At 46.1% G+C, this 1,153,433-nt stretch overlaps 1 protein-coding gene and 1 long non-coding RNA gene across 3 annotated transcripts; both read right to left on the reverse strand.

The window, feature by feature from the left end:
* Positions 1-27,392: 27,392 nt before the first annotated feature.
* Positions 27,393-111,252, reverse strand: LOC144753914 (uncharacterized). Its single transcript, XR_013594599.1, has 3 exons — positions 111,211-111,252; positions 28,889-29,268; positions 27,393-28,127 (listed from the first exon to the last, which is right to left on the reverse strand). It is a non-coding gene; the product is annotated as an uncharacterized LOC144753914 (long non-coding RNA).
* A 121,537-nt stretch (positions 111,253-232,789) lies between these two features.
* Positions 232,790-859,966, reverse strand: CACNB1 (calcium voltage-gated channel auxiliary subunit beta 1). Of its 2 annotated transcripts, XM_078645637.1 has the most exons (14): positions 859,846-859,966; positions 802,288-802,374; positions 500,093-500,212; positions 442,407-442,529; positions 438,927-439,063; positions 435,550-435,629; positions 425,684-425,841; positions 414,652-414,732; positions 407,141-407,199; positions 362,673-362,782; positions 269,196-269,347; positions 259,806-259,901; positions 244,683-244,868; positions 232,790-239,324 (listed from the first exon to the last, which is right to left on the reverse strand). In XM_078645637.1, exons 1-14 carry the CDS (start codon positions 859,933-859,935, stop codon positions 238,854-238,856), a joined length of 1,950 nt encoding a protein of 649 aa, XP_078501763.1. In that variant the 5' UTR covers positions 859,936-859,966; the 3' UTR covers positions 232,790-238,853. The 2 variants fall into 2 exon arrangements, with proteins under 2 accessions (XP_078501763.1, XP_078501764.1); XM_078645638.1 differs by lacking the exon at positions 232,790-239,324 and having other exon boundaries at positions 243,974-244,868; positions 859,846-859,932.
* Positions 859,967-1,153,433: the final 293,467 nt, after the last annotated feature.

Genomic DNA, 1,153,433 nt, shown 5'->3' on the forward strand with positions numbered 1-1,153,433 from the left:
AATGACAGAAACCTTGTAGATGGAGCGGGCATTAGCGTATGAAGCTGTGCTTGTGCTTTTGAAAGGCAGCCTGGTGAAGCAGCGAAACATGAGTCAATGAAATGATTCTTAGGTCAGGACGTGATTGAAATACCCTTTACTTTCTTTAACTCCGCAGTGCACGGCTTCGTCATTGTTTTCACGCCGGGATCCCACTGTAAATTCTGGTGAATAAGACATCCCCAGCTTTTTCCATGTAGGGATGTTTTAGAAGATGCTGTTTTTGAAGCAGTTGTGAGTGGTCAGTGCAGATTACAAGCGTAATGCTTCTATTTTACATATTGTGATAACAATAAAGTGGTGACGTGGAACACTTCTAAATCTCATACATGTACCCAATGTATGTAAAAACGTCTTGTGGCAGCCAACTGTCTAGCATTATAATATTATAGCAAACCTTCTGATCCGAAGGTCGTCTTCATTCAGGACGACCACTGAAATTGTGTCCCACGTGACCGAATTATGCAGCAGGGCAGAGTTGACTAATTTATGTGGCAAGGAAAGGCAATTATGTAGTCTAATGCTGCACATCTTGTGACAGTATTACTTCATTATTTGGTCATTATTGCACAGTCAGTGGGCTTTCTGGGCAAAGGTATTGACTCATTAGAACCTGAGTTTGACCCCCAAAACAACAATGAATAACTGAAAGACGACCAGGCAGTCAATCTTTGAGAAGGGCCGGCCACAGCGCATGAAAACGCTGCATTTCTCGTAACTTTTGATCCAGAAACATATTTTTGAGATTATGCCTCAGGGGTATACTGATTATTTGGTAAATGCAGTAACTCAACACTTATGTGGAAAACGGTGTTGCCGCAAAATCACAGATTTCCAATGGCCCTCCTCTACTTTTGTTAAATATAGAAGGGGCCCGAGGTGTTGCGCCCACCGCTATGAAAAGTGCTGAGTGTGTATCAAAAAACAACCCCCCTTCAAGTTCCGAAGTGTATGATGGCTGTGCCGGTCTGCGTGCTGTCAATGAACGTGTGCGCATTGAAATCCTGGGTTTAGTTTAGGCTTTTTGATAATTTTTATACACAAAACAAAGCACACACATCCCACCCCTGCGAGTCAAGAAGTCAAGGCTTTCAAGGTCAAGTAACACAGCTAGATTCAAATATTATTTTGTTGCAGATTTATATAGCGCAAAATCGACCCGAAGGTTTTGGAGCGCTTTACATGAACCCCAGTTAAGTTACACAAGGGCACATTCATTTCTGCTAGGTTCGGGGAGATTAAGTGATTTGCTCAGAATCACAGGAAGCTGAGCCAAGTGAAGTATTTTATGTGTATGAGGTGTTCTTCTTCCCCTACGTGCAATTCTTCTTTAATACTTCTTTGCTGCAACATAATTGTGTATATTTCTTTCCCTTCCACATCCTGATGAGAACCGGGATCTGATAGAGAAATGTGCCTTTTTTGCAATATTAAACTAACTCTATGCATCTGTACTTGCTCAGGTTTAAGCAATGTAATTGGAATTAACCAAAGGAGCAACACCACACATATATTTTACAGAGGAAAGGACATTGTTCCTTGGGTCCTGGAACTCGGGTCTGAAACGGTGGAAACTCGAAACTTAGAATACTTCTTACTCTGCTCAGTTGTTTCCAAATTATTGTGCATAACGTTTCACTGGTAGACTTTACCAACCCCAGCCAATCCAATTGTTGTAAATGGTTCGGTTCTGCTGACAAACTGCTTGATGTCTGATCGGTTTCAGCAAACCTTTTGTGAATTATATGTCCTCTTGTCTTGTTTATCGGAAGACTACATACGTTTGCTAACATTCAGCTAAGTTGGCAGTTAGATTGGCCAATGTTCGGGCTCGCTCGCTACGGTGAAGTATGTCAATCAGTTTACGCCACACCACTTGCAAATGTCACCGTCCGCCACTGGCTGGTATCAACCTCTTGATGACCTCTGGTAGCCCTTGGCTGTTTTCATTCTCAGCTAGCCTATGCTAGGCACTTGTTGGCCTCTGGTAGCCCTTGGCTGTTCTCATTTTCGGGTAGCCTATGATGGCCTGCAGCGATCTCAGTAAACTTCCACTGTGCTTTAACTCCCATCACTTTCCATGGTAGTACCTGAAGGCCACACGACCCCTTGCGCATAAATGCCTAAAAACAACAACTTCTGGATCATTAGAGGCACAAATGGTCTTATTTAGCTTTCTCCCGCCTAAGATTGCCACAACTTCAGTGCTAGTCAACGATGAAAATAAATTCCCCTAAATGATGTTTCAAAAGCTCTCATTTTGCTGTTTTTGGTGTCCATAATGGCTACAGATCACCTCTATTCTAGTAACTTAGGTTCCCATATGGACCTTATTGGTGTGTGTGTCGCAGCAGGGACGGCTTTAGGGCAGCGCGATCGGTGCCACCGCAACTGGCGCTGTATTGTCAAATAAATAATGGATTTAAAAGACCTGCTGCAGCATTCCTTGCCTCCAGCAATTTTCAAGAAACAATAAAAATGTCAAAGCAACAATAAAAATGTCCTGATAACTCTGATGGTTAATGGACCTGCAGGGGAGAGATCCCGTTTTTTTTAAGGTTTTGACTTATCATAAAGTAGCGCAGAGGGTTAATATGCCAGCTGCAAAGCACTTGTACCATGCAGATCACAGAAGTGCATATAATGTCAATAGTTCAGTGGGTTACTGCTTTTGTCAGAGAGATCATTTTATTACTTGCAATTTATACATTAAAATCCTAATATAGTACAGTGAGCTAGTAACTGTTATAGAGCTGCATGTAAACTGAAAGGTATAGGTTAGAGCGTTATGTTTTTTGCTCCAGTCTTTTATCCTAATGTTGCAAAAAAGATTCATTTGAGTAGAAATCAATTCTTATTATTAAAGGAAACCCCCAACCATAGTGGTACTTTTAAATCCTGAGTTTGTGCTTCTCTAGATCAAGCACTCAATCTATACTGTCTAACAGTATGGATGACATCTGATTGTAGTACTCTGTCTTATGTAACACTTCCTATATACTGATTGTAGTACTCAGTCTTATGTAACACTTCCTATAAACTGATTGCAGTACTCTGTCTTATGTCATTTCCTATATACTGATTTACACAAGTGTGAGTCATTGTCTCAGTGTAACATCTATGATGTAAAGTGTTCCTTCTGACACCCTAGATTGGTATGAGTAGGCTACAAAAGAAAAGCATGCGAGAGAGAGAGAGTGGTTATGGAGACTTGAGGGTCACTGTTAAATGGTGGTAGTGGGGAATTCATAGAGGAGGTAATTGAGGGACGCCAACAAAAATAGTTGCAGTGGGCGCCACCAGCGCTAAAGCCGGCCCTGTGTTGCAGGCCCCGGTAGTAGCACATATTTGATACACAGCAATTTAGCTCCCTGCGCTTTGGAGTCACACTTCACTAAAGTGATGGGAGCTTACATAATATCGTGACTGCAGCGCTTCCTCCCACGTGCCACGCACTCCAGGGACTTCTTCAATTATGAATGAGGCGGCTATGAGTGTGTGACACCTCCTGCGCGGTGGCATCTCCACGCGCCCTGCCACGGGCGACCCACGCAACACCGTCATCGGGTGTCGTGTGCGAGGAAACGTGAGTCACGCGCTGCGGCTCGCGCTGTGCAGCAGAACCAGGCCAGCTCTCTCCGCAGAGCACTGACCCCAGGCCAGCGGCAACATCCGTCACAAGACCGAGAGTTTCTGGGAATTTCACAGGTACAGAACACCTCGCACAAGCCTCCTCTTTCACCCTCTTTCAGACCCAGCAGAGCCGATGAGTTTCCGAAATGCACGATGGTCTTACTTGTTTTGTCATTCAGCGTCTGAAAATGTGCTGTGTACTTATGACTTTACTCGGAAATGTTTTTAAATCAGTGTCCACCACTAACATTCACAAATACAATATGTTTGCCTTTTACGATGCTATAAAAACTTATCACACCGGGAGAGGCAGTGGGGCGTTGGTGAAAGGCAGCAAGAGGCAGCCAAGTCTGACACGGGGAGGAACGTAGCAAAATGTGGAGGATTTGGGAGGGGAGGGACAGGCACAAAATGTGTTTAGCATAAGCAGGTGTGGTTTACTCCTGAAATTCAGGAACAAGTATGGGCCAGATATATGGCGAGTCGCAATTTGCGAGTCGCAATTGGCAATGTACAACACTGTCTGAGACACTGTTTGCGATCCCCAATGGGGTCGCAAATTGCATGCCTCATGCATATTAATGAGGCTGTTGCAATTTGCGACCCCATTGGAAGTGGCTGGCACTCCCAGGGATGGTGGCCTGCTGGGGTCCGCAGACCTCCATGTCTGGGACTGCTTTTAAATAAAACATTTCTTTTTTAAATGCAGCCTGTTTGCCTTAACCCCTTCGACGCTGATGACGAGCTGGGCTCGTCATGAGGTAGCCTCCTCGCACGCTCATGACGAGCCCAGCTCGTCACGTAAAGTGCGCTTTTAAAAAAGTCAGCGTACGAGCGGAATTCCGCCCGCACGCATGCGGTTAAAGGAAATTTTTTTTGCGCACACATTCACAAAGGGGAATGCTTTACGAATGTTTTACCACCCTCTAGAAGAGGATGGTAAACTGCGAGTGTTTTGCAACCGCAATTGCGGTCGCAAAACATTCTTACATAGTGTTCAGACTCGCTATTAGGAAGGAACACCCTCGGAACGCTCTTCCTAATAGCGAGTCGCTAACCCTATTTTGCGTGTGGCTATTTAATTAGCGACTCGCTAAATAGGGTTAGAACATGGCCCACAGGTTTTTTGCATGCGCAAACGGGTCAAAAACCCGTTTGCGCATGCAAAAAAAGTCGTACATCTGGCCATAGCTACTCACAGAAAAATCTTTACGAGTTAGATACACTGGATGGACCTTATTAAAAAAGCTCCTAACGCACTTACCTTACAATTGCAAATAAACTTTTTTTTAGGAGCGTGAAACCAAGTTTGCACTTTTCAAACTACAATGTTACACTCTTAATAAAGATTTGCTCACAAAAAGATTTGCCGGTAGTTGGCTGTCGTCTGCGAATGCCATGAAAATTTGTATAAATACACCCACTAAAAAAAGCTTGATTTGGGCATTCGGAAAAAATAATTCCTGTCAATTCTCATGCAGGAAACGATTGGTGCATTACTCCTGGCAATAGTGAATCAGAACTAGCATAGAAAAAGAATATTAAAAAGTGAAAATCTATGCACAGTTGTGCATTAAGTAAGAATAACACATGCAAATGCCGCTGCAAGGTTGTATGTAATTTAACAAAATAGTTTTAAGGTGTAATGGGTGGGTAGGTGCACTGTAAGGCAATGGTCTTCAGTCTTCATAATTTTTAATGTCGTGCCCCTACCCCCCACCTCCAGTGAAAATAAAGAATTATTGGGCCCCACTTTCAAAAATGTTCCCAATTATTATATTAAACTGCCAGTGTTTAAATATGTTTAGACTTATTAGGGCTCGCTGGTGTTGGAGCGCGAAGCGCTCCCACCAGCAAAATGTATTGTCACCGTGACGGCTTGCAAGGGAGTACAGACCGGGCCACGCGCAGATTGTGGTCTGTGAACGCGCAGATTGTCAGCGTGCGCGTGCTCCCTTCCTGGCTCCGAACGCGTGCTGCTGCTGGCGCAGGGGCTGCAATTCCACAGCCGGCCACTGGGGACAGGTCCGAGACCGTCAGGGGGAAGCTGCGTCTGAGGTAGGAGCGAGGCATCGCACTGAGCAGTGAAAAACCCCGGAGCAGCAAGGCCCCACCTCCCCCCAAACCTCCGGAGTCCGGTTAGTTTCATTCTTGTTTGTTTTTGCTGTGCAGTTCTTCCGTTTTTATTTGGAAGAGTAGTGTCAGCTTTATTTGAGCAGATCGTGTGCACTGCTATTATTGAATGCAAGCTTTCCCAGTCTGCCTATTTCACTTTCGATGGTGTTTGGCTCCTGTGTCTCTTTTTTTGTATACGAGGGTGCGCTGCAGACCTCTTCTCCTTGGTGTTTCTGCCTGTGACATTTCACAGTCTGCATATGCTGTATTGTTTATTTAAGCGTTGCAGGTAGAAAAATGTCAGACAGTGCCGAGAATGTTTCACAAAAGCTGTTCCTCCCTAAACCTCTCCTTACTTTCCCTAAACCCCTCCCATTTTGTAAATAATATTCCCCATTTTCCTGCCAATCTCCCTTGTTCCCACATTACAACTAAAACGTAGGCTTATGGGTGGAGATCTCCTCCACTTGGCATTGAGCTCCACATAGGAAAGATAGGAGTGACGGTGGTGCATCGGTTTGTGAATAGCATTTTGTAGTAAGTGGGTACTACTCCTGTATTACTACTTAACATACTACAAAATGCAGGTCGTGAACAGACCCCTCTGAATTTCAGAATAAGTACCTTGTCTCCCCAGCAGTGCCTCTAAGCATAGCAGGCTGTCCTGCCGGAGTCAACAAAAGATTTCTTGAGGTAAATGCCCTCCTCCCCAAATGGCCTAAATAAAGTTCTGTTAAGACTTCTTCCTTCCTCCGTGTCCACCAGTGTAACCCGCCTCAGCTCTTTAACACATTACAGAAAGTACTCCAGTTCTTCCTTCTGTACTAGGAAGTGATGCCTGCAAGTGGTTTGAAGAAACTGACATCTCTTTTTACTGGGAACACATCTGCTGCCTGTATACATAAGTGGTGCAAGTCTCCTCAAACACTGAGGCTTTTACAGGCTGCTTCATTAGAATCTGAAGGGTCAGATAACATCTCCCAGAAACGGGCCTTCACGTTCAGCAGGGATAACCAAACTGCTTCTCCTATAGCCTCCTTTTATACTTTATTTTCCCTCATAGAGTTCACTCTGCTTCTATGCTAAGTCGGTGCACTGCTGTCAAGCATAAAGGCATACACTTGGCTAGTTGTGCCAACCCTCCTCATGTTCATGGCTTCCGCTAGGCACTGTCAGATGCTTCATGATTGTGGTCTAGGATTCTCCATTTCCAACTATACTCAAAATGAGCCAGGTTACTTGTAATGATTAGAAAGGATCTCTCGGTTTAGAGAATCCGATTCTATATACAGGTGAAGGGAACGAATGCAGTATTTCTCTTTGGTACTTCGCCCTGCTGTCATCTTGAGAGAAATGCTTCACACACAGATGGGTGTTGATTACTGATGATGTGACTGAAACAAGGATGCAGTAATATTTATCCACTATCTGGAATGACTATCAGGAAATAAAGGCTTCGAGTGAGTACCCATCTTCTAGCTATACTAATCTGGGAATGTTTTACTGTAGTGTGAATAACAGTTATTTGATGACCAAACTCCTTCAGCATATGCATACACTGATGGGCTGTGTTGCCTTCTTGAAAAGGTCCTCCTTGTACGCTCAATGGAGCCTGCTCCAAACCACGTCCCTTCTATCACTCTCATGGAGACGATTGTCAGCCTCATTTTGAGAGCTGTATACAAGGAACACATGTCTTCGTAGCATAAGGTCTAGGTGTAATGTGGTTAAGAGAAGTCAGGCCCACTGACATTGTATGACAGTAGAGGGCCAGTTTGTAGCTGTCTTCACAAAATTATGTGTCTACAAAAGCCAGATTATGCAACATAATGTGACACTGTCTGTTATAGTATTATTTCATTATTTTGTATCCAATCGATCCTGGCTTGGGGAAAGTTGCTTCATATAAGTAAGAGTTTAACACCTGAATGCAGCAATCTGCTACTGAAAGGTGAACAGTTAACCTGTGCATAGGGTCTGCCTTTGAGCAGAGTAATGTTTAAAAAATTTCTTTCAGAAACGTCTAGTGGTCCTGGTAATGAGTCAACTTTACCGGATTGGTGGATGACTTTTCATGAAGGACCAATCATCGGGTAGATCTGTCAGCATCACATGAGAGTTTAACTATGTGGTTTAGTTCAGGAATGTAGGAGCCGATTGGAGATTGTGGATAAGCTTTCTACTTGCTCACCCAGCAGGTGACCATGAGCTTCTGAGAGTCAAGAAAAGGCCTTGATACTTCTTGGTTTATCTACTGGACTCTGCTATCAGCCTCATTGTTCATATGCGCTTGGTTCCACTAGAGTGCTGTGAGAAGGCATGGCCTGTTGTAACTCAGTGTTCAGAATGAGAGGCACGTTTATGCATTGTCCATGGCAAGCTCGAGGGAGCACTCAGTTCTGTATCTGAAGCCTGTATCATCAGTGGATTCTGAAACAAGACAAAGGTGGAGATTGTGCACATGGGTAAGCTCTGATGGAAGTTGGGACAGAAATCTCATTGACCATTCTAAATATGAAAAGTCTGACTGCCGATACAGTCAAAACAAGCTTCCCTTCTTAAAAGTTTGCAGGTTTGTGAGACCGTGGGCCTCATTTATAGGTAGGTAGTAATTGAAAATCCTCTAAAAGTGCCCTGGCAGAACACCTGCTAGAAATAGGTCTGGATCATCCACCTTTGGCTTCCCGCACCTCATAGAGTGGGGGGAGATGGTTTACTTGATGATGGAGCAGCTGCTGACTATGGCATCTGGAATTCCCGGTCCCTTGGCACAAAGCCCTCGAAAATAATGCTGTAGTGACCTCCCTTTTTAAGGTAGCTGCTCCTACCCCGTTTCCCTAATGCACTTTTTGTGAAGGACTGGCATGTAAGCCTTGGTAATGCCAGACATAAACAAGCATTTACAATGCAATAGGTCTTGGGTTAATTAAGTTTGAGCTATTGGCATTGCTAAATATTGCAACACCAACTGCAAAAAAAGCTATTGGTGTTGCATTATTTAGCAATGCCAATAGCTCAAACTTTAATAATGCGAGACCTATTGCATTGCAAATGCTTGTTGAAACATTGCAGTTAAGCTCTGTTACCGTTTAAAAAATGCAATCAAATACATGGTTGCCAAACATACTCTTCCAGTCAGGCAGGCTTTACTAACATGTAAAAGTATTCACAGTGTGATTGTTAGAAATGGGGGTGGTGGGGTATGAAGAATATTTGGAACCCCTTCTGTTTTTGACTTCCCCTCCCAGCCAGGATATACATGATAAAAGATGGCCCATGACAGACCGGCTTACTGCCACTCATCTCCCCCCTCCCCCATGAAAACAAAGCACTGTTATCAGCATAATGCTTCTTTCAGCAGGAGCCTGGACCCCCCTGCAGATCGCTTGAGGCCTCCCAATGGGGGCCCGCCCCTCAGTTTGAAGACCCCTGGTGTAAGGGATTTAATGGCTCATGTATTCCAGGGATGGTATGAGGTATTGAGCAGGGCACAAGTCAAGGGTACACACAAATAGACATCTACCCAATCTTTTCACAGGAATATTTGATAGGAGTAGTGACGCCGTCTACTATGACAAGAGGTTGAGCCCCATAGAAATATGCTAAACTTTTGCTGATGTAATTTTCAGACACTGGGACACATTCAGCAGTACTTTCACATCGTTCATAGAAGCACCGTGTAGGAAGGGAGGAGGCTCTTCAGAGTCCAGCTGTTCCTTTAACAAAGGCCAAAGTTAAGGGGACATTAGGCCTCCTTTTGTTGGAGTATCCTACCTGGGACCTATGCGGAGCCTCATACCTAAATGTAATTGAGGGTAAACAAAGGCACACACCTTATCACTTCACAGGTACTTAGGAGAGGGGTGGTTTTGACTTTGTTCAGTCCCGTCATGTAAGAGATATGCAGGCACTTTAGGAATGTTAGATGTGTTGGTCTGTCCCAGGATTTTCAAGATTTAAAAAAATAATTTAAATACCACTATTTTGTTTTATTTCTTTTATAGTGCTATATTGCTACTCATTCCAATGCAGGGTGTCAGAGTGCTTTACATCACCACACATTATACATTGAGAATAAATCATATGTGTGTAAATCAAGGTATAGGATGTGTTACATAAAAAAGTGAGGGTTCCAAGGTGTAGGAGCCACATATCCTTCGTAGCTCACGGTGCTATATTAGAAGGACTATAATTTATGAACTGCAAGTTACACAAGGATCTTCATGTTAAAGCTTACCCCTTTACATGAAATAAAAATCTGTCATCTGCGTGTTAGATAATGTGCTTTGCTAGAGACACATTAACCCTCTAAGCTACTGTGATTCAAAACTAGGAATATACTCTCCAGCAAACATGTTCACCTCCAGAGTTATCTGATCATTATTGTTATACCCTAATATTTAGTTGGCACACAAAGATCTCTACAGCAGGTGCTGATACCCCTTAAGATATTTTAAAATGCTGATTTTGCAACCAATTAATCAGAACAGATTTACAGACATGTTACTCCTTGTTGCCAATTTCTTTGTGGCAGGGTTTAAACAAATAAAAGTAAAAATGGAGGCCCAGATTTTGCGTCTGGGTTATGTCGCATTTTTGGCACAACCTCGATGCAAACTCAAATTTGTTAAACATTGAAATGTGCTCAATAGTATCCAAAATAGACCTCGTAAACACATGTGTGTTGTCTTAAGATCTGATGTCGCTTCTTGTGATGTCACATCCTCGCTGAGGTCATGGGCTGTGATTCCACTTCCTGTGATGCCATGTACGATGTCACGCACCATGATGTCACACGTCACAATGTCACTTGCATACTGCCTATCCTGCTTAGTCTTGTCATGTATTCCTATAGGTTCTGAATCGATCCCCCTATTCCTGACCCTATTCTAGTTAAACAAACCAACAAGTTAACTAGCAGTCAGCCCATGAGGCAGAAAACCCCCATGATGCAGATACTGTTATCTGACGCAGTCACACTACGGCACAGGAACGTGTTATCTGATTAGGTCATAACGCTTGCGATCTAATTAGACAAGCGATATTCCTCCAGCCCCTGATAAGGCATACGGAGTTCTCATAACAAATCAAACCTATGACAACCTGGGCAAAACCCTGCGGCCATTGTTTTGATTTCACCGAGAACTTCAGTAAAAGAATGTGCTAACGAGCAAGTCGTATGACATCCTTATTGACGTATCTATGTCCATCCTTACGTCAATCTCGGCACCTTAAAGGTATAAATATTACCGATCTTGCCCTATGCAAACACACGCGTGGTGACGAGACGGAGCAGCCATACTTGCCGAAGCCAAGAGCAGAGCAGAACCCGCTCGCAGCAGCCCCGCCTTTCTGACGCGCTAAGAGACGCGCTGCTTTCTCCTGCCGAGAATCCAGCACCGGCGTTTCTGGGCAGCCCTCGCAGGCAGCCTGTGATATCGAGACCAGAGAGAGAGATACCATTCCTCATTCATCCTAACTTCCAGGTACAGAACTGAATAACCCCTCACAGAGAATTCTTTAGTTATTCACTTGGCAAAAACAAACTTAACTTAAACTGTAACTTTCTATTCCCGCCCTCGTATTAGACTTAGTTCAGGTACACGGGGTAGGCGTATTTAGAAACACCAGTTGAGTACGTTTAGTCAAATGTATATATGTGTATGTAATATATTTTATTCATTTTAAAACATCATATGGCTTAGAAACCATATCAATGTTTTTACAGTATTATTTTATACTATTGCTTTTAATGTATGCACTTTACTTAGCTATAAGTATTGCAATAATATCGATCCATTTCTCTTGTATGAGAAAAGAGACTGATCAATAAATAACACCTTTTTATTGAACACGCCCGTCTCTTCCTTTTCTCTACATTCTGATGAGACTAAGAATGCACGTACTGACTGAGTAAAATAAATTGCCTTTTGTTCACACGACTCTCGAGATTTACTCTTGATTAGGGGAGAGCAAAGTTGTCATGTTCTATGGTTGTCAGAAACTAAATCCCTTCTTGTCTAATCAGGGAAGTTAAGTCCTCCTTGAACATTCGAGAAAGTTTCTAGTGAACTCTGAGCTAAGCTGGCAAACCCAAAACTTTAAGTCTAGTATCGACAGTAGTAGACCTAGTTAACGTCTGGCCTAGGCCTTTACTGCTGTAGGTATTATTCCAATGCGCAGAGCCTATTGGGATGATAGGAACTACACTACAGTCTCCCCACTTCTTTTTTTAGGACTTGTGCCCTAGTATTAAGGGATTGTTAGGGTTCAGGGATTTGTAAGGGTAATAGTTAGTAAAGGAATTTTAAGTTTCAGCAATAGGTAGAAATGAAGAGTGGTTAGGTTTGTTTTAGGGTACAGGCATGGGAAAGGGCAATAGGTAGTAAAGGGCTTTTAGGGTTTAAGGACGGGTAAGAGTAATGGGTATTAAGGGTTCAGGGATGCGTAAGGGATAATAAGGATTTGTTGGGGTTCTGGGATAGGTATAGGTAAAGGATAGTAAGGAGTTTCTGGGCTTCAGAGATGGTTAGGGGCAAGGATTAGTACTGTTTTTTTGGGTTCCGGGATGGGTAAGGGGTAATAAGGGGTTGTTAGGATTTAGAGTTGGGTAAGAGTAAAGGGTAATCAGGGTTTTTTAGGTTTCAAGGGAGGGTAGTGGTAAAGAGAGGTAAAAGATTTTAAAAAAGAGTTTTTGCGTGAGATAGCCCCACAAATGTAAACAAAAATGTAAAGGAAGTGGAGATTTAAGAGGAACCCCTCAAAAAAGAAATAAAAATATATATTTATTATAATAGTATAAACATGTAAACATACACACAGACATACATTTGTATGTACACACACACACAGATATATGTGTGTGCATACATATATATTTTTATGTTTGTATATATATATATATATATATATATATGTATCGATATATCTAACATATATTTACGGAAAGAACCACAATTTAATCCAACACGTTGTACAACATGCATGGTAAAGGCATGCATGGTAATGACTTAGATTCCTTTCCAAGCATTCCCAGTTTTACAAGCTAAGAAAACTGAAACATAAAAAGATGAAGTCATCTGTGTGATAAATTAGGTTGTTGGTGAGGGGGTGTGAGCCGTTCTCAAGTAACAGCCTCAATCCTTGTCAGGATGAACCACAAAAAGTCACTAAACCTGTCCTTAACCCTCTGGTAGCTTGAAACAAAAGAAGTCAAGTTTAACTTAGAGACAACGCGTAAAGTACTTATGTAGCACGCAAACATTAATAAAGTGAAGACAGAAGACAAGAAAAATCCGTCTCCAATTTCGAAAGATATAGTAAAATCTAATACATTATTTTACACCAAAACGACAAAAATCCAATCAGTAGAACTGGAGATATGCACTTTCAGAGATTTAAGGTAAGTATAGTGCCTAAAAGCACAAAGTGCTACTCACAGTTATCTAGTTGTGCTAGACTGGGGGAAGTCACAAGTTCGGGCTTTCTGTGATGGAGGGTGGTCCGGATACAGGCACCAGGTTAGTGCAACTGAAAAAGTTACCTGCTCAAAGTCTGGCCTAAATTGGTTTGTTTGCAGTGGAGGAAGCCGCAAGGGGCAGGGAGAGCGCAGCTTGTTGATGCCGTAGAGCGAAGAGCAAGCCGGGCTTTGCAGATGGTCATTTCTGTGGTGCGAAGATCCCGTCTGGCATTGTGGACGGTCGTTGCTGGAGCTTTGCGGTGGTGGTCAACCTAGGGTGTCGATGCTGTAACTCAAAGATCTCACAATGCAGATCTTGCCTTTTATCACTGGCAGTTACAGTAGCGTGAAGAGTCGGGCAACTGGAGCATTGGCAGTCTTTACGGGCAGCAAGATCTTAGTGCAAACTGGCCTTCCTGTGGTCTCAAATAACCCAAAATGTCAGGATTTCTCTCTTTTCTTCAGAGGAGTGCACTCTAATCCAGTCAACAGCAGGACCTCAGGTGGCACCCCTTGGGGATCAGGGACTGTTTCTTGGAGAGGTCAGAAAGGCTCAGGTAGGTCCAATCAGGTCCAGTTGCAGCAGGTCACCTGGGCAGTTTCTAGGAGGTGTCTGGAGCTTGTTATGACCCTTGGTGTCACTTCAGGTTGCCTGGGATGACGGGAGCAGGTTCAGTCTTCTTTCCCAGACAGCAAGGCAGTCCTCTGGCAGTAGGACAGTCCTTCTGTAGTATCCAGAGCTCCAGGAGAGCACTGAAGAGTGGGACTGAGGGTCCTAATGCTATACATGCTGCATGCTTTGAAGTGGAAGAAACTTCTAGAGTTTTCTCCCTACAGATGGTGTTAGAATTGTCTTCCTCCCTTTCCTGGTTCCAGGATGTCTAGGGGAACAAAGGGCTAGTGTGAATTTCTTTCTGTGTAGATTGAGGCAGCTTATTTGAAGTGCAGGTGGTGCTGTGAACAGCTGTGCCCCACCCATGCTGTCATGATGGTCCATGGTCCATCCTGCCAACATCCATTCCCTTTTTTGTGTGACTGTCTGGGAGGAATACACTAAGTCCAACTGCCAACTACACCTAGTCTTATGACTCAGGTACAGGAATCAAAGACTAGGACAAGAAAATTCCAACTTTATAAAAGGAACTTTTTTAGAATCGTGACCTAACATCCAACTTTATCTTTACACAGGCTTTTAAATTACAATTCTTTGGACGCCAAACATGATATTTCTATTTGCCCCCAAGCAAAAGTTATCACTTATTATTTGTAATAAGGTAACCCAATGTTATGCCATGAGAGCGGTAGGTCTCACAGTAGTGAAAAACAAATGCGCAGGTTTTTTACTATCAGGGCATGTAACACTTAAAGGTTCATGGCCAACCTTTTAAATACAATGTACCCTGCCCTATGAATTGTTTAGGGCCTATGCTAGGGGTGACTTATGCTTATAAAAAACTGAGTTTTAGATTTGTTAAAAAGGTTATTTTGCCAGGTCGGATTGGCAGTTTAAAACTGCACACAGACTGCAATGGCAGGTCTGAGACATGTTTAAAGTTCTACTTAATTGGGTGGCGGAATAAGTGCTGTAGGCAAACTAGTATCATTTCATTGAACTACACTGGGTATATGGTATACCACTTTACTAGGGACTTATAAGTAAATTTAGTATGCCTTGGGGAGTGAGCACAAACACTTTAGCACTGGTTAGCAGTGGTAAAGTGCATAGAGTCCTACAAGCCAACAAAAAACAGGTTCAGAAAGCAAGAGGGGTGGAGACCAAACGTTTGGGGGTGACCCTGTAGAGAGTGCTAAGTCCAACAGTCTTCCTTAGATGTATGGTAGCAAGACTCTTTTTTCAGTGTGCCACTGTGTTTGGGTGCAGCATGAATAGATCATGGTTCCTCGGTATGGTGACGCTCTGTCTAAAAAACACATGTGGACTGTTTATTGCACAAGAGATCTGCCCAGGGTGCCAGGGTTGCTGAAGATCGCAGGTTACTGGAAAGGCTTTTATCTTGTTCTCGTGAAAATTGCTTGGCGGTGTCTATGGTGGGTAGAGTGGTTTTTTTAATGGTTTTTTTACAACTGGTGTTCAGAGCCCACAGGTTTTATTGAACTTCCATTGAAAAACCAAATTACTTCATTTGTTCACTTGACACTCAAATGTTAGACAAGCAGTCAAGGCTAACTCCAGTATGTATAAGAGGCTTTGACTCTTAGACATTATTTTATACAATTAGTGAGACTCAAATTCAATGTCCAGAACTATCGGCCAGATGTACTAAGGTTCTGGTTGCCAAAAGCTGTTTCAATTTGCAACAAGTTTTTTGCAACCTGAAACCTATTTTGTGAACCAACCTACTTACTAATAAGTCACTTCACAAGAAGGGACACAGAACAGACCAGCCTGCAAGCCGTGAGGGCAACGGCTCCTCACCTTTCCACAAACGCCGTGAGGGGAACGGCTGGACTCGCTGCTGGACTCGCTGCGCCGTGAGGGCAACGGCCGTAGTTCCGAATAGCGAACTACACATCCCAGCAGCCCCGGGGGCGGCGCACATTCCTCACGCCAGGCGGTTGAAGAAGCCGGAACGCCTTTCGCACCGCGAGTCGCGTGCGGGAGAAGCCCGGGATAAGGGCGGGGCCGTCTGGGGCCAGACGAGGCTAGGCCGGGCTACCACCCTGAAAACTACGAAATGGGTAAGAGAAAACAATTGGGTAACCAGGGCCAAGGGGGTAAGAAAGCTAAAGTGCCAAGGAAAGCAGACTCAATTATCTCATATTTGACCTCAGCTGTGGGTGCTATTAATAAAGAAATCGCCGACGCTGAAAAAGAGCTGGGTATGCCTCCTATGGTGGCTTTGTCGGTTGATCTGCGTCCACCTGATGCTGTCGTGGAAGGAGGGAAACAAGTCACTGAACATTCACAATCATTGCTCAGTGGTGGTTTAAGTTGTGCTACATCGTCAGTCCCTGTAGTAGGGTCAGAAACTTTGGTGACGCCGTCCTCTCTTCAAGAAATTAACTCTAAAACCGCGAACAGAGGGGGTCGCCCAACCAAGAAGTGCCTGAGAAAGACTAAAAATGTGACGGATCAATCGGCTAACATGGAAGACCTAATTATGAATAAACTTAGTGCTAAAATCGAGGAGATGTTTATATCCCTCTTAGAACCTGCCTTGGTAGCCACTGCAAGGGATATTATAGACACTTTAAACACCTGTGTTGCAGGATTACTTAAGAGATGTGAGACCATTGATGCCTTTGTCCAAGAGTATCGCGGGTAGCCTGCGACAGGGACACCCCCTCAGATATTACAACCAAATAATGTGGGGCACAATGTGAGCAAGGGCCCAATTGCTACAACAAGTAACACACAACCTAGTGCTAATTTATCTCCTACCACTGTTATCTCGGAGATAACCCTTAGGCCCCCCGTTTGTCTGGCTAACCCATGAGTAAAGGTAAAATCACAAAAACCTGCCCAAACTGCTCAGTCTACTAACAAGTCGGCCTATATCTTATGCCAAACTAAGTTACATCTTCCTCCCGAGGCAGCACCTTTAGTGGCGGTATTAACAGGGGTTCCACCGCTGGGGTTGGATATTAGGGAGAGCACCCAGGAACTCATGGAAAAATTGGTGCAGACAGTACTCTAGTGGGGGCACAGATATATCTAACAGTATCAACATGGTGAGAAGAGTAGGGTAGGTCGGACCTTCTCATAAGAATTTGGAAGGGGATTGCATTGTCTTAAATTTTGACAAATACAAGGTTGTGGACCACCTATTTTGGGACGGTTCCGAACTACAAAACTCTGGTATTAGGCCACTTCCTTTGGGGTATTTTTATCCCCCTCCTACCAAAAAGCAATAGTACCCTGCTGCTCGGACAAGGAAACTGTCTACTCACCGTCAGAATGTTTCCCCCCACACACAGAGTACATTAGGGGTACGGAATGCACCCCGGATGTCTGATAGACAAATTGACCCAGGTTTGTTGTTGGTTAACCGTTTTAACCCATTAATGACATTGGAGGAGAACGACTGACTAAATGACAACCCAGGGCCAGATATACAGTCTCAGGCCTTCACTTGTAGGATTATGAGTTGGAATGTTGCTGGTATTAACGCAAAAAACTGGAAACGAAAACTGGGAAAAAATGTTAAAAAGTTTTGATATAATAGCCCTCCAAGAGACATGGGATCCCATAAACAGCTTTTCCCTGGATGGTTATAGTCATTTCTGTATCCCAGAAACACGTAGTAAGGCAGGTAGAGCCAAGGGGGGCTTAATCAGCCTATTTAAATTAGATCTGAAGGGCTCCTTAGTACAATGCGACTCAGGTTGCCAAAACTGTTTAATAGTGGAACTGTCATGTCCAGACACTCCTAATATTTTATTTATTAATTTTTATAACTCATGTGCCAATGATAATACTAACCATAATTTGGACATAGTGGAGACATTTCTGTCAGTATATAGCATAACTGCAAATGCTTTTGAGATTATATTTATGGGGGACTTTAATATTCACCCCTGCAACCAACTTTGCACCAATACAGTGGACGAGGGTCCCCTATACTCGGTCCCCATACATTTTGAACATTCAAAGCGGGGGGAGGTACTCAAAAATTTCTTGGCCTCCTGGAACCTTTGAGTCAGGTTGCGGGGAAGGTGGACCTAGGGCCCCCACGTTTAAAGGGATAGACGAGGGTACAATTATTGATTATATATTTTTGACTTCTTTTATTTTATCTAAGGTTTTAAGATATAAGACTGAGGTATCTGTTTTTAGTGATCACAATCCTGTTATAATCGAGATGGTGTCAGGGGACCTTTTTGGTTTTAGAACTGTATTACGTAAGGGCGGGAAGGATGTGATACTGAAAGATCAGGGATGAAGATTAAAATGGTCCAAAGTGGTTCCTGAAACATTCTTGCAGGGTGTTTTATCCAGGGTTGAACCTGAGGTAGCTATATGCTTAAATAATGAATCCCTGGGCTCTCAGGTGGTTGACGCCTTTGATACTATTTGCACACAAATAAATCATAGTCTATCGACAGGAAAAAAGCAGACTAGGCAATTAGGCAAAAGATGGTTTAATAGAAGTTGCTCAAAGGCACACTCTGCTCTACTTAAGGCCCTGAAGGCCAGATAAAGGAGTACTCCAGACCAATGCCTTAATCTTCAACTTTTAATTGATAAATACACCAAAGCTAAGGAGGTGTCGATGTACCTGGGGTTCATGGACCTCTCCTTGGCATTTGACCTAGTGAACAGGTCAAAGATATGGCAAATTTGATTAAAAATGGGTTTTGACCAGTCCCTAGTTAACCTTTTAGCTGATTTGCATTCTGGTCTTCTAGCTTCTGTAAGGGTTTCTTCTGAGGGACGTTGTACTAGTTATTTTAACTCAGAGAGGGGGGTCAGACAAGGATGCATCCTGGCCCCCCTTCTCTTTACATTATATATTAACGCCTTGTAGCCCGCATTGAGGGGGGCGTCAGAGGACATACCGTGTATAGGGGATCTGGTCATACCGGTCCTCTTGTATGCGGATGACGCTGTCCTCCTGGCCCGTACGGGGGTAGGACTTCAAAGGTTGTTAGATGCTTTTGGGAGTTTTATGAAGACTTTGGACTTAAAAATTAATGCCAAAAAATCCCAAGTCATGATCATGGGGAAGTGCAGTATGAAAAATAAAGTTAAAACTTTCTTCTGCTGTGGAGAAGAAGTTAGTAGAGTGCCCACATTTCCCTATCTGGGAGTTCTTTTTGACGACAGAGGGAATTGGGGACCGCAACAAAAAAACAGAAATATTGCATTTGCAAGAACAACCTCTGCTCTCTTGGGATTTACCAAAAAACTAGGAGCTAGACCAGTAGAAGCAATAATGAAGGTGTATAAAGCTAAATGTCTTGCGGTTGCCATCTATGGTAGCTCAATATGGGGTTACTGCCCCCAAGACAGAATTCAGGTGACTGAAAATAAATTCCTGAGATCAGTCTTAACAGTGCCACAGTCCACACCTACCTATACTATCCATACTGAGTTGGGGGTGAGGTACGTTTCTGATATAATAAAAATAGCCCCCCTAACCTGTTGGATGAAGACCTGGCTAAATCAGGAAATTTCCCTGAACCACATTATCCTGAAAGATTGTCTTCTGCTGGAAAATGTTAGCAAAATCCCTTGGCTGACATATATTAAAACTAGTCTTCATAAAATAGGGCGACCCGAGCTCTTCTCCTCCCCAGAGTCTATAACATCTAAGGACATCTTATAAAGCTTCCTACACTGAGGGAGGCAGGGTTTCTACAAGTAAAGCCAGCTCTCCTGTACTTACAATCAATAAATACTCACCGTATAATTTTTCATGTTGCTAGCTTTCTAGTAGCCGCTGTCCGGATCCGAAACAAGATTAATTGCGTCCCAATGAACTTGGTTGATTCCAATTAGAATGAATTTATTTTAGATAATGACAGTGATGTAGCAATGGAAGCTAAAATAGTAGATTGCCATTTTTATTCTGATTTTATCAAATTTTAACGGACATATACTTGTTATATTTTTGTATAATATTGTTGTATATATTGTGTAATATATTTTTAATTGTACCGATGTCTTTTTATGATATTGATTTATCGAATAAAGTATTTGACTGACTGACGGTCACTTCACAAAATAAGGATTTGAAATTAGTTGCAATCCAATATATATAATTAATATTCATTGGGTTGGTAGCAAATTGCAACTTAATACGATTGCTCACAGTTACAGGGATGGTGGCCTGCAATGGTCAGCCGACCACCATATCTGTGATTGTTTTGATATGAAGTATATATTTTTTTTAAAGAAGACTAATGGGCTGCTTAAAAAACATTAATAAAACATTTCATTCAGAGTTGGCAGTGGTCCTTTGTACTACTTTCTACCCCGCCCTTGAAACTTTTACCTTAATTCTCAAAGTGTAAAGGGTCCAAAGGGGACTTCTTCCCTTTTGGGAATAGGTTAATACGTAATCAGAGAGCGAGGAATACTGTTTGCAAACCATTGATACATATGGTACTGATTTGTAATTTGGAAATGACATCTACAACACACCCCTTCCAAATTTCGAATCGATAACCATTTGCAAGCCCATTTAAGAAGTTATATCTATTTTCAGTTGCAAACACTCCAATTTTGCTACATTGGAATGTTTGCAACCTCAAAATAGGCAAGTACATCAGGCCTTAGACCTTTGAAAAAGAACACAACTTGTATTTACAGGTTTAAGAAAATAGGGATTTTTAAAGTTAGAACAACACAAATAACAAGAAGGCTTTGGCATATACTGGGGCCAAGATACAACACCAATCACAAATATTGTGTTTATGCTGGACATAGGAGGGTCTGTGGTAATGGTGAAATGTTTGCATGTCCTAGGCAGACTTTGGGGTTAGAGTTGCTCTCTGTTTAATGGAACTGGTCAAAGGGGCAGGTGCGCCAGAGAGAACACTGCAGTGTTTTAGGTTAGATGTAATACGACTGCTGTAGTTTCTTAGCACTTTTGATCGGAAGGCTGGACTGCATGGTAGGCTTAATCCAAGCTTACAGACAATCAAAATCAACAGAGATCCGTCCAGTTTATGAGGCGAAACGTTAGGGTGCCAGTCGACTAGTTCCTAATGTATTAATGTCGAAGTTAGGAAGTTCATAATGGTCCAGTAATTCTTGCCACAATGGGACACCGTTCTGCGATAGACCAAATTAGGCCCACATACAAGAATAGGTCAAGAACAGTGACCACTTCTGCTTGATTTGGATGAGTACCAAAAGTACATCTTCCTGGGTATCAAAATGTCATGGGCCAATATCTGGAAACTGCACAGGATTGTAGCTGTATGGGCGCACAAGGACTGGGACACAATGGACTGGGAACTTGGGTATAGGAATAAAGTCGGAGCGCTCCTTCAAAACGACATCTACTAAACATTCAGTTAGAGAGAGAGCATTACAATAGCAAGACAACGAGCCACAGCTAATGGAACCCCCAAGGAAAAGAGTAACAATGCACATATTTGTGTAATGGCACCCCTAAGGTATAGAGAAACAATGCAAAATGTTTATGTCCATCTGGGAAAGTAAAGTGGGAACAAACTCCTGTGTAGCCATGGATGGTCCTGGACTGATGGGCTCACCACACATGTGCATCCATGCAGTGCCTCTCTGCAGATCTTAAATCCCCTGACCAGTCAGATGCTCTTGGGTCGGTTCTAGCTCGCCAGTTGGACTGCGCGTTTCTTGTCGGTGTCACAATCATAGAGACATTAACATTAGAAGAGGACAGAAAGGAGGTTGTTTTGTAAAACATTGTCACAGGAAGAAATAGGCTGAAATGCCAAAATAATGTTAAGCAAGATAAAAGAGGAGGGATTATAGTATTTAACACATGTACGCACCAGCATTCAGGCTGTGGAACAGGGCAGGCTTAAACATTGCATTTTAGTTTCAAAGCTTAACTTGCTCTCAGTTCAGATAAGTAAACAGTCATAGTACAAATCATAACATGGTGTCTACAGAGCTCAGTGAAAGCGAAATTGATAACTGATGAGTCATCTTTCAAGGAGACGTAATAGGTTATTCATCACTTGTCACTTCCAGATATTTTAGCAGCTCAGAGACATTTCTTGCTTCCCAAACACCCAAGTTACAGTAGCCTGCTGCTGTTGCTGATTTTATTCTTCCTTCAAGAAGGTGAGCCATTTAATTTTGTTAATTTTGTTTGATGGGGTGAAAGATTTATGTTCTTTGAACTATAGGGGACGCTGGACAAAAGCTATAAAATAACTGTTGTTTACACAGAGCTAAATTAGCTCTGAGGCTAGTTGCCGAACTTGTCTTTCCTTATTTAGATTACTTATTTTTTTAGACTTCTTTGCTATAGATTAATTGTTCCTTTCAGTTGAAAGTGTGATTTGTTCATGCTACCACTCCTGCTGTACTAGGCTTGTTGTTTAACATGTTACAAATGGATTTGTAAACTGGAAGTGATATGCATTTATACAGATCTTACATTTTTTTATTTGGTTTTTAGGAGCATTTTTTAAAAAATATCCGATGTCAGAAAAACCCATGCTCGTCTAGATGAGACATTCTAACAGGTATTCAAATAAGGCACAATGCTATACACTTTCATTTGAATATTTAATCTGATTATTATTAATATTAGGAAGCTTACCTTCTTTTGTGTGTATGTTACAGCTTCCAATGTGTGTGTCAATAAATTGTCCTGTATGAGCCACAATCAGAAGCACATCAGAATCCGCAACACTGCCAGCCCTTGTTCGTCTTTTCCCCCTCCCCCTTTCCAGCTGTGGGGTGTTCATTTGTGCATTCTGAGTAAATTGCAGGAGACTCAAGTAGCAGACTGGGGGAATTTACGCTTTTTCCGTTATTCTCCTGTGGAGGCGAATCAGGTGAGAACTATGACTGCAGGTCCTAGATGACACACTTCCTCAAGATGACCTCACAAGCTTTAGTCAACTTGGTCCTTATTCATTTTCCCCCTGAAAGGGCCCACTCCTCTCCTTATAAAAGAATGCAAAGCTTCCTCTTCTATGGCAGGTCAAAACAGCAAGGCATTGTCCCAGAGTCCTATGTCAGTTCCTGGTCTTGAGTGATACAAACATCAGAGTCTTGTTTCTGGGAAGCATCCTAGCAGGCTCATGCACTGTGCCTTATTCGCCAAAGTGAAAGGAATACCTCTAATGGTTGGAGGGAACAAGAATTTTTCCTCGTTTGGGTCCTTGAGTGGAAAGCTATGGCCAACCAAATTGAAAGCGTTTTTCAAATGTCGGACTGCCCTCCACTTAGGACAAAGTACATTTTCTCATGCTGTACCACTTTCTTCCCTGACTTTATGGAAAGCCTGTTTTTTTCATTTTCTCTTGAAGTTGTAATGTCAGTTTCCACATTTCTTTAGTTAAGCAAATATTTCTACACCAGTTGCCACTTTGGCCGTATTCTCTCTGTCCCTTTGGTTATTGCGACCTCAGTCCTTTCATCTTGCTGCATCTATCGGCAGCCATCAAAAGACCATTGGCCATCAAGCACTGCTGGACACCTTAAGAGGCGAATTGGTGTCAAGAGGCATGGCTTACCACTTATGGCTCAGTAGCGGTGGATGCATCATACTCGGAATCCGCTCGCGCAGAGTCCATTGTAGAGAAGGAAAGGCACTGTGCACAGCGGGTTGGCGATGTCTGGAGTGAGGCATTGCATTTATAGAAAACAAAAAACACAATGTTCCCCAATGACAAACTACATTTTCCAATCATCACTAAACTCTCAAGGTGTTTGGAGACAACAGGGCCCATCTTGGGCAATTGGTATAACGCTCTTCATGTTTCACAATGTCCTTGCTAGGCAATTATGATACAGTATTGCTGCTGACAGGACCTTGCCACTTGGACTCAGGATTTTAGTTTGCTACAGAAAAGTTGTGTTCTTGAGAGTCTGTGAGTAGTTGTGAATACAGAGAAGTATTATGTGGCTCAAGTTATGAAAAATGAACTTTTAACTATTTGAACATTTGACTTTGAATATTATTAAAGACTTTGGGAATTATTTGTTTAATTTTAGGGATGATCTTGTGATGGAACAGGAAGAATACTTACATAAAGTTAATGTTACACATAAATTGTACATAAGATACAGAGGGGCAAATACATTTTTTTGGGTGCAGTGCAACAAACACATTTCATGTGCTACTGTCATCAGGGTGGGAAAACATGATGTAGAACCATATCACTAAGATTAGTTTGCTGCTTCTGCCATCACTTGTGTTGGCACTTTAATTAGGCTGCCTTGCGCAACACAATGCCTCGCATCATGGCGCAGAGGTAAGTATGCACTGTCTAGCATTGGATTTGTGCGCTCCCTGTACAAATTGCTATACCAAGACAAATTCAGATAGATCCCAAGCACTGGATGCGTGCTGTGCACTTCAGCCCACATGAAATGTGTAGGTTTTTTTGAGAAATGAAGATATTTTTCTGTGTTATTGGTTGCTTCAAGGCGGTGTTAGTTTTAATGTAAAGCTCGGTCTGGCTATCATATTAGATTGGACTTCATGTCAAACCTGAGTGTTTGTGCTGATCTGTAACACCTCAGTAACATTCCTTGAAGCAAAGCAACGCAAAACAATGCAAATTGCTTTCAGCATGCAAATAAGGGAAGCTTATCGGTGCAAAATACGTTTTTCACTGGAAAGTAAACAATAATGTGTCACTTTACATCACTTTGCGTCATGCTGTGGTGCAAAGCATTAGTAAATCTAGGCCAGAGTTCTTAGCAAGAGATATATGTACTTTGACCACAGCATATCAATGCCTATTAAGTCCTTTTCCAGTGGCACTAGAGTCAACTGGAAACGAAGCTTATATTGATCAGAGATCACATAGTTACAAGGCTTGATGTAAATATTTTGCTAGTAGGGGGAGAAGTGTTGATGAACATATATGGAGGTACTCATCTCTTATTCAGTTTTGGGAATAACAACCTTATGAGGAAAGGTGGAAGCTGGAAGGTGGACATGGTCTGTTCTGTGGGAGTGCTCTTCAGGTGGAGCCGGAGGACAGCACCTTCTGAACCAGGTATTGATGTGTTGGTCACAAACATGCACTGAATATACACTGAATACACTAATGGTTGCTGCAATGTGTTTATCAATTGCCTTGATATATTTCTAACATGGTGGGTGTCTACATAACTTATGTTTTATATTCATAGTTTATGTATGGTGCATATTATTTGCATAAACTGTAACAATACTTTATGGTAAATATACTGCTGTAATGGGTATATAAAAGGGGCTATTCTGGGGTGCTCTTAAATTGTAAGTAGGGGTAACAGAATGTACTTACTAGTTGCACTGCTTGACAGTCACATGTAGAGAGTTCTCAACAAGCGCTGTTTCCTTTGTCATTGTGGTAAGTATCTGTGCCACCACTTGAGTGCCTCTCGAGAACGTCTGTGTAAGCTAAATTCCTTAGGAGCAGAATTTAAAACTGTTTCTTTCAACAGGTTTATATCCACAGATTGCATGCAAAAATTCCCAACCTGATATATTCCTTAAAATACTGCGTGAAAAATTGACCTTTAGTGAAACATTTACTTGTTTCCATGCCTTATTTTTTTAATGCACCCCAGCTTCCTTCTATCTCCTGCCTGCCTCTTCTGTATTTAAATCACTCGAAATCTCATGCCTTGGAAACCATAATATCTATTAATTCCAGCAAGGAGTTGCTTCTCATATAGCCCCCTCTAATGATCCCGACTGTGCCAATAATGTATTACAAAGAAACTGGAGTGAATGCACAGAACGAGCATGTAAAACCAACACCAATAACTAATGGACTGACTACTAACTTTGGGCTCCCGGGTAGGGTGCTAATCGCTACAGTGTTCAGCGCCTCATCAGAGGTAGTAAGCGCTATATAACTGCAATTTAAACATGCCTTAAATATCAGCACACAGAGAGTTGTCTACATAGAGGTACAATTAAGGAATACCCTTTTAACTGTTACATATAGATGCAACACTTTCATAGCTGGCCGCTAAAATATCAACTGTTGATGTAGAAACCACATAAACCTGCAGATATCAGTGGAAGAAGTGACAAGTCTGAGTGTTGGTGTCTAGTGTCTCTATTTTCTCTTATGCAATTTCCCTCATTTGTCTCAAATTCAGCCTTGGGTGCATTCTTGAACGGCAATGGTAAGCAGCTAAGGAAATCCGCAATCCTGTTCTTGACCCCTGGTAGATTTTGTCAGTTTCTACTACTAGCCTCATATTGTATGTGGTCATTAGTGGAGGCGATGAGAGACACATGAGTGCATTGCATCCCTTGCATCCTGAGTACTAGGATAGTGCTTTCTGATGTGTGCAACCCCCTCTAAGCTACTTGGAAAGAGCAGTCGGGGACTTGACTCCAGGCACAGGTAATTGAATAGCTCGTTGTTAAAGAGTTTCCCAGAGAAGCCATCAGATTTCAGCTCTCTAACCATCAGGAGCTACTCCTCACAGTGACCTCCAAGTATTCCAAATAAAATTAACGCGTCCTTAAATGGAGTACACAGCACTCGATCCTTCAAACAGATATGACCAAACAAAGGCTGAAACTATGTACAAGATAACTACGACTCTATAACAATTACAGCTAGTTTGTAGATAATGGTTGGAACATTTACATATAGAAGCCTTGAGACCTAAACTCCAAGTCTTTGACATCTATGGGGCATATGCATCAAAATTCGGTATTCCATGTCGTTAATAGCGAAAAATAAGGAATCGCTATTAAGGACATGCAAACTGCGATGCATCAATGAATTCGGTAGTAATTACCGAATCGGTAAAAATCGGTATTAAATAGCGAAAGTACGTTAGCGAGACTAGCAAATACCGAATTAGCAAATACCGATTCGGTATTAGTGAATCCGGTATTTGCGAAATCGGTAATAGCGAAAACGGTACAAATACGCGACGCATCGGAAGCAGGCAGATGACATCACAACCAGGAAGTAGGACAGCCCATGCTCCATTCAGTGCCCGAGGAGCTCAGAGGAGGAGGCAGAGCACAGGAGCTGAGGAGCCAGACTGAACCAGCAGCAACCAGGACTAGGCAAGCAGGTCAAGATGGAGAAGGAGGCCCCCCAGCAGGGAAAGGACACACACAGAAAGAGAAAGCGCAAGTTCTCAGATAAAGAACTCGAAATCCTGATTGAGTGTGTGACCAGCAACAATGACAAACTTTTTGGGAAGTTGCCACTGAAGGTGCCTGAGGCTGAAAAAAGAAAGATGTGGCTGCGCATCAAGGACAAGGTCCATGCCTGCGGAGTCACCCACCGCAGCATCGACGATTTAAAAAAAACGCTGGTATGACCTGCGTAAAAGGGCCAAGGAGAGGATTGCGCAGAGGGTCAAGGATGCTGCAGGCACAGGTGGGGGCACATCCAATGTGACACCTAACACAGCCCTAGAGGACCTAGTGGAGTCTACCATAGAACCGGAAGCTGTTGTGGGGGTCACACATCTGGACACCTCTGGTGCTGCGGAAGGAGGACAAGGTAAGATGCATGGCAGCGTAGCAATGCAGCGTGTAGTCAATCCCTGCCCACTCCCCCATGCCAGACCCAGTGCACATGTAGCCGTGTCTCAAACAAATACCCTCACCACAGTGTTGCACCATGGGAGTTGTAGTCAATACATGAATGAGTGCATGTCTGATCCCAGAGGTGAATGAAATGAATACAGCAGCAAAGGGCCAAATGTCTGTCCAAAAAATAGCTTTATTTAGAGACAACAATGCTATATCCACATACAATACATTTATATTAACTATGCACTTTTTCACGCACAGATGCATCCCCCATGGATTCTGACGACAGTGGCCGCCTCGTCATCTCTGAGACACCAGTGTTGACCGATGCGGAGTGCTCACAGGGACATGAAGCCATGTCCTCCCCTTCACCACCACCGCGGACAACACCTCCACCATCCATGCGGACAAAGACACCACCACCACCACCATCCTCGCGGACAAAGACACCACCACCATCACCGCCATCCTCGCGGGCAAAGACACCACCACCAGTGCGGACAACTCCGCAGAGCCGCACGACAGTTGTTCCCTCCCTGGTCGAGATGGAGTCGGAGCAGAGTTCAGCACCCCAAAATGTCCCACGCCAGGCTGTCGTCACTCCAACCACCCAAACAGCAGCACGTCAGCGTGTCAGACAGAGGGCTGTGCCCCTGGGTAGGGCAGCAGCAAGACCAGTGGATCCGTCCAAAGGGTACGGAGTTGTTGAGACCCGGATGCTGCGTGTCCAGCGCCTGCAGGGGAGACACATGGGTGCTATGAAACTCTCCATGACAAAACTGTGCAACAAATTAGGCAACATGACTGACGCTGTGCGTGAGCACACCACTGCCGTAGCTGCGGGCAACAATGAGATCAAGCTTTGCCTGCAGGAACTGACACGTGCCGTAGTCACAGGCCAACAAAGTGAGCGCCGGTGCCACAAGCAGATCATGCTAGCTGTGAATTCCACCAACAAGCCATCAATAAGCTGTGCAACAGCACAGCTGTGCTGTCCCGCAGGTCCGTGTCCCTGCAAGTGGACCTAGGGCATCATTGTGGGGATGTGGCTAGTGCCCTTGAGAGGGTGACCACTGCAGTGGAGCAACTGCAGCCTGGGTCAGCCAGTGTCAGCAGTGTGGGAGTGGATGAGGGGAGTGAGGCAGCCTCCAGTGTGAGCAGCGTCTCCCTGCCGGAGACCAGAGGGAGGAGGCGCAGTGTGCGCAGCGCAACAGCCACTGACACCCATCGTGGAGAAGCGGAGGAGTCACAGGACAAGAGACTGGGGGTACGCGGCAAACGCAAGTAGACATGTGGCAAAGTCACACTATCCATGGTGACGTAACCATGGGCCAACTATAGTGCCACAAGCATCACCCGTGTTGAGAAGGGACAATTTAAGTTTAACTTCTACTGCAGCTGCATCATGTTTGAGTTACATATTTCTGCACCAGTCAGGTGTTCATTTCCATTAAACCCTTCCAAATCAAATCCTGTTGTCAAGGCACTCTCTTACCTGTCTCAGAAATGATGCCGTGTGATGTATGTCCGCCTCCGTTGCCCTTCTGCTGTGTTGGGCACATGCGCCTGTTGGTGTTGGGGGGGGTTGCTGTGCACGTAGTTCATCCTCTCCGTCCACCTCCATGGGTATCCCCCTGCGGGTGGCGATGTTGTGCAGGATGGCACAGACAGCTATGATCTGGCAGCAGGTCATGGGTCGTACTGCAAGGCACCTCCAGTCTTGTGCAGTATTCGGAAGCGACTCTTGAGGATGCCGAATGTACGCTCCACCACATTCCTTGTGCTGATGTGTGCTCTGTTGTAGCGCTGCTCGCGGTGTAGCTGGGTTGAGGTAGGGAGTGAGTAGATATTCACGCAATGCGTAAGCGCTGTCACCTGCAGGATGGGGAGAGAAAGGTCATCAGCATGAATGCAATGATACATGTGGGGATGGAGTGAACGATGATGCATCAATATGTACCTATTAGGTGTCCCTCTCCAAATTCACCGTTGATCAGGTGCCTGTGGAGGCCACAGTGACGGAATATGTAAGCGTCGTGTGTGCTCCCGGGGAATTGGGCTACAAGGTCCGTAATGATATAATTAGCATTGCACACAACCTGCACATTAATAGAATTATATGACTTCCGGTTGCGGTATATGTATTCGGTGGCTGATGGAGGACAGATGGGGACATGCGTGCAGTCAACACACCCTATCACAGGGGGGAATTGTGCCACCTGGTAGAATTCCCGTTTGGTGCGGGTCAGCTGCTGGGGGGTTGTGGGGAAGGTGATGTGGCGATTCATGAATGTCAGCATGGCCTCTAGGAACCGGTGGAAGAAGCGTAATAATGCGCTTTGCGACACGCCTCCAGTCTCAGCTATTACCCCCTGGAAGCTTCCAAACGCCAGCAGGTGCAGGCAGCATAGGACCTGGACATGGGCTGGTATGGCGTTGGTCCTACGGGTCTCGTGCTGCAGTAATGGTTTCAGATCTGCTATTAGGCGCATGATCATGGCACGGTTGAGTCTGTACTTATCGTACACCTGTTCCTCGGTCTGCCCCAGCAAAGTGATGCGCACCCTGAAGACCCTGTCCTGGATCATCCTCCTGCGCTGAGCCTGGGCGTTGATCCTCCTCCTCCTAGCAAGCACGTTGAGGGCAGCCATTTTGGATGACTTGTGGGGTTTCTCAGGGCATTTGTGAAGGGTTACTGATTGTCAGCACCGGCTGAGAAGTTGTATTTTTTTTTCCTATCCTTCAAATAACTTTACCTCCTGATTGAGATTCCCCTTATTTTGCTCATGCTAAATAGCGATTTTTGTGTTTTTCGGTATTAGCGATTATTCATGCATTCCATTGCGATTCTTTAATAGCGATTCGGTATTTCCGAAGTCAGCTTTGGTGTTCGTTATTTCCGATTGTCTGATTTGTGATTCGGTAATTTACCGAGGGGATATTGTTAGCGATTCTTTATTTTTTACCGATTTTGGGTTGATGCATAGCATTTTCAGGTTTAGCGTTCGGTAACGGCCTGTTTTTCCGATTCGGTATTTTACCGGGAGGTATTTTGCTTGATGCATCTGCCAGTATGTTCGGTATATTCCTGCTACCTTTGTGGATTGGTGAACTCAAGTCGGAAAGTAGGCGAATTAATTTTTTTTTTAAATCAGCAAACCTTTCAAGTGGTCTCACAATTCTCTCAGTACACCTTTTTAATAAGTTGAGAAAGGCTTGTAGAAATGCTGCAACAAGACACAGAACAGACTTACATAATTGTAAGGATCCTTTCAGAAGCAGAGTGGCTTGAAGTAATTTATTTAGAATTATCCTGATACAACGTCCAAGGTGAGAGAACCTAACAAATAAGCTACCCCAGCTAGTAACGGATCTCCAAAGAATGTCCAACATATAGGGCTAGATGTAGGTGGCTAAATACCGGTCAGTAAAGCCGAAATTCGGTAAATTTCTGCGTTACCGACCGGTATTTAGCCCTGTGCGATGTAGGTATTACCGAAAGCCATCGGTAATAACGATTCGGTAAATTAAAGGGAAACAGTTACTGATTCCATATTTACCAATCGGTCAACACTGAAACCTCAAAATAGCGAATCGGTAAATAAGGAATCGGTAAAAATCCGGTAATGCAATGTACCAAAATTCGGTAATACCGAATTTGTCCAAATTCGGTATTTAAGAATCGGTACTTACCACTGACCCAGAGCAGGTGGTAACCAGGTACAGTGTATAAAACCAGCTCCAAAATGCAACAGTGTGAACACAATAGTGGCCCTCAACATCATAGCAAGGCGGCTACATTTGCGAGCAGCAGGACAGAGGGTTTGGAGACGGGAAGAGCGTGTGTACAGACTGCGTGTCACACTGTTCCAAATGACTGAGCCAGAAATCCATGACAGGTACAGGCTACACCCACACACCATCCTTGACCTGATACGGGACCTGCAACCATACCTGGAGCATCAGACACCAAGGGCGCACTCAATACCCACCCATGTACATGTACTCTGTTGCCTGCACCTCCTGGCATCAGGAAGTTACCAGAGTGTGATAGCCGCAGCAGGTGGTGTGTCACAGAGCTGCCTGTCCCGTTTCTTCAACTCCTTTCTGGACGCCATGATGCAGAGAATGCATCACTACATACGCTTCCCCAGCACACAGGCGGAGCTGCAGAAGACCACGCTGGATTTCTACCAAAAGGCACAGGTCCCACATGTAATAGGCTGCATCGATGGGACCCACATACCTATCTGCCCACCTGCAGCTACAGAATACATATACTGCAACCGCAAATCCACTCTCTCCGTCAACGTGCAGGTGATATGTGATGCAAACTTCATCATTACTGACATTGTGGCCAAATTCCCAGGGAGTACCCACGACTCCTACATATTCAGGAACAGTGGGATCTAAACACGTCTGGCTGCTGGTGAATTCGTAGAAGGATACCTACTAGGTAAATCAATGTGACAAATTAATGGCACTTTCTTTCCCATTTAGGTGACAGCGCATATGCCGTCTGGTCATTCATACTAACTCCATACCTCTACCCATCCACCCCAAGGGAGAGGAGATACAATGTGGCACATAAAAGCACGCGCAATATTGTGGAGCGCACCTTTGGACTACTAAAAAGCGGGTTCCGTTGCCTCCACAAAAGTGGAGGTGCACATCAGTACAGCCCCATCATCTGCTGCAAAATAATAGCAACATGTTGAATGCTGCATAACCTTGCCACAAAGAAAGGAAAAAGCATTGGGACTAACTGACTCTGAGAACGAGGGTGAGGACAATCCACAGCCAGAGCCCTGCGCAGCTGGTGTGGCAGCAGCACCGGATGGGAGACACGGACGGGCTGAGATAACACACAACTATTTCTGTGTAAACCTTACACACGCTGAAACCTGCGCACCACTATTTGGATTCTTTGCCCCTCCTGCAGCTTTACTGCCTGATTTACAAGGAGAACCGCCGAGGGACTTTTCCAGACAAAGGGACTGCGAGGACCAGCGGGCGCTGCTTCACCAAACTCGCTGCAGCTGGTCCTCTTCCCGCCCCCTCCCGTCTTGCCTTGAAGAGCGAAGGGCTGGGAGCGCTCTGTGTAAACCTTACACACGCTGAAACCTGCGCACCACTATTTGGATTCTTTGCCCCTCCTGCAGCTTTACAACCCACGCCTCGCGGCCCCCGCTTCGCGGGTGCCGCTCGAGGCTGCCAACTGTCGGACTGCCTGATTTACAAGGAGAACCGCCGAGGGACTTTTCCAGACAAAGGGACTGCGAGGACCAGCGGGCGCTGCTTCACCAAACTCGCTGCAGCTGGTCCTCTTCCCGCCCCCTCCCGCTATTTAGAGTGAGTTACTGACGCGCTAGCGGGACGCGCGCGGAGCGAAGCCCGGGCAAAGGGCGGGCCCTCTGAGGCCCTCCGAGGACTGCAGAGACTGGACTGGGCACCAGACCCTGGTGCGCCTGGGTCTTGGGACTCTTGAGTGTTAGGTATTGTTATTAATGATACCGTTACTAATGATACTTGTTATTCTTAGTTAGGACCATGTGCTGACTTTGATGGTTGCAGCTGTCCTGTTTTCCTTTAAGTTTTGTTTAGAATTCTTATTATCTATTTGATTTATTTTTTGTTTTTAATAATTTTCTTCAGAATCTGTTTACTGTTAAGCTTATATAATGAATAAGGTAACATTAGATAAAGGGCCCATGGATAATTATTTAATTAAAAAAATTACTCAGATCAACTCTAATAGACGTGCCTCTCTTGGGCAGGGGATTTCTCCCGTGCCGCAGGATGAGGCACTCCTAATTGATATATCCTCGCCCAAAAAACCTCCTATTCCAGCTGGTAGGTTAGTGACCGTGACTGCACAAGTCCATGTTAAAAACCCTCTTGATCACGCAGATATTGTGGATAAACCAAAGTATACCCCACCTTCAAGAATATTTAAAAAGGCGAAAGCACGAAAGAGAAGGGGGAAGCAAATTTATAAAGCTCAATTAGATGCACCTAGAAAAAATTCACAAGTAGTTAATATGTTAAATGAAAAAATCAGTGTAGGCAATACAGGGATAGCCCCCTTGGGATTACATGTACATAATAGTGTGGAAGAAATCAGGCCCTCCAATCTGGGTAAAGGGGAGGATGAAATCGGAATTTTCAACTTTTCTATTAAGGAACTCTCAGTACCAATAACTCCGGTTATTCTGAAATCTCCACACATTAGTCGAAGTAGTACGTATGAGGATGAAGGGCTTTCGGATTCCCCAAGATTCTCGCCTGCTAATTCCACTCAGTTGTCACCCTTGAAAACTACTACTACTCATAATATAAAAATGAGAGGGGGTTGCCCTATGCCCACTAGGGATGCTAAAGTACAGAGGAGGAGTTTGACTCCTGTTCTGTCCAAGGTGGCAACTTTGCCTCAACCGATATCTGATTTTTGTACTCCTGGTGAGACAGTCTTATGCGTGAGGCTAGAAAATTTGCTAAAAGATCTAATTCAGCCATTGTTGGATAAAATGACTTTGTGTAACACTAGACTTGAACAACTAGATGGAAAAGTTGGGACTAATACGCAATTACTAGCTGATCTGATACAGGGGGTGGTCTTAATGAAATCTGATGGCTTACCTGTGCCTCCGGCCACTGTTACTGTCCCCAAACTAGTAAAACCTCCTCCAGTGCTCTCAGTAAAACTAGGACCTGCTGGGATTAAACCAACTGGCTCTATACCTAAAAGTGCTCCATTGGTAACTTCGTTACAAAATAAATCTTCCACTAAACCTGTGAATAGTGTAGGTGGCCAAGGTAAGGATAAAATGCTGGTAATAGAAAGGCCACAGATACTCCAATCTAAGATTAGTAAGGAGAAGGCCACCGAAAACCCGCATAATGGAAAACGGTATCAAAGGAGAACGGTAGATCTACCACCTGAAGCAGCCCCCTACACTATAGTTATGGCAGGGGTCCCCGAGCTATCCATGGATGCTAGGGAAGATCATTGTGCTTTAAGAAATAAAGTAACACACTGGTTACATAATAACAGACCCCTTCCAGCGCACATTAATGGAGAAATCCGGACAGTGAGGCGAGCAATCTGGGTGGGTTCTAGACCCAAAGATAAGAAAGGGGACACTATTATTATAAATTTCAAGGACCATAGAGCAGTTCGTCATATAGGAGATTGGTATGAGTCAAATGGTAGTGACTCTATCTCTACTCACTATCTTAGTTATTTCTATCCTTACTGTCCAGGCCAAAAGCCCGGAGGCAGGGATAGAGTAAGACAACCTGTAGATTGGTCCTTGCCAAATCCCTGTGGATATGGCCCGAATGCTTTACCCCACTTTGGTATTCCTCAGAGACAATTTTTCCCAATCACCACTGGAATGGATTATGGGAATAATAATTATTTCCGAGAGAATAGGGATTTTTTGCGCTCATCTTATAATTTACCAACTTATAACAGATTCGATGTGTTATCAGGCCTTGATTATGTGGACTGACATGAAAAGGGTGCAGCTCACACAATCCATCGGAGTCTGTTAGAGGCTGACACGCTTAAAAGTAACCCTATAATTCCTTCCATAGGGGAGGGATGTCGTACAACCTCACCCCCAGAATTGATTACTAACACAAATCTTGATATGGGTGAGGAGTTCTCTCCTCCTAGCACTATCATAGTGCAGAAGGATGAGCCTGGGAATAACATCGGGGAAGCGAGCTCTCAACGCAAGGAGATAGACTGTGATATTTCCTTGGTCCAAGAGGCAGGAAGAAATAAAAAACAGGTTTACTGTACACTCCTATTTTGGAATGTAGCAGGTTTAAAAAATAAGATAGATAATCCAGCACTGAACTCAATTGTAGGTGAGCGGGATGTTGTGGTCCTTCAAGAAACATGGTCCACAGAACCCGTCCATCTAAGTGGGTACAGAACCCTCTTTACCCCAGCCGAGGCCGGCCTACATGGCCGTGCGAAGGGAGGTTTAACAACTTTCATTTCAAATAAGCTTAAATATGAGAAAGTAATTTTTAAACCTCACTCGAACTATTTTCAACTTATAACCATAAGTACTAAGGGACTCACTGTAATTTTGATTAATTTTTACAATAATATCCCGAAACCTCAAATAGTGATTACCCTAAGAACACTTAGAGAAGAAATACAACATGAAATAGATAAATCAAACAAGGAAACTGTAATTTTATGGGGGGGTGATTTTAATTGTCCACTCTGTAGTGGGGGCAAAAATGGGCTCTGTGTCTTAATGTTAGAACAAGATACACACCTAACACATTTTGAACATTCCCGGATTGGGGACCTACTAAATGAACTAGTGTTTATGTTTGATTTGGGTTTTGCGAATGAAACAGCTCAGAATTCCACCCCATTCAAACCGACATTTGTTGGCAGAGGTGTAATGTCCACTATTGATTTTGTTCTCGCATCCAATAGTTGTGGTAATAAAATCAATAGCTTATTGACTCTGGAGTTGCCCCTAAGTGACCATCTGCCTTTATTATTAGATGTTGTGAATTTTCTTTGTGAACCTTTTGATTGTACCCCCCCTCGTGATATTGCCCCTGATTTAATCTTAGGTAGGCAAAACGGGTATACTCTAAAATGGGGCAAAGTTATGCCTGAGCAATTCCTAGCAAAATTATTAAATACTTGTTTGGATAGTTTTTCTATATGCTTAGGGGAATTAACCTGCCCCACTCAGATTTCAGAGCACTTTGATAAAATAGCCCTTGAAATTAAGAAAAGTTTGTGGGTGGAGCTAAGAAACAAGACTAGGCGCTCTAAAAGCTGGTTTGATACCGCTTGTACTAGGGCTCTAAGTGACCTGAAAAATGCTATCCATAATTCACCTCGGGATCACTTAGTAATAAGAGGCTTAAGGAAACTCTACAATAAGGCCCTGATAAATAGGAAAAATTTTATTAAAAAGGAGGCCCTTGAAGAACTTTGTGAGGCTGCACAGTCTAAAGATGCTTCGGCATTTTGGAGGGCAGTTAACGCACCTTTTCTTTTTGATAAGCACAAGGCCCGAATTGAGACAGTGATTACCGAGGAGGAATGGGTGGGACATTTTTCAATGTTATATAGCTCGCAGGATGCCCCTTGTCCGACTAATGTTCTTAAATCTGGGAATAGTGTAATGGGCGTGGAAAAGCTGGTGGTATCGCTGGAGGAAGTCATAATTGGATTAAATGCCACTAAGGGTGGTAAGGCTGCTGGTCCAGATGGGATCCCCGCAGATTTATACAAAGCAAATGTGGAGATTTGGGGCCCCATGTTGGCACAGCTTTTTAACGCCGCCCTAGCTAATGGTATGCATTTATCCTGGTTCACTTCAATAATCGTGCCAATCTTCAAAAAGGGAGAGAGACAAAATTGTGCCTGTTATAGGCCAATCTCCCTCCTTGATTCTTCCGTAAAAATCCTTGGGAGAATAATCTTGGCAAGACTTCAGACTTGGGCTGATGAAAATGAAATTTTGAGTGACCTACAGTATGGTTTCCGGAAAGGTTTGGGAACCTTGGAACAATGTTTAAATCTAATGATCATCCAGCAAAAATATATTAGGGTTAAGGGGAACGCTTATATTTTACTTTTGTTGATTTGTCTTCGGCTTTTGATTGTGTTTCGCACAGCAAATTATGGGATATTTTGCAAGGGCTGGGCATCGATGAAGCCATAATTTGCTTCTTGAGAGATCTTTATTCAGGTGCCACGGCATCAGTTCGCTATGGCCGTGAGGGAGAATGCACTAGAAGATTTGGTGTGGGTCGTGGAGTACCCCAGGGCTGCGTCCTCGCCCCGTTTTTATTTCTTCTTTACATTAATGGACTCGAACACCGTCTACTCCAGGAGTGCGGGATTTGCCTAGAGTGGGGAGGAGGCCGATCCCCGCGCTTCTGTACGCGGACGATGCTGTCCTCATGGCTCGAACCCCCCTGGCCTTGCAGAAATTGTTAGTATCCTTTGAAAAATTCATGTTGAGTTTAGATTTGAAAATTAATTGTGGTAAAACTTACTCCATGAATTGCGGCACAAAATCTGGCAAAAAGTCGGAAACTATGTTTTTAAATAAGCTCCCCTTGGAAAATACTTCGTGTTTACCCTATTTGGGTATTTTGTTCCATGAGCGGGGCGGTTGGATGAGTGCCATAAAGGCTAGAACTCTTCTGTTTCAAAAAACCCTAATGGCTGTTAGGATTTTCATGAAAAAGCTGGGGAAAAACCTATAAAAGAAATCCTGACCATATATAACGCTACATGTATATCCGTTGCACTATATGGTGCGGCACTTTGGGGCTTTTCGAATATTGATTCACTACAGATAGCTGAAAACACTTTCTTACGGGACATTCTATCTGTACCACAGAGTGTTTCTACTTACATCTGCCATGTGGAGCTGGGTCAACCCTATTTGTCAGACTTAATTCGAATACAGCCCATTCTTGTCTGGCACAGGGTGTGGACTTCAAATGAATGCACAGTTAACCGGGCTGTGATACAGGACATTCTGAATAGCGAAAACTCGGTCAGGGTTGAATGGTTAGCATATATTAAGCAATTTATGTTTGATATTGACCACTGCGAATACTACGAGGATCCACTATCTATGGGAATTATATCTAGAAGTTTTTTGAAAAAACTGTGTTTGGAATACCTCGTGGATAAAAGAAGTAGAGCAGAAGCAAATAAAAAGACAGTTGCTTGCCATAACCAAATACTGACTGGAGTAAAGGTACAACCCTATTTGACCCTGGCAATGTCAAACCATGAACGTTTTCTCCTAACTCGTTTTAGATTGAACCTTCTTTCCAGACTTCTGTCCTTCCCAAAGATGAACTTATGGACACAGACTTTATCCACTTGCCCTTGCAATGATTCCTCGCCCCAATCTGATATTCATATCTTATTTTTTTGTAAATTTTATTATATTCCCCGTCGAAAATTTTTAATCCCGTTTCTTAAAGATATGAACTTAAAAAGATGCAGATTAGCATTCTTAGAATGTCAGAGAATGGACACTGTTCTTACTGTTGTGGTTCTCTTAAATTATTTTAAATATGTATTGAAATTAAGGAAAAGTATCAGTGTAAATGAAATATAACTCGTATGTGTATTCTTTTTTAATTTAGTTTCTTTATGTAGTTTGTTGTCTATGTTGATGTTACTTTCATGGTTAATTTTTTAGCCGAATAAAGTACTTTCTGATTCTGATTCTGAGTGAGGAGACATAGCCAGTTACTGTATTTGAGTACAACTCATACTGAACTTGGGGTAGGCTTTATCTCAGATATGATAAAAATGGCCCCGCTTTTAGCATGGATGAAGACCTGGTTAAATCAGGAAATCCCCCTGAATCATATTATTTTGAAAGATTGTTTACATCTAGAAAAATAATAAAATTCAGTGGCTGACATACATTAAAAATAGTTTTGTCAAGCTGGGGAGACTAGGGCTATTTTCCTCACCAGAGTCAATAACATCAAAGGACATTGCACTAATTAAGGGTGTAATGGGAGAAATGCTAAGCCTGGAGAGAGAACAATTGGAATTAAAAAAAACTACTGTGAGGACTAACCTCATTATATCTTCCCAAGAAGGACCTGAAATGTATTTAAATATTGTGAACCGGCCATATCATAGGTTCCTCCTAAGCAGATTCCGCTTTAATATGATTCATTTGAACCTTGGATATTTCCCCAACTGGAGTACCCCTGAAAATGCAATGCCGCGTACTTGTGATAATTTCTCCACCCAGAACACAATGCACTTCTTGATATTCTGTGGTCATTACACGGCATTAAGGGCAAAATTCCTGGTCCCTGTTTTAAGGGAGGCTGGGTTTATTCAGGTTAAGCCAGTTCTTTTGTATTTGCAATTATTGCAAACACCTAGGATCATGTTTCATGTTGCTAGCTTCCTTGTGGGTGCTGTTAGGATTAGGAACAGGAATAGGAATGATAATAACTCTTAAATGCGGAATAGAGTTGGGATGAAATGGAGTTTTATGTTTGCATAATGAATTCATAATTAGGGTGACTATATTGTAATCCGTTTGTTTCCTTTTTTATCATGACTTCACTTATGAACTTTTAGGAAAACTTTTTAAGATTTTGATATATAAATTTTTACTGTGTATAATTAATTCTGATTTTAATATGTATATTTAATGCATTGTAGTACATGCAAATTTTGTATAGCACCATTGTCTTTTTATGATATTGAATTATCGAAAAAAAGTATTCTGACTGACTGACTGACTGTATTTGAATGATGGTGTTTAATGACCAGTGCGCACCACCAAGATCTGAAACAGTCTCCATACACCCATGGGTTACATCACCCATTAATGTACAACCATCGCTGGCTCTATTTCTTGCGCCCATGCGCTGCACTGCCACGTTCCTTAGCCACACTGTCTGCACTGCCAGTATGTTCCTGGCCAGCGCTGCGCATCCTGGCCTCGGTGGGAGAGGGCGTAATGCTACTACGGCTAGTAGCCTCCTCACTGTCCCCCCCTCTGCTGTAGTGGCCACCTTCTCTGTTTGCAGTAGTTCAAGTGCCGAGGTCATGGTGACCAATCCCCTAGCCACATCCCGACTATAGTGTGCCATCTCCTCCTCCATGGCTATTGAGCGTCTGCACATGAGGGAGGTAGCAGTGGACAGGCGGTTCACCACCTTGGTGTATGCATCCAGTCTCTGCCTCTCCTTGCGCCTAGACAGGCGGTCCTCCTCTAACTTGCTGCAGAGCTGCCTCACTGCCGACACCACGCCACTCATGCCCTCAGCCATGGTGTTGTTAAAGGCACTGATGCCCTTTTCGATGCGGTGCATGTGCGCATTTATGTGTGCCATCTCCCGCTGCACTGACCTAATCGCTCACCCTTGCAGGCACTGGACCTTCAGCATGTTGCCTTCAAGCCCAGCGAACACACTGTCACCTTGGCCTGGCATTGGAGGACTGGCTGCCATTGCCCTGCGGCGTCTGGAGGATGTGTGGGCGCTCTCTGATGGGGACTCTTCTCTTTCCCTGTTGCCGTCCTCAGCCACTGTGAACTGTTGGCCCCCTGTGCTCTCCTCCTCGGACACCTCCATCTGTTGGAGGGTGGCCACGGCATGCCTCCTGCTTGACTGTGGTGGTGGTGTTGATTGTGGCAGTGGTGATGGTGGTGATGGTGGCGATGGTGGTGATGGCGGCGTTGTCTGGAGCTGTGGTGATGGTGATGGTGGTGGTGTTGGTGGTGGTGGGGGGGTTGTGTGCCCTGCAGGCAACTGGTCCTCCTCCTGTTGGTTCCCCTCTGGCCTGGGTGCCTTCCCTCTGCTCCCTTCTGCTGCACTGCGAGATGTCTCGCCTGTAAAGACAGAATGTAGAAATGCTCACTTATCTGGCAGCATTTGCATTGCAATAAACATTATGCCTGCCAATTACACTGACTGTCCTCTGCTTGCTAATTGCTGTCACATGCCTTTGGGTTTGCTAGACTGTTCTGAACATGTGTTACTTCTGACTACATCTCCCATAATGCATTGCAGGTTATGAGCAAAACATGGACTGGAGTGGGAGTCCCTATGCCTCTCTGGGGATTGGGGAGGGGAGTGCACATCATGCTGTGCATGCATCTTACCTTGTTTGCTGGCAGCTCTGGCAGAGCTGTCGGCGTCGCTGATGCCACTCACACTCTCCGGCTGGAGGGTGGACTCAACCATGAGCTCCAGGGCTGTTGGTGCAGGTGCTCTGCTCCTCCCTCCACCAGTTTTTCTGGCCTGCTTCTGCCTCTCCGCTATCCTCGCCTTCGCAGTCCTCCTCAGGTCATACCATCTTTTCTTTATGTCATCAATGGAGCGCTGGGTGACCCTGATGGCATTGATCTTGCTCTGAATAGCAAGCCAGATCTGTCTCTTCTGAGATTCTGGCACATGGATGGACTGCTTGCCAAACAACTTATCATGGTCCTTGGTGACTTCTTCGATGAGGACCTCCAGCTCCTTCTCGCTAAACTTCTGTTTTCGTTTTCTTTCTGCTCCCTCCTTCTCTCTCTCCTGGTTTGCCATTTTGCTAGGTTTTTTTTTTTGCAATGAGAGGCTGTGTTGCTCCTGGCTCCTCTGCTCAGCTACTTGCCTCACAGTCAGCTCCAGGTTCAGTGCAGCTGCCTGGGTGTGGCCACTTCCTGTTTGGGAGGTAATTGGGATGCACAGGATTGGCTGATTCAACAAATTCCGATTTTTTTAAATTACCGAATCGGTATTTACCGATTCGGTATTGGATTCGGTATTTACGAAACGGTATTGGGGTTTCGTATTTTTTTTTACCGATACCTTCCGAATCGCTATTTTTTACCGATTAATACCCATTCGGTAATTTTTAACGAATCTTTATGTACATCGGAGATACCGATTCCTTAATACCGAATCGGTACAATTGGGTATTAAGGAATCGGTATTTCACGTTTACCTACATCTAGCCCCGAATCTTTAATATTCGGTATTTACCGATTCGGTAATTACCGAATCGGTAAATACCGATTCCTGCCAGGGTGCAGGGGGTGTCACTTTGACACCCTCTAGCACCCCAAATACAGGCATGTGTGCCATGTGGCACACAGACATGCCCTAAGGGCATGTCTGTCTGTCACATGGCATAGGTGTGCATGCACACATGTGTATGCACACCTGGATTCGGTATTTTACCACCCAATTGAATTGAGTGGTAAAATACCGAATCTGTATGGCCTTTGGGACTCTGAAGAGTCCAACCTACATTTGGATTTACCGAATCGGTAAAATTACAGATTCGGTATTTTACAGAATCGGTAAATTTACCGATTCGGTAAATTTACCGAATCTGTAAAATTAAGGACCCTTTATACCAATTCTTAAATACCAGTCGGTAACGGCCGAAATCGACCGTTACCGACCGGTATTTAGGCTCCTACATCTGGCCCTAAATCTACAAAAAAACAATACAACTAATTAACTATTAAAATAATATATACAGTTAATTAGCCTTCATGAAATGTGTAAAAGGCAATACTTTTTGAATCTGTGTTAACTGGGGAAAAGTCAATCACAGAAGCAGCCCTTTTAACTTTGAAGGTTTGATTTTAATCTTCCAAACCTTTGTGTTTCCTACCTTGATCACTGGGACGTGGCTGGAGCAGACACAATTGCTCTTCACCATCTCTATATTCCTTCATTTGTTCATTATTAGTACATATGGCATCTAACAAGCCATTGCAGTTCCCTGGGAACTTTGCTTCTAAGCATCATTACTTGGTTCAGCGCTTTTACCTTTGTGCATAGAAAGGCGACTTAGGTACCACAATTAACCATCGCAGAGAAGTACAGAATTACAAAATATTTTTTTAATTTCTAAAGGTTGAGAGAATTTAGTCTCACCTTTCCTTGAAATACTGTTCCTTTACCTTGGCAGGAGTACTCACTTCAATAAATAGAGGTTTGCAATTATGCTGACAGTCATGATACTTTTTGTAAATACTTTGAACCTGCGCTAACTTTTCTTTTACTTCTAAAGACAACAACTTACTTCTTCTGGACTTGGACAGAACCCAAATTATCCTTTGAATATTTTGTTCTTCCCCTCATGAGCTCTAAAGGACTATGCCTTGTGGATGCACAAGGAGTTATCCTGTATCCCCACAATTTGAGTAATACTTCTTTCTCCCAACTTCATTTTTGTGTTGTTAGCAACTTGTATAGTCTCCTTTACTTCTCTATTGAAGCGCTCAACACCACCACTGCCAGCTGGGTTGTACGCCTATGTGGTTTTTTGTGATATCCAAATTTCATTTGAAGAATACTTTGAAAACCAAAGATATAAATTGTGGGCCATGGTAATTTATTATTACCATTATTAAGTACACTTTAAAGAAAACGCCACTTCTGCTGTCAAGTTAGCCCAGGATACAATCTCAGATTCAGGCCACTTTGAGAAATGATCTATAATAATGAGATAGCTTAGTTCAACATCATATAAAACTGGTCCTGTCATGTCTGTGCCATGGCATATTGGGTTTGTTAATTGGATACATATTTAGATTACTTGTGTCTTGTCTGAATCTTTACAAATTACACAGTTTCTCACTTTCCTTTCTACAGCCATATCCAACCCAGGCCACCAGTATGAATTTTTCATCCTGCATTTAGTTGTGACAATACCAAGATGTCCCTCCTGGAAATATCGAATCATTTTTCTCTAACACTTTCTGGCAGAGTTATTCTGCCATTGCTCATGGTCTTTCTACTTACTGAGGAAAGCTCATGTCAACTTCCAAAAACCTTGTAGATTCTTGTTCAGCTTTTTTTCCCTGGCCAATCCACTATTATCATTTGGTGAATCTCTTGTAATTCTAGGGCTTTTCTAGAGCATCCAAACATTGCTCATTAAGAATACCATATGCTTCTTCCCAAACATCAGCTACACCGGTGAATTATTTAAGGATAAGGGTATGTAGTTAAGGAAATCCACAATCCTGTTCTTGAAGCCAGGAAGATATTGTACATCATAGGTCTAGTCAAACAACTTGAGTAACATGCGAGCTAAGCGTAAGGACACATTATACAAACCTTTGGTTGTGAAGACTTGTCTAAGAGAATTATGATAACGTTTTAAAACCACTTGTGTTCCACAAATGTACTCTCTATAATGCTCTGGTCCCCTGATACATGCAAGTGCTTCCTGTTCAATGAAGGAATATTTTCAATCTGTGGCGATCATACTTTCATTATCAGATGTGTTTATTTGCTGTGAAAATGCTCCTAAGCCTTTTTCACTTGCCTCAGTGGTTGCAATACTTTCTAAATGGGGATCAAAACCTTGTAATGGGGTAACACTACTAACATTATCCTTCACCTTCTTGAAGGCCTCCTGACATTCCTCAGACCACTCACATTTTTCGTTACTTTTGAAAGTTGTAAGTGGTTAAGTTTTGTTAGAGAAATTGTTAACAAATTTAGAATAGAACTCAGCGAGCCCCAGGAATGCCCTCTTCTTGTTATGTTTTGTGTATATTTAGAGCGTGTTATAACTTTCAATGGTGTCCTGACACTGAGCAAGTGTGAGGACCTTGCCTCGTAGGGTGGGGAACGGGGTTAGTGAAAGAGTCAGGTATTCAGCTTCTTGCGGAACTCATCAGGTGCGGAGGAAGCTCTGCTGTAAAATGGGAGACCGTTTCATGCTTTGAGAGCAATGTAATAGAAGTTTCGACCTCTGGCTTTGTTTCTGTGTGGAATGTGTGCTACTAGGGGTTCGGGTGAGCAGAGGTGTCTGAATTGTTGGTAATAAGAGATTATATTTTTCAGGTAAGGTTGGCCTGTGTTGTGCAGTGCTTTGAACGTGTGGGTGAGGAGTGTGAATTGGGTGAGTTCACGTATCAGGAGCCAGTGGTGCTGCGGAGTAATATATAACCTGCTTGGACGATCTAGGATGAGTCTGGCTGCAGTGTTTTGGATGGTTTGTAGCGTTCTGGTGAGTTGCTTGGTGATTCTGGCATACAGAGAGTTTCCATAGTCCGGCCTGCTGGTGACAAAGGCGTGGGTGACATTTATTTTGCACTTTTTAGAGTTTTATATAGCGCAAACTAAAATCAAGACATCGGGTATCAGAGCGCTTTACATGAGCACCAGTTTTGTGAGGCACAGGGAGATTAAGTGATTTGCCCAGAATCACAAGATGTTGAATGTCGTTGCTGAGACTCGAACCCAGTTCCCACCTTCAAGGTCGACCGCTCTAGCCATAAGGCTACATCCTCTCCCCACAGTTTTTCTGGTGTTGTTCTGCATCCATGGGTTGAGGAAGAAGGATATTGTGATGTTGTGGACTTGCGTGGATGTGTCAATTTTGTTGTCAAATGACAGATTGTTGGTTTCATGGCGTAGTGGATGGGGGCGGTTGTTGGTCCATGTTTGGCCAGCCACTAGGTAGAGTCCCAGATGAGGTGCTTTTTCCAAAGATCACTACTTTTGTCTTGTTGTGTTGAGCTTGAAACAATTAAATTTCATCCAGATGGCGACTTCGATCATGAAGGTGGTGAACTTGTTCCTTGGGCTGGGGATTTTGTTTGAGAGGGATACATTGAGTTGCATGTCAGTGGTGTGCAAAAGATGTTAATGTTGTGAGTGTGGACCAAGTTGGCCAGTGGAGAGCCTGAAGGTTGACGCTTGAGGTACTCAACAGATCAGTTTGACTGTCTGTATTCTTTCTGTCAAGAAGGAACAGATCCAGCGGTGGGCAGGTTCTTGAATGTCATTCTCATGTAGACATCTGGTGAGGATAGGGTGAGATTCTGTGCCAAAAGCTACCGATACTTCTAGTAGGATGAAGGCTGATGTCTCTAATCTATTCAGATTTGCAGATGTAGTCTGTTGCGCCGATGATCACTGTCTCTGCACAGTGGTTGAGTGTATAATGACAGCCTACTTGGCAGTCCCTCTGTCAGGGGGCTGAAAGCATTTAATGCATCTCCATGGCGGAATGGTTGTCTGTCCATCAAATATAAAGGAGGACCATAGTTTAAACACACAAAGGAGACTAAAAAATATCAAAAAGGATAACATGTAAAGCAAACACATTGGCAAAGTAAAGTATTGATCCACCAAGCGTAGTAAAGAAGTGCATTTCTTTTTAGGAAGATGTGCACAAGTGATGAGGCTAAATAGCAGCCACACAGAGTAAGAGAATCACTGACTTTAGAAGGTTGACCCATTGACCCATGCTTTGACTCGTGCAATATGCTCTGGGTGGGGAAGTAACAAAATGTCAATGACAGTCAAACAGAACAGTGGAGGAAGAGGACTGGATCAAAGCTCACCTATGTAAGTATATATGTATCTATTTTTTTTCATTTAATGAGGGAAACACATTTTTGTCAGTTAATGTAGTAAACAACAGAGTTAAAGCTGTCCCTAGGCAGATATGTCAGTGGCAAGAGAGTGATGTGAATGGGGAAATGACAAGTGCACTGATGTGGTGAATTCAAGGTTTGCGTTTCTACCACTGCTATGGAGAACATCTCTTAACCAAGGCACTACCCCACTTTCAAGAGTTATAGCAGTTGGGAGGGTGTGGGCAAGCAGACAATGGCAGCATCACAGGCACATACACTCACGAGACAAAGGGGTCACACAGGAATCAAATCCTATTCACCCACATAACAAGCTAAATTATCAGCTTGTACATAGGGAAATTCAGCATTTTTCTGTAGCATGTGTTTGTGAAGATCTGTGGGCCTATTGTTTTTAGGTCGAGCCTAGTGCAGCACGCATGCGCTGCGCTAGGAGATGACCTTTTGGAATCAGTCTGCACTTTTCTAACATTCGTGCGTGTGGCGGCACCCACCTTGCGGGAGCGAGCAGCGGCGCGCAGGGGCCATCTGTTTCTAATTAGCGTGGCCACGCTTGTTTACATTTACCTGTCTCACAGTCACTTCCACTTTCGTGCTGTGCTTGTTCCTGTGTTTGCATTCTACCAATGCCATACACCCATCTAATTGCAGGAAGAATGAGGTAAAGTTGATCTTTTGCACTAACCTATTGTGACGAATATTTGTATTTTTAGTCTTTAGTTCACTTTAATGCTGTCTACGGCTTTAGATAAATCGTATTGCTCAGATAGCACATATGGAACTTGTGTCAAATGTTGGTTGTGCTTGGTTGACACATAAAAACGCGCTATTATCTTTGTGGCAGTGTGAAAGCTTCTGAAAGTGTTTGGCGGATTTAAATACTTTACTTTGGCTATTTTTTCTATCAGTGATGTCACTTGGTTATTTCACCAAATACAGCCTTGTTTCACCACTAAGAGATGGGCGTATGGGCATAGGAGCTGATGAGTATCACCTCAGCTCTATCCTAAAGAGTTTTAAATTCAATAACACTGCTGGAATTAATTTGAACACTCAATGTAAGTGTGCACATCATCCCCCCCCTTAACTCAGCTCCTTACAATACACCAAAAACAGGCAAATTCTCCAGCTCAACGATCCCTGCACAAACCATACCGTCCTCTCAATCCGAACATCAGCATGTCTACACATTCCAGGCATCTTCACATGTGAAGAGCACTCCGCACTATCAACTAGGTTCCCCAAGTCCAAGGCTGACTGTAAGTCTGTTGGTGTTCGAGAGTAGAGATATCTATATATGTTTTTTTGTTTTTCTTTCTTTTTTTTTAGCATATTTGCATGTTTTTTTCAGTGTCTTTTCTCCTGTGTATTTATTTGTTGCATGGCTAAACACTTAAAAGGTCCTAAAGGCAAGACCTATTGGCTATGCCAATGCTTGTTTCATTAGCTGAGGGTCATGCAGTTTGGGGAACAGTTTGATAGGACACTAAGTCCAGTGTGGCGTAGTAGCCTACTGCCTACCAAAGCAAAAATATGTATTTCATTTAAAAAAAAAAAATGTCCACGTAAGCTGTAGCAGCACCATGAAAATCACTCACTACATTTGGTAACCCCAAGCTTCCAAATGTTTTTTGTTGAACCCTTTAACCTGATCTCCGCCCTACTGGTTTCTGGGGTCACACTCAGTGGTTCATTCAGAAAGGAAGGCCCGTGTGAGATTTTTAGAGAGATCGAGTATTTATAAGGCATGACTACATTGTGGAACACATTATAGTCACACAGTGAAGAAGGGTTTAAGTTTTATTATTTACAGTGCAATCAAATACTTAGACTAAGAAGTCTCTTGTTCAGCTTTTCTATTATAACTTTTGGCAAACCCTCTAATGGTGGTCTTGCCTGTTGCCCAGAGGATGCTTGGAGAGTCAACTGTGCCCTTATTGAGTGTGAAGTTGCGATATAATTCAGTGGAGAGTTCTGCACAGTACTCATCCTGGAGGTGCCAGGCGTTGAAGCACCACATCGATTGCATGACTCCACTGCCATACCCTAGCTCCACAGTCACTCGAGAGTGGTCTGATATGCCACAGGGGTGTATGTCAGCTGAGGTGGCCTGCAGCATGTAGGTCGCGGAAAGGAGTTTGAGGTCTATACAAAAGAGCGATTTGAGCAATGCTGATGTGTGGGTGAACCCTCTCCCAGAGGAATGCCAGGTTCTCAAGCTGAGCTGTCACAGAAGCCCAGGGTATGCATCCAATCCTTTAATTTATTCCCTTGTGTCAGGAGGTCCGCCATCAGAGTGCCTTTTCTGAATCGTTTTTGGCCACTATAGGTGTGGCAGGGTATACTCAGACATGAGTCCCTTGCTCACTGCTCCATCAGGATTCAAGCAAGCCGGGCCGACGAGGCTGAAATGCCAGAAACCGGTCCCCGGTAGCTTGTCTCCTTTCTGGTGAAGAATTGGCTTGGTAGTTTGGTCTGCCCTGTTCCCATGATGCACTGGGCCAGGGACAGACTAATTTGCATATAGCCAGGTTCTGAGCTGGGATGGGGCAGTGAGCTAAATAACGGTGATGGATCAAGCCCTGATCTTTGGACTGGGTAAGAGTGGTCTGCTTAATTCAGACACTCTGTTCATCACCACCCCCTTTTCTGAATCAGAGTGCCCAGGGCATCTAAATCATTCCTCTGTGGTGTGGGGGCGTTAAAGTCACCGCCAGTCAAGGTTGTACCTTGTAACATCCTGGAGATAACTTGAGTCAAAGCGTCTAGGGTCCCTGTTTGCAGGTGCTTTGGGATGTACACGCTGAGGAAACGCCGTCACCAAGAGGGGAAGGCGTATATGAAAGAGGATCACCACCCTCTGGGAGCCTCAGGCAAATCCAGCATGATAAACCCTGTCGTAACAATAGTGCCGGAGGAAAGGGCAATGTGACCTCATCAGGTGGGTTTCTTGAACCATCAGGATAAGGAGCAAATGGGGATTTGGCGCGTTGAAGGACTGCCATTCTTTTAATGGTGTCCTGGAGACTGTTCATGTTCCATGACATAATAAGAAGTCTCATCTCTTAGGTACGTGTGGATGGAAGTGTTGATAAAGTGTGTGTGCACTGGCGGACCATGCAGGGGTATCTGTGTCCCATCTGGCTTAGGCAAAAGTATTGCAGCCCCTGTCTCCTGGTGGTGTCTTGGGCTCGTTTCCGAGCATGTGTGGTGCTAAGTAACAATAAACCAAGAACAATGCCCTTTTTCCCCCAACCCCTACCTCCACATACTTCCCTCCCATAAGCAGCTGTCACCCTAACATTTCCCCTGCATAAAAAAGCAGTCAAACTGTTGGTGGGTGTATGAAGTGGATCTCTTCCAATGATACAGATCATCAGCACTTAGAACACATAAAAGCATAGTCATTGCCTCAGGCCAGTGTCTCTCCTTCTGAGGCATTGCTCCACAGCCCCCAGTTTGGGAGCGGAGGTCTGTTCTCACCTCATAGGGGGTTCCCACTGTAGGGCGACGTGGGTCTGCCTACTCTTAGTGTCAGAATCAGAGGATCTTGAGCATCTACTGTTGCAGATGCAGTTACCGATGGTGAGTGGTGTCTGGGGCATGTCGTCCCTAGACGTGTGGACCAGGCCATTCAGGTGCTCAGCTGTATCCCACTGAGGTAGTGCTTTCAGTAGTTTAAGATCTCGTTGTTCCATTGCAAACTCCCATGCCGCTTCTGGGGTGTCAAAAAAAGTAAGCTGCCCCGTAAGATCACTTTGAGCCGTGCAGGGAAGATTAACATGTATTGGATATTTAATGTTCAGAGTTTTTGCTTAACCTTGTCAAATAATTTCCTATGCAGCTTGGTTGGGCAGGAGTAGGGGAAGATCATGACATGGGAGAATTGGAAATTCAAGGGTCCCGCTTTGAGAGCCTTTCGCAGGATAGCATCTCTGACACGGTAGTTAAGCAGCTGGGTGATCATTGGGTGTGGGAGCCCCCGGAGTGGTACCGGGGGACCAAAGAGTGGTGTGCTCGCTCCAGTACGAACCATGGTGACAGTGCTCTCTTGGGTATTCATGGTTTCAGCCAAGACACGAAGAACATTGCAGGGGACTGGGATTCCACCCCCTCAGGTAACTCCACAAAGCAAAGATTCTTTTGTCTTGATCTGTTTTTCAGCATCATCTATCCACTGTTCGAGAGTGGCTGTTAAGAAGAATGTCTTTGCCATGTTGGCCTTGAAGGTAGTGACATGAACTTCAACTGCAGAGATCCGGTCCTCTGCTGCAGTCACTCTGGATGCCATGTTGCAGAGGTCTTGTCTGAGAAGCACCACTTCCGCCCCTACCTCCCCAACTTGGGCTCGACTGCTTCTCTGGATAGTCAGATGACTGAAAGGATAACATCTGTATTTGCAGGGGCCATCATCGTAGCTGGCTCTCGATGCCAGCCACGGTGATGATTCGGTTGATTTTGGATTGGGTGTGAGATGAAGTTGCCTTGCCTTTCCTCATGTCTGAGTGTTGAGAAAAAAGAGGCGGGACCCCAGTATGGGGGTAAAGGCATCACTCTAGAGGATAATAGGCGATAGCTAGTTGAGGGGCATGGCTATGGTCAAAAGCCTTAGAGGGGTATTGTGAAAGTCCCATCCATCTTCACACCAATGGCTCTAAGGCCAGAGGCTGCTTCGCTTCAGCCTGCCTGCACAGAGGGATCACCATGGGTAGCATGTGCAGCAGGTCCGCACCCCTTGATGATTCCTGTTGTGATCTACTCCCGTCCTGCACCCACTGATCGTGGCCGGTTCAGCCTGGCCGGTTGTTTTACGGTCTTGAATCCCACACCAACCAACTTCCTCGCAGACCTGGGGAGCAGCACATGCAGCCAGGGCCCTGTCCCAGTTTGTAACCCTTTCTAGGTAAGGGTGCCCATGGTTTGGTCCTCTAAAGAGGGCAGGGCGTCTAACTCTTCTGTCATCCCGTTCGTCGATCAACAGGAGGGGAAGAGGGAAGGAGGGAGATCCCCACTTTATCAAGGTTGATGGTATTTCCTAGGGGCCCAGGCGTGCAAATCACACTTGTCCCAGCCCAGATCTCTTCAGCAGAGGTCCATGTGGTCAGGTGGAGGGGGCCCCGGCACCAGATGTGTCACATAGGTGACAGCACACAGGTAGCCAGGGAATATTGGGGCCCCCCGTGCTGCAGAGGTCTTAGTGTCTACTTCACTCCTCCCCTGGTGGGGGGGGGCACAGCCCTCTCACTTAGAGTGCAGCCACCAGAGGAGTCAACGCATTGGTGGGTTTGCAGCTGAGGCAGTTCCCTCCCTGTCCCAGAAGGGGAGAGCGCAACTCTGATGGTGTGCTGTGGGGTCCAGGATATCGAGGATGCACACAGGCAGGAGAAGTGTAATCAGTGGCCCCAGTCCACACTTGGGGGGAAGGAAGGGAATGAGAGAACTATAGGAATAAGGGGAGGGGGAGGGGGGAAGAAAACTCGGTAAATGACAAAGGGGGGGGGGAGAAAAATCAAAAGCAGACGGCAGATATCCTAACATGATAACCACGGCTGCCGAAATGTGCCCAAGAACAATATCTGGCTCTGTGACGCCGCCTGACCTTCGGGATGTGGGCTACACGGCTGTGTATGACGAACAAATGAACGAATGTTGGAGCGGGTGCTAACAATGGGAATCAATGTACCCTGATGGCTGTGTTGAACGTTTAAATCTGCAATAAAAACGGTTTAAAAATAAAATAAAAATCAGTGGCCCCCAGTCCAGGCTGCTTCAGCGCTTTCAGCTAGAAGGAGCTCGGTGACCAGACTGGTCTCATAGGGGACGGCAGAAGTGAGGCTCAGGGCAGACTGGGATCCCCCACTCTGTCGGTGCCACAGCTTCAACTTCGTCCATCTCTCAAAAGAGGGAGGCAAATCTCTTCTGCCTGGAGCGCAGTGGCTGGAGGAGTCGGCATATTGGTGGCACATGACCCAAGCTGACCTCGTGTTTCGGGAGGCGAGAGCGTGTTTCTGGTGTGGCACCTTGAGGTCTGGGACATAGGCAATGCACAGGCATCTCTAGCCTCTCTGGAGGGATGTCGTCAGTGGGTCCGGAGGGCGGATGTTAAAGGTTGGCAAAGGAGGTCGATGAGCACAGCTAATGTGCATCCGCCATCTTGGCTGATCATGCCACGTGCCTTCTCCTCTGGACATCTTAGCTGCCTTCAGAGACTCATGGATGGCACTTGATAGAAAGATGGACAAGTCACAAATTAGATGAATTTGTTGAGAATGGATATGAGAAAAGTTGTGGATTGAGGAGGAGAAGCTGAATGTCGACCTGAAACACTGCAACAAGAGGTTGACTTGGAACAGCTATTATGGAGAAGTGCCTAGAAGACATAGTAGGGAGATCACGTGTAAAAGAATGGAATTGATGTTTATATTCTTGTGGTGCCTTCCTTGTGGCTTTAAGAGCCTGTATTCTTTTGAATGGTTCTAGTGTTCCTGGCTCACAGTTCACTTGGTGTGCTCAGTTATTGAGTGAACTCCGATAGTCAGGACGCTTGTGTATTGTGGGTGAATAACTTGGAATAAACTTCTACCTGTTTACAAGAAGTTACATGCGTTCCTGTCTACTACAATTTGGCGACGATTGGGATAATTGTTATTCACCCACCAACCCACGTGACAAATTTTAAAGTTACTGTGGAATTACTTCGGCTTGGAGGGCTCGGTGAAAGCTGGCCTGAGTTGTCTGTGACCTACGTCAGTATCGACGACCATTTGCTTCAACTTTTATGGTACGTCGGATTACGGTAGGATCATCTTTATTTGCAGGTATAGCACCTTTATCTACTAGCAGCTTTAACTTCCTATCCGATGCTGGAGTTTCTACTGCTGTGGCCTTCGTGAGTAAATGCCGTGAGAAGTTACGAGACTGAACTGTGGCTGGCTGTTGGATTTGGTATCCTGATTAGAGGGGCCATCATAAGAGCCGCACAGTTTGAGGTGGTCAAAGGGTGATCGATCGAATGTGCATCTTTTGAAGTCTTTCGCCTTACCTCGCAATCTGTCTTCATATCGTCACTGGTTGGAATTCTCGATTCCTGGAAACTCGGAGGTGACGTTCTTACAGCGTGCCGAGTGTGACGTAAGCCGTTCATCAGCTTCTGTGGTGCATTTACGCACAGGGAGCCACCCGGCTGCGCGTTGTCGACGTGACTCCATTTTCAGGAACTGAGGTAGAGTTCGAGGGACAACGAGTACGAGGATTTTGAACTGTTGCTATTGTCGACAGCGTCTGTTTTGACTGATTTTGCACATCATCGATATTCTTGTTAGGACTTCGAGACTCTTTCATGACCTATGTAATATATATTTTTTTTGCATCTTTTGACAGATTCCGGTTTGGGTGGGGGATTAACCTAATTACTTTTCTGTCAGGTCTGGGTATTCGAGATTATGTCTTCAGTTAAAGATATTACCCAACCTCCACCCTTTCTCAACAAACCAGGTAAACCTACTCTCTTATGGCCAGAGTGGTTGGGTTTGTTTCAAAATCACCTTGTAGCTATAGACGCACTTGAGTATTCTCCACCCCGTAAATTCGCCCTGTTATTTGGTAGTTTAGGGCTTTCTGCTCAGCGTATTTTTAATAGTCTTACACCTATTTCTCCTCAGCATTAAGGGTTTTGGCTATTTCTTGTGATTTTGGCCCTCTTTTGGATAATTATATTAGGAACCAGTTAGTATTTAATTGTGTCTCTGCCAAAATCAAAGAAAGAATCCTTAGCTGTAAGAACCCTTCTCTCTCAGAAGTAATTGATCTGGCATTAAGCATTGAGAGATCAGTGTTATCAACTAAAGCAATGCCATTAGATTCTTCGGCTAAAATTAGCCTGGTTTCAGATGGTGGGGATGAAGAAGGTTTATATGCTGTGCTTTTTAAAATAAAGGTCAGAACTTTTGTTTCAGATGTGGTTCGAATTCCACAATGGGAACTTTAAGGACTGTCCTGTTTTGGGCAAACGTTGTTTAGTTTGCAAAAGGGTAGGTCATTTTCAAAAAGTGTGCAGGTTTCAGAAAAAAAGTGTTAACAATGTCGATTGGGATGATTGTTCTGATTCTTTGGACAATTTACTTCTGATGTTGGATGTGGAGGAGGAGGAAATTAAAGGTCATTTGTGTTCTTCAACTATTGATGGAATTCAACTACAGGTGATGGCAGATTCGGGGTCGCCCATCACGATTCTTCGGGACTCTACATTCTATGAGAAATGGGGTAAAGAGACTGTCCTTTTGGAAACTGATGTTAATCCCAAAGCTTTCGGGGAAAAAGATATTGATATGCTGGGATTCTCCTTGGGAAATTTAGAAATTTTGGAAAGATCTATATGTACAAAGATTTATGTAGCGATAAAAGGCAATAACATTGTGGGGTGGAAGGACCTTGCCAGAATGGGATTGTATTTGGTTCCGGGTGATCAACATCCCATTAGGGCAAGGGAGCTACCTATTTGTTGCATTGAGAATATGATGATTGACCGGGGTGACCTGATAAAAGAGTTCAAAGGTGTCTTTAGCAACAAGGTGGGTCTGGTGAAGGGAGTGGAACATAAGATCAGGCTTCTTCCTAACGCTTCTCCGATTGCTCACAAGGTTCGCAATGTTACTATAAGTGTAAGAGCAGAACTAAAAAAAATGTTGGAGGATTTATGTGATCAAGGGATTATTCAGCCCACTGAGTCGTCACAATGCGTCGCCCCCATTGTGGTCTCTCGGAAAAAGAATAACGAGGTCAGATTGTGCGCGGATCTTAGGGGGTTGAACAAAAACATCAAGGTGGACTGCCATCCCCTTCCAAAAAGTCAGGAGTTGTTGGCAAATTGGGGGGGGGGCAAAGTGGTTCTCTTTAATCAACTTGAAATCTGCGTACCATCAGGTGCCATTATCCAAGGATTCTCAGGAATTGACCACTTTCATCACTCCGTTTGGGGCGTTTACATTTTTGAGACTCCCTTTCGGGTTGGCGTCAGCGGCTAGTGTATTCCAGAGGTTGAGGGATACCCTATTTAAGACTTTGAAGGGGGTCCAGGCTTATCTGGATGATATTCTTATTTTCGCAAATAGCCTGGATGAGCACAATATTTTGTTGAGGAAGGTTCTCTCTTTACCAGGAGAGCGGCTTATGACCATTCGGGAAGATAAATGTAAGTTTGGTGTGCAAGAGCTGGAGTATCTTGGTCACACTATATTGGCGGCGGGTATAAAACCTAACCTCGCAGTAATTAAAGCTTTGAAAGAGGCGAAAGCTCCTTCAGATAAGGATTCTCTGCGCTCGTTTCTTGGGCTGGCAGAGTATTATGCCAGATTTGTGAGTAATTATGCACAGGTGGTGGAAACTCTTAGAGTGTTGTTAAAAAACAGTTAGAAAATGTGTGTGGTCAAAGGACCTGGAAATTGTCTCTGATAAGGTGAAAGAGTTCATTGTTGCAGCTCATCCCTTCCAAGCGTTTCGAGATAATTGTGTTTCTACTATTGCTGTGGACGCAAGTATGAGTGGTTTAGGTGCGGTGTTAAGCCAGGAGGTGGATGGTGTGGAAAAAACAGTAGCTTTTGCTTCTAGGTCTTTAAAGGAGTATGAGAAACGGTACAGCACCATCGAGCGAGAAGCTTTGGCCTGTGTGGGGGCAGCTCAGAAATTCAAAATGTATGTCTGGGGGAGAAGATTTTTGATGTTATCGGATAACAAAGACGTTTTCTTTCATTTTTAGTAGAGTTTCCGAAAACAATAATTTATCTCCTAGGTTGACAAGACTGGGTTCGAAGTTACAGGAGTACAATTTTGAGTTGAGGCATAGGAACTTCTGGGCTGATTGTCTGTCTAGGATGTCGCTGGACAAGGAGGAAGGGGATGACTTAGTGGATGACGATGTGGAATGTGTGACTTTTGTATATGCCATTGAGGATTTTAATCTTCCAGTTGCAGAAAAGGATTGGATAAGAGCTAATGAGAAGGATTTAGTTCTGTCCAAGGCTATGGAATTTGCATCAGGGAAATGGCCGGACGTGAGGAATTTGTCTGGCGATCTAAGAGTCATGGCGCAGGTGTCTGAGGAGTTTTCGGTTAAGGGCAATGCCTTATTGCGGGGGGATAAGGTGGTTCCACCTGCAGAGCTATGGAAGGAAATTATTAGGTTGGCTCATAAGGGGCACTTAGGGGTGTCAAAGACTTGCATGAGAATAAGGGCGCATTATTGGTAGCCTGGTTTGGATTCGCAGGTTAGATCTGTGGTAAATGATTGTGAGGAGTGTTTACTCTCGGATAAGCACTGGAAGTTACCTGCTGTATCTTTGCATCCTACAGTTTTTCCAGATTCAGCTTGGGAGAAAGTAGGTTTAGATTTCTCAGGTCCTTATAATATCTTACCAGAAGGGATGAGATTTTTGATTTTGGCTGTGGACTACTTTTCCAAGTGGTTATATTATAGGTTCGTGGATACTCCTAACTCGGACAACACTATAAAATTCCTAGGAAAACTTTTCATGTTGGAAGGGGCGCCCACATTTTTGGTGACGGATAACGGAACGCACTTTGTCTCTGAAAAGATTTGTTTAAGTTCTTAAGTGCTCAGGATGTGAAACGTCTCAGAGTGGCGCTCTATTCGCCGGCCTCTAATGGTTTAGTGGAGCGGGGCAACAAAGTTGTGAAGGAGGGTGTTCAAAAGGCTATAGCCTCTGGGATGGATGTTGGTTCTTTTATTGAGGAAAAGGTTTGGAATTACAATACGATTCCACATTGCACTGCAGTTTGAGTTACTAAGAGGTAGAAAAGTGCATTTGGCTCTGTTCCCGGCTTGGTTAGGTAAGTGATGCCCAGATTCTAGTAGGGTAAATAAGGATGGGAATTTGGCTGAGGCGGTCAGAAATAAGCAAGAAACTATGAAAAAGAATTTTGATGGAAAGAAATGTTCGGATTCCCAGGGTTTCTGGGTAGGAGACTGGGTGATGATTAAGAAACCTTTCAGGGTTTCAAAAAAAAGTTCTGTATTTTCTAATCCTGTGCAGGTTGTTAAAGTTAGTAAAGGAGCAGTTTTCCTTGGGGAAAAAGGTTGGTGGAACATGAGGCAGCTGGTGAAGATGTCTAAGGATCAAGCTCTGGTAGTTAACAGGGCCAAAAGCAGAGGGTCCACGGATCATTGTGGGTGGGCTCATTGGTTATCATCTGATGCGTCTGGAAGGGTAAGAGATCAATATGATGCTTCGGTGAATGTTGATGCTTCAAAACAACCTGCCATTTCGCTGAATTTGGAGAGTTCTTCTTCCTGTCAGCCTTCTTCTTCTTCTTCTTCCGATTCTTCTTCTTCTGTCAGCGGGAAGGGAAGGCTGATAAAGGCTCCTGCTAGATTTGATGATTTTGTTAGGTATTAGGGGTAACATGTTCTTGTAGTTTTTTTTTTGGGAGGGGGGTTTGTTTTTTTTTTGTTTTTTTTGGTTTGTTGTTATAATTAGATAAGGGGGAAGGTGATTTAATATAATGTTATTGATGTTTATGTTATAGTGGTGCCTTCCTTGTGGCTTTAAGAGCCTGTATTCTTTTGAATGGTTCTAGTGTTCCTGGCTCGCGGTTCACTTGGTGTTCTTAGTTACTGAGTGAACTCCGATCGTCAGGACGCTTGTGTATTGTGGGTGAATAACTTGGAATAAACTTCTACCTGTTTACAAGAAGGTACATGCGTTCCTGTCTACTACATCAAGGGCAATAGTTTTCAGTTCACTGGTTTTTCAGAAGGAGTAGAGGGCCCCTCAGCGGAGCTGTTCTTGGAGAATTGTAGCATGCTGCGGTGTCCCAGGCTCCCTAGATTCTTTGTGATTGAGAGTGCCCTTAGGTCGCTGGCGGTGTCCCCCCGCCCCTCCCCAATCAAGGCCCCTCTGAAGCCGTTTATTTCAAAACTCTTTAATTATAGTGACTTGGACCCTATTTTACAACATGTTTTAAAAGCGTGGGGGGGGCGCTACAAAATAAAAATACCGCCATACATAATTTCCCAGACTATACCAAGAGGGTCCAAAACAAGAGGAGTATGTTCCTTGCTGTAAAAAGTAGGCTGAGAGAAGTTATCTCTCAGTACAGCTTAAAATACCCAGTGAGGCTCCAAGTGCAGCACGAGGATAGGGCCCCCTTCTTCTCTATGCCAGAGGTTTTGTAGGAGTGGCTGGACTCTATTGCGGGAACAACTAAGAGAACTGTGTTGAGATCCCCACAATCTTTGGTGAGGAATACTCAGTGCCCTAAAGGTCGAGGATCATCGAAAGCGTGGTCTAGCTGGATTTCTCCTGGCCAAGTGACAGTGCAGGCGTATGGCATCCTTAGAGGGACTGATAGGAACTCAGAAGAGGACAGACTTTCCCAGGTTCTGACACTGATTGCTCCTGATACAGAATCCTCATGAGCCAGCACGCCAATTAGACATTAATTAAAGGACGTGTACACAGTATATGACTCGTTGGCGAGGGTAAGAAACACCTTGGGCCACAGCTCAGACTTATACTTGGGGGGGGGGTGTCAGTAATTGGGAGACAGTTGGAGGGTGCTGGTGCAGGGCATTAAAAGATCTGGCCTTAATACAGACAATACTTTAAATTCTAAAGGACTGGCAAGCATCACGCATCTTGGGCAGAGGGCTGAGTGAAGCACAACCTGGACTCCTACACCCCAACACACTGCATATGCTGCAGGGAGGGGTAGCCGCTGATGCGGGGTGCTCCCCCTGTGGTACAACCAAAGAGTCTGTTGTTGCCCTTTCCTTCTTGGGAGGGCTCAGTTCAGTTTTTTAAGGGGAGTGACATTACTGATATGCCTGTTCTATGTCCGGATGGGGAGATTGAAAGGGGTACAAAACACTACTTGGGGTGGGTATAGGGAATTAGGAGACTTTTTGTTAGTTTGATGTCCACAGTCAGAATGCGTGGATTACTGATTAGGACAAGCCGACAGTGGGTGCTACAATTTAGTGGATTTCAGTGGTCAACAGAAACACTGACATAATTGCGGGCATATGTTTTTGGTGCCTGGATTATATGTGGTTTAAGCTATTACTCTAAGTGCCGCAGGATATATTCGTACATTACACACTATGGAGTTAGCATAGCATTGCTACAGGAGACACACTTAAGTGGGAGTGATGTCCCCAAGGTCCCTGAGAAATGGAGAAGACAACTATATGCAACCACTAGATCAGAGGTCTTCAAACGTTTTGATGCCGAGACCCCCCTGTCAAACTTTTTTAGGCTTAAGGACCCCCTCCGGACAAAAATGTATAGAACTTGGTCCTCTTCATCATTGCCAACTATCCAGCGGTGGCCAGCTCAGGTAAGCGCGGTGGGCGTAGAGGGGGAAGGCGACAAACTAGGTATTATTTATTTATTTAATTATACCTAGTCCGTAGTCTATCGACTTCCCTGCCCATCCCGCCTCACCGCGCTTACCTGAGCCGGCCGCCGCTGGATAGGTGGCAATGATGAGGAGGACCAAGTTCTATAAATAAATCATTTAAACAATGTTTAGCAAACCAAAGGTCAGTGAGCTTGGGGGGGTGGTCAAACATGTGGCTAAAAGCAATGTGCCTCATTTATGAGGCTTTCGCGTAGGGCAGCGCCGCAAGTCTTCTTGCTGTGCTGCCCTACGCCAATGTCAAACGGCAGGAATGCGCCTTATTTATGAAATATGTTACATTCCTGTCCTTTCACTCTGCGTTGGCGCACAAATTGCTGCCAAGTCTCCTTGGTGGTAGCTTGGCTTTAAACATGCATTGACCATACCTCCAGTTTTCCTATCCTAACATTTCCTATCAAGAGGGAAAGTTTCAGTTCTATCAAAGACATTGAGGTAAGGATTATCCTACCCAACAACCTGGTAATGAAGATTCTCCCTTCCTGTGAATGATATAATTAAGAGTTCGTTTTTTCAGAGTAAAGGCTATTGACGTAACTGAATTCGTATCATTATACTTAATGAAACTATTATTCATAAGTTCATATGATGTATTGATTTTTTTTAACTTATGTTTATGAACATTTAAGAAAAGCGGAAAAATACCAATTAGTTTCATAGCTCTGCTAGGTTTCACATAACAGATGATACACATCACAGTTATAGCTTAGCATGCAAACAATTAACAAACACAGAATCGTGTGGAAAAGGCACAGTAGAGTGCAAAGACATATAACCCAGTTGCACAAAAGTAAGATGCTCCTCTCGCCCATCCCTGGTTCATCTTTTCTAGACCAACCAAAGCAGCGTCACGGTAATGATTAAAGTTGTGTATCCCACGTGGTCTGAAAGACTCTGGGGCAGGAGGTAGAGGATTTGAAAACATGGAAAGTATCTAAAATAATAAGGAAAAGCCAAACTGTTCCGGGTGCACTGCTGACAGCAAGTGATAAAGGGCATGATGTACTGATATATAACGAGGTTACTATTGAACTGGATAACAGAACAGGTTTGCGTTCTCCTTTTTAGGTCTCGCCCTGGAATTCGCATCCGAAGGATGCGTCCAGGGCTGGAGACTTAAAGCTGTCCGATGCCGGGGAATGAGGGACAAAAAACTGTCACGAGCTTTAGCAGGCGGATTTGGCTGCGCGAACGCGCACGTTCCGTCCTGCGCCGCCCTCCCAGCCTACCGCGCATGCATGCATGCACACAGACAGACACAGACACACACACACACGTCGCAGACAGACACTCGCTCACACACACACACCCCCTCCCCCACAGTCACACACACGCACTCCAAGACACATACATACACGCACGCACACACACACACACATACACAGGCCGCCCCCGCACGCGCGCGCGCGTACATGCTCCCCCCCTCTCCCCGCCCACCCGCCGCTCAGCAACGCACTCACCGGCTTCCTCTCCTCAGCTGCAAGGCCCGGCAGCAGGACTCTTCTTCCCTCCTTCGGCACCGGGGCGCAGGGTAGGCTCCTGCCTGCTCCGGTGCTCCCTGCTCCCAACACGGCTCCAATCGCGGCTCTTCCGTGGGAGGCGGGGTAGGCTCCCGCCCTCCTACTTCCTGTTTCCGGGTGTCGCGCCGGCCTGCCTGACTTCCTGGTCGCAGGCCGGCAGAGTAACGAGGATGTTTTGCGGTATGTATTTATTTAGTTAATTATGCATTTTTATATAGCGCAGACTTTACCCGAAGGCGGTATTTATTTATTTATGTATTTATGCATTTTTATATAGCGCGGACTTTACCCGAAGGCGGTATTTATTTATTCATGTATTTATGCATTTTTATATAGCGCGGTTTGAGTTAGTACTATCATTGTAGTCTAATTATTTTTTCCCACCATTAGTGTTATTTTTCACTGTTTAACTACTTATTCCCATCTCTGTACTCCGATGCACTTGGTAAAGCAAAAAAGACTTCCCTGTCTGGTAGTGGTATACAGCAAAGGAAACAAATTAAAGTGAACAGAATTCCGCAGGTTAACATCGCGGTTATCTGAGGGAGGTAAATGCTTGCCTTAGAAGAATGTGTTCAATGTAGAGGCGCTGAAACAAAAGATCAGCGTCACTTATACGGATCTGTCAAAATGTCAAGCTGAATAACTTCAGACGTTTCCACTGTGATGCTCAGTTTATAATAATTAGTGCAATTTTGTAGCAAGTATTTCAGATTGTGCAAATCTTCCCATCTGCACGCAGTGTGTGTTTTAACAGCGGTATTTCAATAATAGACTGCCAATTTATCATGATCAGTTAACCGCATCCTTGCGGCACATTTTCCCTTGCTGCGCTGAGTTTTTTAAAAACCCATTATTCATGACGAGCTGGGCTCGTCATGAGCGTGCAAGGAGGCTACCTCATGACGAGCCCAGCTCGTCATGAGCGTCGAAGGGGTTAAAGCGCTTGCCTAGTTAATCTATCCATTTCCCTTCTTTGTACATAAATTAAACGGGGTAGATTGACATTCATTTAGCGATCAATGTTGACAAGATAGCTATTATTCCAGCAACAGTGCCCCAGCTTTAAGGAACCAAGGACACAAACTAGACACTTTGGTAATGAGGCGCTTGTTATTGGTATTAGCTATTTATAAAGGGCAGATCTTGTCTGAAGTAAGAGTGCTCCACGGGAGAGCGGAGGGAGAACAAGGCAGGGGTGCTATATTTGGGGATAGGAGAAGCACCGATAGCAGGTTGGCCACAGAGAATGGGGTTGACTATGAAGGAAAATATGGTAAATGGAGTGCCTTTTCAGCTTCTTTCTAAAGAGGAAGAGAGCAATCAGCAGCACTTGTACTTAAAAAAAAAAACTAAATTGCAATTAGTGCGCAAATCACTAGCAAATGTAAATGGTAAAGAACTACTGAATAAGGTTTAATCATCCGTGAACAACAGGGAGAGAGAAATGGTCTTTATTCTGAATAATTCAAGACAACAACTTAGACTGGATCTGAAGTAGATGAAAAAAGCTCTCTCTGCGACCCCCACTGTCAATGTCAGTAGTGGTTTATTGCATTGTAGTAGCGTTTATAAAACGCTTTCCATGTAGTATCCACATTCAGCATGTCCCCATAGGAGCAACACAATGTAGGTCTTGAATGCTTTACTGTAGGTAAATTGTCACATTTTATCGCTTGCTTGTATTGTATATGCGATCTGCCATTTGAATGATGCAGGTTGGTGCACCCAATCATATGCACAGCAACAATCCATTCAGAGTGCAGTTCCATATGAGACATACCGTTAGGACCTTTTTAGGTCTCGCCCTGGAATTAGCATCCAAAGGATGCTTCCAGGGACGGAGACGTATAGTCAGCTGTCTCGAGGGAAGGACGGACGAGAAGGTGCACGAGCGCAGTCCAGGCTGGATTGCTGTGCGCGAACGCGCACGTTCCGTCCTGCGCCGCCCTCCCAGCCTACCGCGCATGCATGCATGCACACAGACAGACACAGACACACACACACACGTAGCAGACAGACACTCGCTCACACACACACACCCCCTCCCCCACAGTCACACACACGCACTCCAAGACACATACATACACGCACGCACGCACACACACACACACATACACAGGCCGCCCCCGCACGCGCGCGCGCGTACATGCTCCCCCCTCCCCCCGCCCGCCGCTCAGCAACGCACTCACCGGCTTCCTCTCCTCAGCTGCAAGGCCCGGCAGCAGGACTCTTCTTCCCTCCTTCGGCACCGGGGCGCAGGGTAGGCTCCTGCCTGCTCCGGTGCTCCCTGCTCCCAACACGGCTCCAATCGCGGCTCTTCCGTGGGAGGCGGGGTAGGCTCCCGCCCTCCTACTTCCGGTTTCCGGGTGTCGCGCCGGCCTGCCTGACTTCCTGGTCGCAGGCCGGCAGAGTAACGAGGATGTTTTGCGGTATGTATTTATTTAGTTAATTATGCATTTTTATATAGCGCAGACTTTACCCGAAGGCGGTATTTATTTATTTATGTATTTATGCATTTTTATATAGCGCGGACTTTACCCGAAGGCGGTATTTATTTATTCATGTATTTATGCATTTTTATATAGCGCGGACTTTACCCGAAGGCGGTATTTATTTCTTCATGTATTTATGCATTTTTTAGCTTGTACTCCAACATCCACTCTCGCACCAGACAATTTATACTACCCTGTCTTGTAGTTGGGCTTGGGAATTCATATTCCGGACAAATCGAACTCTCTGGGAGACCCAAGCTGGGGCCTTCAGAGGCAAAGTAATTAAGTCGAGAGGTCCCACCTTTTTACTAGATGATAGATAGACACGTTTTAGCCAATTTGCAGCTTCCTTGAAAGTTCAAGACCCTTTTATTTGCTGGAAAGAGATTCATTAAATATTGCCGCGCTTTCTGAACATTCCCATGAGATGGCAGTCCAACGATCCCTTTCCAGGCAGTAGCTTCAGGTGTCACGGAAGCAGACAAGGAAGTGAGCCCCTTAATTGGCATTCCTCGCGGTTTTGACACAAACCTTAGTTGCCTCAGTGGAATTACTGGAGTGCGCATGTGTTTACACCAATAGCCCGCGCAGACCTACCAAGGACCTTTACAGTAAAGCCAGCATATTGGTACGTCCCTGGTAGCACCGTGGGCCCGTCTAGCCCCAATTAACCTCTTCTTTATTGGTTTCCAATAGGTTTACTCGATGTGATTAGCACCTTCAGGGGCAGAGCTACACAATCTTAGTGTCTCTAACAGGAAGGCAGCCAGGTTCACAACACATATTGCATTGCAAATGCTATAGGTGTCACATTTGTGAAAGTTAAAACTATTGGCATTGTAAATGACAAAGCTATTACTTTAGCTATTACTATAGCTAAATAAAAAAAAATTAATTCGCAATACCAATGGCTCAAACTTTCCTAATGCGAGACCTATTGCATTGCAAATGCTTGTTAGGTTTGGAGCTGAAGCGTGGTCAGTGAAAGAAGAGGACAGAGCTTGTTCGCATGAAGCAAGAGGAAAATGAAGAGTCTTCATTTTCCTCTTGCCTAATGCGAACAAGCTCTGTCCTCTTCTTTCGGTGCGTCCATTGCGGCGTTCTGGCGTTGCCCCACCAACCTATGCGCACCGCCATCAGAAACTTCACCGGCCGCACCAGATAACGGGTTGTTGTGAGCGTGCGTGCTCACGCTGCTCAGCAGTGCTACTGGCGCTGGCGCGCATGTTTGCTTTCGGGCTGGTCATTTTTACTGACCAGCCCGAACATGCGCAGTAGCCTCCCCCTTGGGAGACAGAGGGTTGCCTCATGCCGCAGCCCCCAGTCTCTGAATGGGGCAGGGAGTTACGCTGCTCCACAGCCAATCCTGGATCTTCCGTCGAAGACTGCCTCAGTGCTGGGAGGAATGAGCACAGCAGCATTTTGATGCCTAGCTACTATTAAACAAATTGTGTGATCTGTGGCACACCCTCAGCTGTACCTAGGTTCCCCATTTAGCCAAAATTTGGAGCGCCCAGCAGAGACAGCTCTCAGCGCTGATGTACAACAACATTCATTCTGAGATGCTGCATTTTGTTGTTTGCCGTTTATATATCGCACAGTTGCCCATTAATATGGCATCGCAGCGCTAGTTGTACAGTTCTGATCGGAACTGTACTGACAGTTCAGCCCATCCGCTTTCTGGCAACTTGCCAAGTCGCAAGAATAGTAGGTGAAAATCACTGTTATTGCTTTAGAGATACTGCCCCCTCACACCCGGGGGAGGGAAGAGGGAAGGGGGATGTACCCTGGACAAAGAAACCAGATGTACTTCCTCCTGATCTGAGGAAGGCTTTGACCTGCGAGCATGGCAGACATGTGTGTCTCGGGATTCGTGTCTCTGCCCCCAATGCTGGTGAAATAAACCCCCACAAGCCAGTAACTTGGAAATTATCTTGACTTCGAGTAGATCATTTGCATGAATGTAGAACAGATGTTTCCTAGGGGGTGACGCTTTAATTGTGGATGTTACCCTTATTGCTTGTGGGAAGCTGGACCCTCGGGGAATAATTCGTTGCTACGAACCATGGGTACTAGCAAACGTTTTCCCAGGGGCCACAACATTTGGTCTGTGGTGTCACTGAGTCAGTGGCGGATTTAAGTAAGCTGACCTCAATAAACATTCTAAAGAATACACAAAAGTGATGGATGGAATTCATGAATTCATCAGGTGATTACACAGGCTGCATTCCAATTCGTTGTTTTTGTGCACAGTGCAAACCATGTCACCTTAATTTGGACCCAGCTATACGCAAACCAGTCTTCACCTTGCTCCAAACGGAACAGTCCAGCATGAACAGCCAAGCCAGTTCAAACATAAAGACAATTTTTTCGGGGGTGGAGGGGGGGACGGGGGTTTGTTCAGGTACGCGCGCTACGCCTCACCACTTTCAAATGTCACCAGCCGCCACTGATGAAGAGTAGACTGAGGATAATGTATGGGACTCATTGTCATGACTGACAGACTATATATTTTATTGTAATTAAATATCGTTGTATTCTTGAGAACTATAATTTTACAGTTAAATAAATGACCTTGTAAATGACAGCTGTTCTCACGAAGGTGAAGAAAGACAGAGTAATCCTCCCGTCTGTCCTTCCCAGAATTGAAACCCTTCCTTCTTGATGACTTGAAATGTTTATGTTGCTCCTCGGTCGGATTTACCGAAAGTCATTGGCACCTAATGTAATCATAGAGTCAAGGACGCAGAGCCATTGGCGCCCCCCTGGGAACACATTCACGCCCCCCAGGGGGGCACGGCCCCCAGTTTAAAGACCTCTAGATACTAGATGCACGCAAACGGTTTTGTTCTGGGTGACACCTGGTGATCATTTCTTCAGAAAGATCTGATGGTAGATGAAGAGGGCAAATACTTAAATGTGACCTCACATTACTTATGTGTGGTAAATCTGTATTCTTCTCACATGGATGAGTAGGCTTTTTTTTCTGTGACATAGTGCGAAGGTTCTCCCCCTATATTGCTGCAAACATAATCTGGGCGGGTGACTTTAATTGTATAATGAACAAGAAACTGGATAGACATCCACCTAAACAAGTGGTTAAGACACACATGACCGGTTCCTTGGTGAGGGCAATGCTGAACTGGGTTTGGTGGACCTCTGGAGGTTGCTGCATCCAACAGCCAAAGCATACTCCTATTATTCACCAGCCACTGGTACAGGCAGTAGACTGGGCTACATTCTGGTCCAGCCCTGTCATGTCTGTATGAGGGCTTGGCATACTTAGCTAGATACTTAGCTTACCTTGATATCTATCGGATCACTTCCCGCTAATAACGAGTCTTATAACGGGGCGGGTTTTCCCCAGGATACCACTATAGTGCCTTCTCACAGAGGGGCTGGCAGATGTTGCATTCCCGGAGGGGTTTGTGGAGTTAATCCGTAAGTATTTCAAAAAAACAAGAATATAGCTAGTTGCAGGGCGATGGAATGAAAGGCCATGAATGTGGTAGTACAAGAAATTGGAACAATCTTTGGGCACACAAGATATTAGACTAAAAATCCTGGAGGCACAACTCATTTCGCAAACATACTTTGACCCGAATGAGTACTGCAAAGCAACTCTGATAGACATGTGGTAACATCTGAAGAAATATACAAGCAGTAATATATATGCAACAATTATACAGAGAAGGGGATAAGTCTGGCAGACTCTTGGTGTGGCTGTTCAAAAGAGAGAGTTCTCAGGTGCCCTTTTTGGTACATCGAGATGCAATGGGCACAAATATTGCACCATAAACCAAATGTTCTCCCAGCGTATGACCAACATATATAGAAAATCCTGGGTGGCAAAGAGGCTGGACTTGGCTGCCTATTTGGTAGACCTTGCCTGCGCCGACTGACTCTGGAGTAAAAAGAGGCCCTTTCTGCCCCTTTAACTAGAAAAAAGATCATGGTGGTTATAAAGGAGATGCTAAAAGCAAAAACCATGGGTAGGGGAGGGCTACCAGCAGAGGTTTATCAACAGTACAATGCCCTTGTGGTTGACATAGTGCTTTCATTGTACAATGAGGCTTATGAGGTGTGCTTACTATCAGCCTCAATGAGAGAAGCGCAAATAGTTTTGATTCCAAAACCAGTTTGAGACCCAACCCTTGTAAGATCGTATTACTCACTCTCAATGCTAAATGTAGATGTTAAAATATTGAGTGAAGTGCTTGCTAATCGCCTGGTTGAGATCCTTCTAGGGCTGGTGCATGAGGACCAATGCTGTTTACTACTTCAGAGATGCACCATCCAAAACATACGTCGAATAACATATGTACTACATGAGAAGGGTATATATGACCAAGATTATACCCTTGACCTACTTGATATAGAACAGGCCTTTGACTAGGTCTGTTGGACCTACCTATGGGAGGCTGTGTAAGCAAAGGATTTAGGGCAATCATATAGTAAATGGATTAAGCTACTGGATACGCAGCCACTGGCCAAGTTACGGACTGGGAAAATAGTCTTTGTTCAATTCCGGATGGGTGGCAGGGTTGTCCGCCATCACCCCTGCTTTTTATGCTAGGGATGGAGCTCCAAGCCTGTACGCTCAGAGCTGTGCTTCGTCCTTGGGGTATTCTAGTTGGAGACAGCACACATTTAGTCTCTATGTATGCCGATGATGCATTAATATATTAGCAGAATCTGGCATAATAAGTCCTGTTGCTATTAAAGGCCCTGATGGAATATGGTGAAGTGTTGGCTCTGCATATCAACCATAACAAATCAAAACTATGACTGATGGGTGGGCTGGCAGAGTTGAATAGCGACTTCCTACCTCATCTAGGGATCCCTAGGGAAACATCTTAATTTCAAATACCAGCATCTGCATTACATTAGATGAGGACAATAGCCATCAATTAAATATGGCTATGGATGGTCTGTAGTTATCCATAGAGTTTTGGAAGACACTCCCATTATCAATTATGAGCATGTCTGCAGTGGCAAAAATGGTATTTCCCAGATGCCTTTACATGCTGCAAGGGGCTTCGTATTTTATCTCCCAACAGGTGTTTGCAGACTCTTGGGAGATAGGCTGGCAGGAGGAGCAGGATAAAACTGGATACACTGAAGTGGGTATGGGAGCAGGGTGGGTGGAGGTCCAGGACCTAGTACTTTACTACATAGCAGTCCAGCAGCAACATGCAGTCCATTGGTTGGACGAAGAAGATAATTGGAAGAAACACCTCCTCAAGGGAACACACAGTGGCAAATCCCTCCCTGCCTTATTTATAACGGGCAGACCCCCAGGCATCTCCCTTATGTGATTCTTCATGTTTGGGACTGAGTGGTAACGACTAGGCCTGGGTGGAGCTCGCAGATTCCTCGAGGTGCTGAAAAAACTCCACTTTGCTTTGCATATTTCCACGAGTAGGCAGAGCTTCTCAGAGCACCCGTTCATGTGACATGCTACGTCTACAAAACATGAAGTGCATTCTTGCACTGGAAACTGCACATGAACGGCGCCACGATGTTCGCATGACCGCTACCATTTTGTTTTCTGTTCTGGGCATTGTGCTGGGACTGTTTTTCAATCAATCCCTAATCTTTTCAATCCTCTCCCTATCCAACTCATCCACCCCTCATTTCTATGTATTGTATCAGTGTGTGTCTTTGTGTTTGTATACTTTACGTTTTTTTGTAATTGTTTTGTGTTTTTTTTTACTTTTTTGTATTTTTTTTAGTTTTTAGGTTTCGCCTATTATCATTCGCTTGCGAATGTAAAAGGCGAAAATTCAAGGGCTCGATCGACTAGTGAAACCACTGCGGTTTCTTCACAGTGCATGTAAGGTCACGTGGCCACAAAAGCGGGTCACGTGACCACACAAGCACGCGCATCTCCCTAATCCGCAAACAGCATTCATTCAAAAACACAGAAACCCCCGCCCCCATCCGGCTTCCCTCCGCGCATCTGCCTGCCACACTTCTCCTCCCCTCGCACGCATTCCCGCCCCCATCCGGCTTCCCTCCGGCCATTTGCCTTAATGTAGTGCTTAATTTGTAAAAGTATAACTGCTGTGTCCCAAAGTTTTGTTCTGACGCTCTCGGAGGTCAGGGTACCGAATACCAAATAAACAGTGTTCATTCCACTTCTTGGCCATTTAATCGACCTCCCAACTCTCCATGCCTCCTCCTTTAATTGTTGTAGGTAATTGTTTTCCCGCCGCTACCTCTCCCTTTTGTCACTGTTTTCCTTAATTACCGTCCTCTGCCCCCCTTTTGTGTTTCACTTTCTTTTGCTCTGGGTCAAAGTTTGTAGAGGAAACTTTATGATTTGCCGTCTACAAAAATGAGTTCCCGTGGGTCCTGCTGTACAAAGATATTACCCTACTTTATCACCTTTAACCGGAAATTCCTTTGGATGTTGATTCTCTCACGCAACGTGATACAAGGGTTCGCACAATAGAGAGCACTGTACAGAGCACACAGAAGACGCCTGCAGAGCGCCACGTCTCGCTCCAAGCACAATATGAGCCGCATTCCACGGTGACGATCTGCGGGCGGGCACGAGAGCACGCAGGAGTGTGACTGTAGGACACGCAACAAACCGGAACCGCTCCAGAGGTAATGCAGAGGTCGCATGGATAGTCGTGCAGGAGTCGCGAAATGCGTGCTGCTGGGACATATTCAACGCAAAAGGGCCTCTGTGATGTTGGGTCAGCTAGAGCGCAAACTGAGGTATGCCCTAACTTTTGAGCAAGCACAACGCTGGGAACAACAATCTGGCGTGACATCACGTTTTTTGGCCTTGGCCCTTAGTACGTTGCTTTTGTAAACTACAGCTGCTATTAGAGAGTTCTGAGGCGCCTAGCTGCATTTCACCGATCTAAATCCGTAAAAGGCTCCAGTGGTCTGGGACTGAAACAGTCCCTTCCTTACTTCCCAAAAAAGCAACGATTTCCTGTGCATTAAATAACATTGAAAGGCAAATAGAATTTTGACATTAGAGTGCTCCCACACATTTAATAAAAAGCACGTTTTGTAATTTGGTGCTATCTAGCATTGACACTCAGTATAAGGCCGCAGCCTCGCCTTGCAGTAGTACGTGTACTGCTCCCTTTCTTGCAAACGTCGTAGGAGAAACACAAACAAGTGGGCACTTTGGCAAAAGGGCCCCTGGCTGAAGCTTAAGTCTCAGACTCCACACCATTGTATTCAAGGGCGCCGGTCGGCAGGCCAAAAGTACAACTGGAATTGATTTTAATAGAAGCCCGAGACAGCACCACTGGGCGAGCTACAGAGCCACACTAACTTCATAAAACAAGCATTGGCAACTCTATTAGGTCCCACCTTTGTGACTACTAGCTATTCCAACAGTTTTTAGCCGAGTTGCACAGCATCCGAGATGCTATGCAGCATGGCTAAAGGTAGAAAAACAAACAAGTCAACACATTCCCTAAATGTTTCACAAGACATGATCATGATATTAAACTCCACTGCACTGACTCGGTCTCTGTGAGGGTTGATTTACTAACTTGCAGCAGGACTCACTCCCTTCCGTGGCAATTTAATCTGTGCGGCCAAGGGTCAAATTTAGGGCAGCTGCGGAGACAGCTGAGACTTGAAGCAGAGGCGGCCAGAGGTTTGAGAAGACAGCACTGCCTGCTGCGAGCCTTGATCATGGTAATTTATTTGAATTTGCCGCCAAGAAGCCCAGCGCCTCAGCCTCCTGCCTCCCACAAGTGAACTCTGGCAGCAGGCAGCAGCACGTGACGTCAGGTCCCCGCCAAGCCTAAATCAGTGTTGAACTTGTTACACACCCTGACTGGCTGCGTCATGTCTAAGTAGCAGCCATTGGGCACTAACTCGACCTGACGTCATCAGAGAACCGCACCACAAATCATCCCCGAGCTGTGATAAATTGTTGAGGCATTACATTAGGCTGCAGAGCGAGTGCTCCAAGCCTGCCAGAGCAGCACACACGGGGTGCGCCGCTGCCAGCTGCCCAGTAAGAGTCCACATTTTAATTTTGCAGACGAGCGCTTAATAAAACAATATGTCTTTGTAATACTTGGCATGACTGCATCACGGACTCACGGACCGAAAACAAAACCGGCCCCCTATCAAACAAGCACTGGCGTTGCCAATAGGTTTCGCATTTGGAAAGTTGGAGCTCTTGGTTTTGTAAATGACATTTTATATTTATATATCGTTATTGGCATTGTCAATAACAATATATAAATATAAAATGTCATTTACAAAACCAATAGCTCCAACTTTCCAAATGCGAAACCTATTGGCAACGCCAGTGCTTGTTTCTTTACTTCCTTAGATCTTTATTTCTTCCTTCCTTTTCCTGTTTCTTTTCTTTTTCTGCCCACCCAGCACCATGGCAGAGCAGGGCGGGTAAGAGAGCGGCGAAACCAGGCCCCAAACTACTGACCGCACATTTTGCAGTCCTCAGCGCCGCCAAGGGGTGAATCCCAGTGGAATCTTTTGTGAGGTGGAGGTGGCAGCACTTTTATTTTTATGCTGTGCCACCTTTAGCACCTGGAAGCAGGCGGTAGGCCTGGCAGTGGTTACTCCCTGCCCTGTCACTCTCCTAATCACATCAAAGTCCAATGACGCTAGGGTACTAGCAATGTACTGCTACTGTGTCACAATTTAATTTTAAACATGTATTTGCACAGACCATTGTTTACAATTCGTCTTTTTTCTTTTTGTTTTTCTTGACGGAGCTACTCCTGCTGGTCCATTATCATCAGCACCGCAGGAGATAGCAGCCTGGCTGTGGTGGCAGAAGCTGGAGACTATCCAGCAAGAATACCGCTGGCTGGTGACTTTAGAGGAGGAGGGAGGGGTGGAAGCATCTGCCTCTGTCCCAGGCCCCAGTTCCTTCAGCCAGCTGTAGGCTCTCGGCCTATACATCATTGCTAGTGCCACCGACACTGCCTACTGTCAGGGGCCCTACCCACCAGTGCTGCCCCCCACTCAGACCGCCACTTGCTACGACGCCTCCTGCAGCGGATCGGCCAATAGGAGAACACCATGGAGTACAGCCTGTATTGCCTCAGGACCCGCGCTCAGTACTCCCTCCTCTAGCTCAGGGAAGGATTTTTGTTGTGGTTGGAAAGGGTGGGTATTGGGAAGGACAGTCGAGGCAATTTAGGACTTTGTTTTGGACTCTTTGTTGGACGTTTGTACATTGGTTGGGAAAATATTAATTATTTGTTTGTGGAACGGGGTGGGCCTGTTGTGGGTGGAGAGGGTGTGTTTTACTTTTTCTGTTAAAAAGTAAAAGGACAAATTAATCTATTACACTTTATGCGTGAAGTCATTTTTTCTGTTTTACTTTTCACTGCTGCCTTTTTGCTCAGCCTGTTTTTTTAAAATTTGCTTATCAAAGTGTATACCGGTTAGTTTTAGTTAAATACCCTTGTCTTACTACTTTCTGTGACTGTCTTGATCATTAGGGAGGTATGCTGCCAAGACCTCTATTGCCTACAACAACCTTGATAAACAATAACTTATCTGCAGTAGAAGATAGCTACTTACTAACTAAACTAGTTCACTTGACTCCATAGTCCTCTTACCCGAATATGTGAAACTATGGCTGCTCCCTCTCTCAATCTTCCAAAACCTTAGTTACTGCAGAGTTTCCCTACGGCAGAGTTTCCCAAGGTGCCATTCCTTATGGTGGTGGTAGTAGTAGCAGGCTAGTGTGCTAACAGGAAAGGTATCACAAGAGAGGTCCCACTCCCACTTCCACCTAGGTGAGCTTTTTAATGAAAAGGATTATCCATCACAGGCAACTAAATTGAAAGAAAAACACAGTTAGTGGGTTATCTATTTATATCATAGCTTTACAAAGATAGAGACCAGACTACTTCCACTATGACACAACAAAGAATACCTGATAATATACAAAAAACTAGCAATCGTAACTTCTTCTGAGCAGTGGGGAGCTAGTATTCAATTAAAACTAAAGTTAGAAATCCTCAAGCCAGGAAATGTGTACCTCAAAATCTGGAATGGACAAGGTTAAGCATTTATGCAACACAAGGCCTGAATGATGATCTTGATAATTGATGTTCTTCTGGATGTAAAATATGGATCCCTTTTATCCATGTGTGGGTAGGTGGGGCTGGCTGTTGCTCAGGTAATAGAAGATCCTGCAGTAAGTTGGTATAGTTTTCACGACATCAGCTGCACAAAAGTGTGTGATCCATTTATGGTGTAAATTAATGTACACCTCAATAAATCACACAGCACGGGGTGCAGGGTTAGGAGTTTGATGAATGGATGAGAAAGAGGATTTGGGGAAAGGTGTGACAAAGACAAACACTATACAACAACAATATTCATCAGAGCGATGAGCAGGACATAATCATGAATCTGTTGTGGAAGGAAATGGAGGAATGAGTACGACACAGTCCAGTTTATGTATTGCAAACAGTCCTCCAGCCCCAGATACCCAAGTTAATATTATATATCTATACGTTCTGCCATCTAGGTTTGAAAAATACAAATTATGGAGGAGTGGAGTGAAGCCAAGCAGTTCTAACATTTAGAAAATTATTCTGTTTTGCTAAATTGGGCAGTGCATGTACATTCTTCTCGTAATGCCCCTCAATCTTGGGTGCCTGGCATAAACGGTCTGGTGAGGTAAGCAGCAGTGTTATGGAGCTTTTGCCTTTCGTGCAAGAGAAGAGAAGGCCCACAGATTGTAAAACAGAAACAATATTTTAGAGTCAAGGAGAAGGACAGAAGTTAAGCTTTATGAGGAATGTACCAAGAAGAATCCGAGGCAAAGCAAGAAAATTGTCTGCTGCAATCATTCATTTTATGACTCCTGTACCATTGATTAACCGAGAAGTGAGAACAATTTACAAACAATCACGGACAAGTGGCTGCATGTACCGGTCTGATCAATATCACAACTGTCATTATAACATTTAGCTAAGCATGTGCATAATGTGTTGATGTGATATCATGTCTGACTCCAGAGTCCAGTTACTTACAACCAAAGGCACCCCACTCGATAGCATAATAGAGGAGTTTCAAATTTGAGCCAGCACACACAATGAGCAGCATTGCTTTTCCCAAATAATGCACATCTCACCAGTCCACATAGCAAAGTAGGCCTCTTAGAGTAAACATCATGTTGGTTTCCCGCAAGTTGATAACTTCCTTCTGCTGGCTGCTGTTGAGGTAGTCACGCCCTGAGTTCTTCAATCATCCACCTAACCTAAAGTAACAAATATATTGAACTCTGTCCCGACTTCCAACCCAAATGAGAGAAATCGACCTGAAGTGCACTGCTGTTGATGAATAAGAAGAGAAACATGGAGTACTTTTTTGCGTGTAGATTTGTGTTTGTTAACTATATGGGCGGATCTGGTCTTTGGAGAGTGTGAACTTGAAAAAAAAAGAGTGGACCCGGTAAGCAAATCTCACTAAGTGTCAAAGTGAAACTTCAGGACAAATGATCACCCATCAGGCCACAAACATTGCAAATCATCACAATCAAGCTTACACGTTATGGTTGAATACCCTCCCTTACCATTTGCCACCCCATGAATCATCATGACTCACAATTACTCATTGGGGCAATAGTTACCTGTTTCAATTCAAGCACAGTGGTACACAATTGTCGTTCCTCTTTGATGCACGCAGCACACATTGAGCAGTCTTGTAAATCAAATGTTCTGAGGCAGTCCTGCTTGGGGTGAAAAAAGGATAGGCACAGGACGGACAATGGCATTGTCTCTCCAGTGTCTTTGAAGGGACTGGGGAAGGCTTCTTCTCTGCACGTTTGTCTAACTCCAATCCGGTCATACATGTGCCTAAAATGGTTTGGCTGCATAACTAACTCGGACACAAACAAACAAAATATATAATGTTCACCTAGCTATAGTCACATTTTTCTGGGGGCAAAGCAGTTTGGTGATAGAAAGTTCTATGGTGGCCAGGCCTACTCAGTAAGAGAAGTAGAGTTCATCCTCAATCTTGGGTGGTTCGCCCAGAAATTGGTCAGCTAACACACTAGTATGACTTGAGTCTAACCAATCACCCTCATCCTCCTCCTGTTGTTGTATTCCAGGTATGGTGTAATTCAGTGGTATAAAGTGGTGGTTCATTTTGATCATGGTGAATCTCTCCACGTTTTGAAGTGAGAGTCTGGTCCTACTCTCTGTGACATCTGTGCCAGCTGCACTGAACACATGCTCAGCAAAAAAACGGGCTACTGGACAAGGCAACTACTTCAATGGCAGCACTCTGAGCACTGGCCATTGGTGCCTCTTCCTATATCAATTGACCAATGGGTTTTGATCCAGATATGCCTCTGTTAGGTCATCCAGATAGTCCTAGATCATCCTGTGAATGGTCATTGGAGCTGCAACTTGCTTGACCTCTTTTGCATTTGCCTCTGCACAGGACGTAAGACCTGTTACTTGAAACAAGCCATTACAGACGTTAGAGCTGATGGTCCTGTGGTTGTTGCCGGTGTTCTTGTTTCTGGTGTTGGCGTCTATGAGCCAACAACACTGCCCTCTGTGAAAGTTGAAGGCTGTACCCAGAACCTTTGCCCAGGAGTGGGCTCTAATTTCCAGTTGCTTTTCAAGCAGGTCGCTGGCTTGCTCAGCAATCCCCGTCTTGTATTGTGAAACATCCCCTTCTGAAAAAGGAATGAAAGTGGCTAGTAATTGTTTGTACCGTAGATCAAGAATTGTGGCACAGATGTACTGTTTGGATGACACATTGTCTCTTTGTACCCTTGTATTATCAGCCAAGCAAAGGATTAAGCTCTCCACCTACTCATGCGTACTTTCTTTTTGTCTACACCTGCGTATATTTTAGACACCTTTAGCTGGTTGTGTAGCAAAAGCCACAAAGGGTTAGCTTGGCCCATTGTACTGTCCTACTTGCTGAAATCCAGTGTGAAAACCTCAAAAGGAAGCAGCATCTCTGTCAGGCATTTGACTAGGCCCTATTTGTCCATCTCAATGATCAGGGCTTTCCTAGTTGCATCCCCTCTTTGAATGACATACTAATTGATTGGTCTGTACTGCTCAAACAAACGTTGCGACATGTAATAGGTAGAGTTCCAACATACTGGCACCTCCTGTATGAGGCCATTAACAGGCACTATTATCACGCTGAATGATCCTCAACCTTCAAAAGAATGGCTGAAATAAGTGCAGATTCTTCTGCAGGTGGACAGCAAGTTGCTGATTCTGTCTTTTTTTTCCCAGAAAGTCATGTACAACGATGTTGATGCAGTGCGCCAAACACAGGAACCTGAAATAGCCACCAGGTGCCATGGCCTTAACTATATCACTGCCATTGTATTTGGCAACAGATTCCATGGTAATGCCTCTGGTTCGCAGCCATTCAAACACCTTGCTGTTAAAGTCTTACAAGACATTTGCAGCTATACAGGATTTCTCCATGGTGAACATGGCTACTGTTGCATGCTTCCGAGCGCCATTAAATATATTATCAGCGTCAAAACCTGAATCCATAATTTCTCCAACCCTCACATAAGAGATCCAGTGTGCAATGATACACATGTACTCAGAGGCTTGGAAAAGGGTTGACCTGTATACCATCAGGTGGATAGTGTGAAGAGCACTCTGCTGCAAAGCTTGTCCAACCAATTCCAGCACATTGTGATGGAGCGCTAGAACAGCAACTCCGACAAAATAGGTCCGGCTGGGAACCATCCATTTCAGGCAGATGGCCACCACAGATTCTGGAAAACCCACCACTTCCACAAAAGACAAGGGGGAAGAGGTCCACTGTTAACTTTTTATTCAGTTTTTCGGTTGTACAAATGTGCCATTGGGTGGTTGCGTTCATACTGCCCCTCCTGCCTAAATATGGATGTAATAGTAGCCTGGATTTTTGTCTTTTCTGGTGCCATTGACGCAGTCGACTTCTGGAGAGAAGTAGATGGTAGACATGATATGCGTCTTGGGCAGTCACTCTTTGCTGTTGCTGTGCTGTCTCCATCTGACTCTGAGTTTTTTGCAATGTTGATGTTACTGAAGTGGTGGCAACTAGTGCACTGCTGGGGACAGGACTGCTTTGCGTAAAGATGTGACCCTCTGCTTCCTCACCACCTTCACCTCCTGCCATGATTGGAGCAGATTCCCTGCTATCATCACCTTCACCAATACCACTTCCACCTATTTTGCTACGGTACAGCTCTCAGTGGATTGTATGATGTTTTTTCATATGCGTTGTTTGGCCTCCAGTTAAAATAGTGTGCACCAGGCTTACTTCCTTGAACTCTCACATTGCAAATGGAGCATATAGCAATGCTACACTCCTGGTTGCTACCTGTAAAGAAGTCCCAAACTGGGGAGGTCAACTTTCTCATTGGGCCACTGGTGCCTCTGCCAATGCCCGAAGAACTGGAGGTAGGTGGCCGTGTCAACGATTGCCTCTCTGCAATGCGTACTTCTACTGAGGTGGTTGTGGATGCAGGTCACAGGGGCCTTGCAAATATAGGAACTTGTGGTGGTGCTGGTATCAGTGCCTCATCCCTCCAAGCAGGTTGATGAGGGGTAATGTCAATCTCCTATGGGGCTGGGTAGCATCCATGATGATGACTGGCTCGTCATCCTTCTCGTTTTCATCCATAACTCTAAGGGCTTCAGGAACTTTCCTCTTCCCTTGCCTCAATTAGCATGTATCAGACTAAGGCAGGTTCCAATCCAAGTCCAGATCATCAGAAGAGGGGCTTGGAGAAGATGGTGGAGTACCCTTCCTTTTTCTTGCTGGAGATATGAAAGTCAATGGATCTTCTGAAAGAGGGGGTTCTACTTGTTCAGCAGGAAGCTCAACCTCCTATTCTGCTCCTACTTCGGGAAGATCTACTATTGCTGGCTGTGGCTTTTGTTGTCCACTTAATTGAGTTTCCAGCAACAATTAGGTACTACTTTGCGTAAGAGACAAATCCAATTCAACGTCACTGCTCGTCTGCGTTGCAATGATTGCAGTGGCTTCCTTTGTGCCAGACATGGGCTTGGGCCTGGGTTGGGGTGGGACCGTTGATGCAGGAATGCTGCTCACAGCTTGCTCCCCGCTTGCTCCCCAAATGCACACAAGGTTGCCCAAAAAAGGTTTTGGCCAACACATTACTGGTGGGAAGCTGCTTTTTCTCAGTGGCCACTTTCTTGGCAGCACCTTTCTTTGGGGCTATCTTGAAGCTATCAGCTGGTAGTGGCACTAAGCTGCACAAGCTGAAGTGATTGGCGGACTGTTGTCACATGTTGTGTGGTCACACGTCGTATTTACAGGCCTTTTGTCTGGCAGCACTGTGCGTGAATGCCTCTTTTCTTGTGCACCTTAAAGCAAACAACCAAGAAAAACATTAGTGAAATGTAGCATTGTTGAGGTTTGAATTAGTACAGAAAAAGGCAATATAATTTAGTGTGGACACTTAAGTTATAAATAATTAACAACAATAGAATGTATCCATTCCAAAGTCAAATCACACCAACATACCATAATGTTTCATTTACATTCAGGAAGGATAACAACAACATACAGATGTAACTGTATGCTTGATGTGAATCATCTAGGGAAACAATTGTGGCACTCAGGGAGGTGCAGGTGAAAATGGAATAATCCTTAGAAAATGAATGTTGTGCGTTTGTGCACCTAGCAGGCAGGGGGTAATGGTGGTGGTAAAATGCACCCAAGAAATATAAAAAGAAAATTAAAATTAAAAACATTACATTTTTGAAACATTTAAATGAAAAAAAAAGAAATTGAGAAAAATGTGGAAAAAATGAAAAATAATTACAAAGAACATTCTAAAAAAATAATTCAATCAAATAATTTCAGATGACTAAGGGAACTATGAGAACACCATTGGGACTTGGGAAGCAAGGACGTGCAAGTGAAAAATGCAAATAAACATTTAATATAAAACACTGTTCATAATCATAATATTAAATAAATTTACAATGAGTAATTAGGCCCCAAGCATGTTATTAAACTGATATAAGGGGAAAGTAAATATACACACACAAAAAGGCCTAGGAAACTGGAAAAGAGGGTGGCTGCACAAAATGGCCACCAGCCACATGGTCACATGTAGGCCTATGGCAAAAGCACATTGGCTGGCTACACAAAATTGCCACCGGTCACATGGTCAAACAACAACTGCAAGCAAGGAGGCATAGTCCCTACACAGAACGCATTCCGGCCTATGGCAAAAAGAACACTGGCTGGCTACATAAAATGGCCACCAGCCACTTGGTCACACAACAACTGCAAGCAAGGAGGCATGGCCACAACAAAGAGTGCATGCAGGCCTATGGCAAAAACCACACGGACTGGCTACACAAATGGCCATGAGGCAAATGGTCAAACAACAACAGCAAATACGGAGGCATGGGCATTTAAAGACCGCTTGCAGGCCTATGGCAAAAAGCACACTGGCTGGCTACACTAAAAGGCCCCGGTCACATGGTCAAACAAACACAGCAAGCAAGGAGGCATGGCCACAGCAAAGCACACATGCAGGCCTATGGCAAAAAGCACACAGGCTGGCTACACAAAATGGCCACCAGCCACATGGTCTAAAAATGACAGCAAGCAAGGTGGCATTTGCCACAACAAAGAAGGCATGCAGGCCAATGGCAAACAACCGCAAAGCACACTGGCTGGCTACAAAAAATGGCCAGCGGCTATGTGGTCAAACAACAAGCGAGGAGGCATGGAAAATAAATAACGCATGCAAACCTATGGGCACTGACTATACAAAATGAGCCTTGGCTACATGGCATGGCGAACAAAGACAAATGGTCGCCAATGGCAAACACACTCACACATTGGACAGACAAGGAGGCATGGTAACACTGAATAAAACGCTAGCATTAATTCAGCAATGCGAAAAATGAAAATTAACTGAGCTGTAACATTTGACAACACACATCCTCCAAAGGCATCAAATATATATTACCCCACTTATGCACTTTTTGCAGGAGAAACGTGAAATACCCCAACAAAAACAATTTGTTTTATTTATTCAGATGCCATGCCTGGCCTAAATGATGTTTCAATTCAACAGACACCAAAAAAACTGTTTCATGCACCCATGACTAGTACTGAGCCTACTAGCTAGGTGGCCCATTCGCAGACTAGGCCACATATTAAAATAAATGAATATTGCAAATTTATTAAAGAACGTGGAGAAAATGTACTAAACTGTACAACATTTTTCTTTTACAAAAGAAGAAACATGAAACGCAAAAAAATAACTAGTCGCCTATGAAAAATGCAGGCCACCTACCACAATAAATTTTAAAAAACTAATAAAAGTACAAATAAATCCTGGTGCATGATCACTATCAAACAAACAACACCCTTATTAAACAGTTTTTTAACTTACTTGTTATATTACAAAAACAAAGTCCTTAAATCCAATGGTATATATGTAGAAGACAAAGAGAGTGATCCTTCCAGCTCCAAATCCAAATGAAGAGTGACCAGGAGATGGACAAAGCACTGGGAGGAGCGTGCTGGACAGGAATAGGAAGTTGGAGTCTCTGGGGCACTATTTGTATGTTGGGGGAAAAGAGTAAAATACTAAAGAGGCTTCTTGCACCAAAAAACAACTTGAACGGTCTGTTAGAAAAGAATATTAACACAAAAACATCTTTTTGAGTAGATTTAGCTGCTTCTTGAGGAGAAAATCTGCTCGAGGTGCAGTCACTGTCGTTCACACTCACTTGCATCACAAGAAAAGGTGTTGCAATCACTGACCAGGAACAGGGGTATGGGGGTAATGGGTTGTGTGCTCCTCCATCCTCCTTTGTATGTATGAACAAGGTAGTGCCTGCAGAGAACAGGGCGCCACCAGAGGGTGAGCGGCACACAAGAAACTACATGTCCTAGAAACCCTTGGGACATCGACCAGGAAACCGGAACCGGCACTGCCATCCAAAAAAACAGCTATAAAGTCCCACCCCTTTCTAGAGTCGGGGCTTGACAACCTTTCCAGTTTTACAGCGTTACGCGCTAAGCGGGTGGTATTTCCCAGCTGGATTTCGAGCTCTTGCAATTCCTGCCTCAGTCGGCTGTTAGCAGTAACAGGAAAGGAGCCGTACTGTTTCCCGCCCTCTCTTTGTATTTTGTGACCCCAGTTCTCGGAGGTCCTCCATACAACAGCCCGGGACTAGAGCTGCTTTTGGGCACCGGATTTCCCCCTGGTATTTAGGTGTGCTTTTTTTAGGGGTGCTGCGTAGGAGCGCTCCTCCCGTGCGCGCAACTTTTCTTTATTGTTTTATCCTCTCTGATTCAGGGCTATTTCATTTTTGCTTTTGGAAGCTCTCCTGCTGTGACGAGCAAACAGAGACTTTGGGGGCTTAGAATTGGATGAATAATGCTGTATCCCCACAACGCTTCTGGGTCACTACACACCATTGTGGACACGCTGTGAAGAGAACAGCGTTGCGTATCGCCATGGGCGTAGGAAGTGTGGGGGACGCGGGGGACTTATCCCCCCCCAGATTTTGTAGTGGGGGGGACGCGGGGGACGAGGGTGGGGGGGACAAAGGGATGAAAGAATTTCTCCTCCCTCTTCTGTCTGTGGCAGGGCCATTGGTATGTCAAAGCGCGAGTGCTTTGACGTGCTAATGGCCCTGCACTTGACCTGTGCCCTTCCCTTTTGTTGTGCATCAAAAACTCCAAGAAGGGTTTCACACCTCATTACTTGCTCCCACAGCTGATTGCAGTCTGAACTTACAGGACAAATCAAGTTTGTAGATTGCTCACTACTGACAGCCACAGCCCACTGGCTCGATCCAGCACTGGGGGCTGGGCAGCAGGCAGTGCGCCTGTCCCTGTTTGGAGCTAGTGCTTACCCACCATCCTCCCACGTACTGGTCACCAGGTCACCAAAAGATTCATGCTGTGTGTGTTATAACAAGGCCCTCCTATCCCTGATCCAAGGCAATGTTTCACGTGCTGTGGTGAGTACAGTTCTGCTCATATTACCCGAGATGGAGTCCGGTGCGAGCATGTTCGTGGTAGTGTGCGCAGCAAAATGTAAAAAAAAGTTATTGCTATTAGAAAAATGAAAGATTCATGTGCTTATAAAAGGAGCTCACGTACGAGTTAATTTTTGTGTGAATCAATCTGCTGAAGTGTATCTGCAAGCAGTACTGTATGTGAACGTGCACCTCTTTTGGAAGCACTAACATGTTCGTTTCAGGTTATTTCTAAATACTTAAACAACGCTTCTCCCGGAATAACATGGATTGTGGAGTCTCTCTAAATTGTTTTTCAAGCCAAATGTACCAGTTATGCAAACTATGTGTAGTTCCTTTTAATATGCCCAAATATTGTCTGCACTGAAAAAACACAATTTTCTTCCACATGGTATCAAGATTACAGTTTAGGCCTGTAATATTTTCTCCCAGTTAGTAGCGTATTTTAGTATTCTGCATGCAAATCCGGTGGGACTCCAAAACCTTTAAACGTTCAATTTAGCTACAAATATATTTAGTATTGAGGTGCATTCCCAGAGTCTGTGTGACCCCCAGCCCCTTTGAATAGGTCCGCTGCAACACTGTGGAGTATTAACAACATATGAGTGTGGAAGAAACGTTAATAATGTTCTTATAATGAGTTTTGCAGTGGACCATAACTGAAGCTGTTTACTTTATAAAGTATTGTTTTGCCCATAAAGCTTAAATTGCTTTCGGGTTAGCCAATTGAGTTGGTGTTAATAGTCTGTGCAGCTGGACTGCAAGGAGGAGTCTCCTGTTTGCGCCCTTCCATTTCTGGTGCTTTGCAGCAATTTTAAGATATCCTTAGAGTTTTTCATTGCTCATATGGGTGTAATTTCTGATATTTATATGTTTCCCTCGTCTTCATTGCTCACGAGAAAGTGTTACTCATAGTCATTGATATGTCACTCATAATTATACTGATATTATGAAAATGTCCAACAAAGCATTCTGAAACCTTGGCAGCTATGCTGACTGCATCCTGCCCCTCCTCAGCTGGGACCCAACTGTATTTGACTGTTTCACACTGCACAATTCAGCCACTCAAAAGCCTAATGTTTTGTTTAAATGTTTGAGCAGTTAAACCTCGCCCTGGAACATGAGAACAATTAGCACCAGACATAGTCTAAGCACACATCTTGCATTATATTGTGTCAGATGTGTTGGTCTGTCCGAATATTTACATAAATAACAATTTAAATACCACTATTTTGTCTTATTTCAAATTTTATAGCACTATCCAGTCCAGGGTGTCGGAGTTCTTTAAATCACACATCCACATTATACAAAGACAATAAATCATATGTACGTAAATCAATTTACAGGATGTGTTACATAAGATAGTGAGGGTTACGAGGTGTAGGAGTCGCATGTTGACTCCTTCACGCCAAAGGAGTATACTTTGGACGTCCCTGATCCCCACAGGCCTTCTGGAGAACCTGGATGATGCACAGACACAGATGACTTGAAGAGCAGTGAGACCAGGAGCAGTAGGAGTCTTCCTTGATGCAGTCTTGGGTCCAGTCGAAGTCCGCCGAAGTCCAAGTGTCAAAATGGTCAAAGAGTGTCTTGGTTTCAGAGGTTGAGAGTCTTGTTCCACGAAGAATCTGAGGACCTACCCACAGGGGAGTGTCATGTATTCCTATAGGTTCTGAATCGATCCCCCTATTCCTGACCCTATTCTAGTTAAACAAACCAACAAGTTAACTAGCAGTCAGCCCATGAGGCAGAAAACCCCCATGATGCAGATACCGTTATCTGACGCAGTCACACTACGGCACAGGAACGTGTTATCTGATTAGGTCATAACGCTTGCGATCTAATTAGACAAGCGATATTCCTCCAGCCCCTGATAAGGCATACGGAGTTCTCATAACAAATCAAACCTATGACAACCTGGGCAAAACCCTGCGGCCATTGTTTTGATTTCACCGAGAACTTTAGTAAAAGAATGTGCTAACGAGCAAATCGTATGACATCTTTATTGACGTATCTATGTCCATCCTTACGTCAATCTCGGCACCTTAAAGGTATAAATATTACCGATCTTGCCATATGCAAACACACGCGTGGTGACGAGACGGAGCAGCCATACTTGCCGAAGCCAAGAGCAGAGCAGACCCCGCTGGCAGCAGCCCCGCCTTCCTGACGCGCTGAGAGAAGCTGCTTTCTCCTGCCGAGAATCCAGCACCGGCGTTTCCGGGTAGCCCTCGCAGGCAGCCTGGAATATCGAGACCAGAGAGAGAGATACCATTCCTCATTCATCCTAACTTCCAGGTACAGAACTGAATAACCCCTCACAGAGAATTCTTTAGTTATTCACTTGGCAAAAACAAACTTAACTTAAACTGTAACTTTCTATTCCCGCCCACGTATTAGGCTTAGGTCAGGTACACGGGGTAGGCGTATCTAGAAACACCAGTTGAGCACGTTTAGTCAAATGTATATGTGTATGTAATATATTTTATTCATTTTAAACATCTTATGGCTTAGAAACCATATCAATGTTTTTACAGTATTATTTTATACTGCTGCTCTTAATGTATGCACTTTACTTAACTATAAGTATTGCAATAATATCGATCCATTTCTCTTGTATGAGAAAAGAGACTGATCAATAAATAACACCTTTTTATTGAACACGCCCGTCTCTTCCTTTTCTCTACATTCTGATGAGACTAAGAATGCACGTACTGATTGAGTAAAATAATTTGCCTTTTGTTCACACGACTCTCGAGATTGACTCTTGATTAGGGGAGAGCAAAGTTGTCATGTTCTATGGTTGTCAGAAACTAAATCCCTTCTTGTCTAATCAGGAAAGTTAAGTCCTCCTTGAACATTCGAGAAAGTTTCTAGTGAACTCTGAGCTAAGCTGGCAAACCCAAAACTTTAAGTCTAGTATCGACAGTAGTAGACCTAGTTAACGTCTGGCCTAGGCCTTTACTGCTGTAGGTATTATTCCAATGCGCAGAGCCTATTGGGAAGATAGGAACTACACTACATGGCGCCCAACGCGTTTGGAAAGGGCGATAAAACTAACGTAAGACATTTAGAGTAACTCAGTCGTGCTTTCTCACTCAGACCCCTTTTCCCATAATACTCCAAAGACGTCTGGAGTGGGTGAAAGGTTATATCCGCCAGACCTCGCAGGAGGGAACTCCTATGTATGGTTCTTGGTATAGTCAACGTTGAAGGATAAACAGTTCCAAAATATTGTGCATCTAATCTTTGTTTCCATAAGAAACCTGATCTGCAAACAAACAAAATAACCATCCTGTCGGTAAAATGGCAGACAGTGATGAAGAAAGAGAGGCAGTTAGATTAGCAGCTGACATAGCAGAAGCTGATACTGCACTACAAAATGCAGACCCGGAGATAATACTCATCCCGGTCATTAAAAGAAAATCTATAACCTTAAAACTTATAGAAAATGGACTGACACCTAGAGGTGGTACAGTCATATTCGTAATTGAGGCACACGAATATCGGCAGACAGAGGTATACTATTCATGGATACATTTTCCAGCAGCAAATGCTGTAACAAAGTACTTCCACTATTACAAAATAGAGGAACCTCCTAATGAGTACACTCCTTTCGAGGAGGTGGAAGTACCACTCAAATTCCAAGAGCATTTGCTCTTATTTGATGGCGCCCTAAAACATAATAATCACATCACCAGGCTCGGTCCTTTAGGTAGACCAGGAGCAACGTGGCCGGTCCTAGCCGGATACACACCACATCCAGACATCGATGGGATGTCTGCACCAAACCTTTTAACACAGCTAAAACAATTAATAAAAATTCATAGACAATTAGTTCAGTATGTGATGCGGACTTCAACAATTCAGCCAGCGATTAAACTTCCACAGCTGACCCCTCACCAGGGGAACACAAATAAAATTACACCACAGAACATCCAATCCTGCCTAGGTAAAGTACCGGCTAAACGGGAACAAATACCATTCTGGTTGGCACAGAAAATTACCCAAATAGAGGCGGTGTTTCCTGACACCACCCCGCTAGAAAAGCACAGGATTCTGACTATCTGTCTCCCAATGGGAATCGCACCACACATAGAGGACTGTGACACTTGGGGTACAGTCTTTGCTTCCATCTACACAAAAACGCACGGTGTTCCATCCATTTCGGTAATACCAGATGTGCTAAAACAAATTCAAGACGAATACGGTCCAGAACCTGCCTTAACTCTTGGTATGAAATTACTGAAAGACTTCAAGCAGGTCTCGGCTATATTATTAGCCAACATAAAAGGTGAAGCAGCAAACGTGGCGATCCGCCAGAGGTTAAAAGAGACAGATATAGCAGACCAACCAGCTGAAATTGCCAGAATCATAGAAAAATCCTATGAGGAACTAGGTAGAGATAGTTTAGGTGGAATACCAGTAAAACCGCAACTGACTGAAAGTCCAGAAAAAATATTTTTTAATAATAATTCACCAAAAAAGAACTGGGATGGAAACAAACAATCCAATCCTAAAGAAAAGAAATTCCAGTCCAGAGGAAGGTCTCCTAGGCGAAGAGAGAAATCTCCGAACCAAAGACACAGGTCACCCCAGAGTGACCCCTCTGGGAAAAGATATAACCTTAGAAATAGGGATAATATAAAAAAGCCTGATAGATATCAAGACATTGATACACGTCCCTCTCAATCTTTTCAGACTTCCTCACAGAAATCGGAAAGAAGAGGACGATCAGAACAAAGAGAAGAGCACGCCAAGTCCAAAGACAAGGAACCTGCTCAACTAAAAAAGAAATTACAATTTCCAAAAAAGAAGGTAGCCAGTATCAAGGTAGTTAACAATGCCGAGAATACTGAGGACACAACTGAAAAACGGAGAATGGGCTCAGACAATGCTAGACAGCGCAGCAGAAGTGAGCATAGCTCGCAAAGTCCTTATGAATCATCTGGAGACAGTGGACACGAATGAATATCTTCAAGTGGAAACTGCAGACACCAGGGTTAGCAAACCTCACAAGATATACGAGATAACATTACGTATAGAGGGAGATAAGACTAGGAAAATAAGGGGACTATTTTGGGATAACCTCTCCAAGGGTTATGACATCCTTCTAGCTGAAAAAGACTGGCCACCAGAGTTTGTCAGGGAGTGCCCTCATGGCGAAGAAGTAATTATGCCTGCCTTCTCAAATCAAATTCCAATTCATAAAAAATACACACTTGCCAGAAAGTGGGCAGTGGCTCTAGCACCTGCTTTATATAAAAATCATGTAGGATGGGATGAGGACTCCCCTCCTCACAAAATCCAGTTAAAATCACAACCTACTGCACAAAGGCAGTACCCAATTAAGCAAGAAGCTAAAAAACAGGTAAATGAAATACTAGATCAGCTAGAATACCAGGGGGTGATTGAAACTTGCACCTCACAAATGAACAACCCTTTGTTTCCGGTCTCCAAACCAGACAATTCTTATCGTCTAGTTTTGGATTACCGACACCTTAACACATGTTGCAAAACTTTTGCAGTGCAAAACTCACACAGTGCTGCACTAATGAATAACATAGTGCGCAAAAAATACAAAACAACCTTAGACATCTCCAATGGATTCTTTTGTCAAAACATAGCACCAGAGAGCAGATATTTAACTGCATTCTCAGTAAATGGCACTCAAAAACAATTCTGTCGGTTAGCCCAGGGGTACAAGAACAGCCCGGGGGTATTCTCAGCGAGAGTAACAGAATTACTTCATCTATATGATGATGAAGCATTATCTTATGTCGATGACATTTACTTAACAGATGATGACTTGGAGACTCACTTGAAAAGAGTGAACACCATAATACTTGGGTTCGCTGCAGAGGGTTACAAATTCAACTTTAAAAAATCCAGAATTGCCCATCTGACAGTCCTATTCTTAGGCTATGAGTTATCAAGTGAAGGCAAAAGCCTGGCTGACAATTTCCTAGAGAAATGTGCCGTACTCCAAGCACCTAGAACACTAAAAAACTTACAGTCGATTCTAGGCTTCCTAAATTTCGGAAGAACATACGTTGCAAATTACGCAGAAAGGGTCAAACCCCTTTATGATCTAATTAAACCAGATTTTAAAAGATCCAATTGGACTCAAATACACACAGAAATTTTGAGATCCTTACAAACAGACATGCTAATTAAAACAAAATTAGAAACACGTGATAACACACGCAATCTTGTGATTCGAGTCATCCCAGGGAGATGTGGATTCACATACCTGACCTCTAATGAGGGAGAAAAGGTACCAATTGCATTCAAATCACACTTGTACACAGAAGCTGAACAGAAATTCAGCAACAAAGAAAAAATTGTTCGTGCAGTTCAAACCGCAATAGCTAAAGAAAAAGATCAAGCAGACGGTAGACATATCACAGTCAGAACAGCTGAATCAGCCTTTGAGGCATTAACAACACCGTGTAATTTACCAACAACAACATTGGATCCAGAATGGTTACAATGGGTGAATTCAATCACAACGGACAAAGTATACTACTACTTTGATCAAGAACTAGAAGAATTGAAAAATCTAGTATATGAAGAAACATATCCTCTGCCAATCGACATTCTGCCTTTACGACATTACGCCTGTGTAATCTATACAGACGGACATGCTCAACCGTCCGTTTGGGGAGAACAAGCATACAACCCCACATGTGAGATTACAAAAGAAGTGTGGCGCGGAGGTAAACTAAAACCTCTATTAACAAAAACACACTCAGTAGAAACTAATTCAGAACAACAAACTGAAATAATAGCATTGAAAATGGCGCTAGATAATGCGGATCGCGAATTCCCGACACTTATAGTGTCAGATTCATATTACTGCGTCAAATCATATAACAGCGATTTGCAGACATGGATTCAAAACGGTTACAAAGATGACACAGATGCACCAATAAAGCAGAAACTGCTCTGGGAACAAATAGCTCTTTTACAAAAAGAACTACCAAAGACTCACGTGACTCACTCACTGAGTCATCAGCGTGATGGCGTTCACGTTGTAGGGAATTCATTGGCTGAAACAGCCGCAGCGGCAGCCACTAAATCGGCTCCCGTAGTTCGAAAAAAGCGTACATTAAAATACATGGACGGTGAAACAGTGCTGGCGGTGAAAACGTCATCAAAAGGCGACTGCTCAGCGTTACCGATCAACTATCCACTCAATTATACATACATAATCGATGCAAACTCCGTCCCTTTTGCTCGAATCCCTGGAGTGGGGGATAGAGTGATTCCAAACATGGACAGGAGAAACTTGTAAATCGCAGACGCACACATGGGCGAGGGTCTCAGACACCTTAAACTAAAAGATTCTCTGGAAGAATTACAATCACGGTACTGGTGGCCAGGCATGAGCCTGCGTCATACCATGTTTGTAAAAAACTGCCCAAACTGCAACAGAGATCGCAGTGGGGAGAGAAACAGTTTAATACCTCGTCGTTCTACTCCAGGAAAAATCAGGAGTAAAAAGGAAGGGTTGCGATTAACATATACAGGCTAGTTCCACTTATAATGTAGATCACCAGCACTCGGCTGACGTCCGGACTGTTATACAAAGATTTGCGGGTCTAAATGGCATATACGCTAAGCGCATGCTACGTTTGACCATTGTTTTCACTCTAGCCCTCCAGCCTGGGGGGAAACATGGCCAAATGAGCATAGTCCAGCGGGAATCTTCTCACTTCCTTCCTGAGGGTACGGGACGGTGTAAAGAAAAAACCAAGGCATAAAGCAATCTATAACGGAAAGGATATTAGGTTCGGGAGCTGGGTGGGTCAAACATCTAATAAGTGTCCAACGTAGTCTCAATAACTTGCCAAGAAATTCTCTGAAGGGATTCAGTGCGTACGAATTATTATTTGGAACTAGGATGATGATCTCTGACATTGATAGTCAGACTTCAGTGGTGAAAGAAAAAACCTTTGATATCAAAGACCGTTTGGCTATTTTGCAGGACTTAAACAAAACAAGAAAAGACCTGAGCAACATAAAGTTGAAAGAACAGCCAACAACCACTGAAGAACCACCACCTGTCCCAGCAAGACCTGTCTGGATTCCAAAAGTCGGGGATCTAGTCAGGGAGAAGATCGCGGTAAAGAAGGAATTTGGGCCTTCTTACAGAAAAGCAGTTCCTGTCTTGTCTGTCAACGGGACAAGATCAGTTGTACTACCGCCACTTGCTGGAAAAAAGGAGAACCGAGTTGTATCAATCGACCTGGTAAAACCACAACATGTGGCCGATAACAAACAGTAGGCCAAGTGGACTCCCAATAAGTAGCAGAACACCAAGGTTTGCTACCAGTACAGAGGTCCTAACAAAGAGGCTCAAACCCAAATAAAAACATTTAGCGGAGACACACCAATCTATAATGAAGTAACAAGTGAAAATGCAAGAAACAGATATCCTGAACCAATTGGAACAATTGACAGAGCTGCATCCGGCTACTTCATAAACTTCGATGATTCCTCTGAAGCCTGGAATATCGAGACCAGAGAGAGAGATACCATTCCTCATTCATCCTAACTTCCAGGTACAGAACTGAATAACCCCTCACAGAGAATTCTTTAGTTATTCACTTGGCAAAAACAAACTTAACTTAAACTGTAACTTTCTATTCCCGCCCACGTATTAGGCTTAGGTCAGGTACACGGGGTAGGCGTATCTAGAAACACCAGTTGAGCACGTTTAGTCAAATGTATATGTGTATGTAATATATTTTATTCATTTTAAACATCTTATGGCTTAGAAACCATATCAATGTTTTTACAGTATTATTTTATACTGCTGCTCTTAATGTATGCACTTTACTTAACTATAAGTATTGCAATAATATCGATCCATTTCTCTTGTATGAGAAAAGAGACTGATCAATAAATAACACCTTTTTATTGAACACGCCCGTCTCTTCCTTTTCTCTACATTCTGATGAGACTAAGAATGCACGTACTGATTGAGTAAAATAATTTGCCTTTTGTTCACACGACTCTCGAGATTGACTCTTGATTAGGGGAGAGCAAAGTTGTCATGTTCTATGGTTGTCAGAAACTAAATCCCTTCTTGTCTAATCAGGGAAGTTAAGTCCTCCTTGAACATTCGAGAAAGTTTCTAGTGAACTCTGAGCTAAGCTGGCAAACCCAAAACTTTAAGTCTAGTATCGACAGTAGTAGACCTAGTTAACGTCTGGCCTAGGCCTTTACTGCTGTAGGTATTATTCCAATGCGCAGAGCCTATTGGGAAGATAGGAACTACACTACATGGCGCCCAACGCGTTTGGAAAGGGCGATAAAACTAACGTAAGACATTTAGAGTAACTCAGTCGTGCTTTCTCACTCAGACCCCTTTTCCCATAATACTCCAAAGACGTCTGGAGTGGGTGAAAGGTTATATCCGCCAGACCTCGCAGGAGGGAACTCCTATGTATGGTTCTTGGTATAGTCAACGTTGAAGGATAAACAGTTCCAAAATATTGTGCATCTAATCTTTGTTTCCATAAGAAACCTGATCTGCAAACAAACAAAATAACCATCCTGTCGGTAAAATGGCAGACAGTGATGAAGAAAGAGAGGCAGTTAGATTAGCAGCTGACATAGCAGAAGCTGATACTGCACTACAAAATGCAGACCCGGAGATAATACTCATCCCGGTCATTAAAAGAAAATCTATAACCTTAAAACTTATAGAAAATGGACTGACACCTAGAGGTGGTACAGTCATATTCGTAATTGAGGCACACGAATATCGGCAGACAGAGGTATACTATTCATGGATACATTTTCCAGCAGCAAATGCTGTAACAAAGTACTTCCACTATTACAAAATAGAGGAACCTCCTAATGAGTACACTCCTTTCGAGGAGGTGGAAGTACCACTCAAATTCCAAGAGCATTTGCTCTTATTTGATGGCGCCCTAAAACATAATAATCACATCACCAGGCTCGGTCCTTTAGGTAGACCAGGAGCAACGTGGCCGGTCCTAGCCGGATACACACCACATCCAGACATCGATGGGATGTCTGCACCAAACCTTTTAACACAGCTAAAACAATTAATAAAAATTCATAGACAATTAGTTCAGTATGTGATGCGGACTTCAACAATTCAGCCAGCGATTACACTTCCACAGCTGACCCCTCACCAGGGGAACACAAATAAAATTACACCACAGAACATCCAATCCTGCCTAGGTAAAGTACCGGCTAAACGGGAACAAATACCATTCTGGTTGGCACAGAAAATTACCCAAATAGAGGCGGTGTTTCCTGACACCACCCCGCTAGAAAAGCACAGGATTCTGACTATCTGTCTCCCAATGGGAATCGCACCACACATAGAGGACTGTGACACTTGGGGTACAGTCTTTGCTTCCATCTACACAAAAACGCACGGTGTTCCATCCATTTCGGTAATACCAGATGTGCTAAAACAAATTCAAGACGAATACGGTCCAGAACCTGCCTTAACTCTTGGTATGAAATTACTGAAAGACTTCAAGCAGGTCTCGGCTATATTATTAGCCAACATAAAAGGTGAAGCAGCAAACGTGGCGATCCGCCAGAGGTTAAAAGAGACAGATATAGCAGACCAACCAGCTGAAATTGCCAGAATCATAGAAAAATCCTATGAGGAACTAGGTAGAGATAGTTTAGGTGGAATACCAGTAAAACCGCAACTGACTGAAAGTCCAGAAAAAATATTTTTTAATAATAATTCACCAAAAAAGAACTGGGATGGAAACAAACAATCCAATCCTAAAGAAAAGAAATTCCAGTCCAGAGGAAGGTCTCCTAGGCGAAGAGAGAAATCTCCGAACCAAAGACACAGGTCACCCCAGAGTGACCCCTCTGGGAAAAGATATAACCTTAGAAATAGGGATAATATAAAAAAGCCTGATAGATATCAAGACATTGATACACGTCCCTCTCAATCTTTTCAGACTTCCTCACAGAAATCGGAAAGAAGAGGACGATCAGAACAAAGAGAAGAGCACGCCAAGTCCAAAGACAAGGAACCTGCTCAACTAAAAAAGAAATTACAATTTCCAAAAAAGAAGGTAGCCAGTATCAAGGTAGTTAACAATGCCGAGAATACTGAGGACACAACTGAAAAACGGAGAATGGGCTCAGACAATGCTAGACAGCGCAGCAGAAGTGAGCATAGCTCGCAAAGTCCTTATGAATCATCTGGAGACAGTGGACACGAATGAATATCTTCAAGTGGAAACTGCAGACACCAGGGTTAGCAAACCTCACAAGATATACGAGATAACATTAGGTATAGAGGGAGATAAGACTAGGAAAATAAGGGGACTATTTTGGGATAACCTCTCCAAGGGTTATGACATCCTTCTAGCTGAAAAAGACTGGCCACCAGAGTTTGTCAGGGAGTGCCCTCATGACGAAGAAGTAATTATGCCTGCCTTCTCAAATCAAATTCCAATTCATAAAAAATACACACTTGCCAGAAAGTGGGCAGTGGCTCTAGCACCTGCTTTATATAAAAATCATGTAGGATGGGATGAGGACTCCCCTCCTCACAAAATCCAGTTACAATCACAACCTACTGCACAAAGGCAGTACCCAATTAAGCAAGAAGCTAAAAAACAGGTAAATGAAATACTAGATCAGCTAGAATACCAGGGGGTGATTGAAACTTGCACCTCACAAATGAACAACCCTTTGTTTCCGGTCTCCAAACCAGACAATTCTTATCGTCTAGTTTTGGATTACCGACACCTTAACACATGTTGCAAAACTTTTGCAGTGCAAAACTCACACAGTGCTGCACTAATGAATAACATAGTGCGCAAAAAATACAAAACAACCTTAGACATCTCCAATGGATTCTTTTGTCAAAACATAGCACCAGAGAGCAGATATTTAACTGCATTCTCAGTAAATGGCACTCAAAAACAATTCTGTCGGTTAGCCCAGGGGTACAAGAACAGCCCGGGGGTATTCTCAGCGAGAGTAACAGAATTACTTCATCTATATGATGATGAAGCATTATCTTATGTCGATGACATTTACTTAACAGATGATGACTTGGAGACTCACTTGAAAAGAGTGAACACCATAATACTTGGGTTCGCTGCAGAGGGTTACAAATTCAACTTTAAAAAATCCAGAATTGCCCATCTGACAGTCCTATTCTTAGGCTATGAGTTATCAAGTGAAGGCAAAAGCCTGGCTGACAATTTCCTAGAGAAATGTGCCGTACTCCAAGCACCTAGAACACTAAAAAACTTACAGTCGATTCTAGGCTTCCTAAATTTCGGAAGAACATACGTTGCAAATTACGCAGAAAGGGTCAAACCCCTTTATGATCTAATTAAACCAGATTTTAAAAGATCCAATTGGACTCAAATACACACAGAAATGTTGAGATCCTTACAAACAGACATGCTAATTAAAACAAAATTAGAAACACGTGATAACACACGCAATCTTGTGATTCGAGTCATCCCAGGGAGATGTGGATTCACATACCTGACCTCTAATGAGGGAGAAAAGGTACCAATTGCATTCAAATCACACTTGTACACAGAAGCTGAACAGAAATTCAGCAACAAAGAAAAAATTGTTCATGCAGTTCAAACCGCAATAGCTAAAGAAAAAGATCAAGCAGACGGTAGACATATCACAGTCAGAACAGCTGAATCAGCCTTTGAGGCATTAACAACACCGTGTAATTTACCAACAACAACATTGGATCCAGAATGGTTACAATGGGTGAATTCAATCACAACGGACAAAGTATACTACTACTTTGATCAAGAACTAGAAGAATTGAAAAATCTAGTATATGAAGAAACATATCCTCTGCCAATCGACATTCTGCCTTTAAGACATTACGCCTGTGTAATCTATACAGACGGACATGCTCAACCGTCCGTTTGGGGAGAACAAGCATACAACCCCACATGTGAGATTACAAAAGAAGTGTGGCGCGGAGGTAAACTAAAACCTCTATTAACAAAAACACACTCAGTAGAAACTAATTCAGAACAACAAACTGAAATAATAGCATTGAAAATGGCGCTAGATAATGCGGATCGCGAATTCCCGACACTTATAGTGTCAGATTCATATTACTGCGTCAAATCATATAACAGCGATTTGCAGACATGGATTCAAAACGGTTACAAAGATGACACAGATGCACCAATAAAGCAGAAACTGCTCTGGGAACAAATAGCTCTTTTACAAAAAGAACTACCAAAGACTCACGTGACTCACTCACTGAGTCATCAGCGTGATGGCGTTCACGTTGTAGGGAATTCATTGGCTGAAACAGCCACAGCGGCAGCCACTAAATCGGCTCCCGTAGTTCGAAAAAAGCGTACATTAAAATACATTGACGGTGAAACAGTGCTGGCGGTGAAAACGTCATCAAAAGGCGACTGCTCAGCGTTACCGATCAACTATCCACTCAATTATACATACATAATCGATGCAAACTCCGTCCCTTTTGCTCGAATCCCTGGAGTGGGGGATAGAGTGATTCCAAACATGGACAGGAGAAACTTGTAAATCGCAGACGCACACATGGGCGAGGGTCTCAGACACCTTAAACTAAAAGATTCTCTGGAAGAATTACAATCACGGTACTGGTGGCCAGGCATGAGCCTGCGTCATACCATGTTTGTAAAAAACTGCCCAAACTGCAACAGAGATCGCAGTGGGGAGAGAAACAGTTTAATACCTCGTCGTTCTACTCCAGGAAAAATCAGGAGTAAAAAGGAAGGGTTGCGATTAACATATACAGGCTAGTTCCACTTATAATGTAGATCACCAGCACTCGGCTGACGTCCGGACTGTTATACAAAGATTTGCGGGTCTAAATGGCATATACGCTAAGCGCATGCTACGTTTGACCATTGTTTTCACTCTAGCCCTCCAGCCTGGGGGGAAACATGGCCAAATGAGCATAGTCCAGCGGGAATCTTCTCACTTCCTTCCTGAGGGTACGGGACGGTGTAAAGAAAAAACCAAGGCATAAAGCAATCTATAACGGAAAGGATATTAGGTTCGGGAGCTGGGTGGGTCAAACATCTAATAAGTGTCCAACGTAGTCTCAATAACTTGCCAAGAAATTCTCTGAAGGGATTCAGTGCGTACGAATTATTATTTGGAACTAGGATGATGATCTCTGACATTGATAGTCAGACTTCAGTGGTGAAAGAAAAAACCTTTGATATCAAAGACCGTTTGGCTATTTTGCAGGACTTAAACAAAACAAGAAAAGACCTGAGCAACATAAAGTTGAAAGAACAGCCAACAACCACTGAAGAACCACCACCTGTCCCAGCAAGACCTGTCTGGATTCCAAAAGTCGGGGATCTAGTCAGGGAGAAGATCGCGGTAAAGAAGGAATTTGGGCCTTCTTACAGAAAAGCAGTTCCTGTCTTGTCTGTCAACGGGACAAGATCAGTTGTACTACCGCCACTTGCTGGAAAAAAGGAGAACCGAGTTGTATCAATCGACCTGGTAAAACCACAACATGTGGCCGATAACAAACAGTAGGCCAAGTGGACTCCCAATAAGTAGCAGAACACCAAGGTTTGCTACCAGTACAGAGGTCCTAACAAAGAGGCTCAAACCCAAATAAAAACATTTAGCGGAGACACACCAATCTATAATGAAGTAACAAGTGAAAATGCAAGAAACAGATATCCTGAACCAATTGGAACAATTGACAGAGCTGCATCCGGCTACTTCATAAACTTCGATGATTCCTCTGAAGCCTGGAATATCGAGACCAGAGAGAGAGATACCATTCCTCATTCATCCTAACTTCCAGGTACAGAACTGAATAACCCCTCACAGAGAATTCTTTAGTTATTCACTTGGCAAAAACAAACTTAACTTAAACTGTAACTTTCTATTCCCGCCCACGTATTAGGCTTAGGTCAGGTACACGGGGTAGGCGTATCTAGAAACACCAGTTGAGCACGTTTAGTCAAATGTATATGTGTATGTAATATATTTTATTCATTTTAAACATCTTATGGCTTAGAAACCATATCAATGTTTTTACAGTATTATTTTATACTGCTGCTCTTAATGTATGCACTTTACTTAACTATAAGTATTGCAATAATATCGATCCATTTCTCTTGTATGAGAAAAGAGACTGATCAATAAATAACACCTTTTTATTGAACACGCCCGTCTCTTCCTTTTCTCTACATTCTGATGAGACTAAGAATGCACGTACTGACTGAGTAAAATAATTTGCCTTTTGTTCACACGACTCTCGAGATTGACTCTTGATTAGGGGAGAGCAAAGTTGTCATGTTCTATGGTTGTCAGAAACTAAATCCCTTCTTGTCTAATCAGGGAAGTTAAGTCCTCCTTGAACATTCGAGAAAGTTTCTAGTGAACTCTGAGCTAAGCTGGCAAACCCAAAACTTTAAGTCTAGTATCGACAGTAGTAGACCTAGTTAACGTCTGGCCTAGGCCTTTACTGCTGTAGGTATTATTCCAATGCGCAGAGCCTATTGGGAAGATAGGAACTACACTACAGGAGCTCTTAAGTACCCTAAAGAAAGGGTTGGACCGACTCAGGGGTCCCTCCCAGAGGAGGGGTTGGACAACGGAAACGATACTCCCCTGGTCTTTGTCCAGTTTCGCGCCAAAGAAGAAGCCAGGGGTTCCTAAACTGGCAAATGTGCCCTTCAAAGCAGTCTGAAGCAACCCCCAAGCCACACCTCCCTGTGACAGGAAACCTATTTTTCTACCTTCTCGTGTTCGAGCTCAGTAGCAGTACGGCAGAATCGGGTCTGTGGTTGGCAGCAGCACTAGGTTGCTGGCAGACCCTGAAAGGCTGTTACTTGGAGTACAGGGGTTCCCCTAAGGAGCCCCCCAGTACTTGGGATCATCCTTGTAGCGCTAGAATTGGTGTTGAGGTATGATTCCAACATGTTTGCTACAAAACATGACCAGGTCCAGTGCAGCCATTATATAGTTAGACCTCACGTAATAACTGATGTCCACTATACCTTAAAATGGCTGACCGCTCTTACAAAGCCTGAAGAATCAAATCCGGGGTTTGTAGGGGTGTCCAGCTCATGCAGGGGCACCCTCACATTTGTAACCAAGCACCCTTCCTATCATAGGGGTGACTTATAGATTTTGAGTGCAGTGACCTCAGACATAAGGAAACATATCTGTTGTGAGAGGTGCAAGCAGCATCTCACACAGGCTACAATGGCAGGTCGGGACTCAAGTTTAAGTGGACTTCCACGGTTGGCAAAATACATGCTGCAGCCCATGGGAGCCTCTGGTGTACCTATGCCCTGAGTACCTTAGTACCATATACTAGCGACTTATACGGGTACACTAGTAGCCAATTGTGGATGTACCAAAGTACTTACCAGAGCCAATTTACGGGAGAGAGCACAGTTGCTGATGTCCAGACTAGCAGGATCCCAGCAGTCTACAGACAAAACACACTGACACCAGATACAAAGTGGGGGTAACCATGAAAGCAGATTCTGCTTTCCTACACCCCCCAAACGTAAGGACATGAGGCTAACCTTGCCCATTTGAGTCTTTATTTTCTCAGTGGAAATATCTGGAAAGTCCATTTTGTTGGCATGGTTACTCCTAGGTCTACGTTCTACTGAAAAGTCCATCCCCTGTAGAGAAATAGACCACCTCAAAAGTTTGAGGTTTTCACCCTTCATCTGTTTAAGCCATAAGAGGGGCTTATGGTCTATCTGAACAATGAAGTAAGTGCCAAACATGAATGGCCTCAACTTCTTCAAGGTCCAGGCCACAGGAAAGGCCTCCCTCTTATCTGACCAATGCTTCTCCCTGGGGGGTCAACTTTCTGCTTATAAAAGCTACTGGTTGATCCTGACCTTCTGCATGAAGCTGTGACAATACTGCACATATCCCTATCTCAGAAGCATCTGTATGGACAATGAATTGTTTGAAGTAGTCAGGACTTTGCATAATTGGAGCAGAGCACATGGCTTGCTTCAGGTTATCAAAGGCCTTCTTACAGCTAAATGTCCACTGAAGTTTCTTAGGCATTCTTTTGGGGATGGGCACACTACTACCACCAGTGCTATTGCTAGGGGCACTAGGAGGTTTAGGATTAATAGTAGCAGTATTGGTGTGGCCATTTTCCTTACACAAATAGCACCAAGGTTTCTTGTTAGAGGAGGAAGATGAATTGGACCTATCCCCAGAGGAAGATTTTTTGAGGACCTTCAGAAGACTTTATTTTCTTTAGATTTCTTCCCACTTTTCTCTTGGACCTTAGAAGAATCTTGGTTCTTCTGGTCACTACTACCATGAGACTTTTGTTTCACCCTGGTGTGGACCCACTCATCTGCCTTCTTTCCAAATCTTGGGGAGAGGTCAGATCTGAGTCCACCAGTACTGGTGCAGTTGCTGATTTTTGACAGTTATTAAGGATGTGCTTGCTCACAAGTACATTGTACAGTCCCTCACAATCATGCACATTACTTCTATGAAGCCAGCCTTCCAGAGCCTTAATAGCACTATATACAAAATCTACCCAGTCTTAAGTGTTTGCCTTTTGTGTGTCCCTAAACGTAACCCTGTATTGCTCAGTGGTTAACCCAAACCCACTTATGATGGCACTTTGTAATTGTCTGCATCTTCTTCCTTCACAGTTAAGAGTTTATCTCTATCTTTGTTAGCAAAGGAGAGCCACCAAATAGCTGCCCACTGGCCCCGAGGAACCTTCTGAACTACACAGGCCCTCTCTAAAGCAGAAATCCACTTATGAATGTCATCACCTGCTGGTAAGGAGGGACTATCCTGCTCAAGTTCCTAGTGTCAAAGGAGTGTTCCCTAACTCTAGGTTCGCTAGTGCTGCCACCATGGGATGATTCTAATACCAAATTCTTCTAAGCCCTCTGGACTTCTAGAATTTCCTTATCTAGGGCCAAATGTTCTTTCTTGATTCTGAGCTTTGCTCTCTCAACGTTGAACAGGTGGTATTCCATTTCTAAAGAATAATCTCTCTTGCTAGAGATGGAGGTCTCTATTGCAGTGGCAGAGGAGGGACCTCCCCTGAGCATTTTGTACCCCCCAGGAGGAACAAAGGGGGTCCTACCTCAAGGGCATCCCTCTGTGTCACTAGAGATATTCCCTGGGGTCTAGAGTTCTCCAGTAAGGGGTCTTCAGACTCCTCTTGGACATGCTCAGAAGCAGAGTCATTGGTTTTGGACACCCCAGCTCATCTTCTGAGGCATCACCACCCATATCCAAGTTATCCTGCCCATCTGACCTTTTTTCTTTGTAGCAAAAACTATTCTCCAAAGATTACTTCACTGTTAATATGCAACTCTCCAAATGTCACTTGTAGATAAACATCATAGTCTTGAGCAAGGTCTCCACGCTTTCAATTAAATGCTCAATATTTTAGCTCGAATAATCCTAGCACAAGGCATATTTGCTTGGTTTGAGCATTTTATAGTTTTTGTGAGCCTCCCATATAACAACGTTTTTGTACTTTAGTGCATTCCATGCACTACTCATTTGTGCACTGCTAAACAAGGGGTTTCCAAAAGGATCCAACTGACTTCAGTACTCAGACACACAGAATCCTATACCATCCTATTAAACCTGCCAGCCTTGTGTGGTCTTCCCCCAAACATTTTGCCTGCTTACCTCCTCTTTTTACTGATTCTTTTCGTTGGCCTTAGGACTCTGAGCACTTTACCGCAGCTGACCATTGCTAAATTGCGAGTGCTTCTCCCCCAAACATGGTAACATTGGTGTATACACAACGAGCTTATTTAATATACTTACAAGTATCTTATTACAGTGGTATACCATATACCCAGGGCCTCTAAATTAAATGCTACATGTGGGTCTGCAGCACTGACTGTGCCACCCACACAGGTAGCCCTTTAACCATGTCTCATGCCAATGCAGAGCAGCCTGTGTGTGCAATTTTACTACCATCTCGACTTGGTATTCAAATCCCCTTGCCAAGCCTTAAACTTCTCTTTTATTACACATAAGGCACCCTTAAGGTAGGCCCTAGGTAGCCCATATATCAGGGTGATATGTTACTAAAAGGTAGGGCATGTACATTTAAGTTTTGCAAGTCCTTGTAGTGAAAAACACCTACATTTGTTTTTCACTTCTGTGAAGCCTACTCCTCTCATAGATGAACATTGGGAATTCCTCTGTATACTCTTTTGAGCTGTAATTCCTATTTAGAAAAGAGAAGCTGTGTCATGTTTTGCATCTTTGGAATTGCAATGATAAATCCTCTTTACCGGTAAGATTGGTTTTCATATTACTATTTGACATATGCCACTTTTACAAAGTGGACATTTCTCTGCTCTTACAGCTCTGTGTGCTTTAAGCCTGTCTCCGATACACTCCAATATTACTCCAGTTGCATTTTGAGGTTTAGGAATGTTGCAAAGAGAATTCACTTTATTCTTTCTTTTTCTTCCTACCTTTGTTTGCTTGGTGCATGAAGATGTACGTTTCAAAAACACGTTTTTTCACATTTGGTCTATAACGCATATTAGCAAGCCCATTATCGCCGTTTTAGCGGCAGTTTCCTGTCGCTAAAACTGCGATAATTTTAACGAGGTTCCTTGCTAATATGCCCCTATGTGATTGTATTTGTTTAACGTAGTGTACGGTTCTCAGACAATGGTCGATTTGTATCGGGTCATTGGAAACTCCAAAAGTTTGCCTTGTCCCCTCCAGAAATTGAGTGTCTCCTACGCCCCTGCATATCACGATACGAGGCTGCATGACAAGTGGTCGACCTTCCCAGAAGATACTGCTGTACTGTTGAGTGAGTGGTTGGTTCTTGTGCACACAGGGTGTATTTGGTCTGAATGTTCCTTCCAGTTCCTCTGCCTAATACATGTTTTCTTGTTGTTCCTTTATGTGCAGTTCTCACACGAAGGATCTCATCTGAAGCTGGGCCGACCTCTATAACAGACGTAGGTCTAGATTTAGAAGATCCCATTGAGACCGCAATGTTTATTGTTTTATCCTCTTCCCCTTTCCCCGGTGTGCTTCCTTGCGCAGTAGTGTTTGTGAACTCTGTGTGAAGTTGCGCCCAGGGGCTGAGGGGGGCTCTCTACGTACCTTCGTCCCCGCTGGCAGACCTCTGAGGTTAGTGGCTTCTCTTGGTTTTGCGCCACTGACATCACAACAAAAGGTGATGGAAGTCACTTGTGCAGCCAGATCTCACGGACGCTCGCAAGCACCCGGCAAGTCTTGGCGTGCTTGCCAGTGCGCATAAAAACAAGACTCAAGTGCGCCAACAGAAAAAAAATTCTGTCACAAGATGGAAAGTGGCATTTATCGGGACCTTTGCATTCTCTGCGGAGTTCCTGAATTCCGCAAATTCTGTGAGCGAAATTTTATGCCCACGCCTAGTAACGATCATGATCGAAATACAACCCCGGCAGCAGAGATGCCCCTGTGGCATATCCCTCCCCTTGTGCAAATAACATCATTCATGTCCATGAAACATTGGAAAAGAGGAGGCTGCCTCACAGTCATGGACCTGTATCCAGAGAATAGGTTCCTATCAATTGAGGATGCACAGGGGAATATTGATCTGGACTCTGGTCAGTTCCTCCAGTATACTAACTGAGCCCCACAGTCATGGGGTATGGCCCTCCTTTCAGGTAGCTTCATTATTCTCCATTACTTTCAGAGACATTGACAATGTTGCTGACCCTGCTGTAGACATCCGGTTTCTCACATATATCGCTCATTGTGAACAGATAAAACTGAAAGTATAGGACAGGTGGCGATCTTATTTGTAGGGGGAACTCCGAGATAAGGAATGGGCAAGAACATGCGAGGGGGTGAAGATAGTGTCTAGAAGTGCACATTTTAAATTGGTGCAGTACAAATATATACACATGACATAGTGCACTCCAACTAAGCTGCACATAATCTACACAACTGCCTCCATGGACTGCAGAAGATGTGGTCACATCGAAGCCGATTTCCTACACATGGTTTGGTATTGTCCCGTCATGCGTGCCTTTCGGGAGGAGCTTGCCCACACAATTAGCACATACATTTTGGGGGGAGGGGGCGTGTGGTCCCTGCTCTGAAGCATTCTATATTAAGAGTTCTCCCGGGGGTGAGATGACCCCAAAAAATTAAACAAAGGTTTTTTAGGCTAGGCACAATACTAGCAAAGAGACGCATTGTAATCCCATGGACAAGTCAACCGCGCTTCTGGAGAGAGGCCTGGATCCGAGATTTAATAGAATGAGCAGTGGCAGAGGAGTTTCACATGCAGAAAGTTCAAAGAGACGATAGACTAGCAGGCGACCTGATAGAAGGGGCCAACTTGATACAGGCTGTATCGAACCCACCCGATACCAGGTCCCCTTGAATGTTTGACGCGTTACAGTGATTACAATTAAGGCTCACAGAATTCTGCTTTTGCTGATATTTAAAGATAAATACAGACAGAAAACAATGTGTTCCCTGTCTACATTTATTTAAAGTACAGAAAATTGGGCTTCTTTTGTGTGACTTTCCATACTGTCTTTCATCAATTCCAGGCTAACAGCTGAGCAGATACATGGAGTGGGGAGTTACAAAACAGGGGTAGATTTCCTTAAATAATGACATATGTCAACATCCATTTGTAGTATAATGCTAATATTTATCTGTGGGTGAATTGTTATGTTATATTCTGCTGCTTAATGCGCTAAAACGTAACAGGTGTCAAAGTATGAGTACACATTTATTAGTTAAATAGGAAACACACCATTTTACAACTTCATTTATTCACGGAACACAAAATAAGTATGGATACATACTGATAAAATGGCTAAAAAATAAATATGGGTCAATAAACACGGAAATGTAAAAACAATAAATACCATAAAACCGGGAGCCCTAATTATAATATGAATTGGGGTAAAGCAGAAGGTTGTAAAGCAACATTATTATTTATATAAAGGGACATTACCCTGGCGGTGGTTTGTTAGAGTGCAACACTAGATGTATGGGCTGGAGAGCTCCTCACTGGGATGGACCAAGTCGGTGTTGCAGGACTCGGCTTTCCATGAGAAGTGGATCTAGGGCAGGGAATACTTTAACATGCTATGGAGATGATCGGACCTAAGCGGAAATACAACTTTAAAACCAGTCGAGAACCAAGGAAGTTGGGCAGGGATCGAATGTCTGATGTGCTGGCTTGTATATTAAGGGTCTGCTCATATACTTTAATGTGCATGTGTACTTTGCTGTTTTTTCCTTGCTTGCAGTTGTAAAAGCAATAAAAAGAAAAGAAAAAGACATGGATGATGAATAACCCTCTAATTCTAAATACTACAAACACAGAAATTATGACCTGTGGACAATGGCAAAATTGCCAGCCTCCCGCAATTTAGCCTATGTAACTGGAGACCCCTCCAACAACATCAAGGGAAGCTAGAAACTTACAGTCAACTATGGATTCAGACCTATTCTTGATACGGTATGCTAACAACATCACAAAGAGTGCCTTCTACACAATAAAAACACTTCATCACATCTTTCCACACCTTGCATACCTTCATAAACTGCAAACTATATTCACTCGTGTCATCTCTAAGCTTGAGTCATCTCTAAGCTTGAGTATGCCAACAGCCTATACCTTGGTGCACCTGCATTTATAGCAAAATACAGATCATCCAAAATGCTTCTGCAAGACTTCTTTGTCTTCACCCAAGAGAATGCATGACTTCAGTCCTGAAATTGCTCCATTGGCTACCTATTGCTATAAGGGCAATGTCCAAGGCACTCTGTATTGTCCACAGCACCTCCCAAGGTAAAGGACTGCTATACCTACAAGTTACATTCAATACAATACCACTCATCATTGTATTATGTCAATATAAGAAATCCATAGGAGGCACTGCTTTCTCAGTACAAGCCGCCTAGCTCTGGAACTCGCCACCAGCCAGCATTAGAAGCACACAGGAGCATATACACTTCAAAATACAGTTGAAAACATGGCTATTTCCTAAATAACTACACCACCCCACCGAGGGCCGGACTGGGAATCCAAAGCAGCCCTGGCAATGTTGTCAGACCAGCCCCTAGAGGGGAAGGGGGATGCAAATGTGAGGCACTGCTGCTTTTGTTACTGGGGACCGATATTACAGCACCACTGGAAAACTGCCCCCAGTTACAAAACTGGCCCCCAGTGCTGCCAAACCGACCCCCATCCTTCCAGCCTCCCGGGGAAATGCCCGATACCTCCTACAACCAGTCCGGCCCTGACCCCACCATGGCAACTGAGCCCAGAAAGACAGTTGCACCTTTAAACATAATCTTCAGTTTACAACCCACAGATTGGAAACAACCCAACCAGAATAATGATTTCAATATGCATGTAGCTAAGAAGGGCTGGACAATGGTTTGCCAGGGCATTATATAGTTATGTACTTGCATATATAATAGTTATGGCTCACAATAATACTAAGACCATAAAATGCAGTGGTCAGCAGCAATTTGTAGCTTATACCTCTTACATTCACCTAAAACATATCTGCTACAAGGGTGGTCTATCATCAGTACTGTACAACCAAAAAAACAGACATAACCAAATGAACAAGCATGGAGTAACTAAAGAGATCTGTCAAACACTGCTGGACAATTTGGAGATCTTTAATATAGTCCACCACTGCAGGTCCCAAATAACTATACACTCTGACTGTGTCTTTACATCTCAGAATGGCACGGAATGATAGTAACAGTGCCAATCCCAACAGATATCTCCTCTTCTCCCTTCCTCCAACCATGCCAGATCAGGAGCACAACTATACACAATATCTCCGATTGGGCAACCCAGTGCAGTAACGAGCTGAGCAGACTGCCATCATAAGAAATACAATAAAGGGACCTGCAGAGTTGTTCACAACTGCCAGCATAATGAAATCAATAAAACTGCATATCTGTCACTCACACTTCACCTTCCTCCACACTGCTACACGCTAATTGCCATAACACGATAACCGCACCTCAGTGGTCATCACACACAACATGGAAATACTTCCCACATTGGAACGATAACACACAACCTACAGGGTGTAGCATTTTACACATGTAAGCAAGTACTTCAGTGCCCCATGTAGGGGTCGTAACTACTATATAAATGCTGCAATACAATACATACACTTCAAAGGGTTGCTACTGAGCTGATGTCCCTATAGGGAGGCAGGCATCAGACCTGCATTCACACAGCAATACCTTTCAGCTTTGATAGTAGAGTGGAGGGCCATGCACACACCTTACCACCAAATAAGCCACGCCAGACAGACAGAGAATTGTAGGGTAGGAACAGCAGTGTGGGACAGTCTGCAAATCTGACCAAAGAGTGGGTGACTGACAGGCTTAGTGCCCCCTAGTACCAGAGTGTGGTTGCTCAGCGCTCTCACAGTGTGGGATGGGGTCAACAAAAAAGGATCTGCTTGTTACTACCAGTCCCCATCAATGGATAAGAAGACCAAGCATGCTGTGAACACAGGATTAGATGCAATCAGAAAGCCGCAATGCAGGTGGTTTAGCCCAACAATTTTATAACAGTTGGTTGTCTTGATGGAGCAGATGTGAGGCTACAATTAGTAGAGGTCTGTACTGTAGTGCCGATCACAAAATGTATGTGATTAAGGATCCCCGACTTGGCATGCTAGTAGGAAGAACTAAGCATCAGGTTTATACTGATTAGATATCCGGAGGCACTTGGAACTAAAAACTGCACACCCCACCCTATCTTGCAGGATTCATCTTTGAAGAGATAGAAAAGTGGACATGGGGATCAAATTTGGGAGAGAGAGAGAAGAGCTGTGCACAGGATGAACCACTGGCCCAGACGTGGGACCATAATCCTGAGTTCTGGGCACACTGCTTCAAAGCACCTCATCATTTACTACCATTATTCACTGTCAATGTTTAGGGACCCTGTTTTCGTCCTATACGCAGAATGTCTCGTGAGGGACTTAGAAGTTCCTGCATGTGCAGAAAGTGCCTGCGTGATCAGAAGAAATAATTTATTAAAACACTTTCGGCTCCAACTGGTTTCTGCTGTGACCAGCAGTACAATAGAAGCATTGACTGTGTTTTTTTAATAAAATAGCCGTTAAAATAACAAGCATAAAGTGATTAATTTGAATATAAGAACAGAGACTAATGACTAATACCAATTGTTCAAAACAATTGGTACACTGTACAAACTGCATTCTGATAGAGGCCACAGATTCCTCAACCGGTGAATTGACAAAATCTGGATAATTTTCAATGGCAATTCCCTTGTACGTCTGTAGATAGGTGGCTCCTTGCTAGATCCGTCCTGCTCTGAATGTGACGTGAGGGCCACTATATCTGTGCTGATGTCAGTTCCTTTCTTTCCGTGCTTTCTTACATGGATCTGGAGCTTCATTGAATCCTGTCAGCCTGACAGAATTTCTATCCCTAAAAGCTTACCAGTGTGCTAGGGATATGCCTCCTTTGAAAACCAATAGGCTTAAACCGTGCAGGGACTGTAACCAACAAATGTCAGTGACAGACACCGACGATGTCTGCCTCTGGTGTCTAGGCTTCAAAAGCTACTCAGTCTTGTGTGCAAAAATAAATCAAAAGGCCATCCGTGAGTGCGAAGCCAGATTTGCTGTTGCAGAAATCCCAAGGAAGTTGAAGAAGGCTCAGGTTGCAGTTGAGGGTGCAGACGTATTCCCGCTCCAGGGCCCTTCTCACGAGTGATCATCGCTTAAGTTACCAACTTCCCCAGGCCATCAGCAAAGACATACCACCTCTGTGAGCTCAAAATGGTATTAGATACATCTTTGATACTCCTCCTGATCCCTCTGGAGCACCTTCAAGCCCTATGGATCTGAGGTGGTCTCCATTCAGTATGCCGACTGAGCCCCTGGAAGTCAATAGAGATTGATCCCTAATTCAGCTTTGCGCCACCAAATCCAACTCAGGTGCCACGACTGATGCCCCCTTTGGCGCTGTAACATGTGCCGTCAGCCACAGTCTCCCTGCTGGCACCGACCTCACTGATGCCAGAGGTGGAACAATAGTTTTAGACTCAGAGGCTCTACCACAACTCCCAGCGAGCTCACAGATAATCCACGGTTATCTCTATTCAGACCCAGGCGGTGTGCTGGTCTCAAAATCTGCTAGGCTGCAACGTGGCGTTCTCTATGCGTTCCCAAAGCACTAATGCTTGGATAGCCAGGTCTGGTGGAAAGGGCATTTTGCACAATCTTTCCTGCAGGATGTCTTAGTGGAAGCCTATTCACAAGGTGAGGAATCTACAGTTAGAAGTCTCTATCAGCAGAATAAGTGACTTTCCTTCAAGTAGGACCTGCCTCCATCTTAGGTAACCGGAGTTGCAATTGTCTCAATTTTAGGTAATAGGTGTCGCCATTTTTACCAATGTATGCAGAATCCATTATGATGAGAATAATCAAGAAGATGAGAGTCCTTATGTGAATGTAAATGTAGTTGAGCTTATATAGCGCACAGCTACCCGCAGTGGGTTTCCCGGCGCTTGCTTAGGGAACCCTTCCTGGTATTCCCCTGTGAGATAGTAGGGTATCCACAAGGTGAAAGTCAGGCATCCCGCCGCGAGGGGCCGTTGTGGAGATTAAGCAAGCTATTGCCCAGAGTCGCAGAGTGTGAACCCGTGAGTCGAGGAGGCACCGGGGCGAGAATTATCGAGTCCGTGGAATTTTTAGCCCAAGACCCCGCCGAGGCGGGGAATTGAACCCTGGTCCAGGACCGATCTCAGCTTCCGGGTCTGCTGCCTCTAACCCCTGAGCCACACTTCTCCACTTATGATGTGAAAACTTGTTTTTAGATTTACTGGATAGCAGGGGTTTAGATACTTCACCAGATATTGTTTTTTCTTCCCCTAATCCTGCCACTAATAAAGAAATCCTAGGCCTCACCTTACTGACTACAGAGGTCCAAACTAATGTTCTCGCTGAGATCTTTCATCCAGGTCAAACACATCAAAAAAATCTTCTCTTCCCTTTTAATGAAACTAAGTTGGACCTACTAATGAGCACCTAGGAAAAGTAGCCATCTTGTCCACAGTCAATAGAGAAGTCACAAGGCGGCACAAACCTGACTTAACAGGATTCGCATTTTCTCACCCAACACGCCACCCCAGACAGACTCCTTCCCCACCACTCCACCAGTCAGCTTGTACAAATGATAGAGCTATTTGCCAAGCGCATGTTCTCGTCTGGCAGCCTTGTAATCCAATCAGTCAACACTACCTTCCTCCTCTGAAGGTTACGCTCATACGTTGTGGGATAGAGTGACAGGCATCTTGCCAGCTGCCCCTGGTGACATCCGGCCAACCTTAAAAGGTCTCATTACAGATGGGCATGACGCAGAAAAATACTCCATACATTTGAGTCTGGACACTACCAACTATTGGGGTGGGGCAGTTGAGACCAGTGTGTTGCTTCAGCACCACGTCTGGATTCCCTCCACTGGTTTCTTAAACGACGGCCAGCAATCTTTAATGGACATGCCATTTGATGGCTCCGGGCTGTCTGGCGCACAGGCAGACTCAGTTTGGAGATATTTAAGGAGATTTAAAGGTGGTGCTTCCCTTTGGAGAAAAAACCTTCAGCTGATCCCACACAACTAGAAAGTCTGCGACCCATCTCGCTCCTGATATTCTTTGCGAAAATAACAGAGAAAATTGTGAACAGCCAATTTACGAGTTTCTATTGACTCAAATGACCTGCTTCACCCAACTCAATCTGGCTTTAGGGCCTCTTATTCCATTGAGTCCGCTCTTCTATTTGCCACAGTAACTTTGAGACGCTATGTGGACGAAGGGCATGCAGCAGATTTGGTGCTCCTGGATCTAAGTGCGGCCTTCGAAATCGCATCGCATGACTTACTCAGAAGCTCATGAAGTGAGGTGTCGGAGGTACCCCACTGCATTGGATGACCTAATTTCTCTAATCCCATAGCTTTCACGTAGGCCCAAGGCTGCATATGTCATACGTAATTTCTTTAACGCAAGGGGTACCGCAGGGCTCTATATTGTGCCCAACATTATTCAAGCTCTATATTTGCCCCTTAGGGGAAATTGTGGAAAGGTACAACGTCAAAATTGTGTCATATGCGGACGATACGCCGTTTATCATCACACTCTCCCAAGACGTGGATGCTGCTGCAGCCTAGTTCTCTTCTAGGCCTGGAAGAACTGGCTTCCTGGATAACAAACTGTTATATTTAAGTAATTGCCGCATTGGTTACGATATCATTTAACACACCGTGTGAGCTGAATGGAAGGAAAGGACACGTAGCGTGGCAATTGACAGAGAATCTGTGATTAGTACTGTTAAGTTCCGTGATGAGTGAGGCATCGGATCACAATTTGGACATTTTAATCGAAAAGAGATTAAGCCAAAATAGGAATACTTACATTTTGGGGCGCATCAGTCAGTGTCTGTTCACCTTAAGAGTAACATCGAGGAAGTAAAAATAGAAGAAGGAGGAACATATCTGCAAAATAATACCTGATTGGTTGGCTGCTATTCAATTGCAAAACGGGAGCCCATTGGTCAGCTGTGTTTCAATCAGCAATTTAGCACAATAAAGCTGTAGAGATTTGGAAGGAATGCTAAATAGTCAATCCTACAGAGTTTTATCAGCATCGAATTTCTCTGTTACAAGGAGTAAACAGTGAAAGAGATTGGTATGACTTTTCAGCTTCCCGTGAAGCTGTGCAGCTTGAACCCCCTGAAGAGATATCGGGTGAGAGATACCTCACCGGCTATCAAGAATTTTTGGCATGTGCTAGATAGTGTGTGCCCATGTAAAGGTTATTTTTGGGTGGTTGCAGGGTGGTCAGTTGTGTTGATTTGCTGGTACATCAGTTTCTCTTATGCGAATGGTGATGAGTGTGTGGGGTAGTAAGTGCCCCAGTGCTGAGTACTTTAGGATGTTCAAGGAAAGAGATGTTTACTTAATTGGAGACCCCTGGTGAGAGACTGCTCTTTGGAACAAGAGACTTTTCCTTTAATTATATTGCTGGTCAATGTTGTAGCGTTCTAGTGTTTCACGGGTCTCGGCTGAGACACGGAAACACCCCCAAACAATGTATCACCTTCTGGCCAGGCGTGGCCAGAAGGCTTTAAATAAACGGACGGTCGTCGCTCGAGACTTCCGGTCCAACTATCCATCTAACTGTGTGCACGTGTGGTTAATTAATAGGGTGTCCCCAAGGCCCACTTACCGAGTGCCCCAGTGTGTCCCCAGCTCCCCTACACTGGCGACGAGGGTGGTGCGAGGTGGCCCGAACCCTGACGGCGGAGCGGGGACATCCCAAGCGGACCCGGTGTGGTCCTGTCGCCGCGTGGTATCCGCTGTGGTCCCTTCAGTGGAGCGGTGTCTGGCGGCGAAGGTCCGGTAAGCAGCGTGAGCTGAGCTGCGTGAGGACCGGAGTGCACGGTGTGGACACGGGAGAGAGCGGAGTGATCCCGGCTGCCGCTGCGCAAGGTGTGCGCATGCGCAGTGCTGCTGATGCCTAGCTCTGGGCAGGAGCACGCGAGGTGGCCCGGGCTTAGACAGGAGGCGGCGCGGTGATCGCCGTGGAGACGGTGTGGAGCCCCGCAGTGTGTGAACGGCTCTGAGTGAAGGCGGGAGGCGCAAAGCCTGTGTCATCGTCGACGTGGAAGTTTGAAAAAAAAAAAAAAAACTTAAACAAGCATTGGCTAGTGCAATTGAGAAAAAAAAAAAGAAGACAGTAAAATAAATTACGAAAGGGGAAAAGTTCTTCGACAGTGCAATGGCAGCGGAGATCTAGGGGCTGGCATGGAGTGGATGTGAAGAGGAAGACACATTTGCCAATTTGAACTGCGGTGGGGCATAGCAGATAGTGAGCCTCCGGGATCAGGAACTCGGCAGGAGGCGCTGGCTCAGCGAAAGAGACGTGGCCCGAAAAGGGAATTGCAAGGCTTCCAAATCCTCGCTGAACACCACGGGTTTGCCTATATCAAGACAGGATACTGCGCAGGTCTAGCAGAGCACAAGTATGCCTGACCAACCCGATACAGCCAATGCGGGAGGAGCGCAACAAGCGGTAGCCCCAGCACAGAGAGTGGGACCAGTAGGCCAGCAGGCAGGGGGGGCTGTGGTCCAGCAATCACCCCATGCCCAAATCAACCCCATTCCTCCATTCAGTGCATTAATAGATCCCGGCACAGCAGCAACGCGCTGGGGAGTGTGGCTAAGTCGTCTAAACAACTACTTCACAGCGACGAGGGAGAAAGACAATGAGGTTAAAAGATCCCTGTTATTGCATTTTGGCGGCGATGAACTGTACAAGCTATTTTTACATTTACCTAATACGGGAGCAGCTACAGACTATGATGGTGCCGTCCAAGCACTGAATGCACACTTTGATCCGCAGTTGAACCCCCATTTTGAAAGGTTCAAATTCAGACAGTCGAGGCAAAGGGAAGGGGAAACTATGGATGCGTTCTATGCACGGCTGAGAGAGCTTGTAAGCACATGTCCGGATGACGATCAAGATAAAGAAGTAACGGCGCAGCTTATACAGGGGTGCAAAAACAAACACTTAAGGACATTGATTTTAAGACAGCCACGCATAACGTTGGACGAAATATTACTGCTAGCCCGGTCACACGAGCTATCTGACGTGCGAGCCGCAGCGATGGAGTCAGCCATCAATCCGTCAGCAAGCTCGGATGTAACAGTCAAGACGGAAAGGGTCGATGCAGTGCGGAGTTCTAACCGAGGGGGCAGAGGAAGATGGCCGACCAGGACACAGAGGCGAGCACAATGTGGTTCCTGTGGATATGAAGAGCACAATCGAGACAGCTGCCCAGCACGTGGGAAAACGTGTGACAAATGTGGAGGAAGTAACCACTTTGCCAGTGTGTGCAGAGGAGGGGCAAGAGGATCGTCTCGAGGACGAAGACCGGAAGGAAGGAAATCAATAACTAAGGCGGTTCGGCAGCTAGCGTTAGAGGACACGAGAGACGACCGCTCGATAAGAGGGAACAGAACACCAGCTCGTCACCCGAACCGTCTGGATGATTCATCAACAGAGGACGAGGAGGAATGTTACTATGTCTCATTTGTGAATGAGCTCAAACAGCGTCGTCGGCCCCGACCAAAGTGCCAGATCCAGATTGATGGGTCGGCTGTGACGGGAGTCATAGACACCGGAGCCACGATAAACGTCATGGGTATCCAACATTACAATGCGTTGAGACCAAAACCCCGGCTAGTTCCGTCGAAAGCGCGAATCCTCACCTATGGAAGCACGACACCACTACCAGTGAAAGGGAAGATGACAGTGCAGGTCAAAGCAGAGGATCAGGAACTAACGACGACATTCCATGTGATTGACAAAGAAGCAGACTTGTTAGTCGGCAGTCACATGGCAGAAGACCTCAAGTTGATTGTCTTCGCAAACGCAGTCAAGGAACTACATACGGAAGAGATCCTCCAATTATTCCCGTCACTATTCCAAGGATTGGGAACCATCAAGAGGCCTCCAGTCAGATTGCATATAGACAAGGCGATTCAACCAATTGCATTAAGGCACAGAAGAATACCGTTTCATCTTCGGACGGCAGTGGAGAAAGAGCTAGCCAAGCTAGAGGAACAAGGAGTAATAGAAAAGGTGTCGGGACCAACACCGTGGGTGTCACCGATGGTGATAGCCGAGAAACCAAGACAACCAGGGCAAATTCGGATATGCATAGACATGAGGATGCCGAACAAAGCAATCAAAAGAGAGAGACATCTTACTCCTACAGTAGACGACATATTGACCGACTTGAATGGAGCGCAATGGTTCTCCAAATTAGATCTCAATGCGGGATATCATCAGTTGAAGCTGGCAGAAGAAAGCCGATACATCACAACGTTTTCCACACATCTGGGCCTGAGGAGGTATAAGAGGCTCAATTTTGGAATCACGTCAGCCGCTGAAATCTTTCAGAACACTATCAGAGAAATTCTATCGGGACTTAGTGGAGTATTAAATGTCAGCGATGACATACTCATCCACGCCAAAACCAGCGAGGAACATCATCGAAGGTTGAAGGCGACACTAAGAAGACTGGCGGAGTTTGGTGTCACGCTGCATAAAGAAAAATGCCAGTTTTTCAAACAGTCAATAGAATTCTTTGGGTACGTGTTCGGAACGGAAGGAGTGAGAGTTGACCCCCAGAAGTCGACTGCCATAAAAAATGCTCCAGCACCGACAACAGCGTCGGAAGTGAGAAGCTTCATGGGGATGGCGCAATACTGCGCCAGGTTCATACCGCAACTTGCCACCATAGCTGAACCACTACGGAACTTGACGAAAAAGGAGAACCCGTGGAAGTGGTCACGGACGGAAGAAGACGCGTTTAACAAGATAAAAGCAGCGCTGCAGGACAGCACGACGATGGCATACTTTGATACAGCACGTCAAACGGAAATACTGGTGGATGCCAGTCCAGTAGGACTAGGGGCGTTATTGACACAAGAAGCAGAACCTGGAATATGGGTGCCATTGGCGTTTGCAAGCAAAGCCCTCACAGCTACAGAGGCCAAGTACTCCCAAATCGAGAGAGAAGCGTTAGCTGTGAAGTGGGCGTGTAATCACTTTCACTTGTACATCACGGGACAGCCATTCCGAATGGTCACTGATCATCAGCCTCTGGTACCGCTGTTCAAAGGTACGGCCCCACATCCTCCGCCAAGGATCGAGAGATGGGCAATTCAGGTTCAACACTATCAAATGGACTTGATTTACCGGCCAGGGGCCAAAAACCCGGCAGACTTTTTGTCAAGACATCCCCAGACAGACAATGGTGAGAAGCTGGATCAGGAAACAAAGACTGAAGACTATGTAGACATGGTAGCCCAGCTATCGTGCCCCCAAGCCCTAACACGTGAAGAAATTGTGGCTCAGTATAGCGAAGATGCCGTCATCGTGAGAGTCCAGACTGCCATGGACACTGGGTCGTGGGAAAACTTCCTGAGGAACGTGAGTAACTGGGACGAAACAGATAGGAATCGGCTGTCCCAATTCTGGAGAATACACAATGAACTAAGTAGAGCGAGTAATGGTCTAATACTGAGAGGAATGAGAGTAGTAATCCCCCGCACTCTGCAAGATAGAGCGACAAGATTAGCTCATGAAGGACATCAAGGGACGAAACGGATGAAGGCGAGAATGCGCGAGAAAGTGTGGTGTCCTTACATGGAAGAACAAGCATTAGAAATGCAATCGGGCTCGGATTTATTTGAGTTTGAGCTAATGGCATTGTAAATGCCAATGTATTGTTGCTATGTGTTATGGAGTGTGTTCATGTGGTGTGTACTGCCAGTGATCTCCTTGTGAGTGTGAGAATATTGCACCGTTACTGCCTGTGATGTCCTTCTTGTGAGTGTGAGGAGCTTGCACCTCTGCTGCCTGTGGTCTCCTTGTGAGTGCAAGAAGATTGCACTGCTGCTGCCTGTGATGTCGTTCTTGTGAGTGTGAGAAGCTTGCACCACTGCTGCTTGTGATGTCCTTGTGAGTGGGAGAAGCTTGCACCTCAGCTGCCTGTGGTCTCCTTGTGAGTGTAAGAAGCTTGCACAGCTGCTGCCTGTGATGTCCTTCGTGCGAGTGTGAGAAGCTTGCACCGCTGCTGCCTGTGAGTATGAGAAAGATTGCATTGAGCATCTCTGTGCTGTGCCTGTTCTTTGTAAGGGACTCTTGCTCTGTTGCTGCTGCTGCCTTGGCACAGTACCTGCTGTGAGTGTGTAAGGGAAGCTTGCACCACTGCTGCTTGTGATGTCGTTCTTGCGAGTGTGAGAAGCTTGCACCTCTGCTGCCTGTGGCCTCCTTGTGAGTGTAAGAAGCTTGCACTGCTGCTGCCTGTGATGTCGTTCTTGTGAGTATGAGAAGCTTGCACCGCTGCTGCTTGTGATGTCCTTCTTGTGAGTGGGAGAAGCTTGCACCTCAGCTGCCTGTGGTCTCCTTGTGACTGTAAGAAGCTTGCACAGCTGCTGCCTGTGATGTCCTTCTTGTGAGTGTGAGAAACTTGCACCGCTGCTGCCTGTGAGTATGAGAAGATTGCATTGTGCATCTCTGTGCTGTTCCTGTTCTTTGTAAGGGACTCTACTCACTACTCTAGTCACTACTCTGCACTCACTACTCTACTCACTACTCTACTCACTACTCACTACTCTACTCACTACTCTACTGACTACTCTACTCACTAGTCTACTCACTACTCACTACTCTGCACTCACTACTCACTACTCACTACTCTCCACTCACTACTCTACTCACTACTCACTACTCTACTCACTACTCATTACTCTGCACTCACTACTTTACTCACTACTCTACTCTACTCACCTCACTACTCTACTCACTACTCTACTCACTACTAACTACTCAACTCACTACTCTACTCACTACTCTGCACTCACTACTCACTACTCACCTCACTACACTACTCACTACTCTCTTCTCACTACTCACTACTCTGCACTCACTACTTTACTCACTACTCTACTCTACTCACCTCACTACTCTACTCACTACTCACTACTCTGCACTCACTACTCACTACTCACCTCACTACTCTATTCACTACTCACTACTCTACTCACTACTCACTACTCTACTCACTACTCTACTCACTACTCTACTCACTACTCACTACTCTACTCACTACTCTGCACTCACAACTCACTACTCTAGTCACTACTCACTACTCTACTCACTTCTCACTACCCTACTCACTACTCTGCACTCACTACTCACTACTCTACTCACTACTCACTACTCTACTCTCTACTCACTACTCTACTACTCTACTCACTACTCTACTCTCTACTCTACTCACTACTCTACTCACTACTCTACTCACTACTCTACTCACTACTCACTACTCTACACACTACTCTGCACTCACATCTCACATCTCACAACACTTACGACTTGAAAGCGCTGCAACAAAAGATGTTACAGTTAACCAATGAATTGGTACGCAGTTTACATACATAGGAAGGATGGACATTTACGTTGGCTTTGCTTGTTCTTCCTATCAAAACCGATGTTCGCAGCAAGAGTTTAACTCAGTGAGACATCTTGCTGTACATTATGCGTGTTAGTGCTTACAAACTACTGTATTCAAACTACGTTTTGTAGTGTTCTGCTCTGCAGTGCCCTGTATGACCTCTGAGCCCTCCATTGCCATTTGACCCGCACTAAAGTGCACAGGTGCACATCCCCTCCCTGGCCCAGGGCCTGGGTTATTGCCCTGTGTCCTTTATGTGCTGCGTACAAGTGCCTAGATCTGCTTGCGTCCGTTCTGCCGTGCCATGAATAGGCGCTGGAAGGAAGCGTGTCACCTCTACATTCATTGTGTAACAGTTTGTTCTAGCCTAGGCAGCAGTGTAGCTCACTGTATGTCTTGTGCTGTGTCATGCTGCACTGCATTCTGCAGCATTGTCTCCCATCTCATTGTCTCGCCTAGCCGGCTTTTCAAATTTTGGTTATCCATTTGTTGTTGAAAGGGATTCTCCCCGCCAAACCTCACAGGTTATTTGTTCGTCGCTGCATATTTGTTCTAGTGCGGAGAAGGGATGTTCTTGTGCAAGATCCTTGTCGATAACACCTACATCCGGTCTTCGTCCAGCTTTCCAGTTCTGCATCTGCAGTCAATGCTATTGGTCTTTGTCTGTCTTTTAGTTTTCCCAACTCTACTTTAATGATAATCAGCATTTCATCTCGCCACCGTTAGAAACATAGTTGGTCTCGTTCATTATGCAAATATCCAGTTTTCTGTGTTTCATGCAGCCGCAGCCCGGTCAGCTTGGCCTACCCCAGGTGACAGGAGAGGGGGGGAGGGGGAGGATGGAGGGGGGTTGAGGGGGGAGGAGGGGGGGGGGGAACTGGAGCACTCTCAACCCAATGGGCTTTGCATTATTTCTTTGGTGTTTTTTTAGCTGATCTGAGCCATAGTTTTCATCCGTTTATAGTGCCTGGTGCGTTTCTCAGTGATAAGATTTGTTGTAGTTATTAGTTTTCACAGGTGCTCGGTGTGAGCTGCTATAACGCATATTTACGTGCTCCGACTTAAAGCATTTTTTCCTTGTAATCCCCTCTAGAAATGTCCTGGCCTTTTTGACATAATCCGCGAACTCCTTTTGGCCCGTGTTTTGGCAAGATAAGAGTGTTCCTGCTCGAAATAGTGTGTTATAAGAATACATAATCCTTGTATCCCACCTTCTTAAAGATTGATGGAGTTTTGGCAGCGCAAATCACGAACAGCTTGGATCCGTGTGCTGTTTTGTGTTTACACAGGCGCTCCTCGCATTGTGATGCTTTACAATTTCAGCTTGGCAAACAGGTGCAGACTAGAGCGCCTCGCAGTTCGGTGCTTCTGCTGCCGCTGCCCTGCGCGTGCCCATTACCCAGTGCGGATGGGCTCGGGGGCCATACGGGAGCACAGCGGCGCTGCTGCTGCCACTTGCATGTCCCCATAAACTGCAGAGAGCACCGCAGCACATCTACTGCTCCTGGCACGTGCCCATAAACTACAGACTAAATCAGGCGGGGAGACGGGGGGTGAGCCAGAGAGCGGCAGAGCAGCTCCCCGGGCCGGCAGGAAGGAGCCGCACACGGCGTCTATGCCTGTGTGCACGTGAGGAGGACGCGCGCCAGACAAACACACTGCTAGATGGTGAACGCGCGCACACCATCTGGAATGCATTACACGGCCACCCTGACAGCTCCTAATTATAATTAATGTACTTCTTTGCGCGAGCACGAACGAAATATGCCCAAAATGGCGGAACAAAACTACATTTACCCTATCACTTCAAGCCTATTAAAACGACAACACAACGAAGACGAATCACTGGCTAGATGACAGAAAACGCTAAGGAATGTGTGGAATTTGTCTCGACCAAAGCCCTAGGAGATACTTCTTTTTTTTCTTCTTTAACATTAGTTCTCTAACTCCTCCCACTTTCAGTGGGGAGGAGTCCGAGCCCTAAAAAGTGGATGAACTGGTAAAGAACTGTCGAGCTTGTCAACTAACCAGTATTCAAGAAGTGCCAGCACCCATCATAACGGAGGAACCGCCCCCAGCACCCTGGACCTGGGTCAGTCTAGACTTTGGGAGTTTCCCGGATGGGAGAGTGACGGTGGTATTAGTAGACAGTTACACTAAATACCCAGTGGTAGAGGTTGCTCAATCCACAAGTTTCATGAACATACAACCAATACTGAGTAAGGTATTTGCGATGTTTGGTATCCCGCAGGTATTGAAAACAGATAATGGACCCCCATTTCAAGGACATGAGTTCAGAGAATTTCTGCAAGGTCTAGGGATAACACACCGCAGAATCACACCCCAATGGCCTCAAGCCAACGGGGAGGCAGAGCGATTTATGAGAACTGTAAATAAGACTCTGAGAATTGCACTAGTGGAGGGAACTGATCCCGAAGCGGCCTTGCAGCTGTTCTTGAGAGAATACCGAAGCACCCCACATGGTACCACCCAGAGATCCCCGTGGGCGCTAATGTTTGTAGGGCACAGACATGATTTGCTGCCAACAGCGGAGAACTGGAAGCAAGCCCCATACTCGCCAGAGTTGACTCACCAAAGAAGGAGGATTACGAATGAGAAAGCGAGCAACAAGAGGAGGGCGCAGGAGAGAACATTGGCACCAGGTGATGAAGTGCTGGTAAGAATGCGTCGCCCAGGAGGAAAGTTTAGGACTCCATATGAAGTGGAGCCATGGACAGTCAAAGCTACAAAAGGCACAGCAGTGACCGCACAGAAAAATGGTGAAGAAATCACCAGGAATGTGTCATGGTTTAAACGAATTCCCTCTAGAGACGGCCACGGAGAAAATGAAGAACCTGCTGCTGAGTTGAACAACCAATCAGCCGATGGCCAGGGGTCTCATGAAAGGGAGGATAATACCATCAGTCCATCACCCCCGGATACAAGAGAACCTAGTCCTAAAGTAACCCGCGGGGGAAGCTACCATCACTTAAGACCAAACCCCAGACCGAATCGGATGCTGGCGGACTTTGCGTGTTGACTCTGCCAGCCTCGAGAAAAGAAAATTAAGTTGAAAACGAACTTGGTAAGGGATGTAGCGTTCTAGTGTTTCACGGGTCTCGGCTGAGACCCGGAAACACCCCCAAACAATGTATCACCTTCTGGCCAGGCGTGGCCAGAAGGCTTTAAATAAACGGACGGTCGTCGCTCGAGACTTCCGGTCCAACTATCCATCTAACTGTGTGCACGTGTGGTTAATTAATAGGGTGTCCCCAAGGCCCACTTACCGAGTGCCCCAGTGTGTCCCCAGCTCCCCTACAAATGTAATGATTGTCTCGATGTGTGTATGTGGGTGTGAGTTCTTGGTCATGGTTTGTGTTTAAGGTATGTATCAGTGTTTATTGCACTGTGCAGTCATCTTAGGGGAAGTTTTAGGTGTGGTGTATCCTATCCTGAGGTTATTTGTTAGTTCCCGGGGTGGTTTGTGGCCAATGCACTTTATTTTAGGGTGGTGAGTGCCCTATGATAGTGAGTTGGTGGGCTGGAGAGTTTCCCAGTGCTGTGTATTTTGGAGTGGTTGGTTAGGATGGTTAGTGCCCTATGGAGGTGAGTTTGTGGATGGTAAGTACCCTAGTGTTTGTTTTTAGGGTGGATAGTGCTCTACAGTGGTGAGTTTGTGGGATGGTATTATGTGTCGCAGTGTTGTTTATTTTAGGGTGGTGAGTGCCCTATGAAGTCAGTTTGTAGGGTGGTGAGTACCCCAGTGCTTGTTTTTAGGGTGGATAGTGCCCTACGGTGGTGAGTTTGTGGGGTGGTCAGTGCCCCAGTGCTGTTTGTAGGGTGGTGAGTACCCTATGGAGGTGAATTTGTGGGGTGATGAGTACCTTAGTGTTTGTTTTAGGGTGTATAGTGCCCTACGGTGGAAAGTCTGTTTATTTTAGGGTGGTGAGTGCCCTATGGAGGTCAGTTTGTGGGGTGGTGAGTACCCCAATGCTGCTTTTTAGGGTGGGTAGTGCCCTACCGGGGTGTGTTTGTGGGGTGGTCAGTGCCCCAGAGCTGTTTATTTTAGGGTGGTGAGTGTTCTATGTTGGTGAGTTTGGTTAGTTTGTGGGTTGGTAGTATGTGGTGCAGTTATGGGGTGGATTGTGCCCCAGTTTTGTTTCACCGCCCTGTATGATTGGTGAGGTGTGTTTTTATGCGTGCCGCCATTTTGAGGCTGACACCGGATTTGTGTTGGAGTCTTTGTTTGAGCAGTCACCATGGAAATATGCCGAGTGACTAGCAGACTTGTGTTGTTAATTGGAACATCGAGGGAGAATATAATGTACACAAGACTTTTGTGACAATCAGAATGTCGAGGCAGAGAAATGTAATTTTGGAAGCTGTTTGGCAATGAATCTTTTAAAACTCTGCAACTTGTTGTGGAGAAGATGATGCTACCAATGGAGGCTGTTTGTTCTTGGAAGGCATGTGTTTCTAGGAGTTCACAATTGGAAGACACTAGTGAATGTCCTGTCAGCAACTCGGCGGAACTATCCCTTATACTAACTGTTCCCTGGCGTTGTGCAACTAGTTTGGAATACTGCAGCTACTGGCAAGTTTAGGACAGCGTTTTTACTGCATTGGAGACCTCAGGTGAGGGACCGCTCACCGGAGCATGGGACTTGTTTGTACTTTGGTGAAGTCAGGATGGTAGTTTATGTGTCCTGAGGTAATTTAATAGATTATAGTGGTTTGTGGCCAATGCACTTTATTTTAGGGTGGTGAGTGCCCTACAGTAGTGAGTTGGTGGGGTGGAGAGTTTCCCAGTGCTGTGTGTTTTGGCGTGGTAAGTGCCTCATTTTATTTGTGCAGTAGTTGGTGTTGACTACAGTAGTGTGGTTTATTTCTGCACAAATTTTGGGTGGTTAGTGCCCTACGGTGGTGAGTTTGTGGGGTGATTAGTACCCCTGTACTTGTTTTTAGGGTGGATAGTGCCCTACGGTCGTGAGTGTCCCGTGCAGTTTGTTTTAGGGTGGTGAGTGCCCTATGGTGGTGAGTTTTGGGGTGGTGAGTGCCTTGTGCAGTTTGTTTGAGGGTGATGAGTGACCTATGGCGGTGAGGTTTTGAGGTGGTGAGTGCCACGTGGAGTTTGTCTTTGGGTAGTGAGTTTGTTATGGTGGTGTGTGTTCTATGCAGTATGCTTAGGGTAGTTAGTGCTCTGTAGTAGTGTGTTTATGGGGTGGTGAGTGCCCCGTGCAGTTTATTAGGATGGTGCGTGCACTATGATGGTGAGATTTTTAGGTGGTGAGTGCTACGTCCAGTTTGTTTGGGGGGGGTCAGTGCCCTATGTGGTGAGTTTTTATTTTTGGGGTGGTGAGTGCCTCATAAATTTCGGTTTGCGTGGTTAGTGTTTTTATTTTGGTATTGATTTTTCCCTGAGGGAGGGGGATGGGCTATGTAAATGTTAAAGTATGAAAATGCATTGCTTAAATTGGGAGTTAACGTCTTTCTCTTTTGAGTGCAATGTAAATGTTTTTTTAGTGCAATGTAAATGTTTTCTTTTCACAATGCATGATATAATTTTATTGTATAAATTTTATTGTGTTCACATTTCCTTCTTCTACTTCTGAAAAGTTGTTTTCCCAAGGAAGGGGGATATGTTATATTTAGCTTTGGTGACTTCCCTGCTGCCCAGCTGGTGTGGGTCTTGGAATGCCTGATGTCATCATAGAATCTTAGGTGCCTGGCTAGTGTGTGTAGTAGCAGTTGATAGCAGGCAGGCTGAGTGGCAGGAAGCCACTTCTGGTGGGGTTATTGTCTTCTTAACTCTTTTACTTGAGACTGGAACTTGGAACTAAGCTTTATTAAATCCAGCTTGTCATATACCTGACTCAAGAACTTCTTTATGTACAACACAAACAGTTGTCTTAAACTGAATGGGAACAAAACAGAGGTACTGATAGGTGGCAAAGCACCCTCTATCTGGATATCAGCATGGTGACCTGAGGTCCTGGGCAAAACCCCCACCCCTTCCAGTGGAGAAGAGAATCATTTAAAACGCCATGTGTTACTGTCACAAAATCCAAAGGGACAAATGCCCCAAATACCTATATTTCATGATAAATCCTTACGCACCGTCACAAAATTTAAGATCTGCTAGGGCCAAACTAGTAAAGGTCCCCCGAGTGCGTAGGGCTAGGTTAGGGGCACGTCCTTCAATCATCTGGCGGCTAAGACATGGAATTCCGGGTGGGTGGCTCTGGCCAGCTGTCAAGGTACTATTAGTGTTCTAGCGCGGGGACACTCTATAAGCTGTATAATAATAATAATTCCCTACTGATGTATCTGAGAGCAGAACCAGTAGAAACAGCCTTTCACAAAGGACTTAAAACGTGGCTGTTTAGATCATTAGCTGCTACTGTCTAGAGGCTTGCTCCCCCTGTTCTTCTTTCCCTTCTCAAGTGGTCAGATCTTAGAGCTCTGATTTCCCCCCTCTGTCTCTCCCTTATTACTGTGAGGTTAGATCTATAACGCTGGGACACACTGGTCGGTGTAACTATGCTCTTTATAAACTAATGTATTATCTTTATTATTAATGACGACCAGCAATCTTTAATGGACATGCCATTTGATGGCTCTGGAATATGTGGATCATAGGCGGGCTCAACCTTGAAGAGATTTAAAGAGAACAAGGACACTGTGTGCTTTCTGGACATAGCTCCAGCCGTTTGGCAGTTCTCCTACGAAAAGTGCTCCTTTCGAGGCTTTGGCAGGGTATACCAGCCGAAGCACCACCGGGCGTCTCTCAGTAACAGCATGCCTCTTGGTCCTTTCGTTGTAGAGACTGGAGATCAGACTGACAAGATTGAGGTCCTCCAAAGGCAACAATCAGGCCAGACCTCAGCCTCCTTCAACCGGCTGCCACAAAATCCAAGGTACTACACAATTGATGGTGGGAGGCTGCATCACCTTCAACCTCCCCGGGTGGACAAGCATCACATCCGACCAACGGAGACCTCGCATTGACACCTCCGGACAGACAAGGGCCCAGTACATTGCTGGTGGCCTGTTCCCTTGATGAGTGTGAGACTACAGGGAGGGCCCCCTGCAATGTCGAAGGAACAAGGCAAACCCAGGTGAGGGGTTTACAGACAGGGGTGGTCGGGTATAACAATTTCAACACTTCACATTAATGCGCAGACTGCACGCAATAGCAGGCAGGGATAGGATGAATGATCCGTTGTTTTCATCCAAAATCCACAGATGATTTGTTCTTAACCATATTCAGCATACCCAGTTAATATAAAGGGAAACCAGGTGGGGATACTCTGATTCATAGGAAAATATCCGGATCCCTGCATTTACCTAAAATTATTTATCGATCTAGAGTATCGAGTTAATAAAAAGGAAATCCTGGAGGGTATACCCTGATGTATTTTTTAGGAAAATATCTGGTTCCCTGCATTTATCTAGCACTATTTATCAAGAACTCCCGATTTGCAGTCGAGTCCACCATGGTGGCATTTACCTACCATGGCTTGGATAGGTCACCAATTATGACCCATGCCTTATTGGACTCCTGTAATGATATTAAGGCGGAAGAAACATTAGTCCTCTGCTATAGTGACTGTGGCACATGTGTGGTTGCTTCAGATTGTGAAACACAGTTACTTCCTGCCCTTTATCTCACATCCCCAAGACATACTATTCACCCTGCCTCTTGGAGAACCACTTGTCCCTACTCAGAGGATAAATTAGAGCCATAGGGAGGGTGCTGGCATCAGAAATCAGGACTGGCCATTACTCTTGTTATGTTCTCTGATTTGCAACAGCAGGGCATGATCCTACGCCGAGCTTGCACAACCTACACCTCCATGCTTGCAGATTGAATGGCAATAGTTGATGGTCTTGGAATTTCCTCCAGAAGTAGTGGGTGTTATCCTGGCAGCCAGGTGTCCTTTCACTAAAAATATTTACACAGTACCATGGGAGAAGTTTGTGGTCTGGTGTCCCTCCTGTGACATTCAGCCATTGCAGACAACATTATTTGACACTCTACTGTTCTTTCTTTAGCCCAGCGAGGCCATGCTGTGGCAACAGTTAAAGGTTACCTTTCAGACCTTTCGGCCTGTCTTAAGGTTAGCAATCACCATCTAATTTCAAATCACCTGTGATACATTTCTTAAAGGAACTGGTTCACATGTTCCTGCCAACACCTTTTAAGATGCCACAGTGGGACCTTAATTTAGTTCTCACTTTTTTGATGTACATGCCCTTTGAACAGATGCATAGCTGTTCTCCACATCTGCTGACTATACAAAGTGTGTTCTTAACTGCAATTACCTCAGCTAGAAAGCGAGCTTTGATGCCTTGTCCATTCAACATCCATACACATTCTTCGCCCAGATAAACCAGTCCTCCTGCGGCATTCCTACCAAAGATAGTCAAGCCCTTCCACAGGACAATCCATCACTTCGCTAATATTCTACGCTGTGCCTCCTCCCTTCGAAAGAAAAAGAACAACTTCACCCTATTGACCCAAAAAGTGCCCTTAGGGCCTCATTATGATTGCGGTGAACCCGTCACCGACAGGCTGCCAGTGGGGGATTCACCCCAATCTTGAGGTCTTTTCCCGCTCGCCATATTTTGATGGCGGGTGGTTTTGTGGCAGTCGAGAAGTCCAACCTCCAGGAACCAGACTGACTCTTTGAGCCCACCGGGGCGGTGGATGCCTACAGTACACAATGCATGCCGGAGGTGCCTAGCAGGCACCACCGGTGTGATTATAATGCTGGATCCCCGCCAGCCTTTCCATGGTGGTTCACCTGCCATGGAAAGGCTGGCGGGGATGGACTTTGGGGACCCATTGCGGGTCCCCCTTGACCAGGGGCAGTTAGGTTTTGCACTTGGGGGGTTCCCTGCACCATTTGGCAGCCAGCAGCACCTGCAGCAATGGAAAACATGGCACTTGCGGCCGGCGTGGTGGCGGCCACATCGTAATGCCATATGTGGGACCGCTACCATTTAGGCAGGCGCTCCATATACGCAGGATGATGGCGGATGGGCAGAAGTTCATCCATCGTTGTAATCAGGCTCTTAGCTTCTATATTGATCAAACAAGCGAGCACCACCTGGAAGGTCAACCTTTTTAAGGCTTCTGTAGAGCAAAGAAGGGAAAAACTGTGCAAAAGAGAACCACCTCTCAAAGGATTGTTTCATGGGTTAAGATCTGATATCTCCTAACCAAGAAACAGCCCCAGAAGACTGCTGCGAGCTTTCCACCAGATAGAAGGCTGCTACCACTAGGTTGGCAGGTCATGTGCCAGTCTCAGAAATCTGCCAGTTTGAAACGGGGGCTTCCACATACACCTTCCCAAAGTACTACTGCCTGGTTAGCCAAGTCCGACGGAACGGATATTTTGACCAATCTGTCCTGTAGGATTTCTTGGAGTAGGCGTATTCACAAGATGTGGAATCTGAGGTTAGAAGCCTCTATCAGAAGAACAAGTTACTTTCCTTTGGTAACGCCTTTTCTGGTAGAGACACTTTCTAACCGTAGATTATTCACCAACCCATTTAACGTAAAGCCCCTGACGCCTGAATCCATTATAAGTAGGACCCACCTCCATCTTAGGTAGCAGGAGTTGCAATTTTAGGTATTGGGAGTCACCATTTTCTCCCAAATTATGCAGACGCATTGTCATGTCTGCCATTGGCACGGATGTCCTCTGATCTTATTGTTCCAAGAACTGTGAAAGTGTCAATCAAGTCATTCAGACAATGACATAGATATAACTCCTGATGCAACATCTGGGATAAGTGTTTAGTTATCACAATGTCAAGGTCAAATAAGGACAAGCACAGACATATAGACCAAACAATGTAGTCTGAATTGACGTCCATTTACCTCATATATTCATAAGGATACGTCTGGGACACACACCTTGATGCGATGCACATAATCTATGTCAGACATTCCTAAACTTATGTCAGAAATTCCAATCTCTGATAATAATATCATATAAGGACTGTCTCTTGACCTCTTATCAGGAGAGGTCTTTCGCCCAGATTATCACACAAGGTATTGTCAGAGATGGTCTTGACTCCTGGCAGTGCACCAAGAGATGCTACATTGTACTTGATGAAGATAACAGGCTGAGGCCAAGAGAAAGAAAGCTGCTGCGCCATATGTTTTCCTGTCGCAGGGAACACTGCCTTCGGGGCCTCACTAATAACCACAGCTTTTTCTGGCAACAAGGTATACAGTGTGATGCTTCTCCCTAAGAAAATCTAGGTTGCAAGCTCTACTTTCCGTGCTCTCCTAGAGTTTTACGTTTTAAATTACATTTTAACCATGTTAGAAATGTTCATTTTATTCTTGTTCTGTTTTTATGATATTCTGTGTGGTGATTTTAGATGTGCTGAGAAACAGGTTAACCCTGCTGCAATAAATGGTTTTAGTTAAAAGTGTCTATACTTCGTAGTACCATTTGTGTGTGCATGGTATTGTAGGGAGCTAAATAGGTTTGTTTCAAGTTCAAGTTCAAGTTCGGGCATTTATATAGCGCACTACTCACCCAGAGGGTCTCAAGGCGCTAGAGGGAGGGGTTCACTATTTGTCGAATAGCCAGGTTTTCAGTTCTTTTCTGAAGGAGATGTGGTTCTGAGTAAGGCGGAGGTGGGTGGGGAGTGAGTTCCAGGTTTTGGCAGCCAGGAAGGAGAATGATCTGCCACCCATGGTGGTTTTTCGGATGCGCGGGACTGCGGCGAGGGCTTGATTGAATGATCTTAGTTGGCGGGTGGGAATGTAGAAGGACAGTCGGGTGTTGAGGCATTCGGGTCCCAGATTATAAAGGGCCTTGTGTGCGTGGGTAAGAAGGCGGAAAGTAATTCTCTTGTTGACAGGAAGCCAGGGGAGATTTTTTAGGTGTCCGGTGATGTGCTCTTGGCGCGGGATGTCTAATATGAGTCTCGCTGACGCGTTTTGGATACGCTGGAGCTTTTTCTGCAATTTTGTTGTAATTCCGGCGTAAAGTGTGTTGCCATAGTCTAGTCGACTCGTGACCAGTGCATGGGTGACAGTCTTTCTTGTCTCGAGGGGGATCCAGCGGAAGATCTTTTTGAGAATGCGAAGGACGTTGAAGCAGGAGGACGATACGGCGTTGACTTGTCTGGACATTGAGAGAGAGGAGTCTAGAATGAAGCCAAGGTTACGTGCATGGTCTGTGGGTGTGGGTGCTGATCCCAAAGCGGAAGGCCACCATGAGTCGTCCCAAGCTGAAGGGGAGGATCCTAGGATGAGCACCTCCGTTTTGTCTGAGTTGAGTTTTAGGCGGCTCTGTTTCATCCATTCGGCTACTTCTTTCATACCTTCGTGAAGATTGGTTTTGGCGGTGTTGGGGTCTTTGGTGAGTGAAAGGATTAGCTGGGTGTCGTCGGCGTAGGAGATGATGTTGAGGTTGTGTTGACGTGCGATGGAGGCGAGAGGACTCATGTAGACGTTGAAGAGGGTGGGACTGAGTGAGGAACCTTGAGGAACGCCGCAGATGACTTCGGTGGGCTCTGAGTAGAATGGGGGGAGCCGGACTCTCTGGGTTCTCCCAGCTAGGAAAGAGATGATCCAGTCCAAGGCTTTTCCTTGTATGCCGATGTTGTTGAGGCGTTGTATGAGGGTGCTGTGACAGACAGTGTTGAAGGCGGCGGAGAGGTCGAGTAGAATGAGGGCCACTGTTTCTCCGTTGTCTAGGAGTGCTCGGATGTCGTCGGTCGCCGCAATGAGGGCTGTTTCGGTGCTGTGTTTGGCTCGAAAGCCGTTCTGTGAGGGATCCAGGGAGTTGTTGGATTCAAGGAAGGCGGCGAGTTGGCTGTTGACGGCTTTCTCGATGACTTTGGCCGGGAAAGGGAGGAGGGATATGGGTCGGTAGTTTTTCAGTTCTGAGGGGTCTGCTGTGGGTTTTTTCAGAAGGGCGCTGAGTTCGGCGTGTTTCCAGATTTCTGGAAAGGTGGCAGAGTTGAAAGAGCAGTTGATGACATCGCGGAGTTGGGGAGCGATGATGGAGTCAGCTTTGTTGAAGATGTAGTGGGGACAGGGGTCAGAAGGCGAGCCAGAGTGTATTGAGTTCATGAGGCGAATGGTGTCTTCAATGGTGATTGGGTTCCAGGAGCTGAGGTTGTTAGTTGGAGGGGTGGGATCTGAAGGGGGTGGGGCGGGTTGGTCACTGGGAGTATTCTTGAAGCTGTTGTGGATGTCGGCAATTTTGTTGTAGAAGAAGGAGGATAGCGCATCGCAGAGGTCTTGGGAGTTAGTGATATCGTTGGATGCTGCGGAAGGGCTGGTGAATTCTTTGACGATATTGAAGAGTTCCTTGCTGTTATGAGAATTGTTGTCGAGACAGTCCTTGAATGCTGATTTCTTGGCGGATCGAATCAGTTGGTGGTGTTTGCGGGTGGCTGTCTTGAGGGAGGCCATGTTGTCTGGGGTTGGTTCTTTTCTCCAATTCTTCTCCAGGGTGCGGCATGTCTTTTTGGATTTTTTAAGGTCATCATTGAACCTGGGAGCCTTTTTGCTGGATGATTTCAACTGGTGTTTTTTCAGGGGTGCTAGTTCGTCCGCACTGTGGGTAATCCATTGTCTGAGGTTGGTGGCCGCTTGGTCTGGGTCCATTGCTAGGGTGGGAGGGTTTTGGTTGAGTGATGTGAGGAGTTGGTCGGTGGTGATTTTATTCCATTTTCTCCGGGGAATGGGTTGTGGACGGTTGTGGGATAGGGTGGTTTTGTAGCTGAAGTGAACACAGCTGTGATCCGTCCAGTGGAGAGCTGTAGTGCGATCGAAGGAGATGTGCTTGTTGGAGGTGAAGATAGGGTCGAGCGTGTGTCCGGCTGTGTGAGTGGGGGTGTCAACAAGTTGTTTGAGTCCGAGATTGGACAGGTTGTCCAGAAGGGTGGTGGTGTTGTTGTCGAGTATGTTTTCAAGGTGGTAGTTGAGGTCTCCTAGAAGAATGTAGTTCTCGGAGGCGAGGGCGTGCGGGCTGACGAAGTCTGTGATGTCGTCGCTGAATTGAGATCGGGTGCCTGGAGGCCTGTAAATGAGGGTGCCTCTAAGGGTGGTCCTGGGGTCGGTGTGGATCTGAAAGTGGAGATGTTCGGCAGTTGCAAGATTGTCGTCTGAGCTGGTTGTGATTTTGATGGTGTTTCTATGGACGATGGCGATGCCTCCTCCAGTTTTTTTATTGGTGCGGTCTTTTCGAATGATCTTGTAAGTGTCCGGTATGGCTATGGCGATGTCGGGGGCAGAAGATGCGTTCATCCATGTTTCAGTAAGGAAGGCGACGTCAGGTGACGCAGTGTCGATTAGGTCCCAGAGTTCTGTTGCATGTCTGTGGACTGAGCGGGTGTTCAGTAGGATGCATTTCAGGCTGTTGAGTTTGGAGCTGTGTGTGGAGGAAGTGGGTTTGGTGAGGGTCCTGAAGCAGTTGAACTTGCAGGAGAGGCAGGCGAAAGGGCCGTGGGTACGTCCTGGGGAAGCTTCGCAGCATAGTGGGGTGCGTCCGGGGTTGAGGGCGAGGAGAGTAGCGGCATCATAAGTGACTCTAGAGGGTTGGGAGCGGCGGGGACCAGGGGGTCTGGCGCTGGGCGCGGTCCAGGCGCGGACGGGCGTAGACAGGCTTACCTTTGGCGCACCTTCGGCGCGAATTGGGCGCGAACGCTGCGCGTAAACGCTGCGCGCAAGAGCATCTGTCATAAGTGGGAGGGGGGAGAGGCGAGGGAGGAGCAGCTGGGAGGCGGGTGCGTGGTGGAGGGGGCGGCCTCTGGGTAACAACAACAACAACAGCAATGGCGGCTGGGGCGGAAGCGCCGACCGGGTCGGGTGAAACCGATCAAGTAACTACGCGGGGCGGCCACACAAATGCCAGTGCAGGGAGCAAAAATAAACAGACAATGAAGCAATGGGCAGCAAGCACGGGCACACGATCTCAAGGCAGCTAATGCAGGGGTACAAACAGACAAATAATGCAGCAATGAACAACAAACACGGGCACACGATCTCAAGGCAGGCCAATACAAGGTGAAAAATAAACAAATAATGCAGCAAAGGACAATCTCTGTGGTTAGCAGCAGAGCTGCGCAAACGATACCCAGCTTGAGGCAGGAGAGAGCAGGGGCAGGAGGGAGCGACCGTAACTGACGAAGTCAGAGCGGTCACAGCGCTACGGTGTCTGTAGAGGAGGCTTTGTTGTTTAGTGGGAGGGAGGAGCAGCTGGGAGGCGGGTGCGTGGTGGAGGGGGCGGCCTCTGGGCAACAACAACAACAACAGCAATGGCGGCTGGGGCGGAAGCGCCGACCGGGTCGGGTGAAACCGATCAAGTAACTACGCGGGGCGGCCACACAAATGCCAGTGCAGGGAGCAAAAATAAACAGACAATGAAGCAATGGGCAGCAAGCACGGGCACACGATCTCAAGGCAGCTAATGCAGGGGTACAAACAGACAAATAATGCAGCAATGAACAACAAACACAGGCACACGATCTCAAGGCAGGCCAATACAAGGTGAAAAATAAACAAATAATGCAGCAAAGGACAATCTCTGTGGTTAGCAGCAGAGCTGCGTAAACGATACCCAGCTTGAGGCAGGAGAGAGCAGGGGCAGGAGGGAGCGACCGTAACTGACGAAGTCAGAGCGGTCACAGCGCTACGGTGTCTGTAGAGGAGGCTTTGTTGTTTAGTGGGAGGGAGGAGCAGCTGGGAGGCGGGTGCGTGGTGGAGGGGGCGGCCTCTGGGCAACAACAACAACAACAGCAATGGCGGCTGGGGCGGAAGCGCCGACCGGGTCGGGTGAAACCGATCAAGTACCTACGCGGGCGGCCACACAAATGCCAGTGCAGGGAGCAAAAATAAACAGACAATGAAGCAATGGGCAGCAAGCACGGGCACACGATCTCAAGGCAGCTAATGCAGGGGTACAAACAGACAAATAATGCAGCAATGAACAACAAACACGGGCACACGATCTCAAGGCAGGCCAATACAAGGTGAAAAATAAACAAATAATGCAGCAAAGGACAATCTCTGTGGTTAGCAGCAGAGCTGCGCAAACGATACCCAGCTTGAGGCAGGAGAGAGCAGGGGCAGGAGGGAGCGACCGTAACTGACGAAGTCAGTTTCCAGTACCATGGTGTCCCGAATCCCGGTTTAGGGATTTTTAGTAATCCAAAAGCAGTGATTCCACTTTAACAATGTATTAGGTGGGATCCTGTGGGAATACAATAACTTTTCTATCACTTTAAGTGCTGGTGCATTTGATTTGGTTTGTAAAGTGTATGAATCACTCCCAAAGGGGCATCCCTGCGCTACTGAGGAAAAACAGGCCAGTAGTGTTAGTTGCAGAAAAGCTGTTTTGAATAGCTTTCTAAAATGAAGATGATCCGTGCACTTCCAAAGGTGAGAGGGTAGGTGGTTCCAATAGTGGGGGGGGGCAGATAGGAAAAGGCTTTGCCCCCTAAATGAGATTTCCTAAAAACGGAGAGTAGTGAGGATGGATTTCTCCCTCGGTGGTCGTAGAGATCTGCTCGGCAGGTATGGGATAAGGTTTTCTATTCAATAACTGGGTCTTCTGCCATTCAGTGCTTTATATACTATATAGCAGATCTTGAACTTAATTCTCTTGCATATACGGAGTCAGTGTAGTGAGCCTAAGAGGGGGGGAGAAGCAGTTCTGGCTGGCTTATTCTGGACTAGTCTGGCTGCTGTGTTCTGCAGCACCTGGTGTTTATTCAATAGAGATTCATTTGTCACAGCCAAGAGTGTATTGCAGTAGTCCAGGCGGCTGATAACCAGTGCCTGAACTAGAGTTTTTCACACCGAGTGTGGGAGGAAGGGAAATACTCTACGCAGAAGACTCATCATGTGAAAGCAGGTGCCAGTGGTAACCACTACCTGATCTTTCATAGTAAGAGTCTGATCCAGGCGAACAACCAGATTTTTAAACACTGTCTTGGGGGCAGGTGCTGGACCCACGTTGATAGACCACCACTCCAGAGACCAAAGTGCTTGGGCTTTACCAAAGAGCATAATTTCCGTCTTACAGGCATTTAGCTGGAGAAAGTTCTCTGATCAGACTGCTTACATGCCCTCAGAAAAGCAAGCTTTACTAGTAGTTGTATTGTTATTAAAGGATAAGGAAAGTTGGGTATCATCCGCATATGAGATGGGGGTGAATCCAAACTCTCTGGTGATTTTACCAAGGGGGTCTCATGAATGTAGAACAATATGGGGCTAAGGCAGGAGCCCTGTGGCACTCTCTTGTTAAGCTCAATGGTTTAGGAATGGAATGGTCCAAGAATGATGGTCTGGGTGCGTTGGGTTAAAATGCTCGAAAACCATTGTAGAGCTCGGCCACAAGTCCCTATCTCTTCTAATCTTTGAAGCAATCTGCGATGGGACACTGTGTTGAAAGCTGCAGATAGATAAACAACACCAGCAGAACAGCATGGTTGCGGTCTAGAGAGTATCTGATGTAGTCAGTTACAGCTATTAGAGCAGATTCAGTACTGTACATACGTCTGAAGCCAGACTGCAAGGGATCCAGACATCCAGTATACTCTATGGACTCTGTAAATTGTTTATTAATATGACCTTGTAAAGGTTATGGACTCTGTAAGTTGTTTATTAATATGACCTTGTAAAGGTTTGCTCATCAGAGTGAGTTGTTTAGCTAGTAAAGAGAAGATCTTGGCTGGCACTATATCTAAAGACGACCCTGATTTAGCAGATTTCAACATTTCCTCAATGGTATCAGCCCTAAGTGGGGTAAAGTTCACTAGGAGGCACCCATAGTCTGTAGAGTACAGAGGGGTACTTCTCTTGAAGGGTCCCTAGCACCAGTGAATTGATCATAGATCAGGTTTATTTTATCTTCAAGGTGGTTAGCGATAGCATCACATAGTGCTTGCGAGGGGGGTGTCATTGGTGCAAGCAATCGGGTTAGTAAAAGATTTGGGAACTGTATATAGTCCTTTGGAAGAGTATCCCGCTTGGCCAAGTTGTATGGTAATGTGGGCTTTACAAGCTTTTTTTATATTCTTGTGATAAAGCGCTATGGTAATTTTCTAGGTCTCTTTCTTGTTAGGTTTGTGGGACTGGCACCAACCTCTCTAAAATGTTTACAATTCGCTTTCTCCTTGCGCAATTCAGGTGAGTACCAGGGCACCTGCCCTCCCTGTTTGTCTCTGTGTTGCTGTTTTAAAGGGTCTAGTTTGTCAATAGCTGTTTAGGGCTAGATGATAGTCAGCTAGTCTAAGGTTGACTTCACCTGACTCCCATCTTGTCGGAGCAGAGAACTTCTTAATGAAGACGTCCAGAGTGATTTTGCGTCACTGTCTTCTCAGGCTGTAAGTTGAATTGTTAGGGGGAGTGGCCTCATGAGTACCAGTGATCAGAAACCCAATCAGAGAGTGGCCTGACCAATTTAAAGGGCTAAGGGCCTCGGTAGAGATGCAAGCAGCATTGGTCAGAATAAGATCCAGCATGTGTCCCACCGTATAATGCAGGTCGCATTATGCATTGAACCAAATTCATCTGTGTTACCTGTGTGTGGGAAAGCAAATCATGTAGAACTATGGCAGAGTTGTAGTTTACACAGCACACTGTCCTCCTGGTTCTGTGGAATGGACTCATATGGTCCATTAATAAGAACTCAATCATCCAGTGATTGGCAGACTGGCATATCTGATTTCTATAGGCTCTGTGTCTGATAGCATGGACAGAGGTCAGAAAGCAACTGAGGTCAGTGCATAGACGTGGGGCAGACATATTGGCCCTAGTGTCACATCCATGGTGGAACAAATCAGATACAGAGCAGCACAATGCCATCCACAGAAGAACAAGGGAACTGCTTCTGAATCAGTCTGCTGCCTGGGGGTCTTCACAAGGTGAGGAATCTACTTTTAGAGTCTCTACCAGAAAAGGCATTTTTGAGACTAAGTAAGTTATCCTTTTGTAGTATCACTTACTTACTACAAAATGCAATTCACAAATCTATGAGTGTAAATCTCCACCTTGAATTCTCCTATCTTTGTTATGGGGAGAACCTAACACATATAGGTTTATTCCTTAGTAGTAAATGTGGGAGGAACCAGTAAGAATGGCTGCAAAAAAAGTTATACTTACTACTAAATGGAAGGGGTTTAGAGAGGAGTTAAGTTCTAGGCTAGGCTATGTTATACTGATTTATACAGCGCATGATTGCCCTCATAGGGGCTTCTCAGCGCTACCTGCTACTTCTATGACCATGTCCAACACAAACCCGCTTAGGCGGCCAACAGCCAAGTCTTAAACTCTTTCCTAAAACAGAGATGATTAGAGATTTACCATAGATGTGTAGTCAGATTATTCCATAACACCAAGGTTATTGCTCGAAGGGAGCGTCCACCCCTCCTCGCCATTCGATAGCCAGGGATTAACGCCAGATCAGAGTCAGCTGATCTCAATGCCCTGGTTGGCTTATAGGGCTGAAGCAAAGGCAGCAGACTGGACAGGCCCGCTTGTTCGAGATCCAGATGGGCCAAGCACAGAGCTCTGAGCTGGATATGATTTTCCATGGGAAGCCAAGGCAGATTATAAAGTTGTTGAGAGACTGAGTACAGTTTAGGCAGGCGATGTCATAGTCTCGCAGCTGCATTCTGGGCAATCTGCAGTTTATTTTCTTATGTGCCTGGATGTACCTAAATGCAAGATGTTGCAGAAGTCAAGGTGCAAGATGATTAAAGACTGAATAATTATCTTCCGCTCCTGAGGACAAAAAAGGCCAATTATATTATTACGGCTTCTAAGGGTGACAAAACAAACAGAAGTAAGAACTTTGACTTATGGCTTGAAGGAAAGAGAATCTTCTAACGAGACACCCAGACTTTTAACAACAGATTTCAGCTTAGGTGGAGACCCTAGCACATTGGGCAACCAATGGTCACCCCCACATATTTGGGTATTTCAAGGCCGGATGTACCACTTATTCCTGAAGCGCAGTGCAGCAGCTGCAAATGCTGTGCTGCATGAAAATGAGAGAGGAGGAGAGTGCCATATTTACAGAAATGTGGCACACTTCTCCCCTTTCCATAGCTCCGGGGCTGAAATCAGCTGCTGTGCACCATTGACACACCCTTGCGCCATAGTGCAAGAGTGTCTCCGTGAGTCTAGCATAGATTTTACAAAATACTGGCATAGACTGACTTTAAACCTTTTCCCTCTTTGTATGTGTGCTGTAAAGTGCAGCACTTGTACAAAGTGGAAAAGGAAGAAGAAATGAAAGTATTTCTCCTTCCTTGTGCTTACTTCAAAAGGGCACAGTTTTCTGAAGCTAAACCCCGTCTGCTTTATTTGGGAAATAGGGTTTAGCATCAGAAAACTTGGGTGGTTGCATTGGCATGCCCATGCTTCACCCATGGTGCACCCCCATTCGCGCTAAGTAATGGACAGCAGCGCTATGCACTGCTTTCCGTTACTTTTACGTTATTTCCAGCACTCAACAAGTTTAGCGCTTGAGAGTAAACCGAAAAAAAGATTTTGTGCCAATTTGCGCCACTTTTGCGATGCAAACATGGCATAAAATCTTAGTAAATCTCATCCTCTATGTTTTATTTGCGTTTAACTGCAGGCAGTTAGAATGCATCCATTAAGCAATTGCTGTCATACCGTTTTTAAAATTGACGGACCCAGCTTCAATCCCCAAAGACAATGACATAATAAGCTGCGTATATTCTGCTTAGGAGGCTAATGACAACCCAAAAGATTTCACCACGTCTGCCAGTGGCCAAGCAAATATTAAAAAGAGTAGGACTTAGTGCAGAGCCTCGAGGAACCTCATGCTCCAGTGTGCTCTGGGTAGAGGAAAAGATGGAGATATCATCGGGAAAGACCGGTCTTTTAGAAAAGAGGGCAGTCAGGACCAAGCATTGGCGGTGATACCAATCTCATACAGTTGGTTCAGAAGCAACTCATGTGACATGTCAAACGCGGCACTTAAATCTAACAGTTTTAACGCTGCAGATCCCCCATCATCGATACTTTATCATTTGCAGAAGGGCAGAATCCATGCTATGAGTAGGTTGTTAGCCATTCTGCGAGGGGTGTAGCAACTGATGCTTTTCTAAGAAATCCACCCAGAAACAGTTCACATGTTTCTCTACCACTTTCCCCAGTAATGAAAGGAGAGAAGTGGGTCCATAATGTTCTTTTCTTCTATGGTGGTCATTTGAACTACTGCCTTTGGCACACGACAACAGAACCCCTGAAACTGTGCTCTTTTTTCAACATTGAGGTACTATCCCATGTGGCGTCTGGCCCAATGTCACCATTTGCTCTGAGGCGGTCCCTGGCACATCTATCACAGTTGCTGCTATCGCGCATATAGTCAAGTCAAGTCATGTGATTTATATAGCGCGCTACATACCCAGAGGGTCTCAAGGCGCTTGAAGAATGGTGGGGAATTACTTGTCGAATATCCAGGTTTTAAGTTGCTTTCTGAATGATAGGTGGTTTTGAGTGAGGCGAAGGTGAGTGGGGAGTGAATTTCAGGTTTTAGCTGCCAGGTAGGAGAAGGATCTTCCTCCCATGGTGGATTTGTTGATGCGAGGAACAGCAGCAAGGGCTTGGTTGGAAGAGCGTAGCTGGCGGGAGGGGGTGTAGAAGGAGAGTCACGCGTTGAGGCATTCGGGTCCAAGTTCGTAAAGTGCTTTGTGAGCGTGGGTGAGGAGGCGGAATGTTATCCTCTTATTGACAGGGAGCCAGTGGAGGTTTTTCAGGTGACCAGAGATGTGGTCTTTACGCGGGATGTCTAGTATGAGTCTCGCAGATGCGTTCTGGATGCGTTGTAGTTTTTTCTGGAGTTTTGCGGTGGTACCGGCGTAGGGTGTGTTTCCGTAGTCCAGGCGGCTTGTGATCAGTGCGTGGGTGACCGTTTTTCTGGTTTCGGTGGGGATCCAGCGGAATGTTTTTTTGAGCATGCGAAGAATGTTGAAGCAAGATGATGAGACGGCGTTGACTTGTCTGGTCATCGAGAGTGAGGAGTCCAGGATGACGCCCAGGTTCCGTGCGTGGTCTGTTGGGATGGGTGCTTTTCCAAGGGCCGCTGGCCACCAGGAGTCGTCCCAGGCGGAGGGGGAGGTGCCTAAGATAAGGACTTCTGTTTTGTCTGAATTCAGTTTTAGACGGCTGTGCTTCATCCACTCTGCTACTTCTTTCATTCCTTCATGTAGGTTGGTTTTGGCGGTGTTAGGGTCTTTGGTGAGTGAGAGGATCAGTTGAGTGTCATCAGCGTAGGAGATGATATTGAGGTTATGTTGGCGTGCGATGGTCGCGAGGGGGCTCATATATACGTTGAAGAGGGTGGGGCTGAGTGAAGATCCTTGTGGTACGCCGCAGATAACTTCAGTGGCTTCTGACTTGAACGGTGCTTTGCCTTATATTCCGATGTTTCTGAGGCGTTGTAACAGGGTGCTATGACAGACTGTGTCGAAGGCTGCCGAGAGGTCGAGGAGGATGAGGGCGACTGTGTCTCCATTGTCCAGTAGTGTTCTAATGTCGTCTGTTGCTGCGATGAGTGCGGTCCCAGTGCTGTGTTTGGCTCGGAAGCCGGACTGTGAAGAGTCGAGAGATTTGTTGGTTTCGAGGAAGGCGGCGAGCTGGTTGTTGACTGCTTTCTCGATGACTTTGGCCGGGAATGGGAGGAGCGAGATGGGGCGGTAGTTTTTGAGTTCGGTGGGGTCAGCTGTGGGTTTTTTCAGAAGGGCGCTGAGTTCGGCGTGTTTCCAGCTTTCCGGGAAGGTGCGGTGTTGAAGGAGCAGTTGATGACATCTCGGAGGTGTGGTGCTATGATGGAGTCAGCTTTGTTGAAGATGTGATGAGGGCATGGGTCAGTGGGGGATCCTGAGTGGATGGAGTTCATCAGGCGGATGGTGTCCTCCGTGGAGATTGGGTTCCAGTCATTGAGGATGCTCAAGGGGGGTGAAGGTTCGGCATGCGGTTGGGAGGGTTGTTCTCCGTTTTGGTTGAAGAAGCTGTTGTGGATGTCTGCGATTTTGTCGTGGAAGAACGAGGCTAAGGAGTCGCAAAGGATTGAGAGGGAGTGATGTCGTTGGAGTTGGCAGTGGGGTTGGTAAATTCTTTGACGATGTTGAATAATTCCTTGCTGTTGTGGGCGTTGTTGTCAAGTCTGTCTTTGAATGCGGCTTTCTTGGCTGTCCGGATCAGTTGGTGGTGTAAACGGGTGGCGTTTTTGAAGGCGTCCCTGGTGCTGTTGTTTGGGTCTTTTTTCCAAGCCTTCTCAAGGGAGCGACAAAGTTTCTTGGATTTCTTAAGATCATCGTTGAACCAGGGGGCGATTTTGCTGCCTAGTTTGATTTGACGTTTTTTCAAAGGTGCTAGGTTGTCGGCGCTGTTGGTTAGCCATTGAGTGAGGTTAATGGCTGCTTGGTTGGGATCCGATGAGTGGGCAGGAAGGTTTTGAAGAAGCGATGAGGAGATCTGGTCGATGGTGATTTTGTTCCAGTTTCTTCGCAGAGTAGGTTGAGGATGGTTGTGGGTTGTGGTTTTTTTGTAGACAAAGTGAACGCAGCTGTGGTCCGTCCAGTGGAGAGTTGTGGTGTGACTGAAGGAGATATGTTTGCTGGAGGTGAAGATAGGGTCGAGTGTGTGTCCTGCATAGTGGGTGGGGGTGTTAACTAGTTGTTTGAGTCCGAGGTTAGCGAGATTGTCCAAAAGGGTGGTGGTGTTGTTGTCGTTGTTCTTTTCTAGATGGAAATTGAGGTCTCCCAGTAGAATGTATTCTTCTGAGGGGAGGGCGTGTGGGGTGATGAAGTCAGTGATGTCTTCACTGAATTGTGCTCGGGGTCCTGGCGGTCTGTAGAGGAGGGTGCCTCTGAGTGTGGTATTGGGGTCGGTGTGGATCTGGAAGTGCAGGTGTTCGGCGCTAGCGAGGTTGGCGTCTGAACTGGTCGTGATGTGGATGGTGTTCTTATGGGCGATGGCGATGCCTCCTCCTGTTTGGTTGGTGCGGTCCTTTCGGATGATCTTGTAGTCTTCCGGAATGGCTATGGTGATGTCTGGAGCTGAAGAGGCGTTCATCCAGGTTTCTGTCAGGAAGGCGACGTCTGGAGAGATGGTGTCTAGTAGATTCCAAAGGTCGATGGCATGTTTATGGATCGAGCGGGTGTTAAGCAGGATGCATTTAAGGTGGTTGGTGTCGGGTCTCTGTTTGGTGTTTGTGGATGTGGACTTGGTCTTGGTGCCGTCAAACTTGCAGGAGTTGCATGTAAAGGGTCCATGGGTCTGTCCAGGTGCGGCTTGGGCGCAGTTGGGGAGACGGCCGGGGTTCAGTGCTAAGAGGGTGGAGGCGTCGTATGTAAGGCGGGTGGGCTGGGCATAGCGGGGACCAGGGGGTCTGGCGCTGGGCGCGGGCCAGGCGCGGACGGGCGTAGACGGGCTTACCTTTGGGGCACCTTTGGTGCGCATGGGGCGCGATCGCTGCGCGTTAACGCTGCGCGTAGAAGCATCTGTCATATATGGATAGTGTAGGGGGAGGGGCGAGGTAGGGTCAGCTGAAGGCGGGGCGGAGGTCAGGGCAGGGAGGGACAGCAACAAAGCACAAAATGGCAGCAGGACAGTAAATGAACCTGAAATGGAGGTACAGTCTGAAACGCGACGCTATGCACAAAATAAACACATGTGTCCAAGCACAAGACAATCCTCCTGGCTGCGCGTTTTAAACAGTGGCACAACGCTAATTAATTACTGTGCACTAATTGGTTCCAAAGCGTCTAGACTATTTCAAGCGCTACAAGTATTAATTAATGCAGACGAGCGGCTGAAATGTAATAAAGCTCGTGGGCGCTGCGAGGTCAATACGGTAAAGGCGCGCTACGTTTACACAGCTGATAGAAATGATTTGCTCCTGGGCGCTGCGAAGTCTCTACAGTGATGGCCCGCAGACAGTCAGGGCAGTGCAGAGTCAAGAGGGGCGATGCGGGTGAGCGTCAGCAGATTGGCAATTTAAGAGCAGCGAGAAATGCAGGTGAGCGCTACGATACCGCAGTGTTCAGTGCTGGGAGCTGCGAGGGGAGCGACCGTAGCTGAGGGAATCAGGGTGGTCACAGCGTGTGAGTCGGAAGGAAGTGCATATAGTATCTGTGGGAGGTAGGGTCAGCTGGGAGGCGGGGCAGAGGTCAGGGCAGGGAGGGACAGCAACAAAGCACAAAATGGCAGCAGGACAGTAAATGAACCTGAAATGGAGGTACAGTCTGAAACGCGACGCTATGCACAAAATAAACACATGTGTCCAAGCACAAGACAATCCTCCTGGCTGCGCGTTTTAAACAGTGGCACGACGCTAATTAATTACTGTGCACTAATTGGTTCCAAAGCGTCTAGACTATTTCAAGCGCTACAAGTATTAATTAATGCAGACGAGCGGCTGAAATGTAATAAACCTCGTGGGCGCTGCGAGGTCAATACGGTAAAGGCGCGCTACGTTTACACAGCTGATAGAAATGATATGCTCCTGGGCGCTGCGAAGTCTCTACAGTGATGGCGCGCAGACAGTCAGGGCAGTGCAGAGTCAAGAGGGGCGATGCGGGTGAGCGTCAGCAGATTGGCAATTCAAGAGCAGTGAGAAATGCAGGTGAGCGCTACGATACCGCAGTGTTCAGTGCTGGGAGCTGCGAGGGGAGCGACCGTAGCTGAGGGATTCAGGGTGGTCACTCATATATACCAACTCTGAGGAATACCGATATAGTCATCTCTGTTGGCGCCATTACATTATCAGTCGAACGATTCTGGCATAGGCAGCTACCATTTTCTCTTCCTCGCCGTCTAAGTTCAGGGCTACATCTTCCGGTGGTACCTCCAGTATTAAGCTCTCTGGAATCTCACTATCCCAGTTGACTATATTTATATCTACATGTACTTTTAAGATAATTCTTCATACATCAAGCTGTGTTTTAATCATCTGTGGGATTCCTTTTTACCCCTCATGAGGCTACTCTCTTGCCACACTAAAACTACCTATCTATTTAGGTGGCCCTTTCCACGTATCCGGTTGGTTCATCTCCATTCAATGGATTAGACTTTGGTATCACCTAAAGCACACCCCATGAGTTTCCTTTAACTCATTTCAGTGCAATAGACAGTAACCTGATGAAGGCCCACATGCCGAAACGTGCGTAGTTCCCATCTACCGCATTGCCTCCATCTAAACGTGCCTATGGTTATTTTGGCTGTTTTTAACATTCCTGAGATGTATATATGACTGTCTACAACAATACCAGCTTTTGAGATTAAATTTGTACATATATTTATAGTATGAGGTCAAAACAGAAACATATGACCCATAACAATTATACATTTCTATAAAAATATCAATCAATAAAATGAATATATTTTCTATCATTTATGTGTGATTAGCTCTAGCTATGTGGGACTTAATTCTTTTATTCACAACCGTTGCACCTAGAATTACGTGTGTTTTTTGTCAAATGTTTGATTGACTCAGCTACAGACCTTTACCTAAACTGGTCCATAATGTGCAGCCAGGGAGGGGTCTAGAGTAGATTTTTTGAGACGTAGGATGGCTTTAGCAGGTTTACACGCAGGAGGCACAGCCGCGGTGGACAGAGAAAGGTCGGCTAAGCCTACAAAGACTGGAATAAAAATCTCCTCAGCTCTGTGTATGAGATCTGCTTTAAGCGGATCATCAGGGGAGCCCAAGTTTACTTTACACATATGGGCTTTGAATGAAGTATCAAATAGCTGTTCAAACTCCACTACCTTGCCCCCCTGCGACAAGTTACCAAACTTTATTTAAGGTTGAGCATCTAGAAGGAAAACTGGGGTTACCACATAGGAAAAAATATCATTAACTGTTTTAACAGAAATGCTTTGCAAGCCCATTACACTTTCATTCTGAAGCTTCACATAGACTAGAATTTTCCCTAGGCCTTGAGCAGGCTATGGATTATGGCAAAAATCTCCGTAGAAGGATTGCCATTTTTCTCAATATTAGCAGCACAGGCCTTTGCTAACCATATTCTGGTTCAATTTGATGGCCTTCACGGATTCCTTTTTTCAATAGCATCCTATAATTTCCTCCATGTGTGTTCAAGCATCTTACAATGCATTTTATCCTCAAAAAGCTTTTAATCAAACCACAGCACCGAAGACTTATTTTTCTGCGTACTCACACGGACAATGTTGGAGTCAAACTGCAGAATACTTTCCTTTACTAGATTACATAAATTTATAGCATCTAGTATATACCATTGCCTTCCCTTATACATTTTAACTTCTTCCACCTCCAAAATATCTGGATCTGTCAGGCTTTTTGGGACCACGTAGTGGTCCGACTACCCAACCAGAAACACATTAGGGTTAGATACATTCAAAATGATAGGATCCAGCATATGCTCCGGCTAATGTGTTGGCCCCACCACCAACTGGGACTGTTGAATAGACTCTAGATCACTAATTAACTTGACCAGAGCTGTCTTGCTCAAAATGTAAGTAAAGATCACCAACAATATTAAAATTTGCGAATTTTAAGACTAATGGGGAGAAATAAGGGGTTCGAGTCTCGGCAATGACGCGGAACATCCAGTGATTCTGGGCAAATCACTTAATCTCCCCGGGCCTAACAAAAATGAATGTGTCCTCATGTAATGCAACTGGTACTATGTAAAGCGCACTGCTACCCGATTCGGGTCAAGTTCGTGCTATAGAAAAATAACTCTGTAAAAAATACTCCACCAGAGATTCCCTACAGCCTTTTTCTTGTCCCGGGGTTCTGAAAAACAATAATCCAGAAAAGGTCAAATTTGAATTCATCTGAATCTGGAACAGGTTCATATGAATACAATTACATTACATTACATTACATTAAGCTGATCCAGCAGAGAGTTAAAAAGATCCTTATAGATAATAGCAATCCCACCCTGCCACACCTTTTGTTCTTATAAGCAGTTGGAAGGGCTAATGCTTCCTCCATATGAGCATACTAATTCAGCATGGTTGCGAACTAGTGAGCGACAGTTAATACTCAGCATATTAAAATTCACTTTGGTTAAATCCCTTCCTTACAAGTCTATCCCAGGCTGTGGGGCAAATTGCAAAACCGCAATGCTTACATAAAACAAATCACTTTGTCTCAAAGCCACAGGATTTTTGACCCTACTTGGCCTGGCCGCAGGACATAGGATCTGAAACTGAGAGGAAGAGTAACTGAGAGCCTGGCTGTTTAAACCCAAAGGATCCCGGGCCCCTGGTGCCGTTCGAGCATGAATGGGTCGCAGAGGGGCCTGTCTTTAGTGTGCCAGCTTTGATTATTACATAACAATAGGGTATTCACAAAGAACCTGGGTTTTATGTTTACAGGGAATACTTGCGCTCCGCTGAGTTTCTGACAACCTGTGTGGTTAAAAAAAACGTTGTTGGTGGTGCCACAGGAAAAGGGAAACCCTCTGAACCCTTTACAAGGTATCGTAAACAACACCTGGAATTAATGCAAACAATTTCCTATGCACACAACATATCAATTTAGGTACAAAGTATTATAAACATGCATCCATTTGGTTTTTAGTCCTAGAAATTAATATTTCACTTCTTCTTTTTGAGCAATTTCTGTGATTTATTGCTCGAGAAACCTTACGCCAGCCGACACGTGTTTCATCAGAATACAGATTGCTCTGACTCTTCAGGGCTTTCTTGTAATGATGGCGTATGTTGTATTTCCACTTAACCGGTGATAATTCCAACCCGGTAAGGGTATCTTGTGTGTTCACTCGTTATAACTCTTCTTCCCTCGTATCTTAAAAGACAAGTAATTATCAAATGAATGCCGTATCAAAGGGCGCATGGGCGGAATAGTAGTGATCAGTATGATCCAATTGTCACGTTTTGTTTAAAACCGGTCAAGAGGAGACTAGAAGATCTCCTAAGGCCGTGTCTACGTATCACCAAGAAGTCCGAATGTTCCTGGACCTTTGGTTATGCCCAGCCGCGAGTCCGGCGTCCTTTCCTCAATGGTGTAGCATCGAATGCATACGAGTGAACACACAAGATACCCTTACCGGGTTGGAATTATCACCGGTTAAGTGGAAATACAACATACGCCATCATTACAAGAAAGCCCTGAAGAGTCAGAGCAATCTGTACTCTAATGAAACACGTGTCGGCTGGCGTAAGGTCTCTCGAGCAATAAATAGGGGAGAGGAGTTAGCCTAACGGCTAAGGCGCTCGACCTCGGACCTGGGGATCTGGGTTCGAGTCTCGGTAACGACGCCAATAACTCCTGTGATTCTGGGCAAATCACTTAATCTCCCCGTGCCTAAAAATGAAAGTGTGTGTCCTCATGTAAAAAAAAAAAAACGTAACTTGTGCAATGTAAAGCGCTCTGATACCTGATTCGGTTCGGATCTAGTTCGCGCTATATAAAACTCTACACAAAAAATAAAAATCACAGAAATTGCTCAAAAAGAAGAAGTGAAATATTAATTTCTAGGACTAAAAACCAAATGGATGCATGTTTATAATACTTTGTACCTAAATTGATATGTTGTGTGCATAGGAAATTGTTTGCACATAACAATAGGGTATACCCAGTACACAGCTGGACCTGGACCAGTAATAGTCCGTACAACAAGTGGTCCAAGTGACCGGTCAACTTCTCAAGGAGAGGCCACAAATTAATGAAAACTACCCACAAATATAGAATAGAACAATGACCAGAATAATTTGGTTTTGAAAAAGGTTTATATTATGAATTAATCAAGAGTTTGCATTTACAATGGTTGCTCCAAAGTGAAAAGGTGAGTAAAGTGCTACAGGTAGTGCTCGTGAAGGGATGGGGATGTGACAGTAAAAATTTAAATAATTACAGTATTTACAAAATAGGAATGACCTGTCTAACAATGTATCAAAAGACTAAACAACCCAAGAAATGAGATGCCATGAATGCATAATGAGTTATCTGCTTCTGGGCTGATTGAGTAAGTACAGGTCAGGGTATAAGTAAAGTTGACGTTTCGACCCATGAGACTGGAGGAAGGCAGTTCATTCCTTATAACGGGGTCTTCGTCAGGACCATTGAAGGTGCAGCCTCAGTATAGCACTGTCAGGTAGACAGTGGAAAAAATCTAGGTGGTTGTTCATATGCGGTTCTGAATTTACTCCAGCTCTGACCTGAGGAACATATACTACTGCTTGGGCGCTTTGTGGCATTAGTAACTTTAGAAGTGCAGTTTGTGAACAGCAATGGGCTTACAGTTTTGTAGGTGGGTGCAGGTCCCTAAACTAAACTACTCTATAACGTGTCGCCTGTTGCTTTTAGTGATTTTCCTAAATGCAAATCGAGTGTTTAAGGTGTCTCTAAATATTATGATGCTTTTTATAATCCTTTTTAGATTGACACTGGGTAGCGCATGCGGTGCATGCTGTATTGTGGTTTGGCCTTGAAGCTCCACCCGGTTATAATTGGCTTATGTGATTGCATTTGGAAACTGTGTCTTTTCATTGCTCAAAAGGCTTAGTAGTCCCTCCTTAGTACCACCTTGTCTTATTTTGTAACCTCCCATGGCAATACCCCCTGTTACCTGTGTCGTTACTCGGGAGGCTTGAATTACATCGTCCAAGCATTATCTTGCTAAATGGTTTTCCCCTGCAGCAGGCAGAACAAGCTCATTTTCAGCACTTTCTTTTGTTTTTAAAAATAGCGCCCACCCCCTTTCTAGATGCGGCTCAGTGTAAAGAAGGGGCATGGCCGACATTAAAGTGAAAGTGTGTCATGGGTCGCTTTTACAAAAAATATGAATTTTTTGTGTGTACATTTAAAAAAGGGTAAGTGCTGCAAGGCGGCATAAAGGAAAAAATAGGCAAGGAAAACTTTACTGGGATCTCCCTGGCTCTGTGGGTGAGCCAATACTATAATATTCACTGCACTACATAAAATCACCCCATAATGCTGTGAGGGCCCTTTATTCAAAACTAAGCCTGTGGTGCTCCTAGTTCGATGGGACCACCACAAAATAATTCTGCATGGCATGCTTTTCCTTTCAAGGTCCTCTTCTGAGTCCTCACCTTAAGATCAAGAGATTGCAGATGGTGCAAAACGCATCTGCAATTTTGATCAGAAGAGTGCCTTTTAGACATCATATCTCTCCTCACATTAAACAGCTCCACTGGCTACCTGTAGCCAAACAGATTGAATTCAAATCGCTTTCAGGGCTCTGAGAGGCAACTGTCCCAGCTACATTAGGAAACGTATCTGTCCCTATCTTCCAAATCGCTCGCTAAGATCGAACTCCCAGAACTTGCCCTGCGTACCACAATACGCGAAGGCACGCATTGGGGGTAGATCCTTCACGGTGGTTATGAGTAGACTATGGAATTCTCTTCCAGTTAAGCTTCGCCTAATTCAATCGGAATCAGAGTTCAGGAAAGCGCTGAAGACTTGGCTATTCAACCAGAGCTAGACTCTCGAGTTTTATTCCTTCCTGCTTGTCTGCGATAGCACCGGGTCACCTCTGTTAGAGGTATCTGTGGTGCTTTATAAACGTACTTTTATTATAAGATGAGGTTGGAAGAAGGGCACTCATTTCCCCCTTGCCGGCTCAGGTCTCTGTATGGAGACAGGGTGGAAAGGGCTGAGAGTTATATTGTGGAACATCGCTGGTATCCATTCGAAACTTAGAAGCACAGACGGGCTCGCTACTATTAAACAAGCACTGGCGTTGCCAATAGGTCTCGCAGTAGGAAAGTTAGAGCTATTGGTTTTGTAAATGACAAAGCCCTTTATGTTTTTTAAATGAAAAGAAAAATAAAAGGCATTGTTATTTGCAATTGTAATAGCTCCAACTTTCCTAATGCGAGACCTATTGGCAACGCCAGTGCTTGAGCGTGTTTGAGTGGCGTTGCGTGGGTGAGTGGCGTTGCGTGGGTGAGTGGCGTTGCGTGGGTGAGTGGCGTTGCGTGTGTGAGTGGCGTGGCGTTGCGTGTGTGAGTGTGTGTGGGGCTCTGGGTGGGTGTGTGTGTGTGTGGCTCTAGGTGTGTGTGTGTGGTAGTAATTGCTGTCTGCAGAGCTCGTCCGTAGGGTACAATAGGTCTCACATTGCGAGAGATTAAGCTAATGGCAATGTAAATGACAAAACCAACACATAAATACAAATTTTGTCATTTACAATGCCAATAGCTCTAACTTTTCCAAAGGCGAAACCATTGCATTGTAAATGCTTGTTATATTTGGTTATTCTCGTCTTTCATCATTAAATAACTATGTCCAATGTCTTTTATATAAACTGTTAAGCCCCAGTGGAACTCCTTAATGAGAAAGGGCAACAGTCAATTGGCTTAAATTTAGACCACATTCTGAGCATGTCATTATGTGTTAATCTTGTAATAAGAAACACATTCTTCCCCCTTTGGGCAGCTCACTAACGTCCAATAGCCTTTGGACTTTTACTGCAAATCTTGCCATATTGCTCTGTGCACCAGGCTTCTCGACTTCACTTCAGCCATTTCCAAAGTCCAGAATGCATCATGACCACTCAATTCTGGCCTCAGAAGATGGGTGCATTTTATGCAGCAAAATCCTCACCAGGAAGAAAGGAATCACGAAATAGGTCGAGAAGCAATCATCCAGAGGACCTGAGACCATGTCCTTAATGGTCTAGATAGATTTGTTTTTTTATTTCACGCAAAACAGTTGGAGGAATACTAAAGGCCAGGCTCTTCAAGTCGTAAAGGACGAAGGACGAAGGAAGAACTTTCCTCAAAAACCTAAGATTACAGTGACCCGATTAACCACGCCAGTCTTGAAAAGAAGTAGATGGAGAAAAAAACGGTTATTTCATCTGCCTGCAAAAACACTAGAGTGCTTTGCAACAGTGCAATATGAATTTATCTGGAGGGGTGGAAAGTGGTTGCTTCCCCTTACACAGTTTCTGAAGTGTTCATATGACAAAGGTAGTTGAGCACTTGAGGTGTAATATTCAGACCGGTAGTACGGCCAACGCTGCTGGTGCCTGAAAACGCGCTGTGATTTAGGTTCTTGCGAGAGAAAAATGACTTTTCTTAAAAATTGAAATCATCTGCTGCCGGGTTTACGAATTGCGCCGAGGACCCGCTGTGTATACGCGTTCATACATAGACGCCGTTATGCGTGTTTTGATCGCTACAAACGGCGTGTTTTGATATTTTTGTGAAAGGCATGAAATTTGAAGATTTTGCCATTGAGGAGTTGCAGATGTAAATGCCTTGAGTACAGGCTCGCCGCATTACAGATTGCTGTGGGTTTCCATGGCAACGCTTCCTCCAGCGAGTGGGGCTCCAGGCCTGAGCTGTTTGTAATGTGAGACCAGGCAGCTTTCTGCTGATCCGGAGGAGCCAGCGTTCCCAGGTCTCCTGACAAACCGAGCTCGTTTACTTCTTTCTAAATATATACATGTATTCATTGTATATGAGAGCTCAGAGACCATACAAGTAGGCTTCGAGTACATTACGTTGCACTAGATGCTAGAACCACGCAATATCCCGGAAGAGTGGAAAGTAAACATATTACTGCTATATATGAATTACTAAAGGAGGTTTGCATTCTTATTTTCCATTAGACTCGATGTCTTAGAATAGTTTGTGGACCTAGACGCAAACGAGCCATGACGCCTACTGTGGTCTGTGATGCATGCGCATTGGTATGGGGACTCCTTTTGCAGTAAGTTCGTTTTATTGTTGGGTACAAATTTCTCATTTATGGATCATGCAACTACGGTTAAGAGAGGTAGAATGGCCGTTTGCCAAAGAAGTTAGAAGTCTGTTCTGATGAAGCGGGATGTAATTAGGGGGGAGGAGAAGTCTGGGCAGGCAGGATGACTCAGGGGAGGGGGCGGAGCGGGGAGAGCGGGGAGAGCGGCATGTGGATTGTACAACAGACGGAGGGCATTGCTGTGGGGAGGGGGTGTAGGAGAAATGCACAAGGCGGGCAGGGGAGGGGGCGGAGCGGGGAGAGCGGCATGTGTGTGTTGAGAAGCCGGGCCTTTGAAGTGAAGCTAAGCTTCACTTCAAAAGGTGTCGGAGGAATGCGGCTGACGGTGATTGCGGCTGTGCACGCGCTTTTAAGCTCAATGCACATGCGCATTGAGCTTAAAAGTCACGGGCACTGCAAGGAATCGCCACGATTCCTTGCTGCTTAGTTAAAAGTTGTTTAAGCCGCAATAGGCTCGCAAGCTCGATGCGCATGCGCATCGACAGGCGAGACCTAAAAATCGGACATTGCCCTATTGAAGAAGATATGGGCAATCAAGGATTTTTGTATACATGTTTTTCATATAGTATGCAGCTGTGCTGTTCCATCTCATGCAGGCAGAGCTAAGGGAGGATTAGCAATTCTATGCTCAGTAAAACTAACATGTACCTCGTTAAGAACAATATTTATTAGGATCAACTATCAGCTGGCCGTTTTCAGACCCCACACTGTTTGACAGGGTCTTGAGCAACCTATATAATGTTTTCGATTCCCGTATAACCTTGATATTTGATTTAGAGAGCGACCACGTGTCTTTCCTAGATAGTCATAACAAAGAGGCACTGATTGTCTGGGGGCGGTGATTTTAACGCAAGGCTTTGTGGATACGCTGATCCCTCGTTATGTGGCCTGGAGACATTGAAGGGGGAGGATTGTAGGAAACTGTCTCTGTAAATACAATACCAAAGTAAGATATAGTGTGCACAAAGTCCAGGGGGTCACCAGAGGTATAGCAGAGGCTAAATTAGGTAAATACTAACAACTCTCTTTGTGGTAGTGTGGGCGAGCAGTTAGGCTTATCCAGAGGGTGTGTTAAGAATTTACTATATTCACTCAATCAAGAATGATGGCACACACTCAGAGACTGAATCCAGATCAATTAGGTAAGTGTAAAAAAAGGTACACTTAAAAGGTATAAACAAGGTATACCTATGTTGTGGACTTAGCACAGGTAAGTAAAACATATTCTCAATTCCACGACTTTACAAGGAAATGCAGTTGTGGTTGAATTTTCAATGGTTACCGGTTCGTATTGGTTCAAAAAGCTGTTTAAATTACACAGTAATTACTTTTGGAATACTTTTGGATTACTTTTAGATTTCATTGAATAATCGAGGTGGTATGTCAATATACAAAAAATCAAACTTCCCTTTTCCTTTTGCTGTGGGTGGGAAAGATCGATATCTTCCAAACCGCTGGTCTATACAACATGCATTATCTCTAAAAAAGGACTTGATATAGGATATAGTCTTGCCAGGTTACCGAATTTACAAAGCCATTTCTATACAGTGCTTCTTAGTTTAAAAAAAAAAAAAATAATAATTTTTGCCAAAACAAAATTATTTGCCTAATTTATTTAGCAGTAGATTATTTTGTCATCATCATTAACACAATACATTAAAAACAATTCATCATCACTTTTATTTAAAAAAATACACTACATAGTATAATTAAAAAAATATTTGAAAAAGACTGTTGACGCGGTGTTTGGGTGTTCAAAATGATCGTCACCTTCTTCAGGACAAGAATTTCAAGAGTTTAAAAACATCTGATTCGGTACTATTGTGAGCCTTAATCAGTCGGCTGCAAATGTTGATAAGATCCTTCAGTACCCTACCCTGGTGAAGACTCCCATGAGGGCCCTGTCTACCTCAGGGGCTGTAGTAGTCCTAAGGGGAATGGCTTCAGGATACCTAGTGGCATGATCCACAACTACCAGTTGAATTTGTTTCCTGAGGCAGTGGGAGGCTCAAGTAGACCCCCTATATACACACCTACCCTCTCAAAGGGGACCCCAACCACTGGTAGTGGACTCCAGGTGGCCTTTGGGTGTCCTCCTGTATTACCACTGGCTTGACAGGTAACACACAAGCTTACAAACGCCTTCCCTTTTTTTGCAACCTCTGGGGCCAACAGAAGTGGGTGACCAATCTTTCCCAAGTTTTGGTCTGGCCTAGATGTCCAGCTAGGGGGATATCATGGGCTAAAGTGAGTAGAAACTCCTTATACAGCTGAGTTACTACCACTCACCTAGTGGCATCAGGTGTGGAGTCTCTGGCCTCAGTGTACATGAGTTCTTCCTCCCAATAGACCTTGTGGGAGCCACTGACATCTCCATACTCCCGTGCAGCAGCTTGCTGCCTCAGGCCTTCAAGAGTGGGACAGACCTGTTGCCCAAGGCACAGCTTTTCCCTAGAGGGTCCCCCTGGGCCCAAGAGCTCTACCTCGTAAGATACATGGCTTAATGGGCTCAGTTCCCTCTGGGGCTGACAAATCCTCTCCCTGAGGGGAGGGGACCTGATTTTTTTGCTGGGTGGAATTTGTTTCACCAGTCTTCCTACCTTTTCTCTTGAGAGGTTACGCTATAATTTCAGGCTCCAGCTCTTTTTCACCCTGTGCTAGGTACTGTGCTCTTGTTTTCACGCACACTATCTCAGTGATTTGCAGCATTGCTGCATGTATCTTTCTTTTTACCCCAGCCTATGCAGTAGTAGACAGGCAGCTGTAAGTTTTGGAGAGACCACTACCTGTTTCAGGTCAGCAACCCTCCCAGTCTAACATCACCATAGCCATAGCATGGTTAGTGGTGACACTAGAAGCATGGGTAACAGGACATGTTTTTCCAGTTAAGTATTGCTCTGGTGAATCCAGTGTATCTCACACCATGGTGACAGTGGCACCTGTATCCCTCAGGGCTTCTATCTCAGTCCAATTTACCAAGGGGTACTGCAGGTGTTTCTTTAAATTGGGAGCCAGAGTGGCTAACCCTCCTTCCCATTCAGAGACTAAGACAGCCTCAGTGTGGCCCTGATTTGCTCTGAGCACACTATTGATCCCATCTGGAGATTTGCCACACCAGTAGAAACTGGAGGGGGACTAGGGGCTAGTTTGTTGGGACAGGCGGAATGTCCTTTCTTGTTATAGTGGAAGCACCGGGTCTTAGCAGGATAAAACATTTTCCCTTTGTACCCACTAGTGGGCTGGGAAAAGTTCTTGGGCCCACCTCCTTGACCAAGATTTTGGGGGCCTTTAGAAAGACTCTTCTATTTTATCTCTGGATTTCTCACCCTGTTTCTCCTGGGAAGGCTTTGTGACCCCTTTCTTTTGGTCACCCCCAGTGGTTGTCTTGATTACCCTTGTCTTGACCCAATTGTCCATCTTCTTTCCCAATTCCTGGGGCGAAATTGGACCTAGGTCTACCAGATGCTGATGCAACTTTTCATTGATAGAGTTACTTAAAATGTGTTCCTTCATAAACAAATTATAAAGTCCTTCATAATTCTTCACTTTACTTCCAGTCAACCAGCCACATAGTGTCTTTACTGAGCAGTCTACAAATTCCACCCCAGGACTGACTCTTGGGTTTCTGAACCCCCCTGAATTTAATTCTCAACTCCTCAGTAGTGAGTCTAAATACCTCAATCATAGGACTTTGTAAGGGTCAGGAGTCTGTCGCTGCACTTACCAGAGAACAGTTCCCAAAGGAGTGCCCGACAGTGAGACCACTTCACTTTTCTGGCTTCGCGAGCCCTCTCAAAGGCTGTGAACCAATTGTGATATCATCACCATCCTCAAATTTAGGGACAATCCCTTTGGAGATTTTAGGATCTTAAGAACCTTCTCTTAGTTTTTAGTATTGCTGCCACTATTGATGGGATATATGCCCATATGTGCTCTCGCTTTTTCTAGTGCTACAAGCCTAGGGCCTCATTTATGAGGCCGTGCATCACTTTTACGCCGCCGGTGCGTCACTTTTTGTGACGCACCAGCAGCGTAAATAATGTGCCTTGGTGCACCATATTTACAAAGTGACGCATCTAGGTAGATGCGTCACTTTGTAAACCCCTGCGCCACATTATACCTGCGCCAGGTATAATGTATGCAAGGGTGGCGTATTGACGCAAGGAAGGGTCGTAGAAGTGACACAGTGAAATCTATGAGATTTCACTGCGTCACTTTTAGGACGCCGTTGCGTCAAAATCTTGCGCCTGCCTCACAGCAGGCGTAAGACGGACGCAGGCCCTTTCACATGGGGCTTGCCCCATGTGAAAGGGCGCATTGCTGGCGTTGCGTCACTTTTGTGACACACTCCAGCAATGCGTCACTTTTGCGCTTACAGATACGTCAGAAATACGGACGTATCTGTAAGCGCAAAAGTGACGCATTGCTGGAGTGTGTCACAAAAGTGACGCAACTCCAGCAATGCGTCCTTTCACATGGGGAAAGCCCCATGTAAAAGGGCTTACGTCAGTCTTACGCCTGCTGTGAGGCAGGCGCAAGATTTTGACGCAACAGCGTCCTAAAAGTGACACAGTGAAATCTCATAGATTTCACTGTGTCACTATTACGAGGCTTTTTGCGGGGGAACGCCCCCTCTGCATACATTATACCTGACGCAGGTATAATGTAGCGCAGGGATTTACAAAGTGACGCATCTGCTTAGATGCGTCACTTTGTAAATGTGGTGCAACAGGAGGCATGTTTTACGCCGCCGATGCGTCACAAAAAGTGACGCATCGGAAGCGCAAAACTGACGCAAGGCCTCATAAATGAGGCCCCTAGTCTTTAGATTTAGTCAGTTGGTCAACCTTGCTAAAAGGTTGTCCACTTTAGTCTTCACTGCCTTGTACAGAGTCTAGCCTACCTCTGTAGTGTCTTGACCTTCTACTCCCTGGCTTGGAGGTGGGGAACTCAAAGTTCCCTTCCTCCCTCAGTAGTTGAGGTGGAGGGTTAAAGACCTTATCCCCCTCACTACCTTCCCCATCTCCCTGCGAGCCTTCCTCATCAGAGGAGGGGTGGTCCTTTCCATACTCTGCCAGAATCTCCAGGTGTATTATTCTGGTAGGGTTGGAGCCTCTCCGTATTTGTCTAGCCTTATAGAGAAGCCTTAGCTCCTGAACCCTTAGCTTGGAGTAAGGGTTGAGCTCTTCAGCCATATTTCCTGTGTTGCTTATTATTTTTGTAAAGTGGGGTTCTTTTTAGAAGACCTACACAAAAAAGTTCTAAGTACTTCCCCCCTAACGTTAGTGACCTTTACTTTTTCTAAAAATGCTACACAGACTTATTTCAAGGCCCTATCAAGACTTTTTAGTAATTTGGAAAACAGTCAATAAAAAATAAAAAAGAGTTGTACTAAAGTAAATTTTTGGATTCTTGTCATGTGATCAGAGGTTGACTAAGTTAGTCCAATAAATGCAAGGCTTTACAACCCACCGTTGATCTTCCAATGTAGGAAGCGGGCTCTGTAGAAACTATACCAAAGTAAGGTAAAGTGTGATCAGAGTCCAGGGAGTCTCTGGAGGTATAGAAGAGGCTAAATTAGGTAAGTACTAACAGCTCTCTTTGTGGTAGTGTGGGCGAGCAGTTAGGCTTATCCAGAGGGTGTGTTAAGCATTTATTGTATTCCCTCAATCAAGACTGATGGCACACACTCAGAGACTGAATACAGACCAATTAGGTAAGTATGACAAAGGTATACTTATGTTTTATTTTTAGAACCAAGCAGGACTTGGCACTGGTAAGTAAAATATACTATCAAACGCAAGACTTTACAAGGAAATACAGTTGTGATTGAACTTGCAATCATTGCAGGTTGGTATTGGTTCAAAGAGCAATTTAAATTACAGAGTAATTACTTTTGCATTACTGTTAGATTACATCGACTACTCGGGTGGTCTGCCTAGATGCCACGCCGAGGATCTCACAATACATGGTAAGTAAGACTTTTAAAGATTTGCAGTGTAGTTACTTTTTCTCATTACAAACATCAGTTCAACACAACATTTTAGGGACAAAAACATAACATTGGTCCCTCTCGGAGAAAAATGGTTATCGGTTTCACATTTAAGTACTCGACTCACGAGTGGGAGTTTTGGGGGTTAGGACCAAGGTTCCCCAAGGTCTAGGTAGGCACTCAAGTTGCACTCCCGTGGCACTGTGTTGGTTGGTGCAGGAGCTCAATGTTAGCCAATGGGGCTATGGGGGCCATCGGTTAGGGACTGCTTGCGAGCAGGTCACTTGGCTGTGGGAGAAAAGCTCCTGGGGTAAAGATCAGCACTACAGGGGCCAACAATCAGCACAGAAGCTGCACCACCAGCGGTACAGAAATGGCTAAGTGCAGTATGCCAAGGAGACGTCGGGACCATGTGGATTCCAATGGAGAGCTTCAGTTCAGAAAAGAGGCTGCAGGCTAGGACAGGGAGACTTGCCTGGACACCATTGGTTGGGGCACCTAATGCCATGGAACATCGGGTGTAGGAGTGTCTTTTGGCATCGGGTCGTCTTACCAGCTCTCGTCGCGATCGGGGGGACCCTTCAAGGTAAGGCTGCAGGCGTCGTCTTGAAGCTTGTGGGAGGTCAGGGATTACCAGATCCCAGACCGGGATCCCTGGGGAGACCTCCTCATGATGTTGGGCCACTCAAAGTCAGGCAGTGCGCGTCAGGTGCAGAATCGCTGAGCCGCCTGGATCCAGATTTTATGTTGGCGAGTCTTGGCTTGAGAAAATCCGGTGCTCATGAGAGCGAGTCTGTTAGATGAGTGCAGGGCAGGCCCTCCAGGCTCTGGGGGTTGCTGGCTGCTGGACTCGCTGGGGTTCTCGATGTAGGCAGGTTGAAGGCGGGACAGGCTGTTAGGGCTGGGGCCAAAGCAGTAGGTGTCCTCTTCTTCCTGGGTCAGCACAGCTCTTCCGTCCATCCTTCTTTCTTCCTCAAATCTGAGGAGGCAAGGTTCAGGGTTCCCCATAAATACTACATTTAGGGACGTTAAAGCACAAGTTACTACCTGTGTAACAATAAATCTGTAAGAGACATTAGTTAGTGATAGATTCCTTACCTTAGAATAACCCCAGGCGTCAGACTGGATCCGGAAAGTTTTTGCTAGCAGTACCTCTGCGTAGCAGTAGGTGGCATCGTGCGGCTCCGTGTCCGTCGCTGGCGTCGGATGCGCCGAGATGACGTCACAGACTACTTAGGCGCCACCCATGTGCGCTGACGTCAGTTCTGCACATGACTTTCCACGCCAGGAACGCAGAGCCATGCCAGAAACTGAACACTGGTGCCAAGAAACTAGGGCCCTGAAAGAGATGTCCTTAACCCTATAAATCAGGTCGCAGAACAGGGAGGGTGGGTGGGGCGGTAAGGAAGCTATCACTAACTAATGCCTCTTACAGATATATCGTTACACAAGTAGTAACTTGTGCATCTGAAAGAGACACGTTAGTGATAGATTCCTTACCTTAGAATAGATACCCCAGCAATACCAACCCCGGTGGTTGGTCTGCGAACAGGATTACACCAGAAAGCCACGGAGAACAGAACGGCCAAAAAACCCGTCTCTCCAGACTTGACTGTCAAGGCAGTAATGCTTGGTAAATGTGTGCAGCGAGGCCCATGTAGCGGCCTGACAGATGTCCTGCAAGGGAACGCCGCGTCCCAAGGCAGTAGTGGCTGCCGTTGCCCTGGTAGAATGGGCACGCAGTCCTACAAGAGGCTCCTTCTTAGCCAAGGAGTAACAAGCTTTGCTGCAGAGAACGACCCACCGAGAGATGGTCCGTTTGTGCACAGCCCGACCTTTTTTGGCACCCACGTAGCCAACAAAGAGCTGGTCATCCACCCGGAACTGTTGTGTGCACTTCAGATATAACGAAAGCGCTCGTTTTGGGTCCAGAACGTGGAGCCTTTCTTCCTCTTTGAAGAATGCAGAGGCGGAAAGAAGGTGGGCAAAGTGATGGTCTGTCCGATGTGGAAGTGCGTGACAACCTTTGGCAAGAAAGGACGGGTCCTCAAAACCACCTGGAGGTTTGGAAGAAAGAGCTTGGAGCTCACTCACACTTCTGGCAGAGGTGATAGCTACCAGGAAAGCCATCTTGAGAGTAAGATGACGCAAGGGACAGTTATGAAGGGGCTCGAAGGGAGCGCACATCAGAAATGTCAAAACAAGGTTTAAGTCCCATTGAGGCATGATGAACGGCACAAGAGGAAAAATGCGCGTAATTCCTTTCAGAAAATGGTTAACAACCGATGAGAAGGTTGATCTGGGAGCCGTAGAAAGGCAGATATGGCAGAAAGATAACCTTTGATAGTGCCCAGAGCAGAGCCCTGGTGGCCAAGGAAAGAAGGAACAAAAGAACTTCGGAAAGAGGGGCAGAAAGGGGATCCACAGACTTTGCTGTGTGCCATGCCACAAACTTGTTCCACCTGCAGGTGTATACCGTTTCCATAGAGGGACCCCTGGCTGCCAAAATGACATCACAGACTTCGGGAGGAAGATGGAAAGCTATCAACTGTCGCCGCTCAATCTCCACGCATGGAGGTGGAGGCTGGGCAGGTTTGGATGGAGGCCCATCCCCTGCTGCTGTGACAGAAGATCCTCCTGAGGAGGCAGTCGGATCGGGGGACCGATCGCCATATTGAGTAGATCGAGATCCCAGTACCTTCATGCCCAATCCTGAGCCACCATAATGACTTGGGCCCGGTCGCGCCGAATCTTCTTCAGCACTCTGGGTAGAAGTGGTATAGGCGGAAAGGTTTACAATAGGCCGCAACTCCACTCGCGACGAAAAGCGCCGCCGAGCGAGTGCCGCCTTGGAAATTCCAACATGCAGAACTGATGACATTGCGCGTTCTCTTCGGTGACTAATAGATCAAACCAAGGCTCTCCCCACTCCTGAAAGTGACCTTGCGTCACGTCCAAGTTCAGATGCCATTCGTGATCCATCATGCACCGGCGGCTGAGTTCGTCCTCCCTAGCGTTCATAGAACTTGCCAGGTGTTGAACCATCAAGGTAACGCCTTGATGTTCCAGCCATGTCCAGAGGCGCAGAACCTCCTGACAGAGGGTCCAGGACTCCACCCGCCCTGTTTGCTGCAGTACCACATGGCAGTGGAGTTGTCCGTGAACACCTGCACTACACTTCCCCAGACAGAGGGCAGGAATGCTTTCAGTGCAAGTCAGATCGCCCGATGCGCCAAAAGGTTTACATGGAGCCAGGTCTCTGCTGTAGACCAGAGGCCTCTGATCTCCGCCTCTCCCAAGTGGCCTCCCCATCCCAGGAGGGACGCATCCGTCACCACTGTGCGCTCCGGTTGAGGAAGGAAGAGGAATCTGCCATTGACCCAATCACGATTCGTGAGCCACCACTGCAATTATCGTGCAGTGCCCTCCGAGATCTGGATGTGATCGGACAGGTTGTCCTGATGCTGCGCCCACTGGAACTTCAGGTCCCACTGCAGAGCCCGCATGTGCCATCTGGCATGCTGCACTAGCAGGATGCAGGAGGCCATATGATCGGAATCATAGCCTGAATATCCGGGACTCGCTGCTCGGGAGGATAAACCCGAAACTGCGTCGAATCCAGAACCTCTCCGATGAAGAGGAGTTTCTGAGAGGGGCTCAGGTGCGACTTCAGCACATTGATGGAGAACCCCAGCAAATGCAGGAGGTCAGCCGTAGTCTGAAGGTGGGTGACAACTGCTTGGGGCGAGCCCACCTTCAATAACCATTGGTCGAGGTAGAGGAAGACTGACACCCCTGATCTGTGACCACTGCCATCACTTTTGTGAACACCCGAGGGCCGCTGGCAAGGCCGAAGGGGAGCACGGCAAACTGGAAATGCTCCTGGCCTACCGTGAACCGCAGGTAACGCCAGTGGGCCGGCAGGACGGGGATGTGAAAATATGCGTCCTGCAAGTCCAACGCTACCATCCAGTCACCAGGGTCGAGGGCAGCCAAGACTGAGCCAGAGTCAGCATCTTGAACTTCTCCTTCCGGAGGAAGCGATTGACGTTCCTGAGATTCAAGATGGGGCGCAAGCCCCCTTTGTCCTTCTTGGGGACCAGAAAGTAGTGAGAATAACAACCACGTCCTACTTCTGGCCCAGGAACACGCTCAATGGCCCCCTTGGCCAAGAGGGCCAGGACTTCCAGCTGGAGAAGTCCAAAGTGATCCCCCAACATGCGGTGGAACTGAGTTGGCATGGCCGGAGGGTTAGACTTGAAGGGGAGGGAGTAGCCCCTCCAGACGAGTTGCGACATCCACTTGCCGGAAGTGACAGAACGCCAATGGGGAAGGTGATGCAGAATCCTGCCGCCCACTGGCGTGGGGTAGGTCCCGAAGCTCAGACTAGGAAGGCCTCGAGGCGGATGTTGCAGGGGCGGAGGTGGACTGACCCTCATGCCGGCCCCCGGAGCCGCCACGGCAGCCTCCACGCCCACGGCCACACTGAGTTTGGCTCTGCGGAGGCTTTTGACTGAACGAGCGGGCAGGGCTCCCCTTCATGGCCACGAAAGCAATGAAAAGTAGACGTGGCCGGGCGCGTGGCAGAAAGGCCCAAGGACTTGGCTATAGCTCGAGACTCCTTAAAACGCTCCAGTGCAATGTCGGCCTTATCACCAAACAGGCGAGTGCCATCAAAGGGCATGTCCATGAGAGAGCTCTGGTCGTACGGGGAGAACCCGGTAGATCTCAACCAGGTGTGGCGATGAAGCGCCACAGTCATGGAAATTGCCCTATCGAGGGAGTCCGCGGTGTCTAAGCCCCAACGAATGGTAAATTTAGCCGTGTCCTTACCCTCGGCCACAGCCTGAGACAGCACAGCCTGGACCTCTTCAGGGCACTGAGACAACACCTGAACACTGCATGGGAATAGCGGCCCAACAGACATGCGGTGTTCACCGACCGCAGCCCAAAGCTGGCCAAGGAGAACAACCGCTTTCCGAACTGCTCCAGCCTTTTAGAGTCCTTATCTGGCGGAGCCGTGGGAAAGGCACTCTGGGACGTCGAAGCTTGAATGACCAGACTCTCGGGCGTAAAATGAATGGTCAAAAAGGCAGGGTCAGTTAGCGCCGGGCGATGATGCCTGGCGACGTTCTTATCCACAGGGGTCCCTGTGGCCAGCCGCGACCAAGTGCCCAGCAAGACGTTAGTGAGGGCGTCTTTAAATAGCAGCAGTGAAGTGGACGCCGACTGGAGCACCTCAGTGAGGATATTAGACTTTAGAGCCACCGTTGGGAGATCAAGGTTCTCAGCCACCGGACGAAGCACCACCGTGTACGAGGCACCTTCCTCCATAGTGGATGGGGGAGAGGCAAACCCCGGATCAGAGGACACGTCAAGGCCGCCGGCCTCCTCCAAGTCGTCCACCCAATCCTGCTCAGAGTCACACTGACGAGCAAAAGGATCCTCGGACCCCTCCCAATCGTCCTCTACCTCCGCCGTATGTGGCGCAGACCGCGGCGGCGGGATAGGGACCGTGGATGGAACAAACGGTGTCGGGAAAGGCACCGGCCGGAGCCGAACCATCGCCGTGTGCCAATTGGGATGCCTGGTGGAGACAAATCCATCTGGGAACCGGGGCAGAGGCGGAACCAATGGCATCCACTGCGGCGCCTCAGGCGGAGCCAAAGGTGGTGCTGGGGCAGCGTGAGACCTCGTGGCACCATGGCCAGAGCCAGCCGCGCAGGATCCTGCGGCGCCGGGGCTGCCGGCGGAGTTGACAGCCCGGCAGGATCCTGACACGGGACCGCGGGGCCCAAAGGCCTACCGGCGGGCGTACGAGGCCTAAACAGGCAGTACATGGCAGCAAGAAACTCTTGCACCTGTGCGGGAGCCGACGGACCCGGGTAAGGTGGGTAGTCAGCGGGACTCTCAGACTCTGAAGGAGTCTCAGGGGTGGAATCCCTGTCCCCCTCGTCCACATCCGGGGACCGACGGGGGGCGTCGAAGAGCGACACCGCTTCTTTGACTTCTTTTTGTGTCGTCTCTTACCTGAATCCGAGGGTGAAGACTTGGAGCGCGAGGAGCGATAATGGAGGCCCCACGAGCATTCCCTGGAATGGCCCTTGGACCGGGAGCGGCGCTGGGACGAGTGCCGAACCCCAAGCAACTTTCGGCATCGCTCCCTCAAGGTCCGACAGTCCAAACAGGACCGGGAGTAGTGCCGTGCTCCAGGCAGTAGAGACAGACGTCTTGGGGGTCCGCCACCAACATATTGCGAAGGCAGGCCCCGCAGGACTTAAACCAGGCATCCCTGCGTGCACCAGAGAAGAACCACAAGAGACAAAATTCTTAAAAAAGGTAGTCAAAAAGTGACTAAGGTACGTGCTCTAACTGGATCTGCGCTTACTGGCGCGGAAAAAGAAAGAACTGACTTCCGCGCGCATGGGTGGTGCCTAAGTAGTCTTCGTGACATCATCTCGGCACATACGACGCCATCGACAGACGCAGAGTCGCCTGACGCACCTACTGACGCGCAGAGGTACTGCTAGCGAAAACTTTCCGCATCCAGTCTGATGCCTGGGGATATTCTAAGGTAAGGAATCAATCACTAACGTGTCTCTTTCAGATAGGGGTGTGTAGGTCAGGACCAATGGGTCCCTTCCTTGGGGTGGGTTCTTCCCCTATTATGCCACACTCCAGGGGGCCCTTATTGGCTGGGTGCCTTCATCTTCAAGATGGAGGGGACTGAGATGTGTGCTTCACCTCTCCTCCCCCACCTGAGGGGTGGGATTGGCAAAGATGGACACACCTCTCCTCCTAGCTTGATTTTCCCACCAATTCTCCTGCCCAAACTGAGGGCAGAACAGGTGGGAGCCAGTTGCTGGGGGCAGGAAAAGGCAAGGACATATTACAAAGGTGGCAGGCCTTCGAAGCTTCCCCTTTGTGGACCCAGCCTACCCTGAGGGAGGAGGCATAACACCTCTGCCCAGGATGGGTTTGTCTCTTGGCCCAGAGAGCAGAGGTTCTCTACCCAGGTGTCCAGAAACCTATCTGGTGGTGGCAAATGGCGGGCAGCCATTCAGGAACCACATCAAGGCTGGTTGTTTTTCAGGGGGCATCTCTAAGATGCCCTCTGAGTGCATTTCACATTAAATCCCACACTAACATCGGTGTGGATTCAATGTGCTGATATGTTTGCTACCACACTTCCTGGTTTTAGTAAAGCCATTATGGAGCTATGGAGTTCATAATGACCAACTCCCAGACCATATACTATTTATGGCTTTTGTACACTTACAATGTCTAAGAATGGACTTAGACAGTGTAGGGGTACAGGGCTCATACCACTGCACCCTCACCTGGGGGCCAGTGCACTCTGCTAGAGGGGTGACTTACCTAGGCCTCAGGCAGTGGGGTGCAGGCATAGCACACAGGGATGTGTGCCATGTTGACTCTTCACTTTTCTCTGCACCAAACCATGCAGCCTGCTATGGCAGAGTGTGGGTGTTAAGGCACAGGGTCTCTAAGGGTGGCACAATAGGTGCCTTTAGAGGCCTTTCCTGGTCACAGTGCCCTTGGTAGCCATGGTACCTTTTAAAAGTGGCTTACCTGTGGCCTGAGATGGGCCAATTGTGGGTACAAAGGTACAGCTTTGGGAAAGAGCACAGGCCCTTGGAACCTGATTGCAGAGATCCAGGGCTCACCAAGTCAAAGTGCATCATGTGTCGGGCAAAAAGTGGGGGGGTAATCATGCAAAAAGGGGCACTTTCCTACAAGGAGTATATACATTTCCATCACAAACCTTTTGGGGAGGACTTGAGTAGATTGCTTACCTCCAGATCCCTGGTTTTGCTTAAGAATTTTATGGCCCGGGTGCTCCTTGCTTCACTACTCTCAATGGTCCTCAAAAGGGTAGTGAGATTGACTACCTTTTAGTGTCACAGGATCTAGCTAAGCTAATGCTTGACCATTATGTCTCGACTCCATGTATTAGCACCCACAACACACTCACTTTAGCATTGGTACTTACACGGACAGAGGAAAAGAGACAGTAGAACTCGGCCCCCTCTTACTCACAAAATGCGGGTGTCCGGATAAAATGGGAGAGGGTGGATAGGGACGCCTTTCTAGGAAAATTTGTGTGAGAGAACAGCGAGGCAGTCTCAGTACTTATCCGGGAAGAGGGGACACAAGAAAGCATTGCTATTGCTTTTAGATTGTTTGTTCTGCAGTGGGTAAGGGGTTGATGCAGTGTAAAATTTATAAGGATCCCCCACCTCTATGCTTGTTCGCTCATGCGTTTACAATGGCTCACAAGCAACTGAAACCAGCACTCTTCACCACGCCATGCTCAAAAGTAATATAGTGAATGGCAGAAAAAGCTATAAATCCATCCTGGACGCCAGGAAATCTGTTCTGAGAGTAGAAACTTGGGAGGAGCTGCTATCTTAAAGGACTCCGCACTGGTCTGGAAGGTAGTTAATTACCCTTTCTTTTCAGGACATGGGAAACCCTTATAGATAGGTTATTCCAGTGGAGGCATAAGTTGCCCACTATAATAGTATCTTTAATCCAGATAATAGATCCGATACCCAAGACCATGAAGAGATAGTCGATGGTAATACGGATCTATATTCCAACCTTACCGACTCTATAGAAGTTGAGGGCGTTAACATCACCCTTAGGCAGAGTGCACCTGATGGTGTCCCCCTAGATCTTTTCAAAGATAACATTGCACTGTGGGACCCAATTCTGACAAATGTTGTTAAAGTTTCCATCAGGGGAGATCTTATTCACACGTGGAAGGAAGCGGTTGTGGTCCGCATCTTTAAGAAAGGGGACAGACATGACCCCCGCGGCTACTGACCTATTTCCCTCTTATCATTGACAGACTGCAGTCGAATACGCTGTCTGACAGAAAACACCCCCTTAGTGGCACATTATCAACAATTTAACCAGGCCCCTGAGGACATGAGATGGCAAGTTATAGAAGTGGTTAAGCTGTCTGAAAGGGGAGGGAGTATCTCGAACATTCTGAATAGAACTGAATGTCGTTGGATGCTACATTGTAACAGCATCAATCATGGCCTTAACTCTATGGAAGAGTGCCATTCGATTGTAACTAGCTGAGTCCTGTAATTAACAATCTGTTGAGACCCTGTATTTATCTTGCAATAACTGATAGTACACTTTCTATGTGAATTTACAGCGTATTGCTGACCATGGCAGTGTGCTAGTATTACATGAAATGTATATTATGCATATTATTACTCTAATGTTGTTAGTACACTGATATATGATACATGTGTCATTTTTGTCTTTTGTAACTAGACTTGTTCAAAGGAAAACACCTCTTTGGACTAATTATCTCTTTAATTGTTTGATTACTCAGCCTTTTTTAAGACCAATTTAAAAAGTTCGTCATTGCGTAACAACGTTGGTGGCTGGTTGCTTATTATTATTATTATTATTATTTTTTGCATTCTTTTTTACTGTTATTGCTGCATGGGAGTGGTTCCACCCACTGTTTACCATAACTGTTTGTGAAGATGGCTTTGTTAGGCAACCAACACTTGCACGTTTAGCTTTCACATTTTTTATGCTATTTATTTTGACTACGTAACACGTGTGTGTCATGGGGTTTAATTCTCTCACAAGTGGTTTATTTATTTTTAAGGAATTGGAATTTTCGTATTAGAAACTATTGATAGCCATATTGGGTCCATTTTCACCCTTCTAAGATGGCGATCCTAATTGTGGCATTTCTTGACTCAAAATGGCCGCTGCGTGCGTGTCCGGGTAATGCCCGTTTTCTATTTCTAGATGTTTTGTCACGACCAGAGAAGCAGACTTCGGTCTGGATTCTCGGAGTTGTTAATTGCCGCCTGTAACTTCGGCGGGTAAGTGGATATTGTTAATTCGAAGGAATTTATACATTGCGGCACTAGTGTGTATTTGACATTATTGCAACCTAATGCGGTTTGAGTAATGCTGCTGTTTAACGAAGAATCATATAGGTATCCGCCTTCGTGCACCTTGACTGCATTAAATGGCAAGCAGCTGGGGCGTGCAATGTTATTTATTAAAAACATTAATGTGTGGTTTTGATACGCTGAGGGCGTCCGCGGATTGCGTTAGATATTGTGAGGCATATAGAGTGTTATCGAGATCTCCGACAAAAGTAAACAGCATAGTTTATGTTTAAACTCTCCATGCATGGTTCTGAAACTTTTAAGTAGCCGCTTGGCAATTTATATACTGCGAGCTACATGTAGCGGAATGCGCTATTAGTTTTTGGCATCTCCCCCGTTTTCTGTAACAAGTGTATGGAGGAGCTAGTGCTATATTTTTGTGGGCAATCAGTTTTGCTACGTACTACCCTTAAATGTATACATTGAAAAGAAGGATGGATGTAATCCAATGCATGACCATTCACTGTCAGCCAATTTTCTGAGTTAGTTAGTGCTCACTGATCATAGTATGATGTATTAATAGAAGTTTTTATATTGTTTCCATCTTTCAGCTGATTAATTGAGCAGACTGACAGGAGTAACCAAAGGCCAACCATTGAGTTCTTTCCATTGGAGATATTGGCAGGCAGTACTAAGATGTCTGGACCCTAATTATTGGATTGCTCCAAACCTTTAGTTGTTGGAGTAAGTGGAGTATTTATTTACTACGGAATCAGTCTTGACCTTTTTTTTGGCCTAGTGGATGGGTGGCTAAATGTACATTTGTTTAATTTCAGAGTTGGAATTCCTATTTACATGCTAATTCAATTACGATTGGCCGGCTGTATAATAAGGTCATTATTATTTTTCCTATTGGTTTAGTTGTGTGGTTGACGGAATCACGAGTGGTGTGGTGTTGGTTCCTTCTGCTTTCCTGATTTATGATCTTTACTTGGCGATTTCCCTTTTCTAGTCTTTTCCTTTGAAGAAGCCTACTCTTTATATGTAATTCAATTTCTATGTTCTTATTATACAGAAACTGTACGCTCAAAATAATTTCTTGTCCTGAAGATGACCGCCCAGTTTCCATGCGGTTGAAACGTCGTTGACGCTTTTTGTGGCCGTAATTCATAAAGGACACATCATTTTATCTGTGTTGTTCCTTTTTGTATTGATAATGTTTGTCTGTTAGCCACTGGTTTGGTATGTGAATTGTATGTTTTTGTTTTGCCAACTCTTTTTTGAGCACTGATGTTTTTCTTTTTGGATCTTTTTTAAAGAAAAATATTTATATAATAAATTATAATTGTTTTGAATATTTGTCAATGTGTATATATAGGCTTCTTCTTCTTTTTCCATAGTCCGCTTTTGATCCTAATGTTTAGTGTCTAATTGTTAATTGTAAACCTTTCACCTGAACCTTTTGTTAGGTGTAACAATTTATTGTCCCTGGTTCAGGGTAGTTGGACAGCCCCTGTAGTCTGTCAATGATTTAAGTACAACCGCTGGGTTGTGAGGGCCTTGTGCCTCGGTATTCTCCATATCTATGATGGCTAATACTGAAGCTCCTACTTATTCTGAGGAGTATATCGCACGCATTAAGAGTGGTCCTTCTTTGCTCGGTGCAGCAGTCGCGACACCGATTCTAAATAAAGGACAAGCACTGCTAGATGAATTGGAGCAGTGCCGCAAAAAACATGTAAGAACCACCCTACATGCCCTTATGATGACCGAATATCTCAAGAAAGATATCATCCCTATGGGCCTGCAGGTGCGTAATGTACCTTTAATATTTACAAATGACCCTAAATTTCGTAAAGGATTCAGCCATATCGGTATCACGTGTTCCCGCCATTGGCTGGTACACGTTACAATAAGGGGGTTGAACCCATGCAGTCGCGGGGACCTGGGCGCTATATGGTACATATAAGAAAGGGGTCCCCGCAAGGGAAGGTGTTGTATGCTACACACACTAACACTACTATAGACTAACAATCAAGAGATTCAAAATGAATTTACAGGTATTGTCATTTATTTTCCAACACCAGATATCTATCATTTACCAAATTACATTCACATTCAATGAATAGCCCCAAACGGGGAGAGGAAGGAAAGGGTAGGGAGGGGTGGTGCTCAAGGAAGTGTAAAGTCAAAGAAAATAAGCACAGTCAAAAAACAAGTAATGATTACAATATTCCAAATGGAGTCATAACAATTCAGATACATAAGCCAAAAATCAAGGCATCCATTGAAAAACTGTAAAACTAATGACATTCAACGGTCACATACTAAAATCAGAACTATCAGGGGCATGTGCCGGAGGTCCAAGAAAAGAGCCGTCGACATTTCGACCCCTGTCTGTAGGCTACGTTAAGTCCTTTATCGGGGTCTTCATCAGGACATATACAGGGAAGAGGTGGGGTGGGGCAATCCTATCTGAAAAGTTAAAACAAGGAGTCAGGCTTATACGTTGTAAAAATAAATTACTACCGTCCTATTTGACAGTAACAGATTCATTTAATTTAATTACCATGGAGTCAAGGCCCAGCTGGGCTCTAAACGTAGGAAATGAGTAGGCCACGCAGAAAGTCGTGGTCGATCTCAGCGATAATGTTTCGCAAACTACAGAGGAGACATAATTAAATTGAATACAATTAAAAAAGAGAAATATACCGCCAGTTGAAAGGTATTTTGTCATTAAACACTATCTGCTTGGTTAAAAAACGGGGACTGAACTTACACAAGCTACAACCATTCAGCCGAATGGTGAGTTTGTTGTTAGCCCCCAGTTGTCATTTGTCTTATTCAGATGTCTGGAACAGCTGAGGGTGCACGCAGGGTGCATGGGCTGTGGGTGAAAGAAATCGACAGTCAGAGGGACTTACAGGTGTGTGCATTGATGATTAATCTGCACCGGGTTAGAGCCCATGATAAGGAGCCACAGTGTAACCTATCAATCACATCCACTTACATGAAAAATGTGAAGTGAAAAAGCGGTAAAGACCAAGAACCGCTAGTTGTCTGTAAACATGAGACACAATTCCTTGCATAAATCGGTAACGTTGTAGATCGCTGTAAAATATAAAACAGAGACCCCATAGTGAGTTGGTGAAGGGCTAAATCGGAGTACACACCTCGTGTAGAAAATTCAAGAATGCGTTACATACCTCCAGATTATCAGCGGGAGGGGAACTAAAAGGGCAACCGACCTTCCGTTCGGCGCTTGTGTGCTCAGTAGTGAAGTCGTCTTTTACACCACAAACCCGAAGATCAGAAGAGGCAAAATACGGACAGCCGTTCCGTCAGCCTCCATACAAATGATTCCTGGGGGAAACAACACGGAAAACGGCCCGTCAGAAAGGGGACCTATCTTAAATGTTGGCCGCGAACTGCTCAGAAAGGGCGCACTACTACTTACAGACACCCGGGAGGGCCGCTGCAGTCAACGCCAGTCTGTACGAACTCCGCAGAACCGCTGAGCGGAGTTGGGGGCGGAGTCAGTTGATGTATGCCACAAAAGAAAGAGAAAAGTTACTCAATGGCTACAAAAGTGCCCGCTAGTGTTGCAATGCAAGGGGACATAATTCCACTGTAATGTAAGGAAACCTTCTAAAATATGTGATCAGATGAGATCCAGAAGGTCAAATTATAATGTATGGAAGTATTCACTATTTTGAGTTATTTTAGAGAAAAAAAATTTAGCAAATTGACCATTATGGCAAGACTCGAAAATCACGGTACACGGCATCGATACGGCTCTTGAACATAGTAAAAAGGAATTGGAGATTATAGCTGATTTGAAAAAGAGACTTGCAGAAGGAAATATTGTAGCTGACGTTAAGGCAGCATTGGATAAAGGTACCAGAACCATGGCTGAGTTTGAGCATATTGAGAGGACAAAGAAAACAAATAAAATACAGAAAGATATTGCTAATTTTGACCAACTTCGCTTCCACCCCTATATACAAGATGAGTTTTTTTCTCAACCTAGGCAACAGTACTCAGATAACTACCCTACCTGGGGGAGGTTTAAGAGAAATATTGGAGTCACATTCTCTGAATCATCTGCTAGTTCAGGTGATGACAGTGATATGGGCGCTGGCCTTCACCCTGGCCCTTCCAATCCTAACTACCCTCCGCCACCTCCTTTTTTAGATGTCCGAGGGAGGGGGAGAGGCAAAGTCAAAACTCGAGCACCATTACCCAATCCACAGGTACAACATTGGAATTTCCAATCAGGGGAGAGGCAAACACGCCGGAAAGTTTACCAATGGGGCCCCCCGCTATAGCTGGACTAAGTAACCCCGTTACAAAAACCATTCCTATTTTCAATATCTCTGAACATCTATTGTCCTCGGATGAAGTCTCACTATTATCTAGTGGACTCAGCTTTGTTCCTACAGAGAAATCATGCCTGTTTGACATCCAATTGGAACTATTACAGTTCTTTAAAAAATTACGTATTAAAGCATTTTTCCTTGGTAGAGACAACAATATGAAGGAAAGTTTCTCCGGACTAAGACCTCCCTCGACCTTTAATCCTCCTACCAATCAGGTTCCTGTTGAACTGTTGGCCTTTGAATCCATGGTTTTAAATGATGTACTGGCTTTAAATAAGAAATTTGAATACATCCCATATAACATCACTCTTTTTAAATGACAAGCACTTGCAGAATTGAAAACCAATCAAAATGTGTAGAGTTCTAGTCTTCTTGGAATGTTTCCTGTTTGTTCCATTGTATGGTTGCACTGTTATGTTCTAAATAGAACTTCTATTTGAATGTGATATTGGGCAGTTGCTGAAGCTTGCTGCTGGCTGCTGCGCTGCACTTGTGTCAAATAAACGTATATACCTATCATCTACCACGATGTTATGGACTTAATCACTACAAAAATATGTGGCGACGATGACACAGGGGCAGGACGAACCCACGAGCAAGAGAAAAGAAAAAGGATCTTACCTGCGCTACAAATCAACATCTGCGGGGTCGCATTAAAAGGTCAAAAAGGTGTCAAGGATTCTTGCGGAGGTTGTTCGAAGCAGGAAAGAAAAAGGTACTGTTTATAATTGCTTTTTGCTACGGAAGCAATTATCGCAGCAGCGCAATGGAAACTGAGGGAAATCCGCCGTGGAACTGGTGCGCGCGCAAACATAAGGTTAGCGTTGTAGTGCACAGACAGCGGACATCTTTTGTGGAGTATTCGGGTTGTTCTCCGCGAGTTACCCATGGCGCATGTAGCGTGAGCACCATTTTGTGTCTGTTGTCTACGAGGCTTATGGAAAACGTCATCAGCGTAGATGCCATTTTATGTTTCCATCTTAATTTACTAAGTTTATCATTAAGCGGTCTAGCTTTTCGCTTCATGGACGGAAAGACAACCTATGCGTCATTCTCTTTGAGCGACAATTCATGTAGGTTCATGAACACGGTCGCATGAGTCAACCAATCCGTAATTTTTGGACAGTACGGGCAGTCTCAATTAATGTACGTGCTTGAACACGGTGGAACGCACACCTGATATTGGGAGTAATTAATAAAGTAAGTGTGGTAACACAGTGTATTCGCGCTACTGGTGGCATGTGAATTATTGGAGCAGAGAAACATTGCGAGAGGAGTGTATCTTCGGTGATACACACACCAGAGATGGATTTACGAGCAAAAAGATTGAGGAGTGTTTCTTTGGTGATATACACACCTGTGGAGCAATAAGATCTGAGGAAAAATAGTGTATCTTCGGTGATGCACACACCAGGGACAGTACATTTCGAGTGAATTAACTGTAGTGTCAGTTTAAAAAAAAAACTTTTAGCAAACATTTTTTGGTTTTTTTTGGGTGTGGTGTAGTCTTCTTGTTTACTGATAAGTTGTTTAGTGATAATATATGTTTTTATAGTCAACATGCAATCTGTTACTCCTCCCCCACCTTTTCTAGAGGTACCCGGCGAACCACCCATTGTTTGGAAAAAATGGTATGATGCTTTTACTACTTACTTGGGTGCAATTGGGGCTTCACGTTACAGAGCTGAAAGAAAGAAATATTTGTTACTACATGCACTTGGGTTTGAAGGACGCTCAATTTTCAAACATCTTCCACCTTTAGTGTGTGCTCCGGAAGAGGAGGACATTGATGAATTTGTTGAGACTGTTAAAAAATTGGAGTTAAGGTTTGACATTCAACCAAGCTTGGTTGTGATCAGACATACATTTTTCAAAAGAGAGCAGAGGAATGGGGAAAAGGTTGAAGATTTTATTTCTGCTTTACGAATGTTAAGTGCTGAATGTCAGTTTGAGAACTTCAGAGATCAGTTGATCGGAGATCAGTATATTTGTAAGTGTGTTGACAAGGGCATTCAACAGAAGTTGCTTTCTCTTGGTAATCCCTCTCTTGATGAAACAGTGCGGGTGGCAAAAAGCATCGACTTTTCAAAGTTGTCAGTTAAAGAGTTAGAAGAAAAGTTGCCTTCCGTAACAGCTAAGGAGGACAGTGTGAGTGTGGGTAAAATTAGAGAAAATAAAAACAGTGTGCCTGTTCGCACAGAAAATAAGTTCTTTAAGCAGACCAACATATGTTTTAAGTGTGGATATTATCCACATGTGAAATCTGGTCGTCCTTGTCCAGCAAAAAATGTTACATGTAGGTCCTGTGAGAGGGTAGGTCATTTCGCTAAGGTGTGTCAGAATGTTAAACGGAATGTTGTTTACACTCAAGACAGTAAGCAGAACACATCCTCGTCTGCTGTAGCTAATGTGAGTATGGCTGAATTCAAACAAGAAGATCTATGCAACATTCAGGATGATTTGAGAGATATGGTTGTGGTTGTAGGAGATTTGCAGGATGGTTCTGATTTATCTACAGAGTGTGTTGATCCGTATACCGATATAGGCATTGGTGATAAAGTTGTTTGTTTACTAGTTGACTCTGGTGCACAGATAACTATGTTGACTCAGGAGCTTTTTAGTGAGGTTTGGGATTCTAGGGATTTACAACCTCTTGATAGGTCTCCTGTGTCTTATGAAGGTAGAAAAATTGAGCTTGCTGGTTACTTTGAGGACACATTAGAGTTCAGAGGAAGAAACATTTTTGGGAAGGTTTATGCTGCGGTCAAGGGATTGAACATTCTCGGATGGTTCCATCAGGGCTTTTTCAAGATGGTACTTAGGCCAGGAACTAAGGACCCTATTTCTGTTGTACAAACTGATGATTTTGTGGCAAAATTGGTGGAGAGCTTTCCGAGTGTGTTCAGTGATGAACTTGGATAAGTGAAGGGGTTCATGCATACCAATTAGAGTCAAAGATAATGCTATTCCTATTAAGCATAGATTGAGGAATGTGCCATTTAGTGTTAGAGATCAGCTAGAAGAAGAACTCAATGGTCTGTGTAAGAAGGGGATCATCGAGCCAAATGAGTCTTCTCTTTGGCTTTCTCCCTTGGTTGTCGCCAAAAAGAAAAATGGCGATCTTCGCGTTTGCGTGGATTTGCGCTGTTTAAATAACATCTGGGTGGACTCACATCCTCTGCCTAAAATTCCTGATATGTTGTCCATGATAAACGGTTCAAAATGGTTTAGTAAACTAGATTTGGCCTCAGCTTACCATCAAGTGGTTTTGGATCCTTCGTCAAGACATCTCACGGCTTTCATTTCTCCTATCGGGTCCTTTCAATACTGTCGCATGCCATTTGGTTTGGCCTCTGCGGCAGCGGTCTTTCAAAGGATTATGTCAAATCTGTTGAAAACTATTAAGGGTGTGGTTGTCTTTCAGGACGATGTCTTGATTCATGGTCCAACGTGTGAAATGCATGATCACATTATGTTCAGAGTCATGGAAGCTTTGCATGATGGTGGAGGGCTTTTAAAAAAAGAAAAGTGTGTTTTTAAGGTTCGCAAAGTGGAAAATTTGGGTCATGTTCTGTCTGAACATGGTGTGGAACCAAGGCCTGGCTTGGTTATGGCCATTGAGGACAGTTCTCCTCCTAAAGATAAAGTCGGGCTTAAATCTTTTATTGGTTTGTGTGAATTTTATTCACGTTTTATTCCTGATTATGCGTCAAGAGTTCAACCCCTCTCCAATATGCTGAAAAGGGATGTTCTGTTTGTTTGGGATGAAAAGTGTAATTCTGTCTTCAGTTGGATTAAGGAGCAACTTGTTGTTTCAAAAATCCTCAAGCCATTTGTCCCAAATGCTGTGTGCACTATCACTGTGGATGCTAGTGGGGTAGGCTTGGGAGCAGTTCTCACACAAAGGGTTAATGGTTCAGAGCAGACTTTGGGTTATGCCTCGAGAGTGTTGCGTGGAGCTGAATTTAATTTTGCTGTTATTGAGAGAGAGCACTTGGCTTGTTGGTGGGCTATTAGGAAGTTTAATCCTTACATTTGGGGTAAACATTTCCAGTTGAGAACTGATCATAGCCCGTTGGTTTCCATTCTCTCTGGTGACAAGGTGAAGGAGCATACCCCCAGGATTGCCCGTCTTTCCACTAAACTCTTACAATATGACTTTGACATTGTGTATATTCCAGGAAAGGAAAATGTTAGGGCAGACTATTTTTCAAGGAATCCATTGGTTTCTGAGTCTGAGATTGATGGTGGGGATGATTATGATGATGAGGATTGTTTCGTTGCGTACCTTGGTTTGGATGATATGTGTGCTATCAGTGAGGCGGAATGGAGAGAAGAACTCAAGTTTCAAGTTTCAAAAGACCTTTATTCGAATTTCGTAGAAATTCATAAAAGCAGCAACAGTAAAACAGTCCAATAAGCATTTTACAGATCTATTTACAATAATCAAAATTTGTTCTGCTACACATACATCAATATTAATATTCAAGGGCTTTCCATTGTTTTACGTACACAGGTTATCACCCTCAAAAAAGTGCTTGTGCGAAAAACCAATTCATCAGTATCAGGAAAAATTAACAGTAAATATGAATCACTTAAAGATAGCAGTCTGCATTTTCTAAAATAAGGTAATAAAAACCATTTGATATACTTTAGATAAAATTTACAGGAAAATAGGAAGTGCAAATCATTCCGTGTACTTATCCAGTCGCAGGGGCAAGGTTTAGAATGTAATGACTGATGGTAACCCAAAGGGAAACACAATAAAATTTTTACAGTACCAGCCCTTAGACGGAACAGTAACGATCTTTCCCAGTTGCTCATGGGGAGAATAAGATAAAGTGGGAGCGGTTGCCTAGTCAAATTATTCCCCAAATAAGACGCAACTGATGATTTGTGTGATTCCTTTTCCAGTCTTTCGTGGTTATAAAGTGCATATAGAGTAGTTTTTAACTCATTCTTATCTTTAGGCTCTATTCTGGATGGGTCAGAAAAAAGGTCTCCCATGCCCCCATCACGCAAGCCTGGGGATTGTTAGACCCTTTTCGCAGCTCAGACAGTCCTTTATGATGTCCTGTGTTAAAGCAGCTGAGTTGTTCTTCTATATCTTAAGCCAGAATAGAGCTGGTCTGGTCCTAATATAGTCACATGTGTAGGGCAAGTTTAGTTCATTATGACAGATTAACTCCGAAGTTGAGATTGGGACACCCAAGATCTTTCTACAGAAGCGGTTTTCTTCTCGTTGGATGTTAAGATTGTTATTACCCAGACCCCAAACTTCGGCCCCATATGTGGCTACTGGTGCACACTGTAATTTAAAAAATTTTTACATTGCTTTGGTGGCACCTATTTTCTTCGGGCGGGGCAAGCTCAGAATGGAGTTGATGGCTTTTGAGAACTTGCCTGTGGCGTGGACTGAGTGTCCACTCCACGAGCCGTTCGCAGCAAAAACCATCCCTAAGTATGGGAATGTGCTTACAGATGCTAACCTGTCATTTCCCACGTGTATGGTATTGAGCTTCCGTTTCCCTGGGCCACAGGACATAATAAAAGATTTGTTAAAATTTACAACCAAATCTAGGGACTCCATATATTGTACAAAGGTTCTTACAAGCGAACGGAGCACATTTGGGGTGCGGCCCATAAGGACCGCATCATCTGCATATAGCAGGGCCAGTAGCGGTTGACCTTTGACTATTGGCACATCTGGGGTTGTCTGTTTTAAAGATTTAGTGAGGCCATTAATGTAAATAATAAAAAGCAGGGGTGCTAAAACGCACCCCTGTCTGACCCCTCTTCCTACTTTGATTGGCCCAGAAACTTCCCCGCCCATCCCAATCCTCACCTGCGCTTTAAGGTCTGTATGAAGATAGGCCAAAAAATGTACAAGGGCTTCGTCTAGTCCATAGTCCAAAAGAATGGACCATAGTTTAGATCTATTGACTAGGTCGAAAGCGGATGACAAATCCATAAATGCAAGATAAATAGGGGACGATCGAGCAATGTTGTATTTATCAATCACCAGTTTCAGGTTTAAGCATTGCTCCACCGTGCCCACCCTGCGTCTAAACCCCATCTGGCAGGGGTCCAACAGTACGCAATCTTCTGTCCACTCTAACACCCTATTATATAAAACCCACCCCAGAATTTTTAAGGTGTTATCTAGGAGCGAGATTGGCCTATAATTAATTGGGTCGGACCTATAGCCCTTTTAAAATATTGGGACAATTGTGCTGGTGCCCCAAGTGTTGGGCATGGATACTGAGGGAAAACTGTTGAAAACGTTAAGTAGGATTGGGGCCCACAAACCAGGACTCCACTTAATTATATCTATAGGGAGTCCATCAGGGCCAGGAGCCTTGTTACAAAGGCTCTGACTGATGGCTACTTCAACCTCGTAGAGATCGATCTCAAGACAGCGCAATTGCCCTGGGGTAAAAGAGGTTGACTTTTCAGGAGGGCTGGCATAGATTTTGGAAAAATGGGCCTCCCAGGTACTGCTGGTTATAGAGCAACTAGTTGTAGTTAATTGTTTCCCCATGTCCTGCATTTTCCTAACGGCAGTCCAGAAAGAGTCGCAACTTTTCTGACCCGCGCTTCCAACCAGTAACTCCCACTGTTCAGTCAATAGTGCGGCTTTCCGCTCTGCAATTCTAATTTTATAGCCTTTCCTGGCTGCCTGTACCTCTATTGTACATCTCGGGTTCCTAATTAGGGCCTTACGCAGTGTCCTATTTGCAAGTGAACATGCGGAATCAAACCACCTTGGCTCTTTCTCAGGCTTTGGTAAGGGGACTGATAAGTGGGTTTTTATAACTCCGCATAATTTAACAAAGTCCATAATTACCCTTGAACAATTCCCATCTGAGAGTCGACAAGACTCAATCAAATGGGAATGATCTTTTTCCACAGTTTCTAGTATGGCGCCACTATCAATACCCCTCCATTTCAATCGGAGGCCATCGCCAGAGGGGGTGATGTCTCTTGAGCCAAGCAGATTGGCGTATACAGGGCTTGGCCCTAACAATAAGCTAACCAGAAGGGGATTATGGTCCCCAAATGGTGTTTCTAGCACTGTAGTTCTAGTTATTCGATCTATTAAGTCGGGTGACATAAAGATAAAATCGATTGTCGAGGCACAGTCTCTACCTTTAAAGGTAGGAACATAATGGGTGTTAATATTGTGTCCTGCTTCCAGTGCGTTACTGAGAATATGCTCAGTGAGCAAATGATCTAGTTCCAGACCCCTTCGCTATGCTGGGTCATATTGAGTTTTCCCCTCAGACCCGTGGTTCCTCATCAGTTTCGCATTAAAGTCCCCCCCGATAAGAATCCATTTCCTCTCATCTGTGTTTTGTTCCAAATTTAGTAAAACATTAGAAAGCTCTGTAAAGTTTTTATTTGGGACCGAATTAAAATCATTATTATAAAAATGTATTAAATAAATCCGAGTCTGTCTTTTGTATTCTAGAACCTGTATGTTCCTATTCTTTGTGGGTAAATCCCTGATCGCGCCACCAATTGATATTTTAATCCCAATGAAAAGACCGCCTACAGCGCGGCCAAAATCAGGCTCAGCTGCTGTCACGCTAAAACAATGATAACCCTCTAAGTAGGGGGAGGAACGGCAATCATTCATAAAACAGATGTAGAAATTTGCATTATTGACACGCTCCTAGCCACCTGGGGCGAGTTCCTAATCTTCTCTTTTAATCTCAATAGTAAGGAATCATGGAAAGGAGCCTTGGTGTATAGACCCCCAGAAAGCAAAGCCAATTTCGCCGCCCAGCTAGTGGACATTTTAGCACCCCATGTACTAGCCTGCAAGAACTTTTTATTAATAGGAGATTTCAACCACCATATTGAAAAGCATGAGGAGCCCCACTCTGCGGAATTGATTAGTATCCATTCCTTGGACCTAAGGCTGCTTGAAACTAGTCCCACCCACATAGCGGGCCATACTTTAGATATTATATGCACCAACTCCCAGGAAATTGTTATAACTGCACTATCCTCTGTCTTATGGTCAGACCACATGATAATAAAATTCACCATCAAAGCTTTTGTGACCATTCCTGACCATCTAAAGGTGACAAAAATGAGCCGGCCCTGGAAAAAGATTAACCTAGACTCCTTTACTAAGGTCTTTGTACCGCCCCAGCTAAACCAAGGCGCAGAGATAGATAAGTCGGTTGCAGATTTAGATATAGCAATCGGCAGGGCGTTAGATCTTATAGCCCCCAAGCGTCTAACTAAATGCCCGAACAAGAAGTCTCCCTGGTTTACAGATGAGTTAAAATCTTCCAAACAGACTACTAGATCTGTGGAGAGACAATGGCGTAAAACCGAAAACACAGAGGATAAACAACGCTATAAAATCGCGCATAAAGATTACATGAGTAAAATAGCCACAGCAAAGAAAACTTACTTGGGTGAAAAAATCAATCTAGCGGGAAATTCTCCCAAAGAACTCTATACCATTGTAAGAGTTCACTAACCCCCTTGCATGTCAAGGAGCAACACTGGAATCACAGGATTGGGCGGACAAGCTCGCCATCTACTTTAAAGATAAGATAAATACTATACATCAATCTTTCCCTAAAGAAGCAGAGGTAACTAAGGACCTTAGCCACATGCACCGACCCCCCCCAGAGCCCCCGGGCTCACACAACAGCCTACTAGAATTTTGTACTATTTCAGAGGATGAGGTTAACGATAAACTGAAGAAAGCCAAATCTGGCTCTCCAGACGATCCAGCCTCGGCTCAGATCCTAGCGAAGATAGCCCCAGTCATGGCCACAGTATTAACCTCAATCTTTAATATATCCCTAGCACTTTCTACTTTCCCTACAGCTTGGAAAGAAGCCATTGTCAGGCCAATTCTAAAAAAAAATAATGCGGACCCTAAACAATTAATAAATTATCGCCCCATATCATTGTTACCACTCTTTGGGAAAACTATGGAATCCATAATTAACACGCAGCTAGTGAAACACGTGGAAGAACATATGCTCTTGGACATCTCCCAGTCGGGGTTCAGAGCCTCCCATAGCACCGAGACCGCCCTGTTAGAGGTGGTTGACAACATCCGGTTGGCTCTGGACGAAAAACAATCTGCTATTCTGATTCTTTTAGATCTTTCGGCGGCCTTCGACACCATATCCCATGGCGTCCTGTTAGAACGACTGGCCGGGATTGGTGTCGGAGGTCATGCCCTCAGATGGATTCAGAGCTATCTAGCAGGGAGACGCTCCAGGGTTAAAACAGGACCATTTTCTTCAGGGGTGATTGGGAATGACAAAGGTGTTCCCCAGGGCTCAATTTTGAGCCCTACCTTATTTAACATGTATCTGTCACCTCTAGCTAGGATAATCAGGGACTTCGGCTTTGACACGGTATGTTATGCCGATGATACCCAGATCCTGATCACCCTGGACTCAAACCCCTCAGATGCCAAAGTGAGATTCCGTAAATGCATGTCCGCGATAAAGGAATGGATGACCAACAATTACCTAATGTTGAATGCCGGCAAAACTGAAATAATGCTTTTCGGTGCAGCCAATAAAATCTGGTCTGAGGAATGGTGGCCACAGGAACTGGGCCTATGCCCAACCCCGAAAAGCACGTTCCGGAATCTCGGCGTCACTTTAGACGACAAACTGACCATGGTCCCTCATATAAACAAAGTGGTCCACACAAGTATTGGCATTATGAGAAGCCTAAGAAAGATCTTCAAATGGCTACCTCTGATATATCGGAAGCCGCTGATTCAAGGTCTTATCATAAGCCGTTTGGATTACGGCAATGCATTATTGGCAGACATAAACGAAAACGCATTGACCAAGTTGCAAACGCTCCAGAATTCAGCTGCAAGGTTGACCCTGAACCTTCCTCCGCGCACCCCCTTGGCTCCATGTTTGAAACAACTACATTGGCTCCCAATTAGGAAGCGCATTAAGTTTAAGATATGCTGCTTAGTGCATAAGTCAATAAATGGACTAGGGCCCAAATACCTGAAGAACAAATTGCATGGATACTGTCCAGATAGAACATTACGTTCATCTAATACACACCTTCTAAAAATTCTAAAGGTTCGGACAGGGGGATAGAAGTTTCTCTAAGATAGGCCCTGTCACATGGAATTCCCTACCACTGGCTCTAAGATCAGACCCCAACCACAAAACATTCCGTAAAAATCTCAACACACAGTTATTTTAATCGGGGACTTAGCTCCCATTCGTTCCCTTTTTCTTTTTTCCCCTCAGTCAGCGCTATGAGACCGAATGGTGATTTATGCGCTTTACAAAAATAAATACATAAAATACAAGTATAGGTTTTCAGTGGCCCAGGTCTCCTGAAACATGACAATGTTTTTATCGCCCAATAATTGGACCCATTGTGGGTCTGACAGTCTGGATTCTAGCCCGGCGACATTCCAACTAAGGATTGTCAGTTCGGACTTACTAGTAGAGATTACTAACTTCCTCCTGTCACCCTTATCTATAGGTAGCTTAACACTTTCTGGGATTGTGTTTTCGTTCCCTTGCAATGTTGTATGCCCATTCCCTTGTGGCGATAAAAGGATTTGTTCATGCACTATTATTCCTTTAGCAGGTTTCATTTGGGTGTGGAAGGTGGCCCCAAAGTGTGCTAGTCTCCTGAGGTTTGGTGCTACCCTTATTATTTCTCAGTCAGTCTTGATTATCCAAATTTGAAAATGCTTGTTCAAACCGATTATGCGTTGGGATATTATATGTGTACCTCCCCTCATCTCGTGGCATGTATCGGTTGTACATGGAGGTAGTTGTATCGCTTGTATTGTACTGGGGGGATAGTACAACATGGGCGAGGCATCAAGTGAATTGGAAATCTCGCCTGATGACGCAGTTGAGGGGTAGTCACAAAAGTTTGAGTGGGGCCCATTAAATGCCTATAAAAATAGCCCAATGGTAGGAGTGTTGTATTAAACTCCCAAGGTGAGGGCAATGGGGCATTAGTAAGCGTATTTTGGGCCCAATAAGGGGATCTGAAAGTTATGGTAATACAGTCCCCTTCAAATTTGTTCCTAAGTGGGCCCACCCATCCCACCCTTTGAGTTAAAATAATCTGGTTGGCTTCTTCCATTGGGAAATTACAGTTGGCATATAGCCAGTGAAGGGTTTTATTTTTTAGGCTCGCAGGGTTTTCATCTTGGTTCTCCCTAAGTTTGGGGACATTAACTAGGACCACGTTAGCCCCACATTCTGGAGGTAGGCTAATACAGGCCGGTGTCTGTCTTGTGTTAGTTACAAACGCCTGCCCCGCCTTATCTACAGCCAAGTTCTTAGTACCCCTGGCTACTTTGCTAGAAGATGCCACTTTGCTATTATCTATGGGTAGGGTTGCACTTCGTGAGCTAGAGCTAGCTGCCTTTATCTCACTTGGTTTGGGTACCCGTTTTGCTTGCGGTTGGGTCCCTGCTATGTTTTTGCTTGTACTTGGGGTTGGGCCATCAGTGCAGGCGGCTAGTTTTGTGTTGGTTATATTACGTTTTACCTTAAGTCCGACTGATGTCCCCAAGTTGGGTTTACCTGTTGTACAGGACCCGGTGCTATGTTTCGCTCCCTGTTCCTCTATGGCTCCCAGCCTATTCTCAATATTTGAGGTTTTTAGGCTGATGGGCCCTAGTAGGGTAGAGAGCAGGATCTCCATCCTTCCCCAAAAACCTTCATTCACTAGCTCTATTCCTACCTCTGGGGTTTGATTAACTGTGTCATTAGGATGTCCCTCCGTGTTATCCCCTTTCTGCCCTACCTTAATGTGTGCCACCCTCCGTTGTTTACGCCCACCTTTACCCCTTTGATTTTTTGTCGTGGGTGGGTCATTGGTGGTGTGTTTCAATTTGCTCTTAGCTGTTTGGCCCCATGGTTCGTATTACTGGGCTATTAGTATTTTCTTTTCCTGTATTTGCCGGATCAATCCTTGGACAACCTTCTATACCATCTAGATCTGCAGAATCATCTGCTACAAGTAGGGGTAAGTCTTGGCTCATGGTCGTATTTGATGACAACATGGTAGGGGTGGATGAAAGCCTGCTTCCTGTAACAGGGTGGTCACACTGCATTATGACCTGTGTTGAACAGTTCTCAATAAGTTCGGGTCTGGGTAACCCAGCATATGAGGCGGCAAGTAAAGAGTCAAATGAATTTGCCAGTACAAGAGATGTATTATCTAGGTGCATCACAGGGGGCGCGTTTGGGGGGAGAGAGAGGCGTCTTTCAGTGTTCTCAATGGCAGTCACCTCAACCCCAATAGTTTTCTGCAGCATTCTGTCGATTGCAGTTAAGGTTGGTAGTGGGGTGGTGACAGTTGTTGTGGGTGTTTTCTGCCTGATTTTAGATCCTGGCACAGCTGGTGTTTTCTTCCCCATGTTAAATGTGAATAATGGCCCAGTCACAAGAATGGAAACGTACAGTAGGCTCCCTTCATCAAAATGGCAAACAGATGTGGGTCCACATGTGGCACTGACCTTTTGGAGGGATGATGATATGATGTGTCCTGCCAAGGGGGGTGGCCCAGCCCAGCCTCCTCCGGCCACAGAGGGCCCGCCCTTTGCCCGGGCTTAGCCCGCGCGCGTCCCGCGACGCGGAGGAAGCCTCTCTCTCTTATACCGCCTCCGGGCGGGATACACGGCGGGACCGGAATTTGGCCGCTATGCAGCCTGGGAGCTGTAGTCTCACGCAACTGCGGCCGCGAGGTGGATGGAAGCGGCGGCAGGGGAGACACACAGCGTTGGCCCCCCAGGTGCGGCAAGGATTTCAGGAGCCCAGCAGGTAGGGTGTCAGGGCAATCTCACTCACTAAGGATGTGTTTCTGTGTGAAGTCACAAATTGCATTAAGAATGGATGGCCAAGGGATAATAATGTTCATTATGCTCTGCAAACATTTGTGAAGGTTGCACATGAGCTTTCAATTGAAGGAGGAATTTTAGTTCGAGGTGATAGATTGATTCCTCCGGAAGCTCACAGAACTAGAATTGTGAAGGGTGCACATGAAGGCCATTTGGGAAAAACTTTAACCAAGAGAAGGGTCCGTGAGCATTTTTGGTGGCCGCAAATGGATAAGGAAATTGATTTGGTCATTGATGAATGTGTGGTATGTTCAAGTGCTGAGAAGAGTTTAAAAATACGTTCTCCACCTCTTCAACCAATCCCTTTTCCTTCTAGACCCTGGGAGAAAATCGGAATTGATTTGGTTGGTCCGTTTTATGCTTTACCTTCTTCCTCAAGGTTTGCTATTGTCGTTATCGACTATTACTCTAAATGGCCAGAGATTCGGTTCATTGGTGAACCTAATTCTAAGAATGTGATTGATTTCCTCAAAGATTTGTTTTTACGTGAGGGTTTCCCCTCCTCTATAGTGAGTGATAATGGGGTGCAGTTTGTGAGTCGTGATTTCAGTCTGTTTTTAAGTCAAGATGGCATTAGTCACTCTAGAAGTGCCCTCTATCATCCTCAAATAAATGGTTTGGTCGAGCGCATGAATAGGGTGTTGAACAACTGTGTGCAATGGGCTCTGTCTCAAAAATGTAATGTCCAAAATGCAGTCAGGTCCATGTTATGGTTCTATCGCACTACACCCCACTCTTCAACTAAAGTTTCTCCTTATGAGCTTCTTCGCGGGAGGAAACCATGTTCCAAAATTTGTCCTGGGTGGATGTCACAATGGATGAAAACTAATTCTTTAGGAAATGTGGATGATGTAGTGAGACACAACGTTTCTCAGGTTCAAGACAAACAGAAATTGCTGTTTGATACTAGGAAAAGAGCTATTTTACAACCTTTTGACGTTGGGGATAAGGTTCGCATCAAGATACCTACTCATAGAAGTAAAGGTGGTTTCAAATTCTCAGAGATTTTCACAGTTGATAAGGTTTGTGGAAATGCTATAAGAGTGAATCTTAAGAATTGGTGGAATGTTTCTAGGGTTGTAAGAGTTAGCAAACGATCCGCTGATTCTACCTCTCCTGATGTTGTTCTTCAAAAAGATTCTTCTTGTTCTTTTAATTCCGGCTCAACGAAGTCTTCTTCTCCTTGTAATGTTGAGCAGTGTTCAAATGATGGTTTGCGCAGAAGCACTCGACAATGTTGTGTTCCTGCAAGATTTCGCTGACTTTGTTTAGTGTTTCTTTTTCTTGGTTTTCATATTTGTTTTTTTGTTCTTTTGTTTTATTTTTTTATTATAAAGGGAGTGGATAATGTTGTGTTCTAGTCTTCTTGGAATGTTTCCTGTTTGTTCCATTGTATGGTTCCACTGTTATCTTCTAAATGGAACTTCTATTTGAATGTGATATTGGGCAGTTGCTGAAGCTTGCTGCTGCGCTGCACTTGTGTCAAATAAACTTATATACCTATCATCTACCACGATGTTATGGACTTAATCACTACAAAATGTTATAATACAGCTGGCCGATAAGGTAGGGGGATAGTGGTGCAGTCTAAAATCGACTATAAAATGGAAGTTAAACGTCAATTGACCAATCCTAACCACTACCTCTTACTTAGAACTAGTCCCTTGGCCAAAATCCAACGGTTGATTTTTGGAGTGACCACAGCAGCAAAAACTGATGGCTTCTTAACCCCTTCCGCGCTCATGACGAGCTCAGCTTGTCATGAGTGACGACGCTCGTATGCTCATGACGAGCTGAGCTCGTCATGTAACGCATTTTTTAAAAAAACGCAGCGCGCAGCGGGAAAACCGCTAGCGTGCATGCGGTTAACGCAGAAGGAATTTACATTTTTGAATGCCAAATCGCCTCGAACCCCTGTGCTGTATACACTTCCTAAAGTGCATAAGAGTGTTCTTTCTCCTCCTGGCCGACCCATTGTCTCCGGATGTGGGTCGGTCCTAGAGCCATTATGCAAGTATGTAGATGTATTTATTAGGGATTTCGCTTATGCCACTCGCAGCTATGTGCGCGACAGTGGAGACATCATCTCTCAAGTTGAGGCCATGCAATTTTGCCCAGAGACAGAGTTGTTGGTGTGTATGGACCTTGAGTCCTTATACACTAACATCCCGCAGTTGGAAGGGATTGAAGTGACCTGTAAGGTTTTGGATTCTCGGGTCGCTCCAGTGCCTATACCTACTGACTTTATTATTGACCTTTTGACTATTTCTTTGACTAGGAATTTTTTTGAGTTTGACGGACAATATTATTTACAGATCAAGGGAACATCAATGGGGGCTTCTTATGCCCCCAATTTTGCTATTTTGTTTGTTGACGATTTTGAAAAACGTTTTATTTTTGACTGTAACAATAACCCTTTCTTTGATAGCGTTCGTCATTGGCGACGCTATATTGATGACGTTTTTTTCATTTGGACTGGGACTAAGGACCTGTTGGACAGTTTTTTGATTTGGTTAAACTTGTGTTCTAATGATCTTAAGTTTACATCTAATTCAAGCAATCGCCAGGTCGATTTTCTGGACCTAACAATTTTTCCTCATGAGGGAAAGTTGACCACGAAACTGTTTACCAAGCCCACGGCCCATAGAACGTTAGTTACTTACCTTCGGTAACAATATATCTGTAAGAAACAGTAGTTAGTATTAGATTCCTTACCTTAGAATATCCCCAGGCGTCAGACTGGATCCGGAAATTTTTGCGTAGCAGTACCCTTGCGTGTCGGTAGGCGTCGTCTGCGGCTCCGCGTCCGTCGCCGGCGTCGTGGGCGCCATGATGACGTCGTCGGAGTACTTAGACGCCGCCTCCGTGTGCTGACGTCAGTTCTTAGACACAGCTTTTCCGCGCCATAAATGCAGAGCTATGTTAAAAACCAACACTGGTGCCATTGAAACTAGGGCCCTGAAAGGGGATGGCCTTAACCCTAGATATCGGTTCGCAGAACGGGGAGGATGGGTGGGGCGGTAAGGAACCTAATACTAACTACGGTTTCTTACAGATATATCGTTACCGAAGGTAAGTAACTTGTTCATCTGAAAGAAACAGGTTAGTATTAGATTCCTTACCTTAGAATAGATACCCCAGCAATACCAACCCGGGTGGTGGGTCTGCGAACCAATAATCACACCAGAAAGTCCTGGAGGACGGAACGGCCAAAGAAGCCATCCCTCCGGACTTGGCTGTCCAGGCAGTAGTGTCTTGCAAACGTGTGCAGGGATGCCCACGTAGCTGCCTGACAGATGTCCTGCAAGGGGACTCCCCGGCCCAGGGCAGTGCTAGCCGCCGTGGCCCGAGTGGAATGGGCTCGCAGCCCAACACGAGGCTCCTTCCTCGCCAAGGAGTAACACGCCTTGATACACAAGACGACCCACCGAGAGATGGTCCTCTTGTGCACCGCCTGTCCTTTCTTAGCGCCCACGTAACCAACAAAGAGTTGGTCATCCACGCGGAACTGGTGTGTGCGATCCAGATAGAACAAAATCGCACGTTTTGGGTCCAGACGGTGGAGCCGCTCTTCCTCTTTAGAGGGATGCGGTGGCGGAAAGAAGGTGGGCAAGGTGATAGACTGCCCGATATGGAAGGCTGTGACAACCTTGGGCAGGAAAGATGGTCTAGTCCGCAACACAACCTTGTCCGGATGGACAGAAAGGAAAGGGGGTTTGGACGAAAGAGCCTGGAGCTCACTCACTCTCCTGGCAGAGGTGATGGCAACCAGGAAAGCAGTCTTCAGAGTAAGAAGGCGGAGAGGACAGTTGTGAAGTGGCTCAAAGGGAGCGCACATCAGAAAGGTAAGAACAAGGTTCAAGTTCCACTGAGGCATCACAAACGGAACAGGAGGGAACATGTGTGTGATGCCCTTCAGAAAACGAGTTACAATAGGGGACTTGAACAAAGAAAGTTGATCAGGCAGCCTCAGAAAGGCTGAAAGGGCAGAAAGGTAGCCTTTGATAGTGCCCAGAGCAGAGAGCTGCTGGGCAAGGGAAAGAAGGAAGAAAAGAACCTCTGAAAGAGGGGCAGAAAGAGGATCCACAGCCTTTGCTGTGCACCATGCCACAAATTTGTTCCACCTGCAGGCGTATACCGACTTTGTGGAGGGACGCCTGGCTACCAGAATGACATTACAGACTTCAGGAGGCAAGTCAAATGGCCTCAACTGCGCCGCTCAATCTCCAAGCATGGAGGTGGAGACTGGACAGGTTCGGGTGGAGGACCGTCCCCTGCTGCTGCGACAGAAGGTCCTCCTGAAGAGGCAGACGAACCGGGGGATCGACTGACATACTGAGTAGCTCGGGATACCAGTACCTTCGTGCCCAGTCCGGAGCCACAAAGATGACTTGGGCCTGGTCGCGTTTGATCTTCTTCAGCACTCTGGGCAGAAGTGGTATAGGCGGAAAGGCGTACAACAGACCGCAACTCCACTCGCGACTAAAAGCGTCTCAGAGCGAGTGCCGCCTTGGAAATTCCAACGCGCAGAACTGATGACATTGAGCGTTCTCTTCGGTGGCGAATAGATCTAACCAAGGCTCTCCCCACGGCTGAAAGAGGCCGTGCGCCACATCCAAGTGCAGACGCCATTAGTGATCCATCATGCACCGACGGCTGAGCTCGTCCGCCCTGGCGTTCAGAGAACCTGCCAGGTGTTGAACAACCAGGGTCACGCCCTGATGTTCCAGCCACTGCCAGAGGGGCAGAGCCTCCTGGCAAAGGGTCCACGACCCCACCCCGCCCTGTTTGTTGCAGTACCACATGGCGGTGGTGTTGTCCGTGAACACCTGCACTACACTCCCCCGGACAGAGGGGAGGAATGCCGTCAGTGCTAGACGAATCGCCCGCAGCTCCAAAAGGTTGATATGGAGCCGGGACTCCGCCGGAGACCAGAGACCTCTGATCTCCGCCTCTCCCATGTGGCCTCTCAAGCCCTGGAGGGACGCGTCCGTCACAACTACGTGCTCCGGTTGGGGAAGGGAGAGGGATCTGCCGCTGACCCAATTGCGGTCCGTGAGCCACCACTGCAGCCCTCCGAGATCAGGACATGGTCGGATAGGTTGCCCTGATGCTGGGCCCACTGAAACTTCAGGTCCCACTGCAGAGCCCGCATCCGCCACCGGGCGTGATGCACCAGAAGGATGCAGGAGGCCATCAAACCCAGAAGCCGCAGCGTCAACCTGACCAATACCTGGGATAAAGTCTGAAAGAGTGGAATCAGAGCCTGAATATCCCAAACCTGCTGTTCGGGAGGATAAACCCTAAACTGCGCCGAGTCGAGAACTGCTCCGGTGAAGAGGAGCTTCTGAGAGGGGCACAGGTGTGACTTCGGCACATTGATGGAGAACCCCAGCTGGTGCAGGAGGTCTGCTGTCGTCTGGAGGTGGCTGACGACTGTCTGGGGTGAGCCCACCTTCAACAACCAGTCGTCGAGGTAGGGGAAGACAAACCCCTAACCTGCGCAGATGAGCTGCGACCACCGCCATCATCTTTGTGAACACCCGTGGGGCGCTGGTAAGGCCGAAGGGGAGTACGGTAAACTGAAAGTGCTCGTGGCCAACCGTGAACCGCAGGTAGCAGGGCCGGCAGGACGGGGATATGGAAATAAGCGTCCTGCAAGTCCAACGCTACCATCCAGTCTCCTGGGTCCAGGGCAGCCAAGACCTGAGCCAGTGTCAGCATTTTGACCTTCTCCTTCCGGAGGAAGCCGTTGACGTTCCGTAGGTCCAAGATAGGACGTAGGCCCCCTTTGCCCTTCTTGGGTACCAGAAAGTAGTGGGAGTAGCAACTACACTCTACTTCTGGCCCAGGAACGCGATCGATGGCCCCCTTGGCCAACAGGGCCGTAACTTCCTCCTGCAGAAGTCGCAAATGATCCCCCGATACGCGGTGGTATTGCGGTGGCATGGCTGGAGGGGTCGCCTCGAAGGGGAGGGAGTAGCCCCTTCGGACGATTTGCAGCACCCACCTGTCCGACGTGACAGTGCGCCAGTGGACGAGGTGATGGCGAACCTTGCCTCCCACCGACGTCACATGGGCCTGAAAGCACGGACTAGGAGGGTTTTAAGGCGGATGCTGCGGGGGAAGGTGTGGACTGGCCTCGCCGTTGTCCCCGACCGCCGCCACAGCGGTTTCCACGGCCGCCACTGCGTTGGATATTACTCTGCGGTGCGTGGCTGGCATCACTTGTGGGGGCGCCCCTTTCTTGGCCACGAAAGGAGCGAAAGGCACCCATTTGCTGGCGCGGGCCGAGAGGCCCAAGGACCTGGCCGTAGCCCTGGAGTCCTTAAAGCGCTCAAGCGCATGGTCTGACTTGTCGCCGAAAAGGCGACGGCCATCAAACGGAATGTCCATGAGTGTATTCTGGACATCGGCCGAGAAGTTGACGGACCTCAACCAGGCGTGGCGACGAATCACCACCGTCGTTGCCATCGCTCTGCCCAGTGAGTCGGTGGTATCCAGCCCACACTGGATAGAATACCGTGCTGCATCCTGGCCCTCCACAAGGGCTTGGCAGAGTTTAGCCCGTACCTCCAACGGGCATTCTGGCAGCACGTCCGCGACTGTGTCCCACAGAGAGTGGGTGTAGCAGCCCAAGAGGCATGCGGTGTTGGAAGACCGCAGTCCCAGACTGAGGGAGGAAAATAACTTTTTGCCGTACTGCTCATACCTCTTGGATTCCCTGTCAGGCGGAGCCGACGGGAATGCGGTCTGGGAATTTGAAGCCTGGATAACCAGGCTCTCGGGGGTGGGGCGGGTGGACAGGAAACAAGGGTCGCCCGGGGCCGGGCGGTGGCGTCTGGCCACGTTCCTATCTACAAGCGAACCTGTAGCGGGCCTGGACCAAGTGCCCAAAAGAACGTTGGTTAAGGCCTCATTAAACGGCAGCAGAGGCTCAGCCGAGCTTGACTGCAGTTTAAGGACCTCAGTGAGGAGGTTAGTCCTTACGGCCGCGACGGGGAGCTCAAGGCCCAAGGCCTTGGCTGCCCGCGTCAACACCACATTGTAGGTTGCCCCCTCCTCCGTAGCCACGGTAGGAGGTGAGACAAAACCAATGTCTGGCGAGGTGTCCAGACCACTGGAATCCCCAAGTCCACCTGTCCAGTCCTCCTGGGACTGACACTCCCGTGTCAGAGGGTCCTCAGACCCCTCCCAACACTCCTCATCACCCATCTCCTGATACTCAGGGTTGTCAACTGATGGGGCCGGTTCATTGAAGTAAAACTCCCCAAACGGCGTAGAGAACGGCGCCGCTGTCCGGAGGTATCGGGGACGGCGGCGCCCGAAGACGGCCCCAGAGGTGACACCTGAGGGACCGGCGCCGGTGAGGTCGTCAGGTCAACCGGCGACGGCCCAGATCCAGTGGGGTCCTGTGGCGCCAAGCCCGAAGGCGCCGGCGGCGTCGAAGCACCCGACGGCGTCGGGGCCGAAGCCACCGACCCGCTAGGGCCCCCAGAAGGCGCCACGGAGCCCGCCGGAGGAGGGAGAGACCTAATGGCCACGAGGAAGCGCTCGATCTCCTCCGACGTCGCATGCGGCCCAGGGACCGGAGGGTATGGGGCCGGACGCGACGTCCGCGACGTCCCCCACTCCCACGGAGCCGCGTGGGCGGTGTCACCCGAACCCCCGGCCGCATCGCGCGAGCGTCGGGGGGAGTCGGAAGAGCGATGACGTCTCTTCGACTTCTTGTGCTTACCTGACCACTTCGAATCTGAGGAGTGATGTCGACTCCCGGAGCTATGATGGCTCCGATCCCGCGACCGGTCCCTCGACCTCCGTCCGGACCGGGACCACTTGCGGCGCGGGGCCAACTGCCGGAGCTCGAGTCGCTTGCGGGACCGCTCCTGCCTTGCTTTCGAAGTCAGGGCCCGGCAGTCGGAGCAGGTCTTGTCGTCATGGTCGACGCCGAAACAGTGGAGACACCGGCGGTGAGGGTCGGTGACCAACATCAGTCGGTCACAGTCCTCCCAGGGCTTAAAACCTGGCATCCCTATCGGCACCATTCGGAGTCGAAGACTCGAAAAAATGATCAAAAGGGATGGTAAAAAGTTTCGTCAAAAAATTACTACGGTACCACTTTTTCCAGATCTGCGCTGCTGGCACGGAAAAAAGAACGGACATCAGCACGCGGAGGCGGCGTCTAAGTCCTCCGATGACGTCATCACGGCGCCCACGACGGACGCGGAGCCGCAGACGACGCCTACCGACGCATAAGGGTACTGCTACGCAAACATTTTCGGATCCAGTCTGACGCCTGGGGATATTCTAAGGTAAGGAATCTATTACTAACCGGTTTCTTTCAGATATACTCTTTTAGAGTACTCGAGTAACCATCCCCGTGGGTTGAGGGACAGGCTTCCTTTCGGACAATTTTTAAGGGTCCGGAGAAATTGTTTTTTTAAGGACGATTATTTTCGGGAGGCTGAGATTTTGTCTAACAAACTGTTACAACGTGGATACCCCCGCAAACTGGTTAAACGCTCAAAGAAACGGGCGTGGTATAATCACCATGATACATTACTGACTCCAAAAAACCATGACCCGCATTCCATGCGTGACTACGTTTGGGACTCGTAGTAATTATATTTCAGGGATTATCAAGAAACATTGGCCACTGGTTGTCGCCACTGGTATTACTAATGAGTTACCATTGTTTTCTTTCAAGCGGGGTAAAAACCTCCGTGACCATCTGGTGCGAGCTGCTTTACCTCGCTCTGAAAGCCCTACATTATCCCTACATTATCGGTAAGGGACGACGGTGGCAGCATCTCCCGACCCCTCTTGGCGCCTGCAAGCATATTTAGAGCGGATGCTCTGCTGAAAAAATTGTTTTAATTGTATGAATTTTAAAATTGATTGCTAATTTTAAAAAAAGAACCCAGCACTTAGTATTAGCGGTGGATAGCTGTAAAGTTGAAGTTGACTAATAATTTTAACTGCACTCACTCTGTGTTGGCTTTTCGCACATTGCCGGTGCTGCTAGGGGCTCACATTGTACTTTTAGCCGTCTGTGCTCAATACTCCAGCCTGCCCGCCCTGGTCCGACTCGGTAGCCAATACCGTAGTGCGGAGGGCGGGGCAGGCAAGAGCCAGATACCCACAGGAAGTCGAGCGGTTAGCGCTCTAGCTGTCCACTTCTGAGGGCTATTTAGCCACTCGTCAGATCTAGCGCGCAGGGGTTGCGCGTAGAGGGGCGTCTAAGCCAGCGCCTAAGACGAGCAAAAGACCAGCCCGTCTGCGACAGGACGGGGCCAGGGTCTGGGGGCTATGGCGAGACCCACCGACGCCTCAGGAGTCTCCACCACCATCCGGAGAACCTACTCCTCCCAGGTATTATTAGGGATACAAGACCGTCTCTCAAGGGCCTGTGATAATAGGGCTGGAATAAGCCTAGAGGGCCCGTTCGCATGCCGCTACTGTAAAGCACAGTTCCACCTACTATCAGAGGACAGGGACCCCACTGATAACCAATTTGACAGGGCGCTAAAAGAACGCCACACAGCCCTGAGTAACAAGATGGGCGTTAGCATACCCCCAGGGAGTAAAAATCTGCTCTGCAACATTAGAAATAGTCAGGCTAGATTGACCCACCAAGATAGGAGGGGGGATAGCAATTGTTCACAAACAGGAAATCAACGTCACTGTGATTGATGAGCTATGTACCCCTGAGTTAGAATTACTGATATTTAAAATCAACTCTACGCCTAAAGAGAGCAGGAAAGGAGCCTTGGTTTATCGCCCTCCTGGCCTGTGTACCAATCTCTCTGTCTCGCTTATAGAGGCTCTAGCACCCCATGTGCATGGTAACAATGATTTCCTACTCTTAGGAGATTTCAATGTCCACAGCGAGCTAATAGATTGTAATGAGGCACAAACTTTACTCATAGATCTTGACTCACTGGGTCTAAAACAAATTAATAGTGGCCCCACACATCAGGCAGGACACACCCTGGACCTAGTTCTATCTAACTCCCCCCTGACCAAGTGCATGCCCCCATATCAAGTAGAATGGACGGATCATTTCGTCATTGAATTCTACACCCCTATTATCAATCTGCCCTGTACAGGACAGATTGCCTTACCTAGTAAAAGGAGACCATGCACAAAATGACTCCTGAGTCCTTTAAAGAGAGATATAAAGAACCCACGCCCGGCCCCACTGAAGATGTCGTAACTGCTTTGACCAGATTTGAAGGGGCGGTTGCTGAAGCTATAAACGATATCATCCCATTAAAAGTATTTAAGCCACGCCCAGCATACAAACAAGAAGTCTGGTTCTCGGAACACTCAAGATCTCTCAAACAAACCACTATGAAACTAGAAAAGAAATGGAGAGCATCTCGCTTGGTCGAAAACAAGAAAAATTATAGGGACTCCCTTGCGGCCTACCACAAAGCCATTCGCGCTGCGCGTAAAAGTCATATTGCATCACAACTTTCGGCGGCTGGAAAAAACACGAAAGTATTATATCAAATCCTGCAGTCATTTACAAAACCAGCAGCTTGTGAGACTGCAGAAGTGGCGTCGCAGAAACTATGTGATGACACCTCCTTATTTTTTTATGAAAAAAATAGATGGGATATATGACAAAATTATCAGCTCCAACCAATCCGATGGGGAAGATAAAACCCCTCCACGGACTATGGAAGAACAATTTCATCCCACCCACTCCCTCGCTATATTTCCTCCTATCTCTGTAGAGGAGGTGATATCACTAATCACCCAGATTAAGAGTGGGTGTCCAACGGTTACCATCCCTGCACGTATCATGCCAATGCTTGCTAACGATCTGGGTCCTGGGATCCAGAAATTAGTAAACCTCTCTTAGCACAGGAGAGGTTCCACTAGGGTGGAAAAGGGCATTGGTTAGGCCATTAAGAAAAAACACCGCAACCCCCTGGACAGAATTGTCCAACCTTAGGCCAATCTCCCTGCTCCCCTTCCTAGGCAAACTCATTGAGAAGTTTGTCAATCGACATCTGTCCAATTACATCGAATTGGCAGGAGGGCTGGACCACTCCCAGTCAGGGTTCAGGCCAAGACACAGCACCGAGACCACCCTGATGTCAGTCGGGGACGATCTACATATGTTCCAGGACAGAGGCCACTCTGTGATCCTGGTGCTATTGGACCTGTCTGCGGCGTTTGACACCGTGTCACATAACATCTTGACTACCCGGCTAGCTAACATCGGCCTGGAACATAAGGCATTGGCATGGTTGAGGAGTTTCTTATCAAACCGCACCCAAAGTGTGACTATGGGTGCATATCGCTCAGAGGAGGTGGAGATCTCCAAATGGGTGCCACAGGGCTCTTGTTTGAGCCCCACGCTTTTTAACATCTATGTGGCACCCCTGGCCAACATCATGAGAACCTATGGTTTCATCCCGGTATCATACGCGGATGATACCCAACTCCTCTTTCCTTTTAAATCTCTTACCACCGAGGTTAAGAACTCCTTTTCCCAGGGAATGAAAGCGGTGGCACATTGGATGTCGTCTAACTACTTGCAATGCAACGTTGGAAAGACTGAAGTCATGCTGTTCGGTGAAGCCAAACTCCTGTGGACTCCGGACTGGTGGCCACTAGATCTTGGCCCAGTCCCTGAGCCCAAACAGGTAGTAAAAAACCTGGGAGTGCGATTGGATCAGGAGCTCTCACTGAAACATGGCAACCATGTGGTGGGTTCCTGCTTCCACATCATTGGCTTGCTACGGAAACTGTTCCCATTGCTTCCTGACTCTACTAGAAGGACTCTGGTACAGGCACTGGTCCTGAGCCGACTAGATTACTGTAATGGCCTGCTACTGTCTGCAAATGAAGGAGTAATGGCAAGACTGCAGGTGGTTCAAAACACCGCTGCCCGCCTAGTATTGAACGCCCCTCCTCGAACCCCTTCTAAACCCCTGCTGGCGAAATTACATTGGCTATCAGTTAAACAGAGGGCCAAATTTAAAATATGCTGCATAATACACAAAAGCCTAAATGGACTTGGGCCAGCATACTTGGCAAATAAATTCATCCCCTATGTCCCTACCCGCTCCCTTAGGTCAAGTGAGCAAGGCCTGCTCTGTGTACCCAGGGCTAAAAAGCCAGACATGGGACCAGAGCTTTATCTGTGGCAGGACCCTCCTTATGGAACAGCCTCCCCAAGTCTCTCAGAAAATGCAGAGAGCACTTCCCTTTTAGAAAGCAACTTAAAACTTTCCTATTTCAAAGTTAGAATGCTTCTCAGCTGCTTGTCCCCCTATTTATGCTGTGGCTGTCAAAGGCACGGAGATACTCCTCTGGGAGTCGAGTCCAGCGCAGTACAAACTCGCAAATAAATAAAATAAAATATGTGAGGCCTTAACAAAACGGCGGGACATTACAAATGCGGCGGCTGCCTAATGTGTGTGTCCTGCTTGAATACCAAGCAATTTGTCCATGCCAATATCAAATATGACCTTCGCAGTTTTGTCAAATTGCAATACGGCTAACGTCATATATGCAATTTGGTGTCCATGCGATTTAATTTATATAGATCAAACGTCACAGAAAATCAAGATACGTCTTGAACACGAATACGCTGTCTGACAGAAAACGCCCCCTTAGTGGCACATTGTTAGAACCTGGGGTAGCCTGGCCTAGGGCAAGACATACATTTCAGAGGCACAGTGTTAAGGTTGCAGACCACCCAAAAATAAAATCACGCAATATCACACAAAAGAAAACGCTACACCAAAAATGTAGGAAAATAAGTACTGCTTTATAAAAATAATATATTCTGTTCTTTTATACTTTAGAATCTACTGTTCAGTACTTTACAATCAATCAAGTGAAAACAATCCGCTAAAGTTTTGGGAGAGAAAACTATTACACAATATAAGCACAAGCAGATGTTATGGAATTAATAGCAACCTAATTAGTAGTGCTAACTGGCACTAAAAATCCACACTAACAGTAACTCTCATCACATTTGGATGTCTTATACATTAGTAGTGTCACCTCCAGAAATATGAATCTGCTTCAGGAGCTATTATCAAAAGAATATTGTATCAGACACCAACATTAGTATTCTGCATTCAATTAGGTAAATATTCCTGAAAGGTATAATGAGACTCCAGCATTAATTAACTCTGGCTACTTATAACCACTGTTGATTAGCTTCTTCACTTGTCCCCCTCTGTAAAGGAAACATACATCATATCCAACAATATTACCCAGTTTATTAATCTGGCAACTTTATCTTGCCTCACTAACCAAGGAGGCTTTCTTGTATAAGGTTGAAGTACTTTGGGAGAGTTTCCCCAGTCTCAATACCACAGTATAGTTAACTCTGTCCCTGAATTCACACTATGGACTGATCTGTAGTATTTTAGCTGTGGGACCCTCCTTTATCGTGGTCCAGTCTCTACCACCCCAGATCCCCACCTTACTTGTGGCACAGCGTGGGAAGCTGGAGCTCACCGCTGATGTTCTTTCAGTCAGCGTCGCCTCCTCACCAGCCTGGTTGCGCAGCAATACACATATGCGCTGTTGGGAGGTCGCGCTGAACCGCTCCCGCTGTTAGGAGCTCACCGCTGATGTTCTTTCTGTAAGGGGGGGGGGGGGGCGCTGGGGGTTTCAGGCTCTTCAGTAAGGGAGAGGGGCCGCTGGGGTTTTCAGAGATCTCCCTTCCCGCTCGCGCCCGCCTCACCGTATGGCGCTCGAGCAGGGGGGAGAGAAGCTCCTGTGTGCAGCTACCGCCGAGGGACTCCCGGCGCTCCTCCTCACACTGCAAGGGGACGCGCTGATCTAAGGGGCATGCGCGAAGCGCTCCTCGCTCTTCAGCTGCCGCTCCCGCCTTCAAAGATCCGGCTCTGCCTCACGGAGCCTGACAGCGCCACTGGGCATGCGCGAAGGATAAGTGTCTCACCGCCTGAGACCGCGCTGTTGATCCGACGCTGCTCTCCCACTTGGAAATTGTCAAGGGCTTCCCCTGGTCCGCTCCTCACCTCAGGGCACTCAAATTCGGCTTCACAACGGCGCCGCTCGCCCAGTACCAGATTGGGGTTGTGGAAGGGCGGAACAGCCCGTTTTCTCCTGGCTTCTGCTCTCCTCAGTGGCGCTCCACCACAGCAGGTGAGAGGTGACGCTCCAGGGAATTATGAACCAGGGGACAGTCTAGCACAATTACCAGTCTCTGGACAGAGGCTGAAGATGAGCACACTTTTCACAAGTCCCTCCAACTGGGCAGAGGACTGCGCTCCGCAGCGCTGCAGTCTCCTTCTCCTATAGACTTCCCCAATTTATTTAGAAAAGAGGCAAGCCAGGCGCCCAGGGTCTCCAGTAACTTCCCACAGCGGGGCCAAGACAAGTAACCAACAGGGGAATAGTGGGTTAGACCAATAAGGCAGCTTCCCAGTCCAGGAGGTCAACCCTAGTCTAACCTCTTCCCACTGTCATGAAACCATCTCCCCAAGCTTAATATAAGCTCGGATTATCCTTTAAGGAAACCCACCCCTGTCCCGTGCAACCAGCACTCCATGTACCTAGAAAGATGTAAAGGGGTTAGCATATTTAGAGAACTGGTTCACGTAGGTTTGATCATATATTTATACTTGTACTTCACTAGTAAATAGCCACTTTCATGTATAGAATAGGAGGCCTTTAACTTTTATGTAATTTGTACTTGGTTCTGTAACTGCAACTAAAAGTATACGGTAATTGCAGCTGAAAGGAAAAAAAGACGCGCGTTTAAAAAACGACACGCATCGTTTTGGTGCGCAATGAAAGTCTGATTCATCGCTCTGCTCACGGAGTGTTTGGCGGCTCAGGGCGTGGCACGCAGCCTTTCCTCAACGTCCCGGGGTGTGGCTGGGCTATAAAAGCCACACCCAGGGTTCCAGAAGGCGCTTAGTCTTCGGAGCATCGTGGAGACAACAGCAGCGTCGGAGTGCTCCCGGATCACCGCTGAAGGTGATGACCTGTGCAACCATCCTCTGGAATTCATCTAACAGCCAGGAAAAGAAGAGCTAAGTACTTCCTTCATCAAGGCGCCCAACGCTAGCATTCATGGGACACTTTTTTGGACATAGCTTATAACTATAATTCATGGACAAGTCTAGATCATTCTTTGGTATTCTGAGTAACAGCCTAAGCAAGTACATGAGTCAATGTAATGTTTCTAAAAGCAGGTTGTGCATGACATGATAAAGTTGATGTGTAGAATGTAATTTTTTGTAAACTTAAGAAGTTTCAACAGCATAAGCAAAAAGGTTTTGTAGTGCTTAAAACTATAGAATCTTCACGGAGAAGTCGCGTCTAGATCTACGAGAAAGGGGAAAGAAGTGAGTAAGATTAAACTTAAGGTTTATTTGCAGGGAAAGGAAAAGGCTTAAGGAAAGTGCGAATAAGCGTTGTTTAATTTCCTAGAATCCTGAAAACAAGTCTGGGGGCGGACAAATCAACCACCTTCGACAGAAGAGCCACAACCCTTCATTGACACATCAAGACGACGACATCCAGGACGCGAAGACCAGACAAGTAGTTCGCAGGTAGGAGACAGCTTTCAAAAAGCAAAGACAGTGTGAGAGGAGTTAGAACTGAAAGTAAGGGATAAGACAAGAATCCTTGCTTAAGAACCTTCTTGTATATTTTCAGGTCGACTACATGAAAACAAGTAGCGTCAGATCCGGCCTCTCTCCCTGACTGCTACCCATCACCCTAGTGTATGTACAAGGATCACAGGCTGTAAGGTAGGGTTCTGGGGGATTGGTCCATAGCGTCTCTGCAAAACCGATCAAGCACCTTACAGGTAAGGTTGGTGTTCAACTCAGGTAAGAGTGCTTGATCATATCTGACAGAAGACTAAGCCCACGGCAAAAGGCTTTGCCCAGGCGCTATGGAAGAATCTCAGCAGATCACTTTGCAGGATTTAGCTGCAGTTTTATTAGAAATGAGGGCAGAGAATGCAGACCTCAGAAAGGATTTAACTGCTATCCAGAATAGATTACAAGCACCTAGTCCTCAAACTTGGACTTTTACTTCAGACAAAAAATCTTATTTAAAACCACCAGTCTTTCAACCGACTATGCACACTTTGTATAGTGGTAACGCTGCTTCAAATACTTCAGCTAGCACTCAGATCCAAGTGGTTACTCCTGTAGCGGTACCGTTAGCACCTCCCGAGAGATTTTATGGGGATTGTAACAAATTCACGATCTTCCTAAACCAGTGTCAATTACATTTTGTGGCAAAACCTACAGCATTTCCTGATGACTCATCTAAGGTGGCATTTATCCTGTCCTATTTAGGCGGAGACGCTGCCTTATGGTCAGTACCCTATGTGGAAAGAAATGATCCCATGTTAAATGACTTTAAACGGTTTAAAAGAGCTATGAAGAAACTATTTGCTAAACATGTGTTCGTGCAATCTGCAGATCATGAATTACTAAATTTACGGCAAGGGTCTTCAGATCTCTTGCATTATATCTCAATCTTTAATAGGTTGGTTGTTGAGGCAGAATGGCCTGAGGAGAAACGCGTGTCACTATTTTATCGTGGTTTACGCGACGATTTAAAAGACATGGTAACACAGATTTTAGATCCACCTACGGATTGTGAGGAGTTCATAGACCTAGTAGTTAAATTAAATCACAGGATTTCTGAGAGAAAAGGTGAAAGGGGTAAGTCAGACTTTAGGATGATGGTCTTCAAAGAGAGGGGGAATTTAAGAACAGAATCTTCTCCTGCTAAACTAGATCCAGTAGAGCCAATGCAAATAGGCACAGTTAGAGGACCCCTCACTAAAGATGAGAGAGAAAAGCGTCGAAAATTGAACCAGTGTATGTACTGTGGAAAAACCGGACATTTTATAAAAGATTGTCCAACACGTCCAGTAAGGCCTAAGATCAAGACTTCAGAAGTAGCAATAATGCAACAGTCGGAAAACTAGCCCTCTCGGTAGATAAAGAGGTCGATCTATCGAGTTCACCTATCACTTTGGCCTCCTTAGCTCCAACTGCTTCTCATTGTCACCTCAGTATGCGTATTCTTCTCCAGTCCCAAGTGAATAAGGAACGGTCCTGGTCCATCGATGCTTTAATAGATTCCGGGGCAACTGGGAATTTTATTGACACTAAGTTATTCCAGAAGTTAGGTTTACAACAAATAGTCAAGGACTCCCCAGAAGTAGTCAGGGCAGTGGACGGAAAGGAACTCACTTCTGGTCTCATACAGTACCACACAGAAATCTTAAAGATGACTTGTGCTGAAAAACACGTGGAAAGTATAACATTTGACATAATTGATGCTCCTCAATTCGGTTTGATTTTGGGGATACCTTGGTTAGTTTTACACAATCCTTATATTGATTGGACTAACAGGAGCATTTTATTTAAATCTGACTATTGTCATGCTAAATGTTTCCAACAATTCCCGGGTTCTGAGTTGTTAATCCAAGGATATGATTTCCCAAAAGATTCCAAGAGTGTTCTAGTAGTTGCAGGAGTACCAGAAGAGTATCAGGATTTGGTAGATGTTTTTGACAAAAAGAAGGCTAACACCTTACCTCCTCATAGGGATTTTGATTGTCAGATAGATTTGGTTCCCGGGGCATCGTTACCTTGTAGCCGAATTTACGCTTTAACTGAGAGGGAAAATGAACATCTGCGTGAATATCTGGACGAATACTTGGCCAATGGGTTTATTCGACATTCCAAGTCTCCAGTCTCTTCTCCTCTCTTCTTTATCCCGAAGAAGGGAGGAGAATTGCGCACTTGCATCGACTATCGTGCCATCAATAATGTAACAGTCAAGAACCGATACCCCTTACCTTTAATTCCAACCTTACTTGATCAAATCAAAGATGCTACCATTTATACAAAACTGGATCTGCGAGGGGCATATCATTTGGTGCGAGTCCGAGAGGGTGACGAATGGAAAACGGCATTTAGGACTAAATTCGGATTGTATGAATATCAAGTAATGCCTTTCGGATTATGCAATGCCCCAGCAGCATTCCAGTTTTTTATAAATGAGGTATTAGGAGATTTTTTGGATATTTGCTGTATAGTATACATTGATGATATCCTCATCTATTCAAAGGACAAATCTGAGCATGTAAAGCAAGTACGAGCCATTCTTCAACAGCTTTTACAAAATTCCTTATTCGTGAAACTTGAAAAAAGTTTGTTCCATGTAACCACAGTGGATTTTTTGGGATATATCCTTAGTCCGGCTGGAATAGAAATGGACCCAAAGAAAGTTAAGGCAATAATTGAATGGCCCAGTCCCTCCTCTGTGAAGCAAATCCAGAGTTTTCTGGGATTTGCAAATTTCTATAGGCGCTTCATTAAAGACTTTTCACAAAAGGTTACGCCTATCACTAAATTGCTACGCAAAAATGCAAAATTCGAATGGACCTCAGAAACTGAATTAGCTTTTCAGGACCTAAAAAACCAATTTGTGACAGCCCCAGTTCTAAAACATCCTGATCCTTCTCAGCCTTTTATCGTAGAAGCTGATGCCTCGCAATTTGCCATAGGGGGAATCTTATCTCAGAGAAGTACAAATACTGGACAATTGCACCCCATTGCATACTATTCCAGGAAATTATCCCCTCCAGAACAGAATTATGCAATTGCAGACCGAGAACTATTGGCCATAAAAGCTGTGTTCAAAGAATGGCGACACTACTTGCTAGGGGCTCGACATCCGGTAACTATATATACGGATCATAGGAATTTACAGACACTTAGATCTGCTAAAGCTTTGAATCCTCGCCAACTGCGTTGGACTTTGTTTTTTAATGATTATGATTTCATCATAACTTATCGCCCAGGAAAAGAAAATAACAAAGCCGATGCCTTGTCTAGAATAGGTTTAAGTGATGATTTGAATCTACGAAAGGAAAAGCTACATCCTATAATTTCAGAGGAACGTTTTCAGGTAGGTCTTATCAACTCTGATGTTTTGATTGATATAGAGAAAGCCCTGCAAAATCATACAAGAGAAGAATGGAATAAGCTTTATCCTTTGTTGCAGTGGAAAGACAATATGTTGTTTATGAATGACCAAGTTTTTGTTCCCGATGAAATGTTACAAGAAAAGGTGTTGCAAAATTATCATGATTCCATGCTGTCAATCCACCCAGGGGTTACCAAAATGTATCAGCTCATAAAAAGACGCTTTTGGTGGCAGAACATGTTAACGGACATCCAAAGATATGTACAAACATGCACGGTTTGTAGCAGAAACAAAGCAGTTCATAAGTCCCCATCTGGATTACTTATGCCTTTGCCAGTTCCTCCTCAGCCTTGGCATACGGTGTCTTTAGATTTCATTGTAGAGTTGCCTCGTACCACTTCAGGTTTCACCACCATTCTCACAGTTGTGGATCACTTTTCCAGATATGCTCATTTCATCCCTTTAAAGAAACTTCCTTCAGCTTTGGAATTGGCACACATTTTTGTCACACACATTGTGAGACTACATGGCATACCATCTGTTGTGCTTTCGGATAGGGGTTCACAGTTTGTGTCACATTTCTGGCAAAGTCTAGGGAAATCCTTGAAAATGGAAGTGCGTATGTCATCCAGCTATCATCCACAAACTGATGGACTGACAGAACGCACAAATCAGACAGTGGAACAATTTCTACGATGTTTGTTAACCACCTATGAGCATGAATGGTCAGATATCATATGGGCTGCTGAGTTCGCTTACAATAATTCTGATCATTCTTCAACTGGTATGTCACCTTTTTTCTGTGTTCATGGTTTCCATCCGAAAGATATGTTGGGTATAGATAGAAAAGTTTCTGATACGCCAGCAGTCACTGATTTTGTAGACAATCTGTTTTCTATTCAACAAGAGGCTCAACAGCAGTTAGTTCATGCAAAAGAAGTTCAGAAGAAATTTGCTGACAAACATCGGTCTAAACAGCCCAACTATTCTGTGGGTGATGATGTTTGGTTAGCCACAAAAAACTTAAGATTGAAAAGTCATAAAGCTTTTCGTCCCCGATTCATAGGTCCTTTCCCTATTGAAAAAGTTGTTAATCCAGTCAGTATGAAGCTGAAACTACCCAGCTCGTATCGAATCCACCCGGTTTTTCATGTCTCACTACTGAAACCTTGTGATCCTGACACTCGGAGAGTTATCCATCCTCCTGAAATTGAGATTGAAGGTAATTTGGAATATGAGGTGAAAGCAGTTCTAGATTCCAAAAGGAAGAAAGGCAAGTTATATTACTTGGTGGATTGGAAGGGCTATGGTCCGGAAGACCGTTGTTGGGAACCCCTTGAAAATCTAAAGAACTCTCCCAAGGTCTTAAAAACTTTTCATAATCGGTTCCCAGAAAAACCAAAACCAATTCCATCAGTGTTAGGGGGGATTCTACGGGGAGGGTACTGTCATGAAACCATCTCCCCAAGCTTAATATAAGCTCGGATTATCCTTTAAGGAAACCCACCCCTGTCCCGTGCAACCAGCACTCCATGTACCTAGAAAGATGTAAAGGGGTTAGCATATTTAGAGAACTGGTTCACGTAGGTTTGATCATATATTTATACTTGTACTTCACTAGTAAATAGCCACTTTCATGTATAGAATAGGAGGCCTTTAACTTTTATGTAATTTGTACTTGGTTCTGTAACTGCAACTAAAAGTATACGGTAATTGCAGCTGAAAGGAAAAAAAGACGCGCGTTTAAAAAATGACACGCATCGTTTTGGTGCGCAATGAAAGTCTGATTCATCGCTCTGCTCACGGAGTGTTTGGCGGCTCAGGGCGTGGCACGCAGCCTTTCCTCAACGTCCCGGGGTGTGGCTGGGCTATAAAAGCCACACCCAGGGTTCCAGAAGGCGCTTAGTCTTCGGAGCATCGTGGAGACAACAGCAGCGTCGGAGTGCTCCCGGATCACCGCTGAAGGTGATGACCTGTGCAACCATCCTCTGGAATTCATCTAACAGCCAGGAAAAGAAGAGCTAAGTACTTCCTTCATCAAGGCGCCCAACGCTAGCATTCATGGGACACTTTTTTGGACATAGCTTATAACTATAATTCATGGACAAGTCTAGATCATTCTTTGGTATTCTGAGTAACAGCCTAAGCAAGTACATGAGTCAATGTAATGTTTCTAAAAGCAGGTTGTGCATGACATGATAAAGTTGATGTGTAGAATGTAATTTTTTGTAAACTTAAGAAGTTTCAACAGCATAAGCAAAAAGGTTTTGTAGTGCTTAAAACTATAGAATCTTCACGGAGAAGTCGCGTCTAGATCTACGAGAAAGGGGAAAGAAGTGAGTAAGATTAAACTTAAGGTTTATTTGCAGGGAAAGGAAAAGGCTTAAGGAAAGTGCGAATAAGCGTTGTTTAATTTCCTAGAATCCTGAAAACAAGTCTGGGGGCGGACAAATCAACCACCTTCGACAGAAGAGCCACAACCCTTCATTGACACATCAAGACGACGACATCCAGGACGCGAAGACCAGACAAGTAGTTCGCAGGTAGGAGACAGCTTTCAAAAAGCAAAGACAGTGTGAGAGGAGTTAGAACTGAAAGTAAGGGATAAGACAAGAATCCTTGCTTAAGAACCTTCTTGTATATTTTCAGGTCGACTACATGAAAACAAGTAGCGTCAGATCCGGCCTCTCTCCCTGACTGCTACCCATCACCCTAGTGTATGTACAAGGATCACAGGCTGTAAGGTAGGGTTCTGGGGGATTGGTCCATAGCGTCTCTGCAAAACCGATCAAGCACCTTACAGGTAAGGTTGGTGTTCAACTCAGGTAAGAGTGCTTGATCATATCTGACACCCACCGTCAGCTACCACCTGTCCTCCAGCTGACTTCCACAGGTAGACAAAATGGCTGCCCCGCATTCCGCCTTTTATAGGCTGCCCTTCAATGGTCCAGCATGGACCAGAAGGTTCTGGAATGCCCTATGTTAAGCTATGGCCAAGTTCTAGGTGCGACAGTTGGGGCAGTTGGAAGCCACCATTTTGTGTGGTTCCAACTTTCCTGTCAGAACAGGCCTCTGGGCCTGAGGTAAAAGACTATGGGGGGAAAAAGAACACCTATCCCCTTGACCAACACCTAAAAAAGTAGTAGACACAAAAATAGTAAGGGTATGAGGGGCAAAAAGGGGACAAAATAAAGAATAATGAGGAGGGACTGCGCAAAAAATCCAGACAGGTCTAACACGCGTCCCCCCCAGCTGAAAGTGGGGAGAACTACCCAACCCCTTGGGAGTCCTCTTCACTAAGGCGGAAATACCTGGAGAGACCGTCTGCATTGGCGTGGTCCACTCCAGGCCGATGTTCCACCCGGAAGTCCATTCCCTGTAGGGAGATGGACCACCTCAACAGCTTGGGATTTTCCCCCTTCATTTGCATCAGCCAACGAAGGGGGCAGTGGTCAGTCTGAACCAGGAAGTGCGAGCCAAAGAGGTATGGCCGCAGCTTCTTCAGAGCCCACACCACCGCAAAAGCTTCCCTCTCAATTGCACTCCACTTCTGTTCCCGGGGAAGCAGTCTCCTGGATAAGAAGACTACAGGCTGATCCAGGCCCTCTTCATTTAGTTGCGATAACACTGCCCCAATGCCATGTTCGGATGCATCTGTTTGAACAATGAACTCCTTGGAGAAATCGGGAGCCTTCAGGACCGGTGCTTCACACATTGCCTGCTTCAACTTTTCAAAGGCTTGCTGACAAGCCTTTGTCCAAACTACCCGTCGAGGTTGTTTCCTAGAGGTGAGCTCTGTGAGGGGCGCTACAATAGTGCCATACCCCTTCACAAAGCGACGGTAGTAACCTGTGAGGCCCAGGAAAGCTCGGACCTCAGTCTGTGTCTTGGGGGGTTCCCAGGCCATGATTGCCTCAATCTTCGCCTGCAGGGGCTGCACTGACCCCCTACCCACCAAGTGTCCAAGGTACACAACCGACCCCTGCCCAATCTGGCATTTGCTGGCTTTGATGGTCAATCCAGCTTGTTTCAGCGCCTGGAGAACTGCTTGCAAATGTTGCAAGTGGTCCTCCCAACTGCTACTGAAGACAGCAATGTCATCCAGGTAAGCAGCCGAGAAACCCTCCATTCCAGAGAGGACCTGGTTCACCAGTCGCTGAAATGTGGCAGGGGCGTTCTTGAGCCCAAAGGGCATCACACAGAACTGGAAGTGTCCCTCAGGCGTGGAGAAGGCTGACCTTTCCCTTGCTCCATCTGTCAAGGAGATCTGCCAGTACCCTGAAGTGAGGTCAAAGGTACTTAGGTATTGGGCAGCTCCTAGCCGGTCAATTAACTCATCCGCCCTGGGGATTGGATGAGCATCAGTCTTGGTAACTGAGTTCAGTCCTCGGTAATCCACACAGAACCTCAGTTCTGGTGTGGTGCCCGGTGGGGCGGCTTTTGGGACTAGCACCACCGGACTGGACCAAGGGCTGCTGGACGGTTCTATCACCCCTAGTTCCAACATCTTGGCAACTTCGCCATGGATGCTAGCCTTCACCTTGTCCGACAGCCTGTAGGTCTTGGATTTCACGGGGGGGCTGTCTCCTGTGTCCACATCATGGGTACACAGGTGGGTTTTTCCCGGGACAAGGGAGAACAGCGAAGAGTACTGCCCCAATACCTGGCGGCAATCCTCTCGTTGCTCAGGAGTTAGGGATGGGGAGAGAATCACTCCCTCCACCGACCCATCCTTCTCTTGGCATGAAAAGAGATCTGGAAGAGGCTCTCTTTCTGCTTCCTCTTCCCCATCAGTCACCATCATTAAAATAACCTCGGGCCTGTGACCAGCTGTTGTTGGTGGATCCAATGGCCCTACAATGTCGATGCCCACCCTTTCAAAGGGGGTGCTAACGACAGGAAGTGGTTCCAGGGGAGCCTTTAGCTTCACCCCTGTTTTCCCACTGGCCTGGCAGGATACACATGTCCTACAGTATGTGTTGGACGCCACTTTCATCCGAGGCCAGTAAAAGTGGAGGACAAGCCGTGCAAAGGTCTTGTCCTGGCCTAAGTGTCCTGCCAGTGGTATCGCATGAGCCAATTCCAGCAGAAAGGCTCGGTATTGCTGCGGGACCACCAAGGCCCTTGATGAGCCAGGTAGAGGTACCTTGGGTTCACTGTAGAGGAGGCCATCCTCCCAGTAAATATGGTGGTGTCCCGTAGCATCACCTGCTGCCTGGGCTTCAGCCTGACGCCTCAGTCCCTCAAGGGTAGGGCACTCCCTCTGCCCCTTACAGAATTCCTCTCTGGTAGGACCTCCCTCCACATGCCATTCAGCAGGGATGGGTAAATCCTCCAGAGAGTCTACTCCCCCCTCCATGGACTCCTGGCCTACCACCGCAGGTGGCCGATCTGTCACATGGGGCGTGGAAGCCGAAGCAGGCTGTCCCTGTCTCCGTTTCTGTCCCTTTTTGGCAGCGGGTTGGGCCATTGTTCCAGGCTCCAACCCAGGCGAACTCCCTCTCTGGGCAGTCGCAGACCGTGTGCTTACACAGGCCCAGTCAGGTGTACCCAGCATCGCAGAATGCGTCCGGTATTCCACCTCTCTCCAAGTGTTGTGCTCCATGTCATTCCCCAACAGACAATCAACTGGCACGGCAGGGCTTACGGCAACTAGAAGTGAACCTGCAACCCCTTCCCACTCAAAGGGAACCTCAGCCACTGGATAGTGGCCCATTCTGCCGTCAGCCATCGCGGCGGGGTGGAGTACATTAGGAACAACCTGCTCTGGAGACACCAGTTGACTTCTCACCGTAGTCATACTGGCTCCTGTATCTCTCAGAGCCTCCCCTCTTTGGCCATTGATGGTAACCCATTGCCCATACTTTGTAGTATTTGGGGGCACCTGGATCTTTGGTACCATCTCCCGCTCTCCCAGGGACACTAAGGTGACACCCGCCCACTCACCCCCCTTATCTAAGGGCAACTCCTCCCCGAGCGCTACACTAGCTACTCCCGGTGACTTTCCTCCGGTGGGAGGGGGTGGTCTCTTTGGGCATTTGACATCTCCCTTATAATGTCCAACACCACCGCATTCAAAACAGTGGAGAACCCTTGGCTGCTGGCTTTGGCCAGGATTAGGGTTTCTGGGCGGGGTTGCCCTAGGGGTGAAACCTGCTCCCTTACCTTGGAAATTATTTTGGGGACCTTTGGAGAACTCCTTCTTTTTATCTCCTCCCTCTTTCTTCTGGGGGGCGCCCTGTCCGGCTTTTTGAGAATCCCCTCCAGTCCCCTTGGAGGACACCCGGGTACTTGCCCAAGTGTCCGCCTCCTCTGCAAGCTTCCGGGGATCGGTCAGCTTGCTGTCCACCAGGTGTTGGCGCAACTCGGGAAAACATTTCTCGAGGAGGTGTTCTTTCAAAAATAGATTGTACAGCCCCTCATAGTCTTTTACCTCGCTGCCCTTGACCCAACCCTCCAAAGCTTTCTTGGCGTAGTCTAAAAAGTCTACCCAATTCTGGGTACTCATTTTGTGACTTCCCCTGAATTTCTGTCTGTACCTTTCAGGGGTAAGTCCAAACTTTTTCACCAGTGCCACCTTCATGACAGGGTAGTGGGTTTGCTCATCCTGCTCCAGAGCCAACAAGGTGTCTCTTCCAGCAGGTGGCATGTATTTATACAGCCCACCTCCCCAGTGAGTTTCTAGGATCCCGTGAGCCCTTAAAGAAACCTCGTAGGCGGCCAACCATTTGGCAATGTCATCACCTGGGGTGTAACTAGCGATGACATCTTTGGGTAAATAGGGTCTGGATTCCCTGGTGTCCACTTTCTTTTCGCTGCCACCATTATCAGGATTGGGAGACCTTCTTAGGACGGCTTGTAGGTCCATCTCCTTGATGGTTCGCTCATGAGCTAACCTCCTTTCCTCCCTTTCCATATCCATCCTAGCTAATTCCAGCTTCATTCTCCTCTCCTCCCTCCTATCTTCCAGTTCGGCTTCAGTTAAACCCCTGTCTGAGACGCTGCTGCTTGCCCTTGAAGGTATCCTGGGACCTGTCAGCAGATTCCCACCTCCCACTTGGTTTAACAATGCAGCCTCAGTAACAGTGTCCCCGTCACCCTCTTCAGTTTCTGGTTCCTCCCTTAAATGAGCTTCCACCCATGCCCTTATGCTTGTCAGCAACTCTCCTTTCTTGGCACCTTTATTAAAAAATACCCCTTGATGCTGACACCAATCTCTAAGTTGGGCCACAGTATTGGCTTCCAGCTCTTTAAAATTCAACTCCATCTTTGACATGGAATAAAATCACTCACAGGAGAAAACCACGAAGTGACCTGAGGTTAACCTCCACCCACCACCAGAAATAAATTTAGAAAAAACAAAATTTAAATTAGGAGGGCCGCAAGGAGAAAACTCCTAGTGTAGGTTAGTGTATTGCGTTGAATTACTAGTGAGTAGCTGCAACCAAGTCAGTAATCCCACCGCTAGGCACCAAATGTTAGAACCTGGGGTAGCCTGGCCTAGGGCAAGACATACATTTCAGAGGCACAGTGTTAAGGTTGCAGACCACCCAAAAATAAAACCACGCAATATCACACAAAAGAAAACGCTACACCAAAAATGTAGGAAAATAAGTACTGCTTTATAAAAATAATATATTCTGTTCTTTTATACTTTAGAATCTACTGTTCAGTACTTTACAATCAATCAAGTGAAAACAATCCGCTAAAGTTTTGGGAGAGAAAACTATTACACAATATAAGCACAAGCAGATGTTATGGAATTAATAGCAACCTAATTAGTAGTGCTAACTGGCACTAAAAATCCACACTAACAGTAACTCTCATCACATTTGGATGTCTTATACATTAGTAGTGTCACCTCTAGAAATATGAATCTGCTTCAGGAGCTATTATCAAAAGAATATTGTATCAGACACCAACATTAGTATTCTGCATTCAATTAGGTAAATATTCCTGAAAGGTATAATGAGACTCCAGCATTAATTAACTCTGGCTACTTATAACCACTGTTGATTAGCTTCTTCACTTGTCCCCCTCTGTAAAGGAAACATACATCATATCCAACAATATTACCCAGTTTATTAATCTGGCAACTTTATCTTGCCTCACTAACCAAGGAGGCTTTCTTGTATAAGGTTGAAGTACTTTGGGAGAGTTTCCCCAGTCTCAATACCACAGTATAGTTAACTCTGTCCCTGAATTCACACTATGGACTGATCTGTAGTATTTTAGCTGTGGGACCCTCCTTTATCGTGGTCCAGTCTCTACCACCCCAGATCCCCACCTTACTTGTGGCACAGCGTGGGAAGCTGGAGCTCACCGCTGATGTTCTTTCAGTCAGCGTCGCCTCCTCACCAGCCTGGTTGCGCAGCAATACACATATGCGCTGTTGGGAGGTCGCGCTGAACCGCTCCCGCTGTTAGGAGCTCACCGCTGATGTTCTTTCTGTAAGGGGGGGGGGGGGCGCTGGGGGTTTCAGGCTCTTCAGTAAGGGAGAGGGGCCGCTGGGGTTTTCAGAGATCTCCCTTCCCGCTCGCGCCCGCCTCACCGTATGGCGCTCGAGCAGGGGGGAGAGAAGCTCCTGTGTGCAGCTACCGCCGAGGGACTCCCGGCGCTCCTCCTCACACTGCAAGGGGACGCGCTGATCTAAGGGACATGCGCGAAGCGCTCCTCGCTCTTCAGCTGCCGCTCCCGCCTTCAAAGATCCGGCTCCGCCTCACGGAGCCTGACAGCGCCACTGGGCATGCGCGAAGGATAAGTGTCTCACCGCCTGAGACCGCGCTGTTGATCCGACGCTGCTCTCCCACTTGGAAATTGTCAAGGGCTTCCCCATGTCCGCTCCTCACCTCAGGGCACTCAAATTCGGCTTCACAACGGCGCCGCTCGCCCAGTACCAGATTGGGGTTGTGGAAGGGCGGAACAGCCCGTTTTCTCCTGGCTTCTGCTCTCCTCAGTGGCGCTCCACCACAGCAGGTGAGAGGTGACGCTCCAGGGAATTATGAACCAGGGGACAGTCTAGCACAATTACCAGTCTCTGGACAGAGGCTGAAGATGAGCACACTTTTCACAAGTCCCTCCAACTGGGCAGAGGACTGCGCTCCGCAGCGCTGCAGTCTCCTTCTCCTATAGACTTCCCCTATTTATTTAGAAAAGAGGCAAGCCAGGCGCCCAGGGTCTCCAGTAACTTCCCACAGCGGGGCCAAGACAAGTAACCAACAGGGGAATAGTGGGTTAGACCAATAAGGCAGCTTCCCAGTCCAGGAGGTCAACCCTAGTCTAACCTCTTCCCACCCTCAGCTACCACCTGTCCTCCAGCTGACTTCCACAGGTAGACAAAATGGCTGCCCCGCATTCCGCCTTTTATAGGCTGCCCTTCAATGGTCCAGCATGGACCAGAAGGTTCTGGAATGCCCTATGTTAAGCTATGGCCAAGTTCTAGGTGCGACAGTTGGGGCAGTTGGAAGCCACCATTTTGTGTGGTTCCAACTTTCCTGTCAGAACAGGCCTCTGGGCCTGAGGTAAAAGACTATGGAGGGAAAAAGAACACCTATCCCCTTGACCAACACCTAAAAAAGTAGTAGACACAAAAATAGTAAGGGTATGAGGGGCAAAAAGGGGACAAAATAAAGAATAATGAGGAGGGACTGCGCAAAAAATCCAGACAGGTCTAACACACATTATCAACAATTTAACCATGCCCCTGAGGACATGAAATGGCAAGTTATAGAAGTGGTTAAGGTGCTTGAAAGGGGAGGGAGTATCTCGAACATTCTGAATAGAACTGAATGTCGTTGGATGCTACGTTGTAACAGCATCAATCATGGCCTTAACTCTATGGAAGAGTGCCATTCGATTGTAACTAGCTGGGTGCTGTAATTAACAATCTGTTGAGACCCTGTATTTATCTTGTAATAACTGGATGGCTTTGTTAGGCAACCAACACTTGCACGTTTAGTTTCACATTTTTTATGCTATTTACTTTGACTACGTAACACTTGTGTGTCATGGGGTTTAATTCTCTCCCAAGTGGTTTATTTATTTTTAAGGAATTGGATTTTTTGTATTAGAAGCTATTGATAGCCATAACGGGTCCATTTTCACCCTTCTAAGATGGCGCTCCTAATTGTGGAATTTCTTGACTCAAAATGGCCGCTGCGTGCGTGTCCGGGTAATGCCCGTTTTTTATTTCTAGATGTTTTGTCACGACCAGAGAAGCAGCCTTCGGTCTGGATTCTCGGAATTGTTTATGGCCGCCTGTAACTTCGGCTGGTAAGTGGATATTGTTAATTCGAAGGAATTTATACATTGCGGCACTAGTGTGCATTTGACTTTATTGCAACCTAATGCGGTTTGAGTAATGCTGCTGTTTAACGAAGAATCATATCGGTATCCGCCTTCGTGCACCTAGACTGCATTAAATGGCAAGCAGCTGGGGCGTGCAATGTTATTTATTAAAAACATTAATGTGTGGTTTTGATACGCTGAGGGCGTCCGTGGATTGCGTTAGATATTGTGAGGCATAAAGAGTGTTATCGAGATCTCCGACAAAAGTAAACGGCATAGTTTATGTGTAAACTCTCCATGCGTGGTTCTGAAACTTTTAAGTACCCGCTCGACAATTTATATACTGCGAGCTACATGTAGCGGAATGCGCTTTTTGGCATCTCCCCCGTTTTCTGTAACAAGTGTATGGAGGAGCTAGTGCTTTATTTTTGTGGGCAATCAGTTTTGCTAAATACTACCCTTAAATATATACATTAAAAAGAAGGATGGATGTAATCCAATGCATGACCATTCTTTGTCAGCCAATTTTCTGAGTTAGTTAGTGCTCACTGATCATAGTATGATGTATTAATAGAAGTTTTTATATTGTTTCCATCTTTCAGCTGATTAATTGAGCAGACTGACAGGAGTATTCAAAGCCCAACCATTGAGTACTTTCCATTGGAGATATTGGCAGGCAGTACTAAGATGTCTGGACCCTAATTATTGGATTGCTCCAAACCTTTAGTTGTTGGAGTCAGTGGAGTATTTATTTACTACGGAATCAGTCTTGACCCTTTTTTTGGCCTAGTGGATGGGCAGCTAAATGTACATTTGTTTAATTTCAGAGTTGGAATTCCTATCTACACGCTAATTCAATTACGATTGGCCGGCTGTATAATAAGGTCATTATTATTTTTCCTATTGGTTTAGTTGTGTGGTTGACGGAATCACGAGTGGTGTGGTGTTGGTTCCTTCTGCTTTCCTGATTTATGATCTTTACTTGGTGATTTCCCTTTTCTAGTCTTTTCCTTTGAAGAAGCCTACTCTTTATATGTAATTCAATTTCTATGTTTTTATTACACAGAAACTGTACGCTCAAAATAATTTCTTGTCCTGAAGATGACCGCCCAGTTTCCATGCGGTTGAAACGCCGTTGACGTTTTTTGTGGCCGTAATTCATAAAGGACACATCATTTTATCTGTGTTGTTCCTTTTTGTATTGATAATGTTTGTCTGTTAGCCACTGGTTTAGCATGTGAATTGTATGTTTTTGTTTTGCCAACTCTTTTTTGAGCACTGTTGTTTTTCTTTTTGGATCTTTTTTAAAGAAAAAATATTTATATAATAAATTATAATTGTTTTGAATATTTGTCAATGTGTATGTATAGGCTTCTTCTTCTTTTTCCTTATTCAGCTTTTGATCCTAATGTTTAGTGTCCAATTGTTAATTGTAATCCTTTCACCTGAACCTTTTGTTATGTGTAACTATTTCCCTCTTAGACAGCTCTCTCAAGAACCTTGGCAGGATTTTAGCAAGCAAACTGGAGGATTGGCTAGAGGGAACCGCTTCCTTACCAAGAGTCCAACACAGGTTTAGGCTGGGGACAAACGAGCAATGCCTGAATTTCCAGGGGGTCATTGGCTGGTATGTCAGGGTAAGTAGAGGTTCCATTCACCTAGCATGTATGGACTTCTCTTCAGCCTTTGTTACAGTCAATAGATATAAGCTGTGGGAAATATTGGGAAGGATGGGAATTGACCCAACTATAATTTACTTGTTGCAAAGGATGCACTGGGACTGCTTGATCAGTCAGTTTTGGTATGGAGGGTGAACTGTCTCCATAAATTAAATCCTCAATGGTAGTCAGGCAGGGGTGCACGATGGCCCCCTTTCTGTTTCTCATTTACATAAATTACCTTGAACCGAGCCTCTGCAAAGCAGGGACAGATCTCCCCAAAGTTAAGTCAAGGGTCCTGCCCGTTTTATTATACACTTATGATGCAATCGTGATTTCAAGAACTGCAAAACGCTACAATGTTTTTTAGACTCTTTTTATAGTTTTATGGGGGCACTCTACCTACAAACCAATCTCAGTAAATCCTTATATAAGAGTATTGGTCAAAACATTTTTAAAACCTGAATGTTTCATCTGGGTGGTACAGAAATTCAAAAGGTCAAGACTTTTAAGGAAGGCTTTACAGTATCAGTGGTTGGTCATGTGGTATGCTGGACATATTATTGCTCCTTTTTGGCAGTATTAACTTACATTCAAAAATTTGACTCTACCCCTTGACATGTAGGTCTACACTTCTGCATGAATTTACACTTATAAAGGGTGAACAGCCAAAAGTACTGAAGTTACTTTAAACTGTAAGAGTAAACAGGTGCAACTTACTCCAGCATGCTGTTTTTTAAGCACCTGTGCTTTCGTGCAATTACAGATTTGTAGGTAGCACTGATGGGTTTGAAGTATAGTTCAGAAGCCAACAGGCTGGAAAATTTGAACAACTGATTTATGGGGTTATATTGCGGCAACTACTTAAGTTGTCTTAGTAATTCTGTGGTCTACAGAGAAGGCATTAGCTGGACATGGAATTTAGAAGGCATTGTGTGCATAGTTTTATATAGCATGATCTTGAACTGAATCGGGTATCAGAGCGCTTTACATAGCACCAGCTACGTTACATGAGGACACACATTCATTTTTGTTAGGCACGGGGAGATGAATCGATTTGTCCAGAATTACAGGATGTTCAGCATCATTGCCGAGACTCGAACCCAGTTCCCCAGATTCGGGATTGACCACCCTAGCCGTTAGGCTAACTCCTCTCCCCATTAATCTGACATATAATTTAGGAGGCTGGTCATTTTAATGAACATCCCTCTGTAGTGAGTTTCCTGTCTATGCCCATAGGACAGTCTAAATGTTGATGATTCCTTGTAAAAAGGTGTAGGTTGGCTGATCGTAAGACCTCGGTAGTGACAAGGGGAAGCAGGTGTGTATCTTTGACTCTCAAAAATAATAACTTTTTGAGCGTCAAAGTTAGGTGAGTCTTCACTGAGAGACCCCAATCTTTTTCTTTACCCATATCTATGTCTCTTTCAGTTCTCTGCAAAACATCATCCAAATTATTTAGAAAAAGTTTTTAAAGAAGCACATCTAAAGACTTAACGAATACATCACAGCAGAAACTCTTGACTTATGATGGATGGGGATGACTTATCTTCACAAATGTGCTGAAAGCCTGAGTCAGCAACCTCCCGGTTATGGGTTAATTGCATGCTTAGATGATTAGCACATTTGAAGGAGACTTAAAAAGTCTTGAATAAGCCTTGACTTGAAGAACAATTCATGCATATAATCAGGAAACATCTCAGCTCTTTTGCTACCTAGTTTTGTCTTGAGTCTGGATCGTTCTGAGAAACCTGATGTTAATGCTCTAAAAAGTAAAGGACTGAACTTCCTCTTCAATAAACAATATTGTGGTAGTGAGGATCCTGGTACTTTTCACCTTTTGGCTCTCCTTGAAAAAAACACAAACTCCCTCCTCATGATCTAGTTGTCAACATCAAGCAGCTTCTTCCTGCTCATTCTAAAATCAGCCAAGGTGATCTGATGAACTCTTTCAATAGGTCAATTTATACTTCTTTTACTGGGCTCTAGTGACCTTCCATCTGTTTTGTGACAGCTAGTGTATTTTTTCATGCCTTTCCTTCGTGATTTTTTTTCTTTTATTCCTATACTGCACCACTTGATTCTTTTCTTCTGTAATCATTTTTTTTTACAGTTTTTTGCTGCTTTGTCCATTTCTTTACACTTTTCATGAGGCTTTTCTAGTTCAGCTTTTGCTTTTCTTTGAATGACAAAGTGTGACACTTCAGTGCCACAGTCAATTTAGAAGCTGCAGACGGAGTTGGACTGGCATCAATAATGAATCAAAGCCTTTGCTGAGTAATTTGCAGATGGTATGTGTGACACAGAAGAGACAAACCCCGACATTGGAAAAAACAAATTACTGAAAGACAGGAACAAGACCCAGACTCAGCAAATCAGTGAAGGATAAGAAGACCTAAAAACGTTCCAACATCAAAGAGCACCTGCAGAAGACAGCTACTTGGATAACATTTTGCTAAGTTTCCAACTGGAAGTGGTTAGAGGTTATTTCTCTAGGGCTAGTCGGCAGGTTGGTTAAAAACCATTCCATCTTTGAGAGAAGTGACACAGTGATCTATGTGTCATAACAGCATAGGTGGTGCCAGAGTGCTTTACGAGAGGAGTAGAGGTGTGGCGTGGAGCGTGGAGCAGCAGCCGCGGCGGCGTTTTTTCACCGGGAGCGGAGGCTGAGTTTGAAAAGCCGCTGAAGCCGTTTGAAAAAGCCGTTCCAAACCGAGGAGTAGAGGTGCGGCGTGGAGCTGCAGCGGCGGCGGCGGCGCTTCTCACTGGGAGCTGAAGCCGAGCCTGAAAACCGCCGATAGCTTTGAAAGACGTTCCCAAGCCGCCATCAAATCTCAAAGGTGAGCCGCTGTCACAGTGCGAGGCAGAGCCAGGCAGCAGCAGACAGGCAGCAGCCAGCAGTTTACCGCGGAGTACCGAGGGACCGCAGTGGGGGATTACAGTGCAACACACAGACACTGACACCGAAGCCAAAGGCAAAGCAAAGCAAAAGGGGAAGGCTGTGATTCGTATAAGCCGTAGGCTGAGGAGATCTGTAAGCCGGTCCGGCAAGTGTAGCAAGTGCTGCAGCGCGGTACTTGGGCTGCAAGGGGGTGCAGGGGGGTGGGAGTAGAAAAAAGAAAAACCAAGAAGCATGTTCTGATACCAAGGGCATTGGACACTGGGAGCCCACTGTACCCTTTCAACCCTTTTTACCCCCTTGACCCTTCTTACTACCTGAGAACAAGAGGGGCACGGGGGGGGGTTTTGAAGGAGCTGGAGTCACGATTTGGGGGAATAAAAGGTAAATAACAAGCTAAACAGCAATAAGAAGACGAACGTCCAGTATAATCAGAACAGATCCTATATAAAAGCCTACATAAAAGTGTTCCCCAAGAGGCTTACGGCGTTTAGGGCCCAGGAGAAGCACTAAGCCGGGGGCACCGTGAGGAGACTTCTAAAGGAACATTTGCAAAAAAATTACAAAGACGCCACGGGAGGAGGCGGACCCCAGGACGTGCCACGCAGTCCGCGAAATAACCAACGCGCTTGAAGCCCGAAGCTCAAGGAGAGAAAGCGGAGCAGCAAATGATTATCTAGGGCTGCGGTTTGGGCTTTGTGAGCATCAAGGAGCAAAGGAGCAAAGGAGCCAAGAGGCCGAAGGAGTTGGAGGAGACACGAGGGGTCTTGAGATAGTAGAGTACCTACCAGGAGAAATCCGGAGAAACCTTAAGAAACCCTAAGAAATCTGGTGAGCTGAGACAAGCCAGAGCCGGTGTAACAGAGCCGGTGTAACAGGCAGAGGCAAAGGCTCAAGAAGGCGAGCGACGAACATCCGACCCGACCAAATCGACAAGCGCACTCTCTTGACGGCAGCTGTCGCTGTAGCGGCAGACGGGCTTAGGGAGCTTCTGGCCAAAGAAAAACAGCATACGAGCTAGAAGGGAAAACATTCCGGAAAACCGCAGCTGGAAGATGAGGTCAGGAAAAATTCGACAGCCTCGGATACAGAAAGTAAAAAGAAGGTTGGAAGTAAAGGGAAAAAAAGAAAAAGGGAATAAAAGTAATTTAGAAGAGCCAACCGGGAGTGAACAATCTGATCAGGTACATACACCCATGAAAGAGACTTTCAAGTTTGGGGGAGATAAATTGAAGTTCAATTTTCAGTTCACAAAAGATCAAGGGGCGGCAACTCCAAGCAACCGCCAGAGTGCAAAACCGCAAAACGGTCCAAAAAAACTAACCTGTTTGACCTCACCACGTAAAAAACGCAAGATGAGAAATGACTCGGAAATAAGCATGAGTCCGAATCTCAAAGAAAAATCAACAATAAAAAACTGGCTGATCAAAACCACGGCACAAGTTCATGCAACTTGCAACCAAATAAAGCTAACCCCTAACTTAACTATAGGTGAGATCAACGAAAACAGCCCGGTAAACATTAACCAGAGCAATTTAGGATCTCAAATAAATTTGCAGAAAAGCGCACAAAAGACAGAGTGGTCCAAATCATTCTCGATCTTCGAAGAATCAGAACTACGGAGAATGCTCGAAGAAAACACACATAAGGAGGCCGACCCAATGCAACATAGCCTCGAAAACCTGAGAAAACTGGAAGAACTCGAAATCTTTGGCAAAAGGAAGGCAAATGGAGAAAAAAGAAAGCCAACATCCTCACCAATAATCCTAACATCAAGCCCAATTAGACAACTGGCCGATAAGAGCCAGGCCTCTTACTCTGTAAAGAATGTAACAAAAGAAGAACACCCTATAACAATCTCTTCCTCAGAGAGTCCAAATAGGTCAACATGGGCACAGCAGCCACAAACCAAAGAAAAATCTACACTCTGGGGGGACGTGCTCCTAAAAAGCCTACAACAAGCAATAAATGCGCTGAACTTCCAATCAAACAAACTCGATGTGCAGGTAGATCTGATGAATCTAATAGCATCACATATATCGGGAATAAATTTAAAACTGGAAAAAATTGCGCTATACCTTTCAAAAGAAAAGGAAGAAGAAAAACTATGGAAAGAGAAACTAACAGAACAAAATTGTGTCTGCAAGGACATAATAGATAAATTAGTCTCACTACCAGACATCTTGAAAGAAATATTAGCAGTAACCTGCGGGAAAATCAATAAAGGTGATAATCCCAACTCAGAGACCAATAAAACTGGAAATCAAAATAGAACTACTCCGAAATTAGAAGTGGAAAGAACTTTAAATGACTCAGATGATAATAACCCAATAAAGCGATGTCTGGAAGAAAACAAAACAATGGGTTCATCGGGTACGTCAGAACCCCTAACCAAAAGACAGCGGAAACGGGCAAGGAAGGCGGGAAAAAATGCCAAAAAAAATAAGCAGTCAAAACAACTTTTTGCCATCTTCGAACAAAAGACAAAAACGGCCCCAATTAATCAAATTATAGACATTTCAATCAAAGAAGACATAAACAAAGGAATCAACAAATTAAATACCACAGACGAAGCAGAAGACTAAACACAATCTCCCGATCAGATCAAAATAATAGCAAGTAAACAAGGAAAGTCAGAATACGAGGAAAAGTTTAGTACAAATAAGGCTAATGATAAAAGTGAAATACTAAAATCAAATCAAAGAGAGACCACAGAACTACAGAAAATACAGGAAAACAAATCACAGAGGGAATGTGAAACCATGACTCATATAGGATTAAATGGGCAGACCGGAGGAAATCCACCTTCTATCAAGGAAAGAATGGTAAAAGATCAAAACCACAAAACTCAGGCAGACCAAGTGAGGGGATCAAATATTGGTCTGATAATTACAGCAGGAAATAAAGGAAGATTCTGCAGAGACTGTCACGAAACTGAGTCAAATGATAAGTTAAGACAAACCGCAAGTAATATACAAATAGGTCAAGGAGAAATGCACCCCCTAAAAGAAGTGCCCAAGGCAGATTACATTCGACCAGATCCAATAACTACGGTCAACCAGGTAGAATACACGTTATAGCATTTTCTTTGGGGCCCACAGGGTGTACTATGATCCGTATACATCGACACACATACATAATGCCCTTCAGCCTGAACTCTCTGTTCTGACCAGTTGCGCCGTGCCGTGCCGTGCCTTGCCTAACCACGCCCCTCCAGACCAAGCGCAGAGAGCACAGAGGTGACGGATCGCTGACCGTTGAATCACCGGAGCACTGTGTGGTGGTGCGGAGCAAGGAGCGCGGGAAATCGGCGCTGGAGGCACAGTTCAGCCCGTGTTTAACGGACCCCTGCCACAGGCGGACAAGCGGGATAACGGGCAACAGACCTCCTCCCCAGCCGCGGATGGTTGTGAGGCCGGCGGGGAGGAGCGGAATGTGACGAGGGGAGCGGGAGCAGGAGCAGGAGCAGGAGCCGTGCGGGAGCCGCTGCGAGCAGGGAGACTCGGCGAGTGCGTGATGCCCTTAAGAAGGCAACCACTGTAAGAGATCCCAGCGGACTGAGAGCATCCAAGCAGCCCCTCCCGGGTAATTCGCGGACAACAAGCTGAACAAGCTGAACAAGCTGAACCTGCCATATCCAAAAGGCAGTCCAAAAGTCAGCCCATTGCGAAGCTTTGGAGCCGGAAGCAGGCAATAAAGGGAGTGGAATTCATGCTCCGGCCATCAAAAGAAAGTATAAACAACATCAGAAAATACCCTTAGAGAATTATTCTTGGCAGAAATATAAGCGGGGCAAGGCAACAAGGCAGCAGGCGGAAGGCAACCGAGGCAGAACAGAGGTAAGTGAATAATTTTTTATATTTTTTTTATTAAAAGTAAAAATTAAAATAAAATTTTAAGCATACCACCTTAGTATATCAGCAGCTGCTTAGAAATGGCACCCAAAAGAGGCCAAAAATTACCGGATGAACATGGAAGGAGTAAATCATTAGAAGGCTCAAAATCCCTCAATAAAAGCCTGGAAAGCCTTGCTTCTTCTATGGAAAATAATAAAGGGGCACGAAAGAAAAAGAAAGTCAAAAGAGCGACGAAGACGGCCCAGAAGGGAAAAAAAGGTGGTAATCAAACAACCATCAAACAGAAAGAGAACACAGCAGCGCTAAAATCTATAAAGGAATTCGTAGGTAAACACTATAGAACTTTAAACCCAGCAATAGCGTCTGTCTTAGATGAAGAAATAGCGGAAATTGGCGGTGAAATCGGGGAAAAATTAGGCTTGCCAGATGAAAACCAGAGTCGGTCCAACCAAGGAGATCCCCAGGAAGAAGCCAACCCTGATAACGAGGAAGGTGGTGTGATCCATAGATCCTTAAACCTGACACTACAGAGCCAAAATCACCAAATCTCGGCCCCTCGCCTTTCATCTTCACCGAAAATGTTCTCTTTGATGTCAGTAGGGACTGACGGTCACAGGGGAAACGATGACCAGATCCAGAGTATCATCTGGGGAGGAGCTCCGGACCAATTTCTACAACAGCAACTACGACAAAAATCCCCAATACGACAAGAGTGCTTAAGGACAAGCTACCCAGCAAACCCAAGCAGAAATATCACACAGGACTCAATGCTCGCGGAAACTCCAACATCCTCCCTGATGGAGTTAATCTTGTTAATGCAGAGAGCGCTCCAAGGAATCTTGGAAGTAACCCTATCAAACAACGGAGTAATGAAGGCACAGAAACAACACTTAAAGAAAATAGAAGAAGAACTTGGAGAAATAAAGTGCCAATTGCCAAGTAGGGTAATGCCAACAGACACAGTCCTACCAAACAAGGAAAGTGACAGGACAGTATCGGAAGACGAAAGCTTGGTTTTACTCGAAAGGATGCCCAAATCTGCAGAACAAGCAGAAAAGGAGGTATTAGAACCCGTGAACAACGTGTACATATCAAGAAGACCCATGCTGATAAAAAGGCGAGGAGGGTATGTTACTCTCGGGACTAGGAACAGGAAGGAAAAAACCAGGAAAACGAACCATGCCGGAACAAGAAAAGAGAAGGAATCAAGGAAAGGGAGGGTGGCTCCAGGATTAACTGCCTTAGCCCCAATATTTATAACACAAAGACCTGTACAGTTGGCGGCAAAAACTCCAATGCCCCCTAAATCTGTGAGAGTACCAAAGAAAAAACAATCACATAGGGAGGCAACAGAGATTCTCCCCTCCACCCGTATGACGAGTCAAAGCGTAAGGCTATTGGATGATCCGGCCACTGAACAAAGGTGTATAAGACCACAGATACACGAAGAATCCAATATAAGAATCAAAAACCGGAGAGAAGGAAGAACACTCACCAGCCATCAGCAGAACGAATTAAACATGAACTCATACGAGAGAGATGACAACAAATGGGTATTCCTGGACCTGTTACTAGCAGGGAGGAAAGGAAAGTCTGGAAGAAACATTAACCCCCCGAATAGGGCACAGGTTCTGTCGGTATTTTCAAAATGCGCTAGTCTGAGGGGGATCGGCACTAAAGACCTGCAGCAGGTTGGTTTTGTAGAAAACAAGCAAGGAAAGGAAATAACAAAAATCACATTATACTCAGACTTGGTAAAAAGGGCAATCCTGAATGCCACAAAGGAGATAACGCATCAAGGATTAAAGATTATCCCAGAGAGAGATATAAAACCTGTGAAAGATAATAATTTCTTAAAACAACATGCCGGGCTCCAGAAGAGACAAGTATTCCTATATAAAGAAACAAAAAGTGACCGAAACTCTCTGAACATTATAATTGAAAACACAGGTAATGATTCCTCATGGGGGAACTGGTTGTCTAACAGCACCCACGCGGAGGAAAGTATCGAAAGGAATACAGTGGCTACAGATGAGGAAGGAGAGCTGAGTGACGTCGAATAGGATAAAGGGGGTCCGCATGACCTAGGTCTCTTGTCTTGGAACGTAAACGGCCTAGGAAATGAACAAAAATGGGAATACATAAAGGAATCCATAAACAAAGTAGACATTGCCTGCTTGCAAGAGACCTGGTTATGCGACGATACCCCAACCTTTGACGGTTATGCCCAGATACATCAGCCGGCCATAAAGAAAAATCGTGGGAGGCCCTCTGGGGGCCTCATGACCTTGGTATCAACAAGAGTAATGAGGGAAATAAATCCGTTGAACACAAAATGTAAATGGGTACAATCAAGCAGAATTGAACTCCTGACGGTGGATCTAAAATACAAAATGATGATTTTATTGAATGTATATATGCAGTGGGAAAATGGGGAGGAGTATGAAAGGGAAAGGAGGTTTTTTAAGGATGATGTTGACAGTATTTTAGAAAAATACTCCGCAGATACAATAGTGATATTGGGGGACTTCAACCATAAATTAAACCCAAGAAAAGCAGATCTCTACAATATGGAACAGCTAGAGGCATACGGTATAAACCCGGCAAGGTTCCCTGTAGGGGAAACCTCGAAACAAGACCAGGAATTAATACATATCTTAGGAGGCAGGGGTTTTCACTGTGTTAATGGAAGAATAGAATCAGATATACCAGCAGGAAAAACGTTTACTCAAGGGCAGCAGAACTGTCCAATTGACTATATATTCCTGCAGGCCTGGAATTTTTACCAGATAAGATCCTTTAAGTTAATTCAAAATTTGATGAGTGATCACAAACTCCTCCATATAGTAATAACGGGGGGTAGGAAACTACAGAGAGAAACAGTGATAAACCAAGCGGTTGAGTACCCCAAACGAGTGACGACACGTCTAACTGAGGAATATCTGGAAAAAGTGAAGGCCACGCAAATAAAAATGGCACCTGCCAATTTTGAAAATAAAAATCTGGAATGGTTCATCTTAAAACTAGAAGAACTGGTTCAATGCCTCAAGTTAAACCTAAAAAGAGAAGATCCCAATAGGGTAAAACAAAGAAATTATGGTAAAGGCTTCTCAGTAGTATGTCAAAACAAGAAAAGGGAGATAAGAGCAATACAGAGGAAACAAAAAAAGACCTTCACACAAGAGAGACAGGATCTCCTGGTAAAACTGAAAAAAGAATTCAAGCAAATGGTACTCTCTACTAAAAGGTTACATAAAGAAAAATGCTGGTTAGAACTTTTGGAAGCCATAGAGAATAAAAATCTAAGGAAATTCTGGCAACTAGTAAAGACAGCATCTGGCACTTCAGAGGGCGAATTAAACTGTGTGGTGAGTGAGGCAGCATGGGATACATATATAAGGGAATTGTACGGGGCAAGGACTCCCAGTCAGGAGATGGAGACTAAATCATGGCAAGATATTTCTGAAGATTTTCTTGCCAAATTTAACGAAGAACAAGTAGAGCTCACATTAAAAGAACTCAAGCTAACCCGGGCAGCAGGCCCAGACAATCTGCCTGCAATAATTCTGAAGACCGAGGTTACATGGTGGGCAAGTTTCCTGGCCAATATGTTTCAGGTAGTGCTAAAAGATGGCGCAATGCCTCCAACTTGGAAGGGGGCCATAATCAGGCCGATACATAAGAAAGGGAGCAAAGAGGAGCCAAGAAACTATCGGCTGATTAACCTCCTAGATATTGGAGAGAAAGTGTTCTCTAAAATCGTTTTAAAACAACTGAATACATGGGTAGAAGAGTGCCAAATAATCCCCATAGAACAGGGTGGATTCAGAGCAGGCCACTCGACAATAGACCACGGGTTTGCACTATGGGCGTTGGCGAGGAAGTCAACGGAACAGAACGGCAAACTATGCTGTTGTTTCGTTGACTTCAAAGCAGCCTTTGATTCTGTAGATCGGGCCTGCCTATGGGAGATACTAAAGACACTAAATATCCCGACAGATCTCTTGACCATAATAAAAGAACTACACAGGGAAAACTGGGGGCAAGTAATTAAAGATACGAGGGGCTCCCTAACTCCCAAAATACCCATAGCTAATGGGTTAAGACAGGGCTGCGTGCTGGCCCCCCAGCTTTTTTCTGTCTACTTGTCAGATCTCCCGGCCTATTTAGAGGTGGAGGGCAGTGCCAGTCCAAAAATGGATGGGAACAAAATCCCATGCCTATTATATGCGGATGATCTGGTGATAGTAGATCAGACCGAGAGAGGCCTCCAAAGGAAGCTTAATGCTTTTAATACCTACTGTGCTGAAAATTTTTTGACCATCAACTTGGATAAAACAAAAACCCTATGTTTCGGGAAAAAGCCAAGCAGATTTAGCTGGTACATAGGGGACCTTAAATTAGAGACAGTAAATGAGTACCGTTACTTGGGTATCTGGTTCGATAGGACACTAAATTGGAGCACCCATTTAGAAACGCAAAAAGCAAAGGCTCTCTCCTCCATTTGCGGACTTAAAAGGTTCAATAGGGAATATGGTGAGATGTCACACCGGCCAATGCTCAGAGCTTTTGAGGCTATGATCCCCCCCCCAAGTTCTCTATGGCGCAGAGATCCTCTATTTGAGCGGTAGGGGATCCTGGGACGTCATAGAGGGAAATTGCATAAAAAGGCTCCTATCACTTCCTAAATCTGCTATGATTCAAGCCATCAGAACAGAAATAGGTACAAAGTCCTGGGCGATATTAACCCAGATGGCTGTGATCAGATTCTGGAAGAGATTAGAAGACCCTGAAACAAAAAAAGTGGCATACTGGTGTCGCAAAGAAATCCAGAAAAGCGAGCTAAAATGGGCGAAGTCCAGTAGGGATAAAGTGAAGGGAATCTGTAACACTCTTGAGCTCGATTGGGACCAGAGCTCATTGCAAATCACTAGTACCAAAGGTGAATTGAAGCAAAGAGGGAAAGAAGTCTCGAAATTGCTTGATAGAGGCTATTTAAGAAAGAAAAAATCAGTGGTACATATGCTAAATGCATGGTCCCTTGAGAATTGGTTCCCCAACCTCGACAGATTACCCAATTGTGGATACAGGCAAGAGATCCTCAGAATTAGAATCGGGATCAACCCATGGGTAATAAACAGAGACCTGAATGCAAAAATGTTAGATAAGGAAGGTCACTGCAAGTGTTACTTAAGGACAAAGGGAGACCCGCTGCATATCTTGTTAGACTGTTTTACACTCCTAGACCTTAGGAAACTTTGGTTGCGTCCTGTCTTCATAAAATATGATGTAAAAACAAGATCACAGGCAGCCAGGCTCTTAACAGAAATCCCCTACATTGATATCGCAATTGCCCTCGGGAAATTTTTAAAGGTGTCGCTGACGGCACTGAGAGATACAGAATAACATGTAGTACTGTATGAGTTTTTAGCAGATTGTATTTGTACGGAGTAATAAGAATAGGAATAGGTTTTATTAGATAAATTAAGTTTTAAGATAACTGTAAATTTTACTGATTTTTTGTATTTTTGATAATGGTGTGTACGAACCTCGCATATGGACAAAGTTTTAAAAATAATAAGTCATACTCCATTCTGTGCTATTCTAATTGCATTGTTTAAAGACTACGGTCACAATAAACATATATTTTGACTTTTGACTACGGTCAACCAGACTGATAACATACCTCACATTCGGCTAGATCTAGCAGAGGGAAAAAGGAGAGTCTATCAAACTCGATACCTCGAAACAGCTAGCATTGTAACAGAATGTAAATTACTATTTAAGCCGGAATTTCAAACAAAAGGGAATTCAGATACGCTGAACAGGGGGAATATCCTGCGATTAATCGAAGAGATACCAATACTAAGAGGAATCACAACAAGCGACCTAAAGGCTGTAGAATTCATTCAAGGTAACAAAAACATGCACTCAGAAATAAGCAGTACCACCTGGGCATCTAAAGAAATAGCAGAGCTTATTTTTTCAACTAGGACACACTTTTCAGAATGGGGAATAACTTTAGAGCGTCACAACCCAATAAAATATCCATTCCCCTTATTAAAGAACAAGATCTCTCAACCCAACAAATCAAAGGAAACAACCCAAACAATCTTGATGGGAGCAAGAAGCAAATCAATTTCCGAACAAGATCTGAGTAGCTCTAAAACAAAGCAGCAAGACCAGGGTTTGAAGGAAAATAAAGACTGGTCATGGTTGGCTCAGGCACTAAACATCCATCGATCCTGATGTAGGCAAAGCAGCTGAAAGTACCCAAAGACAAGACATCAATCCAACCTTAAAACCAGAAATAAAACTAAACATCTGCTCATGGAATGTACACGGTTTTAAAGAAATGTCCCAAGACCAAGAGACAATAGAATACCTGAGCAAATTTGAAATAATATTACTCCAAGAAACATGGAATGTAACCCCGAGACAAATATTGGGATACGAGGAACATCACATAATGGCAGAAAAATTGGCAAAATATGGACACCCAAGGGGTGGCCTGTCCATTTTTATCACCAATAATTTAGATTGGAAAACCGAACTGCTTGAATCAGGGGAGAACTGGTTACAAGTGATCAAAGTAGAGTCCAAAGTAAGCAAAAAAAGACATGGATGGAATCTACTAATTATAAATCTTTACATCCACCCAGACAAGACCACAAAAGGGAAAAAAGCTCAAACTGTAATAAATTTGATAAAAACCTTACACAGAACTTACCAATCCCATGAGATATTTATCTCTGGTGACTTCAATTGTAACCTAATAAAAACCAACCGGCCTAAAGACAAAATTCAGAAAATTTGGAGCGATCTGGAACTCCTAGGTTTAACAATTCTAAATGGAAACACGGAGGGAGACATACCCGCCAAGACCACTTTCACCAGCGGTAAAAGGAACTCCATAATTGATTTCACCCTAATAAGCAAGGAACTAAGAAAGAACATAGTGCACTTTGGAATACAAATCCGACCAGAGAGTGATCACTCCCCACAAGAGACAACAATGAGCAAAAACATCGAGGAGAAAACACAATTAGAATATCTGACAGCATTTTCGGAAATACATAATCTAAAGAAAATTAAAAGCAAGGGCCCAGTAAAAAAGGAGATAATGAACGCAGTAGTAGAATACGAAAAATCTATGATGGCCTTTGAAAATCACTCACCCATAACTAAATGGGAGAATTTGCATAAATTTGTGCTGGGAAAATTTGCGACAAATACACCAGTAACCCATGGCCACAACGCAAATACTGAGCCATGGTACAACACAAACTTAAGAGACAGGAAAAGGGAAATTGCGAAAAAATTAAGAAAAAAGGCCACAGAAAAAAGGTTAGGAAGAAAAGTAGACAACAACGACATACAAAAAATGAGGAAAGAATACAAAGAGGAGTGTAGAAAAGCTAAAAAATCCCACACAGAGGAAATCTGGGAAGAGCTCTTAAGGTCTAGTAAATTACCAAACAGTGGAGAATTCTGGAATGTAATAAATAAACTTTCGAGAGGAGCAGGTGGTCAACTCAATATAGGAATAAGTGAAACAACCTGGGCCATGTATATTGATAATCTGTATAACATCCAGAGTCACCCAATCAACAGAGAAGAACTTAAAAACTCAAAAAAGGGTATAGAAGAAATAGAATCAGTTCTTGGACAAAGAAAAAATGACCGGCAGGACGACACTGACAAAGATGAACAAATGCCGATGACAACCACCAAACAGTTAACTGACCTAATAAAGAAAATGAAAGCGGAAGGAGCAGCAGGGCCGAATGGAATGCCAAACGCCTTATTCAAATACGATCCCGAATTCTGGGCAATATACCTAACGCCATTATTTAATTACATTCATAAAGAAAAAAAGATCCCACTCTCCTGGCAAGGAAACATCTTCCATCCTATATATAAAAATGGATGTAGAATGGAACCCGGGAACTATAGATTAATAGCTTTAATCGACGTGGAGGCAAAGCTCTTTTCATCTTGTATATTGTCTCTTCTACGAAAATGGGTAAAGGTCAATAAATACCTAAATTCCAAACCGGTTTCAGAGAAGGCATGGGCTGTTTAACCAATCTGTCTGCTCTGTCATTACTAATTGAAGGTGCAGTTAAAAGGAAGACTGGATTAATAGCCTGCTACACAGACCTGAAATCCGCCTTCGACCGAGTGCCCAGAAGACGCCTATGGAAAAAACTGGACCAGTGGGGTCTTCCAAAAACTTTAATGGAAACATTAATGGCACTATATAGCGGAACATGGGCAAAAGTAAAACTGGGAGACGGAAGAAGAGTATCCGCAGAACAAAAAATAACTAATGGCCTCAAACAAGGCTGCGTGCTTTCACCAACCCTTTTTAACATATATCTGGCCGATTTGAAAGACCAACTCGAGAACGTGAACGGACACCCGCCTAAACTGGCAAATGAAAGCATCCAATTCCTCCAATACGCGGATGACATTGCAATCTTAAGTCAAACACCAATAGGCCTACAAAGAACAATAGACGAATTAACAAACTATTTTGAGAGAGAAGGCCTGGAACTAAACATCAAAAAAACAAAAGTGGTGAGATTGGCGGGCACCAGTAAAAGATCTTTTAAGTGGTTCACAAATGGCAGGCAGATTGAGGAAGTAACGGCTTACAAATACCTAGGGGTCTCAATAAGCAAAAACATGTCCCTTTCAACTCAAAAAAGAACAATCGCTGCAAAAGCACAATCACTGAGCTTTGCGTACAAAGTTCTCCAAAAGAAACTGCAATGTCCATCACACGATCATCTGCTGAAAGTAATGGCAGCCCAAGTTCTACCCTCTCTCTCATACGGACTGGAAATATGGCATGGGCATGAAGCAGCCGTTTTAAATACTCTCCAGATAAAAATATACAAATCCGTGTTTCACCTACATAAAGGATCGGCCCCCGCCCAAATTAGGCTGGAATTTGGTCTACAAAATCAAATATACCAAAGGAAAGCTGCCCTAGCGAAATGGTGCTGGAAATTGAGAACGGCGGAAACAGGATCCTTAAACAATTTATGTTGGCAAGAAATTAAAAAACAATACGACCAACAGGAATCTAACTCATGGGGCAACGATCTGCGAGCATCCTTGGAAACCCTCAAATTGGAGGAGATTTGGAAGAATCCACCAGAAGAAGCTGCCTTTAAAAAGATTTGCAAGCTAAATGCAAAAGCCTTATCTCTGGTTGAAGATAAAAAGACTCTGGCCAAACGGCGACATGCATGGACAATATTAAACTCGTATAAATGTTTAAAACCTCAACCCTACCTCGTGGCACACTTCAGGCTATCCTTAAAAAGAAAATTTATGGCCCTCAGAATGGGTGACCATTTCTCTAAAGATCTGATCCCATCATGGAAGGACACACATCAGGGACCAAGATGTAGATTATGTGATTATCACAGTGAGACTCTGTGCCATCTCCTGTGTACATGTGTGCACTTAAAAGAAAAGAGGAACATATTATTGAAACCTATTTTTAACATGCTACAGATTCGTACCTGCAGGCAAGCTGTGATCAGCTGGATGGGAGGAGGCTCAAACATCCTATCATGCCGCTGGGTAAAATTTATGAATTTTGTAGAGTCTCAGCTCCAAAAAGTAGAAATAGACCACAGATAAGACCTGAGACATAGTGTGTATTTTATGAACGAGAACACATTTTAACTAAATGAATTTTTATTCTTTATTTTTTACCTTGCTGTTATTTTGGATGTATGACGTTACAACGCATACTTTTACTCCGCATACCATTACAACGCGGTATTTACAACGAATACCGTTACAACGCATAGCGCTTTGGGGTGCTGGATAGTGGTAAGTATAATTTACTATTCTAACTCCAGTCCCCGTGGACCCTAGGGAAGGTGTTGGATAGTAAATTAAACTTACCTCTTATCCTAGAGCGCCCCCCAGCGCAATGCGTTGTAATGTCATGCGTTGTAATGCCCGCGTTGTAATGGTAGTGCGGAGTAAAAGTTGCGTCGTAACGGGTGTATACCTGTTATTTTATATGGAATCCTTTTTTGTATATGCATGCTTTATGGTTATGACTAACCAAATAAAGTAAACTTTTGACTTGACTTGACTTGACATTCCATCTTTGAGGGTTCAAGTGTCTGTCTTTGCCTGGCCCTGTAAGCTATTCCCGGTTCAATGTAAAAGACACTCATAGCCATTTTATCTCATGATCCTGGAAGAAAAAAATCATAGAAATGGTTCGATAAGGCTAGCTGGCACTTTTTTACGTGTAGCTATCTTCTCTCTCTGTGAATCTTGCATAACAGTGGTATGGTATAATGTGTTGCTTCCAATGGGGAAATTGTTCAAGTGGAAACATTAGCACTAATTTTGATAGGAAATCTGTTAAACAGGGCAATCGTTCAGCTGATTCGCAAATAAAATGCTGTAAAGACTCTGACTAAAGTTGTGGCTAGCGGTGCTGTTACTGATGCTGGATTGACTTATGGTTAAAAACAACCTCCCCTGTCTATTCACAGATCAACGACACAGTGTAAAGATCAAAAATATGAAGTATTAATATACATACATTAACTTACTCTACAGAAGATTGACACGGAAATGTTAGGAATACTTAAATAAACATGTGACTCTGTAAATCATGCAAAGCTAGAGATGATGTACATATTCGTTTTACATCCTTATCTAGTATGTGTGAACTTGTGCAATTATAGAATGTGTACCAAGATGACTTGTAGCTTAAGATGTCCTTCTCTGAGGTTTACTTTAAGATTAGCATCTACTATTGCTATATTATTTTGTTTACAGGATAGTGGGTAACGTATGCCCTTCTAAATCTTAGTCTCAGTCAGTGGTAGAACAATAAGCAATTGTCATTGTTACCAAGATATGAGCATGTCTTGACTTGTTTCATCCATCTTTGTTTCTGTGGTGTTCCTCAGGAGGATGGGCTCTCTACTGATGTGTTGTGATGAACTAATTCAGAGAGCAGAACGTGCAGGTGTGTATTATACAGAAGTTCTCCAACTATTTATCTTCGGTAAAAAGCGACCACTTCATTATAATGTGCCCTCGTTACTATTATTTCACTCGAAATAACTTCTTCTTTTCTAAGCTTCTTTTCTTGTTACTTAAATCATTCAGATACATCAGTGCAGCCACTTCAGACGTACTGCCTCTAAAATATTTCGTGTATGCAATAGACAGACACAGACACCATCTTGTTACATCTACTAGTAACCAATATACCCGTTTTTCCAGCACTGCCATTCAAGCACATGTATGACACAAGCAACCCTAAATATAATGACGCAATACAAAAATAAAGACGAGAGGGAGAACAGTTAACATTCATGAAGTCAGTTTTTTTTCTTTTGTTAAATAAAATTACATAAATACATTTTTTTTCTTCTCAAAATCGCTCACATCTTTAGCATGGACATTGAAAAAGAACACAGACTTTATTATGCAAAATGCAAATAGAACATCATGATGCTACATAGGAAAGGTTTGGGTCTTCCCATACAGGTCGAGTGCCCAAACTGCGTGGGTGCCCGTAGGAGTATTCTACAAGAGAAGGGGTTTGATTATTTAATAACAGGACTCTTCGGATAGCCATCTGTGTATACTGATTCTCTCTTACTACATTGGGTGTGGCTCTCAAACTGCAGGCACAAAGACAAGTAACACTGGGATAGTGGGACTTTGATATCCTGCATGAGAGACACTGGATATCGAGATCCTAAAAAAGCCTGGAGGTCTAAAGGGGGAAGTACTGAAAGGCGGTGCAGGAAGCTGTAGATCACTGGCTTTCGGCACAACTTAGGTGGGAAATCACCCGCTAAAATCTGTTAGTAAATTACATCTTTGTAGTTTCAGTACAACATGTGCACTTATTTGATGAAAGATGGCACTTGAAACTGCACTATCACTCATATATATATATATATATATGTATATCAAGCACTTAAGTATACTTTGTTAAAGGTCAGAACCATATTTTTCAAGTAATCTCATTAAATTGGTAGATTCAGATTTCAAAGAAAGGGTGCAGTGCAGGACATTGGCAAGAGTTTGTCGAAAAGTGGCCTCTATGTTGGGGCGTATGAATCAATTGAAAGAAAACCATGTTGAACTCTTTCCCAGGCAAATAGAGATTTACAGACACTTGGCACAGAAGGGCTGAGCTGGAAATGTTTGGTCTCATTAATGAAGGCACCTTCAGATGATAAAGCCTAGAATGCAGGCTAATAAAAGGCCAGAGCCTTGACAGAGATATAAAAACATGTTAAATTATCTCCTAGGTGAGCAGAGACCTACACGCATGGCATTAAAGGGCCAGGAGAATTTCACCATTACTGCTAAAGGCACCTCGGGATGAATGAGCTCAGATTGCAGGAAGGAGACCCAGGCCGAGCCTGTGTGGGAATTTTAATAAACTAATATTCAACTTTCTTAAAAATCGTGCACACTTGACACTGAAGAGGTGGGATAGTTTCACTATCGTTGCTGAAGGCATTGGCAAGCGATTGGGCTCAGAATGCAGAAAGGAGACGTGTCTGACAAAGTGATGAATGGAAACTACATTAAATCGCAAGAAAAGATATAAGAGGAATAGTGGTCCAACAACTCTAAATGTGAACACCATGCATGAACATTTATGAGCAGGTACTGCAGCCTCCAGTTATTTATGCTGGGACTACCATTGCCTTTCCACAACTCATCTCTGGTGTAATCGGTCCTGGAGGCTACTTCGCAAATATGCCAAACAAGAAAAGTTAGTTAATGCATAGCCATGGTTAATGGGGAACTTTTCAATGTCTGGCCGTAATACGTTGTTACAAACATCATACAGTAAAATTATAACACCCCCCACAGTCCAATCACATAAAGCAACTAAGGGGAGTAACGTATTTGGAAGTTCTATTGGCTTTCTGGACAAAGACGTTTTTGAGGAAGGAAAGCAAATATATTACGTATGTATTGCTAAATAAAACACAGGAAGGGAAAGGCGTCACTTTCAAAAAGTGAATTCAAGGGGCATTTGGGACAAACGTGGTGCGGGTTGGTTATAATGTATTACAGTTTATTACAAAGCAAAAATGGAGACACATATGTGGCATTGGTAAAATATCAATGTTAGAGAAATATGCAGCGACATTCTCATGGGACTTAGAAGGAACCACAACCCTATAGGATGGCACTCAGGGAACAAGTGAGACCTTTGGGTACGACATGGTCCCAGGTGTGCCCAAAACGGCAGAAGTTCCTAGTCATATGCTGCATAATCCCAACAAAATATCTGTTTTCCACTACCATCAAATGCAATATCTCAACCAAGCCACACTGGTGTGAGCTGCATCCTGTAATATGTGCCCACATAACTGGAGTCCTGGGAGCGCAATTTCCCGCTTAAATGACCCGGTCTATTATGAATGAGAATAAGATACATGTACTGTGGTAACATTTTCTAAATATTCAATATTTTTGGCTACATAATTAGAACTCAATTCTACACCCTTCCACACACACACAGCTTACACTCTCTCTAACCTTAACCAGATGTAGGCTCCATCTTATGAGGTGGAGAACCTATGGTATGTGTTTGAGATGTCTTGATGCGGGCTCACCTAGTGTGTACAACATCATGTGGAACATTTCTACTACATTTCAAAACAAATCAAGATAGGACATAGGGGGGCTAAAGTCACAACCTAACACTCAAGAAATATTTTTAAAGTTTGCTGTCAGTGTTAAAGGGGACCCTCAAGGCATGGAGGACTCTTTCAAACTGAGGATCCAAAATGATCTGAGAATTTCACTGTTGTGTTAGATAAGCACTACCACTTAGCTCCATGCCACTCTAAATGTCATAGGAAGTAGACAGATATGTAGCTAGACAGTGAGTGAGTTAGATGCATTTGCAGATAAACAGATGAGAGACAGCTTGACAAGCATGTATATAGACAGAACAACAGGCTAGATAGATAGATAGATAATCCTCAAATTACATTTCCAGTATCTGTCTCTTCGGCTAAAAGTCGTTATTAACAGATGCTTCTTTCCAGCTGGTACAACAGAAGCAACCTAAGACTAGATCTCCCTATACTGTTAAATGTGAGGCAAGGACTGGAAACATGATGTCAACTCGAAATGGAGCCAGGCGGATATCAAGGGTTAGAAAGTAGAGAGCAGGATCAAGGAGCTAGAACTCAAACTGCCCTAAGAAAATGCGAACTACTGAGTAAAACAAGCATATGTGAGAAGAGCTACTCAGCGATTTTATGTGAAAAAAGTTTAATTAAAATGTATGTCTTTAAAGAGCTGTAAACAGCTGTACAGCTAGAATAATCTACCACAGGGATGCCCAACATAGGTCTAGGAGGACTAAATTAATACCACATTTTCAGGGTGTTTCACTGAATATGTACATGAACTCCATATAGTTTGGATGTATGTAAATTGATCGGATGTGGATCTCCTAAAAGGTTGGAGGATCTGGCCATCTTTACCTACGCTGGCCACATGCTATAAAGCGACCATACAGTACAAGGCTATAAAACACAAAGTGACAGAGGGATTCCAGGCTCTGGGACAGTAGGTGTGCACAAGACAAGGGCTCAGAGAACTGCAACCTTTATTCTGTACATACTGGGGGCAAATCTTGATCTGTATAATACCTTAAAAAACCTTTCCTGTTCATAAACTCTTTACCAACTTACAGTTTACACGACTCCCTTTCTAAATTGCAAGCACTGAAACGGCAAACATCCTCTTTGCAGTTAAGTTTAAACTGTACAGTAATACTACAACTGTTCGCCTAGGTCATTACTGTTGATAACAAAGGCTGTTAGGCCAGGATAAATATGAATGTATAAGGCTCATTTGTGTATTATACACCAATAATAAAGTGAAATTATCAAAGTATATTTTTACAGACATTTGCAATAAATGCATTTGCAGAATTTTTCTTTACTATCAGTAGTCCTGGAATCATTATGCACTTAGTTGTCAATCTTCCAAACCAGACTTGGAGAAGAGTAACATGGAGGAGAAAGCAGGTCATCATAACTGGTAACCTCACCCACTGAATCAAAAATTAAGGGCACTGAGAATTGGATAACTCTTCACATGGACTATCACAGAATGAATGACAGAATGTTACACACACCACTATTCAAATCACACAGTTCCTGCATCAATGTCACAGCTGCTTTCTGATCTTCTCGATACCGTCTGGTGGTAAAAAGCCTACTCATTGGATATGCACCTTATCTGTTCCATTGTCTTGATCGCGTGTTGAAACACTCCCCAGCTTGTTTCCAAACCAACTTCAGCTCCATTCTCAATAATGGTGCCTCATTTCCATCTGGTTGTTCATCCATTCCAGCTGGCCCTGGGCCCCTCTCCATGGTGTGCTCAAGCAGGGAAGTTCAATTTCAGCACCAAAAGAGAGCACCTCCAAAATGGTTTCTCACCACAGTACTCAAAACAAGTCTAAAAATCCAACTCCCCTCATATTTCCCTTCCTCAAGAAGGATGGATAGAAAAGTCAATTCAAAATTAGCAGCAAAGTATGATCACAATAGTCTAGAAACAAACAAAAGACTTCCTCCTATATATCTGAAGCCATACTGCACCAGACGGGCCATGTCTTTCCCACCCGCAACACATTGGCACTAGCAAAGGAAATGGTGAAATGGCCCCTTGAGCGGGTTGAGTGGTCAATAAAAGGTTGAATTATATCGCAATACACACAGTTAAATTAAATATTTGCTTGGTTTCAGTGGGTGTGTTTCTGAATGTAATACTTTGTACTGCACCAGTTCAGGCTCTGTTGAACCCCGCACACTCCTCAGTTTAGCACATCAAATTTGTTGGATGATGGCGTAAAAGAAAAACACAAATCTCACTGTTGCAGTGTTGTCAGGATTGGGGAAAAGCAGGGAAAACAACACACTGCCTCTTTTTAATTTTTAACCATGCGGCCAATGCATGCTGGCACATGCAATCCCTGCACTTCTCAGCGGGGTGCCTGTCCCGGCGTTGCTGTATTGATAAAGATCCAGCATTCTGCACTGCCACTCTGTTATTATGAGCGAAGGTACTGATGTTCCCTACTTTGGCAAGGGGTATTGTTCTTTAGGGAGTGGTAAAAGATACATGCTATCCCTCCCACGGAAATGAATGGCACCAAGTAAATTTATAAAGAGTGCTAGAAGAGAATGCATTATTGTGATACACACCAGCCCACCAAAAAGCATTTCTTTCCGTCCCAAAATAAAATCATCCACAAAGTATTTATAATTTGTACACACTTACACATTTTAACATTTGTTTTTTTTTTTCATTTGGAAACTGTAATTTCTCTGGAGCTCTGAGGCACTGGAGCAAAATATAGGGCACGTTAGCAATGGTGCCTGCTTAGCAGACTGGCACCCTGGGCATACGTGGACAAATTCTTATGAATGAGCAAAAGGCTTCAGGCACTGGATGTACAAGGGCTGAAGCTCTCCTCTGGCCCTTGGCACAGTTGCTGACATGGCAGATTGTGTCACCAACAGCTTCTCATAATGCGGCAGGCATGTAGAGGCCTCAGAAATGGCTGCTCTTGCTAAATCCCATAGAAATTCCTTGTTTGAAGCAGATCACAAGTAGAGTTTCTCTGCATTGAAAACAGGAACATTGAAGTTTGGCCTGTTTGAGCATCAGGCAGCCATATCTTACAACGGGGGTTACAGCCCAACGTGAATTGTTACAGTGAAACTGCAAATTGCTACATTAAAGGCAGGGGGATGGGGTGGAAAGCTGTTGGTTCATATTGATCTCCCAAACCTGCCTCTTTGCAGAAGTGATACAAGACTGGATGGAAATTGAGCAGGGTAAAAAAGACACAGTCATGGTGAGAGGCTGGTATCGGTCTGAAATTGAAAACAAGCATGCTGATATTGAAAAAGTACTTTTTTAAACTAAGAAGACCAGCCATGCAAAGGCCTATACCCTAAACCCAGATCGTGTAGGGAATTGAGATAGGATGGGAAAATAAAGAGGTTTGATAGGTTTATTGAGATCAAAGAGGTGGTTTTAAAAGAAGTACAGCTGCCGAGATAACTGGGGCTGTGTTTTCATACCATCCAGCAAATGGCAATAGACACAGGCACGCCAATCTAAGATCCCATGCTAGAAACTGACCAGATACATCTTGGCCGAAGGGTGTAGGAACGGCTAACAGGAGGTTATGATGGTATACGGAGATATGTTTAGAGTTGTTTAGGACCATTGAGAAGTAGAATGGAAGAGATCTGTTGAGGAGGTTCTTCTACCTTCTCTGTTCTTTCCACCCAGATTTCGAACCCCGCTGGAGGGTAAGGAGGTTACAAAGAGAATGCCTTGGAGGTCAAGTGCCTCTTAACGAATATAAACATCCCGCCCCCAGTTATCCATGTCATTCTTGTTCCTGGCCATGACATCTTCTTCATTTTGGCAATACCGGTCTCGGGCTTTGCTGCGCCCCTTTGGCTGCCGGTTGTGATTCTCTTGGTCAGGCCCCACTTCATCCCAAGAACCCTGCCGCTGGTGCCGAACGAGGCCGCCACGGTATGCTCCAGGCCCCCGTGGGTCTGGCTCAGGGTCCTCGTACGGGTCTGTCTCGATGTCCATGCATGAGTCGCCAGGCTCTGTGTAGGCCGAATCCCGACTGCCTTGGGTCTCTGAGTCAAACGTCTCCTGTCTGATTAAACCACGGGTGACACTGCGGCCGTGTAGCTGCCCGGAGCAGAGGTGGGTGCTCTTGCACAAGTCTTCCTGGTAATCGTGCATTCCCATTCTTTGGTCCAGCGTGTATTCAGGCCGCTGGTCCCCGTGCACCAAGTAAGGCCCCTTGTTAGTAGAAGCAAGCATTTCGCACACCATGCAAAGACAAAAAAGAACAGAGGACAAATCTGTTAGCAGACAATCTGGTATCTCAAGAGTATCACAAGCTAAAGCATGTTACACAAACAGAAGCTGAATTCTACTTGGGATACTTATCGCCTCCTTAATTATTATTTTTTTTTTTTTACTTTCAACATTTACCTCAAAACAACAAAAGGTTCTCAAACCAAACAAAGCGTTTCATGGGCTGCTCTCTGTGATGGAGGATCGATCATTTGGTATGCAGATTTTCAGAGAAATTAACTGTTAGAACTATTTAGATGTTGCTGGATGTGATTTTTAGAACCCACCGTCCTGTCTGGAGATTCAATAAAAAAAGAATGAGTGTACTAGTTTTAGGTTTAGTATCTGCCCGTTTCTCCTTTTTGGGTTTTATCTAATGCAATTTAACTTTATTTAACATTAGCTGCTGAAAACATTGATCTTTGTTTTCAGTAACAAACGTTATTTATGTTATTTATAGCAGTGAGGAACTTAAATGCAATAAGTCCTTCACCTCTTCTCTCCCTCTTCTGCAGTAATCTGACTGACTAGGCACATTTGTGGCACCAGAAGAGGTGAAGGTGAGACACCAGACATAATTATTAAGGAGATATATATATATATATATCGCACAGCAGTTGCTGTGAATAGCAATAGGATATGTAGCCAGCATGCAAGGATACAAAGACATGCAGGTATGTTTACCATGCCAATTCAGGACAATGAGCAGACACAAATGCAGAATGCGTATGGAAAAAGACAGTTTGGGGCACTGTCTCATCACACAATGACTGAAGCAACACGCTGTTTACCGATCTTGCAAGGAGCCATACCCGAGACCACACAGGACATGATCAAGAGCAAATGCACTCCATTGTCACTATGCTATCAAAGTGAGATGTCAGGTGTATAAGATCAGACAGTGTAACAGAGGTAGATCCAACAAGCAAGGCTCCTGTGTGCCTTTTTGTAAACTTTTCCAGGCCACCCATGAACACTGAGACGTCTGACATGCCCTACGAACATGGTGCATTAGCGATTATTTAAACTGCCAACTATGTGGCATCTTGAGAGGATGATCCATTACCCCAAAAAGAGGAAACTGAAGACATGCCCAGGTGAACTCATGCTGGGCGACTTGGATTCAAGTGTCATGCCTCCTATTTTTGCGTCTGGAATTACTAGCAGTTTACCACAAACATGGGAAGAATGTTGGTGCGCAATGCCCTTTAGACAGTCTTCAGAGCAAGAGACCCAGATATTAATTTTAAAAAGTGGTCAAGTTGGGTGGGGGGTAATACATAACTGCGCCACATGGCAGACTTCTTGATGCCAGACTTCTTGATGCCAAAGCTGGCAAGCATATTGGTCTTCCTTTTCCACACAGCCTACAGTGACAGTGCTGCTTTCTAATATTACTCAGTTCTAGGACCAAACCCGCCATAGAAATTGGCACGTCTTACACATCTTTCTCTAGAGCTTAGCCGTGCAGTGGGAAATTTAAGTTGGTAGCCAGACCCCCTAGTAGGCTACAACTGATGCCCACAATGCAGCATTGGAGATAACCTTCCTTACATTTTTTTAGGTGCCAGCCTAATGCTGGTAATGCCAGCGCCAGCTTTCTCTAGTTTCGAACAGCTGTAATACAGCACCCCAGCATCGGAGACTTTGCCAGGCTTAACAGGAGAGGACAGACTGTCAACTCCAACACGACAAGGTTATCTCACTGGCAGCAGCAAAGCATCGTAAGAGGAAGAAAGGGTGGGCTGCACGCGCTAAGTTAACTTCCAAAGAGGACCCCTATTTTCATTTCATGCTGGTAAAGAGGCTAATAGATTTCCCTTTCCGAGGGTCAACGAATTAATACTTGATTAAAGATTAGCACATTTGGTTCCATTTTAAGTGTTCAATGAATGAGACGTTCAATTAACACTTACACCTATTTGCACACAACGTGAAAGACAGAGGTCCTGGCATTCACAGAGCTTGAATCAGTGTACGTTTACCTTACGTCCGCACACAGCCAGATTAACACATTTCAGTTAATATGAAGCCTTGTTCACAATAGCCAGTGCCATTTTCTTTTAACAATTAACATCAACATATTGATCAATATACGTAAGAGAAGTATTCTTTTGCAGTTCACTGCGTATTTAAACATTGATCATTTGCACGCTGTATAATTCACACTGCAAAATGCCCATTAATTAATTCCTTCACTGCTGAAATTTTGAAACCAGTACATCAAATAAGTATGTTTGTTTCCTAATTTATCCCACAGTGGTCACATTTTGTGATACACACTGTTAATTCAAGCGGCATCATATCAAATCTCTGTGAAATAGTTCATCCATTGCCAAGTGTCATCCAGAATCCCGAAGCAGACTTGGCAGAAGCCCATGCAAGGCTGTACAAAATGTAGTGATTTAAGCAAACAAGGGAAGAATGTGAATACATTCCACGCCTCCTTCTCCATAACAGCATTAAGCATTAAGGGTCTTATAACTGTAATGTGTACATACTGAGTTGCCCATGCCCCAAAAGTTACTTAGGGAGCATAATTTCTGCAGTACATAAATGCATACTGCAAAATATCAGGGTTATTATAAACAACAAACCCAGTTATCCAATGTCATGACACTTACATCGAATACATGGTAGAGATCATAACCTACTGGCTTCCTTTGTAATAGATTCTGTGCTGTGTAACATTACAGAGGGAGACAGAGTACGGGCATTAAGAATACTAGACTCAAGGTATATATTGGTGTTAGTTAGCAGACAGCCACTTGGTTTGAATAGAAATGAGAAGTTACATGTATATTTATAAAGAAAAATAATTCTCCCTTCTTTATCTTCTGGTGCCATTTGGCTGATTTGAAATTTGACTAGTGAGTTTGCCCACTTGGGTGTGATTGTGAAATTGATATGATGAATCGATGAATAGACTGATTTGAAGACTTGATACTCTGGGAATGAATGAACATTTGATGTAAACAGTGCACATGTCACCAAATGTGTCCAGTGGGTTGTGAATGAAAAAACACATTGAGCCAATGATCAATATTCAAATATGCTACGTACTGTAAAACAGTAAATTATTTTATATTTATTGATCACAATGGGTGTAGGAAAACATTGTTGAAACAAAATGGTGTTTGCTATTGTGAACAAGACTACAAAGAAGCTTATATGCTTTAATTTGGCTGTGTACAGGTGCAAAAAGAAGCAACTGTCATAACTACTGGTGCTTCGCTCTTTCACGTGGCAAAGAGGATTGTATGTATGTATATATATATATATATATATGTATGCTCCAAAGGTTGCCCACCTGGTTGGGAAGCACTTTAGGACCAGCGATGCCTCTTGGACTGAGCAGCTCATGTGATGCGGCCTGACGCGTTTCGCTTGCTTGCTTTTTCAAAGGCCGATTCTTTCAGTTCTCCAGCGGCTTGCACAGACATTCAAATCACTACTGCCGACTACTGATTCGTCAATTTCTCGCGATGTTTTGTGGGGCATGTAGTGTTCATGCTGTGCTCATTAAACCTTGTATAGGTGCCAGGAGACTTCAGTTCTCTGATGCATGCCCTGTATGGGCCACAGGGTGCTTCCCAACCAGGTGGGCAACCTTTGGAGCATATATATATATATAAATATATGCATATATAGTTATATAGACACAAACTTGCCATTGTTTACGCTTATTTCACTTTTAAATACATTGAGCCCTTCACGTTCAAACGTTTACACGTACTTCTTGGATTCTAAAGTTACTCCTTTTTTTTAAAGAATATAAATATAAAATTTAGCACTGTGCCACAGGACAAGTTTGGTGCAACATACAATAAAAGGAATATTCAAAAGACAAAGTAGTTTTCCTTAACCTCATGTTGATAGAAAATGGATCTTAAGTCGAGTAACGAAATGTAAATTTGGCCAGTGAAGGACCCCCTTGACAATTACAGAAAACCCTATGCCTGGTACCCACTAACAGCACAAATTTCCAGATCTTAAGCGCTCTTGTTTATTAGGCAATCCTGCAGAAGCACACCTCAAAAGGAGGTTGAGGACTTTTCATAGTAATGCATTTATGTATTTTATATTTGTAGGGGATCCACATGAAAATAAAAACTCTCAAAATATAATCTGCCAATACATTTACTCCAAAATATGGAGTGCAAAACTCACGACCTTAGATAAATCTCTCCCCACAAAAATGTCCACCTGTATTTAATTTCTAAATTCAACCAAACTCAACAGGGTGATTTACTACTCAGAGTCTGATTCTAGCCTAGTTGAGTTTAGGTGCAGGTCATTTACAAAATATTATTCTACCATCTATATTTTCCCATGCGACTTTCGGTAGGGTCCCAGCAACAGTCTTAAAAATGTGTCTTTTTTAATACTGTCGGGTTCAGTATGAGCTTTGTTTTTTAAAAGTGCCCTAGGGCTTGCCAAAAGCTACCCACACTGCAGAAGCAGCTTTACCAGGGAAGCCACTTAGTTGTAGGCTGTCTTAGAGATTACTTAGGAGTGTTTTGCTGAAGACTGGAGCTTTGCCGCCGAGATGGAAACGCAGTCAAAGGACACAGATAACAAAACACAGAGTCTTAGTATTGAATTTTTTTTTTCAAAAGAAACACAAAAAGAAAGGCATTGTTCAAAACATTCTCTTTTTTTTCTCAACCAGGGATACAGTACGTCCAAACCACAAGTCAAGGGAGCTCAGCATGTTTTTTTCATTTCATTTGGAGTAATCAGGTTGTCCTTGCTAACATAACTCTGTATCAAAACACCGCTTTCTCAAGTGACACCTTTCTGCAAGGGACTGTGTTATACTCTAAGACATGGAATAATTCCACAGACTATCCTTACGTATCATAGTTGTTTGAATACGTAACATTAAGGAATTGAGCCAATTGAGATGCTTGCCTAAAAGAACGGAGTCCCTCAAATCAACTAACCTTAATGAATGAAATCATGTTGTTGGCCTTCTGCAAGGAATGGTGCTGTTCCACAGGATAACCTTAAGTAAGTACACTACCCTATTGGCCAACATTCGGGAATGGCGCCCACTGATTGCCTCAGTGCATCTCAGGTAATTCATTGTTTTGGGAAAGCAATTCTCCTGGATAAAAAGGTGATGATGTATAGCCTTGGATTGACTCCTTTAGCTCACTTAATCCCTCTCTAGCGTGTTCCTCCCGACCATTCAGCTTGCTCTCCCATCCCCCCTCACACTGCATGCTCCTCCTGCTCCTGGTCTCCCCGCCCACTCCAGAAGCCCAGGTTGCGCTTGAGGGAGGTCAGCACTTGTACCTGGAGGTTGGAGACGGGGGCAGGGCTGGAGGCCAAGGCGGCAGTAGCCATAGTGCGGTTCAAGAGTGGGTTTGGGGGATTGCTGCTGGGGGGATGGGTGGCTTTCCAGTAAGCTTCCAGGTATTCAGCCAAATGTTCGCAGGCATCCTCCAACTGGTTCTCATCCAGAATGATGTCAAACATTTCCTGCACGGAAAAAATGAAATTGACATCAGAGCGTTAGTATGGCAGACCAATAGGGTACATTACTCATACAGAAAGAGTTTCCCAATATAGGTTACATTAGACACACATGGACATGCAACACGTATAAAGATATCTCATTCATTTGGGTATATGCTACTTACTTACAAATGGATGTTTTACCAATGAAGGCATATGGTGCCTATGCATGAATATGGCACTCATAATTTACAGTCAAAAACGTTCTGTGGCCAGCCACTTTGTCGGGATTAAGACTCTGAGGATGACATCACACAAGCTCTAAAATGCCAGCCCTCCTCCTGCCATCCCAGTTTTCAATTTCAATACCGTTTGAGCTGGATCTCCGGACACCCAGATTTTCAAACGGTATAACGAGATTCCTCAAAAGTAGGCTATAGTGGCATGTTTTGAAACGTCATGCTTATTTTCCTCCATTATATTGTTTTTCTAGTCTCTTCTGCATGTCATGGCATCTCCCCTATTCATTCTCTCATTTATCCCTCCACTTTCCCATCTTTCCGTCCTCCTACTTTCTCCATTTCCAATTCCTTCCTAACACCGCTTCATCTATCACACTTTTTCTCTCCTCTCCATTCTTTCGCCTCTTTCCCAGGCGTCTTTAATTTCCCTATCTACTCTCATTATTCCTCTGTCCTCTTCCCAATTGTTTTCTACATACGCCTCATTTGTTTCGATCCTCTCTCATCTTCTAACCTTTTTAGTTGACCTCTCGCTAGTCCTCTTCTATTCCTTTTTCCAACCTCTCTCTTCTGTCATATGAACAAGTTACTTACCTTCGGTAACGCTTTTTCTGGTAGATACAATATCTGCCTGTGGATTCCTCACCTTGCGTCAGCAACATTCGGAAATTCTTTTTTCGTAGCCTCGCGCCGACGTGGACTCCTGACGTCATAGAGACACGACCTCGCTCGCGACTCCGCTGACGTCACCGACGCCTATAACAGGCCCACGCCGGCGTGATGACATCAGTTCCGCCCTTTTTTCCGTGCCATCGAGGCACACGGACGGACCAATGACAGTAGAAATATACAAGTATACACAGTACACCATAATCAAGGCAAAACACACAGTGTTAAGCAAAAGCAGGAAAGAAATTGGAACATTTCCTTGACAACAAAATATATATATACATTACATTACAGTGACTCTGGCAAAGAAGAGTGGACAAACGGGGAGGCGGGTGGGTCAGTGAGGAATCCACAGGCAGATATTGTATCTACCAGAAAAAGCGTTACCGAAGGTAAGTAACTTGTTCTTCTGATAGATACATCTGCCGTGTGGATTCCTCACCTTGTGAATAGAGTCCCACAGCAGTCCTCACTCCCGGAGGAGGGTGTCCACTCTTCTAAACCAGGAAATCCTGAAGGACAGAGCGTGCAAAATGACCGTCCCTCCTCACCTTGGAATCCAAGCAGTAATGCTTCGCGAAAGTGTGGAGGGAAGACCAAGTTGCCGCTCTACAAATATCCTCTACAGGCACACCTCTAGCCAATGCAGAGGTCGAAGATTTAGCTCTAGTTGAATGAGCCCTTATACCCTCTGGTGGTTCCTTACCGGCCAAAGAGTAGCAGATCTTTATGCAGAGGACGATCCATCTCGATAAAGTTCTTTTATGGACGGCTCTTCCTTTCTTGCAGCCAGCAAATCCAACGAAGAGCTGGTCCTCCAAACGAAAGTCCTTGGATCTGTCCAAGTAAAAGGACACCGCCCTCTTAGGGTCCAGACGGTGCAGTCTCTCTTCCTCCTTAGAAGGGTGAGGGGGAGGATAGAAGGAAGGTAAAGTAATGGACTGTCCTAGGTGGAAGGGAGTTACCACCTTAGGCAGAAAAGCAGCCCTGGTCCTGAGAACCATTCGATCAGCATGTATGGACAAGAAAGGGGGCTTGTGACAAAGAGCTTGAAGCTCACTTACCCTCCTTGCCGAGGTTATAGCAACGAGGAAAACCGTTTTAAGGGTAAGAAGCCTCAAGGGACATTTGTGGAGAGGCTCGAAAGGAGCACCCATCAAAAAGGTCAAGACCAGATTCAAGTCCCACTGAGGCACAATAAAAGGGACAGGAGGAAACTTATTAATAAGGCCCTTTAAGAACCTTAAAACCACAGGTGACTTAAAAAGAGAAGGCTGGTCAGGCAAACAGAGAAAAGCTGACAGCGCAGAAAGATAGCCCTTCACTGTAGCAACGGCAAGACCCTGTTGCGCCAGAGAAAGGGCAAACTGGAGAACGTGAGATAAATGGGCCTTCAAAGGATCAATAGACCTTTCCCCACACCACGAGACAAATTTCGCCCATCTATAAGAATAGACGGACTTAGTGGAGTCACGCCTGGCTGACAAGATGACATCCACAACGTCAGGCGGGAGGGAAAAGGAAATCAGGTTGCCCCGCTCAATCTCCAGGCATGAAGGTGCAATGTCTGGAGGTGGGGGTGTAGAACCTGCCCCTCCATCTGAGAGAGGAGGTCTGCCCTGTGAGGGAGACGGAGCGGCGGGTGAGAGGAGAGGTGGAGAAGATCTGTATACCACACCCTTCTTGGCCAATCCGGGGCGACCAATATGACTTGGGCCCGGTCTAGGCGAATCTTCCTCAGAACCCGAGGAATCAAGGGTAAGGGGGGAAACGCGTAAAGGAGTTGACCTTTCCAACTCAACTGAAACGCATCCCCCAAGGCTCCTTGCATCGGATACTGGAGACTGCAGAAATACAGGCACTGCGCATTCTCGTGAGTGGCGAACAGGTCCACCCGAGGAGTCCCCCACATCCGAAAGATGTCGTGAACCACCTCCGGGTGAAGCCTCCACTCGTGGTCGGCAGAGAACTGCCGACTGAGACTGTCTGCACGAACGTTCAACACCCCGGCCAGATGATTCGCCATTAGACAAATCTGATGGTCCTGAGCCCAGGACCAGAGACGCAGAGCCTCTCTGCAGAGACACTGTGACCCCACTCCTCCCTGCTTGTTGATGTACCACATCGCGGTCGTGTTGTCCGTTAGGACCTGAACAGACTGACCGCGAAGGAAAGGGAGGAAGGCCTTGAGCGCCAAACTTATCGCCCGCAATTCTAGAAGGTTGATGTGAAGCAACCTTTCCTCTGGAGACCAAAGGTCCTTGACCTCCAGATCCCCCAGATGAGCACCCCACCCGAGAGTGGATGCATCCGATATCACCGTGGCCACCGATGGGGGAAGTTGAAAAGGCTTTCCTTGGGACAGATTGCCTTCCACGCCCCAGCAAGACAGATCCGCTGCAGCTTCTCTGGAGATCCTCACTGACTCCCTGAGATCTCCGCTGTGCTGATACCACTGCTTGCGGAGGCACCACTGGAGCGCCCTCATGTGCCAGCGTGCATGGTTGACCAACAGAATGCAAGAAGCCATCAGACCGAGCAAGCGAAGGACCTTCAGGACTGGAACGACCGCTCCATTGTAAAATAAAGGAATCATCTCCCGTATGTCGCGAATCCTTTGAGGGGGAGGGAATGCACGACATACGGTTGTGTCCAGTACTGCACCTATGAACAGGTTGCGCTGGGAGGGCACCAGGTGAGACTTGGGTACATTTATTGAAAAACCCAACCTGTACAACAACTGGGTTGTCTCCTGCAGATGATGAAGCACAATCTCTGACGACTCCGCTTTGATCAGCCAATCGTCCAGATACGGGAATACCGGAATCCCCGATCTTCTGAGATGCGCCGCCACCACTGCCATCACCTTGGTGAAGACCCGAGGTGCAGTAGTAAGTCCAAACGGAAGGACCGCAAACTGGTAGTGTTGTGACCCAACCGTAAAACGGAGATACCTCCTGTGCGACTTCAGGATTGGGATGTGAAAGTACGCATCCTGCAAGTCGAGTGACACCATCCAGTCTTCTTCCAGCAGAGCCTGAAGAACCTGAGCAAGGGTGAGCATCTTGAATTTCTCCTGCTTCAGATAAAAATTCAAGATCCTGAGATCCAGGATCGGACGAAGCCTGCCATCCTTCTTGGGAATCAGGAAATACCGGGAGTAGCATCCCTGACCCCTTTCCTGTTCTGGAACCACCTCTATCGCACCTTTTCTCAAAAGTGTTTGGACTTCCTCCTGTAGGAGTAACAGATGTTCCTCTGAGCAATATCCCTGGCAAGGAGGGTAATTGGGAGGGAATTCCCGAAAGGGAAGGGCATACCCATTTTCTACGAGATTGGGAACCCAAAGATCTGATGTAACCGATTCCCAATCTCGTAGAAAGTAGGTAAGCCGGCCCCCCACTAGACCCACATGATCCTGAATGGCGGATCTAGGGCTGCTTTTCTGTGGCTGGGGGGTTGGAGGAGGTGGAGGAGGAAGAGACCTGACTACCTCGAGGACGTGATCTCTGTTTCCCTCTGTAAGACCTATACAAGGTATTCTGCTGCTGCTGTTGTTGCTGCTGCTGCTGCTGAGCGGGTCTATACGACCGAAAGGAAGAGCGACCAAACCCTCTAAACTTCCTGGTCGTAGAACCCCTGACCTGAAGGCCCAGAGATCTAGCAGTTGCCCTGCTGTCCTTGAATCTCTCCAAGGCCGCGTCTGCCTTCTTTCCAAAAAGCCCCTCGCCATCGAAAGGCAAATCCAATAATGCAGACTGCACGTCAGCTGAGAAGTCAGATGACTTCAACCAGGCTGAACGCCTCGTGGCAACCGCCGTGCCCATAATTCTTGCCACAGAATCTGTTGTATCAAGTCCACTTTGGATGACCTGACGAGCCGCTGCCTGAGTGTCAGATAAAGCCTCTTCAAAGTCCTTTCTACTAGCTTCAGGAACCTTAGGGACCAAAGAACTTATAGAGTCCATAAGAGCATGGATGTACCTTCCCATGAGGCAAGTGGCGTTAGAAGACTTCTAAGCCATGCTGGACGAAGAAAAAATCTTCTTCGCGACCTGATCTTGTTTCTTTGCCTCTTTGTCGCCAGGCACCTGCGGAAAAGCCCCAACAGACTTCTTAGAACAAGCGGCCTGAATTACCAAACTTTCAGGGGAAGGATGCGAAGATAAGAAAGCAGGATCCTCAGGAGCCACTCTATACCTCCTAGCCACACTTTTTGCAACTGCCGGAGCAGAAAAAGGCTTTTTCCAAACTTCCATTATAGGATCCTTTAAGGCATCGTTAAATGGGAGCAAAGGTTCCACTGATGAACTAGGAGAATGGAGAACCTCTGTCAACAAATTCGATTTAAACTCGACAGAGGGCAAAGTTAGACCTAAAAGTCCTGCTGCCTTCTTCATGACAACATGATAAGGTTGGACATCTCTGGAGGGAGCATCAGGTCCAGAAGGCAAAGACCACTCCGGTGAAAACTCAAGACCACTAGCATCCGCCAGGTCTTCGAAACAATCCCCTTCCAATTCACCTTCTTCCACCTCAGAAGATGAATCATTAACTCTCTGCTCCTCCAGAAGTCGTTGAGCCTCTCTACGAGACCTCATTTTGACTCGAAGTGCAGTCGAATCCAACGCCGAATTCGACGGCGCCGGAGCCGACTTCGGAATCGAATCCGAGGGCTTGGAAGGCTGCCCCATAGAATCCAAGGGAGTCGGTGACGCCGGGACCGGAGTCGTCGACTTCGGCCGAACTGGCGTCGACACCGGCGTCGACCTCGGTGGAGCTTGGTACTGCCACAACGGAGTCGGAGCCGGCATATACGGTATGAAGGGTGCCGGAGCATACGAGTGTGGAACACCCAAATTGAAAGCCATTGGACCCATGGGACCCGAAGGTGCTCCAGAGGGGTACCACGACCTCGAGAAAACACCATACATCGTGTTTAAAAACGCAGAAGGGTCCTGACCTGGAGTCGGGAATGGTGGATGCTCAGGCTGACCACGAGGTACATTAGAATCTGTTTCCTCAACAGGATTCGAAGCCCCTTCCTCAACAGGAACTCCATCTGCGTCTTCCGGAGCCGGAGATGGAGCCGGAGATGGAGCCGGAGCCGGAGCCGGAGACGGAGTCGGAGTCGGATCTGGAACAAGAGTCGGAGAATGGACCACCGACTCCGAAGGTGAAACCTCACCTACCGGCTCATGAGGAGGAATCACCTTCGATTTCATCCTTTTGGAAGACTTTGATCTGGAATGATGACGTGATCCATGTCTCCTCTTCTTATGCTTCTTGTGGGAACCGGAAGCATGACCAGATGATGACTTCGAGGCCGACGCCTCTCGAGACCTTGACCTGGATCTCGACCTCGACTTCTTCGGATGCTTTGAGGATCTTTTAACCTTACTTGCTTTAAGTTTGGCAACAAGAAGTTTAGATTCCCTCTCACGAAGAGCCTTCGGATTCATCTTTTGACAAGATGAACAATCCTCGACGTCATGATCCGAGCTTAAACACCAGATACAGTCTTGGTGAGGGTCCGTAACGGTTATCATCTTCCCGCATTCTCTGCAAGGCTTAAACCCGGTCTTCTTTGTCGACATGACAACAGAACAGAAATATCTGAGAATGGAGAATCGAAGAAACGAAGTAACAATGTACTAAGGCTACAGAGTATCCCGAAACCGTTAGCGCCGACGACGCGGAAAAAAGGGAACTGATGTCATCACGCCGGCGTGGGCCTGTTATAGGCGTCGGTGACGTCAGCGGAGTCGCGAGCGAGGTCGTGTCTCTATGACGTCAGGAGTCCACGTCGGCGCGAGGCTACGAAAAAAGAATTTCCGAATGTTGCTGACGCAAGGGGTATTCACAAGGTGAGGAATCCACACGGCAGATGTATCTATCAGAACCTGGTTTTCATTCCATCGGTCTACCCTGTTGGTTCTAGTTTCTCCTCTTTCCCCATTCATCTTTTTTCTGCTCCTTCTTCTTCCTCTATCCGTTTCTCTCTGACCTTCATCTTTCATCCTTATCTATCTCCTCTGTTCTTTTGCTCGTCCCTTCCTCCATTTTTGTCATTCGACTCTGTTCCCTCCTTCTCTCTGCTCTCTCTTCTCTACTCCTTGATACGCTCTCTTCCCTCCTCATCCTCTCTTGCCTTGCTCCCACAGCCCCACGATACTGCTGATTGCCTGATCGAGGAGACACTCCTCCATGACTCCTATCTGACCTTGTCAAAGCACTACACATGAATCCTTACATGCAGCTTTTCACACAGGCATCTTGGCGGTCAGCCTTCCTGGATGCTCAATGATGCCACACTCGAGATGTAGACAAAAAGCAACGGAGCATCTGCATCTCTATTGGGCAGTGTTCTCCATTCCCACTGATGTCCTCCTGGGGTCCTTTACCCAGCATCCTGGACACTTACGGGTTTGTGGAGAGGAACGCAAGAATGATTCCAAGTACAGGTGTTGGATCGGAAGCTGGCTGTTCAATGCAGCATTCCATGAAGGTGTGCTTCATTTACTGTGCGCTGATAAAAAGGGACCATAATGTGGTGATCCCTGTCTCTCAGATAGGGTTTCTACATTATCTACAGAAAGTATTGCCCAATAATCATGATTCTTTAAGGGCTAGGAGCTAGGGTTTCAGCTAAACTGGAACTTCTTGGCTGAGCGTTGCTTGGTAAAAGATAGCAGTCAGGCAGGTTGAGAGGGGTCTAATCACCCAGATGTCCAGGTGGAGGTGTTACCCTCTAATAATTTTCGCCGTGCCCTATTATACCCAAGTCTATGCACGCTATGTGTGCAAATTCTTGTACCTTCCAGCGTTACTGGACGCTCACCGACGCCAAACACTTAAGAACCGGCGCACCAGAGCAGCTGCATTTCCAGGGCACCTCCGCAGGGTAAGTAGGTTTCACATGCTGGGTTCCCTTACCTTAAATCCACTACAATCAAAAGGAGGGAAACCAATGTCAAGTCATTGACTCTTGAAGTGTTCACAAATACCTTGAGCCCAACCAAATGAGTAATGTTGGATCTATATATCTTTCACTGGAGAGATTACATACCTTCTCTGCATTTTTCTCTTAAAGAAGAAAACCCTACCTCCAGTAGATTTTTGTGGGAAGAACAACCACATTACATCAGCAGTCGTTCTTGGTCTCTGCCCAGAATGCATAAATTAGCTAGCATCATACCACATATCCTCCTGGAACATTCTATGAAACATTTCCCAGGCACTATTCCATCAGAAGCTCATCAACAACGTGTGGCTGAGCAATCAGATTGCAGGGCCACTGTCCTATCATATTGGGAACTCAGTTTATTTATATATTCACGTCATCCTCAAACAGGCAGTCACTTAAATCTTGTTACTGATGGTGCTCTTAATGACTCCATCGATTTCTCTGACATTTGGCACTCTTATTTCCAAGGTGAAGTGAAAGGATTATGTTACTTAGCCTGTAAGCATCTGTTTTTAGCGTGTAGTGCTGTTGATTTACATTCTTTGCACCCTCCTGCCATCTAGTGTTGGGTCGGGATGTTTGCAAGTTGTTTTTCTTTGAAAAAGTATTTTCCAGTCACGAGATAAGGTGACCCCTCCTTTCGGTGATTGTGCACATGGGCATCGACTCCGATTATTTTTCTCTTACAAGAAATTATATATACATAATTGCATTGAAGATCATTCTCCGACAAATCACAATTCATAAATGTAACTTGTTGCTGATCACCTGAAAAAATTACGAGTAAGTGTAGTACAGAGATGTCCATGCATATGTAATGTGAATAATAAGAACTGAAACAACCAGAGGTGTCCGGGGAGGAGGGAGGGCACATGTGAATCTACAGCTCTACAGCCAAGAATAGATACTTACAGGGTAAGTAACATAATCCGTTCGAAGCATGTGTGCTGTAGATACACATGCTTTGCATAGATTGTATAGCAGTATCCTCCCAAAGCTGTGGTTAACCAGTGGATGTTGCAGTTGTTTGAAAAAGTGTTTTTAGCACTGCTTGTCCTACATTAGCTTGTTGATCTGCTAATACATCCATAAAATAATGTTTGGTAAATGTGTGTGGTGTAGACCATGTAGCTGCATTACATATGTCAGCTAAGGGAATGTTACCTAAAAAGGTGATAGATGCTCCTATTTTGCAAGTAGAATGTGATCTAGGAGGTATAAAGTTCTTTTGGCTTTAACATAGCAAGTTTGAATACATTTAACAATCCATCTAGAAATACCTGATTTAGAGATAGGATTTTCTTTATGAGGTGGAGCAAATGCAACAAAAAGTTGTTTTGTTCTACGAAAATCTTTTGTTCTAACAATATAGTATAGTATAATAGTGCTCTTTTGACATCAAGTTAGTGTATGGCTTTTTCTGCTACTGAATCAGGTTGAGGAAATGAACATTGGTATCTCAACTGATTGGTTAATATGAAAAACAGAAACTACTTTTGGAAGGAATTTTGGGTTAGTACGAAGAACCACTCTATTTTTACAAAGTTGAAAGAAAGGTTGTTCTAAGGTTAATGCCTGTACCTCGCCAACATGTTCCATGAAAGAAATTGTAAAGCACAATTGTATAAGCCTTGTGAGAACAATGTTAAAGTTCCTGTAGGTGGTACCCTGGATGGTATTATTCTTTTAAGGCCTTCCATAAAAGCTTTATTTACTGGAACTTCGAATAAAGATAAATATCTGTTTTGCAGATATGCAGCTACTGCTGCAAGGTGTAGTCGAATTAATGTGTAGGCTAAGCCAACTCGCTGTAGATGCAAAAGATAACAAATAATAATTTGTTTAGATGCTTCTAGTGGATTCAATGTGTTATTATTACAATATATAACAAACCTTTTCCACTTTGCTGCATAACATGCTCCAGTGTTAGGTTTTCTTGCTTCTTTTAGAATTGCCATATAATCTGGTGATAGATTTAGGTATCCGACTATGACTGCAGGAGCCAGATCGCTAGTTGAACTCATTGGGGAAGGAGGTCTGATTTCTCCACGCTTCTGTGGGAGAAGGTTGGAAGTGAGGTGCAGTTTTTTGGTGTGGAACTACTGACAGTTCCAGTAGTTTGGTGAACCATGGCAGTCGAGCCCTGTGGGAGCCACTAGAATCAGTGTGAGTGATGTCTGCCAAAGTTTCCAAACCAGAAATGGATTCATCCACAGGGCATTGTCTTTGGATAACTAGTATGGTAATCTGGAGGCAAAGTTTGGGCACTTTGAGTTCTCTGCTGTGGCAAAGAGATCTATCTGTGAGAATCCCCATTTTTTTTGTTGAAAATCTTTTTTATTGAATGAAATCAACATTAAAACAATACAAAGAAAGACAAGTGCAATACAGAGCAATAGCTGAGATATTAAAAGGTGTGCAGCCTAAATTGCAAATAAATACAAAACAATACAATGGGACAGGAGCAGATTTGGATAAATCACGGTCACTGTTATTCATTAGAGCACTACAGTGTTTCATTATCCATAAGAAAAGGGGAAGTGTCGCTAAAGGGAGTATACAGCAAACCCCTACTTTCGTTCCATGGGCCCCATATTTTCATCCATTTGAATGGGCATCCCCTACTTTCATAGACCCCCCTCTTCGAAATGCATAAACCAGTCCATGTCTGACTCCCAATCAACATGTCTAGGCCCGACTCCTCTCTTCCTTGTTCTGGCGATGTTGCACTTCGCCACCATGCAAACCAGCGAGACCCAGACTTGTTCTGTTCTTGACAGATCTGTAGCTTCCCAGATGTTCAATAGACAAAGCCAAGGGGATGCCTCAAGGGGTTTATGACATATCTGAGACATGGTGGACACAATTCTACTTCAAAAGCGCTGGGGGACAGGATATTTCCACCAGTGATGTAAAAAAGTACTGGTAGAGCCACAGCCCCGGGGGCAGGCCGGGGATCCAAGAAGCCCCATCTTGACAAGCGCTGTACTGGTGTAGTAGGCTCTATGAAGTCTTTTAAGCTGTATAAGTTTGAAACGGGAACGGATAGCCACCTCCCGGGCGAAGCCAGGGCTACCTCCAGTCCTCATCGGGCATGGCCCCCACATCGTCTGCCCATTTCATGCATATTCTATCATGAGTTTCAGGTAATTTGTTGAGGATTTTACGATAGGTCAGTGATATGGCTTTTTCCAGGAGGTAGTCGTTCAAGAGCCTATCTTCTAAAGGCAAAGAAACAGATGGGTCGTAGCCCTTGGGAATTATTTTATATAGTGCACTTCTTGCCTGAAGATATCTAAAGGTTACCCCCTCATGCAACTGGTACTGTGTTTGTAGCTCACCAAATGGGACAACCCTGCCCTTTGCCCACAGGTCCCCAACTGTGGTGAGACTTATCAGGTCCCATTTGTCAAATCCTGGCTGTCTTGAAATCATACCGAGGTGATGACTCCAGCAGTGGAGTGACCCGTGTAATCTTACCCTTCCAGCTTTTTAGGTCTCGCCTACTCAGCGGGCATGCGCTGCTTGTCTAAAAAACGTGCACTCGTTGCATTGCCTTCAATGGCAACGTGTGCACGTTTGGCGATTCCCTTGCTGGAGCGAGCTTGACACCATATGTTTGTAATTAACTTGCAAAAAAATGGTGCCCGTGGCTCACTCCCGCAAGGAAAACGCTTTGTGTGCTCAAGGGAAACAGGCGCCGGCCCCTTCCTCTCTCCCCTCCCCTTACTGCCAGCGCGAGGCACTCGCTTGTCTCAAAATGTTGACAGCCCTAGCCTCCTCAGTTTGTTCTTCCCTATACTTTTAGCCCAGAGGTCTGCAGCAATGCTTTGGCTTTGCGTTTCGGACGCATAAGTGCTATACAAAAGGAATTAAATTGTTGGAATAAAATCTGTTTTTACAGGGCAAAATATATTTTTTCCTCGACAAATTCAGTAAAGTGGTGGTACTCGGTTTAGAAGAGGTGAAGTGCATTCGACTCAGGTCTACAGAAGAGTTCAGCAGCACATTTCCTCAAAATCAATACTGGTTAGTCTTTTCGCGCTTGTTCATCATAAAAATGGTGGCCCATAGAATCGGTTTAAATCTGTTGTTCTAACAATTAGTTGAGATTTTTCCATTGTGTCTTTCAAGCTAAACCTATTCCGCTACTTCTTTTCAACTTGCATTAGCCAGGCACAAATCAAGTTTCTCTTTCTTGAATGTTTTCCAATTTTTCGTTTTTTGTTTGTTTTTTTGGAGGGAGTTGCATCATCTACAATATTTCATCACAAGTAGATGTGGATATTTGTGTTGTTCTGTCACAGAAAAACGTAGTCCTGATTCATGGAAAAAACATAAAAGTGCAGGCGAAGATTTGCATCTCTGCCTGAACACACACACACACACACACATATATATGTATATATATATATATATAAGTGTATATATATATATATGTATATATATAAAAAAAATGTTTTCCCAGGTGTACTACTGGGAATGCCATGTGCCACATCTTGTAGGTTCTTATTCTTCTTACACTCAAATCAACAATGGGTAAATCCAAATTGTTTGTCTCCATGGGAAAAAGAACTGTGAAGAAAGCTCTTCCCCTACACCTCCACTAACAAGCATTGCCATAGCCAATAGGTCTCGCTTTTGGGACCTAATAAGTATTTATTTTTGCAGCACAATATCATTGGTGCAACATCAACTGTTGCACGGCTAAACAATTATAAGTTCCCAAAGGCGAGACCTATTGGCTATGCCAATTCTTGTTCTTCTTGAGTGGGATTCTGTATTCAATGACTGTCTTCCTCTTTGAAGGTATTACTGGTTTAGCCGTTATGTGTCCAGTATCACGTTTTATATGAATCTTCTTCTGTTTGGGATTCAACTTTTTTTCCATTTTTTCCAAAATCAGCACCAGCGGCTTTAGGGAGCGTCTTTTTGTTTCGGTGCTGAGCTAGATTTGTCTTTTTTTCTCTTTCGATCGAGATGTCTCGGAACCGAAAGAATATCATCTCGGCTCGGGCCCGAGCCAGAAGGCTGGACTTGCTGTTTCAGTGCCGAGCCAGATGGTGGGCATATGAATCAGGGTCTCAGTGCCTACTATGGCCTGATGGCAGTGGTGGTCTAAAAGCCTTTGGTTTAGTGGACACTGGTTTGGGGGTAAGGGGGCTTTGGTACTAACAGCACCCTGTCAAGCCGGAACATTGTGGGACTCAAGTTCGATCTCCAACTCTGATTCGGAGTCCTGGAGGGAAAAGTCCTTGTCTTCTTCCGCTGCCAACTCTTCTTGCTCTATATATTCACCAAAGTTTTCAGGGGTGTCCTTGATACTCTGCCGCCACATGTCTCTTCATCGAGCCCGACGGTCCTGCAGAGTCTTTTTGGATCGGAAGAACCAACATGTGTCATAGTCTTTCTCTTTATGTTCTGGGGAGAGACAGAGGTTACAGACCATATGCTGGTTGGTGCGCGGATATTTGGAATGGCATTGAGGACAGAACTGAAATGGTGTTTGTTCCATTCGGCAAAAGGCTGGCAGCTAAGTTTTGAAGTAGAAGCCGATTGACAAAAGAGCTAGTGCTGAAGACCAGAGTAAGAGTTTTTTCACATATATAGTTAGAGTTTTCATAAACTTTAACATGAAAAGATGGAAGACGCGATCGAAAACAATACAGACGAGGGTAGAGTGAACTGCATACTGAAGGTTTCCCAATTGACTTTCGAATCAGAGCGCTGCAAAACACGTAAAGAAAACAATTCAGCAATGGAGTCGATGCCCATGTGCACTATCACTGAACGGAGGAGTCACCCTACGTTGTGACTGGAAAAGACTTCTTCGAAGAAAAATAACTTGCAAACATTCGGACCCAACACTAGATGGTAGGAGTATGCAAAGCATGCGTATCTCCAGCACACATGCCTCGAACAGTATCTTTCTGCTTAGTCAAGAGTGCTTTCCTCTGTGGGATTAGTTCCTAAATGATGACCTGTAAAAAGTTTCATTGGTCAGGAGGGTTGGAGCTCACTAAGCAGAGCTTAGCTTGACTCTAAAGGTAAGAGTAAACACAGGTTAATTTAAACTGGGAACTTTAAAGCCTTCCAATAAAAATATCCGTTATATGCCCTACTGTGGTAATCTGTTTCCAGGATGCTGCTTACCACTTTTACTCAGTCTGAGAAAAGAGGCAGTCACCTGACAAGCCCATGAGCTATACATTTAATATGGAAGCAGAGTGCTGACTGAGAAAAGGCAGACACCGTGAGGAAATGGCTCCTAGGTTATATTGTACAAGGATCTTCAAGAACTACCTACAATATAAATTGCTTCCCTCTGACATTCAATAAATGGGGAGAAATACAGCTAAGCTGAAGTCTTACTTCATAGGTTGGATTGTTTAAGCGTTCCTATAGCAGTCTCTTTCACATTACCTTAGAGTATCTCTGCTCTACTCAACAAGTGATACTGTTTCAAGCTGTTACATTGAGCAGTACTGCTCTGGTCACCAGAAAACACCCCTTCACACCTATTGCCGTTTAGGTACTTACCGGGTGACAATCGGTCACCCTGTCATTCAGAGCAAGTACTCCTACCTTTACTCACCAGAGGATCCCCTATCAAAAGGAACAATACTGCCCTTGTCACTGGAGGACACCCGGTCACAATATCACAGGAACCACCCTGCTCTACTCATTCGATGACACCAGGTCACCCTATCACACGGAACTCTGTTGTACTAATCGGAGACATCCTATCGTTCGACATACGCACAGCTGTGCTGCTCACCACACGATGCCTGTTCACGCTGCTGCTCTACTCACTGAAGGATACCTGTTCACACTAGCAGATGAAGCAATGCTGGCCTACTCACCAGAGGAGTTTCATTCATTCAAACTATGAAACGAAGCATTGCTTTCCTACTCAGTGGAGGACAGGACAGTAGTGCTTCCTTGCAAAAAAGGACACCAGGCCACCCCATCACATGGAACATTATTGTCAGACTCACCTGGTCACCTTATCACACGACTCAGTGGGTTCCTAATCACCGGTGGACATCACCTTGTTACAACAAGCGCTGCTGCTTTACTCACCGGAGGACACTGGGCCAACTTATCCGCTGCAACCATCTGTACGTTGAGGTGTTTGGCCTGGGACTTGCCTCGAGATTTGATAAGCCTGTGGAGTACCTGTACAAAAGAAAGGACAGTGGGCTGAACTGGAGGGCTCCAGTGCTTCTCTTTCCACCTATCAGCATCTTCCTTTGTCATGCGCTTTGCTAGAATTGTTGCCCTATCACTCAGAGGGGGTAATGTACTTATATTTTGTCTGCTTTTGAGATCCCTCCCCACGACATAGTATTTAGTAAGCATGTTTTGCTTATTATTTCATTGATTATATTTGCTAGCAAGTTCAATGCTTTGATATAAATTGATAGGGCATCAATGGTAAATATGTATTCAACAACCAATAAAGTGACTTATAAAGCATAGTTCACTTAGACAAATGTGCAGGAGAAATTCCGAAACAGGGAGTGGAGCCAAATTTTCGGAATTACTACTGCCAAAAATGAGCAGTAGTACAACCAGCACCAAATATGGTGAATCACTGATACTGTAAAATGTAAGCATAATTGAAACATAAATATTATTTTACAATAAAATATTATATTAGCCTTATATTAGTTTAAATGAATTAGATACATAACTTTTGTTTTAAGTTTGAATACCTAGTTAATGCATACTTCAAATGGATTATTTTTTTATAAACCTTAAAAATGATAATTTAATTTAACATATTTAAATTAAATACATAGTTAATTCAAAATTAAGTTAATAGTGCTGTAGCATTTTTTCTTTTGTTCTACATTTTACATAAATATATCAACAATATTTTCTTTAATATTTTACATAAACATATGTTTATTTATTTATGTAAAGTTTAACCCCTTGCGTGTGTCGGCCGGCCGCCGGCTGTCTGACATCATGGTGGGCGTGTGCGGAGGACGGCCGGGGGCTGTCCGAACCACGCCCACGCCAAAAATCACCCGCACCGCGGCGGAATTTCCGCCGTGGTTAAAGGGTTAATATATTGTTTTTTTAACTTTGCCATAGGGAGAGCTCTGTCCCGATGGCATAATTTCCTAAGGATTTTTATGTAAAGTCTCTATCTCAATTATTTTCTATGGTTGGGTGTTACAATATAGGTACGGGCCATGCGTGGAACTGGACTTACTCCAACTCTCAGCTTAAGTATATTTACTACTGTTGTGGGTCATTTTGGCTGATTCAACTTTAGAAGTGCAGGTTGTGAATAGCACTGGACTTACTCTTTTGTGGGTAGGTGAATGTCCCTCCCGAAAGCTGTCCCTACTCACCCCTAAACCGCTCCAATTTCACAGAGTGTATGCTCCTTCTTTCAGCCACTCCCCTTGGTTCCTTACTCATTTACTAATAGGGCCTGACGACGAGCCCGAATTTTTTTCCGACCCATAAATAAACCCCTTTTTACGCATCAGTCGGAATTACAAGTGGAGTGTTATTTAACACATCTGATAATTAACAGATGTGTTAAATACCTCAACCTTCGTTACATTTCTGCAAGGTAAACCTGCGGAAATTTAACAGGTTGAAACCATTGGGCAATTATCGTACCATGTGCATTTTGGTACGTTAAACACCTAAATCTGCATGTTATTCTCCAGAAATTCATAACAGGTGCTATTTACTGCACCAGATAAATAATTAACACTGTGGTACCTTTAGTTATCTGGGGTCAGATGTACAACCATTCCATTTTACAAGTCGCATATTGCGACGTTTTGCGAATCGCAATTTGAGACTCGCAAAATGGAATGTACAACAGTGTCTCACACACTGTGTGCGATTCCTAATGGTGGTTGCAATTTACCTGCCTTATCAATATTCATGAGGCAGGTCACAATTTGCGACCCATTGGGAATGGCCAGCAGTCGCGGAGATAGTGGCCTGCTCGGGTCAGCAGACCACAATGTCTGTTACTGCTTTTTCAATTGAGCAGTTTTTTTTTTAATGCACCCTGTTTTCCTTAAAAGAAAACAGCATGCATTTAAAAAAGAAAAAGGAAATGTTTGTTTCATATTTAAAAAAATAATACCGCATACATTATGCTCTTAAAAAATAATATTGCATCCATTACCCAAGGGGAAGGGGGTCTCAATGGTACCCCCTCCCGTTTGTGAGTGGCTTACCACCTACTTGAAGTAGGTAGTACACTACAAGTGTTTTGCGACTGCAAATGCAGTTGCAAAACAATGGTATATAAAATTCTTTATATAGCGCAAATAATACCCTAAGCCTAAAGCGTCTCGGCGCTTGGCTACTAACCCCATGCAAACACTGATAGTTTAACTGAAGGCTCTAGGTCCAAGTTGGAGACTTTAAGGTATATAACCAAGTGTTTAGGCCTTTCCTGAAGGAGCGCAGGTCAAGCTTTAGGCCTTTCCTGAAGGAGTGCAGGTCAAGCTTTGTTGGGAGATGGTTCCACAATCTGGTTGTGATGTTTATTAAGCTTTTACCACCCCATCTCTGGAGTCGGGGTAGGGTACCTTCACCAGTTTATGAGAAGTGGACAATAGAATTCGAGCTGGAGTATACCATTGGAACCGATCCGTCAAACAGCCAGGGCCCAGATTATGTAGCACCTTGAAAGCGATGCACAAGGTCTTGAAATTGATTTGTTTTTCCACAGGCAGCCAGTGAAGAGCATTGAGGGCATGCTTGGCTGCTGAGTGTTGAGGTATGCCAAAAAGCAACCAGGCTGCAGAGTTCTAAAGAACCTGCAGTTTCACCAGCAGTGCCTTATTTATACCAACCAGGAGCCTGTTACAGTAGTCCAGCTTAGCTAGAACCAGTGCTGCCACCACTCTTTTCAGTAATTCTGGTGGTATAAACAGAAACATTTCCTCAGAATTTTCAATGTGAAAAAAGTGGATAAAGTGAGTGCCTTCACATGGTGGTAAAAGGACAGTGTAGTGTCAAAAATGACTCCCAGGTTTTTCGCCTTTCTGGCTGGAATGGGAGGAGGACCCAGCTCCGACGGCCACCAATCAGTGGTCCAGAAGGATGTATCTCCGCCAAAAAGTAAAACTTCGGTCTTATTAGAATTTAACTTGAGGCAGTTCACCAACATCCATCTGCTCACATGTCGCATACAGGCGTTAAAACTATGGGCCATGTTGTGGCCGTATGATTTAATCAATCTGGCCAGAGGTGTAACATACACATTAAAGAGGGTAGGGCTCAGCAACGATCCCTGTGGTACCCCACATGGGAGACTAAAGCAGTGGGACTCGAGACCATCCACTTCGACGAATTGTTCACAATTTGACAGGAAGAATTTGAGAAGTGCCTGCTATCCCTATTTCCTGAAGGCGATTTATCAGGTCTACCTTACGGAAAGAAGCCGACAGTTCCAGCAATACCTGGGCAGCCGAGCTCCCTGTGTCAACTGCGAGCCTGATTTCTTCTGTCGCTGTGTACTTGCTCCTGAAGCCATACTGTGTTGAATCCTGGATGTGATTGTTATTAATGAAGGTGGCCAGTTCTCATATGCGTTTCAAAGATTTTTGCTGGTAAAGGCAAACAAGAGATAGGGCGATAGTTGTCTGGATCCGTTTTTATCGAAGTTGGATTTCTTTAAAAGTGGTAAAATGGAGTTTTAGTTCCGAATTTTCTGAAATGTCCCTATTTTGATGGCTGGTTGACTTAACTCTGTGAGTGGACGAGCAACTGTCTCCGTTACAGTGTGGATTGCCTTGAGGGGGCATGGATCCAACGGTGATCCAGATTTGGTGGCCCAGAGAAGTTTAGTGATATGCTCATAGGAGACAGGTGAGAAATCTACGAGTTGTGGCAGATCGGAGAACAGGGGTGGGTTGCGGAGTTTTAGATCTGGACTTGCTGCATCAGATTGTGAGAGCTGAGGCAAACGTATCATAGATTGTAGAAACTGTTTTGCAAAAAGAGGATGCTAGGGTGCTGCAAAAGGCTTGGTCTATTCCATTGTGTTGAGTCTCCTGTGCATGATTAAGTTTCTGGATTGTAGCGAACAGTTCTTTAGAATTATTCTTCGCACCTTTTACTTTCTCAGAGTAGTAAGTGATTTTAGTTTTATGGATCAATTCTTTATATTGTGCCAATAATTTTTTATATAATTCTTTTTCCTTGGGATCGTAGAGCTGTCTCCAACGTCTTTCTTGTCTGCGACAGTACCTCTTCAGAAGCCTTAGTTCCTCTGAGAACCGGGGTTCAACTAATTTCCCCTGATTTCTGGGGTATTGTTGCTTGCACTGATGTGGCAATCCAGTTGTGATATTCTAATGATGCTATCTCTGGGTCTTGGGATAAACAGGGTCTGCTCAAACCCAGTTGAGTGTTGAAATTAGTTCTGTCCAGGCGATGCCACAGGTATCTCTTTTGACTTCTAACTGGGTAGGGCTTCTGTAGAGCTGTAGAAGGCAAGATTAGTGTGAGCATCACTGCTACGTGGTCAGACCAGTGGAGATGAAGGTTGTTATTGAATTTCTAAAAAGGACAGGCTGTAAAAAAGGCGTCCAAGAGGTGTCCGGCTCTATGGTTGTGGCCACCCGTACTCTGCTCTAAACCTGCTCTGGTCACCAGATCCATAAGGGCAGAGGAGTCTTTGTCTTGAAAGTTATCCAGGTGAAAATTAAAATCCCCTAGGATAGTGAAGTCTTGTGAATTAACTTTGTATTCAAGTAGCTGCCCCATAGTGTGAATAAAGTTGGCCCTAGTTCCAGGTGGGCGATAAGCTAGTAGTCTGTTAAAGGAATATATATATATGCTTAAAGTCCGAGTTACTTACCTTCGGTAACGATGTATCTGGTAGAGACGATTCTAGCCGCAGATTCCTTCACGTAGAATTATCCCCAGGCGTGAGACTGGATCCGACAACGTTTTGCCACAGCATCCCTGCACGCCAGGGGCGGGGCGACACCACACGACTCCGCCCAGGCGTCGTCCGCGTCTTGTTGCTGTTCCTTCCTCCTCTTTTGTTCACTGGAGGATGGGTTTACAGTGCTCCTGTGCCCCGCTGCTCTGGCTGCTCCAGGGTTGGAGGGATTTGCCTTCAATCTCTGCCCTCCCCTACCTTCCTCTTGTTGCTAGAGGTCCTAGCCCCTCTGCTAACCTCTGTGTTGGGGCCATCTGGCCATGCCTTGCCCTTCTTCTTTGGGGGATGGTTGCCCTCTGTGCAGGGTGGCTTGGAGGTTTGTTGTTCCTGTCTGTCTTGGGACTGGCTCCCCTTCCCTGTTTCTGGGAGGGGATAGTAGGCCTGCTTCAGGTGTCATGACTTTTTACATATGTTCCTTGTCTCCGGAGGAAGGCTGTTCAGGGCTCTGCTCTGTTCTTTCTTCTGTCCCTGCCTTTGGATACTGCAGTCTTGCACTGCTCCTTATGGTGTCGCCTGTTTCCATTCCTTTTTTTCTACTCTTTCGCACACTGTTCCCATACTCCCACAGTTTTGCCTGGTGGCTCCGCGTTGTGTGTCGCAGAAAAGTTCTCCAAAGAAAACTGACGTAGGCGCGCCGGGGTGGGGCTTATGTGACCTTACTGACGCGGACGAAGCCTGGGCTGATTCGCGTGGTGTCGCCTCACCCCCGGCACGCAGGGATGCTGTGACAAAAAAATTCCGGATCCAGTCAGTCTCACGCCTAGGGATGATTCTACTTGAAGGAATCTGCAGCTAGTAGTCTCTAGCAGATGGATAACTTGAAGGAGAGAACCTTGCAGTCAGGGTCTGTAGGGATACCTTTGAAGGCTGCTTTCAGGTGATCTATATAGATCATGGCCAGCCATCCTCCTTTTTTCCCCATTCGATCTTTCCTGATGATTAAAAACCCTGGTGGGTTGGCTACTACTAGATCAGGGCCTGAGGTCTCATCTCCCCAATATTATGTCGAGGGAATATGAGTCTACGCATCAAATCGGAGTTCAACCATCACGCGTGCGGTATCCTGTAACGCTCGGGATGTGTGGCTTGAGACACACTCTCTGCAACCTTTTTAAGAATTTTAGAGCAGCAATACCAATGGAAGCTGTCAAGTGAAGGGCCTTGGAGCCCCTAATAAATATCGCAGAATCATCGTTCAATCATTAACTGACTAATCAAATGAACATCAAACAATGTTTCTTCTCAAGTAAGACACTGTTTATTCTGTCAAACGTCTGGACAAACAGACTCCGAGCTAGAGGAGAGTGCCTATATCTGCTGTGGCTTTTCCTGAAGAAGGCATCTTTATGCCAAAACGCGCATAGAAAGCATCCAGGATTTGCAGCCACTCCATGACACAGATACATACCTGTGAACTATAAAGCCTACATACAAGGCCCGTCAACAGAAAATGTTTAAACAAACATCATGAAGAAAATATAAAAACTGTTTATCATGTACATGTTTTGATTTATGAGTTTCAGGTGTTAAACATAACTGTGCTGTATACATTATGAATGTTGAGTATGAATGATAGATAAGGTGTGTATGTGGTTGTTTTTTGTTTTAATGATGAAACATTGAATACATTACTATCAATAAATTCTATTTTTGTACTCTTGAATATACATGTCTATTTGTCTCTCCTTAAATTTGAACTGTTATCATTCACTTATCTTGAAGTTGCCCTAGAAATGATCACCTTATTCACATTATCTATAGGTAAGTCTTTGGAGGTGCTGGATCACAGTCTATCATTGCTACTTTTGTTGCCAAGTTGGTCAGCACTAACCCTGGGCAAAGTACTACGCTACGCTCGCGTAGTTTGCAAAGTTTGCGCTACTTCGCACTACACGAATTGCACATAGCACAGTGCAAACACGCGTAGCATAGCGGTACCGCTTGCACTGTGCAAGATGCGGTTTGCACTGACTGCACAGTGCGGACAAGCATCCGGCACTGTGCAATCTGTACGAACAGCATTTTGCACAGTGCAGTACGTAGTTCGCATAGCTCGCGTAGTGCGAAGTGCACTTCGCTTAGCTACGTGTAGAGCTACTACGCGAACCATGCCCAGGGTTAGTTAGCACCTGTGCTTGCCAGAGGCTGTGAAAGTCAAGCACAGAGGCTGTGAAGTGAAAGTCTATATCCAGACTTGTAAAAACGTATCACCTGCAACTCCCACAATAAGCGCCTCACATCACACCTTGCATTTTTCTCCTTTCAGTCTTGCATACAAATTCAATTTTCTCTGAACTTCGTGCCTCTAAACTTATAGCACCTCTAAACTACACTCACCCACAAGGTTGGCTCTAAAACGCATGTTTGACGGAAACAAGCATCCCATTACCATGCATGTCTTTAAAATGTGGTCATTACAACACGTGTCCTTACCATGCATGCCTTTACCACAAACGTTTAAACTATGCATATACCTTTACCACGAAAATGTAAGTCCTTTACAGATACATATAAACCCTTTTTATCTCCTAGACTACTATTATTAAGAGAGAGCCCAAACTGTTGAGGCGGATAATCTCAAAAAGTACAGCACCAATCACAACACCCAATACAGCATTGGAAAGGACAGTTGCAGCAGATGGACATAGGCTATACACGTGGCCACCATCTACATTACAAAGGTAAAAGAACATTAGGGGTAAAGTAGTCCCTTGTGGGCGTTGTGCTGTCAGCGATGGGCGCGGCAAACAAACCTTCACAGGACTCCCCTATGGGCTTGGGCGTTGTGAGAAGGGCGTGGACAAACAGCAATATGCGCGGTATTCACGGGGCGCGAGGCGCGCCATTCCCCGTCATTACTGGTAAGCAATATGTGCGCCATTCACCGTCATTAGTGCTACAAGCAAAAACGGCATGGTAAAGTAAAACATTCACATAACACCGTTGTTGGCCTGGCCGTTGTCAGAGGGGCGTGGCAAAACTTGAATGGGCACGGAATTCACAGGGCGCGCAAACACCAATGGGCAAGGCTCACAGGGGCATGGCCAAACACCAATGGCCAAGGCTTCACAGGCCGCGGCATTGCTACGGTGCTCAGGCGGGGGCTCAACACACTCACACTAACAGCGGGGAGCACAAGATTCGCTTAGTGCTCCGGTGCTCAGGCGGGGGATAAAGCCACTCAGCCTACCAGCGGGGATCAAACCCTTCGCTTTTACCACTGCACAATTTGCTCAGGGCCTCAAGCGGGGATTAAGGCGAATGAATGGACCAGCGGACATTACAAACGTTTGACAAAAGAATATTTCACACACGCCAATGGGCAAGGCTTCACGGGCCGCGGCATTGCTACGGTGCTCAGGCGGGGGCTTAACACACTCACACTAACAGCGGTGAGCACAAGATTCGCTTATTGCTCCGGTGCTCAGGCGGGGGATAAAGCCACTCAGCCTACCAGCGGGGATCACAACCTTCGCATTTACCACTGCACAAATTGCTCAGGGCCTCAAGCGGGAATTAAGGCGAATGAACGGACCAGAACTTTGCAAATAACGTTACCGTCTATCACCAAGTTCAATAAACAGGTACATAACAACGTGTAAGGTCAATGGTAAATATCGCTCCTAAATTATTTTACCTTTTGTGATACTTTGTGGTATACCGTGAGATCTTACAATAAATTTTGCTTGCCTATTACTACCCTTTGCACACATTCTATTTCAGCCCCGGACAACGTCGGGACGGGCTGCTAGTATATCTATATTTTTTAAACCTAAATAGCTCTGAAACTACTGAACGGATTTACACCAAATTACAGAAAGCACTCTTCTGAAAAAACATCTACCTTTCTGCCAAATTTGTGCAATTCCTTGCAGAGGTTCGGGCTGTGGTCGTGTTCAAATAAAGAAAAATCCCCATTGACATAACATAGGGAAAGCACGTTTTAGGACCCCCCCATTTTTCTTGGTTGCTGCTTGACAAATCACCCTGAAACTTTCAACAGAGCAGCTGAAACAAAAAATGGAAGTTTTGTGAACATTTCATGAAGATTCTTCAAGCAGCGCCAATGTTATTCGCAAAAACAAAAACACTTTTCCTATGGAAACATTGGTCCCAACTATAACTACCTACTGGCTATCGGCAGTTGGATATATATATATATATACACATATATATATATATATATATATATATATATATGCACACACACACACACAATACACTTAACAGAAAAATACTGACATTTTTGCGGTAAAGGCATGCGATTTAATTGCATAGTCTTGGTAAACATTTGCATTGAAAAGCCTGCGTTGGAATAGCATGTATGTTCCCGGCCGTGTTATAAATGCTGTTTCCCCTCTAAAACATTTTTTGACTCAAGAATTAAATGTGCATGAAAAGTGACTGGGGCACAGACTGCTTCTTTTCTTTCAATATGAACCAACTGCCTTCCAAAACTCTGCACCGACAGATGCAGAATGAGCATAGTTGCCGACTTCAGAGCCTGGGTCCCACTCTCCACACTTCCTTACCTTGGGTGATGTGATCTTGATGTAGACGATGATGGGGGCCAGCGAGGTCTTGGCTAGCTGTGCTGGGTGGTTAATTGTATCTGCATCAAGGGCCACCAGCTGCAGGGTCCTTGCCAGCTCAAATATCCGCTCTATCTCACTCTGAACCTCAGCTAGGGTGGAGGAAGGGAAAGTTGGGACAAAGACAGGCATCAGGGAGTTAGTTAAACATACATAGGTATTCAAATGGTAAGTAATCACTGGTCTTTCCTTACCCATTCCTAGTAATCTATACCAAGTAATCAAATACTTTCATGTCCCAGGGTAGGTGAGGTGATAGGAATAAAAATGAATGAGCCAATGACTAACTTGAGTACATTCCAGACTAATGTATGATGGATTCATTAACCAGTCTCACAGCTTATGCTCTTACAATTCAGAAATATATCTGTAGATTTATTGTCTACAGATTTGCACTTCCAGATGCACATCCCAGGGATAGCCCCGTGTGAACTAATCTCTGTGTTTACTCACTATCTACATATTCACCGCTCAGGGACTCCTAACTCAGAATATACTTCGTTATTTCGCATAGCTTTAAATCAGAAGTTATCACATTTCTGTAAAAACATAGGGAGTACCCTTACTTTCGGAGTGCCTTTAGTTTGCATCTTTAACTAGAACTGTATTTTAAATACATATTTAAAAGTACATATATGTATGCACTACTTAATTTTTGTTACTAATTTTAACAATAATGTATTTTTCCTAATAGTAAGACTACAAAGTAATGTAATACATTTATGTAATAATAACTGGATAATATTATAATAACAAATATATTACTAATATGTGATCATAACTATTTTTTTTAATTCCCCCACAATACTCTACCCATGCCTGAACCCTAAATATTCCATTATCCCCACTCATTCCTGAACTCTAAAAATCCCATTCACCAATAAAAAAGACAATCCTGAGCCCTAAAAAACATAAAACCTTATACCGAAACACTCCCCAAAAACCTAAAATGACCCACTTAACTCTGAAGCCCCCCCCCCCCAAAAATATATATACACACACACACGCATACATACACAAATAGAAAGCACGCACTACAAAAATCAAATATCCCGCAATCAAGGCGGCTTTGCTGAAATGCATTGGGTTCGCCGATGCCTCACTTAATGAATTTAATTTATTGAGATATATCTTTATATAAAGCAGTGGGGTGTGCTCCAGTGTAAAACCACACAGCAATCCAAACAATGCTTCTATTATAGAAGTAGGCACACGTTCCGAAGAATTCTTCAGCAAATTCAGTTTATGTCAATAAATTAAATTCATTTAGGGGCTCATTATGATGGGGAGCGGACATCAGTTCACCCGCCATCATCACGATAATGGGACCAACGGCTAGACCTGCAGCGGTCCCACCGGCACAATTAGGATGCGCCCGACATAGTAGCGGGCGCATCCTGGCGTTTTACCTTTGCGGACGGTGCTGCTGGCATGCACAGCATCTCCCTGCACCACGTGGCAGGCACCACGTGGTGTCTGCCTCTTGGTGCGGGGAACTGCACCCCCCAGGGAACCCGCAACGGGCCCCCTAAGCCAATCCCTGCCCACCTTTCCATGGCGGCATTGCCACCATGGAAAGCCCCATCAATCACCCACATCATAATATGGTTGGCAGTGTCTGCTAGGCACTGCCACCATATTACTGGCCCAGCTCCGCCCGGCCAGCAATCGTAACGATTGCCGACTGGTGGAAAAGCGGCGGACGGATTTTCGTCCGGCGCGATACCGACCGCCATTATAATATGCGGGGGGTATTTCTCGTTACGATGGCGTAATGATCGAGCCGGCGGTGCAGATTGCTATGCCATCGTAATGAGCCCCTAAGGTAGGCATCAGCTAACCCAGATTATATGTACATCTTACCCAGTGACAGTCACTACTGGGTAGTTATACTTACGTCAGCGTTAATAACTTTGGCACCGCTTGATGAATCTTCATGAAACTTTCAAAAAAAGTGCTCTTTTCTGCCTAGTGTACACATGAAACATTTTGGGGTGATACGTCAAGCAGAGGGGGAGAAAAAGATGGGGTCCTAAAACACACAATCCTCTTGCATTTTCCATAGCACTAATGCAAAAACTGCTTAATGGAATTACACCAAATTTAGCAGCAAGCTAGATCTAGGGCCAGAGATTGTGCTTTTTGTGATTTGGTGTAAATCCGTTCAGTATTTTTTGAGAAATTTTGGTTTAAAAATATTGATATATCTGGACGGTTGGCCCTGAGAGAGGCTTGCTAGAGTCTTGCGTGAGCTCCAATTTAAAAATGGAGCGTTCTGATAGGTGCAGTCCTCCCTTCCCTTTACTTTAAGTAGTGGCCCTAGGGCATGGGGTCCCCAGGGCCTAATAAGGCTCGGGGAGGGGACAACACCTCCCCTTTAATTGAAAAAAGATCCTGGGAGATGGGGTCCCAGGGCATCATAAGGCTTGAGGAGAGGGGTCACACAACCCTCCTCCTTCCTAAATAAAAAGAAAATGCCCTGTGTGAGTGGGGCCCTCAAGATCTAATAAGGCTCAGGGAGGGGGCTACGTGGCCCTCTCTCCTTTAAAATGAATAAGGCTGTGGGGGAATTAGTCCCCAGGCCCATAATAGGTTCGGAGGGAAGGGGCACGCAGCCCCATACCTTTAATTTTAAAAAAAGGCTGTCATGTCCCCAGGTCTAGGCCCTGTGGCCAACCCCATGCCACGCACGGCCAAAAGCTGTGTACAGTGTGGGGTTGGCTGCCTTGGGGGGCGGGAGGTTGGACTCAGGCCGTGCAAAGTGTGTGGCTGGCTGCATTCGGGGGGTTGGCCGCCGGGCCAGGCAGCATGCCAGGTTCTGCGCCCAACACCCCCATACATGAGGGAGGGAGCTGCACAGTTTGAGGTTGGCTGCCTTTATGGGGGTCTGTGGCTGCCTTTATGGGGGTCTGCTGCATGTGGGGTTAGGCCACAGAGCCTGACTTCAGGCCAGGCTCTGCAGTCAACTCCCGCAGTGGGTGGCCTTCAGCGGGGGCTTGGGTTTATGTATGATGATTAAATATTACTTTACTTTTTTTTTTAAACCTAGAAATTCACTAAAAAAACTACGTTTAAAGCAACGTTGCAGTTAGTTGAAATATTCAGCAACAATGTAACATGTTAAACTCTAAAAATGACTGAAATTCTCCAGCTATAGTTATCTCAAGTAACTATAACTCGGGCCCTCACCATACACTGCTAAGTACCCGATATATTACATCACTCATGGCATGTTCTATGACATCATTGACAATTTCACAGAAGCATTTTCAGTGAAATTATTGATGAGAAAAATGCATGGCGGGGGCGCGAGTTATTGTTATCTTAGGGCACGAGTTATAGTTACTTGAGAGAACTATAACTGATGAATTTCAGTGGTTTTTAGAGTTTAAAACGTTACACTATTTCTGAACCCCTCACCTAACTATAATGTTACTTCAACCTTTAGTTTTTCCAGCCCACCATCTCAAGTTAGACTTGGAAGTGTGCGCATTATTTTTCTTCGAAGAAGTGTTTTGAGTCACGAATTACAGTGACTCCTCCTCTTGCTTGCAGTGGGCATGATCATCGACTCCTTTGTTAGATTGAAAGGATAGTTTATCCCATGTAGATGACCACATAATAATGTGATGAATAATGTATATAAATACAAGAAGCACAAGTCACCCGGGAGGATGGGGGGCGAATTTGAATCAACAGTATTACATACCGCAAACAGATGCTTACAGGGCAAGTAACATTCACTATTTGTGGCTGTAGATAAACCTGCTTAGCATAGACTAAAAAGCAGTTTACCATGTAAGCGGCGACTAACGCGTGCCAGGTGAATTTGTTTGAAATAATGTACATAGTCCTGCTGACCAACATTTGCTTGTTGTCGTGCCATAACATCTACACAGAAATGTTTTGTAAATGTATGTGGTGTATTCCATGTAGCTGCTTCACATATGTCAACTACTGGAATATTCCATAGAAATGCCATCGAAGCCCCTTATTTACTTGTAGAGTGGGCCTTTGGTGGGATAGGAGGAAATCTTTTAGGTTTAGCATAGCAGGCTTGTATACATTTTACTATTCAACGTGCAATAACTGATTTGGAAATTGCTTTACCTTTATATGGTTTGGAGAATGCCACAAATAGTTGTTGATTTTTACGGAAGGATTGTGTTCTATCACTAAAGTACATTAGTGCTCTTTTAACATCTAATGTGTGTAATGCTCTTTCTACCACCGAATCTGGTTGAGGAAAAAATACAGGCAATTCTATGGATTGAGTCATGTAAAATTACATTACTTCCTTAGGTAGAAATTTGAGGATTAGTTCTTAAAACTACTTAGTCTTTGTATACTTGGAAAAATGGTTCCTCTAAAGTTACAGCCTGCTAGCATACAGATTTAAGTTGGGTGGTCTTACATTTACGGTGGGGTCCATATATAGCCCAAACGAGCACCAAGAACGCATCTTGGGGTCGGCCTTAATGGACATCACAGCTACACCAGACAGACATGTCATTATTGGAGGGGATCTCAACATGGTCTTTGACACGGTCCTGGACAGATCCGCACAACGCACCCCGCAAACGGGGGCGTTCTTGACCGTGTGTAAAGACCAAATGGCAGAGTTGGGTCTTCATGATCTGTGGCGCCGCACACACCCCGCCGATAGGGAATACTCATACTATTCCAATGCACACAAAACATACGCTAGATTAGATCATCTTCTGGTCACTGAGCCGGTATGCGCTTTAGCTACTGCTACAGAGATGGGAGTTATCTCCCTGTCAGACCACGCGCCAGTCACCACCACGCTTTGTTTGCCATCGACGTCTTGCCCACCTAGGGTATGGCGCCTTATTGACACTTTACTACACTGGCAGACAGTAGTGAAACGCATTACGGACACTATCCGCGACTATCTCTCTCATAACGCTAACACCGACACCTCCTTGGCGACACAATGGGTGGCCATGAAGGCGGTACTCAGGGGGGAGTTTTTGGCCATTACTGCGGTGGAAAACAAAGACCGGCAATGCAAACGGGATGAACTCACCCAGCGAGTACACGAACTCGAACAAATGCACACGAACTCGAACAAATGCATCAACGAATAGGGGCTCCCAGAATCTGGAAACAACTCAAAGTGGCTAGAAAACTTCTAGCGGCCCTGGACATGGACCGCGCGGAGTACGCAGCACTACGCCTGCGCCATGCCTACTATACATGGGGGGACAGATGTGGCCGTCTTTTGGCGAATAGGCTCAGGGTGGCGCGCCAACAGCAGCTGGTGAAGGAGATCTCCGACCCTGACGGGACGACGGTCACAGACGATGCTCAAATAGCTGATACCTTTCGCAGGTTTTATGCGGATCTTTACGCGGGTGACCCCCCGAATGATCTTGCCACAGCGGCATACTTGCATTCGGTCACTCTCCCCTCTCTAGCCCCCTCACAGGCGGAATACCTGGATAGAGATATCCGAATTGAGGAAGTGATTTCCGCCATCGCCAAACTCAAGCATGGTGAAGCTCCAGGGCCGGACGGCTATACATCCCTCTTCTATAAGACATTCTGTACGGCTCTGGCGCCGATTCTCACCCGCCTTTTTAACTCATTCTCCACACCTGGCGCCATTCCACCTGACCTCTTACGGGCCTCTCTTACGGTCATCCCCAAGCCGGGGAAAGACAGGACTAAATGCGGCTCCTACAGGCAGATATCACTTTTAAATGTGGATCTTAAGCTATATACTGGGATCCTAGCGTCTCGATTGGCCCCCCACTTACCGGGACTCGTGGAACCGGACCAGGCGGGGTTTGTCCCCGGACGGCAGACGGTGGACAATACCAAATGGATCGTCCACCTCATAGAAAAAGCCTCCCGGATTCCCGGTGAGAGAATGATGCTGGCAGTGGACGCTGAAAAGGCATTTGACCGCGTACACTGGTCTTACCTAGAACGCGTCCTAATGAAAGCCGGCATCGGAGAGAAATTCCGTTCCCTGATATTTAATTGCTATAAATTCCCCACGGCGGTGGTGCGCGTGAACGGTTGCAACTCGCAGAGTTTCGCCATTGAGAGAGGTACCAGACAGGGGTACCCGTTGTCACCCCTGCTCTTTGCCCTATATATGGAGCCATTTGCTCAGAGGATTCGTCAGAATCCTGCCGTGACGGGGGTGAAGTTTGGCGGCTTCCGTCATGCAGTCAGCCTCTATGCTGACGACGTCATTCTATCCCTAGACAACCCGAGAACAGCTCTCCCGGCCTGCATTGCGGAATTAGACGCTTTCGCTAGCGTGGCGGGATTTAAGATGAATGTGGAAAAATCGGTGGCCCTAGACTTGTTGCTTACGCCGTCCACCAGGACCTACTTACTAGACCTCTTTCCCCTGCACTGGTCGGCGGACCTAGTGCCGTATCTCAGAATCCAGCTGGCCCCCACCCTACCGGCCATGATAACAGCCAACTAAACCATCCTCGGTGGGAAGATTCGGGAGGAACTGAGACGGAGTCGTGGCACCCTATCTTGGCTGGGCAGAATAGCGGTGGTTAAAATGACTGTTTTGCCCCAAATTCTTTACTCATTTAGGGCTCTACCATTGCAGCCACCTAAAGGGTGGATTCAACAAACGCAAGCAGACCTCTCACGGTTTATCTGGCAGGGCCGGAAACCAAGACTGAAGAGGGCGCTATCCACTCTAGCTCCAGAGGCTGGGGGCTCGGAATACCGGACTTGCGCAAATACTTCCAGGCGACACAACTGCGTTACCTGGTGGAATGGAGTAGATGGGAGTCGGACAAGCACTGGCTCTTCCAGGACCAAGCAGTAGCGGGACGACCCCTGCAGGACATACCCTTCCTGCGTAAAGCTCATCGTCCCGCAAACTTATATGCCTCCCTTGTCACGAGAGTTCCCCTGCAGGTGTGGGATGCCACTAATATTGCGCATGGACTCACTACATTTCCTTCGCCGCTTACTCCTCTGGTCGATAACCCGGACTTCACCCCGGGACTAGAAAGAGGGGCCTTTACACACTGGCGGACGGCGGGGTGTCGGGCCTTATTCCACATATATGGCCCAGAGGGCGCTATCCCCTTCCCGCTCTTCAGACAGGAGTACTCGCTGGCGGAGACGGACAGATTGCATTCCATGCAAGTCCGCCACTGGGCGCTACACCTGCAAGTGCGGGAGACAGCTGACAGGCAACTCCTACCCTATGAAAGATGGCTCTTAACCCGTACCTCAGATGCGAAATTGATATCAGACCTTTATAAGTTCCTACAACCTCCATCCTCACACTTTTACAACTCAGGTAGAGAACGCTTGGAACGGGAATTAGGCAGGACACTAGGTCACAAAGAATGGGAGCAGATTTCATACAGGGCGCGTCACTCCGCATATCATACGGGACTCACAGAAACACTGACTAAGGTATCCACTTATTGGTACTACACCCCTGAAAGACTACACGAAATGGATAGCGGTAAAATAACATCTGTTGGAGGGACTGTGGGCAAGTAGGCACACTAACGCATATCCTGTGGGAATGTCCGCTCTTGCACTCTTATTGGAAACAGGTGATTGATGAAATTGACACTCATTTCAACACCGAATTGCCGCGCTTCCCCGCATACATCCTACTGGGCCTGCCGAACCGACTGATGTACCCCCTTAGATCCCGCAGGGGACGCCAGATTGCTATTGCACTAGGCTCTGCGGTGCAGAATATCCTTACACATTGGCGTGCTGCCACGCTCCCCTCCATCACCGGGTGGTTACATAGAATATGGCATGTGTTGGGCATGGAGAAACTGTCACTCACGGTAGCTGGGGATGTAGAGCAGTTCGACGACCTTTGGCAGCCATTCCAGTCCCTGCTGGTCACAGAATTCAGAGAACTCACCTGCCCAAGATACCTTCGCCTTTTACGGCTCACGACACCTGAAGGGACAGCACCGTGAATGTACTCCGGATGCAGCTTCCTTACTGGGGAGCGGCGAGGAAGAACGGGATAGGGTAGACCGAAGCACTGGACGAAGGTAAGGCAGGGAGGGGAGTTCTAGGGAGGGGGGAGGGCTCGGGGAGGAGGGGATTCGGGGGTGGGGGGAGGGTTCAATCTTGTTCTATCTGTGTATCTTTGCGGACTGGACTTCTGCTAGAATGTCACCTTGAGAGAATTTGTGCCTTGTGTGCGCCTCTGGCCAGAGCGGTCTCGCACCTTCTATGCAATGCCTACTCTGTTTTTGTGTATTGCTCCAATAAAAATGATTTAAACATAAAGTTACAGCCTGAATTTCTCCTACTCTTCTGAGTGAAGTAATTGCAATTAGAAAAACAAGTTTCCATGATAAAATTTTAGTGGACATTTGTGTAATGGTTCAAATGGTGGACCCATTAACCGTGTTAGCACAATATTAAGGTTGCACACTGGTGTAGTTTGAACTTTAAGTGGAATAACTCTTTTAAGGCCTTGTAGAAAATCTTTAATTACAGGAATTCTGTATATAGAGGTGTGTTCTCTATTTTGAATGTATGCCGCTAAGGCTGTAAGATGTATTTTTATAGAGGTAAATAAAGCATATAACATAGAATGTTTGAGGTGATGCATTTAGTGGATCAATATTTTTTGAGTGAAAATAATGAACAATGAGTTTTCACTTTGCATAGCATGCTCGTGTTGTGGGTCTTTTTGCTTCTTTTGAGATATCCATACATTATTGTGGTAGGTGTTGGTATCCAAATTCTAATACCTCAGGAGCCAAAATGTAAGATTGAGTGTCTTACCCCTCCTTGGTTCTGAGTGAGGAGGTCATATCTGTGGGGTAGTAATTGATGTGGGACTTATGATACCCCTAGTAATGTTGTGGACCATGATTGCGTGGCCCATGTGGGAGCAACTAGGATGAGTGTCAGGGATGCCTGCTTCAGCTTGTGAATTACAAATGTAAGCAGGGGGAGAGTTGGAAAAGCATCAGCAAATATCGCTGACCAATTGATCCATAGGGCATTGCTTTTGGACGTTGGAACCTAAAGGCGACGTTTTGGCATTTTGCGTTCTGGGGAGTTGCAAATAGGTCTATGTCTGGTTGTCCTCATTGTTGGAAGAATGGGAGTAGGACTTGTATACTGGGTTTCTACTTATGGACATGTTGGCATGTCCTGCTGAGGAGATTCACCAAGTTGTTGTCTTTCTCCTGGAATGTATTGTGCGCACAACTGAATGATGTGTTGTAGAGCAAACTTCTAGATAATACATGGTACTCATATTGTCTGTTTTGAATAATACTACTTTGCCTGCAAGGTGAGGAACGAATGCTTTTATCGCTTCAAAAAACAGCTAGCAGCTCTAGGTGATTGATATTTAGAAGGGACTGACTGTGTGTCCAGAGCCCATGTACAGTCATTTCCTGTGAATGCACTCCCCATCCAGTCATTGATGCAGCGTGTTATGGTTGTTTGTAGAACTGGGACTATAAACAACCATCACTGTAACAGACTTTTGGAGTTCCACCTTTGCAGAAAGTGGCAACCTTGATAGCTAATCAACACTAGATCCTCCAATTGACACTCTGCTTGAGACCAGTGTTGCATTAAGCATTGCTATAGAGGGCGCATATTGAGTTTGGCACATGTTACTATGGCTATGCATGTTGTAATGTTCACTAGGAGAAGAAGAACTGTTCTCATTGATATTTAATTTTGAGGCTGAAACTGTGGTACCAGGGGTTTGAAAGTTTGTATCCTGGCTGCCATTGGCTAAGCTACTCCTATTAGACAATTTAGTATGGCTCCTAAGAAAGGCTGAACTTGGAGACGATACAGGTGTAATTTGGGTGGTGTAGTCATCTAGATATGGAAAACCATGTATGTTTTGTCTTCGCAAGTGGGCTGCTACCACTCACATACATTTGGTAAACACTGTGATGACCTTGAACTGAAGCACTTTGAATTGAAAGTGTTGTCTGTTGAAGGCAAACCTGAGGTTTTGCCTGTGTACTGGGTGAACTGGAATGTGAAAATATGCATCCTTTAGGTCTAATGCATTCATGAAGTCTCCCTGCTGGAGAAATGGCATGCCATCATTAAGAGTCCCCATATGAAAGGGTTCTGAAAGGATATACCTGTTTAGATGTCTGAAGTCTAGGATGGGTCTTAGAGCTCCATCCTTTTTGAGTCTGCAGCTGATGTGCCTCCATTTCTGTTTCCAGTTCCACCAAACTGAAAATGTCGGGCATTTCGTCGATGCTGTGTTGATACATTTGCAGTCTTCTGGCTTTATGATCTCGTAGAGTTTTTTTTACCTGAATGATTTGCAGGCCTCACAGGTTTGTTCCTGATAATCTGGAGATAGGCAGGAATTACACACCTTGTGTAAGTCTGTATGCGGAAATTTAGAATGACAGGAAGGACAAAATCTCCAAGGTGTCCCGTTCCATCAAACGTATAAGAGAATTTCTGCCCCGAACGGTGCAATGGAATCGAGTCCCCTAGACGAATTTGATGTTTTTTTTTTTTTTGTCAATCAATTTTTATCACGGGATTACCATGGCATTCTCTCACAGCTTAAGCATATTTTTTATAGTGTAATATACATTCGAATTTCTATTGTTACGACAGCATTGTTTCCCGCGGTGCGCTAATAAGCATGTAACAAAGGCATAGCTGAAAGACGTTACATATCCCTATTTTCTTGTTTAAAACAAACAACATTATATCTTGTCAATAAGTATGTATAACTATCTAAATAAAAGAGAAATAAAGTCAAAACAAGATTGGGCAGCAGTTAACTTTGCAGTTTTTAGTATACCTTTTGGTATCCTGGGTAGATGTGGTGCAACAGTTTGTTCCAGGACAACATATTATCTTGTACATCAGGTATGGGATATATTATGTGACGAATGGTGTGTCGGGGCTACAATCATCGCACAACTCTCTTATGGAAACCTCATATGTTAGGGGGCTCCCTCTGTAGATAAACAGCGCACAGCCCTCCACTCTCTTTGAATAATTAGCCCCTCGGACCAGATGAAATATGATATATAATGGAGATTGGGACGTCTGAGGTATCTTCACTGCCTCCGGGCCGCAGTGTTGGGGTACCTGACTGCGAGGGGGAACCTGCCCCCTCATCTACCTGACTTTGGGGTTGTAAGCTAGTCAACAATAGCCCCCATGTCTCCAAATCTCGTTTGGGGTTCTCATCTGTGCGTACTATCCGCAACCGCCTCTCTTCTGCCATCCCCTATACCAGCATATCTGTCATCCACTTGTACATTGTGGGTAGTGCAATCTGCATCCAATGTATCGCAATACAACATTTGGCAAGTACCAATCCTAAGTTTGCAAACCTATGCGGCATGACCCCTAGTAGGCAGTGCTTAACAGTACTCTCAACGTAGAGACCAGTCGCCTCTCTAAGTGTCTTCAATACCCCCTTTGAGTATTACTGAAATCTGGGGCAGTCCCATGTCATATGTATGGGGGCAGCCCGTTCCATGCCGCAGCGAGGGCATTCTACAGAGTGTGCTGTAGTAATACGTGCCAGCCTGAGGGGAGTCATATAAGTGAAGTGCAGATAGCGGAATTGTATGAGTTTGTAATTAACGTCACTGGCCACGTCTCGCACCTGCGTGAACGCTCTCTTCCACGCATCTGCGAGTGGCATTGGAAAATCTGTCAACCATCTATCCCGAATGTGCGAGACATCAACATCCCAGTCAGCTTTGAGCGCCCAATATAGAACTGAGATCTAGAATTGCCATCAATGTGTGAGATTCTGTTGGTTACTGTGGGAATACAATCCATATCTCCTGTGTGGTACAAGAGATTGATGCATACTAAAGAAAATGCCCGTCTGGGAGACTGAAACATTCCTGTGTCTCCCCAAATGCAGTGATACATCCTCCCTAAAAACATTTTGCCAAGTCCATAATATTTTGGATATGGCAATAGCCACACAACCATTGAAAAGGTAGCTCACAAGCATAAGGTGCTCTACACAGTACCAATGTAACTGTCCTTTCCCAGGCTTTTGCACAAATTCAATGTTAAAATAGTTTTTTGTCTAAGTACAGATTGAATCTCGATCAAAAACAATAACGATGGTCTTGGAAAAGGACCATAATGACGGTGTACACTGGACCAGAGGAGCACATGACCGAACTCAATGGCAGAAAAAAACAATCTAACAGTGGAGTCGATGACCATGCGCACTGCAAGCAATAGGAGGAGTTACTGTAACTCAAAGGACTTCTTTGAAGAAAAACAAATTTCACACTTCTGAGTCCAACACTAGATGGAGGACTTATCCTAAGCATGTGATTTTGCAGCCACACATGCCATCAAAAAAATTATTATAATAATAAAAAATAATATATATATTATACACTTGCTGTTATTTATTAATTCATTTCCTGCATTTTTAATTCAACCTATTTTTATAAAATGTTATAATTTAATTTATTAAGTTTATGTTAAGCTTAATATGTACATTTAAATACAATGTAAATATAAAAATTTAAACTACTTTAACAATTTAAATGCACATAACCATAACAATATCTGTGGGTATGCATATTATAATTGTAAATGTGTTTATATAGTGCTTACGACCCCCAATGTGAGGTTGAATCACTTTTTATGGCAAGTGGAACGCTACTACAGACCCTAAAATTATTAATTAGTAGGTTAGTACAATTATTTTTGTTTTATTTGTCCTCGTACATTAGTCGTGTAAAGATTCTGCTCTTGATTTCTTGTGTGTTTAGTAGAGTTTGGGGAAAGGATAAAATAATAGGAGTGGATTTGAAAAGGGGAAGTTATAAGTTATTTTTGTGAGCAGTGGTCATGTGAGCTTGTTAGTTGGGAGGCATGGCTAAAAAGGAGAGGTGAAAGATTGAGAAGGATGTTTGGGAGTTCATAGTAGTTAGAAGATTTGGGATAGGTCAGGTGGAGTATGGATGGAAAGGATGGAAAACATTTTTCTAATAGCAAAATGTAAATAATTTATACATCCATAAATACACATGATGCTTGGCAACGTTGTATTTGCTGGATTAAACCCCTAGATATTGTAGTGTAGTTCCTATTATCCCAATAGGCTCTGCGCATTGGAATAATACCTTCAATAGTATAGGCCTAGACCAGACGTTAACTAGGTCTACTACTGTCGATATTAGACTTAAAGTTTTGGGTTTGCCAGCTAGCTCAGAGTTCACTAGAAACTTTCTCGAATAGGCAAGGAGGAGTTGAACCTCCCTGGATAGACAAGAAGGGATTTAGTTTCTGACAACCATAGAACATGACAACTTTGCTCTCCCCTAATCAAGAGTGTATCTCTAGAGTCGTGTGAACAAAAGATGATTTATTTTACTCAGTCAGTACGTGCATTCTTAGTCTCACCAGATTGTAGAGAAAAGGAAGAGACGGGCGTGTTCAATAAAAGATGTTATTTATTGATCAGTCTCTTTTCTCATACAAGAGAAATGGATCGATATTATGGCAATACTTATGGTTAAGTAAAGTGCATACAATAAAAGCAGAAGTATAAAATAATACTGTAAAAACATTGATATGGTTTCTAAGCCATATGAAGGTTTAAAATGAATAAAATATATACATACACATTTACATTTGACTAATCGTACTCAACTGGTGTTTCTACCTACGCCTACCCCGTGTACCTGACCTAAGCCTAATACGTGGGCGGGAATAGAAAGTTGCAGTTTAAGTTAAGTTTGTTTTGCCAAGTGACTGACTAAAGAATTCTCTGCAAGGGGTTATTCAGTTCTGTACCTGGAATCTAGGATGAATGAGGGATGGTATCTCTCGTCTCTGGTCTCGATATCCCAGGCTGCCTGCGAGGGCTACCCGGAAGCGCCGGAGCTGGATTTATCGGCAGGAGAAAAGACAGCGTCTCGTTCTCAGCGCGTCAGGAAGGCGGGGCTGCGCCAGCGGGGTCTGCTCTGCTCTGGGCTTCGGCAAGTCTGGCTGCTCCGATCTCGTCACCACCGTGTGTGTTTGCATAGGGCAATATCGGTAATATTTATACCTTTAAGGTGCCAAGATTGACGTAAGGATGGACATAGATACGTCAATAAGGATGTCATACGACCTGGTCGTTAGCACATTCTTTTGCTGAAGTTCTCGGTGAAATCAAAACAATGGCCGCAGGGTTTTTCCCAGGTCTGTCATAGGTTTGATTTGTTTTGAGAACTCCGTATGCCTTATCAGGGGCTGGAGGAATATCGCTTGTCTAATTAGATGGCAAGCGTTATGACCTAATCGGATAACACGTTCCTGTGCCGTAGTGTGGCTTTATCAGATAACGGTTCCTGCATCATGGGGGTTTTCTGCATCACGGGATGGATGCTAGTTAACTTGTTAACCAGAATAGGGTCAGGAATAGGGGGATCGATACAGAACCTATAGGAATACATCACACCCACTCCACGCTAACTATGGACATATTTACGAATCTATGCATAGTAAAACATACTGTAGAGTATCGTGTATACCTTACCACCCCAAAATACATAAATGCATTTTGAAATTATCAAATATACGGAAAAAACAGTCACATGTAATATATGCACTCAAGCTGTAGAATAATGCTAAAGTAATCACGCATATCTATACATTATCACTAATTTGTATATGAGAATTTACACATGAAATGGCTCTTAATACAGAAAAAAGTTTCGAGACCATTCCATCACAGAATAAAATAATTATGAACATACCAGCGGGCAGCTAATGTCTATAAAGTATCTAAAAATAGAAATCTTAGTTCTCTAAGAATAGTTCTTACTTTAAGCAGAAAATAAGTGTCCCGAAAAATTCGTAAAAATATTTTGGGGCTGCTGAAAAAAATTGCTGTCCGTGAACTGGAGGGAAAATTGTTCATGGTATTCTGTTATTAAAGTTGAAGGCCAAATTCAGGGAACGCCGTGTACGAGCTTGCTCAAAAGTCTCTATTTCTGCTCTGGTGAGAACATCATATCATTTAGACTCTCGAAAAAGTTGTCAACAGCTTCCTGAGAGAGTTCCACTAACTCGGAGATAGGTGTAACCATGCATTCGTGCGCATGATTGTCTCCATTGGCGTTTTGATTAGTATTGCTGACAGAAGGTCGTACCTGATCAATGCCGCTTTCATCTTGAACTTCACTACCCCTTAATCGTAGTGGTGAAGCTTCCACGAATGCCGTCATCAGGATTGGTAGCCGTTGAGGGCAGCACAAAGCATGAGCCTTTATAGGACTCAACAATGTTTCTGCATCCATTGGCGCATCTGATTGTAGAGTCAGACAGGTGTCTAACACGCATTCTTCTCCGCATAGCAGGCACCTTAATACAGGTAAAACACATCGTTGCCACATTGGTCGAAATGAAAGAAACCAAGTCATGTTCAGGTCTCTAAGCCGGGTTAGTCCCAGGATTTTTGATATCCGGTCCCGGTATCCAATGGCTAGGATTGTTTCTTCCCTTGTCGCAGGTGTTTTGTCTGTGACATGGTTTGCCATAACGAAATATAAGGACTAGGAATAGGATTCCTGCAATCAGTCCCAAAATGAGGGGAAGTCCGCCAAAAATCGAATGGACGAAATCTGGAAAAATACCCAGTATGGCTTTGAATGGTGTTAATGCCATCGAAAATACTGTCTTAAATACTTTTGAGACTCCACTGGTATCAGAAATATTTAAGATTTCATTCAGGATTTCTGCGAAATGTATGGGGGGAATTAGTCGATAACAATGAATGTATCTCTGCAGTCGTCCTTGCGACTAGGAGATCATACGTTTCTTTTGATGACGTGAGCCTGGTCGGCGTCTGAAGAAGCACTGTTTTCATTCTGCTTAAAGTATCTATTCGAATAGAAGTAATTTTCAAGTTGGGCCATGCCCTTGCCTCCCTGTCTGGAGGGGAGCTGGGGAACAATAAGCGTCCACAGCACTTGACCTTCGCAGTCGTGGTTACGAGATAAGGAGTCCCGGGCATAAGACTACAGCATCTGCGATCTACAATTAGAATGTAACTCCCATTATAGAGTCTTTGAAAGAATGGTTCTATCTCTGTTGCAGGTGCGCCTAGTTGGTGACATGAAAGGTTATTTGAGTTCCCTTCACAGGCTCCATGCAAACTAATTCCGTTACACAGAAGTGTACCGCTTAGCGACATCGCACAATTATTGCCACTAAGAAACACTTTCTGTCCTTTATTACTGACACATGCATGTGAATAGGGCAAGTTCCATGTTGTTTTAATGTACCCTTTTCCCATTTTTTCGTACATGCCAGCCTGTATATATTTTTGGCAGTATTGAAACCTGAAGGTTGATATTGGAATATTAATTATCCCATGTATTATCCATTCACTGACAGGTCGTTCTGACATTGTCACTGGTAATCTCTCGAGTTTCTCAATGCTCAGGATTGTATAATCAGCACCCTTCTGGGCCATACTGATTTGTTTATCAGTAAGGTTAAAGATATTGAAAAGTGACGTTGTGTTGATTAAACGCCAAGGCACGTAGCCTGAACGCAGATTTTGTAACGTCCAGCCAAGCTGTACAATAGAACGCAATTGAGACTGACCGTGTTGTAACAACAGTAAGTCTTGCGATATTATGTCGATTGCTGAAGACACAATGCTGTCCAGAGAAAAACTTCTGGAGGACAGAGTCATTAACCCATTGTCCACTACAGAAAGTGATTTTTCCAAATTAATACGGTCAATTTCCCGTATTCTTTCTGCTGTCTCAATTTGAGTCACCTTCCAGGCCTCGTTGTATGCTGCATATACAGAGGCTGCTATGAAACGTTTCTGACGCTGTTTGCGCGGTCCCATAATGAAATCACGCAAGTCAGCACCATCAGTAAGTAAAGTTAGGTGTTGCTTAATTTCTGCCAGTGTGGAAGATTGTAGCCACTGAAGGCATAATTTGCCCACACTGTAGGTGGTTATTATTCCTGGGTGTTGTCTTTGGGAATATCTAGGGTCTGGCCTGGTCATTTTGAACCCCTGTGTTTTGTTCAGGAATCTATCTTGACAGTTATTAGTATCTGTGGGCCAGATCAACCACTGTTTCCAATCAGGATGTGTTCTGTTTTGGTTTAATACATAATTTACGTCTATCTCTTCATCTGTGGAGCTATTGCTGTTCATTGTTGGTTTTGGAATAGACGGTTTATTTAAGTCTTTGATTTTGGCCAAGCCAAGACAGGTAGTCTGTTGGACAGTGTCATTTAAAAATATAATTTGTTCTGGGATCATGCAGGCCCTAAACAAGGATTCTATACCCTGTACTTGCCATTCTTTTGTACCCCAAACACTTTTTACTTCAACATGTTTGTCCCAATAATCAAATCCAAAAGTATTCATTTGTTCAAAGAATGAATCTGAATATATCAATTTCGTGTTTGTTATCATGGTCTTTGTCCCTGTCTTATTTGACAATTTGAAATAAAATGTTTCAGCATTACTTGTGTTAAAACCTGAAAAGTATGAATATTTGTCATAAACGGTTCTTGAGCTTCCTTTTGGAGGGGTTGCACAATGTTCCCATTGATTATGATTTAAAACATTTCTAGGTTGTGCAGATCTATGTAGAAAATGGTTACCATAGTGGTTATAACAGTACATACTATCATAATTTGTCGAACCCTGCAAATAATCATGTTTGGTAAATTTAGCAGACATCACTAAGTCAGACATCATATTATTTATACTTTCAAAGTCCCAATCATCAGCAAATGAGCTTGGTTTTACAAAGTCACTCAATGAGATCTTAATTTGGTGTGGATATTTCAGGATTTCAACCGGACCATACATTTCGTAGTCAGTTTTGTCCCATGCTACCCCACCCGGTATAGGATTGGCTGTGAAGTTGACTGAAGAAAGTTCTCTTTTCTCGACGTGTGAAGATGTATGTGGTTTGAGGATCAAGTTGATTTTCTGACTTGCTGTGTCCATTTTAGCATATTTTCCCTCAATGAAGCGTCCCAAAGTTAGTACCATGATGAGCCAAAGTATGAGGATAAATGCACCAAAACCCACCCAAAATTCAATCCATGGAGAAATCAGATATGTTTCTTTCAGTTGTTTCAAAAGTACTTTAACTTTATCTTTAAAGGTTTTTGTTGATGGCTGTGTGTTTGATTCAGTGAAGCCTTCAGAGGAATCATCGAAGTTTATGAAGTAGCCGGATGCAGTTCTGTCAATTGTTCCAATTGCTTCAGGATTACTGTTTCTTGCATAGTCGTTGTTGTAGTTCTGTAGGCGTTTCGAATGTGATTAGCCTCTTAGATTGAACCTCTGTGTTAGTAGCAAATCTTGGTGTTCTACTACTTCTCGGGAGTCCACTTGGCCTACTATTTGTTATCGCCCACATGTTGTGGTTTTACCAGGTCGATCGATACAACTCGGTTCTCCTTTTTACCAGCAAGCGGCGGTAGCACAACTGATCTTGTCCCGTTGACAGACAAGACAGGAACTGCTTTTCTGTAAGAAGGCCCAAATTCCTTCTTTACCGCGATCTTTTCTCTGACTAGATCCCCGACTTTTGGAATCCAGACAGGTCTTGCTGGGACAGGTGGTGGTTCTTCAGTGGTTGTTTGCTGCTGTTTCAATTTTATGTTGCTCAGGTCTTTTCTTGTTTCATTTAAGTCCTGCAAAATAGCCAAACGATCTTTGATATCAAAGCATTTTTCCTTCACCACTGAAGTCTGACTGTCGAGATCTAAGACTAACATCCTAGTTCCAAATAATAATTCGTACGGACTGAATCCCTTCAGAGAATTTCTTGGCAAGTTATTTAGACTACGTTGGACACTTATTAGATGTTTGACCCACCCAGCTCCCGAACCTAATATCCTTTCCGTTATAGATAGCTTTATGCCTTGGTTTTTTCTTTACACCATACCGTATCCCTCAGGAGGGAAGTGAGAAGAATCCCGCATCGCTATGCTCATTTGGCCGTGCTTCCCCACAAGCTTGAGGGCTAAAGTGAAAACATTGGTCAAACGTAGCATGCTCCTAGCGTATATGCCATTTAGACTCGCAAATCTTTGTATAACAGTCCAGACGTCAGCCGAGTGCTGGTGATCTACACTATAAGTGGAAACTAGCCTGTATATGTTAATCGGACGCTTTGCTTTTTACTGTTGATCTTTTCTGGAGTGAAACGACACGGTATTACACCGTTTCTCTCACCACTGCGATTTCTGTTACAGTTTGGGCAGTTCTTTACAAAAATGGTATGATGCAGGCTCATGCCTGGCCACCAGTACCTTGATTGTAGTTCTTCCAGAGAATCTTTTAGTTTGAGGTGTCTGAGACCCTCGCCCATATGTGCGTCTGCTATTAACAAGTTTCTCCTGTCCATGTTTGGAATCACTCTATCCCCCACTCCAGGGATTAGAGCAAAAGGGACGGAGTTTGCATCGATTATGTATGTATAATTGAGTGGATAGTTGATCGGTAGCGCTGAGCAGTCGCCTTTTGATGACGTTTTCACCGCCAGCACTGTTTCACCGTCAATATACTTCACTGTACGCTTTTTTCGAGCTACGGAAGCCGATTTAGTTGCTACCGCTGTGGCTGTCTCAGCCAATGAATTCCCTGCAACGTGAACGCCATCACGCTGATGACTCAGTGAGTGTGTCACGTGAGTCTTTGGTAGTTCTTTTTGTAAAAGAGCTATTTGTTCCCAAAGCAGTTTTTGCTTTATTGTTGCACCTGTGTCATCTTTGTAACCATTTTGAATCCATGTCTGCAAGTCGTTGTTATATGATTTGACGCAGTAATATGAATCGGACACTATAAGTGTCGGGAATTCGCGATCCGCACTATCTAGCGCCATTTTCAATGCTATTATTTCAGTCTGTTGTTCTGAATTAGTTTCTACTGAGTGTGTTTTTGTTAATAGAGGTCTTAGTTTACCTCCGCGCCACACTTCTTTTGTAATCTCACATGTTGGGTTGTATGCTTGTTCTCCCCAAACGGAGGGTTGAGCATGTCCGTCTGTATAGATTACACAAGCGTATTGTCGTAAGGGCAGAATGTCGATAGGCAGAGGGAATGTTCTTTCATATTCTAGATTTTCCAAATCCTTTAGTTCTGGATCAAAGTAGTAGTATACTTTGTCCGTTGTAATTGAATTCACCCATTGTATCCATTCCGGATTCAATGTTGTTGTTGGTAAATTACACGGTGTTGTTAATGCCTCAAAGGCTGATTCCGCTGTTCTGACTGTGATGTGTCTACCGTCCGCTTGATCTTTTTCTCTAGCTATTACGGTTTGAACTGCATGAACAATGTTTTCTTTAATGCTGAATTTCTTTTCAGCTTCTGTGTACAAGTGTGATTTGAATGCAATTGGTACCTTTTCTCCCTCATTAGAGGTCAGGTATGTGAATCCGCATCTTCCTGGGATGACTCGAATCACAAGATTGCGTGTGTTATCACGTGTTTCTAATTTTGTTTTAATTAACATGTCTGTTTGTAAGGATCTCAAAATTTCTGTGTGTGTTTGAGTCCAATTGGTTCTTTTAAAATCTGGTTTTATTAGATCATAAAGGGGTTTGACCCTTTCTGCGTAATTTGCAATGTATGTTCTTCCGAAATTTAGGAAGCCTAGAATTGACTGTAGGTTTTTTAGTGTTCTGGGTGCTTGGAGTACGGCACATTTCTCTAGGAAATTGTCAGCCAGGCTTTTGCCTTCACTTGATAATTCGTATCCTAAGAACAGGACTGTTAGATGGGCAATTCTGGATTTTTTAAAGTTGAATTTGTAACCCTCTGCTGCGAACCCAAGTAATATGGTGTTCACTCTCTTCAAGTGAGTATCCAAGTCATCATCTGTTAAGTATATGTCGTCGACATAAGATAATGCTTCGTCATCATATGTTTGTAGTAATTCTGTTACTCTCGCTGAGAATACCCCTGGGCTATTGTTGTACCCCTGGGCTAACCGACAGAATTGTTTTTGAGTGCCATTTATTGAGAACGCAGACAAATATCTGCTCTCTGGTGCTATGTTTTGACAAAAGAATCCATTAGAGATGTCTAATGTTGTTTTGTATTTTTTGCGCACTATGTTATTCATTAGTGCAGCACTATGCGAGTTTTGCACTGCAAAAGTTTTGCAACATGAGTTAAGGTGTCGGTAATCCAAAACTAGACGATATGAATTGTCTGGTTTGGAGACCGGAAACAAAGGGTTGTTCATTTGTGAGGTGCAAGTTTCAATCACCCCCTGGTATTCTAATTGATCTAGGATTTCTTTTACCTGTTTTTTAGCTTCTTGCTTAATTGGGTACTGTCTTTGTGCAGTAGGTTGTGATTTTAACTGGATTTTGTGAGGAGGAGAGTCCTCATCCCATCCTACATGATTTTTATATAAAGCAGGAGCTAGAGCTACTGCCCACTTTCTGGCAAGTGTATATTTTTAATGAATTGGGATATGATTTGAGAAGGCAGGCATAATTATTTCTTCGCCATGAGGGCACTCCCTGACAAACTCTGGTGGCCAGTCTTTTTCAGCTAGAAGGATGTCATAGCCCTTGGAGAGATTATCCCAAAATAGTCCCCTTATTTTTCTAGTCTTATCCCCTTCTATACGTAAAGTTATTTCATATATTTTGTGAGGTTTGCTAACTCTGGTGTCTGCAGTTTCCACTTGAAGATATTCATTCGTGTCCACTGTCTCCAGAAGATTCATAAGGACTTTGCGAGCTATGCTCACTTCTGCTGCGCTGTCTAGCATTGTCTGGGCCCATTCTCCGTTTTTCAGTTGTGTCCTCAGTATTCTCGGCATTGTTAACTACCTTGATACTGGCTACCTTCTTTTTTGGAAATTGTAATTTCTTTTTTAGATGAGCAGGTTCCTTGTCTTTGGACTTGGCGTGCTCTTCTCTTTGTTCTGATCGTCCTCTTCTTTCCGATTTCTGCGAGGAAGTCTGAAAAGATTGAGAGGGACGTGTATCAAAATCTTGATATCTATCAGGCTTCTTTATATTATCCCTATTTCTAAGGTTATATCTTTTCCCAGAGGGGTCACTTTGGGGTGACCTGTGTCTTTGGTTCGGAGATTTTTCTCTCCGCCGAGGAGACCTTCCTCTGGACTGGAATTTCTTTTCTTTAGGATTGGATTGTTTGTTTCCATCCCAGCTCTTTTTTTGTGATGTTGAATTATTATTAAAAAATATTTTTTCAGGACTTTCAATCAGTTGTGGTTTTACTGGTATTCCACCTAAACTATCTCTACCTAATTCCTCATAGGATTTTTCTATAATTCTGGCAATTTCAGCTGGTTGGTCTGCTATATCTGTCTCTTTTAACCTCTGGCGGATCGCCACGTTTGCTGCTTCTCCCTTTATGTTGGCTAATAATATAGCTGAGACCTGCTTGAAGTCTTTTAGTAATTTCATACCAAGAGTTAAAGCGGGTTCTGGACCGTATTCGTCTTGAATTTGTTTTAGCACATCTGGTATTACCGAAATGGATGGAACACCGTGCGTTTTTGTGTAGATGGAAGCAAAGACTGTACCCCAAGTGTCACAGTCCTCCACGTATGGTGCGATTCCCATTGGAAGACAGATAGTCAGAATCCTGTGTTTGTCCACAGGGGTGGTGTCTGGAAACACCGCCTCTATTTGGGTGATTTTTTGTGCTAACCAGAATGGTATTTGTTCTCGTTTAGCTGGTACTTTACCTAGGCAGGATTGTATGTTCTGTGGTGTAATTTTATTTGTGTTCCCCTGATGAGGGGTCAGCTGTGGAATTTTAATTGCTGGTTGAATTGTTGTAGTCCGCATCACATATTGGACTAATTGTCTATGTAATTTTATTAATTGTTTTAGCTGTGTTAAAAGCTCTGGTGCAGGCATTCTTTCGATGTCTGGATGTGGTGTGTATCCGGCTAGAACCGGCCACGTTGCTCCTGGTCTACCTAAGGGACCGAGCCTGGTGATGTGATTATTGTGTTTTAGGGCGCCATTAAATAAGAGCAGGTGCTCTTGAAATTTAAGTGGTACTTCCACCTCCTCGAAAGGAGTGTACTCATTAGGAGGGTCCTCTGTTTTGTAATAGTGGAAGTACTTTGTTACAGCATTTGCTGCTGGAAAATGTATCCATGAATAGTATACCTCTGTCTGCCGATATTCGCGTTCCTCAATCACGAATATGACTGTGCCACCTCTAGGTGTCAGTCCATTTTCTATAAGTTTTAAAGTTATAGATTTCCTCTTGATGACCGGGATGAGTATTATATCCGGGTCTGTGTCTAGCAGTGCATTATCAGCTGCTGCGAGTTCAGTTGCTATCCTAACTGTCTCTCTTTCTTCATCACTGTCTCCCATTTTACCGACAGGATGGTTCTTTAGTTTGTTTGCAGATCAGGTTTCTTATGGAAACAAAGATTAGATGCACAATATTTTGGAACAGTGTATCCTTCAACGTTGACTAAACCAAGAACCATACATAGGAGTTTCCTCCTGCGAGGTCTGGCGGATATTACCTTTTACCCACTCCAGACGTCTTTGGAATATTATGGGAAAAGGGGTCTGAGTGAAAAAGCACGACTGAGTTACTCTAAATATCTTACGTTAGTTTTATCGCCCTTCCAAACGCGTTGGGCGCCATGTAGTGTAGTTCCTATTATCCCAATAGGCTCTGCGCATTGGAATAATACCTTCAATAGTATAGGCCTAGACCAGACGTTAACTAGGTCTACTACTGTCGATATTAGACTTAAAGTTTTGGGTTTGCCAGCTAGCTCAGAGTTCACTAGAAACTTTCTCGAATAGGCAAGGAGGAGTTGAACCTCCCTGGATAGACAAGAAGGGATTTAGTTTCTGACAACCATAGAACATGACAACTTTGCTCTCCCCTAATCAAGAGTGTATCTCTAGAGTCGTGTGAACAAAAGACGATTTATTTTACTCAGTCAGTACGTGCATTCTTAGTCTCACCAGATTGTAGAGAAAAGGAAGAGACGGGCGTGTTCAATAAAAGATGTTATTTATTGATCAGTCTCTTTTCTCATACAAGAGAAATGGATCGATATTATGGCAATACTTATGGTTAAGTAAAGTGCATACAATAAAAGCAGAAGTATAAAATAATACTGTAAAAACATTGATATGGTTTCTAAGCCATATGAAGGTTTAAAATGAATAAAATATATACATACACATTTACATTTGACTAATCGTACTCAACTGGTGTTTCTACCTACGCCTACCCCGTGTACCTGACCTAAGCCTAATACGTGGGCGGGAATAGAAAGTTGCAGTTTAAGTTAAGTTTGTTTTGCCAAGTGACTGACTAAAGAATTCTCTGCAAGGGGTTATTCAGTTCTGTACCTGGAATCTAGGATGAATGAGGGATGGTATCTCTCGTCTCTGGTCTCGATATCCCAGGCTGCCTGCGAGGGCTACCCGGAAGCGCCGGAGCTGGATTTCTCGGCAGGAGAAAAGACAGCGTCTCGTTCTCAGCGCGTCAGGAAGGCGGGGCTGCGCCAGCGGGGTCTGCTCTGCTCTGGGCTTCGGCAAGTCTGGCTGCTCCGATCTCGTCACCACCGTGTGTGTTTGCATAGGGCAATATCGGTAATATTTATACCTTTAAGGTGCCGAGATTGACGTAAGGATGGACATAGATACGTCAATAAGGATGTCATACGACCTGGTCGTTAGCACATTCTTTTGCTGAAGTTCTCGGTGAAATCAAAACAATGGCCGCAGGGTTTTTCCCAGGTCTGTCATAGGTTTGATTTGTTTTGAGAACTCCGTATGCCTTATCAGGGGCTGGAGGAATATCGCTTGTCTAATTAGATGGCAAGCGTTATGACCTAATCAGATAACACGTTCCTGTGCCGTAGTGTGGCTTTATCAGATAACGGTTCCTGCATCATGGGGGTTTTCTGCATCACGGGATGGATGCTAGTTAACTTGTTAACCAGAATAGGGTCAGGAATAGGGGGATCGATACAGAACCTATAGGAATACATCACAATATAAATACCTATAAGTATTTATTTATTTATTGAAAGTTTTGTATAGCGGGAACAAGACCCGTGGGTATCAGAGCGCTTCACATAGAAGTAGGATAAGTATTAACATGATGTTAACCATCAAACAACAAATAGCTATGAGGTAGATAAATATATGGCTATAGTTAGTGCTTATATAACTACTATACATTCCACTCAGTTACTATACATTCCACTCAGGTTAGTCGATTAAAATACGAATTCACTATACAGCATAGGTTATGTCATTTGTCCTTTTCATCGTACATAGGAGGTAGCGGTTATATAGTTTACTATGTGAGGTAACTGTATGAGTTCATTTTGACATGAGGTAGCAATTGGTATATATTTTAGTTACAAAGGAGAGTCTTCAGTTTCAGATCAACGTTTATCTTTCATCTAAAGGCAATATCTACAAGGTCTGCTGTCTACATGTATCAAGTGGTACATTTTTTATGTTGTCAGATAACTGTAATTAACATATATGTACATAAATATACATATGGCACTTATTGTATTATTAGTAGCAGGCTTAAAACTCTATATATGTACGTACATAGAAGCAGCAATATTGAAATGGTCATATGTACACATTCATCCTGTGGTACAATAAACAATTTCCCCTCAAATAAATGTGTCTGCTTCTAACCCCTAAGGCATAGTTCAAAGTACAATGACATGTACTTGTATAACAACAGCTCTTTTCCATACCATAAGTAGTATAGTGTGCTATGTCTGAATATAATGTGGTGGTAAATTCTTGAGTTGTGAATATAGGTGTCATGTAGGGAAGAGCCACATTTTGACTTTCGACTAATCTTCTGAAGTGGAGATGGTGTCTGTGGATTTTATATTTCCGGATAGGGAAATCCATAGTTTGGCTACTTGAACAGAGAAAGGTTTTTTGTATGTAGGAGTTATGAGGTGGGGAGCCATTCCTGAGATGGATTCCTTTCCCTGTAAGTATTTGTTGATTTTCTTCCTGATGAAGAGTGGCCCTTTGCCATCTATCGCTTTGTGTGTGACACAAGGTAGCTTGAAGGAGGATATTCAGGCAACTGGTAACCAGTGTGCCGCCCTTAATGCAGGAGAGATGTATGCTTGTGACTTAACATGTAGTAGGAGTCTAGCAGCAGCGTTCTGAATTCTTTGTAGTCTTCCTATAGTTGACAATGTTGAGCCGTGATACAGACTATTGCATAGTCCAGTTTTGATAGGACAAGAGAGATGATAGCTTGAGCCTTGTGTGGGAACCAAAGGTGGGGTAAGATGTGGAGCAGTGTTTTAATTATGAGAAAGTTTGATTTGGCTACCTAATCCACTTGTGAAGTTGATAGTACGATGTTTCTGGAGATTGGAGGTGGACACGGGTCAGAAGGGTAGCTGGCTGGTTTGCTTGATTTGACAAGGTCCAGAAATTCAGTTGGTGATAGTTCTTTGAAGGAGAATAGTTGCTGTGTTTGCCCTTAGCTGGAGGGTATTGTTGGAAATAGGTTGAGGATGATGTTTTCTTGCTGTTTAAGTAGATATACAACATATTTGTTTTAGATGTGTAATGGTCACCGAGTTTATCTCATAAATCTTCATAACTGGGATTGGTAGCTTCTGTGCATTTTGGTTTACAGAATTTGATGAGCACTTTATAGATTTCTTTATTGGCACACTTTGCATTGTGAATTCAGTTTGATTAGTATAATTTTTGCGGTTGTTGACTTGTATAACCCTTCTGTGTCTGTGTAGGGCTATCTTGTCTTCAGGGCTATTTTTTAGAGGTGGTTGCTATGAAGCCCAGCATTTTATTGTTTGATCTTTTTTAATTGTCTTCATCCAAAGTGTGTGTTTTCTTTTGTTATGCTTACTAAAGGAATTAGGAGATCAAAAGCTGTCTGGGGCTATCCATAGAAGGTTTGTACATAATTGATGGTGACTAAATCTATGTTAGAGGTAAGCAGAGTTTCTAGTTCTTCCAAATTCAGCTTGTTCCATGGTCTGTATGTGGTTGAATGTAAGATGGTTTAGTTGTGGCGAGTTTTGGTGTCTTGTGTTGGAAGGAAACAGGGAAGTGGTCTGTCAACGTGACAGGAGTAAGTGTTAGAAATGTGACATGGCTTGGGTTGATAACAATTATATCTAATGTGTGTCCAGCGATGTGTGGGGTTAGAAACATGTTGCTGTAGGTTGTATGTGTCTAAGTCAGTAAGGATGGTTCTGGGGTGTGGTATATTGGGTTTGTCAAACTATACGTTGAGGTCACATAGGATGCAAAGGGTTGAGTATATGGTAAGAAGGTTAGAGATTGTGTCTAGCAATGTGTCTGGAAATGTGCCATTAGTTTGTGGTAGTCTGTAGAGAAGTAGAAAGCAGCATGAAAATGTTGGTCTGGTGTTGCATCTGATAAGGAGGGTATCACAACCTTGTAAAGAAAGATCCTCAGCTTTGGTGAGGTTTGTTATTTCTTTAAATATGGTATCTAAGCCGCCTCCTCTTTTGCAAATGCAATTGTTTTTCCTGGTGTAACAGCTTTGTGCAATACTAGTGCAATAGTTTCCCCAGCTATGATTCTGTTATAAAACGTAGATCTGGGTGTGTTTCTATCAGTATGTTGAATATGTAGTACTTGTTTTTTGAGATGAAACGAGCATTTATCAGTAGGCAGTGTAGCAAATCTATTTTGGAGGAGGAGAGAGTTTGTGTTGCAAGAGGGTGAGTATTGCCCATTGAAGTTGTGGTTGGTGTTAACTGTTGGGAGGGAGACGGAGTGCTGTTGATGGTATTCATTATCTTTTTCCAAAAGGCTTAGAAAACATATTTTTGGGTCTAGTTGTGTGGGTGGTGGTGAGTGTGTTTGAAATGGCAGGGTTGGGCTGTAGAGCTACATTTAAATTGTGGGCTTGTTTTGGGCTAGATAAGGAGATTTGCAGTTATGAAGAGTGTTGTTGAGTTGTTTTCTTATGTGTATGTTAAAGGTTGAGTGTCATGTAGTATGGCTCTGGGCTGAGCAATGGATGATAGATGTGTTAGAGCAGAGGTCTTCAAACTTTTTTAGGTTGGGCCCCCCACCTAATTTTTTTTTAGAAGTCGCCCCCCCCCCCAGCGCCTGACAGAAATGTTTGGAATCTGGTACACTACATAAGCGACCACCATATTCAGCGGTAATTACAATTAACTAAAACACATATCCATCCAAATGTCCTTCCCAAACATCTATGGATTGTTATTTAACTTAGTGTAATCTATTATTTGGTAACATGCATCCATCACAAAGTAGATGAGAAAAAAGTGAATTGAACATACTAAATGAAAAAAAATGAAATGATAAAGGTGAAAAAAATGAAAAAAGTGAAAAAAAACAAAGCGTAGACACGCATCATTTCATGATGCACATAAACTAAAACCTTTGACTTCATCTTGATGCTACTCGACATGCTCGGTGTCAGTGAACCATCACCCGACATTAAAACTAAAAAAACGTGCTGATACATCTCTGTGTTCAACGGGAAGATCATTACAACAACGTGTTTTTTACTCACAACTTAAATGTGCAGTATACCTTGAACCGTATCCACGCACCATCTTGCCAAACACAGAAGTGTTAATGTACGATTAAATGACCATGAGCATCCCAGAGTATTTCAATCATCCGACGTGACAAAAACCATGAAACTAAACATAATATGATATCTCATTAAGTGCCCCTTCTCAAAGCCATAAAAATAAAAACATTGAAACATGCAAAGATTTTTCCTCACCAAGGGCCAGATGTAGGTAGGCATTTACCGGTCGGTAACGGCCGAAAATCGGTAAAATCGGCCGTTACCGACCGGTAACCATGAAATGAGATGTAGGAGCCCAATATTTACCGATTCGGAAAATACGAGTCGGAATAATACCGACTCGGTAAATATGAGTCGGAATAATACCGACTCGGTAAATATGAATCGGTAAATTACCGAGGCGGAATCTACCGAATTCTAATATACCGAATTCTTATTTTCCGAATCGGTAAATAAGAAACGGTAAAAACAGGCCATGGAGATGTAGGAAAGCCCAAAAATACCAAATTTGCTGAAATTCGGTATTTAAGAGTCGGTATTTACCATGGATTGAATGCAGGTGGTAACCAGGGGAGGGCCATAAAAAGAGACCCAAAATGCACCTCTGGAACCATAATGGCGGCTTTTTACGTCATAGCAAGACGGCAAAGACTACAGGCAGCAGGAGAGAGAGAATGGCAAAGGGAGGAACAAGTGTACAGGCAGAGGATAACACTGTTCCAACTGACAGAGCCTGAAATACTCCAGAGGTACAGGCTACATCCCCAAACCATCAAGGACTTGATCAGGGACCTACAACCACTCCTGGAGCACCCAACACCCAGGGCCCACGCCATCCCACCCCATGTCCAGGTGCTATGTAGCCTACACCTGCTGGCCTCAGGGAGCTACCAGAGTGTGATAGCTGCAGTCGGTGGTGTGTCCCAGGGCTGCCTGTCCCGCTTCTTCAGGAGATTTCTCGACGCAATGATGCAGAGGATGGGGCATTACATTTCATTCCCTGCAACACCAGCAGATATAGCCAAAACCAAGACAGACTTCTATCACCTGGCACACTTCCCTCACGTGATAGGCTGCATCGATGGTACCCACGTCCCACTCTGTCCACCTGCAGCCACAGAGCACATATACAGAAACCGCAAGTCGACGCACTCCATCAACGTCCAGGTCATATGTAACGCAGGGAATCACATCACAGACATCGTTGCCAAGTTCCCCGGAAGTACCCATAATTCATATATATATTCCAGAATAGTGGAATATACACACGCCTACTTGCCGGAGAATTTGGAAATGGATACCTGCTAGGTAATTCACATTGACACACCATGACACTCACAGCAGATCTACGTCTCATGTACATGCAATTAATGTCATTCTTTCTCCCCCCTAGGCGACAGTGCATATGCCCTGCGGTCCTTTGTGCTCACTCCCTACCTCAACACATCCACCAGGAGTGAAAGGCGCTACAATGTGGCTCACAGATCTACACGAAACGTAGTGGAGCGCACATTTGGACTCCTTAAGAGCAGGTTTCGCTGCCTCCACAAGAGTGGAGGGGCACGGCAGTACACCCCTTTAATCTGCTGCAAGATCATAGCGACATGTGCCATGTTACATAATCTCGCAACAAAGGAAGGCACAGAGGTGGAGATCACATATCATGAGGACATAGATGACGACACAGAGGAGGCAGAGCCCCATGCTACGGTGGCAGCAGCAGCTACAGATGGGAGACTGAGACGGGAAGAGATTACACAGCAATATTTCTGAGTGAGTAATGATACACAGGCAGGTAAAGTAATTTGTGTAAGTAGTTTAATTTGCACTACGCTACTGCATTGATAGCACACATTGGGCACACAATGTCAAACAGTCCATGACTGTGTTGTCACGGTTAACACCACCGTGACTTCTTCCTTGGGTGGAGGGCAAAGTCATTGTTTGTGGCCACGGACCACAGGGCGGGACTGCTGTGGCTGTGAGTCAATGTTCTCAGTGTGGCCTGGCTCACTTCTCCGACGCCTGCCGCTCCGACGTAAGTCTTGCACAGGAGTGCTTGCACCACTCCTGCTGGTGGACCCCTCACTTTCCAACACACAAGTGTCGCCTCCAGTGCCAGTCTGTTGAGCGAGCACGAGCTCCATTGCTGAGGTCATCCTGGCCATTCCTTCTGATAAATTGTTGCAGCACTGCACTATGGCATCCTGCATCGTCACTGACCGTCTGCACAGCACGGTGGTAGCAGTGGCAAACCTGTTCAGGGCCTTTGTCTGTTGCCGCACATCCACACGGGCCTTGCGTCTCTCTAAATGGTCCCTGTCAAACTTGTCACACAGGACAGTCATGCACTGTGTAATGTCAGATATGCCAGACGCCATAGACTGCATGCTCTCTGCCATTTCCCCTATGCCTTTGCCTACTGCATCTAGCTTTTTGTTTGTTGTGCGTGCCTGCCTCTGAACCCCCATCATCGCTTTTGCCTGCAGGCGCTGAACTTTGACCATGGTGGCCTCCAGTCCGCAGAAGACACCCTGAACCTGACGCACATCCTCTGCCTCCCGTGGCCTTCGCCCTCGGACACTGGCCCGCGTAACTCTGGGACTGGGCAGCTCTTCGGTGTTGCCTGTTTCTTGTGTGTCCCCCTCCACCTCCTCCTCCTCCGATGTTTCTAGTATTCTGCGAGGGGGCACATCACGGCACCTTGCCCTTCCCAGCACTGGGGATGGTGTTGTGGGGGTGGGTGAATGTCCAGCCGCTCCTGTCTCTCGAATAAGAGAGGGGACTGTGGATGTGGTGATGTAGGCTCCTCTGGTGACACGGCTGCCTGCTCTTGGTCCTTCCCTCCGTGTGATGTGCTTGGTCCTGCTCCTTCCCTCCTCTTCTCTCTATCTTCTGCTGTGCTGCGCATTGACTCTCCTGTGGACAGACATGGACATTGTGTCAGTGGAGTTTTTCACCTGTGTCTCATGATAAAACACACTTCTATTGCACCTTTGCCTGTCTCTCATTTGCCTATGCTAGTTGTCTGTTGGTCCCCTTGCTGCAATGCATGCTGACTGCTCTGAGGTATCTACACATGACTACATTTCCCAGGATGCATTGCAGGACATTAGTTAAACCTGTTCTGGAGTCTGATTAGGGCACACAGAGTGTGTGAGGGGAATAGGTAAATGGGTAAATGACAATGTACTTGCATCTTACCTTGTTTTTTTGCGCCTCTTGCTGAGCTGTCTGCGTCCCCGATGCCGTGGATGCATTCCTGCTCAAGGGTGGATGCCACCATCTCCTCGATGTCGCTGAGTCTTGGGGCTCGGTTTCTTCCTCCCCCTGTTGCATCACTTTCCTTGCGGTGGGCAGGAAGTTTTTTCTTTGTAATTATGCGGATGTCATACCACCGTTTTTTCAGGTCTTCAAGGTCACGGTGGGTGACACCAATGGCATTTACCTTGCCTTGTATTTCCATCCAGGTGCTGCGTTTGATGGATTCTGCTACATGCAGAGATAGCTTGCCAAAAATGTTGCTGTAATTGCTTGTCACCTCTGATACAAGCACATGAAGTTCTTCCTGGCTGAACTTCTGCTTCCTCTTGCGCTCTGCAGCATCCCTCTGTGCCCCCTGACTCTCCATGGCGCTGTGTTGGTTAGCTCAGGGAAGCCTGCTCCACACTCTGTCCTCCTGCTCTCCTGACTGTTGGTTTCTGCACCTGCATGGGCGTGGCCAGTCCCAGGTACTGGGGAGGGGTGCTTGGATCTGATTGGTTAGTTCCCCAGTGGATTTGGATTTGGGTGTGGTTGGAGTTCCTGATTGATTCACAGGCTCACATGTTTGTCACTTTCAAATTACCGATTTGGATTTTACCGATTCGGTTTCTACCGACTCGGTATTTTCCGATTCGGTATTACCCATTCATTCCTATGGGCCATGGACCCGTTGGTGTGATTGGGTTTTACCGATTCGGATTTTACCGAGTAGGTAAATTCTGACTCTGTAAATACCGATATCGGATACCGACTGGTTCCGAATCGGTAATTTTTACCGATTTTTTATCTACATCTCATTTTCCGATTCTGAAATACCGATTCGGTATGACTCGGTATTTTAGAATCGGTAAATGAGATTTACCTACATCTGGCCCCAAATATTTAGTTTAAAAAACATAATCATTGATATAGAAAGAAAATTGATTTAAAATTAAAACTAATGATAAATTCGTCAATGTACAATGTGTCTGGATAGTGCCAACTCAGTAAATGTCCACACTATCTTCATGAAATCGTTGGATAATTGAAACAGCAGGGAAAGCCAGCTGATGTGCTCAATGAGTCCAATTTTATCAGAGTAGTGAATCTCTAGTGTTGTATTTTCCTTTAACTGTTTCTTTCCCAAGTGTTCATTTTCATCACAATATTAACAGAAGGGTGCAAACTAACCGATTGTACAGAAAGAGGTATATGTCAATTCTTCAGCAATTCCAAAGTGGCACGCGACAATTACAACGCATTTGAGAATCAAAAACGTTTATAACACAGGCAATTAGGTGTGCATTCTACTGTTACTAAAGAATTGACATGCCCATACTAATGTAATTTAAAGAAACTTTGCCTCCTTTCTGTGAAGAACTAACCGTTCGGGATTGTTTATTCCGACAGCTGAAATGCCTCAGCTGCGGTGGGAGGCAGGGAGTCTCCTTTGCTGTGAAACCGAAAGCAAACTGTTTCACTGTTTTCTTTGACAATCAGAAAAGCATGGACACGTTGTGCCCCATCGATTAGGAAAGTGGTAAACAATGAGATATTAGGGTGGAGTGTGCGCCCCCCCTGAGATGGTGTCAGGCCCCCCCCAGGGGGGCGCACCCCACAGTTTGAAGAACTGTGTGTTAGAGGGATTGTTGTGTGTTGGGCAACTGGTATATTTGCTGCTTATAGAGGGTGAGTTTAAGAAGGTTTTAAATGTGGGCAATTTTTTGGGTGTTTGGCGAAGAGCTGATGTGTGCTGGGATGAGTGCAAGGTGTTGGGTGAGTGAGAGTATATTGTGGTAAATTTTGTATGTGTAATATGTTTTTGAGGGGCAGTAATGTCTGGTATTTTGTTAGTGATTTGAGGTATTGTTTGAGTGTGAAGGATTGATGAGTTGTGAATGTTGAACGAAATGGGGGGGTTGTGCGTGAGTATAGTCTCTGTGCAGTGTGAGAGTATGAGAATATATGTTTTGAATGATATTTGTAGACTGCGCAGGGAGATTATATTTTCTTATTTGAGGAGGGGGTGTTGTCAGTGTGTTGTCATTCACTGCGTGTAAGTAGAAGGGGATTGTTGTGTTGTTAAATGGTCCACAGATGATTGAAGGAGGGTTAAGAATGTTTCATGAGAAGTCAGAGGGTAGTAAAAGGTATTAATGTCAGAAGAGTGGGAGTTTGTGATTATATGTGTGAGGTTTGCGTTCTATTGGTAAGTACATTAAGAGTGTATTTGGTTGGGTTGTAGTTCAGAGTAGTCGACTGTCTGGAAGTTTGTGGGTGTAGGACTATAAGTGTATGCAGGAGTGTGTTCTAAACTGGGTAGAGTTTTGATGGAGAGTGTGTTTACACACACACACACACACACACACGCGCGCGCACGCACACACACACACACACACACACACACACACACACACACCATCAACCCGGCACCCGAAGCCCTTGAACCTTGGTGAGCTGAACTGACTATGCCCCTACAACACCGTACATCTCAATTTACCTCAGCTGTCGTTGGTCTCCTTCCTAAGTTTACAATATTAAGGAATGTACCCTAATACTATAGGGGCATATCAGCTAATGCATATATGACCACACCTGGGATATAGTGCACCTTACCTTAGGGGCGGTAAGGCATGCTAGAGGGGTGACTTACCTATACCCTCTTATTCCTCCGCTACCCTTCTCAATCAAAATGACTAACATCTTCACCACACAAATTACTTTCATATTTCCCTATACTAATTCCACATTAATCGTCTATGGGTTCCGGAGTAGCGTGCTACTAGCCAAAAAAGCGTTTCAACACCCTATCAGGGGCAACAAGCGCTATATAAATGCAAAACTTTTTTACCTCTTATCTGTCCACTATACTTCTCAATACAAATAACTGACTAACCTATCCACCACTCAAATTACTTGCATATTTCACTATACTAATTCAACACTAATCCTTTATGGGTTCCGGAGTAGCGTGCTACTCGCCAAAAAAGCGCTTCAATGCCCCATCAGGGGTAACAAGCGCTATATAAATGCAAACCTTTTACCCTCTTCTATCCCTCCGCTATCCTTCTCAATCCAAATAATTGAGTAACCTATCCACCACTCAAATTACTTTCATAGTTCACTATACTAATTACAACACTAATCCTTTATGGGTTGCGGAGTAGCGTGCTACTCGCAGAAAAAGTGCTTTGACGCCTCGTATGGGGTAGTAAGCACTATATCAATACAATACAATCAATGTTGTCATGTCAGATGTCATCATTGATGTTATCAATGATGTCATAAGAGAAAACAAGTTACCTACCTGTAACTGTAGCTCTCCAGTATTGGAAGCTTTCATAGATTCCCATGCCTGAATCATTCCCCATCGTCGAGACAGGAGTTTCCGGTGTATAAAAAAGCAATGCTCAGTTGGATAGCAAACTGAAAAGAGGCCTAGGCCCATTTCCCTTTTGCAACCCATAACCTTCGTTATGTAAAAGAGACCAAATTTGTTCCTGAACCAATCAGAACCTCTCACCCTCTAGAACGCTCCTGAGAGAACCTTTTGCCCCTCAGATTTTCCAGCACTTGTGCCTTAGACATCTTTTGTGCTAAATCGAAGGTGAGCCTCTCAGGGGAGGAGGGTGGGTCGCATGTGAATCCATGAAAGTTTCCAATACTGGAGAACTACAATTACAGGTAAGTAACTTGTTTTCTTACTCCACTATTGGAGCTTTCATAGATTCACATGCCTGAATCAGATTAGCGAGCGTATGTACATTGACAATAGCACTATATATATATATATATATATATATATATATATATATATATATATATATATATATATATATATATATATATACACACTCACACACACATATATACTGAATCTTTCAAAATTGCAAATATTACAATAACATGTGCATATGTAACCAATAAAGGAGCCGTCACTGGAAAAGGTTTCTCAGTACTGCTTGTCCCACTGCCACATCCTTCTCAGCGGCAGTAATGTCTGGTGAAGGTGTGCGTACTCTTCCAGGTAGACGCTCTGCAGATATCCTGGATAGGTACTCCTGCAAACAAAGCAGTGGAGGTGGACACTGCTCTCATAGAATGAGCACGAACATGTGCATTCAACGGCTTCCCAGTCGCTTGATGACAATATTGTATTGCACTTGAAATCCATCAGGCAATTCCCCTCTTTGATAAAGGAAAACCCTTCCTGGGTGCACTATAAGAAACAAACAGTTGAGAAGACTTGCGGAAAGGCGTTGTCTTTTTCAAGTAGAACTTCAGACAGCGCTGAACATCCAGTGAGTAGAGAGCTTTTTCCGCTGCCGTGGGCAGTTGAGGGAAAAATCTCTTAAGGATCAGCGGTTCATTCAGATGAAAGTCTGTCGGCACTTTCGGAATGAATTTAGGATTAGTCCTGAGAACAAACCTGTCCTCTTTAAACTGTAAGAAAGGTTCCCGTATAGTGAGATCCTGTATCTCCCCAACTCTCCTGGCTGAAGTGAGCGCTATGAGAAGAGCTACCTTCAACAATAGGATTTTTAGGTCCCCCCTGTGAATTGGTTTGAAGGGCTGCTTCATCAATTGAGAAAAAACGATGTTCAACTGCCAGAGAGGTGGAGGAGGTTTTATGGGAGGAAAAGTTCGAAATAATGCTTTCATGAATTGTTTGATGATTCTTTCGGACCACAACGATGTTCCTGAGGAAGTTCTTCTATATCGAGATTTAGTAGCGAGATGCCCTTTAATAGAAGCATGGGCTAAACCAGATTTTGCCAACAGCAGAATATAAGGGATAATTTCAGGAGCTGCTGAGTTCAAAAGATGAATCGTATACTCTTGGCACCACAAACAGAACCTCTCTATTTCATCCCATATTGTGGTTCTGAAATTCTGGACCCTGCTGTTATCCCGGTATCGAGATCCAATACCCGTGCCACAAAATATCAACGTACCATGACGAATTTGGTGTCGACGGACCGGTAATGATTAGGACATCATCCCTATACATTTGCGTCATGATTGAGGGATGCCAACACCCCTAAATCGTAGTTTCCGTCCCGACCCCTTAGACTCCATTTTGTAAACGACATCCATCTTGTGTCTTGCCCTCATGATAAGTCAATTGAGTAAGGTCGAGCTTGATCTAAAAGGACACGTCCACCTTCCCTGACTCCCCCCTGACCTGTCCCGACTGACTCCGTTGCCTCCAGCCGAACCTGTTTGGGCAGCTCCTCGCCCAGTGGCCGAATAAGATAGCATCAATGCATAAACATGCCACAAACCATTCACTACGTACAGGCCATGTTTTCTACACACACACCTGTCCATGTTCCTTGTTTATGGCCAGTTTTATGACTAGGAGGTACCTGGCTTTATTGGGGTTTTCCATCGATATCTGATGGGAGTTCCGGGCCTGGCCGGGTAATCCATCACGAACTAGACGTCTAAAATATGGGTTGGCCTACATGACTTCGCTCTTTGTATTATTGTAGAAATATGTGTATAACCATATCGTAAACTCAAGAATTCTTGCCTGCAGCTATTATTTCTGTATATAAGGAGAAAGCTGGTCTGTAAAAACGAACAGTCTCCTGGGAATACGCGACCCGGGTTGTTGTGTTTCTAGGACAAGTGTTACTTGGTAGCTACCAATAAAACTCGATCTCTGACTTCAACTAGAAGACTCGGTGTTTCTGTGGTCCGGAACAGGGAGAACTCAGAGGTCTTCGGGTGTTATCCCCTGGCACCACCGGGTTCCTAAAAACCCGTTACCTCAGTTGGCGCCCAACTCGGGGCGGTATCAAGCGGCGACGGTCCAAGCCAGATGTTCGTGAGGAGCTTCGTGTGAAAATTCCAGAGGACGGCCAGCCACTTCAGCGACCCCTGTATGTCGACGTGGTTCCGAAGGTCTTTGCTGCGAGGTTCCCCGCGTCCCGACGGCTACGAAGGACTGCTGCCCTAACTATCGCCTTGTTTTGGACCCAGTGATCCTTGGTAGAGCGAAACGATAGACGAGTCTTCTAGTGACGTCATCAATCTTCAAATACTTCAGTTAAGTATAAGCGGAGCGTCTCCCAGTCCTTAGTTTGATCCTTAGTTTTTGGTATCCTTGAGATACGTTTTGATTTGGTACTTGCAAGCCCCAAAGCCAAAGGACTCGTGTATTCACGAGAAATATCGTAATCGATAAATCCTTTAAAGTTTGAAGCTAGACTAGTGAGCAAAGATGCCTTGTTTTAGCAGACTTGGAAACTTGTTTTGTCTTGGTTGTAGTAAGGACTCCCGATTAGAGGATTCTTGTCCAGTTCCTCCGATTGGAACTCCAACATATGAGTTATACGTAAAACATGGCGTAGGTCCTATCACATATAATGAGGTATGGATAAAATACACCCGCAAGGATGGTGTTTTAAAATGGCCCCAATATGGTAGTTTTGACTCAGAAATTTTAGATAACCTCGAGGTCAAATTGTTCAAGAAAAAAGCCCGGCCGGCGATGTTTGACTCTTTTCGCTTATGGCACAAAGAAGCCAAACAGAAAGAAATAAAATTAGCAAAAAGGAATAAAAGAGGTATGTCGATGGTGCAAGCTGCCGTTGCATACAAGGATAACGAGGAAGAGCAAGAAAGTGAACAAGTGCTTAGGAGCAAGAAACTAGCAGTAGATAAATGCTACCCAATGTTACCACATAAGGGACAAGGTCAAGAGGAAAGATCCGAGAAAGATCCATTGATGTCCCACTTACTAAGCTCACCACCGCCGTATGCGTTAGACGCTATCGCACCCCCAAAGCATTTTATTATACCGCGCCCCGGCGCACGAAACACAGCTCTTGCACACACGCCAGCTACTCCTCAGCTGGTTCCTACTTCTCCGGCGCAACCTTCTCAAGGGCCGCCGCCTCCGCTACATACTCCATCTACTTCCACCACTTTGCCTACCGCTCCAACTGTTCCCTATGATACTACGTCTGCCACTGCTTCAACTTCCTCTGCTATTGCCTCGATTTCTTCTTCACATCAGCCTGTTTTTTCTGACGCATCTGCCCCTCCGCAAGCTTCTCCTTCTATTAGACAGAGAGTGGCAGGTACTGTCACTGGTCTGCTTTCACCTTTCTTTGGGCCGCCTAAAACGACCCCTAAAACAGAACGTAGACAGTTACGTAGTCAGCTGCCTGATTACGAGGAAAGAGAAGTGCTGAATGAGCTAGCACGCCAATGGATTACGAACACTGTTAGATATGATGTTCAGTCTGTTATGGAAGTTTTCCGTCAATGGGATGCACCCACTCAGAGATACGTATTCGAAGAGATGTGTGTATATCTGTGTGAAGATTTGGAGACAAATGATCCCAAACGCAAAATGAACGAACTATGGCATACGCGTTTTAAGTTCCATGAAGGTATGATTATAGGTGCCGAAGTTGAGGAAGCGATAGATTTATTGTTCTCTTATAGGAGTAAGGGAAACGCCTCTAGATCATTGTACGAAGACGACGTATCAGGTAGAAAGAAAGCGAGACAGTACCCCATGAGAGAGGTTCCTCCGGTTTGGAGGGAAGGTGATGCGAATGTAAACCCACCAATTCTGCCACATTTCCAGCGTGTATGGGTACATGTCCCCTGGAAAAGATCCGAAGTTTTAGCACTCAAGCAGACATTACCTGATCCCCGTAAAAATCCGACTGGGTATTATAAGGAGTTATCGCAGACTGCCAGCTCATGTATAATGAATTTAGCGGATGTAGATATGTTATTTGGGAATGTTGTTCCACACCCTTTATGGAGTAAAATCCGCAATACGGATCATGATCAAGAACTAGGTGACTCATGGGCTAATATTACCGCTATAGATGCTAGACAAATAGGTGGCTCTAAACCTGAGCCGTTAATAGCCGAACTTCCCGGTAGGATTATCGCGTACATGAAAACATTAATGCCTGAATTACGCGTAAATGGGGATAAGCTGTCTGCGTGCAAGCAGAAGAAAGATGAGAATGTGTCTGACTTTTTCACGAGATTTGAGGAGACTTTCACGGATCATAGTGGTCAGGATATGGCTACCGAGGGTGGTCAAAGATTGTTTGTAGACAAATTTGTACATAATCTGCTTCCTGAACGGTGTAATAAACTGAAAGATTCAGAGAGTGCTTGGGCTGTCTCTACGTCAGCACAGATTTTAGCTACAGCCCAGTACTATGAAAATAGGCGCAAAGACGAGCTAGATAAGGTAGACAAAAAGACGAAAGATTTAAAAACTAAAGTTCTTCTCCAGCAGGCCTATCCGCCTCGTACGGCTAGTCAGCCTAATTATCACCAACCACAGCAGTATTCGAGAAACGCGCAAGGAAACGAGTTTTCCCATCAGCGTCTTCCGTATGGCCCGAATCAATGTGCATACTGCAAGGATGAGGGTCACTTTAAAGGTAATTGTCCGGCTCTTGCGCGACGTTTAAACGGTATTTCAGGTATAAGGGGTAGAGGTGTTCAACATGCTCCTAGGGGTAGGGGCCGTGGAAATTTCCCCCAGAATACAACTCCTATTCCGCCTCAGAATTCCATGAACAGCTTTGACCAACAGAATAATACATCGTCTAGGTCAGCTCAGTACTATGCTGACGACTATTACGCCGAAAACGAGGATGAGGGAAATAATTGCTAGGACAGCCATGGACAAAGAGAGGGAGTCGTTTCAGTTCCAGTAGATCAGAATGGACCTTATGTCGAGGTGATTACCTCAGGAGTGTCAGAGCCATTTCTGCTGGATACTGGTGCTACAAAAAGTTCTATTATGCACTCAAAACTTCCTGGCGCACCTTTGTCTGGCGAAATGAATGTTTCAGTAGGTTTCTCTGGCGCCCCTGTTAGAAACCCGATCTCTAGTCCCATGTCCCTTTCTGTTGGCCCATGCGAATTAGAAGCACCCCTCATTCTTACAACAGGTTGCGGTGAAAATTTGTTAGGTTTGGATTTGCTAAAGAGGTTATATGCGACTTTGTACTGTTCTCCCTTGGGAGTACAACTTACCTTAGGTAAGAAAGTCATTTCTCCCATGTATTTGTCAAAGGAAAATATTCCAACTGAATTGTCATCTCTTCCGGATATACTCTGGGCTAATGGTTCCAATGATGTAGGCCGTTTAGAGATAGCACCGTATGTCATAACATTGAAAGCCAACGTTAGGTTGCCACGTATTCCCCAATACAAAATATCTAGCGAATGCGAAAAGGCGTTGTTGACGATTATTTATGATCTGATTGAGAAAGATGTCATCGAAGAAACAACAGGCAACGTTTGTAACAGACCAGTTTTGCCCGTTTTAAAGCGTACCGATCCTTCACAACACCCTGTGTACAGGTTTGTGATCGACCTCAGAGAAGTGAATAAGGTGGTTATTCCACAGTTTCCAGTTGTCCCCGACATTACTGCCTTGTTGACAATGGTTCCAGCTTCAGCCACTTGGTTTTCGGTGATTGACCTGAAGAACGCTTTCTTCAGCATCCCGATTGCTGAGGAGAGTAGAGATATTTTTGGCTTCAATTTAGGAGGACGAAGCTTCCGCTTCAAGTGCGCTCCTCAAGGCTACTGCGAAAGCCCATCAATATTCAGTCAGGCCCTGAAAACACAACTAGACACAATTGTTCTACATAATGGGTCAACTCTGATTCAGTATGTCGACGATCTGCTGATCGCTGCAGACACTGAAGAAATTTGCAAGCAAGCTACATTGTCCTTATTGCGTCACTTATGTGACATGAAGCACAAAGTCTCTCTTTCAAAACTGCAATTTTGTCGACAAGAAGTAACCTACTTAGGTCACATCTTATCGAAGGAGGGAAGGAGACTGACACCAGAAAGAATACAGGCAATTGCAGAACTGAGTGCCCCAAGGACACAGAGAGAGGTTCGGGCCTTCTTGGGCATTACATCTTACTGCAGACAATGGATACCGAATTTCTCACTACTAGCTAAACCCTTGCTGGCACTACTCTGTAAAGACACGCCCAATCCTATGCCCTGGTCTGAAGATTGTCAAACAAGTTTCCACGAGTTGCGTGATGCATTATGCTCGGCTCCTGTGTTGGGAAACCCCAACTACAGTAAGCCTTTTACATTATATGTCCATGAGAAGGAAGGTTGTGCATTATCAGTCCTAACACAATACTTCGGGGACAAACAGCGCCCATGTGCGTATTTTTCGGCAACTCTAGATCCTGTGGCTAAGGCACTACCAAGTTGTTTGAGGGCCACCGCCGCAGCGGCTGTCTGCATTCGACAGTCCGCTGGGTTAGTCATGAATAATACTCTGATCGTTATGGTCCCGCATGCAGTAGACATTTTGCTAAACAGGACGAAGACACAACATCTTACTAGCGCTCGACTATCCAGCTACGAACTAACACTGTTAGCGAGTCACATTCACATAAAGAGGTGTGATACACTCAACCCCGCTACGCTACTACCCATCCCGGCAGAGACAGACAAGGTCGAACAACATGACTGCTGCTTTAGGACAGAAGAAGAGACCAAAGGGAGAGTAGACTTACAGGACACTCCCCTTCCTGAATGCAACAATACTTTATGGGTTGATGGTTCATGTTTCAAGCTGCCGAATGGGGATACGACTGCAGCATATGCCGTAACGACATTACATACCATTATAGAGACCGCGCGCATTTCCCACAATTCCGCACAAGCCGCAGAGCTAATAGCACTCACAAGAGCATGTGTGTTGGCGAAAGGAAAGCGAGTGAATGTGTACACTGACAGCCAATACGCCTTTGGCGTGGCTCACAGTTTTGGGAGATTATGGCGTGAACGTGGGTTCCTGACGTCGCATGGTGCAAAGATACAACATGGTCAGCTAGTTAATGAGCTCCTCGAGTCACTGACCTTGCCCCTACAAGTTGCAATTGTGAAATGCAGTGCACACAGAAAAATTCAAGACGATGTTGGCCGTGGGAATGCATTTGCAGACGAGGTTGCGAAAGAGACTGCAAGGGACACAATGAGTCGGATGTATGTTGTAGGTCCCGCTAGATGGATTACTGATGTGGGGATGTGTGAGGACACCATCGAAAGCGTGAAAACTATACAAGCTGAGGCCACCGAGAAAGAGGTGAATGAATGGAGAGAAAACCAGGGTAGATTAGATGCGAATGGTTGTTGGGTCGAATTGTCAGAACACCAGCAATGGCTATTACCTAACGCATATGTACTTGCAGTGGTAACAATGGCCCATGGAATTGCACACATCAGTACGAAAGGAATCTGTAAACTATTGGCCCCAGTATGGCAGAATAGTAATATCCCAAAATGTGCAGAGAATGTGGTCAGAAACTGTATGGTGTGTTTGAAGCACAATCCCGGTAGGGGAACCCCAACTCCAGCTGGTCATTTTTCGCCTCCAACGTATCCGTTCGAGGTTTTGCAGCTCGATTTCATCCACATGGAGAGGTGCAACAACCTGAAGTATGTGCTCGTGGTTGTTTGCGCTTTCGCCAGGTGGGTGGAAGCGTATCCCCTTAAGGACAACACCGCCTTGTCAACTGCCAAAGCCCTTGTCAAGGAGTTCTTCCCTAGATTCGGTATGCCTAGAATCGTTTGGAGTGATAATGGAAGTGAATTCGTGGGACGTGTGATGAGGAGAGTGTGTGAGTGTCTAGGCATACACCAGAAATTCCACGCTGCAAATCACCCCCAATCAGCTGGATTAGTGGAGTGCTACAACGGCACGTTAAAACTCAAACTAGCCAAGATCCAAGCCAGTACAGGTCTTAAATGGCCTGACGCCCTGCCTCTAGCACTCCTGTCGACCAGAACGACTGTCCATTCCAGATTAGGACTTAGCCCCCATGAAATAGTGTTTGGCCGCCCAGCCAACGTCTGGGGCGTGCCAAGGCCAAAGAAACTCAGCGAAATAGAGCACCCCGTACTGCTTGACTATTTGTGCGAATTAACAACTAAATTGCGTGTTTTACACCAACAGGTTCACAGTTCCTCTCCGCCAGCCTCTGATGATCCAGGTCACTCCATCGAACCCGGCACCTGGGTGCTGGTGCGGAATTTTCAGCGCACGAACAACGAACAGCCCAGGTGGACCGGACCATACCTTGTTCTTCTGTCCACGAGATCAGCCGTTCGGGTGGAAGGAAAGAAGAACTGGATCCACGGGACCCATTGTAAACGGGTCCCTCTGCCCCTTCCATACGACCGGTGGGTCAAGGAAGGAATTGCCGACTCCGAGACAGAGTCCATACCTCGCTTCATCGCTTTCAGTGATGCACGTTTGAAAGGAACTGGTACCGAAAAGGAGAGTGATTATATTTTACAAGAACTTGTGCCACCGTCAATGCAGTTGGACACTACGGAACCTGAGACATTGTTTGAAGACCACACCGTACCTGGGAAACAACGATATAATCTAAGGTCGAGACAAAGAGACTAATAAAAAAAAAAGGCAAATTAATGTGATTTTCCTTTCCCCCAAGAACTATTTTTGATTTTTCAGCTCTCTCGCCCAGGGAACTTGCTCATTTTTGATTTTCGAACCGCCATCCGGTTCTGCTGCTAGGGTCGCGGTTGAAGTCTGGGGAGTGCAGCTGGGGACGTTTAGGTCAACGGTTCTGGTTGGTCCAAGGGAGTTACCCCGGACTGAACAGAGCGCACTCCCTGGCAGAATCAATCTCCCACCGCGGGCAGCAACTAGAGGATGGAGTTTCCAAGGGTAGAGAGACCTACCAGATTCACGAACTTTGAAAGGCAATTATGCACAGTACTGGCCAGAAAAAGGTTTCCGATAATATGTATTTTAATGTTGTGCAGCATAACGATGTTCTTGATTGGCTATACTCTATTCACATTTCAAGTTACCTTTGCAAATGACACTCGGCCAACACCTCCTCCTACTATCTCTCCACACTCCTTTCACCCTCTACCTGAACACGAGTCTGCCAGAAGACTCGAATTTATAAACAACTCATTCATCCAACTCCTACACCAACACCAGTCCATAATGAACACTTCGAACTGTTGGATATGCGGACTCCTGCCGCACACAACTGATAAGGGTATCCCATACTTCATCCTGCCATTCAGTTATTATGGTTCTCTGTGGGCTTTCCAGACTATGTTCCTGTTCGCCCTAGAACCATACCCGCCCCGTTCCACTGAGAGCGATTCCAGCAACAAGGCACTAGTGGCAGGGATAAGAAATATGAGTAGGGATATTGACACATATCAAGCGATTCCCAAAGATGAACTCACTCCATACAGTCGTTGGAACGTAACTAAGTATGGGGTTTCCTTGAGTAAGGGCCAGACAGCAAAGAAATCCCGCCCAGTTTGGATAGTGCCCCACCGAGGTCACTTATGTCTGCAAGGTATTGGCAGGGATCCTAAAGCACAATTAGGAAAGAGCGTGTGCACGGAAACATACGTATTTGCTTCCCGAACTTCCCCTCTATTCTTGGCAGCTAAGGGCACCTATTTCGTCTGCCATGACCAAGCCTATACATGGTTGCCCTCTGACTTCTCGGGCACGTGTTTTATCTCATTTCTGCTGCCACCCACCTACACGGCCAGGGCAGATTACCATCGGACGAGAACAGCTAGGGGTGTCGTGAGTAAAGACGACACTGCGGGTCAGGAATTTGCAGACTTCGCAAAGGGTTTTCTGCCATTTTGGGGGCCTATGGTGAACAGCAGGAACATTCGCCAGTTATCGAGGATAGTTGAATCCGCCGTGACCGAAACGGCCGGAGCCCTTGGCAACTTAACAACTGAGCTTCAGTCGGATCGACTCATGACTCTTCAGAACAGGGTTGCCCTAGATATCATACTTGCAGACCGTGGTGGTGTATGTAGAGTGATCCAATCCAGTTGCTGCATTTTCATCCCTGATAATGCACCGACAGTGTACCAGGCCATCTCTAAACTACACGAAATATCTGGTTCCCTTCACGTAGAAAAAGGGGATTGGTCTCTGCTAGGGTGGTTCTGGGAACTGATCACTGCCTGGGGATGGAAAACATTGATCTTCATTGGGATGATCTTAGCGCTTCTGTTTATGTTCTGCCTGTGTGTACAGTGCGCTCCTGCACTATGTGGCCTCTGTGCTACTCCATGTGTAAGGAAGCCTGTGTCAAGGAACGAACTGAGCAACAGAATGATGCTACAGCAGCATCTCCACGAATTCATTTATACAGATTTGGACTCAGATTGACATGAGTTATTGCCTTATATGAGGGCAAAAGGAGGGTCTGTGGTTCTGAAATTCTGGACCCTGCTGTTATCCCGGTATCGAGATCCAATACACGTGCCACAAAATATCAACGTACCATGACGAATTTGGTGTCGACGGACCGGTAATGATTAGGACATCATCCCTATACATTTGCGTCATGATTGAGGGATGCCAACACCCCTAAATCGTAGTTTCCGTCCCGACCCCTTAGACTCCATTTTGTAAACGACATCCATCTTGTGTCTTGCCCTCATGATAAGTCAATTGAGTAAGGTCGAGCTTGATCTAAAAGGACACGTCCACCTTCCCTGACTCCCCCCTGACCTGTCCCGACTGACTCCGTTGCCTCCAGCCGAACCTGTTTGGGCAGCTCCTCGCCCAGTGGCCGAATAAGATAGCATCAATGCATAAACATGCCACAAACCATTCACTACGTACAGGCCATGTTTTCTACACACACACTTGTCCATGTTCCTTGTTTATGGCCAGTTTTATGAATAGGAGGTACCCGGCTTAATTGGGGTTTTCCATCAATATCTGATGGGAGTTCCGGGCCTGGCCGGGTAATCCATCACGAACTAGACGTCTAAAATATGGGTTGGCCTACATGACTTCGCTCTTTGTATTATTGTAGAAATATGTGTATAACCATATCGTAAACTCAAGAATTCTTGCCTGCAGCTATTATTTCTGTATATAAGGAGAAAGCTGGTTCTGTAAAAACGAACAGTCTCCTGGGAATACGCGACCCGGGTTGTTGTGTTTCTAGGACACTTGGTAGCTACCAATAAAACTCGATCTCTGACTTCAACTAGAAGACTCGGTGTTTCTGTGGTCCGGAACAGGGAGAACTCAGAGGTCTTCGGGTGTTATCCCCTGGCACCACCGGGTTCCTAAAAACCCGTTACCTCAATATGTCCTGTTTGTACTTTACGCTCTGGCATTTGATAATATATTTCTGCATTCTGATGAAATATCTAGGTGTTGAAATGTGCAGTGTTCAGGAGCCAGGCCGCTAAGCATAGTGATTTCGGTTGTGGATGAAACACTTGTCCCTGGGACATCGTCAAGAGTGACAGTATTGGTTGAAGGCGAATCGGGTGAACCTCCGACAGTAGGAGCAGCTCCGTGATCCAGTGTTGTCTGGGCCACCACGGAGCTATCAGTATTATTTTGCACGGTTCCTTCTTTATCTTTGTAAGAACTCGTGGCAGGAGGGGAATCGGATGAAAGGCGTAGGCAAAGATGCCTGACCATGCCATCAAAAACGCATTCCCCCCAAGATCCCCGTAGGTGGCGCCAACTTGCGAACTAAACTCACTAACTCAGACAGGGAGTTCCTCATGGCTCCTATACAACTAGAAGAGATTAGGGAGGCCCTGACCTCTATGCGTACGGGCAGCGCCCCAGGTATAGACGGCCTTACAGTAGACTTTTATAAAACGTTTCAAGAACAACTGCTACCGCATATCTTCACCTTGTTAAGTGACATCTGAATTCAGGGCAGCATGCCGAGTTCCATGAGGGAGGCAATGATCGTCACCATCCTTAAGCCAGATAAGCCGCACGACGAGTGCGGATCATACCGACCGCTGTCACTACTTAACGTAGACACTAAACTATATGCCAAAGTCCTAGCGACGAGGCTTGCACTACTGGCCTCTGACTTGGTGGCTCCCGAACAGGCGGGGTTTATACCTAGCAGGAATTTGACGTGTAATATTAGAACGGTACTAGGAACTATGCAACATGTCAAGCAGGATATAGCAGCCCTGGCAGTATTCCTAGACATGGAAAAAGAATTTGACTCGCTGGAGTGGCCGTTTCTACTCCAGGTATTACAGAGAATGGGGCTGGGGGAGCCCTTCCTGCAAATGGTTGGCACCCTTTATACCGGGCCCTCGGCTAGAGTGCGGGTTGGCAACGCGGTCTCGCAGCCCTTTTTCATCAGCAGAGGGACTCGTCAAGGGTGCCCCGTCTCCCCGTTGCTGTATGCTCTAGCGGCAGAACCGCTGGCCTGCGCGCTGAGAGAGTACCATCGTCATGAAGGCATACGTTTTCCAACCTACAAAATAGTGATGTCAATGTATGCTGATGACACGCTGCTATATGTTCATGACCCTGCGACAAATCTGTCCCCGCTGCTGAGAGAGGTGGTTCACTTTGGAGCACTCTCGGGCCTTAAAGTCAATTGGATGAAGTCTATCGTCCCCTTACACCTGCGACTAGGCAGCTAGAGATGGAATATCCGCTACAGTGGTCGGAAGACCCGATCAGGTACCTTGGAATACGACTCTACACGGACCCGGAGCTGCTCCTCAGCCAAAACTACGGGAGGGCAATCAGCAAGCTGGAGGATGAAATAGAGCTCTGGAGCAGACTGCCACTCACTTTGATGGGCCGCATAGCCATTATGAAAATGGTGGTCCTGCCGAGGTTCCTTTTTCTATTCAATGCCATTCCAATAGTACTATCTAAGGCCTTTTTCCAGTGGCTGACGAGTCTCATGATTAGCTTAGCGTGGGCAGGAAAGCAACCTAGGGTTCGGTGGTCACTCCTCAACCTGCCATACAGCATGAGGGGCCTTGGTGCCCCGGATCTTGAACTTTACTACAGAGTAGCACAGGCGTTGCACATGCACACTTGGGTGCATGGCGACAAGATGATCCCGCATGTTCGCATGGAGCGACTGTTTGCACACCCCCAACCGCTCCCGGCCACGATCTGCATGCCTTTAGACCGCAGAACCGGACTACTGGATTCCATAGCGGCTACCAACCACGCCTGGCACTTGCTACTACAGAGGCAGGGAGGCGCGCTGCTCTATTCACCAGACATGCCCCTGGAGTGGATGCTTTGGCTTCCGCCTATGGGAGAGAAGTGTGTTACTAGGGTACTGGCGACACTTGGACTGCACCGAGCGGGAGATCTATTCCAGGACGTAGTGGTCAAAACCTGGGACCAAGTGGGAGGCGACCGCAGAGACATATCTCTGATGCAACGCTTTCAATTCCACAGGGTGCGTAGTGCCCTTTCGGAGCTGCTTGGCGCGGACATGGCTGAACCACCAGAAGTCCTTGAACTGACATACGTCATCAAAGCCAAAGAGTCCCGCAAACTCCTTACGAATCTCTATAGAATAGCTTGGTCACAAGGAGAGCATCAACTCATGAAAGCGAGAGTGGCTTGGCAAAGAGACCTCGAGACCACGATTGATGACGCTGAGTGGCGGTACTGCTGTGAAAGCACGAAGTGGATCTCACTTAGCGGACGGCATAGGTTGATCCATTTCAAATTCTTGCAGAGGGTTTACTACACCCCTGAGAGACTCCATAGGTACGATCTGCGGCAAACGGCAGACTGTGACAGGTGTAACGCCGCTAACGCTGATTTTATGCATTTGGCATGGTGCTGCCCGGGCATCCAGGCCTTCTGGCGCGACATTCTCGGAACTGAGCAGAATTCTGGAGGTAAACATGTCCCCGGACCCTGGTTTGGCACTCATAGGCTACTCCAAGCGGATTCCGGTTGCGATACGTAGACTCGCAGACATGGGGATGCTAATGGCCAAGAGAGTAGTAGCATATTATTGGATGAGGGGTCCGCTCCCTACCAAAACTAGATGGGCGTGAGACATGATATACTGTTGCACCCAAGCGGAGCATTACAGCAAACTGCTGCCCCCCAAAAGCCGCCCTAAAAACTTTTGGGCTCTGTACCAAACGCACCTCAGGGAAACGGAGCAGGGAGGGACCACGCATCCGGAAGTAGAGCCCCCTGACCCGCAGACCGACTATGGCACTGATTCGGAACATCACACAGTGGGATTGGAGGGACGCACACATGACCCAGATACTGATACTTAGAGCCTAGCAGATGGAGATTAGGAGACGGGTTATGGATGGAGTACGGGGAAGCAGCGTGGGAACATCACTCACCTCATGGCTGGTTGGGGCACTGAGACAGCGGCGGACACCCTAGTTTGGGCAGCCCTGATATGACGCTGGTATTGAGCTTGGGTGACCTTAAGTGTGCGTGGATGTGCAACTGGATATGGCCTATACACGGCATTTACACCTTTAATTTCTCACTGTGAATACGATGGAGGCGGGATGGGAGGGAGGGGCATTTGTCGAGTTGTTGATGTTGTTAGTCAAGTAAAGACACAACAGCACCAGACTTAAATCTATGCTTCAACGTATAGGGGAGGGAGGGGGGAGACAAGCTGTTGAGAAAAAGAATGTAACCGCGTAAGAAACCTGCACTACACTCCTCCAGAAACGTTGGCTGGTTGATCCGTCTACCCCCTCGAGGGTTACGCCGCCAGACCCCCGGGTTGTCGGCTGAAGGGCTGTGTTTGCACAAGACAGATGTGTAGTATAAATATGTATAACGCGGCTGGCCCTTGAGGTTGTAGGTTTAGCGTGTGTCTCAGAAGTTTGGGCCAATAAAGGTTTTTCGAAAAAAAAAAAAGAAAAAAAAGAGAATGTAAAATTTGAGCAGAGACTCAAAGGAGACTTCCTAGCACAACGTGCGGTAGAAAATCTGAGGGGCAAAAGGTTCTCTCAGGAGTGTTCTAGAGGGTGAGAGATTCTGATTGGTTCAGGGACAAATTTGGTCTCTTTTAAATAACGAAGGTTATGGGTTGCAAAAGGGGAAATGGGCCTAGGCCTCTTTTCAGTTTGCTACCCAACTAAGCATTGCTTTTTTATATATCGGAGGCTCCCGTCTCGACGACAGGGAATGATTCAGGCATGTAAATCTATGAAAGCTCCAATACTGGATAAACATTTAATGAGTGATGTAATAAGTGAGGTCATATCCAGTAGATGGGAAGGGCATGAGTTATAGTTTCTCCAGTTAACTACAACTGGTAAATTGAAGTGTTTTTTTAGTTTAAAATGTTACGTTTTAACTGACATTTTACCTAACCATAACATCACTTTAACCTTTGGGGTTTTTCAGTGAATTTTTAAGAATTTTTTAATGTGAATTAAGATTTATTCAATCACAAAGGAGGAACGGAGGGCTTTTTAGACAGGTCCAGCATACATGCCCAAACAATAATGAAGATACAAAAGTTATGCTGTTCCTAATTTTGAGACAAGAGGAAAAAAACAAGTTACTTACCTGTAACTTTGGTTCTCCAGTATTGGAAACTTTCATAGATTCCCATGCTTGTATCGTTCCCTGTCGTCAGAATGGGAGTCCATGGTATACATAAAATAGCAATGGAAACCAATGCCAAACCAGAAACTAGGCCAAGGCCCATTCTAGTTTTGTAGCATATCCACCTCTTTTTGTAAAAGAGATCAAATAAAGTAAACAGCCAAATAGATCAGCCTCAACCCTTAGATCCCTCCTGAGATAAGCTCAGAGCCTCAGATTTTCGTAGCCGTTGTGTAACCATACTACTGAAGGTGCCGAAGGCTGAACTTTCCCAGGGGAGGAGGGTGGGTCGCATGGGAATCTATGAAAGTTTCCATTACTGGAGAACCAAAGTTACAGGTAAGTAATTTGTTTTCTTAGTCTAGTAGTGGAACTTCCATAGATTCCCATGCTTGTATCAGAGTAGCTAGCAGTCATGAGCACATTTTTAGAACCATGATCATTATAAAACCAAGAACAAAGCAACAGCCAATTCACCATAATGACAACTTCATTGGTCAATAAATATTCTTGGAAATATTAGTAATTATAAACACATGAGGTTCAAAAATGTGCAAGAGCTGAAAACAGTAAAATGGAAGGAGGGATGAAAGGGAAAGCTCACCACTACAGAAAGAGGTTCCTCAGGACTGCCTGTCCAACTACTGTGTCACTCTGCGCTGAAGAATACAGGCAGTAATGTCTTGTAAATGTACGAGTAGTGTTCGAGGTCGCTGCTCTGCAGATCTCCCGGATTGGAACTCCAGCAAAGAGGGCTGTCGAAGAAGAAATCGCCCTCGTGGAGTGATCACAGACCTGACCTTCTAGGGGCTTACCTGCTGCTCTGTGACAATACTGGATAGCGCTGGTAATCCAACAAGCAATCCCCTGCTTGGAAAGGGGAAACCCCTTACGAGGGGCGCTAAAAGAGACAAACAGTTGAGGAGACTTCCTGAAGTCTTTCGTATGTTGCAGATAGAATTTTAAGCACCTCAGAATGTCCAGGGAGTGGAGTGCCTTTTCTGCCAGAATTGTAGGTTGAGGGAAATAAGTTTTGAGTATGACCGGCTCATTCAAATGAAAGTCTGAAGGCACTTTTGGTATGAACTTTGGTTTGGTACGGAGTATCACTGTACCCTTTCTGGAGAAAAGGTTCCTGAAAGGTGAGAGCCTGCAATTCACCCACTCTCCTAGCCGAAGTCAAGGCTAGCAGAAGAGCAACCTTCCAGGAGAGGAATTTCAAATCCGCCAGGGGAATAAGTTCGAATGGATGCTTCATGAGCGGGGTGAGAACCAAGTTAAAGTGCCAAAGATGAGGCGGAGGCTTGACTGGAGGGAAGACTCTGAAGAACAAGTTACTTACCTTCGGTAATGCTTTTTCTGGTAGATACAGTATCTGCCTGTGGATTCCTCAACTTGTGAATATCCCCCTGCGTCAGCAGCTTCCGGAAATTCTTTTTGTAGCTTCGCGCCGACGTGGACCGACGTCACAGAGGCACGGCATCGCGCGCGACTCCGCTGACGTCACCGACCCCATATTAGGCCCACGCCGGCGTGATGACATCAGTTCCGCCCCTTTTTTCCGTGCCTTCGAGGCACACGGACGGACCAATGGCAGTAGAACAATACAAAGTATACACCGTACACAATGTCCAGATTACACACAAAGTGTGAAAACAATAAGGGAAAGTAAAATGCAATAAACATTTCCTTTGACAAATATAAATAAATATATACAATAAACATGGTATACAAGAGTGGACAACGGGGAGGCGGGCGGGTCAGTGAGGAATCCACAGGCAGATACTGTATCTACCAGAAAAAGCGTTACCGCCACCTTCCCTGAGAGCTGGAAGCACGCCGAACTCAGCGCTCTACTAAAGAAACCAACAGCGGACCCCACCGAACTCAAGAATTACCGCCCCATCTCGCTCCTCCCGTTCCCAGCCAAAGTCATCGAGAAGACCGTCAACAAGGAAGACGGTCACCCAGGCCCTCGTCACCAGCCCACTGGACTACGGCAACACCCTCTATGCCGGAACCACCGCCAAGCTCCAGAAGAGACTCCAGCGGATCCAGAACGCCTCAGCCAGACTCATCCTCGACATCCCCCGACGCAGCCACATCTCCGGACATCTGAGAGACCTGCACTGGCTCCCCGTCAACAAGAGAATCACCTTCCGTCTCCTCACCCACGCACACAAAGCCCTACACGACCAAGGCCCGAGCTACCTCAACAACCGCCTCAACTTCTACGCTCCCAAACGCCACCTCCGATCGACCAACCACGCCCTCGCCGCCGTCCCCCGCATCCGAAGAGTGAGAACAGGAGGAAGGTCCTTCTCCTACCTGGCCGCCAAGACCTGGAACACCCTCCCCCCCGACCTTCGCCTGACCCAAGACCACCTCTCCTTCAGGAAGAAGCTCAAGACCTGGCTGTTCGAGCAGTAGCGGTACCCCCCCCCCCCCCCCAAGCGCCTTGGTACCCTCCGGGTGAGTAGTGCGCTCTATAAATGCCTTGATTGATTGATTGATTGATAACTTGTTCTTCTGATAGATACATCTGCCTTGTGGATTCCTCACCTTGTGAATAGAGTCCCACAGCAGTCCCCACTCCCGGAGAAGGGTGTCCACTCTTCTATACCAAGAAATCCTGGAGGACAGAGCGCGCAAAGTGGCCGTCCCTCCTCACTTCGGTATCCAAGCAGTAATGCTTCGCGAAAGTGTGGAGGGAGGCCCAAGTTGCACCTCTGCAAATGTCCTCTACAGGCACACCTCTAGAAAGAGCAGATGTTGCAGACTTAGCTCTAGTAGAATGAGCCCTTATACCCTCTGGAGGTTCCTTACCCGCCAGGGAGTAGCAGATCTTGATGCATAAAATTATCCATCTTGAAAGCGTGCGCTTGTGCACAGATCTTCCTTTCCTGCAGCCAGCAAATCCAACGAACAGCTGGTCATCCAACCTGAACTCTCTTGTCCTGTCCAGGTAGAAGCTCACCGCCCTCTTAGGGTCCAAGCGATGAAGCCGCTCCTCCTCCTTGGAAGGGTGAGGCGGAGGATAGAAGGTAGGAAGGGTAACGGATTGCCCCAGGTGGAAAGGAGTTACCACCTTCGCCAGAAAAGCAGCCCTGGTCCTAAGAATCATTCGATCAGCATGAATGGACAAAAACGGGGGCTTTGAACTAAGAGCTTGAAGCTCACTTACCCTCCTTGCCGAGGTAATTGCCACAAGGAAGACCGTCTTGAAAGACAAAAGCCTCATGGGACATGAGTATAAAGGCTCAAAAGGTGAACCCATCAAAGATGTAAGAACAAGGTTCAAGTCCCATTGAGGTACAATAAAAGGAGTGGGAGGAAATTTATTGGTAAGGTCCTTGATGTTATGTTATGTTATGTTAATGTTTTTTATTAGGCGCACAGCTGCTCCAGCGAAGGAGCGTCCTGGCGCCCGACAAGGAAAAACATAACACTACCAACAGAAAGCAGGGAAAAGACACCTACAAGGAAATTAGAATAAAAAAGTTTTAATGGCTTTCCGAAAGTGTAGGAGATCCTCCAGCATACGGATCTCAGCCGGAAGAGAATTCCAAATGGCCGCAGCCTTCACACGGAAGGATCGTCCGCCGGCACGACACAGCTTAAAACGAGGGATCACGGCAAAGGCCTGGCCCAAAGATCGAAGGGAGCGTGCCGTGACATACAGAGACAAGAGATCAGACAGGATCTGAGGGGCAGTACCTTTCAGAATTTTAAAAGCCAGACACAGCACCTTGAAGTGGATCCTCATCCTCACCGGCAACCAGTGCAGGGAACGGAGAACATTGGAGACAGAGCACCATCTTGGCAGACCTACAATAGCTCTAGCAGCAGCGTTTTGCACCCGCTGCAAACGGGTAATTTCTGCATGGTTAGCCCCAACCAGGAGAGAGCTGGCGTAATCAAGCCGGGAAATTACCGTTGCCTGAATCACCAGCTGCCTGGTCGGGGCATCGAAAAATTTAAGGACTGGTCTTAGGCCCCGGAGCACGCCAAAACAACAGGCCGCGTTTTTTTTGGTGTGGGCCACAAAGTTAAGGCTACTATCCAGCCAGACTCCAAGGTTTTTTAATTCTGAGACCGGGGTAGGAGATGGTCCCAGTTCCGAGGGCCACCAGCTGTCCCCCCAGAGCTCCTCTCTCTTTCCGACGATCATAACCTCGGTCTTAGATGCAATAAGCTGGAGACAGTGCGCCGTCATCCAGCTGGCCACCGCCTTCAGTCCATTCTGAAACCTGGGGAACCGTAAAACAATAGGTGACTTAAACAAAGAGGGCTGGTCAGGCAAACAAAGGAAAGCCGATAAGGCCGACAAATAACCCTTAATGGTTGCCACCGCAAAACCCTGCCGGGCCAAGGAAAGAGCAAATTGAAGAATATTGGACAAAAGAGCCCTTAAAGTGTCAATGGACTTCTCCCCACTCCAAGCAACGATCTTTGACCATCCATAGGAATAAATGGACTTAGTGGAGTCACGCCTGGCTGACAAAATGACATCCACCACATCGTGTGGGAGAGAAAAGGAACTCAGGTTGCCCCGTTCAATCTCCAGGCATGAAGGTGTAAGGTCTGGAGGTGGGGGTGTAGAACCTGCCCCTCCATCTGGGAGAGGAGATCTGCCCTGTGAGGGAGACGGAGCGGCGGGTGAGAGGAGAGGTGGAGAAGGTCTGAGTACCACACCCTTCTTGGCCAATCCGGGGCGATCAATATAACTTGGGCCCGGTCTTGGCGAATTTTCCTCAGAACCCGAGGAATCAAGGGTATGGGAGGAAACGCGTAAAGGAGTTGCGAGTCCCAACTCAACTGAAACGCGTCCCCCAAGGCTCCCTGCATTGGAAACTGGAGGCTGCAGAATGACGGGCAGTGAGCATTCTCGCGAGTGGCGAACAGGTCCACCCGAGGAGTTCCCCACGTCCGAAAGACGTGACGAACTACCTCTGGATGAAGCCTCCACTCGTGGTCGGCAGAGAACCGCCGACTGAGACTGTCTGCACGAACGTTCAGAACTCTAGCCAGATGATTTGCCATCAGACAAATCTGGCGCCGCAGGACCAGAGGCGCAGAGCCTCTCTGCAGAGACACTGCGACCCCACTCCTCCCTGCTTGTTGACATACCACATCGCGGTCGTGATGTCCGTCAGGACCTGAACTGACTGCCCGCGAAGGCAAGGGAGGAAGGCCTTGAGCGCCAGACGTATCGCCCGTAATTCCAGAAGGTTGATGTGAAGCAACCTTTCCTCTGGAGACCAAAGACCCTTGACCTCCAGATCCCCCATATGAGCACCCCACCCTAGAGTGGATGCATCCGTTATCACCATGGCCACCGATGGAGGAAGTTGAAAAGGCTTTCCTTGCGACAGATTGCCTTCCACGCTCCAGATCCGCCGCAGTTTCTCTGGAGATCCTCACTGACTCCCTGAGATCTCCGTTGTGCTGATACCACTGCCTGCGGAGGCACCACTGGAGTGCCCTCATGTGCCAGCGTGCATGGTTGACCAACAGAATGCAAGAAGCCATCAGACCGAGCAGACGAAGGACCTTCAGGACTGGAACAACCGCTCCATTGAAGAATAAAGGAATCATTTCTTGTATGTCGCAGATCCTTTGAGGAGGGGGGAATGCACGACATACAGTAGTGTCCAGTACTGCACCTATGAACAGGTTGAGCTGGAAGAGCACCAGGTGAGACTTGGGTACATTTATCGAAAAACCCAACCTGTGCAACAAATGAGTTGTCTCTTGCAGATGAAGGAGCTTTGCTCAGCCAGTCGTCCAGATACAGGAATACAGGAATCCCCGACCTCCTGAGATGTGCCGCCACCACTGCCATCACCTTGGTGAAGACTCGAGGCGCAGTAGTAAGACCAAACGGAAGGACCGCAAACTGGTAGTGTTGCGACCCAACCGTAAAACGGAGATACTTTCTGTGCGACTTCAAGATGGGAATATGAAAATACGCATCCTGCAAGTCGATCGACACCATCCAGTCCTCTTCCAGCAGCGCTTGAAGAACCTGTGCAAGAGTGAGCATCTTGAACTTTTCCTGTTTCAGGTAAAGGTTCAGGATCCTGAGATCCAGGATTGGCCGAAGCCTGCCATCCTTCTTGGGGATCAGAAAATACCGGGAGTAGCATCCCTGACCCCTCTCCTGCTCCGGAACCACCTCTATCGCACCCTTTCTGAACAGTGCCAGGACTTCTTCCTGCAGGAGAAGCAGGTGGTCCTCCGAACAAAAACCCTGGCAAGGAGGGTAATTTGGGGGAAACTCCCGAAAGGAAAGAGCATACCCATTCCCCACGAGATTGAGAACCCAAAGATCCGATGTTATCAATTCCCAATCTCGTAGGAAATGGGTAAGCCGACCCCCACCGGTGCCACATGATCCGGAACGGCGGATCTAGGGCTGCTTAGCTGTGTTGGCAGGGGGCTGGGACGGGGAAGAGGAGGAAGAGGAGGAGATTTGACGGCCTCGAGAACGGGCTCTTTGCTTGCCCCTGTATGACCTGTACAGCGTGTTTTGCTGCTGCTGCGGCTGCAGGCTGCATAGATTTGTAGGATCGAAAGGAAGATCTGCTAAATCCTCTAGTACGCCTTCCAAAAGTGCCCCTGGTCTGAAGGCCCAATGACTTGGCTGTCGCCCTGCTGTCTTTAAAGCGTTCTAAAGCAGCGTTTGCCTTCTTGCCAAATAAACCAGATCCGTCGAACGGGAGATCCAACAACGATTGGACATCTGAAGAAAATTCACTCGACTTCAGCCACGCAGCTCTCCTCGTAGCTACAGAAGAGCCCATGATCCTTGCCACAGAGTCCGCCGTGTCCAAACCACTCTTAATCACCTGCCTTGCTGCAGCCTGAGTGTCAGAGATAACCTCCTGGAAGTCTTTTCTATCCTCCTCCGGCAACTTGGGCACCAACTGTTTTACAGTGTTTTACAGTGTTTTACAGTGTCCATAAGGGCGTGAATATAACGCCCCATCAAGCAGGTCGCTTTAGTGGATTTCAGCGCCATACTGGCGGAGGAGAAAACCTTTTTAGCAGCCTGATCCTGCTTTCTCGACTCTTTTTCAGCTGGAACCTGAGGAAAAGCTCCCGTTGATCGTTTGGAACAGGCAGCCTGAACCACCAAACTCTCAGGCAGAGGGTGAGTGGATACAAATTCTGGGTCATCAGGAGCAGCCCTGTACCTTCTGGCAACAGCCCTAGACACAGCAGGAGCTAACAAGGGTTTCTTCCAAACCTCTAAAATTGGATCTTTAAGGGCATCATTTAAGGGCAGCAATGGTTCAGTCACAGATGAAGGAGAGTGAAGGACCTCTGTGAGATTTGACTTGAACTCAGCAGTAGGTAAAGCAATGTTCAACAAACTTGCAGCCTTCTTAATCACAACGTGGTAAGGAGCCACATCTTTAGAGGGTTCGTCTGGTACTGAAACCAAATCCCACTCAGGGGACAGTTGAAGGCCAATCGCCACTGAAAGATCCTCAAAAGGGTCCTCAGGATCCTGCAGCTCACCCTCCTCCAAATACTCCTCACGATAGTTCTCTTCCTCCATCAGCCTCTGGGCTTCACGCCTCGACCTGTGTTTCACATTCAAAGCCGCCGGATCCACTGTCGGATCCGTCGAAGTCGGAGCCGGCGCCGAGCCCGACGCCAGACGAGGAAGAATCCCACGACGCCGCTCAGGGTTTGGCATCAGGGATGATGGAATCGGCGTCGAAGGATTCGGCATCGATGGCTTCGGAGTCGAAGGCCTCGCCGGCGTCGGAAAATGCCAATGCGGCTCCGGAGCATAGGTTTGGACACCCAGACCAAACGCCATCGGACCCGTGGGACCAACAGGAGCCCCAGAGGGGTACATAACCCTGGAGTAAATACCATACATCGCATTTAGGAAATGCGTCGGATCCTGACCTGGAGCCGGAAAGGCTGGGTACGAACCCCCAGGCTGTTCTTGAGGGCGTGGAGTCGATACAACGTCGACTTCTTCTTCAGGCTGGTGCACCGGAGTCGACAGACCTTCGGGCAACGGAGCCTCTCCCTCTCCAACCATCTCCCCCTCACCTTCATCCTCCCGATCCGGAGAATGGGATGGAACCAGAGACGGATTCGCTGTCTGCTTCGGCGAACCTGGTGAATTCGCATGCGACGCCTCACCTCCGGCGTCCTGATCTTCCAAAGCCAAAGACACCACTTCTTTCTCAACCAGCTTCACCTGCGACTTCGGTTTAGAACCCGAATCTTTCCTCGAACGATGACGGGATTCATGACACCTCTTCTTATGCTTCTTTTTTGAAGATCTCGAAGCATGAGCCGAGGACGAGTCCGAACGCGACCTAGAGTGAGATCTTGACCTCGAGCGCTGAGTCCGCGACCTCGATTTCTTCTTCTCCTTACTTCCTTTAAGCTTTGCAACAATAAGCTTAGCTTCTCTCTCCCGGAGGGTCTTAGGAGTCATCTTCTTACAGGATCGGCATTCTTCGACATCGTGGTCGGAGCTAAGATGCCATAAACCGCATTCATGCGGATCCGTAATGGACATGGTCTTGCCGCATTCTCCACAGGCTTTAAAACCGGTCTTCTTCGAAGACATGTCAAAAGAGAAGACAATGAAACACCAACAACACAAAGTAACAAAGTTACTGCAAAAGCTACGGACGATCCCTAGAAAACCGTTAGTGTCGACGACGCGGAAAAAAGGGAACTGATGTCATCACGCCGGCGTGGGCCTAATATGGGGGTCGGTGACGTCAGCGGAGTTGCGCGCGATGCCGTGCCTCTGTGACGTCGGTCCACGTCGGCGCGAAGCTACAAAAAGAATTTCCGGAAGCTTCTGACGTTAGGGGGATATTCACAAGGTGAGGAATCCACAAGGCAGATGTATCTATCAGAAAAGGCTTTTGAGAAACTGTTTAATTATCCTTGCCGACCAGAGGGAAGGACCAGAAGATGTACGTCTGAAGCGAGAGATGGCGGCAAGATGAACTTTGATGGATGAGTGAGCCAACCCTGATTTTGCTAGTGGAAGAATGTAAGGAAGAACTTCATGTGGTTCAGAAGAAAGAGGATGGATACCCTCTGACTGGCACCAAATACAGAAACGCTTCCACTTCAGCTTGTATGTCTTGTTGGTACTTGGGGCTCGTGCCTGAGAAAGTATATCTCTACACTCTGTTGAAAGGGTCAAACCAAGAAATTCTCGGTGCACAGGAGCCATGCCGACAACTGCAGGGATTGAGGATCAGGGTGCCAGACTTGGCCCTGGGACATTGTCAGCAGCGAAAGAATCGGCTGCAACGGAAGTGGAAGGTCCAGGGAGAGGAGATGCAGCTCTAGGAACCAAAACTGTCGGGGCCACGCAGGAGCTATCAAAATCATCTTGCAAGGTTCCACTTTGAGCTTCCTGGGAAGCCTGGGGATTAGCGGAATGGGGGGAAGCGCATTCCCCAATGATCTCGGATGCCTGCTTGCATAAAATCGGCATTCCTTATTCTCTGGCATGGCAAAGAGGTCTATGTAAGGCCTGCCCCTAGGTGAAAAACCTTTTCCAGAGTGGACTGGTCCAGTTCCCATTCGTGGCAGACCGATTTCAGTCTTCTCAGCGTGTACGCTGTCTTGTAGAGAACGCCTGGAAGGTGCTCCGCTTTGAGCAATAGCCCCTGCTGGATAGCCCATTCCCAAATTGTCTGGGCTTCTTGTGACAAAAGACGAGATCTGGTGCAGTCTTCCTTGTTTATATAATGCATGGGCGTTGTATTGTCTGTACGTATTAGAACTGCAGACTGCTGTATTCGCGAAGAAAATCCTGCAAGGCCAGGCGAATCGCTCTGAGCTCCATCAGATTGATATGTAGAAGACGATGTTGGGGCAGCCAACAGCCGCTTACATGAAGGCCTTGCAAGACTGCTCCCCTGCCCTCCAGCGAGGCGTCTGTAGTTATTATCTGAGGAGCTGGGGTGATCCTGAAGGAGAGGCCCTGAGAAATGTTTCCCTCGATCGTCCACCGTGATGATGGGGCGTCCCTCATGGACATGGTAAGGAAGATCTCGTCTTCGAAGGATCCATCGACTTGGCGCCACTACAAGTCCAACTCCTCCTGGAGAGGACGCATCCGCAACATGCAGTGAGGAATTAGAGGAATGAAGTAGGAAATGGACCCGAGGAGGGACTTGTAGAGGCAAACTGAAAGTGACTGTCTTTTTAACAGTAGACGGGCCATGGCCATCAGCTTTTCTTGCCTCTCCAGGGTCGTAAAACCTTTGTTGATGGACGTGTCCACAATGGATCCCAAGAATCTGGCTGTTCTGGATGGACAGAGAGTCGACTTTTCTGTATTGAGAGTCAGCCCGAGATTGGCGAAAAGGCATGTGCACACCGCGACTAATTCTTGTGCTGCGTGCTTGGTAAAGGACTTCAGCAACCACTTGTCCAGGTAAGTAAAGACCAGATGCTGTTGTTTTCGTAGAAAAGCGGCCACAGGAGCTAATACTTTTGTAAAGATCCGCGCAGTAGATCGGAATCCAAAAGGTAGGACCTTGAACTGAAAGTGGCTCTTGGCTACTGTGAAGTGAAGGAACCTCCTGTGGGCTGGGTACGTGAAAGTATGCGTCCTCTAGATCCAATGTGGCCATGTAAACCCCTGAGTTGAGAAGACGAAGGATGTCCTGCAGACAAACCATTCGAAATGATTGTTTGAGGAGATAGGTGTTGAGCTCCCTCAGATCTAGAATAGGACGCCACTTTTCTAAAGTCTTGCGGACCAGGAAGAACCGGGAGTAGAAACCCTCTGCTCGCTGAGAGAGAGGAACCGGCTCTTTGCCCCTTTCGGGAACAATCGATGGATTTCCAACCATAGAAGACAGAGATGTTTTGACACAGTGGCGCGAGGGGGCTTGGAAGGTGGTGCATGGATAAATTCCAGAGTATGGCCGCATTGAATAATGTTTAGAACCCAACGATCCGATGTTATTTGCTGCCAGTTGTGGAAGTAATTTAAAATTCTACCTCCCACTGGTGTTACAGGAGGAGAAGGGACAGTTGTAAGAGCCAGCAAGCCGCTATTGAGGCTTCGAGGAGTCCTCCCCTTGCGTCCTTGTCTTCCTCTGTTGTTCGATTTAGAGAAAGAGGCTGTTTGATTTTGCTGCTGGTTATAATTTGACCGGTAAGATTGCTAATTTGATCCATATGAAGAATACCGTTGTTGCTGGTATCCTCCTCTGTACGTGGCATTATATCTACCTCTGGCTCCACGGAAGCGGACCTTGCAGTACTGCAGAGTCCCTAAAGATTTTGCGATGTCCGTGTCTCTCTTAATGTTCTGGAGCGCATCATCAATATGTTTTCCAAAGAGTGCTTCCATATCAAAGGGAAGATCCAACATCTTGTTTTGGTCCTCAGGAGGAAACCATGTAGCCCGCAGCCAGCCTTGGCAATGAAGGACAGCAGCGCCCGCAAGGGAGCAGAACGCCGTCGTTGCAATGTCCATTGCACAATCAATTAATTTAGAAGACGTTTTCTCTCCCTCTTGAACAATCCTCTTCGCTTCCACCTTCGCCTCTTCCGGCAATTGATCCAGATAGGGGGAAAGGTCACACCACATCTAGCGATCGTAGCAACCAAGAATCGCTAAGGCGTTCGCAGCCCTGACTAACAGGCTGGACGTGGAGTAAAACCTCTTGCCCGCATTATCGAGGTGTCTGCCCTCTTTATCTGGAGGTGTCGTGAGGGGAGCAGAAGAATTTCTGGACTTTCTTTGGGCAGCCTGAGAGATGACCAAATCCGGTTTAGGCTGACTGACCAGACAGGTAATGCTATCGTCTGGAGCCTTATATTTCTTCTCAAGGTGAGGCAGTACCGGATCTTAGTGGTTGGACTCATCCCAGACGTGACCAACTACTGGAATGAAGCGAACTGATTTTTTGTAAGGCTACTTAAAGTCTTAGAGGAAACATTCAGACTGCACCATGGCATGGGCAGTTCAAATCTCTTAGCGGCCCTTTCCATTAAGTTATGGAAACCCCCTAGGTCTCCGGGGGGAGAATCTACCGGCGCTGGTGAAGGAGAAGCCAATCAGGAATTACATAGTCATCCCACTCTGCATCTGGATCTGGTATAGTGACGTTGCCCTGGTCCTCATCAGTGGTATCATCTTGAATGAGAGGGACGATTGGTAGCGCATCCTGGGCCACAGGCAGTGGTTAAGGTGGTGGCAATAGAGGGGTAGAAGGCAATGCAGGCGGAACAGCTGTAACTGGCACTGCAACTGGAGCCGGAGATTGTGTTGGGAATCTCTGTCTATAGCATGTACTGCAAGTCCGTTAGTAGGGAGGACGGCATAGAGACCATCTCCTGCTGGTAGTCCTCTTGATAATCCAAGGGAAGATCATATTGCTGTTCCTCCACATATTCCCCATCAGAGTCTGTGTCCTGGCACTTGACGTGCAATTGCGAAGGGCTATCCGCATAGCCATACAGTCCTTCATCTTCTTCAGAACCCTCTTCTTCGAGGAGTAGTGCAGGAGGTAGAGCAGTCACCCTCCTGGGAGAAGTCATGCCAGGCGTAATATGGCGCGTCCTAATAGTAATGGCAATTTTTTACCTCGTCAACGAGGTCACCGACAATGAAGAGAGCTTTGGCGGCAACGATACGGATGTCATCGATGCAGCCGTCGTCGAGAGCGTCGTCACCACAGCCGTCGTTGTTGTAGACGTGGTTGCTGTCATCACCATCGTCCTCGTCGACAACAAAGTCACCACTGGCGTCGAAGTCGTCGACGCGGAGCCCTGAATTGTCAGCGCCGGAGATGATGTAATCACTGTCAACGAGATTTAGACTGTACCTTTGACGATTTCGTCGACGGAGTCGTTGACAACGTCGTCAATGAGTGAACTTTCTTCACAGATTTTACCTCGGAAGAAAGAGATGAGGGCTTTTTAAAAGCTTTTGGAGCCAGGGGAGTAAAGAGACGATGGGGTATCTGGATTTCCTCTCAGATATCACTCCCGCTGACAGTCCTTCCCTCTCCTTTATACCTCGGTGAGGAGATTCGCCAGGACTATGCCCTACAGACCTGAGAGGTCTTTTTCAAGGCCTTCCCAGGACGTTCTTCAGATGGTGATGGAGAAGCTCTACCCCTTCTCACGACCTCCTCGAAGATGTAGCAGAGGATGCCTCATCACTGGAGACTGGTTCCTTCCTTGACTTGAGCTTCTGGAGCCAGATCAAGAGACGCCCCTCACCGTCTCGCAAAGTCTTCATAGAAAAAGTGTGGCATATTTTATATTTTACTGTCTGCTGCCTTGTGGTCTGGGTACAGACAGTAAATACAATCCTTGTGCTTGTCCTTCACATACAACCTCTTCTTAGCACAAGTTGCACAAGCTTTAAAGAGAGCTTTCTTCTCCTTTTCAGACATCTTGACACGAAGTCCAAGCAGGTCTTGAAGAAAAAAAGGTGAAAAACTTTAGAAATAAGATTATGAGGAAAAAACTGAGCAGAGCTCAGTGGAGACTCCCTTGCACAAAGTATGGTAGAAAATCTGAGGCTCTGAGCTTCTCTCAGGAGGGTTCTAAGGGGGAGGCTGATCTAATTGGTTGTTTACTTTATTCAGTCTCTTTTACAAAAAGAGGTGTATATGTTACAAAACCAGAATGGGCCTAGGCCTAGTTTCTGTTTTAGTATTGGTTTCTATTGCTATTTTATGTATACCTGGTACTCCCATTCTGACGACAGGGAATGATAAAAGCATGGGAATCTATGAAAGCTTCAATACTGGAGTAAACTGGTTTTGTGTGGGGTCATGAAGTGTAGGAGGAGGATGTGATGTGATGCGATAGCTCATTTGTACCACGCAACTATCGCTCCAAGGAACATCTAGGCGCCCATGAGAGACCAAGAGATGTGAGATTCTCTAGCTGCTTAGTTTTTGCCAATCCAATTATTACACTAATGCTCTAACAGTGGTATCCTGTAACTTAAAAATCCAGGTTTTTAATTCTTTACGGAATTCTGTTTCTCTCTCTACGGCCCTTAGATGGGGTGGGAGAGTATTCCATGCTTTCGAGCCCAACACGGACAATGACTTGCCCCCTCGCGTCCTAAGTCTAAAACCTTGGACAACCAAAAGATTGGCATTTGAGGAGCGCAGAGTTCGTGTTGGATGGTACCTAGAGAACTTCTTCCGTAGATAAGTTGGCCCTAAGGAGTGGACTGCTCTAAAGGTAATGATCAGTATCTTAAAGAGCACCCTTTTTATTATTGGAAGCCAATGCAAGATTTTTAGTGCCTCTGTAGCAGACGATCTTTTCGGCCATTTCAGCACCAACCTGGCTGCTGCATGTTGCACCATCTGGAGTCTATAAGTGACCCCTTTATTGGTGCCTGCATAAAGACTGTTACAGTAGTCTATCCGTGATGTCACAAGGGCCACTGCAACAGTCTTTCTTGCCTCCAGTGGCAACAAGTCAAAAAACTTCCTGAGTCCCTTTATGACCCTGAAACATGTCCCGGCTACTTTTGATGCCTGTTGCTTAAACGACAGGTCAGAATCGAAATTAACCCCCAGGTTGCGGGCCGAGTCGGTGGTATGAGGTGGTATTTCTGCTTCCTCTGGCCACCATGAGGATTCCTCCTCTTCGAACGTAGGGCCCTCACACACCTGGCAAGGTGTCATGCTTCATCATATGGGCTGCTCCTCGTCAGGTTGGCACTGCAAAAGTAGACGGGCTCCCTATGAGGGTCTCTTTGGCGGAGATCTTTTATTCCAAATGCCGTTTGGTGCCATGGGGGTGCGGGGCTAAATCAGTTTAGATGTAGGTGTGAAGGTGTATAACCTGAAAAAAGTATTAAAACAGGTCAGGGAGTACCAGCAAAAACTATTTTAACCAATGAGTCTCCTGCCCTGATTAAAAGAAATACAGGCGCATATCTGAGATTATGTCTCAGGTAGGGCGCTCTATTGTGTGGTCAACATGTTTCTCACCTTGTAGTTAATCAATCTGGTGGCGATTTGTCAGGACCTAATAAAATAAAATCTATCCACACATGGGTGGTTGTATAGTGTGATCAACCCTTTTAAACCAACCTAACACATGCCATGTGTAGTACCTGATAGCATATGACCAACCTGGTAAAGGAATAAAAACAGTTATTAGGATCAGGTGTACCAGTATAAACAAAACGCCTGTGTTCCCTGTGTGACAAGTTCACAGCACACAGTGGTGTTGACTAAAAACATACATAACGTGAGTGCCATGTGGGTGACTCACAAACATTTTATCGTGAGTATTACACAGGCTTATCTGGTGGAACACCACCATAGTTGTAGAAGGAATTGACAAACTCACCCCAGTTGGGTTTCTTCAACTACTTGATCGATACCCGGTAGGTATCTCACAAGGAATTTCCTTGTGTGCTGCGTGGGTTGTGGATTTAAAAGAAAGGAAAATTTTAGCATATTACATAAACTATGTGATTAAGGTGTTTTGAGCAATGCAGGAGCCTTTCAAATTAATAACGATATAACTAGGGGTTGCCAATAATATATGGTAAGTAGCGGTATTCACCGCTACCACGGAAAGCCTGAACATGAGTAGAATAAGTATTACTTTGCTTCGAAATAACAGCACAAGTGTTAGTGCATATCTGGTCTATCGGTAATCTAAAAACACATTGTTAGCGGTAGTGTTTTCAGAGCTGTGGGCTTCTAGCATGATGCATAGCTGTCAGGTTATCTAGCGATTGAGGCTTCCCAATGTAAAGGTATCTGAGAAAATTAGTATCGATATAACTGGGGTTTGCTAATATTATACGGTAAATAGCGGGCTTAGCCGCTACCACAGATAGCCTGAGCGTGATTTAGGTAGGTATTAAAATAACAGGGCTAGTATCAGTACATATCTGATCTATCGGTAATCTGAAAACATAGTTTTACAGTAATGCTGTCAGAGCTGTGGGTGTCTAGCATGATGCAGAGCTGTCAAGTTATCTAGCGACTGAGGCTTCCCTATGTAAAGGGTATTTGGGCAATATTATGTACAGGAGCACGGTGTATTGTGCCATAGTGTACTTACATTTTGCAAAATCCACAAAAGGATAGCCGACCTACCCTCTTCTGCCGGGATCAGGAGGTGCATGGACCTCCGGTAGGCTAGTTTAAATAATGTGAGCAACTTGGATGGAATTGGCGGGAACCTTCAAGTCGATTCACAGCCAGCACTAGACTGTTGCAGATTTTACAGAATTACATGGGGGCCATCTTGGAAGATGTTTAATCTTGGTCAATAATTATCGCCATCTTGGAGTGGTTTTTAAGTTTACCTGGAGGTATGGAGCAGTTTGTGTGAATTTTTGTGTAATTTATGTATGCCATAAACACTTTAACAATATCTCCACAGCAGAGTTGACGGCTGTCAATTCCCTTGCGAATGACACAGGGGTTAAGGAGGGGGTTCTTCACTGACCTGCACCACAAAGACTAGGGGTCAGGGTGTCCCTACCCTGCCCCCTTATACCTCAATTATTTTTTAGTTTTCAGGATATGGGGACTGTGTCCCTGAGCCATGTAATGATGGCCTCAACATTTCTGTTTGTGTTGTGACCAGCCAATCATAGTGAGTGCTCTTGCAGGACTCGTAAAAGCCTCTTGTTACCGTGAGATAGAAATTGCAGGCAGAAAAAAGGCCTTTAAAACCAGTCAGATCGCTCCATTATTTGCCAGTGGGAAATCTTGAGAAAATCTTGCATACTCAACCGTCCAGATAGCTATGAATTTTGAAACTTCATTTCTCAAAAACTAATGAATCACAATAAAGCATAAAGATCAAGCTTTCTGGCAAATGTGGTGTGATTCCGTTCAGCCGTTTTGGCTGAATCGCTGTCTAAGTTTCACTATGGAAACTGCATGGGGAAATAGCTTTTGTAACCCCCTCTCCCACCCCCCACCTTTTCTTGGCCCCTGCTTGATGGACCCCCCCTTACTCCCTAAAACCTACCATAAAGGAGACTGTTTGGAAAGTTTCATGAAGATTCGTCAAACGGCGTTATAGTTATTAGCAAAAGAAGCCTGTCAATTAAATTACTTGGCCAAGCCACAATATTTATACATTTTGATCTTCAATTTCTCAAAAACGACTGATAGAATTTACACCAAAACACATAACGCATCCTTTGGGAGTAAAGATCTTGCTTGCCAAATTTGCTGTAATTCATTTCAGCATTTTTTCCTATATCGCTGTATAATTTTTCTAAAGAAAATTGCAAAGGCAAAATCCATTTAGGGACCCCCTTATTCTCGGCCCCCACTTGGAGCATCCCAAAAGCACCAATGATCCTTTTTGTATGGAAACTATATATAAATATGTGTGTGTGTGTGTGTGTGTGTGTATATATATATATATATATATATATGTATTGTTAAGATTAGGTGCATGAAATTAGATGAGGTACTAAAATGTACCTGCGACGTGACAACTTCCGATGTAACTCCTTCTATGTAATGACTCCTTATGTAAGGCCTGCGAAATAACAGTAGCATACTCCAATCCAATGAGACATGCTTGCTGATTCAATGCCAATGGACTCGCTTTCAATAGATTCATGCCCAGTGATAAATTTATGTAGTTTCACCCATGGTGGACTCACTATCTACAGATTCATAGCTCATGGATTAACAACCCAGTGATACATCCCCTTAAAGTCAATGCCTATTTACTGTGGAGTCGCAATTTTAGGATCATGCTGCACACACATGAAGGTGAAGAAAAGAAAGCTGGCTTGACATGTAATCTGTTCCTAGGACTCCCAAAGGGGTCTGTTTCTAACCCTATCCCAATCTTGCCACCCTTTCCCTAAGGAAATGTGGTCTCTGATCTTCCATTGTTAATAAATATTGGCCACTTTCTGAGATAAACGCTTATCTGCCCTGAACTTCTTATTTATATTTGCAGTACATCCCTCCTGTCCTTTATTATTAATGTATCTTCCAAAGCAGGATGTAGAACAACCCATGCCTCAATGCCCAACTGCTGAGAACCATGTTGAAGAGAGCATAGTCTATTCCAGGTGATAAACACTTTACCCACCCACCACTGTGTATGAATGGTTGTCCCTGAATACATCACTTGTGGCCCTTTACACAACCTCCTCTTAGGGAGCAGCATGTCCTTCTTAGGTATCCACTGCCATCTATCACAGTGCACCACACAAATCTTTGTGAGTGATTTAGGGTTTGGCAGACAGGTTAATTTTTTACAAATGTGACAGATATCCTGTCCACCTAATTACAAGTGCATTATATCCTACAGCACTCATAATAAGGTAGATAGGATATTGGTCAAATTAGTGATGGGGTAACCCTTCACCAAACTCTATTTCTGCTTCAGTTTCTTCTCCCTTTTTTAACCCACAATTGGAGATCCCCTCTCATGAGATTTTGATTCCGACCACCTACAATTAACATCTCTAGCTATAAAAGTATCCTGTTGCCATGATGCGGCTGTGGACACTTGCCTTAAGAAAGGCCCTGTGAGGGCTGAACCACCTTAACTGGCACCAAAATGGCTCTTTAATGAATTGAGAAATAAAAGATGGTCTTTTATTTTTGCACAAACTAGAGTGCTGGCTCTTTTCTGTGGCAATAGAGGAACCAAAACAATATGGATTACAGGGATGCCTGTCCGACTGCTGAGTGCTGGCTCTGAAAGGGTGCTCCATTGACTTCCAGGCGGGAAGCATCAATTACAACGCAGTCATTACAACGACCTACCTTTACAACGTAACTGTTACAACGCAACTGCCTTTACATCGCATGCCATCACAACGCATGTTACTACAAAGCATGCCATTACAACGCATACCATTACAACGCATGCCATTACAAAGCATTATAAGGTAAGTAATAGAGATTTTTTTAGTATTAGGGTGGGAATTGGTTTTGGGGTACATGGGAATAGTAATTTGTACCTCTACACTAGCCAACACTTACCCTACTGTTGCACTCGCTGGGGTGGGAATAGTAATTTTTACCCCTACACTATCCAACACTTACCCTAGTGTAACCCTAAAAGTATTATGAGTTGTAATGGTATGCGTTGTAATGGTATGCCTTGTAATGGTAGTTTTAAAAAATGTGTTGTAATGGCATGCGTTGTAAAATCATGCAATGTAATGGTAGTTGTGATGTGAAGACTGCGGTGTAAAAGCATTGCATGAGTTTCATATATTCCTTTCAGGCACTGTTTAATGTTTAAAATGAATTGTGTGGCTCCCACAAATAAAGTTTTCCTTTTTCATTGAAATATATATTTACTTTTTAGAGTGCCATGGTTTTCGTACATGAAATATCAGACAAGGTGTTCAAAAACGACTGGGTTATGTAGTTCGAAGAAAGGAAAAGTTACATACCTGCAGTCCTCGTTCTGCTGAGTAGGGACCTTCGTTGAAATCATAAACTTTGTATTATTCCCTGCTGCTGCGTGGACCCAGGAACATCTCCTTTAATATATATTAACAGTTTAGGAAAAAAGCACTGCAGAATGTTCATCACTTAGAGTCATTTTCCATAGTCTCAGTGTCGTCTGTCAGAGATTTCGTTTCCTCCTGAATGCTGAAGGAGAATTGTTGGAAATAGTGTAATAAAGCCTTTGATTGCTCCGCACTTTGTCATGGAAAAAAGGCTGCCTGTGTAGAAAAACAGCATGAAAAGGAAAAGCAACCTGATAGGCTACCACTGATGAGATTAAAAAAGAGGCCTGCATCTTTCGGGACATTAGAAGCACATTATCCCACAATGCACTGCAGTGACAGATTGCCTTCTTTTGTATGCAACGCACATAATACAAAGCACACAATATAAATATACTCTGACAGCAGGGGAGGAGGGATGGTTGTTTATGACTTCAATAAAGATTCTTACGATGCAGAAATAGGACTACCGGCATGTAACTTTCCCTTCTGCATTACATGATCTTCTTTGAGAGTCATACATTTTGAATGGTAGCAAGCTAAGAGAATACAAACCACAACACGGCTGTCAGGTACATGTATGCTGTGAATTTGTAATGTGCGTTAGCACAAAAAAAGTCGCACTACAGTGAATTAACAGTAGATGCCGAAACAACTTCACTATTTGAACATATTCCTCAACATTTCTAATTCAATTTTCGTCTCAGCCTGAGTATCAAGTGTCTAGACAATAGTGTCTTGTATACGCATGTAAAAATCTCCAAGCAGCTTTCTTACAAATTAGATTGGAACTTGTCTTATTCAAGCTGTGGTTGATGCCTTTCCCCTTGTAGAGTGCACTTTCAGCTTGCCTGGCAAAGGTTTTTTTACAATTTGTTAGCACAGAGAAATACACAAGACTATCCGTCTCACTATGGATTGTTTAGAGCAGAGGTCTTCAATCTGTGGGGCGCGACCCCCAGGGGGGTCGTGGAGTCCTGGTAAGGGGGTCGCCGATTCTGTCAGAGTGCAGTTCCTGGCGTCGGGCTGATTGAGGGTGCTCACGGCGGAGGCCTTATTCACACCAAGGTGTGAAAAACATGAAAGCCTCATTAACAAGTAAAGGTCTTTTGAAGACCTGTGAAGTACTCGGGTGTGCCTTTGTATATGTCCCTGAGGCTGTTTCAGCAGGGCTCACATACACGAGCTGGGGGGGCTGGGGGAGGAGGCTGTAGCCCTTTGAGTTCAATGGACTTCGCTGTGGAGTTTATTTTAATTTGTAACGTTTTATATAGCGCTAGTTTAACCTGTAGGTATCTTAGTGTGCCAGTGGAATGGTGGCTGCTGGTCTCGCCTGCTTTCTGCCACCTCTCCTGGGTCCCACCCCCCCTCGCACTCCGTTGTCTGTGCATTTTCGCACACCCCTGCCCGCATTCTGCTTTCGCACCACCCTCCCCCTGCCAGCACTCCGCTGTCCGTGATCTTTTGCCCCCCCCCACCCGCATGATAATTGGGATTTCTGTGTGAGAATGACAACACTCGTTTGAAACAAACAGACATGGAGAAAACCTTTCAATCATCCTTTGGATTGTCTGTTGCATGACATTACCTGCAAAAGGGATTTTGTAAGCCTCTCCGCATTATAACTGGGGGTGTTCAAAGTCTGCTTAACTTCCTTTGCACAATTATGCGAAATTTCAGCAATTGTGTTCGGAATTCAAAACTGGCATTTGATGATGTTTGTAGCTTTAGACAGGAAGATGCATTTTGTGCATAAAAAAGTGTTAAATAAACACGCACATTAGCTGCCCGCACTCTGTCATTCGGGTTGTTTACATGTATACATGTGTGTGTGTGTATGTATGTATGTATGTATGTATGTATGTATATATATAAATATATATATGGATAGATGTGTGAAAAGGTGGGTGGGTGGAGGATGAATGGATGGATGAAAGGGTGGATGGATGAAGGATGGATGGATAAAAGGTTGCATGGATGGATGTGTGAAAAGGTGGGGGATGAATGGTGGGTGGATGGATGGATGAAAGGGTGGATGGATGAAGGATGAATGTATGTAAGGATTGAAGGATGAAAGGGTGGGTGGATGGATGGATGGATGGATGGAAGGATGAAAGGATGGATGGATGTGTGAAAAGGTGGATTGAGGATGGATGGATGGATGAAAGGGTGGATGGATGAAAGGGTGGATGGATGAAGGATGAATGGAAGGATGAAAGGGTAGATGGATGTAAGGATGAAAGGATGGATGTGTGAAAAGGTGGGTGGATGAATGATGAGTGGATGGATGGATGAATGATGAGTGGATGGATGAATGATGAGTGGATGGATGAATGATGAGTGGATGGATGTAAAGATGAGTGGATGGATGTAAAGATGAAAGGGTGGATGGATGGATGTGTGAAAAGGTGGATGGAGGATGGATGGATGGATGAAAGGGTGGGTGGATGGATGAAGGATGGATGTATGGATGAAAGGGTGGATGGATATATGGATGGAATAATGAAAGGATGGATGAATTATGTATGGATGGAAGGATGAAAGGGTGGATGGATGAAGGATGGATAAAAGGGTGGATGGATGAAGGATGGATAAAAGGTTGCATGGATGAATGATGGATGGATGTGTGAAAAGGTGGGTGGATGGGTGGATGGATGGACGGGTGGATAGGTAAAGGATGGATGTATGGATGGAAGGATGAAAGGGTGGATGGATGTATGGATGGATAAAAGGTTGCATGGATGAATGATGGATGGATGTGTGAAAAGGCGGGTGGATGAATAATGGGTGGATGGACGGGCGGATAGGTAAAGGATGGATGCATGGATGGAAGGATGAAAGGATGGATGGATGATGGATGTATGGATGGAAGGAAGGAAGGATGAAAGGGTGGATGGGTGAAGGATGGATGAATGATGGATGGATGGATGGATGGATGGATGTGATGAGGTCTAACAGGCGCATTTATGGTTGTAGATAGTTGTTGATGATGAGGAGTACCAGTTTCTAAAATCTTTTGTCGGAAGGGGGTCCTTACGCCTAAAAAGGTTTTACAAGGGGGTCCTGGCATCAAAAAGTTTGAAGACCTCTGGTTTAGAGGTTGATAATATCAGCCTCGAAGAACCATGGTTTATGGAAAGGAGGTTTGACTTCCTTATACCTTTCGACTTATCTAGATCAAAACTCAGCACTCTTTTAACATCAAGAGAATGTAGAGCTCTGTTAGTAAAAAAAATTAAGGCGTGTGATAGATTGGTTATTATGAAAATCTGATACCACTTTAGATAAAAAGGAAGGGTGCATACGCAGTATTACTCTATTATGATGGAAGATTGTGCATGGCTCAATAGACAAAACCAGTAACTCAGTAATTCTAAGTGTAGATGTAATGGCTATCAAAAAAGCCCTTTTCCAAGACAAATGTTGCAATGTTGACTTATGGATGGGTTCGAATGGTGGGCTCTTCAGTTTTAATAGTATCAAGTTTAATTCCTAAGGAGGTGAAGGTCTCCTGACTGAAGAAAAAACTTTTTACAGTCCTTCCAAAAAGTCTTTGGCTACAGGACTCTTGAAGAAAGATGGTTGCATTGGGGATTTTCTGTATGTGGTAATGGCTGCTAAGTGTATTGTAATTGAGAATTGTAGGCTTGATCTGGCTAAGTGAAGTACGGGAAGTACAGAAAGAGGACATTCTCTTATACATTGATGGGGTCATGCCTATTGTTAAAACACAAGATACAAAAACGTTTCAACTTAAGGGCATCACATGATCATGTAGACAGTCTTTTTGATTCCTTTAAACTGTTCATACAAGTTTGAGGAAGGTTTAGATGGCTGTATTGAGTGATTTCAGGAGCTATGCTGCCAAATTCAAGGATTGGATAGTTGGATGCAGAATTTTGTCCTGAATCCTGGATAGGATACCTGGCCCAAGTGAAAGGAGTCTGTAACATACTATGGATAACTGGAGGAGATCTGTGTACCACCACCGTCTCAACCAATCTGGTTCAATCAGTATCATTCTGATGTACTATTTCCGTAACTTCTGAGTTGCACGTGGTATGAGTGGGATCAGTGGAAAAGCATAGACACATGGAGTTGACCAGTTGATCAAAAGGACATTGCCCAGAGACAGCAGTTCTGGTGCCATGGATGCGTAGTCTCTGCATTTTTTGTTTTGAGCTGTATCAAATAAATCTAATGTTGAAGCACCCTATTTTTCGAAGACATCGTTTACTACCTCATTATTGAGAACCCACTTGTTATATTCTTCATGAAAAAAAAATGAGGAAGTCTGCTTCTACATTTGGGATTCCTGGAATGTGGAAAGCTGTAATTGATAACCCTCTTCCTAGTGCCACATTGTAAGAGCTTGTGATAATTGTCCTAATCTTGTTCTGCCTGATTTGTTGATATAGTACATTGTAGGGCTGTTGTCAGTTTATATCATCAGGTCTTTGGAAGTGATACAGGGTAAAAAACGCTTAATAGCTAGATGTACAGTTTTAGGCCCTATTACATTTTTATGATAAGATTTTTCAGACCAATGTCCTTGAATTGTGAGGTTGTCCATCCTATCAGTGAGGCGTCTGTGGTTCTTCTGAAAGGGCACTCCTGCTAGCAGATTCTGAGACGTGATCCACCACATGAGGGAATGGCATGTATTCTCCATTAGATAGATCCGATCTTCTCAACGTCCCGTTCTCTGTGACCATTGATTCTCTAGGCAAACTTGGAGAGCTCTCATGTAGAGACATGCATTTTGGACTATAAAAAGGCAGAATGCCATCTACACTGGAAGACATGCTATCTGATGAACAGTTGGTTTGACTTGTTGCAGATTTCGTCTGGACTGATGATACATTCTCCTCCGAAGTAAACACCTTTTCCTTTTGAGTGTCCATTGTTGCCCCTATAAACGCATGGTACTGAGCTAGTGCGGAAAGTGATTTTTCTGTTTTGATTTTCAAGCCCAGTTTTGATAATAGCGTTCTTATGGTTGCAAAGTCTTTTTTTCTTTGCTCTGTTCAGAGAGTCTGACTTTATTAGCAAGTCGTCTAGGTATGGATACCGAAAAATGCCTTTCTTTTGTAAGTGTGCTGCTACCACTACCATGCCTTTGGAGAAGGTTTGGGGGCTTATTTTAGGCCGAAATGAAGTACAGCATATTTATAGAAATCTGTTCCCTCTCAAAATCTTAGAAATTATCCGTGACGATGAGGGGTTGGAATGCGAACGTATGCGCCTTAAAGGTTCACTGCACAAGGCCAATCGTTTTTTCTTATGTGTAGATATATTAGCTGGAGGGACAGCATCCTGAATGTTTCCTTTTTTATATATTTGTTGAGGAGTCTGAGGTCTAGGATAGGCCAAAACTGTTTGGAATTACTTTTCTTTTGCACCAGAAAGTACCTTCAGTAGACAGCTTTGTTGACCTGATTTGAGGGGACTTTTTCTATTGCTCTTTTCTGTAGAAGAAAATATATCTCTTACAATAGGTTGTCTAGATGAGAAATTGTGACATGTAATGGATAACTGGCGGTGGAGTGTTTTTGAAACTGAGTGCATAGTTTTTCACTCTTCCAGGAAGAATTTCACTGCTTGCTCCACAGGAGTGGGAAACTGTGAAGGGGGTGTTTGATCTCCAAAGCTGGTAGTGAAGATTTTTGCCCTTGGATTGAAAAGGCTTGGATTGGGGTGGCATCTCATTTTTTGATAATGGCTTTGATATGGCCTTTTGTGATTGCCAGCGCTGCTGCGAGTAGTGATTAGGCCACCTAGGGGTTTGAATCCTATGGGAATAAAACAGTTTGTCCCTAGACTTGCACTGCTGCTGAATGACTTCTTTTGTTCCTCAAGGCTAACAGCTTTTAATGTTTCCACATCATTTATTCATTCTGAGCATCTCCTCCTGAGTATGTTGGTCAAATAAAATGGAACCTGAAAACAGTAAATTTGCAATCTTCAACTGAGCAACAGGATTCAGTGATGACAGTATCAGTCAGGATGTTTGCCTCACTGACATGCAGTGACAAAATGAAGTGACTTAGAGTCCGGCCGAGTCTACTGCAGCACTACTCGACTGATTTGAAAACAAGTACCCCTCATTTACCATTTCTAGGTAGTCCTTTTCCTGTGGGTTGGTAAGTCAGACATGAAGGCCTTCATTCCATATCATACTTCGCAGTGATATCTGCCTAACAATGCAGCTGCATTGGCATTTCTTAAATGGGTGGAAGCTGTGCCACAAACTTTTTTAACAATGGCATCCATCCGCTTGCTCGCCTGATCTTGAGGAGCCATGGATTCTGGAGCAGAAGCCTTCACCTTTCTGCCTTTGCGATTATTAAATCTGGTTTTGGATCAGACTTTAGAGAATCAGGATCTTGTTGTAGAGGCCTGTACTTCTTTAGGAGCCTTGTGATATCAGACTTAACTGTGGCTGGAGTCAGGAACCTTTCCTCAACGACGTCCATAAGACCAGGAAGGAGAGGTCTTGGCGTCGACCCTGTTTGAAGGGTTTTCAAGATTACAAATATTGTTAGTTGAGTTGAATGCACAGTAAGAAATGCGTTACTTACCTGTAACAGCAGTTATCCAGTATTGGTATCTTTCATAGATTCACATGCCTGAATCATTCCCCGTCGTCGGGGTGGGAGTCCCCGGTAAATAATTATAGTAATGTCACCATGACATATACTTAGTACTAGGCCAGAGGCCTCACATTAGTAGCCTATCTAGGTCCTTATGTAAAAAGGACCAAACTTTGGCCAGTAGCCAATCAGCCCTTATCACCCTCCTGACCTTCCTGGAAGGAGCCCTTGTCCCTCAGATTTTCGTAAGCACCGTGCCAAGTAGTACCTACTGAGAAGACTTAGGTGAGCCCTTCCAGGGGAGGCGGGTGGGTTGCATGTGAATCTATGAAAGATACCAATACTGGATAACTGCTGTTACAGGTAAGTAACGCATTTCTTATCCAGTATTATGGGTATCTTTCATAGATTCACATGCCTGAATCAGAATAGCAAGCAATAATGAGCACATTTCTCACATACATCTTGAAAGACATAATAAACTTATCATAAGTTGTTACACAGTTTACATGATACTCACAACCTGATAAGAAATGTGCGAGAAATTACCTGGAAGGTGGGATGATAGGAAGAAGGCTCACCTCTAATGAAATAGATGACGTAGGACAGCCTGTCCTACTGCTGCATCCTTCATAAGTTCAGAATCCAAGCAGTAGTGCTTGGTGAACGTATGCGGCGTCTTCCATGTCGCCGCTCTGCAGATGTCGACAATGGGTACCCCAGCAAAGAGCGCCATGGAGGTGGCTACCGCTCTAGTGGAGTGTGCTCGAACCTTTGAAGGCAGAGGATGGCCCGCCTGTTGGTGACAGAATGCGATGGCCGCTGAAATCCATCTGGAAATGCTCTGTTTTGTCAATGCTAGGCCTTTCCTGGGCCTACTAAATGCCACAAACAATTGGTTGGACTTCCGAAATTGCTCTGTCCTGTGTATATAGAATTTGAGACATCGTTTGAGGTCCAATGAGTGTAGAGATATTTCAGCCGCGGATGATGGATTCTGGAAGAAAGATCTCAGGACAATAGGTTCATTGAGATGGAAAGAGGACGGAACCTTTGGAATAAATTTAGGATTAGTCCGTAGAATGACCCTGTCGTTCTTAAACTGGATGAAAGGGTCTTGCACAGAAAAAGCCTGCAGTTCACTCACTCTCCTTGCTGACGTGAGCGCCAGTAATAGAGCCGTTTTCCATGACAAATATTTAAGATCTGTTTTGTGAATTGGCTCAAAAGGGTGTTTCATTAGTTGAGCTAGTACCACATTTAGTTGCCATGTAGGTGGTGACACTCGTACTGGAGGGAAAGTTCTGAATAATCCCTTCAGAAACTGCTTGACCAGTCTGTTGGTCCATAGTGAATCTCCACATGAAGAACGTCTGAACCTGGATATGGCCGCCAGGTGGACCTTTATTGAAGCGTGTGCCAGCCCTGAATTGGCTAGGTGGAGCAGATAGGGCAGAATTTGTGCTGGAGTAGAAGTGAACGGGTGTAATTTCTGAGCCCTACACCACAAACAGAACCTTTTCCACTTAAGGGAATACGTTTTATTAGTACTTTTAGCCCGGGCCCGGGCTAGAACGACTCTGCATTCCTGCGGAAGATCTAAATTCTGGAACTCTCTGAACTCAGGAGCCAAGCCGATAATTTGAGAGATGTTGGATCCGGATGTTGGACTTGACCCTGGTTCATTGTGAGGTGATGTGGGCATATCCTGAATAGAATAGGAGGTTCCAGCGATAGAAGGTGTAGTTCTGTATACCAGTGCTGGCGGGCCACGCTGGGGCTATCAGGATCATGGTACAGCTCTCTACTTTCAATTTCCAGAGAACCCTGGGGATCAGGGGAAACGGTGGAAAAGCGTAAGCAAAGACCTTGCACCATGTCATCGAAAAGGCATTCCCGAGGGACCTTTTCTGGGGAACCCAGCTTGCGTAATGTTGGCATTTCGCATTTGTTTCTGTCGCAAAGAGATCCAGTGGAGGCTTTCCCCAACGGGAGAACACTGAGTCGAGCGTCTTCTGGTCGAGCTCCCACTCGTGGCAAATTGAGCGCTGTCTGCTTAGTGAGTCTGCCAGGGTGTTGTCTACTCCTGGGACATACTCTGCCCGCAGAGAAATGTTGTGCTGGAGCAGCCAGATCCAAATTTGCTGAGATTCTCGAGACAACGTCCTGGATCGAGTACCTCCCTGTTTGTTTAGGTAGTGAATTGTGGTGGTGTTGTCCGTCCTCACAAGCACTGGTAAGTTCCTGATTCGGGGTAGAAATGCTGAAAGTGCCAAGCGCACTGCTCGTAACTCTAGCAAATTGATGTGGAGTTGTTTTTCTGCCACTGACCACTGACCATGTACTTGCAATTCCTGAAGGAACGCCCCCCATCCTTCCAGTGACGCGTCTGTGGTTATCACATAAGGGGAGACTGGGAGTAGAAAAGGAAGGCCTTTGTTCAAGTTGTCGCCCAGAAGCCACCATCTCAGAGCCTTCTTCATGACCTGAGTGATCTTGATCCAGTCGTCGAAGGATCCTGTACTTTGGATCCACTGATTTGCCAAAGCTTCCTGTAGAGGTCGCATGTGGAGGCGACTGTGCGGAATGAGAAATATGTTGGAAGACATCATTCCTAGCAACGACTTGAAGAGTCGAACCTTGACTCTCCGTTTGGTCTGTATTTGGACTGCCAGGGTCTTCAGCTTGAGCTGACGTTCCCTGGAAGGGAAGGCTTTCTCCTGTTGTGTATCCAACGATGCTCCTAGGAAATTGAGACGCTGTGATGGTCGTAGATTTGATTTTTCCTGGTTGAGCGTTAGGCCTAGGTTCTCGAAAAGATGAAGGCAGGCCGTAGAGGACTTGGCCACGCCTGTCCGAGTAGGAGCTTTGATGAGCCAATCGTCCAGGTAGGGAAAGACTTGGTGATGATGCTGACGAAGGTATGCTGCTACTGGAGACAGACACTTCGTAAAGATGCGTGGAGCTGACTTCAGGCCGAATGGTAATACTCTGAACTGGTAGTGCCTGCCTGCTACTGCAAACCTCAAGAATTGTCGATGACTCTTGTGAATGAGGATATGAAAATAGGCATCCTGGAGGTCCAAGGATACCATATAGTCTTTTGAATTGAGTAGGTGTAATACTTCCTGTAGGGTAACCATACGGAAAGACTGCTTCTTGAGGTATTTGTTTAGGTTTCTCAAATCCAGTATTGGTCTCCACTGCCTCTTCTCCTTTTTTCTGATCAGGAAGAAACGGGAATAAAATCCTCTCCCCTTCTGTTCTCGAGGAACTCTTTCCACTGCTCCTTTCTGTAGCATTAGTGAGAGTTCCTGTTGAAGCATGTTTAGATTTTTGTGCTGCACAGGACATGGTGGATTCGGAGGAGGATGTTCCACAAATTCCATCGTGTGCCCGAAGCGGACTAACTGCAACACCCAACGATGTAATTTGCTTCCAATTGTGAAGGAAGTTGGTAATTTTTCCTCCAACTACGAATTGCGGAGAAGAGGTGGAGGCCAGCTGGAGAAAGCAGTCATTGACGTCTGTTATTGTCTTTCTTTCCTCCTCTTCCTCGAAAGGACGACTTATTGTATGAGGATTGTCCTTGTTGTTGTTGCCTCTGCTGATATTGAGGTTTGAACTGCTGGGAAGAGTTATAAGAGGACTTGTAACCTTGATAGTTGCCACGATTGTGTTGTCCTCGACCTCTGGATCCTCGAAAGGAATTATGCTTGTATTGTAGGGTGCCTAGGGCTTTCGCCGTTTCGGTATCCTTCTTAATACCTTGTAGCATGTCATCAATATGTTCACCGAAAAGTCTCTCCCCATCAAAAGGCATGTCGAGGACTTTGGCTTGCACTTCAGGCCGGAATGCGGTGGCTTTAAGCCAGCCCTGGCGCCTTAAAACTGCTGCTCCCGCCAATTGACAGAAACCTGTGGAGGCGATATCCAACGCCACCTCTATCATCTCTGAGGCAGAGCGTTCACCTTCCAGCAGAATCTTCCTAACCTCTTCTTTCTGGTCTTCTGGGATCGCCCCTAGATATGGGGCTATATCTGCCCATATCTGTCGATTGTAGCGACCTATTAATGCCAGAGAATTTGCAGCCCTGATTGATAGGGCGGACATGGAGGAAAATCTCTTGCCAATGGCATCAAGTTTCCTTCCTTCTTTATCAGGAGGCGCTGTTATTGCCGCTGACGGATTGCTGGACTTCTGCTGAGCCGCCTGAGATATAACTGAATCAGGTTTAGTTTGTCCAGTTAAACATGCGGGTGCAGTGTCTGGGGCTTTGTATTTCTTTTCAAGCCTAGCCGGCACTGGAATGAGAGAAAAAGGAGTTTTCATTAGTTTTAGTCCTTGCTCCCATATATAATCGATCACTGGAATGGAGCGAGCTGATCTCTTGATGGGTTCTTTAAAATCATGAAGAAAACAGTCCTGCGTTTCCGATGCTATTTGGATGTTGAACCTTGCAGCCGCTCTTCCTACGATATTATGGAATCCCCCTAAGTCTTCAGGGGTTGAATCATCCTGTACTTGGTCTGGGGATAGTGGATCTGGGTCCGCATTATCATCAGAATCATCATCATGTAATTCACCTTCTTCATCTTGGGCCTCATCATTTCTCACTTCTTCCTCATATTCATCCTCATCAGTAGAGATTTGAGGAGGAAATGTCTCTTGCTCCTGACGTACATCTCGCGGGGGTGGCCGCTGTCTATGTGTAGGAGTTGTTGTTTCCTGTGGTACCTGTACTCCAGAGGCAGGAGAAGACGATGGAAATCTTTGTTTATAGTCTGAAATAAGAAATTGGAGGTCAGAAACAATTGAAGCTGGAAGGCACACCATAGGCTGAACAGTAGTATGTTGTTGAACTGTCTCCTGAACTGTAATTTCCTCAAAATCTTCATAGTCCGAACTCTCATGAACTTTGATGTTGAGATGAGAGGGACTGGATGCTATGGGAAACATGGTCTGTTCTTCAGGATCTTCTGTTTCTAAAAACTGCGTTGGCAACAGCTGTTGGACCTTGCTGGGTGAAGTCATCTCTGGTGTAACCAAACATGATGACATTTTAAATCGTGTATATGTATACTTCAATGAGGGAGAGCCCTTAGATTGTAGATCCGCTGACGCGGTGTCCGTCAACGGTAGAGCATTCACCATTTTTGATGATGTAGCAGGTGTTTTCCTCGACTGAATTGTCATCATTGAAGCCCTCGTCGACGACGACGACGACGATGTCTTCGTCGACGACGATGTCTTCGTCGACGTCGACACTGTAGCCGTCGACGACGGTGGCGTCGTCGACAATGGCATCGTCGACGGTCTCGTCGACGGTGGTGTCGTCGACGGTGGCGTCGACGACTTCGTCGACGGTATCCTCGTCGACGAGGAAGTCTTCGTCGACGGCTGTATCTCCGTCGACGGCTGTATCCTCGTCGACGATGGAATCTTCGTCGACGAGGAAGTCTTCGTCGACGCTGGAAGCTTCGCCTTCGTCGACGATGAATGAGACGACGACGGGAGCGCCGTCAAAAGCGACGTCGACGGTTTTGTGACAGGAATGACAGAAGGTATTGACCTACCCATCGTCAACGACGTGGTAGTAGTCGATGCCATGGAGAAAGTAGACGCCGTGGATGTCGAAATGGAGACTGTCGACAAGGTCACAGGCAGGCCAGACGACACTATAGCAGGCTTCTTGAAGTCTGTCATCTGAAGAGAAGGTTTCTGAGGCTTGACCTTAGGATGACTCTCCACGGACTTTGGCTTCTTGTGAGGAGGCACAACAGACTGATCTGGAGATGTCTGTCGAGGCCTTTTAGGAGCGGAGTGGAAGCTCCTGTAGGAACACTCGCTCTCACCTGAGGAGACTACCTGCTCTTTGTCCTTTAGTCTCTGGAGCCATAGCAACAGTCGCCCTTCCCTGTCCTTCAACGTCTTGACCGGGAGAGTGCGACAAATCTTACATTCCTTGGCAGAATGCTGAGGATAGAGGCAATATAAGCAATCCTCATGCTTGTCCTCTATATGTAACCTCATTTTACTACAAGAGGCACAGGGTCGAAAAAGCCCTTTTTTAGGAGTAGTAGACATATCAACTACCAAAACTCCCTTCTATGAAGAATAAAAGGAAAAAATCCAAAGATATAGGAAAAACCTGAGCAGAGATCAGTGGAGACTCCCTTCAGCACGACGTGCGGTAGAAAATCTGAGGGACAAGGGCTCCTTCCAGGAAGGTCAGGAGGGTGATAAGGGCTGATTGGCTACTGGCCAAAGTTTGGTCCTTTTTACATAAGGACCTAGATAGGCTACTAATGTGAGGCCTCTGGCCTAGTACTAAGTATATGTCATGGTGACATTACTATAATTATTTACCGGGGACTCCCACCCCGACGACGGGGAATGATTCAGGCATGTGAATCTATGAAAGATACCCATAATACTGGATAAGATTTAGCTTAGATGCACCTCTTACTAAGACATTGTCAAAGGTAATGATATCGTCCAGGAGAGATATCCTAGCTGGAGACTGAGGTGCACAAGATTAAGTGTATAATCATTTGGGGTGGATTAAGGTGATCCTGACCTTGATCTTGAGCATGAGGGGGTCATGGATCCTCTGTTAGAAGGTGTCTGCGGCGACATAGAAGTGGTCCTAGAAAAGTGTTGTACAGGGGACATTTTCAAAGGACATAATGGATCTGTACAGGATTGTCCCCCGGCATCGAGAGAGGTGAAACTAACATTGTGCAAACCCTCTTTGTGGTAACCGAGGTATTTGGTGGAGAAAAATGTCTCTGCGACGTCGAGTGATGAGACTTTGACACCAACGATTGGGATCTTGACTTTGAACTGTGACCTTTCGATGCGAACCTTGAGTGAGACGGCAGGAGCGTCTTAGTCTTCAGCATCAACAGCGTTGCTGGTAATCCCGCGCCCGACTTGGACATTGAGCGATGATGATGATGGCGCATCGACGTTGACTCTTCTTTTGAAGGTGAACAAGACGGGCCAAAACTCGCGAAGTCGATGTTCTTGACGTCGGCAAATGATATCAATGAGAATGAAGTTGAAGCTGATGTGAGGGCGATTTCTTGTCCTTAGATCTTCCACCGTGGAAGTCCATATCTGATTATTGATGCTAAACGGCAGAATGGTGAGAGGATGATCTTTCCATTCATTTCCTTTTCTTCCTTTCTTGTTCCGCCTTCATATCCTGCATCCAACCACGCAGTCTGATGCCCTCTCTGTCTCTACGCATTCTTTTTGACATTTTTTCAACAAATGCCACGTCCTTCAGTGAGGTAGGTATGTGAATGGCATACCACACACACCTTATGGTGCATCAGAGCTCGCCTTCTTTCTACAACATGATGAGCATTTAGTAAAAAGAGCAGGCATTCTGACAAAAAATTCTGTTAGAAAATAATAAAGAATGACTGTACACGACAGTGGACATGTAAAAGTGTTGAGTACAATGCTTTTACAAGCACTGAATTTGTGATGGAAAAAGATTTGTAGGTGAAAAGACACCTGAGGTGTTCCGAGATTCTGCGTGAAGGAGATGGACAAAAGAACTGACACTCTCAGCCAAACTGCTACTACAGTGCATTGTGGGATCTAGGTACAGGCTTCTTTTTTAATCTTATCAGTTCCTATTCATGCTGTTTTTGTACACAGGGACCTTTTTTCCATGACAAAGTGTTGAGCATTCAAAGGCTACATAAGAATGTTTCCAACAATTCTCCTACAGCAATTAGGAGGAAGATACATCTCTGACAGACTGCACTGAGTTTACATTGACAATGACTTTCAGGGATGAACATTCTTCAGTGACTTGTTCCTGAACAGTTAATATATATTGGAGGAGGTGTTCCGGGGTCAGCACAGGCAGCGGAGAATTATTTAAAGTTCATGACTATCAATGAAGATTCAACGAAGCAGAAGGTACAAAAAAAATATATATAACAACACATCTTCAAAAGAACAGAGGAATGCTGATAAAAATCCATGGTTAAAGCACTGTGAATGAATGAATAAGATACAGATACATAATATGGTGTTTGATGAATATACATATATATACATGTAGTGGGGTGTACGCACGCAGAGGGAAACAAATAGAACACAGGAGTCACAAAGAGACTGCAAAGGGAGATGCAGAGGCCCTGGATTATGAGCAGCAATTAAAGCAACATATACCCGATATCCTTAAGAATCTAAGCACAAATTCCCAAATAAATGCAAAATGGTTTGCAAAATCATTACCAAATTACAAATTGGAAGAGACATGCTAGTAGTGCTCCTTTCAAATTTCAATTCGGTAAGCTATATATATCAGTGACAGGTGACCGTAATGCTGTTCACACACCATTGATCAGTTACCAACTTCCATGTTGGAGTAGTAAATGAATGGAAATGGCAATTTTGAGAACACAAATTGTCCATAATCCAAATATTGCCTTAATATGTCACCCCATGTGCACCAATGCACATAAAAAATTGTGTCGTTCAAAAGTCACTGGTGCGGGTCAGTGCCTCTAGTGTCCAAGCTCAAGGACCACCACAAATTTAGAAGGAAACAGATGCCCAATACACTCTACGAATTGCAGAGATACACAAGGCAGTCAGAGGCTTATGCATTATTCCAATCATTGCACTATAGACAGTTATGCAATGAGATTAGCAAAGATCTCAAGGAGCCAGGAATAGCTTTATCTTTGCAATAGTTTACTCCGCTACAGACATTTATGTAGGCAGGAAGCCATGTTAATAGGATTGCGTGGCAGCTATGGATGTCTTCAGCCTTAAAATAAAAGCCCAGCAGACATCGGTATTTTCCACCCTACAGTTATTGCAGGGAAGTGGATGGTACCTGCAGCCATGCAAGACAAGTAGTGCTGTAGGTGATATATTTGGATTCAGACTGGCAGTTACTGCGGGGGGAGGAGGGTTCTTTTTTTCTGCACAGCAGCTACCGCAAAATAACAGCTGATATTTTGCCATGCAGGTATAGTACTACAGTTAGTGATATTTTCAGACCAGCAGTTATTTCATGGCAAAGAGGGACTTTCCTTGCCCTGCAGTAATTGCACAGCACCTTACAACAACTTCCATCTGGCACTTATTGCAAAGCAAAAGGCTGTTTCCTCTACTCTGCAGTAATTGAAAGCAAATTGCAGCACCATGAAAAAGGGACTTGACACCTCCCCTATATCCCTCTATCTTCTTATTTCACCATGGATGGGTTTGGGGGTTTCATGAACTAGCACTTGTGGTTTAGCAGCTGGAGATACGCGCAGCACCAATAAGCAGGGTCCTTAGTCACAGTTTCTTGTGCATTCGCGTTTCACATGCTAGGGGCACACTCAGTATTCACTCATGCCTTCCAGCTGTTACAGCAAATGGAGAGCAGGTGATGTGGAGGGGTGCAACTAATAGATTAAAAGTTACATACCCAAGACATCTGCACCAGGATGGAGCAAAGGAGGCAGAGAGTGTGAGATAGGGACAAACAAAGGGAAAGACAGAAAGAGGGCCACAAAGAGAAAAAAAGACAGTGAGTTTGTAGTGCAGCAAAACGACCAGTGGAAAAGAAGTAGAAATTACTTACCTGTAACTTTGATGACTGATGACAGTTTTATAATTGCATGCTTGTCATAATCCTGCTATGTAGTGGATTGAACTGTAATCACCTGGAAAAACTTTCCAATAAACAGAAATAGCCTGGTGCACGCCTACTTGGAGGCATATTTGTAATCAGATGTAATTTTAAAGTTAAATGGAACCCCACAGTGCCCCTCAAGTATGAGATATCTTCAGACTTTTTTGTAAAGTGGTAAAGTACGATCAGCTGAACATTTACAACTTCTTTTACACTGGGCGGGTCCAAGGAAAGTCTAAACTTGGACTCAACCTCTTCATGGAACCACTCAACGTTCTGCTACAAACATCCAACGTGCAATTCCACATGTATGCAGACGACACCCAACTCTACCTCAAGATCAACTCCTTGGATGACATTAGGTTACTCAACAGTACCCTTAAGACCACCCAAACTTGGCTGGCAGTGAATCACCTCAAACTGAATCCTTTAAAATCTGAATTCCTCCTTATTGCCCCACCCGCAAAAGTCCCCACCATGCACAACTTGATAAAACACCTTACAGCACTCGATGTTCAACCAACCATTGTGGATTCGGCGATATCACTGGGCATAACTTTGGATTGTAACCTCAATTTGCAGAAGCATATTAGAAATGCAACGAAGGGAGCAAACTTTCACATCAATACACTAAGGAAGCTGAAGCCCTTCCTACCTCACAATGACTTCAAGCTAGCGGGTCAGGCGTTAGTACTACCTCGGCTGGACTATGGAAGTGTCTCATTATGCGGTCTCCCCAAAGCCACTACAGCTCCGCTGAGAGCCTCCACCAACGCAGCAGCGAGACTTATCACTGGGTCGAAAAAAAGAGCTCACATCTCCCCGGATCTAAAATCTTTAAACTGGCTTCCTTTTGAACCCAGAATCCACCTGAAAATAGCATGCATGACCCACAACGCCCTACACAACAGAGCACCCAACTATCTCACTCAAAAACTCACAATTTCTGGATGATCAAGATCAACAAGAAGTGTGGAAAACTCCTTCTGAAACCACACAAATCCAATAAGAAAAAAACGTATAATCGTTCCTTCTCAGAAATAAGACTGAACCCCTCCACCTCTGCCTTCAAGCTGGAAGTAAAAGGGATCCTTATGGCTAAATTTACTTGAACATAGCTCCTCCTCATTGTTACCCTTATCCTTCTAAACGGACGCACCGTAACTGCCCTCCTTTCTGTGATTGTCCTTGCTGCCACTCACTACGGTCCCGTTTTATCCTTCATGTCTGAATCTGTTCTTGCGTGTGTTTTGTTAAGCTTTATGATGTTATTCTTACGATCCTGCTTATTCCCATTGTTTTATATACCTATAGACATTTACTGTAAAGCGCTCTGATACCCGTAAGGATCTTGTTCGCGCTCTATAAAACTCTCAAATAAATAAATAAATGTTATGGGTGCGATCAGCAAAGGGTTGTTCGACTGCTGCTGCAAGCAGCAAAGGTTGTCCCTGAGCTAGGTTGAGTGGTGGCAAAATGGCACTTCATCTAGGGTGACAATAAGCATTGGACTAGCCCTGCTTTCACTTATTGGTGGGTGGGGAAGATGGCAATCATGAGCTTCGTACATAAATCTATAATAGGCATAAACCTACACAACTAGTGTTCCAAATTCAATAACATTTTATGCAGCATACATTTCACATATACTAACATTCAAAATAAGAAAGCAGAGGGCTCCTTGTTGAAACACTTAAAAGCTGCCAGTCCTACCTGTGATTCTTGTCTGGAGTCTAAAGATATCAGTGCTTAACCCATGGATGCACTGACTGCAATGCAGCAAGTCTGTATATCGCCTGCAATAGTATGTCAACCAGAGAGTCTGGTGGCTTCTCTGCTTTTAGTGCAATGACCCTGAGGTATGCAGCTGACTGTTTTCCTCTCTGTGTTTAACAGAATTTGCAGCACGATGTTAGGAATCTGACTTGGCTTAGACTTCAAGTGGCCATTCCTTGAACTGTGAAGTCCACATATCATTGATAAAGGTCTTCGCGGCATCGAAGGTATGCATTATGCTTTTTGCTCTCGTGCATTGCTTTGGAAACAATTTTGCCAAGTCAACTGTCTGGCTTGTCTAATTATGAAATCACATATACGGGTATTTGGGAGAAACTCGTCTAGCAAGTCACAGTCAAACAAACTGATTTGTGTCAGATACTCAGCTATGTCATAATTAGCCATGTTCAGCATCTGAAAATGATAGCTTTTACATCCTACATCACAATATCCTCAACAAAAATGCAGTACCACAACAACCGACTTTTCACCCACAAGCAATAATCTCCTTTTGTCAGCTGCTGATAGCGGCAGGCACTTTGTGAGCATTCACCCTGCAATGAGAACCCTGAAGAAGAGTTCTTTACTTTCGGTCAAATACAAATGTTTGAAATGTCTGGATGTGTATGACATTCTTGAAGCCCACCAAAGAGTTACAATAGTTTAATGCTACAAATGTTATCTTCTGGAGTTACCCCTGTTCTAAGTGAGACATCTTTCACTCGTAGCAACGAATATGCACCATGCCCCCAGTGAAAACGAGGCACAGTATCTATGGCTTTTTCTATATGTGTCTTGGCCTCAGGTTTGACATCGGTGGAGCTGTAGGTTAAATTAGCAGTATAGTCTGTCACAACACTGCAATACCACTACATCACCTCCAATATAGTGTGGGACACTACACATTTTTGTAGGGGGAAAAACCTACCAAAATCCTCTTTCTTATTTACAGAATTTTCAATTACTCCATTTTTATAAATAAATATACATTACTCTTCACTGACTTCGCTGAAACAATATAATGCCTCATGATGTAGTGGAAACGGTGCAGGGGTCAGGCCATGTAGAGAGGGTAATACAACATTACCTCTCTTATACTATCAGAGGTAGGGCTCAGAATGTGAGACCTGCCAATATGTGGGATCTTGTGGTGCTGCCTGGCACTTTACACTGTCTTGCCACAAAAACTCATCTCCTGATCCATTTCTGGCTACGAGAAACTACCTAACATTGGGAGAGAAAGGTGTTAGATGTTTGAGCTGTTTCCAGTGCAGCCTCGTTATTGTCACTCTGTCCTGGAGTCTTGCAGAAACAGTCATGGTTACTTCTACCTAATCATGTATCATGTTCCAATTCTCCATTTCATGACAACGTACTATTGTCATTCATATTTGTCATTCATATCAATTGGTGAGAGGAGTTGGCCTAACAGCTACGGCGGTCGACCTCGAATCTGGGGAACCAGGTTCGAGTCTTGGCAATGACGCTGAACATCCTGTGATTCAGGGCAAATCACTTAATCTCCCTGTGCCTAACAAAAATGAATGTGTCCTGATGTAATGCAACTGGTGCTATGTAAAGCGCCTGGATACCTGGTACCGGGTTCAAGTTCGCGCTATATAAAACTCTGTAAAAATATATATATATCGATCCTGTTAGATTGCCTGGGGTTCTACATGATAGGGGTTGGATCTGTCTCTTTAATGATGTGGACATCTTGATTTCTAACATTTGTGATCGTTCCCATATCACAACACCTTTGGTTCTCCATCAGGTCTTGATATCGAATGTGTTTGCAAGTGCATGTAGCTGGGTGCTTACAGTGTTTTTGATTGATGTTGAAGATGTTTTTTAGGCACGTTTGTGCGCTGTTGCCAACATCGAGATTTTGTCGCGTGGGAGTTTAGCAAAAAAATCAAGGCAAAGAACAAGTGACCCTTGTGTTCTGGGGTCGAGGTCACCGATTCTATTTTTTGTCACGTTCTCCGTCAAGAAATGGTATTCAACCATGTTAAACCTATTTATTTGTTAAATTTATTTTAGGTATTTATAACCAGAGTATGAGCCTTGCTCATAGGAGCAGTGGAGAACATCTATGGAGAACACTTTTTTATGGCACAGACATCTGGATCTTAAAGTGCTCTGCATAAAGCAGTGTGTTAGATGATTTCAGGGTGAGACTTGATCACAGAATATAATGAGTAAGTGGCAAGGGTCATATCAATGGGACAGTACAAAGCAGCACACTATTATGTTTAGATATAGTTAATTACACACATTCACTCTTTAGAGGTACTTGAACATATAGTGATTAAGACCAGAACCACAAAATGATTCTGGTTATGTGCCAAAGTGTGTATCCAAAACCAAGTTTCAGGAAAGACGTTTAGCCACCAGACTATATCTGATCTAGGAGGCCTTGCACCTTTTTAGAGATGGTGACCCACACACTCTCAGACTCAATTTCAGAACCACGAAATGCGGCTCACTATTAGATCAAAACTACTCAGGAGTCACATTCTCAAGCCAATCTTAGAACAACTGACAGTATTCCTCATTGAACGCACCCTATCCATGAGGAAAACATACACGAACAAAACAATTACAAAGCTATTTGACAGGATTCTGACCACAGATGACTACCAAGACAGCTGCCTCATCCGAACCAGAGGATTACTTTTTCTCTAGTTTCAGTGACTGCAGGGCTACTGGATTTCTGGACTAAATGGGATTACAGACCGATAAATCAGAAGATGATGCCAAACTTATTATTGTTGTTGAAGAGTCGTCAATGTTCTCAAAATGGGATGTCATTCGACCTATGCCAATGATTCAGTATCGACCAGGCCTTTTTCTACAGCAGAAAGCTTAGAAGGGCAATTTCCCAAACACCAGATGACATAATAATTTGAAGCATGTAAACTTTTAATAGATTCTTGGTGCAAACCCTGCTTTACATGCTTGGTTGCCACATTTTTTGTCACTCAGGACAAACAGTGCTGGTATTTAGGCACTGGGAAGACATGATGACATGACCTTTTATTTGACATGTACAGATTGAGTGGAAGTTATTAGCCAATGTTATCCTCATCCTTTAAGGACTTAGACGTCAACAATTCAGACTAAATGGGGGTGTCCGGTACCATGAGATACGAGTACCTGGTGGCACTGTACATCCCTTTACTCTGGGCGAAGGGGAACTGCAATATGGGTATCCCAGAAGCAGTGATGACTTGGACTTTGATAGCACTATTGAAGAGTACATGGGTGTTTAGCATGCAGGCAGAATTTGCACAGTTATTTTACGGGTATTTATGAAGGCAGGAAGGAGGACGTCACGTAGGGAACATGACTGTCACAATGCCATCCTTCACAGACACCTCTCGGAAAACTGAGAGCTTTTAACAAGTATAGTTCTTATAAGCGCAGATTCATGTACATATCACTTGCATGGCTGGTGTCTGAGGTCATAACCCACCTAAGCTGTAGGTTGTTAAACACACACTCTCACAAAGAGTAGGATCATTTTTAAAGAGGTGTGGTTTGGTCTGATATACCAAACAATATTGTCAACTAAAAGTTCTCTGGGCCAGAATTATTTTGTTCTCATTCTCTGGACCCAATACCTTTGGGCCTGGTTACACCGGACCCAGAGACTTCGCTGGAGTAGTAGGGGGTGTAGACAGCTACTGTGCCCAGCCCACCCTCGTTCTTCAGATGAGGGGAACAGAAAAAGCTCCCTATACCACCCCGCTGAAGGGAAAGGATATCTGTCCTCCCACTGCTCCCACTCTCTGCACCAGACGACCTCCCCAGTCATTCAAATAAATCCCCCCTGCAACAAAATATTTAAGGATTTTGGGCCATTATTACCCCCGCAATTTGGGCATGGTATCTCACAGCAGAAGTAATGGGGAACTCATAATAGGGGCTTTTCAGGAAAATCTTAACCAATGCTGCAAAGGAAAAGTAAATGTTTTCACAGGACAAGGCACCATTCTCTTTTTGGGCTAAATCAAGAATTCAGAAAATCGAGCCACAGATTTGATTAATTTATGGGTTATAGATCCAGAATTCGCCTTTAATGGGCAGCATATTGAAAGCCTTAATAATGGACAAATTAGATATGATATACAAGGCTTGAATGACAGTATCCAAAGGCAGAACAACACTGATAACTGTGTTCGTGAGGGAGCATCCGTGGGTGTCACTTGATGGTTATGACATAGCCATCTCTAATGCAACCTAGTGCATGTTCAATCTAAAGGAGGCTATCATCATTTTCCCAAGGAAGACCGTGTGACATTCAAATGATCAGATGAATGGCACTGCATGGTTTTCATTGCTTTCTGTGTCATGTGGTACACAGGAAGCAGGCAGGTATCCCACCCCCATATGCACACAAGATTGACTTGCATCCAGTGCCCTCACTCTCTCAATCTCCCCAGGACCACAAAAGCAACATGGCTGTCAAGAACTCAAGCTGCACCATTGAGTGGTGTGAGTGGAATGCACGAGTACAGTTTTATGTGGATATGTGACATCACGATTTCCAATAACTCCTGTAAACCAGGAGATAGCATTTTAGATGCTCGAGAAATCATGCATTTCTGGTACACAGATGCAAAGAATTCTAGAGAAGAAAAAACATTTCCCCTTCTTCTCCTTACCTAGACTAGAGCGGGTGCTGGAGCGCTCAATGATGGTATGTTTGCTAGGGTTGTTTAAAACAGAGCGCTTAGCCAGGGAGATGTCGGCTGTAACACGTGTAATGGAGATCCTAGGAGAGGACAGAAATAAATTAAAGGTAATTTATTAGGCAGATCATGCAACAGAGCACTCTGGCTTGCTAAGCAGAACCTAGTACTTACCAACTCGACCCTGAAGAATGTAATCAGTTGCTAGGACTCTCCAAGCGGACGTCAGTAATTGTTCTAAATTGCTACCTTTGAACATTTGGGAGGGGTTTGTGGTGGTATTTGGCTGACATACCAAAGGAATAGTCCGAATTCTAAAAACTGGTATAAGAAGGCTTTGGTGTAACTTTACCAAGGATGCCCAATAACACAGCATGCAAAGCTAAAGGTTGCTCTTTGAGGTCCCATGCTCTGCAGTATACCATGCTGACGTAAAACAGTAGTTCTTTTGGTAGTTACAAACTTCAACATTTGAATGCCTTATCCCACTTGCATGGCCCACATCTGGCATAACTACCATTATATTTCTGGGACACATTTGAAAGACTATAGCAGGGGTATGAAACCTTTTCTGTTATAACAGCTACTTATGGTCAGTGAAACTCTTCAAGAGCTACTAATATTATGGGTGTTGTAATAATGACCACATCAGACAAGATTACATTATAGGCCACCTTATGCAAGATTACTAGCAGTGATCACCTCCATGCATTAGGCAAGGTTGCCAGCAGTAATTTATGAAAATTAGTTACTTACCTGTAACTACGTTTATCCATTATTGGTATCTTTCATAGATTCACATGCCTGAATCATTCCTCTTCGTCGAGAGGGAAGTCCTACGGTAACATAATCAAGCAGTTTTTAAATAATGCCATAGCCTATAATGGCCTTGGGCCATGCATAACATAGCCTATCAATGTCCTTTTAAAAAAAGGAGGAAATGTTGAATGCAGCTAATCACCTGCTAGCACCCTCTAGAACCTTCCCAGAAGAGGCAGGTTCCCTCAGATTTTCCCAGTACAAATGAGAAGTGAGTAGCTTGGTAAATAACAAGGAAACAGCCTCTAAGGGGAGGAGGGTGGGTGCATGTGAATCAATGAAAGATACCAATACTGGATAACCATAGTTACAGGCAAGTAACTCATTTTCTTATGCAGTATTGTTTTATCTTTCTTAGATTCACAGGCCTGAATCAGAGTAGCAAGCAGTCACCTCCAATAATATCTTGTCTGTTGAGGAAGGTGGGTGACTTTTTTCCCCCTTAAACATACTGAACCCCAAGTCTGAGGTAATACCAGAAGCCATTTAAAGGCTGTGTCTATGCAAGCTTTTTTTTTTTTAGGGGGGGTTAAAGGGGGGGGGGGGGGGAGTAAAAGGGGTCGGAAGAAAAGAAATGCACCAAACATAATTATAAGACAAAAACGTTAGTTATTGCTTATATACGCACATTTTCGTATACAAAACAATAGCAAGGGGAAAAAACAGCATAACTCGTAATACACTTTACCTTAAGAACACGCAAGCATATGAAATCACCATGAAAACAAAAGACTCTTTCTAAATATTCGAATGAGGCTTACCTTAATAGAAGAAATGGCAAAGTACCGCCTGGCTAAGTGCTGAACCTGCATCCTGTGCGGACTCCAAGAAGTAGTGCAGCGTGAAGGTGTAAGTGGTCCTCCAGGTTGCAGCACGACAGATCTTTTCCAAAGTCACTCCCACAAAGATGGCGTTGATGTGGCAACTGCTCTGGTGGAGTGAGCTTTTGCTGCCTTTTTCAAATGGTTTTTAGCTTTGATATGACAGAACTGTATCACAGCCAATATCAATCTTGCGATAGTGGCTTTTGTTATTGCAGTCCCTTCTCAGCCTTGGCCCTAGGCAACTAACAATTGATACCTTTTCCGTATGTCCTTCGTTCTCTGAAGGTAGAACTTAAGGCAACGTTTGACATCCAGCATATGTAGTGTTTGCTCTGCAGGCGTTGATGGTTACGAAAAGAAGGACCGGAGTAACACTGGCTCATTGAGGTAGAATTGTGACGCTACTTTATGAATAAATTTAGGATTAGTCCTTAGAATCACAGCGTCTTCATTATATATTAAGAAGGGTTTCCTAATGGTGAATGCTTGGATGTTGCTTACCCTTCTGGCTGAGGTGAGGGCCAGCAGAAGAGTGAGTTTCAATGTTAGGAATTTTAATTCAGCTTTATGAATGGGCTCAAATGGTCTTCTCATGAGTTGTGCAAATACCACGTTGAGTTTCCATTCTAGCGGAGGTGCTCACACTGGAGGAAAAGTACAGAACAGCCCCTTCATAAATTGTTTGATCAGGCTTGAGGCACAGAGAGAAGTGGCACTGGAAGCTCTCCTATAGAGAGAGATCGAAGCCAGATGCACCTTAACTGAGGTGAAAGCTAAACCAGATTTCGCCAAGGAAAGGAGATATGGTAAAATCTGTTGTGGGGATACTTCAAATGGATGCAGACCATTTTGTTGGCACCAAAAACAGAACCTTTTCCATTTCATTTTGTACGTTTTATTGGTACTTTCCACTCTAGATTTCGAGAGGATGTCTCTACATTCCTGCAGAATATTCATGTTCAGAAATGTTATGAACTCAGGAGCCAGGCATGCAAGTGTAGGGACTCCGGATTCGGATGACACACATTTCCGTTGTCCTGGTCAGAAGAGAAGGGCACATTTGCAGACGTATGGGTCTGGCTTCTGAAAGATGAAGAAGTTACGGGAATCAATGTAGCCTGGGCCACCTGGGTGCATCTCTCCTGCTTCATTTTGATATGTACTCTGCGAATCAATGGGATGGGGGAAAGGCATAGGTATATTTCCCTGACAATTGCATCGAAAGGGCATTGCGCTGAGACCCTGGGAGGGGGAACCTGCTGGGTTATGACCAGCATTTGGCATTGACGTCTTTTGCAAACAAATCCAGCGCTGGCTTTCCCCATAGGGCAAAATTCTGTCCAGCTCGAATTAGTCAAGTTCCTCTTCGTGGCAATTGGTTCCTCCCTGTTTGTTTATGTAGAACATACTGGTTGTATTGTCCGTATGGACCAGTACAGAGGTGCCTACTGTTCTCGGTAGAAAGGCCTGTAAGGAGAGGAATACAGCCTTCAGCTCCAGGCTGTTGATATGACATTGCTTTTGAGAATTGGACCATTTGCCCTGGATTTGGAGATCCTGTAAATGACCTACCCAGGCTTCTATGGCGGCATCTGTTGTCAGTCTGTAGTCTGGTATTTCTTGTAAGAAAGTGAGACACTTGGAAAGATGTGGACTGTGATACCACCATTGCATTGCTGCTTTCATTTTTGGGGTTATAAGAATGATGTCTTCAAAGGATCCCGCAGTTTGTAGCCACTGTTTCTGAAGATCTTCTTGCAGAGGTCTCATTTTGAGCCTGGCTAAAGGTACTAGGTCGATTGCTGATGAACTCATCCCTAGGAGCGACTAGTACCCTTTCACTGAAATGGACTTTCTTTTTGAGATCGACATAGCAAGCTGCTGTAGTCGTGCACGTTGCGCGTCTGATAGGAAGGCCTTTAATTGGATTGTGTCCAACCTGGCTCCCGGAAACTGTGCTATTTGACTGGGAAGAAAAGAAGACTTTTTGATGTTCACTGTCAGTCCTAGTCTGTTGAAAAGCTCGAGATAAGCATCTGCTGTTCTGGCCGCTTGATCTGATATTCGTGCCGGTAGAAGCCAATTGTCCAAGTAGGGGAATACTTGCGCGGCCACTGGTGCGAGACAATTTGTAAATATTGTGGTGCGGACTTGAGGCCGAAAGGAAGAACCATGAATTGGTAGTGGGTACCAGCTACCGTAAACCTGAGGAATTTTCAGTGAGTCCGATGGATGGGAATGTGGAAGTTTGCGTCTTCTAGATCAAGTGAGGTCATAAAGTCTCCTTTGTTGAGGCGAAGCAGGATCTTGGCTAAAGTTACCATCTTGAACATTTTTTTTCCCCAGGTACTTGTTGAGGCTCCTGAGATCCAGTATTGGTCTCAACTCCCTTGATTTCTTCATTATTAAGAAAAAACTGGAGTAGAAACCCTGACCCCTTTGCAGAGGTGGAACTTTCTCGATTGCACCTTTTGAGCATGGTCTTTACTTTCTTGTGCAACAAGTGAAGACAAGGGGGAGGGGCTACCTTGGGTGGAGAGGTTGGAGGTTTGCTTGTGAACTCCAGAGTATGACCAAAGGCAATTAGTTCCAAAACCCATTGGTCTGATGTTATACTTTTCCATTGCTCATAAAAATTGCAACTATTCGCACCCACTGGAAGGATACAGGAGGGAGAAGCTGGTACTCGGCGTTGGTAATTGTTTCCTTCCATTGTCCTGCCCCTGAGATGGTGTTCTCTTGCGGACGCCTTGACGGGAGAAACCAGCTGTCGCAGATTGGTGGTAGGTGGAGGGCTGATGAGTCAGCCTACATTGAGGCTGATAACACTGGTCTTGCTGTTGCCTCAGAAAACCTCCTCTGTATGTGGGAAGCCCGCATCGTTTCGCCCCCCTGGAGGGCATTTTCCTGTACTGGAGGTTGGTTAACGACTTTGCTGTGTCAGTCTTTATGGAGAGCAGTGCATCATCAATATGCTTGCCAAATAACGAATCTCCATCGAACGCCATATCCAAAATATTTGTTTGAACTTCCAGCATGAAAGTGGTGGCCTTTAACCACCTCTGGCGTCTTAACACTGCTGCGTTAGCCAGCTGTCAGAAACCTGTGTTCATTATGTCCATAGCACAGTTAATGGCCCCCGAGCCTGCTCTTCCACCCTCCACAAGCTTCTTCCTAGCCTCTTGTTTCCTGTCTTCAGGGATGAGGTCCAATAAGGCTGCCATATCTGACCACATCTGTCGGTCATAACGGCCGATAATAAATGCTTTGGCTGTTATCGGCCGTTATGACAGACAGATGTGGTCAGATATGGCAGCCTTATTGGACCTCATCCCTGAAAACAGGAAACAAAAGGTGAGGAAGAATCTTGTGGAGGGTGAAAGAGCAGGCTGCTCAAATGGTAACAGCAGCCATGGTTGAAAAACGCTTATCCACGATGTCCAATTTGCATCCCTCCTTGTCCGGAGGAGTCAAGTTTGGGGTAGCCGACTTTTTCGATCTCCTCTGCGCTGCCTGCGAAATGACGGAATCCGGTTTAGTGCGACATGTCAGGCAAGAAGGTGCATCTTCAGGGCCCCTGTACTTCTTGTCTATTTGAGAGAGCACTGGTGTTATTGTGGCCGGTGTTTTCATTATCTTTACTCCCTCCTGCCGGATATATTCTATTATAGAGATCGTAATAGATTTTCTGGCTTTCTCCTTAAAATCATACAGAAAGCAATCTGTCTGCTGAACAACCATGGGGAGAGGAAACCTGTTGGACGATCTCTCCATCAAGTTTTGGAACCCTCCAATGTCTCCTGGAGGTGAGTCCGCTGGATGATGTGCCGGAGGAGAGGGTGTAGGTATGATATAGTCATCCCAGGGATCCGCCGGTGGATGTGGTTCTGTGATCTCTCCTTCTCTCTCGTCCTCTGAAGAAGAGGGGTTGTCCTCAGTAGGTGCCGGGTTGGAGGGCGCGGTACTGTAGGTGTATATATATTTTGGCGATAGCAATCCGAACCACCAGAGACGACGGCAGTGACTTCCAGCGGGTCAGCCGGCTCTCCAGCCACCCCATGAGTCTGCCGTAATTGTCACGCCGCAGCTCTTCAAAGTCTAGACTAAGCCAGATTACCAGATATTTCACTGGGGACTATGCCCATTTGAGTGGAAATTTCGACTGGAGCACTGGGGACTATGCCCATTTGAGTGGAAATGTCGACTGGAGCACACCAGTGGTGGGAGTGAGATGGAAGATAGTGGACTTTCCCCAGTTTACTGTTATGCCTGACAGGCCTCCGAACCTTATAATTTCACGAATGAGGGGGTCCAGATTTATCGCTGGGTGTTTGACGTATAGGGTCACATCATCATCGTACATACACTAGGATCACCCGGGGAGTAAATGCGATGCCTCGTTGTGCGAGATGCTGCTGCAGTAAGGATGCCAGCGGCTCCGTAGCCCCAGCAAAGAGGAGGGGAGAGAGCTGGCACCCCGTCTAGTGCCACGAGCCACGAGCCACCATGATAGGGGGGAAGACCAATCCATTGATCCGCAATCTTGCAGTCGGAGCAGAGTATAGAAGAGTGATTTTTAAAAAAAAAAAAGAGGAATTCAAGCCAATGCGGAGAGGAGTGTAAAAAGGTACGGCCATTGCAAGGCATCGAAGGCCCTGGTAGCATCCAAAAAGACACTGGCGGCCGGGAGGGAGGGATCTATTTCTTGCATGGCCGCGAAAAGGGTGAAGAGGATATGAGATATGATCTTCTGTCAGGAGCAAAGCCACACTGATCAGGTCTAAGCACCTTGGGGAGCACACGGAGCAGCCGGGTGTCTAGCAGCTTTGCGAGAATTTTATTATCAATGTTGATCATCGATAGTGGTCTGTAGAAATCAAACAGCTGTGGATGCTTTTCTGGTTTGAGAATAGTTATGATTAGCGCCTCTCAGAGAGAGCACCCTACTCCAGTGATTCCTCATACATGTTGAGGAGGTAGGGTGCGAGAAGTGGCGCAAACTCCTTGTGAAACGTGGAAGTGAGTCCATCCAACCCAGGGGCTTTGTCACCGGGCATAGCTTGTATGACACCAATCAACTCCTCCTCTGAAAAAGGCTCGTCAAGGTATCTACGATGGCTATCACTTAGCCATACCAGTTCAAACGAGTCAAGAGTTAATTCGGGATGTGCTTCTGACGCTGCATATAGTGAGGAGTAGAAGGCAAGCATTTCTGCTTGTACAGCCTCCTGTCCAACAATAAGTCTATCATCACCGAAGCGTTGATCGCTTATGTATTAGTTTGCCCATGGCTTTCTGAGGCGGCCCGCCAGTGTTTTACCAGCTCGATCACCTTCGCCATATTGGCGAACGCGTCTCTTTCCTCAGATAGTGTGTCTCTCTATGTGCTGCCTCCTCAAACTCCACCACCTTTTCCTTGATTCGTACTAGGGTTGCTAACTGACTGTACGCGAAGTACTCCGACTCAAGCACCCGTACCTCTCCCTCAAGGCGCCTAACATCCCCTCTAAGCGAGCGCAGGACACCTTCCTGCTCGGCAATGCACTTGCCTCTATTAACGGATTTAAATGCCTCCCACAACATGGACGGGGAGTCCATCGAGCTGATATTTATCTGAAAATATTCAATTATGGCAGTCCTGATCGCCTCCCGGAAAACCTGGTCCCGAATTGCGCCAGAGGGGAGCCTCCAGCTGAATGCCTTGTGTCGGGCGCTGGGCAGCATGAGTTTGAGCAGAACCGGAGCGTAATCGGAGAGGGTACGGGCAAGGTGAGTGCTAGTGTGGACCCAAGTGTCTACATCTCGTGATGTTAACCAATAATCAATCCTGGACCAGGTGGAGCCTGCTGTGGATACACATGTTTCCTCCCTGCTGTGAAGGTGTCGAAGACGCCAGACGTCTACCAATTCCTGGTCCTCCATGAGGGCCTACAGCTGGTCCGCCACCCACGGGTGAGGCTGCCGGACCCGAGATCACATTACACCCCCCAAAAATAGCTCTGGGGCCTAATGTCTCAGCTAGCACCCAAACCTCACTGAAGAAGTGCAAATCATCTATATTGGGGCCATACACTGATATCAGCCTGACCGGACAACCTCCAAGCACCCAGGCAACTATTACGTATCTCCCTTGAGGGTCGCATAGCGCAGTGCACGGGTGCCACGGGAGCCCCCTCCTGAGAATGATGGCTTTACTCCTAGCATAGATTGAGTAAGCCACTATGAATTTTTCTCCCATCCATCCTGCCCACAGGTGCGCACAGCTAGCTCCCGACAGGTGCAGCTCCTGCAAAAAGCAGATGTTCACACCATGGCGGTTAAGATACGCCGCAACCAGTCAAACTTTTCTAAAATAATTCAGGCCACATACATGCGACTTTACCACTCTAAGTGTGGTCACTCAGTTAGCAGTCACACCCATGCGTGCAATCACAAAGATCCTTGTACGCCGCCTCCGAGACAGTGCCCAGCTCCTACTGACAGGAGGCAAGAGAGGGGAAGGGAAACCGCCCAACATGGCTGAAAAGTATTACCCCAATACAAAATAGGCCACAGGTGGCCAACTGTTAGGTAAAACATTGGACACGTCCCAGAGGGTGGCACTAGGGGCTCGGCATATCCCAGCGGTTGGATGCTGGTGGCTGGATGAGAAGCACTCGAGAGTGAGAGCCTCTGAAGCAGTTGGGCAAACATGTTCAGTTCCTAGATAGGTAATGATGCAGGAGAGGTATAACTTGTGGAAAAGCACAGGATAGATTCCGGCCCTGCGGAGCCATGGATACCCCAATCCAGCCAGCATCATGGCGCTCGACCAAGTTTTCAGTCATATTCGCTGAGGGTCCTCTTCCTCCGGGCTTTATCTGCACATGCTGTTGGTTTGGAGTGCTTGAGACTACGTACAAACTTGGCGGCAAGTTTGGGATCTATGAGGGATTTTGGACTATGGGATCTGGGAGCCCACTCAACTATACAAACCGCTGACAGGGAATCGCCATAGAGGGACCGGAGCATTTCTTCAACATAGTACTTGACCCGGGTCATTGATGTGGTCTCTGGGATTCCAAGAAATCGCAAATTGCTCGGTTGTGACCTGGCCTTGAGGTCTTCATTTTTGTTCCTCATGACTTCCAGCACCTTTTCCATCCAAAGCAATTTCTCGCGGGTAGTAGTTCCCTCATCTTCTAACGCCGAGGTCCGCTGTTCGACCTCTGCAATGCATCCATCATGATTCGATACCTTGTCCTTGAGCCAATCCAGGCGATCTGACATCGAGTCGATTTTGAGGTCATTAGCTGACAGGGATTGTTTGGTTCTGGAGCTGATAAGGGGTTCTTGGTTGTTTCTAATTGCTTCCCCTGGGGGTTCTTGCGCTGCTCAAAGGAGATCTTTGGTTGCCTTGCGTCTACTTTGCCCATGGCTCGCTTCCATTCCCACTTGTCAGGGAGTACTCTGCCAGGGCAGTCGTGCCTGTTACAGTGTCTCTGCCTTGTGTGGGCACAGGTCCCCACCGAGCATTCCCGCACAGGCTATGGCCTCCTCGGGCCAATAGCAGCGGGGTCCGGTGGACCGGTGCAGTGTCTGCCTTGGGTGCGCCTCGCTGGGGTGAAGCAACAGGGTGTCTCGGTCCCCCCAAGACCCACAACGCCAGGGGCCCCTGCACAATATCACAGCCCCCATCCTCCCCCAAGATCTACAGTCAGAGGACAACTGTCAATGCAATGGGATTCAATCAATCAATCAGCGTTTGTTAAGCGCGACTACTCATCCGTAAGGGTCTCAAGGCGCTGGGGGGGTGCAGGTTCCAGTCCATCAAGAAGGGCATCTGTCGAAGAGCCATGTTTTGAGGTTCCCTGCGAAAATGGGGAGCGATGTTGTCTGTCTGAGGTGGAGTGGAAGGGCGTTCCAGGCTCTGGCTGTGAGGAAGGTGAAGGAGCGGCCTCACGATCTGGTCTTTCGGGTGCGGAGGACAACGGCGTAGGAGACCTGGGCTGATCGTAGGGTCCTTCGAGGTGCGTGGAATTCGAGTTGGTTGTTCAGATATGCTAGTCCGGTGTCGTGGAGGGCCTTGGTGCGTGGGTGAGTACCTTGAAGGTGATTCTGGCCTGGATGGGGAGCCAGTGGAGTGTGCACAGATGCTGGGAGATATGACAGTGTCTTGGCAGGTTGAGGACCAGTCTTGCAGCGGCGTTCTGGATGTTTTGTAGCTTGTGGGTGAGGTTTTTGTTTATTCCGGCGTAGAGCTCGTTGCCGTAGTCGAGTCAACTGGTGCCAAGGATGTAAGTGATGGTCTTTCTGTGCTCAAGGGGATCCATTTGATGGTCTTACGTAGGAGGCGGAGTGTGTGGAAGCCGGAGGATGCGACAGAGTTGATCTGGAAGTCCATTTTGAGCTCGGGGTCCAGGATGATTCCACAGTTGCATGCGTGGTCTATGGGGGTGGGTGAGCTTCCGAGGGCAGGGGGCCACCAGGTGACGTTCCAGGCATCGAGGTTTTGGCTCATGATGAGTACTTCTGTTTTGTCTGTGTTGAGTTGTAGGCAGTTGTTTTTCATCTGTTTGGCGACAGCTTCCATGCCTTCTTGAAAGTTGTGTCTGACAGTGCTTGGTTCGTTGGATAAGGAGAGAATGAGTTGGGTGTCGTCTGCGTATGACACGATGTTGAGTTCGTAGGTTCTGACAATGGGGGCGAGCGGAGCCATGTAGACGTTGATTAGGGAGAGCACCCCATGGGGGGTCTTACGCTACTCAAAGGAGATCTTTGGTTGCCTTGCGTCTGCTTTGCCCATGGCTCGCTTCCATTCCCACGTGTCCAGGAGTGTACTCTGCCAGGCAGTTGTGCCTGTTACAGTGTCTCTGTCTTGTGGGGGCGCAGATCCCCACAGAGCTTCCCCACACAGGCTATGGCCTTCTTGGGCCAATAGCAGCGGGGTCCGGTGGACCGGTGCAGTGTCTGCCTTGGGTCCGCCTCGCTGGGGTGTAGCAACAGGGCGTCTTGGTCCCCCTGAGCCCCACAACGCCAGGGGCCCCTGCAAAATGTCACAACCCCCCCGCCCCTAGATCCTCAGTCAATTCAAGCACTAAGTACAACTGTCAATTCAATGGGATTGGGGGAAGTACCCAGCATCCACCAGGCCTCTCCTCCTTCCCAATTTTATTAGTTGCGCCTAGATGCTGCCTTTACGACGGCACCAGCTGTCGCCGCGAACAGAGTTTGTTGCATCCCATCTATGCCCTGCCGGGACTCGTCACAGAACCACGCAGTAATGAGTTGCCAGGCTTTGCCTCACAATGCACTTGGCTGCTGTCTACTACATTGCGTAGGGTGGGCCTCAGTCAAGCACGGGGGTGTTCCTCCCCCAGGGAATTGGCTGTGAAGAACGGAGAGTGGGGCTTACACTTACAGCCGCTGTCCCTTCCCCCCCTGCTGCCGCTACTGCTCCTACCTTGTCTACCTAATGTGAGCAGCGCTGTACCTCCCCACCAGGCCAAGATCTTCAACACAGCGGGGGTCAGCAGGGCCAAGTCGGAAGGAGCCGCAGTCCACTCAGGCCCAGCCACAGTTCACCACTCTCGTCCGCCTGCTGCACTAGTTGTATCCCCAGACAGCCTCCGCTCCTCACTGGCGTAGATGCACCGCTGCGTCTAGCTGGGCTGTCTCCCAGCGGTCTCCCTCCCGGAGTCACGCCTCGCAGCTTCTCCGCCTGAGTCACTTGAGAGAGGCAGCTGTAGATGGTCATCTGGTATGGTGCATTCCCTGCAGCCTCTGGGTACTCTGGGCCTCGTCGGGGTCCTCCACCCCCTTTGCATGGGAGGTCCGGATCGGGCCCACTTATGGACAGTTCTCCGCAAGGCGATAGCAGGCAAGAGTGTCAAGCCGTGCAGCTCATCCACCCCACGCAACATCCGCACCACAGTGAGTCAATAGGGAAGCTATTCCCTTTCCGGCATCCGCACCGAGCCCGCACTTGTCTGCGCTCGCTCTGTTCAATTCGGGGCCACCATCTTGCTTCTACAGGCGGCACCCGCATCTCTGTTTCTTCATCTCTGCTGCCCAGCCCGAGCAATTTGGGCCGTCCAACTTGCTGTTATTGTCTGCTGCACATGATCGGTGCTATTCCCTTGCATTTGTGGGCTCCGATGGTCGCCCGGACTGCAGGATTAGTATCGGATCGTCCATCCAGCCTGCAGAGCCTCACTATGTGGTGGCCATTTTGCAGCCGGCACTGTAGCGCCCCCTGCAATCTGGTTATTTTGGTTAAGTCTGGATGAGCTATCATTGCCTTCTTCATAAGAATTATGTTGCTTGGTGGACTGAAGCCACCCCTCTCTGTCCCACAGAGTATTAGAAGAAAAGGTCTGACAGATCTTGCATTGTCTTACCTCATGCGAGGGATGGAGGCAGTAAATGCAGTCTTTATGTGGATCATCTACATGCACTTTCTTCCCGTCACAGGTCTTAAATTTGCGGAAGAGGCCTTTCTTATCCGACATGTTGAAAAGATCAACCTTCAGGAAAATTCCAGAAAGAAACTGAGTAGAACTCCGGGAGAGACTATTCACACAGTGAACATGTGAGGGAAACTGCCTCTGCTGGGAAGGTTCTAGAGGGTGCAGGCAGATGATTTGCTGCATTCAACATTAGTTCTTTTTTTTAAAACGACATAGATAAGCTATGTTATGCTTGGCCCAGGGCCATTATAGCCTATGGCATTATTTAAACACTGCATGATTATATTACAGGAACTCCCATCTTGGCGAAGAGGGAATTATTCAGGCATGTGAATCTATGAAAGATACCCCAATACTGGGTAAAAAAGGCATTATCAACACGGATTACCTCTACAAGGGTAATACATAACAGCCACAACTGCAATGCTGCTGGCACCAAGGAAATGACATTTGTAAATCTCCTCTATGTCACTTGATTTATCACTCAAAAATCAGCTTTAAATATGTGTTGTAAATACAGCCCTTTCTCCTCAAATATCAGCTTATGTGTTTCGAAAATAAACACAATTTTGTCTCGAATTCACAGTTCAGTTTTGGTATACCTATATTAATTCAATCAAGCCAGATTTAATAGGTTGGGGTGCTATATATAGCGTAATATTACAAAAGTTCAGATTCCATCAAAGCCCCTCTTATAATTACTAGAAATGTAGATGAGTGTGTGTATATATACAGTTGATTAAGAGGAAGCATATATACAAAATGCATCTACTCTTACGTTTTGCAATGTCACATCAATGTACACATCGATCTCACACTTCGTATATGCAATGCTAAATTTATAAAGAGAAATTCAATTTTGCTTTGCAATAAATGACCTCTCGTCCTCGGATATATTTTCCGCTCTTAAAATCAAATCACCAGTATTCTAAAAAAAAATAATAGTAAGTTCTTCTGCAATTTCTAAAATATTATAGATGCCAACCTCAGATGCTATAAGATCACTGTGAAATTACAGAAACTGACTAATCAAAAGGGAATACCATGACACTTTGAACATTTTCAGATATATATCTCATACAGAGCCAGTACCTTGCAGTCAGTATTCTAAAAAGCATTATGTAGACTGATGCATAACAACCAGCTCATCCTCACCAGTGCTATAAAACCATCAAGATACACAAAACCATTAGGTTAAAAAATGTAATACACATACCGGCTTTGCCATCTCATCTCTGTATTCTACTCCCAACCCGCATGCGAAAGATATCACCAAGAAAATTCAACTCTATCCATGCATACTCATGTCAAAAAGTCATTCTAGCCCTTGGTGACTGTGAATGAGGTCAACCCTCAGAAAGGAAATGCATTGCAAAATGATAATGCAGAATTCATGGTGTGTAACTCCTACTGTGCTGTACAAGGCATATATGGAGAATGTGACAATAAATGCATTTATTCATGGGACTAGTACAAGTGTATGTCACTGAGTTTTATTTAAACATTCGCTTTCACTTCACTTGTGTGTGCTGCAGGCTAGTCCAAATATGTACCTTTTGGCAGGTGAGCTTGACAGTTTTGGTCAGCTATAACAGAATGAGCTTCTCACTAGAGATGGTTCAATTGTGTCTGGTTCACCGTTGGATCCTCGACCTCCTAAGGCCTGGAAGCAGCTTCATGACTACGTGGCAGGTCCACTAGTAAATATATGCAATGAATCGCTACAGACAGCGACGGTACATCCAGCTTGGAAAAAGACATTTATGTACCCCCTTTTGAAGAAGCCTTCTGTTGACCCTAAAGTTCATAAGGGCCTGATTACGAGTTAGACGGTGTGGGAGTGGGCCGCCACACAAACGTCCCGCTCCCACACCGCCAAACAGGACCACCGCCTGCCTGCCAGATTACGAGTAATTTCGTGGTCTGGCGGGCAGAGTGGCGGTCCTGTGGCAGTGCAGTACAGTACAAAGGCTCATAAGTGAGCCTTACAACTGCACCGCTGCAGGGCAGCCAATGAACGTTCCTGTACGAAATGGACTGTACACTCCATCCCATGCAGGAACAGGGGTTCATGCACCCAGGGGGGGCACAACATGTGTGTCCCTGCATGCACCCCCATGCACAGGGGCAAGAGGGGGCCCGTTTCCTCATGGTCAGCAGTGTGAGAACAGCCATGAGACCGCTGGCGATGAGGAAACTCGTAATATGCTTGGGGGTGCTGCAGCAGCACCACCAAGCATATTAAGGCCTCTAGACTGCCATGCCACCGCCATGTATTGCATATTCCTGGCGGTTGCAGCAGTTTTCTGGAGTTCCAACCACTGTACTCATAATACGACAGTCGGACCGCTGGTGTGGCGGTCCCCGACCGTCACCGCACCTCTACCGCGAGTTTGGCTGTCCATGGACTGCTAAACTCGCAATTAGGCCCTTAGTAACTTGAGGTCCAACTCTCTTTGGCCTTTTCCTAGTAATATTCTGGAGGAGTTTAATAAACTCTCAAATAAAAATTAGAGGGGCATAACCTAGTAGATGATGCCCAATTGGGTTTTCTCCTGCTCTAGGGCACAAAAGGAGTCTTGGTCACAGCCACAGATGTACTACGTATCACAGCAGACGAGAGTCACCAAACAGTGTCTGTGCTGCTTAATATGTCTGCAGGATTTGACATGGTAGATCACAGTATTTTACTCTCAAGGTTGTCAGAAGTAGGGATAAAGGGAGGAGTGCTGAAATGGCTGGCCTCCTTTTGGATGTAACAATGCAAGCCGTCTGCCTTTCCACCTTTTGCTCGTCCTTCAGACTAGTTAAACATGGGGTACCTCAGGGCTTCTGTCCAATACTGCTTAATGATTCCTTAAGACCTCTTGATGGGCTGATTAGATCCTATGGCCTTATATTTGTAAACTATGCTAAAGACACCCAGCTGATTTTGACATTGGATTGTATCTCTTCTGACCCAATGATGTCTTTCATAAATGTATGAGAGACATCTGCCAATAGCTTAAAGTCAAAGCTCTTAAATGTAATGGGGATAAGACCGAAGTAATGAGTTGGTTAATTGGACGATCTTTACCAGCAGATTTCTGGCCTCCTGAAGACAATTTGACCCCCTTTACAGTTGACTCTGTGCACATGGATAATGACTTATCCCTTACCTCTTATGTAAACAAATTATCACCCAAGTGCTTTGGATTAATGCGGACCAAAGTACGATTTTAAACAGACTGGACTATGGGAATGCTCTGTTCCAGAGTGGACCTAAATATCTTATTCACCGATGGATCTCAGGGGTGCCGAAGCAGAGGCTTGCCATGGGCAGAAATTGGGATCTACAGATATCACACTAGACAGCTACTATATCCACACACTTGGGGACCTTTGCCAGTCCCACAATGAGCTACTGCTCATCACAGCCACAGAAAGGGTGCTCCATTAGAGCTCTGGGAAATAGCACTAACCTTGAGCAGTTTACTGCTCATTGATATTTCTGTAACATTGCCACTACCGTTTTTAATTCTTTGGGAGTCGAGAGCACTGGAATAATTTCTCTAACATATACTAGATGTGTCATAGCATTATTTTTGCATGATCTTGTTAATCCCATTTAGGTAAACAATAGATGCTGCCATCTTTGAAAATTACATGTTGTCTATAAACTTTGTCAAATTTACAAATTAAGGGTCACCTCTTAAGTTTAGCGGGCCGGCTGTGGTACAACATGAGTTGTGAAAGGCACTTCCTCAGCCACACCAATTGTTCATTGAAAAGATACCTTGTAAGCATTTGTTCATAGCGTGTGGTGCTGTAGATCTCCATGCTCCTGCTATCTAGTGTTGGGCTCAATGTTCGCAAGTTGTTTTTCTTCAAAATAGTCTTTCAAGGCAATGTGGATGGGCACTGACTCCATGTTTTATTGTTTTGCGTACAGCGGGTGAGAGTACAATTGAGTGGTGAATAGAGAGAGTGTGGGCCACACATGTATTGTGAAAGTAGCTTAAATAGTCAAAAGAAGAGATCTATGACCAGAGCCACATGCCTCCAGTGAGGAGGGTGAGTGTATGTGCCTCTACAGCACTGCACGCTACGAACAGATGGTTACAACGTAAGTAACATTTCTCGTTTGTAGCATGTGTTGCTGTAGATACGCATGATCTCGGGAGAGCACCAATGGTTTGGTAGCATATGGTAAACCTTAGCCGGAAACGATAGTGCATTTTAAAGGGCAAGTTGAGCGGAAGCTGCTTGGCTGTCAGTTTAAAACCTGAAATGCAGAGGCACATGATGGGCCTGATTAAGACATACGTTTTGACACCTCGAGTGGTGGTATGTGTAGCGTCAAGGATGCACTGGATGGTGGCATAAGAGATAGTTTTACCCTCTGCCACTAACTCCCCCCCCTCTGCTTAATCTCGTCAGGTAGGTGTTTGATGAGTTCATGCATGCATTGCATCCCAGTGTGTTCTGTCCTACAAAGAGAGCAGGCCACATTCTCTAACTCTCTTTATCAAGTAGGGGACCATCACTCATACACTGAGACTTACCCCCAGATTATTCAAGAACACATTGTGCTATTCCTTAATAGCGAAAAATACCGATTCGCTATTAAGGAATAGCAAAATGTTATTCATCAAGAAATCACTTCAAAAATAGCGTTTTCTAATAATTCCTTAATAGCGACTCGCAAATTGCGAGTCGCAATTAAGGAATATCTCCCCATTCATTCCTATGGGCCTAGAGGCCCATAGGAATGAATGGGAAGACAATCTCAATTTGCTAATCGCAATTAGCGATTCGCAAATTGAGATTGCGATTTCAAGGGTGCAGGGGTGTCCAAAGGACACCCTGTTGCACCCCTGAAATTGATGTGTGCACATGTGTGTGCGCAACATGAAACTTTGAAAAATGCACTTTGGTGCATTTTTCAAAGTTTTTGCTATTTACCACGTAGTTAGACTTCGCGGTAAATAACGGCCCCAGATTGCAAATTCGCAATTTTAAAATGGTTCATGAATTGCATTTAAGGAATCTCAAATTGAGATTCTTTAAATGCAATTAATCGCAATTTAGCGATTTCTTGAATTGCGATTTTTGCATTTGGGATGATGAATCCCAAATGCGAAAATAGCGCTCGCAAAATCTTTTTTTGAAAGAAACAACTCATAGTGGTGCCAACAAGCACCCATAATATTACAAACTCAGAGGGAGTCAATCGTACTGTTGTTACAGCGATATACAGAGCACACTGCACCCTACGAGCCATCAATACACTTACAGATACGTTCATCATCCCCACTATTTTGTGTGCCATTAGGTAGCCTCCGATATCAATGGAGATCTGCCTGACCCCCCCCCCCCCCCCCCCCCGATGGCCCCAGTGCATAGTAGTTTAACCAGCTGCCCCACACCTTGTAGAATTTACAGGGACAACCCCTGCTTTTGTGGGTGGCTTTCTCTGCGGCCATGCACATATCCATCCCTCACCTACACTCCTTTATAGTTGGGTACTCCTGTGCCCCCATAGCTTGGCCACATCTCTCTTGGCCACTAAATATGAGCTTGGCTTTTGCGGCGTCAACATCAATGGGAATACCCAGGAGTACATATTGTGGGTAGAGTGGGACGGTAACCCCAGGAATTGCATTGAGTTACCATATTAGCGAGGCCCAGTATGTTTGAATAAGCAGACAGCTACACAGTGTGTGCAGGAAAGTCCCACTAACCCCATTACACCGCACACATGTCGGGTAACCCACTCTTTGAATACCATACAATCATTGCTAGTCATAATACGACAGGATTGGTCTGCGGCCAGGACACGCCCACCACCGTAGCCACGCCCCCTCTGTCACAAAACGGGCGCTGATCACGAGCGCAGCGTTTGTTAGTTTACAGCTCTTGAGGCACAGCCGGGAGCAGGGACAGATAGCTCTAATTTTTATAAAAACGGCACTGAATCACTCTGTTTTAATATCGCCGTATCTGCACCACCCTCGCTACACAGCAGATTGCATGCTGACGTAGGCAAAGGGTTCCCAGCTGCCACGACAGGATTGGTCTGCGGCCAGGACACGCCCACCACCGTAGCCACGCCCCCTCTGTCACAAAACGCGCGCTGATCACGAGCGCAGCGTTTGTTAGTTTACAGCTCTTGAGGCACAGCCGGGAGCAGGGACAGATAGCTCTATTTTTTATAAAAACTGCACTGAATCACTCTGTTTTAATATCGCCGTATCTGCACCACCCTCGCTACACAGCAGACTGCATGCTGACGTAGGCAAAGGGTTCCCAGCTGCCACGACAGGATTGGTCTGCGGCCAGGACAAGCCCACCACCGTAGCCACGCCCCCTTTGACCCCTCCCCCTTCTGCTACATAGTATGTGCCCCTACCGGAAGCGCAGCGGACGAGCGCAGCGGGCGCGACGATTGCGCGCCGAAGGCGCGTTTAAGGCAAGCTCGTCTGCGCTCGTCCGCGCCAAGACCGCGCCGGCCGCGGGGCACTCTGTACAACCATCATTGCCCGTTAGGTATGGTAGAAGGGAATTACTGGCTTTAAGGCCCAGCTCAGGCGAAACGTGTAAGGGTTATCCCCCCATGAACCACCTCTGGGGACCCGTCTCATGTTTTCACTGTCGACGGACGACCCCGTGGATAGATCCAGAAACGCCCAAAAATGTCCTCCAGCAAAATTCCAATAGCCCCAGTCTTAAGGGAGGTTTAATAAATGCCCGCTCACTGTGTTGCCACAGTCAAGATATCCATGATCTAATTATGGATCACGACCGTGACTTTCTCTTCATAACAGAGACGTGGCTTAACGACTCTTCCAATCCAGATTTGGTCACCGCGCTCCCACTCGATTTCACCATCTTCAGACAAGACAGACCAATTGGTCGCGGTGGGGGAGTTGCACTTATCGTAAAAAAGTCCCTCCCATGTCACACGTTTGACCTGGGCATACACAAGGGAGGAGAGAGTATCGGATTCTCGATCAAGCTTAATGCCTCTACCTCTTTCTCGGGGGGCTTAATATACCGCCCACCAGGCAACGCCACCCCCTTCATAGACTCCCTGGGTGACATCTTAGGGCCTCTCATGTTACGCTATCCCCATTTTACTCTGATGGGAGACATGAACCTACAATTGGAGTCGCCCGATGACCCATACGCCATCTGCTTTCAACACACCCTGAATATCTTCGGCCTCAAACAATTGGTGACTGCCCCTACCCATCAAGCCGGGCACACACTTGATGGCATATGCTCCAATCTAGGCACTTTGACCACATCCGCACCCATCCCCCTAATCTGGACTGATCACAGCTTTATTCCCTTTGAAATCCACCAACGAGAAAAAACACCCCCAATAAAAAAGCGATCTTTACCAACTTTCGCAGTAAATTGGAAAAAGGTTACTGATTGCATTAAGGTGGACTCCCAGCTATTGGCGCAGGCTCCAAAGCTGGTGGGGAATGCGTCCGTAGACTCACGCAACTTTCATGACTGGATGGATCAAATCATCCTAGAAAACTCAAACCCTAAAAGTGGCCATGCCCAGTCCTCTAGAAGGAAACTGAGTGCACCGTGGTATACGCAGGCATTAACAGAGAGCCACCTGCTTTGCAGAATAAAAGAAAGGAAATGGAGGAAAACATACGATGAGGCTTCTAAAATCATCTATATCCACCAGAGAAAATTATATCTCTCAAGCATAAAAACCGCCAAGAAAGACTACTATATCAAAGTCATTAACAACGCCCATCAGAAGCAAAGTAAGGTCTTCTCGATTGTAAAATCATTCACCCACCCCAAGGCCCTCCAACCCGAAATTCCCCCATCGGAAACTTTATGCAACCAAATTGCAGACTTCTTCGAGGAAAAGATCACAATCATCCAGAAGGATTTCCTCCCCCCCCCCAGCTACTATGATCTTTGAACCACTTAATCAGGACGTTAACACCCAACACACTCTTGGCCGTTTTCAACCTGTCTCTCTCCAACAGACGCGAAAAGCCATCTTGGCCTGTAAATCCGGGGCTCCTACGGACTCATGTCCTCCCCGTATATTACATCATTTAATTGACGCAGTCAACCCCAACATCAATGCGATCGTAAACGCGTCTCTAAACACAGGGGAAGTTCCAAATGAATGGAAAAAAGCCATCGTGAAGCCCCTGATGAAGAAACCCAACAAAGCAACAACGGAATTGTCGAACATGCGCCCAATATCACTCCTGCCAGTGTTGGGGAAAATCACGGAACAGATGGTGTACCATGAGCTAAAAGTCTTTGTGGAAGAACACAACATCCTCCACACACAACAGTCAGGCTTTCGTCCCAGACATTCCACCGAAACCGCCTTGATCGAACTCACTGACTCCATCAAGTTCCTACAGGATGAGGGCAGGAAAGCTGTCCTTATCCTGCTTGATCTAACGGCAGCGTTCGACACCATCTCTCATGTCATCCTGATTGATAGGATGAGAGAGATTGGCGTGACAGATACAGCGTTGGCTTGGATCAAATCCTTCCTGACTAATAGGTCTCAATCTGTATCTTTGGGTCCCTATCTATCCAGCGAGAAAACCATCTCATCCGGCGTGCCGCAGGGTCCATTCTAAGCCCATTGCTTTTTAACATCTATATGGCACCCCTCCTTGCTGTGATAGAGTCGCATGGGATCCTAGTCACGTCATACGCGGACGACACCCAATTAGTCGTCTCGATTGACAAAAATTGTACGAACGCAGAACAGAGGTTTCAGAATTGCCTTAAGGAGGTGTTCCAATGGTTAAAGAAGAACCATCTGAAATGCAACAGCGGGAAAACGGAAATCCTCCCACTAGGCAAAGACCATCTCTTCTGCCCTAAAGACTGGTGGCCAAAGGACTCAACGGCCCCACCTAGCACAGTGACCTCCGCGCGAAACCTGGGAGTTCAATTTGATGCGGCCCTCTCTTTCGATTAGCATGTCAGAATCACAGCTGGTCGTTGCTTCGGCCTCATCAAATCCCTGAAGAAATTCTTTGACTTTCGTCCCATTGCAGCCAGGAAATCTGTCGTGGTCGCTCTAATACTCTCACGACTTGACTACTGCAATGGGTTAATGGCGGGAATAAAAAGGGCCACTCTGAAGAAATTGCAGAGTGTTCAACACGCTGCGACAAGACTAGTCCTAAAATTACCCAGAAAATCCTCAGCCTTCGCAGCACTAAATATTCTTCATTGGCTGCCACTGCATAAGAGGATTCTCTATAAACTCTTACTTATAGTTTTTAAAGCCTTGAAAAACACAGACCAAAGTACCTTGCCAAGCGTCTTGTGCATTACGACCCAATGCGCTGCCTTAGATCTTCTAGCGGTAACCTCACCAAAATCCCGAGGTATAAATATAAAACTAGGGGAGGAAAAACTTTCCCAGTCTTGGCATCAAGGGCATGGAACAACTTGCCACTAAACCTAAGACTTATCGATTCCGAGAGTATATTCAGGAAACACCTCAAAACTTGGATTTATCAGCAATCTGACAGTTTTGTGATGGCAGCTATCTAGATGTTCCACCATCCCTTATAGAAACATTTAGCGCCAAGATGCTCCTTCCGGAGCGATAGGTTGCGCTCTATAAATACCCACAAAATAAATAAAATAAATATGCAAGATCTTGAACTGCATCAGCCTCAGTCTAGATTTCATCGCAACTGGGGGCATAAATGCCGCCTCCCAATCTATGTCCTCCATCACTCCCATGCCCCTTTTCCATCACTCTCGCAGCATACCCAGTGTGCCTGGCATATTTTTGTTCAGTGTCTTATACGTGAGTGAAATTGCCCCCTTACCCAGTTCCTCCATAAGCAACCGTCCTTCCAAGGAAGAGTAGTCTGGGATCTCCGTATCTCCCAGTCCCTCCGTCTGCCAGGCATGTCACAGGTGAGCATATTTCAAGAACTGATTAGGAATCAATTGGTATTCCTGCTGGAGGGAGGAAAGGGGCATAAGGTCTCCATTCTCCAGTAGGTCACCAACTTTGGAGATTCCAATGCCCCAACCCCCTGCTGTTTCCCCAGGTCACAGAGCCAAGCTTCTGCCCATAGGGGTGTTTCTTTGGTAATTTTTCGAGACCAGCCGATGCACTTAATGGCTTTACCCCAAGCGACACCTGGTTTGCTGGCAGCAACTGGTAGGTTCTTTTCCTACCACAAAAATAGTGCAGGTACGCTCATACCTGAATCCTTGCCCTTTCCAACCTGAAGGTCTACTGGTCTGGGGGGCAAAGATCCAGTCATTTATTTTGATCATGTGTGCTGCCCAGTAAAATGCCTCGATATCTGGGAGGGCAATCCCCCCATTATGTGGATTATGTTGTAGTGTCTTCGGAGCTATTCTGGTGTGCCCTTGTTCCAGAGCAGGGACCTCACTGTCTATTTTAGTAAACATGTATTGTGGGATATGCTAGTACATGTTCAGGAGAACATATAGCATCTTGAGGAGCATGATCCTTTTGAAGATAGCAGCCTGTCCCAAGAGGGTAAGTGATGGTCACCCCCACCTCTCTGCATCCTCCGGGAATTTCAGTACTGTTGTATTCTTAAGATGCTATTAATGAAGCTATTGCTTTGACAACTGCAGACTAGCAACTGCTACCATCTTCCCTAGGTTACTATTCAGTCAGAGCTCTCTACAAGGTGTCATCCATATTCCCAGGTATTTGAAACCCTCCTGCACCACCACCAATCACTGTGAAAGCATCGTCAGATCCACCAGTCCATGAGGTTTCGTAAATGTGGCCCCAAGAGTCTGGCATAACACTTGTAGAATTCTGCCAGGACACCATTGGGCCTCGGGGATTTACTCACCCTCCACTTTACAATGGTTCCCTGGACTTCCTGTAACGTGATATCCCCCTTCAGTGCCTCATAGGCCTCTTTATCTAGTACAGGGGTGATAACAGCGTCTGAGTAATGTGCAATCTTATAATCTGTATCTTGCAATGGTCATGCCCTGTAAAAGAGACTAAGCACTGTCAAGGGTTGTCTGAACTTTTAAGGAATCTGGGACGACCTGACTCCTGCTGTATGGAGGGTCAGTGGGGGAGGATTTATATATCTTTTGTCCACCCTAGGTATTCCCACCCTAACCTTTAACGGTTCTTGGCCGACTTTGGCATTCCCTTGGGCATAGGCAGAAATGGAACTGTCCACTTTCGTTTAGATTAGATCTCCACGAGAAAAGTGTTATCCTGATGGAGGATGTGCATTGCCACCATGTGGAAAGTAGCAGTTTTTGAATGCCCTTATGGTAGGTGGTTGTGTCATTTGTGTGTGAACACATATCTGGATAGTGATCCAAGTCAGAATCCCTCAGGGGATCGACATCATAATCTGCCCACAGGTCATCACTGGGCACCGGGTAAAATGGTGGGTCCTTGGAGTCAACGAGTGAAGGGACTGTCCATAAAAGGAGTGAGGGGAACCCTCTTGTGAGTATAGAAGTGGTGTAATGTGGCTGGGTTAGGAGGAGGCCCAAATGGGATAGGGCTAGTGTCCCTGTCTTGGCGCTTCTTGCATTTGGGCACCAAGGGAGGCTCCAGGAGAAATTCCTCTTCAAAAGAAAGCTTTCATTTGCAAGGCAGCATCCCTACTGGCTTTGCAGGCAGTCTTGTGGTGATCGTGCCGTGTTGGGATGGATGAAGGGAAGTTTTTGTCTTGTATCCTGATAGGTTTCATTTTCCGATGCCCCGCCCACTTACACTTACGCTTACGAGTTAGCATAATGTGTCTAACTAATGATATATTCATTTATACATTTACGTTTATATTCTCCACTTCGTTATTCATTTATGCGTGTGATATTATTCAGTTCTCTTAGCTTAGCTTGTGTGCCACCATTTTGGAGTGCTTCTCTCTGCGTGCGAGTCGCACTTGCTCACCCCCTCCCGTAGGAATAGGAAAAACCCTGAACGCAGCGATTTTCGTTTCTTGGCTAATTGTGATCGTAACTAATAGCAAAACTCCTAATCAGTGCTGTTCTCATGCGCTGGAGATGCTGAGGCCCGGCTCCGCGGCCTTGGACAAAGATAACCAAATGTTGCTAATGCAGGTGCAGATGCCTCTTGTGTGAGGCCATTGTTCACCCTCTCCGTGGTCCAGTACTTTTCCAGGATGGGCGTGTTTTACTCCACTGTACCATGTTATAATGTATTGCTGTGATGAGATGAGTCAGTCCTCTCGGCGCACTCTTAGAGGTGAGTTCGGACAGGGCCCTCTCATATGGGAGTTTGTGGCCTAATAAAATTACTTTGTTTATTCTTCTTCACTGTCCGGCTGACTTATTATTTGGTACTTATAGGTGAGTGCGGTAAGTCACTCGGGTGGATTTGAGCCACGCTTATGGCGCCCGAACAGGTACCCCGCGATAAGGATCTTTCTCACCCGAAAGTGGGTAGCAGAAGGCCGGGGACCCTCTGGTCTGCACGGTGTGTCTGGGTACCCATTTGATGCCGAGCTTGGATCTCGCAGCGCTGCCCCACCCTGCTGATCGGGAGAGGTCCCGGTTCATGATCCTGCGCCGGGGTCCGGAAGGCGGAACTTTGGAGCTGACCGTGTTGGTCCCGGCAGCCGGCGGTGGAGAACGGTAGAGGTCGGTACCGCGTATAGAAGGTGAGTGGTCCGACTGTTGATTGAGGGAGCTGGGATACTCCAAGAGACTGGTGTGTCTCCGAGACCGGTGTGTCTCTAGTGGTTGGAGGAGCCGGTGTGCTCCTGGGGCTAGTGTGCTCCGGGGAACTCAGAGTGCGAGTGGTGCTCTGACAGGCTTGGTGGAGATTGGGTGGACGTTTGTTTGTGGTCATCCGACCGGGTGGTACTGCGGTCGAGGCGTGGCTCCTTGCGGGCGGATTCTGGGACTCACCCGAACCCCTAGTGTGTGTGGTTCGCTGGGAACGGGTCCCGGGTCTCCCGTGGTAAAGCACGCAGCGGTTTGTAGTGCCGCCCGGGAGGCGGATGTGTTCCCCAATCTCGGAACAGTGTGTGTACTGTTCGGTCTGCGGTAGGGTCCAGGTTCCCCAGGACTTGGTCGACGGGCCTTGTCCCATTTTGGTAACACGTGTTTGGCAGGGATTTGACGCATAGAAAGCGTGAATATATGTGTGTGTACTTAGTAGTGATTGTGCGGTCTGGGAGTTGGTGAGAGGGTGAGTGTAAATTTTGTGTTGGTGTGTGATTGAGTGAGTGAAGATGCCGTGTTTCAGTAAGCTACGGTGCCTCGGGTGCTGCTGCGGCGCCTCGGACACTAGATTGGCTGAGAGCCAACCCGCCCCAGCAGAGGGCTCACCTAATTTTGAGATGTATGTTAAACATGGATTGACTCCAATTTTGTTTAATACCTTGTGGCATAGATATACCAAGGGATACGTAGATTTACAGTGGCCCTTGACTGGTTCTTTCGATGTGGCAAAACTAGATTATTTACAGGAGAGATTAGTTGCTAGGGGGAGTCGCCAGAGTATGTTCGATTCCTTGAGGATGTGGCAGAATGAAGGAAACGACAGATAAGAGAAGAGAAGGCGGCTCAGAAAGGAGCAGCGCAGACGATGGCACAAAGCGAGCGAGAGAACATACTAAGAAAGAGAATGAGAAACAGATTGAGCGCGCAGATAGACTTCATAGGTCACAGACGGATAAAAGCTATGTAGTAAGAGAGGAAGAGCAAGATGAGATGGAGGACATTTTGAATGCCCGGCCCCCTCCCCCGTATGCTCCGCAATCATTGTACTCTGTGTTAACTGGTTCTGCTTCCCCTGCGGTAGTTTCAGTTGCACAAACGGTTACTCCTCCCTTGATCTGCGCCCCCACTTCCTCTGATTCGGCCCCTACTTTGTTGAGAGATGTTGAACAAACCCTATCTTCTGTCACCTCTTCCGTGACCGCGCCCTTGCTTTCTTTCTTTGCGACGAGCCCGCCTGCCTCCTCTGTGATCTCTTCTGCACTTCCCACTGTTTCTGCTAGCGCTACTCCCCAAGGTGAGTTGCCGACCCAGACTCGAGGTGCGGGAAGTGGGCTACTTACCAAGGTACGAAAATTGCTTACACGATCTACTGTTGGGCTGGATGAAAAAACGATAGTGGCTAATCAGGCTTGTCAGTGGGCTAGGAGTAAAATGTATGCACTGGAAGACATCTGGTCCACAATGAAGGATTATGAGCCCCTGATGCAGCAGCATGCTTTATGGCATATGTCAACGACACTAATAGCGTTGTGGGAGCAGGGCTATGGCGGAACGGCATCCCAGGTTCTTTATGACATTTAGGACCGAGTCTATAGGGCTAATACTGGGATAAGGGATGTGCTACAGAGTTTGCGGACTTTGTTGGAATATAGAAATGAGTTGCCGTCAGCAGGAGGGCCCCATTTTCCTGGAGTGCATCCAATGCGTGAAGTCCACCCTATTTTCCATCCTGAAGTGGTAGACCCAGTAACTCATAATGTGACTACAGCTCGTGTAGCGGCTCATTTCCAGGAACAGTGGGTATACACGCCTTGGAAGCGGAGCGAGGTGTTGGCGTTGAAGGCGCAGTTGCCCGATTCTAGAAAAATTCCGACTGCTTATTACAAAGAATTGACGGAAGCAGCTTCCTCGACAGTCATGACTTTAGCCGACATAGAATTGTTCTTTGGATTACTGGTTCCGGTGGATGTGTGGAGACAGGTACAGGGTACAGATCATATGGAGGAATTGGGTGGTACTTGGGAGGAAATTAAGGATTGGGACAAGGAGCAGAAGCCAGGGGAGAAGCCGAAAGGTGAGATTTTAGCATTACCAGGGCGAATAATAAAATATATGCACTCCCTTATTCCTCCAAAGAAGGTGGATTGGGATAAGTTGACTGCATGTCGGCAGAAAAAGGATGAAGCGGTTTCAGATTTCTTCACTCGTTTCGAGGAAGCCTTTATGGATTTTAGTGGTCAGGATCTCTCTCAGGATGGGGGCTTACGACTTTTCGTTAATAGGTTCGTAACGGATTTGTTACCAGAAATATCGGCTAGATTGCAGGCATCGGAGAGTACGTGGACGACATCCACCCCCTCTGGTATTCTGAGTATGGCTTAGTATTATGAACATAGAGAGAACGAGAACAAAGACAGACAGGAAAAGAAAGCCAAAGATTTAAAGACATGGGTGCTGCTGCAGCAGGTGTCGAAGGGTCGGGGACGTGGAGCCCCACCTATGATAGCGGGTCGAGGTGGAAGTAGTTACGGAAGGGGAGAGAAGAGAGAGCGTCTGGGGTCGAATAAGTGCGCGAACTGCAAAAAGGAGGGGCACTGGTGGAAAGATTGTCCGGAGCTTCGGTCCAATGCTGGACCAGGCAGAGGTAGAGGTCGTGGTGAATTTCGTAGGGATGACAGACAGTTTGATGAAGGAAGGCGACCGGGAAGAAATTACTTTGACGGAGAGAGGGACCGACAACATTTTCAAACTGAGGGTGACCATGGCAGAGACAGACAGTACTACAACGATGCATACGCTTTGGACGACTTGACTGGCTTCTCCCATAACTAGGACAGCGTAGGACAGAGCATCGGACCAGTTTCTGTGGATGTTGATCAACGAGGACCCTATGTGACTGCGGATTTGTTGGGGTCTCCTCAGAAATTTTTGGTGGACACGGGTGCTATGAAAAGCTATGTAGCCCGTTCTCAGGTCCCAGGGGCGGCTCTGTCTGGCAGGAATAATGTTTCCGTAGGGTTCTCAGGTACTCCGGCCTCTTACGCTTACGATTGGTCCTTTCACTGTTGACTCTCCTTTCCTTTTGACTTCGCATTGTGGCGAAAATTTGCTGGGTTTGGATTTGTTGAAGAGATTGAATGCTACCATTTACTGTTCCCCGGACGGTGTGTACGTCACTTTGGGTCCTACTGTCCCGCATGCGCAACAGTGTTTCTCGAAGGACAAGCCTCTTCCGGCTGAGTTTGTGGGGATCCCAGAGACTTTGTGGGCCAGTAGTGATACTGATGTGGGAAAGATGGATATTGTCCCCGTGTCCATCAAGGTTATGGTGGGAGCCCGATTGCCACGAATACTGCAGTACAAGATATCTAGGGATGGTGAGAAGGCTTTGCTACAAATAATACAGGATTTGATACGGTCAGCTGTAGTGGAAGAGACAGACTCTAACATTTGTAATAGCCCCAGTCTCCCGATCCTTAAAAGACCCTCTGCCGATGCAAGTGATGGTGCACCTGATGTCTATCGATTTGTGATTGATTTACGCCACATTAATAAGGTGGTTGAGCCCCAATATCCGGTGGTCTCTGACATTACCACGAATTTGACAATGATCCCTCCCACAGCCAAATATTTCTCTGTTCTAGATTTAAAAAATGCTTTTTTTAGTATTCCTGTACACCCTGATAGCCGTTACCTTTTCGGATTCTCATTGGCTGGCCGAAGCTTCAGATTTTGTAGAATTCCTCAAGGCTATACCGAGAGCCCCAGCATTTATAGTCAGGCTTTGAAGGCTCAATTGGATGATTTGGAACTCCCCAAGGGCAATGTTTTATTGCAATATGTAGATGATATTCTCATAGCATCTGACACCGAAGAGGGGTGTCGAGATGCCACAGTCAAATTGTTGCACCATTTGGCTCGCAAGGGACACAAAGTGTCCCTTCCTAAATTCCAATACTGTCGACAGGAGGTTACCTACTTAGGTCATCTCCTATCGAAGGAGGTTGACACCGGAGCGCATCAAGGCGATAACTAACATGGCTGTACCTAACACGCAGCGAGAGGTGCGCGCATTTCTGGGCATAACATCGTATTGTCGCCAGTGGATACCTAATTATGCCTTACTAACCAAACTCCTTCTGTATCTGACTACTAAGGAGTTGCGCGAACCCCTACCCTGGACTCCAGCATGTCAAGAAGCTTTTGAGTCACTAAAAACTGCTTTGTGTTCTGCACCTGTTTTGGGAACTCCTGATTACCAGAAGCCTTTTGTGCTTTATGTACATGAGGCGGAAGGTTGCGCGTTGTCTGTTCTAACTCAATGTTTTGGAGGGAAACAGAGACCGTGTGCTTATTTTTCTGCTATGCTTGACAATGTGGCGAGAGCGTTGCCGAGCTGCCTAAGGGCTACAGCGGCTGCTGCGGTCTCAATTAGACAATCGGCGGGGCTCGTGCTAGGTTCGGATCTCACAGCATTTAACTAGTGCTCGTCTTACTGGTTATGAGATGACATTATTTGCACCCCATGTTACGATTAAAAGATGTGCCACTCTGAACCCGGCCACGTTGCTACCCATCCCTTCAGATGAAAAGGACGATGAAGTCCATGATTGTTTGTTTCGGACAGAGGAGGAGACAAAGGGAAGGATAGATTTAACGGACACCCCCCTCGATGATCCCGACGGGGAGCTGTATGTTGATGGTTCCTGTTTTAAACTTGCGGATGGTACCTCAACTGCAGCATACGCAGTCACAACATTGAAAACAGTGGTGGAGACTTCTAGGGTCCCGTACCACTCGGCCCAAGCTGCAGAAATAATAGCATTGATGCGAGTGTGTGAATTGAGTGAAGGACTGGACGTGAATATTTATACTGACAGCCAATACGCCTTCGGCGTGGCTCAGCTATGGGCGACTGTGGGCAGAAAGGTTTTTTTTGACATCACACGGACAAAGGATTCAGAATGGTCCATTGATATTAAGACTATTGACAGCATTGACGCTCCCCAGACTGGCTGTGATCAAATGTAGTGCACACAAAGCGGTGGTGGATGATGTAGGACGGGGAAATGCATTTGCAGATCAGAGAGCTAAGGAGACGGCTAGGACAAAACTCCCACGAATGTTTGTGGCAGGACCAGCTAGGTGGGTACCGGACGTTAACATGTTCGCGAATACTGTACAAAGTGTGCGGAACATACAAGAGAAAGCGACTGAGGATGAGTTAAGGACATGGAAGGATGGTGGGGGACGGTTGGACTCGGATGAGTGTTGGACGGATGTGTCAGACAAAAGACGGTGGTTACTCCCGGATGCATATGTCCTCCCAGTGGTGACAATGGCTCATGGGCCAGCTCATATTAGTGTGAAGGGAATATGTAAATTACTAGACCCAGTGTGGAGTAACAAGAACATTTCTAAGGTGGCAACCCATTTAGTGCAGCAGTGCATGGTTTGTTTAAGACATAATCCTGGAAAGGGAACACGTGTTCCGGTTGGCAATTTTTCTCCTCCTTCTTTCCCTTTTGAAGTGATCCAAATGGATTATATCGAAATGGAGAGGGTCAACAACCTTAAGTATGTCCTGGTGGTGGTATGCTCCTTTAGTAGGTGGGTGGAGGCTTTCCCAACTAAAGATTGTACGGCTATCTCAACAGCTAAGATGTTGATAAAGGAGTATTTTTCCCGTTATGGCTTGCCCCGGGTGATCTGGAGTGATAACGGCACATCTTTTAATGCTGAATTAATGAAACAGATATGTAAGGGACTGCAGATATCACAAAAGTTTCATGCAGTACAACACCCCCAGGCTGCGGGTTTGGTAGAGAGGTTCAACGGGACCTTAAAGTTAAAAATGGCCAAGATAGAAGAGAGTACAGGGTTACGTTGGCCAGATGCACTCCCCCTGGCTTTGCTTTCCACTAGAGTGACAGTCAATTCCAAGACAGGTGTCTCACCCCACGAGGTCATTTTTGGCCGTCTGGCCAACGTGTGGGGTGTCCCTAGACCTAAATGTTTCTCGGAAATAGAATATCCTTTGTTGATAGATTACCTGTATGCTTTGACTAAAGATCTCCGTTCTGTTCATCAGCAGGTAGCAGACACCCTGAAGCCGCTGCCGGAGGGGCCAGGCCACACCATACAACCCGGGGATTGGGTTGTCGTGAAGAAGTACCAACGGAAGTCCTGCTTGGAACCTAGGTGGTCGGAGCCGAGGCAAGTGCTCCTCACCACCCGCACAACACTTCGGATCCAGGGCCGCAAAGCATGGACGCATGCGTCCCATGTGAAGTGCGTCCCACTGCCGCTGCCATATGACGAATTGGTGAGAAACGGCGTCGCTGATCACGAATGTGAAGTGGTTGCTCGGTATATACCCTTCTCGGATGCTTTGTTGAGGGGTGAGGAGCCGGATCAAAGAGGCCAGCTCTGATTGCAAGTGGTGAGGCCTCTCCTGATCACAGTGAGCAAACATCAGCGGATAAGTCCCCTGCCATTGAGCCCCCCATTCTGTTCACAGATCCAGAGGTGCGAGGGAGCACTCGTTATAATCTGCGGCCCAGAAAGGAGCAGAAGGAGAACTGAGCACTGGAAGAAGGGCTGAGATAGGGATTAGATGAGAACAGTGCTGAAGAATAGTTAAGTGTTAGGGATGGACTGCTGGTAAGAGCCCTGGTGCACTGTCGAGACATTGTCAAATGGGACACTAGGATTGCGCCTGGGCCCAGATTCAGTGCTCCTGAGTTGCAAAAGCTGTGCGACTCCGTCGTGGGATTACGGAACGAACAATAGTAGCCTGCCTGTGAGGCTTTAACGGACACAGGGAGAAGATCCCTTTTGAGGGTGAAGAACCCCTCTGGCCGGCTTCGGAGTGACTGTGACTGTTTGAATACCTTTTTAGTTTAGTTTTGGACTTTTATTTAGGGAATATGTACCCCTTTGGCCGTCCCATTCCTGAGGAGGAGCAGCCTTTTGCAGCTCCTCGTAGACCAGAACCCGATTCTCCATGGCTCGCTCTGTCACGAAAAGGAAAAATTGTGGTCATTGTGATATTCATCATTGTATTTCTAATAATTCTTGGAATATTGTTTTTCCTAGATGAAGCCTATCCTGTTCATAAGTTTATCCCTACCCCTTCTGCCCTTCCCGAGCATAATATGGTTACTGTTGATTATGGTGAACAATGTTTGCGAAAAGGCTACCGTGATAATGTTTTTATCAAGACTCTACATCATGCCCATGCCGTGTATAATTTGACAGATTGTTGGGTTTGTGGGTTGCTCCCTTCTGCTGCATATAAAAAGGATAGATTGCTGGTACTTCCTTTAACACCTGTGAATAGTTGTGTGGGTTGGTACACCTTAAATGGCATGGTGAAATTCTTTCAACAACCTGATTTTCTGGACCCTCAATTGCCTAGCAAAGGATAGACTTTGACGATGCGAGTACGTCCTATGCCCACCTCTTCCCTTGGACGGTTGTTTACTGACGGACGTTTTGATCAGACATTTCTGGAAACATGCTCGAGGAAAGTAGGACGATTTGTGACCCCTAACGACACTGACAAAGTGAGGGAGAGTTTTCTACAGTTGAACTCTTCTCTAGCTTATAGACACCCTCCTTCGACAAATAGTAGTGGTCATTCTTTGGTACCCCTGGCAGTTGTTGGGCCCTCACCATTTTTCTGTATCCTAGGGAGGGGTCCTATAAAGGTTGGGAACAGCTCCTGCAATGTGACTGCTTCAATTTGTCTACCCCTTAGTCCTTCTTTAGTCACTCCCCTGAATATTTACTTTGTTTGTGGGGACAATGGATACCTGTGGTTGCCCGAGGGTTGGGGTGGAGTCTCCTATCTGGCTTATTTGCTTCCTCCTGTCTATGTAGCACCCTCAGACTATCATAAGACCCATTGTCGGTTTGCTATAATGCCTGGACAGCGTGAAAGGAGGGCACTCCAAGTTGAGGATGTAGATCAGACTGATACTTCTTTGCAGCAATGGACGGATTTTTCTAAGGGTTTACTGCCGTTCTGGGGTCCCATATTTAATAGTAGGGCTATTAGGAGACTGTCAAGGGTGATGGATCTCATCTTGACCCGTTTTGCCATCGGATCCACCACCGGCTCCGACGGATTCGGAATCGACGTCGGGATCGAATCCGCAGGTTCAGAGGGATGTGTTCTAGGCCGACCCGGAGCAGGCGAAGCCGGAACCGGCGTCGACGGCTTCGGTGGAGCCGGAAAATGCCACAGCGGCGTCGGAGCCGGCATGTAAGGCATAAACGGGGCCGGAGGGTAGGAGTGAGGGACTCCTAAGTTAAAAGCCAAAGGACCCATGGGACCCGAAGGTGCACCAGAGGGGTACCACGACCTCGAAAAGACTCCATACATCGCGTTGAGAAACGCAGAAGGGTCCTGGCCTGGGGCAGGAAATGGTGGATGAAAACCTTCAGGCCTGTCCCGAGGAGCGTTCGGATTCGGCTCACCTAAGGGCTCAGAGCCCTCATCCTCACGAGGCTCCTCCTCATCTCGGACCGGGGACGGCGCCGGAGATGGATTCGGAGCCGGATTCGTAGTCGGAGACGGAGCCGGAGACGGCGCCCGTGACTCAGAAGGGGAGGCCTCACCTTCAGGTTCTGGATCCGAGACCTCAATGGTCACCACCTTCGAACGAACCTTCGGTGACCTCGACCTCGATCCCGACTCCTTACCAGAACGACGTCGGGACTCTTGTCTCCTCTTCTTATGTTTCCTCTTTTTTGAAACATGATCCGAAGCCGACTTCGAAGACGACCTTCCTCGAGATCCAGACCTCGACCTCGATCTCGACTTCGACGATTTCCCCTTTCCAGCTTTCATCTTAGCCACCAGGAGCTTCGCCTCTCTCTCCCTCAGGGCCTTCGGGTTCATCTTCTTACACGAAGAGCAGTCCTCCACATCATGGTCCGAGCTCAAGCACCAGATGCAGTCGCTGTGTGGGTCGGTAATGGACATCATTTTTCCGCATTCTCTGCAGGGCTTGAAGCCGGTCTTTTTTTAAGACATTGTCGAAGAGACAGGATACAGAGACGCAGAAAATGTTAATAATATAGACACAAAGTATCCGTTGGCTACAGAGATTCCCGATAACCGTTAGCGTCGACGACGCGGAAAAAAGGGAACTGATGTCATCACGCCGGCGTGGGCCTATTATAGGCGTCGGTGACGTCAGCGGAGTCGCGAGCGAGGTCGTGTCTCTATGACGTCAGGAGTCCACGTCGGCGCGAGGCTACGAAAAAAAAAAAAAAAAAGAATTTCCGAATGTTGCTGACGCAGGGGGTATTCACAAGGTGAGGAATCCACACGGCAGATGTATCTATCAGAATAGGATGGTGCTTGACGTCATCCTTGCTGATAGGGGTGGAGCTTGTCGCGTCATCGGGACGTCTTGCTATGAGTAGATTCCTGACTCGGCCCCGACTGTTAACTTAGCGGTACAGAAACTCCATAGATTGGCAACTGAACTACATCAGGACACTGGTACTTGGTCACTACAGACATGGTTGTGGGATGTTTTCTCCTCTTGGGGCTGGAAGATTTTGATGGGTGTTGTAGGAGTTGTTGGTATATTGCTGACATGATGCCTATGTGTTTATTGCCTTCCCCCTTGTTGCTCGATGTGTGCCAGTAATTTGCGAGCTCCCAAAAGACCAACACGCCAGTATGCTGTTTCTAATGATATAGAGCTCCATGATGTTCACTGGTTAATACTCATTGATGATGATATTTTTGATTGATATGTTGCCTCGCCCTTAGTCTGCTGTGTAAAGACCCTACCTTTTGGCTAATAAAGGCTGCGCCCATGTTAGCCACATAATGCTAAAAGGAGGGTCTGATAGGTTTCATTTTCCGATGCCCCGCCCACTTACACTTACGCTTATGAGTTAGCATAATGTGTCTAACTAAAGATATATTCATTTATGCATTTACGTTTATAGCCTCCACTTCGTTATTCATTTATGCGTGTGATATTATTCAGTTCTCTTAGCTTAGCTTGTGTGCCACCATTTTGGAGTGCTTCTCTCTGCGTGCGAGTCGCACTTGCTCACCCCCTCCCGTAGGAATAGCAAAGACCTTGAACGCAGCAGTTTTCATTTCTTGGCTAACTGTGATCGAAACTAATAGCAAAACTTCTAATCAGTGTTGTTCTCATGCGCTGGAGATGCTGAGGCCCGGCTCCGCGGCCTTGGACAAAGATAACCAAATGTTGCTATTGCAGGTGCAGATGCCTCTTGTGTGAGGCCATTGTTCACCCTCTCCGGGGTCCAGTACTTTTCCAGGATGGGCGTGTTTTACTCCACTGTACCATGTTATAATGTATTGCTGTGATGAGATGAGTCAGTCCTCTCGGCGCACTCTTAGGGGTGAGGTCGGACAGGGCCCTCTCATATGGGAGTTTGTGGCCTAATAAAATTACTTTGTTTATTCTTCTACACTGTCCGGCTGACTTATTATTTGGTACTTATAGGTGAGTGCGGTAAGTCACTCGGGTGGATTTGAGCCACGCTTATCAATCCAATTCATCTTTAAGTCATTGCAGGGTAGGTTGCTCCAAGTCATCAGTGCCCTGCACTGACGTCATCTTCGGCGCTGATGGATTGGGTGCTGATCTGGGCGTCAGATCTGTCTTCAAGGTCGATGGTTAAGGCAGAAAGGATGATTTCGAATCTGAAACTGCTTTGGGTGCTGATTGTGGCTTTAATGCAGAGGCTGACTTCAGTGTTGAAAGGATTTTCAGCCTATGCTGCGCCTTCGGGCTTGACCCCATGGACGGGGTTGGTGGGGGCTTCAAGGATTTCAATCGGTAATGACCTGTGCCTGAAGCCAGTGGGCCCCAGAGGGCTGAGTCTTTGAGGAGGACTCAATGTCCACAAGGGCAGTGCTCTACCTCGACTCAAGGCTTTCTAGGATGTCTAATATGTGGTTTAACTTCAGCCAAACTCATGCTCCACGTTGAGGTCTTCACTCGAGGTCCAGAGGGTGTAGTGTCACTGGGAGCCTGGAGGTCTTTATGCTTGGAGTCAGAGCTGGAGGAGAAGATGGCCTCTGGGCTAGGTGATGTTTGGTGGAGAAGAAGGCCCGAGGGGCTGTCCTCGTCGCCTTCCTTGATGTCAAGGGAAGGCTGTTCCCAGAAGATGTTTTGGCTGTCGTCTGGAGACTGCCTCTGCATTTTAAAGGTGTGCCCACCGTCTCTCCCACCAATATAGAAGAGTCATCTTCGAAAGGAACATCAGGAAGGCCTTGCATGTGGTGCTGTTATGGTTAGGAGACAGGAAAAATTAAACACCTAGTAGCGATCAGTCCAGGTGAACTGCGCGTGACACTGAGAACAGTTTTGAAATAGTCTTTTTATCACTCTTTGTCATAAAGGACGTCGAACATTATCGATGACAAGGAACATGAGCCCTGGTGAGGCATGAAGCCCCACAGTGCAGGGAATCAATGCCTATCAGCCTCCAGAAAATAATGGTTGGAGGAAAGGCAACAAAGGTCATTTTACAAATGTCAAAGTTGATAAATAGACCGGTTGGGCCAGAACCAAAGCATGGAAATGTGTTGAACTCGGAGGCCTGGCAGTGCACATCTGAATCCGATGGTGGGCCAAAACAATCTAACATGGAGTCTGTGCCGATGTGCATTGCTAGCTAAGGGAGGAATCACTCCGTACCTCATGATTCTAAAGACTTCTAAGAAAAACAACTTGCAAATGTCTGAGCCCAATACTAGATGGTAGGAGTATGCAGAGCATGTGTACCCTTTTTGCACTGGACTCGCACTGCAGCGAGGGGGAGAAGTCCAAGGCTTCTCAAGGATGTACTTTGGGGGTGCTTGAGCTCAGAGCTCAACATTCAACCAACAGACACAATAACAATTCTCCAACACAGCCCTGATCTTTTGGTTGAAAGACAGTTCTATAATCCACTGGAAATTTAAATACTACACAGCTTTATTAGGGTTCTCAGTTACAAGCTTGTAATCTTATTTGCAATTTTCAATACGTTGCTACACTATGGTCAGTACCCTCTCCCTGCTATCGGAGTTTCTTATACTAATCCCTGGTGTTTCGCATGGGCATAGGACTTATTTAAACACTGGTGCAGTTCACTCTGAAGTGCCCCATTGTCTAAATGCACAAATCAGTTCAAAAACCTTTCACCTATTTTACTTCACCCGTCTCTCATCCCACTCCGTTAGGCCCTGCTTCACAGTAGGTACAGGTGTAGTGGTATGGGTGGCACACTGTGTTCCTGCTCCTACGGCTGCTTCATCTCTCCCCCAAATACCTCATTCAGGATTTTGCCTCACAGTGGAATCAGCACAGCAGGCTCACAATATGACACACATCATTGGCAGTAGCAGGCCGGGTGCAGACAGGGACTTCGATACTGCAGGGGAGGTCTCTGGACTAATTAATGCTTCCAGTTTGGTGCCGATGAGGGATCTCTGACATCAGCAGCACCAAGTTCTCTGACACATTACAGGATGCTGAACCACAGAAAGAGGGTTGACTCTTCAAAGTCTTGGTACAGTTCATAGCAGGAACTGCTTGGGGAGATTTGAGAAGTTCACATCGCAGATTGGTTCTGCTCCCTTTTGGTGGTCAGCTTCTTCCGGTTGTTCCTCACGTCATGAACATGCTGGATGTCTCCCATTCGACAATCTGTACTCCTGAAGGGTCGGGAACTCTCCTTCCATCTATCAGGCACAAAGGCTATAAACAGATCATCAAATCCTCCAGTGAAAATGCAGGCTTCAGGTGATGCTCCTTCCACCTCTAGTAGACTGTTTTTTATGCAGACAATAGCCTGGTCACACAGCAAATATTCAAGTATTTTATGGAGCACTTCCATCCTTGGTCAAGAAGAAATTGATCCTGAAACAAAATGTTCTGGTTTGCATTCCACTTTTGTACTAATTTTCCAGAAAGGTTGTGGATCCACTATCTAAAGTTTCAAAACCACTTCAAGTGTGGATAGTAATACAGTAGTGTTAGGGGAGCCTCTCCTGGGAGGAGGGTTGGTTGCATGTGAATCTATGAAAGATACCAATACTGGATAACTGCAGTTACAGGTAAGTTGCTTATTTCTTATCCAGTATTGGGGTATCTTTCATAGATTCACATGCTTGAATCAGAATAGCAAGCAGTAATGTAAAATAAGTAAGCAACCTAAGTTGATGGCGGGTAGAGCCAATAGTATTTCAAAATATATTCATAAAAGGAGTATCTTGTGAAAGTGCTGGTGTAAAAATAAATGTATATATAGGCATTGACATGTGAAATAAACAACTCTATTATCAGCTTAATCAAGAATACCGGCTTTTATAACCAATAAAGAAATGCAGATGAATACTGACAAATGAAAAGAAATCCTCTAATAAAGAGGTCCACCTTACTGGGGTAGTACTGCCTGTACCACGGCTGCATCAGCAAGCTGTGTCAACTCCAGGCAGTAGTGCTGCGTGAATGAATGTGTTGTTTTTCATGTCACAGCTTTGCAGAATTTATCCAGTGGCATCCCAGCGAACATGGCAGACGAAGTAGTGACCGCTCTTGGTGAGTGCACTTTCACTGTCCTTGACAAAGGTTTGCCTGCCTTATTGATGCAAAACTGAATTGTGGCTGCTATCCATCTTGCGATGGTAGCTTTAGAGATCGCAGTGCCCTGGCGACCTTGTCCGGCTACTAACAATTGATCTGTCTTGCGGACAGACTTACTCTTTTTGCAGGTAGAATGTAAGACACCTATTGATTTCTAGTGTTCGTTCCGCAGGTGTAGAATGATCCGGGAAGGAAGTCCTGAGAATTACAGGTTTGTTTAAGTGGAACTGCGAAGGACCCTTAGGGATAAATTTGGGATTTGTCCTGAGAATAACCATTTCATCTGTAAAACGAAGGAAAGGATGTTTTATGGTGAAAGCTTGTTTTTCGTTAATCCTTCTCGTTGATGTTAGGGTGAGCAAGCAACTTTCCACGTCAGGTATTTGATGTCAGCCCTATGGATGGGCTAATAGGGTTGCTTCATCAATTGTGAGAGGACTACATTTTAATGCCACTCAAGGGGGTGGAGCTTGAACAGGTGGATTAGTATGAAACAGTCCTTTCATGAATTGCTGCACAACACTGGTAGAGCAGAGAGATAAACGTTTCGGGGAGCACCTATATCTAGATATAGCTGCGAGATGAACCTTAATTGAAGAGTATACCAGCTCAGATTTTGCCAAAGACAATAAATACGGTATGATTTGCATTGGAGCAGAGAAATACGGATGTACCTTGCTTTGCAGACACCAAAGGAAGAACCGCTTCCATTTCAGTCTGTACGTCTTGTTGTTGCTATCCGCACGAGATCTGGCGATAATGTCATTGCACTCTTGCGCAATAGTCAAATCCTTAAATTCGAAGAATTCAGGAGCCACATATGCAAAGAAAGAGATGCTTGCTCCGGATGACACATCTGACCTTGGTTCCTGGTCAACAGAGTTGGTGTCTGCAGCAGACAGGTGGGCTGGACTTCCGAGAGGAGGAGAAGCTCTGTGTACCAGTGCTGTCTGGGCCATCTGGGGGCTATCAGAAGAAGGCAGAAGTGCTCCATTTTCATTTTCGTAAGGACCTTGGGTAACAGTGGAATGGGAGGAAAGGTGCAAGCATATAATCCAGACCAACACATTGAAAAGGTATTTCCCCGAGAGTTTGGGAGAGGGAATCTGCTTGCGAAGAACCGGCATTTGGAATTGGTGTGGGTCGCAAACAGGTCCAGTGCTGGTTCCCCCAAATGTGAAAAAATCCTGTCCAATTGGTCTTGTTCGAGCTCCCACTCATGGCAGTTGTCTTAGGTCCTGCTGAGGGTGTCTGCCAGAGTATTCCGAAGCCCTGGAACATGTTCCGTATTAGGGATATCCCGTGAAATGAGAGCCAGCTCCAGAACTGCTGGCCGTCCTGAGAGAGAGTGAGAGATTTGGGTCCTCCTTGTTTGTTGACATAAAACTTGCTTTTGGTGTTGTCCGTACAGAAACTTTTATCAGAGGGAGGAAAGACTGCAGGGAGAGAAAATGGCCTTCAACTCCAGCCTGTTGATGTGCAGCTGATGCCGGGACGAGGACCATTTTCCCTGAATCTGAAGGTCTTGAAGATGACCCCTCCAACCTTCCATTGAAGCATCAGTGGTGACTATGTATTTTGGGATCAAAGGAAGAAAATAGAGGCCATGAGAGAGGTGTGATTTTAAAGTCCACCATTCGAACGCTCTCGCATGCGTTGAGTGATAGTTATGTCGTCGAAGGATCCCGTAGTTTGAATACATTGACATTGGAGTTCCACTTGCAAAGGCCTCATGTGAAGACGAGCTATTGCACTAGGTCGATTGCTGAGGAGAGCGTGCCAAGTAGAGATTTGTATGTCCTCACAGAAGTGCACTCTTTTTGATAGTCTGAGAGCCAAGGTTTGCAGCCATTCCTGCCTTTCTTGAGAAAGGAAAGCTTTGTTCTGAATGGTGTAAAAGTCGGCCCCTAGGAATGTCATTGTCTGATTTGGAAAAACTGATGATTTTCGCTGGTTTATAGAAAGGCCTAATTTGCGGAACAGATCTATGTAATAATCTCTTGTAGCTGCAGCCGCTAGACGAGCCAATGGAGCTTTCAGGAGCCAATCGTCCAAATATGGAAATACTTGGTTACCCTGGTTCCGCAAGGCGGCTGCCACTGGGGCCAGAAACTTGGTGAAAATCCGTGAAGCAGACTTGAGGCCGAAAGGCAGGACTCGGAATTGATAGTGGGTACCTGCCACTGTGAATTGGAGGAACTTTAAGTGTTTGGGGTGTATGGGCACATGGAAATAAGCATCCTCTTAATCCAGCAATGTCATGTAGAGCCCGCTGTTGAGGCGTCGAAGGATGTCAGAGAGTGTAATCATTCTGAAGGTCTGATTTTTGAGGAATTTGTTCAACCGTCTGAGGTCTTAGGTCTCCACTCTCCCGATTTCTTGCGTATCAGGAAGAAGTGGGAGTAAAATCCTTTTCTTCTTTGTGCTACTGGAAACCTCTCTATTGCCCCTTTCAGTAACATAATCTTCGCTTCCTGTTTGAGTAAATGAAGATGAGGGGGTGCGATTTCTTGGGTGGAGTGTTTGGTGGGCGATGGATGAATTCTATAGAGTGTGGCCATATGAGATCCAAGACCCATCTGTTCATTGTAACATTGTGCCATTGATGGATATGACTGGAAACATTTGCACCTGTTGGGTGGGGCTGGGGGGGAGTAGTAGCTGGTACCCTGATGTGGTCACTGCTTGCGACACGAGTCGCATGCTTGTGATGTTGGTTTCCTGCATGAGCCTTGCCTGGAGAAACCATCTGTTGTAGGCTGTCTATAGGATTGCTGCTGGTAACCCTGGCGATATTGCGGCTGAAAGGATTGATAGTTTTGGGTGCGCTGAAAAATAACTCTATAGCCTGAAAATCCACGTCCTAGTGCACCCCGAAAGGGCACTTTACGATACTGTAGGGTACCTAATGCTTTGGCTGGGTCTGTATCTGTTTTGATGGCTAGTAGAGCTTTGTCTATATGTTTTTCAAATAGACTGTCTCCATCTTACGCCATGTCTAGTATCTTAGATTGCACTTCTGGACGGAAGGGTGTTGCCATAAGCCATCCTTGGCATCTTAAACAGCCGCACCAGCTAGTTGTCGAAAACCTGTTGTGGGTATGTCCATGGCACAGTCTATAATTTTGGCCGATGTGCGCTCTCCCTCATCCAGGACCTTATGAAATTCCTGTATATTTTGCTCCAGTATAATCTCCAGCTTGGCTCCGATATTGGACCACATTTGCTGATCGTAGTGCCCCAGAATAGCTAGTGCATTAGCAACCCTGACAGAGACTGCGGACATGGACGAGAATCTCTTCCAAATGGAATCCAAACAGCAGCCTTCCTTGCCCGGTGGAGACGTGATGGAGGTGGACGGATTTTTTGATCTTCTCTGAGCCGCTTGGGAAATCACAGAGTCTGGTTTGGGATGACCCGTAAGGCATGCGAGGGACTCCTCCGGTGCCTTGTATTTTTTATCTACTCTTGGCAGTACCAGCACTACAGTGGTCAGTGATTTCCATACTTTAAGTCCTTCCTGCCAGATAGGGTCTATAATAGGTATAGATCTTACCGATTTCCTTGATTATTCTTTAAAGTCAAAAAGGAAACAATCTGATTGCTGAGCTATTGTGGGCAGATGAAATATGGACGTAGCCCTGTTCATCAGATTAGGAAAACCTCCAATGTCCTCTGGAGGTGAGTCAGAAAGACGACAAAGAGGAGGGGATGGTGTAGGTAAAATATAGTTGTCCCATTCATCAGTGGGTGGAGGAGGATCAGGAATTTCTCCCTCTTCAGGCTCTTCTTTAGAAGAGGATGGATCTTCTCTAGGAGGAACAGGGATGATAGGAAGAGGCGTCATCCTAGGAGTAGCAGGGGAGGCAGTATTGGTGTATGGGTGGTGCTGATGGAGGCGGCAGCATAGTAATGTGTTCCTCTTGAGGCGGGAACCTATTTCTGTAGTCCGTGAGCATGGCCTGTAAGATTTGTATTAAAGAAGAAGGTAATTGAGCAGGTTCTTGCCTTGGTGGGTCAACATAATATCTAAAATGCTGATATTGTGTAGGAGGAACTGGATAGTGTTGGTAGTACTGCTCCTTGTCATAACAATCCTCATCCTCCTCCTGACACTAGACATTAAGCTTAGAAAGACTATGAGCAGTCCCAAAGGGATCATCGTCATCCGTTTCTTCTGTGTCTAGATGGTGACTTCGGGAGTAAAAGTGAAATCTTGCCTAGCGATTGGAATCCAGGACGCAGCGATGTTCTGGATAATCTGGATGGTGTGGACTGCAGTTGCAGTGACTTCGGCGAAGGGAGCAGCGTTGATGGGTCTATCGACAATGGGACCGTCGGCATACCTGATTTTCTTGTCGACGGCAAAATCGTCGGCGATGTCATTGTCGAAGCCATCAGCGGTGGAGCCTTCGTTGATGATGAAGCCTTCGTCGACAGTGGAGCCGTCGTTGATGGTGACGTCGGCGCTGCCAACGATGGCAACCTCGGCGCTGAGGTCTTCGTCTGCGGTAAGGATAATATCGACAGTATCAGGGCGTCGATGCTCGTGGTCAATGTCGTATGCGCCATCGACGATCTTGACGACGAGAGTAGTTGTCATCGGCGTTGCTGTAGAAACAGGCGTCCATGGTGAAACTGACACCATCAGGGATCTGTGGCTGGATTTATACCTGGAAGGTCCTGAAGATTCCAATTTTGCCTTAGAAGTCCCAGAATGATGTTGCAATACTAGCTCTGAGGAGACTTTAGGTTCTTTCTCCTTTTCTCAAGCTTCTTTGGTCAGATGAGAGGTTTTAGGGTGTTTCTTGACCGCCTCAGGCTGACCCTCAGGTGACCTGGGCCTTTTATGGGATTTAGAGGAAGTGTCGCTCTCCTCATCAGAAGACGCTCCTTGTGTCTTCTTCAGCCACAACAAAAGTCTGCCCTCTCTATCTCTAAGAGTCTTAGATGAAAAGGTGCGGCAGATTTTACATTGTTTTGCCTCATGATGAGGATAGAGGCAATAGATGCAATCCTTGTGGGCATCATCAATATGAACCCTTTTCTTCCCACATGATTTAAAAGGGAGAAATAGTCCTTTCCTATCAGACATTGTCCAGTAAGAAAAATTAGACTTATCTGAGAGAAATGTTGAAGAACTGAGCAGAGCTCAGGGAGACTCCTTTACATACGACGTGAGGTGAAAATCTGAGGGATTCAGCCTCTCTTGCGAAGGTTCTAGAGGGTGCTAGTTACCGATTGGTTGTATTTAAGTTGGCCCTTTTTTAGAAAAGGAAGTAGATAGGCTATGGTCGTTTTTAGAAAAGGAGGTCGATAGGCTATTAAATGTATGGTTGCCTCCATGATAGCCTATGGAAGTTCTTTATTACTGCTTTATTTATATTACCGTGGGACTCCCACTTCGACAACGGGGAATGATTCAAGCATGTGAATCTATGAAAGATACCCCAATACTGGATAATAATGATGAAATAATCGGCCAATGGATAAGCCAGCTCTTTTCTAGCTGAAAAATCTCTGCGCTTGAAGGACACAACAGTATCCATTTCTATCCAATTCTTGAGTCTGGTAGTTTTCCCGGACTATTTGGGATAGAAACAGCAATTATAACATTAAAAAGTCCCCACGGCTCTCCATCTTTTTATGCTTAAATGGGCATATTTTGTATGAGCACTCAGTGCATGTAGCATACCTTTTGCTAGTCAGAGTCACACGAAGCATGGTGCAAGTTAACTTTGGGGAAAGGGCTAGGGGTGCATTAATAAGTGAGGAATGCAATAGTATAAGCCCCGGGAGGGAAGGAATTACCAATGGATGGATTATTTTCAGAGAGGAGCTGGTCAAAGAGTGTATTGTCTGCTTTTCACATAACTGTACGAAACACGCATAGGAGGGCTCACTCTACCTCCCCCCAGACATGCATTTTAATTGTATCACTATTCAATCACTGTAACCCCACCGCCCTATTGCTTCTCAATGCTGCTTACCTGCCATCAAATCTGTGTTTCAGGAAATCAAAGAGGGCTTTCTGCATCATGTCTGTGACCTGCAGCGTGAAAAAGGAATATACAAGAATATTCAGGGATAGCAACTAGAGGAAATAGGTTACTTACAGAGCAAAAAGAACACATGCCTGGACTACAATCCTAAAGTAAGAAATGCGTTACTTACCTGTAACTGCAGTTATCCAGTATTGGTATCTTTCATAGATTCACATGCCTGAATCATTCCCCGTCGTCGGGGTGGGAGTCCCCGGTACATTGAAGAGTAATGTCATAAAGACATATACATAGTAATAGGCCAGAGGCCTCTCATTAGTAACATATCCATGTCCTTTTGTAAAAAGGACCAAACTTTGGCCAAGAGCCAATCAGATATCACCACCCTCTAGAACCTTCCTGGAAGGAGCCCTAGTCCCTCAGATTTTCGTAAGCACAGTGCTAGGTAGTACCTACTGAGAGAACCAAGGTGAGCCCTTCCAGGGGAGGTGAGTGGGTTGCATGTGAATCTATGAAAGATACCAATACTGGATAACTGCAGTTACAGGTAAGTAACGCATTTCTTATCCAGTATTAGGGGTATCTTTCATAGATTCACATGCCTGAATCAGAGTAGCAAGCAAGCCTCAGCACATTTCGTTTGGTACAACATGTAAAATCACTCGATATTAGAATACCAATTGTGAAATATAACAAGTACCAAAATACCATATAAAAGAGAAATGTGCGAATAGACAGTAGGATGTAGGGATGAAAGAGAGAAGGCTCACCTCTAGTGAAATAGATGACGGAGCACAGCTTGTCCTACTGCTGCATCTTTCATAACTTCTGAATCCAAGCAGTAGTGCCTGGTGAACGTATGTGATGTCTTCCGTGTCGCCGCTCTGCATATGTCGATAATGGACACTCCCGCAAAGAGCGCCATTGAAGTGGAGACAGCTCTGGTTGAATGAGCTCGAACTTTAGAATGCAGAGGATGACCTGCATGTTGATACCAAAAGGTAATGGCTGCAGAGATCCAACGAGAAATGCTCTGCTTAGTTAAAGGAAGACCCTTTCTGGGCCTGCGGAAGGCAACAAAAAGCTGGTTGGATTTCCGAAACTGTTCTGTTCGGTGGATGCAGAACTTTAAACAAAGTTTGAGGTCTAAAGAGTGGAGAGACCTCTCTCCTGCGGAAAGTGGATTTGGGAAGAAAGTCCGCAAGACAATAGGTTCATTCAGGTGGAAAGTTGACGGAACCTTCGGGATGAATTTAGGGTTGGTCCGTAGAATAACTCTGTCCTGTTTGAACTGCAGGAAAGAATCCTGAATAGAGAAGGCTTGCAGCTCACTTACACGCCTTGCTGATGTTAGCGCTAGTAAGAGAGCGGTTTTCCAAGACAGATATTTGATGTCAGCTCTGTGTATTGGCTCAAAGGGATGCTTCATCAGTTGAGCAAGCACAATGTTCAGCTGCCAGGTGAGTGGTAAAGCTCTCACCGGAGGGAATGTCCTGAACAGGCCTTTTAGAAATTGTTTAACCAGCCTATTGGACCAGAGGGAAGTACCAGATGACGAACGCCTGAACCGAGATATGGCCGCTAGGTGGACTTTAATAGAGGCATGGGCCAATCCAGAGTGTGCCAAATGGAGCAGGTAAGGTAGAATTTGTGCAGGTGTTGAAGAAAACGGGTGTATTTTGTTTGCCTTACACCATACACAGAACCTTTTCCACTTTAGAGAATACGTCTTGTTGGTACTGTCGGCCCGAGCCCGGGCTAAGACTGCCCTGCATTCTTGAGGAATGTCTAGGTTCTGAAACTCTCTGAACTCAGGAGCCAAGCCGACAATCTGAGAGATGCTGGATCCGGATGCTAGAATTGTCCCTGGTTCATTGTGAGGAGATTCGGGCAAGACTTGAATAGAATCGGCGGTTCCAGCGACAGGAGATGAAGCTCTGTGAACCAGTGCTGGCGCGGCCATGCTGGGGCTATCAAGATCAGGGTGCAACGCTCTGCCTTCAGTTTACGGAGGACCCTTGGAATTAAGGGAAACGGAGGAAATGCGTATGCAAAGACGTTGCATCCCCTAGCGATCCCTTTTAGGGATGCCAGCTTGTGTAATATTGCCATTTTGCGTTGTGCTGTGTTGCAAACAGATCCAGGCGAGGCCTGCCCCATCAAGCGAATACAGAGCTGACAAGTTGTTGATCCAGCTCCCACTCGTGGCACACCGAGAGTTGTCTGCTTAGAGAGTCCGCCAGGACATTGTCCGTCCCTGGGACATACTCTGCCCGAAGGGAAATGTGGTGTTGAAGTAGCCATTTCCAAATTAGTTGAGATTCTTGAGACAACGTCAAAGAGCGAGTTCCCCCTTGTTTGCTTAGATAGTGTATTGTGGTGGTGTTGTCTGTTCTCACAAGCACTGGGGAATCTTTGATCCTGGGCAGGAATGCTTTTAATGCCAGGTAGACTGCCCTTAACTCAAGGAGGTTTATGTGCAGTTGCTTCTCTGCAAGGGACCACTGCCCGTTGATTTGAAGGTCCTGAAGGAACGCACCCCATCCTTCCAAAGACGCATCTGTAGTTATCACATGTGGCGAAATTGGAAGTATGAACGAAAGACCCTGCCTCAGATTCTGTGGGTGAAGCCACCAGTTCAAAGCATGGACAATGGTAGGAGTTATCCGGATTATGTCGTCGAAAGAATCCCTGGATTGAATCCACTGAGCGGATAGCGCCTCCTGAAGTGGACGCATATGAAGGCGGCAATGTGGAATCAACAGGATGTTTGAGGACATCATTCCTAACAGGGATTTGTATAGGCGCACCGTGATGGACTTTTTGGATTGAATCCGGGCGGCCAAGGTCCTCAATTTTAATTGACGTTCCCGTGAAGGGAAAGCCTTTCTCTGAACAGTATCTAGGACAGCTCCTAGGAAAGTGAGACACTGGGACGGCTGAAGGATGGATTTCTCTTCGTTGAGAGTAAGCCCCAGATTGTTGAAGAACTGAAGACAGGCGTTGGAGGACTTGGTCACACCTGCCAAAGTAGGTGCCTTGACGAGCCAGTCGTCTAAGTACGGGAAGACCTGGTGATGTTGGCGGAGGTACGCTGCTACTGGAGAGAGACATTTGGTAAAAATGCGTGGCGCTGACTTCAGGCCGAAAGGCAATACCCGAAACTGGTAGTGCTTGCCCGCCACCGTGAACCTGAGGAATTGTTTGTGGTTCCTGTGGATTGGTATATGAAAATATGCGTCTTGAATGTCTAAAGACACCATGAAGTCGTTCGCATTTAGGAGTTGCAGCACCTCCTGGATGGACACCATACGGAAAGACTGTTTTTTGAGGTATTGGTTAATGTCTCTTAAGTCCAATATAGGTCTCCATTTTTTCTCCTTCTCTCGAATTAGGAAGAATCGGGAGTAGAATCCCTTGCCCTTCTGATTCCAGGGGACTCTTTCTATCGCTCCTTCTTTGAGCATGAGGGAGAGTTCCAATTGCAGCAGATGCAGATTTTTGTGCAGCATTGGTACTGGCAGGTTTTGAGGAGGAGTTTCCACGAACTCCAGAGAGTGACCGAATTGAACAAGTTGGAGGACCCATCGATCTGTTGTAATTTGTTGCCAATTGTGAAGGAAGGATGAAATTCTCCCGCCAACTTTGCAAGGTGGAGAGGAAATGGAGACCTGTGGCTGAGAGAAGTCATTGCCTTCTGGCTGTGTCCTTCTTCCCTCCTTGTCTGCGAAAGGAAGACTTGTTGTAGGACGACTGGTTTTGCTGCTGTCTTTGCTAGTACTGGGGTTTGTATTGCTGATTTGAGCCGTACGTGGATTTGTACCCCTGATAGGCGCCTCTAGAGGACTGACCTCTTCCTCTGGAGCCCCGAAAGGAAGGATTTTTATATTGGAGAGTACCTAGAGCCTTTGCGGTATCAGTATCTTTTTTGATACCCTGGAGCATCTCATTGATGTGTTGCCCAAAAAGAAGTTGACCGTCATACGGCATGTCCAATACTTTGGTCTGAACTTCAGGCCGGAAAGATGTTGCTTTAAGCCAACCTTGGCGCCTCAGGACTGCAGCTCCTGCCAGCTGACGGAACCCCGTGGATGCGATATCCATCGCCACATCAATCATCTCCGAAGCGGAACGCTCGCCTTAAAGGAGAATCTTTTTCGCCTCCTCTTTCTGCTCTTCTGGAAGCGAATCCAAATATGGAGCGATATCTGCCCACATTTGACGGTTGTAGCGTCCCAACAGTGCCAAAGAGTTTGCTGCACGCACCGTTAGAGCTGACATGGACGAAAACCTCTTCCCTATGTTGTCTAGTTTTCGACCTTCCTTGTCTGGCGGCGCAGTCAATGCAGCGGATGGATTTTTTTTCTTGCGCTGCACTGCCTGGGTAATGACGGAGTCCGGCTTCGGATGGCCAGTAAGGCAAGCTGGAGCTGTGTCAGGAGCTTTATATTTTTTGTCCAGTCTGAGCAGCACTGGAGCCAGGATGAAGGGTTTTGCATTATTTTCTCCCCTTGTTCCCAGATGTAATCAATGATGGGAATGGACTGTACAGCCTTTTGGAACGGTTCCTTAAAATCATAATTCCCAGATGTAATCAATGATGGGAATGGACCGTACAGCCTTTTGGAACGGTTCCTTAAAAATCATAAAGGAAGCAATCCTGTTGTGTTGCCATTACCTTGAATTTGAATCGCAACGCTGCTCTCTCTAGGATGTTGTGGAATCCCCCAATGTCTTCCGGGGGTGAATCCGCTGGTGCCTGTACAGGGGATGCTGGACCTGGAATCACATAGTCGTCCCATTCGTCTTGTGTGTCCTGGAGCTCCCGTTGTTGCTCCTCTTCTTCGTCTTCCTCATCAGAGGATGGCGAAGGACGCGAAGGAGCCGGATCTTGTTGACGGACTAAAGGAGTAGGCCGAGGCCTAGGTGGCGGTGTCACAGCTGGTGGTGCCACAACTGGCGGTGTCACAACTGGCGGAGGCGGAGCAGTGAACGGAAACCTCTGCTTGTAGTCCGCAATCAGAAACTGCAGATCTGTCACTATGGATGCTGGGAGACACACCATAGGCTGTAGAGGAGGCGGAGGAGGTTGGAATTCCTCCTGGTACTCCACATCATCCTGTCCTTGTTTCTCATAATCCGAGCTTTCATGAAGTTTTACGTGTAGTTCTGAGGGGCTTGTCGGAACATAGAGCTCTCATCAGAGTCCTCATTATCTAGAAGATGAGCAGGGGGGGAATGGCTGGACCATGCTCCAGCGTGAGAGTACGCGTGGTCATCCTGAAGTGCGTATAAGTACACTTCAAGGGAGGCGACTCCACCGTCGTCGAACCCGTCGACGGAGTGGTTGTCGACGGGGGAACGTCGATAATCGACCCAGGTTCCATCGTCGACGGTGTCTTCTTTGATGACGACGACGTCGTAAACGGCAGCGTCGTCGACGATGGTTGCTTCGTCGAAGACTTCGTCGACACTAGTGTCGCCGTCGACGGCGACACCAGCGTTGACGAGGCCTGGTCGACGCTTGTGTCGACAACGATGATTTCGTCGACGATTAACCTGTCGTCGCCGATGGAGTCTTTATCGCCGATGACGATTTCGTCGACGACGATGAGGTTTTCGTCGACGGCGCTTTCGTCGACGATGACGATTTTGACTTCGTCGACGATGAGGCACTTGTCGACGGTGGCGTCGTCCACGACTTTTTTATAACAATCAGAGATGGAACAGTCCTACCCGTCAACGACGAGGATGTAGTAGTCGTCGACGTTGATGTTAAAGATTGGCGCCATCGACGTGGAAATAGTGGCTGTCGACGTTGTCACAGGCAGAGCTGAAGACGTCACCAAAGGTTTCTTGAAGGCAGGGTCTTGTTGAGAAACCTTCACAGCAATGGCCTTAGAACGAACCTCTGAAGACTTGGGCGTCTTCTTTTGAGGTGGCTGCAAAGATGGTCCTGGGGATGACGTTCTAGGCCTTTTGGGAGAAGAGTGTATACTCCTAATGGAACACTCACTCTCACCTGAAGAGACTGCTTGATCCCTGTCCTTGAGTCTCTGAAGCCATATCAGCAGGCGGCCCTCTCTATCCTTGAGAGTTTTGGCTGAAAAAGTGCAGCAGACTTTACAATCCTTTGCTGAATGGTTAGGGTAGAGACAGTAAAGGCAGTCCTCATGCCTGCCATCCACATGAAGCTTCTTTTTGCCACAAGAGGCACAAGGTCTGAAAAGCCCCTTTTTTGGAGTATCAGCCATGGCTAAATTGAAAAATTCCTCACAGAAAGATAATTCTGAGACAAATATGTGGGAAAAATCCAGAAATACAAAGAAGCTGAGCAGAGCTCAGAGGAGACTCCCTGAGCATGACTGCGGTAGAAAATCTGAGGGACTAGGGCTCCTTACAGGAAGGTTCAAGAGGGTGGTGATATCTGATTGGCTCTTGGCCAAAGTTTGGTCCTTTTTACAAAAGGACATGGATATGTTACTAATGAGAGGCCTCTGGCCTATTACTATGTATATGTCTTTATGACATTACTCTTTTATGTACCGGGGACTCCCACCCCGACGACGGGGAATGATTCAGGCATGTGAATCTATGAAAGATACCCCTAATACTGGATGAGCTAGTCACCTGTTTGTTTAAGCTGTGCTTTTCCAGTAGAGAGTAGTGGAACTGTGTCCTTCCTCTCCATATGAGCCTGGACTGGATATCAATGCTGCCTACTCTAAAGGGGTCTTACCAATGCCTCTCAAAACAGGATTAAAAGTGATGCATCTCCCACCTCTTGCGGAAAATCTGGGGAACGGACCAACTGAGAGGAGAAGCAGAGACATAAACATTAAGAAAAATATGAGCTGTTTCTATTTAGCAGCCTCATGGACACTGTATGATCTAGTGCTCTTTAACGAAATCACAGTCCATCTGGAGAGGTTCTGTGCGGGGGCAGAAGAAAGGAAGTTGAAGGAAGAGAAGCACACTCACAGTTAGAGATTGAATAAGAGATATTAGTTGAGTTGATATCAAAGACAAATGAATATTCTGTGAATGGGTCCTGTACTTACTCCATACTAGCCCCTCACAAAGATGGAATAGTGTGGGGAGCCTGTACCCTGAACTCTCTTCAGTTGATTTTAGAGGGAGTTTACCAATCACCTCACCTCAAAGCCCTTCATGAGGCCCTCATGGTGGAAAGAGACGCCAAGGCAGGATGAATACGTGAGATTTTGTATAGCCCACCACTGAATGTCCTACGCTGATATGAAGATTCCTGGGCCTGTTAGTTCTCGCTCAGTCCTTTGGTGAGGACTCATGGTAAAGGCAGTTGTTTTTTGATGAGGGGAAGTACAGAAGTCCAGACGTCATCTTCTTAAGTCAATGCCTTTCAGAGAATGCCACATGGCAGTGTTAGGAGGAGGAAGATAGAGTTGGGCGCTCACCTTACCGCATGTGCTCGGAGTGATAAACACGAAGTGGCTATGACACTCAAACTAGCTCCTTACCTCGTAGCCTTTGAGCGAGGGTCCCACAAGGATGATGGGTCTCATAGATGGCACTACATCGTATGGTGGCACGTGCTCCATCTGCAAGAAAGAAATATCAGATATGCAGTGGTATCTACATTCTGCCATGGGTTTGTCTAAAAAATAAGGAATCACCACAGAAACCCAAGGCAATGATATGAACAATAGAGACGTGAGATGGTAACCATGCAGGAGATATGTTAAAAACTGCAGCAAACAATATGCATAAAGGAGGGTACATTCCGGGACTAGTACACCATGCAGTGCATGCATCAGGAAGTATGTAACACTATCTATGTTCTTCAAACTCATGCTTTAGCTTGAAACACATCATAAACACTAGATAGTGCAACATGTGACAATGAAAGCAAGTGCCACAGCACAATCTAAATAGACAGAATACACAAAGCACACAATACAAAGTACAGTACAATGCACATACACAATTGTTGTCCACAACAATCTTGGGTCTCAGGTCTTATGGACCTACTTCTCCCTATTACATTATTTAAAGTTCTTGAAAGGTTATTGTAGACCTCCACCAATGGGTGTTCTGTGCAAGAACCTCCTTTGATACAGTGGTCTCCCATGCACAGATTTCACTGCAATCTGGACTCTCACCATAAATATGTCCAAGCAGTCCCACCTTCCGCTATACCCAGGTCAAACTTTCAGCAACAAAGCAGAAAGCTACAGCGATCCAGAGATAACCGCTGTTTGTCCATTAACATTAAAGTGAGGTGTTTTCTTGAAGTTGGTATTTCTTTCTGACTATTTCACCGAGAAGGACTTGCTGCCGTCCCATCTCCCACTGTGTCTTACTCGAGGCAGAGAAGCTCCTGTTGCAACATGTGCTGGGAGAATGATGTTAGGTGAGGGTGGGATGCTGCCAATGATAAGACTGGGCATTGCACCTTAAAGGGAATTTCCGCTAAGCTGAGGAATCACACTGACATATGAGCAAGCAAAGTGTCCTTTCTTGGTCACTGAGAAAACTAGAATAATTCCAGGAGAGAATTGGAGAAGAGTGACAGTTTGCTGTTTAGACACATTTTGCTCGAAGTTAATGGCAGAGCAGAAATTATGACACCACTTTTCCACTGAGAAGGGGACACAAGCACAAAGGATTGATCCGTTCAGATCTCTTTGAATCCAGGAAGAACTGTGATTGGTGGGTGGCAACTCGCGTTCCAAGACCCTTCCTTCACTCACATTATTAGACCAGGAATTTAGACTATGTTCTGACTTCACCTAAAGAATATTTGCCCTTTTTGTGTTTTTAGTTTCATTTCTCAAATGGTGATCTGCTTTTTGGGCTAAGAGACGCAGCTCTGCAATACCTGGTAAATTCAACTCTACCAAAGATTGTTTAACTCCATTGAAAAGAGGAAGAGCTGCGGGATAAAAAAGGAAGGTCATCGCCCTCAAAAAACTGGAAATACTCAGGGTCTCACTGAAGGCACTGAAAGAAGTGCTGTTGCCTAAAGACAGTCTATGCAGGGCGACTGAAATTATGCGATTCTGCGGCTGTGGCACTTTCTGTATACTTATTGATTTACAGCCCTTGCCACTTAACCCATCATCCGTAGCATAATCTACAGATTTTATCATTTTGTTTCTAGTTCAAAATGGGTCAAAAATTACTAAACCCACGGAAAGCCCAATGCAAAGGTTCACTAGTCATCTTTCTATTACTTATTGCAGTATTTGGATGTTAAACTGGTAATAATAAGGTGAACTCTTTGCCCAGACAATGTTACATGTGTAAAAAACACAAAATAAAAAATTACACAATGTGCCGCATTAAACTGTATAATTCAGTCACCCTGCCACAGAATTTGGTCCTCCCCTGCTGCATAATTCCAGTGGCCCTGGTTATAGGAAGGCACGGATGCTGCAGCGGCCATTTTATGAAGCACCTGCCCCACTGTGATCTGCAACGTAGCCATTTAGGCATCCAAACACCCTTTCCTGAAGCACTGCTGGCAGGATGTGGCTCTATGGCAGGGGCCCTGGCTGGCTCGGACTGTCTCTACAGTTGAACTCACTTCCTAGCATCACCCATGCAATAGGTCTTTAGTGGTTGGTATTCTTTAGGGTAGCTGCGAAAAGGGTAGTCAGTCATTTTAATGGTGTGCTAGTTCCTCTTCAGTCTCCACTCCCAGTGTAGAACAACTCACTGCTGCTCTTCTGTCTTTAACGTCTATTTTGTGTTGAATGTCCCTGTGTATTTACCTCCCTGGAGCGCCTCGTAGTCTCGTTTCGTGTGTGTATGTATGCATGCATGTCATTCCTGCGTTGCCTCCTCGTGTCTGCAGCTCCCTGCTGGTCCCATGCCCTCTGTGTTTGCATCTCCCTGCAGCCTCTCATGATCTGCATCTGAACTCCCTCTGTGCAGCTGGGACCTCATGTATGTCGGAAGCAGAACATCTCACAAATACCACTGCATCCCAGCTTGGACACAGTGAGCAGTGGGTCCATGAAGGGACAGGTAGGTGAGAGGATCATGTGAAGGATAAGAGAGCGGAGGGAGGGGCACACTTACCGATTTCTGCTTCTGCTTAGCTGCAGCAGGAGTGAACGAAGCCGAGGGCCAGTGAGGCGGCACAAGGGAAGATAACAAGGCGTGCACGTTATTGACAGGTCACCACTGCAAACACACACACAGACCTGCGTGAACACACACACACCTGAGACACGGTGCGTGGCTGCATGCAAGGGGGAAGAGGCCGAGCACCTAGGGGAAGGAAGGATCTCCCAGCAGGCAGCACTGTTTACAGCTATGACACTGGCAGGTGTGTTCACAGGACAACTGTACTTTTTTTCCTCTCGGCGGCATGGTCCTTTCTATTGCCTCCTCAATGTGACACTCACGGTCACTACAGGATGAAGTTACTTACCTGCAACTCTGGCTTTGCAGATTGGGTTCTGTAACAGATTCACATGCCATGCATGAACTGCAACTGTAATGTGCATATATTATTACAAAAAGGGATTAAAAAATGATAACCTGTGTGCATCAGCAAAGGAGGTGTGGGTAAGCAAACCCAGAATGATCACAACAAACCACAAAGTCCTCTCTGTTGCACCCTCAAAATCTTTTCGAGCTACTTCTACTGTTTTTTCTGACTGGGTCTTCTGGGCTCGCAGGGTGGGGTGTGTATGAATCTATAGCAGATAAGCAGTGTGCACGTAAATCTTTCACTACACGTATCTGCTATTGATACCCATTCTTTGCACTGATTAACATGCAGTTAAGCACTGTCTAGTTGGGATACCTGTAAGGTCACCTTGGTATGCTGCCTGGTCAAGCGTCAGATGACCTGTAAGAACACTGTGATCTGAAACAATGGAATGGATCTCACGTGTGACACAATTAATAACTTCTATCTTTTATAGTGAGCCACAGGAATTGGCAGCAATAGTCTCTTAGCCAAATAGTAGCAATATAATATAAATGCTGCTTGCCACCTTGTTGCATATCATTTGGAGAAATTCCATACCCTACAACACTGTGCAAATGCCTGCAAACAATAGCTATGCTGGTTAGGGGTTCCCAGCTCTATCCCCACAAATATGCAAGGCCTCTTTTTCCATACACGGCACGTTTATAAATCTTTTTATTTAAGTTTTCTATTGCCCTACACATCACATTTGCCACGTCACAATACTAGTTAGACAAGCAGCACAGTGTTAAGAGTCCAGCGGAACGGGACCTAGATTTGAAATTCTTTGTTTCTTCTTGGTGGGGTAAATGTCTAGTCGAAAGCTCTACTGCATATCTTGGTCTTGAAGAGCTTTTTGAAATTAAGATAAAGTCCATTGAAACTGCGGACAGCTAGACTTGCAGTTTCTCATACATAAACGCTGCAGCCTTCTGAAGGATCACCGTTGGATTACATGGGTGGAGGTCAATCTTAAATTCCAGGCTGGCATTTAACAATGTGCCAGGTTCTGAAGATGGCTTGGACCTTTGACCCAATAGGTTTTGTGCCTAATGCAGACAGTTAAAAAGTTTTTTAAGACTTCAGAAGAGGCTTGGTTTGATCCCTTAGAGGGTATACAACTGGTAACTGGATATAGGAACAAGACGGGAAAGGAATAGTTTAACTGATGAAGAAATCAAAAACGACCTTCTATTAAGAAAAAGAGAGATGGAACTGGCCAAAGAACAGGCTGGTTCGCATAACCATTTGCAATTTTTAACAAAGAAATCTTGTAGCACACAGATTCTACACGCCAAACAGATTGTCTCGATAAACACAGCTTTTGATGAAAAATTAGGCCAGCGTCTACAAATAAAATTAGAGTCACACATTCAGATAACACACATTTTACCAAATCGGATGAAACGCCCTCTTAAATCCTTCTGAGAACATAAGAACAACTGGCCACTTGATTAATAAAGGTATACTAGGATTTTTATAATAGGAAATTAAAGCTGCTTAATATTCTGTAAAGGAAGGGCTTAAGAACCATGTAGTCCATGTGGTAAAATAGGGTTTTCCTACCTTCACAAGTCTAAATCTATCGTAAGTATCCTGGTGCAATATCATCTGCATTGAGCCTCAGAACCACAGCTGTTGGGTTGACGTGGGAGTTACAAGGATCATCCTCATTTGAGGTACCCTCGTGAACAAGAAAACATCCCAGACTGCCTTTATCGAGGGTTCTGCACTCAGACTCCACTTCATATTAAGCCTCCAAATGGTTTATTCTAGCAGAACAAGAAATCTGAGAGGATAAGAGATTATTCTCCTTAACTGAAGATTAAAAAAAATCACCCACCGTGAGAAAGGCTTTTCCAAGCAATGCAACTAAAACCTAGAAGGCCCTCTCTGTGGATCTTCATACTGCCCCCTCTTTTCCACTGTTCAAATCTAAATTGAAGAAACATCCAATGGACACTGGCTCCTACCCCTCAGACCCATTCCATATTGGTCCTCACAATCCTTTGTTACCCATCTTCCACTACTTATCTCTTGCTTCTTAATGGTTTTTGTAGTTGCATATTGGCTCAGCACATGCCTAATTTGTAAAAGAATAAGTGCTGGACCCCACACTTTTCCTCAGAATCCCTCGGCCGGAGCAATCGAAGGTCACGGTGCGAATACCATGGGTAAGTAGCCTAGATTCCACCTCATGCTGCTTTAATCCACGACCAGACAGTCCCTGCCTCTTTATCTCACTTTTGCAGGCTATTTTTTAATCCTGCTTTCTCTTGGTGTTACAGTTGTTAAGTCTTTCTCTTCATCCTTCTTTCTGCCTTTTATGTTTTTCTCTCTTTTGCTCTGGCTCAGTAGCAGGTTGAGTGCCAGTCCCCAAAATGGAGTGCCGGTGGCCCCAACCTGCAACCACTGGGTCAAATTAAGCACTGGTCTCAGCATCTCTGCTGTGCATCTTGCCTTTCTCTGTGACATGATATTATGTATTACCGCTCTTGTTTGTTTTGCCCTCTGTAAAGCGCACTGCAACTTTCCTCTGGGTGGAGATGCCCTGTATTAGAACGTAATAAAATGAAATCTATTAACAGAGCATTCCTAACAAAGTTCTCTGTAGTGAACCTTAATGCAACATTTTGGAGTTTCAAGTTTTCTCTAGTTGTTAGCAGATTTCTGGAAAGAATGTGTGGCATTTTTCGAGAATATATTCTAAGCATTATGTTTTTGACCCAGCAGGTACTCTGCCAACAGCATTTTGTGGTTGCCAACAATCGACCTCCATGGGTAAAGAGAATTGTAAGATAGTCCTGTGAGATCATCGTAGCCTGACCATTTATAAGTTATCAATAAGCTGTCCGTCAGGCTCAGCCCTATTACATGAGTTCGGAGTATCATGGAGCTAGTGTCATCAACCTGAGCTCTAGGTAGCCAGTGTGTAGGTGGGCCTCCTTGTGTTTACCTTGAGTAGTGATGAAAACAAGCTCCCAATCCTTCGACTCATGCATTGGTCCACACTGTATGATTCAGGTGTTGCTCTTGCTGTGATTTGTGTCTGACAATGTTATGCGACGTCTCTGTAGGAGAGAATCTGGTGTGGTTTTAAACATCCTAGCATGATCTTACTGCTTGAATGCACCATTCATCCAGGCATCCCTACATGATTCATAAATCCAATGCTACGAAAGGTGCTAGGAATATTCAGTGCTCCATCAGCCATAATGGCGCTGAGAGGGCCATTACAATCAAGAAAGTCAACCCCATAAACTTGGGAAAGACACTGATGAAAGACTGTTTCCTTTAGGAGGGCAAACTCACATGTGCCTTCTAAAGCAATTATGTGGCACTAAAAATCTATACGCTTTGATATGGATGCAGACTGCCTTTTGTCTCAATTAATTGAATTGAATTGAAAGTAAACTTATAAACGCGCAACTTTGCCCGAAGGCATCAAGGCGCCTACAAAGAAAATCAGAAAAAAAGAAGAAAAAAAGGCTAAACCCAAAGCTAAGGATATGCTCTGCCAAAAAGCCAAGTTTTTAGAGCCTTTCTAAAAGAAGGCATTGAAGGTAGGATCCTGATCTCCAGGGGAACTATATTCCACCATCTTGGAGCAAGATTGGAGAAAGCTCTGCCTCCCCATTTAGCTCTACGCACCAGGGGTACAGTAAGGAGCAATTTCGACGCGGAGCGAAGGTTCCTCTCAGGAGAGTACAACGAGAGGAGATTTTTTATACCTCCAGTCTCCTCCTTGTTTAAGGCGCCATACGCCAGGCATAACACTTTGAATGAGATCCTTGCATCAATGGGGAGCCAGTGCAGAGATTTCCTGGCAGCGGTCGCAGACGACCTCTTCGGAAGATCCAGGACAAACTTCGCCGCAGCATTTTGCACCGATTGGAGACCTCGCAACAGACCTTTATTGGCCCCTGCATATAAAGCATTGCAATAGTCGAGCCTAGATGTTATCAAAGCTACGACCGTCTGTTTTTGAGCTTGCACAGATAGATAGTATTTGATTTTGCGCAAGATTGCAATGATGCCCCAGCAGGTGGAGATGGTCCGCCTTACTTGAAGAGCCATGTCAAGGGAGGGATCGATCATGACCCCCAGATTTCGAGCTGCCCGCGTTGGAGCCGGACAGGCCCCCAGAGATTCAGGCCACCATTCCGCCGACCAGATGTCTTCCTTCTCGCCGAATACGAGGATCTCTGTCTTTTCGCCATTTAGCCGCAGTGAATTATTAATCATCCAGAGGGCGACTGCCTCCATACAAAGTCTGAACTTGGAGGCAGAGGAGCTGACAGACTTGGCGAGAGACATTAAGATCTGCGTGTCATCGGCGTAAGACACTACCTCCATCCCAAAAGATCTAATAAGCCTGGCCAGGGGGGTCACATAGATATTAAACAGGGTCGGACTTAACGCCGACCCCTGTGGGACCCCCCAATTCAGTGGCAGGGATGGAGATAGGAACTCTCCCAGCTTCACTCTCTGTTCCCTCCGGTCCAGGAAAGAGGACAACAGGCTTAACGCCTGCCCCTCCACCCCTATCTCCCTCAGACGAGATGTTAGAACGAGGGGAGACAGGGTGTCAAAAGCAGCTGTGAGATCCAGAAGGATCAGCAACGTACTTCCGCCCCTATCAACCGTGGTGCGGATGTTATCAAGCACCACGGTAAGGGCGGATTCCGTGCTATGACCCCTCCGGAAGCCATGCTGCGAGTGATCCAGAAGACCGGCGGCATCCAGAAAGGAAGAAAGGTGCTGGTGTAGATGGATTTCCAGCATCTTGGCTGGGGCTGGGAGCAGCGAAATGGGGCGGAAATTTTTCAACACTTCTGGGTCCAATGACGGCTTCTTCAAGAGCGGTTTTACAACCGCTTTCTTCCATTGGGAAGGGAAAATACCCTCGCTTAAAGCCTTATTCATTATTTGAAGTAGCGGGGGCAGGAGGGTCTCCTTGCATTGTTTAAGGATGTGAAGAGGGCAGGGATCCAGGGGTGAGCCAGATTTGGTCTTAATCAAAAGGACTTCTAGTTCCTGTAAGGTAAGTGGAGGAAAACTAGATAGCGAGATCGAACTTGCATGTCCAACTGATTCAATACAAAGGGAGATCTGAGGTGCGAGAGGGGCAGATGGAGATACAGAGATCCTTTGCGCTTTGAGCACAGCGGTAATACGCAGCAAAGAGTAGCCTTATCAAGCCTTATCATTCACTATGAACCCACGGTGTCCTTCAAACAGACTGCAAGAGTGACACCCATCACTTACATGTTGTGCAGCTATATGAAGACGTGAATGTGAACCAGCCACAGCAAGATAATCGTCTACAGGGGAGTGACCAAAGTGTGAGTGCTACCGTTCAAGATATACACAACTAAATACACAACTGTGACCAAGAAGATGCCAAGTTGCATTGCTGAACGACGCCGGTCTAAAGATGTTTGCTACATTTTTTCAATGTGATCAGACATTGTCATAGAGCAGTTCAAGAAACAGGCGATGCCTGGGGAGTTTCTGGGTTTTTTCAAGGCATAAATGCCCAGAAAATAGTTCTCTATGATTTTGGTTGGGTTATGAGGATCATGGTTCAAGCCTGATGTAACAGAAAATGCAGCCGACACATGTTTCGCCCAAGGTGGCTGGCACACCCAGGTCTTTCTCAAAGCAAAATATCAGAAATAATTGTGTTTCAGTCTTAGTTTAGTCTTCACAACACATGAAAATATAAAGATCTCTACGCTTGTCATAGAGCAGGAGGGGCTGGTCAACAGAGGCTCAGGTGACCCTACCTGTTGGCAGCGGGTGGTTCAGCGTTAGAGATACTGATCTTTCAGCGATTCTAATGAATGACTTACCATTACAGTAAGTAAACACACTGTTACACAACTGCTGGGGTGAAACAACAGGTGTCACTGGCATGTGATTACCCTACTAGTCAGTGTTCTAATAACAGTGCTGTGCACAGTGTGAGTTTTACAAGTTCTCTTAAACATGTGTACATTTTAAGTGTGATGAATCCGCACAGGGAGATTCCAAGGTACGGAATGTTACCACCCGTGCTCGCGCACTCGTGCTCCGTTTTACTCCCGATCCCCAGGACTTCCGGTCGTGATCCAGGGCAGACTAGGAGGGATGGATTCAGAAGCTGTCTGTCTCCATGGCGCCCCAGACGTCCCACGTTTCTGCCAGCCCGCAGCCTTAGTGACTAGCGCGTGGCCGTACTGGCAGCAAGAGATGCAACGGTGCAGGTGGCCGTGCCCAGTGACACTGCCCTGCCTAGCACAACATTCGCACTCGTGCACGGAGGCGAGAGAGTGGGGCTAAATGTCTGCAGTGCTGCGATGAGCAAAACCGTAATTAGGACAAAGTGACAGCTCGACAGTCGGACCGGGCCCTATGTTCAGTTTAGGTCACAGGGCAGCAGAGTCCAGAAAACATCACTGGCCGGGTCTGGCCATTGAGTCCTGAACGTAGAGCAGTTAAGGCTGCTGGCCTTTTTCAGGTCAAGGGGCCTTTCAAGCGGCCTCATTATCTGAGGGAATATAAACTGGTGCCATAGCTCTCTCTATAATATCCCCACACTGGAAACCGCTTCAGGGGAAGCCTGTCCTCCCCAAAGTGTGACTTAGCTCCGCAGGGTTCCCGGCTCTAGTCGGACTGTTGACATCAACACTCATTAGGCCCCCTGGAGGGCTCGTCACCATCGCCTTCATCTTCATCTGTAGACGTCTGATGTGCGGGGCGGGAGCATCGACTCCATCGGCGTGACGTGTACTCTAAGGTCATCTGTGACGTCGACATGGAGAGCTGTTTCAAAATGGGGTTTACCTTACCTTTGGAGACGAGCATTTGACGTCAAGGACACTGACCCACGTATGGAAAAGTCAATCTTTTAGCAACTGCAGTGGAACGATAAGAGCCGCTGTTGCTGCTGGCGATATCGACATTAATGACACGTTTTTGACGCAGAGAGAGTTAAATCGGAGAGAAAAGTTTCTTAGAGATTTAACGCCCCTCGGAGATGCTGACTTTCGAGCACCAGTTACACAAGGACACATTCGGGGAGATTAAGTGATCACAAGAAGCTGAGTAGACGCCGAGGCTCGAACCTGGTTCGCCACCTTCGAAGTCGGCAGCTCTGGCCGTAAGGCCACAGCCTTTCCCCATGGCAGTCTCGGAGAAGAACCTCGCTTCACATACCAGCCAACGGGACAGGCGATAACGCGTTCAAAATGTGGGGCCTGCGACACGTCTGTGTCCTTTCAGTCAGAAAAAATGGGTTCCTCCTATTCTGAAAGACTACCCAAAATAAAATATCAACAAATAATGCAATTCCTTTTCCATTCATAGTAACTTCAAAAACATCTTTGCAGCCTAGCGCAGTTATACTTAATCAAACACACCAAGCATTGCGACGTAAAACACAGACAACTAATGCACCCCCAGAAGAGAAAATATGAGGGGGCGAGGAGAAGTCAGACCCAGGAGGATTGTGGGCATTTCTTTCAATAGCACCGCATTCCTCATATAAATTGTCCATGAAATCGACTGCTTGCAGTTATTAAATATCCAACCAGCAGATGGCAGTAAAGTGTGTTCTCAGCAAGGGAATCTATTACCGACACCAGGCTGCAAAAGCAGATTATTCATTCCAGGCCCGCCCCTCTAGTCAAAACAAATTGCAAAACCATCTTTCGCAAGAACATTGACTTCGGTACACATAGTGGAAGAATCCTGACCTTGCACAAATATTTCCCTACAAACAGTTCGACGTCTATTTAATTTATAAAGCCAGCCAAACTCACATACCCCCTATTGGAAGGTATTGGTTAATTAACTTTCCCAGTTCAAATCACAGCATATTTTGAGACATGCGCTTGATAAGTGCAGGTCGTTTTTTTGTGCAAGGTCTGTTTTCGAGTCTTTGTTTTTGCAAAGGATGTTTTCCAGTGACGTAGTCCACTGAAAGCTACAAACATGGCTACACACCACTGTGCCCTGCACGCTGCCTGCTAGGAGATGCCCCCTCGGGCTTGCAGCAGTGCCCACGGCGGCCTGGGCATTACCTTCTTAAAGAAAGGGATGCGCTTGGCATTGGAGGTGGGGGTGGTGACGCTGCTAACGCTACTGAGGGGGGAGCGGGGGCTGCCCGGCCCCTCCGCCTCCTCTTCCTCTAGCTCGAGGGGGTCGAGCTCGTCCCTCAAGTGGGTGATATCCAGGGGACCTGGTGGGGGGGATAGGAGCGAAAAGGAGAAGGGAAGTGAGGGTTAAGAGGGGTGAGGGGGGTGCAGGAAAAAAAGGGAGAGAGTGATTTGGGGAAGTAATGGGGAGGGGAAGAGTACAAGAAGGAAGAAAAGAGTGAAGGAAGCATGAGACGCGTAAAGGGAGGGCGGGCAAAAGGTGTTAGAAATAAGGCACAGGAAAGAGAAAAAAAGGGGGAAGAGATAAAGAGGACCGACAGCGTGCAAGGGAAACGAGGGGGTACAACGGCAGAGAGATGCGAAAGTTTAAGAGTGGTGAAAGAAAGATCAGGTGGGGCGAGGCGAGGACGAAGGAGAAGCGATAAGTAGAGAGCAGATGGTAAGAGAAATAGAGAGTTGGAGGTGAAGGGAGGGGCGAAAACAAAGATATGTGGTGAAGGCACGATAAAAGTCATGAGGAGGTGTCGAAAAAGGAAGGAGAAAGGTGGAGTAAATCGGGAAAGACTCAGAAAGAAAATGTGTGGAGAGGAAGGTGTGGTGAAAAGCAGAAAGATATAGGAACACAGAGGAGGTAAGAAGGAAGAGAGGAAAGCCAAGAAAGGCAAGGATGAGAAAGAGAGATGGGTTTGAGGGATGGCGAAGAGTAGGGAGAGGGTGGAAGTAGGGGAGATGAGGAATGGAGAAAGGGGGGAGAAATTAACGGCGGAGGATGGGAGAAGAAATGGAAAAAGAAACAAAGATTAGGATGGAAAAATAAACAGCACAGTAGTGATACAACTAGAGACAGTTTGTGAAATAAAATGTAGTAATAAACAAGTGAGTCTGAGATGGAGGAGGCTAGGTATGGGGAAAGGGAAAAAGACACAGCTTGTACCCCAAGAACCAAGGAAGGGGAAGAACACATGTTGTACCCAATAACAAGGCGTGAAGGTGAAAGGACACATCTTGTACCTCATGAATGAACGTAGGGAGGGAAGGACACATCTTGTACCATAAAACCGGACATGGGGAGGGAAGGACACATCTTGTACCTCGTGACTGAACGTAGGGAAGGAAGGACACATCTTGTACCATAAAACCTGACATGGGGAGGGAAGGACACATCTTCTACCTCGTGACCGAACGTAGGGAGGGAAGGACACATCTTGTACCATAAAACCTGGCATGGGGAGGGAAGGACACATCTTGTACCATAAAACCTGGCATGGGATGGAAAGGACACATCTTGTACCATAAAACCTGACATGGGGAGGGAAGGACACATCTTGTACCTCGTGACTGAACGTAGGGAGGGAAGGACACATCTTGTACCATAAAACCTGGCATGGGGAGGGAAGGACACATCTTGTACCATAAAACCTGACATGGGGAGGGAAGGACACATCTTGTATCTTGTGACTGAATGTGGGGAGGGAAGGACACATCTTGTACCATAAAACCTGGCATGGGGAGGGAAGGACACATCTTGTACCATACAACTTGGCATGGGGAGGGAAGGACACATCTTGTATCTTGTGACTGAACGTAGGGATGGAAGGACACATCTTGTACCCCAAAACCTGGCATGGGGAGGGAAGGGCACATCTTGTACCACACACTTCAACAGGTCGAGAGCAAGGAGGACATCTCATACCTCATGACTGATTGTGTGAGGGAAGGACACATCTTGTACCCCATGACTCCATTTGGGGAAGAAATTACACTTCTTTACCCCAAAGTCTATGGGGGCGAGGAGGGGAGAAAAGACACATTGTGTACCCCATGAGAAGGGATGAGGGGTGGGAAAGGCGAAGGCCACACACAGACCAACGGCGGTGAAAGGTTGAATGGTGTGCACCATAGCCCATATGGGAGCGTTTGTACATTAGCACATGTGTGTGTGTGATCCTGTGGGTGTACACTTGTATGTATCCACAAGGTAGTGGGTTGTGTGTGTGCATACACCAATGCCTGGGATTAGATGCCTCTATGTGCACATAAGGTGTCTGTCATACATATGTATAATTGTGTGTGTGTGCAGGGCATGGGTGTACACTGATGCCTGGGATTGGGGTTGCGAGTGTGCGTGAGGCTTTTGTGTGACATACACATGCCAAGCTAATCTGTGTACAGGTATGCAGCCAGACACCCGTACTCCTGAGTACAGTAAAGTGTGGAACAAGGGCATTTTGTGTCTTCAAAAACTGTGTTTACAGTGCTCTGAATTTGTGCTTATAAACACCCCTCTCCTCCCCCCCATTGAGAGAGTGTCCTGTGTACAATGTGAGGGAAGGATAACCACTTGGAGTGAAAATAAGATCCCTCTAAGCATGGTACGGGCACCAATAATGGTTTCTGGCCTCGGAGCTTATGCATCAGTGGCCTGGACAAGGGCCTGAACCCCTCCCCGCTCCCGCCTCCCAGCTGTCCAGCCCTCCCCGACCCCTACTTAATGGCGGCCACTGCGGGGACAGGCGAGCAAGACCACTGACTCATTGTCAGTGAAATTGCTCTCCCACCCTCGCAGCTCCACCATTAAGTGAGGTGCCCCTGCCCCTGCACTCTTGAGTGTTGGTGATCGAGGCCCTCCTCCACCCGCAGGTTTCCCTGCGCCTCATCCCTGGTGGTCCAGTGGACCTCTGTCTCCTTTCTTTCTTTCTGCTCCTTCACTCCTTTTTCTCCCCTTTCTATCTTTCACCTTTCTGCACCTCTGCTCTTTTGCGCCTTATTTCTGCCCATTTCCCTTTCTCTCCCTCTGCTCCTTCACTCGTTTTCACTCGTTTTTTTCCCTTTCTATCTTTCACCTTCCTGCACCTCTGCTCTTTTGTGCCTTATTTTTGCCCTTTTTCCCTTTCTCTCCCTCTGCTCCTTCACCCGTTTTCACTCGTTTTTTTACCCTTTCTATCTTTCTCCTTTCTGCTCTTTTCTGCATCTCTGCTCTTTTGTGTCTTATTTCTGCTTATTTTCCCTTTTTTCTTTATCCCTTCTTTCCTCCCTTTACCTTTCCCCGCCGCTGCTGCCCCCGCGGCCCCTCCCCCCCCAGCACGACCGGCCCAATCCAGCTCCCCTCCGCGCTCCCGCTTCCCAGCTGTCCAGCCCTCCCCGACCCCTACTTAATGGCGGCCACTGCGGGGACAGGCGAGCAAGACCACTGATTCATTGTCAGTGAAATTGCTCTCCCACCCTCGCAGCTCCACCATTAAGTGAGGTGCCCCTGCCCCTGCACTCTTGAGTGTTGGTGATCGAGGCCCTCCTCCACCCGCAGGTTTCCCTGCGCCTCATCCCTGGTGGTCCAGTGGACCTCTGTCTCCTTTCTTTCTTTCTTTCTGCTCCTTCACTCCTTTTTCTCCCCTTTCTATCTTTCACCTTTCTGCACCTCTGCTCTTTTGCCCCTTATTTCTGCCCATTTCCCTTTCTCTCCCTCTGCTCCTTCACTCGTTTTCACTCGTTTTTTCCCTTTCTATCTTTCACCTTCCTGCACCTCTGCTCTTTTGTGCCTTATTTTTGCCCTTTTTCCCTTTCTCTCCCTCTGCTCCTTCACCCGTTTTCACTCGTTTTTTTACCCTTTCTATCTTTCTCCTTTCTTCTCTTTTCTGCATCTCTGCTCTTTTGTGCCTTATTTCTGCTTATTTTCCCTTTTTTCTTTATCCGTTCTTTCCTCCCTTTACCTTTCCCCGCCGCTGCTGCCCCCGCGGCCCCTCCCCCCCCAGCACGACCGGCCCAATCCAGCTCCCCTCCCCGCTCCCGCCTCCCAGCTGTCCAGCCCTCCCCGACCCCTACTTAATGGCGGCCACTGCACGGCCGCGCAGCGGCCGCGGGCGCGCCGCTGGTGCACCGAAGGCGCGTCAAAGGCAAGCACGTCTGCGCCCGTCTGCGACCCGTCCGCGACCAGCACCAGGAACCCTGGACCTCCGCCCCGCCAACGCTACGACCCAGCAGCACTCCACGCACTCAACCCAGGCTGCAACAGCAACTGCAAGCTAGCATCACCAGCCGACACCCATGGACCCTTCAGCTGTCACCGCTGCCGGCACACCTGCAGCACCGCCAAGAACACGGATCCAGCACAACCCGCCCACAAGAACACAACCGAACCGAAGACCCTACAATGCATCCTCCTCAACGTCCGATCCCTCCACAAACACGCCACAGAAATCTGGGACCTCCTCGACAGCACAACCCCAGACGTAGCATTCTTCACCGAAACCTGGACCAACACCACCTCAGGACCGGACATCGCCATCGCCATCCCCCAAGGATACAAGATCTCCAGGAAGGACCGCCCCATCCACCCAGGAGGAGGAATCGCCATCGTCCACAAATCCAGCCTCCGCCAGAGCACACTCCCTGACGAGTCCACAGAACTGATGGAACACCTTCACTTCAAGATACTGGCCAGCCCCACCGCCGCCCTCCGAGGAACCCTCATCTACCGACCCCCTGGACCCCGCGGACCCTTCGCCAACTCCATTACGGACATTATCTCCCCGCAGGCCATCGCATCCACCAACTACACCCTGCTGGGAGACCTCAACTTCCACCTCGACAATCAACTGGACCCCAACACCACATCCCTCCTGGACAACCTCCACAACATTGGACTCCGCCAGATCGTGACCGAGCCCACGCACTCAGCAGGACACACCCTCGACCCCCTCTTCACTACAGGAAAGTCCATCACCTTCAGCCACACCACCGAACTCCCATGGACCGACCATCGTTGCGTCCACTTCACCTTCAGAACACCCACCATCCACAGACACCAGCACCTGCTTCCACAAAGAAACTGGACCAAAATCACCGATGACCAGCTCACCTCCTCACTCAACAACTCCACCCCAACCATCGCGGAAAACGACGACCCCAACACCGCAGCCCGAACCCTGCATAGATGGATCTCGGACAGCACCAACACCATAGCCCCCCTCAAGAAAAACAACAATACCCATGCCAAGAAAGCCAGATGGTTTACCACCGAACTTCGAGAGTCCAGGCGCACATGCCGCCGCCTCGAAAAGGCCTGGAGAAACACCAAATCCACAGAAGCCCACAACAACTTCAGAGCCGCCACCAACGCCCACCATCAACTCATCAGAGAAACAAGGAAAAAAGCGATTGAAGACAGAATCTCCACCCACGCACACAACAGCAAGGAACTCTTCAGCATCATCAAGGAGTTCGCCCAACCCACCAGCGAGTCTACCGACATCCCTCCCTCACAAGACCTCTGCGACAAACTCAGCATCTTTTTCCACCACAAAATCAAGGGCATCTACAACAACTTCGACGAAGACAACCAACACACTGAACCCTCACCAACCACCCCAGACACCCGGAAACCAGCGATTGATGACTGGACAGCCCTCACCACCGAAGACACACAGACTGAAGGCCCCCACGGACCCCTGCCCCCACCACATCTTCAACAGAGCCGCCAACACCATCGCACCCATGCTCCGCCAAACCATCAACCGCTCCCTGGCGACCGCCTCATTCCCCGACGACTGGAAACACGCCGAGGTCAACCCCCTCCTAAAGAAACCCTCAGCGGACCCCACCGACCTCAAAAACTACAGACCCATCTCCCTGCTCCCGTTCCCAGCGAAAGTCATCGAGAAAGCCATCAACAGCCAACTCGCCACATTCATTGAAGAACACAACATCCTCGACTCCTCCCAATCCGGCTTCAGAAAAAAACACAGTACGGAAACCGCCCTCCTCGCCGCAACAGACGACATCCGCACCTTACTGGACAAAGGAGAAACAGTAGCCCTCATCCTCCTTGACCTATCAGCGGCGTTCGACACAGTCTCCCACCGCACCCTAATACGCAGACTCTACGATGCAGGAATCCAGGACAAGGCCCTCAACTGGATCTGCTCCTTCCTCTCCAGCAGGACGCAGCGGGTCAGACTCCCCCCTTTCCTCTCGGACCCCACACCTATCACCTGCGGAGTCCCCCAGGGCTCCTCCCTCAGCCCGACGCTCTTCAACGTCTACATGGCTCCACTTGCCCCCATCGTCAGAACCTACGGACTCAACATCGTGTCATATGCAGACGACACCCAGCTCATCCTCTCCCTATCCAACGAGCCCAACACCGCCAGACGCAACTTTCGAGAAGGCATGAAAGCCGTCGCCAAATGGATGAAAAACAGCTGCCTACAACTAAACACCAACAAAACAGAAGTACTCATCATGGGCCCAAACCCCGACGCCTGGAGTGACACCTGGTGGCCCACCGCCCTCGGAAACCCGCCAACCCCCACAGACCACGCACGCAACCTGGGAATCATCCTGGACTCCGAGCTCAAAATGGACCGCCAGATCAACTCTGTCTCATCTTCCTGCTTCCACACCCTCCGCCTCCTTCGTAAGACCTTCAAATGGATCCCCCTCGAACACTGAAAGACAGTCACTCACGCCCTGGTCACCAGCAGACTCGACTACGGCAACGCACTCTACGCCGGAATAAACAAAAACCTCATCCGCAAGCTACAGAACATCCAGAACGCCGCCGCAAGACTGGTCCTCAACCTGCCAAAACACTGCCACATCTCCCAGCACCTGCGCACACTCCACTGGCTCCCCGTCGAGGCGAGAATCACCTTTAAGATGTTCACCCACGCACACAAGGCCCTCCACGGCACCGGACCAGCATACCTGAACAGCCGACTCAAATTCCACGCACCCCAAAGGACCCTACGATCAGCCCAGCTTTCCTACGCTGTGGTCCCCCGCACCAGAAAGACCAGATCGGGAGGCCGCTCCTTCTCCTTCCTCGCGGCCAAAGCATGGAACGCCCTTCCGCTCCACCTCAGACAGACAACATCGCTCCCCATCTTCGCAAGAAACCTCAAAACCTGGCTCTTCGACAGACCCCCTCCTTGATGGAATGGAACCTGCACCCCCTCAAACCCCCCCCACCCCTAGCGCCTTGAGACCCTTACGGGTGAGTAGTCGCGCTTTAACAAACTCCTGATTGATTGATTGATTGAGGTAGGGGCTCGCACGTGCAGGACCATCCTTCTCGCTTTCAACCCCACGAGCTTTGGGGTCAGTGGGAGGTGTTTGGATGAGCGAGACACGGACGGGGCACAGTGAGAGGACTAGAAGAAGAACCGTGAAAGAATACCTCCATGGTTAGAGTTCAGGGGTCAGAGTACGGTGGGTCAACTTGACCTCCCCCCAGTGACCAGGTCATGGATTATTTATTTACTGAGCACGTTTAATGTTACATGTAGACACGCACTGCTTTACAGGGAGGCCAACATTCAAACAGCAATGCATTCTATTCGTACTGCCCTAACCCAGGGCCCCACTGTCCAGGATCAGCAAGGTCTCAGGTCAGGGGTCGATAGAATTCGTGTGACTGGCCCACAGTAACAGTGCCATGGACAACAAGGTCAGACAAAACCTCTCGCTCCAGTGCGCTCCATGAGACTGACCCAGGGGGGACCCTGTCCTGGATAACCAAGGTCAGAGTTCATGTGTTGATGCGCTCCATGTGATTCTGAGCCTCAGTGACATTGTCCTAGATCACAAGGTCAGAGTTCAGGGGTGAAAGCGTGCCATGTGATTCTAGGAAACAGTGACGGAGTCCTGGATCACCAAGGTCAGAGTTCAGGAGTCAATGCGCTCCGGGTCATCATGACCAACATGGACACTGTTCTGTATAACTGTGGACTAGATCACGTTTCAGAACACTTCATGAGACTCTTGCTCACAATTACCCTATCTTGGATCACTAAGGTCAGAGTTCAGGCTTTGAAGAGCTCAATGTGACTCACTCTGAGCCAAAGTCCTAGGTCATCAAAGGTCAGAGTTCACAGGTTGATGTGTGCTATGTGACTAACCCACAGGGACCCTGTCCTGGACCACCAAGGCCAGGGTTAAGTGTTTGATGCAGGAGCGTGACTCTGATCCACAGCGAATCATCAGTGTCAGAGATATCAAATAAATGTGCTTCAGGTCAACCTGACTCCTGCCCTGGATCACTAAGGTCAAAGAGTAGATGACATGTTTGAACTTTCAATCAAACTTAGTGATCCAGAATAGAGCACAAAGGAATTAGAGACACATGAAGTGTTCTGACATATGAACTAAAATCTGGACTTAGTGATCTGGATAAAGGTCACAGTGGACGAGAGGTCATAGGCTAGTTCACAAGTTTATATAAAGACAATGGTTCTGTCGGGAAGCAATCTCTTTCATAAACCTTCTATATAGGTAAATCTCATAATAACATTATTATTAGACAGATTCTTTTCTCTAATAATACCAATACATTGGAAAAAGTAAGAAAGGTGAGAAGTAACCACACACCACTTTCCGAGGATTATATCAAATTTTATCTTACTTTTAGATTTTTAACCTCGAAATATCATATATACACATATATACAATGGCTGTCCTAAACAAAATTAACATAACAATATATCCGTGAAAGTTTGTGTTGCAGTGCAATAGTGACAAGTGTTTTAGTTAGTGAATTGATACATATATACAAAAAAGAAACAGTGTGGCAGTCCCAAACTCAAGACAATAGTTTCAACAGATACAATTTTCTTCTTTGTATTGAAACTTAGATAGGGACTGATCCATAATTTAACGTCGACGTTTCGACCCTAGACAATGGTGCTGGTTTTATCGCAACCTGGGCGGGTCTTCATCAAGACTATAATACAGTTGGACAACCTGTTATTTTCGAAGAAGGCCTGCGTATATCTCTAATTGACAGCAGGGCAGAAACAGTATGTCAGCCAGCACTATCTGACACCGAGTGATCAATCCTGATATCTTACTAGTTCTCAGTTTATCCACCAGCCGGTGGGACAATCTGGATATCTCTTTAAGGTAGTGCCGCAATAGCATCGACCGTCAGAAAGTGAAAGAAATATAGCTTTGGGCTGAATGAGAATAGAAAGTGATCACTATTGCGGCACTACTTTAAAGAGATATCCAGATTGTCCCACCGGCTGGTGGATAAAACTGAGAACTAGTAAGATATCAGGATTGATCACTCGGTGTCAGATAGTGCTGGCTGACATACTGTTTCTGCCCTGCTGTCAATGAGAGATATACGCAGGCCTTCTTTGAAAATAACAGGTTGTCCAACTGTATTATAGTCCTGATGAAGACCCGCCCAGGTTGCGATAAAACCAGCACCATTGTCTATGGTCGAAACGTCGACGTTAAATTATGGATCAGTCCCTATCTAAGTTTCAATACAAAGAAGAAAATTGTATCTGTTGAAACTATTGTCTTGAGTTTGGGACTGCCACACTGTTTCTTTTTTGTATATATGTATCAATTCACTAACTAAAACACTTGTCACTATTGCACTGCAACACAAACTTTCACGGATATATTGTTATGTTAATTTTGTTTAGGACAGCCATTGTATATATGTGTATATATGATATTTCGAGGTTAAAAATCTAAAAGTAAGATAAAATTTGATATAATCCTCAGAAAGAGGTGTGTGTGGTTACTTCTCACCTTTCTTCCTTTTTTCCAATGTATTGGTATTATTAGAGAAAAGAATCTGTCTAATAATAATGTTATTATGAGATTTACCTATATAGAAGGTTTATGAAAGAGATTGCTTCCCGACAGAACCATTGTTTTTTATATAAACTTGGAACCCAGGTTCTGAGGGTCATTGGGCCACCCCATTATATTTAATAGTTCACATGTTTGACTGTTCTACGTGACTGATCAACAACTATCCAGTGCTATGGCGCTCTTACCACTGGCTGGTGGGGTAGGCCTGCGTGTCCCAGTCACCACGTCACCGAGGCTGGAGCTGGAGTTCCCGCCGCCCGACTTACTGCAAGAAGAAGAAAGACACAAAGGTAATTATTGTTATGGTATGCAAATTTGTAGAGCGCACTATCACCAAGAGGGCATCCTGGAACTGAGCAGGTGTGAGTCTACCAAACGTAAGGCCTAGTGGGACTACTCGAAAAGGCATGTCTTCAGCCTCTTGCAGAATTCAAGTACTGAGGAGGCTCTTATGTGTGGCAGCAGGTCGTTCCATGCTTTAGGAGTGATGAAGGAGAAGGCTCAACCGCCAGATCTGGTTTTCCATATGCATGAGATTTGTGCAAGTAGGAGTCCGATGAACAGAGGTGTCTGGAAGGTTTGTGAAAGCAGATGCAATGGTTAAGATTTGCTGGGCCAGTGTTACGTAGAGTCTTGAACGTGTGGGCAAGGAGTTTGAATTGTGCTCATTTGAGTATGGGAAGCCAGTGGAGCTCCCTCGGGTGTGATGTGAGTGCGGTGTAGGTCGAAAGTGATTCTGGCCACCGAGTTCTGAATGGTCTACTGCTTTTAGGTGAGTTTTTTGTTGATCTCGGCATAGCCATTTGCAGCGCTTCCTTTCCCTTTCATGCATTCATTAATAAAACCATAGCCAGAAGAAACATCACCAAGCTCATTTAAGTAAAGAGATAGTTACTCGATAGTCAGATGAAAAAATTGTGTAGTCTCAGTTGACACTTCTTGAGGACCTATATCAAAGAAGGAAAGACTATACGCGGCAGCATCAATGTTACAGGTATTTAACTTACACTGCAATAGAATTTAACTTTCCGAAATACACATACTTTGTATCATTCTGCCACCTTGTGGCTGGATCAGGTACAGTGAGCTATACTTTTAAACCGACTGTGGTTATCAGCAATAAGATCAATCAGCGTGGCTTATCACCTGAGGGTATCCAGGCGCTGGGGTGCAGTGAACCTCAGTCGAAAAGCCAGGCCCTGAGTTCCTTTCTGAAGTCAGAGATGGAGTGGGAGGTCGTTCCAGGACTTGGCGGCAAGGTAGGAGAAAGAGAGGCCTCGGCTGCGTTGGATGCGTGCAACGTGTGAGGGCGAGGGAGGCGGATCAAAGTGGTCTGGTGCATTGGTGGAAGGTCAGGCGGTGGTTGATGTAGGAGTGGCCGGCATTGTGGAGGGCCTTTGAGGCTAGGGTCAGCAGCTTGAACTGGCATTTCTGCGGGACGGGGAGCCAGTGGAGGTTTCTTAGGTGGGGGGTGATGCTGGTCCAATTAGGAAGGTTGAGGATGAGTCTGGCTGTGGTCTTCTGGATGGTGTATAATCGTTTAAAGTGGGTAGCAGATCCAGTGAAAGTGCCAATCGAAAGCAAAGGCAGGAACTAGTTAGTTCTCACGCCTAACATTGAAAAATGTGTGGGTTCTGGCTTATTCTTAACATACTATTAACAGAGCACCATCCTAATTACTGGGTCTGAGGCCCATACAAGTCGGTAAACGAGGGTCATCTTGGGCAGCCAGTGACCCCAAAAGGTGCAAACGAGCCCCCAACAGAAAGTTTTGTGGATTATTTTAAAAACATCATAGAAGGATGTGAGGGTTCCTCTGTGCGTCCCAATACAATACGTAGATGCATGGCAGTACACATGAAGGGCACTGTTGTCACACGCGGCACTCCCATTAGATAACCATCTTACTCCGTTTAGGCAAGCAACTCTCCAGGGTGTACACACAAGGAGGCTGCTTACGGGCCTAGACTGCCTAATGCTGCCTTCCCGTAGAAGCCTTGCATATGGTCCCTTTGATTAGATCGCGGCCTCCAGAAGAATGGGGCTGTTTTAAATATTTTTTACCAGGACTGCTTTTGGTTTCTGATCGTGCACTGTCCAGGGTTAGCAAAGTGAAGCTGCCTTGACTAATTCTAACGGTTGAGGTGGATAAGACACTGATATATAGCGTGGTAAAGGTATTAACCTGTGCAAAACTCATTATTCAGTCGGGCCACTAATAGGCCTTTATTTGCAAATTGAATTGTAGTAAAAATAAAGATAAACACAAAACATAAGCACATTCTTTACCAAGACACGATCTGAACCACTATCCTAGGATTTACAGGCAAACTGGTCATACCATTAGTCCCAAACACCAATGCTGCCCTATGGAGGAAACATGCTTTTCTCAGTAGGCTTTGCGAGTACCAAAAAGTAGAATCTTTGTGTTCCTTTGTTAGACACAGGGCGGAGGTGCCAGACAAGGTGTATACATGCATCAAGGCTTACAACAGCATGCTTACCCAAGCTCTTGGTGTTGTGATAAAGTGGATGCACAACTCAGTGGGCTGAGCTGGTCTGGCAGAATGCCAGCAAAATCACAAATACCAATAAAACGCCAGAACATACCACTCCACCAGGAACAGATGCCCCCCATCCATGTCCAAAATGTGTATGTTCACGCACACGTGTCTTAAAGGGTAGGAAGCTAAAGTTGTCAAGGGTTCTGTTTAAAGGGCACAGAAGTGGGATCAGTTAGAGACTCAACAGGTGTTAAGTATCTGGAGGGGTTCTGTGTGCTGATAAGAAAGAACAGCCACAATAATACTGTCTACAGGTACCATACTTTCGAGGTCTGTATCTTTGACCTCGCCAGATGCAATCAAGATGTAATGCCAGCAGTCAACAGAAGCTTTACACATGACGTCCCAGGAAGATTTATGGTGTAAAAACTGTTTCTGAATGAGGTAGACAGCGTTATTCTCACAGGACACCACCTCTAGGTCTTAGGTGAAGGGGAACGTCCTATAGATACCGCTCGGGCTGATAATGGGGAGATAAGGCCTACCCTGGGGGTCAGAAATGGACAGGTCAATGATGTGCAGTGGCATTAGGGAAAATTTACGTAGAGAGTGGCTGCAGCGCCCACGCATAGGACCACGTGGACAACCCACAGGATGCTTCAGGCCAAGGTACACATGAATGCATCTTGGTTTCAAACGTGCGCACCTAAACACAGCATCGCAGATAACCCCACATACGCACACACAACAATGCCAGCATGGTCTGGTCTGCCCTACAGACAAGATGAGTGGTACGGGGCCACATAAAAGCAGCGACACAAATGCACCCACTTTAATGTAAGGCAATGCGGAAAACACAGTCCTCGATTTTTTTTTCTTCACAATGTAACTCTTTGCTTTTTCCACATGTTGGCACTTATTTAAGTGAGGTCGTGCTAGTGTTAATAGAGAGATGATGGCCAAAACTGGGGTGTAGAAGGGAGGGAATCCGTGGAGAAGGTGGACTTTCGCCATCAAAGAGTGTTACCATGGGTCGTGCTAGCCCACCCCTGCTCTACCTGGAGCTCAGCCGGTTCTGCCTCATCTTCTGCTCCTGCAGGGTCCGCATGGTCTCCAGCTTCACCGGGCTGGGGATGAAGCCCACCTCGCAGCCCTCCTTCACCAGGCGTCCGATCCACCAGTCATTGCTGTACTTCTGCAGAAGACAAAGAAAGGAGTGGCTGTAGCACATCAGAGACTGAACGGAGCTCTGCTGTATCTTCAAACAGCCTCCTGCTGCACACTGCAAATGACACAGAATACCCCCTAGGGCTTACAGTATACCCCCAGCTGACAGCAAACATAGCAGAGATCTCCCCAACATTTGGTGAACGTTCACAACTTTTTTTTTTAATTGTTGAGAAAGAAACATCATATGAGTATGGATTAATTTAAGCAGCATTCAGCAATAAAACAACCGTGCACCCAGGGACTTCTCACATCTTTGGGATTAACAGATTTGGGGATCGAAGTGCACCCATAAGTCAATTATTTTCTATCTTTGATGCAGGTCAATAAAATGAGGTTTGCTTTAAGTCAGTGGAGTTTTCTGAGGGGAGGCACAGTGCCACACACCACCAGTGTCGCGCGAGTTCCCTAAGAGACACACTTGCACTTTTCTTTAATATATCCTATAGCCTATCCCCATTGTTTTGTATTTTGTAGCCTCGTTTTTAAAGGCAGTTGGGCTTTAACGGCAAAGTCTTCTTCTTGACATAAAGCCAATCGTAGGAGCACTGGAAGATCGGTAAATAAGTGACGGTAGGCAGGGAGGCAAAGCAGTGCTCAGAGAGTACTTTGCCATTCTTTTTGAGCGGTCTGCAGGTGTTTTAATCTGCCTGCCATTAATGACAATCCATTGTTGCACTTGGAATTTGATCCCAATATCTGCCACCCCCTGCGTTCAAACCGCATCAAGCGATCACACTGTATGCAATAAAGCGCTATGTTTTTTTTTTACCCGGCTTCGTATATACTGCTTGTCTGGTGTTTCCACGTTCTTAGGTGCCAATGTATGCCTTTTCACTATTAGTTGCATTGAGCGGAGAAACATAAAATCTTTTTCAATACAAATAACAAACTCACATGTCCACCGCTCAAATTAGTTTCATCTTCTCCTATACTAATTCCCCACTAATCCGGTTTGGGTACTGGAATAGCGTGCTTCCTAACGAAAAGCGCTTCAACACCTTATCAGGGGAACCAAGCGCTATATAAATGCAAAAACCCTTCCCTCTTCTATCCCTCCACTATCCTTTTCAATCCATATAACAGACTAACGTTCACAGTTCAAATCAATTTCTTATTTCCCTATACTAATTCACCACTAATCCTTTTGGGATTCCGGAGTAGCGTGCTACTCGCCGAAAAAGCTATTCAAAGCCTTATCAGGGGTAGCAAGCGCTAAATAAATGCATTTACAATACAATGGGGGGCAGATTTCCATTAACTGGCGCATCCCTGCATATCAGCAGTGATGCGTCAGTTATTGTGCGTCACGGCTCCGCCACCATGGATGCGCCGCATTTACAATGCGGCGCACCATGGGGCAAAAATGGACAGATGCGTGACGCATCTGCTGCCGTAAAGGCAGCGCATTGCTGGAGTTGCGTCGCAAGCACGACGCAGCTCCAGCAAGGCTCGGGGTGCCCTATCCTTACAATGCTGCGTCAATCCTTACGCCTACTTCAAGCAGGTGCAGGGTTTTGACGCAGCATGGCCTTAAAAGTGGCTGAGTGAAATCTTGTAGATTTCACTCAGCCACTTTTAGGAGGCGTTCCTGCGCCGGAACCACCCCCCCTCCACCACGCAGGAATGCCTACATGTGGTGCAGGGCTTTACAACGTGACGCCTCTCCCAGAGGCGTCACGTTCTAAGTACCCCGCACCATGGCGCTGGATTTGCGCCGCCTCTGCGTCACAAAAGTGATGCCACGGCGGCGTAAAAGAGATGCAAGGGGCTTGTAAATCTGCCCCTAAGTATATATGTAAAATTGAAGCCAGTACTCCATGACTGTGTCTGCTACTCACTTATGGGGAATGTGTATGTCTGTGTCATTTGTCATTTCCTTTCTGCAAGGACGGGTGTGTCATGCCATTCTAATGGACGATTGTGCGCTAAGAAAGGGCCAAATAACAACTGGTTAAACCCTAATTCCATTAAAACTGAGGTCATTATATTTCATATTGATCCCGGAAATATAGCCTTTGTTTCTACAGGAGTCTGCCAAACCCTCCATTCTTTATATAAAAAAAATGTCTTGCCTGCATTTCGACTCCCAGTTACCACACACTCCTCAGGCTGCTGTGGTGTTAAAACTAGTTTTTAACAAACAGGACTCTGTATCTCCTCTTACTGGAATATTTCTTCAGAGGAGTCTGATCTTGTTTTGTGTAACCTTGATTGTTGTTTCTGTTACTGTTTAGGAGTGGCTTCTGTATAGTGCCACAGCAGCTAGCCTCTGCACTGCTTCAGAGGACCGGCTGGGGGATTGATAGCAGGACAAAGACAATTACAAAAGGTAATGAGAAGGTATCAGGTAAGTACAGGTTAGTCTGTAGAAAGAGTGGTTTCAGACGTTTGGGGTACTTTCCAAATCCACCCTGAGGTGGAAAGATTTTGAGAGTGAAAATTCAACAGGGACAAGCCGAGTGAGTGGAATGACCTCTTACCAAAACATGTCTATCATCACTGCAAAGTAATAACCTGTCCTTGTGCCAGATGTAACATTTATTTAGTCCTATCTGTTTCTTCTCTGAGGCAGTGCACCCAGAGTGCTGCAGCCAGTGTTCACTCACACTTAGATCCCTTCGTTGGCTCCTATTGGCTAGTCTTGCTGATGTGAAGGAAGGCACTATGCATCAGGCACTATGCACTAAAACAGCTTTCAGTGTCGTCCACCCCGGCCCTCCCAGCCTCGTCTTCATCTGTTAGTTCGTTCATGGATAGAGACGGGAACTCCATTCCTCATAAAACAACTTGATGCTTATTGTGCCTGTGCAAAACAAGAGGCATGCAAGCCAAAGCTTTAATGTATTTGAATGATCCCTGTAGATTTAAAAATACTTTAAAACTGTTCTTTTCATTTTAAAGCCGTGCTGTTGTTTTCAATTACTGCTCCTCACTGTTGATTTCTGATATACTAAACTGACAACATTTAATGAAATTATCAGTTCTATCTACTGTCAATGTGTTACTTGCCAACTACTCCTGCGGGATGTTGTCTGACACTTCACGACGCAGGCAGTACAGGCGTTGTTGCTAGATTGCTAGGCCAAATCAAAGTATCAATATTGTTTTCAGAGGGTTCTTGCATTCAGTTGATTACAACAATGACTGAGTGATTCAGATGCAGATTATGCGAGGCAGGGTTCCGGCTCCTTCACTGTCTGCTGGGTAGGTCGCTAACTGTTCGGTTCCCTGCCTGCCCTGAAATCTCTGAACCCCTACGGGTCTGCATGCATGCACTGATGTTTTGTACCCTGGTACCCAATACTTGCCTCTTTGATATGTAGGAAGTCTTTGGGTTCGAAGGAGATGGACATGCCTTGGACAGGAACATCATCACTGGGGGAAGGATTGTACCCCACATTTGTCCGGACAGCAAAGGCCACAGGCTTGGTCTGTAAGAAAAAGGAGATAAAGCATGTCAAGGGTCACCCTCGCATTTCCACTAGCACAGTATAAGCCAGATGTGCCATCACTCCACAACCCAATACTTAAGGCCCATCGAAGGCTAACTCCTCACCATCCGAAGGACCTCTGTGAAGAAATGAGAGGATGAAACAAGTCAGGTTATGGGGCTCGTGTCTGCAGGAGTATCCGGGCTATGTGCAGGGCAGGAGAAAAGGGGGTAGAAGCACCCTACAAGAGGAGGTAAGGAAGTGCCACCATGCTGCACCAAGGGTCCACCTTCTGCAGGTCAACACAAACGAGCAATGTTTAGGGTGTATCCGCCCAAAGGAGGAGCACGGTGGGGGCGATCATGCCTCATAGTTTTAGAGTAGGACAAAGTGATCCCATACACTCCTGTGAAGCAGATGGAGCCTGTAGCCAGTGCTTAATTTGTAGAAAACAGAAGTGCAGGTGCTAAAAAAGTTGCCAAGGAGGCCACAGCTCACTTCTTCCTCCAGTGAGCCCTACTTTCAACACTCTCACTGCCTCAGTCTCTTCTAACCTTGATCTGTTGTCTGTCCCCTAAGACTTTGCTCTCACCTCTCTAAGTGTTTTCTATCATTTTTGTCACACATGGTGTGTTACCTTATTCCCTGTATTTCCGATTTGCCCTCTATTCATTCTAGCCCTGCCCTTTTTCCTCTTCACTTTTATCCATGCTCTGTTCTCTCTCCTCGGTCTTGGCTCTTTACTATCACTCTTCTAGCAGTGATTAGCTGTGTCTCTGTTTTATTGTTTGCCTGCTTTTTTCCCTCTGTCCTGTCCTGTACATCCTTTCATTCTATCTTCTCTCTTCATGCAATCTTCTTCGTCACATCATGACTGCTTTCTCTTTGTATCTGAGATGCTCTCCTTTTCTTCTACTTAGCTCCGTCTTAACTCTCCTTTCCTTCTTTCTCCTCTTTACTCCTGCTCTCTCTCTCATCTATAACACTGCTGCTGCCTGTGACCCCTGTCGTCAGCCTGTACATGTCCCTGCTATTTTGAACTCTGCGTTTTCCTGTTGTCTTTCCTAAAGAAGAGGAAGATGACATGTATTTTACTTTCTTACCTACACCAGTGCAAAAACAAAATGTACACCAAAATGCTTTTTTTGCATATATTAATCAGTGCAGTAGAACTGGGTTATTTACAGAACAGGTAGCTGCTCGAGCACAGCAGTTGATGTCACTGCTAGTGCTGCCTGTAATTAGTAGGTCCAGGGATGGCATCGGCATCCACTGCTCAGCTTGCTGTGACCCTGCCTGCCACAGCACAGGCATTGTCCCTAGCCGTAATGCTGCCAATGCCGGTAAGTATGGCTGTGGTGCCTACTGGACTCACCCACGCTCAGCAATTACCATGCTGGGGTGCAGCACACAGATTCTACAGGTGACGACATGGCGCACAAAAGTTGTGTTGGTCCACAGCTGCATCGAGCACGTTGAGGATAGCAGCAATGCAGGGCTGCAGGATATGCTACTTTGGCTACACAGCAAGTGGAAAGCCCACACTTACTTTTGTTTATTCTTCCGCAAGAGCCCTCACTCCCAAGTTCCAAATGCACTTTCGCAGCTTCCTTGCCTCAACTCCGTCATGAGCCAGACACCCAGCTACAATTATCCAATTGGAGGCTTAGGCTCAGGCAGTGGCAGGGTGCAGCAGACTCAGGGAATAGAATGCAAGACATAGTTTGTCGATGACTTCTTGGATTTGTGATCGGCATGATGACATCATACTAACATGATGATACACAATCATGCCTGCCTGGACAAGCCTATGCTGGCCTGTCTATGAACATTTACCAGCCAGTCACCATGCAATGTATGTTATTCTTTTTATTTTAAATTTGAACAATTAATATTGAGACCACCACCTGCAGGGTCAGAAATTGTAGCCCCGGCCCTGTGAAAGAAGTGCTGGTGCTGAGCCCCTGAAAGCATCTGCTCAAATTAAGCACTGCCTGTAGCTCTCCACTGAAAGCCGTAAGTAGACTAGATCATAGAGCAGACAGGCGGATGGGTCATGTCTCAATCTAAAATGGGAGGTGGGGAAAGGTGCCATATACCACAGAAAGCATGGCTCGAAGACACCAAGAGGGCTGACTGAGGAATATGACCATATGCATTACTGTAGAGGTTGGTGTACAGGTGAGCCTCCGCCAGAGAGGCCAACATGTCAGCACCATCCAAGGCGAAAGACATGCGAATTGTTCCAGTGAGAGATCCTGCACCAATACACACTCCAGTACATACACTGATGTAAGTCAGAGGTTGTAGCTCTACTTTCCTTTGAGGGACCCAGCATTGCTTTTTATCTTAAAGCTCTCTCTTCAGCTGGAAGGCCCAGCATTACTTCCCACTCCAGCATCACCTCCAGGTAAGAGCAGCAGCATGACAACATCTGCATCACAATCACAAGGAGATGATGGACGGAGCGCTGAAACTTTTCAGACACTCGCCCCCAGTCACAGATCTGGGTTGAATCCATCATCGTTCTTTAGCTCACTTCGCCACCGCAGTTCAGACACAGCTATATGCAAATCAGCCTTGACCCTGTGCCTCATGGGAACAGTCCAGCCTGAACTGCCAAGCCATGTCTCCCCTGGACCAGAAACAAGCATCCTGGGACTGGTTTCGGGGTAACACCCTTCATCAACCAGGCTAGCTTGAATCCAGTGGCAAAGTAAGCAAGGGACCCACGTCTGGGCATACTCTGCCAACTTAGGGCGAACAAAGCAATCACAAGGAGATGATGGACGGAGCGCTGAAACTTTTCAGAAACTCACCCACAGTCACAGATCTGGGTTGAATTCACCGTCGTTCTTTAGGTCACTTCGCCATCCCAGTTCAGACACAGCTATATGCATATCAGTCTTGGCCCTATGCCTCATGGGAACAGTCCAGCCCGAACCGCCAAGCAATGTGATCCAGTCCTAACATGCTTGTTTCCAGTCCAGGGAGGACCTGACCTGGCAGTTCAGGCTGGACTGTTCCCATTGGGCGCAGGGTCAAGAGTGATTTGCACATGACTGGGTTCAAACTGGAATGGCATGAGGAGCAAAAAAAACGATGAATTTCGGCCCAGATCTCTGTATTGGGGTGTTGTTCAGCATTCTGTCCATCAATTGTTGTTTTTGCAACGTCTGCATCACACCACAACAATCTCTATCACCAGATGAGGGGACCTGTGATAGTCTCCCTACAGCGTCACCTCCAGATAAGAGCCTCAGGATCACTCCACTCCATTTCCATCTCCAACGAGAGGCTCTGCTTCTCTTTCCATCCCAACTCCAGCTGAAAGGCCCTGATTCTCTTCCCATCTCAACTCCAGCTGAGAGGGTCTGTGTCACTTCCTAACCGAACTCCAACGGAAAGGCCCTGCGTCACTTCCCATTTCAACTCCAGCTGAGAGGCCCTACGCCACTTCCCATCCCAACTCCAGCTGAGAGGCCCTGCGTCACTTCTCTTTCTAGCTGTGGCTCCACGCCCACGTCACTTCTAGTTTCAGCTCTTCTTCGAGCAGAGAGACCTACCATCACTTCCTATTGTATCTCTGTGGCCAGCTGAGGGCCACTGTGTCACTCCCCACTCCAGCTGAAACTTCAGCTGAAAGGCCCTGAGACAGGTCCTTCAAAACTAAACTATTGTTTACTGTTCACAGATTTCCAAAGGAGATTTTTACAATGCTTCCACATAGATAACGAAATACAAAAACAACTGAAAAAAACATTACATAAGTAATTCAAATATTTTTGGAGTCACCTGAAGCACATGACAGGCACTAGTTGGCTCACACTAGCGCAAAAGACATTTAATAGTTGGATCTCAAAGGACAGACCCTAGCTGACTCACAAGGGTGTATAGCACAGGCCCTAGCTTACTCACAAGGGTGCAGAGCACAGACCCAGGTAAGCTCACATCATTGCAGAACACAGACCCTAGCCGGCTCATACTGGAGTATAGCACAGACCCTAGCTGGCTCACACAGGTGCAGAGCACAGACCCTAGCTGGCTCACACAGGTGCAGAGCACAGACCCTAGCTGGCTCACACAGGTGCAGAGCACAGACCCTAGCTGGCTCACACAGGTGCAGAGCACAGACCCTAGGTGGCTCACACGGGGTCACAGCACAAACCCTAGCTGGCTCACACGGGTGCAGAGCACAGACCCTAGCTGGCTCACACGGGGTCACAGCACAAAACCTAGCTGGCTCACACGGGTGCAGAGCACAGACCCTAGCTGGCTCACACGGGTGCAGAGCACAGACCCTAGGTGGCTCCCATGGGTGGAGAGCATAGAACCTAGCTGGCGCACACTGGTGTACAGCACAGACCCTAGCTGGCTCCCATGGGTGGACAGCATAGCTCCTAGCTGGCGCACACTGGTGTATAGCACAGACCCTAGCTGGCTCACACAGGTGCAGAGGACTGACAGTAGATGGCTAAAGCAAGGAAAGAGCAGAGACACTAGATGGTTGACATAGATGAAGAGCACAGGCATTAGTTGTCTCAGATGATGCAGAAGCTAGACTCATCACACTTGTGTGTACTGGTACACATGACAGCCCTTCTTTGGCTCACACCTATGTAGAGGTTATTTAAAGCACACTGAATGTCGCCTTTTGTTTTTTGTTATAGCACTGACAAAGAAGAAATATGTAAAGATTAATGAGAATAGGGATAGGTTATAGCCCAAACAGGGAGAGCAGCCCCATCATGTGTCGGGTCTATTGAGTTCAGTTAAAAGCAGGTCTGAACTTTTTGTGACTAGTTTAAGATCTCAGGTTAGGGGTAAGGGCGTTCCAGAGTGTTGAGCCTTGAACACCCAGTGATCTGCTTCCCTGTTTCAACCTCTTGTGAGATCAGAGGTTTATCAGATGATGCAAGTGAGAGGCCTGCTCCGGCTCGTACTGGTGCCCTAGACAGGTATTTGCAGGCTCGCACTGGTGAACCTCACAGGCCTCAACAGACTCACAGGCTAATGTGCACAGAAAAGTGCTGCGTAGCACGAGCAGATAGCTCCAAATGATGCACATTATAGGTGTGAGCTGACTCACAGTACAAGCCTTAGTTTACTCACTGGGCACTGGCACATGAGATGACTTGCTTGGCTCATGCCGACAGGCCTAAACCGGCTCTCATGACAGGATTTAGCGGCCACACAACGATGTACATGTTGTTCTTTTGTTGTTTCACACTGTAGGAGAGAGCATGCAATTGCTGACTCGCATAAGTGCACATGACAGTCCTTAGCCGGATAACACTTCTGGCGCAGTAAACAGGCCTTGGTCGCTCACACTTCTAGTGCAGTAGACAGGCCCACTCACAAAATGCAGCAGAAAATAGACTGGTGCACACAGCAGGGGCAACAAACAAGCCTAGCTGGCTAAGTGCTCTACGCACGCCATTATTGGCTAACACTACTAATGCAGACAGCAAGTATTAGCTGTTTTACAATGGTGCAGGGAGCAGGTTTTAACCTGTGGAGAAGAGCAAAATTGACTCCACCCCGAAGAACATGTTAGGAGTGCCAAATGTAGTCTCCACTCGCAAATATTCTGTGAGAGTGATGTCAATAACAATAGCGGGGGTATGGCACATAAAAAATATGCTAACACCAAGAGGGGTAGAGAGGAGAAAAAAGTGATTTACATGCAGCGGCACGAATTGTGTTTTTGAAAACTGCCCTCCCTCACACAAATATGTGTGACATGCTTCATCATCTGGTCTGCTTACAAAACACCCTGGCATAGCCACGCACAGGATGGAGCATAGGGAGGGGGAAGACAAACAACATAAACATAAATCAAATAGGTGACTGTGTGTGCTACAACCAGAGACTGGAGACCAAGATAGAAAAAGTGCAGCGAAGAAAGTGATTAAAACTGGCTCATGGGTGCCCTATCAAATGACTTTATTCCAGGGTCCCAAGGCCAGGATTAAAATCGTGAAGGATGAGCGTGTTATAGAGATGACTAGCTCCTCACAACACCCCTCCTTAAACTGCCAATGTCAACATGTTTTGACCGTCTTCATGTGCCCCCAAGAGAGGGTCACGTTGATCTTCCTCAGGACTTCTACCAGTCCCAGTCAGTCTCCCCACATTACCTTAATCTGGTCAATTGCCGGGGTTCAAGGTCTAAAAAGATCCAAAGGTGTGGAGGCAATTCCCCCAACACGGGTTACAAATACTGGAAAGATAAAATATACATATGTCTGTCACGAGGAGTAGGATAGATACTGGTAATTATCATATTATCCATAGAATTACCTGTAAACAGAACACCCCCCCAGTAATTAAAAGCGCATTAAACTGATGGTCTATATGTCTGACAGACCTCCAATTCTTTCCAAGGTCCGGGTCATCTAAATAATTATCTTAACCCCTCCTTGTATACCCATCTATGGTATGACCCTGTGAGTCCCAGGTATTCATCTCAGATGCTGTCATGCATCAAATACAACTCTACATCTACTCAATGTCGGAAAAAGCGGCTACATGATAGTTTTTACAGGGAAATGACTCGATTCATACCCATCAGCCTACACTCACCGAGTTTATCAAATTGGTGAACTCGAAATAGCGGCGGGCAGGGAGAACCCCCAAGAACACAACCTGCATAAAAAAAAACACATAGTGCACATCAACAGTCAAATAACTAACGTACTGTGTTTAGGGTCCAACATTGTAACCAGGAAACAAGAAAAACCCCAACTATAACCCCCTTACTGTTCCGAAGGGAGTTCGCTCAAAACCGTACATAAAATGATATCCCTGCAATGTAGTGTAATTTATATGTGTGTTTTAGAAACACAGGCTCAGCCCAGTTCAAATGACAGAGCCTGACTGGTTCACAGCGGTACAGAGGACACATCTTGGCAGGCTCATCCCAGTTCAAACGACAGAGCTTGCTGGTTCACAGCGGTACCTAGGACATGCATCAGCAGGCTCAGCCCAGTTCAAACGACAGAGCCTGACTGGTTCACAGCGGTACAGAGGACACGCTTCGGTAGGCTCAGCCCAGTTCAAACGACAGAGCTTGACTGGTTCACAGAGGTACATAGGACATGCCTCAGCAGGCTCAGCCCAGTTTAAACGACAGAGCTTGACTGGTTCACAGCGGTACAGAGGACACATCTTGGCAGGCTCATCCCTGTACAGAAGACAGAGCTTGCTGGTTCACAGCGGTACAGAGGACACATCTTGGCAGGCTCACCCCAGTTCAAACGAAAGAGCTCGCTGGTTCACAGCGGTACATAGGGCATGCCTCAGCAGGCTCAGCCCAGTTCAAACGACAGAGCTTGACTGGTTCACAGCGGTACATAGGACATGCCTCAGCAGGCTCAGCCCAGTTCAAACGACAGAGCCTGACTGGTTCACAGCGGTACAGAGGACATGCTACTGCAAGCTCACCCCAGTTCAAACGACAAAGCTAGGCTGGTTCACAGTGGTACAGAGGACACATCTTGGCAGGCTCATCCCAGTACAAATGAGAGAGCTCGGCTGGTTCACAGCGGTACAGAAGACAGGCCATGGTCCGCTCACACCAGTGCAGAGGACACGCCTCGGAAGGCTCACTCCAATTTCCCCCCCCTCTGTTAATGGACACTCTGACTCCCTGCCAGGTGAACAGCAACAGGGCCGCAGTGCGCTGGCAGTAGCAGCACCAATTACTCACACTCACTAGATCAGCAGCCACTGATTAGAGGGGAACATTGATCCAGCATTTTATTGAGATTAAGGAAACGAATTAGCTAATCAGGAAAGTACCTAAAATGAGTATTTATGGGCTGCATTAACCACTCCCAGTAGCGGAGAAAGTGAAGAGGCAGCACAGGCTGTTCCAAGAGGCAGGTGTCTATATCAGCAGAGCAGGACCAGCGAGGAGCAAGCTGGGCAGCGTGAGAAAATGTAGGATGTACATAAGGGCAAAGAGGAAATTTATGGACGTGATAAGGGGCAAAGAGGAAATATATGGATGTGCATGGGGCGTAGGGCACATGTAGGGATGTGCACAGCGGCACAGAGGATGTTATGGATGTGTGTAGGGGAACAGAGGAACTGAATGGATATGCATAGAAGAACAGAGGATACGTATGGCTGTGCATAAGACTATTGACCCTATTGCTCTTTATGCGACCATCAGTAGTAGTGTGTGTATATTTTGATTTACTTTAGTGTGTCCTATGGAAGAAAGGGAAAGAAATGCCATCACACCAGCCTCTGCTCTCAGCTGTCAAATTCAAGAAAGAAACGATCACACACACAAATACACACACGTTTACCAGTAAATCATCTCTTACTTTCCAGCCCTTTTTTTGCCAGACTGGCTATTTAAAACAGTACAAAAAGGGGGTGATGATGGACGGAGCATCCAAACCAATCAAACACTCACACCCAGTCAAAAGATCTGGGTTGAATCCATCACCGTTCTTTAGCCCACTCTGCCACCCCAGTTCAGACATGGCTATATGCAAATGTGTCTGACCCTGTGCCTCATGGGAACAGTCCAGCCCGAACTGCCAAGCCATGCCTTCCCTGGACCGGAAACAAGCTTCCGAGGACCGGTTTCTGGCATCACAGCCGTCTTCAGTCCGGCTTGCTTGAAACCAGTGGCAAAGTGAGCAAGGGACTCACGTCTGAGCATACCCTGCCACACTTATGGCGGCCAAAAGCGGTACAAAAAGGGGGTGATGATGGACGAAGTGTGGCAGGGTATGCTCAGACGTGAGTCCCTTGCTCACTTGGCCACTGGATTCAAGATAGCCTGGCTAATGAGGATTATGAATCCGAAACCGGTCCCAGGATGCTTGTTTCCAGTCCAGGGAAGACATGGCTTGGCAGTTCGGGCTGGACTGTTCCCATGAGGCACAGGGTCAGATTGATTTGCATATGGCCATGTCTGAACTGGGGTGGCTGAGTGGGCTAAAGAATGGTGATGGATTAAACCCAGATCAGTTGACTGGGGGTGAGTGTTTGATTTGCTCAAACGCTCCGTCCATCATCCCCTTTTGTATCGCTTTGTTCGCCCTAAGTGTGGCAGGGTATGCTCAGACGTGAGTCCCTTGCTCACTTGGCCACTGGATTCAAGATAGCCTGGCTGATGAGGATTATGAATCCGAAACCGGTCCCAGGATGTTTGTTTCCGGTCCAGGGAAGACATGGCTCGGCAGTTCGGGCTGGACTGTTCCCATGAGGCACCGGGTCAGACTGATTTGCATATGGCCATGTCTGAACTGGGGTGGCTGAGAGGGCTAAAGAATGGCGATGGATTAAACCCAGATCAGTTGACTGGGGGTGAGTGTTTGATTTCCTCAAACGCTCCGTCCATCATCCCCTTTTGTATGGCTATTTAAAACAAGCACTGCCAAAACCAACAGGTCTCACCTTTCACACGAAACACAATAATCTTTATTCGGCATTTTCATTAAACACCATAAAAGTACAATAAAAACTTTTACACTATACAGAACAAAAAGAGTCATAATGGAAGACGCATCGGGAGCAAAGTACTATTCATAATTACATAATTCATTTAAAGAACCCTTTTTCCACCCAATACATGTTTAACTGATACCTCCAGTATCCATAAGTTTAAGAGCTGATCTTAAAAAATTTGTAATCGCAAATAGGGTCAGATGGTCTCGGGCCATTTGTAAGTATACGAGGGCTTCAGACACATGTATAAAGTTAGCCTCTTTTAACAAATTTATTAAAAAACAATGCCTGGGCATTGAATAGAAAGGGCATAAAAATACAAAATGTAGGGTATCCTGCGGAGATCGTTGATCGCTGCTGCAGGGACCCTTTGACTCAACAGAATTTGTAAAACCTGGTGGCTCAGCAAGCAGGTGGTGTAAAAGGTTGAGCCTAAAACGAGTTATTAAAAATCTATCATGGGCATTGTGTATTAGTGCTAGATAGGGCTCCTTTCCTACACATGACCTTATCTGGGTTTATGCCTTAACTGATTGTTTGGTACTATCCTTGGCTTCTCGTGTATTGGCTTTATGTTCGAAAAACATCTTCTTAACTCTTGCCTGGTCCCCTTTTGTGATACAGGAAGGTGTCAGAAAAAGGCCTTCACACCCGATGCTTTCTAATTCATCCGTAACATACTTGAGCCAAGGAATAACAATTCCCTTCTCCCTCCTCAGGCATTCCATAATAATCTGTCTTGACAGACTTGCTTCTGGGTTGATCCAAATCTTTAGCCATGCAATCAGTGGCCTACACCCCACCCTGTCAGCTAAAAAGTCACAACCCAGTTCTTCATGTATAATGTGGGAGGGAACTTCCTGGGGGATTTTGAGGAGCCTTCTCAGATATTTGTTCTCCTCAATTTGCAATTTGGTTGAGTACGCTATTCCCCATAGTTCCGCCCCATATACCGTTTTTGTGTAACAAATAGAATTATACAACACCATCATCTGCTCAGGAGACCATCGCCCAAGTCTCTGCGACCAAGATTCATTATGGCCCCTGAGCTAGCTACTAATTTGTTACAGCGTTCCGCAATCAGAGGTTTGAAATTAATGCCCTGATCAATTAAAATTCCCAAGTAAGAAAAAGACTGAACCTTTGTTAAACTAAAAGTACCTATTTTGTAGTTGAACTTTTCCCCCGCATTTCTTGGGCCCACCTCCATGACATATGATTTAGACAAATTTGCAGTTAAGTCTAAACCATTCATGAAGTCCACAAACCCATCTATTAGTCGCTGCAGTCCGAGTGGTGTGCGTGCCAGAAGGACTGCATCGTCTGCATAAAGCAAGACAGCAACCGCTCTTCTTCCTATTCTTGGTGAATCCACTTTTAATTCCATGAGCGATTGCTCAAGACCATTAATGTATAACGAAAACAAAAAGGGGGCGAGAATACATCCCTGCCTGACCCCACTGGAACAATTGAAGGGTTCGGTATTTTCTCCCTCTAAATTGTACCTCACTCTTGCAGATGTATTGTGATGTAGGGATCTCAATATATTAATGAGGTCAATATCTACCCCCAATTTTGACATTATGATCCATAACTTCTCCCTATTCACGCAATCAAAAGCAGCGGCTAGGTCCATAAACGCTAAGTAGACTTTTCCATTACTAGCCACTGTATATTCTGTCACCAACAGATATAAATTCAGGCATTGGTCGGTGGTGGATCTACACGCACGGAATCCATACTGCACATCCGAGAGAATATGATGTTCCTCTTCCCAACTCATCAGGCAGTTCAAAACGACTCTTCCCAAGACCTTGGCTGACACGTCTATCAGTGAAATAGGACGGTAACACTGACGGTTATCCCTGCTCCCCTTTTTAAAGATTGGCACTATTATGGCCATTGACCAGGAGCGTGGTAGCCCCGTAACTATGGCCTCATTTATTACCCTAGTTAGGATAGGCCCCCACAGATCTACCTCACTTAAGAAGAGATCCGGCGGAATCCCATCTGGCCCTGGCGCCTTATTACGAGTCAGGCCCTTTATACCCTCCACAATCTCCTTCAATGTAAAATCTAGGGCCCCTCTGTCACCCCCCCCGCCCATTTGCCATGTACTCTTGTGCAGCGGATGTTCCTCTATTATCCAGAACTCTAAAGTGTTCCACCCACTGCTCCGGGAGTACATTAGACGCTATCTGTGGGCTGTTACCATCCTGGAAACAGGGGCTATTGACAGTCTTCCAAAAAGCTGTAAGATCTCTATTTTCAGCTGCTCCCCTACGATCTTCCCACGTCTTGGTCTGGATAGCCTTCTTTCTTCGCCTTACCGCCTGCTTATAGGTTAGTCTACAATACATAACCTTTTGAGTATCTCGTGGCTTCTGTTTAAGGGCACTTCTTAGGTTTTTTTGGGCTAGGGAGCACCCTCTATCAAACCACTTAGGGTCTGTGTGTATCTTACCCTTTCCTGTGTGGCGCATTAGGGCATCAACTAGTCTTCCTACATCTTCAAAGGCCTTCACCAATGAAGGGCCAGTTACCAAAAGATCTAGACATGTCTCTATCTGATGTTTCCCCTTTTCCAACAGGGATTTATAGAAGCTCTCGCCATTTAGTTTAGCCCATTTAAGTAGCCGTCCTTGGGCGATAACTGTCTCCCTAACATCCTCATTCCCCCTCCTTTTGGCCTTTCTGATCTTTGAGACGGCCACAGACAATACTAGTGGATTGTGATCACTAAACCCACTACAGTCAATCGAGAAATTCACTATTCTTTGTTTTAGCAGGCCTGATACAAGTATGAAATCGATATAAGAACTACATCCTCTTCCTTTATATGTTGGGTTGACCTGCTCATTTTGTTTAATATTTAGCAGATCCATTGAGTGCTCTATGCTGTGACCCTTCATCAACCTACTTAAGTCCCTTCCTTCCGGGGTATGTTCAAAGTGTGCCCCTACACAAAGCACAAATATTTGGCAGGGGAAACACATGAAGGAGAGTGCTAGAAAACACATGCACTGTCATGGAGTGCTCAACCCCAAAAAAAGGTTTTCCCTAAAACTGAGCATTTGAAGTATTCAAGTCAGCTAATCAAAAGGATGCTAAAAAGGTTATCATCCAGGGGAGGGACAAACACAAGAAATGGGAAGAAAGCAACCGACTGACACAAGCAAATGAAAGTGAGAATAAAGCCAACCAGTGGTAAGCAGAGGGCAGGCTGTAAGTCTATTGTAAGTTCTTGGTGAGCCCTTGGTAGTTTGGACTATATGGTAGGCAAGACCAGCACAGTTGGTAGGAAGGACCTAAAAAATGCTTGTTTAGGACTTGAAACAATTTAGAGAAAAATAAGCCGACACAGAGTGATGACATTTACAAATGCCTTCATTACCATTTTTTTTTCACTTTTAATTTATTGTACCAAGATAGTGGTTGCCAATCTTATTGCGATAAATGAAAGCGTATTAAACTAAAAAAAGGAGTGATTCGGTTTTAACATAGTTACGCGTCCATTTATCCAGCTGGTTTAACAAACTGTTGATAGACTCACTGATTCCTTTTGCAGCTCAGCATCTAGCCTTCTGGGAGGGGTTGAATAGTAGGTCGGCCTAAAGAGGTCTTACTGAGGTCACCTCTCAGAAGTGTGTCAAGGGGGTCTCAGGCTTGGTAATCAGTACCGAATCAGAACTGGCATTGCTCTAGGTGAGCAGCTCAGCCTTTCCTTTGTTTTGGCAGGGACCCTTAGTTTGAACAAGTGTGCTGGATTATGCGGTAAATCTGCAAAATGTCTCTAGTGTGATGGGTCAGATTTAGGAATGTTAATGTCAGGATTGCCACTATGTTTGAGCTAAAACAATACATCCGTGCTGCTACTATAATAATAATTAATGCAGTTATTAGAAGCAGGGCCTGAGCGGTATCCTCAAAAGCCAAAGACTCGGGTCTGGTTCCTCTGTGGACCTTGCTCTGTGGCCCTGCCTGCTCGACCGCTGTCCTCCTATCAGCAGCAGCCAGCTATATGACCGAAGAAAGGAGAGGGGTGTTACACCATGCGGTCCCAGGGCTGCCTCATCTGACATGGAAAACTATTGATTGACAGCAGACCGACGCCAGTAGCCTGCTTTGAACCCCCGCCTCCAAAAGAGCTGAACTAACACATTTATTTATGCATTTTTATAAAGCGCAGACTTTACCCGAAGGTGTCAGAGAGCTGTACAGTAGAACCAGTTACGTTACATAAGAGAAATGTTACAAAATAGAATATACAAGAAGAGCAAACCACAGAATCGAAAACAGCAGGCAAGAGGAACACAAAATCCAACACAGCAAGCAAGGAATGTAAGAGAAAAATATATAAATATTACAAATTTACAATGACTAGCGGACTTCCTGGCGGTGTCTGAGAATGAAGTACTCAGTTCTGAAAGTGTCTTTGGAATAGAAGAGATTCGAGGTCCGGATGGAGGTGGTGATACGGAGCGATGGAGGAAGCGAGTTCCAGATTCTCAGCACATTACCTGAGAACGATTGGGCCATCAATTTTTCCCTTCTGAAGGAGGGGGGCTCAAGCAGAAACTTTTCAGCATTCCGAGAAGGTCTCAAGCCTCCAGACAATTTCAGTTTATTCGTCAGATAGCGAGTGGAGGAAGAGTGCAAGGCTTTGTGGGTGATGCAAGCCGTTTTGTAAATAGCTCTAGTCTCGATGGGAAGCCATCGGAGAGAAGACAGGATAGGAGTGATGTGGTCACTTCGTTTGGACCCTGAAACGAAGCAAGCTGCTGAATGGAGGACAGATTTGAGGGGTGAGAGGTGAGATTTGGGAAGGCCAGTCAGAAGAGAATTACAATAATCCAGTCTAGAGAGAACTAGCGATTGGACCACGGTTTTTAGGTCTTTCTCCGGGAAGAACCCACGATTCCCCCACAGAAGGCGCAGCTGAAAATGTGCGCTCTTGGCAATAGAGTTGATGTGGGAGATTAGGTTGAGTCTTTTGTCAAGTATGACACCTAGGGATTTAGCGCAGTCGACAATGATGGGTTTACTGTTGAGTAGATTCAGCTGATCCATCCAGGATGGAACAGGAAGCGGGGAAAGAGAGGTATTTAGGAGGAGGAATTCAGTTTTGGAGGGATTGAGAATGAGTTGGTGAACTAACATCAAGTTGTGATTAGAGTTGAGAGTAGAGTTGAGTAGTGAGATCTCTTGTGAGGAAGACACCTTGAGGTAGATTTGGGCGTCATCCTTGTAGAGATGGTAGTGGATTCCCGATTTGCTTAGGTTTCCTAATGGTTCCAGAAAGAGATTAAATAGGGTGGGTGCAAGGACAGAACCTTGAGGGACGCCTTGATCAACCACCAGAGGAGACAAGAGACTGTTTGCAATCTTGATCATTTGGGGTCTGTCCGAGAGGACTGAGGTAAACCATTTAAGCACTGTGCCTTCCACGCCCATTCTCTGTTGAAGAGTGTCGAGGAGGGTGTTGTGATTAACAGTATCAAAGGCTGCAGAGAGGTCAAGAAGAATCAGCAGGCAGGATTCCCGCGAATCGAGTATATGCTGTGCATCATCGATCACTTGCAGCATGGCGGTTTCAGTGCTGCAATTTTGAATGAAGCCAGATTGGAACAGGTCAAGGAGATTATTGTCCATAATGTGTTGTGAAAGTTGTTTTGCAACACATTTTTCTATTATCTTTGAAAGAAAAGGGAGATTGCTGATGGGGCGGAAATTATTGAGGTTGTTAACATCTGATTGGGCCGAGTATTTGGGAAATTGGGAGGGGGCACGGACATGAAATGTCTGCCATTGTTGTTAGGATGGTCTGCCGATATGTTACGTTGTATTTTTGTGCACTATGTTTAATGTCAAGATATATACACCAGGGAAGTACAAAATTATAACTTGGAATATAGGAGGTATGGGCACGATACATAAACGGCACAGGATACACGCCCAATTGCAGCATCGGAAGGCGCAAATAGTCTACCTGCAAGAGTCACACATGATAGAAAGCGAGGTTGTGAAACTCCGGAAGAAATAGAGGGGGTAAGTGTTCTCCACCCTCTACTCTAATTATGCCAGAGGTGCCACGATTTGGATAAGACACGGGGTGCCTTTGTTGCGTAGGAGCAGAGATCTGACAAATTGGGTAGAAGTGTGCTTGTTAAGGGGACATTGGACGGCCAATTGGTAATCTTGGGGAATTTTTATGCCCCTAATTACGAACAAGACCAATATTGGAATACGTTGAGAGGGGCATTAGCGGGCTGGGAGGCATATCCATGGATATTGGGAGGTGATTGCAATGTAGTTCTAGATGCATCACTGGATAGGTCGCACCCACCAGTACAGGGCACTGGGGTACATAAACAAGCAGAGGCACTACTAAGATGGACAGAGGGGTGGGGTTTACATGATGTCTGGCGAATGCGACATCCACTACATAGGGAATACTCATATTATTCTGTGGTACACGACCTCCACATGAGAATAGATAGGCTGCTCTGTTCCAGCGGGATAGCGATGCAGGTGACTGACTCCACTTATCTCCCCAAGACCTTCTCAGATCATAATCCCCTGGAATCCATCATCACATGGGGTAGGATACCCACACCAGTCCCAACGTGGCGCCTCTGGCCACAACTCCTGGAGGACCAAGTATTCCGGAATACCTTTTCTACCACTATCGAACATTACTTTATAGACAACAGTAATACGGCCACGAATAAACTGATAGAATGGGACGTATTTAAAGTGGTGGTACGTGGGAAGGCTATTGGTACAACAGTGGGAGTAAGGCAAGAATTGCATAAATCACTGGTGGAGGAGACATTGGGCAAGCTAGAAAAAGAGGCAATTACGGATGCGGAGAAAAAAGGCCCTCTACAAGAGGTGTGAATCCGCCACGCCGAATTGTTAGAATCTCTGAGAGTCACAGACTATACGGCATTCACACAACGTACCCACTGCGAGGCCGACAAAGTGGGAGCATTATTAGCTCGCATTATACGCGACAGCCCCCAATCAGTGGTCATACCTCGGATTATCACAGATAATGGTGACATAGGTTCCACTCAAGGGGGGATTAACACGGCGTTCCGCGACTATTACGCAACATTATATGGGCTACCTAATTACTCTGCTGGGAACCAAATAGTGGATTTTCTGTCCACCCTAACCTGTCTGACAATTCCAGAACCGCTGCGAAAGGGACTCATAGGACACGTTACACCGCTGGAGATCAGGGTTGCAATGAAGGGGCTGCCGCGCAACAAAACACCTGGCCTTGACGGGCTCCCCATTGAGTTTTATGACACATATGCAGAGGTACTGGTGCCCAAATTAGTAGACCTATATAAAGAGGTATGGGAAAAGGGCTTTCTACCTACTACGACGGCCCAAGCCCTGGTCAGTACACTGCCAAAGCTGGGCAGAGAGCACACGGATATGGCAAACTACCGGCCATTATTGTTGCTGTCCACGGAATACAACATTTTAAGTAAAGTATTAGCAAACAGACTGCTACCACATCTGTCCCAATTGATACATATAGACCAAACCGTTTTTTGGCCTGCTCGCAGCACTTCCCTTAACATAAGGAAATTACATTATTTGCTAACAGAGGCCCCTTTCGCTGGACCTTAGACAAGCCTTCGACTCAATACACTGGGAATATATGTTCCAGACACTGGAAAAATTTGGAATACCGATAGAATACATAACGTGTATACGAATATTATACAGCGCCCCCACGGCACGCACTAGAACGGGTGGACATATATCATTGGAATATAACATATATAAGGGGACGAGACAGGGCTGCCCGTTGTCCCCCCTCCTTTTTATATTAGCATTAGAGCCACTAGCCCTAAAGTTACGACAGGATTTCCTAGATTGGGGGATACGAATAGGTAACTCGACTCACTTATTTTCGGCATACGCCGATGATATCCTCATGTACTTATCTGATCTCCACAGACTACTGGTCGCGCTGTTTGAGACGTTTCACAGTTTCGAACGTATATCGGGACTGGCTATAAACACCACCAAAACACATGCATTTTTCTTTGGGGAGCGGGAGGGCACTGCAGAGGTGGATATCGGTGGCACTGATATCCAGGTCGCACAGTCGACGTTTAAATATTTAGGCATACAAATATATAGAAAACACGAAGACATGTTGGAGGGCAATCTGAATAAAGCGATCAGAGCATTGAGAGCTAGTGTCGCTTTCTGGAGTACGTTGCCGCTCTCTATAACGGGCAGAGCAGCTATTGCTGAAATGGTTTTGTAGCCGCGATTGCTCTATTATTTCATGAATTTGCCATTGGTTGTGCCGCGACATAATTTTAGTTTACTCGACACTCTGGTTACAGATCTCATCTGGGGTAAGGGCAGGCGACGTATTAGCCTAAAAAAACTACAAGTCGGAACGAGGGCAGGTGGCCTAGGAGTGCCTGATTTTCGTGCTTATTATTATGCCTGTCAGCTGCAGTGGTTGTCGTATTGGACTGCGGGCCGCAACCTGCAAGAAATCGACTATACCGCTGCAGACTTGGATAGTGGGTCACTACACGCTATGTTACTGCCGGGTAACAGGACCCCAGCAGATCTTCCCCCATTACTGCAGACAGCATTACGGTGCTGGAGAGCTGCGTTGCAATATACACACACGAGGCAAAGGTACGCAGGGAATATACCATTATTAGGCATCACGCTAGCAAGTGGTAGGCTTACGAAATGCAGATTGACGCCCTGGCTAGATGCGGGTATTAGTACTGTGGCGGATTTGTTTGGGGAAGAGACATTAATGGATCATGAAACGTTTATAAATCAGACTGGCGCTCCGGCGCATTTGTACTTAATGCATACAGCACTGATTAGATTTATTAAGACATTGGGCCCCACAGAGAACAGCCCCTCCCGAGAGCGAATTGATTAAAATGGTCTATTACATGGGTGGTGGGCGCCATCTGGTTAAATGGTTGTACGCTGGTATTAGTACACACACGAGGGTCTTCCTACAAAAGCTGAAGACCATGTGGGACTTAGATATGGGGAAAGAAATGTCGGAGAAGGAATGGGCGAGAGTGTTAGAACATCCCAGAAAAATCCCAAGCAATGCCAAATTCAAATTCATTCAAACGATGGTGCTACATCGGGCATATTTAACCCCGAACAGACTAGACAAGATGTTTTCCCAAACACAGCACTTATGTCCGAGATGTCTTTTGGAAGGAGCAGGCTTTATACACATGGTATGGGAATGCCCGAAGCTAAGGAGATATTGGGATACAGTACGACACATGACAGAAACAGCCACACAGCTCCCCATTACTGATACACTGGGGGAGTGCATTTTGGGGTTACATGCTCATGCCACTACCCATAAAGTGCAATACCGATTTGTAGACCTTGCATTTATACTGGCTATTAGAAATATCACTATGAGGTGGAAATCCCGTAAATCCCCGGAAGTGAGTGCCTGGCACACAGAATTGCTACGCTGGGGCGGCGCAGAAGGTGCGGCGCTACGCAGAGAAGAAATCAGGGGCCTGCGTAAAACCCCAATCTCCCTTGAATGGGAAGTTATGTTAGAAGGGATGCGATCACATGATTTGGATTCTGTTACCTAGGAAATGGATGTTTAGTACAGTAATGCCTCAAGCAGAGTGTGAGCAATAGAGCAAGGTTGAGACTTAGTGCAATGCAGAGTGTGCGGACCAGACATTTTAATGATGTAGATGCTCACTGTGTTTTTCGGTACAGTGTGTAACGGGTAGACAGAGACCGTGTCCTCATAGAAGTTCATGTGCATATCTGTGCAAACTGTGGATTTTAAGATGTAACGCCTTGTTATACATGGATATGTAACAGGATCCTCGCATAATTGTGATGTATGGTTTGATACTATAAAACTCAATAAAATATGTTTTAAAAAAACTGTTTTGGTGGTGAGAGTGTTTGGGTTGTTAAGGGAGATCGGGATTAGATTCTTGAATGAGGGTGCCCCTTGAGATGGAGGCTGGTAGCATTCAGACCACCTCTTCCGTCAGAACATGACTTGAGTAGAGTTGTTAGGAGAGGAGAGTGGAGGGGGATTGACGTTGGTAGTCTTGTAGCTAGTCAGTAAGTTGGTGATGTCTGTGGAGGACAGACTGTGGAGGACAGACTGTGGTTGGCTTTATTGGGGCGCGGAAGCAGGGAACTCCTCAGAAGGTTATTAGGGGAGGGGGATATCTTAGCACTTAAGAGTGAAATGGATGCTTCAAGATGGGAAATGGAAGATATGAGAGAATCCAGTTTAGTTTCCAGGGAGAGGTGGGCTGAGCACGGAATGTTGGGTGGCTCAATGATTAAGGGAGGGAGTGGAGTAGGTAAAGGAGGACAGGGGGATGTGGGGGACCGGCGGGAGTGTGGGGGTGTAAGGGTCAAAGGTGGGGAAGGATGGCGGTAGAAAGGAGTGGATGGAGTTACAGTGATATTTCTACTGATGTCGAGCAGAGGTGTCGAATAGAGATCAGAAGTAGGAGGAGAAAATTCAGAAGTAGAAAGGGAGGACGAGAGGTGGAAGGGGGAAGGAGGGGGGTCAAAGGAAGGCCAGGGATATGGTAAGATGTGATGAGAAGGAGCTGTACAAGGAGGGGAGGGAGAAAGGAGAAGGCCAGAGGAATGGGGAGAAGAGAGAGGGTGGAGGCCAGGTACCATGGGCTATGAAAGGTGAATGAAGGGGGACAGGCACCAGGCAGAGTGGGGTGGGTTGGGCTAAAAGTTGGTTGTGGGAGGAGTGAGGGACTGTAAGGTCAAGGGGAGGGAAGAGGGCGGAATTCCCAAGAGGGGAAACAGGGTTGTGAAGCATAGGAGGGGGAAGGACTGTTAAGTCAGAGGGAGGGAAGAATAAGGAATTACAAAGAGCGAGGCAGGGATGTGAGGCATAGGAGGGGGGAGTGTAGGTTGTAGAGAGATGGGAGGTATAAGAACAGTCCCTGCGGCCCCGCCCCCCTGCTCCCCATTGGCCGCCCCGCTCCCACCTCCCAGCTGCACCTCCCTCCCTCTGCCCACATATGGAGGCCGCGCAGCGACCGCGCAGCGGGCAGGCCGCTGGCGCGCCAAAGGCAAGCCCGTCTGCGCCTGTCCGCGCCTGGACCGCGCCCAGCGCCAGAACCCCTTGACCCCGCGGCCCCGCAAAGCCAGACTGCACTACGACTCCAACACCCTCCACGCACTCAACGCCGGACGAGACCACCCCTGCCACCGGGCCACCCCGAAGCGCACCCAAGGGCCCTTCGCCTGCCGGAACTGCATATTCACCTGCATCCAGCCCACCAGACCACCAACCAGAAAACCCAACCACCTCCGCTGCATCCTCCTCAACACCCGCTCCGCCCGCAAGCACGCCATCAAACTCTGGGACCTCCAAGACTCCACCGCCCCCGACGTCGCCTTCCTGACGGAGACCTGGCTAAACACCACCTCAGCACCAGACATTGCCATAGCCATCCCACAGGGCTACAAGATCTCCCGCAGAGACCGCACCAACGGAGTTGGAGGGGGAATCGCCATCATCCACAAGGAAACCCTCAGAGTCTCGACCAACACAGACGACACCCTCACCACTGCCGAGCACATGCACTTCCAGATCTACACCAACCCCAACACGACCATCCGACCAAGACCACAGTTCAGCGACACCATCGCCGACCTCGTCAGCACCCACGCCCTCGCTTCCACGGACTATGTCCTCCTCGGGGACCTGAACTTCCACCTCGAGAATAACGACGCCAACTCCACCGCCCTGATAGACAACCTCGCCAACCTCGGACTCAAACAGCTCGTGACGACACCCACCCACGCCGCCGGATACACGCTGGACCCCATCTTCTCCACAAGCCCCCACGTCTCCTTCAACCACATCACCGAACCCCACTGGACCGACCACAGATGCGTCCACTTCACCTTCAGGAAACCTACCACACACCACCGCAACCAACAGCTGCCACGCCGCTACTGGGGCAAGGTCACCAAGGACCAACTGACTACCACCCTCGCCCTGAGACCACCCGCCGACCCCACCGACCCCGACACCGCCGCGACCAACCTCAAACAGTGGATCAACGACTGCGCCAACACCCTCGCTCCTCTCAAGACCTCTGCAACCAACCACACCAACAAGAAAGCTGCCTGGTTCACCGAAGACCTCCGGATCTCCAAGCGCACCTGTCGGAAGCAGGAGAAGAAATGGCTCCACGACCGAACACCAGATAGCCACACAGCCCACAAGAGCGCCACCCGCAAACACCACCAACTCATCAGGACCACCAAGAGGACCGCCTTCAAGGACCGCCTTGACAACAACGCACACAACTCCAAGGAGCTCTTCAGCATCGTGAAAGAACTCTCCAACCCTAGCTCCAACACCAACGACATACCACCATCATAAGACCTGTGCGACTCCCTAGCCACCTTCTTTCACCGCAAGATCACCGACATCCACGACAGCTTCAACCCCGAGACCCCCGCACCCACCACCGAGTCCACCACCCCCGCGACCTCTACCTGCACCAGCCGCCTGACCGCCTGGTCCAACGTCCGCGACGAAGACACCATCAAAACCATGAACTCCATCCACTCCGGATCCCCATCCGACCCCTGCCCTCACCACATCTTCAACAAAGCCAGCACAACCATTGCGCCCCACCTCCGGAAAACTATCAACAGCTCCTTCGAGACAGCAACCTTCCCGAAAAGCTGGAAGCACGCCGAGATCAACGCCCTTCTGAAGAAACCCAAGGCAGACCCCAAGGACCTCAAGAACTTCCAACCCATCTCTCTGCACCCTTTCCCGGCGAAAGTGACAGAGAAGATTGTCAATAAACAGCTAACCTGCTACCTCGAAGACAACAACATCCTGGACCCTTCCCAATCCGGTTTTCGCAGCAACCACAACACCGAGACCGCCTTCATCGCCGCCACTGACGACATCAGGATCCTAATGGACAAAGGAGAAACAGCCGCCCTCATCCTCCTGGACCTGTCAGCAGCATTTGACACAGTCTGCTACCGCACCCTATCAGCACGCCTCCATGACGCCGGAATTCAAGAGAAGGCCCTGGCCTGGACCACACCCTTCCTCTCCGGCAAAACCCAGAGCGTCCGCCTCCCACCCTTTCCGTCAAAAACCACCGAGATTATCTGCAGCGTCCCACAGGGATCCTCCCTCAGCCCGACGCTGTTCAATATCTACATGGCACCGCTCGCCCACGTCGCACGTCAACATAACCTCAACATCATCTCCTACGCCGACACCCAGCTGATCATATCCCTCACCGAAGACCCCCACACCGCCAAAGCCAACATGCACAGAGGAATGAAGGCCGTAGCCGACTGGATGAAGGACAGCAGACTGAAGCTGAATTCAGACAAGACGGAGGTCCTCATTCTCGGACCCACCCCATCAGCCTGGGACGACTCTTGGTGGCCCACATCGCTTGGCACAGCCCCGGAACCCACAGACCACGCACGCAACCTGGGAGTCATCCTCGACTCCACCCTCTCCATGACCAGGCAAGTCAACGCCGTCTCTGCATCCTGCTTCAACACCCTCCGAATGCTCCGCAGGATCTTCAAGTGGATCCCTCCCGACACGAGAAGAATAGTCACCCAGGCCCTCGTCACCAGCAGACTCGACTACGGGAAGGCCCTCTACTCAGGAACAACAACCAAGCTCCTGAGACAACTACAATGAATTCAGACCGCCTCGGCACGTCTGATCCTCGACGTCCCCCGACGCAGCCACATCACACCCCACCTGAGAGGCCTACATTGGCTCCCGGTCAACAAGAGGATCACCTTCAAACTCCTCATCCACGCACACAAAGCACAGCACAACACACCTCAACAACCGTCTCAGCTTCCACATCCCCACCCGAAGCCTCTGCTCAGCCAACGTCGCCCTCGCCACAGTTCCTCGTATCCGGAAAACCACCGCCGGCGGCAGATCCTTCTCCTACCTCGCCGCCAAGACCTGGAACGCCCTCCCTACCAGCATACGACAGACTCAGGACCTGCTGGACTTCAGAAGACTTCACAAGACCTGGCTCTTCGATCAGTAGCGCCCCCCCCCCACCCACCAGCGCCTTGAGACCCTCACGGGTATGTAGCGTGCTTTAGAAATGCAATGATTGATTGATTATAAGAACAGAATTGAAGGTACGCGGGAAGGGGAAGAGCGGTTAGGGACGAGGAGAAGGGGGGAGGAAAGGGGGAGGGTAAGGTGAGTTGATCTATAGTTCAGGTTGTCGGAAAGGTGGATTAAGTAGGGGGGAAATGGGTAGGAATAGGGGGGTTAGGGGGCCGGAGATGACATTGGAGTATTGGGGAGATGCAGGGTGGGGAGGGGAAGCCAGAGGTAGAGCAGAAGAGGGAAGGGGGAGATAATGTTGGGAAGGGGGCAGAATGGGAAGGGAGGGAGCCAGGGAAGGAGGGGATAAAGGGTAGACCTGTGACTCCCGGGAGGGCGGTCTGAAGGAATTTAAGGAGGTCATGGGGGGAGAAAGGGAGAAAGAAAATGAACTAGAAAAAGAAGAATCAAGAGAGATCGCAGGGGTGGGACGAAGGGAGCGGAAGAAGTGGTCAAAGAGAGAGAGACAGGAGTTTAGCTTGGATCAGGACAGTGCCATTGTTATAGAGTATAATGGTGAAAGCAATTGGAGGGAGAGCTTTTTAACCGCTTCCCATGCGGGAAAGAAGAGGAGGAGGAGATGTTGAAGGAATTGATGAAGCAGGAGGACCAGGAAGGGATGTCGTGAGTGAAGGAAATGAAGTCGTTTTTTATCTTCCCTAGACGCCCATTATGGAATTGGTCAACAAAGAGGGAATCTGGAAATTGTTCAATGGTATTATGCTGGAACCTTTTAGCTGCTGCTTTTGACAGTTTTGGGGGATAAATGACTTTGAAACAGTTAATTCCAGAGTTAATTCGAATGGAAGTCATGATAAGGAGATGAGGTGATGGGGTGGTGTGGGGGTAGAAAAAGGGGCTACTAGGGTAGTGATAGCGCAAAGAAGTATAATAAGAGGGGGGCGCATATCCTGGAAAACAAGTGAAAATAAACCAAAAGGAGTGAGGTCAGATCAGGACCAAAAGGAGATAACCTAACGAGGGAAAAGGAGAACGCGTTTTCACTGCGCATGCTTCGGAAAGGCACTAAAGTGCACCCACAAACGTGAGGATGTGGGCACGACCTCGATTGAAGGAGGTAAGTAGGTCCTGGTGGGCATGGTGCCTCCAGAGGGCCAATACGTATGGAATTCAACGCAATAGCAATACCGCCAAGAGCGCTGCCAGGCATGCAACAAGCCTGCCAGGAGGCGTTTACAGATAGGAGGACGAGGGGTGACGGGCCGAAGACTGTACAAAAGGGGGGTATCCAGGATCCTCAAAAGAGACCATAAAACTTAGTACAGTACCTTAGGCGACAGGAAGGAAGGTGGTACCGTGCCAGGCGCCATTGGGCTCAATGGGCTTCAGTAACCGCCTTTCTGCTGCTGCAGTGGCTGTAGCACTTCAGAGGTCTGCAGCTCGGCCTGGTTCTGTCCCCAGATATGATTCAATGTATGTGTCAACGCATTATGTGGCAGAAAGTGGCCCGGGACAATCCCGTGCTCATCCAAGACGTCTTTAAAAGTTTACAGAGTGTTGTGGGTGCATATGCCTCCTAGTATGACTATTCCAGCCTCTGACCACGTTTTGCTGTTGTGTTTGAAGGCTGCGGTTTGGAAGTCCGCTAGCGACAACAGCGGGATGAGTGGAAAGTACGGAGAGGAGTTCCATCCGTTTCGCATCGGTTGCACATATTTGTGCCAACAAAACTTGGCAACCTCGGCTAATTTGTTCGGCAAAATGCCGCCATCTTTAGGTCTTCATAATAAACAAAAGGTACCCCCTCTGTATTTTCAGGTCCAAGAGTAGAGGATAACGACAAAAACAATCTTTTGGTCCTACCAGCCACTCAAACTGAGGGGCAGCTCTGGAGCTATCAAAGGATTCCCTCCCTTTTTAGGTCTTGCCTTCGCAACGCGCATGCGTTGCAAAGGAAAATGACCTTTTCTGATCGCTTAGGCTTTTCAGCCCAGCACGTGCACTCGTTCCATTGCCTTCAATGGCAACGCGTGCACGTCAGGAGATTCACTCGCGGGAGCGGGCACCACCATCTGGCAGCAATTATTGCTCCCGTGAGTGAATCGCGCTGCTCCCCTCCACTCTCCCCCCAACCCGCCGCGCGAGACGCTCGTGTTTGTTTTTCTTTGAAGGCCACACGCACGTGCATCGATTGCACTTCCTAGAGAGACAGCAGAGCAGCCCCCCCACCCTCCATGGTGCAAGCTCCCCTTCGTGCTAAAATGTTGACCATGCTACCCCGACTAGGGGAAGGCCATGTTTTAACATGCCGTCATCTGATGGGACAGCCAGTGGCTCCTGTTGCATGCTGTCACTCTGGGCCCCTTGTGCAGACCGTTGCGTCTCACGGTTTTAGACCCGTGTGCACAAGACTCTCTGATGTGTGCAACGAGAGCATGGTTCATTTGGCGAACCTCCGAGGGCCGTCTAAGCCTCTGTGCGCCTCCCCGTCCAAGAGAGGAAGGCATGAAGCAGGCCTTGAGAGGGAGAGTACCGGCACTTCTGAAGAGTTCCCCGCCCCTAAGTTTTATACAGCGCGAACTTGACCCAAAATCGGGTATCAGAGCGCTTTACATGCGCACCAGTTGCGTTACATGAGGACACAAGAGTGACGAAATAAGTTTTGTTGGAGGGTACCGGCACTTCTCGGAAACTTCTATTTTTCCATTTCAAGCATGTGCACTAACCCAGGGGTGTTCGAGTTACTGTGTGAGCAGTTCGTAGACGAATAAGAAGCGAGCCGCTCCTTCCGTGAAGCCGCAGCGAAAGGATGGGATCACAAAGCGGCCCCTGGGTTATCATTTCAGTTGGCGCGTGCCGTGTTTGAAATTTCCCATCTCTTCTTGAAGGTTATGGTCAGAACAGGGTTCACAGGGAAGATGCTTTTACTTGATGGAGCAACACGTATTGTTTTCTCCCCCTGTGGCGGAGGAGCAGAAAGCGCTTGGCTGGCTGACTCCTCGGCACTCCCTGCTGCCGACATGTACATAAATAGAATTAACGGTACTGCTAAACAGCCCTTTGCGTCCACATGCACGCAAAGAAGCCCAGCTGACTTACCCACACACACTCACTCACTCTGGACTGGTTCCGGGGCTCGCAGCCTCTGTCCCCAGGCCTGTTGTGGGCTTGCCAGTGTTTGGCGGCGGCCAGTCCCCGTGTGAACCAGGCCTCTTCTAGGGAGTGAGGGTTGATTCCCTGGTGACTCCTGTCTATTTTTTACAGGTACGTGGCCACAATGACTTCTCCCCAGCGGGTTCTATTTGTAAACTCTACGAAGATATTTACATATCACTCTTTGGGTATTTGTTTAACGCCGGCTCCATTAATAATGCGGCTTTGTGGCACGTTAACTGCCCGCAGAGGTGTATGAATTCTACTGCAAGCCCGAGGTATCAAACGAGGGCTGCGGGGCTCAGCCATTAAAAGGGACTATTAGTGAATAATGCCCTGCACAGCCACTTCTACCTGTCTATTCTTATGCACGATTATTAGATTGCTCTGCCGGTAACACCTAGAGATATTTTGCCAGTGGTGTTTGAGTCCGGGCACTTTGTCACTATCATGGAATGTTTCAGGTTTTTTTCCCCTATTGCAATCTGGACTCCACAAAGCCCCCACCCCCCTCTGCTGTTTGTGGTGTCTGCTGTTGGTGGTGTTCAGCCAGGGTTCAATATATGTCGGACTTCCCGCTGCTGCTTGTGGTGTTTGGTGCTGGTGTTATCCACCTGGACCCTGTGGGTCCCTCCTCCCCTGCTTGTGGTGTTTGGTGCTGGTGCTGTTAACCATCTTCACCCCGTGGATCCCTCCTCCCCTGCTTGTGGTGTTTGGTGCTGGTGTTATCCACCTGGACCCTGTGGGTCCCTCCTCCCCTGCTAGTGGTGTTTGGTGCTGGTGGTGTTAACCATCTGGACCCCGTGTGTCCCTCCTCCCCTGCTTGTGGTGTTTGGTGCTGGTGTTCACCATCTGGACCCCGTGTGTCCCTCCTCCCCTGCTTGTGGTGTTTGGTGCTGGTGGTGTTAGCCATCTGGACCCGTGTGTCCCTCCTCCCCTGCTTGTGGTGTTTGGTGCTGGTGTTCACCATCTGGACCACGTGTGTCCCTCCTCCCCTGCTTGTGGCGTTTGGTGCTGGTGGTGTTCACCATCTGGGCCCCGTGTGTCCCTCCGCCCCTGCTTGTGGTGTTTGGTGCTGGCGGTGTTAACCATCTGGACCCCATGTGTCCCTCCTTCCCTGCTTGTGGTGTTTGGTGCTGGTGTTCACCATCAGGACCCCGTGTGTCCCTCCTCCCCTGCTTGTGGTGTTTGGTGCTGGTGGTGTTAACCATCTGGATCCGTGTGTCGCTCCTCCGCTGCTAGTGGTGTTTGGTGCTGGTGTTCACCATCTGGACCCCGTGTGTCCCTCCTCCCCTGCTTGTGGTGTTTGGTGCTGGTGTTCACCATCTGGACCCTGTGTGTCCCTCCTCCCTTGCTTGTGGTCTTTGGTGCGGGTGGTGTTAACCATCGGGACACCGTGTGTCCCTCCTTCCCTGCTGGTGGTGTTTGGTGCTGGTGTTAACCATTCACTTCTCAATTTCCATATTGCACTACACTAATTCACCACTAATCTTAATGGGCTCCAGAGTAGCGTGCTACTCGCTAATGAAGCGCCTCAAAACCCCATCAAGGGGTAGCAAGCGCTATATAAATACAAACCTTCATACTTCACAATACTCATTTTTTCAACACTAATCCTTTATGGGTTCCGGAGTAGCCATTGGGGAAAACGTGTGGTTTAATGGGTGGAATTGTGGTGGCGAGTGTGCTGATATTTCTGAAGACCACTGTTTCTTCAGTTAAGGGGTCATTGGGTGCATAAAGATAAGCATTGATCGTTGTTGGAAAAGTATTGACTGCCATTAGATCGGCTACCAGGGAGCCTCTAAATTGGAGTGATTAACAATACTAATCCATGCCTAGTCATAACGACCACTATGATGTTTCCAAGTATTAATGCCAGCACAGCACCGCCTAATAAATCTGAAGAGCAGCTTCAGAAATTTGGGTGGGAGGATAGGTGCTGTCTGTGCTGCTTAGAGGGAGAGCCAGGTGATTGTGGGGATGGCTGGATTACATCGCCCAAGGACATCACTTCTCGGGGCCCCCGCTCCGCGGGAGCCGCTTGTGCCGAGGAGCAGTGGAAGTGCTCAGTTGCTGACCTGGGATAGAGAGCGCTGGAGTTGGCGTTGCCGTTCGCCTAACACGCTCATCGCGGGACTGCGAGGACCAGCATGCAGAGCGGCTTGTGATCTGCCGCAGCTGGTCCTCTTCCCGCCCCACCCTCCGCTATTTAGACTCCTCCCCATCCGCGCAAGCGGGCCGCGCACGGGCGAAGCCCGGGCCAAGGGCGGGCCCTTTCTAGCCCGTTACAGACCGTGCAGGACCGGACCGGGCCTACCCTCTTGGCCCTGATTTGCCCAAGTATACCTATTTGATCCGGCCCGAGGACTTGTGTAACCGCGAACTATGGCGGGTCGTGAGACAAGGAGTAAGGCCACGGTTTCAAGTACTACGGTTGCAGGTACACTGGATAGTTTCCTGATTAGAGCGAATTCTGTACTGTCTAATGAGCTAGCTATGGTTGAGAAACGTCTTTCCCAAGGTATTGACAGTGTCAGAAGATCCTCCTTGGGTCTTATAGCCAGTGCTAAAACCCCAGAAAGGGAGGGGGGATCCTCCACTGCCTTACTGTACAGCATTGATCAGACTATCATGGCTGTCCTGCAAGACCTTGGGAACAGCCCAGGAGTGGCTAGGGCTCCTTTGCTGACTGTCCCCGAGGTGGTAGTACTATCACCTACTGCTGGTACTGCTAACACTGGGCTACCAGTGGGCGGGCTGGATCTTGCATATAGACAATCACAGGGAGTGCGGGAAGGGGCTGTCCCAAAGAGGAAACGAGGTGCCCAGGCGAGGGGTGGGAAAAAGGCGAAACTTGACAAGGGACCTGAAGTTAATCACCTCATGGACCAAGCCGAAAACAGGGAAGCCCCCCCTGTAACTAATGCGGCCACAAATTTACTTCCCCAGGTCTCTGTGATAACTCAGCTCACTGCATTTAGATTTGGGGATACGGCGCAGGCAGGGACGGATAATCTGATCCTTGCCATGGGCACTACCCTGAAATCCTTGCTTAATCCTCTGGTGGTCAGACTAAACTCTATTGAGCATAGGCTCCAAACTATCGAACTGGCCACTGGGGAGATGATGAACCATCTCAAACCAGTCTCAACTGTACAGCAGGGTCATGATGCTGGTGGTGGGGGGGGGGGGGGGGGTACCTTTAGTTCCTGCTTCCCCCCTATCACTAATTTGGCTCCAGTAATCAATCCCGCGATGGCCCAGGCGCCAGCGGGTGCGGCCAGGGTAATTCCCCCAGAAGTAGTGGCATGGGTCGGGAGAAGGTAGAGCGGCCCACTGCAGAGGGGGGCCGTGTAAGGTGGAGCAAGGTAGTTAATCTGCCCCCGGAAGCGGCTCCTCTAGTAGTGGTACTAACTGGTGTCCCTGAGCTTAGTGGGTCTACTCCAGAATCGTTTTCTTCCCTAAAAAACAAAGTGGTTAGCTGGTTGAACATCCATAAACCCATCCCACCGCATCAGGCAACCGAAATTGTCATGGTCAGAAGGGTCACGTGGGTGGGTCCAACAATTAAAAATATAAAGGGGGACTGTGTCCTGGTCAATTTCAGGAACGCGGGGTTAGTCTCCCACATTTGTAATTGGGTGGGTGGCACTGCCGGCACGACAATCCAGACCCGCCCATTGTCTTTCTTCTACTCACCCCCAAGTAATTCAGTTCTTGTGGGGTGCGAAGAAGGCTGGACAAGGGTGGGTGCTAGGAGTTATATCGGAGGGCCTAGGCATAATCCTTACAATACCCCCATGCATGTTAATTACCTCCATGACAACTGGTTCAGCTCTTTGGACCAGGTCGATTGACTTCAAACTGAAAAAAGATTGGGGGGACGAGATGGTTCAGCAAGTCACACAAACCTACCGCCCATTTTGGCAGAGGGGAGAGGGTTGAACATTGATATGGGGAAAGTGCAGGTGGAATCGGGTGGGCCCACGAATGCCCCCCATGAAAGGGGGGACGCCATTCCTAATACAGCGTTTATGCCAAATGGGGTGAAGGACCACCCTATGCCAACCACTAAGGCAACTACTGGTAAAACATCGCTTAAAATCTTGTCTTGGAATATTGCAGGGCTATGCAACAAATTGGCCTGTCCAGAGTGGGGTACCTTCATCGACATGAATGATGTCTGTTTCTTTCAGGAAACTTGGGCAAGAGAGGAGCAATTCAGGTGCGGTTTTGCCTCCTTCTCTATACCCGCAAAGTGGGGAGGGAAGGGAAAGCCATCGGGGGGGCTAACAATCTGGGTGAAAACTCATCTGGGGTGTAGCGCTAGGATTTTGGAGACCACATCGGAGGATGTACAATGCATCCTACTGGTATGGCCTGACGCCTCCAAACTCGCTCTGGTCAATGTTTATTCTAGACCAGTGAGCCTTACAGCGGAGTCTAAAACCATCGAGGAGCTCTCCGCGTTCCTAACTAGGATTCCCCAGGGGGCCACCTTTGTGGTAGGTGGTGACCTTAACTCCCATTTTGAGCCACTGACAGATCTGATGGATGGCGCAATTTCGGAAGAGGACGACTATTGGAAAATACCTCCGGTGGTGGGTCCTCCGCCTAAGTCAGGGGCGCCGCTGGCGGTACAAATTCTTGCCCTGACTTTAAACCACTTAATAAGGGCTTGCAATGGCCGTATAATTTCGGATACACCCGCAAACTACACTTATAATAAACCTGGCTAAGAGGCTCGACTAGACTATATATTTGTCGAGGCCTGCGCTTGGCACAAGGTCATTGATTTTAAGGTGGAAGCCAGGGGCGAAAGTGACCACAACCCTTTGATCCTAGATTTCCTCTCCCCTGGTCGTTCTAAAGATAGTCCTGAGGGAAGGAGCGGATCAGACAACTGGGCACTCCTCTCCAGTAATAGACGAAGAATTAGATGGGACAAAGCAGTAACCAGCCCTGAGTTAGTGGCTGAGATATATGCCCAAGTAGCCACAGCAATGGAAGCTGTCGTTGCCCTGACCCCTGAGTTCACCTCCGCCTCAGTATTTGCTAAGCTTGGGGCTTTGTATCAGGAACTGACTACCAGTTTAGCTGAGACCCTAAATACTGTGGGAAAAGGGAAAAAAACAGGTAATAAATCTACCTGGTTTAACCCAGTATGTAGAAGGGCAAAATGAGAGCTCCTCAGTGCACTGAAACAAAATCATAATAGAGCACTGATTAAAGTTAAAAGGGCTGCGTATAAGAAGCTAATTCATCATGCAAAAGCAGAGTGGGAGGTGGACCATTGAGCCAATCTAACATCGAGCCTGGCAGGAAGAGATGCCCGGAACTTTTGGCAAATTGTAAACACTGGGTCGGCTGAACTAGTTGCGGCTGTGGCCCCTAATGTTGCTGCCGAGGTGTGGGAAGAGCATCTCCTCACCCTATATCGGGCGGATACCCCCTTGGGCGCTCTGAACCCGCTGGCACTATCTCCCAATATCCAGAGTGGAATAAAAGAGTATGAGTTTTCTGTGGGGGAGGTAGAGACAGCTATTCTTAAGCTTCCCTCAAGTAAAGCTCCGTGCCTAGATAAATTACCAGGCGATCTTCTAAAGCACGAACCTGTGGTATGGGCCCCTTATCTGACGGCTAATTTTAATGCCATATGGGGAGGTATGGAGGTACCGAGTACTTGGCTGGGGGCAGAGATTGTTCCTATTTTTAAGAAGGGCTCACCTCTGCTCCCAGCCAACTACAGGCCAATCAGTCTTATTGACGTGCCCCAAAAGCTTTTCGCACGACTGATCTTAAATCGTCTCTTAGACTGGATTGAGGAGCATTCTATCCTGAGCCCCTTCCAGGCAGGATTCAGGAAGAATGTTTCCACCACGGATCAGATCTTTCGTCTATACATGCTTTATTGGAAAACCGTCAAGATCGGGGGCAGGTCACTTTATACTGTTTTCGTCGATTTACGTGCGGCATTCGGTCTCGTCCCACGTCTGAAGTTGTGGACTGTACTCGGGGAGCTTGGTATTCCACCTCCACTCCTGAATATGCTAATCCGACTCCATGCTGAGAACTATGCACAGGTTAGGTGTGGTAGCAACGGTTCACTGACAGCTCGATTCCCCGTTGGCAGGGGGGTAAGGCAGGGGTGCGTCCTGGCGCCTACCCTGTTTTGCCTCTACGTCAACGGGGTAATCGCACACCTGGAGGCGGTACTAGATAGCGACTCTCCAAAGCTTGCAGGGTCCTGGATTGCCGCGATTATGTTCGCGGATGACACCTTATTACTTTCTAAAACACCTATGAGTATTCAGCGAGTCTTGGATGGGTTTGTCTCTTTCTGCAAAGAGCGGGGTTTGGAAATAAACACCTTAAAAACCAAATTTATGATTTTTAACCCCCCCGCAACAACACGCCCAAACCCTGTGATAGATGGAGTCAGGCTAGAAAGGGTACACACCTTTGACTATCTAGGGCTTACCCTTAATGTATCATTTACTTGGGTCCAGCACCAGCTGAAATTGCAGCTTAAGATGACCCAGATAGCTGGGGGTATTTTGAAACTTTTGAGTAAATCATTGTATAAGCCGATTGGTCCACCACTGGAAATTTATAAATTGCGGGCGCGTGGGGCAGTGTCCCATGGGGCCAAGCTGTGGGGTTACAAGAGCGGTTCAGCAATCACTGTCGTGGAGAATAGATTCCTAAGGCAGCTGGTAGCCCTGCCCCCGAGTACCCCACTAGTGCCGCTAAGACTTGATCTCGGCCTTAGACCTATTGAGGAAGAACTGGCCCTCAGACCTCTAATTTTCTGGAGGAGACTCTGGGTTACCCCAGAGCTGAACGAATATAGGCAAGAGCTAATTGAAGTTTTGGGGTTGCCTAATGTGGGTAAGCTTCCCTGGTTCAAGCATGTTAGAGAGGAATTCGAGAAGCTTGGCCTTGCATCAATGTGGTTAGACCCGGAGTACACCTGTCCTGGAATGTCACGAAAACAACTGGTTCAGTTGTACCGGGATAACAGAATGGCTCTTTTATCATCTAGCGCCCAACCGGGCACTCTCACAGCCATGTTTCTATCGATCAAGGATTCCTATTACTTGGAGCAAGTCCTGGACGACGTTGGCCCTGCTGTCTCGAGGAAGCTCTTTCTCCAATAGCGGCATGGTTCGCTACCTACCAGATCACTTACGTCTAAATGGTGCGCACTGTCGCCCAAGAATTGCCCAGGGTGTACCGCAGATCTAGAAAACGAGGTTCATGTTGTTTTCTTTTGTCCCGCTTATTTAAACCCGAGACGGAGGTAGATCATCCCAATATGTAAAAACCTGGGGATAATCCACTGTTTACATGTGTTTAGAATTTTAAAGACGGATCTTTCACCGGCTGTGGTCTTCGCTGTTACTTAGTTCTTAGCAGCAATGTGGAATATTAGAAGGGCACTTGTGGTTAATTTATAAACCAGGATAAAGAAGGCACACTTATAGAATTGCATTGGGGCTGGCATCATAACTCTAGCAGAGTAGGAGGGACAAACTGTTATGTATTAGAAATAGTTACTGCTATGGATTGGTCTTAGTACTACTTGCTTTTAAACATTTTATTGTACTATTTTAACTGTTTTATTGCTCTTTTATCACAATTTTTTGTTGTTGAAATAAAGATTTGGGAGAAGAAAAAAAAAGCTAATGTAGGGAGGGCCGGCTTTAGGACGGTGCGACCCGTGCAGCAGCACCTGGCTCGGGAGAGGCGCTGTGTTTATGTTCAGAAATAACTTTCGGTTTTAAAAGCACCTGCTGTGCTAGGCACCTTACTTGCGTGCCTAGCATTTTTCAGGCAGCAATAAAAATGTCAAGATAACCAGGTGATTAATGTTTCTGCTGGGGAGAGATGGGCGATTTGTCTAGTGGCAGGTTTGACTCGTCATATTGTAGTACAGAGGTTTAATATACCTGCTGCAAAGAACGTGTACAGGCAGATCGGATAACAGTAATTGCTCCTTGTTGTTTTTTGTAACGTTTCATATAGAATGATTTCCACAGTATAGTTTATTGCCTCTGTATAACGTGTTGTGTGATGTAAAGTGCTTTAACACCGTAGGGTTGTTATGAGTAGCGCTATAAAAACTAACATTGGCATAGCCAATAGGTCTCGCCTTTGGGACCTTATAGGTGGTTAATTATCCAGCACAATATCCTTGGTGCAACAACATCAAGTGTTGCATGGCTAAACACTTATAAGGTCCCAAAGGCAAGACTTATTGGCTATGCCAATGCTTGTTTAATTAGGTGTGGCCGACAGCCAACTTATTGGCCATTGTAACTTTGCGGCCACATAGTAAGGTTCAAAATGTATGTCCGCAAGCTCTCCCTCTGTCAGGGGGTTATGCAACTTGTGTAGTGCCACTGTCTTCCTGCCTGTGTCCCATATCAGGTCGGAGAGTATGCTGCTTAATTCTTTGAAGAACCCTTGGGGCTGCCTCAAAGGAAGCGCTGGAAAGTACAGCAGCCTGGGTTAGATCAGGACCCTGAATTGACCCTGTCCATTGGGTGGAAGCGGAGGAACCTCCAAAACAGAAATGCACAGCTGTTATTACTTTATCTAAGTTATGCTGTACGAGGTAATCATCTGTGTGATATACGTTCACCAACGAGGTGAACATATACCACCAAGGGCATTGCCAGAAAATGAAAATACCAAGCACTTTCAATCAAAGCTCTGACGGCACCAAACATGCGATGCAAGTGAGCCCAAACCTCCCTTAAAGAGCTCCTTTGCAGCTTCCATACAAGCATCTATCCATTATTGTTTCACACTTCATTTCAATCTTTCATCATTACATCCATCATTTGGCCAATCTATCCATGTATCTATCTGTTCAAATACATTATTTACGGATGCATCTTTCCATACCGCCGACCACATATATAGCCATCAGTCTACCATCTCCCGGGCCAGAGTGGAATTCTGCAACCACATTGCAGACTTCATCGTTCCCCTCTCCAACAGATCAACCAACTACATCCTCCTCAGGGACCTCAATCTCCACCTGGAAGACACCACAGGTCCTAACTCCACGGCCCTCCTTGACAGCTTCAGCAACCTCATCCAGGGACCAAACCACACAGAAGGCCACATCCTCAACCCTATTTTCTCCTTCAACAGGATCACCACCACCCACACAACCCTGACCACTACATCATACATTTCAAGATACAAGAACCCCCAAGCCACCAGAAAAAAACAAAGCACCATCAAGACACTGGGGAAAAATATCAGAAGAAACCTGGACCAAGAGCCTACAGGAATACCCACCCAACCACACCGGGAACATCAATGTCCACACTAAGCTCTTCAATAAATGGCTTGCAGACTGCGCCAACCGCACCACTTTCGCCAGAAACAAGGCCTACAAAAACAACAAATAACCCAGTCGGTACACAAACAACTTCAGGAAGTCCAAGCATCGCTGCAAACAATTTGAGAGAAAATGGAGACTCAACAAAAACACCACTGCAAGGTTCACATACAAAACCACCCCCAACCTCTACCACCAACAACTACGAAGCCCAAAGAAAAATATCTTTAACTCTCAGACTCTAAGCCAGCTCCAACAACGGCAAAGAACTTTTCACTATTGTCAAGGAGTTCTCCAATCCGGCAGCTGCCAACAACGTCATCATCCTATTTGACACGCAGCTGCCGATAGAAAACTCCCTCTCGTTTGTCCTCCAGCAGACGGAACAGGTTGTTATATGTTTAAGAACGTGTTCCTGCCAGAGATGAAACCATTCTGGTCCGAGTAAACCAGGGACTGGACTATTAGTGTTAATCTGTTAGCAAATATTTTGTAGTCTATGATGAGTAAAGATAGAGGTCTGTAGGAGCATCAAGAGGGTCGCATCCCTGTTTGAGAAGGACCACTATTAGGGCTTCCTTCGTTGTCTCAGACATCTTCCTGTTATCTTTTGTAAGTCTAGGCAATATTTTCATTATGCTGGTGTAATTGCGTAATACTGGTAATATCATGTTTGAAAATGTATGCAAAATTACGTAGAGTACGCCATTGGGCTACATTGTGCAATTTCGTGGAGAGATTTTAACACAAAATGTACAGTTCGGGTTACTTTTTAATGCAATCGACATTTCAGGTAGATGTTTTATCCAAGCGGACCATCCTGGTAACTTTTGAGTATGAAATTACAAATCCGAACATGAATGGCAGTGTTTTGAAAGTGAGAGTCAATTCCTTGAATGTGGGAGGTCAACAAACATTTCAGGTAGATATTTTACTCGGGTACACCGTTCAGGTCATTTCTGAGTGCAAAACTACAAATCCAAATGCAAGCAGCAGTGTTTTGAATCCGAGTGACTGGAAATCAACATGAAATTAAATTTTTGAGATGGATTTTTAACTAAATGGACTGTTCTAGTAATTTTTTGAGAATAAGATGCATTCTGCACAATTACGCATATTTTTGCATAATTAAGGTAGAGCAAATGAGGCCTCTCTGTGCAGATATCAGGTCAGCAGTTGCCCTGCTCCACCCCCCTCTGCGTGCTGGCACAAAACATATTCTCGGTAGTCCAACCGTCTTAGCTCAACTCCCAGTTCTCAATGTTCTTTCAGGAGTTTTATAATGCTCTGTACTGCCCCAGATTTTCACCCAAACTGTATCTCAGTTTCCCTAATGTTAGGTTCTACGTGATGAAGGCTGTGTTCAGTCTGTCCGTACGTGGTCTTAATCAAAATATCACGCAATACGACTTTAAAAGCATCCCACTCGGGGAGCCAGCATGGCGGACGCAGCCTAGACGAGCTCCGTCCCGCCGATAGTATATCCGTAGAATTATCCTGCCTCCCCCACCCTGCGGTGTCCCTGAGGAGTAGCGCCTGTCACGGAAGCCAGTGGCAGGCTCCGTGCGTGATCCCGGCTTCTGGAGTGCACCGGGGACCGGAGATCCTGACCCGGGGCAGTGAGGCCTGTGCCGGGCAGAGAAGCCGGGGACCTCGAGTTTGGCGGGCCCGGGCGGTAGTTGCAGCCCCAGCGCGGACGACAGGAGGCGAGTGGCGCTGATCCCAGCTTGGCGGGATCGACGCTCCGGCGGCACAGACCCACACCAGCGGGCAGCCGGGAGGTATTACCGCTGACGGCCGTGAGACCAGCCCTGGGCAGAGAGAAGGCGGGCGGCCTGGCCTGTACTGGGACGCCGAGGACTTGATTTCGGTGTGCCCTCAGGGAGCCGACCTGAGCGCCGGCCTACGCGGCGATCATACCTGGCCACAGCTAGCCCGACGAGGCAGAGGGTAAGGAGGAGTGCCTGATCAGAGGGGCCGGGAGGCAGCTATTTCGGCTGCCTGGTCGGGCCGCCGCGGCGGTGACGGGGGGACTTTTCTGGGCGTATATTAGGTCCTGTGGCCCGTGGATGTGAGGAGGCTACAGAGCGACGATCCGGTCATATTGGACCCTCTCTGCCAGCTTCGGGTGGTCCTGGGGAGTACGCTTCGTGGGGCTGTGGGCCTCCTGGCGGGGCGATAGCCGAGTGGCAGCGGCGGGGACGCCGCCATTGCCCCCTGGGGTCACTCATTGAGCCGGCGCCGCCGGGTGGGACCATCGAACCAGTGGCCTAAATATTCGGAGGTCAGATTGGGCCGCGGCCATTGTGGAGCTCCGCTGGGATGCCTGGGGCCCTCCCCTCTCCAGTTTCTATTCGGCGGTCGGGTTGGGCCGCGGTGGGAGGCTCGGCGGTTTCTGCTAATTACCCCAGAGACACTATTGCTGGCCCAGGCCGGGGGTTTGACGAAGGGGAGAGGGAGCCTCGCGCTGCAGTGGTGGCACGGACCTAGCTGGAGCCGGGATCTGGGCGGCGGTGGAGCGACCCCAACGGAAGTATCAACGCCAGGCCCTCGGGGGTGTCTCCCGAGGGACGAGTGGATATGACTCGGGGTGGCGGAGGGGGGGGGGGCAAACAAGGCCCTATCGATAAATTTACAGGCCCCAGTGGCGGTGCCGGGGCATCTGGCGGCCGCCAGGAGACAGGTCAGCACAACACCGCACTTATGGCAGCCATAACGCAATCCCGAGATGTCCTGGACGCAAAGATCGGGGCTATGAGGTCCGATGTGACATTGTTACGCCAGGATCTTAGAAATGCGGTGTCCCGCATTACTGAAGCCGAAACGCACATATCGGGAGTTGAGGACGATGTTGAGACTTTGAAGCGCAAAGTGGCGAGCATGGAATCCGTTCAGAAAGGCCTAGTGCTTCGAGTGGAAGATGCGGAGGGGCGTGCTAGGCGGAACAACCTGCGTTTTGTGGGCCTGCCGGAGGGCTGTGAAAAGGGCAATATAGAGGGATTCCTAACACAGTGGCTGGAGGGCTGGCTCCCCCTGAACTCTCTCTCCCGCTGTTTTGTCATCAAACGCGCGCACAGGGCTCTTATGCAGAAACCGCCGGAGGGGGCAAGGCCACAGCCAGTGATCGCTAAACTTTTGAATTACCATGATCGGGACACTACCCTCAAACTTGCAAGGGAAAAGGAACCGCCACTTTATGAGAACCACCGAATCATGATATTCCTGGACTATACACGCATGGTGCAGCAACAGCGGCAGTCATTCACGGCAGCAAAGGCCCGCCTGCACGAATTAAAGCTCCCATATGCCCTGCTGTTTCCGGCCCGCCTGCGGGTGGTGTACCAGTCCCGCACTCATTTCTTTGATACTCCGGAGGAGGTGTTCCGCTGGACTGATGAGACGGTACTGATCAAAGTTCACACGCCCCCGGGGTTGGATACAGATTTCTCTCAGAGTGGGCCGCAGCCGCGGGCCTCCCAGGGGGCTCGTCGTAAGGGTAATTGGAGGTCCAGGTCCCGGCAGCGCTCCGCGTCAGAGAACGCATCGGAAAGAGGGAAGGAAGCCGGGACGGCCGTACTGATGGAACTTGAATGGATGCCAGTGATACTTTGGGAGTGCAGTCCACAGCGACTTTGAACACTCAGCTCTGTGTTAGAATCTAACTGGTTCTCTTTTGTATTCTTCGGCTTTGCTTTAGTCAGGCTGGTGGGTAGCTCACTAGGAGCCGGTTTCCACCATGCGCATGGAATGCAGGGGCACTGAGATGCGGGGTTGGAGGGGGGAAGCATTGGGAGGGGGGGAGTGGGTTAGTTGCGGGGGACTGAGAGGTTTGGGAGAGTTTATGGGGATCCATTGGGGTAGGGGGTCTCCGGCCTCCTGTTGGGGGTCGGGCGGCCACTATTCCGCGACAGGTACTTCACCGTTTTTGAGGTATGGGGAGAGGGGTGGGGGTGGGGCGGGAAGGGAGTTGATGGGGTTGGAGGGGGTTGTTGGAGGGGGCAGGGGTCGCATGGTCGCATGGATGTTCGGTATGTGAATGTGTGTGTGCAGGCTAGGCCCAATGGCGGGACAACTCCCTTCGATGTTCCCTAATGGCAGAGAAAAGGACACATAGGCCCGGGGCTCTCTCTGGATCAAGAGCTGGAATGTGCGGGCTGCCTGGATAAGATTAAGAGGGGGGGCACTACTACGACAGGCAAAGAGGGCTGGTGTGGATGTATTACTGCTCCAAGAAACACACCTGCTGGGCACAAAGGCGCCCTGTTTACAGTGGTACGGTTACCATCAGGTATTTCATGCTGGCTTTATGAGAAGCTCTAGGGGGGTCGCTGTCCTTATACATCGCAGGGTCCCATACGTCCATTCCACCCAATTGACAGATACACAAGGTCGCTATGTTATTGTTAAGGGCACGTTGGGCGAGGAGCCAATAGTGTTTGGGAGTGTCTATGCCCCACCCCCTTTGCAATGGTCCCTCGTTGAGAAACTGTTTGGTGTACGGGCCACTATTTCGGATACCTTACAGATTATAGGAGGTGACTGGAATGACGTCATGGACGGCCAGATGGACCGATGTCGCCCCGGGGGGCAGGGGGGAGAGGGGGGTGGCGGGCCCAACTACTAAGCTTCAGGGTATGGCACGAGGTCTCAATTGGGTTGACACACCTATAATTCTGCAGTTCACAAATCCTTCTCTAGGTTGGACTATCTGTTTGTTCCTGGTGAGGTGATTCATAGAGTAGCGGCGGCGGGAATTCTTCCCCGCGGGCTGTCAGACCACTCCCTGTAACGGTGGACATTGGCCTTGATAAAGAGCGGCAGACATTCAGGTGGCGCCTGTCTGTGTGGCATCTTCAACAGCCGGACTATCAGAAACATCTGGGCGAGGCTGTGGCCCACTTTCTGACCGAGAATGTGGGGTCGGTGGCGGATGTCAGTACGGTGTGGGAGTCAACGAAGCCGACACTCAGAGGGGTGGACATAGCATGGAGTTTGGCGGCAAAGAAGAAACGCAGGGAGAACCTGGTTCGGGCGGAGGCCAACATAGCGGCCCTGGAGCTATTGGGGAGTACAGAGGGGGGAGCTGGCGCGGCTGGACAGCTCCTTCTCGTGCAACAGTCGTATGCATCCATGTTGATGGATGAAGCCAAGCAGATCTGGTTAGCCACACGCAGCCGGATCTATCAATGGGGGGACAAGTCGGGGACGATGCTTTACCAGCTCTGCCAGGGCACATTTCAGGCCCAGATGTTGGCTCGGATAACGGATCAGGAGGGTTCGTTGATTACAGACCCCACGGCACTGGCGGAGGGGTTCGCCACCTATTATGCCGAATTATATGCCGGATTATATGTCCTGAATGAATGACTCCCCGCTGAGGTCGTGGACAAATTCCTGGCAGATATGCCACCGCATGCAGCTTCGGACGAGGTACGGGACCGATTGGACCTCCCCTTAACGGAGGAGGAACTCGGCACGGCTCTCGGCGAGCTTAATACAGGCAAAGCGCCCGGGCCTAACGGGTTTCCTAGTGAATTCTTTAAGAAACACCTCCTACAGTTGGGAGTGGGACTGCCTTCCGCCAGATTGGAGGCACGCGGAGGTGGTGGTCTTTCACAAACCTGGCCGCCCCCCTGAGCAGCATGCCTCTTACCGCCCGATCTCCCTATTGAATGTGGAGGCGAAGATCCTGGCCAAAGCACTGGCCAATCGTCTCCTACCTCATGTGACCGAGCTGGTCCACCCCGACCAGGCTGGCTTTATGCCACAGAGGGCGACCAGGCACAACATACGGCGGGCGCATGTGGCGGCGGTCCGGAACACCGGAGTGCCCGCGGCGCTCCTGTTGGCTGATGTGGACAGGGCATTCGACTCCCTGAGTTGGGTCTACCTTTTCGCCTTGTTACCCCGTCTAAATCTGGGTCCCCGCTTTTTGTCATATCTGCGGCTGCTCTACACCGACCTAACGGCTTCGGTCCAGATAGCAGGGGTTACCTCTGCTAAATTCAACATTGGGAGGGGCACCCGACAGGGGTGTACCCTCTCGCCTTATCTTTTTGCCCTGGCCATGGAGCCGCTGGCCGTGTGGGTTCGCATGAACGCGCAGTTACGTGGATTCGACTGGACTCAGAACCTCTCTGACAGAATTGTGCTATATGCGGATGATGTCCTCTTTTTCCTAACAAATATTAATAGATCAGGGTCGCGGATCCTAGAAATCATGCAAATTTTTGGCGAGACCTCGGGGCTCTATTAGAATCCTGCCAGGGAGCTGGGGGGTCGAACGCTGACAGGAGCATGGGCCTCTGCGTTACAAGTGGTGACTGGGGGCATTAAATACCTGGGAGTTTTCATCTCCGAGGTTCCCTCGATTGCGTGGGAGCGGAATGTTGTGCCGGTGTGGGAGCGAGCTAGGGCTGATATCAAGACATGGTCCCGCATGCCGCTTACCATTCATGGCAGGTCTGCGATCTTTAAAATGGTGGCCCTCCCCAGATTACTTTATCAGATACAAAATCATCCATACCCCATCCCCACTTCATGGTTTCAGCAGGTCAATGCGGCGCTGGGACAGTTCCTCTGGGCCGGGGGGGCTGTATGGGTGGCAGTGCGTACCTGCTTTCTTTCCACCTACTGTGGGGGCCTGGCGACGTCGGATATTCTCTCCTACTATCAGGCGTCTCATCTCCTTGTCCTCAATGACTGGTGGTACTGGGATAGGAGAGACCCGGCGTATGCACTGGAATGTCTGTTGATGGGAGCTCACTCGCTTCATACTATCCTCTATGCGGTGCGGATACGGCAGACCCTACCGCCTAGCACACAGTTGGTATTCCCAATTTGGAGGCAGGCCCTGCGGCGTATGGGATGGCGAAATACCCTGAGGGGCGAGACGCCCCTTTGGAGCAATGGTAGACTCCCTGGCTTGGCTGCGCTTCAGGGCTTTGGGGGTGGGATAGCATTGGTATTTCCACACTGGGGGATGTACTGGCGGGGGTGACACTGAAGTGCTTTCAGGATTTAAGCCGGGAATTTGATATGCCCCGAACCCAGTTTTTTTAAAAACCTTCAATTCCGGCATGCGCTGTCACCATATTTGGTGGGATTGGAGTCGCTCCCCGAGTTTAGCCCCCTAGAAGCAAAGGTTTTTATGGGAGATTTGGGGCCTAAAAAGATATCCTGTATATATCAATCCCTGGTCACGCACTGTTCCCCCTCACTGCAGAAGCTACGGGATTCCTGAGAGGCGGATGTAGGTGCCCTGGAAGAGGAGGCTTGGCGGGAGGCATTGGCCGAGCCCCGGGGTGCAGCTATATGCATGCGTCTTCGGCTTATACAATTTAAATACCTCCATAGGGTGTACTTCACTAGGCAACGGCTATGGCGGGCGGGTCTAATAAGCTCCCTGGACTGTCTGAGATGCAGGAGGGAGGTTGGGACGTTCCTACATACGGTTTGGAGCTGTCCGGCGCTGGCCAGATTTTGGAAAGGGGTCTGGGACTGTCTCTCTGAAGTGCTTGGGTGGGAACTCTCCCGTACACCACAGCTGGGCCTCCTTCATGTGCTGGAAGGGGTGGGAGGAAATATCTACAAAAGGCATCTGCTGTTGTTGGGCCTCACCCTGGCTAAGCGGGATGTGGCTAGAGCCTGGAAGGATACTCGAGCCCCTACTGCCGTAGCATGGAAGAGGGGGCTTGACTTTTGCATGGGTCTGGAGGAGCCGGTGTTTGTTGCCCGGGGCTGCCCACGGAAACACTTCAAAATTTGGAAACGGTGGGCTGAATTTAGGGGCCTATGGCTTGAGCCTCCGGTGGACCAAGATCCCCTGGTTGATGTGGGCTGAGACGCTACAGATAGTTCCGCGTCTTTGGTTTGGTTGTGCTGTACGAAAGCGAAAACGAAGAATGTTGACCATGCGATGGGGGGGAGGGCAACGGGGGGTGGGGATGGGGGAAGGGGGAAGTTGGTATATGGAGGGGGAGGGGGGGTACTGTCTATTTCCTGCTCCAGTAATTGTTGCTTGATCATTTTGTTTAAAATTGGATTGTGTTTCATTGCTTGATGCTTACAAGTCCTGCAGTCATCTCTGGGGTGCAGAGACCTGCATATTGTGTACAATCTTCAATAAAATATGTTTAAAAAAAAAAAAAGTATCCCACTCCATCAGGCTATCAGTAGCATTCCCCACATTTTTGGTAAAATATTGATCTGTGTGCCTAGTATTTCTCCACATGGGGTGTCTTGGAGTGCCTTTGTGTAGAGTCTCTAAGGGGGGTATTTGATACCGTCGTCTAAACTAAACCATCCCCATCTTGAGTGAATTGTGGTCAGATAGAGTGCGGCCAAGCTAGTTCATATTTAGGATTTTAGAGCACACTCCCTCGCCACACAGAAATATGTACAATCTGGTATGTAAATGACTTACTGGTGAATGGTATGAATATTCTGCATTGGTCAGATGCATAAGAAGCCACGCATTATTTAACTGGCTATTACCTGTCCAGGTTTTAAAATAGCTCAAGATCTTCACACTACGGGCTCTCTCACCGCTGGGTGGGGCTGTGCAGCTCAGTTTTGGCTCCATACTGATCTGAAAGTGACAGGGCTAAGCCACATATAAGTGCCACAACTGCACGCTTGCATCAGTTCCTTTCTTTCCATGCCTTTCGACACAGAATCATCTTGTTGGTTTTCCAACTCCTTCTAAAATGAAGTCCAATGTGACAGGGAAAGGTGTTCCCACCCAAAATAAGAAATATTACAACATACTGCAACTGCACAAAACAGGTGTTAAATCCTGCTCTCGCTTCAAGTTGCGGACTTAGTGCTGTTCGCGGGGCCACTCTTGTGCACTGTAAACTAGGTGCTCGAAGTCTCAAGTCCAAGTGCAACCAGAAGAAAGCAAAGCAGGGCTCAAACCCATCACTGCATTGTGAATCTAAAGAGAAAGTGCAAGGACGTCATAATACCTTCAAGGTTTCCAGTTGCACAGCCAATTTTGCAGCTGATCCCAGTGGGCCCTGAGTTTCCTGGCCCATCAGCAGTGACACAGCAGACTGATGCCTTGAAAAAAGCCAAGCTGCAAATTTTTGGTCTGCTTTCGGCTCCCTTTAGCGCGCTTTTGGTCCCCAAGGGATTATAAGGGGCCCCAATCGGATAACCATAGTGGATCCATGTGCCTTTTTTGGGTTTTTGGGGACAGAATTTTATATAGCGCGAACTGGACCCGAATCGGGTATCAGAGCACTTTACATAGCACCAGTTACGTTACATGAAAACACACATTCATTTTTTGGTTAGGCACTGGGAGATTAAGCGGTTTGCCCAGAATCACAGGATGTTCAGCGTCAGTGCCGAGACTCGAACCCAGTTCCCCAGATTCGAGGTCGACCGCCCTAGCCATTCGGCCAACTCCTCTCCCCATTCGGCCAACTCCTCTCACCATTCAGACCCTTTGGGACCAGTTACAGGTTCTATACAATATCAGTACAAACTAATACTCTGGCACTAAGACCCGCACCAGTCCCTTCCAGATTGACGCTGGTACCAATGCCACTGGAGCCAGAAGAGGAGCCGGTCCTGGTACCGATGACGGACCTCAAACCGACTTCAGCTTGAACACGACCAATGTCGCACTATGAAATAACAAAAGTGCAACCAGTCATTGTGCACCCTTATTTTGAGCCGGTGCCTCTGCCATATCCTACATGGCAGAGGAGGATCCATTCTCTGTTTGACTCTGCCTTTAATGCTATGCCAGAACAACGGACTTTTCAGGACATGTTATGAATAATATGAGCTTACTTTATTGTCAGATACCACTATCCACTGGAGATTACCTTCTTTAGCATCCTTTTGATTTGATGCCTTATGTCCTTCCTCTGCTTACATTCAGGAATCAACTGTTTTGGTTTCTTTCAGCACTCCAAGGGAGAGTTTGAGGTTTCTTGCTATGGACCTCGTGTTATTCCTTTCCCCCAGCCCCAGAATGTACATTATTCGTCCTGTATATCCCCTCTACACTCTCCTTCCCACTCTGGTGTTGCCTTTTCGTGCCTCACACCCCTCCATCTTCCGCCCCACACCCCTCTATATAATCATATCCGAGCAAGGTAGGAAACACGGGACAGCCAAGAGCATTTATAGTGTTTGATCTCTGCACACCCTACTATATAAATCTCAACTAATTAGAGCTTCATATTCTGCATTCGGGCATCCCATTCCCCCCATTACCCTGCAGACAGCCTGCTCTTTAGTTCCTGGATAGGCATTCTCCTGTGTCTCCCTCCTCAAAGGCCGACAGTATCATGTCCCATGTCCCATGCCCGGGCCAAGTCTTGTTTCCTTGGTGATTGTGACAAACGTGCTCGGTGCCCTTTGAAATGTGATACACATGCGTGATAACTTGCGTATCAAAGCAATAAAGAAAGGCACGGCCCATTGAATAAAATATACAATGATATGGGGCTGCGCCGAGCACGTTTGTCACTAGCACACAGTTAGTTGTTTATTGCCTTTACTGCTTTTGATACTTTATTTTTACATTACATTGCCATTTGGCTTTGATAATAGTTTGCATGGATTACTCTATTAGGGACCAATGTTCATGCACTCACTTACGTTAAACAATGCCGCTTGCCGTAAACAATGTCAATGTGGGATTCCAAAAGTAATACCTTTAATGACGGAAGTAAATAAGTCCTGCATCCTATTAACGAACAGCAGTTCACATTGAAGTGAGAAACACTTGTCTCTTGCTCAAGTCTCAGGAAATTGCCATGCCATTGATCTCAAATGCAGCTGACAAATCCAACCAAATCAGTGCTTTGACACCACCAATATCTGTCAACATATTGAGGTCATCAAGGATAGACAGAAATTGTGTTTCCAGTTATCTGGAAGTCTGTCTTTTTTGTGTTTCACTTTCTTTACTTCCTCACCATCACTACTGTTAGACCTGGCAACTTTTGGTGTGTTTCTTATGTCTTTTTGCTTTCTGGCCTCCTGTTTTGTATGGTACGTTGCTGGTTTAGTGCCTGAGTGCACTTTCTCACTGCTGTTCAGTGTTAAAGTGCAAGTGCTCCTACTGTAAATTGTGTTTATGGATTGATGTGTCCACGTTTGGCTCATTTGATTTACCACGTCCCTAGTATAGTGCACTGTGTGTGCCCAGGGCCTGTAAATCAAATGCTGCTAGTGGGCCTGCAGCACTGATTGTGCCACACACACAAGCAGCCTTTCAAAGCTGTCTCAGGCCTGCCACTGCAGTGTCTGCACGCAGTTTTAAACTGCAATGTTGACTTGGCAAGTGCACCCACTTATCAGGCCCAAACCATCCCTTTTCTTATATGTCAGGCACCCCTCAAGTAGGCCCAAGGTACCCCCTCAGGGCAGGGTGCATTTTATGTGAACATTAGGAAATGTCCTAGTGTGTATGGCATGGTAAAATAATGAAATAATGTGTATTTCGTTTTTCAGTATTGCAAGGCTATCTGTCCCATAGGCTATCACAGGAGTTGCTTTGTAACATCTACCAAATAAAACTTTCCATTGGGACAAGATTGAGAAATGGAGTTTGGGTTCCCTAAACTCAGAACTTAATGACATATTTTAGTAAAGATGGTTGTGTTTCTGAAAATGCCTCTTTTAGAAAGAGGTCATTTTCTTGCTTAGCCATCCAATGTGCTTCTGTTGTGTTGTGTATTGACTGTCTGGTTTTGGAGTGACAGGAGCTGGGGAGGTGCATTCACTGCAGAGGGTGGGGGGGGGGTTGGGGGGAGGGTTGAGGTGTATCCTGACTTTCCTGGATGACTCATAACTGAGCTGAATAGACCTGGGCTGCTGAGTAGTGGGGGGAGTTTTCCTTGCACCTGAATAGGCCCTGTCTCCTGTGCTCAATGCTGTCTCCACCTCCTGCCAAGGAGATGCACGAGAGATGATAGAACTGGTTTAGACTAAGCTGAGAGACTTTTTGCTACAAAAGAACAAAGGAAAAGGTGGTATGAATTTTGGGTCCCAGACCTCATGACTATGGAATTCTTTTGGATCAAGGAACCTGCTAAGAAGAAGAGCTGGAGAAGCTGTGAGGAGGAACTACCACTTTGCTGTGTTGGCCTGCAGTGGCTGCTTCTGTCTTGGGCAGAGAAAGGACTGGACTGAACGTTTTGCAACTTCTTTGTTTGAGTTTCTCCAAGGGCTTGAGGTAGAGGATGCCCCCTTTTCAAGAAGGCTCAGGAACAGCAAAGACTTCATGTTCATCTGGTACCAGAACTGGGCACAGTGTGTTTGTGCTTCAACAGAAGAAAAATCAACCCGACGCTGGCAACGACGACATGTCGGCTCTGTGTCCTGAAGGCACTGCGGAGGGCACCGCCGCACTTCGCACCGCAACATAGTCTAACCGACGCCGCCACTGAGTCGCTGCTTGCACCCCGACCTATGGGCACCGCATTTCGCACCGACTTGCTTTTCGCCACCACACTAGAATCCCTAATGACGCCGTTCCACGCCAACACTGAGGCTGCTGTTTGCACTGTGGTTTGAGGGCACCGCTTGTAAGTTACATGACGCACCGCACCTGATCCCACAACGCAGCCTTGGCCTACTGACACCAGCGCCATCGACTGTGGTTCGTCAGACGATTACAGCGCTTCAGCAACGATGCCGCTGCTGCTTGCACCGTGACCTGCCAGCACCGCGATGAGCACCACACCACTTCGCACCACAGCCCTAATCTCACTGATGACGCTGGATGATCGTAACTGAGACTCTACCTGCACCGTGGCCTGAGGACACTGCACGCCACACCACAGCCCGACACGCGTCGACACCAGCGCTCCCGACTTCAACCGCACAGAGTTCGATCTGCAACACGTGTGACTTCAAGGGTCTTACGACCCCTGAACCGACCTCCGGAACCGACACCGACACATCTTTGGAGCTCACCATGAGGTCCCTGAGGCCCTGCATTTCTAAAGGTACTGTTTTGCGGGTCTTCCTGATACCGTAGCTGCCCCGCGACGCCGCGGTCAGCCAGAACTGTTTGGATTTGTTGTTCACGACGCCGTGATAGTTCCTCCCGGGGCAATCGGTTTCAAGATATTTTAAGACTAATTTTGCCTATTGATAATTCTAAGAACTATGGCTTTTGGTCTTCTTTGCACAGGTAAAATTATTCACTTTTTTTTTTATAAAACTGGCATGGTGTCCTTTAGTAGTGTTTTCATTGTGTTACTGTTTGTTATGTAAAAATGCTTTACACACTGCCTCTGGGATAAGCCTGACTGCTTGTGCCAAGCTACCAAGGGGGTGAGCAGGGGTTATTGTAGAAGTGTATCCCCCTGATACTGGCTAGGAAGTAGGGTCCCTACTTGGACAGGGTAACATCCTGCCAACTAGAGACCCCCATTTCTAACAGGTCCCTACATGGACTGGGGACCAACCTGCCAACTAGAGACCCCCATTTCCAAAAACTTCAATTGTCCTATTGATAGGGAGATCAAATGGAAATTGTTTTATTCCTGTCTGTTGTATGGATCCAGCCATTAACTGCATGACCTGTCTGCCTCCAATACATATCAAACAAACAGGCAAAAAGAAAAGGACTGAAGTTAGATGATTGAACAAGTTTTTTCTCACTAGAAACATAACCACTCCCCTTCTGATAGCTTAGAGACCTTACTAACTGCCAGACAGAACTCAATAATCTATTTGAAGACAGGGATGACCACAGAGAAGGACTTTTAAAAAAAAAATTTAAAAAAAGATGCAAACCTACCAGGGAATCAAAATGAACTTTAGTTAAAACCTCACAGAGTGGACATAAAAGACAGAAGGAAGCACAGCTAGACCAGAGGCAATGTCACTAGAGTTGCTAGCTGCCTGCATGTCACTGCAGGTGTTGGGCATTTTCTCAGTAAAGAAATAAACAAGAGATACACTGAAGATGCTATCAATTTGTGGGTGGCACCCACTGAGCGAGAAGCATCCTGGATCACGTTACAGAGGCTTCTTTCTGACTGTTCACAGCATCTAAGAGGAAAGTGGAATAAGTAAAATGTGTTGCCTACCGGGCACTTTATGTTGAGTATTATAGACAGATTTATATTTCTATTCACATTCAGTATGACATAAACCAGAGGGCAGCTTTGGACCTCAGAATTGAAGATTTTATCTGTAATGGTGTAGATACATACAGATTAGATGGATCTAATTATAATAGGAACCATACTTAGTGTCAGGATCCAGCTCCCTAAAAATGGGGTTCCCTTACATAAAAGATTGCAATAAGTTATCAGAATCCATTTTTCTCTAGTTTGTCATTAAGGCTTTCTGTGAATTACGCATAGTAGGTATCCCTAATATACAAGGAAGACAGAAATCTAAACCAACAGACAACAATAGAGGAACTAAAGCATTTTAGAATGATAAATAAATAAAAATGAGGGCTGAATACGTAGATTCAATCACTATGTAAAGCAAACACAGACTCACAAGGTTATCAAATAAACGTGCTACAGAAAAGGAAGCAAACACAGAATCATAAGGTTATCAAATAAGTGTGTTACAGAAAAGGATTCAAGGACAGATTTTCCAAACAGAACATTGTTTCAGGACAAAAAAAAAATTTGCAGCCATTTTGGGCAATTAAATGACCCAAATGGTTCAGTTGTGTCTGTGACAATTTAGAAGTAGGGTTATGGACCCAACCAGAGACACCATCCATTTGCCCATTATGCAGCGTTTAAGAGTAGCGTTTGGGGAGAGATGCTGTAAATTAAGAAGGGAGGCCATGGGAATCATTAAACACATAAGGGGTAAGGACTTGCCTTTTGGCATAGTTAGGTTACAGCTATGCTAAACAAGGTGTTATTGATGCACATAAACAAAACACTGGATAAACCGCTCCTAAAAATATAATCCAGTAGCAATCCCCATAGGAAACAGACTCTCCAGCTCACCCCATCCTTGTAATATCACAGACTTACCCAATCTCCTTCGAAATCAAAATAGGTGGCCTCCACCTGTGTTGTAGGGATTATTTCAGGATAAATTCAGAAGTTGCTACAAATTTCCCCTGCTGGCTATTTCATTTAAAATCCGTGTACCAGGGAACTTTCAAAACATAGTTGTGGAGACACAATGAGGGACTGGGTGCAAACATTTCAAAGAACTTGAATATCTCTTGGAGCATGTCCAAACATGGTTAAGAAAATTAGTAAGAAGTAGAAAGTATATAGAACTGCGAGGAATCTGCCTACGCCAGTTTCTCCCTATAAACTGAATACATATGTAGGAAGAAGGTCAGTCGGAAAGGCTACCATGAGCCAATGTCAAGTTTGAACCATCTACAAGTTGTATCGCCAACAATGGTCATAGTATTGCAACAACAGTATGCAAAGCACTCCACAAATCAGACCTGTACGCTAGGGTGGCAAGAAGGAAGCCATTACACAAGAAAGTCCTTATTGAATCCTATTTGAAGTATGCAAAAAACACTCTGGATATTCTGAAGTCATGTGAAAAAAGTTATATGGTCTGACAAACACAAATGTATAATTTTAGCATAAATGAGCAGTGTTACATTTGTCACAAACTCAGCAAGTGTAGTGCCAACTCTACTGTGAAGCATGGTGGTGGCATCAATATGCAATGAGGATGTTTCTCTTCCACTGCAGCTGATTTCTGTCCACTGCAAGAAAGAGGAAACTGAGATAGAAATTCACCTTTCAGCCCGACAATCCAAAAAAAACAGCTAAAGATATACTGGAATGGCTAAGGAACAAAAAGGTAAATGTCTTGGAATAGCCTGGTCAGAAGTCTATGCTAAGTCAAATCGGAAATGTGTGGCTTGACTTGAAGGGTGCTCTCCATCAAAGCTCAGAGCAGTTCTGTAGAGCAAACTGGTGCATTTGTGACAAATGGAGGTCTTCAAAGGCAGGAGAGAACTGTCCCAGCAGACTCACGGCTGTAATTGTTTCTAAAAAAGCTTCTGCCAATAACGAATTCAGAGTGGTGGCCGCTTGCGCAATTATTATATTTCAGTTCTTCATTTTTTATATATAATTTCTGTCAAAATAAAAACAGATTCCTCTTGAAAGCAGAGCATTATGTGTGGATAAGAGGAAGCAATTCTCATTCAAATGCACGACAATGAGGTAATGACACCAAAACTTGGTATGGGATGTAGACTTTTAATGGGTAGCGTATGTGTGTACTGATATCAGGAATCGACTTGAGTGAACACTAGAGATGAGGAGTCCTTTTGTGTGTTATACTGGGGAAGCATCCAGTCACATATAATTCGTGCAGAGGTGCATGTTGTCAAAAGTACACACTAGATACCTTTAGCTCAGTATTCTCAGGTATCACCTAGATGGGACCTTCTGCGGAGGTCAGGAGTCATCGCTCCCACAAAGCGCAAACTCACTCTCAGTGGAAACGATGGCCTGAGGCTTTACTTTTTTTTTTTTTAAACTTAATAAGCATTTAATGTGCACATTGATTACAATGGTATACATGCACACGTGCAACTTTAAACGTGATCACAAGAATACATGTTTATATATACAAATATAACTTGAATTGTAAGTGTAAAATGTGAATTAAGAATACATGATTCATGTTTAAGCTAAGCATTAGTACACACGGTATAAATCAATAAATCCTACAATTAATACATTTCAGTAATGCGTTTAAATGTTTTACACATGTCAATGAGAATAGTGTCAGGTGTGCTTACATAATTTGAATTTGAATTTAAAAACATTTATACAGCGCGCTTTTACCCAGCGGTTTCATGGCGCTATGAGTGAACCGAAAGTCGACAGCAGCAGGAGAGGTTTAGGTGGTGTAAGCTAATGTGAAGAGGAAGGTTTTGAGGTCCTTCCGAAACTGAAGGTAGGAAGGTGAGGTCCGTAGGGCAACAGGGAGGGAGTTCCAGAAGGTTGGAGCCAGAACAGCGAACCTCGCTCCACCGACCCTCTGTTTTTTAAAGCGGGGAATGGCTAGTAGGGCCAGATGAGTGGAGCGAAGTTCTCTGCCTGGAAGGTAGGATTTAATAGCAGAGCAGATGAACTCAGGGGCGGTACCCGACCTAGCCTGGTAGGTGAGGCAGCCAAGTTTAAAAAGGGCACGCTCTTTCACAGGAAGCCAATGTAGTGTTTTGAGCAGCGGTGTGGCCCGGTGGTATTTAGGTAGGGCGTGGATCAGGCGAGCAGCCTGATTCTGCACCAACTGCAAGCGGTGGATTGCATAAGCAGGAGCCCCGTTGTAGATTATGTTACCATAGTCTATACGGGATAGTACCATGGCCAACATGATTATTTTTAGGGCAGAAGGGGAAAAGAAACGGGAAACTTTTCTGATTATTCTAAGGGAAAAAAACCAGGAAGAGACCACAGAACTAACCTGTGGATGGATAGTGAGTTGTGGATTTAAGAAGATCCCAAGAGTTTTTACTTTGGATACGGGAAGTGGAGGGACACCAAGGGATGAGGGCCAGAAGGAAGGGGACCATGGACTGCAACCACCTCCGGTCAGGACCAGCTCGGTCTTGTCCGGGTTGAGTTTGAGGTGGTTGCAGTTCATCCAATCCTGGATGAATGTCATAACTGTCCGGACATTCTGGGCGGATGAGGATGGGTGGGAGAGGTTGAAGATTAGCTGGAGGTCATCTGCGTAGTTGAACACAGTGACCTCCAGCTGCTGTAACATAAACATGAGGGGGTAAATGTATAAATTAAACAAAAGAGGGGAGAGTGATGAGCCCTGGGGGACCCCGCACTCTACCTTGCGGGAGGCCGCGGTGAAATCAGCCAAATGGACCGCCTGGGCCCTCCCGGTGAGAAAGGACTCGAGCCATAAGAGGGCCGAGCCCTCTATGCCCGCCGCCCTGACACGGCGGAGAAGGATGGAATGATCCACCGTGTCAAAAGCGGCGGACAAATCTAGGAGGATCAAGGCTTGCGGAAGGTTGATGTCGATACCTTCGCGCAGTTTGTCCATTACTGAAATCACCACTTTCTCTGTAGAGTGCAGGGGGCAAAAACCGGCTTGACAGGGAGAGAGGCAATGATTTGCCTCTACGTGAGTGCTCAAGGTGGTCGTGACATGGCTTTCAAGGACTTTTGCTAGGTAGGGTAGGAGGGAAATAGGGCGGTAATTGGAGGGGGAGGATGAGTCGGCGTCAAGTTTTTTTATGATTGGTATGACAACCGCCGATTTGTGTGGGCTGGGGACAATACCGTGTATGAGCGAGTCGTTAAGAAAGGTCAGGGAAGGTGTGGGACAGTTTAAGTAGATTTTCTTGAGGATGTGAGCAGGGGCAAAGTCCAAAGGAGAGCCAGATTTGACCCGGTGAAGCAGAGGAAAGAGTGTGTCAGTGGTTAGCAATGGAATATTAGTAAGTTTGAGGGTAGCAGGGGGCGGGGAGGGATTGACAAATGTGGGGGAGGGCAACGGGATGTTGTGTTTGATTTTAATGACTTTGTCAATGAAGAATTCGTTGAGCGAATTACAAAGGGACTGGGAAGGGGGGGTGATGGCCGTAGCTCTGCAGGATGATGCCAGTTCATGGACAGTGGAAAATATTTCCTTAGAGCGGGATTCGGCTGTCATAATCCTGCCCGTGTAATATTCAGTTTTGGCTTCAAGGATGCCTTTTTTGTAAGTTTGCAAAACGGACAGATAGATTGTCTTCTGTGCGGGGCTATAGGTTTTTCTCCAGGCTCGCTCGGCCCTCCTTGCAGCTAATTTCTTTTCTTTGAGGTCTGAGGTAACCCATCGGTTGGCTGCATGGGCCCGCTTGACTGTGAGCCGCCTTAGGGGGGCGAATTCATCAGCCGCCAGGGTAAGCCAGTTGTTAATGGCGGCCAGTTGGGAAGTAGCTGCAAGGCCTGAGAGATCAGGACTAGTTTTGGCCAGAGTTGAGCAGAGAGAGGGCATGTCTGTTTTGCCCCATTTCCGGACCCAAGTGTTTTTGGGGAGCTGGGGTTTGGCCGGAGGCGCTAGATCAAGGGAGAAAGTGATGATAGAATGGTCTGACCAGGAGCACGGGGATATTATGGGGGATGTAGACGGGACATTTAGTGACCAGATTTGGTCTAGCATGTGGCCATGTATATGGGTAGGACTGTGAATGACCGGCAAGAAATTCAAGCTGGTCATAAGGCTAGTAAACTCTTTTGATTGAGGGCTTTCGGCAGGATCATTAGGCCAAAAGTTGAGGTCCCCTAAAACTAGTACAGAAGAGTTGTTAATTACTAGAGTCGCCGGGAGGGTCTGGATACTAGGGAGGAAAGAAGGGGTGGGTTGGGGAGGACGATAGATTAAGACAGTAGTGAGGGAAGCCTGGGGGGAAGTTGAACGGGCTACAAGGAGGTCTACATCAGGAATGGGGGGGAAAGGGAGAGCCTGAAAGTTGAGGTCGGTTCGAGCTATTAAGGCCACTCCTCCTCCCCGCCTGCCTTCTGAACGGTCCGCCCGAATGGCGGAGTATGAGGATGGTAAGGCGACTAGCACATTGGGCAGGGAGTCGGCCTTGAACCAGGTCTCAGTTAAAAATAGGAGATCTGGTTCATAAGAATCAATGTAGTCAAATAGCTCGTATTGGTGACCGACCGCAGACCTGGTGTTTAAAAGTGTTGCCGAAGTGCCAAATGAGGTGGCAGGGAGAGGCAGTGGTGGGGAGGGAGCAGGGGAAGAAGCAGAGGACAGCGAGGTTAAATGTAATACAGTCCCAGGAGGGTAATGAGGAGGGGGAGTGTATAGACCAAGATGTATCAGATAGGTAGTTATGGAAGGGGCGATGGTGCCTGGTGCCCAGTACGAGCATAACTGAGAAGATGAATATGTAGCGGGACGGGTAGCATCACATGCCCCTTGCCCCGACCTGTCGCGGACGGGCGCAGACGGGCTTAACTCCGGTGCGCCTTCGTCGCGCCCGCTGCGCCCGTCCGCTGCGCTCCCGGAAGCGCATTGCTTTTTATATCCTGCCTCCCCGAAAGCGCTGGACCGCTAACTCCGGCCAGGCTTCCCGATCAACACAGCCCAAGATGGCGCCTCGCCCTCCACTCAATCAGCACTGTCAGCTGCGGTGGAACGGGGCGAGGGAGGCAGCAGGAGGGGCAGTAATGTGCACAGAATGCAGTAAGTAAAAACAGTGTTTAAAAATAGAGCTCCAACATGAAAAGTGACAATTTTAAAAAGGCTTAGGCGCCGGCATCTAAATCATGCCTGCGCACGCTGAGAAGGCTCACAAGCTTTACGAAGGAAGTAGCGAGCTCTTAGGGTGAAAATCAGCTCGCGCTGCACATAAACTCTCCAGCAAACCTTAGGCGCTGCCACCGACCTAATGGTTCACAGTGAGCCCTGCGCTGCTTGTCATTTTGTATCCTGCCTCCCCGAAAGCGCTGGACCGCTAACTCCGGCCAGGCTTCCCGATCAACACAGCCCAAGATGGCGCCTCGCCCCCCACTCAATCAGCACTGTCAGCTGCGGTGGAACGGGGCGAGGGAGGCCGCAGGAGGGGCAGTAATGTGCACAGAATGCAGTAAGTAAAAACAGTGTTTAAAAATAGTGCTCCAACATGAAAAGTGACAATTTTAAAAAGGCTTAGGCGCCGGCATCTAAATCATGCCTGCTCACGCTGAGAAGGCTCACAAGCTTTACGAAGGAATTAGCGAGCTCTTAGGGTGAAAATCAGCTCGCGCTGCACATAAACTCTCCAGCAAACCTTAGGCGCTGCCACCGACCAAATGGTTCACTGCTGTGATGTGTAAGGGTGGAGTCTAAATTACGCTGCCAAATTACGCTGCTCCACTGCCAGTGAGCAGGGGGCCTGCTGCAGCCTCCCCTTCCATTTATGATTTCCAGCACCACTGTTCGAGCTGGAGCATGGTGGCGGCCTTGACTTGGCGTGTGTGTCCCATCCTGGGTCTGAAGCAGTGTCCCTGCACTTAGCATCGGAGGTCCGTGTCTCGCTGCAAATGGCATACGCAGGTAGGCCATGAGGCAGGAAGAGCATTTATTTATTTATTTTAATTTTTTATATGCTGTATACAATCACAAATACTGTTGCGGGGTTAGCCATGAATGACATTAACGGATCGTATAATGCTGCATATGTGGTTAACCTATTACCGCTTAAATTTTGACAGTGAAGGAGATGTAAGGAGGAAAGGACAGAAAAGTTAGAGATGAAAGAAAAAGGGGGATAGGACAGGGATATAGAAGGTACATTCTCTTGGCTTTACATTTGCGCCAGTTATACAAACTGCATTACGTCTTTAAGCAAATCAGGGTTCTTGAGTCCATCTGCGAGCCCACCCAGGCTCTGCATTGTACTGCGCATTTGGACCATGGGTCGGTACAATAGGCTTTACTTTTTAATCTCAGTCACAGCATCACACAAAGGAAAGAATGTGCAGCACTCACCTTGGCCTTCTCAAGTTGAGCCAAAGCCTGTCGCTCTGCCTCCTTCCTGAGGGCTTCACGGTCTTCCTCCAGGGACACATCGGAGTCTGAGGGGCGGCTGGTATAGGATTCTGCAGACCCCTTGGAGGAGAGAAGAGAGGAACACGATCAGAACAAGGGGGTACAGAAACGATGACACTCCCACCCCCATCAGAAAGTTAGTTAACAAATAAAGAAAGCAATCAGACAAATTAAACCTAAGTACAAGCCCCACTCTTATTTCTGGGCTTTAACTATGAACCTAAGCAATATATCACATTTGAGGGACATCTTATGAGGTCTATGGGGTAACAAATGGGAAGCTGGAAGTCATCCAGAGATAGAAGATTGTGATGCAATTGCTGAAAGTGATTACCAAATTGAGTTGTCGCTGGCACCTCCTGTAGTCCAAATTACAAAATAGACAGACCAACCAGGTCTGCGAGGAGGATTGGGCCCATACGTCCTATTGGCTACTTACAGCTCACACTAGCTGACCTCAAATAATATGACTCTGGAGTGATTGAAAGTGAGTGGGTGAAGCCAGGTACTGCGTTCATCAACACCATAAAACAATATAAAATAACAGTAATGTGATGTAACTGGAACAAACCCTAGCAACATCTGATAGTCTGAAAAAAATCCCAAGGGGTGTGGAGGTTATGTACTGTCATACATATTTCCTGTCATGAGAGAAAGTATGAGAGTAGAAGACATATTTAAAAAACAAACGTGTTTATAAATAATTGACATTCCTTTCACAACATGTGAGAATTCATCTGAAAAAGCACATTTCTGCAGATTCTGATTCTATAAATGATGGCCTGTAAATTGCACTTGTAGATGACACTTTCACCCAAGCACAATTTCAATGCACACGTTTTTTGAGAATAAGATTATAAAGGGCCTGCGGAGGTTTAGCTCTCCAACTGAACGTACTTTTAAGACCTATTAGTATTCACCACTATTCCCAATAGACTATCCGGGAAGCTGCACTGAGCGCAGGTTTCCAGCCTTTCTACTCTGAATGTTAATCCTGCGACTCCTTTTGCTGCTATGCAGGATTCACATAGCACAGAAAACGACGAATGTAACCTCCAGTGTAAATGCACGGTTTTATACCCTTTGTGGGGGGGGGGGAATATTTTTCTCTGTGAAGAAAGCTTTTGCCTTCTACTCCCAGGAAATCTGAGGGTGATTCTTTGCCCTTTTCATCTTTGGAGGGAAGTAACAGGCAAGTTCCAGTCTGGAAAGGAGTTGAAGAAGTGTTTGAGAATACCCACAAACGCACGTTTGTGAGCACTCCCAACAGTCCAAGGTGAAGCATTCCTTGAAACACCCACTTCCCACCACTTGAGTGGGATTTACTACTACAGATCTCTCAGGACGTATTACGCAGAAATTTGAAATAGAAAATGTATTTACGTTCACCAGGAATTTCTTTGTGAATTCCTGTAGGCATAAAAAAGGTATTTTTCCATAACCTTAGGTCTGCCGTCTCTACTGCTTCTGGACAACCCCATCATTTTTATATAAAACATCTCCTCTGAAGGACTTCAACAGGATCATGAACTATACCAACTTCCATTAAGATCTTATATTTAAAGAGCTTGGTTTCGTTGTGGCTAGCTCCAGGCAATGAAAACAGCTTTAATATTTTTTTTTTTTTTAAAAAGAACAGATGCTCTCATAATTTCAGCTATAATTATGGTTTATCCCACAGTGTGCTATGCATCAGTTCTCCGGACCAGACCCAGGAGTGGTTTGCGGTACACCACAAATCGAATTTACAACCCACAAGATACTCACACAAGCCGCAGAAGGTATGCACTTTTATATAAGATCTGAAACTGATCAGTCTTTCATGAAATATGCAAAGCTTGAGAAACATTAGCTTCCGTTACAGTGCTCCATTTACTCTGGCACCTGAAGTTCAGTTGCATCTGAGATGCATCATATGCATCGAAAGACACAAAAGCTCAGTAAAACGTGCCAGGTCTTAACCGCATGCGTGCGGGCGGAATTCCGCTCGTACGCTGAGATTTTTTAAAGCGCACTTTACGTGACGAGCTGGGCTCGTCATCAGCGTGCGAGGAGGCTACGCCATGACGAGCCCAGCTCGTCATCAGCGTGGAAGGGGTTAAAGAGCCCCGTTAAAGGGACTGGGAGAGTTGCCTCATCAATTAACAATTTAAAATCTACGGTTAAACAAAATTAGGTCATGTGAAGCATATGGTTAAATAGCAGTAAAGTTTAAGAAACCATATTTGACTTGAGTGAATGACGTAAAGTTGCTTACTGCATCGGTCCTTGTATGGTCAGTTCCCTGCAGCCTCGTTCTCCAGACCAGTGGAACATGGAGATTTTTTTTTCCACACATGAAATAAATTCAAAGGACTGAATACCGGCAGCATGCACTGCCACACCATGCCTAGGTCCCCCCTCCATCAAGTCCTCAAGGACTTATTTTCACCATTCCTCCCTCCCCTATGGAGGGGACTCAAAAGTCCACCCAAGTGAGAGTGCATTAGGTGTCATGTCCAGATAAAGTGGAGGTGGGCTACGGGTTACTAGCACTGAAGACTGCAACTACTCTGTGCCAACATCCCCTGGACAGGAGTACTGTAGGAATGTCAATTACTGTATTGTTATTTGTGTGTAAGCCTATTAGGGATTAAGAATTATACAGGGTGATATAAAAGGTTCCGTGACCAACTTTTGCATATTGCCTCTTTCGGCTGCTGTCTCAGTAGATGCCTATTACCTACTAGAGTTTCTGTGTACAAATGAATCTAAGTTTTTACATAAAATGACATCTGGGAAGGCGAACAATTGACCCAGACTGTTTATAATGAAAAACAACGTATCTTTCTCATGCAAAGTCTGCATATTCCGAATATGGACATGAAGGAATATCGTTCTGGCTCGCACACCAAGTGGAAAAAACAGACTTGTGGATTTGTTAGATATAAATAGTAATGCATGGGTTGACTGTCATGCATTACTCAACATCAGTAACGTGCTGTCAAATGTGAAGGATTCTGTGGTACTCAGAACCCTTGATTTGTCATCAGCGTAGCATCCGGTGGAGCTACATGAGGAGTTCAAAGCACTGACATCTTTCATTATGTCTGAAGGAGGTTTTCGGTATCGAAGAATGCCATTTGGTTTGACTCCCGCATCTGCAGTTTTTCACAGAATAATGCATCAACTGTTTAAAGCCGTAAGAAACGTAACATATTTTTGATGCAATATCCTAGTATTGGAGGCAAACAAGAAGGAGCATGATTCTACATTAGGTGAGGTGTTAACCATTCTTGAAGTTGGATTTACTTCTACGCTTGCTTGGTAAAAGCTATTATTAATGCTCCCACTCCCAAAGACAAATATCAGTTGCAGACATTCTTGGGAATGGCTGGATATTATGCAAGATATAGTCCAACATTTTCTAACAAGGAAGTCAATATTAGGAAGTTGTTAAAAAAAAATAGGAGATACGAATGGAGTGAATAATGGAAAAGGAATGCAGTTTGTTAAAGGATGATATGGCAAAAGCTCCACCATCAAAGCTGCTCGACACGCTTTGCAAGTTGATAATTATGACAAAGGCCAGCAGTGTTGAGACAGGGGCTGTTTTACTTCTGGATCACATGGGTGGGTTAGAAACAGTTGTGTTTGCATATAGGCTGCTTTGAGTTACAGAAAGAAATGTTCCACAATTGGAAAGAAAACCCTGGTTTGTTGGTGGGGAGTGGAATATTTTTGACAATCTGTGTGAGAGTTCTCAGTGTACACAGACCATTGGCCGTTAGTTGAGCGTTTGTCAACATAAAGAGGAGGCAGGGTAACACAGAACATTTTGTAAGTGGCAAGAGTACAATTTTGATTTACAATATGTTCCAGGTAGCAAGAATATCATTGATGTTTGTCTTTCTTGTTTGTCAGTTCAAGGTAATGAACTGTGTAAGTTTGATGTTGAATAAGATGTGATGATAGCTTGTCCAGTGAAGTTTCTCAAGATTAGTTGGAAGCTACTAATTCGACAAAACACTTGAGTTGGTTGTAGAGTACCTAAGTGTGGGTTGGCTCATGAAGAAAAATCTTGACAATGAGTTACTTCAGTATTTTGGTGTGATGAATGACATTTCACACTAAGCTGGTATAGTATATTGGGGTTAGCTGTTGGTTGTTCCCAGTAATTTAAGAGGATTACGGAGCTTGCACATTTTGGACGAATTGGCAGGAATGGAACCACGCATATATTGCGATCTTATTTTGGTAAACAGCTGTTAATAGGTGTATGAAAGAGAAAGTGTGAGCTTATATACTACCTGAACCTAGACTGATAAATCTCGATAAATTCCTAAGACAACATTGTCAGCTAATGAGGAAATTGTTATGCATAAAAAAAGCTAGGGAGAAGAGAGCATTGGACCTCTCAGGACCATTTCACCTTGGTGGCCCAACTTCTGTGCAAGCCCTGGTGAATAATGATAATTTTTTGCAGTGGCTGTGGGTCAAGTTTGTCTGCCCACAACGAAAGTCAAGAAATTGTTGATGGAAACATTTACACAAGGAATTCGCTACAAGTAGGGAGCCGCTAGTTCTATAAGAAATTAAAGAATTCTTGAAGAACCATGAAATTGAACTTTTATGTATTGCAGTATATTTTCTGCAAAGTAATGGCAAGGTTGAGAAGTGCAACAGTGTGTTAAAGTAGGGAATACGGTTCCCTGTAAGAGAAGGTAGTGATTGACTTAAAGCTGTGACTGATTTAATTTGGGCTTACCACGTCACATCTAAAGGTGAAGGGGAAAAGTCCCATTTGAGAAGATGAAAGGAAACAGGCCATGTTCTTATCTTAAGTAACCCTGGATGATGGGACACCAAGAGGTGGCAGAACGTGTGAATAAATGTAAGTTGGAAGACAAAAGGATGACGGTGAAAGTTTTACAGTTGAGATTTGGTAAGAGTAAGGTTAGGTAAAACCGGAAGAAAGGGATTATCCAAATTTTCCACATGTTTGCTGGTAAAGAAGGTTGGAATATCTTTGATGGAGTTAATCAATAGTCATGCTTGGAATAAAGGAAAGGCTATAAAGGGTTGTGAATGCCCTAATGACAAATTAACTGACAGTAATGCAAATGCCACTAACAACGAAGTCCTCTCACAAAACAAGGTTAGGAGTGCGTATCAAGGAAAGTCCTAGTTACCCAAACACAAACACAACTGCTTATCACTGTTTGGTGGTAGGGAGATGTTTTGTATGCTCATGAATATTTTTTGTGTTAGGAATGTATATTATTCCTGTGCTTACATTGTATTGTAGTTCCTATATTCCCAATTCTAGTATATATTATTCCAATGTGCAATATTCTCTGCGCATTGGAATAATATATACTATAGATTTGACATAGGACTGAGGTCAGTATGTCTCTATCGAGTATACTAAACTTAATTGTGAGTGCCAGCTAGCTGAGAGGTCACTAGAAACTTTCTCGAATACACAAGAAGGGATTCGTTTCTGACAACCGCATAAACATGACAACTTTGTTTCCCAAGAATGAAACGTATCTTCAGAGTCGTGGAAACAATAAATAACTATTTTACTCAGTCAATTGTGTATGCTTTGTTTCTACAGAAATGCAGAGAAAAATAGAGAGACGGGCGTTTCAATAAAAGGGGTTTATTGAACAGTCTTCTTTCTCATGCAAGAGAGGTGAACTGCTACAATGGTTAGACAGAATTCAAAGTATAATGCGTACAGCGTAAACAGTAATATAAAATAATACTGTAATAGCATTGTCTGGTGCTATGACATATAAAAATACATACATAAATAACACAGGCTAAAACACTCAACTGGTGCTTCTAAAATACGCCTACCCCGATGTACCTAACCTAGGTCTAGTACGAGGGAAGAAGTAAGCGTGGTCTTTAACATAGGTTTAGTTTTGCCAAGAGTTGCCAAAGGTTTCTCTAGGTTCTAATCAGCTCCATACCTTAGAATGAGAGAGGTTGGTATCTCTTTCACGGACCCGATTTCCCAACACCCCGCAAGGGGAGTCAAAAACACTGGAGCTGGATTCTTGGGAGAGGAGGACAGCTTCTGATCAATGCGTCAGCTGGAGAGCTGGCTTCCTTTGGCACTTGCTGTAGCGAGCTGCGTCGTGCAAGTAGGTAGTCGAACTGCACCGAACCACACCGTGCTTTGCCATAGCACGGGCCTTTTCAGCGTGCCTAAAGTCTGCCTAGCCAGGATGGGTGGAAGGTCCTTTTCACTCTTGGGACCAAAGCTGTGGAATTCCCTCCCCCTCAACTTACGCAACAGAAACAAGCTATGCCCAGTTTCGCAAAGCCATAAAGACCTGGCTGTTTAATCAATAACTTGTTGCTGCCTTGCATCAGAGTATTATGACCTACTCAACAGCTTACTATTTTCAGCGCCGGGAAACCCTTTTTGGGTAGCTGTCGCGCTTTAAAAGCTCAACAAATAAATAAAATAAAAAAATAATAAATAAAATAGCAAGTGAAGGTATATTTATACCTTGAAGGTGTTTAGGAATGCCAGCTTTGAAGTAAAGTCTGGCATATGAACGTCATGAATGAACCCCTAAGGAATAGATGTTCATGTAAAATAACTGAGTTCTTGGAGAAATCAATATTCAAGCAAGGGGAAGTCCCTAACGGCTTAAGAGTCTGTTTTTCCAAGAAATCATTGTGACGTAGATGAACGGATGGAAGTACCCATGTCTGTATTTGGGCTAAATGGGCTATGCCTAAATAAGGACTGGATTTCTATGCCTATATAAGGGCAACGCAAATTGTACCTACATAAGGGCATGATTCGGGAAATTCAATGGGAATCTAAAATCGTACACAACAACATGATCTGAAGAGAGTCTAAGAATGTTCATAGCTCAGAATTGTATGTTACGGTTTGGTCTGTGGGGAGAGTTCCTCTGCAGTAGCTGGTCTTTCCTCCACTATGTAGGACTCATATTTGCGTAGAGAATAAACCATTTTAATATATACCATGAGCCAATCATCTTTACAGATGTCTTACAAGTACTGTATTCAGGTACTGTCCTTGGTTAGATGGCTATGTCATACTGAGCTGTGGGTTTATGATTTTTTGTTATACAAGGGTTAAAATCAGTGAGCTTCTCTCTTTGCCCGCACATCTTTTAGGTCACTTTAAAAAGCAGTTTACCTAGCAGAAAAGAGACAAGTGTGAAGAGAGCAAAGAGCAAAGAGCAAAGAGCTTTTGGATCCCATACAATCTTGTTGGGTGTATGGTAGGCGTTCTGTCTAATAGCCAATTACATAGCATACCTCGACTGTGCTGACTGTGCTGAGTGTATGAGTGGAGTATTTCTGCTGGAAGCGTGTGTGTGCATATCTGTTAAAGTTTTTGTGCATTCATATTTTGGTGCATTATCAACAACGTGCAAACTGTGGATTTACTTGCGCTATCACATGTACATACTGATGCCGTCGTATTGTCTTTGAAACATAATTACTATAACCTATAGCAGTATGTTTCTTAGCTCTTGCCAACTGGGTCTCAAGTTGGACCTGGTAGCCATGTTTTTCAAACTGGATGTTCCCCCCGGACCTTTCACTGTTCATTATTTCTGCAGCCCACGGTCAAGCAGAGTTCTTGGTGAAAACTTTCCAGCATGGTCACAATACGGACTCTTTTCCAAGGACCTTCCACTAGCGCACTGTGCCCTATTCATTAATAATAGTTTGCTGCTGATCATGTAATTAGTTCCAGATGACATTAGCAGAGAGTAGGCAGAATCAACGTTCATGTAGTGGGATCGTGCTTAGATGCTAAGGCAAATTTTGTATTGTGATTATGTAGCTGGTTTTATTGTATATACTCTTTTTAAAAGAAATTATATTTATTTATCAAATATGGTTGTATGTAATAATGGATTGGTGTTTTTTTAATTCTGTATAAGGATGTACATACTTTTATGATAAAAAATTGTATCTAATAAAGTACATACAGCAGCTAAGGCAATATGACATTTAATAAAACTGTGCTGTGTTTGGTAATAATGTGATATTTTTGCTCACACCATGATGAATCATCACTTTTTTTCTGTTCTATGAGAAGATTTCCTGTATAAAGCAATGATAATGGGGGTGACCCAGGACCTCCCTGAAGACTTTCGAATGCTACTAGGGATGCTGTGTCTTTCGGTACTGATTTTGCTGCCCAATTGGGAATTGGAATATTTCGGATTTTGCATTATTTGGAAAGGCCCAACTTGCTGAGATACTTCATGCGAATAATTCTGTACATAATTAACTGTATTTTTGATGTGTCGGGCGGTGCCTTACCTTGGGAACACATTGCCTCATCAAACTGAGGTTTAACAGCTTCTCTGATTCATCAACCTGTGGGCATTCGGTTGAGGTGATGTTTTGGAGAGTAAAACCTTTGAGGTTCCCCACGTGTGTGTGGTTTCTATTCTGTATGCAGATAGTTCTGTACTGTCCCTTGAGATAGCCGACTGCATGGTATAATATCAAATCGCTGCATGGTATAGTATCAAATCATTGAATGGTGTAATATCTAATCACGGCGTAGTATAATATCAAATCACTGCGTGGAATAATATCAAATCACTGCATGGTTTAGTATCAAATCACTGCAAGGTATAATATCAAATCACTGCATGGTATAATATCAAATCACACCGGCTTTTCCACTTTCCAACATGGCTAGTTCCCCTGAGAGATTAGGAAACCTTAAAAAATGGGCCTGGGAAGATTGCCAATCAGATGCGACTTTATAGGTCTGTAGATAGAAGTGAAGAAATAAATAGTACTTCTATTAAAAAAAAAAAACACTTGAAAGCTCAACTTCTTCGTTTAAATGGAACATCCAAAGACTAGGGGCAAAATCTGGGGACATCAACCAACCAGGGGGCCACAACTCTCAAACCCCCAGTCGTGGAGATATAACGGAAACTGAGAAGGTAACCTTAGAGATTAGGACTGAAAGAACAGGGAGGTCTTCCAATCCGGCTAATGAAGAGCATAGCCTGACCCACAAGGAAGAACCGATGCAAGTAACCAACAGAGAACTTGAGAGCTTTGAGCTAACTCTCCAAAACTTAGAGGATGACTCAGAAGGACCAAACCTTCAACAAAACGCGACACTACCAGATATCACACGTGATAACATCGACTCCAACACTAGAGACACCAATCTATTAGAGGGCCAGAACAACCAAACCGATAACACTGAAGATTTAACCGTAAATGCGATGGCAACACCAGAGACTGAGAGAGAAAGGATAACGATGGCCACCAACCTTGGAAACAAAGTGAAGAATAAGGTCCCAAGGATAGAGCCGGTGCCGCTAACGCACAACTCCACTGCGCTAGAAGAATGTATCCCAGCTCCAAGCGAATCCCTCTATGAAGCCAACGAAATGAACAAAGTAGATGATATCGACCCCTCCTTTCCTTCCGCGAATACAAGACTGGAATCCCACAGATCCATATCCACAAAAACACCCCTTACCAAGAAAAGATCTGTGGGAATGAGATCAGATCAGTGGCAGAGAAGAGCAAACTACAATGCTCATCCAGCCAGGTCTACCTCACACGAGAACTCATCCCGAACACAGAAAGAAATCAAGGAGCTCCAAAAACTTGTAGGTAATCTAGCACAAAACTCGATGAAAGTCTCACAGACAATTGGAAAAATCTGGGAGATGACGATAAGCACGCATACCAAGGTTTTCACACATCCAGAATCTGGTACTTAGACACAACAGACCCAACAGGACAAAGCCCTTGTCGATTGAAGAAACTCGAGCCTTACTCAGGTCCTATGAGCAACCTGCCCGCAGTAGGGAGGAGAATATCAAAACAGTACCTATTGACTCTAATAGAACGACTAGAAAGAATGACAGGAAAGCAATCCACCAAAATCTTCAACATATTCAGCTTATTGCATCTGAAACGGATAATGGAAAACTCGTTAAATCACAGAAACCCTTGAACTGTCTTCTACTTAATTGTCGCTCGGCAACTAAACATGCAGCAGACATAGCCGCCCTCATCATCAATAAGGAAATTGACCTGGCCATCCTCACGGAAACATGGCTCAATGAATCATCATCTCCTATCATGGATCTCTTAGTACCACCACAATATAACATCGTCAGGCTAGACAGACCAAGGAATGTGGGAGGAGGCATAGCTTGCATTCACCGGTCGGAGATCGAGGTCTGTCATTTCCAATCTGACCCCTTAGAATCCTGTGAATACCTGGGTATTAATGTGAGAACACCAAAGAATCAAAGCTGCAAACTGCATACATTCTACCACCCACCAGGAGAGAACGCTAAGTTCACAGAACAACTGATGGAGATCATAACGACCAACTCTAACTCGGACGCCAATAACATATTCCTAGGTGACTTTAACCTCCATTGGAATGACGGCGGTGATAAACTGGTCAACGCGCTTAAAGACTTCCTCAATGAGCTAAAACTTGTACAAGCCTGCAACCAACCCACTCACTCACAAGGAGCGACCTTAGACTGGATTATCTCAAAAAAGGAGGAGACCTCTATCCTTGCTATAGACCCATGTGACTGGTCTGACCATCACATCATAACATTCACGATACCTACATTGACAAAGGGCAGGACCGTGCAACCACGCAAGCTCGAGAAACTGATCCGAGACACGAAGGAGGCTAACACTGAACTACTGGTTAAAAGATGTGAGAGAGACTTGAAGCCACCCAACAATAAGCAAAATGTCATTGAGCTGACCGATCATTACATAACCTCAATTGGTAATATCGTCAATGACACCATGCCCCTAAAAACGAAAAAAGTATCAGAGAAACCAAGAAATCCTTGGTTTAATGAATCATTGAATGAGGACCGGCGCAAACTGAGAATGGCCGAAAGGAGGTGGAGACAACATCCCTCCTCCCCGGAGCTGAAAGCGCTCAGGAAAACAAGAAAAGAATACAACAACAAAATAATCAACTCCAAAAAAGAATTTTTCAGAGATGAATTGGACAGTGCCATAAACAGACCACGAAAACTCTTTGAGATTTTAAAACAACAGTCAAATAAACTAGCCAAAACGGTCTTAGAGAATACAGAAACTCCCATAAGCTGCGAGGAATTCTCCTCATTTTTCACCGAAAAATCTATATTGCTTGAAGATGACCTCACAATTGCAGCAACTAACCTTAAGGCACTACCTCAATCCAGTAACGAGTCCAATTTCTCACCAGAGTGCCTCCAAACTAAAAATAAGGCAAATTGGGACACATTTGAACTATACGACCAGGAAAAAATCGCCAGAACGCTGGCGGCACTTAGACCGAACAACCACTTTCAAGACCCATTACCAGGAAAATGTGTAAGAGAAATCAGCCACACGCTAGTTCCGATCTGGACTGAGATAATAAACGCCTCACTTGCACAAGGAACCCTCCCTGACTGTCTAAAAACAAGGCAGGTGATGCCCATCCTTAAAAAACCGACAGCTGTTGCTACAGACCCGAACAACTATCGACCAGTGACCAACATCCCTCTACTGGCTAAACTCATTGAGAAATGCGTGCAGGGCCAACTAAGTCAACACATCGCTAAATTCTCGCTACTGGATGATTGCCAATCAGGTTTCAGAACAGGGCACAGTACCGAAACTGCGATCCTGCACATTGTCGATGACGCCCTACAAGCCCTAGACCGAAATCAATCTTGCCTATTGATCCTCCTAGACCTATCATCAGCTTTTGATACGGTAAAACACGAAGTGCTTATGACCAGACTACAAAACAGGATGGGTTTGTCTGGAAACGTGCTGAAATGGTTTAATTCTTTCCTACAGAACAGGACTCAGCGATTCCTGGTTAACCAAGCAATCTCTTCCCCGAGCCCCAACGCAATAGGGGTCCCACAAGGCTCTACGCTATCCCCAGATCTATTCAACTTATATGTAGAACCTCTCACGGAGATCCTTCTAAAATCACAGGTATCCTATCACATGTATGCGGACGACACGCAATTATACATAAAGATCGCCTCCCTTGAGGATATTGACCTAATGAACAAGACACTAAAGAGTGCTTTGCGATGGCTAACAATGAATCATCTGAAACTAAACGCCCAGAAAACCGAATTCCTGCTAATCTCACCGACAAGGAGCCAATCTGAAGTTATAGAGTGGACTAAACTGGTGACTGCGCTAAACTGCACCCCGACCCTAGTTAACTCAGCCAAATCACTAGGAATTACACTAGATAAGAACCTCGACATGAAAAACCATATTAACGCAATGGCCAAGAGCGCCCGCTTCCACCTGAATTATTTAAGAAAACTGAAACCCTTTATCACTGAGACAGATCTAAAACTGGCTATACAATCACTAGTCATCTCGAGGATCGAATATGGCTGCACCACATTGGCGGGCCTGCCAAAAACATCCACAGCACCACTAAAAGCCTGCCTCAACGCAGCGGCGAGACTCATTACGGGAACGAAGAAATTCGATCACATATCTCCTCACCTGAAAGCACTACACTGGCTACCTTATGAAGCCAGAATTCAAATGAAGATGGCCTGTATCACGCACAAAGCGGTTCACTACAACACACCTAGATACCTAGCCAAGAAACTTAAGATCTCTGGAGGTAACAGAACAACGAGAAGCGCAAAAGATTTGCTACTACGACCAGCCTTTTTCCACAAGAAAAAAACCTACAACAGAGCATTCTCCGGAGCTGCCCCCAGAATCTGGAACTCACTCCCTCCAAACATCAGGAAGATTCAAAATACAGTAACATTCAAACGAGAATTGAAGAGCCACTTGATGAGTAAATATCCTACTTAGAGTAACCTAAGTATCACCGGGATGATCAATTTCGCTAACTGAGTGCTGCCCTCTCCATGGAAAACTGGGAGATCATCATTGAACAATGAACTGATACCGTGCGCAAGCCGAGGCTTGACACATCACTGCTACCTCGTATACATGTGTGAACTTGAACTATATCTCACCGTCATACTATATAACTTCTATCTCACTTGATTTATTTATCCATATTTGTGGAACTTTAACTATATGTCACAACCACTATATATAACCTCTTCCGCACTTGATTTATTTATACTTACTATCCTTGATATGCACTGAATCGCCTTATAACCCTACCTCAACGAGCATGGTTTGTTACCATGACACAAGCCAAGCCTTGCTCTCTATATAATGACAATTGCACAATCATTATGAATATATATATTTAATCGCGTCCATACAGTATTGCCTTCTACCTCACTATTCTCTTGTTGTTAGTATTGCTTTTATTATCTTTATATGTAATTCCTTCCTGTTAAGCGCTCTGATACCCACGGGTCTTGTCCGCGCTATATAAAACACTATAAATAAATAAATAAATAAATAAATAAATAAAATGTGGAATTGCCTGCTGACATTTCTCACGTATTCATGTCATAGATGAAGCTCATGAGCTCCGGTCACCAATAGGTAGCAAGGATGCCATGTGCCACGATGCAAGGAAAATGGCCCCTTTGACTGCGGTTGGGGGTAGTAAAATGCACCACTGCCAAGTTTCAATTGACCCCTGCGCCACTGCACCTGCTGCACCACCGACAGCGATGCCACGGTCATAAACCCAGCAACTTCTGTGTTTGAAGTAGGTGCCAGGTCTAGCCTTAGACTCCTTGTGCCTCTAAAAAGCTTTAGTGCTGGAGCGAGTCACAATAGGAGCACCGACAACGTAGACTTGAACGTTTATCCTACCAAGGTTGACAAAACAAGGACATTGATCTGAGTAACAACGCTTCTTACGCGCCTACGGGCGGCTGGGTGCGTGCTGTGCGCACGTCATCATTATTTCATGCGTCAGCAGCGTCAGGGCCCGCTGTGGTCTTGGGAGTCAGCGGAGGGCGACGAGTGGCATCTCTCTGTGGGTGAGGAATGTATGCTTGCGAGGGTGTGGGCGGCTGGGGCTGTATTTATATCATGTATCACTGGTTACGAGGGCACCAGGGACAGGTGTTGGCCCAAGGCACAGAAATGAAACACTGCGGGTGGAAGCCAGGCTCACATTCTGACATTCTTTCAACAATGCAGAATTTCAAAGGCAATTCTCAGGTCCTAGCACAATTAGAACATCTATTTGGTACAACGAGGTTAAAGGGCATGCGAGCTGCATGCCATGGATACTTGGAATTGATGCCCAGGAAACAACCCGCCCCTCTCCTCTGTCAGAGAGAGCAGGACAACGAGTAATGGCAACGGCATTTTGCTGTTGTTGCAGTTTTATATAGCTCGGACCAGTGCTTTAACTGAAAAAAATAAGTGCAGGTACTCACCAACTTTAACGGGAGGGGGCGATGGGGGGGTGGTCTAGGAGACAAACATTTACTTTGAGATCTTCTTGGAGAGCTACTGTGCACAATAATATAGCAACAATACTGCCATCTGGGGAGTATTCTTTTTGTCAATGCGTGCACAAAAGTGTAATATTAAAATAAGCTTCCAAATTTCATGTGCAATTTGCCTCTGCACATATAGCACATGAAAGCTTTTTGTATTTTCACATTATGAACAGTTATGGGTACTGTGGGCAATTGTGAAAGAAAGATGCGTAATGATAAATCAGGAATCCTTTCTAGTTAGATTAGCAAATCTTCAGGGCAACATAGAAGTAGCCTCACTGCAGGTTAGCAGAAGGAGTGATAGTTCAGAAGAGGAAAAGAGGCATTACATATGGGGTGGTAGGTTGGAGAACTATGTTGAGTTCACTCTTCAGTGTCATTCTGATTGAGGTTAAGTGATTTGCCCACATGGAGAAAGCAAAGCAGGCTCTGTGAGACTCGGTGCATTCTGAACTATTGAAAGGTGCCTAATAGATTTAACTTTCCTTGGTGACAAATTTGGCTGTGACCTGAAGCCGAAACCGTACTCACTTGCACAGTTATGCACACAGTCATGAGCATGGAGGACGAGGCACATCCAAAGAGGTAAGCATGTGTATGCTGAAGGGACAGCAATGTGCCATTAAAAGCAGCAAAGTCGAGGACCAGCTATTTTGATGTTTGAAGCTGTGGCATAGTTATTGATGAGAATAAAACTCTCTGAAAAAAAGTATGTTTTCCATTTGAAAAATATTTTATCATTCAATCAAACAATCAGGGGTTTGTATAGAGCAGCTACTCACCTGTGAGGGTCTCAAGGCGCAGAGGTGGAGAGGCAGCGGGTGGAGGTTGGGGGGAGGGGGAGAGAGGTGCTGATCTGTCTGAGCGCTGGTGTTCAGTCGCAAAGCCAGGTCTTGAGCCCCTTCCTGAATTGGGTTAGCGACAGGGACTGCCTGAGGTGGAGAGGCAGGGTGTTCCAGGTCTCAGATGCGATGTAGTGGAAGGACCTTCCTCCGGCTCTAGTCTTGTGGATCCGTGGAACGGTGGCCAGGGCCAGTTGGGCGGAGCGAAGATGTCTGGCGGTGGTTCAGATATGCTGGTCCTGCATCATGGAGAGCTTCGTAGGCATGTGTGAGAAGCTTGAAAGTGATTATTTTGTTGACTGAGAGCCAGGGGAGTTCTCGAAGGTGTTCCGTGATGTGGCTGTAGCGGGGGATGTTGGTTATGTTGGTGGAAGAGGTGTGGCGCCGCGGCCAGGGCGACTGACGCTGGAATCTGGGGACCACGGTTCGATCCCCGGCTCCGGCGGCAGGTCAGCCCAGCACCATGTGACTCTGGGCAATAGCTCGCTTAATCTTCCCGACGGCCCCCCAGCGCCTAGAGACCCTTACGGGTGATTGTGCTTTACAAATGTGGACTTTACTTTACTTTACCAATCTGGCTGCAGCGTCCTGAATGTTCCGTAGTTTCCTGAGGAGGTTCTGGGTAACATCGTCGTAGAGTGTGTTGCCGTAGTCGAGTCTGCTGGTGATGAGTGCATTGGTGACCATCTTTCTGGATTCTGTGGGGATCCAACTGAATGTTTTCTAAGCAGGCGGAGCGAGTGGAAGCATGATGAGGATATGGCGTTGATCTGGCGGTTCATTGTCAGCGTGGAGTCCAGTATGATGCTGAGGTTAAGTGAGTGGTCCGAGCTGGTCTCCATGCGGCGGGCCACAAGGAGTCGTCCAAAGCTGTTGGGGTGGGTCCTAGGATGAGTATCTCGGTCTTGTCCGAGTTGAGTTTAAGGCAACTATCTTTCATCCATGTGGCAACCGCTGTTAAAGTTGATTCTGGCAGCTCTGGGTTTGTTGGTAAGGGAGAGGATCAGCTGGGTGTCGTCGGCGTAGGTGACAATGCTGAGTCCATGGTTCCTGACAATGGCAGCGAGGGGGGTCATGTACACATTAAATAGAGTGGGGCTGAGGGTGCAGCCTTGGGGCACTCCGCAGCTTGCTGTGTTCAGCCGGTAAGGAAGGAGTGGATCCAGCCCAGGGCCTTCATGTGGATGCCGGCGTCGTGGAGTCTCGAGATTAGGGTGTGGTGGGAGACGCTATCGAAGGTGGCTGTGAGGTCTAGCAGGATGAGGGCTGCGGTTTCCCCTTGGTCGAGGAGGAAGCGGATGTTGTCGCTGGAAGGGAGGAGTATGTTCTCGGTGCTGTGGTTGCTTCGGAAGCCAGATTGGGAGATGTCCAGGATGTGGTTCACTTTGATGTACTCAGAGAGTAGGGCATTGATGGCCTTCTTGATGACCTTGGCTGGGAAGGGAAGCAGGGGGATGGGTCTGAAGTTCTTGTGGTCTGCTGGGTCAGCAGATGGTATCTTCAGCAAGGGGTTGATCTCGGCGTGTTTCAAGTTGTCAGGGAAGGTGGCGGTTTTGATGGAGCAGCTGAGGGTGTCGTGCAGATCAGGAGCAATGGACATGGCAGCTCTTTGGAAGATGTGTCATGGGCACGGGTCCAAGGAGGCTCCGGAGTGGATGCTCTCATGGTCTTGAGTGTGTAGTCTGTAGTGAGCGGAGTCTAGTTGACCAGGAGTTTTTTGGGTGCGGCGTGGTTGCATGCGGTGGTGTCGAGCATTGTGGGAGGGTCTTGGGTGTCGTAGCTGTCGTAGATCTATCTGATCTTCGATCTGATAATTAAATGTATATACTTTATATTTGTTTATAGATCAGCATTTAAATTGGAGCTGCAAAGCCTATGACGTGCCTATGTTAGGATAGATTGTTTGCACCCCTACAACATATTTGCAGGACTCATATTCAAACACTGAGCCACTTAAAAGGTATGTTAGAGTAGCCAGAAGACTAAGCGGGAAAAAAAGCCTTTCCCAGAGACCCCCTTGGTGATGATTTGCTACATGGTTTCCACACACATTTCCCCCTCACTTTCTTCCTGCTCTCTCATCATCCCCTGCTCTCTCCCCTCCTCCTAACGATGAAGCACCTCTTTTTTATGCCCACTCATTTAATCACACCCCTTGCCTTTTGTCTGTCTCACATGCCTAAACCTTTTCCATGCCAATTTCTACCTCTCAAATCTTGCAACTGCTTTTCTCTGCCATTTATCTGTCTATCCATCCTATTTTCTCTCCGCTGACTTGTCTGCCTTACTCTCCCTTATCCTGCCTCTTCCTCTCCTATGTTTCTCTCCTCCATCACTCAGTTTCTTTCCTTCATTCTCCTCTTGTCTTTCTAGAGTTTCTTTCAGCTCTTCTCCTTATCTTTATCTCTCACTCCATCTTTTTTCTGCATCACTCTGTCTACCTACCATGCTTCCCTTTTCTCTCTCTTTAATCCGAGCAGTTGTGTAGAAGGGCAGGCCCACCCCTTTCCCCTCTGTTCAATATGACAGGTAAGACAAAGATCAATGCAGATTATTGTTGGTCGGAGACCCAGCCAGAACACCTGTGGTTGCTAAAATGCACCCGGCAGCTGGGTACACAATCAGCCTGCTCCAAAGCTCACCGGAGCCAGACCAGGACAGACAGATTGTGCATACACCACCCTGCACATCAAGCCTCATCTTAATATAATCAGGCAATGGGAAGGTGCAGTTGTGTGCACGATGGTGATGCAAGACACGATTAAGGTGCACACACTGTTCAATCAGACAAGCAAGTGAAGACACCCCTCTCTGCTGAATACAGCGCAAGCTCTGCCACCCGATCCCACTGCACAACCAGCTAATCAGGTAATTTATGATTCACTCACAACCCGGGAGGAACTAATAACTGCATGCTGCTGTGCCTTGTGAGTACCAGTACTCTCCTTGTCTAATGAAAAGCCCTGGTACTCAAGGAAAGAAAATTGAAAAGTGCCGGTACTCAGTACCGGTGAGTACAAGCCCATTCTAAACACAACCAGAAGGTATTGGAGCGCTGTACGTGAACATCAGTTACATTACACAAGGTAAAACATTTTGTTTTGTTTTAGGCGACAGGAGATCTAAGGCCAGAGGTAACAAGCTTTTTTGTTTTTGCAAACGGGTCCATTTACAACCACAACAAGCATTTTGGTATGTATGAAACCCAAACTGTGATTCAGTAACATGTTACAGAATCGCAATTTGGGTTTGCGACTACATACCAAATCATTATGTGTAAAGGGTGTGTTTAGAATGTCCCTTCGAAAATAGCAATACACTAATTTTTTGCAACCGAATTAAGGTTGCAAAACATATTTTTTACTGACTACTTAAAGGTAGTGGTAAAGCATTGGCAAACGGTAAGGGTTCCCAGAGGACCCCTTTGACTTTGTGAATGTTAAACCAAACATTTTTTTAAGAGTAGGCAGTGGTATGGTATACCATTGCATTCACTTAAAAAATGTTGTTTAACTTTCCGAATATTTTTTTTAAACGCATCCTGTTCTGCTTTAAGTAAAATGGGTTGCATTTAAAATAAAATGCATTATTTCAAAGCATTCAGAGGAATGGTGGTCTGCTGGAATCAGAAGGCAGCTATCCCTTTGAAAGCTGCAATTCATAGTGGGTTGCAATTTGGGGCCCACCTCATTAATATTCGTGAGGTAGGTCAATTTGCGACCCACTAAGAATTGGTAATTTGTATGCGTACATAGGTTGGTTCGCAAATCACCACACTGGTCACTGATTGTAACCAGTGTTACGTACATGTGCCCCTAAGTGATTTGACAAGGATCACAGACTGTTGAGCCAATGTCAAGACTCAAACCTGGTTCTTCAGGTCCACAGTAAATGTAAATGTAAATGTAGTTGAGCTTATATAGCGCACAGCTACCCGCAGTGGGTGTCCCGGCGCTTGCTTAGGGAACCCTTCCTGGTATTCCCCTGTGAGATAGCAGGGTATCCACAAGGTGAAAGTCAGGCATCCCGCCGCGAGGGGCCGTTGTGGAGATTAAGCAAGCTATTGCCCAGAGTCGCAGAGTGTGAACCCATGAGTCGAGGAGGCACCAGGGCGAGAATTATCGAGTCCGCGGAATTTTTTAGCCCAAGACCCTGCCGAGGCGGGGAATTGAACCCTGGTCCAGGACCGATCTCAGCTTCCGGGTCTGCTGCCTCTAACCCCTGAGCCACACTTCTCCAGTCAGCAGCTCTGCTATAATGCTACACCCTCTCTAGGACCTAGAATTGGAGTTCTAGCTTAGAATGAAACCCCAATACACGGGTCCTATTCTGTCACAAGCGGAGAGGGGCTGTGAAGAGAATGGTTTGGTTCACAGTTAGATATGAAGGGGACCGTGGTCCACTCTCGGCATAAGAGTGGGAGTCATAGCCAGCTGCAGTCAGAGCATCGCATTGCCAATTGGCAGCAGTGTGGTCTCTTAAACCAACGATCAGCTGGGAATTTCCCGTATTGCTATTGACTGATAGCAATACAGGAAATTTGTTGCTGCTCTCCGTAAAGGCTTCTTGTAGCCATTAGGAGTCTTGCTGTCACTGACAACAACAGTCACTGGCAGCGAATGACAATAAGCATTTGCAAAGCCTATAGGTCTCACCTGTGCAACAACTATTCGCTTTGCAAATATTTTTTAGTCATGTTGTACACTACCTTGGATGCAGTTCAGCATGACTAAAAGTTAGTGGTATAAAGGAGAGTGGTATGGAGTGGAGTGTCATGGAGTTGAGAGTTATAAAGTAGAGTTTCAAGGAGTAGAATGGAGTGTTATGGAGTGTTATGTAGTGGCGTATGGTGTAGTGGAATGGGTGGAGTGGTGTAGAGTAGAATTGAGTGGAGTGTCAGAGTGGCGCAGAGTGGAGTGGCACAGAGTGTTGTGGAGCATCATCAAGGGTGACGTGTCAGAGTGAAAGGGCATAAAGTGGAGTAGAGTGTTGTAGAGCTGAGTAGTGTAAAGTGGAGTAGAGTGTCAGAGCTGAGTAGTGTAAAGTGGAGTAGAGTGTCAGAGTGGAGTGGAGTGGAGTGGAGTGGAGTGGCAGAGATTGTTAGGGAAGTGGTGTAGAGCAGAATAATCAGTGTTGCGGAGAGTGAAGTAGATTCTGTACGCCAACTCTATCTACCTGGGCCTACCACTCTTCCTCACGAAACGCCTTCAGCTAGTCCAGAACCAGGCGGCTAGATTAATCCATCAGCAACCAAGATGGCAATCCACCAGACCCCTGCTGAAAAAACTTCACTGGCTCCCCATCCCCCAACGCACAGCATTCAAGGCGGCCTGCAATAATTTTTAAGTCTTTTCATGATCGCAGTCCCAAATTCATCAAACGCCTTTTACCTAGGTACACCTCCTCCCGCACTCTTCGTTCCACCAGTCTCCAACTCTTGGTCACCCTGTCTTTCAAGCTACAACGGCAGGGCGGTTGCAGGTTTGCAACTCTGGCCCCCAGACTTTGGAACTCCCTTCCATTAGAAATCCGATCCTGCAACAACCTCCTGAGCTTTAGGAAAATGCTCAAAACATGGCTGTTTGCACAGGCCCATGAGTAAGCCTTCCTAGGTCCCGGTAAACGCTAAAGCTAGCGCCAAGAAACCTCCCGGTGAACGTGTGCTCTACAAGAAATTATTAACATAACAAAGTAGAGTGTAGTAGAGTGAAATGGCATAGAGTAGAGTGATGTAGAATCGAGTGATATAGAGTGTCAGAGTGGAGTGGCACAGAGTGGTGTGGAGAGGTGCAAAGTGGAGTACTGGAGCAGCGTAGGGTGGAGTGGAGGAGTGTGTCATAGAATAGAGTGGAGTAAAGTGGCATGGAGGGGTATAGAGGGAGATGTATAGAGAGTTGTAGAGTGGAGTAATGTTGTAGAGTGGCATAGAGTGGAGTAGAGTGTTGTAGAGTGGAGTGACATAACATGGAGTAAAGTGTCATAGAATGGTGTGTTGTGGAGTGGATTAGTGTGGCCTAGAGGTAGGTGGCGTAAAGTACAGTGGTGCAGAGTAGCTTAGCATAGAGTATAGTGGCTTATGGTGTAGAGTGTATTGACGCAGAGTAGAGTGGTGCATAGTAGAGTGGTACAGAGTAGAATAGAATGGAGTGGTGCAGCATAGACTGCAGTGGCATAAAGTGTAATGGCGTAGAGTGGAGTGGCACAGGGTGGAGTAGAGTGACAGAGTGCAGTGGTGTAGGAGTGCAGTTGTGTAGAGTAGATTGTTTAGGAGTAGAGTGAAGTGGTGCAGGGTAAAGTGGAGTGTTGAGGGTTGAGGTGTAGAGTAGAGTGGCGTAGAGTGCAGTGGCCTGGAGTGCACTGGTGCAGAGTATATTAATGTGGCGTAGAGTGTAGTGGATTAATGAATAGTTCAAACTTTCACCCCCCGTACAGATATCTGGACCTAAATTCATAATTTTTCTTGTTCACCATGCCATTCCAGTTTGGACCTAGTCCTATGCAAATCAGTCTTACCCGGATGGATTTAGGCCCAGATCTCTCTACTACGGGTGAATGTTTGACATTGTTTTGCATTCCGTCCACAAATTGTTCTTTTTGCATTTGTCACCCCAAGTGGGACAGAGATGCCCAGACGTGGGTCCCGTATTCGTCATGCAACTGGATTCAGGCTACCATGGCTGATGAGGGGTGACACTCTGAAATCGGTAACAGGGTGCTTGTTTCCAGTCCAGGGAGGACCTGGCCAGGAAGTTCGGGCCGGACTGTTCCCATGAGGAGCAAGGTCAAGACTGATTTGCATATGGCTGGGTTCAAACTAGGGTGGTTTGGTGAGCACAAAAACGATGGATGTGGATGTAGGACCATATCTTTGTATTGGGGAAGAATGTTTGACATGGTTCAGCATTACGTCATCAATTGTTCTTTTTGTATAGGGCAACCTGGCAGTGCCAGAAAGGCTGGTCTGACAGGCGATTATGTGGGCTGGCTTTTTGACTGTTTGTGGGCCTGCTTTATGGTCTTGTGGGCTGGCTTTCATTATTGATTTCCCCATTATTACCGCGAGCATTACCTGCAGTAAGCATAAATACATGTAACTTCCCATAGCAACCCAAATGCATGCAGTCTCCCATACCTTGCAAAACACCTGTATAGTGTGCCTTTACAAGCTTAAAACTACCCCGATTTACAAATGTCTGCAACTTTTGTAGCTATCTAACTTGATTACAGTGGGCACTTTTAAATTGATGCTGTAGTCTATTTTCTGTCCCCGTCAGACCTTGTAGGCATTCCAGAACATTCCTTCGTTTGATGAGGTCTGCTTAGGTTTTTAAACCCACTGCGACATCATTCACCTAATGCCTCTTTGTGAAAGCAAAATAATTTATCATCATTTTAATTGTAATCAATGCAGATCTTTGCTGACACATCTCTGATTTACCAGAGGTCCACTAAGCACATCAGCATTAATAGCCACTCAAAAGAGCTTACCGAGCAACAAAGAAAAGCCTTGCAGGGCGTTTACCGTCCGAATCTTATTCATATTTTACACAACATTTTGTCCACTCACAAGCGACCCCTACCTAGGATGCAGATAGAGCTAACTACTGGTCACAGGATATACACAGAATGCGTACCCCAACCTCTAAGTAAAATGACATCACCTGTAAGACACTGAAAGGCTTTCTCAGCCCAGGTGAACCGCACCAAAATCACAGATCTCATTTCTTCGTCGACATTCTGATAATAAAATAATTTTGGCCTAATAAAGAATCCCTCCCATATAGTCACATTTTGGTGCCTGAAAATTACTTCATAATTCAAAGGCCAGACAAATTAGGATCTGGTCTTGGTATCATTCATTTGCCAGTTCAGAGCACATGCACCTATAGCAATAGGCCAAGGCTAAGCTCTCGGCTTCGTCAAAGCTTGCTCTGGGTGCTGTCAGCCACCAGAGAACCATATAGTAAGATATCATGATTCTCATCTAGTGTGTTAGAATGAGAATCCATAGGTCACATGCTGCATTGTTTGCTCTTTCCTCTAGAAGGTTCACTATTAGCAACATTTTCAACTGGTTGTCCAAGAATCTCAGACCTCCCAGGTACTACCTCTACGTGATCAGGCAGAGCTTGTCCCTGCCTGGCCAAGAAACTCCCGAAAGCTCATATTTGTATTCACAAGGAGTAACCCCGCCTTTGAATTATGAAGAAACTGCCTAGTTGGTGGCAAGTGAAATGGTAGCTGGACACAACCTTTTTCTACAGTATGTGGGCTTCCAACCATTCGGTAGAAAATCTAGAATGTGTCAGTCATACTTGGTTTATGTTGGGTGCCATTGAGATGGTGTCTGGTGTATGTGTCTTCTCTCAGGTAATTCAGATACGGCTTTATCAGTGCTTTTACGCCTTTACTCACATTCTAAGAACACCTCACATGGAAGAGTTTTGCCCACTTCTTATCTGGGAATGGAATCCACATTCATCGTCAGGTACAACGAATTACCTGTGTCAGCTTCAGAAAAAAGCTGAAAAAACAAATTTTGCATGGAGAGTCTGACTTCCAGAATATGGAGAAAGACCTCTCTCCAGCAGTCAGACCACTTTCTCCACTCTTAAAAGATAGCCTGGGGAGGGAAGGCAGCAGCAAGGGGAGGGACATGGAATTGGAAAGCTAGTCTGGAGAGAACATAGGGTGTCATTGTTTGGCCCAATTATTCTTTGCTGCTTACTCCATAATGTGGTCAGTCTTCCTACTAATATCAACATCTTACATAGTGGCCCATCAGTTGGTTCTGTACATCTGGTTTTCTCTGCCTCGCCTATTGCCTGGCACAGGGCCCTTCAACAGTCTTGGGGGCAGATGACCTCCTTCCCCAACTAGTGTGTTTTCAAAACGTGTAGTGATCTTCCTTCCCCTCCCCCTCATCACCTTCCCACCACCCAGGAGGCACAGTACTTGAAAGATGTGGGTCGGAAAAAGGATTCTGATCAAACAGCAGTTTGTTCATGGGCCTAAAAACTGAACACATCTATTGCTACAGCCACGAGGCAGGCAAGTGGCAGATCCCACTTTTTCTCAGCCAAGGAAAGTGGAGTGGTGCAAGATTAGGCCGAGGGAAGCCACTTAAAAGAGGCACGAACTTCTGGGATTCCTCCTAATCAACGTAAAAAAAATACAGGAAGAAACTGTAGATTTTAGAATCAATAAATTCTAATGAAGATTGTCTGTGGTGGGGAGGAGGATGTGTTGGTAAGGTAGGAGGGAAAGATGGTTCCTAGGTTTGCCTACTCAGGAGGACATTGGTTGCGGTTAAAGCAACCACCCAGAGGAGGGTGCAAGTCTAGGCAGAGGAATATTTACTATTATTGACAGCTCACCAATGCATCAATGATATATCAATGACTGAGGGACATTCTTGAGTAAGTTGGTAGAGGAAGGGTTTAGGATAAGTCATGGAACAGTATGAAGTTTTTGTGTCTCTATCTGGTAACAGGATATAGCTGGTCCTATCATGATCACCGTATTCCTGTTTTCTGCTCTTCTAGGTTAAGCCTACCAAACAATCAATTAACTTCTCTGTGACACCAATAGTAGAAATGTAGCACATACGCCCCATGCTCTTCTAAGAAAACATTGTAGATGTGCACACTGCCTTGGGGATGAAGAGGCATTTGAAGGGGAGGAGATCCCTCACAGCTCTAATGGACTGGATGGTAAGGAGTTCTCTCATAGGCAGCAGGGGACTAAGGAAGGCTCTAAAATATATCTGAATTAGAATTGTCAACAGCTCAGCTACGAAACTGTTAGCCTGCTGGTAGGGGGTCGGAGGAAGGGTGGGCAGAGAATGACCAATTCTAACAGTACAATAGTTCACTTAAACAAATGATGTTTGGTTCATTGCCTACCATGTTTCGCAGGTACAGGTTTAACTGATTGCACCTTACCAGGTAGTGATGGCTCTGGAACCGCAGAGTTGTACTCTGTCAGCCAGCATGTTCATCTGGCTTCTTTTCTTTCATTCTGAATACTCACCCTTCTCCCCACCAAGCTAAACCCATACACGGTCCTATATCCAATACCTCGCCATCTCACATCTCATGAGACACTTGATAACCTAATGGACCACACACAGCAAGTATCACAGCATGCACAAAATGGAAACCTCACTAGCTGATTCATTACAGAGAAAATGAGTGGAAACAGTGGGATCAATAAACAAGCAGTGGCAAAACCAATAGTGCTCGCCTATGCAAGAGCTATTGGCTTTGCCAATATGTTTTAGAAATATTGTACAATAGAGTGGCTGCTGTTCAGCATGACTAAAAGTTAGTAGGGTAAAGGAGAGTGGCATGGAGTGAGGTGTTGTAAAGTGGAGTGTTATTGAGTGGGGTACTGTGGAGTTGAGTGGCATGGGGAGGAGCACTTTGGAGTGTCATGGTGTAGAGTGGAGTGAATAGACCTTTGGGGAGTGGTTTAGAGCAGAGTGGAGTGGAGTGGCGTGGCGGGTGTTGCATAGAGTGTTGTAGAGTAGAGTGGCATTAAGTCGAGTTGTTTGTCCACAAGTGGAGTGGCATAGAATGGAGTGGAGTAGTGTGTCATTAAATGGAGAAGTGTGACCCTGAAGCAGTGACCAGCCCGGGACCAGGGTTCAATTTCCGATGCGGCAGGGTCTTGGGTCAATGTCCGCGGACTCGATAATTCTCGCCGAGGTGCTAACCATGGGTTCCACTCTGCAACTCTGGGCAATAGCTTGCTTAATCTCCACAACGGCCCCATCAACGCCGGGGATCCCTGGCTTCACCTTGGAGGTGCCCTGGAGGGACCATCTCACAGGGAAAGCCAGGACGGGTTCCCCAGCGGTATACAGAGCCAGGACACCCCGAGATGGGGTAACAGTGCGCTTTACAAGTATACTTACCTTTACCTTTAAAGTGGCAAGGGGTAGAATGCTGTAGAGTAAAGAGGCAAAGAGTGGAGCAGAGTTTCACAGAGTTGAGTATTGTGGAGTGGAGTATCGTGGAGTGTTGTAGAGCAGAGTGGAGTGTAGTAGAGTGGAGTAAAGTGGCTTAGAGGGAAGTGGCATAAAGTACAGTGGTGCAGAGTAGATTGGCATAGAGTGCAGCGGTGTAGTGTGCATTGGTTATGAGTGCATTGGCGTAGAGTGCAATGATGCACAATTGCGTAGAGTGCTGTGGCAGAGTAGAACAGTGCAGAGTAGGTTTTGATGGCGTCGAGTGCATAGGTGTAGAGTGGAGTGGCGCAGACTGGAGTAGAATGAAGTCATATAGAGTGGAGCAGTGCAGGGTAGAGTGTAGAGTGTAGAGTAGAGTGGCATAGAGTACAATAGAGTTGAGTGGTGCAGAGTAGAGTGCAATGGCATACAGTGCAGACATGCAGAGTAGAGTGCAGGGTTGTAGAGTGGTGCAGAGTAAAGTGGTGTAGAGTATAGGGGCATAAGAGTACAGTGGTGCAGAGCACAATAGCGCGGCATACAGTGCAGTGACAAAGTGCAGTGATGTAAAATGCAGTGGCATAGAGTAGAATGTTGTAGAGTATAGTGGCGTAAAGTGCAGTGGTGCAAAGTAGTTGGCGTAGATGCAGTGGAGTAGGGTGCATTGGTTTTGAGTAGTGAAGAGGTGTAGAGTACATTGGCATACAGTCCAGGGGTTTAGAGTACAGTTGTATAGCGTAGACCGCAGAGGCATAGAGTGGCGCAGCATAGACTACAGTGGTGTAGAGTGCAATGGCATACAGCGCAGTGTCACAGAAATTTTTTCAGAGTGCAGTAGTGCAAGGTATAGTGGAGCAGGGTAGAGCAAAGTGGAATAGAGTAGAGTGGTGTAGAGCAGAGTGGCGCAGGGTTGACTGCAGTGGCATATAGTGGAGTGGCGCAAAGTGGAGTGCAATGGCGTTCAGTGCAGGGGCATAGAGTAGACTGTTTCAGAGCAGAGTGAAGTGGTATGGAGTGGTGCAGGGTAGAGCAGCATTGAATAAAGTAGTAGCTTAAAGTGGATTGGTGTACAGTACAGTGGCGTAGAGTAGAGTTCAGTAGTGAAGAGCGCAGTGTGGCAGAGTAGAGTGACACAGCGTGAAGTGGCATAGAGTGGAGTGATGCAGAGTAGAGTGAAGCAAAGTGAATTGGTATAGAGTAGTGCAATGGCGTAGAGTGCAGTGGTATAGAGTGCAATGGTGCAGTGTCCAGCACAGTGGCGTAGAGTGCAGTCGAGTGGTATAGAGTTCAGTCGAGTGGTATTGAGTGCAGTGGTGTAGAGGGCAGTCATGCAGAGGGCAGTGACGTAAAGCGGTGCAGACTAGAGTGGGGCAGAGAGAAGTGACGTAGAGTACAGTGATGCAGAGTAGAATAGAGTGGCTTAGAGTGCAGTGAAGTAGAACACAATGGTATAGAGTGACGTTGCGTACAGTGGAGAAGGGTGCAGTGGCATAGAGTAGAATGTTGTAGAGTATAGTGAGCCAAAGTGCAGTGGTGCAAAGTAGAAGGCATAGGTACAGTGGCGTAGGGTACAATGGTTTTGAGTAAAGTAGTGTAGAGTGAATCGGCATCGAGTGCAGTGGTTTGGAATAGAGTGGCGTACAGCAGAGTGATATGGCATAGAATGGAGTAGTGCAGAGTGCAAAAGAATGGCATAGAGTGCAGTGGCATAGAGTGCAATGGCATAGAGTAGATTGTTTCAAAGTAGAGTGAAGTGGCAAACAGTGGAGTTGAACATGGTAGAGTGGAGTGATAAAGAGTAGTGGCATAGTGTGCAGTGTTGCAGAGTTGAGATTCGTAACGTGGATTAGTGCAGTGTGGAATGGCCTAGTCTGAAGTGGTGTAGAGTACAATAGTGAAGAGTGCAATGGTACACAGTAGAGTGGGTTAGAGTGCAGCGACATAGAGTGGTGCAGAGTAAAGAGCTGTATAGTGAAGTAGCGTAGAGTGCAATAGTGCACATAGATTATAGTGGCATAGAGTGCAGTAGAATGGTGCAGACCAGAGTGGCGCAGAGTAGAGTGAGGCATGGTTGAATGGCATAGAGTTCAGTGGCAGAGAGTGCAGTGCTGCACAGTAGTGTATGTAGTGTCGAGGAGCGCAGTGAAGTAGAGTAGACTGGCATAGAATGCATTGGTGTAGAGTGCAGTGGCGTACAGTGGTGCAGAGTAAAGTGACAGAGTGCAATGGTATAGAGTGGCACAGAGTGAAGTAGTGCAGAGTAGACTGGCATAGGGTACAGTGGCGTAGAGTGTATTGATATAGAGTGCAGTTGCATAGAGTGTAGTGGCTTGGTGTGGAGTGGTGTCGAGTAGAGTGGCATAGAGTGGAAGGCATAGAGTGGAGTGGCGTGGAGTGGCATAGAGTGGAGTGGCATAGAGTGGAGTGGCATAGAGTGGAGTGGCATAGAGTGGAGTGGCACACAGTTGAATAGTATGGTGTAGACTGCAGTGGCATAGAGTAGATTGTTTCAGAGTAAAGTGAAGTGGCGTAGAGTGCAGTGACATAGGGTAGAGTGTCGTAGAGTGCAGTGGTGCAGAGTAGATTACAGTGGCTTAGAGTGTAGTGGTGTAGAGTGCAGTAGAATAGAGTGGAGTGATTTAGAGTTCAGTGGGTAGCATTGCATAAAATAGAGTGGCAGGAAGTGCAGTGCTTGTAGAGTACAGTGGTTTATAGTAGAGTAGCATGGAGTGCATTGGCGTAGAGTGCAGTGACGGAGAGTTGAGTGACAGACTACAGTGGTGCAAAATAGAGTGGTGTAGAGTAGTGTACAGTGGTGCAGAGAGGGGCGTAGAGTGCAGTGACAGATTAGAAATGAGTGGCATAGAGTGCAGTGACATAATACAATGGAGTAGAGTGCAGTGGTGCAGAGTAGACTGGCATAGAGTACATTGGTTTTGAGTAAAGTGGTGTAGAGTGCATTGGCATAGAGTTCAGTGGCATAGAGTGGGGCCGAGTACAGTGGAGTAGTGCTGAGTGCAGTGGTGCCGAGTGCATTAGCATAGAGTGATTGTTTCAGAGTAGAGTGTAGTTGTGCAGAGTAAATTATAGTTGCATAGAGGGGATTGGCATAGAGGGCACTGGCGTACAGTGGAGTGATACAGAGTAGAGAGCGCTTGCGTAGAGGGCAGTGGCATAGAGTGATGTTTTGCCAAGTAGAGTGGCGCGGAGTGGTGTTCAGTGCAGTGGTGAAGAGTGCAGTGGTGCATAGTAGAGTTGTGTGTGAATTAGAGTACATTGGTGTAGAGTGTAGTGGTGTAGAGTAGAGAAGAGTACAGTGTGGAGTGGCTTGGCTTAATGTGGAGTGGTGCAGAGGCGTGGAGTGGTGTTGAGTAGATTGGAATGGGGTAATGTGGAGTATGCATGGAATGGTAGCATACTGCCATTACAGACTACACATCTGCAATTGAAATGACCATTACATTTGAACTCACATACAGTTTTACTGATAAAAGTATACCACGCACAAACGATATCTAGAAACGTCATCACCCAATATACTGGTTTGATCATCAGCACAGTTCATTTATAGACATTTAAATTTTGTTCATTTACAGACATTTATATTTTGTTGTGTGCTAGAAAAACATGTAACATTGTACAGCCATCTCAAGTAGACATCCACGGTTGCCTCTCACCTTGAAGTCAGAGAAAACAAAATAAACACCAAGCTCCCTGGAAGACACAGACTGACATTTTACCTCTGTCTTTGAATGCACAGAATATGTGTCAAGATAAGAACAATATTTAAAATGCCTGTTTACAGAAAGCGAGCTCATGGAAGAATACAGTAAACAAGGTTTGGGCAACAGGAGGGACCAACTCGAGCTGGACAGCCTAAACCAAATAAAGACAGCAAACAGAAGCCATAAATGTGAGTTACAGACCACAAAGCCAATGGTAAGCAGCGGCCAGAAAACATTCTTAGGTCAACTTTCTGATTGTCCCCAAGATATCTTTAGCAAACCAGACAGTAGGCTGAGACTTAAAAAGGGGAATGGGACGATGTGAGGAAAACCTTCAGACACATAAACCAAATCAGAACAGACGTATTGCAGCAGGGATAAAAGAATTCCTTTGCAAAAAAAACTGCACAGAAAAATCAGTACAGGAAGCAAAGGGCATGGAATACCAGGCTAAGTAGAATAATGTTTAGAAACTTTGGAAGAACTTAAATACTCTTAACTGAACTGGGCAATGCAGCTAACCAGATAACTAAGGAAAAGATCACACCACACTGCTAATTTGACAGCTGAATGAGTACAACAACTACATATGGCTTGTAGCAACTTACATTCCCCCTTCACCAGATGTACAATCACCATCGCATAGGAAAGGCAGTCATCAAGACACATCGTATAGGATCAGGTGAGACTCCAAAGCAAACGGCAAAGGCTGACAGCTGACTCTGGCGAAGGATCAGAAGACCATCATCGCCACTGTGACATACCACACAGAGACAAAACAAATATACCACTCCACTTGGGTCTAAACAGCAGACCTCATCTTTCTTTCTTTCTCTCCCCCCTCTTTTCTCTCTTCTTACCTTCTCTTTCTCGTTCCTTCTTTTTCCGGGTAAGGATGTTTTATTTTATTCTATTCCTTCTCAAATCATCTATTTATTCATTCTTCTATTTATTCATCCACCTACTTGATCATATATCTATTTATTTAATTATTTAACTATCTATATATTTAGAATCCTTTAGGACCTCCCATCATCCTCAATGTACACCACATTTTACATATTTCATACCTTTGTAAGCCCAATTTTATCGGGTTTATCCGCCATACCCATTGTACATTATGTATACCCCATCTTCTGGTTATGACCAACCAGAGTTATGGATTTTTTTTTTTTTTACATTTTTTTTTTTAAACCTTTATTTATCGTATGCACAGTACACAGCGTCTGCCTACAACCACTGCGGGCCGGCCGCTATGACAAATAATAACATTTCAGGCCACCTTGCGCTGTGGAAAAGCCAAAAATAACAACATTACGATGCAGTGGTACAAAATGGCAGGAAAAGGAGAACGTAGGTTTCATTTTATAATTTTGCGGAAGTATCACAGAGTCAGGCCAGATAGCCAATAGGGCGAGCTATATAACAGGATATCCACTAGTGGAACGACAATAATCAGTATACTGGCGTGAGATAGCGCAAGCAGGATACCCAAGCGCGGAATTGCAGTACGCACCAGTCAGTGCCTGCCCAATCGGTATAACACCGTAGGAGTTACAGTTCAATCTGTCCACGTATAACAGGATGTGAGAGGGGTCATTCTATAGCAGAGATGGAAGGATCCAGTGAACTACAATAAAGCAAAACCGTACGTGGAGCAAGTCATGTAACAAGCTAATCGTCCTCAAAGAGAAGGAGAAGTGGGAAGTAAAAAGCAGGACACGTAAGTATTCAATGGCTAAGCACGAGAGGCGATATCACATCCAGAGAAGCAATAAACAATGTGAAAAAACATGAGCACAAAATGTAAGATCCTTCCCAAAAAACAAAACCTGACCCACAGGACGATACCGTTCACCAAGCTAATCACAGGACAGGACAACAGCAGGCAATCAAGCGTACCATTGAAAGAACAACAGGAAGACGTAAGTCCAAGAACAATCCCACCGAACCATAGTGACCCACTCACGAATCGAGCAACGTTAACAATAGTTTGTAACATACAAGGACACAAACAATGAGCCCCCCAAGGAACCCAAGCCCCCGACTACAACCACAAAAAACGTAAAAAAGAAAGAGTTACCAAGAAGGACCAAGAAAAGAAAGAGAAAAAGCGGGCCATAGAGACAAAGAAGAAACAAACACACGCCCCACCCCCACCCCCCACCCTGCATGCAGCGGAAGGCCACGGCCCACCCCCCCCCATAGGCATGCCTGTCGCCCTAGGAAACCCCGAAAAAGGGAAAAGAGGAGGAGGGCCCCAGCCCCAGCCCCAGACACGAACCCCCCCCACCCATCCTGAAAAAACAAGTAAGCCCACGATAACGGAGGGCAAACAGCAATGTAGAGTCATCCCAATCACGCCAAGACACCATCAAAAGCCATGTCACAGTCCGGCACCAAGAACATCCAGTAAATACTTAAACAGTTCAGGTTCAGCCTTGTCCGGTCCGAGTTGAGGTAGTAAGGCGTCGCACAGCAAGGGAAGGCAGGTTCAATGAGTCCACAGTCCCTCGTGGAACTAATGTAGCAGTAGGTAAAAGCAAAAAAATCAATGCGATAGTGCGACTCCATGACACACCAGCCGGCGAGAAAACAGGGCAATGCAAATCAGGAGCGGTGATAGCCTGCTGGAGGGTGAGAAAGTCAGCAGACACATAGGCTCGGCCGCATGATCCACCAAGTTCACTGTCCAGTTCCACGCACTTCAAGGGGTCCTCAGCATCGGCAGACCGGGGAAGGTCGGGCTCCGGGTCGATACTTTGGCCGTCAGTCATTGTACAACTCTCCGCCGCCTGCGGGTCATCAACGAGCATCCAGCTGCAGCTCAAAAGGGAGTGCAAATTCGTGAGAGCCAGTAGGACGTCTCGCAGTGTGGGTTCCATCGCCACTCCACGGGTCACTGTAGTGCACCTCTCGTCCAAGGACCCCCAGGGCAGAAGAGGAAGCAAGCACCACCGGTAGCTAAAAAGCCAACCGCCGCCCCGAACAAAGGAGCGGGTCTTAGCAGGCACACTCAAGACTACAATCCCCCACCACTGTACAAGTCGCTTACCAGGCGTAGCCGGAATCTCCCGTAAAACAGAATTGCAAGGAGATCTATCGGTCGCCGGCAGTTCCCGGGATAGGGCGAAGCCTGGCCGTATGTCGGTGGGAGTAGCCGAGTGTATGGTCGATAGCAGGTACAGGCGGAAACCTTTGTTGGGCTGTTCAGGGGTGCCAGCGCCAATCCCCGACCAGTCGTCTCTGGCCGCGTCTAATCACAGGACCCGGTCTGGGCAACCGGGCGAAGCCGGCCGGTCGGAGCCGATGTTGTTCAGTCACGCGCCGGATGCAGCGTCACTCGAGGTCCCAGCTCACTCAGCGCAAGGGCCGGGAAGTTTGAGACGATGTATCTCGGCCATCAGAGGCGGATTTCGCGCCGGAATGACACAGCCGGGCTCCGCAGGCATTCATACACACTTGGCAGCAATCGGGATTCAGGATCGACGCCAGGATGGCATGGGAGGTGAGGGCGCGCGGCGGAGCCGGGCGTCTATGCGGCCATTTTGGCCGCCGTCTAGGCTCCTCCCCTCCAGTTATGGATTTTTAAGTATAACATGTGCAATATCTCTTTCTTCCATTATTGATCTCTTGTCTTTTACTTTATCTCTCATTCTTTCTTTCCTTCCTCTCTCCTCTTATATGTAGTTCTCACTCCTTTAGAGTGCATTAGTATCTGTATTGATATGGACAATAGATTTTTCTGAGTCTATTATGTTGTGTTACACTTTTATGTATTTATCTGTCATACATTTTTATTTTTTTTAAATAAATTTTAGAGATTACTATCAAGACAAAGCATACATTCAAGAATGCAAAACTGTACATGACGTATCAAGCACATGCGACCCACGAACTCCCCCCATCCCATCCCATCCCCCCAACCCCCTCCCAGGCAACCGATATATATATTATCACCACTCTTCCATGAGACTATAATACATTTTTTGTGCACGCCATAGAGATAACAACCAGGAAGAGCAATCCCTGAGGCACCTGCCTGATGGCCAGGAAACCAGTCAAAGTAACAGTACCAATCCTGCAGAGTCCGGGATATCGCCGTTCAATCAGAAAACTCCAGCATATAGAACAGCACATTTAGAATTGGTCAGGGTGAGACATCATGTGATAGGGGCCCAAAAGTCCTTAGGGAGGGAGGACTCCTGTAACTCCTCCTCATACACCTGCAATTGATATCTACAATAGACCAAATCACGAAGCCACTGCTTTATAGTGGGGGCAGACCTCGATCCCATCGCAGTGCCACCGCCCTCTTTGCGAACAGTGTGGAAATCGCGGCAATACGTCTGCTAGCTGGTTTCAGGCCTTTAACATAACCAAGGAGGCACAGTTCAGGCGTACAACCTACCTGCCCCGACACCACTTCCGTCATAATGCGAGGCACTCAGTCCAAAAGGCAAACATGCCAACACACAGCCTTGCAACGTGATAAAAATCTGCATTCTCAGCCCCACACCTCACACAGTTCGCAGTCTTTCTAAGGCCATATTTATATAACTTCAGGGGGGAGTAGTATACCTGATGTAGGTATTTAAAATGGATAATTCTAAGGTTGCAATTGGCTGTGAGACGGCCCGTGAGCTGACAGCATGCTGTCCAAACCTCCGGCGTGATGGGGTTGCCTATCGCAGTCTGCCAGCACAGGCATGATGGCTGCTCCTCCAATTCTCGTTCCCGCAGGGAGGAATTATACAGTTTAGTGATAAGCCCTTTGCGACTCTCCCCTGTCAATAAGGCCTGCAGTGCCCGAAGTGCCGTGGGCTCCACAGGGAACTCGGGATACGCATCACGGAAAACCTGACGGACCCGGACATACGTGAAGTTAAACATAAAGCTACAGTCAAGTCCATTCTGAGGCTCGCACAAGGTTTTAAAGTGACCTCCCCTATATAGGTCACCCACCCGGACGATGCTCGCCATCGTAGGCTCCCTCAGGGCAGAGGACTCCCGCATCGCAGACACCGCCGGATGGGACACTAGGGGTAGTAGTGGAGCATATAGGTAAGAAAGCTGCGCTTTGGAAGCCAGTGCACGCCATGCCTTGACGCGCACACTGGAGGGTTTATTTCAGACCGGGGCCCACCCGAGCCTCCCGAAAGGACCTTTGCCTGCAACGGGACAGGGAGAACTTCATCCTTTCGATAGCCACGTAAGGTTGGAAGCGTTGCGGGAAGTGCCAGTAATGAGCAAAGTGTGCCTGTGCACACAGGTAATAGAGGCGAAGTTCCGGAGCCTCAAAATCCCCCCCCCCGATCAAATGGCTGCACTAATAAGTCCCATCTACATCTGGGCTGTTTCCTCTCCCCCCAAACAAAGGTCACCAGCGTCGATTGTAGTGTGCGGAACAGCGCTATATTCAGTTTTATGGGTATGTTGATGAAGAAGTATAGCATCTTAGGCAAGAAGACCATCTTTACAACGGCTATCCTATCAGCCAATGACAGAGGCAGATGCGACCATTGTTCGGCCTGCTCAGTAAATGCGCATAATGGATTGCCCATAATTCTCCGTTATCACCACCGCAGGGTCTCGGTGTATCCACACCCCTAGATATTTCACGGGGTCGGAGGTCCAGGACAATAGAAAGTCAAGTTCTATTTCTTTAGTGTGCGCGGTCAGTGGAAAGACCACTGATTTGGATCAGTTAATACCGAGTCCCGAGAATCTTTCAAACTGGACATATTCCCTGAGTAGCGGTGACAGGTATACAGAGGACTCTTGGACGTAGAGCATCATGTCATCCGCGTATAGGGAGACAATCAACGGACTTTGTCGAAACCTTAATGCAGCAGCCGAATGCTTCTGACGTAGCTTACACGCTAGAGGCCCTATTGCTAGGGAAAAGAGCATGGGTGACAAGGGACAGCCCTGTCTCGTGCCCCTCTCTATAGGAAATAATGACGACACCCTGCTGTTGACTTGCACTCGGGCCACTGGCCCGTTGTAGAGGACTCTAAGCCACTGCACGAAGAAGGAGGGGAAATCCCATTCTGCTCAGGACCGTGAACATGTAGGACCAGTGCACCGAGTCAAAGCCTTTCACTGCATCAAGCAGCACAGCAACAGCGTAAAAATCTGGTTTGAAATAGTGCAGTGTGGGGAACAGCGTGCGCAAATTATGACTTGTAGAGTGTTCCGCGACGAAGCCAGACTGATCTGGCAGCACTAATAGGGGTATCAGAGGCTGCAGCCTGGTGGCTACCATTTTCGCCAATATCTTCGTGTCAATGTTAATGATTGAGAGAGGACGGTACGATCCACACTCATTGGGGGGTTTCTCTGGCTTTAGCAGGGTGACCAGAAGGGCCTCCTAGAGAGAGGGTGGCAAAATCCCAGTATCGTAGGCCTCTGCGCAGACTTCTAATAACCTTGGAGCTAGGATTGCCGCGTATGCTTTATAAAATTCGCTTGGTAAACCATCCTGCCCAGCGGCTTTACAGGTTGGCAAGGCCATAATGGCTTCCCTCACATCCTCCTCATCAAAGGGCTGTACCAAATATTCACGATGTACATTGGACAGCCATCCCAAAGCTACATCATCAAGGAAATCATGTGTCTCCTCAGCGGAAGGGGACTCCCTAGTTCATAGAGAGCCTTAAAAACTTTAGCACAATGTCACAAAGTTCCTCTGTCGAGTGACGAGGCTCACCATTGTCGTCAATGAGCTCAGTGATAGATTCCTGGCTTCTGAGCTCTGCGAGTTTCTGGGCAAAGAGCTACTAGGCCTTCCACCCTCACCATAAAACCTAGCTATTCTGCGCCGCGAGCAGTGACGTAACTCCTGGTCCACAGTTTCATTATGCTCCGTGACCAGCTCCCTTATTTCTGCTAGCTTGTCGGCAGAGGGATCAGCGTCAAAAGCGTGCTCCAGGTTTGATATGTCGGCCGCCAGTTTCCGTATCCTACATCCGATATCCCTCAGGACACCGGACTGTACCCCGATACAGGCTCCTCGGATGGTGACCTTAAAGGCCTCCCAGCGGACACCTGCACTCTCCACAGTTCCTTAATTTTCTATGAAATAATTTCTAATTGCCACCGCTATGGTCTGCTTACCGACCAGGTGAGCACCGAGGGTTGGCGCCTCCACGCAAAGGGTGGCGCCTGGTAATCCGATAGTAGTAGCTCCAGATGTACGGGCGAGTGGGTCTGATAAGGAGCGGGCCTCATGCGAAACTTTCGTTGTCCAGGTACAGACCGCCTCCGAGGCCAACCAAAAATCAATGCGGGACCAAGAACCATGCACCGACGAAGCGAACGTGCTCTTACGGGCAGCTGGATGGCGCAGGCGCCACACATCGTGCACATGACCAGCGTCTATAAGCCCCAACAGCGTATGCCTGCCCTTAATGACATCTAAACATAGATTGATTCCCCCCCAAATATTTGCTGCAGGGGGAAATGATGATATCCTGCACCACACATCAGAGAAAAACGAGGGGTCATCAATATTAGGCCCATAAATATTTACCAGCAACACACTCTCACCTCCCAACCTGCCATGCACAATCACAAGACGGCAGCTATCATCCGCTTCTGTTCTAATCCCCGTAAAGGGGACCCCCTTTTTCACCAATATCAACACCCCCCTACCATAAGAGGAGTATGAGTAAAACGCTCTCATACTCGCCCAGCGTGCACCTATGTTTTTTGCCGAAGCTGTGGTCAAGTGGGTTTCCTGGAGAAGGGCAACATGTACTCCCATGCGATCTAAACTTGCAAACATTTTCCTTGGCGTGTTAAGGCCGTGTATATTCCACGTGAGGAACTCAATACTGCTACTCACTGCAGGGATGCAATAAATGTAGATACTTGATAAATGGCCGCAAACAAAGCAACAACGAGCAGTGGCTAACGCTATTCACATTTCTTCTGTGCCTGGGAAAGAACCAAAAACATTCCCCAATCCCCACCCCAAACACCTCCAACCCCCCCCGCCCACTTCAGCACCCCAACCATGCCAAAGCCATCCCAACACCCATCCCAACACCCCTCCCTCCCTCCTGCAATTGTCAACCAAACTCGGGGTACACCCATACGTGGGGGCAACCCTCCCACAGAGTAGGAGTTGACCAAGCAAGCAATGTCAGAACAACGCATCCCATATCCAATAACCTATCATGCTGCTGGTAAAACAAGAAAAAAAGCTTGCTGTAGAGTAGGAGAGACCACTAGTACTAATAACAGCTATGGTAATGTACAATAAGACACAGGGGAGGAGTGTAACTCCACGCAGTAATTAATTTAGTTGACAATGATGAAAGAGGCAGTTGAGCCAACCAACCAATTAAAGAGTCCACTAAAGCTGTCCATCGTCCATAGTTATACTAATTTTCCGCCCCCTGCAGTAAAGTGCACCATTAGCATAAACATTAAATAAGCATGAAGCAATGGGACCATGCAAACAACATTATGAGCAAGGGACTATGAGAAGAAATCAAGAAACGACCTCAATAGTAATACAGATGACAAAGCGCCCCCCTACTCCTTCTCGTCAGGCACCGCTGTAGAGTCTCGTTTCTTGCATTTCAGTTTTTTAGCATGCTCCATTGCAGCCTTCGGTGACGAGAAGATCTTGTTGTCCTCTGCAGCACCTATGCGGAGCCGGGGTGGATATAACATAGCATACGGGACCCCTTCATTCCTCAAAAACTGTTTCACGGTGCCAAACTCTCTCCTAGCAGCCTGGACGGCAACCGTAAAATCTGGAAAGAAAGCCAATGTGTTGCCCAGATGTACAATAGTATCCTTCTCCCTAGCCAGGCACAAAATTGTGTCCCGGCCCTATAATTCAGGACCCGATTCCGGCAGCCCGGTAATAAGTATATTATTGCGCCGGGAACGCTCTTCTAAATCCTCGTCCTTTGGCTGGATGACAGAGGACTTTTTCCATATTTAAGGTTTTGTCCGAGACTGTGGACAGTCCATCCTCCACTTCAGAGACCATCTGTTCCACCTCCCCCATGCGAGCGCTTTGTTTCTGAAGTTGCGAGGACATTTATGTGGTCAAGCCGATAGTTCACCGCAGCCATTGCACCTTCGATAGATTGCAGAGTGTGTTACATGGCCACCAATGTGGATTCCAACGTGGGAGGTCCTTCTGTTTGTGCATCTGCCTCCGAGTCAGAAGCAGCTTTCTGCGGAGTCTTGGGGGCCCGTTGCGACTCGAGGGTGAGACGCGGCTGATTCTTGTCCATCCTTCCCATTATGAGGTTCGGTGTCCTAATACCAAATATAGAAGACAGCGTGAGGTGGATACAGGCAACTATTAGGCACCACCCAGGTCAGTATCTCCACTGAAGGTCAAATCTATTCCCGATCAGCCCTCCCCCCCCCCCCCCCCCCCCCCGCACCCGATGCCTCAGGAGGTTCACCAGAGTCCCGTTCAGCTCTTAAAGATGTCCCGCTACGAAAGTTTCCAGCCACAGAGATGCACTTCGGGCCAAACTAGTAGGGAGGCCGATCAGGCCGCAGGACAGCACACGTGCGGTTTGCAAGGCACAGAGTATCTTAAAACAGAAGCAGGGGAGCTCCTCGCTGCTCCGGCCTGTCTCTACGTTTAACACACCAGAGACGGGAGGCCTATAGTGAGTACGCCGCTTCAGTGCTTATGTGGGGCAAGAGGATTTCTATGGGTACATAGAGCAAAGGTCCTGTTACTTGCAGTATCACGTATGCCTTGTTATGTCCGTACAAACCGCCGCAGATGCAGTCTCGCCTAATGGCCAGCCGTGCTAATGGGCAATGTTTCCACTAGGCCTCTGTGAACCAACGAGCAACAGGCCCCAAGATGTCCCCCGCCGTCCTCAGCAGAGATCTATGCAGGCGCTCCCCCGCTCCGTGAGGGGAGACAAGACCGCCGCCACGAATTGCACTTAGCGCGGCAAACCCTCCCACACTCTCCCAGATGCAGGCCCCAGAGAGTCTCCACCGAAGCAGCAGGCCCCAGCCAGCTCCGCGCTCAGAGTCCCGCAGCCGCGCTGGAGGCAGGCCCCGCGCCGGCCGCAGTTCACGGGACGTGGCCGCATCCCTAGGCCCGATCCCGCCTCCACAGCCCGAGCCTCGGCCTGAACCAGCCCCACTCACCGCAGCCAGCACCGACGGGCGCTGGGAATCCGATCCGCCACAGCGTTCATCAGCTCGCAGCCGCAGCTCCTGTCACCCAGCACCTCTAGCGATCTCCGCTGCACGTTCAGTCCCAGCGGCCGGTCGTTTCTTCGCAGGTGTTTGCTGCACCAAACAGCCCTCCGTGCCTTCAGCTCTTCTCCAATGGGTCCCAAGAAGCTGTAGGGTATGTCTCCCGGGCACAGGTTAATTGTGTTATTACAAAGCTTCCCCAATTTCTTTCAAAAGTTTCAAATGAACATGCTTCTCCAAGGTTTCTTTTCAATAAATCATTCCAATCTGTATTGTTTCATCACAATACTCTCAATTCATGAATAAATGCATAAACATTCCCCGAATGCATTATTCCTGGTTTACCAATACCATATTACGTTTTATCCCAAAGCATTTCGGCCCACTGGCCTTCATAATGTCTGGACGTTTTTCCTGTACAACAACGCACCCGCGCTATTGTAAAGTCTTTGGCATAAACATTAAAATAGTTGGAAGCCTTCATTCCTCTCGAAATAACAAGCACCTACCACGCATCTATATCAAATTTTGTGAATAGCCCACTAATACTAACGCCACCAGCACTTTAGGGTCGAAACATTTCACAATTAGCACATAACTCAGTGGACTTCTTCAGCATTAAATTAATGACAGATAATGTTTTATTTTGTAGATCATCCCCAGATGAAGGCCAGTGGGCCGAAATGCATTGGGATAAAAAGTAATATGGTAAACCAGGAATAATGCATTCTGTGAATGGAAGTTTATACATTCATTCATGAAATAAGAGTATTGTTATGAAACAATACAGATTGGAATGAATTTTTTAAAAGAAACCTTGGAGAAGCGTGTTCATTTTGAACTTTTGAAAGAAATTGGGAAAGCTTTGTAATGACACAATTAACCTGTGCCCGGGAGACATACCCCACGTGTATGGGGTTGCAACCACAGTGATATACATTAACACTCCGGCTCAGGGAGCGATACCCAGGAGCACGGTACACACTTAAGAAACTTAGCAAAAACAGCCTGTGCACGTTCTATCATAGAAGTACTCCAAGTCTTGGGGCAGCCATGTTCGAAGGCGGGACTTCCTGCAGGACAGGTCAGACACAAGAGGATGGAGCAGCAACGCTCCCTTGACAGGACAACTAAACCAAGTATGCAAGGTCTCACTCACTCCTTGTCTCACAAGACCACACGAACTGGAAGTTGGGAACATATGCCACTAAACTCAGTATGTTAACCATCAGAAAGAGTTTCTGCTATCGGCGTTGTGCATTATCATTCCGAATTTTAAATAGGACAAGACATTTGTGAAAGGCACATAAACGTTCACTAAAATAATTCAGTTTACAGATCTCACTGAAATGCTCTACTACAGGTTTATTTCGACCATCAGCACAAATCACAATTTTCTAAATGGCAATCTCATAGCACACCGTAAAACCAATTATCAATTAATACAGTCCCACACAGTGCGGTTGCATCCGATGTTTACTTGTGTGCCGCTTAGTGACTTGAAACTGGAAAAATGCCATATTTTCTGAAGAGACTATATTTGGTTTTTCACTTATAGCTCGATCTTACTACAGTGGCCACAGAGCAAAGACTGACAGACAACTTTTTATGTCCGCCATTTTATTGCTATTATACCAGAGTTCAGGCCTGGGGAAGACCAGCCACATTAACAAGGAAAGTAACGACCAAAGTTACAGAACAATCGGGAGAGGAGTTGGCCTATGGCTGGGGCGGTCGACGTCCAACCTGGGGAACTGGGTTTGAGTCTCGGCAATGACGCTGAACATCCTGTGATTCTGGGCAAATCACTTAATCTGCTCGTGTCTAACAAAAATGAATGAGTCCTCATGTAATGCAACTGGTGCTATGTAAAGCGCTCTGATACCCGGTTCGGTTCAAGTTCGCCCTATATAAAACTGTAAAATAAAAAAAAAAATGACTCTTATTGATAGTAAACTGGTTCCTATAAAACCTTAACAAGGAAAGTAACGACCAAAGTTACAGAACAATCGGGAGAGGAGCTGGCCTAACGGCTAGGGCGGTCGACGTCCAACCTGGGGAACTGGGTTTGAGTCTCGGCAATGACGCTGAACATCCTGTGATTCTGGGCACATCACTTAATCTGCCCTTGTCTAACAAAAATGAATGAGTCCTCATGTAATGCATCTGGTGCTATGTAAAGCGCTCTGATACCCGGTTTGGTTCAAGTTCGCCCTATATAAAACTGTAAAATAAAAAAAATGGCTCTTATTGATAGTAAACTGGTTCCTATAAAACCCCAAGGCTGCATGAAATTAGGTAATAAAAAGGATTATAAACACACACATACCCGACAGAGGGGCTGACAGAGGTGGAAAAGGCATGCAGGTAGAAAAAGATACACCGATACAAATACACACATACAAACACAGATGGAAAGGATAGGGAAACATAACATACAGAACATACACCAACACACATGGCTATAAGGGCTAATACGCAGACACAACAGATAAGGAAGACAGAGATGGACACAGAAGAGATAGCGATACAAAAGGGGATGATGGACGGAGCGTTTGAACAAATCAAACACTCAGTAAACTGATCTGGGTTTAATCCATCACCATTCTTTAGTTCGCTCAGCCACCCCAGTTCAGACATGGCTATATGCAAATCAGTCTGACCCTGTGCCTCATGGGAACAGTGCAGCCCGAACTGCCAAGCCATGTCTTCCCTGGACCGGAAACAAGCATCCTGGGACCGGTTTCGGATTCATAATCCTCATCAGCCAGGCTATCTTGAATCCAGTGGCCAAGTGAACAAGGGACTCACGTCTGAGCATACCCTGCCACACTTAGGGCGAACAAAGCGATACAAAAGGGGATGATGGACGGAGCGTTTGAACAAATCAAACACTCAGTCAACTGATCTGGGTTTAATCCATCACCATTCTTTAGTTCGCTCAGCCACCCCAGTTCAGACATGGCTATATGCAAATCAGTCTGACCCTGTGCCTCATGGGAACAGTGCAGCCCGAACTGCCAAGCCATGTCTTCCCTGGACCGGAAACAAGCATCCTGGGACCGGTTTCGGATTCATAATCCTCATCAGCCAGGCTATCTTGAATCCAGTGGCCAAGTGAACAAGGGACTCACGTCTGAGCATACCCTGCCACACTTAGGGCGAACAAAGCGATACAAAAGGGGATGATGGACGGAGCGTTTGAACAAATCAAACACTCACCCCCAGTCAACTGATCTGGGTTTAATCCATCACCATTCTTTAGTTCACTCAGCCACCCCAGTTCAGACATGGCTATATGCAAATGAGTCTGACCCTGTGCCTCATGGGAACAGTGCAGCCCGAACTGCCAAGCAATGTCTTCCCTGGACCGGAAACAAGCATCCTGGGACCGGTTTCGGATTCATAATCCTCATCAGCCAGGCTATCTTGAATCCAGTGGCCAAGTGAACAAGGGACTCACGTCTGAGCATACCCTGCCACACTTAGGGCGAACAAAGCGATACAAAAGGGGATGATGGACGGAGCGTTTGAACAAATCAAACACTCACCCCCAGTCAACTGATCTGGGTTTAATCCATCACCATTCTTTAGCTCACTCAGCCACCCCAGTTCAGACATGGCTATATGCAAATCAGTCTGACCCTGTGCCTCATGGGAACAGTGCAGCCCGAACTGCCACAGAAACATAGCAACACAGACACAGAGGAAAAGCAAAGACAGAGCAGAAAAGAAACTAAGATAGACAGAAACAATCAAAGCAACTTACAAATATGTACAGTGTACTACAGCAGATATACCAATTCAGACTCACACTGCCCAAGACACAAGAACTGACACAGAAGGGACAGTTGAGATGGAAAGAAGCTACTCTGAAGGAGAAGCAAAGAAAAACCAACAAGAGATACCAACACACATTACAAAAAGTAACACAGAGAGACAATCAGATATGGAAAATATACAGAAGGATAAAGAAGGGAAAGCAACGAACGCACATAACTATAGTCACACAACTGTAGAAATACACAGCAACCAACAGGCATGCTACATTACAAGCAACAAATGCCGACAGATTCATAAGATGCCAACAGAGTTATACATAGCTTAAGACACAGTCACATAGATGCAGATGCAGGATGACTGATAATGAAAACAAAGAGACGGAGGAAACGTGAAAACAGACTCGCAAAGACATGGAACAGGAACCTGCAGACATATAGATACAAACCAAGACACAGAGAGGACACAAAGATAGTAACACCACTGTAGTAATTCGAGAGGACATGGAAGCACTGGACATTAACCCTACACACCCTGACTCTGAAATAAGGGCCATTCCTGGCATGCCATGGGTGAAAAACTGAAACTCTGGGAGACAATGAGCCAGAGAAGTACAAAACAGGATACATATAGAAGGCATTGATAGGGTTATATATTTCATCCACAGACAGGAGCCACCAGGTGCTAGTGACCTTTATATAAGAAGCAGCATATTAAAGGGATGCACAGACTCCCATGACACACAGTTATGGAACAGTTCAAACCTATACCAACCTACGCCTAAAGCAACATAACACATCACCTGATGCAAGCATGAAGTGCACACTGGTACCAAATGCAGGTGAATTCCAGTGAAAGGATCAGCCACTGCCACTCTCCACCCACACTTCTTACCCTTTACAGCCCTAGACACACGGGACCCCACACTCACCTCTTCAGAGTCTCCTAGGCCATAGAGATGCATACTGGCGTGCCTGGGTGGTGCACGTGCTGCCCAGCAGGGCCTGAAATATCTGACGGTACAGATCCGCAGACCTTTATGTGGTCACGGTGTGGACACGCGTACCCACACACCAGTATGTATTCAAAAGGTAGGGATGCTGGCACTTCCACAAGAGTCCGTGTTCCGAGCGGAGGGTTTGGGCACTCGTGCAGTACGGAGAGACGCACTTGTGCAGATGAAGTAAAGTAAGAGGTCCTACTGGTCTTATCACTTCAAAGGCTTAATGTGGCACCTTCACAGGAGAGAAGCAGGAAGCTGTCCCATGGGTCTCAGAGCTCGACAGAGCGAATGTGGCGCCCACTTCGTATCTCAGCGCCCCTGTGAGAGGCAGCAAGACCTTCGAGGGCTCCTGTAGCTCTGTTTGGACAATGTCTGGCCCTTTCCTCGAGTACTGGCACACAAGTGAGGGATAGCGAAATGTTCCACTGGTCTCTGTAAATCTTGTATGGGTGACCAGGAAGCTCACAACCAAAGCCTGCTGTACGCACACATAGATGATTAACAGGAGGATGTCCCGGGGGAAAGAATGCAGCCCTGATGCTGAGGGCCTTCTCCACGTGGCTTGATGGTTCCAGTCAGCAACACAGTTCAAAATCCCAAGCGACAATGGGCCATGCTGCAGAGCCCTCACGAAGAGGCCTGCCCCAAAGGTGAAGGCGACCTTCCTGGACTCCTGTAACGCTCGGTAAGACTGGTACAGTGGCACCTGAAGCTTGGCACACCCCAGGCGGGCAGTGAGGTGTTTCAGGGGTCACAGTTCAGCAGAAGTGACGTGGGACCCCCACGAGCACACACATGATCAGAAGAGTCCTAAGGGCTCGGCACACATCCCTGGGTCTCGGATGAAGCCGCGCCCCCACTTCGGGCCTCGCCAAATAAATGAGGGGCAGCGAGGTTCCACGGTGAAGCGAGCCCTAGCCACCGCAGCTCGGTACACAGGTGAAGGCTAGTGGCACATTCCAGGGGCTGGTCTTGCCAAAGGTAATCAGAGGGCTTTGAGGAGAGGCTGGGCCCACAGGTGAGCCGCAGCGTTATATTCCAGGCCGGGCAGCCAGCGGAGGTGGACCAGCCTGAAGACGCACCCCGCAGCCTCTCAGCTGGAAGTGATGCCCGCGGTGCCTAGCAGCGCGGCCTGGTCCGGATTCCACTGGTGCCCGCGCGGCTTTAGTGCTCACTGGGACAGGAATCCCAAGGCTGGCTGGAAATAGCCGGGAAGGGAGGACGCTCCGAGGCCTCTGATTGGCAGAGCCGCTCTGAGAGGGCCATAAATATGTGCAGCTCCGTGGCAGGTGCTCGGAGGCACCGCTGACGCCGCCAGACTCCTTGTGTCTGTCGCCCTCGTCATCTGCCCCTCTTCCTCTTCTTCTCAGTCTCTTACCTCTCTCCCCTCTGCACTCAGACGTGCTCTATGTAGCAGTGTCCCCTTCTACCTTTCTTCACGCTCCCCCTTCTGTCCTCTCTCCGTCTCTCAACTGTCCCTTACCTCTTTCAATGTCGCAGGGACTATCTATCTCCCCCTCTCACCTCGCTCTATCCCGTCTGTCTCTCGACACGTGCACCGCACCTTCTACCCTCTGTACAATCGTCGACATCACAGTCCAACAGTCTCACTGTTTAAGTGCCCTCTCCATTTCCCCTCTGTCCAGCCCTAGACTGTCCCTCACTCTCGGTGAAGCGATGCCCCTCTCTTCTATCCTCTGTCCGCGCCTCGACTGTCCCCTTGTCCCGCAACAATCTTACATGAGGTGTGGCCATCTCTGGCCTCTCTCTCCCCTGTCCATCCTGGCTCTCCCGCGGTGTGTATCAGCACCCCCTTCTCCCTTTTATCGCCTCCTTTCCTCGACGGTCCCCTGCCCCTCGACACTCTCACTGCCGCTCTCCCTATCGCGCACTCCCTATTTATATCAAACTCTAGATGTCCCTTATGTCTTCTCTATGCCATGCTCACCTTTTGTTACTCTACTCTTCTGCTCTTTTTTTAAACCTCTCAAGCATTTCTCTCTCTCTTACTAACTGCCCAACAAAATATGTCCACCTTCCCTCTTCTTCTAATGCCCCTGCCTATCTTCCTCCCCCTTCACCCGGCTCTTCCATCTCGGTATGCCCTGCTCTGTCCCCTTCTTCCCTCCTGAGGGTTTAGGGACACGTCCAGTTTCTGTGTTGCTGAACAGAGCTCTGAGCTTATCGTACAACCTTCTCTGCCGGGACACGCTTGGGAAGAGTGGGGGCTCGTTATTGTGAAGATACTATTGGGAGGAGGGCTGAGGAAGTTCTTAGGGGAGAAAGACATTTGAAGTGGGTAGTTGCAGGGTTCTGGGGCAATAGAAGAGTCTGGTCTGCTGCAGGGAGCATATTTGAGGAGCTAGGAGGATCGGTGGGTGTAAGACATTTGGAGGGTTGGCAGGCGAAGGCCACACGTGTCGTAGAGGACAGTTCTAGATAGTGTGGGTGACTGTTGGAGAAGAAAGCTCTGGAGAAAGTGAGTGGGTGTGAGTTTGAACAGTTGTTTGTGAGGGATCATAATGGCTGTGAGGGATCAAAATGGCTTTGCGGGAGAGCTGCAGAGGAGGAATCTGAGTGGGCATGCTATGTAGGACAGTGTTTGTTGGCAGGATCATTGGGCATGTGCGAGTATTAGGGATGCAGAGGGGATGGCTGAGAGAAATTTAAATGGGATGAACACTAATAGGGAGATAGTGGTCAAGTCAGAAAGTGGTCAGTCATTGAAGGAGATCAAGAATGGAAAGAGTGTAGTTAAAGAAGGGCTATGGAGGGGATTAAAAAAGGTAAAGGGAACAGAAATGTATGTCTCACGGTCACTTACTAATTGGAGAAAGAAGGTGGGGTTTATAACAAGCCAGAAGTCCCCCTGAGAAAGTTGCTTTTTTCTCAATTAGTCTAGCAAACCCCCAAGTTGGAGGGCCCTTTGCCTCGGCTTTCAGGAAGCGTGTTTGTTTTTGTTTTTTGATCTATGCAACAAGATGGCATCTACGGCAGACCTGACCATTACAAAATGGAGACTTTTTGACTCTCAGTAGGATGTCCACCTTGATGTGCAACATGGTGCCCACCTAATTACCCAATATAACTGAGAGTCAAAAAGTCTCCATTTTGTAATGGTCAGGTCTGCCGTAGATGCCATCTTGTTGCATAGATCAAAAAACAAAAACAAACACGCTTCCTGCAGATCTTCGGTGTTGTTCAATCCTTTAGGACTTTTACTGTCTAACTCAAGTATAGTTCGAGTTTCTAATCTTCTCAACAGTTTCTCCCTGTCTCCTCCTCTTCGTAATGGTGCTACTGGTGCTACTGCATTAATTACAAAATAAGTAAGGCAGTTCAAGTTGTTATTATGAACTGCCTTAAAATGCCTTGCTACGGGGTATGCCGCATCGCTGTTGACAATGGCCCTGAGATGCTGCAATATTCAGGCGTGCATCTGCAGCTTCGTACTACCAACATAGCGCAGCCCACAGGTGCACGCCAGAACATATACGGCAAACTCAGTGCGGCAACCATAACTCCCTTTAATATCAATACGTGTATCGGAGAAGGGAGTTGTGTAATGGGTTGTATTTACCCCAAATCAAATATATATATATATATATATATATATATATATATATATATATACATGCCTTAAGGTTTAACTGGAGATGAATGTGTCAGGAATAGGACCATCGAGACAGCTGATAATTCAGAAGTGAACCAGCCACAGATGAGAAGTGGGAGTCACAGAGGGACAGGAATGGGACCCTAATTAAAGCCTCATCCCATGCAAAGGAGGATTTTGGCCCATCTATTTTCCTCCTACATCCTTGCTAAAGATTTATCACTGTTCTTAGCAGCAACTTTGATCATTTCCAATTGTCTCTGCACCCTTCAAAGTCAAAGTCAAAAAGTTTTTATTTGCTTTGGTACTCCACTGAGGACCACAAATTTAAAAACAGTTTACAAGGATAAGCATAATCATTAATATAATACTAAAAAAGATTTTAAGAATTTATAAAAATTATAGCAAACCCATTCATTAGTCGGATATTTACATAATTGTACTAAGCCTTTTACTGTAGTAATATTGCATTTATGATAAAGAGGTTCAAGATATCTTTTACGCGCTTTAACAACAGTTGCATGTGAACATACAAATATGATATGCACAATATCTTGATCACCACCTAAACAAAGGCTACAGATAGGGGAATCACCTAGTGACCATTTTGATATGTAGGCGGAAACAGGTAAAATGCCTAAACGCAACATAGTAATAGATCTTCTTGCACCATGGGTTAGACAGAACCCTAGATACGGTCTTTTTTGCTTATATTCCAGCGACTCTATGTAAATTTTGTATGTAGATAACTTACTACAATGCATAAAATCAAGGTCATAACTTAGCCTCGGAGTAAAGCATTTCAAAAAGAGTTTTAACTGGGATTTTGTCCAGGATAGCAGGATATCTTCAGTAATATTTGCTAGTTCAAATGCATCAGACATATTCTTGGCAAAGTTAAATTGACGAGAATCAGTTTTAAATATCTCAGTCTTTAACAAGAATCTCAATGTCCCTTCCTTTGCATGCAAGATGTTAAAGGCCCATCGAATGACATTTGCCACAGCTGTGGCATATGAGCTTGTTAATGCAAATTCCAGTCTAAGGGCCTGTACAGGTGTCGATGCTGAAACCTTAAGTATTCTTTTCAAAATCTTTCCTTCAGTTTTGTCCATGAAAGACCATTGTTTTATTGGTAAGTGTTCAGTTGCATAAGACAGAACCGAAGGTATTTTTACTTTGTACACTTTAAGCAGTGAAGAAAAATGCCTGTTTCCGGTGGCGGTGTACATTCTAGATAATGCCCCAGCGTGTATCTCGGATTTTCTCTTTAGATTACTAATTTGTTTAAAATTTTGTAATTTCTTCGTGAAAATCCTGCCGAGGTAGGTATATTCATCTACTTCCTCGACTTTTATTCCATTAAGGTTCCAACTATATTTAGCACTGATTTTCCTGCCAGAGAACGCTACTACTTTTGTTTTTGTCAAATTCGGGATTAAGAAATGTTCCTTCGAAAAAACATTTAAAGAGTCCAGTAGGTTTTGGAGGCCAAACGGTGTGAGGTCTAACATAACTATGTCATCTGCGTACAACAACGCATGTATGCTTTGATTAGCAACCTTTGGTGGCAAACTAGAGCACTGTTGTAAGCAGAGTGGAAGGTCGCTCAGATATAGTGAAAATAAAATTGGTGCAAGAAGGCATCCTTGCTTAAGACCATTCGAAGTATTAATTGGTTTCGTCAGACCTTTTTCGCTTCCCATTTGGACCTGGGACCAGGTATTCGTATGTAGTTGAATTATAATTTGCAACAGACTTTCAGATAGCCCCAGTCTTCGCAGTTTTTTCCATAGTAGTTGTCTATCCACGCGATCAAACGCAGTGGAATAGTCTATAAATGCAGCATACACTGGTTGTGATTTCCGCCCAATGTATTTGTCAAGTATAGTCTGGAGAATTGAGATGTTGTCTAGAACTGAGTGATTCGGACGAAAGCCTGCTTGATACATTGGAATTATACCCTTTGAAAAACACCAGTCTTTTAGTCTATCCAGTACCTCAGCAGCGAAGATTTTGCCTGTCGCATCCATTAGGGCGATTTGGCGGTAATTACTCGCCACGTTTTGGTTCCCTTTTTTGAATATGGGTATTATAATCCTTCCCTGCCATGATTTTGGTATTCTCCTAGTACTAAGAATAAAATTAAAGAGCGGTGTTAACATTTGACTCCATTCCCTTGGATTTGACTGTAAAACTTTAATTGGAATCAGATCTGGGCCTGAAGCGGAGGTGTTCCTGGCTTTTCTGATGTGAATTTCAATAGAAAATACTGTGCTTTTCTCTAATGGGATTAAGTTACTTTCAGAGGTAAGATCATCTGCGTTATTATCAGTTCCAGTTGGGTTTGCTTTATATAGGTCAGTTAGATAGGTTTCCCATTCCTGGGGTGGTACCGGTATAGCATACAATTTCTTTTTAGCTCCAGTGATTTTACCTATCAATGACCAATATTTTCTTTGGTTATATAGCTTTGCCGCTTCGTGTATGTCCACCCAATTTTTGTCGTGTAGCCGTCTTTTCTTTCTATTCTTGTCTCTTCTGAGTTGGTTTTTTAATTTGTTTATCTCTTGTTGGACATCAGATGAATAATTTAAAAATTGCCCTCGTATAAGTTTATTTATTTTCCTCCTAATTACGTTGTCGTTGGAGGTTTTGTAAATTATATTTCTTCGTGAATTTTCCCTATCGGTGAGAAATTTTTTAAGATATGTCATAATACATTCAAAATTTGTTATTTGATCTTCCGAATGTAAATTGGTTAAAATTTTATTTTGCAGAATCATTCTGTTTATGTGGTCGACCGTTCCTACGTTCCAAAAAATTCGCCTTTGCTTATTATTAATTTCAACATTCCCATCAAAATACATATTTGGGTTTAATATAGATGATTTGAGCGACCACCCAGTGTTTAAGCATAGGAGTGCATGATCGCTGACTTCTGTGAAAATAATTTTCAAATAATGAAATGTGTCCGCTAACTCTATATTGCTTATTAGATAGTCGATAGTTGAGGGGGATCCGTTTCCGCGCCTTGTAAAAGATGCCGGTCTATCACCCTCTACATATCCATTCAAAATTGACCCATTTATGCTTGGAAGCGATGCTAATAACATTTTCCCTCTTTTATCAGAGGCTTTTCCTTTTGGGAATATTGGAGTAGGAAAATCTAGAGTTTCGTCTTCATAAGTTTTTGCCCATTTACCAATTTCAGCGTTGGAAATTTTCCCATTCACATCACCCATAATTAGAAACGGAGTATTTCCTCTCTCATCAATTATTTTAGACATTGAATCTAAAGTCTCTATGAAAATGACATCCTGAGAGGTACCTGGTGGAATGTACATGTTGAAAAGCAGCAGGGTCTTATTGTGGTCAGAGATATTAGTTTTTAACGTGATCTTGATGCACTGGTAATTGTCAGATTTAGAATCGACTATTTCTTGAGTCCATTGATGTTCCTCACTTAAAAGAATAGCTAAACCACCCTTTGCATGACCTTTACTCACTGCTATAGCCGGAATGTCATAGACATAGTAACCCTTCTGCTTGAATACCTTTGTCGCCCACGTTTCCTGTAAGGCTACAATGTCAGGGTTATCTTTTAACGCAATGTCCAACTTATCGGTGGTTTTTCCGGCTATATTCCAGGAAGTGATCTTTAAGTTGCTGTTAAACATTGCATTGCGGTCGATGAACTTGTTTATTGCTATTTAAGGCCTCAGATACCCATGCCCAAGATTCAGTTGTTTTTCTGACCTCTTTTCCCTCTCGAGATTGGCTCCAAACATTCCTTTGACCGTTGTTTACTTGGATTTTCAGGGTATCCTTCCTGGTATTAATACGTTCCAATTCAACATGGACAGAGTTGTTTGCAGACCACTTGTTTGTTATAGTACTCATGACCGTATTTCTCTGCACCCTACACCCTGCTCCTGCTTTGGCTCCTCGTAGAAGTCGCAAATCATTTAAACTTGCATCATGCATGAAGTCGTTTTTGATATGAAACCTATCTACTAGGCAAACATTCAGCAGTTCTCACATGTGAAATGAAAACCCATCAAAAATCCCACATCACAACTTCACATGAACATGAAAGTAAGCCTTCTCAACCACCATCCAAATCATGAGGATGGACTTCTATAGTTCTGGGCATTTAACAAAACAAAAAAGGGACCACAGACCTCGTTGACTGGCTCTCTTTCCTGGCAGAGTACAATATTTGAAATCACCCTGTAAGAAAACCCACCATCCTCAGAATCCAAATAAGATGTGATCTCCTGGACTATAAACAAATGTGGGCAATCATCATCTCTTTGAAGTTATAGGGACCGGCTTCTGCCCCGGCCATGGAACTGAAACTACCCCCAAGCTGAGCTTTCTGACTGTTATGAACCAACAATGGAACCACTTAAGTGGTTTAATGTGATATATATGACACCTTCCATATGACTCATTAAAGGCATGAATTACAACGTGTGCTGAACTCCTCTCTCCTCCAGTTCACCAAGTTCATATCCTCACCAGTCAGCTCCTAACAGCAACCTGAGTTGAGTGCATCCTTCAGGTGACATATAAAACTGCTGGATGACTGCCCCTTCGTATCTACTTTTATACATCTAGCTACTTAACTTCTGTGAACGGAAAAGTGTTCCACAACAAAACTACATTCAACTTAAAAATCCCTCACGTTAAATAACATTGTCTTGTTCTTTTTCCAGAAGTGACCTGCAGATCTGGAAATTCAATCCCTATGATATTGATAAACAAAATAATTTCCCTAATCATAAATAGTCAGAAATAGTAACTATTAATAAAGCCCCTGTTCATTATAGAAATCTCCAACATCATCAACTAAGATGAGATTGTCCCCAGCATATTCATATTCATCCTCTTCCCTTTGACCTCATTATATAATCCTTTGAGTATATGGACCTCCTAGAGTCAAGAGTGTTTTACTTCCTGTTGCCCATCATGGATCTGTTGTAATATGCCTTTTTGAATCTGTTGTTCAATCAAATAAAATTTCTCTACACCATCTGTACTTAAAAATACAAAGAGCCACAATCTCCCACACAGCTAGTATTGGGGCAACATACAAATCTACTAACTCAATAGCAAAAAGTCCTCCTTTAAAGCAGCCATGGGCAGCAGCCCGAACCAATGCTCCATCTACTCTCATTCCACCTCCTATCCTTGCACACAGTCATTGCAAGCGCTTAGCTCGAACATCTGAGGGTGACTGTGGGCTGGCCATCCCACTGGCTAAAAGATAAGACAAGTGATAAATGCCAGCACATTTTCACCCTATATTTATCGATTCCTGAGCTGCATCGGCCCTCAGAACACAAAGCAGTGGTCACCAAGGCTATGATGACCATGTAAGCCCCCTCTATACCAGACTGGTGACCTATTGAGAATCCCAGTTCTAAGCTGTCCAGTATGATGCCGCCGTACCAACAGGAAGACTGTCCATTTAACTCGTATTTTCACCCCTGTGCTTTCCATTGTTACCAGACTCTTGGGAGATGTCACTATAGGTGAAGTGAGTTCAAGGACCACAGGGATGGCCTCAAAAAGTGCATGTCCAGCATCAGGGGGTTATTATACGGATCTGGTACTGTCATCTTATTCCAGGAAGCGGCACTTTATCTAGCCATTTGTAAAGCACCGATATGATAACCCCTAGACCCAGGACGAAACATTTGGGAACACACACAATGCACAATTCATTTCTTTGTGGATCTATATAAATACAAGTGGCCTTGTACTCGTTTCCTACTGTGTTACGTTTCAACCAAACAGTGCAGCTTCACACACAAAGCACAATAATAATGCAGGCAACCCAGGGCCAAGTCCATCAGGTCCTGTATTCCTGGCAAAAGGCAGTCTCTAGCCAACTCCTGGCGTAATAGCTATCAGAGAAGACAAAGAGCAAAACATGCTCTCAAACCCTGGCTAGGACACAGCCTTATCTGTTTATCCAGATACCATAAACACAGAAACCAACAAGTGGGAGTGGTCCTCAGCAGAAGTTTACAGCACACTTCTGTATAAAACACAATATATAGCCAATCCAACAAGGTGGCGACCACGAGCAGAAGTTTATAACATGCAGAAGCATGTCACAGAATCCAACATGTGGGAGATGCACCTCAGTAGAAGCAGCACATTCCACAGTAGGGCACAATGCCCTCCACAGAAGTGTGCAGCACATTTTTAAATGGGGCACAATAAATATAGAAGATATAAGTGAGAGTATCCCAAAAGAAGAATCTTTGAGGACAGCACTGTACAAGCACAATAAACACTGAAGATACGTGGGAGATGATCTGTCTGTCGACAGAAAACCTCATGGAGGAGATGCTCTCTATAGACATTAAAAGGACCTTCCTGAACAGGACACAGATCTAGAGAACTCAATGAGTGTGATATAACCAATACCCAATGAAGAAGCTAATGAACGGAACAAAATATTATCAGATTTATTGAAAAATTGTGGACAGAGGACCGAATGACCATGGATTTTAAGATGACCATGTCCTAGATTACAACCATTCACTGCAGAAGAAAATAAAAGAAATCAAGGATTTACACCCACATTTCAAAAAGACAACGATCATCGACCCAACCCTCTAGATTCTACTGTACAAAGTGTCTCTGCCGTTGACCTTCAAGGCAGTTTGCAAACTTTGGATGCTTAAGTCAGCCTTGTTTTCATAAACTCCAGTTAGCCCTAGATTATCTCGGAATTGAGTCCTCAAATTCTCCCCACAAAGCCCATCAAACTCTTTGGAAGTGCTTTCAATCCCTCTCAAAATATTGCAGCAACATCTGTCTCATTTCATGTGGCAGACCAGGTGTAGCAATTCTAAGATAATTCTGGTTCCATAATCACCCTGAAAAATATATTTGGGACAGATGTACTAGATAATTGTCACAAAATAATGGTTGCAATTTACGAGTATTTTTAGGGCCGGTATTGAATATTAAAAACCAACCTAAGTGTTAATAGGTCTGTTTATAAAATTCTTAATCAGAGTGGGTCGTAATCCTTCCTACCTCATGACTATTAATAAGGTAGGTCACAAATTGCGACTCACTCTGATTAGTAGCAAACACAGGGATGGTGGTTTGCTAGGGCCAGCAGCCTATAATGTCTGTTATCTCCAGGGTTTTAAGTGGGCCGGGTCTCACCAGTGCTGAGCACCGGCAGTTTTTTTAAAGGGGGCCTCGAAACGGGTCTCTATCAGGCTCTGTTTTGTGCCCTGGCATAGGCTGTCCGTTTTTTTCTGGACTGCAGTGACAGCAGGCACATCGATGTGCGCGTGCTCGCACTGCTCACTTCTCACTAGTGGAGAAGTTAGGGCATGACGTCATGCCAGGTGAGCGTTGTCGGGAAGAGGAATCCTTTAAAGAGAGTCATTTTCTCTCTGGATTTCCCTTCTCTTTTTGAAACTCACGAGGAGCAACATTGTCATGGTTCACCAGAGCTTTAAGTGGAAGCTTTCTTGAATAATATACACAAGCCATAGTTTCTGCTTATTTATCTCATGCAACTAACAACCAGTGACAAAGCCAATAGTCCTGACTTGTAGGTATGCTATTACTTCTTCTATCATATATCTGGATGCAATGGCAGAGTTAGCAAAATACAAGTAGGGTGGCACACTATACTAAGCACATATTTTTAGCTAGCCACACCCTTAATTACATTGTCCTCATCCATAGATAACCCCCAGTTTTTTCATCCCACTTAAAGCCCTGCTGATCGCCTTTCAATAAAGTTAAGTCTGATGGAAAGTAGGCACCACTGCCTACTCGTCAACATTATTTTTTTTAACATTCCCAAAAGAGAAGGGGTCTCAAGGGGACCCTTTTCCTTTTGTTTACCATCCCAACTTAGAGGTCTGTCACTTAATGTTTTGTAGCTGGATTTCGGATGGAAAACATTGATACATCACATACTGATTCCAAACACCCACTTCCGAATACCAAATCGGTAAACATTCACAATGCCATTTTTAGGAGTTGGTAAAACTTTACTCACTGATAAAATGGTATTTGTATGTATGACAATAAATGTTTAGGGTGGCAAACTCCGATAATTGAGACTGCAAAAATGTTTAGCCCATCTGCCCCGTATTTCTTTGCTGCACTGATTCTATTCTTCTGGCAGTATTACAAGTGCCATTACCAGGACAAGAGACCCCTGAATGACTTGGGCGACTGGTTGGAGACCGTCAGGTCCCTTTTGGGAGATCACCAAGGAGAAATAGCTGGAGTTTATGTCCAGAATGACTTGCTCATATTCTTGACCAGAAAGAGGGTCACTGGGTGGAGGCTACAGTAATGTGGGTCAGGATAACAAGTGAGATCTAATGTGTTCTCATGTTGCGAGGAAGTTGGAAGCATCGCACTGGGCTATATCTAAGTCTTCTCAGAGACAGAAGTTGCTAGTCAGAATGCTATAACTATCAAGTGAGCCTGCCTTTTCCCAGTTTCTAAATGGCTCTCAGTGTGCAAGTGGTTCGGAGTCCTGGCTCATAAGAATATACTAAAACCAAAACCCACCAATAAAAATGCAATGGGATTGACTATGCGCAAAAGATGGATGGCAAAAGAAACCAGTGCATAAAACCACGCCCAACGTACTGTTAATGGTGGCCACCTGGACCTAATGGTCAAAGAAAAGGGTGAGTAGGACACAGTTCAAAAGGGACCAGATACAGCCGTCACTAATCTCAGAGCCAACGTCCCCTCTATGTAGGGAATGGAAAGTGGACTACCAGTCCAGATAGAGGCTCTCTCCCAGTGAGGATCCTGGGAGTTCTAAAGTTTAGAGGCCCACGTTTTGCAAACGATAATTACAATTACGGCTTCTTTTGACCTTGTGACCTGGGACATTCAGTGGGCCCAGTGGTTGCCAGCAGCAACTGGTGAACTGGAGCTTTGGGTCAGGGTTCTTACACACAGTTAAACAGCAATATTTCAGCAACAGTATTTTTCGGACTGATGGGTGGAAAGCTAGCCTTAGACACAAAATGATCGTCCACCCACTTCCACGACACGGGTGAAACTACATACACACTCAGTCACTGTAAAACAACTGGTGTAGGACAGCTACTGTTCCAGACTGCTTTCTCACAAAGTATCTCAGGCCTCTGGAAGAAGCAGACTGGGGCTGCGGATAAGATGGTTCAGAAGGATTAACTCGCAGGGATGAGGATATTCAGAGCTCCTGACCCATAGGGATCATCTAGAAACCCTTGCAGCCAAAGCCAGACTAGAAACATAAATCAGCTCTGACAAAATGTGCAAACAAGCCCACGGTGCAGAAGGCCATGACTGGGACGGGGCTTGTGTGCAAAGTTGGCTCTGAAAGCAGCCCTCTCTACGTTGAAAACTACTGGAGAAAAGCCAGAGTGGCATGATAGTCGGTCTGGCCTTGCTTGCAACCAAGAGGCCTTTCTCACTGCTGGCCAACTTGGAGACCTGAAGTCTAGGGTGGATCTGGTGTTAGTAGGGCGGTGCGCTTGGGCTGTCAGCCTTAACACTGGTGTAGTCATGTCCGGCAGGAGCCCTGGATGCTTCTTGATACATGGTATGTTTCCAGTCACATGTCCATCACCCTGTGCAATGACCGCTCTGGCAGCTGAGCTGAGGGGCATGAAACTTGTGGCAGACTCTGAAGAGGACTCTGTCTCCCACTTCAACACCTGCATGCTAGGTTTTCATCTTGTGACTCAATCTGCCATTACGTCCCAAGAGGCAACGCAGTCTGGTGCAGTCTACAGCTGATGGGCTCCATGACAGATGCACCGTTACGATGCCTCTTACACTGTACCTGTCAGAGCCACAATTGTACGTTGGGTCGATATGTACAGTGTGGATCTGTATTCTTTCAGATACTAGTAGACCGCCAACGCGAAGTATTATGCTTGTTCTTCTGCTATGCATAGTGTCTTTTAGAGTCCTCTCCATCCCCTCGGCCTCTCTATCGGCGTGGAGCAAGAAAGGGTAAAAGGCGCTATGATTTAGCAACTGCTTTTCTAAGTTCCACTTGAATTCCTCTCCTCAGAAGGGGTGTCCATTTTCAGTGTAGGACTCTGAAGGGATTCAATGGGTGGATATTTTTTCCTACTTTTGGACAACACTGCAATGACTGAGAATGTGGGTGCGTACTCAATAACGAGGTAGCAAGACTTCATCAACTACTACCAGGAGGTGGCAGCTACCTGGGGGGTTTCTGAAATCAGAGGTTTGTCTTTACATCTTTCTTTTGAGATCATAGCAGATAGCTGAACACGAGCTCCAGTAGCTTTCCACATAAGAGAGCGAGGCACTTCCTACTCTGCATGGCCATCTGTGCTGGGAACCCCCCCTCATTCCTTTATATTTGCCTTGGTTTTGACTATGTCCTAATGACCAGCATGGGAGCGATGGACTACTCGAACACTGATGGTTGCTGGTACCACTATAAGAGTGCCTTTGAGGATCAGTTGCTCTCTGTCATCACAATGATTAATGGTAAATTTCTGTTAATGCCATGAGCCTCTCTTCCACTGCTGATGTTTGGTGTTTGTTGCCATCAAATAGACTTTCAATATCCTTTGCTGGTGTGCACCGCTTCCACCTGGCACGTGCCAGCTACTGTCTCTTGAGTCATCTCATCTTGGGGAATTGCTTTGGATAAGGCTGCTTCTATGTATTCTTGTAAGTAGAAAGGGGAGTTAGGCCCAAAAGGGGACGAGGGTTAGGCAGGGCCTTTATGAAATATAATCTCTGAAAAAATGGCCTACACCTCTATTATTCTCAAAATAATACTTTGTGCTAAAAGACAAACACCTTGCTTCTGTTTATCTCGGTATATTTATTTATACCCTTTTTACTTTGTATAATTCGTTTTAGCTCTCATGCATTAGTGTGCAGAGAATAAAAAACATCAATATTTCACAACATCCCAAAACATTTCATTATCCATTTGAAAGATAAAGTCAAAAAAATAAAGTGACTGTGCTCTAAAGGACAATATCCTAAACCATACAAACAATAATTGTGAATAAGTATTGTCATCAAACAAAAACGATAATTTTGCAAATCTCAAATTGCACTATTCAATCTAAACAAGAAAAACATTTTTCTTTTGAATCCCTTGATTGTACAGTAATTCATTTGAAATAATCAATAAAATTTAATCAAGGAAAACATTTTTCTTTTGAATCCCTCAATTGTGCAGTGAAAAAATTCAAATTCAATGTCTTAGCCTATTTAGCCAATATGCCAACGTGTTTCGAGTACTGGTGTTTCCTCTCCGGACTCTCATCAGGGCTGTATCATTCTTATCTGTAATGGATTGTTTATGACCAAAAATGAATATTAAAAACTATCTCACTCTACACATTCTCTATCTCTAAATACCTACATTTTTGTCATTGTACCTGAAATAACATGGACACGTTCTCTCAGGCTGCGGCTTCTTACTTAATGTTGAAATGAGAACCTCACCGTTTCCTAAGGACAATAATGAGTGTCAACTTTATTAATTTGATACGAGTAAATCACAACTATGATGCTCTATTTGTAGAGTCCTACCTTCCTTGGCGATGTGTATTACATTGCTTATGTAAACCTTGTGCAGCCGTTAATGTCCCTGTGAAGGAAGCATGCCATTACTTAGTTTGTTTTTCTTTTCTTTTAATAGGGAGTACATGCACCGTTAGCTTTAAGCTGTGTGATGAATACCTGTGTTCGAATGCGCTATATCCGGCCTGATTAGCTTCTCAAAAGACCTTTCATTGAAAACGTTCGTATCCCTTTTTCTACAACAAGAAAGAAGGGACAATGTATCATTTGTAAAAACGGGGCCGCAACATTGTTACTCGCGGTCTCCGTAATACGGAAGCATACCCTGTTCTGACGGCGTTTTCAAACCTCAGCTTATTATACTTCGTGCTTCTTTTCTCTGAGCCTCAGATGTCTGAAAATATGTATGTATCGATTATTAGGCTACTGTTCTTAAATTATAAGTGGGGCAAAATTATTTCCTTCCTAAACCCGGAACTCACCCGGCAAGAAATCGTGGCACCTTTTGATCTTTACAAACACCATGCTAGATTCACACCATGGGAGAACCTTTTAGAGGTTAAAGAAAAGAAAGAATTGGATAAATTGGTGTGTGTGTTACTGCATTTGGCCCTGAAACAAACAAATTCAGACAGATTATTTTTTTAAAAATGGCATGTCCTAGAAAATCTTGAATATCCTTGTCAAAAGCCTATCTTTGAAAGTGGCCTAACCCCAAGTCTGGCAGCTAGGGCTACAGCATGCATCTACTATAACATAAATATATTGAACAATCAGCACAATTTACATCTTATTTTCATCATCACATTTAATATGTTAATTCAATCCACATATTTATCTCTGTGATAATCTATTCATAATTCTACAGTGTTTCATATTACACATCAGTTTAACAAACAGTCACATTTCTTGAGCACCCAATGCATTTCGAAACTCAAATGTCCCTTCGTCAGGGGTACCTATACCAAAAGAAAACAGAACAAGGAAACAATTTTATAAGATGCCAATTACATTGTTTAAGCCTATTTACAATGTACCATTACCAACTTTATGAATATAAATCACAATCAGTCTTGATCTGCATTTGTCACCTATTAGTTACACACATTGTGATTCATTGAAAAACAATCAGTATTTTATAAAAACTACTAAACTTGAGTTCCGTGTCATTTTTCTCACCGTGTGAAATCCTTGTAAATCAATCCTGTGATACCTCAACAACAAGCCTCCAAAAAGCCTCACTGAAGAATCTAAAATATCAAGAATACCAAGTTGCTGAAGAAGGCAGCAGCACTTAAATGCGTGTTAAAAGGACGACTATACCAAACACACCATCACAACTCGCTTACCTGAATTGTGATAAAACCGATATGACTCCCTGTCAAAAAATAATAATAATGAATAATTGAACCAATGCTTCAGTTATAACAGTTACCTAGTGATTATATGATGAGCCCAAGATCTCACCTGGTCTAAGCGTGTTCGCCGCGATGTATACAAAATGAGTAATAAATTCTACAAATAAAAAACCAGATAGAATCAAAGTTTTAACATGGCGAATTATACGCATTAAAGAACACGAGAAGTTAGAAAATATGAAACATCTCACCTGCACTAGCGGTGCATTTTCAACCGAATACCGAGAACGGGGTTCTACGAGTGGTTTTCTACAAAATAAACAAGTACATACGTTTTACAAGGTTGCCCAAAAGTGCAGCCTTAATCTTGACCATTATAACGAGCGTCTTATGCACTCACCGAAACCGCCGCCTGATCACTATTTCACCATTCCTTCCTCAAGCTCCGAAGGAGATTCACTTCCGTGTTTCCCCAGCGTATTTATCGCGAGAGTACGGGATCTCCACACTGCGACACTAAGAACGGACTCAATTATTTGGAGCCAGTTTCTGGTATAAATGAACCTTTATGCGGCGTTAGATTACGAAACCTCCACACTATGACACAAAAATGGACTCAATGCTCGGAACGAGTTTCTAATTTCAATGAAACTTTATAAAGCACTCTCCTAGTCAAACTAAAAGCAAGAAAAGCCTGATCTATTCTTGTGTACTCTCAGCTACCACTTAATGGATAATGTATCAAAAGTTTCAATAAAGTGATCACCCAAACATAATGAAAAACAACCATTAAATAATAAATCAAAGCAATTAATCTTGGTATTCTGAAAATCAAAACATGAATACATTGCTTATTACGACAACATACCAAAATATATAATTATCTTCCATGACAACATTAAAAAATGACATTTTGTGGATAAGCAATATTTTATGGAACTCTAATCTTCAGTCTCCAGGTATATTCATTGATCATTTTTTGCAATCATTCGTCAGACGCTGGTCTACTTACATCGAGGACACATCAGATTTTTTGAGAAGTTTAGCAGAACTATCCTTGGAATCAATTGAAAATTGGACTTTATGCACGATTGACGTCGTGTCATTATACACTTCAATTCCTCACAAATCTGGCTTGGAAGCTGTTGAGTGGGCATTACTACAAGAAGAAGGACCTGAAACCCTGAAATGTATGATCTTGCAGTTACTAGAATTTTGTTTGGAGAACAGTTATTTTGAATGGCAGAACAAATTCTTCAATCAAATGAATGGAACTTCTATGGGTTTTCCAGGATCACCCATGTACGCCAATACATTTATGGCCAAATTTGAACACGAATACATTTTATCAGCTCAAACATGGAAGGATGGTTTAGTTTTCTATAGACGATACATCGATGATATCTTTTTAATTTGGCAAAAATCAGATATCACATTGAGCAAGAACATTCGTAGTCTCAATTCAGTCGATCCAAGAATTCAGTTTACCTATTCCATGGATAAACAGACAACATCTTTTCTGGACGTAGTTGTTGAACTTAAAGAGAATAAAATACAAACACGCTTGTTCAAAAAACCTACGGATAAGAATAACGCATTGCAGTTCCAGAACTTTCATCCAATGAACTTAATTGAAAATCTGCCAACATCTCAATGTATGCGAATTAAGAGAATATCATCCAATGAACTTGAATGTGAGAAATCTTTGAATGAGCAGAAATTGCGGTATATCCAAAGAGGATATCCAGAAGCCTCCCTGGATAAACAAATAGCCAGAGTGGAGACTTTACCGAGATCACAGCTTTTGACTAAACAAAACAAAAAGAATACCAAAAGAATGGTTTTCGTGTCTAAATGTTCGTCGGCATCCAGAGATATCAAAAATATCATCAACAGAAGGTGGGAACTACTACAGTCAGAACCAGATTTTGGGTTAGTGTTCAAAGAAAGACCTCTATTTGCCTATAATAGGGCACAAAATCTTAAAGAAATGCTGACTAAAAAATCAAGGTTAAGTACTACTAAAGGTGACATCTCCCCTCAAGGGACTAGGAAATGTTGGAATTGCAAAAATTGCAATAGTGTGATCGTTGGGAATATCCTATCACATCCAAGAACTGGAGAAAGAATACCACTACAGCATTCGACTAATTGCAATTCTGAACATCTAGTTTATATGATCAAATGCCCTTGTGGCTTACTTTACGTAGGAAAAACTGAACGGAAGATGAAGATACGATTATCGGAACACAAGAGCCGTATTCGTAATAAAAACACCACATCACCTTTGGCTTTGCATTGGACTGAATACCGACATACAGTAGCTCAACTCAAGTTTCAAATCATTGAACTAGTTCCTGAAATTGAAGGCAAGGACAATTCCAAGATTCTCCTCCAGAGAGAAGTCTTCTGGATAAAAATCTTCAAATGTTGATGCCCTTTGGGCTCAACGACAAATTAGAGATGAGTTGCTTTTTATAAACATGTACTGAACGACAGAGCTGGCCAGCGATACACGTGCTAACTGTACACACTTAATTAGTACACACCATGCCATTGCATAACATTACACATAACTTGGATGACTACTGAACTAGAGTTCCCTAAAATATTGCTTATCCACAAAATGTCATTTTTTAATGTTGTCATGGAAGATAATTATATATTTTGGTATGTTGTCGTAATAAGCAATGTATTCATGTTTTGATTTTCAGAATACCAAGATTAATTGCTTTGATTTATTATTTAATGGTTGTTTTTCATTATATTTGGGTGATCACTTTATTGAAACTTTTGATACATTATCCATTAAGTGGTAGCTGAGAGTACACAAGAATAGATCAGGCTTTTCTTGCTTTTAGTTTGACTAGGAAAGCGCTTTATAAAGTTTCATTGAAATTAGAAACTCGTTCCGAGCATTGAGTCCGTTTTTTGTGTCATAGTGTGGAGGTTTCGTAATCTAACGCCGCATAAAGGTTCATTTATACCAGAAACTGGCTCCAAATAATTGAGTCCGTTCTTAGTGTCGCAGTGTGGAGATCCCGTACTCTCACGATAAATACGCCGGGGAAACACGGAAGTGAATCCCCTTCGGAGCTTGAGGAAGGAATGGTGAAATAGTGATCAGGCGGCGGTTTCGGTGAGTGCATAAGACGCTCGTTATAATGGTCAAGATTAAGGCTGCACTTTTGGGCAACCTTGTAAAACGTATGTACTTGTTTATATTGTAGAAAACCACTCGTAGAACCCCGTTCTCGCTATTCGGTTGAAAATGCACCACTAGTGCAGGTGAGATGTTTCATATTTTCTAACTTCTCGTGTTCTTTAATGCGTATAATTCGCCATGTTAAAACTTTGATTCTATCTGTTTTTTTCCTTGTAGAATTTATTACTCATTTTGTATACATCGCGGCGAACACGCTTAAACCAGGTGAGATCTTGGGCTCATCATATAATCACTAGGTAACTGTTATAACTGAAGCATTGGTTCAATTATTCATTATTATTATTTTTTGACAGGGAGTCATATCGGTTTTATCACAATTCAGGTAAGCGAGTTGTGATGGTGTGTTTGGTATAGTCGTCCTTTTAACACGCATTTAAGTGCTGCTGCCTTCTTCAGCAACTTGGTATTCTTGATATTTTAGATTCTTCAGTGAGGCTTTTTGGAGGCTTGTTGTTGAGGTATCACAGGATTGATTTACAAGGATTTCACACGGTGAGAAAAATGACACGGAAACTCAAGTTTAGTAGTTTTTATAAAATACTGATTGTTTTTCAATGAATCACAATGTGTGTAACTAATAGGTGACAAATGCAGATCAAGACTGATTGTGATTTATATTCATAAAGTTGGTAATGGTACATTGTAAATAGGCTTAAAAAATGTAATTGGCATCTTATAAAATTGTTTCCTTGTTCTGTTTTCTTTTGGTATAGGTACCCCTGACGAAGGGACATTTGAGTCCCGAAATGCATTGGGTGCTCAAGAAATGTGACTGTTCGTTAAACTGATGTATAATATGAAACACTGTAGAATTATGAATAGATCATCACAGAGATAAATATGTGGATTGAATTAACATATTAAATGTGATAAATAAAATAAGATGTAAATTGTGCTGATTGTTCAATATATTTATGTTATAGTAGATGCATGCTGTAGCCCTAGCTGCCAGACTTGGGGTTAGGCCACTTTCATTGTATACACCAAATGCTTAGCAGGCATCAATACAGCATAGCACACAAAGCGTTCTATTGGATTAATTTGATTAACTGAGTGCAACTTCCACCTACATACATTATAAAAGCCTATCTTTGCCACGAGAAAAAAATGTAAGTATTGGCCAACAGATCATTTGAGCTGATACCTCTTTAACGAAACCAAAATGTGACCTTTATCTAAATGGAACTTAAAACCAATACAGGGCCACCATAGATGTGGCAATTGCGTGGCCTGTGAAAACACTATTGAGGGTCTTGAATTTACCCACAATGGTGTTAGTGGAAACACACTGATTTCACTAATTGTCGAACTAGAAATGTCATTTATGCCATAATGTGTCATTGTCAAAAATTGTATATAGGCAAAAATACTCAACAAGTGAATACTAGAATGACAACATAGTCTAGAATAAAAAGGAAGGTGACTACATCGCCAATGGTTGAGCACTTTCTTAAAAACTCTCATGGAGAGAATGAGTTCAAATGGACTGTCCTTGTGTCAATAAATGTCACAAATAGGTCTATTAACATTAAAAGTGCCTTGTTACAGAAGGAAGCATGACTGATTATAAAATTTAACAGCACAATTATTGTGCTAAACAGCATGAGTGAGCTTAATAGAATATGAAAATACATGCTTCAGAGTTATGTAGTGAAATATATTAAGAGGATGGGCATATGAATTGCAATTCTCTTTTTAAGCAAAATCCTGTTTAACTACACTACCAGAGTAATTACATGTGAGCAAGGACCATCAACTCCCACAATGCACTGCATTAGGTCCGCAAAGATACACACATATGATCGGCAGTCGAAAGTAAACATGCCCATACATTTTGGGTCCATTACGCGGAGGTTTTCCAACAAAATGGAGGCGAGATTTAAGAACTGAGGTTTAAAACAGAAAAAAAGCGCTAAGGACGAATGCTAGGCGGTTTGAAAACACCGTCAGAGCAAGGTATGCTTATGAAGGATAGGCATATGAACTGCAATTCTCTCTTTAAGTAAAATCTTGTTTAACTACACCACCATAGTAATCACATATGAACAAGGAACATCATCTCCCACAATGCACCGCATTGGGCCTGCAAAGATACACACATGTGATTGGTAGCCGAAGGTAAACACGCCCACATACTTTGGGTTCTTTACACAGAGGTCTCCCAAGAAAATGGTGACCAACGTTTGGTGTTTGTAAAGATCGAAAGGTGCAGCGATTTTTTGCCGGGTGAGTTCCGGGTTTAGGAAGGAACTAATATTGCCCCACATATAATTTAAGAACAGTAGCCTAATAATCGATACATACATATTTTCAGACATCTGAGGCTCAGAGAAAAGAAGCACGAAGTACGAATAAGCTGAAGTTTGAAAACGCCGTCAGAACAAGGTATGCTTCTGTATTACGGAGACCGTGAGTAACAATGTTGCGGCCCCGTTTTTACAAATGATACATTGTCCCTTCTTTCTTGTTGTAGAAAAAGGGATACGAAAAGGGATACGAACGCTTTCAATGAAAGGTCTTTTGAGAAGCTAATCCGGCCGGATATAGCGTATTCAATTACAGGTATTCATCACACAGCTTAAAGCTAACGGTGCATGTATTCCCTATTAAAAGAAAAGAAAAACAAACTAAGTAATGGCAATCTTCCTTGACAGGGACATTAACGGCTGCAGAAGGTTTACATAAGCAATGTAATACACATCGCCAAGGAAGGTAGGACTCTACAAATAGAGCATCATAGTTGTGATTTACTCGTATCAAATTAATAAAGTTGACACTCATTATTGTCCTTAGGAAACGGTGAGGTTCTCATTTCAAGATTAAGTAAGAAGCCCCAGCCTGAGAGAACGTGTCCCATGTTATTTCAGGTACAATGACTAAAATGTAGGTATTTAGAGATAGAGAATGTGTAGAGTGAGAAAGTTTTTAATATTCATTTTTTGTAATAAACAATCCATTACAGAGAAGAATGATACATCCCTGATGAGAGTCCGGAGCGGAAATACCAGTACTCGAAACGCGTCGGCATATTGGCTAAATAGGCTTGTAGTACTGAAAATTCTGGACTCGTGTAATGTGTCTGCACTCGAGAATAAAACTTCATCGTAAAAGGACGAATTTAGTGCCAAAAGACGAGAATGACGAGTACGTCCTGTACAGGTATTTTCAGCATATTCAAGTGACGATTTCACTTTGAAATCGTCACTCTCGTTCAGAACCCTCGGCTTCCATTTTGTGTATGGCAGCCATTTTGTGAGTTGCCCTTTACATAGGCTTATAAACCAGCTGGATTCGACCCCAGAAGGACACGTACACCTTGATCGACTTTTCCATGACTTGTGCAAGTTGGAACCATTGCCCCAGGCCAAACTCGTTAGGTCAGTTCCCCTCCCAGTGGCCGAGCAAGATAGCATCAAGGCTCAACAAGCCATAAAACCATTTCAGCGCGCACACGTGCCGTATCTTGCTCACATCTGTCTCTACTCTTTTGCTTCACTTACTTTATGATGGGGAGGTGCCTGTTTTTATTGGGGGTCCAGCGATATCTGATGAAATGTTGGCCCTTGCCGGGTGATTTGTTATGGGCAGCACGACGTGAAATATGTACATGTCATCATGACTCTGCTTTTCTTTTATAAACCAATAACTGTAAATGACATACTATAAATTCGAAGAATGTTTGCCTGAAGCTGAATATTCTGTATAAAGAGAGAAGCCCGACTTTGTAAATTCAAGCAGTCTCCTGAGAATATACTTCCCCGTGTTGTACTTCTAGGACACTTGTTACCTTGGTTGCAGCCAATAAACTAATCTTTGACTTCACCTAGAAGACTCTGAGTTTCTGTGGTCTGAATCAGGAAAAGGACTCGAGGTCTTTGGGTGTGTATTCCCTGACACCGCTGGGTTACCGGTTAAGTACCGGTTCAGAAAAACCCATTACCTCAGTTGGCGCCCAACGTAGGGCGATTCCAGCGGTACCGGTCCAGCCAGAGGTTCGTGAGGAGCTTCGTGTGAAAATTCTGGAGGAAGGCCTGCCACTTCATCGACCCCTGCATGTCGACGTGGTCCGAAAGTCTTTGCTGCGAGGTTCCCCGCTTCCGACGGCTACGAAGGACTGCTGCCCTGGCTATCGCCCTGATTTGGACCCTTGAAGTTTGGTAAAGCGAAACACTGAGACGAGTCTTCTGGTGACATCATCGATATTTCAGTTAAGTATAAGTGGAGCGTCTCCCAGTCCTTGGTTGATCTTAGTTTTGGTATCCTTGGGATAAAAAGTTTTGTGTTGGTACTTGCAAGCACCAAAACCAAAGGACTCGTGTATTCACGAGAAATATCGTAATCGATAAACCTCTGAAGTTTGGAACTAGACTAGAGAGCGAAGATGCCTGGTCTTAGACTTGGAAATTTGTTTTGTCTTGGCAGTAATAATAGGGACTCCCGATTGGAGGACTCATGTCCGGTTCCTCCGGTTGGAACTCCAACCTATGAGTTATATGTGAAACATGGGGTAGGCCCCATCACATACAACGAAGTATGGATTAAATACACCAGGAAAGATGGTGTTTTAAAATGGCCCCAACATGGTAGCTTCGACACGGAAATTCTAGATAACCTCGAAGTTAAACTTTTCAAAAAGAAAGCCCGGCCGGCAATGTTTGACTCTTTTCGCCTATGGCGTAAAGAGGCCAGACAAAAAGAAATTAAATTAGAGAAGAAAAATAAGAGAGAAGGGAATATTTCAGTAATGAAAGCTGCTATGCAGTTTAAAGACAATGAAGAAGAACAGATGAGTGAGCAGTTGCACAGGCAACGTAAAATGGCGATAGATAAATGCTATCCAGTTTTGCCGCGTCCCAAGAAGGATGCAGCAAAAGACCTTAAGGAAGACCCGTTAATGGGCCATTTGTTAAGTTCACCACCCCCCTATGCACAAACAGCCACGGCGCCTCCGCAACCCTTAGTTGCGCCGCCCATGGTTGTTATGCCTGCTCCTCTACAGCACCCACCAGCTGCTCTTCAGCTGGCTTCCGCTCCTCCGGTGCAGCCTCCTCAAGGCACACCGACTACATCTACTTCGCTTATGCCTTCTACGACTTTGCCTAGTGCACCTTCGATTTCTCATAATGCTCCCTCTGCTATTGCCTCTACTTCAGCCTTATCTCACCCTGTTTTTCCACCCGTTCTCCCTTCAGTTTCTCCTTCCGTTCGACAGAGAATGGCCAGCACTGTTACTAACCTTCTTTTACCTCTTTTCGGGTCGCCTACTACGACCCCTAACATGGGAAGAAGACAGTTGCGAAGTCAACTGCCTGACTACCAAGAGAGAGATGTATTGAATCGTTTAGCTCATAAATGGATTATGGATACTGTAAAATATGACGTTGAATCTGTCATGAAAGTTTTCCTTCAGTGGGAAGCACCGACACAGAGATATGTTTTTGAACAAATGTGTGTTTTCCTCTGTGAGGATTTGGAAGACAATGATTTAGAAAGCAACCCGCAGGAGTTGTGTCGTGTACGGTTCAAGTTTGGGGAAGGAATGATCGTAGGTCCCGATGTCCAAAAAGCGGTTGAGATATTGTTGTCTTATCGGAGTAAAGGGAATACTTCTGGTTCGCAATCTGAGCGCGATACACCTAGGAAAAAGGCGCGACAGTATCCCATGAGAGAAGTTCCCCCTCAATGGAGAGAGGGTGACGCAACGGCTAATCCACCTATTCTGCCACATTTTCAGCGTGTGTGGGTGCATGTCCCATGGAAGCGAGCTGAAGTTTTAGCACTTAAACAGACATTACCTGATCCGCGTAAAAACCCTGCAGGATATTACAAAGAGTTGTCGCAGACTGCTGGGTCATGTGTAATGAATTTAGCCGATATCGATATGTTATTTGGGAACGTTGTTCCACAGCCTTTATGGGGAAAGATTCGTCACACGGATCATGATCAGGAATTAGGTGACTCATGGGCTAACATTACTGCGACAGATGCCCTACAAGTAGGAGGCGCTAAGCCTGAACCTTTGATAGCAAAACTGCCTGGTAAAATAATTGATTATATGAAAAAGATAATGCCTGAAATACGCGTGAATTGGGATAAACTATCTGCATGTAAACAGAAGAAAGATGAAACGGTGTCTGATTTCTTCACCAGATTTGAAGAAACTTTTGTCGACCACAGTGGTCAAGATATGAGCACAGAAGGTGGTCAGAGACTGTTCGTCGATAAATTCATGCACAATTTGCTTCCCGAGTTGTGTAAAAAGTTAAAGGACTCAGAAAGTTCTTGGGCAGTCTCGTCTTCGGCACAAATATTAGCTACAGCACAGTATTACGAAAATCGAGACAAAGACGAGAAAGATAAAGTAGAAAAGAAAACGAAAGAGTTGAAAATGAAGGTCTTGTTACAGCAAGCATATCCACCACGTGGTGGTGGTAATCAAAATAATAATGGTCAGAATCACTACCAAAATACTTTTCAGCAGCCTCAACAGTATCAGAGGAACTCGCAAAGAGTCGAGTATACTCAACCCCGTGTACCTGTAGGCCCCAACCAGTGTTCATATTGCAGACAAGAGGGTCATTTCAAGTATAATTGTCCTATTCTATTACAACGTGCAAATGGAGTTTCTGGTGTGAAAGGTCGTGGCAGTCAGCAAGCACCTAGAGGTAGAGGGCGTGGAACCGCCCCTCAGAACGCACGTCCCCTTCCACCACAAAACTCTATGAACAGGTTTGATCAGCAAAATAACGTATCTGACAGGACAGCTCAATACTACGTTGATGATTACTATACAGAAGATGAGTATTTGGAGAATAATGATTGCTAGGACACCCATTGACAAAGAGAGGGAGTTGTTTCAGTTCCAGTAGATCAGAGCGGACCATACGTTGAGGTGATTACATCAGGTGTGTCAGAACCTTTTCTGTTGGATACTGGTGCTACGAAGAGTTCCATTAAGCACTCAAAACTCCCTGGCGCACCTTTGTCTGGCGAAACGAATGTATCAGTAGGTTTTTCTGGCGCCCCGGCTAGAAATCCTTTCTGTTGGTCCCCGTGAATTAGAAGCACCCCTTATTCTGACAACAGGTTGTGGTGAAAATTTGTTGGGATTGGATCTGTTAAAAAGATTGTATGCGACTTTGTACTGTTCTCCCTCGGGAGTACAACTCACTTTAGGTAAGAAAGTGGTTTCTGCCATGTATTTGTCGAGAGACAAACTTCCAACAGAATTGTCGTTTCTCCCAGATATTCTTTGGGCTACTGGTCCTAACGATGTCGGTCTTTTAGAAATTCCACCATATGTTGTAACATTGAAAACCAATGTTCAAATGCCACGAATTCCCCAATATAGAATTTCTAGTGAAGGCGAGAAAGCTTTGCTAGCGATCGTTCATGAGTTAATTGAAAAAGATGTGATCGAAGAGACAAGAGGCAACGTTTGCAATAGTCCTGTTCTACCTGTTTTAAAACGAACTGACCCATCTCAGCCACCGGTGTACAGATTTGTGATCGATCTCAGAGAGGTGAATAAGATCGTGGTGCCACAATTTCCAGTTGTCCCAGACATTACTACATTATTGACTATGATTCCAGCTTCTGCCACTTGGTTTTCGGTGATTGACCTGAAGAATGCTTTCTTCAGCATCCCGATCGCCGAGGAGAGCAGGGATATTTTTTCCTTCAGTTTAGGAGGTCGAAGCTTCCGTTTTAAACGCGCTCCTCAGGGCTACTGTGAAAGTCCGTCAATATACAGTCAAGCTCTAAAAACACAGCTTGATACGATTGTTTTGCCAAAAGGTGCTACTCTTGTACAGTATGTTGACGATTTGCTTATAGCTGCGGATACTGAGGAAATTTGCAAGAAAGCAACAATGTCATTGTTACGCCATCTGTGCGATTTCCATCACAAGGTGTCACTTTCCAAGCTTCAATACTGCCGACAAGAGGTGACCTACTTAGGTCATCTCTTATCGAAGGAGGGAAGGAAACTGACCCCAGAAAGAATTCAGGCAATAGCGAAATTGAGTGTGCCAAGAACACAGAGAGAAATACCTGCTTTCTTGGGCATTACATCATATTGTAGACAGTGGATCCCAAATTTTTCATTATTGGCCAAACCTTTGGTGGCGTTAACGTGTAAAGATACACCCAATCCCGTCCCTTGGTCTGAAGAGTGTCAAACGAGTTTTTCCGAATTACGCACAGCATTATGTTCGGCTCCGGTGTTAGGTAACCCCAACTACAGTAAGCCTTTTACATTGTACGTCCACGAGAAGGAAGGTTGCGCATTATCAGTACTGACTCAGACATTTGGGGACAAACAACGTCCATGCGTGTATTTTTCGTCGACCTTGGATCTGATAGCTAAAGCATTACCGAGTTGTTTAAGAGCCACAGCAGCAGCAGCTGTCTCTATTCGACAGTCTGCTGGTCTAGTAATGAATAATATACTAGTCGTGATGGTCCCACATGCAGTAGACACATTGTTAAATAGAACCAAGACACAGCACTTAACCAGTGCTCGATTGTCAGGGTACGAACTGATTTTGCTAGCAAGTCATGTGCACATTCAAAAGTGCAACACCCTTAACCCAGCCACGTTATTACCATTCATAGAAGAATCAGATGCTTCAGAACAGCATGATTGTCTTTATAGAACAGAAGAAGAGACGAAAGGAAGAGTAGACCTCTTCGACACTCCTCTTGCTGAATGTGATGGTACATTGTGGGTGGATGGTTCATGTTTCAAGCTTCCGAATGGCGATACGACTGCAGCATATGCTGTCACGACTTTGCACACGATTGTTGAAGCTACACGCATCCCACATAATTCAGCTCAGGCAGCGGAGCTAATTGCACTCACGAGAGCATGTGTGTTGTCGAAAGGAATGAAAGTGACTGTCTACACCGACAGACAGTACGCGTTTGGTGTGGCTCACAGTTTTGGACGATTGTGGAGAGAACGTGGGTTCCTGACTTCGCATGGAGCTAAAATTAAGCATGGTCAGTTGGTAAATGAGCTTCTAGAATCACTGACTTTGCCTTTACAAGTGGCGATTGTAAAATGTAGTGCTCACAAGAAGGTGACTGATGACGTTGGTCATGGAAACGCATTTGCTGATGAAACCGCGAAAGAAACCGCAAGGAATGTGACGAGTCGAATGTATGTTGCAGGCCCTGCGAGATGGATTGGTGACGTAGGAATGTGTGAAGACACGATAGAGAGCATGAAGTCCATTCAAGCCGAAGCCACGGAGAAAGAGTTGAGCACGTGGAGAGAAAGTTCGGGTAGAATGGATGCAAACGGTTGTTGGATTGAATCGACAGAACATCAGAGATGGTTGTTACCCGATGCATATGTGCTTGCAGTAGTCACAATGGCTCATGGAATGGCTCATATCAGCGTGAAAGGGATTTGCGAGTTGTTGGGCCCAGTGTGGAAGAATTCAGGGATTCCCAAGTGTGCAGAGAATGTTGTCAAGAATTGCATGGTGTGTCTGCAACACAATCCTGGTAGGGGAACCCCAACTCCAGCTGGTCATTTTGCACCTCCTACGTATCCGTTCGAGGTTTTGCAGCTAGATTTCATACACATGGAGAGGTGCAACAACTTAAAATATGTGCTCGTTGTTGTTTGTGCTTTCTCAAGATGGATAGAAGCCTATCCCCTAAAGGACAATACTGCCTTGTCCACAGCGAAAGCCCTTGTGAAAGAGTACTTCCCTAGATTCGGAATGCCTAGAATGGTCTGGTCTGATAATGGGAGTGAATTTGTGGGTCGCGTGATGAAGAAAGTGTGTGAAGGGCTAGGTATTAGGCAGAAGTTTCACGCTGCAAATCACCCCCAATCAGCTGGATTAGTAGAATGTTACAATGGCACTTTAAAACTTAAATTGGCCAAAATCCAAGCGAGCACAGGTCTTAAAAGGCCTGACGCTCTACCCTTAGCACTCCTATCCACCAGAATGACTGTGCATTCGCGAGTGAAACTCAGCCCTTATGAAATTGTCTTTGGCCGGCCAGCCAACATATGGGGAGTGCCTAGGCCCACGAAGTTCAGCGAGCTAGAACACCCTATTTTGCTTGATTACCTGTATGAATTGACGGCTAAATTGCGTGTTTTGCATCAACAGGTACATGACTCCCTGCCTCCGGCCTCTGATACTCCAGGACACCCCATAAACCCTGGATCCTGGGCGTTGATAAAGAATTTCCAAAGGACTAAAAATGACCAGCCCAGGTGGATGGGACCATACCTCGTCCTTCTCTCTACCAGATCGGCAGTTCGAGTGGAAGGGAAGAAGGCCTGGATCCACGGGGTCCACTGTAAAAGGGTACCTTTACCTCTGCCCTATGACCAGAGTAAAGAACCTGATGCCGTGCCAAATACCGTCCCTTTTAATGATTCACATGTAAAAGGAACTGACTCTGAACAAGAAAACGAAGACATTTTGCACAAGGCTGTGCCACCATCCAAGCGAGTGAACATTACAGAGCCTGACCTTTTGTTCCCAGATCAGACAATATCTGGGAAGCAACGGTATAATTTGAGACCGAGAAAAACGAACTAATAAAGTCATTCCTTTTGCAATTTGAGACTAAGATCCATGGACAAATAAAAAAAGATACCTCTTTTTCCCCCAAGTACTATTTTTGAAAGTGCAGATCTCCCATCTAGGTAACTTGCTTATTTTTGTTTTTCGAACCGCCATCCGGGTTCCGCTGCTAGGGCCGCAGTTGCCTGAAAAGTCTTTTGGGTGCAGCTAACGACGTTAGGTCGGTAGTTCTGGTTGGTCTAAGGGAGTTGCCCTGGACTGACAGAAGCATCCTTTAGCAGAATCAACCTACCACCGCGGGCAGCAATCTAGAGGATGGAGTTTCCTGATGTGGAGAAACCTGCCAAACGAGCGAACTGTAAAAACATGTTATGCAATGCGATGACAAAGAAAAGTTTTTTCATAATGTGCATTTGTATGTTATTCAGTATGATGATATTTTTGATAGGTTACGCTTTGTTCTTCTTTCGTGTAACATTTGCACCCACTGCATCACCCATACCTCCTACTACTGTTTCCTCTCATTCTTTCCACCCCCTTCCTGGCCATGAATACAATAGAAGATTAGAGTTCATTAATAACTCCTTCATTCAGCTATTGCACCAGCACCAGCTAGTGATGAACACAACTGACTGTTGGGTTTGTGGCCTTATGCCTCACACTACGGATAAAGGTATCCCTTATCTAGTTTTGCATTTCAGTCGTAATGGCTCTGTATGGGCGTACAGAACGATGTTCATATATGCACGTGAAATCCAACCCCTACGTTCTGTAAAAGATAACCTCAAGACTAGCGCCCTAGTAAAAGGAATAGTTGACATGATTAAGGAAGTAATTTCTTATGAAGATACTCCTGATGATGAGATACTTGCATATGTAAATTGGAACGTGACCGGATATGAAGTCACTCTCAGTGAGAGACAGCAAGCTAAAGGATCATCCCCAATATGGATCGTACCCCATCAGGGTCACCTGTGTCTGCAAGGTATTGGCAGGAATCCCAGAGCTCAGTTAGGGAAGAGTGTCTGTACAGAAACATATGTCTTTGGATCTCAGACTTCCCCAGCGTTTTTAGCAGCTAAGGGTACTTATTTCATCTGTCATGATAGAGCCTACACATGGTTGCCCCCTGACTTTTCGGGCTCATGTTTTGTTTCATTCCTGTTACCTCCCACCTACACAGCAGCGGCGGATTACCACAGGACAAGGGTAGTTAGAGGTGTCTTGAGTAAAGAGGACACTGCAGGTCAAGAATTTGGGGACTTCGCAAAGGGTTTTCTGCCGTTCTGGGGATCCATGGCTAACAGTAGGAACATAAGACAATTGACAAGGGTAGTTGAGTCCACCGTGACTGAAACTGCTGGTGCCCTTAGTAACTTGACTGCTGAGCTGCAGTCGGATCGTCTTATGACCCTTCAGAACAGGGTCGCCTTAGATGTCATCCTTGCAGACCGAGGTGGAGTATGCAGATTGATCCAATCAAGTTGTTGCCTTTTTATCCCAGATAATGCTCCAACAGTGTACCAGGCCATCTCCAAACTACATAAGATTTCCGAATCTATTCATGTGGATAAAGGAGATTGGTCATTGATGGGATGGGTCTGGGAACTGATATCCGCCTGGGGATGGAAAATTCTAATGGTCATTGGGATGGTCTTAGCCATTCTTTTCCTGTTCTGTCTATGCATACAGTGTGCTCCTGCAATATGTGGCCTCTGTGTTACATCATGTGTAAGGAAACCTGTGTCAAGAGATTAACTAAGTACTAGAATGATGTTACAGCAACATCTCAATGACTTTAGGGATATAGATCTGGACTCAGACTAACATGAGGATAGATTAATTGCCTATGTAAGGGCAAAAGGAGGGATTGTAGTACTGAAAATTCTGGACTCGCTTGATGTGTCTGCACTCGAGAATAAAACGTCATCGTAAACGGACGAATTTAGTGCCAAAAGACCGAGAATGACGAGTACGTCCTGTACAGGTATTTTCAGCATATTCAAGTGACGATTTCACTTTGAAATCGTCACTCTCGTTCAGAACCCTCGGCTTCCATTTTGTGTATGGCAGCCATTTTGTGAGTTGCCCTTTACATAGGCTTATAAACCAGCTGAATTCGACCCCAGAAGGACACGTACACCTTGATCGACTTTTCCATGACCTGTGCAAGTTGGAACCATTGCCCCAGGCCGAACTCGTTAGGTCAGTTCCCCTCCCAGTGGCCGAGCAAGATAGCATCAAGGCTCAACAAGCCATAAAACCATTTCAGCGCGCACACCTGCCGTATCTTGCTCACATCTGTCTCTACTCTTTTGCTTCACTTACTTTATGATGGGGAGGTGCCTGTTTTTATTGGGGGTCCAGCGATATCTGATGAAATGTTGGCCCTTGCCGGGTGATTTGTTATGGGCAGCACGACGTGAAATATGTACATGTCATCATGACTCTGCTTTTCTTTTGTAAACCAATAACTGTAAATGACATACTATAAATTCGAAGAATGTTTGCCTGAAGCTGAATATTCTGTATAAAGAGAGAAGCCCGACTTTGTAAATTCGAGCAGTCTCCTGAGAATATACTTCCCCGTGTTGTACTTCTAGGACACTTGTTACCTTGGTTGCAGCCAATAAACTAATCTTTGACTTCACCTAGAAGACTCTGAGTTTCTGTGGTCTGAATCAGGAAAAGGACTCGAGGTCTTTGGGTGTGTATTCCCTGACACCGCTGGGTTACCGGTTAAGTACCGGTTCTGAAAAACCCAGTACCTCAGGCTAAGACATTGAATTTGAATTTTTTCACTGCACAATTGAGGGATTCAAAAGAAAAATGTTTTCCTTGTTCAGATTTTATTGATTATTTCAAAGGAATTATTGTACTATCAAGGAATTCAAAAGATAAATGTTTTTCTTGTTAGGATTGAATAGTGCAATTTGAGATTTGCAAAATTATCGTTTTTGTTTGATGACAATACTTATTCACAATTATTGTTTGTATGGTTTAGGATATTGTCCTTTAGAGCACAGCCACTTTATTTTTTTGACTTTATCTTTCAAATGGATATTGTTGTGAAATATTGATGTTTTTCATTCTCTGCACACTAATGTATGAGAGCTAAAACGAATTATACAAAGTAAAAAGGGTATAAATAAATATACCGAGATAAACAGAAGCAAGGTGTTTGTCTTTTAGCACAACAGATTTTTTTGAGAATAATAGAGGTGTAGGCCATTTTTTCAGAGTTTATAATTCTATGTATTCTTGGCCATGTTCTTCTGCATTTTCCACTTCTCTAGATTTTGGGAAGGTGCTATCATGGGATCACGGAAGAGATAACCCTCTGCTTTATCGGGGCAATAGTGACCGACAGCTATCTTGGTATGTTTGAAGTTTGGAGACTCCAGTTTGATACGTTCCTAAGTTGCTGAAATGCAGAATCAATAAAAAGGGGCAATAGTGATTTGTGGCCGGTGACCATTAAGAATAGGGTCTGTATAAGTAGAAATGCGTGTTATTCAGAGGCATTCAACTTGGGGCATCTCTGCTACATTGAGGTTAGTGTCTGGCTTGCTTAGGCAGTGTGTCTTACAGGTCTGGTGAGGTTGTTTGGAGTAAAAACCGCACCTAGCTAACGCAGGCTGGCATCTACCCCCAGCTCTATTCGAAATTGAAGATTAAAGTATGCCTTTCCTGTGCCACCTGACAGAGTCCCTTTAAGTTCAGAGCGCTTCGTCTTGTCCCATCCCCACATGGCATGTTTCTGAGCAGGCTTCTTATGGTTCACTCTGGGGACGCAGGTGAGAGACGAGCCGGCCTCAGTGTGTGACCAACCCTAAGCAGTTGAACAGTGAGATCTGGGGAGCTGGAGCTAACTAAAGGTGGGGTCGACTGGGAGAATGTGGCTAAAGAGCTGTGGAGTCATTTCATGAACTCGACTCTTTCTCACTGATGGCTAAGGCCACATTCTTGAGTTTGCTTAAGAATTGCTTTTGCTTTCAGGCGGTAATTATTGTGTTGTCTGAGGGTGGCAATTACCAAGATGTCATCATTGACATTTTATAAACCTGGCATACAGGCATGACATTTTCCAATGGCATTCTGGGTACTGCTGCAGCTGACAGTATGCCACAGTTCACCACCCCACCTGCCTTAAAAAGGTTGAGGATCTCCAGCTGGTGAGGTCGATCTTCAAGGATCCTTGTTCAATTATTCCATCTTTCTCTAGCATTCTTGCTCTGTCACTTGTCCACTCACGTGGGACCGGAGAGCAGGATGACTGGTTGGCATTGTAGGGGATTGCAGCTTCCTCCCTATAGAAGGTACAGACCGTTCTAAAAAAGAAAAGCGCCATATTTAAGGCATGCTGTGCATTTCTGACTTTCCCTCTTGCGCTGGCGCACAACTGGCAGTCTAGCGCCAATGTAGGCACTCTTGTATCATGGTGCAAGGGCGCCTGCATTGCATGCTGGATTGTTTTTGAACAGGAAGGGGCACTTTTCTCTGCTCGCGGTCGTACCTGGAGATCTGACCCCTCATCACTGCATCTCAAAACGCTTAAGAACAAGAGAACTTCTTTAGCCGCCAGTTGGACCAAGCAAAAAACAGGCCAAGAAAGCTGTTCGAACTAATCAAGACTCAAACAAAGACACAACCCTTACAATCAAACAGCACAACAAGCGACACCCCACATTGTGAAGCCTTCTCTGCTTTCTTTAAGCTAAAGACCGACAACATAAGAAATGACCTCATCATGGATGTAAGCCGATTCCCCAACCACACCAGAATGTCTAACACTCAATCTAAAAACAAGGCATCATGGCTGTACTTCGACACCTACTCGGAAGAAGCAATACACAAACTGCTCTGCACCTTGAAGCCCTCTAATCACCTCATAGACCCCCTACCTGCTAATGCTGTAAAAGACTTCATCCCCTTGCTCCTCCCACTTTGGACCAAAATCATCAACAGCTCCCTTCAACAAGGTCTCATTCCAGACTCCCTCAAGGTGGGGCAAGTCACGCCTATACTCAAGAAACCTACAGCTGACCCGTCTGACCTGAACAATTACCGTCCTATCACCAATATCCCCACCCTGGCCAAACTGCTGGAGAAATGTGTCCAACTCCAACTAACAAAACACATTGACCAATTTGACCTCCTCAACCCTCATCAATCATACTTCGAGCGAAACATAGCACGGAAACAGCTATGACACACATAATTGATGACGCCCTCCAAATCCTTGATCGCAATGAGTCCTGCCTCCTCATCCTTCTTGAGCTCTCTTCGGCATTTGACACGGTCAAACATGAGAACTTACTGGAGTTGCTAAGCACTAGAATGGGTCTATCGGGAACTGTTCTCAAATGTTTTTTTTCCTTCCTTCATAACCGGTCTCAGAAGTTCAAGATCGACAATGTGCTATCTACACCTGTGCCTGCAGATCTAGGTGTTCCACAAGGATCCTCCCTCTCCCCCACACTGTTCAACCTCGTCATGGAACCACTCGCCACCTTGCTCCAAGCATCCAATGTTCAATTCCATATGTACGCCGATGACACACAACTTTACCTAAAGCTACAATCCCCGGAAGATATCAAACTTCTGAATTCCACACTTATTAACACTCAATCTTGGTTGGCCGATAATCATCTCAAACTAAATGCTCTGAAAACTGAGTTCCTACTCATCTCACCTCCGGCGAAAATTTCCACCACCCAAACCTGGCTCAATAACCTAACAGCACTCAATGTCCAACCTACCATCGTGGATTCTGCGAAATCCCTAGGCATCACACTCGACGCCAAGCTCAACATGCAACAGCACGTTAGCAAAGCCACAAAAGGAGCTAATTTCCAAATCAATACACTGAGGAAACTTAAACCCTTCCTCCCTGCCAAAGACTTCCAAACTGCTGTACAAGCTTTAGTCATCCCTCGCATAGACTACGGAATTGTGGCCCTCAGCGGACTCCCGCTATCCACAACAGCACCCCTAAGAGCCTCCCTGAACGCTGCCGCGAGACTCATTACTGGCTCAAGAAAACATTCGCATATATCCCCAGACTTAAAGTCTCTAAAATGGCTGCCTTTTGAAGCCAGAATACAGCTAAAAATTGCAGTTATGACACACTCGGCCGTGCACCACAAGGCACCCAACTACCTCGCTCAAAAGTTGTCTATATCAGGAGGTTCGAGATCCAATAGAAGTACAAAAAATCTACTCCTGAAACCTCGTAGATTCCGGAAAGAAAAAACATACAAGCGCTCCTTCTCAGGAATGGCACCCAGGATCTGGAATGCGCTCCCTCCTGAAACCAGGCTTATCTCCTCCACTGCACTCTTCAAGAAAGAGGTGAAAACCATCCTTCTGGCCAAGATATCCTGAACTTTATAGGTGCTGGATCAGAGACTCTGCATCGCTTTGTATCATTGATCACCTTCTCTTTTGGCACTATACTCCTACTTGATGGTGACACTACTACGCTACTCTCATACTACCGACCAATATATGATACACTTTGGCTTATTGAATCACCCTCCCGATGCCCCCACCCCGTGTTCTCTCTATCCTAAGAAATTGGTATAAGCCATCCACACATCCAAGATTTACCTGAACCCTTCTGTAGTGGGATCAATGACTTGTGCCGTCTTATATTACTTGTTTACCTGATTGTATATTGATATGTTTTCAGTACGTTATTGTTATCCTATTATGTTAGTGACTATTATACTGCTCCCATTATCTCTGTTGATTCCTGCTGCCCCTACCCCTGTCTCTGTGAAGCGCTCTGATATCTGTAAGGATCTTGTTCGCGCTATATAAAACTTTGAATAAATAAATAAAATAAATAAATCCCTTCTTTCCTGTGTTTGGCACAGCATGTGTTTACTTGTGGAGAATCCAATATCCTGGTGTCCAGTAGTTATTCCCCGTTTTAGGGTCAATAACTTCTAATGTAATGTTCTCCCCGATTTCACACTGCCCCCAACCCCTTAAGAGCATCCTACATACCACCACATCATGGCTTATTGAGGGCCTGAAGACATATGACCACATCACTGCGTACTCAGTATTTGGTGCGTATGTGTATCTGTTAGTACTGCCAAAACCCTTCACCAGTTTATGTAAGAGCTAAAGACACTCCCCTTTAAATAACACAACATCTCACAACGCTCGACAGTTCACACTGCTCTCTGAGCTCAGCTATCGCTCTAATCGCTTGTGGTCTGTATATGTATCTTTGCCTCTGACATAGTTCAGATCTCCTCAAAGTTTTGGCACATACACAGGTGCATACACAATTCCTGTTATTTGGTGCAGCGACATGGGCCAGAATCATAGAATCTGCCCCCGACTATCCCTTATCCCTGCACCAAATAGTGTGCTACTCGTTAGAAGGCCATAAATATGTTTGTTTGATGACCAACTTCTGGAAGTGTTCGTGCTTGATAGAGCGCCTGGATGACATCTTAAAGTGTCCACATTCCCGTGGGCCTGTAACAGTGGTGACTGCACTCAAGCCAAGCAGTAGAAACCAAGCTGAAGTCCAGCAGGGGCAAAGGAACCTATTAACATTCCTCACATTCTTCTGCATCTTAGATCTCACTACGAGCACTGTGCTTTCAATTACTAACTATGTGAGAGCCTGCTAAGTTTTGGACAAACCACACAGGAGAAAAGTCCATTTGGATATTCCACAGCAGAGAACATCTGACAAACTTTAGGCCAAGGTTTGGAGAACAACACACTCAAGGTCAGTAGGATGGCTCAGTGAGTCAAATGGCTGCCTCTGCAGGCCTTGAAGAATTTACTCACCCACTTACTATGGGGAGTTAGTTTTTTATCAGCACAAGCCATTTTTAGGGCCCACTGGCCTGTTCTTGTGAGAAGCCTCGAGCTGTCAAAAAACACTTCTGTTCATACAGAAAGTGATAGAGCAATAAGGATGCATTTAAATCTTGTTTTTATCTTGTCAGATTGCTGTGACTCCAAAAACAGGGGTCAAACATCAGCTTATGTTTTCTTATAAATTGCAGCTTATTTTATCCTGGAGATTGGTGTACCTTTCTTTCTCTGACTGCAAAGTTAGAGAATTCGAGAAAGTAAATTGTCTGGCAATCGCACTGGGGTACAGGGAACGCAACATTTGAATAACTTGTAAATGAATTATACAAATATTTTCAAAATATATCAGCTGTTAGGAAAGCACATTTTTGTACTTCTGAGTTGTTATGGAAACAAACATTTTAATGGGATCAAATCAGAACACTATTTAATGATAAATATTTGTATATGTGGACTAGATTCTTATTATAAATAGAGCAAAAGTTTAGTCTAGTAAATCAAACAAAAGAGTATTTTATACAGCAGAAATGTTTACTCACATATTTGAAGGTGCTCTCATATGTGATAATGAAGAAAAAGGTGTCTGGGAAATTAAAAATGTCTACAATCACACTATTTGAGACCTGTTTATTGATCAAGATTATTACAGTTAGGTCAAGTAGATTACATTGATTAGCAGGTCACGAGTTCCAATCCAGGAAAGGTCGATCGAGCACAATTAAAATGGGTAACAGAAACCCTGCTTACTCACAGCACTTAAACTGTTATTAATAATATTGTAATGGTAACTGACGAGGAGTCGAAGCGCTTTTCGGCGAGTAGCACGCTACTCCAGAACCCATGCCGATTTTACCTTCAAAACGTCGGGGGTCATCTAAAATGGGCCCTCATTACTATTAAGGGCGAGATGTGCCCAACGGCCTGAGCTGTCGACGTTGGACCTGGGGAACCAAATTGAAGTCTCGGCATCGGCTCGACATCCTGCGATTCTGGACAAATCACTTCATCTTCTCGTGCCTAAAAAAACTGACGTTGTGTAAGTAATCTGATGCTGGTGTAAAGCGCTCTTCACGACATATAAAACTGCAAAAAATGGGATACCCTCATGTAAAGCAGCGACTGGTTTCGACTACCCTCTGAAAAGGAAATGCCGTAAACCAAATACACAGCGCCCTCTTGTGGCAATAGGAACAGAGGCTTTTTGACGTTTGAAAGCAGGTGTTGGGTTAGGAAATCCAATCTGCTCTGCCTCTGTCGGAGTAGATGTGTACCTCGCCAGACACCTCCTGAACACAAAAAAATGTCCACAGGCGACAGCAATAGTAAAGCAATAGTAAAGCCTCCCTCTGACCATAGAAACAAACACTGAGACAGGAGCTAAACCCCCTACTGACCATAGAAACAAACAATGAGACAAGAGCGAAACCTCCCATAGAAACAAACACTGAGACAAGAGTGAAACCATCCACTGACCATAAAATCAAACAGTGAGGCAAGAGCGAAACCTCCCACTGACCACAAAACCAAACACTGAGGCAAGAGTGAAATCTCCCACTGACCATAAAATCAAACACTGAGGAAAGAGCAAAACATCCTACTGACCATAGAAACAAACACTTAGACAAGAGCGAAACCTCCCTTAGAAACAAACACTGAGACAAGAGCGAAACCTCCCATAGAAACAAAAACTGAGACAAGAGCGAAGCCTCCCATTGAAACAAACACTGAGGCAAGAGCGAAACCTCCCATAGAAACAAATACTGAGACAAGAGCGAAGCCTCCCAAAGAAACAAACACTGAGACAAGAGCGAAGCCTCCCATAGAAACAAACACTGAGACAAGAGCGACACCTCTCATAAAAACAAACACAGACAAGAGCGAAACCTCCCACTGACCATAAAAACAAACACTGAGGCAAAACCTCCTACTGACCATAAAAACAAACACTGAGACAAGAGCGAAATCTCCCACTGACCATAAAACCAAACACTGAGGCAAAACCTCCCACTGACCATAAAAACAAACACTGAGGCAAGAGCGAAACCTCCCACTGACCATAAAAGCAAACACTGAGGCAAGAGCAAAACCTCCCACTGACCACAGAAACAAACACTGTTCGCAAAAGTGAAATCTCCCACTGACCATAGACACAGAGAGCAAGATTGAAACCTCCTGCTGACCACGGACCCAAACACAGAGAGCAAGAGCAAAACCTTGGTTGGAAATGGTCTTTTTTGCAGGGTTATTCCCAAAGTTTTTGCTTCTCCTATTTTTTCCTGACCTGTCTTTGTTGGTTTTAGGACTCCGGGCACTTTATCACTGCTGATCAGTGCTAAAGTGCATATGCTCTCTGGGTAAATTGTGTTATGGATTGGTGTTTCCATGATTGGAATATCTGATTTACTGGTAAGCCCCTAGTAAAGTGCACTGAGTGTGCCAGGGCCTGTAAATCAAATGCTACCAGTGGGCCTGCAGCATTGGTTGTGCCACCCACATGAGTAGACCTGAAAAGGTAACTCAGACCTGCCACTGCAGAGTCTGCTCGCAGTTTGTAACTGCCATGTCCACTTGCTGGGCCCTAACCTTCCCTTTTCTTACACGTGAGTCACCAAGAAGGTAGGCCCAAGGTACCCCTGTGGGCAGGGTGCAGTGTATGTGAAAGGTAGGATATGCCCTGGTGTGTGTGTGGCATGTCCTGATAGTGAATTACTGCCAATTTTGCTTTTCACTATTGCAAGGCTACCTGTTCCCATAGGATAGAATGGGGAGTTTGCTTATAACATTTTATAAACATAACTACCCCTGGGAATAAGGTAGAAAAATAAAGTTTAACATGCCTGAACTCAGAATGTTAAAATGCATCTTTTAGTAAGGGTGATTTTTACATCCTCTGTTTGAAAATACCACTTTTACAAAGTAGGTATTTGCTTGCTTAGCCAACCAGTGTGCCTCTGCCAGGATGTGTATTGACTCTCTGACTTTGGAGTGACCGGGCTTGGGATGTGCAGTGGCTCCAGAGAGTCTGAATGAGTCAGGGCTGGGCTGAATAGACCTGGGCTGCATTCAGAGTAGTGGGAGGAGATTTCCCTTACACCCGAATAAGCCCTGTCTGCTTTGGACAATGCTGTCTCCGCCTCCTGCTGGGAAGCTGGGCCAGGGAGGACCAAACTGTTTTAGAATAAGCACAGACACTCTTTGCCGGAGAGGACAAAGGAATTTGGTGTGTAAATAATGGGGCCCAGATCCCAGAACTTTACAACTCTTTTGGACCAAGAAGACTGCTAAGAAGAAGAGCTGGAGAAGCTGAGAGGAGAGACTACCACTTGCTGTTTGCTGTACTGTGTTGGCCTGCAGTGGCTGCTTCTGTCTTGGGCAGTGATAGGACTGGACTGAACTTTCCAGAACCTCTTTATTGAGTTTCTCCAAGGGATTGAGGATGAGCTTGCCCCCTGTTCAAGAAGTTTCAGGAACAGCAAAGACTTCAAGTTCTTCTGCCATCAGCACAGGGGACTAAGCAACCCGGCGCCGTCTACGACGCTGCTGACGACTCCGTGTCCTGAAGGCACGACAGAGAGCAACGCCACACCACAACTCTGGTCTCACCGACAACGCCACCTGACGCCGCCACCAAGCTGCTGCTTGCACGCACGGCCTCGCTTCACGCTGTCACCCTGGTATCCCCGACGATGATGCTCCACGCTGACCTCGATGCCGCTGCTTGCTACGTGGTTCGAGGGCACCACTCGTAAGCTACACTACGCATCGTCCTCATCCCGCACCGCAGCCTTGGCCTACCGGCGCCATAGACTCCAGTTTGTCAGCTGACAACATCGCTTCAGTAACAACAATGATGCTGCTTGCACCTGACCTGCCAACACTGTGCAGAGCACTACATCACTTCACACTGCAGCCCTGGTCTCACCAACGCCGCTGGATGACCGTCACATAGCTGGTGCCTGCATCGCGACCTGAGGGCACCACACGTCGCACTGCTGCACTTTGCACTGCAGTATCCGACGCCTGCCTATGCCAGCGCTTCAAACTTCAACAGTGAGTAATTCGATCTGCAGCGCGTGTGACTTCAAGGGCCCGACAACTCCGGCACCGACCTTCGGAACCAACGCATGCGGACGCCGTGCTTTCGGAGCTCAACAAGAGGTCGCAGACGGCCTGCATATCTAAAGGTATTGTTTTGTGGGTCTTCCTGACACCGTAGGTGGCCTGCGACGCAGCGGTCAGCCAGAACTGTTTGAATTTGTTGTTCATGAAGCCGTGATAGCCCGAGATGGAGCAATTGACTTCAAGGAACTTTATTTCAAGTCTTTTTTGATAACTGAAGATTTCTATGTACTATATTGTGTTTTTTTTTAATAGTTTTTGGTCTTTTCTTAAGTATATCAAAATATTGGATATATTTCTAAACTGGTGTGGTGTCCTTTTGACTGTATTGTTGGTTATGTGCAAATGCTTTACACATTGCCTCTAAGATAAGCCTGACTGCTTGTGCCAAGCTACCAAGGGGCGGAACAGGGGTTATTTTAGGAGTGTAACTTCCTTATCCTGACTAGAATAAAGGGTCCCTATTTGGACAATGGTGCAAACTCTTGCCAACTAGAAACCCCCATTTCTTACAACCTCCCACTGACAACAGGAAAAAAAAACAGAGACATGAGCAAAACCTCCCACTGACCATAGAAACCACCAACTGACTATCGAAACAAACACTAAGACAAGAAGGAAAACATCCACTGAGAGCAAGAGTGAAACCTCTCACTGACCACAGAAACAAACACTGATAGCAAGAGTGAAACCTCTCACTGACCATAGACACAAACACAAAGAGCAAGAGTAAAACCTCCCACTGGCCACCGAAACAAACACTGATACAAGAGCAAAACCTCCCACTCACCACAGAAACACACACTGAGAGCAAGAGTGAAACGTCCTACCGACCACGTAAACAAAACACTATGACGAGTGCTAAACCTCCCACTGACCACGGGAACAAACTCAGACAAGAGAGAAATCTCCCACTGAACATGGAAACAAAAACACAAAATAAGGAGCAAAACCTCCCACTGACCATCGAAACAAACTGAGAGCAAGTGCGAAACCTCCCACTGACTATAGAAACAAACAAAGACAGGAGCGAAACCTCTCACTGACCACAGAAACAAACTCTGAGAGCAAGAGCGAAATCTCACATTGATCATAGAAACAAACACTGAGAGCAAGAGTGAAACCTCTCACTGACCATAGTCACAAACACAAAGAGCAAGTGCGAAACCTCCCATTCACGGACCATAGAAACAAACACTGAGACAAGTGCGAAAACTCCCACTGACTATAGAAACAAACAAAGACAGGAGCGAAACCTCTCACTGACCACAGAAACAAACTGAGAACAAGAGCGAAATCTCACATTGATCATAGAAACAAACACAGAGCAAGAGTGAAATCTCCCACAGACCACGGAAACAAACACTGAGAGCAAGAGCGAAATATCCCACTGATCATTGAAACAAACACTGGGAGCAAGAGTGAAATCTCCCACTGACAACGGAAACAAACACTGAGGGCAAGAGAGTAACCTCCCACAGACCATGTAAAGAATACTGAGAGCAACAGCGAAACCTCCACGGAAACAAACAAAGAGAACAAGAGGGAAACGGCCCACTGACCACGGAAACAAACACAGAGCAATAGCAAAACATCTCACTAGCCACAGAAGCAAACACTGAGAGCAAGAGCAAAACTTCTCACTGGCGACCGAAACAAACACTGAGACAAGAGCAAAACAACCCATTGACCACGGAAACAAACACTGAGAGCAAGAGCGAAAACTCACACTGATCACAGAAACAAATATTTAGAGCAAGAGTGAAACGTCCCACTGACCATGGAAACAAACACTGAGAGAAAGAGCGAAATCTCCCACTGATCATTGAAACAAACACTGGGAGCAAGAGTGAAATCTCCCACAGACAATGGATACAAACACTGAGGGCAAGAGTGTAACCTCCCGCTGACCATGAAAAGAATACTGAGAGCAACAGCAAAACCTCAACGGAAACAAACAAAGAGAACAAGAGCGACACCTCCCACTGACCATGGAAACAAACACTGAGAGAAATAGCAAAACATCCCACAGACCATTGAAACAAACACTGAGAGGAAGAGCGATACCTCCCTCTGACCACAGAAACAAACACTGAGAGCAAGAGCGAAACCTTTCATCTGACCACGTAAACAAACACTAAGAGCAAGAGTGAAACCACCCACTGACCACGGAAACAAACAATAATGAGAGCAAGAGAGTAAGCTCCAAGTGACCAGAGAAACAAACTCTAAGACAGGAGCACACCCTCCCACTGACCACTGAAACAAACACTGAGAGCAAAAGCGAAACCTCCCACTGACTGTAGACACAAACACTGAGAGCATGAGAGAAACCTCCCACTAGCCACAGAAGTAAACACTGAAAAAATATTTTGCCTCAAGCTTGCCATCTGAAGAAAATCAGATTGTTAGACCTCTCAGTCTCCCCTCCACTTTCAGTCCATCCCTTGAACAGCTAGGACCAGAAGTGGCCACGTTCGAATTGGTGGTCCTTAAGAGGTTAGATCAAGCCTTGCGCTTTATACCAAAGCCATTATATAACTTATGCAAGGATGAACATCAAGCTCTCCATTCTCTTTCTGCAAACAATAGTCTAACCCATAGGTACTCACAAACTTTCTGTCGGGGGCCAAAATTACAGTGTGCTTTGTGGCCGAGGGCCGCACTGTTAGGGGTGGGGTTAGCGGGGGCGGGATCAGTGGGGGCGCAGCTAGATTTAAAAAAAAGCTGTTGCAAAACATTAGACAATGCGATAATGCTGTATTTCAAAATCAGATGTAACTACAAAGAGCTCATTTTGATAATACATTTTTATTTGAAGGCCTTTAGTGAAAGTAGAATAGCAAGTACAAAGGCAATGCTTGTTTGTTTTTGTAGCTGTACTCCTGTGTATCTCAGATCACGTGTGTGTGCATGTGTGTGAGATAGAGAGAGGAATGAGGGAGAGAAGACAGAGGGAAATGTTTCTGTCTTTGTAGCTGTGAAAGTGTGGTTGGGTGTTGTGTGTGGATGTATGTGAATGAGAGAAGGGGGAGAGATTCGGAGACAGAATTAATAGGATTGTTTGTCTTTGTAGCTGTCCTCCTGTGTATTTCAGATCACCTCTCTGGGAAGGATGGCGGGGGAGAAGAGAGAGAGAGAGAAAGAGCGAGAGAGAAAGAGCGAGAGAGAAAGAGCGAGAGAGAAAGAGAAAGAGAGAGGGAGAGAGAGAAAGAGCAAGAGAGAAAGAGCGAGAGAGAAAGAGCGAGAGAGAAAGAGCGAGAGAAAGAGCGAAAAAGAGAGAAAGAGCGAGAGAGAAAGAGAAAGAGCGAGAGAGAAAGAGCGAGAGAGAAAGAGAGAGAGAAAGAGAGAGAGAGCGAAAAAGAGAGAGAAAGAGCGAGAGAGAAAGAGAGAGAGAAAGAGAGAGAAAGAGCGAGAGAAAGAGCGAGAGAGCGAGAGAGAAAGAGCGAGAGAGAGAGAGTTTTTAATACGTTTTGCACGAAGTGAATATTTGCCAGATTTTGCTTGCAAAACAACACTTTGCATAGGCCTGCTTACATTGCATGTGAATATTATACGTCCACCACCAGGATATTCGGGTCCAAGCAACTTCCTTGTCAAAGAGTGAAGACATGTCTGACATCAGGGAAATACAGTGGGATCCGCTCACTGCGGTGGGATCCGTTCCCTGCGGTGTTGCAAATTGCTCTTGAGGCAATATTTGTCCCTGGGCTTTTAAATAGCCACGCTATTTAAAAACTTGATCGGTGTGTCTGACAAAAGCCCAATTTCTGTGCCCATGTGGCTAGAGTTCTCATTAACTTTGCTCAGCTCCACTGTGGCTTCTTCGCATTTTTAGAAAAGCCTCCTCGTGAAATATCATTATTGACTTGCGAGATGCAAGCTAAGTGCTTGGAGTTTGGAAGGCACAGGCAAGACACTAATTGTCTGCGCATGCCCTTTTCTCGCCAAATGCGGCCCCCGATGAATAACAACAGCAGTAATGGCATCAAGTCCATGACTGTTGTTGTTTTCCATGGGGGGCCGCAAGGAACGGTCTGGCGGGCCGCAAATGGCCCGCGGGCCGTACTTTGAGTACCGCCGGTCTAACCATAAAGGGGTGTGACAAAGGTGGTGGAATCGTCATTATTGACTCTGCTCAGTATGAAGCTAGTATGTTGGAAATGCTGAGGGACCCTACCTTTTATAGTCCAATAAATTCATATTCGACCCTAAGTGTATCTAAAGAAATACGAAATTTAACCAAACAAGCCTTAGAAGATGGAGAGATCTCGATTAAAGAATTTGAATTTCTGAATCATAATCAAGGTAAAATGGCATGTGTTTATGGATTGCCAAAAATTCATAAAAACCAGAATAACCCTCCATACCGACCTATAGTTTCGACTATAGGTACAATAACTGAACCGATGTCTAAATATGTGGACAATTTTCTTCGTCCATATATTCCTAAGATTAAGTCTTACATACGTGACACTGGACACATGATTGCAAAAACTGAGGGGCTGGTGTTCAATCCAGCGCATGACCTACTTGTAACTATGGATGTGGAATCTCTGTATAGTAACATACCTCTCTTAGAGGCCATGGAAACTACAGCATGGTTTATTGAAGAGCACTGTATTCCATGGCCATCATCCTACGTACTGGCTTGTTTGCAAATCGTACTCACTGAGAACATCTTTTGCTTCGGGTCCCATATCTATCGACAGGTCAAAGGAGTTAGTATGGGCGCATCAGTTGCTCCTTTAGTGGCAAATATATTTATGGCCGCATTTGAGAGAAAGTACATTGAAAATGAAGTCACCCCCTTCTTTGAATCAATCTCCCATTGGTCCAGATATATAGACGACATATTTTTTATCTGGACCGATGGGAGGGAAACTCTCACTGAGTTTACCGCTTGGATTAATGAAGCCGATCCTAATCTGCGGTTCACCACCCATGTAAGTGCAGAAAGGGTAGAATTTCTAGACATTGTTATAATGAACGACCATGGCAAATTGAAAGTTGATCTCCATGTCAAGCCTACCGCCAGGAATACACTCCTGCATTATAAGAGCTTCCATCCTAGAATGCAGAGAGATAGTATTCCGTTTTCACAATTTTTGCGTGTTAGGCGCAATTGCACTGATCTTGCGGATTTCGACAGACAAGCTCTGATCATGAGATCTACATTTATTGAGAGGGGCTATCCTCACCGGCTGGTGAGACACTCATATAAAAGAGCTAGATACTATGATCGTGACTGTTTGTTGAAAGTCACAGCCCCTAAACAGAATGAACAGGTGGTCTGCATCACTAGGCATTCCACCCTGAACGCTAAAGTGAGGCAGATCATCAGCTCGAATTGGCATATTCTTAACAGCAATTGCACAGTGGATGAGAAGTTGGCCAAACCATTATTTGCACACAGGCGAAACAAGAATATTAAAGATTTTATTGTACATTCTCGGTTTACAAACCCTAATAGTCAGCAAAGGTTTATACAAAAATCCATCGTGACAAATAATCCGATTAAAGGAACAGTTCCTTGTTCCACTTGCATCTCATGCAGGAGTATCATCCTAGGCGAGGAATTTAGCCTCAATGGACATACTACCCATGCAAATGTGGAATTGCAGATCCACGAATGTTATTTATCTTATACAGTGTCCTTGCCACCTCTGTTATGTTGGTGAAACATCGAAAATGATACAAACCCGCCTGTCTGAACACTGTTCTGCAATCAGAACAAAAAAATTGACTGCTCCCATGGTAAAGCATTTTATTGAATTAAATCATAGGCCAGAAGACATACAATGGCGCATATTAGAAAAGATCCAAACGCCAGATACCAAAGGTGGAATGGCGATAAGAAGGAAAAGAAAGGTCTTTTGGATCTTTGTCTTTGACACCTTTAGGTGTGGCCTCAATAATGAAATCCCATGGGAGAATGCTATCTGTTAGTTGACAGAAGTTCCATTCGAACACCATGTACTTTTATTTCGCCCCCACGTAATGCATATTTGCAAAATTGTTCCCCGAATTAGCCTTTTCTGTGATTTATTAATTATCGGTCTAACAAAAATTCGTGGGTCCATGGTTCTCTAAAGTGTGCAAGGAAATGAAAGCCCATGACAAGGGCGCATAATAAAATGTGTAAACTTGTCAAAATTGAGAGGTTATAAATAGGTTTGAGATTAATTGTTTAGACATTGTATATGTATTTTTTGATTAGTATATGAGGATTTTAATGTGGTTATTCCTGTTTTATATTTTTTCTTTATTGTATAGGATATACGTGGCTGCTCCAGAAGAAGGCGCTGGTCGCCGAAACGCGCGTCTGGATTTATTTTGCCACTTTTTATTGTTGTGTTATTTGCTTTTTATGTTTTTAATATGAATTGTGATCAATTTTAACTTGTGACTGATAATATGTGATACTTGTTTTTTCATGAAGAATTCAATAAATATTGAGTATATACCTTTTGTAACCTCTCTTTCTGTGTAATATTAGGTTTGACAAATGTTACATTTAAGTACCTAGGTTGTTTTGTTTCAATTACACTGTCCAGTACTGCAACTAGAAATTCCACCAAAAACCCACAAACATCACAGCCTGTCCAGACTTCTCCACAGAGAAAAACTTTCCTTTACCAGCAAAATCCTCTGGAATGATAGAGAGGAAGGAGTGGACAGACAAGCCCCATAGGCTGTCATTATGTGGCTCAGAACAGGATACTGTGCCTTTAAGAGAACTTTCCAGAACTCTCTCAGTATCCCAGAATGCACAGCAGGTCCCTTTTACTTTCAGTTCTTTTTTCCGGCTCCTGCAAGCAGGACCCTGGAGCATTGAGCTCTCCCTTTCAAGGGTTTATTTAGAGATTTTTTTCACTTTTTCAAGTGTTTGAGTGCTTTCATTTGAAGTACTTTGGTGTTTTCTTCCTTGTGTGTGTCTTTGTGCACTCTTTTATTCGTCAAAATGCCTGCTTTGTTTGACAAATGCCCAGAGTGTCCGAGGAAGAAGGCCAAGTCGGACCCACATGAGGTGTGCATCGTCTGCCTTCCCTCATCTCATGTCCCAGAGGAGTGTGGCATTTGCCAGACCTTATCCACCAGGACCCTGAGAGAGAGGATGTAGATCTGGCTCCCAAGCCTGGAAGATAGAAGACTGAAGGCACAAGGTGGGTCTGGGCATACTCCATCTGCCCATGCTGAGGTCTATGGGGGGCTCCCCAGGGGCAGGAAGACCAGCAAACGTCCTAGTTCTCCGCCGATGTCGATAGCATCGACGACGGCGTCGAGAGGGATGACAGCAGTCTGTTCCCCGTCTCCCCAGGGCTCTGGGTCGAAGCGGCGTTGACGTTCGACGTCGAGGGGACTGACTAGGCCGCCGTCGAGATCGCTGTCGACGGAGTCATCGTCGTCGTTGTCGAGTCATCGACGTCGAGAGAGTTCTGCCCGGCGTCGGCGCTCGCCGTCGAGGCAACACCGCCGTTCGCCGTCGGCGAAGAGGAGGAGGTCGGCGTCGAGGGGATCCTCGACGTCGAGGAGAACGTCGAAGGCTCGCAGGCGTTCGACGTCAAGGAGACGCTCGGCGTCCAGAAGGCGTTCGCCGTTCAGGCGAGACTCAACGTCGAGACGATGGCGCCGGTCGACGTCGAGACGAAAGGGCCCTAAAGATACAGGTTGTCTCTCATCCACTGGAGGACAGCAGATAGGCAGCTTTTGAAATTGGATTCAGCATCTGTGTAAATGTAACTGAACTGAAAGGATCATTTGGGTATCGTCTGCATAGGATGTAACTTCGATCCCAAATGATCCAATCAGAAAAATGAGCGGGGTAATATAAATGTTAAACAGCAATGGGCTCAATGAAGAGCCCTGAGGGACACCTGTTGTTATGTTGCGTTCTACTGAAAGGAACGTACCAAGGGTAACCGCTTGTCTGCGGTTGGTGAGAAATGATTTAATCCATTCTAACACAATACCAGAGACACCGCTGCATTTGAGACGCTTCAGAAGAATGTTGTGTGAAATGGCATCAAACGCAGCCGACAAGTCTAATAGAATCAAAACCGCTTTCCTGCCCTTGTCGGCAATAGTGTCAGTTATCTCCAGGAGAGCCGATTCTGTGGACTGCTTTGGACGAAGGATATTAGAATTTTCGATGAATTTGGTTAGTTCCTTATGGACAAATTTCTCAGTTATTTTACCTAATAGGGGAAGTAGAGAGATAGGGCGGAGGTTTGAAATCACCAAAGGATCAATGCTTTGTTTCTTTTTTAATTGTTTTACCAGTGCAAGCTTCCATTCGTCTGGAACTATGCCTGCGCTTAGAGAGGAATTGACTATTTGGTTTATGATAGGATTGACTGTATCTATGATTTTATGAAGAATCATAGGGGGCAGGCATCTAAAGGTGAGCCTGATTTGCATGTTCCTATGGCCTCACGTGTCTGTTCTAGTGAAACTGGTTCAAAAGTTCGGATAGAGCAGGCGGCGTCCATTGGAACTTGATCCGGAATGGTATCCTGGTCATGAGCAGGAGCCGCTGGAAATGTCATTACAAGAACGGAGGCTACATTATGCAATGACTTTTAATTGCAGATCCAAGCCAGTCGCATCACAATATAAAGGTTCCAATAAGAACACTGAGAAGAAGTAATAGGCAGAACATAGCAACAATCAGCCTCTTTTAAATGCGGCTCCAAGCAGATAAGTAGCTCATTTCATTCTCTCTCTAGTATTAACCTTTTATCTATTAACTGAATATTAGATATCGTTTGGGGAGGTTTTAGCTAAGGCAAGTTAATTACCCAACATTTCCCTGCCTTTTATTACTACTGTTTGTGTCCCTGCGACACTCTCTACCCTCCACCCTCCCCGGATCTGCAATTTACGGAGATCCACCCCCTCCTTGTACCCCTTCTACACCACTGTAGTTACAGGTAGGCTTACTCCCTGCGTTATTATCCCCTCGTATTGGGCTCCCCCGTGATTATGCCTCATTTCGCCATCCTCGTGATTTGTGTTTAGTATTTGTAGCTCGTATTGTCTGTTAGGGGCGCTCCCCTCGGTGTCGGAGGACTCAGCGCTCCCCTCGGTGTCGGAGGACGCAAGGCACTCAGCGCTCCCCTCGGTGTCGGAGGGCCGCGCGCCTGCCGTTGAAAGCGGAAGAGTCCGCGATGCCCCCGATGTGCGGACACAGCCTGCTGCGCGGACACAGCCTGAGGCGCTGCTGCGCGCCCTTCAGTCACGCTGGAACATATTAGGAGCACTCACCTGAGCGCCGCATACCCGTCCTGGCCGCCCGTCCCCTAACATCGCGCTTCCCAAAACAAAACATGACGCGTGACGCGCCTTAGAGGAAAGTACCTCGGCGACTCTCACGCTTCGTGAGTGTCTCGCCGAGGGACTTTCCTCAACCCTACCGAGCGACAGTTAGCTCGCAGCTGTTGGAGGCACCTCGGCATCGCGACCTAGAGCCTCTTACACATAGGATAATTTAAAAAAAGCGCTGGGACGCTAGAGCCTCATTATAGACAAGATCATCATTACAAACAAGATCATTTAAAAGCATACTCCTATCTATATAGCACTTTTACATAAAAAAAAAAAAAAAGGGGTTATTACAATAAATAAGATGGATAATGCCTCTGACTCAGACTCTGAGGGCAATAATGCTACAACCCCTTCCTTTAATAGGGAGGATTTTCGATCCATGATCCAAAAAGAGATGAAGTCCTGTTTAAGGGAGACCTTTGCCAATCTCGCCCCCTATAAAAGACCCCTTAATTCCCAAGAACTACCTGATACGTTCAAAGCGGGAGCAAAACGCACAAAGAAAAATAATAACATCCCTACGGGAATGCAGGTGAGCACGGGAGGTCCTAGCACCTCTGATATTGTTGGTGGTCTTGGCACCACAAAATCCTTGGGAGGTCCTTACACCTCAAATAATAGAGATGTCTTCTATGACTCACTTTCTTCGGGTGCCCTTTGCGGCCCAAATACCTTGGACGCCCTTAGCGGCTCACTACCCCAAAGTGCTCAATACTACCGAGATGGCTCTGATGATGACGATGACATGGATCCAGACGAATACGTCCTGGACCTTGATGACGGGGATGTTGACCCTTTCGATGAGGAGGATGAACTCCCCTCTACATCTAAAGACTCTATCCTAAACCCCCTGGGAGAGGAGATGTTCTCCCCCCTAAACCTAAAGCATCCCCGCTCCACTCTATGGTCTCCACAGGAACACGTATCTAAATTTATCAAAAAATGGATCCGTTTCCCTCTCGAAAGAGGGACAAGAAATATCCTAAGAGCCAAGTGCTCTAGACCCTCAATCGAAGAAAAGGCATGCTATGCCCCTAACATGGATCCTGAGCTAATTAAATATCTCTTTAGACTAGGGCGCGACCCCAGGAAGGGTCTTGAGAAAGCCTTTAAAGGATGCCAGGATCGTCTGCTGGACGTACTGGGTCCACTAAGCAGGATTCTCGACTCCGCCGAGGAGTGTTACCTCAAAGGCACCCAACTTGATACAGACCTCATAAGGGGTTGGAGTCAAAGAGCCCTCATCCTCCTTGGTAATGCCAACTCCAGCATTAACGCTGAGAGACGTAGACTAATCCTCTTTAAACTAGATCCTAAACTTACGGACATGGCCGACAAAGAGCCATCCTCAAATCCAAAAGGCCTGCTCTTTGGCGAAGAGCTCATAAGATCTCTAGGGAAATACGTCTCGACCTTTACTGCACTTGACAAGGCACAAAAGAGCATCAAACGAGTCTTCAGCAATAATGTTTTCGGGAGGGCCGGAAGAAGGGGCCTTTCTTCCGGCCGATTCAACCAAAGGCCCTATCAGAGATCACGCCCTTATGGAAGAGGCGGACAACAAAATAATTACAACAACGGCTTCTACCGCGGAAGAGGAAACAGAGCCAGAGGTGCACGATCACGAGCTTCCTTCGCGTCAAACCCTCCAAGTAAGTCTCCAACTTTCACCTCCCCCTTCTACCCCTCCAAAGGTGGGAGGGAGACTCAGCCTTTTTTCAAAAAAATGGGGAGAAATAACTCAAGACCCTTGGGTCCTTTCCACAGTAACAGGCTTCATGATAGACTTCACTCAAACTCCTATTCAAACCTCTCTACCAAGAGATATTCCTATTTCATTAGAAAAAGAAAAAATAGTCGAGGAAGAGATCCACTCTATGCTGGAGAAAGGGGCTATAATAGAAGTCCCCTTAGATTCTCTAACCTTCGTAAGCTCCCTGTTCCTTGTGGAGAAAAAAGGAAAAGGTTGGAGACCAGTTATAAACTTGAAAGGTCTCAACAAATTCCTGGTCTACAGGCACTTCAAAATGGAAGGAATACATCTCCTAAGAGACCTCCTCCAAAAAGAAGACTGGCTAGTAAAACTAGACCTGAAGGATGCCTACTTCACTATCCCGATGGCGGAGATACATCAACCTTACCTACAGTTTCTCTGGAAGAATCATCTATATCAGTTCAAGGCCCTCCCCTTCGGACTTTCCTCCGCCCCTTGGTGCTTTACCAAGGTAATGAGAGCAGTAGCCTCCTTCCTAAGAGAACGAGGAATTCGACTTATCATCTACCTCGACGACATTCTGATTTTGTCTCAAGACCTATCCCAAATTCTTATAGACCTGGAAACGACTATGAACCTGTTAGAAAGTCTAGGCTTCATCGTCAACAAAGAGAAGTCTATTCTAACCCCCTTAAAATCTCTGGAGTTTTTGGGTTTCACCCTAGATACTTCCAAGTGTCTACTCCTTTTACCCCCTTCAAAAATCTCGAAGATCAAGAAGGAAATTCGTCATGTCCTAAGGCAGGAGAACATCCCTTTAAGGGAACTGGCGAGACTTCTAGGTCTCTTATCGTCCTCCATCCAAGCGATTTTCCCAGGTCCCCTGAACTATCGGGCCCTGCAAAGGATAAAAGGAAGGGCGTTGAGATCCGGTCTCTGGTACGAAGACCGAATCTCCTTAGATTTAGAGGCCAAAGTAGAACTGAACTGGTGGTTAGAGAACCTAGAAGCTTGGAATGGGAAGGCAATTTTCGGTTCAGAACCGGATTTTGTCCTGGAATCAGACGCTTCCCTCCATGGCTGGGGTGCTTGCTTCCTAGACCAGAATACGGGTGGTATCTGGTCTCAGGAGGAGTCATCTCACCACATCAATTTCCTAGAACTTACTGCCGGTCTATACGCCCTTATGAGTTTCAAGCACTCAATTCAAGGGAGTTCGGTTGTCCTGAAAATGGACAATATTTCAGCAGTGGCCTACATCAATCGCTTGGGAGGTACCAAGTCTGCCGACCTCTCGAACCTAGCAAGGAAACTCTGGATGTTCTGTTTAGAACACAAAATCGCTCTCAGAGCGGAATACTACCCAGGGAAGTCGAACGTTTCTGCCGACTGGAATTCCAGATTCCTTTCAGACTACAGCGATTGGAAACTGAACGTCGCTGTCTTCGACTCACTAAATTCCTACTGGGGTCCATTCGAGATAGACCTATTCGCGAGCCGTCTCACCTTTCAAATAGAACGTTACTTCAGTTGGATGCCGGATCCCGGCGCACAAGCAGTGAACGCTTTTCTCCAACCCTGGTCAGGGATCAATGCTTATGCCTTTCCCCCATTCGCAATGATCCAGAGAGTCCTACAGAAGGTGAGACAGGACAGAGGTTCCCTAGTCCTAGTAACTCCTTTCTGGCCATCACAGGCGTGGTTCCCCACTGTTCTGGAACTGACCTTCGAAATCCCATTTCTCATTCCTCCCCTGAAAGACCTCCTTACGGACGTCAACGGAGATCCTCACCTAATGACCCTGTCAGGGAGTTTGAACCTTCTTGCCTGGAGAGTGTCAGGAGATCTAACGAAGTCTCAGGACTTTCGTCATCAGCTTCTTCTCTCCTCAGAGAGTCATGGGCACCAGGGACTCACTACAGATACAACAATATCTGGAAATGCTGGTTTCGTTGGTGCTTGGAGAGGGACCTGGATCCCACTCAAGCACCTATTGTTGATATAGTGAATTTCCTCGCTGAACTCTTTGACAAAGGATTGAGTTATAGATCAATAAACTGTTATAGATCGGCGATCTCCGCTGGTCATGCCCTTATTAACGGCAAGTCTATCGGCAAAAATGTTATTGTTTGTAGGGTGATGAAGAGCATTCGCATTAAAAGACCCCCAAGACCAAAATATGACTCTCTCTGGGATGTAAATTTAATTCTAGACCTTTTCACTTCCTGGCCGGAAAATTCTCTTTTGAACAGAAAACTGCTTTCTTTTAAACTCGCAACTCTTCTTTGCCTCATCTCCTGCCGTAGAGTTTCAGATGTTAAGGCTCTAGAGATCTCTAATAGATCTTATAACTTATTTGGAGTTAAATTCGAAATCTTTAGAAGAACCAAGACCATGTCTGATTCAATTTTCTATCCCAGTTTTGACCCTTCCCCAAAACTTTGTGTTGTTGAATGTATGAAGGCTTATGATAGAACAATGTCTAACCTTCGTCCCCTTAATGAGAGTCAGCTCCTCATCTCCTTTATTAAACCTCATAAGGCTGTCTCTTCCACCTCGATTGCCAGATGGGTTAAATCTACTATGTCCCTAGCTGGTATTGATATATCTAAATTTCAGGCCCATTCCGTTAGAGGCGCCATGGCAAGTAAGTCCCTTTGGTCCGGAGGTAAGCTGGATGATATCCTTAAAGCTGCCGACTGGTCTAATGCTAATACCTTTGCAAGACACTATTGTAAACCTATTGATCACATGTCTAATGTAGTTTTACATGGCTACCAACATGCATAATGTAGCCTCCGTTCTTGTAATGAAATTGCGATTCTCCTATTAACATGCCTAGAGAATCTAGATTTCATTAAAGACACGGAGGCTCACATTATCCCACCCATCCCTTCCCTGTTTGGGTGTGGATATATAATTCTATTCTAAGTATGACTTAATATGATACGATGTATTTATGCTTATACTTAAATGTTGTTTATGACTATTCAATTCTCTTTCAGGATTTGTTTACTTAAGATTATCCCTTTAGGATACAATTTTCATTGTCTCCTTTCTTTCAGGTAATCCTTCCACCTAATTTACGTTGGATGTTTCATCACCAGGAGTCCGTCCGGTTGATTTCTTCGTTTATCTTCTACTTCGATGCTTCTGGATACTACTACATCTCCTTTCTTCGCCTGATTTAAAAGAGGCTGATTGTTGCTATGTTCTGCCTATTACTTCTTCTCAGTGTTCTTATTGGAACCTTTATATTGTGATGCGACTGGCTTGGATCTGCAATTAAAAGTCATTGCATAATGTGAGCCTCCGTGTCTTTAATGAAATCTAGATTCTCTAGGCATGTTAATAGGAGAATCGCAATTCTTTTTGAATTTTTTCCTCGAAAAATACTGAGATATTATCGCACGGTTTTTGCGAGGAGGGTAGCTCTTTCTGCTGCGCTTTACGGTTTGTAAATGACATCACGACCGAAAAGATAACTTTTTGGTCTTGATTGGTTTACTGTATTTTTTTTTGTGAAGTATTCTTTTTTAGAGAGTTTGATCTGGTGATGATAAAGCTTTCTACTCTTTTTATACGCTATTTTTTGTTCAGCGTTATACGATTTTCTCTATTTCCGCTCGTGTTGTTTACATAGCAAATGCGCTTGTGCCAACATGGGCGTGAACCAGGAGACCTTCTGAGTTTTTAGTTTCTTGTGCTTGCCCAGCTTCTCTGGAGGAGTGAGTTTGTTGCATACAGTCGTTATCCAAGAGTGAAAAAGGTGTGAATCCAACCCTGTGTTCCTTGTCAGAGCGGGGGTTTGGGCCCGGGCACACGTTGCTAATTTGGGATTACCAGCTAATTGTGCCCATTTGCGCCCCATTGGGGTTCAGGAAATGACTTGTCAGGGTGGATCTTCTGGGGGATTCTAAGTGGAAGGGGGACAAAGAATTGGTCTGATCATAACTACAGGGAGGGAATGTCGACCGATATCAAACAACAAACTTTAATGTGGGGTCCAAGGGGAAACCATATTTAAAGACCTGCTTATATCTTGTCCCCCAACTAAACAATCTGAAAAACAAGGAAGATATCAAGGGTCTATTGTAGGTAACACTGTGACAAGGTGCCTAACTTTAGGTATCCTTAAACACTTATACCAAATGGTTATAGAAACACTTGTCTAGGAGAGAAGTAAGGGTTGAACACAAGAGAGTAGAGAAAAAACCCAAAGATACCAATCAGCCCGCACAGTAGCGGTACTTCATCATCTGGGTTTGAGAAAAAGATATCTAGACACTTCCTCAGGAGAACTTCCTTGAGGATAGCTAGTATCTGATCGAATGGTCGGACCATCAACCGTAAGATGAAGAGTTTTTTTGAGGCTGAAGGGGCAAGTTGCAGTGTAAAGAAAATTGTGAACAAAAGTGTAGACACAAATATATAAAGAGGTGATTTAAAATTGCCTGTATTGATGTCTTAGAAAGCTTTATTGAATATGACCATCAAAACGGCAAAGTAAAAGCAGAGCGAGAATAGTGTTTAACAAATATACTATTCACCATAGATAACGGTTGGTCAACATGTTTCAGCCCAAACGGGCTTTCATCAGGACCTATGGCATCCACTACTGCAACGTGATAAACAGAAAAGATTATATAGACCTACCAATTTGTAAAGTAGTCTTATATCTTGGTTACCAGACTTCTCCTGTAAGACAAGAAAAAGAGAGCATCGAACACAGAAAAACAACCGTCTTAAGGACAGCGTATATACAGTGTTTATCTCAATTATTTTATATTAATTGTGTTATTTTCAACTCACCCAACATTGTAGGGAGGAACAGCCTCACCTCGCCTGGCACTCGCTCAGGACAAATTGAGGCCACGCACTGAAATGGTAGAGTCATAGAACAGTCGATAAGACTTGAATCATGGTGATGTCATAATTGGATGGTAATTACAATGACATCACATCATTCAATATTTGGATAAAAATAGAGACTTAGGCAGGTGAGCAAGGTTACTCGCTAGATGACTGAAAAACTCAAAATTCACAATCCTATTGTCTCCATTGCTGAAGTAAGTTCTAATGTAAATCTAAAAATTGGATACATATGTTAAATTCCCTCATCATGTATGATTGTATGTTCAAACTTATCTCTAGATATAGTCACAAAAAAGGGGGACAAGAGTAGAGCAAACTCCCAAGAAATGCGGAGTGTCCCCATCACAGAAAACAGGCAGAATACCTCTAGGCTTGTCTCCAAGGTAAACGTGAGACAGATGGACAAGAAAAGAAAAGGCAAGACTAGATTTTGGAAAACTTCAAAAACCGCCGGATACAGCACCCGCTTACCTCTCCGTCGTTGCCTCGGGCTGACGTCTGAGCCGAGGGGGAGGTAGCGAGGCTGTTCCGCACTAGGGAAGAAAAAGGAGCGAGGCGGACCAGAAGGAGAGCCAAACACTCATATTAGAAGGCTGCTGATTGGTTTAGCCTGTTCTTTGCATTATCATGGAAAAGGCGTGCTGATTGGAACAGCCGATCAGCCAATGAGAAGCCAGTGTCAGTATTGTGTGGGACACACACTATTGGTAGCAAAAATCACCGGAAAGATACCGTTGAAGTTTCCTGTTTATGCCATCTGCAGACAGCGGACCAGCACGTAAGCCAATCGGTCAATAAAACTTGTCTCGGTGTTACAAAGAAGCGCACACTATTGATAGATGATTCCATCAGGAAGCGCCATTCAAATGTTATGGTGAAATCATCTGAAGGCAGCGGACCAGCGCGTAAGCCTAGAGGTGTCTCCAAAGGGCGAACGCCCATTGGATACGCTGTTACATCTTGTGGCAACTGCTCATTTATATAAAATAGATGTTAAAGCTTTATGTAAAGAGTTTATTATATATTATGACCCTTGGCAATTAATATAAAAAATATTAAAAAAGCACAAGGATGGTTTCCTAATTTGATGCTCTGGACAATACATGATGTCAAGCTCATGCGCTCTACCAGAGTGCATCTCTCAGTCAAAATGGATTCTCATTATTAATCCAGACTCTCAGCAGCGCACACATACAAATGTGAGTTGTGCAGGTATGTAAGCCCGGTAGCGCTGCAAATCAAATGATGATATCCACAGTTTCTCACTAGTGTGTGTCACCCACGTTATTTGAAATATGAGAGGTGGTCCAAGGACACCTGACACAATATCCATTTAAAGTGATGGTATTACAGATGTAAAGCACACCTACCACAAAATCCATTAGAAGTGATGATGTTATGGATGTAAAGCACATATATGTAAAGTACATATACACCTATGGCTCAATTTGTGTGAGGCAAGAAGAAAGAACAGAAATGGATTTATAAACTTAAATGTGACAGGGAGGGATTGAACGATGACATACCATGGCTTCAGATATAGGGCACCAGTGTAAATATGATATATAAAAATAACACAATAGTCTTGCCTCACACAAATTGAGCCATAGGTGTATATGTACTTTACATATATGTGCTTTACATCCATAACATCATCACTTCTAATGGATTTTGTGGTAGGTGTGCTTTACATCTGTAATACCATCACTTTAAATGGATATTGTGTCAGGTGTCCTTGGACCACCTCTCATATTTCAAATAACGTGGGTGACACACACTAGTGAGAAACTGTGGATATCATCATTTGATTTGCAGCGCTACCGGGCTTACATACCTGCACAACTCACATTTGTATGTGTGCGCTGCTGAGAGTCTGGATTAATAATGAGAATCCATTTTGACTGAGAGATGCACTCTGGTAGAGCGCATGAGCTTGACATCATGTATTGTCCAGAGCATCAAATTAGGAAACCATCCTTGTGCTTTTTAAATATTTTTTATATTAATTGCCAAGGGTCATAATATATAATAAACTCTTTACATAAAGCTTTAACATCTATTATATATAAATGAGCAGTCCGCGTTTACAACCCGGATAAGAGTTGCCACAAGATGTAACAGCGTATCCAGTGGGCGTTCGCCCTTTGGAGACACCTCTAGGCTTACGCGCTGGTCCGCTGCCTTCAGATGATTTCACCATAACATTTGAATGGCGCTTCCTGATGGAATCATCTATCAATAGTGTGCGCTTCTTTGTAACACCGAGACAAGTTTTATTGACCGATTGGCTTACGTGCTGGTCCGCTGTCTGCAGACGGCATAAACAGGAAACTTCAACGGTATCTTTCCGGTGATTTTTGCTACCAATAGTGTGCGTCCCACACAATACTGACACTGGCTTCTCATTGGCTGATCGGCTGTTCCAATCAGCACGCCTTTTCCATGATAATGCAAAGAACTGGCTAAACCAATCAGCAGCCTTCTAATATGAGCGTTTGGCTCTCCTTCTGGTCCGCCCCGCTCCTTTTTCTTCCCTAGTGCGGAACAGCCTCGCTACCTCCCCCTCGGCTCAGACGTCAGCCCGAGGCAACGACGGAGAGGTAAGCGGGTGCTGTATCCGGCGGTTTTTGAAGTCTTCCAAAATCTAGTCTTGCCTTTTCTTTTCTTGTCCATCTGTCTCACGTTTACCTTGGAGACAAGCCTAGAGGTATTCTGCCTGTTTTCTGTGATGGGGACACTCCGCATTTCTTGGGAGTTTGCTCTACTCTTGTCCCCCTTTTTTGTGACTATATCTAGAGATAAGTTTGAACATACAATCATACATGATGAGGGAATTTAACATATGTATCCAATTTTTAGATTTACATTAGAACTTACTTCAGCAATGGAGACAATAGGATTGTGAATTTTGAGTTTTTCAGTCATCTAGCGAGTAACCTTGCTCACCTGCCTAAGTCTCTATTTTTATCCAAATATTGAATGATGTGATGTCATTGTAATTACCATCCAATTATGACATCACCATGATTCAAGTCTTATCGACTGTTCTATGACTCTACCATTTCAGTGCGTGGCCTCAATTTGTCCTGAGCGAGTGCCAGGCGAGGTGAGGCTGTTCCTCCCTACAATGTTGGGTGAGTTGAAAATAACACAATTAATATAAAATAATTGAGATAAACACTGTATATACGCTGTCCTTAAGACGGTTGTTTTTCTGTGTTCGATGCTCTCTTTTTCTTGTCTTACAGGAGAAGTCTGGTAACCAAGATATAAGACTACTTTACAAATTGGTAGGTCTATATAATCTTTTCTGTTTATCACGTTGCAGTAGTGGATGCCATAGGTCCTGATGAAAGCCCGTTTGGGCTGAAACATGTTGACCAACCGTTATCTATGGTGAATAGTATATTTGTTAAACACTATTCTCGCTCTGCTTTTACTTTGCCGTTTTGATGGTCATATTCAATAAAACTTTCTAAGACATCAATACAGGCAATTTTAAATCACCTCTTTATATATTTGTGTCTACACTTTTGTTCACAATTTTCTTTACACTGCAACTTGCCTCTTCAGCCTCAAAAAAACTCTTCATCTTACGGTTGATGGTCCGACCATTCGATCAGATACTAGCTATCCTCAAGGAAATTCTCCTGAGGAAGTGTCTAGATATCTTTTTCTCAAACCCAGATGATGAAGTACCGCTACTGTGCGGGCTGATGGGTATCTTTGGGTTTTTTCTCTACTCTCTTGTGTTCAACCCTTACTTCTCTCCTAGACAAGTGTTTCTATAACCATTTGGTATAAGTGTTTAAGGATACCTAAAGTTAGGCACCTTGTCACAGTGTTATCTACAATAGACCCTTGATAATGTCGACCGATAGCCAGGTCAAATTGGAACAGACCCCATCCAAGGTATGGCCCGCCTGGTGCGTTGGACCCTCCACCAGTTGGTTCAGAGAGAGTGGTTCTATAATTTGAAGAAAGTTATCTGTTCCTGGATCAGTTCTGCCTTCTAAGTGAAGGTTAAAATCACCTAACAGGGTAAAATTGGCATATTTGAGCTGGAGATAACTCAAGGTATCCCCAAGTGAATCTGTAAAGGTGGTGCTCTGATCCGGTGGACTGTAAATCAGGGCTCCTGAGAAGGACATGGAGGCATTAAGGGAGAGACAAAAGCCGAGGCTTTCTGCTCCTTTGATTGTATCCAGATCGAAATAAGTACAAATAAACGTATCCCGCAGGATAATGGTCAGACCCCATCCTCTGCCAACCTTTCTATCTTTCCTATAAATCTTTCCTATAAATCGTATAACCGGGTGGGAGGGCGACGTCTGGGCTACACCAATCTTTCAGCCATGTTTCAGTGACAAATAACAAGTCCAGCTGTTGTTCTAGAATTAGGTCCCTGACATCTTGACCATGCTTGCTCATTGATCTGGCATTAATTAGGCCTCCTTTAAGTTGAGCATTGCAAGTAGAAAAAGTTGAGCTGGGTTTGTTATCGGGGCTAGGAAATTCGATGGTAAGGTTAGCCCTGCAATAGTAGCATGAACAGGGCCCCATTATTTTTTCCGGGGGTAATAAACATTTCCAGTGTCCCCTGCTATTAAGGTGCTTGAGTGCCTCCGATGTGTTCGCAATTTTTGTGAGAATTTGGGCAGCATTTCCAGCCCTTCTCCCAGCCACGGAGCGGACGGGCGCAGACAGGCTTGCCTTTGGTGCACCTTCGGTGCGTCCACTGCGCGCGTCCGCTGCACGTTTGGCTCAGCATGAGATTAAGTAGTTGGTCAGACGCGTGAAAGATATGAGCTCCACCCTCCTCCCCGGAAGTCAAACAATCCGGAAGTCAGGCCGGGCCGGTGTGGGGGTGTGTCCACTTCCCTCCAATCAAACGGCGAAACACCAGCGTTGGGCCGGGGAAGCGGAGACAAACAGTGCAAGCAGTAAGTAAACACCAAACAAATGTGCAAAAATACAAGGTCAGCGCAAATGTAAAAGTATAAAAGTATTTAAAAAGAAGGTTCAGGAACTGAAACCCAAATGCGGGTAAAAACAATCAAGAATGTCAAGATTTAAAATTGTGCAAAGAAATGCATGTACAGAAGCCTTCCTTATTTTTTGCAGACATTTTTCTTTAAAGAAAGGAAAAAGGAGCAAAACAAGCATTTACAATGCAATGGTTTCGCCTTTGGAAAAGTTAGAGTTATTGGCATTGTATATGCCAAAATTTGTATTTATGTTTTTGTTTCGAAAACAGAGAAGTAAATGGCATTGTCATTTACATTGCCATTACCTTTTTTTTTGCAGTCCCTTCTCTTCACTTGCCCTCTCTACACATGGACCTGTGCAGAGAGATCATATGGAGAGAGGCATGTGCAGAGAGGCCGTGTGTAGAGAGGCTGTGTGCAGTGATAGCGCATGTTGAGAGGGCATATGCAAAGAGGAGAGGACAGGATACAGAGGTAGTGCAGGAATAAGAAAGTGCAAGAAGTAGTGGGAGAGCAGAAAAGAGTGGGAGAGCAAGAGAGAGGGCAGAAATAAAAGGGAAGGGATGAAAGAGGCCAGGAGTAAGAAAGAAGAAAGGTCAAAAGGAAGCGAGGGCAGGATAGAGAGGGAGGGCAGGAAGGAAGGAATAGAGGCAGAAGAGAGAGAGAAAGGGCATAAAGGAGTGTGAGGGCATGAGGGAAGGTAGGAGGGTGTGAGAAAGGCAGAAAGGAGAGGGCAGCAGGTTAGAGGGAGTGCGGGAAGGAGAAGGAGGAGAGAGATGGAGGACAAGAAGGTGAAAGAGAGCAGAAGAGAGAGGTGGAAAGGGAGGGCAGTAGAGACTAAGAAGGCAGAAGAGAGAGAGGGATAACAGTAGAGAGAAGGGCAGAGGTAATAGAGTGAGAGAAGGCAGAAGAGATAGGGAGGTCAGGAAAGAATAGAGCAGGAAGGAGGGCAGAAGCGAGAGAGTGTTGAAAGAAAAGATAAGGAGTGCGGGATAGAAAGTGTAGAGAAAATGTGGATGTAGATGGAGAGTGAAAGGCAGGAGTGTGAGAGATGTAGAGGGAGGGCGAAAGGAAGTGAGATTGAAACAAAGGAGAGAGATAAAAGAGATTGAGGACAGTAAAGTGAAAGAGATCAGAAGAGAGGTGGAAAGGGAGAGAGTGGGAGAGAGGGAAAGGGAGGGAGTGAGAAGGAAGGATGTAGGGCAAGAAAGAGAGAGGGTAGAAGGGAGAGAGGGGGCAGGTATTAGTGTAGTAATGTAGACAGAAAGAGGAAAAAATGTGTGAAAAAGTTGACAGTGCCTCAGGAAAGCAACACCATAGCAGTTTGCAGATGTGTTCTCATCACATAAGGAACACCATTGGAGTTTGCAGATTTGTTGTCACCTGCACTCACTTTCTCATCATAAGCACTGGTCAACTTATAGCCTCTACACATGCCCTTTTAAACATGCACTATTTGCACTTGATCTCTCTGTACTTGCCCTGTCCGGAAAACACCCTCTCTGCACACGCCCTCTTTACTCATGCCTTCTCTTCACTTGCCCTCTCTACACATGGACCTGTGCAGAGAGATCATATGGAGAGAGGCATGTGCAGAGAGGCCGTGTGTAGAGAGGCTGTGTGCAGTGATAGCGCACGTTGAGAGGGCATATGCAAAGAGGAGAGGACAGGATACAGAGGTAGTGTAGGAATGAGAAAGTGTAAGAATTAGTGGGAGGGCAGAAAAGAGTGGGAGAGCAAGAGAGAGGGCAGAAATAAAAGGGAAGGGATGAAAGAGGCCAGGAGTAAGAAAGAAGAAAGGTCAAAAGGACGCGAGGCGCCCAGCTCACCTCACCATACACAGGGGTCTCAGAGCACACACTCGCACGTTTATCTACGCCTGATGGGTCAAGTAAGGGCACACCCCATGATGGGGACTCGTTGGGTGGATTGCGTTCTGCTGACGTCACTCTCCGGGTTGCTGACCGCTCTCCAGCATTGCTTGCGTCACCCTAGTCCCTGTGGCCTGCAGTCCGCTTAAGATGCGGCTCCAAGGTCAATTCACCAAAATGCCTGGGGTAGCGGAAGTGCCTTTACATTCCACTTGACCTTCACTTACACATACATATTTATACATATACAAACACACACTCTGCCTACTCATTTACACTCTTACATAAACACACTTAAAACTGCCAGCACGCACACAACATACATATATATAAAAGCATTTTTCCCCTTACCTCAGCTGCGAGGGAAAAGCATTCACCAGCTATAAATATGGGGTCGTTGGAGCCCCCCTCTGGGGCTCGACGTCCTGAAAAATGGCCCCTCTGAGCCTCAACAGGCTCTCTTCAGCGTTGGGGCGACCCACTGCCATCCGGGGCCGCCCTGACTCTCCATTTACTTCACCAAATGCCCCCCAGAGCCTCTCAGGGCTCTAAATACAAAAAAATGGGGCGGGGAGCCTCTCCGGGCTCTGTGCACGTTGGGGTGACCCACTGCCAACCGGGGCCGCCCTTGAAGCCCTCGTGGCTTCACACACCCAAGGAACGCGAGCTCGCGCTACTGCGGGGGAGGGGCTTGACCTTCACTTACACATACATATTTATACATATACAAACACACACTCTGCCTACTCATTTACACTCTTACATAAACACACTTAAAACTGCCAGCACGCACACAACATACATATATATATAAAAGCATTTTTCCCCTTACCTCAGCTGCGAGGGAAAAGCATTCACCAGCTATAAATATGGGGTCGTTGGAGCCCCCCTCTGGGGCTCGACGTCCTGAAAAATGGCCCCTCTGAGCCTCAACAGGCTCTCTTCAGCGTTGGGGCGACCCACTGCCATCCGGGGCCGCCCTGACTCTCCATTTACTTCACCAAATGCCCCCCAGAGCCTCTCAGGGCTCTAAATACAAAAAAATGGGGCGGGGAGCCTCTCCGGGCTCTGTGCACGTTGGGGCGACCCACTGCCAACCGGGGCCGCCCTTGAAGCCCTCGTGGCTTCACACACCCAAGGAACGCGAGCTCGCGCTACTGCGGGGGAGGGGCGGACACCGGCAATGTGTCCCGGCGCCCCTCCCTTTCGTCGGCTCACTCACCGGCCGGCGGCTCTCTCTTCACTCGGGGCTCTCCCTCCAGTCGGGGAGCCTCACGGGGGGGGCAGGCACCGGCAATGTGCTTCGCGCCCCCTCCGCTCGCTTCTGAAGGCCGCTCCTCTCGCCGCAGGGCTCCCTCCGCTCACGGGGGCCCTGCAGTCCAGCTGCCATCACTCTTCCTCCTCTTCTCCCCGGACCCGGCGGTGATTACCCGGCACTTCGGAGATTCCCTCGGCAAGGACGGGGTCGAACGGCTGACTCGGCTTCCGGATCCTCGCTGGGGCGGCTCCACTGCTGCGGCCCAATCCGGTCGCGGCTCCTGCGTCGAGCCTCCATACACGCCCAGCTTCTGCGGGCAAGGCATCGAATCAGAGCGCGGCTCTCAGGACAGGCCTACTGCAAACGGCCAATCAGAGCGCGCCTCCTGTCAACAGAGGACCAATCAGGTCGCGGCCCCTTCGTTTCTCTCGCTTCAGCTTCTGATCACTTTCAGGCCCCGGGCCGCAGCGGTGAGAACACGGGGCAATGCCGGGTGGGCACCGGCTCTTCAGTTAGTTAACAATCGAGGTGGCCACTCGATCGGGCCATAACAGGACAGCGAGGAGGGGGGAGGGGGGACGGCGGGAGGAGGGACACAAGGCAGGACAGCAGCAGAGGGGGCGGGAATGGACAGCGCATCTGAAATCACTTTCAGTGAAAGGGGAGGGAACGGAAAAAACGTAACTCCGCCCAGGGAAAAAATCTCGGGAACGCCCCCGAATCTGGTCCGGCCTTGACGGACAGATCCGGCACTCAATGGCTAGCCTCCATTTATGGAGCTAGCCAATGAGAGCCGGGGGATGTTCCCGAACTCCTTATAGTCAACAAAGGATTTCACCTGCGCTGAAAACCTGCGCAGAGCGCAGCCTTTCGGCAGGCGAAACCCAAAAAGGAGTGGTGATCTCTCTGTCGGCCAGAGGATAATTTAGACTGCAAGATCTACCAGGAAGTACCATTATAAACATTTACCTTTCCAATACTGTATAGAGGCTAACCACTTCCAGGGCATATGGGGAAGGCTCTGTATTTCCACACTATATAAAGGATCAGTTTCAGATACTCTTTGCATCTCAACATTCACTAGGGTTGAAATGAAAAAAATTCCAGACCTTTGGTTACGTTTTGCTATTTTGGAACAGCCAAGAGCTGGTATGAGAAAAATATTTTTTGCAAGACGATCGGGATACTTTTTAACATAGTATGTTTGCTCTAATAGTCCTTCTGAGAAGATTAGGCAGTGCTTAAATATTTTTCAACTGATTTCTTTATGCGTTTGCTGATTTAGACTTATGTTTCAGAAGGGAGATGCACCAGATTTCACTGCTTTCCCCAATATTTTTAACATCCTTGATTTAAAAATGGTGGCCAGGCCAGAAAACATTGGCCTGGTAGTAACCCTGATAGTCAAGGATCGGTGTTATTGATTTCATTGCATAAAGCACCTCATTCCCTACCTTCTTTTATCACATGGGACTTGGGAAGAAAGGTCGAGTCTGTTTTCCACTGTTCTTTGTCTAGTATTTTTTCTCTGCTTCGTCCCATGAGTATTGAGTGCTTATTTTTTGTAGAGGTTTTTCATGTAACGAACTATTACATGTTTGCGCTTTCCTCTTTCATGGTAACCTCAACTTTGACTATTTTTTTCGTCGATTCGTGCTAAGTTAGTTTTGGTGTCTTGCCGGTGTCCCTTCATTTTCTTTTAAGTTAATCTGAGGACAGTAGTGAGATAACTGGGGGAAGCTGCCCTCCTCATTCTTCCAGCAAAAAAGTAGTTAGAAGTGCGACCTGTAATTAGCACAGAAGTGAAACCTCTCACTAGCCATCGCAAAAAATACTAACAACAATTATGAACCCTTTAATGAACCATGGATGCTGGCAGTAAGAGCAACACTTCCGTAGATGATAGAAATACTGACACCATGAGTGAAACCTCCCACTGACTATAGAAATAGATTTGTTGCATTTTACTTTGAATTTTGTCCACCACTGAATGTTCGGATTGTGCGGAGGGAAGGCATCGCATACACCGGAAGTGAGGAATCTTCTGCTACTTTCCGCAGGTCAGCAGCCTAGCAGCTGATACCTGCCCTATAAAATCAGAAGACTGTCGCAAAACAGAGTATGGCATGAGGGACTGCTTTACAAACTTATCAAGCTCAAGTTTCCAAGCTACCTGGTCAAGCGGTTGTCTAGCTACTTGTCAAAACGGACCTTTCACGTGGCTGTGCGAGAAGAATGCTCATTGCCACGCCCAATTCTTGCTTGAGTGCCTCAGGGATCAATCCTAGGACCATTCCTCTTCAACATATTCACAAACGACATCCCCCCTGACCTAAAGAAGACGGATCTTGCCCTTTAAGCAGATAATGTTGCAGTCATCTCCCAATCCTTCAGTGACAAAGAAGTGGCTAAGAACCTTGAGACATCGCTCTGCAGACTCTCCGAATGGTACAGCGACTGGCAGATCACCCTGAACACAAGCAAAACCACAGCAACATTATTCACCAGGAAGCTGAACAGGAAACATCCACAGATCCTCCTCAATGGGGGTGAGATCAAATGGGAAAACAGCAGCTCCTACCTGGGGGTAACTCTGGACTCTAAACTCAGCTGGAGAAACCACATAGAGAAGACCTGCCAGAAAGCAGCAGCCAAACTGGCTGCATTATATCCACTCCTGAAGACCAAATCTATGCCCATGCAGAGCAAGGTGCGAACTATCACCGCAATAATTCGACCAATTATGACATAAGCTTCACCAGTTTGGAGTGGCTGCCGCCCGCGGCTTCGGAAAGACCTACAGAGACTACAGAGCAAGGCCTTACGGATTACAGCATGTGCACCTATGTTCACACGAACAGCAGACCTCCACAGAGACCTAGGCATTGAGATGTTGGACGACCATCTTCTCAAACTCAAGAGGACATTCTACAAAGGATTAGATCAAAAGGAAAACCAACTCGCAGACATTTCTACAAACCCATTTGACCGCTACCCGCGTCCCATTGAAGTGCTAACCTTGCGAAACTTAAACAGCAACGTAGCATCCAAAAACTCATCACTGCCTGAAGGCAAACGCCCGGCAGGTACGCAAAACTCATCACTGCCTGACGGCATAATCGCCTCGGCAGGCAACCAATACCCTTTGGCTGTCTGACGGCATAATCGCCTCGACAGGCACCCAAAATTCAACACTATCAGAAGGTACTAGATAGACAAAGACGAGACTCTTTGAGGGAACATGCTGACAATTCTGCAAACTCAATTGACCGCTACCCGCGGCCATCACGGAGCTGACCTTGTGATACAACCTCAACTGTGACAAAGCGTCACACATCAATAAGACAACCTAAACAGCGACTAAAAAAATTCAAAATGAAAGTGGAGTAATGAGGCTACTGCCTCGGTATCCAAAAACTCACCAATGTCAGAAGGAATCTGACTGACGAAAACAAGACGCGCAGGCAACACGCAGCAGATGCGCGCGAACACAGCAGCCATAGCACTAGTGAGTACTTTCAGGAGCGCCTGGTAAAGGGCTCCTGAGAATCGCGCTTGCCACCTTTAATCAGCATTGTTTTTATTCTCGTTGCATTTTACTTAGAATTTTGACTTGATCTAATCGGCTCACCTCTTACTCTGTGCACTTGCGTATTCCCCGGTCCACCACTGAATGTTCAGATTGTGTGGAGGGAAGGCATCGCATACACCAGAAGTGAGGAATCTACTGCTACTTTCCGCAGGTCAGCAGACTAGCAGCTGATACCTGCCGTACAAAATCAGAAGACTGTCGCAATGCGCTGCGGGCGCGTCGCCAGCGCGCCAAAGGCAAGCCCGTCTGCGCCAGGACCAGGCCCAGGGCCAGCAACCCTGACTCTTCTACATCAGCAGTACCCGATATCAGGATAAAATACTCTAGTAACCAGCTGAAAGAGATTCGCCTTGTGAGCAAATTACATTCTTGTCCTTATCTACACACTTGCACATTAGCAACTCACCTCTCTTTTAGCTGCTCCAATTGTTCTTTTTATCTCGATTCTTACAATAAACCAGCACCATCGGAGATGTATACCTTGCAAACAAATCATGAATATACTCACCTAGCCCTTATAAACTCACGGTGCCTTCCCAAACATACATGTGAAATATGGGATTTCTTAAAGGACCAAAATTTAGACATACTATTTATCACAGAAACCTGGGGTGATCCATCGTCTGCACCAGATTTCTGCACCACGACCCGTGACGGGTACTGCCTACTTAGACACGATAGAATCACTAAAAAAGGAGGCGGACTGGCAGTCTTACATCGCTACAAATATTTAGTTAGGACGGAGATAATGCCTCCACGGTTTGTGAAGCCGTGACTTTCTCGATAACACTTAGTCATTCACAAACCTTCAAAGGAACCCTCCTCTACCGTCCACCAGGCTCTAGAGTGGAATTTCTCTCTACCATAGGCAGCTTACTAGAACCGTTAGCGGCAGAATCTGACTTCACCATACTGGGGGATTTTAATTTTCACTTGGAGAGCCTTGATGATAATGACACCTCATCCCTCATTGCAGAACTTGAGGCTGTGGACCTTCTCCAGTTGGTAACCAGCCCCACACATTTAGCCGGTCACACGCTGGACGGGCTCTTTTCCAGCAATAAGCAAATCTCTTTAAATAACACCATGCCTCTAGTTTGGACTGACCATTGGGCAGCTCTGTTTGACATTCAGATAAAAAGACCCAACCCTACGCACATTAGTGCAATCCCACCCTCCCAGTTTAAAGCCTGGAGTTGCATTGATCAGCATCTCCTTAAAACACACTTGTCATCTACTAACTATGATTCTACATTAGACCCTGTACCTGTCATCTAATTACTCCGAATGGCTTCACAACACCTTCAACATTCTAGTACCACTTACAAATGCTTCCAAACATAGATCTGCTCCTTCGGCCCCCTGGTTCTCTGAATCACTTAGACTTGAAAAACAATGATGCAGGAACCTCAAGAGACGCTGGCGTAGTGACTACAATATCACTGAAAAAAAAACCTCCAAGGAAGCTTTATCCAAGTACAAACAGCTTATCATCTTGGAGAAAATCAAATACTACCTTAGTCAGATAGAATCCGCCCAAGATTGCACCAAGCAGCTGTTTCAGGTAGTTACTAAACTGTCAGGGTCGGTGACGAATTCCCCAATAGCTCCCACCCAAGATCTTTGCAACGCACTGGCCAGTTTCTTTCAAGAGAAGGTCAGCAAAATATATGACAAAGTTGCAGCGCAACCAAAAGCCGATCCCTGGACGGCTGCCCCTGGCAATGAAGAAGGTACCCCTTCTTTCCTGAAATTCAGTCAAGTTTCACCAAAATATATCATGGACCTAATCTCCACCATCAAATCGGGCTCCCCCACCAACCCCTGCCCCTCTTCAGTCTTAAAATTGATTCCGGATCCAATAGCTCCGAACCAAACAGATATCTGCAATGCCATGTTTCAAACAGGCATTTATCCTCCTATTTGGAAAAAGGCTATCTTCAAGCCGCTGCTAAAGAAGTAGAACCTTGACCCAGCAGAAACAAAAAACTAGCCTTCCATTTCCAACAAAAATCTTTGAGAAATGAATGAACTCACAGCTGGCCCAATACATTGAGGATAACTTACTGGACAATACGCAATTCGGCTTTAGAAAAGGCCATGGTACAGAAACTTCCCTCATTAAAGCATCAGACGAAATCAGGAAAGTACTAGACCAAGGTGGTACTGCTCTTCTAGTGTTACTTGACCAATCAGCAGCCTTTAACACGGTCGACCATGCTACACTGATCGACCGTGTCTTACCCATCGCTATCAAACATGGGGCTAAAGATCTACTGGCCTCTTTTCTCTCTAACCGCACACAGCTAGTGAGTCTCTGCGACTTTAAGTCCTCCCCATTTGCCCTCCCGTGTGGTGTGCCACAAGGATCATCTTTGAGTCCAACCTAATTTAATATCTATGTGTCAGACTTGGCTAGGGTTACCAAAACCCACGGGATGGGTGTGACTTCTTACACCGATGACACACAATTGGTGCTCGCAATCCATAACGACGGAGGATCAATTGCAGCCAGCTTTCATGACGGAATGTTGGCCATCAGTACCTGGATGGCCAACAACTGCCTAAAGTTAAACTCTGATAAAATGGAGGTATCGATTCTTGGTAATCTTTTTCCTGCATGGTCCCCTACTTGGTGGCCAGCCAATTTGGGACCACCACCGCCCCAGTCTCAAAAGTCAGAAATGTAGGTGTCTTGTTTGATGACAAGCTATCTTTCTCATTTCATGCCGATGCAGTGGTCTCCTCATACCCTTAATGATAAAAAAACTCCTACCATTCGTTCCATCCAGTGCCGGAAAAACCCTTATCAGTACCCTAGTAATGTCAAAAATTTACTATTGTAGTGGCCTCTTCCTTAATGCTCAGAAGAAGGTCATAAATAGACTACAGATGGTGCAGAACTCGGCCGCTAGAATGCTAACAAGCACCTCTAAGTATCAACCTATTTCAAAGGTAGTCCAAAAACTCCATTGGCTACCTTTAGGAAGCAAAATTAAATTCAAAGCACTTTGCATCGCATTCAAAGCCATCCACAACAGTGGACCAGAGTTCTTGAAGAAGGGTTTGTGTGTCTACAAGCCCAACAGACCCTTGTGCTCATCAGTAGCCAACCTCTTGAAGGTCCCTCAAACAAAAAAAGTGTCCTGGGGTGACAGAAGATTCACCGGTGCCACAGCTAAATTGTGGAACACCCTTCCCCTTCACATTAAAACCTGCCCTACCGTGCTTGCCTTTAGGAAACTAGTAAAGACATGGCTTTTTAACCAATAACCACCTGGTCCTGGTTACTGGTCTTCTACATAGTCCGCAGTGCCGAGACACCCACGGGTATTTGTGCGCTCTACAAATTGCTTAAATAAAAAAATAAAAAATTGTTAATCAGCCTTGACCTATCCATCATAGAAACAAATATGCATAGCATCCCCTCACATAAAAAATATTTCTGGTCAAGTATCAAATTGATTACATCTAAAACAAGCATTTGCAATGCAATAGGTCTCGCATTAGTAAAAGTTTGAGTTTTTGGCGTAGCAAATAATAATGCAACACTAATAACTCGAATTTTTAGTAATGGAGACCTATAGAGTGTAGTGTATTATGTATTATGTGTGAATATGGGCCAACTGAGAATGGTAAACTGTACCGCCCCCTGAACATGCCCAGCATAATACCTGTAACACATCACCACAAACTAAAACAAGCATTTGCAATGCAATAGGTCTCGCAGTTACTGGAGTTTAAGCTATTGGTTTTGTAAATGACAATGCACTTTATGTTTTAAAAAAGAAAACAAAAATAAAAGGAATTGTTATTTGCAATGGTAATAGCTCAAACTCGCGAAAATGCAAGACCTATTGCATTGCAAATGCTGGTTACCTTTTTCTTGCCTGTTTACAATAAGAAATAAAAGAAAAATCTATCTATCACGCCAGCTGGAGAAGGCCAGGCCTACTGGCTTTGTGAATGCGTGTTTATAATGCGACAAATGATGTGAGGGCGCTTTGAAATGAATTTCTTGCTAACATGATCAGGCAAGTTCATTGGCAAGCTCTCAGGCAGAACTTGCTTTTACTAGCGTCATACCAGTAAACCGGCAGATATGTAGAAAATAGGGACCAGAGGCTAAAACCTTGCACCCAAATGACCACAAAGCCCACAATCGCACTTTGCATCGCACAACTCGTATTACTAGCATTAAGCTTTGGCATATAAATAGGTTAAGCCAAACCTAAAAAGTACTGTAATTCTTCAGGTAGCTATGTTTTCGTTTCTCACTCCCTAGCGCCCCCAGTGCACCCGCCCTGACCACACACATTACGTCAGGCACTGTTTATGACAACTCCGGAGTTACCACTGAAGCTACAAACAATACACCTGTTGTGTGACCATTTGCATGCGAATGAATGCAATGCGTGCATTTTACCAGATAAAATTACTATTTTCAATGTTTCACTTCAATGGCACACGAGTTTCTGTATGGATCAGATGCAGGAATATCTATAAACTGATAATGCTGTTGCAGTTTTGCTGATGTAGTATCTTGGGCGGTGCCACTGGTGAGGTCATCTGTGACAGCACGTGAGCTCAAGTCTTGCATTCCGGGAGTGAGGAGTTAGCTCACAATATTTGAGCAATTTCAGAAGATTTAAGTTGTGGTCTTGAACCGGAGATGTGTTATGCTTTATTCTGAAACGATAGTAGAAAACCATACATTTCCCTAACAAAAATCTCGCCCATGACTTTGATACACCCGAGAACTTCAATTATACAACGTAAAGTCACAATTTCACAGTGACACTTAAACACACACAACATGCAGACGACTCGATGAAACTGTTAAGAAACTTTAACGAACAAATATATTTTCAGTCTAATCAATGTTTTAATGTAATCTCTAAAATGTCCAAACTCATCAATACACCCACCAACAGGGACACTGCCGGCAACCCACACAGCAAAAAGAACCTAGCCACGGCTTTGTTCTGCAGTCACTCGCAGCATCGCCTGTAGTCTGTATTGAAGCGCTCCTATTCCTGTCAGGTGGGTAAATAACGTGGTAGTTGTATCCCTGGCGTTGACACAAAGATTATCAAAACGTACATGGCTTTGCCACTGGGGGAATAACCACATGCTTTGAAGGGGCCGGTACCCTCGAGCACCCCTCTAACTTGCAAGGGAGAGGACCAGTACTTCTCAGCAGAGGTTCAGTTCTTTTAATTGGAGAGTACCTCCGCTTGTCTGTAGCAAACGGGCAGTCTGGGCTAGTGAGAAGCTGTGATTTTATATTTCCAACACTGTATACATCCTGCACGTCTAGACCGTGCCTAAAATATACAATAATGGAAGTGCAGGTACCCCGTTGCTCCTTGTTTCTGAGAAGTGTCGGCACTCTTCAAGTAAAAGTATTACGTCCCTCTTGAGAAGTGCAGGTACTACGCTCACTCTCAAAATAAACAAGCAAACAAATCCCCCCGGCCCTCACTTACCTACCTCCGGCCACAGAAACGCTAGAACACGCTGTGACGCACACCGCAAGTCGGCCTGGAGCGCGCCTCGGCAGAGAAGTGGGAGGACAGGAGCGTGATGTGCGTTAACGTGCACGTTGACGTTCCCGCGCATTCATGGACCTGAGTCGGCTCGTGCACAGGTCTGGAGCTGCTCGCTCACTGCTCTGACTCCCTTGGCAGGGAGCAAGGCGGCTATAAGTCTCGTTGGCGGCAGTGCTTTGCCCTGCAACGCCAGCGAGACCTAAAAACCAGACTGCTGTGTGATGGAAACTCCAGAACAATGGAGAAATTCACGCAACCGTTAAAAGCGCCATGAGGACCATGCGCGAGGCAAAATGCGCGCTATACAAATACTGGTAACACAACATCTGTGTGACCCCGAAAGCTAATGCATGCAATCTTTATGTAACCCACGACAGACCTTAGGCTATCAACTGTCCAAAAAAGTATCTGTGAATGTATAGGCTTTTTTAAAGCTGTAACAAAAGTACTGGCCCTTTGCTCTGCAGTATTTCTGTGTACGCCTTTTGAATTCACAAGTAGCAACACAAACAGCATCTCCTTGAGTGACTTCCTTTTCATAACAGTACTTTATGGGGGTAAACTTTAGTAATGCAGCCTATTCAAGAAGGGCATTATACTAGGATTGTGCGACCGCTGCATTTTTTGCATAATTGTAGATTTGCATCATTTGCCACATAATCCATCAACTGCTACTTGAGGGAGTGGAGGAACAGCAGAGAGAGTGGCGTGAGGGTGGAGGAGGGAGGGGAGGGAAAGAGAAGACGCAGGTGAGGGCCTGGAAAGCAGATGCCTCGGTGGTCTCTGCCTGAACCTTAATTAAGCATACCTCCTCATATAACCGAACACCATAAAACAAATGCAATTGACAAGTACCCTCCCCCAGTCATCCTTTGTTTGCATTGCTCCTCAACTAAATTTTGGAGCACCAGGCAAAATCATATTTTGCTGTTTGATCATTTCTATCTCCCTCACAAAATGGCCACTGTGATGTGATTCTTTTAACATTATCGTCCATCAGGGCTCTACGGTGAACATGCACACAGTGTCAACAGTTACACTATGGAATACGATTTGTGCAAAGGGAAAATGTGCAAAATGTCAGTGATGGTGACTCGCAGTCTCACAAGTTCACGGAGTAAAGAAATAAAAATAATTAAATAAGCTGTTGCATCTCACACAGCACTTGAGGGAGCGGAGGAACAGCAGAGAGAGTGGGGGGTGGAGGAGGGAGGGAAAGAGAAGACGTGCTGGTCCTGGAGTAGTGGGGGGCGCACCTCAGATCGCGGTGCCGCACACAGGCCCGGGGGACATTGGGGGAGGGCGCTCGGTCCCCCGCCTTGGGGGATTGCCGGGCTGGCGCACTCTCATGGGCACTCGGGAGCCGCGAGTGTCTTTGATGGCGGTTCTAGCCCAGGTCAGGTTTCACTGGGGGCCTTCATCCTTGCGAGCCAGTGGAGGTGGTGACCGCGGCACCCATGGTAGCGCAACACAGATGTGTTACTTTGTCGAACTGACAGCGTCTGACTTATGCGGTTTTACCGCCATGAAATACAGTGGATAGGAAGTGAAATAATAACATAGTTTTATAGAAGCCTTGCACCATGGCAGTAGTGTAGTCAATGTTTATTTGAGGTTAAGAGACAGTTTTACTGCAAAATGCGTGGGTGAGGACATGGGGTTTATCCCGGAGAGCCCAAGAAAGAAGGCGAGAGCGCGGAATCTGATCCTAACAAACACAGAGGAGCGGGTGCAAGGGAGCTGCGCGCGCACCACACAGGAGCGGGGGCTAAGGAGCACGGCAGCGAGGCGAACGCGCGCTCCTGCGCGTGCAATCCACCGTCGGGAATGGGCGGAGCAAAGACAGGACATGCGCCCAACCTTGCCCAATTGCGTGCTGGCTTTTTTTTTTTTTTAAAAGCACGCGAAAGCCAATGGCAGTCGCGGAAAGCTGCTCACACGCACGAGCGTATGAGCAGCTTTCCAACCCCCATACAAAAGGGCTCTCGCTGCGCGACAGCATAATCACTAACCTCAAATCATCTGCTCACTTCTTCAATGCTTTTCCTGAAAAGAATATCGAAGAGTTTTGCTTTCACTGGATTCCTAACTAAGCTTATCAGTTCTTCCCTCACACTTCATATGCTCCGGAAAACCCCCAAAATTATCACGTGTCAGGTTAAAAAGCGGAGTACAGACTCTGAGGACATGAACAAGTACAATTCACTGTCTAATATCTCCGCCAGAGCTAAAGCACAGAAAATTTGTGGTGAACCAGCAACACCACTTGAAAGAAAATAACATCTTTAGTGAGCTCCAATCTGGCCTCAAATATGGATGTAGCTTTGAGCTGTCTGCAGCATTCAACACTATCGGTCGTCCTCCTCCTCTAATAATACTGGCACTGCCCAACCGCTTCCAGCAAAGCTCGAATACTCCCATTTGACTAGTCACTCCTTCAACAAGGAGTTGATCTGTCCTCTCCCTGACACTCCTAAATCTGTACATGGAACACTTATGCCCCCTTCTGAGGCAATCCAACATCTCTTTCCATCTTTAAGCCCATGACACCCAACTGTATTTGAATGTCTCATCCCCATAGGACATCTCAGATGTTGCAAATACAAAGGAGGACCTTCATTTGTGGATGTCACTTCATTTTAAATTAACTCTATAAAAACTGAATTTCGCCTCATATGCCCGCCTCACTGCCATATTCTGGTTCAATCTTGGCATGATTGGCCAAAGAACAACATATCTCATGGATTAATTCTCAACAAAACCCTGACTCTTCATGCCCACTTTTAGCCAAAGGGGCCCAATTCAAAATAAGACTTTTAAGAGGAATTAAGTACTTCTCTCTCCCGAAGCTTCTAAAAACGTGGTATAATCTCTGGTGCTTGCGAGACTCAACTATGGCAAAACTCTACTCAATGGCATCCATATGCCCCTCTACGAGAAACCCTAAATGCAGCTGCTCAATTAGTTTCAGGCTCCAGAAGGTTGTTGGGAATATCGCACTACCTAAAAGAGGAGGAAACAGGAGAGGGGACACTAGAACGTTTGGCGGAAGAAAATGGGAAATGCATGGTTCAGTACAAGGCTGTGGCTAAATTGTTTGTGGAGGCACAATTTATTTTAGATGTATCGTTTAATGTCCCCAAGAGGCGTGCAAGGGACAGAGGGAAGTATTCTTTCTTCTTTTCTGTTGAGATGTAACACTCGCTCTGACTGATTAATATATAACGATATATATATATATATATAATTTATAATTAAACGGTCCTGATCAGCGCAGGTATAATAGGTATTTTGTTTTTTCTCCTATTCAGAGATAACCACTGCCAAACGTGTTGTGAACTGGTGATAATGGTCCTAGACCCTTTGTTATTCTTTTTATTTACTGTATAAAGATGTATTCAAAGAGAAACTCCTATTTATCATGGACAGAGATAATGACGGCTAGAGCGTAATCTTCTTCTGACCATAGAAACAGATACAGCAAAGGCGAAACCTCCCACTAACCGCAGATGCTGACATCAAGCATGAAATGTCTCACGATACACAGAAATAGATACTTACAGCAAGAGCAAAACCTCCCTCTGATGTCAGAAATAAATGCACTGCAATCAAGGGCAAAACATCCCACAGACCACAGAAAGTGATACTGTCAGCAAGAGCAAACAGTCCCTCTGACAACAGAAGCAGACACAGAGAGAGTGAAACCTCTTCCTGACCAGAGGAAAAGATACTGAGAGCAAGAGCAGTACTTCCCACTGACCACAGAAACAGGCACTGTTAGCAAGAGCTGACAACAATAGCTTCTTACTGACCAAAAAACAGATAGTGGGAGCAAAACCTCCCAGTGACAACCAAAATAGGCACTGATGGCAAGCGTGAATGGCAAAAACGTTTCACTGACCATAAAAATAGATACAGAGAGCAGTACCTCCCACTGACAACAGCATCAGGCACTGATGGCAAGAGCTAACAGCAAAAACGTCTCATTGAACACAAAATAGATGCAGAGAGTAGTACCGCCCACTGACAATAGAAACAGGCACCGATGGCAAGCGCTAACTGCAATAACGTCTCATTGACCACAAAAATAGATACAGAGAGCAGTACCTCCCACTGTACAACAGAAACAGGCACTGATGGCAAGCGCTAACTGGAATAACGTCTCATTGACCACAAAAATAGATACCGAGAGCAGTACCTCCCACTGACAATAGAAACAGGCACTGGTGGCAAGTGCTAACTGCAATAACGTCTCATTGACCACAAAAATAGTTACAGAGAGCAGTACCTCCCACTGACAACAGAAACAGGCACTGATGGCAAGCGCTAACTGGAATAACGTCTCATTGACCACAAAAATAGATACAGAGACCAGTACCTCCACTGACAACAGAAAGAGGCATTGATGGCAAGAGCCAACGGCAATAACTTCTCACTGACCACAAAAATAGATGCAGAGAGCAGTACCTCCGCCTGACAACAGAAACAGGCACTGATGGCAAGTGCTAACGGCACAAATGTCTCACTGACCACAAAAATAGATAGAGAGAGCAAGATGCAAAACCTCCTACTGACCACAGAAATAGGCACTGACATCAAGAGCTGACAGCTGCAACTTCTCACTGACCACGGAAATAGATACCAAGAGCAAGTGCAAAATCTTGCACTGATTATGGGAACAGATTATAGATACAAACAGCAAGGGAAAAACCTTCAACTGACACTAGAAACAGACACTGACAATAAAAGCAAAATCTCCCACTAAAAAGGCACAGGGAAGAGACATGCATTTTACTCACTACTGAAACATGTCAGTCAGCACATGAGTCGCCTGTTACCGACCACTGAAAAAGATGAATTCACCATAAGAGATGTGCAACATACTGACAGCAGGGACTTGTACACTTACAACAAGAGACTTGTCTCTTTGAGCCATCAACACACGTACACTGCATATACATAGCACGATTGCTAATATTTACACATATTCACCCGAAATGGTGCACAGTCCCCTCAGCTGGTCCACTCTGTCAGTCTTTATTACAAGTAATCACATTTAAACAAACCCTATGCAATATGTAAAAACATTATTCTCTATTGCCACACAATAAACATTCAATGGAAAATAACTATAGCAAGCATTTGCAATGCAATAGGTCTCGCATTTGGGAGAGTTTAAGCTATTGGCATTGTAAATGACAATGTCATTTATTTATCTGTTTGTAAAATTAACACATAAATAAAAGGCATTGTAATTTTAAATGCCAATAGCTCAAACTCTTATTATGCGAGACCGATTGTATTGCAAAGAACCGGTCGCCGTTGTCCTGGGCTGCTTGCAAAGTAAAAGCCTGCATGGTGCGAATTTTGCAGGAAAGCATGTCATTCCTGCACTAGGACAAAACTCATTAATGAAAATAGTGCTTACAGACTAAATAAAGCATCCAGTGTAGCAACAGAAGTAAAAGGGCCAGTCGTCATGGGGAGGTAACAAATGAAGATATGGCGGTACTAAGGAGGGACTAACAAGCCTATTAATAAATTGGAAGCCAGCATTTAGAAAGGACAATGACAGAAGTCAATGAAAAATATGGACGGAGACTGGGCGGAGCTTTAAGTCCATACTCTAATACAGCATGCCTCGAAGAACAGCCATGCGCTGCCCAGACTTGACCTAAAAACAGAGGGTCCATTAAGTGAAGAAATAAGAAATTTCCTGAAGGAAGCGTGGAGAATGGAATTTAAAAGGTGGAGAAGGAGGATTAAGAAAACGAAAATAACAGTCAACTTGAGTGGACAGTTATTTAAGTGAACAATGAAATAAATTGGAAAATGATGCCGTATTTTTTTTAATTTTTTTTAAAGAGAAGGATGATTTGTTTCACTACCAGGAATGGGCAGTCAAGAAATGAAGGAGGACAATTGAGGATAGTAGGAGCATTAAGAGAAGGGGTGCTATATGGTTAAAAAAGAGCAACCTAACATGTAAGAAAGTGAATGAAAAATACATAGAATGTGATCATGATAGGATATTGGTCAAATATAGCGCTACCAATAACGCACTGTCCCTGGAAACACTTTAGTTGCATACTTTTGTAATACAGTAATGTAGGACAGATTAATAAACAGGAGCACATTTGTTTGTTAAATTTCAATTTGTTCTTTATTTCGACTGATCCAGCAATAAAAGATGCATATAAAACATACAGCATAACATACAACACATATATTGCATACTACAATTTAAAATATGTCCATATATACAAAGTGTTAAAACCATTTTCAGTACAGAATAAGTATACATATGTATACACAAGGATACATTTGTCACCATTTGCATTTGATAACGAGGGACAAAGTCATACACCATTTTGGTTAGAGAAGTATGTGCATAATTTGACTACTCATAATGGTTGACCAACCTTCCTTCTAGAAAAATAAACTGAGAGGAGAAATCTACTAATGCTAAATACAACAGTTTGTAGGGTATTAGTCTTTGCAATCCTATAGGCCTGGGAACATGTTCTTATTCCTATGGTGTTACACAGAGGTTTAACCCATTTTTTCCTTGCTTTATCGTACGCTGGACAGAAAAAAAGAATGTGTCTCTCGTCTTCCATATAAGAGCCTGGGCACATTGCGCACTTCCCCTGTGTAGGGTCAACCCCATCCCCGTTTCTCTTAGACCAGCGTTCGACATTACTGTTCGTCATGAGATTCCCATACCTAAACTTCAAGAATAGAGACTTCGCGAGCGGAGGCTCAATCTCATCCAAAAATGCCTCAAAAAAACGCTCTTCCTTGAAGTTTAGGAAGTTTTGGGTAAGGGAACCAATATTATTACCATTTGCTAGGCGAATGGAGATGAAGGACCAAAATACTTGTTTCACCATAGATTTAGCATTAAACGGTAACCCTTCCGGACATTCCCAAAACTGAGGTAAGCCCAGCATAAGAAACCATCTTTTAATATGCTTAAGCCATACAATGGAATGCAGAGAATCAAGACCCAATATCTCCTGAAGTCCTTTCCTATAGTCGATTAGTTCGGGGGTAGACCATATTCTTACCCAAAACATTAGTGGTCTTAAAATTGTATAGTTATCAGTTCTTCTAAAATTCAGATCCATTTGGAGTGGTATCAAAGGTGTACTTATGGGGACCCTTACGATTGATCTCATGAATCTATTATCCAGTCCATAGAAGCTGTCCTTAGACCAAGGCCCCCATATCTCAGCCCCATAGAGGGCAGCAGACTGAGTTTTGAATTTAAATAGCTCAAGTGCAGGTGTAACGCTTTTACTTGAGTAATTATTTAGTTTGCTGATAATTGGTCTAACATTATGGGCATAGGACATCTTGCTTTTCTCAATTTGATCTTTCCAGGTTAGGTTCGAATCTAACACTAACCCCAGATAGGAAAAATTATCCACTGTTTCCAGGACTTGACCGTCCAAACTTAAGGCCCCCCTGTCAGGCTTGGGTGGATTTAGAGCCATACATTTGGTTTTATTAACATTTATCTCTAGGCCCTTCTTCATACAGTATGTGCTAAAAGAATTCAAGAGGGCTTGGAGCCCCTTCTTGGTTTGCGATATCAAGATGGTATCATCCGCGAAAAGTAACGCAGGCACCATCTCCCCATTAAGTTTTGGTGAATCGTTTGCACAACTGTTCAAATGGTCAGGGATATCATTAACAAAAAGCGAAAATAAAGTGGGGGCCAGAACGCATCCTTGGCGTACTCCACGCTTTATGAGGATATCGCGTGTCAGTTCTCCTTCCGGTCCCCACCTAATATTGGCATGGTTGTAAATGTAAATGTAAATGTAGTTGAGCTTATATAGCGCACAGCTACCCGCAGTGGGTTTCCCGGCGCTTGCTTAGGGAACCCTTCCTGGTATTCCCCTGTGAGATAGCAGGGTATCCACAAGGTGAAAGTCAGGCATCCAGCCGCGAGGGGCCGTTGTGGAGATTAAGCAAGCTATTGCCCAGAGTCGCAGAGTGTGAACCCGTGAGTCGAGGAGGCACCGGGGCGAGAATTATCGAGTCCATGGAATTTTTAGCCCAAGACCCCGCCGAGGCGGGGAATTGAACCCTGGTCCAGGACCGATCTCAGCTTCCGGGTCTGCTGCCTCTAACCCCTGAGCCACACTTCTCCACGTTCCCATCATGTAGGTGGACTATTTGGGCCAGGAGACATCCAGGAAGACCAGCTTCACTAAGTGACCTCCAGAGCAAATTACGCGGAACAAGGTCGAAAGCCGCCCTCAGATCCACGAAGGCGACATACAAGCGACCCTTCCTGATATGTACATACTTCCAGTATATACAACAAAATCTGAAGACCTGGTCTATGGTACTGGTCTTACCCCTAAAACCGGCTTGTAATTTGGTGAGTATAGCTTTTTCCTCAAGCCAATCGTTCATCCGAAACAGTAGGTGTTTAGAGTAGAGTTTTTGTAGGATGTCCATCAGACTAATCGGTCTATAGTTCGACGGAACAAACCTGCTGCCCTTTTTAAATATGGGAACAACCTCCGCAGCACGCCAACTGTCTGGGAATTGACATTTACTAGACAGGGCATTAAATAAGTGATTTATGTAAGGAGCCCAAACTTCGACCTCATGTTTATACAAATCACCTGGTATTTTGTCGGGGCCGGGGGCTTTGCTACTTTTTAGATCAGCAATTGCTCTTTCTGTCTCGTCGATTGTAAAATTCATACACACGATTGGTGGGGAGGACCAGGGAGTGACATCAGACCCATTATCATATTGTTTGTAGAGGGATGTAAAGTGGTTTACCCATGTCAACTCATCTAAAAAAACATCCTTCACAACTCTACCTGCATGAGACCCATTGGCCACCAACCTCCAAAACCCAACATTATCTTTCACTTTGGCTGCAGTCAACATCTCTGCCCAGATCGACTCCTCCCATCTCCTTTTTGAGCTCTTTTGGGTAGATTTATAGAGTTCCCTAGCTACTCTAGCATCCTCCTTCGATTTGTTTTTTATTGCCAACAGTAGTTCCCTCTTGGCTGCTCTGCATGAGTGATCATACCATAATTTTCCATGACACCCCATCCTCACATTTTGTTGTTTTTTCTTTGGCATTTTTGTCAAACATATTTTTAATTTTTCGAAAAGTATATGGTGGAGTTCAATAAATCTATCATAACAGTTGGGTGAGAGTGAATAATCATCTAGGGACCCAAAAATTGAGTCAAAGATTGAGTATACATTTGCCAGTGCATTACCATGTTCGAGTACATGGCACCATTTCAGCACTCGCCTATTGTTACTGACATGATGCACATCATGTGAATTCAGATTAGGAACCTCAATTAGTGTTTGAAAAGGGGGTTCACTGAACAAAGTACCATCAACCGACAATTCCAATGGGTAGTGATCACTTTCACCCCTATTAGACACCACAAAGTCCAACATACATTGCCAAATACGCAGTGAAACAAATATAAAATCCAGATTACTTGTGGTATCGGACCTTGCAAAAGTGGGGCGTTTTGAAAGATCGGAGGGAAAACGGCCATTACATGCCCTAAGGTTATGGTCGACCGTTAGTCCTACCAATTGTACGACCAATGCAGAGCAGTTGACAAAATTTGTACTCTCAAGTTGAGGGATGTTATTTGCATGATCTTCCTCCTCAAGGATATCCACAAGTCCCAGGACGGGTTCGAAATTACAATTGATATCTCCGCCCATAATTACTGGAACCTCACCAACCACCCTTTTTAAAAAATCATCCAAAACTTCAATAGTGGGGGATTTTTTAGAGTGCATGGAGGGTCTATTATAGACATTAATTAAATAACATTCTTCCTCTTTTGCATTTGTAATTTTCAGAGCCAGAATGTCCAATGAGCCTGTTTCTATTATTTTGATCTTGATCTTCAGCGTGACTTTGACCCATATAATGAGACCCCCCGAGGGTCAACCCCTACTTGACTGGGCAGCCCTGATACCATAGGTTTTATATCCTGCCCTATGGGGTATGTCTATTGCCCAGGTTTCTTGTAGAAGGCAGAAATCACACGAATCTATATATTCTGCCCATTCTGGGTCCCTCCGATTTTTACTTACCCCCGATATATTCCAAGAGATTATAAGCAAAGATGATTTTACCCCTTTATCAATGTGGGTTGGATTTGCAATAGATTCTGGTCCTATCGTTAAGTCTTTTACTGGTGCATCTACATAATGTGGGACTAAGTCAGATGGCAGGCCCACTACACATGGTGCTCCATTAGACAAACCACCCGTATTTTCCCCAGAATTACTCGTACTTGACACAATTACAAGCTGTTTGTCTAAGACACCCTTTTTAGGATGACCATCCTTGCCACCCTCTCCAACTGGAATAATTATGTTAGAATTAACAGTATTAGTAGGAGTACCCTCGGTATCAGCTAGATGATCAATGACTTGTGCAATAGACAAATTGTCTGGGTTGGGAGTCAATCAACTCCATCCAGGGGACTAAACCTATTATAGGTAGAAATTCCATTCCACGCAATGCTAGTGCCTTGTCTGCTCGGTTTCATACCAGACATAGAATGGTAATTAACCGTGGTCCAGTTTCCTCCATTATTCCTATGCCTCAAGGGAGGATAAAAGAATGTTAGGGGCCTTACTTCAATGGGGGATGTGCCTGCATATGTAGTTCGTGTACAAATATGTTGGGCAGTAAGAGAACCCTCAAATGAAACGACAATACAGTCGCCCATAGTGGTTTTATGTATAGGACCAATCCACGGTACCCTTCTTACCATGAGGATTTTACTTTTAATATGGTTTGGAATAGGCTTGTTCTCGTTTAGCCAATATATTACCTTGTTTTTCAAGGACAAGAAATTTTCCTCATATTGGTTATCTAACTCAGGAACCCCGGTTAATACAATTACAAAGGGACTTGCGTCAGGTGGAAGATCTATGTATCCTCCCCTTGGGATTTTACTAGTATAGAAAGTGTGATGGTTTTGTACAGTCTTTTTCATGTTTTTATTTGATGAGGTCACACTTGGAATAGATGCAACACATGCAGGGGGATTGAAATCAATCAGTTTAGGAGGACTCACGTTTTGAGTACTCGCAGTTCCATTATTTACTACAGGTGCAGGACCTTTGTCATTCGAGTTATTTACATTTTTACCTTTAGGCGGAACCAAGGGGGTAGCAGAAAAGGTGTAGACTGGGCTCACATTACGATCAGCTACTTTTGGAACACTCTTCATAGTAGTTTGTATGACACCCATTTTTTTTTTAGAAGGTACAGGACAGGTGGGGACATGTAAACTGCTAGAAGCTGCATCAGAACACTGTTGCTTTTTGTCACATGTTTTGAGGCTTATGCTAGACAGGGTTATAATACTTTTCTCCAACTCAAGGAGTTGGTTTTCAATACAAGATAACCTGACTTCGAGTGGCTTTAATAGTTTCTTTAAGGTCTCCCATACAGTTTTAACAAAATCCTCCTTCCCTCCCTCCAAGTCCACCAAGGATGTACCTATCTTCTCCACTGTTGGAGCGTCATGCACATCAACATTAACAACATTGGCTGTATTCATAGCTTCAGTCGCATTAACATTTTTAGGCCGCTCTGTAGTGAGTGGTGTCTGATGAAATAAACCTTTTGTACCTCCCTGCAGGTTAGACCATGCTATTAAACACTGGCTTTTTGCCACTTTAGATTTTTTCCTAAGGTACGCTGATCTAAACTGACATTTTCTCTTTTGTGGTAACGTTGCCTTAGTGGCGCACATAATTTTGTTAGTGTCGTCATTGTCTTTATTTTCATTCTCCTTCAGCGGTTTACCCGCATTAGGAGATGTTTCAGATAGGTTCCCTTTAGGTGCTTCTTGGGTGTGGTCAAGTGTAACATCGACGGATAGCAGAGTTTCTTCAGGAACTGGATGAACTACAGCCGATATGACAAGGGATTTAGTTGCTACGGGGCGTTCTGGAGTCTTAGCTAAGGCGATGCTGCCTAGGGAAGATTTTCTGCCCAAGCCTAATTCTGTGGATAGTCTTCTAGCTTCCTCCAGCTCCAAAGACACTCTATGCTGGAGTTTGGAAATCTCAATGTCTATGCTTGTGTTTGTCCTTGTTATAAAATCGTCCAAAGTTCCTGTGACCTTTTTTGCATTTTTCGCCCTGTATCGAGTTTCACGTATAGACATTATTCATAAAAATGCCCTAGTATGGAATACGGAAGGAATACTAATACCTAACAGCAGGTGATGGGACCACACGACCAAGAGGGGTGGCCCGGTCCGGTCTTTCTCGGGCTAAAACGGGCCCGCCCTTGTCCCGGGCTTCTCCCGGTCGCTCCCGCGCGCTCCCGCGCAGCGGGTCCAGTCACTTGTTTATGTTTAGAGCTTGTGAGAGGGGCGGAGCGTGCAGGGAGAGCGGCCCAGGTGCTTCCAATTGGGTCTGGCGGGCGCTCCTGGGACTTTGAGTCCTGCGCCCGCACTCGCTCGCAGCCCTGCACGCGTCCCCCGCAGTCCCTACCTCCAAGAGGAGACGCTGTCCCACGGGTGCTGTTGGTGTCAAGGTAAGCCCCCAAAAGCGAAGCGGGACCCGCGGAGCAGGTACCGCAAGCAGTGGCAGTGGAATCCGGTTGACAGAGCAGGATACAGTGGTTAGAAGCGCTATGCCTCAGTGCAAATCACAAAGTGGTGACACAGCAGTATACGGCAATGTGGAGGCTTTAAAGCTGATGATGAGGAAAGGTGGGGCGGAGCGTGCAGGGAGAGCGGCCCAGGTGCTTCCAATTGGGTCTGGCGGGCGCTCCTGGGACTTTGAGTCCTGCGCCCGCACTCGCTCGCAGCCCTGCACGCGTCCCCCGCAGTCCCTACCTCCAAGAGGAGACGCTGTCCCACGGGTGCTGTTGGTGTCAAGGTAAGCCCCCAAAAGCGAAGTGGGACCCGCGGAGCGGGTACCGCAAGCAGTGGCAGTGGAATCCGGTTGACAGAGCAGGATACAGTGGTTAGAAGCGCTATGCCTCAGTGCAAATCACAAAGTTGTTAAATGAAAGCCCTGGTCATGAAACATGAAGAACATGGGTTTGCTTACCAAGGGCTTGTGGGGACTACATCAGCCAGATCTGAAAAACTCTATGACCTCTTCTTGTCTATTTTAAAAAGGAAGTAGAACCAAACATGAAGAGTGCAGTGCCCGAGTCACATCAAGTTTTAGAAGCTGGTGAGGTACGCAAAACTAGTACACAGAGCCATACATGAGCCTTCTGTTGGATCTAGAATCCAGTGAAGGGAGTCCAACAGCTGCATTCTGGGAACAATGCGGTCTTGGCAGGCCGTTTTTGAAACTTTAATAGAGTGTAGTTTCACAACTAAGACCATCACAGCCGATATGCTGAATGCAGGAGTCAAACATTAAAAACCCATAGAGTACTTAGAGGGTTAAAGCAGAATGATGAAGCGGGTGAAGGGTATTCTCCAGGATCGACTGGTCAAAAGAGTAGGACTGTAGACCTCCCTGCCGCTAATAATAATCACCTCTCTCTCAATATATCATTGTATGCATTAATTGGATACATAATGTCATTAGGCTCCATTTTATACTATGACTAAGGAAGGCATTATCCTCCCTTCAGCACGGTTCCACCTCCTATCCTCCAATCACAAGGTGGTTTCAATGTGATGGTACTGCACATCAGATGATTTCTCCCCGGTCTGCCCCTGTCAGTGATCTCCAAAACACCCACCATTTATGGATTGGGGGTGGTTCCTGCTGCCTGAGGTAGGAAGAGGATAGTGTGGTGCAAGAGGAGCTTTCCAGCTACAGTTGCAAGTAGACCCCCCAACAGTATCCTCAACCCCGGGGAGAGGAAAAGGGCACTATGGTACTCCCATCCATTTTGTTGGTGCCTTGGGTAACCGGACAACTGTGTACTCTCCAGATCTCTTCTGCACCACTGAGTATTTGATGTGACTGTCACTTTGGAACAGAATCAGTGGGATTCCCAGGGGACTGTAGGATGCACACAAGTTATGGATTTCACCAGACAGCAACGCAAGGCCGGCAGATGCTTCACAGACATCGGCAGTGCAGTGCTTGCTCTACAAGGCCGATGTTTCCCACCGCCCTGCTGTTGTCCCGCCACAGCCTGGCCCCCATGGTTGAAATGTAAATGCACAGGTGGGATGTCCCCTCTCTGGACAATTGGTAAGAGCAAGTGCAGAGGTGTAGCACTCAAGGGAATCTGCGATTTGCTTAGTGATCCATACGTCATCCTAGGTGATTTTGTGAAATTTGTGGAATTGCTGCAGATGCAGCAAGTTAGAAGCTCAGACTGGGACACAGAAGAAGAGACGAAACTGACATGAACATGGTTTCGCCTCATCAGACCAGGGAGGCATACTCATGCACTTCTACCTTTTGCACTTGACCCTACTGTTTTACTTATCCGAGGCAGCTGTTGTACTGACATTGCAGGAAGGCCTTTAGAGGCCAGTTGTGGCATGCACTATTTTACGATGCTATATCATACTATAGCATAATATTCTCAGGAACTTTAACTCTCACCAAACTGAATGGCGACCATGCATCAGACAGTATTAGACACTCAATATGCAAGTAAAATTGGATTTAAACTTGCTATTTCCGGGTCTGATGGCTCAGTGGACTAATGCATCCACTGCAGGGGCTTGTGTTCGACCTCATGGTCACAGGTTCATCCATCTGAGGTCGATAAAATGAGTACCATTGAGTTGGGCAACAATAAACATCTGTTATTTAGCGCCAAGCTATCCCATTAGGTGTGAACGTGTGCTTTACAAATACACATGTTGTATTATGTTATGTTATTTCAACGAACTCATTGTAAACTTTAATTAATAATCAGTGTTATTACCCTCCCACACTAATGACTTTTAAACGCACTTCCTTTTAATAGGTTTTGTACCCCTTGGTTTATTTTGTACATAATCTGCTCTTACTACCGATTTCAAAGTTGATCCCTGATGGTATGTATTTAGTTTTGCTTACTCTTTAGCGTATATAAAAATATATGTTGTTTATTGAAAAGCTTTAAGCTTAAAATATTTCTAGCATAATTATAATGAAATGTCAACAGTTTCAGATAAATAAATATTATAGTATGCATGTGACTAGTTAAGCCATAGTCTAACTAGAGAGCTGACACCATACAATCGAGTGTGTACATGTCCTTCACCTCATATCGGTTTAATAGTTTCTCCCTTTAACATGATTTCCGCTGCAGCACATTCCTGGTATATTTGCATATAGTTTTTCAGACTGAGACTTGATCGTTTGCGGGGCCTATGGAAATGTCTATTATTTGATGACACAACATGTTTGTTTGTCACAATCACATCAGAGGACATACTACTGAAGTGCCCTGGCGAGGGTGAGGGGGTTGGGGGATGGATAGACATTTACACCCGATGTTGCAATCACATTGCCCCTGTGCTAACCTAAAACTAAGCCCGTCCCTACACTTTCTCACCTCTAGCTGTCTGGTGCCGCCATGCTTGTTTTCCTGCAGCATGCATGCATACACCTCATAAGGAGGGGCCTGGTTTGCGGTTGATTGAATACAGTTGTCTCTGCGTGCTCAATACAAAACCAGCATATGCAACACCACAGCTTGTGCATAGTAACAGAGTACAGACACCCTGCTGTTTTGGATGTAAACATGTGCAACATTACAATTCCTGTGCAGCAACAAAGGGCTGGTTGGAGGAAGATGATCACACAGACAGGGCGTGTATACGCGCAGAGGAAACTTGAAAGCGAGAAGTCTGCCTGGATGTTTGTACCTTGTGCCGAACAGGAGCCGGGCTGCTGTTTTCATTTTTTTTAACGAATTGTGCACTGTCACCACTCACCACTCACTCCTTACTCTCCTTACTCTACTCCTATGTATTCCTCTGAATGGGCTGAACCCCCATCTCGCACTCACCGTGGCCCGGGCATTCACAGTTAGCAGCACAGCCTCCTGGCTAGCCAGAGTCGCATCAGGATTGTCCTTTATTAGAATTTTGACGCAGGACATGGACAGTTTGACCTGGCGGGCAGCTACAGGTGGGAGCTCCACTGGGAGGGGCTGAGTGCAAGCGCCTTCAGGCACCAACCCGGACATGGGCCAGAGGAGGTGAACATGGAAAGCAGGAAGAGCAGATGTCAACGGCACGCATGAGACGCCTCAACAAGCTGCCATCCAGCAATCCTCCTGCGGGCTCCAGTGCCATCAGCTCCTGGAAGGGACACAGGAGTTTGCTGCAGCCCTGGGGATATCGGTACTGCTCCGTGAAAGAGGACGAGAGAGCAGGCATACGGAAAATGAGCAGCCACGGCTGCTGGGGAGCAGCAGTTATACCGACGATAAGCAGCCATGCCTGGAGGGGAGATTAAGGGACTGTCTCTGGAGCCAGCCCTGTGCACCCGCGAGTGGCGAGGAGCGGCACAAACAACAAGGGAGGTCAGCCGGGCTGGCGTGCAGAGCACGCGCGCGCATGGCTGCGTGCTTTCACTTTAAACTGCGTTTAAAGTGAAAGCACGCCGTGTTTAACAAGATGGCGGTGGGCGGTCAACTGTCCTTACATGCACGCAGATGCTGTTAGGTTTGGACAAATGGCGAGAGCAGCCATCTTTGTCCATCCCTACGCGTGCATGTAAGGCTTTGGGAGAATCGATTGCAAAAGGTACTCGCATGGCGAGCTGCTATCGCCAGGCGAGACCTAAAAAGAGACTAGTGCACCACAAGATAAAACATCACATGCAAAACATCTGCATAAGGAGAGTTCTGCATTCAAAAGAAGAACATATCAAGAGCAAAATAACTAATAAATAAAGGTTATGCGCCGCAATAAAATAAAGTATCAGAAGCAAAAATAACAGAGACACAGCTGGTGCACCCCAACATAGTTAAACATGGAGAGCAGCATACATAAGATATTAGAATAGTCTATTGCCATTCATATTGTCAGTGTGCTTTCCCATCCATCTCGTCCTTGTCCGCATGCTTCCCGATTGTTGTCTCTCGCTTGCCCTTCTCTCCCCCACCTGCATCATTCTATTCCGCCCCCTCTTCCTCCGCAATGCCTAGCTCCTCACCTGCTCCTCACCTCCAACTGATAACCCCTTGTATTGTGTATTGTGCAGTGGCTTCTGTGCAAAGTTGTTTGCATCACAAGTGGAAAGATTTCAGCTATGTGAAGTGATCTGAGCATCTACTTTATTTCTGTTTCAATTTATATTTGCAAATCATGTAATTATTTTAGGTCTTTGGAACATGTGGGTGCTGACTAATTCGATTTGCAGTTTTAAGTTTACAGGGGGACATGGGTACTAACGTGGTTACCCAAGAATGTGTTAAGGTTATTGATAAAGGTATTGATATCAAATGTCGGAGGAGGTGACACTGCAAGATTTAGGTTTGTGTGGGCGATTGTTTATGGAGAATTCCTTAAAGGATGAAAGGTTGTTTTTGCTTTGGTTGGCATTGGTGCATTGATTGCTTATGAAGCATGTCGAATTGGTCTGTCAAGTACAAGGGTTTGTAGTGGATGTTTGATGAGGTTGAGGAGGCCAGGTTGAGGATACGGCCATTGAAACGGGCTGTTTTCGTGATGTGCTTGTCGACATCAAGTGTGTCGATGAGGGTGAAGAGCCTATCTCTCATTTTCATTGTGCTTGAATTGTAAAGGCAATAGCAGTCTCCAAGGAGGGTGATGTGTGTGTAGAATGCGCGAGGTGGTGAGACCAGAGATTTTATATATGAAGTCCCTGCTCTGTCCTGGTGACTTTTCGATGAAGCAGAAGGTAGTCAACTGGTTAGCAGTATGGGGAGCAGCCATTGAGAGGGCTCTGCAAGGCATTTGTGTTACTTGTTTTCCTAAAGTACAGATCAAGGAGGACTAGTGGGTGAAGACAGAGCTTCGCCTTGTCCTGTGTATGGCCTGTGTGCTGAATGCTTCAGGCTGTGGAAGCAAGCTGGGCGTGTGCCATGTTTCTGCGATGAAGTGTACAAAAAGGTTATGATAATGGAATATGGTCTGCAATATCTGGAGTGGGGAACACTGCAGAGCGTTCGTTCATGACCATAAGTTGGAGGTTCTGACTTTTTTTTTTAGTTTTGGCTAGTGGGATGTGTGAAGTTTGATTTGTGTAGGTGCTTGGTGAATTTGGCATCCAGGTTTGGATGTAAATGTGATGATGGTAATGCAGATTTCTTGGTGAAGTGCATGTTGATCGATTAACTGTGAGTGATGCTCTCGTTAAACGGGGAAGGGCTCTGTCCTTAGGCCCAAAGAGGCCCAAACTTGTAGTACCCTTGTCTTTGTCCATCCTCTTTTGAGGTCATTCAGGCGGTGAAACGCCAGTGGAAGAGAGGTGTGTGAAGTGGTGTAGAAGGTGGAGGCGAGCAGTGATAGGCTGCTGGGAAATAGTGATGTTGGCGAGGGGTGAGCCATGAGATAACCATAATGCTGCACGTTTCAGGGACGAATTCTAGCTGAAATGGTTCACGGATTCTAAATGGGTGTTCTTCACCGGAGACAGTCTGCAGAGAGGCTGTGATGCCCTGAGGGACCCTCTCCCATGACCATTGGTCTCCTTTGCGGGTTTGTGGTAGTTAGATTATCTGTCCTATGGGAATGTAACCTAGTTTTTATACAGTATATACTGCTGGGGAGTAGCCTGCGTTTCAATGCTTCCAACTGACATTTAAGATAACCAAGGTTTCAGAGTTATGTTATGTTATATTATGTTAAATCTGCTTCTATAGCGCATGGCTGCCCCAGCAACGGGGCGTCCCAGCACTTGTGAACATACCAGAGGGCACAGCAGCACAACAGCAAAGGAAAATTAGATCGAGGAAAACAACCAAGTTTTAATCTGTTTGCGAAAAAGCAAATGGCTAGAGGTGGACCGAACTCCTAAAGGGATAGAGTTCCAGAGTTTCGGGGCCAGATACCTGAAGGAGCGGCCACCAGCTCTACTCCTCCGGATCTTAATTGTACGGGCAAGAAATAAGTCCGCCGAACGGAGGGCACGCGTAGGGACGTAGAGGGAGCATAGTTCCTGCAGGATCTGGGGGCCAACACCATGCATAATTTTGTGAGTTAAGCATAGGGTTTTAAACTGGATGCGTTGTTTGATCGGCAACCAGTGAAGACGGCGGAGAATAGGTGAGGTATGACAGGTTTTTGGTAGTGCACACAGGATACGAGCAGCAGCATTTTGGGCTCTCTGTAGCCTATTTATCACTGTCAGATTAGACCCAAGCAAAAGAGCATTACAGTAGTCTAGATGGGATAAGACTAGAGCCTGGACTATGATCTGCCGAGTATGTGGCTCAAAGAAACCCAAAATGGGCTTAAGAGAGCGTAGGCGGCCATAGCAGGTACCAGCCACTCTCTTGGCCTGGGTTTCCAGCGAGAGTGAGTCGTTCAACATCACACCCAAGTTTTTAACCATCTCCTTAGGGGTGGGGGTAGGTCCTAGTGTAGGGGCCCACCAGTGTTTATCCCATTTCTGTGATCCCTTGCCTATGAGAAGTATCTCAGTTTTAGATGAATTTAACTGGAGATAGTTCTGCGACAACCAGTTTGCGATAGCCGTAATATCTTCCTGGAATTTAGTTTGGTCAGCCTCAATATTGTTAGAAAAGGTGAAGATGAGTTGTGTATCGTCCGCATATGATATTAATTTAATTTTGCGTTCCCGGGCCAACATGGCCAGGGGGCGGACATACACATTAAACAATGTGGGGCTAAGCGCAGAGCCCTGCAGGACCCCACATTCCAGGGGGTGCCTGTTGGATGAGTACGGCGGGGCGTGTACCTGGAATGAACGGTCTGATAGAAATGACGCAAACCAGTCCAGGGCGCTCTCCCTGACTCCGATCTCCCACAGTCTCTCAAGCAAGATCCTGTGGGAGACCGTGTCAAAGGCCGCACTCAAATCCAGCAGAACCAGGGCAGATGTTTCACCCTGGTCCTGCACCTCCCTCAGATGTTCCGCAACGGCCAATAAGGTAGACTCCGTGCTATGGTTAGCACGGAATCCGTTTTGAGACTCATCCAAGATTGCATTGGACTCCAAATAGGTATTCAAAATAGAGTTCACATGGGCCTCCATCACCTTAGTAAGATAAGGGAGTAGGGAGATAGGTCTGAAGCTATCCGATCTGGCAGGATCCAGAGAGGGTTTTTTTAGAAGAGGAACAACTTTAGCATGTTTTCAAGATGTGGGGATGACAGCTGACTGAAGCGAGTTGTTAATTAAAGCCTGCCCCTCCCGCAGGATGGTATCCTGGAAAGCTCTGAACAGTTCAGGTTTAACGGGATCTTCCGGGGAACCAGACTTCACTTTTTTTGTCAGGAGTTCCATCTCTCTCTGTTCAATAGGTGGAAAGAATTGCAGTGAGTAGATGGGGTCATTAGGGCCTGTGATAGAACTAGAATTCATATTAAAGTCATCCGGATTCAAGGAGTTGTAAATTCCTTTGACTTTGTCAATAAAGAAGCATGCTAGCTCTTCACAGTGTGGGTCAGACACCATCAAGTTGCTAGAGCCTTCCCGAGCCTTAGTCAGGTCTTTTACTAAAGAGAAAATGGTTTTGGGGCGATTGGTGCTGGAATTAATAAGATCAGTATAATATTTGGCTTTAGAGGTTTTTATAAGTTTATGATAGGCTTTTGTAGCTGTTCTAAAATTAATTTTAGCCAGGTGGTCATATGATCGCCTCCAGAGGCGCTCCAGGAGCTTGCATTGCTTTTTTTTCATTGCTAGCGCCTCAGAGTACCACGGATGGGACTGCACGCGCTTAGGCCTTGACCAGTTCATCGGGATGAGGTGATCAAGTGAGTCTTTTATCCACTTCCTGTAAGCTACATCGGCCTCCTACATGTTGCTAGACCAAATTGGACGGGTGGTTTTAAGTCTGTCTTCAAACTTGACATTGTCCAGTTTATTCCAAGGGCGCTTCCATAACCTGGGGGGAGGCTTTTCCCTACAGCTGATTGGAATTTTAAGCGAAAAATGGACTGGAAAATGATCCGTCCAGCTGAGAGGGCTAGGGATGGAAACAGAGACTTCCTGGATGTTTGAGAACACCGGATCTAGTAGATGGCCAGCCTGATGCGACGGCCCAATGACTAGCTGATTGAGCTGGCAGGCCTCCAAGTCTCCTAAAAACTTCAGTATAATGGGAGAATCGCGACACTCAAGATGGAGGTTGAGGTCGCCCAATATAATGAAGTTTGCTGATTGTAGGGCCAGCACAGAGATGGTCGAGATCAGTGACTCCTGAAAAGCGCCAGCTGACCCTGGGGGGCGATATATCAAAAGCCCCGTGAAGGTAAAAGTATCAGCAATCCGTATCCTGAATATTGCACTTTTCACAACTAATAATGCTTATAGCGTAGCGTAAGCGTATAGAGTAAGATAGTGATTTGCCAGGATTGTACAGGGGATGGCCTTGCTTTAAAGCGCTGGATCCCCAGTCAGCAAGGCCCACAACACTTATGTGTGTGTCTTTGTGGTTAAAAGGCATAAAGGTATTGCCATTATATGGTCTGCGCCAGAACTTAAGAAAGAGGTGGTGATTTCATTGTCACTAGCTGTTTTATGTTCTGTCATGTCAGATAGTATTTTCATCCTTGATGCACAAGTTGATAGTAAAGTGGGTTCTGTAGAGACTATAAGGTTAACCTCCTCGGAGGAGATATACATTTTAATTGTAAAATATGGGTAAAGTTTGGTAATTCACATCTTCCACGTAACTAGTATTTCATGTACATATGCAGTGTTACCTTGGGATCCTCTTCATCTCAATGAGCATCCGTTGTACCTGCTGGTATGGCACTGTTGATGTCACTGGTTTTAACACATCAGTCTGTTTTAGTATTGACTATCAGTATTTGGTCTTCTTACTCTATTTTTTGAAGGCAGTATAATTATACGCTATTATTTTGTTGAGAATACTGTTCATCCCAGCTTTATTGTTGGGGTATCATTACTCCATATTGTTTTTGATGGGCAGATTGTTGCTCGATATTTATTTTGTGGTGGGGATTCCTGTACCTGATGGTTTTTGCTGTGATGCAGATAGTAGTCCTGTTTTGTTGCAGGCATCATTATGTCAAAAGTTAATTAGTAGCAATGCTCTTCACTAGTTTTATTATTTGCATTGCCACTACTTCATGTTCTGTTTTTGGATTGTTCTCGATTAGGCCTTTGAAACATATGGTTGCATTTGTTGGTAGTGTTGCCATACACCAATCAGTTAAACGGCACTGGATTTTTAGCTTTTTGGGTTGAACCAGTTGGGTTTCTCAGTAATTTTGAATGTCATTCTTTGTGTTGGATTGCTTCAGAGTTGGTTCTCTGGAATTTTAGATTTGATGTTTTAACTTGTTGGGGTTCAGCAACCCTGTGTGTAATATTTTGCATGTGATATTATACCGATTATGATGCACTAGTCTTTTGTCAGTTGTTTTGTGTTTTTTTAATCGTGTTGGGGGTATACCCGTTTGGTTTCTTGGTTAATTTTTACTATATTTTATTATGTTGTGGTGAAGCAGCCTTGTTTGTTATTTTCTATTTGAAGTGTATATTGTGTTGGGGTGAACCAGTCCGGTGCCTCAGTTCTTGTGTTGGGGTGCACCAGTTTCGTGTCAGTTAATTTGTTTTTCACACTTTTGTGTTTTGAAGCACCTCTCTTCTGTCTCAGTTACTTTTTTAATGTAATGTTTCGTTGTGTCGTACAACTCATTACCCAGTTATTTTGCTCTCAGTGTTTTTTTTTGTTGAGGTGCACATCTCCCATTTCTTATATTTTCCGTTTGATGTTTTATTGTGTTAGATTTAACTGGTCTTGTTTCTGCTATTTTACATTTGATGCTGTATCGTACCGATCTCCTGTCTCTGTTATTTTGTGTTGTATATCTTCTTAGGTGGGTAACAGGCTTTGTTCGTTCATTTTAAGTTTGATATTTGGGGTGTTGTGTTGTACCAGTTTCCTATCTTAGATATTTTTTTATTTGATGAGGGTGGGTGCGCGGGATGGGGAAGCACATGGATAATGGACGTTGCGCAGGGGGGGATGGGAAAGCAAATAGACATTGGTGGGTGAGCAGGTGGTGTTGGAAAGCACACAGACCATAGAGGGTGGGCAGGGATGTGGAAGCAAAAGGACAACGAGGGATGGGAAAGCATGAACAACAGAAGGTGGGTGAGGAAGTAAGAATAGCAGAGGAAGGTGGGGGCAGGGAGGAGGCAAGAACAGCAGCAGATGGAGGAAGGGTAAGGGGTGAAACATACAGGTGAGAAAAAAGAAGAGCATAATTGAGACATTTAGAAAACACACCTATTCTTGTAAAGTGATTAAAGAAAAAGAAAAAAGTTGCATCTGAAAACTGTGCAGCTGAAGGACTTTAGTAATAGGTCCATGCTCCAGGGAAGGGCCAAACACCAGAAGAGGAAGAAAAGCCCAAAGAAACTGACGAATAAGGAAATGTGAGTAAAAATTAAAGCCAATAATGGTGAGTAATGGGCGAGCTCTAAGCCCATTGTAAGCTAATATGTCTTGCAGTAGACAGCGCATGCTCAACTTTAATACTTATTGGCTTTATCAACGGTTTTTAACCATGCTGTAGGGCATTCCCAATGCTCTGCAGCATGGCTGGATAAGACAACAAAAAACATATGACGCGGACGACCGCATCACTTTGTAGAAATACACACCCACACCTACAATGACATGGCGACTTTTTCTTTCTTTTTTCACAAGTTAGCTCAGCAAATAAAGAGATAAAAATGCAGTAAAGTATTTTTTTTTAAGTGCGGTTGGGGGAAGCAACATGAAGAGTCCAGGTTGGGCAGCTTGAAGGGTGCAGGTGGGGGGAAGTAACACAGGGGAGAAGCAATAGGCAATAAAGAAGGAGGATGTGGATAGGTGAAGCAACACACAGAATGGAGATGGAAGCAACACAGAATGGAGATGGAAGCAACACAGAAGGTAGGGGGAGGAAAAGCAACGGGGAACAGAGGCGGCGGCACGGGTGGGGGCGAACCACACTGATGAGAAAGCAACAGAAACAAGTCAGCGCCAGCCGTGGCCCGTGGAAGGTGTTTCAGTGGGGGAGAGAGGCGGGCTGGGGGGTGCTAAGAACTGGAGTATGGAGAATTGAAGGTAAGTAAACAATTTAATAAATAAAACGAATTTCGTAGCGCGCCCAGCATCACATTTTGCGATGCAAGGCGTGCTACGAAAATCGTTTTATTAATTAAATTGTTTACTTACCTTCAATTATCCATACTCCGGTTTTTAGAAACCCCCACCCCGCCTCTCTGCCCCACTGAAACACCCTCCACGGGCCGCGGCTGCGCAACATGAAGGGCTGTGGGAGATGCAAGCAAGTGACAGTGGGCAACATCACGTGCAGGAGCAAAGAAAGTACACAAGGGAGACAGCTGGGAACAGATTCACTCTCATGAAGTGCTTCAATGGAAAACATGGAAGTCAGCCAATCAAAATAGATGGTAAAGAGACTATCCCCTAGCCTAGATGCATCAAGCATCCATTTTGCGATTCCTTATTAGCGAAAAATAAGGAATCGCTAATAAGGAATAGCAAAATGGTATGCAAGAAGAAATCACTTTAAAAATAGCGATTTCTTAAAATTCCTTAATTGCGATTCGCAAATTGCGAGTCGCAATTAAGGAATACCTCCCCATTCATTCCTATGGGCCTAGAGGCCCATAGGAATGAATGGGAAGAATTTTCAATTTGCGAATCGCAATTAGCGAATCGCAAAATGAGATTGCGATTTCAAGGGTGCAGGGGTGCCCTTTGGACACCCCTGTTGCACCCCTGATATTGATCTGTGCACATATGTTGCAACCACACATGCCCTTAGGAAATGTGTGTGCGCAACATGAAACTTTGAAAAATGCACTTTAGTGCATTTTTCAAAGTTTTTGCAAATTACCATGAAGTTGTACTTCATGGTAATTTGCGAGCCCTATTAGCGAAATCGCTATTTTTTAAACTTTAATGCATTGCATTTAAGGAATCTCAATTTGAGATTCCTTAAATGCAAGTAATCGCAAATTTGGGAATTCTCAATTTGCGATTTTTGCATTTGGGATGATGCATCCCAAATGCAAAAATACCGGTCGCAAAGGGGCAGATTCTGAGAATCTGCCCATTTGCGAGCGGTTTTTAGCTTCATGCGTCTGGGCATATGTTTCATGGGAGGGACAAACACAAGATTGACGGACTGGGACACAAATAAGTAACAGCCCCCGTGTGTTCTTGGCGGCGCTGTTTAGTAGAGACCTAAGAATCATGTGCATTCGTTTTTATCAACCTCAGGAGGATGATGGATTGAGTCTTCAAGTATTTTTCCGCAGGTATATTAACCATCTGAGCTATCACGTGACTGAGCTACCTTCCCAGTTCTGAATACATAGTTCTGTTATGTTGTGCCAACTATTGACGTTTACAGAGAAACAAATATTGATTTCGAAATGTATCCAACACAGAAACTGCATAAACGGAAACTCAAATTTGAGACAGTAAAATGGATCCACAAACTGTTGGTGACGCCTGCAAGTAGCACTTTTGGCTAAAACTAGTTAAGCAAGCCATGACCACAAATAAGTGCTTCAGCTATAACAGAAAGTTTGAATGCAGAGATACAGAGATCAGCTTTGTGCACGGCATTTATTGAAACATAAAGACACATGATGAACAAATAGCGCTTTGTGATCATGGAACGATTTAAGGCGCCATTTTAAAAAAAAAATTGTCAAGTATATAAGAGCAAATAAATTGCGGGTTAGGTAGCACTGTGCGCTGCAAAGAGACAAGTCTTTCTTTATGATTCACTTCAAACAGAGTATTTTGTTAATGCTAGCAATTTTGAATAAAGCTCTGCTCTAACTTCTGTTTGGTATGCTGTAGCAAAAGTGGCCACACCGAGGTGTTTAATTCAAACTACTGCTCCGGTTTCCCCCTTCAGTGGGCGGAGACCTGCGGTAAAATCTCTCACATTTGCATTAAAAAAGACCTTTATGGGTGTGGGATCATCTGATTTTTTTAGGTCGAAGACTACCAGACAGCGCAGCTCTCTGGTTTGCTAAAGACATCTTGTGGATAATTGGAAAGCTTCCCTGCAGATGCATTCCACCCACTGCTTACCATTGGCTTTATTCATTCATAATCTTTATTTCAGCACAATAGAGCCATAAAAGATACATAAAACATAAGCTTACATTGGCTTTATGGTTTGTAACTCACATTTGCTTGCTTTCAATTTGCTGGCTTTATTAATTTAAGGCTATCCTACTGCATTCTTCCACAGTGCTCCCTTTCTGTAAACAGGCCTTTAAATCTTTTTCTTGTCACATTTGCGGTGCATTGAAAGACAGAAGTCAAATGTCAGGCTCTGTCTTCCAAGGGAGCTTGATGTTGAGTTTTCTTTGTATGACTTCAAAGTGAGACGATTTAAGTGACAACCTTGCCCTGAAAGGAATGCCTTTTTTTTTAGCACACAACAACATTTAAATGTCTGTAAATTAACTGTGCAGATATTTCAGAATATATCAGAATTAGGAAGGCACAAACAAAGCACATTTTTTGTAAATCTGAAGTGTGCTGGAAACAAATATTTTAATATGTTGAAAAACATCAATACTCACAAAACATAATGGAATACATAGGACTAAGATAGGGTGCTAAGCATATACCTCTTGAGACAAATATAGAGGCTATCACAACTCACTGTGATGTTGAGTGTGCGGTAGATCAGAGAGATAGTGCTCAGAATCACCTCAGGATAGTTGACCGCTGGAACAGTGATTAATTTCTAACTGTTTCGTATCTTTTTCTAACTTTCACACTGTTTCTAAATAGGAAAACACATGAGATATTGCTAAGATTAGCATCAGTAAGAGTAGTATACCATCTTAACGGTTTATCCTTTTTAATCACTTTCTCTCACAGCTTTGTTTGCACTGTACTTTAGAGATTATCTCAAATCACCCACTCTCTAAATACAATACCTTTTCCTTTTGTAAGAATCTCACAGAAGGATACCACTCACTCACTCTGTTCCTTCTGATAATTAAGAGAGGCAGAAGAGGGTTGTTTGGGACCCCAGATGATGACACTGGGCACATGATTGTGTATTGATGGGATACCAACTATCCTGAGGTGATTCTGAGCACTATCTCTCTGATCTTCCTTTGCTTTCTCTGTTCTACTGCACACTCAACATCACAGTGAGTTGTGATAGCCTCTATATTTGTCTCTAGAGGTATATGCTTAGCACCCTTTCTTAGTCCTATGGATTCCATTATGTTTTGTGAGTATTAGAATTAGGGGGATTGAATTCATATAGGACTTTAAACCTTCCCTCAGGTCCTCTTTCATTATATTTGGAAAACATCAATACACAAGGTGATGCCATTTCCACATTTTATCGTTTTTGTGCTGTATACTTCTGTCAGTAAAACTCTATGTCTGTGCAAATGAAATGCTAATTTTAATTGAAAATGTGTTGTCTGTAACAGCAGTGCGCTACCGCATCATGTATACTTCACTTTACCCCACTGCACTCTACTCACCAAAAAAAACGCTTTAACACCCCATCAGGGGTAGCAAGCGCTATATAAACGTAAACCTCTCTCCCTCTTCCATCCCTCCACTACCCTTCCCTATCCAAATAACTGAATAACATATCCACCACTCAAATTACTTTCATATTTCACCATACTAATATAACACTAATCTTATATTGATTCAGGAGTAGTTTGCAACTCGCCAAAAAAGTGCTTCAACACCCCATCAGGGTTAACAAGAGCTATATATAAATAAATATAAATACAAACCTTTTTCTCTCTTCTGTCCCTCCGCTATCCTTCTCACTCCAAATAACGGCTTAATATCCACCACTCAAATTACTTTCATATTTCACTATACTAATTCACCAATAATCCTTTATGGGTTCTGGAGTAGCAGGCTACTCGCCAAAAAAGCGCTCAACACCCCATCAGGGGTAACAAGTGCTATATAAATATAAACCTATTTTGCCTCTTCTATCCTTCTGAATCCAAATAACTGACTAAACTATCCACCACTTAAATTACTTTCATATTTCAATATACTAACTCAACACTAATCCTTTAAGGTTTCTGGAGTAGAGTGCTGCTCGCCGAAAAAGTGCTTTAACGCCTCGTCAGTGGTAGTAAGTGCTATATAGATGCAATTACAATACAATACAATGCACCACTCCACGCCCCTGCACTCTTCTCTGCACCACTCCACTCTATGCCACTATACTCTGCACCAATGCACTTTATGCCACTCTACTCCACAATTCACCACTGCACTCTATATCACTCAAATGTAACTGTGTTCCTCTTAACCACTGCACTCTACACCACTCTACTCTATCCTGCACCACTCCACTCTATGCCACTTAACTTTACACCACTCTATTTTACATCACTGCTTTCTATGCCACTGTAATTTATGATGCAACACTCCACTACATTTTAGACCACTGCACTCTACTCTACACTGCTATACTCGGTCATTGCACTTTAGGCCACTCTACTCTAAACCTCTACACTCTAAGCCAATGCACTCTATGCCACTCTACTCAAGAACAATGCACTCTACGCCAATCTACTTTGCACCTCTGAACTCTAGGCCACTATTCTCTACACTTCAACACTCTATCCTACTATATCTACTACGGCCACTATACTCTACGCCACTGCTCTCTGCTCCACTCTACTCTACTCTACGCCACTGCACTCTACTCTGCAACTGTGCACTCTGCTACTGAACTCTATGCCACTCTACTCTGCGCCACTCTACACACTGCACTTTACACCACTGCATTCTATGCAACTGCACTCTTTGCCACTCTGCTCTGCACCGCTCCACTCTACACCAATACACTCTATGCCCCTCTATGCCAGTTCACTCTATTCTATGCCACTCCTATATAGGCCACTCTAATATATGCCACTGCATTCTATACTGTTGCATTGTAAGCCTCTGCACTCTACGCCACTCTACTCTGCACCACTCCACTCCACACCTCTGCATTCTATACTGTTGCATTCTAAGCTTCTGCACTCTACACCACTCTACTCTGCACCACTCCACTCTACACCAATACACTCTATGCCACTCTACTCTATACCACTCTATGCCAGTTCGCTCTAGTCTATGCCACTCAACTTCAGGTCACTCTACTATACGCCACTGCATTCTATACTGTTGCATTCTAAGCCTATGCACTCTACGCCACTCTACTCTGCACCACTCCACTCTAGACCAATACACTCTATGCCACGATATGCCAGTTCGCTCAAGTCTATGTCACTCCACTGTAGTCCACCATAATATACGTCAATTCATTCTACACCACTGCATTCTCTACTGTTGCATTCTAAGCATCTGCACTCTACTCTGCACAACTCCACTCTACACCACTGCACTCTATGCCACTGTACTATACTCTGCACTACTCTACTCTACACCACTGCAATGCACGACACTCCACTCCACTATATGCCTTTCTACTCTGAACTCTACTCTATGCCAATGCACTCTACGCCACTCTACTCTACAACACTCCACTCTATAAACCACTCCACTCAACGCCAATGCACTCAAGGCCTCTAGACTCTACACCACTGCACACTACACCAAAACAATACACTTTACGCCAATGCAATCTACTGTGTATTACTCCACTCAATGCCACTCTAATCTACTATGCACCACTGTACTCTACGCACTGCACTCTATGCCACTCTACCCTGCACCACTCCATTCTACACCACTGTAGTGTATGCCACTCTACATCAATGCACTCTATGCTGAGCCACTACACTGTACTCCAATCTGCAGTACTCTACTCTGCTCTAAACCACTGCACTCTGACTTTATTCTAAACCAATGCCCCCTACACCACTCTACTCGAAACCACTGCACTTTACACCACTCTACTCTGCACCACTTCATACTACTTCACTCCAAGCCACTCCACTCCACTTTAATCAATGCCACTCCACTCCACATCATGCCACTCCACTCTACGCCTCTCCACTCTGCTGTACACCATTTTAAGCCACTCTCCTGTATGCCACCCCACTCTACATTACTGCATGCCACGCCACTCCACTTTATGACACTTTATTTCACGTTACGCTACACCACTCCACTCTACTCAATTACAGGCACTCCCATTCTGTGGCCCTCAACTCTACACCACTTTATTCCACTATGCAACACTTTACTCCACGACAGTCCACAACACTCCATGCCCCTCCACTCTACAACACAACACTCTACTCCACTCCACGCCACTCTAGACCACTCTATGCCATGCCACACCATTCTAAGCCACTCCATGACAATCTATGACACTCAACTCTACTAACCTCCACTCCACGACACTCTACTCCACTCTACCATACTCTACTCTATGACACGCCACTCAACAGCACTCTACACCACACCACTCCCCCCTACATCACTCAACTGTGCTCTGACACTCTATGACACTCTATGCCACTCCACTCTGACACTTTACTCCATTCTATGCCACAACACTCTATGCTCCTCTACTTCACTCAATGCCCCTTCACTCTACACTCCTCCGCTTTGTGCCACTCTACATCACTCCACTCTATGCCACTCAACATCATTCCATCCTACACCACTCCACTCTATTCTAATGCACGACACTCCACATTACGATACTCTGATTTACACCTTCCAGATGTTTTGAGTTTTCTCTATCCTTCACACATTTACAGCATATCTAAAGCCTTGTCTAGTTTTTACTACATTCATAATTTCAAGGTCGCCGATTATATTTTTGTTGCCGGCCAAGAAATCAAAAACAGGAACCTATATTTACTATGTGAATATCACCACAGATTACGGCCCTTTCGAACGTGTCACAGTGGGGGAGTAACAAACGATACTGCAGAGCTCTGCACAGGCTGACAAGCACACATGCAATACAGAAAAGAAAGTTGTAGTAGCTCTGCTTATTTGCGCAATGCTTTGTAGCGAACAAGAAAAGGGGGTGGCTGCAATGCCAGAAACCGGTCCCCGGAAGCTTGTTTCCTTTCCAGTAAAGAATTGGCTTGGTAGTTTGGTCTGCCCTGTTCCCATGATGCACTGGGCCAGGGACAGACTAATTTGCATGTAGCCAGGTTCTGAACTGGGATGGTGCAGTGAGCTAAAAAACGGTGATGGATCAAGCCCTGATCTTTTGACTAGGTATGAGTGTTCTGTTTAATTCAGATGCTCTGTCCATCACCACCCCCCTTTTCTGAATCGTTTTGGCCACTATAGGAGTGGCAGGGTATGCTCAGACATGAGTCCCTTGCTCACTGCACCTTCAGGATTTAAGCAAGCCGGGCCGAAGACGGCTGCAATGCCAGAAACCGGTCCCCGGAAGCTTGTTTCCTTTCCAGTAAAGAATTGGCTTGGTAGTTTGGTCTGCCCTGTTCCCATGATGCACTGGGCCAGGGACAGACTAATTTGCATGTAGCCAGGTTCTGAACTGGGATGGTGCAGTGAGCTAAAAAACGGTGATGGATCAAGCCCTGATATTTTGACTGGGTATGAGTGTTCTGTTTAATTCAGATGCTCTGTCCATCACCACCCCCTTTTCTGAATTGTAGCGAACAAGGGCAGGGAGTTGTAAAACACATGCAGTTTATTCCTTGCAGTGCTTTGGTGTGTGTATCGAATATAAAGAAGGTGAAACCAAAGTCCTTCAGAAGATGCCTGTAGCAAGAATGGAAAAATTAAACTAGCTGACGCTGTCCAGTGTGAAAAATATAGTTACTTACCTCTACACTGTGGTTCTCCAGTATTGATATCTTTTATAGGTTAACATGCTTGAATCTCCTCCGTCGTCCTGGTGTGTGTTCCACAGAAACAGTAAAAATAGCAGTACTGAAAAACATTACCACAGACCTCCTTGGAACAGAAACCACAATTTTGTACCATTTCAACCTCATTTTATAACTTCCAAAGTTCAGCCAATCACGGCAGAAACCCCCAGGGGACCCTTTGTCTTGTGTCTTTGAAAGCAGTGGAAGGCCAGTCTTTTCATGAAGAAGACAATCGCTGAGGTAACCCAAAGAGCAATGCTGGGCCGTGTTGAAGTTTGTCCTTTTCTAGGTGTAGAGAAGAATTTTAGCAATTGAGAAGTTATACAGAAGACCTTGGTTCTTGCAGATAAGACATCAAACAACGTTTAATATCCAGTGAATGCAGAGCTCCATCGGCCGCAGAGGACGGATTAGGAAAGAATGTAGGCAGGACTACAGGCTCATTGAGATGATAAATTGAAGGCACTTTAGGTATGAATGAAGGATTAGTATGTAGTATGACCCCATCTGGCAGAAACTGAAGATATGGCTCTTTTATGGTGAATGCTTGGATTTCACTGATGCGCCTAGCTGATGTAATGGCCAAGAGAAAAACACACAAGATGATGAACGGAATGTTGCACAATGGCAAAACATTCACCCCCAGTCACAGATCTGGGTTTAATCCATCATTTTTTTGCTCCCCAAGCCACCCGAGTTCAGACATGGCTATATGCAAATCAGTCTTGACCCTGTGCCTCATGGGAACAGTCCAGCCCGAACTGCCAAGCCATGTCTTCCCTGGACCGGAATCAAGCATCCTAGGACCGGTTTCTGGCTATCAGCCGTCTTCAGCCAGGATAGCTTGACTCCAGTGGCTTAGTGAGCACGGGACCCACGTCTGGGCATACCCTTCCCACATAGGGTGAACAGCAAAACACACAAGATGATGGACGGAATGTTGCACAATGGCAAAACATTCACCCCAGTCACAGATCTGGGTTTAATCCATCGTTTTTTTGCGTTTATGGCCAAGAGAAAAGCCACCTTCTAAGAAAGAAACTTCAACTCGCATTTGTGCACCGGTTCACACCGGGTCGCATAAGCTGCAACAGAACCGTACTAGAGAGGATTAACAAGCGGGAAAGCTCGAAATAGTCATTTTTCATAAATCCTTTCATAAGTCTATTGGACCACAAAGAATATTGATCTGAAGGGCTTCTATATCTAGACATTGAAGCAAAGTGAACTTTTATGGAAGAATACGAAAGCCCTGCTTTGGCTAGGTGTAAGAGATAACGCAACACCTGCTCCGGAGTGAAAGAAAGCGGATGCATTGACTGAGTAATACACCATGCACAGAATCTCTTCCATTTTGCTGTGTATTATTTGAGCGTGGAAGGAGCTCGAGATTTTTGTAGTATAGACTTGCATTCCTTAGATAGGCTCAAGTCTCTAAATTCAAAGTGGTGTGGAGCCAAGCCGACAAATGAAGAGAGGGAATTTGCAGATAAACCACTTGGCCCTAGTTCAGGCAGGGAAGGTTCTCCTTTGGAAGAAAGAGAATCAGAGCAGACTCTGATAAGAGATGCAGCTCAGTGTACTAGAAATGCCTTGCACATCCAGAGGCAATGAGGATGAGCAGACATGGCTCCTGCTTAATTTTTTTTAAGGACGAGAGGGATGAGGAAACGGGGGAAAGGCATAGGTCAACATCTCAGCCCATTAAAACAGGAAGATGTCTGGCCACGATTCCGGGTGAGGATTCCTGCTTGTGAAAAGCACGCACTTTTTGTTGAGGGACATAGCAAACAGATCAAATGTTGGATAACCCCAGGAATGGAAGGCTGTTGGTCGTTGAGCTTCCATTCGTGGTATTGCTTGGAAACTCTGAGAGAGTTAGCCGACTGGTGGTGGACTCCTGCACTGTTCTCCACACGCAAGAAGATGTGGTTGACAAGAAGCCATTCCCACATCCACGGAGCTTGAAGGGAAAGCACTCAAGATCTTGTGCCAACCTGCTTTCGAAGGTAGAATATGATGGTAGTATTGTCCCTCCTGGGACGAGGACCCGACGAACCATGGATTCGAGGCAGGAAAGCTTTCAGGCCCAGGAATACAGCCTTGAGCTCTAGAAGATTTATGTGGCACTTTGACTCCAGCTTGGACAATTTGCAGTGAACATGTCATTCCTGAAAGTGAGCCCCCTATCCATCGACGCATCCAAGGTCATCACCAGCTGCGGCATAGTGTGAATGAAGGAGAGGTCTTGTGAAAGGTTTTCTTTGACCATCCAGCAGGACATCGTGGCCCTCAATGCTGCCAAAAATTGACTCATGTCGTTGAACAATCCTTGAGATTCAATCCACTGCACATCCAGGTTCTCCTGTGTTGGTCACATAAGGAGGCGGCAATTGGGGATTAGCGGGATGCAAGAGGATATCATCCCCAGTATGCACTTCTATAATCTCACAGAAACAAACTTTTTTGTTGAGAGAAGCTGTGTTGTATCCTGAAGTATTCTTTCATGAGTGGGAAAGGCTTTGCCGGGATCCATGTTGAGGCATGCTCCCAGAAATGTCAGAGATTTGGAAGTAATGAGGGACGACTTTTCTAGACTGCGACAAAGCCCTAGAGACTGGAAGAGATTACCCTGGTGGATTTAGTGTGCTTTGGCCAGCCATATCAATGGGAGCCTCTTGAGGAGGCGGAGGCCGTTGGGAAGCGTTAGCCCCTGGAAAACGTCTAAAATAATCATCAATCATATGACTTAAGTCCGACACTAAAGAAACTGGAACATTCACAGATGGTCCCTAAAGTGATGGCGTTCCTACTCCATATCTTCATATGGGTAACGTTCCTCAGAGGAATCAGGCCACTGCACAGAAATCTGTAAAATAATATTCCCTTGTAAGGTAAGAGGATGGATCACTGTTTTCAATGTCCTCATCATTTGAGTCTTGACATTTGACCCTTAACTGTGATGAACTATGTGCAGGGCCAAACAAACCTTCATCTTCTCACTCCTGGAAGTCCAAAAGATGAGCTGGAGGCAAAGGAGAAATCTTAGAAAAGTCCTGAAATTGTTTGGGACGCATGTAGCTGGTTCGGCAGGCTTGACTACAGTGCCATCGCCGATATAGCCACCAGTGACACCGTCGATGCTGCGTGGATGATCTACGTCTGCAGGATCGCTGTTGTCAGAGCCATTGAGGAGTCAGTGGTCGGCGGCGAAATCCTCATCCTCGTGGTAATGGTCTTTTCGACGGTGCCGATGAGGTCAAAGTTAACTACGAACCTGCCGACGCTACTGCTGTCGATGTTTTGACCATGGTCGTAGTAGCCGTCACTAACTAGGTCCTCAGCTTTTCTTGTAGATTTGTGAATCTTTCACGACAAAGCCGTAGACAAACGAGATATTTGGTCTCAGACAGAAGTCAGAGGAGCAGAAGCTGGCGCTGAAGAGGATCTTGAAGTCTCCACCTGAGGTTTCTTGTGGTGTTTCCCCTTAGATTTATCCTGGGACTTGGATCTTTTGGAGCCCCCATGATGAGAAGAACTTTTTTCCTTTCTCTTTCTAGAGGAAGAATGAGCTTTTTCCTCATGTTCAGACTCCAAGTCAGAAGTAGCCTTTTTCTTTTGGAGCTAGAGGAGCAGCCTACCCTTCTTGTCAATGAAGGTCTGGGCTGAAAAGGTACGGCAATATTTGCATTCCCTGGGCTTATGGTCAGGGTAGAGGCAAAATAGACACTGTTTGTGGTGGTCTTCTGAGAACCGCCGACACTTACCAAAGGTCTTGCGTAGCCTAAACAGCCCTTTTTTAGGCTCTGGCGTCTCAGAAAGAAGGAGAAACAAATCACAGTTCAGAAATACCAAAGTAGCAGAATACCAAAGTAGCAGAAGCGACACTCCATTCCTAGTGAGTTTAAATGTATTTCTTTTGATATGATGTTATGAGAATTGTGTCTCATGTTGGCAACTAACTGTGAGGGTCCATTATTTGTGTCATCTTGTCAGGACCTTTTGTATTCTTCGGAATTTTAGTGTTATACTCCATTTAATGTAAATAACCATTGTAGTATAATTTTCACTGGTCATCTAGAACTTGGGAATAACACCACTCTCATTTGATGTTTCTTGTTTAACCTGCAGTCTTTCAAACTTGGTGATTTTCACCATACGAGTATGCCTCACATTACCTTGGTATCTCCTTGGTTATGTTTCCCTCTCTGACCATTAATAATGTACTTTTCTATGAGTAATATGGATCACTTTGACCATAATTGATATTAAAATTATTAATTTTTTGTACAGATCTATTGCCCCTCCTGCATCCCTGTCCTGATGAAGACCCTTTAGCAAGATTTTATCCTACGCCTGCATCAATTTGGGTCGAAACGTCGACATTTTTTTCATCCTCAGCCTTCATCCCCATTTATCATTTGTGGTTTTAATTTGATAGGCATGAGTTTGTTAGATTAACTTATGATTTGTGATCATTAGCCTGTGTTAATTTATTATTAGCAACTTTTCATTCGGTCATATTGACCACTGCCTTGTCACTTGCAGAGTTCCCTCACTGTCCACATCACTACCCCTCCCTTTCCATTCCGTTAGGGGCACCATTTATGATTAAATAATTGATGTATTTTATGAATATTGTTCTATTGAATATTTCTGTACACATTGTGATTAAAAACAATGCTGTAATATTTTCTTTGTATCTAGTTGAGATATTATTTAATATTGGTTCATTGGCTCCAGTATCTGGAACCACTTTGTTTGCATCACCCGACACCTCAAAGCACCTATGCACCCGTTCTCCAGAGCCCGAGTCTAAGGGAGGTGACGGTGCTAACGGGGTCCCCAGACCCACAAGAGCTAGCCCCATGCCTGGGTTTGCCCAGACTGGAATTCCAGTTGCCATCTGCAGTCTCTTTCTGCAGGCCCCCTCCAACCGCAAGTGATTCCAGCACAGAATCCTGATGCCAAAAGAAACCTCTGCATCCGAGCCCCACAGCAGGAATAGAAGAGGACCAAGGGTATCCCTCTGTGTCTGAGGATTTCAAGGGTCGAGCGCCCCTGTGGGTTCTCCCGGTCTGGTCCACCAGTCGCAGCTTGCTGCCTTTTTGTAACCGAACCGTTCTCCCATAGAAGGGAAGGGGACACCCAATGCCGTGACACACCTCTGTACCCAGATGCCCCAGAGCTCCCAGAGGTGACCTGTTGGTGCGGCCTTGGACCTTGACCCATACTCACCTTAAGTCCTGAAGAGCCATCGGGTGACTCGCTCCTAAGTGCCCGAATACAATACCGGTTTTTCCACCATAGGATAACATTGACGATCCAGAAAATGCACTGTGTCCATTTCTGAAAATTGTAAAAATTCATAACTCAAAAAGTACTGTTTCTGATCAACAGCATATCCAGATTTATATAAAGGTATGTGTTATTTTTTATAAATTGGTGTTAGATAGCTTTATCGGGTGTGTGTCTTATTTACTGCCTTTTGTGTGATAAATGCTTAGCACTACCCTCTGATACGCCTAACTGCTCGCCCAAACGACCAAAAAAGAGAGCATTTGGGGTGTCAATTGTGCTTCTGTAATTCATCTGGGTTTGTTTGGACTCTTTACATACTGTACCTCTATTTGGTCCACTATATAAAGAGCCAGCTCCCTACAGTACAATATAATGCCTCAAGAGAGAATTCTAACTTTTACTGTACAAAGTGAAGGCATGAGATCTTTTGTACATGGGGCAATAATCACAGTTGTGGGAGGTGTATTTATATTAAACCTATTTTTGCCATCTGTAGAACGCTCATGCCCCATGCTGTAAATTTCATAGTGAAGAGGACCTGGAGCTGACATGTGAGCTCTTCCTATTGCTCACAGAAAAAGAGAATCCCAAGACACAGGAAGGTTCAGGGCATAATTATGTGTGTCCAAATCTTCCTTGGAAGACAAACTGCATGTAACCCACGGATGTTGACCTGTAAAAACCGGAAACTAAGTTACAAGCCAGAGTTTATATTCCCTGAGAGAAATCAGCAGGAGGGTCCAGCTGACAAAACAATACACCACTAGGCAACACCATATTGAGAGAACCCAATAGGTCTCTAGGGTGAGTTTAAGAGAACTGAGAGGTTCTTCAAGTGAGTCAGATCAGGAGCTCATGGTGGACCATAATAGGGGGAGGTTGGTTAAACACTTAAGAGGATAAGTTTTAATTTAAGGTGACATCTGGATTTACATCTCAAACCAAGTAAAGGAGTGTGGTAAGGCACAAAGGAGGAGTGAAGAGCAAAGTAGAGTACATCGGATATGGAGTCGTTTCTTACCTGTAACTCCAGTTCTCTAGTAGGGGTATCTCTGCCAGGGCTTGAAAAATCCACTTGCCCGCTCGCTGTGGCATGCCAGATTTAATCAGGACGAACTATTTTTAGGCCCTTCTTGCCCTTTCTGGCGAGTAGGAAGGCATACAGACTTTTGACCTCTGACTCTGAAAGCAGAGCAAATGTGACAAGATAACAAGATTTAAAAGCATCCTTAATGCTCATAAAGTAAATGAAAAATGAAGATGCCTTTAAATCTTGTTACCTTATCACATTGGCTAAGCTTTCAGAGAAAGAGGTCAAGTACATTACAGTTAGGTTGAGTACATTTTTCAAGTTACTAGACCTGCAGGTCTAGTAATATTTTTATGCTTTTTAGATCCCTGTCTGTGATAGTCATAATCATGTGAATAGTCCCACTCATGTGCGTGGACCCCGTAGCACTTCCTTAGATATAGTCTCTTAAGTTGTCCTCTTCTGCAGTCCTGTATAGACACTTAAGAGATATTAAAAGACAATAATGCAGCCTAAAAACAACTAGGCTACGCTGGCCATTACTTCATCCTGAAGTGAAAAAGATAGCCAGGTAACAGTTAAATGTAACTATTTTACTAAGTTTCAAACATAAAGAAACTCTCCTTCACAAAGATCCCTTTTTCATGATAGAGATGAAGGGTTGGACAAACAAGCCCCATAGGCTGCCATTATCTGTCTGTAAATGGATACCGTGCCTTTAAGAATCTTTCCAGAGACCCTTGGTATCCCATGATGCACAGCCAAAGGCCAGTTACTTTCAGTTCTTTTTGAAGGTATATAAAGCAGGGCCTGTTACATTCAGGATTTCACTGTTTCATCCACCGGGGAGGAGGGTGGGTTGTTTATGACTATCACAGAGTAACCCCTACTACAGAACTGGAGTTACATGTAAGACACTACTCCTTTTGTAGTAGGGGATCTCTGTGTATAGTCATAATTATGTGAATAGAATAGCAAGCCCAACCCCAAACAACAACCCCAGCGGTGGAAGAAACAAACAGACCCGCTATTGTGCAACTAGATTCCTCAGTGAAGCCTGCACAACCTGAACATCTGCCCTGGCATCAGAGTCCAGGCAGTAGTGTTTAGCAAAGGTATGGGCTGACTTCCAAGTGGCACCTTACAGATTTCTGCAATAGGGACGTTACAGAGTAAAGCTGCTGTAGCAGCTTTACCTCTGGTAGAGTGAGCCTTAGGCTTACTAACTAGAGTCTTGTTGGCTTTCTGATAACACAATTGAATACAGGACACAATCCACCTAGAGATGGATTGCTTGGAGGTAGCAAGACTAGTCCTGACAGGACCATAGTTAACGAACAACTGATCTGATCTACGAATCTCCTTGGTCTTATCTAAGTAAAATGTCAACACCCTTCTAACACCGAGAGAATGAAGGGATCTCTCAGCAGGAGAGGAACGATGCTGGAAAAATGTGGGTAAAGAAATCTTTTGATTCACATGAAATACTGACACCACTTTTGAAAGAAATTTAGGGTGAGTTCTCATGACTACCTTAGAGGAATGAAACACAGTGTAAGGTTCTTGACAACAGAGAGCCTGGATTTCACTCACCCTGCGAGCCGATGTTATGGCTACAAGGAAAGCTGCCTTCCAGGTGCCCTGTTAACATTGTTTTAAACTGCCCTCATTGTAATTTTAAACTTAACCATCATACTAAGGTTGTTCAGGGGATACATACCCCAATAAAATTCTTTCTTTTGAACGGTCGTTCTCTCGTCAAGCATTCTGATGAACTTATGCTTCTCATGGAAAATCTCAATCCTGATGCCCTCTTTCTATCCGAGACGTGGTTGCAGGATGAGGCCGATCCAGCTATTACTCAGATCTTACACAGAGCGGATCGCAAAACTGGTAGAGGCGGGGGCTTAGCAATAATCTTTAAAGATTACTTTTGCTGCCGTTCATCAACCGAGGAGCTACCGAACTGTGAAAGTTTGAGTTCTGCACTTGAAATTTCATCTACGGTCACCTTCTCTGGCCTGTTAATCTATCGGCCACCAGGACCTATGGGTCGGTTTCTTAATAGTCTTCCGACCCTTGTTGTCAAATTAGCTCTATCCCCAGCTAATTTTACAGTTCTCGGAGACCTTAATATACATCTAGATGACCCCTCCGACCATCATGCAATGGATCTTCTGGCTAATCTTTCAGCTCTTCAAATTGTACAGAAGGGCTTTGCCCCTACACATCTCAAGGGTCACCTTCTTGATGCTGTGCTTAGCAATGATTTGAAACTCCATGTGGGTACTCAGATTCCCCTTCCGTGGACAGATCACTTACTTGTTCCTTTGGAATGGGAAACTATAGCCTCCCCCGGTGTGCAGAGTCCGGCTCCACTATTGGAAAGGAAATGGTCTAATCTTTCCGTCAGTCAGTGGTTCACCTCACTGACTGCCACCATTCCTACTTTTGACTTAGACCCTCGAAAGGCTAACAGTAATTTTGACTCTTGGATAAAGACCTCGTTAGACTCATTAATCCCACTGAAAATATCATACAAAAAATCAAAACGAAAACTGGCACCATGGTATACCCCTAAATTAAGGGAACTGAAACAAATGTGTAGAAAACTAGAAAGGAATTTGAGACAGTCCCCAGAAGCTGACAGAAGAAATGCTTACAGAGAAGCGATCAAAAATTATAAGACAGAAATTAAAACTGCGCAGTCTGTATTGTATGAGGGCAGGATTAGTGCGGCCGCCAATTCGCCTAGGGAGATTTTTCAGATTGCCAAATCTCTTATTGGCGTCCCACAAAAACTCCCTAACCCAAAAGAGGCCCAAGCTCGCTGTAACAAGCAGGCTGAATATTTCCATTAAAAAATTCAGCTCATTTCCCATTCTTTCACTCCTTCTCAGGACAAATCTGTCATCCCTTGTACTGAGAGTATTCTTTTGAATCCACAGTGTCTCCTAATAGAGTTTCCTCTGCTTGAGGAGGCATTATTGAACACGCTAATGTCAAGAGTAACATCTGGTTCTCCCATCAATCCAGCCTCTCCGCGCCACCTTACGTTAATCACAGATGTAATTCGGCCAGTAATCCTGAATGTTCTTAACGCTTCCATCATTTCAGGAAAGGTGCCACTGGCGTGGAAATGTGCCCAAGTCAGAGCACTATTGAAGAAACCCAATTTGGACATCTCCATCATGGCCAAATGTCGCCCCATCTCCCTCCTTCCCTGGTTGAGCAAGCTGGTTGAGAGACATATTAATACCATCCTGGTTCACTACCTGGAGTCTAACAATCTACTCCATGACTCCCAAGCAAGCAGGTTTACGTCCTAAGCTTGGGACGGAAGCAGCACTCTTGGCAGCAACAGAGGAGGCTCGGAGGCTTCTGGGCCAAGGCGGCACAGCAGCAGTTATTTTGCTGGACCTTAGTGACGCCTTCGACACTGTGGATCACAACATCTTGCTCTCTCGATTAAAACATCTTGGTGTGACAGATTTGGCTTTCACCTGGCTGCAATCCTTTTTGAAAGACCAATTTTTTCAGGTCTTGGAGGGTGCTACCTCATCTAAACGATGTCCCCTTAGCTGTGGGTTTCCTCAGGAATCTTCCCTGAGCTCCACTCTCTTTAATGTCTATATGGAGCCATTAGCTGGGATAGTGCTTCCTTTCCGCATAAAAATTGTCACCTATGCAGATGACACCCAACTGGTGGTGGCTCTTAACCACCCTGAGGGATCATCTAGCACTTTGGGCATTTGCCTAGAAGCGGTAGCCGAATGGATGGCACTTTCTCATCTTAAGTTAAACGGGGACAAGACAGAACTGATGTTCATGGGTAAGTCTCCCTCACCCAGATCAGCTTTGGTGTGGCCTACCTGTCTTGGCACCATGCCGGTTCCTTAAGATTAGATTAAGAGTTTGGGCGTGTGGCTGGATAGTGCTCTTTGTTTTAACCACCAAGCTACCAAGCTTTCCGCCATCTGCTTCGGCCTGATGAGGTTGCTGAGGAAAACTCTGCCTTTACTCCCCTTCCAGGCTCGTAGGATTATGGTGCAAGCTCTCATCTTGTCCCACTTGGATTACGGGAATGCTTTGTATTTGGGCGCACCACTGACCACCATCAAAAAATTGCAGGTGACCCAGAACTGTGCGGCCCGCCTACTTCTGGAGCTTCCCCGGAGGCACTCAGTGTCATCTGCCCTGAAGAAGCTTCACTGGTTGCCAATCCAGTCCAGAATTCTATTCAAGGCTATGTGTTTAGCTCATAGAGCCATGTGGAAATCAGGTCCTGCTATGATTCGTTCCTTAGTGACCCCCTATCAACCCTCTAGAAGTCTGCGTTCTAGTACAGTCTTCCTTGCAACCACAAGGAAAGTACGACGAGCCAGATGGGGTGGACGCTCCTTCTCTTGGAATGCCACCACTTTTTGGAACTCTCTGCCACCCATTTTGCGTAGCGAACCCGATCTACAGACTTTCTGCAGACTCTTGAAAACCTTCCTCTTTCACTAACTTGAACAGCCTGGCTTAGTTTTCCACCCGCCAAGCGCTTCGAGGCCTCAGGGTAGAAGTGTGCTAAAAAAATCAAATTTTAATTTAGTTTCAGGACACATGCTGGAGATAAGCCTTATGAATGGGCTCAAAAGGCTCCCTCATCAGTCTGGAAAGCACCACATTAAGCTTCACTAAGGTGAAGGATGCCTAATGGGAGGAAACACCTTCTTCAAACCTTCCAGAAAATCTTTGATGACTGGGATTTGGAAAAAGGAAGTTTGCGAAGGGCATTTCCTAAACGCATTTAAAGCTGCTAGGTTAACTTTAATGGAATAAAAATTAAGGCCAGATTGAGCCAAATGCAGCAAGTAAGGAAGAATTACATCCTCCTTGCAGGAGGTAGGATCTGCATTCTTAGAGGTACACTAAATGCAAAATGTCTTCCATTTATATGCATGAGAAGTCTGTGTGGATGGTCTTTTTGCTTCTCTTAATATCTCCATACAGTTCTGCGGGAGATTAAGATGCCCATACTGCACTAGCTCAGGAACCATGCTGCCAAATTCAGCGACGAGAGGTTGGGGTGCACCATCTGCCCTCCGAACTTCGTGAGAAGGTCTGGCCGGCACGGAAGTTGAAGGTGCGGCAGGAGAGACCAATATAGGAGATTGGTGAACCACCACTGAGGAGGCCACTCTGGAGCAATGAGGATCATTTTGGCCCGGGATTGGAAAAGTTTGATCAACACCGTCGGGATCAGGGGAATGGGTGGAAAAGCGTAGGGAAAGCTGTTTGACCAGTTGATCCACAGTGCATTCCCTAGCGTTCCTATTTGGTAAAACCTGGAGGTGAAGTCTCGGGCATTTTCTGTTTTCTGTGATGGCAAACAGATCGATCTCTGGGGTGCCCCATCTTCCGAAGGTTTCTCTTACCACTTCGTTGTTTAAGACCCATTTGTGATTTTCTTGAACGAGTCTACTGAGAGCGCCTGCCTGAGCATTCTGCACACCTGGCAGGTGAGTTGCTGTTATGGTCAGGTACCTGGCCAGCAGCCAATTCCAGATCGTCTGTGCTTTCTGAGACAATGTGTGAAATCTTGAACCCCCCTGCTTGTTGAGATAGTAGATGGTTGTTGTGTTGTCCGTCTGGACAAGCAGGGAACTGGTGCGAAAGGAAGGTTGGAAGGCTTTCAGCGCCAAATGAACTGCTCGGAGTTCCAGGAAGTTGATGTTATACTTGGCCTCCTTCTGGGACCACGTGTCCTGTATCTGAAGTTGGTCTGAATGCGCTCCCCAGCCGTGGAGAGATGCATCTGTCACAATGGTCTGAGCCGGTATCTCCTTGTGGAACGGAATCCGGAGGAGGAGATTGTGAGGCGAGCACCACCACTTGATGGACTGGAGGGCTTTCGGCGACAGCTGAATCCTGTCCTCCCAATTCCCTGGTCTCTGGTTCCACTGATCCTCCAGACATTCCCGCAGAGGCTGCATGTGGAGGAGTGCATGTGAAGTGAGGAAAATACAAGACGCCATGGAACCCAGAAGAGAAGACACCGTCCTCCCCGTCGGCGAGGGAATGGTCATGAGAACCTGAGCCTTCCGAAGGATTGATAGGCGTCTCTCCTCCGAAGGACACACGCTTACCTTGCGAGTATCGATGGAGGCTCCCAGATACTGCAGACACTGGACAGGATTCGGGACAGACTTTGAAAGATTGGTATGTAGACCCAAGCGATTCAGCAGAGCGGACGTCCGGTTGAAATGCAGTTGTGCCTCCTGAAACGTGGCTGCGTTGATCAGGCAGCCGTCCAGGTATGGATAGACTAACATCTTGTTCTTTCGGAGGTGTGCTGCGACTACCCCCATGCATTTCGAAAAAAGTCCTGGGCGCTGACTTGAGGCCGAAACGAAGCTCTGCATATTGGTAGTGATTGGTGCCGACCAGGAACCGTAGGAACGTGCGATGTTTCCTTGCTATGGACACATGAAAATATGCGTCGTGTAGATCTATTGCTCATAGTTAAACTCCCTGCTGCAGCGGAGGGTAGATCTGGTGCAGGGATAACATGCAGAACTTTTCTCTGCAGATCCATTTGCTCGTTTGCCGCAAATCGAGAATGGTTCTGAATTCGTTCTTGTCCTTCTTGCGTACTAGAAAGAATTTGAATATAGATCTTGTCCCCTCTGGGTAGGAGGAACCAGTTCTATCGCCCTTTTTCTTAACAGGGTATCGGCCTCCACCTGAAGTTCGCGCAGCAGGTGTTGTGAGCGAACTGTCCTGAGTAATCTCTTTCAACTCTGCCAGATGATTTTAAATGCTTCCCCCCACCGGATTGGGCAACAGAAGAGGGGGAAGTTACCTTACAAGGCTTGGAACCCGCTGGGGTCTTGTTCCCTGGTGTCGACTGCTGGTTATTCCTTCCTTTCGACTGGCATCTCTGAAACGGCTGAAATGACTTTTGAAACTGTTGCTGCTGTTGCTGTCTAGACTGACGGCCCTGTCCGCGCTGGAATCGTTGAGAGGAATAAAGCCGTTGAAAAGGGCGGGAATTCCAAGCTGCTCCTTAGGTTTTTCGAAAGCGAACGGCTTTGAGGGTCTCCATCTCCGCCTTAATGCAGGCCATCTTCTCATCCGCATGGGAACCAAAGAGGCTGGTACCCGAGAAAGTAAGGTTCACGATGCGCTGCTGAGCCTCCGGTTCTAAAGATGTGAGACGCAACCAGGAATGCCGCCGGAGAATAACGCTATGGCAATACCCATGGGCTGCAAGGTGAGAGGTGTCCGCTGCCACGCTGATAATCTGATTAGAGACCATCGGTCCCTCATTGAGAACCTCCTGGAAATCCTCCTGTTTGTCCCTAGGGTGGAGGCCTATGAACTGGTGAAGAGACTCCCACAATGAACAGTCGTAACGGCCCAGCAGGGCAGTAGAACTAGCCGCCTTCATCGATGTGGCTGCAGTGCAAACTTTCCTCCCCGCAGAGTCCAGCTTACGGCTTTCCTTGTCCGGAGGAACTGTTGACGAGGGGGCCGTAGCATGCTGCTTCTTCCCCGCCACCACGATGACTAAATCCGGAGGGGGGTCCGCCCGAAGGAATGCAGGGTCTGAGTCTGGGGAGCCACGAAGGCGCAGATTTTACCGGAGCAGGCGCAAGGAACAATTCTATCGCCAGTTCCTTCAATCCGGGTACCAAAGGAAGCAGAAGACAAGAGGTGTGTCTCTGCTGTAGAGTCTCAAAAATCACCGACGTGGTCGGAGTAGGCACAGACAACGCAATGTCCAGTTTCGCAACTCCCTTACAAGAACCTCCTGAAATGTGGCAATGTCATCGACAGGTGGCACCGTCAGAGGTGGAGAGTCCGATAATGTGGGTTAGTACCTCCCCCACTAGAGGACGCAGTGTCCCTAGTATATCGAGAACGTGATCTCTCGTAGCGCCGGCGCGACCTTGTAGAATAACGGTGCCGGCTGCGAGAGGGATGTCTTGGCCGGGACCGTGATCTTGGCATTCTAGGTTCTGCAGGGATCACGGGCACAGGCGGAGCCGCCGGAGGCTGAGGAGGCTGCGGAGGTGGAGGTGGCAGAGGAGTCTTAGGAGGCGGGGGAGCAGGAGTCCTGGGCTACAGAGGCGACTGACAAGGAGCCACAGGCTGAGTAGATTCCAGTGTCCTAGTTGGAGAATAGGTCCTGGAATATGCAGAGTCCGAGGTAGATACCACCCTTCTCCGCTTGCTGACTGGCCTTGAAGAGGGAGCCCTGGATGTAGTGCCCCTCGACAGCGAGCGCCGACGTCGTCGTGATCTAGAACTTTTGCAGACAAAGAGAGGCTGACCACACAGGGTGACTCTTCTCGGCGTCGATCTTCTTTGCGACGTCGATCTTCTCCTCGACGTTGATGTTCTTCGTGATGTCGATGTTCTTTGTGACGTTGACCTTCTCCTTGACGTCGATCTCCGCATCGACGTCGACGGTGAGCGGCGATGTCGCCTCAACGGCGAGCTCTGATGTCTCAGACCCAGATCGATGAAGATGATATGTCGACGTTGACAGGGATGTCCTAGACGTCGCCGAGGCCGAGGCCTCAACGTCCGTCCCCTCGACGTTGATCTTCGACGTCGCTTAGACCCTGAGTCGCTGGGGAGCATATTGTCGTCATACCTGGTTTCGACATCGACGTTGTCGCCTTCGATGTCGACCGGGACCTGTGTCGTTTTTGAGCCTTTTGTCGACTGGGGAGCACCCCCAGAGGCCGACGCATGGGTTGTGGAGGAGGAAAGGCTCTCTCCTTGCCCAGAAGTCCCACCTGCAGCCTGTTGTCTTCTCTGCTCCAGGCCTTGAAGATGAATCTTCTCACTGTCACGCAGGGTCCTCCTGGAGAAGGATTTACAGATGGTGCAGGATTCAGGAACATGTGATGCAGGTAGACAGAGAATACAAACTCTGTCCTTTTTCCAACTTGACCTTCTTCCTGCCACATTCAGGGCACTTGTCAAACAAAGATGGCTTTTGACAAGAAAAATGTGAGCTAGCTGCCCAAAAAAGACAGCAAAGGGAAGGCAAGGGCCAAAGATGTCGAGTAAAACACTCAAACTAACTTTAAAGAGCTTAATACTTGAAAAATATACCACTAAAGGTAGAGCTCAATCGTCCAGGGTCCTGCTAGCAGGAGCAGGAAAAGAAATCTGAAAGTAACTCGCCTTTGGCTGTGCATCATGGGATACCGAGGGTCTCTGGAAGGATTCTTAAAGGCACGGTATCCATTTACAGACAGATAATGGCAGCCTATGGGGCTTGTCTGTCCAACCCTTCATCTCTATCATGAACAAGCATTTGCAATGCAATCGGTCTCGCATTATTACATTATTAAAATTTGAGCTGATGGTGTTGCATTATTTAGCAATGCCAATAGCTCAAACGCTAATAATGCGAGACCTATTGCATTGCAAATGCTTGTTTCATCTTGAGCACACCTTCTTTAATTTCAATTAAGTACAGAGTTTTCCAAACTATTTTACAACTTAGGGCTTCCTGCCAATTGCATACCACCCCACCATGCCATCCAAGCCCAATTTATTAATAGCGACTGCTAAATCCAGACTATGGCAGTTTTAGCAGGAGGTGATTGAATACAACATCTGGGGATTGCTGAAAACCACCTATTGCAGTGTGAGGGCTCTTCCTCCCACTGGAGGGAATCCCCCATCTAAAACTGTTCCTAGACACAATGCTCACTATCTTCACAAAAACTGCATACAATCATCAGGTGGTGTTAGGTGCTCGTATGCTTGACCTAAGGGCTCCTGGTGTGCCCATCTTTTTGACATAAGTAACCTGGATGGGTGTCATGTATCATAGCGGTTAAAAGCCATTCGAATTTACATATTGTATTTGCATTTATTTAGCGCTTATTTTCCCTGGCGTAGCGTGGATGCGCTTTAGATAGATTGACATCGCTGTGCATTTTTGTGAGTTTGACAATTTGATTATTTCTAGGTATAGAAGCTCAATGCCATCCCGTGCCATCATGTCCCCGCCGCGGGTGTACAGCCTTCACCCCGTCACACCTGCCAGCCCGCGTTTCCAAGAACCCCGACCCCTTCTCATCTGCAGTACAAGATCACACGTGGAGCTCCGGGCTCACCTATGCCCCCTGTCTCCTGCAAAGTTTTCGCTCGTGGAACATTCAGAGCAGGTGTGGGTTAGTCTCCCACGCACCCTTGACCCCAATTACCCCACGTAGAGTTACCCTGAGCTAACACTAGAGTCCGTCTTGGCACCGCTGGAAACTTGCGGGCTCCTCCCCAGGTGCTCTTTGGCTCTCACAGTAAATAGCTGGCTTCTTCACTCACTGTCCGGCTCCCCGAGAACTTCCTAAACCTCTAGACAGTCCCACAGGTTACAGGGCCATTAAGAGGCACCCAGTGCCCCCCGCAGTCTTTACAGGAACCCACATGCCTTCTACTGGCTCCGTACTGGCAGTGTCTGCAAAGTTCGAGCTTAAAGTGGAATCCAGCAGAAACGAGGAGCTGCCTGTTAGGATCAGCGTTAGTCCTCTTTCTTTGACCATGTACTCAGCATCACATGACCTACCTGGCCATTGGTTAAATATTGTGCACACCTTTGTTTTAGTGCTTGGTTTCTTTTTCGTGTTGGGTTTCAACTCCAGGTCTGGTTCCTGTTAGCAGAGGTTTTCTGCTTCAATCCACTCACGGGCTTGAAAGGGCGAGATTTTGACCGATACCTTATATCTATTGATCCAAACCTCGATCTGGTCGACTGAACCTTTATTGCCTGTCTTGGAAGGAAACAGTACACCTATCTGCAAGTTAGTTCACCCAATAAAGGACTCTACTCTTAAAGATCACGGACAACTTCTAGGTTTCAAAAGTTTATTGTAAAGATATAATGAGCTGCAAATACAAGCATCTCAGAATGAGATTCACGAGATACACAGGTCCAATTACATACATGTGCTCTCGAAAAGCCCTCAGACGAGCAACAGAAATCACTAACACAAGTTCTAAAAATAGCAAAGCTATCAGCATAGACGCATATCTCTCCTTCATTTAGGTTGGAGGAAAACAAACACAGGTTAGGCGTCCCTACCCTGTTCTAGATGGTATCCCTACTTAACCAAATCCCAACCTAACAAAGGTGTCAGCAATGAATGACCCCCAAGGGAAGTCACCCACTCTAAGTCTCTTGGTGAAAACCTAAAGTTCTCCAGTCATGACCCCTCACTGCCTACCCCATCCGCTCTCTAAAGGGTCCTCAGGTCTCTGCTCTAACTCCACCCAGGGGTGCTGTCCCTAATACAAAACAGTCAACAACATTTGAGACGCCCCTTGCGAAACGCCTCTCACGTGGTGCAACTTCAGGCTTTTTCCATGATGCTTTGTATTGGGCCTCAGACGTTAGAGTTGACCTTGCTTCTCAGTCTCTTCTCCGGCCCGCTGATACCCCTTAAACATTCCAGAACCCTCCTCCATGTCTGGGCCGTCTACTGAACAGACCTCTATTCATTCACTTATAATTGGATCCCCCCTTTCCTGTTGCAGACAGATATCTGCCGCCAAGAACCCAACTCTCATAGACTTCTAAAAAGGCTTGCAACATTTCTCAGCCCAGACATGTACGTGTAAATCAATGCTAAAACATTTCAGGCCTACAATATTTCACATTATGATTATAGCATTCAATTTCTTCATTTAATTAAAGCATGTTAAAACTCTTATTCTATTATTTAGAAAACATTACTCTAAATCATGGCCCATTAATGCAATGACCAAAAACGTTAAACAATCTGTGTCGTGAAAAGAAACACCTTCCCTTTTAGCTCCAGCTCTGGCCCTGAGGCCTACCACGTTCTGCGTTTTACCACAGACCATCTTATATGTTAACAGCTACACGACATAGATTCAAAATAATCACGTCTAATAAAATCATATAATGTCACGCATTTCTGTATTAGTTCCACTTCTACTTAAATCTCTATATTAGCTATACATTTAGAATATAATTTCAGATACTATTAGCACTCATGGCATTTCTCTTCATGAATTATGCTCTCTATAGGTAAGTGTGATGTACTCATATATTTATCTCAGTTTGCGCTCTCTCAGTTCCCCCCTTTGATGACCTCTCGGGGTCATCACTAACATTTAAACTGCAGTTATTGCTGGCATTCTCTGCGCTTCCAGAGCTCTCAGGCTCCTGTACTGATTATCTTGTATGGCAGCCAATCTCTGCAACTGTTCTCTTTGGGCCCTTTCTGACCTTCTTGCTCTGTACCATTTGAATACCCTCACCAATCCCCACAATATTATCCCACAGATCAATATTATGATGATAGGCTTTAGGATATACCAAATAAAGCTTTTGCCTAAGGTGGAAAACCACCCTCCAACTGTACTCATTCCGTGGCCCACCTTTTCCCAGACATTTTCTCTACTCAAGTCTTCGATCTCTTTGTGTATATTAGTTATGTTCTTAATAACTTTCTCAAGGGGTTTTGAAAGGTCTGGAATGTAAGTGCAACATTCCTGAACCTTCAAAGCCTTACAGACTCCGCCCTCTTTTGCTAATAAGACATCTAATGCAAGCCGATTTTGAAGAACCATAGCCCTTATCGATTGCATCTCTCCTTCTACCAGCATTAAGGACTGAGCAGTGCTGGCAGACAACCTGTCGACAACTGTTGCCAGTCGTCTAATTTTAACATCATTAAGGATTATTCCCAAAAGAGGGAACATAGCTCCAAAGACATCTCCAACCATTTCTGCATCGCCTAAATCTCTCCTTCCCCTCGATGATGTCTGGCCCTCAATGATCAATAAGTCTTGTGCATGATATATTTTGGGGAAGACAATTGCCAAGTAACATGATCCATACCAGTTGTCAGGTAGTCTCACGTAAGCATTTCTTCCACATACAAAATACACATTTGGAATCACTTGCATTCCCTTCAGGAAATCCTTAGTGTAGTACTCTAAATTAAAAGCATGTTCACAGTCAACTTCACCCACGTATACATTTTCATAATACGTTTTGGCTCGGTGAAGACATAACTTTCCTTTCTGCGCTTTATCTAAAGCTATTGGACCACTACTACCCTTTCTCTTATGTGACTTCTCTTCCTCGGTCCAATCTAATTTCCCTTGTCCTGATTTTTTCAAAATCTTTTGTCTCCTGTAACGATCATCTACCTGCCCTATGAACTTTTTCTCGACTTCTGACACCTTGCATGTCAGATTATTTCTACGGGCATGTGAAGTATCTAAGGTAATCCAAGGAATGAAGAACTTGGCCAATCTGTCTTCACTCTTCCAGTAATCCCATTTATTCATCTGCTTATAATTCGGGACTTCTGGCAACACAGAATCATAATTGGAGAAATAGTATTCAAAACTATCTCTCTCATAAAATATACTAAGCAATAAGCTACATGTAATGCCATATGTCAGAGGGAGGTGATGATATCGAATTCCTTCATCTACAGACGCAGGCAACTGCACGCAGACGTAGCAATCCTTAACCTCCATGGCATCCACGTATTCATACAAAAGTTTAGCATAAGCATTTGACCTAAAGTCTCCTTGGGACTCGTCTACATGTAACCTGCGGGCTTCTGCAGCCAATAACGCTTTCTCTTGAGTGTTTTCCCTTTTCTCACCTGCAACAGTGGGTGTAAGTGTTACTACAGAATTCGCATCAGTTACCTTTACCTCTTCCTCATGTCCCTTTACATAAGAAATTGTTACCACTAAAGCTATTAATATTATCACTCCTACTATTAGTGTACCTATTATACATTTAGCTCTGCGGTTCGGGGTGCCGGCCTCCATTTCGTCAGACAATCTAGCTTTTCCCTTTCTCTTTGCAAAAAAAAATTCTTTTCCTCTCGTTCCTTTACAGTCTCTTTCAATCCTTTTTTGTCTTTAGAATCCACACAGCTGGAGGCTGACAGCCTTTTTCGCAAAAAGTCCTTTCACAGTTCAAAAAGACAACCCTAGCCCTTCTCCATCCACTCAAGGGGTTCCCTAAAATTCTCTGCTTCCTGGGCGCTAGGTAATCTTCTTTTCTTCTGCTTGCTTTATTTACAAAGTCCTTTAACAATCGACTATTAGATTTGTGGTTGCAGCTCCAATAGCATAGTTCAATATTTCCATGCGAAGAGTATGCTCTTCATGTGCTGTTATCGTGGTACCAAAGTCGGGGAATTTCAATTCTGTAAGAAACATGTGTTTTAACTTGCTGAGGCGGGGAGGTCGGGGGAGCACGAATGTTAGTGACCCTTCTTGTTCGACACCGGGTACCAACAGTTGTATTTCCACGGTGATAATGGGCTCAGAACTGGACACCACCACCGCTCGGATCCTCCCTGTCTCCGGTTTCACAGACATTTGTCGCCAGATATGTCCACTCAGGTGTGGAGTATCTTCTGTTAGGCACACGCACTCTTCTTGACCTTCTTCGGTCTGGTGCTTCAGCGCCCTGAGCACCTTCTTCTGGGTCTGAGTCTTCTGATATCGGAGGAAGGGTTGCTTCTGGAGTTGACCTCAGGCTAGAACTTCTTCTTTGTGGCCAATTTGCTTCTCCACGTGCCCTTCTACTCCTTCTCCTTCTGGTCTGTTCTCGCTCTCTTTCAGACCTGTCAGGGTCAGACTCGTACTCCCAGCTGTCTTCTCCTTCCGTAGCGTCTTCTGTTTCGCTGTTGTACTGACCGTCCTCAGCTTGGTCAGACTCGTTCCCTGCTTCCACTGGCACCTCTACAGCTTGGCTAGCCCCCTCTATGGCTTCTTGGTCCTCAGCTGGACGTCCATCCGAGAGAGGAGCTGTTTCCAGAGGTGCTGGAACCCTTTTCGTATGCGACGCGTGTATCCAGTTGGGCAGGCCTCCCACCTTTACAGCTGTACTTGTGATCAGGATGACCTGGTAGGGCCCACGCCAACGAATATCCAAGCAGCTTCTTCTCACATGTTTCTTCACCAGGACCCAGTCCCCAGGATACAGGTCATGGCAAGGGCCCTGGCACGCTGGAACCTCTGCAGCCTGCACCGAGCGTTTCACCCTTTCTTGTCGTCTGTTCATATTCCTTTCATGCGCTGCCCTAAGCCATGCTTCAAGGGCTTCAAACTGGGTTGGTCTAGGCAAGGGTCTCTTTGAGGTCATGACTGATTTCAATCGATGTAACACCTCTAATCTGAACGTCCCGTACTTCGGGAACGTCAGTTCCTCGTTTCCTTCAGTAATCTTACTCCACTCTGATATCCAAAGGATCGTATGCAACCCAACATTTACTGCCATGTAACGAGCTGGCGTACCCTCCGGCGGGGCTTCTTCCCCTTCATACGATCCTCTCCTCTCTTTTTTAAACAGCGCTTTCAACCATTTAAAACACTTCATAATTATGCGCACAAAATTCAGCCTCGCTACTCTGTTTACTTCCTGATGACAATCCACCAATCCTGTCGCGGCTTTGCTAGCTTGGCCTATCACAGCGCGGTCTTTCTCCTGTTGGCCAATCACGTCGCGACCCTGTATGACGTGTTCGCTAGCTGGCCTATCACAGCGCGGTCTTTCTCCTGTCAGCCAATCGCTGCGCGACACCACCTGACGTCTCTTTTCTCCGCTTCGCAGCAGCACCCCTCCTTTCTCAACTCGTCTCCCGGTTATGCATGCGTCCCATTCATACACTGAAAAATGACTACTTCCGACCAAGCGGTCACTTCTCTCGACTGTACGTCCACAGTCTATCTGTAATTGTCAACACAACTGACGAGATGTCTATCGTCTCTCTGATAGGTTACTTACACACACAGTAACTTCCGACCAGCGTCCGTTACTCACGCACTCTCTCTTACGTTCCCCCTATCTCGGTCTCTCGGGTGATCAATGGTACCTCATGACCCCCTTCACACTAGTTGACAATTACTCTGGGTGTCCGATACACCCGAACCACTTAAGCTCTCCTTGAACTTAAGATTTCCACCGGTTGCGCGCGCTCACAACCTGTTCCACAGTCACTCTACAGACATTCAACTCCGCCAGACATTACAACATAGATACAATACAAAAACACCGCAATCTAACACGCATAACCCTTTATACTCACTCTCGACCGATACTGCTGCTTTTTCTGTCTCACGTCATCCGGATCTTCATCTGCGGGCTGTTCTTCCGATCATCGATTTCTAGGGGCCTTGGGGTAAGCTAACCTGGCCTAGGTCACCGTCCTCAAGAAGGCAACCATCCTCTATAGCTACCAACTGAAAGGGCGAGATTTTGACCGATACCTTATATCTATTGATCCAAACCTCGATCTGGTCGACTGAACCTTTATTGCCTGTCTTGGAAGGAAACAGTACACCTATCTGCAAGTTAGTTCACCCAATAAAGGACTCTACTCTTAAAGATCACGGACAACTTCTAGGTTTCAAAAGTTTATTGTAAAGATATAATGAGCTGCAAATACAAGCATCTCAGAATGAGATTCACGAGATACACAGGTCCAATTACATACATGTGCTCTCGAAAAGCCCTCAGACGAGCAACAGAAATCACTAACACAAGTTCTAAAAATAGCAAAGCTATCAGCATAGACGCATATCTCTCCTTCATTTAGGTTGGAGGAAAACAAACACAGGTTAGGCGTCCCTACCCTGTTCTAGATGGTATCCCTACTTAACCAAATCCCAACCTAACAAAGGTGTCAGCAATGAATGACCCCCAAGGGAAGTCACCCACTCTAAGTCTCTTGGTGAAAACCTAAAGTTCTCCAGTCATGACCCCTCACTGCCTACCCCATCCGCTCTCTAAAGGGTCCTCAGGTCTCTGCTCTAACTCCACCCAGGGGTGCTGTCCCTAATACAAAACAGTCAACAACATTTGAGACGCCCCTTGCGAAACGCCTCTCACGTGGTGCAACTTCAGGCTTTTTCCATGATGCTTTGTATTGGGCCTCAGACGTTAGAGTTGACCTTGCTTCTCAGTCTCTTCTCCGGCCCGCTGATACCCCTTAAACATTCCAGAACCCTCCTCCATGTCTGGGCCGTCTACTGAACAGACCTCTATTCATTCACTTATAATTGGATCCCCCCTTTCCTGTTGCAGACAGATATCTGCCGCCAAGAACCCAACTCTCATAGACTTCTAAAAAGGCTTGCAACATTTCTCAGCCCAGACATGTACGTGTAAATCAATGCTAAAACATTTCAGGCCTACAATATTTCACATTATGATTATAGCATTCAATTTCTTCATTTAATTAAAGCATGTTAAAACTCTTATTCTATTATTTAGAAAACATTACTCTAAATCATGGCCCATTAATGCAATGACCAAAAACGTTAAACAATCTGTGTCGTGAAAAGAAACACCTTCCCTTTTAGCTCCAGCTCTGGCCCTGAGGCCTACCACGTTCTGCGTTTTACCACAGACCATCTTATATGTTAACAGCTACACGACATAGATTCAAAATAATCACGTCTAATAAAATCATATAATGTCACGCATTTCTGTATTAGTTCCACTTCTACTTAAATCTCTATATTAGCTATACATTTAGAATATAATTTCAGATACTATTAGCACTCATGGCATTTCTCTTCATGAATTATGCTCTCTATAGGTAAGTGTGATGTACTCATATATTTATCTCAGTTTGCGCTCTCTCAGGCTCGTGAGTTTTTGTCTTCTGTCACCCTTGCTCGTGTTCCATTTACATTGGATTGGGTTAGTTTGTTCCTGCCCCCCCTCTCTCCACACCTCTTGTGACTCAGTATGGTCGGTTCTACCCGTTTTTGAGCCTGAGCACTGACCATTTCGGCTAGGGTATTCGGGGCTCCGATACCCTTTGGACTAGCCCTCTCCCCCTTCTTCCCTTGGAATTCGGTGGTACCTTTAGTCGTCTCTCGGCTTGTCCTGGAAAGCCGTTCCGCACCTAACAGACGCGGCTCCTGCTTCCGCGTCTTTGTGATCCTGTCCACATCGTTGCTCGAACTTTGGGTCCTTCCGCGTCTGGAGTTAGACGAAGGTAGCGCCTGCTACGCTTCGGTCCTGTTTACTTTCTGCACATTGTGAAGCTTCGTGGGACTATATACGGAATCCCTAGGGATTTTTTTTATGTCTATGCACAAACCTTTTTCCCCCTGAAACACTTTGGAGACACGTTTGGAAGCTGCCTAATATTACATTTTCCTTTGAAAACATCTCAGCCCTATATCACACGAGAGGGTTGCATGACTCCCCATGTGGGACTGCGCTGACACCATGGACTGGTAAGAATCTAGTCAATGTTGTTGTTGTTGCATGGTCAAAGATAAGGGGAGTGGGAGTCCTTTGTGTGAGTCAGAGCAGACAGGTAATTTGGTGTTTTTGTTTTCCAGGTGCAGACCTAGTGTGGCAGTACTGTTCTCTGGGGTGGTCCAATTAGTGCTCGACAGTCTCCTGGATCCTTTTTCCCTCTCCCTCCCTGCACTCAATTGTTTGCTCGTTGTGTTGTATTCAGGGAGCAGCCTTGGGGTGCAGGGAGTGCGTTGGGCCATACTTCGTTCCTGCAGCGTTTGAGCAAGGGTGAAACCTAACACTGCCCCCCGTGCCGGCCACATCGACAGTGCAAAGGAAATGCCGATGGCATGTGAGCCGCGCCTGCTGCGAGAGCGCGCCATCTTCCGGCATGTATTGAACAGGAGAGGAGGAAGCATGTCTGCAGATCATGGGGCTGGCTGACTGAGGCGGGACAGCGCGTCTGCAAAAAAAGTTGTTGTTAGGCAATCATTCCCACTATTTTATGTTCAGTGAATAGCGAGCACTACAAAAACAAGTATCTAGCTTAACTTACTTATAGTCATGCCGGTTTTTAGCCATATGCGTGTCTCAAACATAACGTTTATGGGGGTAAAAGGCAAAGGGTAATAAAAAGCATACACTAGCTTCAACTCGCACGTTCTTGTCGTGGATTAGACTGCCTCATTGAAACAGAGCTCTCAAAGGTGGCAGGCATTGGGTGTGAAACAAGTGCATTTTGGAATTTGCGAGCTAGCTGGAAGCGTACAATTAAAAGGTTCAATTGGGTGATGTGACTAGGCTAGGAATACGTAAGATGGCAGACAGGCAAGGGGCGAACATCGAGAAATGTCTGGCAGACACACTTCCGTCAAACTACAATAACCTGCCAGCTGTGACATGCAGAATAAGAGGCTATCGCCTTAAAAGTCCAACAACATTTAAAGACACAATACGGGAGCTCCGTGTTAGGGCTGGGTCGTTCCCTGGGAGGTAATAAGATTATATGCACCAACAGAAATTGTAAACAATCGGACTCGAAAAGGAAAGTAACTTATATTTTGAGTAGGCAGCGTATGGCGTTACTACATAAACTGTCAGCAATAGCGGACGAGACACATGGTACAGGCTCACCTCGAAGCTGTGTTTCACAAATGACTTTGTAATAGAAGCAGTGAAACTGCACCTGGCCAGTGGCCATTGCCACCTGTGAACAGAGAGAAGAGAGGTATTACTTGGCCGGTCCTTCCTCATGTGCCATGTTTGTGGTTTCCCTGTCCCCGGAGTGCTCACTCACCTGCAGTAAGCTGAGTAGGATGCCGGCGGACTGTAGCATTTCACAGCCTAGAACACGTAGGTTGGTCTCAGTGTTCAGGTCCAGCATGGAGGGGGGTGGGCGATAGCAGCTCGTCCGGGATCAGCGAGTTGTCAATGGTCAGATGCACCTTGGAGTACAGCCGGTCGCCGATGAGGATGCTGTCGGCCGCGCAGGATGACATGGTAGCGGCGGGCGCCGGGTGCTGGCCCGCGCCTGACGCCATTACTCTGAAAGATGTCCTCGCTATGATCCACAAAGGAGGAAGGAGGCGCAGGCTGCCGCCAGCCAGTGAAGCTCGCAAGGTGCCGGTACTTTCAATTCTTTCTCGGGCGGAGGGGCCTGCCTGCACAAACAGTCTATGGAATATTAACGCCTTTAAGAGACTTCTGCACACTCATAACATTTTTTTAAACCAGTGGTGCGCGTGCACCACAGAGGAGGTGGGGGGGTCGAGGGAGCCTGTGTCTGAACCGCGCGCTGATGCACGTCCTAGACACGAATGGGAATGGGCAGAGCAAAGGCGGGACATGCGCCTGCCTTTGCCCAATTAGGTGCCTTATTTTTGTTAAATAAAATAAAATAAAGCCAATGGCGGTGGTGAAAGCCTGATCACACGCACGAGCGTGTGGTCCGCTTTCGGCAAATAAGCACAAAGGAAATGTGTCTGGCGAGCGGCGGCAGCAACGTTTAACAAACAGTATCTAACCCCTAGCTGGGGCCCTCCGCAGCGCAGCAGCAACTGCACGTCAAGTGCAAGTTAAAACACCCGTGAACACAAGTCGGAAGGGGCTCTTCCCCGATGCCACAAGATGAAATATGCACACCATACCATGATGGCGGTAGGGTGTGTTCTGGAGATCTCAATAAATATGGGTGGATGGGTAGTTTTGGTTTGCCCGGAGTCGGCAAAGCAGTTCGGCCAGCAGATGAAGAGGCTGCGGCGAACACAGGCAGGTGAAGGAATCTGGGAAAGAGAAAACAAGACTAGAGGTGTGGAGCCACTGAAAGCTCGAATGTGAATCCTGGCTTGAGCTCCTGTTAGAACCTCGAGCCCATAATTAGTCGAGCTTTCATGGGGCCTCTGCCTGCCACCCTCCCTCTACCCAGGATGAGACCTACCGTCAGATCTGCCGCATCTAGAACTGGGGACCCGTGTTGGAGTATCCCGTCGGGTAATCATCCTGCGATTCTGAGTAAATCCCCTTCACCTCCCTGTACCAATAAAAAACAAGTCGGACTGAAGCGGAGAACAGCCTAAGAGACGCGGGAGGGCATGAGCGTGACAATGTGAGCGTGCACGTTGATGTTCCATGCTGGTTGGGGCCAGTGGCGGCGCCTGCAAAGCGCGTCTTAGAAGCGCGTTCCCAGACCGGTGTCTGCTCGTGCACCGGTCTGTACCACTTGGGAGGCTCAATACAACGACAATAAGGCTCGCTGGCGGCAGCACTTCGTGCTGCAACGCCAGGCGAGCCCTAAAAAGGGATCTTTGTGAAGGGGGGTTTCTTTATGTGTGAAACTTAGCAAAATAGTTACATTTAACTGTTACCTGGCTATCTTTTTCACATCAGGATGAAGTAATGGCCAGCGTAGCCTAGTTGTTTTTAGGCTGCATTATTGTATTTTATTATCTCTTAAGTGTCTATGCAGGACTGCAGAAGAGGACAACTTAAGAGACTATACCTAAGGAAGTGTTCGGGGTCCACGCACATGGGCGGGACTATTCACATGATTATGACTATACACAGAGATCCCCTACTACAGAACAATGGCAATAGTTCCCAAGGTCAGTTGTGCAAAGCCCACATTAGGTGTGGGAAGTCACCACTTTTTTCTAGGGAAAGTTCAGACTTGAGAGAAAAACATCATCAGCATTATCAGGGCAATGCCGTGAAATAAACCCATTATGACATCACAGCAAATTCTGGACTAGGGCTATACCATAAGTATCTCCCAAAATTATCCTATGACAAGAGAGCCACGGGCAAATGCTTAAAGCTGCTTAAGCTAAGACCATAGTCGAGACTCCGAAGAATGCTTTAGGCTTAATCCTAAAGAGGTCCTAAAACGCACACAACATAAAGGAGTTAGACCACCTAGGCACGAAGACCAATGTTGTCGCTTGGTCTCAAAGCATGCCTGAGGTAAAGCCATCTCTTCCATCCCAGGTGGCATCCAAGGAAAACCTTTGTGAGTGACCCAAAAGACCAACTGGAGGTGGAAATCCAGTTTTAGGTCCTGCAGGGCATCTACTAGTTTGTGGCCTCCTGCACTACATTGAATGTTTGACTGTAGAAACCAGGCGGCTAACTCTTCATGTGCATTGGAAAAGCCCTGGTGATAAGCCTGCAGAGTACCTCCAAACCCTAGCCAAAGAGGAACACAGAATGTTTTAACAAGAAAAGCCCAAAAGAAGGATTAAAAGTAAAAAATAAGATACAACTACAGCTTGTGAGAGGGGATGAAAATAGCCTCTGCACGTAACTGCAGGAATACAATAACAACATGTGTAAAGGACAGCAGGCATAACAGGAAGTGGACCAATGTGCGGTTGCACCGAGTAACCTGTGTAACTAATTAAGTATTTCAAAAAAGAATTATTGCTCCATGTTATGCTGGTTTGGGCATTCAATGAGGTTAGAGCAGGGGTCTCCAACCTTTTCTGTAGTGAGAGCTACTTCTGCTCAAGGAAAGTCTTCCTGAGCTACCAGCAAATTTTATAACTGTAAAATAGTGACTATAGTACACTATGACCATCCTAAGCAGGATTATCAGTAGTATTCCAGGTGTGGTTACCAGCAGATATGCCAGAATAAAGTTTATCAATATAAAATGCCTCCACCGGACTTATGAAGTAACAATCAAATCTTGACATGCCCTACTGCACAAAGGATATAAGTACAGCAGTAGGTCTCCCCAGCTCAGCTTGAAATATCATTAATCAGTTTCTGAAAATGCACATTTTTGTATCAAATACCACTTTACACTGCGGACAAAGAAACTCAGCTTTCCAGAAGAAAACCCAGAGACCATATATCAGTCATGACCATTATTATGCCAGGAATAGGTAAATGTAGGTCAGTCATGCTCCTAATATGTAAATGATGTCTGCCAGTGTACCACAAGTAGACCAAAAATACCCAAAATAGTGAAGGATGACCACTATTATGTTAGGAACCGGCCCAATTATGTCACAGATAACACCCTTATGATGGGGCTAGCATACACATTTGGTGGACCTTGACACCAGGCGTAGCTTTCAGGAAGCAATAGTGTTTATTATGAAAGCACACAAATGCTGATGAGTCTCTTAACTTTCTCTGGTATGGATTATGCCCTCTTCTCCTCAGGTCTTGAGCTGATCATGCAGCCAACTGACACATTCTCACTCTGACTCCTGTAGTCCCACACTTTGGTGAGTCAGCACTGATTACAGCTCAGGCTACTACTTCCATATTTCTTTTATGGTCCACTGTTCACACACGTGTTGTGACTGATAAAGCAGGGACTTGTACATGGTCAATCTCCTTGTGGCTTAGTTATATTGAGATTGGATACAGACTGTCAAGTGGCAGGCCCTATAGGCCTGCCACTTGTATGAGTGGAGTGGAGTGGCTCACTGGTTAGAGGCGGCAGACCCGGAAGCAGAGAACGGCCCGGGACCAGGGTTCAATTCCCGACGCGGCAGGGTCGTGGATCAGGGTCAGCGGACTCGATAATTCTCGCCTCGGTGCCTACTCTAACCAGGGATGACACTCGGCAACTCTGGGCATTAGCTTGCCTCATCTCTACAACGGCCCCCCACATTCGCCGGGGATGCCTGGTTTCACCTTGGAGATACCCAGTAGGGACCATCTCACAGGGATAGCCAGGACGGGTTCCCCAGCGGTCTACAGCGCCACGACGCCTCAGGGCAGCAGTGCGCTTTACAAGACACATACATACATACATATGAGTATGAGTATGAGTTACTACCCTAGGTTTGGTTGGCTGTCACTCTAAGGGTCTTAAGATTAGCAGTGCTGCCTTCTTTAATAGGCACCTACTCTCTGAATTTGAAATTGGGCTTGACTTCTCCTCGAAGAGCTACTTGGAAAGTTTTGGCGAGCTACTCGTTGAAGACCCATGGGTTAGAGGAATGGTGCATTTAGGACCACAAGCACAGTTGAGACAAAGACACTTAGCAGAAACAGAGAGGAAAAGAAGAGAAATAATGCAGAGAACAGGATGAAAATATCAATAGAAGATAGAATTGAAGGAAAAATAGCATGCACATGAACTAGAAAAATAGAAAGACATTCATAAATGAGGCTGAAAAAAGAGAACAGGCAGAGAAACAGAGGGAAATATATCAGACAGAGAAGGAAAGACTCTGAAAATAAAGGAAATTTAACCAAAGAAAAGACACCGAGGCAGCAGCAAATGGATGAATAAACAAATAAGACAGATAAGCGGAGTACAATTGTTTGAGAAAGTAAGAAACTGATGAGAGGGAAATACAACACAAATGTGAGAAACATAAGTTAAAGAAATCATGAAGAAAACCGAAAGGTAAAAAGACAGAAAATGAAAAGGGAATTATACAAGAGAATTAAAGGAAGCGAAAAGTGGGTAAACACGCAGAGGTAGAAAAAGAGAAAAAAAGCAAGGCTGAGAAAGTAAGATAAAATATGAGTTTAAAAAGAGGAAAAGAGATACAGAAAAAGAGAAAATATGTGAGAAGAAGAAAGTAGGAGTGAGAGGAGACAAAGGAAGGAGAGTCAGATGAGACAGAAGAGAAGGAAAGAGAGGAAAACAAACATGCCAGAGAAGAAATATAAATAAAGAAATTGGAATCAGTGGTGGCCACACAGGTAAGAGTGGTGAAGCCGGCAGGGTGGGGGGAGGGGGGAAGCCGAAAGACAACGGGTTAGTTCAATTTAAATTAAAAATAAATAAAACCACTTACCTTGTGCTTGCCGTAACGCCGACTCGGCAATGCGGCGTGCTCAAGGCAAGCGGTTTATTTTTTTTTAAATGTAATTTTTGTCTATCGACTCCGCCCCCCACCACCGCTCTTATCTATGCCGGCCACCACTGAATGGACTGTAGATTGGAATGTAGATAGAGGGGATGAAGAAAGAGGAAAACACGAGGAAAAGAAACAAACTGAGAAAGAGAAAAAGGGAATATGAAGAAGGAAAGCAACTCAAGAGAGGAAAAGAATGAGATGGAAGAACGATGACAAAAACATGAGCTTGAGAAATTGACCATAGGAAACAAAAGTTAAAAAAGGGAAAACAAGCAGGTGACAGAGAAATGGAAATAGTGAGCGAGGGAATGGTGACAGAGAAATGGGATTAGAAGAGGTGATCTTTAAGATTTCACTTGGATTCCCTATCTGGGCAGGTAGGAGGCCAAATATCAAGATAGAACAAAGAGTGTTGTTCTGTCATTCCACTTCATTATTGGCACTTGTTTTTACATTTGGCCATGTAGTGTAGTTCCTATATTCCCAATAGGCTCTGCGCATTGGAATATAATATCCTGTAGATGTGACGTAGGACTTATGTCTACTAGGTCTCTATTGAATATATTAGACTTAATTGTGAGTGCCAGCTAGCTCAGAGGTCACTAGAAACGTTCTCGAGTTCACAAGAAGGGATTTAGTTTCTGACAACCGCATAAACATGACAACTTTGTTTCCCCAAGATAAAACTGATCTTCAGAGTCGTGGAAACAATAGATAGATATTTTACTCAGAACATTCGTGCATGCTTCGTTTCAACAAAGTTGCAGAGAAGTAGAGAGACAGGCGTTTTCAATAAAAGGTATTTATTGAACAGGCTTCTTTCTCAAGCATAAGAAGTGAACTGCTACAATCGTAACACTGGTTGAAAAATATAATGCATACAGTAAAAAGAGTAGAATAAAATAATACTGTAGGAGCATTGTATGGTTCCTAGACCATAGATAAATACATACATAAATAACAGAGGCTAAAAAGTACTCTACTGGTGCGTCTAAAATACGCCTACCCCTATGTACCTAACCTAAGCTTTGTACGAGGGAAGGAGTAAGTGAGGTGTAGCATAAATGGATAGATTCTTGCCAAAAAATACTACAAGATTTCTTTAAGGGTCTAATCAGCTCCGTACCTTGGTGTAGAATGAAGACGGTCAGTCTCAGGACTCGATTTCCCAACAACCCGCAAGGGTAGCTTGGAAACACAGGAGCTGGATTTCTCGGCAAGAGAAAAGACAGCGTCTCTCTCAGTGCGTCGACTTGAGGGTCGGCTTCCTTCGGCACTTGCTGTAGCATGATGCGCCGGGCAAGTAAATAGTCGAACTGCTCCAAACCACTGTGTGTTTGCTATGGCAAGTGTGGGCATATTTATACCTTGAAGGTACCGAGATTGACGTAAAGGTGGACATAATAACGTCATCAAAGAGTCTCAGTTCTTTGAAAACTCCATGAGTTCTTGGACAAGTCAGTATTCGAGCAAGGGGAAGTCCCTAGCTGCTGAAGCCAAGTTTCCCAAGAAATCGTTGTGGATTTTCAGAACTAGTGGAAGTAGCCCTGCCGTATTTGGACTGCATGAGCTATATCTAAATATGGTTATGATTTATATGCCTATATAAGGATATGGTGATTTATACCTATATAAGGGCATGAATCGGAAAACTTACAATAGAGTCCTAAAATGTTATACAACAGCCATAGGAGACCTCATTCTGGCTGATAACAGAGCAGATTAAAATCAGACCACACAGGCGGCCTTAGATTATGGCATCATGTGCAAAAAATGCATTACGTAAAAAGGATCGCAATTTGCACACCAACTTTTACCAAAGGTCCAGATGTACGACACCACAGAATACTGAATCGCAAATTGCAATTAAACTGCAACACAATTTGGGATTCGGTACATGGTATGTACCGTACTGCCACATACTAAATTTGCGATATGGCATGATTCGCATCACAATCTACAGATTCTGAATTAACAATTCAGTTAATTGCAAATGCAAGTGCTATAACACATGCTGTGTGGAAACCTAGAGAACAGAGATGAAGGCAGGCATTCTTCCCAAGACAAACACTCAACGGATTTTTGTTTGGAACACCCACACCAGAGTCAGAAATAGAGACTCCTCAAGACAGTTCATAAGTCATGCAGGAAGGCATTATCCTCCATCCACTACATAAACACCTGTGACCTCAAATGCAGTCCACAAGTGTCTCCACTGCCAAATTTCCTTGAACCTCTGAGGAGACTACAATAGTCGTAAATACGCCACAACCTGATGTAGGGGACAAAAGCAGACGGGGAGCATATTGCTACACATCCAAATACATGTGGGAAATGGGCAATATAGTAAAATAATTATTCGGTCTGCTGTAGGTCCTGTTATGTGCTAGGAAAATATATGAGCATTACTTATTCCCAACATAACATCCAAACTCTTTCTAAAAAAAGATATAGGCACTTAGTGAAACACCAGTTTGCAATGCAATTACTCCTTGGTAACTACCAGAAGCTAAAGGGCGAAGGGAACAGAGTACTATCGCATGAGTTGGGATAGCATTAGTTCAATCTGTATTTCTTTCTAGAAGGAGTTTACGCTCAGCTATTTAGCCTAAAATAACCGGACTATTAAGCCCATATTTGTCACACATCTCCCCCTCAGTTTCTTATAAAGGGTAATCCTGACCCAGATATAATTTGCTGTTTCCTCCTTCTCCTCTGCAGACCAGCCAGTATTTGCATCTACACCATCACCTACAAAGTAGCATTGTGAAATGGCCTGCTGCATTCTGGGGCTGTTTTAAAGGCTGCGCCCGATTAGCACCTGATTGCAGTTGGTGCTAAATTGCACAAGTAAAATCATCATTTTCCGAGCAGTCGCAATTGGTGAACACTATATACATATAAATAAGAAATTTCTACTAGGAACTCTCTAAATAGGAATTCTATTTAGAATCGTAAAAGTTACAATTCAGAATTGTGCTGATTCACAGAAAATCGGGACAGAAAGGTCTTTATACATAAGAAATGCCTACTTTTGTGCAGAACTACTGAAATTCCGAAAAATTGCTAACCTTTACTACATTTGGTCCTAAATTCCCAAGAGCAGTGTGGCGACTATAAGCATAGCGACACGTGTGGAGAAGTAAGTCCTTCTACACAAACAGCAGATCACCTTCAGTAGGAAGACACTGGTGAGCATTCTCATCTAATGAATCAGCTTAGCATATCAGAAACAGTGTGGCCAGAGCACCCGCACCAGAACATGAAACATCTCAATATAAAATTAATCTAAAGCAGAGAAGTAGGAAAGGCATAAAAAAAGAACTACATAAAACCCACCAGCAAGACATGGCCAGAAACCATCAATACTGTCCTATCCAGAAGTGTGAACTTCCACGTCAGCCTGGAAGCAAACAGATCTATGCTTTGGTTACCATACCTTCCACACTAGCCCACCCATCAACAACAGAAGAGCATTTGGCCTGCTGGAGAAGTTACCTGTAATGTGGCACCACCTGCCAAGTGTTCTGCAGACAACTAATTTTCCTGTTTTAGACCCAAACTCACCGATGGATGTCTAGAAGGAAATGCAGCTAATAGGGAGTGCTAAATACATCCTACAAGACTCCCAACTCTAACACTCACCATACTTGATTACCAAGAGCAAGACTTTGAACGAAACGCACGTAGCATGCAGCAGTTGCATCAGCAGACTGGAAATAAGAAAATACATAAAGGAGAAGACGATAAGACATGCCTTCTGCTGTGCTCCAAGGGTGTAACACTCCATCCCAGGTCAGAACTGGCATTCTCCATCAAGTGTCCAATTCTGAAACAGAGAGCTGAAGACCCGGATCTTCAAGAATAACCATGTTGCTATATATTCATACATGTCAGTTTGTTTGATCACAATACTTGTAGATTGAAAATTGAATATTTCTGCGCACTTGCTTAGTAAGGCACACCCACTCCTCTGCAGAGGCCCCCAGTGGGAGTACAAGCCCAGACAACCTAACCACTGGGAAAGGAGACTGCAATCCAAATTGTATCCATAGTGTGCTATATAAGATGTGCGATTGTAATATGGTCTTCTCTGCTGGATTGCCCACTTTGTGCTCAGGCTCTATGTCTGGATCATCTAATTTGGGGGAGTGGGTAAGGCAGAGGAGTCGCTGAAGGGAGTATGGCATGGTTATGGATCTGCGGGCTTGGCAACAGAGATGGGAGAGGCAGGTTGGTGGTTCTGATGGCAATATTTAATTTTGGAGAAAATCAAAAATGAAGAATAGCCTAACTCAGCCAGGCTGGTGAAACTCCATTAGGGAGAAATCCAGAAATGAGGAAAACCCTTTTGATAGAACATATTTAATTAGAGAGAAGAGGGCAAGAGGGTCAAGTAATTGGCACAAGGGTAAGGAGAAAACATCAGTGGGCAAAGGCAAAGACCTACCGGCAGGAGCCAAAGGTGAAGGTAGAAGTACTTAGCACTACGAAATGCCGGGCATTTTAGGGTATGGGCAGAGGGAGACTTTCTTGGCTATAGGAAGAAGCCACAGCAAAAGGGTGCACCTAGTGGTTATAGGCAGGGTTAGAAGTACTAGGGTATAGGTAGGGATAGATGTATTGTGGGAACAGCAATGGAAGAAGTAAAGTAAGACTTTATTGAATACATTTTAAAATTCATTACAAAAAATAAGAGAAGAGAAAACAGATAAAACCACATAGGTTGCTGCAGAACAGTTTAAAGGGAGGTAGCCTACATACAGTTTGAATGGCCGATTAATACATACGAGTTATGCCACACATACACCACTAGAAAAAGTAAACTTTTAAAAATGAAAAGATTAAAAGACTCAATCAGCGCTGCTATAGCCCTTATAGCTAGAACCGACTGTGGATTTGAGTCTTTTATGGGCTAAATCCAAAATCGTCATCAGTTTCCCAATAGAAACGTCAGATTGTAACACGAAAATTACAATCTAGTTGAAAGCATGGACTTTCTAAAAGTTGATAGTGAGTATGTGCTTCTGATATCCCTCAAGCTGGGAGAAAGAGGTAGGATATGTTCTAATGTTTTGTCAAATTGCTGCAGAGCCTACCCGCTGGGCAGGAAGGAATGGGTAATGCTCCAAGAGCCCTCAAACTGCTTCAGGGCCATATACAGAAGAAGAAGAAAGCTTTACAAATATTGTGCTTAAGCCCCCAGATTTGACTCAATGCACTGTTGCCTAGGAAAGAAAGATGAATCCAAGAGATATTCTGTTTGTATCTTGATATAGTTATAAAGACATCTATGCAGAGACTCTAGATCTTTTCTAAAAACTTTTTTAGATTTGGTTTAAACATTTTCAGTAGATCCTCAATAGAAGGTATGTTGTGTTCCCTTAGCAAGGCAGCTATGTGACTACCTGTGAAGACCGATGGTTTTTCCATCAGTACTTGCCAGATCAAACCCCTCACAGAATTATCGCTGCATCACAACAAAGGCAGAGATGTCAGGGTAGGCAGAGAGGCGCAAAAGTGTAGGTGGCATAGAGAATTTAGGGTGTAAGTATGAAATGCTATGGTTTAGGCAAAGTTAGGGGTGTGTGGTATCCTGCTTAGTGGGTTAGCCAAAGATGTCATGAAGTGTCAGGGTTACAAGTGTTCTATGAAGGGCGATTGAGCCAGACAGACCACGACTGAGCAGCTAACTACATCTGCTCCCGGTGGAGTCTATAAGTATTCATTCAACTTACAATAAACCCTCTCCTAATTTACTGGTGTTGTCTGCGTATTTCTACATGCCAACTTGCATCCCAACAAGGTAAAAGAGTACAAATATGGGATGTACTATGGCATAAGCAGTTCAACATGTACAGTGGTAGTATGTATGGAAAAAGAGCCAAGAATGTGTATAGGGGAGAGGGACAAGGATAAAGGCAGGCTAAAATAAACAATGGTATAGGTGGGGTAAAGGTACTGTGGTGCAGATAAGGTAGGGAATAAAGTGCTACGGTATAGATATGGTAATTGTAAAAGCGTGCTGGAAGAGGTAATTGTAACAGGGTATAAGTCTAAACCATAGACTGAGATACTATGGTTTAGATAAGGATCGGAACATTAGGTTAAGGAGTAGAGATACTGGAATAAAGGTAGGGTACAGGTGCTAGAGGAGGGCTAGAGGTACAACGGTATATGGAGGGGTTAATGTGCCAGGGTAGTGGTACAACAATAAAGACAACAATAAAGACAGTGGTATATGTGCTAGGTAAGGGGTAGAGGTATAAGTAGTTATGTAGAGGTAGTGGTGTTAAAGAAGGGGTAGGAGTATAAGGATATAAGCATGGGGTAAAGAAACTAGAGTATAAAAATTAATCGAGATACAAGGGTCTAGGAAGTGGGGGAGAAAATGCTATACGCAGAAGTAGACAACAGCATTAAGGAAAAACAGGAGGCAAAATGGAGGAGAAGTGGACGGAAGAGTGGAAAAGTAATGAAGGGAGGATGAAAGACAAACAAGTAGACGGGGACAGAGTAGAGGGAGGATAGACCAAAGGTAAAAGAAAGACTGTGCGATTCTGAAACACAACAGACTAAAGGGACTGATTTATGGTAAGGGCATTCACCCAGAATAATACGATATAAAGGGAATGATATTCATTTGAAAAGAATCGAGTAATAAGGTTTGTGGAAAAAGGTTCCCCAGAACAGGGTTTCCTTAATACATTTTGGTCCAATATCACTGCAACCGGTACTGACACACTAAGTTCTGGAGACGGACGCTTAAAAGTAGTGCATTAGCAATTTAAAGTCACCTTCCATACTTTCATAGTCATGAGCCTCACCATGCTCCCACCAACCTGAACCTCTGACATTTTTTGTTTTTGATGAATGGGCCATTTCAGCCCATAGAACAAATAGCCCTAAAGCTTATTTACGTAAGTGGCAACACAGACACTGGTCCATTGAGAATGGGCATCTTGTAGATCCAGAAATGAGAGCAAAATCCCCAAATGTGAGTCTTTCATTAGTATTCGTATCCCTGGAAGATTAACATCCAATTTCCCAAATACCCCTGAAACAACTTAATGTGCCTTACACTGTGGATCTGACGCATAATGAGAGGTAGCAAGAAAGAGGAATCCAACAGTCAAAAGAGATGGTCACTAAGATCTCAAGAAAAGATCAGACTGGCGACCTTTTCTGTCGCCTATTGCCGAACAGTGCCCACTGAGGCTCGGAGATCAAGGAGAGCATGTTTTTCATGCACTGCTACAACTGGGACTGAAGAAGGGTCCTCACAGTGCTGCCCTCCTCCAGTTCAACCACAAACGACAGGTTATCAAATATTCTTTCAACATTTAAATGTGAGCGGAGCACACTTCAGTTTCACTCATCCAACCGTGAATTACAAAAGTAAAAATCCCAGGTTCTTGTCTAACAGAATACCACAGCCTGGCTTGTTACTGTATCCATCCAGTCTGAATAATACAGACCTTCCGTGCTTCCACTCTGCTACTGTTTTGAAAAGGAAAACAGAGGCATCCACTTCTTTAACTGCTGTAAGCACTATGCCCTGATAGTGGTAACGGTGGGAGCTGGGCCCATGAACTGACATGTGAGACATATGGTGGCATTCCCAAGTGGATCGAATATGCAAGTGATATCGAGATGCATCGCTGAACACATTGTAAAAATGGTAGTAAGGGCAGGGAGCTAGAGGACGGGAGGGAAGGAGTTGAAGTTCCTTCTTGGGATAAAAGATTATATTTTGTTTGTTCCACTCTTTATCATGTCTCAGCTTTGTCCACCGGCCTTTGGATGTAGATGGTACTAATCTGTAAATCAATAAACAGATTCAAACCATAAAATGCTAGAAGCAACATACGCGACAAACATACAGCAAAACAACCTGGTGATTTTTTTCCCTTCCACTCTTCCTCCACTTCAAGATGGTAAAACAGAAGTTACTTTTCACAGAATTAGGCTGGCTTAGGAAATGAGACCTGTTGCAAGAACTGGCTCCTTCGTAATAATGTTACTACAAGTAGAGTTCAACTGCCAACCAATTTTTAATTGTACAAGTTATACTTATCAACATCTAGGTAAGAGAAAAAGTTAGCACTGACTTCAATCCCTCAGACAGAGATCTCTGTTGGAGGCTAACCTTCACCGGCAACAGGGGGCCAGACGACCTATCATCATTACCCAATAACAACTGCACCAGAGAACTAGGCTCCATACAAACACTATCTCCATACTACTGCCTTGCTACAGACTGCAACTAAATCAAACATTCTGAGGACACTACACCAAACCCTGTAGTGTAATCTAAACTCACACAATGCCAGCCAAATATTTACTCTCTGCCAATAAACCTCAATCTTTTACACTATGCGATGATGTTTCCTCCATCGTCACAGTGAGAACAAACAACCTTCTACTGCTTGGAACGTCAATACATTAGCAGACACCATTTTGCCTCCCATTTATCATCTTGCATCAGAGAACTAAAAACTCTGGGCTTACACCAACTGGTAAAACCCCAATCGATACCAAGGGACATACCCTGGACATGATCTCACAACAGAGCTCGGTGAAGAGCCCAAGGGATTGCATAGCGATTCTCTTGGACAGCTACAGTGACATATTCCTAATCACCCTTTCCAACTCTCAACAATATTCAACACCTGAAAATAACATACAACAGACCAGAGCCCTATAGAAAACAAAATTCTACTGTCACACTAAAAACCCTTTCCCCATCATAACAGCACTTGCAATCAATATTTACAGTTCTCTCGCAACAATGCAATTTTTCATCCACTGGAAAGCAATCAGCAGCAAGAAAGACAATGGCTCGTTCACCACCTCCATCAGAGCTTCCTTGGAGAAACTGAAGTGAAACTGCTAGGGAATAGTCAACAACATTATATGTCCCCGCAAAATATATATCACATGCACAGAATGTCCCAAAGCTATTTCCAAAACAAACTCCACTCATGATTGCAACAAACTACCCATACAATCGTCTATCATTGTCTGACACCCACTTGCCTAAAGTCAACTGCTAACAAACTCCAGCAACCCAAAAATGCTGTGACTATCAACCTTCATCAACAAATTCAATAGGATCTGCAATATAATATTCAGCAGAGTAGCAAACCCCATGCAGAAACATGCCTAGTAAAAAGCTAGCAACAGATCCATATTTTTTCGTCACCATCAATGCCGTTATGAGCTTTATGCAGCAGGTTCTTAACTGGTGACCTCTTACAAAAACAAAATCCTGACTACCCACCCATACCAAAAAAAAAGCTGAAGCATGCTTAACCACTTACAACCAGATCATCACCAACAACTATAGGTTTTACACCGGCCTTCCATCAACATGCAAGACACTTGAGAAAAACGTAGTGGTCCCACCCCAGACTCGCTACTGCCATTAGAGCCACGAAAAAAACGTTACAGTTAGAAATCACGGTACAAAAAACATCTTCTCAAAATCAGTGGCTTTTGAAGTAGCAGACAAAGATGAGATATTCTTCCTAGCAGTCTTAGAAATTAGTGTGATTTTACTATATCACCATTACAAGAAAGAGTCCTACCCTCCTTCCTCCCACAATTCCCCTTAGTGTGACTTTATCACTGTGAGAAGAAGCAAGAGTCAACTCCTTCCTCCTTTAGTCCACTGTATTTCAAGATGATTCTAAGAACTTGCGTTGCGTCATTTCCTTTTTGCGTGGCATCCCACAACGACCTCACTCAGCACCTTCTTGAAGTTTGAAAGAGGCCATGACCTAGTTTACCACTGCAACACTGCTGAAACACCACTCTACCTAGACATCAGCAAGCAAAGCCAATCCCAGTGCCTGAAAACTGTGTTCTATGCCTTTGTGGTAAAGTGCCATGTGAAACTCACAAGAAGCTAAACACAACTACATTTTTTTCTTTCAAACGTGCCACCAATAGGTATCATCCTAACCGTACCAATCATCCTATATCTGTCCAACATCTCTTGACCAAAGTCAAAAAGGCTAGGAGTCGCCATCAATTCAAAGACTGGATCTGTGCTCAGGTTATCCAATCCCCAATGTTAAAAGCGCAACTCTCTACTGCTTGCTATCCAAGGACTGCCTGGGAGCAGTGGAGTATCCCTCAACATACTCCACCTTGGTTTACGGTTACCAATCAATATGTCTCCAAGAGGAACGTGGTACTGCAGGTCCAATGTCATGTAGCAGGAGAAAATTGTTACCATTTATCTCAACAGTCTGATCTCAATACACAATCCACTCCCAACTTGCTTCAAAGACTCTTCATCTCACTCACAAATTCATCAGCAAAGCAACCTATGAACATAAGACTCCACACTACAACCTCATGAAGGGCCCCCGATAATCATAAACACAGCCTGCCACATTACACCCTACCAAGACACCACCCTAACTAAATACACTGGTTCCAACATGATGCCCCACCCAGGACCCAGAAAACTTCTAAATACAGGTAACACACTATATCAAACAAAAGATACCCCTAAAAACAGACACAACATTACCCCCCACCAAGTGCTCGGCCTACAAATGCACTATGGTGTTACTCCTGCAACCAGGGGCCCAAGTTGCTTATACGCACTAAAGGCATGCTAACTATAAACATCACATCACCTTGTGACCACACCAGGGCCCAGACTGCTTATAGCCTCCATATGCACAAACCCTATATATACACACACACACACGCTGATGTGACCCTATACTTGACATGGGGCTCAAGCCACCTGTACACACAATCCACTGCAAAGAGCCAGGACATCAATACACACTGGTGGCCTCAACAGAGGCTGCCTGTGCATAACAGCGTTTTGCTATATCCATCAGGGGCCCCAGCTACCAATATTCATAGGTGTGAGACTTTACACAACTAGGGCCCATAAACAGTGGTGTCAGGCAATACGCAACTAAGGATCATGTTACCTATACACAAGGGGTCTAGCTATACACAATCAGGGTCGAGGCTATTTGTACACATGAGCGTCACGCCCAACTAAGGGCCCCAGCTGCCCACACACACTTTTGTCAAGCTATAAAAAAACAGTCCGAGCTACCTGGTGTAATGCTTAACATTATCAAGAGCCCAGCAACCGCTGTCACGGTATACTCAAGTGGGGACATAGCAATATGTCCATACTGTGCCGGCATTCCATATAACACAAGTCCAGCTAACTACACACCTCGGAATTATGCTATAGAAAACTAGGAGCTAGGGTACCAGTGCATACTGGGTTCACACTACAACCAGAAGTCCAGCTACCCAGACACACTGGTGCCCTCCCAAGCCCCATACACCTTCCTAAAATATCAGAATACCAGCCATACGTCAAACCAGATGGGACCCACCGGTAGACCTCTCCAAGTTACAGCCCTAGATGGGGGGCGTAACTATCAGTGGTGCAGCCGGTGCAGTGGCACCGAGGCCCAAGGGCGTGGACGCCCACTGCATTCCAACTTAAAGTGATTTTTACTACCAAACTAGTGGATGGGGGTCCATGTTCCTTCCTTGCATTAGGGCCAGTGGCAGCCTTGGTTCCCCACTGGCCCTTGAACCTCACAGACACAAAACAAAGTTAAACTCCCAGCCTTAAGAGAGCCTCTGGAGGGGTGATCTGTTCAGAGAGGAGCCCGCTGCATAACTGGACAAACACAATGACCGAGCAACGAAGCGAACCCAGGACCACCCGAGGGGGCCCTTACAAACCGTGCACATACAACTGTGATTTCATGCAGCATTACTTTTCATATATTATTCGCGCTCTGAAGCGTCCGTGTGGGGCACAGCCCTGCTTTATTTACAAAGTGTAAATATAACTAGACACAGACCGAAAGGGGCAGGCGAGATAAAGATGAAAGGAAGAGGGCACGGGAAAGATTAAATAAACAGGTGGCAAAAGAAGAAAGGAAAGAAACCGGGGCCCGAAAAGGAGTGTAGATATGGTGGATAGAGGTTCCCCGGCGACCCTGCAAACCCGCCGAAATCCACGGCTCCCGAGTGGGGCAACCGGTACTCACCAGGACAGTGCGTCGCGCCCTGTTGGGGGGCTTCGGGGGCTCCATGCCTGCGATGAGGGGCCCCGGTGACAGGCACTTGCTCTCCCTGGGCTCAGCCCTCGCTGGGCTCAGCGCTCCCTGCGGCTCCAGTTACAGGAATACTGCAACATTTGCAACCTGTTAAATATATTTAGCCTCATCCAGAGCCCAGGGGGAGCGTGCGGTGCCCTCCCGCCCCAGGCCAGGGGTGACAGGGGGGCATGGAGAGCGCACACCTCACAGGCTCTGGGGGGCTGCTCGGCCACTTCTGGCATGGGGGGTCCCCCTCCAATTCACTGCCTACACGTAAGGGGGTGTTTGTCAGTGCAAAGGAGCCTCTGCCATGACTAAAGGAAGGACGTGAACATACCCCTTGGGCATCGGTAGCTGGCAGCCCGTTATAGAGAGGACACGTTCTGCAGCCTCCACCGGAAGTGGGGGTCTGCCCTACCATGGCAAGGGGCACGGTTAGCACACACCACTGGGGGTCTGCCCCAACACTGCTAGGGGCACTGCAAATGTTAAAAACGCAGGCGCTGGGGGTCTGCCGTGCCCTGCCATGGCAAGAAGAATGGTGAGCCCACACCACAGGCCGCAGAGGGTCTGCCCTACCATGGCGCACACCACAGACACCGAGGTAAATCCGGGTTAAAGGTCACAGAAAGCAGACAGTCCATATTGGATACTGTCCTGGCAGGCCAGCACTGGGACGGTGAGGGTTGAACAGGCATTGCCCTGCTACTGGCAAAGTGTGAAAGCCAGACCATGATCACTGTGCTGGGGACGGAGTTCGCCCTTTTGGACAGAAACATTCCAACTCATGGAGCCGGTGACATTAGAGGTAGAGGACATGGAGGAGAGAAAGGGATGGTAGGGCAGACATCAAGACAGAGGACCTTTAGGTCTCCAAGCTACCCTCTCGGACAGAGTTGGACCCCGAAATTGGGATGGTGAAGAAAAATAGCAGGGCTGAGCGATCTGCTACCCGAAGCAGGGGAGTTACACAGGACCCTGCTACCCCAGGGGAAGAGGAGGGACCCCCATTCAACCTAGGGTCTGTACATTTCTGTGAGGTGTAAGTGCTTCAGGGGCCCCTCAGCACATTCTGCAATGGGGCATCAATTTATGTTACTACACAGAACCCAGGACGCACATTCACCCAGTAAAACCGCATAGGTGTCAGAAACCCATGAATCATGTTTGACACGTTCAGCCAGGCTTGTATTTAGATCACTAAGATTAGTAAACTAGAACATTAGCGCCCCTTTTTATTCTAAACATAGGCTAACAAGTGCCAGCATGCAAAGCCCTTTTTGGCTGGAAGGCCAGGATTACTTTGCAGCTGTGTACCTGGGGCGCAGCCATGCTCCAAATGAGTACACTGCCAAGTGTCGCCATGTGGTAATGTGACGTCTTGAACTGGCTTTTTAACTGGCCATACTTTGCATGCTGGAATGCTTGTGTCCAATTTCGAGCTCTAAAAGTGAAACTACAAGTCCCAGAAGGCAAAGTGCTCTAGGCTAAAAAGCCAGGACTGGCTTAAGGTGTCACACAAGTCCCAGATCAACTCGATAGCTAAGCACAAGTGGTGCAACCTCTGTAGAAAGCCTAAACCCGGACGACCTTTTCAATTCACTGCTTACTGGTCCTGGTTTTAGAAGGAAGGTGGTCAACAGATGCCACCACTGCCTGACTACAGTCTTCAATAGCAGAACAGCGATAAAAGTCAAGTCCCCGGCCTTTACGTACACTCAAAAATAGTCCTTTTTTTATAGACTTGAAGCATTTTTTTTAAAGTACTCTTCCTGAAGAAGTCAAACATGTAAGACACATGCACATCAACAGATATCCAAACACACGATTACAATTTCAATTTAAAGATTTAAGATTGTACCAAAAGAACACAACTGCAAAACATAATTTAAGATTTTCTGTTTTTCCACAAGTCTGGTATATTTGGTTATCATTATTTTCAATAACCAGAGGTCAGAAATAATGACACTGAACTTAAAAATAGCAAGGTATACAATAGATTCGATCGCACTTCCATAGAATATGCAGACTTGTTTCTCCACAGGAATCTTGGACCATGAGCCTGTGCATTATAAAACTCGTACCTTTAGAAAAAAGCTGTAAAATAAATTAAAGGCTCTCTCTGTGGTAACCCAGGCCTATCACGGTAGGACATTTAGAAAATAATTTGCCACACCATATTAATTATAAAAGTTAAAAATGCCAGAAAGGGAGCTTTAAAAATTCGCTTTAATCTAGTTTTTAGTGTTGTTTTGGACCAGTTAAAAAACAACCATACCTTATTTACAAAATCGGTCACTTATCAGTAAAAGTTGTAGTTTCCTGATTATTTAGTGGCAAAATGGAAGATAGAGGGGATGTATACAGGTCGCATGATAACTCGATAAGGTGATATATCAAAGAATAACGAGGGGAATGCATCATAAATTAATATATTATCAATTCCGTTGGAGTTGAACCCTAAGACCAGCGAAGGCCTATTTATTTATTCTGCTGTTTTAAAAAGTGCAAACATGGCCAAAGGGCATTACGGCACTTAACATTAGCACCAGGTTACATTACACAAGGTCAGATTTTTGAAAGGTACATGGATATTAAGAGATTTGCCCAGAATCACACGATGTTGAGCTGAAGCCAGCACTCGAACCTAGTTACTCAGTTCCAAAATCGGCAGCTCAGTCCAATAAATCATGCCTCCTCCCCAAAGGCCTAGATTACTAGTACCTTCTTAAAAAGAGGACCTTGCACAAATATCTATTTGCACAAGCAGCGCAATTACAATTGGTGCAATAAAGTTATCCTTTATAAGTACGCATTTCTGCCTCTGTCGTGGCTTGGGTTTCCCCTGGTAAATGATAATTTGCTCATTATCTGCAAATTCTTCTTGAATTTTGTGTATTTTTGCGGCAACCCCTGGACTCAAACTGGCTTTTCCTTGCTCGTACACCAGACTAATAACTTCTGCCACTCTTCAATGGGGGTAGGGTTGTCATCTTTCCATTGGTGAAATCTGCTTACATTGAACAGGGAATTTGCATTTAAATAATGGAACGTGTGGATTTTAGTGAGTAAAGCACCAAAAATCTGAATTTTATGCAACAATTTTGAGCAATAATTAAAATGGGATTATTTATCCATACCCAATAAATTTAGATCCCTGTGAAATACAAAATAATAAATATTGTATTCTCCTCTGGGCCCTGCGCAAGCAGGCCCTAACTAACATTCATGGGAACTTTGCAGAAAGTTTGAGGAGGCTCGGTAAATACTGCAGAGTATCAAAATCTGCATTTTATGCCCCATTTTTAGGGACACATACGTAATTGAGTCACTTTTGTCCCCTCGTGAATTCCAAAGCCCTGAATATCGGATTTCACGATGTGTGATAAACAGCACTAGATTCTCCTGGGGCCTAAGAATCTAAAAGAGGCCATCCAGTGAATTACATCACAATATGTCTCAAAACCCAAGCAGAAATCATCAAACAAAGCAACATTCTAGAAAGCCTAATGCTCGTGATACTTAGTGATTTTGGGATTGGATATAGAGAACCTTTAATAGATCTTCATTGGACGGCCCCTTTAGAGAGGAGTTTGAAACTAAAGTAGCACAGATCAGAAAGTTCCAAATAGAAGCTACCACCAGGAGGGGCGTGGCTTGGCACGCAATGGCGACGGAAGCTAAAGGGTAGAGCTCCGGCCGGAGCTCCCCTTCCACGGGCCAGAAATCCATCCCAATTCCTCGCAACTGGCACAAACCGCAGGCGGAGCACCCCGACATCGCCCTTTGTCCACCTACCAGCTTTGGGGGGGACTCGGCTGCTCCTGGCCGCTCCGGACCTCCCCTGGGCTATCATAGCCGCGTTGCAGACCGCGAGGCCGGCAGCCGAGGCGACGCGATGCCGGGGTTCACGCCATGACGCTAGGCTTGGAGGCGGGGCCTGCGCCGGGAGGCCCCCGACGGGCACGGTGACCGGGCCTACACACTTGCGGTGCTACCCACTGCTGATCCGCGTCGACGATCCTGCACCCGACATATTCTGCCGACAACGAGCGGGGAGAGGCCCTGAACAACGAGCCTGTGAGGGACAATGGGGAAAGCTGAGGCCGAAGACATTGCGGCCTGGCAGCGGAAGCGGGCCCGCCCTGCTGGCTGGGAGACCCGGAGCACACTAAGGGGGCACCCTCCAAGGCACACACCGCCGGGGCAACTGCGGAGACGCTGCTCGTGCTGTGTGGAGGGTAAGACAAGCAGACGCCACCCCTGCCCCTGCAACCCCTGGATCCCTTGAAAACGCCGCCTACATATCATGCACCATCGCGCTAACAAGCGCGACCATAAGGAACGGAGGAGCGCACTGGAACACGGGGCCAGAGAGGACCCCCGGTCACCCAGCCCCAGCCCCAGGAGACCGCGCCCGACCAAAGGAGGATCTGGTGCCTGCGGACGGACATCGGTGCATTAGCGCGGCATGCTATTGGCCGCCTGACACCTGGGGGGATCCGGGACGTGAAATTATGCCAGACGCACGCGGAGCGAAGTGACAGAAGAGGACGTGACCCGATAGCGAGTGGGGCCCTGTGTGGCCGACCGAGGCGGGACTGTGCACCGACTGAGGCGGAGCACAAAGCCATCCCACACTGAAGAGGCCGAGGCTCACTGGACCCAGGACGCTGAAGTGAGCTGTCCATTGCCTCCCCCCCTCACCCCAGAAACCTCCTCCTCCAGAGGACCCCCGCACCCCGCGCAACCGGCGGCCCAGTGACACCCATGTGTCCGGAGCGGAGGAGAGCCAGAGGCTAGAGGGCATCGCACAAGGTGGCACAGGCAGATGCCACGAATAACGCGACGACCGTCTGCACACTGACTGCCTGCGCTTTGTGGTGACCCCGCCACATAGACACTGCACAGACACTGCTGCTGGCACCCAACGCCCTGACCCACGGCGGCTGTGCCCATCGGGGGTTGTGAACAACGCGAGGTGATCGAGACGAGAGCGCTAAACAGCCCGGAGACTCCATAAAATTGCCGCACTCCTGAGACGGTACTCCTTGACCCTACCATCGGGGATTCCAGCCAGCACCGGCTATCCTACTCATCGCCCTGCCCATGTCTGGGGGAGTGAAGGCTCGAACTGGCACTGGGGGTGCGTCTTCTAAGGGGAAAATGGATCAGTTGTCAAAGCAGACGAATGCGGACCTGGTGGGGGCGAAACTGGACACTGTACTGGCTGCCATGGAACGGCTGGAGGCATCGCTCCAGCTCACCCGCACCTCGCTGGAGACCAAAATAGACAGTGTGGCGATTGACCTCAACCATCTTAGAGCTGATCACAAGAAACTGGCGGAACGCACCACATCCCTGGAGGGCACACTGACAGATCTGGAGCCCCGGGTCAGCCAGGCGTACAAGCATGTGCGAGATCTCCTAAACAGGGTGGAATTCCTGGAAGACCGCGCCGAAGATGCAGAAGGGAGGTGAGGTTCCGAGATTCTGAACCCGTTCAATAAAGGCTGTGGTATCATGACGAATCTGGTGTCAGCAGACCGAGAATGGCGAGTATATTATGTACGAGTGTTTTCGCCATGTTCGAGTGATGGATTCATTATAAATTAAGGGATTCCGTTCTGAAACCTCGGGTTCCATTTTGTGTACGGCAGCCATTTTGTGGTTGCCCTCACATAGGCCGATGACGACGTCCGAACGAGTTCTTGAGACACGTACACCTTTAGCTGACTCCTGTGTGACCTGGGCAAGCTGACTTCGTTGCCTGAGGCCAAACTTGTTAGGCCAGTTCTTTTCCCAGTAGCTGATCAAGATTAGCGATCAAGGCGTAGGACGTTGTTAACCTTTTATTACACACAACTATGTCTTATCTTACTTGCACCTGTCTTTGCTCCTTTCTTTATGGCCTGTTTACGATGGGGAGGTGACCGATTTTATGATGGGTTTCGATCGACTTGTCTGATGGAGAATGTTGGGTTCAACTAATAATTGATGGTGGGCTGGACAATGAAATGTGGGCTTGTCACGCAATGCTTTTGTCGTATATACATGGGATTGGTTGGTTGTAAATAAGGAATGTTTGCCTGAAGCACAATATTTTGTATAAAAAGGGTTGACTGGTTTTGTAAAGTTGAGCAGTCTCCTACGAATATACGTCATTGTACTTCGTGGACTTCTGTTACTGGTTGCAGCCAATAAATTTGATCTTTGACGCCACCTAGAAGAGTCCCGTATCTCTGTATGCCGAGACAGGGGAATCCGAACTCTTCGGGCGTTATCCCTGGCGCCGCTGGGTTCTAAAAACCCGGTTCTTCACTTGGCGCTCAACGTGGGGCGACTTCAGCGGTACCGGTCCAAGCCTGAAGATCGTGAGGAGCTTTGTGTGAAAATTCTGGAGGAAGGCCAGCCACTTCATCGACCCCTGTATGTCGTCGTGGTCCGAAAGTCTTTGCTGCGAGGTTCCCCGCTTTCCGACGGCTACGAAGGACTGCTGCCCTGACTGTCTCCCTGTCTTGAGCCCTTAGACGATTTGTAGAGCGAGACGATAGACGGGTCTTCTGGTGACGTCATCGATACCTCAGTTAAGTATGAGTGGAGCGTCTCCCAGTCCTTAGTTTTGGGTATCCCCTTGGGACCTTTGATTTGGAACTTGCAAGTACCAAAGCCGAGGGACTCGTGTATTCACGAGACTATCGTATTCGATAATCCTTTGAAGTTTGTAGCTAGACTAGTGAGCGAAGATGCCTGGTCTTAGCAGACTTGGAAATTTGTTTTGTTGTGGTCGACATAGGGACTCCCGATTGGAAGATTCGTGTCTGGTTCCTCCAATTGGAACTCCAACATATGAGCTCTACGTAAAACATGGCTCGGGTCCTATCACGTATAATGAAGTATGGGTCCGCTACACTAGGAAGGACGGTGTCTTAAAGTGGCCCCAATATGGTAGCTACGACACCGAGATTTTAGATAATCTAGAAGTTAGACTCTTTAAGAAGAAAGCCCGACCGGCGATGTTTGACTCTTTCCGCCTATGGCGAAAGGAAGCCAAACAGAGAGAAATTAAATTAGCAAAGATGAATAAAAGAGAAAAAGGTATTTCGATAATGCAGGCTGCTATACAATTTAAAGATAACGAAGAGGAACAAGTGAGTGAGCAGTTGCACAGGCAACGTAAACTGGTGATTGATAAGTGTTATCCAGCTTTGCCGCTTCTTCAGCAAGATGCAGCAAAGGAACTTGAGAAAGATCCTTTAATGTCACAGTTGTTGAGCTCGCAACCCCCTTATATGCAGAGTGCTACAGCACCTCCGCAACATTTAGTTGCGCAACCTCCGGTTGTTCTGCCTCCTGTTATTCCACAGACGCCAGCTCCTCTTCAGTTGGCTCCTACTCCTCTGGTGCAGCCTCCTCAAGGCTTGCTACCGACTTTGATACCTGCTCCGCCTTTACTTCCTACGACTTTTTCGCCTGTTCTCGCTGCCTCTTCTGTTCCTGCTCCTACATTAACCTTTTCTCATTCTGCTTTATCTCCTGTCCTGTCGACTTCTCCGTCTGTTCGACAGAGAATGACTGATACTGTTACCAGTCTTTTATCTTCTTTCTTTGGGTCATTAAGTATGACCCCTGTTTCAGAGCGTAAACAGTTGCGTAGTCAACTGCCTGATTCTAGAGAGCGGGAAGTATTGGGTCATATGGCGCATAAATGGGTTACTCGCCCTTTAGGATATGATGTAGATTCTGTTATGGATGTCTTCCATCAATGGGAAGCACCGAAGCAGAGATATGTTTTTGATAAAATGTGTACTTTCCTTCGTGAGGAATGGGAAGATGGTGATTTGGGACAGACTCCGCCTGAGTTGTCCCGTGTACAGTCCGAGTTTGCGAAGGGAACTATAGTGGGTTCCGATGTTGAGAAAGCGGTTGCGACATTGTTGTCGTTTAGAAGTGAGGATCCTTCTCAGTCGTTGTTTGAGCCTGATCCTTCTGTTAGGAGAAAGGTGCGACAATATCCAATGAGAGAAGTTCCCCCAGTTTGGAAAGCAGGGGATCTAACAGCCAATCCACCTGTTCAGCCTCATTTTCAGCGTGTTTGGGTACATGTTCCATGGAAACGAGCTGACGTTTTGGCTCTTAAGCAGACCTTACCTGACCCTCGTAAAAATCCTGCAGGGTACTATAAGGAATTATCGCAGACTGCAGACTCCTGTATTATGAATTTAGCTGATATAGACATGTTGTTTGGGAATGTTGTCCAACAGCCTTTATGGGGATTGATTCGTCATACAGATCATGCGCAAGAGCTAGGTGATACTTGGGTTAATATTGCTGCTGCAGATGCGCTACAAGTTGGTGGTGCTAAACCTGAGCCTTTAGTAGCAGAACTCCCTGGTAAGATTGTTACTTATATGAAGACTTTAATGCCGGCTATGCGAGTAAACTGGGATAAATTGTCTGCGTGCAAGCAGAAAAAGGACGAAATTGTGTCTGACTTCTTTACCAGGTTTGAAGAGACATTTATTGACCATAGTGGTCAAGATATGAGTACCGAAGGTGGCCAACGGTTGTTTGTTGATAAATTTGTGCATTACTTGCTTCCCGAGTTGTGTAAGAAGTTAAAGGATTCAGAGAGTTCTTGGGCCGTTTCCTCATCAGCACAGATATTGGCTACTGCACAGTATTATGAAAATAGGGATAAGGATGAGAGGGATAGAGCAGAGAAGAAGACTAAAGAGTTGAAGACGAAGGTGATTTTACAGCAGGCGTATCCGCCTCGTAGTGGCCAGCGTGATTATCAGCCACCTCAGCAGTTTCAGAGGAACTCACAAAGGTTCGAGTCTCCTCAATCGCGTTTTCCTGTAGGCCCTAATCAGTGTGCATATGGTAAGGAAGAGGGTCATTTTAAAAGTAGTTGCCCGGTTTTGTTACAGCGCGGGAATGGCGTTTTTGGTGTGAGAGGTCGAGGTGTTCAGCAAGCTCCTAGAGGTAGGGGACGTGGAAGTTTCCCCTAAATGCGCGTTCCTTTCCTCATCAGAATACAATGAATTGCTTTGATCAGCAGAATGGTGCGGCTGGTAGGACGACTCAATACTATGCTGACGACTACTACGTCGAAGGTGAGAATGTGGACGATAATGATTGCTAGGACAGCCATAGACAAAGAGAGGGAGTTGTTTCAGTTCCAGTAGATCAGAGTGGAGCTTATGTTGAGGTGATTACATCAGAAGTGTCAGAGCCTTTTCTGTTGGATACTGGTGCTATGAAGAGTTCTATTATGCACTCTAAACTCCCTGGCGCACCTTTGTCTGGCAAAATGAATGTTTCAGTAGGTTTTTCTGGCGCCCCGGTAAGGAATCCGATTTCTAGTCCTTTGTCTCTTTCTGTTGGACCTTGTGAATTGGAAGCACCCCTCATTTTGACGACCGGTTGTGGTGAGAATTTATTGGGATTGGATCTGTTAAACAGATTGTATGCAACGCTACAGTGTTCTCCTTCGGGAGTACAACTTACATTAGGTAAGAGAGTGATCTCTCCGATGTATTTGTCGAGAGACCGACTCCCAGTTGAATTGTCTTCCCTGCCTGACACTCTTTGGGCTACTGGTCCTAATGATGTGGGTCTCCTAGAGATTCCGCCATATGTTGTGACGCTGAAAGCGAATGTTAGATTGCCACGTATTCCACAGTACAGGATTTCTAGTGAGGGTGAAAGAGCTTTGCTAGCGATCATTTATGATCTGATTGAGAAAGATGTGATTGAGGAAACGAGAGGTAATGTGTGCAATAGTCCGGTTTTGTCTGACTTGAAACGCACTGACTGTTCTCAGCCACCTGTATATAGGTTTGTGATTGATCTTCGAGAGGTGAACAAGATTCGAGTGCCACCATTTCCTGTTGTTCCGGATATTACTACTTTACTGACAATGATTCCAGCTTCGGCTGCCTGGTTTTCGGTGATTGATTTGAAGAATGCTTTCTTCAGCATCCCAATTGCCGAGGAGAGTAGGGATATTTTCGGCTTCTCTTTAGGAGGTCGAAGCTTCCGGTTTAAGAGAGCTCCTCAAGGCTATTGTGAGAGTCCATCGATCTATAGTCAGGCTTTGAAAACACAACTTGATACAATTGTCTTACCTGATGGTGCTGCTCTTGTTCAGTATGTCGATGATTTGTTAGTGGCTACGGATACTGAGTAGATTTGTAAAGAAGCTACTTTGTCGTTGCTGCGTCATTTGTCTGACTTCCATCATAAAGTGTCTCTTTCGAAGTTGCAATATTGTCGACAAGAAGTGACCTACTTAGGTCATCTCTTATCGAAGGAGGGAAGAAGATCGAATCCAAGCGATTGCGAGAATGAGTGTGCCAACCACACAGAGAGAAGTGCGTGCTTTCTTGGGTATTACGTCATATTGTAGACAGTGGATCCCGAATTTTTTGCTTCTTGCGAAACCTTTGATAGCTCTTACTGTTAAGGATACCCCGAATCCTATTCCTTGGACTGATGAATGCCAAAAGAGCTTTTCTGAATTGCGTGACGCATTGTGTTCGGCTCCTGTGTTGGGTACCCCCGACTACAGTAAGCCTTTTACATTCTATGTCCACGAGAGAGAGGGATGTGCGTTGTCAGTGTTGACACAGTCTTTTGGGGACAAGCAGCGTCCATGTGCGTATTTATCGTCGACTTTGGATCCGGTAGCTAGAGCGTTGCCGAGTTGTTTGAGAGCAACAGCGGCAGCGGCTGTTTCCATTCGACAGTCTGCTGGTTTGGTGATGGATAATACATTGATTGTGATGGTTCCACATGCAGTGGATACGTTGTTAAATAGAACCAAGACACAGCATTTAACTAGTGCTCGATTGTCAGGTTATGAGTTCACACTCTTAGCGAGTCATGTGCATATAAAAAGATGCAACACGTTGAATCCAGCTACGTTGTTGCAGACTTCAGTGGAGACAGACGTTTCTGAGCAGCATGATTGTTTTCTGAGGACAGAGGAAGAAACGAAAGGGAGAATAGATCTTAGGGATACTCCTCTTGCGGAATGTGATGGTACCTTATGGGTGGATGGTTCGTGTTTCAAGCTTCCGAATGGTGATACGACTGCGGCATATGCTGTTACGACTTTGCATACGGTTGTTGAAGCTGCACGTATCCCACATAATTCAGCCCAAGCAGCGGAGTTGATTGCTTTAACAAGAGCGTGTGTGTTGTCAAAAGGGAAGCGAGTGACTGTATATACTGACAGCCAGTATGCATTTGGTGTGGCTCACAGTTTTGGACGATTGTGGAAGGAACGTGGGTTCCTCACGTCTCATGGAACTAAGATACAGCATGGTCAGTTGGTAAATGAGCTTCTTGAGTCACTGGCCCTGCCGTTGCAAGTTGCGATTGTGAAGTGCAGTGAACATAAGAAGGTTACCAATGATGTTGGTCGTGGTAATGCGTTTGCGGATGAAGTTGCGAAAGAAGCGGCGAGAGATGTGATGGGTCGGATGTATGTGATGGGTCCGGCGAGATGGGTTCCGGATAGAGGAATGTTTGAAGACATGGTAGAGAGTGTGAAGTCAATCCAAGCTGAAGCTACAGAGAAAGAGTTGAGCGTATGGAGAGAGAGTACGGGTAGATTGGATTCGAATGGTTGTTGGGTTGAGTTGTTAGAGCATCAGCGATGGTTGTTACCCGATGCGTACGTGCTTGCAGTGGTTACGATGGCGCATGGGATGGCTCATATCAGTGTGAAAGGGATTTGTAAGTTCTTGGCTCCAGTATGGCAAAATGCTGGAATTCCTAAGTGTGCAGAGAATGTGGTCAAGAATTGTATGGTTTGTTTGAGATACAATCCTGGTAAGGGAACTCCAACTCCAGCTGGTCATTTTGCTCCTCCGACGTATCCGTTTGAGGTTTTGCAGCTAGATTTCATCCACATGGAGAGATGCAACAACCTGAAATATGTGCTCGTGGTTGTTTGTGCCTTTTCGAGATGGGTTGAAGCATATCCCCTGAAAGATATTACTGCCTTGTCCACAGCTAAAACACTAGTCAAAGAATTTTTCCCTAGGTATGGTTTGCCGAGAATGGTCTGGAGTGATAATGGGAGTGAATTTGTGGGTCAAGTGATGAAGAGAGTGTGTGAAGGGTTAGGAATCCGCCAGAAATTCCATGCTGCAAATCATCCCCAATCAGCTGGTCTAGTGGAGTGCTATAATGGCACTCTCAAACTGAAACTTGCCAAGATACAAGCGAGCTCTGGTTTTAAATGGCCTGATGCTTTGCCATTAGCACTTTTGTCGACAAGGATGACTGTGCATTCACGAGTGGGACTTAGTCCCTATGAAGTTGTTTTCGGTCGCCCGGCAAACATATGGGGAGTGCCGAGGCCGACAAAATTTAGCGAGATTGAACATCCTATACTGCTTGACTATCTGTATGATTTGACGGCTAAATTGCGTGTCTTACACCAACAGGTTCATGATACACTGCCTCAGGCTTCTGAAGATCCAGGACATGTCATCGATCCTGGTTAAAAATTTCCAGCGAACAAAGAACAATCAGCCCTGCTGGATTGGCCCCTACTTGGTCCTGTTATCGACACAATCTGCAGTACGAGTGCAAGGAAGGAAGCACTGGATCCACGGTGTACATTGTAAGAGGGTGCCTTTGCCTCTGCAGTACGACCGGTGGGTCCAGGAGGGTATTCCTGATTCTGAGACTGAGACTGTGCCTCGTTTTCTGCCTTTTAGCGATGCACGTTTAATGGGGACAAGTTCTGAGCGTGAAAGCAACGATCTTTTGCAAGCAGCTGTGCCATCGTTGGTTCGATTGGACACTACTGAGCCTGACCTTTTGTTTCGTGATGAGACATTACCTGGAAAAAGCCGTTATAATTTAAGATCGAGAACTATGGACAAATAAAAACAAAAGTTCTTTTCTTTGATTTTTTTTGAAAGTTCAGCTCTCCCATCTGCGAAACTGTTTTGACCGATTTTTGTTTTTTGAGCCGCCATCCGGGTTCAGCTGTAGGGTCGCGGTGTCAAGTCTTTGGAGTGCAAGCCGAAGACACAAGGTCGACAGTTCTGGTTGGTCCTTGGGCGTTTCCCTGGACTGACAGGCGCATTCCTTAGCACGGAACACCCTACCTCCGCGAACAGCAAGGTTAGAGGATGGAGTTTTTCGAGATGGAGAGACCTGTTGAAGAAGAAAGTTTCAAAAGCAGAATGTGTAAAATAATGAGCAGAAAATGTTTTTTAATGTGTCTTTTCATGATGCTTAGCCTAATGATGTTTTTAATGGGATATGTTATATTCTCTTTTCAAGTGACGTTTGCACCCACTACACAACTCATGCCTCCTTCTACTGTTTTTTCGCATTCTTTTCACCCTCTGCCTGAACATGAGTCCATCAGGAGATTAGAGTTCATTAATAACTCTTTTGTTCAGCTTTTGCACCAGCACCAATTAGTAGTGAACACGACTAACTGTTGGGTATGTGGTCTTATGCCCCCATACTGCTGATAAAGGTATTCCTTACCTGGTCTTGCCGTTTAGTTATAATGGTTCTGTGTGGGCATACAGAACGATGTTCATCTATGCTCGTGAAGCCTACCCCCTACGTTCTGTGAAGGACAATCCGAAGAATAGTGCTCTAGTTAAGGGAATAGTGGATATGATTAGAGGAATAAATTCCTATGAGACTATCCCGAAAGATGAGACACTAGCGTATATTGGATGGAACGTGACTGGATATGGAGCGAGTCTGAGTGAGAAACAGCAAGCTAAAAGATCCTCTCCGATTTGGATTGTACCCTATCAGGGTCATCTATGTCTGCAAGGTAATGGCAAGAATCCGAGAGCTCAATTAGGGAAGAGTATTTGCACTGAGACGTATGTCTTTTCGTCCCAGACTTCCCCATTGTTCCTAGCAGCTAAGGGTACCTACTTCGTCTGTCACGATAGAGCGTACACATGGTTACCCCCTGATTTCTCGGGCACATGTTTTGTCTCATTCCTGTTGCCTCCTACCTTTACAGCTGTGGCAGACTACCACAAGACGAGAATTGTTAGAGGTGTCTTCAGTGAGGAAGATACTGCAGGACAAGAATTAGGTGATTTCATGAAGGGTTTTCTGCTGTTTTGGGGACCGATGGTTAACAGCAGGAACATACAGAAATTGACGAGGGTGGTTGAGTCCACCATAGGTGAAACTGCCGGTGCCCTTAGTAACTTGACTGCTGAGCTCCAGTCGGATCGCCTTATGACTCTGCAGAACAGAGTTGCGTTAGATGTCATACTCGCAGATAGAGGAGGGGTATGTAAATTGATCCAATCGAGTTGCTGTGTTTTCATTCCAGACAATGCTCCGACAGTGTACCAAGCCATTTCCAAGTTACATAAGATCTCGGAGTCTATACATCTGGACGAAGGAGATTGGTCGTTAATGGGATGGTTTTGGGGATTGTTATCCAGATGGGGATGGAAGATTCTGATGGTCATTGGGATGATCTTAGCCATCCTTTTCCGGTTCTGTCTGTGTGTACAGTGTGCTCCTGTTATATGTGGCCTCTGTGCTACTTCGTGTGCAAGGAGACCGGTATCAAAAGACGTGCTAAGTAATAGGATGATGCTACAGCAACATCTTGATGATTTGATGAGTATAGACCTGGACTTAGAGTAGCGTGAGTTTGGGTGATTGCCTATGTAAGGGCAAAAGGAGGGGCTGAGGTTCCGAGATTCTGAACCAGTTCAATAAAGGTTGTCGTATCATGACGAATCTGGTGTCAGCAGACCGAGAATGGCGAGTATATTATGTACGAGTGTTTTCGCCATGTTCGAGTGATGGATTCATTATGAAATAAGGGAGTCCGTTCTGAACCCTCGGGTTCCATTTTGTGTACGGCAGTCATTTTGTGGTTGCCCTCACATAGGTCGATGACTACGGCCGAACGAGTTCTTGAAACACGTAAACCTTTAGCGGACTCTTGTGTGACCTGGGCAAGCTGACTTCGTTGCCTGAGGCCAAACTTGTTAGGCCAGTTCTTTTCCCAGTAGCTGATCAAGATTAGCGATCAAGGCGTAGGACGTTGTTACCCTTTTATTACACACAACTGTGTCTTATCTTACTTGCACCTGTCTCTGCTCCTTTCTTTATGGCCTGTTTACGATGGGGAGGTGACCGATTTTATGATGGGTTTCGATCGACTTGTCTGATGGAGAATGTTGGGTTCAACTAATAATTGATGGTGGGCTGGACAATGAAATGTGGGTTTGTCACGCAATGCTTTTGTCGTATATACATGGGATTGGTTGGTTGTAAATAAGGAATGTTTGCCTGAAGCACAATATTTTGTATAAAAAGGGTTGACTGGCTTTGTAAAGTTGAGCAGTCTCCTACGAATAGACGTCATTGTACTTCGTGGACTTCGGTTACTGGTTGCAGCCAATAAATTTGATCTTTGACGCCACCTAAAAGAGTCCCGTATCTCTGTATACCGAGACAGGGGAATCCGAAGACTTCAGGCGTTATCCCTGGCGCCGCTGGGTTCTAAAAAACCGGTTCTTCAGAGGGCATGGAGGAACAACATCCGACTAGTAGGTGTACCGGAAAAATGGGAGGGGAGAGACCCCACGCAGCATGTGGAGGACTGGTTGAGAGCACTGTTGCCAGAGGGTGCCCTGTCGCCGCACTTCGTAGTGGAACGTGTACACCGAGTGCCAACGAGGCCTCTCCCCACGGGATCCAATCCTAGACCATTGCTCTTCCGGGTTTTGAAATATCGTGACCGGGATACAATCAGGAAGCTTGGGGATGTCCAAATCGACAATACTAAAGTGATGTTCTTACCAGACTATACAGTACAGGTGCAGCGCCAGAGACATTCCTTCCTGGCTGTGAAACAACGGCTGCGCCAAATTGGCCTTAAATACTCCCTCCTCTTCCCTGCCAAGCTAAGGGTGGTAGCGCAAGATAAAACGCATTTCTTCACCAGCCAGGAGGAAACTGAGGCTTGGCTGGACAACGGCGTGGATACAGCGCCCAGACGCGCGCAAGGATCCACGACCACGGCACGCACCCGAGGATCGCGACTTCGCCACAGACACAGGACGCCCTCAACACATCAATCACAAGGGTCGGCGACCCACTCCCCACCCGTGGAACTTGTCCTATTGGAGCAGCAAGATGCCCTCCGAAAAGTGACGGAAATCAGCGGCTCCCCAACATCGAACTTCACCATGGAAACCAGCCCCCGGGCTTTCCCGAGTGATGATGACGCTATTTACGGTTTAACTTACTCTCAGCAGTCTACGGAGCAACCGGATGTAACACCGCAGACGGCGGATTTGCTTAATTAACGGACACCATTAGTCCTCATCAGGGTGCACTCGAACAACAATGTCGCCCAGACCTCCAGTCAAGCAGGTATCCCGGCGGAATTGCGGACAGTTGTACACCCGGGACGGGGCCCTTGATGCGGCCTCCGACTACAGACACGAGACACAGTGAGTACTACTCTTGACACTTGTTCGGGGGTGCGATGCCCCAATGGGGTTGGTCCCCGCCTGCCAACACCTGCTGAGCTTTGACTTTTGGCGACTCAGCCGCAGGTGTGCACTGCAAGCCTACGCCACCTATTTGACTATGGCCGGCTCTACAGGAGCATATGCATGGAAAAGCCATGCCAGACTAGACTACCATGTTTCTTTGCTGGACACTACTTGTTCCCTAGGGCCCGTGGAGGGGCGATGTCTTCTCCGCTGATCGTTTTGTCCTGAAGCCATATCTGTGCCTGTTGTATAGCACCCCCCTGAACTGAAAAGTTACTCATCTCGCTAGAGAGTTTGGACGGCGGCATGTTCAGCAACCGACCTTTTGGCATTTTTGTTGGTTTAGCCCCTTGAGGTTTGTTATATTTTCAACCTCCCAACCCCTCTGTTTTTTTGGGACAATTTAAACAAGTTTCAGCGAGGATGTCTTTGTGGAAGGATAGTGGAAATGTGCAGAGGTTCCGGGGGCGGGCTCCTGGGGCGGGAGGGCGGAGGGAGAAGAATGTGGGGAGAACATATTATGGTTAAATGATTGCGATAAATATATGCACCTGGAATGTTAGAGGTATGCACACGCCATCGCGCAGGTATCAAATTTATTCCTACCTCAAACGCCACCAGGTCCACATCGCCCTTCTCCAGGAGACACATTTGAATAAGGCAGAAGCGCAAGCAATGCGCCGCAGATGGCGCGGGCAGCTCTATGCCACTGAACACTCCTATGCCCGCGGAGCGCTACTGTGGGTGACACCCGGGACCCCCTTCACGGTCTCGCACGCACACATAGACCCAGGGGACAGATTCGTGATAAAACTGGGCAAACTAGACGGGCAACCGGTGGTCTTAGCTTCCATATATTCCCCTAACACAGATTAGGGAGATTTCTTAGCGCAGCTGTCCACGAGGCTGGCGTCCTGGCATGGTGTCTCTTGGATACTGGGGGGTGACTACAATTGTATACTCGATGCCACGCTGAACCGCTCCTCTCCACCCATTGTCGGCACGCCAGCGCATGGAGCTATGAAAGCGCTAGTCAATTGGGCAACACAATGGGGATTACATGACGCCTGGCGCACTCAAAACCCCACCTCCAGGGCCTACTCCTACTATTCAGGGGCACACAATCTACATGTGCGGTTAGACAGGTACATGATATCCACAGACCTTCTTCCCCTAGTGACAGACACGTACTATATGGGTCGCACCCACTCCGATCACAACCCACACATACTGAACATAGCGTGGACACGGCCTCACCCGCTCGTGCCCCCCTGGAGGCTGCAACCGGCCCTACTCCTAGACGTCCCCTTCCGCGATTCCCTTTCCGCACAAACAGCGCAGTACTTTGAGGAAAATACCGGCACACCGTCCTCCCCTCAGATTGAGTGGGACGCCTTCAAGGCCGTACTCAGAGGACACTGTCCGGGCTCACAGGGGTGTATACAGAAGCAACTAGAGAGGGACCTGACGCGCATAGAGTCCGACCTGCTCCAACGGTAACAGGAGGCGATCGGTGGAGAGGATGCACCACAACACACTGCACGCGCAGAGCACGAGAGGTTACAGGAGCGGCTACGCCATGTCAATTATGCAGCCCACTCGGCGCGCACGCACCACCTTAGTGATAAGCCCGGTAAATTATTGGCTTGGCTCATCAGACAGGATGACCGCTCGGCGCCTGTATCCGCGATATACACGGACGGAGGCGAGGTGGTGTACACGCAAAGCAGAATACACGAGGCCTTCATAGGCCACTACCGAGCTCTATACCGCTCCCAGCTCCGAGTCCCTGTCGGGGATATTGCGGACTATCTCTCGGGCATACAGCTGCCGAGAACAACTGATGCACAGCGGGACGACCTGGGCGCGCCGCTCACGTCTGACGAACTGCGCGCCACCATTTTTGCCTTATCGAACGGCAAGTCCCCAGGTCCAGATGGGTTGCCGGCCGAATACTATAAGGCTTGCTCAGATATCCTGATCCCAGAACTGCTGAAGATGTATGCAGCGGCCGCTGTCGATTCTGCTCTCCCTCCCACGCTCAACGAGGCCACGCTTATTTCCCTCCTAAAACCCGGCAAAGACAGCATGCGAATGGGCTCTTATCGGCCGCTGGCCCTTCTAAATACCGACTACAAAATACTTGCCTCTACTCTAGCTCAACGTCTAGCCCGCTTAGTCCCAACCCTGGTACATCATGACCAGAATGGCTTTGTGCCCACACGCAATACTTCCCGCAACATCCGTAGACTGTTCAAAGTGCAAACGTATGCCACCCACAACTGGCCCCGATCGGGATCCCTAGTCTTAGACCTTGAGAAGGCCTTTGACTCTGTTGAGTGGCCCTACATCAGGGCGATGCTGGAGAAGTATGAGCTTGGGGACGGCTATATTGACATGGTGAGACTACTCTATCACAGGCCGACTGTGCGTGTGCGCACGGGCGGGCTGCTGTCTGACGCAATTCGGGTACAAAGAGGGACCAGGCAGGTATGTCCACTGTCCCCATTGCTTTTTTCAATGGCGATGGAACCTCTCGCAGCGTTATTACGAGCGCAGGGAGAGGAGTGGGGGATCCCACTGGCAGATGGCTTACATACGGTCTCGCTTTACGCGGACGATCTGCTCCTGTATGTTAGAGACCTGACCCAACTCCCGCCGTCCTTGTCGGACACCTTTCGGACCTTTGAGGCAATGTCGGGACTCAGTCAACTGGGAAAAGTCCGGAGCGTACTCCTTCAGCCCAGACACACAGGAGTGTGACATCTGAATTAATGGCGGGAGACTCACCTGGCACCCCACGACATTCAGGTATCTTGGCATACATATCTACAGAGCACCGCCTGACATACTGGAGGGAAACCTGATCAGAGCTATCTCCTCCCTACAAGCGCAGATGACATTCTGGAAGACCCTCCCCTTAAACGTGCCCAGCCGAGTCGCACTGACAAAAATGATAGTCTTGCCAAGACTAATATACTACTTTGCCAATATCCCAGTATATGTTCCGACCCGGATATTTCGGGAACTGGAGACACTGGTTCGGAACCTCATCTGGAACGCAGGAAGACCCAGAGTAGCATTGACGACACTCTATGTGCCCACGGAGGCTGGTGGCCTTGCGGTTCCCAACTTGGAGCTGTATTACCTGGCGGCCCAGATGCAATGGGTGACGGGATGGTTGAGTGGCAGGAACCTAGATGATACCGCCGCAGATGCTGTAACCTGGACACACACGCAGGTGTGCACGCTGTTCCACCCTTTGACAGATTCACGTGACTGTTGCTCGCAGATGCTTCCTACGTTGCTTGAAATTGACATGTGGGGTGAAGCCCTACGCCCCAGCGCTTCCGCTCCTGGGCACACCCAGAGATGGTGCAGTAATAACAGAGGCAATGTTGGACGGGTGGGTACAGGCTGGAGTGGAGACACTGGGTGATCTATATGCTGATGGCGCCCTACTACCTTTTGGGACTCTGGCTGGGGACACTGGACTGCCGGCCGGGCAGTTTCTCCTTCACGCGTCTATCACACGCACTCTGGCGCGCCCCTGGGGTGACTTGACTGAAGAACCGCAGACACACCACTTTATGCAATACCTTCATGTCATGGGCAACGGTTCCCACGTGGTCCACTGGCTGACACAGGCCCTCCTGATGCACACACAGCGATCTACACAACAGCTCAGAGACAAGTGGGCGGCAGATAGAGGAAGGGCATGGACGGACAAGGAGTGGACTGTGGTGCTGTCCAGCCCGGTCAATGTCCCACGTAACTCACGCTATAAAATCAAACAATTTTATATACTACAACGCGCATATTTGTCGCCGGAAAAGATTAACAAATACTTTTCGGGTTTCCACCTCTATGTGCCCCAGATGATACCTGGTAGGCGCGGATCTCCTACACATGCTCTGGGCCTGTCCCACCATACTAACATATTGGAGCACGGTGACTGCCCTGCTGAAGCAGAGTACTGGTGGCGATCTGCCGCACACGTGGGAAGCCTGTCTCTTGGGACTGTACAAAAGGACCATAATCAATAAGGTACCGACCAGGTTCTGGGACCTGGGACTCATCACAGCCAAACGCTTGCTCACTAAGCGGTGGAAAAAGGATGCACCCCCACAAGTCACACATTGGTACACCTCCTTCGACAATTGGGCGAGAGCGGAGGGTGTCATACTGCACAGGGAGGAGACGGCGGTACTGAGAAAATTCCCCATCGCACAACTCTGGGATGAAACCCTGAAATCCTTCCAACAGGCGAGCCTGGAACAGAGAGTTACTTAATGGTGCCCCTCTCTGGGCCGGCCCCTGACGATGGCCAGGACGAAACACATCATGCTCCCACTGACACCTTACTGCCATGGTCAAATGACAGATATGACACATACCTGGGTGATGAGATGCTGCTGCGGGGCTGTGACGTGACAACAACCTAGAACCCCCACTGCTTTGGCTCTGACGTTCTGATGCCCATCGGGCAATGTGGGGCGCCTCTCCCCCCCACACTCCTCCCCCCATGGAGTTAACTCGCCCTCCTCATGACCACAATTACCCCGAGCCACTATTGCACCACTGACTCATTACCTCAACAGCAATACATTGACACTCCTCCCACCACACTGTCCTTTCATTCTCACCCTTCCCCTCTAGGATTTGTCCCCCCCTTTCTTTTTATTCTTCCGCCCCCTTGTTCAGTTCGAGGGTTATGACAGTTCCCCCCCCCCCCCCCCCCGACACATTTGTTATAATGTTGAGAATATGGTATTAGTTACATGCAACTGTTTACTCCGGACCAAACACATGGCGACCTCGCAATGGGGGAAGTATCACATAATATTTGACGGAAGGGACCAGGGGTAGACGCACGGACGCAAGAACATGCCGTCCCATACCACATCCCTATGCCTCGGCTTGCAATGCGCTTAACACCATGCAACCACACACTTGCTAATGATTCCAGTACCTATCACGTAATCCATCGACTGTATCAAAGTACTGTGGTGTGACACAAACTCATTTCCTACTATCATTGAATTGCAAAGTCGTTATGGTGTGAAGCAAATTATGCATAACATTTTCTTTTATCCAATGCCTTAAATGTGTATTATATTGACAATAATTGTTGAAAACTAATAAAACATATTCAAACAAAAAATAGAAGCTACCACCAGCTGGTAAATACATGAAAGACTTTAACTAAAATATATTCTTCTGTATTTTACATTAAAACAAATGAACACCCTCATTATAGTTATTGGGTGTCTCCAGCAACAACCAATGTGGTTCCATCTGAGTCGCTTATCAAGGGGCATGCATAGGGTATGAGGGGGATACAAGATCCAGTAAATAGGCATACAAAAGGCAGGATATTTTGACTGTGGATCGTTCTAAGTAGGCGATTTTAGGCATGGATAGTCAGTGTGCAAATCTTTGAATAAAGTATGAGAGTACTGTAAAGGTCTAGCTATGACTGAGACAGGCAACGAAAGCTGGAGGGAGAGCTTTTTACTTACAAGTGGAAAACAAGTGAACAAGATTGGGGGGAAAGAGTATGCGGGTGATAGCCTGGCGTTTGATGCATCCGCGGGGCTGGCGCTGGACAGATTGTGCCTGAGGAGGTCAGCAGGCATTGTAGCACTTCTGGGTACGTGCATTTAGGAGGAATGAGAGAGCTATGTGGCTTAATCGGGGCTTAGCAAGTGGTAAGGCGCAGCTCGGTGGGAGGCAATATAGCTGCTTTGGGACCGAGGTGGACAGTGATGTGGAGGAGGAAGGACAGGACCTGCTTGGTAAGAGGCATTACAGAGAATGTCAGGTAACATATCCTGCGGGCTCCTATTCCTACTCTGATTAGTTCTTTGCGGTGGAGAAGTCCATCCAGTAAAAATGGAGGCCCTTGTGCAAATGGGCATGCACTTTATTTTTTCTGTCGGTAAAATATTTTTCCCTGTGGGAAAACCCTTCACCTACACCACTAGTAGGGGATGCACTCTCCTTTCTATCTCGGTTAGAAATTACTTAAGCCAAGTTCCGACATCTTCCTGGGCAGAGCTGGGTCAGATCAAAGTTTTTGAATGCCCACAAATGTACAAGTCTGTGGGTTTTACTAAACTTCCAGCACAAATCGCTCACTAGAAATCCCATTTCTGACCCTTTGTACATTCAGTGCACTTGTGGCAGTGGTAAATGGATGTACACCTTTCTGATTCCCTCAGTGACTCCGGGCAGACAGTCATAAGGTAAATTCGATCATAAACTTACATTCATGACAAAATGTACCTTCGTGAACAGGGCCCCAGGTTTTCACTTCAAATAGGAGGCCGAACTAATGTCAGGGAATCTGTAGTAGAAACGGTGTGTGAAGGTCTGCTGGGAGGTGAGGATAGAATGGGAATTTCTCAGTATAGACATTATGCAAGAAGATGAACCCCCTTCTGTGGGTCGTACAGTCTCTAAGGAGAGATAAAGCCTGACTGACGTGTGAGCAGATTGGATGCAAAATCCTATCAAGAAGTATTGGCTGTAGGATACTATGCTTTGAAAACTGAGGTGAGCTGCCGCTACCAAAGGAAGCGACTTCATAGCAGGTCTGACAGTGACTACTGCCCAGCTAATGAGGAATGAAGAGGGACCATTTGGTGTAGGTTATTTAAAAGACAAATGTAGTTATGAAATTTCTCATTATCATCACTGTGGGAGAAACCAGAAAAAAGCTATAAATATGGAAACCAATGAATGACGGTGGAACAATTCTGGTTGTGGGGCGGAGGATGTCTGAGTGAGATAGTGATGATTCCAAAGCGACAGTGTTGTACTCTCCCTGCTTACCTTGCTTTTCTCCAATAGGCTAGACTACTCACTTTTCACCACACCAAACTGACCCCAATTAGTACCATAACTCACCATAGCACATCTAATGGACCATTGAATATTAGCCCATTACACCTCTAAATCACTGACCACAGTAAATAAAGATTAAACTAGCTAGCCCAACACATAGGAATGAGAGTGGAGGGACGACTTGCAAGACTCTTGAAACAAATCAAACCAAATCAGACCACACACTCTGCAGCAGGGCTGAGGATATTGAGAATTGGGCCTATGGGAATCACAAAGGGAAAACATATACATGGAAACAGAGGAACCGGAGGGCAGGTTAGACTTAAGTTAAGAACCCCAGGAAGGATTCAAGTACCTTAAACGAGCAATGGTGTAGAAAAGATGCCAAAGCTCCAAGTGAAAGCACGGAATGTTGCCCGCCCCCTCCCCCCAACTACTATTTGAGTATTAACACACGCAACAATCAGAGTTTGGTGGCACCCTCCCAGAGGACCCCAGTGGAACTGCACCTTCAGCACCGTTGATAGGTACACCACTGTAAACAACCTGGATAATGATGCTAATCCAATTTGATGAATGAATGAATTAATTTATAAAGCGCACAGCTATCCCGGTGCTCCAGTTGAAGCATAAGGATAAGTGGAAGAAGTGCTAATGCACTGAAAAAACGATGAGTTCACAGGGCTTTTCGAAGGATGGTTCATGGGAAATAAGACTGGAGAGAAAATTGGAACAAGTTCCATTCACCGCCTGTCAAGACCATAAAAAAACGGCCACCCAGTCTTGCCCGGGGAAACCATGGGACGATGACCAGCAAAGCTGCGGCCAAATGAAGGGATCTCTGAGGCTGACCATGTCTAGTTAGCCAAATCATGTACTAATAAACCCACACATAGAATGCCTGGTATATGATAGTGAGGGCGTTGAAGACAATACTCTTCTCGAAGATGATGAGAGATATGCACCTGCTGAGGGATGTCCAAGATAAGACGGTTTGAACCAATTTTAGTTTCCTGGTCAATTTGTCAGGGAGACCCAACTACAAACTGTTGGGGTAGTCAAGAGGGCAGAAGATCCAAAAACGTCCTAAGGGATCCGAATGAAGAAAAACAGGTACTAGTCACAGTGATGATTTCAGATGAAAAATATAGTTTTGTCATCTATTTTTACACCCAGATTCCTGGCTGTAGAATATGGGCCAGAAAGGGGAGGCAAATCCTTAGGCAAGCAGCTTTGTAACCATTGCTCTCCCACATGCCCAAATAAGCGGATCTCAGTTTTATCAGCAATACACTGCTGGTGGCTCTCTCTCAACCAATGCAGAGTAGCATAGAGGCAACCTTTAAGGACTTCAGCTGTACTCGAGGAAGAAAGATCGACTGTCAGAAGTAGTGGAGTGTGATCTGCATAAGAAATGGTCTTAACGGTGTAGGATTCTATTCACTTGGCATGGGGTACCAAGATGTTGTATAACATGGGTCTCAGAGATGAGCCCCATGACACCACAAAGACCAGCTTCTTTTCCAATGACATGAACAAGTTACACTTCTTGCTCCCTCCCCTCTAGTAAATATTTTAAGATTTCCAAGATGTTCTGCAAATACCTACCTCAGAGATACTGTTGGAAAATGGGGGTGAGATGGTACGCAAATGCTGCAGGTAAATCTAGTAAAATAAAGGCTCTACTTTCCCCTTTGTCCAGTGTGGTTTTGATAGTGTCTTTGATCTCCAAAAGAGTTGTTTCTGTGCGATGGCATTGACGGAAACCTGACTGGGCCTAATAAAAAGGCCACTTTGCTGATAGGCCTCCTAAAGAGTCAGACATACAACAACTACACAAGGGCTATTAACCCCTTCCATGCTCATGACGAGCTCAGCTCGTCATGCAGTACAGTGCTCCTGTGCTCATGACGAGCTGAGATCGTCATGACTGTGGTACACAAATGATGATGCGTAGTCCAGGTGTAGTAGTAAATTCTTCTTTATTGACAGATAGATAGGTGGCAAGTTATAAGGTAGGAAGATGCAAGGAGAAAACCCTATCAGGAGAGAGCTACCAGCTGCTCAGCCTGTGATGGTTAACTTACAATCTCCTCACAGAAAGGCACTCAACATTCTATGATGTCACAGGACATTCTGATGGAGATGTACTGAGGGAAAAGATGTAGAAACCATTTACTACAATGACCACACCCGTTTTTATTGCTGTCCAGCACAGCAGAGGAATATGTGCAGCAGCCATGTGGTTAAGAACTTCCACCACCCTCTGTCTCTAGAATGAACACCCACCAGCAGGGAAAGCAGTACGCCGTGGGAGTACTATGGGTTCAGTCAGTGGCGGTGCGTCCATTAAGGGCGCTGGGGCGTTGCCCCACAAGCCGCCTGCACCCGCAGCTCCCTCGGCGTCTTTTAACTTAAGTAAACTCTCAGGTTACTCAAGTTCAAAGACGCCGAGGTTGAACTGACAATCATGTCAGTCAGCATGACGTCGGACCGCCCACCCCTTCAGAGTCTGAAGGGGTGGGCGGTCTGGCGTCATGTTGAGTGACATGATTGTCACAAGTGCGCATGAGTGGGGATGGAGGGCACATTTTTGCGCCCTGCCCACTCATGCGCATTGGTGTCTGCTGTGGGTGGCGCATGCCCTTTGTGGTATATTATGTCATAATTCTGATGTCATAATGCTGAATCTTTGCTCTTTTCTCAAATAATAATACCTCATGTTAAAGTCATCTTTTGTTGTACACTACTACTTTTGGTTATTCTAAAATGTGTACTTCCTTGCTGTTTGAGACATATGAGGTATTGTTACTGATTATTCCTTTGTTCTGATATTACTCCATAAAGAGAGAGGATGTGTAGTAAATACTATCTTCACTGTTCCTCTCTGGCTAGACAATACTACTATACTTATGACATCATAGAATGCCAGGGTGTCTCTCTAGCTGATTGTACCTCTCTATTCCCTGTTGTGGCAGTTGGTCACCTGAGGCTGAGCTAACAACAGCGAGCTCCTGGTGGGGTTTCCTATCTATTTACATTATAAAGTAACCTGTCTGTCTAACCTGGAAGGTACCTGAATAAAGGATATTGAGGTACACAAACAATGATGCGTAGTCCAGTTGTAGTTGAAGATCCCTCTTTATTAATAGATAGTTAGGTGGCAGGTTACGGGATAGTAATATATAAGTAGAAAACCCCACCAGGAGAGAGCTTCCAGCTCCTCAGCCTGAGATGACTAACTGACTCTCTAGCTAGAGTCAGGCACTTAACATTCCATGATGTCACAGGACATTCTGATGCAGTGGTAGAGAGGGAAAATACATAGAAGTATTTACCCCACATCCTCTTCCGTTAATAAACAACAGCAAGTAAGAAGTCAAGACGGAGCAGAAGGATTCAGAGGAGACTGTTGACACAAGAGCTAGTCAAAGAGACAAATTGAAAAGCAAGGGACTCAAGCGTGAAAGCAGAAACAAAGGATAATAAAAAGAGGCATGTAGAAAGATAAACATAAGATGCATAAATGGTCATGATTAGACAAAACACAAGAATGCAAATTACATAACATGCCCATCCACCCTCCTTAATAAAACAAGGTAGCGATCTTGGCAAATCAAGCAGGGTGTAACAACTGAATGACAAAATGAGTGCAGATGGAACTAAGCACAATAAGATGAACTATCAACCTACACAGAAAAAGGTATGCTTTGTAATAAAGACTAGCGCATGACATGCACTAACAACTTCCCTTCTAAGGGTACACTTAGAAGAGCAACCTTTAAACTGTGGAACACAACAACTCCCCAGGAAAGGGTACACCAGAGGAATTTAACGCCCCTGGAACAAATTACACAGTAGCCACACACTGACAACTGTGACACAACTACACCAAGAGGTAGCGCTGACAACGCACCTCAACTACCCACACAGAGTGATGCATTTTAGACCAACATAGATAACCTCCCCTAACAAAAGGGTACACAATTGAACAATGTAGGAATTGTTCAAGATAACATCACTAAATGGCGGCTGACAACGCACACCACCTTCCCCAGAAAAGTGTACACAAAGATACTAATCTTTGAAACTCTCGAATATTTTAGTTATATGCAGACAACCTCCCCTAACTAAAGGGTACACCATTGAACAATGTAGTAATTGTTCAAGATAACATCACTAAATGGCGGCGCTGACAACGCACACCATCTTCCCCAGAAAAGGGTATACAAAGATACTAATCTTTGAAACTTTCGAACAAATTAGTTACATGCTGACAACCTCCCTTAATAAAAGGGTACACCACGTGAAAGTGCGCAACGTAACTTCTTTAAAGGGTGACAACAAGACCCTAAAAAAAACAAAATGTAGGCACTGACTGGCACCACAACCCCACAACCTCCCCTGAGTAAGGGTACACCATGAGTACTAACCCTAAGTACATGGATGGGGAATTAATAAGACACAAACACCCTAACTGCACAAGCAGAGTGAAACACAGGATACCCATCCTGTGAGACCAAATTACAAAATCCCCTATATAAAGATATACAGAGTATTCCATAAGGTACAACATCACCCTAGTTTCAAGATATGGCATTGACTGGCCACACACTCACACCTAAATAAGGGTACACCGTATGGTAAGACGTTGCCTTGGGAATTTTAGGGTACAGCAAAAGACAACCACTGACCAAAAATACACAAAAGGAAACAAAGCCCCAAAAATGGAAGGAACAACGCATTAAGCATAACCCACACACAGCAGCACACATTGTACATCGAGATACCAAACTGGAACATAATTATAAAAAAAACAAATGAGTATAGCTCCGGTGAGCGATATCTCACCCGAGGACTTCTTGGCTGGAATTGTCCAAAAGTTCCGATGAGTGACTGCACAACAGGAAATGTGGGGTGAAAAGAAGGTAAACTCTAACCACGAGTTAGTCGTGATGGGACATCTACAGTCTCCTCCTCTTGGAAATGTCAAGATTTGAATGTAACCAGCGATGTTGAGGAAGTTTGGTAATGTAATCACAAAATTAAACTTTCACCCAAGTTCCTGTAAGAACCTCCCCTTGGAAAAGGCAAATCTCTAATGCAGACAGCAATGTAGAGGAAGTCCGAACGCATTTTTTTCTTAGAATGCCGTACACTCCTCATTTCTCATGTTCCATTATCCACTGAAACAGATAAGGGATTAGGACTGTGGCAATAACAGACGGACTCGTAAACATTGCGGGGACTTGCGCAGTAAGAACAACCAAAATGGAGGCAAGTCGTCACGTCGGCGCTGGATGGCTCACGGCGAAGACGTGCAGACCGGACTGGCAAGGGAGAAAGCAGTGACGGAGAGGCAGACGTCACACAGGGCAAGATGCAGGCTTCACGAGGCGGGTAAGTTTGCGTGCGCGCCATGGCAGTTGGTTTGCGCATGATGTGTAGGCTCAACCGTCTCAATGTAAATCGCACTGGAAAAGTGCACAAAACGCCCCAAGAACGTTCCTCACTCACCACAAAAATACAAACAGGCCTCCAATTCTTCACACGCCGCTTCCACACGCTGAACGGCCCGAAGTTGTGAAGGCAGAGGAAACACCACACTGTGGGAGCACACACCCAATGCAGAAAGGCTACACAGTGTCTGACAAAACAGATGATGGGTGGCTCCTGTGATGTAGAAGGTAGAGACACTGCAGTGTTGTGAGAGCGAGGGTACTGCTAGCGCCGGGGCACCTCCAGAAGAACAAAAACAACAAGCGCTTGTAGTAGGAGAAGTGCCCACACTGTGTGAATATACACTGAATCCACAGCGAACTGTCAATGAATACAAGAAAACCAGAAGGCACAACAGGGTGATCAGGCCCGCTGAGACAGTGGTTCTTGTTGCTGGAAATAGACAGACTCCAGATGACAGCAAAAAGGCAGTTAGCTCACTCACAACACAGACGCCCAGGGTGCAGGCTGTCCAAATTGAAAAGGACACTGGTGGGGTTTACTGGGCGTAACTCTGATCTCCAGGAGATAAACTTACTTAAATGCAGAACAGTCCTTGGTTTCCTTAGAGTTGAGTTGTAGTATTCCTTCTTTGCAGCATAGGTTAGTCCAAGAAACGTCGCCAAATTGAGGTACACAAACAATGATGCGTAGTCCAGTTGTAGTTGAAGATCCCTCTTTATTAATAGATAGTTAGGTGGCAGGTTACAGGATAGTAAGATATAAGTAGAAAACCCCACCAGGAGAGAGCTTCCAGCTCCTCAGCCTGAGATGACTAACTCACTCTCTAGCTAGAGTCAGGCACTTAACATTCCATGATGTCACAGGACATTCTGATGCAGTGGTAGAGAGGGAAAATACATAGAAGTATTTACCATACACAGTTTGGCGACGATTTTAACAGGATGAACTACGCGTGAATTAAGGAGAAAAGACGACTAAGCAACTAAAAGACAAGGTACTATAGACTTTGTGGACTTTCAAACGTCAAATGGTAACCCAAAGTGATCGCCCCAGCTAACCCCACCAGTGTCCTGTACCATCTGGACAGCCTACAATCTGGGCGTAGATTACTTGATGAGCCTGCTGTCACCCTGCTGCTGTCTGGATAAAGTCTTTCCAGCAACGCTCTTCCCTGAGGCCTGTGGTATTTATCTAATGATTTGGCCTTCATTCTGACTGGGAAGAGTCTTGGTTTCACAGTTGGTTCCATCTACTTCATGGGAACAGTAACTGCGTGTTTTCCCTGCAGTAACTGTACTGAGAGTTTGGTGTTATTGTGCTCCAGAGCATCTTTCTTTTCAAGCAGCAATGTGGCTCACGGATTTGAACTGTACACACGAGCGTCATTCTTGGTGAGCCGACGCGCGTGTTTGAGAAGGCTGGACAGAGGGAGAGTTCTGCCGGTCAGTGAGAGGCACTACTAATTGTCAGTTCAACCTCTACTTCTCTAAAGAATCAGGTAAGCCGATGTGCGTGGTTGAGGAGGCTGGACAGAGACAGAGTTTTGCCGGTCAGTGGGAGACACTAATAATTGGCAGTTCAACCGCTGCAAGCCCCGCACGCGCTCTCCATGCACAGAATCTTACCTGGCTCGTGCTGTCTGCATCGTCGACCGTTGGTCACAAGCGATCTTCCCTTCATCTTGCCTGCTGTCCATCTGATGACGTCCATGGAATCCTTCTGGAGTTGGTGAAGTCAGATTCTCCTATGACGCCTGTGTTGTCTTTGGAGACACGCTCCTTACGTCGCTACGACCGACGTGGCGGCCATTTTGGGTTTGTTAGGTTGCCACAGCAACAGCGTGCTGTGAGCTACTCCGCGCTGCGTGAGGCAGCGTGCCGTCATCAGCGTTTGACATTAGCGTTTAATCTTGAAGATTGGCTATGGTAAACGCGCTTTGCCCAAACTGCTGTGTTTTTGCAAGTTCAGTGTTGGAGTTTCCTTCGAGCATACTTGGAACAAAACTTTATTTTCACCAAGGTGCAATGCCAAGGTGTCCGGTCTTTCTTGCTCCTTTTTACCATGCTCCTGTCGAAGTTCGAGTTTTGTTGCCTATGTGAGCAGTGGCAAGGACTGTGCCTCTCGAGGTGCTATGGCTGCGCGGACAGCGTTACCAACACTACATCGACCTGCAAGTCTTCTACTGGGACACAGCAAGTTGACTTTTCGCATGTCCTGTTTGCCTTATGGTCTGAATGCTTGGATCCCGGGTGAGAGATCGCTCACCGGAGCAAGTTTTATTTATTTATTTATTTATTTATGACAACTATTTACCATCGCACATTATTGATTGTAGCTTTATTTTGTGGTGGTGTGGTATGGTGTATCGCAAGCTGTCATTATCTGTTAATTTAGGTTATGATGCATCTCGTGGTGTATCCTAATTGAAGCTTGGTGTTGTTCAGTTATCAGTGAAGTAGTGTCATGCCCAAACCAGTTCACAAGGTGTGTCTTCTACTACTCCTTGTTAGTTATTTACAAATGGCACATTCCCTTGTCCCAGGGTTATAGTGTTAATCCTGCGGTGTACCCTAGTCTGGGGATGTTGGTGTTAGTGGGTAATCCATACCCATCTCTTGTCCCAGGGTTATAGTCTTTACTCTACGCTGTACCCTCTCAAGGGGACGTTAGTGTCTGTGGTTGTTCATTGGTTGTTCAGACATGTTGATGGGTAGTCAACGCCCATAGTATATCTTATAAGTATTAATGGCTACTCCATGCCTTTGATCCCAGAGATATTTAGTCTGCTCTGCGGTGTACCCTTTTTCAGGGGAGGTAAAGTGTTCTTTTTGGGTAGTCAACGCCCATAGTGTTTTATAAGTTTTAATGGCTACTCCATGCCTTTGTTCCCAGAGATATTTAGTCTGCTCTGCAGTGTACCCTTTTTCAGGGGAGGTAAAATGTTCTTTTTGGGTAGTCAACGCCCATAGTGTGTTTTATAAGTTTTAATGGCTACTCCATGCCTTTGTTCCCAGAGATATTTAGTCTGCTCTGTGGCGTACCCTTTTCAAGGGAAAATTTGTGTTTTTTTTTGGGTAGTCAACACCCATGCTCTCCTGCAGCGTACCCTTTTTAGGAGAGGTTAAATGTCTCCTCTTATTAGTAGAAGATAATGTTTGTACACTGTGTTTTATCTGAGTCTACCTTCTTGTAGCTACTGGCCAGGGCTTCTTTTAGGTGAGATTTTGAGTTCTAATTTATCTTACATCTAGTGTCGTCATATCTTCATCAAGAGTTGTGTTAAGGGTAATCTTGTTTTGTTTCAAATCCTCACTCTTTTGTTAAGGAGAGGGGATGTGGCATATTATGTCATAATGCTGATGTCTTAATGATGAATCTTTGTTCTTTTCTTAAATAATAGTACCTCATGTTAAAGTCATCTTTCGTTGTACACTACTACTTTTGGTAATTCTAAAATGTGTACTTCCTTGCTGTTTGAAACATATTAGGTATTATTATTGATTATTCCTTTGTTCTGCTATTACTCCATAAAGAGAGAGGATATGTAGTAAATACTATCTTCACTGTTCCTCTCTGGCTAGACAATACTATTATACTAATGACATCATAGAATGCCAAGTAGTCTCTCTAGCTGACTGTACCTTTCTATTCCCTGTTGTGGCAGTTGGTCACTTGAGGCTGAGCTACCAACAGCGAGCTCCTGGTGGGGTTTTCTATCTATCTACTTACAATCTTAACTTATCTGTCTAACCTGGAAGGAACCTGCAATAAAGGATCTTACAACTAAGTGGACATGACATCCTTCATTTACCACACCCTTCAGAAGAGCGAGGGTTGAGCAAAGGCTCAAACCTCGGTCTCCTAATGGGCAGAGCGTAACATTGCCCTAAGTCAATCCTGGCGCTGCTGGCAACGCTAGGATTGGCTGAGAGGTGTTGCCAGCAGTGACGGAGATACGGCTGTTCCTGTAGGCGCCAACGGGACCTCGGAGCAGAAGCAGCGCGGACCCGGTAAGTTTTTTTCTTTTATTTTTAAACTCCTCTCGGCCCCCACCCGACTCCCCCCGGCCTCAACGCGACCACCCCCTCCTACCCGAGTTTTGCGAGCCGGTACTGCCACTCTCTCGTGAAAAGTATTTAAACACTTATGTGCAGGTACTATTCCTTCCTAATTAGAGAACTGCAGGCACTCAGTAAAAGCGAGTACTTGCCCATTCAGATCTCTGTGGCTGAAAGTATCATCATGAACAAGTCCCATGACACTAACGTACAATGTTCAAATCACCGACCGTAATTGCCTTGTAATGCATAGCTCGCGCCCTCTTTTAAAAGTACCGGCTTTTATTCCTCTGTGCTGCTGAGCACTTGTGGGCCTCTGCGATAAGGCCTGTGCGCAGCATCTTTGTTTGAGAGGCACTGAATAAATAATAAAAGCGCGGACCCTGTACGTTTTTTTAATTTTATTTTTTAGCCCCCCCCCAAACGCGACCTACCCCTCACCCCTGCGAGTACTGTAAGCCGGCACTGCCTCGTACTGATAGACAGCAAACCCAGACCAGCAGCACCTTGTGAAATGTGAAATCTCTACCGAGGCGGCATCAGCTCCTCAGCCACCATCAGCTCCATGAACGTACGTCTCCTGTCTTCTTTACTCCCTCACCTCTCCAGTTCAATTCTTTCATTCCATGATCAACCCTTCGCACCTCCATAGCCTCCAGCCGTTGCGAAGTCCACATTGCTTTTATGAAATATACAATCCGCCTCGGTAGGTGTGCGCTCCTCCAGCATACTCGGCTGCTGTGCGACGGTATTGTGGTGCCACCCTTGATAAATCGTGGCGCAGAATGCGTGTGGCAGTGCACACTCCAGTGGACGTCCTCCTGTGTGAGTTGTTACTGTCGCTAAAGTTGACATTGCTTAGTATCTATCACAACAAAACATGGAGTCATAAAGGCTGCTTTGTATTCAGTGTGGCGCAAGAAAGGTTTCTTTATCTCGCTTTTTCTGATATAATTCAAGGCACAAGCAAGTAAACAGTGCACACGTGATATGTGGAATGCGATGGCTGGTGAGCGTCGACGATCCAGTTCGTTGTAAGGTTACCTGGCAGCAGGATTGAAGGTTGCAAATAGGTTTCTCTGTTGGAACTTTGATTTCATTCTGGGATGTAGGAATCGCTCATGTCTGTGTGTGTGGCAGAGCAAGTGCTGTTTGCGGCGTCAATAGGATGTACGGGGTTTCCATTCAGTTTTTAATCTCTCTGTGCTTTAATGGTGAGCAACATTCAGCATTGAGTGTCAGGAGGAAGAGTTCATTTTCACGTAGCCAAATAATAATTGTCATGGCATCACAGAACTGAAAATGATTAATTATATTCCTACTCCAATTTAGATGGCAACAGTTTACAGACCATGCAAGGTTGATATTGGGCTTGTGTATTTTTTATTAGCTTCTGAAATTTGTTACATTTTGTGTCATTTTTTTGATCGTGGAAGATTGCTTCGAACAGAAAATTTCTAGCACAGAAATATTTTTCGCTCAAACCAGTCTCCTACTCTCCTGTCAGTATTGCTTGTGTGTTTTTTTATATATTAGGTGTGACTTCATGTGAAAATTTCACTCGAGATACAGCAGACCATATTTTCAGCAATTTGAGTCATTTTGTGTATTTGTTAAATTTCAAGGAAATAAATTCAGATTTCTGATTTCCAAGTGAAATGGAAAAAGAACTGGGTCAAACACATTAAGCCATTTATTAAACCCTGTGCTGTCCATGCCCGCTGATTGGCTGCTGCAAGTGTTGCCTTTGAGAAATATAATTTTCACATGGCCATATAAAATACATGCATATTAATAACATTCCTTAAATTTACAAAATGTCTGTCTTGTTACACATCTCTATGTTACGGTTTTCATATGTACATGTGGGTATAGAGGGAGGGGTGCTTGAATTTGCAGAGTTGAGGTGTGCTGCAAGATCAGACTCTGATTAGGAGTTGGTTACAGATGCTTCGGGCTGTGCCTGTCGCACTTTGTCTCCCTAGTGCCTGACGTGCAAAACCTTCAGTTCCATGGACTGTGCTGCAGTTTGTCTCTCAGTCCTTTCTCTAGGACTGGATGTTCACCCCCAAGTCAAGGGAGGGTATTTCTTTTGTACATTTTTCTCTTGAGTTATCTCCCATTTCGGTTTTTCTTCTCTGCCCCCCAGCAGTACATCTTTATCCTTTTGTATCCCTTCGGACATTTTCCCTGGCCTTGGCCCTAAGGAGTGAACCCACTTCCCGGCGCTCAAGAGAGGTTGGAAGCCGTTTGTGCTTCTCAGAGGGAGCAGAGGAAGACTTTAATGATGCAACAATCTTAAAGTCGCTGTAATATTCCCTCTGTTACTGAAGCTAATACTAGAGCAGGAGATAACCCCACCTGTGGCCATTGTCTGAGATGGATTGGATAGCTCAGAGAAGCATTCAGTCATGCCAGTCTGAATGTAATTTTCAGTCTTACCCCCAGCACATTTGATAGCTTCATAAAATCTTCTATTTTGTGAGCTTTGCCACTGTCCTCTCTATACCAACGCCTTGCACCCTTTTCCTGTTTCCTCTTATAAGTGTAATCTTATTGACATAGAATTGTGCCCCCTTCGCCATAACGCGATTATCACTATTTCCAGTAGTACGCCCGTTTTTTACTGAGCATTCCTCTGGCACTATATTTCCTTCCGTGTCATTCTCAGTGTGCCCTATGCACTGGGTACTCAACTGACAATCTTGTCCTGCGCCTCCCAGAGCACTCATATTTGTGTCACCAGATACTGTTTCATCCATTTCTGCAACATCTGTGGTCAAGCTGGCAAGTTTGAGATCTCCATTTCGGAGAGGGTACTGAACTTCATCTTTATAATGTAACCCTGATTAGAGTTTCTGGTAGAGCCATTTCCCTATCTCCTCCCAAGCTGTCCTACCAAGGGTAGGCAAGTCTGTACGTCAACCTTTCCATGACCATTTCCATGAGAGGGTAGCATCAGGTTCATGGTTTTTACCTTCCACCCTCCATTCTAAAGCCCACCTCTCCTCCTTTCGCAGTCTTTACTTCTATATTAGTCATACTGCCCAGACTAGTCATCCTTTGAGTAATTTTCCTTTCCTGTTTTCCTCTTCCTCTCCCTTGTTTTCACCATCTCAATGTGATTGATCCTGTGCTAGCACTGCCAGAGTGGCTGAAAAGCCAGGAAGCCTCAGGAGTTTCCCTTCTGAGTGTCTGATGGCAGTCAGGGCTAGCAAGGCTCTCACGAAGTGAACCTCTTAATCACTAACTACGCCCTAGATATTCTGTTCCTCACAGAAACGTGGCTCACTCCGAGCAGTGGCCCCGACACCGTCCTAGCACTCCCCCCCGGGTACTTCATGTGCTCATTGAATAGACCTGAGGGCAGGGGAGGTGGACTAGCTATAATCCTTAAGGAGGGCCTCACCTGTAGAACATCTGATGGTAACATCAAGGGATACGAAAGCTGCCACTTCACGATACAAATCTCTCCAGTTACCTCACTGTCAGGAACACTGGTATACCGCCCGCCTGGCAATCTAGCAGACTTTCCAAATAAAATCACGGAGCAGACCTCCATTAAATGTACGTCAACCACCAATTACGTATTATTGGGAGACTTTAATGTACACTTCCTGGACCCGGCTGACAAACAGGCCAGTGAACTACTTCAAGACTTCGCCTCAATGGGCCTTGACCTTAAAAACCCACAGGCCACTCACGAAAGGCACTCAACATTCTATGATGTCACAGGACATTCTGATGGAGATGTACTGAGGGAAAAGATGTAGAAACCATTTACTACAATGACCACACCCGTTTTTATTGCTGTCCAGCACAGCAGAGGAATATGTGCAGCAGCCATGTGGTTAAGAACTTCCACCACCCTCTGTCTCTAGAATGAACACCCACCAGCAGGGAAAGCAGTACGCCGTGGGAGTACTATGGGTTCAGTCAGTGGCGGTGCGTCCATTAAGGGCGCTGGGGCGTTGCCCCACAAGCCGCCTGCACCCGCAGCTCCCTCGGCGTCTTTTAACTTAAGTAAACTCTCAGGTTACTCAAGTTCAAAGACGCCGAGGTTGAACTGACAATCATGTCAGTCAGCATGACGTCGGACCGCCCACCCCTTCAGAGTCTGAAGGGGTGGGCGGTCTGGCGTCATGTTGAGTGACATGATTGTCACAAGTGCGCATGAGTGGGGATGGAGGGCACATTTTTGCGCCCTGCCCACTCATGCGCATTGGTGTCTGCTGTGGGTGGCGCATGCCCTTTGTGGTATATTATGTCATAATTCTGATGTCATAATGCTGAATCTTTGCTCTTTTCTCAAATAATAATACCTCATGTTAAAGTCATCTTTTGTTGTACACTACTACTTTTGGTTATTCTAAAATGTGTACTTCCTTGCTGTTTGAGACATATGAGGTATTGTTACTGATTATTCCTTTGTTCTGATATTACTCCATAAAGAGAGAGGATGTGTAGTAAATACTATCTTCACTGTTCCTCTCTGGCTAGACAATACTACTATACTTATGACATCATAGAATGCCAGGGTGTCTCTCTAGCTGATTGTACCTCTCTATTCCCTGTTGTGGCAGTTGGTCACCTGAGGCTGAGCTAACAACAGCGAGCTCCTGGTGGGGTTTCCTATCTATTTACATTATAAAGTAACCTGTCTGTCTAACCTGGAAGGTACCTGAATAAAGGATATTGAGGTACACAAACAATGATGCGTAGTCCAGTTGTAGTTGAAGATCCCTCTTTATTAATAGATAGTTAGGTGGCAGGTTACGGGATAGTAATATATAAGTAGAAAACCCCACCAGGAGAGAGCTTCCAGCTCCTCAGCCTGAGATGACTAACTGACTCTCTAGCTAGAGTCAGGCACTTAACATTCCATGATGTCACAGGACATTCTGATGCAGTGGTAGAGAGGGAAAATACATAGAAGTATTTACCCCACATCCTCTTCCGTTAATAAACAACAGCAAGTAAGAAGTCAAGACGGAGCAGAAGGATTCAGAGGAGACTGTTGACACAAGAGCTAGTCAAAGAGACAAATTGAAAAGCAAGGGACTCAAGCGTGAAAGCAGAAACAAAGGATAATAAAAAGAGGCATGTAGAAAGATAAACATAAGATGCATAAATGGTCATGATTAGACAAAACACAAGAATGCAAATTACATAACATGCCCATCCACCCTCCTTAATAAAACAAGGTAGCGATCTTGGCAAATCAAGCAGGGTGTAACAACTGAATGACAAAATGAGTGCAGATGGAACTAAGCACAATAAGATGAACTATCAACCTACACAGAAAAAGGTATGCTTTGTAATAAAGACTAGCGCATGACATGCACTAACAACTTCCCTTCTAAGGGTACACTTAGAAGAGCAACCTTTAAACTGTGGAACACAACAACTCCCCAGGAAAGGGTACACCAGAGGAATTTAACGCCCCTGGAACAAATTACACAGTAGCCACACACTGACAACTGTGACACAACTACACCAAGAGGTAGCGCTGACAACACACCTCAACTACCCACACAGAGTGATGCATTTTAGACCAACATAGATAACCTCCCCTAACAAAAGGGTACACAATTGAACAATGTAGGAATTGTTCAAGATAACATCACTAAATGGCGGCTGACAACGCACACCACCTTCCCCAGAAAAGTGTACACAAAGATACTAATCTTTGAAACTCTCGAATATTTTAGTTATATGCAGACAACCTCCCCTAACTAAAGGGTACACCATTGAACAATGTAGTAATTGTTCAAGATAACATCACTAAATGGCGGCGCTGACAACGCACACCATCTTCCCCAGAAAAGGGTATACAAAGATACTAATCTTTGAAACTTTCGAACAAATTAGTTACATGCTGACAACCTCCCTTAATAAAAGGGTACACCACGTGAAAGTGCGCAACGTAACTTCTTTAAAGGGTGACAACAAGACCCTAAAAAAAACAAAATGTAGGCACTGACTGGCACCACAACCCCACAACCTCCCCTGAGTAAGGGTACACCATGAGTACTAACCCTAAGTACATGGATGGGGAATTAATAAGACACAAACACCCTAACTGCACAAGCAGAGTGAAACACAGGATACCCATCCTGTGAGACCAAATTACAAAATCCCCTATATAAAGATATACAGAGTATTCCATAAGGTACAACATCACCCTAGTTTCAAGATATGGCATTGACTGGCCACACACTCACACCTAAATAAGGGTACACCGTATGGTAAGACGTTGCCTTGGGAATTTTAGGGTACAGCAAAAGACAACCACTGACCAAAAATACACAAAAGGAAACAAAGCCCCAAAAATGGAAGGAACAACGCATTAAGCATAACCCACACACAGCAGCACACATTGTACATCGAGATACCAAACTGGAACATAATTATAAAAAAAACAAATGAGTATAGCTCCGGTGAGCGATATCTCACCCGAGGACTTCTTGGCTGGAATTGTCCAAAAGTTCCGATGAGTGACTGCACAACAGGAAATGTGGGGTGAAAAGAAGGTAAACTCTAACCACGAGTTAGTCGTGATGGGACATCTACAGTCTCCTCCTCTTGGAAATGTCAAGATTTGAATGTAACCAGCGATGTTGAGGAAGTTTGGTAATGTAATCACAAAATTAAACTTTCACCCAAGTTCCTGTAAGAACCTCCCCTTGGAAAAGGCAAATCTCTAATGCAGACAGCAATGTAGAGGAAGTCCGAACGCATTTTTTTCTTAGAATGCCGTACACTCCTCATTTCTCATGTTCCATTATCCACTGAAACAGATAAGGGATTAGGACTGTGGCAATAACAGACGGACTCGTAAACATTGCGGGGACTTGCGCAGTAAGAACAACCAAAATGGAGGCAAGTCGTCATGTCGGCGCTGGATGGCTCACGGCGAAGACGTGCAGACCGGACTGGCAAGGGAGAAAGCAGTGACGGAGAGGCAGACGTCACACAGGGCAAGATGCAGGCTTCACGAGGCGGGTAAGTTTGCGTGCGCGCCATGGCAGTTGGTTTGCGCATGATGTGTAGGCTCAACCGTCTCAATGTAAATCGCACTGGAAAAGTGCACAAAACGCCCCAAGAACGTTCCTCACTCACCACAAAAATACAAACAGGCCTCCAATTCTTCACACGCCGCTTCCACACGCTGAACGGCCCGAAGTTGTGAAGGCAGAGGAAACACCACACTGTGGGAGCACACACCCAATGCAGAAAGGCTACACAGTGTCTGACAAAACAGATGATGGGTGGCTCCTGTGATGTAGAAGGTAGAGACACTGCAGTGTTGTGAGAGCGAGGGTACTGCTAGCGCCGGGGCACCTCCAGAAGAACAAAAACAACAAGCGCTTGTAGTAGGAGAAGTGCCCACACTGTGTGAATATACACTGAATCCACAGCGAACTGTCAATGAATACAAGAAAACCAGAAGGCACAACAGGGTGATCAGGCCCGCTGAGACAGTGGTTCTTGTTGCTGGAAATAGACAGACTCCAGATGACAGCAAAAAGGCAGTTAGCTCACTCACAACACAGACGCCCAGGGTGCAGGCTGTCCAAATTGAAAAGGACACTGGTGGGGTTTACTGGGCGTAACTCTGATCTCCAGGAGATAAACTTACTTAAATGCAGAACAGTCCTTGGTTTCCTTAGAGTTGAGTTGTAGTATTCCTTCTTTGCAGCATAGGTTAGTCCAAGAAACGTCGCCAAATTGAGGTACACAAACAATGATGCGTAGTCCAGTTGTAGTTGAAGATCCCTCTTTATTAATAGATAGTTAGGTGGCAGGTTACAGGATAGTAAGATATAAGTAGAAAACCCCACCAGGAGAGAGCTTCCAGCTCCTCAGCCTGAGATGACTAACTCACTCTCTAGCTAGAGTCAGGCACTTAACATTCCATGATGTCACAGGACATTCTGATGCAGTGGTAGAGAGGGAAAATACATAGAAGTATTTACCATACACAGTTTGGCGACGATTTTAACAGGATGAACTACGCGTGAATTAAGGAGAAAAGACGACTAAGCAACTAAAAGACAAGGTACTATAGACTTTGTGGACTTTCAAACGTCAAATGGTAACCCAAAGTGATCGCCCCAGCTAACCCCACCAGTGTCCTGTACCATCTGGACAGCCTACAATCTGGGCGTAGATTACTTGATGAGCCTGCTGTCACCCTGCTGCTGTCTGGATAAAGTCTTTCCAGCAACGCTCTTCCCTGAGGCCTGTGGTATTTATCTAATGATTTGGCCTTCATTCTGACTGGGAAGAGTCTTGGTTTCACAGTTGGTTCCATCTACTTCATGGGAACAGTAACTGCGTGTTTTCCCTGCAGTAACTGTACTGAGAGTTTGGTGTTATTGTGCTCCAGAGCATCTTTCTTTTCAAGCAGCAATGTGGCTCACGGATTTGAACTGTACACACGAGCGTCATTCTTGGTGAGCCGACGCGCGTGTTTGAGAAGGCTGGACAGAGGGAGAGTTCTGCCGGTCAGTGAGAGGCACTACTAATTGTCAGTTCAACCTCTACTTCTCTAAAGAATCAGGTAAGCCGATGTGCGTGGTTGAGGAGGCTGGACAGAGACAGAGTTTTGCCGGTCAGTGGGAGACACTAATAATTGGCAGTTCAACCGCTGCAAGCCCCGCACGCGCTCTCCATGCACAGAATCTTACCTGGCTCGTGCTGTCTGCATCGTCGACCGTTGGTCACAAGCGATCTTCCCTTCATCTTGCCTGCTGTCCATCTGATGACGTCCATGGAATCCTTCTGGAGTTGGTGAAGTCAGATTCTCCTATGACGCCTGTGTTGTCTTTGGAGACACGCTCCTTACGTCGCTACGACCGACGTGGCGGCCATTTTGGGTTTGTTAGGTTGCCACAGCAACAGCGTGCTGTGAGCTACTCCGCGCTGCGTGAGGCAGCGTGCCGTCATCAGCGTTTGACATTAGCGTTTAATCTTGAAGATTGGCTATGGTAAACGCGCTTTGCCCAAACTGCTGTGTTTTTGCAAGTTCAGTGTTGGAGTTTCCTTCGAGCATACTTGGAACAAAACTTTATTTTCACCAAGGTGCAATGCCAAGGTGTCCGGTCTTCCTGGTCTTTCTTGCTCCTTTTTACCATGCTCCTGTCGAAGTTCGAGTTTTGTTGCCTATGTGAGCAGTGGCAAGGACTGTGCCTCTCGAGGTGCTATGGCTGCGCGGACAGCGTTACCAACACTACATCGACCTGCAAGTCTTCTACTGGGACACAGCAAGTTGACTTTTCGCATGTCCTGTTTGCCTTATGGTCTGAATGCTTGGATCCCGGGTGAGAGATCGCTCACCGGAGCAAGTTTTATTTATTTATTTATTTATTTATGACAACTATTTACCATCGCACATTATTGATTGTAGCTTTATTTTGTGGTGGTGTGGTATGGTGTATCGCAAGCTGTCATTATCTGTTAATTTAGGTTATGATGCATCTCGTGGTGTATCCTAATTGAAGCTTGGTGTTGTTCAGTTATCAGTGAAGTAGTGTCATGCCCAAACCAGTTCACAAGGTGTGTCTTCTACTACTCCTTGTTAGTTATTTACAAATGGCACATTCCCTTGTCCCAGGGTTATAGTGTTAATCCTGCGGTGTACCCTAGTCTGGGGATGTTGGTGTTAGTGGGTAATCCATACCCATCTCTTGTCCCAGGGTTATAGTCTTTACTCTACGCTGTACCCTCTCAAGGGGACGTTAGTGTCTGTGGTTGTTCATTGGTTGTTCAGACATGTTGATGGGTAGTCAACGCCCATAGTATATCTTATAAGTATTAATGGCTACTCCATGCCTTTGATCCCAGAGATATTTAGTCTGCTCTGCGGTGTACCCTTTTTCAGGGGAGGTAAAGTGTTCTTTTTGGGTAGTCAACGCCCATAGTGTTTTATAAGTTTTAATGGCTACTCCATGCCTTTGTTCCCAGAGATATTTAGTCTGCTCTGCAGTGTACCCTTTTTCAGGGGAGGTAAAATGTTCTTTTTGGGTAGTCAACGCCCATAGTGTGTTTTATAAGTTTTAATGGCTACTCCATGCCTTTGTTCCCAGAGATATTTAGTCTGCTCTGTGGCGTACCCTTTTCAAGGGAAAATTTGTGTTTTTTTTTGGGTAGTCAACACCCATGCTCTCCTGCAGCGTACCCTTTTTAGGAGAGGTTAAATGTCTCCTCTTATTAGTAGAAGATAATGTTTGTACACTGTGTTTTATCTGAGTCTACCTTCTTGTAGCTACTGGCCAGGGCTTCTTTTAGGTGAGATTTTGAGTTCTAATTTATCTTACATCTAGTGTCGTCATATCTTCATCAAGAGTTGTGTTAAGGGTAATCTTGTTTTGTTTCAAATCCTCACTCTTTTGTTAAGGAGAGGGGATGTGGCATATTATGTCATAATGCTGATGTCTTAATGATGAATCTTTGTTCTTTTCTTAAATAATAGTACCTCATGTTAAAGTCATCTTTCGTTGTACACTACTACTTTTGGTAATTCTAAAATGTGTACTTCCTTGCTGTTTGAAACATATTAGGTATTATTATTGATTATTCCTTTGTTCTGCTATTACTCCATAAAGAGAGAGGATATGTAGTAAATACTATCTTCACTGTTCCTCTCTGGCTAGACAATACTATTATACTAATGACATCATAGAATGCCAAGTAGTCTCTCTAGCTGACTGTACCTTTCTATTCCCTGTTGTGGCAGTTGGTCACTTGAGGCTGAGCTACCAACAGCGAGCTCCTGGTGGGGTTTTCTATCTATCTACTTACAATCTTAACTTATCTGTCTAACCTGGAAGGAACCTGCAATAAAGGATCTTACAACTAAGTGGACATGACATCCTTCATTTACCACACCCTTCAGAAGAGCGAGGGTTGAGCAAAGGCTCAAACCTCGGTCTCCTAATGGGCAGAGCGTAACATTGCCCTAAGTCAATCCTGGCGCTGCTGGCAACGCTAGGATTGGCTGAGAGGTGTTGCCAGCAGTGACGGAGATACGGCTGTTCCTGTAGGCGCCAACGGGACCTCGGAGCAGAAGCAGCGCGGACCCGGTAAGTTTTTTTCTTTTATTTTTAAACTCCTCTCGGCCCCCACCCGACTCCCCCCGGCCTCAACGCGACCACCCCCTCCTACCCGAGTTTTGCGAGCCGGTACTGCCACTCTCTCGTGAAAAGTATTTAAACACTTATGTGCAGGTACTATTCCTTCCTAATTAGAGAACTGCAGGCACTCAGTAAAAGCGAGTACTTGCCCATTCAGATCTCTGTGGCTGAAAGTATCATCATGAACAAGTCCCATGACACTAACGTACAATGTTCAAATCACCGACCGTAATTGCCTTGTAATGCATAGCTCGCGCCCTCTTTTAAAAGTACCGGCTTTTATTCCTCTGTGCTGCTGAGCACTTGTGGGCCTCTGCGATAAGGCCTGTGCGCAGCATCTTTGTTTGAGAGGCACTGAATAAATAATAAAAGCGCGGACCCTGTACGTTTTTTTAATTTTATTTTTTAGCCCCCCCCCAAACGCGACCTACCCCTCACCCCTGCGAGTACTGTAAGCCGGCACTGCCTCGTACTGATAGACAGCAAACCCAGACCAGCAGCACCTTGTGAAATGTGAAATCTCTACCGAGGCGGCATCAGCTCCTCAGCCACCATCAGCTCCATGAACGTACGTCTCCTGTCTTCTTTACTCCCTCACCTCTCCAGTTCAATTCTTTCATTCCATGATCAACCCTTCGCACCTCCATAGCCTCCAGCCGTTGCGAAGTCCACATTGCTTTTATGAAATATACAATCCGCCTCGGTAGGTGTGCGCTCCTCCAGCATACTCGGCTGCTGTGCGACGGTATTGTGGTGCCACCCTTGATAAATCGTGGCGCAGAATGCGTGTGGCAGTGCACACTCCAGTGGACGTCCTCCTGTGTGAGTTGTTACTGTCGCTAAAGTTGACATTGCTTAGTATCTATCACAACAAAACATGGAGTCATAAAGGCTGCTTTGTATTCAGTGTGGCGCAAGAAAGGTTTCTTTATCTCGCTTTTTCTGATATAATTCAAGGCACAAGCAAGTAAACAGTGCACACGTGATATGTGGAATGCGATGGCTGGTGAGCGTCGACGATCCAGTTCGTTGTAAGGTTACCTGGCAGCAGGATTGAAGGTTGCAAATAGGTTTCTCTGTTGGAACTTTGATTTCATTCTGGGATGTAGGAATCGCTCATGTCTGTGTGTGTGGCAGAGCAAGTGCTGTTTGCGGCGTCAATAGGATGTACGGGGTTTCCATTCAGTTTTTAATCTCTCTGTGCTTTAATGGTGAGCAACATTCAGCATTGAGTGTCAGGAGGAAGAGTTCATTTTCACGTAGCCAAATAATAATTGTCATGGCATCACAGAACTGAAAATGATTAATTATATTCCTACTCCAATTTAGATGGCAACAGTTTACAGACCATGCAAGGTTGATATTGGGCTTGTGTATTTTTTATTAGCTTCTGAAATTTGTTACATTTTGTGTCATTTTTTTGATCGTGGAAGATTGCTTCGAACAGAAAATTTCTAGCACAGAAATATTTTTCGCTCAAACCAGTCTCCTACTCTCCTGTCAGTATTGCTTGTGTGTTTTTTTATATATTAGGTGTGACTTCATGTAAAAATTTCACTCGAGATACAGCAGACCATATTTTCAGCAATTTGAGTCATTTTGTGTATTTGTTAAATTTCAAGGAAATAAATTCAGATTTCTGATTTCCAAGTGAAATGGAAAAAGAACTGGGTCAAACACATTAAGCCATTTATTAAACCCTGTGCTGTCCATGCCCGCTGATTGGCTGCTGCAAGTGTTGCCTTTGAGAAATATAATTTTCACATGGCCATATAAAATACATGCATATTAATAACATTCCTTAAATTTACAAAATGTCTGTCTTGTTACACATCTCTATGTTACGGTTTTCATATGTACATGTGGGTATAGAGGGAGGGGGGTGCTTGAATTTGCAGAGTTGAGGTGTGCTGCAAGATCAGACTCTGATTAGGAGTTGGTTACAGATGCTTCGGGCTGTGCCTGTCGCACTTTGTCTCCCTAGTGCCTGACGTGCAAAACCTTCAGTTCCATGGACTGTGCTGCAGTTTGTCTCTCAGTCCTTTCTCTAGGACTGGATGTTCACCCCCAAGTCAAGGGAGGGTATTTCTTTTGTACATTTTTCTCTTGAGTTATCTCCCATTTCGGTTTTTCTTCTCTGCCCCCCAGCAGTACATCTTTATCCTTTTGTATCCCTTCGGACATTTTCCCTGGCCTTGGCCCTAAGGAGTGAACCCACTTCCCGGCGCTCAAGAGAGGTTGGAAGCCGTTTGTGCTTCTCAGAGGGAGCAGAGGAAGACTTTAATGATGCAACAATCTTAAAGTCGCTGTAATATTCCCTCTGTTACTGCAGCTAATACTAGAGCAGGAGATAACCCCACCTGTGGCCATTGTCTGAGATGGATTGGATAGCTCAGAGAAGCATTCAGTCATGCCAGTCTGAATGTAATTTTCAGTCTTACCCCCAGCACATTTGATAGCTTCATAAAATCTTCTATTTTGTGAGCTTTGCCACTGTCCTCTCTATACCAACGCCTTGCACCCTTTTCCTGTTTCCTCTTATAAGTGTAATCTTATTGACATAGAATTGTGCCCCCTTCGCCATAACGCGATTATCACTATTTCCAGTAGTACGCCCGTTTTTTACTGAGCATTCCTCTGGCACTATATTTCCTTCCGTGTCATTCTCAGTGTGCCCTATGCACTGGGTACTCAACTGACAATCTTGTCCTGCGCCTCCCAGAGCACTCATATTTGTGTCACCAGATACTGTTTCATCCATTTCTGCAACATCTGTGGTCAAGCTGGCAAGTTTGAGATCTCCATTTCGGAGAGGGTACTGAACTTCATCTTTATAATGTAACCCTGATTAGAGTTTCTGGTAGAGCCATTTCCCTATCTCCTCCCAAGCTGTCCTACCAAGGGTAGGCAAGTCTGTACGTCAACCTTTCCATGACCATTTCCATGAGAGGGTAGCATCAGGTTCATGGTTTTTACCTTCCACCCTCCATTCTAAAGCCCACCTCTCCTCCTTTCGCAGTCTTTACTTCTATATTAGTCATACTGCCCAGACTAGTCATCCTTTGAGTAATTTTCCTTTCCTGTTTTCCTCTTCCTCTCCCCTTCCTTGTTTTCACCATCTCAATGTGATTGATCCTGTGCTAGCACTGCCAGAGTGGCTGAAAAGCCAGGAAGCCTCAGGAGTTTCCCTTCTGAGTGTCTGATGGCAGTCAGGGCTAGCAAGGCTCTCACGAAGTGAACCTCTTAATCACTAACTACGCCCTAGATATTCTGTTCCTCACAGAAACGTGGCTCACTCCGAGCAGTGGCCCCGACACCGTCCTAGCACTCCCCCCCGGGTACTTCATGTGCTCATTGAATAGACCTGAGGGCAGGGGAGGTGGACTAGCTATAATCCTTAAGGAGGGCCTCACCTGTAGAACATCTGATGGTAACATCAAGGGATACGAAAGCTGCCACTTCACGATACAAATCTCTCCAGTTACCTCACTGTCAGGAACACTGGTATACCGCCCGCCTGGCAATCTAGCAGACTTTCCAAATAAAATCACGGAGCAGACCTCCATTAAATGTACGTCAACCACCAATTACGTATTATTGGGAGACTTTAATGTACACTTCCTGGACCCGGCTGACAAACAGGCCAGTGAACTACTTCAAGACTTCGCCTCAATGGGCCTTGACCTTAAAAACCCACAGGCCACTCACGAAAGAGGGCAACTGCTTGATCCCATCCTCTCCAATATCCCCGATCTGAAAATCCTTGATCATATCCCCCTTCCTTGGACAGACCACTTCCTGGTCCCCCTCACATGGGACATTATTACTCCGCCCCCTCAACCCCCCAAAATAAGAACGTATACCAGGCGATGGCAGAAACTGGAACCAGACAAATGGGCAGCTAAACTCAGGGAAAATGTCCCTGACCCCTCTCATAACATCGTAGCAGGGGACAAAGAATTTAACACCTGGATCACCCAATCGCTCGACGCCATTCTGCCTAAAACTCACTCTCTGAAACACACCAAGAGAGTGAACCCCTCACCCTGGTATACCCCAGAACTCAACCTCCTGCGCAAAGCTTGTAAAAAGAACGAACGCCTCTGGAGGAAGGAAAAAACAGAAGGGAAAAAAGAAATGTTCCGTACCTCTGTAAAATCCTACAAAAAAGAGCTCCGTAGCACTAAAATCTTCTTTTACGAGAATAGAATTAGAAACGCGGCTTGCTCGGCTCATGAAACCTACTCCGTTCTCAAAGAACTCCTTCACGCCCCCGATCCCCCACTTAAATCTCTCGACCCCAAAGAAGCTGAAGCCAAATGTAACAACTTGGCCACCTTCTTTGACGAGAAGATTCAAAAAATTCTTCTTGCTATTCCCTCCCCCGAACTGGCTCACTTGGACCAGGATCTAACCATCATCATCTCTAATCCACCCCTGCCACCGGCCAGCCCTCAACCCTCCCTGGACATCTTTGGCCCTGTAACAACGGAAGAGGTAGGGGCAACCTTGGCCTCAATCAAAAGTGGTTCCCCCCTCGACCCTGCACCCCTCCGCTTCCTGAAAAAGGTATCGAGTACCATCATCCCCCCCCTCACGGCCTTAATCAACTCCTCCCTTTCGGAAGGTATAGTTCCCCTTAGCTGGAAAGCGGCAGCAGTTAAAGGCCTTTTAAAAAAACCCTCCCTAGACTCACAGGACCTCTCCAACTATAGGCCCATTTCCCTTCTCCCAGGAAATAGTAAAGTCGCGGAGAAGCTGGTTAACAAGCAATTGTCATTCTACTTGGAGAGCAATAACCTATTGGGATCTCCCAGACAGGGTTTCGTCCAGGCCAGGGCACGGACATCGCCCTCCTGGCAGCAGTGGAGAAGGCCAGAAGCATTTTGGATACGGGAGGATCAGTGGCAGTGATCCTCCTGGACCTCAGTGCGGCCTTCGACACTGTAGACCACCTTACCCTAATCCACCGACTGGGAGAAATTGGACTGAAGGGTATGGCTTTGAAGTGGCTAAAATCCTTCCTATCCGGACGTTCATTTCAGGTACGGGAAAATGACAGCCACTCACCCTTTATCCCGCTCCGATGTGGAGTACCGCAGGGCTCTTCCCTGAGCCCTACGTTATTCAACGTTTACATGGCCCCATTGGAGAAGAGGGTCAGCTCGTTCGGCGTATCAGTTATTAATTACGCCGACGACACCCAGTTGGTCGTAACCCTCTCACACCCCCACCAAACCCCCTCCGACCTTCACAGCTGCCTCTCCGAAGTCTACCGATGGATGAATCTTTCTTCGCTAAAATTAAATGGGTCCAAGACAGAGATACTGCTGATGGGACACAAGGGGCCCTCCCTGTCACCTAACCTTTGGCCCAGCTGCCTAGGTAACCCTTCCGCACCCAAGGATGAGGTCAAAAGCCTAGGTGTATGGATCGAGAAGGACATGAGCTTTAAAACTCAAGCAAAAAGGACGGCAGGGACATGCTTTGGCTTACTCAGAGCCTGCAGGAAGATCTTTCCCTTGCTCCCCGAAACCGCAAGGAGGCTCCTCATCCAGGGTCTAATTCTGGCAAGATTGGACTACTGTAACGCCATCTACCTGGGAGCTCCCGAAACCACCCTTAACACTCTTCAGAAAGTCCAAAATGCCGCTGCCCGTCTACTTACGGACACACCGGCAAGATCCTCTGCTAGGCCAGCGCTGAAGTCCCTCCACTGGCTCCCAGTCAGAGAAAGGGTTGTCTTCAAGGCCCTCTGTTTGGCCCATAAAACCCTTAACAACAATGGCCCCCCCTCCTGAAAGAACTCCTAATTCCCTACAAAGCGGAGAGAGATCTCCGCTCTAGTGGAGAAAATCTGATCTCGGTCCCAAGAGTCAAAAAGGCCAGGACTGGTGGCCGTCGTTTTTCGGTCCACACGGCCAAACATTGGAACCAACTACCACGGAGACTAAGGACAGAACTGAACTACCTCCAGTTCAGAAAAATTTTAAAAACTCTTCTTTTCCCGCAAATATAATCCCGTCAGATGGCAGAAACCTTTGGAGAAGCAGGTTTTAGCGCTGGGATGCTCTTCGAGTTACTACGCGCTTTATAAAACCATTAAATAAATAAATAAATAAATAATAAATAAATTTTGGACGTCAATTGATGTTTTATCACAAGTATCCCTGTCCTGCATTTCACCACTGCTGGCCCTCAACTTTACCTGCTCCCCTGCTTCTGCCTCAGCCGGTGGCCTCCTTCCCTCCTCTAGCACCTTCTGGTTTGCTTGAAAATGCACCATTTGGCCACTCTTTTTTCAAAATTTTCTCGGGAGACAACCCCCGAACCTCCCGTAAGTGGTTTAGGCTTGCTCGCTCGCCTCACTGAAGTATGACAATTGTTTTCTGCCTCACCACTTTCAAATGTCACCAGCCGCCACTGGGTTCAGTCAGACCCCAGGTGTTGGGCTACACTTTCAAAGTTGACTTGAGTTACATGAAACGCCAAAAGATTGCACCCCTCTCTCCCCATACACCACACACATAACTCAAACACACATGAATTCAACACAAGACAGGATGGCAGCTGGCAAGACTCACGGCCCCTTTACACACCACACTAACTATTTAGGAATGTATACAAACACACACCCCACAGGTGCAGACATTTTCTGCATAGACAACTTGTAAATGTGGGCTATACCAAATATGCGTAACCTAATATCATGGATCTTCTGCTTCAGCCACTAGTAGAAGTGATGTGCCTAGCACAATCAAAGCTATACACGAAAACAAGTTTCTTTCTGTGAGCAGGGCAAGCTGGGTACATGAGTTCATGGGTGGTTTTGTAAATCAGAGACCGCCAGGTCAAAAATTGAAAAAAGGGGAATATTTAACTGAGAAAATAAAGGAAAACATGCAGGGTGGGACTTCAGAAATAAACAGCTCCACATTTTCGTCCTGAAAGAAGTTTGTTACTTTGAAGCTAAATTACTTTACCACTAATTTAGGAGATTAAACAAAACAACAGATGTCTACCATGTCCACCAGTTTGGACCACAAAGATCTACATGCCTTGGCTAATCGATTATCTAACCTAGAATATCTGTATGTCATGTTCACCAAAGCGGGCAACATGCAGTATCAGAAATGCACTGTTAAGTCAAAGAAAGATTTTTTCAAACACCTTGTCTCTCCGTAGGAGTTACAGGGGCCCAGGTAATGGCAAAGTGAGACATTAGCTTCCAACAGGTTATGCTCTGAACTCTCTGGAGATGATCAAGTGAGTGCTACAACCCTGAAAGTCAGTTTCAAGCCCATGTTATGCCACAACGTCAGGAATTGGATCCCATGGCACCTTAACCAGACTCCTAGAGGCCTTTTGGGATCAAATAGCCAGTAAGCATTATCTGGACTGCACTTGGTTGAAGGGATTTGATGGGTTTAAGGATCTAATATCCACAGTCATCTGGCGACTGAAAAGTTGGAGGGAGCATTGTAAGAGGGAACATTTTATAGTAACTTTCAGGGCCAGTTACAGTGAGTTGCTGTTCTTCTGGCTGGGGTTAGATCAGAGAAAAACTCACAGAAAGGTAAGTATAGTGCTGCACATGCGCAACACAATGCTAGAAGTCAGTGATTACTTTTGAGCATGGGTGTACTGATGGTTTATCCCCGTGACGTTTGTAAGCCAATAAATAGCCCAGTGGTCCTGTGCACACGGTGTTCCGGGGATTGTTCAAGCTAACACGTGTCTTTGTCTTCAATATTCTACTCTCCCTTCGAGACCTGTATTGCGGGGCCGAACAAAATATTAGGGAAGAATGGGCAACCTTCCTACATCCCAACCAGCTATAGCTATAGCTATGAAAATCACTATGTGGCTCCACCGCATCAAGACCTGCGGGTGTGCAAGACAGATGGCCTTGCACGGAGGTCGGATTTACCCTTACTGCAGCAGGCCTGCTACTTGGATGGCTTATCAAGCACCAGAGGCGCAGCGGATGTTCACATAACCGATGCCGCCGGCCTGGATCTCACATGGAGGAATTGTGGCTCTAATCCAGATGGAGGGCAATAGTGTCGCTTGATAACTCCCTTGGGTACCAGACTAGATATTTAAAAATGGGAGCATGAAATTGCGAATAATACACAAGTGACTTAATCCAGGCCCGATCATATACTTTTTGTTGCTTTGAGTGAATATCCCAGTGGTAAGAATTGAAACACTGGATTTGAAACCGAATACTGGCCACACCAGTACTTGTTTATATGCAGTGACCTTGAGACTGCAAATCTTTACGGGGAGGTCACTATACACTGGATCTGAACACTGAGTACAGGCCACCGCATTTATTGATCATATATATTCATTTTGAGCCCTGATGATGTCCATCCTGGACGAAACGCGTTGGCTGTTTTGAGTTCTCTACATTTCTACACTTGGAATTTGATTTTGTACTAATTGTACTGGTGGAACTGGATTACTGTCGCTAATACTGAATGAACTCTGTGATAATAAAAACTTTGGAAATCAATATTTGAACCTGAGAATTTGTGATGAACACGAAGCGCCTTGTACAGAATTTTCACTAGTTGGACCATTTGGGGCCGAAACGGTAGACCTCAGGAAGTAGAGCGTATGGACTTTCTACATTTGGGGGTTATTGAATATATTTGAAATATTTTCCCTGTGCTTGTCTTATCACCTTTACCGTTTGCCTAGAATTAGCTCATCAAGCACCAGATGCCTGCGAACTCCAGAGAGCCCTACCCTCTGCCTGCAATCCCACAGTGGTGTTGCAAGCAGCTGCTGAAGTGCAAATTATCCTACAGGCTCTTCCCAAGAGACTTCGAGAAGCAGTCCTCCAGAGGCCCACTTCGCCAGTCCCACCATTGACAAAACAATAGCAATCAGTCGTAACAATGGCACCACAGCCACATCCTCTGGAGGTGGAACCCATTTGCCAAGAGTGGAGGCTGTAGTTAATGTTGAGCAAAGCGCTGAAAGCCCAGGGGAAAACTGCCAAATTAGAACACAAGAAACGAATGACCCCACCACCAGTCTGCTCAGTCTCCCAGGGTGCAAGTGAACAAACTTTCTAGCATTCCCCCCATCTAGCAAACATCACTTCATTACACTGTCGTCCAATTCAATCACTCAGGCCAGATTGAAATGACTCTTGTAGGTAGACACCCCGATATACATGCAGAGGGCGAATCAGTGTCCCGAAAAGAATTATCACAGACAGGTATTAGGGGCCCTGGTCCACGTGCTCTACCTTAACAGTGGAGAACAGGGGCAGCCTTTGGCGAGTCACATCACCAGCATGTTATCCATCCCTGCCATAACTCTATTTGTGATCGCTGGATCGCCCTACTCACAAGCACTCAAATGAAAATTATGGCTAAAAGACTAGAAATATACTTTGTTGCTACAATAGTGGCATAGGAAAGAAAGAGAAAACTATTCCTACATCTAGCTGTCGCCCAATGTAGGTGAAGTGAGTACTCCTTTCACCTACATCACAACAGTGACCACTCTGAAAGAACACTTCGCCCTTATTAGCAAATCCAGATTATGAAAGATTCCTACTTCAGAAAGTCAAACAAAGCCCAGACAAATTGGTAAATTAATTCTACGCCAGATTAAAGGGAGTTGGCAATGACCTGCAAGTGTGCGATGAAACAGAGGCAATCCGAACTTGATTCATCAAAGGCTATGACTCTGCAAAGCTACAAGTGCGAATCATCAAAGAAACAGGGATATATATGCCAGACATCCTGACCATTAGGTCCTCATTAGAACTTTCCAATGCCAGGGTCTCACATTTGGAAGCAGCAGTGCAAACCCAGATATGAACCATCAAATTAAGTCACCAAAGGAACCGGACAAAACAATGCCAACACCACCGCAACTTTCCATTGCAGACCCTACGTGAGAAACGTTACTCAGCCCGGCAAATACCCAGCAGAAGGGAAGAATTGCTTAGCATGCAGAAAATTCGACAACTTCGCCAAAGTATGTGAGCCATCACAATAACCCAAACCAAGCATTGAGAAATCAGATAATGCTTTAGCGACAATTTTAACACAAAACACATGATGACAAAAATAACACAGAAAATGTGCATGAGGTGTACACCACCAAACAAAATAAAGGCTCACACTCAACAAAGGTTTTGCATCTGAACATGAAGCCAACTGGTGATGGTCCCAATTGACACCAGAGCCTACATCAAAGTAATGTCACAAGAAAAATTTGGCTATTTAGTAACACAGGAACCACTAAGACCAACCAGCGAGAGAAGCCATGCATTTTAGCACCACAGCTCACTGTCGCTGTCAAAGGTATCCTTAATTATGAGATTTCAAGTGTAACCAAAGTCTTCCAGAACATCATCTTAGAAGTCCTTTTAGGATTGATCAGAGTCAGTGATGACATTCTGGCACATGTATATATGCTAGAACACTACCTCTGACTTCAGAAGCTGCTACAAAAGCTGAAAGACAGTGGTCATGCCCTAAATCATTCAAAATGTGAGTTCCTGTGGCATAGCATCACGTGAGTCACGGAAGTGAGAAGCTTCAGAGGTATGGGCACATACTACGGGCGATTTATGAGAAAGGAGTAGTTTCTGTCCTGTAACTCCAGTTCTGTAGTAGGGGTATCTCTGTTATAGTCATAATCTAGTGAATAGTCCCGATCATGAGCGTGGACCCCGGAGAAATCAAAAATAATCTCTTAAGCTGTCTAAAAATGCAGACCTGCAAAGACATTTAAGAGAGAATTTAAAGACATATAATGCAGCATATATCCACAGGCTACACTGTCCAGCACTTCAACTAGACATTCCACATTCCACCAAAACCACAACCAGGCCAGCTTGCGAAGTTTTCTTCACAGAGAAAACTTCCCCTTTTACCAGTAAAGCCTCAGGAATGATAGAGAGGAAGGGGAGGACAGACAAGCCCCATAGGCTGCCATTATGTGGCTCAAAAAGGGATACCGTGCCTTTATGAAAACTTTCTAGAACTTTCTCAGTATCCCAGAATGCTCAGCAGGTCCCATTTACTTTCAGTTCTTTTTGAAGGCGTATAACGCCAGACCTGTAGCATTCCGAACATAAACATTTGTCTCCACCGGGGAGGAGGGCGGGCGCTTAGGACTATAATAGAGATACCCCTATTACAGAACTGGAGTTACAGGACAGAAACGACTCCTTCTGTAGTAGGGGATCTCTGTGTATAGTCATAATCTAGTGAATAGAATGGCAAGCCCATCCCCACACAAAAGCGGCGGTGGAGAGAAAGAGTACAACACCACTACTGTGCGAACAGATTTCACAGCGAAGCCTGTCCAACCTGGGCATCTGCCCTGGAGTCAGAGTCCAGACAGTGATGCTTAGCAAAGGTATGGACCGACTTCCACGTGGGGGCCCTGCAGATTTCTGCAATGGGAACATTAAGCAGCAAAGCAGTCGTAGCAGCTTTGCCCCTGGTGGAATGAGCCTTAGGTTTACCCCCTAAGGTCTTATTAGCCTTTTGATAACACAATTGTATACAGGACACAATCCACCTCGAAATGGACTGTTTAGAGGTAGCAAGACCTGTCCTGACTGACCCATAATTGATAAACAATTGGTCTGACCTACGAATACCTTTGGTTTTATCCAGATAAAATTTCAACACCCTCCTGATATCCAGGGAATGTAGAGACCTTTCCGCTGGAGAGGAAGGATTCTGAAAAAACGTAGGCAAAGTTATAGTCTGGTTAACATGGAAATCAGAAATAACCTTAGGAAGAAATTTAGGGTGAGTACGCATAACAACCTTAGCAGCATGAAATACAGTATAAGGTTCTTGGCAACACAACGCCTGAATTTCACTCACCCTGCGGGCCGATTTAATGGCCACGAGGAATGCCGCCTTCCATAACAGGTGTTGCAGCGAAGCCTTATGAATGGGTTCAAAAGGTTCCTTCATCAATATGGACAGCACCACATTCAACTCCCATGAAGGCGAAGGAAGCCGGACAGGAGGAAACACTTTCTTCAAGCCTTCCAAAAAATCTTTGATCACTGGGATCTGGAAAAAGGAGGTCTGTGAAGGGCATTTCCTGTAGGCAGTCAGCGCAGCTAGATGAACCTTAATGGAATGACAATTAAGGCCAGACTGCGCCAAATGTAAAAGGTATGGAAAGATGACGTCTTCCTTACATGTCGTTGGATCATAGTTCTTGGACTTGCACCAGATGCAAAATCTCTTCTACTTGTACGCGTAAGATGTCCTAGTGGAATGTCTCTTGGCTTCCTTCAGTATGTCCATACAATCTGCAGGGAGATTCAAATGGCCATATTGCACTATCTCAGGAGCCATGCCGCCAAACTCAAAGACGAGAGATTGGGGTGCACCATCTGCCCCCCGAACTTCGTGAGAAGGTCCTGCCGGCACGGCAGCCGGATGTGAGGAAGGATGGACCGGTGAAGCAGGTCCGTGAACCACCACTGCCTGGGCCATTCCGGGGCAATCAGGATCATCTGCGCCCTGGACTGGGCTAGTTTGATGAGCACCGCCGGAATCAGGGGAATGGGTGGAAAAATGTACAGAAAGCCGTTCGACCAGTCGATCCATAGCGCATTCCCCAGCGTTCCCTGCTGGTAGTACCTGGATGCGAAGTTTTGGCATTTGCTGTTTTCGGCGGTGGCGAACAGATCCACGTCTGGCGTGCCCCATCTGTCGAAGACGTCTCCGAGTACTTTGTCGTTTATGACTCATTCGTGGTTTTCCTGGATCAGCCTGCTCAGTGCGTCCGCCTGAACATTCTGCCCACCTGGCAGATGAGTAGCCGTTATCGTCAGTCCTCTGGCAAGAAGCCAGTGCCAGATCGCCTGCGCCTCCTGCGACAGGGTACGCGATCTCGAGCCCCCCTGCTTGTTGAGGTAATACATCGTGGTCGTATTGTCCGTCTGTACAAGCAGAGAGTTGGTCTGGAAGGACGGATGAAAGGCCTTCAGTGCCAAGTGAACCGCTCTGAGTTCCAGGAAATTGATATGATACGTGGACTCAGTCGGGGACCACGTTCCCCTCACCAGAGACCCCGCCACCGCCAGAACTAGCCTACACGAAGGAATGAAAGACGTCGCCGAATGGATGAAGAACAGCCGCCTGAAACTGAACTCAGACAAGACGGAAGTCCTCATCCTGGGACCATCGCACTCCGCCTGGGACGACTCCTGGTGGCCCCCCGCCCTGGGCACCACTCCCAAGCCAACAGACCACGCACGCAACCTGGGCTTCATCCTGGACTCCTCCCTCTCGATGACCAGACAAGTCAACGCCGTCTCCTCATCATGCTTCAACACCCTTCGCATGCTCCGCAAGATCTTCCGATGGATCCCGACCGAAACCAGGAAGACGGTCACCCAGGCACTCGTCACCAGCCGACTGGACTACGGAAACACCCTCTACGCCGGAACCACAGCCAAGCTACAGAAAAGACTCCCATCGCATCCAGAACGCCTCCGCCCGACTCATCCTGGACATCCCCCGACGCAGCCACATCTCCGGCCACCTGAGGGACCTGCACTGGCTCCCCGTCAGCAAGAGGATCATGTTCAGGCTCCTCACCCACGCACACAAGTCTCTCCACGACCTAGGCCCCAAGTACCTCAACGACCGCCTGACCTTCTACACGCCCACCCGCCAGCTACGTTCTACAAGCCTCGCCCTCGCCGCAGTACCACGCATCCGAAGAACCACCGCCGGAGGAAGATCCTTCTCCTACCTGGCGGCCAAGACATGGAACTCCCTCCCCATCCACCTACGGCTGACCCAGGACCATCTCGCCTTCAGGAGACAACTCAAGACCTGGCTTTTCGAGCAGTAGCAGCACCCCTCCCCCCCCAGGCGCCTTGAGACCCTCACGGGTGAGTAGTGCGCTATACAAATGCTATGATTGATTGATTGATTGATTGATTGATTGATTGTATCTGTAACTCTCCGGAATGCGCTCCCCAGCCGTGGAGAGAAGCATCCGTCCCGATCGTCTGAGTGGGAATGTCCTTGCGGAAGGGAACCCCTTTGAGGAGATTCTCCACTGAACACCACCATTTCAGAGACTGTAGAGCATGCAGAGACAGTCGTATCTTGTCGTCCCAGTGGCCTCTCCTCTGGTCCCACTGATCCTTTAGACACCCCTGCAGCGGTCTCATGTGAAGCCGTGCGTGTGGCGTGAGGAAGATACAGGAGGCCATCGATCCCAGTAGAGAAGACACCGTCCTCACTGTCGTAGATGGAGCGGTCATAAGAGCCTGAGCCTTCCGAAGGAGTGATAAACGTCTTACCTCTGAAGGAGACACGCTTGCAGACAGCGTATTGATGGTGGCTCCCAAGTACTGTAGGCATTGGACCGGAGTCGGGAAAGACTTGGACATGTTGATGTGCAACCCCAGCTTGTTCAAGAGAACGGACGTCTTCTAGAAGTGCGCTTGGGCTTCCGAAAAGGAGGATGCCTTGATCAACCAATCGTCCAGGTACGGATAGACAAACACCTTGTTCTTTCTCAGGTGTGCCGCTACCACTGCCATGCATTTGGAAAACGTCCGGGGCGCTGACTTCAGCCCGAACGGCAACACTGTGTATTGATAGTGATTGGCGCCGACTTGGAATCGCAGGAACTTCCGGTGTTTCTGTGCAATGGGCACGTGGAAGTACGCATCCTGTAGGTCTATCGCGCACAGCCAGTCTCCCCTTTGGAACGGAGGATAAATCTGGTGCAAAGACAGCATGCAAAACTTTTCTCTGAGAATCCACTTGTTTGCTTGTCTCAAATCCAGAATAGGCCTGAACTCATTCTTGTCCTTTTTTCGGACTAGAAATAACCGTGAGTACAGACCTCTTCCCATTAGGGACAGAGGAACGTCTTCTATCGCCCGTTTTCTTAACAGGATATCGGCCTCCGCCTGGAGCTCGCGCAGCTGAAACTGCGAGCAAACCGGTGGAATTGCTGGAGGAGGTCTGGTGAACCGAAGACTGTATCCAATGCAAACAATATTCAGCACCCACTTGTCCTGAGTAATTTTTCTCCACTATGCCAGAAAATATTGAACGATTCCCCCCACCGGAGTGGGTAACGGATGACGAGGAAGTAACCGCTCAGGGCCTAGACCCGGCCGGGCCTTTGGTCGCGGTGGCAGACTGCTGACCACCCCTGCCCCTCTGACGTTTCTGGAAGGGCTTCCTCTGGAACTGATGCTGCTGTTGCTGCTGTCCAGACTGTTGACCTCGCCCTCTGCCCTGCGCCCCGTACCGTCTTTGGAACGGGCGATAGTTCTTCTTCTGGTCCTTGGGCTTCTCCAAGCCCACCGCCGTCAGAGTCTTGGCCTCCGCCTTCATGCGGGCCATCTCATCGTCGGCGTGTTTACCGAATAGAGTCTCGCCCGAGAAGGGCAGGTTGGCCACCCTCTGCTGGGCTTCAGGCTTCAGGGATGTCAATCTGAGCCAAGCGTGGCGCCTCTGATTAACTCCATGGCAGTACCCATGGGCTGCCAGGAGCGACGAGTCTGCAGCAGCACTGATCAGCTGGTTTGACACCAGCAACCCCTCATTCAGGATCTCCATAAAATCCTCCTTCTTGTCCCATGGGAGGAGGTCAGCGAACTGTTGGAGGGGCTCCCAGAGCGCCCGGTCATAGCGCCCCTACAGCACAGATGCGCTGGCAGCTTTCATAGAGGTAGCGGCCGTCCCGCACACCTTCCTGCCCGCTGAGTCCAACCAGCGACTCTCCTTGTCCAGAGGCACATTGGAGGACGGGGTGGTGGCGTGTTGTTTCCTTGCCGCCGTCACAATGACAGAATCTGGAGTTGGTTCCATTCGGAGGAAAGCCGGGTCCGCATCAGGCGCCTTATACTTCTTTTGTAGCCTGGAGGGAGCTGCCTTCGTCACCGCCGGAGTGAGGAAAAGCTCTAAAGCGGGTTCCACTAACCCAGGCACCAAAGGCAACAGAGGTCTCGATAGGTGCTTCTTGTGGAGAGTCTCAAAGATTACGGAAGTCGTAGGCGTAGGCACTGTCAGTTGGATGCCCAGCTTGCTCGCACCTCTCAACAAGACCTCCTGAAAGGAGACCACGTCGTCCACAGGGGACACCCTAGTCCGAGGGGATCCTGACAGGGTTGGTGAATAATCCCTTGCGCTGGACGACTCCGTGCTCTACCGAGAACGACCCTTCTTATGGCGTCGTCTTGATCTCGTCGATGAGCGACGGCGACTCCTGGATCTCCCTCTCCGTCTGGAGCGAGATCTGGGCCTTCTAGGCCTTGGACATTCAGCGGGTGCTTGCGGCGGCACCTGCGGTTTTGCGGGTGCCTGCGGCGGAACCTACGGTGGTGGCCTGACCGGGGACCTCGGCCGAGGTGCCCCTTAGGCGGCGTAGGGAGGTGCGTCAGTGAGACCGACCTTGGAGGCCGTGTCGGTGCATGTGGAGGCACAGCAGGTGGAGGTGGCGGAGGAGTGCGCGGAGGCGGCTTCTTCAGCAGTGGAGGAGGAGGAGTAACTGACTTCGGCTTGGGAGGAGAGTACACCACAGAGTACACCGAGCCCGGTGACTCCCTCATCTTCTTCCTTGGTGTAGGAGACCGAGAGGCAGCGCCCCCTGTCGTTGACCGACGTCGCCGTTGTGCCCCAGAGGACCTGAAAGGACTCCTGGCTCCAGAACGCCTCCTGGAGAGTGATCTCTTTCTCTTCGGCGTCGAACGCCTCTTCGGTGTCAAAGAACGCCTTCTTGAATCCGACGAACGTCGTCTCGACGTCGAAGACCTATGCCTCGACGGCAGGCTTCGCCGCCTCGACGCTGAAGATCTGCGCCTCGACCTCGAACGTCTCCTTCTCGCCGCTGAGCGCCGAGTCGACGTCGAGGGTGAACGGCGGTGTCGCCTCGACGGCGAGCGCCGAGTCGACGCCGAGGGCGAACGGCGGTGTCGCCTCGACGGCGAGCGCCGACGCCGTCTGGAATCCTCACAACGTCGACGTGTCGACGTCGATGATGATGATGACGTCGATGATGAGGACATCTTCGGCGGCAGTCTCGTCAGTCCCCTCGACGCCAAACATCGACGTCGCCTCGACCTAGAGCCCTGGGGAGAAGGGGTGCAGATCACCGTCATGCCTCTCGACGCCGTCGTCAACGGTATCGATGTCGACGGAGGACGTCGACGCTTTCTGGCCTTCTTGATGCTGGGGAGCCCCCCAGAGGCCTCAGCATGGGCAGAGGAAGCAGATCCAGCCTGCCCAGACCCACCTTGACTCTGCAGCTTTCTTTCTTCCAGTCCTTGGAGCCTGATCTTCTTTCTGTCTCTCAGGGTCCTGGAGGAGAAGGTCTGGCAAATCTTACACTTCTCAGGGAGATGAGTAGAAGGAAGGCACAGGATACACACAGAGTGTGGGTCCGACTTGGCCTTCTTCCTCGAGCACTCCGGGCATTTATCAAATAATGCAGGCATTTTTGATAAAAAGAACTGCACAGAACACTAGAAGAGGAAGAGGGCACCAAAATATGTCGAGTGTAGACACTCACACACTTTAAAAGTGCAACAAATTCTATATTAAACCCAAAAAAGGGAGAGCTCAATGCTCCAGGGTCCTGCTAGCAGGAGCCGGAAAAAAGAACTGAAAGTAAATTGGACCTGCTGAGCATTCTGGGATACTGAGTAAGTTCTAGAAAGTTTTCTTAAAGGCACAGTCTCCCTTTTTGAGCCACATAATGGCAGCCTATGGGGCGTGTCTGTCCTCCCCTTCCTCTCTATCATTCCTGAGACTTTACTGGTAAAAGGGGAAGTTTTCTCTGTGAAGAAAACTGGCAAGCTGGGCTGGTTGTGGTTTTGGTGGAATGTGGAATGTCTAGTTGAAGTGCTGGACAGTGTAGCCTGTGGATATAGGCTGCATTATAGGTCTTTAAATTCTCTCTTAAGTGTCTTTGCAGGTCTGCATTTTTAGACAGCTTAAGAAATTATTTTTGATTGATCAGGGGTCCACGCTCATGAGCGGGACTATTCACTAGATTATGACTATACACAGAGATCCCCTACTACAGAATCTCACTTTGCTGAGACATCCTATAGAACAAGAATTCACAAGATCATCAGCCACAGGGGCCTAGGTCGAAACACACTAGTCTCTGTTTCAGAATACCAAGGAGGCACTGTCTGTAGGGACCATCTTACTGTACTTTGACCCTTGCAAATAGTCTGAGTGGCAGTGGAGGTCAATCCCACTGGACTAGAAGTAGTGCTATTACAAAAGCAATTGTGTGGTGAGTGGGCTTCAGTCACCTAAGCCACTTAGGCTCTTGGCTCCAACAATGCTACTCACAGAAGATAAAGAGGCGATTGGGATCTACTGGGAGTGTCAACACTCCATCTCTATATATATAGCCACCTATTCCCTGTCTGCACCGACCACAGGCTCCTCACCCAAATATTCAAAAGTTCAAGGTTCGAAACTTTCAATGCAGATAGAGAAATGGATTCTTCAGCTGGAAGTCTCGGTTACATGTCGCCAAGTTCTCACCAACCTGCAGTTAACCTATAAAGATATCAAAGGGCAGCAACCCTCGACAAGGAGAAAAAAGATTTGGACATGGAAGAGTATGTCAAATGTACTGTAGATCACTCTCAGCTGCTTCCTATGTCCCTCCTCAAAGAGATCCAGAAGAACAGAGAATGAAGACTGCCTGTCGGGTTTGCCCTTAAAGTAGCCCGACAAGGGAAGAAGAATCTTTTAAATACCAACATGTCCACCCACATTCGAATGGCTTGCCAAATTCAGTCATCGCTGCACAATTCCAGGCACAAATTCATACATATTGGCAACACCACTCACTGGCGCTGTCAAAGATATAAGACCGTCTCCCGAAAGCGGTCTCTTGTGGGACAAGCAACTGTAAATTTCCTGGTACCTGACAACACAAGCAGCGCACATTGCATATGAAATGAAATGAAAATGTTTTTTATAAAGTGCGTGACTACCCTGAGGCCTCTCAGCGCTATGGCGGTGACCAGAGAGGGAGCCAGCCTCGATCAGAAGATTGTCAGGAACCAGCCCCGAAACAAATTTGATTCTCCCAGCTACTTGAGTTGGGCAAGCACATAATAAGAGGTTGTCAGCTATGCCAAGCTTCGAGCACTCCGGATCCCTCAGCACCCATCATCCCTGAGGCTGTCCCCGGTCCCCTTGGGGCAGACTTTGGGAGCGGCTAGTAGTCATCATGCACTAGTCGTAATTAATAACTACTCGAAGTATCCCAAAGTGGAGGTTTTGAATACCACATCAGGTGAAGAATTAATTACCAAAATGGAGAAGATCATGGCCACACATAGCATAACCCAAGAGATACGAACTGACAATGGTTCTCCATTACATGGGCACGAGTTTCCCGAACACCTAAAGGTATACAACGTTGTTCATTGCAGGCTACTTCCTAGCTGGGCTCAGGCCAATGAAGAAGCAGAGTGCTTCACGAGATCCCTCACCAAAAGTGATACAAATTGTCCAGTACTGGAACCAAAGAATACGATGGGGACTCTACTCATTTCTCCAAAATACAGGCTAACCAACATGAAAGAGAGTCAGTCTAGAGCTGTCCTCAACTTACCCTACAATCACTCGGAGGCTGCTTAGTAAGAAGAACTAATCTCCAGCAGCCGCTTCAACCATCACTGTTTCCTTCTCCTCTGCCAACTTCCCATTTTACGAATATCAGAAAGAAAGAGAAAAACCTTTAAACAGACTTTGATTAATGAATGAAATGGTGAAAGTTACCTTTCCGGTGTCTTAATGCGTAGGCTTTCTTTTTATCAACTTTAGGTAGTACTCTGCTTCATAGTGATGTTGCTGGAAATTGCTTCTTAAGCTGTAAATAAATTCATACCTATGTCTGCTCGTACAGTGTACTCATGCCTGCATCATTTAAGGCATGCCCCTCTTCCTACATACATATGCCTTCACTAGTTTCCTTCTTGAAAAAAAGTGCTCGTCAGCGTGTTTTTAGTGGATGGCTGGATATAAGCGGGGTGGGGTGACAATGGATTAAGTCCGATTGACTCATTTCTAGTCTAACCTTAGGTTCTTGAGCTTTTCCTTCTTAAAATTGTACGTAGATTTCACAGAAATTTGTAATGAAAAATGGAGGGGAAGGAAGCACCATCTGACCTGTCAAACTAAGCATCACTCAGCAAGTAAAACTTGAGAGTACAGTGTCGGATGAATGCATGTGGGGTAGCCCACGTATCCCCAAGGTATCCGACAGGTACATGCCTAGAAAATGCTATTCACCTCATTCTATCTATGGTGTACTTTATCCTGAAGCTCAGATGTAAATGTGAGCTTCAGGAGCTGGTGGTTGGCCTTCATGGGTGACACACAGCATTATCACTCAAGCAATGATGCCTTAGTTTTCACCAATCTGGCATCGTTGCCTCTAAAAGTCACAAACAGTTGGCCGGTAGAATGCAGGTTCTTAGTTCTAAAAAAGGTAAAAGTGCAAGGCATGCCTGAAGTCCAGAATATCTAACATGTCTTCAGCTAAGGAGGTATGGCGACGTGGTACTAGACTAATGAAAACTAGTGCCAGCTTCGTCCTCACACAGAACAGGGCAGGTAAGGGTGTTTATATGGTTTAGGGGTAGGTAGGAGTTTAGGGTGTTAAGGTTTTTTTTTAGGGTTTAGGGGTGGGAAGGGTTTAGGTTGGTAAGGGCGTTTGGGGGGGTTTAAGGGTGGATAAGGTTATGGGGTGGTATGGGTGTTTTATTATTTTAAGGGTATTGGGTGGTGAGGGTGATTCTTTGGTTTAGGGGTAGCGGTAGAGGTGTTTTTTAGGGTTTGGGTGGGTAAAGGTATTATGCAGTAAGGGTGTTTCTTAGGGTTTAGGGATGGGTAAGGGTATAGCGTGTTAGGGGTGTTATTAGAGGTGGGTTACGGTATAGGGTGGTACGGGTGTTTTTAGGGTTATGGGTGGGTACGGTTGGAGCCACAGAACACAATTTTTCTAAGGTGGCATGTAAAACAAATCCAAATACTACCAATGGAGTCTCTAGAACTGAAAACAATACTCCAATTCTATATATGGCTTATTTAGCCCTAGTGCAGACTTTACACTGACCACAATACTCCAGAAGAGGCCTCTAGTGGAAAGAAGGCACAGAAGAAAACAGAGGGCCTGAAAACATCCAGCAAGAGTGGGGTGCATGGAGGTGTGGGGGGTATAAGGAGCTACCACGTGCCACCAATAATAAAAGAGGAGGAAGGGAGTCTCAGTGCGGCACTGATGCGAGAGAGTGATAACTGCTTCACGCAGCAGCGACTGGGAAAGACGATTTCGTTTCCCACTGAATATGCCTTACCACAATGCGCCCTGCACACCCCACTGGACCCTCCTAGTCAAAGCCCCCTACAACTCACTCTCAGTTCCAATTAAAACGCTGTATTCACAAGGGAGCAGAAAATGCATCTTCAGAGCACACAACACTACTCTTAATGACATTAACACCAACCCCCCTCCTCCTTCTCCCCTACGGACCTACTATTCTCCCTTGTGGGTTCTTCCTCCAGCACCCCCTGGGCACGGCATGCTTCATTATCGCAGCCTTACTTGCTAATGACCCCCTGCTATTCCAAGCAATGTGGCGCAGCTGACATTCCAGCCAACGGTTGCCGTGGCAACCCTGCATCTTCTTCAGCATTTCTCCTTAGCAGCTTCACCCCCATCACTTTTTGTGCAGACCAGAGCATCATCGTCCTCAGGCATACTTGATGAGGAAGCGGCGCCTCTCTAGGAATCCACTTTAATACCCTCTTCACCTCTGTCACTTTTCTTCACTCCAAGACATGTGCTTAAGTCAGCTCGGACTGCCTTGCTTACAGCCCACTCTGTCCTTAGCATTGCCGGCTTCAGGCAGGGCCACCTCACTCTAGCATGTACCCACCTTCATCCCTTCTGTCCCAATGTTAGCTGCATAGACCACCCTCTCACACCCGAAATAACGCGCAAAGTCAGTTTACAGGTCATTTATTCAATCCTCGTGTTACATGCGCATTGCTTTCTCACAACGGTAATGCCGTTCTAGGGAGCGATGGACCTGTACCCGAGCTGCCTGCACAGCATGCTCCCACACAGCCGATGTCGCTGGTAAAGTCACGTCTATTTATAAAAGCATCAGACCGCTCCTCTCTCACATGTGATGAATCTGGTAATGTGGGTCTATACACTTATGCACCGGTCCCTGTTACCTGCACAATCTCCTAGCTCACACCTCATGTCCCTGGTGTTGTGTCTATAGACTGATGCACTTGTCCCTGTGTTACCTGTAGAGCCCCCTCCCTCACACCTGAATATCCCTGGTAATGAGGGTCTATAGACTGATGCACTTGTCCCTGTGTTACCTGTAGGGCCCCCTCCTTCACACCTGAATATCCCTGGTAATGAGGGGCTATAGACTGATGCACTTGTCCCTGTGTTACCTGTAGAGCCCTCTCTCTCACACCTGAATATCCCTGGTAATGAGGGTTTATAGACTGATGCATTTGTCCCTGTGTTACCTGTACAGCCCCCTCTCTCACACCTGTATATCCCTGCTAATGAGTGTTTACAGACAGGTGCACCCATCCCGGTGTTACCCGCACAGCCTCTCTCACACCTGAATATCCCTGGTAATGAGGGTTTATAGACTGATGCACCTGTCCCTGTGTTACCTGCACAGGCCTCTCGCTCACACCTGAATGTCCCCATTAATGAGGGTTTATAGACTGATGCACCTGTCCCACTGTTACCTGTACAGCCCCCTCTCTCACACCGAATATCCCTGGTAATGAGGGTTTACATACCCTGTGTTACCTGCACAGCCTCCTCTCTCACACCTGAATGTCCCTGGTAATGAGGGTTTATAGACTGATGCACCTGTCCCTGTGTTAGCTGCACAGGCCTCTCTCTCACACCTATGTCCCCATGAATGAGGGTTTATAGACGGATGCACCTTTCCCAGTGTTACCTGCAGAGCCCCCTCTCTCACACCTGAATACCCCCGGTAATGAGGGTTTACAGACCCTGTGTTACCTGCACTGTCCCCCCTCTCACACCTGAATATCCCTGGTAAGGAGGGTTTATAGACTGATGCACCCGTCCCTGTGTTACCTGCACAACCTCCTCCCGCACACCTGAATATCCCTGGTAATGAGGGTTTATAGACTGGTGCACCCGTCCCTGTGTTACCTGCACAGCCTCCCCCTTCACATCTGAATATCCCTGGTAATGAGGGTTTATAGACTGGTGCACCTGTCCCTGTGTTCCCTGCACAGGCCTCTTTCTCACACCTGAATGTCCCCCTTAATGAGGGTTTATAGACTGGTGCAACAGTTGAATGATTGATTTATTTTAAAACGTATATAGCGCGTACTGTCACCCCACTGGTAGTCTGGCGCTACAGACTGATAAACAGAACCAAGATGACACAGGTCACAACAGAGAGAGCAAGAGAAGGGAGCGGAGCTAAGCCTTGGGGAAAAGCCAGGTTTTCAGGTTCCTGCGAAACTCTAACAGGGAGCTGATCTATCTAAGGGTCTGGGGAAGTACATTCCAGTCCCTGTGTTACTTGTACAGCCCCCTCTCTCACACCTGAATATCCCTGGTAATGAGGGTTTATAGACTGATGCACCTGTCCCTGTGTTACCTGCACAGGCCTCTCTCTCACACCTGAATGTCCCCCTTAATGAGGGTTTATAGACTGGTGCACCTGTTCCTGTGTTACCTGTACAGGCCTCTCTCTCACACCTGAGTATCCCTGGTAATGAGGGTTTATAGACTGGTGCACCCGCCCCTGTGTTCCCTGCACAGGCCTATCTCTCACACCTGAATGTCCCCGGTAATGAGGGTTTATAGACTGGTGCACCCGCCCCTGTGTTCCCTGCACAGGCCTCTCTCTCACACCTGAATGTCCCCCTTAATGAGGGTTTACAGACTGGTGCACATGTCCCTGTGTTACCTGCACAGCCTCCTCTCTCACACCTGAATGTCCCTGGTAATGAGGATTTATAGACTGGTGCACCCGCCCCTGTGTTCCCTGCACAGGCCTCTCTCTCACATCTGAATGTCCCCCTTAATGAGGGTTTATAGACTGATGCACCGGTCCCTGTGTTACCTGCCCAGCCCCCTCTCTCACACCTGAATATCCCCTGTAATGAGGGGTTATAGAATGATGCACCCGTCCCTGTGTTACCTGCACGGTCCCCTCTTTCACAGCTGGTGACATCAGTGTACAGATTGATGCACCCGTCCCTGTTACCTGCACAGTGCCCTCTTGCGGTTAGCCGAGGCCCCTGGTAACCTGTCGCTGCCTCTGTTACCTGAACAGCTCCCTCCTTTCTCACACCGGATGAACCTTGTAATGCCGGTTCGTGGACTCATGCACCTGTCCTTGTGTTACGTGCATAATCCCTTCTCTCATTCACATGCCCATGGTAATGTAAGTATAGTGAATAATGGACCTGTGCCGGTGGTACCAGCTGAGCCGCCCCCCCCCTTCCCTCCCTGATTCCACTGGTAATGTCAGTCTATAAACCCAAGCATTTGTTCCCATAGCTGCACATTGTCTCCACTAAGACCCTATTGCTGCCCTTTGCTAATTACCACCATTCACAGTGGGGAGTACGATGTTATAACATATTAAACTATCCCCTGAACTCTAAAATGGATTACCTGCTTTGTACCCGGCCCTAAGCTAATCATTTCACAAAAAGTCATTAAGTTTAATTATTTACAATTCTATTACGTTTGCAGTGCCCCTGCGAAATGGAGCGTTGCCGTGGAAACCACGCTGAGCCGCTCCTTTTCCCTGCCTGAGATGTGCCAGCATCCACTATGTTTTGGTTTATTTGTTGAGGGAGGTCCTTGCCAACTCGCCCACAGGGACGTTTGGAAAGAAGCCAGCCATGTAAGTGACCTGCCCCAGCTGGCTTCTCAGAGGCCGTTGTGTGACGTACCACCTTTCAGAGGAAGTGGCACCGTAGATAAGGACAGTCAGAGCGGCCTTTCATAGGCAGGTGCACCTGACATGTGACTGACTCTGCACGAGGCAAACAGTCTTCCAAACACATGGGCACCTGACACCCGACTGACTCTGTCCTAGCCCATAGGCTTTTCAGTAGCAGGTGCATAAGCGTGGCTCAGTGGTTAGAGGCGGCAGACCCGGAAGCTGAGATCAGCCGTGGACCAGGGCCCGATTCCCCGCCTCGGCGGGTCTCGGGCTCAAAATTCCACGGACTCGACAATTCTCGCTCCGGTGCCTACTCGACTCACGGGGTCACACTCTGCGACTCTGGGCAATAGCTTGCTTAATCTCCACTATGGCCCCTCGCGGCGGGATGCCTGGCTTTCACCTTGTGGATACCTTGCCGTGGTATCTCACAGGGGAATACCAGGACGGGTTCCCTAAGCAAGCGCCTTGATACCTTCGGGTGATACGTGCGCTATATAAGTCGCAATACATTACATACATACATATTGCAGGAGGCTTGTGCAAAATCCTTTGCTTGTAAAAGCTGTGCCGTTCTGCCATGTCTGTTTTCAGGTCGAGCCTGGGCAGCGCATGCGCTGCTCTGCGAGGCAGGCTGTATTCAGGTATGGACTTGAAGCTCCACCCATTTTCCGCCCATCTTTTCAATTGGCTCCTGTTACTATTGTTTCTAAATGGTTGCTTTTGTTTTATGAATAGGCTCAGTAGTCCCTCCTTAGCACTGCCTTGTCTGCATTTGTAAGCTCCCATGAAGACTGGACATTTTACTTGTATTGTTACAAGGTCCGTTTTATCTACAGTCTGTGAGCACTATTTTCTATAATGATCTTCCCCTATTGCAAGCCCGAAGTGCTTTCCTGCAAGGGTGCCTGATTTGCCGCCAGGCACTGCGCTACAGTTTCAGCACGGTACCCGCTTTTACATTTTTATTACCAGTAGGACCAAGTTGACAAACAAAAGCTTTTTTTTTTTGTAAAAGCGCCCCATACCATGTTTTCACTTCAATGCCAGCAGCGCACCTTTCTTTACACAAGCTGCGTCTAAAGAAGGGGGGGTGCCCGCCATTAAAGTGAAATCAAGGCACTGGGTGCTTGTACAAAAAAAAATATTCGTCTGTTAGCTTAACAAACAAATGCTTGTTTTTAGTTAAAGCGCTCCATACTGTACTTTCACTTTAATGGCGGTTGTGCACCTTTATTTAGACGTGGGTCGTCTAAAGAAAGGGGCGCGGCTGCAATTAAAGTGAAAGCGTGGCATGGGGCGCTTTTACAAGCATTGGCAATACAATCGATCTCGCATTTGCGACAGTATAAGCTATTGTCATTATAAGTGATAATGCCTTTTATTCATGTGTTGGTTTTTAAAACAGATACATAAAAGGCATTGTCATTTACAATGCCAATAGCTCAAACTCTTGCAAATGCGAGACCTATTGCATTGCAAATGCTTGTTCTGGTTAGCTCTGTGTTTTTACTCCAGTGCACTTGACAACCATGTAAGTCAATTCAAGGTGGTGATGCCTCTTGCCTTTCTTTTTGTCAACAGAGCTGAGCACTGATGTTAGCAACATACCCCCACAGTGTACCTACCTTCTGCACCCAACAGGTTGTTTGGGCCCACTTTATGGGTGGGTTACGTGTATTTAAAAAAGAAGGTTTATGCCTGGAAAGGGGTTGATTTTACAGTTAAAACTACATTACAGGCCTCAGATGTTTTAAAAGGCTACTTTTAGTGGGTAGCACAATGAGTGCTGCTACCTACAGGTAACATTTCATTTACTGGACCTGGATACCCATAGTACTATATATGAGGGGCTTAGAAGTAAATTAAATGTAGCAATCGGGTGTAAATAAATTGTTTTGGGGTAGATCACAAGCACTTTAGCACTGGTTGGCAGTGGTAATATGCACAGTCTTAACACCCAACAAAAATGGGTTCAGAAAACAGAGGATCAAAGGCAAAAAGTTTGGGGATGACCCTAAAGAGAGGCCCTAGTGCAACAATTAGAATACTATTAAATTACCAAGTTCCTCTTTCATGTGGCTTTTGGCACACTCTAGGTAGTGAGGGTGAACAGTTAAACCTTACTCTGGGTGATGGTATAGTTTAGGAACTTGCATACAGCCAAAAACACTCAATAACTTCAATGCCCGTTCAAATCTACAGCTTTTATATAACCAGATGTGAGGGAGAAGTCTACAAGTTTATCTCGACTTTACCCCAAACAGTAGGTTTGTGGGTGACACCCTAAAGAAAAAACTACATGCCTTATTTCTAAGATACATTTCTGACAGCAGATCCAACCAACAAATAACTTGATGAAACTGGCGAGGATAATAACAATTTCTAGACTAGCACATGTGTAATTAGTTCCTGATAAGTGGCTCCACCAGTGGTGGTCTAGAATAGTGGCTTGATTGCCAACTGATGGCCAAGACACGTTAGGGACAATTCACAAAGGCATTTATGAGTAAGGGAAGTGCTACTCCTATACGTACTCCTAAATGACTCTGTGAATTGGCCCCATGCGACTGACTAGTCTGTCTGCAAATTAGGTTGACCAGTCTGTCCTGGTATGAGGCTGATCTCCTCTTTCAGTGAAAGATGCTTTTAGTCTATAGACAAGCACACCAGGCCAGCAGGCACTAGGTGAGGGCTCCATAGAATAACTTTGTTGAAGCTTGGTGACCGCTGGAGGTAAACGGATAACACCTAGCTCCATGTTCCCGGACCATTGTCCAGACCACATTGATTGTCGAGCTGTTACACTTCAATGGACCAGCTACAGGAGCACAGTAATTATTCATTTCAGAGAGGCTGGATAAGAGTTCTGATATTGATCAGAGAGACGGTTTATTTAAAATTGTTGTTGGTCGGTGATTCAGCCATTCTGGAAGGGGGGTCGATTTTGTAGGCTCTTTTCTAAACAAACTGGAGGTTGCTGGGTTGGCGGAAACTAGTGTGTATTCCAGAAATTGTGCCCCTGAAAAAACCCCAGCTTTTAAGGGCATAGCATTTCTGGCTGTGGAAAGTGGATCATAGTAACAGTGTTGGCTTTTAGTGGCAAACTTTGATACTGCAGAGCACAGATCTCATCTATACTTTCAGCTTTCGGTCTTCACACACAGATGCTCAGGTATTTCTAGGAAGAGGGATACATCGGTTTTACACATGGGGCTCTGTAGGCCTCACCCCAGAGGTTCAGTAAAAAATCTCTGCCATCTGTACTCGATAGACCACCACCAACCAAGAAGATTCTCATAACTATGTGAGAGAGCTCGTCTTTTTGTTGGACAATGAAAGCAGGTCTTTGGACTTCTTCCAACAAGCATAAGTTTAGGGTTCTGCTGGGAAGCAAGAGAGTTGTGCCATGTAAGTCTCCAGGGTTCCAAAATAACAAATTAAGAAGTCGAAGAAGGAAACTTTGTGGGTAAAAACCACCAAAATACAGATATGGGGAGCTATTTCATATAGCACTTGGATTTATATCATATAAATCTAGACACTTCCAAGATGTTCGAAGGCAGGTTAGTAGGTATGTCCCTTCATAGGACCGGGAAGATTAATGTGGTTCCTGTAGTACTGACACATTAAGGTACAATACTTCTAGATTTTCTCTGTTCACAGTGCCCGCCTCCACTATTAAGGAGCTTTGAAGTTAATCTTTGTTGGACTCCTCAGGGTCACCATACCAGAGGCAAACAAACAAATATCTGCCCCAACACTATTTCAAATATGCAATTGTGCAGGAATTTATGTAGGCCTTACTTCTGGCTATTGGTCTGTCTCGAAGCACTCCCAGTGACTCTCTCAGTTTTTAAAGATCTGAGAACGGAGGCGCAAGGAGGTAAAGTGATTTACCCATGACCACACATTGCCATGTAGTGTCGATGCTAGTGTCAGAGGAGCTGATTCATTAAACCTTTTAGGAGTACGATAAGTAGTGCTTCACATATACCTTTTTACATACTCTTACAATCCTTTTTGAATTGGGCCCCGTAATTTCCAAATCCTTATTAGTAAAAGTGCAAAGAGGCACATCTCTTTCTGTTTAAACAAATTGTATATGAATATTCTGTGAAAATCCCCATTTTAGATGTATGTATCCCAGCCTCATTCCAGGACAGATTTGTGCACTTCATACTAGGACAGACGTGTCAGCCTTACTCAGACTGAGGCATTACCTGAAAACCAAACAACAAGGGCACCAAATGGACTGAGCAAGCTTGAGGACATAAACACCTTACACCAAAATCCCTGCACTCCTGTGGGTCGCCATACCCTTGGCTTGTGCATAAGGTTCCAACTATTGCAACAGTGTTCCCAGGAGTACACTAGTTTATGGGTAGAGGGGTAGTACACAACAATTCCGGCACTGTGTGGCCAGTATGGCACTTTCAAGCATCAACATGGCTTGAATGGACAGTACTTCTCTTGAAGAAAATTTCTCCCAACTATTACATTGGTTGAAACATAGCAATTTTTTTTAGAGTCTAAAAAGAAACGCCTTACTGATTAAACAAGCATTTGCAATGCAATAGGTCTCGCATTAGGAAAGTTTGAGCTATTGGTATTGTAAATGGCAAAGTTTTTATTTATGTTTTTTTTTTTTTAAATAGCTAAATTAATAGCTTTGTCATTTACAATGCCAATAGCACAAGGTGTCCTCTCAAAAAATAATTTTAATGACAGAGTCCACTTGCTTATATTAAAAATAACGACACTGTCCACTAGAAATAATCATCTAAGTCCACATGTTTCAAGCCTTTGTCAGTCAAGGAATTATCTAGTGGCCAGTCTTCGGGACCTATAAAATCTAATCTACACAGTGAATGGAGTATCTCTATGTGAGGTCTAGATGTAACCCCATTCACACTTTACCTCTCCTACTATGTCCACAGCTGCATGCAGGAATACACACTGCCAAAAAGGAGATCAGGACATTTACACTCTTAGGACCCCAAGATCGAAGCTCACGCTCTTTTGAATGTATCTCTAGCCCATGCAGCTCCCCTATGTACCGCGTGTGGTCATTAAGGACAATGTATAGTCACCATGTGTGTTTTAAGGGCCACTGAGGTGAGAGAATCACCTGCCAGCACATATTTGTTGCTCATTTAGTTTACTGTAACTGTCTGAATACAACTCTGTTTTGGCGTATCTGAATGCCACAGTGAGTTAGCAGGTGCTGACAGAGAGGGCTATAGTTGTAAAATAGTTACTTATGCATTTCAAAACAATCACTCAAGTGAGGCAAAAGGATACACTCAAATAGTCAACAGCATTAGTTGAGAGATGAATATTCCAATGAGCTCAGCTAATAAGCGATTGACAAAGTTACAAACCACAAGCATTAGGGAGCCAAGTGAAGCATTTGTTGCAGTTTTCTCTTACCTTACAACAACTGCGAGGGCAGGGAAATCTTCGCGAGAGCGCGTGCTGCAGTCCGTCCAGAGCTCGCGCCGCCGGCCTGCGACCAGGAAGTCAGGCAGGCCGGGCGGGACAACCGGAAACAGGAAGTAGGAGGGCGGGAGCCTACCCCGCCTCCCACGGAAGAGCCGCGATTGTTTGGAGCACTGGAGCAGGCAGGAGCCTACCATGCGCCCCGGTGCCGAAGAAGGGAGGAAGAGTCCTGCTGCCGGTGAGAGCCGCTGCACCAAGGAAGCCGGTGAGTGGGGCTTCGCCTTGTTGCTGGGCTGCGAGGGCGGGGGGCATGTGTGTGTGCGCGCGCGTGCGGCGGCGGGCTGTGTGTGAGCGTGCGTGCGTGTGTGTGTGTGTATGTGTCTTGGAGTCTGTGTGTATGCGTGTGTGACTGTGGGGGGGGAGGGGGTTGCCTGTCTGGGTGCCTGCGTGTCTGTGTAAGTTCGTGTGCGCCGTGTGTGTGTCTGTGTGCATGCATGCGCGCACGAGAGGCTGACTTGCAGTGAAAGTGGGACAGGGGATGTGCACGGCGCCGGCCTGGGCGTGCGCGCCCACGAGGTCAAATCGGCGAGGGAAAGCGCGTGCACCTCCCCTGTCCCATTTACAAAGTATACTAAAGTATACTAGAAGTCCCTTCGCTACGCTCGACCTTTTGTGGGGGGAGGAGGGGCACACATCCCAAACAAGTGAGGCCACCTAGAAATAGCAACCATTAAGAGTGTGCACGCGTGGATAAGCGCACACACACATATTGCTGAAACTGTTTACATCTGACTGTATGTCTAGATCTATATATGTATAGACAGACATATAGATAGTCAGACTTACATATTTTAAGTAAATATGTAGGCTCGTGTATTGCCTTAAAGCGCTGCTTTGCGGTGAATGTAGTTGGACAAAAGTGTGGCAATGGGTAGTGTGTTGATTTCGGTGTTGTTCATCAGCTGGGGTGGGGTATCTGCCTCCCCCCTCTAGCGACGCCACTGGTGAGGGCCACCCCGGTGCTTGCTTCAGCCACTTAAACTCTGGTGACGCAATAAGGGTACAGCCCGGGTGGGATGGGTATTCCGTATGCCTGCGTGGTTCAAGTGCAGCCCTAAGGGTATTGACGTAAACTCTCCATTGTTTGTGTTGCAGTTTACTTTCTCAATACAGGTGTGTTTTTTTTTCGCTTAAGAAAGTGTTGGGTTGTTTTCCTTTTACAGGTTATATCATTTATAAATTTACTGTTATTTTCTTATCTTTGCTGCCCCGGACAACCCTGGGTTAGATTGTTTTTTTACCTGTGGCACTAATCTTGGATTATAGAATTTTATCTCTAATCCACGCAATCTGAAATTATTGTTTTGTTGGTTGTATCTGGCTATTTTTCCTTTTTCTTTTGGTTTGTGTTCCTTATCTCAGAAAGCCTGATGCTATTAGGATCTCGATTGGTGTCCTCGAAAATTCAGGGCTATTTTCTTGTTACTTGTCTCGTTATGCCATATTGTGTTCCTATTTCTTGTTTCATAAAGCAGTATTCATTTTGTTTATACTGTTTGCCACCTCTGTGATTCTGCTACAATCCTGCTGCCGATTCTGGAAACGAGGGATATTTCTTGGCGTCCAGGCACTCTGGCCTACTCCATCCTGTTCGGTGCCTTATCCCCCGCTCGTTGTAAACCAGCATACAAGGAGCGGGGCACATAACCCGCAGAGGACACGCCAGGCCTAGCTCTCCCAGCCTCGTCTCGGACACTGGATGTGATGTACAGGCCACCGGGTCGAATCCCAGCACGGCCGGCTCAGCCTTCCATCCTTCCGAGATCGGCAACATGCGTGCCATTCAACTGGACAGTAATACCACCTACTATTTAAACACCTTAGAAAAGGTAGAAGTGTGTCGGAAATTCATACATATATATATATATATATATATTCAAAGAGGAATATTATCACATCTACGTTTTGAGCAAGGGGAGAAACTCAAACAGGCTCATTTATTTATTTTGGTTTATATGTAGCGGATCATACCCTCCATGTTGGCATAGCGCTTTACAGCGCAGAGTCAGTTCAGGAGCTATAGTTAAATAAATGAACAGACCTGTAACTAAACAGTACCGGGGGCGTCCCTGGTTCGAAGAAAGTATTATATTAAAAGGCATTACAAGTGTAAGTATTTGAACCCATGGAACTCCTTAGAAACTCGCTCTTTTTGGAGAATATATCTGGACTGGTTTATTTTAAGTCAACAAAACGGGAATGGAGTAAAGGTAGCTTTTCGTTTATTCCTTATGTGCAGCTCCTTTTATTTCCTTATGGGATGGTTCCGCCCCTTTACTGAATCTGGAACGGACCCCGACCGGATCCTCTTTTTACCTCACTCCGTCACTGCACCTTCTCCTCAGTCCAAACCAATAAATGTTCCATACTTTTCTCTATGCTGTGTTGTTCATTGCGGTCTTCCCGCCCCTCCAGCTTTTCTACCACAGTGTGGGAAACTCCTGCATAAGCAGGCGAATTCTCATTTACGGTTATTCCTTCCTTAATTCGTCGATTGGCTCGTTACCAGTGGTACGAAAAGGAGGGCAGTGCGCATTTACTTTGATTTCCCTTTAATTTGTCCTGGAAATGAAAAGACGACGATTGGTGCGTTGTCAGGGCCCGTTTCCAATGTTACCTCGAGTGGCCTCGGCCTTGTGGGGCTTTGCACTACGGACCCCGTGGTCTGAGTCGTTTCCGGGAGTCGCAATTTTGAGCACACATTTCTTTAAAACTCCGGTTGTGTGAGCTGCACCGAGAAGACGTCAAATCTTTGTTCACACCCTCTTGTACAATCACAAGCACACAGCCCTGAGGAGGGGACACTGAGGAAAGAGAGACTGGTGGTACCGTGTGAGCGGTACTCTGAGGGGGCGATTGGCAGTGCCTGTGTGGGCGGTTCCAGCCCTGGCGGGTACACTGAGGAAAGACTGGCAGTGCCCGTGGAGGTGGTACTCTGAGGGACGAGTGGCAGTTGTCGTGTGGGCGGTGCCAGCCATGAGGAGGGTACACCGAGGGAAGATTGGCATGCCCGTGTTGCTGCCTAAATTAAATTAGTACAGTTGTGGTCTGCTTGTTAACCCACAACAAACAAACTGTTTGTAACACCTTGTTTTCCCTACCACCGACTGGAGGCGCTGTAAATGTGAGGTGGCGCCAGTTTCCAATGTGATGCTACTCTATTGGCCGAGCCCCAAAGGATGAAGCGCTGAGGTGGCCTTGGCGGGACTCCTGCGGTGCGGGCCATACAGATGTGAAGGGCCAGAGTTCAACGCGGTCCTTGGGCCACCCTGCGGTGTAACATGGCTTACCCTTCCACAGTGCCCGCGCCAAGAGCCCCCACCCCCTTCACATGGGCTGCACTGCTCCCCGTGCGCCCGAACACATAGTAGCGGTGCAGTGAGCTCCGGTGGAGTCTGGGCACATCTCTACAGGGTGCATTGCGCCCGTTAGGGGTCTATGCGCTTCTTTACAGTGTGCACTGACCTCCACTACAGTGTAAGCAGCTATTTTGTAGTGTGCAGTGATCACGACAGTTTGAACGGCTAGTCTCTACAGTGTACAAATGTCTGCAACTGCAGGGAAACAAACCAGTCAAAACGAAACCTAAGAGCCGCGCGCGTGAGCTTCTACCGTAGACAGCTCACGTCGCGCGGCTCTTAGGTTTCGTTTTCCAAAGCGCATGGCAAAGTCGCGCTCGCACACATGCGCGCTCACGAGGTCAAATCCGAGATCCGAGACGGAAAGCGCGTGCACCTCCCCTGTCCCATTTACAAAGTATACTAAAGTATACTAGAGGTCCCTTCGCTACGCTCGACCTAAAAAAGCAGCCTTTAGAATTAATGAATGTGTTTGGGCTATGTCCATCTTTAGCCTTTCAGCATACCCTCTTCCAGTTTGACTTCACACACCGTAAGTTGCTCACCTTACATATTGTAAGCATATACAGAAATCTGTAACCAGTGCACCAGTAGTAAAACAAATCAGAGCAAGACTTTTGTTGCTGTTATAGGGGAGACACACTATGGCCATAGTGCACTTCAAAGGCGTATTGCTACAAGAGAGCACTGTCACAATAACAAAAATCTAGTGTTGATATAGGTTACCAGATGGTGGCTGAGGCCCCCTCCCCCCTGCCCCCCTGAGTTCACAACAATATTGGGAACTGGACCACGGTGAGTGACAATAGGAAGGTAAAATAGCAGGCACTGAAGTGAAGACATTGTAATTGTAATGGACACTTATATAGCGCTACTACCACTCCAAGGAGTATCTTCGCGCTTAACCAACCCAGATGAAAATGGATTGGAGGGAAGACACAGCTCGATGAAACATACCATTACACTAGTGCTCTACACGCAGCATCTGTAAGGGAAAACACCCAGGTTTTAAGGGCTTTCCTAAAGTGTTTTTAATGGGACAGTGACCGAAGGTGCAGCGGGAGCTTGTTCCAGGCCTTAGCGCCCAGGACAAAAAGAGATTTCCCTCCTTTAGTTGCCAGACTAAATCTGGGAATAATTAATAAATTCTGACCAGCAGACCTCAAACAACGGGTAGGATGATACCGTTTAAAACCATTAGATAGATATTTGGGCCCTTGCTGTTGAAAAGCTCTAAATGTGATCAGAAGGATCTTAAATAATATCCTTTTACCAATTGGCAACCAATTAAGCACATTGAGCGCGGCAGAGGCAGATGACTTACGGGGCCACCGTAGCACCAGCCGGGCGGTCGCGTGCTGGACCATCTGAAGCTTATGGAGTATGGACTTGTTCACTCCAGCATATAGGCTATTGCAATAGTCCAGCCTTGAAGTTATTAGAGCGACTGCAACCGTTTTCCTGGCTGATAGGGGAAGAAGATCAAAAAACGTACTCAAGGATTTGATTATGTGAAAGCACATACCAGCTACGGTCACCACCTGCTGTTTAAAAGACAGCTGGTCATCAAATTTGATACCAGATTTCGGGCAGACGAGATGGTGTTCGGGGGGATTTCAGCATCATTAGGCCACCAGTTTTTCGGGGAAAACAAGTTTTGCTTTCCGAACGGCAAGATTTCCGTCTTGCCGGAATTACATTTGAGATGATTGTTGGTCATCCACTCAAACGTAGGCGTCAGGCAGTTCTTCAAGTTTTCCTCGGCACCAGGTAGTTCCTTATCCAACACCAGAATAAGCTGTGTGTCATCAGCATACGAGATTGTGCTAATCTGAAATGACACAATTAGCTCAATCAGGGGTGCCATGTACAGGTTGAAGAGTACAGGGCTTAAACTGGAGCCCTGAGGGACCCCAGAGCTGATGACTTTAGCTTCAGATTGAAATGGACCCAGGACTGTGACTTGGCGTCTGTTGTTAAGAAAATTTCTAAGCCAGTCCAGAACCACCCCTCCTATTCCAGCCATAACCATCCGGTCCACTAAGATGGTATGTGAGACCGTGTCGAAGGCTGCCGACAGGTCAAGTAAAATCAGGACAGCCTTCTTTCCCTGGTCCATGGCCATTCGTAGGGTCTCTGCTGTAAATAGCAGGGCAGACTCGGTAGAATGTTTCGACCAAAACCCTGACTGGTTTGGGTGCAGGATGTTATTCTCCTCCAGAAAGTTCGTGAGTTGGCTATTCATGAATTTTTCAGCCAGTTTGAAGACCAATGGGAGCAGGGAAATGGGACGCAGGTTGGAGAGGGTGATCGGATCAGATAGGGCCTTTTTCTGTAGAGGCTGGACTGCTGCAAGCTTCCATTCATTGGGGATTTCTGCCGTGGCTAGTGATGAATTTATGATGCTGTTGATGGTAGGGTTAATCACCTCTATTAGCGTCTGCAATACTGAAGGTGGACAGGGATCAAAAGGAGATACAGATTTGCTGGCCAAAATGGCTTAAAGGTATCATCAAGAGAAACCGGATCAAATGAGTCAAAACGAGGGGACCTAGTTAATGACTTCACCCCCTCCGTTAATATTGGATTTCCTAAAGTAGGGGATACCGGGGGAAAAGTCTTCACAATGTCGAGGATCTTATGTTCAAAATAGTCAGCAATCGCATTACAAAGATTTTGAGACGGAGGAATCTCCTGCGATAAAGATGAAGGGTTAGTGTAAGCATTTACTATTTTGAAAATTTCTTTTTGTCCATTTCCCACGGTAGATATAGCCTGTGAATAGTGGGCTTTCTTAGCTGACTTAATCCCTGCGTGATATTGCCTTCTGGCCAGCTTATAGACATTGCGGGCAGTTACATCATAATTCATGCGCCACCTCCGCTCCAATGTTCTTACCCTCCCTAGTTCTAATTTCAGGGCTGGCGAGAACCATGGAGCCCTCCTTTTACCAGTGGAGACACCGGAATTATTCTTGCCAGTTGGACCCAATAAAGTGCCGGCAGTTGCTATCCAGTCACAGAATTTCTGATTATCAGTGGAGGTATCGCCCGTAAGAACGGGCGTGTTTTCTCTTAGCATTCCTACAACATCTGGTCTACTGGATAGTTTCTTCCAGTTAGGTTTATAATTATTATCAGGTCTTCTATTTTTTGTAGAGTTTGTTAAGGCATTATGTTTCAACGTAATGTCGAAAGGGATAAAATAGTGGTCGGACCATATTAAAGGACGGGGGGGTTTAACTATTAGTCTAGATGAATTGGAACAAATACAGTCCAATAAATGTCCTGCAATATGTGTGGGTTCTCTATTAAGGAGCGTAAGACCAAAAATGTTGATGATGTCTGTGAAAGCACCCACTCCTGGCTCTTTAGGGGAATCTAGATGTAGATTCAGATCCCCCAACATCGTAAAGTGGGAGAATCTAAGCGCTAAATCGCTCAGAACATCACCTATACTTTCTAAATACTCTGTAGGAGACCCTGGAGGGCGATAAATCAAGGCGCCCGAAAAGGTGTAAGAGTCATGGATACCCAAGCAGAAGGCCAAGGCCTCTGCCCCTTTGATGTCTGTCAACTCATAGGTGGAACATTTGAGTGAGTTACGATGAATGATTGCTAAGCCCCCCCCGTTGTTCAGTCCTATCCAGACGCTGTATCAGGAAATCCTGAGGGAGAGCTACAGCTAAATCAGGATTACACCAAGGTTTCAGCCATGTTTCCGTGACCAGGAGCCAATCCAAATTGGTATGCACAATCAAGTCATTAATACTTTGGGCATTACTACAAAGAGATCGGGCATTAATAAGTCCTCCTCGCAACACGGAGGGTTGTGAGGGTGTTTCCGGGGCAGACTCAGGAGTCAGTGTAGACTTACACTGACTACAACACACAGGTCCATACCAGTTGTCAACATTTATGACCTTATAACAGTGCATATGAGGGATGTTGTAAGAACGAAGTAAATCCCCGGACAAACCTGACATGTCATTGCCGTTACGAGGGGCATGGAGTGGCGCAGAGTTCCCCGCCTCCGGCGCCACCCTGGCGCAGACGGGCAGGACTCTGGCTTGACTCTGGCTTGACTCTGGCTTGACTCTGGCTTGACTCTGGCTTGACTCCGGCGAGAGTCAGGCGAGAGTCAGGCGAGCCCGCTGCGCGTCTGCATGGGAGGTTTAAATAGCGAGCTCACCTCACCTGGACGCCTGAGCACTAGAGCGCTCAGCAGAATGGCGCCACCAGACCTCCCCAGCTACCCCCCAAGATGGCGGAAAACGCGAGGAGCCACAGGTCAGCCCGCTAAAGCAGTGGTGAGGGGCACAGATTATAGTGCAGGTATGTGGAGGGTGATCCTGCTAAAATCAGGGTATAAAAAACAATTTAAAATAAAATAGACAAAACGGGGATGTTATATTTAAAACCGCGCTCTGCTTACAAATAGCTAACTACAGCGCACAGGCAGTGTAGGGCGCAGCGTTCCAGTTAAAAGCCTTTCCCAAGACCGGCTGGAAAGAACAGTCGTCTTAAATAGCGAGCTCACCTCACCTGGACGCCTGAGCACTAGAGCGCTCAGCAGAATGGCGCCACCAGACCTCCCCAGCTACCCCCAAGATGGCGGAAAACGCGAGGAGCCACAGGTCAGCCCGCTAAAGCAGCGGTGAGGGGCACAGATTATAGTGCAGGTATGTGGAGGGTGATCCTGCTAAAATCAGGGTATAAAAAACAATTTAAAATAAAATAGACAAAACGGGGATGTTATATTTAAAACTGCGCTCTGCTTACAAATAGCTAACTACAGCGCACAGGCAGTGTAGGGCGCAGCGTTCCAGTTAAAAGCCTTTCCCAAGACCGACTGGAAAGAACAGTCGTCTTAAATAGCGAGCTCACCTCACCTGGACGCCTGAGCACTAGAGCGCTCAGCAGAATGGCGCCACCAGACCTCCCCAGCTACCCCCAAGATGGCGTAAAACGCGAGGAGCCACAGGTCAGCCCGCTAAAGCAGCGGTGAGGGGCACAGATTATAGTGCAGGTATGTGGAGGGTGATCCTGCTAAAATCAGGGTATAAAAAACAATTTAAAATAAAATAGACAAAAACGGGGATGTTATATTTAAAACCGCGCTCTGCTTACAAATAGCTAACTACAGCTCACAGGCAGTGTAGGGCGCAGCGTTCCAGTTAAAAGCCTTTCCCAAGGACATGACTGTATAGTCGATAGTCTACTTATTCAGGTTTTGATGGAATGGTTTTGCGCTGACAAACAGAAGAACATCCCCTGCATGGACTCCAGACATTTGTCAATCAAACGGATCTTGGCAATGAGAACGCAGGCATAAGGAAGGAAAGCTGTGATGTGTTCATGAAAACTAAGAATGGGATCATGTTCACTAAGGTTACGTCAACAGGTGCTTCCTGCACACAAAGCTTCTAAATGATAACTTACATTTCAAGGCTCAGCATCAGCCCATGCAGAACCTCTAGCGACAGCAAACCTGTTTGGGAACTCACATTTATCTTGCAACACTCAGTGAAGCAGGTGAATATTCACCCGAGGTTCTGCTGTATTTTTTAAAGGAGAGTGGTTTATGTAAAGGTACGCCACAGGAGGGGAAATCCACGAGGATCTAAATATGCTAAATATGTACATAAACACGAATACACCAGCACCCTGGAGACACCAACTCTCAACGGTAACTTTGAAAAAGTATAATGGGTTCTCGGACTACTCCTCTCCCCAAGGAAGAGAGGATTTAAAATCTCTTTTCTTTTCTATTTTCTAAGAGATTTAGCAGGCGTAAAAAGGCAGCCAGGGAGCATTTCCCTCAATCCTCATCGCTAATCCTACAAACAGATGTGCTTGTTTCCTGCGCTCTGCAACATGTCATCTGCAGTGCCACTAGATGAATACCAAGACTCTCTAGTGATTTCCTACACATTAACCTCTCTTTTGAAAAATTCCACACTCTCACTGCTATCAATGCAGCAAACTCTACAATATTTGTGCAATGGTGCTCATCTGCATCTGGCAAAAACTGCCAAAAAATGAGCAATTTACCCGATTCACAGTGGGGCTTCTATAAGTTGAGGCCTGACTACCATCTGGAGTCTACATAGCTGAGCTGTTCTGAGTCTGTAAGGGAGAGTTTGTTAAGTAATCTACAGTATTCATTGACCATCAGCAGCATGTGAAGGGAGATCAGAGGTCTGCAGGGGATAGAAGACCTTCAGTACATTGACCAGCACTGAAGGTAGGGCAGAGGCCTGCTATGGACTGCATACCACCCTGTCGCAGCTCCTGCATCCCCCAAGTGTCACCCGTTTATGGTCTGGTTGAGAAAATGTAGACGGTTAGTCCCATTGGCACAAGAGTGTGGATGGTGTATAATTAATAAATGCACCCTTCTACAATCAGAGTTGTATTTATCATAAATAATCCTGTGCAAGTGTGCCTACCACAGCCCTGCACATTGGGAACGTGAACTGTGTAGTTATTTCCAGTAAGGGAGCCTGTGGTTGTCAACATGGGTGATTGTTGGAGGGAGGTTCTGCAGGTAAGGGGTCCTTCCTGCACTATTCAACATTTGCAAAACTACTTTCTTTTGTCGGACTACAAAATAAATTAATTAATGCACTATCTCGGACAATGGAGCCCATAGCTGGGAGAAAAAGGAAGGATATGATTGTGTGTACTGAAGAGGTAGTAAACCAGGTAAACCAGCTGAGGAGCAGCCTTCATGATCCAATGCCAAAAGTTGACTGGGCAATTAGTCCAATAAGGATAGCGGCTGGTCACAGGCAAACATACAGATCAAAAAGAAGATAAAAAGCATGGGATTTATATGGTATCCAGACCTGACTTTAAATTATTGTCTGGGAACAGTAGAGAAGAACTCATACTTTCAGTTGAAATCTGCTGAAGAAGATCTTGATACTTTTACCCTATGAGAACCAGGTCGATGACAGCAGCTGCGTTTGTTAATTCTCACTTACACAATTCATGGATAAGAGAAATTTCAATCAGTGGACTGTTGCCTACATGGCTTCCATTGACCGGTATTCCAAACCCATATTACCTCCAAAGTTAAATCTCTTATATCTAAATTACTGGAAAGGTTTGGCTCCTACAGGAAAGTTCCATGATTACCAATCACCTGATTCTAGTGACTAAATGTTGTTAATTCCCAATGTAACATTTTAAGAAGAAGATTTGAAACAGGCATTGATCCTTGTTTATGGAATGGTCAACTGCTAGTGATCTTCTATGCGCTTTGATGAATTTTCCAGGGAATCTGAAAACTCATACATTTGAAACAAGTGGGACATGGGGTTGCTGACTTAGTGAAGGATCCCACTGAAGTTTACAGCATAAACATTTACTGTGAAACAGCAAGATGAACTTTGGTTTGTTGTGTTTACTTTGTAAGTGAATAATACACAAACAACAGAGAAGGCGGAATAGTCAGGAAGGGATGCTTCCCAGCTTTACCGGTCCTATAAAACGGTAGCACTCTTCTTCAATCACACAACAATGAACACTCAGGCATTACTAAAATGACCGCTTTAATTTTTTCAGAACGCAGGGATTACTAAGTGAAGCATGATTGGATCGTCACCAAAATCTATGCACCTAACTGTAACCTGCTTCAGCCATTTTTTTCTTGCTCAGATTGACACTGCTCACAGGAAGTGTCTGTCTCTGACGCACATTTTTTAAATTTTTTTATTGCATGATTGAAAAGGAAACCTTTGCAAAGTACAAGAGAAAAAATTATGACACTTGTTAAAATATTAATAGATATAACACTTAGTAGGTTTGGTAAAATGGAACCCCAGTTCCAATATGCAAAGTACCCAGCCCCCTCATGTCCGCGCTCTCTTGTGGGTGCGCTGCTCCCCGGATGCCTATGAGGACAATACCATCAGGGCAATTGTGGTCGTGGCCAAGATTGTGTTTTGAGTCCCAAAGTTGTCCAACCTATTCGCCCTTCCCTTTTTAATATAGGTCTTATTTTGGTGTTTCCGACAGTTACGTATCTAGGCAGACTTCCTGCTATTATAGAGGACCATGGATGTCAACCCCAACCTCTCCCTGAGGTTGGGGTCGACATCTCTCCTCCCCTAATTTTTTTACTGCTCAGTCCAAAAACCTCACCAGTGCACAGTTTAAATGTGTGTTCCGTGGAACAAAGCAAGCCAATACTGCAGATCTGCATGATCTAACTTCCTTCTCATTCCAGGCCCTCCGTAGAAGGGTCCTTCTTTCTTTCAAGAGACTTGGGCACAGGCACAGAACATGAATTATGTCTTCCCTATGGTTGCCACAAATTCGACATTGTTCCTGGGCTTGATCTCTTTTCCATTTGGGAAGATGGCACAACAAGTTGATTACCTCCAATATTAGTGTTAAGAATCAAAGTTTGGTGTGTGCGTTGAAAAGACAAGTTAAGTAACTCTGAGGTGTCAGCTGGTCATACGATACGAGGGTCATCCAACCATGGCTTCTTCTTGCAAAACTCGCCTTGTCTTCCATAGAGGAGAGCTTTTTTGCACTTATTTTTGCTAGCCTTTAAACTCTTTTTGGCTAACGTGTAGGTCCCAGATTTAACTCAGGCGTAAGGTTTTTAGCCCGCTTGACAAGTAGCCGTGCCCTGCTAGCCATCGTTTTGTATTCAAGTTGGACGGTGTTCCGCTAGGCTGCCCTCTTTCGATGACCTCAGCTTGTGGCAACCAGTTAGAAAATTCATCATTCTGCCTAGTGATTGTTTGCAAATACCCAATTCCAGCCTGATTTGTGCCGGTGACGTAAAAGATGGTAGCTGAAATACTGTTCTAAAGATCTTAACTATGATTTTATCTAGTTAGCGCCTCACTTCCATATGTTAAGGTTGGGATGACTTTTGCCAGTGCCACCTGAAGTGTTGGAGCGAATGTTAGGCCAAATCGTTTCTTGTGGATAGATCTGAGGGCAAAAGCTAGCGCTGTTAATTTCTTTTTTTGCTCTTCCAGATGGCTTTTGTATCTTCCATTGTTATCAAAGAAGACTCCTAAATACTTATGGCTTTTAGATTCTATGATGCTTTCCGAGTTTAGGACCCATGCCATCTTCTTTGGCCTTCCCGGGCGAACCGCCAAAATTTTGGTTTTCTTATTATTTATCTAGAGCTCGTTTTTGTTTGAGTAAGCGCCAGTTGCGTCCATGAGCCTTTGTAAACCTATCTTTGTGTTGCTTAGGAGGACCACGTCGTCGGCGTATAAAAGGTTTGACAACTGTAGGCTGCCTTGTTTGGGAGCATGAGCGTTAACTGTGTTTAGGGCTTCTGGGAGATCCGATAGAAATAAATTAAAAATTGTAGGGGCCAAGACGCATCCTTGTTTGAGACCTTTCGTTGTAAAAATTGGTCGTGACAGTCTGGCACCGTCGCCAATCTTTATCCGGACCCATGTGTCCTGGTGCAGTAACTCTAGGGCTCTTAGTAAACAGTTTGGGATGTTCAGTGTGAAGAGCTTCTGCCATAATTTAGCCCTATTGACCTTGTCAAACGCCGATCTATAGTCTATGAATCCCATGTAAAACGGTCTGGTACTAGACTCCGCCTGGTCTATCAGACACAAGAGAGTCATGAGGTTAACCGCAGTGCCAGTTTCGCTTGTGAATCCATTTTGATTTGGAGGGATTATTGAATGTTCCTCGGCCCATTCCCGCAATGAGTTCAGCAAGATCCCTGCAAAGTACTTTGCTTCATTATCAATGAGAGCGACCAACCGATAGTTCTATGGGGTTTTTTTGTCCCCACCTTTGAAGATTGGAACGAGAATTGATCCTTGCCAGGAGGGTGGAATGATGTTCTTTACTAAGATGGAAGTAAAAAGTGGGGCTAGCTTGGAGGCCCAGAAGGCCGGATCCTCCCTGAACAAGGCCGGAGGAATACCACCTGGTCCTGTGGCCCCATCTTTCCGACCCTTTTTTATCAGCCTTTCAATTTGGTCCTCCGGGACTTTACTGTGCTCAGTGCTGTTATCCTGATTTTGTCTCTCCGTTTCCTTTTTAGTTGTAGGATTTTTGTGGAAAAGCTCTTCCATTGTTAGCATTTTATTAAAGCAGTCCGGAGGCGAGTTAAACTCTGTCAGAGGGTTGGTTCCCTTTGTGCCAATGTCCTGATTCAGGGAGTGATCTTATTGGTCGTTAAAGTGGCTGTGCAGGAAAAAATACCACTCTGACTCCAGTATGTTTAATGAGGCGACTTTCGGGACTCGACCCCCAAGGCTATTTATGGTGGGCCAGAACCTCGCGGAGTTATTTGATCTTATATCATGATATAGTTTAGCCCAAAAGAGATTCCAGTGAGCACTTCGATGTTCTCTTTTTGCTTACTTTAAATGGCAGCGAGCTTCCCTCAATTTGGTTGTGATCAATGTATCCATTGACTTTGTCTTTAATTTTCTCCATAGCCGATTCATGCTTCTTTTTGCCGATCGTATCACTGGGTCCCAGTAGATCGACTGATGGGACCCCATCGTTTTTGCTTGCCTTATTGGCTTTGCGTGTCTGGCTGTCAACTTGCTTACAAAGCTTGTCCAGTTTGCAATTTGATCTACAGTTGTCCTACAGGTGCTCTCTATCATATACTTTGCTTCCATTGATATGTGCTGTAGGTTGTTGACCAAGCACTTGATACGTTTTAGATTAACCGTAAAGCTTTCAGAAGCCAGTGCCCCCCACCTCAGCATGTTGCACCAAACTGGTGCTAAGCGAAATATCCTGAGGACTGTGGTCGCTTTCTGGTCAGTTGCCAAGGCGAAACGCAGTTACTTGATTCAAAAGAGAAAGGTTGACAAAGGTGTAGTCAATTAAAAATGCGCCAGTATTCGATACAAATGAGAGGCCAGGTGGCTTATCAGGAGAGAAGCGCCCATTAAGGGCTCTGAGGCCTAGATGTTCTAAATTTCATTGTAAGAAACGACCTTTCTGATCCTCCTTGTGCCATTCGGGACGGTGGTATGGCCCAAACGCTTTCTTGTGATTTTATTACCTCATTTTTATGTAGGTCTGACATAAGCCACATGTTCAAGTCTCCAGATAGTATGATGTCTGGGTTCGAACAACCTGTTCTCATTCTTAGCACTGTCGCTAGCAACTCGTCTGAGAGGGTTTGCCTGGACACAGAATTTGGGCGAATGTGCACATTCAATAAGATTATTGTCTTTGGCTGGCCTTGCTAGGTGCTAAAAGAGATTCCCACAGACTGGAGAGAACGGGAAGGGCTTGCGAGGTCCCATGATGTAATTGCATTGTTTGTTGATATGTAGATAGCTAGGCCACCACTGCGTCGTCCTGACGATTTCGTTTTGATCGCTGGAGTGTGGTGAGTTTTATACCCTTCCAAGTGCCGCGGCTCCGCGAGCCATGTCTCTTGTATCATCAAGATCTCAAATGACCGTAAGAAAGAGATCATGGCTTCATCTTCCACTTTGTTTGATAACCCATTGATGTTCCAAGAGCAAATCCAGAGTGGGCAAACTTCTTGTGCCTGTCTATACCTGCGGCCATCTTGGGGGTAACACGGGACGCCCGGCGGCGCCATCTTTGTTAGCGGGCTAGTGGTCCCTGGACACGCTAGACATCTATTTAAGGTGGGCAGTCTTGGTGGTCAGCCTTGACTAGGTAATGCGTGCTACGACTTAGGCAGAGCATAGATAGCTCGCGCTTCAGGTCTTAACATTTGGGTGACAGTGTGATTACCTTTTAAATAATTCCCGTTTTTTGCATTTTCTTTAAGTTAATTTGTTTTTCCCTGTTTTTAGAATTCGGACACCCACATACTCGCATCAATCGTTTGCTCACCGCTTTTGGCGGGTCCCTTCCCTTGCGTTCTCTATACCTGTGGCCATCTTGGGGGTAACACGGGACGCCCGGCGGCGCCATATTTGTTAGCGGGCTAGTGGTCCCTGGACACGCTAGACATCTATTTAAGGTGGCCATGCAAACGCACAGCGTTTGCGCGCAGTGGGAGCGCCGGTCGCGCCAGAGTCCAGCCCGTCTGCGCCCGTCCGCGCTGAGGACGGGCTTACGGACGGGACCCACGGGGAGGTACGCGGACCTACGTTGTTTGCTCATGTAACATTTAAATATTCCTATCAGGATATATGTGCCTATAGACCTTCTTGGTTATCGTGCCATTTCACTTGCCCTCCAGAGGGTCTGCTAGACTCCCCCTGCTGTGGCTGCTTTGCTAGTCATTGCAAGTCGCCGAAAGGTGCTCTCCCTAAGCCTTCCCCTCCTTTAAACCTGCCCCTTATCTCTAGGTGCATGAATGAGAGTGGTTTTCTCCTTAATGCAAGATCCCTGGCGAAAAACAACATTGCCTTTAGTGACTTTGTACTGGTAAGAAAGCCCACATGGGTGTTCATTACTGAAACTTGGGCCTCAAACTCGTCTGGCCCTGACCTGGTGGCAGCTACTCCGGAAGGATATGCCCTAGTCAGGTTGGATAGAGTTGGGCGTAGAGGAGGTGGCTTAGGGATCCTCTATAAGACATCCCATACATGTCGCATTTCTGAATTGTCTGGCCCTTCTGATTCCTTTCAAGCCCTTCATTTTTTAATTAACTCCCCCTGTGCTTCCCCTTTTATGGGCATACTGATCTACAGACCTCCGGGCCCCAGATCTGAATTTAGCCAGTCTTTGCTTAACATTCTGGGACCCTACTTTGGTTGTGCCCCTTTGACGCTTCTGGGTGACTTAAATTTTCACCCGGACAATTCTGTTTCCAGAGACTCCATTACTCTCTTGGACTCTTTGTCCGCCTGTGGCCTTCAACAGTTGGTTAAATTCCCTACCCACCAGGCGGGTCACATCTTGGATGACCCTAGGCTAAAAACGGACCCACCTATTCCATTGGTCTGGTCTGACCATCTGGCTAGGAACCCCAAGCTGACTGATCCTAGTAAAATGGAACCTAGGAAAAATTTTAGGAGGGTTACTAACTCCTCTCTTGCCCCTCTAATTCAGACATCCGCTATTGATACAGCCAAAGATGTTAATATAGCTGCTCTCGAGCTAACTAATGCCATTACGGCGGCTGTAGATGTGCTAGCCCCTGTAACTTTTCGATATTCTGCCCGAAAAAGACCATCAGCCCCGTGGTTTTCAGAGGGTGTAGGAAGCAGGAAAGGCTGTGGCGGGTGAGCTGGAACCCTCAAGAGAGGCAAAAGCACAAATCTCTCCTTAGGGAGTATAAGGCGGAGGTTATCAAGACGAAGCAAGAATACTTCGCCCATCTAACGACCACTCTGATTTCCCCGAGAGAACTTTTTAAGATAGTTGATTCACTTTGCACGCTACAGATGCCTGATCCCATAGTGCTCTCACAAGATCTCTGTGATAAAATCGCAGGATTTTTTCACACGAAAGTAGCGGATATTTATTCGGCCCTTGAATTACAAAAGGCTCTAATGCCCCCCCCCCTCTCCCAGTCCAGCCCCCTTTTCTTCTGAAGTTGATGCCCGACTACTACAGTGAGCCTGTCTGTGTTTCCATCGCTCTCTCTGCAGGAACTTGACTTGCTTTTAAGCAAGATGAGGTCAGGGTCTCCATTAGACCCCTGTCCGCTCAAAGTTCTCAAGGACTGTAGAGATACCCTGCTGCCTCCGCTTTTGGACATTATGAACAGGGCAATTAAGGATGGCATTTTCCCCTCCCAGTGGAAGAGTGCTGTGGTTAAGCCCCTCCTTAAGAAGCCTACATTAGACCCTGAGGTACTTAAAAACTTTCGCCCCATCTCTTTGCTTCCAGCACCAGCAAAGATGCTTGAGACCCATCTTAACCAGCATCTGGCGGCGTTTTTGGATTCCTCGGGTCTTCTAGATCAGTCCCAACACAGTTTCAGGAGAGGCCATAGCACGGAGTCGGCCCTTACGATAGTGCTTAATAACATCCGCACTGAGGTCGATCAGGGCCATACCTCCCTGTTGATCTTATTAGACCTGACAGCCTTCGATACCCTGTCTCCCTCGGTTCTTACATCTCGTCTGAGGGAGATAGGGGTAGAGGGCGCGGCCTTGAGTTTACTGGCCTCTTTCCTGGATCAGAGGGTCAAGCTGGGAGAATACCTATCTCCACCCACACCGGTGCAATGTGGGGTTCCACAAGGGTCGGCATTAAGTCCGACCCTGTTCAACATCTATGTGGCCCCACTTGCCAGGCTGATGAGATTGTTTGGGATGGCGGTAGTCTCCTACGCTGATGATACTCAGATCCTGGTGTCCCTCTCGCACTCGGTTAATGCTCCCATTCATAATTTTAGAAGCTGCATGGATGCGGTTTCTAAGTGGATGATTTACAATTCACTAAAATTGAATGGGGAGAAGACCGAGATTCTGGTCTTCGGCGGAAACACTAACATCTGGACGGCCGAATGGTGGCCCCCCCTCGTTGGGAGTCTGCCCCACACCAACAGACTCTGCGAGGAATCTGGGAGTGATGATCGATCCAGCTCTCTCAATGGCACAGCAGGTAAACAGGACAGTCGCGACTTGTTGGGGCATTATCAAAATTCTTCAGAAAATCAAACATTATTTGTCCCCTCAGGCTCGCAAGCAGGTTGTTGTTGCACTTGTCGCTTCGCGACTTGATTATTGCAACGCTCTGTACGCCGGCGTTAATAAAGGTCTGGTGCAGCGCCTTCAGACTGCCCAGAATGCGGCGGCCAAATTTGTACTGGATGCTCCCAGACGCTTCTCCGCCACGGCTGCTAGGAAAAGCCTGCACTGGCTTCCTATTGAATCCAGAATTGCCTTCAAGACTCTGTGCCTGACATATGGGGCACTCTCTGGTAAGGGGGCTGGTGGTGTGAGGAAATTGTTGCTTCCTTATGCACCGGGCAGAGACCTTCGTTCATCAACTAAGAGCTTGTTGGTGGTGCCTCGTGTCCGAAGAAGTAAATGGGGTGGTAGGGCGTTCTCAACGGTAGCCCCCAAGCTGTGGAACAGCCTTCCCCTAGAAATTAAATCCCAACTGTCGGTCCTGGAGTTTCGGAAAGCTTTGAAAACGTGGCTATTCTCAAAGGCGTACCCGTAGTGCTGGTTATCTGGTCATTTTGATTTCGTTTGGTAGGCGCCTTGATGCCTTTGGGCTTAGTAGCGCGATATAAGATTTACTTCATTTCATTCATTTCATTTCATTACAATTGTTGTTTTGTCAGCGTAGCAGCCTGGTTGAATTTAAAGATCCCGCCAACTATGACCATGTGCAGGCCTGACCCAGTCCCCTGTTTGATATGTGCTGGCCATCTCTTACTTTTAGTTCTTCCGAATCAGGGGTGGGAGTTTTGTCCTGGGCACCCTTCACAACCGAGTAGACCTTCTTCTGTTCTGCTCGCGGGCGCTCAGTAGTTTGGGTTTTCTGCAGAACGTGAGGGTATCCTGGTTCCCTGCCGGGGAGTATGGTGATGCCCCACTGGTTGAAGGTTTCCAAGTGACTTAGAATGTTGTTCATTGCCTCTCTCGAGTGCCAGGTGACCTTTGTGGCTTCATTAGTTTGACCCTGGCTCAGTGCTATGAATTTTATTGAAGTGATGTCTTGAGAAGTTACAGCGTTAGACAGGCCAATGGCTTTTATCAGTTTCATGATGTTCCCACGATTTAATAGGTCGCTGCTGCCTCTGGACTGGTCTCTGACGCACAAAGAATGTTGGTTATTGCGGCCTGAAAATATTAAAGTAGCTTAGTCAGCTGAAACCTGTTTACATTTTTGTTAGGATGAAGGTCGTTCTCCCATTCTACGCACCTACTCGCTTCTCTGTGAGAATTGGTACATGTGCCAACTACTAGAAACTTCTCTAAATTAGAGAATAAATTTGAGTCTTGTCTCCCTTCCCTCATCCTGTGTCCACTCACGTTTTCAGGGGCTCTCTGATCTGCTGACTGTGACTTACATACTATTAATATTTCTTTCATCAATAACTTTTACAGAGCCTGAATTAGGCCTCTGAAGAGATTTTCTTCAACACTTAAAATCCTCAAAATGGGGACCACAATCCCCAGTGCCTCAAAGATAGCCCCTGGAGTCTGAATCTAGACAATCTCATAAAAAGATACTACAAAGAAAGGACAATCACCAAAGCTACAGTATCAGAGCTGTAGAGTGGTTGCACGTCAAGGAGGAAGAAATATATATTAAGAACCAGCTCTGTCGTTTGAGTAGTGTTTAGTCAATCATAACATAAAGAACTCAACACATCCTCGAAACAAAACCTCTGAAAAGCTTAGAACTACTAGCTATCTCACAATGAGTGGGTAGGACTCACTACTTCACCGCACAACTGGGTGGGGCATGAGCCAAAAGCCAAGGTTTGCTGCGTCACACTTCATCTTTCTCAGACCCCCACCATGGACATGCAGAGCAGCGACTGGGATGGACAGATTGGATCCCACTAGACTGCTGGAATCAATATCTTCTTGGACACAGTTGCCACGGGAACTTTGTTTGAGTGAAGCAGATATTCAGGGAGAATCATGAACAAAAACATTCCTGTCTGCGCAGATCAGCTTTCGATGATGAACAATGGCACTCTGGCTGAGTTAAGAGGAACACGTCCAAAAAGGAACTTGATTCCCCACAACAGATTCTTTAGTTAAGCTCTTTTTGTACATTTTTAAGCTCAGGAAAAAAAAAACTGGAGAAAAGTCTGGTTTCTTTCACTTCATGTCCGGTAGTCCTGCCATCCTTTCTTGTGCCCTGATGGAGACTCCTTCGGTATTGATCACATAATTTAAAATCATATGGCAAGAAGATTCCCTGCTGGTACCTCATCTAATTAGGTACTTCCATTTTTCAGTAGAGGAAACTAACGAAATTCCAAATCCTAGTCATGGAAGTATTTAGACTTCAGGAGAAAAAATACTTCAAACATTTTAGCACAGAATTTTAAACTTCCTCAGCCAATCCTTCATGTCCAATATATTTCTTTGTTCTGATATCAACTACAATGACCTTCATAATCTCATAAATGATTCAGATTTTATAGACTGAAGGGGCAAAGGCGGAGGCATTTTCAGGACTATCTCTGTTTCACATTCGCAGGTGCAAGGAGCAAGGCCACGTGTGAGAGACATATACACGTGTGAATATACACAAAAGACCTGTTCAATGAGAGGAGACATGTAACAGGGACAGAAAGGTCTGCTGGAACCTGATAGCTGCTGAAATGTTTGCAAGGTTTGTAAGGAGCCCAGGTATGTGGAAGGAGTAGGAGAGCATTCTAGTGGCTAAGGCACATTCATGGGGCAGGATCAACAGCTAAGAGCATAGATATGTGTGCGGTGAAGGCCTTTTTTTGCCAAGCAAGTCTTTCCTTATGGATGTCCACACCAGATTCGCTCTTCCTCTCGTTCTGTGTAGAGGGTACTCTAGAGTTCTCCTTTGACATCTTTCGTAATTCCATTAAATCTGAAGATGTTCTCCTGTTCTCTTTTGGTACACATCTCATGGTCATTTTTCCATTTCTCACGTGCCTTTACTTTCTATTTCCTTTAACACCTGCTTTCCTGACTTTTGCTCCGTCAATTTAACCTCTCCTGTATCTTCATCGTAATTGATTTGTTATCTTGTGAAGTAGTGTGGCTCACTGGTTAGAGGCGGCAGACCCGAGAGCAGAGGACGGCCCGGGACCAGGGTTCGATTCCCGGTGCGGCAGGTTTCTGGACCAGGGTCAGCGGACTCGATAATTCTCTCGCCTTGGTGCCAACTCTGATCAGCGTTCACACTCGGCAACTCTGGGCATTAGCTTGCCTCATCTTCACTAACGGCCCCACCAGACCGCCGGGGATGCCTGGTCTCACCCTGGAGATACCCATTAAGGGACCATCTCTCAGGGAAGCCAGGAAGGGTTTCGCAGCGGTCGAAGCGCCTTGGGACCCTACGGGTAAGTAGTGCGCTATATAAATGCCTATACATACATATACACATACATCTTTCTTTTTTTAAAGACATTTTTTCACAGTATTGAAAAAATACAGTCAAAACTCAAATAAGGTAGCACCCACATTTTTATAAATCGATACATTTATAATAAATGTTTTATAAATGTATAATACATTTAATTATCAATGAAGCTTATAAGCATCCAAATAATATACAACTGCATACAAATATATTCCATGTATAAAAAGTTGCATAATGGATGCCCAAGAACAATATACAGTGCATTCTTAAAATTTAAATGAATTGCAAGACGGATGGGGAGGGCACTACAAAAAGCAAAAATCATGCATATAATCATTGAAAGAAGACCTTGCCTTTTCATACTTTTCAGTAAGTGCCAGCCTCTAAATTTGTGGATAAATCTAAAAGCCAATCCACAATAGAAAGGACACTGCCAGAATGATGCTTATTTGTTTCGTCATCATGCACAGCCGAATATGGTGCTTCATCTATCAAGTCTTATGATCATGTAGAAGCTACTAATAGGTTGCTCACATAGGTAGGTGTTATAAGCTTTCCATAAATTAGTTCTGCTGGCCACACATTTGCTGTAATCCAATCAACATGTGACTCATGCGTAACACAGTCCAAAACTGAATGACCCTGACGAACCGTTCCTAAATGTCGCCAAGTCAGACAGTTTAATACTCAGCTGCAAGGAATCGTGTATGCTTCCTTTTGACCGACCACTCTCCATGGACCCTCGGTTTCTGTCTGCAACTATGAGTCACCATAATGCAAATCCATCATGGAACACCAAAAACGTCTTTTACCGCTGTGCATCTTCTGGGGAATCTTACCTCTATTATAACCATCTCAATGAATTGCCACTATTTACTCTGTGGTCACTGCTAGGGTCAACTGGTGAAATTCAATTAATTTGAAGCTTATCTGTCAAGCTGACAATCGGACTGCATAAGGAGCAAAATCATACCATCTGTCTCATTCCGGTTGTAAAATGCACAGTCCATACTTCAACAAGTTACTCCACTATCACTTTACCACACAACAGTTTGAATTCCAGAGCTCATGTTTTTATACAGCATATTGCGCTTCAAATCACATACTATCCTTCCTAAGCCCAAGGTCATTTGACAACAAGCATTTGCAATGCAATAGGTCTCGCATTAGGAAAGTTTGAGCTATTGGTATTGTAAATGACACATTTTTTATTTGTGTGTTGGTTTTGAAAATAGCGAAATTAATAGCTTTGTCATTTACAATGCCAATAGTTTTAACTTTCGCAAATGTTACACCTATAGCATTTGTAATGCAATATGTGTTGTATTTACGTGACTTAGATGTATTGATATTACAAATAACAATGGCTTCTAATTTTTTTAATAATTAATACTTAAATAAAAGTTAATGTAATTTATAATGGCAATAGCTTAAACTTTTGTAAATAACCTTTGTGAAGATTATGTTCAGTGTATTTTATTGTGACGAAAATCCAAGAACAGAAGTGAAATATTAACATCTTTTTGTGACATTTGTAATAAATCTTGAAACATTGAAAGAACATATTTGAACCAGTTGTTGTTGAATGGTTGCACAGATTGATGCTGTGGTGGCGCTGAGTGATGTTGTGGTGGCGACGAGTGATGCTGTGGCGTTCAGTGATGCTGTGGTAGCGCATAGTGATGTTGTGGTGCCCCTGAGTGATGCTGTGGTGCCCCTGAGTGATGCTGTGGTGGTGCTGAGTGATGCTGTGGTGATGCGATAGATAGAGCGAGATCGATATATAGATAGAGCGAGATCGATATATAGATAGAGCGAGATCGATATATAGATAGAGCGAGGGCGATAGATAGATAGAGCGAGGGCGATAGGGCAAGGGCGATAGGGCAAGGGGGCAAGGGCGATAGGGAAAGGGCGATAGGGCAAGGGCGATAGGGCAAGGGCGATAGGGCAAGGGCGATAGGGCAAGGGCGATAGGGCAAGGGCGATAGGGCAAGGGCGATAGGGCAAGGGCGATAGGGCAAGGGCGATAGGGCGATAGGGAAAGGGCGATAGGGCAAGGGCGATAGGGCAAGGGCGATAGGGCAAGGGCGATGACGACATCCGAGCCCTGCTCGACAACGGGGAAACAGCGGCACTCATCCTCCTGGACCTCTCTGCAGCGTTCGACACTGTCTGCCACCGCACCCTAGCTCAACGCCTAAGCAACATCGGTATCCAAGAGAAGGCACTGGAGTGGATCATCTCATTCCTCGCCGGAAGAACACAGATAGTCCGCCTCCCCCCGTTTCGATCCGAGGCCACCGAAGTCATCTGCGGCGTCCCGCAAGGATCATCACTCAGCCCCACCCTCTTCAACGTCTACATGAGACCTCTTGCAGCCATCACACGCCAGCACAACATCATCTCCTACGCCGACGACACACAGCTGATCCTCTCCCTCACCAGAGACCCCGACACCGCCAGAACTAGCCTACACGAAGGGATGAAAGACATCGCCGAATGGATGAAGAACAGCCGCCTGAAACTGAACTCAGACAAGACGGAAGTCCTCATCCTGGGACCATCGCCCTCCGCCTGGGACGACTCCTGGTGGCCCCCCGCCCTGGGCACCACTCCCAAGCCAACAGACCACACACGCAACCTGGGCTTCATCCTGGACTCCTCCCTCTCGATGACCAGACAAGTCAACGCCTTCTCCTCATCATGCTTCAACACCCTACGCATGCTCCGCAAGATCTTCCGCTGGATCCCGACCGAAACCAGGAAGACGGTCACCCAAGCACTCGTCACCAGCCGACTGGACTACGGAAACACCCTCTACGCCGGAACCACAGCCAAGCTACAGAAAAGACTCCAACGCATCCAGAACGCCTCCGCCCGACTCATCCTGGACATCCCCTGACGCAGCCACATCTCCGGCCACCTGAGAGACCTGCACTGGCTCCCCATCAGCAAGAGGATCACGTTCAGGCTCCTCACCCACGCACACAAGTCTCTCCACGACCTGGGCACAAGTACCTCAACGACCGCCTGACCTTCTACACGCCCACCCGTCAGCTACGTTCTACAAGCCTCGCCCTCGCCGCCGTACCACGCATCCGAAGAGCCAACGCCGGAGGCAGATCCTTCTCCTACCTGGCGGCCAAGACATGGAACTCCCTCCCCATCCACCTTCGGCTGACCCAGGACCATCTCGCCTTCAGGAGACAATTCAAGACCTGGCTGTTCGAGCAATAGCGGACCCCTTCCCCCAAGCGCCTTGAGACCCTTCCGGGTGAGTAGTGCGCTCTACAAATGCTATGATTGATTGATTGATTGATTGATAGAGCGATATATAGATAGAGCGAGGGCGATAGATAGATAGAGCGAGGGCGATAGAGAGAGCAAGGGTGATAGATAGAGAGAGCGAGGGCGATAGATAGAGAGAGCGAGGGCGATAGATAGAGCGAGGGTGATAGATAGAGCGAGGGCGATAGATAGAATGAGGGCGATAGAGAGATAGGGTGAGGGCGATAGAGAGTGAGGGCGATGGAGAAATAGGGTGAGGGCGATAGATAGAGTGAGGGCGATAGATAGAGCAAGGGCGATAGATAGATAGAGCAAGGGCGATAGATAGATAGAGTGAGGGCGATAGAGAGAGTGAGGGCGATAGATAGATAGAGCGAGGGCGATGGAGAGATAGAGCGAGGGTGATGGAGAGATAGAGTGAGGGAGATAGAGTGAGGGGGATGCGTTGCACAAACATGAGGTACAGATGCGTTTTACAATACAGTACTGACAGGTTTAGAGTCCGTGTTGTTAAAACAAATTGCAAATTCCGAGCACAAATAAACTGACGTGGATAAGATCTGGGATGCACCATGAATGGCAGGAAAAGGTTAGCCTACAAACTTTTACAGTCACCTAACACACTGGCTGCGGTTGAATAAGACTTCAGATGGGCGGCTTTTACCTCTGTTTATGCGAGCCTTTTCCAATTGAGTATGGGCGAGAGATGTGCATAATTTAAGGATTTCTACCAAACACCCCCAAATGACAATGCAGCATTTTTTTTATTTAAAAAAGGTCCTTGCAAGGGAACGCGAAACTCGTTTCAGGTTACTGGTGTGTCCCCTGTCTGAGCCAGATAACAGCAGAACCGGCCTTGCGCTACCGCCACGGGCAGATCTTTGAATGACGCCACCCTCGTTATCTCTCAAATGCAGACAAAAGGGCGGGATAACGGCCAATCTTACCGATGAAAGAAAGGGCATACTAGCCTACGGGGAACATGGCATCTGTGAGATAATGGCACAGGAAGTAGCGCCCATAAGAAGCATATCTGGACATTGTCATTACCTCTGAAGTATAACGACATTTCACTGCAGTTTGCTGCACTGTAAGCCTCACTTTATCTAGGAAGAACTGTTTCTCTTTTTGCGATCATGGGGGCAAACTTTGTTATTAGTGCTTTTATGCCTTACTTGCCAATAGACGTCTTAGACGACAGAGATGCGCCAGAGCGGGCTGCAACGGGAGGGTGAGGAAGCGCTGAGTGAAAAGGCTGGTGGGAACACGTGAAGCGGGGGGGGGGGGGTGAGAATTAGAACATCAAAGCGAGCTGAAAAATTAGCTGCGTTCCAAGGAGCAGAATGTAATACATCCGGGTACCAGAGGCGGGGAGCCGGCTGGAGCGTTTCCGGGTCAGCAGAGGCGGCTACTACAGGCAAGGGGTGCGCTGGGGACGCGGCGTCCGCTTACACTCAGTCTCGGCGCACGGCTGTTGGGTGCCGTTTGAATTACGCAATCCAGGCCAGGTGATGCGGCGGAGATACCAGGGGAGTCGCGACAAAAGAGCCAGGTGAGTGGGGGGGAGGGGGGGGGGGGGGGGGTGCACGCGCGTATGTGTGTGCGTGCGCGCGTGTGTGTGTGTGTGTGAGCGCGTGTGTGAGCGCGAACGCCCAGGAGAGTCAGCCCGCCAGCAAAAGCGCATCCTCGAGGTGAAATCGCCGAGGAAATGCACGTAAACACCCCCTCTCAGCCATTCCCACGAAACCCACGACAATAGGTCTTTTGCTGGAGCAGCGCTATGCGCTGCTAACACCAGCGAGACCTAAAAACGAAAAACACGTAAATGAGATCTAATGTTTTGTGTCCGTCTGTGCTGCCACTCACGAGTCGTCTGTGCAGATGGCACCCGGTGAGTTTCAGAGATAGGGCTGTTTTACGAGGCTGCTGCAGCCACGGGTGGCGATGCAGTTCGGTTTCTAGGCGGAGTGTTTATGTGAGTATTTTTTCATTCCATGTGTGCACAGAGCATTACTGCTGTACAGACACTCAAGGGCGAGTTCAAGCTTATTGGGGACATAAATGTGGAATATACCAGTACCAACTCCACGTTTTAAAAGCCTAATATTTCACTGAACAAAACTAAAAACAAACATTTCAGACGGAAAACCATAAAACCTCGAGACATAATTCAAATGATGCGGCAAGAAAGAATCGTGTGTATATCAGGACTCGACTGGAACTCCGGACAAAAAACTCACGGTCCAAATAACCTCTGCGCCAAATGTTGACCGCATTTTTCCATCTGATTACCAACTGCCTAAGTGGGAATATTGAGGCATGCAAATCCTCTTTGCGCAGTTTAATATCTCAGTTGTGAAGTTTTATGCTCGTTACCACCGATGAACATCACAGTTCCTCTGTACTCTACATTTTAAGTAGAGTCATGACAGGCACGGGCACCGCATTCGCCTGGGTGGAAAAGGCCCGTGGGCTTAGAGTTACCAACATCCCAGAGTGCCAGTGGTTCTGGCATCGCGAGGCAGCGAGACCCTCAGAAGGACTCTTGGCAGAAGAGACAGGCGCGGTCATTGTCCTGTCCAACCCCTCTCATGTCTTCCATTACAGATGTAGGTTCCGCATTTTATCCTCTTCACATGGTACTCACAGTTCTGCCCTTGGCACAACCACCCGAAGGGACTAGTGGCTTCACAAGGTGAGGGGAGGCAGCAACTTCACGGCGATTAGGACGGGTCTATTTGTTTTAATTTGTTGGTGCATCTGAAAAAACGATTTGTTTTTAAATTCGGGTCCATGGAGTGCTCCAACAGCAAAATGCTATTTTTGCTTGCAGCGCTGCGGCTCCCTGCAACGTCCCTGACCCTTCCTTCTCATCCTTTGAATGAAGGGTCTTTATAACATTTGTCGTTAAAAATACACCTCCCCCTGGCACCAATTTTCGGCAGCTTTGCAGCACTTCAGACCCACAGCAGCGACGCGGCAGCTTGTCTGATAATGCCCCATGCGGCATTTCACAAGTACTGTTTTACACGACAACTTGTGCTTTTACCTTGTGCCAGCCTCTTTGCACATGGGCACAAGTGGTGTGCTGGGTACTGCATCTCGGTTAACGCATTCCCTGATAATGTTTTTTTAAAGCAGGATTTAATTTCATTTAAAAAGAAAAAATGGTAATACCGGCAGCACATGTGCAGCACATTATACCAAATTGCATTTAGCTACAAGCACAAGCCACAAATCCCGACGTATTAGCCTCTCAATAGCACCCTGCAACCTGCTCTTACTCAGCAGATAAAATACGTTGCATGTGTTTTTGAACGGTAATTTGTTTTGTGTGACACTCGACACAAAACCAAACTTTTTTTCTGAATTCAGTCCTCCTCAGGCTTCTCACAGAAGATTTGTGCGAATATTCGCAGAGAGATAATTCAGAGCCCTGTTGTGGCATGTTCTGAAGCCCAACTGAAAACGACAATATATCTGGAGGATTAATCCCACCCTACTCCCCCTACTCTGTTGATTGTACACGAGGACTCACAGTTTATCTGAATCTGACCCACCGCAGCTGTTAGTGTATACACAAGATAATGACAGTCTGAAGCCCCTCCTCCCACAAACACAACTTTCCCTTTAGCTAGAGTCACTGGAATTAATGCGACAGGGGAGAAACAAATTATGTGGCAGAGGTCATTAAATCATGTGACAAGACAAGGGAAATACGACGTAATATGGAACATTTGTGAAATTATTTGTTCACTGTTTTACCATTTTTACTCGTTAGCACTTTCTGGGCGAATGTTTCTCCGTTTTAGAACCAATCTAACACACAAATACGACAATAAGCGCCTGAAATGTGACCAATCGACGTTTGTAAATAGCCTCCGACTGCGTGGCAACATGTGTGTCCACGTTTTTTAGTAACTTTTGATCCGTTTGAGGTGCAAAAATCTTAAAATTTTGTCGCAGGTGATGGATTATGTGACAAATGTGAAAAATCGATAATTACGTGGAAAAATCCCCCGGGCAGCAGACTTGAGTATTTTCAGTGGCTCTGCCTTTAGCACACTGAGAAGGTTTCACGATAACATTTCAACCGCACTCTCTTTCTGACTATATGCATGCACGTTGATTTAAAATATGTACAACTTGATGCAAATTCAATGTCGCGCACCTATGTTATATGATGCATATAATTTCTTTCTAGATGCGAAGGTTCCCCTGATAACACCTATACAATGTCAAATGTATTTTCTGTTACAGCCTCCCTTCGGGATAGTGTTCACATTATAGTAAACAATAACTAAATGTATTCTTTGAGAAAATGTGCACCTTTACAAGTGTGTTCACTTTGAGTAAATTCTCAACTCAATTTTTTATCTAAGTGTGAGCTGAGCTGAAAAATTAGCTGCGTTCCAAGGAGCAGAATGTAATACATCCAGGTACCGGGGCGGGGAGCCGGCTGGAGCGTTTCCGGGTCAGCAGAGGCGGCTGCTACAGGCAAGGGGTGCACTGAGGATGCTGCGTCCGTTTACACTCGGTCTCGGCGCACGGCTGTTGGGTGCCGTTTGAATTATGCAATCCAGGCCAGGTGATGCAGCGGAGATACCAGGGGAGTCGCGACAAAAGAGCCAGGTGAGTGGGGGGGTGGGGGTGGGGGTGCGCGTGTGTGTGTGCGCATGTGTGTGTGTATGTGCGTGCGCGTGTAAGCGCATGTGTGTGTGTGAGCACGTGTGTGAGCGCGAACGCCCAGGAGAGTCAGCAGAAGCGCGTCCGAGGTGAAATCGCCGAGGAAATGCGCGTAAACACCCCCTCTCAGCCATTCCCAGGAAACCCACGACAATAGGTCTTTCGCTGGAGCAGTGCTATGCGCTGCTAACACCAGCGAGACCTAAAAAGCAGACCTTCAGTCCACTGGCAAAATACAAACATTTTAAAGGCAGAATGTTAAGCGAACATAGTTAGTCCTCATAATATGCTTCTCCTATCCCTCGGTCTCAAAGCTGACCTTCTGGGATTCAATAATGTCTCAATCATATACATTTTGACATACCTTGGATTGCATTTCAAAGCATTGCTCTTCAGCCAAAACTCTAAAATCTTGATCATATGTTGATCACTCTTCCAAACTAGCCATTAGCCTTATCATTTCTGCACTGAGTGATAAGATGGGGCCTGTGGCTAAAATCAACACTATGTAAAGAAAAAAAAATTCGGAACCAATCATCTGATTTAATAGTACACTTTTTCTGACATCCCATGAATTGCATTAACTGCCAGTGTCTTAAATAATACCTATTGACCCTCATTATTTTTAAATGTACTTCCTGATCACTTCTCGTGTCCTTCTAGCAGATAAATATAGATTGTGATTTATGTTATCAAGCACTTCCATAGTACAAAACTGCCGCTAGTGTAGCATTGAAGTACTCAACTGTCCAGGGTAGGTGTAGGCAGACTGCTACATTTAGTTGCAGAGTATGCAGCTGTAATACGCTCTATGTTAAAGTTGGGCATGGTGAGTGAGGACCTAACATATGATCTGTTGACATTGTGTGCAACTTGTTGCTGTCGGTATGAATGTCCATGTCCAAGATATGTGAAAAAGAGTATCACCAATAATCACATTTACCAGTCCAACATCTTGTGGGATCCTGTAACTGCGGTCGATCAAATTTCCCTCTACAGCCTCTTCTGCAATCCCATTTGAGTCACCAATTCTCACATTCTTCAGCACAGGCTCTTCTTTTTATTTTTTGCTTTGTATACAGCTTGCACTGCCCTCTGCAACTTTCAGAGTACTTTGAGGCAAAAGGAAAATGTGAAGAGGACAGGGAATGGGGTAAACAGCAGTGCAAGGTTCACCTGCAGTTGTAAAGTCAAGGGATGTTGGGGTCAGTCTAGGGCACCATTCTCAAAGAAGCAATAAGTACATATTTTTCATAAGTCTATTTCCTGGTGGAGGGGTAGCGGAAGGGAAATGCGAAGGGATCTGAAGGAATCCCATTACCGCTGTAATTTATCTTATTCTTCAGTACAATCTCTTCTGTGATCCTAGTACCGTATTTATTTGCCAGTAAGTTACTTCAGGAAACCCAGTCCTGACAACAAGCATTATCTCCCCAAAAACAAGCTCCCATGAGACCAGTTACCCAGTTACTGGTGCCAGTAGGACATTCCGCAGCACAGCCAAAATCCCACTATTGACAGAAATCATTATGTTCCCAGTCAAATATCCTCTGGGATCTCATTATTGCAGCCCGTTGCAACACTCCTATTGCTATTTCAGAGATTCCATTACCAATACAAATCTTCACATTCCCCATGACTGTCTCTTCTAGGATCTCTTTACTGCCACCATTCATAGATTCCCCAGTACACCTCCTTGGATAGCAGTGCCACCACCAACCATCATCTTTCATTGTACAGCTTGCCCTGGAATAGCATTAAATAATAAAATCACCACACCGACCAGTACCACCTCTTCTTGGATCATAGTACCCTCACCAATTATCACAAATCACTTGTTCATGCAGTTCTGGGATCCCATTACTGCCCCTAGTCGTCAGAATTCAGCGATCAGCCACCATTTGTTTTTAATTGCCACCACCAAGTGTTAGATTCCATAAAGCTGCTATCAGGTACCATTACTATCAATGATTGTTACATCTCACAATGTAGTGTCCTATAAGCAGTCGCAGGAGGCCGTAGAAAGGAAGTACTGGCAACTAGTATTATTTTACCCTGTAACCTATTTCTAAATGTTGTTTTACGGGATTCCACTCTTGCAACCAATCGTCTCATTTCAGAGTACCTCTGCTTCAAGGGTGCCATTGTTGCAAGCAGCCATCATATTTCCCAGTACATACTCCTTTAGGACACCATTACCACTTATGAAAGAACCAATGCATTATCCTTTGGGGATTTACTGCCACCTATTTTCAAAATCCCCTGTGCAGACTTTTGAGCTCCTGTTACTATCACCATTCATCAGAGGACCCGATACAGCCACTCACAGAAGACAGGTGCCTCTGATAGCACTGTACACAAATGAAGACAAATACATGCAGTTACCTTAGCTGGTCACATAAAAATATCCTACTTTCATGTGCAGATTGTGGATTACAGTAAGTTTGTACAATTGTGTGTAAAAATACATGCATAGGGATAATTTTGTACTTTATGCATGAAAACATAAATACATTTAAATGAGACAGTCATCTTCTTTCATTTAAATGTGGTTTCAAAATATGGTTTGGACAAAACTAGGCTCAACTGAACCAGAAGTGCAGCAAATATACACTGGTAACTCATCCAATATACAAACAAATGCCAATCATCTGCTCTCAATGTTCAAGCATGTGCTATGCGCGAGCAGGGAAGGGTTCCAAAGTCTGCTTAGTCTGCTTTTGAAGCCTGTAGCATGGACACTCGTAGCAGTCAGAGAGGAACTGTTGAGCTCATAAGGCCCTTAACACCAAAAATCAAAGGGATGGGTAAGCCAACATTACAACTAGGATAGTCTATAGTGACAGAAAGGGAAGCTTTATAGGTATGTCCCACACCCCATTTTGTTAGTAGCAGGCTTCTCTCTTACCTGCCGGACAAAGCTGTTGGATGTGGTGTCTGAGCTGGTGCTGCCATCTGAACGCTTAAACCTACTTTTCCTCTTCGCATACTTTCCCTTTAAAGAGAAGAAGAAGAATGGTCAATTGAGGCCAGAGTGGACCAAATATTTCAAAACATTCCATTAAGGATTACATATATGCACAAATAATAAAAAACAAAACCTTGGACAGCTATTGTGGGTAAATTAGGAGCACAGAATCTCTGAGTTAAAACACCCACAAAGGCGGGTCAACTTACTATCAGTTTGAGCAGACATAATATAGGTAAACCATGAGGGGGGATAAAGCAGTCTCCAGAACTCTGTTCAAAAAGAAATTCCAGCTTAGGAACGAGGCGGCAACACAAAAGTAGGGTCTGCAGGAACTTACCTGGAGAGACCTCAGGGGTGGCTGAAAGGCCTGTCCTAGGATGGGATATCTCAAATAGTCAATTTCATATCCACTAGGAAGAGAAGGAATCAACATGAGCCTTCTATTTCACTGCTGCTTATCAGCTCCGTACTACAAGATTGGATTCAGGCACAATTTTGTGAAGGCGGAGCATTGAAGCATTTTTCCAACACCTCACACCCAGAGAACTCCAAAACATGCTGGAGTTGGTGATGTAGGAGACTACTCCATTTGTTGCCCATGGTTGGGGATGTAGGTCTATAAAGAGGCCCATGTACAAGAGTTCTGGTGTGGTGAATGAGTTTTGCATGGGTGCTTCAATGTTTTTGCAGTAAACTTAGCGGTTGTGTTTGAACTTGGATTAACTAGATACAAGAAAAATTCACTACCATTTACCTATGCTCCCCATCTTGAAGCAAGGATTATATTTGTTGTACATGGTTGGCAGAGTGTTAGTTTATAGAGTGGTCTAATTAGGAAGAGTTTAGATGTCATGCGGGTGTGCTCCAACCATATTGTGACAAACTTGTGGATGCACTGAAGCAAGCAGTTAAGCAGAGAAATACAATAAAGAGTCACATCTGCATATAATTATCACCTTCTGGTGATTGGATAAAAAGTAATCCCTATGTGTTGGGAGTGGTTGGTTGGGTGTTGGCTAATAGACATACCTGAATATTATGTGGGAGGTTCAAAGGAGTGCTCCAACTGTGATGCAGTGATCCTACGGTAGCGGTGAAAAAACCTATTGCCACATCATTTTTTAGGGAAGTATTCGTGAAATCAGATATTCCCACATGGAGTAACGGAAAATAAAATATATGATTCCTTTTGCTATTTCTACATTCAAAAGAGAAGCTTGATAGAGGGGTGGTTTGTACCTACAAGCAGTAAGGCTTGTCTTGCATGGTAAACTAACAGCATGAAATTAGTGTGAGGCCCCCGACCCCGTCAAGCACCCCTGCGAGAAGATCTACTGTCACATGATTAATGATGGTGGTGATCCTGTGGTTGCAGTTTGATATTGCATTGTGAATGGGAGATGCAAACAATACAAAAGGAAATTAGTAATCAATAAGTGGTCCCTCCAGCGCATACTGTAGATCAATAGTCCTCTCGCATGACCATTCTACTGTCAAACAAGTGCTCATTAGCTGATGTTCTATACCCCGAAGGTTTCCTAGGAACATTACTGTAGTATTCTGTGTCTGCAAAGAGCTACTGACCATTATAGCGGAGAGAAAGTGGAGGGCTGTAGTAACACCCTTGTCGTAAGCAGGGAGAGGGTGACTCTGACCCTTCCATACGACAGGAAAGAGTGACTTCTGATTTGAACTGTAACGTATTAATTCAGAAGAGGGATTTGAAGACCTCTGTATTGTGGAGGAAAATCTGTCAGTGGACAGTTGCTGAGGAATTATCTCACCTAAAGAATATTTCTTCAGTGCTGGACTGCAGAAGTATCTATTTGATTCATAGATTTTAAATGGCTACTTAAAGACTGGCCCTTTTTCCATATATACTGAAGGACACCTGGCTAAATTAATATTCAATAATCTGATGATAAGAGGAAACAGCCATGATCACAAGGGAAGAAGTTATTTGATTTTTTTTTTTAAGTAGGAATTTTGCAGATTTCAGCAATTGAGAGCAGCAAACTAAATTGAAAGAATGAAGGACCAGGACCTCGAGAGGCAGTCAGACAATCACTAAGCTTTGTGGGCCAAAACTGGTCAAAAATGTTCAGCTGTGTCAATCAATCAATCAGGGGTTTGTAAAGAGCGCTACTCACCCGTGAGGGTCTCAAGGCTCTGGGGAGGGGGTGCAGCTCCAGATCAGTCGAAGAGCCAGGTCTTGAGGCACTTCCTGAAGGTGTGCAGAGTGGGGGACCATCTGATGTTGACTGGGAGCTGGGTGGTGTGAGACAGACATGCTTAGGGTTATCTCTCTGCCACAGATGGGAGCCAGGGATGCTCCTTAAAATATTTTTCTTATATATAAGCCAATGCGGGTCATTAAGTTCCCTCAGTAGTGTATCCATGGCCACCAGGAAAGGCTGTAAGCAGTGAGACAGGGTGGTCAGGTGGAGTTTCTGAGCAATGCGAGTAGGGCTGCTCAATAAGTTTTATCTCAGTTATGCTCAGGGAAGTCCCTGTCAGTGGGGACCCATGACGAGCTCTCTTTTCCACCTCTAAGGAGTAGGCAGTCCAAGAAGCACTCTCGGTAGTATCACGTAGGTTCTTGAAGCAATCTCTCAGAATGATACAACAGGGCTGCTCAGGGCACAAGTCGGGGGTACACACGGGTACACGGCGTCCACCCACTATTTTCACAGGGTGTACGCCGTCCACCCTGCCAAGAAGTTGGGTCCCACAGAAATATGCTGATCTGTCCCAGTGTAACTTTCAGACAAGGGGACACGTTCAGCAGCGCCTGTACATTGTCTGCTTTCCATTCCCAGCAGCAACGTGCAGGCAGCGAGGAGGGCTTTTTCAATTCCACCACCAGCTGGGTCAAAGATTTAGGCCGAAGTTGAGGGGCGATCAGGCCTCCTTTTGATCAACGCGGTCTGGAACCTCACACTTGAATTAAAATACATCGGAGGAGAAACTAACGCACGCACCTTGTTATCACTTCACAGGCTCTTAAGAGAGGCATGCTTTTGACATTGTTCAGTCCTTGTATATAAGTGTGTGCACAGTAACAATTTCAGATGTGTGGTCTGTCCCAATATTTACACAACTAACAATTGAAATAGCACTATTTCATTTCTTTTACAGCGCTATTCTTCCCAATGACGGGTGTTGGAGAGCTTTATGTAACATACACATAATTCATTGACACTAAATCATGTGTGTAAATCAATGTACAAGATGTGGTACATGAAACAGTGAGGGTTGCAAGGTTTAGGGGCCAAATGTCCATATCCCACTGTGCTATATTAGAAGAATTACAATTTATGAACTGCAAGTAACAAAAGGATCTATGTTGAAAGCGGAAAACCACTTGCCTATCTACATAAAATTAAAATCCGTCATCTGCATGTTAGAAGACCTGCTTCGCAGGAGACAACATTAACCTTCTATACTACTTTGATTCAAATATGGGTGTGCACAAAATACAGAAAAAGTGTTAATCTCCAGAGTTATTTTACCATAATTACTACTCCATGAGTGGAGAGGTGTAGGGCAGCGGCCAGGGCAGCCGACTTCGGAGCGCAGGGTTCTCGGTTCAGTCCCCGGCTCCAGCTCAGCTCAGCACCATGTGACTCTGGGCAATAGCTCACTTAATTTCCACAATGGCCCCCAGCGCCTTGAGACCAGTAAGGGTGAGTAGTTCGTGCTTTACAAGTACAGATTTACATTTACATGAGATTTACTGGGCACACAAACATCTCTCCAGTAGATGCTTTAACACCATAAAATATTTTAAAATGCAGACTTTGCAACCAATTAGCAGAACAGATCCACTACTATGCTTCTCCTTGTTGCCAAATTCTTTGTGGTATGGTTTAAAAAAACATAAATGTATTAGTTGAGGCCCAGATTTTGTGTCTGGGTTGCTGCACTTTTGTGGCACAATCCAGACGCAAAATCTCATTTGTTAAATCTCATAATCTGCTTAAATGTACTCATGATATACCTGCTAAACATAAGTGGGAGGTCTCAATATCTTGTGTCACTTCTTATGATGTCACTGCCATGTGCGATGTCAAGCGTTGTGACGTCATCTGCTGTTTTGGCAGGCGCCATGATGTCACCTGCATGCTGCGTAACTTGGTTAGTTCCCCCACTTCTATTATTATGATTTGTGCCCTGGGGCTGTTTACGAAGCTCTTCAAGGTGAGCCTGAGCTGCTCAGGAAAGTTTGCCTCAGCACTGTGAGTGAAGGCTATTTAGTGATGGTTTTCTTCTTAGCTGAAAGTCAAGGTTCCTCAGGAAGGGCTCTCTCCCCGGAAGCTCTATCAGCAGGGTTAAGCATGCTGCCTCTGTGGTGAAAACCATGGCCTCTCGGGAAGTTCAGCAGTGTAAACTATAGCCTCTTAGGAAGCTCTTTAAACAGAGCGTAAACCACCATGGCCTCTCAAGAAGCTCTCCCTCTGCCGTGTAAACCACCATGGTCTCTCAGGAACCTCTCTCTTGGCAGTGCAACCCACCGTGGCTACTCAGGAAGCGCTCTAGTAGTGTAAATAGTTCTTCGCAAGGAGGAAGCCCTTTATTCAGTGCAAACCATAGCTAGGGAAGCTCTTCCAGCAGCGTGATTTGCAGGAAGCCCTTCCTGGGCAGCGTGAGTCACGGTGGCTTCGGAAGGTCAGCCCCGCCAAGTGAGCTGTTCTCTTTCCCAGGCAGCAGGGGTCGGAGCAGGGGCTGCAGGCCTAGGCCTCCAGGGGCCAGTGCCCACGCTCCTGGGGGCCAATACTCCTTCCTCTCTGGTTATTGATAATTTATGGATGAGACGGTCATAATCCAATCGTGTCTGGTTGGCAGAGCGGCAGGCGCGCTCCCCGGGGCTGCTGATCAAATTAAAAGCAAATACAGGGCCGTTGTCATGGAGAAGCCTGCATGGATATTGGATTTAGCAGCAGCCTCATCTCCTGCTCTGTGCGCAGACACGGAAAGCACGCGCATGCGCAGGTGTAACCTCAGCCAATGACCGTTACCCTCTCCAGCACGCACACGCACGCAGTGAAGCGCGTGAAGTTACGTGCTTCACTGCGATATCACACACAATCACAAAAGTATAATCCGCACCATTTTTAAAAAACAATGTCAACCCCCTCAACCTTTCAAGTCTGTAATGAGGGTCAACTAGAGTGGCTTTGGAGGGGTGCTGGCAGACTCTCACATTTAGGTATACCAAGGGCAGTTTGCTTGTCTGGAGAGTCAAGATGAGTTCGTGGAAGACAACGCCCTTCAAAATGAGGGTGAGTTGAGAAGCATGGCTTAAAAGTTTCCGTTAACATATATACGTGCCAACAGACCCGATTCAGAGTCATGAATTTTGAAGCCATTGTCAACGCTCCGTCCATCATCACCTTTGGTTTTTCTTTATTTTAATTGTCTCCATCCTAAAATTCCCACCGCTTCCCTCATACACACTAACATTGAAATACTTGCGGAGGAGCGTCGACTGCTGAAATTACCCCAAAGATGAAAAATAAAATGGGAATTAATTACCATTTTATTTTTTATCCACCAGTACTGAACGCGTGTCAGTATGGGGCGGGGCATCTGCTGAATGACAGCAGCAGGGAGGAGGGTTGGCTGTTTGTGCACTTTTCAAAGTGCGCATGTCCCTTTTGCCGGCTGTCTTGCAACAGCCAGACATGCGCAATTTGATACCTGTAACCCAGCTGGTTAGGGTAGGTGCGTGCCTCCAGGGCTCTGGGGAACCTCGAGGGAGGCCGCTCCCTTCAATTAGGACGCTGTTCTCACAGCATGAGAGCAGCGCCAGGATTGGTGCTCGCACTGCAGCATCCAGTTCCCCAGAAGAGGTCCGGAGCAGGGCACGTCGGTTCAGGTAAGTTTTATTTTTAATATCAATATTGGCAGGCGTATGCACCCGCCCCCACACCCATAGATGCCAGCCGCCACTGCTTACTATGCCAGTAACCACACAGCTTAGAACACTGATACTTGTGCTTCAAAGGTACTATTGAAACAAACGGAAGACGCAAGATTTATAACAGGCACCCACTTCCTACACCCACTACCACTTTGAACTGCATGGAGGCTTTGTTTTGACTGTCTTTGCCTCCTGCTTTCTCCCCCTCACTTTCTTCCTTCTATGCATTCTTCTTTCTTTTGGTCTTTTGCGCTGTCACCCCATTAGTCTCTCACTTACATTTTCTTTACCCCACTTTTATGTACAAAGACCTTCTTAACAAACATTGGCAAAGGTCATTAAATCTGGCTTGCATTAGGAGACCTGACTAAACTTTTTTTAAAGTGTGCGGCAGTAAAAAAAATATAAAGCAAAACAAAAAACACAGGCATCTATGAGCCAAACAAATTCATTTCTAACTTTTATAGGAAATATTAAATCCAGAGGTGCAGTAATCCATGATGTAGTATTAGGCAATCAATGGTAAACAATGACAATCGGAGGAAGAATGTGAGACAACTAGTAAGGGGAAAAGGAAGTTGAAGCCCATCGGAATGTCAAAAGTGCCAGAGCGGCGGAAAGGGAATTTCACAGATCACTGAAAATGAAATGGCCAGTTGACCGGTCCAAGAAAGAGTAATTTTGACCTGCAAGATAGCAGTTCAATTAAGGTACAAATTGGGTCTCACATATGATCCCCAGAGTGAGGAGGACTCCTGCCCATTTGAAACAGATTTAAAATGTCCATGTTTGATAGAGAAGATTTGTGATTTTATTAGAAATAAAACTGTTTATCCAAGTATTAAACCTGCTTAGCATAAGCAGATCTCTATATGCCAGTAGCCAAAGAGGTGGTAACCAATCCCGAACATCATTTATAGACAATGGTGACAACTATTAGCACACATTTCAGCAGAAAACAAATCTGGAAGGGGTGGGGCGAAAAGAGCCACAGGGCACAAAAGTGACACTGCTGCTCTGGAATTAAATACATGTAAATACAAAAATCTTCTCATTGTTGGGGATATTCTAGGAGATAGAAGGGCGCAGGAATCTTTAAACCAAAATTGACTTACGTCCACAAAGTCAGGGAGAAGATTATGAATATCCAAGTAACGATCTACCAGCGTCCTTGTATTTGAAAAGTATTCCTTGCTAGAAGGGCAAGACATTAGGAAGAGAACTCAGAAACAGTATTGGCGGAGAGTGAGGCAGGGGCCAGGACTATCATGGCATCAATATATATATAAAAAAAAAACAACAAGCCATTTAGTGGGGAAAGGGAACATAATGCCAACAAGGGATGCAGCAAGTTGCTCATGAGTACAGCAGTGCTGGCTAAAGGCCAGCAAAGGAAGATTATCCTACCGTAGTGGGATTTGGGCACCGGATATGGAGAAAGCAACAGCAGAGAGATGTGTCCATTGCGTTGCTTCATCACGGGGTGGAGAGAGGGTCTTGCCTTACAAATACCCTCAGTATACCACACAAATCCCTGGCACCATGTGCAAATTCCACAGCAATGCTAAAACTACTAAGGGAACGAAGTGACAGGCACGTCACATTTTGCCAGTCTCCAAGCAACAGGGAGGTATCAGAGCAGAAACAGAGAGTAAACACGAGCAACAAGTGATCCACATTTCCGACTCGTACAGAAGTAACCCTGCGCACAGAAACATCCATGATATGTGGGAAATGGAAAAAGCCATGAGTACAACGCAAAAAAGATAACCAGCAGGATTGGTTGGCTGTCTTTTAATGTAATCAATATTTTATAGACGTTTTGATGCCTTTAATCAGTACCAACGTTAACAAAAGTGTGCAAAGCAGGAATTTTCACAATGCCTTAGAATTCAATACATTTGTTAAAGACAGACTTCCTTATTGCTGCAATGGTAGAATTTCATAACATTAATTCATGTTAACAGCAAGATATTATCATCAGCACTATATGAACATTATTTTGGCCAAGGAAGAATGAAAGACTTAATTAAAAAGCATTGAAGAGAGTCCCAGTGGCAAATACGTTCAACACAATGCAACACAGAGGTGTGATAATATAGCTGGGAAAGAAAGGTACGATAATCAGAATGGAAGCCTTCGATAAGATCAACTGGCTAATATGTGCAGAAAGCGATGCATTTTAGTAGAAGATTTATTCAGAGTATTAGAAAGAATTTGTGAAAGTTCATGTGCCAGAGTAATAGCTACTGGTGAAATATAAAAAAGTTTTAGAACAGTAAAAAGTGCTACACAGGGATGCCCTCAATCCGCGATGTTCCTTCCTTGGCAACACACATTCCAACAGAGGTACTAAGAAACACTATCAAATATTGCTATCTCTGTTTCAAAAATTAATATAAGCCCAGTTTATTTGCTCATGACACGTTATTGCTAACGGACAACCCTGATCTTCCATACCTTAAGAGCTATTATAACATCTTTATTCTTATACAGACACTTTACCTTTTCAAACCCTTAAACACTAACATACCAATCCAGACAGAGGCAAAATCTAACTCTCCAGTTAGTGAGCCAATCTAGAGGTGTTAACATTTTCATGTATCTGAGAGATTTGACACTGTACACGGCATCCAGGTAGCAAGAACAATTTTACAAGAATATGCACAACCAATAGTCAAAGAATCATTAAGACACAGTTAACCACGACCTGGAACAATTCCTATATCGGAGAAGTTGGCAGAAGACTGAAACTGGTAAATAGGTATTAAGGCATGTACCTCAGGTAATAGAAAATGGTAAGAAAAAACTATTTAAATCCATTTATTTAAAACTCTTAATGGTTGTTATCAGCAGCGGCTGGTGTGCGGGCAGAGTGGCGGGGTGGGGATAGGGGGGCGGACGGCGAAGAAAAAAAAAAAAGAGCTTACCTGCCACTCTTCTGCTCCGAGTCCTCACTGCAGCACAGGCTCCCAGACTTGGAGCCTGTGCTTGCTTTCTCCAACCGAGCAACGCAGCTCAGGTAGGAGACAGCTCAGTTCGCATGTCGGTTTGGCCATCCTGAGGCGGCCGACCAAACCAACATAAGCATGGATAGCAGTGTCCACTACTCAACTCGTGACTCCCCCTCCCCCCCCCCCGATGACCTCGCCCCCCAAGACTAGGCCCGGACCTTAGAACTTGCAAAATAAAACGATAATAAACTGTTTTATTTTTTATTTTTAAAGTTTTGAGGCTGGCTGGGGGCGACGCTCTTCCGCCGTAGCGGAGGATCCACCACAAGTTTCTATGCGTCTCCTCTATAGATTCCAGGTCCCTGCTGCTCAGCCAGTGTGAGTGTGGTGTAATAGAATGTTGACGAGTGCCTGGTTAAAATAAATGTCAGCTGTAGAGAGTGGGCTGAGCAGCAAAGTGGCTGTTCCTTGTAGGGCATTTACTATCTCACTTATTACCTGTAACTAAGACTTACCTTATTCAATAAACCCATATATTATAACCTATGTGACTGGCTACCTTACTACCTGCCTACAATAGAGTATCATTTACAACAATCCCATGTAGCAGCTTCTGTATCCCTATCTAATACTGAGAAGGGTATTTAACTTCTTTTCTGCAGAGAACACAATTTTGGCATCTTCCACATTGCTTCCATATGTTGATGATATGAAGATTATGTCATCCCACTGGGGAGCAGGGCATCACTTTGGTATCCCTCCACCAGGGGCTGATGCCGAAGCACTTCAGCATCAGCCACAGGCGCTCCTTCACAGGACTGATGACATCAGCATGCCTCCAATGCACCAACATTATCAATCAACCTCTCTTAAAATGCCATAGACATTTGGCTCTAGCAGCTTCAGGGAGCATCTGTGCTAGGCCCCGAGGACCTATCATGATGAGAGAGACACCAGAGGAAAGGAGAGAGTCTCCACTTTTTAGCAGTACATCGCCCAAATGTATTCCTGCTAGCAGATTGCCACACGAGGGCAATCTCTTAGCTTAAATCCACTAATGGACTCCAGGGATATTTTCCACCGGGGAGCAGCCCTGCAGCAATTTTTTTTTTTTTTTTGTAAGTATATTTTTATTGCAGGAAGCAAATATAATTACATCATTGGCACCTGTAGCTTAATCTAAAACAGTGCTGGCGGTAGCTACACAGCCTCTATACACGGCCATTCAGCCCACAACCCGGGGGTCGGGCGGCGTGTGCCATTCTCTTGCAGTGTGTATCCCCTCGTTCCCGCAGTATATCACAGGTGGTAGAATAATTCTCTTATGCTTTGTCAAACACCCCAAACGAAGTACCCTCCCTCCCTCCACCCGTCTCACCTCCCCAGAGGAGTAAAGTGTTGTTCATCATGATGCATCACTCTAGCGCTTGATGGAAGCGAATGCCGCTCCCCTTCCTCTGTCCCCCACCCTCCACCCCTCTCGTCATCCGTAGTCTATCTTGTGGTCGATTATCATGTGATGTAAGCCGTAGTTCTCCATTTTGGGTGCAATCCGGCTGTGGCGTATTATTGGGATCCAGGCTGTCCCCCATCTGTACTGTCTGAGTCAGTATGTGTGTTATGGTCGCGCAGGGCCTGCACTATCATTTCCCAAGCTTGCGCCGCCTCGTCGTCGCCTCGCCTGCTGGAATCTCAACGTACTCTCACTCCCCGCCCACTTGAGAAGCTCATTGCGCCATTTAGTGCCCGTTGGACCAACCCGCGCCTTCCAGTGTCTGGTGATTTCCCGTTTGGCCAGAAGTAACCCTAAGTCGATAAATTTACTAGTAATTTTATTTTTAGGGGTATGTGGAAACCAGTGTAGAATCCCTACCGCCGCCTCCATCTGCAACGATCTTCCAGTCACTTCGGCCAGCGTGTCTCCTACAGTCGACCAATAGGAGGTCAGCATAGAACAGGACCACAGCATGTGAAAAAGGTTCGCTCTGGTTGTCCTACATCTAGGACAGGCTGCCGTCTCTAGGTCGAAATATTTCTGTAGCTTCTCCGGGGTCAGATAGGCTCTATGCAATACATAGAAGTGGACCAATTGGAATCGTGCACTTCTCGCTCCCTTCCAGACCCTCTGCAGTAGCTGGGACCACGTGGACTCTGGAATTTCCTTCCCTATATCAGCCTCCCATCGGGCTTTGAGAACCGTTAGGGGGGTCAACCTCTCATCTACCATTCTGGAGTATAAGCACGACACTGCTTTAATTGTCCCCGCGGACATCATGACATATTGACAAGCCGCTGACAGCTGTGGTTCCTCGTGACCAGTTCTCCAATGTGCTTGGAGTGCTCTAGTGACCGCCGCATGGAGCAAAAAGTCACCTCGAGGGACGTCGTAGCGGTCCAGAAGCGCCTGGAAGGACAGCAATGCTCCATCCTCGTAGAGATCACCTACGGTCTGCACCCCTATGTCTTCCCAAACACCCAGTCGAGACCAGTCTCTGCCATGGGGCAATGCAGTAAGCATTCCCAGCGGGATCTCCGGGGCATAGGGTCGTGGTCTGCCCAGTTTGCGATGTACACGGTTCCAGCACGAACGTATGGTGCGTTCCTCCTGAGTGAGGTGTCTCAACTCGAGCCTCTGTTGCAGCGCAATATACGATAAGACATGTCTGGGTATGCCACTGCCCCTTGATTCCTCCGGGCCTCGAAACTTACGCGCCACCTCCTGGGTGTAGTACTGTAGCTGGGCTGCCAAATAATACGTCTCAAAGTCAGGTGCCGCCAACCCCCCCTCCGCCCTCGGTCTCAGCAAGGTCCGAAGCGCCACCCAGCGGCGGCCCGAGCCCCACAGAAACGTCACTATTATGGAGTCCAGGCCCTGAAAGATAGATCTGGGGATCCATATCGGAAGTGTCCTGAAGTAGTACAGTAGGCGGGGTAGGGCCACCATCTTTAACAGCGCTACACGCCCTGCCACCGAGAGGGGTAGGGTAGACCAAAAGGACATGCTACCCTTGAGTGCCCGGATGCCCCTGGAGATGTTACCCTCTAGTATGTCAGCAGGGCGATGGTAAACATGCACCCCCAGGTACTTAAAGCAAGCCGGCTCCCATCTTATTTCTCTGTGAATGTCCGGTTGGGGCTATCCCTGTGGAGCGGAAATAGGCAGGTCTTAGCCCAATTCACCTGGAGTCCCGACACCTCACCAAAAGTCGTGAGCACTGAATCTGCTCCGGTTAAGGCCGTTCTAGCGTCTTCGAGGAAAAGCAGTAGGTCGTCAGCATACAGGGAGATGTATTGGCGGCCCCTCGGAGATTGCAACATCCTATAGTGGGCCCCCGTGCGGATCGAGATAGCCAGCGGCTCCACTGCAAGGGCGAATAGCAATGGGGATAACGAGCAGCCTTGTCTCGTGCCCCGTTCCACTGGGTATTGCTGAGATATCAGCGGGCCCGATTTCACTCTAGCCACCGCTGAGGCGTACAGCACCGTGGTCCATCTCAGGAATCCCTCACCCAGACCAAACCGCTCAAGGACCCTGTGGAGATAAATCCATTCTAGGCTGTCGAAGGCTTTCTCCAGGTCTATCGAGAGGCTCATAGGATCAGGAGCATCCGTGTGATCACCCTCCAAGAGTCTAAATAATCGTCGGATGTTCATCGTTGTGTTGCGCTTGGGGATGAAGCCCGCCTGGTCGGTATGCACTAGAGAGCTCATGTGTTCTAGCAGTCGCGCCGCCAATATGCTGCTCAAGATCTTGTAGTCGACCGTGAGCATTGAGTGCGGTCTATAAGAGGCTGGTTCTGCTCCCTCCCGACCTGGTTTAAGTAGAGGTACCACCAGGGCCTCCCGCATCGAGCTCGGTAGGCGTCCCAAAGACTTCGCCTCTTTGTAAACCCGCAGGAGTTTGGGGGCCAGGATATCTATGTATGCGTAATAAAACTCCACAGGCAGGCCGTCAAGGCCCGGCGTTTTATTACGTGCCTTTTTTTTAATCGCGATTTTGATCTCACCCAGCTCCACATCTCGTCCCAGGCCTATCGCCTGTTCCGATTCCAGAGTGGGGATCGGCAGATCCCTCAGGAATGTGTCCGTCGGGGAAGTGTCCGGCGGTAACCGACTGCGATATAGCCGCTTGTAGTAACCCCAGAAGCAATCAAGGATCTCGGGTTGAGTGTAAACCTCCTCATTCTCTACAGTCTTCATAGCCACAATGGGCGAGGTTCATTTCGTAGGGTTAGCGAGCCATGCCAGCAGCGCACTCGATTTGTCACCTTCCGCCAGCGATCTAGTCAGGTAAGCCTTGTGGTCATAACTGCGTAGTCGCTCAACCTCTACAGCCACCGCCTCTTTAGCCGCCAGGATCTGCTGTTGGAGTTCTGGACGGCCAGGGCGGGAGAGTTCTAGGTCGCGGAGGACTCGATCAGCTTTGGCCAGGTCCTCTAGGAGTACGCGGCACACTCCAACTTTTTGCGTTATACAATAGCCTCTAATCATCACCTTAAAGGCGTCCCACTCCGTGGCTCTCTCTGCAGTCGTGCCCTCGTTTATCTCAAAGTACCTCTCGATCCTATCCTCTAGGTCCCCGCTGAACACCAGGTCTTCCAGCAGCTCGGGCCGCAGTTTCCAGGTAGGCACACATGGGGCACATTGGAGCCACCGGAGATCAATCAATAATGGATTGTGGTCGGAGATTGTCCTCGCCAGGTATTCAGACCGCACCGCCGAAGCAGCCACCTCCATTGACCCCAACAGACCGTCCAGTCGCACATGCAATTCGTGCATGCCAGAAAAGTGGGAGTAATCCCGAGTGTGCGGGTGGTGCGCTCGCCAAATGTCCGTCAGTCCGCACTGGGTCTGCCAATTCAATCTACCCTTGGCCATCCGATACGAGGATGAGATCTATCTAGGCTAATGTCGAGCACCGAGTTAAAGTCGCCCCCTACCAGGATGGGTCCCGAGAGGTAGCAGGCTAGGGAGCCCGACAGCGCATTTAGAAAAGGCGAGTTGGTCCGTGTTAGGCGCGTAAATGCAGCAAATATTCAAATCTCTGCCCCCTAGCTTCCCTGCCAGCGCGACGTATCTCCCCTCTGGATCTATAGTATGGTTATCAACCTGCAAGGGTACCCCCACCTTTATCCATATCAGCGCGCCTCTCGCGTAAGCTGAGTAGGTGGTGCAGTATACCTGCCCTCGCCATCTACGCTGTAGCGCAAGTCCCTCAGTTTTGGTGAGATGTGTTTCTTGTAGCAGCGCGATCTGTACTCCTCTGTGCACTAGATAAGCATGGACCTTATGTCGTCTGGACATGGTGTGCAGACCCCGCACATTCCAGGCGATACACTTCAGATTTGATAGGTCAGCCATTGTCCCATGTCGCGTCTTCCTGTCTCTCTGAGCACATCACAGCTATGGGGAAGTGCTCACTGAAATCCATACCGATGACGAGTCCCCCCCTTAACAACTGTAAATCAACTTGCAAACATGAACCCCCTTCCAACCCCCCCCAGAACAGGTTCCAAATAGTGCCATCCAGTCCCCATCCAAACTTTACTCTCCAAAACCTCCCCTCCTACTAACCTAACGGTAGCCACCGTAGGCGTGCCTTAAGGGCAATGTGGGGGGCCGAGCGTCGACGCTCAGCCCCGCTACAAGCCGCATCGCGGCCGAGCTCAATAGTATCAGTGTCTAGAAGAGAGATTTCCTGCGACCCCCCTCGTAGACAGTTAATAAACAATTCCCCCTGATGAATCCCATCTTTCCCACGTATCCGCCCCCTCCCTTAGCTCTCCAACCAGAACTGGCTCACCCTAAAGCTTCATTGTTCATCCAGGAGTCCTTCTGCTGTCTCAGGGGTGACCACCGGGAGCGTCACACTGTCCGTTTCAGAGCCCTCCGTGTCCGAGTGGCCTCCACTCTCTCCTGGTTCCGATTGAGCAGTTCCGTGGTCGTCCTGAGGGCCAGACATGGAAGAGACCATCTCCAGCGCACCGCGCCGCTCCGCCGCAGTCTCCACCGTGGAGGGTCGAGTAGTCCTGCCCCTGCGGTGTCTGAACCTCTTAGGTTTCCGCTGTAGTATACCCTCCATCGTGGATTGAGACGAGGTTCAGAAGCCATCCTTGCCCGCCCTGTATAATTCTAGCCAACTACATACATCGTCCGGGGTGTCGAAGAACTTGGTGGAGTCGTCCACGATGATGCAGAGTCGCGCCGGGAATAGTAGGGAGTACTGGATGCCCTCTGCTCGTAGTTCCCGCTTGACGGCCAGGAAGGATGACCGATGTCTCTGCGTCTCGTAGGTATAGTCCGGGAAAATATTTACGCGGCTGTTGTCCACCTGATAAGGACCCTTCTGTCTGGCAGCCTGCAGTAGGAAGTCTCTGTCTCGAAAATGGAGCAGCCGCGCCACCACCGGGCGGGGCGGTCGGCCTTGTAATGGCGGTTTGGCCGGCACTCTGTGCGCACGTTCCAATGTGTAGAAAGGGGACAACCCCTCCTGCGCCACCGTCGTCCGCAGCCAATTTTCCAGGTACGTCACCATGTCCCCCCCTTCAATTTTTTCGGGAAGGCCAACTATTCGAATGTTATTTCTCCTGTTGCGCCCTTCCGCGTCCTCCGCCCGTTTCTCCAGTGCTTCTATGCGGGTTAGAGCGTCCTTCATCGTTGTGTCCAAAGCTTTTTGCGCTGGTTCCAAGCGTCACACCGACCCCTCAACTTCCTTCACTCTGTCGGAGAGCTTGCCATGATCCGCTCGGAGCAGACCCAAGCCCGTCGCAACCTGGCAATGTCCTCCCGGAGCGCTGATCTGCTCTCCGTGATTGCCAGCAGGATTTTATAAAGTTGTTCCTGAATATTCGGGCCCCCTGGACCTTCTGCGTGCAGGCGCTCTTCGTTGTCCGGCGGTTCTACGTCCGACGCAGTCTGGGCGCCTCCCTTAGGCCCTCTTGGTTTTCCCATGGCGTTCGGTGTCCACAGTGCAGCCGTAGCAGGAGCGGGGACGAGCAAGCCGGGGTCGACTTTGCCGTGACGCGGCCCTGAGAAACGTCTTCTCCCCGCAGCCTGTGCCTCCGCGGCCCCCAGGGACCCCCCTGAAGCTATCAGGTCCCCAGGCGGCGGTCAGGTGAAACGTCCGTCAGTAGGCCAGACCAGGATCCGGGACTATGGGCAGGAGCTCCTCACGTCTACAAACTTCTGGCCAAACGTGTGCTCTCAGCCTCAGCAGCAAGGGCAGTGAGGCCCCAGATGAGCGCGGCGTAAGTCCCGGGAGCAGCGAGCCACCACAGTGCTCCGGGGCCGTCTCTCCGTCTTTCGCCCTCTTCGAGAGTCTCTGCAGCCGCGCGACAACGGGGTCGCCCCACAGAACTCAGCAGCGAACCCCCTGTCTGCAAGTCCGGGGTCAGCGCTAGAACGACGGGCCGCACCTCTAGGCGCCTCTCCGCAGCGATCGACTCGCCTCTCCCTTTCCCCGCGCAGCACCTCCGCTCCGATGGATGGTCTCGGGTCAGGGTCCTCCGCTGCGACCACAGTCTCCCCGATGGATGCACTTCATCACCGCGTCATGGCGCCCAGCGCTGCTGCCGCATCGCAGTGGGGGGTCGCGAGGGTGCTCCAGAGGTTCCTCCCCGCTTCTCCAGCGCAATTCGCTCACCTCCAAGCTGGGCGTCCGGGTCAGTGTCGCGGGCCTCTGCGGCAGCCTCCGCTCGGCGGCGAGCAGGCCTCTCCGCCCCTCCCCCACTCCGCTCTACCACAGCGTGTCCCGGCCACAGGGTGTCGGTGGCCCCCCCGGGGATCGTCAGGGGACTGGCCGCAGGGCACTTCCCCAGCAGGGAAAGGATCGCTTGGCTCGCCGGGGGTGTCGGGGCTTCTGTTTCCCCTGGGTCTCCAGTCGTTCTCAGCTCCGAGGCGATGAAAAAGGAGCCGGCGCCATCTTGGGCTCCGCCTCGCGATCTCCTCTTTTCGCCGTTTTCCCAGTCCCGAGGCCGTCGCGGGCCTCTATACATAGGAGGGGGTGTCCAGGTCACCGGGGGATTCTTTTCGGGGTATAGATGTCTCAGGGACCTCCCTACAGCAGGATTAATGAGAGCTCGGCCGCGGAGCTGAGACGCTAGGCGACCTCCGCCATCGGCGCTCAAGCCACGCCCTCAGCAGCCCTGCAGCAATGTCAATGGCTCGACACCCTCACTAACAGCATTTCAGCCAGTTCGACTGGGCTCAAGTTCCTGTCTATTGTCGATTATTGTCTTACACGTATTATACCATTACAGATATGCTTGTGACCTGTTTTCTTGATCTCTCTGTGACGCGGTTACCAATGGCTATTGTTGACATTACTTGTTTCTCTGTCTATAATTTGTAAACACTCAATAAAAGATGTCTTTTAAATAAAACCAGCCTTTCAGCCTTCCCAAACTTCTTGCCCCAACGTGCTGAAAGATAAATCATCAAGGAGTTGTTTCTGAAGAGGAGTGGCTTCACAGCATGGCAGTGTTCCCCAGCTTACCACTGCCGTTCAGTCTCCCTAGGAGGGGCTAACTGGGGTGTGCCCCAATCCGATCTCGACAGGCCTGAAAGCACCACTAGTCGACCAGGGAGTTCTTTTACAGAGGGAACAGAGACCCTTCAGCATAGGTAATGGCTCTCCTCCCTGCATCAGAAGTAGCAGGCTGAAGGGGCTGAAAACATGACTAGGCCACAAGGGAAAGTGGTATATACATAAAAAAATATATGAAGTGGAATCAATCCTCATGACATTGCTCTACACCGCACCCTTCTCCTTATGGTATAAGCCCTTCCAGCCCTCTAGGACAGCAGGTTTTTGGGTGTGTACCTCAAGTCTTCCCCGATTGGAGTTAGAAGCCTCACTTGGCTGTCCCTCATAGAATGAAGCCTCAAGCACAGTAGGCCATAAACCGATCCAGAATGGGGGCGGTGGTGGGGATAAAATACAAATGTAACGATCAATATGTTTCTCTTGATGACATTTATAATGAGTTAAAACATAAAAATATCCAGAGTTCATATGCCCTGTCTATAGTTAAACAGTACTGTGCCCGGTGCTTTTCTTTTCCAAAGCCACTTGCACAGTAGGCCATAAGCCGATCCAGAATGGGGGCAGTGGTGGGGAGGCACGGGGGTAAAATGAGCGTTTCTCCACTGGCCCACTAGACACCAAGCTTTTCAAGTCCCCAGAGGACAGACTGTAGAGTTATACCACTCTAACCACAGGTAGATGGATTCCTCAATAGACACCAAAGAGTACACTGTATATCAAATCATAAAATATATATCACTCCTGGCATGAGGCTTTACACTCCCACCTTCTTATGCCACAGCCATGTTAGCTCCTCTAGGGGGAACACGAAACAATTAGGGCCTACTCTAAACCAAATAGCTGACAAGAAACCTCATAAAGGTTGTAAACAACACTTTGCTTTTGTTAGTGTACCCCTCACCAACCAGGGTTTCCCCTAGGTGGCATGCTTCATCATAGGGTTCCTCCTGTTCTGCTACAGGGCACGCTACTACAAGTAGAGACACAGGAGCACTCAAATGGTAAATACCCAATGATAAATGGAACACAAGTAGGAGACGTAGGAGGTGTAGGATTTTAAAATACCTGCCTGTGTAGGGAAACTATGTTTTATTCTGCCCTTCAACCTGTATGGTTAAAAGGGGAAGAAACAACAAAACCCTAGGTTATAATGCACCTGGTTTCTGTACGGTCAGCATGTTTCAAGCCACTCAAGCCAAACAATATATTGTTCGCACCCTGCCAATCTAACTCAGGAGTGGATTCAAGGAGTTTTGTTCCTTGGTCCTGAAGATAGCCACTGTGAAGAGTGGCTTGAAACAGGTTGACCATGCAGAAATCAGGTGCATTAAAATCTTGGGGTTTGTTGTTTCTTAGGGTCTGAGTGAGCGAGTTTTTAAGAACATAAATTCAGGAATACAAAAGAATCCAACCAGACAAATCAAAACTCTATCTCAAAAATAGAAGTGTGTGGAACGAGGACGTGGGAGCAAATCTCTCTGTACCTCAAAGGGTGACATACTCATAGTGATACCCATATCAATTGTTATTTAACCATGAAAATGACAATGCAACATTGGGCAGTGCAACAAAAATATGCTTTACTTCTGAAAAACGTGGAACTCAAAGCTCTGCAATTAATTTATATGCTAGAAGTGCATCAAAGAAAAATAGACATACAGGCACATATATATATATAAATAGATTGACAATAAGTTGAAGTCGGCCATGTAATAGAAATAATAGACCGGACTAGGGATCTAACACTCGAAAAATCATTATACAGATATTTTAGAAACTTACCTACAATACTGCAGATTAAAAAAAGGCATCATCATTAGAAAGTATATAGTGCTACGAGACAAGAAACACTAACGGAGGCTTAAAATTGGGTTTTGAATAGAAGAAATCAGAAATATAGTTATTGTATAGTACTGGAAAGAGCTTTGTAGAAGCGACTATTGAACATTATTTAGAAAGATGGCTCATTCTATATTGCCTACAATATTTTCTTCAGGATTTTAAATGCTTACTAAACAAAATTTATGAATGGAAAAAGTAAGTAAGAGCATTATACGAAAAAAGAGAGGCTACCAAGTGAACACCGGGGCTGATTGGAATTAGAAAGATAAAATCATAGAGGAATTCAAGTTAGAAACTCTACAAAGAGTGGATAGAACGGATCAGTAAAACATTACAGGGACACACTTATGGCAGGCCACACAGAGAGGGATCTGAAAACATGAGTAGGCATAACCCATCAACTAGTGTTGGTAGGCCTGCATTCTTCATCTACAGAGATCAGTCACCTCTAGTAGACATGGACGCTGCAGCTACAGAGATTGGTCACACCCAGTAGACATGAACTCTGCAGCTACAAAGATCAGCCAGCATTGGTAGACACTGACCCTGCAGGTGCAAAGATTAGCCAACAATAATAGATGAGGACCCTGCAGCTAGAGATCAACCAACATCGCATGGAACCTGCAGGTACAGAGATCCGCCAACATTGATAGACATGGACCAAGCAGCTGCACAAATCAGCAAACATCGGTAGATATGGACCCTGCTGCTAGAGATCAACCAATATCACATGGACCTCGCAGGTACAGAGATCACTCAACATTGGTAGACATAGAGCCTGCAGCTACAGAAATCAGCCAACATCGGTAGATATTGTATAAGGAGCTACAGAGATCAGCCAACATCGATAGACAGACTCTGCGGCTACAGATCAACCAGCATTGCACAGACCATGCAGGCACAGAAATCAAGCAACACTGGTAGACAAGAACCCTGTCGCTAGAGATCAACCTGCACTGCATGGACACTGCAGGTAGGGAGGTCAGTCAACTTCTCATGCACCCTGCAGGTAGAGCGATCAGCCAACATCTGTAATCATGGACCCTGCAGCTACAGAGATTATCCAGCATTGGTAATACATGGATGCTGCAGCTACAGAGATATGCAAACAACAGTAAACATGTATCTGCAGCAACAGTGATAACTAAAATCAGTAGACATGGACCATGCAGCTATAGATCAGCCAACATTGGTAGGCATGGGCCTGGCAGCTGCAGAAGTGTGCTAATATGATTACATATGGACCTACAAAAAGCAGCTGATAGGGGCACCCATGAGCCCTGCATCTATCGAGAGGTCAGCATGCATGGGTACATATGTCCTGCAGCTAATAAGAAACCAGAAAAGATTGGTAAACATGATAATGCAGCCACAGTGATCAGTTAACATGGGTACTCAAGGCCCCTGAAGTTATGGAGAGACTAGCTAATGTGCACACAGGGACTCTGCAGTTATGAACAATTAACACCAGTATTATAAATGGGGGTCTCTAGTTATCAATGATTTGCACCTTTGTCTAAGTAGGGACCCTTCTTCCTAGTAAGGGGGGATTCACTTCTAAAATAACCCCTGCTCACCCCCTTGGTAGCTTAGCACCAGAAGACAAGCTTATCTCAGAGGCGTGTGTAAAACATTTGTGCACACATACAGTAATACAGTGAAAACACTGAAAATAGACACCACACCAGTTTAGAAAAATTAGTAATCTTTATCTAAACCAAACAAGAACCCAAAACACAAAAATCCACAAAACAGTAATCAAAATATTACTTTTAAAAAAGGTAGAAATTATTTTGTTCATAGAAAATGGTGGATGTGACACTTTCAACACAAAGTACCTTGGATGCGTCAAAACACAAGCAAAAAGGGTCACAGGGAAGGTGATGCATCAGTTGCTTACACACAGGGAAGGTAATGTGTCAGTTCCTTGTTCCGGATGAGGTGATGTGTCTGTTACTTACTGCTGCGCAGGGGAGGTGATGCGTCGGTTTCTTACTGTGTCCCCCAGCAATGGGACAGATCAGGCGCCTCGATGCAATGTACGGCGATGTGATGCGTAAAAATCCGTGATACGATGCGACGATTCCAGCCGGGTCCCCTCGATGCGTCGGTTCTTACACAGCAGGGCCTGTGTCAGAGTCCGTGTGATGATCTTGGATGTCAGAGATCGGTGCACAGGACTAGTCATACAGCAGACACTTCAGCCACGGACAGGAGCTGCGTCGATTCTTCAGCTATGTGTCAGAAATTCTTCTCGCACCACTACGATGCTTCAGAACCAAACGATGCGTCAATTTTCACAGTTCTTTAGTCTTTTGCAGTTCGAACCCACAGAAACAACCACCGAGGCCGAGAACACTGGCAGGCACATCTTGGCAAGTCAAAATTTCCAGCAAAGGAGTTCAGGGGGGACTTGGGGTGAAGTCTTTGTGTCCCTGAGACTTCAGAACAGGAGGCAAGCTCTACTTCAAGCCCTTGGGGATATTCCTCAAACAGGGAACACAGCAAAGTACTTATCCTTTCCTTGACAGAAACAGCCACTTCAGGTCAACCCGGAACAGCACACAGCAAAGGGGCAGTACTTCTCAGTTTCTCCAGCTCTTCTCCTTGGCATAGGTTCCTCTTGAATCCCAGCAGTAATCTTTAGTTCAGGGGTCTGGGCCCCACTTCTTATAGCACACATTCCTTTGTTCTCAGGTGGCCGAAAAGGTCTTTGCCCAGCCAAAACCCAGTTCTGTCCTCTAAGGTACAGCTGCACGGCAGTAGGTAGAGACAGCATTGTCCAAGGCAGACCAGGCCCATTCGGGTGTGAAAGAAAGCTCCTTCCCCCTACTCTAAATGCAGCCCAGGTCTATTCAGCTCTGCCCTGACTCCCCCTGGCAAAGGCAGGGCACACCTCAGCCCCCCACCCACACCAAGTGGCTGTCTGATCAGAATGCACATCCGCAGCACCTGTCACTCTAAAACCAGACAGTCAATACACAACCCTAGCAGACACACACAGGATGGCTAAGCAAGAAAATACCTACTTTCTAAAAGAGGTACGTTCAAACACAGAATGTAAAAATCATCTTTACTAAAAGATGTATCTTTTCATTCCGAGTTCAGGCATACTAAACTCTATTTTCGCATCTTGTTCCTATGGGCAGGTATACTTATAAAATATTCTATCCTATGGGACAAATAGCCTTTCAATAGTGAAAAACGAAATCGGCAGTATTTCACTATCAGGGCATGCCACACACATCAGGGCTTGTCTTACATTTCACATGCACCCTGCCCACAAGGGTGCCTTGAGCCTATCTTAGAAGTGATACATATAAGAAAAGGGAAGATTAGGGCCTGGCAAGTGGGTGCACTTGCCAGGTCGATATGGCAGTACCAAACTGTACACAGACACTAACCTGTGTAAGCATGAGTCTGGGCCCACAAACGCCAGTTCACATGGGTATTCCTGAGCCCTGGAGCTAAAGAGGCCAGCTGACTCTGCTCTAGACACCAGCCAACAAGTGTCACTGTATGTTTGTCAGTATTTGGTATTTCTATAGTAGAAACCTAGCCAAAAGGCAGAGTAGTGTTATACAGGGTCAAAGATAAACATAAACCCAATTAGCAATAGGAGAGGTCAATACATTGTGATGTAGTGTTCTTTAAAGAAATGACTCTTTCCTCATTTAGAGCAGCATTAGAACGGTCCTGGTGGATATGGGACTGTTGTTCCAGATACCGGTGAATAGATGGAAAGGGGCTGCTGATTTCCTTTTTGCTTTTTACACATCTTAGTCAGCTAAAATCCTAGCTGTGGGTGTGTAGAGAACCACCAGAGATGGTTAGCCTGTTCGCAAAATGAGTTAGGTGCTGATCATGATGGTTTTGTACATGATTCACCTTGTTTTGAGATGGTGCAGGCTGGCGAGGGGAGCCAATGGAGCTCCATCAGAATGGGGGTAATGTGATTATATTTATTCAGCTTCTGGATGAGACGTGCTGCAGAATGTTGATGTCCTTAACGGTGCCAATGTGGGGTCTGGGAGGCCATGGATCAGGCTGTTTCTAGATGCAAGAGTATGAGATCTTGAACAGCAGTTCTAAAGTCCCTTTCAAGAAGAAACAGTTTCACTTTCTTTAAAAGAGAGAGGTAGTTCCAGGCCGTCTTTGTATTTTTTGGCAATGTTGTCCTTGAGGATGAGGTTGGTGTCCAGGGTGAATCTGTGTCACTTCTCGTTCAGTGAAAGTTGGGGTGAGAAGCCATCAAGGTTCATATGATTGATCCTGGTTTGAACTGTTCCTGTATGGTGTTCTTGGCAAATTTCAGAGATTTTGTCTTGGTTGGCTTGAGCTTCAGGTGGGTCTGGATGATGTGCAGGCTGTGTGTGAGGCGTTGGATATCTGAAGCAGAAGAAACTTTCAAGTAGAGTTGTGTATAATCAGCATATTTGTGAAGTTTGATGTAGTTATTTTTGAGTCGAGCACCAAGTGGCTCCATGCAGAGGTTGAAGATGACTGGAGGCAGTTTGGAACCCTGGGAGACTCTGAAGGTGCTATGGATCTTTTGGTACCTAGAGGGGACCATATAAACAAACTAGTGTCGTTTGGAAAGGTAGGAGAGCCAGTGAAAGACAGTGTTAGTGAATATCATTCAAGACTCCGGGGTGTATGACTGCCGGAGGGTCAACTGTCTCGAACGCATCTGAAAGTTCCATCAAATATCAGAAGACAAGGTTCATTTTTGTCTGTGTTCAAAAGGGTATTGTCTACGACGTATAAGGTAGCGGTCTCCTTACTCAGCGTAATATGAAGTTCGTAATTGTAATTGTAGTAATTGTAGTCGTCCAGTAGATGGTTATCACTGTTGCGATCTTAGAGTTGAACATAGACTTTTTTTTTAATGATCTTGCCAATGAGTAGTAGGTGAGTGATGAGCCAGTAGTTAGCAAGGTCATCAGAGTCTGGTGTAAGTTTCTTCAGGAGTGGGAAGTTCTTGTTTTTTTTTTTAGAGCTTCTGGGAAGATGCCTTGCATGATGCAGGCATTGACAAAGATGAGTAGAGGTGGGAGAGCGATCCCAGAAAGAGCTTTGATGAAGGATGAGAGTAAGACATTTGTCATTGCACTCAAGAACTACAGATAGCAGCTAGCATTGGTATACACTGGACCTCCAGCAAACAAGACTAGCTGTACAGCTGTAGTGAGTAGCCTACCCCAGTCTACTCTGCTGCTAAATAGAACAGCCAACAGTGGTACACAGAGCATGCAGATATAGAAACTAGCTAAAATGGGTACAAGCAGGCGCTGAAGTGATAGAGAATGCCTAACTCCGGTTTGTATACACAAGCCCTGCAGCTAAAAATATACGGAAACATATGCGTGCATGTAACCTGAAGCCCTACAGACCAGCTGAGTACACATCAGCCATACTCCAATATAAAGCAGAAAACATTGCTGTAAATATAGACCCTCCTGCTATGTAGAGAGGAGATTAAGAGAGTGCAGGCAGCATACCTTGTAAGTATAGAGGGACCACTTACAGCAAAATAAATTTAGTCATACTGCTCAGTGCATAGAAACACTCAGGAATGCCTACAGCAGGGAGATCTAGTGATCGTACAAGTAGATGATTTGTGTTTTGTTATGGCATTGTTGTTGTTTTTTTTAAATGCAAAACCCATTACTTGGAAAGAGAAAAACATAATATTACCCCGGAGCCGAAAACACTCTCTGATTGGAGCTGTGCTGCCGTCGGGGAAACATATAACACTGTTACACAGGAGCCCTACTCCTGTAAGGTAAAATAAACACACTTGCACAGGAGGAACGTTTTTCTGATCCTGTGGCTGGTGGGTTGTACAGGGCAGTGAGTGATAGGGTTGGGATTACTTTTTGCAGTTCTACCCTAGGGCCCTGGCTACTATTGTTTGCCCAGGAGAGACAAGAGCCCTTTAGTTTCCTTGACTCTTTAATGTCACCTGCAATCAAACCTTACTCTAGCACAGGTTATCCAAGGTAGGTCCAGGAGGGGACTGTTCCACCACAGATTTTCACAATATCCGCAGAAGATCGATTTACATACAGGGAATTTTAATGCCTGTGGTTATCCCTACCCTAGGAGGAGTTTAGGGATTTGGCTTCAGATACACTATATGACAAACATTAGCTCATCTAATGAAGATAAGTGTTTGACTAAGGTATTTATTTGTTATTACTATTGGTTTGACGTGAATTTAGATCAATGTAGCAGTTAACCTAGAATACAGTGTTGACTGCTCAAAGTGCCTAGCATTTAGTGAACTACAACTTACCCCCAACACAACCCATCTTTAATCTATGGGACAAACATCTGCCACAAAACTAGTACAAAGTTCTGAGAACTTTGCAAGGGCTTAGGACTTTGGTGTTCTGACATGGTTTACTACCAGGAGCACAAGGATAAATTAAACAATAAATGCAAGTCAGGACTATGACAATAGTTTGATGGAGCAAATAACTCATCAGATTTGGCTTCTGATGTGGGGATTAGGCAAGAGTCCAGGAATGTCAACTAAATGGAAATACCAAAGTTAGTGTGGTAACTGTGATTTTTCACCCTCCACATTTTCTCAGTTTCTGATGGAGCCTCAGAGACGATCTTGGCGTTCAGTTAACCGCTTAACCGTGGCGCTAATTCAGCCGCGTTACGGCGGTTTTAATGAGTGGGCGGGCCCACGTCAGCCAACGGACGTGCGCAGCACTACGGAAGCAGTGCCGCGACGGCCGTTGGCCAACGGGAGCACTTAAGGGGTTAATGGCTAGGACAATCGGAGACACAAAAAGGGTTCGAAATTAGAAACTGGCCTCAGGTGGTTAACTTTTTTATATGCCACAGGTGAACATGGAATTCATGGGCCTTTGACTATAAACTGCCTGGTTGTGGTCAAAATATTTTGGTACCCATCCCCGCCAAAGCCATTACAGGCCCAACCTATCAAAACTCGGAATTGGACTAAGGTTAGTCATGAGGCTTTCCTAGCTGCCCTGATTAGCCATCCTTTATGCCTAGAACACTGCCCACAGGCCTCCATACTGCAAGCCTTGATATGGATAGAGGATGCATTAGATTTGATATCACCTCGAAAAACACAACATTTCTCGAGTTCCAGACCTTCTGCAGGATGGTTTGCGGAGGACCTCTCACAAACTAAAAACGTATGCAAGCGTTAAGAACGAAATTGGCGGAAGAATTACTGCTCCCTAGACAAAGAGACTTACCTGCTTGTGCTAAAGGAATACAATAGGAAGATTAGGTTGGCTTGGACTGTATTTTACACACAAAAGATTGACGAGGCTAAGAATGCTCCTCGCGAGATCTTCAGAATTGTTAAATCTCGTACATCCGTGGACACTGTATTAGTTGTCAGGGCACCTAGTGTGAGTAGTTGTAATGTGATTGCCCACTTTTTCTCTGATAAAATCTCATCACTATATGCATCTTTCCATGAAACTGCAAAGAATTACGGCCTCCTTCCTTCAATCAGGAATTCTGATCCCTTCTCAGATGGCTCCTTTAAGATTAAGAGCACCTAAGTGGAAAACCTATGCTCCCTGGTGGCTAAAATCAAATCTGGCTCCCCGCTAGATCCTGTGCCCCCAGCTATTTTGACCTGGGGCTAAGCATGGGCGGATTTTGCGAATTGGCAATCCGCGAACTTGCGTAGCAATCCGCAAAATCCGCGAACTCTCGCGAATTTGTGGATTTTTTTTGTGTTCGTAAGGGTTTCTGCCAGTTCGCGAGGGTTGTGTACTAGTTTGCAATTGCGAACTTACTTGTCGGCTCGCAACGGCCGCGACTATGTTGTTTCTACGTCTGGTTCATCATCACAGGTTCAGAGCACACTCTGTTTCACCACTGCCACCCTCTGGTACACCCATGCCACCCTCTTGTACATCACTGCCTTCCTCTGGTTGGTTTATCACTGTAGATTATGGGGGTGAAATAAAGTAGCACACCTGCCCTGCTTCAACTGACATGAATTAATTTGGGGTTGATTAATGTGTCACTGAATTTAAACTTCCAGTCTGGCTGGCACCTGCTTCCTTATCTGTAATTTGCTTTCTGTTGCAGTGCAATTTTTTTTCACAGGACCTTTGTGGCCTACTTGTAGCTATTCTCTGAGCCTGCTGTGAGGGTCAGAGCAGGGTCATAGAATAGTTGCAAGTAGGCAAATGAACTCTGAAGGGGCCCCTCAGGAAGCACTACAGGGAAAGGTTACTAATGATAAGATTGAACTTTTGCTGAGTGCTTTCAGTTTTGCAAAAATTCAAATATCCAGCAGCATCCACAAAAAGTAACCCTTCCAGGTCAAGATCCAAATCATAGTGACCAGCACATGAAGAAAGCACTGGGAGGAGCCTGCTGGACAGGAACAGGAAGTTGGAGACTGTGGGGGACTTCCTTCCCCCCCCCCCCCAAAATGGACTCCTTGCAAAGAAAAAGTGCAGGCAAATGTCAACCTGAGGAGTTATTCTGATAAAAATCATAATTTTCAAGGTTTATGGTGCCTGCTGGTGGATTTCTTGTGCGAAATTGCAAATTTTGCAATCTCGCAATTGCGAGATTGTCGCTGCCCGCCGCATCTACGTGTTCGCAAGTGTTTACTCCCGCGAAATTGTATAGTATTCTAGTTGGCAAGTGCGACCAAGCAAAAAATCCGCTTTGCACGGATTTTACGAATTTTCGGCAAGTTCGCGAGAGTTCGCGGATTGCGAATTTGCCGAAAATCCGCAAAATCCGCGAGCGGAACGGATTTTACGCCCATGCTTACCTGGGGCTTAATGCCCTTGCTCCCAGATTATGTTCCGTGCTTAATCTGTCGTATGAAGCAGTCTAACTTCCGGTTGAGTGGAAACATGCAGTGGCGATTCCTCGCCTCCAAAAACATCTCTTAACTCTTCTAAACCTGAAAAATGTCGTCCTATTTCTTTCCTGGCAAAACTGGCTGAAAAGCATGTTCGATAAAGAGAAAAATCTCCTTCATGAGACTCAATCGGGTTTCAGGCCACAATTTAGTATAGAATCTGCCTTGCTTCTGGCCTCGGAAATGCTATACAGGGTGGCCGACGAAGGGAAAACTGGGGCTCTCATTATGCTGGATCTTATTTATTTATTTATTTATGTAGCTTATACAGCGCGCAGCTACCCCTGGAGGGGTGTCCCGGCGCTAGAACCAGACCTCAAGGAGGAGGGGTGGAAAGCTGATAACAGGACAGGAATCATAATCTAGAGAACAGCCAGGTTTTTAGTTTAGCACGGAAGATGGATTCAGACGGGCAGAACCTGAGGTCGATTGGGAGGCAGTTCCAAAGTTTAGCAGTAAGTACGCTAAACCCTCTGCCACCCATTCTGGAACGTCGAAAGCGAGGTGAAATCAAGAGGCGTAGGTTGTTAGATCTCAGTGATCTTGTGGATTGAGATATTGACACTCGCTTTTTCAGGTAGCTAGGTCCAGAGCCGTTGATAGCTCGGAAGGCGAGGGTGAGGATCTTAAATTGAATGCGGCTTGCGATGGGAAGCCAGTGGAGCTTTTTACGATAGGCGGCTACAGACTGACGGTAGGGGATATTTCCGATCAGTCTAGCCGCAGCATTCTGAACGATCTGGAGCCGATCGATCAGATATTGAGGAGCGCCGGCGTATAAGCTGTTGGCGTAGTCCAGGTGAGAGGTGATAAGGGCCTGAGTGATTGTACGGCGGGCGTCTAAGGGGAGGTAGGGAAGGATCTTTTTGATCATGCGCAGCTTCGCGTAGCAGGCAGACGTGACCTTGTTGACTTGTGCTTTGCATGAGAGTGAGTCGTCGAACTGATAGCCCAGGTTACGTGCTGATTGGGCAGGGGTGGGCTCAGGGTCAAGTGCTGTGGGCCACCACAGGGTGGGGGAAATAGGACTTTTCTGGTTAAAAAACAGGACTTCTGTTTTATCAGCATTCAGTCTTAAGTGATTGTTGGTCATCCAGCCACAGATGTTGTCTAGACATTGGCGGAAGTTGGCAAAAGTGGAGTCCGAGTGGTCTCTAAAGGAGAATATCAGCTGAGTATCATCAGCGTAAGATACCACTCTGACTCCACAGGACTCCACCACAGCGGCCAAGGGGGCGAGATAGACGTTAAAAAACAGAGGGCTGAGGGCAGAAACCTGCGGAACACCACACAGCAGGGGTTTACCCTCTGATTTAAAAGGCCTAAGCATCACCCTCTGATTTCTGCCAGTGAGGAAGGATTCAATCCAGGCGAGAGCGGCGCCACCGATTCCGACCTGCTGGAGACGGTTTAGTAGGATTTTGTGGGAGACCGTATCAAAAGCGGCGGATAGGTTGAGGAGGACCAACATGGCCTCCTCGCCCCTATCCACACACTCACGGATAGTCTCAGCCACTTCCAGAAGAGCAGTCTCAGTGCTGAAACCCGCTCTAAATCCGGATTGGGAGTCGTGTAGCAGAGAGTTGTCCTCCAGATACTCTGTTAGTTGCAGCTGCACGGCCTTTTCCAGGATTTTTGCGGGTTTGGGGAGGAGGGAGATGGGGCGATAGTTAGAAAATTTAGTGGAATCGGCATCGGGCTTTTTCAGAATGGGGACCAGCAGTGCTTCCTTCCATGTGGTTGGGAAGATGCCATGATGGAGGGAGGCATTCCAGATGGAAAGGAAGGAGTTGGCCAGTGAGGGGGCTAGGTCACCCATGATTTTGGCAGGGATTAGGTCGGAAGGGGAGCCAGATCTGCATTGGGTGAATAGCCTGAGTGCGGTCTCAAGAGTCAGCTCGTTAAAGGACTGCAGGGAGGAGGATTCCGGGGCCCTCACGTGAGGGATCAGGGGGGGTGCCTCAGTAGGGAATGAGGTACATATTTTGTCAATTTTTTCAAGGAAATAGTCCGAGAGTCCGAGAGTCTTAGCGCAGCGTTCAACACAGTCTTGCACACTGTGCTATTGGAACGACTGAGGACACAGGGCATAGGAAGAGCTTTTGGCTAGATTGCAGACTTCCTCCAGATGTGCTCTTTCCAGGTAACTCAGAAGCCATATACCTTTGACATTATCCCCTTGCAGCGGGGAGTGCCTCAGGGATCGGCACTGAGTCCCACTCATTTTAACTTACATCTCCGCCCATTGGCTGACGTTATCAAGGGCCATGGAGTGAGAATGGTGTCAGATGTTGATGACACTCAACTAGTTATCACACTAGAAAACGATGACAATAGGGCTGCAGCAAATTTCAAATTGTGTCTAGCTGACCTGGCGACATGGATGCAGGCTAGCTACCTGAAGTTAAATTGCAGACAAAACAGAGGTGTTGGTGTTTGGGAAACAACCCTAACGCCGCGGCCAGGGCGACTGACGCTGGAATCTGGGGATCACGGTTCGATCCCCGGGGCCGGCGGCAGGTTAGCCCAGCACCATGCGACTCTGGGCAATAGCTCGCTTAATCTTCCCGACGGCCCCCAGCGCCTAGAGACCCTTACGGGTGATTGTGCGCTTTACAAATGTGGATTATTATTATTATTATTATTAAATCTGGTCTTCTGCATGGTGGCCGGCTGATCTATTCCAAAACCTAAAGTGAAAAATCTAGGCATCCTCTTTGACGCTCAGCTACCATTTGAAAGTTAGATAGGGCCACAGTGGACACCTGTTTCGGAGTGCTGAGGCTGTTAAGGACGTTTTTGAGTCTAATACTGGACTCAGCACAAAAAACAGTAACACATGCCCTGCTGGTGTCCCGGCTTGACTACTGCAATGTGCTCTACTTAGGGATTTCTTAAGGCAGACTGGCAATACTTCAAAGAGTACAAAATGCAGCAGCCCGGATGCTTTTAAGAATTCCGAAATGGTTCACCATTAACCCCGGTCTGGCTGAACTTTACTGGCTCCCTATTAAGCACAGAATCTCATTTAAAGCTCTTTGTTTTACGCACAGGATACTAAATCGGAGGGGTCCAAGGTACCTTTTCCCCTTGATCAATGCTTACACCCCTTCCAGAGTACTTAGGTCTGGAGAAGCAGCTCTGGCAGTGATTCCTAGAGTGTGTCATGCGCGACTGAAGGGGTTGCTCCTTTGGTCTCCGTGCAGCCAAGCTGTGCAACTCAATGCCACTCAACCTGAGACTTGAACCTTCGGAGGCAAGTTTCCGTAAAAACCTGAAGACCTGGTTATTTGGACAGAGTTAGTAGGAGCATTGGGCCTACCTGCTTCTGACTATTTCTCACCCTGATATGTGGCTACTGCTTAGCGCAGGGACACTCCGTCGGAGTAACCAGGCTCTCTCTAAATTTCTAAAAATAAATAATAAGTAGGTTCCCTGGGTCCAGAGACCCAGTTCGTTGGGGCTGCAGGGGAAACTACAGAAGCTGATGTTTTACTGCTCACTGTGGAATGGGCGTAAAGCCTGGGCAGAGACCAGGGCCTGCGTCCAACTTCCGCTGTGCATGGTAGAACGTTGTTGGCAGTGGACACTGGGGTTGGCGACCCATAGTGTGTTGAGGGGAGGGCTTAGCCATGGACCAGGCTCTGCTGCCAACCCCCAATGCGTACGCCCAAAGGCCGTGCACACTGGAAGATCGCCACACACCAAATGCAAAGTTTATGACCTCACAACATTTATACCAATAAGAATACAACTATACTTCCTTATTTTAAGAGCTATCTCTGGACAATTTTCTTTTGATATTTGATGATAGCTAACATACATCGCAAATTTCCCCTTTACGTGGGCTTGACCAGTTATTACATAGCATTGTAAAACATTGATATTGGAATTAATATTTTTTTCTATTTAAAGCATGCAAAAAAGTTTGATAACGGGGGGCGTGGCCTAACAAGATGGCCGACTAGACGTGTTCTAGCCAAGCTCCTGCCCCAATGTAGCAATAATCCTGAGGTAATCCTGGTGCAGCGGTGTTCTAGTGCGTGATCCTTCTGGTGGGGCCCCCCTGACACCAAACCCCCCCCCCCATGGACCCGGAGCCGTGATCGCACCTCTGCCTGCCTTGCGAGGGCAGCGTGCAGCCCTGGTTGGACCCGCCGGAGCCCGGCCCTGGAAAATGGCAGCCTCCGCGGTCTGGTGAGGGAAAGGCAGCATCAGCGGGAGGAGCTGCTCCCCCGGAGGTCGGAACGTGGAGCGAGACCCGGCGGGAGAGTGCCGGCAATTATAGCGACGGGCTGCCCGCCGCGAAACCGGGGGCGACGTTCACGCGAGGCCGATGCTCTGGGGCCTGCGCACGCCCCGGGTTTGTGCTACCAGAGGGCAGAGTGGAGGCCCGTAACATCCACTGTGCCGGTGAGGACTATGCGGCCTGGAGGCTCCGGGGGCACCTCCCCCTCTGCTGAAGGACAGTGAGGCCCTGTTGCTCCTGCTGCTGCTGGAGGTGTGCAGCAGTGGTGGGCTGGGGAAGACCCCCACATGAAGATCCCGGGGACGAGGAGGGGCCTGAGGACATCCCGGCAGTGGGGGCCCGGCGGAGGTGCGGAAGCCTGCGAACTCACTCGCTGCAGCCGATGACCGGGCTGACAGCTGAATAGTTTTCCCTCCCTTTTTGAAAGACCGGGTGGGCCTGGCCAGACTCTGTGCCCGTAGCGGGTCGGACAGAAGGTGCTCCAACGCGTGGTGAACCAGTGGGAGAGACCATGAGGCCTGGTGGGGGGGTCCCAGAGGAGCCGGGGTGTTGTGGCCTATCATCGCCCTGGTGGGGTCGGCCGGACAGTACCTGGAAGACCTGAGCTGCGTCCTGCGCGTGAGGCGCCCAGACGGAGGGGTCATCAGTGAGTCGTGTTGTGGTGGGGGCTGGAGGTGATCACTTGGTGGTACGTGGGAAGGCCTGGGCTACGAGGAAGAGTCTGAGACATCGTCATTGAGGCCGGAGTGTGGCCCACGGGGTGGTCCCGGCCGTGTGTGGGTCTGGAGGACAGTTGGTTGGGTCGCGAAAGACACCTAGGTGACCCGTGGAGTGACTGCTACACCCGGGGGACCCCGCCTACCGCCAACACAACTCCCTGATGGGGTATTCTGGAAAGGCCACGTTGGATATGGGGAAGGACAGGCCAACGCAAGGAGCCCAATCAAATAAAATAATGCAATACACAGTCCCAGGCCCGGCGGCGATGGAGCGACTCGGAACTGATCGGGAGGTGGGGGCCCGCCAAGAGGCTGCGGCTAGGGACAAAGCCGACATCTTGGCGGCGATCCGGGACTCAAGGATGGTGTTGGAAACCAAAATGGACGGGATGGCAATGGATATAAACCATTTGTGCCTGGCACTCCGGAAGGTGGCAGACAGGGTTACCACCACTGAGAAAGACGTGGGCGCACTGCATTCTGAGGTTCGCCAGTTGAAGGTCGCGGTGGCGGCTCTCCAGGAGCACGCGGCCCGGCTGGAAGACAGGGCGGAGGACGCAGAAGGGAGGTCCAGGCCGAATAATCTTCGCTCTGTGGGATTTCTGGAACGGGCAGAGGGGCCAGCGGCAGACCTCTTCCTTGAGGACTGGATTGGAAAGGTATTCCCTAATCTACACCTCTCCAAAATGTTTGCGCTGGAGAGGGCGCACAGGACTCTTGGGCCGCCCCCAAAGCTGGGATCCCCACATAGGGCCATAATAGCCCGCTTTTTCAATTTCAGGGACAGGGACACGATCCTGCAGCACATCCGAACCGATGTCCCCCCCAAGTACGACAACCAGGCCATTCATATCTTCCCGGACTATACACGGAAGGTACAAGATCTCAGAAATGATTTCCTGAGGGTCAACCGGAGGATGCGGAGCCAGAGCATTAAATATAGCTTGGTGTTTCCGGCCAGACTCCGAGTGCAGCATGGAAACAAGACGCACTTCTTTGTTCACCCGGAGGCAGAGGAGTGGATGGACTCGCTGGGTCTGGCTGACCATGACCGAACACAGGACTGGCAGGAACAGAGACGCCAGAGTGGCAGGCGACGGAACCGGAGAGGTGGAGAGGGAGCACAGCACTCTGGAAGGCAGGATCCAGAAGAACGAGAACGTATCACGGTGGGGCCTGATGGCACTCTTCGGGCGGAACTGGAGGCGATCCCGACCCAAAACCAGTTTTCACCATTGTGTTTGGTACAGAAAACACAGTCGGAGTTGGGTGGTGCCCCTAGCCCGGCCGTGGAGGACTCAAGAGACAAGTGACTGATGATCCCGGTGGTAAGAGTCAGACTAATGGGGTCATGGACACTGAGTATCTCTGTATTCTTTTTGGCCCACGGGAGGAATATCCAGGCCCGAGAGACTAGCACTGGGGGCATTCGCCCAGAGACTCGGGGGCGGGGGGGATCTGCAATATGCTTTCTAGCAGTGATTACACTACTGCGCAAGTTACTGACTCAATTGGCTGGCTGTAGAGTGATGAGGTGACCGGGCTAGACCTACGGTCGGGCCGGGCAGCGCGGTACCAGTCAGTCGGCTGCAGGACACTTGGGGGGAGGAGGGAGCGGGATTTCGTTGGAATTGGGAACGTGAACTTCTGTGTTTTGGCATTCATTGAGGGGGGGTATAAGGGCGGGTGGAGTTTTGGGGCGGGGTTCCGTGTCCTCTGGCCAGGGTTGGGTTAGGAGAATGCAGTATTACCGCCTGTGGGTGGGGGGTGTTAGGGGGTCTTGTTCTAGTTTGATTGGGGTTGCTGCCGGGCCACAATGTAGCTTTATTTTGAGACACACGCAATGTTTGTATTTGCGGGGGTCACACTGTTGGGTTCTCGGGGGTTCCTGGTGTGATAAAAGGGTGCTGCGCTACCGCCAACTAATAACAAATGTCGGGTGATGCACAAAGATAAACGTTCATAACATGGAATGTTAGGGGGCTCAATAACATGATTAAGCGGATTAGGGTGGCCACTTACCTCAGGCGCTATGGGGTTAGCATAGCCTGGTTACAGGAAACACACCTTTGGGGGGATTGCCTCAAATATATCCAACGTAGATGGCGGGGACAGTTTTTCGCCACGTCCTACTCGGGGTTTGCCAGGGGGGCATTGATTTAGGTGGCACCGGGAGTCCCTTTCAAGGCCATACACACTAAGCAGGATCCATATGGGCGGTTTGTGATGGTGACGGGGACGCTGGATGGACGTAGCTTATGCCTGGTCAATATCTATGCTCTGAACACCGAGGAGGGTGAGTTTCTTGGGCGGGTGCTAGGACAGTTAGACCTTAACCCGGACACAGAACTACTTATTGCAGGAGACTTTAATTGTGCCCTTGATGGGGAATTAGATAGGTACCCCCCAAAATTAGATGCAAAACCCAGAATGAGAGACGCGATGGGTCAGATGCTACGGAGCTATGGCTTACTTGACACATGGAGGCACCACAACCCTACCAGTCGAGTCTACTCGTGTCACACACCTGCTGCCAACACCCATAGTCGGCTGGACTATTTTTTTCTCCAGGGAACAGCAATGCATCGAGTACTTGGCCCGATACTTGTCTGATCATTCACCGCTCCTGCTCACCTACTCGCTAGACAGACCGCGGCCTAAGATCTCATTGTGGAGGCTCAACACGGAGGCGCTGGGTGATCCGGCCTACAAAGAGGCTATCTTGTGAGGGCTTGAGGCGTATCTGGAGGTTAACTGGGGCTCGGCTGGCTCCAGGGCGAAAGAATGGGACGCAATGAAGGTGGTAATCCGAGGGATCTGTATGTCCACAGAGGTGGGGGTAAGAAAGGTGTTGGAACAGGATCTCCGCCGGTATGAGGATCGCCTAGCGGCGCTCGAAAAAGAGCCCCCACGGATAAGGAGCGGCAGCCTGACTGGACTGCCACGCGACAGCAACTGGGGGACACTTGGTGTAGGCGGAGATGGTACACGGAGGGCGACAAGGCCGGGCGACTGCTGGCACGTTTGATTCGGGCGGAAACTCAACCCCACCCGATTTTGGCATTACAGAATGATCTGGGCCAGTTGGTATATACCCAACATGAGATCAATAATGTCTTCCGGACCCATATTCTGAGTCTCGACCCCATACGGGTCTTGCGGGAGTGAAGGTGTACCTTGAGTGATTGCAACTGCCCTGCGTGGAGGTGGATAGTCAGGAGGACCTGGGAGGAAGAAGTGCGAGCTGCGATTGCCCACTTGAAGACGGCCAAATACCCTGGGATGGACGGATTGGCCGCCAAATTTTATAAGGAGTATAAGGGGGTCATGATCCTGAAGCTCCTCGAACTCATGACAGAGGCCTACCACAGCGGCTCACTCCTGGATTCCATGCGGGTAGCTATAATAGTTATGATCCCCAAGCCGGATAAGGATCCCCTTCTTCCCGGATCATATAGGGCGATATCCATGTTGAATGTGGATGTGAAAATTGACAGTCAGGTACTGGCAGCAAGGTTCCTCCCACATCTCAGACGGATGGTCCATGATGGCCAGTCGGGATTTATTCCAGGTCGGAATACGCTGCAACACATCCGTCGCCTGGCCCATGTAATGCAAGCTCTGGAGGGTCGAGCCCAGCAGAACACCCTAGTATTTCTCAATATCGAAAAAGCGTTCGACGCGCTCCGGTGGGCCTACCTGTGGAAGGTACTACTGAAAATGGGCTATGGGGAAGGGTTTATACAGTGGATTCGACTGCTTTATGCAAAGCCAGAAGCCAGGGTCCGAACGGGGAGATGTGTGTCAGACATCATACCCATAATGAGGGGGACGCGCCAGGGGTGCCCACTTTCCCCATTACTTTTCGCCCTGGCGATGGAGCCGCTGGCGTGTCATCTCCGCAGGTTGTTGGATGGACAGGGCATACGGGTGGGAAACATGGAGCATGTGGTGTCACTGTACACTGATGATGCGTTGATCTACTTGAACCGCCCGTCGCAGTCGCTGCCGACTTTGATAGCCGCACTGTCACAGTTTGCGGCTGCTTCGGGGCTTGCAGTCAATAAAACAAAATCACAGCTTTTTGCGATTGGAGACCGAACGGACTGGGAGGGGATCCATCGCCTAGAGTTGGAACTTCCGTGGGTAGAGGACGCGCTCCGCTATTTGGGGGTGTGGATAGGACGCAACGCGGCGGTCTTCTTCCAACATAACATGGGGAGGATACTCCGGGGTCTGAAAGGAAGTATCACTTTTTGGAACACCCTCAAGCTTTCACTGATGGGGAAGACCGCCCTTATAAAAAAGGCGGTCCTCCCGCGCTGTCTATACACAATGAAGGGTTCTTTCTATGAACTGACGCACCGGGTCTTCAGGGAATTAGACTCCCTGTTACTCCTATTGCTGTGGAATGGGAAGCGATGCAGGGTGAGTCTTGAGGTTCTGAAATGCAGGTGGGGCAAGTGGGGCTTAGAAGTCCCGGATCTAGAACTGTATTATTTTGCGTCCCACCTGCAACATGCGATAGCCTGGTTGGATACAGACCCGTCTTGGGAGAGGTCCTTAATGGCAGATACATACAGGAACGCGCAGTTGGGTGCGCTGTTGTGCCAGGTCAGGGGGCGGCGGGAAAACGGTCCTCCGCTGGTCCGGCTGGTGGCCACGGTCTGGAACCGAGTGACACGCCGCCTGATTCACGACAGGCCGTTCGCCCCTGAGATGGATCTATGGCTAATGCCTCCCTTTGCCCGGATAGGTCAGCTTATGTCGACAGACAGGTGAAAGCCTGATGCTATCCGACCTTCATCCGGACGACAAATTCATTACCTACCAAGAGGCGGCAACAGCCTTCGAGTTAGGACCGGGGCAATTTCTGCAATATGCCAAAATAGCGGCGATGGTGCGGCAATTATGGCCCTAGTTTGCTGAAGCCCCGGTGCACACCCGTACTCTGGTCACCATGATAGCGATGGCAGGGGGGCATAAGTTTGTGACGCATCTCTACAGGGCTTTGAGGGAGGATAAAAAGTTGGGTCCCCTGGCGATAGAACACAAATGGCAGCAGGTGTGTCCGTAGGAGGTTAGCCCACGAGACTGGGAAAAAAATACACGAGAGCGTGCGGAAGGTGTCAGTAAAGCAATCGCTTCAAACAAATCCAATATAACATCGTACATATGACCTATCTTTCACTTGCGAGACTTCAGGCCATTGATAGAAGTAGGGACGCGCACTGCCCGAGATTTCATAGCTCCCAGGCGGATTTTATACATATGGTGTGGGCGTGCCCTGAACTCCAATCATATTGGGGGGGCGGTCCTGATGGAACTGACGTGGGTGACGGGATGGGTGGTGGAGATGGATCAGAGGGCGTGTCTTCTGGGCTTGATCCCTCGGGAACCAAAACGGGAAGTAAGCAGGCACTTTTTGGTTTTGGGGCTGGTTGTAGCCCGGCGACGCATCGCGATCCATTGGTTGGCCCAACGCGGTATCTCACTCACGAAATGTAAGACCGACCTGCAGGAATGGGCACTGGCAGAAGAGGGGTACATGCGGAACACTAGGAGGGGTGGCAAACTACCTGAGGTCCTACTGGCGTGGGGGGCAATGCTACAGGAGTTGGCAGGACAAGACTCCCAGGTGACACTGACCAGTTCCGGGACAGTGCCCCTGGGCGGGGGGAGGCCCCTGAACACGTTGGAGCCTTACCAGGTAACCCAACTCAGGGATAGGGAAATTTAGACTGCACCACTACGGACCCGGCAGCAGGGGGGCCGAGGGGGGGCATTGTGGGAGTTGGAGGAATTGGGGGTAGGGGGGGTGGGTTTTCTCCTTTGTTCATAGCATTTATAAGGTGTGGTGCATCCTGACGACTCTGTAGCTGTATACTAAGGCGCCAATGGAAGCGCAATTTTACTTATGACGATTCGTCTGATTTGGCATTGTGGCTCCACTATGAACCACCTCAACAGAGGCGGTCCAAATGTATGGCTATACCTGGATTGTTTTCATGATTTAGAGATGTAAAAATAATAAAGAAATATAAAAAAGAAAAAAAAGAAAGTTTGATAACAGATGATGGTGATGCAGATAATATTGCATTTTATGAAAATATGTTTTTTCTGATACATTTCTGAATTCTCATAGCTTTTTTAATGTTCTGTTTGATTTACAATTATACTTTTTAATAGATTTTATTGGGCACTTTTGACCAAATCTGAATAGTAACCAATATTATATTTGCAAAGTAATTTAACAACAAACTACCATTACCATCTTTTACAATGCAACCATTTCATTGTACATCAGCCTATTTTTTATATTCATTATGAGCTAGTATGTTTTTCTATGTCTTTTCAATGATGTGATTCAACCTTGCCCTTTCTCTAGTTTTACTCGTAGGAAGCTTATTTTGTCTTGGTTCGAGAAAGGTCGGTGTATGCACTGAAACGAGCCACTGTAGGGCATATGTCTTTTTGTCTGGTCATCCTGGATTTTTCACCTAAGGCTCAACCCTATGTTTCTGTAGACTTTTTTTTTTTTTTAAACAGATTTTATTGACAGATTGCACACATGGCGCAGCACTCTGCCTTCCGGAGAAAACTGCAGATCAAGTACACAGCATCAGATGATTGGCAATCTTAGACATCATTTTGAATCAATTAATAACATCAAAACCTACCAGTCCTACACCCCCCCCCACCCCTTATCCCACCCCATCCCCCAACTCCCTCCACCCGGATTCCACGCTTCCCAGCCGCACGATAATGTCTCATACTTCTCATAAGCCATTCTCTAGACTGACAGGGTACATACACTTTCCCTCCTGGCCCTTTTACGCCGTCACTGGGCACTCCTCCTGTTCCACCGGTGGTTCCAACCACAGGCTCCGATAGTCCGCCCAGCGCCGCCATATCCTATAATGTTTCCTTGGGCAGCCTCGAGCTTCAAAGATTGGCCGCTCCAGCCCCATACAGAAGTCTAGCCCTTTCTTCCACACCAGCACTGAGGAAGCCCGGGGATCTTTCCATGCTTTGGCCACATCTCTCTTGGCTATGGTTAGGCCTAGCAACAGTAGGTGCCTTTTATATGCGTTGCCCCCTACCCCTTCTAGCACATGTAATAGACCAAGTTGTGGAGTTCGAGCAAGTTCCCATCCCAGGACCTCAGACAGACAGTCCCACACCCCTTCCAGAACCTAACAAGGAACTACAACTCCATACTGTGTGGATCAATGTCCCCACCTCCCGGCCACAGCGGAGACAATCTGGGGACACAATCAGGCCTTCCCGCCACAGTCTCTCCCTTGTAAAGTAAACCCTATGTAGATATTTGAATTGAATGATTCTCAAGCGCATCGCTATGGCCGCACCTCTAGGGGCCTCAAGTGCCTCCCGCAAATCTTCTTTCTTCAGTGTCCCCACATCCCTTACCCAGGAATCCCTAAGTTTCTGCAAGGATGTTCGGCAGTGTGTAAATGAGGTCTGATAAATGTGAGATATCTTTTTATCCCCTAGGTCACCCATAAATACCTTGGCCTCTAATGGGCTAAATTCGGGTAGGGAGTCAAGGCCCTCCAGGCTCGGTGTAATGGCGTGGCGGAATTGTAAGTACTTAAAGAATTGAGACCGGGGCATGCCATATTCCTCGCTTATATCTTGGAAGGATTTAAGGGCCGTCCCTGACATCACATCCCCCAGCATGGAGATTCCTATATTGTCCCGGCCTCGAAAGCCGTGAAGGGATGCTAGTGCGGGCAAACGTCCATTGTGCCACAAGGGAGTCTCTTCAGTTAATGTGCCCCACCATCCCATACGACATAGGGCCTGCCTCCAAATTTGGAACACTACCCGGGTGGCCGGTGGCAGCCTCTTCCACAGACGTGCCGATTTCTGTAGACTTTTGAACTCTGTACATTTTACTCCTGGTAACCAGTACTAAACTGCCTTGTGCTCCCCCTTTAAGCCTAGTTATATCGATTAATTCCTGATTGGCACATTTAAACGCCCGTAAGTCCCTGGCATATAGTGTGAAAGCACACACAGGGCCTGGATATTAAATGCCACTAATAAACTGCAGCATCTATATGCCTTTCACTGTAGTAGCAGTGCAAACATGGCTTCAGGCCTACCCAGTGTTGTCTGATTGTTGCAGTGTAAACCTTTCAGTATAACCTGTTAAAATAACCCATTTTGACAGGGAAAAACCTTTCTTTAAAACATTAGTGAATCTCCACTATGTAGGCTTTATAGTCCACAGGATGGAACGCATGGTATTTAAAAATGGGACATGTAGAAAATGAATTTAACCATGACCCTACAGTAACAAGGCCCTAAAAGCTATTTTCACTGTGGGAGGTCTACCTGTCCTCTTTAGAAAACCAGAGGACAGATTAAAATCTAATACTGGTAACAGGGGAAAGGGAACAGCTCGAACAAGCATTAAACCACTCTTTTTAACAGCTATTAAAGAGTCAGATTTGTAATATTAAGGAAAGGTAACTTTTAGAAAGTTACCATTTACCTGCCTGAACTCTGAGAAGATTGATTAGCATAAGCCTCTGCCTGTGCTCAAGCCTTGAATAGATGTGAATGAGGTTTGGAATGCCTCCAAGGAGCAAACAATATGCTGACCTGAATGGGAAGAATGACTCTTCTAAGCCCCACGGAATATGCTTTGTGGGGGTTATGGGTTTGATAGGTCTGTTGAGCCACCTGTGAGACTTGGGGTAGACTTGAAAGGGAGAGAGCAGGATGCCAAGACAATTCTTTTGGATCCACTGTCTGATTGCTGAAGAACCCTGCTTTTCTTCTACTAGACATCTGTCTCTGGTTTGTTGTGGGAACATTGCGTGCTTCAAACTGAATTGTCCTGTTAGATGTGGGAGGACATAGGGATTACCATAGTGGGTATGTGTACACACACACACACACACACCACCCCCTTCTAAGCTAAAGTTTAGTGTGGCTGAAAACTTTCACCATCGTGAAAATGCCCTTATGCTTTCCATTTTGGACCTGTTTGCCCCAGCGGTTAGCGAGGGGCCAGGAGTCACACCGATACACCAGCTAGTGCCAGGCATAAATGTGACATTCAGCACACGCAAAACACATGGGGGAGAGGGGTACCGCCCTTCCCTTTGTCCTCCCTACTCTAACACTTAATCACACAAAGGAAAGAAAGGGAAATCAAATCAGTCTAGTATCTCTGTGGGAGCTGCTCAATATATTTTACACTAGAAAATCCTTTCGCGTTCCAGTACTGCCCTTACACATTAAATAGGACGGATGGTAGCGGATGGCAAAAGGCCAACGGCAGTCCTTCAAAGATAGTGTGACTATAGGGAGACGTTCCCACCAGTACCCCGGGTTTAGAGTACATATGAAACTCTGGATATTCTTGAGGAGAGTCCTATTACGAACAAGAAAGGCGATAGTGTGATTACATATTCTCACACATACCGGAGGATACAAGGTAATGAATGTAGGGGGTGCATATTATGCCCGATCAAGAGGGATCCAAATCCTGAGGAAGGCCTGTTGACCCCATGGGACATGCGGAAGGCCAAAACATGTAGATAAAATTAACACAAATATTAGGGGGCACGGATAATAAAGAGCCAGGAATATCCCGCCTATACAATGTTAATCCGGCCAGAACAAGTCCAAAATAAAATGCAGCGGACTATCCCCTAGTTAGTTTTAGAAACATTTTTTTGTGTCTAAAGGATCATTGACTCAGATGGGACAGAGGGACTTCCTCTAGTTCATCTACATCTGACACTAACAAAAAAATAATGTGTTCCACTCTGTACGTTGGACTGTGTCAGAGTGTTGATGTGCGCCCTATGATGAAGCGTGACACTCTTTAGTATGTGAGGGCAGTATTGAAACACAAAAGGATTTTCCAGTGTAGAATATTGAGCAGCTCCCACAGAGAAAATAGACTGGTTTGAATTCTCCTTTCTTTCCTTTTGTGAATAAATGTGGCATTGCCAGGCACCCTCTATGGGACACTCTCTGGATCTGTGGAAGATCATCAGGGGACTGGGCTTGCGGTCTGACCTGAGAGGAGCCCTGAAGGACTGGACCTGCTCCCTCTTATACCCTGGGCAAAGATGTAGACTCCAAGGGTCAGTTGGATGACCTCCTGTGTAGCTACTGGGGGGCAACAAGCCATAAGAGGCCTTTTACTGGAAGTACCCAGCTGACTGGTGGCAACTGTACCTGGGCTAGACCCTGTGATTCCTTAAGTACCCTTGTAAGGCCCCCAGGACCACTGTCAACTACTTTGGTTGACTAAGACGAAGTCAGAAAGTTAAACTTCTTCACCCAGACAAAATTGATTGGTGTACCTATCTCACACTCCCTTGTTTTCTGGCTCAAAATGCACTTGGGTCCTGGTTTTCTATTGATTATCATTTGGCATTTTGTGTTTTTTGGTACTTTTTTTACTTAAAACCTTAAAAATTCATATCAGCAATTCTCCTTATTGGATATTTGTCATTTTGGTGTAATTTCATGTATGAAATTTCACTCTAATTTTCTAACTCAGTTTGGGATTTTTATTGCAGCATATTTTGATTGTATTACTATTTGGTACTGAATACATACTTTAAACATGCATAGGTTACTCCTGTCTGCTCTGTGCCAAAGCTACCAGGGGCAGAGTTCAGTTTCATTTAGTGACTCAACTAACAAAAGTTGTGATTATTCGTTGAGGTGGGCAGTCATCTATCCCAAATAATCCGATTTGTTACAGCCACCAACACACCATGGCTTTTTCTTTGAATTATAATGGCATACAGCTCTATTTGTTAGAATTCCACTCCCCGGGTGTGGATTGTTTCTTCGACAGAATACGCATCAAGCGGTACTTGTTTTGGATGAGTAGGTTGTAATATGCTATTACCATGTTTAGCATAAGGAGAAAGGCGAAGCCTAGAGTGGGTTATGCTGCCCCTCCCCCGCTTAACAATGGTAATATACAGCATATTACTCTGTGTGCATCTGTATATATAGTTTTGTCAAGTGAATTTTTTTTTTTTTAAGTATTATACAGGCCCTGTTGTGTAGGGGGAAGAGTGATGTTTTTGTTACTGTGAATTAATGATAGTATAGCAGAAATCAGGTACCGTTGTTACACAATAACCAAGCTAGAACAAGAGACCTGGTGATATTGGGGGAATCTCATATTATTGTTATTCGGGGGCTTGCTACAGTAGAATACCGATAAAATGATTAAGGAAGCAGGTCTGAAGCCTCGTTAGTGGAAATCCATAACAATGGAACGCTCATGCCTTCCTGTTGTACTAGAAGGGTTGCAGCATCGGCACATGCCCAGCGCCTATCGCAGGTGTCTCCAACCTTTTCTGTAACAAGAGCTACTTCTGTTCAATAAAAATCATCCTGAACTACTGATGGTATGAGAGTTGTAATAGTGACTGCATTAGACAAGATTATAATCGAAGTCTCCATCAGTGATCACCTCAGTTCATCAGGCATGGTTGCCAGCAGTAATGTAAAAACATGCTTTGTCAGTAAGGAATTCTTCTGCATGGGTAATACATAACAACCACGGCCACAATGCTACAGTGCCAGGTTACCAATTTTAGTAATTTGTCTCCAAATTGAAATATCTGCTTTTTATTTATTTTGGAAATATAACCATTTTTCATCAAACATCAGCCGATGAGTTCTGAAAATACACACATTTTCATCTCAAATACATAGTTTTAAATTCTGATATACATATATTAATTCAACTAAGCAAAAGCTTCTAATTGAGTTGGCTGGGTTACACACAGGAGAGCTACTTACAGATAGCTGGAGAACCACCAGCAGCTCACGAGGTACTGGTTGGAGAAGCCTGACCTATAACCTGTGATTTAGTACTGGCACATACATCATTAGGGGTCATGATATTCTCCCACGAACCCCCTGATACTAAAGTGAAAGAGATAACTTACGCACACCAGTGCATTGAGATTGCAGGTGAATGTTACAAAACTGGTTCATGATATTACTGCTGCTAAGAATGAGATCCTGTCTGTCGCACTCACAGAACCCTGAGGGGCTCTGCCTCGCCCTTCTGGCAGGACAGGATGAGGTGACCACCAGTGGCACACTGTCCCTGCACAAGTAAGAGGATGTAGATGAATCTTATAGCAGGGCTCCCAGAAACTGCCTCCATATTGTCACACAACTGCCTATTTTTACTGATTCACAAATGGAGATCACTGCAGAATCTGCCATTCCGGTGCCAACATAAACACATTGCACAGTACTCCATCAAATGTCTGCCACTAACTTTACAGCGACTCTTAACCTAGGGGCTGCCAGCAGTCCGGCCACTGGTCCCCCTAGGCTCCATCATGACACCCATCACTTTCAACATTTATATAGGACCCCTGGGAGCCATTCTTGCAGACAGCAACATCAAGATCCCTCAGTATGCCGATGACACCTAACTCTGTCTCAAAATGTCCTCACCCAGTGACATACAAATACTCAAAGTCTGTCTCCAATACATCCAAACCTGGATCAATAAACTACCGGATGCTAAACCCCATGAAGACTGAATTCCTCCTGTTTGCCAAAAATTTCAAAAAGTATCTGATTCAGTCAACGCTCTACAACTTAAACCAAACAGGGTTCCCATCTCAACTGACAGAACAAGCCAAATCCCTCAGATTTACACGCAACTCGAACATCTCACCCAAACAACACATTGCCAAGAAAACCAAAACAGCTTGGGTCCAACTTGCTCTCCAGAAAAGAAATGAAACCAGTAAAATAACTTCAGAAACGAAATTTCGAGCCCTAGTCCTATCACACAGATGCCCTGCTCAAGTGCATCCCAGAGACCACCCTTGCTTCCTGAAAGGCCTCCTTCATGCAGCAACAAGGGCCATCGGGTGGCTGAACAATGCAACCTATCACCCTCGCACTAAAGTATCTACTCTGGCTCTCTATGCAAGTCAGGATCACCTTCGAGATCAGATGCATCACTTCCGAGGCGCTTTACCCAGACCCTTTCTACCTCTCTAACAAACTAACACTATCCATCAGTCAACAGCAGACAGGGTAGATCTGACACCACCAGATGAACGACAATACCCTGCAGGAAGGAGAAAACAACAAACCAAGGCTTCCCACCGAAACCCCCAGGACAGGGAAGACATGCACTCTCCACATCAGAACAGCAACAATCCTCCTAAAATTCAGGAAGAAATTAAAACTCACCTCTTCGGGGGATATTACTTCAGAAAGGCTGACTTCTCACCCTTCCACTAACTCTAATTTCTACCTCTGCCCCCCCCCCCCCCACCCACTCCAATAATGCTCCACTGGGAGTGCGTCCTTCTATGGGGTCTGTGACCAGCCAGGTAGGTAGAAATACCAAAGCATACGTGCATATGAGGCAGGCCACACAGAGCCAGGTACTACCACAAACACACACAGATTAAAGGTGACCTCGGCACAAGGCCTGGCATCAGCAGTGCCACACAGTGCAGTGGCCCTACACCTGGGCTCGGTGCCAACACAGACGCTCGCTAGGGTGACCCTGCACCAGACACTGCAGCACTGCCACCCTCCAGTCATGCACCTGCTCCAATGACACTGTAATTCAGAAAGGGGTCTTTCCTGACAGTGTAATGTTTTGGGTTATCACTGCTCGGTGACCTGTTGATTACTGGTGTGCACTGACACATATGAGGGGAGCACCTGTCTTTGCATATGTACAGTCCTGTTAAGGTCTCGGAATTTGCACAGACACAGCCATTAAAAAGCTTTGTGATGGTCTGTGATTGCACAGACAAGGCCCTCGTAAAGGGATGTTGATTTTACAGACACACTCGAGGATGAGTTGTGTATTGTTTCTGCAGGAACTGTGGTGGTATCTTGTGTTTGTGCAGATTGGTCTGGTTTTTGCCGAAACATAGAATTCGAAACACACAAACTATATCTTTATACTTGGTGGCAAATAAAATAAAATAAGAGTCAGGCATAGGAAGGGTGTCTGGGAGCCAAGGATGCCCCTGGGAGCCGGGGCTGTGCCTTCTGTGTCAGAGGACTAAGTCCGTACCTTCTCTGTGTAGATGCCAGGGGCTGCACCTTTGGTAGCTGGGAGCTAGAGCTAAACCTCTTTGTCGGGGGGCAGGGCTGTGTGCCAGGAGTACAGGGCGCCGCCTTCAGTGTCTGGGAGCCAGTACTGTTCCTCGTGTGTATGGGAGCGAGGGAAAGTACCTTCAATATATGGGAACCAGAGGTGCGCCTTCTGTGTCTGGGAGTCAGAACAGTGTTTTATGTCTGGGATCCAGGGCTGTGCCCTTTGTGTCTGGGAGCCAGGGCTCAGCCTATTATGGCTTGGAGCCAGGGATGTACTTTGTATCTGCAAGGTAGAGATACACGTTCTGTGTCGGGGAGCTAGGGCGGTGTCTTCTGTGCCAGGGAGCCAGGGCTGTGCCTTCTGTGCCAGGGAGCCACGTCTTTGGTATCTGGGAGCTAGAGCTGCACCTTCTGTCAGGAAGCCAGGGTTGTGCCAGGAAGCCAGGCCTATGCATTCTGCTCTGTGGAAGGGAGCCAGGGATGTGCCCTCTGTTCTGTGGAAGGGAGCCAGGGCTGTGCCCTCTGTTCTGTGGAAGGGCGCCAGGGATGTGCCTTCTGTTCTGTGGAAGGGAGCCAGGCTGTGCCCTCTGTTCTGTGGAAGGGAGCCAGGGTTGTGCCCTCTGTTCTGTGGAAGGGAGCCAGGGCTGTGGCCTCTGTTCTGTGGAACTGAGCCAGGGTTAAGACTTATGTGCCAGTGAGCTAGGGCTGTGCCCTCTGTGTCAGGTAGCCAGGGATGTGCCTTAGGTATCTGGGAGCAAGGGCTGTATGTTCTGTGTCGGAGGTGAGATGTGCAGGGCTGCGCCTTTTGTGTCTGGTAGTCAGGACTGTGTTTTATGTCTGGGATCCAGGACTGTATCTTCTGTGCCATGGAGCCAGGGCGGTGGCCTTTGTGTCTCGGAGCCAGGGCTGTGCCCCTGTTCTGTTGAAGGGAGCCAGGGCTGTGCCCTCTGTTCTGTTGAAGGTAGCCAGGGCTGTGCCCTCGGTTCTCTGGAAGGGAGCCAGGGCTGTGCCTTCTGTGCCAGTGAGCCAGGGCTGTGCCTGGAAGCCAGGGCTGGGCCCTTTGTGTCTGGGAGCCAGGGCTGTGCCCTTTGTGTCCAGGCCAGGGCTATACTTTCTGCATCTGAGAGTCAGGACTCTGCCTACTGTGTATTAGAGCCAGGGCGTACCTTTGGTATCTGGGAGATAGAGCTGCATCTTCTGTCCTACCCTTCCATGGAATGTGCAGGAGGACAAATTGGATATTACAAGGCCTACATTCCACTCCGATCCCATAATCGCAAATGACTCCTTTAATAATTGGTTAGAGTCTTCGTTAAATAATATTCTCCCTCAAATAAAGATACAGATAAAAACTGGAACCAAGAAAAACCCATGGTATTCCTTGGGACTCCGGAAGCTCAAGCAAGAATGTAAGGTACTGGAAAGAAAATGGAGGAAAGATTTCTCACTATGTAATAAAGCTAAATATAGAGAAGCTATCAAACTCTATAAACTAGAGATAAAATCTGCACAAAGCTGTTACTATCAGGAGAAAATAGTTTCAGCGGTGAACTTCCCGCATGAGATTTTCTCGATTGCTAAATCTCTTCTGACCCTTCCTGCTCCCCCACAGAATACAGACAATATCCAATCTCGGTGCAATCAGTTAGCGGAATTCTTCTCGGTGAAGATACAAACCATTTATAAATCCTTTGATAAGGAAGGAGACATGCGGTTGGCACATCAACTTGATCCGATAAAGGAAAAAGCCTCATTGGAGGAATTTCCCCTACTGAATCAGGATACCTTAGTTGAAATTTTAACCCACCTTAAATCTGGTTCACCCGCTGACCCAGCCCCGCCCACTGCTGCAGTCTTAGTTGACCTGATCAATGCCTCTTTTCTTGCGGGAACCGTGCCACCCCCTATGGGAGAGGGCAATGGTCAAGGCCTTGCTGAAAAAGTCCAACAAGGACCCGGAAGACTGGTTGAACTACCGACCCATATCCTTGCTTCCTGGCATAAGTAAAATCGCTGAAAAACATGTAAATTCTGCGCTGTCGAATTTCTTGGAAAATAATGATTTGCTCCATTCCTCTCAAACAGGCTTTAGACCACAGCAGGGCACTGAGATTGCCCTCCTATCGGTAGTGGAGGGAACCAGGAAAATACTGGATGACGGAGGCTGCGCTGTAAATATTTTATTAGATCTCAGTGCAGCCTTCGATACAGTCAATCACTCGCTCCTGATTAGTAGACTTCGGGATGTGGGGATCAAGGTAGGAGCCCTGAAATGGCTGCAGTCTTTTTTAGAAGACAGAGTCTTTTTGGTTTTCGAGGAAGATTGTATTTCCGAGCCAGTGCCTCTTACCTTTGGAGTTCCTCAAGGATCGGCATTAAGCCTCACACTGTTTAACGTCTATCTGAGTTCTCTGGCACATATTGTCACTCCATTTGAGGTACAGATCGTCACCTATGCAGATGATACTCAGCTAGTCGCCTCACTGAATAAAAATGACAACGCAGAAGGGGCTCTAACGGCCTGACTGGAAAAAGTGGTGAGGTGGATGGATAACTCCTTCCTGAAGCTCAATGGAGCCAAAACAGAAATTATGCTTCTTGGCAAAAAGGCCCCACCTAATATAGATTCCTGGTGAAAAAAATAATTTAGGACCACCTCCCATCCCAAAAAAATCCATGAAAAGCTTAGGAGTCATACTGGATGTTAATTTAGACTTCAAGGAACAGGCGCGGAAAGTGGCAGGTACCTGCTACGGCCTCCTGCGGATGATTAGAAAAATCCTCCCCATTCTGCCTTTCTTGGCTGGAAGATTGCTAGCACAAGCATTTATCCCATCTAGGTTGGACTATGCGAATGCTATCTATCTTGGAGCCCCTGTATCTACCACTAAAATATTACAGACGGTTCAAAACTGTGCAGCTCGGCTTCTTTGAAATGTTCCCAAGCGCTTTTCAGCTAAACCCGCTTTGGCTTCACTTCACTGGCTTCCCATCCATGAAAGGATTCAATTTAAGGCTATGTGTTTTATACATAAGTCACTGGTAGGAAAAGGATCTATGTTGGTTCAGGCTATGATCCTTCCCTATCAGCCCAAAAGATACCTAAGATCAGAGGGTAAATACCTCTTAATAGTTGCAAGAGTTAAACGCACAAGAAGTGGAGGCCGCATGTTCTCACATTCTGCTGCCAAATTGTGGAACTGCCTTCCCCTTCACATTCACATTCGTTCTCAACCTAATCACCATCATTTTCGGAAACAGCTAAAAACCTTTCTTTTCCCCTGATATGTTATGATCTTGATCTAGTGTTCCTAGCCCTGGGATGCCTTCGGGTAACCAGACGCTTTATAAGGGTTTCATCATCATCATCATCATCAGGGCTATGCCAGGGAGCCAGGGCTGTTCCCTATGTTCTGTGGAAGGGAGCCAGGCCTGTGCCCTCTGTTCTGTGGAAGGGAGCCAGGGTTGTGCACTCTGTGCCAGGGAGCCAGGGCTGTGCCCTCTGTTCTGTGTCTGGTAGCCGGGAACGTGCCTTAGGTATCTGGGAGCCAGGACTGTATGTTCTGTGTCAGAGGTCAGGCTGGCAGGGCTGGGCCTTCTGTGTCTGTGAGCCAGTGCTGTAACTTCCATGTCTTAAAGCCAGGGTGGTGCCTACTATGGTTTGGAGCCAGGGAAGTTCCTTATGTGTCTGGGACCAGAGATGTGCCTACTGTGTATGGCAACGAGGGCTGTATTTCTGCGCCCGAGATCCAGGGCAGTGCCCTCTGTGTCTGTGCTTCTGGGCTGTTCCTACCATATCTTGGAGCCAGGTGTGTGCCTTCTGTGTATACTATGTATGGGAGCGAGGGCTGTACCTTTGGTATCTGGTAGCTATGGCCGCACCTTCTCTGTTGAGGACCAGGACTGTGCCTTCTGGGAGGTAGGGCCCTGTCTACTATGCCTGGGAGACAGGACTATACCACACGTCGCTGAGCCAGGGCTGTGCCTTCTGTGTCTGGGGGTGAGGGCTGTGTCTATTGTGTCTAAGAACCAGGTCTGTGCCTTTTGTGTCTGGAAGCCAGCCCGACTGTCCCTGTGTGTCTGGGAGCCAGGGCTGTTTGTGCTGTGTCTGGGAGCCGCGACTGTGTCTGGGAGCCAGGACTGTACCTTCTGCGTCTGGGAGCCTGGATTATCCATATATGTCTGGGAGCCAGGACTGTACCTTCTGTGTCTGGGAGCCAGGACTGTACCTTCTGTGTCTGGGAGCCAGGATTGTCCCTCTATGGCTGGGAGCCAGGACTGTACCTTCTGTGTCTGGGAGCCATGATTGTCACTCTATGTCTGGGAGCCAGGACTGTACCTTCTGTATGTCTGGGAGCCAGGACTGCCCCTGTATGTCTGGGAGCCAGGACTGTACCTTCTGTGTCTGGGAGCTAGGACTGTACTTTCTGTGTCTGGGAGACAGGCCTGTATCTTCTGTGTCTTGTAGCCATCCAGACTGACCGTGTAAGTCTGGGAGCCAGGGCTGTTTGTGCTGTGTCTGGGAGCTAGGGCTGTGTCTGGGAGCCAGGACTGTCCCTCTATGTCTGGGAGCCAAGGCTGCCCCTCTATGTCTGGGCGCCAGAACTGTACCGTCTGTGTCTGGGAGCCAGTATTGTACCTTCTGTGTCTGGGAGCCAGGCCTATCTATTTGGGAATGGAAACAAGGGCTACCCCTCTATGTCTTGGTGCCAGGTCTGTGCCTACTGTATCTGGGAGCCAGGGCAGTGCATTCTGTGACTTGGAGCCAGACCTATCTCATCTGTGTCTGGGAGCTAGGGCTGTACCTTCTGTGTCTTGGAGCCAGTCCTATAAATGAATGATTACATGCCTATATAGCGCATGGCTACCCGGAGGCATCCCAGCGCTTTAGACCAAGGACAGACAATCACCACTCAACGAAACAGATAGGTCTTCAACCGTTTCCTGAAGGCAAGATGATTAAGTTTGAGCCGAATGTTTTCTGGGAGTTGATTCCAGAGTTTAGCTGCATGAAATGGGAAGCGTTGGCCACCCATCCGTGTGCGGATAACCCTGGGAACCGTCAACAGATTGTGATGGTTGGATCGGAGGACTCGAGGAATCTGATGGTGAATAAGCATAGGGCGTAGGATGGCCGGGCCGTTGTCGGTCATAGACTTGTGGACCATACACATGGCCTTGAACCAAACCCTTTCCTGCACCGGCAGCCAATGAAGAGTACGCAGAGCAGGCTTTGCCGAACTGTTTCTTGGGACATCCGTAAGCAAACGGGCCGCACAGTTCTGGACCGACTGTAGAATTTTAATAGGGCCAAGCGGTGTGCCCAGATATACAGCATTAGCGTAATCCAGGCGGGATAAAATAAGTGACTGGACAAGGAGGCGTCTGGCCTCAGACGGAAGAAGGGCCAGAACCTTCCTTAAAAGTCTGAGCAAACCATAACATGTCGCAGCCACCTTGCGCGCCTGCACTCGGAAGCCCAGGGTAGAATCGAGCCAGACACCCAGGCTTGTGATTTGATTTTTCGGAGTAGGAGGGGGCCAAGACACTCGGGCCACCAAGGATCGAGATTAATAGGGGCCTTGTAGCCTAACAGCATGATTTTAGTTTTGGAACTATCCATGCAAGAACCTTAGTAAGACAGGGAGACAGCTTGTTTATCCCTGAATCCGCAGCCTCTGCCCTAGCAAGGGACACGACTAACTGCGTATCATCGGCGTAGGTGACCAACTGAACTCCCCAGGGAAGAACCACGTCAGCCAAAGGCCTCATGTAGATATTAAACATGGTAGGGCTCAATGGGGAACGCCGAATTGCAGGGGAAGTTGTTTAGACCTTGCTTCATCTTCAAAGACTCTAAAGGTTCTATCTGAAAGAAATGACCGCAGCCATTTAAGGGCAGTCCCTGTGACTCCTACCTCCCTCAAGCGTTGTATCATGAGTAGGTGATTTACTGTGTCGAAGGCTGCGCTGAGGTCCAACAGGACCAGCGCAGCGCAGGACCACCTCCGGCATCCACAATTTTCCTGGCTTCCTCAACTACAGTGACCAAGGCGGTCTCAGTGCCTTGCTTGCTTCTAAATCCCGTCTGGGTGGGATGCAAAGCTCCATTGTTCTCAAGGAACAAAGATAGTCCGGAGTTAACATGTTTCTCAGCAATTTTGCCAAGTCCCGGCAGCAGAGATATCGGTCGATAATTTGACCAGTCTTCCGGTTCAAGACTAGGTTTCTTCAAAAGTGCCTTGACTCTGGCCTGTTTCCACAGTGGAGGAACCAACCCCGCAGGCAAGGAGGAGTTGATAACGTCCCTAATGACTGGGGCAACAGTTGCATAGACCTTTTTAAGGACTGAAGCAGGAGCAGCGTCAGACGGGGAGCCAGATTTAAGATTCCCAAGGAGTCTTTCTACCGTAGCTACATCCAGCAAAGGAAAAGACTCAAGCAATACTAGGGATCCAGGCATTGTCAGAGGGAAGGAGGTGTCGATAGAATGGAAGGCTGAGTCTCGGAGCCAGGCCTATCTCTTCTGTGTCTTGGAGCCAGGCCTATCTCTTCTGTGTTTGGGAGCCAGGACTGTACCTTCTGTGTCTTGGAGCCAGGACTGTACCTTCAGTGTCTTGGAGCCAGGACTGTACCTTCTGTGTCTTGGAGCCAGGACTGTACCTTCTGTGTCTTGGAGCCAGGACTGTACCTTCTGTGTCTTGGAGCCATGGCTGTACCTTCTGTGTCTTGGAGCAAGGCCTATCTCGTCTGTGTCTGGGAGCCAGGACTGTACCTTCTGTGTCTGGGAGCCAGGCCTATCTCTTCTGTGTCTGGGAGCCAGGACTGTACCTTCTGTGTCTGGGAGCCAGGCCTATCTCTTCTGTGTCTGGGAGCCAGGGCTGTACCTTCTGTGTCTTGGAGCCAGGCCTATCTCTTCTGTGTCTGGGTGCCAGGACTGCCCCTCTATGTCTGGGAACTAGGGCTGTATGTGCTGTGTCTGGGAGCCGGGGCTTTATCTGGGAGACAGGACTGTATCTTCTGTGCATTGGAGCCAGGCCTATCTCTTCTGTGTCTAGAAGCCAGGGCTGTGCCTTCTGTGTCTTGGAGCCAGTCCTATCTCTTCTGTGTCTGGGAGCCAGGGAGGTGCCTTCTGTGTCTTGGAGCCAGGCCTATCTCTTCTATGTCTGTGTGCCAGGGCTGTACCTTCTGTGTCTTGGAGCCAGGCCTATCTCTTCTGTGTCTGGGAGCCAGGGCTGCGCCTTCTGTGTCTTGGAGCCAGGCCTATCTCTTCTGTATCTGGGAGCCAGGACTGTAACTTCTGTGTCTTTGAGCCAGGCCTATCTCTTCTGTGTCTTGGAGCAAGGCCCATCTCTTCTGTGTCTGGGAGCCAGGACTGTACCTTCTGTGTTTAGGATCCAGGCCTATCTCTTCTTTATCTGGGAGCCAGGACTGTGCCTTCTGTGTCTTTGAGCGGGGCCTATCTCTTCTGTGTCTGGTAGCCAGGACTGTTCCTTCTGTGTCTTGGAGCCAGGCCTATCTCTTCTGTGTCTGGGAGCCAGGGCTGTACCTTTAGTGTTTTGGAGCCAGCCCTATCTCTTCTTTGTCTGGGAGCCAGGACTGTGCCTTCTGTGTCTTTGAGCGGGGCCTATCTCTTCTGTGTCTGGTAGCCAGGACGGTTCCTTCTGTGTCTTGGAGCCAGGCCTATCTCTTCTGTGTCTAGGAGCCAGGGCTGTGCCTTCTGTGTCTTGGACCCAATTAACTGGGAACATGATAGCTCCCATTCCGGAAGCACTGTTGCATCGCAAAGAATACTTGTCACAATTATCATCAGCCAGGACTGTACCTTCTGTGCATTGGAGCCAGGCCTATCTCTTCTGTGTCTGGGAGCCAGGGCTGTACCTTCAGTGTTTTGGAGTCAGGCCTATCTCTTCTGTGTCTAGAAGCTAGGGCTGTGCCTTCTGTGGCTTGGAGCCAGTCCTATCTCTTCTGTGTCTGGGAGCCAGGGCTGTGCCTTCTGTGTCTGGGAGCCAGGCCTATCTCTTCTATGTCTGTGTGCCAGGGCTGTACCTTCTGTGTCTTGGAGCCAGAACTGTACCTTCTGTGTCTTAAAGCCAGGCTTAGCTCTTCTGTGTCTGGGAGCCAGGGCTGTACCTTCAGTGTCTTTGAGCCAGGCCTATCTCTTCTGTGTCTGGGAGCCAGGACTGTAATTTCTGTGTCTTTGAGCCAGGCCTATCTCTTCTGTGTCTTGGAGCAAGGCCTATCTCTTCTGTGTCTGGGAGCCAGGACTGTACCTTCTGTGTTTAGGAGCCAGGCCTATCTCTTCTTTGTCTGGGAGCCAGGACTGTACCTTCTTTGTCTAGGAGCCAGGCCTATCTCTTCTGTGTCTGGAAGCCAGGAGTGTACCTTCTGTGTCTTGGAGCCAGCCTATCTCTTCTGTGTCTGTGAGCCAGGACTGTACCTTCTGTGTCTTTGAGCCAGGCCTATCTCTTCTGTGTCTTGGAGCCAGAACAGTACTTTCTATGTCTTTGAGCCAGGCCTATCTTTTCTGTGTCTGGGAGCCAGGGCTGTGCCTTCTGTGTCTTGGGGCCAGGCCTATCTCTTCTATGTCTTTGAGTCAGGCATATCTCTTCTGTGTCTTGGAGACAGGCCTATCTCTTCTATGTCTGTGGGCCAGGACTGTACCTTCTGTAACTTGGAGCCAGGCCCATCTCTTGTGTGTTTGAGAACCAGGACTGCCCCTCTATGTCTGGGAGCTAGGGCTGTATGTGCTGTGTCTGGGAGCCTGGGCTGTGTCTAGGAGCCAGTGTGTGTCTCCTATGTATAGGACTAAGGGTTGTGTCTACTATGTGTGTCGGTGCCCAGCGGATATACATACGGGGGTGAGTGTCCTCGAGCTAAGCTTCCCCTAATATGTGGTGGGAATCCAGGAGGTGGAATTGTCTTGGATAAGGGTATCGTGTTCGGGGAGCGGACCTGCACCCTGTGTGGACGGTGTTCAAGAGATGGGAGGCTCTAAGTGTGTAGGGTGGTGTCAAAGGAGGTGGGTGTGCTGTGCAGGGAACAGGTCGGTTCTTACACATTGGGGTTGTTCTCCGGGCAGAATGATTGCACCTAAGGAGGGCGGCGTCCCTGGGGTGATGCTACCGGTCGGCAATGAGGGTCGGTGTGTCCAGTGAGCGGGGTCCCTCTAATACGGAGGGGGTGGGGGGTATTTTCAGCAGAAGAATGGACACTCGTCCACGTGCTACTCTTGTATAATATGAGGGGTGGTGTCCGGGGAGCAGCGCCTGCTCTTATCACGGTGAGCCAAGGATTTTTTTTTGTGTGCATATTTATATAGCGCGAACTCGACCCGAAGGTATTGGAGCGCTTTACATGAGCACCGGTTACTTACACATTCAGGCACTAGGAGATTAAGTGATTTGCCAGGAATCATAGGATGTGGACGCGACCCCGAGGCTCGAACCCTGGTTTCCACCACCTAAATCGGCAATCTAGCCGACGGACCACATCCTCTCCCCAATGATGTCCTTAAAATAGGGGGTGTTGTACAGGAAGCTGGGGCCGGCTGTAATATGGGTGGTAAGGTCCATCTCAGTGACCCGAGAGAGGATGCCCCGGTGTCCAGCGACCCTGGGCTGGCCGCGGCATGGAGATGGTGTGCAGGGATGTCTTTTACATAAATCCGGGGTCCCGAGAGCAGGTCGGGCTGAGGATTAGGGTCCAAGTGGTGCCTCACTCCGAGGATGGGGGGGGGGAAAGGTGGGTGCTGAGCACTGTCATTCCTTGTGGCTGGCACGGCTCCGTATCCTGGCATCAGGGGCGGCAGCCCCAGGGGCACTGTTCACCCTCCCACCCCGATCTGTCTCCGGTTGCGATTCTTCTGGTGGGATTACGATTTTCTCACCCTTGTCGCCGACCTGCAGCCGTCTGTCGTGATAGTAAACACCTCGCCTGCATCTGCAGGTGGGCCACACACATGCCGATTGTGCCCCCAACCACATCGCACCTCTTTACGGTGAACAGTATATGGTAACATTCTGAAGACCTCATATAGGACCCCCTCCCTATCCCCCCACCTCGAATGAACCTCTGCAGGCCCCTCCCCTCTGCTCTCCCCAGACCTACAGGTGTGCGACGGGTTGTGGAGGGGGGGGGGGGGGGGTATAACCTGCCCCCTTCCACTCCCCTCCACACCTGCAGAGGACCGAGGGGGGCCTCCCTCGTACACGGGTCGCTCTGGCCCCTTCCCCTCCCCGGGTTTTGCCCCCTTCCTCCTCACCTGCAGATGCGGGTTCTCGTAGACGTCCATTTGGATTTCCTGGGGGTTGGGGCCGGAGGGGGTCCTAGACATATCGCCCTTCTCTACCATTGAGCTCGTGCCCTCACAGCGGGGGGGCTCCCAGGACTCTGGGTTAGGGTGGGGGCTTTTGGATGAGGGGGTCCAGATCCACCCTCAGCATCTCTCTCCCGAGCCTCTCACTGCATCCTCGGCGCTGGCAACAATGGAGCCCGTCGCCCAATCATTTAACAGCCAGCCTAGCCCCGCGCTCTCATTCGCCACTGCGCCCGTCACTCTGCCAGCCTTCCCTTAGCAAAAGGGGCGGGAGCAGCTAAGCGCTGGTCCTACCCCCCCACAAACCCCTCCTATTCCCGGTTGGAGTGGTGTGCAGCAGATGGCAGTGAGATGATGGTGGTAAGGAAAGATGAAGAAAAGGAAGGAGACAGAAAAAGAAGGGAAAAAAGACAAAAAAGGATGAAAAGAAAATGACGTCTCAAAGGAGAGATTACAAAGACCGATGAATAGAAGGGAAGACAGACAGAAAGAAGGCATAGCGAAGAGTGAAGAAAATTAAGGAGTCGGGAAGGGAGGACTGACAAACGAAGATCAGAGAAAGATTGAACAAGAGAATAAAGTAGGGAGAGAAAGAATGGGGAAAGGTAAACGGAAGGGGAGCGGTAAAAGGGTGATAAAGAAACGAAGAAGGGAGAGAAAGTAGGATGGAGAAATGGAGAGGCAGAGAGAAAATGGTGGGGAGAAGGAATGAGACAGAGGAGAAGAGAATTAGACAAAAGAAAGAAAGAAGGAAGGGCTAAAAGGAAGAGACATAGATAAGGAAGTGGAAGAGAAGAGAGAATGAAAAAAAGGAAAGTTGTACGAGAAGGTTTTATGGGGAATGGAAGTGGAACATAAAGATAAGATATAGGGTCAGGCATACAGAAAAGTTAGTATATATAGTGATATATATATATATATATATATATATATATATATATATATATATATATATATATATATGAAATAAACGCCTCCTCTCGAAGAAAGAAGCAGGAGCCTCTACGGGGATTTCAAAGGCGAAGCTCTTTAATTCAAATAAATGGCGGATGCATTTCGCCCGGTGTGGCCTCTTCAGCGCCTGCGGTGGTGAAAACGGAAGTCCTCACGCTCTGCAGTTGAAATGCATCCCACCGCACTGGATAGGTGCAAATGTCAGCTCCGCCCCTCAGCAGCGTAATCCTCAGATGATGATGTGTAGGGTCCGAGGTGATCTACGGACTCCAATTCCCAGGATGCACAAGTGGCTCCCAGGTGAGTAGTGCTGGGGGACGGTATTGGAAAATCCAAAGAAATAGCTGTGGGGGAGGTGCTCTGCAGAACGTTCTTGATCCCGCAAAATGAAATAGAGAGTCTCGCCTTGGGTCCCCAAGACCCCATCAACCATTAATCCGAGCACAAGAATAGCGTGAGCAGGAGGTGCATACAACCCGCCATGGCTGAGAAAATGTCTCGCTGTGTCGCTGCAGATGCTCGGACTGCCGGCGAGTCTGGAGATATTCAGTACACTGAAGAAACAAGCAATGCCGAGGCAGACTCCAGAATCTCCAGGCCACTTGTGATGGGGGGGCTTCTGAACCGCGCCTCTGGAAAGCGCGCAGTTAATATGAAATAAACGCCTCCTCTCGAAGAAAGAAGCAGGAGCCTCTACGGGGATTTTAAAGGCGAAGCTCTTTAATTCAAATAAATGGCGGATGCATTTCGGCCGGTGTGGCCTCTTCAGCGCCTGCGGTGGTGAAAACGGAAGTCCTCACGCTCTGCAGTTGAAATGCACCCCACCGCACTATATATATATATATATATATATATATAGCAAGGGTTATGGAAATGTCGCTTACCTAGAAAGAACAAGAAAACACCTATGGGTAATGGCTCTAATCAATAAGGCTGAGCCCACGTAATCAAAAGAACAACGACAATCGCCAGTACCGATCAAACTTTGCACAAGAAACTAGACAAGGGGCATGCGAAAACCAATCAATATGACCCCAGACTGATTGTTTAAACCATTTTTAATTAGGCATTTATTTTTTCAATTTTATCTACTTTTGGTTCAATAACAAGTGACTCAATATTTACAGACAAATAGTAAAACAAAATGTCACCAAGATTCCTACAAAAAAGAATGACTGGACACCTGTGAAAACTTTCATTACCATACTACCACACACACTTCCACACACTGCAATACATGCATTCAATGTGTAACAAAGACAAGGACTAACATATATGAGTAATAAATACTCATATATTGGAGTGCCCCCAAAAAAATTTCGACTGATCTCAACCAGAATATTTTTGGCAAGCCCAAACAGTGTAGAGCTTTAAACAATTTTGCTGCAACCCCTACCAACAACTGGTAAAAATTATACAAATTAACAAATAGATTTTCAACAGGGGAGCAAGGATACACTCTTTAATACACTTGTTTGGAGAAACAAAAAAGGTTGACGCGTTTCAAACCCTCTCTTATGGGGTTCTCTTCAATCAAATCATCTCTATAGGATAAAATCACGCATTCTCTTCAAGCTCATGATCGGTATGAGTGGAAGTGGACAAAAAATCTGGAGATTGTCGTTGTTCTTTTGGTCACCTAGGAAGGCATAGAAAGGTAGGCTATATGGAGACAATGATGAAGATGTATACATAGTATGAGTGCAAAAGATAGGAGGGTGTGTCAAATAGAAAAGTAGTTTATGGTTTCTCAATAGTATTTTTTTTTATCAAACTCAGAAGGATGAAAGACTTAGTTGACCTGTTAGGATTCAAACTTGGGTTAGCTCAATCAATAGATACATGCTCTCGAAGTCAATGCATTAGTTCACTGAAACACAAGGGACATGGAATTGTGGAGTATATAGGATCAGAGGTATAGACGAAACGGCATAAATTGTGAATATACAGACATGTATTAAATGTATAGTAGACAAGATATAGAACGGTATACAGCATAGCACCAGAGATGTAGCAAGATAATGCAACAGGGCTAGCGACCTAGAAAGGTGGAAATTGCAAGGCCAGAGAGGATACATGTTTAGAGATATAGTGAAATGAATGGATATAGGAGAAGTTATAGCACAGTGTCCCTACCCATAAGACAATCACCCCCATAGGATATGAAATATGCTGACCTGGCTGAACCTTCAAACTTCCGCCCGATCTCCCTGCTCCATGTTTTTTCTTAAATTCTGGAAAAACATGTGAACCAACAACTCTCGCAGTATGTGGAATCCCATAAAATTTTACAAGTGTCCCAATCAGGCTTTAGAGCTGGGTACTCCCCAGAGTCAACGCTCCGAGGAGTTACAGAAACACTTAGTCAGCATTTGGACAAAGGGGAAACGATGGCACTCATTTTATTGGATTTGAGTGCCGCTTTCGATACAGTGTCCTATTCAGCTCTTTTAAAGGTAGTCCAGTCCATTGGGATAGTTGGCTCAGCTCTGGATTGGATTAGAAACGTTCTCACTGGAAGAACCTTTCAGGTCTTTTCCCCAACTGCCAGCTCTAAGATCTATGCATCTCTGTATGGAGTACCACAGGGCTCGATTCTTAGCCCTGTGCTATTCAACCTTTATGTCAGCCCTCTAGCTACTATTGCAGAAGAAGCTGGATTGTCTATCTTCTCTTATGCGGATGACACCCAGCTTCTCTTCTCTCTTTCCTCCAATGATCCTTCCACTGTGTCATCGCTAAAGGTAGGGCTGCATAAAATAGCTAGCTGGATGCATACAAACTGGCTTAAGTTAAATGGTGGAAAGACTGAGGTTTTGATCCTGGGGAAAAATAAAGATCTCTGGGGCCCTCATCATTGGCCGCCAGAAATGGGCGAACTACCCCAACCGATACAAACTGCACGCAATCTAGGTGTGTTGCTCGACGATCAGCTGTCTATGAGACAGCAAGTAGTCAAGACTGCATCAACTTGTTTTACCATCTTAAAAAGTCTCCGTAAAATACTTTGGATGTTGCCTGGTCCCACTCAAAAAATCGTGATCCAAGCCTTGATCATGTCGAGGCTGGATTATGGTAACGTCCTGTATTTAGGAGCCAACAAGGAGGTAGTTCGCAAATTACAAGTGGTTCCGAACTTGGCAGCTAGACTGCTTTCCCATGTGCCTAAATCATCGTCCATCTCAGGTGCTCTCAGTGATCTCCACTGGCTCAGGATAGAGAACCGGACCAAATTTAAGGCCCTATGTTATATGCACAAAATCAAACAGGGCACAGCACCCCTTTATCTATGCTCCTTAGTCCAGTCTTATCTTCCGACACGTTTGCTTTGTTCTTCATCGCAAGCCAAATTTCTAGTTCCTAGGTTTAACTTTCACGCATGGGCGGGCGGTTCTTTTCCTATCTGGCTCCTGTATTGTGGAACTCACTACCCTCATCACTTTGTCATGAAAAGGGGCTAAAATACACTTTTGTCTAACATCTTTATCAACTTTAAAAGAAGGCACACACTCCCCATCATGTCCAAAGCATACATGGGCTATGGTGTCCTGGTGTAAGCGCTGGAGGAGTTCAACTAGGCTTGCATCCACCACGGGTTGGCTCATGAGTTCCCACAACTTGCCCCTGCCCACGAGGTCAAATACGGTGGACAAGTCCATGAAGGTGAGATGTAATGAGCCTTTCTTGGCTTTAGCGTATTTCCCAGACATCAGGGGCAGGTTATCCTACCAAGTATTTTGACAGAGGAGTCCAGCAGCAAGTTGGGATAGTAACATGATGGAGCTCCAACTGTCACCCTTTTTGAAAATCGGGACGGTGGTTGAATTTTTCCACAAGCTGGGTATTTTGGTACAGAAAGGGGAACTGAAAACATTAGTTAGCAGGTATGTTCTGGCGGAAAAAATCAATTTGAACCCCATCGAGGCCATGGGCCTTTTCCAGGGAGCTCTTTAAAATTGCAGAAACAGCGTCGCCCACGTCTACGGGGAAAAGACGAAAATTACCAACAGATACGGAAGAGGCTAATTGATTTGTATGAGGAAACGTGGTGGCAAGAGGGCCAAGATCAGATGGTGCCAAAGTCGGGCCCTCAAAGATGTGAGAGAAGTGGGTCAGCCAGTTTTCAGAAGAGATGTGACAAGGGATTTGTGGAATAGTGTCATCTGAAAAGAGGGTGATTGATCAAGGCTCAAAAGATCTTTACATGTCTTGAGGTATAGGCTTAAAGTAGATCTTCCCGTGCCTTCACTCAAATTTCTGACCTTCTATTTTCCAATGTCATTTTGTAAGCCCTTGTAGTAACCCTAATGTCCTATATATATTTATGGTAGGGAAATTAGTTGTAATTTTCAACTTTTTCAGCAGTAGAGGTGTGATTAAACCACCGGTGTGGAGGCGGCGTAATAGCAGCTTTTTTAGTGGTCAACAAGTCCAACATAAATGAACACAAAATGTTAAAACTGCTTAAAAGCGTGCGGGGCACAGCTATATCAGAAAGGCAACAAAAATCATCGCCTTGCTTTCCATTTACTAGATCGGCATTAAACTTTTCAGGGTTCACGTTTTTCCATCTCAGGTGAATCCTCTTATTTTTAGTATATTGCTGATCTATGGGCACACAGATAGTCTTGATTCAGCCAAGCAAACGATGGAAGTGGTATCTCCACAAAAAAAATCTGAAAAGTAGCTAGGGTCATGGTGTACGTGGAAAAAACCACCAGAGATGATTTTGATCAGTGATACTCAAAGTATGACCCGGTAGCCGCCTGCGGCCCTCCTGCCCTTCATAGGTAGCCCCCAGGTTAACAGCAACATTGGGCTGCTGTTTATTTCAGATAGCACTAACATTCAGAAGATGTTAAATAAATGGGGAGGCTTTTATTTATAAGCTAATTGAAGTAAAGAAAAATAATCAAATAAAGTATCCTGTAACATTTAACTATCCACAAAGCCCTACTCCCATCCTGCTTGCATCAATACAGCCCTTGGGATCACCACAGACCACTCTTAGTGGTCCCTCGGAAAATGTCTGTGAGTATAAATGATTCAGATAACATCAACATGGAACTAACTTACTAGAAAACTGTGACTTCGCAGAATGGAATGGCCCTCGACTTCGTACTTGCAGCTAAGGGTGGTCTCTGTGTCACTATTCGAAGTGAATGTTATCTGAATAATTTCTATAGCTCCAAAACAATCCATGACCAAGTTCTATAATTAAGTAAAGGACTTCAACGTTATTGATGATAATCCAGAATGGTGGAACATTAAGTAATAGACAAGTTTATGTGGGTCACCTTTAGATATAATGCCAGCCAAGATTTAATCTTTGCTAGCTTGCAACTTGTCGCTTCCATGTGACCTATACTAAACCTGTCAATGAGTGAAGGACAGCTTCCGAGAGATTGGAAGGCCGCACAGGTGATTCTCATTCACAAGAAGGATAATCTCCCAGCCTTGGATCTGTAAAATTATCGTCCTATCTCTCTTCTCCCCCGGATGGGCAAACTTTTAGAAGATCACATTAATAATCAACTTACGGGGTAAATAAAGTTCATTAGATGCCTGGACCCTTCGCAGTCCGGCTTCAGACCTATGTACAGCACTGAATCAGCTCTAATCGCAATATCAGACTATATCAGAAACTCCCTAGATGACAACCAGGCTGCTCTGCTGGTGTTGTTGGATCTGTTGGCAGCCTTCGACATAGTGTCCCACCGTATACTGCTACAAAGACTAAAAGAGATAGGTATCTGTGGCTTAGCTCTAGAATGGTTCTTGAGTTTTTTTAACTCAGTGTACAGAGACCATAAATCTTGGACCATTCAGATCCTGCACCATCGACCTCAACAAGGGAGTTACACAGGGATCTTGCCTCAGCCCCACATTGTTCAACATATATGTAAGCCCCCCTTGCCAAAACCATCAGAAAGTATTGGTTTACCACCATCTCATACGTAGATGATACCCACATTCTCTTATCCTTTAACAACAATATAACTACCACTAAAACTTGTTTCTTTGAGGGCATGAAAGCCATCTCGGTTGGATGACGGAAAACTTTCTCCACCTGAATGCTGGCAAGAATGAAATTATGCTTTTTGGTAAAGACCAAGTACTCTGGTCTCTGGAGTGGGCCTTCAGACGTGGGTGCAGCAATTGCCCCCAAGACAGTGGTTAAAAATCTGGGTGTTCGGCTGGACCAGACTCTTACTATGAAAGATCAGGTAGTGGCTACCACTGGCACTTGCTATGATGAGTCTCCTGGGTAGAGGTTTCCCACTCCTGCCTGCGCAAAACCCTAGTTTAGGCACTGGTAATCAGCCACTTGGACTACTGTAACACTCTTTTGACTGCTACTACTGAGTCTCTACTCGAGAAACTCCAGGTGGTCCGGAACACAGCTGCCCGCCTAGTCCAGAATATGCCAGCCAGAACTGCCTCTCTCTCCCTCTTGTGCTCACTACATTGGCTTCCTATACGTTAGAGAATCACTTTTAAGATCTGTTGTATAGTACACAAATCACTGAATGGCAGAGGCCCAAGTTATCTGAGAGAAAAACGTATTCTGTACCGGCCACGCAGATCTCTGCGATCTGGGGAGAAATCTCTCCTCATCATACCCCGCTTTAGGAAAGCTCGCTCTGGGGGCAAAGCCTTCTCCTACATGGCCCCCCTTTACTGGAACCATCTAACCTCTCATCTTCGGAAGAGCTCTGATCACCTTCACTTTAGATAGCTTCTCAAAACTGATCTTTTCAGAAGCTAATACCACCTGCCAACGTTTCCACAGTAGCACAGAAATACCTCTTCGGGGTGATTAAGGCGCTTTACAAATTATATTAACATAACCTAACATTTGGAAATATAAGATATAGGTTATAGAAGCGTGATCTTATATTCTTACAATCCTCTTTTTCCTTCATTAGGAAATTAAGGTTCTGTTAATTTACCACAACCCCTCATAGTAGGTTGCGTTAAGGAACAATTTACTTTATTTATTTGACTTCAACAGGCATTGTTATGAATTAAGAACCCTTCAGAAACCCACTAAGCTTCAATAGAATGATGAGAGTTGAAGGTTATGATTGTGCCATGAGGCTGGCAGCAGGGGATAGTGCTCAAGGAAGAAACCACAAGGAACAAGCATAACTAATAACAACATAAAGGCAAACATTTACGTTAATCTCATGTCTGAAATAAACTAGTCATCAAATTATACTTCCTGTAATATAACAGGTTGTTAGAGAACTGGATCCTCATTTCTCTGTCCCTTTCATACTGTTCTAAGGATGAAGGAATAAACGTCCGCACTGAGTTCAATGAGAGAAACAGCGAGGGGCAGCAAATAAATTAACAATATACTAGATATCCAGCACTTGTAGGACTAATAAAGGCTGTGCATGGCAGAAAAGGGATGAATGTCGGCATGTGGTTGCTCTAATGTTCTAAATGTGTCACCAGTGGTAGCCATCTTATTAGGCCACCCCGGGAGGCTCTAGCCTTGGAGCTAGAAGGGGCTAGTATCGTGGCACCTGAAGCGTGATTTGCCGCAAACCTCTCGTGATTTCACCTGGGCACCTGCTCATTAGAGACCTCATATGATTATACTCCAGAAGCATCTGTATTGTGCTTTAAATGCGCGTGCTGCCTCAGCCAGGGAAAGTCCCTCTTTGGAGAATGCTAAGGGAACTCGTCTATATTTTGTGATCACTGCTATTTAGTAAATACATTTAACCAACTCCACTCAAATGCAGAATATAAACGTTTTCTACCACCCAGTCAAAAGGGGTTTCTCTAAGTCACTGGCTAGGTGTAGTCAATACAAGACCCGGAGTAATGGAAAAAAGTAAAGTGACAGGGAAACAGGCTATCTGAAGTGAAAGGACCAGTTCCAGGAAGCATCGACAAAAGGGGAGAGAAGCCATTATTAAACCTACTAACAGGGGAGCATCGGATGGTCTCATTCACTTCCCACACATGGTGCTAAAAGTATGTCTCAGACACAAAAATGGACAGTTACATTTTCTCACTAGGCAATACTTTCCTCAGTGGCGACTGGTCTTTGAAGGCGGCGGAGGGGCAGGTCACGGGATGGGGAGGAAGAAATGAAAACAATTAAAATACACACTTACATGTCTGCTGCCTGCTGTTGCCGCCACCTCCTCTCGGCCCGCTTCCAGGGCAGGAAGCAGGATGCACCCGACTCCCAGCCTCCCGATAGCCAATCACAACACTGCAATGCAGCATTGTGATTGGTCTGAGCGCCGTGGTTCGGCGCTCAGCCTGAGAATGGGAGGCTGGGCATATTCTCCATGCAGGCTATAATGTAGTCTATATGGAGAACATGCAAAGTGCGCATGATGGGTTGACCACCCGAGACAGCCAGCCAAAACCTCATGCGAACTTGGAGTGGGCAAACCACTTCTCCCCTGCCATGCTCTGTGAGCAGAGCAGCCCTGCCCCTACCCAGCTGAACAAGGCAACAATAAAAATGATAATAACAATGAGTTATTATCGTTTTCCTTTTTCCTTTTTCGACTTGCTCAGTGGGGGGACACTCTGTTGTAACAGGCTTGAGTGTCAAGTCTGCGCTGCAGGAGGTATTGAGGTGTACCCGTCAGCCTTTAGTGTACGGCTGGTGCATTTTACTGGGATGACACTTCTGCAGATATACATGTACAGTGAAAAGATTCAATAATCAGCGAATATGTCCTGACGGAATGACTTACGTTTGACAAGCACTGTTCGATTCAACCATGTGCCAATTTTGACACATTGGGAACCACCATTTAGGGTAACATTCAAGAGAACCCATATAAGGTTTCCAGCTCCTATACATCAAGAAGATGTAAATATATGTACACAAGCAGGGAGAAGTACAGGGTCTCAGGTGTGGGAGATAAGCAACATTTTAACCCAACAGCTAAAAGGTCTGCATCGCTTGAACTACTTAATCACTGTTGGCAACGTTCGGTCAGGCCTCAGAGGACAGTAGACACCCTTTCATATTGGCGGGGTCTACGTTGGTGTTCACAACTTCTACATCAGAGTCTGGCACTCTGCTGGGGGGCACAAAATTATAAACAAAATGTCATATCTACCAGATAACATGATACATCACCAGGAATAATACCAGGTGAGTCAGAAATCACAGAATGGGGGCAGAGAGGCACATGACCATGCCAAGGAGAAATGTAACAGTCTATCTGATCACAAACTACCATATGTTCTTTCTGCAGTCACTCCCCCATGGAGATCCTGGGCCATCCCTTCCTAGTTGACTCTCTGACGTATGCCTCCTTGGTTTTTCTAGGGCACTGTCTCACGCAGCTGGTCTTGCTGGTCTATTCCTATCCATAGTCTCTCTGGTCCTCGACCCACTCTGGTTTTTCTGGTCCATTCCTATCCATAGTCTCTCTGGTCCTGTTCCCGCTCTGGTTTCTTTAGATCCACGCCTTCCCATGGTCTCCCTTTGGTTGAGTCCCGTTTATCATCACTCTGGGTTCTATCTGCACTCTAGCCTCCTCTAGGTGTTTTTTCACCCACTGTCGCAGTGAATCAATTCCTACAGTGCAATCCCTCCCTTCCTTGTTCACCTCCTATTCTCTTTTTCCATCATGGTAATTCCAGCTATGATTTTTGGTGCCAATCTTCAGTATTGATCTTCTATTTTAAATCACAAAATGTGACTGGAAGAATGCTTGCAATAAGTCCAACCTCTGGCAATCACTTGGGGTAACATTCCAACCCATCCTTATTTTGCCCACCATCCCACCTCAGGTTAAACCCAGCTATATGCAAATCAGTCTTAGGCCTGCTCCAACAGGAACAGTCCAACCCGAACTGAGAAGCCAAGATCTCTCTGAACCCTAACACAAGCAAACCAGGACCAGTTTCAGCCTGATTGGGCCTCTTCATTCTGGTGTAGTTTGGTTCCAGTGACACAGTGAGCAAGGGACTCATGTCTGGGCTTACCCCTAGCCACTTAAGGTGTTAGTACATCAAACACACAAAAGGCGATGAGAGTAATGCTTGCAATACGTCTAACGACTGGCAATCACTCGGGGTAGCTTTGCAACCCATCATTCTTTCGCCCACCATGCAAACTCAGATCAGACACAGCCATATGCAAATCAGTCTTGGTCTTGCTCCAATAGGAGCAAAAACAGCCCGAACTTCCAAGCCATGTCTTCTCTGATTCGACTATTATCTTGATGTTTCATTTGCTTCTGTGTTTCATGGAACTTCCTGAGATCTTCAGTTCACTGGTGAGGTAAGCAGGAGAGCTGAAGTGGCGAACTGTTACTTCTTTATGTTTAGAAGGAGTATCTAGCTTCCCACAGTAGACAGCTCAGTGACGCAAGAAGAGGAGTGAAATGACCAAATCTGAATGTGTGATTAAGTGTGCTGCTGCATGTAGGGGCCACATGGGGCCATCTCTCCCAGGATCCATCTCTCTTTCAGCCACGCTCTCTCGTCTCTCTCCTTAGGCCCATGCCCCCACCTGCATACATACCAATAACCCCGACTCAGGCAGGAGACTCCCGATTTCTAACTGCTTTATTTTGGCTGTCTCCTGCCTGAAATAGGCTCTCATTCAATAGAAGCCAATGGATTAAAAACATTCTCCCGATTCTTGTTTTAATCTCCCACTTTCCTCTTCCAAAATGTTGGAATGTTTGCCCTTGCATCTCTCTTTCTCCCCTCCCCCCACACCGTTTACACTCATTTTCTTGTCTCTGTAGGTCATGTCTCCACCAAGGCCTCTCGGCACCAGGGATGAAGCTGCTTTTCTGGTTTCTGGTTAATCATTAACAGTCCTCGCATGGCGCACGTGGTGCTTGCTGAAAGTGGGCACTTCCTGTTTACCAGCAGGATACAAAGCCACACTGTTTCCTGCCTACATAAAGACGTGAATCAGCAGGCGGCAGAGTCTGTATGCGGGTTCCCAAGGTGAAGCAGCTTGAGAGCCCTGAAGCAAACAGATGAGTAAGGCAGAGGGGTCAAAAGGTGCTTGTTTACTATTTTTCAGATGGAAATGGCAAGAGAATGCACTCAGGGAACACAAACCTGTATGGTTGATGGGGGTGCGGGGGCAGAGGAGGCGCACATTGGAGCAGAGCCAGTGCAGTTAGTCTAGGGTCTGCCAGTATGCCTTATTTTGTTTTGTTTTCAAAAGCCACAAGGAACATAAATTGTAAAGCTCTTCTGGCTTATCTTATTTGGCCTAAAACATACCACCATATTTTAAAGTAGCTTGGGGGGTAGACACCTGCTGTAAGCATTCATGTGTGTCCCGCAAGTCCCAGGTTATAATTCTTGTAAAATAGCTCAGGGTGTTAATGCACTTCCCGCAGAGACCTGCATGTAATCGCTCATCATAGAGATCATGAAATAGCTGAGAGGATTAATGTGTCACCTGCAAGTCACAGGGTTGCAGTTTATGTTAGACAGCTCAGTGGGTTAATTATTTTATTTCAGACATACTTGTGTAATGTGCATGTCACAAGTTCCAATCCTGGTAAAATAGCTCAGGTGGCTACCTGCAAGACATATATTTTTGACTTTTTACAGGTTTTCAGTCAATCATTTATTCTTCAACAGATATCTTTATGGATACTTGTAAAAACATACATTTAATACACATTATATGAACTGGTGCCATTCCGCAGAGAACACTTAAGTAGATCAACAAATTCATAAACAAATGGTATAATTATGAATTACTCAAAATGAAGAGAAGTGCCGGAAACTTGGAACCCAGTTGCATGATTGTGGAACTAGTTGTCTTATTGTGTAATTAGACAAGTCTAGCTGTGGGTGATGAAGGAAAGGATACCGCATGGCAGCAAAGTGGGCAAAACAGGCATAGCTCACCAAATACACCTTGGAGGACCCAAACCGATTATCTGCAGCTGACATTTTTCTGAAACCAAAGTCTCTAATACACACAGATCAAATGCAAGCTCAACACTCTCACCATACCAGATGCCACAACCTGAATCTCTTAAATTACTACTTCCCACCTTTAATCCTAAGAACAGAGGAACTTCTACGTCTAACCCAGAAGACGAACCACGGGCAGCAGCATGTAGGATGAAAAACTGCATCACATCACAAGGATAATAATTCCGTACGCGGCGGAAGAGATCCTGATACCATGAAGCGTGCACCCTCCATTTGAAGAAATATCAGCAGATCATCACCTTCTGTCAAATACCAACCATTATCCAACCTCCGTACCCAAGTGACATCCCAGAATGGGGAAACAACCAGACAACAGCAAGTGGAGAAAAACAACAGTGTATATTACTTTCAATCAGGGTATAGACCCCCTTGAGGTGTGTAATTTGCTCTAGCCAAAACCAGAAAAGATCAATTCATCACCTCTGATGAGGGCCAAGAGGCTGCTTTGGTACACCTAATCTTTGGGCAGCCTATAACACAGTTGACAACACCGTTATGCAGAAGAGACTTAAGGAATCCGTTACGGTTTCTGGATTGACACTTGGCTGGAGTTCTTACCTCTTAAATTGAAGCTGGCAAGTATAAATTATGTCACTGATAGCCTCTCACAAATTTCTAACAGGAGTCCCACAGGGATCTTCCATCTCAGCTCTGTTCTTCAACATTTACATATTCCTATTGGCAGAAAGAAGTACCACATGTGCTGTTAAAGGTATGCAGATGACACCACACTACTGGTTGACAGAGGTCTTATTTGGTAGGGCTCTGCATGCGCTGTCTCGAAGAGATGTGTTGTGTTCAATCTGTGGGCTTCAACCCTCCCATAGGCTTACCATTTTCACGTTCCATAGTCGTTCTCATATCTTTTGTTCCCATTTGTCTAAGGCATGCATGCGTACTGCCTCTTCCCGTGTTTAGCCCTCCCCCAGAGCATGTACCATGTACTTGTGTCCATCTGCTGCTCCTGTTTTAGAAGCTACTTTTTTATTTATATTTGAGCACTCCACATGAGCGCTCGTGTTTTCTCAATACTCCTCCGTCGTGAACAGCCCAAACATGATCAATGCACTGGAGTTCTTTAAGTGCTCTCCAGTTATATTAAACAATGACACAATCATTTTTGTTAGTGATCCTGCTTCTGTTGAGGTATTTTTCCCCTTCATTGTTGCGTCCTCCCAACCTCTCCCGTTGTTGCTTTCCTGTCTCCCCATTCCCTCCTGCTTCCCTGCCTTTGCCCGTCCACCCACAACCTCCCTCATTGCTGCTGTTTTTTTTTTTTTTTGCACAATCCGATGGTATTGAAGCGCTTTAAGTGCTCACAAGTTACATTACACAATGACACATTCATTGTCGTAAGTGGGGGAAGATTAAGCCATTTGCCCGGAATTACAGATTTTTCAGCCAATGCCGAGATTCCAACTTGTTTTTCCAGGTCCAGTCAGCAGTTCTGGTCGTTACGCTACATCCTCACTTCAATTTATATCTCACTATCACTTCCACATTTGTTCAGCAAGCCCCGTCAATACCAAAAAAGCACTGGCAAAGCCAATAGGTCTCTGCAGTGCCCAAGCTATTGGCCTTGTCATTGTGAATGTCTTTTAGTCATGTTGTCTAGCAGTACGTCTGCTGTTCAGCATGGCTGAAAGTCACTGAAGAAAGCGTTATGATGCGGCCAGCACTGGGCACATCATATCACTTTTTTTGTGTTAGGAGGGACTGAACAATGGAATCAATATGGGGGGCGAAGACACTCTGTGTCAGTTCAACATCCTGTGAATCTGGGCTTTCAATGACTTTCAGCCATGCTGGAAAGCAGAAAAAAATGGCTAAAAGACATTCACATTGACAAGGCCAATAGCTTGGGCTTTGCCAATGCTTGATTTAAATAGAGCCAAACTCGAATGTGGGTTTCAAGGGCATTTATTTGAGATGGCATGAGCCCTGTTGATAGGGTGTATGTACTACTGCAAAGTGCTGAATATTATCCTACAACTCATCACCAGGTTACAAAAGTTTTAATAACCTGAAGGACGGAATGTGCGTGCACAGTCTGGCAAAGGCCAGTGCTAAAGTATGACCTATCGTCAACTATTGACTCTAAAGTGTATCCCAACCAAGAACTGAAGATCATCTAGTCCAGCAGCGATCGTTCAAACGACTCAGGCACAGATGTTTGAGGGGCTTCAAGTCCTAGATTGTGGTCTCTTCGGTGCACAACTTTGATCAATTCCTAATCACCTTCCTTTCAGAGCTTTTGACTAGATATCTACCTCACAAAGGGGATGGAGCGATGAATGCCTGATCTAGGACAAGCTCCCGTAAATGGCTGGGCTCTAACTCCCTTCTCATTGTCACTTTATTTATTCTGCGAACGATGTGATGTGTGGGTTAAACAAGATTCATAAATGAATATATATACATGAATAAAGTTAATCAAATGGGATTAGTAGTTATACACATTTATGAAGTGGAAACAAATGTATATATTTTTATATATATATATATATATATATATATATACATATATATATATATATATATTATATATATATATATACATATATATATATATATATACATATATACATATATATATATATATATATATATATATATATATATATATATATATATATATATATATATATATATATATTCACTGAAAAAACCATAGGTTATAGACCATATATAGTTAGGAATTAGCATTTAAAAAACCTTATTTTACTCACACAAAACCATTGAAATTCCATATATAGTTAGTTGCACTAACTATATATTGCGCACCCGCAATCCACTGCTGATGATGTCACATATTACATCATTCATGACATGGTCAGTGACATCACTGATGACATCACTGATGACATCTCAAATGACATCACTGATGACATCACTGATGACAACATCCAGTGACTATGTTTCTGTAAAGTTAAAATATGTCTTACATATTGAAGAATGAGTGGATGTATAAGTGTCTGGACGAAGGATTTAGTAGGTGCATGACTGAATGTATGAGTGAGTGATTAAATGTGTCTCACTGAGTGCATGGGTTAGTGACTAAACTGTCTTAATTTGTGCATCATTATGTCTGTTGTTCTGTAAACTGCTGCATGTGTTGATCAGTAGCTATATGAGTAACTATATGGGTTATTGATTGATTGCCCAAGTATTTGCATGGGAGACTGAGTGTGTGTGTGGCTGGATGGGAGGTGTGTGACTCTGTACAGATCAATGTGTACTTGTATCAATGATTGTATAAGAGAGTAAGTATGTGTTAGTATATGGTTGAAAACGTAAGGTGCTCTATGTTTAACTGTATAGAGTAGAAAATGGAAGTGTGATTGATTCTTTACAGGACTGACTAGGTGTGTGAGTAACTCCATGGATGAGTGGCAGAGTGTGAGTGTCTGTATAGGTGTATGAGTGCATATGATTGTGTTGTAAACATGAGTGATTGTATGTATGAATGATTGTATGGGTGAATGAGTGAATGTGTGTGTAGACGTAGGAATCAGTGAGTACGTATGTAGTAACTAGTATTGGTGTGTCAATGGTTTCAAAAATTATACTCTGTTTTTAACACTGGGTGAAACAGAGGTTATATTAAAATGTGAGGAGATGCATTGTATTGTCACATGAATGATATCATCAGTGATGTGGTCATTGATGTCAAATGAGATGTCATCAGTGATGTCATCAGTGATGTCATTTGAGATGTCATCAGTGATGTCATCAGTGATGTCACTGACCATGTCATGAATGATGTAATATGTGACATCATCAGCAGTGGATTGCGGGTGCGCAATATATAGTTAGTGCAACTAACTATATATGGAATTTCAATGGTTTTGTGTGAGTAAAATAAGGTTTTTTAAATGCTAATTCCTAACTATATATGGTCTATAACCTATGGTTTTTTCAGTGAATTTTCAAGGTTTTGTAAATGCTAATTCCTAACTATATATGGTCTATAACCTATGGTTTTTTCAGTGAATTTCAATGGTTTTTTAATAGCAAATATCATAAGCTGTCGAATGTCAAGTACGTGGTAAGAATTTTTTTTTTCGTGTTTATGCACACTGATCTGCTTTGATTGCTGCCCCCCACCCCTCATTTCTATTAGGAGTACTCTCTCTTTGCAGATAGTGAAGGGTAGTTAATGCAGCCCTTTCCCCCTTTGTAATCCGTCGTGCCTGCTTCTCTCTCCATTTGATTGATTGTTCTCTTTGGTTCATTCTCTATTTACAAACAAGCACAGAGTCGCAATACTCTGTTTAGTCTTTGCAGATAGCGAAAAATCGTGTAAAAAAACAAAAGGAATCGAGCAAAATCAGTAGGCCACTAATGGGATCTCTTTTGACCTCGCTAAAATAGAAACATTAGGAACAACCTGTTGAAAATAGCAATGCGTATGTATATAAGCGGCGTTCATTTGTGTTCACAGTACCCCTTGTTGATTGTTTCAATCGAGCATTGAATTGTTCGAAGTTAATTCTCTTAACGATCTTCTCTACCTGCAAACGAGGAAGAATAGGAATATTCTATCTCCCTTTGCAGATAGTGAAGGGTAGGTAACGCAAGCCTTTAACACGTCGTACCTATTTCATTCCTCATTGATTGATTGATTGTCCGAACATTGACTGTTTGGGAATTAGTTCTTTTTGGAGGTATTCCCTGTTTGCAAATAAACGTAGGAAAATCTTTGCAAGTAGTGAAAGGGTACGTAATGCGGACCGTTCTCCCCCGTTGTAATCTGTCATGCCTATCTACTCCCCACTGATTGATGCACCTTTTTCACCCGGACCATTTACTAGAGATACGTCATCTGGCCCGACCAGAGAGCACCCCTAGTGAAAAGGACATATGCAATAATAACGAAGTGATCACTGTATCCTGTTAACAGAAACTTTACCATGAAACAACCTGGAAAGAAAAAAATAGGAAAACGAAAATCAGTAGGCCACTGATGAACATGAACTTTTATTAAACAACGAACAAAGAAACGATAACATAACGTAATGATAAAACCTATTAATGTCCTAGAAACAAGAAAACGTTAAAATATGCCAGTGGTGAGAGACCAGAAAAACAGTAAGAGAAACCAAATCACCCCTCGCTGTCCCACCGCCTGCCACGCCAAAAAAATCGATAGACTAGGGAAAATGCAAGTCAGTAGAACATCCACCCCCACTCTGGAAACTTCCAAGGTGGGGCAGGGTTCCGGCTACGCCCAGCCGGGAGCAGCCCATATAAGGCAGGTTCTGCTGCCACGCCTCGGCCAGGAGATCCTAACGTAGGGTGTAGCCGGAGGAGAGGCCGAGACCAGCGGGACCCGGCCAGGGGATTGCCTTTACAACGCTGAACAGTTGCAGGGGGGGGGAATGTCTCCTCGACCCTCCCCTCTCTCTCCCAGTCCGGCCGCGGTGGCCCTTGAGAGTTGCAGGTAGTCCCGCCACATGCTCTTCCGGTCCGACCACCAACGGTCGGGGGGCCGAGGCTGACGGGATCCGGCTGCAGCCGATAAACCAAGAAACCCGTTCATGGGGCCAGAGCCAGGGGCGTCCGGCCGACATCCACCGGAAGCCCGGCCCGAAGACGGACGGGACACTTCTTTCTTTTATAATGGCTGCGACAACACTGGAGGGGGATGTCTTGCACATGCCTCCGACCCCCCCTCGTCCTCATCGCCTGGTCCGGCCATAACAAATCTCAAGCGAGACGCCGTGGGGTGCACTGGGAGGGAGAGACGGTGCGAACAGGCCTCTCCCGCCTCCCCAGGTGGAGGCTTCCCAGCTGCACCCTCAGCGCTCCAGGCGGTGGCATCCTAACAACTCCAGTGCTGCACAGTTTCGGAACGACCTAGATAACGGTTCTTCCACTGTGGCCATGCTGCAACGTCTCGCCCGGCAGGGTGGAGCCCGTCCGCTCATGTGACCCCGCGATCGCCGGTAGCTGCCGAACTCTCAAAATGGCGGTCGACCTGGCAAGAGCGGGCCCAACATAAAGAAATGGCCCGGTCACTGGTTGACTCCACCACCGTAGTCCTCCACGACCTTGAAGATTCTAGAGGAGCCGCGGGAGTCTCCGACCCCCGATGGGGAATGACTGCCATGATCGCCCGTGGAGTGACGAAACTGTATCCGCGGGACGTCGGCGCTCCCATGCTGGCGCCAGCCTCACTTTGAATTACTACAATCCTGCAGACCTCACTTCCGGTGAAAGCACAGTGTGACCCGGTAGGAAAAATTATTGCACCCCCTCCCCTTTTTGACTGATAGTTCAAACCACCGATCCTTTCCTTTGCCCTTTTAACGGAACTTTGGACTGCCTCCCCCTCTTTTACATTTTCTAGAGAAAACAAAACATTAACCACTACATTAGCATAGCAGTTGACACCAGAACTGTTTTCAAATTGAAAACCAACAACATCTTCAACAGAATCCTTTTTGTTTCTGCTGTGACCCTGCTACAGCACAGGCATTGTCCCCAGCAGTAATTCTGCAATGCCGGTAAGAATAGCTGTGGTGCCTACTGGACTCACTCACCCCCGCGGCGCCCCACGCCGTTATTTGCTGGGCGGCAACTTGCTAGACATCACTTTCGTGCCATCTAGATTTCAGCGCGTTCTGCTGCCTTGGAACTATTCGCACAACAGACCGCTACTGACAAGAATATTTCATTATTGGTGCTGTCAATTTCAATAAATCTATTGGATAATTAAAAAGAAATTGCCACGGTCTCTTCGTTGTTTAAATGTTTTTACTGTTTTTGTTTTGTTGTATATATTTATATGTTATTAAAGTTTTATATTCCTACTACTTTGTTGGAGTGCTATATATTTTTAATGTGACACATAATTGTAAAAACTTTGATGTACAAAGAGTCATTCCTGGAATCTTCCGCTTCAGGCTCGGTCCTCTCCCCAATCACAATACAGGATGGTTTTCAGATAGTAGGAACGCGTGTGCTGTGACGGATCACATCGGGTGTGGGCCTTGATCTACTATAACTCCTTTGAAGAGGGGTGATTCTTTACAGCTGGGGCCATAAACTACATCTGCAGGGCTAGCTGATAGCCTAGGACCGGCCTGGACATTCGGACACAGAGGAAGAGGAGTGTCAGAGGGTGCGGTAGTGAATAGGGCGAAAGGGAGGTGTCGGGCGGGCACAGAGTGTGATTCTCAGGGAAGAGCAGCGCAGATGGGGGAAGGTTTATTGCCCATGCATAAGACAGAGAGCGATGGTGACCAGTGCCTGGGGGAGATGCTTACGAGGGTGAGGAGCCATGCTACGAATCGACAGCGTGCAGAGAGTGGGTCTGGTCAAGACATCTAAAATGGCTGCCGTGCACGACAAAAGTGTGGCATTTCAAAAAAGGCAAGATGGCGCAGACAATGTTTTTCAACACTTCCTCATTTCCTTCGAATCGAACGTTAACAGACGTTGGGGCATATTACCAAAGTTAAGCGATATTTATCGCTAACGATGCTTACCAACCAATTTTTTACCACTAAGCATCGTCAGAAATTATCGAAGATAAACCTTACTATTATCAAGGTTTATCGCAAATGCGATAATAAACGGCCGCAATGCATGAATATCGCTAAAAACTCAGCGATATTCATGCATTACCGAGCTAATACTCTTAGCCATGTTATCCACCTCCCATTGGATAACATGGCTAAGAACTGCTCAGGGCAGGTGTTACTTTTTGGAGATATTCGCGCTTAGCGCGAATATCTCCAAAAGTTGGTAATAGGAGATAGATATCTTGCATGTTGTAATGCAAGTTATTGTGGTATATGGAACTCATACCATAATCTCTCAGGAAAGCAGAAACTGATCCTTTTGGTACCGCCTAAAAAGGCCTAGGGGGTGAGGAGTACTCTACTTTGCCCCCTTTTCACGTTCCGAACTATTTTATTTTACTCTCTTCTGTAATTACACAAAATACCAGCGATAAGATGCATCGGAGACACACAGTGAGAGAAAGGAGGCCGGAGATGAAGAAGACATGTCAAATACACATTGGAGATAATATAGTGGCAGAAGGGAAGTAAATATGAGTAAACTTACCATGTAACATAAAAATGTTGCACTCTATACTATAAGTCTCATTTTATAGTACAATCACTTCGCTACAACCTCATAAATTAAAAATAAAAATAAATAATGTCTCAAACAATTTTTGATTTCTAAATATAAATTTATTCTTCAGAATTTTCTAAATTTGAAACAACTACTAACATGTCCTCATCAGTAATTTCCTCTTCAATCATCTCATCTGGAATCTCCTCATTAAAAGTCTGCAATGATGATTCTTGTAACTCTATGGTCTCCAAACACTCGATAAATTCGCCATCAAGAGATTGATCAAAAAAATCATTCAAGTCATCTCCTCCTTCTGACAATATTTCATTATTGGTGCTGTCAATTTCAATCAATGTAGTGGAATCATTCAAGTCATCTCCTCGTGACAATATTTCATTATTGGTGCTCTCAATTTCAATCAATGTAGTGGAATCATTCAAGTCATCTCCTCCTTGTGACAATATTTCATTATTGGTGCTGTCCATTTCAATCAATCTAATGGAATCATACAAGCCATCTCCTCCTTGTGACAATATTTCATTATTGGTGCTCTCAATTTCAATCAATGTAGTGGAATCATTCAAGTCATCTCCTTGTGACAATATTTCATTCTTGGTGCTGTCCATTTCAATCAATCTAATGGAATCATACAAGTCATGTCCTCCTTGTGACAATATTTCATTATTGGTGCTCTCAATTTCAATCAATGTAGTGGACAATTCAAAAGAAATTGCCACGGTCTCTTCATTGTGAGCCATTTTATTTTGAAATTGCTTGCTGTAAATTGCAGAAAAAAATAATCACTTTCATTTATCGTTTTTAGTAATACATAATATAAAACTAACTTCATCAAGTATTTAGTATAACAGAAGGACAGCAAATAAATAACAGAAAACATTTTTCAAATTATCTTCAAGTGTACAACATAGTTCCCCTTACAAATTAACAACTCACCTTTTTAAAAGTAGCAGAAGTGTTAGTACTGTGTAAATCAAACACCAGAAATTCACCACCAAAAATTCCTCACAAATGTACCTCAGACAGTAGTATCACAAAATGGCTGTGGTTTCCTCTCATTTGACATATATACATAACCAATTAACTTTCATCACACACAAATACAAAACCAAAGTAACATTTTAATTGGTTCTAAATTTCAACACTTTCAAATGTGTTTTCCCCATGCAATTTTCCATAGGACATTTACATACGTCTACAGCCTGAATGGCTGAACGGAATTACACCAAACTTGGCAAAATGGTACATCAAACCTAAGAGGTCAGGAAGGATCTACTATGCCCCCTTATGGTCATTTCCCCCTTCGCTTTGGCCTCCTCTTGTCTCTCAATCCTACCGAGGGACAAGATGGCGGCCGCTACGGACTGTTTGGAATGTTGACAGACGCCGGAGAACCAATCAGCTTCGCAAAGCTCCGTAACGCGAAAAGTACGCGAAGCGGAGCGCTGTTACAGATATATATCTTTTTTTCAACGTTAATTTCTCAAAATCCACTGGAGCACATATATTGAGACCTAGCAAAGGCACATCGGGCTACCAGTCCCTAATATTTTGCCAAGTTTCGTGCAAATCCATTCAGCCGTTCGATTATTATTATTTTGGTTTTTTTTTGCCCCGCGGGGCCCTTTTAAAACCTCCACATCAAACCTAGGGGGTCAGCGAGGATCTACTATGCCCCCTTATAGTTATTTCCCCCTTTGTTTTGACCTCCTCTTGTCTCTCGATCCTACCGAGAGACAAGATGGCGGCCGCTCCGGACTGTTTGGAATGTTGACAGACGCCGGAGAACCAATCAGCTTCGCTTCACAAAGCTCCGTTGCGCGAAAAGTCCGCGAACCAGAGCGCTAACCGGTCCGCTGTTACAGATATATATCTTTTTTTAAACGTTAATTTCTCAAAATCCACTGGAGCACATATATTGAGACCTACAAAAGGCACATCGGGCTACCAGTCCCTACAATTTTGCCAAGTTTCGTGCAAATCCATTCAGCCGTTCGGGCTAAAAGTGAGGCCAACCGCCCTATGGAAAACTCAATGTTAAAAACACGTTTTGGGACCCCCCTTTTTTCTCGGCCCCCACTGGACGAACCCCCCCCAAATTTTCAAGGGCTGCTCAGAAACAAAATGTGCCATTTTCCTGAAAATTTCAGCCGATTCCGTCCACAAACGCCAAAGTTATTAGACATAGAATTTTCAAAAAACCCATAGAGAAAAAATCCTAACTATATATACCTACTGGCGACCGCCAGTAGGTAATATATATATATATATATATGAGGTATGTAAAGTTCCAAAAAGTCCTCGAGCGCAGCAATTAACCCACACAAGCGAACAGGAACCAGCGAGACCCAGAGCGCGGTGCAAAGTTATTTTATTTGAATTTTAGACCCAGCACCAGTCCGCCATGAAGCGTTCCGGCTAGAGATAGCCTTGATCACATGACAACGTCACGAGGGCTAGTCACCCATTTAAAGTGCAAGTATATATATACTAGACTTTATTTATTGCTGCTGGTATCCTGATAGTATGAGATCGATTTTTTTAATCTCTTATTTTGCCTCTATTGGTTTGTATATATATGTATTCATTCACTGTATTTAATGGATTTATGTATTTGCATTGTATTCTGTTGTCTATGTTTATTGCTATGAATTGTTGCTTAATTGTTCACTGGTGTGGTATATTGTCACTATTTAAACGCATTCAAATCGACAGCGTGTCATGTGATCAAGACTGTGAGGTAACGGTCGAAACGCGTCATGCTGGGCACCGGCCAAGGACTGACTGGTTGCTACAAATTTGAATTATGAAATAAAGCACTGCATTATTCATTCTACATTTGGTGGTCTGTACCTGTTGTTGCCTTGCTAAGGGATGTGGAAAGTCGGGATTGTGTTGCATATATATATATATATATATATATATATCCAAGACAAACAGGTAGCACCAAAAGAGGGAAGCCACTGGAAGCTCAAATCGTTCGTTTTTCTTTATTGCCAAACACCTTGCCAGCATTCACATTCGCCAAGATAAAAACATCCCAAAATAGCTGCCAGACGCGTTTCAGGATCAAAGTCCTTTCCTCAGTGGCTGGATGTATGAGTAAAATTTACGCTGCAGACCGACAGTTTCAATCTTAAACACCTGCCACAGTGGGCGTGGCACTCCCAAAGCCTTCTGGTGTTTGAAGTCCGTCCTAATTAAGCCCCAGTGGGTGCGTGTTATTTCACTGCAAATGTACAAAATGAAATCCCATGTGGGTAGATGCAAGTCTTGGCGCTGTAAGTGCCTTGCTTTGTAGGTATTTGAACACGAACCTGTGCAAGCTGCAGCCCCTGTACTGGAACAAGCACTTCTTCCACCCCTGTGTTCCAGCTACGATGTTGAGCCAGAACGGGCCTGCCAGGCAGCAGTGGGCTCACCTCAACGGCCGTGCAAAGCCGTATATTTCCAAGACAAACAGGTAGCACCAAAAGAGGGAAGCCACTGGAAGCTCAAATCGTTCGTTTTTCTTTATTGCCAAACACCTTGCCAGCATTCACATTCGCCAAGATAAAAACATCCCAAAATAGCTGCCAGACGCGTTTCAGGATCAAAGTCCTTTCCTCAGTGGCTGGATGTATGAGTAAAATTCACGCTGCAGACCGACAGTTTCAATCTTAAACACCTGCCACAGTGGGCGTGGCACTCCCAAAGCCTTCTGGTGTTTGAAGTCCGTCCTAATTAAGCCCCAGTGGGTGCGTGTCATTTCACTGCAAATGTACAAAATGAAATCCCATGTGGGTAGATGCAAGTCTTGGCGCTGTAAGTGCCTTGCTTTGTAGGTATTTGAACACAAACCTGTGCAAGCTGCAGCCCCTGTACTGGAACAAGCACTTCTTCCACCCCTGTGTTCCAGCTACGATGTTGAGCCAGAACGGGCCTGCCAGGCAGCAGTGGGCTCACCTCAACGGCCGTGCAAAGCCGTATATTTCCAAGACAAACAGGTAGCACCAAAAGAGGGAAGCCACTGGAAGCTCAAATCGTTCGTTTTTCTTTATTGCCAAACACCTTGCCAGCATTCACATTCGCCAAGATAAAAACATCCCAAAATAGCTGCCAGACGCGTTTCAGGATCAAAGTCCTTTCCTCAGTGGCTGGATGTATGAGTAAAATTTACGCTGCAGACCGACAGTTTCAATCTTAAACACCTGCCACAGTGGGCGTGGCACTCCCAAAGCCTTCTGGTGTTTGAAGTCCGTCCTAATTAAGCCCCAGTGGGTGCGTGTCATTTCACTGCAAATGTACAAAATGAAATCCCATGTGGGTAGATGCAAGTCTTGGCGCTGTAAGTGCCTTGCTTTGTAGGTATTTGAACACGAACCTGTGCAAGCTGCAGCCCCTGTACTGGAACAAGCACTTCTTCCACCCCTGTGTTCCAGCTACGATGTTGAGCCAGAACGGGCCTGCCAGGCAGCAGTGGGCTCACCTCAACGGCCGTGCAAAGCCGTATATTTCCAAGACAAACAGGTAGCACCAAAAGAGGGAAGCCACTGGAAGCTCAAATCGTTCGTTTTTCTTTATTGCCAAACACCTTGCCAGCATTCACATTCGCCAAGATAAAAACATCCCAAAATAGCTGCCAGACGCGTTTCAGGATCAAAGTCCTTTCCTCAGTGGCTGGATGTATGAGTAAAATTCACGCTGCAGACCGACAGTTTCAATCTTAAACACCTGCCACAGTGGGCGTGGCACTCCCAAAGCCTTCTGGTGTTTGAAGTCCGTCCTAATTAAGCCCCAGTGGGTGCGTGTCATTTCACTGCAAATGTACAAAATGAAATCCCATGTGGGTAGATGCAAGTCTTGGCGCTGTAAGTGCCTTGCTTTGTAGGTATTTGAACACAAACCTGTGCAAGCTGCAGCCCCTGTACTGGAACCAGCACTTCTTCCACCCCTGTGTTCCAGCTACGATGTTGAGCCAGAACGGGCCTGCCAGGCAGCAGTGGGCTCACCTCAACGGCCGTGCAAAGCCGTATATTTCCAAGACAAACAGGTAGCACCAAAAGAGGGAAGCCACTGGAAGCTCAAATCGTTCGTTTTTCTTTATTGCCAAACACCTTGCCAGCATTCACATTCGCCAAGATAAAAACATCCCAAAATAGCTGCCAGACGCGTTTCAGGATCAAAGTCCTTTCCTCAGTGGCTGGATGTATGAGTAAAATTCACGCTGCAGACCGACAGTTTCAATCTTAAACACCTGCCACAGTGGGCGTGGCACTCCCAAAGCCTTCTGGTGTTTGAAGTCCGTCCTAATTAAGCCCCAGTGGGTGCGTGTCATTTCACTGCAAATGTACAAAATGAAATCCCATGTGGGTAGATGCAAGTCTTGGCGCTGTAAGTGCCTTGCTTTGTAGGTATTTGAACACGAACCTGTGCAAGCTGCAGCCCCTGTACTGGAACAAGCACTTCTTCCACCCCTGTGTTCCAGCTACGATGTTGAGCCAGAACGGGCCTGCCAGGCAGCAGTGGGCTCACCTCAACGGCCGTGCAAAGCCGTATATTTCCAAGACAAACAGGTAGCACCAAAAGAGGGAAGCCACTGGAAGCTCAAATCGTTCGTTTTTCTTTATTGCCAAACACCTTGCCAGCATTCACATTCGCCAAGATAAAAACATCCCAAAATAGCTGCCAGACGCGTTTCAGGATCAAAGTCCTTTCCTCAGTGGCTGGATGTATGAGTAAAATTTACGCTGCAGACCGACAGTTTCAATCTTAAACACCTGCCACAGTGGGCGTGGCACTCCCAAAGCCTTCTGGTGTTTGAAGTCCGTCCTAATTAAGCCCCAGTGGGTGCATGTCATTTCACTGCAAATGTACAAAATGAAATCCCATGTGGGTAGATGCAAGTCTTGGCGCTGTAAGTGCCTTGCTTTGTAGGTATTTGAACACGAACCTGTGCAAGCTGCAGCCCCTGTACTGGAACAAGCACTTCTTCCACCCCTGTGTTCCAGCTACGATGTTGAGCCAGAACGGGCCTGCCAGGCAGCAGTGGGCTCACCTCAACGGCCGTGCAAAGCCGTATATTTCCAAGACAAACAGGTAGCACCAAAAGAGGGAAGCCACTGGAAGCTCAAATCGTTCGTTTTTCTTTATTGCCAAACACCTTGCCAGCATTCACATTCGCCAAGATAAAAACATCCCAAAATAGCTGCCAGACGCGTTTCAGGATCAAAGTCCTTTCCTCAGTGGCTGGATGTATGAGTAAAATTCACGCTGCAGACCGACAGTTTCAATCTTAAACACCTGCCACAGTGGGCGTGGCACTCCCAAAGCCTTCTGGTGTTTGAAGTCCGTCCTAATTAAGCCCCAGTGGGTGCGTGTCATTTCACTGCAAATGTACAAAATGAAATCCCATGTGGGTAGATGCAAGTCTTGGCGCTGTAAGTGCCTTGCTTTGTAGGTATTTGAACACAAACCTGTGCAAGCTGCAGCCCCTGTACTGGAACAAGCACTTCTTCCACCCCTGTGTTCCAGCTACGATGTTGAGCCAGAACGGGCCTGCCAGGCAGCAGTGGGCTCACCTCAACGGCCGTGCAAAGCCGTATATTTCCAAGACAAACAGGTAGCACCAAAAGATGGAAGCCACTGGAAGCTCAAATCGTTCGTTTTTCTTTATTGCCAAACACCTTGCCAGCATTCACATTCGCCAAGATAAAAACATCCCAAAATAGCTGCCAGACGCGTTTCAGGATCAAAGTCCTTTCCTCAGTGGCTGGATGTGTGAGTAAAATTTACGCTGCAGACCGACAGTTTCAATCTTAAACACCTGCCACAGTGGGCGTGGCACTCCCAAAGCCTTCTGGTGTTTGAAGTCCGTCCTAATTAAGCCCCAGTGGGTGCGTGTCATTTCACTGCAAATGTACAAAATGAAATCCCATGTGGGTAGATGCAAGTCTTGGCGCTGTAAGTGCCTTGCTTTGTAGGTATTTGAACACGAACCTGTGCAAGCTGCAGCCCCTGTACTGGAACAAGCACTTCTTCCACCCCTGTGTTCCAGCTACGATGTTGAGCCAGAACGGGCCTGCCAGGCAGCAGTGGGCTCACCTCAACGGCCGTGCAAAGCCGTATATTTCCAAGACAAACAGGTAGCACCAAAAGAGGGAAGCCACTGGAAGCTCAAATCGTTCGTTTTTCTTTATTGCCAAACACCTTGCCAGCATTCACATTCGCCAAGATAAAAACATCCCAAAATAGCTGCCAGACGCGTTTCAGGATCAAAGTCCTTTCCTCAGTGGCTGGATGTATGAGTAAAATTCACGCTGCAGACCGACAGTTTCAATCTTAAACACCTGCCACAGTGGGCGTGGCACTCCCAAAGCCTTCAGGTGTTTGAAGTCTGCCCTAATTAAGCCCCAGTGGGTGCGTGTCATTTCACTGCAAATGTACAAAATGAAATCCCATGTGGGTAGATGCAAGTCTTGGCGCTGTAAGTGCCTTGCTTTGTAGGTATTTGAACACAAACCTGTGCAAGCTGCAGCCCCTGTACTGGAACAAGCACTTCTTCCACCCCTGTGTTCCAGCTACGATGTTGAGCCAGAACGGGCCTGCCAGGCAGCAGTGGGCTCACCTCAACGGCCGTGCAAAGCCGTATATTTCCAAGACAAACAGGTAGCACCAAAAGAGGGAAGCCACTGGAAGCTCAAATCGTTCGTTTTTCTTTATTGCCAAACACATTGCCAGCATTCACATTCGCCAAGATAAAAACATCTCAAAATAGCTGCCAGACGCGTTTCAGGATCAAAGTCCTTTCCTCAGTGGCTGGATGTATGAGTAAAATTCACGCTGCAGACCGACAGTTTCAATCTTAAACACCTGCCACAGTGGGCGTGGCACTCCCAAAGCCTTCTGGTGTTTGAAGTCCGTCCTAATTAAGCCCCAGTGGGTGCGTGTCATTTCACTGCAAATGTACAAAATGAAATCCCATGTGGGTAGATGCAAGTCTTGGCGCTGTAAGTGCCTTGCTTTGTAGGTATTTGAACACGAACCTGTGCAAGCTGCAGCCCCTGTACTGGAACCAGCACTTCTTCCACCCCTGTGTTCCAGCTACGATGTTGAGCCAGAACGGGCCTGCCAGGCAGCAGTGGGCTCACCTCAACGGCCGTGCAAAGCCGTATATTTCCAAGACAAACAGGTAGCACCAAAAGAGGGAAGCCACTGGAAGCTCAAATCGTTCGTTTTTCTTTATTGCCAAACACCTTGCCAGCATTCACATTCGCCAAGATAAAAACATCCCAAAATAGCTGCCAGACGCGTTTCAGGATCAAAGTCCTTTCCTCAGTGGCTGGATGTATGAGTAAAATTCACGCTGCAGACCGACAGTTTCAATCTTAAACACCTGCCACAGTGGGCGTGGCACTCCCAAAGCCTTCTGGTGTTTGAAGTCCGTCCTAATTAAGCCCCAATGGGTGCGTGTCATTTCACTGCAAATGTACAAAATGAAATCCCATGTGGGTAGATGCAAGTCTTGGCGCTGTAAGTGCCTTGCTTTGTAGGTATTTGAACACAAACCTGTGCAAGCTGCAGCCCCTGTACTGGAACAAGCACTTCTTCCACCCCTGTGTTCCAGCTACGATGTTGAGCCAGAACGGGCCTGCCAGGCAGCAGTGGGCTCACCTCAACGGCCGTGCAAAGCCGTATATTTCCAAGACAAACAGGTAGCACCAAAAGAGGGAAGCCACTGGAAGCTCAAATCGTTCGTTTTTCTTTATTGCCAAACACCTTGCCAGCATTCACATTCGCCAAGATAAAAACATCCCAAAATAGCTGCCAGACGCATTTCAGGATCAAAGTCCTTTCCTCAGTGGCTGGATGTATGAGTAAAATTTACGCTGCAGACCGACAGTTTCAATCTTAAACACCTGCCACAGTGGGCGTGGCACTCCCAAAGCCTTCTGGTGTTTGAAGTCCGTCCTAATTAAGCCCCAGTGGGTGCGTGTCATTTCACTGCAAATGTACAAAATGAAATCCCATGTGGGTAGATGCAAGTCTTGGCGCTGTAAGTGCCTTGCTTTGTAGGTATTTGAACACGAACCTGTGCAAGCTGCAGCCCCTGTACTGGAACAAGCACTTCTTCCACCCCTGTGTTCCAGCTACGATGTTGAGACAGAACGGGCCTGCCAGGCAGCAGTGGGCTCACCTCAACGGCCGTGCAAAGCCGTATATTTCCAAGACAAACAGGTAGCACCAAAAGAGGGAAGCCACTGGAAGCTCAAATCGTTCGTTTTTCTTTATTGCCAAACACCTTGCCAGCATTCACATTCGCCAAGACAAAAACATCCCAAAATAGCTGCCAGACGCGTTTCAGGATCAAAGTCCTTTCCTCAGTGGCTGGATGTATGAGTAAAATTCACGCTGCAGACCGACAGTTTCAATCTTAAACACCTGCCACAGTGGGCGTGGCACTCCCAAAGCCTTCTGGTGTTTGAAGTCCGTCCTAATTAAGCCCCAGTGGGTGCGTGTCATTTCACTGCAAATGTACAAAAGGAAATCCCATGTGGGTAGATGCAAGTTTTGGCGCTGTAAGTGCCTTGCTTTGTAGGTATTTGAACACGAACCTGTGCAAGCTGCAGCCCCTGTACTGGAACAAGCACTTCTTCCACCCCTGTGTTCCAGCTACGATGTTGAGCCAGAACGGGCCTGCCAGGCAGCAGTGGGCTCACCTCAACGGCCGTGCAAAGCCGTATATTTCCAAGACAAACAGGTAGCACCAAAAGAGGGAAGCCACTGGAAGCTCAAATCGTTCGTTTTTCTTTATTGCCAAACACCTTGCCAGCATTCACATTCGCCAAGATAAAAACATCCCAAAATAGCTGCCAGACGCGTTTCAGGATCAAAGTCCTTTCCTCAGTGGCTGGATGTATGAGTAAAATTCACGCTGCAGACCGACAGTTTCAATCTTAAACACCTACCACAGTGGGCGTGGCACTCCCAAAGCCTTCTGGTGTTTGAAGTCCGTCCTAATTAAGCCCCAGTGGGTGCGTGTCATTTCACTGCAAATGTACAAAATGAAATCCCATGTGGGTAGATGCAAGTCTTGGCGCTGTAAGTGCCTTGCTTTGTAGGTATTTGAACACAAACCTGTGCAAGCTGCAGCCCCTGTACTGGAACAAGCACTTCTTCCACCCCTGTGTTCCAGCTACGATGTTGAGCCAGAACGGGCCTGCCAGGCAGCAGTGGGCTCACCTCAACGGCCGTGCAAAGCCGTATATTTCCAAGACAAACAGGTAGCACCAAAAGAGGGAAGCCACTGGAAGCTCAAATCGTTCGTTTTTCTTTATTGCCAAACACCTTGCCAGCATTCACATTCGCCAAGATAAAAACATCCCAAAATAGCTGCCAGACGCGTTTCAGGATCAAAGTCCTTTCCTCAGTGGCTGGATGTATGAGTAAAATTCACGCTGCAGACCGACAGTTTCAATCTTAAACACCTACCACAGTGGGCGTGGCACTCCCAAAGCCTTCTGGTGTTTGAAGTCCGTCCTAATTAAGCCCCAGTGGGTGCGTGTCATTTCACTGCAAATGTACAAAATGAAATCCCATGTGGGTAGATGCAAGTCTTGGCGCTGTAAGTGCCTTGCTTTGTAGGTATTTGAACATGAACCTGTGCAAGCTGCAGCCCCGGTACTGGAACAAGCACTTCTTCCACCCCTGTGTTCCAGCTACGATGTTGAGCCAGAACGGGCCTGCCAGGCAGCAGTGGGCTCACCTCAACGGCCGTGCAAAGCCGTATATTTCCAAGACAAACAGGTAGCACCAAAAGAGGGAAGCCACTGGAAGCTCAAATCGTTCGTTTTTCTTTATTGCCAAACACCTTGCCGGCATTCACATTCGCCAAGATAAAAACATCCCAAAATAGCTGCCAGACGCGTTTCAGGATCAAAGTCCTTTCCTCAGTGGCTGGATGTATGAGTAAAATTCACGCTGCAGACCGACAGTTTCAATCTTAAACACCTGCCACAGTGGGCGTGGCACTCCCAAAGCCTTCTGGTGTTTGAAGTCCGTCCTAATTAAGCCCCAGTGGGTGCGTGTCATTTCACTGCAAATGTACAAAATGAAATCCCATGTGGGTAGATGCAAGTCTTGGCGCTGTAAGTGCCTTGCTTTGTAGGTATTTGAACACGAACCTGTGCAAGCTGCAGCCACTGTACTGGAACAAGCACTTCTTCCACCCCTGTGTTCCAGCTACGATGTTGAGCCAGAACGGGCCTGCCAGGCAGCAGTGGGCTCACCTCAACGGCCGTGCAAAGCCGTATATTTCCAAGACAAACAGGTAGCACCAAAAGAGGGAAGCCACTGGAAGCTCAAATCGTTCGTTTTTCTTTATTGCCAAACACCTTGCCAGCATTCACATTCGCCAAGATAAAAACATCCCAAAATAGCTGCCAGACGCATTTCAGGATCAAAGTCCTTTCCTCAGTGGCTGGATGTATGAGTAAAATTTACGCTGCAGACCGACAGTTTCAATCTTAAACACCTGCCACAGTGGGCGTGGCACTCCCAAAGCCTTCTGGTGTTTGAAGTCCGTCCTAATTAAGCCCCAGTGGGTGCGTGTCATTTCACTGCAAATGTACATAATGAAATCCCATGTGGGTAGATGCAAGTCTTGGCGCTGTAAGTGCCTTGCTTTGTAGGTATTTGAACACGAACCTGTGCAAGCTGCAGCCCCTGTACTGGAACAAGCACTTCTTCCACCCCTGTGTTCCAGCTACGATGTTGAGACAGAACGGGCCTGCCAGGCAGCAGTGGGCTCACCTCAACGGCCGTGCAAAGCCGTATATTTCCAAGACAAACAGGTAGCACCAAAAGAGGGAAGCCACTGGAAGCTCAAATCGTTCGTTTTTCTTTATTGCCAAACACCTTGCCAGCATTCACATTCGCCAAGACAAAAACATCCCAAAATAGCTGCCAGACGCGTTTCAGGATCAAAGTCCTTTCCTCAGTGGCTGGATGTATGAGTAAAATTCACGCTGCAGACCGACAGTTTCAATCTTCAACACCTGCCACAGTGGGCGTGGCACTCCCAAAGCCTTCTGGTGTTTGAAGTCCGTCCTAATTAAGCCCCAGTGGGTGCGTGTCATTTCACTGCAAATGTACAAAATGAAATCCCATGTGGGTAGATGCAAGTTTTGGCGCTGTAAGTGCCTTGCTTTGTAGGTATTTGAACACGAACCTGTGCAAGCTGCAGCCCCTGTACTGGAACAAGCACTTCTTCCACCCCTGTGTTCCAGCTACGATGTTGAGCCAGAAAGGGCCTGCCAGGCAGCAGTGGGCTCACCTCAACGGCCGTGCAAAGCCGTATATTTCCAAGACAAACAGGTAGCACCAAAAGAGGGAAGCCACTGGAAGCTCAAATCGTTCGTTTTTCTTTATTGCCAAACACCTTGCCAGCATTCACATTCGCCAAGATAAAAACATCCCAAAATAGCTGCCAGACGCGTTTCAGGATCAAAGTCCTTTCCTCAGTGGCTGGATGTATGAGTAAAATTCACGCTGCAGACCGACAGTTTCAATCTTAAACACCTACCACAGTGGGCGTGGCACTCCCAAAGCCTTCTGGTGTTTGAAGTCCGTCCTAATTAAGCCCCAGTGGGTGCGTGTCATTTCACTGCAAATGTACAAAATGAAATCCCATGTGGGTAGATGCAAGTCTTGGCGCTGTAAGTGCCTTGCTTTGTAGGTATTTGAACACGAACCTGTGCAAGCTGCAGCCCCTGTACTGGAACAAGCACTTCTTCCACCCCTGTGTTCCAGCTACGATGTTGAGCCAGAACGGGCCTGCCAGGCAGCAGTGGGCTCACCTCAACGGCCGTGCAAAGCCGTATATTTCCAAGACAAACAGGTAGCACCAAAAGAGGGAAGCCACTGGAAGCTCAAATCGTTCGTTTTTCTTTATTGCCAAACACCTTGCCAGCATTCACATTCGCCAAGATAAAAACATCCCAATATAGCTGCCAGACGCGTTTCAGGATCAAAGTCCTTTCCTCAGTGGCTGGATGTATGAGTAAAATTCACGCTGCAGACCGACAGTTTCAATCTTAAACACCTACCACAGTGGGCGTGGCACTCCCAAAGCCTTCTGGTGTTTGAAGTCCGTCCTAATTAAGCCCCAGTGGGTGCGTGTCATTTCACTGCAAATGTACAAAATGAAATCCCATGTGGGTAGATGCAAGTCTTGGCGCTGTAAGTGCCTTGCTTTGTAGGTATTTGAACACGAACCTGTGCAAGCTGCAGCCCCTGTACTGGAACAAGCACTTCTTCCACCCCTGTGTTCCAGCTACGATGTTGAGCCAGAACGGGCCTGCCAGGCAGCAGTGGGCTCACCTCAACGGCCGTGCAAAGCCGTATATTTCCAAGACAAACAGGTAGCACCAAAAGAGGGAAGCCACTGGAAGCTCAAATCGTTCGTTTTTCTTTATTGCCAAACACCTTGCCAGCATTCACATTCGCCAAGATAAAAACATCCCAAAATAGCTGCCAGACGCGTTTCAGGATCAAAGTCCTTTCCTCAGTGGCTGGATGTATGAGTAAAATTCACGCTGCAGACCGACAGTTTCAATCTTAAACACCTGCCACAGTGGGCGTGGCACTCCCAAAGCCTTCTGGTGTTTGAAGTCCGTCCTAATTAAGCCCCAGTGGGTGCGTGTCATTTCACTGTAAATGTACAAAATGAAATCCCATGTGGGTAGATGCAAGTCTTGGCGCTGTAAGTGCCTTGCTTTGTAGGTATTTGAACACGAACCTGTGCAAGATGCAGCCCCTGTACTGGAACAAGCACTTCTTCCACCCCTGTGTTCCAGCTACGATGTTGAGCCAGAACGGGCCTGCCAGGCAGCAGTGGGCTCACCTCAACGGCCGTGCAAAGCCGTATATTTCCAAGACAAACAGGTAGCACCAAAAGAGGGAAGCCACTGGAAGCTCAAATCGTTTGTTTTTCTTTATTGCCAAACACCTTGCCAGCATTCACATTCGCCAAGATAAAAACATCCCAAAATAGCTGCCAGACGCGTTTCAGGATCAAAGTCCTTTCCTCAGTGGCTGGATGTATGAGTAAAATTTACGCTGCAGACCGACAGTTTCAATCTTAAACACCTGCCACAGTGGGCGTGGCACTCCCAAAGCCTTCTGGTGTTTGAAGTCCGTCCTAATTAAGCCCCAGTGGGTGCGTGTCATTTCACTGCAAATGTACAAAATGAAATCCCATGTGGGTAGATGCAAGTCTTGGCGCTGTAAGTGCCTTGCTTTGTAGGTATTTGAACACGAACCTGTGCAAGCTGCAGCCCCTGTACTGGAACAAGCACTTCTTCCACCCCTGTGTTCCAGCTACGATGTTGAGCCAGAACGGGCCTGCCAGGCAGCAGTGGGCTCACCTCAACGGCCGTGCAAAGCAGTATATTTCCAAGACAAACAGGTAGCACCAAAAGAGGGAAGCCACTGGAAGCTCAAATCGTTCGTTTTTCTTTATTGCCAAACACCTTGCCAGCATTCACATTCGCCAAGATAAAAACATCCCAATATAGCTGCCAGACGCGTTTCAGGATCAAAGTCCTTTCCTCAGTGGCTGGATGTATGAGTAAAATTCACGCTGCAGACCGACAGTTTCAATCTTAAACACCTGCCACAGTGGGCGTGGCACTCCCAAAGCCTTCTGGTGTTTGAAGTCCGTCCTAATTAAGCCCAATGGGTGCGTGTCATTTCACTGTAAATGTACAAAATGAAATCCCATGTGGGTAGATGCAAGTCTTGGCGCTGTAAGTGCCTTGCTTTGTAGGTATTTGAACACGAACCTGTGCAAGCTGCAGCCCCTGTACTGGAACAAGCACTTCTTCCACCCCTGTGTTCCAGCTACGATGTTGAGCCAGAACGGGCCTGCCAGGCAGCAGTGGGCTCACCTCAACGGCCGTGCAAAGCCGTATATTTCCAAGACAAACAGGTAGCACCAAAAGAGGGAAGCCACTGGAAGCTCAAATCGTTTGTTTTTCTTTATTGCCAAACACCTTGCCAGCATTCACATTCGCCAAGATAAAAACATCCCAAAATAGCTGCCAGACGCGTTTCAGGATCAAAGTCCTTTCCTCAGTGGCTGGATGTATGAGTAAAATTTACGCTGCAGACCGACAGTTTCAATCTTAAACACCTGCCACAGTGGGCGTGGCACTCCCAAAGCCTTCTGGTGTTTGAAGTCCGTCCTAATTAAGCCCCAGTGGGTGCGTGTCATTTCACTGCAAATGTACAAAATGAAATCCCATGTGGGTAGATGCAAGTCTTGGCGCTGTAAGTGCCTTGCTTTGTAGGTATTTGAACACGAACCTGTGCAAGCTGCAGCCCCTGTACTGGAACAAGCACTTCTTCCACCCCTGTGTTCCAGCTACGATGTTGAGCCAGAACGGGCCTGCCAGGCAGCAGTGGGCTCACCTCAACGGCCGTGCAAAGCAGTATATTTCCAAGACAAACAGGTAGCACCAAAAGAGGGAAGCCACTGGAAGCTCAAATCGTTCGTTTTTCTTTATTGCCAAACACCTTGCCAGCATTCACATTCGCCAAGATAAAAACATCCCAATATAGCTGCCAGACGCGTTTCAGGATCAAAGTCCTTTCCTCAGTGGCTGGATGTATGAGTAAAATTCACGCTGCAGACCGACAGTTTCAATCTTAAACACCTACCACAGTGGGCGTGGCACTCCCAAAGCCTTCTGGTGTTTGAAGTCCGTCCTAATTAAGCCCCAGTGGGTGCGTGTCATTTCACTGAAAATGTACAAAATGAAATCCCATGTGGGTAGATGCAAGTCTTGGCGCTGTAAGTGCCTTGCTTTGTAGGTATTTGAACACAAACCTGTGCAAGCTGCAGCCCCTGTACTGGAACAAGCACTTCTTCCACCCCTGTGTTCCAGCTACGATGTTGAGCCAGAACGGGCCTGCCAGGCAGCAGTGGGCTCACCTCAACGGCCGTGCAAAGCCGTATATTTCCAAGACAAACAGGTAGCACCAAAAGAGGGAAGCCACTGGAAGCTCAAATCGTTCGTTTTTCTTTATTGCCAAACACCTTGCCAGCATTCACATTCGCCAAGATAAAAACATCCCAAAATAGCTGCCAGACGCGTTTCAGGATCAAAGTCCTTTCCTCAGTGGCTGGATGTATGAGTAAAATTCACGCTGCAGATCGACAGTTTCAATCTTAAACACCTGCCACAGTGGGCGTGGCACTCCCAAAGCCTTCTGGTGTTTGAAGTCCGTCCTAATTAAGCCCCAGTGGGTGCGTGTCATTTCACTGCAAATGTACAAAATGAAATCCCATGTGGGTAGATGCAAGTCTTGGCGCTGTAAGTGCCTTGCTTTGTAGGTATTTGAACACGAACCTGTGCAAGCTGCAGCCCCTGTACTGGAACAAGCACTTCTTCCACCCCTGTGTTCCAGCTACGATGTTGAGCCAGAACGGGCCTGCCAGGCAGCAGTGGGCTCACCTCAACGGCCGTGCAAAGCCGTATATTTCCAAGACAAACAGGTAGCACCAAAAGAGGGAAGCCACTGGAAGCTCAAATCGTTTGTTTTTCTTTATTGCCAAACACCTTGCCAGCATTCACATTCGCCAAGACAAAAACATCCCAAAATAGCTGCCAGACGCGTTTCAGGATCAAAGTCCTTTCCTCAGTGGCTGGATGTATGAGTAAAATTCACGCTGCATACCGACAGTTTCAATCTTAAACACCTGCCACAGTGGGCGTGGCACTCCCAAAGCCTTCTGGTGTTTGAAGTCCGTCCTAATTAAGCCCCAGTGGGTGCGTGTCATTTCACTGTAAATGTACAAAATGAAATCCCATGTGGGTAGATGCAAGTCTTGGCGCTGTAAGTGCCTTGCTTTGTAGGTATTTGAACACGAACCTGTGCAAGCTGCAGCCCCTGTACTGGAACAAGCACTTCTTCCACCCCTGTGTTCCAGCTACGATGTTGAGCCAGAACGGGCCTGCCAGGCAGCAGTGGGCTCACCTCAACGGCCGTGCAAAGCCGTATATTTCCAAGACAAACAGGTAGCACCAAAAGAGGGAAGCCACTGGAAGCTCAAATCGTTTGTTTTTCTTTATTGCCAAACACCTTGCCAGCATTCACATTCGCCAAGATAAAAACATCCCAAAATAGCTGCCAGACGCGTTTCAGGATCAAAGTCCTTTCCTCAGTGGCTGGATGTATGAGTAAAATTTACGCTGCAGACCGACAGTTTCAATCTTAAACACCTGCCACAGTGGGCGTGGCACTCCCAAAGCCTTCTGGTGTTTGAAGTCCGTCCTAATTAAGCCCCAGTGGGTGCGTGTCATTTCACTGCAAATGTACAAAATGAAATCCCATGTGGGTAGATGCAAGTCTTGGCGCTGTAAGTGCCTTGCTTTGTAGGTATTTGAACACGAACCTGTGCAAGCTGCAGCCCCTGTACTGGAACAAGCACTTCTTCCACCCCTGTGTTCCAGCTACGATGTTGAGCCAGAACGGGCCTGCCAGGCAGCAGTGGGCTCACCTCAACGGCCGTGCAAAGCCGTATATTTCCAAGACAAACAGGTAGCACCAAAAGAGGGAAGCCACTGGAAGCTCAAATCGTTTGTTTTTCTTTATTGCCAAACACCTTGCCAGCATTCACATTCGCCAAGATAAAAACATCCCAAAATAGCTGCCAGACGCGTTTCAGGATCAAAGTCCTTTCCTCAGTGGCTGGATGTATGAGTAAAATTTACGCTGCAGACCGACAGTTTCAATCTTAAACACCTGCCACAGTGGGCGTGGCACTCCCAAAGCCTTCTGGTGTTTGAAGTCCGTCCTAATTAAGCCCCAGTGGGTGCGTGTCATTTCACTGCAAATGTACAAAATGAAATCCCATGTGGGTAGATGCAAGTCTTGGCGCTGTAAGTGCCTTGCTTTGTAGGTATTTGAACACGAACCTGTGCAAGCTGCAGCCCCTGTACTGGAACAAGCACTTCTTCCACCCCTGTGTTCCAGCTACGATGTTGAGCCAGAACGGGCCTGCCAGGCAGCAGTGGGCTCACCTCAACGGCCGTGCAAAGCAGTATATTTCCAAGACAAACAGGTAGCACCAAAAGAGGGAAGCCACTGGAAGCTCAAATCGTTCGTTTTTCTTTATTGCCAAACACCTTGCCAGCATTCACATTCGCCAAGATAAAAACATCCCAATATAGCTGCCAGACGCGTTTCAGGATCAAAGTCCTTTCCTCAGTGGCTGGATGTATGAGTAAAATTCACGCTGCAGACCGACAGTTTCAATCTTAAACACCTACCACAGTGGGCGTGGCACTCCCAAAGCCTTCTGGTGTTTGAAGTCCGTCCTAATTAAGCCCCAGTGGGTGCGTGTCATTTCACTGAAAATGTACAAAATGAAATCCCATGTGGGTAGATGCAAGTCTTGGCGCTGTAAGTGCCTTGCTTTGTAGGTATTTGAACACAAACCTGTGCAAGCTGCAGCCCCTGTACTGGAACAAGCACTTCTTCCACCCCTGTGTTCCAGCTACGATGTTGAGCCAGAACGGGCCTGCCAGGCAGCAGTGGGCTCACCTCAACGGCCGTGCAAAGCCTTATATTTCCAAGACAAACAGGTAGCACCAAAAGAGGGAAGCCACTGGAAGCTCAAATCGTTCGTTTTTCTTTATTGCCAAACACCTTGCCAGCATTCACATTCGCCAAGATAAAAACATCCCAAAATAGCTGCCAGACGCGTTTCAGGATCAAAGTCCTTTCCTCAGTGGCTGGATGTATGAGTAAAATTCACGCTGCAGACCGACAGTTTCAATCTTAAACACCTGCCACAGTGGGCGTGGCACTCCCAAAGCCTTCTGGTGTTTGAAGTCCGTCCTAATTAAGCCCCAGTGGGTGCGTGTCATTTCACTGCAAATGTACAAAATGAAATCCCATGTGGGTAGATGCAAGTCTTGGCGCTGTAAGTGCCTTGCTTTGTAGGTATTTGAACACGAACCTGTGCAAGCTGCAGCCCCTGTACTGGAACAAGCACTTCTTCCACCCCTGTGTTCCAGCTACGATGTTGAGCCAGAACGGGCCTGCCAGGCAGCAGTGGGCTCACCTCAACGGCCGTGCAAAGCCGTATATTTCCAAGACAAACAGGTAGCACCAAAAGAGGGAAGCCACTGGAAGCTCAAATCGTTTGTTTTTCTTTATTGCCAAACACCTTGCCAGCATTCACATTCACCAAGACAAAAACATCCCAAAATAGCTGCCAGACGCGTTTCAGGATCAAAGTCCTTTCCTCAGTGGCTGGATGTATGAGTAAAATTCACGCTGCAGACCGACAGTTTCAATCTTAAACACCTGCCACAGTGGGCGTGGCACTCCCAAAGCCTTCTGGTGTTTGAAGTCCGTCCTAATTAAGCCCCAGTGGGTGCGTGTCATTTCACTGCAAATGTACAAAATGAAATCCCATGTGGGTAGATGCAAGTTTTGGCGCTGTAAGTGCCTTGCTTTGTAGGTATTTGAACACGAACCTGTGCAAGCTGCAGCCCCTGTACTGGAACAAGCACTTCTTCCACCCCTGTGTTCCAGCTACGATGTTGAGCCAGAACGGGCCTGCCAGGCAGCAGTGGGCTCACCTCAACGGCCGTGCAAAGCCGTATATTTCCAAGACAAACAGGTAGCACCAAAAGAGGGAAGCCACTGGAAGCTCAAATCGTTCGTTTTTCTTTATTGCCAAACACCTTGCCAGCATTCACATTCGCCAAGATAAAAACATCCCAAAATAGCTGCCAGACGCGTTTCAGGATCAAAGTCCTTTCCTCAGTGGCTGGATGTATGAGTAAAATTCACGCTGCAGACCGACAGTTTCAATCTTAAACACCTACCACAGTGGGCGTGGCACTCCCAAAGCCTTCTGGTGTTTGAAGTCCGTCCTAATTAAGCCCCAGTGGGTGCGTGTCATTTCACTGCAAATGTACAAAATGAAATCCCATGTGGGTAGATGCAAGTCTTGGTGCTGTAAGTGCCTTGCTTTGTAGGTATTTGAACACGAACCTGTGCAAGCTGCAGCCCCTGTACTGGAACAAGCACTTCTTCCACCCCTGTGTTCCAGCTACGATGTTGAGCCAGAACGGGCCTGCCAGGCAGCAGTGGGCTCACCTCAACGGCCGTGCAAAGCCGTATATTTCCAAGACAAACAGGTAGCACCAAAAGAGGGAAGCCACTGGAAGCTCAAATCGTTCGTTTTTCTTTATTGCCAAACACCTTGCCAGCATTCACATTCGCCAAGATAAAAACATCCCAAAATAGCTGCCAGACGCGTTTCAGGATCAAAGTCCTTTCCTCAGTGGCTGGATGTATGAGTAAAATTCATGCTGCAGACCGACAGTTTCAATCTTAAACACCTACCACAGTGGGCGTGGCACTCCCAAAGCCTTCTGGTGTTTGAAGTCCGTCCTAATTAAGCCCCAGTGGGTGCGTGTCATTTCACTGCAAATGTACAAAATGAAATCCCATGTGGGTAGATGCAAGTCTTGGCGCTGTAAGTGCCTTGCTTTGTAGGTATTTGAACACGAACCTGTGCAAGCTGCAGCCCCTGTACTGGAACAAGCACTTCTTCCACCCCTGTGTTCCAGCTACGATGTTGAGCCAGAACGGGCCTGCCAGGCAGCAGTGGGCTCACCTCAACGGCCGTGCAAAGCCGTATATTTCCAAGACAAACAGGTAGCACCAAAAGAGGGAAGCCACTGGAAGCTCAAATCGTTCGTTTTTCTTTATTGCCAAACACCTTGCCAGCATTCACATTCGCCAAGACAAAAACATCCCAAAATAGCTGCCAGACGCGTTTCAGGATCAAAGTCCTTTCCTCAGTGGCTGGATGTATGAGTAAAATTCACGCTGCAGACCGACAGTTTCAATCTTAAACACCTGCCACAGTGGGCGTGGCACTCCCAAAGCCTTCTGGTGTTTGAAGTCCATCCTAATTAAGCCCCAGTGGGTGCGTGTCATTTCACTGCAAATGTACAAAAAGAAATCCCATGTGGGTAGATGCAAGTTTTGGCGCTGTAAGTGCCTTGCTTTGTAGGTATTTGAACACGAACCTGTGCAAGCTGCAGCCCCTGTACTGGAACAAGCACTTCTTCCACCCCTGTGTTCCAGCTACGATGTTGAGCCAGAACGGGCCTGCCAGGCAGCAGTGGGCTCACCTCAACGGCCGTGCAAAGCCGTATATTTCCAAGACAAACAGGTAGCACCAAAAGAGGGAAGCCACTGGAAGCTCAAATCGTTCGTTTTTCTTTATTGCCAAACACCTTGCCAGCATTCACATTCGCCAAGATAAAAACATCCCAAAATAGCTGCCAGACGCGTTTCAGGATCAAAGTCCTTTCCTCAGTGGCTGGATGTATGAGTAAAATTCACGCTGCAGACCGACAGTTTCAATCTTAAACACCTGCCACAGTGGGCGTGGCACTCCCAAAGCCTTCTGGTGTTTGAAGTCCATCCTAATTAAGCCCCAGTGGGTGCGTGTCATTTCACTGCAAATGTACAAAATGAAATCCCATGTGGGTAGATGCAAGTTTTGGCGCTGTAAGTGCCTTGCTTTGTAGGTATTTGAACAAGAACCTGTGCAAGCTGCAGCCCCTGTACTGGAACAAGCACTTCTTCCACCCCTGTGTTCCAGCTACGATGTTGAGCCAGAACGGGCCTGCCAGGCAGCAGTGGGCTCACCTCAACGGCCGTGCAAAGCCGTATATTTCCAAGACAAATAGGTAGCACCAAAAGAGGGAAGCCACTGGAAGCTCAAATCGTTCGTTTTTCTTTATTGCCAAACACCTTGCCAGCATTCACATTCGCCAAGATAAAAACATCCCAAAATAGCTGCCAGACGCGTTTCAGGATCAAAGTCCTTTCCTCAGTGGCTGGATGTATGAGTAAAATTCACGCTGCAGACCGACAGTTTCAATCTTAAACACCTGCCACAGTGGGCGTGGCACTCCCAAAGCCTTCTGGTGTTTGAAGTCCGTCCTAATTAAGCCCCAGTGGGTGCGTGTCATTTCACTGCAAATGTACAAAATGAAATCCCATGTGGGTAGATGCAAGTCTTGGCGCTGTAAGTGCCTTGCTTTGTAGGTATTTGAACACAAACCTGTGCAAGCTGCAGCCCCTGTACTGGAACAAGCACTTCTCCCACCCCTGTGTTCCAGCTACGATGTTGAGCCAGAACGGGCCTGCCAGGCAACAGTGGGCTCACCTCAACGGCCGTGCAAAGCCGTATATTTCCAAGACAAACAGGTAGCGACCAAAAGAGGGAAGCCACTGGAAGCTCAAATCGTTCGTTTTTCTTTATTGCCAAACACCTTGCCAGCATTCACATTCGCCAAGATAAAAATATCCCAAAATAGCTGCCAGACGCGTTTCAGGATCAAAGTCCTTTCCTCAGTGGCTGGATGTATGAGTAAAATTCACGCTGCAGACCGACAGTTTCAATCTTAAACACCTGCCACAGTGGGCGTGGCACTCCCAAAGCCTTCTGGTGTTTGAAGTCCGTCCTAATTAAGCCCCAGTGGGTGCGTGTCATTTCACTGCAAATGTACAAAATGAAATCCCATGTGGGTAGATGCAAGTCTTGGCGCTGTAAGTGCCTTGCTTTGTAGGTATTTGAACACGAACCTGTGCAAGCTGCAGCCCCTGTACTGGAACAAGCACTTCTTCCACCCCTGTGTTCCAGCTACGATGTTGAGCCAGAACGGGCCTGCCAGGCAGCAGTGGGCTCACCTCAACTGCCGTGCAAAGCCGTATATTTCCAAGACAAACAGGTAGCACCAAAAGAGGGAAGCCACTGGAAGCTCAAATCGTTCGTTTTTCTTTATTGCCAAACACCTTGCCAGCATTCACATTCGCCAAGATAAAAACATCCCAAAATAGCTGCCAGACGCATTTCAGGATCAAAGTCCTTTCCTCAGTGGCTGGATGTATGAGTAAAATTTACGCTGCAGACCGACAGTTTCAATCTTAAACACCTGCCACAGTGGGCGTGGCACTCCCAAAGCCTTCTGGTGTTTGAAGTCCGTCCTAATTAAGCCCCAGTGGGTGCGTGTCATTTCACTGCAAATGTACAAAATGAAATCCCATGTGGGTAGATGCAAGTCTTGGCGCTGTAAGTGCCTTGCTTTGTAGGTATTTGAACACGAACCTGTGCAAGCTGCAGCCCCTGTACTGGAACAAGCACTTCTTCCACCCCTGTGTTCCAGCTACGATGTTGAGCCAGAACGGGCCTGCCAGGCAGCAGTGGGCTCACCTCAACGGCCGTGCAAAGCCGTATATTTCCAAGACAAACAGGTAGCACCAAAAGAGGGAAGCCACTGGAAGCTCAAATCGTTTGTTTTTCTTTATTGCCAAACACCTTGCCAGCATTCACATTCGCCAAGATAAAAACATCCCAAAATAGCTGCCAGACGCGTTTCAGGATCAAAGTCCTTTCCTCAGTGGCTGGATGTATGAGTAAAATTTACGCTGCAGACCGACAGTTTCAATCTTAAACACCTGCCACAGTGGGCGTGGCACTCCCAAAGCCTTCTGGTGTTTGAAGTCCGTCCTAATTAAGCCCCAGTGGGTGCGTGTCATTTCACTGCAAATGTACAAAATGAAATCCCATGTGGGTAGATGCAAGTCTTGGCGCTGTAAGTGCCTTGCTTTGTAGGTATTTGAACACGAACCTGTGCAAGCTGCAGCCCCTGTACTGGAACAAGCACTTCTTCCACCCCTGTGTTCCAGCTACGATGTTGAGCCAGAACGGGCCTGCCAGGCAGCAGTGGGCTCACCTCAACGGCCGTGCAAAGCAGTATATTTCCAAGACAAACAGGTAGCACCAAAAGAGGGAAGCCACTGGAAGCTCAAATCGTTCGTTTTTCTTTATTGCCAAACACCTTGCCAGCATTCACATTCGCCAAGATAAAAACATCCCAATATAGCTGCCAGACGCGTTTCAGGATCAAAGTCCTTTCCTCAGTGGCTGGATGTATGAGTAAAATTCACGCTGCAGACCGACAGTTTCAATCTTAAACACCTGCCACAGTGGGCGTGGCACTCCCAAAGCCTTCTGGTGTTTGAAGTCCGTCCTAATTAAGCCCCAGTGGGTGCGTGTCATTTCACTGCAAATGTACAAAATGAAATCCCATGTGGGTAGATGCAAGTCTTGGCGCTGTAAGTGCCTTGCTTTGTAGGTATTTGAACACGAACCTGTGCAAGCTGCAGCCCCTGTACTGGAACAAGCACTTCTTCCACCCCTGTGTTCCAGCTACGATGTTGAGCCAGAACGGGCCTGCCAGGCAGCAGTGGGCTCACCTCAACGGCCGTGCAAAGCCGTATATTTCCAAGACAAACAGGTAGCACCAAAAGAGGGAAGCCACTGGAAGCTCAAATCGTTCGTTTTTCTTTATTGCCAAACACCTTGCCAGCATTCACATTCGCCAAGACAAAAACATCCCAAAATAGCTGCCAGACGCGTTTCAGGATCAAAGTCCTTTCCTCAGTGGCTGGATGTATGAGTAAAATTCACGCTGCAGACCGACAGTTTCAATCTTAAACACCTGCCACAGTGGGCGTGGCACTCCCAAAGCCTTCTGGTGTTTGAAGTCCATCCTAATTAAGCCCCAGTGGGTGCGTGTCATTTCACTGCAAATGTACAAAAAGAAATCCCATGTGGGTAGATGCAAGTTTTGGCGCTGTAAGTGCCTTGCTTTGTAGGTATTTGAACACGAACCTGTGCAAGCTGCAGCCCCTGTACTGGAACAAGCACTTCTTCCACCCCTGTGTTCCAGCTACGATGTTGAGCCAGAACGGGCCTGCCAGGCAGCAGTGGGCTCACCTCAACGGCCGTGCAAAGCCGTATATTTCCAAGACAAACAGGTAGCACCAAAAGAGGGAAGCCACTGGAAGCTCAAATCGTTCGTTTTTCTTTATTGCCAAACACCTTGCCAGCATTCACATTCGCCAAGATAAAAACATCCCAAAATAGCTGCCAGACGCGTTTCAGGATCAAAGTCCTTTCCTCAGTGGCTGGATGTATGAGTAAAATTCACGCTGCAGACCGACAGTTTCAATCTTAAACACCTGCCACAGTGGGCGTGGCACTCCCAAAGCCTTCTGGTGTTTGAAGTCCATCCTAATTAAGCCCCAGTGGGTGCGTGTCATTTCACTGCAAATGTACAAAATGAAATCCCATGTGGGTAGATGCAAGTTTTGGCGCTGTAAGTGCCTTGCTTTGTAGGTATTTGAACAAGAACCTGTGCAAGCTGCAGCCCCTGTACTGGAACAAGCACTTCTTCCACCCCTGTGTTCCAGCTACGATGTTGAGCCAGAACGGGCCTGCCAGGCAGCAGTGGGCTCACCTCAACGGCCGTGCAAAGCCGTATATTTCCAAGACAAATAGGTAGCACCAAAAGAGGGAAGCCACTGGAAGCTCAAATCGTTCGTTTTTCTTTATTGCCAAACACCTTGCCAGCATTCACATTCGCCAAGATAAAAACATCCCAAAATAGCTGCCAGACGCGTTTCAGGATCAAAGTCCTTTCCTCAGTGGCTGGATGTATGAGTAAAATTCACGCTGCAGACCGACAGTTTCAATCTTAAACACCTGCCACAGTGGGCGTGGCACTCCCAAAGCCTTCTGGTGTTTGAAGTCCGTCCTAATTAAGCCCCAGTGGGTGCGTGTCATTTCACTGCAAATGTACAAAATGAAATCCCATGTGGGTAGATGCAAGTCTTGGCGCTGTAAGTGCCTTGCTTTGTAGGTATTTGAACACAAACCTGTGCAAGCTGCAGCCCCTGTACTGGAACAAGCACTTCTCCCACCCCTGTGTTCCAGCTACGATGTTGAGCCAGAACGGGCCTGCCAGGCAACAGTGGGCTCACCTCAACGGCCGTGCAAAGTCGTATATTTCCAAGACAAACAGGTAGCGACCAAAAGAGGGAAGCCACTGGAAGCTCAAATCGTTCGTTTTTCTTTATTGCCAAACACCTTGCCAGCATTCACATTCGCCAAGATAAAAATATCCCAAAATAGCTGCCAGACGCGTTTCAGGATCAAAGTCCTTTCCTCAGTGGCTGGATGTATGAGTAAAATTCACGCTGCAGACCGACAGTTTCAATCTTAAACACCTGCCACAGTGGGCGTGGCACTCCCAAAGCCTTCTGGTGTTTGAAGTCCGTCCTAATTAAGCCCCAGTGGGTGCGTGTCATTTCACTGCAAATGTACAAAATGAAATCCCATGTGGGTAGATGCAAGTCTTGGCGCTGTAAGTGCCTTGCTTTGTAGGTATTTGAACACGAACCTGTGCAAGCTGCAGCCCCTGTACTGGAACAAGCACTTCTTCCACCCCTGTGTTCCAGCTACGATGTTGAGCCAGAACGGGCCTGCCAGGCAGCAGTGGGCTCACCTCAACTGCCGTGCAAAGCCGTATATTTCCAAGACAAACAGGTAGCACCAAAAGAGGGAAGCCACTGGAAGCTCAAATCGTTCGTTTTTCTTTATTGCCAAACACCTTGCCAGCATTCACATTCGCCAAGATAAAAACATCCCAAAATAGCTGCCAGACGCATTTCAGGATCAAAGTCCTTTCCTCAGTGGCTGGATGTATGAGTAAAATTTACGCTGCAGACCGACAGTTTCAATCTTAAACACCTGCCACAGTGGGCGTGGCACTCCCAAAGCCTTCTGGTGTTTGAAGTCCGTCCTAATTAAGCCCCAGTGGGTGCGTGTCATTTCACTGCAAATGTACAAAATGAAATCCCATGTGGGTAGATGCAAGTCTTGGCGCTGTAAGTGCCTTGCTTTGTAGGTATTTGAACACGAACCTGTGCAAGCTGCAGCCCCTGTACTGGAACAAGCACTTCTTCCACCCCTGTGTTCCAGCTACGATGTTGAGCCAGAACGGGCCTGCCAGGCAGCAGTGGGCTCACCTCAACGGCCGTGCAAAGCCGTATATTTCCAAGACAAACAGGTAGCACCAAAAGAGGGAAGCCACTGGAAGCTCAAATCGTTTGTTTTTCTTTATTGCCAAACACCTTGCCAGCATTCACATTCGCCAAGATAAAAACATCCCAAAATAGCTGCCAGACGCGTTTCAGGATCAAAGTCCTTTCCTCAGTGGCTGGATGTATGAGTAAAATTTACGCTGCAGACCGACAGTTTCAATCTTAAACACCTGCCACAGTGGGCGTGGCACTCCCAAAGCCTTCTGGTGTTTGAAGTCCGTCCTAATTAAGCCCCAGTGGGTGCGTGTCATTTCACTGCAAATGTACAAAATGAAATCCCATGTGGGTAGATGCAAGTCTTGGCGCTGTAAGTGCCTTGCTTTGTAGGTATTTGAACACGAACCTGTGCAAGCTGCAGCCCCTGTACTGGAACAAGCACTTCTTCCACCCCTGTGTTCCAGCTACGATGTTGAGCCAGAACGGGCCTGCCAGGCAGCAGTGGGCTCACCTCAACGGCCGTGCAAAGCAGTATATTTCCAAGACAAACAGGTAGCACCAAAAGAGGGAAGCCACTGGAAGCTCAAATCGTTCGTTTTTCTTTATTGCCAAACACCTTGCCAGCATTCACATTCGCCAAGATAAAAACATCCCAATATAGCTGCCAGACGCGTTTCAGGATCAAAGTCCTTTCCTCAGTGGCTGGATGTATGAGTAAAATTCACGCTGCAGACCGACAGTTTCAATCTTAAACACCTGCCACAGTGGGCGTGGCACTCCCAAAGCCTTCTGGTGTTTGAAGTCCGTCCTAATTAAGCCCCAGTGGGTGCGTGTCATTTCACTGTAAATGTACAAAATGAAATCCCATGTGGGTAGATGCAAGTCTTGGCGCTGTAAGTGCCTTGCTTTGTAGGTATTTGAACACGAACCTGTGCAAGCTGCAGCCCCTGTACTGGAACAAGCACTTCTTCCACCCCTGTGTTCCAGCTACGATGTTGAGCCAGAACGGGCCTGCCAGGCAGCAGTGGGCTCACCTCAACGGCCGTGCAAAGCCGTATATTTCCAAGACAAACAGGTAGCACCAAAAGAGGGAAGCCACTGGAAGCTCAAATCGTTTGTTTTTCTTTATTGCCAAACACCTTGCCAGCATTCACATTCGCCAAGATAAAAACATCCCAAAATAGCTGCCAGACGCGTTTCAGGATCAAAGTCCTTTCCTCAGTGGCTGGATGTATGAGTAAAATTTACGCTGCAGACCGACAGTTTCAATCTTAAACACCTGCCACAGTGGGCGTGGCACTCCCAAAGCCTTCTGGTGTTTGAAGTCCGTCCTAATTAAGCCCCAGTGGGTGCGTGTCATTTCACTGCAAATGTACAAAATGAAATCCCATGTGGGTAGATGCAAGTCTTGGCGCTGTAAGTGCCTTGCTTTGTAGGTATTTGAACACGAACCTGTGCAAGCTGCAGCCCCTGTACTGGAACAAGCACTTCTTCCACCCCTGTGTTCCAGCTACGATGTTGAGCCAGAACGGGCCTGCCAGGCAGCAGTGGGCTCACCTCAACGGCCGTGCAAAGCAGTATATTTCCAAGACAAACAGGTAGCACCAAAAGAGGGAAGCCACTGGAAGCTCAAATCGTTCGTTTTTCTTTATTGCCAAACACCTTGCCAGCATTCACATTCGCCAAGATAAAAACATCCCAATATAGCTGCCAGACGCGTTTCAGGATCAAAGTCCTTTCCTCAGTGGCTGGATGTATGAGTAAAATTCACGCTGCAGACCGACAGTTTCAATCTTAAACACCTACCACAGTGGGCGTGGCACTCCCAAAGCCTTCTGGTGTTTGAAGTCCGTCCTAATTAAGCCCCAGTGGGTGCGTGTCATTTCACTGAAAATGTACAAAATGAAATCCCATGTGGGTAGATGCAAGTCTTGGCGCTGTAAGTGCCTTGCTTTGTAGGTATTTGAACACAAACCTGTGCAAGCTGCAGCCCCTGTACTGGAACAAGCACTTCTTCCACCCCTGTGTTCCAGCTACGATGTTGAGCCAGAACGGGCCTGCCAGGCAGCAGTGGGCTCACCTCAACGGCCGTGCAAAGCCGTATATTTCCAAGACAAACAGGTAGCACCAAAAGAGGGAAGCCACTGGAAGCTCAAATCGTTCGTTTTTCTTTATTGCCAAACACCTTGCCAGCATTCACATTCGCCAAGATAAAAACATCCCAAAATAGCTGCCAGACGCGTTTCAGGATCAAAGTCCTTTCCTCAGTGGCTGGATGTATGAGTAAAATTCACGCTGCAGACCGACAGTTTCAATCTTAAATACCTGCCACAGTGGGCGTGGCACTCCCAAAGCCTTCTGGTGTTTGAAGTCCGTTCTAATTAAGCCCCAGTGGGTGCGTGTCATTTCACTGCAAATGTACAAAATGAAATCCCATGTGGGTAGATGCAAGTCTTGGCGCTGTAAGTGCCTTGCTTTGTAGGTATTTGAACACGAACCTGTGCAAGCTGCAGCCCCTGTACTGGAACAAGCACTTCTTCCACCCCTGTGTTCCAGCTACGATGTTGAGCCAGAACGGGCCTGCCAGGCAGCAGTGGGCTCACCTCAACGGCCGTGCAAAGCCGTATATTTCCAAGACAAACAGGTAGCACCAAAAGAGGGAAGCCACTGGAAGCTCAAATCGTTTGTTTTTCTTTATTGCCAAACACCTTGCCAGCATTCACATTCGCCAAGACAAAAACATCCCAAAATAGCTGCCAGACGCGTTTCAGGATCAAAGTCCTTTCCTCAGTGGCTGGATGTATGAGTAAAATTCACGCTGCAGACCGACAGTTTCAATCTTAAACACCTGCCACAGTGGGCGTGGCACTCCCAAAGCCTTCTGGTGTTTGAAGTCCGTCCTAATTAAGCCCCAGTGGGTGCGTGTCATTTCACTGCAAATGTACAAAATGAAATCCCATGTGGGTAGATGCAAGTTTTGGCGCTGTAAGTGCCTTGCTTTGTAGGTATTTGAACACGAACCTGTGCAAGCTGCAGCCCCTGTACTGGAACAAGCACTTCTTCCACCCCTGTGTTCCATCTACGATGTTGAGCCAGAACGGGCCTGCCAGGCAGCAGTGGGCTCACCTCAACGGCCGTGCAAAGCCGTATATTTCCAAGACAAACAGGTAGCACCAAAAGAGGGAAGCCACTGGAAGCTCAAATCGTTCGTTTTTCTTTATTGCCAAACACCTTGCCAGCATTCACATTCGCCAAGACAAAAACATCCCAAAATAGCTGCCAGACGCGTTTCAGGATCAAAGTCCTTTCCTCAGTGGCTGGATGTATGAGTAAAATTCACGCTGCAGACCGACAGTTTCAATCTTAAACACCTGCCACAGTGGGCGTGGCACTCCCAAAGCCTTCTGGTGTTTGAAGTCCATCCTAATTAAGCCCCAGTGGGTGCGTGTCATTTCACTGCAAATGTACAAAAAGAAATCCCATGTGGGTAGATGCAAGTTTTGGCGCTGTAAGTGCCTTGCTTTGTAGGTATTTGAACACGAACCTGTGCAAGCTGCAGCCCCTGTACTGGAACAAGCACTTCTTCCACCCCTGTGTTCCAGCTACGATGTTGAGCCAGAACGGGCCTGCCAGGCAGCAGTGGGCTCACCTCAACGGCCGTGCAAAGCCGTATATTTCCAAGACAAACAGGTAGCACCAAAAGAGGGAAGCCACTGGAAGCTCAAATCGTTCGTTTTTCTTTATTGCCAAACACCTTGCCAGCATTCACATTCGCCAAGATAAAAACATCCCAAAATAGCTGCCAGACGCGTTTCAGGATCAAAGTCCTTTCCTCAGTGGCTGGATGTGTGAGTAAAATTTACGCTGCAGACCGACAGTTTCAATCTTAAACACCTGCCACAGTGGGCGTGGCACTCCCAAAGCCTTCTGGTGTTTGAAGTCCGTCCTAATTAAGCCCCAGTGGGTGCGTGTCATTTCACTGCAAATGTACAAAATGAAATCCCATGTGGGTAGATGCAAGTCTTGGCGCTGTAAGTGCCTTGCTTTGTAGGTATTTGAACACGAACCTGTGCAAGCTGCAGCCCCTGTACTGGAACAAGCACTTCTTCCACCCCTGTGTTCCAGCTACGATGTTGAGCCAGAACGGGCCTGCCAGGCAGCAGTGGGCTCACCTCAACGGCCGTGCAAAGCCGTATATTTCCAAGACAAACAGGTAGCACCAAAAGAGGGAAGCCACTGGAAGCTCAAATCGTTCGTTTTTCTTTATTGCCAAACACCTTGCCAGCATTCACATTCGCCAAGATAAAAACATCCCAAAATAGCTGCCAGACGCGTTTCAGGATCAAAGTCCTTTCCTCAGTGGCTGGATGTATGAGTAAAATTCACGCTGCAGACCGACAGTTTCAATCTTAAACACCTGCCACAGTGGGCGTGGCACTCCCAAAGCCTTCTGGTGTTTGAAGTCCGTCCTAATTAAGCCCCAGTGGGTGCGTGTCATTTCACTGCAAATGTACAAAATGAAATCCCATGTGGGTAGATGCAAGTCTTGGCGCTGTAAGTGCCTTGCTTTGTAGGTATTTGAACACGAACCTGTGCAAGCTGCAGCCCCTGTACTGGAACAAGCACTTCTTCCACCCCTGTGTTCCAGCTACGATGTTGAGCCAGAACGGGCCTGCCAGGCAGCAGTGGGCTCACCTCAACGGCCGTGCAAAGCCGTATATTTCCAAGACAAACAGGTAGCACCAAAAGAGGGAAGCCACTGGAAGCTCAAATCGTTCGTTTTTCTTTATTGCCAAACACCTTGCCAGCATTCACATTCGCCAAGATAAAAACATCTCAAAATAGCTGCCAGACGCGTTTCAGGATCAAAGTCCTTTCCTCAGTGGCTGGATGTATGAGTAAAATTCACGCTGCAGACCGACAGTTTCAATCTTAAACACCTGCCACAGTGGGCGTGGCACTCCCAAAGCCTTCTGGTGTTTGAAGTCCGTCCTAATTAAGCCCCAGTGGGTGCGTGTCATTTCACTGCAAATGTACAAAATGAAATCCCATGTGGGTAGATGCAAGTCTTGGCGCTGTAAGTGCCTTGCTTTGTAGGTATTTGAACACGAACCTGTGCAAGCTGCAGCCCCTGTACTGGAACAAGCACTTCTTCCACCCCTGTGTTCCAGCTACGATGTTGAGCCAGAATGGGCCTGCCAGGCAGCAGTGGGCTCACCTCAACGGCCGTGCAAAGCCGTATATTTCCAAGACAAACAGGTAGCACCAAAAGAGGGAAGCCACTGGAAGCTCAAATCGTTCGTTTTTCTTTATTGCCAAACACCTTGCCAGCATTCACATTCGCCAAGATAAAAACATCCCAAAATAGCTGCCAGACGCATTTCAGGATCAAAGTCCTTTGCTCAGTGGCTGGATGTATGAGTAAAATTTACGCTGCAGACCGACAGTTTCAATCTTAAACACCTGCCACAGTGGGCGTGGCACTCCCAAAGCCTTCTGGTGTTTGAAGTCCGTCCTAATTAAGCCCCAGTGGGTGCGTGTCATTTCACTGCAAATGTACAAAATGAAATCCCATGTGGGTAGATGCAAGTCTTGGCGCTGTATGTGCCTTGCTTTGTAGGTATTTGAACACGAACCTGTGCAAGCTGCAGCCCCTGTACTGGAACAAGCACTTCTTCCACCCCTGTGTTCCAGCTACGATGTTGAGCCAGAACGGGCCTGCCAGGCAGCAGTGGGCTCACCTCAACGGCCGTGCAAAGCCGTATATTTCCAAGACAAACAGGTAGCACCAAAAGAGGGAAGCCACTGGAAGCTCAAATCGTTCGTTTTTCTTTATTGCCAAACACCTTGCCAGCATTCACATTCGCCAAGACAAAAACATCCCAAAATAGCTGCCAGACGCGTTTCAGGATCAAAGTCCTTTCCTCAGTGGCTGGATGTATGAGTAAAATTCACGCTGCAGACCGACAGTTTCAATCTTAAACACCTGCCACAGTGGGCGTGGCACTCCCAAAGCCTTCTGGTGTTTGAAGTCCGTCCTAATTAAGCCCCAGTGGGTGCGTGTCATTTCACTGCAAATGTACAAAATGAAATCCCATGTGGGTAGATGCAAGTTTTGGCGCTGTAAGTGCCTTGCTTTGTAGGTATTTGAACACGAACCTGTGCAAGCTGCAGCCCCTGTACTGGAACAAGCACTTCTTCCACCCCTGTGTTCCAGCTACGATGTTGAGCCAGAACGGGCCTGCCAGGCAGCAGTGGGCTCACCTCAACGGCCGTGCAAAGCCGTATATTTCCAAGACAAACAGGTAGCACCAAAAGAGGGAAGCCACTGGAAGCTCAAATCGTTCGTTTTTCTTTATTGCCAAACACCTTGCCAGCATTCACATTCGCCAAGATAAAAACATCCCAAAATAGCTGCCAGACGCGTTTCAGGATCAAAGTCCTTTCCTCAGTGGCTGGATGTATGAGTAAAATTCACGCTGCAGACCGACAGTTTCAATCTTAAACACCTACCACAGTGGGCGTGGCACTCCCAAAGCCTTCTGGTGTTTGAAGTCCGTCCTAATTAAGCCCCAGTGGGTGCGTGTCATTTCACTGCAAATGTACAAAATGAAATCCCATGTGGGTAGAAGCAAGTCTTGGTGCTGTAAGTGCCTTGCTTTGTAGGTATTTGAACACGAACCTGTGCAAGCTGCAGCCCCTGTACTGGAACAAGCACTTCTTCCACCCCTGTGTTCCAGCTACGATGTTGAGCCAGAACGGGCCTGCCAGGCAGCAGTGGGCTCACCTCAACGGCCGTGCAAAGCCGTATCTTTCCAAGACAAACAGGTAGCACCAAAAGAGGGAAGCCACTGGAAGCTCAAATCGTTCGTTTTTCTTTATTGCCAAACACCTTGCCAGCATTCACATTCGCCAAGATAAAAACATCCCAAAATAGCTGCCAGACGCGTTTCAGGATCAAAGTCCTTTCCTCAGTGGCTGGATGTGTGAGTAAAATTTACGCTGCAGACCGACAGTTTCAATCTTAAACACCTGCCACAGTGGGCGTGGCACTCCCAAAGCCTTCTGGTGTTTGAAGTCCGTCCTAATTAAGCCCCAGTGGGTGCGTGTCATTTCACTGCAAATGTACAAAATGAAATCCCATGTGGGTAGATGCAAGTCTTGGCGCTGTAAGTGCCTTGCTTTGTAGGTATTTGAACACGAACCTGTGCAAGCTGCAGCCCCTGTACTGGAACAAGCACTTCTTCCACCCCTGTGTTCCAGCTACGATGTTGAGCCAGAACGGGCCTGCCAGGCAGCAGTGGGCTCACCTCAACGGCCGTGCAAAGCCGTATATTTCCAAGACAAACAGGTAGCACCAAAAGAGGGAAGCCACTGGAAGCTCAAATCGTTCGTTTTTCTTTATTGCCAAACACCTTGCCAGCATTCACATTCGCCAAGATAAAAACATCCCAAAATAGCTGCCAGACGCGTTTCAGGATCAAAGTCCTTTCCTCAGTGGCTGGATGTATGAGTAAAATTCACGCTGCAGACCGACAGTTTCAATCTTAAACACCTGCCACAGTGGGCGTGGCACTCCCAAAGCCTTCTGGTGTTTGAAGTCCGTCCTAATTAAGCCCCAGTGGGTGCGTGTCATTTCACTGCAAATGTACAAAATGAAATCCCATGTGGGTAGATGCAAGTCTTGGCGCTGTAAGTGCCTTGCTTTGTAGGTATTTGAACACGAACCTGTGCAAGCTGCAGCCCCTGTACTGGAACAAGCACTTCTTCCACCCCTGTGTTCCAGCTACGATGTTGAGCCAGAACGGGCCTGCCAGGCAGCAGTGGGCTCACCTCAACGGCCGTGCAAAGCCGTATATTTCCAAGACAAACAGGTAGCACCAAAAGAGGGAAGCCACTGGAAGCTCAAATCGTTCGTTTTTCTTTATTGCCAAACACCTTGCCAGCATTCACATTCGCCAAGATAAAAACATCTCAAAATAGCTGCCAGACGCGTTTCAGGATCAAAGTCCTTTCCTCAGTGGCTGGATGTATGAGTAAAATTCACGCTGCAGACCGACAGTTTCAATCTTAAACACCTGCCACAGTGGGCGTGGCACTCCCAAAGCCTTCTGGTGTTTGAAGTCCGTCCTAATTAAGCCCCAGTGGGTGCGTGTCATTTCACTGCAAATGTACAAAATGAAATCCCATGTGGGTAGATGCAAGTCTTGGCGCTGTAAGTGCCTTGCTTTGTAGGTATTTGAACACGAACCTGTGCAAGCTGCAGCCCCTGTACTGGAACAAGCACTTCTTCCACCCCTGTGTTCCAGCTACGATGTTGAGCCAGAATGGGCCTGCCAGGCAGCAGTGGGCTCACCTCAACGGCCGTGCAAAGCCGTATATTTCCAAGACAAACAGGTAGCACCAAAAGAGGGAAGCCACTGGAAGCTCAAATCGTTCGTTTTTCTTTATTGCCAAACACCTTGCCAGCATTCACATTCGCCAAGATAAAAACATCCCAAAATAGCTGCCAGACGCATTTCAGGATCAAAGTCCTTTGCTCAGTGGCTGGATGTATGAGTAAAATTTACGCTGCAGACCGACAGTTTCAATCTTAAACACCTGCCACAGTGGGCGTGGCACTCCCAAAGCCTTCTGGTGTTTGAAGTCCGTCCTAATTAAGACCCAGTGGGTGCGTGTCATTTCACTGCAAATGTACAAAATGAAATCCCATGTGGGTAGATGCAAGTCTTGGCGCTGTATGTGCCTTGCTTTGTAGGTATTTGAACACGAACCTGTGCAAGCTGCAGCCCCTGTACTGGAACAAGCACTTCTTCCACCCCTGTGTTCCAGCTACGATGTTGAGCCAGAACGGGCCTGCCAGGCAGCAGTGGGCTCACCTCAACGGCCGTGCAAAGCCGTATATTTCCAAGACAAACAGGTAGCACCAAAAGAGGGAAGCCACTGGAAGCTCAAATCGTTCGTTTTTCTTTATTGCCAAACACCTTGCCAGCATTCACATTCGCCAAGACAAAAACATCCCAAAATAGCTGCCAGACGCGTTTCAGGATCAAAGTCCTTTCCTCAGTGGCTGGATGTATGAGTAAAATTCACGCTGCAGACCGACAGTTTCAATCTTAAACACCTGCCACAGTGGGCGTGGCACTCCCAAAGCCTTCTGGTGTTTGAAGTCCGTCCTAATTAAGCCCCAGTGGGTGCGTGTCATTTCACTGCAAATGTACAAAATGAAATCCCATGTGGGTAGATGCAAGTTTTGGCGCTGTAAGTGCCTTGCTTTGTAGGTATTTGAACACGAACCTGTGCAAGCTGCAGCCCCTGTACTGGAACAAGCACTTCTTCCACCCCTGTGTTCCAGCTACGATGTTGAGCCAGAACGGGCCTGCCAGGCAGCAGTGGGCTCACCTCAACGGCCGTGCAAAGCCGTATATTTCCAAGACAAACAGGTAGCACCAAAAGAGGGAAGCCACTGGAAGCTCAAATCGTTCGTTTTTCTTTATTGCCAAACACCTTGCCAGCATTCACATTCGCCAAGATAAAAACATCCCAAAATAGCTGCCAGACGCGTTTCAGGATCAAAGTCCTTTCCTCAGTGGCTGGATGTATGAGTAAAATTCACGCTGCAGACCGACAGTTTCAATCTTAAACACCTACCACAGTGGGCGTGGCACTCCCAAAGCCTTCTGGTGTTTGAAGTCCGTCCTAATTAAGCCCCAGTGGGTGCGTGTCATTTCACTGCAAATGTACAAAATGAAATCCCATGTGGGTAGAAGCAAGTCTTGGTGCTGTAAGTGCCTTGCTTTGTAGGTATTTGAACACGAACCTGTGCAAGCTGCAGCCCCTGTACTGGAACAAGCACTTCTTCCACCCCTGTGTTCCAGCTACGATGTTGAGCCAGAACGGGCCTGCCAGGCAGCAGTGGGCTCACCTCAACGGCCGTGCAAAGCCGTATCTTTCCAAGACAAACAGGTAGCACCAAAAGAGGGAAGCCACTGGAAGCTCAAATCGTTCGTTTTTCTTTATTGCCAAACACCTTGCCAGCATTCACATTCGCCAAGATAAAAACATCCCAAAATATCTGCCAGACGCGTTTCAGGATCAAAGTCCTTTCCTCAGTGGCTGGATGTATGAGTAAAATTCATGCTGCAGACCGACAGTTTCAATCTTAAACACCTACCACAGTGGGCGTGGCACTCCCAAAGCCTTCTGGTGTTTGAAGTCCGTCCTAATTAAGCCCCAGTGGGTGCGTGTCATTTCACTGCAAATGTACAAAATGAAATCCCATGTGGGTAGATGCAAGTCTTGGCGCTGTAAGTGCCTTGCTTTGTAGGTATTTGAACACGAACCTGTGCAAGCTGCAGCCCCTGTACTGGAACAAGCACTTCTTCCACCCCTGTGTTCCAGCTACGATGTTGAGCCAGAACGGGCCTGCCAGGCAGCAGTGGGCTCACCTCAACGGCCGTGCAAAGCCGTATATTTCCAAGACAAACAGGTAGCACCAAAAGAGGGAAGCCACTGGAAGCTCAAATCGTTCGTTTTTCTTTATTGCCAAACACCTTGCCAGCATTCACATTCGCCAAGACAAAAACATCCCAAAATAGCTGCCAGACGCGTTTCAGGATCAAAGTCCTTTCCTCAGTGGCTGGATGTATGAGTAAAATTCACGCTGCAGACCGACAGTTTCAATCTTAAACACCTGCCACAGTGGGCGTGGCACTCCCAAAGCCTTCTGGTGTTTGAAGTCCATCCTAATTAAGCCCCAGTGGGTGCGTGTCATTTCACTGCAAATGTACAAAAAGAAATCCCATGTGGGTAGATGCAAGTTTTGGCGCTGTAAGTGCCTTGCTTTGTAGGTATTTGAACACGAACCTGTGCAAGCTGCAGCCCCTGTACTGGAACAAGCACTTCTTCCACCCCTGTGTTCCAGCTACGATGTTGAGCCAGAACGGGCCTGCCAGGCAGCAGTGGGCTCACCTCAACGGCCGTGCAAAGCCGTATATTTCCAAGACAAACAGGTAGCACCAAAAGAGGGAAGCCACTGGAAGCTCAAATCGTTCGTTTTTCTTTATTGCCAAACACCTTGCCAGCATTCACATTCGCCAAGATAAAAACATCCCAAAATAGCTGCCAGACGCGTTTCAGGATCAAAGTCCTTTCCTCAGTGGCTGGATGTATGAGTAAAATTCACGCTGCAGACCGACAGTTTCAATCTTAAACACCTGCCACAGTGGGCGTGGCACTCCCAAAGCCTTCTGGTGTTTGAAGTCCGTCCTAATTAAGCCCCAGTGGGTGCGTGTCATTTCACTGCAAATGTACAAAATGAAATCCCATGTGGGTAGATGCAAGTCTTGGCGCTGTAAGTGCCTTGCTTTGTAGGTATTTGAACACGAACCTGTGCAAGCTGCAGCCCCTGTACTGGAACAAGCACTTCTTCCACCCCTGTGTTCCAGCTACGATGTTGAGCCAGAACGGGCCTGCCAGGCAGCAGTGGGCTCACCTCAACGGCCGTGCAAAGCCGTATATTTCCAAGACAAACAGGTAGCACCAAAAGAGGGAAGCCACTGGAAGCTCAAATCGTTCGTTTTTCTTTATTGCCAAACACCTTGCCAGCATTCACATTCGCCAAGATAAAAACATCCCAAAATAGCTGCCAGACGCATTTCAGGATCAAAGTCCTTTCCTCAGTGGCTGGATGTATGAGTAAAATTTACGCTGCAGACCGACAGTTTCAATCTTAAACACCTGCCACAGTGGGCGTGGCACTCCCAAAGCCTTCTGGTGTTTGAAGTCCGTCCTAATTAAGCCCCAGTGGGTGCGTGTCATTTCACTGCACATGTACAAAATGAAATCCCATGTGGGTAGATGCAAGTCTTGGCGCTGTAAGTGCCTTGCTTTGTAGGTATTTGAACACGAACCTGTGCAAGCTGCAGCCCCTGTACTGGAACAAGCACTTCTTCCACCCCTGTGTTCCAGCTACGATGTTGAGCCAGAACGGGCCTGCCAGGCAGCAGTGGGCTCACCTCAACGGCCGTGCAAAGCCGTATATTTCCAAGACAAACAGGTAGCACCAAAAGAGGGAAGCCACTGGAAGCTCAAATCGTTCGTTTTTCTTTATTGCCAAACACCTTGCCAGCATTCACATTCGCCAAGACAAAAACATCCCAAAATAGCTGCCAGACGCGTTTCAGGATCAAAGTCCTTTCCTCAGTGGCTGGATGTATGAGTAAAATTCACGCTGCAGACCGACAGTTTCAATCTTAAACACCTGCCACAGTGGGCGTGGCACTCCCAAAGCCTTCTGGTGTTTGAAGTCCATCCTAATTAAGCCCCAGTGGGTGCGTGTCATTTCACTGCAAATGTACAAAATGAAATCCCATGTGGGTAGATGCAAGTTTTGGCGCTGTAAGTGCCTTGCTTTGTAGGTATTTGAACACGAACCTGTGCAAGCTGCAGCCCCTGTACTGGAACAAGCACTTCTTCCACCCCTGTGTTCCAGCTACGATGTTGAGCCAGAACGGGCCTGCCAGGCAGCAGTGGGCTCACCTCAACGGCCGTGCAAAGCCGTATATTTCCAAGACAAACAGGTAGCACCAAAAGAGGGAAGCCACTGGAAGCTCAAATCGTTCGTTTTTCTTTATTGCCAAACACCTTGCCAGCATTCACATTCGCCAAGATAAAAACATCCCAAAATAGCTGCCAGACGCGTTTCAGGATCAAAGTCCTTTCCTCAGTGGCTGGATGTATGAGTAAAATTCACGCTGCAGACCGACAGTTTCAATCTTAAACACCTGCCACAGTGGGCGTGGCACTCCCAAAGCCTTCTGGTGTTTGAAGTCCGTCCTAATTAAGCCCCAGTGGGTGCGTGTCATTTCACTGCAAATGTACAAAATGAAATCCCATGTGGGTAGATGCAAGTCTTGGCGCTGTAAGTGCCTTGCTTTGTAGGTATTTGAACACAAACCTGTGCAAGCTGCAGCCCCTGTACTGGAACAAGCACTTCTCCCACCCCTGTGTTCCAGCTACGATGTTGAGCCAGAACGGGCCTGCCAGGCAGCAGTGGGCTCACCTCAACGGCCGTGCAAAGCCGTATATTTCCAAGACAAACAGGTAGCACCAAAAGAGGGAAGCCACTGGAAGCTCAAATCGTTCGTTTTTCTTTATTGCCAAACACCTTGCCAGCATTCACATTCGCCAAGATAAAAATATCCCAAAATAGCTGCCAGACGCGTTTCAGGATCAAAGTCCTTTCCTCAGTGGCTGGATGTATGAGTAAAATTCACGCTGCAGACCGACAGTTTCAATCTTAAACACCTGCCACAGTGGGCGTGGCACTCCCAAAGCCTTCTGGTGTTTGAAGTCCGTCCTAATTAAGCCCCAGTGGGTGCGTGTCATTTCACTGCAAATGTACAAAATGAAATCCCATGTGGGTAGATGCAAGTCTTGGCGCTGTAAGTGCCTTGCTTTGTAGGTATTTGAACACGAACCTGTGCAAGCTGCAGCCCCTGTACTGGAACAAGCACTTCTTCCACCCCTGTGTTCCAGCTACGATGTTGAGCCAGAACGGGCCTGCCAGGCAGCAGTGGGCTCACCTCAACGGCCGTGCAAAGCCGTATATTTCCAAGACAAACGGGTAGCACCAAAAGAGGGAAGCCACTGGAAGCTCAAATCGTTCGTTTTTCTTTATTGCCAAACACCTTGCCAGCATTCACATTCGCCAAGACAAAAACATCCCAAAATAGCTGCCAGACGCGTTTCAGGATCAAAGTCCTTTCCTCAGTGGCTGGATGTATGAGTAAAATTCACGCTGCAGACCGACAGTTTCAATCTTAAACACCTGCCACAGTGGGCGTGGCACTCCCAAAGCCTTCTGGTGTTTGAAGTCCGTCCTAATTAAGCCCCAGTGGGTGCGTGTCATTTCACTGCAAATGTACAAAATGAAATCCCATGTGGGTAGATGCAAGTTTTGGCGCTGTAAGTGCCTTGCTTTGTAGGTATTTGAACACGAACCTGTGCAAGCTGCAGCCCCTGTACTGGAACAAGCACTTCTTCCACCCCTGTGTTCCAGCTACGATGTTGAGCCAGAACGGGCCTGCCAGGCAGCAGTGGGCTCACCTCAACGGCCGTGCAAAGCCGTATATTTCCAAGACAAACAGGTAGCACCAAAAGAGGGAAGCCACTGGAAGCTCAAATCGTTCGTTTTTCTTTATTGCCAAACACCTTGCCAGCATTCACATTCGCCAAGATAAAAACATCCCAAAATAGCTGCCAGACGCGTTTCAGGATCAAAGTCCTTTCCTCAGTGGCTGGATGTATGAGTAAAATTCACGCTGCAGACCGACAGTTTCAATCTTAAACACCTGCCACAGTGGGCGTGGCACTCCCAAAGCCTTCTGGTGTTTGAAGTCCATCCTAATTAAGCCCCAGTGGGTGCGTGTCATTTCACTGCAAATGTACAAAATGAAATCCCATGTGGATAGATGCAAGTCTTGGCGCTGTAAGTGCCTTGCTTTGTAGGTATTTGAACACGAACCTGTGCAAGCTGCAGCCCCTGTACTGGAACAAGCACTTCTTCCACCCCTGTGTTCCAGCTACGATGTTGAGCCAGAACGGGCCTGCCAGGCAGCAGTGGGCTCACCTCAACGGCCGTGCAAAGCCGTATATTTCCAAGACAAACAGGTAGCACCAAAAGAGGGAAGCCACTGGAAGCTCAAATCGTTCGTTTTTCTTTATTGCCAAACACCTTGCCAGCATTCACATTCGCCAAGATAAAAACATCCCAAAATATCTGCCAGACGCGTTTCAGGATCAAAGTCCTTTCCTCAGTGGCTGGATGTATGAGTAAAATTCATGCTGCAGACCGACAATTTCAATCTTAAACACCTACCACAGTGGGCGTGGCACTCCCAAAGCCTTCTGGTGTTTGAAGTCCGTCCTAATTAAGCCCCAGTGGGTGCGTGTCATTTCACTGCAAATGTACAAAATGAAATCCCATGTGGGTAGATGCAAGTCTTGGCGCTGTAAGTGCCTTGCTTTGTAGGTATTTGAACACGAACCTGTGCAAGCTGCAGCCCCTGTACTGGAACAAGCACTTCTTCCACCCCTGTGTTCCAGCTACGATGTTGAGCCAGAACGGGCCTGCCAGGCAGCAGTGGGCTCACCTCAACGGCCGTGCAAAGCCGTATATTTCCAAGACAAACAGGTAGCACCAAAAGAGGGAAGCCACTGGAAGCTCAAATCGTTCGTTTTTCTTTATTGCCAAACACCTTGCCAGCATTCACATTCGCCAAGACAAAAACATCCCAAAATAGCTGCCAGACGCGTTTCAGGATCAAAGTCCTTTCCTCAGTGGCTGGATGTATGAGTAAAATTCACGCTGCAGACCGACAGTTTCAATCTTAAACACCTGCCACAGTGGGCGTGGCACTCCCAAAGCCTTCTGGTGTTTGAAGTCCGTCCTAATTAAGCCCCAGTGGGTGCGTGTCATTTCACTGCAAATGTACAAAATGAAATCCCATGTGGGTAGATGCAAGTTTTGGCGCTGTAAGTGCCTTGCTTTGTAGGTATTTGAACACGAACCTGTGCAAGCTGCAGCCCCTGTACTGGAACAAGCACTTCTTCCACCCCTGTGTTCCAGCTACGATGTTGAGCCAGAACGGGCCTGCCAGGCAGCAGTGGGCTCACCTCAACGGCCGTGCAAAGCCGTATATTTCCAAGACAAACAGGTAGCACCAAAAGAGGGAAGCCACTGGAAGCTCAAATCGTTCGTTTTTCTTTATTGCCAAACACCTTGCCAGCATTCACATTCGCCAAGATAAAAACATCCCAAAATAGCTGCCAGACGCGTTTCAGGATCAAAGTCCTTTCCTCAGTGGCTGGATGTATGAGTAAAATTCACGCTGCAGACCGACAGTTTCAATCTTAAACACCTGCCACAGTGGGCGTGGCACTCCCAAAGCCTTCTGGTGTTTGAAGTCCATCCTAATTAAGCCCCAGTGGGTGCGTGTCATTTCACTGCAAATGTACAAAATGAAATCCCATGTGGATAGATGCAAGTCTTGGCGCTGTAAGTGCCTTGCTTTGTAGGTATTTGAACACGAACCTGTGCAAGCTGCAGCCCCTGTACTGGAACAAGCACTTCTTCCACCCCTGTGTTCCAGCTACGATGTTGAGCCAGAACGGGCCTGCCAGGCAGCAGTGGGCTCACCTCAACGGCCGTGCAAAGCCGTATATTTCCAAGACAAACAGGTAGCACCAAAAGAGGGAAGCCACTGGAAGCTCAAATCGTTCGTTTTTCTTTATTGCCAAACACCTTGCCAGCATTCACATTCGCCAAGATAAAAACATCCCAAAATAGCTGCCAGACGCGTTTCAGGATCAAAGTCCTTTCCTCAGTGGCTGGATGTATGAGTAAAATTCACGCTGCAGACCGACAGTTTCAATCTTAAACACCTGCCACAGTGGGCGTGGCACTCCCAAAGCCTTCTGGTGTTTGAAGTCCGTCCTAATTAAGCCCCAGTGGGTGCGTGTCATTTCACTGCAAATGTACAAAATGAAATCCCATGTGGGTAGATGCAAGTCTTGGCGCTGTAAGTGCCTTGCTTTGTAGGTATTTGAACACAAACCTGTGCAAGCTGCAGCCCCTGTACTGGAACAAGCACTTCTTCCACCCCTGTGTTCCAGCTACGATGTTGAGCCAGAACGGGCCTGCCAGGCAGCAGTGGGCTCACCTCAACGGCCGTGCAAAGCCGTATATTTCCAAGACAAACAGGTAGCACCAAAAGAGGGAAGCCACTGGAAGCTCAAATCGTTCGTTTTTCTTTATTGCCAAACACCTTGCCAGCATTCACATTCGCCAAGATAAAAACATCCCAAAATAGCTGCCAGACGCGTTTCAGGATCAAAGTCCTTTCCTCAGTGGCTGGATGTATGAGTAAAATTCACGCTGCAGACCGACAGTTTCAATCTTAAACACCTGCCACAGTGGGCGTGGCACTCCCAAAGCCTTCTGGTGTTTGAAGTCCGTCCTAATTAAGCCCCAGTGGGTGCGTGTCATTTCACTGCAAATGTACAAAATGAAATCCCATGTGGGTAGATGCAAGTCTTGGCGCTGTAAGTGCCTTGCTTTGTAGGTATTTGAACACGAACCTGTGCAAGCTGCAGCCCCTGTACTGGAACAAGCACTTCTTCCACCCCTGTGTTCCAGCTACGATGTTGAGCCAGAACGGGCCTGCCAGGCAGCAGTGGGCTCACCTCAACGGCCGTGCAAAGCCGTATATTTCCAAGACAAACAGGTAGCACCAAAAGAGGGAAGCCACTGGAAGCTCAAATCGTTCGTTTTTCTTTATTGCCAAATACCTTGCCAGCATTCACATTCGCCAAGACAAAAACATCCCAAAATAGCTGCCAGACGCGTTTCAGGATCAAAGTCCTTTCCTCAGTGGCTGGATGTATGAGTAAAATTCACGCTGCAGACCGACAGTTTCAATCTTAAACACCTGCCACAGTGGGCGTGGCACTCCCAAAGCATTCTGGTGTTTGAAGTCCGTCCTAATTAAGCCCCAGTGGGTGCGTGTCATTTCACTGCAAATGTACAAAATGAAATCCCATGTGGGTAGATGCAAGTTTTGGCGCTGTAAGTGCCTTGCTTTGTAGGTATTTGAACACGAACCTGTGCAAGCTGCAGCCCCTGTACTGGAACAAGCACTTCTTCCACCCCTGTGTTCCAGCTACGATGTTGAGCCAGAACGGGCCTGCCAGGCAGCAGTGGGCTCACCTCAACGGCCGTGCAAAGCCGTATATTTCCAAGACAAAGAGGTAGCACCAAAAGAGGGAAGCCACTGGAAGCTCAAATCGTTCGTTTTTCTTTATTGCCAAACACCTTGCCAGCATTCACATTCGCCAAGATAAAAACATCCCAAAATAGCTGCCAGACGCGTTTCAGGATCAAAGTCCTTTCCTCAGTGGCTGGATGTATGAGTAAAATTCACGCTGCAGACCGACAGTTTCAATCTTAAACACCTACCACAGTGGGCGTGGCATTCCCAAAGCCTTCTGGTGTTTGAAGTCCGTCCTAATTAAGCCCCAGTGGGTGCGTGTCATTTCACTGCAAATGTACAAAATGAAATCCCATGTGGGTAGATGCAAGTCTTGGCGCTGTAAGTGCCTTGCTTTGTAGGTATTTGAACACGAACCTGTGCAAGCTGCAGCCCCTGTACTGGAACAAGCACTTCTTCCACCCCTGTGTTCCAGCTACGATGTTGAGCCAGAACGGGCCTGCCAGGCAGCAGTGGGCTCACCTCAACGGCCGTGCAAAGCCGTATATTTCCAAGACAAACAGGTAGCACCAAAAGAGGGAAGCCACTGGAAGCTCAAATCATTCGTTTTTCTTTATTGCCAAAGACCTTGCCAGCATTCACATTCGCCAAGATAAAAACATCCCAAAATAGCTGCCAGACGCGTTTCAGGATCAAAGTCCTTTCCTCAGTGGCTGGATGTATGAGTAAAATTCACGCTGCAGACCGACAGTTTCAATCTTAAACACCTGCCACAGTGGGCGTGGCACTCCCAAAGCCTTCTGGTGTTTGAAGTCCGTCCTAATTAAGCCCCAGTGGGTGCGTGTCATTTCACTGCAAATGTACAAAATGAAATCCCATGTGGATAGATGCAAGTCTTGGCGCTGTAAGTGCCTTGCTTTGTAGGTATTTGAACACGAACCTGTGCAAGCTGCAGCCCCTGTACTGGAACAAGCACTTCTTCCACTCCTGTGTTCCAGCTACGATGTTGAGCCAGAACGGGCCTGCCAGGCAGCAGTGGGCTCACCTCAACGGCCGTGCAAAGCCGTATATTTCCAAGACAAACAGGTAGCACCAAAAGAGGGAAGCCACTGGAAGCTCAAATCGTTCGTTTTTCTTTATTGCCAAACACCTTGCCAGCATTCACATTCGCCAAGATAAAAACATCCCAAAATAGCTGCCAGACGCATTTCAGGATCAAAGTCGTTTCCTCAGTGGCTGGATGTATGAGTAAAATTTACGCTGCAGACCGACAGTTTCAATCTTAAACACCTGCCACAGTGGGCGTGGCACTCCCAAAGCCTTCTGGTGTTTGAAGTCCGTCCTAATTAAGCCCCAGTGGGTGCGTGTCATTTCACTGCAAATGTACAAAATGAAATCCCATGTGGGTAGATGCAAGTCTTGGCGCTGTAAGTGCCTTGCTTTGTAGGTATTTGAACACGAACCTGTGCAAGCTGCAGCCCCTGTATTGGAACAAGCACTTCTTCCACCCCTGTGTTCCAGCTATGATGTTGAGCCAGAACGGGCCTGCCAGGCAGCAGTGGGCTCACCTCAACGGCCGTGCAAAGCCGTATATTTCCAAGACAAACAGGTAGCACCAAAAGAGGGAAGCCACTGGAAGCTCAAATCGTTCGTTTTTCTTTATTGCCAAACACCTTGCCAGCATTCACATTCGCCAAGATAAAAACATCCCAAAATAGCTGCCAGACGCATTTCAGGATCAAAGTTGTTTCCTCAGTGGCTGGATGTATGAGTAAAATTTACGCTGCAGACCGACAGTTTCAATCTTAAACACCTGCCACAGTGGGCGTGGCACTCCCAAAGCCTTCTGGTGTTTGAAGTCCGTCCTAATTAAGCCCCAGTGGGTGCGTGTCATTTCACTGCAAATGTACAAAATGAAATCCCATGTGGGTAGATGCAAGTCTTGGCGCTGTAAGTGCCTTGCTTTGTAGGTATTTGAACACGAACCTGTGCAAGCTGCAGCCCCTGTACTGGAACAAGCACTTCTTCCACCCCTGTGTTCCAGCTATGATGTTGAGCCAGAACGGGCCTGCCAGGCAGCAGTGGGCTCACCTCAACGGCCGTGCAAAGCCGTATATTTCCAAGACAAACAGGTAGCACCAAAAGAGGGAAGCCACTGGAAGCTCAAATCGTTCGTTTTTCTTTATTGCCAAACACCTTGCCAGCATTCACATTCGCCAAGACAAAAACATCCCAAAATAGCTGCCAGACGCGTTTCAGGATCAAAGTCCTTTCCTCAGTGGCTGGATGTATGAGTAAAATTCACGCTGCAGACCGACAGTTTCAATCTTAAACACCTGCCACAGTGGGCGTGGCACTCCCAAAGCCTTCTGGTGTTTGAAGTCCGTCCTAATTAAGCCCCAGTGGGTGCGTGTCATTTCACTGCAAATGTACAAAATGAAATCCCATGTGGGTAGATGCAAGTTTTGGCGCTGTAAGTGCCTTGCTTTGTAGGTATTTGAACACGAACCTGTGCAAGCTGCAGCCCCTGTACTGGAACAAGCACTTCTTCCACCCCTGTGTTCCAGCTACGATGTTGAGCCAGAACGGGCCTGCCAGGCAGCAGTGGGCTCACCTCAACGGCCGTGCAAAGCCGTATATTTCCAAGACAAACAGGTAGCACCAAAAGAGGGAAGCCACTGGAAGCTCAAATCGTTCGTTTTTCTTTATTGCCAAACACCTTGCCAGCATTCACATTCGCCAAGATAAAAACATCCCAAAATAGCTGCCAGACGCGTTTCAGGATCAAAGTCCTTTCCTCAGTGGCTGGATGTATGAGTAAAATTCACGCTGCAGACCGACAGTTTCAATCTTAAACACCTGCCACAGTGGGCGTGGCACTCCCAAAGCCTTCTGGTGTTTGAAGTCCATCCTAATTAAGCCCCAGTGGGTGCGTGTCATTTCACTGCAAATGTACAAAATTAAATCCCATGTGGATAGATGCAAGTCTTGGCGCTGTAAGTGCCTTGCTTTGTAGGTATTTGAACACGAACCTGTGCAAGCTGCAGCCCCTGTACTGGAACAAGCACTTCTTCCACCCCTGTGTTCCAGCTACGATGTTGAGCCAGAACGGGCCTGCCAGGCAGCAGTGGGCTCACCTCAACGGCCGTGCAAAGCCGTATATTTCCAAGACAAACAGGTAGCACCAAAAGAGGGAAGCCACTGGAAGCTCAAATCGTTCGTTTTTCTTTATTGCCAAACACCTTGCCAGCATTCACATTCGCCAAGATAAAAACATCCCAAAATAGCTGCCAGACGCATTTCAGGATCAAAGTCGTTTCCTCAGTGGCTGGATGTATGAGTAAAATTTACGCTGCAGACCGACAGTTTCAATCTTAAACACCTGCCACAGTGGGCGTGGCACTCCCAAACCCTTCTGGTGTTTGAAGTCCGTCCTAATTAAGCCCCAGTGGGTGCGTGTCATTTCACTGCAAATGTACAAAATGAAATCCCATGTGGGTAGATGCAAGTCTTGGCGCTGTAAGTGCCTTGCTTTGTAGGTATTTGAACACAAACCTGTGCAAGCTGCAGCCCCTGTACTGGAACAAGCACTTCTTCCACCCCTGTGTTCCAGCTATGATGTTGAGCCAGAACGGGCCTGCCAGGCAGCAGTGGGCTCACCTCAACGGCCGTGCAAAGCCGTATATTTCCAAGACAAACAGGTAGCACCAAAAGAGGGAAGCCACTGGAAGCTCAAATCGTTAGTTTTTCTTTATTGCCAAACACCTTGCCAGCATTCACATTCGCCAAGACAAAAACATCCCAAAATAGCTGCCAGACGCGTTTCAGGATCAAAGTCCTTTCCTCAGTGGCTGGATGTATGAGTAAAATTCACGCTGCAGACCGACAGTTTCAATCTTAAACACCTGCCACAGTGGGCGTGGCACTCCCAAAGCCTTCTGGTGTTTGAAGTCCATCCTAATTAAGCCCCAGTGGGTGCGTGTCATTTCACTGCAAATGTACAAAATGAAATCCCATGTGGGTAGATGCAAGTTTTGGCGCTGTAAGTGCCTTGCTTTGTAGGTATTTGAACACGAACCTGTGCAAGCTGCAGCCCCTGTACTGGAACAAGCACTTCTTCCACCCCTGTGTTCCAGCTACGATGTTGAGCCAGAACGGGCCTGCCAGGCAGCAGTGGGCTCACCTCAACGGCCGTGCAAAGCCGTATATTTCCAAGACAAACAGGTAGCACCAAAAGAGGGAAGCCACTGGAAGCTCAAATCGTTCGTTTTTCTTTATTGCCAAACACCTTGGCAGCATTCACATTCGCCAAGATAAAAACATCCCAAAATAGCTGCCAGACGCGTTTCAGGATCAAAGTCCTTTCCTCAGTGGCTGGATGTATGAGTAAAATTCACGCTGCAGACCGACAGTTTCAATCTTAAACACCTGCCACAGTGGGAGTGGCACTCCCAAAGCCTTCTGGTGTTTGAAGTCCGTCCTAATTAAGCCCCAGTGGGTGCGTGTCATTTCACTGCAAATGTACAAAATGAAATCCCATGTGGGTAGATGCAAGTCTTGGCGCTGTAAGTGCCTTGCTTTGTAGGTATTTGAACACAAACCTGTGCAAGCTGCAGCCCCTGTACTGGAACAAGCACTTCTTCCACCCCTGTGTTCCAGCTACGATGTTGAGCCAGAACGGGCCTGCCAGGCAGCAGTGGGCTCACCTCAACGGCCGTGCAAAGCCGTATATTTCCAAGACAAACAGGTAGCACCAAAAGAGGGAAGCCACTGGAAGCTCAAATCGTTCGTTTTTCTTTATTGCCAAACACCTTGCCAGCATTCACATTCGCCAAGATAAAAACATCCCAAAATAGCTGCCAGACGCGTTTCAGGATCAAAGTCCTTTCCTCAGTGGCTGGATGTATGAGTAAAATTCACGCTGCAGACCGACAGTTTCAATCTTAAACACCTGCCACAGTGGGCGTGGCACTCCCAAAGCCTTCTGGTGTTTGAAGTCCGTCCTAATTAAGCCCCAGTGGGTGCGTGTCATTTCACTGCAAATGTACAAAATGAAATCCCATGTGGGTAGATGCAAGTCTTGGCGCTGTAAGTGCCTTGCTTTGTAGGTATTTGAACACGAACCTGTGCAAGCTGCAGCCCCTGTACTGGAACAAGCACTTCTTCCACCCCTGTGTTCCAGCTACGATGTTGAGCCAGAACGGGCCTGCCAGGCAGCAGTGGGCTCACCTCAACGGCCGTGCAAAGCCGTATATTTCCAAGACAAACAGGTAGCACCAAAAGAGGGAAGCCACTGGAAGCTCAAATCGTTCGTTTTTCTTTATTGCCAAATACCTTGCCAGCATTCACATTCGCCAAGACAAAAACATCCCAAAATAGCTGCCAGACGCGTTTCAGGATCAAAGTCCTTTCCTCAGTGGCTGGATGTATGAGTAAAATTCATGCTGCAGACCGACAGTTTCAATCTTAAACACCTGCCACAGTGGGCGTGGCACTCCCAAAGCCTTCTGGTGTTTGAAGTCCGTCCTAATTAAGCCCCAGTGGGTGCGTGTCATTTCACTGCAAATGTACAAAATGAAATCCCATGTGGGTAGATGCAAGTTTTGGCGCTGTAAGTGCCTTGCTTTGTAGGTATTTGAACACGAACCTGTGCAAGCTGCAGCCCCTGTACTGGAACAAGCACTTCTTCCACCCCTGTGTTCCAGCTACGATGTTGAGCCAGAACGGGCCTGCCAGGCAGCAGTGGGCTCACCTCAACGGCCGTGCAAAGCCGTATATTTCCAAGACAAAGAGGTAGCACCAAAAGAGGGAAGCCACTGGAAGCTCAAATCGTTCGTTTTTCTTTATTGCCAAACACCTTGCCAGCATTCACATTCGCCAAGATAAAAACATCCCAAAATAGCTGCCAGACGCGTTTCAGGATCAAAGTCCTTTCCTCAGTGGCTGGATGTATGAGTAAAATTCACGCTGCAGACCGACAGTTTCAATCTTAAACACCTACCACAGTGGGCGTGGCACTCCCAAAGCCTTCTGGTGTTTGAAGTCCGTCCTAATTAAGCCCCAGTGGGTGCGTGTCATTTCACTGCAAATGTACAAAATGAAATCCCATGTGGGTAGATGCAAGTCTTGGCGCTGTAAGTGCCTTGCTTTGTAGGTATTTGAACACGAACCTGTGCAAGCTGCAGCCCCTGTACTGGAACAAGCACTTCTTCCACCCCTGTGTTCCAGCTACGATGTTGAGCCAGAACGGGCCTGCCAGGCAGCAGTGGGCTCACCTCAACGGCCGTGCAAAGCCGTATATTTCCAAGACAAACAGGTAGCACCAAAAGAGGGAAGCCACTGGAAGCTCAAATCATTCGTTTTTCTTTATTGCCAAACACCTTGCCAGCATTCACATTCGCCAAGATAAAAACATCCCAAAATAGCTGCCAGACGCGTTTCAGGATCAAAGTCCTTTCCTCAGTGGCTGGATGTATGAGTAAAATTCACGCTGCAGACCGACAGTTTCAATCTTAAACACCTGCCACAGTGGGCGTGGCACTCCCAAAGCCTTCTGGTGTTTGAAGTCCGTCCTAATTAAGCCCCAGTGGGTGCGTGTCATTTCACTGCAAATGTACAAAATGAAATCCCATGTGGATAGATGCAAGTCTTGGCGCTGTAAGTGCCTTGCTTTGTAGGTATTTGAACACGAACCTGTGCAAGCTGCAGCCCCTGTACTGGAACAAGCACTTCTTCCACTCCTGTGTTCCAGCTACGATGTTGAGCCAGAACGGGCCTGCCAGGCAGCAGTGGGCTCACCTCAACGGCCGTGCAAAGCCGTATATTTCCAAGACAAACAGGTAGCACCAAAAGAGGGAAGCCACTGGAAGCTCAAATCGTTCGTTTTTCTTTATTGCCAAACACCTTGCCAGCATTCACATTCGCCAAGATAAAAAAGTCCCAAAATAGCTGCCAGACGCATTTCAGGATCAAAGTCGTTTCCTCAGTGGCTGGATGTATGAGTAAAATTTACGCTGCAGACCGACAGTTTCAATCTTAAACACCTGCCACAGTGGGCGTGGCACTCCCAAAGCCTTCTGGTGTTTGAAGTCCATCCTAATTAAGCCCCAGTGGGTGCGTGTCATTTCACTGCAAATGTACAAAATGAAATCCCATGTGGATAGATGCAAGTCTTGGCGCTGTAAGTGCCTTGCTTTGTAGGTATTTGAACACGAACCTGTGCAAGCTGCAGCCCCTGTACTGGAACAAGCACTTCTTCCACCCCTGTGTTCCAGCTACGATGTTGAGCCAGAACGGGCCTGCCAGGCAGCAGTGGGCTCACCTCAACGGCCGTGCAAAGCCGTATATTTCCAAGACAAACAGGTAGCACCAAAAGAGGGAAGCCACTGGAAGCTCAAATCGTTCGTTTTTCTTTATTGCCAAACACCTTGCCAGCATTCACATTCGCCAAGATAAAAACATCCCAAAATATCTGCCAGACGCGTTTCAGGATCAAAGTCCTTTCCTCAGTGGCTGGATGTATGAGTAAAATTCATGCTGCAGACCGACAATTTCAATCTTAAACACCTACCACAGTGGGCGTGGCACTCCCAAAGCCTTCTGGTGTTTGAAGTCCGTCCTAATTAAGCCCCAGTGGGTGCGTGTCATTTCACTGCAAATGTACAAAATGAAATCCCATGTGGGTAGATGCAAGTCTTGGCGCTGTAAGTGCCTTGCTTTGTAGGTATTTGAACACGAACCTGTGCAAGCTGCAGCCCCTGTACTGGAACAAGCACTTCTTCCACCCCTGTGTTCCAGCTACGATGTTGAGCCAGAACGGGCCTGCCAGGCAGCAGTGGGCTCACCTCAACGGCCGTGCAAAGCCGTATATTTCCAAGACAAACAGGTAGCACCAAAAGAGGGAAGCCACTGGAAGCTCAAATCGTTCGTTTTTCTTTATTGCCAAACACCTTGCCAGCATTCACATTCGCCAAGACAAAAACATCCCAAAATAGCTGCCAGACGCGTTTCAGGATCAAAGTCCTTTCCTCAGTGGCTGGATGTATGAGTAAAATTCACGCTGCAGACCGACAGTTTCAATCTTAAACACCTGCCACAGTGGGCGTGGCACTCCCAAAGCCTTCTGGTGTTTGAAGTCCGTCCTAATTAAGCCCCAGTGGGTGCGTGTCATTTCACTGCAAATGTACAAAATGAAATCCCATGTGGGTAGATGCAAGTTTTGGCGCTGTAAGTGCCTTGCTTTGTAGGTATTTGAACACGAACCTGTGCAAGCTGCAGCCCCTGTACTGGAACAAGCACTTCTTCCACCCCTGTGTTCCAGCTACGATGTTGAGCCAGAACGGGCCTGCCAGGCAGCAGTGGGCTCACCTCAACGGCCGTGCAAAGCCGTATATTTCCAAGACAAACAGGTAGCACCAAAAGAGGGAAGCCACTGGAAGCTCAAATCGTTCGTTTTTCTTTATTGCCAAACACCTTGCCAGCATTCACATTCGCCAAGATAAAAACATCCCAAAATAGCTGCCAGACGCGTTTCAGGATCAAAGTCCTTTCCTCAGTGGCTGGATGTATGAGTAAAATTCACGCTGCAGACCGACAGTTTCAATCTTAAACACCTGCCACAGTGGGCGTGGCACTCCCAAAGCCTTCTGATGTTTGAAGTCCGTCCTAATTAAGCCCCAGTGGGTGCGTGTCATTTCACTGCAAATGTACAAAATGAAATCCCATGTGGATAGATGCAAGTCTTGGCGCTGTAAGTGCCTTGCTTTGTAGGTATTTGAACACGAACCTGTGCAAGCTGCAGCCCCTGTACTGGAACAAGCACTTCTTCCACCCCTGTGTTCCAGCTACGATGTTGAGCCAGAACGGGCCTGCCAGGCAGCAGTGGGCTCACCTCAACGGCCGTGCAAAGCCGTATATTTCCAAGACAAACAGGTAGCACCAAAAGAGGGAAGCCACTGGAAGCTCAAATCGTTCGTTTTTCTTTATTGCCAAACACCTTGCCAGCATTCACATTCGCCAAGATAAAAACATCCCAAAATAGCTGCCAGACGCGTTTCAGGATCAAAGTCCTTTCCTCAGTGGCTGGATGTATGAGTAAAATTCACGCTGCAGACCGACAGTTTCAATCTTAAACACCTGCCACAGTGGGCGTGGCACTCCCAAAGCCTTCTGGTGTTTGAAGTCCGTCCTAATTAAGCCCCAGTGGGTGCGTGTCATTTCACTGCAAATGTACAAAATGAAATCCCATGTGGGTAGATGCAAGTCTTGGCGCTGTAAGTGCCTTGCTTTGTAGGTATTTGAACACAAACCTGTGCAAGCTGCAGCCCCTGTACTGGAACAAGCACTTCTTCCACCCCTGTGTTCCAGCTACGATGTTGAGCCAGAACGGGCCTGCCAGGCAGCAGTGGGCTCACCTCAACGGCCGTGCAAAGCCGTATATTTCCAAGACAAACAGGTAGCACCAAAAGAGGGAAGCCACTGGAAGCTCAAATCGTTCGTTTTTCTTTATTGCCAAACACCTTGCCAGCATTCACATTCGCCAAGATAAAAACATCCCAAAATAGCTGCCAGACGCGTTTCAGGATCAAAGTCCTTTCCTCAGTGGCTGGATGTATGAGTAAAATTCACGCTGCAGACCGACAGTTTCAATCTTAAACACCTGCCACAGTGGGCGTGGCACTCCCAAAGCCTTCTGGTGTTTGAAGTCCGTCCTAATTAAGCCCCAGTGGGTGCGTGTCATTTCACTGCAAATGTACAAAATGAAATCCCATGTGGGTAGATGCAAGTCTTGGCGCTGTAAGTGCCTTGCTTTGTAGGTATTTGAACACGAACCTGTGCAAGCTGCAGCCCCTGTACTGGAACAAGCACTTCTTCCACCCCTGTGTTCCAGCTACGATGTTGAGCCAGAACGGGCCTGCCAGGCAGCAGTGGGCTCACCTCAACGGCCGTGCAAAGCCGTATATTTCCAAGACAAACAGGTAGCACCAAAAGAGGGAAGCCACTGGAAGCTCAAATCGTTCGTTTTTCTTTATTGCCAAATACCTTGCCAGCATTCACATTCGCCAAGACAAAAACATCCCAAAATAGCTGCCAGACGCGTTTCAGGATCAAAGTCCTTTCCTCAGTGGCTGGATGTATGAGTAAAATTCACGCTGCAGACCGACAGTTTCAATCTTAAACACCTGCCACAGTGGGCGTGGCACTCCCAAAGCATTCTGGTGTTTGAAGTCCGTCCTAATTAAGCCCCAGTGGGTGCGTGTCATTTCACTGCAAATGTACAAAATGAAATCCCATGTGGGTAGATGCAAGTTTTGGCGCTGTAAGTGCCTTGCTTTGTAGGTATTTGAACACGAACCTGTGCAAGCTGCAGCCCCTGTACTGGAACAAGCACTTCTTCCACCCCTGTGTTCCAGCTACGATGTTGAGCCAGAACGGGCCTGCCAGGCAGCAGTGGGCTCACCTCAACGGCCGTGCAAAGCCGTATATTTCCAAGACAAAGAGGTAGCACCAAAAGAGGGAAGCCACTGGAAGCTCAAATCGTTCGTTTTTCTTTATTGCCAAACACCTTGCCAGCATTCACATTCGCCAAGATAAAAACATCCCAAAATAGCTGCCAGACGCGTTTCAGGATCAAAGTCCTTTCCTCAGTGGCTGGATGTATGAGTAAAATTCACGCTGCAGACCGACAGTTTCAATCTTAAACACCTACCACAGTGGGCGTGGCATTCCCAAAGCCTTCTGGTGTTTGAAGTCCGTCCTAATTAAGCCCCAGTGGGTGCGTGTCATTTCACTGCAAATGTACAAAATGAAATCCCATGTGGGTAGATGCAAGTCTTGGCGCTGTAAGTGCCTTGCTTTGTAGGTATTTGAACACGAACCTGTGCAAGCTGCAGCCCCTGTACTGGAACAAGCACTTCTTCCACCCCTGTGTTCCAGCTACGATGTTGAGCCAGAACGGGCCTGCCAGGCAGCAGTGGGCTCACCTCAACGGCCGTGCAAAGCCGTATATTTCCAAGACAAACAGGTAGCACCAAAAGAGGGAAGCCACTGGAAGCTCAAATCATTCGTTTTTCTTTATTGCCAAAGACCTTGCCAGCATTCACATTCGCCAAGATAAAAACATCCCAAAATAGCTGCCAGACGCGTTTCAGGATCAAAGTCCTTTCCTCAGTGGCTGGATGTATGAGTAAAATTCACGCTGCAGACCGACAGTTTCAATCTTAAACACCTGCCACAGTGGGCGTGGCACTCCCAAAGCCTTCTGGTGTTTGAAGTCCGTCCTAATTAAGCCCCAGTGGGTGCGTGTCATTTCACTGCAAATGTACAAAATGAAATCCCATGTGGATAGATGCAAGTCTTGGCGCTGTAAGTGCCTTGCTTTGTAGGTATTTGAACACGAACCTGTGCAAGCTGCAGCCCCTGTACTGGAACAAGCACTTCTTCCACTCCTGTGTTCCAGCTACGATGTTGAGCCAGAACGGGCCTGCCAGGCAGCAGTGGGCTCACCTCAACGGCCGTGCAAAGCCGTATATTTCCAAGACAAACAGGTAGCACCAAAAGAGGGAAGCCACTGGAAGCTCAAATCGTTCGTTTTTCTTTATTGCCAAACACCTTGCCAGCATTCACATTCGCCAAGATAAAAACATCCCAAAATAGCTGCCAGACGCATTTCAGGATCAAAGTCGTTTCCTCAGTGGCTGGATGTATGAGTAAAATTTACGCTGCAGACCGACAGTTTCAATCTTAAACACCTGCCACAGTGGGCGTGGCACTCCCAAAGCCTTCTGGTGTTTGAAGTCCGTCCTAATTAAGCCCCAGTGGGTGCGTGTCATTTCACTGCAAATGTACAAAATGAAATCCCATGTGGGTAGATGCAAGTCTTGGCGCTGTAAGTGCCTTGCTTTGTAGGTATTTGAACACGAACCTGTGCAAGCTGCAGCCCCTGTATTGGAACAAGCACTTCTTCCACCCCTGTGTTCCAGCTATGATGTTGAGCCAGAACGGGCCTGCCAGGCAGCAGTGGGCTCACCTCAACGGCCGTGCAAAGCCGTATATTTCCAAGACAAACAGGTAGCACCAAAAGAGGGAAGCCACTGGAAGCTCAAATCGTTCGTTTTTCTTTATTGCCAAACACCTTGCCAGCATTCACATTCGCCAAGATAAAAACATCCCAAAATAGCTGCCAGACGCATTTCAGGATCAAAGTTGTTTCCTCAGTGGCTGGATGTATGAGTAAAATTTACGCTGCAGACCGACAGTTTCAATCTTAAACACCTGCCACAGTGGGCGTGGCACTCCCAAAGCCTTCTGGTGTTTGAAGTCCGTCCTAATTAAGCCCCAGTGGGTGCGTGTCATTTCACTGCAAATGTACAAAATGAAATCCCATGTGGGTAGATGCAAGTCTTGGCGCTGTAAGTGCCTTGCTTTGTAGGTATTTGAACACGAACCTGTGCAAGCTGCAGCCCCTGTACTGGAACAAGCACTTCTTCCACCCCTGTGTTCCAGCTATGATGTTGAGCCAGAACGGGCCTGCCAGGCAGCAGTGGGCTCACCTCAACGGCCGTGCAAAGCCGTATATTTCCAAGACAAACAGGTAGCACCAAAAGAGGGAAGCCACTGGAAGCTCAAATCGTTCGTTTTTCTTTATTGCCAAACACCTTGCCAGCATTCACATTCGCCAAGACAAAAACATCCCAAAATAGCTGCCAGACGCGTTTCAGGATCAAAGTCCTTTCCTCAGTGGCTGGATGTATGAGTAAAATTCACGCTGCAGACCGACAGTTTCAATCTTAAACACCTGCCACAGTGGGCGTGGCACTCCCAAAGCCTTCTGGTGTTTGAAGTCCGTCCTAATTAAGCCCCAGTGGGTGCGTGTCATTTCACTGCAAATGTACAAAATGAAATCCCATGTGGGTAGATGCAAGTTTTGGCGCTGTAAGTGCCTTGCTTTGTAGGTATTTGAACACGAACCTGTGCAAGCTGCAGCCCCTGTACTGGAACAAGCACTTCTTCCACCCCTGTGTTCCAGCTACGATGTTGAGCCAGAACGGGCCTGCCAGGCAGCAGTGGGCTCACCTCAACGGCCGTGCAAAGCCGTATATTTCCAAGACAAACAGGTAGCACCAAAAGAGGGAAGCCACTGGAAGCTCAAATCGTTCGTTTTTCTTTATTGCCAAACACCTTGCCAGCATTCACATTCGCCAAGATAAAAACATCCCAAAATAGCTGCCAGACGCGTTTCAGGATCAAAGTCCTTTCCTCAGTGGCTGGATGTATGAGTAAAATTCACGCTGCAGACCGACAGTTTCAATCTTAAACACCTGCCACAGTGGGCGTGGCACTCCCAAAGCCTTCTGGTGTTTGAAGTCCATCCTAATTAAGCCCCAGTGGGTGCGTGTCATTTCACTGCAAATGTACAAAATTAAATCCCATGTGGATAGATGCAAGTCTTGGCGCTGTAAGTGCCTTGCTTTGTAGGTATTTGAACACGAACCTGTGCAAGCTGCAGCCCCTGTACTGGAACAAGCACTTCTTCCACCCCTGTGTTCCAGCTACGATGTTGAGCCAGAACGGGCCTGCCAGGCAGCAGTGGGCTCACCTCAACGGCCGTGCAAAGCCGTATATTTCCAAGACAAACAGGTAGCACCAAAAGAGGGAAGCCACTGGAAGCTCAAATCGTTCGTTTTTCTTTATTGCCAAACACCTTGCCAGCATTCACATTCGCCAAGATAAAAACATCCCAAAATAGCTGCCAGACGCATTTCAGGATCAAAGTCGTTTCCTCAGTGGCTGGATGCATGAGTAAAATTTACGCTGCAGACCGACAGTTTCAATCTTAAACACCTGCCACAGTGGGCGTGGCACTCCCAAACCCTTCTGGTGTTTGAAGTCCGTCCTAATTAAGCCCCAGTGGGTGCGTGTCATTTCACTGCAAATGTACAAAATGAAATCCCATGTGGGTAGATGCAAGTCTTGGCGCTGTAAGTGCCTTGCTTTGTAGGTATTTGAACACGAACCTGTGCAAGCTGCAGCCCCTGTACTGGAACAAGCACTTCTTCCACCCCTGTGTTCCAGCTATGATGTTGAGCCAGAACGGGCCTGCCAGGCAGCAGTGGGCTCACCTCAACGGCCGTGCAAAGCCGTATATTTCCAAGACAAACAGGTAGCACCAAAAGAGGGAAGCCACTGGAAGCTCAAATCGTTAGTTTTTCTTTATTGCCAAACACCTTGCCAGCATTCACATTCGCCAAGACAAAAACATCCCAAAATAGCTGCCAGACGCGTTTCAGGATCAAAGTCCTTTCCTCAGTGGCTGGATGTATGAGTAAAATTCACGCTGCAGACCGACAGTTTCAATCTTAAACACCTGCCACAGTGGGCGTGGCACTCCCAAAGCCTTCTGGTGTTTGAAGTCCATCCTAATTAAGCCCCAGTGGGTGCGTGTCATTTCACTGCAAATGTACAAAATGAAATCCCATGTGGGTAGATGCAAGTTTTGGCGCTGTAAGTGCCTTGCTTTGTAGGTATTTGAACACGAACCTGTGCAAGCTGCAGCCCCTGTACTGGAACAAGCACTTCTTCCACCCCTGTGTTCCAGCTACGATGTTGAGCCAGAACGGGCCTGCCAGGCAGCAGTGGGCTCACCTCAACGGCCGTGCAAAGCCGTATATTTCCAAGACAAACAGGTAGCACCAAAAGAGGGAAGCCACTGGAAGCTCAAATCGTTCGTTTTTCTTTATTGCCAAACACCTTGCCAGCATTCACATTCGCCAAGATAAAAACATCCCAAAATAGCTGCCAGACGCGTTTCAGGATCAAAGTCCTTTCCTCAGTGGCTGGATGTATGAGTAAAATTCACGCTGCAGACCGACAGTTTCAATCTTAAACACCTGCCACAGTGGGAGTGGCACTCCCAAAGCCTTCTGGTGTTTGAAGTCCGTCCTAATTAAGCCCCAGTGGGTGCGTGTCATTTCACTGCAAATGTACAAAATGAAATCCCATGTGGGTAGATGCAAGTCTTGGCGCTGTAAGTGCCTTGCTTTGTAGGTATTTGAACACAAACCTGTGCAAGCTGCAGCCCCTGTACTGGAACAAGCACTTCTTCCACCCCTGTGTTCCAGCTACGATGTTGAGCCAGAACGGGCCTGCCAGGCAGCAGTGGGCTCACCTCAACGGCCGTGCAAAGCCGTATATTTCCAAGACAAACAGGTAGCACCAAAAGAGGGAAGCCACTGGAAGCTCAAATCGTTCGTTTTTCTTTATTGCCAAACACCTTGCCAGCATTCACATTCGCCAAGATAAAAACATCCCAAAATAGCTGCCAGACGCGTTTCAGGATCAAAGTCCTTTCCTCAGTGGCTGGATGTATGAGTAAAATTCACGCTGCAGACCGACAGTTTCAATCTTAAACACCTGCCACAGTGGGCGTGGCACTCCCAAAGCCTTCTGGGGTTTGAAGTCCGTCCTAATTAAGCCCCAGTGGGTGCGTGTCATTTCACTGCAAATGTACAAAATGAAATCCCATGTGGGTAGATGCAAGTCTTGGCGCTGTAAGTGCCTTGCTTTGTAGGTATTTGAACACGAACCTGTGCAAGCTGCAGCCCCTGTACTGGAACAAGCACTTCTTCCACCCCTGTGTTCCAGCTACGATGTTGAGCCAGAACGGGCCTGCCAGGCAGCAGTGGGCTCACCTCAACGGCCGTGCAAAGCCGTATATTTCCAAGACAAACAGGTAGCACCAAAAGAGGGAAGCCACTGGAAGCTCAAATCGTTCGTTTTTCTTTATTGCCAAATACCTTGCCAGCATTCACATTCGCCAAGACAAAAACATCCCAAAATAGCTGCCAGACGCGTTTCAGGATCAAAGTCCTTTCCTCAGTGGCTGGATGTATGAGTAAAATTCATGCTGCAGACCGACAGTTTCAATCTTAAACACCTGCCACAGTGGGCGTGGCACTCCCAAAGCCTTCTGGTGTTTGAAGTCCGTCCTAATTAAGCCCCAGTGGGTGCGTGTCATTTCACTGCAAATGTACAAAATGAAATCCCATGTGGGTAGATGCAAGTTTTGGCGCTGTAAGTGCCTTGCTTTGTAGGTATTTGAACACGAACCTGTGCAAGCTGCAGCCCCTGTACTGGAACAAGCACTTCTTCCACCCCTGTGTTCCAGCTACGATGTTGAGCCAGAACGGGCCTGCCAGGCAGCAGTGGGCTCACCTCAACGGCCGTGCAAAGCCGTATATTTCCAAGACAAACAGGTAGCACCAAAAGAGGGAAGCCACTGGAAGCTCAAATCGTTTGTTTTTCTTTATTGCCAAACACCTTGCCAGCATTCACATTCGCCAAGATAAAAACATCCCAAAATAGCTGCCAGACGCGTTTCAGGATCAAAGTCCTTTCCTCAGTGGCTGGATGTATGAGTAAAATTTACGCTGCAGACCGACAGTTTCAATCTTAAACACCTGCCACAGTGGGCGTGGCACTCCCAAAGCCTTCTGGTGTTTGAAGTCCGTCCTAATTAAGCCCCAGTGGGTGCGTGTCATTTCACTGCAAATGTACAAAATGAAATCCCATGTGGGTAGATGCAAGTCTTGGCGCTGTAAGTGCCTTGCTTTGTAGGTATTTGAACACGAACCTGTGCAAGCTGCAGCCCCTGTACTGGAACAAGCACTTCTTCCACCCCTGTGTTCCAGCTACGATGTTGAGCCAGAACGGGCCTGCCAGGCAGCAGTGGGCTCACCTCAACGGCCGTGCAAAGCAGTATATTTCCAAGACAAACAGGTAGCACCAAAAGAGGGAAGCCACTGGAAGCTCAAATCGTTCGTTTTTCTTTATTGCCAAACACCTTGCCAGCATTCACATTCGCCAAGATAAAAACATCCCAATATAGCTGCCAGACGCGTTTCAGGATCAAAGTCCTTTCCTCAGTGGCTGGATGTATGAGTAAAATTCACGCTGCAGACCGACAGTTTCAATCTTAAACACCTACCACAGTGGGCGTGGCACTCCCAAAGCCTTCTGGTGTTTGAAGTCCGTCCTAATTAAGCCCCAGTGGGTGCGTGTCATTTCACTGAAAATGTACAAAATGAAATCCCATGTGGGTAGATGCAAGTCTTGGCGCTGTAAGTGCCTTGCTTTGTAGGTATTTGAACACAAACCTGTGCAAGCTGCAGCCCCTGTACTGGAACAAGCACTTCTTCCACCCCTGTGTTCCAGCTACGATGTTGAGCCAGAACGGGCCTGCCAGGCAGCAGTGGGCTCACCTCAACGGCCGTGCAAAGCCGTATATTTCCAAGACAAACAGGTAGCACCAAAAGAGGGAAGCCACTGGAAGCTCAAATCGTTCGTTTTTCTTTATTGCCAAACACCTTGCCAGCATTCACATTCGCCAAGATAAAAACATCCCAAAATAGCTGCCAGACGCGTTTCAGGATCAAAGTCCTTTCCTCAGTGGCTGGATGTATGAGTAAAATTCACGCTGCAGACCGACAGTTTCAATCTTAAACACCTGCCACAGTGGGCGTGGCACTCCCAAAGCCTTCTGGTGTTTGAAGTCCGTTCTAATTAAGCCCCAGTGGGTGCGTGTCATTTCACTGCAAATGTACAAAATGAAATCCCATGTGGGTAGATGCAAGTCTTGGCGCTGTAAGTGCCTTGCTTTGTAGGTATTTGAACACGAACCTGTGCAAGCTGCAGCCCCTGTACTGGAACAAGCACTTCTTCCACCCCTGTGTTCCAGCTACGATGTTGAGCCAGAACGGGCCTGCCAGGCAGCAGTGGGCTCACCTCAACGGCCGTGCAAAGCCGTATATTTCCAAGACAAACAGGTAGCACCAAAAGAGGGAAGCCACTGGAAGCTCAAATCGTTTGTTTTTCTTTATTGCCAAACACCTTGCCAGCATTCACATTCGCCAAGACAAAAACATCCCAAAATAGCTGCCAGACGCGTTTCAGGATCAAAGTCCTTTCCTCAGTGGCTGGATGTATGAGTAAAATTCACGCTGCAGACCGACAGTTTCAATCTTAAACACCTGCCACAGTGGGCGTGGCACTCCCAAAGCCTTCTGGTGTTTGAAGTCCGTCCTAATTAAGCCCCAGTGGGTGCGTGTCATTTCACTGCAAATGTACAAAATGAAATCCCATGTGGGTAGATGCAAGTTTTGGCGCTGTAAGTGCCTTGCTTTGTAGGTATTTGAACACGAACCTGTGCAAGCTGCAGCCCCTGTACTGGAACAAGCACTTCTTCCACCCCTGTGTTCCATCTACGATGTTGAGCCAGAACGGGCCTGCCAGGCAGCAGTGGGCTCACCTCAACGGCCGTGCAAAGCCGTATATTTCCAAGACAAACAGGTAGCACCAAAAGAGGGAAGCCACTGGAAGCTCAAATCGTTCGTTTTTCTTTATTGCCAAACACCTTGCCAGCATTCACATTCGCCAAGACAAAAACATCCCAAAATAGCTGCCAGACGCGTTTCAGGATCAAAGTCCTTTCCTCAGTGGCTGGATGTATGAGTAAAATTCACGCTGCAGACCGACAGTTTCAATCTTAAACACCTGCCACAGTGGGCGTGGCACTCCCAAAGCCTTCTGGTGTTTGAAGTCCATCCTAATTAAGCCCCAGTGGGTGCGTGTCATTTCACTGCAAATGTACAAAAAGAAATCCCATGTGGGTAGATGCAAGTTTTGGCGCTGTAAGTGCCTTGCTTTGTAGGTATTTGAACACGAACCTGTGCAAGCTGCAGCCCCTGTACTGGAACAAGCACTTCTTCCACCCCTGTGTTCCAGCTACGATGTTGAGCCAGAACGGGCCTGCCAGGCAGCAGTGGGCTCACCTCAACGGCCGTGCAAAGCCGTATATTTCCAAGACAAACAGGTAGCACCAAAAGAGGGAAGCCACTGGAAGCTCAAATCGTTCGTTTTTCTTTATTGCCAAACACCTTGCCAGCATTCACATTCGCCAAGATAAAAACATCCCAAAATAGCTGCCAGACGCGTTTCAGGATCAAAGTCCTTTCCTCAGTGGCTGGATGTGTGAGTAAAATTTACGCTGCAGACCGACAGTTTCAATCTTAAACACCTGCCACAGTGGGCGTGGCACTCCCAAAGCCTTCTGGTGTTTGAAGTCCGTCCTAATTAAGCCCCAGTGGGTGCGTGTCATTTCACTGCAAATGTACAAAATGAAATCCCATGTGGGTAGATGCAAGTCTTGGCGCTGTAAGTGCCTTGCTTTGTAGGTATTTGAACACGAACCTGTGCAAGCTGCAGCCCCTGTACTGGAACAAGCACTTCTTCCACCCCTGTGTTCCAGCTACGATGTTGAGCCAGAACGGGCCTGCCAGGCAGCAGTGGGCTCACCTCAACGGCCGTGCAAAGCCGTATATTTCCAAGACAAACAGGTAGCACCAAAAGAGGGAAGCCACTGGAAGCTCAAATCGTTCGTTTTTCTTTATTGCCAAACACCTTGCCAGCATTCACATTCGCCAAGATAAAAACATCCCAAAATAGCTGCCAGACGCGTTTCAGGATCAAAGTCCTTTCCTCAGTGGCTGGATGTATGAGTAAAATTCACGCTGCAGACCGACAGTTTCAATCTTAAACACCTGCCACAGTGGGCGTGGCACTCCCAAAGCCTTCTGGTGTTTGAAGTCCGTCCTAATTAAGCCCCAGTGGGTGCGTGTCATTTCACTGCAAATGTACAAAATGAAATCCCATGTGGGTAGATGCAAGTCTTGGCGCTGTAAGTGCCTTGCTTTGTAGGTATTTGAACACGAACCTGTGCAAGCTGCAGCCCCTGTACTGGAACAAGCACTTCTTCCACCCCTGTGTTCCAGCTACGATGTTGAGCCAGAACGGGCCTGCCAGGCAGCAGTGGGCTCACCTCAACGGCCGTGCAAAGCCGTATATTTCCAAGACAAACAGGTAGCACCAAAAGAGGGAAGCCACTGGAAGCTCAAATCGTTCGTTTTTCTTTATTGCCAAACACCTTGCCAGCATTCACATTCGCCAAGATAAAAACATCTCAAAATAGCTGCCAGACGCGTTTCAGGATCAAAGTCCTTTCCTCAGTGGCTGGATGTATGAGTAAAATTCACGCTGCAGACCGACAGTTTCAATCTTAAACACCTGCCACAGTGGGCGTGGCACTCCCAAAGCCTTCTGGTGTTTGAAGTCCGTCCTAATTAAGCCCCAGTGGGTGCGTGTCATTTCACTGCAAATGTACAAAATGAAATCCCATGTGGGTAGATGCAAGTCTTGGCGCTGTAAGTGCCTTGCTTTGTAGGTATTTGAACACGAACCTGTGCAAGCTGCAGCCCCTGTACTGGAACAAGCACTTCTTCCACCCCTGTGTTCCAGCTACGATGTTGAGCCAGAATGGGCCTGCCAGGCAGCAGTGGGCTCACCTCAACGGCCGTGCAAAGCCGTATATTTCCAAGACAAACAGGTAGCACCAAAAGAGGGAAGCCACTGGAAGCTCAAATCGTTCGTTTTTCTTTATTGCCAAACACCTTGCCAGCATTCACATTCGCCAAGATAAAAACATCCCAAAATAGCTGCCAGACGCATTTCAGGATCAAAGTCCTTTGCTCAGTGGCTGGATGTATGAGTAAAATTTACGCTGCAGACCGACAGTTTCAATCTTAAACACCTGCCACAGTGGGCGTGGCACTCCCAAAGCCTTCTGGTGTTTGAAGTCCGTCCTAATTAAGCCCCAGTGGGTGCGTGTCATTTCACTGCAAATGTACAAAATGAAATCCCATGTGGGTAGATGCAAGTCTTGGCGCTGTATGTGCCTTGCTTTGTAGGTATTTGAACACGAACCTGTGCAAGCTGCAGCCCCTGTACTGGAACAAGCACTTCTTCCACCCCTGTGTTCCAGCTACGATGTTGAGCCAGAACGGGCCTGCCAGGCAGCAGTGGGCTCACCTCAACGGCCGTGCAAAGCCGTATATTTCCAAGACAAACAGGTAGCACCAAAAGAGGGAAGCCACTGGAAGCTCAAATCGTTCGTTTTTCTTTATTGCCAAACACCTTGCCAGCATTCACATTCGCCAAGACAAAAACATCCCAAAATAGCTGCCAGACGCGTTTCAGGATCAAAGTCCTTTCCTCAGTGGCTGGATGTATGAGTAAAATTCACGCTGCAGACCGACAGTTTCAATCTTAAACACCTGCCACAGTGGGCGTGGCACTCCCAAAGCCTTCTGGTGTTTGAAGTCCGTCCTAATTAAGCCCCAGTGGGTGCGTGTCATTTCACTGCAAATGTACAAAATGAAATCCCATGTGGGTAGATGCAAGTTTTGGCGCTGTAAGTGCCTTGCTTTGTAGGTATTTGAACACGAACCTGTGCAAGCTGCAGCCCCTGTACTGGAACAAGCACTTCTTCCACCCCTGTGTTCCAGCTACGATGTTGAGCCAGAACGGGCCTGCCAGGCAGCAGTGGGCTCACCTCAACGGCCGTGCAAAGCCGTATATTTCCAAGACAAACAGGTAGCACCAAAAGAGGGAAGCCACTGGAAGCTCAAATCGTTCGTTTTTCTTTATTGCCAAACACCTTGCCAGCATTCACATTCGCCAAGATAAAAACATCCCAAAATAGCTGCCAGACGCGTTTCAGGATCAAAGTCCTTTCCTCAGTGGCTGGATGTATGAGTAAAATTCACGCTGCAGACCGACAGTTTCAATCTTAAACACCTACCACAGTGGGCGTGGCACTCCCAAAGCCTTCTGGTGTTTGAAGTCCGTCCTAATTAAGCCCCAGTGGGTGCGTGTCATTTCACTGCAAATGTACAAAATGAAATCCCATGTGGGTAGAAGCAAGTCTTGGTGCTGTAAGTGCCTTGCTTTGTAGGTATTTGAACACGAACCTGTGCAAGCTGCAGCCCCTGTACTGGAACAAGCACTTCTTCCACCCCTGTGTTCCAGCTACGATGTTGAGCCAGAACGGGCCTGCCAGGCAGCAGTGGGCTCACCTCAACGGCCGTGCAAAGCCGTATCTTTCCAAGACAAACAGGTAGCACCAAAAGAGGGAAGCCACTGGAAGCTCAAATCGTTCGTTTTTCTTTATTGCCAAACACCTTGCCAGCATTCACATTCGCCAAGATAAAAACATCCCAAAATAGCTGCCAGACGCGTTTCAGGATCAAAGTCCTTTCCTCAGTGGCTGGATGTGTGAGTAAAATTTACGCTGCAGACCGACAGTTTCAATCTTAAACACCTGCCACAGTGGGCGTGGCACTCCCAAAGCCTTCTGGTGTTTGAAGTCCGTCCTAATTAAGCCCCAGTGGGTGCGTGTCATTTCACTGCAAATGTACAAAATGAAATCCCATGTGGGTAGATGCAAGTCTTGGCGCTGTAAGTGCCTTGCTTTGTAGGTATTTGAACACGAACCTGTGCAAGCTGCAGCCCCTGTACTGGAACAAGCACTTCTTCCACCCCTGTGTTCCAGCTACGATGTTGAGCCAGAACGGGCCTGCCAGGCAGCAGTGGGCTCACCTCAACGGCCGTGCAAAGCCGTATATTTCCAAGACAAACAGGTAGCACCAAAAGAGGGAAGCCACTGGAAGCTCAAATCGTTCGTTTTTCTTTATTGCCAAACACCTTGCCAGCATTCACATTCGCCAAGATAAAAACATCCCAAAATAGCTGCCAGACGCGTTTCAGGATCAAAGTCCTTTCCTCAGTGGCTGGATGTATGAGTAAAATTCACGCTGCAGACCGACAGTTTCAATCTTAAACACCTGCCACAGTGGGCGTGGCACTCCCAAAGCCTTCTGGTGTTTGAAGTCCGTCCTAATTAAGCCCCAGTGGGTGCGTGTCATTTCACTGCAAATGTACAAAATGAAATCCCATGTGGGTAGATGCAAGTCTTGGCGCTGTAAGTGCCTTGCTTTGTAGGTATTTGAACACGAACCTGTGCAAGCTGCAGCCCCTGTACTGGAACAAGCACTTCTTCCACCCCTGTGTTCCAGCTACGATGTTGAGCCAGAACGGGCCTGCCAGGCAGCAGTGGGCTCACCTCAACGGCCGTGCAAAGCCGTATATTTCCAAGACAAACAGGTAGCACCAAAAGAGGGAAGCCACTGGAAGCTCAAATCGTTCGTTTTTCTTTATTGCCAAACACCTTGCCAGCATTCACATTCGCCAAGATAAAAACATCTCAAAATAGCTGCCAGACGCGTTTCAGGATCAAAGTCCTTTCCTCAGTGGCTGGATGTATGAGTAAAATTCACGCTGCAGACCGACAGTTTCAATCTTAAACACCTGCCACAGTGGGCGTGGCACTCCCAAAGCCTTCTGGTGTTTGAAGTCCGTCCTAATTAAGCCCCAGTGGGTGCGTGTCATTTCACTGCAAATGTACAAAATGAAATCCCATGTGGGTAGATGCAAGTCTTGGCGCTGTAAGTGCCTTGCTTTGTAGGTATTTGAACACGAACCTGTGCAAGCTGCAGCCCCTGTACTGGAACAAGCACTTCTTCCACCCCTGTGTTCCAGCTACGATGTTGAGCCAGAATGGGCCTGCCAGGCAGCAGTGGGCTCACCTCAACGGCCGTGCAAAGCCGTATATTTCCAAGACAAACAGGTAGCACCAAAAGAGGGAAGCCACTGGAAGCTCAAATCGTTCGTTTTTCTTTATTGCCAAACACCTTGCCAGCATTCACATTCGCCAAGATAAAAACATCCCAAAATAGCTGCCAGACGCATTTCAGGATCAAAGTCCTTTGCTCAGTGGCTGGATGTATGAGTAAAATTTACGCTGCAGACCGACAGTTTCAATCTTAAACACCTGCCACAGTGGGCGTGGCACTCCCAAAGCCTTCTGGTGTTTGAAGTCCGTCCTAATTAAGCCCCAGTGGGTGCGTGTCATTTCACTGCAAATGTACAAAATGAAATCCCATGTGGGTAGATGCAAGTCTTGGCGCTGTATGTGCCTTGCTTTGTAGGTATTTGAACACGAACCTGTGCAAGCTGCAGCCCCTGTACTGGAACAAGCACTTCTTCCACCCCTGTGTTCCAGCTACGATGTTGAGCCAGAACGGGCCTGCCAGGCAGCAGTGGGCTCACCTCAACGGCCGTGCAAAGCCGTATATTTCCAAGACAAACAGGTAGCACCAAAAGAGGGAAGCCACTGGAAGCTCAAATCGTTCGTTTTTCTTTATTGCCAAACACCTTGCCAGCATTCACATTCGCCAAGACAAAAACATCCCAAAATAGCTGCCAGACGCGTTTCAGGATCAAAGTCCTTTCCTCAGTGGCTGGATGTATGAGTAAAATTCACGCTGCAGACCGACAGTTTCAATCTTAAACACCTGCCACAGTGGGCGTGGCACTCCCAAAGCCTTCTGGTGTTTGAAGTCCGTCCTAATTAAGCCCCAGTGGGTGCGTGTCATTTCACTGCAAATGTACAAAATGAAATCCCATGTGGGTAGATGCAAGTTTTGGCGCTGTAAGTGCCTTGCTTTGTAGGTATTTGAACACGAACCTGTGCAAGCTGCAGCCCCTGTACTGGAACAAGCACTTCTTCCACCCCTGTGTTCCAGCTACGATGTTGAGCCAGAACGGGCCTGCCAGGCAGCAGTGGGCTCACCTCAACGGCCGTGCAAAGCCGTATATTTCCAAGACAAACAGGTAGCACCAAAAGAGGGAAGCCACTGGAAGCTCAAATCGTTCGTTTTTCTTTATTGCCAAACACCTTGCCAGCATTCACATTCGCCAAGATAAAAACATCCCAAAATAGCTGCCAGACGCGTTTCAGGATCAAAGTCCTTTCCTCAGTGGCTGGATGTATGAGTAAAATTCACGCTGCAGACCGACAGTTTCAATCTTAAACACCTACCACAGTGGGCGTGGCACTCCCAAAGCCTTCTGGTGTTTGAAGTCCGTCCTAATTAAGCCCCAGTGGGTGCGTGTCATTTCACTGCAAATGTACAAAATGAAATCCCATGTGGGTAGAAGCAAGTCTTGGTGCTGTAAGTGCCTTGCTTTGTAGGTATTTGAACACGAACCTGTGCAAGCTGCAGCCCCTGTACTGGAACAAGCACTTCTTCCACCCCTGTGTTCCAGCTACGATGTTGAGCCAGAACGGGCCTGCCAGGCAGCAGTGGGCTCACCTCAACGGCCGTGCAAAGCCGTATCTTTCCAAGACAAACAGGTAGCACCAAAAGAGGGAAGCCACTGGAAGCTCAAATCGTTCGTTTTTCTTTATTGCCAAACACCTTGCCAGCATTCACATTCGCCAAGATAAAAACATCCCAAAATATCTGCCAGACGCGTTTCAGGATCAAAGTCCTTTCCTCAGTGGCTGGATGTATGAGTAAAATTCATGCTGCAGACCGACAGTTTCAATCTTAAACACCTACCACAGTGGGCGTGGCACTCCCAAAGCCTTCTGGTGTTTGAAGTCCGTCCTAATTAAGCCCCAGTGGGTGCGTGTCATTTCACTGCAAATGTACAAAATGAAATCCCATGTGGGTAGATGCAAGTCTTGGCGCTGTAAGTGCCTTGCTTTGTAGGTATTTGAACACGAACCTGTGCAAGCTGCAGCCCCTGTACTGGAACAAGCACTTCTTCCACCCCTGTGTTCCAGCTACGATGTTGAGCCAGAACGGGCCTGCCAGGCAGCAGTGGGCTCACCTCAACGGCCGTGCAAAGCCGTATATTTCCAAGACAAACAGGTAGCACCAAAAGAGGGAAGCCACTGGAAGCTCAAATCGTTCGTTTTTCTTTATTGCCAAACACCTTGCCAGCATTCACATTCGCCAAGACAAAAACATCCCAAAATAGCTGCCAGACGCGTTTCAGGATCAAAGTCCTTTCCTCAGTGGCTGGATGTATGAGTAAAATTCACGCTGCAGACCGACAGTTTCAATCTTAAACACCTGCCACAGTGGGCGTGGCACTCCCAAAGCCTTCTGGTGTTTGAAGTCCATCCTAATTAAGCCCCAGTGGGTGCGTGTCATTTCACTGCAAATGTACAAAAAGAAATCCCATGTGGGTAGATGCAAGTTTTGGCGCTGTAAGTGCCTTGCTTTGTAGGTATTTGAACACGAACCTGTGCAAGCTGCAGCCCCTGTACTGGAACAAGCACTTCTTCCACCCCTGTGTTCCAGCTACGATGTTGAGCCAGAACGGGCCTGCCAGGCAGCAGTGGGCTCACCTCAACGGCCGTGCAAAGCCGTATATTTCCAAGACAAACAGGTAGCACCAAAAGAGGGAAGCCACTGGAAGCTCAAATCGTTCGTTTTTCTTTATTGCCAAACACCTTGCCAGCATTCACATTCGCCAAGATAAAAACATCCCAAAATAGCTGCCAGACGCGTTTCAGGATCAAAGTCCTTTCCTCAGTGGCTGGATGTATGAGTAAAATTCACGCTGCAGACCGACAGTTTCAATCTTAAACACCTGCCACAGTGGGCGTGGCACTCCCAAAGCCTTCTGGTGTTTGAAGTCCGTCCTAATTAAGCCCCAGTGGGTGCGTGTCATTTCACTGCAAATGTACAAAATGAAATCCCATGTGGGTAGATGCAAGTCTTGGCGCTGTAAGTGCCTTGCTTTGTAGGTATTTGAACACGAACCTGTGCAAGCTGCAGCCCCTGTACTGGAACAAGCACTTCTTCCACCCCTGTGTTCCAGCTACGATGTTGAGCCAGAACGGGCCTGCCAGGCAGCAGTGGGCTCACCTCAACGGCCGTGCAAAGCCGTATATTTCCAAGACAAACAGGTAGCACCAAAAGAGGGAAGCCACTGGAAGCTCAAATCGTTCGTTTTTCTTTATTGCCAAACACCTTGCCAGCATTCACATTCGCCAAGATAAAAACATCCCAAAATAGCTGCCAGACGCATTTCAGGATCAAAGTCCTTTCCTCAGTGGCTGGATGTATGAGTAAAATTTACGCTGCAGACCGACAGTTTCAATCTTAAACACCTGCCACAGTGGGCGTGGCACTCCCAAAGCCTTCTGGTGTTTGAAGTCCGTCCTAATTAAGCCCCAGTGGGTGCGTGTCATTTCACTGCACATGTACAAAATGAAATCCCATGTGGGTAGATGCAAGTCTTGGCGCTGTAAGTGCCTTGCTTTGTAGGTATTTGAACACGAACCTGTGCAAGCTGCAGCCCCTGTACTGGAACAAGCACTTCTTCCACCCCTGTGTTCCAGCTACGATGTTGAGCCAGAACGGGCCTGCCAGGCAGCAGTGGGCTCACCTCAACGGCCGTGCAAAGCCGTATATTTCCAAGACAAACAGGTAGCACCAAAAGAGGGAAGCCACTGGAAGCTCAAATCGTTCGTTTTTCTTTATTGCCAAACACCTTGCCAGCATTCACATTCGCCAAGACAAAAACATCCCAAAATAGCTGCCAGACGCGTTTCAGGATCAAAGTCCTTTCCTCAGTGGCTGGATGTATGAGTAAAATTCACGCTGCAGACCGACAGTTTCAATCTTAAACACCTGCCACAGTGGGCGTGGCACTCCCAAAGCCTTCTGGTGTTTGAAGTCCATCCTAATTAAGCCCCAGTGGGTGCGTGTCATTTCACTGCAAATGTACAAAATGAAATCCCATGTGGGTAGATGCAAGTTTTGGCGCTGTAAGTGCCTTGCTTTGTAGGTATTTGAACACGAACCTGTGCAAGCTGCAGCCCCTGTACTGGAACAAGCACTTCTTCCACCCCTGTGTTCCAGCTACGATGTTGAGCCAGAACGGGCCTGCCAGGCAGCAGTGGGCTCACCTCAACGGCCGTGCAAAGCCGTATATTTCCAAGACAAACAGGTAGCACCAAAAGAGGGAAGCCACTGGAAGCTCAAATCGTTCGTTTTTCTTTATTGCCAAACACCTTGCCAGCATTCACATTCGCCAAGATAAAAACATCCCAAAATAGCTGCCAGACGCGTTTCAGGATCAAAGTCCTTTCCTCAGTGGCTGGATGTATGAGTAAAATTCACGCTGCAGACCGACAGTTTCAATCTTAAACACCTGCCACAGTGGGCGTGGCACTCCCAAAGCCTTCTGGTGTTTGAAGTCCGTCCTAATTAAGCCCCAGTGGGTGCGTGTCATTTCACTGCAAATGTACAAAATGAAATCCCATGTGGGTAGATGCAAGTCTTGGCGCTGTAAGTGCCTTGCTTTGTAGGTATTTGAACACAAACCTGTGCAAGCTGCAGCCCCTGTACTGGAACAAGCACTTCTCCCACCCCTGTGTTCCAGCTACGATGTTGAGCCAGAACGGGCCTGCCAGGCAGCAGTGGGCTCACCTCAACGGCCGTGCAAAGCCGTATATTTCCAAGACAAACAGGTAGCACCAAAAGAGGGAAGCCACTGGAAGCTCAAATCGTTCGTTTTTCTTTATTGCCAAACACCTTGCCAGCATTCACATTCGCCAAGATAAAAATATCCCAAAATAGCTGCCAGACGCGTTTCAGGATCAAAGTCCTTTCCTCAGTGGCTGGATGTATGAGTAAAATTCACGCTGCAGACCGACAGTTTCAATCTTAAACACCTGCCACAGTGGGCGTGGCACTCCCAAAGCCTTCTGGTGTTTGAAGTCCGTCCTAATTAAGCCCCAGTGGGTGCGTGTCATTTCACTGCAAATGTACAAAATGAAATCCCATGTGGGTAGATGCAAGTCTTGGCGCTGTAAGTGCCTTGCTTTGTAGGTATTTGAACACGAACCTGTGCAAGCTGCAGCCCCTGTACTGGAACAAGCACTTCTTCCACCCCTGTGTTCCAGCTACGATGTTGAGCCAGAACGGGCCTGCCAGGCAGCAGTGGGCTCACCTCAACGGCCGTGCAAAGCCGTATATTTCCAAGACAAACGGGTAGCACCAAAAGAGGGAAGCCACTGGAAGCTCAAATCGTTCGTTTTTCTTTATTGCCAAACACCTTGCCAGCATTCACATTCGCCAAGACAAAAACATCCCAAAATAGCTGCCAGACGCGTTTCAGGATCAAAGTCCTTTCCTCAGTGGCTGGATGTATGAGTAAAATTCACGCTGCAGACCGACAGTTTCAATCTTAAACACCTGCCACAGTGGGCGTGGCACTCCCAAAGCCTTCTGGTGTTTGAAGTCCGTCCTAATTAAGCCCCAGTGGGTGCGTGTCATTTCACTGCAAATGTACAAAATGAAATCCCATGTGGGTAGATGCAAGTTTTGGCGCTGTAAGTGCCTTGCTTTGTAGGTATTTGAACACGAACCTGTGCAAGCTGCAGCCCCTGTACTGGAACAAGCACTTCTTCCACCCCTGTGTTCCAGCTACGATGTTGAGCCAGAACGGGCCTGCCAGGCAGCAGTGGGCTCACCTCAACGGCCGTGCAAAGCCGTATATTTCCAAGACAAACAGGTAGCACCAAAAGAGGGAAGCCACTGGAAGCTCAAATCGTTCGTTTTTCTTTATTGCCAAACACCTTGCCAGCATTCACATTCGCCAAGATAAAAACATCCCAAAATAGCTGCCAGACGCGTTTCAGGATCAAAGTCCTTTCCTCAGTGGCTGGATGTATGAGTAAAATTCACGCTGCAGACCGACAGTTTCAATCTTAAACACCTGCCACAGTGGGCGTGGCACTCCCAAAGCCTTCTGGTGTTTGAAGTCCATCCTAATTAAGCCCCAGTGGGTGCGTGTCATTTCACTGCAAATGTACAAAATGAAATCCCATGTGGATAGATGCAAGTCTTGGCGCTGTAAGTGCCTTGCTTTGTAGGTATTTGAACACGAACCTGTGCAAGCTGCAGCCCCTGTACTGGAACAAGCACTTCTTCCACCCCTGTGTTCCAGCTACGATGTTGAGCCAGAACGGGCCTGCCAGGCAGCAGTGGGCTCACCTCAACGGCCGTGCAAAGCCGTATATTTCCAAGACAAACAGGTAGCACCAAAAGAGGGAAGCCACTGGAAGCTCAAATCGTTCGTTTTTCTTTATTGCCAAACACCTTGCCAGCATTCACATTCGCCAAGATAAAAACATCCCAAAATATCTGCCAGACGCGTTTCAGGATCAAAGTCCTTTCCTCAGTGGCTGGATGTATGAGTAAAATTCATGCTGCAGACCGACAATTTCAATCTTAAACACCTACCACAGTGGGCGTGGCACTCCCAAAGCCTTCTGGTGTTTGAAGTCCGTCCTAATTAAGCCCCAGTGGGTGCGTGTCATTTCACTGCAAATGTACAAAATGAAATCCCATGTGGGTAGATGCAAGTCTTGGCGCTGTAAGTGCCTTGCTTTGTAGGTATTTGAACACGAACCTGTGCAAGCTGCAGCCCCTGTACTGGAACAAGCACTTCTTCCACCCCTGTGTTCCAGCTACGATGTTGAGCCAGAACGGGCCTGCCAGGCAGCAGTGGGCTCACCTCAACGGCCGTGCAAAGCCGTATATTTCCAAGACAAACAGGTAGCACCAAAAGAGGGAAGCCACTGGAAGCTCAAATCGTTCGTTTTTCTTTATTGCCAAACACCTTGCCAGCATTCACATTCGCCAAGACAAAAACATCCCAAAATAGCTGCCAGACGCGTTTCAGGATCAAAGTCCTTTCCTCAGTGGCTGGATGTATGAGTAAAATTCACGCTGCAGACCGACAGTTTCAATCTTAAACACCTGCCACAGTGGGCGTGGCACTCCCAAAGCCTTCTGGTGTTTGAAGTCCGTCCTAATTAAGCCCCAGTGGGTGCGTGTCATTTCACTGCAAATGTACAAAATGAAATCCCATGTGGGTAGATGCAAGTTTTGGCGCTGTAAGTGCCTTGCTTTGTAGGTATTTGAACACGAACCTGTGCAAGCTGCAGCCCCTGTACTGGAACAAGCACTTCTTCCACCCCTGTGTTCCAGCTACGATGTTGAGCCAGAACGGGCCTGCCAGGCAGCAGTGGGCTCACCTCAACGGCCGTGCAAAGCCGTATATTTCCAAGACAAACAGGTAGCACCAAAAGAGGGAAGCCACTGGAAGCTCAAATCGTTCGTTTTTCTTTATTGCCAAACACCTTGCCAGCATTCACATTCGCCAAGATAAAAACATCCCAAAATAGCTGCCAGACGCGTTTCAGGATCAAAGTCCTTTCCTCAGTGGCTGGATGTATGAGTAAAATTCACGCTGCAGACCGACAGTTTCAATCTTAAACACCTGCCACAGTGGGCGTGGCACTCCCAAAGCCTTCTGGTGTTTGAAGTCCATCCTAATTAAGCCCCAGTGGGTGCGTGTCATTTCACTGCAAATGTACAAAATGAAATCCCATGTGGATAGATGCAAGTCTTGGCGCTGTAAGTGCCTTGCTTTGTAGGTATTTGAACACGAACCTGTGCAAGCTGCAGCCCCTGTACTGGAACAAGCACTTCTTCCACCCCTGTGTTCCAGCTACGATGTTGAGCCAGAACGGGCCTGCCAGGCAGCAGTGGGCTCACCTCAACGGCCGTGCAAAGCCGTATATTTCCAAGACAAACAGGTAGCACCAAAAGAGGGAAGCCACTGGAAGCTCAAATCGTTCGTTTTTCTTTATTGCCAAACACCTTGCCAGCATTCACATTCGCCAAGATAAAAACATCCCAAAATAGCTGCCAGACGCGTTTCAGGATCAAAGTCCTTTCCTCAGTGGCTGGATGTATGAGTAAAATTCACGCTGCAGACCGACAGTTTCAATCTTAAACACCTGCCACAGTGGGCGTGGCACTCCCAAAGCCTTCTGGTGTTTGAAGTCCGTCCTAATTAAGCCCCAGTGGGTGCGTGTCATTTCACTGCAAATGTACAAAATGAAATCCCATGTGGGTAGATGCAAGTCTTGGCGCTGTAAGTGCCTTGCTTTGTAGGTATTTGAACACAAACCTGTGCAAGCTGCAGCCCCTGTACTGGAACAAGCACTTCTTCCACCCCTGTGTTCCAGCTACGATGTTGAGCCAGAACGGGCCTGCCAGGCAGCAGTGGGCTCACCTCAACGGCCGTGCAAAGCCGTATATTTCCAAGACAAACAGGTAGCACCAAAAGAGGGAAGCCACTGGAAGCTCAAATCGTTCGTTTTTCTTTATTGCCAAACACCTTGCCAGCATTCACATTCGCCAAGATAAAAACATCCCAAAATAGCTGCCAGACGCGTTTCAGGATCAAAGTCCTTTCCTCAGTGGCTGGATGTATGAGTAAAATTCACGCTGCAGACCGACAGTTTCAATCTTAAACACCTGCCACAGTGGGCGTGGCACTCCCAAAGCCTTCTGGTGTTTGAAGTCCGTCCTAATTAAGCCCCAGTGGGTGCGTGTCATTTCACTGCAAATGTACAAAATGAAATCCCATGTGGGTAGATGCAAGTCTTGGCGCTGTAAGTGCCTTGCTTTGTAGGTATTTGAACACGAACCTGTGCAAGCTGCAGCCCCTGTACTGGAACAAGCACTTCTTCCACCCCTGTGTTCCAGCTACGATGTTGAGCCAGAACGGGCCTGCCAGGCAGCAGTGGGCTCACCTCAACGGCCGTGCAAAGCCGTATATTTCCAAGACAAACAGGTAGCACCAAAAGAGGGAAGCCACTGGAAGCTCAAATCGTTCGTTTTTCTTTATTGCCAAATACCTTGCCAGCATTCACATTCGCCAAGACAAAAACATCCCAAAATAGCTGCCAGACGCGTTTCAGGATCAAAGTCCTTTCCTCAGTGGCTGGATGTATGAGTAAAATTCACGCTGCAGACCGACAGTTTCAATCTTAAACACCTGCCACAGTGGGCGTGGCACTCCCAAAGCATTCTGGTGTTTGAAGTCCGTCCTAATTAAGCCCCAGTGGGTGCGTGTCATTTCACTGCAAATGTACAAAATGAAATCCCATGTGGGTAGATGCAAGTTTTGGCGCTGTAAGTGCCTTGCTTTGTAGGTATTTGAACACGAACCTGTGCAAGCTGCAGCCCCTGTACTGGAACAAGCACTTCTTCCACCCCTGTGTTCCAGCTACGATGTTGAGCCAGAACGGGCCTGCCAGGCAGCAGTGGGCTCACCTCAACGGCCGTGCAAAGCCGTATATTTCCAAGACAAAGAGGTAGCACCAAAAGAGGGAAGCCACTGGAAGCTCAAATCGTTCGTTTTTCTTTATTGCCAAACACCTTGCCAGCATTCACATTCGCCAAGATAAAAACATCCCAAAATAGCTGCCAGACGCGTTTCAGGATCAAAGTCCTTTCCTCAGTGGCTGGATGTATGAGTAAAATTCACGCTGCAGACCGACAGTTTCAATCTTAAACACCTACCACAGTGGGCGTGGCATTCCCAAAGCCTTCTGGTGTTTGAAGTCCGTCCTAATTAAGCCCCAGTGGGTGCGTGTCATTTCACTGCAAATGTACAAAATGAAATCCCATGTGGGTAGATGCAAGTCTTGGCGCTGTAAGTGCCTTGCTTTGTAGGTATTTGAACACGAACCTGTGCAAGCTGCAGCCCCTGTACTGGAACAAGCACTTCTTCCACCCCTGTGTTCCAGCTACGATGTTGAGCCAGAACGGGCCTGCCAGGCAGCAGTGGGCTCACCTCAACGGCCGTGCAAAGCCGTATATTTCCAAGACAAACAGGTAGCACCAAAAGAGGGAAGCCACTGGAAGCTCAAATCATTCGTTTTTCTTTATTGCCAAAGACCTTGCCAGCATTCACATTCGCCAAGATAAAAACATCCCAAAATAGCTGCCAGACGCGTTTCAGGATCAAAGTCCTTTCCTCAGTGGCTGGATGTATGAGTAAAATTCACGCTGCAGACCGACAGTTTCAATCTTAAACACCTGCCACAGTGGGCGTGGCACTCCCAAAGCCTTCTGGTGTTTGAAGTCCGTCCTAATTAAGCCCCAGTGGGTGCGTGTCATTTCACTGCAAATGTACAAAATGAAATCCCATGTGGATAGATGCAAGTCTTGGCGCTGTAAGTGCCTTGCTTTGTAGGTATTTGAACACGAACCTGTGCAAGCTGCAGCCCCTGTACTGGAACAAGCACTTCTTCCACTCCTGTGTTCCAGCTACGATGTTGAGCCAGAACGGGCCTGCCAGGCAGCAGTGGGCTCACCTCAACGGCCGTGCAAAGCCGTATATTTCCAAGACAAACAGGTAGCACCAAAAGAGGGAAGCCACTGGAAGCTCAAATCGTTCGTTTTTCTTTATTGCCAAACACCTTGCCAGCATTCACATTCGCCAAGATAAAAACATCCCAAAATAGCTGCCAGACGCATTTCAGGATCAAAGTCGTTTCCTCAGTGGCTGGATGTATGAGTAAAATTTACGCTGCAGACCGACAGTTTCAATCTTAAACACCTGCCACAGTGGGCGTGGCACTCCCAAAGCCTTCTGGTGTTTGAAGTCCGTCCTAATTAAGCCCCAGTGGGTGCGTGTCATTTCACTGCAAATGTACAAAATGAAATCCCATGTGGGTAGATGCAAGTCTTGGCGCTGTAAGTGCCTTGCTTTGTAGGTATTTGAACACGAACCTGTGCAAGCTGCAGCCCCTGTATTGGAACAAGCACTTCTTCCACCCCTGTGTTCCAGCTATGATGTTGAGCCAGAACGGGCCTGCCAGGCAGCAGTGGGCTCACCTCAACGGCCGTGCAAAGCCGTATATTTCCAAGACAAACAGGTAGCACCAAAAGAGGGAAGCCACTGGAAGCTCAAATCGTTCGTTTTTCTTTATTGCCAAACACCTTGCCAGCATTCACATTCGCCAAGATAAAAACATCCCAAAATAGCTGCCAGACGCATTTCAGGATCAAAGTTGTTTCCTCAGTGGCTGGATGTATGAGTAAAATTTACGCTGCAGACCGACAGTTTCAATCTTAAACACCTGCCACAGTGGGCGTGGCACTCCCAAAGCCTTCTGGTGTTTGAAGTCCGTCCTAATTAAGCCCCAGTGGGTGCGTGTCATTTCACTGCAAATGTACAAAATGAAATCCCATGTGGGTAGATGCAAGTCTTGGCGCTGTAAGTGCCTTGCTTTGTAGGTATTTGAACACGAACCTGTGCAAGCTGCAGCCCCTGTACTGGAACAAGCACTTCTTCCACCCCTGTGTTCCAGCTATGATGTTGAGCCAGAACGGGCCTGCCAGGCAGCAGTGGGCTCACCTCAACGGCCGTGCAAAGCCGTATATTTCCAAGACAAACAGGTAGCACCAAAAGAGGGAAGCCACTGGAAGCTCAAATCGTTCGTTTTTCTTTATTGCCAAACACCTTGCCAGCATTCACATTCGCCAAGACAAAAACATCCCAAAATAGCTGCCAGACGCGTTTCAGGATCAAAGTCCTTTCCTCAGTGGCTGGATGTATGAGTAAAATTCACGCTGCAGACCGACAGTTTCAATCTTAAACACCTGCCACAGTGGGCGTGGCACTCCCAAAGCCTTCTGGTGTTTGAAGTCCGTCCTAATTAAGCCCCAGTGGGTGCGTGTCATTTCACTGCAAATGTACAAAATGAAATCCCATGTGGGTAGATGCAAGTTTTGGCGCTGTAAGTGCCTTGCTTTGTAGGTATTTGAACACGAACCTGTGCAAGCTGCAGCCCCTGTACTGGAACAAGCACTTCTTCCACCCCTGTGTTCCAGCTACGATGTTGAGCCAGAACGGGCCTGCCAGGCAGCAGTGGGCTCACCTCAACGGCCGTGCAAAGCCGTATATTTCCAAGACAAACAGGTAGCACCAAAAGAGGGAAGCCACTGGAAGCTCAAATCGTTCGTTTTTCTTTATTGCCAAACACCTTGCCAGCATTCACATTCGCCAAGATAAAAACATCCCAAAATAGCTGCCAGACGCGTTTCAGGATCAAAGTCCTTTCCTCAGTGGCTGGATGTATGAGTAAAATTCACGCTGCAGACCGACAGTTTCAATCTTAAACACCTGCCACAGTGGGCGTGGCACTCCCAAAGCCTTCTGGTGTTTGAAGTCCATCCTAATTAAGCCCCAGTGGGTGCGTGTCATTTCACTGCAAATGTACAAAATTAAATCCCATGTGGATAGATGCAAGTCTTGGCGCTGTAAGTGCCTTGCTTTGTAGGTATTTGAACACGAACCTGTGCAAGCTGCAGCCCCTGTACTGGAACAAGCACTTCTTCCACCCCTGTGTTCCAGCTACGATGTTGAGCCAGAACGGGCCTGCCAGGCAGCAGTGGGCTCACCTCAACGGCCGTGCAAAGCCGTATATTTCCAAGACAAACAGGTAGCACCAAAAGAGGGAAGCCACTGGAAGCTCAAATCGTTCGTTTTTCTTTATTGCCAAACACCTTGCCAGCATTCACATTCGCCAAGATAAAAACATCCCAAAATAGCTGCCAGACGCATTTCAGGATCAAAGTCGTTTCCTCAGTGGCTGGATGTATGAGTAAAATTTACGCTGCAGACCGACAGTTTCAATCTTAAACACCTGCCACAGTGGGCGTGGCACTCCCAAACCCTTCTGGTGTTTGAAGTCCGTCCTAATTAAGCCCCAGTGGGTGCGTGTCATTTCACTGCAAATGTACAAAATGAAATCCCATGTGGGTAGATGCAAGTCTTGGCGCTGTAAGTGCCTTGCTTTGTAGGTATTTGAACACGAACCTGTGCAAGCTGCAGCCCCTGTACTGGAACAAGCACTTCTTCCACCCCTGTGTTCCAGCTATGATGTTGAGCCAGAACGGGCCTGCCAGGCAGCAGTGGGCTCACCTCAACGGCCGTGCAAAGCCGTATATTTCCAAGACAAACAGGTAGCACCAAAAGAGGGAAGCCACTGGAAGCTCAAATCGTTAGTTTTTCTTTATTGCCAAACACCTTGCCAGCATTCACATTCGCCAAGACAAAAACATCCCAAAATAGCTGCCAGACGCGTTTCAGGATCAAAGTCCTTTCCTCAGTGGCTGGATGTATGAGTAAAATTCACGCTGCAGACCGACAGTTTCAATCTTAAACACCTGCCACAGTGGGCGTGGCACTCCCAAAGCCTTCTGGTGTTTGAAGTCCATCCTAATTAAGCCCCAGTGGGTGCGTGTCATTTCACTGCAAATGTACAAAATGAAATCCCATGTGGGTAGATGCAAGTTTTGGCGCTGTAAGTGCCTTGCTTTGTAGGTATTTGAACACGAACCTGTGCAAGCTGCAGCCCCTGTACTGGAACAAGCACTTCTTCCACCCCTGTGTTCCAGCTACGATGTTGAGCCAGAACGGGCCTGCCAGGCAGCAGTGGGCTCACCTCAACGGCCGTGCAAAGCCGTATATTTCCAAGACAAACAGGTAGCACCAAAAGAGGGAAGCCACTGGAAGCTCAAATCGTTCGTTTTTCTTTATTGCCAAACACCTTGGCAGCATTCACATTCGCCAAGATAAAAACATCCCAAAATAGCTGCCAGACGCGTTTCAGGATCAAAGTCCTTTCCTCAGTGGCTGGATGTATGAGTAAAATTCACGCTGCAGACCGACAGTTTCAATCTTAAACACCTGCCACAGTGGGAGTGGCACTCCCAAAGCCTTCTGGTGTTTGAAGTCCGTCCTAATTAAGCCCCAGTGGGTGCGTGTCATTTCACTGCAAATGTACAAAATGAAATCCCATGTGGGTAGATGCAAGTCTTGGCGCTGTAAGTGCCTTGCTTTGTAGGTATTTGAACACAAACCTGTGCAAGCTGCAGCCCCTGTACTGGAACAAGCACTTCTTCCACCCCTGTGTTCCAGCTACGATGTTGAGCCAGAACGGGCCTGCCAGGCAGCAGTGGGCTCACCTCAACGGCCGTGCAAAGCCGTATATTTCCAAGACAAACAGGTAGCACCAAAAGAGGGAAGCCACTGGAAGCTCAAATCGTTCGTTTTTCTTTATTGCCAAACACCTTGCCAGCATTCACATTCGCCAAGATAAAAACATCCCAAAATAGCTGCCAGACGCGTTTCAGGATCAAAGTCCTTTCCTCAGTGGCTGGATGTATGAGTAAAATTCACGCTGCAGACCGACAGTTTCAATCTTAAACACCTGCCACAGTGGGCGTGGCACTCCCAAAGCCTTCTGGTGTTTGAAGTCCGTCCTAATTAAGCCCCAGTGGGTGCGTGTCATTTCACTGCAAATGTACAAAATGAAATCCCATGTGGGTAGATGCAAGTCTTGGCGCTGTAAGTGCCTTGCTTTGTAGGTATTTGAACACGAACCTGTGCAAGCTGCAGCCCCTGTACTGGAACAAGCACTTCTTCCACCCCTGTGTTCCAGCTACGATGTTGAGCCAGAACGGGCCTGCCAGGCAGCAGTGGGCTCACCTCAACGGCCGTGCAAAGCCGTATATTTCCAAGACAAACAGGTAGCACCAAAAGAGGGAAGCCACTGGAAGCTCAAATCGTTCGTTTTTCTTTATTGCCAAATACCTTGCCAGCATTCACATTCGCCAAGACAAAAACATCCCAAAATAGCTGCCAGACGCGTTTCAGGATCAAAGTCCTTTCCTCAGTGGCTGGATGTATGAGTAAAATTCATGCTGCAGACCGACAGTTTCAATCTTAAACACCTGCCACAGTGGGCGTGGCACTCCCAAAGCCTTCTGGTGTTTGAAGTCCGTCCTAATTAAGCCCCAGTGGGTGCGTGTCATTTCACTGCAAATGTACAAAATGAAATCCCATGTGGGTAGATGCAAGTTTTGGCGCTGTAAGTGCCTTGCTTTGTAGGTATTTGAACACGAACCTGTGCAAGCTGCAGCCCCTGTACTGGAACAAGCACTTCTTCCACCCCTGTGTTCCAGCTACGATGTTGAGCCAGAACGGGCCTGCCAGGCAGCAGTGGGCTCACCTCAACGGCCGTGCAAAGCCGTATATTTCCAAGACAAAGAGGTAGCACCAAAAGAGGGAAGCCACTGGAAGCTCAAATCGTTCGTTTTTCTTTATTGCCAAACACCTTGCCAGCATTCACATTCGCCAAGATAAAAACATCCCAAAATAGCTGCCAGACGCGTTTCAGGATCAAAGTCCTTTCCTCAGTGGCTGGATGTATGAGTAAAATTCACGCTGCAGACCGACAGTTTCAATCTTAAACACCTACCACAGTGGGCGTGGCACTCCCAAAGCCTTCTGGTGTTTGAAGTCCGTCCTAATTAAGCCCCAGTGGGTGCGTGTCATTTCACTGCAAATGTACAAAATGAAATCCCATGTGGGTAGATGCAAGTCTTGGCGCTGTAAGTGCCTTGCTTTGTAGGTATTTGAACACGAACCTGTGCAAGCTGCAGCCCCTGTACTGGAACAAGCACTTCTTCCACCCCTGTGTTCCAGCTACGATGTTGAGCCAGAACGGGCCTGCCAGGCAGCAGTGGGCTCACCTCAACGGCCGTGCAAAGCCGTATATTTCCAAGACAAACAGGTAGCACCAAAAGAGGGAAGCCACTGGAAGCTCAAATCATTCGTTTTTCTTTATTGCCAAACACCTTGCCAGCATTCACATTCGCCAAGATAAAAACATCCCAAAATAGCTGCCAGACGCGTTTCAGGATCAAAGTCCTTTCCTCAGTGGCTGGATGTATGAGTAAAATTCACGCTGCAGACCGACAGTTTCAATCTTAAACACCTGCCACAGTGGGCGTGGCACTCCCAAAGCCTTCTGGTGTTTGAAGTCCGTCCTAATTAAGCCCCAGTGGGTGCGTGTCATTTCACTGCAAATGTACAAAATGAAATCCCATGTGGATAGATGCAAGTCTTGGCGCTGTAAGTGCCTTGCTTTGTAGGTATTTGAACACGAACCTGTGCAAGCTGCAGCCCCTGTACTGGAACAAGCACTTCTTCCACTCCTGTGTTCCAGCTACGATGTTGAGCCAGAACGGGCCTGCCAGGCAGCAGTGGGCTCACCTCAACGGCCGTGCAAAGCCGTATATTTCCAAGACAAACAGGTAGCACCAAAAGAGGGAAGCCACTGGAAGCTCAAATCGTTCGTTTTTCTTTATTGCCAAACACCTTGCCAGCATTCACATTCGCCAAGATAAAAAAGTCCCAAAATAGCTGCCAGACGCATTTCAGGATCAAAGTCGTTTCCTCAGTGGCTGGATGTATGAGTAAAATTTACGCTGCAGACCGACAGTTTCAATCTTAAACACCTGCCACAGTGGGCGTGGCACTCCCAAAGCCTTCTGGTGTTTGAAGTCCATCCTAATTAAGCCCCAGTGGGTGCGTGTCATTTCACTGCAAATGTACAAAATGAAATCCCATGTGGATAGATGCAAGTCTTGGCGCTGTAAGTGCCTTGCTTTGTAGGTATTTGAACACGAACCTGTGCAAGCTGCAGCCCCTGTACTGGAACAAGCACTTCTTCCACCCCTGTGTTCCAGCTACGATGTTGAGCCAGAACGGGCCTGCCAGGCAGCAGTGGGCTCACCTCAACGGCCGTGCAAAGCCGTATATTTCCAAGACAAACAGGTAGCACCAAAAGAGGGAAGCCACTGGAAGCTCAAATCGTTCGTTTTTCTTTATTGCCAAACACCTTGCCAGCATTCACATTCGCCAAGATAAAAACATCCCAAAATATCTGCCAGACGCGTTTCAGGATCAAAGTCCTTTCCTCAGTGGCTGGATGTATGAGTAAAATTCATGCTGCAGACCGACAATTTCAATCTTAAACACCTACCACAGTGGGCGTGGCACTCCCAAAGCCTTCTGGTGTTTGAAGTCCGTCCTAATTAAGCCCCAGTGGGTGCGTGTCATTTCACTGCAAATGTACAAAATGAAATCCCATGTGGGTAGATGCAAGTCTTGGCGCTGTAAGTGCCTTGCTTTGTAGGTATTTGAACACGAACCTGTGCAAGCTGCAGCCCCTGTACTGGAACAAGCACTTCTTCCACCCCTGTGTTCCAGCTACGATGTTGAGCCAGAACGGGCCTGCCAGGCAGCAGTGGGCTCACCTCAACGGCCGTGCAAAGCCGTATATTTCCAAGACAAACAGGTAGCACCAAAAGAGGGAAGCCACTGGAAGCTCAAATCGTTCGTTTTTCTTTATTGCCAAACACCTTGCCAGCATTCACATTCGCCAAGACAAAAACATCCCAAAATAGCTGCCAGACGCGTTTCAGGATCAAAGTCCTTTCCTCAGTGGCTGGATGTATGAGTAAAATTCACGCTGCAGACCGACAGTTTCAATCTTAAACACCTGCCACAGTGGGCGTGGCACTCCCAAAGCCTTCTGGTGTTTGAAGTCCGTCCTAATTAAGCCCCAGTGGGTGCGTGTCATTTCACTGCAAATGTACAAAATGAAATCCCATGTGGGTAGATGCAAGTTTTGGCGCTGTAAGTGCCTTGCTTTGTAGGTATTTGAACACGAACCTGTGCAAGCTGCAGCCCCTGTACTGGAACAAGCACTTCTTCCACCCCTGTGTTCCAGCTACGATGTTGAGCCAGAACGGGCCTGCCAGGCAGCAGTGGGCTCACCTCAACGGCCGTGCAAAGCCGTATATTTCCAAGACAAACAGGTAGCACCAAAAGAGGGAAGCCACTGGAAGCTCAAATCGTTCGTTTTTCTTTATTGCCAAACACCTTGCCAGCATTCACATTCGCCAAGATAAAAACATCCCAAAATAGCTGCCAGACGCGTTTCAGGATCAAAGTCCTTTCCTCAGTGGCTGGATGTATGAGTAAAATTCACGCTGCAGACCGACAGTTTCAATCTTAAACACCTGCCACAGTGGGCGTGGCACTCCCAAAGCCTTCTGATGTTTGAAGTCCGTCCTAATTAAGCCCCAGTGGGTGCGTGTCATTTCACTGCAAATGTACAAAATGAAATCCCATGTGGATAGATGCAAGTCTTGGCGCTGTAAGTGCCTTGCTTTGTAGGTATTTGAACACGAACCTGTGCAAGCTGCAGCCCCTGTACTGGAACAAGCACTTCTTCCACCCCTGTGTTCCAGCTACGATGTTGAGCCAGAACGGGCCTGCCAGGCAGCAGTGGGCTCACCTCAACGGCCGTGCAAAGCCGTATATTTCCAAGACAAACAGGTAGCACCAAAAGAGGGAAGCCACTGGAAGCTCAAATCGTTCGTTTTTCTTTATTGCCAAACACCTTGCCAGCATTCACATTCGCCAAGATAAAAACATCCCAAAATAGCTGCCAGACGCGTTTCAGGATCAAAGTCCTTTCCTCAGTGGCTGGATGTATGAGTAAAATTCACGCTGCAGACCGACAGTTTCAATCTTAAACACCTGCCACAGTGGGCGTGGCACTCCCAAAGCCTTCTGGTGTTTGAAGTCCGTCCTAATTAAGCCCCAGTGGGTGCGTGTCATTTCACTGCAAATGTACAAAATGAAATCCCATGTGGGTAGATGCAAGTCTTGGCGCTGTAAGTGCCTTGCTTTGTAGGTATTTGAACACAAACCTGTGCAAGCTGCAGCCCCTGTACTGGAACAAGCACTTCTTCCACCCCTGTGTTCCAGCTACGATGTTGAGCCAGAACGGGCCTGCCAGGCAGCAGTGGGCTCACCTCAACGGCCGTGCAAAGCCGTATATTTCCAAGACAAACAGGTAGCACCAAAAGAGGGAAGCCACTGGAAGCTCAAATCGTTCGTTTTTCTTTATTGCCAAACACCTTGCCAGCATTCACATTCGCCAAGATAAAAACATCCCAAAATAGCTGCCAGACGCGTTTCAGGATCAAAGTCCTTTCCTCAGTGGCTGGATGTATGAGTAAAATTCACGCTGCAGACCGACAGTTTCAATCTTAAACACCTGCCACAGTGGGCGTGGCACTCCCAAAGCCTTCTGGTGTTTGAAGTCCGTCCTAATTAAGCCCCAGTGGGTGCGTGTCATTTCACTGCAAATGTACAAAATGAAATCCCATGTGGGTAGATGCAAGTCTTGGCGCTGTAAGTGCCTTGCTTTGTAGGTATTTGAACACGAACCTGTGCAAGCTGCAGCCCCTGTACTGGAACAAGCACTTCTTCCACCCCTGTGTTCCAGCTACGATGTTGAGCCAGAACGGGCCTGCCAGGCAGCAGTGGGCTCACCTCAACGGCCGTGCAAAGCCGTATATTTCCAAGACAAACAGGTAGCACCAAAAGAGGGAAGCCACTGGAAGCTCAAATCGTTCGTTTTTCTTTATTGCCAAATACCTTGCCAGCATTCACATTCGCCAAGACAAAAACATCCCAAAATAGCTGCCAGACGCGTTTCAGGATCAAAGTCCTTTCCTCAGTGGCTGGATGTATGAGTAAAATTCACGCTGCAGACCGACAGTTTCAATCTTAAACACCTGCCACAGTGGGCGTGGCACTCCCAAAGCATTCTGGTGTTTGAAGTCCGTCCTAATTAAGCCCCAGTGGGTGCGTGTCATTTCACTGCAAATGTACAAAATGAAATCCCATGTGGGTAGATGCAAGTTTTGGCGCTGTAAGTGCCTTGCTTTGTAGGTATTTGAACACGAACCTGTGCAAGCTGCAGCCCCTGTACTGGAACAAGCACTTCTTCCACCCCTGTGTTCCAGCTACGATGTTGAGCCAGAACGGGCCTGCCAGGCAGCAGTGGGCTCACCTCAACGGCCGTGCAAAGCCGTATATTTCCAAGACAAAGAGGTAGCACCAAAAGAGGGAAGCCACTGGAAGCTCAAATCGTTCGTTTTTCTTTATTGCCAAACACCTTGCCAGCATTCACATTCGCCAAGATAAAAACATCCCAAAATAGCTGCCAGACGCGTTTCAGGATCAAAGTCCTTTCCTCAGTGGCTGGATGTATGAGTAAAATTCACGCTGCAGACCGACAGTTTCAATCTTAAACACCTACCACAGTGGGCGTGGCATTCCCAAAGCCTTCTGGTGTTTGAAGTCCGTCCTAATTAAGCCCCAGTGGGTGCGTGTCATTTCACTGCAAATGTACAAAATGAAATCCCATGTGGGTAGATGCAAGTCTTGGCGCTGTAAGTGCCTTGCTTTGTAGGTATTTGAACACGAACCTGTGCAAGCTGCAGCCCCTGTACTGGAACAAGCACTTCTTCCACCCCTGTGTTCCAGCTACGATGTTGAGCCAGAACGGGCCTGCCAGGCAGCAGTGGGCTCACCTCAACGGCCGTGCAAAGCCGTATATTTCCAAGACAAACAGGTAGCACCAAAAGAGGGAAGCCACTGGAAGCTCAAATCATTCGTTTTTCTTTATTGCCAAAGACCTTGCCAGCATTCACATTCGCCAAGATAAAAACATCCCAAAATAGCTGCCAGACGCGTTTCAGGATCAAAGTCCTTTCCTCAGTGGCTGGATGTATGAGTAAAATTCACGCTGCAGACCGACAGTTTCAATCTTAAACACCTGCCACAGTGGGCGTGGCACTCCCAAAGCCTTCTGGTGTTTGAAGTCCGTCCTAATTAAGCCCCAGTGGGTGCGTGTCATTTCACTGCAAATGTACAAAATGAAATCCCATGTGGATAGATGCAAGTCTTGGCGCTGTAAGTGCCTTGCTTTGTAGGTATTTGAACACGAACCTGTGCAAGCTGCAGCCCCTGTACTGGAACAAGCACTTCTTCCACTCCTGTGTTCCAGCTACGATGTTGAGCCAGAACGGGCCTGCCAGGCAGCAGTGGGCTCACCTCAACGGCCGTGCAAAGCCGTATATTTCCAAGACAAACAGGTAGCACCAAAAGAGGGAAGCCACTGGAAGCTCAAATCGTTCGTTTTTCTTTATTGCCAAACACCTTGCCAGCATTCACATTCGCCAAGATAAAAACATCCCAAAATAGCTGCCAGACGCATTTCAGGATCAAAGTCGTTTCCTCAGTGGCTGGATGTATGAGTAAAATTTACGCTGCAGACCGACAGTTTCAATCTTAAACACCTGCCACAGTGGGCGTGGCACTCCCAAAGCCTTCTGGTGTTTGAAGTCCGTCCTAATTAAGCCCCAGTGGGTGCGTGTCATTTCACTGCAAATGTACAAAATGAAATCCCATGTGGGTAGATGCAAGTCTTGGCGCTGTAAGTGCCTTGCTTTGTAGGTATTTGAACACGAACCTGTGCAAGCTGCAGCCCCTGTATTGGAACAAGCACTTCTTCCACCCCTGTGTTCCAGCTATGATGTTGAGCCAGAACGGGCCTGCCAGGCAGCAGTGGGCTCACCTCAACGGCCGTGCAAAGCCGTATATTTCCAAGACAAACAGGTAGCACCAAAAGAGGGAAGCCACTGGAAGCTCAAATCGTTCGTTTTTCTTTATTGCCAAACACCTTGCCAGCATTCACATTCGCCAAGATAAAAACATCCCAAAATAGCTGCCAGACGCATTTCAGGATCAAAGTTGTTTCCTCAGTGGCTGGATGTATGAGTAAAATTTACGCTGCAGACCGACAGTTTCAATCTTAAACACCTGCCACAGTGGGCGTGGCACTCCCAAAGCCTTCTGGTGTTTGAAGTCCGTCCTAATTAAGCCCCAGTGGGTGCGTGTCATTTCACTGCAAATGTACAAAATGAAATCCCATGTGGGTAGATGCAAGTCTTGGCGCTGTAAGTGCCTTGCTTTGTAGGTATTTGAACACGAACCTGTGCAAGCTGCAGCCCCTGTACTGGAACAAGCACTTCTTCCACCCCTGTGTTCCAGCTATGATGTTGAGCCAGAACGGGCCTGCCAGGCAGCAGTGGGCTCACCTCAACGGCCGTGCAAAGCCGTATATTTCCAAGACAAACAGGTAGCACCAAAAGAGGGAAGCCACTGGAAGCTCAAATCGTTCGTTTTTCTTTATTGCCAAACACCTTGCCAGCATTCACATTCGCCAAGACAAAAACATCCCAAAATAGCTGCCAGACGCGTTTCAGGATCAAAGTCCTTTCCTCAGTGGCTGGATGTATGAGTAAAATTCACGCTGCAGACCGACAGTTTCAATCTTAAACACCTGCCACAGTGGGCGTGGCACTCCCAAAGCCTTCTGGTGTTTGAAGTCCGTCCTAATTAAGCCCCAGTGGGTGCGTGTCATTTCACTGCAAATGTACAAAATGAAATCCCATGTGGGTAGATGCAAGTTTTGGCGCTGTAAGTGCCTTGCTTTGTAGGTATTTGAACACGAACCTGTGCAAGCTGCAGCCCCTGTACTGGAACAAGCACTTCTTCCACCCCTGTGTTCCAGCTACGATGTTGAGCCAGAACGGGCCTGCCAGGCAGCAGTGGGCTCACCTCAACGGCCGTGCAAAGCCGTATATTTCCAAGACAAACAGGTAGCACCAAAAGAGGGAAGCCACTGGAAGCTCAAATCGTTCGTTTTTCTTTATTGCCAAACACCTTGCCAGCATTCACATTCGCCAAGATAAAAACATCCCAAAATAGCTGCCAGACGCGTTTCAGGATCAAAGTCCTTTCCTCAGTGGCTGGATGTATGAGTAAAATTCACGCTGCAGACCGACAGTTTCAATCTTAAACACCTGCCACAGTGGGCGTGGCACTCCCAAAGCCTTCTGGTGTTTGAAGTCCATCCTAATTAAGCCCCAGTGGGTGCGTGTCATTTCACTGCAAATGTACAAAATTAAATCCCATGTGGATAGATGCAAGTCTTGGCGCTGTAAGTGCCTTGCTTTGTAGGTATTTGAACACGAACCTGTGCAAGCTGCAGCCCCTGTACTGGAACAAGCACTTCTTCCACCCCTGTGTTCCAGCTACGATGTTGAGCCAGAACGGGCCTGCCAGGCAGCAGTGGGCTCACCTCAACGGCCGTGCAAAGCCGTATATTTCCAAGACAAACAGGTAGCACCAAAAGAGGGAAGCCACTGGAAGCTCAAATCGTTCGTTTTTCTTTATTGCCAAACACCTTGCCAGCATTCACATTCGCCAAGATAAAAACATCCCAAAATAGCTGCCAGACGCATTTCAGGATCAAAGTCGTTTCCTCAGTGGCTGGATGCATGAGTAAAATTTACGCTGCAGACCGACAGTTTCAATCTTAAACACCTGCCACAGTGGGCGTGGCACTCCCAAACCCTTCTGGTGTTTGAAGTCCGTCCTAATTAAGCCCCAGTGGGTGCGTGTCATTTCACTGCAAATGTACAAAATGAAATCCCATGTGGGTAGATGCAAGTCTTGGCGCTGTAAGTGCCTTGCTTTGTAGGTATTTGAACACGAACCTGTGCAAGCTGCAGCCCCTGTACTGGAACAAGCACTTCTTCCACCCCTGTGTTCCAGCTATGATGTTGAGCCAGAACGGGCCTGCCAGGCAGCAGTGGGCTCACCTCAACGGCCGTGCAAAGCCGTATATTTCCAAGACAAACAGGTAGCACCAAAAGAGGGAAGCCACTGGAAGCTCAAATCGTTAGTTTTTCTTTATTGCCAAACACCTTGCCAGCATTCACATTCGCCAAGACAAAAACATCCCAAAATAGCTGCCAGACGCGTTTCAGGATCAAAGTCCTTTCCTCAGTGGCTGGATGTATGAGTAAAATTCACGCTGCAGACCGACAGTTTCAATCTTAAACACCTGCCACAGTGGGCGTGGCACTCCCAAAGCCTTCTGGTGTTTGAAGTCCATCCTAATTAAGCCCCAGTGGGTGCGTGTCATTTCACTGCAAATGTACAAAATGAAATCCCATGTGGGTAGATGCAAGTTTTGGCGCTGTAAGTGCCTTGCTTTGTAGGTATTTGAACACGAACCTGTGCAAGCTGCAGCCCCTGTACTGGAACAAGCACTTCTTCCACCCCTGTGTTCCAGCTACGATGTTGAGCCAGAACGGGCCTGCCAGGCAGCAGTGGGCTCACCTCAACGGCCGTGCAAAGCCGTATATTTCCAAGACAAACAGGTAGCACCAAAAGAGGGAAGCCACTGGAAGCTCAAATCGTTCGTTTTTCTTTATTGCCAAACACCTTGCCAGCATTCACATTCGCCAAGATAAAAACATCCCAAAATAGCTGCCAGACGCGTTTCAGGATCAAAGTCCTTTCCTCAGTGGCTGGATGTATGAGTAAAATTCACGCTGCAGACCGACAGTTTCAATCTTAAACACCTGCCACAGTGGGAGTGGCACTCCCAAAGCCTTCTGGTGTTTGAAGTCCGTCCTAATTAAGCCCCAGTGGGTGCGTGTCATTTCACTGCAAATGTACAAAATGAAATCCCATGTGGGTAGATGCAAGTCTTGGCGCTGTAAGTGCCTTGCTTTGTAGGTATTTGAACACAAACCTGTGCAAGCTGCAGCCCCTGTACTGGAACAAGCACTTCTTCCACCCCTGTGTTCCAGCTACGATGTTGAGCCAGAACGGGCCTGCCAGGCAGCAGTGGGCTCACCTCAACGGCCGTGCAAAGCCGTATATTTCCAAGACAAACAGGTAGCACCAAAAGAGGGAAGCCACTGGAAGCTCAAATCGTTCGTTTTTCTTTATTGCCAAACACCTTGCCAGCATTCACATTCGCCAAGATAAAAACATCCCAAAATAGCTGCCAGACGCGTTTCAGGATCAAAGTCCTTTCCTCAGTGGCTGGATGTATGAGTAAAATTCACGCTGCAGACCGACAGTTTCAATCTTAAACACCTGCCACAGTGGGCGTGGCACTCCCAAAGCCTTCTGGGGTTTGAAGTCCGTCCTAATTAAGCCCCAGTGGGTGCGTGTCATTTCACTGCAAATGTACAAAATGAAATCCCATGTGGGTAGATGCAAGTCTTGGCGCTGTAAGTGCCTTGCTTTGTAGGTATTTGAACACGAACCTGTGCAAGCTGCAGCCCCTGTACTGGAACAAGCACTTCTTCCACCCCTGTGTTCCAGCTACGATGTTGAGCCAGAACGGGCCTGCCAGGCAGCAGTGGGCTCACCTCAACGGCCGTGCAAAGCCGTATATTTCCAAGACAAACAGGTAGCACCAAAAGAGGGAAGCCACTGGAAGCTCAAATCGTTCGTTTTTCTTTATTGCCAAATACCTTGCCAGCATTCACATTCGCCAAGACAAAAACATCCCAAAATAGCTGCCAGACGCGTTTCAGGATCAAAGTCCTTTCCTCAGTGGCTGGATGTATGAGTAAAATTCATGCTGCAGACCGACAGTTTCAATCTTAAACACCTGCCACAGTGGGCGTGGCACTCCCAAAGCCTTCTGGTGTTTGAAGTCCGTCCTAATTAAGCCCCAGTGGGTGCGTGTCATTTCACTGCAAATGTACAAAATGAAATCCCATGTGGGTAGATGCAAGTTTTGGCGCTGTAAGTGCCTTGCTTTGTAGGTATTTGAACACGAACCTGTGCAAGCTGCAGCCCCTGTACTGGAACAAGCACTTCTTCCACCCCTGTGTTCCAGCTACGATGTTGAGCCAGAATGGGCCTGCCAGGCAGCAGTGGGCTCACCTCAACGGCCGTGCAAAGCCGTATATTTCCAAGACAAAGAGGTAGCACCAAAAGAGGGAAGCCACTGGAAGCTCAAATCGTTCGTTTTTCTTTATTGCCAAACACCTTGCCAGCATTCACATTCGCCAAGATAAAAACATCCCAAAATAGCTGCCAGACGCGTTTCAGGATCAAAGTCCTTTCCTCAGTGGCTGGATGTATGAGTAAAATTCACGCTGCAGACCGACAGTTTCAATCTTAAACACCTACCACAGTGGGCGTGGCACTCCCAAAGCCTTCTGGTGTTTGAAGTCCGTCCTAATTAAGCCCCAGTGGGTGCGTGTCATTTCACTGCAAATGTACAAAATGAAATCCCATGTGGGTAGATGCAAGTCTTGGCGCTGTAAGTGCCTTGCTTTGTAGGTATTTGAACACGAACCTGTGCAAGCTGCAGCCCCTGTACTGGAACAAGCACTTCTTCCACCCCTGTGTTCCAGCTACGATGTTGAGCCAGAACGGGCCTGCCAGGCAGCAGTGGGCTCACCTCAACGGCCGTGCAAAGCCGTATATTTCCAAGACAAACAGGTAGCACCAAAAGAGGGAAGCCACTGGAAGCTCAAATCATTCGTTTTTCTTTATTGCCAAACACCTTGCCAGCATTCACATTCGCCAAGATAAAAACATCCCAAAATAGCTGCCAGACGCGTTTCAGGATCAAAGTCCTTTCCTCAGTGGCTGGATGTATGAGAAAAATTCACGCTGCAGACCGACAGTTTCAATCTTAAACACCTGCCACAGTGGGCGTGGCACTCCCAAAGCCTTCTGGTGTTTGAAGTCCGTCCTAATTAAGCCCCAGTGGGTGCGTGTCATTTCACTGCAAATGTACAAAATGAAATCCCATGTGGATAGATGCAAGTCTTGGCGCTGTAAGTGCCTTGCTTTGTAGGTATTTGAACATGAACCTGTGCAAGCTGCAGCCCCTGTACTGGAACAAGCACTTCTTCCACTCCTGTGTTCCAGCTACGATGTTGAGCCAGAACGGGCCTGCCAGGCAGCAGTGGGCTCACCTCAACAGCCGTGCAAAGCCGTATATTTCCAAGACAAACAGGTAGCACCAAAAGAGGGAAGCCACTGGAAGCTCAAATCGTTCGTTTTTCTTTATTGCCAAACACCTTGCCAGCATTCACATTCGCCAAGATAAAAAAGTCCCAAAATAGCTGCCAGACGCATTTCAGGATCAAAGTCGTTTCCTCAGTGGCTGGATGTATGAGTAAAATTTACGCTGCAGACCGACAGTTTCAATCTTAAACACCTGCCACAGTGGGCGTGGCACTCCCAAAGCCTTCTGGTGTTTGAAGTCCGTCCTAATTAAGCCCCAGTGGGTGCGTGTCATTTCACTGCAAATGTACAAAATGAAATCCCATGTGGGTAGATGCAAGTCTTGGCGCTGTAAGTGCCTTGCTTTGTAGGTATTTGAACACGAACCTGTGCAAGCTGCAGCCCCTGTACTGGAACAAGCACTTCTTCCACCCCTGTGTTCCAGCTATCATGTTGAGCCAGAACGGGCCTGCCAGGCAGCAGTGGGCTCACCTCAACGGCCGTGCAAAGCCGTATATTTCCAAGACAAACAGGTAGCACCAAAAGAGGGAAGCCACTGGAAGCTCAAATCGTTCGTTTTTCTTTATTGCCAAACACCTTGCCAGCATTCACATTCGCCAAGATAAAAAAGTCCCAAAATAGCTGCCAGACGCATTTCAGGATCAAAGTCGTTTCCTCAGTGGCTGGATGTATGAGTAAAATTTACGCTGCAGACCGACAGTTTCAATCTTAAACACCTGCCACAGTGGGCGTGGCACTCCCAAAGCCTTCTGGTGTTTGAAGTCCGTCCTAATTAAGCCCCAGTGGGTGCGTGTCATTTCACTGCAAATGTACAAAATGAAATCCCATGTGGGTAGATGCAAGTCTTGGCGCTGTAAGTGCCTTGCTTTGTAGGTATTTGAACACGAACCTGTGCAAGCTGCAGCCCCTGTACTGGAACAAGCACTTCTTCCACCCCTGTGTTCCAGCTATGATGTTGAGCCAGAACGGGCCTGCCAGGCAGCAGTGGGCTCACCTCAACGGCCGTGCAAAGCCGTATATTTCCAAGACAAACAGGTAGCACCAAAAGAGGGAAGCCACTGGAAGCTCAAATCGTTCGTTTTTCTTTATTGCCAAACACCTTGCCAGCATTCACATTCGCCAAGATAAAAACATCCCAAAATAGCTGCCAGACGCATTTCAGGATCAAAGTTGTTTCCTCAGTGGCTGGATGTATGAGTAAAATTTACGCTGCAGACCGACAGTTTCAATCTTAAACACCTGCCACAGTGGGCGTGGCACTCCCAAAGCCTTCTGGTGTTTGAAGTCCGTCCTAATTAAGCCCCAGTGGGTGCGTGTCATTTCACTGCAAATGTACAAAATGAAATCCCATGTGGGTAGATGCAAGTCTTGGCGCTGTAAGTGCCTTGCTTTGTAGGTATTTGAACACGAACCTGTGCAAGCTGCAGCCCCTGTACTGGAACAAGCACTTCTTCCACCCCTGTGTTCCAGCTATGATGTTGAGCCAGAACGGGCCTGCCAGGCAGCAGTGGGCTCACCTCAACGGCCGTGCAAAGCCGTATATTTCCAAGACAAACAGGTAGCACCAAAAGAGGGAAGCCACTGGAAGCTCAAATCGTTCGTTTTTCTTTATTGCCAAACACCTTGCCAGCATTCACATTAGCCAAGACAAAAACATCCCAAAATAGCTGCCAGACGCGTTTCAGGATCAAAGTCCTTTCCTCAGTGGCTGGATGTATGAGTAAAATTCACGCTGCAGACCGACAGTTTCAATCTTAAACACCTGCCACAGTGGGCGTGGCACTCCCAAAGCCTTCTGGTGTTTGAAGTCCATCCTAATTAAGCCCCAGTGGGTGCGTGTCATTTCACTGCAAATGTACAAAATGAAATCCCATGTGGGTAGATGCAAGTTTTGGCGCTGTAAGTGCCTTGCTTTGTAGGTATTTGAACACGAACCTGTGCAAGCTGCAGCCCCTGTACTGGAACAAGCACTTCTTCCACCCCTGTGTTCCAGCTACGATGTTGAGCCAGAACGGGCCTGCCAGGCAGCAGTGGGCTCACCTCAACGGCAGTGCAAAGCCGTATATTTCCAAGACAAACAGGTAGCACCAAAAGAGGGAAGCCACTGGAAGCTCAAATCGTTCGTTTTTCTTTATTGCCAAACACCTTGCCAGCATTCACATTCGCCAAGATAAAAACATCCCAAAATAGCTGCCAGACGCGTTTCAGGATCAAAGTCCTTTCCTCAGTGGCTGGATGTATGAGTAAAATTCACGCTGCAGACCGACAGTTTCAATCTTAAACACCTGCCACAGTGGGCGTGGCACTCCCAAAGCCTTCTGGTGTTTGAAGTCCGTCCTAATTAAGCCCCAGTGGGTGCGTGTCATTTCACTGCAAATGTACAAAATGAAATCCCATGTGGGTAGATGCAAGTCTTGGCGCTGTAAGTGCCTTGCTTTGTAGGTATTTGAACACAAACCTGTGCAAGCTGCAGCCCCTGTACTGGAACAAGCACTTCTTCCACCCCTGTGTTCCAGCTACGATGTTGAGCCAGAACGGGCCTGCCAGGCAGCAGTGGGCTCACCTCAACGGCCGTGCAAAGCCGTATATTTCCAAGACAAACAGGTAGCACCAAAAGAGGGAAGCCACTGGAAGCTCAAATCGTTCGTTTTTCTTTATTGCCAAACACATCGCCAGCATTCACATTCGCCAAGATAAAAACATCCCAAAATAGCTGCCAGACGCGTTTCAGGATCAAAGTCCTTTCCTCAGTGGCTGGATGTATGAGTAAAATTTACGCTGCAGACCGACAGTTTCAATCTTAAACACCTGCCACAGTGGGCGTGGCACTCCCAAAGCCTTCTGGTGTTTGAAGTCCGTCCTAATTAAGCCCCAGTGGGTGCGTGTTATTTCACTGCAAATGTACAAAATGAAATCCCATGTGGGTAGATGCAAGTCTTGGCGCTGTAAGTGCCTTGCTTTGTAGGTATTTGAACACGAACCTGTGCAAGCTGCAGCCCCTGTACTGGAACAAGCACTTCTTCCACCCCTGTGTTCCAGCTACGATGTTGGGCCAGAACGGGCCTGCCAGGCAGCAGTGGGCTCACCTCAACGGCCGTGCAAAGCCGTATATTTCCAAGACAAACAGGTAGCACCAAAAGAGGGAAGCCACTGGAAGCTCAAATCGTTCGTTTTTCTTTATTGCCAAACACCTTGCCAGCATTCACATTCGCCAAGATAAAAACATCCCAAAATAGCTGCCAGACGCGTTTCAGGATCAAAGTCCTTTCCTCAGTGGCTGGATGTATGAGTAAAATTTACGCTGCAGTCCGACAGTTTCAATCTTAAACACCTGCCACAGTGAGCGTGGCACTCCCAAAGCCTTCTGGTGTTTGAAGTCCGTCCTAATTAAGCCCCAGTGGGTGCGTGTCATTTCACTGCAAATGTACAAAATGAAATCCCATGTGGGTAGATGCAAGTCTTGGCGCTGTAAGTGCCTTGCTTTGTAGGTATTTGAACACGAACCTGTGCAAGCTGCAGCCCCTGTACTGGAACAAGCACTTCTTCCACCCCTGTGTTCCAGCTACGATGTTGAGCCAGAACGGTGGATGGTATACATCCATTACAACGCATTTTTTACCACGCAATACCATCACCACGCATCTTTTACCACGCAAATACTTTTACCACACATTCTATTACCACGAGTACAATTACAACGCGTGTATTATTACAACGCATGTATTTTACAACGCATTTTAATACTCGAGTATCAATTTTGCAGAAAAATGCAGTGTTTTTAAAAAATAAGTTTATTATAATTAAATCAATAATAATTTATTAAATGAGTAATAATATTTGTTAAGTATTTTTGAAATTGGAATAATAAGTAATATTTGAATTAGGATATTCATAATTTTTAATGTAATGCAGTGTTTATTTAAAATAATTTAATAATTGAGTAATATTATTGTTATGTATTTTGGATCACTAAATATTTATATTTATATATATATATATTTATATTATTTATATATATATATAATATAAAATAAAATATTAAAACATTAAATTATTAAATAATTGAGTATTAATTTAAATATTATTAAAAATGTATATATAACATAAATCAAAATAATATTAATTTAGATACTCGAGTATTAATTTAAATATTAATATTAATATTAATTTTAATATTAGAGTATTAATTTAGCTGAAAAATGTAGTGTTTTTCAAAAATACATTTCTTTGTAATTAAATTAGTATTAATTTAAATATTAATATTAATAATAATTTTAATACTCGAGTATTAATTTTGCAGAAAAATGCAGTGTTTTTTAAAAATAAGTTTCATTGTAATCAAATCAATAATAATTTATTGAATGAGTAATATTATTTGTTAAGTATTTTTGAAATTGGAATAATAAATAATATTTGAATTAGGTTATTTTTAAAATTGGAATAATAAGTAATATTTGAATTAGGTTAAATTTATAAATATTTTATATTATAATTTATTTAATAATAATGTATTTAATGTGTAAAATCAATCATTGAGCAATATTATGTTTTTATTTTTTATGTGTAAATTTTATTAATATAGATAAAAATTATTTATTTATAATTAAAATTATTAAATTAAAAACATTGAAATATTAATTATTATGATTTCATTGTTATTATATTTTTTAATTAATTTATAATAATTATTTTTAAAAATTGATTATTAAAATTTTAATTTAATTTTTCATAAATGTCTACAATTTTATAAAATTACTTGAAAATGTAAGTAATTATTTATCTATATTTAATGTAAATGTATTGTAAATTTAACATTAATAAATTACTCAAAAGCATAATGAAAGTTTTGGTTCCCACGGTTTAACACTGTTTTCTATGGTAAGATTTGTCCTTCATTTATTTCTATGACATTGCATATGGGTCCCGCGATGCAGATTTAGGATGATTTAAAGAAGAGGATAGACTGAGAAATAGTAAAAGAAGCAAGAAAACAGGTAAGGAGAGAATACAGTTAATATATAGACAGTGTAGATAATTAATTAAATACTGGATAAATAAATTAATTCAAACAACCGAGTCAGAAATTTAATTTGAAATTTTATTAATCATAAATATATTTTTATATTAAAGTACATTTTTTATTACATTTATTACATATTTTATGTTTATTTTGCAGTACATGTATATTTATTAAAAAATACAATAAAGAAATAATATTCTTTATAAAAAATAGTCCCTTTTCTTTCGTTGTATGCATTCATGACGTCATAACGTTCACGTGTGCGTAAGCGGCCATTTTGAAGATCATCTTTGGAGGAAGCAGCAGGAAGCTGATCTGCGTTCAAGTAGGAAACTTTTAAAGTTTTATTAAACTGTAAAATCTTTAAAAAGGGACACATTTATTGTAAGGGAAGAATAAGTTGAGGTTGCTCTTAAAAAAAATGTTTTAACGAACTTAAAAATGCATGTCGCTAATCATATATCGAGAATATGTCTAAGTCGGGTTCCATGTTGAAATATATCGATTTGTATATTTCATTACAAAAAAGGTACATTACTTTTTAAATATGTAAAAAGATGTTTACGTTCATGCTTAATGTATATGCTTCATATTTAAGCTGCATGTCTTTGTGTTGAAATGTTTGTTTAAAAAAAGCATTTTTGAATGTTCCGAAATGTAATGGAAAATAAAACAGACAGAAAATGAAGGTTAATTTATCGTTTAAAAAAGCTTCTATGTTAAAGAATGATTGATTTATTTTTGATTCAGGCAAATGGATTGGCTTTTTTGTTTATATTTTTGGAAAACGGCGAAAAAAAAATTTGCGAACTTTGTTGGAATTTGGAGGATTTTGGTGATTAAAGTTGGTAGACAGAAAGTAATGTTTCTATCTCTTGGTTTTATTTTGGTCAGCGATTCTGATTGATTCATTTGAAAATTGTAATTATAAGAATGAGATTGAAATTTTCGATTACGTGTATGTGAACTTTGAAATGATTTTGAATACTTATTCATTTAAGAAAATATTTGTAAAATATTATGCATTTTAATAATTTTGCAGTGAGATAATATTTTACAAAATTATGCAAGTCTATCTTTTTTTTGAATGATATGGAGTGTTATGTTTCTCAATTATTTAGTAAAATGTTGTTTCGAAAAAATATTTATAACAACATTTGAAAAAGTTACAAAACACAAAGTTTTTGCTAAGTATGAAAAAAATGTCTCTATAAATTTCAAAAAAAGTAGTTTCAGATATTTAAAATTAATAATTCATAAAAAATATAAACAATTTTTAATTTTTTAAATCCATTTGCCAATAAAAGAGGGTCGTTGTAGAAGCTTTAATAAAACAATAATAATAGATGCAGTAAAGTAGAGAAGAGTTTAGAGTATGTATCAATAATGCTTTTTTTAAAAATCCAGAATGGGCAAAAAAATAATAATATACTTTTTACAAATTGGTTTTTTCACCAATTACTAGAAAAACACTCAAATATATTGTATTATAGAGTGTTCAAAAAACAAAAAAAAAGGGAACCACGACTTATTTTTTGAAAAAATAATTTTTAAATTAAAAAAAAGACCAAATTTAAATTTAATGAGGAATTAATTTTAGGGCAAAGCAGGAAAGTAATGTAATGGATAAAACTAAAATGAGAGAATGTTAGCAAGATTTTCCAGGTAATCCAAAGCCACGCACAACGAAAATTGTTGCAATACTGCCAATAGTCGTTCAGACATTTCCTTTGTTTTTTGAGTAATTCGTGAGTTTAGTTTATTATTATTATTATTATTATAGGCTTATTACGCGCCGGCATCACACCCGAAGGTGTATCTCCGCGCGGTGCTGTGAGGTGAACAGGTCGAAGATACTCCTCCTAGAATAGTACAGTCTTTAGGCGTTTCCTGAAAGCTGAGTGACTCGGGCATTCTCTGAGGGAGAGGGGGAGGTTGTTCCATAGACGCGGACCCATGATGGAGAGGGCGCGGCCTCCCTGTCTGGTCTTATAATGTCTGGGAACCTGAAGCAACTGTTGGTTGGTGGACCTGAGGATGCGGGATGGACGGTGATAAACAAATTTATCCACCAAGTAATGGGGTCCCAGATTGTGTAAACTCTTGTGTATCACACAGCAGATCTTGAATTCTACCCGTTTCCGGATAGGAAGCCAGTGAAGGGCTTTGAGGAGGGGGAGGGACGGAGTTCTGGGGGGGGTGTTGGTCACCAGCCGTGCTGCGGTGTTCTGCACCACCTGTAGTTTATTGAGCACTCCCTCGTTGGCAGCTAAGAGTAGGCCATTACAATAGTCCAGGCGGCTCAAAACGAGGGCCTGGACCAGGGTCTTCCGAGTATCGTCGGGTAGAAGGGGGAACACCTTCCGAAGGAGGCCAATAATGTGGAAGCAGGACCCTGCAGTGGTGCTGGCATGGTGAAAAAGGGTGAGGTCCTGGTCTAGACGAACCCCCAGGTTTTTTACTACCTGTTTAGGGAGCGGGGCCTGTCCCAGGCTTGAAGGCCACCAATCTGGGGTCCAGAGGATTTTCGCCTCCCCGAATAACATGACCTCAGACTTTCCCACGTTGCACTGTAGAAAATTCTTGGCCATCCAGCTGGCGATTGCAGTCATGCCGTTGGAGAAAGCTTGTCTTATCTCCGGGGTAAAGGTCTTAAAAGTGAACAGCAGCTGCGTGTCGTCAGCGTAGGAGATAGGCATAAACCCAAAGGACCTTGTCATGTTGGCCAGAGAGGAGACATATACGTTAAACAACGTGGGGCTAAGACAGGAGCCCTGCGGGACTCCTCTGATGATATTGGCCGAGGTGGAACTAAAGGAGCCCATGTTCACCTTCTGGGTGCGCTCTGAGAGAAAGCTGGTGAACCACGCCAGGGCAGATCTATCAATGCCTGTCTCCTTTAATCTGGTAAGGAGAATGGCGTGGGATATGGTGTCGAATGCTGCGGACAAGTCCAACAGCACCAACACCACAGACAAACCTCTGTCCAGGGACAGGCGTATGGCATCCGTAACGGAGAGGAGGGCGGTCTCGGTACTATGCCTAGGCCTGAACCCGGACTGAGAATGGTCTAGGCTCCCAGTCTGTTCAATGAAGGCGGAGAGATGGTGATTGACGTGCTTCTCCGTCAGTTTGCCGATGAATGGCAGCAGGGAAATTGGCCGCAGATTGGTCATGTCCGACCAGGGGATGGCGGAGTTCTTCCTGATAGGCTTGACCATGGCCTCCTTCCACACCTGGGGGACCAGTCCCTCAGACAGGGAGCGATTGATCACCGTCTGAATGCAGGGGCTAAGGACACTCCCAATGAGGTGCATGACACGGGCAGGTACGGGGTCTACTGGGCTGCCTGACTTAATGGTCCCAATCAGGGAGTTGACCTGGTCTAAGGTGATCTCAGGGATGAATGATAGTGAGGCTGGGGCAGCGCAGGCTGTTCCAGACTGGAGACTGGAAGAGGGGACATTTTCATCCGCGGATGTGCTTGATTGGGAGATATTTCGGTAAATGGCATCAATTTTATCCGAAAAAAAACCGGCCGTGTCATCGCACAGTTTTTGAGTTAGCACTTCTGCACTGTCGCAAGCGACAGGCTTGGTGAATGTGCAAAGCACCTGGTACAACATTTTGGGGTCGTTGCCTGCCCCAGAGAGTTGGGAGATAATGTGGGACTTACGGGCAGCTCTGATGTTTTTATGATAGAGTCTCATTGCTGAGCTATACCTGTCTCTATCGATAGTGCTGCGCGAGAGTCTCCAAGATTTCTCCAACTTTCTGCAGGCTCTTTTCTCCGTGCGCAGTGAGTCTGAGTACCATAGTTCTTGTTTACGGTCCGACCGCTGATTGCAGCGTCTTAGGGGGGCGATCAGGTTGACCGCCGTACTCAAGGCATTATTGAATTTGGACAAGGCCAAATTGGGGGAGTCTGATGGGAGAAAATCAGGAGGAATAAAGGCAGCTCTAAAGGAATTGGCGGATACCTTATGCCACTGCCTGCGCCATAGCGGCAGGGGGACAGGGTTGGGGCGTTCCTCCAAGAGAGTGGGGAGGGAGAAGTTGATTATAAAGTGGTCGGTCCATTCCACCTGTGATGGGGGGTGACAAGTCAGGGAGTGAGAGTTCGATAGAATTAAATCGAGAGTGTGACCGGCTTGGTGAGTCGGACCCCGGTTGCACTGTTTGAAGCCTAGGGCAGATAGGTCGGTCAACAGGTTGCGAGTTTCAGCGTTGTCGGATAGTTCGCTGTGGACATTGAAGTCCCCTAGGAGTACAAAATTAGTCCCTGATCTGATATGGGGGGCTAGTGTCTCCAGGAGGATGGTCGAAGCCTCAGTGTAGGGACCCGGAGGGCGGTACACCAATGCTCCCTTCCAGTAAGATAGGGGCGAGGAGCCAATTTTAAAAACCAGTATCTCAATGTCATCAGTACAGCATTGGTCAAGAAGAGTGACAGTAAAAGTATCTTTATAGATTACCGCGACCCCACCGCCGGTTTTAACAGGGCGGTCAAGCCTAAGAATCTTATACCCCGAGGGAACCGCCAAGGTGATAGCAGGGACCAGGTGAGGTTTAAGCCAGGTCTCAGTGCAGAAGCAGTAGTCGGGGCGGTTTGAGTGTATTAAGTCCCAAACCTCCGAATGGTGCTTCGGGAGAGATCTAACATTACATAGTATGCTATTACCCCTGGGGGGCAAGGGGTTGAGGTCCACAGGAGTTGGAGTGTCAGAGAGGGGGGGACCAGAGTGTGACTGAAAATGACAATGTTTGCAGGAGAACGGGCCCCCGGGACATGGGCCGTCATCCTGCGCGCAACCTTTAAGGGGAGGGTGCCACAGGTTGCGTAGGTCACTAGGAGAATACCTTAATCTATCCACAACTCTGTAGTTTGAGGCGGCAGAAGTAGGGGTCATGGCCCCTGGCCCCGTTCGGTCACGGACGGGCACAGACGGGCTCCTCTCTGGCTCGTCTCAGGCGCGACTAAGGCGCCCCCTGCGCGCAACCGCTGCGCGCTTGGGCGACGAGAGGGCTTAAATGCCCTGCCTGAAGTGATCTGCTAGAGCGCTAACAGCGCGAGAGTGTGGGTGGGGTCACTGGCTCTTCCTGTCCCGCCCTCCGCTCAAGCGGCACTGGTTGCCGTGTCGGAACGGGGCGGGGCAGGGGAAGAATCGAGCACAGGCCCAGGAAGTCAGCGCAGTCTTAGCGGTGAGTGTGCAATCGTTTTTAAAATGTATCAATCACAGTTTAAAAAAACACAAATTTAAAATATAGCTGAGAGCAGGAGCACAACAAACAGGTACCGGCTAGTGGGGAGCGCAGAGCGCTGTCACAGTCACAGCAGATAGTACAAGCGGGTCGGGGAGACTCTGCCACCGTCCCTCCCTTCCGCAAGCTGCCGCAGCTCCTCGCCGCCTTAAATGCCCTGCCTGAAGTGATCTGCTAGAGCGCTAACAGCGCGAGAGTGTGGGTGGGGTCACTGGCTCTTCCTGTCCCGCCCTGTAAGAGTTTACCTGTAAGAGTTTGAGAAATTCTCATTTCTTGGAAACTTTGCTCCTTCTTCAAAGTTTCCAAAAAAGAGTAGAAATGTGGGTGGTGTTTGCCAATTACATGATTGAAGGAGTTATGCCATCCCTCTATGGCATTATTTGTTTTAGCCTCTCCCTGTAAGCAACTCGAATAACAGTTCCACCACTCCACATGAAAACGTGGCTTCCTCCTGCGACCCGATCTGCTTAGGTGTCCAATCCATGTGTCTTCCATATAATTTAGAATAGGTGCCAATATTTCTTCATTTCTTAAATAATACTCTGATTCTATAATGGCAGTGTAGTATTCGTCTACACTTTCGGGAGGGACAAAACAAAGAGCAGTTAATTTTTTTATTTCAACTTGTAGTTTGCTGTTTGATGAATATTCTGTAACAAGGGGTGTTTTTTGTACTTTACGCCAGAATGCCTGGGAAAAATGGAAAAAACACCCCTGAATTTGGGTATCCGTGTACATTTTGGAGATCACATTGATCATGCTCAATTCAAAATCGATAATTATTTTCCTAGGACTTTGGTGAGTTTTGGATTTAATAACAGATAAAAATTCTGTGTATGTTGCAGAAGTTTTATCAGGCAGCAAACTATATACTAAGGGGATTACACTATTGTTAATTTTAGCATGTATTGTATAAATTTGGGTGAATGGATGGGGTGTGCTTTTAAACGTCCCATCCATCATCCAAATTTCACTGCTTTCTAGTTTTACAAGGTTACGGGGAGTACTAAATATTAATATACGTTTATGAGGGTTTTCATTGTCGTGTAAAAGGAAAGATTCATCAGAAAAAGATATTGTAAGCTCATGAGGTATAACTATGTCTGAAAAGGTATGTGGTGTATTAGTTTGGGTATTACTTGCCTGCTTTTGACGTTGAATTATTCTACGCAAATTGTGGATGGTAGGCATATTACTTGCTATATGTGTAGGGACATGTTGAGCAACCTCTCTTAAAATTGTTCCTGTAGAATCATTGGAGGTGCTTTCCATTACTTTCATCTCATTTACCGTTTCTCGTACATCAACCTCCGTTGCAGAGGCAGAGTGGTTATGGTCAGTTGTTCTAACAATAATATCATCAACCGTTACCGCTCTGCCACTGCAACGGGTTGAAAAGTAATTCACGCACCTCCAATGATTCCTTGTTAAACTTATTCTTTCCCTACAATAAATGTATCCTCCATGATTTAATAGTCGGTTTCCTTTTCGGGACATAATAAAATTTGCTGTTGGATGAGTAGTCATGTTCTAGAAGGGAAAAAAAAAGGTTTTATGAATTTTTGGGCATTTATAAAAATTATAATTATTTTTACAACATTTAGCTTTCATACTACGCCATTTTGTGAGAAGTATGAATGGTGAGTAATACCTTTAGAGATTGTTGCTAATTTAAAAATGCATTATTTACTCAGGGTTAGAATACTTACTAAATCATTTTTAAAAATCAAGAGTTTCTTAAATGTTGCACTTTGTCAGAAATGGAATAGTATCTAATACATATACACTTTTAAGCACTTTAATTACTGAATTACTTACTTGGAGTACTAATAGTAATTAATACCCTTAGACTATCCAGCACTTTTCTACTGCGGTACTTACCTGGTGTTGGAATAGTAATTAATACCCTTACTCTATCCAGCACTTTCCCTAAAGCAGCACTTATCTGATGTTGAAATAGTAATTAATACCTTTACACTTTTCAGCTCTTTCTCTACTGCAGCACTTAAATGGTTTTGGCATAGTAATTAATACCCTTACACTATCCAGCACTTTCCCTACTGCAGCACTTACCTGGTGTTGGAATAGTAATTAATACCCTTGCACTATCCAGCACTTTCTCTACTGCAGCACTTAACTGGTGTTGGAATAGTAATTAATACCCTTACACTATCCAGCACTTTCCCTACTGCAGCACTTACCTGGTGTTGGAATAGTAAATAATACTCTTACACTATTCAGCACTTTCCCTACTGTAGCACTTACCTGGAGTTGGAATTGTAATTAATACCCTTACACTATCCAGCACTTTACCTACTGCAGCACTTACCTGGTGTTGGAATAGTAATTAATACTCTTACACTATTAAGCACTTTCCCTACTGTAGCACTTACCTGGAGTTGGAATAGTAATTAATACCCTTACAATATCCAGCACTTTCCCTACTGTAGCACTTAACTGGTTTTGGAATAGTAATTAATTATCCTTACAATATCCAGCACTTTCCTTACTGTAGCACTTTCCTAGAGTTGGAATAGTAATTAATACCCTTACACTATTCAGCACTTTCCCTAATGCAGCACTTACCTGGAGTTGGATTAGTAATTAATACCCTTACACTATTCAACACTTTCCTTACTGTAGCACTTACCTGGAGTTGGATTAGTAATTAATACCCTTACACTATTCAGCACTTTCCCTAATGCAGCACTTACCTGGAGTTGGATTAGTAATTAATACCCTTACACTATTCAACACTTTCCTTACTGTAGCACTTACCTGGAGTTGGATTAGTAATTAATACCCTTACACTATCCAGCACTTTAACTACAATAGCACTTTTTAAATTTAATTACCTTATTGGTAGTTGCTTGTTTCTGATGACAAATGTGTTTAGAATGTTCAGTTGTTTGATGTTTTCTTGGTTTGTCGGTTTATATATAGAGCTATTTCTGTAATATAAGGGCGAGAAATGTTGATTATTATTATTGTGTTTTTTTGAATTGATGTTATAAACATTGTGTCTGTTAATTTGAAACAGAAAACTAATTATTCATTGAAATTGAAAAACTTTTAACAGTACATATGTAGAAAATTGAGATGTTTGCACTATCCGGCACTTTCTCTACTGCAGCACTTACATGGAGTTGGAATTTTAATTAATACCCTTACACTATACAGCACTTTCTCTACTGTAGCACTTACCTGGAGTTGGAATAGTAATTAATACCCTTACACTATCCAGCACTTTCCCTACTGCAGCACTTACATGGTGTTGGAATAGTAATTATTACCCTTACACTATCCGGCACTTTCTCTACTGCAGCGCTTACATGGAGTTGGAATTTTAATTAATACCCTTACACTATCCAGCACTTTCTCTACTGTAGCACTTATCTGGAGTTGGAATAGTAATTAATACCCTTACACTATCCAGCACTTTCCCTACTGTAGCACTTACCTGGAGTTGGAATTGTAATTAATATCCTTACACTATCCAGCACTTTACCTACTGCAGCACTTACCTGGTGTTGGAATAGTAATTAATACTCTTACACTATTCTGCACTTTCCCTACTGTAGCACTTACCTGGAGTTGGAATAGTAATTAATACCCTTACACTATCCAGCACTTTAACTACAATAGCACTTTTTAAATGTAATTACCTTAGTGGTAGTTGCTTGTTTCTGATGACAAATGTGTTTAGATTGTTCAGTTGTTTGATGTTTTCTTGATTTGTCGGTTTATATATAGAGCTATTTCTGTAATATAAGGGCGAGAAATGTTGATTATTATTATTGTGTTTTTTTGAATTGATGTTATAAACATTGTGTCTGTTAATTTGAAACAGAAAACTAATTATTCATTGCAATTGAAAAACTTTTAACAGTACATATGTAGAAAATTGAGATGTTTGCACTATCCGGCACTTTCTCTACTGCAGCACTTACCTGGAGTTGGAATAATAATTAATACCCTTACACTATCCAGCACTTTTCCTACTGCAGCACTTACATGGTGTTGGAATAGTAATTAATAACCTTACACTATCCAGCACTTTCTCTACTGCAGCACTTACATGGAGTTGGAATTTTAAATAATACCCTTACACTATCCAGCACTTTCTCTACTGTAGCACTTACCTGGAGTTGGAATAGTAATTAATACCCTTACACTATCCAGCACTTTCCCTACTGCAGCACTTACATGGTGTTGGAATAGTAGTTATTACCCTTACACTATCCGGCACTTTCTCTACTGCAGCACTTACATGGAGTTGGAATTTTAATTAATACCCTTACACTATCCAGCACTTTCTCTACTGTAGCACTTATCTGGAGTTGGAATAGTAATTAATACCCTTACACTATCCAACACTTTCCCTACTGTAGCACTTACCTGGAGTTGGAATTGTAATTAATATCCTTACACTATCCTGCACTTTACCTACTGCAGCACTTAACTGGTGTTGGAATTGTAATGAATACCCTTACATTATCCAGCACTTTACCTACTGCAGCACTTACCTGGTGTTGGAATAGTAATTAATACTCTTACACTATCCAGCACTTTAACTACAATAGCACTTTTTAAATTTAATTACCTTAGTGGTAGTTGCTTGTTTCTGATGACAAATGTGTTTAGATTGTTCAGTTGTTTGATGTTTTCTTGGTTTGTCGGTTTATATATAGAGCTATTTCTGTAATATAAGGGCGAGAAATGTTGATTATTATTATTGTGTTTTTTTGAATTGATGTTATAAACATTGTGTCTGTTAATTTGAAACAGAAAACTAATTATTCATTGCAATTGAAAAACTTTTAACAGTACATATGTAGAAAATTGAGATGTTTGCACTATCCGGCACTTTCTCTACTGCAGCACTTACCTGGAGTTGGAATTTTAATTAATACCCTTACACTATCCGGCACTTTCTCTACTGTAGCACTTACCTGGAGTTGGAATAGTAATTAATACCCTTACACTATCCAGCACTTTCCCTAATGCAACACTTACATGGTGTTGGAATAGTAATTAATAACCTTACACTATCCAGCACTTTCTCTACTGCAGCACTTACATGGAGTTGGAATTTTAATTAATACCCTTACATTATCCAGCACTTTCTCTACTGTAGCACTTACCTGGAGTTGGAATAGTAATTAATACCCTTACACTATCCAGCACTTTCCCTACTGCAGCACTTACATGGTGTTGAAATAGTAATTATTACCCTTACACTATTCAGCACTTTCCCTACTGTAGCACTTACCTGGAGTTGGAATAGTAATTAATATCCTTACACTATCCAGCACTTTCCCTACTGCAGCACTTACCTGGTGTTGGAATAGTAATTAATACCCTTACACTATCCAGCACTTTCTCTACTGCAGCACTTACATGGTGTTGGATTAGTTATTAATACCCTTACACTATCCAGCACTTTCCCTACTGCAGCACTTACCTGGAGTTGGAATAGTAATTAATACCCTTACACTATCCAGCACTTTCCCTACTGCAGCACTTACCTGGTGTTGGAATAGTAATTAATACCCTTACACTATCCAGCACTTTCCTTACTGCAGCACTTACATGGAGTTGGAATAGTAATTAATACCCTTACACTATCCAACACTTTCCCTACTGCAGCACTTACCTGGTGTTGGATTAGTTATTAATACCCTTACACTATCCAGCACTTTCCCTACTGCAGCACTAAACTGGTTTTGGAATAGTAATTAATTATCCTTACAATATCCAGCACTTTCCTTAATGTAGCACTTATCTGGAGTTGGAATAGTAATTAATACCCTTACACTATCCAGCACTTTCCCTACTGCAGCACTTACCTGGTGTTGGAATAGTAATTAATACCCTTACACTATCCAGCACTTTCTCTACTGCAGCACTTACCTGGTGTTGGATTAGTTATTAATACCCTTACACTATCCAGCACTTTCCCTACTGTAGCACTTAACTGGAGTTGGAATAGTAATTAATACCCTTACACTATCCAGCACTTTCCCTACTGCAGCACTTACCTGGTGTTGGAATAGTAATTAATACCCTTACACTATCCAGCACTTTCCTTACTGCAGCACTTACCTGGAGTTGGAATAGTAATTAATACCCTTACACTATCCAACACTTTCCCTACTGCAGCACTTACCTGGTGTTGGATTAGTTATTAATACCCTTACACTATCCAGCACTTTCCCTACTGCAGCACTTAACTGGTTTTGGAATAGTAATTAATTATCCTTACAATATCCAGCACTTTCCTTAATGTAGCACTTATCTGGAGTTGGAATAGTAATTAATACCCTTACACTATCCAGCATTTTCCCTATAGCAGCACTTACCTGGTGTTGGAATAGTAATTAATACCCTTACAATATCCAGCACTTTCCCTACTGCAGCACTTATTTGGAGTTGGAATAGTAATTAATACATTTACACTACCCAGCACTTTACCTACTGCAACAGTTAACTGGTGTTGGAATAGTAATTTATTCTTTTACACTATCTAGCACTTTCTCTACTGCAGCACTTAACTGGAGTTGGAATAGTAATTAATACCCTTACACTATCCAGCACTTTCCCTACTGCAGCACTTACCTGGTGTTGGAATAGTAATTAATACATTTACACTATTCAGCACTTTCACTACAATAGCACTTTATGAATTTATTTACCTTATTGGTAGCTGCTTGTTTTTGTTGGAAAATGTGGTGAGATTGTTCTAAACTTTGATGTTTTCTTGGGTTGTTAGTTTATATATAGTTCTCTTTTTCTAAAATAAGTGAGAGAAATGTTGATTATTATTATTATTGTGTTTATTGCAAGTACAGTACAGGTAACAGCATTGCAAGCTTCACTCACGCATAAGATAGAAAAGAACAGACACCTGCAGTGCAAGCTTCCCTCACGTATGAAGTAGGTTCAGTATAGAAAGCAACAGTGCAAGCTTCTCTGACGCATGGAGCAGGTACAGCACAGGCAGAAACAGTGTAAGCTTCTAACACACATAGAATAGGTACAGCATAGGCATCAACAATGCAAGCTTCTCTCACGCATGGTGCAGGTACAGCATAGGCAGAAACAGTGTAAGCTTCTAACACACATAGAATAGGTACAGCACAGGCATCAACAGTGCAAGCTTCTGTCACGCATGGTGTAGGTACAGCACAGGCAGCAACAGTGCATGCTTCCAACACTTATAGAATAGGTACAGTATAGGTAACAACAGTGCAAGCTTCCTTCACCTATGGAGTAGGTTTAGCACAGGTAGCAGCAGTGCAAGCTTCCCTCACACACGGAGCAGGTATAGCACAGGGAACAGCAGTGGAAGATTCTTTCACACATACAATAGTTATAGTATAGGCAATAGCAGTGTAAGCTTACTTCACACAGAGAATAGGTACAACACAGGCAGCATACTACTTTTACTCTTACAGTATTGTAAATATTATGGATAATTACACTCTTACAGCATCGATACTATTTTCTCTATTATACTGCCTTAAAATATTACTATGCTATCCATAATATTGTCTCCTCTAATTTAATTAAACTTCAACACAATAATATATATTTTCATTTACCTTACAAGGTGATGACCTTGAAATTCTCGATGTTTCTAAAAAGTAGTTTTTTGGGTCAAATAATTTCACCTGATTGAAATTTGAAAAATATCTTTATTAATAATTTTATTTGTCTTTGACAAGAATCTAAATTATGTATAATTATGTTTCATTTTTACCTTGAATTTTTTTTTAGCACAGTTTGGTAGCTATAGTTCTTTGCGCAAATGTTTTCAATTGTTCGACTATTTGAAAAAAAAGGTTGAGGAAAAATAATTAACCGTTAAAATATTAACATACATTTTTTGTGACTTAATTAAATATTTTTTGAAATTATTTTATATCGCTTTCTTAAATATCCAGTTATTTATAAATTAATTAATAATATAATATTAAAAATATACGTTTTTATTAATAATATATATATATATATAAACATTTTTAATTTGGGGTTATATCAATATTTAATTATATGAATATGTCGTTATTTATTTTATTTACTTACTTTTAAATCGCAAAATTATACTCTACAGATTTGATTTAGCTTTTGAAGAGGTGATAAGGTCAGAGAGTCAGGTTTGGCGTCTGCTCACTCTGGTAGTTGCGGATCAACTGGTCTTAAAATGGTGTCTGTCTCGTATTTATATGTTTAGGGTTAATGTTTTTGTTTTTTTACATAGACACAGCGCTGACAAGGAAAATTTAAAAGTAATCTTTTTCTCTGTAAACATATAGGGCCCCATTAGGATGTCGGGCGGATTGCCTCCGCCAGGGTGGCGGTGGCCACCGCCACCCTGGCGGAGGCAATCCGCCCGACATCCTTCCCTGCATTCCCCCCCACCATATTACGATGGTGGAGGGGACCGCAGCGGTGGGAAACACCGCCCGCCTGTTTTCCGCCCCGGTCGCCTGGCGGCCGGGGCGGATAAGTGATAACATGGTGGCGGTGTCTGTCAGACACCGCCAGCCATATTAGAATAGGCATCTGACAATGCCTTTCCGTGGCGGCAATGCCGCCACGGAAAGGCAGGCGGACTTCACTCTGGGGGCCCCCTGCGGGCCCCCAGAGTGCAGCACAGTAGGGGGTGCACACAGGGGGGTACCTATGGTACCCCCCTGCATTTGCATAATGAAAGCGGCAGGTACCGCGCGGTGCCTGCCGCTTTCGTCATGCAAATGCTGCAAAGCATTTTCAGCATTGTGGCGGGCGGTGCAGAGTGCACCGCCCGCCACAATGATGGGAATACAGGATGCGCCCGCCACTGTGGCGGGCGCATCCTAATGCTGCCAACGGGACCCCCGCCCTCATGGCGGCCGGTCCCTAGTACCGTGAGGATGGCGGGCGGGCAAAGTCCGCCCGCCATCCTAATGGGGCCCATAGTTTTTAATTTTATTAAAAGAAACTTAAATTGGGTTATTTCTGCCGTTTTGGCATCCATTTTGTAAGTAGTGTTATGATTTCCTTGTCATTGAAATTGATGTAGGACTAATATTTGATTTACTTACTTAAAATGGCGATTGCTTTTCAAAACGTAAACAATGAAATATAATGACTTTATTATAATTCTTTTTCATAAATCGTAATAATTAAATAAGCACATTGAATGTATTTCGTTCCTTTTTTTTAAAGTAAGTATAATTAAAAATTGTAATTTTGAATTACTGAATATTTATAATTATTTAATGTATTTAAAAAATTAAATAAAATTAAATTTAAAAAAATTCAAATACTGGAGTATTAATTTTAATACTCGGGTATTAATTTTAATACTCGAGTATTAATTTTAGTAAAATAACAAATATTTTGATTATTACGTTGTAGTTTTTTTAACATTTTTTAAAACACTTCCCCACCCAAAACCCCTATTTTCCCTGCATCCCGTACCAGTATTTATTGTACAAAAAAAATTATAATTATATTCCATTTGCGTTGTAATGGTATGCGTATTAATGGTATTCGTTGTAATAGTACATTTCTATTTAATATACTATAATGCGTTGTAATGGTACTCGTGGTAATATCATGCGTTGTAATAGTATTTGCGTGGTAATAAATGCGTGGTAAAAGTATGCGTGGTAAAAGTATGCGTGGTAACATCATATATCCACGGTGGATACTTGGAATCGAGGACGGGCCCACTTGTGGAGTCCATACAGGACTTGATTGTGTGCTTCCCGGACCACACTTCCCAGAATGCACAGTCTCATTTGAGCCTCCCATCGGTGGGTGTGTCATATATAAAATGGGGAAGTGGGTCGGCAGTTGCGCACACCGCTTCCGTTAAAGCCCCTGAAGAGAAGCATATGGAGCTTCGAAACGCGTCGGGCAGATCCCGTACGGAGCGGCGTCTACGAGTGGATCCCCTTCCTCACCTATACATAAACCAAGCTGCTGTTCGCGTGCTACTCAAAGGTGGACACCTTCGAGCATTGATTTATACGCTGCCGTCCAGCCGCGGAGTATGCACCACCCCGGTACCCTGGGGGTCACTAAAGTGAAGCAGCAGTCGTACTTGGAATCGAGGACGGGCCCACTTGTGGAGTCCATACAGGACTTGATTGTGTGCTTCCCGGACCACACTTCCCAGAATGCACAGTCTCATTTGAGCCTCCCATCGGTGGGTGTGTCATATATAAAATGGGGAAGTGGGTCGGCGGTTGCGCACACCGCTTCCGTTAAAGCCCCTGAAGAGAAGCATATGGAGCTTCGAAACGCGTCGGGCAGATCCCGTACAGGGCGGCGTCTACGAGTGGATCCCCGTCCTCACCTATACATAAACCAAGCTGCTGTTCGCGTGCTACTCAAAGGTGGACACCTTCGAGCATTGATATATATATATATATATATATATATATATATATATATATATATATATATATCTGGCGCTTGCCCGTTTTTCTGTTCCGCTTGAAAAATGCAAGAGTGGACCCAGATTCTTCCAAGTGATTTTATCTAAGCAATAACCATGTCGCCATGACGCGTTTCGGCCGGTAGAGACGGCCTTGATCATATATATATATATATATATCTACAGATCCACTCCAATCCAGTTTCACTGACTGTTCGAAACAGGCACCGACACAATGGAAGTAAGTATTTCCAGATTCTACTTGACTGAAGGCTCCTGACGCTTTTTGGTGGTTGAACCACCTTGTGCACATACTTTGGCGCCATTCAGGAGTTTATCTTAGTGTCATGGCAACCTGGTCATCAAAATAGATACTGTTTAAGCCAAATATGTGTTAACTGCACAAAGTTTGACAGAAATTATATGCAACAAAATAATATCCACAACCTAAATGAAACAGGAATATATTTCTAAGTAGAGGAATTGAAGTCAAACTCGTATATTAGTTAGCCGTGATGTGGAGAGTGTTATAAATGCATTGGAGAGATGTAGATATACCATAGCAATACTAGCGAGGGCACTGCTGTGGATGCAACATGAGCTGATCTGCACTAGGAATGAAGGCTGTGAGGTGCAGGGTCACTCCCTGTGACCCTCCTCAATCCGTGATTCCCAGACTGGCTGGTAAAAAGCAATCCTGCCTGCTTCAAACCCCTTTGTAGAAGGCACTCTTCTTTAGAACTACTCAAGTTTCTGTGTGTGTGCCTCCACTCACAGTCAGAGGCCTATTCTCTGGAATTGAGAGGCTGCAATGCTTAGCTGCCCTGTCATGTGAACTCATGTCATGTGTATGTACATCAGCGCTGGCTCCTCCAAAATGGCGGAGGAGCGTCGCTCGACTAGCTCAGAGCCAGCAGCTGAAAAATAAAATATCTTACTATAGTTTTATTTTTTAGCTGCTGGCTCTGAGCCATCGTGTGCAGGGGAGGGGTGGGCGACGGACAAGGGAGGAGGAAGGAGGACTAGATTACACACTTCTATGTGTGCATGTGTGTTTGGCCAGTCATCTTAGGTCAGCCAAACACACATGCGCACTTAGGTTTCCTCAAACCGGGTATATTGAACAGCCGGGTTGGAGAAACAGCACAGACTCCATGTCCTAAGCGGAGCATCAAAGCAGCCCGCTCAAGCCAATCCCTAAACTGCTCTCATGCTTGAGAGCAGTGCAGACAATGGGTGGGAGTCGTGATGCTGTCCCAGGGACTCCTGGGATAGAAACTGCAGCAGAGGACTGCAAGTTTTAGCATTAACCCCATTTGCGCCTGAGCCCCTTTGCGTGCTTCTCACTGGCCCCCTCTTTCTCCTTCTCACACGCCCGCTCCACCCGCCCACTGGTATTATTCTGTGTTGGCTGTTACTGATGTACATATGCATGTAATTGCATTTGTGTTGCACAGGCCTAGAGGGATTGCAGAGGAGGCGATGAAACAGAGGATAGCATCACAGGCTAAGATTCAGTACAGTTTACAGATGAGGCAGATTATAGGGAGGTTTCTATAGTGCGGGGCTGACACACATTACAATTCCACAGATTCACATGTAAGGACTATTAGATTACATACAGGGTACAAGTCATATAATAGATTAGCTACATGATAGTGTCACTGGAGGCTCTGGGAGATGGGGCAAGACTAAGCAATAACAAAAAGAAAACATTTCTGAGTGCCACTAGCCATCAGAGATAAGCATGCATCAACACTTCTGGGGTACCGTAGGCCGCAGCAGCATAACATAGAACTCCTCTCACTAGACTGTGCTTCGCAGCAGCGGCTGGGGAGCTACTCTTTTACTAAACAGTTTCCATCATTTGCATCCATGCACCTTCTTTATTTTGCTCCTTCTGTGCTACCTCACGATTAGTTATTTCAGCATTGGGCTTCCTGCTTTACCTATAACCTCCATACAGCTCATGTGCTCCTAATAGACGACCTGTTACACCTTTTATTATACTCCTTAGCGGCTGATTGTTTTCGGGGAATCCAGGGATTAGTTACTTCAGTCTCGCGTTGGTAATTGGTAAGACTTGGCTATGGAGGGAATTGTCATTCCTACGTTTTCCTAAATCCAGAATATATAAGTATCTGCGTGCTTTACAGTCTACCAGTTATCCCTCCATGCAGATCTGCTGAGGCAGTGTCTAATGGGAAGGTGCAGACCGAATTGGTCACCAGGCTCTGCTGTATTCTCTGTTACCCATTCCACGTTATCCCCAGATAGCCCATAGATGTTTCCTCATTACGTTTAACTGGTGGCCTTGACAAGAACGGAGTGGGGCCGAAATCTAAGTCCTGTGGCATACTCAACAGACCAGGAGTAGCTAACAGTTGGGAGATAATGCTGTGTGACAAGACAGGTCTTTAATTGGTTTCTGACTTGAAGGAGGCTAGGAAAGTTTTGATGTTGAAGAAATGTTCTAGATCTTGCATACATAGATGGAGAACTTCATTAATGTTTTTGCATTCCTATATTGCTTTAGTTCCAGACAAGTGATAGCCTGAATTCTGTGTTGGTGCTGTCCGCCTGAGATGTTGATATTCTGAGCCAGGTGTTGGTACTATTTCTTAAGCAGCTGGACTTGAAGAGGATGAGGACCTGGAGAGCAAGCCAATGTAGTTTCTTCAGTGTTACAGTGTATTGGACTTGATCCTCTTAGCAGGATCACCCCCAAACCTTTTGCCTTCAGCCCTCCCGTTTTCTGAATTTGTTTTTGTTGGCATTACGACTCTGTGCACTTTACCCCTGCTAGCCAGTGCTAAAGCGCTTTGCCCATATTCGTAAACATGGTGTATACCTTATTGGAACATTTTTTTTCTTGCAAGTCCCTAGTAAAGTGATACTGCATGTACCCAGGGCCTGTAAATTAAATGCTTCTAGTGGGCCTTCAGCACTTTTTGTGCCACCCACTAAAGTAGCATTTTAAAACATGTTGGAGGCCTGCCACTGCTGCCTGTAGTACAGTTTTAAACTGCCATTTCAACCTGGCAAAATAAATCTTTTGGAACCAACTCTGAAAAGTTTCAGTAATGCACTCCAATGATCCTTCAAATAGCACAAAGTGATTACCTCTCACCTGACTAAACTGTTTAAGCATGCTACACAGCATTTGTGGGCTGCCTGTCCCACATGGTAAATTAATGAAGTAACGAATCAGGTAAACAGTTACCTAATAAATTGGGTGCATATCTGAGTCAATACTTATAAAGCTCTTGTCAATTTATAACCATGTTTGTCAAAAATAAATCAATCACATAATCACAAAAGTATTCCCATCAACATTTTCATTGTTAAAAATGAGTATATCACATTGATACAAATATTCTATAATGGTTACGATTGTAACAATACCTATATAAAGATGGAAACATACAAGCTCCAACTTATCACTAAATACATATTACAAACAATACATTCTTCTTGAATGAGGTTCCACTTATTCGTGTGATGCCCTATGCATTTCGTGACAGGCTGAGACTTCTTCAGGGACCACTAAAAAATAAATATAACTGAATGTTATATCAAAGACTATGTTGAGCGAACACTCGCTACCAAGTGCTTCCTATACCCGACTAGGTGAGTAAACAAGAACAAAGATACCTTAGGTCATGCCAAAGTTCCCCAAAAATTACCACACCTACATGCCATTATTACTATAAATTGTGGAGAGTCAGTGTTCCCCAAATCTACAAAACCAATCAAAATGTCATGCACACAGATTCATATGAGAAATAAGAAAAGAAAGAGGCTCGAACGGCCGCAAACATGCCCATAGTGTTTACTAAATCGCCACTTTCACCGAGACCATAAATCTTACTACTACATGTAGTAAACAGTGGATACCAATCCAAACGGCATACGAGTATTATGATTATTATACAGTGGAATCCTGAAAATATAACATAAAACAAATGTGTAATACCGTGACTATTCTGTGCTACGTGAATGAAACTGAAAATCAACCTTGTGTCAAAATATCTTCCACTTAGCTGAAAACAGATTGGCTCAGCGGCACCTGTATAAAACAAACCAACGCTATTCAGGAAAAGATAGTCTTTCCAAGGCTAACATGATACCGTAATGCTGCCTGTGTGCAGACGTGCCTTCTGCCGGCTATAAACACTTACTCGGTGAGGGACAGAGTCAAAGTCCTCCGCAATATTCTCCCTATGTCATGAGTGTTACTGCTGTATTTCTCCCAAATAAAACCAAACGTTCCCGCGTACTGAACGTAATGACCACCTGATCGGGCTACGTCCATAATCCATGCGTACTAAAATCTCCTAATAACAAAGCGGCCATCATTATGTAGTGAAAGACCCCACGGTCCACTAGGTAAATATCTCTTTGCGATCCGATTCTAGATGTCAATTATCAAAATTCCTACATCAATCAAAATAGGAACTGTGTGTAAACGCTCTGCGGCTGGAGGGTGGTCTCCACCAAGAGATCCAGGGCCGTTGGTACAGGCGCTGTGGATCTCCCACCACCTGTCTGCTTGGCTTGCTTCAGTCTCTCTGCCAACCTCCCTTTTGCACCCTTCCTGAGGTCATACCAGCGTTTTTTAAGTTCTTCAATAGAGCGCTGGATTACACCAATGGCATTAATCCTTTCCTGGATAACCAGCCATATCTGCCTCTTCTGTGATTCAGGCACGTGCAGGGAATTTTTGCCAAACAGCTTATCATGGTCCTTTGTCACCTCCTCAATCAGGACCTCCAGCTCCCTCTCACTGAATTAGTGTTTCCTTTTGCGCTCTCCTGCCTCCTTTTCCTTCTCCTGGTTGTCCATTTCTGGTCTGAGGTGTCAGCAAGAACTTAGAAAAGCTGCTCCTGGGTTATTTGCTGTGCTTCCTGCCTCTCCAACAGCTTCAGGATCAGTGCAGCTGTATAGGTGTAGCCACTTCCTGGTTGTGAGGTCATGATGAAGCACAGGATTGGCTGATTCAACAATTTACGATTTTTCAAAATACCGGATTCGCTAATTACCGAATCGGTATTAAGGAATCGGTGATACCGATTCGGTAATGGGGATTCTGTAATTTTTTTTGCGATTTTTAACGAATCGCAAATTTTTACAGATTTTTTTATCTACATCTGAAATACTTACTTCTTAATTACGAATCGGTAAAATTTGCTATTAAGGACTCGGTTTTTCGGTTTTACCTACATCTGGCCCTAAGTCGGGTATAGGAAGCACTTGGTAGCGAGTGTTAGTACAACGTAGGCTTTGATTTAACAGTTATATTTGTTTTTTAGTGGCCCCTGAAGAAGGAACAACCCATCCAGAAATGCATAGTACATCACACGAATAAGTGGAACCTCATTCAAGAAGAATGTTTGTAATATGAATTTAGTTATAAGTTTGAGCTTGTATGTTTCCATCTCTATATATGTAATGTAACAAATATTGCCATTATAGAATATTTGTATCAATGTTATATACTCATTTTTAACAATGAAAACATTGATGGAAATGCTTTTGCGATTATGTGATTGATTTATTTTTGACAAACATGGTTATAAATTGACAAGAGCTTTATAATTATTGACTCAGCTGTGCACCAAGTTTATTAGGTAAGTGTTTACTCGATTCATTACTTCAATAATATATATCTTTTGCCAGATCTAAACCTTCCATTTTAATACATATGTTACCTCTAAAGTAGGCCCTAAAAGGCCCATACGGCAGTGTGTATTGTATTTAAAAAGCAGGGCATGGGGGTTTCAATTTTACTAGTATTGGTAGTGAAAAACCTATATCATCTTTTATTCTGTAAGGCCTACTTCTTTTTTTGAAGAACATTGGGTTACTTTAGTACATTTAATAAGTCCTAACATTTGATTGTCATGTTTAGAAATGAATTATAATCTAAAGTCTTCTTTAGCGGTAAAGTTGGATTTTAATTCACAATTCTGAAAATGACAATTTTAGAAAGTTTACATTTTCCTGTCCTAACCATTTGTGTACCTCTGCCAGTGCCCTGAGTCACATGACTGTGAATCATTCTGCTGGGAGCTGAACTGTTCCCTGCCCCTCGTACACTTCAAATGGCTTACCTTCAGCACACACAAAGGAACCTGGCACCAGTCATTTGTCACCCCAGACTTCTTGGCAGGGGAAGGGAAGATCATTGTAGTGGTAGCCCAGGTTGTCTCCCCCCACCTCAAAGGCTGACACCAGATGTAAATATTAGACCCTCAGAACACTGCTACAGTACACTCCTGAACCTGTGTAAGATTTCAGAAGGACTGCCTAGATTCCTAGAGGAGTACCCTGCTGTTGCCAGAGGACAGCCCTACTACTTGAAGGCCTGCCTTGCTGCTTGAAGGAGAACTGGACCATCTCCTTGAACCTATGACCACAAGAAGGGAATCCAAGGGCTAGTTGGTTGGCCTCCTGTGTGAGCTACAGGGACATAGCAAGCTCCATAGACCTTGAACCCTGTATGTGGCCTCTGCTAGAGTGAGTTCTAATCCCCTGAGTGGTGCCCCCATGCCCTCGACCTTTAGAAGTGTTGTTAGGGGTACTGGTCCTGCCTAACCCTAAAATGTGTGACTTAGATAAGTTTTCACCAAAAAGTGCCCTCGGACAGACGACTGGGACCTATCTGTCATCCAGTTTGCCCAAGGTGCACCGCCTGTCGACCTGACTTCGCAGTAGCTCCCGCCAGATGAACGCTTAACGGCTACAGCCTACAGCTTTGTCCCGATGGAGATTCTCAACTTCCAAAAAAGTGACAATGTCTGAAAGTAAATATCTTCACCGCTACTCCGCTCAGCAACTACCCAACAAAGAATGTGTCCTCCTAGGGCACCCCCTCCTGCTTTTACCCTCTGAACTCTTCCTTCTCAGGTTATTTTCTTTAAAATGTCTTCTAAGACCAAAGGAAAGCCAAGCCAGGGCCCAATCTACCCCGTGTATCCGACCCATGCTCCGTCACGGTCAGCCTTAACTTTTGACTTTGCAATGGTCTTGCAGGACCAGACACCTTCAGTAGGCGCTTTGATCTTTTAAGCTCTATTTTGCACTAACACTTTAGAAATTCATAACTCAGGTTCTACAGATTGGGGTACATTTGTTTCGGTGTCATTTTATTCATTATATTTTACTCTAGTATTCTAAATTGGTTTGTGCTTTTTCACTTTATTACTGTTTGAGTGCTGCAAAACTACTTACACATTTGCCTCTAAGTTAATTCTTACTGCTTTTGTGCCAAACTAGCAGAGGGTTAAGCACAGGTGAATTTAGTGACTTTTGTGGTTCAGCCTGACAAGGATTGTATTTTTTCACCCCTTCAACCAATAACCTAATTTCCTACATTAGACTCACTTCATGGGCCCGCACAGCTCTGGCAGGTCTAGTTGCAGCAGAGCGCTATTGTCAAACATCTTTGGACAGTAAGAGGCCTTTTAGGGTGCCAGAGTTATGTCAGTGAGGCCACACAAAGTGATAGCTTCGGCCACTCTTGCCTTTTTATCCAACCATACTTTGCATGCTGGGATGTTTCACACCAAGATTGCAATAGGGAAGGGCCAGCTATACGCTACAGAATGTAAAATGTTCCTGGCTTGTCAAGATTGGCTGAAATTGTAATAGACCACACAGGACTACTTAGGAGCAGCCACAGTAATGCTAGCATTTTTTTTTTTTGCAGAGTGTTATATAGCGCGAACTAGAACCGAACCGAATCAGTTATCAGAGCGCTTTACATAGCACCAGTTACGTTACACGAGGACACACTTTCATTTTTTAGGCACGGGGAGATTAAGTGATTTACCCAGTTTTAGCAAACAAGCTGTGCGGGCAGAGGGGGAGTCACCAAAGGTCTAGGAGGGAAAACTCTATGCAAGATTTTTAGGATGACCAGTGACTATGTAAATTAAATCAAGTTGTACTATTGTATGTAAATTCATCTTACCTGGGTTCGGGAGATGCCAGAATGTAACAGGGTGGAACATGTTATTAGGAAGTTATGTTTGCAGATTTATAAAGTGCAACATATCACCAGTGATGGTATCCAGGCGCTGACAATGGGCATGGGGAAGTTAAGTGATTTGCCCAGAATCACAGGATGTTGAGCCTACACCGAGACTTGAAGCCGGATCTAGATAGTACACTGTGTAGTTCTTTTTACAACTAAAGTACGGAAATATCTAGAAGTATGATTTTTTGGGCAGTGGCGTAACGAAAGTTGAGGGGGCCCCCCTGCAAAGTACATGGAGGGGGCCCCCTCCCCGGGCCACCACCTACCACTTTTGCAGAGGAGGCCCCCTGGAGCTTGAAGGCCCACCCTGCACCGAGGGGGCTGCGGGGGCTTATCGTACGCCACTGTGAAGATGCCAGAAATGCCTCTTATTTCAGTTATGGAGCTATCTCATTAGAAAAACAACAGACCTACCACTTCGGGCCATAATTCCACTTTAACACCAGGTAAAAAAGAGAACAAATTCATTTTGCACTGACATAGCAACAATAATTAGCCCATAGTAAGCTTATTCTATTTTGGTCACAGCATAAACATAGAAAAACGTTCTCATGTGCCCCGGCGGTGAGGTCTGTGGGCCTGGCAGGTTTCTGTGCCCGGAGAGGTCTGTGGGGCTGGCAGGTTTCTGTGCCCGGAGAGGTCTGTGGGGCTGGCAGGTTTCTGTGCCCGGAGAGGTCATTGGGGCTGGCAGGTTTCTGTGCCCGGAGAGGTCTGTGGGGCTGGCAGATTTCTGTGCCCGGAGAGGTCTGTGGAGCTGGCAGGTTTCTGCGGCAGGATGCTGGGTGATCTTGTTACACCCACAGGGTCAGGGATTTGGAGACATTTATGGACCAGAAACATTGATCCTTTTACTGGTACTGAGCGGAGTACAACGGCTTCAGGGCGGAACAGTGCACGGAGCGCCCCACAGTTCAAAGGTCGCAAGTGAGGTAGATTGTGCTGGTGGTAAAAAAAAAAAGTCCAGAAAGAGAAGAGAGTTACACGCACTGGAGCCTGTTTCCACGCAAGTCACGAGCAACCTCTGGTAGAACATGCTTCGTAACGTAGAAAGGCTGTAAAAGTTATTTTTTTCCTTTAATATCAATGGGGTAGGATTGGTGGCTCTTAGTGACAGCAGTACACAGAGGGGAAGTACATGGTATGCAGTGCCATGAGAATTATGCTGCAGGTACTCATTTATGCAGCAGGAAAATGCAAATTATGCGGTCTAATGCCGCACAGTTTGTGATACTAATACTTAATTTTTTAAAATTTTTACACCTTTTAACCCCTTCGCCGCGGGGCTAATTCCCCCGTGGCGCTGGGTGGGAGGGGGGCGCACGCAGCGCCACGGTGCTTGTGACAAGCTCAGCTCGTCACACTGCACGGTGGCACTGTGCTCATGACGAGCTGAGCTCGTCATGACCACGCCCGTTTCCATGGAACGTTCAGCACAGCAGGGGAATTATCCCCATGTGTGAGCGCCGCGCGGGTCATGACGAGCTGAGCTCGTCATGAGCACGAAAGTGTTAAGACTGTTCTGGCAAACGTTTCACCTCAGTCTCAGTTTAACAGCCAAACAGCAAAAAGTAACTCAAAGGTGGCCTGTCAATTTTAGCGAAGGGCATTCGACTGTGCAGCAATGCATGTTGCTGTATTTTAGTAACTTTTATCTATTTATGTAGCACCACTGCCACCACAGTCCCAATCCTCACCCTCTCTGCCCCAACCCTCCCCCCACTCCACCCACTCACACCCTGATGTCCAGTTCTGCTGGACCCGCCCCTTCAGAACTGACATCACCCGGCAACTAGAAATCAACGACAAAAGAAATCGGGTCAGTTTTGGGGGGAAGTGGATACCACTTTGCATTGATAAAGTCGGGCGAAACCGGGAAACTTCTCCCAAAGTCACAGACGAAGGTGTAAATTCATAGGTGAAGGGTAAATTTTCTTGCGCCCACAAACTTCAATAGCCATTTTTGAGTTTTCTGTAAAATCCACAAATCAACATAAATCGCAGGTGAAACTGATGACACGCACTTTTAATCTTTAATGTGTAACATAAACCCCCCTCTTTTCCAAACAACCTTCATGTACCAAAGACGCCTTTCTTTTACTAAATGACTTCACTCTAAACTGAAGATCTTACGCACACAAGTGGTCGTCGCAATAAATTTTGGGTGGAGTGCACTTGTCTGCGGGGGAGTGGCATAGACTGGGGGAACAGACAGACAGACCTGCGTGGGCAGCAGAAGACAGGGCAAACAAGGCTAGCCAGAGAAATAATTAAATTATGGCCGGTGGTCGCCGTCGCACGTTACCTCTCAATTGTCTCCACTCTGGCCTCTGGGATGCCTCCTCGCTTCACCAGTCAGCAATGCGCATGACAATTGGTCACCAGCCCCACCCTAAGGGTGAAGAGTAAGACCGCGCAGATGTGGCGGTGGAGACATATGCACGCTGCGCAGTGTGCACCATTACCATTTTGTTACATTTTACCATTTAATTTGTGAAGAAAAGTCTAGAGCGAGCGTAAGTTACATAACCTACCTATATTAATTAATTACCTATCCCAGACAGTCACTGATGTGTAGTGCTTGCTGGCACCGCTGAGGGGGCCCCTGGAGCACAGGGGTCCCCCGCAACACGGGGGCTGCGGGGGCCTGTGTTACGCCCCTGAGGCCTGTGTTACGCCCCTGCTTATAATTCCATGCCACACAATTCAACTATAAATAATATAACCCTACAACATTCCATACCACATAACTATAATCCTAAAAATACACATATTACCACTTCACTCCATACCACATAAATCACGTCACAGAATAACATTTCACACAACTTAATACCACTCCCAACCACATAATTACACTCCACACAACTCAACTACAGATAATTCAACTTCAATCTTTATAATTTCACTCCACACAACATATATACACTTGACTCTAAAACACATAATTACCCTCCACAAAATACAACTCTGCAACATGTTGCATGATTCCACTCCGCATAATTATACACCACGCCACATAATTCCACATGTCACACAATTCCACAATTCATCCACATGCCATTTATCAGACAGCATAATAACACTCCATATTTACCACTCAGTTTCACATAATTAACCTCCACATAATTATGCTCTACTCCATGCTGTATACATACACTCCACATAAATCCAGTCTATGCCACGTAGCAACACTCCACGTAGCTACACTTCCCACCAGGCCTCATACCACTCAACATAATTTCACTCAACACCGCAACTTCCATGTCACACAATTCAACTCTACACATTTCCATTCCACACCGCATAATTCACAACAAACTACATAATTCAGACTAACACCACAAATGCACAACACACCACATACATCCAATCTACACCACAAAATTCCACATCATGCTACAATATTTAACAGCACACCACATAAGTAAACTCTACTACATACCACTCCACAACACAAAATACCATTCCAGATAATACCACTCCAAGACACACAATCCCACTCCACTCAATACCACATAATTACACTGCACACCATGCCAAATTATTTCACTACACAGATCCAATCAACGCAACACAATTCCACAACTAACAATTTCAATCCAAACCATATATCTCCACTTGGCACTACACACATTCCCTCTACTCTAAACAGAAAATGCATAGGTCAAATGCATTGTCCCATGCAACATTAATAGCTCTAACTCTTACCTTCAAATGCCTCCCAGCAGATCCTGTTTCTGGAGCTGCAAACTTTCTGGCCAAAGTCAGCTCTGTGCTGCCTCAGAGGAGCAGAGCCCTGTGGAGAATGCTGTCTCTGGGGCTCCCACCCCCATCCTTTCTCCTGTCAGCTCTCCTCTGTGCTGCCTCCTGCGCTGTGTCCGTGCCCCCCCTTCCTTTCTCCTGTGAGCTCTCCTCTGCGCTGCCTCCTGCTCTCTCTGGGGCCCCATCCCCATCCTTTCTCCTGCCAGTTCTCCTCTGCGCTGCCTCCTGCGCTGTCTCTGGGGTCCCCACCCCATCCTTTCTCCTGTCAGCTCTCCTCTGCGCTGCCTCCTGCGCTGTCTATGGGGCCCCCACCCCCATCCTTTCTCCTGTGAGCTCTCCTTTGCGCTGCCTCCTGCGCTGTCTCTGAGGCCCCCACCCCCATCCTTTGTCCTATCAGCTCTCCTCTGCGCTGCCTCCTGCTCTGTCTCTGGGGCCCCACCCCATCCTTTCTCCTGTGAGCTCGCCTCTGCGCTGCCTCATGCGCTGTCTCTGTGCCCCCCTTCCTTTCTCCTGTGTTCTCTCCTCTGCGCTGCCTCCTGCTCTCTCCGGGGTCCCCACCCCATCCGTTCTCCTGTCAGCTCTCCTCTGTGCTGCCTCCTGCGCTGTCTCTGGAGCCACCACCCCCATCCTTTCTCCTGTCAGCTCTCCTCTGTGCTACCTCCTTCGCTGTCTCTGGGACCCCCACCCCCATTCTTTCTCCTGTCCGCTCTCCTCTACGCTGCCTCCTGCGCTGTCTCTGGGGGCCCCACCCCCATCCTTTCTCCTGTCTGCTCTCCTCTGCGCTGCCTCCTGCTCTCTCTGGGGTCCCCACCCCCATCCTTTCTCCTGTCAGCACTCCGGCGCTGCCTCCTGCGCTGTCTCTGGGGCTCCCACCCCCATCCTTTCTCCTGCGAGCTCTCCTCTGCGCTGCCTTGTGCCCTGCCTCTGGGGCCCACAACCCCATCCTTTCCCCATGTGCGCTATCCTCTGCGTGCTTCCTGCCCTGTCTCTGGGGCCCCCATCCTTTCTCCTGTGAGCACGCCTCTGCGCTGCCTCCTGCGCTGTCTCCGGGGCCCCCACCCCCATTCTTTCTCCTATCAGCTCTCCTCTGCGCTGCCTCCTGCGCTGTCTCTGGGGCCCTGTGGTATATAAATAAATAATACCGGATCTAGGTTTGACTAGGCATAGCAATAACAGATAGCTCAATAAATAAGAGTCAAGATTCGAGGTAGTAGGAGTTTGCAGGTTTATTACAGCATAAAGGACAGGAACAGGACAACCTGCATAGGAATAGGATGGCAGAGCCCGGCAGCTGCCGGGGCTGGATCTGGGATGAGCGCGCTAACATTTAATAACAAAACACGATCATATATACTAAAACAGTTGCATTACGATACATACGATAGGCGGAGCAGTGGGTGTGGTCAATAGCAGTCGCGAAAGATAAGGGTGAAAGTAGGTGTAACAGAGGCGTATACATAGACATGTGATGCAAACGTAACAGAATATGTCATGAATGGGGCGGAAACATGGAGGGGGCTACCTAAGGAGCCGGGACCTCTGACCTAATGGTGCGCGCAAACTGGCAATGACCTGTTACTAGAAGAAGCTGGGGGCTATGAACTCTGTGCTAGGAGCAGAGACTGAAGTCTGGAGAGTCAGGGCGACATGTACCTAAGCAGTATCTAGTATCTGATGTTTAGAGAACATGTTGATAGAATCCAAAAGTTATCGGGGTAAAGGCGAACAGACTCTAAGACTGGAGCATGCATTATTCTACATGTAGTGCGTGATGAAGAATATTAAATGATCATTAATACAGTATTTCTCCAACATGGAGACGCAAAGGCTAGACTATGATGGTAACTATTGATGCAGTTCAGTAGCTTTAGGAATGCAGAGAAGGAGGACTAACTGATAACTGGAATCATAACATACTCTTGGCAGACTCAGAGGCAGAGCCAGGCTGAACCGGGCACTGCAAGGCAGGAAGTAAGTGAAGGGTCAGGAACACAGGTGGGGGCTGTATCGCTCCTCAGCGAGGCTCAGGAGACAGAAGCTGAATCTGGTGTCCAGGCCCTTTTGAGGCCTAGAAACGGGAACTTTACAATGAAATAACGTGCACACTGAGAAACGTGGCAATGTAGCTTTACATAGGCCTGATATTCGTAGTATTCACGAGAACTGGAAACTGGCATACTAGAAGTGGGCACAAATATAATTGCGTCTTTAATCGAACATGGGGAATACATATGCATATTAATCATGCACACATAACATATGATGGAGGACGCGTAGGGACACAGAACATGGCAAAATTTACTTTTCCACATTCCCTCCTTGTCACTACGTTTCCATCAGGAAACATCAATATTCATGATACCATCTATCATTTCATACAGTATCATTTGCTCGTCTTGAATTTTCTTGGAACGGGATTTAGAACGGGACTTGGGACTAGGAATACAAGAGGTAGCACAAATGCCGCAAATCGCAGGGCCACATTGTATACAGAGGCAGCAGCTGAATATGATCGCTACTGCAATACCTAGAAAGGACAAGACTTTCCATCCCCAAGCGGAAATTATATTCCAGAACCAACCGGACCATGTCCAGGTGCCTGGATCTTGGTGTAACAGATGGGCAATTTTATGGAGTCTGGTTATAGCTGAATAAACAGACGGTGCGTTATTTGGAATGAAAATGCAGCAACTAGATCCGATGACTCTACAGGCCCCGCCCCTATCGGCCAATATGACGTCAAGGATGAGACGATTCTGTAAAACGACAAATCTCATAGCAGATTGCTCTTCAGTTAAGTTACCTAGAGCAGAGGCAGTCTCATTGACTACTGCTTCAAGGGTTCTGGTTAACCTACGAATTAGCTTACTATTCTGGATAGGTCCTATAAAGAAGAAGAAACCTCTATTGAAATCTGTATACTGTTCTAGAGCAGTTTCAGTATAATCGACAATGGGGGACTCCCTTCTATGTCTAATGTGTACTAGATGTGTGTTTCTATGATAATCAGATGGAGCTAGGAAAACAGGTGGCAGTAGGAAGGCAATGTAACAGGTTCCCTCCCAATCGAGGGGCAGACGAACATATGCGGTCTGACCACAAATAAAATAAGAATGACGTGAAGCTTTGAAAATAGATTTCCCATTGTCACTATATTTGACAATAGTAGTACAATCGCTATGTCCTACATGTACGGAACCATTATTTCTAACACATAATTCGCCTTTGACTGGTAGTACTGAAATAGCAGGTAAGTCTGGAGTGGAATCAGACTGAACATTCAGGACCATGAAATTCGAAGAATAATTACCTAAATTGTAAACTTCGTTTTCTAGATCTAACCCTGTTCTGTGGGGAAGACCTTGCTTGTCTGGGAAACATGTACTGTTAAGAAAAGACATATCTGTTGAGGATGACGTTAACGTGGACCATGCTCCACACGAACCATTATGTGAAAATGGATAAGGAAAGAGTGGCAGAACTCCCTTCGGTGTCTGGAAAGGGGGGAGTCGACCACACACCCAACAATTAGTGGCATTGCTGGTCTGGTGTGAATAATGTAACATGCGGATAAAAGAATTGTTACGCATAGCGAGGCGATAAGAGAGTTCATGAGGAGGCAGATCACTAAACGTGTGCTCTACTGTAGCATTAGAGGACTTATTTACATGAGAAACTGGAAAATACAGATAAAACGCATAACTGGTGCAGGAAATCATAATACTGAGAAATAATATGAAACATAGAAAAACGATACATCGGATTGAGTTTTGACTAACTCTCTCACTATGGGGGTCTATTTTATACATGTCAGAAACCGGTCTAACCGTTTCACCTAGGGGAGGACTTAGACAATCAAACTGGCTGACTTATTTTACTAGACCTTAATTTCTTCTTATACTCCTGTTGCGGAGTTGTCTCTAACAGGGAGGGTGCAGTATCATTGTCTTTTGCGGGACAGTCCTTAAGAATAGTACTTTGGCAGTCCTTTAAATCCTCGGAAATGTTCTTTGAAATTGGTTTCAATCCATAAAACCTTTTGATATGCGAAAGATGCACCCAGCCTTTGCGTCCCTCCAACTTCACGGCTGTTCGGGTGGCCAGGAGGACCTGTCGGGGCTCCTTCCAGCGAGGCTCCAGCGGACTTGAACGATCGAAATTTCGCACTAGGACCATGGATCCGGGAACGATTTCATGCGGTGCCACCTCGGTATTGTCTGGAAATGCGGCGGCAACCTGTGAACGACAAGAGTTGAGGGCAGACATCAAGGAAGCTAGGTAATCTGTCAGCATATTACTTGAAACATCGGTAATACTTCGGGGTCTAGGAGTACCCCACATGTTAGGGGGGCGGCCGAAAACGACCTCATACGGGGACAGACCTGATCTGGAATGTGCGACCATGCGCATATAGAACAGGGCGACCGGCAGAGCTACTAGCCAGTCCACACCTTTCTCTTGACAAACTTTTGCAATTCGAATTTTCAGGGTCTGATTATGTCTCTCTACGAGACCGGCTGCTTCAGGATGGCGTACACAATGGAACTTCCACTGGTACCCTAACAAAAGGGACACGTGTTTCATGAGTTCAGATGAGAATGGCTGGCCGTTGTCAGAATATACGACCCTAGGGAGTCCGTAACGGGGGAAGAACTCACGAACCAACTGCTTGGCAGTGGTCGCGGCTGTGTAGTCTGGAACTGGATATGCCTCCGTCCACCTGGACAAAGCGCATACAACTACAAGGACATACTTGAAACCTCGACATCGCTCCATCTGAATGTAATCCATCTGGAGGACTTCAAAAGGGTGGTCAGGGGGCTGGAATCCACCTTGTTCCACCGGGACACTTTTACCTGGATTAAACTGACAACATATCTTACAGGTACGGACTTTCTGCTTGGCTGCAGCTCGTAAATGCTTGTTGAACCAAATATTCTGGATACTGTCTAACATAGCTTTTTCTCCTAAATGTGCTGGACTATGTGCGGTATTGATAATGACTTGAACCATGGAGTCGGGGAGAAACCATGTGGCTTTACCCTTTGTTACCCATCCCTGATCTGTCTGGACCCCTCCTTGTTCGGACCATTTCTTGATTTCATCGGGAGTAGCATGTAACTGGATATCTATGACATCTTGTGTAGGGTCTTTAACTGTCATACATGTAGTCGGATCTGGAGTGTGTGTCGGTGTCTTATTAACTGGAATGTCTGGTGTCTGAGCTGTAAGCTTGGCTGTGCGATCTGCTAGATCATTACCTTGAGAAATAGTGTCAGTAACTTTCGTATGTGCTTTGCACTTCATGATAGCAATGGATGTCGGTAAATGTATTGCATCTAACAGAGCTTGAATAAGGAGACCATGCTGAATCTTGGTTCCATGAGAAGTCATGAAACCTCTCTCCTGCCAGAGCACTCCGAAGTCGTGTACAACTCCAAATGCGTAACGTGAATCGGTGTAAACATTAACTTTCAGGTTCTTGGCGTGAATGCAGGCTTGAGTCAGAGCAACTAGCTCTGCTGCTTGAGCAGACAGGGTGTCAATACGGTGTGTTTCAATAACTTCAGTGTCGGTAGTCACTGCATACGCGGCTACTAGTTCTCCTGTACTTGTTCTCATACATGAACCATCCACATAAAGTGTCAGGTCGGGATCTGGTAATGGAATATCTGTCAGATCTTGTCTTGGCTTTGTCATGATGTTAACTACTTCCACACAGTCGTGTGTGGCAGAATTCGAAGTAACTGATGGTAACAATGTAGCAGGATTTAAAACGTTGCAGCGTCTGATTTCTATGTGTGGCTGGAACAGTGTCAGTTCATAACCTGTCAATCGTGCAATAGTCAAGTGCTGAGTCTGTGTTCGGTTTAAAAGAACTTCCACGGAGTGTGGAACTTGTACTGTCAGGGAGTGTCCTAATACTATGGAATCACTTTGTCTGATAGCAAGTGCTGTGGCTGCAACTGACTTAAGGCACGCAGGCAGAGCCTGGGCTACAGGATCTAATGTGCTCGAAAAATAAGCACAAGGCTTGTATTGTCCTGCTTGATCTTGTGTGAGGACAGATAATGCTGTACCTTCGCGTTCTGTGACGAAAAGTGTAAAAGACTTACTGTAGTTCGGTGTTGCTAGAACTGGAGCTTGACATAGGGCTTTCTTTAACTCATTGAAACTAAGTGCATGTTCAGATGTCCAAGGGAGGACAGTCGATACGGCTGCCTCCTGTGTCGTTAACTGTATCAGTGGTTTAGCTAGAAATGCATACTGAGGAATCCATTGTCTGCAATAAGAAGTAAGGCCAATAAAAGCACGTACCTCCTTCTGGGTCCTTGGCTGAGGAAGACTCGCTATTAACTGGATACGGTCTGGTGTCAACTGCCTACCCCTCTTGGACAGTAAGTGTCCTAAGTAGACCACTTGCTGGACACAGAATTGAAGCTTCGAAGGGGACACCTCGTGTCCCATCTCGGCTAGGAAATACAAGACTGTAAGTGAGGCTCGCTCGCAAGCACGTTCAGAGCGGGCTGTGATCAGTAGATCATCGACATACTGGAGCAGGGCAGTGTCAGTTGGCATGTTAATGTTGTCTAGTTGTCTCTTGAGTGCTTGACTGTAAATACTAGGACTTTCTGTGAAACCTTGAGGAGCGCGTGTGAACATATAGCTCCTTCCATTTAAACAAAATCCGAAAAGAAACTGGCTGTCTGGATGAATGGGGACACTGAAAAACGCATTCTTGAGGTCTATGACAGTGAAAAATGAAGCTTCGGAATCAATGACTGTCAATAGGGAAGAGATATCTGGGACAACTGGGTACTGGGGAATAATACATTTATTAAGTTCTCGAAGGTCAATCACTAAACGATATACTGGAGGTGCATTTGGATCAGTACGTTTCATAACAGGAATGATCGGAGAATTGCATACATTGGAGTCAGTTTCTACAACTACTCCTTGAGCCATGAGCTCGTCAATAATTTTGGATAAGGCTGCTACAGCCTCAGGTGGCAATCTGTACTGCCTGATTCGTGGCAGGACTACACCTGGCTTGAGAGTCACACGATGGGGTGTGATTTGCATAAAGCCAACATCAGTTGGACCTTGCGCCCATAGATGCTGCGGAACATTGGACAATCTGGGATCAAAATCTCGTAATACATAGTGACCCTTGAAGTCGCGTAGGAACAATCGTATTCCCTCTGGGGAACAGCATATAACTGCACCTAACTCTTTCAGTGTCTTAATGCCTAATAGATTTTCTGGACATGACTTAGTAAGTAACAGATCAGTAGTGCGGGACAATGGACCTACTTCTAGAGTAACTGGCTTTGATATTTCATTTACAATAGGTTTTCCTGAAAATCCAAGGGAAACATTTCTAGAGCCTGAGAGCGGAGCCCCTGGAACTTCGGCGTGACTTATAGTGGTCCTACTTGCCCCTGTATCAATCAGAAACTTTCTATCTTTCCCTAATACTTGACTATGAACATAGGGACCTTCTTGATCTACAGGTATCTCGATGAGAGGCAAGCCTACCTCCCTCTCTAGGCTGTTTCATGAATATGGCTGATACTCTGGATACTCAGACTGTGCATACTGGTACATCTGCTGTGTAACATGCTGTGTTGCAGCGATAGGCTGCGGTACAGTAACTGTCTGTTGTGCATTCTGTGACTGAGGAGTCTGTGTAACTTGTTCTTGTCTAGGCGGACGTGGTCTTTCTTTAGTCTTACCGGTAGCTATGTTGTGTTTCAGAACTGCACACTCGTTTATAAAATGACCTGGCTGTTTACAATAATTGCAGTTTCCTTTAACGGGAGCTGCAGGATGACTGGCTTGATTCGAACCCCTTTTCTGACTGTCTTGAGGAACGGATTGTGCAACTAGTACTTTCATTTTCGTGTCTTTCATACGTTTCCTTTCATGTTCTTGTTCTTCTCTGATTCTATTCTGGTGATATTGAAGCATCTGTAACATTTGGGACGGGGTATTAGCTTGCCAGGTACTTTCGACTTTCAAAACTCGGTTTTTAATTTGTGGACTTGAATTCTCGACTAATTTAGTAACAAAAAGATGAGGGTATGATTCGCTACTTGTCTTGAGGCCACTGTTTATGGTAAAACATTTCTCAAATCTGGAATAATAATCACTAATATCTTCATCTTGTTTCTGTTTACAGGCTGAGATTGCATCCCAGTCTTCTTTTCTAGTTGTCAATAACCTAGGCAAAACTTGTATTAATAATTCTGGTAATTCTTTACATTTATCTCCAAGACCGGTACCTGGTACTCGTGCCTTATCTTCGGCTTCTAGAACTGCACAATCGATCTTTTTCTCTCCCACCTCCCAATCTTTTTCCTTGAGTTTTTCATATACCCCTGCGGGCAACAGGACTTTTAACATTTTAATTATATCTGGATACGTGTATTCTCCCATACGGAGCATGTCCTTTAATTCTCGGTGGAACCCTGCTGGATCTTTATCATGACAGGGAATTAACTTTTTCATCTCTAAGAGTTCCATCTTTGTAATCGGAGTGTAAACAAACACTCGTTGCATTTCACCATCTGTTGTCCTAACTGGGTGTACTTCTCGTAACGGATTCTGTCTGTCTATGTAAAACGGTTTACTTTCTGGGGGTGAGACATGAACAAAATGTGGGTTCAGAAACGTTCTGTATTTGTGGCGCTGTTCTAGAATGACACTAATCAAATCGGTACCTAAACCTTTCCATTTGTACTGGAGTAACTCGTTCAGGACATCGTGTAACGGACCTGGATCAGAATGTTGATCCTCATACAATGTAATGAGGTGCTGGATCATATACATACCCGCCAGTCGTTGCTCGGCTGGGGGCATTTTCAGAAACATTTGTGCCACTATTTCGTCTGGAAAAGTGGTAGAATCAGTAATCCATCGGACTGCTGATCGGACTAGTTCTTGTTCATGCATAGTACTTAACTCGCTATAACCGATTCGTGATTTCAGAATGTGATCGGTAGCTTGAAATACTTGTTCTAGAGAACCTTGTTCTGATGCTGGATGGTGAAAAACTGGCTTGTATTCTAGACGTAAATGGCGGTCTGGAAATCTAGATTTTCCTACATACGCTATTCTGTCGGGATTCTCGTCCTCTACCTCTTCAGTATCAGAGTTACTTTCTTTCTCGCTTACTCGTGTTTCTTTGCGTTGTTCATGTATCCTTATTATTTCTTTACGAATCTTCTTGTACATATTCTCTATACTACTGATGGTCTTATGCTTACCCTCGGCTATATTATCACTCCACCTTGTCAGGATTTTCATTTCGGCTCGATCTTTGGTCGGATAATCTTGTTCTCGTATTAAACAATTAATCAGAAACTTTAATAGCATGAGCTGGACTTCAACTTTTCTTTGGCACATGACGTCACTAATACTTTCTGGATCATTCCCTGTACGGATGAAACGATATATTCTGTTTAGATCTTCTTTCATATCTGGTAGGGTGACTAGATACTCGGTCACCTTTCTCACGCGTAATGAATATAAAACCATATTATCCTCGCCTGGGACTGGATCATAGCCACATTCGATAAGGGCTTTTCTTATTTCTGCAACAGACTGATATCTGGGCGTACGCTGTGACGCTTGTGCATGTAATTCGGCTAACGTTAAACGCTTGTGTGGTGGCGGGGTTCCTGGAGGACCTCCCCCTGCGGCCCCTAAACTAGAGTCGTCTACTGATGCTCTTCGTCCTAGCAGAGTGGGAAATGGAAATGCAGGCTGGACTTGTATGGCGGGCTGGACCGGGGGTACCGTAACAGGTACTCCGGTGTCTGGAGGAGCGGGAAGTGCCTGATTTACAGGGACTGGCGGAGCAGGAACAGGATTTGCATATTCTGGGACTGTGTCGTCCAAATAGGACGAAATGAAAATATCAGCTGCGGTCGGTTTGTGACGTAGCTTGGTCGGAACTAGTGGTGGCGGGAAACTACTGGATGCCTCTGGGGTCGCTTTTGGCAAGCCCTCGGCAAGAAGAGGATACATACCCTTAATAAGAGCATGCCTCTGTCTGTCTGACTGTTCGGTTTTAACTCGTTCACCAATCTCGATTAATTCCCTTTCTTGGGCCCGTTCTAAGGATTCTCTACTTAATTCTGACTTTCTGATTTCTTTTTCGGTTCTTTTATGAGATTCTTTGCGCCATAACTCAATGGCATCTTTCTGTGACTGTCTGGCTTTCTTTTTCCATAATGCTTCTTCTACTCTCATGATGCACTCGGCATCCCACGTACCTGATACGGGCCATCTATACTTTTCCTCTAACTGTTTGGTATACTCTACCCATAAATCTAGATACAATATGGCGCTTATGCCATGCTTCTGATACATGAAATGACCTGGACTGTCCCTAGGCGGAACAGGAACTGCTGCTTCTAGCAGACCTTTTCTGGTTTTTAACTGACGCAGTTTTGAAAAGAGCGGCATGACTGAACTATAATCTGGACACAACACAATACACAATAAACACGATAATTACTTCACACTCATACCACGACATTAAAATACATGAATAACATTCAGAATAACAGTTCGAACAGAATACTACCTGGAATACGGAAAACAGAATACATGAATTTTCTCGAGAACAGAACTGACTAGAACAGAAACTAGATGCACTGCTGAAAACAGTACTAAACTTACCGGTCTCATAAAGAGACACGTCTGGACCCGCATCCACCGAAGTGGACACTTCGTTTTGTGGGTCTGTGTACCACCAACCCACGGACCAGAGTCAATTAGATTGACCCTGTCTAGATACTACCCCAGCAACGGTACTCACCGGGCAGCAAGAACGGAAGGCCTCGGACTGGACTGGACTGCTTCGACGCCGGACGGACGAACTTCGAACTTCTGTTACGGGTGGGCCTCCGGATACCTCGGACCTTGGACTCTCGGCTTGGGCTCTGGTCGGGACTTGCCGCGTTCCTCCACCGCCTCGTCTGGATGCTGGACCGCCACCTCCGTCTCCTCCGTGGGCCTGAGGGATACTTGAAGCAGAAATATCTGCACGTGCACGGTATGGTTCCGTCACGGCTGCAGAGGGTCAGGGGGCCGGCGTGGCTTCACCGGCGCGTGGGGAAAGGGCAAGTCCCTGTTCGGGCGCCATTATGTGGTATATAAATAAATAATACCGGATCTAGGTTTGACTAGGCATAGCAATAACAGATAGCTCAATAAATAAGAGTCAAGATTCGAGGTAGTAGGAGTTTGCAGGTTTATTACAGCATAAAGGACAGGAACAGGACAACCTGCATAGGAATAGAATGGCAGAGCCCGGCAGCTGCCGGGGCTGGATCTGGGATGAGCGCGCTAACATTTAATAACAATACACGATCATATATACTCAAACAGTTGCATTACGATACATACGATAGGCGGAGCAGTGGGTGTGGTCAATAGCAGTCGCGAAAGATAAGGGTGAAAGTAGGTGTAACAGAGGCGTATACATAGACATGTGATGCAAACGTAACAGAATATGTCATGAATGGGGCGGAAACATGGAGGGGGCTACCTAAGGAGCCGGGACCTCTGACCTAATGGTGCGCGCAAACTGGCAATGACGTGTTACTAGAAGAAGCTGGGGGCTACGAACTCTGTGCTAGGAGCAGAGACTGAAGTCTGGAGAGTCAGGGCGACATGTACCTAAGCAGTATCTAGTATCTGATGTTTAGAGAACATGTTGATAGAATCCAAAAGTTATCGGGGTAAAGGCGAACAGACTCTAAGACTGGAGCATGCATTATTCTACATGTAGTGCGTGATGAAGAATATTAAATGATCATTAATACAGTATTTCTCCAACATGGAGACGCAAAGGCTAGACTATGATGGTAACTATTGATGCAGTTCAGTAGCTTTAGGAATGCAGAGAAGGAGGACTAACTGATAACTGGAATCATAACATACTCTTGGCAGACTCAGAGGCAGAGCCAGGCTGAACCGGGCACTGCAAGGCAGGAAGTAAGTGAAGGGTCAGGAACACAGGTGGGGGCTGTATCGCTCCTCAGCGAGGCTCAGGAGACAGAAGCTGAATCTGGTGTCCAGGCCCTTTTGAGGCCTAGAAACGGGAACTTTACAATGAAATAACGTGCACACTGAGAAACGTGGCAATGTAGCTTTACATAGGCCTGATATTCGTAGTATTCACGAGAACTGGAAACTGGCATACTAGAAGTGGGCACAAATATAATTGCGTCTTTAATCGAACATGGGGAATACATATGCATATTAATCATGCACACATAACATATGATGGAGGACGCGTAGGGACACAGAACATGGCAAAATTTACTTTTCCACAGCCCCCACCCCCATCCTTACTCCTGTAAGCTCTCTTCTGTGCTGCCTCCTGCGCGGTCTCTGGGTCCCCCACCCCCCATCCTTTCTCCTGTCAGCTCTCCTCTGCGCTGCCTCCTGCGCTGTCTCTGGGGCCCCCACACCCATCCTTTCTCATGTCAGCTCTCCTCTGCGCTGCCTCCTGCGCTGTCTCTGGGGCCCCCACCCCCATCCTTTCTCCTGTGAGCACGCCTCTGCGCTGCCTCCTGCGCTGTCTCTGGGCCCCCCACCCCACCCTTTCTCCTGTCAGGTCTCCTCTGCGCTGCCTCCTGCGCTGTCTCTGGGTCTCCCACCCCACCCTTTCTCCTGTCAGGTCTCCTCTGCGCTGCCTCCTGCGCTGTCTCTGGGGCTCCCACCCCCATCCTTTCCCCTATCAGCTCTCCTATGTGCTGCCTCCTGCGCTGTCTCTGGGGCCCCCACCCCCATCAGTTCCCCTATCAGCTCTCCTCTATGCTGCCTCTTGCTCTCTCTGGGGCCCCCAACCCCATCCTTGTCCTCTCCCCTCTCAGAGGCTGTGCCCTGTGGGGAATGCTGTCTGAGGGCCCCCACTCCCACCCTTGTCAGGGTCCTCCTGAGCAGTGCTCTGTGCTGCCTCCTGCTCTCTGCCCCCCCCCCCCCATCCTCTTTCCGGGCTCTGACTGAAGAGAAATGATTTAACTTAAAACATTGTTTCTCTTCAGTCCTGGGTCAGAGTGGAGGGGCTCGGAGCAGGCTGCAGACACTGCAGCTGCTTCAGAGCCGCACAGATCTCGACCAATGTGCTGAGGGGCCCCCTTCACCTATTCAACCCTGGGGGCCCCCCGCACTGCGGGGGCTGCGGGGGTGTTTGTTACGCCCCTGATAACGGAATTTCCTTTTTTAATTGCCCGGATTGGAAATAGGTTAGCTTTGTTTCCTCGCTTTGAAAACAAATCAAAACGCGTATTATTTATTCTCTTGATTTTTTTAAGATGGAATAGTGTGAAGATTTTATTTTTACCTTGAAATGCTCATTTTGGTTGTCAGAAGTAACAGTTCTTTTCTGTGAAATAGTTTGTTTCACCGTCAGTTGTACAATATTTTGCACCTATAAAAAACGTATTCCTGTATAAAAAAATATGTGCGGTACAAAAGCAGTAGTCATGTAGGGGAAATAACTACACAAACACCTTTCACAAACGTAAATGAAAATGCCACAGGACTACTGTAAAAATAAAAAGGGAATACAAATAATTAAGAAAAAAGCTAGCATCTACTTAATACACAGCACAGAAAATATTTCCCCAAAATGCATATAGGTATAGGTTGTTCTATTGATGTTTACAACGGAACTTCTAAATTGTAATTAAACATAAAAAGTATTTTGTATAAATTAAAATCAAAAATGTACTGTAGAAGAAATGTACTTTTGGAGCAGCTGTTATCATTTGCAACATGCCCTACTTTTAAAACACAGCTAGATGGCAGCAGTGCACTCCTGTGGGCTGACACTGAAAGTACTTGCTTTGCTGCTGTCTCTCTTCAGGAGTGACTCCGTTGATCACGACCACTACTTATATTGGTTTTGGAATATGCATTTTTTTCCAAGTAAAATATGCATCTCATATATTTTTCACAGGTAAATCGGGCTACGACAGAAAAATGTAAACATATTTACTTTTTCACGTTTTTTAAAATCGCTATCGCCACTTCCGAGTCTCGGCCATCCTTGATTAAGACCTTTGCTATTAGTTATCATCTAAACTATTTGTTTAAATTAATTGATTTCCAGAAAGGCTTAATTTCTTTTTATTTTTTTTAAAACATATACCTACTTTTACTGACACAGTAAAACATGTGATGTGATGTAATTAAGGCCGATGCATGCAAGCAATGCACTGTAAATGAAGTAAAGCCATGATGCTGTAACTCACAATGTAATTACATGCACTGTAGTGGTGTACAAGCCAAATGCTGTGGGGCAGACCTTCCTTTTAGGGAACGACATTACGTCCGTGTTTGATAGATTGTAACTGTGTCCATTTATGTCTACATCTATCACTTCTTGTACATTTTCATGGAGAAGTACATCAAAATGTTCCCAGATATAGGCATTTTCAATACTGTAACAGTGGATATGTTCAGTGCCAGGAAAGGAGCTCTTTGTTTATTTCAACTGTTTGGTTTCAACAGGTTAACAGTTTACCATAGAGTACTTTTAGGTCACCTTTGGTACTGCAGCTTGAGCTGCAAGGCTCAGGGGAACGTGGGAATGGCGAGTGTGCTGAATTTATAAAACAATACAGTTAGAAGAATTGAAGAACTTCATATCCCAAACCAAGGTTAGACAAAAATGAGGAAAATCTAATGATTTTTCAGGAGCCAAATAGATGTGGTGTTTGTTGTAGAGTGTCTTCTTTCCTTTTCATTGAGATGCAGTTTTTGGTGTAGAGTGTCTTCTTTCATCTTCAATGAGATGTGCTGTTTGATGTAGAGTGTCTTCTTTCATTTTCAGTGAGATGTGTTGTTTGCTGAAGAGTAGTTTTCTTTCCTCTTCAACGAGATGTGTAGAGTGTCTTCCTTCCTCTTCAATGAGATGTGGTGTTTGTTGTAGAGTGTCTTCTTTACTTTACAACTAGATGTGGTGTTTGGTATAGAGTGTGTTCTTTTCTTTTCAATGAGATGTAGTGTTTGGTGTAGAGTGTCTTCTTTTCTTTTCAATGAGATGCGGTGTTTGCTGTAGAGTGTCTTCCTTCCTCTCCAATGAGATGTGGTGTTTTATGTAGATTGTTTCTTTACTTTTCAATGAGATGTGGTATTTGGTGTAGAGTGTCTTCTTTCCTCTTCAACGTTGTAAGGTGATTTTGGGAGCAGTGATTCCAGCAGAGATACGTGAAACCTGGTCACCGTTTAGCCCAAAATTCCGAAGCCAGGCCATGCCCGCTTTCAATGCGGAATTATATTTATTCTGCTGTGGGTCTTGTGAATGGAAACTTTTCAAAGGCTTTTATATTATAAAACTCAACATAGTGTGTGCAGGTGGACATTGGCATCGCATTGTGACCCCTCTAGCTGGTGGCCACTTGCAAGGTATCATGTTCTCTGCTCATTTAGGGCCGGCATTCCATCTCTATGCGATTGTGACCATGGGTCAAAGGAATTTGATTACCATACATACAAGAGTCTGTCCACCAGGGTGGAGCAAGACCCTGAGAAAACTGACAGGAAACAGCTCTTTAGGCCACCACCGACTTCCTGTGAAGGAAGAGGTTGATTACACTAAAATCAACCATCTCTATGTCACCCACTCTAACCTCCTCCTCATGTCACTGTCAATGATAGACTTCGACTTTGGCAGGTCCTCCTATACTTATGGGTTGGGAAGGGAGAGAGAGAACAGACAACAAGGAACACTTGCTAGCGGAGACACCAGGTTAGGTGGACCATGCAAGGTGGGAAACCACTTTAAAAAAGGAATAGAGTAATTGGGAAGCTGATACTTATATTTGTAGCGCTGGTGAACTTTAAAGTACTGGCAGCCTTGGAGTGTGATGGAGAGAGGCCCGGGAAGAAGGCAAAAGGCATTGATGGCAGACCAAATCCTTTGCCTGTAACTAAAAAACTGTGACTATAGCCAGACCCAAATGCTAGGTTTTGATTTTGTTGCGATTCTGAAATAAAGTATAGTTGTGCTATTATGTATTTGCTGCTTATTACTGACCACGCTGGGACTGTGCTCTACTTGTACCTTCATCTACCTCTCGCGGAACCCGCTCCGCGGGTCCCGCTTCGTGGGGGGTACCTTGGTGATTGACAGCGGACCTTGCCGGTATCGTAGGAGGCGTGTGTGTCAACCAGGGCTGCGAGCGAGTGCAAGCGCTGCACTGGGACTACACTTCCCAGGAGCGCTGCCAGCCCGGATTTCCAGCACCTGGGCCGCTCTCCCTGACTGCCCCTCCTCATCCTGAACAGTTTAAAAATCACAAGCCCTTGGATTTCAGTGGGACGCTTTGCTGCTTATTACTGACCACGCTGGGACTGTGCTCTACTTGTACCTTCATCTACCTCTCGCGGAACCCGCTCCGCGGGTCCCGCTTCGTGGGGGGTACCTTGGTGATTGACAGCGGACCTTGCCGGTATCGTAGGAGGCGTGTGTGTCAACCAGGGCTGCGAGCGAGTGCAAGCGCTGCACTGGGACTACACTTCCCAGGAGTGCTGCCAGCCCGGATTTCCAGCACCTGGGCCGCTCTCCCTGACTGCCCCTCCTCATCCTGAACAGTTTAAAAATCACAAGCCCTTGGATTTCAGTGGGACGCTTTGCTGCTTATTACTGACCACGCTGGGACTGTGCTCTACTTGTACCTTCATCTACCTCTCGCGGAACCCGCTCCGCGGGTCCCGCTTCGTGGGGGGTACCTTGGTGATTGACAGCGGACCTTGCCAGTATCGTAGTGAGGGAAATCAAAAATCCCATCTCAGGGGTTTGCACTAACACCTGATCCTTTAAAGCAGCATGAAAAAAGTTGGCACAGAATCTGTAATCAAGAGAAACATATTTATTAAATTACAACAAGTGAGGCCATGTCACACAGAAGCCGCAGCACTCTGTATGAGATGGTCTGAGGACTGAAGGCCACAGTATCTCTTATATACCCTCACAGGGGCTAAAAAAGGGCAGTACAAGTGCACATAAGAAGAGTTACACACATAGATGGTCATACAGAAAATGCACAGTCGACAAGTAGGAGGAGCTAACAGTTTTGCCAATGCTAGCAAGCACATCCTGACAGTTACAGAATATTAGCAGCTGCAAGCACAACTGAGCATGTGCAAAGTAGGAGGAAGAGGCTAAATATACCGAGCAGAGAACAGCAAGATAGGACTGAGTACATGGTGAGCACATGGCCATCTAAAATGGCTGCCAAATACAAAATGGATTCCATAGAAAGACAAGATAGTCTCTAAATACAGGATGTCTTCTGCTAATGCTTAATCTAATCGCTGCTAAATTACGACAGACGACCCTTTCAGCATTAGCTGAAGACATTCCCATGATCCAGTAAGAACATAGAAAATATTTGTACATTCAATTTCATCAATATCCTAATTCATTGCTAGGGGAGCATTTTCCAGTCTAAACATTTCACTAAGGGTATCAGCAGGAATCCAAGAAAAACGGGCATTGGATCATAATAAACATACAGACAGTAGGGGAAAGCAATGGCCACTATTATAAACAGAATTATAATTTTTCTTGGCCTAAGCTAAAGCAAATCCTAAAATCATCTAGTAGACATTTTCAGGGCTCCTATGCATTTCAGTGACTATTCATTTTAAATTTCAGAATAGCTAACAGCTCATATCTAATAAAAACATTTTCCAATTGACTGTTACATTTTCCTTTTATGATGGCTAGAACATCAAGCATATCTGGGACCAGGAGGACCACACAGGGCCATAGGAATTAGGACCAAGAGCTGCAAAGGACTGCTCTTCAAAAATGGGACAACTAAAGGGATACATTATTAACAAAAAGAGGAAGTCCTTGGGGAAATTGAAGCCGTTGTACAACCAACCAGAGGGGGAGTCTTCTCCCTGTGTCCGTTTGAGCCTCACAGGCAGGCTCTTGTTGTTTCCTGCACAACTCGCAACTCAAGAATCACAGTCCAGTTTTAAGGAAAAAAGTCTCTTCTTTCAGGATAGGGCAGTCACCCAACAGGCAAATGCTCTTAGCGATCCTGTCCAGTGTCTCAAACAGTGCACCACTTCTCTTCACTTCAATCTAACAGGCACCAGAGACACAGCACTTGAACCCTAATCTCAAGTCCTTCCCTATCTCCTATATTGCTCTGCTGGCGCACTGCTCATTCGTTGGGGCTACACATTTGCATCCAGTGTACCCAGGTATCTCTTAACCAACAAACAAAGGTGCAAACTTGTATTCACTTTAGGACCAGAAATCAGAGGCCTGATTCTAGGATCTCTGAAGCAACCCTTGTTTCAGAAGGGGTCACCTCAAGCAAAACCTCCTTGCCATTCTGGTCGGTCTGTGACTCTCAGCTAGGCATGATCCACGATTTCTCCTTTCTGATTTGTGACCCCGTCTTTCGCTCAAAACAGTGGCAGGGGTACACACTTAATCACAGGGCTTCCGCCTTCACTGAGGTCCTAGTTGCCAGCAATGCCTGTGCTGGTTACCTTCACTTTGGTTTCAAGCTGCACTGGTGCTGACGCTGACTCCCCAGGCTGAATCTGATGTCCGGGCCCCTCTGGTAGTGGTTTGTACAGCAGCAAATATCTATTGGTGGACAGAACAAATTGTCTTTAGACAAGGCACAGAAACAGTCTATTAACAGAGTGTTAGAAAATACTTCCTAGTCTTGGGATGCCCCATATATTAGCAAGGCACCCAAGAACCACTTCCATCTATCTATGTGAGAGTAAAGAAAAACACAGGCTGGACCTATTGGCAAGTATACAAAAAACAATTCATTGCAGGGGATTTGCAAGCAGGTGGCCTGCAATCTTCAAAGGAGTGGCCATACACCATGGGACTATAGTGATCTAAAACAAAATACTGTCATTGTCATAGAGTACAAAGACAAAAGGTAGTAGGTAAAACAGCACCTCTAGCCTCTTCAATTGGGTTTCCATGTGAGAGCATACCCTCATCCATCTAAAGGTAGACAACTACATAATGGATGTCTTCACACATAGTGGCATTGTCTAAGGGGGTAAGCACACTTTCCTCAATTATTAAGTGCAGGTGTTCCTAAATTCCTTATCTAGAACACCTCAAAAAGAGAAATCACATAATACAGATTATCAGGGACATGTAGACTAATTGTGCGTCAGGTGGACTATACAATACAAAAGCTAATAGCAATGTAGAAACAACAGACAAGAACTAGAGTCCTGGTATTTCTATGATTAGGACACATCTGATCCCACCAAAAATTAAAGCAGCAGGGAAAAAGAACTAAAAACCAAATTAGAATAGGCATTTGAATTTGTCATACTAAATACACGTGAAAGTATCTCCTATTGAGGTGGACAACTGATCTTACTATAATCTATCACTACCCTAACAGTCAGACTAGAAAACATCAGAGTAGGCCTGAAGAAATTTTGAAAACCAGTTTGGTCATACAAAAGGGAATTACACATATTATAGAGGAACCTGATACATCACTGTAGTCTGGAAATGTAAACCTCTAAATGGTGAAAGAAAAACGAAAAAGAAAATAGGACTAGAACACAGCTAAAATCCCCAAAAACTAGGCACAATGTGACATCAATCAGGGGAGAAGCAGCAAAAGAAAAATCTATAGGAAGGACAAAAATTGACTTGGGTGATAATCAAGTTTGGGACATAATGCCAAGAGCATGGGTGATACAAAAAAGTACACATATTATAACTCTACCGCTGGCCACTACACCATCTACGGTAATCTCAGCTAGTGATCCCATTCCTTCCTTTCTCGGGGAAAATGAAACCTGGTTTCCTTTTAAGACAGAACATCATTTAACTAATACTATATAGAAATTAGGTCACCTTGCATAAGAGTCACAGATCTATAATTGCTTCCTTAGTTCCAATCAAGGAAATATAAATGTGAGGCTGCCTTTTCCTTAAGGGAAAAGAGCAGTAACGTGAGTAAAGGTGACACACTTTGCTGTATATATTATAACCACATAGGCATTCACTTGGTGAAGTGCTGTCTGTTCTTGCTCACAATATAACAATATCATATATCATAATTTAGTATCAGCAAGTTTTACCACTTAACAAGTTTTAACCACTGTTGCTCAAAGGATATACATAGTCATGTCATCCCTTCACAACACAGCAATACTTACAAAAGCACCAACATGGATCACAAACATACATAATATAGGACATGTCATGCCAAGCCATCAGATATACTTTGCTGTATACCTAAGCACAGAAAAACACAATAGCATGCAACACCATTTCATGCACTTTCTGCACAATAAACACTCCAATAACATTAAAAAAAAACATTCGGGCCCATTTTAATTTTGTCAGACTTATACCTAAATAACACCTTCTTTTAATCCATCCTCACCCCTTTGACAGCAGATCAAGCAGTCAGTGAAGATCAGCTTGTCAAATATAACTTACTGTGTCGCGTCAGACACACAGGAAAAGCAGGGAAAATTCATGGAAGAAATGCAAAAAACATGAAAATGCACAAATAATTCATTTCAAAGAAGTCATGAAAACACATCTTTGTTTCATCATACAGCCAATACTTCACATAACACGCAAAATCTCAAGTAGAACCACCCAGCTTTTGTAAATGTACAAAATCTCTTAAGCAAAAACTCTTTCACAGCCTCTGCGTGTCCCTTACACCAACCCCCCAGGTTAGGCCCTGCTGTTTATAAAAAGCCGTGTCAGGAATGCACTCTTCAAATGTCGACGTGAATGGCTCCTTTGCGTGACGCTTTTCCAAGCAATCACTTCACCATTTGTTGTCACATACTCCTAAGCCCCCACCACACTGACCTAAAGGTCAAAATCTGGCTGGAGCACCAAGCTTTCTTGTAACCTCCCAGTGAAACTGACAAAGACAATAAGTCTCTGCAAGTCTGTGCAATAATCAACCCTATTTAAAAAAAGACATTTTAAATATATTACTTCTTTTAGAGAACTACAATTTATTTATTCTCAGAGCCTGTGAATAATTTATGGAACATAACACACCATACCAGCTTCATAATAAATGTGTGTCACTATCCCATGCAATATTGTATCAACCTTAAATAAATAAATGGCTCAGTAGGCCCCGCTGAAATCAAAACTTTCAACCCTGATATTAAACATAAGCCTCTGCGCTGGGCACATTAACTCACTAAGCTATGAAAAAGCAAACGTGCACATTTGTATTATACTTGAATGTATACATTCACTGAAGCCTAAGGCACTATAAAACTAGTTTAAATGGCAAGAAAGCCTTTTAAAATGGTCTATTTAACTCAATATCGTTTTTGCAATTTGAGGTACTTAAAAATAAATAACCTATAATTGTGTTACATATTAATCATCCTCAAAATGTTCTTTAGAGATTGCAGAAATCGGACTTAGACATATCTCATGTAAATCTTTTTTTTTTAAAAATGAGTTCTTACGCCTGCGCCAAGTGAAGGTCCCATACATAAATGTCCTCATTATGCAGTACTGCACAACTTAAATTAAATTATAATGCTAGGAGGTCACAGTATGAGTATTAAGCTTTATGAATATCAAAAAACGATTTTAAAAAGCACTTATTTTTTTTTTCAAAATTTTTTTTATGTCATAATTCAAAATTACTCTCCATATTTCGTTTTTGTAATAATCCTATATTTAAAACCAAGCTGCATCCCTATCATAAATCTGCCCCTTGCTTATGTTTTTAGAGCAACTATTCACAAGCCTAAGTACATAAGCTCAATTTTAAATATACGACAACTTCGCGCCACTTTTGTTTGAAAAGGACAATGATTTTAGCAACAGAGCCAGACATGTGCTGACGAGAAAAATGCTAAAAGAGAAGGAAAACCGAAATTGAAATGTCTGTCTGTGATACAAATAATCAACCTTATTTTTGTAAACCTTGCTTTCAAAATAACACTCTGAGATGCAAAGTTGCACGTTTAACTAAGGAAGAAGTCCTGGCTAAATAAACGAGGCCTGCGAAAATAACAGCTGTGCCCTTGACGGCAGGCCCTACCCAGTGTTAAATTTCCTGGAGGCAGCCTTACTAAAAACAGACATTCCAAGCTTTGAAATGCGTGTTTAAGAATACATATTTTAAGTTCAGAAAAACTCACTCCAGCTAAACTGTTTTGCCTGTTAACATCTAATGCGATGTATAGGAGTAAACATGTTATGAGAGTGTCGTCTACAAAAACACACAATTTCATTTTTCTGCTGTAGGCCTTTAATATTCCTAGTGAATAAGAATTTTAAGTTTATCCCTTAAACATTTAACAATTGTACATGTGCGCTATTCCTTACCCTATAACTTTAAGGAGAAACATATAGTTATGTTTAGCACATCACATAGGTCATTCCTGAATTTCTATCGAATTTTTATCCAATATTAATTAATCTAACAGTATGTTGAACAGACTGAAAACATCAAAAATAACCAAAAAATACATATGAGCTCAGTTCAGACATAAACAGAAAAGGGGTAAAACACAAAAGACACACAATACAGCGCGCTTTAGCCATGTTTCATAAATAGCGACGACGCAATGTACAAGCAAAAGTTACATGAATGGAAAAACCCCACAAACCAGCTAGACATTTAAACACACCTTTTAAACCATGGGTCAACACTAAAGCCAGAAACAAAAGACAGCCCGCAGACTGCATCCAAACCACCTATGTAAATTCCAGTTGTAAGTCATATTTACAAGGAGAAACCCTATTCTCAACAGTATTCTAAAAACTGAAGTAGAAATACTCTCAATTCACTAATTCAGGCTGGCAGAACACCAAAAACCGCTCTGCATATCTTCATACATAAAATTGCACAGAACAAAGGATCCTCATGTGTATTATGGGCATATTTAAATTCTCTGGGGAAAAATTTCACCAAGGAAGAAATATGTTTTCATACCTAAAACCTATTTTAAGTTTTCCCTCTAGGGGAAGCCGGCTAATTCAATTCATATCTCACTATGGTACCTCTCATAAAACTACACATTTTACATGTGAGTTTGGAACAGGCATGCAAACAAACATAATGCAAAATATGCATTATCATAATCTAAAATGGCACTTAATCATTGCGCCGCTCATAACCATAAATGGAGAAACATCTCCACATTACCTGCCTACATGTGTTGCAACGCATATATCACATAATCCATATCATAAATATGATCGATCATCCATACATATCCATATCCATATCCATAAGCCACAGCAAGCATATCCTAAAACTGCCTTGCGAGTCACTGGCTACCATAAGCTCACAGTAATTACCATACAATGGTTCTTACCAAGCACGAGCGTCCAGGTTCTATCTGCCAAGTTTTGAATGACCTAACAGTCTTTTCCTTTGAAATACTCACGCCAAATATGTTCTCAGTCAGGGGTGCCATCATATGGAGGATCAAAAATCAGTAAGATCAGAAGTAGACTGGGCTACAGAGACTAAGAACCCCCAGAATTGGTACCTCCTTTAGTAGAATCCTGCCTTGTCTTCCTCAGTAAACTTCTGTCTCCTGACCGCTCCTTCAGATAGTCACCGCTCTGATGAGCCCCAAGTTGGCACGCCAAATGAGGGAAATCAAAAATCCCATCTCAGGGGTTTGCACTAACACCTGATCCTTTAAAGCAGCATGAAAAAAGTTGGCACAGAATCTGTAATCAAGAGAAACATATTTATTAAATTACAACAAGTGAGGCCATGTCACACAGAAGCCGCAGCACTCTGTATGAGATGGTCTGAGGACTGAAGGCCACAGTATCTCTTATATACCCTCACAGGGGCTAAAAAAGGGCAGTACAAGTGCACATAAGAAGAGTTACACACATAGATGGTCATACAGAAAATGCACAGTCGACAAGTAGGAGGAGCTAACAGTTTTGCCAATGCTAGCAAGCACATCCTGACAGTTACAGAATATTAGCAGCTGCAAGCACAACTGAGCATGTGCAAAGTAGGAGGAAGAGGCTAAATATACCGAGCAGAGAACAGCAAGATAGGACTGAGTACATGGTGAGCACATGGCCATCTAAAATGGCTGCCAAATACAAAATGGATTCCATAGAAAGACAAGATAGTCTCTAAATACAGGATGTCTTCTGCTAATGCTTAATCTAATCGCTGCTAAATTACGACAGTAGGAGGCGTGTGTGTCAACCAGGGCTGCGAGCGAGTGCAAGCGCTGCACTGGGACTACACTTCCCAGGAGCGCTGCCAGCCCAGATTTCCAGCACCTGGGCCGCTCTCCCTGACTGCCCCTCCTCATCCTGAACAGTTTAAAAATCACAAGCCCTTGGATTTCAGTGGGACGCTTTGCTGCTTATTACTGACCACGCTGGGACTGTGCTCTACTTGTACCTTCATCTACCTCTCGCGGAACCCGCTCCGCGGGTCCCGCTTCGTGGGGGGTACCTTGGTGATTGACAGCGGACCTTGCCGGTATCGTAGGAGGCGTGTGTGTCAACCAGGGCTGCGAGCGAGTGCAAGCGCTGCACTGGGACTACACTTCCCAGGAGCGCTGCCAGCCCGGATTTCCAGCACCTGGGCCGCTCTCCCTGACTGCCCCTCCTCATCCTGAACAGTTTAAAAATCACAAGCCCTTGGATTTCAGTGGGACGCTTTGCTGCTTATTACTGACCACGCTGGGACTGTGCTCTACTTGTACCTTCATCTACCTCTCGCGGAACCCGCTCCGCGGGTCCCGCTTCGTGGGGGGTACCTTGGTGATTGACAGCGGACCTTGCCGGTATCGTAGGAGGCGTGTGTGTCAACCAGGGCTGCGAGCGAGTGCAAGCGCTGCACTGGGACTACACTTCCCAGGAGCGCTGCCAGCCCGGATTTCCAGCACCTGGGCCGCTCTCCCTGACTGCCCCTCCTCATCCTGAACAGTTTAAAAATCACAAGCCCTTGGATTTCAGTGGGACGCTTTGCTGCTTATTACTGACCACGCTGGGACTGTGCTCTACTTGTACCTTCATCTACCTCTCGCGGAACCCGCTCCGCGGGTCCCGCTTCGTGGGGGGTACCTTGGTGATTGACAGCGGACCTTGCCGGTATTGTAGGAGGCGTGTGTGTCAACCAGGGCTGCGAGCGAGTGCAAGCGCTGCACTGGGACTACACTTCCCAGGAGCGCTGCCAGCCCGGATTTCCAGCACCTGGGCCGCTCTCCCTGACTGCCCCTCCCCTTCACCCACAGTCCCTACATCAGTCTCATTTAGTCCCGCTGCGCGGGAGCGACCGGGAGAAGCCCGGGACAAGGGCGGGACCGTCTGTGGCCGTCAGGGGCCGAGGGAGGCCGGGCTGGGCCAGCCCTCTGACGTTTACATCCACGGTACTTAGCTATTAACGGAGTTTGTCATAACTTGCATTGTTGTGTACATTGTTCCCTGGTTCCTGTACGTGGTAAAAGCCCAGGTGACTTTATATTATGCCCTTATCACTTAATAGCACCACTGTGGTGCCTGAAGCGGGCCTGCTATCATGGGTCCATTGGATAAATATTTTAATCGATGTACCATAGACATTGACAAGGACATTGCCATGGCGGAAAAACGCGCAGAACGTAGGTTATCTATCGAGCTTTTAAAAACTTCAGTAGAAAAACGTATCCCACAAAGCTTTCCGGCATTGGTTACCCCTCTATCTTCTACAACACTCCCTGTTTTATTGGAAACATCTTACCCCTTCCCTCCAATTATAGAGCCACTGGTCGCTCTGTCTTTGGAACACGATACTTCCACTTTGCCCGAAATCCCTTTTAACATTTCTACTGAGTCATCTATGGGTCAGCCAAATATGGCTCAATCCAGTGTATCATCTCATACTGCACAAACCAAACCCTGCTCTAAGAGGAAGAGGGCTATGGCTCCCAAGAAAAGTTATGTCCCAAAACCCCCGAGAAAAACTAGAAAGGTGGGAATATGTACCTCCCCTCCGAATTTAGTTGGAAGCAGCCCTGTTAGGGCAGTGACGGGACTAGGGGATGTCGTTCCAGTAAGTCTAGCCCCCATAGCGATGGTGCCATCAGAGGCACTATCATCCATTCCGCTATTGGTCTCTGAATTAGAGAGACTGCTAAAGTCTCTTCTCGCTCCCTTAGAGGATCGAGTTGCAAAACTAGCGGATCATCTAGATCATTTTGAGCAGGCTAGTCTGGATAACTTCTTCTCCACAAAATTATTAATTAAGTCTCATCTAAGGACGGGAGAGAGTAGTAATATCCAGCACTCTGCAGGGCAGGATGAAAGTACTTCCACGGTGGAACTGCACCCTTCCGTGGCTAGCACTGTAACTGAGCCCAAAGGAAAGGGAAAAAGTAGTAAGATTAATACCGAACTGCCATTGCCCCTATGTAGTACCACTGGGGGGAAAGCAAAGCTTCCAAATGTTGTGGCAAAGGGTAGCAGGGAATGTCTTAAAAATACTACTCCCCTAAGTAATGGTGCTCAAAACTTAGCTTGTACTCAGACACTTGTTTCTGGTTCGGTGGCTGATAGTAATGACGGCCACGGAAGAAGCAATGGTGTACTGAATAACTCCCGGGCTGTACAAAACGTAACAAAACCCCGTCCTATGGTTCCAGACATTAACCGCCCTACATTCCCAGTGATGAAGCCTCCCCCCAAGATACCCCCTATGAACCTTACCCCAGATTCCTACCCCTATGTGGCTGTCCTAACCAATGTTCCACCTTTATTGTCAGGACAAAGAGAAACCTACCAGATGCTGAAAAACAAGGTCATGCACTGGTTGAGGGTCAATAGGCCATTGCCTGGGGAAGTTGATGGTTTGATCATTGGGGTAAGGCGGATCAGTTGGATAGGTTGGACCCATAAAAACCTGGGGGGGGAATGTATTGTAATAAATTTCCAAGATCCAAGGGTGGCAAGTTGGATAACAAAGCCAGGTTGGGGCACTAATAGTGGAGGGGTTGGTATTGTGGATCTTACCTTCTTTTATCCAAGATAAATGGAGGTACAACATGTTGTGAATAACGACCAGTGTAGTTTTAGTTACTTTCCACTGTTAGGGAGTGTTCCAAACCCTGTCCCAATGTTACGCCCTAATTTGTATAACGGTCTAACCTATAACTCCCATGATGAGATAAGAAATCTGGGTTGGGGTAGGTGACCGAAATCGGATTATTCCCTGAGTATCGGGGGAGATATGTTACAAAAGGGGGATTTGAGTGGGAACTCAATTGTGCCTAGTTTGAATACAAGAATGTCTCTAAATGAGGTGAACACCGGTGGAAAGACTGTGAATCTGAGGGTAAATTATGGGGCCTGCATGCATAGTATGGGGCGAGAGGAAGTATTTTCAGTAGACACTAGCAATTCCCAAGAATCTGTTAATAACTTTGTGGACCTTGGGTTAGTCCACGTCGGGAATATTGAAAGCCCTATTATTTTATCCCCCACATTAGTCCCCGAAGCCAGAGCCAGAACTGGCCCAACCCCGGGGAAACTCCTATCATGGAAGATCGCGGGATTGTCTAGCCGGATACTGTCCCAAAACTGGATAGATTTCATCAAGGGGTTCGAAGTATGCCTATTTCAGGAAACATGGGCGTGTGAGCCTATTTTTTTACCAGGGTATCTAAACTTTTCTATCCCAGCAAGTAGAGGTGCAAGGGGCCGACCTATGGGAGGTCTAACAGTTTGGGTAAAACAGGGAATACAGGCTAAAATAAAAGTCCTGGACTTGGGTTCCAAGGACATCCAATTGTTAAGAATGACATCGGACAAGAGGGGTGCGGTAGATATCTATAATATTTATGCCAGGGGTACCAACACTGGGAGCTCACCGACCCTAGAGGCCTTGTATATTTTCCTTGAATCAAAGTCCCTGGGAAACCAAGTGGTGGTGGCTGGTGACCTAAATAGGACATTCGAACCGTTGGACAATACTGAGAACCCATTGGGACAGGAGGAGGATAATTTGTGGGGTGTTCCACCCGTAAATCTAGTTCCAGTAAAACGGTGGACGAAGGACATACTGTTGTTAAATGCTATGTGTCTGGAATATGGGCTGAGGGCCTTAAATGGAAGAACTAGGGGCGACCAGGAAGGTGCCTGTACATTTGATAACGGCCATAGTAAAAGTCGAATAGACTACGTTATTTGTAGCCTTAATCTATGGCAGGGTGTCTGTGATATGGAGGTTGAGGAAAGATTGGAAAGCGATCACAATCCCCTCTGTGTCACCCACAATTGGTGGACACCCATGACAGGTAGTTCCCAACATTATGGTGGAGTGCTGCCCGACATAGCCAACGACACACGTAGACTTAAATGGGCAAGTGTGTTGGTGAATGTGGAGTCCATGGACTTTATAATCTCAGAGGTGGATTCTGCAATTGGCGCCATTGAGGTAGTAAGTCCTATAACTCCAGGGTCCAGGCAAATTGCAGATATACATAATGAGTTCTTCTCCCTTTTAAAACCTCACTTTACTAGACCTCTTAATACAAATAGGAAAGTTGTACCCAAATTAGCTAGGTGGTTTAATAAACAGTGTAGGGCTGCCAGACTAGCATTGGGTAGAGCAATTCGAACTAGGGACAAGGTCGCGATCTCTGCCGCTAGGAAGCAATATAATGGTAGTGTTCGCTTGGCCAAGAAAAAGTGGGATGAGGATCACTGGGTAGAACTGTTAGAGGCCTCGGGGGCCAAAGACTCCAGGTTTTTCTGGAATATTATAAAATGGGGTAGAGGTGGCACCCCCAACAAACCTGACAATTATGTCGATGAGGATGCCTGGGTGGAGTATTTTAAACCCCAGTATGCAGAGGCAAAGGAAGTTATGGTCGTGGAAGAAATTTCACCTGTATATTGCACTGAAAGGCTGTTTACCCCGAAAGAAGCAGAACTTGTAATTAGTAGCTTGCAAGGGGGCAGGGCACCGGGTATAGATGGGATACCCTCCGATGTTTTTAAAAATGACAGAGTAAGATGGGCCAGGTATGTGACCCTACTGGGAAATGCCATCTCAATGGGGGCTGCAATCCCAGAAACATGGAAGGGAGCAATTATCATTCCCATCTTTAAGAAAGGAAATCGGTCACTCCCGGCGAATTACAGGCCAATAAGTTTGATTGCCACTGTCCAAAAAGTGATTGGGAAGATGGTGGTAAACAAACTGATGGACTGGGTCGAGGAGAATAATGCTTTGTCTCCCTACCAGGCAGGCTTCCGGCGGGCGACCAGCACGGTAGACCAGGTATTCCGTTTCACCATGTTGCGGTGGGGGACGGTTTTGCTTGGCGAGGGCAGCCTATATGTCGCGTTTGTCGACTTGCGGGCTGCCTTCGACCTGGTCCCAAGAAGTAAGCTTTGGTCAGTCTTGAGCAGAATGGGGGTACCATCCGAGCTGCTCACCTTGATCATGAGGTTGCATGAGTGCAACTTCGCCAGGGTCCAGTGGGGGGTGAATGGGGAGTCCACTGTCAACTTCCCTGTTGAGCGGGGAGTACGACAGGGGTGTGCAATGGCACCCTTGCTCTTCTCTCTATTTATTAATGGAATTGTGGATAGGATGTTGGATGCTAGTGTGGATGCTCCATCGTTAGCGGGCCTCAGGGTTCCGATCCTGATGTTCGCTGACGATACTTTAATTTTGTCCAAGACTCCGGCTGGTTTACAGCGTGCTCTCAACATATTTGATGATTTTTGTCAGGAGCACGGCCTCGAAGTTAACGTTAGCAAGACCAAGCTGATGGCTTTTACCCCAAGGTGTAGACCTCGCCCTAGGATTTTCCTAAACAATAGTGAGCTTGAGGTAGTTAGTGTCTTTACTTATCTTGGGGTTGAGATATCAAGCAAGCCAGGTTGGTCTCAGCAAATAGGTAAGGCGGTTCTGAGGCACCAGCAGATTTCGGGGGCATTACGGGTGGAGCACTCAAAATCCAAAACTAAGCCTATAAAACCAGTTCTCCTGGTATATGATGCCAAAGCTATAGGGTCAGTCCTGTATGGGGCAGAAGTGTGGGGATTTGAACACCTTCTCCCCATGCAAATATCTGAGAATAGGTTTTTAAAGGGAATTACGGGGCTCCCACAGAGTGCGCCATTAGTCCCGCTTGGTCTTGACCTAGGGAGGAGATCGGTCAGCGACCGTGCTCGACTACGGCCTATTCTTTATTGGAGACGCCTTTGGACCACCCCTGAGATTCGGCATTATGCCGACGGATTCCTAGCTTTAATAAAAGCAGATACCTTCCATAAAATACCTTGGTTAAAGAAACTCAGGGCTGCTCTGGGTGAACTAGGCCTCCCTAAACTCTGGGGTAATCCATCTGAGGAAGTATTTCCAAGTAAAAATAACATTAAGTCCCTGTATTGGGACTATATAGATGGTAGACTCTGGAGAAGTACAAAATCCGACACAATGGGGGGTAGATTTCTGGAATTTAAAATGACTCCTGTATTAGAACAGTACTGGGACAGTATCACCGTCCCCATGGACAGGAAGTTATTCTTTCAATTAAGGTCCGGATCCCTTCCCCTGAGATCCCTGACGGGCAGATGGCGGAGCTCTAATGTTTCATCCTGCCCAATGTGCGGTGCAAGTAATGAAAGTATAGTTCACTTTTTATTCTTGTGCACGGCATATGCCAATCCAAGGAGAGTATGGTTGGCCCCAGTTTGTCGAAACCTCGGGGCATCTAGTGGTGTTGAAGGGTTAAGAATTATCTGTACATCTACCTACATGCCGACTGTCCTGGGAACAGCAAAATATTTAGGGTGGGCATGGTCCATTAGGCGGAGGGTTATATCTTCTCATGCAACTTGACATTGTTTTAAAATTTCTATTAATTTTTCTATTTGATGAAGCCGCACAACTGTTTTTTTAAAGAGAAAAACATTTAGATGTATGAAATAATGTTTTTAATGTTTTAAATATTTGTTTGTGCTTTTATGAGTATATATATCTCGAATAAAGCTTTATCAAATCAAATGTATATCAATTCTGGGCCTGGGATTTTGCCAACATTGGTACCTCAATACATAATTGTCAGAATTGGAATTGTGTGAATCTGAACACTGATGTCCTCAACCCAAGATAGAGCCGCTGTTGCAGAGATTGGTGTAAGCCCAAATGACTACTCGGGGACAAGCACTGGTTGATCAAGAATTATTAAAAGATATATGAATCCAGACTACAAAGAGCTGAAGTGTAGGAGAAGGCATCTATGGCTTTTACCTTGGTCATTGAAAGCTTGCTGTCTTGACAAAGCACCTTCCTTGGTTTCAGGAGAGTGCTGCTGACCCTGCGTTCTTCCTCTCATCATTCGGGAGGGTGGTTGTTGGAACTGGGGTCACCAGATCCCCGAGGGTAGCATGGCACGAGCGGGTAGGCATCCGAAAGCTTATGTGTAAAGTGACCATACAGCACACGCATCCACTGAGACAGTAAAATGGGCACGCAATGAGTGACGCCACTCCAGTTAGTTTGTATAAAAATTTGATAACTTTTATAAAGAGCAGAGTCAGGGTAATCAAGAATTCACAGTATTATTACCTTATTAGCTTTCCTTTCAAATACATGTATTTCAACACTTGGCAATAAATACTAGGTGAATAAATATTAAATATAAGATAAATACTGAATATTAGATAATATCAAGAAATAGATAACCACAGGCCTGACCTCAGCCTTGCTTCTTGTCAGCACCTGTAAGAAATACATTTAGAAGACAACCAAATGACACTGCATCATATTAGTTCTGTAGGCATGTTACCCACTTCTCACCAAGCAAGGGTGAGCGTTTTACAGCAGAAAACATGTAAATAAATAACTGTAGGCTTCCCTTAAATACAGCACTAAGTGGGAGAAAATCATTTCATTAAGAATAAACAACCCCTTGTGCAGGATTAACCATCTCCTTAAGCATTCTAAAACAAGGCACCCAGCAAGGGTGAGCATCTCATAATGCTAGTAACCACTTTTCTGAGCAGGAGTAAACATTTACTAACAGGTAAACCTTTCATAAGGCCTAGGCTGAACAGGGCACTAGGCGGAATATGGATAATCCCAAGGTTTGGGCCTAGCCCTCGCTAATTCTCTTCATCCTGGTACTGTAGGCATACTATTACAGCCCCTAATCAGGGGTAAACCTTTTTATGAACTGAGGCCTATAAACTGTGGCCTTGGGACCTCTAAAACAGTCCAATACCAGGGTAAACACCTCCTTAATCTAGTAAGGACCTCTCATTAGGAATTATCCTGTTCGCAGATGAGAACAACATTTCATGTAGAGCCATTCATATTCTCAATAGCAATAACTTATTTCAATAAAGGTTATAACGTTACATTACCCAGCATTAAACATTTCCTGGAGTGGTACTTAAGGAACATTGCACTTGGCATATAACCCTTCCCTATGCAGAAGTAACATCTTATCAGGGAAAGCATCTCACTAATCCTATATAAACATTTCATTTAGCATGTCTAAACATTTCATCATAGATACTCATTCCATTGAAGACCCGGCAATATCTCATTAGGCCGGAATGAACCCTGGCTTATCCAAATAAAGCAGTTCCCTACTTAGGAATAACCCTTTCCTCAGATATAAATACTTATTTTGGTAGGAAAGGGCGACCACTTCACTTCTAGGCCCTACTAAACCCGGCCAAAGTGAACATTTGAGACATTTCATTAACGGACCCCTAGCCAGGGGTTTTCTCAGTGCCCAACTGTCCCTAATGGGCTCTCACTTGTCCTGGTCCAACTCCGGGGCCTTTTGTGTGTAAATAGGGCCCTGGCCCCATCTCAGTGCTTGAAAGGGCCAATAAGGGCCAACGGGGCCCAACTACAACTTTTCCCCCGGGGGAGGGGCGAACTTGGAGCCTTCCGCGGCCTCCCGCCCTCCTCCCCGGGGGTTTACCTTTCTTCGGGCCTGTTGCGGTGGTGTGCAGCCGGTGTGGAGGGCTCCGGCCCTCTGGTAGGACTCACGCGGCCTGGGGATTCTCCCTCGGCCCCTTCGGGGCTTGCGCTGGCTGGTGGGGGCTCTCACACTTCTCCTGAGCCCTCCGGCGACAGCAAGCTGTTCCCGGGCCTTCCGTTGCGCCCACGGCCCAGTAACCAATCCAAAAGGCGGCTTCTGAGGGGCCCGGCCACAGCAGCCAATGACGGTGCAACTCCTGAGGGCGCGGCAGCCAGGACCAATGGCTGCGCGGCGCTCAACGGGGGCGGGGCAGAGAACGCGCCCCCGTCACGTGAGGCAGAGGCCGGCTTCAGGCCTAACGAGGCTTAGTGCGGCCTGACTAGAATTCCGGCGGCCCTCTCCTGACACCGAGGGCCGCCACAATGGGACACGCAGCGGCCGCGAAGCTTCCCAGGTGATCGCGACGGCCTCCCAAGGCTCCGGGGGCCGCCGCAAACGCTTCACGCAGGCGGGACGGTCGCAGCCCACAACACCACAGCGCTTCACAGGATGTGGCAGGTGAGCGCTTGAAGGGGCAACACAGCGCTCTTCAAAGGGGCCTAGCGCCAGGGGTTTCACGGCGCTGGGCTCAGTCAGCAGGACACGAATGGCAGTGCTTCTCTGGGGGCGATTACCACAGCGCTTTATCGGCAGCCTCCAGCACTACTCAGGGGCACAGTAGATATGCGCTTGAGGCACAATTACAGCGGCAGCCAGGACCAATGGCTGCGCGGCGCTCAACGGGGGCGGGGCAGAGAAGGTGCCCCAATCACGTGAGGCAGAGGCCGGCTTCAGGCCTAACGAGGCCTAGTGCGGCCTGACTAGAATTCCGGCGGCCCTCTCCTGACACCGAGGGCCGCCACAACGGGACACGCAGCGGCCGCAAAGCTTCCCAGGTGATCGCAACGGCCTCCCAAGGCTCCGGGGGCCGCCGCAAACGCTTCACGCAGGAAGGACGGTCGCAGCCCTCAACACCACAGCGCTTCACAGGACGTGGCAGGTGAGCGCTTGAAGGGGCAACACAGCGCTCTTCAAAGGGGCCTAGCGCCAGGGGTTTCACGGCGCTGGGCTCAGTCAGCAGGACACGAATGGCAGTGCTTCTCTGGGGGCGATTACCACGGCGCTTTATCGGCAGCCTCCAGCACTACTCAGGGGCACAGTAGATATGCGCTTGAGGCACAATTACAGCGCTGGATAGATATAGCGCTTGGGGACAGTCTACCATAATAGCGCTTCTGAGAGGGAGGCACAGCACTTCTAGAGGCAGCAACCTCCTCCAGCACCTCAGCGGTCCTCACAGGGACAGCAGGAGAGCGCGGGGTTGTTTATTTAGGTTGGAAGCAGGTCAGTATTTCAGGCAGATATAGCGCTTCAGGTCATCAAAGTCTCCAGAACCTCAGCGCTTCTCAAGGGGTACAGTAGATATGCGATTGAGGGGCAATACAGCGCTTAGGCAGTTTCTTTAATAGCGCTACACCAGTAGTTTATTTAAGGTGAAGGCAGATCACCAGAACCAACAGGACAGGCCACACGACAGTGGCAAACTAGCAAATGGGGGTCCCAGGTGGCGTCGGAGAGCGCAGGGAGCGATACAGCGCCAATACCTGGTTGATTTCTCAATGGTCCTGTGGTGATTTGGTTTCTTCTTGGCGCTTTATATTTCTTGCGCCCTTGTAAATTGCAGTCTCTGGGTTCCTTGAAGGGGGGGGTTGGAGATGATGGCTGGTATCAAATCTGCTCAGCCGGTCTCCTCAGGTGGACTCTGGGTTCTCCTTCCGCCGGGCCAGATCAGGGGGTATGTTCAGGATTCCTCAACACTTGGAAGGCAACACCTAAGCCCTGTCACTCCCAGTATCATAGGACCCTAACTAGGCCCCACTGCCTAAAACTCCTGCATAGGTTCTTCCCCAGGTCTGTGCTCCCTCAGTCTGACAGGAAAGTTTCCCTCCCTTTCCTTATATAGTGCCAGTTGACAGTTGGCAGTGGCAGTTGGTGCCACCTCACCTGTTCCAGAAGGTTCCAGTAGGTTCTAGGAGGTTCCACCATTATGGCTATGGCCAGGCTGGCAGGCTAGTATGGATACATTGTTTGAGGGTTCCAGCCAGCCCCTGGCCACTAGAATGCGCCCACAAAGACTGCGCTGCAGTAGCAGGGGTCAGTGGCAGCCATGTATGGGGAAGAAGGCACCTGCACCTTAACATTAGTTTGACATTACACAGGGCTTTCTTCACTACACAAGGCCTATACCCTTTTGTTACAATAGGGGGCACCCTAAATTAAAGGAATAAAAAGCGAATAATTTCTGGGGAAAGGGCCAAGTCCTACACGTCTCCCCCCCAGCCAAAAGCCAGGGTAGACCGATCATCACCTTGATGGGCTTCCCTGCTTGGGGCGGAAAAAGGTGGACGCAGGCCCATAACCCCAATGGCATCCGCCAGTTCTTTACCAATCAAACCACCCCACTGGTGTTCCCTAGTGGGATGCGGCCAGGACTGACCTCTAGACAATTCAGAAGCCTCTGTCTCTTGCTTACTCTCAGAGTTGGAGGCAGTTATCCCAGGCCCGTGGTGTCTTTGGACCACTCTCCTTCTCAACCTAGAGTCTAAACCCTTAGGTTGAAATGGTGACAGGGGCGAGTCCTCCCTCTCCCTGCACCCCCTCCCAGAGTTCTGCACCCTCCCAACTAGAGTAGTACCCCTGAGAGTCACAACCGGGGGGACTCTGATTACAGAGGTCCCTCCCGCCAGGTCAGGCAACCCCTGGACCTGGCCACCCAACCCGGGATCTGCACCCTGTGGCTGGACCGGTGCCAGAGGAGAGTCCTTCCCCCCTCCGCATCCCCTCCCAGAGTTCCGCACCCTCCTACCCGGAGAGGTACCCCTGGGAGACACTCCGGTAGGGTCCTTAGTTACCGGTACCCCACCCTCCAGGTCAGGCAACTCCTGAACCTGCAACCCCAGTCCAGGTTCTACACCCTGTGACTGGTCTGAACCCCGAACCTCGGGTACACTGCAACCATTAGGAGTACCTGGCACACATAATTCCAAGGCTTTCAGCTCTAAGTCTGTTAGCTGAAGCTGGTGCGCCAGCTTACTTTCATCCATTGCAAGACTCTCCCTCTCCCTCTCATGCTCTAGCATCTTCGACGCACACCCCCCAGATACTCTACTCCCTGCCCCAGAATATCTTCCCGGTAGCACATTGTCAGACACAACAATGTTGAGTAGGCCTGGGTCTTCTGGTGTGCCCGCCTCCCTGGGTGTGACCTGCCCCTCCTGTTCCCCATCCCCTCTCCCCTCTGGGTGGGCTCCTACCCATGCCCTCAAAGCGGTACGGAGTTCCTTCTTCCTGGTTCTCCGCCCAACAGGCACCCCCATCCCCTGACAAAACTCCATTATGCCAGGTGGGGACTCAGATAAATCTGGGAAAAGATACCAGGACGTGGGTGACAGGATTAGGTCAAACAGGTCTTGATACACTCTACAGGCTAGACAGTGGAGGGGTCAATTACTCAGGCTTGCACACACAATAGGTGTGTAGCCTAATTGCAGTGCACCCTGTCCCACTGGAGGGTGCTGCATGGTCACAGGTCCTGGATCCCACCGCTCGACACCAATATGTTGGAACTGGGATCACCAGCTTCCCGAGGGTAGCATGGCACGAGCGGGTAGGCATCCGAAAGCTTATGTGTAAAGCGACCATACAGCACACGCATCCACTGAGACAGTAAAATGGGCACGCAATGAGTGACGCCACTCCAGTTAGTTTGTATAAAAATTAGATAACGTTTATAAAGAGCAGAGTCAGGGTAATCAAGAATTCACAGTATTATTACCTTATTAGCTTTCCTTTCAAATACATGTATTTCAACACTTGGCAATAAATACTAGGTGAATAAATATTAAATATAAGATAAATACTGAATATTAGATAATATCAAGAAATAGATAACCACAGGCCTGACCTCAGCCTTGCTTCTTGTCAGCACCTGTAAGAAATACATTTAGAAGACAACCAAATGACACTGCATCATATTAGTTCTGTAGGCATGTTACCCACTTCTCACCAAGCAAGGGTGAGCGTTTTACAGCAGAAAACATGTAAATAAATAACTGTAGGCTTCCCGTAAATACAGCACTAAGTGGGAGAAAAACATTTTATTAAGAATAAACAACCCCTTGTGCAGGATTAACCATCTCCTTAAGCATTCTAAAACAAAGCACCCAGCAAGGGTGAGCATCTCATTATGCTAGTAACCACTTTTCTGAGCAGGAGTAAACATTTACTAACAGGTAAACCTTTCATAAGGCCTAGGCTCAACAGGACACTAGACGGAATATGGATAATCCCAAGGTTTGGGCCTAGCCCTCGCTAATTCTCTTCATCCTGGTACTGTAGGCATACTATTACAGCCCCTAATCAGGGGTTAACCTTTTTATGAACTGAGGCCTATAAACTGTGGCCTTGGGACCTCTAAAACAGTCCAATACCAGGGTAAACACCTCCTTAATCTAGTAGGGACCTCTCATTAGGAATTATCCTGTTCGCAGATGAGAACAACATTTCATGTATAGCCATTCATATTCTCAATAGCAATAACTTATTTAAATAAAGGTTATAACGTTACATTACCCAGCATTAAACATTTCCTGGAGTTGTACTTAAGGAACATTGCACTTGGCATATAACCCTTCCCTATGCAGAAGTAACATCTAATCAGGGAAAGCATCTCACTAATCCTATATAAACATTTCATTCAGCATGTCTAAACATTTCATCATAGATACTCATTCCATTGAAGACCCGGCAACATCTCATTAGGCCGAATGAAACCTGGCTTATGCAAATAAAGCAGTTCCCTACTTAGGAATAACCCTTTCCTCGGATATAAATACTTATTTTGGTAGGAAAGGGCGACCACTTCACTTCTAGGCCCTACTAAACACGGCCAAAGTGAACATTTGAGACATTTCATTAACTGACCCCTAGCCAGGGGTTTTCTCAGTGCCCAACTGTCCCTAATGGGCTCTCACGTGTCCTGGTCCAACTCCGGGGCCTTTTGTGTGTAAATAGGGCCCTGGCCCCATCTCAGTGCCTGAAAGGGCCAATAAGGGCCAACGGGGCCCAACTACAACTTTTCCCCCGGGGGAGGGGCGAACTTGGAGCCTTCCGCGGCCTCCCGCCCTCCTCCCCGGGGGTTTACCTCTCTTCGGGCCTCTTGCGGTGGTGTGCAGCCGGTGTGGAGGGCTCCGGCCCTCTGGTAGGCCTCACGCGGCCTGGGGATTCTCCCTCGGCCCTTTCAGGGCTTGCGCTGGCTGGTGGGGGCTCTCACACTTCTCCTGAGCCCTCTGGCGACCGCAAGCTGTTCCCGGGCCTTCCGTTGCGCCCACGGCCCGGTAACCAATCCAAAAGGCGGCTTCTGAGGGGCCCGGCCACAGCGGCGAATGACGGTGCAACTCCTGAGGGCGCGGCAGCCAGGACCAATGGCTGCGCGGCGCTCAACGGGGGCGGGGCAGAGAACGCGCCCCCGTCACGTGAGGCAGAGGCCGGCTTCAGGCCTAACGAGGCTTAGTGCGGCCTGACTAGAATTCCGGCGGCCCTCTCCTGACACCGAGGGCCGCCACAACGGGACACGCAGCGGCCGCGAAGCTTCCCAGGTGATCGCGACGGCCTCCCAAGGCTCCGGGGGCCGCCGCAAACGCTTCACGCAGGCGGGACGGTCGCAGCCCACAACACCACAGCGCTTCACAGGATGTGGCAGGTGAGCGCTTGAAGGGGCAACACAGCGCTCTTCAAAGGGGCCTAGCGCCAGGGGTTTCACGGCGCTGGGCTCAGTCAGCAGGACACGAATGGCAGTGCTTCTCTGGGGGCGATTACCACAGCGCTTTATCGGCAACCTCCAGCACTACTCAGGGGCACAGTAGATATGCGCTTGAGGCACAATTACAGCGCTGGATAGATATAGCGCTTGGGGACAGTCTACCATAATAGCGCTTCTGAGAGGGAGGCACAGCACTTCTCGAGGCAGCAACCTCCTCCAGCACCTCAGCGCTCCTCACAGGGACAGCAGGAGAGCGCGGGGTTGTTTATTTAGGTTGGAAGCAGGTCAGCATTTCAGGCAGATATAGTGCTTCAGGTCATCAAAGTCTCCAGAACCTCAGCGCTTCTCAAGGGGTACAATAGATAAGCGATTGAGGGGCAATACAGCGCTTAGGCAGTTTCTTTAATAGCGCTACACCAGTAGTTTATTTAAGGTGAAGGCAGATCACCAGACCCAACAGGACAGGCCACACGACAGTGGCAAACCAGCAAATGGGGGTCCCAGGTGGTGTCGGGGAGCGCAGGGAGCGATACAGCGCCAATACCTGGTTGATTTCTCAATGGTCCTGTGGTGATTTGGTTTCTTCTTGGCGCTTTATATTTCTTGCGCCCTTGTAAATTGCAGTCTCTGGGTTCCTTGAAGGGGGGGGGGTTGGAGATGATGGCTGGTATCAAATCTCCTCAGCCGGTCTCCTCAGGTGGACTCTGGGTTCTCCTTCTGCCGGGCCAGATCAGGGGGTATGTTCAGGATTCCTCAACACTTGGAAGGCAACACCTAAGCCCTGTCACTCCCAATATCATAGGACCCTAACTAGGCCCCACTGCCTAAAACTCCTGCGTAGGTTCTTCCCCAGGTCTGTGCTCCCTCAGTCTGACAGGAAAGTTTCCCTCCCTTTCCTTATATAGTGCCAGTTGACAGTTGGCAGTGGCAGTTGGTGCCACCTCACCTGTTCCAGAAGGTTCCAGGAGGTTCTAGGAGGTTCCACCATTATGGCTATGGCCAGGCTGGCAGGCTAGTATGGATACATTGTTTGAGGGTTCCAGCCAGCCCCTGGCCACTATAATGCGCCCACAAAGACCGCGCTGCAGTAGCAGGGGTCAGTGGCAGCCATGTTAGGGGAAGAAGGCACCTGCACCTTAACATTAGTTTGACATTACACAGGGCATTCTTCACTACACAAGGCCTTTACCCTTTTGTTACAATAGGGGGCACCCTAAATTAAAGGAATAAAAAGCGAAACATTTCTGGGGAAAGGGCCAAGTCCTACAGTGGTCCAACAAGCAAGATGGCCAGAATGGCAATCAGTCCATCCCATGGCACCCTAGTTATCCAGAAAACTGCAGTTCTCTTACAATGCCACCAATTTCTACGGGCTTTCGACCAAAATCTTCATTCTGCCCACCAGCTCATAAAACCCCAAAAGAGATACTGACGTTCGAAAGGGCCATTCTACCAGGGATCACAGCACTGGAAAAGAGGAAAAGAGGAAACATTATGTCAATTTTAATTTAAGCAAAGCGGAACATGACGCCATCCTTACGTTGAAAAATGACAAAACTCTAGTAATAAAACAAGCGGATAAGGGCGGTGCTGTAGTCCTCTGGGATATTAACAAATACAAGGAAGAGGTTAGACGACAACTAGAGGACCCAACCTGCTACAAAAGGATTTCCTCTAACCCAGTGAAAGAACTTCAAAACGAGCTTTTTAAAATACTTCAGGATGGACATGAGCAAGGGATTATTGGGCCCAAAGAATTACTATTCTTACAAAACAAAAATCCAAGAACCCCCGTATTTTATATCTTACCTAAGATACATAAAGATCCAATAAAGCCCCCAGGCCGTCCAATAATCTCAGGATGTGACTCACTCACTGAACCAATTTCGAAATATATCGATCATTTTCTGAAACCCCTTGTCTGGAATGTGCAGGCTCACCTTAAAGATACAACTGCCTTTATAAATCAAATAACTTCTGTTGATTTTGACGTCAATAAACAATTAATGGTGACCATGGACGTTGTGTCCTTATACACACAGATACCACAAGCTCAGGCATTGGAGACTTTAGAATTTTTCCTAAACCAAAGAGATCAACCCAGCAGAGTTCCTACGGATTTCATCATGAGACTAGCGAAATTCGCATTACAGAGAAATTATTTTGAATTTGACTCAGAATTTTTCTTTCAAATCAAAGGGGTAGCCATGGGCTGCCCCTTCGCACCGGAGCTGGCAGTTCTATTTATGGGACTTTATGAGAAACATTTCATCTATAATAACAATCCGTTTGCGGAATACATAACTAGGTATATGCGTTACATCGACGACGTTTTCTTTTTATGGTCAGAATCAGAAGAGAAACTAAAGGAATTCGTTACTTGGTTGAACTCGCGTACTGAAGACATCAAATTCAGCTACACTGCAAGTAATTAAACGATTAATTTCTTAGACGTCCAAATTTTTGCAACGGAGGGCACACTAGGAACAACTCTATTCCAAAAACCAACAGATAGGAATAAAGCCCTACACTTTACAAGCCACCACCCGAGAAGTCTTAAGCAAAATCTGCCATTCGGACAGTTTTTAAGAATAAGGAGGAATTGCTCAAATAGAGAAGAATATTTTTTCCATGCTAATGCATTGCAAGATCGGTTACTCCTTAGAGGATACCCCAAAAAATTACTCAAGCACTCACTCAAAAGAGCCTGGTGTGTTCCAAGAGAGACATTGCTGAAAAGGAAAACACGCGAGGAACAAAAACGGATAGTTTGTGTCACCACTTTCAATCCCAATACACACAATCTACGCAAGATTGTTATGCAAAACTGGCACCTAATCAAAGACCTACATGGTGACCTGCAAGAACCACCTCTTTTTGCCTATAAAAAAGAAAAAAGTGTGGCAAATCATATTGTGAGAGCAGCTCTCCCCCGGGAACCTAAACCAACTTTAAGAGGAATGTTGGGACTACCTCCAATAGTGGGACACCATAAATGTGGCAACTGCACCTGTTGTACCTCAACAGAGGAAGGGTCAGTCTTCTCCTTTGAAAGGATTTTCTGGAAACACTTGACCTTCACGAACTGCCAGACGAAAAACATAGTTTATGGGATCTGGTGCCCCTGTCCAAAATTATACATTGGAAAAACTACTCGGGAGGCAAGACAACGAATAACTGAACACAAATCAAGAATAAGATGTCAGGTCCCCAGTGCGCCATTAGTGCAACACTGGATGACCCATGGACATAGGGAAGAGGAACTGAAATGGACAATCATCTCTAAAATCGAAGGGGATGCACGAGGTGGTAGTTTAGAACTAAAACTGTCACAGCGCGAGGCTTTTCTGATAATGAAATTCAATACTGCTACTACAGGGTTAAACGAGATTTCAGAAATTTTCAGAAGCGAACACTAAGCAATCATAGGGACAACAAGGCGTTATGGGGGCTCACTTGATGCACCGGGACATGCAACCTCCCTTGAGTGCAGCACATCGATCACTGGCAGAGGAGCGATTCCAAATGGCCAGCATAAAAGTCCTTGTTTTAAAGCAATAACAAGGACTAGAATACACCGGGACATGCCACCATCCTTATTTGTAGTACATTGCGAACTAGCAGGGATTCCATCCTATCGACCAGGGATAATAAAAAGCTCCCCAGACAACTCCATGTTGCGATGCAACTACAAGGACCAGAATGCACCAGCTCGTGTTCCACGCGGAACCACGGCAGAACTCCGCCACAATTCAATTACTAGGTGTCCTCGGTACCACACACGCATTATTTGCGCCAGCAACTTGGACCCCTTTGAGAACCGACTCAAACGCGATGTTTCCCTGTAACTGAGTCGGTATACATCAATTGGTGTACTTCCCCTTTAATCAGATTGAGGCCACATCACCAGGAAGTAAGTTGAGCCTCAGAAGCCTAGCCTGAGCCGGAGAACGTGACGTCTGCTAGAAGCATTGCCGAGTCACACCGCACCCTGCAGAGAACAACTTTAAGTGAGTATCTGACAATAACGCTACCCACCCAGACCAGCGTTCTAGCTTGGTATAAGATCCAGATACACTCGTGTTTCTGTTTAATCGCCCACATGCAGGTCAAAGCGCATTCAGTGCAGCGGGTTACTGCAGAGTCTCCCTCGTGATACAGCCGGTCCCTGGGTGAATGGGTCTCAGCGCCCATACCGGTAAGCTCATCCAGCCCGTCCAGCGGAGCTGTCCCCCCATGCTTCCACATAATTCATGCCCAGACTATTGATTTCGAATTCTTACCCTTTCCCTTTCTTCCAGATACCACAAATAAATCGATCAACAGATGAGGTGAGTGAGCTTATGCTCGCTTATTAATTCACTTATGAGGTGTCTGTAAGTGTGTCTGCAGAATGAGGTCTTTGATGGAGGTCTATCGTTTATGTTTCAGAGTCTATTGGTCACAGTGTATTGCACAAGTCTTGTGAGATGGCTCTCTGAGAATAGTTCTCAAGGTACGTGGTTTTCAGTCGACTGGTGGCTGCTTAATTTAGTAGTTGTTTGACACTGTTGAAACATTAGAAGAGGTTTCCTAACTAGCTAATATTCTCTATGTTGTAGAAATCGCATTGATCCTGAGGAGAACCCCAAAAGTTAGGGAGTTCGAAATGCGTCGATCACTCAAGGCCAATGGTCAACTGAAATATTAGAGGGTTAATAATTGGATTAACACTGAATTTAAATACTCTAATGATTTGAATTTTTGTAAATTTGGTTTTGACTTCTTGCTTTTTCAAAAGAAATGTTTCAAATGTAAATAATTTGTTGTTGACATTGACCTATATTATACGTGATCACTCAAGGCCAATGGTCAACTGAAATATTAGAGGGTTAATAATTGGATTAACACTGAATTTAAATACTCTAATGATTTGAATTTTTGTAAATTTGGTTTTGACTTCTTGCTTTTTCAAAAGAAATGTTTCAAATGTAAATAATTTGTTGTTGACATTGACCTATATTATACGTTTCTTATTGCACTCATTGTTTTTGTCGTGTGAAAATTTTTTATGTTTTGTAAGTCTGTTTTGCGTGACTGAAGGACGAAAGTGTTGTGCGGCTGTGTTCTACAATTATAATTTTTTGTATGTTACCTTGTAAATTTTGTATAAAGTTGTATATTTTGTATATTTAAATGTGTTCAGGCACAGAAATGTCTTTTGAAAAAATGAAAAAGCTTTCTGAGAATTAAAGAAAAGGTTTATAATAAATAAGAATTTAAAATAAGAAAAGAGTGCTATGTTTAACTCTTAGTTTCTCTAGAAAAGAGAAGAAAAATAGCTTTTCCAGTACTGGCAGTTGTTTTGTTTGATAGACCAATTTCAGTACCAGCACTACTATGCTGAAATCAAGAAAGCTCTGTTGGAAAGGCTGGAATTTGGCCTTGAACATTATAGGCTAAATGTTCAACAGCATGCTTCAGATAAGCCAGAGAAAGATCACCTTGTTGGGAGCATCCTCTGCTGGCTCAAGGTGACCCTCGATGACTTGAATGTCAGGCATCTGGTTCATTCTTCTCACAGCGCATCCTGGATGAAAACATGGAGATCAGGGATAGAGGTATGTCAACTGATTCTGAGGAGAATCAGATGGGACCATACATAATTAGCATAGTACTGAATGGGGACTCCTCCTGGGTCCTGTTAAGTTTGGGATGTACCACAGCTGCCATCTGCCCAGGGCAGTGATAGTCACACTCAGTGCTTAGTTTGTAAAAGAATGAGTGCCAGTACCATTGGCTCAAATTAAGCACTGGTCCCACTACCAGAGGACCATGCCCAGGTTTAATGCGTTCATGGAGACTGTAAATAATGCCCCTAGGCCACGATCAAATTGTGTGTAATGGGAAAGTGAAAGCAGACTCTGTTGCTCCCATTCCCCCGCTCACAGATTCAATAATTCAATAACACTGAGGATTGACCTTTCCCACTTAGCCTTAATCATTTTGATTTGTAGATGCTTCTCTATTTCCGCTACAACTTTGGATAAAAACGCTTGTGCTTTGTTCTGAGGAGCAAGGGCTCCTCAAACGGAAAAAACCGATGAGATGAAGGAGGTCTCTGGCTCTATCATGCTTCTTTTTTATGAAATAGGTGGGCCAGTTATGCAACCTAAATGCACACTGAGCCGAATTCGAATCCAAAGATAAAACAGAGGTGGGTTGGTTTAATTAAGTGTCTGAATTTCTCATTTAGTACCGTCTCTTCCTTTTTTAGGGAAGTGCAGTGGACAGATTCCATGCTATCAAGAGCCGTTACCCAAATCCATAAACATGAATACAGAAAGACATTGGGATTTTATGTAGGAAGGAGGCCTTTTATAGCTTGTGGAAGAGCATGTGAAAAGCATGGAAGAAGGGTAGAAGCAATTGCTTGTTTCCCAGTTGAAGCTACCTCACAACTCAAAATGTCTTGAAAGTACACTACAATAGTTTGTTGAAAACCTTAGGATCCAGAAAACACAGTTGCTCATATGCCGTTGTTGTATTGGGCTGGTATCCCCACTAATGTCAGGAACCAGTGGCAATAAGAATGGAGCCTTGATATAAACCCTACCAGTCACTGATTTTCCTTCTGAATAAATAGCCGTGAAGTAGTAGACCTCAGAACAAAGCACAAGCGTTTTTATCCAAAGCTGTAGCGGAAATAGAGAAGCATCTACAAATCAAAATGATTTGCACATCACCCCAAACTGAATTTCATGGTGTAAAGATTTAATCTATCAATGCCTGCACCGTTTAAAAAAAGATTGTTCTGTAGAAGCTACACTGAGATGATATTTGTGTGCAACAGGCGTCCACTGGGTTCTACCCATTGAGTCTGTCTATCAAGCATACCCGTGGGACGTGCTTCATACGGTAAAGAAGAGTAGGAGGATCAACCAGTGCTTAATTTGAGCCAGTGGTTGCAGATGGGGCCTTCCGGGACCAAACGTTTGGGGACCCACACTTATTTTTCCTCATCAGACGTTGACCCAGAGTAAGCGAGAGAGAAAAAAACACAAAAAGGGGAAGGGAGGAGGAAGACAATGTTGGAAAAACAGACAGAGAGAAGGAATGAAAATACCCTACAAGAGTGAGATAAAGGAGCAGAAAGTGTCTGGTGGTGGATGAAAGAGGCATGAGGTGGAATCAGGACGACACAGCCTGAGTATTTGACATTCCAACCTTCGATAGCACCAGTCGCAGGCAGTGGTGTCACAAAAATTAAGGGGGCCCCTCTGCAAAGCACATGGAGAGGCCCCCTGATGGCCCAGCCCACCAACCACCACTTTGCCCTACCACCCAGAAATCTGGTAGATTTTGATTTGAAACCTACAACATTTAAATTAAATGCCTCTATGTTGTCTTTCTTTAAGTTCTAATGAGACAGTGGGAAACACTCAACATACAAGCTATGCCATTTGTAACAATACTGTCAAAAGCAGATTGTAATCAGAACAATGCCAAGGAGCGATCCTATTGTCTCAGGAACTGCCTAGTGCTCAAGAACAAAGAACACCTACGAAGGGTCTGAAATAGAATTGGAAATACCTTGAAACATTGAAAGACAAACCCAAACCTGCAATTCCATAAAAACTCGACTGACAATATACATGAGAAGTACACAAGATATAACTCAGTATCCTGCGAAAGTCAAGAGAAATAGAGTGGTTAATTATCTGCATGCCACAAACTAGCGACTGTCAAGGGTTGTGCATGATAATACCGTGAACTGCGGAAGCAATTTCAATCATAATGTCTTTATTAGTAAGCATTGCAAAACAGGTAGGCAAAACAAGGCTGAGGAAGAAAACTGTTTGGCTGCTTCAGAACATTGATGCAGATGTTTGTCTGTTTTAATTTATCATTTTAGTAGTGTAAACAATGCTAAATACAAGATTCAAGGTACACGTATTACAGACAAGTTCAAGCAACACCATAAATAACACTGCATGTAGAGAAAAAAAAACATATCAGCAAGTACCTAATGACAATCTATACAAACTGTAGTTGGTAAAGCAAAACAAAAAGTGCAAATACTTTCAAAGTGTAAAATAAAGCAATCATCAGTCCAGCAATATACAAAAATCATTGACATGAGTGCAGGGTGAGTAGTGTGCTTGTGTGACTGCAGGGTGAGGTACAGGGTGAACAGCGCAAGTCACAAGTGCAAGAACTCTCCAACCCCAACACAAACGACATCCCACCTTCGCAAGACCTGTGCGACTCGCTGGTCACATTCTTCCACCGCAAAATCGCAGACATCAATGACAGCTTCAATGCCACGACGCCCCCCGACAACCACTGAGACCTCCACTCCCAGGACCACCATCAACACCAACCGCCTGCTCTCCTGGACCAACATCAATGACGACGACACCATCAAGATCATGCAAACATAGACAGGGCACAGCACAAGATAAGTAGACAGCTGATTGATCCCAACCAGCAAAGTTAATTTAATACAAAATTCAGTAATAAGTTCTGTTCAGCATACGATCTTCATGAAAGTTGTTCCATGTATACAATATTGATACAGCTACAGCCGACACGTGTTTCGTCGCCGTTCGTGACTTTTTCAAGGCTGTTGACAAGATCATACAGTTGTGTTACAATCAGATGGAGAGATATAACGGATTTTCTCTTAAAAATCTTTGCTCGTTATACTTTAACTTCAACTAATGTGCTTGTCCCAAAAGTCCTACATCCCTTTGCATTGGTGATCATGCACAAAAGGAAAAAGAAAAGTGATTGAAAACAAGGGATCTCCTATGGTTTATTGGAAGAGAAGAGAGAAACGTGAAGGAAAAACAAATCAAGATACCGAGAGAGAACACCCATTTCAGTGATTCAAGAAAAACAGTATTTTGAAATAGGTATAAATACCTTCTAAGTAAATTACGGTCAATTACTCGAATATCATCTAATTCGATGGATCAGAGCACACGTATTCTGAATACAATAGTGCAGAAATGAGATAAAGAGGTTCAGATATGGTTTGAAAAGCACATCTATATGTCGATTTTTACTATTGGAAGTTTAAAAGGAAAAGAAAAAGAGGAAGAGTATTTGAAGAATTCAAACGTGATCTAGTGTTGGCCCAAAAAACACAAGAGAAATATTACAATTGGTATTGCGCATTTAGTGTGCGATGATCAAAACCCTGAAACACATAGTACACGTTTTATCCCCAAATTCCAAGAATTCTAAGGAGCCAACCAACATATTAACGAACTATCCTGAAAAATTCCACAGTTCATAAGTTAAAAGTTAAAATTACACAGTGCCAAGCTAGGTGCACCTTGAATTTATAAAACGTATTGTTGCTAGTCATACACTTACTTCGGATTCACTAATTAGTGCTTTAATCCAGTCAGTTCCTGAAAGATAAAGGCCACAATGGCCTCAAAGAACAGATCCCTATGTATGGAGTACCCAATGAAACGCTGTTAAAAAAAAGGAAAAACGATGAAAAACATTGGCACAAGGGTCCTGAGCTGGACTTTATCTAAAGAACTTTACAACCTAAAATAACCCACACTATCCAGGGCTCTGGGTAGAGTCTATGTCGCCAGTTTACCATGTTCAGGTGAAAAAGTAAAAACTAGCTGTGCTCACCTCACTCGAGCATAAAGTAATCATCAAGTAACATCCGATACGTGTATTCAATAATCTGGCGGCAGGGTACAAAAGTCGTCAAAACTTCAGAATGTCAGTAGTATTCTGACACGCAAAAGACAAAAAACAAACAAGAAGCGACTAGAAAGTTAAAATGTTGCTACCTGCTCTGTCGAGTTGCTAGGTCAGACAAGTAAAAACGTATTGGCCGGGTATCCGGCAAATTACTAATTTCGTCCGCCACGCTTACCGGAAAAATGGTGCAGTCTGATCCCCACCAGCGGTAGAAATCCAAGTGTCGTTCTCCGCACTTACTCTCTTTGGCAATTTTAAAGCCGTGGAGAGAAGCCGGTGCTTGGCGTGTGTGGTCGGGTAAAAAGTCGACATGCACGTCTTGCCTTTCAAAATAGGCGCATCCATTTTGGTCGTTTTTCATCAGAAGAAACCACGGTAGTTGCGAGCATTGTTATATTAAAGTCCTACAATCTTAGAGGCTGCAAAAGAAGTATAAATTGCCATCATAAGCTGACGGTCCAAGAATAATAAGGTATTTGGGGCCACCAAAAAAGTTAAATTTAATAAGTACCTAACAAGACATAATAGGAAGAATAAAAGTATCGGACTCGCGTGTGCTGATGCGCATTTGTCGGCGCTATTTTGGTAGTTTATGCTGTGAAAAAGGTGCACCTAATTCCCGTTTCTCTTATACTGAGGCTAGAAAAAAGAATTCAAACTCACGTATTTGTCAGATTCTGAGAACCAATCTGTGGTTATGGTGTGTTGTCAGAAAAGAGACCGATAAGATAGACCTTTCCCAGTGAAAACAAAGATATGAAGATAGATATAAAAAGACCCCAATAAAGTTAACCCAGTTTGTGGCCTCATGTTATATATCACAAGTTTGACCTTCAGGACAGGCAGAAAGTGTATCACTTCGTTGCTTGACTTCAACATTACAATAAAATATAGACATTTTGAAATCCTGTTTCCATTTCTTAGTCCAATGAGTAGAGTGACCATCACAATATAATTTAACCTGCGCAACATCTGTTCTTACATATTACTTGATGACAGAGGAATTTAGGACAACTACACAGTTTATAAGTTGGTCCTATTTGTAGGAGAGTAGGGTCTGCTTCCTATGGTCACCCCCACCTTTGATGTGATTTTCTGGTTTTTCGACTTTAGTGTGGCTGTGGGCCTGCTAATCAGACCCGCGGCCCAGCTGTTCTCTCTCTAACTTAATACCATGTACTTTAGGTACATACCTGATTGGGTATTGGGTCACCTCTGTGAGCCCCTGTATAGTGTACCATAGGTACCCAGGGCATAGGTGCATCCAAGGCCTACCAGGGGCTGCACCATGCATTATGCCACCCCTGGCTGGCCATCCAAACTGACACCACAGGCTGATCACTCAGCCTGGGCAAGGTGGTGTAATCACCCCTTGCTTAGATATAGTATACCTATATCTACCCTTATATATAGACACATATGTACCTATAAGTCACTACTATGGCAGGCCTTAACAATCCTGGAGGCAGAGTGCTTGGTTTTATGTGAGAGGGTGCCCTAGCATGAGCTGAGCCCCTCTGCAGCTTTCGGAACCATGTCCTTATTTATCGCTGTTCTATGATATAGCCATACCATATACTCATAAGTGCTTTATACACCTTGCGGTTAAATGCTAACTTTGGTTTGGCTTTATCAAAACATGTTGTGTAAGGTGTCAAACACTTTGAAATACTACCCCCCCCCCGCCAATTCTGGTGGCGGGGGTAGCATTCCACCCTTCTAGAGGGAGAAGACCTGTTGGTTACTGCTTTACCCGGTTAAAGTTAAACAGAGCCTCAGCATCACAAAATGGATGCTGCTGCCACAGACATAAGTCTGACCTCCTGCTGCTGGACGAAACTCCGGCAGGGGAGGCCTGGACAATAGGTTTCCTGCCTTGGAAGGTGCTAGCACCTCCCCAGACAGGCTTTTAGTGTATAAGGGCAGGGAGGGCTTCAAAATGAGACACTGCCTGGGGCACACAAGGTGCTCCATGCATAGCCCGGTTCAAACAAGTTGCTGGGGCACTCCAGCCCCAGCTCTGGCGCGAAACTGGACAAAGAGAAAGGGGTGTAACCACCCCCTTCTCAGGGTCCACCCATAGGAGGGACCTAGCAGGTAATCCAGCCCCTTAGTTTGGTATAAAGTTAGGAGCTGTATCTAGAGACATCAGATTACCCTGGAAAGAAACTATGACACGAAACTCTTGGACTTTGACATTCTATGCTGACTAGAAGACTGAAGAAGATCTCCATTGTGGTCAAGGAGTGACCACCCTGTTCAAACAGGCACCACCAGTAACTTTCTGGTTTGCTCTGTCGGTGCTCCAGCAGGAACCCGACGACTCAGCGACTCAGAAACTGGACTTCCAGACTTCTCCGACTTCGATCCACATCCACAGCAAAGCTGAGACCCATGGCGGACATGAGAGACGTGGGTCCGGTTATCCTGGACTTCTTTGCTAATTGTGCAACGACCGAGGCACCCTCACAGTTGTGCATTGGGGTAAGAGAAGCCCCAGACCCGAGCAGCATCTGCACCAAATCTCAGCCCTCCACACTCCACGAGTGCCGCGTGGGGCCCGCTACTGCATTTCAGCTCGACGCATCTTCCCGGTTGCTAGCCCATTGGCTAGTGAGCCCTCTGAAGACGATCCTTTGATTTTCCAACACTTGCCTGGTTGCTCTGGGCTTGCTCCAGCTTCCTTCCAAAAGAGAAGCTCCTCAGACCTTGCTGGTCTGAACTGAAGCGAATCTTCACATCCTGCGTGGGTTGCGGTTACCAAGGCTTGTTAGGTCCAATCCGGATACCGACACCACAGTCAACTAGAGCCTTCATGGGACAGCTCGACTCCAGCTCCTGGTCGTCGTCGACGCCTCCTGGTCCTCGTGGCTGCAGAGACAAGCTTCACCTCTTTACCTGTTTGCATCGCGACATCACCTGGTTCCATCCTGGTCACTGGCTAGTGACCCAGACTCTGTCCCCTCTGCTTTCAGGTTCTTCAGCTCCTTGATCCACCTTTGGATCCACCCGGACACTCTTCCTTCGGCCGCCTGCAGCACTTCTTTTGCAGGTCTCCATTGAAAGCATCGACAAAACCCGACACGAAAAGACACCTATGCCCCCGGCTTCCCTGGGTGAGGTAACTCGAGTACTCCGGTGCTCCCGTGGGTATTAACTATCCAAGTGTCCTAGTTTAAAGGGGTTTCACCGTAGTCCACCAGGAAGTGTACCTAATCAGTAACTTTGCGACTTCTTCGTTCTCCATTGTAAGTCAATGGTAGCTTGCGTCTGTATTCCCACACTGCACGCGTCTCCCGTGGGTCTCCTACTTCCAAACCTTTGGTCCTGTAGTGTAGCCCCAGCGATTCCCTAGGCCCTAGGCCTATTCAACTTTCCTGAAGTGGTTCTTATACCACTTACTTAGTATATGGTTCGTGAGGCCCCTAGGGCAGAATTATATTTGTGCAACTTATAGTATGCTTAATGAGTAACTTGTAACGTATCTTGAACTCTGACCTCATAAAGAGTGCAGAGGGGTTGTGTTAGTAATAAATACATATATATTTGATATATACCTTGTGTGGTGCCCTTTCATTTGGTATTCAAGGGATTATATATGGTAAAACAGCTGGCTTCACATGCTCTCTCAAGTTTTAGCCTAAGACTGCTTTGTCCATGCTACCACTAGGATAGCTGGTCTATAAGGTTGACTTTACAACCATCACCATAAGGGTTGTTTGGACTGGTGCAGGGTGCCCACTAGAATAGTGGACATCATATACCAGGCCAACTTCTCACATTGGTGTGCAGCGGTTGGGATAAGAGCTTGCTGATTGTTTTACCATATAATCTTAAGATATAATTTGAAAGATCACATTAAGGTACCTAGAGGTACATACAAATCAAGACAAAGAATACTTAAGTTCTACTGAACTTAGTTGTTGTAGAGCAAAGGGCCTAGCACACCCTGACTACAACTCCTAGAGAGGTTTTGGTAGATAACACTTAGTGTAGGTAGGTGCACACACCACACCTCACTAGAACATGTCTCTGAGAGGAGAACCTCAGGGATCCCTCCCAGCAGAAGTTGACCCTCCAAGGGCACCTTCTAGATATGATACCTTTATCTTTCATGAGCTGAGAAGCTTATGTACAACTAGAAAGTTGAGACAAGGGTCAAACCGTACCCTCAAGCACCTGATAGAAATACTAGAGGAGTATGATGCTCAGAAAGCATCTAACCCAGGTCCTTCAGGCAGTACAGGGGAGGGTCATCCATCAACAGACGATTTCCCTGATGAAAATCTAAGGGAAGATAATAATGATGACACTGATCAGGTCCAAGTGGTAAAACTTAACCAGATCAACCTAAGCCTACATGGGGTTGGGGAGGGCATAGCCCCATTCAGACCCCCAAGCAGGCTTAACTCTGGGTCCAGAAGGAGGAGATCCCTGTCCAGGGAATCTCACCATTCCAATAACTCAGTAGGGTCTGATGCCTCTGCTCTGGGGAGAATGACTTCCCCTCAGAGGAGAGAGCGCCAGGCCAGAATGAAGGAAGTGAATCTGAGGATTGAGAGGCAAGAAATTGCCCAGCCAAAGAGAAACTGTCTCTTGCAAGAGAGCAACAGTTAAATGGGTTAGAACCCACTGGTGGCAGCAATACCCCTAGAGGTAGGGAAAGGTCAAATGACCAAAGAAACCTAAGTAAGATTGTCCCTCCCTACCAGAGTGGGGATGACATCCACAAGTGGATAACTGCTTTGGAGAGGGCTTGCAAAGTACAGCAGGTACCCCAATGTCAGTGGGTAGCAATCTTATGGCTCTCCCTTTCAGAAAAAGGTAGAGACAAGCTCCTCACAGTTAGTGATGAGGATGCTGACAACTGCTGAAGAGTGCTCTAATAGATGGGTTTGGCTTAACCACTGAGCAGTATAAGTTGCTGTTCAGAGACAGTCAGAAGACACAGACTCAGGACTGGACTGACTTTGTAGATTGTGCCACTAAGGCTATGGAAGGCTGGCTACTGGGCAGTAAGGTTAAGGACTATACAGGATTGTATAATTTGATCACGAGAGAACAAATACTTAACAACTGTCTGAACCAGTTATTGCATCAACACCTGATTGACTCTGATCTGACCTCTCTCCAAGAATTGGGAAAGAAGGCAGACAAGTGGGTCAGAACCAGGGTGCAGCAGAAGGTACAGAACCAAGGTGGTGATCAGAAGAAGCAAGACCAGAAGGGTGGGGAGAAAGCAAAAGACCAGAAGTCTTCTCAAGGTCCCCAAATAGCTTCTAATGGTGGGGTTCCCAACAATCTAAGAAAAAGGAAGGCCCAAAGAAACCCTGGTGCAAAACCTGTAAGGTTAATTCTCACTGGACTAGTGATTGCACCAAGAAGGAGACAGCTCCAACCACTGTAGCCCCTAAGGCACCTGCATCCCCTAGTACAGTTAACAGTTAGTGGTTCTCAACCCAAGGCTATAGTGGGGTTAGCCATGGGTACTGAGATGGATTCTGGCCTAGTCAGAATACCAACTCAAGCTGTTCTTGTCTGTGATGTGGACATGGCTATGTCCTCTACTGTGAGTTCCAATGACTTGGGCAAGTACAGGCAAACACCTTTAATCAATAACAAAGTGGCTCAGGCCTACAGGGACACATGTGCCAGTGTCACCATGGTGATGCCTAACTTTGTGGACCCTGGACAGATAATACTAGGTGACAATTACCTAGTGACCAATGCAAGCAATGTCACTACCACCCATAGTATGGCAATTGTTAATTTCTCCTGGGGAGGGGTAACTGGCCTCATAAAGGTTGTTGTTAGTTCAGACCTCCCTGTAGAATGTTTGTTGGGCAATGATCTGGAATCTTCAGTCTGGTCTGAAGTGGAGTATAGGACTCATGCAGAAATGCTAGGTATATCAGCACATGTCCTTGCTGTGACCAGGTCACAGGCCAAAAAGTGCCAAACTGAACAGGCCCTGGATCCTGAAACTATGGACCAGTTGCCTACCAAGAGAAAGAGCAGTAGGGTTAAGGCAGTGCCTTCCCCCTGCCTCAGAATGAGGATCAGCCTTCTGAGGAAGCTGATAGTGAGACCCAAAAAAGAACTGCCCTAGAAGAGTTTGAGCCTGATCAGGTTGAGTTTCTTGGGACAGGGGGACCTTCAAGGGCATATCTGAGGCAGGCGCAGCTGGACTGCCCCTCTCTTGAACCCCTCAGACAGCAAGCTGCTGCTGAGGCTGCTGGGAATGCTACAGGTACCCATAGAGTGTATTGGGATGAAGGGCTCCTTTATTCAGAGGCTAGAGACCCCAAGCCTGGTGCTTCCAGGAGGTTGGTCATACCTCTGGCAATCAGGGGCTTCCTTCTTACCTTAGCCCATGATATTCCCCTAGCAGGACATCTTGGCCAGAACAAGACTTGGGACAGGCTTGTCCCTCACTTTCACTCGCCACACATGTCAGAAGCTGCCAAGGAGTTTTGTCGCTCCTGTGTCACCTGCCAAGCCAGTGCCAAATCAGGTGGCACCACAAAGGCACCCCTAATACCACTACCTGTGGTGGGGGTTCCCTTTGAAAGAGTTGGGATAGACATTGTTGGACCAATGGATCCCCAAACAGCCTCTGGGCACATGTTTATTCTGGTGGTAGTGGATCATGCCACCAGATACCCAGAAGCTATTCCCTTAAGGACCACAACAGCCCCTGTTGTGGAAAGAGCCCTCCTGGGAGTTTCCTCAAGAGTGGGCTTTCGGAAAGAGGTTGTCTCAGACAGAGGTGCAAACTTTATGTCTGGATATTTGACTGCTATGTGGAAAGAGTGTGGAGTGAACTAAAAGTTCACCACACCCTATCATCCACAGTGCAATGGTGTAGTTGAAAGATTTAACAAGACCTTGAAGGGCATGATCAAGGGACTCCCTGAAAAGCTTAGGCGAAGATGGGATATCTTGCTGCCCTGCCTTTTATTCGCTTACAGAGAGGTCCCACAGAAGTGGGATGGCTACAGCCCTTTTGAACTTCTATTTGGGCACCCTGTAAGAGGACCCCTGTGTCTTGTGAAGGAAGGATGTGAGTTACCTCTCAAAAAGCCTAAACAGGACATAGTGGATTATGTACTTGGTCTCCGCTCCAGGATGGCTGAGTATATGAAAAAGGCATCTAAAAACCTTGAGGCTAGCCAGGAACTCCAAAAAGCCTGGCATGACCAAAAGGCTGTGCTGAATGTTTACCAGCAGGACAGAAGGTGTGGGTGTTAGAGCCAGTGGCCCCAGCAGCACTCCAAGACAAATGTTCTGGACCCCACACTATTGTTGAGCAAAAGGGAGCGGTAACCTACTTGGTTGACCTTGGAACTCCCAGGAGCCCCCACAGGGTGCTTCATGTCAACAGATTGAAGGCATATGTTGACAGGGCAAACATGGGCTTGCTCATGGCTACTGATGAGGGACAGGAGGAGGAGAGTGACCCTCTCCCAGACCTGCTTTCTCAGAACCCTGACGATGGGTCAGTTGATGGTGTAGCCTTGGCAGGCAGCCTCACTGATCAGCAGCAACAAGACTGCAGACAAGTTCTCCAGTCCTATAGACATATGTTTTCACTGACTGCAAGTCAGACAAACTGGTGCACCCATGAGGTGGACACTGGTGACAGTCTGCCTGTGAAGAGTAAAATCTACAGGCAACCTGATCATGTCAGGGACTGTATCAGGACAGAGGTCCAAAAGATGTTGGAGTTGGGAGTTATTGAGCCCTCAGAGAGCCCCTGGGCCAGTCCAGTAGTCCTTGTGCCTAAACCTCACACCCAAGATGGTAAGATAGAGATGAGGTTTTGTGTGGACTACAGAGGTCTCAATGCTGTCACTAGGAAAGATGCCCACCCCATACTAAGGGCAGATGAGCTCATTGACAGATTGGCTTCTGCCACGTTTTTGAGCACATTTGACTTGCCAGCTGGCTACTGGCAGATCAGACTAGCTGATGATGCAAAAGCCAAAACAGCATTTTGAACCCCAGGAGGACATTATCAATGTGTGGTAATGCCCTTTGGTCTGAAAAATGCACCTGCCACATTTCAAAGGCTGGTGAACCAAGTTCTCACAGGCCTAGATGACTACTGTGCAGCTTATCTTTATGATATTGCTGTCTTTAGCTCCACCTGGGAGGATCACCTGATCCACCTGAAAAATGTTTTGGAGGCCCTGCAGAAGGCAGGCCTAACTATCAAGGCTACTAAGTGCCAGATAGGGCAGAGTAAGGTTGTATACCTGGGCCACCTTGTAGGTGGGGGTCATGTTCAGCCACTGGAGAGCAAGATCCAGACCATAAAGGACTGGACTCCTCCAACCACCCAGACACAGGTCAGAGCTTTCTTGGGCCTGTCTGGTTACTACAGGAAGTTTGTTAAGAACTATGGGTCCATTGTGACTCCTCTTAATGACCTCACCTCAAAGAAAATGCCAAAGAAATTTCAGTGGACAGTAAGCTGTCAAAAGGCATTTGATGACCTGAAGCAGGCCATGTGCACTGCACGTATTCTGCAAAGTCCAGATTACTCCAAAGAATTCATTGTCCAAACAGATGCTTCTGAGTTGGGTGTGGGAGCTGTTATTTCACAATTGAATAAAGATGGTCAGGAACAGCCCATTGCTTTTATTAGCAGAAGGCTGACCTCTAGAGAGAAACGTTGGTCAGCTATTGAGGGGGAGGCCTTTGTTGTGGTTTGGGCCCTGAAGAAGCTGAGGCCATACTTGTTTGGTACTCACTTCAAGACTCAGACAGACCATAAGCCCCTCTTGTGGCGAAATCAGATGAAGGGTGAAAACCCCAAACTGCTTAGGTGGTCCATTTCCCTACAGGGGATGGACTTTACAGTGGAACATAGACCTGGGACTGACCATGCCAATGCAGATGGACTCTCCAGATATTTCCACTTAGAACATGAAGACTCAACTGGTCAAGGTTAGTTTAATGTCCCTGCGTTTGAGGGGGGGGGGGGTTCGACTTTAGTGTGGCTGTGGGCCTGCTAATCAGACCCACAGCCCAGCTGTTCTCTCTCTAAATTGATACCATGTACTTTAGGTACATACCTGATTGGGTATTGGGTCACCTCTGTGAACCCCTGTATAGTGTACCATAGGTACCCAGGGCATAGGTGCATCCAAGGCCTACCAGGGGCTGCAGCATGTATTATGCCACCTCTGGCTGGCCATCCAAACTGACACCACAGGCTGATCACTCAGCCTGGGCAAGGTGATGTAATCACCCCTTGCTTAGATATAGTATACCTATATCTACCCTTATATATAGACACATATGTACCTATAAGTCACTCCTATGGCAGGCCTTAACAATCCTGGAGGCAGAGTGCTTGGTTTTATGTGAGAGGGTGCCCTAGCATGAACTGAGCCCCTCTGCAGCTTTTGGAACCATGTCCTTACATCTGTTCTATGATATAGCCATACCATATACTCTTAAGTGCATTATAAACCTCACGGTAAAATGCTAACTTTGGTTAGGCTTCATCAAAACATGTCGTGGCTGTAGAGACAAGCGTCACCTCTTCACATGTCGTGTAAGGTGTCAAACGCTTTGGAATACTACCCCCCCCCCCCCCGCCATTTCTGGAGGCAGGGGTAGCATTCCACCCATCTAGAGGGAGAAGACATGTTGGTTACTGCTTTACCCGGTTAAAGTTAAACAGAGCCTCAGCATCATAAAATGGCTGCTGCTGCCCCAGACACAAGTCTGAGCTCCTGCTGCTGGACGAAACTCCGGTGGGGGAGGCCTGGACAATAGGTTTCCTACCTTGGGAGGTGCTCCCCAGACAGGCTTTTAGTGTATTGGGGCAGGGAGGGCTGCAAAATGAGACACTGCCTGGGGCACACAAGGTGCTCCATGCATAGCCTCCACCCCCACTCTGGTGCGAAACTGGACAAGGAGAAAGGGGTGTAACCACCCCTTCTCAGGGTCCACTCATAGGAGGGACCTAGCAGGTAATTCAGCCCCTTAGTTTGGTATAAAGTTAGGAGCTGTGTCTAGAGACATCAGATTACCGTGGAAATAAACTACGAAATGAAACTCTTGGACTTCGACATTCTATGCTGACTAGAAGACTGAAGAAGATCTCCCTTGTGGTCAAGGAGTGACCACCCTGTTCAAACAGGCACCACCAGTAACTTGCCGGTTTGCTCTGTCGACGCTCCAGCAGGAACCCGATGACTCAACGAATCAGAAACTGGACTTCCTGACTTCTCCGACTTCGATCCACATCCACAGCAAAGCTGAAACCCGTGGCGGACACGAGAGACGTGGAACCGGTTATCCTGGACTACCTGCACTTTGCTAATTGTGCAACGACCAAGGCATCCTCACAGTTGTGCATTGGGGTAAGAGAAGCCCCAGACCCGAGCAGCATCTGCACCAAAGCTCAGCTCTCCACACTCCACGAGTGCTACGTGGGGCCCGCTCCTGCATTTCAGCTCGACGCATCTTCCCAGTTGCTAGCCCGTTGGCTAGTGAGCCCTCTGAAGATGATCCTTTGATTTTCCAACACTTGCCTGGTTGCTCTGGGCTTGCTCCAGCTTCCTTCCAAAAGAGAAGCTCCTCAGACCTTGCTGGTCTGAACTGAAGCGAATCTTCACATCCTGCGTGGGTTGTGGTTACCAAGGCTTGTTGGGTCCAATCCGGATACCGTCACCGAAGTCAACTAGAGCCTTCATGAGACAGCTCGACTCCAGCTCCTGGTTGTCGTCGACGCCTCCTGGTCCTCGTGGCTGCAGAGACAAGCTTCACCTCTTCACCTGTTTGCATCGCGACATCACCTGGTTCCATCCTGGTCACTGGCTAGTGACCCAGACTCTGTCCCCTCTACTTTCAGGTTCTTCAGCTCCTTGACCCACCCTTGGATCCACCCGGACACTCTTCCTTTGGCCGCCTGCAGCACTTCTTTTGCAGGTCTCCATTGAAAGCATTGACGAAACCCGACACAAAAAGACACCTATGCACCCGGCTTCCCTGGGTGAGGAAACTCGAGTACTCTGGGCCGCCGTGGGTATTAGCTATCCAAGTGTCCTAGTTTAAAGGGGTTTCACCGTAGTCCACCCGGAAGTGTCCCTAATCAGTAACTTCTTCGTTCTCCATTGTAAGTCAATGGTAGCTTGCGTCTGTGTTCCCACACTGCACACGTCTCCCGTGGGTCTCCTACTTCCAAACCTTTGGTCCTGTAGTGTAGCCCCAGCGATTCCCTAGGCCCTAGAACTATTCACCTTTCCTGAAGTGGTTCTTATACCACTTATGGTTCGTGAGGCCCCTAGCGCAGAATTGTATTTGTGCGACTTATAGTATGCTTAATGAGTAACTTGTAACGTATCTTGAACTCTGACCTCATAAAGAGTGCAGAGGGGTTGTGTTAGTAATAAATACATATATATTTGATATATACCTTGTGTGGTGTCCTTTCATTTGGTATTCAAGGGATTATATATGGTAAAACAGCTGGCTTCACATGCTCTCTGAAGTTTTAGCCTAAGACTGCTTTGTCCATGCTACCACAAGGATAGCTGGTCTATAAGGTTGACTTTACAACCATCACCATAAGGGTTGTTTGGACTGGTGCAGGGTGCCCACTAGAATAGTGGCATCATATACCAGGTGATCTTCTCACACTATTTACACACAGTTCATCAGGAAAAAGCAGAACACTCTATGGACTTTCAACAGTTGTCAATCACAGCAGTAAAGCAGCAAAACCTTAAGCTACATGGAAAGTTTGAAATGTTTTGGAAAATTTTACGAGAAGTATGCAAATATTGTGTTTTACTCGTCTGCATTCCATTTGATAACAGGCTAAGGTCGACAATATTATGTGCATTCCTTTTCTCCAAATAACCCCTTTCAATTATATAAATCACATTTTCATTTTATCCTGGAAATAAGATCATGAAAACCATCCACTCAGGATCTCCATCAGACCCATGCCCACACCACATCCTCAACAAAGCCAGCACAGCCATCGCACCCCATCTCCGGAAAGTCATCAACATCTCCTTCGGGACAGCAACAATCCCGGAGAGCTGGAAGCACGCCGAGATCAACGCCTTACTCAAGAAACCCAAGGCGGACCCCAAGGACCTCAAGAACTTACGGCCCATCTCCCTGCTCCCGTTCCCGGCGAAGGTCATTGAGAAGACCATCAACAAACAACTGACCCGCTACCTCGCTGATGAGGGCTGAAAGCCCAAACCCGGTTCTAGGATGCTTGTTTCCAGTCCAGGGAGGACCTGTCTTGGCAGTTCGGGCTGGACTGTTTCCATGGGGCACAGGGTCAAGACTGATTTTCATATGGCTGGGTTCAAATTGGAATGGCAAGGTGAACAAAAAAAGGATGGATTTAGGCCCAGATCTCTGTAATGGGATGAATGTATGACATTGTTCTGCATTCTGTCCATCAACTGTTGTTTTTGCATTCGTCACAGCGAGTTGGACGGGTATGGTTAGACGTGAGTCCCGTGCTCTCCATGCCACAGGAATCAAGCTATCCTGGCTGAAAGCCCGAAACCGGTCCTAGGATGCTTGTTTCCAGTCCAGGGAGGACCTGGCTTGGCAGTTCGGGCTGGACTGTTCCCATGGGACACATGGTCAAGACTTATTTGCATATGGCTGGGTTCAAACTGGAATGGCATGGTGAGCAAAAAAACTATGGATTTAGGCCCAGATCTCTGTACTGGGGTGAATGTATGACATTGTTCTGCATTCAGTCTATCAACTGTTGTTTTTGTACCTCGAGGAGAACAGCATCCTGGACCCTTCCCAGTCCAGGTTCCGCAGCAACCGCAGCACTGAGACTTCCCTCATCGCCGCCACGGACAACATCAGGACCCTGCTGGACAACAGAGAAAAAGCGGCCCTCATCCTCCTGGACCTGTCAGCCGCCTTCGACGCGGTCTGCCACCACACACTATGGACACGCCTCCACTACGCTGGGATCCAAGAGAAGGCCCTGGACTGGACCACCTCCTTCCTCTCCGGCAGAACACAGAGCGTCCGCCTTCCCCCTTCTTCTCCGAAGCCACCAAGATCATCTGCGGCGTACCCCAGGGCTCATCCCTGAGCCCAACGCTGTTTAAGATCAGCATGGCACCGCTCGCCCACGTCGCCCGCCTGCACGACCTCAACATCATCTCCTATGCCGATGACACCCAGCTGATCCTCTCTCTCACCAAGGACCCCCACACCGCTAAAACCAACCTCCACAAAGGAATGAAGGTCGTCGTCGAATGGATGAGGAACAGCCGACTGAAGCTGAACTCGGACAAGACGGAGGTCCTCATCCTCGGATCCACCCCCTGGGCCTGGGACGCCTCCTGGTGGCCGACTGCACTGGGAACAGCTCCAACACCCACCAACCACGCATGTAACCTAGGGGTCATCCTCGACTCCACCCTCTCCATGACTAAGCAGGTCAACGCCGCCTCTTCCTCCTGCTTCAACACCCTCCGCATTCTCCGAAGGGTCTACAAATGGATCCCCACCGAAACGAGAAAAACGGTCACCCATGCCCTCGTCAGAAGCAGGTTGGACTACGGAAACGCCCTCTACGCAGGAGCCATGGCCAAACTCCTGAGACGGCTTCAACGCATCCAGAACCCCTCTGCATGCCTAATCCTCGACATCCCCTGCCGCCGCCACATCACACCCCACCTCACCTAAGAGACTTGCACTGGCTCCCCGTCAACAAGAGGATAACCTTCAAGCTCCTCACCCACGCACACAAGGCACTCCACAGCACCCGACCAGCATACCTCAACAGACAACTCAGCTTCTACACCCCCATCCGCCAGCTCCGCTCCGCCGACCTCGCCCTCGCCACATTCCCCCGCATCCGAAGAGCGACCTCTGGTGGCATATCGTTCCCCCACCTCGCCGCCAAGACCTGGAACACCCTCCCCATCCACCTACGGCAGACCCAAGACCTGCTGACCTTCAGAAGACTCCTCAAGACCTGGTTTTTTGAGCAGTAGCAGCATTACCTACCCCTCAGCGCCTTGAGACCCTCACAGGTAAGTAGTGCACTCTACAAATGATATGATTAATTGATTGATTGCGAGCGCAGAGTGATAACTGAGTGGAGGGTGAGCGGGTGAATGGTGCGAGTGCATGGTGGTCAGCGTGAGTGTTTTGTGATTGCTGTGAGTGCAGGGTGAGCATAAAAGTGAAGGTCAAGAATGAGGAGTGAGTTGTCTGAATGCAGGGTGCATTCCCGGACACTTGAAGTAACTCAGCATGTTATTGAAGGCGGCGTAGGGTTTCAGGAATAAGTAAAACTATTGTTATTCTGGCATCATTAGGGATAGAAGGTGTAGGAAAGAATGCGCTGATCGTGCAACAAACTTCCAGTCTTATGATTAGGGTTGCCAGCTCATTATTTTGATGCCCCTACAGGACAAAAATAAGCATCACCGAAAGCCGTATTTTCAGCACTTATCTGTGCATACTTTGAACAGTAAATATAAATAGAAAACACTTTTAATTGTGTTTTAGGGCTGCCTGAATGATCCATGACTGATAATTAAAGGGAACAAAGACAGAAAAATGACATTACAAATGAAGACATACATTTTTATTTATAACCCTATTTAGTTTCAAGTTGAGGTATTTCAGTGTCTTTAAACAACACATGGCTGGCATGTTTCTTTTGGCAATCCTACTGTGAGGGGGCAAGTGCGGGGACCACAGGGGGTGGCGAATCAGTAATGCTATGATCAGTTTCAAAAGAGGCAGAGGCAGGAAATAGTGCACGAAGCGAAGGCTTTATTTTTAAATAAGCTTTTCTCCTCTTAGTGGTTGCTCTCAGTCTTGCGAAGTCAGAGGTCTCCGTTCTGACTCCTCTGGTGAAACCGGGACTAGCCAGTATGACGTAGGGCTGTAGACCTGTCTAGCTGCTCTTTCCGGTCGGAAGACGAGTTGGTGTCGGTCTGCTGACGGGCTCGTGTCTCCGGAGAAATCCCCAAAATGCAAAGAAAGAGAAAGAACACAGTCACTGGGACGTCCACACAGGACTTCCAGGGGGCCCGGGGAGTGAGGGAAACCAAGTGCACAACAACACACAGCCGTCCGTGGTGCTCGTGAGGGGAAGGGGACTCGGCTATACACTATTTACACTGGGTCTCGAGGTCTTAGCGTCTCACTCCGTCCCACCCAGCCCGCAACTGCGCCCCGTACCTTGTCCAGCCACGCTCCTCCCGTGGGACCGTGGCAGGGCGAAGCGCCAAACCGGTGGCCTCCTGGCTTGACGACCGCTGGGCTCTCTCCGTGGTCTTCTCCTCCGTTCTCCGCCTGCACCGCTCTCCGTCTCCACGCCAATACACCATCCGCCTCCAGGGAAACGCCGTCCGTCTTCTCCGGCGCTCTTCCGGCTTTTGGCTCGTCCGCGCTGAAGGTGGGCGTGGCCTCGCCGGCCTGCAGTCTTGGGTTAAAGGGACCGTGCTCAATCTCCGCAGTGTGGTCCCACACACCGGAGTCCTCCTTTGAACACCAGTCCCCTAGTTCAGTGGCAGCAGTCTGTACAGGGACAACAGAAAGGGGGGTCAGCGGCAATGCGGACCACCAGTCCGAGGGCAAATCAGTATTGGCATCCCCAGAGCCCGCCTCCCCATCACACCTACTTTATATTCCTTTTCATGAAATGCATTCCCACATTACAGCAGTAAATGTAAATTTCAAATGTAAGGAATAGGCAGATTGGGGGCCCAGGGGGTACTGGAACCAGAAAAAGGTATGTAATTATGCAAATTGTCTCAGGCCTCGAGGCAGTTGCCTTCAATCCCCTTGCTTCTAGGCCTGGAAGCTCAGGTCACTGTGACCTGCACCCACCGCGCACGCACTATTTAATTTATGAGGTAGGACCGACTGTTATGAGGCAACTCACTGGTGCAACCAACCCCGGCGAGAGAGTGTGGTGCTGCCTGTGTGCGCTACAGTTCTGATGGGGCCCCTGGAGGCTGGAAAAAAAGGGCTGCTGGGGGCATACCTGCCAAGGTTATAGATTGCCATGTGTGACTGTTGTTGATGTATGTTGGATGGATCCCCCTGTCAGCCCCAGTCTGCCCCCTCCATCACCCCAGTATGCCTCCCTCCATCACCCCCGGTCCGCCTCCCTTCATCACCCCCAGTCTGCCTCCCTCCATCACCTCCAGTCAGTCCCCCTCCAACACCCCCAGTCTGTCCCCCATCACTTCCAATATACCTCCCTCCATCACTCTTTCTGCCTCCAGCTATGATTCCCAGTTTGCGCCCTCCCTTATTCCCAGCATGCTCTCGATCATTACCGCTAATTTGTCCCTCCATCACTCTCATTCCTCCCCCTCAACATTCCAAGAGTGCCCCTCCATCAGTCCTAATCTCCTTCAAGGTTCCCCTCTGTTAGAAACAGTCTGACCTCACTTCCGGACTGACCCTGGTCCCTCACAGTCTTTGGGATCTGTTAGAACCGTCCCCAATTGAACCCTTGCAGTCTACCCCCGACCACACCTCTGGAGCTAAGAATTTAATGTAAATTGTATTCATATTGTGGTTTATTATACAATCTTCAACATTTCTAGAATATATTTTTTGTGTGTGTGTCCTGATTGTCTGACCTTATATCTGTTGTGATTGAATCAGAGTGGAGTTTTGTAAGAAAACTAGGAGGAGTTGATTAATTGGGCCTTCTATGATGAAAATAGTTTCTTCCTTATTTCGAACTGGACCACTGTTGTTTGTACCCTAACCACACCTCCCGCGGCAGAATCTGCGCCAGGGTCACTTCCTTTCTGACACCTCCGTCATTTCCAGTATGATGGCTCTGTCACTTTGAGTCTGCTCCCATGTCAGACCCAGCTTGCCCTTACACCATCAGCTGCGGTACCCCTGCAGCATCGGCTGTGAAACCCCTGCATGCTGCACCCTCTCCAGTGGTGCCCCTGCAGCATCGGCTCTGATGCCTCTACACCATCGGCTGTGGTACTCCTGCACCAGCGGCTGCGATATCCCTGCACCTCCTCCACTGGTACCACTGCACCATCGTCTGTGATTTGATACCCCTGCATGCTGCACCCTCATCAGTGGTGCCCCGTGAGCCTTACACATGATCCCAACTCCCTGCATCGTGTTGCACAAACACTGCTTTGATTGATAACGGTAAACCCGAAAGGCCTGAGATGGGCACAGACCAGTGATCACAGTGTGAGAGCAACGGCAGAGCTAGAGACGCACTAGAGTCCACTTCACAGCAGGGACGTGGCCAGACTGGAACATCCTGTGGACATGGTGTCCTGTACACTCTCATGGTGTCCTGTGCTCTATCACGGTCTCTCAACTCTCTCCTGTGGTACCCTAGTGATGTCATAGTGCCCTCTCCTGTGGTGCCCTCGTGATGTCACAGGGTCCTCTCCTGTGGTGCTCTAGTGATGTCAGTGTCTTTCTCCAGAGTAGTCCTCATGATGTCACAGGGCCCCCTTCTATGGTGTCCTCATGCTGTCACAGTAACCTCTCCTGTGGTGCCCTCGTGATCTCACAGTGCCCGCTCAAGTTGAGCCTTCATGACATCACAGTGTCCTCCAAGTGGAGCCGTTGTGATGTCACAGTGCCCTCTCTTGTGGTGCCCTCGTGATATCACAATGACCTCTCCTGTGACACTTTCATGATGTCACAGTGCCCTCTTAAGTGGAGCCCTCATGACATCACAGTGCCCTCCCAAGTAGAGCCCTTGTGATGTCAGAGTGCCCTCTCTAGTGGTGTCCTCGTGATGTCACAATGGCCTCTTCTGTGGCACTCTCGTGATGTCACAGTGCCGTCTCCAGTGGAGCCCTCATGATGTCACAGTGCCCCCCTTCAATACCCTAGTGATGTCAAAGTGCCCTCTCCTATGATGTCCTTGTGATGTCACAGTGCCCTCTCCCATGGTGCCCTGTGATTTGGTACCATTGTGATGTTACAGTGCCCTGTCCTATGGTACCCCAGTGATGTCACAGTGCACTGTCCTGTGGCACCCAGTGATGTCACAGTGTATGGTGCTGTGGTACATTAGTGATCTCACAGTGCCTTCTCTGGTTCCCTTGTGATGTCATAATACTCTCTCCTTTGATGACCTTCGGATGTCACAGTGCTGTCTCCAATGGTTTCCTCGTGATGTCACAGTGCCTTCTCCTGTGGTACCCCAGTGATGTCACAATGACCTGTGGTACCACAGTGATGTCACAGTGTACTGTCCTGTGGTACCTTGGTGATATCACAGTGCCCTCTCCTGTGGTGCCCTGTGATTTGGTACCCTAGTGATGCTACAGTGCCCTGTCCTGCTGCACCCAGTGATGTTACAGTGCACTGTCCTGTTGTACCCCAGTGATGCCACAGTGCACTGTCCTGTGGTACATTAGTGATCTCACAGTACCCTCTCCTGTGGTGCCCTTGGGGTGTCACAGTGCTCTCGCCCATGGTTCCCATGTGATGTACCACTGCTCTCTTCTTTGATGCCCTCGTAATGTCACAGTGCCCTCTCCCATGGTTCCCTTGTGATGCAGCCCTTGTTGTGTCACAATTGTGCGAATGCGTCGTCAGCTGAAGTGTCCTTCTGTGCCCTCTCCTAAGCTATTCCTGTGCCCTCACATGGTGTGTGGTGCCCATCAGCTTTGGCTATGCCCTCTCTTATGGTGCTGGCAAAGAGGCCCTCATGTTGGTCGTATAGTGTGACTGCACCCTCCCTCATGGTGCTCTCTCCTGTGGTGTTCTATGGTTCCACTGTGTTTCTCCTCGGTGTGACCTGCTGAAGAGCAGTCCATTGTGTTTTCTAGGGCCACAACATATGTCTCTGCAGTGCCGATGGATCAGCATTCCCCCCACAGAGCTCAAGACCGTCAGTTGGGCAGAACAGCAAGGACGCTCCACTGGAGTGTTTTATTGTATGCTTCATGTGGGCAGTTATGTCATGGGTGGCAGGGACCCCCCCAGGGCCATCCTGTGAAACCAAAAGCAGCCGCAACAAGAATGTTCTCTCTCCATCCTACCCTTTTCTTGCCCTCCTCCTCTCCTCCATCCGATAGCTGTCTCTCTGCCTTTCCCCTTCCACTCTTTCTCTCTCGCGCCATGATCCGCTTCCATCTGTATGAAAAAATAATAATAATAGTTCTCCTGCCCCACAGACAGTGATACCAAACGTACACGAGTGCAGGTGACCATAGCACGTGACAGTAGATACTGAAACAAGCACAGGCTAGCCAATAGAGCGTGCTTTGTTAACCTTGACTTTGCCAACGTCTTTTGCCGATGCTATGCAGCATCAGAACATTTCTGATATTGTGCAGGATTGTAGGGTGGGGAAAGACTGAGGGAGTAGGGGAAGGGGCGGGGTGGGGCACGACGACAAGGCTGCGTGATTCTGTTGTTGTGAATGCATGCTGAGGTCTGTGGGCTATGAAAGAGAGGTGAACTGAAAACGCTGCCCCACAAATACAGCATGATTAAAAACCGTGGTCAAAGTAACCATTAAACTAAAACAAACATTACATTTTGAAAAGCCGTGGACCGTCCAGGCCGCACCTCGGACAGACTTACCTGAGGCGAGGCCTGGCCTGTAGCTTTAGAGCAGGCAGGCGCAGCGGGAAGTAGAAGAGGGCAAGGCTAGCCAGGCAGGGGGGCCAGGGCTAGTAATAATTAAATTATGCCCGATGCTGGCGGCAGCACAGTGAAAGACGGTCCTTCTCAAGGCAGTCTCTGGTTTGGCTGGGTCCTGGGATGCCGGGCATACGCTCTTTTAATTGCAATGCGCATGACAATAGCATTACCAGCCCCACCCTCTATGCCCCACCCTGAAGACGGCGCCGACGCGGAGACAACTGGGTGCCGTGCACACAGCACCCCCCCCCCCCCCCCCAACCTAACATTTAATTATATGAAGAGCCCAGAGGCCCTGGCCTACCGCCCGAGGCTGTGAAGCCCGGGCCAGACCTGCGCACCAATGTTTAAGTAAGATGCTGGGGCCCGGGCGTGCATATCTTAATTAATGAAAAAGATGCGTGCGCGCAACACCATTTAATTAATGAGGACTCGGAGGGTGCGTGCGCACCATTTAGGCTTGCTGGCTCGCTCTGCTGAGACTAGTGAGGGGGCCCCTGGAGCGCGGGGGCCCCCCCAACCCGGGGTCTGTGGGGGCCTCGGTTACACCCCTGGTCGCAGGATTCTAAAATTTTGGGCATCAGCATTCAGCACTTATTCTTTACAAATTAAGCAGAGGCAGCTCCTACATGTGGGCGGAGGCGCGTCGCCCCACTGGTCAACACAAGGATCAAGAGACAGTAGTAGGCCACAGTAAAACGAGTACATACAAATTCTCATTGTGGATCTACTCTTGCTTCCCAGTGGAAAACATATTAGCTACCGACCTGAGCCTGTGCCAAAGACATGAAGGCTTACCTAAAGGAAATATGCAGGATTTTTGGAATCCAGCAGTGAGAATCACAGGAAAGGAAATACAAATATCTTTGTCCCCATTGATGAGCAGGGCTGGAGTAAATATTTAGCAACACTTGAGGATGGCTCCATTAATTCTCTTTTGACTTGTGGTGTGGAACTGGTGTACACTTAGTAAATCTGTGAGTAGGAGGAAGAAATAGAAGGATTAATGCAGTGTGTAAAGTCTGCGGGCTCACATCTGAACATGGTTCCAGTACCTGTCTACCAACATGCAGCCCAAAGCCGGACTAAGGTACTACCTGTATTATTCATTACCTGTTTCAACACACAAACAAATTCTCAGTTCTGAAAAGGGAGTTTGATCTGGTTAAGTGTGGCTTAAAGGTGTTGCAGAGGTAAAAGGTTTTCAATGGTACCTGTCACACTGATTAAAATAGAACGTCTGTCACCAGTGTATAGAACAGCTGTAATGAAAAAGATGCAAGTCTATCTAAGCATGTATACAGGAGCGACATTATTTTCGAAATATTAAAAGTGGCAGGTTGCAGGCAGCCGACAGTGTGCGGAAATATCCTGTTCAAGGAACCAGAAGTAAACAATGTCAACTGTGTTTGAGTCCTATAACCATCTGCCTAATGTGCTCTTTGCGAGTCTCACACTTATCAGCCAAAAGATATAAAGTGTAAGATCAATGTCTGCCGATTGCCACAAATTTATTTTTATCTGTAGCCGTTCTTTGATTGCGCACTCCTTAGTTAGGGAATGTTTGTTTAAGTGTTTTTAACATTTTTAAATAGTATTTTGAATTTATTCTCTGGTGAAGTATAACTATAGTTCTATGGAAGATTACATGAAATAGATAAAAGGTTGAGGCTGACTTGAACAGATGGTGGATACCCTAGTTCCACCGATAATAGCAGCAGGATCCGCAGCAGTGCCAATGATGCAGGGGCCGATTAATCGCATGCACAATTAAACATGCCAAAATCACTAGGTGATAGATAAATCCGTTTAGCCAAAGAGCTTGATACGTATCAGCTTTTTTACTTTCTTTCTTCTGGACTATAGAAAATCAGTGGGCAAGGTCAATTCTCCTTCTTAAGGTCACCAATTATGCACTTCCACTCTTTTGTGATGCAAAGTAATATGTTAAGCAGAATTGATTATGGCCACGCCTTATTTTTACGTCAACCTAGCTATCTTGTAACACATGTACGTAGCATAGAGGCAGCACCTGCGAAATTGGCTCTTTCCCTTCCACACCTTTCCTCTACGTAATTGGCCCTGGACTCTCTTCGCTGGCTCCCTGTGGTCAAGCTTATAAAGTTCAAAGCACTGTGCATAGCACATAGAACTTTCCATCACATTGGTCCTTTTCTGCTTAGACATACTCTGCAACGAAACTTTCCAACTAGATCACTATGCTCAGCGAGTGCAAATGTGCCTAAAGTCCCCAAATTTAAGAAAGCGCGCCTTGGTGGCACATTATTTTATGTACAGGTGGCTAGCTTATGAAACAGCATGCCAAACTTTCTTCACTCTATTAGTAACCTTTATACATTCAGGAAAGCCTTGAAGACGTGGCGTTATAAGTGGTTCATACATGTCTCGATTGGTTTATGTTAGTGCCAGGATTCCCTTTTCTAGGTGACAGTTTGAGTTTTATAAATAATAATAATAATGTTGGCGTAAGTGGCCTAAAAGGCAACAAACCTAGTTAACACGAGTGATTTCCCTTTTTTGTGTGAAATGCAAAAACCCTCTTTAAGATGGTTCTGGGAAATTCTATGGTAGGGCCAAGTGCCAGTAAAAATATTACTGCAAGTCAGCATTGTTGTTTTTAGATGTATAAGACTAAAACTGCAGCGTTTTATACCAGCCTTTAAATGCTGGTCACATTATTGGTAATTACCTTAAGGTGATGCCTAAATTAGTTTCGACGTTTAAATCCACATCAGCCATAAACATTTACAGGAAGCCAATCACAAGTTGTACGACTCCGCAGCATTATTGCCAACTCTTAAACAAGCTGTTAAATTATGTGGAAATACTGGTAAAACAGCATTTTGCCCATGGGTTTTTCCTTCCTGAATTTGAATATTATGATGAGGTCCTTGGACGTGACAAAATATTGGCATGTGAATGGAACATGCAAAGAATCCCTGCAGTTGTGCCTACCCGCAGACCATTTTGTCTGCAAAATTTATAGTGAGGTGTTGGAACAACTTTATAACACCAAATCAACCATAAGATTTGAGGAACAATGAGATTGCACAAATGAGATTCGAAGGACCAGGTAAGATTGTGAGCCTGGCATGACTGGTGGCATGGGTAGGCCTGGGTGGGCCTGGGAGGTTGAGATTCTGCTAGCTGGCGATAGTATGCAGTTGAGAAGACAATGGCCCATTAGGTGGGTATTTGCAGAGCAGCAGAGCTCAGTCCATGCAGTCTAGAGAGGGGTTGACAGAGAATATTGCCCTTCACGAGAACCTTTGGAAGGGGAAGAGCAACCTTGGACAAAACGCGTTGAGACCAAAGAGTACGAAATGACAGCATTAGCCATAACAGACTGCCCCAGGGGTTGCCAGCCTTCTGCAGCAGAATGCTATTTTTTTATTTTTTTTCCATATATAAAGTGCAAGGTTACACCCAACAGAGTATCCCCGTGCTATAGATCTAATCTCTCAGAGAGGGAGATAGAAAAGAGGGTTCAGGGTTCCGAAACTGAACGAGAAGAGAGTAGGGCTGAGTAGACCTTAAACATTGCGTGCTGGAGTCCTGAATTACCAGGTTTTAAGTCCTTTATGAAATGCCCTTTCCATTGGTTCTGCTCTCAAGTTCGACAGCAATGAAATCCGTATCATGGCCACCAGATAACTGAAGGACCGGTCCCCCAGCCTGGCCCTCTGCACTCGAGGCACACTTACTAGATTAGCCCCAGCGGATCGAAAGATCTGTGAGGGTGTGTAAGGTTTTACCATAGAGCACAGATATCTAGGGCCTTTGTCCATCAGAATTTTTTGACAGTGGCACATCTCCTTGTACATGATAGTCAAGGCATTTGAGATGGATGTCCTTCTAGGAAGATTTAGAAGTAGGCAGGCTGACGCATTTTGAATCTGTTGTAATTTTTTCAGACTGCCCTTGGTAGCCCCAAGGTAAAGGATGTTGCAATAATTTATTTGCGAAGTTACTGGAGCATGCACAATGGTTTTACTGGCTGGTAATGGCAATAGGTCCAGGGTTTTCCTCTGTACTTGGAGAGTCCCAAAGCATTTTCCAGCTACACTACCTATTTGACTCTCAAACAAATATTTGGAGTCACACCATAAACCCAAATTATTTGTTTTGGAATGGGGACACGGCCCATGACCTTAGGCCACCAAGCTGATGACCAGATAAAAGGGGCTTTGCCCGCTATCATTACCTCTGTTTTGTTGCCATTTAAATTAAGGCAATTATTGGTCATCCAGGAGGCTAGTTCTCCTAGACATAGAGAAAATTGGGCCGCAGCCACATCCACGTCTTGAGATAAGGTGACTATGAACTGCGTATCATCCGCATATAAAACAATTTTGACATTGGGCCTTTGCACAATTTCCACTAAGGGACAGATGTATAAGTTGAATAAAGTAAGACTCACTATTGAGCTCTGTGGTATCCCTTGCAATAGTGAGATGTTATCTGACATATGCGGGCTTTGCGCACTTGGAAGCTACAGGATTGGAGGAATGAGGTCATCCAGCGCAGTGCTGTACAACATGAAACCGCACAGCCTAAACCTCTGAAGGAGTAGGCTGCGCAATACGGTGTAAAAAGCAGCACTTAGATGTAATAACACCAGAGCGGCTGTATGCCCTTCATCTGTGCACCATCTCAAAGTTCAGTGGCAAGAAGGAGGGCAGACTAAGTGGAGTAGGAAGCCCTAACACCAGATTACTATGGGTGAAGCAGGTCATTTAAGTCAATAAAACTTGTGAGCTGTCTATTCACAGTTTTCTCCATTCTTTTTGCAATCAGCTAGAGATGGCATCCACACATTCAAAGGGAAATGGACCCACAAACTTAGATTACAACTTAGAAACTTTCTTAAAATGAAGATTCCTAATGAGCAGTCAATGTTGTTCACCCACTGTATACCTAGGTGTTGGAATTCTTTTCTTGTCAGTTTAGAGCATATCGTTAGTTTTGGCCTTCTCTAATGACTGTAATGCTGCCTGTGAATTTCTTGAAGTCTATTTAAATGTCCTTGTACCAAAAGCACTAGTGTAGAAAGTGTAGAAAAAGGTAAATCTGCAGATAAAATTCTAGATTCACGTCCATACATACAAAAGCGTAACACTCATGTAGCAGAATGTTCAGTGTTGTACCGCACCAAATTCTAATATCTCAAATACAGTCCAACAAATGCACGTTATCAATACCTATGGAATTCTTTGCAGCCTAATAACATATTTTGCATATACCTGTGCTAATTCTTTAAAAGGCAACAATGTTAATGCAATGGAATGCTCCATCTTTTTTAAATGATCAATAACAACCAGGCCCAAGTACAATTTTGACACTCGGTAGTTCCACAAGAAAGCCCATAGATGCATGCCAAGGCTCAGGTGGAACAGGACGTGTTCTTGAAAGTCCCATAGGCTATGTGCGTGAACCTTTCAATCTGTATACAAATAGCACATGTGTGCACATATTGCTTAACATCAGTAACAGATTTGGCCACCATATATAACTTTTTACTGCAGTCAAGATATAACAATTCAAGGATGCCTTACAGTTTTATAATCATGATACCCACTCATATCCTGTTTTATCTACTGTGCAGAAAGTAAATACAGAGTTTGTCCTTAATTATTCTGGGATGGGGTGAGAGATAGATATAGGATAGGATACTTCCTCCCACGCAATAGTTCTTATCTTAAAGGTATCCTACCACCACGTTGTTTCAGAAAAATCACTGAGGGGCATATGTATGAAAAACCCAAATGGAATGTATGAAGGAATCGCAATATTAATTGCGATTCCTTAATATTCCTTAATTGTGAATCGCAAATTGCAATGCGCAATTAAGGAATACTTTCCCATTCATTCCTATCGGTCTAGAGGCCGCTAGGAATGAATGGGAAGACATTTGCAATTTGCGAGTACCCATTAGGTACTCGCAAATTGCGAATGCAATTTCAAGGGTGCAAGGGCATCAAAAGGACACCCTGTTGCACCCCTGAAATATGTATGTGTGCACATGTGGTGCACATACATGCACTTGGGGCATGTATGTGCACCACATGGCACTTTGAAAAATGCAAAAAAGTGAATTTTTCAAAGAAATCGCAAATTGATGTTAGTCGTAAGTTGCAATTTCTTAAGCCAAAATCATACAACTTGGGTGCTTCCTGCATGCCATTTAAGGAATCGCAGTTTGCGATTCCTTAAATGCAATCGCAAAATAGGGAATCGCAAATTTTGCGATTCCCTATTCTGCGATGGCCTTTTGGGATGATACATCCCAACAGGCCTTTTACCGTTCGCAAACGGGTCAATTCTGAGAATCGGCCCGTTTGCGAATGGGAAAATGGCTTCATACATATGCTACTGAATCTGTAACATTCATGGTGCACGCATTCATGGTGTTTTTGTTGACCCTCACAAACTCAATTAGTGTCATGCTTAATTACTGGGTCTCATTCTGGTCCTTATAAGCCATTATGGGCTCTACTATATTCCAGGGAGTACCTTTGATATGTAAGTCTATAATGGGTCTACTATGATTACAGATAAAAAATACCTAGAGTATATAGGGGTATCCCTTTATTCTGGTGCCTCTGGTACGGCTACAACTAGTAGTTCTTGGGTGTCAGAATGAAGTGCAATGAATTATTATACCCCACTATGGGGCTCATTAGGATGGCGGACGGAAGAGCCACCGCGGCCCTGGAGTAGGCGGAAAATGCCTTTTCCGGGTCCGCCTGCCGCGGATACTCCGTCCGCCATATCAGGATAGGAAAACGTGTCAAATTTCCGTCCGCGACGGAAAAGCACGCACCGCCGCCGAACTACACACGACCACGTGGCGGACGGAACACATCCGGAGGCCCCGCCGTACGTACTGACGTCTAAGACCGTCCCCCAAATCAAGATGGCGGAAAATATACATAAAACCGCAGCGGAAAAACAACCTGTCTGAACACGGCGGAATCCCCACAGCGAACATAGGTGACATAGCAGAGATACCCACCGCAAGCTGACCACCACCATGGACCCAGCGCTACACGCTTTCCCGATGCTCTTCGCGATCCACCACGTCCTAGTCATGGCCCACTATCGACGACGACGCAGGTAAGGCACAAACCATTGGCTGTCTGGAGGGGAATACCAGCAAGGGACGTGACGTAGGGAGGGGGAGTGTCATGTTACCGAAACCACTGATGAGAAGCAAATACGAATACACATTTGTAGTACGCAAGCAGGAATGACAACAACAGACCACGAGACTTGATAGACTACCTTTATTGTACATAATAGGGGTATAATCACAGTGTATGCGTGAGCATGGGCAAAGTGGGCACCAGAGCAGCTACATCATTGGCAGTTAACGAGAGGGCAGAATGCAGTATCAGAGCATCAACAGGGCATTGTGGAGTACAGAGCAGGTACATCAGAGGCAGTAAACGAGAGGGCAGAATGCAGTATCAGATCATCAACAGGGCATTGTGGAGTACAGAGCAGGTACATCAGAGGCAGTAAACGAGAGGGCAGAATGCAGTATCAGAGCATCAACAGGGCATTGTGGAGTACAGAGCAGGTACATCAGAGGCAACACAAGTACGTGTCCCTACCAACCCGTCACAGGAACCACAAGAGTGCCACGCAGTTCTCAATGGACACACCATGTGAAATAACATTTGAGTGAAGTGTTCAGCACCTCACATCACAGAATCAGGGGGACTGCGTGAACTACCTGCCTCGGACACACTGGCAGCACCAGCAACAGGAGTGTGAGACACAGCCACAGCCCGAGTGACACACACATGGGCCACGGACCCAGACACACTGGCAGCACCAGCAACAGGAGTGTGAGACACAGCCACAGCCCGAGTGACACACACATGGGCCACGGACCCAGACACACTAGCAGCACCAGCAACAGGAGTGTGAGACACAGCCACAGCCCGAGTGACACACACATGGGCCACGGACCCAGACACACTGTCAGCACCAGAAACAGGAGTGTGCAACACAGCCACAGATGTAGTCACTGACACGTGACCCACTGACCCAGACAGACTGCCAGCACCAGAAACAGGAGTGTGCAACACAGCCACAGATCTTCTAACTGACACATGAGCCATAGACCCAGATACACTGCCAGGACCTGCAACAGGAGAGGGCACAACTGAGACTGTGCCACTACATGATGCATGACAGCCAACAACAGACACAGTGCCACCATCTGATACATGAGAGTCAACTGCACCAGCGCCACTGGGACAACTGAAATGATGAGCCACAGGGCTGTATGGGCCAGGAGGCAGGGTGGGCCTGGGAGCTGGGGATAGCTGACCTTGAGCCAAATCGGGGTTGGCAGGTGTCAATGGTGTGTGTCTGCGTTTCTTAGGGATGTGTGAGTGCACTCTGGACAGGACAGGACTGCCAAGTGGTGGGGACTCTAAAGAATCACCACCCACCATAGGTGGAGCATCTGCAGCCGGGGATCTGGTTTCTGGGGACGTGCTGGAGCCTGCTTGTCGTTTGCTCTGTGCCTGCCGCCTGGACTCGGAATCATGTGTAATGGGGGATGCAACAACAGGGGACACCCTCCTCTGCTTCTGACTGGCCTGGATGGGAGTGGAGGTATGGGGGGACTCCGCCGCGGAGACATCTGTTTGGCGTTCAGTAGAAAACATCAGCCTCAGTGCAGCCAGGGGTGAAGTATGCCTGTCCTTGATTGCGCCATTGTCCATGCTAGATGCCTTGTCCGTAGGATGTGCCTTATCCTTAGGTGGAGTGTTGTCTCTGGATGTAGCCTGTGCCCTGGTCGCCGCCCTGTTCCTGCCAGCAGACTTGTCGTCTGTGGTGTACCTGTCTCCAGTAGACACCTGCTCTCTGTGTGTGTCCCTGCCCTTGGGAGATGGACCTTGCTCTGCTGTGGGCCTGCCCTTGGGAGTCTCCCTGCTCCTAGGAGGTGCATTTGTCTTTTCACTGTCCTTGGGAGATGGACCTTGCTCTGCTGTGGGCCTGCCCTTGGGAGTCTCCCTGCTCCTAGGAGGTGCCTTTGTCTTTTCACTGTCCTTGGGAGTGTCCCTTTCCTCTGCTGTGGGCCTGCCCTTGGGAGTCTCCCTGCTCCTAGGAGGTGCCTTTGTCTTTTCACTGTCCTTGGGAGTGTCCCTTTCCTCTGCTGTGGGCCTGCCCTTGGGAGTCTCCCTGCTCCTAGGAGGTGCCTTTGTCTTTTCACTGTCCTTGGGAGTGTCCCTTTCCTCTGCTGTGGGCCTGCCCTTGGGAGTCTCCCTGCTCCTAGGAGGTGCCTTTGTCTTTTCACTGTCCTTGGGAGTGTCCCTTTCCTCTGCTGTGGGCCTGCCCTTGGGAGTCTCCCTGCTCCTAGGAGGTGCCTTTGTCTTTTCACTGTCCTTGGGAGTGTCCCTTTCCTCTGCTGTGGGCCTGCCCTTGGGAGTCTCCCTGCTCCTAGGAGGTGCCTTTGTCTTGTCACTGTCCTTGGGAGTGTCCCTTTCCTCTGCTGTGGGCCTGCCCTTGGGAGTCTCCCTGCTCCTAGGAGGTGCCTTTGTCTTTTCACTGTCCTTGGGAGTGTCCCTTTCCTCTGCTGTGGGCCTGCCCTTGGGAGTCTCCCTGCTCTTAGGAGGTGCCTTTGTCTTCTGACTGGCCTTGTCCAAGGTACAGTCCATGGACATGTGAGTATCCCTTGCCTTGGGAGTACCTTTTGTGTTGAATGCCTGTGTAGCTCCTGAAGGCATGTCCCCCAACAACACTTGTGGATCCTGTGTGTGTACTCCAGTGTATCTGACGTTGTCTACGTGAACAGATTTAGCTGATCTAGGGGATGGGGTCTGTGCCCTGCGTGCCCTGACGTGCTGTCTGACGCTGCTTCTAGTGCAATAACCTGTATTTGAGTCCTGCTCAGAATAATCACTACCCCCTGAGACATCCAGTGGTGTAGATGGGGAAACAGAAGTAGCACCCTGTTCATGCGACTGTACTATTGCAGATGACACACTGCTTGCCAATGACTGCACTGTCCTGTGTAGACCTGCAAGATCGCCATGCATCCCTTCCATGAATGCCACCACCTGCCCCAACTTCCTATCATGGTCCTGGAAAGCATTTGTCATATTGGTCTGCCCCACACACAGCTGTCGCAGCAGATCAACGGCCTCAGCACACAGTGCATTTTGGCTCACCGTGGCAGGGGCAGCGGTGCCTGCACCGAACGCCACTCTGCTCCCCCTACTCCTCCGGCCACGAACAGTACATGGTGCAGTTGGCGGAAGTGTGGGCCCTGTGTGCTGTCTTCCGACAGAAGGTGATGAGTGCCCACTCCCAGTCTGTGACAACAGTGCAGGCTCACCAAGAGTGTCCGACGAGGAGGACGATGGTGTCTCCACATGCGAGTCCTCAGGGACGGTCCTGTCCCCCTCTCCGGCGCTGGCCTCCTCTGTGTCAGTCTGCGTGTGTGCGAAGTCTGAGCCGGACTCATTTCCTCGACTACTCTCCACCGTCTGTGGCTGAGTGTCCTCTGTCATAGCTGAAATGCACATAAAAGATGTGTGAGTCATGGGCAGACTGACGTACAGAAGGACCAGGATTGCCAAATTACATAGCTGACAAAGATTTTGTAGCCCTCATCCTGCACACGGCACACCTCTACCAGTCATCCTCACATTTCCTGCCATGGGGCCATGGACCACTAGGGGATGTGCTTCAACACTCAACTACTAAGCAAGTGGCGTGTCAACATGGCGGACCTGGATGTCAAATGAGAACCACCCAATGGGACCAAAATGGCATCACAGAGATACATACGCAACACGGAACTCAATACTGTGTCTGTGCACCAATACATGCATAGCACTCACAGGTTTCCTACACAGACAGTATGCTCACCGCTAGTTTGCTGTTGATCGGCACTCAGACGTTCGGCCAGTTCAGGATGCGTCACTGCAATGATACGGTGCATGAGAGGGGTCATGGAGCGTCGGGCCAGACGGGGCGTCCTTGGAATCATGCCCAGTGTTACTTCCGCTACATTCTTGCTCAGCCTGGAAATGTCGTCCCAGCGTTTGTGGCAGTGTGTATGTCGTCTGTTGCACACCCCCAATGCCCGTACTTCCCGTGCTATGCTCCTCCACAGGTCCTTGCGAAGGTGCAGCTTGACCTACCATGATGGGAGACAAAAGGGTTTAAGTCAGTGGACAGTTGGCCTGTCACACACATAGGGGCAAGACGTAACTGTCAGCAGCCATGCACAATCAGGAACATATGTCTAGCCCACACTACACAGCTAAGATAGAGGCCTGATTATTTGGCCCCCTCATGCACACCAACATGTCCCACACTGCACTTACCACCCGTCCTGGTGCACCGTAGAGGCGTCCATAGTTGCGGAGTACACCGTCCACGAGGACATCAAGCTCCGCGGCGGTGAAGGGTCGAGACCGGATCTCTTTGCCTCTCGACATGGCAAGATCACGGAGTATGGCACTAGAGCAGCAGTCGGTGGTCAGCTCAGCAGCAGCAGCAGGTCGAGGTGATGGTCACAGGCAGCAGTCGGTGGTCAGCTCAGCAGCAGCAGCAGGTCGAGGTGATGGTCACAGGCAGCAGTCGGTGGTCAGCTCAGCAGCAGCAGCAGGTCGAGGGGATGGTCACAGGCAGCAGTCGGTGGTCAGCTCAGCAGCAGCAGCAGGTCGAGGTGATGGTCACAGGCAGCAGTCGGTGGTCAGCTCAGCAGCAGGTCGAGGTGAACAGGCAGCACTGGTCCCCAGGGTAGGAAGTGTCATTTTGGCCAACACACATATATAGGGCCCTCAGCACGTGTCAGTGGCATACGTCGCCAGCAATTGGTCAGCCCTGGAAGCGTGTTCGTGAAATGGGCCAATGACTGGCCCTGTTGTTGCGGTGCACTGCTTCCGCTACTTGCGATTGGCCATATGCGGCCAGCGTCCCTCTTCCCATTGGCTGCATGTGCAGGGACCGTCACGGGCACACATCGGCAACCGCACGTGCAAGCTTCAGGCATGGATGCTTCAGTTGCAACAATGTTCTATCACTGGCGCCTCCATGGCGGTGCACGTACTCAGCGGGGGAGGTGCAGGCCTATACACCCTGTAGATGTACTCAATGGACATGCCAGTTCATGACCCCCCTTACAGTCACATTGCATCATCCACCGTACACCGGCCGGAGCGGCCGGGCCTAGGACGGCCGTGCCCGGCCATGTACACAACCGCCGTGCCCGGCCATGTACACAACCGCCGTGCCCGGCCATGTACACAACCGCCGTGCCCGGCCATGTACACAACCGCCGTGCCCGGCCATGTACACAACCGCCGTGCCCGGCCATGTACACAACCGCCGTGCCCGGCCATGTACACAACCACCGTGGCCGGCCATGTACACAACCGCCGTGCCCGGCCATGTACACAACCGCCGTGCCCGGCCATGTACACAACCACCGTGGCCGGCCATGTACACAACCGCCGTGCCCGGCCATGTACACAACCGCCGTGGCCGGCCATGTCCACAACCACCGTGCCAGGCCCGGCGGTTGTGGACATGGTTGTTGCACGTGCGGTTGCCGATGTGTGCCCGTGACGGTCCCTGCACATGCAGCCAATGGGAAGAGGGACGCTGGCCGCGTATGGCCTTTGGGAAGTAGCGGAAGTTGTGCACCGCCATGGCGGCGCCAATTATGTTATCTTGTCAGACGCTGCACCGTGATGTGTTGTGTGCAGTTGCGTCATGAGGGATGTGAGCGTGATAGGGAAAGGTCATATGTCATACAATATAGCATGTGTGTCCATACTATGCCCATCGGTCGGCACACAATGGGCAACAGATGTGCATTTGTACGTGTTGACGTCGGGTGTGACCCTACAGACGTTCTTACATCTTCACAACTACACAGTACATCACGGCTGTATGGCCAAATTATGCATCTGTTGTCAGTGTCTTGTTCTGGCGAGGTGACTACAGTGGTGGTGGTACACATGCATTCCGTGTATGTGTTTTGGACGTTGTGTCACCATGCATGTAATTACCGTATGCACAACATTATTGGTGTTGGCATTTGTGCTTGATGACATGGCATGTGTATAATTATCGTTTGTGTGCATGCAGTTGCATGTGTGTCTGTGATGTGGCTACTAAACATTAGGGTGAAGACTGAAGTTTTGTCAGTAAGGTTCACATGTGATGGAGTTGTACACGTATGCGTCATTTGTAAGTTGACCTAAGTTACATCTCTCTCCCACACAGGAGGGCTCCAAATGTGCATCGCCCATACACTGTGCTGGAGGATATGGTTGACGAGGAGGTGATTCGGAAATTCCGGCTGGATCGACGTCGGTTGCTGGAGCTTGTGGCTCAATTGTCTCCTCATCTGCAGCCACGTAGGACGTATCCTGGGTCGATTACACCCACTGCAAAGGTCATGGCGGTACTACATTTCTTTGCTACTGGCACATTTCAGTACACAGTTGGACATGCCGGGGGGATGTCACAGGCCATGTTCAGCACAGTTCTTCGGGATGTCTTAACAGCTATGATGCTGTACAAGAATGACTACATACATTTCCCACGGCCGGAAGAGTTGGCAGCAGTCAAAGCTGACTTCTATGCACTGGGCCACATACCTCACGTTGTGGGTTCAATTGATGGCACACACATCGCTATCATTCCACCACGGGCACGGGAGCAAGTTTTCAGGAATCGCAAACACTTCCATTCGCTGAACGTGCAGGTGGTGTGCCTGGCAAACAACATCATCTCCCATGTGTGTGCAAGATTTCCTGGCTCCGCACATGACGCCCACATCATGCGGAGCAGCATTGTCCCACGACTCATGGCAAATCTGCGACCCGGTCAAGCGTGGCTTGTTGGTGAGCGTGCAGTGGGGACTCTTGTGATCTCTGTGTTGCATGGGGTACTCACCATATCTTGTGGTGATGTTTGTGTCTGTCATCCCCCTACATAGGCGACTCGGCGTACCCAAACCGGCCCTGGCTCCTCAGTCCCCTACGTAATCCTACAACAGCGGGTGAAATGCGGTACAATGATGCACATGGAAGGACACGGAGAGTCATCGAACGTACCTTTGGACTGCTAAAGTCTAGGTTTCGGTGCCTCGATAAGACCGGAGGGGCCCTGCCTTACTCACCAGGAAAAGTATGCAGGATCGTGATTGCCTGCTGCATGCTCCACAACCTGGCAGTACGCAATGACATTGAACTGCTGTTGGACCCTGAAGACGAAGAAGTTCCTCGGCCTCCCATCCCACCCATGTCGACTGATGAGGATAGTGGTGAGGAGGAAGGTGTGGACCAGAGGCGCCAGCTCATAGATCGCTACTTCCCTTGAATGTGAGTAACTACCTCTAGTGGCGGTTGACAATGCCTCATGTATGTTTGCTGGTGTTGTGTGGATGTGGGGTTCATCAGCTGGGTGTTGTTTGTGATGGTTGCATATGTGTGTCTTCATGTCTTTGGACATACAAGTCTCCATGATGTGTGTGCTCTCATCCCATGCTTTTGTGATGGTTGTCGTTTGTGTAATGTTGCTGTGCATTGTGTTGTGATGTGTGTGAATCTGTTTCCTGACGTGTGTTTGCTGTCTCTGATTTTCCCTAGGTCACTCCCGCAGCGCCATGATCATGTACGACTATGATTCCTGAACCTGTTTACGTCTGTTTCTGAAGGCAATCATGTGAATAAACATGGAGGCAAAACATCATTGTGTGTGTAAGTGCAATTTATTTACAGGTTGTGCTTTTGTGCTGGTGAATATTTACAAGTAAGTGGGGTGGAGGGAGTTGGAGTTGAAGGTAATGGCAGATGAAATGTCCGTGCTGACACCACATTGGGGGGTGTCAGGTTAGTCCAGCAGACCAGTGGGAATGATTGTCTGTGGGACAGGATACTTAGCAGGATGAATGTCTGGCACAGGCAGTGACATTGTCATTGGCGTCCCCTCTTGGAGAGTGTGGATGGCGCTCCAACACTGCTCTCAGCCACTTCCTGCCTCGGCCGGCCCCTCCATCTCTGAGGTGGAACAGAGTCAGCTGGGAGGGCAGGTTGTTGATGGGCCACATCCGTCGCCAGGGGCACAGGTGGTGGTGGCGGCGGTGGAGGCGGAGGTGACGGTGGCGGTGGAGGCGGAGGTGACGGTGGCGGTGGCGCTACGACAATTGGTGGAGGGGGGGGTTGTTCCGGCCAACCCATTCCCTCCACATCGTTGCCTGCTGGCCCATGATGTGCACCATCTGGCCAAGGAAGCCAGAGATTTCGCGCAGGATGTTGGTGTTGTCCACTGAGTCCTGGTGTGCACGATCAGCGTTTGCCTGGGACCGGTCGTATGACGCCTGACACCTGGCAAGGGCTTGTAGGGACTCTCAAAGAAATGAAGCGAACAGACGCCTCAATCCAGGTGCACAGCGTTGCTTACTTTTATCAAAAAAGTGTCATACATTTTTATTTTTTCCAAGGTTTTATTCATATTTGGTCCTTTACTTCTCAGAACATCTTTGTAATTACTCCAATCACATGAGAGACACTTATACACATTTTCCTTAATGTTTACGAAATGCCAATCCAGGCCTTATTCCGAAGCATGGAGTGTGCGTAAGTCATCCTCAAAGGTAAGTCTATGTTTACCCAATGCATTTCGAGCCGTACCAGGCTCTTCATCAGGGGTTATCTACAAATTAAATTAAAACATGCCTGTTAGACTGTAGTCGACCAAAATCTAGAATATGGTTACAAGTGTTTCTATAAAATACATCCCATCAAAAGTGACTAGCCCAGTACATAACGTCTGCCCTCTGAATTCATTATTATCCACTGTCTTGGAACCCTCTCTCCCCAACTGACACAGTGCCACATGTACCTTTATCTTTATTCAAACGGTCTCATTATATGCGCATTAATTCCTCCGCAAAACCCCTTCTACTGTGTGTTAACCCTCCCGTCTAAGTTTTTTCTGAAACGAACACGTACCTCAACAAACGGACCTGCCGATAGTTTTCCCTCGTGTTAATGATCCTTCTAGTGAAACGCTCTTCACACCTCTTAGATACCTTCATCTAGTCTCCACCCCTCGACTATCTAGCCAATCAACATTGTTGTTCTTTAAGCTACATGTAGATTTAATCCCTTTTAGAGGTAAACACCCTGACTTTCACTAGCCGCTTTCTATATTTTATAGAAACACTTGTAACCATATTCTAGATTTTGGTCGACTACAGTCTAACAGGCATGTTTTAATTTAATTTGTAGATAACCCCTGATGAAGAGCCTGGTGCGGCTCGAAATGCATTGGGTAAACATAGACTTACCTTTGAGGATGACTTACGCACACTCCATGCTTCGGAATAAGGCCTGGATTGGCATTTCGTAAACATTAAGGAAAATGTGTATAAGTGTCTCTCATGTGATTGGAGTAATTACAAAGACGTTCTGAGAAGTAAAGGACCAAATATGAATAAAACCTTGGAAAAAAGAAAAATGTATGACACTTTTTTGATAAAAGTAAGCAACGCTGTGCACCTGGATTGAGGCGTCTGTTCGCTTCATTTCTTTGATATTTCTACAAACACGTGTTTGGGCAGATCACGGATAACCGGGTTTGCACGCAAATGGATGAAAAGGAAAAAATATAGAGGATTGAAATTGGATGAACAGGTGTGCACTCTCACCCCCCTTTTCTCTTGTAGGGACTCTGCCACTGGATGGGGTAGCTGTCCTTCCTCTGCATGGCGGTGTGTGGCTCGCCTGATTGGCTGATGTCCCGTTGCCTGTGTTTGTGGCCCACTCACCCTGCTTGTGTGTGAGGCCGATGGACCAGCGTCGTGCGCTGGGTTATGCTGGGTGGCACAGGCAGGAGTCGTGGTACTGGTGTTACTGGTGGTACTGGTGGTACTGGTGGTGGTGGGGACTGTGCAGATCACAGAGACAGGTGTCGCTGGAGTCACACATGCGACGTTGGTAGGTCCCGGGAGTCCCTGTGAGCCAGATGGCCCTGGCTGCGTGCTTGGTCCCGCTCCATCCTCCGCACCGGAGCTGCCTGTGTCCTCGTCACCAGAGAGTCCTGTATGTGTGGGAGGCGAGGCTGGCGGCCGGGTACTGGTTTCCTCAGTCAGTTGACGATCACCTGAGGGACAAGATAGAGCTGGTCAGTAATGTGGACATTACATGGTCATATAGATTTGTAGACATTTCTGTTTCCTGTCGCACACACCCCACCCTCCACCACCACCACCCTCCCCGTGAACATGGGGGCCTGTTGGGAGTTGTAGTTTGGGCCTCTCACACACCCCACCACCACCACCCTCCCCGTGAACATGGGGGCCTGTTGGGAGTTGTAGTTTGGGCCTCTCACACACCCCACCCTCCACCACCACCACCCTCCCCGTGTACATGGGGGCCTGTTGGGAGTTGTAGTTTGGGCCTCTCACACACCCCACCCTCCACCACCACCACCCTCCCCGTGTACATGGGGGCCTGTTGGGAGTTGTAGTTTGGGCCTCTCACACACCCCACCCTCCACCACCACCACCCTCCCCGTGAACATGGGGGCCTGTTGGGAGTTGTAGTTTGGGCCTCTCACACACCCCACCCTCCACCACCACCACCCTCCCCGTGTACATGGGGGCCTGTTGGGAGTTGTAGTTTGGGCCTCTCACACACCCCACCCTCCACCACCACCACCCTCCCCGTGTACATGGGGGCCTGTTGGGAGTTGTAGTTTGGGCCTCTCACACACCCCACCCTCCACCACCACCACCCTCCCCGTGAACATGGGGGCCTGTTGGGAGTTGTAGTTTGGGCCTCTCACACACCCCACCCTCCACCACCACCACCCTCCCCGTGTACATGGGGGCCTGTTGGGAGTTGTAGTTTGGGCCTCTCACACACCCCACCCTCCACCACCACCACCCTCCCCATGAACATGGGGGCCTGTTGGGAGCCATGTACATGTTTGTGAGTTGGTGTCCAACGTGCATGGGTTGGGGCGTAGGAGATGTTTCTTCTCAGTTGTGTGAGCCTGACCATGTCGTGCTGATCGTGGTGCTTGGTTTGTACTCACCAGTCTCTTCTCCTTCGTCAAGTCCGTCTAGGCTCTCTGGGTGTAGTATCACCAGCACCTTCTCCTCCCAATCGGTGTAGGGTATGGGCTCCGGGGGTGTGCCACCGCCAGTATGATTGGCTCTAGCAAAGTTTTTAGCTCGGATGCCCTTCACCCTGGTCTTCAGGTCATGCCACTGCCTCTGAATGTCATGCTTCGTCCTCGGCACAGTCCCCGACGCATTCACCCGAGTGACGATCCTGTCCCACATGTGGTTCTTTTGCGCCACGTACGTCTGCTGGACTTGGGCCCCGAAGATGTGGGGCTCAACACGGATTATTTCATCTACCATTACCCTCAACTCTGTCTCCGTGAATGTAGGTTTTTTTTGGGTGCCATGGTGTGTGGTGCTCAGTGTGTGAGTTGAGTGAGTTGGGGGGTGCAGGTGTGTGGTGTGTGATGTGTAGGATTTGTGTGGTGGGTGTTTGTGTGGTGGGTGTGGTAGGGTGGTGGTTGTGTGTCTTCTATGTGAGTTAGCAGTATCTCGAATAGGGCCTCTTGCTAGCAGCAATGCTGTGATGCAAAGGATTGTGGTAGTGTGTGGGTGTCATTTTATAGTCGTGTCTCAATGGTTGTTGGCAGTCAGGTGGTAGGTGGGTGTGTTGACTAGTGTGCATTATTGGATACTTGGGACGTGTCATGGTGGCTTGTGCTTGGTGTTGGTGTATGGGGGGGGCGTTGTCAATGTTCGTATGTTTGCTTTGGACTTGCGGTACACTTTCTAACATTTGTTTGCCGCTAGGGATGTTGTGCGTGTTGGCCTTCCGCAGTGATGCTGTGGTTATCGTTGCATTCTTTCCGCCGCGGACGTGGATGGCTGTGCGTTCCGTGGTACGGGCGGATTTATCCTAATTGCGGCCACGGAGTATTCACAGGTATGGCGGTACATGTGTTATTTTCCGCGGTCATTTCCGTCCGCGGCAGTGGTTGTTCATTGGACTCCGTCCGCCGCGGACGGAGTTGGATGTGTTCCGTCCACCGCGGACGGTGTTGGTTATGATCCGTCCGCCGCGGTCGGAGTTTCGTGACATGATTATCCTAATCCCAACCACGGAATCTCCGCGGCGCAGCCGGGAGTAAAATTTCCCCCACCATGGCGGACAGTACCCATTTCCGTCCGCCATCCTAATCGACCCCATGTCTTTATGCTTCCTTGACCATGCAAAATTGCTTCCTTTGCGAAAAAAGGTCTACTTATATGTCTGACGCTCTCAATCTCAGAAAACCTCTGAATGAAACATCTATCAGAATATTGATAATGGCTAGGTAACTTTGCACAGCCTTAACAAATGTAGGGGTAGGCCATTCAAATATTGCTGATTCTCTACTCTCCTCCATTTGGATGCCCTGTGGACTGATTACATAACACAAACATTCTACAGCAGCAGTGTAAAATGCACACCCATTTGGCAAAAAGTGAAGTTCTCTTCAAATCTGCAGAACTGCCTAAACATGTTGTACATGTTTCTCAAGGAGTAAATCAAAATGTAATCCAAGTACACTCTGCACAACATGTCAAAAAACCCTCTTAGAGTCACATCAATAGAATATTGATAGGCAGCTAAGGCACTGTAGAGTCCCAAGGACATGGCCTACCACTAAAAAGTAGCAAAAGTAGTACGGAACGCTGTCTTTCACTTGTAAGGTCCGGCTTAATAAAAGTTTTCATGTTTTTTTCTGATCTAAAAGGACAGATGTCAAAGGTAACAGATATTTGTTCTTTACTTTAACTCTGTTAATTGTTCTGTATTCAGTACATGTTATCAATTCACCTCCTTTCTTTGGTACACCAAACAGAGGTGAGGAAGCCGGGCACTGTGATGGCCTGATGAATTAATTGGCTACATTTTCATCTATACATTACCTTAGATATTCTGTCTCAGGCTGTGTACTTGCATACACTTGACAAGAAATGATTTAGAGCAAAAGCATGGAAACTTAGAAGACTAGACAATGCAGCTGGGGCTGAGATACAGGAGCCGGGTCTTCCAAGCAGATACCAGCAGCTAATCAGAACAGAAGTTCTGCATCTCGGACAATTTAAGCAGACAAGTAGCAACCACTTGGTTATATGGTTCCTTTAGTCTCAGTTCACTCCCCTTATCTTGTGTTACTTCCACCTTTGTTTTGTTCTCTCAAATTCCCTAATGTTTCCTTCCTCTCTTCACTTCATACTTCACAGAAGTCTCCTGTTAGCAACTTGGACTATCATCACTTGAATGCCACTCAACTCTACTAAGCAATACCACTGCCACTTCAGCATCTCTAGGTGCTCCTGAGCTCGGAGAAGGTCTATGTGTACATCCTGAGTTTAGTAGCTACTGTCTCTTATGGAGCATTAGGGGAGTTACATGGGGTTGGTGAATGTATGTTCTGCTGTGTTACATTTGTATCTAGTACATGGTCTAATAGTCTTTACTTGTCGTTATTGTTAGTGTTGTGATGTACTTAGATGGTTCCAGCTAGGCTGGGGATGCATCTCTTTATGATGTACTTGTGTTCTACTGTGATGTCATGGTTTTTGGGGACTGTTTGTCAGTTGGTGTCCAGCTGTGTCTGGTGAAGCTGTGGTGTGGGGTTTATCACTGCCAATTAAATCAACTTCAAGAGGAAACCGTGTCTATGTTCTGGATTCGTATCTGTTAAACATGTCGCAAGAAGAGTGCCCATGGCAGCTAGAAGGGAGGTGAAGGAAATAATCCAACAATTCTTGGACGATAAAGTGATAGAACCAGTTGAAGCTGCTGAGTGGTTGTCTTTAGTTATTATCACGAAGAAGAACAATGCATCACTTAGTGTGTTTACTTGCGCAGCTTGAACAAGAAAGTTGTAATGGACAACTTTCCTTGGTCACATGAACACATTCATTCTCATGTTGTCTGGTGCCAAAGGTTTCTCAAAACTAGACCCGAGGAGTGCATGCCATTAAGTCAGACTTAGCAAACACTCCAAATATCTCACCTCATTCATTACGAATGAGGGAACTTTCCAGTTCAGCAGACATGTCTTTGGTTTATGCTCTACTGCCAGTGTATTCCAGCGTTTAATGCCTTCTGTTCTTTTAGGGCTGGACAAGGCAGTAGTGTATAATGTATTTCACTTTATGTACTTCTTAACTGCTTCACCCTGCTTTTTAAATAGAAGTATCCATATTGGACTAAGATATGTAGAGGTAATGCAATGAACTTACGTATCCACACTACGTAACCACGTCCTTATTAAAGCTCACGCATTACAGTGGTATATAACAATGCGGTATAATGTAATTCACTTTAAATACTGCTTAACTACATCTCCCTAAAGGTATCCCTATGATACAGGATATATATTGAGGCAGTATAATGTGATTTACGGTTTACACTGTCCTCTCTTGCCGCCACCACCTCCTCTTTTTGAAAAGGCTTAGACATCAAGTAAAGGGAATTCTGTTTTTTTCTCCAATAGATTGTAAACAAACATTCAGCCTGCTGCCTTTAAATCATCAGATTAGATTTGTGAAAATAACATAGTAAGTGAAGCTACCGCTTGGGATATGAGGTTCTTAACTAGACCCTCATTATTTAACTCTATACACAAGTTGGTGAATATTCCCTTCTTCTAGTTGATAAAATCCTAAAAGAAAATGTACTCAAATCTTTGGTATTTCACCTACTTTCAGGTTATCTTCATCATCTTAATCAAAATCTGAAAAACACTCTATTCATTCTCTTTTTTTTATACCGGTGTTTACCTTTCTTCAATAATGAGCACTTAATTTGTACACATAATTTACTGGATTATTCATTCAGTTTAGGGGTCTTTGGTTCACAACATAGAAATTTCAACCTGAAGATGGTCTAAAAGATGAGAACAAACAGATCGAAATGTCGACAAGCTCACCTAATCCCATATACAAACGAAATGTGTAACAACTCTCATTGTACCTCAAATAATGTTTTCCAAGTTGTCTAAGATCTGGAATAGGTGTTGGCAAAAGTATCAGTGAGAAATTGATTAGTGTAGAAAGATACAGGTAAAACTTTATTGGCACAGTTACTTAAAACTATTGCAATACATACAAAAAGAAAAAATTATTCCAATTTTTAAAATGAGCCATATTTAAAAAGGTCCATATTTAAAATGTTCATGCTCAGTCATAAGAGTCGCAGTGTGACCTGCAAAGGACTTTCTGTGTCATTACAGTTATAGTGACCCGGCTAGTTATGCCTTTGCGACCTATAGAAAAGTTGCGATCCGCTGTAGCGGTTGGCCATCCACTTAATAAAGATTGCCCCCCCGTAGACCAGTTGTCTGCAGAAAAGGAGTCAGTTTGGCATTTTTGACCGAGCTGCTTCGAGGAATCTGACTAGCCTTGTGTTCAATTGTGGCGATGAAGGATCAAAGCATGCCAGGACTGCTTGTCTCCTTGTCCTGATCCCTCTTTGATTGAGGAGGATTTTTAGCAGCTGTCTCCTTTCTTGACTCAGCTCCGTGCAGGTACAGATGATGTGTGTAATGTCACCTTGATCCTTACTGCACAGACTGCATTGTGAGAAAGCCTGCACCCTTTTCCAGGGAGGGAGCTGCTGCGTGGTTGGTAACACTCCTAGCCTGAACTTTAAACATTTTTGTTTCAGTATTTTTGAGTATCCCAAATTAAAATAATATTGTGGGGCTAGGGACTTATATGTGGCCAGAGCCATCCAGGCGTGCGCTCTAGCCGAAAAGGTCGCCTTGTCCTCTAGCAAGGAATGTGTCTTCAACGTCTTCCACACCGTTTTTTTTAACGCTGAATGGAGGCAGTGTGTGTCCCATAAGGAGGAAAGGCCTGTGGTTATCAAAGCCTCCTTAAGACATTGCCCTGCGGGTGAGTTCTGCCTCAGTTGAATCTCTTGCCAGAGGAGGTGATTTAATGTGTTAGGGTTTGCTGACCTAATCTTGTGCCAGCAGTTGATGAAAGCTCCATAGCTGGCCCAGGTTTGCTTTATGAGACCAAACTCCAAACGAATTTGTGCCGGTGAGGTGTAGGTCGGGAGGCTGAACATTGTTCTATATGCTTTGACCAGTGTTTTGTCCAGGAGGTTGCTAACTCTCCCTCGCAGTGCCTCAGTGCCGTAGGTAATCAAAGGTAATATTTTGGCCCGGGCTATCATCAATAGAGGGTTCAGAGTGGGGCCGAGTAGTTTGGCTGATACTCCTTTCAGAGAGAGTGCGAGGATCATCCCTTTCCTTTTGATCTCCTGTTGCTGGTGGCTGATTAGACCTTCTTTATCTATGTAGATGCCCAAATACTTGTAAGCCTCTGCTGGCTCAATGTGTTTGGTACCCAGGTGCCATTGATGGGACTTTTTTTGTTTCTTGTTGATTGTCATGGTCCTTGTTTTTCTTAGGTTTATTAAGAGACTGTTTTCTTCTGCATAGACCTCTAGGCAATTCAGGAGATGTTGCAGGCCCACTGCCGTGTAGCTGAGTAGGACAAGGTTGTCCGCGTAGGGTAAGTTAGATATTGGGGACCCCCTAATTTGGGTGCGTGCGAATTGCATTTATCAAGTACCAGGGTTAGGTCTGCCATAAATAGATTGAATAGCATGGGGGCCAGCACACAACCCTGTTTCAGCCCTTTCGATGTTTTGATTTTCCTTGAGAGGAGCGTTCCTGAGCCCAGTTTTACCTGAACCCAGGTGTCGGAGTGTAGGAGCATGATCATTGATAGGAGGTTGTTGGGAATGCCCCATCTGACCAACTTGGACCATAATTTGGGCCTGTCCACATTGTCAAAAGCTGTACTATAATCAATAAAGCAGACATGGAGCTGCATTTTCCTGTTTTTTGCCATGTCGATTAACAGTGACATTGCCATAATATTGGTTGTTGTACCGGAGCATATTCGGAATCCTGTCTGGTTTAACGGGATTATTTTGTTGTTTTCTGCCCAGGTTGACAGTTCCTCCAGCAATGTGCCCGCAAAATATTTGGCTTCGTTATCGATCAGGGCAACTAATCGATAGTAAGCTGGTAAATTCTTGCTGCCCGATTTGTGGATTGGGACGATTATCGACCCTTTCCATGAGTCTGGAGTTGTGCCCAGGTGTCGTACTTCCAGAAATAGTGAGTGGAGTATTTTTGCCCAGTCCTCCGGTTTTTCCTTAAACACGGCTGGTGGGATTCCGTTCAGCCCCGGTGCTCCCTCCTTTTTGCCCTTCTTGATCTGTTTTTTGATTAAGAGCTGTTCAGTGGCGGGTGAACATTTGTTGCCGTATAGCTTTCCTCCAGCGATTTGAGGTGTGCTAATTGTCTTTAAGCTAAAGCCATCTTCATGGTTTGCGGGAGGAGAGCTGCCGCTTGCCCTGCTACAGTTGATAGAATCAACTGGTTCCTTGGCTATTTCGATCTTCCCCGGCGTTAAGTCAGTAAGACTTTGGCTGTTAAAGTGGTACGGTAGATAGCTTGCCCATGTTTCCTCTAGTATGAAGGAGGTAAGGCCCCCATGGTTCGGGTGTATTATCTTATTGACCATTTTCCAGAATCTGTCGCTGGCATTATGCTTGATGTTATGCAAGAGTTTGGCCCAGAGGTCCTGTTCATTGTTGTTGTTGATATTCCATTTCAGCCTCTTTAGTGTGGTTCTCTGTTCCTGCACCTTAGAGTTAAGCGTAATATTGCGTGGGTCCAGGCGTAAAGATCTAAGCAAGCCGTTTATTGATTTTTTCAGTCCTTTTACTTGTAATATTTGACTCGTAGATAGTTTATTCGGGTTGTGACTGCCCATAAAAGGGCCTTGGTTTAATAGCTGTTGCTTTTAGAGCGCTAAGGTTACTTGTAAAGCATTCCCAGGCATGTATCTGGTTCTCGCCAGGTGATTGGGCCGATATGAGGTTGATTTCTGTGTCTGTTATGATCTTTAAGGATTCTGTCGAGAACTTGATCCTCTTATAGTTGGTTGTGTAGCTTGAGCCTAATTGTAAAACGCGGAATATACTGTGCTTAGCCGTAACCACTAGAGTAGCCTCCTGTGGTCGGTGATCACTGTCCCCTATATCGCCCATTTTAAAGCCTGTTACATAATGCAGCATTGGAAGGCTAACAAACGTGTAGTCTATAAACAAGCTTGATTGCTCAGTGTGGTAACTTGCCACTGGGGGAGTGTCATTGGGTGATCTTCCATTTAGGGCCCCCAGGTTTAGATGCTCAAGATCTTCCAGGAACTGCCGATTTACCTTGTTCGGCCTCCCATGCGAAAAGGAGATTTGCTGTGGTAAGTTGTAGTATAGTGATTGGAGACGTACTTCCTTTGACTCGGATGTTTCCATTAAAAATAGATTCATGTCCCCCGACAGAATAAAGTTTGAGACTTCCGAGCTATCTACGTGTGAGGTTACCTGTTCTATTAGTTTTGCCGTGTCAGTTTTTGTTCGTTTCGGATGGATGTAAACATTGAACAGGATTACTTCAGACTTTGCTTATGCCCATGGGAGAGTGAATTTCACTGCTAGTGCTACATCCTTTTCCGGCCCCGTTGCTTCCGCTGTTAGTATGGATGTTATTGAGATGTAGGTCGCCAGCCCCCCTGAAGCATGGCCCATTTTGCTTCCCTTAGTGGCGGGGCGAGCGAAACAGCGGAAGCCATGGATATGCAGTGGTTCTGTGAGCCATGTTTACTGTAGCATGATGATGTCAAAGTTTTTAAAATATTGAAGGAAGTCTGAGTCCTGAGATTTTGCTGCCAAACCATTTATGTTCCACGAGCAAAGACGTATCGTTGCTAGTTTCGGCGTGGCTTTGTCCTGGGCTACGTAGTTGTTATGTCATTGGGTCACTGTTGCCAGGGTTATTGTTCTGACACATTGGTCAGCAAGACCAGAGTTCCGGCTGCTTGAAAGTTCCGCCCTTAAAGGCGAAAATTGTTTACCTCCGTTAACAAACCTTCTAGGCTCTGAGCAACTGAGAGCCCCTTTTAGAACCGAGGTGGAGGGCCGAGAGTATTTTTGTGGAACTTGTCTTGGGCTCATGGTTAATAGCGGTGCCGGATAAGCTGGAAGATGGTAGGGCCTGAGTTGAATGCCCCAATCCTTAAAGGTGGTATAATGGTTTAGTACTCTTTGCGCTGTAGCCGCTGATTTCCATAGTGCCCTTTTTATTTCCAGATTTTCTGGATTATCTGCTGGGAGGAACTCAATTGCAAGCAAATCTGAAGTATTCAGGTCATTTAAGGTGGGGATTGCCCGAAGTAATTTTAGTATATTCCCGCGGTTCAGCAGGTCATGGCGACCTTTTGTGATGTACTCTGGTTTGAGCAATGTGTAGCTCTGGTGCGGTATCTGAACATTTGAAGGATGTGCTATGCTTTCCTGGATCTCTGGTTGGTAAACAGCAGTATTTTGCTGTGATGGCTGGTAAGACACCATCTGGTTTTGTTGCCCAGCTACACATAGATCGTTGGGGCCGTTTCCCGTGTGTGTTGTCGAGATTGCGGTTCCCGGAGGTATCGGTGCTTGCCCCGGGAGAGCGGACTGCAATAGTTGGTCAGGGGCTATCCTCGCTTGAGTTTCCTCTGGTAGGAGTGCGATTGCCTGGGGTGTAAGGCGCTTTCTCTTTGCTGGTTCATAGTGTCTGACTGGACCACATGTTGTTCCCGGTTGAATCTAATCATGCCTGGGGAAGGGGAGATGAGTCAGCTGGTCGGGGGTTGTCCTTGCGTGATTCCCCTCTGATACGGATGCTGCTCTCAGTGACATGTCAGTCTTCTTCTCCCCCATTGCTTCATTGCCCACTGGGTGGGTGGTAGTCTTTAGCCCAGTTGCCTGCCCGGTGCTCGAATGGGTTGGTTTCACGTCATGGGGCGTTAATTCAGATTGCTTAGGCCAACCGGCGTAACTATGTGTCTTGCAACTAGTGTTTTGAAGCCGAGGGCCAGAACCATTTGTATTGGTTGTTTTTCTATTTGCTGGACCTGGGTTTATTTCATCTTGTTGAAGAAGGACTTCCTTTGGTCCTATTGGCTTGCCATCTAAGTTAAGGGGTGATGTTGTGTCAGGCTGAAAGCCTGTGAGGGTCGTTTTTCCTTGCCTGCAATCTTCTTTGCGTGCAGTAGTTAAGTTTGAGCTATGTTTGATGAAGATTGGATAAGACTGTGCTTGCTTGAGTGGCTGCGATTTCTGGTTATGTCCTTTTCTTTTCAGCTAGCGGCGTTGTTTTGCGTTCAGTGTAGTCACTCCCGTGGTAACCGTTACTGCCTTTGGAGAGTCGCCGCTACTGTTCGAAGCGCTACCACTTTGCAGTATGCCAGTTGCGAATTGTTTGCTGGATTCCTCGGTGTTTGTTTCTGCTGTCGAGAGTACGTTGTTAACATTAGTGGGGCTGTTGGCCCTGAGAATGCCGGGTGATTTTTCCTTCAGCTCATTTATCATGGTAGAGAGCATTGCCGGGAGGGTTGAAAGCTTGTCCACAAATTCACTACACCCGCATTGGAGATATGATGATGTCTGTGCCCTTCTTAATAAAGAGTTGAGATCCCCTAGTTTTTCATCAATCCCTGATGTAAACACTGCCAGTGTATTTAGTAAAGTGAGCTGTATGTCCATCTTAACAGATTGATATTGTAGGGCCTCCACTGACAGCTGCATAGTTTTTAGGAGGGAGACCCAGACGCCTCCGTCTTGCATATTTGGGTCCCCCTGCCCCTAGGAACCCCCTTCCCTCATCCCCCCCGACGGCTGAGAATCTGCTACTTGAATCTGCGAGTAATTCAGCTTCGGCGGGAGAGGGTCCTGATTTTGGACTCGGGAGTATGCTGCCAATATGTCCTCCCATTCCTGAGTTTCTAAGTATGACAGAGCAGTCCTATCTTCCACCTGCCTTGGTGAGTTTGAGTTAACTGGTGGGGATTTGGGCTTCTGGGTGACTTGGCTGGTGGAGCTAACGTTACCTTCGTCGCCGCGAAGTAAAACAGTCCTTTCATCGTTATGATCCTTCAGGGTCTCATAGGTAGTGGCCACCCCTTCGGAGGCCCTGGAAGAGACCTGATTAGTCAGCTTGTTTTCTAGACTAGAAACTGCAGAGCCCGTCTGCTTTCTTATGTTGGCATGTGGATTTGTTCCAAATTGCTGGCCTTCGTCACTTGAGGCCTTCGGGGCCTGAGTGGGTTCAGGAGTTTCTGCTAATATCGGTAAGGTTGTAGCTAGTGTGGTGTGGCTTGCTGAAGGTAAGTGCTGTTTTATTGATTGTATTGGTGGCTGTGGCTCCTTCGGTTCTGGTGCATTTGTTAATGCCTCAGGTTCACTTTGGGTTGGACCCATAAGTTTTGCGTCTCCTATAGATTGTGTGCGCTGCACAGTGCGATGCTCTCAAGGGCTGGGTAAGAAATTGGGTGTTGGGGTCCCAATTTTATAATAGTTTGGTAATTTTTCTGTGCTGGATTTGGTTGATGGCCCTTCGTTTGTAGGGGAAGTTGCATTAACGGACAGAGCAGTTGTTAAATGGAATGAAGGGGACTCCAACTTGTCTGGCACATCTTAATTGTAAGATTGATTATGCACTTGTGCTGTAGTTTGCTGCTTCTGTTGGGTTTGTATTGTTGACTGCCCTTGCGGTAGTGCAGGATCAGATACTAGTTCTGGTAATAAGGGTGTCTGGAGGCCTTTCTCCATGTTGGTACTGGAGTACAGGGCGGCCCGACATCCTTTAAAAAGTTGAATTTTGTAAAAATATTTGGTTGAACCAGTGGCGGTTTAAGCTTCACACTGTGTAACTCTCCTACACTTGGATCGTTTGCTATCGAGATTAAAACCGATTCCTCGTTACTTTGGTCGGAGAGGGCCATAGAGGGGTCTGCTTTGCCCTTTTTTCTCCGCGCTGCAGTCTTCGGGCCAGGCACCCGAACCCGACCAGACCTCATGATGAGTAGACAGACGTGGAGACGTGAAGAGAATTTATAGTCTTCTCACTTTTGTATACTTGTGATTTACATTTTATGTGCCTTCAATGAAATTTTCTATATAAATGTATATTTTTATGAAAAAGGTATACACCCATCTTGTTCTTTGTTTTGAGAGTCATTAAGGTTGAAAAGATATGTTTAATTCAAATAATTGTTTGTTTGTTGGAAGTGACTATTTAGGACTTCGTGAATATATGAGAACGACATCAAAATCTAGAGATAAAAAAAATCCCCTTGTTGGCACATTTTCCTATTATTGTAATTTACCCAAGCCACCAAGGGTTTATTGGATTGCCCAACTTTGTTGTAAAGATTGATTAGTTTGGCACAAGAAGGTCACCTGGGGCAAACACTGACTATAAAGAGGTTGAGGGAAAGCTATTGATGGCCCTCGTGAATAGACAGGTCAAGGACTGGGTGGAGAGGTGTGAGGCTTGTAGGATTCAGAGAAATGCCTGAGGGTTGGTATAGGGATTTCTCAAGAGCCACAACATGCTTCAGAAGCCGAGAAGGTTTGGGAGAAGGTATGCTTGCATTTTATCGGAACTTTTGGATTTTTGCCTTATCATGAAAAATTTGCAGCTGTGTTGGTTGATGCCAAATATAAGTGTGTGGAGGTTGTGTTCATGAAGTGTGTCACCACTGCATCAACCATTGGGGTTTTGAGTGATGTGTTCAAGAAGGAAGAATTTCCATCTGTACTCCTGACTGATAATGGCACTCAATTAACCTATATAGAGGTTTACACGTTTTTGGATACTTTGAGAGTCAAGCAAACGTGTTGCGCGTTGTACAACTCACAGGGCAACTGTTGAGTTGAAAGAGTCAACAGAATGGTGAAGGACACAATGCAGTTGGCACATAGTGCGCGTTTGTCAGTGCAAGGTGCTGTCAGTGTAATGTTATGGGCCTATCAAATCACCACTAATAGTAGGTTGGGGGAGACCCTGTTTGCATGGCAGAGTTTCAGGTACCAAACTGGTGCCGTCATGGATGTGTCAGAGATCTCTTTCAGCTGTCAAGACCAGGAAAGCGAATGCCAGGCAGGACAGGTGTAGGCACTTGTTTGATGTAGGGGATTGGGTCAAGGTGAAGCCTGGTGGTTGCAGTAAGTTTTTGATAAAGTTCAGGGGGCCTTTCAGAGTCAAGGAAATTGGGACAAGCAGGAAATGGCCAGACGTGGAATTTGAGACGTGTTGCACTCTATCAAAGACTGGGTGGTGATCATGAGGAGGCTGTGGAACAGGATTCCTTCTGTGATTTGTGTTCACCCTGGCTGATGTTGAGTGATGGTGAATTCTCAGGGGCACAATCGGAAGGAAGTTCGAGGGGAACTGAGGATGCTGGGGCTGATGGTGAGAATGTGGTGGCATGGGGAAGAGATGAGTCTGCGGGTTCATCTCGAGTAATGAGGGAGGTAAGGGAAAGAAGAGCTCCTGCCTATTTGGGCGACTATGTTTGTTGATTACTTCCTGTATTTCTTATTTTTTTTCATTCAGCTCGGTTCCTCCGCTTCTTGGTTTGGTGACTTTCTTAACAATTTTGTACAGGAGATTGTTTGTGTGTGTGTGTTATATGTGGGTGGGCCATTGCTACTTTGTTCTTATGTACATTTTGGGTTGGATGTTCTTTTATTTTGAGTTAGTTTTGTTTTCATATAAAATGGGGAGATGTGTTGTGATGTACTTAGGTCATTCCAGCTAGGCTGGGGCTGCATCTCTCTATGATTTACTTGTGTTCTACTGTGATGTCATTGTTCTTGGGGACGGTTTGTCAGTTGGTGTCCAGCTGTGTCTGGCGAAGTTGTGGTGTTTATCTCTGCCAATTAAATCAACTTCAAGGGAAAACCGTGTCTGTGAGATTGTCCTGGATTTGTAACGTACCAGTTAGACTAGAGGCGCCAGTGGAGCATGTGGTCCCCTTCACACCTTTAAGAGGGAGAGAAGTGTATCAAACTGAAGGAATCAACAAACTCCAGTGTTAGTCTCTTCTATGGCCCTTCCCTGTTTCCCCCTAACAAGAACCTGTAGGCTGGGCTTCCTTCATTTCTTGGCCTGCAGCTCTTATTGGTGCAGGTGATGGATTAGCTTGGAGCCCATTCCCTTAATCTAAACAAACAACCCTCCTCGGCTGTGAAAATACTGGAGTTGGAAGTGACTTAAGTTCTTCATTCAACAAGGCAGCTCTCTTCATTGTTGAGGATCCCAGCTTTCCAACGGCTGTACCTTTCCTTATTGTGATGTTGCTAATACTGGACTCTAGGAGGACTTGGGTTTACTTTACAATTGTTTCAATATGTCCAGATTGACCACAATGCATACACAGTTCTTGAGAATGTCTTCTTTCCTTTTACTATTTCCAAAACAAACCTTTGATGCTACCTAAATCCGCGACAGGACGTGGCTAGGGGCTATGGACGTTCCATACAAAACTATTGAGGTACATAGACTGTCATACTCTTCGCAAGCCTTATTGCGCCTACGCCCTACTGTGTTAAATCCTGACTGTAAGCTTCCTTTCCTCTGTTTTCCCGAAGGACCTTTTTCATGCAGATCGTGCTACACACAATTTCTGACAGTGAAACACTCCCTCGAACAGCGTCCCTGTTATACTCCTAAAGTACTGAAACAGGAGGGAAGGTTTTTGTTGTGTAATGTAAGATCCTTGGTTAAACACTCCGTCGAGGTCTGGGATCTAATCTCCTCTCAACAAGCAGATCTCTGCTTCTTAACAGAAACATGGTTAAAGCCCCATACCACCCCTGCTATTACCCTTGGAATACCCGAGGGTTATAAGATAATCAGATCAGATCGACCCAAAAAAATAGGTGGGGGAATAGCAATCGTTTTTAAAAATGAAATCTCTGTTTCGGTCATAGATCAGTGCTGTAATTCAGACTTAGAAATGATGATATTTAGGATTGGCTCCTCCACTAAACATTGTAGGAAAGGAGCTTTGGTTTATCGTCCACCGGGCCCTTTAAAAAATGTGTCCAAACAGTTAATGGAATCACTAGCCCCCCATGTGTGTCAAGATAAAGATTTCCTGTTGCTCGGGGACTTTAACATTCATAGTGAGGAAGAGGCCAACAGTGATGCACAATCTTTTCTAACCGACATGTCCCTTCTAGGACTAAAGCAACGTAACCATGGACCTACACATCAGGCAGGACATACCCTGGACCTGATTATATCCAACTTTCCTGGTATTAAATGTTGTGCACCCAAACAATATCCCTGGACAGACCACTTTGTACTTGAGTTCTCTATGCCAATAAATGATTACCGACCTATCTCTCACATACAAATTCCTCCTAAACGCAGACAGTGGCACAAAATAACTAACACCGTTTTTGCGCAGAAATATCTCTCTCCCCCTATTCTCAGTTCAGATGATATTAATACTGCCCTCTCCACTTGGGATTCTGCAGTCACTGCCGTAGTACAACAAATTGCCCCAATGAAGACTTTTAAAATTAGTCCAGCCAGGAAGCAAGAGGTCTGGTACTCGGAGGAACTGCATAATATCAAACGCTTAGTTAGAAAGGCGGAGAAAACTTGGAGGAAAACCTCCTCGGAGGAGGACAAAATTAAATATAAAAATAATCTTAGTACCTACCATAAAGCCATAAGATCTGCACGGAAAAACCATGTCACTGCCCAGTTAGAAGCAGCCGGCAATGACTCAAAAACTCTCTATCAGATTGTCACAACATTTCTGAAACCCAAAGCGTGTGAAAGTGCAGACATGGCCTCACAACAGCTTTGCGACAGCATCTCCTGCTTCTTCACAGACAAAATCGATGCCATCTATAATAAAATAGAGGCATACAGTTCTGGCATAAGTAGCCAGGATAATCCTACTCTGGTACAGACTGCATCTACTAACATCCACTCTCTTAATGATTTCCCTGAGATTTCGTTGGTTGAGGTTGAGAGACTGTTTGCGGACATCAAAAGTGGAAGTCCCGCGGACTTGCTTCCTGCCAGACTTATGGGCCCTCTAGGGAGTACACTAGGCCCTGATGTTCAGAAACTGGTGAACCTCTCACTTGCATCTGGAGTTGTCCCACAGTGCTGGAAAAAAGCCCTAGTCAGACCCATCAGGAAGAATTCATCTGTTCCTTGGACCAACATGTCTAACCTGAGGCCTATCTCCCTCCTACCATTCTTAGGGAAAATTATTGAAAAACACACCAACAAACACCTATCCACCTACTTGGAACAGTCTGGTAGCCTTGACCGATCCCAATCAGGCTTTAGGCCAAAATTTAGTACAGAAACGGCCTTGCTGTCGGTAACTGACGATCTGCGGCTGTACCAGGACAGGGGTTATTCTGTTGTCCTGGTACTGCTAGATTTATCGGCAGCGTTCGATACGATTTCCCACACTATTCTGATCGAACGACTGTCCAGGAGTGGAATCGGCGGTAGGGCACTGGACTGGATCAGGAGCTTCCTCTCCAACCGCACCCAATCTGTCAGCATGGGTGAGTTCAGGTCGGAAGAGGTTAACATCACCAAGGGAGTACCACAGGGCTCTTGCCTGAGCCCTACTTTATTTAACACCTATGTGGCTCCCTTGGCAGATGTTACCAGAGCTTTTGGGTTCTACCCGGTGTCCTACGCTGACGACACGCAGCTGCTCTTCCCCTTTAAACACCTTTCCCCGGAAACAATACAATCTTTTTCCGATGGGATGAAGGCAGTTGCTAGGTGGATGTCCTCCAACCTCCTTCAATGTAACGTTGGAAAAACGGAGGTGATGCTCTTCGGGGAAGCTAGGATTCAATGGTCCCCCGACTGGTGGCCTTCAGACTTGGGTCAAGCTCCTGAGCCCAAAACGGTAATCAAGAGTTTGGGAGTCACATTGGAGCCGGAGCTGACCATGAAGCACAATGTTAACATCACTGTGGGATCCTGTTTCCATGCGATTGGTCTGCTCCGTAGGATTTTTCCTTTCCTACCGGACTCCCACAGGAAAACCTTAGTTCAAGCTCTGGTCATGAGCAGACTTGATTATTGTAACGGTCTCCTGGCAGGTGCAAATGAGGAGGTTCTAGATCGCCTACAGGTGGTACAAAATACCGCAGCTAGGCTGGTGTTAAATGTACCTCCTAGATCCCCCTCCAAACCACTACTTCAAAAACTACATTGGCTATCAATACGCCAACGTGTGAAGTTCAAGACCTGCTGCGTTATCCACAAGGGACTTAATCAATTGGGACCAGAGTATTTGGCGAGCAAGTTTGTTCCTTACGCCCCTACTCGTTCCCTCAGATCCAGTGACCAGCTGTTACTGAATGTTCCTAGGATAACCAAAACCAGACTAGGTGGTAGGGCCTTGTCGGTAGTAGGTCCTAGTCTTTGGAACTCCCTCCCACTTTCACTAAGACAATGCCATAACCACCTCCAATTCAGAAAATGTTTGAAAACCTTTCTGTTTGGTTTAGTTTAGTTGTTTACTTTCTGGACCCTGAACACTCTCTTTTAATTGAAATGCTCCTTTGTCAGTTGCGATACTGGATGTCAACAGCGCGGAGATACTCCTTCGGGAGTCGATTCATAGCGCTATAAAAACTCGCAAATAAATAAATAAATAAATGCACAGTACCAAAAACACTGGTGCTTCTATTCTATCCAATTCTTCAGTGTGCTACAAACATTTTGGTATCATTCAAATTTTCTTAGAGGGTTGCACAGCTAAGCAATCATTTAACTATACCACCAAGTCATGGAGCGCTTCAAACTTAATAGGAGAATTGACTACTTGTTCCCTTGCATCTTTTAATTCCAACTTAACCCTTTATCAAATAATGTGGGGTTGTCAGGTTCAGCAGTTTCAATCACTCGACAATTAAAGATTGTGATGTGACTTTCTGAATCTTGAAGACCTTGGTTGAAATTTGACAACTCATTGTCTAAATATATGATTTCCTATCTCATAGCTTTGCATTTATTCGCAGACTGTTTTTTTATTAATTTTCCTCACACAACAACAAGCCATAATTCCCATTGTGCACATATTCAATTCCCTCTTAGTAGCTGGGAAAAGGCTAACCCAAACACTCCTCCCTCTGCCACCGGTGTGTCCAACTTCTCACTTATCTATACAACCCAATAGCCACCGTGCTCTCAGCAATACTTTACTTAGTAGCCGTGGTTTAATGCATCATTGGTTCTAATCACTCAGTGTCTGCACAGCATGTCTGCCCAGGGGTGTCCATACCACCCTCCCACTTCAAAAGTGCCCCATCTATATGTCTACGGTTGACTCCACTTCTGAATCTACTTCCGGAGATTGCAGCGCCACCACTAAGGCTTCCCATGCCCTTCAAGACTCCAGCACCTTATCATTGTTACTCCGATTGGCTTGCTGGAGCCTAACTGTGCTTTCGCTCGATGCCCATTTAAGCAACTCTGCTTTCCACCTCACAACACTAGGCCCATCCTTTGATTTCCAATGCACTGTTATCTCCCACTTAGCTAACAGAAATACCAAGTCCAGAAACTTACTTGTGATTTTCAGTTTGGGGATATGTGAAAACCAATGCAGTAAGCAGGCACCCATGTCAGGTTCAATTTATCAGTCTGTGATACCGCACAGCAGTTCCGTCACTTCCTCCCAATACGTACCCAGTTGTGGGCAGCCCCACCTTATATGACTGAACTCCTCCCCCTCCTTAAAATACTTAATTATTTTAGCCGGGGTGAGGTACGCTCTGTGCAATATAAAAAAATGAATCAGCTGGAATCTAGCATTCCTAGTACTCTTCCACGCCCTCCTAACTATTTGGGTCCACGCTTTCTCAGGAATCTCCTTGCCTAAGTCCGCCTCCCATTTCTGTTGCAGCCCCCTCAACGGTTCCATTCCCTCTCCCACAATGCGCCTATATAGGCACGTGACCGCCTTGAATGTCCCCGCCGCCATCACTACGTACTGGCACGCCATAGCCATCCGGGGTTCTGCAAGGCCCTCCCTCTAGTGCCTTTGTACCGCAGCTACCAATGATGAGTGCAATAGGTAGTCCCCTCGTGGGAGTCCAAACCGATCCTGCAGGGCTTGGTAGGGCAGCAAGGCCCCATCCTCATATAGCTCTACTAGCATCTGCACTCCCAATGCCTCCCATTCCACCAATGCTGTGCAATCACCTCCATGTGGGAGAGCTGTGCATATACCTATTGGTATTTCCGGTACGTAGAGCTGAGAAATTCTAGCCCTGTGCTGGCTCTGGTTCCAGCATAGTCGCAACGTACGCTCCTCGTCAATGAGCATCCCAAGTCGCAATTGTTGCTGAAGTACAATGAAGGACAACACATGGCGCTGTATCCATTTTCCCTCAGGGCCATCCGGACCCCTAAACTCCGCCGCGACCGCCTGGGTAAGCCACTGTAGCTGGGCTGCTAAGTAATAGAGCTCCAGATCCGGAACTGCTAATCCCCCTTCAGCTCTTGGTCGCATCATGGTGTTCAGTGCCACCCGCCGTCTGCCGTTCCCCCACAAAAACCCTCCAATCATAGAACGTAGCAGCCTGAAATAGGATCCCGGTATCCATATCGGCAGTGTCCTGAAGAAATACAATAACCAGAGGAGCGCCACCATTTTTAGCAAGGCTACTACCCGCCCAGACACAGAAAGCGGTAAAGTACTCCAACAAGCATTTGCAATGCAATAGGTCTCGCATTAGGAAAGTGTGAGCTATTGGTATTGTAAATGACAATTTTTTTTAATATGTGTTGGCTTTGAAAATATATAAATTAATAGCATTGTTATTTACAAAGCCAATAGCTTCCACTTTCCTAATGCGAGTCCTATTGGCTATGGCAATGCTTGTTGGTAGCAAGCAAGGACAGTGCTGTTGTGGCGCTGAGTGATGCTGTTGTGGTGCTGAGTGATGATGTGGTTGGGCTGAGTGATGTGGTGGTGTCTTAGAGTGATGTGGTGGTGTCCCAGAGTGATGTGGTGGTGTCCGAGAGTGATGTGGTGGTGTCCCAGGGTGATTGGGTGGTGTCCCTGAGTGATGTGGTGGTGTCCCAGGGTGATGTGGTGGTGTCCCTGAGTGATGTGGTGGTGTCCCTGAGTAATGGGGTGGTGTCCCTGAGTGATGTGGTGGTGTCCCAGAGTGGTGTGGTGGTTTCCGAGAGTGATGTTGTGGTGTCCCAGGGTGATGTGGTGGTGTCCCTGAGTGATGTGGTGGTGTCCCTGAGTGATGGGGTGGTGTCCCTGAGTGATGTGGTGGTGTCCCTGAGTGACGTGGTGGTGTCCCTGAGTGACGTGGTGGTGTCCCTGAGTGATGTGGTGGTGTCCCTGAGTGATGTGGTGGTGCCCCTGAGTGCCCCTGAGTGATGTGGTGGTGCCCCTGAGTGATGTGGTGGTGTCTCTGAGTGATGTGGTGGTGTCCCTGAGTGATGTGGTGGCGTGCAGCAGTGTGAGGCGTGCAGCAGTGTGAGGTGTGCAGCAGTGTGAGGCGTGCAGCAGTGTGCAGCATGCAGCAGTGTGAGGCGTGCAGCAGTGTGAGGCGTGCAGCAGTGTGAGGCATTCAGCAGTGTGTGGCGTGCAGCAGTGTGTGGCGTGCAGCAGTGTGAGGCGTGCAGCAGTGTGAGGCGTGCAGCAGTGTGTGGCATGCAGCAGTGTGTGGTGTGCAGCAGTGTGTGGCGTGCAGCAGTGTGCAGCATGCAGCAGTGTGAGTAATGCAGCAGTGTGCAGCAGTGTGAGGCATGCAGCAGTGTGAGGTGTGCGACAGTGTGCAGCATGCAGCAGTATGAGTAATGCAGCAGTGAGCAGCGTGCAGCAGTGTGCAGCATGCAGCAGTGTGAGGCATGCAGCAGTGTGAGGCGTGCAGCTGTGTGAGGCGTGCAGCAGTGTGTGGCGTGCAGCAGTGTGTGGCGTGCAGCAGTGTGTGGCGTGCAGCAGGCATGCAGCAGTGTGAGGCGTGCAGCAGTGTGAGGTGTGCAGCAGTGTGAGGCGTGCAGCAGTGTGTGGCGTGCAGCAGTGTGTGGCGTGCAGCAGTGATAGGTGTGCAGCAGTGTGAGGCGTGCAGCAGTGTGAGGCATACAGCATTGTGATGCGTGCAGCATTGTGAGGCGTACAGCATTGTGAGGCGTACAGCAGTGTGAGGCGTGCAGCAGTGTGAGTAATGCAGCTTTGTGCAGCATGTAGCAGTGTGAGGCGTGCAGCAGTGAGGCTTGCAGCAGTATGAGGCGTGTAGCAGTGTGAGGCGTGCAGCAGTGTGAGGCGTGCAGCAGTGTGAGGCGTGCAGAAATGTGTCCTGCAGCAGTGTGTGGTGCGCAGCAGTGTGAGGCATGCAGCAGTGTGAGGCGTGCAGCAGTGTGAGGCATGCAGCAGTGTGAAGCGTGCAGCAGTGTGCGGCATGCAGCAGTGTGTGGCGTGCAGCAGTGTGTGGCGTGCAGCAGTGTGTGGCGTGCAGCAGTGTGTGGCATGCAGCAGTGTGTGGCCTGCAGCGTGCCGCAGTGTGTGGCATGCAGCAGTGTGAGGCGTGCAGCAGTGTGAGACGGGCAGCAGTGTGAGGCGGGCAGCAGGGTGGTAGCTGCGTTGGAACTTTAAAACAATTATATACTTTGTACAATACCAATGCACGATGGCTACCCACTACTATATTTTAGTTTAATTTTGTATTGTAAATACATGCTGCTAAGTTTTTTTTCTACTTTTATTCTTATAATTTATTTTCCACATGCCTATGGGATTTTGTGTGTCAATTTTATTACGGATTGGGAAGTGGGAAAGTGCAAGAAGGAGTCAGCGAGTGGCTAGCATGATGTATGAGGGCAAGAATGAGTGCCAGAGTTCATGCATGATGATTTATTGATAGGCTAAACATATGTAAAAGACACTTTCAGCTATAAGCCAGGCCTATTGACGTTGCCAATGGTTGTTTGTTCTACCATTTGTCTTAATTGTTTATTGCTATTTGTCTTTTGACACCAGGGACCCACATTTATAAATATCTTTTTACATTTTATCTTTAGAACCACTTACATCCATGTTGGGTCTAAACTGAATGGTGGCGAATGGTAATGGAAAGCACTATTGTGCTGCGTTTATCTTTCCAAGACCCTACTTTAGTGGAGCTTACTTTTCTACAAAAAGTTTAGTGAACATGTGAGTAGTTGAGTGCAATATTGAATCAATGGGTGGGTTGATGAATGGATGAATGAGAACGTGCATGGATAGATGAATGGATGGGTAAATTAGTGCCTGGATGGATTGGTGCGTGTGTGGTTTATGATTTAATAGGTGAGTGAATAAGGGATTGCGTATAAGAAAAGTACACATTGCTTTTCACCTCATTTAGGGAGGTCTAGAATTTGCTTGCTCTCCTACGCAGATTATTAGATTTTTTTTATCAGACTCCATTTGGTTTGCAGAGATTGTGAAGTTCCCCAACGATGTATAAGAACAACAATAAACTGTCAATGAGCATCTCCAAAACAAAGGTAACATCATTTGGAAACAATAATCACAAAAAGACCTGGTCCTAAGGGCAATTTGTCTTATGGATCTGTGAACATCTATGGATTGCCAAAAGATCATTCCATCCACACCTCTAATTCTAGAGATTATTACCGTGTTCCAGTCTATTGCCAAGATAAAAGATAGCCATTCTCTGATAAACATGTAACCGGACAACACAGGACATACATCCACTAGAAGGACAACATTTGAAAAAAATGTGTGAATAGCTAGATGACACCTCACGGGCGCACCACCAATGGGACCCCTGGTTGGTACTCACCAGGATGGCCCTGTTCTCCTCATCGGTGTCACCTAGCTTAACGTAAACGTGTCCGAAACCCAAAGGAAAAGAGACAGTGAATGGTGCAGTGTACGCAAAACTTATATGTGACCAGGACTGACAACGTTCAACATATAACACAAATACTACTGTGCAAACAAGATACAGAAACCTTTTACTCGCATTCTCTTGTTGCAAACAGTAAACACATATACATAAAAAGGAGAGATGCGAATACTACCTATCGATTCGCACTCTGCTCACAGCCGACATGTTTCATTGCCTTGGTCTTTATCAGGCAATTTCTTCAGGGCAAACAGTATTGAGCTGCCACTGCCAGAGGTACTGTGCTTTGCGTGCTGTAAATCAAGATAGACGTGTACGTATGAGGGACTGCCTGTAGTTCCACTGTGTAGTTAACGCAGCGCAAACTTATTGAATTACACCATAATGGACAATAATTACCTAGTTGGCCAATTTTTCTTTCATACCGTTCACGAAAACCACTTTCTAAAATCAAGTTCCAACTCCCAATGGGTGAGTATGGTCTTGTCTCCCTTCAATACTTTTATCTGGTAAAAAAAGGGAACGCCACACAGGCGATAGTTAGAAACGGTATTTCTAGTCTCACCGAAGTTGTCTTCTATTACCCCACCAAATCTGCCCGTTTCGCAGCGTTTACCAGTGGAGAGTACTCGGTCGGCGTCTTCTCGGCACCGGAACGCCGAGCAAGTGATGTACGATCTATTTACTTTCCAGACGCAAGCCTTACTCGGCTCCGATTGGTCGATATAGTCACATGGCTTGCGTGTCATTGGGTTCGGGCTTTGCCACAATATTTACATATCTTTTCTTTAGCGTTTAGTTTTATCAGTACTACGTGTCCTGAATATAAGGGGCAAGTAGTACACATGCCTGGTCGGCCTCATGCTTACCACTGTCTATCCTATTCATTACCGGCACACCGAGTACACTCCGTTAAATTGTGCGGCCATCTTGGAACGGTCTATCGGGAGTTAGCGCTGTGTATCCCTAGAACCCGCTATTTACACTCATGGCAACGTCGGCAGTCTCATCGCTGTATTAAGTGTAGATTAAAATCATTGAGACTGAGTGCTCCAACGAGTGCACGTGTTTTTACATCTTAATGTGGGGATTTACTTCTTAATGTCTGAATTTAGCATACAAAACCCCTTGTATATTTAGGTAGTGAATATGTTCACAGGGTAATCGCCACTATTTAAACTTTCTTGACATACCTCCTTAATATACAAATTAAATTTAAAGTTTTTCAAGTTTTTCAGTACAGATCATTTTTACACTACTGCATGTTTATTAAGGCTATGACGCTAAGCTTATAGGGGTGATAGTACAAGGTATATTGATTCGTGTGGCACAGTTTAACCAGCTGGGCAAACGGAAAAGGGGGGATTAGATAACGGAACTTAAACAGTGAACACATTATGTTATATGTTTGAATACCGGACCTTAGGTTGCTGAGCCATGGAACATCTATATAGGTATTTTAACGTAACTTATTACATTCCAATAGTTCATTTAGTCCTTGCTGTTCGCTTCGTTCCTGGTATATCCAGCGTGCTTCTTTTGTCACCAGGCGTCTTTCCATGGACTGCGCCTCGCCTACCACTCTTTCCAGGACCACCCAAGTAAAGGAGTGTTTATTACGGTGGCAATGTTGCACTAACTTGGTCGTCAGTTTGCCCTGTCGTATTGTACTCAAGTGCTCTTGTATGCGGAGCTTGATCTTGCGTGTCGTCAGTCCGATGTACTCAAGACCACATACACATCTCAGCCTATACACTACATTAGTAGTGTTACAATTACTGAAATGATTCAGTGTCCATATCTTTCCTGATTTTAACACAACTGTAGTACTTTTGTTCGTAAGGTGGCAAACCGAACAATTCCCACATGGGTAATGTCCATTCGGTACAGTGGTTGTTTCTGTTTGTATTTTCTCTATCATCCTTGTATGGACCAGTTTGTCCTTAAGATTGTGGGCCCTTCGGAAAGCGAAGCGTGGTGGAGGCATCTTGTGGTCTGGCGTGGTAAGGATGGGCCAATGCTTTCTGATGGCTTGGCGAATCTTCGAAGCCATCGGGTCATAAGTCATGAACATCATTTGGAAGACATAGTGATAATCACACAAATGGGCTAACACTGGACATTCTGCATAGATACAAGTTCTTAGGAGTCACTTTAGGCTCACCAAAAGAGGAAACATCTCATTATAGACCTTAGAGTTGGAACCACAAGTTGCTTCAGCAGATTTATGTTTCAACATCCAGCACTGCATGGGTTACAGTTCCCCTTATTGAAAGTCTTCTCTGCCAAGGCGATCTCCATGTTGCTATTTTGTTCCTCTCTGTATTCAATAGAATTGAAAGCAGTAGGTTTTGCGAGCGCTTTCGATTGAGCTAATTGACACCTCAATGTAAGATTAGATTAGAATTGGCGATTCCATCAGCATCGATGCGAGCAGGAAATGCAGCCTTGTTACATTTGAATAGGCGACGCTGCAGCAGAGATGGGCCCTGGCAGCACTCCTTTGAAGATGAATCAATGGTAAATGGTAAACAAGCTCTCTGCATTGCTGTGGCGGGGTCGGAGCGGGAGCGCATTCCTTTGAAGTCTGATGGGAGGCAAACAAATGATGGTGTGTGACGTAGCTGTTTTGTGCACGCGCCTTTCTCACATGAACTCTGGCTAATCCGCCCTTGGCAGACTTTTGAAACTGCTTACTAGAAATCTCGACAACAAGCATTGCTAAAAGCAATCCTTTAGGTCCAGACCTAAAAATGGAAGCTGTCCATAAGGCCGCGCACCACCCTACCTAGGTTCCCTTCCAACAGGTCCTCGGGCGTATAATAAATGTTGGTTCCAAGTTAACCATGTCTTCACCCAATTCACTCCAAGCCCTGACACCCTGCCAAATCCGTGAAGCAGCGCCGTTGCCCCCTCCAACGCCTCCCCTGTGTTAGCCAAGAACATGAGCAAATCGTCAGCATAGAGTGGGATGTATTGCTCAACCACGCGTAGGCTCAGTCCCTGGTAGGTCTGTTCCAATCTCGCATGCGCTGCCAGTGCTCAACAGCCAGAGCGAACAATAAAGGCAAAAGCGGGCACCCCGTCGTGTTCCCCGCCCTACGGAGCAGGAGGGGGACCCGAGCCGTCGCCGAACTATAAAGAATTTCAGTCCAGCCCACGAAAGCCTCCCCAGGGCCAAACGTCAGCATAACACGGAACAGATAAGGCCATTCAAGACTCTCGAACGCCTTCTCTATATCTACCGATTGGACGGCCGCCGGCACAGCCTCGTGACGGTCCTCTCCCAATATACGGAGTAAACGAAGCACATTAGTGGCTGTATTCCGGGGTAGGTATAAATCCCGCTTGATCTCGTTGGATCAATTGTACCATGTATGGAAGGAGACGGGTCGCCGTCTTGTCCACGGAATCCTTTCCCGGCTTCAACAATGGAATTATGAACGCCTCCCGCCGCCCTCGCTTCTTTAAACACCGCCTGCAGCTTGGGGGCCAGAATATCAATGTAAGCCGGATAAAATTCTATAGGCAGCCCATCCGTCCCTGGTGTCTTGTTACATGCCATCTGCTTAACCGCTCCCCTGATTTCCCCCAACGTAATCTCCTGCCCTAACAGGTCCGCCTGCATCTTGTGTAAATGGGGCAGCTCTACGCCAGTCAAGAAGTCCCTGATATCATCCCCAGCCACCCGTAATTTACTGTGGTATAGCTCCCGATAATAATACAAAAACAGCCCGTTGAACCCCTGCTGAGTGTACACCAGCGTCCTGTCGGAGATGCCAAGTTCAGGATAGGGGTGCCTCGGAGGATCGGGTTAGCCAGCCAGGCAAGCAATGTGCTCGCTTTGTCCCGCCAAATATCTCCTGTGGTCAAAGCAACGCAATCTCTCCAGTTGTACCACCACTGCCTCTCTAGCTTCCAAAACCTCTTCCTGTACATCTGGGTTCTCCGGGCGGGCCCTTTCGCCCTCCTTAAGCGCTGCTCTGCCTCTTGACATCCTGTTCCAGAGTCTTCCTCACTCCCACCATTTTAGTGATACATATACCCCGTACCACCACTTTGAACGTGTCCCATTCCAATGCCATCGTCGACGCTGTTCCCTCGTTCTCAAGGAAATATTGCGCATTGCCGGACCCTATCTCTTCGCGAAAGACCTGGTCTTCGAATGCCTCAGGACGTAGCCGCCAGGCCCGAATCGCAATCCTCTCCTGGGTCCATTGCTCCTCAACAATAGCAGATTATGGTCAGAGATTGTTCTGGCAACGTACTCACTATGGCTTAACATAGCATCTACGTACGGGGAGCAGAGCAGCGCATCCAATCTCACATGTAGGCCGTGCAGCACGCCATGTATCAATAAGACCCCACCTGTCTTGCCATTCACGTCTGGTCTTAGAGAGCCTATGTGTAGGAGCGTCAGGCAATGGGGGGGTGTGACCTATCCATGTCAATTTATTTTAGGGAACAAGGGTGCCTTAAGGGTAACTAGGGACCTCGGGAATCGATTATTTTTTAGAACAGTGGTCCATAGTGAAGCACATATGAAAAACAGATGCAATATAGGCCTCAATGGGTACTTTATTCTTTTCAATGCCCAGCCAGACAGGGAAATTTAAATTTTTCAAAATAAGAACAATCTTTGTTACAGTAAGAACACAAAAGAATAAATAGTGGGGCACAATCCTGCACCCGGAATCTTCAAAAGGAAGAGAGACAGTGAACAATAAGCGTACAAATACAGAAAGAACACAGGCAGTAGTATGAGCAATGGGTGCTTGATTTTGTCATACAATGAGGTAAGCTACCCACATAGTAACCACACTAGTCATATATACTCATAGAGACTAGTGACAACAATTAATATGTCGACGGCGTTTCGATCCCAGGCTCATAATAATGGGGATCATCATCAGGACTAAAACAATGAATTTGCCTGGTAATTAAGAATAATTGCCTCGGGTGCTGCGTTGCAGGCCCTGTAAGTGAATTTACAGTGAGACGATGGGGAATCCGGCGGTTGTGCCGATTCAATGGAGTGACCCTTCGGGTTGGGAAGGGGTATTACTTGAACTTCGAGGAACACAATGGTTCAGGCGATGCGTCCAGTGTTCCTTGCAGTTCCTGCCACACTGCAAGGAACCCTGGACGCATCGCCGTCACAGCCTTGAACGCGGACCCACTTCCAACTGCCAATCACGGCATTGCGGAACCATTGTGTTCCTCGAAGTTCAAGAAATAGCCTTTCCCAACCCGAAGGGTCACTCCATTGAATCGGCGCAACCTGAGGATGGGGGACCCCACCAAGCTCCTCGCTAGTCTCCACTTCCCAGGCGGTCTCTATGTCCTTCCGCTGCACCACAACCCACAGCTTTCCAGGGCCCCAGGGCTCCCCCTATCATTTGGGGGGCTCACACTGCAGCGTTCTTTCCTCTACTTGCAGCGCCGGGGTCCCAGCAGTCATCCAAAGTGGGCACATGAAACCCAGCCGCTAGAGAACGTGCCGCCTTGGGTGGGGCAGCTGTGCAGCGCTAGACAGTACCGGCCACCGTCCCCATCAGGTCTCAGAAGATGGCGGATCCCCGTTTGCAGTCTCCCTGCTACACCAGTACCACAGATCTTCAGTTCAGGGGCCCCTCCGTCTCCCGCACTAGGCTCCACGACAGATAGCAGTATTGATGACAGCATATCATACAACAGTAAGTCTGTGCCAATACACTGCTATCGGAGTTTACATGAATAGGCCTGGACCTGCGTGAGTAACTTCTTCTAGAATAACCAATGCAACATAGACACTTCAGGGCAACAGGACCCCCCCACCCCACACTTAGCATGCATCCCGCAAATAACACACTAGACACCAGTGTTAGGTTGGGGAAAAACTGCTGCAGGTTTATTTTATTACATACAACATTATGTAATCATAGTGGGTTATCTTACGGGCAATCCAAGGGTAGGCCGCATTCTCGCCACCTGCCCGCCTGATGAGCCAGGCAGCACCGCGGCGAACCACCATGTGCTGCCCCTTATGGAAAACATAATACTCACGCCCCTTGCGGGGCGTACTAGGCAAACCCCCGGTTGCACAGGCCCACAACCGCCCGAAGGACAATGGGGCGCCGACACGAGTTCCCGGAACCTCCCATGAGGCCCCAGGTCTTAGGCTCTGGCACCCCTATGTGCCCGCTGAGGTCCAGTGCTGAACTTCTCTGCTTCCGGATTGCCCTGTAACTCCGCCTGCAACGAAAATAAGAAACATTAAAACGTTCAAACTGTCCTCCACAAGCTGACACACAGGGTGAGAGGTCGGGAGGGAAAATGTGTGTTCCCCGACGAGGACACTACGCTGCGTCCGGTGCGGCAAAGAGGCAGAGAAAATGGCGAGGGGAGCTTAAGTACCCGTCGCCCTGCCTGCCGCACCGGACGTGACCACCCAGCTCCTCCTAGCTCCCCTTGGGCTCCGCCTGCCCAGGGGAGGAGAGAGGCTAGAGAGGGGCGGGGGGAAGCCCTCAGTGTCTCAGGGGTCGCCCTCTTGATGGCCACTGCGTGGCCTCGGGCAGCCGCATAGACACTTCAGGGCAACAGGACCCCCCCACCCCACACTTAGCATGCATCCCGCAAATAACACACTAGACACCAGTGTTAGTTTGGGGGAAAACTGCTGCAGGTTTATTTTATTACATAAAACGTTATGTAATCATAGTGGGTTATCTTACGGGCAATCCAAGGGCAGGCCGCATTCTCGCCACCTGCCCGCCTGATGAGCCAGGCAGCACCGCGGCGAACCACCATGGGCTGCCCCTTATGGAAAACATAATACTCACGCCCCTTGCGGGGCGTACTAGGCAAACCCCCGGTTGCACAGGCCCACAACTGCCCGAAGGACAAATGGGGCGCCGACACGAGTTCCCGGAACCTCCCATGAGGCCCCAGGTCTTAGGCTCTGGCACCCCTATGTGCCCGCTGAGGTCCAGTGCTGAACTTCTCTGCTTCCGGATTGCCCTGTAACTCTGCCACAGCCCGGCCGGCGGCAAACGACGCCGGACGGGCCCCCCACTACTTAGCCTCCTTCCTACCTGCAACCTTTGTACGTATGTCTATCCAATAACCTTGCTCAGTTAGCAGTGCATCCAAAAACCGGACTGCTTCCTGCCGGTCAGAAGAAAGGTCCCTCCCACAAGGGGGATGAGAACCTATCCCTGCAAAATAGGCCGAAGCTGTTACCCAGAATATTCTTGCCGGCCAAGGCCACTCAAGCTGACATAGAAGGACTATGTAGCTCCTACGCAGTGCACACCTTGTTTACCTATGACTGAAGGGTTGATGCTATCCCTCCGCGCTACGAGGTTATACAGCTGAGTTCCCTAGGGATCATACTCTGACCCCCGGGAGAAGTAAATGTAAATGTAAATGTATTTATATAGCACAAATCACCGACACGGTATCTAAGCGCTTGCTTAGGGAACCCGTCCTGGTATTCCCCTGTGAGATACCCCGGCAGGGTATCCACAAGGTGAAAGCCAGGCATCCCGCCGCGAGGGGCCGTAGTGGAGATTAAGCAAGCTATTGCCCAGAGTCGCAGAGTGTGACCCCGTGAGTCGAGTAGGCACCAAAGCGAGAATTATCGAGTCCGTGGAATTTTTTTTTTTTAGAGCCCGAGACCCGCCGAGGCGGGGAATCGAACCCTGGTCCACGGCCGATCTCAGCTTCCGGGTCTGCCGCCTCTAACCACTGAGCCACACTTCTCCAAGTGTGTAGCACACCCTGTCATCTCTAACATAACTGAGAGGTATGCGGCATAGCCTACATATTAACGGTAATGCCTGCACCGGCATCTCACTTGTTCCAAGGCAAACGGCATAGAGAGCCCAAGATACTGACAGTCCGCGAGAGCCAGGGCGTTATGTACTCCTGCTGCACTCGAGCCTCTTACAGTCAACTGCCCACAATGCTTGCTTGATTCCTGGTAAACAGACATTATCGCTGGCCAATGCCCAGGCACAAGTGCCTCAGGGTGAGGCTGGCGTACACAGTGCTTTAGTTTAAACGCTTGTGCTTCTAAGCTCAAGAATACAGGCGATTATTGTAGGGATAAATACCAGAGTATTTGATAAACAACTCGTGAGGTGTATCTCCCCCATATAAAACCATATAGAAAGGAAAAACAGCTGGCTCCACATGCCCTCTTGAGTTTCGCCTGGAGACTGCATAGTCCATGCTACCTCTAAGATAGCCTGTCTAAAGTTGACTTACAACCACCCACGAAAGGGATTGCTTAGACTGGTACATGATGCCTCCAGGAATTTGAGACAACAAAGATCAGGCCAACAGCTCACAATTGGGAGGGGCTCCATGAGACTCTAAGGATACTCCAGTATACACACGAGGCTGTTCCGACACAGGCCAGGGGAGCCCAGCCACACGTAAACGTGTTTGTGACGCCGAGCGTCCCATTCCTGAAAAGAAACCCACTGAGCAGAACCACCCCCCCTCTGAGTGGAACAAGCAAAGGGGTGGAAAGTTATCAGACCGAGCAAACAGATCCCCCGCACCAGCTGGGAGAAGTGTGGAGGCCACTTCTCAATGAGCGCCACAGGCAAAAGCGCCCTGACGGCAAGTATGTTAAATGTATCATTTCAGGTGGCCAGGAAATTAATGCACAGCAGTAAAGGCTGCAAAAAGGCTGATAAGCGCAATACCAATAGCTAAATACACAGGAGTAACCAGCATTAATGAACCTCCGTGTACACCTAGGAGAAGACCGCGTGGTGTCCTAGGGGATTTACGGGTCCAGGCTGGCCTCCCGTCTGCTCGGGCAAGGACTCCTCACACTCCGTTACTCATAGTGAGGCTGCCAGAATCAGCATGCTTGGCCCAAGACTTCACTGCTTGCCGACAACAGATGCAATAATGCCCAGTCAAGCAGCACAATACCCGACAAATGCAATGTTCTATAAGAGTACCCATAGGAATATAGTACATGAGCTACCTCTGAACTCCGGGCCCGGATGACTACACAGTAATACTCCCAGGGGTGTAACCTGTTTACCCCACCCCATGGACCTAATGACACCTGGGGGGAACCAAAAGCAGACCCAAAACCTGGCGGGCTGCCCCCAATGAGCTAACCTTACACCGGATGGTGGTTCTGTTGGCCCCCCCAAGGGTGGGGCAGTTTCCAACTTTGGTCCTGTATTGTAGAGAAAAAACATCCATTAGAAGCACCACCCACCTTCAAAAACCAATCTGTAACACAGAAGCGGGAAAGGTGCCGGAGATGCCCCCACGCTACCCAGGCCAGGCCTGATTGTCCGTTACCAGTACTAGTACTAGTACTAACACCTTACCCTCCCGCAAGGAGATAATTGGGCTAGTGTTTACGTACCTCCAGCGCCTGATGAAGAGGTAAGGTAAAGGCGTGGCCTTCAAACTGACCCAGCAGATCTCCCCCAAAATGACACCTCCAATGATATTACCTGCCCTCACCAATATCTGATGGCAGCCTTACAATCTGGAGAATTCTACTTGCCTAGAGTGTGGAAGTGTCTTCCCAGCGAGTTCCTGTTGCAACAGAGTCCGTAAAATTGTGGAATACTCTTCTGCCAGTCTAACGGACTCATAGTAACATGGACCTGTTACTAATCTTTTGTCACACCTGTGTGCCACCTATGCAATGAGATGGTTACCTGCAAAGCACCAGTGACACCCACGCCTGCGTGACCTCCGTTCCTGGGTGTGCCTGTCGCCAGCAGTGAGGATTTGGATCACCATGCGGCCCAGGAACCCCTCGAAGAAGTGGACCACATACCCAGCCAACAACTACCTATAAACAGCATAAGGCTGTTCTCGCACGGCTCATAATTAGGCAATGATTGATCCTATCGAATTTTTAAAGGTCCTAGGAGCAACCACATACGGGAAAGCCAAAGCACGACTTAATGGCTGGTGAAGTGATGGGAGTGAAAGGCTGAAAGCCGAGGCCAATGAGGAGCCGGCCAGACATGCACTTGAGCTAATTAGCAACTTATATGCCAAAACTACTCTTAATACAAATCGTAGGGAATTGCCCCGCCAATCTACAGGGCGCTAAACTTTCCCCTCCTAAGAAGCGATTTAACAGCTGTCAAGAGAACTCAGAGATAATTCTCTTGGAGGGGCTGGAAATCCGCCACGATTAGCCATGGTCACCAGCGCATATTGCATACAGGAGCGCTGGGCCTACATGCCTGTCAGCGACCCCAAACACACTTTGACATGAGGAATTACTGGTGTACAGGTAACATGTGAGGATACCAACCAGGATTATATTACCCATATCTAAAATGCACTATGCTCAGATGGGAAATACTTGCCGAGAGAATATGGTGCCCTCGACAAACCTATATGTGGTACAAAATTGGAAGACTACATCTATGGTATGCAAGTGAGCAGTGTTTAGTGCACTCCATAACTCGAGGGCTCTTAATAAGAGGATCAAATTAATACTCTGTAAAGCTGGAGGGTATACAAAATATTCAGGGGAGAGGATAGGTCATTGAGACTTAAAGTGTTAGATTAAAAGCAGTGGAACCACTCTCACCCTCCAACGCAGACAGTGTAACTGTTTTGCTCAAATTCCTGATGAAGCTGAAGAATATTCAATATTATCTTGGATATTTTGATCGTGGACATGTCATTTGTTACCTAAATGGCTGATATTATGGTGTAATGGTTGGACAACTTCAGCAAGATACCAGTGGGACATGATATTGCACATAAACATCAAATTCCCACAATGCCGTGCTCCCAAACAGGACAAGTTGGCGTTCAGGAGACAATGAATTTCGATAAAATTTATGACGGCGCATCCTACCAAATGAATACTGGTGACGTTTAGAGCTTGTGCACTCGCACCAGTTCCTGGAAGCTTGAAAAGGGAGGCACCACCGTTATGAGATGAGACTTTGGAGAAGTAACAGGTATAAGGATTAGCACAGTCACAGCTGACCCTCCCAATCCAAAAAACAGTAGCGCTCTGTCAACCCTCATTCAACCTCGTATTGTGCCTTTCTTATAAATAGCCTGTCCTTTAACACAGGTACCTGGGAACAGTAACCAGGAAAAGGTATTTCAGTAAACCGGTATTACCCAACATAAGTATAATGTTGTGGTGAAAGGGATTAGGAAAGCAACTGGAAATTGGTGCATAGTAGTCTAGTTCCTCATCTGTAATTAAATGACTTTATTACGCTTACCCCATAATAGATGAGATGTGGGGAGAAGGATTGTTCTGCTACAGTTATGATTGCTGCTGCTAAAGGGCAAGTCTGACGAGTCCCATGTATGAGAGCATAAGGAAAAGGGGCTCAGGTTGTGTAGCAGCGTGTTACAGATGACTCTTCCTGTAAACTAGTGTTACAGTGGCATTGAGCGCATTAGCAAATGTAGAGCTTCTGCTACAGCTTACGTTATCTGAACAGGAGAGGAGGAAGATATATTTACCATGATTGCGTATATTATCATTGAAATGCCATCATAAAAATGCATATAGCCATGAGCGCGTGCTGCGTTCCCATTAAGAAAGCGAGGCTGCAGTTCAAACCCCCTTTCGCAACGTACTTGGTGGTGGGCGTACTAAAATCGCCTTACCCAGGAGTTGCTACAACGGAATTTTGTTATGAGGTGTACCAGAAATGCTTGCTGCCGCGTATAAGGCCGGGGCCTGGAATGAACCTTTACCAAAGACACATGTGCACATCCAATTAGTCCCCCCACCCCGTGTCGGGGCATATGTCTTAGATAAGACAAACCTCTAGCCTTGCTAGAAGGCCAAAGAAAACAGGGGGGGGGGGTTGCCCATGGGTGCGAGGGCCGAAAGCCGCTCCATGAACCGCGGGGAGCAACTTGAAAATTGGCCAAAGAGCGGATTTGCAGAAAAGCGCCCGAAAGGCAGCAACCCAGAAAGTCCTTCGAGCCGGATGTGAACAAGGGAAAGGAGGGCCTAAGAAGCAGCTCGAAGCAAAAAAAAAAAGCACCCACAGGCCGTTACACATTACAAGCATATTACCTACCCAAGCGCTCACGGAACGGTACGAAGCCGCGGAAAGCCAAAAGCCTGTGGGGTGGCAACACGCCTCAGCCCTGACCGAATTAACCAGCAGGTGTATCGGTGCTCACGCCACTATGCCACATCCACACCACGTAGGGGCAGAAGACGCTTTGAACAGCAAGCATTGGAAAGGAAATTCATGACCGAAAGGAGGGCCGAAGGAAGCAGCTCCAAGCGAAAACCCCTGCACCCACAGGCCGGTAAGCGGGCGGATAGCGAACGCGTCTGAAACCGCTCCCGGATAAGTATGTGTAGCGCGGCCTAGAGGCAGGTCCGTGCACACCAGTCCTGACTGTACATTACATGATGTCGGCCCCCCATTAAGCGGCCCGCATACAACATACGATTAGCGGCAAGAGGCGGCTGCACGAGGCTGCATCGTTGCAGGTATTTCGAACACATTTGGAAGGTCGCGTTTGAATGCCAACACACACATGCGCCGGACCAAGAGAACGTGTTGTCCAAGAAAATGGCCGCACCCCGACGCCATAAACCACGTGCGCCATGCATTGCGAAACACGCTGCCCGAGCATATGTCCACACACGGCCGCCAATACCCCCATTCGCCGGACAATGACCCCCACTGTGCCCACGTAATACCTCCTAGCGAGCGGGGCAGGATTAAGATGTCCCCCAATACAGTTCTCTCTGCTCGGGCTTGCCTAGTGCGGGGTACAGTAGTACAGCAGTGCCTTCTTGTGGCCTATTCCCTCAACGTAGAGCCACTCCAGAGTACCCTGCCCCTCCCGAAAAAGGCTGGGACATACCAACCACCAGAAGCCGTAAACAATATTTATTCATATAAGCATTTTAAATGGCGCGGGCCAAACCCGCAGCCGTCAAAGCGCTTCACAAAAGGAACAGAACAGATACATGAGGGAAACGTTACACGTGAACAGATCGTATCAGCGGACGTTAAGTTATATGAGGTTAAAGTGGCAATTGTGAGCAAACAAAATACCTGGGTGGCAAAAACGGTAGGAGGAAAGATTGACTAGTGTTACAGAGAAAACAAAAACCCAGGCAAAACCAGGCTGGGCTGTCTTCCAAGGTGTGTATATACTTCGCCAACAGAACGGTACAATATAAAAAACAGAGCAGCAATATGCATGTTACGTGGGAATCAGGGCTCAAACACATGGAAAGAACAACAGGCACCGGGCCTAGTGGCGGACACCACGCCCCGGACCCACACTCCACCTAATAGGGGTACTCGAACTGGTGGGATCGGCCTGCCACAACTGAATTCACCCCCACCGCCGGATCGTAAGCCATCCAAAATGGCCACGGGCGGGGGGGGGGGGGGATTCGAGGGGGCACCCCGTCACAACCACTGCCGAGCCTCCGGGCCAGGATCGTGATGCAGGCGGTTGGCCCCTTGTCAGATGGAGACAGACTGCTGCCAACGGGGCAGCGGTCAGAATCTCAAGCTCTAATGATGGTGGTGGCAAAGCAGGAATCGCTGTCGGGATTACAATGTCCCTTTCCGACAGCCTTTTCATGGCGGTCCGACCACCATGAAAGGCTGTTAGAAACTGACTTTCTGGGCCCTTGTCCCTTGAGAGCCACTGTAAATTGGCCTTAGGAGTACATGTAGTGCCCCCTCTCACATCCATGCACAGTGTGCCCTGCACTAGATGGTGCATGGCACACGGGGCATAGAGGTGCACAAAGTGCTCTTTAACACTGCGGCTTGTGCTGCAGCACTTTTCCTGGGCTGTAGCACAAGCCACCATGTTGAAGAGTACTTTCCAACCACCAGCATGGCGATCGCATCCTGATTCGCAGTGGGACTGGCGTCTGTTTGTCGGGCGGTCTCCTGACCACTGTGATAGCGGTCTGCGGTACGACCGCCAACATCATAATTAAGACCGTAGTTCTAAATATACTTTTGTGAGCACCTACTTCTTCCGACCTGTATTATATTTTTCATCTCCTGATTTTGTTTTATACTTCTAAAACGTATCTAACATTTGGGTTTTGGTCTTTACATTTGACAGCTGGACTGCATTCTTGGAAGCTTCCCTAGTAGGGGGAATATATATTTAACGGTAATCAACCCTTATCCCGCATTTTTTATCCTGCATACTATTAGGCCGCATACTTTTAAAACGCAATGTCATTCATCCCGCATACCATTATCCCGCATTTTTTTTAAACGCATGTGCTTTTATCATGCATGCCTTTACAACGAAATACGTTGTAAAGGCATGTATGGTAAATGCATTTGCGTTGTTAACGAGAGAGGTAAGGGGGTTTGGGTTTATTTTTTAGGGGTGGGGGTCGTGCTGGGGTAGTGTTTGTGTAGTGTAGTGTTGTGTTAGTCTAGTGTAGAGTTGAGGTGGGGGTAGTGATTGTGTAGTGTAGTGTTGTGTTAGTGTAGTGTAGAGTTGTGGTGGTTGTTTAGTGTAGGGTCGTGCTGGGGGCAGTGTAATAGGGGCTAGGGTAGTGTTGTAGTGTTTGTGGTAGTTTATGGTAGTGTTGTAGTGTTTGTGTAGTGTAGGGTCATGCTGGGGTGTAGTGTTTTAGGGTTTAGGGTAGTGTTGTAGTGTTTGTGTAGTGTAGGGTCATGCTGGGGTGTAGTGGTTTAGGGTTTTGGGTAGTGTTGTAGTGTAGGGGGTCATGCTGGGGGTAGTGTTTTAGGGTTTAGGGTAGTGTTGTAGTGTTTGTGTAGTGTAGGGTCATGCTGGGGTGTAGTGTTTTAGGGTTTAGGGTAGTGTTGTAGTGTTTGTGTAGTGTAGGATCATGCTGGGGTGTAGTATTTTAGGGTTTAGGGTAGTGTTGTAGTGTTTGTGTAGTGTAGGGTCATGCTGGGGTGTAGTGTTTTAGGGTTTAGGGTAGTGTTGTAGTGTTTGTGTAGTGTAGGGTCAGGCTGGGGGTTGTGTTTTAGGGGTTAGGGTAGTGTTGTAGTGTTTGTGTAGTGTAGGGTCATGCTGGGGTGTAGTGGTTTAGTGTAGTATTGTAGTGTTGTGTAGGGTCATGCTGGGGGTAGTGTATTAATGTACAGTTTTAGTGTTTGTGTAGGGAAGTAAAGTGCTTAATGGTAGTGTTGGGGGGTCGTGCTGGGTAGTGTAAATGTAGTAAAAGGACTGTAGTGTAGGGTAGTGTAGGGTAGTGTTTGGTAGTGTATGGTAGGGTAGTGTACTTTCACTTACCTTTAAAACTTTTACAGTGAGTATACCTTTAACATGCATGCTTTTACGTTGTAAAGGCATGCGTGGTAAAGGCATATTCGTTCTAAAAGTTTTAGTTCTTTTAGTTTGCGGCCTAATAGTATACGCGGGATGAAAAATGCGGGATGATGGTATGCGGGATGATTGTATGCGGCTTAACGTCATATTTTCATATTTAACAGATTTCTTATGCAAATATGTGCAGTTACTGCCAATTTTGTCTCCTTCTAACTTTCACACTTACCTCAAGTGATATTTTCCACTATGGTTCTCAGTTTTATCTTGGTTTCCTAAATAAGTGGATATAAGTGACATAGGGCCCGATGTAGGTAGGCATTTACCGGTCGGTAATGGCCGAATTCAGCCGTTACCGACCTGTAAATGCCTTTTCCAATGTAGGGGGCATGTATTTACAGATTCTGTATTTTTACAGAATCTGTATTTACCGAATCGGTAAAATTACCGAATTGATAAATACAGACTCGGTAAAAATACCGAATCTGTAAATGCAGATGTAGGTGGCGCTTTAAACAGTGCCACAGGCCCCTAAGAATTCGTTATTTACCATGTAATACTATTGCATGGTAAATAACGAATTCAGGTGTACATGCACATCTGTGCATGTACACCTGTGCCATGTGACACACAGACATGCCCTTAGGGCATGTATGTGTGCCACCTGGCACACAAGCCTGACATTGGGGTGCTACAGGGTGTCAAAGTGACATCCCGTTCCCCCTGGCAGGATTCGGTATTTACCGATTTGGTAATTACCGAATCGGTATTTGCCATTGATTCCTATGGGCTTCAAGGCCCATAGGAATCAATGGCAAATACTGATTCGGTATTTACCGAATCAGTAAATACCGAATCTTACAGATTCGGTAATTGAAAAAGAAAAATTACCTACATCTGCCTACTTCCAATTTACCTACTCTTAAATACCGAATCGGTATGATTCGGTATTTAAGAGTAGGTAAATCGAGATTACCTACATCGGGCCCTTAGCCCTGTAGTTTTCCAACTTTCTTTGTATTTTCAATCTAAACGTTTGTGGACATTCTTACTAATTGTGCTTCTAAAGATATTGTATTTACAGTTATAACTGTTCTTGAGCACAGAGCTCTTACTTGACCCACCCTTAATTTCATGCTACTTCTTATATAGACCACACCATTATCCTTTTCACTTTCATATTTCCGCTCCACAGTTATGTCCTACTTCTCAACTGAGTGTATGTTCCCAATCAGGTATTGCTGCATTACTCTAATTTATATTAAATGTATACTTTTCATAATAGCAATCCTTTGAGTATTGTTTGCTAGAGATTTTTTTTTTTCAGTTTAATAAGGTTTTATTTTGTTTAAGAAAAATAGTACAGCATAATATAACAACAAGTCAGGGAACAGAACCAATATACGATAATCATGAAATAAAAGTGGAGATGAAAAAGGTTCAGAGAAAAAATGCAAAGGAAGATAATAGTAATGGGAAAGAGAGAGAAGAAAGGAGAAGAGAGAAAGAGGAAGAGATAGAAGAGAAAGGAATAGTCATGGAGAGGAAGAAGAGGATAGAAAAGTAGAGAAAGGCAGCCAGGTAAGATCAGTTTTAATTTTTAAGGCGACAGAAGAAGCAGAAGCAAGTGCAATTCTGTGCTCATCACATACAAAATTCCACCATGTATGCACAGACAATTTAGAGTTGTCCTTCCAGCAAGACAAAATTACTTTGAACGCAGTTGCAATGAGAAGATCAAACAATTTAGCATTATACGAGTGCAGGTCCAAAACATCAGATAAGGAGCCTAGAAAAATATGCAATGATGAAAACGGTTCAGAGAAATGAAAAATACGCAAACAATATTTCCAAACTGAGTTCCAAAAAGTAAGAACAGAAGAGCAATCAAATAGGAGGTGTTTGAGCGTGCCTCGGTGGGAGGAACAGGACCAACAAAGGGGTGAGGAGGAAGGGGAGAATTTAGTTATGCTTACGGGGGTAATAAGAGCTCTATGGTAAAGAAAAAAAAGTGACTGAGTAATACGAGCTGAAATCGAAGTCTTAAACAGTTTAGTCCATAAGCGATCCCAAACATCAACAGATAACGAGAAAGATAAATCATTTTCCCAAACATTTTCAGTAACGGTTTTAGGTCTAAGACCAACATTCTCTTGTAACATTTTATAAATCAGAGCAGCTTTGGGTATTTGTTTAGTAAAGATAGGATATAAAGGAGTGGAAGGAGTAAGGGAGGGAAGGAGATCAAAGGTAGGAAGGGTAGACAGGTGAGATAAAATGGCAGAAGTAATAATGTCAAATTCTTTGCGATAATGTGCAGGTAAATCAAACATAGTTTGCATTACATCAAATGAAACGATGGAGGAATCAGAAAAAAATTGGTGCACAAACATAATGTCCTTTTCTTTCCAATATTTGAAATAGAAAGATTTACCCTTGTACTTAAGATACTTGTTATACCATACACTAGAGGAAAGAAATGTTTGTAGGGGGGAAGAGTCTTTCGAGAAGATGTTGTGCAATAGGGTATGGGAGTATTTTAGTACAGGGTGTGTAGACAAGAATGAACAATTTGACATGAAAAGGGAGTGTTGGAAAGAAAAGTCGTTCAACAAGGACCGTTCAATAACAATCCATCTGGGTAAGGGGGTAACATTAAAATCGAATGCCAGAGAGAAGGCTTGTTTTACTAAAAAGGCAGAATGGTATGATTGGAAATCGGGAAAGCGAACCCCACCTTCAGATTTTGGGCGTATAAGTTTATGGAGGGCAAGACGAGGTCTTTTATTATTCCATAGAAATTTGGAGCAGATGGAGTTTAGCCGATTGAAATACAGTTTAGGGATTTTCACAGGAAGCATGGATACAGTGTATAAAATGTGTGGGGAAATCATCATTTTGATGGTGTCTAAACGACCCCACCAGGAAAGGAAAAGGGGAGACCATAGTAGAAGGAGCGACTGAATTTTTTGAGTAAGGGAAGTAAAGGTCAGTTTGAGTGTGTCCCGTAAGGTAGAGGAGAACCAAATACCCAGGTATTTAATCTTAGAGGGACACCATGCAAAATCAGTCGATGCAAACATATATTGATAACAGAACGAGTTAAGGGGCAGGACCTCCGTTTTAGAGAGATTAAGTTTATAACCAGAAACAGAGGAGTATAGGCGGACTTCTTCTAAGAATGGAGGAAGGGAAGAGACCGGGTTAGCCATGTATACTAGGACATCATCGGCATAGGCCGAAATTTTCGTCTCAATCGAAGACTGTTTGAACCCTTGAATCAGGGGATTGGAGCGGATTTTAATGAGGAAAGGTTCAAGACATAGAATAAAAAGTAAAGGGGAAAGGGGACAACCTTGTCTCGTCCCCCTGGATAGGGGGAAAAATTTGGAGAATTGATTATTAACAAAAACACTGGCACGGGGAGCAGAATAGAGAAGTTTGACTAAGGAAATGAAGTGGGGACCAAACCCAAACCATTGTAAAGCTTTAAACATGAATTTCCAATTAATTCGATCAAACGCTTTCTCTGCGTCAAGGGATAGAGCAGCTAGAGGGGCTTTAAAGTGTTTACTGTGGGAAATAATATTGGCAAAAACACGGGCATTGTCAGCTGCAAGTCGACCTTTTACAAAGCCAACTTGATCGGTTGTGATTAGTAGGGGAATAAGGGATTCGAGGCGGGCCGCTAAAATTTTGGCAAAGATTTTACAATCATAATTAATAAGGGAGATGGGACGATAATTTTTACAAAGGGAGTGGTCTTTGTCAGGTTTGGGGATTACGATTATTAGGGCATCCAAAAAGGATCCTGAGGCTTTGGCATTTGCTATAAAGTAGTTAAATAGTTGCAGGAGATGGGGGACGAAAATAGCGTGCATGTTGGAGTAGAATTCAATTGGGAGACCATCTGGGCCCGGAGCTTTCGCTTTCTTGAGGGAGGTAATTGCCTTGAGAATTTCCTGAGGGGTAATTGCAGACTCCAGTTGATGGAATTCGGTAGGTAGAGATGGGGGAAGGGGAAGATCTTTGAAGAAGCGGGAGAGATCATCATCGTCAGGGTGTGTATCATCAGTATAAAGGAGTTTGTAATAGTTATGAAAAACTTGAGCAATATCCTCATCAGAGGAAACCTTTGTATTGGTTACTTCATTGAGCATAGAGCCAATGGATTTACGCTCAGATTTAATTTTAAGGTAATTTGCTAACATTTTCCCCGCTTTATTCTGACCTCCATGAAATTTAGATTTAACCTTCAGGAGGGTGTTGCAAGCTTCAACTGTGGCAATTTGATTGAGTTCAGATTTAGCTTTGATAAGTTGGTGGAGGGCATCTGGGTTCTTGGACGAGAAGTAAGAGTGTTCTAGGGTCTTAATGGTGGAAAGTTGGGCGATGTATTTGTCACGGTTGAGTTTCTTTTTCCGGGATACATAAGAGATTGTGAAACCTCGCAAAGCAGCTTTAAAAGCATCCCAATTGTTTGAAACTGACGTGTCTTGGGGTATATTGAGGGTAAAGTATTCAGAGATAAAATCTTTAACTTTGGGCATAAAGACAGGGTCAGAAAGTAGGAAAGTGTTAAATTTCCAACGGTTGAAAGAGGAGGAGGTTTGGGCCAGGTCAAAAGTGGCATAAACAGGTGCATGATCCGAAAGAAAAATAGAACCAATTTCAGATTTCTGAATCGCAGGGAGAAGGGACTTACTGACTAGAATATAATCAATTCTGGACCTGGTGTGGTGAACATTAGAATAGAATGTGTATTCGAGTAAATCAGGATTACAAGTTTTCCACACATCGAAGAGGGGACGGGAGGCAATAGCTGATTGGAAAGATTTATGTGTCTTATCAGGCTGGAATTTTGAGGAAGATAGTCTATCCGAAAAGGGGTCTAGCCATTGATTAAGGTCACCAGCTATGACAATGTTAGGGCAGTCAATGGAGGAAATGAGGATTTTTACATCAGTCCAAAATTTAGGGTCTGGTCGGACAGGGCCATAAATATTGAGGAGCACCATTGTTTTGTTTTGTATAGTCACCTTTGACATAACCCAACGACCTTCAGCATCAGATTGAGAAGATAGAATTTGAACATCTAGACCTTTACCAAATAATATAGCAACACCACCTTTTTTATCAACAGCAGGAGAGAATACAACTTGACCCACCCATGCCCTCTTAAGTTTTAACGATTCCACATCAGTACAATGCGTTTCTTGGAGAAAAGCAATCTGAGCGTTCAACTTGGATAAATGGGACAGTACCTTTTGACGTTTAACAGGGTTGCCAAGACCACGAACATTCCACGTCACAAAGTTACACATGTTGGAAGGCAAGGGAGGAAGGGAACAGCTGGGTCCAAGACACTGCAGGAAGGGAACTACAAGGAGAGACAATGGAGGCAAACATGTTAGCACCGAGAGTCAGATATGCAATATGAACAAAGGTAAGACAAATCGGGTAAATATAGAGAAACAATAGACGAGGAAGCATCACGATCATTAGAAGAAGCAAGGAGTAGCAATGAGGAGTACTGGAGTTAGCAAAAAGAAAGGAAACAAGTGACATAAAGAATAGAACGGAACATAAATGAGCAAGGGAGAAACAAAAATGGCCTGTGAAAAGAGAAAGAAAGAGAAAGGAAAGAAAAAGAAGGAAATAGATAAGGAACAGATCAAGGCAAAGGCGCCAGATCTGAGAAGAAAGAGAATGTCTAGATAAAAGGAGCATGGAGACGCCAGCGCGGGCGCCTACCTCACAGAGCAAGGACAGCGCGGGAACATTGATAGAGTATGATCAACAAGAAGAGAAGTCGTAGCAAATAACGACACGACAGAGACCAGACAAGGCCACAACAGTCGTCAAGACAGAAGAGAAGTAAGTGTAGAAAATAGAAAAGAATTGATTTCAGTCATTAGTGTCCATGGTAGGAGCAGAGACGGTGTGCAGGTATTCTCGAAGCTTCTGCGGATCATCAAAGGTACGGGAACGTCCATTGTGTGTTATTTTGCAGAGACAAGGATGAAGAATTCCATATTGAATGTTTAAGTCTCTCATACGGGGACGCAGATTGAGGAACTCTTTGCGACGTGCATTAGTAGCATTGGAGAGATCCTGGGCTATGAAGATGGTGTGGCCCGACCAAATGAGGTGACGTTTTGCTCTTGCAGCCTTAAGAACAGTCATCAATTCAGTGAATTCCAGAAAAAGTAGGATAATGCCTCTGGGTTTGACCGGATTAGATGTCGGACGTCCCAGACGGTGAGCACGCTGTATGTTCAGAGGAGTAGAATCCGGTGTAAGTTCCAGAAGTTCATAGAGGAATTTGCGGATGAAGGACACCATGTCACCTTCCCCAAGGGACTCCGGAACACCGTAAATACGGAGGTTGTTCCGCCTGTTACGATTTTCAAGGTCCTCTGTGTGGAGCTTCAACTGTTGAATTTCCTTTTCAAGTAGAGGAATTTTTGTAGAGACATCCTGGACGTCGCTGATGCGTTGCTCCAGTTGCAGGACTTTGTTTTCCATGACTACCCATCTATCTTCTATCTGCTTGAGTTTCTCATTAGTCGCCACCATGAAGGGTTGTAGGCCGCGTACCTCTTCTAATATGGAGTCCAATACTGGATTCTGAGAGGAGCGAATTGGCGATGGAGGGTCATTCTTAAGACGTTTAGGCTTGTTCCGGTGACAGACGTTCTTGCATGGCCGGCGTCTTGAGACATGATGTCCACAGATGGGCAAACTGAGAAGACCACAAGACTGGGAGCCACACCAGAATGGGAGAAGGGATGAGACCCTACAAGCCGAGTAGAAGTAGTACTGAGAGAGAGATGACCAGTATGAGGCGCCAAGAAGCACTGGGGAGAAGCTACCTCAAACCGACAATTCAGGCGTCAAGCAACAGCAGGAATCAGTAGGTACGTAACCAAAGAAGTATCATCCAGGAATATGATATGTAACAAACAGCAGAGCGTCCATAAAATATGAAACTCACTGGAGTCAGTAGATAATCCTGAAAAGATTGATATGACAGGAAAGGGAGATATGGAGCATTACGCAAAGTGCATCACAAAATGGCCGCCGAGAAGCAGTCTTAATGTAAGAAGAGGTGCTGTGAAGAACTTCGGCGCCAGAAGTCAAGAAAAAGCACATGGGGCATAGTGAGCAGGGTCCGACACATACTTTGGTGCAGTAAGGGTTTAATTGCAGCAGACGGGCTGAAACGGCACCTTCCGAGCCGAAAAACGGGACGCGAGCGCGGCGGCACAAAATGGCGGCCGCCCGCGTCCCGCAAGAAGAGGGAAAGAAGCAGCGTCAAAATGATGGGAAAGCGGCAGTTACCACCTCCGCCGCCGCTCTCTGTGCACGGGGACCATGTTCCGCCGCTCGGGAAGGGTTGCCACGAGTCTCCGCGTAGCAGCAAAACTGCAGAAAATCCTTCAGGTGTCCCGCGCTGGTCCGGAGCTCACCCAGGCAGCGCCATTCTTCGCCGGCGCGTAAGCCACGCCCCCGTCTGTTTGCTAGAGATTAAACTAGTTAATGATTCAGTGTTAACTAGTTCTCCAACAATATAACTGCGTTCAAAATTAAATCCCCCTTTAAAGGCACTGGAACATCACCAATATTAAAAAGGAGGCAGTGGCAGCTGCACTTAAAGCGTTAAAACATTGGTAGTCTAATTAACAAACTGCACTTTGAAGTACATTTTGTAGGAGTTAAAACTGTTACAAAATTTACCACAAAATTTACATTTTATCTATAATTAGGTTAGAGGAGTTCACCTCCCTAAGTGCGAAGTTTCTGCACATATAGATATAGGTTTTCATAGTAAATGTGTTAGGTAAACAGAGTAGTGGTTGGGAAAAGGGGCATACTTACTCCTAAAGGGGATGGGATTAGGGAGGAGTAAGAGGGGTTTAGGGATAGTTAAGGTAGGTTTAGGGAGGGACATCACCGATCCACACATGAGTAAGCCAATCGCTTTAATCTGGGGGTGGAGACATGTAACTTACACTTTTCTAGCAAGTTTACACTCAGAGTTTGTGAATATTAAAAATAGTAAGCTTACTCCAAAGTGTAAATCACGTTATCTTTGTGAATAAGACTTTAAGCCAATCTCAGACAAAATGTGAAGTAAACAGAATTTTTTTTTGAAACTTATAAAACCACAGGCTATTGACTTCAGAAAGTCTATAACATCAGGCCTTGTGTATGACAATGACCAGCTATTATAAGCGACAAACCTTCAACCAGAACAGTGGGCCAAAGGCAGCTAAGCCCAGCAACTAGCAATCAGCAGCCTTCCAAAGCTGTGTAGCCTCTCTCACCAGGGCTGCACCACTTGGCGCCTGTTCTCTGCTCCTCATCTGCTCCTGTGCTCTTATGTCAGCGTTTCTGCTTCTCCAAGTGCTATTTGTTTCATTTCACCTTCCACTTCACAGGTTGCTGGGACCAGTGCAGTGGAATTCAACCCTTTTGCTCACAACTTGGGTTTTGCTCACTGCAATCCCATATGGCTATAACTCTCTCTCTCTCTCTCTCTCTCTCTCTCTCTCTCTCTGTATGGACACCACACCATTAACATGCACCTGCCACTTGGTTTCAGCTCCCTGAGTTTTGGGGAAGCGGGGTAGCAGTTAATGCGGGAGAGTCCCCTAACGGAAACAAACAGCCTTTCTATACTTTTCTGCTTTGAACCTCATCAATGTTTGATATAGATTATCTAGGTTTGTGAGGGAAAGGGCCTCAGAGTTCTAGTGTTGTTTGTCAGGTACACCAAAGGGCACCTGCTCTGTAGTGTTAGGTGAATGTTCACCAAGTTTCTGGCACTTCAAACCAATGACACAGAAATAGACAGAAAGCATCAGGTGACGATAAAGGTAGAAAGATGTTCAAACGTTGACAGGTGAGGGCAAACATGACCTTTACTGGGAGGAGAGAAAGAGGACCAAGCAGGACCAACGCCTTCCACAACTGTCAATTTGCAATGCTCATCACATATCAGACATAAACAAATTACATTTGCAGCGTGTATGCCCCAAACCCATCCCACTCAAGCTTTCTTTAACAAGGTTTCTGTTGTGTTGTGCATCTTTATAGGAAAGTGCTTTAATAGATAAGCAATGCTTGGTCATGATGCTTAGGCATTCTTAGAATGTTTTGTCTTAAAACTGTGCTGTTGACTGAAGGTTGGGAGGTGGAGCTGGACAGATTCTCCTGGTTGCACTGTGAGTCGGGTATCACTCTTAAACTCGAGGATTATTACATACTTCCGGTCTCCGTGATCTTTATGAAATTACAACATTATTTTGGTGATGATTCTTCTTACCTTTGGATCAACATCACAGGTAGGGGTCTATCCTATGTGTGGTGTTTCTGAAATTGACATTAGGTCCTTCATGACCCACCTCTGACTTGCAGTGTGCAGCACCGGCAGCTGTGTGCATAACTGCTGCACAGTCATATCACTGGATATGATTGAACTTGTCCATATCTGGTATCCACTGTGACTCCAACTCTGCCTAGGACCACTCAAGTTTGCTCATTATTGAGGCAGTCTCCAAGCCTTGATCTGTATTTTCCGTCCTCTTCAAGATTGTGAGTAAAACAAATGTGATGTTTTCTTACCATTTGGTGTGATCAGTTCATTGGACATTGTTCTGACAAATGGATCCAACAAAAACTGTTGTCCATGGCCAATCCGCCTTTAAAAGAAACCATGAGAACTGCAAAGAGCATTGAAACCTCTCAACAGTCTGTTAAAGAATTGGAGGATAAACACAGTAAAACACTTGGGGCAGTGAGAGCTTAGGAAGACAGGAATCACAAAGACACTCAGGGTAGCCCAAGGTTGGTCTTCAATATTTGTTTCAGGTGTAGAAACCGTGCTCATGTGAAAGGGGGTAGAACTGGTCCATAGAAGGTAACCTGCTGATTGTGCAACAATATTTAAGATTACTTGTTAATTCTGGTGCTTGAATAGCAATGACCACCTAAACGTTGTTTAATGAAACTTGACCTGATAAGATTAGGGGACCTCCTGATCGATCTCCTGTTTCCTAGAGGGGAGCAAAATGTCATTCTATTTTTTTGAGGATGTATCAGGGGCAGAAAGATATTTGGAAAGATATATGTTGCTGTAAATGGACTAAACATTGGAGGGTAGTTTCACCAAGGATTATTTCACATGGTATTAAGACCAGGCACCAAAGACCAGGTTTCAGTTGTTTTGAGTGAAAATGTTGTGTATAAAGCTACAGAGGAATTTCTGTCTGTTTTTAGGAAAATTTGGGGATTAATAAATGGTTCAAACACATATGATTAGAGTTAAAGAAGGTGCCATTCTTCTGAAGCATAAGTTGAGGAGTATACCTTTTTGCATTAGAAAAGATCTTGAAAAAAAAAAGAACTGACATGTGAGAAAGGTATAACACAATGGTGAATTAAGGGTACGTGTCGACCTCTGAAGAATGAATATGATGATGTGGGTCTTTTCACACCCTCTTCCCAGGATCACTGACTTACTAGCCCTTTTTGGTAGTTCAAAGTGGTTCACCAAACTAGACTTAGCAACAGCTTATGATCAAATTTAGCTGGTGCCTGAATCTAGACATCTTATAGCATCCATATTTCCGATAGGCACATTTCAGTACTGTAGGATGCTGTTTGGAATGGTTTGAGCAGCCTCCATATTTCAGCCTGTTATGTTTTGCATACTGAAAAGAAAAAAAGGAATATATATCTTTCAGGTTGATGTGCTAATTCATGCTGCCATGAAGGAGAGTCATGAGATCTTGAACAACGTTTTAAGTCTAATGAAGGAATATGGAGTAATTTTGTAGGTAAAGAAATGTGAATTTCTCAAGTCTAAATTTGAATATCTGGGCCTTATGGTTTCAGGGAATGGTATTGTACCTTGACCTGAGTTAGTTGGTGCCATTGCTGATGCCAATACTCCCTGACACAAGTCGTTCGTCAGGCCTTGTGAGTTCTACGGGAGATGTATACCTGACTGTGCCACGCATGCAAAACCTTTAACCAATCTGCTGACAAAAAATGGTCCTTTGGTTTAGGATGAGTTCTATCAGCATGCTTTCATTTGGATTAAAGTTCAGCTTGTTAGTTCCAGGGTGCACAGAACATTTGATCCCAATTTACTGTGTTTCATCACAGTGGATGCAAGCAACTTCGGGTTGGTCACAATTCTCACCTAACTTTTGGGGATTGCGAAAAACTATCGGTTATGCTTCACTTGTACGTTGGAACACAAAACGTAATTTTTCTTCTATTGAGAAAGAACTGTTATCTTGCTGGTGTGCCATACAGGAGTTTCACCTTATGTCTAGGGAAGAAAATTTCAGGTTCAAACTGATCATATGCATTTTGTTTCCATTCTTGCAGGTCAAAATATTAAAGATTATGCTCAGCACATAGCAAAGCTGTCCATCAACCCGCTCCCCAGTACAATTTTGATATTATCCTGACAAGGTGGAAAGAATGTTAGATCAGACTATCTTTCCAGGGTTCCATCATTAATCTGTGATGAGACGTTGGCAGAAGATCATGATGACAAGGAGAGTTGTTTTATTGTTGCCCTTGACATTAAACCCTTTAGTGCGACCTCTGATTGTGAATAGATTGAAGAATTGAGAAGTTACGTCCACAACTTCTTTGGCGACGAGCGGCAGGCGCCCGCTGTCCATTTTTTCACCTTTTCCACATTGGCTTGCCGACAGCCAGAATCCTGCATTTGCCTTGTCACATAATTGCATTTTGGCTCTCTTCCACATTGAGAATCGTGAGTGAGCACCTGGGGTTATCCCTTCGAATTTGGGATAATTTACTTGCCGAAGCCTTGGCCAGCATACTGAGGACTCCTTGCTTGTGGCTTGAGCATGGTATGACATATGCAGCTTGACCCCGATGCTGCACGTCATAAAAACATGGCGGTCATCTTGGTTTGGGCTGTTTTCAATACTGGCAAATGGATGTTGCTAGCTATTAACAGGGATATATTACGACAATCGTACACAAAGTAAATCTGTAGCTGCATTCGTCGTTTGGCTTTCTCGTTTTGGTGTGAATTCATCAAAAAGCGGAGAAAAAAGTGCAATTTACAAATTATACACCAAAAGGAGTTACATTTTAAATAATATTTAAATTACATATTTTAACGAGAAAATATGTCTGGCTTTTATCAGTTTGTACAAATACAGCCTTTTCTACAAAATCCTCGTAAGCCACCACAACATTGGGAGAGATGGCACAATGCTTTTGAGAATTTCTTGGTTGCAATTGACTCTGAAGAATTTTATGCTAAAAGGAAAAAATCTGTTTTACAATAGTAATTTAGGTGCAGAAAGTCAACAGATTTTAGATAACCATCCTATAATTACACCCTCTGGAGAAGGTGAAGGCTGGAATGTCTATTTAGAAGCTGTCATCAGATTAAAGAGAAAATTCACAGAACAACCAAGGGCATTATTAGAAAGGTTCAACTTTAATAGGAATAAACATCTACAGAGAAAACAACTGAAGAGTACATTTCTGCACTTGGTATCCTTGCTGCAAAATGCAATTTTGGTACAATATTGGATGTATCCATCAGGGATCAATTTGTCTTCGGATGCAATTAAAAAATAAATACAGGAACATCTTCTCTCATTTAGGGATCTAACTTTGATTGAAGTATTTGATATGGCTAAAGCAATTGAACGGTCAATAATGTCTAGTGAATGTATTTCGTTGGATATTATGACACAACCTGTTAATACTGTGCAAGTATCAGATTCACTTAATGCTTATCTTTCAGGACTAAAAACCCCAAGGGTGCGTCTTTTTTCTATAGATGTGGTTCGAAAATGCATTTCAGCAATAGGCCTGCATGTCCTGCCAAAAGGTGCACTAAATGTCACAAAATGAGTTACTTCCAGGGCGGAGATACCTCTTGAGTTGGCTCTGTCGACATAGCCTCTTTTACAGAGAACAGCACACAGGTTTTCCCTCGAGGGACACTCAATGTAGATGCAATGGAAGGTAAATCTGTTAAAAGACCCATTTGTGACGTTAACATTGGACCCATCACCTTGATATGATGAATTTTGGGGCACCCATCATGAGACACGTTATATGAGCAGCTTTGGAGTACACTTAAACCCTTGCAGAAACCAGATGTGTTCCCCAAAGCTTAAGGCGATCAGGACATCAACATGCTTGGTTTCTTCATGGAAAGTCTGAAATGCTTAGGTAGGGAAACTTGCACAAAAGTATATGAAGCTAGAAAAGGTAAACTTATCCTAGGTTGGCAAAATTTGGAAAAGTTAGGATTGATGCTTGTGCCTGGGTCTTCCAATCCAGTTAGAGTGTATGATATAGATGTACCTTCAGTACAAACTCCTGAAGATAACATTCTTGCAGAAGCTATTCACATGTTTCCACATAATATTTTCACCAATAAAAATGGCATGATTCACAAATTTAAACATAAAATCAAACTCAAGAAAAGCCATTCCTATCTCACATAAAGTCAGGTAGGTACCTTTATCTGTGGGATCTGAACTTAAGGTTTTACTTGATAAACTAGTCAAAGATCAAGTAATTGTGCAGACTGAGTCTTCAGAATGGGTCAGTTCCATCGTCGTGGTTCATAAAAAAAAATACGGAGATATAAGGTTATGTGCAGACTTACACACTTTGAACAAAAATATTCTGATTGATTGTCTTCCTTCACCTAAACTCAGTGATTTACTATCTAACATCAGCAGAGCCAGGTTTTTATCATTCTTAGACCCGCACTCCACTTATCATCAGATTCCTCTCACTGCAGGATCTCAAGATCTTACGACATTTATCACTGATTTTGGAGCGTATAATATTTTTAAGGCTGCCATTTGGTCTTGCTTCTGCAGCAAGCGTTTTTCAAAAACTAATGGACTCCATACTATCCAGAATGCCAGGCGCACAAGCCTATCATGATGCGTCCTGTTATTTTCAAGAACGGAGATGAAACATAAAGACATTTTTTTTTAAGTGTTGGAAGTTTTCAAGGACATAGGCATCATATTTAAATCTGAAAAATTAACAGCAAAAGAACAAACAGCTGACCAGGGTCAAGCACATCCAATCCCTATGTACAGTCTATTTATCGCTTCCTGCACCCGCCGTCCAGAGATGCAGATAATGACCACATGTTCAGAAAAAATGGAAGGTGCACTCTTTGCGAAGTAAATCAATCAGGCCATTTGTGTCCAAAATACTTATTTTATTAAGTAAATCATAAAACTGGCACACAGCCAACGCGTTACGTTCCCAGAGGGAACTTCGTCAGAGCTGTAACAATTATAAACAAAACATAACATAAATAACACATCAACATAACATCCAAAAAACATCACTAACTAGAGACAACCCACATGATATGACAAATATATAACACGACCCTACATGTACGAAGTACACAATTTGACAAAGACTATAAAAGAGGTCTGTATATAGCCAGGTTGATGGACTTTTAAGTCTCCTTTGTTCTAATGGAGTGGGTGTCCATCTAGAGACAATCAATTTCAACTCACACTGTTATTATACTGTATACAGTTGTGTCTTTATTCATTTTAGTTACTTCGTTTGGTCTATTTGTGCTTCTCATTTGTGTTTTTTTCCCTCTTACAAACATAATGTGGGTGTTGTCTTCGTTGTTCATAATATATATGTATATTCAATGTCAAATTGTGTACTTTGAATATGTAGGGTCATGTTATATATTTGTCATATCATGTCGGTCGTCTCTAGTTAGCGATGTTTTTTGGATGTTATGTTGATGTGTTATTTATGTTATGTTTTGTTTATAATTGTTACAGCCCTGACGAAGTTCCCTCTGGCAACTGGGAACGAAATGTGTTGCCTATGAGCCAGGTTTATGATTACCTTAATAAAAGAAGTATTTTGAACACAAATGGCCTGATTGATTGACTTCGCAACGAGTGCACCGTAAGCCTGAAGAATGTAAATTACTCAAAACTGAGTTGGATTATTTAGGGCATCAAATTTCTGCCACAGTTATACATCCCAAGTTTTTACTGGTACATGCTATACAAAATGTTGCTCTTCCCAGAGATAAAGATACTTTCAAGTCTTTTCTTGGGATGAGCTAGTATTATTCAAAGTTCATTCAAGGGTACACCATGTGTTTACAACCTCTTAGGAACCTGTTAAGAAAATGTTTTCAATTTATTTGGGATAATGCAGCTGACCAAGCCTTTACCACAGTTACAAATGTCATAACGAACGCTCCTGCCCTTTCAACGTTTAGACCACATACTAAATGCATTGTAACAGTTGATGTACGTCAAATTGGTGTTCCTGCTGTATTATCACAATGTTATGATAAAAAGTTTCTTAAAACTTCAGAGTCTCATTACAGCACTATGGAGAGAGAGAAGCGTTAGCCTGCTCCTGGGCTATTTAAAAGTTCAAACCGTATCTCTTTGACATGAGTTTTGCTCTTTTGACTGATTATAAGCCTTTAATTAATTTACTTAATAGAAATGGCAAAGGAAAGGCTTCTTTCATACTTGCAGAACTACAATTTCATAATTGAATTCATTCCTAGTAACAGAAACTCTAGAGCGTATATCTTATCCAGGATTCCAATTCAGGACGCTGACTCCACTGAGGATTGTGAAGAAGTCAAATTAGTAGTAGCCACCTTACATGACATTTTAAGTACTTCTGAACTAATTTCTCATGAAGATTGGTTGTCCACGACTGCTCAAGATAACATTTTATCCCTAGTTATGGAATTTGTTAAGAAAGGCTGGCCAAATGAAAGGTCTCTGTCTGCCCCCCGAGACAGTTCTCTCAAGTGGCCAGTGAGTTATCTATTGTTGATGGTGTGCTTTTTCGCAATGACATTACCATTTCTCATGCTGCCTTAAGATCCAAACTATTCCAGGGTGCTCATCAATGTCATTTGAGAGTTGGGGCAACAGCTAAGAATCTGAAACAATATTTTTGGTGGCCCTTCCTTGATTCCCAGGTGGCTAACTGGATATCTTCCTGTAGTATGTGTTTGATATCAGACAAACACTGGCTTACTAATAATACACTGTTACATGCAGTGCCTTATCCTGAAGAACCTTGGTCGAAAGTAGCCCTATATTTTGCAGGACCATTTCATGTATTATCATCAGACAAAAGCGTCTTAATAGTTCTAGTTGATTATTTTTCAAAATGGATATTTTTTTATTTTATTCCGGTAGCAAACACCATGTCTGTAGTAAAGTTTATAAGCAAAGTTTCTGAAAATGAATGTCCTCCCTGGGACTTGGTTACTGATAATAGCACACCTTTTATTTATTCACACATGAAAGAGTTTGTACAAAAACACCACATCAGACATCTCAAGGTGTCTTTATAGTCACCAACTTATAATGGTCTGGTAGAGAGAGTCTATAAGTTTTCGAAAGAAAGTGTACAGTCTGCATTAGCAAGTGGGGTACCTGTTGAAATTTTCTTAAAACAAAAAGTATGAGCTTACCACACAAACTCACATTCTACCACTGGGGTTACCCCGTTCTAACTATTACGAAAGAGGAAACCCAAATCAGATGTATGCCCAGATTGGGTGGTAACTGCAAAGCCTGTGACTTTTGCCAAGAAGGGTCGAGCTTCACCCATAACACCAAAACGCACAAGTTACCACAATTTACGAATTGCAATAGCACCCATGTTATATATGCCATCACTTGCCCATGTGCATTGGTCTATGTTGGGCAGACTATACAAAAAATAAAAACAAGGATTCTACAACATATGAGCAGACTTAGATGCAACACAGTTGGGGCCCCACTAGTGGAACATTATAACACTCACAGACATAAACCAGAGGACTTGGAGTGGAGGGTTTTGGAAAAGGTAACCATAGGCGCCAGAGGTGGGTCCCTCTCCAAAACAATGAATCACAAGGAATGCAGGTGGATACATTCCCTTAACACTGTACAGCAAGGCCTCAATGAAAGGGAGGAGACAGTAAGACAGATGGGGCAACTGTAACCTACTTCATCTTACTTGACTCCCACTAGCTGGTCATATAAACGATAGATGGCCTTTACCATCAGAGTAGTCAAGAAATGATACATTATTCCAACCTGTTACGTACCAAAAGTATATACTAAATACAATGTTATTCTTATGTACCTGAGCATGTTTATATATTGCGATTTGATATGACGGCTATTGCAAATATACTTGTCATTGTAATACACCTGAATTGCACAAGACTATCTCTGTTCACTATGTGGAATTTCGACAAGATTATGTCACACAATAAATGTCACATGTGCCTTCCCAAGATATATGAAAATTTACCTTGCCCGGCAACCCCTGAGCAGATAAACGGGCCGAAGAGGCTCGGTTATTAAACGTTCTGCTCTCAAGCGACGTTGTCGTGCGTCGCTTAGCAACTAGACCAACCGAACACCATAACACGCCCCCTAGCGCCATGACGTCACAGGGCCATACGTAGCTCTAGGCCTGGGCGTGCGGTAGCCTAGCAACGAGGCAACGTCCTCGAGGGAAGTCAGATAATAATATATACCGGCGGTGTCTAAGTCAGATCCAATACTGCAGCCTGGCACCACGATGGACTGTGACCGTGATCGGGCCCTCCGGCGGAGACTGAGACTACTGGCTAATGGTGAGTGTAGCAACCATAGGGCAATCGGGCTTCACACGAACTGTATCGGCCTCATCGTAAGCCTTGATATGGTACGCATATCCCACTGACGGCTACCTACTTAATTTTAACTTTCAGATCGCCGAATACATTGCGGCCGATCTACAATTAACGATGAACACTTAAGGAATTAAACACCAAGAATCAAGCCAACTAACAGAAGCATGATTCTACTTGATTTCGCTGGACAGGGTGAGTGACCCACTTTGGCGGCATTGCCATTTACCGCAATCCGTTATTTTGAAACATGGTAAAGGACTGAATAATCTCTTACACGTGCATTATACCCCACAGATTAATCGTACCATAAGATGAGATCACCACTGATACCCCTCTGTGTCCAACTTACAATGGAACTATAGGTGAGTGTTTGATTAACCAGTCACTCTCAGCATTTTTTAAAACTGTTTTAATTATGCTTTTAACGAATACCATTTGCAAAATCCAAACCTGATGGTTCTTCCATCTAACCAACAGGCGCCACATCACTAGCCCTCCCCCGTCCTGAAAAAGACCCGCCCGAGACCCATAACTAAGGCGTCAACAGGGTCAAAACGTCGACGACATAATATCATAGGACCAGTCAACTGATTCCAGGATACTATAGCTAGCTAATGTGGCACACTGGACAAAATAACTACTAATTAGAAACTGGCCTTGAGAAATCCTTTCTCCTCCTCCCCTCTCCCTCACTCACGTGTATATAAACCACCAATTTTCGTGTCACTTTTGCACAATATGTCACATCTCACTCACTATAATTGATGCGCCGTTTACTATAAAGTAATACTTGATGTTTTGGGTCATGTTCTAGGCATTGTTACAGGAAAATACAAATCATGAATGAAAAGCAATTCAGTGATTAAAACCCTTTTTTGACCCTGTCTGCCTGTTTGGATTTGCATTTAATGATCTATTCTGGAGGTCATAATAATTGATATAACTATGACCTCACATATGTTGAAGGATTTGCGCAGGTTTTGAAGCGATCAGGTTCATACCCGACAGAACCATTGTTTATATCGAAATCAGATTAAGTGAGGGACACAATGCCCAAAAACTAAGTCTGTCGTTGTGGTATTGCGAAATCAGTAAAACAAAGAGTGGATTCTGCACAGATAAGACACAAATGGTATTATGATGCCACTCATGGTGTGAAATGGGTGGCATTCAATGAAAATGACAGGGTTTTACACAACCTAATATGTTATAATAATGTTATGTTATGTTATAATACACTTATAACACGCTCAGATACTCAAGAGTAGAGTCAAAAAAAGAGAACCCATTTATTCTGAACCAGTACAGATTCAGAACATTTCTGAAGGAGCAGCCTTGTTGCAAGGTAAAGGTTGGTGGAGCACAAAAGCCTTAGTTAAATTGACGCCTGAGCAAGCAAGCAGGGAAAATGATGCAGCGTAGATCACAAGCGTGATCACAAGGTTTCTTTTATTTTTGTAAATGACAGGCATGATCACGAGCACTATTTATGTTTATAAATGCATTTGGTTGAATTGAGTGCTCACCCTGCATTCCTTCTCCATGGTACCCACAACTGAGTTTTCAGACACGGTTTGGATTTCCTGGAGATCGGACGTGTGGGAAGTAGACTCCTGCTTCCTATAAAATGAACTTCTACTTAAAGCATATTTTGCCGTTTCCTGGTGATAATTACATCCACAACACTGAAGAACCATGATTGATAAATAAACAAAGACAGAAAGGCCACACTAAGAATTAATACAGATGATTGCACATAAAGTTCTACTTAAAATAATGTCTGGGCCTTTGGAGAATGTTAAAGTCTGAACAGTTGGTTGCGATTTTTCTCTCAGAAAGATGGTAACCCTAGATGGAACATATCCATACAAAATGCTATTTTTTCTTTGCAAACATTTTAGGATCGCGTCACGCAATCCCAGATGTGATCAAACTGGGAAGAGCAACCTCTGTTTGCTTTAAGTATGTCAGGTCATTCATCCTACCCCCCTAGAGCGCAAATCCTTAGTCACTTGGCAGAACTTTGAAGTCATCTCTGAAGATGCCCTCCTCAAATGCATCCTCGAAACAAAACCCTCTAACCATTCGTTTGACTCCCATCCCTAGAGACACTGCCATTGATTTCTACACCCATACTCTTTCCTATTGGACCAGTCTGGTTAACCTCTTCCTCAGCCAAGGCTCCCTTCCTGTTGCCCTTAAAACAGGACTGATTACCCCACTTCTTAAAAAACCCACCTCTGATGCGAACGACATCAACAACTTCCGCCCCATCACTAACCTCCCTTTTCTTGCGAAAATCACAGAAAGATGTGTAGCAAAACTACTTCCCTACATAATAAGGATAATAATCTTCTTGACAATTTCCAATGTGGTTTCATTCAAAACTGCAGCACCAAACAGCCCTGCTGCAAGTGATTGACGATGCGCTGTGTGTACTCGATTTGGGGGAGTCTTATGTTCTGATTCTTCTAGACCTTTCTGCAGCCTTTGACACTGTTAATCACATCACTCTCCTTAACACTCTTCAACAGAAAATGGGCTTGAAAGGCACAGTGCTTAAATGGTTTGCCTCACTCATCTCGGACAGATCCCAAAGGATCAAAATAGCAAACAGTCTTTCGTCTTCTTTGGCGGTAGGTCAAGGCGCCCCTCAAGGTTCTATCCTTGCACCCAATTTGTTCAATCTTTATTTGGAACCATTGGGAAATCTCCTAAGTAAATCTGGGATGCTTTACCATCTCTATGCGGATGACACTCAAATCTACGTAACACAGAAAAATTACTGCTTGAGCCCCCCACCTTCAAAAGGGAAAGATCAATGGCTCAATCCTTCTCAGGCAATGGGGTCGAAAATGGAACTCGTTTCCTCTACTACTCCGTACCACCATACCCGGACTTTTAAAACTGACCTCAAATCTCGTCTCTTCCAAAGACGCTTCCAGAATTAATACATCCCTTTCCATGCCCCTCAAGGAGGTTCTCACAATGTTGTATATATGTAATCTATGCCTATACGATCCTAATCCGATGGTGTTTTTATGTCCACCTCTGCCAATGCGCTTGCGCATTGCAGATGTCGATTTATTGTAGCTGAAACAAACTCTTTGAACCAAGCGCGGATTCGGATTGCATGCAGTTCATGTGCCCGTGCACGTGATTCAGACCCGCCACAGCAATGCCGAGAGCTTCACACTTCAAAGGTTCCCTCCCACCCTTCCGACATCAGGCATTCAAGCGTGAATTTTCCCCAGCGCGCAATGCCGAGGGCTTGTTGTTTTTACCAGCATCCTTCTATGCCACATGCCTTGTTTTTACTCTGATCCACACTTACACATTTCACTAATATGTGCGGTAGTGGACAGATCACTACATTTCCTTGTGCCTCGTGTCCACTACCTGGAAAAATCGATGCGGTTCGAAGCACTCCTACCCCACTGTTATCCAGTATCAAATAACTGTGGGACAGGACTTGTTAATTCTTTATGTATTTGAATGTAGTGCAAACCTCAGCCAAACGTGTTAGTGTGCTTTACAATAAAAATGCACCATTACGTAATGTACAAATAAACGGAGTCCTTATGTAATGTGTCTGGTACGATTGTAAAGCGCTCTGACAACTTCAGGTAAAGTCCGCGCTTTATAAAAACGCATTAATAAATATTGTTGCAAATGCGCAAAATTCGTTACACCCTGCTTGTTATCTAATGGAGGCTGTAGAGATGGTTCATGTTTTTGGAATCTGGGCCGGGTATTGCAGGCTCGAAGCACCTGGAAGGTGTAAATCAGAGGCAAGGTAAACATTTCACGTGTGAACATGACAGACCCACAGGGCTGAGCACGCTGCATTTCTCGGCTGGAAAAGCAGAAATCTGCAGGAAACCAGAATCGATAAATCAGGAGGTGATCCTGCGCTC

This window comes from Lissotriton helveticus, chromosome 5_1 (genome assembly GCF_964261635.1).
Source record: "Lissotriton helveticus chromosome 5_1, aLisHel1.1, whole genome shotgun sequence".
NCBI lineage: Eukaryota > Metazoa > Chordata > Amphibia > Caudata > Salamandridae > Lissotriton > Lissotriton helveticus.

What these genes read in the sequence shown, in the direction of transcription:
- CACNB1 (XM_078645637.1), bottom strand. Translation starts at nt 859,935, where the DNA reads ATGGTAGAGAAGGGCGATATGTCTAGGACCCCCTCCGGCCCCAACCCC. An exon ending in GCCTACCCCACCAGCCAGTG is followed by an intron (nt 425,842 to 435,549) that starts GTAAGAGCGCCA and finishes CCCCCCCACCAG; the next exon opens with GTCCCCTGGATATCACCCAC. An exon ending in TCAAGATCACATCACCCAAG is followed by an intron (nt 259,902 to 269,195) that starts GTAAGGAAGTGT and finishes TCTTTTGTACAG; the next exon opens with GTACTCCACAGGCTTATCAA.